At 38.9% G+C, this 1153433-nt stretch overlaps 3 protein-coding genes, 6 long non-coding RNA genes, 1 other non-coding gene and 3 pseudogenes across 41 annotated transcripts in view, besides 22 other annotated features; 5 read left to right on the forward strand and 8 right to left on the reverse strand.

Annotated features, from left to right (window-relative positions):
* Window positions 37226-37275: an enhancer, noted in NCBI's record as "active region_26684". NCBI's record gives its function as "activates an Ori minimal core promoter by ATAC-STARR-seq in GM12878 lymphoblastoid cells {active_cell/tissue: GM12878}" and the evidence as "EXISTENCE:reporter gene assay evidence [ECO:0000049][PMID:35858748]".
* Window positions 37459-885332, forward strand: EXOC4 (exocyst complex component 4). 12 transcript variants are annotated; one of them, XR_007060126.1, is made up of 28 exons: window positions 37459-37568; window positions 59363-59552; window positions 73303-73497; window positions 90258-90442; window positions 101665-101771; window positions 140711-140954; window positions 159209-159383; window positions 259709-259854; window positions 264431-264519; window positions 414426-414522; window positions 601706-601925; window positions 679980-680116; window positions 701964-702119; window positions 722272-722450; window positions 781873-782014; window positions 789293-789471; window positions 792057-792216; window positions 848672-848967; window positions 850178-850331; window positions 850641-850976; window positions 855578-855820; window positions 856627-856694; window positions 858739-858794; window positions 858893-859068; window positions 859693-859873; window positions 860194-860318; window positions 882533-882627; window positions 884569-885332. XR_007060126.1 is itself a non-coding variant. In NM_021807.4 (18 exons), the coding sequence occupies exons 1-18, from the start codon at window positions 37483-37485 to the stop codon at window positions 848907-848909; spliced, it is 2925 nt and encodes a 974-aa protein (NP_068579.3). In that variant the 5' UTR covers window positions 37459-37482; the 3' UTR covers window positions 848910-850142. The 12 variants fall into 12 exon arrangements, 4 of the variants coding, with proteins under 4 accessions (NP_068579.3, NP_001032203.1, XP_005250580.1 ...); XR_007060125.1 differs by lacking the exon at window positions 882533-882627 and having other exon boundaries at window positions 855765-855820; window positions 858736-858794; XR_007060123.1 differs by lacking the exons at window positions 882533-882627; window positions 884569-885332 and having other exon boundaries at window positions 858945-859068; window positions 860194-860574.
* Window positions 37486-37545: an enhancer, noted in NCBI's record as "active region_26685". NCBI's record gives its function as "activates an Ori minimal core promoter by ATAC-STARR-seq in GM12878 lymphoblastoid cells {active_cell/tissue: GM12878}" and the evidence as "EXISTENCE:reporter gene assay evidence [ECO:0000049][PMID:35858748]".
* MIR6133 (microRNA 6133) lies at window positions 75262-75369 on the forward strand. Its single transcript, NR_106749.1, has one exon. It is a non-coding gene; the product is annotated as a microRNA 6133 (primary transcript).
* RPS15AP23 (ribosomal protein S15a pseudogene 23) lies at window positions 99390-99792 on the reverse strand (annotated as a pseudogene).
* Window positions 153622-153822: a silencer, noted in NCBI's record as "peak6732 fragment used in MPRA reporter construct". NCBI's record gives its function as "represses an SCP1 promoter by STARR-seq MPRAs in K562 erythroleukemia cells {active_cell/tissue: K562}" and the evidence as "EXISTENCE:reporter gene assay evidence [ECO:0000049][PMID:32103011]".
* Window positions 170479-171017: an enhancer, noted in NCBI's record as "NANOG hESC enhancer chr7:133070852-133071390 (GRCh37/hg19 assembly coordinates)". NCBI's record gives its function as "activates a minimal SCP1, AML or CMV promoter by ChIP-STARR-seq in primed H9 embryonic stem cells {active_cell/tissue: H9 hESC(primed)}" and the evidence as "EXISTENCE:reporter gene assay evidence [ECO:0000049][PMID:30033119]".
* Window positions 226809-226993: a silencer, noted in NCBI's record as "fragment chr7:133127182-133127366 (GRCh37/hg19 assembly coordinates)". NCBI's record gives its function as "represses an EF-1alpha promoter that drives an FKBP-Casp9 reporter gene in an ReSE screen in K562 erythroleukemia cells {active_cell/tissue: K562}" and the evidence as "EXISTENCE:reporter gene assay evidence [ECO:0000049][PMID:32094911]".
* Window positions 241002-241202: a silencer, noted in NCBI's record as "peak6734 fragment used in MPRA reporter construct". NCBI's record gives its function as "represses an SCP1 promoter by STARR-seq MPRAs in K562 erythroleukemia cells {active_cell/tissue: K562}" and the evidence as "EXISTENCE:reporter gene assay evidence [ECO:0000049][PMID:32103011]".
* Window positions 241522-241722: a silencer, noted in NCBI's record as "peak6735 fragment used in MPRA reporter construct". NCBI's record gives its function as "represses an SCP1 promoter by STARR-seq MPRAs in K562 erythroleukemia cells {active_cell/tissue: K562}" and the evidence as "EXISTENCE:reporter gene assay evidence [ECO:0000049][PMID:32103011]".
* On the reverse strand, window positions 261051-268682 carry LOC124901748 (uncharacterized). Its single transcript, XR_007060530.1, has 2 exons — window positions 268189-268682; window positions 261051-264890 (listed from the first exon to the last, which is right to left on the reverse strand). It is a non-coding gene; the product is annotated as an uncharacterized LOC124901748 (long non-coding RNA).
* COX5BP3 (cytochrome c oxidase subunit 5B pseudogene 3) lies at window positions 511501-512140 on the reverse strand (annotated as a pseudogene).
* RPS3AP27 (RPS3A pseudogene 27) lies at window positions 516874-517601 on the reverse strand (annotated as a pseudogene).
* Window positions 534853-535353: an enhancer, noted in NCBI's record as "OCT4-NANOG-H3K27ac-H3K4me1 hESC enhancer chr7:133435225-133435725 (GRCh37/hg19 assembly coordinates)". NCBI's record gives its function as "activates a minimal SCP1, AML or CMV promoter by ChIP-STARR-seq in naive H9 embryonic stem cells {active_cell/tissue: H9 hESC(naive)}" and the evidence as "EXISTENCE:reporter gene assay evidence [ECO:0000049][PMID:30033119]".
* On the forward strand, window positions 539973-555869 carry LOC124901749 (uncharacterized). The gene is made up of 2 exons (XR_007060533.1): window positions 539973-548905; window positions 551615-555869. It is a non-coding gene; the product is annotated as an uncharacterized LOC124901749 (long non-coding RNA).
* Window positions 555577-555871: an enhancer, noted in NCBI's record as "tiled region #7226; K562 Activating DNase unmatched - State 9:DNaseU". NCBI's record gives its function as "activates a minimal TATA promoter and a strong SV40 promoter by Sharpr-MPRA in K562 cells {active_cell/tissue: K562}" and the evidence as "EXISTENCE:reporter gene assay evidence [ECO:0000049][PMID:27701403]".
* Window positions 584874-609269, reverse strand: LOC101928861 (uncharacterized). Its single transcript, NR_120513.1, has 4 exons — window positions 608865-609269; window positions 607839-608032; window positions 606539-606760; window positions 584874-585448 (listed from the first exon to the last, which is right to left on the reverse strand). It is a non-coding gene; the product is annotated as an uncharacterized LOC101928861 (long non-coding RNA).
* Window positions 678984-679604: an enhancer, noted in NCBI's record as "OCT4-NANOG-H3K27ac-H3K4me1 hESC enhancer chr7:133579356-133579976 (GRCh37/hg19 assembly coordinates)". NCBI's record gives its function as "activates a minimal SCP1, AML or CMV promoter by ChIP-STARR-seq in naive H9 embryonic stem cells {active_cell/tissue: H9 hESC(naive)}" and the evidence as "EXISTENCE:reporter gene assay evidence [ECO:0000049][PMID:30033119]".
* Window positions 790943-791143: a silencer, noted in NCBI's record as "peak6743 fragment used in MPRA reporter construct". NCBI's record gives its function as "represses an SCP1 promoter by STARR-seq MPRAs in K562 erythroleukemia cells {active_cell/tissue: K562}" and the evidence as "EXISTENCE:reporter gene assay evidence [ECO:0000049][PMID:32103011]".
* Window positions 818583-818783: a silencer, noted in NCBI's record as "peak6744 fragment used in MPRA reporter construct". NCBI's record gives its function as "represses an SCP1 promoter by STARR-seq MPRAs in K562 erythroleukemia cells {active_cell/tissue: K562}" and the evidence as "EXISTENCE:reporter gene assay evidence [ECO:0000049][PMID:32103011]".
* Window positions 855973-856072: an enhancer, noted in NCBI's record as "active region_26686". NCBI's record gives its function as "activates an Ori minimal core promoter by ATAC-STARR-seq in GM12878 lymphoblastoid cells {active_cell/tissue: GM12878}" and the evidence as "EXISTENCE:reporter gene assay evidence [ECO:0000049][PMID:35858748]".
* On the reverse strand, window positions 856808-882851 carry LOC105375514 (uncharacterized). 3 transcript variants are annotated; one of them, XR_001744986.2, is made up of 5 exons: window positions 882481-882570; window positions 867924-868067; window positions 861419-861511; window positions 860176-860300; window positions 856808-856893 (listed from the first exon to the last, which is right to left on the reverse strand). It is a non-coding gene; the product is annotated as an uncharacterized LOC105375514 (long non-coding RNA). The 3 variants fall into 3 exon arrangements; XR_007060532.1 differs by lacking the exon at window positions 882481-882570 and adding an exon at window positions 868187-868257; XR_007060531.1 differs by having other exon boundaries at window positions 861419-882851.
* Window positions 911574-911623: an enhancer, noted in NCBI's record as "active region_26687". NCBI's record gives its function as "activates an Ori minimal core promoter by ATAC-STARR-seq in GM12878 lymphoblastoid cells {active_cell/tissue: GM12878}" and the evidence as "EXISTENCE:reporter gene assay evidence [ECO:0000049][PMID:35858748]".
* LRGUK (leucine rich repeats and guanylate kinase domain containing) lies at window positions 911721-1061066 on the forward strand. 12 transcript variants are annotated; one of them, XM_024446659.2, is made up of 20 exons: window positions 911721-912045; window positions 921404-921511; window positions 923817-923898; window positions 927443-927543; window positions 932619-932700; window positions 942416-942540; window positions 947778-947921; window positions 958937-959017; window positions 961358-961444; window positions 962884-962990; window positions 968115-968234; window positions 976036-976132; window positions 981373-981486; window positions 983601-983802; window positions 985862-985957; window positions 1006160-1006299; window positions 1031937-1032025; window positions 1033332-1033457; window positions 1042638-1042786; window positions 1059743-1061066. In XM_024446659.2, the coding sequence occupies exons 1-20, from the start codon at window positions 911749-911751 to the stop codon at window positions 1059832-1059834; spliced, it is 2439 nt and encodes an 812-aa protein (XP_024302427.1). In that variant the 5' UTR covers window positions 911721-911748; the 3' UTR covers window positions 1059835-1061066. The 12 variants fall into 12 exon arrangements, 10 of the variants coding, with proteins under 10 accessions (XP_024302427.1, NP_653249.1, XP_024302429.1 ...); NM_144648.3 differs by lacking the exon at window positions 1059743-1061066 and adding an exon at window positions 1048226-1048976; XM_024446661.2 differs by lacking the exon at window positions 1059743-1061066 and adding an exon at window positions 1043261-1046535.
* Window positions 911734-912003: an enhancer, noted in NCBI's record as "active region_26688". NCBI's record gives its function as "activates an Ori minimal core promoter by ATAC-STARR-seq in GM12878 lymphoblastoid cells {active_cell/tissue: GM12878}" and the evidence as "EXISTENCE:reporter gene assay evidence [ECO:0000049][PMID:35858748]".
* Window positions 914299-915033: an enhancer, noted in NCBI's record as "OCT4-NANOG-H3K27ac hESC enhancer chr7:133814671-133815405 (GRCh37/hg19 assembly coordinates)". NCBI's record gives its function as "activates a minimal SCP1, AML or CMV promoter by ChIP-STARR-seq in naive H9 embryonic stem cells {active_cell/tissue: H9 hESC(naive)}" and the evidence as "EXISTENCE:reporter gene assay evidence [ECO:0000049][PMID:30033119]".
* Window positions 925725-925794: a silencer, noted in NCBI's record as "silent region_18670". NCBI's record gives its function as "represses an Ori minimal core promoter by ATAC-STARR-seq in GM12878 lymphoblastoid cells {active_cell/tissue: GM12878}" and the evidence as "EXISTENCE:reporter gene assay evidence [ECO:0000049][PMID:35858748]".
* Window positions 973736-974285: an enhancer, noted in NCBI's record as "OCT4-NANOG hESC enhancer chr7:133874107-133874656 (GRCh37/hg19 assembly coordinates)". NCBI's record gives its function as "activates a minimal SCP1, AML or CMV promoter by ChIP-STARR-seq in naive H9 embryonic stem cells {active_cell/tissue: H9 hESC(naive)}" and the evidence as "EXISTENCE:reporter gene assay evidence [ECO:0000049][PMID:30033119]".
* Window positions 1061067-1073712: 12646 nt separating the features above from the next.
* Window positions 1073713-1104719, reverse strand: SLC35B4 (solute carrier family 35 member B4). 7 transcript variants are annotated; one of them, XR_001744889.3, is made up of 12 exons: window positions 1101056-1101311; window positions 1093747-1093860; window positions 1091053-1091155; window positions 1089186-1089235; window positions 1086410-1086491; window positions 1086142-1086202; window positions 1084533-1084642; window positions 1083904-1083979; window positions 1080649-1080847; window positions 1079777-1079882; window positions 1079461-1079611; window positions 1073713-1079342 (listed from the first exon to the last, which is right to left on the reverse strand). XR_001744889.3 is itself a non-coding variant. In XM_011516645.4 (10 exons), exons 1-10 carry the CDS (start codon window positions 1104594-1104596, stop codon window positions 1079214-1079216), a joined length of 996 nt encoding a protein of 331 aa, XP_011514947.1. In that variant the 5' UTR covers window positions 1104597-1104719; the 3' UTR covers window positions 1073713-1079213. The 7 variants fall into 7 exon arrangements, 3 of the variants coding, with proteins under 3 accessions (XP_011514947.1, NP_116215.1, XP_047276952.1); XR_001744890.3 differs by lacking the exon at window positions 1079777-1079882; XR_001744888.3 differs by having other exon boundaries at window positions 1079461-1079882.
* Window positions 1077619-1077678: a silencer, noted in NCBI's record as "silent region_18671". NCBI's record gives its function as "represses an Ori minimal core promoter by ATAC-STARR-seq in GM12878 lymphoblastoid cells {active_cell/tissue: GM12878}" and the evidence as "EXISTENCE:reporter gene assay evidence [ECO:0000049][PMID:35858748]".
* Window positions 1100852-1101021: a silencer, noted in NCBI's record as "silent region_18672". NCBI's record gives its function as "represses an Ori minimal core promoter by ATAC-STARR-seq in GM12878 lymphoblastoid cells {active_cell/tissue: GM12878}" and the evidence as "EXISTENCE:reporter gene assay evidence [ECO:0000049][PMID:35858748]".
* Window positions 1101102-1101831: an enhancer, noted in NCBI's record as "active region_26689". NCBI's record gives its function as "activates an Ori minimal core promoter by ATAC-STARR-seq in GM12878 lymphoblastoid cells {active_cell/tissue: GM12878}" and the evidence as "EXISTENCE:reporter gene assay evidence [ECO:0000049][PMID:35858748]".
* Window positions 1149858-1151057: an enhancer, noted in NCBI's record as "MED14-independent group 3 enhancer chr7:134050229-134051428 (GRCh37/hg19 assembly coordinates)". NCBI's record gives its function as "activates an origin of replication core promoter dependent on BRD2, BRD4, P300/CBP and CDK7 cofactors, and independent of MED14, by STARR-seq in HCT116 cells {active_cell/tissue: HCT116}" and the evidence as "EXISTENCE:reporter gene assay evidence [ECO:0000049][PMID:35650434]".
* The window catches only part of LOC105375518 (uncharacterized), a 17562-nt gene continuing 15279 nt past the window's right edge, over window positions 1151151-1153433 (forward strand). Inside the window, exon 1 of the long non-coding RNA XR_928001.3 lies at window positions 1151151-1151263. This is a non-coding gene — a long non-coding RNA (uncharacterized LOC105375518). The remainder of the gene's footprint in view (window positions 1151264-1153433) is intronic.
* The window catches only part of LOC105375517 (uncharacterized), a 5615-nt gene continuing 5299 nt past the window's right edge, over window positions 1153118-1153433 (reverse strand). For both annotated transcript variants that reach the window (XR_928000.4, XR_927999.4), the window contains one exon: window positions 1153118-1153433. This exon is cut by the window's right edge and continues 492 nt beyond it. This is a non-coding gene — a long non-coding RNA (uncharacterized LOC105375517).

Consider the following 1153433-nt stretch of genomic DNA (forward strand, 5'->3'; position numbering starts at 1 on the left):
ATGTTTAATTTTGATATACATGAAGTACTTTTAAGGAAATCAAAATCTAAGCCAGTACTTCTTACATTTTGGTGTGCACAGAATCACATGGAGAACTTCTGAGAATTCCAGATTCCTGGATGCTGTTCCTGGAGTTTCTGCTTCAGCCTATCTGGGAATGGGGCAAGAAGCCTACACTTTTAGTAAGCACTGTATTAATCAAGTTGTCCTGGTTGCCATAACAACACTGGTCCCCCTAACCTCAGATGGTGAACACAATAAAAGGTTCATTTCTTGCTTATATCCCAATCCAAACGGATTGGCAGCCTTCCATGCAGAAGTTCAGGGACCTAGGCTTCTCACATTTTAAGGTTATGGCATTTTCTCGGGACTTGAAGTACTACATGGAAAAACTCTGTCTTCAACCAAAAAATGAAGGAAGATTGAGAATGTGATGTATATGCTATGTAAGAGGCTTGAGAGTTCTTTTGTTTTGTTTTGCTTTTTTGGTTTTGTTTTGTTTTGTTTTGTTTTTTGTTGAGACACAGTCTCACTCTGTCACCCAGGCGGCTGGAGTGCAGTGGCATGAACTCGGCTCACTGCAAACTCCGCCTCCCAGGTTCAAGCGATTCTCCTGCCTCAGTCTCCCGAGTAGCTGGGACTACAGGCACGTGCCACCATGACTGGCTAATTTTTTGTATTTTTAGTAGAGACAGGGTTTCACTGAGAGGTTTTATAGGCTATCATGGTAGTGGCCATATTATGTCCAGAGCTGAACTCCATCAGGAGATCACATCTAGGTATAAATTGAGAAGGGGAATATAATCCCATGATATGTTCAGGTAGAACAGAAAAGGCTTGGACATTGGTGAGCACTAGCATTCCATGTCTCTTGTGTCCTTTATTTCAGATGTGCTAATCCATTGTCAATAGTTGGAAAACATCCTGGTATGTGGTAAACCACAGTTCACTTCTTACAAATTCTGAACATTATCATTCATAGCTTGATATATCTTCCCAAGACGTGATTCGAAAATGTCTTTGTAATTTCTCTTTAATTCTTATTTTAAAGTCAGATAACATGTCAGATGGGCTCTGTAGTCTGCCTTAGGGTGAAAAGTTGTTTTCGTAGCTTCCATCAACTATTGGCTATTGCTTTAACTTAAAGAATCGTTTCAGTGACTCCCTTTCTTCACAGCTTCTGCTGAAGTAGTTTCTCTTAAGTTTCAGGTCTGATCATCGATTCTTCCCACACAGCAGGAAAGGAGGCGATTATGACCAGGTAAGGCATTTCAGCCCTTCAGCAGAAACCTCTTGGTAATTAATTCTATTTCTAGGTCTCTCTTCACTTGAGTGCTTTTACATCTTTGCGTTTTATTTTTCTTTTATGTTAGAGCTCACTCCAAGTTATAACCATTTGATCAATATTTTATTTTGCACATAAGTGATTTTCCTCAGTAACTTCTCAGCAACTTACAACTTTTATAAACTGCCTTCTTAAGTAAACTGCTTTCTGAGAAAGATTACATAAGAAAATAGTTTGTAAAGATTATAAGTTGTAAAAGAGTGCTAATAAAAATTATTATGAGCAAATTGTGTTTTTGCTTGCAGAATTCATATTTGGAATAGCATTTTAGCACCAAAACAAACCTGTTTAAGGGAGATTTTAAATGTTTTTCAGGATTCAATGGCTGCAGTAATTATATGAATTATTTGGATGATTGGAAGTGGGGGTGTAGGGGAGAGAAAGTGTTTCTTCAGCTTTAAACATGCAGAGTCCATCTTCACCTCCATTTTCTGCATTGGGGAAAGAGAGTTATAGGTGAAACCTAGGAGATCATTATTCTGAGATGCTGAAGAATCACTGAGGGGAAGAAGGGGAAGAAAATTTGAAAGCCTCTGGCTGAGTTTCTAATCAATTCATTATGCCATCATGAGTTTTCAAATTGCTCTTCTTACAATCTTGAATATCTTTGATTCCGTCACTCCCCTACTTCCTGCCTCAGTTTTGCCACTTTATGGGCCAAAATGTCCTGCACTAATCTACGAATTTAGAGAATCACAGATCAGAGAAATTATGCCAGATCTGAACGTCTCCTTGAATTCTGTTTTTTAAAATAGTAAAATGAAAGATTGATAAAAATATTGTTGGCGAGATGAGGCTCTGTCTCCATTTATTAAAGGCATCGTTCTCACTCCCAGACCTTTCTCAAATGGCCAGGGAGAAGGGTCGAGAAGAGACTCAGCCTCCTTCCAAATAAGTAAATGTTAGCTCTTCTAATGCAATCTAAAGTTCAAAGGATAAGCAAGGAGAACACATCTGGGACACAGTGGCAAGGGCTCTGTACACATTTCCAAGAATGAAATTCCCTTAAGCCTTGAGAGAGGCAGAGCCTGATAAGCAGTGGCCTTTCCCTCTCACTGCCCGGCTTCTCTCTCACTGCCATTCTAAACACTGGCAGATGCAAGTTTTGATAGTGTTTCAGTTTAATATTTCCCAAGCTCTGACTCTGTGGACCTCACTGGGACTGGGTGACAGGGTCTCAGTATTTTGATCCTGGCTATGTGGAGTGAATTCTGGAAGGAGCTTAGTTAGGATGGTGGAAATAGCCCTAATCTAAAAAGTTCTACATCATCCTGCATCACTGATCCTAAGGTCTAGGAGCTTAACTTCCTTCTGCCTCTACTTCCACGTTGAAAAACTTAGGGCTGGGCACGGTGGCTCACGCCTGTAATCCCAGCACTTTGGGAGGCCGAGGTGAGTGGATCACGAGGTCAAGAGATCAAAACCATCCTGGCCAACATGGTGAAATCCCATCTCTACTAAAAATACAAAAAATTAGCCAAGCGTGGTGGTGCGCGCCTGTAGTCCCAGCTACTCAGGAGGCTGAGGCAGTAGAATCGCTTGAACATGGCAGGCGAAGTTTACAGTGAGCCGAGATCGCGCCACTGCACTCCAGCCTGGTGACAGGGCGAGACTCCATCTCAAAAAACAAAAAAAAAGAAAAAAGAAAAACTTAGATGGTGCTGTCTGCACTAAGGTTGTGTCAAAAGATGACAAGAGGACAAGAAGCTTTGAATATCTTATAGGAAGAATTTACTATGGCTTATATGCCATGCCAGACATATCACTAAGTTTAGATTACTTTTTTAAAAAGATAATTTCAACTTTTATTTTAGATTTGGGGGTATATGAGCAGGTTTGTTACATGGGAATAGTGCATGATGCTGAGGTTTGAAGTACGATTCATGCCATCACCCAGGTAGTGAGCATAGTACCCAGTAGTTAGATTTTTCAACCTTTGCCCCACTTCCTCCCTCCTCCCTCTAGTAGTTCCTAGCGTCTATTGTTCCCATTTTTATGTCTCTGAGTAGCCAATGTTTAGCTCTCACTTATAAGTGAGAACATGCGGTATTTAGTTTTCTGTTCCTACATTAATTCACTTAGGATAATGGCCTCCAGCTGCATCCATGTTGCTGCAAATTACATAATTTTATTCTTTTTTATGGCTGCACTTAGATTACAGATCTAATACAGATCTGTATTAGATCAAATACAGAAAGTAGCTAATATTAATGCTATATCTCATGTAAACTTCAGGGGTTAATTAACTGTGGCAAATACTGTATCGTTCATTAGAATTAGCATAATTACAGTCCCTCTTAAAATTTGTTTAATTGAATTTTTTAAAAATACCCTTTTCAATAATTTTTCTTTTCTTTTTTTCTTTCTTTTTTTTGCCTTCAGACAATACCAATTTATTATCTTTCAGTTCTGGGGGTTGGAAGTCCAAAGTGGGTCTTACTGGGCTAAAGTCCTGCGCTCCTTCTGGAGGCTCTAGGGGAGAATCTGTTGCCTTGTCTTATCCAGCTTCTAGAGGCCACCATATTTGTTGGCTCAGGCCCCTTTCCTTCATCTCCAAAGTCAGCAATGTCAAGCCAAATCCTTCTGACACTGCCATCTCTCTTGTTCTCTCTTCTGCCTCCCTCTTCCACTTACAAAGACCTTTCAAGGTTTGAATGTTTGCCTCCTCCAAAACTCATGTTGGAACTTGATCTTCTATGTACAGTATTATAACGTGGGGCCTCTGGGAAGCAATTGGATCATGAGGGCTCTTTCTTCATGAATGGATTAGTCCATTCATGAATTAATGGATTCATTGGTTATCATAGGTGTGGATTAGTTAGTTATCATGAGAGTGAGTCTATTATGAAAAATAGCTTGGTTCTCAGTGCACACCCTCACTTTGTGATGCCTTCTGCCATGTTATGACAGAGCACAAGGCTCTTACTAAAAGGTGATGAGATTCAACTGCCCAGTCTTGGACTTTCCAGCCTCCAGAACTGTCAGACATGAACCTCTTTTCTTTATAAATTACCCAGTCTCAGGTATTCTAATGCAGCAACAGAAAATGGACTAAGGCAGGACCCTTGCAATTATATTGGGCCCACCCAGATAATCCACCTATCTTTTTTTAATTAAAAACTTAAAAAATTGTGGTAAAATACACATAACATAAAATTCAGCATCTTTCTTAAGCTAGGGGTGGTGGCATGTGCCTGCAGTCCCAGTTACTTGAGAGTCTGAGGTGGGAGGATTGCTTCAGCACAGGAATTTGAGACCAGCCTGGGCAACACAGCCAGAACCTGTCTCTAAAACAAAACAAAAATCTTAACCATGTTTAAGTGTACAGTTTAGTAGTGTTAAGTACATTGTTATGCCTTTTAGATAATTATTGCGTTAAAAAGGAAATTCAAGTCCATTTAAAATATCACTTGAATATTCAAAACACCTTTCTAATATTTCTTGGTTTAAAAAATCAATAATGAAATTACGTGTTATTGAAAAATGAAGGACCATAATAGCCCTATATATTAAAACTTGTTGGATGTGTCCAAGGAAAATTTAAAGCCTTAAATATATTTATTAGAAAATAAGAAAAATTAAAAATAAATGAACTAGTCATTCATCACATGAATCTTTGAAAAGAACAAAAAAGTACAGAGGAAGTATTGTAAAAATAAAAGCAGAAATTGATGAAACAAAAAACAAATATAGTAGACTTGATCAATATAAACATAAATGAATTATCTTAAAAGAATAGTAAGTAAATTTTTGCCAATTTTTATAAAGAGAAAAAGGAAAAATAGTAATCCTTAGAGAAAATGAAAGTGAACAAATGAAAATTATAGCAGTGCTTCTCCTTCCAAGAGAGTATGTAAGTTTTATACCATTATATTTGAAAAGGTAGATAGAATGGATGGTTTTCTAGAAAAATATAAATTTTTCATATTGACTTAGGGAGAAATAAGTAGTAGAATACTGAATAATTCAATAACCATAAAAGTAATTTAATAGGTAATCAAATAACTATCCTTTAAAAGACTCAGTCCCAGACAATTTATAGGCAAGTTCTAACAAACTTTCAAGAAACAGATAGTTCTTGTTTTATATAAATTATTCCAGTAATAGGAAAAGATGTAAAGCACTTCAACTTGTTATACAGACATAGATGGGACGAAAAATTACTTGGCAATAAATGCATATAAATATCCTAAATAATATATTAAAATAAAGATATATATATATATACCTCTCTCTCTCACATAATCACACCCTACCCAAGTGTTATTTAATCCCATGAATATAAGGATATTACAATGTCAGCAAATCTTATAATTTTCTATATTAACAAATGAGGGAGTTGACCTTGCTATATGTTTTAAAAATCTCAAATTCGTCCAGGCACGGTAGCTCACACCTGTAATCCCAGCACTTTGGGAGGCCAAGGTGGGCAGATCTCCTGAGGTCAGGAGTTTCAGACCAGTCTGACCAACATGGAGAAATTCTGTCTCTACTAATAATACAAAATTAGCCCAGCGTGGTGGCTCATGCCTGTAATCCCAGCTACTCGGGAGGCTAAGGCAGGATAATCAGCTGAACCCAGGAGGTGGAGGTTGCAGTGAGCCTAGATCGCACCATTGCACTTCAGCCTGGGCAACAAGAGCAAAACTCTATCTCAAAAAAAACAAAAAACAAAAAAAAAGCTGCTCAAATTCAACTCTATTCAATTATTTCTGATTAACATTAAAAAAATTCTCCTACTAAAATAGTAAAGGGAGAAAACCATCTTAACTTGATACAGACTGTCTGCCATAACTCCAGCATAAGAAATGAAACTTCAAAGGGAACATTAGAAACATTTTCACTGACATCAGGACAAGGGAAGGGTATCTGTATCATCTTAGCTATTCAACATTGTCCTGGATCTTCAAGCCAATACAGGTTTTATTATTTTAATTGCTGGGTCATAGGGTATGTGCATTTTTGATAGGTATTCCATTTTCTTCCCAACATAGTAATATGATAAATCTGTTTTCAGTATTATGAATATATAAATATTGTTCACTGCTGAGCCAACCAATGTGCCATAATTATATTTATTTTCTTGCACAAATTTTTGTTTTGCCTAGAGTTAAAAATATGCTTATATTTTCATTTACTTAATAGTCTTTGAACCTACAGTTAAGCTATCCCATACAATTACAGAGACGTAAAAATGCTACTGCAAAGAATTTTCTACATAGTCAAACTTGTCAGGAAATTGATTCATTCTAATATTCATTTCCTGGAAATATTCCTCTTAGAGCCTCCACCTTCCTGTTCCAATCTGGACCCTCTCTGGTTCAGTTTCTCCAGAAAATAAATCTCTCATCTCCTGCATGAATGGGTGTGAGTAACTTTTCCATCTTCACATAGTGTTGCTTGGGGTTATACACAACCAGGTAGAGTTTGTATTTTTGTTCATTTGTTGTCATTATTGTTCTGGGATGATTCTCAAGAGGAGAAAGGGGTGTATTTTTCATGGTCCCAAGAGGAAACACATGACATGCTAAATTTAGAATAATTTGAGAAACCTTCAGTTAATGGAATGTTTATAAATGTATGAGCTGGATACAGGGGAACTACAGGGATACTGTAGTGCCAGGGCCTGTAGCAGAACTCTTACCTCTAGCCCAACAGGGAGAAAAGGGATAAGTGGGACCCAGAAGAGAGAATTAATCAGAGGAAGCCATTTTGAAAGAGTCGAGTAACCTTTGACTCCAAAGGGAGGAAGACCTCGTCATGCTTCCTCCATTTCATCTCCTGTGAGTGAAGTGGGGGGGCAGGGGTAGGATGGTGCCCAGACTGCAACTCAATCTGGAGCCAGAGGGCAAAGGGGCCCATTGACAGCTCTGCACATACACATCAATCTCCTTGAAGAAGAAAACAGAGTAGAAGGAGGAAGAAAATAGGTCTGGAGGGTTACACAGAAGATATCTGGCACAGGGGTAGAAATCTCTTCGCAACTATTTTAAAACTGGAAGTCTGATATCCTGGCTTAAATGTTATCTCTTATTTGACACCTAAATTGATGTTATTAAGGTCTCAATTTACATCTCAAACCAGACTTCTCTTTTAAAATCTAGATTTATAGCTCCAGCTGCCTCTTGAATGTATAACTGACATCTTGAACAGAACATGTTCAAAACAGAATTCTTGATTTTTACCCCCAGATCTGTGCCTCCCCAGCCTTTCCAGAATTAGCAATAGCACTGCCACTTTTCCAATTGTTCCAGTCAAAAACCTAAGAATCACCATTGATTTTTCACTGATTCTACCCTCAAAATACATCTTGAATCATGCCACTTCTTTCAATCTGTGCAGCCACGACCCAGTCCTGATCTCCCCTCATCTCTTGCCCCAATTAGGAAATTAAATATCTTCTAATTAGTTTCTCTGTTTGATGGCCAAATTCTAAAAGCTACAGCTATGATTCACAGTTTCTTTAAGCCCACCTAATTTTTTGATTCAAGAACTGATTGGTCTTTGTTACTGGACCAGTTGCATTCAGTTGGTTCCCAAATTCTGCAACTAAATTGATCAACCCATTTGTATAGTCCATTTTCATACTGCTATGAAGAAATACCCGAGACTAGGTAATTTATAAAGAAAAAGAGCTTTAATGGACTCAAAGTTCCACATGACTAAGGAGGCCTCACAATCATGACAGAAGGCGAAGTAGGAGCAAAGGCACCTCTTACATGGTGGCAGGCAAGAAAGCATATGCAGGGGAACTGCCCTTTGTAAAACCATCAGATCTCATGAGACTTATTCACTATCACGAGAACAGCACTGGAAAAACCTGTCCCCATGATTCAATTACCTCCCACCAGGTCCCACATGGGGATTATGGGAGCTACAGTTCAAGATGAGATTTGGGTGGGGACACAGCCAAACCATATCATCATTCTTTCACTGATCTTTACATTTTCAGTTTTATCAGCAGTTGTACCATGTAGGTCAAAGCCTTGTTTCTATTTGAGTTTAAAATATTTTAATCCATCTTGGACTCACTAACACTAGTTAATGGTTTGATGACTTCATATTTAATGCCTAATGTCCTGGCTCTGAAGGAATTAACAAATAGAAAAAGAAAGCAATCCAAAATATGAAGTTTCAACATCTCTTCAGCAGGAGGTATTACTTAATGGGTGCAGAGGTTCTGTTTGGGATGAGAAAAAGTTCTGAAAATGGATAGTGGTGATGGTTATACAACATTGTGAATATCTTAATGCCACTGAATTGTACACTTAAAAATGGTGGAGATGGTAAGTTTTATGTTATATATAGTTTATCACAATAAAAAAATGTTAAGTTTCAACATCTTTGTTATCAGAAAAAAAAACTAGGAAGTTTCCTAAAATGTTGTAAACTAGGCCTGAAAGTCTGTAATATCATCTAGAGTAGAGACTGTTTAATATAGCTCTCTTACCCTACACCCCACCCCTACTCCAGCCTGCATTCCCAGGAGCCCAGCCCAGTTTGTGGAAGATGGTGGGCCCTGAATAAGCACTTATTAATTGAATTTTGAGTGTCATATTGATGATTGAACAAGTCTACATTCATCAGTTAGTACTAAAAACAGATTGAAATGGATATTACCTCATAAAAGGATCCCAATTCTTATCTTTACAGTCACTATCCTGCTTACTTTTCTGTGCATGAGCCTTTTGTTACCTAGAAATCCATTTCTATCACCTCTTATTCCTCTACAATACTTATCTTCTTGTTTCTTTAACCATTGCTTCAAAGTTTTGTTTTCCCAATCTTTTTTGTTTGTTTGTTTGTTTGAGACAGAGTCTTGCTCTGTCGCCCAGGCTGGAGTGCAGTGGCGCGACCTTGGCTCACTGCAACTTTCGCCTCCCGGGTTCAAGTGATTCTCCTGCCTCAGCCTCCCAAGTAACTGGGACTATGGCCAAGCCACCACACCCAGCTAATTTTTGTATTTTTAGTAGACATGGGGTTTCACCATATTGGCCAGGCTGGTCTTGAACTCCTGACCTTGTGATCTGCCCCCCTCGGCCTCCCAAAGTGTTGGGATTACAGGCATGAGCCACCGTGCCCGGCCACTTTCCCAATCTTAAATCACTCCTGTCAGTCTCAGATTAGTGCACTAGTATGAGCTCAAGGTCAAAATTCAGATACAATTTGTTAGCTCCCTATAGGGTGGGTGCACACCATGTCCTACGTGGTTAAGTGTCTGTCCAGTCTGGCCTCATCCTAGACTTTCATGATGAGCATGGGGCAATCTGCAGTCTTCCCTGCCCTCTTTCAGAAGCACTGGGGAACCAGTCCCACACTTAATCACACCCTTACCACCTCAATTTTGGTTTGCTGCTTCTGTGTTGGACCTTTAACTCCCCCATCCAAACTAACTCTCAGCTCATTCTGTCTACCACACAGTCACCTATGGGTATCCCCATCCCTCACCTTACCAAATGCAGCATGGTGGTGCACTCTAATCAGTGAGGTGCTGCTAAGTGTTTCAAAAGCAGCTCCCCAGGCAAAAAACAAGCACATGAATAATGCACAAAGAAACGACAAAAACCACTTGATTTGTAGCATTTTCTGATTTTTGTGGTGTAAATACTTGTACCATGGCCAAGTTCAGGCAATCAATGTGATGTCACTGAATATGGAGTTGGAAAGATACATATAGTAGCACATCATTTTATTGTATGTTTCCCTATGTTAGTTAACCTCTAAGATGTGAGCCCTGGTATTCAGTATTTATTTCCCTCTCATGTTGTTCCAGGGTTGTTTCGTATAACCAGTAGGAAATAGTGGAAGTGGTTGTATGTTACTTCCGAGGTTAGGCTATAAAAGGCACTGCAGCTTCTATCTTGGTCTCTCTCTCTCAGATCACTCACTTTGAGGGAGGTTAGCTGCCATGCTCTGAGAAACCTGATGGAGAAGCTCATGTAGTAAGGAACTGTGGCCTCCAGCCACAGTCATATGAGTTAATATTCGTGGAAGTCATATCTTTAGCTCCAGTCAAGCCTTGAGATGGCTGCATCCCCCACTGACAACTTGACTGTAGTTTCATGAGAAATCCTGAGCTAAAACCACTTAGTGAAGCTACTCTCAGATTCCTGACTTAGAAACTGTGTAAGTTAATTAATGTTTGCGATTTTGAACTGCTAAGTTTTGGGATGATTTGTTATACAGCAATAGATAACTAATACACCATCATAAAGATAAGATAGATATAAATACCCTAAAGAGCATAGAATTAGTAAAATAAGAAGAGTAATTAGGAAATGCCAAGTTTTGAATATTTACTGCCTTTGTTTTTGTTTTGTTTTGTTTTTTTCTTGAGATGGAGTCTTGCTCTGTCACCCAGGCTGGAGTGCAGTGGCGTGATCTATGCTCACTGCAAGCTCCGCTTCCCGGGTTCACGCCATTCTCCTGCCTCAGCCTCCCAAGTAGCTGGGACTACCGGCGCCCGCCACTACGCCTGGCTATTTTTTTTTTTTTTTTGTATTTTTAGTAGAGACGGGGTTTCCCCATGTTGGCCAGGCTGGTCTCGATCTCCTGACCTCGTGATCCACCCGCCTCAGCCTCCCAAAGTGCTGGGATTACAGGCATGAGCCACCACGCCCTGCCCTGCCTTTGTTTTTTTAACATAATATATGTAATTATAAGTTTATGTAATTAAAAATTTAATAATAGTTGTTGTATTAGCCTGTTCTCATGCTGGTAATAAAGTCATACCTTAGACTGGGTAATTTATAAAGGAAAAGAAGTTTAATGGACTCACAGTTCCACGTGGCTGGGGAGGCCTCACAATCATGCTGGAGGGTGAAGGAGGAGCAAAGTCAAGTCTTACATGGAGGCAGGCAAGGGATGTGTACAGGGGAACTGCCCTTTATAAAACTATCAGATCTTGTGAGACTTATTCTCTATCACAAGATCATCACAGGAAAGACCCGCCCCCATGATTCAATTACCTCCCACTGGGTCCCTTCCACCACACGTGGGAATTATGGGAGCTACAATTCAAGATGAGATTTGAGTGGGGACACAGCCAAACCATATCAGTTGTGTTTAATAGGTAGATTTTAAAAATTCCTGAAAATTTAATAGTCAGTGCTCATAAGCCTGTAGGGGCACGTTCTAGCACAGCACTGACTCTCATCTAGTAGTTGTCTAATTTTTTATTTGCATACACCTATCAGTAACAATTGCTTGAGCATATAATTGCAAAAGATTTGTAGTTAGCTTTATATTATATACACACACTACTCTAGTAATATGGTTATAATATTTTTGAGGGGAAAATAAACATATATATATATATATATATATATATATATATATATTTTTTTTTTTTTATAGATGGAGTCTCGCTCTGTCGCCCAGGCTGGAGTGCAGCAGTGTGATCTTGGCTCACTGCAAGCTCCGCCTCCCAGGTTCACATCATTCTCCTGCCTCAGCCTCCCGAGTAGCTGGGACTACAGGAGCCTGCCACCACGCCCAGCTAATTTTTGTATTTTTAGTAGAGACAGGGTTTCATCATGTTAGCCAGGATGGTCTCGATCTCCTGACGTCGTGATCCACCCGCCTCGGCCTGCCAAAGTGCTGGAATTACTGGTGTCAGCCACTGCACCTGGCACAATAAACAATATTTTAAAATACATTTTATTTCATTTATTTGTGATATGAACCTTTTTATTTTTAATGGGAACAAACTTTTCATAAGCAAGAGAAATGTGTCAGCTCTATTACTTCACCACTGTTTTAACCTGTAATGTGCCTGAATGAGAGCTCATGCCAGAAAGAGAAAAAGTTATCAGCTCTGCCAATTTCTTGTTGTTTCCTTTTGCTTGTGTTATTAAAACTCAATTCAATTCATGCTCTCTCTGCAGGAATATTTTAAAACTAAATAACCTAATCTGTAAAACCATGTAACTTTTTACATGCAAATAGCAATATTTCACAATTCTAGGAAATAGAATGAATGAGAATGGGGGAGTCTGTGTTGCCACAAAGGAGTATCTGAGGCTGGCTAATTTATAAAGAAAAGAGGTTTGCTTGGCTCACAGTTCTGCAGGCTGTACGAGAAACACGGCCCCAGCATCTGCTTGGCTTCTGGTGAGGTCCTCATGCTGCTTCCACAAACAGGGAAAGTCAAGGGGAACCCGTGTGTGCAGAGATCAGATGGTGAGAGCAAATCAAGAGAGCCAGATGGGGGAGGTACCAGGCTCTTTTTAATAACCAGTTCTCGGCTGGGCGTGGTGGCTCACACCTGTAATCCCAGCACTTTGGGAGGCCGAGGTGGGCGAATCATGAGGTCAAGAGATTGAGACCACCCTAGCCAACATGGTGAAACCCCATCTCTACTAAAAATGCAAAAATTAGCTGGGTGTGGTGATGCATGCCTGTAGTCCCAGCTACTCAGGAGGCTGAGGTGGGAGAATAGCTTGAACCCGGGAGGCGGAGGTTGCCATGAGCCGAGATTGTGCCACTGCACTCCAGCCTGGAGACAGAGCAAAACTCCATCTGAAAAAATAAAAATAAAATAAAAAATAAAATAACTAGTTCTCCTGGGAATGAAAAGTGAGAATTCACTTACTGCACCCACTCACCCTACAGGGAGGGCATTAATCTTTTCATGAGGGATCCACTCCCATGACCCAAACACTTCCCATTAAGCCCCAACTCCAACATTAGGATCAAATCACAACATGAGATTTGGAGGAGTCAAACATCCAAATTATAGCAGGGGTCATTGTCAATCCGAACTCACTATGGAATTCTCACTCTTCCTAGGACACTTGGCATGCCAGTGAGATTGTCTTTGTGTATCCATACAGTAAATATTAAAGTTGAACTCCTTTCACTTTTAAGAGAAAGAGATAACTGTTTTATTATTTTTTCCTCATACACCAGTAGATCATTTTACCCAAACCCTGGAACATCACATTCAGGAATGAGGAGGAATATCTCACCCTCACCTCCCCCTTTAGAGACCTGTGGTCTAATCCTTTGCTGGAAACTAATGCTGACAAATGGTGTTAAATGGCCACATAGGACCTCCCATAAGGGCTCCTGAAAGGTACATCCCCTTCGGTAAGTGGTAGGGAATCACTGTACCTTGGGTTTACAAAACTGGATTGAATGCAGGGGATATAAGTACACAAGGGAGATAAGTTTGGAAATGCTTAGCTATCTCTGGAGTTGGAAAGACGAGAACACAAGAAGAATGCGTAAAAAACAAAGAAACAAAAAATAGCAGCAGACACCTAACATGGGTGATGAATATAACAGTCAGAGCTACGGTGCTTCGTTGAAAGCAAAAGTCTAGAAAAGCAAGTAAGATAAACTCATCACAAGCATCTTTTGAGTCCCTAAAGTCTCCTTTCCTGGGAAGATTTAATAGAAGAATATGGCAGTCACCCATCCTCTGGCATAACATCTATAAATGTGTTATTCCTCCATCCCCTACCCAAAACTCTTTCAAGGTGATCATTCAAATGCATACTTTTCTGCATATTATAAAGTAATTTTTCGCTTCTTTTGTGTTTTGATAGATGTTTCCTGGTATTTAGCTTCAGAATGTTTCCTTTTATGCATCTGAAACATTGTCATTTCTTGGAGACTCTAATGTGGCTTTAAAAAAAGAGGATCACTCTGTCCCCAACTGTTACCTGCTCTCCAAGGGAGAGCTCAACCCCAGGAAATTGGAAGGTACTGATTATTTAGCCTACCTTAGTTCAGCTTCGTTATCACTGTTATAACACCTTTGACTAGTTGCTGGGGTTGGAGTGATGGCGAAGAATATATATTGACAATATTTCTTTTTAAGAGATCAAAGCCTGTATTAGTTATAGTATTCCAAAAGGAAAAAACACATAATAAATTAATTGTTATAACCATAGCCTTTAACATCTTACAAAGTACTTGTACATCCTTTTCTCATTGAAGCCTACCTGCAGTTCTAGGTTGAGATTATTTTTATTTACCATTGAAAAAAACTGTGGTCATGTGGCTTACACAATTTACACAAACCTTGTTTCTAAGGTAAATATCACAGACATAGCAGGTCTCCTGTTCTGTGACATATGACAAAAAGAGACAAATAAAACATGTTTTTCCTTCCTTTTACTTCATGTTTTCACTACCTCCCTAACTCCATCTGGTCCAGGTTGAAGTAAGCTGACAGTCTTCATTTACCTTCTGTTTGTTTTGAGAAGACTCTTGAACAAAATTAAACCTCAGGGGCAGGATAAGAAAATTGGGAGAAGGAGACAGGTTCATTGGAAGACATAAACCATGAAGATGATTGCCAATATGGGGACAGACAAGGTTAACTAGAAATCTGTTTGGCTATAAAGCAGGAAAGATAGAGCCAGTATAGGAAGATCAGAAAAAAGACAGGAATCAGGAAAACTCCCTAATTTTCAGACCACGATTTCACCTTTTCATAGCATATTAGGATGAAATGAACAGAAATCCTGTTTCAATATGTTAGACTGTGTAAACTAGATGAGCCACATGTATTCTCTGGGCCTGTTTCTCTCTCTCCTAAACACACACACAATTTAGGATGGCCAAATAAAATACCAGATACCCAGTTAAATATGGATATCATACTAAAAGATAAATGCTTTTTTAACCTAAGTATGCCTCAGTTTCATATGAAATATATGAAATCTACTAAAAAATTGGTTTCTTTATCTGAAATTCAAATTAATTTGATGCCCTGTATTTTTATTTACTAGATCTGGCAACCGAAACCTAATGAAACTTGAGATCAACTTGCTGCCACTGAATATAACCCTATGGAGCTGAGGAAATCACTACTGCCCCCTGTTGGACTCGGTTGGAACAGTCATTTTCTTGTTTTGAGATGTGCATATTAGTTGCAAATAATTCTTAGTTTCTGTCTGTAGTTACACAAAGTTTGTGCTTTAAGTACAGTTTCCACTCTGTTGATGCTGAAACAAGTTTTTCAAGTAGATCTGGTTTGGAATTTGTTCTCTCCTTCCCCAAGTTCCAGAGATGCTCAACCCCTTCCACTATCACCAAGATAACTTCCTTTGCCAAACTAGCAAACATGTCCAGTTAAATCATAAATTGAACTTAACGTCAACCTCCCATGGACGCATTACACATTACACATTACAGATGCCATTAATGTGCACATATTACACATTACTTCCTTTGCCAAACTAGCAAACACGTCCAGTTAATGATAAATTGAACTTAATGTTGACCTCCCACGGACACATTACAAAGACGTAATAATCAATGTCACAATTTTCCCTACAAATCCTACTCATTGGGTGTGAGATCTATCACAAAAAGTTTGTAGAACCTCCCTTCCTGGGAGTTGGTTAATTTGAGAGAGGTCATCTCAAATGGATCAAATTCAGGTGTATCAAATGGCAGGGAGGAAGAAATAGACGACTCCTCAGACTCCATCAATTACATTTTTATTTGTTATATCTCATTCTCTACTTTGCCAGGGAGAACATATGAAATTGGACTTGCAAAGATGGCGAACCATCTCTTCCAAAGAGTGTAGAGCGATACTCCCATCCCTGCATCTGACCATGAACCTGACCCTTTTTATAGCCCCCACAGTAAAAGCCAAAATAAAGTAAGATTGCTTTGTGTGCCCTTGAGGTGGTTTTGGTGCACAGAAAAAAACCATTCAGCAGTCTAAATATTCCTATTGAATGTATTAAATGTTAACTATGAAAATATAAATCTCATCTTAAGTCTTTTCTTGAAGTGAAATTCACTTAAGATTAGGCATTTTAAAGTGGACAATGTAGTGGCATTTAGTCCCAAACATTTCCATTGCTCCAAAGTAAAACTCCCTTCCCGTTAAGCAGTCATTCCTCATTCCCACCTTCCCCCTCACCTTGGCAATCACTAATCTGCTTGCTATCTCTATAAATTTGCCTATTCAGATATTTCACATAAATTGAATCATATACTATGTGGCCTCTTGTGGCCGGCTTCTTTCATGTAGCATAATATTTTGGAGGTTCATCCACGTTGTAGCATGTATCAGTACTTCATTTCTTTTATGGCTGAATGACATTTTCCTTAAGTTTTTTAGTTCAGCTTATAAAACTTATTATTCTATTTCATGGAATTAGCAAATTTTGAATGATAGCTTTTAAACTGACTGATTAATATGTAGTCCATTGACATAGTTAATTAAAACCCTTTAAAATTTCAAATAGTATATATACATTTAACATGTTCAATTTTCTTTAATAGACTTTTTAATTGAAGTATAACAGACACATAGAAAAGTACACAATTCCTCAGTGTGCAGTTGCATGCATTTTCACAAAGTGAACATGCCTGTGTAGCTGCCAACCAGACTAAGCGGAAGAACATGACCAGCATTGCAGAGAGTCCCCCTGCCCCTTTGCCTTTTCCTGTGAAAGAACCATCTTTAAGTCCTGAATCTGTATGCTTTTCTGTGGAAGAAATACTTAACAAATTATTTGCTAGCCGCTTGTCTACCTTAACAGAAATGGCTGCAGGCTGCCAAAGACACGATTCAGAAAGAAGCTCCCTGTTGGTCTTGTGGCTTTTGGCATCCCCTAACACCCCCTCAGAACCCTCTGCCTGCAGATCCGTCCCTTTGTGCTGAGTAGGTGGCACACATTGCCCTTTAGTGTGAAGGAATTGGAAATAGAAGAGAATGACACTATCTCAATTATAACTGGGTTTATGCTGAAGATCCACTGCTAGCTGCTGTATATACATTTCCTACAGTTATGGGCAATTATTCCTGTTTTTTTTTTTTTTTTTTTTGAGACGGAGTTTCACTCTTGTTGCCCAAGCTTGAGTGCAATGGCGCGATCTCAGCTCACCGCAACCTCCACCACCCCAGGTTCAAGCGATTCTCCTGCCTCAGCCTCCCAAGTAGCTGGGATTACAGGGATGTGCCACCACACCTTGCTAATTTGTATTTTTAGTAGAGGCAGGGTTTCTCCATGTTGATCAGGCTGGTCTCAAACTCCCAACCTCAGGTGATACACCTGCCTTGGCTTCTCAGAGAATCCTTTTTTATTTTTATTTAAAAAAAATTTTTTTTTGAGACGGAGTTTTGCCCTTGTTGCCCAGGCTGGAGTGCAATGGTGCGATCTTGGCTCACTGCAGCCTCCGCCTCCCAGGTTCAAGTGATCCTCCTGCCTCAGCTGCCCGAGTAGCTGGAATTACAGGCGCCTGCCACCAGACCCGGCTAATTTTTTGTATTTTTAGTAGAGATGGGTTTTTGCCATGTTGGCCAGCCTGTTCTTGAACTCCTGGCCTCAGGTGATCCGCCCTCCTTGATCTCCCAAAGTGCTGGGGTTACAGCCGTGAGCCACCTCGCTCCGCCTAATTAATCCTTTTGTTATGAAAACCCTTTAGGTATTTCCAGATGTAGACAGGGAAACTCAATGGACTTTAATGGCACATGCTCTCAAGGGTTCCCGTGGCCAGACCAGGTAAATAGCCCGCTCTTAGAAAAGATGCCTTGAGAAGAATTATTTCTAGCCAGAACAGACTTTAATAGCATCAGCTAGATGAACAGAAAGCCCAGAGCTAAGGTAAATGCAGAAAGTAGTTAAGAGTTCTGGTGAGGAAAATAGTATGGGGCCATACAGTACAGAGCTTCAAAAGCTAGGGCAGGAATGTGTTGTGAGGCAATCAGGAATCACTGGAGGTTTGTGAAGGGAAACCCATCAGGGTCGAATCACCCTCCTCTCCTATATCATTTTTATGTTCAGAGGGGCCTTCTGACATAAAGAGTAGGACTGATGAGTGAGTTTTCACACCTGTGACTTCTTGGGAGCGATCAATCTGTTCACAGAGACCTTTTATCCGCCTTTGTCCTCACCATGGAGTTGACCACCTACCTGGCCTTGTACTTCTTGAGTGATGATGAGCATGTTATCCATAGCAACCATAATAATAGGTAACAGTATTTATAATGTGTCTGTCACTGTTCTAAGTAGTTTTTAATCTTTTTTATCTTCACAGCAACCCTCAAAGTCAGTATTATCATTATCCCGATTTTACAAATGAAGAAACTGAAGCACAGAGAGGTCAAGTAGTTCACCCAACGTCACCACTAGCCAGTAAGTGGCAGAAAAAGGATTCACAGCTAAGTGGCCTGACTCTAGAGCCTATATTCTTACCTTAATCTACTCTAGACTATTCTCAACCTTAAGATATTTTATCTACATCAAAGCTGCATTTAATGCTCAATTGTTTTTACACATCTGTAGGCTGCTGTTGCAAATGTGGGATGAGGTTTTATTTTTTTTCTGTCCCTTCTCATCTGGGCCCTGGGCAATTGCTTAGAGGTAGAGCTGGTAGCGTTGTCTTCTGCTGCTCCTCACCTGTGCTCCAGAGGACAAAAATAGGGCAGCCTGCATCATTTCTTGCCCAGTTATTCAACACTTATTGATTGCCCGTCTCAGGCAAAGCACTGAAAGGATTGAAGCTACACATGACATAACCCTTGGCCTGGAGGCTCTTACACCTCATCTGGATCCAGGGGCATTTACAGGAGAAGAAGATGGACAGGCCAGGAGACCATTAAAAACAGGAATACTCGACCAGGCATGGTGGCTCACGTCTGTAATCTCAGCACTTTGGGAAGCCAAGGTGAGTGGATCACCTGAGGTCAGGATTTAGAGACCAGTCTGACCAACATGAAGAAACCCCATCTCTACTAAAAATACAAAAAATTAGCCAGGCGTGGTGGCACATGCCTGTAATCCCAGCTACTCTGGAAGCTGAGGCAGGAGTATCGCTTGAACCCGGGAGGCGGAGGTTGCGGTGAGCTGAGATCGCACCGTTGCACTCCAGCCTGAGCAACAAGAGCGAAACTCCATCTCAAAAACAAAACAACAACAACAAAAAAAAACAAAAACAAAAACAGGAATACTCACCTCCAGCCCTGTTTGGCTACATGCTTCATTTCTCTTACTCTATCCCTGAATCACTGGAGTGCTAGGAAAAGTGACCACCTTCGTGCATCTCCTTTTCTACCTAAAAAATGTAGCTTCCTTGATTTTTTTTTGGGTCGGGGGATTGTTTGTTAGCGTGAAAGTGGTTTAAGATCTAAGGCAAAATAACAAAGTGTTATTATCTGAGTACACAGCACACACTGCCCTTTCAAAACTGTTGCCTGTAGACTTACTGCACAGAGCAAAGCCCTCTGGGAACAAGCACTTACAATGAAAAATGGCTTATTATCATAATGGAGTATTCAATTACTTCCTCTGATGAGAGGTGGAGGGGTTTCTAAATTCATTGTATTAATTTAGAGTTTAGGGGAGGGAAATAATTAAAAATGTAGGCCACCTATGGGTGCTACATAATGTGGATGATATAGTGTTGTTATAATGGGAATATGATACATTTTATTTATACAGTCTCTAGCTACAAAGAGTGTATTAGGTATTTTGCAGTGGGGCTTGGAAGCCTAAAACAAACAAGATTAAAATCAGCAATAAAGCAGATCGGGAGAAGCCAGTGAAATTCAGCAATAAATTTGATGCAAAGCCAATGTGATATGCCAAAGGCCTTTTAGAATTTGCTGTGGGCTGATGATTATGTTTTCTTAGTTTAGTGATATGGGAGGATATAGAAGGTAGGGTTGATGACTGTGAAGGAGAGGTCAGCCAGGGAGCACTTCCTATTGCAGGAAGAACAATTCCAACTTTGTGGAGGAGAATAGAATATTCATGGCCTAAAGGTTTTTGTGAAAATGTGTGTGTGTGTGTGTGTGTGTGTGTGTAACTCTCCACAGTCACTCATTCCTGTGTGATTCATAAGTCTTATAGTCAGGAAATCCTTTCTCCATAACCCCATATCATTTTGTGGGGTTTCCCACTCATGTTTTCTTTTATTTCTTCCAGTCCCATGCTCAGCCTTCAATCTTTTAAAACCTCCAGACTCCTGTAACAATTACTCCTGGTATTCCTCATGTTAATATAGCAGAGCATACTAGACAGAAATAAGGCCCAGGAGAGGAGAATGCATACTTAATAGTCATATGGGGTTCACTGGGTCCAATCTCAGTGTAATAACACTTAGCAAAATTTCTCGGAATTCTATGAAAATGGCAGCAAAGATTTGCTGAGAAAGGCTGCATGTACTGTCTATTTTTCTCCATGCACTTACATTAAACATACCCTAAAGCATATCTTCTAAGGCCCTGGCAAAAACCCTTAACCCATGTGTTGACGAGAATGGTTCTGGTCTAGCTTGTGCCCTACTTTATGTGTCCCATGTTGTTCTTGCTGCAAATGTAGATGCATTTGTCTGTCAAAGCATCAGTTCAAAGGACTGAATATTATGTATTTTCTTTTTCTTTCCTTTTCTTTTTTTTTTTTAGAGGCAGAGTCTTGCTCTGTTGCCCAGGCTGGAGTGCAGTGGCACCATCTCAGCTCCTTGCAGCTTCCACCTCCCAGGTTCATGCAGTGAACCTCAGACTCCCGAGTAGCTGGGACTACAGGCACATGCTACCATGCCCAGCTAACTTTTGTACTTTTAGTAGAGATGGAGTTTCACCACGTTGGCCAGGCTGGCCTCGGACTCCTGACCTCAAGTGATCTGTCCGCCTTGGCTTCCCAAAGTGCTGGGATTATAGGCGTGAGACACCACGCCCAGCCATATTATGTATTTTCTGTGGGAGATTTGCGTATGTGCTATGGATTCTAAGAATTAGTTGCTAGTTGCCTGCTCTACTTGTTAACATGAATGGGTACATTGTGAGAAAGAAAGCTCCCCTCTCAGGGTCCTCAGAGCACACTGCATCCTTGGTCTCTTTAGCCTCTGTTCTTGCTCTGGCACAATTTGTGTTCTCTGTGTAGTGCAATCCCAGGGCTGGTTAATCCTCTTTAGTGGGAAGTATTGCTCCCTGCCTGGCAGCTACACTAAAAGGTTGTACGTTGAGCTACACCATTGCAATTTCTGGGTAATAGCATTAAGTATTCTCTTCCCCTCTATGCCAGTGACTCTAGGTGTTATTGTTTAAACGCTTCATTTCTAAAACTGCATAGTAACATCAGATTATAATCATGTACAATGCAGTTATTTGTTCCCATCTTGCTGGTGTGTTTCTACAGGGTGGACACTACTTTCACATTTTCTTAATTTTTCTCCATGTCTCCATATATATATATATGGCAATGAACCACATATATATTGTCATATATATGTATATGTGTGTATATATATACACATATATATATAGAGAGAGAGAGGGAGGGAGAGAGAGAGCAATGAGCCAGACATGGAGAAAAAAGTATATTTCTTGAATAGCTTATATAAATAACATATATATAAAAAGAATATTTATTGGGCATTTTCTATATATATATATATATATATATATATACACCATTTATATTTTTTCATTTTCTCATGTTTTCAGAAAGTTTTGAGACATAATTGTACATCTTTATGGGGTTACAGAGTGTTACTTCGCTACATGTATACAATGTGTAATGTTATTTCGATATATGTATACAGAGTGTTATTTTGATACATGTATACAATGATGTAATGATCAGATTAGGGTAACTAGCATATCTACCACATCGAGCAGTGATCATTTCTTTGTGTTTGGAACATTCAAAATTCCCTCCTTTAGCTATTTGAAAATATGCAATAGGCCAGGTTCAGTGGCTAACACTTGAAATCCCAGAACTTTGGGAGGTCGAGGTGGGAGGATCACTTGAAGCTGGAATTCAAGACCAACCTGGGCAACATAGCAAGACCCCATCTCTACAAAAATTAGAAAACATTAGCCAGGTGTGGTGGCATGTGGCTGTAGACCCAACTACTCAGGAGGCTGAGGTGGGAGGATTGCTTGAACCGTGGAGGTTAAGGCTGCAGTGAGCCATGATTGTGCCACTGTACTCCAGCCTGGGTGACAGCTGGGTGACAGAGCAAGACCCTGTCTCAAAAAAAAAAAAAAAAATTAGCCAGGCATGGTGGCACATGCCTGTAGTCCCAGCTACTCAGGAGGCTGAGGTGGAAGGATTGCTTGAGCCCAGGAGTTCCAAGCTTCAGAGAACTATGATCATATCACTGCACTCCAGCCTGTACAACAGAGTGAGACTCTATGTCTCTTAAAAAAATTAACAAAAACTAAACAATAAATTAATAACTATAATCACTCTGCAGTGCTATAGAACACTGTAAGTCATTCGTCCTATCTAGCTTTAATTATGTATCTGTTAACCAACCTTTCCCTATCCACCTCTCCCCACTCCCCTTCCCAGACTGTAGTAACCACAGTTCTACTCTCTACTTCTATGAGCTCAACTTTCTTAGCTTCCACATACGAGCGAGAACATGGGGTATTTATCTTTCTGTGCCTGACTTATTTCATTCACTTAACATAATGTCCTGCAGGTTAATCCATCAACATCTTATTATGAAAATGCTCAAAGCTACTTACAGAAAAGTTGGAAGAGTAGAACAGAGAAAAGTGGTATATGTTTACCTAGACGTAGCAGTTGTTAATATTTGGCCACATTTGCTTTGTCTGTTCATATATACCTTAGTTTTTTTCTAAAATATTTGAAAATAAGCTGCAGAAAACATGACATTTCATTTGTAAATATTTCAACACACATTTCCTAAAGATAAAACAAAAAATATATATAACCACAATATTGTAATGACACCTAAGAAAAAAATACAGTTCATATTTTAAATTCCATAATAACTAAGGAGGCTGGTAAGAGGATTGCTTCAGGGCTGGGCACGGTGGCTCACGCCTGTAATCCCAGCACTTTGGGAGGTCGAGGTGGGGGATCATGAGGTCAGGAGATTGAGACCATCCTGGCTAACACAGTGAAACCCCATCTCCACTAAAAATACAAAAAATTAGCCGGGCAAGGTTGTGAGCGCCTGTAGTCCCAGCTACTTGGGAGGCTGAGGCAGGAGAATGGCATGAACCCAGGAGGCACAGCTTGCAGTGAGCTGAGGTCACGCCACTGCACTCCAGCCTGGACGACAGAGCAAGACTCCGTTCCCCCCACCCCCCCCCAAAAAAAGAGGATTGCTTCAGGCAAGGAGTTTCAGACTAGCCTGGACAACGTAGTGAGACCTTGTCTCAAAATAAATAAATAAATAAATAAAAATTCCATAGTCATCTCAAACATTTTAAAGAAATAGTTGTTATTATCGCTTTTATAAAAATACAGGACTTTATAAATATTCATGAATTGCATGCTGGCAATTATTATTTCTAAATTCAGACAATTGTTTTCATCCAGGAATGTGTGCTATCTTGTAAGATCTTCTAATATTTCAGGATAAGCTAGAAGTGCAGTTTTTCATGTTAAGTAACTTTGAACAAATGTGGAAGAGTCATTCATTTACTGTTTCTGTCCCATAGTTCTTCTTGGTAGAATCTGTGATGATTATTGCTACCTACAAAGATGAGAGAGGGACTAGAGGTAACAAGAATAGAACATATAGAACAGGATGTAGTCAACATATCAGACACTTGTTACTGGGAATAGCTAGGATTAGAACAAGGCTGACATTCTGGTGATATGCACTCATATAATTGCATGATTGTTAATATCAAAATCCTATTTACTCTTGGCACACTATGGCATCAAAGCCTTAATTCCTGGCACCCCAGATGACCTCCAGGACCACGACTGAGATGTCTGTTCTAATTGGTCAGTATCTGTGTCATATTCTTAATTTTTTAATTTTAAAAATATCCCTCCTGGATGAAAAAAAATGAAAACCTTGAATAGACACATTCAAGAGTACTCTGCCTGTTTCAGTTCTCCTGTCTATTAACAGGGATTATGGTTTTTAAAAATGGTTTTAGAATTTATATTTTACCAAGTCACTCATAGATTTAGGATTAAACAGTTTTTATTATTTAAGGTGTTAGGTCTTTCTGCTACTCACAATTTTCTGCATTTTCCGCATTTTCCTTTTCATTATACTCACAAGAATCTATCATATATAAAAATTTCAGACATAGCTATGTATAAATATCACATTTCCCCAAGGTAGAGCACATTTTCTACACGTTTACTCCAGCCAAAGAACCCAGCATTCGGTGTTCAAATAAAAACCATATTTATTATTTTATAAATGTTGGCACTGAACAGATAACAGGTGGTAGTGACTGTTTCTTAAGAATTGTGTGCATATCTGAGCATTTATTTACTTAATATTTTTGAAATTAAGCATAAAAATTTCATAAACCTGTAAAGCTAAACAAATGTCATCTATTTTGCATTTACTGAGTACATACAAGTGTTTACAGAAGCAATGTTTCTGAACAGTTATTTACATAATCAAAGAATTTGATGAGATTTGGAGCAATAATTTCATTAAAGTTTAAAAAGTTTTAGAATGTGTAAAAGTGACTGAATGGTTAGGTATGAATTCTGGGAACCTGCATCAGAAATGCCAATGAAACATTGGAAGAGTTTTTTCTTTTTGTTTTTTTGAAACTGACATGGGACATAGAATGCTGAAGAAAGAGAATGACTGGAAACGAAAAGAGAGGTTAACAAGCTGTCATCACCTTAGAACACAAATGTGAGCCCTGTGCAATTCAGGATATTAAGTGCCAAAAGGAAAACACCTTCAGTAAAGCAAGAATATCGAAACTATTAGGTTCTGTCAGAACAATGCACGTTATACTACATAAATCTTGCTGTAATAATTTATTTATTATTTTTTGAGCAAATGCTAATTTATATGTTTCAAAATGTAAGAAAATGCACCCCTGGCCAGGCGGGGTGGCTCATGCCTGTAATCCCAGCACTTTGGGAGGCCAAGGCTGGAGGATCACCTGAGGTCGGGAGGTCGAGACCAGCCTGACCAACAGGGAGAAACCCCGTCTCTACTAAAAATGCAGAATTTTAGGGTGTGGTGGCACATGCCTGTAGTCCCAGCTACTTGGGAGGCTGAGGCAAGAGAATCCCTTGAACCCTGGAGGCGGAGGTTGCAGTGAGCCGAGATTGCGCCATTGCACTCAAGCCTGGGCAAGAAGAGTGAAACTCCATCTCAAAAAAAAAAAGAAAAGAAAATGCACCCCTATCCCTCAGCCATGTGTTTTTTCCCAAGAGGCGAAAAAGATTATCATCTTATCTATTTCTTGTATTCTTACAAGAATATATAATTCATATAATGTATATAACTGTAATACATCTAATACACAATACATTTGGTGTATATATTCACATTCAGAAAAGTGAACAATATATTTGGCAATATATTGTTGTCAACTACAGAAAAGTTAGCAAAATAAAATATGACCCCCACAAAGCACAAAATGTAAAACACAAAAATAAATAAAGGAAAGTTAATATCTATGTAACCAGCACCTAATCAAGAAAGAGAACATTACCAGCTCTCCCCAGTTTTTACCCTGTCTCTCCTACCTGGAAGGTAACCATTATGTTGATACATAACAATATATTTTGCCTGTTTTTTTAATTTTATATAGATGAAATTATACAGTACACATTCTTTTGTGTATTTGTTCATTCCATTTTATTTTATTTTGTTTTGTTTATTTTATTTTTGAGACACTGACTTGCTGTGTCACCCAGGCTGGAGTGCTATAGTGTGAACACATCTCACTGCAGCCTCAACCTTCTAGGATCAAGCTATCCTCCCTCCTCACCCTCCCAAGTAGCTGGGACCACAGGCATATGCCACCACACCTGGCTAATTTTTTAAAAAATGTTTTTGTAGAGACAAGGTCTTGCCATGTTGCCCAGGCTGGTCTCAAACTCCTGGGCTCAAGCAATCCTTGCACCTCAACCTCCCTAAGTGTTGGGATTATAGGTGTGAGCCACCATGCCCGACCTCATTTTATATTTTTGAGATTCATTCATGTTGTTTTCTGTAACAAAAGTTGGTTTCTTGTTCATTGCTCTAGTATTTTCTATTGTATGACTGTGGTACTGTTTATACATTCTACTGTTTTGGGGCATTTCTCTTGCAATACCCAGCAATACTGCAAATATCTTTTTTTTTTTTTTTTTGAGATGGAATCTCACTCTGTTGCCCAGGCTGGTGTGCAGTGGCACTGTCTCAGCTCACTGCAGCCTCCACCTCCTGGGTTCAAGTGATTCTTGTGCCTCAGCCTCCCAAGTAGCTGGGATTACAGTGATGGGTCACCATGCCTGGCTAAGGTTTGTATTTTTAGTAGAGACGGGTTTTTGCCATGTTACCCAGGCTGATCTCGAACTCCTGCCCTTAAGTGATCTGCCTACCTCAGCCTCCCAAAGTCCTGGGATTACAGGTGTGCACCATGATGCCCTACCACAAATGTCTTCTTTATGTTCCTTTGTGTATATGTACCCATATATCTGGAGAAGAAGCATGCACACACACACACATACATATGTGTGTAAAATGTAAACAAGTTTTAATGTGTTATCACTCCCTCCACACACAATGGCTTTTCTTCACAAGGGCTTTTATTTTGTGAAGGACTAATAGAGGCAAATTGGTTTTGGGGAGCTCATTAAATTTTGGGGTAGCTGTTTTTCAACTATATGGATAGCTGTTTTTCAACTATAAGCTAAACCAACTCACCTTCATAATCTCTGTTCAATGGATGTTCATTTTAGTACTCTTCACACGATTTTTAAAAAGCACAAAATACTAAAATGTCCAAAAGTAGGAGGCTGGTAAAATAATGACATACCTGTTCAAAGCTATATTATTCAGCTATTTAAAAAAACACAATTAGTAGTAGATTATGTAATGATACAGAAAGCTGTTTATTGCTTAAAATAAAGCAAGTAACAAGATAATATGTATTGGCATATACAGAAATGAAATCTTAGAATACAAAAAAATGTTAATAGTGGTTATGTCTGAGTAACAGGTAGAATTATATGAGGTTATTTCATTCATTTTGTGCTCCATGTTATATTTTTTCTATAATAAGCATTACTTTCATATTATTTTAAAGTTACTCAGAAAAATGGAGGCAGAGGCTCAATGATTTGTTGACTTGGACAGTGATGAATATCTGGGGAATTCGTGGTACTATACCTCTTGCTGCCATGAGTATTTTTAATTTTCCCTCTCTGTATGACTCTCTAATGACTTTCTGGAATCTCACTTGATTTTTCTTTAATATCCTCCCATGTTTTCTCTCTCTCTCTCTCTCTCTCTCTCTCTCTCTCTCTCTCTCTCTCTCTCTCTCTCTCCCCTTCGTTCCTTGTCTGCCCTGGGTACTAAGGGAGCTAGGTGACTTTGCTGAGCAGCCACTGCTACAGGAGATATCCTGCATATCACGAGTCCACCAATTGATCCACCAATCCATGCAGAGCAGTTGAAATCATCTGCTAACTGGATTTCCCCTGTGACACCTCCCTAACCTCTGGATATCTATGGGACATTTGTTATAATAAATAAACTGATCTCTGTGGATGGCTGAAAATCCTCTCAGAGGAGTTAAATAGAAATGGTGGTCATCCTGTTGAAGCTAGTACCCGTTGCAATGTGAACTGTGATTTTAGCATAACTGAACTTCTTGATGTCTGGTACAACCTTGTTGGGTTTTTTGTTTTGTTTCGTTTTGGTATCACTGATGAGTCAATTAAGGACGAAAATAGGCATCAAATAAGTATTAAGAGGCAGGCAGATCATGAGGTCAGGAGTTTGAGACCAGCTTGGCCAACATGGTGAAACCCCTGTCTCTACTAAAAATATAAAAATTAACCAGGCATGGTGGCATGTGCCTATAATCCCAGTTACTCAGGAGGCTGAAGCAGGAAAATTGCTTGAATCTGGGAAGCAGAGGTTGCAGTGAGCCTAAATCACGCCACTGCCCTCTAGCCTGGGTAGCAGAGCAAGACTCCGTCTCCAAAAATAAAAATAAATAAACAAAAATAAATAAATTTCAAAAGCTTTTGTATTTTGGATAGTGTTTCATTCCACACTAAGTGTCTATAAGTATTTTTACAGAATAAGTATATGGATTTTTGTATCATCTACAGTTTTATTCATATATGGGAAAAACGTAAACATAACAGATGATTTTACTCCAGAGAGTATGAGAAATTTTGGATATGAAATTATGTTGCTGATTCTGTTTTAATATTCCTCCCAGTTTTATGTATTAAAATAAGTTATGATCTATAAATCAGTCAAAAATGATTTCTATTTTTGTTATTGTTCCCAAAAGACAACTTAAGTTTGCATTCATTCATCTAAACAGTGAAGTTTTTTAAAAATGTATAAAGGAAATAGTGTGTTTAAGTCACTTACCATTAGTTTGACAACTGTGGTGACTTTTACCAGCCTCTGCGGTGTAATTTTCCTTAAAATGAAATGTTCCTTTTTTGTTTTTTGTTTTTTTTGAGACTGTCTCGCTCTGTCACCCAGGCTAGAGTGCAGTGGCGCAGAGTCAGCTCACTGCAACATCCATCTCCCGGGTTCAAGTGATTCTCCTGCCTCAGCCTCCTGAGTGGCTGGGACCATAGGCACCCACCACCACCCCTGGCTAATTTTTGTATTTTTAGTAGAAATGGGGTTTCACCCTATTGGCCAGTCTGGTCTTAAACTCCTAACCTTGTAATCTGCCCGCCTTGGCCTCCCAAGTGCTGGGATTACAGGCATGAGCCACCGCGCCTGCCTAAAAGGAAGTATTTTTGAAAGGTTCAGTCTTGGCCCCATTAGATATTAAAGTAGGATAGAGGATGTTACAATTCGACAAACACTGAGGGCCCTGCTCCATTGAAAGTATTGAGAGTATGAAAATGAATACAACAATGATTTTGTGTTCAAGTTTACAAATGAACTCGACTAAAGGGAACAAACACATCCTCTATAACAGTCATACTATCTTTTTTTTTTTTTTTTTTTTTTTTTTTTTAGTAGACTGAGTGTCTCTCTGTTGCACAAGCTGGAGTGCAGTGGCATGATCTTGGCTCACTGCAACCTCCACCTCCCGGGTTCAAGTGATTCTCATGCCTCAGGCACTCCATTAGCTGGGATTACAGGTGTGTGCCACCACCCCTGGCTAATTTTTGTATTTTTAGTAGCGCCTGAGTTTTGCTATGTTGACCAGGCTGGTCTCGAACTGGTGATCTCAGATGATCCACTTGCCCTGGCCTCCCAAAGTGCTGGGATTGCAGGCGTGAGCCACCGCATCAAGCCAACAGTCATATTATGTTGTCATACCAGTACTAATCAAGAATTAAAAGAGTTGTGGTGTGTAAATGTGTGTGACTGCTTAGGTGAGCTACTGAAATTTGGCCTTGAAGAATAAACAAAATTTTAACTGGATGAATTGAAAGAAACTTTTCTTAAAAATGAACCCAATGCTGAGTGTCCTATGTACATATCTTATTTTCTCCAAGTCTCTCAACAACGCTGAAGACAGGTAGCCACATTTTAACAGATGCATAATCAGGGGCTCAGAGACATTTTAGGTTGAGCAAAAGTATGTAGGAAGAAGGGAAATATAAGAATCCTGGCCCACTGGGCACATGTTTAGAGACTGGGGTATAATGGCAGAGTAATCAATAAAGAAGCTGAAAAGGTAGTTTGGAGCTGGTTCTCTAGTGAACAGTTTGTGAAACAATTATACGGGAAGTGGAGTCCTTGGAATTTTTTAAAGCTGGGCTAGAAGGATCAGATTCATGCTTCACTATATTCAGGAAGAAGTGTGGTGGGTAGATTGGAATGAGAACCAATCTCTTTTTTATATAAGAAAAAGGGGTAACAACTGAGAAACCATTGCAACAGTTGATGGTAGAGAAGATGAGGCCTAGTCAAGGCAATAGGAGTGGGAATGTGGAGAAGAAGATGAATTTAAGAACCACTGGCTAGGTGCGGTGGCTTATGCTTATAATCCCAGCACTTTGGGAGGCCGAGGCGGGTAGATCACCTGATGTCAGGAGTTCGAGACCAGCCTGGCCAACATGGTGAAACCCCATCTCTACTAAAAATACAAAATTAGTTGGGTGTGATGGTCAGCACCTGTAATCCCAGCTACTCAGGAGGCTGGGGCAGGAGAATTGCTTGAACCCAGGAGGCGGAGGTTGCAGTGAGCCGAGATCACACCACTGTACTCCAGCCTGGGCAACAAAAGCAAAACTCCGTCTCAAAAAAAAAAACACCACTGTGCAAGTCAAACTGATGGAACTTGGTGACCAATTGAAAGATGACTTAATGGCCAGGCACGGTGGCTCACGCCTGTAATCCCAGCACTTTGGGAGGCTGAGGCGGGCAGATCATGAGGTCAGAAGATTGAGACCATCCTGGCTAACATGGTGAAACCCCATCTCTACTAAAAATACAAAAAATTAGCCAGGCGTGGTGGCGGGCTCCTGTAGTCCCAGCTACTCAGGAGGCTGAGGCAGGAGAATGGCGTGAACCCGGGAGGTGGAGCTTGCAGTGAGCCGAGATCGCGCCACTGCACTCCAGCCTGGGCGACAGAGCGAGACTCCATCTCAAAAAAAAAAAAAAAAAAAAAGAAAGATGACTTAATGGATCCTATCTTGGGGACTCAAAAGATTTTTCTTTTTAGGCAGAGTTTATAACATGAAAGAAACCATTTGAAAATATACAATTTGGTGACATTTAATACATTCACAATGGTATGCAACCATCAACTCTATTTAGTTCCAGAACATTTTCATCTTGTGCACTCTATGCATTCAGTGTTTACTGAATGACGGAATTTGGGAGAGAAACTGGGGGGCCGTTGCAGCCTGAGCTCAACAGCAATCAGGCTTGCATCCCACAGAAATAAAAAACATTCCTCTTTCAATGAAGCTATCCTTTATTATGGAAAATAATATCCTTGACCAATTTCCTAAAACACTCAGAAACTCAAATGCAACATGAAAATTAAATCACAATTCCCCCATTAGACAACATAGGCTGAACCAGGTATTGGGAATATGGACAAGAAAATTAACAGCCTATTGTAATCTACTTATAACATTTTCCTCCAAATAGAATATACTATGGGTATATGTTTAACTAAGCTTATATTTATTTAATTCAATGTAATTGAAAAAGCTAACATAAAATTTAATTCCTGAATAAAATAAAACAGTTGCTTTTTCTATGATGACAGAGTCATTGACTTTTCCCTTCAGTTTATAATCTGTATCCTATACCTTGATTTACTCAGCCTTGGCTAAAGCACATTTTTAATATCTTAGCTGAGCTGACTTGTAAGCAGGCAATATTGATGGGGTCAGGGAAATAGTCCCTTTCCAGGGTTCTGGCCACATGGCTGATATTATGAGACACTTCATATTTTTTGTTTGTTTGTTTTCAAATCTCCTATGTCTGTGTTGGGTGTTCTATAGACACCCAAACCTGGGCAGTTTTTATGAATCTCAGGGAGCCACTCTGCTGCTGAGCTAGCCTCATTCACACATTTCATTTATCCACAATAATAAGAATATCAATACCTTGGATTTATATAGAGCCATTCATCCAAAGAGGTCAAAGCATTTTAATTTAATTGGATGTTCCCATGGCTTTAAGAGCCCCTAGGTATATTTACAAATGTAATATTAGGAAACGGTCTGCCCTGGTTTAGAAAACATAAAACAAGACCTGCATATATACTGGTTTTAGCCAGGCATGGTGGCATGTGCCTGTAATCGCAGCTACTCAGGAGGCTGAGGCAGGAGAATCACTTGAACTTGGGAGGTGAAGGTTGCAGTGAGTCGAGATCGCGTCACTCCAGCCTGGGCAACAAGAGCAGAACTCCGTCTGAAAAAAATAAAATAAAATAAATTAATTAATTTGGGTGTGCTAATTTATTTATCACTTAATTGTATTTCCATTTTGTGATGAAAGTAGGCCATTGTTTCTGACACTTATCCAATTCTCCTTTAAAGGAAGTACTTTTGTGTATTTCTGCTTATAAAAAGCAACACCTGGAAATTTTTTTTTTTTTTTTTTTTTTTTTTAGATGGAGTCTCCTTCTGTCACCCAGGCTGGAGTGCAGTGGCACAATCTTGGCTGACTGCAACATCCGCCTCCCTGGTTCAAGCAATTCTCCTGCCTCAGCCCCCAGAGCAGCTGGGATTACAGGAGCTTGCCAACACGCCCCACTAGTTTTTATGTTTTTAGTAGAGACGGGGTTTTGCCATGTTGGCCAGGCTGGTCTCGAACTCCTAACCTCAGGTGATCCACCTGCCTCGGCCTCCCAAAGTGCTGGGATTACAGGCATGAGCCACTGTGCCCATCCCGGAAACTTTGTAAAACACAGAAAAGTGTAAAAAAAAAAAAAAAAATTACCCATGTTATTGACGCTCAAAACAACTTTGCAATAACCCCAGAGATGTATTTTCAACAAAATTAGTACCATACTTTAGTAATAATAGCTGATATTTACCAAGTGCTGATAATGTATATCTCACATATTCTTACAATAACTCTCTATGTGAAGTACAATGACCACCTGCTTTACAGATAAAGAAACTGAGGCAGAGTAAAGTTAAGTAACTTGTCCTAGGTAATCTAGCCAGGAAGTGGAAAGCTGGGATTGAATCTAGGCCATCCTGCTACACAAACTGCATTTTTTTTTAAGGTGTGGTGAAAAACACATAACATAAAATTTATGACTTTTGACTACTTTAAAGTTTATAATTTACTGACCTTTAATACATTCACAAGCTATGCAACCATTGACTGTAGTTCCAGAACATTTCATCACTCCAAAATGAAACTCTGTATCCATTGAGCAGTCATTCCTCATTTCTTCCTGCCCTGCAGCCCTTGGCAACCACTGATCTGCTTTCTGTCTCTATGAATTTGTCTGTTCTGGATATTTCAGATAAATGGGGTTATACACAATATGGCCTTTTGTGTCTGGCTTTTTTCTGTTAGCATGATTTCAAGATTTATCAATATTGTAGCATATATCAGTACTTTTTTCATTTTTATGTGTGAATAATATTACATTGTATGGATATAGCACATTTTGTTTATACCACACTGATACAGTCATATTGTTGCAGTTCATTCATTGTTAAACATTTGGACTGCTTCCACCTTTAGGCTATTTTGAATGGTGCTTTTATGAATGTTTGTATACAAGTTATTTTCCGAACACTTGTTTTCAATTCTCTTGTGCATATACCTATGAGCGGAATTGCTGGGTCATATGGTAACTTTATGTTTAGTTTTTTAAGGAACCACCAAATTGTTTTCTGCAATGGCTGAACCATTTCACATTCCCAAAATAAATGTACAAGGGTTCCAGTTTCTCCACATACTTGCCAACATTTATTTTCCATTAAAAAAATTGTAACCAACCTAGTGGGTGTGAAGTGGTATCTCATTATGGTTTTGCATTTTCCTATAATGATTAATGATGTCGAGCATCTTTTTATGTGCTTTTTGGCCATTTGTGTATCTTCTTTGGAGAAATGTCTATTCACATCCATTGCCTAGGTTTTAATTTTTATTTCCTTTTGTGTTGAGTTGTAAGAGTTCTTCACATAGTCTAGATACAGAACTCTTACCAGATACTGTATGTGATTTGCTTTTATTCTCTCCCATCCTGTGCCTGTCTTTTCACTTTCTTGAAAAGTGTACTTTGATGTATGAGGGTTTTTAATTTTAATAAAGCCCAATATACCTATTTTTTCTTTTGTTGCTTATGCTTTTGATGTCATAGCTAAGAATCATGAAAATTTACCCTTGTATTTTGTTCTAAGAGTTTTATCTCATATTTAGGTCTTTGATCCACTTTTAGTTAATTTTTGCATATTGTATGAGGTAGGGTCCATCTTCACTTTTTTGCTTATGCTTATCCAGTTTTCAACACCATCTATTGAGGAGACTATTCTTTCCTTATTGAATGGTACTGTCAGCTTTGTTGAAAATCAATTGACTGTTTGGGTGCGGTGGGTCATGCCTGTAATCCCAGCACTTTGGGAGGCTGAGGTGGGCAGATCACCTGAGGTCAGGAGTTCAAGAACAGCCTGGCCAACATGGCAAAACCCCGTGTCTACTACTTGGAAGGCTGAGGCACAAGAATTGCTTGAACCTGGGAGTCAGAGGTTACAGTGAGCTGAGATTGAGCCACTGCACTCCAGCCTGGGTGACAGAAAGAGACTTCGTCTAAAAAAAAAAAAAAAGAAAATCAATTGATCATAGATGAATAGGCTTATTTCTGTATGGCTTATTCTACTATATTTATCTATGTGTTTATTTTTATGCAAGTACCATGCTATTTTGATTACTGCGGATTTTTAGTAAGTTTTGAAATCAGGAAGTGTGAGACCTCCACATTGATTTTTTTTTTTTTCCAAGATTGCTTTGGCTATTTGGGGCTCTTTTAATTTCCGTATGAATTTCAGGATCAGTTTTTCTGTTTCTGCACAAAAAGCCTAGTGAATTTTTATCGGAATTACATTGAATTTGTAGATAGCTTTGGGAGTTTGGCCATCTTAACAATATTGAGTTTTCCAACCCATGAACATGGATGTCTTTCCATTTATTTGAGTCTTCTTGTATTTCTTGCAGCAATGTTTTGTAGCTTTCAGTGTAGCAGTCTTTCACTTTCATGGCTAAGTTTATTCGTAGGCATTTTATTCTTTTTGCTGCTATTGGAAATGGAATTGTTGTGTAAATTTCCTTTTTGGATAGTTTATTGCCAGTTTACAGAAATACCACTGATTTTCTGTTGCTATTGATTTTGTATTCTGCAACTTTGCTGAATATTTTATTAGCTCTAATAGTTTTTTGTGTGTATTCTCTAGGATATTCTATATATAAGATCATATCATCCAAAAATAGATATTGTTTTATTTCTTCCTTTCCAATCTGGATGACTTATTCATGTTCTTGCCTCATTGCTCTGGCTATAACTTGCAGTACTTTGTTGAATAGAAGTGGCAAAAAAATGGTTATCCTTTTTTTGTGTCTAATATTAGTGGGAAGGCTTTCAGTTTTTCATCGACTATGATGATTGCTGTGGGTTGTTCATAAGTACCCTTTATAGCCTATAAGAAGTTCCCTTTTATCCCTAGTTTTCTGAGTGTTTTTATTGTAAGAGTGTTTTGGATTTTGACAAAGCTTTTTTCTGCAACAGTTGAGATGATCACACACTTTTTATCCTATGTCCTACATTCTTTTTTTTTTTTTTTTTTTTTTTTGAGACAGAGTCTTGCTCTGTCGCCCAGGCTGGAGTGCAGTGGCGCGATCTCGACTCACTGCAAGCTCCACCTCCCGGGTTCACGCCATTCTCCTGACTCAGGCTCCCGAGTAGCTGGGACTACAGGCGCCCGCCAACACGCCCGGCTAATTTTTTGTATTTTTTTTTAGTAGATACAGGGTTTCACCGTGTTAGCCAGGATGGTCTTGATCTCCTGACCTCGTGATCCGCCCGCCTCGGCCTCCCAAAGTGCTGGGATTACAGGCATGAGCCACCCGGCGCCCGGCCTGTCCTGCATTCTTAACCACTAGGCCCAACTGCCTCTCCCTTTCTCTATGAATTATTTAATTTTATAGCCCAGTTTTTGTACTTATACCATAAAAATCTTTTTTTTTTTTTTTTTTTTGAGACAGAGTTTCCCTCTGTTGCCCAGGCTGGCGTGCAGTGTGCAGTGGAACGATCTTGGCTCACTGCAGCCTCCGCCTTCTAGGTTCAAGCAATTCTCATGCCTCAGCCTCCCAAGCAGCTGGGATTACAGGCACACACCACCACGGTCCGGCTAACTTTTGCATTTTTAGTAGAGACGGAGTTTCACCATGTTGGCCAGGCTTGTCTTAAACTCCTGGCCTCAAGTGGTCTGCTCGGCTCTGCCTCTCAAAAAGTGTTGGGATTACAGGTGTGAGCCATCACACTTGGCCCAAAAATCTTATTTTCTTTAAAAGCCATTAAAATTATGATTTCCAGAAGCTATATGTTATTTCCTCATTTGAATGTTACATAATTTATTTAATTCTTCTGTGTTATTTAAAAAATGTCAATACTCTATATTTCTTTAGGAACAAAGTCCCTAGAACTGGAATTATTGGGCCAAAGGTTATGAATACTTTTAAGTTATCGTGTGTGTGTGTGTGTGTGTGTTATCTTCAACTAATTTTTAAAAATGTGAACTTCTACCAGCTCGATGTCTATTTAATAAAAGTAATTGATGTGTTCTGAGCTTGCTGCTCACAACTCCATGACCTCTGAGTTAGTTTGCTTTCTATTCCTTTAAGTTCTTCAATCTTTATTGCTACTGAGCAGGCCACCTCCTTCCTTACTTTTAAATTATTATTATTCTTGTTCCTCAGTCTAACCACTTTCCACGCACATTCTGGTCTTTTTTGTTTTGTTTTGTTCATTTGGTCTTATGAATTAATGACTAAGCCAACGGAACCAAATGCAGGAAATACTAAAAACTTACCGGTAAAAGTATTAACACAAATGTGCATTACTACTAAGTATTTCATTTAGCTTGAAAAAAAAAAAAAAGGAATCTGCAGTGTGGTCTGTTTGTTTTTAGCTTATACTGTCTTTTCTTCATCAATATTCATTTATTCCTGTACGTGTGGTTTTAGAACTATCTGGAAATATAGGAACATTGGGAAAAATTGAACTCCACATAAACCTAATGTAGAAACATTAGTTTTACAGAATACTAAAGAAAAGCATTTCTGCTTATATTCATTTTCGTATTTTATTGGATTTTTTAAAAAATCACTTGCACTTAAGGCAAAAACTTCGCACATAGACATCCGGCAGAGAACCCCTCTTTCATTTAAATACAAACCCTAACACATTTTGGCATCATCAGATAAATTTGATTTAAAGCCTGACAAAATTCTAAAAGCAAGGAAACTGAAAAAAGCTGGAAGTCAGAATAAAGATAAATGAAGACACTCATTACAAGACTTAGGAAGTTGCAGCTGGTTTAGCTTTCCTGCGCGCCCAGGAGACGGAGAAGGAAAACTACGACTCCCAGAGTGCTTAGAGAGAACACGCGCGTCGTGGCCTCAAAACTTGCTCCCTTAGTCCCGCCTCCTCACTTCAGTGATTGGATTTTCCACTTCCGCGCCTCTGGAATTCTCTTCACCCATTGGTGGAGACTCCTGCGGGGTCAAATACAGAATTTACGCACCCTTGGCTTCCTTGGAGCCTAGCGGCTCTCCCCGCGTCCAAGATGGCGGCAGAAGCAGCTGGTGGGAAATACAGAAGCACAGTCAGCAAAAGCAAAGACCCCTCGGGGCTGCTCATCTCTGTGATCAGGTGAGGGAGGCAGGAGGCAGGGTCTGGGGACTGGGGGCAGCGGCTCGACCTCCGCTTTGGAAGGGAGAAGGGTTAGCTGGGTCCCACCCTGCTCTCCCCTTTCCTCCTTGCCTCCCGCAGCCCCTCCCCAGGGCTCTAACCCCTCCCCAGGGCCCCAGCAATTCCCCCTCCACCTTTTTTTTCTGGGGTTAGCTATAGAGAGAGGAGCCCCGCCTCAGTCTTTTCTTTAGGGGCAGCACCTTCTATTACAGTCTCGGGACCCCAAAGCACGCTATTTGGGTTTGGTAGAGAAAACCAGGTGTAAAGGTGTGTTTATTGATTCCTAAAATGCTTGTTTATTGTTTGCCTGTAGCAGCACTCACTGAGAAAGGCGTCTTGTTTCCTGGACTTTGGGGTGTAAGGCCTTGGAGTCCGGAGATTCCTGTCACGAGTTGCAGATTTGTGTTTTCACACTCTGGATACTTTCAACCACCTGTGCGTGGCCACAGCCACAAATACAAGAATCTGCAGTGAGCTGGTAGGAGGACTGGGTTTGAAGGCACACATCGGTTTTCAATTTTTTGCCCTGCCTCCGCATTCTGGTCCATTCCTTAAAAAACAGAACCAAACCAATTTCAAATTATCCTCCATGCACTGCCCCTCTGCACCTCCCAGAAGATTAGGGTGGGGGTGGAGTGGGAGCGGTGGATCTTTTAGGAGCTTTTTTTTAAAAAAGCGAAATATATTGAGGATGGGGGAACCCTTTCAAGAATCTTGGATATGATGCAGGTACTGACTAAAACCAATCTAAATAAAATTTATTATGGCACGTTTTTTACGTTGTTGGCATTTGAATTTCAACTCGTTTATTTTTCATAAACAAACACTCTATTTTTCCCCACCTATACTAAACTTTTGTTTGAGTTCTTGCAAGTTTTCTGGAATGTATTGATCATCTTTTCAAAACCCAGGGCCCAACATTATCTGGTAGGTACTAAGCACTTCAATGAATGCATGTATCAAACCATTAGAACAGCTTACCACTCACTGACAAAGACACATCTTATGGGTCTTATTTAGGAGGCTTTAAGATTATGGCCTATTAAATCATTACTTTAATTTTCTTTTGGGCTTAAGAGAAAAACATCTCTGTGTGGAAATGCTTAATATACTTGGTAGGCCATACAGAGGAAGTGCTGTTGTATTGTGAATCTATAGGCCCACATTCTCGCTGTGACAATACGCAGGTAGTGTAGATGTATCTCATGATACTAAAATTCCAATAAGAATGTTTGTTGTTTCCCATCTGAATTTCCTGTGGAATTAGAATACCAGGACATTATTTGGATCCTTTTTTGAACTTGTTTGTTTTTTCTACCTTATAGTCAACATTTATTTAAACAATAGGTATTTAGTGCCAGTTGACAGTATGGCGTCTGGCACGTATTACATATTGAATAATATTTGTTGACTTAATGAGTAAATGCCCTGAGTTTTGCAAAGATGAAGCAGGCACAGTGTTACCCTTGAGGAGAGTATAGTTTACCTGGGGGATAAAACATGTCAGTAAAAATGATGACATAAGACTACGAGAGAGACATGAAATGTTATGGAAATCCAGGAGGAGTGGCTGTTTCTAATGAAAGTGAAATGTGTCATCTCATCTGTGTACTTTTGATTCTCCAGGCTGTTCCCATTTCTTTTATGCTATTTGTATTTTCCTCAGGGCCAGTTGAATTTACTCTAAATGTCATATTTTTGAAAACAGCATGAAAGCCAACCTAAAGCTTTTTTTACTAATGCTAATTCAGAACATACATTGCCTTTGCTTGACCATTCCTTAATATTCTCCAGGAGGAACCCCCTACTGCTTGATGGCTAAGATTTTGTGGTTATCCATCCATCTCTTATGCCAGTTTATTAATATATGACCTTCATTTTATCACTGTGATTTAGGCCTAGGTATTTTTTACTTTGATCTCTGTTGTGCATTATATTGCTTTTCTTTTCTTTTCTTTTCTTTTTTTTTGAGACAGAGTCTTGCTCTGTCCCCAGGCTGGAGTGCAGTGGCGCGATCTCGGCTCACTGCAACCTCCGCCTCCCAGGTTCAAGTGATTCTTCTGCTTCAGCTTCCCGCATAGCTGGGATTATAGGCGTGCGCCACCACACCCACCTAATTTTTGTATTTTTGGTAGATACAGGGTTTCACCATATTGGCCAGGATGGTCTCGATCGCTTGACCTTGTTGTCTGCCTGCCTTGGCCTCCCAAAATGCTGGGATTACAGGCATGAACCACCGTGCCCAGCCCTCATTTTTCTACTTTATCCTTGACCACCTCAGATCACTGCATAACACTTTTGTGATATAGTTTTTACAAGCATGGTGTAAGGGAATGTCTAGACCTAGTATCCTGGGCAAGTTTATTAAGGCTTGGGATGCATTGTTATATATGACCTTAAGACCGAATGGTGTTGGTGTTTGTATTTCAACATTTCTTTGAGTCACAGGGAGATTTTGGTGTTGGAGTGAGGATGTTGGTAGCTATAACTTCCTGTTATTTCCTTCCTAATATGCTTTTGAACATACCCAGTGGTTTAAATTTTATAAACAGTGGTAGTGAATGAGAGGACAATGGAAGTATTACTTTGGTGTTTGGGATGGGGAATGGGGGGAGAGTCCTGCGGGTAAGAGAACCAGGAATGTATGTTTCTTGTTAGTAAATTGTGCTGTCACTTGGAAGTTGCTTCTTGTATTTCTGTTCAATTTATGTCCTTTGTGTTTCCCTTCTTGCAACATTGTATTCATTATTCCTTTTTTTTTTTTTGAGACGTAGTCCTGGAGTCTCTCTCTGTCGCCCAGGCTGGAGTGCAGTGGCGCAATCTTGGCTCACTGCAAGCTCCGCCTTCCGGGTTCACACCATTCTCCTGCCTCAACCTCCCGAGTAGCTGGGACTACAGGCATGCGCCACCATACCCGACTAATGTTTTGTATTTTTAGTAGAGGCAGGGTTTCACCATGTTAGCCAGGATGGTTTTGATCTCCTGACCTTGTGATCCACCCGCCTTGGCCTCCCAAAGTGCTGGGATTACAGGCGTGAGCCACCGCGCCTGGTCTGCATTCATTTTTTCTTAATTCCTCATATAAAACTTTGATTATCTCCTCCTATCTTTAACGTTGTTTTCAAATTCTCTCCCAAAGGCTATAGTTTTCCTGGTTGCTTTGGCAACAAGCCACAAAAAGGAAAACCCATGTTAGGCTCGTGTTTATAAGGTCTGAGCATTCCTAACATGTACCGGGTACCTGCTAGCTCCTTTCATGTTTCCATGGACTTATTTTGTCACAAAATAAATTACCGACAGTTAGAGAGTCTACTGTCTTTTGAAAAGTTTGATCAGTTTAGCTTTTTAAAAAATATCTTTTTGTATCACTGAGTAGTAGTTTTTCTTTTTTGAATAGTGAGTATTAAAAATGCTCCTTTAATTCTCTTGCTCAGATGTGTAAAAATGTAATTTCTGTACTACATTATGTATCATAAAATTTTGTATTTTTTCAATGCTTTTCCTAACAGTTGGGGTAGCATTTATTGTTAGTCATTTTTAATATTGTATTCAAAAAACTACAGGTGGATAAGGGTTTGACTTAAGGACAGAGTATGTGTAGGCATGGGGAATATCCGAATCTCATCGCTATTTCCAGCCCTTGTACTAAATAGTTAAATAACGACTCTATTTTGCTAGTATAAAGTATTTAAACTTTAAAGCATTTAAAAGCCAAAAATAAAGATGAAGTATAGTGTAATTGTAATGCAAGTATTATATGATTTTTTAAGTGCTTTGAGACTCAAATAAAAATGCTTAATTATTTAAAAATTATCGAATAAAAATATTTCAGGGCAGTCAGATGTTTCAAAGGGTGGACTTCCAGGGCTTTACAGAAGAGGCCCTTAGGCCTGTGAGGTGGGGCTTAGGTGAGGGGACAGATAGTGGTTGGGATTCAGTTTGTCGGAGGCTACTGCCAACTGCAGCTTTTGGTTTTAAGTCTTGCCACTGGCCCTTTAAAATGGAACTAACCGGGGGGGACAGAATCCTGATTACGTGCTGATGTGTGATGTATGATTTGGACAGTTTTACACACACACAGACACACACCTACTTTTCTGTTGACCTGCTGATGTACAATTTGGATGGTTTACACACACGCACACACACACACACACACGTGCACACACACAATTTTTCTACTTTTCTGTTGATTTCCTTTGCCAACCTTTTGTTTGGTGGGAAGTCAGAGGAGGCAGCCTCTCTAGATGGGAAATAAGAAAGATGGCATTTTGGAGATATTTTATTTCTGTGAGTTCTTGCCAGATTTTTAATTGGGAAATGTGTCTGCCACTTACTGTTAGGTGATTTGCTTTCCAATTAAATGTTGTGTCACTTTATAACTTGGCCTGTAATAACCAGTTTAATTGGGAAGACAAACTTTGGTTGTGACTTCAGGAGACCTTATTGAAACCTTGGAGCAGAGCTTTTGAAGACACACTCTGGTTACAGATGTCAAGGAGGTTTGAAGGCAGTGGAAGGCTCACATTTTCATCAACTTTTATGTCTTCACAGAAGTTGAAATTTCAAAAACTTAGAAAATCCTTTACTGTAGACACCTGTTAAATTCCCTTCCTCCTTGGAGAGTATTTTGGTCAGCCCTGTGTTTAATTCAAAGTAAACTTTGTTGAAGGGGTCCAGGCTTTGACCAGGGCTTTGAACGAACAGCTTTGAGGTTCGTGACACAGTTTGTGGCAGGAAAGGAAAGTAGTCACTCTGTTCTGAGCCGAGTCTTGGAAGTTGGGTGAGGTGTTAATGTTCTTTCCATCACCATCTCTTCTTTTCATTTGAGCCCATCACATAATGGTGTTTGGTTTCTAGCTCTCTTTGTACCCTGGGACATCTTGGCCCTACTGATGCTGTGTTGTTTGAAAATTACTACTAGAATACCCAGAAACAGTGCTTTCAGGAAGTCCTGGGATGTCTGGCAGCATATGTGAACGTAAGGGGCAACACAATTACCGTACTCTGGCTCAGAATTAGTGTCGTGGACCCATGTCTTAGTGTACCTCGTGTAACTGTTAACACTGGGATTTCCTGAAGGCTTTGAGGCCTGTAGTATTGATGGTGGTGGTATGGTCAGGTTTTTTCAAGCCATTATTTGTACATAGATGTGGTCACAGCCTGTGGTGTGAATTGCTGTGGTTGTGTGTTGTAGTTGAAACTTGCTGTATTACCTGTGTAACCTTGGAACAGTTACTTAAAACCACCGCGTCTTAGTTTCCTCATTTGGAAAGTGGGCTAATACAATCTGTGTTTTTTTGGAACATCACATGAGATGAGGGTATATAAAAGTGCCTAGCACAGTTTGGCACACGGTAGGCACTCATATGTTCATTTCCTCCTTTCTAGGATCTGTAGCCTCTTCTGTTAAGAAGATTCTTTTGATATTAATAAATTTGCCGGATAGCAACCAGGCTATAATGTTAATTTTCCACCAGAAATAACCTTGACGCGTTGACTGGAGTGATTCCATTTGTCAGGATGTTGTCTTTGTAACCAGGAAATCTTGTACAGCTGAATTAAGATAGTAATTATTTGGTAATTTGAGAGTCAGCTGAAGAAGCTAGATTTAAATGCATGTATGGTTATGTGTGTATGTAAAACATGTAAAATATAAACACACATAAAATATAAAACATTTATTAGATTAAAAGACTGAAAAGACTATAAACAAGCAAATCAAGGGCCCAATACTCTGTTGAGATAATCCTTGTTGTCCTTTATAAAAAGGACAACAATATTGTGTATTGTACAAATTTGTAAAGACGAGTCATAGGAACATTGTCCAGCAATCTCATTTCCCAAAATATTACCTGTTTTTCAGGTTTTCGTATGGATCTTGTCCATGTATATACATTTTTTAAAATATTGCTATACAGTGTTCATAGTTATATATGTTTTTTAAGTGGAGGAATTAAACATACAGAACAGTAGGGAAGAAAAAATCACCCATAGTTTAATTTCTTTTTTTTTTTTTTTTTTGAGGCAGAGTCTTGCTTTGTCACCTAGGCTGGAGTGCAGTGGCGCCATCTCAGCTCTCTGCAGCCTCCGCCTCCTGGGTTCAAGCGATTCTCCTGCCTCAGCCTCCTGAGTAGCTGGGATTACAGGCACCATGCCCAGCTAATTGAATGTATTTTTAGTAGAGACAGGGTTTCACCATGTTGGCCAGGCTGGTCTCAAACTCCTGACCTTAGGTGATTGGCCTGCCTCGGCCTCCCAAAGTGTTGGGATTACAGACGTGAGCCACCGTCCCCGGCCCACTTGTATTTTCTTCACCAGCATTATCCACTATTAATACTTTTGCTTCCAGTTTAAGAAAAAAAAAATCACTCTATTGTTTTAAAAATAGTACTCTCATGATAAATAATTCAAACAGTGAAAATGCAGAAAACCGTGAAGATGAAAGTAAGAAAAATTATTTCAGATTTTATCCTCCTAAAGTTATTATCATTGATATTAGATGAACCTAATCCCAGACCCCTCCCTTTTCTATGTGAATGTATGTGTGTATATGAAATGTTGATGGCCAGAAATAATTTTTTATTAAATATGGGATCTTACTCTATATACTAATTTTATTTGTCCTCCTTTTTGAGGTATACATGTATATGCTAGAGTGCACAAATCTTAAGTATATGGCTTGATGAATTTTTACCTGTGTAACCACTGTCCAGCTGGAAATACAGAACACTTCCAGCATCCCAGCTGGAGATACAGAACACTTCCAGCATCCTAGAATGATCCTTCTCTACCAGTTTTTTCCAGTACTTTTTTTTTTGTGTGTGTAAGGATATCCATTTCCAACACCACTTGTTAAAAAGACTATCCTTTCTGTATTTGCTTTCTTTTGCAACTTTGTCAAAAACCAATTTACTTTATATGTGTGGGTTTATTTCTTGACTTTCTAGTCTGTTCCATTCATGTTTATATTGATAACAATACTGCACTGTCTTGATTACTGCTTTTTAAAGTTATGAAGACATAGTGTAAGCCCTTTAACTGTTTTTTTTTTTTTGTTTTTTTGAGACAGAGTCTTGCTCTGTCGCCCATGCTGGAGTGCAATGGCACCATCTTGGCTCACTGCAACCTCTGACTCCCGGGTTCAAACAATTCTCCTGCTTCAGCCTCCTGAGTAGCTGGGATTATAGGCGTGCGCCACCACACCCGGCTAATTTTTGTATTTTTGGTAGAGACAGGATTTCACCATGTTGGTCAGGCTGGTCTTGAACTCCTGACCTCAAGTGACCCACTTGCCTCGGCCTCCCAAAGTGCAGGGATTACAGGTGTGAGGCACCGCGCCTGGCCCCTTTAACTTTATTCTACTTTTTCAAAGTAGTTTTGGGTCTTCTAGGTTGTTTGCATTTTCTTACAAATTTTAGAATAAGCTAGTCAGTTTCTGCAATAAAACCTGCTGGGATTTTGATTGGGATTAATATATGGAATTGACATCTTAATATTGAGTCTTCTGATCCATGGATGGATGGTATATGTCTCCATTTAATTCTTCAATTGATCTCAGCAATTGTGTGTGTGTGTGTGTATAGATTTTAGTGTCTAGGTTTATATGTCTTTGGTCAGATTTCTATTTTAGGCCACTTCAAGTTGTGCTACAGTTCATGGAATGTTGATGTTCATTAAAAAATGCATTCTTTTTCTCTTGGTGTTTTGTTTTATATAGTTTGTGTTGCTATGCTGGTTCACTAGTCTTTTCTGCTATTCCTAATCTCTTGCTAATCCTATCTAATATTATTTTTATCTTAGATTATACTTTTCAATCTAAGATACAGAAGCTTATCTTCTTTATCTGGAAGTTTGCTTTGGGTCTTTTTCATGTCTCTGCTTACATGTTTTAACTTTTCCTGTAGCTTTGTGAACAAATGGAATATAGGTATTATAACAGTTTTAATGTCCTTGTGTACTAATTTTATCATCTGTGTCATTTCTGGGTTTCCATTGATTAATTTTTTTTTCCCTCTTCCTTTACATGCCTTGTAGTTTTTTTTTTTTTTTCTTTTTGAGACAGAGTCTAGCTCTCTTGCCCAGGCTGGAGCGCAGTAGTGTGATCTCTGCTCACTGCAACCTCTGCCTCCCAGGCTCAGGTGATCCTCCCCACTTAGCCTCCCAAGTTGCTGAGACTATAGTTGTGTGCCACTGCGCCCGGCTAATTTTCATATATATTTTTAGGTTTTGCTATGTTGCTCAGGCTGGTCTTGAATTCCTGGCCTCAAGCAATCCGCAGGCCTCAGCCTGTGAGCCACCACACCCGGGCACCTTGTAGTTTTTGAGTTGATGCTAGACATTGTCAGTTTTATCTTGATGGTGGTTGGTTTTGGATATTTTTGTATTCCACTATTCTTGAGCTTTGTTCTGAGATGTGGTTAAGTTACTTGGAAGCAATTTGGTCTTCTCAGGCCTTGTTTTATGTTTTGCTAGTTAGGAGCAGAGCAACATTTAGTCTAGGGCTAAGTTTGTCTCACTACTGTGACAAAATTCTTTTGAGTATTCCACTCAGTACCCTAAGAATTATGAAATTTTTTCACTCTGGCCTGGGGGATAGGCACTATTTCCAGCCCTGTGTGAGTTCAGATCATTATTTCCTCTAATCCTTTCAGGTTGTTATTTTCCTGGCCTTGGGTAGTTACCTGTCACACGTGTGCTGATCAATACCCAGCTGATGACCCTCTACAGATCTGCAGACTTCCGTGTGCTGCAGCTCTTTCCCATCTCCATTACTGCCCTGCAGATTCTAACCACCTTAATATGCAGTGTTTTGAAACGGGTTTTGTTTATTTGTTTGTTCGTTACTTTGTTAGTCCCTGTTGTTTCTTCTGGGCCTAAAGTAGAAGTCCATCAGTACTTCTTATTTTAAAAAAAATCTCTAAAAGTACTATTTTGGATTGCATCTTCTCAGAGAGGAAGAATAAGATATTCAGATGTGCTGTTTAAAGCGATGGCAGCTGGGTGCAGTGATATGTGCCTGTAGTCCCAACTACAGGCTGAGGTGGGAGGATTGCTTGAGCTCAGGAGTTCAAGTCCCATTGGGGCAGCATAGTAAGCCATGAAATAAATTATGACCTTGGTCCTTATAGTGGCCAGTTTTTTTTTTTTTATGTGCTAGGGGTTTAGCTTTGAAAAACATAGGTGTGTACAGTTTAACAGGAAGTAATAAGGGAAAATTCTTGTATTATATTTGACACTCTTGGTAAGAAAATAAAATATTTCAAGATTCTTAGGAGACCCTTTTCTGACTTTTATTTATTCTTTTAAAAGTACAGAGTCTTTGTCAAAATAAAATAGAATATAATTAAAGTGTTTTTCCATTTAAAACCTATTCATTGTGCTGAATATTATGGGAGAATTATACTAAAAATATCACTTGAGAGCTTGTTAGAAATGCAGAATCTCAGGTCCTACCTGACCTACCTGAGCTGAATCTGCATTTAAACAAGATTCCCAGGTGATTTGAAAGCACAATAAAGTTTAGGTAGCCTTAGAACAAGAAACCCCAGGCTTGAAATGTTCTCAACATATAGAAATGATAAATGTTAGTGACGATGAATATCCTGAATACCCTGATGGTTTGGCTGTGTCCTCACCCAAATCTCATCTTGAATTGTAGCTCCCATAATTTCCATGTGTCATGGGAGGGACCTGGTAGGAGGTAATTTAATCATGGGGGCAGGTCTTTCCTGTGCTGTTCTCATGATAGTGAATAAGTCTCATGAGATCTGATGGTTTTATAAATGAGAGTTCCCCTGCACAAGCTCTCTCTTGCCTGCTGCCATGTAAATGTGACTTTGCTCCTCATTCGCCTTCTGCCATGATTGTGAGGCCTCCTCAGCCATGCTGAACTGTAAGTCAGTTAAACCTCTTCCCTTTATAAATTACCTAGTCTCAGGTATGTCTTTATTGGCATCTTGAGAACAGACTAATACACCTGACTTGATCATTACACAGTCTGTGAATATTACAAAATCACATGTGTGCCATAAATATGTACAAATATTTTGCATTAATTAAAAGAGATACAAGAAGCCAATTGTAATTGTTAAAATTTTTTTTTCTGAGATAAACATTATATAGATATGTTTTTTAAAAAAGCATTCTTTTTTTTTTTTTTTTTTTTTTTTTGAGACAGGGTCTCACTCTGTCACCCAAGCTGGAGTGCAGTGGTGTGATCTCAGCTCACTTCATCCTCTGCCTCCCAAGCTCAAGCAATTCTTGTGCCTCAGCCTCCGGAGTAGCGAGGACTACAGGTGTGTGCCACCATGCCCAGCTAGTTTTTGTATTTTTTGTAGACAGGGAGTTTCACCATGTTGGCCAGGCTGGTCTCAAACTCCTGGCCTCAAGCAATCTGCCTGCCTTGGCCTCCCAAAGTGCTGGGATTACATGAGCCACCGTGCCTGGCCTATTTGACAGATCTTTTAATTTTTGTACATGGTTGAAAATTCCATAAAAATTTATATGTGTGTGTGTGTTTACATATGTATATGTTGGGGGGAGGGAAGATGGTGGGAAACAGGTTGATTGATTGATGTTTTAATAGATTAGTATATTACAGAAGTGCTATATATTCTTTATGTCCTCTTCCCTCTCCCCTAGACACTTTAACAATAACATATTAAAGTGTCCCTGATTTCTGCCTTTAAGAAATCTGCTTCAATTTGTATAACCCAGAATTTCCAAAATTTGACCACATAACACCTCTTAATTTTTTGTAAAACATTGTTTCTGAGGAACTCACCAGAAAAGAAGATCACTGTGGACAATGCTTGGAGAAGGATGTGGGGCTGCAAAAGAAGTAGAAAAAGAGGTAGAGTTGGGTGAAGTAAGAGTAGGGGGTAGATTTTAAGTTGACTTTGTCAACCTTGGGCTCAGTTTTATGCCTTAGTGGGGTGATTTTACTTAATATTAGATAATGACCTTTGTTGCCTAAGAGATTTATAGCTTTTGGTCCCCAGAAGTGTTCTATAACTGAGTTAATTGAACTCTTGAAAAACTGTATGTGTTGGGTGTAGTAATTGGCCCTAAGTGCTGTCTGAAGCAAGACACCAATGAATTTTCAATTGACTTTAAAGCAAAAATTGTTTACTGTCACTTGATACTAAATACATCTCTTTGTATTGTTAGGGGATGTTGTTTTTATGCATCAGAAAACTTTTTCAGAGGGACTTGTCATTGTGAATTGCTATCAATTGGGATGGGATTATCTTGTAGTTTGTGTGCTCTAATAAGACATAATTAAGAAATAAGCAATCACAATGTATAATTGAATATAATAAAATGCGATTTAAAAGTGTAATGTAGATTTGGTTATGCTTTGAGGGAAGCCGTATCTTATGTGATTATATAGTGATACACATCTTGGACATTTCTTTAATGTGTAATTTTTTACACATTAAACTCATAATTCTGAGTAACTCAGAATTATGATGAGGGTCTCTTCTTTTCATAATTCACTGGAAGCATTTATAGACTATTTGTCATATACAAAATGTTCTGCTTAGAATAATAGGCTTGGAAAACTTATTTCTTAACTTGTTTCTTTAGTGCTTATATTCTTAACTATCTCTTTTCCTCTTCAGTTTGTACTTTCACTCTATTCATACTTAGGACAGGCTTTTGTTTCCCTGATGACATAATAGGTATATGGTACTGTCAGCCATTTCTCAGATTGGCCCTTTAGTATTTTAAAGGCAAAGAGAAACTGACTGTCATACTGTGAAATTAGGGCTGAATAGATATAATAACTTAATCTAATGTCTTCTGGTTAAAAGCAGTTTGGGAAAGAAAACAGGATTTATGTTGTAAAGAATCACATCAGCTCTAGACTCTTTTTTTCTTGCATCGGGATGAGTAGCAACAGGAATATTATGTTCTGGAAAGATCAGTAAGCTAATAATTACCTTTTTTTCCATCTCGGAGTGAGGTTCTGAAACTAGTGAACTCTTCAGCATTTGTTGAGAGTTTATGCTTAGTTTTTGCCTTATGATAATGTGTTTGAATATTTTGTAACTAAATCAGGATAACCCCTTCTCTATCTAGTACTCTTTCCATTATGTAGTTTAAGAAATTTCACTGGGGCCAAGATCGCGCCACTGCACTCCAGCCTGAGTGACAGAGCTAGACTCTGTCTAAAAAAAAAAAAAAATTCACTGGAATTGTCCCAACAAGAGAGAAGGTAGCACGGATTGGGTGGTTCAGGTGCTTGATGAGTAGAAAAGGCAGGGATTCGGTGACATAGTTTATCCACTTAGGGGCCCATTTTGAGTACTTTTAAGAGGGGTCACTGAGATTTGATTCTTATTGTAGATTGTGCTCTGTAGAGCTGTTGCTTCCTGATAAGTGATTTTTGGATATGTGAAGCTCTACTTGTAATTAGTTTTTCTGAGTTGCTTGAAGGGATTTCCATTCATTGTTTTGTTCATCTTTATTATTCCTGGAGGAGAAGTCACTGGATGCCAACAAGGAATGTCTTTAGTAGACAATTAAGCCGATTAACTGTTTTCAGAAAGCATGACTTAATGCTAACTATTCTGCAGGTGTCGCCAAAATTCAGGTGTATTACATTAAATATTTCTTATAGCCAGTTAATTAGTTTAGTTATCTGGGGCTGTATTAGGCAGCTAATTCTTGTGGATTTGCCAAGAATCTGTGTTGCTTCTGACTAAGGAGAGTGACTGATAACATTTATCTTGAAAAATTAACCAACCAAAATGACACTGCCTGTGTTTTAAAGTTTGGTATATTAGTCTGCTTGGGCTGCCATAACAAAACACCAAATACTAGGTGACTAAAGCAATAGAAATGTATTTTCTCACAGTTCTGGAGGCTACAAGTTCAAGATCAACCTACCAGGGCTGGTTTCTAGAGAAGCCTCTCACTCTGCTTGTAAATGGCTCCCTTGCTCTGCTGTCACATGGCCTTTGCTGTGTAAATGTGTGGAGAGGGCTTCTCCTTCCTTTTCCTTTCTTCTAAGCACATCAGTCCTTTTGGATTAAGGCCCACCCTTATAACCTCACTTAACCTTTATTACCTTCTTTGTAGGCTGTGTATCCAAATACAGTAACAGTGAGAGTCAGAGATTCAACATTTGAATTTGGGAGGGACACAGTTCAATTTGTAACAGGTGGTACCCTGGGCACTCTTATTATTTTGATAAAATATCCTAAACTGCTTCTAGAGTGAGAATCTCTCATCACCTACAGATAGTCTTGAGGCTCGGGCAAGAGCCCTGGTCAAGCTGTTAATTTTTCACAATTGTTTGTCAATCTTACTGCATGCTTTTCTGGCTTATATTAAAATTAATAAAACATAATTTGATCTATTTAGTCCTGTAAGTTCCTGAAATTCTAGACTTAAATTAAAATGAATTGTTGGAAAACTTTGTACCTGGGCTGTATTCAGATCTTTCAAAATCTCTAGGCCTGAATTGAGTTTTAATGTTATGTTCTTGAAGGAACTTACAAGAAATGGCCATGTAAGATTTGTGACTTTGTCTGTTTTCAGAAGATTGTTAAGGACATCTTTTACTATATTAGGTCTTCCATGTTTTTTAAGTGAAAGATTTCTTTTAGAATTTAGGACTAGTTCAAAATTTGCTTCCTTAAAGGAACTGGAGTCCATATTTTTTGAGAATGAGAATTATATCATGTGATGTGTCTCCTTTTGCCTGGGCTGCTAGGAAGCTCAGATTTAGTTTGGGGGCTCACTTCATATTAACTTTGCTTGCCCATATGATCTGCATAGTTGTCTTTTACATTTATTTGGTGGTGTTTAGCCCTGCATCTCTTTAGTCCCACTTTCTCATTTGTATTTTACTTTTTATTGTTTATATTCTTGCACAAGCCATCTCACATCTTTTTTGGGAAGAGGTGGGATATAATTAAAATGAAACTTGAATGTAGATATTGTTACTCAGTTTCACAATTAAATACTGGTTGAAAGGTTATCAGGCTTTGGCTGGGTGCTCTTCCCCGAGTAGTTTCATAGAACACTCAGAGTAAAAGCTCACAAAGTTGGGCCTGGTCTGGCTCCCAGTTTTCTCCTTGATTCATTTCCTGTCACTGTCACTCTTTCTCAAGTCTCTAAAGCCACATTGACCTCCTTGCCATTCCATGTTCCTTGAGCAGGCTAAACACACCCTGTTTCAGGGTCTGTTCTCTCTGGAATCAGCTTCCCAGATAGTGCCCTTTCTCTCTCACTTTCTAGTAAGCTGTATTCAAATGCCATCTTTATCCGAGAGGCCCTCCCTGGCCTCCTTATGTGAAGTAGCCTCCTTCCTCCTTGCCTGTCTTGGCTTTTGCGTAGCTGTTACCTCCCAGCTCCCCTCACTAGAACATAAGCTTCATGAGGGAGGGATTGGTTTTGTTCATTGCTGTTATGTATCTCTAGGCCCTTAGAACTGTGCCTGGTAAGTAATAGATACTTAGTGAATATTTGTTGAATGAATAAGTGAATTAAATAGGGTCACGAGCAACTATTTGTTCTTTTCTACAGATTTTTGAGCATGCATTTCATGTGAGACAATTTAGTTGCAATTGTTTCTTAAGGCTGGGAACTGTCCTCCATGACCTCTCTAGATCCTGCATCGCACTGCTGCTCATTACTTAGCTTTTACTAAGCACTTAATGTACCAGGCACTGTAAGAATATAGAGAAAAGGTCTGATCTCAGTTCAGAAATAAATATCCTCAGGAACTTTAGAAAGGGATAGGCTTTAGGGGATTTGGGCTAACAATGTTGTGATTCATAGATTATTTATTTTGTTCCCAATAATATATCAGACAACACTTCCGTCACACTTTATATTTTCAAAGCACATTCACACATTTCTCCAGTCCTAACAATATCCTGGCAAGGCGGGTATTCTTATTGTCTTACCTGTTTTACAAAGAAAAAAACAGACCCAGAAAAGTTAAGTCACTTACCAAAGGTCAAGCAACTTGAAAGTTGCAGAGCTCCGTTTGAATCTGGGTGTTTTAAAATTCCAGAGCCTGTGTTCCTTTAATGTGTATGTGGATGGCTCTTGTTTGATATAGTTGATGAGGTAGTAAGAGACTTTCTTGGTGTATTCCTAATGGTAGTATTCTAGATTTGGGTTTTTCTTTTTGCATCCTTTTATTCCACTTGAGTGATGAATCACTTTTGGTGACTGACCTTATTTTCACAGGTGTGCTTTTTCCTTTATTTGATCTTTCTTTTGTCTTTAAGAACAATACTGACTTTTATGTATTTTCTCCTGTCCGGACTCCATTACTCTATTAAGACCAAAGTGAAAGCAAAATTGCTCCACAGAAGGAACCAGTGATGGTGACTGATTATTTTCCTTTCAAAACATTTGATCGTCTACACTGAAATACAGAGGCTAGTATGAAAATGGGAAACAGACAAATTCAGTTTTAGATCTCCAGTTATTTACCCTGGGTTTTAATGCTTGTTTATGGGACTCACTTGGAGCTCATGGTTGTGAATCCACTAGAACTTAATAACATATTTGTTCCTACTAGATGTTGTTAACAGTAGCTTTACATGTGTACCGTGGTCCTTTTAGCCCTTTAGGTAAATAAATTCCTTCCTGGGAATTAATTAGTCATGGTTAAGATGTAATTCATCATGCAAAATATCAGAGCTGTCTTAATGAAAAATTCTTAATGATCCAGAAATGTCTTTGTGACCAGCTTAACTGGAATCTAGTTTATTCTTTTATGTTCCTCCATGAACTTGACAATAATTTATAAGTCATAATCATTTTGAGAATAGGAATGGAAAAAAAAATCTAGAGTGATTCAATAACTTGAATACATCTTGGGTTGGCAACTTTATGCCATTTGTCCTTTGATCATGTCTTTTATTTAGCTCATGCTTTTAAATCTTGCCCAGATTCAAGACTGTTATTACTAAAAAAGCTGCTTGGTGCTCTCTTTCCATCCCTAACTGTCTGCTGTTCTCTTTACATATGAACTGTGGCTTGATGAGAGTATGTGTCCTGCAGCTCAGGAGTTGAAGGCAGGAAAGATAGGATTTTGTAACATGTATAGTAGAAAGAGCATGGATTTTGGAGTCAAATATACTTAGCTTTAATTTCAACTCTGATATTAACTATGTGCATGTGTATATTTTACTTTACCTCTGTGAGCCTCTGATTCCTTATCTGTAAAAAGGCTGGTGATAATATTTTATTATACTAGACTGCTTTGAGGATTGTCTTAGATTAGGTATGCAAAATAACCACTGTATTGCCTGGTGTATTATAGATGCTCAGTAGTTTTTATCCTGTGTCTCACTTTCACCTTCCTTTCCAAACATGTAGAACACAGGGATGCATGTAAATTTCTGCATTTAGTTTTAAAATTTCACAAGTGGAGGATGAGTGAGAGTTGACTTGTCAGCACTTACTGTCAAAGGGATCTTGGATAATTTTTGGACTATATTTTTAAAAATGGAATGTAGTTTTAGGCTATATTATTAGAAAGATAGTGTTCATGTTGTGGGATATAAAACCTCTTTCTGTTTGGAAGTATGTTGTATTCACTTCTCAGCACATCTGAGAGGCAGGTTAGTGAAGCCATTAAGAGCCATATGGCCCAGGTTTGAGGTCAGACTCTGCTCCTTAAAGACTGTGCCTTGAATAAAAAACTCCATCTCTTTATCTCTACAAAGAGGGATAAGTATGGTACTGATATGGTTTGGCTGTGTCCCCATCCACATCTCATCTTGAATTTTAACTCCCACAATTCCCGCGTGTCGTGGGAGCAACTCAGTAGGAGGTGATTGAATTATGGGGGTGGGTCTCTCCTGCGCTGCACTGTTCTCGTGATAGTGAATGAGTTTCACCAGATCTGATGGTTTTAGACAGGGTAGTCCCTGCACAAGCTCTATTCTCTTGTCTGCTGCCACGTGAGATGTGCCTTTCACCTTCTGCCATGATTATGAGGCCTCCCCAGCCATGTGGAATTGTAAGTCCAGTAAACCTCTTTCTTTTGTAAATTGCCCAGTCTTGGGTATGTTTTTATCGGCAGCATGAAAATGGATTAATACAGGTACCTACCTCATAAGGATGTTTTTGCAATAAATTAATTATTATGTGTAAGCCACTTAGATTAATGCCTGGCACATAGTAAGTTCTATGTGAGTGTTACCTGTTTTTGAGGGGACTTCAGATGAAAGCAAAAAAGATGGTGGGCTGCTGGAAGTCATGGTGTGGAAGAAACAGTTGAAGAAACTGGAGGTGTTTAACCCAAGAAAGAACTATTGAAAGTCCTTTACCATTTAAAGGGAAATTTTATGGAAGAAGGAATAGACATTTTTTTGTGTTACAGAAAAAGATGAGACTAGGATCAATGGGTAGAAATTAGAAAGAGGCTGATTTTATTTTATTTTAATGGAAGGCTTTATAATAAGTAAAGCTGTTCAAAATTGCAGTGAATTGCTTTGTCAGCTGGTAGAGCTCTGCATTACACAGAGGCTTAGAAGGCTGAAGAGAGGTTCATGACCTGGCTGGTGGGGTGAGCTCAATGACAAGTGTTGTCTTCTGCACTGCTATCTGTTCAGGTTAAGGGACTAGTGATAATCCCACACTGAAATTTGCTGGGATTTGCTAGCATGTGTGAGAACTTTCTCCCTGGAATTAGTCAGCTCTTTCATGCTTTGCTTTTTTTTTTTTTTTTGAGATGGAGTCTCTCTCTGTTGCCCAGGCTGAAGTGCAGTGGCACGATCTCGGCTCACTGCAACCTCCGCCTCCTGGGTTCAAGTGATTCTCTTGCCTCAGCCTCCCGAATAACTGGGACAACAGGCACGGGCCATTGCGCCTGGCTAATTTTTTATATTTTTAGTAGAGACAGGGTTTCACCATATTGGCCAGGCTGGTCTCGAACTCCTGACCTTGTGATCTGCCCGCCCCGGCCTCCCAAAATGCTGGGATTACAGGTATGAACCACTGCGCCTGGCCTCTTTCATGCTTTTATGGTCTATCATTTATTAATTTTTATTGAATATTTATCTCAGACAAACATTTATTGTCTGAGACATTGTATTTCTGGTCTCATATTGCAGAAAAGAAAACAGAACTTGGAAATAAATGTTCACCGCCTACCATTGCTTGGCATCATGCATTCAATCCTTGAAGGAACCCAATGACTTAGATTTTATTATTGTTGGGAGACCATTCTCCTCAGGGCTCTTGTGTTTCTGAAGTTCTTGTGAGCCAAGCACTGATTGCCCTAAGTTTTAGGTTATTTTGCCAAGGATGTTTGTTTAGCAAACAGCGTTGGAAGATAGAGATGGTCTCTCACTCCAGAGCAAGGGGCAGATGTGTTTCCAGTCCAGTCTCTGAGCTTAGATTCGGTTTTCGGAGCTCGGAGTTCTTCTCCAGGAGCTGCCTATGTGGGCAGGCTTCTCTTTGGGCCCATCTGCCTAACCCTTGTGGGACTTGGGGGCAAGGGGAACTGATGTGAACATGCTGCGCTTACGCCGCTTGCTGTGCTGTGAGTGTGATCAAGTCTTTTGGACTTGAGGAGCTCTAGGAGTTTTGTGTCTTCTGCCAGCACCTGTGAAACTGTGGCTAACCTCTTAGCTTTCGAGTAGAATAAAATCTCAGCCTTCACCATTCTTGACATTAAGGAGGAATAAGGTGACAATCAGAGAGTTTAAACCTAATGCCCAGAGTTAAGTGATCTAGTATTTGGGGGCGGTGGGATTTTAACTTTTGTCTTCAGAGGGTGTACTTTTTATTATGTTATGGAAAAACGCTACTGTCTTTGCTGCTGCCATTACTACTGTTATTACTGGAACAATAATAGCTAACGACAACAACCAACATTTGTTGAGTGCTAGTGACATACCAGGCCTTGTTTGATCTCATTTAATTCTCACTAACAACCCTATGTGGAAGGTATCTTAGTATTTTCACTTTATAGATGAGCAAAATGAGATGCCATTACTAAGGTCATGAGTAGTCAGTAGGGTGGAGCCACAATTCTAACCCAGGCAGCTTTACTCTGCCTGAAGAGACCCCACTCTGTAGCTGTTAGGAGTGCAATCTGAAAGCAGACCAACCTGAGTTTTAAATCCCCGTACTATTCCTAACCTTCATTGTGTGAGGTGGTGTAAATTAATTCAACGTCTTTAAATCTCAGCTGTTTCATCTGTAAAAAGAGGGGAGGGAATAATAATAGGACCTACTCCAAAGGCCTGTTATGAGGATTAAACATACATTCTATAAAATGTGCAACACAGCTGGCTCCTGGCAGCTAGTAAGCCTCTCTAAATATTAGGGGCTATTATTATTTTTATTATCCTTGCTGCCTTCCTTTTCTCTAATTAAAAAAAAAAAGCTTTAATGGTTTTGCACTCTGAGTTCTATAATGTAAATATTTTTCACTAAAGACAAAATATTCATCCTAGTTTACATCAAGAGGATACATTTTAAATATGGGGCAAAGCTGGCACAGGGTATTTCTTACATAAATATTTTCTTGAAAAAGGAAAATAGGAGGCAGAACCCCCAGTAGGCCCAATTTCCTCTCTAATCTTCATTTTAGTAACCCTTTCTATTCCCTAAATAACTCCTAATGATCCAGTAATGTGTTAACAGTGACAGCTGATGCCAGAAAAGGTGTTCTCTCTGGGCCTGACATTTTCCTTAATGGTAATTCTAACTAGTTAAGGTAAACAATGTGAAATGTTTGGCATATTTTTTCCACAAATGGTAGTGGAGCGGAAATCATGAAAAGCCTTGTAAAGATGGCAAACCGATCTAGTGTAGCTTTGACAATTCTGTGACTGCTGTTACAAGGGGAAATAATAGAGTTAAACATCTAGGAACCCTTACCTTTGGGACAGTTGATAAATTGAAGGCATTTTCTGATTGTGCTTTACTTTAGATTAACAGTCTGGAAGTTTTCAGATTTAAAGAGCAAAGTTGTGTATCATTAAAACAACAAGAAGACATGATACATGCTAAGCTGCTCTGTACCCAAATATTGCAAGTAATCTTGGTAGCTCTATCTTTGAAGCCCAGTTTCGTTTACATTCTCCACTCTGATTTACTTTAATAGTCAAACACTTGGGTGGTATTCTCTACCTGCAAGAAACCTTGGAAGTAGTCTGGTTTAGGGTCACCAGTTTACAGATGAGGAAACAGGATCTCTCATGTAAAGGCTTTAAATCAAGTCTTGTGGTTCCCAGTAGTGTTCCTTTCCTGAGCATCCCACGCTGTCCTGAGTGGCTTTTGCCCTTCCCTTCATTGCCTTTGTTCCTGCCATCCCCCTACCCGTATTCATGATATAGCTGATCTTTTGGCATTCCTAACACCTAACAAAAAGAATTGTAAAATTCTTTTTGGAGGTTAGATTGAAGTCAAAGACTGGCCTGAATTTCCCTATAAATTGGAAAAGAAGTTTTATATACTGTGTGGCTCATGAATTAAGATCCTTTGCTCTAAATGACAGTTCAGAGCAGACTATTGTACAGTATTTTGCTTGCAAATATCTAGAAGTGGATATGTGATTAATTTGCTGACAGACCATCTCTGAAAGCAGTTCTAATGATGGACTTATAATTGATGGCATCCATCATTGAGAACCTAAAATATCCCCCTCCCTAAATTAAAAAAGATAAATGAAATAAACTAGGCTGAATGTATAAGCTGACAAATCTGAGGGAATTTAATGAAACTCTAAATTACCACAGCCAACAGATAAGAGGAAAAGGTTCCTTTGTTACTGATTATAATACTAAATTAAAAAAAAATTATCCAAGAAAGATAGTGGGGGAAACAAAGATCTGTGGTCCATGTATCAAACGAAGTTATTGAAATATTTTTAATAAGTATATCTATCTCATTCCCTGGTTATTGTTGATTCATATCAATCTTGTTAGTGCTGTTCGAAGACTAGTAAATGCGGGAACCGTCCTGTAGGATAGCTTAGATGACTGCTGTTGTAAGAGATTTTAGAATTAATATGACCTTATTTCCAGACTGCTGGGGGCTCCATACCAAATTCAGGTCATTCAAATGAGCTTTTCGGAAGGTGGTTCCTCAGTGTATAAGTAATTGTATCAGTTACTGTGCTTTCAGCTATGTATGAAAAAGACCAACTGAAAGTGACTTAAACAATGGATATTTATTATCTCCCCTAACAAGAAGTCCTGAAGTAAGGCAGCTGCAGGGCTGGCTGCTTTGGTGGCCAAGGACATAGTGGTAGCTTGGCATTCCTCCTTGTTTTTCCTTCCATGGTTGTAACATGGCTGAAGTGTCTTAAGTATCTTATCTTTGTACAGTGATACCTAGGGTTGGGAAAGGCACCTTTTCTTGTTACTATTCTTGCAGAAAATTGTTCCTAGTACTTCCTTAGTTTTGTCTCATTGATCAGACTTGTCACTGATAAGGAGAATGGAACAGTTCACTCAAATCAAGAGTTACCCAGTCTCTTGAACAGTTCATGCCTGCCTGCTGTCTGATTAAAATCAGTTCTAATGCCAATGACAGAAGAGAAGGGCCCCTTGGATAGGCAACTACAAATCCACTTAGATGGGCTATTGAAATTTACTGTGAAGGAAGTTTTGTGTTTTCTGTTTGTAACTTATTTCATTTCCTAGTTAATAAGATGAATGTGCTTCACCTTCCTTTTGCATTTTACTTTCTGCTTCACCTTTCTTTTGCATTTTACTTTCAAGTTTTACTTAGCTTGATATACTCTCTGCCTTCACCAGGACTCTGTCTACTAGTGACGATGTCGAAGACAGGGAAAATGAAAAGGGTCGCCTTGAAGAAGCCTACGAGAAATGTGACCGTGACCTGGATGAATTGATTGTACAGCACTACACAGAATTGACGACAGCCATTCGCACATACCAGAGCATCACAGAGCGCATCACTAACTCCCGAAATAAAATAAAGCAGGTATTCCTCCTTTCTGGTCTGATGGTGGCAGCACTTCCCATCACTATAGGTGTTGCAGCTTGGAGAGGAGCCATGGTAGTGGCTAATGGTCCTTAACAAAGTGATTCAAAATGCCACTTTTCAGGAGTTCTGCAGGTGTCTGGAAAGGCTGGTTGGGAAAGATCACAGAAGGCATCCTCGGCTGATTTCTCCCCTCCCCTGTGTCTTATCCTTGGTTCTGCCATTATTTCTCACTGCAGTGTGGAATGAGACAAGCAAGATGGCCTCCATTTGCTTGTGTCTTACGATCCATCCCTAACAAACCAGAAGGCATACTGGCCCTTGTATTCTCCATTCTCATTCTAGCAGTTATTCTTGTATTTCACACATCTAAACAATAAAGCATAATATTCTGACTGTTGATTCAATGCCTATTCTGAATCTTAGTGGCTGACCTATTGACACTCACATGAATTGGAGGGCAGCCAGTCGAATACCCTTTTATCTGAATCCAAACCACAGAAGCGAGAATGTCTCCTACATTGAAGTTGGTTGTGACTTGCCTGCATTTATTGTGCATTCTTGGTATTTTTTGTGAAGTGAAGAAAATTTAACCTACAAATTATTTAAACATAAAATGAAATGTTTATGAGAACAATTTTTTTCTTTTTTTTTTTTTTAGAGTTGGAGCCTTGCTCTGTTGCCTAGGCTGGAATGCAGTGGTGCATCACTGAAGCCTTGAATTCCTGGGCTCAAGCAATCCTCCTGCCTGAGTCTCCCAAAGTGCTGGGATTATAGGTGTGACCCACCATGCCTGGCAAAAAACCAAAATTCTTGAATATCATGCTTTAATTGTGACTAATGTGTATTAAGTTTTATTTTGTAGTTTTCATGTTTTGGAACAGTTTTTCTTTTATTTGTTATTTTTCTCTCTTTTTCTCTTCCTTCCTTTCTTCCTTCCCCCACGTTCTTTCTCCCTGTCTCTCTCTTCTCCTACCCCTCCTTTCTCCCCTACTTTCTTCCTTTTGCTGTAGGTCCTTGAGAAAACTCTTGGTTCTTGGGTCTATGCCTTTAGTACCTAAAGGATAAAATGGGTTTGTAAGGAGTATTTTCATAATTGGCCAAAGGATGAACTGATCAAATAAGGGTTATGTAGTATAACATTATAGTTATGTGGTTTTTAGCTGTATTTTTGAGATCACTCCTTTAATACCATTTAGTACTACTCTGTGATAAATAACAATAATTGCCACCACTTATTGAACACTGATTCTTTGCAAGGGATGATTATGTCCAATCATCTCAATGAATTTAGAATTTAAACTCTAATCTCCCAGATTCTAAAGCCGTTGTTGCTGATTTTCAGGCATTTTTAAAGCAGCAGAAACTTTTTTTTTTAATGTGATATTTTGCAGAATACCAGCATGTCAGTCATTAAGAGAGGCAGTGCTCTCCTCTTCTTTGGTTTTGGGGTGAGAGGTCCAAAGCATCATACTTGGTTCCCCCCACCACTGTGGGACTGAGTGATGCATAGACTATGGTTTAAAATTCACTGCCCTGTGCTATGAGATTGGTTAGGGGACTGGCTGGCCTGTATCTGCCCAGTAACAGCTGTGCATATGGCATCTTCATGTTTTGTTTTCTGTCCATTAGACTTATATTATGATTTTGTAAGCAGATACATAAATTATGCTTCTACAAATACTGATGATATATGACTTTCAGCTTCTAAGAGTTTAGTTCCAGAATCAGTATGCTCTTAACCTTTTTGGAAGCCATGTGTTGACCTCTTTATATTTTAAAATTAACTGGGCATTTTTTTTTTTTTGAGACGGAGTTTAATTCTTGTTGCCCAGGCTGGAGTGCAATGGCGCGATCTAAGCTCACTGCAGCCTCCGCCTCCCGGGTTCAAGCGATTCTCCTGCCTCAGCCTCCCGAGTAGCTGGGATTACAGGCATGCGCCACCACGCCTGGCTATAACTGGGCATTTTTGAAAGGAATACTATAATTCTTTGCCTTTACAAGTGCTGAGTTCATCCTATGGATTTATCTGTGAAACTAGTTAAAGTTATAGATCACTTGCTCTAGATTTAAAGTAAACTGTAGTCCATTTTGACCCAATATACTAAGCTCAAGAGGGGTCAATGAATGTATAGAGCTGCTGACCTTCTGGCTTTGCCTCAGGTAATAACAGCAAAGGTGAAGGACCTCATGGTATTTGTATTTTCTGATTAGTCTGGTTGACTGAAAAGACTTTGTCCTAATCTCATGGGCATGGGAAGCACCAGCAGTGATTTCTGCTTTGCTTCCCATCATTCTGAGTCGATAACATCTTAGCCGCTAACAAAGAATGTTCGCCTGATATTGAAAAAGAGCCTTGTCTTGATCATTTCACATTTGTTTTAGTAGCCACGTTTCTTACCATCCTCATTTTCAGTATGCCAGAGTTTTGAGCAAAAGAAAATAACAATGAAAACTTTATTATATCTGATAATTGTCACGAAAGTAAATGTCATATTATTCTGGGTTATGAATTAGCTTCAATATTGGGTAGAGAAATAAAGGGTCAGAGCTCTTTTCAAAAGAGCCTTTAATAATTGATTAATGGGAAAATAAAAGGGGGGAGAATGAAAATGAATTTGTTTTTGACAATTTTGTACCATGACAGTCCATTTCTTGTCACCAAGGAAACACTGATGTTTTCTCACTAATCTTTTCCTGTCATTTTTGGCTTTTAATTACACTTTGGATTATATATGAAATATAGGTGTGTATTTTTTTTAAAGTGAAAACATGGATGATTCAGTAACGATTGGGCTACGTTATCTCAGAGCCAAGCAAAATGTTGAGAATGTGTAGATCTGAGTTGAAATTTTCTTTCTATTTTCTGCCAAAAGAATAAGGATTCATGCAGCAAATATCTGTTGAGTGCCCGCTATGTTGCTGATTGTGTTTTAGGTGCTAGGGCTGCACAAATGGGAAACACCAGTTCCTGTCCTCAGGGAGCTTATGTGCAAATGAGAGGATAGAAAACGAACAAATAGATAACGTTGAACAACATTTATGTAGTCTCTATGTATCGAGTGTCTGCTTTGTGCTGAGGATTGTTCTAGATTTTCAGGTGTAGAAGTGAAGAAAACATAAACATTTCTGTCCTTGTGGAGTTAAATTCTAATCAGGGGAGACAGACTACAGACTATAAGTGAATATATAAGTAAAGTGTGGTATAGCAGATGGTAAGAAGTGCTACACACACCCCCACCCACTCACCAGGGAGGGGAGACTAGGGACTTGCTGTTTTAGCTGGGTTGGCCAGAAAGGGCTTCACTGAGGGCCCATATGAGCCAACACCTGAAGGAGGTTAGGAAGAGTGTCAGGAAGAGCATTCCAGGAAGAAAGGAAGCAGGTGCCCAGATCCCAAGTCAGGGGCATGATTGGAGGTTTGGAGCAGCAGCAAGGTGGTTGATGAGGCTGAAGCAAAATGAGGCATGGGGAGAGTGGCAGGAGAGAGATGAGAGAGCTAGGGCATGTGGTGTGGTGGGTGGGTGTAGGGAAGTCACGTAGGGTCTTGTAGGTCACTGGAAAGACATTGATTTTAACTATCGGTATAATGGGAGAAATGATTGTAATGCTTTGAGCACAGGAATAACATGATGTGGCTAACATCTTTTTTTTACTATTATTATACTTTAAGTTTTAGGGTACATGTGCACAACGTGCAGGTTTGTTACATATGTATACATGTGCCATGTTGGTGTGCTGCACCCATTAACTCGTCATTTAGCATTAGGTATATATCCTAATGCTATCCCTCCCCACTCCCCCCACCCCACAACAGTCCCCAGTGTGTGATGTTCCCCTTCCTGTGTCCATGTGTTCTCATTGTTCAATTCCCACCTATGAGTGAGAACATGTGGTGTTTGGTTTTTTGTCCTTGCGATAGTTTGCTGAGAATGATGGTTTCCAGCTTCATCCATGTCCCTACAAAGGACATGAACTCATCATTTTTTATGGCTGCATAGTATTCCCTGGTATAGATGTGCCACATTTTCTTAATCCAGACTATCATTGTTGGGCATTTGGGTTGGTTCCAAGTCTTTGCTATTGTGAATAGTGCCGCAATAAACATACGTGTGCATGTGTCTTTATAGCAGCATGATTTATAATCCTTTGGGTAGATACCCAGTAATGGGATGGCTGGTCAAATGGTATTTCTAGTTCTAGATCCCTGAGGAATCATGATGTGGCTAACATCTTAAAAGGCCCACTCTAGCTGCTGTGCTGGGAATAGATTTCATTGGAGACCAAGGCAGATGAAGATGTTCATATTTGTGCATTGTCACCTTTTAAAGCTTGAGACCACAGAACTGTTTATGCTTGCCATTTGAGAGAGGGTCTCTCTCCATCACCCGGGCTGGAGTGCAGTAGCACTATCATGAATCGCCATAGCCTCGACCTCCCACACTCAGGTGATCCTCTTGCCTTAGCCTCCTGAGTAGTTGGGACCATAGGTACATTCCACCATGCCTGGCTAATATTTGATTTTTTTGCAGAGACTGGGTCTCCCTATGTTACCCAGGATGGTCTCAAACTCCTGGCCTCAAGTGATCCTCCTGCCTTGGTCTCCTAAAGTGCTGGGATTATAGGCGTGAGCCGCTGTGCCTGGCCTACATGTCTCATTTTTTGACATTACTTTCATATATTGATTTACATTATATTGGTAGATTCTATGTTTTTGAGGATAAAAGTGAGCTGACAGATGGATTTAACTTTCTTCCCTGATGGTCCAAGCTTTTTTAAAAAAATTAATTATTGATTTATTTTAGAGATAGGGTTTCACTCTGTTGTCCAGGTTGGAGTGCAGTGGTGCCATCATAGCTCACTGCAGCCTCAAACTCCTGGGCTCAAGGGATCCTCCTGCCTCAGCCTCTTGAGTAGGTGGTATTACAGGCACTCACAACCATGCCTAGCTAATTTAAAAAAATTTTTTATAGAGACGAGGTCTCAACAGAAGGCTCATAGGCTCAGCCTTGATACCATGTACAATTGATCAGGTCAAGTAATGTGGACAATAAGCAAAATAACTGGGCAGTTCTATTACTTTTGAATGCATTGTACAATTGCTCAAAATGAGATGTTATTGCATTGGTAAACCTCCAGTTCCATAGGTTCTGCCAGTGTCTCTCATAATAACAACTGATGGGCTTATTGTAGCAGCAGCACCAAAAGAAATGGATACGAGTTGATACAAATTGGGGAGTTGGGCCAAATGAATTGGTATGTTTCTCTGTGGTGTACTAGGTGAATGAGATGACCTCAGATTTCTTTAAAGTTACAAAGTAGTCTAATGCTTATCACTGGAACAGGGTAGGTTGAAGGGAGATACTTGGCTTTGTTGAGATGTGCACACAAACACTTAACATTTCATCCCAATTTTGACCACCCTATTGGTGCTAGATCAAGCTCTGAATCTCATTTTTTTTGCCTATAATGAGAAATAAGGGTACACGATTATTCAAGTGAAGTTGTTAGGGCTTAATCATTGAGTAATGAAACATTCATTATTTGGTAGATACCTAAAATAATTCTGGCTTTTAAATGCGATTATACCTTGAAAGGTAGAATTAGAACGAGGAATAACCTTAATATAAAAAAATGTCCTAGTAGAACAACATGGTTTGCTAGGAAGTTATTTACAGCCCAAATATAAGATGCTGCTTGTATGAGAAAGGGAAGAAGGCCTTTGGTTTCTAGAAATGGACATGCTAAACAGTGGGTAATAATGAGATATAATTTTAAATGCGTGCAGCACTCTAGAGCACATTAATGCAGTTGCTGGAACCATGAGGTGATCTTTCCATTAAGTTCAGGTGTGTGTGTATTTGTGTAAAGGAAGGTATTGGAAAGTGTTGAGGGGAGCCTCTCAGAATTTCAGAACTTAGAGTGGCAGCTGAAAAAACCCGGGGAAAGAAAGCACAGACAGTACAAGTTTGAAGGTAATTTAAAGATGATTTGTAGTTCTAAAAGGCTTTTAAACAGAACAATGAGTGGTATTTCCAAGGTTCGTTCTTTCCAGGTGCTTTCTAACTAACCTGCACAATGTGCACATGTACCCTAAAACTTAAAGTGTAATAATAAAAAATAAATAAATAAATAAATAAAAAGAAAATTCAATAAAATACATAATAAAAATGTATCATTAAAAGTCCAGAAAAAAAAAAAAGACTCCATGGAAAAAATTGGGTTGGTCTCTTACGGCAGGAGAAAACCTATGATAGTACTTATATGTAGATTTACTTTCGCCAACAAAATTCAACAAAAACAAAGAAGACATCTCAGTATTTTATACTTTTAAAATTAAGAATGATGTCGACACATTAATTTTCATTTACTATCCTTGACTCATAGATAACTTTTTAGGATATTTCTAGTCTGTAGTTTCAATGAGTTGTTTGCACATTGTTGTATTCTATTACAGATAATATGCATGCTCAGAGGCATTTCCTCCCTTCTTTATCTTTTCCTTGATCCAAATTCAGTACTTTTCTTTTCTATTTTTTTTTTTTTTTTGGAAAGAGTCTCGCTCTGTTGCCCAAGCTGGAGGGCAATGATATGATCTCGGCTTACTGCAACCTTCGCCTCCCGGGTTCAAGTGATTCTCCTGCCTCACCCTCCCAAGTAGCTAGGATTATAGGTACCCACCACCACACCTGGCTAATATTTCTATTTTTTAGTAGAGATGGGGTTTCACCATGTTGGCCAGGCTAGTCTTGAACTCCTGACTTCAGGTAATCTGCCCAACTTGGCCTCCCAAAGTTCTGGGATTACAGGCGAGAGCGATCACGCCCAGACAAATTCAGTACTTTTCTGATTTTATGACTTAAAAGTTATGGTCTTCCCCAGGCCTGTGTCCATAAGCCCCTCTCACTATATAGATCTCTGGTCTTCCTCTCACAAATGCTAAGGCAGTTTTATTCAAAGCCCCACTTAGCTTTTCTCACCCCTTTATCTTTTCCAAAAGAGGGCTGCAAAAATTTCAACTTCTCTGCCGTCTGTATCATCTCACATTTCTATTCACAGTAGCCTCTTGGGCCCTGTTTTCTTTCTTTTCTCTTTTTCTAATAGCCTCTAGTTAGGGTGACTTGCAGATTTTGTGAAATTGTAGCTATTGCTGAATAGGTGATTATGAGCAACTGTGAAGTTACTAAAACTCTGAGAAAGCAAAGGAAATTTGTCTCTGACTTGATATCATGGTTTGAACAACCTTTTCACCCATTTGTTTTAGGAAGAAACAGAGTAACATAATTTTTCAATCTTAATTATACTTATAAATTAAATAGAATGAAATGAAAATACTGTCATCACATTTATAAAAGTAGAACAGAGTTTTGAGAAATAAATGTTTCAGTGTAATTTGATACTTTTCTAACATTTGAATGTTATTCATTGATGGGTATAGCCCTGTTCCTATTAAAAAAACCTTTTTTTTTAATTTTTAAAAATTGACAAATAAAAATTACATATGTTTGTAGTAGAGAGCATGATGTTTTGAAATATGTATACACTGTGGAATGGCTAAACCAAGCTAATTAACATATACTTCACCTCACATGCTTATCAGTTATTTGTGGTGAGAATACTTAGAATCTACCTTTTCATCAATTTTCAGGCATACAATACATTGTTATTAACTGTAGTCACCATGTTGTGCAATGGGTTTCTTGAACTTACTTCTCTTGTCTAACTGAAGTATTGTATCCTTTGACCAACATCTTCTCAACCCGTCCTCTCACCCTGAGCCCCTGGTAACTACTGCTCTACTTTATGCTTCTATGAGTTTGACTTTCTTAGATTCTACATGTAAGGGAGATAATGCCAATATTCATCTTTCTGTGTCTGGCTGATTTCACTTAACATAATGTCCTCCAGGTTCATATGTGTTGTTGCAAATGACAAGAGTTCCTTTTATTTTTGAGACAGGGTCGCACTCTGTTGTCCAGGCTGGAGTAAATGGTGCAGTCGGCTCACTGTAGCCTCGACTTACTGAGCTCAGGCGATCCTCCCACCTCAGTCTCTCTGCTATCTGGGACCACAGATACTTTTTTGTGGAGATGGGTTTTCACCAGGTTGCCCAGGCTGGTTTCAAACCCCTGGGCTCAAGTGATCTACCCACCTCAGGCTCCCAAAGTGGTGGGATTACAGGTGTGAGCCACCATGCCCAAACAGATTTCCTTCTTTTTAAATGCTGAATGGTATTCCATTGTGCTTATACCACATTTTCTTTATCCATTCGTCTGTTGATGGACACTTACGCTGCAGTGATCATGGGAGTGCAGATATCTTTTTGACATATTGACTTCAATTCCTTTTGATATAGACCCTGTAGTGAGATTGTTGGATCATATGGTAGTTCTATTTTTTAATTTTTTGAGGAAACTCCATACTATTTTCCACAGTGGCTGTATTTTCCATCTTTATTGAGGTATAGTTTACGTACAGTAAAATGCCATATTTTCAGAGTGCAGTGCAATGAGTTTTGGCAAAGGTATATATCACTGAATGTGTTACCATCACCCCAGAGCTCTCTCCTGCCTTTTTGCGGTCAGTTCTCTCTCACATCCTGCTCCAAGCAACTGCTGATTTGAATTCTGGCACTACTGATTAGTTTTCCCTATTCCGGAACTTCGTACATTATTCCCTCTTTTGTGTCTAGTTTTTTTTGCTTGCCATAATGTTTTTGAGATTCTTCATTGTTTCTTCCTTTTTGTGGCTGACTGACCCTATCCCCCAAGTTCTAAAATAACATTTTTCATGACTGTGACTTTCTAATCATAAAGCAGAAGGCTCAGGGCAATTTAGTATTAAAAGTTCCTGTAGTTTCTTTGGTCTGTAGCTTTGTTACCTCGGTTTAGAGAATTTTGGTGTGGTCATTTTCTACACAGCCTGATGCTAATTTTTTATCCCCCACAAATTCTATTTCGCTTTTCCTTCCATGTAGTAAGCAAAAGTGAGAAGTGAGCTGATTACATTGCACATATCCTAGTGTGAAGTGACACAATTGTCTTTTTCCAATCAGATAGGAGTTTGCCAAGCTTTACTGACACCCTGTAAGTTTGTCCCTGACTCTTGATCAGGAGCCTAGTTGGGTGTTGTATAACATAAGATTTATTTTTAACTGTTTCCATAGTAACCGTTACACATAGAGGAAAAAGCTGAGAACTATAGTAGCAAGGTGATATAAGTAGGATATCAGAAATCAGATTCTAACAGATTTGAACTAAGATTTAAAATGGAATGATTTAATAGCTGGAGTCCTTAACTCAGAGACTAAGAACTCCAGTGGAATTTAGGAATGGCTTTGAGAGATATGTTTTATTTTATTTTATTTTATTTTTTTGTGAGACGGAGTGTCGCTCTGTCGCCCAGGCTGGAGTGCAGTGGCCCGATCTCGGCTCACTGCAAGCTCCGCCTCCTGGATTCATGCAATTCTCCTGCCTTAGCCTCCCGAGTAGCTGGGACTACAGGTGCCCGCCACCATGCCTGGCTAATTTTATTTTTGTATTTTTAGTAGAGATGGGGTTTCACTGTGTTAGCCAGGATAGTCTTGATCTCCTGACCTCGTGATCTGCTTGCCTCGGCCTCCCGAGGTGCTGGGATTACAGGCGTGAGCCACCGTGCCCGGCCTGAGAGATATGTTTAAAAGTCAAATAAAGCCACAAATGATGATAAAAGACTGGACTCTCCTACCTCATCCTACCCCGGTCCCAGTTCCAACATCTCAGAGATGCTGACTTTTACTCTTTTAGTTTTTCTTTTTTAGGTATTTCTATTTCTAATAGTATGCTTGTGCTGTGTTTTTTATTTTGAATGTTATATATTAACTTCCAACTATGGAAGATGAGGACTTAGCCCCCTTCCCAATCTCTCCCCATCCCACTACATCCTCTTCCTTCATCCTCTCTATATAGTTGTATTCTAGTTTTGGTTAAATAGATGATCAGTGCTTACCTTTTTATAACTACACTAATATGTACATCTAAGCCATACAGCATACTGTGATTATGTTTTGTGCCATTGCGTTGTTGTTTTCCTGGAGTTACTGATTGGATAGTCCTGTTGCCTTTCTTCTGTATTGTATTTCCTGGATCCCTTGTTTCTTCTCTTCTGTTTTCTCTTGTAGTGGTGGAACACATTCTTCAGTAGTTTGCTGAGATATGGTGCATATAAAATTGAGTTTTTGAGAGCTTGCAAACCTGAAAATATCTTTATTCTTTCCTCATACTTGATTGATAGTTCTTCTGGGAAATACTTATCTCTTAAAATTTTGAAGGTATATCATTCCTTTGTCTTCTAGCTTTTAATGTTGCTGCTGAGAGAAATCCGATGTCATTCTGATTCACAAGGCTTTGTATAGGTCCTGTTTTTTCCTTTTTTTCTTTGACAGCTTTTATGATTGTCTCTTTATCCCTTGTGTTCTTACATGTCAGAATAGTGTGTCTTGGCTTGGGTCTTTTTGACTTCCATTTTCTTGAGCACTTGGTGTGCCTTTTCAATCTGAAAACTCATGTTTTGGCATGTTCTGGCCTTTTTTTTCTTTCTTCTTCTTTTTTGTTTTTTTTTTTCAAAAGAGCTGGAGTCTTGCTTTTGTTGTCCAGGCTGGATGCAGTGGCACTATCATGCCTCTCTGCAGTCTCAACCTCCTGGGCTCCAGTAATCCTACTGACTCAGCCTCTTGAATAGTTGGGACTACAGGCATGTGCCACTATACCCGGCTGATTTTTTAATTTATGGTGGAGACAGTGTCTCCCTGTGTTGCCAAGGTTGGTCTTGAACTCCTGAGCTCCAGCAGCCCTCCACCTTGGCCTCCCAAAGTACTAGGATTATAGTAAGACACTGCACTGAGCAGGCAGTTTTTTAAAAAAATTATTTAATTATTTTTTAACTATTTTTCTCTACTCCATTTGTTTCGCTTTTCCTTCCTTGGAACTCCTATCTGGTAAGTGTTGGACCTTTTGGATCAATCCTCTTGCTTTGTTTTACCTCCTATCTCATTTTTTGGTGTTTTCCTGTTTGGAGATTTCCTCAAGGATACCTTCTAACCTTTCTATTGGAGTTTTAAAATTTCTATTTTAATTTCTAATAGTTGTTTTTCATTTCTTGAAAATGTTTATATCGTCCTGTCCTTGGTTAATTGATGTAATAGCTTCTGTTATTTTTCCTAAGGATGTTAATTATAGTTTAACAAAATTCTGTTTCCTGCATAGTTTCTGTTCCCCCGTGTCCTGCTTCAGTAATTTTCTCTGTTTTGATGCCTGCCATTCCATTCTGCAGGCTTTCTGTGCATGTCTGATGATCCTTGGCTAACCATTTGTGTGTAAGAGGCAGGCACTACAAACCTGATTGGAAGCTCAGAACATGTTATGGAGCTTGTCCATAATGATTGGGTAGGGACTCAGCAGTTTCTTCAGTGAAACCTCAAATGTCACTATCTGTATAGGTCTTCACTTGGACCAGTTCACTTTCCCAAGGGAGAAGCCATATGTCTCTTGTGTTGGGGTGAAAAGTCAAGCTGTCAGTGTTTTGGAGCCTAACTATTGACGGAGACCGAGGGTCCATGGGGGCTTTGGATCGTACTGTTTAATATGTCCCACTTTGACTTCATCCTCCTGTTTTCTGTGCAGTGTCTCATGCCTCCCTCTCAACCATGCCTGGCATTTCCTTGTCTAGATCCTGTCCAATTCAGTTGCTCCCAATTTGGCCAATGCTGTGGGGGAGGAAATTACCCATGTGTGTGGCTTGATGGGGATTTGGGGCTCAGAATACTCCTATAGAAACTTTTAACTCAGTACCCCTGCCATTAGTATACTTGGTGCCTCCTTTTTGGTGTTAGTAAATCCTACTCCAGGCTAAGGTTTTCAGATTTCTCTGGCCTGCTAATTTAGTTGCCTACTGTCCATCTTCTTGCTAGCTTCCACAGTTTTGTTACCATCCCTTATTTGCTGTTCTTCCTCTCTGTTCTCTCTTTATGCTTCAAAAAATTTCTTTGGTATTACCTTGGTGGGATTGCAGGAAGGAGTAGAAATAATTGGAATCATCTTCATCAGATTTACAAAGAGGTCTATGACCCCCCAAATTAATAATCAGTCTATTATATATATATATATGTATATTTTTTTTTGAGACGGAGTCTTGCTCTGTCGCCCAGGCTGGAGTGCAGTGGCACGATCTCGGCTCACTGCAAGCTCTGCCTCCCAGGTTCATGCCATTCTTCTGCTTCAGCCTCCCAAGTAGCTGGGACTATAGGCACCCGCCACCATGCCCAGCTAATTTTCTGTGTTTTGTTTAGTAGAGAGAGGGTTTCACCGTGTTAGCCAGGATGGTCTCGATCTCCTGACCTCGTGATCCACCCGCCTCGGCCTCCCAAAGTGCTGGGATTACAGGCATGAGCCACTGCGCCTGGCCTACTATACTTATTAAGAGAGGTTACAAGGTCTTCTTATTAAAGACTTTTTTTTAACATGGGAGACTTTCATAGAAGCATGATTTAGGTGTTGTCATGAAGTCGTAGGAAGGGATTAGATGCTTTCTCAAGAAATCTTTTAATCTTAGCATTTTGTCCTCATATTTTCCGTACTTGTTGGATGAATGTTGAAATTTAGTTTTGTAATCACCGGAGGCATAGTGTCAGTGAATATTTTCATCACCACACCAAGTCTTGTAGAAGAACAATACAGATTTTCAGTTACCAAAAATACGGTAGACTCTTTGCACTGATGGACATGTCCCATGTATTGATGAAGGTTTGGATTATACAGGTGGGCGCATTTGCCAAAACTTACCACGTGGTACACTTGAGATGCATTCATGGGTAAATTTTACCTCAAACAGAAGCCAGAAACAAAACTGTAAAGAAATATTAAACTCAAATTTAAATAAAAATACATGTGAGGACTATCAAAAATATATGAAAGTAGTTCTGTGAATTTTGAAAGATCATGGTTTTTAAAATTTTTCCATGTTGAAAAAATGGAAAATTTTCAATTAGGGGAGCAAATAAAAACTTATTCCTATCACATGCATCACAGCTACCTCCTCCATTCTTCTCCTCTCCCTTTTATTTTGTCATGTTTTGCCTATGCTAGTCACTATACTATGCAGATCTACAGGTGGTGGAGATTGTCTTATTTAATATCTAATATTCAGAATGCAAGGCAAAAAAGCCTTGGTATGTCCTTTTATTTTCAGATTATCTCTGGATGTGCCTACTTTCTTTTGGAAGCTGGGGTTACTTTTATTTTAGTTAGGTTGAGCACTCTGTTTCTTGGTTTTAAACTTTAGCTGGAGTTCTAGAGCTAGAAGCTTGGACCAAGTGACCTATCAGCTGGATAGGAAATTTGCAAGCATTGGGGAAGGTATAATAGCATGGACTCTCACATTGATCATTCTCCTTTTAGATATATTAATATTTATGAGGTACTTCATATTTTCAGAGTGCTTTCTCTTTAGTAATGTTTTCTAGATTCACTCAAAGGTAGGTTGGGAGTAGTTTTCTCATTTCATGGGAGTGAAATTAGAGAGAGGTGGAGATGTGCCCAAGTGAGTCTATGTCAGAACCAGGATTAGAATTTTGGAGGCAGACCAAGGAGAATAAGTGGCAGTGGGAATTAGGAACTGCTGCATACAGTAGTACCAGTGAAGACTACTAACCAGATTATAGGTTTAGACTGGCAAGACTTTGGACTGACCCAAGACCGAATCTGTTTTATTGTAGGTAAAAGAGAACCTGCTTTCATGCAAGATGCTGCTGCACTGCAAACGGGATGAGCTTCGGAAACTGTGGATTGAAGGAATTGAGCATAAGCATGTCCTGAACTTGTTGGATGAAATTGAGAATATCAAGCAAGTGCCTCAAAAGCTGGAACAGTGCATGGCCAGCAAGCACTATCTCAGTGCCACTGACATGTTGGTAAGAGAACAGCCTGTGCTAAGGGTCATTTTTGTTAAGATGTAAAAGCACTCTCTTTTATTCTCTCTGAATCCTGTAATGCATGTAGCACATTACAAACTGCCCTCTTGGGATTCATGAGCCCTTGAAGGTGAAGCCTGGGTATTTCTCTAATTCCAGTGTTTGAAATGGTAGGTAATTATTATTTATGTATTATCTGTCTTTGTAACAATGGCAAGAAATATAATAGTAAGAAACCAGTACTTAAATCAGGTTAGAATGGTAATGAGAGGTGTTTTTTAGCTTCAGAGGAAGATAGTTAATGAATCCCATTTTAAACAATGAAATCTACATGAGACAGAACTTCTGAAGATTTATAGACTAGTGTTCCACACATTTTTTGAAGGAATTTTTACATTAGGGCTTTGTTCTTTTCCTTGAAATTGATAAGAAATAAAATTTTGGGAGACTAATACTGGAAGCAACTTTATTGACCAAGAGTACTCCACAATCTAGCCTTTAGCCTCCATCTTAGTCCATTGTGTGTGCTCCTTTTTGAATTGCTGAAAGTTCCCAGAAGGATGCAATTGGTGGTTCATGTGGCTGAGCGTCAAGAAGATGAATAAAAAGTAGAAATACAGAGTTTGCTCCCTAATAATCCTCTTTCCCAAGGCCTGTGGCTCTTAGAGAGGGCTGCTCTTTCTCCCTTCCCTTTTACCCACCCAGTCCCACTTCCATCTCATTCAGAGTTGGTTAAGGAAGCTCTCTATAGGAGCTCTGAGCAGCAGATGGGCTGTATTTGAATTGTTGTTTTTTCCTTCCCCACAGTAGGTGAAAGTCCTTTACCTTTGTTTCACCAAATTAGATTGGCTTTAACACTGGAAAAAACACTGAGGGGAATTGGTAGGGACACAGATTAAATGCTCTAAGTGGTTCTAATTCATTCAGACTTCCAAGAAGAATTTTGCTAAAAGTCCTTCATAAGAAGCTTTTTAAAGGAAATTTGGTAACCAAGGAGTGAGAAGTGCCATGATATTCTATCAGATATTAAAACCTGGTTATGTGATAAGACTGAATGGTCAATTTCCACAGTGGAAGGAGATTAATAATGGTTGGCCCTTGGCTGGGAGTTTAAGGCTGCAGTGAGTCATGATCAGGTCACTGTACTCCAGCCTGGGCGATAGAGCAAGACTCTGTCTCAAAAAGAACCCCAATAAACAACAAAAAAAGATTGACTCTTGGGAATGACAAAAGAATTGGTTATTTTCAGCATCTTATTCAAAGTGGCAGCTTCTTTAATAATAATGACTATAGGGTGTCTGATAGAAAAAAATTACTTTTCACCTTTAGTGTTGATTTATGCATTATGAATGCATACTTGTCCTATATTCTCAAGATTCAGCAATCAGAATAGATAAGCAAGTATACATTTGTGTAGCAAATATACATCTATTTGAATCATGATTTTTTGGAGTGGGCTTGCTTTTAAGTAAGTGCCACAGATTAAAATAGGTTGTTAGAATTTATTTCTGTGTTAATTATGTTCATATTAGGATTTCAGATTTTTGTGTTACGGTCTTTGTTCTTAAGGGCTAATTTATTTACTTAAGGGCTAATCAATAATGAATACTGTCCCTTTTTTTCTGACATATTTTCCTCAAGACTCATTAAATAACTTCTTTAAATTCTTGGTTGTAAGTTACAGAAATTCAACTCTAGCTAGCTTAAGTAAAAATAATTGTTTGACTCATGTAACCAGTCTGCCAAAGGAATAGGCATGTATGTGGAATGTCACCTGTGTGTTTTCTCTGCATGCCCTCTTCATTGTTCTGCTGAAGACTGGTCTCTTCATGTGTGAGGGAGGAGGTTGGGTATTGAGGGAAAACAGGGGGCATAGGCTATGTCTACATCTTTCCACCTTTACAGAAGAAAATAATCTTTTTTTTTTTCATAATTCAGAAATCTAGGGTTAGGAGCTAGATTGAGCCAGGTTGGGTATGATAATCATCAATAAAACTATCTGGTTGGGGCAGGGGGCGTGGTATAGGGAGGAAGAACAGTCATGTCCAGAAAAGAGTGAGTTTGTAAGACACATTTTCCGGAGGTTTTGTTTCGTTTTCTGTTTGGTTGTTTATATATTCTAGATATTAATTCTTCTTGTCTGTTAGATATCTTCTCCCAATTGGGGATTTGTCTTTTTCCTTTGTTTATAGTGTCTTTGTTATAAAGAAATTAAAAATCGTAATGCAAAACAATTTCTCAATTTCTCAGTATTTTTTGTTATGTGATTTTTTTTTTTTTTTTTTGAGACAGGCTCACTCTGTTTTCCAGGCTGGAGTGCAGTGGTGTGATCTCAGCTCACCACAACCTTTGCCTCCTAGGTTCAAGTGAGTCTCCTGCCTCAGCCTCCCAAGTACCTGGGATTACAGGTGTGTGCCACCACACCTGGCTAATTTTTGCATTTTTAGTAGAGATGGGTTTTCACCATGTTGGGTCAGGCTGGTCTGGAATTCCTGACCTCAAGTGATCTGCCTGCCTTGGCCTCCCAAAGTGCTGGGATTACAGCCGTGAGCTACTCTGCCCGGCCTGTTATGTGATTTTTGATGCAAGAAAATTTTTTTTCCATCCCAGTGTTCTAAGAGAATCTCCTATGTTTTCTTCTTTAACCCGTCGAAAGTCCATTTTTATATATGGTATTAACTGAGGATCTAATTTTATCTTTCTTCTATATAGTCTGTTGGCTCAGGCTGTTTATTGAATCCTTTTTCTACTGATTCATGATGCTATTTTGGTCACACAGCAACTTATCACATATGCATGGATCTGTTTCTGAGCTCTTTATTTTGTTTTAATGGTGTTATTTGTACCTGCACCCAAACCATGCTGTTTTAACTCCTGTAACTTTATAATACATCTTGATAGGAGGTGAAGAGATTCTCTCATCTTGCTATTCAAAATTGTCTTTGTGGCCAGGCATGGTGGCCCACGCCTGTAATCCCAGCACTTTGGGAGGCTGAGGTGGGCAGATCACGTGAGGTCAGGAGATTGACACCATCCTGGCCAACATGGTGAAACTCCATCTCTACTAAAAATACAAAATTAGATGGGTGTGGTGGTGCATGCCTGTAATCCCAGCTAGCTCAGAGGCTGAGGCTGGAGAATCACTTGAACCTTCAATAGCTAATTGATTGAATTTAAGAGAATTATCTTTGCAATGTTGTGTTCTTATCTGTGAACCTAATATTCCTTTCATTTATTAAAATCTTCATTTGTGTCCTTTGATAATGCTTAGCAATATATATAGTCCTTAGAGGTATCATATGTATTTTGTTAGATTTATTTCTGGGTATTTCATTTTTTTGTTGTTGTCTTTTAAAACAGTAGCTATTTATTTATTAAGGTTTCTAGTTACTGGTTGCTGGTGCATAAGGATGTGATGTATTTTTCTTTTTTAATTGACCTTGTATTTCCCTGAACTGATTCCCAATACTGTCTGCCTGGAAAGTGATGACTTCTTTTTTAAGACCTGGCTCAAATTTCATCAACTCTCTGAATGTCCCAGATATTCAGATAGCTAGGTGCTTTTCTTTATGTTTCCATAAGCTCATATGTTTCATTTTAATATAATTCCTTTTGTTTGTGTGGTAGGTCATTGAGGATAGTGGTTGTGTCTTACCTATTTTTGTCTGCCCTGTTCCCAGCATAGTGTAGCTCATACAGTCAGAGTTCACAAATCATTAGCTAAATGGGTGACTATGTGGAAGACTGTAATACCACTACAGAGAGAAAAAGGTATTTCTTTTGTGGGAGCTTTGTTCTGTTTTTTCTTCTCTGGTTATTTATTTGTTTATTTATTTCTTAATGGCAAGGTTCTCTAGTGTCTAACCTTCCCTTTTCGTAGTAATTAAATGAATGACAATGATAACAATAGCTAATATGTATTGAGCACTTACTATGTCCTGGTACTATTTGAAATATGTTACATTTGTTAGCTTATTTCTTTCAACAACTCCACTTCTGATATTACCATTTTATAACTTTGCATGTTCTGAGGAGTTGGCATATCCCAATAAACAATGATTTGTATATCCCAATATGCAAAAATTTCGTGGAGGTAGGATTTAAAGTGCACTTAAAAGGTTGGAGATATCTTCAACTTGGTCTTTTGTATATAAGATTGAGTAGTAAGCTCTATAATTGCTCTTTCATTGGACTTCACATGAAAAACAATCACATTTTCTTTCTCCATGGTTATGTACTGTTAGAAGTAAAATCTAAGGCATCTCAAGGGTCCAAATCGAAATCTTTGCTAAAAGACATCAGAGGAAAGTGAAGACAAAACAATCTAGTCCTTCAAAACCCCCTGATTTCCTTGGATTTGTTTGTCAGAAGATTTTGCATTTCTATTTTAAGGCAGATGCAGATGCTTAGTAATTTAATCCCTACTCAGAATAGATTAATAAATCCAGAGTAAATAACTCCATGGTGACCCATTGCTCTTGGCAGCTCCTGCTATTCCTACTGCACCATCAGACTGGTCTGGTAGCTATAGGCTTGGCTTTTAGGTGAGATATTTGTTTCTTCTTTTGATATGATAACCGAGTATTGCATAAAATAATTAAATTGTCATGACAGGGAATGTCTGCAAATAGGTCTGGCCTTTTGTTTCTTTCTTCAAGGTAAACAGCTGCTGTTGGCTTATGAAAAGCTAAAAATGATCCAACAAGAAGCCTGTATCCGTCACATTGAAATCAGAGACTTGATTAATATTGTAGCCTGTAGCTTTGTGATATGTACGGTTTAAATTAGACCTTTGCAGTCATTGTGCTGGGTTGATGCAAGCACATTAATGACATAATTTCTGGTTGCAGCATCACATTTCTGCAGTCTGTCCTTTGTATTCCACTCACATTAATTGAAGTAATTTTGCCAGTGAAGCGTGTTTCAAACCTCTGCATTTAAATTGAAATTTTAATTCCCTTATTGTCTTGAAAAGACGGCTGAAGATGCCTTGTTACAGGTTTCATTATCACTCAAAACACTCCAGCTGCTGGTTCTAATGTACAAAGAGTGATTAATTCTGGGAAGAATTATTAATATAAGAATAGCAGCTTCTTCCCAGTGGCATGAGCCAACCAGGAAGGTATTTCATGATAGTTAATATTTTCATAAACTTTTTTTAAGGGAAAATGTGTGTAGAAGTCTGCATCAAACTAAAATTGCACAGATGAGCTTTGAAAACCACTTACACAAGTTCTGATTTATCATCCCATAGAAGTCAATTCATAATTGCATTCAATCAGTGGAAACCAAGCCAGTGCAAATAGTTTTGAAGCACTTTAGCTGACAGTCACAAGGCTTGTGACTAAAATAATTTCATTTCTAAGCCTTCCTGAGATTGTAGAGATTTTGAATGTCTCTTAATCATTTTGTCTGTCTTTATTTATATGCCTTTTAAAAAGAATCCATAGCTGTATAGTCAGATAAGGGTTATTATGATAATTATAATAACAACTTATATTTATATATCTGCCTTCTTCCCAGAGGATCCCAGAGTGCTTTGCTGAGAGAATGGTGTAATGAAATTATTTCACTTACACTGTGTAAATGTGGCCATATCTGGGATAAAGAAATTAGGGCAGCTATTTAATTGAATAGTTTTCTAAGATCTTATGTAATAAAATAAATATATTTGTAGTATTTTTAGTTAACAAGATCCTTTGGAATTGGATAACATGGTGGGTTGTGAATGTCAGCATGGGTCTTAATTTGGGTTAGGTCGTCTGATGCTTGAATCCCAGCTTTGACTCTTAGTAGCTGGATGACTTATGGTTAGTAAATTATCTTTGCTGAAAGCTGGAGTTAAGAATAATATGTATCTCCAAGGGTTGTCGAATGGATTAAGTGAGATATTAAACTGTGTACATAAAGTATATGCAGTATAAAGTTTTTGAAATGTTATTTATAATCGATAAATTTTACTGATATTGTAGGAAATGATATGATGATTGCTTCCATGTTATAATCTCAAAAACTGCCTTTGAGGTGGACTTCTTTTGAGCTAGTAAAAGTTGAAGTAGGGTTGGATTAAGCAGTTTTGATTCCTTTTCTTCTTGGCCTAACATGGATGTACCTAAATGAAAAACCAGCCCACCTTTTTTAAAGGTAAAGGAACTCTTGTGGGTGGATAGGGTTTTTCTCAGAAAGCAATTCTAGTCTTCTCTAACAATTCTGTGTTACATTTCTAGGATTTGGCATGGACAAATTTCAGATTATGTGTTATCAATTACTTACTCGGCTTACATTAAAAATATGTTCATAGGGTACCCATTGATTGTATAATTCTGAGCAATGTAATTTGTTGGTAAAGTATCCAAGATGAGCTTGTAAAATCTACTTTTAGGTAAGTAAATATGTTAATCCACTGGGTATCATCACTAGATAAAAGCCAGATCAGTACTGGAAGATGTTTGTCGTCAGAACATTTTAGTGTTAGAAGAGTTGGTGTTAAGCTGTTGTTTCTGTGAGTGCTTAGATAGCAGGACCAGTGGACCAGTGAGGTTGCTTCTATTTGTGTCAGTAAAGCTGTGTCATTAGCAAATAGACTGATCTTATTTTCTCTTCTTTATGCGCAAGGAATGGGTGATCATGCATCCACTGAGAAATGATTAATGTGCAAGCAAGAAAAAAGGGAGCCAAAACATACATACATCCCTTTTATCTGGCTTGAAAGTTTCTGAGATCTCACAGAACTGTTTTTTCTTATTACTCTGGGAAAAGTATCGATGTGAAAGCTCTGTAGATAACAGGAGCTGGAATATTCTAGTGAGCTTATTGGACTAAACCTGAAAGTGGTTCAGTGACTGTAAAACAATGTTCCAGTATTCCGTATGGATTTTCCACAACATGATAAAAATATATCAGTGATCAATAATGAAATAGCCATTACTAAAACCCATCTGTTCCTAGTGTAGAAGAGCAGCTTGAAAGACTGAGGCCAATATTCTAAGCTAATAATTTATCAGGAAAGAATCTGGCACATATTTTGATAAAGAGACAAATGATTGGGTCTTTAACATGTGATAATGCCATTGTTGATAACTTCTGTTGTTTGTATGTGTATGTGTGAAGGTGGCCTTAACCTTGGAGGATATTACTTGCTAGTGGGAAGAGACAGATGGTGAACAAATAGTGTCTCTCATATTATGTTAAGTACTATGGAGAAAGCTACAATAAGACAGGGAGACTGGGAGTATTGGGATTTGGGGTAGGGATAGTGTGGTTTGCTATTTAAATAGGGGTGGTCAGCTGTAGCTGCTTTTAGCCGCATTTGAGACCCCCCTTCATTCTTCTCTTGCCTTCAAAAAGATTTAGGAAAAGCTGAAAACAAAATGAGTAATTTTGTTTTTTTATATCTACAATTAAGTGAGTAGGTTTGTGACAGTTTTATTTTTCTCTTATAGAGTAGAAGTGCAGGGGTTTGTGGTAGCTGTTTTTCATGCTGCTCAAGGCCCTTTTTATTTATATTTGTTTTTGAAGGCTGGGGTTTTTAGAAACTAGATTGTTTGATAGGCACCTGGTTATTGTATTAGTTTTCCTTTTTTTTTAAATTTTGCTTTTTTATCTGCTATTCATTTGCCTCTTTTAAAGCCAATGGAAATTCTGTTTTATTGCACTAAAGCCTACGAGGTTCAGCAATTTCCATTTGGCTTGCTTGGCTATGGGGCAGTGATTCCCACACTGCACATTAGGGGATCTTGCAAGAATTCTAAATTCAGGTCACATCCCAGACCGGTTAAATAAAAGTCTCTAGGGGTGGGCCACTGACTTCAGTTATTGACATTCTCCAGGTAATGCCAATATGCAGGCAACATTGGAACTATTGGTGTAGGGTATAGCTTGTTCTGTGGAATTCAGCAAAACTTATTGTCCTTGTCTTCATTTAGCAACAGTGGTAAGTAGTTGGAAACCAAGTATTTATGTAAGACACACATCACATGGTGATACTCACATTTATGTAGAAGTTTATTGTTTGAAGTTGCTTTGTGGCCATACTTTATTGTAGTTTTGGGATACAGCTAATGAGTATTTGGCTTTTATTCTGATTTTATAGTCTGATTATTTGGTCAAATCGGTTTAGTAGTTAAATGAGATGATTTAGTAGTTAACTCACTTAGTTTTTAAATGAGATGATTCTCCATGTTTGGACTGACTTGCACTCTTTAGAACTGTCATTTTGTTGCTCTGATTTGTGCATCTTTGCTGTGGGTCCTGATATGACCTACTGCAGGGATTTAATGGATTGAAATTAGAGAATATGTTTATTAATTTACAAGTGGTGACTATGTATAGTGTGTCATAGTGGAAACAAAGTGGATTTAAAAGCAAGAAGTTCTTAATTCTAGTCCTGATTCAACAACTTACCAGTTCCTTGAGCTTAGATAAATAAATTACATTATCTCTCTGTTTTAGTATCCTTATCTGTAGAACAGATAAACAGATACTTACCTGTCTACTTTATAGAATGGTTATGAGAATAAAAGTGAAATATAGTACAGGAAAAGTGCTTTGTAGGATATAAAGCAGTATAAAAATTTAAAATGGTGTAGGTATCATCGTCGTCATTTCCCCATGCCAGGTAAAAAGAAAATGCAGGAGTCTGGGCTTGTTTACACTGAGCAGCATTTCTATTCTGGTGCTACCATCATTAATGCATACCGGTTTTAATCAGATAAACCAAGTGTGACTGTGTTTGCACACTTGAGTGTACAGGAAGAATGCTCTAAGTCGAGAATAATACCTAAGTCGTTTGCTGCCATCCTCCATCATATTTCTGGTTTCAACCTCACATACGACCTTTCTTGAACAGATTTTTGATTGGTCAGTCTGTGGCCAGATGGGAACTAGATGTTTGTGTAAATTGCAGCTGATGACAACCCATGTTGTTGATAGGGGACTTCAGTCTGAACTTGATGATGGTCTGAGAATGCTAATGAGTAGCTTTTGCTTGGCTTGACAAGATAGGAGGAGCTTGTTAAAGAAGTCTATTTTCTCTGAGATTCATCCCAATACTAATTACTTGTGGTTGCCTAGCTCTTGAAATGAAAAACGCCATATTCCTCTATCATTCCTTTGTGGGATTTTAATAGTTCACGTTAGTAAAGAGCTGTGTAAGTGCTGAGCATTTCTAATGGATTTGGGGCTCTTGCAGAGTGTGGGCGAAATTGTCTTGATTGAAGTGCGAGCCTGAAGTGATTCTGAGACCTCCTTTGCCAACTCTTAAAAAGAGAGTTGTTCTGTAACTTTTTCTTGTCCCAGAGTAACAAATAACATGACATGGTGAGTGACTTTAGGACGCTTGTTAAAAGAGAATGGCTTTTCTAGTGGTCTCTTCTATTGGATTTTGTAGTAGAAACCTAGGTTTTAATGCTCTCTTACAGAGCACTGATGGGAACTGGGAATTGAAGGGACCATGAGGTTAGGAACAAAAGAGGTTTTTTTTCTAAGCTTTCCTATGAGCAGTTTACAATTATCTTTCTCTTACCGTGTTACGTATAGTTTAATTTCTTCAGGAAGGTAATTGTGAACAGATCTGTTACAAGGCCTTTTAGAAGAAATAAGGCTCTCAATGTGGAATTATGCATCAGAACCCCTAGAACTATGCATAGCTTAGGACTTGAGATCTACTTCTAGAATTTTATTTTAAAGAAAGAATTAAGAATTATAACTGTTTTGTGTTACAAATATGTATACAAGGATACTTATCACAGTAAGATCTATGAAAGTAAAAAGATTAGCAATGACTTAAATATGGGGAATTGGTTTAAGTCATTGTATAGTCATACTCATGGACTAGTATGAAAATACTAAATATAATGTTTAGGGATAGGCACATGCTCCCAGTGTATTGCCAAATGGAAAAAACATGTTTAAAAACAAGTATTTTTGCAAACACTTTGCATGGAAAAATGATTGGAAAGAACTAGGTTAAAATATTATATATTATTGCATCAGATGAGTGACAATATGATGATATTTTTCTTTTGTAATTTTCTATGTTTTTCAAGTTTTCTTGGTTGAGTAGGTATTATTTTTGTAATTTGGGAGAAATGCCAAGCTTAAGAAAAAAATACCATTCTAGGCCTGACTTTTTTTTAATCTGTGAAATTAGGGTGGGACCCCAGTCTTGAAAACCTTTAAAGGTCTCTTTCAATAGAAAGTTCTTAGTTTTCATCTCTCAGATACTGCCGTTCTGTGAGGCTCAGGCTGATAGGGTATGTTAGAAGACTTGGCTGTTGCTACTTTAGGAGGGGAAAAAAAAGATTACTTTCGCTTTAATAAAATATGGGAATTATTTGTGGCAGAATGCACTGATGTTTAAGGGGGAAAAACAAAAAACTAACAACAAAAGAGGGAACCCTGAAGAATGCTTAAGAATAGCTTAATAAAATGGTATGCTTTTAGAACAAGTCCGCATTTCATGGTAGTAATAGGGTGAAATCTTTCATGAAGGAAGAAGTCACATTTGATCCTGTTTTCGAGTTTTATTTTCCGAGATAGATCTGAAGATACTTTAAAGAATAAATTCACAAGTAAAGGGCCTTTTCTTTGACAGCACTTTATCTTGCAGGCCCCCCTCCCTTCATTCACTTATCAATAACTTCATCTAATTTGCCTTATCCTGTAAATTCCATTATCTCCCTGGCAGTCTATTGCATTAAGCCCTTAGTACCTAATATCGCCTCATTTACATTGACATATGCTTGACCTCAGTCCTTCTCCTCTCTTTGTTAATGCACCAACAAGCACTGATATCTCTCTGGAGCATTATCATTTGCTGTTAGCTCAACTAATAACAACCCCTCATTTGAGCTGATGAAGGTTTATTAAATAAAAACATGCAGTAACCCTGGCAGTAATGAAGGGAGAAGGGAGGTAGACAACATCCTTTTTTTAATGGTGAGAGTACACCAAGTCTGCTTTATAGGTATTGGGTTTCCTAAGGGAGATAGGGCACCTGAATGGGTCTGATCAATATTATTTTATCAGGGTGATTTAAGAATGGGCATTTTTGATTGTCTTACTTGATCACTGTTGATTAGCATATAGGCTGAGGAGTTAGGAGAAAAAAGTATTCTTGCTCCAGGCACTTGGCCTTGCTCCTGATGCAGCTGTCTTTGGAACTCTGTCTTCAGTACCAGACTGTCAATAACCCTGCAGCTTTCAGGCAGTGGCAAAGCTTGGCCATAGGGAGCCAGACACATCATCTTAGTCTTCTCCAGTGAAACTGAAATCAGAGGTTGTTTTTCCCATAGATCCCGCAAGAGTCCCTGAAATCTTCACAATAGCCCTGACCCTTGAATGAATCCCCTTTATTTTCCCTTTCACGTCCCATACTCTTATTCCCCCGACCACCATTTGTACATGAAGTCCGGTCTACTGGTGTCATGCTGTAAACAAAAGTTACGTGGATGCTGTTATTAGGTTTGTATTAACAGTTGGGAATTTTGGGTTCACTTGCTTGCACATTTATGTCACATACATATATATTGTGGTATATTCTACTAGTAAAATTGTTCCTAGTTTATCTGATGCAGTTAAATACATAGAGTTCTATAAAGGCTACAATGTACTGCAAAGAGTGCTGTGATGTCCCAGATCTATCAAAGCTTTCAGACTTGCTGCTACAGCTGTTAGGTTGGACCATAGGAAATAACCAATATTTGATCATTTTTAACTTGTAAAAACAGTATTTTCTTATGGTTCAAGTTAATAATATGATAGATACCATTTTTTTTTTCTAAGCTTCATTGTTTGTTTTACTAGTTTCTGTCTGATAAAGATAAAAATTTCCGACTTGGGAAAAATAAGATGTAGCAATGTAGAAATAGTTGGTGAATGAATGATCTGGGATTCTTGGCTCCTGTGTGATAAATATCTTCGCTGCTTGCTTAGACGTGAGTCGGAATCATTCCACATTCACTGGGAGACCTGGAGGCTTCTTGTGCCCACCCAGGACTCCCTGATCCTGAAGGTGGACACTTGAGGGTGGAGGGCCCTCTAGGGGAGCAGGCCCTAAAACCGCTGGAGGTTGCCTTCCAGCAGTGCAGGGGCAGGCAGCGGCAGGTAGGTGACCTGGGCACTAAGTAAATCTAGGCTTCAGGGCATGTTTCTTTTGTTCATACAGAGATTTTGTGATGTTCTTATTTATTGAATAGTTGAGACTGCTCAAAAAGTTTGTTTAACTGTGTCTTATGTATATGTAGGAAGGGGGAAGGTATCAATTCTCTGGAGTAGCCTAATTTTATATCTTTTTACTGCAACTCCAAGGTAGACCATGGCAACATTTTCAGAATGGTTATGTTGTCTTGCTAGAAAAATGCTTCCTTAAGGGAGATTTACTGACCTAGTGAAAAGTGATAAAACATTTTAGAACCATATAATTTTCAGAGTCCTCAAAGAAATATTTGTTTTGGATTCAACAATGGCAATACATTTGCTTTCCTTAGGGAACAGTGTTGCCAAAATAAGCATTTTCGTTAGCTACCAGATGGTTTAGTTATCAGTTTTGTTTTTTGTTTATACAGCAGTTTTTCTTCTTTTTTTGGCTTGAACCTTATTTCTATTCACAAACAGTTACTGATGTCGTTTATCTTTGTGTGTCTTACTCACCTCAACTAGAAAAATAAAAAGATCAATAGTTTCTTTTACAACATTTCTTCAACAAAGCAGCTGCTGAGAATGGCCAAGTTTAGTGTTCCTCCAAAATATTTACAGTGGTTCATGTCAGAACACAAAACTAGATCTTTTTACATGATAAGCGTGATTAAGATTGGCTAAAGACAAGCATTAACTAGGAAATAATTATTTCCTGTATTTTACACTAAAATGAAGTTGAGAAATAGACATTGGGAAAGAAAATTTAAGGGTATGGTGGTTCCTAATTGCAAAGATTTTCCTTTGTTGTAGACTTATATCTCAACTCAGGCAAATTTTTTTGAATTCTTGATTATATACATTTTAACTGTGTGTTCAAGCTATTCTTTTAGTTATAGAAACATTTTTTAGAATTTTTGTTTTCATACATGGATAGGTTTCTAATAGCAAAACATGCTTTCCTGTTCAATATCATGTGATAAAACATTTGGAAAAGGTTTGCTTATCTTCATAATCCTAAAGGAAATATTTATTTTCAATTCTAAAACAGATTTCTATTGTCTATCTGAGCAGTTTCCAACTGTGTTGACTAGAACATTAATATTCTGTTAGATGGTAATAGGTGTTCGGTGAAAAAATTCACTGGTAGTCATATCTGTTTTCCTCCAAAATGCATTTAAAAATACTTATATCTGTCTATATATATGAAGAATTCTAAATACATTTAGGTGACTCATTATTATATAGTAATCTAACTTAAAGAAACTGTGAGATATACCTGATAATTCTAGGAGGTCATATTAGAGATCATTTGGCACATGAATGCGTGGTGTTTGATTTGTGAATAGGGGAATAGACAGCATTTACCAATTCACTGTACTGTGGATGTTGTCTGTTTAGTCTTTCATCTGCTATGTTTTATCCTGTAATTTTAATATATATTTGTGACATTATTCAGTGTTGCGTGTCACACTTATGAACCTGTTTTTTTTTATAATTTCTTATAGCAGCTACCTACCCTGTGAGACTGTCTTGTTGCTGTCTGCATTAATCCAACTGTGTCTCTTTAATTTCTGTTAATCTTTCATCAGTGTGTTATTTAAAATGTACTCTGTAGTCATTACATTTGGAAAAGTGCAGTAATTTATACAATGACCACTTCCCATACATTAAAACAATCTTTTTATCATTAATTATGCACATTCCTAAATACAGACGATTATTTTATTATTTCTAGTAAATCTCAAATCTTAGTAAATACCTGGAAACCGTACCTCCCCAGTACAACAGAATTGACTGTCAGCGGTAGTCTGTTGGGTTGACTGCTGCCTCACTAACTTTTCCTTTGTGTGTAAAATTTATGTTTCAAACTCCTTAAAACCAGATAAGATTAATGTTAGGGCTGGGCGCAGTGGCTCATGCCTGTAATCCCAGCACTTTGAGAGGCCAAGGTGGGTGGATCACAAGGTCAGGAGTTTGAGACCAGCCTGGCCAACATGGTGAAACTCTGTCTTTACTAAAGATACAAAAAATTAGCTGGGCATGGGGGCAGGCATCTGTAATCCCAGCTCCTCGGGAGGCTGAGGCAGGAGAATCGCTTGAACTTAGGAGGTGGAGGTTGCAGTGAGCCATGATTGTGCCATTGCACTCTAGCCTGGGCAACACGGCAAGACTCCATCTCAAAAAAACAAAAAAAAGATAAATGTTAGGTTTCTAAACATATATTCTAGAGAGCAAATGTTGCATTGACAACTATTTTCTTTAAATTGGTTTGAGTACCACTTAGTATGGTTAGAGTAAGGGAAGACAGTGGCCTTGTCCAGCTTCCATAATTATAGCTTTATAAATAGACTATGAATAAGTGAAGGCCAGAAAATAAAACACAGTGTTTTCTTATAGAAATAAGAGACTATTCTCTTTCCTCTTTTGTGGTAAGGTTTTCAAATTTTTGAAGTTCTGAGACTACCTTTGATAATATATGTTATTATGTTATCTTGTATTTTGGGTCAAGGAAATATATTCAAAGTTTGTCATTTAAACAGTTACAATGGCTCAAAGAAGGAAGGAACACTTACTGAAATTGCTTCACTAAAACATGTTGGGAATACTCTCTGAGGTTTCTTTACTCATGGAATAAATAGGTACTGTTAAAAATAATTTCAGTGAGCACTCAGGAGCTGCCAGGCACTGCGCTAAGTGTTTTACCTGAATTTTTACTTTTAATTTAATTAGGTGACTTTGAAAGTTGACACTTGTCATAAAATTCTGTATTTGGAACATGTACTGTTTGGGTTAAAAATCTTCATGTACATTCCTACAAACAAATCAAGTGTGGATGTGCAGTGGGTGGTTTTTAAGCTTAAATATCTCAGCTGGATTTAATTACCTTAAGGGATAAGGCTACGTGATGGGCCAGTGGTTTACCAAATTATTTTTCATTTTCTGGATCTCAGTGTCACTGAAAGTTAATGCATCCTCTTTCTCTGCTAGAGACCTGAGTTAAAATCCATTTTAGGGCATAAGTATAAATGAATTTGTTGTTGTTTTTTCCTCCTTGGGGACACTGTGGTCATTTTGTGAGGCTGCCTTTCCATTTGGAATTGCTGGCAGCTTGCTCTGGGCCCAGGGGCTCTCATAGCAGGGGCAGTTGCAAGTCAGCGTGAAAATGAACTGGTAGGCTTCAGAGGGCAGAGCTGGCCCAGGGCTTGTCACTCTCCCATTCCTTGATTCTTTCTTGGTTAACTTAAGGAAACTTATTTGCTACTGACATTTGATTATAGCACATCACAAAACAAGTGATGTGGTTGTGGATAAGCCATCACATTTTCTTTACCATTTCAGGCTGGTTTATATTTGGCAGCTACAAAGGTTTCTCTGTTCACTGTCCACAGACTCCTAGATGACTCCTTAGACTGCTGTAGTTGTGTGATCAACATTTTTGATCACCAATGTGTTTCATGGCTTTAATTACCTATTGTTTTAGTGTAAATGGTTCATTCTTTAGGAGCGTGTTTGTATCCATAATTACATTTAAGGGTTTTACCCTGAAGTATTATTAGTTATTTCCTTTATCTGTACCTATTAGGAATATTTAGTATAACCAAAGCAGGGAATAATACGCATAGCATTTCATCCCTGAGGGAGCTCACTTGTGTTCTTTCCCTCTAAGCTCATCCTGTCATTTCTATTTTCTCTCAAAGAATAGCACCTAGAGTATGCTCTTTAAGTTTTCTTTGAAAAGATACAAGATCTTTACACATAAAAACAAACATAATTTTGTGTACATGAATAAATGGGATCATATCATGCATGCTGTCTTTTTTTTTTTTTTCCTTTGCAGATGTCACTTTGAGTTTCAAAGTGAGTTGGTTGCTCCAGGTTCCCTGAATCCTTCATGTTCTCCATTTATTGTAGGCATTCCTATACCAGTTTGATTTATCCAGTCCTTTTGTCTTGAAAATCTCCCAAACCACTTTGCACCGGGAGTATCTTCCTCTTCATGTTTTGTCTTCCAGTCACCATTCATATCCCGTTTCTTCTATCAAACTGAATCAGGACAAGGAGAGGTGATGACTACTATTGTCCATTTGTAGCATTCATGTAAAAAAATGTATTTACCTCTGTGTGATGTGTATTTGAAAAAGAGTGAGAGAGAGCCCGACTCTTGGTAAGCACAAAGAGTCATGATTGCTGTGAGAACAAGTTCTTTTTAAAACATTTATATAGTGTGCTTTTTTTTAAAGCCTTAGTTTAAAAAAGCTAACTTTGAGTAAAAGTTGATTAAACCATTAGTACATGGGATTCTTGTGAGAATGTGAATGATAGTATCATTTAAATAGGGAGGTCTTTTTACACGTGTCCATTGACAGATGTGTGTGGGCATAAATAGTTTGCTATGGTGGTGTGTATGCTTTCATGTTTATCTTTGTCTAGATTGTTTTATCATTACCTAAGGTGAGAAAAACTCTCCCCTAGCCACATTATACTCTACGAAGTCTTTTATATGCTGATAAAGTTCTCGTAAGCTCCCTTTGTTAGTATCTTTTTAAGACGTCTTTCTTATTTATAATATTGCCAGGTTATTAAGTTGTACTTAATTGTCTTTCATTTTTTTCTCTTTTCAGGTGTCAGCAGTTGAGTCTTTGGAGGGCCCCCTGCTCCAGGTGGAAGGACTGAGTGACCTTCGACTAGAGCTTCACAGCAAGAAGATGAACCTTCACTTGGTTCTCATAGATGAACTACACCGGCACCTGTACATCAAATCGACTAGCCGAGTTGTGCAGCGTAACAAGGAAAAAGGGAAAATCAGGTTAAAGAGGCTCTTTGCTATAAGTGTCTTGTGGCAGTGTAGGATTGGAAGGAATATTTTTTGTTTCCCAGAATGTTGTTGTAATTTATTTTACTTTTCCTTTAATGGACTGTCTCTGAAACTTGAAGATGGTTTTATAATAGCAAATACTCCATGTTCTGAGAGGCTGACATTTGAAGTTTGTTCATTCATTCATTCTACATTTATTATGGTCCTTTTCTGTAAGGATATATAAGAAGCATTTACTGTGGGTCTCATATTCTGAATCAGAGACATTGGTACATCTCAGAAGGAAGTAGAAAAATTCTTAAATTGGACTGTGAAGTCAGCCTAATTAAGAAATGTAGATATATTGGCTGGGTGCAGTGGCTTATGCTTGTAATCCCAGCACTATGAGAGGCTGAGGTGGAAGGATTGCATGAGCCCAAGAGTTCAAGACCAGCATGGACAACAGAGCAAGACTCTGTCTCTACAAAAAAAGGGCCAAAATTAGCTGGGTATAGTGGTGTGCACCTGTAATCTCAACTACTCCAGAGGCTGAGATGACAGGATGGCTTGAGCCCAGGAGTTTGAGCTTCAGTGAGCTATGATTTCTCCACTGTACTCTAGCCTGAGCAACAGCGAGGAGACCTGGTCTCTTAAAAAAAAAAAAGACAAAAAGAAATATAGATGTATTGACTGAATGATAAGATTCTTTATTACTTAGGGTTATGTTCAGCTTTAGGTTGTCCTTTTTCTGGAATAGTTTAGGAAAGGTTCAGAGAGAACACTTTTATTCCTTGGTTGGTTGTAGCATAGCCCTATATTTAATGGCCTGGGTAGTCTCAAGAAATTCATTAGGTTAGTAGAGGCCTGGTAGGGAATAAGACTAGATCTTAAGATGGTAGAATATTGGAATTTTTAACATATGTTAGATAGCTGTGCATAGTACATGTCCTTCCAATATTCCTTTAGAATAGACAGATCTTTTCAGAGGGCATTTCAGCACTATCTACTGAAATATACATGTTCATGCTTCTTCATTCAGATATAGACAAGAAGAGCACTGGAAGCAGTGCACGCTGGGAATGAAGTCTTTCAAGTCTTATCCTGTTTGAACAAAAAACGCCAAATTTGCTTGTGATGCTTCAGTTTAATCAGAGATCCTGACAGAGAAAGAGAGGTTTCTACCTCTTTTCAGCAGATAGGCACTAGAAAAACTTCTGCCAGGCACACAGATTTGATATGTACCTGAGACATAACTTCAAGACTAGCTCTGAATAGGGTATCTGTCAGTACCTCAGCAGAGAGTGAAGTGGTGAATAGGGGAAGTGCTAAGGCATTCTTTCGACAATGCCTGCTGATAAATAGCAGATCTGAAGAGATTTCTTCCCATACAAGGTTAAGTAATAAAATCACTATGGTCCTGTGAAAATATTCTGTATTATAAGGGAAAATGAGCATTATTTGAGGTCTCAGAGGAAGAACATTTATTTTAAAAAAATTTCTGTAAAGCAAGCAAGAAACATTTAAGAGACTTAAGCTCAAGGTTTCTCAAAAAATACAAGAAACACGATGTAGTAGATTATTCAGAATAATCACTCATTTCCCTTCTACTTTTGTGGGAGAGGAGTATTTCCTACGCTTTTTGTTGGGGCCTTGGCTTTTGCCATCATTAGGGTACATGACACAAGCAGGGGCTTCAAACGTGCTTATGCTGTTGAGTGTGGCCTTTCGTGCCACTGCCATTGCCTTGCTGGCGGTCCCAGGAGAAGGGTAAGAGACACATGGAACTGACTGAAGATCAGCAGACCTGCCTAGCCTGCATCAACCAACCACCAAAATGTATGCTTATTGTTGAACATTATTGAGATTTTGTGGTTGTATACAGTAAGCGCATAGCTTCCATGAAAACAGTAACCGGGAGCTACAAGAACAGAGTGAGGAGAGATGCTAACAGAGCTAACTAAAACATGAATAAAATGTAAGGAAACCAAAATGAAGTAGAGAAATTTAAGTCTTTAAAGCTTCAGAGAGAAGATCTGAATCACTGATGTGGAGGGAAAAACTTTTCTTGATGAAGAGGAAAAAGACAAGATGCCAAAAGGAAGAGGATAAATATGAAAGATGAACAGTGGTCAATCCAGTGATTTTAGGGGTTCCAGAGAATCACACTAAAATGATAGTGTTTGGGGCTGAATTATGTTCCCCCTAAAATTCATATATTGAAACCCTAATCCCTGGTACCTCAGATTATGACTGTATTTGGAAATAGGGTCTTTTAGAAAGTGACTAAGTTGAAATGAGGTCATTTGTGTGGGCTCTAATCCAGTAGGACTGATGTCCTTATAAAAAGGAAATTTGACACACTTGGAGGGAAGACCATGTGAAGACACAGGGAGAAGATGGTCACCTACAAGCGAAGGAGAGAGGTCTCAGAAGAAACCAACTACGCCCACACCTTGATCACAGACTTCCAGCCTGCAGAACTGTGAGAAAGTAAATTTCTGTTGTCTAAGCTATCCAGTCTGTGTTACTTTATTATGGCAGTGGGAGGGAACTCAGACAGAGGGGATCAGAAGCAATAATTAGAGTATAAATAAAAAAACCTACTTAAACAGGAAAACAAGACCTTGGTCTGCAAGTTGAAAGAATTTAAGGTAAAATGAATAAAAAAAAGTTACTCTTAGATATAATCTGGAAATTTTTATGATTTTCAAAAACAAATTTTATAAATACCAGGAAGAAATATTATGTGATCTGAAGTGATAGAGATAATTATTTGCCCACCCAATGTCCATTCTTCCCTTCATTTTTAATGACAATCTTTATTTCGTTCCTGGTGGCTATAGGCCCAGCTAAAAGGCTGCATTTTCCATCTTCCCATATAGCTAGAGGGTGTTTAGTGGGACTTCATTTTGCAAGCTGTTGAATGGGGAGGTCATTAATTTTTTAAAGATACCAATTAAACTGGTATGCTCACTCTTTTACCCTTCATTTGCCTTTCTTTACTTTCTATCTGGGACATAGATTGGTGCCATCGAGCCGTCCTAGACACAAGGTGACCTTGAGGATAGAAGCCACATCTGAAACTCCATGATCACCTTGAACTTCTTTTCTAGCCCTGGGTGGGGTGCCTCTTTAATGTGAGAGGAAGTCTTTGTTTTACTCAGACCACTATTATTTGGTCTTCTTTTTATACACTTAAAACCAGGTCAGTTACACAGAAAGGAGCAAAAATCAGGCTCACCAGGATTTGCTGAATACTAAATGCCAGAAGACAATAGAACAAAATCTATAAAGTTGAATGGAGAAGAGTTGGGACCAAAGACTTTTCTAGCCAGCCAAGGGGACATTGATATGCATAGGTGGCCAAGAGATATTCTCAGATATGAATTTATAATAAAAAAAATTAGTATTCTTTTTCCGAGCAAAATTCTCAGAGATAAACTGTGAGACGTACAACCAGAGAACAATAAAGTTGTAGGTAGTTTGAAACAACTTTGAGGACCACATACCATTAAATAGGTACATGTATATATATATGTAAGTAACTGACAAATATGTTTTTACAAGATTGAGAATATCAGCTAAAAACCATTGTGGAAAAAAAGGTCAGCCGGGCGTGGAGGCTCACGCCTGTAATCCCAGCACTTTGGGAAGCCGAGGTGGGAGGATCATTTGAGGTCAGGAGTTTGAGACCAGCCTGGTCAACGTGGTAAAACCCCATCTCTACTGAAAGTGTAAAAGTTAGCCAGGCATGGTGGTACGTGCCTGTAGTCCCAGCTACTCAGGAGGCTGTGGCAGGAGACTCACTTGAACCCAGGAAGTGAAAGTTGCAGTGAGCCGAGATCACACCACTGCATTCCAGCCTGGGTGACAGAACAAGACTCCATCTCAAAAAACAAACAAACAAAAAAGGCTATGTAGTCAAGGAGTACTCTCTAACAGTAAACAGAATTTATATCCCTTTTTACTCAGTTAATAGTGACTAGGAAATTTGGATAGGTAGGAGAAAGGAATGCTGAATTCTTGCTTAAGATGAGTGTGAAGTTTTGTTTTCGACTTTAATAATTAGAGAAAATGTTTAATTTTGTTTTTACTAATCTAGATATGTATATTTAAAAATCAATAGAGAAGACAAAAATATTCTCTATTACAAAGGATATTGTACTGCAGCCCTCCTTTGTCAGCAGGGGATATGTTCCAAGACCCACAGTAGGTACCTGAAACTGCAGATAGTGCTGAACCCTGAATCTACCTGCACAGTAAATCCTCACTTAATGCCCTCAATAGGCACTTGGAAACTGTGACTTTAAGTGAAATGAAGCTGTAACTTCAAGTGAAATGACATACAGAAGGTCCTAGAATAACATTGTGTCCTTCAAGGTCCTCTGCTGATGAGAGAAAAAAAATTCGTTTCATTATATGCCAAGATTCTTGATTGCAAATAGAGGAAATCAGTCTGGGTAACTAAAACAGGAAAAGAATTTATTGGAAAGTTATCAGGTTGTTCACAGAATCTATGGGAAGTCTGTATAATCAGGCTCTAAAGCCCAGTAGGAACCAACGGAGATTAAGCAGCTGAGCACACACAGTCTTAGACAAGCCACAGGAAGGGTCTGTTTGGGTTGCTATTTTTGCTGGCACCATGCCCACAATAGCTGGATTTTAAACTCCTCTGTAAATGATCTCTAAATGTCCCTGCATCTTTCCTTTATCTCGTCAAGATTCAAACTTCTGGACTCAGGCATCCAGTTTGCTGAGCCTGGGTAATGCCTGGACTCCTTCAGCTTCCATAGTAGGAAGTGGGGCCTTCTTTTTGCTTTGATGCAGTCAGTGGGGATGGACTGTTCAGATGTTTGGTACCCAAGACAAACACCCAACAAATTTCTACTGCAAGAGAAAACAAAGGAAATCACATGAAGGCACTTACGTATAAAGAAGACCAGATGTTTTTGAAGTAGAAGATAGGCAGTAGAATTGACAAATGAAAGAAAGGTACATGCTCACATACAAAAAATAATAAAAATTTTACTTGGAGGAAATGAAACAAATAAATGGTGAGACTGTCCTTGTTCTTAGCTCATGAAGATGTCAGTTCCAGTTGAAAATTTTGAAACTGTCAAATGAAATCTAAAGTTCACATGGATGAATACATGCGTAAGAATTGTTTAAAAGAATTGTGAAGGGAGGTTATGAGGGGGGCATTTCTTATGTGATATCAAAGCATATTGTAAAGCTGTTTTAGTCAAAACAGTACAGACATGCAAAAATAAATTTTTTTAAAGAAAACAGTGCAGACATGAAGTAGAAAATCAGATGGGTGAGACAAAATAGAGTTGAGAAATAGACCCCAGGATCTATAGACTTTAGTATTTTGAACAATAGTTCAGCTGGGGGGTAATGAAGGCTATTTAATATATAGTGTTCAGACAATTGACTGTTGATTTGAAGAAAATAAATTTAGGTGTCTACCTCTTATGTACAAATGATTCAGCCAGATTTAAAAATCACATAGCACTGTATTAGCATTAGGAAAACGTGTAGGAGGATATGTGTGGAGGAGCCTTTTTCAAGCATATCAGAAGACATAAAGAAATATATTAAATGGTTTAACCATTAAAAAACCCAAAACTTATCTTCAGGAAAACAGAGTCAAAGGATAAACTATACTCTGAGGAAATATATGTATGTCATATAACGCTTTAATATCTAAAGCATGCAGATATTTGTAAGCTCAGTAAAGCGGGATATAGACTGTTCATAGATTAAAAATACAAATGGCTAATAAATATAAGATTGTTCAATATCATGAGTAGTCAGAGAAATACACATTTGAAAAATTAAATGCAGTTTTTTGTTCATAAGATGATCAAAATCAAAGACATTGATAGCATGTTATGATAGCAAAGATGGCGGAAATGCGTAGCTTTCTCTTGATGGTGGAATAACCAATATGCCTTTTTGGAAAATAAATTTGCATATTCTTTGTCCAGAGAATTTTGTTTCTAGGTCTACATCCTACAAAAACAGTACCAGTTCATAAAAATATATGTAACAAGATATTCATTGTGACATTGTTGGTAAGAAGAACAAAAATATTCAGCTTAAATGTTCATCAAGAGGAGTATGGTATATTGGTACCATGTAATTACAGAATTTCAGTGATAATGATCTCTATGTGCTGATATAGAAAGGTTTCTAAGGTGCATTTTTGGGTCCCAAAAGCAAGTTGAAAAATAGCATAGATAGTATGAACCTATTTGTGAAAGATTGAAAGGATAGAAACTTAAATATGTATACTTTATATATTGGTATAAATATTTGTATGTGTATAGAAAATGTCAGACAGATAATGTCAAAACACTGATAAAAGGAATTACTTGTGAGAAATGGAAATGTGAGGTGGGGAATAGGGAGGTAGAAATTCTTTTATTTCCTGTGTACATCATGAGCATGTTTTTTAAAAATAATAATACAATTACTGATGATCCTTTTGAAGATTTTTAAAAATGAAATGGGAAAATGTTTAGATTATACCCTTGAAGGGAAAAACTAGAATTCAGATCTATGCAGGATGATCAAAGAATGTTGAAAAAGGAGCATGCGTGCCATTTTTGTGTTGTGTGACGTGGGGGGTGGATGGACAGACACTCATTTTTAAATTTTTTTTCAAGCAGTCCTTGTACCTCAGCCTCCTAAGTAACTGGCATACCACTGTGCTTGGCCTTGATGCTCCTTTCTGTAAGATGTTTTGGAAGGCAGTATACCAAAATGATGTGAATGGATTATTTTTTTTTTAAGTATTTTCAAGAAAGAATTTACACCTTTATAATCGGATAAAATTAGTAAAAAGTTGTTTAAAAATAATTCTTTTATTTATTGCATGATCCTGGATAATACTCGGTTTAACCTTGCTTCCTCAGCCATCCTGGGACATCGTCTAGCTCATGGAAGAGAAAATTTGGTGTCCATATTTGTCTCTGGGCATGTAAAGAATGTTCTTCACTGCATTGTATTCATTCCCTAACTATTTTGTCTTTTAAAGATTTTTTTTCTGTTTACATATGTTGGTTTTCTTTTTATCTTTCAGTTCTTGTTTTTTTTTTTTTTCCCTCTTGGCTTAGATTTTAAATTTTTAGCCTCACTTTATTTTCTGTTACCATGTCTTCACCCTTGGTCTGTCATTTGAAACGATGGCTCTTTTTTACTTTTATACCCTTTAAATCATTCTTATTCTTTCTGAGTGTTCCAACAGATCTTAGAACTATTGAGAATTATTATGCCAGCCATTCCTGTTTCATTATTTGGTGAAGTCTTACTAAGGGCACGTTATCTTTGACAGATATTTCTTAGCTCAGTTTGATTTAACAAAATTTTATGAGCACTTGCTCTTTGACAAGTACTGTGCCAGCTGTTCTGGCTATATAAGTGAATATATCAGTTATTCGATTTACAACTTAAAGTTCAACTCACCTCTGTCAGTTTTTAGTTTCACAAAATTAGCCAAATGAGTTGCAGTTGTAAATTTTGGACATAGTTGAACCCATTTATTGTGAAGTGAAGGAACAGAAATATGTTATAATTAAAAAGTAGATGTTTAATAAGCTGTCAGCACTTCTAACCCCTCTTAAAAAACTGTTTTCGTATCATGAAATCTTGAAATCTAACATTTAGAAGCAGAGCTTTACTAGTTGGATGTTGGTTAATGGCCAGGAAGTCCTTGAGGTTACAGTGGCAGTGGTTGTTGCTTGTTTTGGGTTTAATTTGTTGTATACTTTTCCTGTCCTCTACCATGTTGCTATTGGCAAAATGCATTCAGTCACAATATATAATTGGTAATTTTGGGGGGACCATTTTATACTAGCAGGGATTACTGTACATCAGCTGTCTTTTGATCTCAGCTATGAATGATTCTGAATGGATTTAAAATAAAAATTTGTAATCATGTATTTAAAATGAAAAATAACTGTCAGTATTTCCAAAATAACGTTATAATTTTTATTTTATTTTTTGTTTTCAAAAAATGCTTTCTCTGAGGGATTAAAAACCCGTTGAAGGTATTAATTAATCAATCCCTTCTCAGCTTTATCTCTGATATGTGGTGAGAAGAGGTCTTTTTTTCTGTTGTGAAATGGAAACTGAGGTCCATATTACTTAATGCAATATTCTACAATAGCACCTACCTTATGCTGAGCTTCATTCATGTCTGTAGTCACAAAGTGAGTGGGTGTGCCCCCTTTCTCTGGAACTTTTGAGACTAAGTCCTTTCATAAAACAGCAGGAGAAAAACTAAAGTCATTTCCAGAGTTACTTGCCTTTGGGTTAGTGCTCACCAAGGAGAAAATTGAAGCTTAAGGGAAAATTTTAGAGAGAGAGATGAGTGTATGAAAATAGTTTTGCAGTAAATTGACTTTCTAAAAGTTTATTGATGGAGTTTGAGGGCCCTTCTGGCTCTGATAATAAAATCAGCAGGTTATATTTTTCAGAGTTGAAATGGCAAGCTGTTTATCACCCTAAATTTAACTGAAATATGTTTTTAGGTTAAAACTGAGAAAATAATTGTAGGATTTAATCTAGAGTGATGTGCATGTACATCTGTGTTCATAGAAGTGTGTACTATGATAAATACACATATAAAAATATCAGTGTGCACACACATAGTAACAACTGTTTCATCATTAGGTGTGGCAGGCAGTATTCCAGCTATATAATTGAATTTTCCTGCTGATTGATACCTTAATTTATCTGTACTTTAAAAGTAATTCCTCCACTTTGTTCTAGAAATATTTAAATATTTAGACAATGTATTATATTTTTCCTGTCATTTAAAGTTGAAGTTTTTTTTACTCTGTAGCAGTACCATAAACCTGTGTCTTTTTTTACAATTAAAACATTTTTATTTTACTTTATTCATTTGTCCATTGAAGCATTTTATTTGTAAATATGTATTACATCCATAGATGAAGAACCCCAGGATTTTCTCTCCTGTGTGTTTTTGTGTTGCTTCTTCATGGTCCATGATGTGAGCTGAGTCAGTACAATGAAACCAAACTGGTGGGATGGGAGCAGATTAGTCTGTGATTTTTCTAGATTTTTCTAGATCTTTGAGTTGGACATCAAATCTGGGGCTGATCACACTTGCTCACAACAACTTGTTCACACTGTGAGGTTCCCAATAATTTTCCCAGCTCTGTGATCATCAGTGATTTCAAATTCGCTCATGTGCCCATGCTTTGTCATCACAGTTGATGAAGACACTAGACAGTGACTTTGGAGCAAGGTCTAATAAGAACCAGGTGTTTGCCTCTCTTTTCGGTATTGTCGATGCTCTGGAAAGCAGCAAACAGGACATTTATGCACACCATTAGGGTGGCACGGAAAGATGGTGGAAAGAGCTCTTTGTGTCTTTGGGCATCTGTATCCAGGGCCTAGGGGGACCTGTGAAGTGTTTTGTAATTGTGAGTAAAATGCAGGTGAAAGAGGATGACGTCATTGAGAGGAAAAAAATGAGAAGACAAAAGAAGTCATAAAACATGAAAGAATGGACAAATCTATTATCTAATTTATTTTATAAATAGATAAACCATTATGAAAAGTTATTGGATTTGAGGACTGTTGGATTTTCTTAAGATAGTTTAGGCTAGGAACTTACAGGTTTACATTGGTAGAAAAGAGTTGTTGGGAGGATGCCAGTTCAATTCCTGGTAAATGCTTTCTGTTACTTTAATATCTTATACTCCACTTTTCACATTAGCCTGTGAGTGATTTTAACAATTGGAAATATGCTGTTTGGTTTAGTTCATATCTTAGTCATACTCACATTCTTAGCACTGAGCACAGTGCCAAGCACATAATGGATGCTGAAGAATTGTTCGAGTAATGATTCCCTGTTTCCCTGTAACAAGTCAAAAGGGAGACGTTAATGACTGTCATAGTGATCCTCAAGGCCTAGGACAGTGGCTCCTACATTATTTGTACTCAGTGAAAAGAATAAAACCTTATGTGATAATTTCACTCTTTAACACAGTGTGAAATTATCACTTGAACCCGAATTATCACTTAACAAACTTTATTTTTCAAAGATCTCTGAAAAAACATGTTTGTTTTTTATTGGATTATAAATACACACATACCTAGCACATTTGTTCCAAAAGGAGTGTGTGAAGGAGATGGGGATATATTGCTGTGGTGGGGGCAGATGTTGTTCCCAATTGCACACATCCTTCCTTCCTTCCTTCCATTTGAAGAAATCTTTCCTATAGGCGTGGTCTCTTCTCTGCTTCCCCTTTGCCTGCTCTAGCCACTGCTACTGATGATGTATTTCAGTACTAAAAAGTGAGAATTATGGCTTCCACTTCCCTACCCTTGGATTTGGCTTCGAGGGGCTCTTCTGTTGTAGATAGTGTGCGAGATGATTCCATTTCTTGAGAGCAGGGCATAGGGTTTAGTTGGCTTGGCATAGCCTGCATTCTTTCACTTAACAGGTATTTTGAGATGGGAATTAATTGGAAATTTTGTTTTTTATAGTTTTCATGATTTAAAATTAATGTGTTTATTTTGAAGGAAGTTGATTTATGCGTTTATTTAAAGTTTATTAGTTTATTTAAAGTTAATCATTAAGATGAGGGGCTTGGCCTTCTTAGGAAAGGTGAAATGGGTAAATACTGAATTAACCTGTTTGAGATCCTTAAATCATTTTAATTGTTGTGATTGTCCACGTCATGAAATTTATGAGTCTCTTTTAAAGAAAACTGAATGTAGTAAACTTCCGGCATATGTCAAAAACTATAGCCTGAAAAACACAAGTAAACACTAGTTAAACCTTTATTCAGTATCATGGCATGTTGTCATTTGATCTTTCTTTGTTGATAAATTAATATTTAATACAGATACAAAGGAGGACAGTGAAATTGCCTGGCATAGTGTTATTACAAGGTGGTTATCCAGTTGATCCAGAATACACTACACTAATTTTTTAAACAGCATTGAATGAAATGACAAAATAAAAATTTAAGTACTTGGAACCCTTACAATACATTTTTATACCCCTGTCTGTGACAGTCACCTCTTTATTGGAAATATACTGGGGAGATCCAGTATAGTATATACTGGGGAGATCCAGTTCCAGTGTAAAGAGGGCTCATGACAAAAACAAAAGTGGTAAGGGTGGGGCTGTAGTGGGAGGACTTTAGTTGGTTTTGAAGAAAGTGGTAACTAGTGCTTCTTTTCCCGTTCAGCTCCCTCGTGAAAGATGCTTCTGTTCCTCTGATTGATGTTACAAACCTCCCTACTCCTCGAAAATTCCTTGATACCTCTCACTATTCTACTGCTGGAAGCTCAAGTGGTAAGTATTTAATTCTTCAGCCACTAAGCTTTTTAGTATGTCTTAGTTCCTAGGTAGATATCTGGAGGAGCTTTTTGGGGGCTGAGCTAGGTTGGGCTGGGCTAGGTGGGCCTGAGCTAGGTGTGTTGGAACCTGTGATGAGCCCTTTGCAACCTTCAGAGCAAATAAGATGTACAGTGATTTATTGGGCTGTTGCATTATCAGGGTTGAAAAGTGGCAGCTGAACCTGGCCTGCCTGCTGAATCCAGCTGCATCTGTGTTTTGTTTGACCAGCACTGTTTTTCTTTCTTTCTTTCTTTCTTTTTTTTTGAGACGGAGTCTCGCTCTGTTGCCCAGGCTGGAGTGTAGTGGCACGATTTTGGCTCTCTGCAACCTCTGCCTCCTGGGTTCAAGGGATTCTCCTGCCTTGGCCTCAAGAGAAGCTGGGATTACAGGTGCCTGCCACCATGCCCAGCTAATTTTTGTATTTTTAGTAGAGACAGGGTTTCACCATGTTGGCCAGGCTGGTCTCAAACTCCTGACCTCCCAAAGTGTTGGCATTACAGGCGTGAGCCACCACACCCGGGCGACCAGCACTGTTTTTCTAAAGTTGAGTTTGGATGCTTTTTGATAGAGCATATGCTTTCCATTGTGCTATAATCTTTACTACTCCTAGTAGCTTTTACTTATTTATCTCATGTATTGCATTCAGTGTCTGGTCCTGGGAGCTTCTGAGTGTGTGACCTCTGTCCTATGCCCTCTCCACTTCTAAATGTGCATGCATCCACGTGTGCACTCATAGTCGTACCTGTAACACACTTTGAGGAAATATCTACAAACTTATCTTTTCTTCTTTGGAGATATCCAATATCCTATTGAATAAGACAAAGCCATTTTGGGGTTATGTTTAAGGTTGAGGGCAGGAGGGTATACTTTGGATGCAAAGATTTAGGGGAATCTTGTGGATTGCCTTAGGCTTGCCTTTGCAGAGGGTTCAGCTCAACTGGGCTTGGAGAGCTTCTGGGCCTCTGCAGAGAGTTTCTCTGCTTTTGTAACTGGGTTGGGGAAGAAGACTCGATGTCTTTTGTGGGATGCCTCGCAGGTGCCTTCTTGTGGCAGCCAAAATCTTCATTGCCTTTTAACGAAATTGTAATGTTTATTATCATTGTCTTTTCAGATAAAAATTAGTTCTTATAGTTCTTATTAGTGCTGTAGAGCTTGAAATAATGAAAAGGTAGAAAAAAATAGAAAAACAATTTGGATTCAATCAGTACATTTTGTGTAACTAATTGGAAATGTTTCTGTTGAGAGCTTAATATATTGTTGGGGCATATTTTGTTACCTTAAAATGCCACTTAAAATTGTTTTAGGATTATTTAGGCTTGGAATCTTCAAGTTTATTACTTTAACTACAGGAAAGTATAGAATTTGATAATAGATTTTCCTTTGTTTAATTAGTAGCCAAGTTTTAAAAAATTGCAGTCATTTATTTTTATTATGATACTTTACAATAGTTTGTACTCCAGCCTCTTCTTGGAGCTAGAAAGGTTTTGTTTTCTCCCTCTTTCTGATGTAATGTTGCTTTTGAGTTTTAACACTGCTCTGAGGGGTTGTAGACTGTGGAATTATGAAACAAAATATATTTGTACCTTTGATATGTATTTTATCTCTGCCTTTTATGGAAATTACCAGTTGTTACATCTTTGCTTTTTTGTAATGTGAATCATTACTGCTTAGCCTGGTTATATTAATTTATGTAAATGTTGCCAAGTCAGTGGCCAAGTGAAATAAAAAATTTAATTATTTATGAAGAAATGACAGGGCAGGCTTTGCAAATGAGTGTTGTATAAATATAAAATAAGCTGAAATATGCCAGTTACGGCAAATTTCAGTGGAAGCTAATTTTGCTACATCTATTATTCTTACTATGATAGGCCTTACTTTTTGATAGGCACTTTATCTGTCAGCTTCTGGAGTTTGCATTCATTACTTAGTGGAGTTCATGGTGACACTCTGATTTTGGTATTATTAGGAATTACTGTTGAAGAACTGCTTGGTAGTTGACTGGGGCTAGGAGCATTATGGAGACTGCTTGTAGAGATATGTATAAACCTTTTATTTATTTATTTATTTATTTGAGACGGTGTTTCACTCTTGTGGCCCGAGCTGGAGTGCAGTGGTGCGATCTCGGCCCACTGCAACCTCCTCCTTCTGGGCTCATGCGATTCTCCTGCCTCAGCCTCCCAAGTAGCTGGGATTACAGGCGTGCACCACCACACCCAGCTAATTTTTGTAGAAACAGGGTTTCACTATGTCAGCTGGGCTGGTCTCAAACTCCTGACCTCAGGTAATTGTCCGCCTTGGCCTCCCAAAGTGTTTGGATTACAGTCATGAGCTACCATGCCTGGCCAGACGTTTCTTTTTAGATGGGTTCATTTCCTTGACTATTTTGAAGACTTGATCGTGTGCTTTTTTTTTTTTTTTTTTTTTGTGCGTGACCAAAAAAGAAGGTAAAAATATTATTGATTAAAGTCAATAATAGCAGAGGTTAATATGTGTTTAGTGCCTACCATATGGTAAAGCAATGTCTTAAGTGCTTTACATGAATTAACTCATTTAGTCCCTCAACAATTTTATAACAATTTATTATCAGTCCCATTTTACAGATGAGAAAACTGAGGCACAGGGAGGTTAATAATTGATAAAAGTTTACACAGTTGACAAGTGGTTGTGATTTCAGCTTAGAGCCAGGTTCGACTATGCTCTTCTAACCAGTTTGTTTTGCTGAAAACAAGCTAGGTGTCCTCTTTGTATTAATTTTCTACTCACACAAACTTAGTGGCTTAAACAACATAAATTTATTATCTTACAGTTTTGTAGGTGAGAAGTCTAACACAAATCTGATAGCAGTAAAATCAAGGTGTTGGCAGGGCTGTGTTCCTTTTTGGAGGCTCTAGGGGAAAATCTGTTTTCTTGCCTTTCTGGCTCCTGGAGGCCACCATATTCCTTGGTTCATTCATGGTTTCCTTCCTCCATCTTCAAAACCAGCAATGGTGGGTCACATTCTTCTCATGTTGCCTCTCTCTGACCCACTCTTCTGTGCCTCTTTCCTCTTTTTAAGGACTCGTGATTAGATTGATTCCACCTGGATAATTCTGGCTAATCTTCCCATCTCAAGGTCCTTAACTTTAATTACATCTGCAGTCTCCTTTGCCATGTGACTAATCACAGGTTCTAGGGATTAGGACATGAATATCTTTGGGCAACCATAATTCTGCTTACCACACTCTACGCTGCCCATTTTGTGACTTAAGTTATCTTTAGGAGCAAGTGTAAAAAATTTGACTTTCTTCAAATTATGTAGCGAAATCTTTTTAAGTCATTGCAGTGTAGTCTTTAGGACTCTATTAATCTGGATCACATTATTAAAGGGAATTGTATAAATGAGGAAGATGTAAATTATGTAGAGAACTGCACAAAATGTTACTAAGTACATATAAAAGTATGGGGCTGATGAAATATACTATAATAAAAAGCAGGAATTTTGTCTTATTCTTAATAATAAACTGGAAGTCCTAAGAGTCTATTTGTGAAGTGCTCTGCAAGTCAGCCTAGAAAGTAATAGCCGTTTTCAGCTGGGAATTTAACATAGGCTCTTAAAGCTCCTCTCTCATTTTGTGAAACAGTAAGATTGAGGGTGTAATCCATTAGAATTGACACTTTTATAGAGGAAGTTCCATTAGGGAATCCCTGGGGAGTATGGCTCTCCCATTGGGATACCATAAATTAAGATTGGAGGTGATTCCTGAGAACTTTCAGGTTATTTTAATTAAATAAGAATTTTGATTGCTTTTAAACAAGTTGTTTTTCACGTGTCCTATTTTGAGGTAGAGTTGTGGGTGACTTTTTTTTTTTAAATTATACTTTAAGTTCTGTGGTACATGTGCAGAATGTATAGTTTTGTTACATAGGTATACACGTGCCATGGTTTGCTGCACCCATAAACACATCATCTATATTAGGTATTTCTCCTAATGCTATCCCTCCCCTAGCCCCGCCCTGACCGAAAGGCCCAGGTGTGTGATGTTCCTCTCCTGTGTCCATATGTTCTCATTGTTCAACTCCCACTTATGAGTGAGAACATGAGGTGTTTGGTTTTCTGTTCTTGTGTTAGAGGACATGAACTCATCCTTTTTTATGGCTGCATAGTATTCCATGGTGTATATGTGCCACATTTTCTTTATCCAGTCTATCATTGATGGACATTTGGGTTGGTTCCAAGTCTTTGCTATTGTGTATAGTGCCATAATAAACATACATGTGCATGTGCTTTATAGTAAAACGATTTATAATCTTTGGGTATATACCCAGTAATGGGATTGCAGGGTCAAACGGTATTTTTGGTTCCAGATCCTTGAGGAATTGCCACACTGTCTTCCACAATGGTTTAACTAATTTACACTCCCACCAACAGTGTAAAAGTGTTCCTATTTCTCCACACCCTCTCCAGCATCTGTCGTTTCCTGACTTTTTAATGATCACCATTCTAACTGGTGTGAGATGGTATCTCATTGTGGTTTTGATTTGCATTTCTCTGATGACCAGTGATGATGAGCATTTTCATTATGTTGGCTGCATAAATGTCTTCTTTTGAGAAGTGTCTGTTCATATCCTTCACCCACTTTTTGATGGGGTTGTTTGTTTTTTTCTTGTACATTTGTTTAAGTTCTTTGTAGATTCTGGATATTAGCCCTTTGTCAGATGGATAGATTGCAAAAATTGTCTCCCATTCTGTAGGTTGCGTGTTCACTCTGATGATAGTTTCTTTTGCTGTGCAGAAGCTCTTTAGTTTAATTAGATCCCATTTGTCAATTTTGGCTTTTGTTGCCATTGCTTTTGGTGTTTTAGACAAAGTCTTTGCCCATTCCTATGTCCTGAATGGTATTGCCCAGGTTTTCTTCTAGGGTTTTTATGGTTTTAGGTCTTACGTTTAAGTCTTTAATACACCTTGAGTTAATTTTTATATAAGGTGTAAGGAAAGGGTCCAGTTTCAGTTTTCTGCATATGGCTAGTGAGTTTTCCCAACACCATTTATTACATAGGGAATCCTTTCCCCATTGCTTGTTTTTGTCAGATTTGTGAAAGGTCAGATGGTTGTAGATGTGTGGTGTTATTTCTGAGGCTTCTGTTCTGTTCCATTCTTCTGTATATCTGTTTTGTTACCAATACCATGCTGTTTTGGTTACTGTCGCCTTCTAGTATAGTTTGAAGTCAGGTAGTGTGATGCCTCCAGCTTTGTTCTGTTTGCTTAGGATTATCTTGGCTATGCAGGCTCTTTTTTGGTTCCATATGAAATTTAAAGTAGTTTTTTTCCAATTCTGTGAAGAAAGTCAATGGTAGCTTGATGGGGATAGTATCGAATCTGTAAATTACTTTGGGCAGTATGGCCATTTTCACGACATTGATTCTTCCTATCCATGAGCATGGAATGTTTTTCCGTTTGTGTCCTCTCTTATTTCCTTGAGCAGTGGTTTGTAGTTCTCCTTGAAGAGGTCCTTCACATCCTTTGTAAGTTGTATCCCTAAGTATTTTATTCTCTTTGTAGCAATTGTGAATGGGAGTTCACTCATGATTTGGCTCTCTGTCTGTTATTGGTGTATAGGAATGCTTGTGATTTTTGCACATTGATTTTGTATCCTGAGACTTTGCTGAAGTTGCTTATCAGCTTAAGGAGATCTTGGGCTGAGACAGTGGGGTTTTCTAAATATACAATCATGTCATCTGCAAACAGAGACAATTGGACTTCCTCTTTTCCTAATTGAATACCCTTTATTTCCTTCTCTTGCCTGATTGCCCTGGCCAGAACTTCCAATAGTATGTTGAATAGGAGTGGTGAGAGAGGGCATCGTTTTCTTGTGCTGGTTTTCAAAGGGAATGCTTCCAGTTTTTGCCCATTCAGTATGATATTGGCTGTGGGTTTGTCATAAATAGCTCTTACTATTTTGAGATATGTTCCATCAATACCTAGTTTATCGAGAGTTTTTAGCGTAAAGGGGTGTTGAATTTTGTCAAAGGCCTTTCTGGATCTATTGAGATACTCATGTGGTTTTTGTCTTTGGTTCTGTTTATATGCTGGATTATGTTTATTGATTTGTGTATGTTGAACCAGCCTTGCATCCCAGGGATGAAGCCCACTTGATCATGGTGGATAAGCTTTTTGATGTGCTGCTGGATTCGGTTTGCCAATATTTTATTGAGGATTTTTGCATCAAGTTCATCAGGGATATTGGTCTAAAATTCTCTTTTTTTGTTGCGCCTCTGTCAGGCTTTGGTATCAGGATGATGCTGGCCTCATAAAATGAGTTAGGGAGGATTCCCTCTTTTTCTGTTGATTGGAATAGTTTCAGAAGGAATGGTACCAGCTCCTCCTTGTACCTCTGGTAGAATTTGGCTGTGAATCCATCTGATCCTGGACTTTTTTTTCGTTGGTAAGCTATTAATTATTGCCTCAATTTCAGAGCCTGTTATTGGTCTATTCAGAGATTCAACTTCTTCCTGGTTTAGTCTTGGGAGGGTGTATGTGTCAAGGAATTTATCCATTTCTTCTAGATTTTCTAGTTTATTTGCATAGAGGTGTTTATAGTATTCTCTGATGGTAGTTTGTATTTCTGTGGGATCAGTGGTGATATCCCCTTTGTCATTTTTTATTGCGTCTGTTTGATTCTTCTCTCTTTTTTTCTTTATTAGTCTTGCTAGTGGTCTATCAATTTTGTTGGTCTTTTCAAAAAATCAGCTCCTGGATTCATTGATTTTTGAAGGGTTTTTTTGGTCTCTCTTTTCTTCAGTTCTGCTCTGATCTTAGTTATTTCTTGCCTTCTGCTAGCTTTTGAATGTGTTTGTTCTTGCTTCTCTAGTTCTTTTAATTGTGTTGTTAGGGTGTCAATTTTAGATCTTTCCTGCTTTCTCTTGTGGGCATTTAGTGCTATACATTTCCCTCTACACACTGCTTTAAATGTGTCCCAGATATTCTGGTATGTTGTGTCTTTGTTCTCATTGGTTTCGAAGAACATCTTTATTTCTGCCTTCATTTTGTTATGTACCCAGTAGTATTCAGGAGCAGGTTGTTCAGTTTCCATGTAGTTGTGTGATTTTGAGTGAGTTTCTTAATCCTGAGTTCTAATTCGATTGCACTGTTGTCTGAGAGACAGTTTGTTGTGATTTCTGTTCTTTTACAATTGCTGAGGAGTGCTTTACTTCCTACTATGGGGTCAATTTTGGAATAAGTGTGATGTGGTGCTGAGAAGAATGCATATTCTGTTGATTTGTGGTGGAGAGTTCTGTAGAGGTCTATTAGGTCTGCTTGGTGCAGAGCTGAGTTCAATTCCTGTATATCCTTGTTAACTTTCTGTCTTGTTGATCTGTCTAATGTTGACAGTGGGGTGTTAAAGTCTCCCATTATTATTGTGTGGGAGTCTAAGCCTCTTTGTAGGTCTCTAAGGACTTGCTTTATGAATCTGGGTGCTCCTGTATTGGGTGGATATATGTTTAGGATAGTTAGCTCTTCTTGTTGAATTGATCCCTTTACCATTATGTAATGGCCTTCTTTGTCTCTTTTGATCTTTGTTGGTTTAAAGTCTGTTTTATCAGAGACTAGGATTGCAACCCCTGCCTTTTTTTGTTTTCCATTTGCTTGGTAGATTTTCCTCCATCCCTCTATTTTGAGCCTATGTGTGTCTCTGCACGTGAGATGGGTCTCCTGAATACAGCACACTGATGGGTCTTGACTCTTCATCCAATTTGTCAGTCTGTTTCTTTTCATTGGAGCATTTAGCCCATTTACATTCAAGGGTGATATTGTTATGTGTGAATTTGGTCCTGTCATTATGATGTTAGCTGGTTATTTTGCTTGTTAGTTGATGCAGTTGCTTCCTAGCATTGATGGTCTTTACAGTTTGGCATGTTTTTGCAGCAGCTGGTACTGGTTGTTCCTTTCCATGTTTAGTGCTTCCTTCAGGAGCTCTTGTAAGGCAGGCCTGGTGGTGACAGAATCTCTCAGCATTTGCTTGTCTGTAAAGGATTTTATTTCTCCTTCACTTTTGAAGCTTAGTTTGGCTGGATATGAAATTCTGGGCTGAAAATTCTTTTCTTTAAGAATGTTGTATATTGGCCCCCACTCTCTTCTGGCTTGTAGAGTTTCTGCCGAGAGATCCGCTGTTAGTCTGATGGGCTTCCCTTTGTGGGTAACCCGACCTTTCTCTCTGGCTGCCCTTAATATTTTTTCCCTTCATTCCAACTTTGGTGAATCTGACAATTATTTGCCTTGGAGTTGCTCTTCTTGAGGATTATCTTTGTGGCATTCTCTGTATTTCCTGAATTTGAATGTGGGCCTGCCTTGCTAGGTTGGGGAAGTTCTCCTGTATAATTTCCTGCAGAGTGTTTTCCAACTTGGTTCCATTCTCCCTGTCGCTTTCAGGTACACCAATCAGACATAGATTTGGTCTTTTCACATAGTCCCATATTTCTTGGAGGCTTTGTTCGTTTCTTTTTACTCTTTTTTCTCTAAACTTCTCTTCTTGCTTCATTTCATTCATTTGATCTTCATTCACTGATACCTCTTCTTCCAGTTGATCAAATCGGCTACTGAAGCTTGTGCATTCGTCACGTAGTTCTCACGCCATGTTTTTCAGCTCCATCAGGTCATTTAAGGACTTCTCTACATTGGTTATTCTAGTTAGCCATTCGTCTAATCTTTTTTTAAGGTTTTTAACTTCTTTGCAATGGGTTCGAACTTCCTCCTTTAGCTCAGAGAAGTTTGATCGTCTGAAGCCTTCTCTAAACTCGTCAAAGTCATTCTCCATCCAGCTTTGTTCCGTTGCTGGCGAGGAGCTGCGTTCCTTTGGAGGGGGAGAGGCGCTCTGATTTTTAGAATTTTCAGCTTTCTGCTCTGTTTTTTCCCCATCTTTGTGGTTTTATCTGCCTTTGGTCTTTGATGATGGTGACGTACAGATGGGGTTTTGGTGTGGATGTCCTTTCTGTTTGTTAGTTTTCCTTCTAAGAGTCAGGACCCTGAGCTGCAGGTCTATTGGAGTTTGCCGGAGGTCTACTCCAGACCCTGTTTGCCTGGGTATCAGCAGCAGAGGCTGCAGAACAGTGAATATTGCTGAACAGCAAATGTTGCTGACTGATCGTTCCTCTGGAAGCTTCGTCTCAGAGGGGCAGCCGGCTGTGTGAGGTGTCATTCTGCCCCTACTGGATGGTGCCTCCCAGTTAGGCTACTCGGGGGTCAGGGACCCACTTGAGGGGGCAGTCTGTCCGTTCTCAGATCTCAAATTCCGTGCTGGGAGAACCACTACAAACTTCAAAGCTGTCAGACAGGGACATTTAAGTCTGCAGAGGTTTCTGCTGCCTTTCGTTCGGCTATGCCCTGCCCCCAGAGGTGCAGTCTACAAAGGTAGGCAGGCCTCCTTGAGCTGTGGTGGGCTCCACCCAGTTCGAGCTTCCTGGCCCCTTTGTTTACCTACTCAAGGCTCAGCAATGGCAGGCGCCCCTTCCCCAGCCTTGCTGCTGCCTTGCAGGTCAATCTCAGACTGCTGTGCTAGCAATGAGTGAGGCTCCATGGGCGTGGGACTCTCCAAGCCAGGCGTGGGATATAATCTCCCGGTGTGCCATTTGCTAAGACTGTTGGAAAAGCGCAGTATTAGGGTGGGAGTGTCCTGATTTTCCAGGTGCCATCCATCACTGCTTCCTTTGGCTAGGAAAGGGAATTCTCTGACCCCTTGTGCTTCCCGAGTGAGGCGATGCTTCGCCCTGCTTCAGCTCACGCTTGGTGGGCTGCGCACCCACTGTCCTGCCCCCACTGTCCGACAAGCCCCAGTGAGATGAACCCAGTACCTCAGTTGGAAATGCAGAAATCACCCGTCTTCTGCGTCACTCATGCTGTGGGCTGTAGACTGGAGCTGTTCTTGTTCGGCTATCTTGGAACCACCCCTATTTTGTTAAACTTTTCCAAAAACCAGCTCCTGGATTCATTGATTTTTTTTGAAGGGTTTTTTTGTGCCTGTATCTCCTTCATTTCTGCTCTGATCTTAGTTATTTCTTGTCTTCTGCTAGCTTTTGAATTTGTTTGCTCTTGCTTCTCTTGTTCTTTCAATTGTGATGTTAGAGTGTCAGTTTTAGATCTTTCCTGCTTTCTCTTGTGGGCATTTAGTGCTATAAATTTCCCTCCAAACACTGCTTTAAATGTGTCCCAGAGATTTTGTTGCATTGTGTCTTTGTTCTCATTGGTTTCAAGGAATATCTTTATTTCTGCCTTCATTTTGTTATTTACCCAGTAGTTATTCAGGAGCAGGTTGTTCAGTTTCCATGTAGTTGTGTGATTTTGAGTGAGTTTCTTAATCCTGAGTTCTAATTTGATTGCACTGTGGTCTGAGATACTGTTTGTTATGATTTCCGTTCTTTTGCATTTGCTGAGGAGTGTTTACTTCCAATTGTGTGGTCACTTTTAGAATAAGTGCTATGAGGTGCTGAGAAGAATGTATATTCTGTTGATTTGTGGTGGAGAGTTCTGTAGAGGTCTATTAGGTCTGCTTGTTCCAGAGCTGAGTTCAAGTCCTGAATATCCTTGTTAATTTTCTGTCTCGTTGATCTGTCTAATATTTACAGTGGGGTGTTAAAAAGTCTCCAACTATTATTGTGTGGGAGTCTAAGTCTCTTCCTAAGAACTTGCTTTATGAATCTGAGTGCTTCTGTATTGGGTCTGTATATATTTAGGATAGTTAGCTCTTCTTGTTGAATTGATCCCTTTACCAATATGTACTGGCCTTGTCTCTTTTGATCTTTGTTGGTTTAAAGTCTGTTTTATCTGAGACTAGGATTGCAACCCCTGTTTTTTTTTTGCTTTCCATTTGCTTGGTAAATATTCCTGCATCCTTTTATTTGAGCCTATGTGTGTCTTTGCACGTGAGATGGGTTTCCTGAATACAGCACACTGCTGGGTCTTGACTTTTTATCCAATTTGCCAGTTTGTGCCTTTTAATTGGGGCATTTAGCCTGTTTAAATTTAAGGTTAATATTGTTATGTGTGAATTTGATCCTGTCATTAGTATGCTAGTTGGTTATTTTGCCTGTTGATGCAGTTTTTTCATAGTGTCAATGGTCTTTACAGTTTGGTATGTTTTTGCAGTGGTTGGTACTGGTTATTCCTTTCCATTTTAGTGCTTCCTCTGGACTTTTGTAAGGCAGGCCTGGTGGTGACAGAATCTCTCAGCATTTGCTTGTGTGTAAAGGATTTTATTTCTCCTTCGTTTATGAAACTTAGTTTGGCTGGATATGAAATCCTAGGTTGAAAATTCTTTTCTTTAAGAATGTTGAATATTGGCCCTCACTGTCTTCTTGCTTATAGGGTTTTGCAGAGATCTGCTGTTAGTTTGATGGGCTTCCCATTGTGGGTAACCCAGCCTTTCTCTCGGGCTGCCCATAACATTTTTTCTTTAATTTCAGCCTTGGTGAATCTGATGGTTATATGTCTTGGGGTTGCTCTTCTTGAGGAGTATTTTTGTGGTGTTCTCTGTATTTCCTGAATTTGAATGTTGGCCTGTCTTGCTAGGTTGGGGAAGTTCTCCTGGATAATATCCTGAAGAATGTTTTCTAACTTGGTTCCATTCTCCCTGTCACTTTCAGGTACACCAATCAAATGTAGATTTGGTCTTTTCACATGGTTCCATATTTCTTGGAGGCTTTGTTCATTTCTTTTCACTCTTTTCCCTCCAATCTTGTCTTCTTGCTTTATTTCATTAATTTGATCTTCAATCACTGATATCATTTCTTCCACTTGATCAAATCAGCTATTGAAGCTTGTGTATGCTTCACAAAGTTCTTGTACTGTGGTTTTCAGCTCCATCAGGTCATTTAAGCTCTTCTCTATACTGGTTCTTCTAGTTAGCCATTTGTCTAACCCTTTTTCAAGGCTTTTAGCTTCCTTGTGATGGGTTAGAACATGTTCCTTTAACTTGGAGAAGTTTGTTATTACCGACCTTCTGAAGCCTACTTTTGTCAACTCATTCATCAAACTCATTCTCCATCCAGTTTTGTTCCCTTGCTGCTGAGGAGTTGTGATCCTTAGGAGAAGAGGCATTCTAGTTTTTGGAATTTTCAGCCATTTTGCATTGGTTTCACCCCATCTTCGTGGATTTATCTACCTTTGGTCTTTGAAGTCGGTGACCTTCAGATGGGGTCTCTGAGTGGCCATCCTTTTTGTTGATGTTGATACTATTTCTTTCTATGTGTTAGTTTTCCTTCTAACAGTCAGGACCCTCTGCTGTAGGTCTGCTGGAGTTTGCTGGAGGTACACTCCAGATTTTGTTTGCCTGGGTATCACCAGCAGAGGCTACAGAACAGCAAAGATTGCTGCCTGTTCCTTCCTCTGGAAGCTTCATCTCAGAGGGGCACCAGCCAGATGCCAGCCAGAGCTCTCCTTTATGAGGTGTCTGTCGGCCCCTACTGGGAGGTGTCTCCTAGTCAGGAGGCATGGGGGTCAGGGACCCACTTGAGGCAATCTGACCCTTAGCAGAGCTCAAATGCTGTGCTGGGAGATCTGTTGCTCTCTTCAGAGCCGTCAGGCAGGGACGTTTAAGTCTGCTGAAGCTGTGCCCACAGCTGCCCCTTCCCCTAGGTGCTCTGTTACAGGGAGGTGGGGGTTTCATCTGTAAGCCCCTGACTGGGGCTGCTGCCTTTTTTCAGAGATGCCCTGCCCAGAGAGGAGGAATCTAGAGAGGCAATCTGGCCACAGCGGCCTTGCTGAGCTGTGGTGCACTCTGCCCAGTTGGAACTTTGCAGTGGCATTGTTTACTCTGTGAGGGTAAAACCTCCTATTCAAGCCTCAGCAATGGCAGACGCCCCTCCCCCCACCAAGCTCAAGTGTCCCAGGTCAATCTCAGACTGCTGCTATGCTGGCACCGAGAATTTCAAACCACTAGATCTTAAGTTACCTATGCTCCGTGGGGGTGGGACCCACTGAGCCAGAACTTCGCTCCCTGGCTTCAGCACCCCTTTCCAGGGGAGTGAACGGTTCTGTCTTGCTGGTGTTCCAAGCATCCCTGGGGTTTGGAAATAAAAACTGCAGCTAGCTCAGTGTCTGCCCAAATGGTTGCCCAGTTTTGTGCTTGAAATCCAGGGCCCTGGTGGTGTAGGCACTGGAGGGAATCTCCTGGTCTGTGGGTTGCAAAGACTGTGAGAAAAGTTCAGTATCTAGTCCGGAGTGCACTGTTCCTCACGGCACGGCACAGTCCCTCACAGTCCCTCACAGTCCCTCACAGTCCCTCACAGCTTCTGTTGGGTAGGGGGAGAGAATTCCTTGTGCTTCCTGGGTGAGGCAACATCCCATCTTGCTTTGGCTCGCCCTTGGTGGGCTGCACCCACTGTCCAACCAGTCCCAGTGAGATGAACCGGGTACCTCAGTTGGAAATGCAGAAATCCCCCTTCTTCTGCGTCGATCTCACTGGGAGCTGCAAACCGGAGCTGTTCCTATTCGGCCATCTTGCCAGCAATCTGTGGGTGACTTTTCTGTGAGAGGTTTTTTTTTTTTTAAATAATAGTTTATAAGTTATAGTTTGCAAAATATATCATTTAAATGATGCAACAGGCCTATGACGTAGTTAGGGCAGGTACTATGTGATTACTGTTACAATTATTATATTTAGATCATTAAATTTAAGTGCGATCAGATATAAAACATTTACTTATAAAATGCAAAGTCAAGGCACAGGTTGGCAAAAGCAAGAATCCATTAAAAGAAAAATGATTAGCATCCGCTTAGCTTTCCTACATATTAATGAAGAAAAGAAATGACATAATAAAGAACTGAGCAAATAATTTGCAATTCACAGACAAGTCCCTGTCCGTGGAAAAATTGGCATTTATCTGATGGAGATTAAGTATCTAGAATATGTAAAGAATCTCTATAAATCAATAAAACAAGCTAATAGAGTAATAGGCAAAATTATGAACAGTTTGCATAAGGGGAATCCAATGCTAAGAAATATATGAAAAACTACTTATATTCTGGTTAATCAGGTATTATCTTCTTTCTTTTTTCTTTTTTTTTTTTTTTTTTTTTTTGAGATGGAGTCTCGCTGTCGCCCAGGCTGGAGTGCAGTGGCGCAATCTCGGCTCACTGCAGGCTCCGCCCCCTGGGGTTCATGCCATTCTCCTGCCTCAGCCTCCCCAGTAGCTGGGACTACAGGCGCCCGCCACCTCGCCCGGCTAATTTTTTGTATTTTTAGTAGAGACGGGGTTTCACCGTGTTAGCCAGGATGGTCTCTATCTCCTGACCTTGTGATCCGCCCGCCTCGGCCTCCCAAAGTGAGGTATTATCTTTACAATCACTTTACAGATACGGAAGCTGAATGCAGGAAGGTTGAGTGGTTGGTCCAGGTTCAACCAAGATGATAATTGTTGGAGCCTGGCCTCATGCTGTTCCCAGTCTAAATATGTAGGGCATGTATTTTGCAAGCCTTTCTCTTATTCTCCTCAGTCACAGTATTTTGTAATGCACAGAGAAACTAATGTCTAATTTAGATGTAGTAGTTCAACTATAACTTAGGTAGAAGGATGGGAGAAGTGTGGAGAAAAGCCAATAATTGTAGTAAAATGTTGGTTTAAGCTTTTGGACTCCCAGTATGTCTTTTCATTTGGCAAACTGCCTTTGGAACATTTTGACTGAGTAGTTACTCCCAGGGAACACAGGCATTTCATTTGTGGCCTCTTTATTCATTTTATTCATGCTTCTGCTGGGATTTCGTGAATATGACTATAATGAAACTGGACTTCTTAGTTCTTTTCTTTTGGGTACAAGCATAGGTTAAGCAGTAAAAACCTAAAGAGAACACAAATTAAATGATTTTTATGCTGCTATTTTCTTGATGTGCATTTTATTCCATAAAGTGTTGCTCTGAGACTTTATATATATCTTAAGAATTTGGAGGCCGGGCACAGTGGCTCATGCCTGTAATCCCAGCACTTTGAGAGGCCAAGGTGGGCAGATCACGAGGTCAGGAGATCGAGACCATCCTGGCCAACATGGTGACCAAAATACAAAAATTAGCTGGGCATGGTGGTGCGTGCCTGTAATTCCAGCTACTCAGGAGGCTGAGGCAGGAGAATCTCTTGAACTTGGGAGGCAGAGGTTGCAGTGAGGTGAGATCTTGTATCTACCAATTTTGTTGCATTATTTTCAAAATTCTAATAGAATATTTGAAAAAATATATTTGTATATTTTCCTGGATTTTGTATGTAAACAGTCAGTGTCTGCAGTTAAGGCAGTGTTGTCTCCTTTTTGTAAAGATTCAACAGTTATTTGCCCTCTTTTTGTTTATTTGTTTTTAATTTTTGCATAGCTGGGAACCTATCATATAACTTGAATGGTAGAGGCAATAGTGTGAGTCTTGCCCTTAATGGAAATGGTTCTAAAATGTCATCAAGTATGATATTTCCTTTTCATTTTTGACTGGTTATTTACCCTTCTGGGTGGGAAGTTATAGATTATATTTTTGTTCTTTTAGATTTTAACCTTAATTTTTAGCACCTACTTTGCTACAGAGCTATTTTAAAGTTATCAAATGTCTATTTTTCTTTAATATTTCAAGTGCAGTACACATTCCAAGGTATGATTATTATTCTTGCCTATAGCAATTATCAGGCGTTGGCCAAATCATGATTTTCTTTTTCTGTCATTCTTTTTTCATTTACTAATAGAATTCTACTGTGATGAAGAGCTGTGTCTTCTTCATGTATTTCTATATTCATTAATTGTTTAAATCAGTAAAAATTTATGGATATTTACTTTGTTCTATGACTTGTAATCAGGTACTGTCATTATTTATCTTATTGCTCAAATTGTCCCAAATTTGGCCACTGGTAGCTCCTTCAGGTTGGTTCCTAGGTTGTTTTAACATGTCCCCATCCATTGTTGAAAACTTCCTTACATTCTGGTACCACAAGACATTTCAGACTCATCTTGTACTTCCCCTCCCTTTGCCTTGGAATTAACCATTTCTCTAAGGAGATCTGGTTTTTTTTTTATTGGAGAGTGATATTTTGAAACCTAGATTTGTATTCTAGTTGAACACATTGCTGCTGGTGTAATGTTGCTGTAGTCCCTCTTAGCTGACAGAGCTAGGAGATATGTATGTGCATGCTTATGTATATTACATGTGTATATGTGTGTACACCATACACATGTATAGACAGAAACATATACATCTATATGTATCTATTTCTGTATGTATTTCTACATAGATCTGTATCTATTTATTTCTGTATCTGTTTATTTCTAACCATGTGTATATATGAGTAAAACATGAGTTCAACTCCAAATCCATGTCAACCACTGCAGTTCAGCTGAGCCTTCTTTCCTTATTTCTAGCTCTTTTCAATAGTGAGAAACCTGGTTCTTGTAACAAGCAACTCATTTTTGTAATCCCAGTATATACATGAAATCATTTTACAATTGCTAACCAATGAAAAACAATTCACGGCAGTGAAAAACAAATCTATAAACTTGAGTACAATGTTTGTGTGCAGTTCAATTTGCATATTAGAAGGCTTATAATATTTAGTCAAAATAGTCAAAATCCAGTTACTTAGGTTAGTTCTTTTCGACCCCAACCCACTCACTTATGGTTATGTTATTTATTTGCAATACTTTTAGGTTCATTTGTTACTGTTTTTATTTCATTTGAGTTCTCCTAGATCTCAGTTGATTTTAATTATTTATTGTGGGGGTACATCGGAAGCATTATCATGTTGTAAGCATCTGAACTATAACACAAAGCACTCAGGCAATGTCACTTTTCCATCTCTATCTTTTATCCCATTCCCAGTTTCCTTCCTATTTTTTCCGTCTATCCCTATAGGTCATCAGTCACATTCATTTCTGCTTTATCCTTCCTGTAATTCTTTTTGCAAAAGCAAGGAGTTAAATATATCTTTTCTTAAATCCTTTCTCTCTTCCATGAAGGGTAAGGATACTATAGATACTCCTTTATACTTTGCTGTTTCACTCTACAATATATCCTGGAAATCATTCTGTATTAGTTCATGGAGATTCTGCTTATTCTTCAATGTTCTTTTTATATCTGCATAGTACTCTGTTGGGTTGATTTATCATAGGTCAACCACTCTCTGTTGTTGCTCTTTTTTATACTCTAAGTTCAGGGGTACATGTGCAGGTTTGTTACATAGGTAAATGTGTGTCATGGGGGTTTGTTGTATAGATTATTTCATCACTCAGGTATTGAGCCTAGTACCCACTAGTTATTTTTTCTGATTCTCTCCCTCCTCCCACCCTCCACCCTCCACTCTCCACCCTCCAATGGGCCCCAGTGTGCATTGTTCCCCTCTATATGTCCATGTGTTCTCATCATTTAGTTCCTACTCATTAGTTGAGAACATGTGTTGTTTGATTTTCTGTTCCTGCGTTAGTTTGCTATGGATAATGGCCTCCAGCTCCATCCATGTCCCTGCAAAAGGACATGATCTCGTTCTTTTTCGGTGATGTAGTATTCATGTTGTATATGTACTACATTTTCTTTATCTGGTCTGTCATCGTTGGGAATTTAGGTTGATTTCATGTCTTTGCTATTGTAACCACTCTCTTTTGTGTGAGTATTTAGATTGTTTTCAGTATTTTGCCATCAGGCAATGGTGGAATAAATAACATGCACGTGCATTTTCATGTTGTTGGAGGTGTATCGTTAAATTTCTAGAAGAGGGATAGCTCAATCAAAAGGTAAGCCCATATGTATGGGATCTTTTTGTTTATAGCTTAAAAATTTTTTTTAATGTTTTAAAAAACTCATAAAATTTACTGTGTCAACCATTTCTAAGTAGACAGTTCAGTGGTGTTAAGTATATTCACACTGTTGTGCAGCCAATCTCCAGAAATATCTCATCTTGCAAAGCTGGAACTGTGTGCCCATTAAACAACTCCTCTTTGTCCACCTCCACCAACCCCTGGCGGCCCCCATTCTACTTTCTGTTTCTATTAATTTGACTACTGTGGATACCTCATATAAGTGGAATCATATAGTATTTGTCTTTTGTGACTAGTTATTTCACTTAGCATAATATTTTCAGCATTTGTCCATGTTGTACCCTATACCAGAATTTCCTTCCTTTTCAAGGCTGAATAATACTCCATTGTATATATACTATATTTTGTTTATCCATTCATGTGTCAATGGACATTTGGCTATTGTGATAGTGGTGCTGTGAACATGAGTGTGCCGATATTTCCTTGAGATCCTGCTTTCAATTCTTCTTAATATATACCTAGAATTGAAATTGCCAGATCATATGGTAATTCTATATTTAATTTTCTGGGGATCTGCCATGCTGTTTTCACAGCAGGTATACCATTTTATATTCTCACCAACAGTGTGTAAGGGTTCTACTTCTCTCTATCCTCATCAACACTTGCCATTTTCTGTATTTTTTTTCTTTTGATAGTAGCTATCCTAATGGGTATGAGGATATATCTGATTATTGTTTTGATTTGCATTTCTGTAATGATTAGTGATGCTGGACATCTTTTCATGTGCTTGTTGCTCATTTTTAGGTCATCTTTGGAGAAATACCTACTCAAGTCCTTTGCCCATTTCAAAATTGGATTATTTGTTTTTGTTTCCGTTGAGTGGCAGAGGCTCTTTATATATTCTGTATATTAACACATTTTCAGATGTGTGATTTTCAAATATTTTCTTCCATTTCATAGGTTGCCTTTTAGCTCTGTTGACTATGTCCATTGATGCACAGAAGTTTTGAATTTTCGTGTAGTCTAGTTTTACTTTTGTTGTCTGTGCTTTTTCTGTCATATCCTGGAAATCCTTGCCAAATCCAATGTTGTGAGGCCTACCCCCCTGTGTTTTCTTCTGAGAGTTTTATAGTTTTAGGCCTTATGTTTAGGTCTTGATCCATTTTGGGTTACTTTTTGTGTATGGTATAAGGTCAGGGTCTATGCTCATATATAGTTTTATTACATCTTGCCAAATTCTCCCCCCAAAGAGAAAGTAGTACCAGTCTGCATTCCCACCACCAGTACATCACAGTGCCTGTTTCCCCACAGCCTTCCCAACAGAATGTGTTTTCATTTTACAATTCTTGCCAATCTGAGAAGTAAAAAATGTTATCAGTGTTGTTTAATTTTCATTTCTATAATTATGTATAAAATTTGAACAATTTCTGGTATGTTTAAGGTTTATTTTTAGTTATTTTGGTGAATTATGTATTTTTTTCAATTTTTCTGTTTTGTTTCATTTTTATTTTATTTATTTTATTTTATTTTATTTTATTTTATTTTATTTATTTTATTTTATTTTATTTTACTTAGAGATGGAGTCTTGCTCTGTCGCCAGGCTGGAGTGCAGTGGCACCATCTTGGCTCACTGCAACCTCCGCCTCCCGGGTTCAAGCAATTCTCCAGCCTCAGCCTCCAGAGTAGCTGGGACTACAGGCACACGCCACCATGCCTAGCTAATTTTTGTGTTTTTTAGTAGAGACGGGGTTTCACTATGTTGGGCAGGATTGTCTTGATCTCCTGACCTCGTGATCCACCCTCCTCAGCCTCCCAAAGTGTTGGGATTACAGGTGTGAGCCACCACTCCTGGCCATGTTTTATTTTTAAATGTATCAATATGCTATATTAATAGATTTCTTAGTATTTAGACAATTTTTCACTCTTGAAATAAATCTCTCTTGACTGTGGTGTATTGTTTTGTCAATGTTGTGTTGAATTCTATTTGTTAATATTTTATTTAGTATTTTTGCATTGATGTTTACAAGTGATATTATATGAATGATATTGTGTAGTCTAAACCTTACCACATTTTGGTTTCAGTGTAATAATTTGCTTTATAAAAGCAAGTAGAAAGTTTCCTTCATTTTCAAGACTTGGAACAATTTATGGAGCATTGGGACTATTTGGAGTCTGGGAATTTTTCTGTGAAACCATTTGTGTTTGGTACTGTTCAACATTTTCACTTTTTTTCTTATAATTTTTTCTGTGTTTTTTCCTATACAAAATTGGTCTTTTTAAGCATTTTTGTCTCTAGTGAGATGTAATTAACATCTGTATTTCCTTAGGAAATTACTCATTTCATCTAATTTTTCAATTTTATTTATATAGAGATCTACAAAGCATTTTCTTATGGCTTTAAAATTTTTCTTGTATTTCCTTTTTGTCATTTCTTATTTTATTTTCCTTCCTTCCTTCCCTTTTTTTTTTTTTTTTTTTGGAGTCTTGCTCTGTCGCCCAGGCTGGAGTACAGTGGCGCGATCTTGGCTTACTGCAGTCTCAACCTTCCAGGCTTAGTTGATCCTCCCACCTCAGCCTCCCAAGTAGCTGGGACTAGGTGTGTGCCATCATGCTTGGCTAATTTTTGCATTTTTTATAGAAACAGGGTCTCCTTATATTTCCTAGGCTGGTCTCAAACTCCTGGATTCAAGTAATCCACCTGCCTTGGCTTCCCAAAGTGCTGGGTTTACAGCATTGAGCCACCATGCTGAGCCCATTTCTTATTTTCTATGTTTGTATTATCTCTCTTTGTGAAAGTAGCTAGCAGTTTGTCTATTTTGTTAGGTTTTCTTTCTTTTTTTTTTTTTTAAGGAAATAACTAGGATTTTGATTTATTGATCAGTTCTACTAGTTTTCTGTTCTCTGTCTCATTACTTTCTGCTTTTATCATTATTTCTGTCTTTATGCTTTCTTTTGGTTTGTTACTCTTAAAAAATTTCGAGCTAGATATTTAAATCATGTATTTAATTCTTTCATTTTACTGGTAAAAATGTTTAGTGATACAAAGTTTTCATTCATCACTGCTTTGAATATACCTCATATACACTAATATGTAGTTTTCATTATCATTTTATTTTTAAAAATTTTTTATTTCAGCCGGGCGCGGTGGCTCACGCCTGTAATCCCAGCACTTTGGGAGGCCGAGGCGGGTGGATCATGAGGTCAGGAGATCGAGACCATCCTGGCTAACAAGGTGAAACCCCGTCTCTACTAAAAATACAAAAAATTAGCCGGGCGCGGTGGCGGGCGCCTGTAGTCCCAGCTACTCGGGAGGCTGAGGCAGGAGAATGGCGTGAACCCGGGAAGCGGAGCTTGCAGTGAGCCGAGATTGCGCCACTGCAGTCCGCAGTCCGACCTGGGCGCCAGAGCGAGACTCCGTCTCAAAAAAAAAAAAAAAAAAAAAAAATTTTTATTTCATTAGTTTTTGGGGAACAGGTGGTATTTGATTACATGTATAAATTTTTTAGTGGTGATTTCTGAGATTTTGGTGCACCCACAGGAGCAGTGTACACGGTACCCAATGGTGTAGTCTTTTTTTTTTTTTTTTTTTTTTCAGACAGAGTTTTGCTCTCGTTGCCCAGGCTGGAGTGCAATGGGGCGATCTCAGCTCACTGCAACCTCTGCTTCCCGGTTCAAGTGATTCTCCTGCCTCAGCCTCCTGAGTATCTGGGATCACAGGCATGCACCACCATGCCTGGCTAATTTTGTATTTTTATTAGGGACTGGGTTTCTCCATGTTGGTCAGGCTGGTCTCGAACTCCAGACCTCAGGTCATCCGCCCTCCTTGCCCTCCCAAAGTGCTGGGATTACAGGCGTGAGCCACTGTGCCCAGCCCATTATATCATTCTTATGCTTTTACATCTTTATAGCTTAGCTCCCACTTATAAGTGAGAACATATGATGTTTGGTTTTCCATTCTTGTGTTACTTCACTTAGAATAATGGATCCCAACTCCATCCAGGTTGCTGTGAATGCCATTATTTTGTTCCTTTTTATGGCTGATTAGTATTCCATGGTTTTGTGTGTGTGTGTGTTGTTGAATAGGGTGTCCTTTCTCTGCTTTATGTTTTTGTTTGCTTTGTCAAAGATCAGTTGGTTGTAAGTATTTGGGTTTATTTCTGGGTTCTCTAGTCTGTTCCATTGGTCAATGTGCCTGTTTTTATATCAGTACCATGCTGTTTTGGTGACTATGGCTTTACAGTATAGTTTGAAATCAGGTAATGTAATGCCTCCAGATTTGTTCTTTTTGTATAGTATTGCTTTGGCTACGTGGGTTCCATTTTTGGTGCCACGTGAATTTTAAGATTGTTTTTTCTAGTTCTGTGAAGAATGATGGTGGTATTTTGATGGGAATTGCATTGAATTTGTAGATCACTTTTGCCATATGGTCATTTTCACAATATTGATTCTGCTTATCCATGAGCGTGGGATGTGTTTCCATTTGTTTGTGTTGCCTATGACTTCTTTCAGCAGTGTTTTGTAGTTTTCCTTGTAGAGGTCTTTCACCTCCTTGGTTAGGTATATTTCTAAGCATTTTATTTTATTTTTGCAGTTATTGTAAAACAGGTTGAGTTCTTGATTTGATTGTCAGCTTGGTCACAGTTGGCATATAGCAGTGCTACTGATTTGTGTACATTGATTTTGTACTCTGAAACTTCACTGAATTTATCAGATATAGGAGCTTTTTGGATGAATCTTTGGGGTTTTCTAGGTATGTGATCATCATATCATTGGTGAACACGGACAGTTTCACTTCCTCTTTACTAATTTGGATGCCCTTTATTTCTTTTTCTTGTCTAATTGCTCTGGCTAGGACTTCCAGGAGTATGTTGAACAGAAGACGTGAAACTGGATATCCTTGTCTTGTTCCAGTTCTCAGGGGGAGTGCTTTCAACTTTTTCCCATTCAGAATTATGTTGGCTGTGGGTTTGTCATAGATGGCTTTTATTACATTAAGGCATTTCCTTTGTATGCTGATTTTGCAGAGAGTTTTAATCATAAAGTGATGCTGGATTTCGTCCAATGTTTTTTCTGCATCTATTGAAATGATCCTGTGATTTTTGTTTTTAATTCTGTTCATGTGGTGTATCACATTTATTGTCTTTTGGATGTTAAACTATCCAAGCATCCCTTCTGTGAAGCCCACTTGATCACGCTGGATTATCTTTTTGATATGCTGTTGGAATTCAGTTAGCTAGTATTTTTCTTTTTTTTTTTTTTTTGAGGATTTTTGTATCTGTGTTCATTGGGGATATTGGTATGTACTTTTCTTTTTCTGTTAGGCCCTTTCCTGGTTTTGGTAATAGGGTGATACTGGCTTCATAGAATGATTTAGGGAGGATTCTCTCTTTTTCTATCTTGTGGATTAGTGTCAATAGGATTGGTACCAATTCTTCTTTGAATGTCTGATAGAATTCAGCTGTGAATCTGTCTAGTCCTGGACTTTTTTTTGTTGGCAATTTTTTAATTACCATTTCAGTCTCACTGCTTGTTATTGGTTTGTTGTGAGTTTTCATTTCTTTCTGGTTTAATCTAGGAGGGTTGTATATTTCCAGGAACTTATCCATCTCCTGTAGGTTTTCTAGTTAATGCTCATAAAGGTGTTCATAGCCTTGAATGATCTTTTGTATTTCTTTGGTATTGGTTGTAATATCTCCCATTTCGTGTCTAATTCAGTTTATTTGGATCTCCTTCTTTTCTTGATTAATCTTGCTAATGGTCTATAAATTTTTTCTATCTTTTCAAAGAACCAGCTTTTTGTTTTATTAATTTTTTTGTATTTTATTTATTTTTGTTGTTGTTTGTTTCAATTTTATTTAGTTCTGCACTGATCTTGGTTGTTTTCTGCAGCTGGGTTTGGGTTTGGTTTGTTCTTGATTCACTGCTTCCTTAAGGTGTGACCTTAGATTGTCTATTTGTGCTCTTTCAGACTTTTTGATGTAGGTGTTCAACGCTATGAAATTTGCTCTTAGCACCACTTTTGCTATATTGCAGAAGTTTTGATAGGTTGTATCACTGTCACTGTTCAGTTCAAAGAATTTTCAGATTTCCATCTTGATTTCCTTGTTGATGCAAAGACCATTCAGGAGCAGGTTATTTAATTTCCATGTATTTGTAGTGTTTTGAGGGTTCCTTTTGGAGTTGATTTCCAGTTTTATTCCACTGTGGTCTGAGAGAGTACTTGATATAATTTCGATTTTCTTAAACTTGTTGAGACTGGTTTTGTGGCCTATCATAAGGTCTGTCTTGGAGAATTTTCCACGTACCAGTGAATAGAATGTATATTCTGCAGTTGTTGGATAGAATGAGAACATAAATATCTGTTATGTCCATTTGTTCTATGGTATGGTTAAGTCCATTGTTTCTTTGTTGAGTTTCTGTCTTGATGACCTGTCTAGTGCTGTCAGTGGAGTATTGAAGTCCACCACTCTTATCGTGTTGCTGTCTATCTCATTTCTTAAGTCTAGAAGTAAATATTTTATAAATTTGGGAGCTCCAGGGTTAGGTATATATAATTTAGGATTGTGGTATTTTCCTGTTGGATTAGTCCTTTTATCATTATCTAATGTCCCTCTTTGTCTGTTTTAGCTGCTGTTGCTTTAAAGTTTGTTTTGTCTGATATAGAAATAGCTATTCTTGCTCACATTTCCTGTCCACATGCATGGAATATTTTTTTCTACCCCTTTACCTTAGATTTATGTGAGTTCTTATGTGTCAGGTGAGTCTCTTGAAGACAGCAGATACTTGGTTGATGAGTTCTTACCCATTCTGCCATTCTGTATCTTTTACGTGGAGCGTTTAGGCCATTTACATTCAACATTAATATTGAGATGTGAGGTACTGTTCTATTCATCATGCTATTTGTTGCCTGAATACCTTGGTTTTTTTTTTTCATTGTGTTATTGTTTTATAGGCCCTGTGAAATTTATGATTTAAGGAGGTTCTGTTTTGTTGTATTTTCAGTATTTGTTCCAAGATTTAGAGCTCCTGTTAGCAGTTCTTGTGGTGGCTTAGTAGTGGCGAATTCTCTTAGCATTTGTTTGTCTGGAAAAGACTGTATCTTTCCTTCATTTATGAAGCTTAGTTTTGCTGGATACGAAATTGTTGGCTGATAATTGTTTTGTTTAAGGAGGCTAAATATAGTACCTCAATCCCTTCCAGCTTGTAGGTTTCTGTTTAGAAATCTCCTGTTAATCTGATAGGTTACCTGATGCTTTTGCCTCACAGCTGTTAAGATTCTTTCCTTTGTCTTGACTTTAGATAACCTAATGACTATATGCCCAAGCGGTGATCTCTTTGCTATGAATTTACTGTGTGTTCTTTGAGCTTCTTTTATTTGGATGTCTAGATCTCTAGCAAGGCCAGGGAAATTTTCCTTGATTATTCCCTCAAGTAAGTTTTCCAAACTTTTAGATTTTTCTTCTTCCTCAGGAACACCAATTAATTTTAGGTTTGGTTGTTTAACGTAATTCCAAATCTCTTGGAAGCTTTGTTCATTTTTTTTTTTGATTCTTTGTCTTTGTCAGATTGGGTTAATTTGAAAGCCTTGTCTTTGAGCTCTGAAGTTCTTTCTTCTACTTGTTTATTTCTATTGTTGAAACTTTCCAGTGTATTTTGCATATCTCTGAGTGTGTCTTTTATTTCCAGAGGTTGTGATTGATTGTTTTTTATTTGTGGTATCTATTTCTCTCAAGATTTTTCCATCCATAGCTTGTATTAATTTTTAAATTTAAGTTGTTTGTCACCTTTTGCTGGTGCCTCCTTGAGTAGCTTAATAATTGACCTTCTGAATTCTTTTTCTGTCAATTCAGTGATTTCTGCTTGGTTTGGATCCATTGCTAGTGAGCTACTGTGATCTTTTGGGGTGTTACAGAACCTTGTTTTGTCATATTACCAGAATTGTTTTTCTGGTTTCTTCTCATTTGGATAGACTATGTCAGAGAAAGGATCTGGGACTCAAGGGCTGCTGTTTAAATTTTTTTTGGCCCCCAGCATGATCCCTTGATGTGGTGCTCTCCCCATTCCCCTATGGTTGGGGCTTCCTGAGAGCTGGACTGCTGTGATTGTTATTGCTCTTCTGGGTCTGGCCACCCAGCAGAGCTACTAGGCTATGGGCTGGTACTTGGGGGTTTCTGCAAAGAGTCTTGGGATGTGATCTGTCTTCAGGTCTCTCAGCTGGTCTCTCAGCCAGCACTTGCTCCAGTTACCACCACCACACCTGGCTAATTTTTGTATTTTTTGTAGAAATGGGGTCTCCCTATGTTGCCTAAGCTGAATTTGACCTCCTGGGCTCAAGCGATCATCCCACCTCAGCCTCCCAATGTGACAGGATTACAGACATGAGCCACGCACTCGACTTAATCTTGTCTTTTAGTTCCGTTTTTTTTTTTTCTGAGTTTCATCACTTTCTTCTCACTCGTTCATGTTTTTTGTCCGTGTCTTTTCTTAGTTTTGGAATTTCTGGCTCAAGGTGGCTTTTCGCATCCCTCATCCTGCCTATTTCTTTATCTGTATTTTATTCTCTATTTTGGTGTCTTGTATTTCCTCAGTGCTTCCTATGAATTATTCATTTGAGCCCCTCTCTTGGGCATTTAATAATTTATTATTTATCTTTGAGATTTTTTTTTTTTTGGTTATCCAGGCTGGAGAGCAGTGGTGCAATCATACCTCTCTGCAGCCTTGAACCCTAGGCTCAAAGGGATCCTGCTGCCTCAGCCTCCCAGATAGCACTACAGACGTGAGCAACCACATTTGGCCAACTTTTTTATTTTTGTTTTTTTGTAGAGATGGGGTCTCACTATGTTGCCCAGAATGGTCTCAAACTCCTGGCTTCAAGAAGTTCTCCTATTTTGGCCTCCCAATATACTGGGATTACAGGCATGAGCCAGAGCACCTGGCCTAATTTTGTCATTTTCTTCCATTTCTTTTCTGAGGGTCATCATTTTCTCTTCACACTTTCCTGTTTTTTGTCCATATCTTTTCTTAGTTTTTGAATTTCTGGCTCAAGGTAGCTTTTCCTATCCCAAATTCTTGTTTGAGTATATTGGTTCCATCTGGAATGTTGCCTTCTAGTTTTCTTGTGCTTCATGGTTGTTTTGTTGAAGGGAATTTACCTCTGTTGCTGTGTGTTGGATATTCTGTCTTTTTAAAATAATACTTCAGTATGAGTCTGTTCATCATTTTTTTGTTTGTTTTTATGATATTGGGGTGTTTTATAGGATTTTTAGCTCATTGGCTCCCTCTTCTGTCACTATAGCAAAGTCCAGATCTTTGTTTTGGTAGCATCGGAAGGTTTGTGGTCTCTGAATTTTAGCTGTCTTGTCATCGGGTAGGATTCCAAATTTTCCCTTTTTTCCTGTTTCTCTTTTAGCCATCCAATAGCCAAAGGGCATTTCTCTCTACTTTTTGTTTCCTTTTTTATTTCCCAGAAGCTACGTGTTTCAAAAACTGGTCAAGATTGTGTCTGCTTTTACATCCCATCCCTATAGTCAGCTCTGTGATCTGTCTAGATACCTTTTTAGTATTTTGAAACTTAGGGTTGACTTTGTCTTTCCTCTGATGGTTTTAGATCAACCTTAAGTTCATCACTAATTCCCTTCTCTCTTTGTTATAGTTTTTCACATTCTACCTTTGTTTGCAATAAGGCCTTCTGGCAGATCAGGGACAGAGGAGGAGCATGAGATATCACTTGCTGGGATTAGGTGTCTTTTTCTTATTTTTATTTACAGTTGTTTTGGATTTTGGTCAGTTCAGTTTTCAAGTGATCCCGAGGACATGGTTTTTGTGTAGTTTTGCTGCTTATTTTTCTTGTCCTCTATTGCTTCTGGAGGAAATATTGAAAGATGGAGACATAAGCAACCACCTTTGTCAGCCTGAGAGTTTCCAAAGCTGAATGTTTTAAAAGTGCATTTTTAACTATTTTTCTTCATTTTGAGTTTTGATGTTACATTTTGTCACATTATCTCATTAAATTTGCACATCTCTGAGCTACACATACTATCTCCATTTCATGAATGAAGAAATCAAGGTCCAGCAAGATTAAATGACTCAAGGGAGATCACACAACCAGAAACTGATAGAGATTCTAATCAACTCTAAAATTGTATGATGCCAAGCTCTTGTTCTTTCCACTACATCTTGCCATCTCCCTGAGTAACTGAACTTAGAAAGCCCATGCATTAATTAAATACTGCAACCTAAAACATTTTAGTGATTATAAATGTAAACTGTCAGTTTATTCATCTGTTCCTTGTCCCTCCTGTTATCTTGCAGTCCTGTTATATTTTTAGTAGCCTCTTCTCCACTGGCTTCTACTCCTTGACCTTCTAAGGTACATTTTCTTTCCTGTAAACGAGATCATGTACATTAAGTGCTATCTCTTGAAAAAAATGATTCAACAGATGTCAATTTTGTTTATTTATTTATTTTCCTAATAGAGGTTTTTACTCTATCTCCCCTTATAGCAGACCTACCATCATTTCCCTCTTGGCCCACTTTCACGTACGGGAGGACCCGTGCACACTCACCTTGCTTTCAAAACTCACTGCCCTCCCTGCGCAAACTCCTCACTTCATGGAAATGATAGCCCCAAGTAGCAGTTGGCAACAACTTTTGGCTCCTCCTTTCTGGAGTGGGTGTTGTATTGTCTGTAGTTTTCTTTAAAGTAATTTAATCTGCACCTTAGGGGTGCTTAGTTAACATTTTTGAAGTACCTTAATCATGAATCTACACTCCAGGGGTAGTTAGTTAACATTTGAAAGACCCTAATCAAAATTCTATACTCCAGAGGCAACCAGTGCCTCAGATATTGCTCTCAACCTGTACCAGTGGGTGCATTAATTAGAATAAAAGATGTAAGAAGTAATTTTTCACGGTGAAGGAAATGCTATTTAAGATATGTAGTTGGCCAGTTTCCTACACAGAGATAAGACATGAGTGGAGGCTGAGGATACAGATTTGGCAAGGGCAACAGTCTTCCAACCTAGGTAGGCCCTTGATTTGGTCCTGTGCTTGCTGCTTTTAGTGGAGGATTTGGTTTGGTTGGCTCACCTGGCCTGTGGAGCGCATTAAGTCTTTATTACCCTGCATGGGCCAAATCCAGCCTGCTTCTGTCTGCTTCTCCATCCAGCGCTCATTGGAACTGTACTCCGGCTCCTCTCCATGTTTGCATTTCTTGTCCACAGAGATGTTATTCTCAATCTTGAGTCAGATGATTTCTTTTTAATTTCTTAATTTACATTTTTAAATTTAATTATATTTTGAGCATATTGGATATGTTAAGAGTGTGAATTTATAGTGCCATTTTGATCAGAAGCACTCACATTATTTTTAAATGGTAACTTTCTTACTATTTTCTACTTGAGAATATTGTCAGTATTCTCAGGCCAGGTTCTCATCTGTGGGGCTTCTAGATAAGTAACTTGTTTGATATTCTAGTGGTCTAATTAGGCTGGGTGATGTTTTTGAACATTCCTTTTTATATTTAATTCTATTCAATAGTGACAGTTCTCATGTGATAGAGGGATAATATTCTTGAATACATGTGATTTAAGTTACGTAGATTGAAATCATATACGTGATTTTTGTGTAATTTGTGTATCATGCGTAGTATAAGGAATGACATCTACCAAGAGTTTCTATAGTAAACATTACTATTGTCCTATATCTTAGTTAACATGTACAAATATAAATGAAATAATGCAGTTTATGAAGTAAAATACTGAAGTATATCACCAGGGCCCTTATTTTCTGGGGTTTGGTGACGTGTATGTGTGGTATGGCATATATTACTGATCTTGTCCCATCAAATATACTGAGCAAAGGAAGCAGTCATGATGAACTGGTGGTCTAGATTGCTTTCTGTACTCACTAGGACACGAAGTAATTTTTTAAATAAAATATTTAACTGTATAAATAGTCTATTTAGCTTTTTTATATGTTATTTTTTAAGTGAGCCATCTATAATATAGGTATACATGTAAGTAGCTGTAGGCTGTGTAATCAAGGATATATAGACGTAAACTATACTTTTTTTTTTTTTTTGTGAGGCAGAGTTTTGCTCTCTTGCCCAGGCTAGAGTGCAGTGGTGCGATCTTGGCTCACTGCAACCTCCGCCTCCTGGGTTCAAGCAATTCTCCTGCCTCAACCTCCCGAGTAGCTGGGACTACAGGCGTGTGCCACCACACCCAGCTAATTTTTGTATTTTTAGTAGAGATGGGGTTTCACCATGTTGGCCAGGATGGTCTCGATCTCTTGACCTCTTGATCCGCCTGCCTCAGCCTCCCAAAGTGCTGGGATTACAGGCGTGAGCCACCACACCCAGCCTGTAAACTATACTTAGTGGAATCATGGAATTGTAGCGAATGAAAGGACCATAGATATTATCTAGTCAATCTTTTCATGAGTCCCAGAGAGTTTTAGCTAAGCCCTCCTTTCATGATTCCATTCTTAGCTTCAATCACAGAGATGATTTATAGCCATTTAGACATACATACCAATATATCCATATCTATACATACAATGTGTGTGTGTGTGTAGGGGGCTGTGATCACAAGCACTTGGGGCCAATAGAATTTTAGTAGAAATAATTGGTTAAAGGGCATTAAAATCTTTTAATATTTAGCATTATCAGTCTGTGAAAGTCTTCGAAACTAGGTTTGAGAAATCTTTACTCATTAAGACCCTCAGAGCAGAAAAATCAAGGGTAAGAGAACTGGGAAAGGAAGTTAAGTATTTCTAATTTTAAAGTGTTCTAAAACCTACACGTTGAGTACATATTGTAGCAATATAGATACTAGGGAATGATTTGGAGTTCAGTAGTTTGGAAATACGTATATTTTGTTATAATTCTGATGTGAGACTTTACTGAATTCCTGTTAAATTATTTTTGTGCAGGGCTTTTTTCATAAAGCACCAATAATTCTACCTGACCTCACAGGGTTTTGTGATATTAGACTAGTCATGGTTGATTATATTATCCTTTTAAATTGCCTTTTAATTTTCAGCTGATGTAAGTGAAATAGATAATATAAATTAATTAATATTGGATCTGTTCAGTGTTTATGCTCTAGGAGATTTCAGGAGACAAACAGAAAGAGAAGGTTCTAAACAAGTGCCGTTTGGGGCTGTGTCATTTTATTATTCATACCTGGCTTATTTGTTGTTCTTTAATGGGCTATCTATCATATTAGTGTGTATGTAAGTGGCTACATGTGACATAATCTCAAGTCTTATTGATTTAAACTGCATTTACCTCATCACTAATCACTCTTGTGGCAGGTAGCTGCAGTGTTCAGGGGGCACTTTGTATGTGTCACGTTTGTGACTCATACGTGCTTTTTTGTGAAGAGCATTTTGTCTCACCTAAATTCCTATTACTTTTTGGTCCTACCTGAAGCTCTGCTTACAATTTTGCGTATTTCTACCCGCAGTCCCCAAACATGCTGAATTTAGTTGGCTTGTTGGCCGCTAAATACTTTTCTCTCCTTGCTGTGGGGTTGGTTTTGCTGGATGGAGTACTTCTCTTTCCTGAAGTATCTAGCTTCTTCATGTGTAAAACAAAACCAGTAACTGAAATGTCAAATTTGGAAATATAAATGACTTTTTTTGATCTGCCTTCAGAGTTGCGTTGTCATCTTTATAAGCTTAAGACTTCCTGGTTTTATTCCAAGTTTTACTAATATTCAAAAAGTTTATTTGTTAAATCCCATATCATCAAATGCACTCCACATTGCAAGTAAAACCAAATGAATCTGGTCATTATACCTCTTTCTACTCATGGATTTCAGGGATCTAATGAGCTTAGTAAGATTTGCATCATGGATAAATAGAGGACTTATTCTTATAAGAATAAAAATTGTGTAAGTGATTATATCATGTATGTAATTAAAATGGTTTTGATTCAGATTTAAATGTTTTTTTTTTTTATTGTGGTAACGTCACATACCATAAAGCCTACCATTTTAACCATTTTGGAATGTACAGTCCTGCAGTGTTAAATACATTGATAGTGTTGTGCAACCATCACCACCATCTATTTCCATTACTCTTTTCATTCTTGTAAAACTGAAACTCTGTACTCATTAAAGACCAATTCCCCATACCCCTCTTCTCCCAGCTCTTGGCAACCACCATTCTACTTTCTGTTTCTATAAATTTGACTAAGTACGGCATATAAGTAGAAACATACAGTATTTGTCTTTCTTTTGACTGAGTTATTTCATTTAGCATAATGTACTCAAGGTTCATCCATGTTGTAGCATGTGTCAGAATTTCCTTCCTTTTTAAAGCTGAATAATATTCCATTGTATGTATATATCACATTTTGCTTATCCATTCGTGTGTTGATGGACTCTTGAGTTGCTTCCACATTTTAGTGATTGTGAATAATGCTGCTATGAAAATGAGTGTACTCTTCAAGACCCTGATATCTCTTCAAGACCCTGCCTGCAATTCTTTAAGTGTATACTCAATTAGAATTGCTGGATATATAGTAATTTCATTTTTAATTTTTTGAGGAACCGCAATATGGGTTTTCATAGTGGCTGTACCATTTTACATTCCCAACAGCAGTGCACAAGCGTTCCAATTTCTCCACATCCTTGCCAACTCTTGCTATTTCCTGTTTTTTTTTGGGGGGGGTGATATTAATAGTAGCCATCCCAATGAGTGTAGGGTGGCATCTCATTTTAGCTTTGATTTGCATTTTCCTAATGATTAGTGATGTTAGGCATCATTTCAAGTGCATATTGGCCATTTGTATATCTTCTTTGAAAAAATGTCTATTCAAGTCCCTTGCACATATTCAAGTTGACTTTTTTGTTGAATTTAGGAGTGCTCTATATATTTTGTATATTAATACCTTATCCGATATGTGATTTTGAATTTTTTGTCCTATTCTGTTGGTTGCCTTTTTACTTTGTTCTTAGTGTCTTTTGGTGCACAAAAATTTTAAAATTTTCATGCAGTCCAATTTGATTTTTTCTTTTATTGCTTGTGTTTTTGGTATCATATCCAAAAAAATCATTACCAAATCCAATGTCATAAAGCTTTTGCCCTGTGTTTTCTTCTGAGAGTTTTATTGTTTTAGGTCTTACATTTAGGACTGTGATCTATTTTGAGTTAATTTTTGTATATGGTGTTAGATAAGGATCCAACTTCATTTTTTGTATGTAGATATTGTTTCCCTGTACAGCATTTGTTGAAAGGCCGTCCTTTCCCCATTGAATGGTCTTGGTATTCTCGCCAAAAATCATTTGACTGTGTATGTGAGGTTTTTTCCCCTAGGGTCTCTTTTCTGTTCCATTGGTCTATATATTTGTCTTTGTGCCAGCACCACAGTGTTTTGATTACTGTAACTTCTAAGTAAGTTTGAAATTAGGAAGTAAGTTTTGAAATGAAGTATGAGTCTTCTAGATTTGTTCTTCTTTTTCAAGATGGTATTGGCTATTCTGGATCCCTTGAGATTCTGTATGAATTTCAGGATGGTCTCTCTCTGCAAAAAATGTCATTGGGATTTTGATGGGGCAGTTGCATTGACTTTGTAAACTGCTTTAGGTATAATAGTATTGGCATCTTAACAGTAGTAAGTCTTCCAGTCCGTGCACATGGGATGCGTTTCCATTCATTTATTTGTTTCCATTAATTATAATTTTTTAATTTAGCAACAATTTCATAGCTTTCATTATATAGCTTATATATATTATAGCTTTCATTATATAAAGCTTTCATTACATAAGTTTTTCATCTTTTTCGTTAATTCCTGATTATTCTTTTTAATGTAAACTGAATTATTTTTATAATTTCCTTTTGAGATTGTTCACTGTTAGTGTATAGAAATGCAATGGACTTGATCATAGTGTATAGTCCTATAAGTATGCTGCTGAATTCAGTTTGTTAGTGTTTTGTTGAGGATTTTTACATCTGTGTTCATAAGTGATATTGGTTTGTAGTTTTATTATACTGCTTTTATCTGGCTTTGGTATCAGGGCAATGCTGGCCTCATAGAATAACTTAGGAAGTTTTATTCCTTTTTCTAGAATTTTTTGGAAAAGTTTGGTTTTCTTTAAATGTTTGGTAGAATTGACCAGTGAAGCCATCAGGTCTAGTGCTTTTCTTTGTTGGAAGATTTTAGACTACTTATTTAATCTCCTTACTAGTTATAGATCTATTTGGATTTTCTATTTCTTTGTGATTTAGTGTTGATAGGTTTTATGTTTCCAGGAAATTGTACATTTCATCTATGTTATATAACTTGGTGTTGTACGATTATTCACAGTACTCTGTTTAATTTATTTCTCTAGAATCAATGGTAATGTAACTTCCATTTATGAATTTAGTCATTTGAGTCGTCTCTATTTTTTTCTTAGTTCACCTGGCTAAAGATTTGTTATTTTTGATGATGTTTTCAAAGAACCAACTTTGATTTAATCAGTTTTTGGTATTGTTTTTCTATTCTCTATTTTATCTCTGCTCTAATCTTTATATTTACTTTTTTCTGCTAGCTTTGGTTAGTTTGTTCTGTTTTCAGATTCCTTAAGCTGTAAAATTAAGCTGTTGTTTTGAGATCTTTTTTGTTTTTTACCGTAAGCATTTATAACTATAAATTTCTCCTTTTTTGCTGTTTTTCCTGCATCCTGTAAATTGTATTTCATATGTTGTGTTTTCATTTTCATTAATCTCTAAGTAATTTTCTAATTTCCTTTGAGGTTTCTTCTTTGATACATTGGTTTTTAAAGAGTGTGTTAATTGACATAAGTTTGTGTATTTTCCCTTTTTAACTTTGTTATTGATTTCTAACTTTATCCCTATTTAGTTAGAGAAGATACTTTGTGTGATACTTTCTACTTAAATCTATTGAGACTTAATTGGCAGCCTAATATATGGTTTGTCCTGGAAAATGTCCCATGTGTACTTGAGAAGAGTGTGTGTGTTGCTGTTTTGGGGTAGAGTGTTCTGTATGTGTCTGTTAGATCTAGTTGGTTGATTGTGTTAAGTCTTCTGTTTCCTTATTTCTGTCTGGTTGTTCTATCAATTATCGAGAGTAGGGTATTGAAGTCTTCAACTGTTGTAGAACTGCGTATTTCTGCCTTCAATTCTGTCAGTTTTTGCTTCATATATTTTGATAGTCATTAGGTGTATAAATGTTTATAATGGTTATATCTTCTTACTGTGTTGAGCCTTTATTAATATATAATGTCCTTCTTTGTCTCTTGTAATCTTTTTTTGATTTAAAGTCTATTTTTTCTGCTCTTGTTTTGCTGCTGTTTTCATGGAATATCTTTTTCCAGCCTTTTACTTTCAGCCTATTTGTGCCTTTGAATCGATTTGTGCCTTTGTAGACAGCATATAATTGGATCATGAATTTTTATTCATTCTACCAGTCTCTGTCTTTTGGTTGGACAGTTTAACCCATTTACATTTAAAATAATTACTGATAAGGAATGACTTATTTCAGACATTTTGCTATTTTTTTCTATATGCATTATTTTTTTTACCCCTCATGTTCTACATTACTGTATTATTTTGTGTTTAGTTGACTTTTTATAGTGAAATGTTTAAATTCCTTTCTCATTTCCCGATGGTATGCATTCTGTAGCATTTTTCTTTGTGCTTACCATAGGAATTACATTTAACATTCTAAAGTTATAACTCTCTAACTTGAATTTATACCAGTTTAACTTCAATAAAATACAAAACCTCCACTCCTTTAATGGCTCTGTCCCTACCACTTTTGGTTGTTGATGTCACAGAATTATATCTTTATACATTGTGTGCTCAAAAACATAAACTAGTAATTCTTTTAAATGCATTAGCCTCTTAAATGATGTAAAAAACAAAATGTGGATTTATAAACCAAAGTTAACAGTAATACTAGCTTTTAGACTAATAATTGTGTTTTAAAAATCTTTTAATATTTTAAATTATGTAGAAAACAATAGTTAGAAATAATTGTCTTGTTGTAACACTACTAATTTTTATAATTGCCTAGACGTTTATCTTTATTGAGATATTTATTTCTTCATATGCCTTCTAGTTACTGTCTAATGTCCTTTCATTTTAACGTGCAGGACTTTATAAAGCATTTCTTGCATGGCAGTCCTGATGGTACTGAAATCCTGTAGCTTTTGTTTACTTGGCAATGTCTTAATTTTTCCCAATCACTTTTGAAGGACAGTTTTGTGTGATACAGAATTCTTGGTTGACAGTTTTTTTATTTGTTTGTTTGTTTGTTTTGGCACTTTGAATTAATCCACTGCCTTCTGGCCTCGGAAATTTCTGATGAGAAATCTGTGGATAATCTTATTGGGGATCCTGTATATGATGAGTAACTTCGCTCACTACTTTCAAGATTCTCTCTTTGTATTTTGAAAATTTGATTTTAATGTGTCATGGTGTAGGTCTCTTTGAGTTCCTCTCACTTGGAGTTTTTTGAGCTTCTTGGATGTTTATATTCATGTATTTCATCAAATTTGAGACACTTTCTTCTATTATTTCTTTAAATATTCTCTGCTCTTTTCTCTCTTTCTTCTCCTTTCAGAGCTCCCACAATGTCTAAATTGTATCCTGTGGGCTGTCTTCACTTCTCTTCAATCTTTTTTCATTCTGTTCTTAGATGATAATTTCCATTGTCCTATCTTGACGTTTGCTGATTTTTTTTCTTCTCCCTGCTCACATCTGCCTTTGAATCCCTCTAGTGCATTTTTCATTCCAAGTATACTTTTCAGCTCAAGAATTTCTTATTCTTTTTATTTTTTTAGTTCTTATATCTCTTTATTGATATTGCCAGTTTGTTTATACATTATTTTCTTGACTTTCTCTTTATTTTTTGTTATTTGAGCATCTTTAAAACAGTTAAAACTTTAAAAAAAACTTTTTAAAAGTTTTTTTTCTTAATATATCTACCATTAAGTCTTTTTCAGGGACAGTTTCTGTTGATTTATTTTTTTTCCTTTGAATGGGCCATATTTGCCTCTCTATTTCTATGCTTTGTGATTTTTTGTTGTTGTTGAAAACTGGGCATTTGAGTTTAATGATGTGGTGACTCCAGAAATCACATTCTCCCTCTTTTCCCGGGTTCTCTGGGTTTTGATGTTGTTATTGTTTTGTTTTATAAATTATTGTAGTCAGTGTCTATCCTAAGGATCAGCCTGGGTGTTAATTTAAGATCTCCTCAAATAAAGCTTTTCTAAGCCTGCACCTTTACATGGGCATGCACAGTCACCTTATAATTTTTTCAATACATGCATTTGTTTTTGAATGTCCTAGTCCTAATGTTTGGCTTTAAAACGGGGAGCAAGAGAAAAATAAAGGCAGTAGGGGAAGGCTACTGGCTGTTTAACTTCCCTGGAATTTACTTCAGCAAGAGTAGGAGGGGCTTGAAAAATTGGAGGAGGTGCAACAACAATTGTCACGTGCCTCTTTGTACCTCTGTGATTAGAGGAAGCAATCAGCGATCAGAGCATAGATTCTTGATACTTGGCAGGCAGGGTTCTTTTTGCCCACCCTGTCTTCCCACCAGGTGTGTGCAAGGTACTCCAGGAACAGGTACAGGGATGTCTGCCACAGTGCTAGGTAGCTACTTTGGTAAGAGCTGTAATTGAAATCGACCACAATTTACCATCCAAGTGTTCCCTTGGAAGTTGCAAGCCTTCCATAGACTCCAGAGTTACAAAATAGTTACATCAGACAGATTCTGCCAGTACAATCGTGTAGGTGGGGAGATTCCTGGTGCCTCCTACTCTGCAGTCTTCCCAGAATCCTCCTTAAGAGCGTTTTATAAGCTGGGAACCCCCAAAATAGGGACTGAGGAGAATGCCCTACAGTGGATTTCACATCATCTGAAGTAGAGGTTTTATGGACTTTGTGTAGCAGTTACAAGAACTCATTCCATATACTGGGATGTTTTCTTTCTTCCCTAGTAGATTTCAGTACCATTCTAGTAGTGCTGAATAACTTAGAATGGCTTGTAGTCTGAGTTTAAATCTACTAAGGAAGAATGTATTCATTCTTTCAGGATATTGCAGATTTTTAAAATCTTGCATTTGTTTTGAGAGATGGAGGACAGAGGTGGATGGGGAAAACTTTTGACTATTAGGCTCCATCTTCAGCTCTGTACTCACTTTTGCTTTTGTATATCTTAATCCAGCCATTTGTAAAATGAGGCAGTTACTTTTAAGTCAGAGATTTGTAACGTCCTGTTTTTTTTGGCAGTTGCGAAACCCGGAATTCCTATGTGAAGTTTTGCATATGTATATTCATACTTTGGAGAGCAAGGCCTGTGGCTTTCAGTAGATAACAGAGATCTCCTATCAGCAGTTCTCCCCTCTCTCCAACTTGCCACAGGGGTTAAAAACTAAAGTTTTGGTTATTTCTTCCATTTCAGTGCCAAATTGTTTGAAAGAATGCTGTATTCTAAAGATCTACAGAGGCTTTTGACATATAACATTACTTCTCAGAAGCCTTTCATGGATTATTAGCAAGATCTGTCTCCTATAGATAATTATGTTGTAGCAGACATATGTTTAAAGAAAAATAGGTTGTTCTTTTGTATTTATGAAATACCTCTTCGTTACCCTATTTCCTCAAAGTCTTGTCTCACTTGTATGTATTGTTTTCCCTTAATCTTTTTAAAAAATTTATTATAATTTTAATTTATTTATCACTCTTCCCCCTGTGTGTATTCATGATGTCTTTTTCTCCAGCGACTTACCACTTTTAACTAACAAATACAAACCTGAGGCTAGGATCCAGCTCTTCAGAATTCTCTTGCAGCGCCACATATGGCATTTTATAAACAGCGAGTGCCTAATAAATGTCATGAGCCAGTGGACTCATGGCAGAAGTAGTAGTCTGTGGAAAACTTCCCATGGTGATTTGTTTACTAATTTTTATTGCATCTGCCTCTTATTACTAACTGATGGGTATGATTTGAGGAATATAAATGTTATTTTGTGACTTTTGGATGGTTACTGTGCAAATATAATTTAATTGAAAAATCCTCTTTAATTCTTTAAGAGAGTAATCAAGGCAGTGATTTCGTTTATTAGACTGCTCTGTTTTGGGGTTTTTGAGTGGAGTCTGTATCTATTATTGTTATTATTTAATTTTTCAGTGAGGGAGATAAATCTGCAGGACATCAAGGAAGATTTAGAATTGGATCCAGAGGAAAACAGCACCCTGTTTATGGGTATCCTCATTAAGGGCTTGGCGAAACTGAAGAAGATCCCAGAAACAGTTAAGGCAATCATAGAGCGCTTGGAGCAGGAGTTGAAGCAAATTGTGAAGAGGTCTACAACCCAGGTGGCAGACAGTGGCTATCAGCGGGGGGAGAACGTTACTGTGGAGAACCAACCAAGGTAGGTGGGAGTGTATTTTGTATTTTTGACAACTCTATTTATTGCACATTTTCTAGGGTGGGGCGTAAGTAACTTACCTTCTGTTGATGTTGTTTTCTTGAACTTAGGATACTATAGCCCATACAGGCCAGGCGCAGTGGCTCACGCCTGTTATCCCAGCACTTTGGGAGGCTGAGGCAGGCAGATCACTTGAGGTCAGAAGTTTGAGACCAGCCTGTACTAGTAGTGAAACCCTGTCTCTACTAAAAATACAGAAATTAGCTGGGCATGGTAGTGCATGCCTGTAATCCCAGCTGTTCTGGAGGCTGAGGCAGGAGAACTGCTTGAACGCAGGAGGCGGAGGTTGCAGTGAGCCGAGATTGCACCATTGCTCTCCGGCCTAGGTGACAGAGCGAGACTCCGTCTTAAAAAATAAAAAGGATACTATAGCCCATACAAACTTTGATTGGTAAAACAGCTTGACTAGGCATAATTCAGCTGTCTGTTTTTTAATGTTGTTGAAAAATTCAAAGCATATTGTCACTCAATGAAAAATATGGACATATTTATAGTAGAGATTGTCGATATTTAAACATTTAAAGAATAAATTGAATCAAATAATGTAGCAGCTATTGTACACATACTAAGTACTCAGCAATGTTCAAGGCAATTTATGTATATTATCTCACTTAATTATCACTACAACTGTATGACCTAGTTATTAGTATCCACATATTGCAGTTAGGAGAACTGGAGCTCAGAGATTGAATAATTAGCAAGCTCTTAGAAAAAGTCTTGGTGTTGAATACTAGTCCATTTGATTCTAAAATCCATGGTCTTTCCTGTGTCTCATGCTTTCTTCTTTAATGTGTAATGATATTTCCAATAGACAAATCAGTCTCAGGAATTTTTAAAACAATAAGATTTGAATTTCATAATTCTTATTTCATATGGAGAGTACGGAAATTGAATTCAGATTCTAACTTTGTGACTATCATATACTAACAGATCATGTGTGACAAACAAGAAGAAATCATAATCTTGTAGATACGTTGTTAAGGAAATATCTACTGTTTATACCTAGGGCTCAAAGTTTTTTTAAAAGAAGATAAAATTAAGGAGAAATAATAACTCATTTAGTATAGAGTTCTCTATAGACTTATTTAAATTTTTTGGAAAAATTAATACTGTATTTCTGTGTTCTTTTGCATATGTAAATAACATTGATTTCAATTATACTTTAACATTTCAAAAATTAATTTCCTTGTAAACTTGATTCAAAAGTACTATGTTTGGTGAATGGAACTACCCTTTATCCTTCTCCTGCCACAGAATGTTTCAAAGTAAATATTTGGCCAGGCACAGTGGCTCATGCCTATAATCCCAGCACTTTGGGAGGCTGAGGTGGGCAGATTGCTTGAGGTCAGGAGTTCGAGAGCAGCCTGGCCAACATAGTGAAACGCCAACTCTACTAAAAATACAAAAATTAGCTGGGCATGGTGGTGCATGCCTGTAGTCCCAGCTACTTGGGAGTCTGAGGCACAAGAATTGCTTGAACCGGGGAGGCGAAGGTTGCAGTGAGCCGAGCACACTACTGCACTCCAGCCTGGTTGACAGAGTGAAACTTCATCTCAAACAAACAAACAAACAAACACCCCAAAAAACCAAAACCAAACAAACAAAAACACCAAAAGTAAATATTTGATGGGTTTTGGAGAACAGACCTGACTTTGTATCCCCACTTTGTGATTTGCAAAAATTAACCTGTCTTACAGTGTTGCTTGCTTTAGATGAGGTTATATGGTTGTGGTGCTTAGTGGAATAGCACCAGTAAGTACTATAACATGCATGCCTGCTTGTATAAAATGCGTGTGTATATGAATATATGTTTATTATCGGTGCCTTCCCCAAATTCCATGTTCTATGATCACTTACATCATGATCCAGAGAAGCTGGAGAATGGTTCTTTGAACTTTTGCCTTTCTTCTTTCTTTGCCTGGCACCTGGATTTTCGTGAAGACCTTTTGACTCCTTACTGATGAATACTCTAAAATTCTGGTTTGCTCTTTGCCTGTTGCTGCAAGTTCCTAGATGAATACAGTGAACTTTCCTAGGGAAATAACATTGCTGTAGTATATATTGGAAATAAAAGGGCATGGATTAATAACTTTTCTGCAGATCTCATTATAGTACCTTTAAAAGCACTGTGTCTTTCATAGGAGTTTCATCTTTTTTTTTTTCCCCTTGCCTAAACCCCTTCCAGAATTCACGAGTGGAAATTATAGCACTAGAAGTATAATAGAAATTCAGCACACTGCCCTGGGAAATACTAAATGTTTCTCTATGAGGAATGAGTCAGCAGCAGGATTTTTTTCCCTGTTAAGTGTCTTTCGTTTGTCCGTATTTTAGAAAGCTTTTGTAGGCAGGATATATTGGACACTAACAAGTGAATGAGCTGTTTGCCTTGGCTGTATGTATAAACATAATCCCATTTTATAAAACATACAAATTCAAGATTTGGGACCCAAACTGTTTATTATGAGACAAAATAGTACAGAGAAAGCAAGTATTTAGAGTAAACCACTTTGTTAGAAGATCAAAGATTAAATTTTGGGGCTGGGATTCCAAAGGACTGATAATTTTGAGCTAGTCTCTAGTGGTTATGTGCTGTCAAATGCTTTAAAACTTTCAAGGAATTAATTCTCTTGAATTAAGCAGAGTCATTCAAAAATGATCAGCATTGTTGCTTCTAGAGGATTGGAATTTTAGAAGCAATATTGTCAAATTATCATTTGAAGCTTGTGGTGCTTTTGTGCATTGACTCTTACTTAGGAAGGTATTAGTGGCATTTATTTCAGAGAGAAGTAAAATCACAATACTTGGCATTATTTATTATTGTTTACCATTCAAGGAATTTTATGGCTAAAGATATATGAATTTATTTTTTTAAAGAAAGTTGGAACAGAGACCAAAAAATCCATGAATCCTGTTTCCCAACATGAAAATTTTCTCCCCCACCCTCCAGTGAAATATCCTGTTCCAAAACATTAGTTATTCTGAGACAAGATACCCATACTGTAATTTTCCCTAAAAGTTTCATCATCTTATTAAATATATTCTGGTTGTGATGCATTGCAGGCTTGTTTTCATTTGTCTTTATATAAAGAGAATTAATGTTGTGTGCTATTTTGCTAGAAATGTAGAAGGAAACAAACTAGTGAATTCTTTCTTGCTTTTAATTCCTACAGAGCCAGGATACTTTCCCAGCCAGTTTTTTAAAAAATCACTTTGGTGACCTACTTATTATTTTATTTTATTTTGTTTTTGATCTCCCAAACTATCTGTTGTCTATTTATAGGAGAAATATTTTGTCTTTTCTGTTCATTCATAATCTATCAGTGTCTTTAAGCCTCCACTTACTATTAAATGAAAATATTCAACCACAATTATTGCCAACTTGATAAACATTAGGGTAACATGTGCCTTGCTAATTTACCAGAACCACCTGCTACCCATTATTTCTCTAGAAAGACAGGCAGCGTCTTCAACTTCAGATGGTGACTGTGGCCTGAAGCCTCTGCATTTCAGAATCAATTTCTTCAACTCCTGCTGCCTAATTGTTGATTCTTTCCCAAAATCTGATTCATGAGTATTTTTATATTATTTTTATTTGAAAGAAGCTGGAAGGAGTTCTGTACTTAACAAATAAGAAAAGCATAAGGAAGAGATGGAAGAAAAACTTCTCAAAGATGTGGTATCTTGTCAAGAATATGGAAGAAAAGAATGTGGGAAAAGAGAATGGTTGGTATGTGTGAGGGAAATGGACCTGTTTAAATGCAAAGGCAAAAATTCATTGCAGGAAGGGATGGTGGAGGTCAGCTTCACTTAGGTAGAGCTGTAGGTCCTAGAGAGTGCAGAAGGCGTTGAGTGAGTTGGAGCCGTTGCTTCCAGGGAGACCTTTCTCTCTTTTGGAAGGAAACCATTTTAAAAGGTTCATTGACTTCTGTTATGAAGAAAAAGATTAAATGTCAGATGTGAAAAGCAGAGAACTTTGTGGGTTTTGGGCTTGTTGTAATATTGAAGAAAGCTTCATGGAAAACATGGGAAAGAAATATACTTTAATGCTAAAAGTAGTTGTGTTTGGTTAGTAGGGTTGTAGTCTTTGCTTTTTCATCTCTGTTTTGCACCTCAAGTTATAGTGAAAATAATTCATTGTCAAAAAATTAAATTATTACTCAGGTTATTTTAATCACAAGAAATTATTAGAAATAAAAATGCCTGTGGGGGTATGAATGTTCATAAAACTAAATTTTAATATTGAAAAATATAATACCTGTTTTTAAACCAACTTGACATCATTCATTAATTTTATTATATATGTGTATCTTTATATATATTTGGTTATTTATTGGCTGCCTCTAGAATGGAAGAGAAGAGAGCACTAGTTTGTCTTGTTCAGTACTGGTGTATCTCCAGAATCTAGCACAGTGCCCACCTGACCCATAATAAATATTTGTTGATTGCAAGAATAAATTCCACATTTATGAAATATCTGCCATGGACCAGACATTGGGTAAAATGCCCAACAAATTATATGTGGTCCCTGTCCTCATGGAGTTTAAAGCAGGAAGGAAGGCGTTACTCAAAGAACGCTAAGATGTGAGAATGAAAGCAGCCAGATTCTTGATATGCCATTTTCACTGTTTTTGCTTACCTCTGTATTGATTAAATTTTTTCTTTTTTTTGGAGACGGAGTCTTGCTCTGTTGCCCAGGCTGAAGTGCAGTGGTGTGATCTTGGCTCACTGCAAGCTCCGCCTCCTGGGTTCACACCATTCTCCTGCCTCAGCCTCCCAAGTAACTGGGACTACAGGTGCCTGCCACCACGCCCGGCTAATTTTTTGTATTTTTTGTAGAGACGGGGTTTCACCGTGTTAGCCAGGATGGTCTCCATCTCCTGACCTTGTGATCTGCCTGCCTCGGCCTCCCGAGTGTTGATTAAATTTTAACTGTTGCCAACTGTGCTTTGCTTAGAGATGATACCAATTTTTCATGTAATGGATAATGTTTGAGAGTTCCTATATCCCCTTGCCAACAGATTGTATTATCAAATACTTTTATCCTTGCCAATCTGAGAGGTAAAAAATGGTATTTTTGGATTTGCATTTTTATTGTAAGGTTACACTTCTTTTCGTTTGTATAAAAGTAACTTGTCATGATATCTGGGTTATATATGGATGTATTACTTCAAAATAAAATGAGTTGCAAATGAGTGAAGATATAGATACAATAAGCCATGAAATGATACTGAAGCAGGGTGATAGGTACAAGGTGGTTCATTATCCTATTATCTTCACTTTTTTAATGTTTGAAATTTTCAACAGTACAATGTTTAAAGTGTTTATTTCCTTTTCAATGAATTATTTTTCTAACATGTTTGTCTCATTGATTTGTAGGAACTCTTTACATATATAGGAAATTTGTTCTTTGGGATTTATTTTGTAATTTTCTGCCAGTTTCTTTCTCTTTTGACTTCATGATGTTTCTGGGCATGTAGACATTTGTTTTAATTTTTTATGAGGGTATATTTATCAGGTTTTATAGCTTCTGGGTTTTGTGTCATACTTAGAGCTTCCCTACTCTTAGATTATAATAAAATTTTCAACACTTTTCTAGTACTTATATAGTCTCATTCTTAATATTTATATCTTTGATACATCTGGGATCTGAAGGAGTGACCAAACGACTTTTGAGCACACCTGACACATACTATACTGTATTGTAAGGGGTTGTACACCCTTTTCTTTTCTGTCATCCATGTGTCTGTCATGTAATTGTCCATGTTAGCTGCATAATTGCTGAATAATTCTAACGCTGAGTCGTTTATCATATGGTGATGGTTCTTCTCAAGGTTGGTATTTGCCACATTTTCTAAAACTCTTTTTTTCCTCCTGGTTTCTCAGTCTGTGAAGACTATAGATTTTCAGAAATACGTTGAATTATTGCTCTAAAATTGGAAAAATATACTTTTGAAATATTTTTTATAATTTGGAGGCCAGAATTCAGAATGAGGGCATACTGCTGTAATAGAACTTTCTTATAAAATGGTTTTATCTGTGAGGAAGACTAAAGGCTCAGGCCTCAAGGATAGTTTTATAGTATGAATACAATGTTTATGGAAGGAGAAATAAATGAAATATTGCTCATGATTTTTTTTAGACCTGTGGCTAGATTCAGGCATGAGTTTCTATTTCACATAAATAGCATTTCGTTTTATCTCTTCTTTCTATATTAGTTACCCTTCTTCTAAGTATCCGAAATGCAGGACATGGTGGAATTGGTCATTTTATTTTACAGAAAAGTCATTCAAGAGCAGCTTTGAAGCAAGGTCAGGCATTTTCCTTGTGGCTTCTTATAGCCATTCCCAGGCACCGCATGTAGCACCTGGACATGCTTGGAATCAGGAAGGGCCTCCGTGTAATTTAGATGAGTAGTTAATTCGAATCAAAGCAAGCGGGAAGCAAGTAAATTTAACTTCAGTGATTATGATTCCATTTGATTAAATCTCTACTTTTGATTACACATATCATGAGAACATGCTTTAAATATACCCAACTATTTAATATTGAAGGGGATGAATAGGATGAACCAGGGACATATAGAAGAAATTCCACTATTCTTCAACTAGGATATGTCCCCTGCAGCTTAACTGAAATATTTTTAGAACAAATGAAAGGATAATTTTTTTTACATATGGGACTTGTTACTCCAATTGTTAACTAAAATATATAACTCATTACCATGAAAGGTCCCAAGTCTATATACTTTCTAGTAAGACTTAAATAAATTAATGGATAATAGCTCCATCACATATACAGTGTCTGAGAAATGTCAATAATGTTCATAGTTCTTTTGTAAACATGAGTTTGGACAGCTATCATTCTGGTTGTGTATTGTCCTTTGGTTATAGTCATTAGAGAAAGGCTTCTTGGCTGAATAGGCCAGAGATGTTACTCAATATTACATTTCTTAAACCTTTGTGTTTTATGTGGCAAAGTTAAAAAAAAAAAAAAAAAAAACCTACTCTCGATTTCTCTTGTTTTACATATTATAGTAGGTTCAAATTAAAGATCTGACCAGTCAAAGAAATAGAGACAATCTGTTTCATGGACTGTAATAACTTTATTTAGATGGCAGCCATCATGCTGTATCAAGGCCACTTCTCTGTTTGCTAGAGTGGGAGCTGCCTTAGGTTTTGTCATTTTTGTGCACTTGCTATTGTTATAATAGGAAAGGCACTCCAAGTTCAAAATAATACTGGATCTTTTCATTGCAAAAATGAACTAACAAACCTATGTCAAAAGAAATTCTTACGTTGATGATGTGTAGGGGTGGTGTCATATATGATTAAAGCACCTTCATGTGTCTCTCAGGCTGTATTTCAAATTGTCTGGGTCTTCTAGCTCCTGCCCCATCCTCTTGCTATAGTCTCTAATCAGATTGGACTGTGAGTTTATAAGGGGAGGTAACTTTGTGTTTGCAGCCTGATTTAGGGCTGGGCACATACGAAATGCCTACAAGTTTATTTTTATGGAGATGTGGTCTCACTCTGTCGCTGAGGCTGGAATGTAGAGGCCCAATCATCATGGCTCACTGTAGCCTTGACCCCCCCTGGGCTCAAGAGATCCTCCTGCTTTAGCCTCCTGAGTAGTTGGGACTACAGTTATATGACACGATGCCTAGCTATTTAAAGTATTTTTTTTTTTTTTTTAAGAGATAGTGTCTCACAGTGATTGCCCAGGCTGGCCTTGAACTCCCGGTCTCAAGAGTCTTTCCACTTTAGCCTCCCAAAATACTGGGATTACAGGTGTGAGCCACCATGCCTGGCCAGTTTTAATGAATGAATGAATAAGAAAAAGATGCAAATAAGGTCATTTAGTGGAAGTTATTATTATTATTTTCAGCACTACTCACAGTGGGTCTATGGACCCACATCACCAGTGTCACTAGAGAGTTGGAAATGCAAATTTCCCCAAGAAGCAGTGGTTATTAAATTGGAATGTTTGGATGCAGGGCCCACAGGACTCTATGCCTTAGTTGATTCTTATGCACACTGAAGTTTGAGAACACTCTTTAGATAACATCACAAACATCATAGAATTTTGCAGTTTTGTAGTATTCACGCTTTGCAAAGCCATCTGCCATCTGGTATCTCACCTGAGTGAGCCTCACCACTTGCCTCCTCACAGGCAGGGGCATTATTATTAATCCCAGATTTACCCAGAGAAATGTGAAAGCTGAAATAATTTGACAGTTCACAAAGCTTGTTCGTGGTGCAATTAAGATTAGAAGTAGTCTTTTTCCACCATGTAAGTTTGCTTTCTGGCTTATATAAACATGATGTTTCCAACCCATGTCATGGGCCTGATTTTGTTTGTCCTCAGAAGGACGATATCTGTACTAAATATCCATTTTCCTGCCCATACCTCACACTGTGGTCAGTGGCAGGCCTCAGAGATAGCTGGACATGTTGAGAAGCGTGAAAAGCAGCCACAGAGTGCCTGGATTTTAATTAGGTCACTTGAGAATCAAATTTTATTATCTAAACAATTCCTCTAGGGGCATTCTTGTACTAGGAACAATATAGTACTAAGAACAACAAAGCACTTGTACTAAGAACAACAAAGCACTAAGAATATGCACCTAAAATCTTAACTTTTGTTATCCCTGGGAAGTGGATTTATGGATCATTTTTCTAATATTCCACTATGATGAAATGTTATTTTTGGAATGGGGGAAAGGATTTCAAAAGAATGATACTGATACTTTAATTCAAAGAAATAGGGCCTGGGTTTATTTTCTAATTTTAGCCACAAATTTGGCATACATCAGGATTAGACGTTTGAGGTCATCTCTCCAGAACTCAGAAACCTGACTTGACAAGGAGGGAGTAACACAGGAAGGAAGTGACTAGCACCAGGCCCCACTTCAGTATTCTTGTTATTTTTACTGTGTTTCATTCTATATTACTACTAATTTTTTCTTGCTCTTTTCATAGAGCAGATGGAGAATTAGTCAGCACTCTTTAAATAGTAACCCCTTTTTACATGAAGACTTATTAATAAGTGGTAAAACGTATTTCTATCCCTTAGAAGTAGGTATTAGATAACCTTGAAGATTAAATGGGCTCCATGTCCTATTTGAAATGAAAAATAGTAGCTCAGCCAGGCTTATTAAGGAAATGTGTATGAGAGATATGGGCAGGTAAAACAAAGACCATTTTTATCTAATTATACGTTTCTTTTTATAAAATTATAAAGTTTTTATATAAAGTCTACGCTCTGAGTTCACTACTTTCTTACCTTTTAGAGCATAATCGTAGGGAAATAAACATTCTATGGTTATTGCTTTTGTCAGTGGGGAAAAGCATAACCCTGATATTAAAGTCTCAGCAGACAAGTAATAGAACAGAACTAATTCTTCTATCTTGTGTGTGTCTTTGCTTCGTGACCAAGTAAGGCAGCTTCTTGGCTGCAAACGTGGGTTTTCCAGCCAAATGACTAATTCAAGGTTCCCTGGATGTTAAATTTAGATTCAGATAGTCTTATCTCACCTTAAATATTGAGCATTTTTCACAGCTTGATGATGTAGCTTTACACTGTTGATGCTTCTTGCCTTCTGCAACTGTGACTGTTCCTTAATATGTGCCTCTTCTTAGCCTTCTGCCTTTTTTCATGGTAGCACTTGAAGATGAGATACCTAGGGATCACTTGGGGCTGGAAGTTAATAGATGATCTGGGAGAATAAGTAACATTTTACTTCTCTAGGAAGTCTGGTTTTAAAACCTGCTGGGTAATTAGAAGTGTGTTTAAAGAATAAACACTTTCTTCATCCTGTTACTTTTCTGTTTTTTAAATATAAAATAGATTTTATTGCCATATTATTAAAGTTGGCTCTTAAAGTTTGTATCTTTCAGTTCGTAACTGTACTTCATGTTCTCATGTTTAGCTTGGTAAGGTTACCTTTTTGAGAGCATGGTTTTGTGTGAAATATTTTTTATTGTGGGCTTCTAAAATCAGGAGGTTATAATCTATAACACTTACTTTCTTACCACCTCTTATCTGTAATCAGGCCTCTCTCCCATTTTGCTGGAGCCCACTTTTTCATTCCTTTATCAACAAATATTTATTGCCTATCATATGCTATTTTGCCAATCAGTGTCATGCCAAATATTGGAATACAGTAATAAATCAGAAACTCATACCCACAGTGAGCTTACAGTAGAGGGGAAGAGGAAAGGACTGGAGGGAAGGAGAGACTAGTTTGAAGACAGTTTTAATAATCCTGGCAAAAGGCAACATGGCCGGCATGAGCAAGGTAACCGTGGCAATGGAGTGAAGGAGGCCTATTTGAGAGAGAGTAAAGAGGTAGCAGTAAAGAGACTTGGTGATGGCTTGGGTATGAGGGAGGAGGGGAGGTAAGGATTTTTTGCTGGGGCAAGCATTACCATTTACTGATGTAGAGAACATGAAGAAGTAGATTTGGGGAAGAATATGATGAGTTCCATTTAAGTCATATTAAGTTAGCGGTCTACAGCTCAGGGGAGTAATCTGGCTAAGGGATATGTGTGTGAGTTGATAGCAGGTAGATAATTGAAGATTAGGGGCAAATGAGCTCAGCTAGAGAGAGTATGAGGGGGTTGAGAAGAGTTTACCGCATTTAAGGAACAGGCTGAGGATGAGGTTCCTGAGAAGGAATAACTGGAGAGGTGGCAGGAAAGCAGAAGAGTGGAGGGTTGTGGAGCCAGTGGAAGACAGTGTTTCAAGGAGGCACAAGTGGGCAGTAGAAACAAGTGCCGCGGCTATTTGATTAGAGGCCAAAGTGGGTTTCTTGGATGGAGCAAAATAATTATTTGGGACTTTTAGCAACAGCTGTTTTAGTAGGGTCCCAGGGGTGAAAACCTGTTTGCAGTGAGAAGGAAGAGGCAGTACAGACAGTTCTGTTGGCTCTCTTTCTAGCCTTGGCTTCCCTAGCATTATAGAGTACTAATATCACTTTGGCCTCTCTTCTAAAATACTTTCCCTGTTTTCTAACGCCCCTAAAAAGGGACAGTCTCCAGAACTGTGTCCTTTGTTCTCTTATCTTTGAACTTCAGTTTCCTTGTCTATAAAATGGCGATAAAGTAGTACCTTCCTTATAGGGCTGCCCTAAGGATGAAATGAGATAATCCAAGTAAAGTACTTAACACAGTGCTCGGCATGTTGTGAGTAATTAGGAAAGAGTGGCTGTTATGACCATAGTTCTCCTTTTTGTTGCTGTCATGATTTCATTGTCATTGTCACTGATACTTCATTTCAGTCTTACTTTCTTAGGGATCTCCTCCATTATGACAGGTAGCTAACTACCTGCCCCTTGTAGAAGAAGGACCCCAGATCATCATCTTTCATCCCAGACTTCTGCTTATATTGCCATCCTGCATTGCTCATTCTTTTACTCATGAACTCGTTTGCCCTCAAAATTTGACTGTTTTCTCCATTCTGGACATTGGTCCATGTGTTGTAGGAGAGATGTGTTTACAAAGAACCATAAAATAGGGATTCTGCCTACACTTTCTGGCCCAGGAGGCCATGCATACCTGTTTTGTCACTTCTCTCAGTTCATTGTAATAGTTTGTTTGGAGGGACTGTAGAATCACAGAGGAAAGAGAGAATTGGTTCTTACTCTGTGGATTAGGCCTCTTTTGGTTATAAGTGCCAGGAATTGAAATCACCTAACTTAATCAAAGAGGGGCTTTTTATTAGAATGATACAGAATTATTATTATGGAATATAAGCAGGACTTTACTAATCAAGCTGTAAGAAGGAGAGAGATGCAGCTGGGCCTTAGGAACATCCAGAGTATCTATTATCTCCTTTCCTTCCCTCTAGATGGTAAATGTTAAAGATACAGGAATTAATTCATTGTTACTTTTAATTTGCTTTTTTTTAAGTGTTACATTCATATATATTTTTGTATGTAGCTCTCACAGTCAATTTCTGAGGAACGTGAAATTTGGAGAAGTCTATGATGTCTTGAAAGTCCCATGTCTATTTAATAGAGAGCTGGTATTCAAGTCCAGGTTTCTAACTGGTATTTATACCACATTGCCATCTAGGATTAATATTTTCTTTCACTAACTGTGATGCTGCATTGAGTATTACTACATACTGTTTTGTGGCTTTAGAAATAACTTGTGAGAGAGGGGTATGTGTGTTATTTTTTTCTGAAGGGTAGAAATTGCAATTAATTGAAATTAAAATCTCTAAAGTTCTTGGGCCTTTACTAATTCAATTCAGCTTAAGGAATCCTGAGGTAATTTAATGATCTTGCCTGCTCTTTTGTCTTTTTTAGATCAGTGGTGAAAACCTTTATCCTAGCAGTATGTAAGCAACTGAGCTAGCTGCAACATAATGTTTTATTTCTTTTATTTAATATTTTCTGTTGGGAGTTGGGCAGGGAATGATTTCACTGGGGCATTGTGTTTTCATCCTTAGTGTGTCTGCAGCTAAAGGCAAACAACTCTTTCTCAATCTTGTGTTGTGGGCAGTCAGAGAGTGTATATAAATATTAACAACATATTTCAGTTTATTTCTGGTAGCTTTAAATTGGGACAAGCTAGTGCAGATTTACATCCTGTTTATGTGAATGATTCCTAATCTCTTATTCTTTGCTGCATCAGAGGAGCGTCGTCTTCCTTTCTCCTTTTCTTTTTAAAGGAGTGTACGTGCTGGTGAGGGACAACATATGATTGACTTTGGTTTCTTTTTCCTTATTAGTCATTCACTGCTTATCCCACTACTGAGTTCCACTCAATGATCCACTGAAACCCTTCTTGTCAAGGTCACTGGGGACCTTAAGTTGTAAATTTCTCTCTCTTAGCCTTACCATAGCCTTTGACTCTGCTGGTATTCTCTTCTCTTTGGTCCTCTGCAATGTTCCCTGGCTTCCTTCTTCCTCTCTAGTTACTTTCTAACCATCTTTTTAATGATACTCTTTCCTGGAGTGTTGGTCCTGGACCTCACTTGCTTTTCTTATTCTGCATATTATCCCCGAGTGATCTCATCTCCTCAAATATTTATCACTTTTAAAATTTCCAGTATCATTCTCTCTGCTGAGCTCCAGACTTGCATATCTGACTCCCTAAGGATATAACACCTTAAACTTAACATATCCAGATAAAAACCCAGCATCTCTCCTTCTACTAGATTTCCTTTTTTTTTTTTTTTTTTTTTTTGAGACGGAGTTTCGCTCTTATTGCCCAGGCTGGAGTGCAATGGCGCAATTTGGCTCACCCAACCTTTGCCTGCCGGGTTCAAGCGATTCTTCTGCCTCAGCCTCCCGAGTAGCTGGGATTACAGGCATGCACCATGACGCCCAGCTAATTTTGTACTTTTAGTAGAGATGGGGTTTCTCCATGTTGGTCAGGCTCCCGACCTCAGGTGATCCGCCACCTCGGCCTCCCGAAGTGCTGGGATTACAGGCGTGAGCCACTGTGCCTGGCCTCCTTCCAGATTTCTAATTTCACTTTAATTCTCTCTCCCCCCCGCCCACCCTCCCCCCCAAAAGCATAAACCAAAGAGTATCTGAGACAGGTCTCAATCAGTTTAGGAAGTTTATTTTGCCAAGGTTAAGGACGCAGCCATGACATAGCCTCAGGTCCTTACGAAATGTGCCCAAGGTGGTCAGGGCACAGCTAGTTTTTTAATTTTAATTTTAATTTTTATATTTTTATTTTATACATTTTAGGGAGGCATGAGACATCAACCAGTATGTGTAAAATATACATTGGTTTCGTCCGGAAAGGTGGGGCAAGTCAAGCGAGGAGGGGCTTCTGGGTCATAGATAGATAGAGACAAACAGTTGCATTCTTTTGAGTTTCTGATTAGCCTTTCCAAAGGAAGCAATCAGATACAAATTAATCTCAGTGACCAGAGGGATGACGTTGAGTTCTGTCTGTTCTTTGTCCATGAGGAATTTCCGTGTGGACAAAATGTGAGGGAGGTATGTAGCTTTTTAAAAAAATCTTGGTAGCTACTTTTTTAAGGACTAGAATGGGAGGCAGGTTTGCACTAAGCAGTTCCCAGCTTGACTTTTCCCTTTGGCTTAGTGATTTTGGGGTCGCAAGATTTATTTTCCTTTCACACAGGAAAGGTAACCATTCTCCTCAGTGTTGCTCAAGCCAGAAATTTAGACGAAGGAAACTTGAACCTTTCCCTGTCTTTAGAATTGTACCATTACCTCAGCTAGTTCTGTGCATTTCCTAATTCGATTTTTCCAGCAGTGTTGTGAGTCTCTTAGAACAGTTATTAATTAATACTTTCACTTTGCAGACGGGGACACTTGGAGAAGTTGGGAGAATTTTTTTCATAACGAAAGATGTAGGCAGTGTCAGTGCTGGGAAAGAATGGAAATCTATTGTTTCTTACATGTTACTTAAGAAAGAGAAAGAAAAAACCAAGTGAACTAAAAGAGAAAAGTTGATGTCCTCCTGGTAGTAAGAATGTAAAGGAATCAGCTTTCACAACACCTCGCTTTTTGAGATGCCAGGTTTCATTTTTCACTGTTTCATGTATTTCCTCTTCAGTGCTAGAGAGGTGTTGGATCTTCACTCTCCCCACTCAGAGCCATAGCTGCTGTTCTTTTAACAGCTAATTGAGGTATAATTCACTGCTGCACGATTCACCTATTGAAAGTATACAATTCATTGGTTTTTAGTACATTCATAGAGTTTTGCACCCGTCACCACTACCTGGTTCCAGCACGTTTATGTCCTCCCTAAAACAAATCCCGTATACTTATCAGTCAGTTCCCACCCACCCCCAGCCTAAGTAACCACTAATATATTTTGTGTCTCTATAAATTTGCCTATCCTGAATATTTTATATAACTATAATCATATAGTATATGGTCTTCTGTGACCTTTTTTCACTTACCATAGTAATTTCAAGGTTAATTCCAGTTGTACCATGTATCAGTACTTCATTCCTTTTTGTGGCCAAATAATATTCTATTGTATGAATATACCGCATTTTATCCATTTATCAGTTGATGGATATTTGGATTGTTTCCACCTTTGGGTTGTTGCGCATAACACTGCTAAGGACATTTGTGTACAAGTTTTTGTGTGCACGTATGTTTTCATTTCTCTTGGGCATATAGCTAGGAATGGAATCACTGGCTCCATATGGTAACTATGTTTAATGTCTTGAGGAACTGCCAAACTGTTTTCCAAAGCGGCTGCACCATTTTACATTCCCACTGGCACTGTTTGAGAGTTCCAATTTCTCTGCATCCTTACTGATACTTTTTATTGCTTTTGTTTTTGATTGTAACCATCCTAGTGGACCGAAATTCTAGCTCATTGTGATTTTGATTTGCATATCTCTGATGGCTAAAGATGTTAAGCATCTTTTTGTTTGCTTATTGGCCATTCATATATTTTCTTTGGAGCAATGGATATTTAAATCCTTTGTCCATTTTTAAGTTCAGTTGTCTTTTTATTATGAGTGTAAGATTTTAGATTTGTCTTTTATCAGATTAATGATTTACAAATATTTTCTCTCATTTTATGTATTGCCTTTTTACTTTCTTGATGATATCATTTGAAGCACAAACATTTTAAATTTTGGTGTCAGAGCTGTGGGTTTTATTAAATAATATGACACCGTTGTGCTTCGGTAAGGCGGAAGAGAGCTTTCCTCTCGTTAAAATGGCTGGAGGTCTCAAAAAAGGTAGAGCTGCAAGTTCCTAGCTACTATTACACCTCCTTTCCTTCCTCCCTGTGTAGCCTGTCCTGTGGCTATGATGGCCACACTATAGGAACAGGCCTGTTTTGGCTTTGAGCCTCCAGGAGTGGCAGAAACTGGAACTGTGTCAGCATTTTATTAAGAGATTGCTATTTCCAAGATGTTAATAGATACTGTGAATCTCATCTTACACCTCTATTCTCTACTGGTTTTTTTTTTCTCTAAATGTAGCGCTGTTCCTGGCTGCTGAGCAGCTCTTGTCCTTGACTGACAGGCAAGGTATGCAGTTGTGGCACTCATTGGCCCTGGAGATAACCAGATAACAGCACCCCTAACAAGAGGAGCCACTTTTCTGTTAAAACTTTGCTGCTGGTTCACAATCCTGTATCTAGAACTTCATGCCATTGGGACATTAGACACCAGTGTGCCTCAGGCATCTGAATGTCATGGATCAATATGGTTTCAAACCATATTTTGAATACCCCAATATTTACCTTAACATACATTAAGTTTTAATTTTCTCCGGTAAGGACATTTGGCAACATAACTGCCATTCATGGCAGAAAATAACTAAGATTTTCCTATCAAGAGAGTACAAAAGATATAATGTTAAATAAATTTACCTTTGTGAAGAGTCAATATATTATTCATACTTTGCTATCTACCACTCAAAAACATATTACAGTCTGTAGATTCATATTTGAGAACTACAGTCTTACATACCTAGGATAAATCTTTGTTGGAAAAGGAGAACCTTCACTTAATCAGGTATTTACTGATTAAGTTACTGATCTGTATGATGCCAGATACCAGTTTTATACCGATTATTTCCCTGCACCACATTAAGTGTTTCAGTTGGTATGTTTAGACACATGTTTCTGTATTTTGTATGTATCTTTGCTAATATTTGAGTAGTTCTTCAGTAACACAGATGAGAAAGAAGAATTATTTTAGATATATGTGAGTATAAATATGAATTTGACCTTTAAGGATTAAAAAGAATCATCAATCAAAAGGTAGAATGGCTTCTATTTATAAATACAATGTGTAACTTCTGGATTATATATGTATAGTCTAGGCTGGGAGTACTACATAAATTCTATTGATTTTGTCTCATCTGAATTACAATGTCAAATAGATACTAGGGTTTTACCATAAGATAGTTATGGGCTGTCTCATTGTCACATTAATTACAATAATTAGGCAGTAAAGAAGCCATAGGAATAGATAATATGTTGTATGTTTGGATGAGATTGTAGTTATAACCCCTTATTTATGGTAATAAAACCTTGTTAATTGACACTGCTGACAAGCTCTTTTGCTTTCCTTTTCAACTTTCCAAGTTGGTTTATCAGTCTATTTAGGAATTACAAGCTGAGAGCCACAAAATATACAATAAAGCTCACATTGCAAGATTTTCTGTACTTGTTCATGCTATACACATTAAATTCATTCAGCAGTATTTGCTAATTATTGTTCTAAGTGCTCTTAAGTATTCAGAGATGTATAAAGCAGTGCCTACTCTGAAAGATTAATAATGGAGAAGTGAGGTAAAGTATCTATATATAAAGAAATATGACTGACATTTATTGAGCAGCATATGTGAGGCTCATGTGATAAGTTCCTTAAAAGCAGACAAAAGAGTATACAAGTTCAGAGGAAGAAAAGATGATTCCAGGCCTGTGTGATCATTGAAACTATAAGTCTCAGTGGTAGAGGAATTATTTTGCATCTATGCCATAAATCTTTGAGCTATCTATTCTAGAGCTGTAGTGAAAGGTAGGTGGCTAAATGTACTGACATGGAAATCAACTTTTGTTCTAGGCTTAGCTGCACTGCAACCTTATTTTGTGTCCTTGAGTATATAAAATTGATGTAATAATATGTGTCCAGCATATCTCACTGTGATGAATGAGATAATGTGGATGCCTGAGCTTCTCCCTGTGGTGAAAGTCAGATTGCTTGGCAGGTGTATGTTTTTTTTTTCAGGCAACTCAGGCTGTACATTTGGATGGTAGTAAGCATAGCTTTCCATGACTAAATGGATTAATATCCTTATCAAAGTGCCTAATTTATTGCTAGGGAATAGCATATTCTGTGTAACATCTGAGCTGTTGTCTGAAAAAATTACATGAATTCCTTGGAGAAGCTGCCTGTATGAATACATAGTAGTAGTATTGTAATCCGTGAACTATGTTAAAACGGCAACATATGTTTATTGAGATGCTATTGCTGGTTTAGGGGCTTTACAATTGCTTTTAAAATTCTTACATCATTTACATGTTATAGCAGAGGAAACTGAGGCTTAGATAAGTTTTTAAAAGTTGCTTAGATAATACAGTTGTTTGAATTCACATCTGCTGAAATCTAACGTTAATGCTGTTTACATTGTAGAATGCTACTTTAGTTTGATGTTTTTCTTGCAGGTCACTGTAAGCCATTTATCTGCGTGTACGTATGTGTAAATGTTATTTATTTGTTTATGCCACTAGGTTGCTTCTAGAACTGCTGGAGTTACTGTTTGACAAGTTTAATGCTGTAGCCGCTGCACACTCTGTGGTCCTGGGATACCTGCAGGACACTGTAGTGACTCCACTGACTCAGCAGGAAGATATCAAACTGTATGATATGGCAGATGTATGGGTGAAGATCCAAGATGTTCTACAGGTAAGAGCCTTTTACAAAGGGTGTCATCTTGATTCAGAGTAACAGTTTAGAATAACAACAACAACAGCAACAACAAGCCACCTAAAACACTATCTTAAGAGTCATAAACAGGGTGAGAAAGTAATGCTTGCATTTGAATGTGATGTTGCTGATGGCATTAACTTCTACTATCTTCAAAAAACTTTTTAACAGGCTGTGTGCAGTGGCTCATTCCTGTAATCCCAGTACTTTGGGAGGCCAAGGCGGGTGGATCACCTGAGGTCAGGAGTCTGAGACCAGTCTGGCCAACATGGTGAAACCTTGTCTCTACTAAAAATACAAAAATTAGCTGGGCGTGGTGGCGGGCGCCTGTAATCTCAGTTACCTGGGAGGCTGAGGCAGGAGAGTTGCTTGAACTCGGGAGGCAGAGTTTGCAGTGAGCCATTGTACCACTGCACTCCAGCCTGGGTAACAGAGTGAGACTCCGTCTAAACAAAAAAAACCTTTTAACAGACTTCTTTTTTTTTTGGCAGACTTTAAAAATAGAAGCATATTCTCAATATGTATAGTGTCTGGCTTTCTGTCGTAGTATACTTTACTTGACTGGAATTAGTCATATATTAAGGTAAAAAACATTAAAATATTCTTAAGCATTATTTTATAAACATGTACATAGCTTAATTTTGTTGACTATTTCCTTACAGTCAACTTTTGCATATATTGGGTTATATGACAGAACAAGAGCTTATTTTGAGAGATGAGAATAGATCTGTGAGGTATAAATGTATCACTTTGCTTGATTTGTTGAAGATTAGAGGAATAATATTATTCTTTGGTATGATGCTGCTGAAATGATATTTAGAAATTGTATTATACTTTTTCTCCATATGTGAGCAAAATATATTTGATTTAGCCAGATGGAAATTAGAAATATAATTAAGAGTTAGCTGAAGCAAGCTTTGACATAACTAAATAGAAGTAACTTAGTTAGATAGTTTCTGCTAATATGAAAAAAATTAAGTATATGTGGGGAATTGGAAAATGGAACTGTGTAGGAATGAAATTACTTGCATGGCAAATAAGAGTCTTTGCAGAAAAAAGTAAATCATGAATGTAAATTATAGTCATTTTTTAGAATGTAGACATGCTCTTGGTGGATTGAATGGATTGATTCCTGGTTTTTCATTCATTAGACAACTTTTGGTACAGTGTATATGCTTTACTGGTGGTTCAGTAGAAATAATATTGGTTGAAACTTTTTACTGCTTTGTCAATTGCCATGCCTGTAGTACATGCTTGGTGAATATTTTTGTATTGAATAAAATATCTTTATGGGTTGGAGGCTGGTTATTTAACATTTTGCATGTTGATATGTTTATCCGTCTTATGTAAATAATGTGTGCCTTTCGTATCCATGTTTAAGTATGAAATAATAGATTCTAAAGCTAGATAAAAAATAATTAGAAATAGGGACTTCTGTTTCTCATCTTGATGAAGTTACCCTTTGCTGTAAGCAACTTAGGTAGTCAGCACAGTCAGCTGAGAAAAAAGAACACACTAGGTGAGCTTTACCTTCATCCCTGCATCTTCCTCGTGAATACTTTCCAAACTATTAGCCCTTTGGTCAGATATGAAGCTGTGTACACCACAAGGCTTGGCAGGAAACAACTACTGTGGGACTGTGAGCTGAATGAAGATTTCAGAAGTTGGAAACTTCTCAGCAGTGTTGGAGCTCAGACCAGCCAGTGTGGGGAAAGCTTGCTGAACATACTGTGCTTTCAGCTGTGACCTCAGAAAGGTCACACCTTATGAGTAGGGCTATTCTAGGAGTAGAAGACAGGCTACTATAGATCTCATACAGCAAAGCCCCAAACCAAGCCTCTATTTTATCATCTTGATCCACCTGTAAATTTATTGTCTGATAGAACAAAACTCTCTCTAAAGTAAGACAACATAATTCAGTTTCTCAATAACAAAGCACCTGCAATGTCTAGCATAGAATTATTATGCTTGTTAAAAAGCAGGAAAATGTGACTCTTAACCAGAATGAAAAAGTTGATAGAAATAAATATCTAAAATGAAAAATCCACCAGGGAGTGGTGGCTCACGCCTGTAATCTCAGCACTTTGGGAGGCTGAGGTAGGTGGATCATTTGAGGGCAGGAGTTCAAGACCAGCCTGACCAAAATGGTGAAACCCTGTCTCTACTAAAAATACAAAAAAATTAGCTGGGCGTGGTGGCAGGCACCTGTAATCCCAGCTACTCAGGAAGCTGAGGCAGCAGAATTGCTTGAACCTAGGAGGTGGAGGTTGCAGTGAGCCAAGATTGTGCCTCTGCACTGCAGCCTGGGTGACAGTGTGAGACTCAATCTCAAATAAATAAATAAATAAATAAATAAAATGAAAAATTCACCAGATGGATTTAGCTGCAGATAACATACTGTGGAAGAAAGGATCAGTGAATTTGAGGATAGATCAATGTAAACCATCCAAATCAAAGCACAGAGAAAAAATAGACAAAAGGAAAATGAACAAAGCTATAATATCTTCAAGGATATTATGCAGCTTAACAATTATGTGGTTTACAGGTACAGAAGGAGAGAGGACAGAGAGATTGGGGTAGAAAAATATCAGGAGAAATGGTGACCAAAAAGTTTTGAAATTTGTTGAGAAACATAAACCCACAGATGCAAGAAACGTAACAAATCCCAAGCAAGATAAACACAAAGAAAATCAACACATACGCACATTATGAAAACCAAAGAAAAAATTCTTAAAAATAGCCAGAGGAAGAAAGACACATTGCCTACAAGCAAACAGTGATAAAAATTATCAGTGACATCTCATCAGAAACAATGCAAGCCAGAAATCAATGTATGTCAATCTAAGAATGCTGAAAAGAAACAAAAATTGTCAATCTAGAATTTTGTGTTACCGAAAATATTCTTTAAAATGAAGCTGAAATAGAGACATTTTCAAATGAACTAAAACTTAAAGAATTTGTCACCACTAGACTTTCACTTAAAGAAATGTTATAGAAAGTTTTTCAGCCATGCGCGATGGCTCATGCCTGTAATGCCAGCACTTTGGGAACCCGAGGCGGGTGGATCACGAGGTCAGGAGTTCAAGACCAGCCTGGCCAAGATGGTGAAACCCTGTCTCTATGAAAAATACAAAAGAATTAACTGGGTGTGGTGTCTGGCGCCTGTAATCCCAGCTACTCCGGAAGCTGAGGCAGAGAATTGCTTGAACTGGGGAGGTGGAGGTTGTAGTGAGCTGCGATCGCGCCACTGCACTCCAGCCTGGGCGGCAGAGTGAGACTCCATCTCAAAAAAAAAAAAAAAAGAGTTTTTCAGGCTGAAGGAAAATAATACCAGATGGTAACTTAGATCTACAGAAAAAAGTAAATAGGGCCAGAAATGGTGAATATGTGGACAAAAAAAAAAAATGCTTTTCCCCCCCACATTTCTTGATTTATTTTTATTAAAAGAATTTTTAAAATTTCTAAGTCAAAAACAATCATAGTGTATGTGGGTTTTATAATATATTTTGGAAGGCAATATATGACAATAATTAGACAAAAGATGGGAGTAGGGTAAATGATACTATGCTGTTGTGAATTTCTTATATAATTCATGAAGAGGTATAATGTTTAGGGTAGCCTATGATAAGTTAAGGATGCATATTTCAATCCCTAGAGCAAACATTAAAATTCTAAGATAGATACGTAGCTGAGAAGCCAGTTGAGGGGATAAAATTGAACAGTGAATAAATATTTGATTAATCCAGAAGAAAGGAAAGGAGGAAAAAGAACAAGGAAGAAAGAAACAATAAAAAACAAAGATAGGATGAATAGAACCCAAAAGCAAGATGATAGACTTAGCACCAACCATATCAATAATTACATTAGACATAAATCGACCAGATACTCCAGTTGAAAGACAGAGATCATACTGGATTTAAAAAAAACCAAGACCCAACCATGCTGTTTCAAGAGATGCATTTTATGATATTTTATTACTTTAAAAATTTTTAAATAATTTTAAAATTGTAGAAAAGTTGTGAGAATAAGAATAGTACAAAGAGCCATATACCTCTTTATTTGGATTCAGCTGTTCTTAACGTTTTACCACTTTTTTCCTGTTTTCTCTCTGTATATATGGACACACACATGCATTTTTCTTTGAAAAATGGGCAGCAAGTTATCTACTCTGCTGTCTATATTCTTGTTTTGTTAACTGACCCAGTAATGTTCTATATAGCAGTATTTTTGCCCCTCCAGTAGAGAAACCAGTTTAGAATCAGGTGTTTCATTTAGTTGTCTTTAAACTTGAACATTTATAGTCTTTTTTTTCTCTTTTCTGATAGTGGCACTTTTGAAAAATATGTATCTCTCCCCTTTTAATACAAGTTTGTCATTTTGGGTTTAAAAGATACACTTTAAACATAAAATTAAATGTATGAGAATGGAAAGAGATAACCATGAAATACTAATAAAAATAGCTAGTATTACACAAATACATCAGACATTTTTAGAATATATAAATGTAATTATTTGTATTATACTACTATGACATTTAGAACTTGAATACATCAAGGCCTAGATAGTATGTTATGGACTATGTAATTTTACTTATGGCAAGGTCATAAAATACTTTGTGAATAAGTTTTTATGACCCCCCCCCATCTTTGGCTTTTACTTATGTTCTGAACTGAAAACAATTATTAAATCTGTTAGGATCCTATTTAGAATACTACCATGAGGAATTAGTTATGATAATAAACAAAGTAAGATATCATGTCTTCCCTAACTCTGCTTACTTTGTAATTGTCAGATGTATATAATTCCTGTACGGCTGAAAACGAAACCCATTATTTCATAATAAAGATGATTGTAATGAACTAAGCAACTTTAAATTCCATCAGTTATTAACAGGTGAAATTTACAGATTAAAAATAGGTTTTTCTGGCATATTAAATGAGTTATACGTTTCATACATGTAGTTTCAAATGAGTGATTTGGCCACATGTTCTCACTCATAGGTGGGAATTGAACAATGAGAACACTTGTTCACAGGAAGGGGAACATCACACACCAGAGCCTGTTGTGGGGTGGGGGGATGGGGGAGGGATAGCATTAGGAGATATACCTAATGTAAATGACGAGTTAATGGGTGCAGCACACCAACATGTCACATGTATACATATGTAACAAACCTGCACGTTGTGCACATGTACCCTAGAACTTAAAGTATAATAAAAATAAAATAAAATAAAATAAAATAAAATAAAATAAAATAAAATAAAATAAAATGAGTGATTTGGGGATTCTGTCTTTAAGTTACGGAATGAGTTGTTTAAACAGCTTTATTGAAATATAATTTACATGCTATAAAGTTTACCTATTTAAAGTATAGATTTCAGTGGTTTTTTAATTATATTTATGGAGTTGTACAACCATCACAATCATATCATTTTAGAACATTTTCATCTATGCCAAAAGAAACCTTGTATCTATTAGCAGTCACTCCTCATATCCCACTCCCTTTACCTCTAGGCCTAGCCTGTTAGGTACTGATCTACTTTTTGGAAATGACTTATTTTTATCATAGATCTATGATCTTTATTTTTTTATTTTTCTAAAATATGGGTCCTTGGAAATTTTATAGTTTAAGAGAAAGTAGACAAGATGAATTTAAGACACTAAAAGAGGTATCAATTATGTGTTATATCTCTCAGAAACTTGTAGTCTCCACATTAATTATACACTTGGCAGTGCTGTTGCTGTTCCACGTTAATGCATACATGTACCAATGGCATAAGCTATTTGACAGAGAAAGAACATAGAACTGAAACCGTTCTAATGAAAGGTGAGAGGTCTGACATAGAAATAACATTTTATTTCATGTATTTTGTTTAATTGCTCTGAGGCCAAGATATGGCAGTGTTCTTTGCATTTTTGCTTGCTTTCTCTTTCCGCACTTTTCTTCGCCTCTTAACTATCTACCTTTCTGCCCTTATCTTTTTTCTTAAGCATGTTGTGGAAGAATGGCCTTAGTCATGAGTTGAGTTAATCTGTTGATTGTTTCTTAACTATGTATTCTACTCATCTTTATTATTGCCCTATAAATTTGAGCATAGAGCATTTTTGAATAAGAGGTTCATATAAATATTTTAATTTGTAATTGCTATGCAATAAAAATTGTTATATAACTTTTAAATTATTTTTAGATTTCCATGTTTTCTAGTTCTCTCAGAATTCTTTCAGGTTATACAGTACTGAGTATTAAGCTATATACCCATCAATAACCTAGATGGCTAATGGCACAGACACACAGACAGACTAATGTTGCTGAATGTAAGAAGAGTAGTAGATGTAATATGTAATGTTATTATTCTGAGACATGTTGAATGGCCCAAGAAAGGTTTTGGAGATTGATGATGAGTTGATCCTTGGAGGATTTGTAGAGGTAGAGGAGATGGGAAATGGCACTCCAGGCAGATGGAAAGGCTCATGAGATAGTATTTGCAAGTGGCAAAAAAGGAATGAATAGACAAGGATATTCAGGGATAGGTAAGAAGAAGAGTTTAGCATAAATGAAGGTTTATTTTGTGGATCTGATGAAAAGCTTGGATAGGTAGATTTGGGTGCAGGTTGTGAAAACCTGTTAGGGTTATCTAAGTGGTTTGTGATTTATCTTTACAGTAATAGTTTCTGAACCTGGTTACACATTTGACTTATCTAGGGATTGATTCTTAGCTCCATCTTACACCTTATGACAGTCACTGTGGATAAGGACTACATTCTGTTTTTCAGCTCCTAAGGTGATTCTGATATATTTGTTTAGGATCTTGTATTTGGAAGTCTTTGTGTTGGGTAAGTGGTTCTCAATGTATACCTCTTGGACCATCATCAGCATTATGTGGGAACATATTAAAAAATGCAGATTTGTATCCCCACCTTTGATTGACTGAAACAAGAACTCTGGGGGCGGGACCTTCAGGTGATTCTTATGCACACTGAAGTTTGAGGACCTTTGCTGTAGGTAATATGGGAACTTTGGAGATTTATATTGGAGTGTGATGAGATGAAGGAAGATTAATGTGGTAGCAATGAAAAGGACTGAGTAGAGAGGGTAGAGACTAAGACAGGCAAACTATTTTGTAGGCTAGTGGAGAGTCTATGCATATATTACTTGAGGTATTGTTTAGTAGAGAAGTAAACAAGACAGGCTTTGGTGTATGCTAAAGGAATACAAAGAAGGGAGAAGAAGATTTCTAAACCTTTTCAGAGTCTTTTAGAAAATCTGTAAGATGATATGGTCCATCTGCCAGCCTAGTTTCCAGTATGACAGATATTTTAATGATGGTTTAGTGTTAAATTATTGGGACCAACTATGTACTGAGTACTGGGGAATAGAAAAAAATACATGAACACCAGAGACCCCTGGCTGGGAAATATTTAATGTTCATTTATATGGAGGGTTTAGGATGAAGATTTTTGGTTAAGTTTCTATGTACAGTTTTACACATGGGGCTGATTTAGTTTTCATGTACTTGTTGGAGGAGTGTTCTTTAGGTTAGAAATCATTCCTGGAGAACAAAATAATTCAACAGAATACTAGAAGCCTTTAGTTAAATATGTAACAGCATGAATGAAGATGATGGGATATTATGATGAATAGAGTTATAAGTGTTTAGAGTTCAAATTTCTGTATTTCTTTGAATGGAAAACATTTCCTGCTGAAAAGTTGAAATGTTCCTTGTATATTAAATTCTTTGTATAGTAAATTAATTCTTGGAAGAGAGAATACTTTTTGATCTTTTAATGACTTCAGCAGTTTTTTTCCACTGCAACTTGGGCTTTCCCTGGCAGCCAGAACCCATCCTTTAGTTGGAAGGCTCATTTGTCTCAGCGTGTTTTTGTCTGGAGACAGACAGTGAGGAGACAAGGCTATAGCTATCATAGTAACGGGGTGTTATAGTTTTTCCCTGGTGTCAGCCCTGTGACCACACACCATTGCACTCCTTTTTCAGTTTTCACTCTTTTTGAAACTGTGATAATAGAAATACATGTTTTTGCCCTTTTGAGCAGCGGCAGTACCTTCCAAAATGACACCTACTTGGTGACAAGTGTGTCATATTGTTGGCTGTGTGTTTTCAAGTGTATAAAAGACTGAGGTACACTAGAAATACAAAATATTCAATCTTGTTGAATTCTGCATAGCAAAGGAAGAGGATCACTTTGAACAAACCCATCCTCCAGACGTTATGATTCTGTAAAAAATCTAAATTTTTTTCACATCTCATTTCAAAACACAACTGTCGATTTAGCCATTGTTGACTTAAATGTGTAACTCCTTGGCATGCTAAGCAGTGTCTACAGATGGGGACAGTGGGTTCTGATTATACTGTTTACCACTAGCAGTGACACCTAGAACAAGTCACTTTACTTTTTTTAGTGCCTTGATTTCTTTTTTCTGGAGATTAATGGAGACAGAATGTAAAATCGTTTTACTTTTGTTAACTGCCATATAAATGTTTAGTGATAAAATTAACCTCTTGCAGAGAGAGCTTGAAGTTTGCTGTCAGGTAAGAGAATCCACAAAATTATTAGTACTGATCCTTGACCTGGAGGGGATTTTCAAGGAGACAGATGTAATTTCTATTTTGAATTCAGGTCTGAAACTAGGTTATTCTTAGGTTCTGTCGACTTTGATATTTTGGTTACCTGAGGATTCTATACCTTAAAGTAAAACAAACCTATTTTAGTATTTCAGGCCAGAAAACGTATGAGAGTATTCTCGCAGAAATAGTTTTTCGTCATTTCTCAGCCTATAAAACTTTTTGATAACCTCTATTTTGCGTGGCATCGTGAAGTCATGTTGTTGGCCAGGCCATTGAATCTCCACAAAAGTGCTTGCTCCTAGAATGTTTCTTCTGTCTCGTCAGTGGATAATATGCTGCCAAATGAACAGAATATAATTAACATTTACAAGTTAAATTAAAAATCTTCTAAATTCGAGTTTGTTTCTGTAGCACCAGGACTCTCCCTGTGTTGTTTTATGTTCACTACTAATTCTTCAAGCAGGAACTGATGAGCAGCCAGGGAGATTCCTCTGGCTTCTAGTACAGACGTAGCAAATGCCCAAATCAGAGTGCTAGGGTGTCTAATGCATAGTGAAGTGTGATGTCAATGTCATGGACATCTGAATACATTGCGGCAAACTTTAGAAAATAGTAGCTTGGCAGGGGATACCCCAGAATAGGTTGATCTGGTAGGAAGGCTGTTCTCCTTAAATTTTCACATACCTAGGATGGGCCTGCTCGGGCCTCATTACGTCTTGGCCTAGAGAACACAGGTGTAGAAATGGCAGGTCTTCCTTCTCCCTCACTGCCTCCAAAGCTTATCTCTGTCTGGTTTTGTCTGATATTTTAGAGGGTGAACTGTTAAAAGCCAAGTGTCCGTCAGACTCATGCTGCTACCGCTCCTTTAAGTGTGCTCATCAAGATTTGGTGCACCTGGGCCAAGGCAAGAATGTTGCTAGGATCCAAGAGGCCATAATAAGTTGTGGTGATTAATAGCATGAAGTGAAATAGTGTGATGTAGAAAGTGTCATTCTGTGATTTGAGTGAAATTAAAGCTACTGGCATGACCTTCACTGACATATTGCTCTTGCCTACTTGAGAAGGTTTTAGAGCAAAGGTAATTACATTTTCCTGAATTGGTCTTTTTTTTTTTTTTAAGCGTATTTAAAAAAAAAAAACGTTTTCTGATTGTGGAAGCAATGAGTATGTCTGAATCCTTGAGTATAGCGATAGTTCTTCTGATTTTTTTTTTTTTCTGTATGCCAAATTCTTCAGAAACTTGGTGGCTTAAGACATCAACCATTTTATTTCTCATAGTTTTGTGAGTCAGGAATTCATGAAGGCTCCAATGCACAGTGCTTCTACTTGACATGGCATTGGCTGAGAACATTCACTTGGCCACGCATCTGCAGCATGGACTGGTTAGAAGGTCCAAGAAGACTTTATTATGTATCTGGCACCATCACGCTTCTCCACGTGGCTTCTGTTTCACCATATGACCTTGCAGCAGCGTTGTCTCAGGGTAGTTGGACTTCATACATGATTGCTAGCTTTAACTAGAGAGCATTCTAAAGGGTGAAGGCTGCAGGTCTTTTAAGGCCTGGCCTTGGGGCATTACTTGGTATCACGTCTACTGTGTTCTTTTGGTCAATTGGGTAGCTCAGATTTAAATGGAGGGAAAATAGAATTTATTTAGTGTGAAGAGTGGCAAGGAATTTCCAGCTATTTTTTTCTGCCACTTCGTTGTGGACTTTGTAAGTTTGCCTTTATAGACCCACCAGTCAGACACTGGCATGAAGTCATTGTCTTTGGGTTTGTGTCACAAGATAGAGGCCGGTATTTCATTGTCTACTGCTCTTAATTTGTTAGAGAATATTTACGTGATTACCGGATTCAGCAACATTTCACCAGTTTGATCACATTAAAGACCATTCAAGATACATTTAGGAAAATACAAGTCTTTCACAGAACTCCTTTGTTCAAGTGAGTTAATTCTTGGAGTAGTTACACTTTGTCACTTTACACTCAAGTACTGAAATGATTTTTTATATGTTATTAATCCCTTTGATCTTTCTGTTGTTACAGTTTGTCGTATTGCTCCCCATTTTAGAGATGGAGAAACTGTGATGGGTTTTAAATCATGTTTTTTAGCACCAAAGAGTCAAATATGGAAGTCGGCTTGCCCTAGCTTTCTTTTGCAATTTTTAAGTCATTGATTTAAAAGCCTACTTTGGCTTATACTTTGGCATCTTGACATTTTACTTGAGAATCCGTGATAACTTTCAACTGATTCATTTAATTGAAATTATTTCAGTTCACATATTTTTAAAATCAAGGCTTTGTGTTGAGGAATATGGCCAACCAGGGATTTGTTTGTATATATAGAAGTGTGTTTACCACTATACATGTGTTTATGTATTCATGTATGATTGTTTTCTAATTGTGAATATTCAGGATTTCAAGTTTTTTTTTTTTACATTGACAGATATAATTATACATATTTACTGTGTGGATTTCAAGTTTAAAAGAATAGCCATCTCTGCATAGAGATTTGTCTTTTCCTCTTTTAAAATACCAAATATTTTGATAAAGGCACTGAGATTGGTCTAAGCCTTTGCATTACCCTATACAGTCAAGAAAGGTGAGGCTATGTCTTTTTTGTTTTTGGTAGTGGCTTCAGATTAGATCAACTGAATGTTCTGAATATTTTGCTAATTACGGCTATTCCAGTGGTCACTGGGCCTCCCACCATTCCTCTCCAGAGCTGATGGTAATTGCAATAGCTGTGACTTCCTCTCTCCCTGTTTTTAGAAGGTGTTGCTTTCTCTTGTATATCTTGCTTTTATGAAGTGGCTGTCAGCAGGGAGCACAAAGAGCTCTCTGGCAGTTGCTGTTCCTTCGAGAGCATGCTTCTTTTGCCTGTTTGTCACTCCACTGAGTACTGCATTCTGGTAGTGAAGGGAGCAATCCTTCACCACTTTAGTTTGTGCTGCTTATACTCTTGTTCAGGGTTGAAGGCTGGAATATAGAATGGAGGGATATTACTGATACGTGTACCATAACGTGTATGCAAAGCTTAATTTAAAAACTGAGTGGAAGTGAAATTGTAGGATATTAATATTTTATGCCCTTGACTTTAAACCTTCTGTGGTAAAAGGTGATGTAGAAACTGTTATTGCACCATTTCTTCTAATCTTGGCTTGTAAGATCTCCATTAGTTGGAATTCTGCAAATGAAAGACGTAATGAAAGGAGAGTTTTTTTTTTTGTGAATCTTTGCTGTCCTGGGCAAGACTCAGTTGTTCTGGTAAAGAGGTGGCAATAAACACCAATGCAGAAGTCAGACAGTGCACTATAATGTATTGAACCCCATTATTTGGTCTATTTTAAATGTATGTATAATCTGGTTGATGAAGTCTTCTGGATTCTGTTATCCTATTCATGGTCAGTCTTAGTTTTGTTATCTTTACTATCTTAAAGCAGCAAATCTCTTTTGGGATGCACAATTAGAATGGCCTGTGGACCCCACATCTCTAGAGCATGCTTCAGTAGGATTCTAACTGATTCTAATGCACACTCCTGGTTAAGAGGCAGGATTAGTAAGTGATACAGGATTGGTCATACTAAAATCAAATCCATTAAAGTCTTAAGGGGTTGAAGAGGTTTACAGAAGGCAAATTTTGATTCATTTTGAAAGATATGTCATGTTTAGGAGAGTGTTTGTGTTCTGCAACATATAGTAAATGAAGATAGAATTATGAAACTTCATAAATATGGGAAGGTGCTTTAATGTACATTACTATAAAGGGAAAAGAAAAACTAGACATCGGTGCTCTAACTGATCTCCATTTACAGATTTTGGTCAGTTTTATTTAGAGTAGCAGCCCAAAGTTGGCAAACATAGATAATTCCTATTTCTGACTTGAACAGTTGAGAATGTTGACAAATGCATTATTTCATCCAATAATTTCTTGGACTGGAAACAATTATATCATCATGTTAATTGTCTGTTATTAAGAAGGGGGTTTTCTAGGTTGCTTCCCGCCCCCATTTGTTACTTGTATGAATTTTTAAGGCTTATATTGATGAGATTTTCATGTAATGGAGGGGAGAAATTTTTTCCTTTTTAACATGTTCATGTAAAAGGAATTTAGGAAATTATTTTAATCTTGCTGGGAGCTAAGACAAAACACAAAACAAAAACACTGCAGAACAGTTTATGGTCCCATGGACAAATGTTCAGTCTGAACACAAGTACTAGAGAAGACCTTGGAAGGCTGAGGTCAGAATGGGTTAAAGTAGTTGAGTTCATGGGCAAAGGGGGACTTGGCATGTTTTCACACAGTTAAGTATAAATGTATAATATGAACAGCACTATAAAGACCTGGGGGAGATGGGCTTTGGGGGGTTTGTTTGTTTTCTTAGAACATGTTACCAAAAACAAAAAAAAAAGATTGAATACTTTTGGATGATAGGGAGACCTTTGAAGAAGAGATTGGGTGGCTTGGACTTTGCCTTTTAAGCCACGGGCTGCGATTATATTTTTGTTTTGTTTTTACTATGGAAAATTTCAAACATGTTCAGAAATTGAACCAGTAGAATGGTTCCCCATGTATTCATTATCCAGTTTGATCAGTTTCAGCATTATCAATTTATGACTGATACTGTTTTCTATCCCTCCGTATTTCCCTCTCCTTTATTATTTTGAAACAATCCTAGAAATCATACTGTTTTATCTATATTTTAATATGTATCTCTAAAAAATAAGAACTCTCTTTTTAAAATTATACCTAAAAATTGGCCGGGTATGGTGGCTCGCGTCTGTAATCCCAGCACTTTGGGAGGCCGGGGTGGGCAGATCACTTGAGGTCAGGAGTTCGAGACCATCCTGGCCAATGTGGTGAAACCCTGTTTCTACTAAAAGTACAAAAATTAGCCAGGAATGGTGGCCTGTGTCTGTAGTCTCAGCTACTTGGGAGGCTGAGGCAGGAGAATCGCTTGAACCGGGGAGGTGGAGGCTGCAGTGAGCCGAGATTGTGCCACTGCACTCTAGCATGGGTGACAGAGTGAGACTCTGTCTCAAAAATAAAATAATACCTAAAAACTTAATTTCTTTATCATCAAATATCCAGTCAGTGTTCACATTTCCAGTTGTCTCAAATATTATAATTATTTTTTACATTTTGTTTGAATCAGGATCCAAATAAGGTTTAAATATTGCAATTTGATTAATACATTAAGATTCTTTTAATCTATAAGTTCCTGCTCCATCTGTCATTTTATTTTTATCCCTTGAAATTTATTTATTGAAGAAACTATATCCTTTGCTTTGTAAAATTTTCCACAGTGTGGCTGGCTTTGGCTGATTGCTAGCGTCATTTGCTATTTATTTTTGTCCTGTATCTTGGATCTGGCGCCTTGATCAGATTTAAGTTGATTTTTGGGGACGTAATTACTTCATAGGTATTATGCATTTTTGGATAGAGGAGTAAAGTAGTGAAAGTAATGTTTTTAGGATGGTTTGTCTGGCAGCAGTGTGCAAAATGAATTGGTAGAGGAGAAATGGAGAGCTGCGAATTAGAAGGCAGGTTCAATCAGTGCAGGAAGGAAAGGCTACAGTAAGGCAGAGGCAGGGAAAAGAAAGGCAATAGAGATGAGAGAGATTTTGAAAGAAGGAATTTTCAATACCTTTTAGGCTTAACTATAAGAAATGGAGAGTCGGCTGGGCATGGTGGCTCATGCCTGTAATCCCAGCACTTTGGAAGGCCAAGGCCAGTGGATCACCTGAGGTCAGGAGTTCAAGACCAACCTGGCCAACATGGTGAAACCCTGTCTCTACTAAAAATACAAAAAAACTAGCCGGGTGTGGTGGTGGGTGCCTGTAATCCCAGCTACTTGGGAGGCTGAGGCAGGAGAATCGCTTGAACCCAGGAGGCGGAGCTTGCAGTGAGCTGACATTGCACCATTGCACTCCAGTCTGGGCAACAAGAGTGAAACTCCTCAAAAAAAAAAAAAAAAAAAAAAAAAGAGAGTCTTAAGTCAGGTTGAAGTTGTGAACCTGAGTGATTGGGAGTTGGGGTCAGGAAGATGGTGCTTTGTGCATGTTGAATTGAAGGTCTGTGTATTGGTAGACTATCCTTGCAGAATTGTGTTATAGGAAGTGTATTAGTCTGTTTTCACACTGCTGATAAAGACATACTCCAAACTGGGCAATTTACAAAGAAAGAGGTTTAATTGGAATCACAGTTCCATGTGGCTGGGCAGCCTCACAATCATGGCGGAACGCAAGGAGGAGTAAGTCACATCTTACATGGATGGCAGCAGGCCAAAAAAAAAAAAAAAATGCATGTGCAGGGAAATTCCCATTTTTAAAACCATCAGGTCTCATGAGACTTATCACTATCATGAGAACAGCACAGGAAAGACCTGCTCCTATGATTCAGTCACCTCCCACTGGGTCCTTCCCACAACACGTGGGAATTCAAGATGAGATCTGGGTGGGGACACAGCGAAGCCATATCAGGCAGCTAGATTGATCATGGGGGACCAGGGGAGAGGTAAGGGCAGGAAATAGAAATTTAGGGATTCTCTGTCTGCCTGGGAATAGCTGAAGCCATACAAATGGACCAGCTCAGAAACTCGTGAGTGAACTGAGGAGCACTTTCCTTAAGTAGTTCGTCAGCTTAATCGGCTTTCTATAGTTGTCACAGCAAAATATTACACTGTCTTTAGAGACTGGAGTTTCTCATGATGATGCCACATTTTGCCTTTCTTTGCTTCTGCGGTTTTTCGTCATTTATAGGTGATATGGCAGCAGATTTTTGAGCAGAATCCAGCTGCTTTCCGAAGCTGGAGATTCCACTGGGGATGTAGACAGCTTGGGAGGAAATAAAAGCCGAGTCCATAAGTGAGCCTGGGAGGAGTGAAGAAGCAGAGCAAGCAGGACAGAAAGTGGGCGGGGCCAGCTATAGGGAAAGACCTTGGGGTTGAAGGGATTTGATAGACTTGCCTTAGTGTCTTTTAGTTCCTTCAGAAGCCCAGCCTGACCTCCATCATGAGAGAACTAGTTAGTGAGGGTGGGGCACCAACAGTTCCCTTGTGTCCTCTCCTGCTGTTTCTCTCTTATATCCAGAGACTACAGAGAATGTGGTTAATGGGAAACTACAAAACTTATATGTAATCATTTCAAAAGTCCTCCCTAGCTGAAAGGATTTTAAGAAAATGTGCTATTCAGAAATATCCCTTAACCTGTTTAACAGCATCTTATTTACTCATCTGTGTTTTATGAATACTTTTCCCTAGTTGCAGAAGGATGGCAAAATAAATGTTTGCTATCAAATCTATACCTGTAATTCAGTGAAGCATTGAACACAGGTGATGTACCCTTCTTCACAGGGGAATTGTGTTCAAAATCATTTTAATTTTTTATCCTCAGTAAGATTATATAGAAAATCTTATAGCTCTCAAAGGTGCAGATTATATTTTTCTGTAATAGTTCTGGGCTTCCCAAAAATTTTTGTTGGTGTTGCCAAAGAGTTGTGTCACATAAGTGAGTGGCACAAACATTTTTTGACTAGCCACCTGAAAGTTGTGAAGGGTTTTGAAAATATAAAGTAAAATATAAAGTGAACACCACCACTGTCAACAAAATCCACTGCTTTGGATATGATTTCACAGGAAGATGACGGCTGTCACCAATTGAACTACAGCAAATGACGAAAGCTCAGCACGAATTAGCCAGTCTCATTGGGGTGATAAACGACAGCACATTAAATATGTGTTAGCAACGTGATATGGCAGTGAAAAAAGCCAACGCTATTTTTGGCTGTGCTGCACAAAACAGCATCTCGTCACCGAGCTGGGCTGATCATTACTTTCTACCCAGTACTTGTGAGGCAGCATCTGGGATGCTGTCTTGAGTGTAGGACACGTGCGTACTGGAAGGATAGACAAACGGGTAGGAGTCCCAAGCAGAGCATCTGCTGTGACTAAGGACTTTAGATGAGACAAGTTTTAGAAGTGGCATGTTTAGGAATGAGCATGGAAGTAAAGAGATGTTAACCTTTTCAGAGATAGGATGATGTTGAGGAAATACATCATAGACTCCTCATTAGTTGGCATTAGTTTAGTACAGTGCACTTTAGAGGAATTACCCAAATACTTTCACAGACAGCATATCAGCAAAAAGGGGCTCTAAAGCAAAATTAAGCAAGGACTTATTTATGGTCAACTATGTTTTAATCAAGAGATTAACATTGGCAGTGCTTGCTATAATGTGAGAAGGAATAGAAAGTAATAGATTACATAAGTCAGGTGCTTTTGATTGGAAATTCAAATGCAAATATTAAACCTGGGAACAATGGGGGTGAGACTTTATAGTTATCTTTAGAAATTCAAGTAACAAATAAAGGAATTACTTACTTTCCGCAGTAGTATAGGCAAGCACAACAGAAAGAAATAATTTAAGAAATACATAGTATAAACTGAATGTCAGGGAACATTTCTGCAGTGAGAACTATCGGACCATAGGATATTCCCCTAGGAAAATTGGGTTGAATTTCATTGGACATTTGATCCTGACAGAATTGAATGTGTATCAGTAGGGAAATAGACTGAATATCCCTGTAGGCATTTTTCATTTCTCTCTTCTCTGATTCTGGGCCCTGTTGATGATCTGTTCACCTGCTGTGATTAGGAAGAAATTTTATCTCTTGTTTTTCTACACCCAGGCACATTTTAGATGCTTTCCTGATTGACATAGGCTAAAAATGGAGCTTCATTGCCCTGAGGTTGACCTGGTACCATCCCTCCTGGTGTTGTAGAAATTTCTCCTTTCTGTTTGGGAGGCAGTGTTAGGGTCCTTTACCTAAGGTGAATACATGTAATATAAAATGGGCCCATGTGTATAGGGTCAGTGTCTTCTTCAGATATATCTAGTAACCTAACAGGGCTGCAAGCTGGCCTCTTTGGGAGTGAATGATGGTTTTATTTTCCCCTCTTCCCCCAGGACTTGACTTTGAAGAAAAAGGATATTTAGCAGACTAGGAGACCACAGACTTTTACTGTGTCCTGTAGAAATGTGAAAAATTTCAGGTTCCTGGATGGGAAAGGGCTACTGGAGAAGAGCTTGACTCCTTATGCTGTGACAGTGGTGTGTATGCCAGTCTTTCCCTGTAGTAGTATCATTGTATAATCAAAGAAGTAAACTAAAAATGCAAATTTAATTTCAGGTTCATTACAAATGGTCTGTATTTCCTTGTTATAAACTAGTCTATTGGATAAGATTGTTAGATAGATTGTTATCCAATCTTAGTCTATTGGATAAGATTGTTTTCTTAGCTTGGCATTCAAATACCTGTACAATTCGGACAAAGTCTCTGCTTTTCCAGGCTTAGTTTACCCTTTTCTATAGTAATGCTGTATTCCAGTTAAATCAGCCTTTCTTTCTGTCCTCTAAATATGACTCTGTCCTTTCCTACAGTAGTAGTTTTGTTTATTCCATACATCTTTCCTACTGTCCTTGCCCTCATCTCTGAATACCTTCTCTGATATGCTCCAGTCCTCTGTCTTACCTATGAAGCATCCATTGATCATTTCCCTTCAAGAACTCATTGCATTTCTTGTTTTTACCACTCATTTGACATATCTAATAGTTATATTTTTCTTCCTCTACTGAATCCACATCTTTCCTTTTTAATCAGATTAAAAAGGCTCTCTTGAGGACCATTTCTTACATGTCTTTAAATTTCTCACAACTAGTCTTTAAGCCTTTGGAGAGAAGGAACTATGGCTTATTTATGGTGCCTGTCTCTTCCCCTAAACTCACAGAGTTTGGCAGTATGCACTTAATAAATATGTTTTGAACAAATGAGTAGTAGATACTCTATACATATCTATTGATTGATTTAAGATTTGCTATAGACTGAATGTTTATGTCCCCCCTACCCCATATTCATATGTTGAAAGCCAGTCCCCAATGTGATGGTATTTGGAGATGGAGGCTTTGGGAAGTAATTAAGTCATGATAGCAGAGCCCTCATGAATGGAATTAGTGCCCTTGTAAAAGAGGCCCCAGAGAGCTCCCTCGACAGTTCTGCCACGTGGGGTTACAGCAAGAATATGGCCATCTATGAAACAGGACAGGGGTCCTCACCAGACATTAAATTTGCTGATGCCTTTATCTTGGACTTCCCAGCCTCTGGAAATGTGAGGAATACATTTCTCTTGTTTATAAGCTACTCAATCTGTGGCATTTTGTTGTAGTGGTTTGAACTAAGACAAGGTTGAATTTTAAATGCTTTGTAAATGTGTTGAACTTTGTAGATTTAAAAATCATGTAGCAGAAGACTCATAAAGCTACGAAGGTTTGCTATATTCCCAGGAGACCAGTTCCTCCTGCTTTCTCCTAGACCAGCCTGCACTTAAATCATCCCTATATGAAGAGTTTCTGTTGGCCAGGCAGATTGTTAGCTCAGGTTTCCAGATATGAAATGATGTCATGAAATAATGGGCATGAAATAATGTTGGCAAGAGAAACCATTAATAATTGGGACTGTCATAGTATTACTATTATATAGCCAATGCTCGTGCATAGATAATATCATTTCTATCATGGGTGTGACAATAATAGATTTGGAAGAATGGTGAAAAATTTGATAATAGGTTAAGTGAAATTAAACTATACAAACTTGTCCTTTATTCTTTGAAAACGATTTAAATTTTTGATTTTTCATTTTAATTTTCTTACTCGTATTTAAAAATTTTTCCTTCATGTCTTGCTAGTGAAATGTACTTGCTGCAAATTAAATCCATTTCTTTCAGTGATAGCTTTGGTTTGTAATTACCTTCTTTAAGTGTTAAGTCTGTCCTTAGAATCATCAGAGCTTCTATTATGTAATTCTTTGGAGTAAACCCTAGTTAATCAGAGCATGCATTTCACTGGAGGGGCAGCTCAGTGAGTGATGTGAAGGTGTTTCCTCTGAGAAACGGAAACAGTTATGAAGTGTTTTGTGGTCCTTTGGGAGTTGAGGTGCTATAGAAATGTAAGGCTTTTATTACAACTCCTGACCTACTATACAGAACCATGCTAACATCATTGATGATTCTTTTGCATAATCAAAGAATTAAACATAAAAGTCATATTAATTTTCAGCTTCATTAGAGATGCAAGAATCAAAAGAGATGTTTGCCAAATGGGAAGGCACTAAATTGGTAGGAGAAAGAATTTTAATTTCAAGCTTCAAGTGAATGTTATAAATAACCTAGCATAAAAAAGACACTACCAAAAGCGCCTGACAATGTCCTTTTTAAAGATCAGCAACATTAAAAAGGGGAAAATGTAAAAAAGAAAAAAAAAGGGAAAAAAGAAACTATAAAAATATGAAATTAAAATTGCTGTATTTGAGTCAGTTTATGGTAGTAAATTACTTCTGAGAGCCTCAATTTGAAGATCACCAGGTAGTCTATGGTAATTAGTATAATTTTGCTGTGGTCACCAAATCTTTATATTATTTTTGCTGGTCAAACAGCAATACTTTTGCCTTTTTTTTTTTTTTTTTAACTTGGTCGCAGTTGAAGATGATGAAAAATCCATTTACTCGTGAAAGGGTAAATGCAACTTCCTGATGTGAAATAGGGGCATTTAAAGCACTCACATTAAGGAAAGTTTGCATTTTAAATATAAAGTAGTCTTAAAATTTTTCTCTACCCACATATAAACACCATTCCAATATGTGTGAAGAGCTGTTGTTCATCTTGTAGGATCACTAATCACAGGATTAAAGCGATGAGGAAGTATATACAGTGAAGAATGATGCCCTTTTCTTTAAAACAAAAATCTGGAGGCAGCCAGAAGAGCTTGGGAAAATTCTTGTATTTTATATCTATTATGCTCTTGATTTTATATCTACTGTATCTCCCTGATCTGTGGCCAGCTGGGATGCAAATACGGCACAAGAAGTTCACAGTATCAAAGGAGCAAGTGAATAGGACCCCAGAATGTGATTGTTATGAAAGTACTGAGATTATTACATTTAGGCCCTATGTGATTCTGGAGGAAGTGAGTTTTACTGCTCAGTAGAAAATTATATATATATACACTGTATATATAAAACACACACACACACTGTATTTAGAAAGAAAAAGACCATCTGTTCATTCTGTCTGTATTTCTGTGGGGATTTAATCTGACAGTGAATCACTTGGGATTTGTACAGAATAAACTTGTGCTAACATTTTTATGAAAAAGGGTAGGGAAGACAACCAAAATTTTCTCTTTAGGGATTGTTTAGCTCTGCTTTTTTTGTTTTTTTTCTTTACAGCATACGAACATGGCAATATGATGATTGATTTTTTTTTTAATTTGTTTTATGTTAGCCTTTTCTGATTCTACAGGAGAGGTTCATTCCTTTGTCTTAGCATGAAAATTTCTCAGGATAGACAGTAGCATCAGGAATGATCTTTAATAGAGTAGTGGTTTTCAAAGAGTGGTTCCCAGACCAGCAGCATCAGCATCACTTAGGAACTAGTTAGAAATGCAGATTCTAGTGCTGTATCCCAGATCTCCTGATTGAGAAACTTGGAGGATGGAGCTCTGCAGTCTGTGTTTAGTAAGCCCTCCTGGTTTTTCTGATATGCAGGAGAACCATGGAATTAGACACAGACTGTAATAATGAAACGCTAGTGTTATTTCAAGAAACTTCAACACTCAGACTCACTTATGCTGATGAATATGACCTGGGCCAAACCTTAAATATCTTATTTCCTTCCACCCTCATAACACTTCGGAGAGCCTGCCATCATTATTCTTCCGTTCAGATGATGACACTGTTCATGCTCATTTGATTGGTAAGCAGTGAACCAGGCTTTGAATCTTGGTCTGGTTTCAAAATTTATTTTCTTAACTGCTGTAGAATAGGAAGATTTAAAAAGGAATGATTTTCAAGTGGCTATTCTTGTGACTTTTTACAACTAAGTATGTCATCAATTAGGAAAGTACCTGAGGGGTTGAGTGGCAAGTTGGGTGCCAAGAGCAAACCAGATTATAATCTAGAACTCAGTTCTAGTCCTGACTCTGCCTTTACTCTCTCTCATTCATTTAGTTGGCCTAATGTCCTCTGAACAGGCTTCCTCCTGGGACACTTGATTCGTTAGATGACTATACTTTTCCTGTGAAGTGTGCCTATTTTACAGAGAAGCTTCCCACTTCGAACTGGAAAAAATAAGCATAGTGGAGTGACTTTTTCAAGGTCATTATCCCCTTTCAATGGGAGAGCTATAGTTTGCTTCTATTCAGTACCATCCTGTTGTAATGGAAAAAGAAATACAAACCAACCAAGATGCTGAAGTTTGCTTTTACCTGCATTATATTTAGGGGTTCATTTGCAAACCTGAAGTATTTCATTGACTTGTACCTTTGCTGTTTGTCACAACAATAATCATGATTCTTTCATCTCAAGCCTTGATTTGAAACAGCCTGGAGCTGGTCCAGACAAAGCCCATCTAGTCATTGTATCTAGGCCTGTCGATATCCTCTTGTTTGTTTTTGTTTCATTTGGTTTTCTTTTCTTTTTTTTTTTGAGACGGAATTTCGCTCTTGTTGCCCAGGCTGGAGTGCAATGGCGTGATCTTCGGCTCACCGCAACTTCCACCTTCTGGGTTCAAGCGATTCTCCTGCTTCAGCCTCCTGAAGCAGCTGGATTACAGGCCACCACACCCAGCCAAATTTTTTTTTTTTTTGTATTTTTAGTAGAGAAGGGGTTTCTCCATGTTGGTCAGGGTGGTCTCGAAATCCCAACCTCAGGTGGTCTGCCTGCGTCGGCCTCCCAAAGTGCTGGGATTACAGGTGTGAGCCACTGCGCCCGGCTCATTTGGTTTTCTTACCTGTCACCTAAAGTTGCAGTCTCCTTAACTGAATTATTAGTTCTTAGGCATTAAGGACAGCTTCTTTGCTTTTTGTCTGTAAACTATTGCTGTGTCATTTTCACAGTACATGCTCAATAATGTCATAAAGAATTAATATTTTGCCTCTTCCTTATTTTATTGTCCTTTCCCATAATTTTCCAGCCTATCTTCTGTATATTATTCCATTTAACTTTTCTGTTTGTGATTTTTTTCCTCTGTTCCCTCTGAGCATTTGTACTTGCCATTCCTGTACTGCAGATACACCTTTGTTTTCTTCTCTCTCCATTTATTCTCTCCATTAATAACAAAATTAAAAAATTACAGCTAACATTTGATAAGCATTTACCACATACCACTGTGCTTAGTACTTTATATGTATTATCTAATTTAACCCCCACATTTATAATGCCATTATTATTCTTAGTTTGTAGGTGACAAAAATGAAATTTGGAGAGGTTAAGTGCCTTGCCTCGGCTATTAAGTGGTGAGACTGAGATTCAAATTCAGCTGTATCTTAATTCCAGTTAAACTTTTAATTATAGTATTTTGCCTCCATTGTTTTCAAAAGACATAAAAAAACCTTTATGGCTTTGTCTGCTTTGCTTTGGTATGACGTCTTATTCATGTATTAGGCTTAACCTGCTTATTGTAATCTGGAAAAAAAATATGCAGAGACCTCTAGGCTGACAGGCACCTATACCTAGAATAAGGATTTTCTGCTAGAGGGAACTGAATGTCATATGGGGCTGTGATGGGCTACAGCCTCCCAGGTTAAGACTTATTTCACATGGATCAAGCTATCTCCTCACTCCAGCAATGACACAGTTAGTATATATGTTCATAACTAAGCTTAAATGCCATTTTTAATAAATATTAATACCAGTATAAGGTAAGGACAAGGATGCACATACAGTCCTATTATGAAATAGGGCTGTAGCAGCATTTTTCTAGTTTAGTTACTTCCTTCCAGTATTTCAATTCCTTTCAATCCAGGATCTTAGTGATTTTGCATGTAAACCTTTTTCCTATTTCATGCTCTCTCTTTGCATTTGCTTTATTCAGTTGTATTGAATTTCTAATGTGGATTAGAGCACACAGTAGGGCTGGTTCTTCATTTTAATAACTTTCCTTTCCAGGCACTTCTCAGTAATCCTTTCTTTTTTTAAGCCAGGTTTAGAGAGGGAGCTAAAAGCAGAACAAGACATTTGAGTTTGTATTGTTCTGCTTTATTTTCATAAGTTCCACATTCTCAACTGAATTTCTAGGGACGAAAGAGAACTCGATTACTTTTAGTTCCTTTCAGTGCCACTCTAACTTAGTGACTTGACTTCCATTTCTCTAAGTGGAAATATTTACATGTATTTCAAAGGATGCTCTCTGGCTTAGTTAGTATCTCTACACTGATTAGAGAATGTAAAGCGATGTTTAAGTGCTTATTATTTTTTAATTACATTTATAAAGGTTAAAATATAGATAACTCAACCATTATTATTATCCTCATTTAGAATTTGTATACCATTTACATTTCCAAAGTGCTTTGTTCATGTAAATTAGTTGGTCCTCCTGCCATTCCTATAAATTATGTCAGTACTATCCTCTGAAATGTTGCCATTTTCAGTTTATAGTTATTATTTTTATTTCAGACAACTACACCTTGTTCAAAGGGTGAAAGTGATTAATAGCTTTAAAACCACTAAAGGTAAACATTCTTAAATACCCTTGAAGTTAAGTAGATGCCGGAATTGCTGAGATGGCTGCCAAGCCAATGTTGGAGAATTTATTTTTTTGTACAGATTATATATATATCTTTGATTTTCTTCTTCTCCTCTCTGTTTATTTTGTATTTTTTATTCATATAGGAATGTGCACACATTGTATATTTTTCACAAAATTTCATGAACTAAACCTACCCACTAAACACTTGTGTCAGGGAACAACACAGTACCAGCATCACTCGTTCATTGAATCTCGATTTGAGTGCGCGATTCTGTCTTACAGACTGAATCTGTCTAAACATCAGCATAGCTGGAATTATGGACACAATGAGTATTCATGCTCAGATGTTGCTTCCATTATAAAACTAATTTCTGTATGTTCCAAAAGTGTTATCTTACTGGGTTAAAATAACACTGAGTAGTCACAGTAAGAGATGCACACAAGATGTGCCTCATGAGTGGTGTAGACAAGATATACTGTTGGACATCACAGGAGCAAAGTTGTACCTTTTCAGAAATGCTTCACATGGAGGTGAAATTAGAGCTGGACTGCCCACTAGGGATAGAGGGCTTAGACATAAGTGTAGGCTTTGGTAAGAGAAACAAAGAAGAGGGAGTAGTGGTGGCATGTGTCCCAAGCAGGGAAGATAGCTATGTCTTGCATATGACATGTTTTGATGCAGGGAGAGTTCCAGTTTGTTTGGAGTAAGGGTTCATGTATGTGTTTAGTCACCATTCAAATTTGAGAGTTAAGTAGAGGTCAGATATCTAAGGACTTTGAATGCTAGCTAAGGACTCATAGTGAACTAAACACTTACTGAATACCATCTATGTGTTAGGCACAATGCTCAGCACTTTTATATGCATTTTGAATTTATGCTCAAGACACTTGGATCTGCGGGGGCAGGAGTTAGTGGCACTGAGATATATGAGCAGCCTGGGTAGAAATGGAGAGACCAGAGATAGAAATCGCAGAAGACTATTAGGGTTGATGACACCTTGGATTACGGTTGGTCCTAAAATTTATAATTTCAGCTACTAAAGACCTGGTTCTAGAGGACTGAAACTTCATCTTTTCTTGGTTATTCTACATATAATCTAATGCAATAAGAACCTGAATGATGAGTACTTAGTTGGCAGATATTTATCAGTTGCCTACTCTATATACATCTCTTTGTTAGATTTGATGGGCTGCTCACTCTGTCCCTCTGCCCACCTGATGTTAGTTAATCTGGGGGACAACCATGTAATAAGTTACTTCCTAGTATCTATAGTGACCAGTTATTTGGGAGTCACCTGATTGACCAAAGACTGTGTTTTTACAGTGTTGTCTCCTTTATTTTTTTCTTAGGATTCTTTTTGCTTTTCTTTTTTACAACAGCCTACTGTGTCGCATCACTGAATCTAGTTTATAGTTTTTCGTTTCTCTACATTCCATCATTTTAGAAACAAAAGCCACATCTCTTTGAAGAAGTACTTTTGACTTTTTCTCCCAATTTTAGCACTTGTCCGTAACAACTATGTAAGGTTTGTTTTGGGCCCTCCTTTCCTTCTATCACCCCTTTGAGGGGCTCTTGTGCCCTGTTTTGTGTTACGTGGTAGGTTAATAAACGAGGTAATGAGGGGATGAATGTAGAGATAGGTGGAACATATAGATTGGTAGATTAGTGGATATTTTGGAAAATGAATTGTGTAAGAGAAGACAGAATTTGAAAACAGAAGGACAGAGAAAATGAAAAGGTATGAGACCTCAGAGTGGGGGCACGAGGAGCTGTTTGTAGCCAGAGGTTTCTGGTTGAACTCAGGTTCCTAAACTCTGAGTTGTACAGGAAGTAGTAAAAGTTTTTTAAATGTCCTTCTAGTTCTCTTTTAACCAACTAGAAGAGTTGCCAGGATTTTTAATTTCCACTCTGGGGTGTGCCTAAGAATCTTAGTTACCATTACCATTTGTATACAGTATTATTCCTTGAGAATAATTCCAGAGCCCACTTTTTTTTTTTTTTTAAACTTGGCAGTCTGAAGAGATTTGGCCTCTTTGTAGTGGTTTTTGTGCTAATATTGATCCAAATTTAGTTTCAGTGCCTGTTTTCTTCTCTTTCCTATTCAGTCAACTATTTAACCTCTCAGTGATTTTAGTTGTCCTGAAATTTGGTCTTTCTTAGCAAGGACAGTTTGTTTTATGTTCTTTAATAGTTAGAGGATGACTGGGTTCATTCCCGTAATACCAGAACTTTGGGAGGCTTGAGATAGGAGGATCATGAGCTCAGGAATTCAAGACCAGCCTGTGCAATATACTGAGACCCCCTTCTCTACAAAAAATAAAAACATTAGCTGGGTGTGGTTGCATGGGCCTGTAGTCCCAGCTACTTGGGAGTATAAAGTGGAAGGATTGCTTGAACACAGGAGGTTAAGGCTGCAGTGAGCTATGTTGCTGCCACTGCACTCCAGCCTGGGTGACCCTGTCTTAAAAAAAAAAAAAGAAAAAAAAGATAAATCATCACTCTGAATCTTTTCATTGAGAATTTTTTTTAATAGCCTAAGATGCTAAGTAGTCTATACAGTGATTTCTGCATGATTTTCCTTTTTTTTTGTCTAAATCTTGACATAAGTTTACCTTCTTCAACCTTTTAATCTATTCCTGAATGCATTATTTTAATAGATGTGCTATTTATTAATATTTTGGAACTAGAATATTAATTACCCCTTTTAAGGCAAATCACTACCCAAAACACATTAACTGTGCCTTCACTAAGAACCTTGGTAACACATTTGCACCTGACAAAAGGGAGTGGGCAGAAAATTAGCTAATGAAATAGTTGTTCTGGAGTACTATGTAATTAAGGGCTTTGCAGAGAGCCCTTGGGGAAGCTGGAAGACTGGGAATGAGTTAAATGTATATGAGTTTTCTAGTGCTGTAGTAAATAAATGTGTGGTAGAAATGAAAATTTTCTTGCGGAAAGTATTTAAAACAAGGACAAACTGTAGTTATATTAGTTTGCCTAAGTATTCAGGTGTATAGGAAATTCTGAAGATACTTTTTGTTGGCTAATTGCCATTAAGTACCCACGTGTACTGCTTTGTAAGTGGTAAAATTTGAAGGCTGCTGTTGAGTAACTGTTTCAAACAGGTATGAAGTCAGCAGTGCTTATGTTTTCATTTTATCTATCGGGAATAAGTTGTGGACAAGTCTCCTAATTCGGTGCTTCTCAAGCTTTAACAAGCATATGAATCACAATCACTGGGGGATCTTCTTAAAATGTAGACTTTAATTCAGGATTTCTTGGGTGGGACTAGAGAATTTGCGTTTCATTCATTCATTTATTTATTTTTTGAGACGGAGTCTTGCTCTGTTGCCCAGGCTGGAGTGCAGTGGCACCATCTTGGCTCACTGCAACCTCCGCCTTCCAGGTTCAAGCAGTTCTCCTGCCTTAGCCTCCCAAATAGCTGGGATTATAGGCATGCGCTACCACACCCAGCTAATTTTGTTTTTGTATTTTTAGCAGAGATGGGGTTTCACCTTGTTGGCCAGGCTGTTCTTGAACTCGTGACCTCAAGCGATCCACCTGCCTTGGTCTCCCAAAGTGCTGGGATTGCAGGCATGAGCCACCATGCCCGGTGGAGAATTTGGATTTCTAAAAAGCTATCAGATGATACCAGTGGTGCATAGACCACACTTTGAGTAGCAAGAGCCTAATATTTTTTTTTTTTTTTTTTTTTTGAGACGGAGTCTCACTCTGTCGCCAGGCTAGAGAGCAGTGGAACGATCTTGGCTCACTGCAACCTCTGACTCCCTGGTTCAAGCGATTATCCTGCCTCAGCCTCCCGAGTAGCTGGGATTACAGGCACGCACCACCATGCCCAGCTAATTTTTTTATTTGTACTAGAGACGGGGTTTCACCATATTGGCTAGGATGGTCTTGATCTCCTGACCTCGTGATCCACCCGCCTCGGCCTCCCAAAGTGCTGGGATTGCAGGCGTGAGCCATCGTGCCCGGCTGCAAGATCCTAATATTTCTTAGAAGGAGAGAAATCCTTTACTCACAGGAACTGTACACACATGTTCACACATATGCACAAGCATGCCTGCTATCCATAAGCATTTGTCATCTTTCAGATGATGGAAGCTGTTTGAGACCCTTAAGGGACTGTAGTCATGACTCCTGTCTTTTCAGTATCCCTTTCCCCTTATCACTGTGATCCTACTGCATTTATGGAAAAACTGCTGGCGGGCCATCATGTTTGACCCAGAGCTGAAGTTCAGAACTTCCTTGTTGATTGTCAGTGTTAGTAGGAATGAATTTAGCCCATTATAGTGATTGGCAATTAGAATGGTACCAACATTATCAGTTAAATCCTGTCTGTTTGCTTAACTCAGTTTTGGGTGCTAAGGCAGCTGTATTCTCCATTTCAGTAACTTCTGAATATTACCATTCAGGTGCTCTGCATCAAAAAGCCCCACATTGGCTGGGTTTTGTGGCTCATACCTGTAATCCCAGCACTTTGGGAGGCCAAGGCAGGAGGATTGCTTGAGCCTAGGAGTTCAAGACCTACCTGGGCAATATAGCAAGATCCCATCTCTAAAAAATTTTTTTAAAATTAGCCAGGTATGATGGTGCACACCTGTAGTCCTTGCTGCTTGGGAGGCTGAGGTAGGAAGGTAGCTTGAGCCCAGGAGTTTGCCGTCAGAAAAGTCCCACATCAGTTACTAAAGTCTAACAGTTCTACCTCTCTCTGTCTCTAAAATCCTCTTAAGTCTCTCTGTCTCTCTCTAAGACCACAGCTTTAGTTCAGGGCACTGGTCTCTCTCCCTGGCTCACCATACCATCCTATTAACTGATCTTCTGGCCCTATTCTGATATATTCTCCATAGTGCAGCTGGGATCAGCTTTCTAAATGACAAATCCCTCCTTAACTTTTTTTTGTTTGTTTGTTTGATACAGAGTCTTCTCTGTTGCTCAGGCTGGAGTGCAGAGGCACAATCTTGGCTCACTGCAAGCTCCGCTTCCCGGTTTCACGCCATTCTTCTGCCTCAGCCTCCCGAGTAGCTGGGACTACAGGCGCCCGCCACTACGCCCGGCTAATTTTTTTTTTGTATTTTTAGTAGAGACGGGGTTTCACTGTGTTAGCTAGGATGGTCTCGATCTCCTGACCTCGTGATCCACCCGCCTCAGCCTCCCAAAGTGCTGGGATTACAGGCGTGAGCCACCGCGCCCAGCCCCTTAACATTTAAACTCTGAAAGTTAAGTCCAAATTCCTTGACATGGCACACAAGGCCTTCCTTGAGTCTGGCCTTGGAAGCTGTGCATCTCACATTAGTTTCTTGGTGGGGTCCTTTCTTTCTTGCCTCCAATCTTTTGCACATATTGTACCCTTTGTTGTAGAATTCCCTAAAGTGCTGTGCACATTTCTTTCTTGCAGTTTTCATCTTATGTTGTCATTGCCTTTTCTTGGCTCAACTGGGAACTTTCTTGGGGCCATGACTCTGACCTGTGCACAGCTGTCTTACTGCCTGGCACATTAGAAATATTTATTGAATAAGAGGTGAAATGAAAAGAAAAGGCTGCGTGCAGTGGCTCATGCCTGTAATCCCAGCACTTTGGGAGGCTGGGGTGGGAGGATTGCTTGAAGGCCAGGAATTCAAGACCAGCCTGGGCAACATAGTGAGACTGCGCCTCCACCCCCTGCGCCCCCCCCCCCAATACACACACACACACACACGCACACACACACACACACACATTAGTTGGGTGTGATAACCTACACCTGTAGTCCTAGCTGCTTGGGTTGCTGAAGAGGGAGGATCCCTTGAGCTCATGAGTTCAAGGCTGCAATGAGTTATGATCATGCTACTCTACTCCAGCTTGAGTGATAGGGCAAGACCCTGTCTCTAAAAAACATTTTTAAAAAGAGAAAATTAAAACTTAGGTAAGTACTGTTTCTTTATTTTGTCTGAGGTAGAATTTAAAATGTTGAGGTTATGGAAAGTTTATATTAAAATCATACAACATTGATTTAGTAATAAAGCTTTAATGATGTATGTAGAGCAAATATCAATAAAACAAAATTTGTAATTTTATATTAGTATGTAGGCAATGATTCATATTAAATATGGAAGAGGAGGGAAAAGATCTGGAATAATAATCATAAAACCAATAATAAATATTTGAGTAAAGATAGAGATGTTGTAGAAATTGTAAAACGTTAAATTTTTCCCTTTTTGTGGTTTCTCTATTTAGATCATGGTAAATGGATATAAGTATTATCAAAAAATATTGATATAATTTTTTATTTTCTGAATATGATTTTTATTTGTCTTTGGTAGCAAATGTACCACATTAAGGTGGTATTTGGATTATAATTTAGGGCTAGTAAACAGGAAGGAATTGCCTTAATCCAAATATACAGTAGTCTTCCCTTATTTGTGGGGATAATTTCCAGGCTCCTCAGTGGATGCCAGAAACTGCAGATTGTACCAAACCTTATATACACCATATTTTTTCCTATACATAACTATGATAAACTTTAACTTATAAATTAGGCACAGTAAGAGATTAATAACAATGATAGTAGTATGCTATAATAAAAGTTATGTGAATATGCGCTTGGGAACTCTTTCATGCACACACTGTCTTGCTCTCTCTCAAAATATTGTACTATATTGAAGGTATGTACTGTACTGTGGGTAACTGAAAACATGGAAATTGAAACTGTGGATAAGGGGGGACTATCCATTTACCTCACTTAGTAAATATTTGAGTGCCTACTGTGAGCCAGACACTGTGTTAGGTGCTGGGATTATAAGCAAGATATACATGATCTGAAAGATAAACTATGTCCATTATTTGCAAAAACAAGTTACATGTGAGTGTTCTTTGCTGTCTGTAGATAACAAATATGTGTATAGTGATTTACTGCTCATAGAGCTCTTTTGTGCGTCTTATTGCCTTTAATTCCACGTAACAAGCTGAGGGAAACAGAGACTGAGAGTAATTTGTAGAAAGTGACATTGCTGTGTGATAGAGAAAGTAAACTTGAACCCAGGATAGGCTCCAATTCCAAATCCCATGCCATTTTCTTACACCATACTGCACTACATCCATGGGCGATTGTGGAATACCTTACAGAATCATATCAAGTTTTTAAGAACATGGTTTGAAAATCACTTTTTTTTTGTATTTATAACACAAATGCTTAATAATTTTTGAGCGTTGGGGATGAGCACAACCTAACTTATATCCATTATATTACTATTGCGCCTCTGACACTTTAAAACATTAAAAACCTGGTTTTACCCTTAATGTTTTCTGGAATTGTATTTTTTTAAATTAGCAGTAAAGGGAAGGTATGTATTTTTTGAAATTTCTTCGGATTCTTTCTGCCTTTTGCAATTTCCTTGCTATCTTGATGAAATACAAAGGGTGAAATTCTTATAGCTAGAAGGAACTTTAGAGAAAGAAATATATTATTGGAATTACAGCACATAAATAAAATACAGTTCTCATAATTCACCTCGGTTTAAATTATTCTTTGTATCTGCTTCTGCAGAAAGTTTTCATTTAGGCAACAGTCATTGATATTGACAGTGTCAGTTGATAAAAATGAATGTAACTGTGGTTTATTAAATGCAATGTGATGTATGAATGTAAGGTGGTATTACTATAGTCCTCCACTTGGACAGAGAGTGAGAGGGGACAGTCCATTGCCACTGGTATTGATGTCCTAAAGTGTGTGCCATGAACCTTATGCTCTTTATTAGGAAGGCTACTCTGGCTTGTTTACTCTTGGATTTGACAAAGACTGTTTCCTTGACAGAACTTCAGTTAGGTTCCTCTGAGCCCTCTTCTCAACGTGGGGTCAACCTTGAGTTTCTGTGTTTGTCCTTGCTAAGTCCAGCTTTAGCAAGAATCCTGCTGTGTCGGTTTAATCAGAATCCACCCTCCCCTTTATACCTGATCACCCTGATCAGATGTGGATCTGATCAAGTTCCACATCCCCCACCTTTGATCTGTAAGTCCTTGACCTGCCTTTAGAAACAATCCTGTTAGGTTAGTTTAATAAGAATCCCCCTACTCTTAATGTGTTTCCTCTTAGTACTTTTCCATCCACCATCCTCTTACTTTGCTTCTTGGCTATAAATCCCACATGTCTTAGCTTAATATGAAGTTGAGCCCAGCTTCTCTCCCCTATTGGAATATCTCCATTGTTGTGGTCTCGAATAAAATCTTCCTTACCATTTTTAACATGTTTTGAGAATGACTTTTTTTCTTTAACAGATTCTCAGCAGCAAAAGCAATTCAAGTAATCAAGTCTACGATTGGGTATAGAGGTTAAGGTCTCTATGGCCTAAAGGTAAAAGAAGGGGATATCAGCCATATTCAAATATGTAATGTTTAAATAAGCTATGAAGGATAGCAACCTTGGGTAAGATAAGATGTGTGTAAGATGTAGTCCACAGCAAACTGAAAAGCGTGGCCATAAATTCTAGGAGTGAGATTAATTTAAATAAAATGCTGATAATAAATACCAATATTACCAACCTATGGACCATTTCTCCTTGAAGGAGGATGCAAAAACATTTAAAATCAAGCTGGAATAAGCAAAATAAGAATTTAGGTAAGAATGGAGTTCTTGTTGAGCTCCTAGATTTCTAGATGCACACCTGGTGACACTTTTTTTTTGTCCTCTCAATAATTATGGAAAGCCAGGACCATTAATTATTTTTCACTTTTAGATGATAAACCTGTGGTTAAAAATGGTCAAATAATTTATTTGAAGTCAACTAGAACTTAAACCTGACTCCAAAACTTGTAAAATAATGGTGGTGGTAATGATGAAGGAGAAGGGGAACTGGGGAGAAGTTAGTGGTGATGTTGGAGGTGTTGATGGTGTAATAGATGATGATGGTGGTGGCGACGGTAGCCATGGTAGAGATGTTGGTGGTGATAATGGAGGTGGTGGTGCTGGTAGTGGAGGAGGTGGTAGTGATGATGGAGGTCATGTTAGGGTGATGGTGATGATGGAGGTATTGGTGGTGATGATGGGTGGGGAGGGAATGATGTTGGTGGGGTGGGACTGGTGATCGTGGGGGTCATGGTAGGGTGGTAGTGATGATGGAGGTATTGGTGGGGATGATAGAGCTGGGGATGGGGTGGTGATGGTGGGGTGGATTGGTGATGGTGGAGGTGATGGTGGTGATGATGGAGAGATTGGTAGTGATGATGGAGGTGGAGAGAGGTTGGTGATGGTGGAGTGGGATTGGTGATGGTAGAGATGATGGTGATGATGATGATGGAGGTCACAGTAGGGTGGTAAGGATGATGGAGGGATTGGTAGTGATGATGGAGTTGAGGAGGGGGCGGTGATGGTGAAGATGCTGATGGTAATGATGGAGGTGATGGTGTTATGGTGGTGGCAGCTGCCACTTACTTAGGATTTCTTTTGTCCTAACCTCTGGGATGATCTAATTTCACCTACACCTCTGCATCCATAATTTACTACATGCCTATTAAGTGGCAGAGCTTGGATTTGAACCTAAGTTTGTCTGACACCAAAGTCCACATACTTCACAGGAATGTTGCGTTGCTTCTCACGTTATTTCCAGTCCACCATATGTGAATTCTGTGTATTTTCACAGAATAATGACACCTGTATTCTGGTACTGTGGGACTAGTATAAGATGGTCAAACTGCTATCAATGATTCTATTCTCTTTGCATATTTCAGTATCCAACAATTTATTTATAAGACCAAAAGACCTTTCTGAACTATCATAGGTAGCCTGTGTTAGGACCATCTTATATAAACAATTTTCTCTTGCTGGAACTATCTGGAGTGACTGCATAAAAAAAGAAGTATAATCAAAATCGGATAAACCTCCCAGTAGGTTAGTCAATAGATAAATCACCATTGTTCTTACTTATAGGCTGTACCTCTGTGTTGTTCATAAGGGATTGTACAGTAACCAGCAAATTTGTAAATGTTTAGCTAAAATTCAATAACAGAATGATCAAGTTTTATTGCCACTTTATTGAGGCTTTGTTTTCCGTTAGAAAGCTACCATTTGATAGTCTACTAAAAATGCCAGAATTTAGCTGTATTAGGTTTATTCTTAATTCATTGCCATTATGGAATGTTCCTATAGCACAAGTGACAGGAGAAATCCATGTATAAATGTCTGTGCTACATGCTATAAGCACAGTGATTCCCACCTCCACCCTCCATCTTCTCAAAGCAATCATGTGAAGTATCACCAGCTATGAGAGACAGAATATGCTGGAGGCTAAATTTCTTTATCTTTAAAATGTTTCCAAAAATGGCCAGAGGAGTTGATTTGCTTTTGTTTCCATGAGTATTTTCGCTATTACCTTTAGAGATCACTAACTCAGAGCAGTTCATATGACTTTCTGCTGTCATCATCCTGACCCCTGCCTAAACTTTTCTTACTGTGGAAAATATTAACAATTGACCTTATTCAGACATTTGGCAGGCTGTGGTCATTATTAATTCCTTCTTGCTTTTCTACATATTTTAATTGCCCTCGGGATCTGGTATTCTGAAGAATGCTACTATTGGCCAGCTTGATAAGTTTGGGAAATACTCTCCTCTTCATAGCTCTGAGTTAGTTAGCCTTATAGGACTAGTAATGAGAGTTGAATGAAAGAACTAGAAATTACTAGATCTTTCTTATAAGGGAAAGCTCTTCTTAGCTAACATTTTAAAATAATTTTGCATTTTTTTGTTTTTCAATAGTTAGGCTATCTGTATGATGTTCTTAAGAGAATATTCAGAATTATTAGCTTGATTTTACCAATAAAGATTAGAGACTGAGTATACAGATTTGCTGGGAGTCTCTTTTTCATGCTAAGAAATGAAGTTATATTTTACCCAGGCCTCCCTGCTTATCATCTTTTCATTTTTTCCCTTCCTCCAGACAGCCCATCCTGCTGAGCCAATACACAGTTTTGAAATGGTTTTATGTCTATGAGCACCACATGGTTAGTCTGCAGGAATCATAATAATGTCTTGGACATGTGTTTCAAGATAGCTCAGCCTTCTTATCAAGACTTATATCTCACAGGATATCAGAGGAGGGAGGGAATAAAGCATTATATTAGGGAAAAAAGCATTACATTAGGGAAATTAAGAGTTTTGTGCAGGGTTATCAAATGAACGTTAATATTGAGGAATGTATATCTGTGTGTGTGATTTTTTTTCTCCACCTGTGGCTCTGCTGCGTGCATTCACATTGTGCATGCGTGGGCATCTCTCTGCTGCCTTATTTTATCTGATTTATTTTTTACAACACAATCATTTAATTTGACTCACCTGAGGGGTTATTTCATTATCAGCATGTTGTCCACTTCTATGTTAGGTCTATTTTGATTGAAACCTTGGATTTTTCCCTTCAGGATTGTGTGTTGGGGTGGGGGCATACTGGGGATGACAGAGGGAGAAAGAAAGATTTTTATTTTTCCTTCTAATAAATGTTCATTGAGAAAGTTATAGAATATGGAGAAAATGAAATTTATAACTCTCCTGCGCAGAAATACTGTTAGCTGTGAGTTTCTTTTCTATATATGCTTATATAGTTGAGATTATGCATGTATACAGTTCTGCATCTTAGCTTTAAAAATAATGTCACATCTTGATAATTTCCCAGTCATTAAAATTATTTGAAGATATCATTGATGTATCACCTTATTTTATATTCTATTTGAATAATACATCCAAGGTCACCAAAAGATGACAGTGAAATGTATTGTTTGTAATCTACATTAGCATCAGTAAATATGGACCATTTAAATTGTGTTAAGTCAACCTCTCTGATCTTATTTTATTAAAGTTTAGGATAGGCACTACATTGGATGGGACTGTGATCTTAAGAGTCTCTTAAGAGGCTATAGTTACAGAGGCTAACTATCTTTGGTTTACTTAACTTTGGCCGCTTTTTTAATCCATATACTATACCCCAAATTATGGTCAGCCATCTTAAAAGTATCCATCTTTTGTATCAAAAGGAATTTAGCAAATAGATGTATGTAGATTAGTGCAAACTCATTCTCACTTTTGTAAAAAATAGTTAAACTTGATGTCTTACATCTGTAGACTCATTTTTGGATACAAAGTCTTAAATAGTTTGTGTTAGTCAAATATAAAGAAGTTGAAGCATCTTTGTATATTCTGTAGATCATAGATCCTCATTGAATCATTTTACTATAGTGTAGTCTTTAATAGTTTGTAATGTCATTAGAAGTAAACTCAATAATTCTTATTACTATAGAATAAACATGCTATTAATAAGAATAGAAATATTGTTAGTCATTTATGCGTTGAAAAGACATTTCCATTTCCTGTGCTTTTCCTGACCTCAGCCAGTACATTAGCACATTCGTACACTGGCAGAATGCTAACTAGATGTTATCACAGATTATGTATCTGTAGATTTAATCTTTTCAGGACTTAGCATCAGCAAAAGTAGGACAGTTTTTTTTTAGTCTTTGTATTCCATCTAAACATGTATTGACATTCTCAAGAAAGTCATTTGAACAAAAATCCCAACATCAAATACTCCAGAGAAGGCATCTCCAGGTGCAAATTATGATCAGATTATGGGAGATTTATCTTCAAGGTCACAAAAGTATGCTAGCTTTGGGGGAAGCTGTGTCATAGTGTCAAGTGGAACATGCTTGTTTATTTGGTACTCACGCAGTGTTGTTTATACTGAAATACTTGAATGTATGTGCTCACCTGCTGTTTTTCTTCTGCCTTTTAAAAGTCTTGGAGTACATCATTATAACAAAGCAATTTTTTTTTGATTTTGCATTGCAAGTTTTTGTTTCTCTCTAATAATGCAGTTTACTTCTAAGTGTGGCTTTGATAGGAAGATGTCAGACCTTCGAGTGGATCACTAAATAATAATCACTTGTCTATCAGTGAGCTTGTTATAAGGTGTGTTGCTTTTGATGGGCTATTACCTGACTGCTGGGTCAAAGTTAGTCTTGCTCTGTATTGGGCAATCTAAATTTAAGCCTTGAAGAGTGTCCAGATTGTACAGAATTTCTGATTTGTATCTGGTCAATACTGTCAGAATTCAGTTTTTTTTTTTTTTTTTTTTTTTGCCAGTATTTGGTTGATGGGCATTAGTTAGCTGATAAAAGTGGTATGTTGTGGTGGGGCATTGTGGGAGATTAGACATACTTTTATTGGAATATATTTGGGTATTTTAATATTCCCATCTTTATTTGGGATAATGTCCAATTATTTTTTTCACTTTCAGGTATAAAGTGTTGTGTTTTTCTTCAGCATTTGTCTAATGGTAGCCCAGCTCTGCAACCACACAATTAATCCCAAACCGCCATGAAAAATCAAATATTCTTTTTAGCTGTGGTCCCAATTATGCTGGAGACTGAGGCAGGAGAATTGCTTGAGTCTAGTTGAGTCCAGCCTGGGCAACATAGTGAGACTCTATCTCTAAAAAAATCAGAACAAAACAAAAGAACAGGACCGGGTCATAAGCCTAATTCATGTGACACCATCAAGCATCAGAAAAAAGTAGTAATCATAGAGAAGTTTTTCATAAATAAATTCTGAATCATATTAAAATTTAATGGGAGAAATGAAGTTTGAGGTTTTCTTTTTTTCCCATGAAAATAAAATTCAGAAGATGTTTACAATTACTCTGCTATCTTTCTCAAAATAGTGGTTTAATGGCAAACCTCTCGGAAGGACTCTGTATCTTTCTTAGAGGTGCTGAAGGCATTGCTGGTGCTCAGTTCATGTTTAATAATAATGTTATTCTGGATTGAAGTGTGGCTAGTATACCAGGGTTAATGCTGGTGCTTTAAGGAGAAGGGTGATTGGCATTTTAATCAGTGGAAATGTTCAGAACCTTTGTCTGAACGACTGTATTTCCAGCTGTTCAGATTTCTCAGTTCTGGTTCAGTACCAATTCAAAGCGGAGAGCTCCATCTACTGAAGACCTATTTCGGAATGATTTCTTCTGTTGAGTTCAGTGATTTTCTGTTTGCACAGGTCATTGAATTTTTTTCTGATTTATGAGCTCCAATGAAGGTTATGATGAAACTGGCAATTTGGTCATTTCAAAACCAAATTCCTTGTCATTTTGCTTAGTGCCTAAATCCAAAGGACTTACCAGGGGGCATTCTTAATTAACTGTATTTAATAGTCAGGTTTTCTTGGGACCAATGTAGATAGTAAGACTGCTCTTAAGAAACTGTTGCTATAGATGGTCTTTCTTTAGTCTTCCGTAGCTGAATCCCCTTTCATAGACTCACATTGGGATTTTATTGACGATGTCATAGAACTGCAGTGACTTTGGTGTCAAATTTAGGCTTGACTTTCAGTCTTGCTACTTTGGATGGCTCAAGTGATGGAAGTGCAAGTGACTCAATTTTTATAAACCTCAGATTCCTTTTGGGGACTTATAGCCATGTTTAATCAGTCTGGACTTTGCTGGAAGCGCAGAAGAATCTTCGAAGGGTTTTAAATAGGAGATCATTCATATTTGCACTATAGGTCAAACCAGAGATTTTGGTACCCAGAACTTTAGCTGTCACTTCATTTAGAGATTACCAAAGCTGCTGAGAGCTATGTTGTCCAAGATCATATACTTTCCTGGTTTGGCCCATAGTGACTGATCAGTGAAGGGGGTATAAAGTCCAGGCCATCTCAGACAGACTCTGAATAACTTTAAAGGGACATACTTTCATGACAGTGTAACAGAGAAGACACTTGAAGCAGATATAAAAATCACAAGCCCTAAAAGACTGACTTAAAAAAATACATTAACTTAAAAATCTTAAATATAACAAAAGACATTAAAACAAAACAAAATGATAGACCACAGACTGGTTGTATGTATTTGTAACTCTTCTAAGTGGTCAAAGAGAAGTATCCAGGATTTGAAAGAAGTCATACAATTCAATAAGAAAAAGATAAACAACTCAATGGAAAATGGATAAAGAATATGACTAGGCAATTCACATAGGTGAATGCTTGAATGACCAATTATAAAAGATGCTTAACTTTGCTAATAGGGAAATGAAAAGTAAAACCCTGGTGAGATTCCATTTTACACCTATTGATTGACAATACCTAATAAGCTTGATAACACCAAGTGTTGGCAAGGATGAGAAGAAACAGGAACTCTTGTATATTACTGATGAGAATAAATTACTACAATCTTTTAAGCAAGCAATCTAGAAATATCTGGTAAAGTTGAAGATGTCCATATTCTGCAACTCAGCCATTCTGCCTTTATGTGTTAGCCTAGGAAATTGTCACACATAGAAATAAAAGAGACATGTACAAGGGTGTTCATTGTAGCACTGTCTACTTCAAATAGAAAGAAAGCAGAGGAATGCATAAATGTAGGGTGATGTTTCCTCCATACAGTAGAGCAGTTAAAATAAACTAGTTGCACATGTATCCACATGGATACATCTCAGAAACATACTAAGGGTAATGTAAACTGTAAAAGAGTATATAATATATGTAATGTAACTATTATATATGTGATATAGTGATTGTCTATATTCTGTATTATAGATAAACCTTTTTTGAGATATAAGTTTGATACCATACAGTTTACCAATTCAAAGTATACAATTCAATGGCTTTAAACATGTTCACAGAGTTGTGTATCTGTCACTGCAGTCAATTTTAGAAAATTATCATTACTCCACAAAGAAAGTCCGTTCTCTTAGCCATCAGCCCCCTACCCCCAACCGCTGCCAGCCTGTCATATTCTCCAGCCCTAGGCAACCACAAATCTACTCTCTGTCTCTATGTATTTGCCTACTGACATTTCATATAAATGAAATCATATAATATGTGGTCTTTAATGACAGGCTTCTTTCAGTTAGATAATGTTTTTGAGGTTCATCAGTGTTGTAGCATGTATCAGTACTTCTTTTTTTATTGCTGGATAATATTTCATTGTATAGATATACCACATTCTGTGTATCCATTCATTAGTTGAACATTTGGGTTGTTTTCACTTTGTAGCTATTATGAATAATGTTGCTATGAGCATTTATGTTTAAGTTTTTGTGTAGACATGTGTTTTCATTTCTCTTGGGTATATACCTAGGAGTGGAATTACTGGATTCCTGGTAACCCTATGTTGGAATAGCCAAATTGTTTTCTAAAGTGGCTGCATGCTTTTACATTCCCACCAGCAGCATCAGAGGGCTCCAGTTTCTCCATATCCTTGTTGATACTTGTTACTGTTCATCTTTGATTATAAACATTTTAGTGGGTGTGAGGTAGTATCTCATTGTAGTTTTGATTTGCATTTCTCTGGTGGCTAATGATGTTGATCATCTTTTTCATGTGCACATTGACTGTATATAGATTTGTAAAGCATGTAAAACATTGGCATATATTGTTTCTCGATACACACATGTATGATCAAAGTATAAAAAAATGGGAAGAGATGGTGAGTGGAGCTTTAGCTATATTTGTGTCATTTTATTTCTTAAATAACAAAGGGCATTAAGCAAATAAGGCAAAATATTAGCATTTGTTAAAATTGTGGTGCTATATACATAGCTGTTATATTATTTTCTAAAATATAGATATGTATAGTTGTAGTCAACAACCTCAAAATAATAGTTGTTGTAATGAGAGTAGAAAATTTTGCCAAGGAACAATTAAAACATAATACAAGTTGCAGAAATGCTTTGGTGCATGCTTACATTTTGTTGAGATCTGACAAACGGGAAGTAAAATTTGGTCATAAAAGTCTAAGTTGGAGAATCATTTATTAGTACAGATACTAAGGAAAGGTTGTCAACCATGTCAGATCACACAGAGAGGGAGCAAATGTAGTTAAATAAAAAACAACAAAACTTTATATTTGGCAATTCTTATTAATATCCTCCTAGGATGCAGTTTTCATTTTAGGAGCAAGGTTCAAAATCAAATTGTAGGGAGTATACAATATATGCTCTATGAGAAAAAAAGACTGTGGTGTAAAACACATTAAAAAGGTTGTCAGTGAATTGAAGGAGAGAAATAGGGCTTGAAAGGAAAGATGGAGCTAAGAAGTTTGCCTTGTGCATCAAATTTGGTGTAGTACTTGACCATCACCCATGTGAACAGTTTGAAATTTCAAAGTGGTACCACAGCAACATAGTTCTGATTTAGATACCTAGAGTGACAAGTTTTTTATTCATACTTTCTCTCTTTCCTCTCTTTTAAAAAGATGTAATTTGCATATAGGGTTGTTTCTCTTTCTAGCACTCAAAGATCCTTTGAGTAAGGAATAATGGTTTCTATAATAGCACTGCCAACCACAGAATATAGTCAGATGCATAAGTAAATATATCTTGAAAAAGAACTTTATCCAGCATGGAGAGACTTTGTATGTGGGAAAGCTGTGAAAAACATGGGAAGATGAGACAATGTGTACAAAGTGCCATCAACACTACCTCACTCATGATCGGTCAATCTTAGTATTCCCTCATGTCTCCTCCACTATCAGATATTTGAGAAGAAATAATTGAGGAAAACGTTTCAGAACACTCTGAAAGGAATGGAGAGAAAGGGCAACAGTACATTTTTTAAAGAAGGATGGATGAATGACTCTCTGCTTGCAGGGAGGGAAGCTAAGCCGATGTTGGAGTAGAGGAGGAGCTGAAGGAATGCACGGTGAGTGCCCTCCTGTTGGTAGGAAGAGGGCCTGGTGGTGATGAAGGTAGCAATGTGGGATATTACAGGGAAGGAACAACATTTGGAGCATCTTTGGATGAGTGAAGAAATGAAAGACAGATGTCTAAATGCATTGTCTAACAACATTGAGGATTCACATGGATTTAGATAGTATGAATGATGAGGTCTATATGATTATGTGATTTTTATACCTTGGAAGCTGGGAATGAAGAATAGCATACAGGGTGTGTAATAGAAGGGATTTGCAGGGCTGCAAGGAAAGATTTGGTGGCGACATGGCAATTTCCTTAATTGTTTGAACAGTTCTTTTATGGTTAAGTAATTCTTTTAATTCTGTTTTATCATAGGACAGAACTTAGGCACTAAAGAGTCTAAGAAAGGCAGGTTCCTGCCCAGTCAAAAGAAATCACCAGTAATTAGAGCTATCTAATCATAGAATACACTGTCTTTAGAGATAGGGAGTTTCCTAACAAGGGAAGGATTCAGAGAGAGGCTAGGATGTGAAGATGGAAGGTCTGACTGCGTGTCAACTGAAACCTTTTTTACACTTAAGGTGTTAAATGGTTTTGTACTCAGAACATTGATGGGGTAAAAAAATCTCATTTATAATTAAGAGCAGAATAAATGTAGTGACTATAAGAAACCAGGCGAGGTTAGAATACATGTAGTGACTATAAGAATCAAGGTTAGGTTCTACTTGTACACAGAATGGAGCCAAGGATCTAAGACAATTGGGGAACATCTATGCCATAGTTTACGTCCTTTTTTCTGCCTCTGTACTAGTGACATCAAGGACAGATCATATGAGTAATATCCCCTCTTGCTTGCTGTGATCCTTGACCAGTCTACCTCATCAGTACCTTTAGTCACCATGGTTTTTTTACCCTCATTTAAAATTTCATTTGAAACAAGTCATTATAATTGGCTTCTTTAAAATAAAAAACCAAGGAGTGTTAAATTTATTTGTAGACTGTGCATGTGAAACATTAGAATTCTTTATAGATTTCTAGTTTTTGCATGATTTTTAACCCTTGGCATCAATCAGTAGATGGATTTTTTATTTTAAGTGAAAGCCATAGTATTAATAACTAAATGTCTCTTCCATGTTTTACTAAAAAAGTAATTCCTTTCTACCCTTTCTTCCCACTTTCATCTCCACTTGGTAATAGAAAGAACATAGCAGATTTATTAGTTTCACTCATCTCATAAAGATAATGTCATCAAACATGTTATGAACATAGTTCAGGACAAGAGACAACTATATGTATTGATTCCTTTCTTTGTTCCGTGCTTTACATATTTAGACTATAGGCTACAATCTTGGAGAATCCCAGACTCGACACTTTTTTTGTTGCTGTGGCACATTAGTGCCCAGAAATTTAGTATTGATTACTGTAGTTTCTCTTGCCTCATCTGAATGTGAAAGGAATGGCAAAGTGGCTTCATTCATAATGTTGGCCAGTTAGCTCTTTTTGCTTACTGAGGTTGTACATTGGTTTTGGAGAATACGGAATAATCAGGCTCAGAGTTACTTTCACATTGTACTGCTAAGATACTGTTGAATTAAAGTCACAGTGTTCATGGAAAATAATGTGTCAGAAATTACTAAGAAGAATGTCTGAAATGTGCACAGGTTGTGAAGTGCTGGAGAGAAAAAAATGGGTCAGTGCATTGATTCTCTTGGGGTAAGGGTGAGGACCACATTCTTTAAGGGGTGATAACAGGAGCTCTAGTTAAAACGTTTCTAAATATACACGACCCACCTCCTGAGGTTCTGCTGTAGCTGTCACCCCTAGGGTTTGTTGTTTTCCTTTATTCTGCATGCATCACTCTGTGTACTCACTACTAGTAGTTACTTTTAGGGTTATTGTGAATATTGTTAGATATAAGATGAATTGGTGCATATCCTCTGACGCTGGGAGACCATTGTAATTGATTGGTCAGGTATTTTATAGCGAACTTCTATGTAGAATATAGGATTAGATAAAGCCTTTGTATACGGTAAGCTTTCAGAATTTAAATTAAAAATGAAAAAGTCAATGGAGATTTATGGGAATATATTGTAAGGATGACAGATAATTTCAGTGGTGAGAAAAAGGTCATCTTTGACTATGTTTCAAAGTCATAAAGTGGTTCAATATGATATTCCTGGTGTAAGTGAATTCAAGGAGTGTTGTACAGCAGAGGAAATAGGGGAGACATCCTCTGAATAACTGTTATTTCAAGAGGCTGGGTGTGTAGGCAGAATTAAAGAAGGTAGAAGTGGAGAGATGGTTTCAAGAAAATAACAAGGTGGTTTCAATTTGAGAGACATTAGATGAATCATGTAATGAGGATTTTGGGTGGTTATGGACTTGTAGCACCACCAGCAGCATATGAGCTGATGTATGGTTAGTAGGACTGAAAAAATGTCAAGGAAGAGGAGGAAAGGAGACTCATGGTATGGAACAGATTAAGGACTTATTTACAGATGCAGTGAAGGAAGACGTTTGAAATGCTCCAATTCTTCAAGTTGGTATTCATGATTAAAATAATTAAGAAGTCAGTTTTGAGAACTAACAGTAAAGGAATTGACCACCTGACTGGTGTTTTGATGTGAAGCAGATTTAAAGGGATAAAATCTGTATGATGGGAGATCAGGAAGGCAGCAGTGGTGCATTCATACACAGCCAACACTCAAGTATTTATTTGAGTATTGTTCTGGGGAGCCATGGAGGATATGGTTTTTGTGTTTTAAGGGGATCATAGTCTGATTGGCACAGGGATAACATCAAAGGCCAACCCAAATAGAAGACAGCAAATGTTGGTGTGTCAAATGAATGTTAGTGCTGTTTGAAGTGTGAATCCCAGATCCCAGGCCCCAATCCAAACCGACTCTTATTATTTTCCTATGGCTGCCTACAAATTACCACAAACGTAATGATTTAAAATAGCACACACTTATTATCTCACAGTCTCTGTGGGACAGGAGTCTGGGACGCTGAGATGGTTCCTCTGCTTCAGGGTCTCTCACCATGCTGCAGTCAAGGTGTTAGCCAGCTCTGGGTTCACCTGAGAGGCTCAACTGAGGAAGAGTCTGCTTCTTCTTTTTTTTTTTTTTTTTTATTATACTTTAAGTTTTAGGGTACATGTGCACATTGTGCAGGTTAGTTACATATGTATACATGTGCCATGCTGGTGCGCTGCACCCACTAACTCGTCATCTAGCATTAGGTATATCTCCTAATGCTATCCCTCCCCCCTCCCCCCACCCCACCACAGTCCCCAGAGTGTGATATTCCCCTTCCTGTGTCCATGTGATCTCATTGTTCAATTCCCACCTATGAGTGAGAATATGTGGTGTTTGGTTTTTTGTTCTTGCGATAGTTTACTGAGAATGATGATTTCCAATTTCATCCATGTCCCTACAAAGGACATGAACTCATCATTTTTTATGGCTGCATAGTATTCCATGGTATATATGTGCCACATTTTCTTAATCCAGTCTATCATTGTTGGACAGAGTCTGCTTCTAAGCTCCAGTTGTTGGCCAAGTTCTTTTTCTTGCTGCTCCAGGATTCATGACAACTTGCTTCTTCAAAGCCAGCAGTGGGGTTGGTGGGAGGGGTTCTGCTAGCTTCAGAGTCTTGTATAGTGTCATGTGACAGCCTATCATCTTTTTCATATTCTGTTGGTTAAAAGCAAGTCACAGTTCCCTCCCACGCCGAAGGGGAGGGAAACACACAAAAGCGTGGACAGTAGGAGGTGAGGATCATGGGGCCAATGTAAAGTCTTGTCTGTGACACCTGCTGGATCAGAATCTACATTTCAGTGACATTCCTTAGACGATTACATTTTAAGAAACTGTTACAGATGGTAGGTGCCAAAGAAGGTTGATTTAGAGGGAGAAGAAAGTTCTTTGGGCTTGACCTGGCCAGGTGAATTGTTTTATGGTCAGCAAAATAATTTGTTGTGTAAAAGCTTATTCACATCAGGGAATTTTTGGTATTCTTTCTCCCTGCCACTTCTGCTTGAGTATAGTGTTTTTCACTTTTGTAGTGCTGTTGTACTCTCTGAGAGAGTTTGTAATTTCCTAACTTGGGCTTAAGAAAAAAAAAATTGTTCCTTTCCCTTTTACTATTCCATTTTGATGATAGGGGTTGGTGTAAACTAATGGACATGCTCTGCCCTAATAGCAGAACAATCTTGGGAAAGACATTGAACTATCCTTTGCATCAATTCTTTTATATGTTAAGTTCTGTCATTCTTCTCTTACAGGGCTGTTGTGTGTGAATTGAATGAGTTGAAGTAAAAGTTCTTGGTAAAGTGTAAAGCATTATATAATGTTGTGGTGGACTTGTTTTGTTGTAATGCCTTATTCACAGAGCTGCCCCCTTCCTACCAATAGTAGTGTGTATCCAGAAGTCATGATTGTTCCTTGATTGTGTCTAACCACAGTCCTTCAGAGAAGGCATGGATGGCTGATCCAAACTGGGTCACACAGATTCTCCATCTTGGGAATTTGGATTTGGGACCAAATGATGACAGTTTAGTCCTTGCTGACCTAACGTAAAGAGATTAGAATCCAAGGAAATTGTGGTACAGCTGACTTCTACTGTACGAGTAGCAGAGAATGTTCCTTGCAGAGGACAGAGGGAACTCAGATCTGAAGAGAGAAGGAAAGTTATGGAGAAAGAGGGCCCACTGCTGGGGGCCTGTCTGCTTTTGATTTCCTGCTTGCTTTTCTGGGTCCTTGCAGCATTTTTGCCTTTAAGTTGTATAACACATAATTCTAAATCTGTATATTAGTAATAATTTTCCCTCTTTTGTTCAAGCTATTTTGAGTTGTTTTCTGTTACTTTCAACTAGAGAGCTGAAATGGGAGCCAATAAGTGTGTACTTAAAAATTTTTAAAAATCTCCTAACTACTCATTCATTTTTCCCCCAATGCCTACATAATTTGTTTTTAAAGGCCAATTATATTGCTTCATTCATTGAATAGTCATTGAGCATTTTTTCAGGATACTTTAGAAATACCAAAATGAAGAATATGATCCTTGCCCTGAAGCAATTTTTTAATTTACTAAGAGAAATGGACATTTAAATGACTACCTATAATACTAGGCAGAAGAAAGAAATAAGAACTATGTGCAATTCATTTGAGGTAATTTTTATGTTATGCCCAGTAACCTGATTGAAGGTGATTAAAAATTTCATTTTTTTGCAAAGAACTGAGCCCTTTTGTCCCTGATTGATGATAAGGTCCTGACATGCTTTTGGGCCCATCATTTTTGCTTACGCCTCTGAACATTGCAAGTAGGCTGGGCAGTCTGGCCATATATACCTTTCTTCATTAAGTAGGCAGAGGACAATACAATGAGATAGGCAAAACTGAAAACAAAACAGAAGTTTAAATCGGAGATTTTTAAAAAACTCGCTTAGTGAAGTTATTTGATTTCTTGATTAGGTCATCCTTTAGCTCTGGGTGATTTCCATGTTTAAGCTTGGTTTTAGAGGTTTTGTCTTCCTTATAGCTTGTATCATGTATAAAAAGGGTACTTATATACCTTATATTATACAATAAAGAGGGTATTGATATTGCTTGCATTGCATAATAAAAAGGGTGCCTAACATAAGAGTTCTGTGTTTCCTATAGTTTGCATTACATAATAAAATCAGTGCTTAAATTAGATGGGAGCCAGTGAAATTATAGTCAAACTGCATGAAGCTGATTTTAGAACCACATTTTCTTAAAATGGAGGTTATGTAGGTTACATGTTTTACTGGCTCATGGAGCTCTTCAAAATGACCCAGTTCAGAATGACATTCAACTTAGAGCTGATTGAAATGGGCATTGGTGGAAAATCCCTTGGGGATTTGTGGAGCAATTAAAAATAACCTAGGAATCTAATTCTTTTTAATAATAGAAAAAAAATCTGTAGTTAGAATTTTAGAGAAGTATGTGAAAGTTTTATCTTACTACAGAAATTATGGGAAATGCTTACTTTTTAAAAGGAGAAAGGGAAAGAATCTCATGTTGAAAATTGTCATTAGGTAAAGTAATAGAATTAATGGAGCAGGCCGGGCGCGGTGGCTCACGCCTGTAATCCCAGCACTTTGGGAGGCCGAGGCGGGTGGATCATGAGGTCAGGAGATCGAGACCATCCTGGCTAACAAGGTGAAACCCCGTCTCTACTAAAAATACAAAAAATTAGCCGGGCGCGGTGGCGGGCGCCTGTAGTCCCAGCTACTGGGGAGGCTGAGGCAGGAGAATGGCGTTGAACCCGGGAAGCGGAGCTTGCAGTGAGCCGAGATTGCGCCACTGCAGTCCGCAGTCCAGCCTGGGCGACAGAGCGAGACTCCGTCTCCAAAAAAAAAAAAAAAAAAAAAAAAAATAGAATTAATGGAGCAATCCAAAATGAGCTAAATAAGTTTCTTTGTGAGAATTCTTCTAGAGATTAATTCTAGAATTCTTCTAGAGACTTCATAATATATGGTAAAACTAATATTGCTGCTTAGATATTCTGTGTCGTCTTTTGTCCTCACTTTAGGTAAGCAATATGTACGCCATAGCACTCTCTATCTTACTTTACATCACTTTGCTCATTTGGTGATTGTGTAGGTGTGAGTATGTGCATGTGTGTAGACTTTTGTCAGTTTCCTTCCTGCTAAATTTTAAGCTCATTGAAAGTAAGAACCATGTGATTAGCTTATTATTATTATGTACCCTGTACCTAGTGCTGTTCTTGGACATAATAGTGAGAGGTGACAACGTGCTAGCAGCCCTCGGTCGCTCTCTGTGCCTCCTCAGCCTTGGCATCCGCTCTGGGCCCTCTTTGGGGCTGGCAGAGGCTGAAGCCGGCTTCCTCTGCTCGTGGGGAGGTGTGGAGGGAGAGGCGCGGGTAGGGGCCAGCGCTGCGCGCAGGCCTTGTGGCCGGCACGGGATCTGGGTGGGCACGAGCTCGGAGGGCCCGCACTTGGCACAGCCAGCTGGCGCCTGCTGGACTTGATAGGGGGACGAGCTCCCTCTGGGCTGCGGAGTGCCTGGGCTAGGTGCCGCAAAGTCCTGTGGCGAGTGCTAGCGAGAGGTGAAGCCGGCTGGGCTTCTGGGACAGGTGGGGACTTGGAGAACTTTTCTGTCTAGCTACAGGATTGTAAATGCACCAATCAGCACTCTGTCAAAATGGACCAGTCAGCTCTCTGTAAAATGGACCAATCAGCTCTCTGTAAAATGGACCAATCAGTAGGATGTGGGTGGGGCCAGATTAGGGAATAAAAGCAGGCCACCCGAGCCAACAGCAACCTGGTGGGGTCACCTTCCACGCTCTGGTAGCTTTCTCTTTGTAATAAATTTTGCTGCTGCTCACTCTTTGGGTGCCTGCCGCCTTTATGAGCTGTAACACTCTTATGAGCTGTAACACTCACTGTGAAGTTGTGCACCTTCACTCCTGAGGCCAGCGAGACCACGAACCCACCAGAAGGAATGAACAACTCCAGACGCGCCGCCTTTAAGAGCTGTAACACTCACCGCGAAGGTCTGCAGCCTCACTCTGAAGTCAGCGAGACCACGAACCCACCAAGAAACTCCGGACACATCTGAACATCTGAAGCAACAAACTCCGGACACACCATCTTTAAGAACTGTAACACTCACCGTGAGGGTCCGTGGCTTCATTCTTGAAGTCAGCAAGACCAAGAACCCACCAATTCCAACACAATAGGTGTTTAGTAACTACTCAATGAATAAATGAATATTTCTCATAACCTTGTACCCTACAAGCGTTACTCATAAAAAGATATGCCGGGAATATTTAGAGGTAACATTATTTTTATTGTCAGAATATTGTATATTCGATGTGAGGTTTAGCACTATGAATAGAGTCAGTAAATAATCCATAAAAATGTGATCAGCTTGACTCTTGTTTCTTATATTCTCTCAGAGAGAAGCTAAACTTAAGAGAGAGGGAGATCAATAGATGAGACATTTAAAATGTTTAGCCTGTGACTTGGTAAATGACTACCAAAATTCTCTGGAGGCAAAGCCTGTATAAACTAGGTTGGCTAGCACACAGAAAATGTTAGGGGAGTTCCCAAAGCTTCAGACTAAGTTAGTGATGGCAACCAGTTCAGTGAGGAAACAACAGTATTTTCCTAGGGCCAGAGCTCAGGATGGGGAGACACTGCCATGGTACCCTATGAGGGAAGGCATGGACTCCATGAACTGCAGTTACGGTGGGCAGGGACAGGAACTTCAAAGACAGTGAGCTGAGCAGCCATGGAAGCTTCAGGGGATAGGGAGATGTTGGTAGGGAGTTGCTTTTTCAAGGGAGGACAGAATTTAGAAGTCGGTAGTCTGGGGAATGTAAACCAAAAATAAAATTCTAAGGCCCCCAAGTCATTTGAATGGACTTCCTCCTCAGCCAAGACACTTTTTTTGTTCGTTTGTTTGAGATGGAGTCTCGCTCTGTCACCTAGGCTGGAGTGCAATGGCGCAATCTTGGCTCACTGCAACCTCTGCCTACCGGTTCAAGCGATTCTGCTGTCTCAGTCTCCTGAGTAGCTGGGATTACAAGTGCACACTGCCACGTCTGGCTAATTTTTTGTGTTTTAGTAGAGACGGGGTATCACCATGTTGCCCAGGCTGGTCTCGAACTCCTAAGCTCAGGCAATCCACCCGCCTCAGCCTCCCAAAGTGCTGGGATTACAGGCGTGAGCCACCACGTCTGGCTCAAGACACTCTTATCATTTAATCTGAAAGACTGGCTCAGGTCATGACGGGAACATGGGGAGTTGGACATGCCCCATTATACCTCTCCAGCATTAACATCAACACAGACTTTAAGTCTGAGGAGAAACATTTTACACCTTATTCTCTCTCAGGCCTACAACCTGAAGGCTTCCTCTGCAAATAGGAACTTTGATCTCCACAGTTCTTTCTCCTAACCCCGCCATTCATTTCTATTGATCCCAGGTCTTTAGATAAACTCAACCAATTGTCAACCAGAAAAAATTTAAATCTACCTATAATCTGGAAGACCCTGCTTTGAGGTGTCCCACCTTTCTGGACCAAACCGTTATATTTCCTAAATGTATTTGATTGACGTCTGATGCCTCCCTGAAATGTGTAAAACCAAACTGCACCTCGACCACCTTGGGCACGTGTTCTCAGGATCTCATGAGGGTTGTGCCATTGGCCATGGTCACTAATATTTGGCTCAGAATATATCTCTTCAACTGTTTTACAGAGTTTGACTCTTTTTGTCTACAGGAAGGAGATGATCAGCACCCACTTCCCGTAGATGTTTTCTGTTTCTGGTAATGATGTTTTTGGTGTTAGGGAATTCAGCCTTGGCTATTCTATGTTCATTTTAAGGTTGGTAACATCATGCCCCAGTTAGGGGTTATGTGTCTGTAATTGCCACAGGAGCAGCCCTGTGTGTTATGCCTGCAGCTGGCTCTGAATCTGTTAAGGAAAGAGCAAGTAAATATTTTCTTACAAATATAAAAGGAAGAGTTAAACACTTATTGTTTGGAAACCAAGCTGATGAGCATATTATATTGTCTGAGGCCCCAGAAATAAGCAAATTAATTACATGCAAATAACTTGCTCATGAAGTGTGGGATAATAATAGTATCTGTTTGGATGTTTATGGCAAATTTATTTACATGGCTCAATTTTCTGCTAATTTTCCTGTGGAAAATAATAAATATTGGTTCCTTTTGCCTTTCTTTTAGAAATACATCATTGAAATTATGAAAACTGTTACCATGTCTTGCTATCTTTGCTTTGCCAAGGGCAATTTTAAAGACAGTATTTGTAAATACATGGTGAAGAAAGAACTATTAATGTATGTAGGTTCTTTCTGCTGTAAACAGATGGTTGTCATCACCAACATCATTAAATAATACAGAGGTTATTATTGAATATTAACATTCAGTAGTTCAGTTGACTTCCTGTTGATCTTTTTCATGAACATCTTTTGATGTCAGCTTCTTGCTGAGCTTCAGACATTTCCTCTCTTAAGGTATAACAGGGAATTGAGCAGTTTATATTGACAGTGTGATCCATGGTCTCTGTCTTTTTCATTAATGAGTAATTGGATTCACATTGAAAAGATGGCTCTAAGCTCTGCCTAGTGCTCCATACACTCTAAAGGAACCTTAGCATCCAATGTGACTCTCCTGATGCTCCCATATGTGTGGTTTTTTTTTGTTTTTGAGGTATATCAAAGGTGATTCGATGAGTTGTTTTATTTTTTTCAAGATAATCATTTTTTTGCAGTTCATTAACTTGGATTGTATGTCAGGCGCCTCATAAGCTAGGGGATGAGTGTGGGATTGAGTCTTTAGTTGGGATGAGGAGTATTTGTTTTTGTATCCAACTTTATAGGCTGTGCTGCTCGACTCCCAGCCTTTCTCAGTAGGGTGATCCACAGCTCTACTAGGTTACTATTTTATTTGTTTGCTGTCTGTATGCTAAGGCTCAGGCATTGACATCACCTCTATACGTTTTCATCAACAACTCTGACATTTTGACATGACAACCTTGAAACTATTATCTTATGGAATGCCAGACACATGATCTGTTGTTCATAAAGCAGTAAGTAGAATGGAAATGGATTTTTCTTTTAATTTTTGGTAGAGCAGGAATTTTAACCTCCAGTCAGAAAGGAAAACAGAGCAGTTTGTATCTTGGATTAGCTTTTATCAGCTACTCTGCACCCTCATTTTTGCCATCTACAAGTGCGTTGGGGTGCAGGGAGATGTGGGGTTGGCACAGGAAGGTTGAGCCACCCAACTCTGTACTCTGTAAATTAATATCTTGCTTTTGCATGAACTCTCTTTGCCGGTTTTCTCCATCAATTGCCGTGGTAGAGATGAGGCTGGTGGCCAAATATTTTCTTCTTGTATTTCCAGTGGGTAAGGGGGTGGTACCACACACACTTTGGGTATTCCATTGTTCTTCCTTTCAGTTTGAGGTTCCCATGTAGAAAAATTACACTGTGTTTTGATAATCTGATTAACAGAAGGGAAAAAATCAATTGGTAGATTTTGAAGAGAGAATCAATTTCCTTATTACAGAAAAAGATGAGAGACATAACTACCTTGTGTTTGCAAATTATTTGCTTCAGTCTGTGATGCTTTCAAGAGTTTGAGAAATAGGGTATTTAACTTCTCAACTTATGCCTGATAGGATCACGGTAAAAGTGCTCCAGCCTAATGGAAGCTTAAAAATGCAGCTCTTAGAATTGCTGGATCACACTTGACAGTGATTTGTATGTCTACGGCTTATTAAACCTCAGCATAGAGAATGTCCTGATTTAAAATTTTTCAATTTTATTCACTTGGTCTGATGTGAGGAGCAGCCATCCTTCCTGTTGTCTTGTGTAGTCGAATGTAAATTTCTCAGCCACAGTTAAATTTCTGGTCAAGGCCAACCACACTGAGCGTTAAGGAGTTCTTTCTCCCTTGGACTTCTCAATCAGAGAATTGCTAACATTTCACCTTTGACTTTGTTCTCTATTGACATCTAAATGCCATTTGTTATTCCAGTAGCCATAAGCATTTGCCATCAAGCAGAGCACATGCCTTAGAGTGATCAGGAAGAAGCAATGTCAGAACAAATGGTAATCACTCTGTGCTAATATTCTATTCTGTTCTATTCTGTTCTGTTCTGCTCTATTCTATTCTTATTTTATTATAATCCTTGGAGCATATCCAGCTTTGGCTAGTTATGCACAGACTCAATGCTTAGAAATTTGCTGTTGTAGAATTTGTAAATCAGGAAACGGATTCAATAATTGTGGCTTGAAGACTTGTTTAGTATAATATTCGGGTTCCTTCAGTTATATTCTACATCAGTGTGTTTTCTGGTATGCCACTTGCTTTCTTTTATGCCACAAACATCTGTTGCTGCTTATTGTAGATGTTAGATTTTGAGCCAGGGTATACCAGGACTTACTAAAGTTAATTTTGGTAAAATTGCCTGCAGTAAGTATCATCATTTTTCTTAAATTTTTTTCTTTTGTGTTTTGTTTTTCCCTTTTTCTCTGATCAGAAGTTACCTTATGAATGTTATACATATGTGTAGATTAGAAAATTCTTATAATGAGTCAGAAGTTGACTATAGGAGGATTGTGGAAATATTGATGCCTTGGAAAGGCTGAAGTTGCAGGGAAAGTATTAAGCAAGAGAGGCGTGGTTTGAGAATAGGGATTGAGGTGATTGACAGCACGGGTTGGAAGAACAATGATGAAGGAGAAGTAGTGAGGATATTGATTTAGTAAGTGAAAGGGCACTGAAAGAACGAAGTCTTAGAATATTAGAGAAAGAATTGATGGAAACATGACTTTTAATTTTTTTTTGAATCAATCTTGATGTTTATTTTGGATCTAAAATAAGGAACCAAGTATAAGACTGCTTTGAAATCATAATCTGAACATTATTTTAAACATTTCACTAGCAAATCATCTGCTTTCTGTTTCACTATGCCGTTTTCTAACTTTGCTAAGAAATTGATTCTGTTACGTATTAGGACCTAAATTTTTTCCATAATTTTTAATTTTTTAAAATTAAAAGCATTGCGATATAATTCACATATAAGTCACCATTTTAAAGAATATAACTCAATAGGTTTTAGTATATTCACAGGGTTTTGCAACTATCACCACTGTCTAATTCCAGAACATGTTCGTCACTCCAGGAAGAAAACTGGCCTTTAGCAATCACTCACCATTAGCAGTCACTCCCATTCCTGCTTCTCTTCAGCCTTTGGCAGTCACCAGTCTACTTTCTGTCTCTGTAGATTTGTCTATTCTGGACATTTCATGTAAATAGAATCATACAGTATGTGGCCTTTCTGACTAGCTTCTTTCATTTAGCATAATGTTTTCAAGGTTCATCCATGTTATAGCATGGCAGTACCTAATTTCTTTTTATTGCTTAATCATGAGACAGGAGAATTCCCTTGACCCCCTCATGGGACTTGTGATGGGGGTGTGGCCCACTTACTGGGCTGCTGCTGAGCTCACACCTCTTGTGGAATGGGGAACACACAGGCAAACGGGTGCCAGGGCTGGGACAAACGCTTTTGGGCTCCAGCCCCATGGCAGTGTCTAGGGGTGTGTTAAAATTAATGCTCTTTTAGCAGTTGCCATCTCTGGACAGCCTCTTACACCCTGCCCTCTTGGTACCTGAGTTTTTGTCTAGCATCCAGGAAGAATCAGGTCACATGGACTTGAAGGATGTGGAGATTTTATTGAGTGATGGAAGTGGCTGTCAGCGGGATGGGGAGCTGGAAAGGAGATGGAGTGGAAAGAGGATCTTCCCTCATCTCCAACCGTCCCCAGCTGAACTCCTTTCGACATTCAGTTGCTTCTTCTCTTTTCTCCTTCTCTGCTGCAATGCTCTGTTCCTCTGCCAATGGAGTTTGGGGTTTTTGTGGGTACAAGATGTGGGGCATGGCGGGCCAGGGTGGTTTTGGAAAAAGCAACATTTGAGCGGGAAAACGGGATAACTCTTCTCATTTAGGGCTGTGGTTTCCAGGCTTGCGGGTGGGGCCTTTGCTGGGGAACTGCCCTCTTCTATCTAATATTTCCCTGCTTCTGGTCCATATCAATAATATTCCATTATATGGACATTTTGTTTATCCATTCATCAGTTGGTGGACATCTGGGTTGATTCCATATTTTGGTTCTTATTAATAATGCTGCTATAAAAATTTGTATGCAAGTCTTTCTGTGAATATTTGTTTACAATTTTACTATACCTAGGAATGGAATTGTTGGATCATATAGTAACTTTGTGTTTAACTTTTTGAGGAACTGCCAAACTGTTTTCCAAATTAGCTGTACCATTTTATATTCCACCACGCATATTGGGCATATTATTTGAAATGTAACTGATTTACTAAGAAAAAATAGTTTTACCCTTTCTATCTTGCCTTTTGGACATCATCTATACTGGAATGAGTTACTGTCTGATACTTTGAAAGGCCATAAAATTGTAGAGCTTGAGAGGTTCTAATGAATCCATCTTTCTACTGGAATGGAAAATCCCTGAAGTTTAGGCACCTTGTCCATTTTGTTCACTTCTGTATCCACTCCACCTGTGTCAGCACTGTAAATACTAGGTGCTTAGCAAATTTTACTGAATAATGAATCTAATCCAACCCGTTTGTTTCGTAATGAGAAAAGTGATGCCCAGAGATGTCAGGTAACTTTCTAAAGGTCACTAAGGGATTTAATGGTAGAACAAGGACTAGAATTCTGGTCCTGATTTCCTTGCCAAATTCTTGCCTTCAAAGTCATCTTGAATTCACTGTTCTTCCTGAACTTCATGGTCCATTGCTGACCTGATACAGAATTTTCTGACAGTTTTATAGCTGTGCTTTGGGGGTTTATTGACATTTAATGAGTGTTTTTGTTCTTGTGAAGTCATTTACATGTTTACTGCTGAGGCTAGCATTCATAACAAGAAAAAAACATTTAAATAACTGCATTTTACCCAGGGAAGATAAATTACAGTTGCCTATCAATAAGTAGATAACTTTCATTGCTGCCAAGATTATTAGATTGTGGAAGGCAATAAATTTGTACCCTCCCTTGTGAGTCACTTGCCTTAAAAAATTCACAACTAATTATCTGAAAGTGAGACAGGTTAGTACAGGTTTGCTATCTACTAGTATTCCTTTCTTTCCTAATCACTCTTGCAGATGGAGGAATCCATTTTATCAGCCTTTCCTCCTTATTCTGCTCTTCCAGAGTAATATATGTGTAAATTAAATGTAGCATAGCTTAAGTAAGCATAGATTACCCTGTATCTGAGGCGTTGTTTTTAGAGCCACATTTGCATGTTAAGTGGAGTTGTGTGCCATGAGGGATAGGTTTATAGACCGGACCCGTAATGAAGTTGAGAATCATTGTGCAAAAGCTGCAGACTACAGGTAGACATTGAGAGCCTTTGAATGTGGAGAGCGTATATTTCACTTCCTTTTGACAAAGACTTTATTTTATAAGGCTTTATGGGAAACAGTGTGTTCAATTACCTCAGTTAAAACTCATTCCAGGGAGCAGACTATTAAAATACTACTTGAAAGTACTGAGATTTCCCCCTTTTTGTAACTTTTGATCAACTGATTGATACCTGGTATTTAAAATAACATGTTTAAAAAAGATTCCTGAATTTTGTTGTATCTGTGAGAGATACCCTAGGGAGGATCATAAGTCTACTATGATCATAATTGTGTTCCTGGTCTAGTCTATCCCTTTAATGTTGGGAGTTGAGAATGGGAGAATATAAAAGAATTCTTTTGGTTCAGGTAAAAAAGACATTTTTAGAAAGTTAGCATGGGATAGTGAGGAAAAAAAAACAAAACAGGCTTTTATTTAGAAGATTTGTGTTCAAATTCTGGCTCTACATCTAATTAGTTATATAACTTTATTAACTTTACCAAGGCTCACTTTACTCATTTGTAAAATGTGGATGATAATAATAAATTCCTACCTTACAACACAGCTTTGTATTTGGTGAGCTAATGTATGGGACATATAGTAGGCATTTAATAGCTGATAGTGAAATCTGAACCTGGGGTTCATTGGACCTTCTTAAGAAAATTTTGGTAGATAGATATATAAATATAAGTATCATGTTTATGTAATATATGTATTCCTCTCCCCCCTTTATATCTGCATCCCATGTCTTGTTTCCAGTAGGATTTAACTGGTATGTGGTTGATAAGTTAACTTTTAAATGTATGTAATAGCCAGAGCCTTTTAAAGTTATCTTAAAATGTTCACTGTAAAGCTTCGTTAATAGCTGCTGTAAATCTGTTTGTCAAGTGCTTTCCACTCTCTTCCAGTTTCTGCTAATGCTACTACTATTGCTTACTACATTATCCAAGTTGGAAACCTTGGTATGATCTTTCCTGCTTTCTCTTTTCTTTGTAATTCTGCTGTCTAGCAGGCTATTTCTATGCAAAACTAATACTGCATAAAATATTGTCAATGCCAATGTAAGGTAGACAGCTTAGCAAGTACATGGACTTGAAACACCAGAGTATGCTAAGCAGCACTCTATAGCTGTAATGTATTACCCTTTGTCAACAGATTTCTGAGACATCAATGAAACTCCTAATCATGTCCGTTTATACGATATAATACCAATTTTACAGTTTTTTTCTGCTTAATTCTCATTCTTATTTTCGAATGGTAGTAGTATCAATGGCAGACTTCTGTAAAACTAGGACTGACATACTTAGATGATGAGATCTTGTTATTCCATAAGCGGTAGGATACCAGATGTGGTAAACAAATAACCTCTAGCAGCCTGAATGGAAGGATGTGGTAGGTTGGATTATTGTTCAGCAAATATTCATTCCCTAACCTACCCCACTCCCAATAGCCCCCCACCCAACCTATGAGAGCAGTCTGTTTCGTCATCCAATTGCTATTGGACTTGGTCGTGTGACTTGATATAACCAATGGAATGTTAGCAAATATGCCACTAGCAAAGGCTTGAAATATGCTTGTGCAGTTGGACTTGGTCTTTGCACTTCTATTGTTTGCCGTGAGAAGAACATGCTTCTAGTAGCTGCTAATTCAAGAAGGATGAAAAGCACTGGCTCTGGACCTGATCTGCAGCTTGGTACCAAGCCCAGTGTAGTCCAGCCTACAGCCAAGTCCCAGATAATGAGCATATATGTGAGCAAGGAAGATATACTTGTTGTATGCTGCTGAATTTTGAGGTGGTTTGTTACTCAGTATTGTGGCGGTAGCTGACAAATACAGAAGGATACTCATTTCTTTTAAAGACCTTCTTTAGGCACTGTTTTGGAAGCTGCAGCTTTCCATGTAGCATCAAGAACTTTATTGTTCAATGGCACCTATTTTAATGCCAGTTTTGTCTCTGGTTACTGGCAAAACTGTTCAGGATTGAAAGCTCACTTTAAAGAAATGCTTACAATTCAGATGGGAAGAAGAGTGCTGGTTGACCCTGGCTATCTCCACAAACCTGTCTGTACTTGGAAGTTGTTTCTAGGAAAATATAATGGCCAGTGGCTCCTTTTTTTGTTGTTGGATCAGCTAGTTGTATGTCCTTAGTGGTACAAAGGGCAGTGAATACACAAAGATAGTATCTTTAATTATGGAAGGAGCCTATTAAAATTCCATTTTATCTTAAGAAATAAACATGTAAAGGAATCTGGAGGAGGCCAAACACCTCTTTAAAATAATGATTGTCTTGGGCTAATTCCTTTACTGTGCCTTCAGCATCATTAGATGCCAATCCTACTGTGTAGGTTCATTTGCAAACAAAACTGATTAGAGACTGGAGGCTGTGTGCATGAGACCTCCCTAAAGCAGAGGTTTCAGAAACCTGCACATTGTTTAAACTGGTTACCCTCAGCACTACTTTTATTTATTTTCTCTCTACATGGGGGGGAAAAAGAAGGTTGTTTATTTCAAAGGGTATTAGAACCCATTCTTCAAAAGAGAATACCGAAAAAGAGAAAAAAAGATATTGTGTAAAAGCTCAGAAGGTTTTCAGAATTTCCCTTTTTTGCCCATTGTAAACATGATCTTTCCCTTTGCTCTGAGCTCCCCCCTCTGGCATTAATGGTATATTTCTCTTTCTGTTACTACAAACTTCAAAGCTCCCCTCCAAGTCATTTTGCAAACTGTAAAGTAATGGTGGGGGCTGCTTTTATTTCCCAGAGTTTGTGGTGGGGGTGGACTGAGAAATGTAGAGGAACTGTTGGCAACATTTATTAACTTTTAATTTGGTGCAGAAAAAATCGGAAACCAAGTACCATACACCATTGATGTTGCTTCAAAGATACTTTGAGCTTGTTTAACCAATTTTTTAAAGCTTGTGTGCCGGACTGAAATGAGGTGCCTTTTATACAGACCTCAGGATTGTGCTGTCATAATAGATAAATCCATATGTCTCTTTGTTTTTGTAATTAAAGCTTTATCCTTCCTCTTTTTTGTCTTCAATGGCTATCTTTGTTCTGATAGAGACCGATTGCTTTATTGTAAGTAAACTCCTAACTATTGTGTGATATTCTCTTTAAAAAGAAGACTGGTGATGCCTAATTTATTTAGCACCATCTAGGAATCTGATTTTCAGTGTGGCTTAATTTTCCAGAAAATAGTCTCTCCCCTTTTAGCATTAAAGATTGTATTTTAACATCTTTAATGGAAATTTTATAAAATACATTTCTCAGATTTGGTCCTTTTGTCACAATATACTGAGCACATTCAGACTTTTTCTGGTGACTGAAGGACTGTCATTTTGAACCTGGTTAATCGATGCTTTGGTTGCACTTTTGCACACTACCCTTTATTGAATGTATTGTGATACGTCAGAGGTCATCTTGTCACATGTGAAGGCACGGACAACGTTCCATCGTGCTGAACCAGTCCCAGACTTCCATTAAAAAAAAAATCATACTTGTTCACTCTTCATACCCTCTGTCTTTTTTTTCCTTGCTTTTTGGGGGTAGGTTATCATGTCTAGCTATTGATCGTGTCTGTTTCAGACAAGCTCCTCTTGCTAAGTTGCTCAACTATTGTGGTATAAGCTGCAAAGGCAGAGAACCAAGGTGGTTAGAATTGTGTGTAGAATAAGCGACCAGAAAGCACTCTGTGGCATCATGCACATGAATTCTCAGCTATGGATTGTATAACATAAGGACATTTTGCCCCTGGAAATGTCCCTTTTTTCTTAATTCTCTCTTCCTTAGTTTCTGCTATTCTTAGTGGTCCAGGCTGCCAGGTAAATTAGGTATTCTTCTGTTAACAATGGCAGTCAAATGATACCTAAAACACCTTTATTGTAGAATTCTCTATCCTAGTCCCATCCATCTGTATTTGTGTTACTTAAGTTTTAGCTATTCCATGAAGATCCATTTCTGGGAAAAATGCTCCGTTATCTAGTGATCTGTTAATTTCTAGAAGTATCTAGGTTGAGGGTAAAGTTTTTGCCGTTTATTTTGCCACCTAGATTGTGCTGAATGGATAAGTGAATGAATATGTTTCTTTTGATACTGAAGCAAGTGGGTTTTTTCTTTTATTTTTTGTGATTAAATATTTGGTTAGTTTCTTTTTTCCTCTTAATTTGTTCTTACTTGTCCTTTATTCCTTAGAGCCACATAAGGAAGGGCAGGGGGAAAGAATTTGAATTATCTCAGTGTTTTTTTTTTTTTGTTTTTTTAAAGGAGATAGAATTTGCTCTTGCTATTCATTTCAAGAAATTGGTGATCTTGCATCAGCCGGCTTGTTTTTGAAAGATGTTTTTCTTGGCATCCATGCAAACTAACGATATGAACTGTATCAAACCCAGAGTGGCGTGGGCCTTCCTTGTACTGCCTTCTGACTTCTTCAGCTGCTATGTCTGTACTTGCCCTCCTATGTGCCCTGAGCTCTGCCCTCTGACTGAGAAGATCTAGAATTTGACTGTCCTCTTTAGGCCAGAGCTATCATTACTCATATAAATGATATTCTTTTTGAGATAGCTTTCTCCTTTCCTCTTCATTTGGCATCAAAACTAATAAATGATGAAACTAACTTCCTTTCCAGTAATTAGAACCTTTCTCTTTTTCTCTTTTTTGTCTCTCTTTTCCTGAGTGAAGGCAGTGTGGTGTTAAAAAAAAAAAAAACCCTAATATTATCCATATCTTATGGGATACTCTACTGGCATAATACTTCTTTACTAAAGCCTAGAACCATAGACTTCAGTTTTGGGGACCTGATCAAAGAAATAAGACAGACCTATGAAATAATCAGCCTCTTTAAGTATCATCACATACCCTTCGTGTGTACGAGCCAGTGGCTTTCAATTTGATTTAATCAGTGTATGGTTATTAATGTGCACTATATGGAATGCACTGTGTTCTATGCAAAAAAACTCCAAAAATGAAATCTTCATACCCTCCCCCTTTATTTTAGCTTGTAGGAAATGCATTTCTTCTGTTTTGCTTGTGTGGATAATTACTTTAGAGTAACTTATGATCTTTTCCCATGAGCTTAGTGTCAATTTCCTGGAGGCATATAATTTTATATAAATTTACCTGTTTGCCCTGTCTATAAATTGAGGATGAACTGATAAAAAAAAAATACATCTGAGTGACTATGGATGGGTTTGTGTGGGAGTGTGTGAGGATGGGAGAAACTTCCATGATTCATTAAGATATATTATGGTCATAGTAAAGGCTCATTTTAAAATTTTTTGATTTCTTTTTAAATTTTGCGTGTTATCCAAACATGTTAGAGGATTTCATTTTAAAGAAAGTACTGAAAATATTTGCCCAAATTAATATTTGTGTTCTACTTTTTTTCTCTTATAGTTTCTCAAATTTACTATATTTGTGTTACTAGAGTTTTTAGATTTTTATTCTGATTATGGCTTATGATTATCCACCAGATGTTTAAGTATTTTACCTTTTGCTATTATTTATGAGAGAAAAAAATGGACTGTAAGCTCCCTGTGGTACAATTTTCTGTTCAGAAGAAATGGAAAAGTTTGGTGGCATTCATTTTCTAGCTCATGGTCTTTTCCCATTTTCGATTATCTGGTGATCACTTACTATTTGCTCTAAACTTCAGACTAATGCTGGACAATGAAGAAGAATGCCTGTGACCTCATGGAGCTCACATCTGGATGGGAAAACAGTGCTATTGGTTTCACCACTAAAATTTTCCGTAATATTTCTTTGTTACCATTTTAAGATCGATAGGATATTTTATTATCTAATCTTTTTTCCACTTCACATCTTTTATTTCCCCGTTTTTCTGTGATGTTTCCATACTGATTGTAAATGACTCCACAAGTGTGTGCATGAATTCCCTTAAGCTCCTCTGCTTCCCATCATCCAGGCCTGCTGATTGGTATGAGTTCAGTATTGTCAAGTGTTCCCCATCTGCTTTTTGTCAGTCGCTATTTTTGCAAAGTCTTCCTTCTCTCTAATTATACAAATATGTCTTTTTCATTTTTCTTGTCAAAGACAAATTAAAAAGAATTAGTTCAGTTTCTTAGCTAGTTTAGTCTTCATTAATTCCAAACCCCACTCCATTTTTAGCACCATTTTTCTTTTCCTAGTCTTTGTCCCGCTTTTTGGTAATTTTAAAAGCTCCTCTTCTCTTGTCTGACTTATTTAAGTAGCATGAATTAATTTGCTACCTCTGACTCTTTTCTATAAGTTTTAGCTAACTCTAACAAGATACTTTTTCACTCTTCTCCATATTTAGTTCAGATCTGTCTTTGTCTGTAGATCTTTGAAGAGTCATTTGTGAAACTACATTAGGTGTTTCTTGTTCATTATCATTTTCCCCAAGAGGAATTTTAATCCTATGTGTGTTAATTATTTAATTATCCTAATGATGTCTCATATGGTACCCCTGGCCTCTTGCACACTGATGGAATTAATCCCTTATCCCAGGGCTCCTCAGAGTTCCTGATTCTTTAATGTTTGTACATTTATATTTAAATAGTTCTTATATTAGTTTTTAAGTAACTTTCCCCTGGTTTTTCCTTGCCATCTTGATTTTGTCTCTTATTTCTCTAATGCCCTATGTTCTTTCGATTTAAATATTATGACATTAGTTTCTTCCTTTCTGTTGCCTCCAATGGGGGTTGTTATTATCTAATATACTCTGGTTTCAAGCTTTAATAGCCATGAGAATCGTCTGGAATGCTTGTTAAAAGTCCAGATTTCTGAGTCTTAGCCCAGAAATTCTAATTCATTTGGTTTGTGAAGAGCCTAGATATGAAGAGCCAAACATCCCAAGTTTTAATGAGGTGGTCTACTGAGGCAGTCCACTATGACTACCACCTGCTAACTGCCATCCTTTATCTTAAACGCAGCAGCCAGATTTTTCATCTCAGAACATTTATAAAATGCCTGCTCTCTGTAAGGCACTGTGTTGGGCACTCAGAATATCACAGTGAGCAAACTGGACATTGTTCCTGATCTTGCAGTGCTTATAGTATGTTGAATTGTTTTCCTTATCTCAAAAACTTGATTACCTGTTGCTTACAGATGACAGTAGGTCAGTTCATTAGTATATTTTGCTGAGGTGCTGATAGAACATAAGAACAATGACTGGGAATCAGGAAATTTGACTTACAGGTTTGGTTTTACTTCTGCCTCTGTACACGTGTGTGTTTGCCTATGTATGTATATGTATGTGTGTGTTTCACTTGTAAAATGAAGGAGATTGGGTTGGATTACCACTGTTCCTTTCAGTCAGTATTTGAACCTCGGTTTTGGTTTCCATCTTCAAGATGTTATAGTTGTTTAAAGGAAATATACCATATTTCATCAGTTCTTTTTTTTTTTTTTTTTTTTTGAGATGGAGTCTCGCTGTCTCGCCAGGCTGGAGTGCAGTGGGGCGATCTCGGCTTACTGCAACCTCCGCCTCCTGGGTTCAAGTAATTCTCCTGCCTCAGCCTCCCAAGTAGCTGGGATTACAGGCCCCCGCCACCACGCCCAGCTAATTTTTGTATTTTTAGTAGAGACGGGGTTTCATCATGTTGGCCAGGATGGTCTGGATCTCTTGACTTCATGATCTGCCTGTCTCAGCCTCCCAAAGTGCTGGGGCTACAGGTGTGAGCCACCGCACCCAGCCCATATTTCATCAGTTCTAATGTATCATCACTTATCAGACCCCTCCCAACTTCAGAGATGTTAAAATGTGAAATAATATGTATCATATATCCATGAAGTATAGTGTACGTATTTATGTGTGAGTGTGTTTGTATTTGTGAGGATAATGATACCACACAAAGCTACCTTCTGACTACTGACACATGGTTACTTGGGACCAAAAAAGCTGTATCACTGGTCTGACACTCCTGAAAGACTCAGGATTTATTAAGAAACATAAAGCCTGTAACACAAAAGAAGCAAAGATGTAGGAGGAGATTATCAGTCTCTCAGCCCAGATGACCCTTCCCATGTTTTCCCTGGACCTGCCTCACTGTTGAATTGTGTAATGTGTAGAGATTCCTAACAATGAAGCCATCAGGGAGACTATAACTCATTGGGTAACTCTTCCATCTATCACTCAGCTCTGACATCTCCAAGAAACCAAACTCAGATGAGCACATTGCTTATTGTGAGTTATAGCTTCTTTATTTTTTACTTTTTAATTCAATATATTCATTTAAAGGCATTAAAAAAATAAATTTAGTGATTACATTGAATAATCACTTACTGGCAACCCTCTCCCACCCCCACAGGGACACACAGTTTAACCATTTCTGAGTCAAGGCCTTGCATAGGTAACATTAACTACTGTTTACACTCTTCAGGAAGTTGTCATAGTTCTTGAACACTACAATGGCTTTCTTATTTCTCTTCATGTTTTCACTGGATCTGAGTCTTCCTGGGAGGGACAGTGACTTATTCAGGGATTCAGAGGAAAGTAAGGTACTGGAATCAATTCTGCATTTTTGTAAAAGCTCTCATTCTGTTATTTTTCCCACCTTTATCTCCACCCCCACCCCCCCATTACCTATTCAATTCTGTCTTCCTTCCAAGTACTTTTAGCCTTAGAATTAACTTCTCATGCTACAGTTGGTCATCAGTGTTCATGATGTGACTGGAAATGTCAGAGACATTTGAACCAGAGCAACTCCATCTTGGGTAAGGGCTGGGTAAAATAAGGCTCAGACTTACTGGGCTGCATTTCCAGGTGGTTTTAAGTCACAGGATGTGATCAGAGGTCAGCACAAGATACAGGTCATAAAGACCTTGTTGATAAAATAGGTTGCAGTAAAGAAGCTGGGCAAACCCACTAAAACCAAGATGGCAATGGGAGTGACCTCTGGTGGTCCTCACTGCTACACTCCCACCAGCAATGTGACAGTTTACAAATGCCATGGCAATGCATTCTAACTTCCATAGAGGAAGTTACCCTATGTGGAAGTTACCCTAAAAAGGGGAGAGATGAATAATCTACCCCTTGTTTAGCATATAATCAAGAAATAACCATGGAAGTGGGTAGCTATCAGCCCTTGGGGCAGCTCTGTGGAGTAGCCATTCTTTTTATTCCTTTACTTTCTTAATAAAACTTGCTTTCACTTTACTCTGTGGACTCACCCTGAATTATTTCTTGTGTGAGATCCAAGAACCCTCTCTTGGATGTGGATCAGGACCCCTTTCTGGTAACAGAAATATTTTAGTACTATTGGGAGATTTTGGCTGAGGTCTTCTATTTCAGAAGTTTTAACATCAATAGCCAGTGGCAAATGCTAAATAAATGATACAGACTGTAAGTACCAGGGGAGTTACAGGAAAGTAGAGATCACTGAGTTGTTGGAAAATGCTTCAAGACGGGAGAGATATTTACAGCAAGTAAGATTTGGAGAAGTAGTACCAGAAAGAGAGTTAGGAAGGTACACGGAATATGTGGAAGGAAGGAATGTAATGAAGGGACTAGCAGAAGGTAGGTTGGGACTGGCTCATAGAGGGCCTAGAAATTCCATCTGAAGATTTTCAGTTGCATATTTTATGGAGCAAGGGTTTCTAATTGTCTTTTTGCCTTGTTTTTGAGACATAGTCTCACTCTGTCACCCAGTCTGGAGAGCAGTGGTGCAGTCTCGGCTTACTGCAGTCTCTGTCTCCCAGGTTCAAGTGATTCTCATGCCTCAGCCTCCCGAGTACCTGGGATTACAGATGTGTGCCACCATGCCTGGCTAATTTTTGTATTTTTTTCTGTAGAGATGTGGTTTCACCATGTGGCCAGGCTGGTCTTGAGCTCCTGGCATCAAGCAATTCACCCACCTCGGCCTCCCAAAGTGCTGGGATTACAGGCATGAGCCAATGTGTGCCACCGTGCTCCGCCTCTAGTTATCTTGAAGAGGCATTTATCACTTCCTCTAAGGTTCCAGTCATCTTCTAAGATATATGGCTTGCAAATGATACAGTGGGGCTAATTTTGACTCACACTGTTAAGCCTGTGTGTTTGTGTGTGGGGGGTGTGTGTGTGTATGTGTGCATGCACATACACGCACACATACCTATGTAAATACAACATCCCTGCTGGTGCTTATTCCTGAGATGGGATTCCTTGAGCAGAGTTGGGGACAGTGCATTGCTGCTGGCTGGGTTCTCCTCCAGTGAACAATCCTGGAAGACTGTGAAATGAAATTCTGACCACTTGGTCATTCAGATCTACCAGTAACTAATGATTGACCCACTTACAAGGCTTGCCATAAACAATGGCAAACCATTAGAGGTTTTTTGGTTAGCTTATTTTTTTGTGTATTATGTTTGTTTTCATGTATGTTTTTTAATACCTGCCATTGATGGTTTGAAATTATTGTTTTAGAAAGGATATACTGGGCATAGCTGGTGAATTGGAGGTGATAAAAACTTAAGTCAAATTAAAAAGACCCTTTTGAAAGCCTAGCGTGAAGTGAGGGGAACAGAATAAGGACAATGAGAATAGAAAGAGGTGGTTATTAGACAGTAGAAAGGATGAATTACAGAATGATTGGTGGGATAATTTATTCATTTATTAAACATTTATTGAAATTTATTACACTGTGGAGATTTAAAGCTGAAAAAGTTGGACTCCACTTCAGAGAGCCCCCAAGAGCGGGCAGTCTGACAAGTTAAGTAGTGATGGTATGCTGTGCTTAAGGATGAAGCAGGCTGAAACACCCTCGAGGCATGAAGTGATGCCTCAGGCTAGTGGGGATGGGGAATGGACAAGAGAAGAGCTTGTGGGGTGGTATTTGAGCCTATTTATAAGCAAAAAGAAAGAACCTAGTAGAGAAAAAGAGATTTACATATGATCTGGGAGAGAGAAGGGATGATTAATAAAGTGAGTTATGGAGGAGGTGGGAGTAGATGGATTTTGACCACAAGGAGAAGGGATTTGAAGGAATCGAAGATTTGCTGGATACTGAAGAAAGGAATGAATCAAAGATGACCAAGGAATCAGTTTTGTGTGTTTTGTGTGACTGAAAGAATGGTGGTCCCATTTGTAATAAAGAGAAGATGAATCTGTTTTTAAATACATTTGAGTTTGAGATAATGGGAGTCCAATAGGAGGCTTGTACTGAAGGTTGATAAGGTTGACCTGTGAAAGATGAGGGTGAACACCATTGATTACAGAGGAGTGTAATGACAATGTAATCTACAATACAAAGTGCCTCTCTGCAGGACTTGGGTGTTTGTGAAGTAGTGGAGTGAGAAGCCCCAGTTGCTGTGACGGGAGCCAGGGAGTGAGATTTACAACAGTTTATTTCCCTGTAGGGGTGGTGTTATAGCTGCTTTTTCTTCACATCTTCTTCCGTAGTCGCATTTGTCCAGGATCTCAGGCACAGGCATGGTTGTGGAGGCTAGACCTCACATGGGTAATAGAAGCACTATCAGACACAGAAATGTCCTTTTCAAGGCTGGGGTTGGGTTCCGAGGAGACCCTAGCAGGAGAGGCCCAGGGCAAGGGGAAAGATGAACAGTTGACACACCTGCCTCTTGGTAAAGTCTCTTGCGCAGTACAGAATGTGGGCCCATCTCTGCTTTCTCCACCAGAGAGCAACTGGATAGCCTTGGATGGAGTCAGAAATCAGCCTGTAGATCTGTGAAATGCCTAATAGTTGTCCCTGAGTCTATTGTCACTTCAGTCTGGTGGTAGAAACTCAAATACCAAAAACTCCTCAGTGACCTTCCCCATGGTCAAGCACCAGGGTGTAGAATCCAGCAGATGCTTTGGGTGAGTGTTTGTCTCTGCAGCTCTACAGATTCACTTCCATGCAGGTTGTCTTGACCTCCTGGGGGCATCAGTGGGTGGTGTGAGTGGCCTTTATCAAAGGTTCTCCCATTTTCCTGGCTGTGATGAGGAGTCAGAATTAGTTACAGTATCTAAGGACCCCAGAGCTCCATCTTTCTCTCTCAAAGTTATATTCCCAGAAAGGTCATTTGGGAAACACCCCCTCTCAAAGGGGCATGTAGTGCTTAAGTGTTGGCTTCTATACACAAAAAGCTCAAACTGTATAAGAAGCACCTGTGTTGGAAGATGATGCCCAGATGAGGAAAGCTTGGAGTGTGGCCTTTATTTTGGCCATTATGCCAGGCAGGACCAGGGACAACTGACAGACCGCAGGAACTATGTAGTTCAGGGAATTAGGAGCATTTCCTATTCTCTTGGGTCAGGAGACCTGTGTGTACTGATATCCTGGCCCAAAAGGTATGCTGAAAACCAGGTCCTCATAAGAGTGGAGTGTAGCTCACTTTCTGATTGTGCATAGCCATGGGTTCAGTCTGAGTGTTTCTTCAGGAGAAGCCAAATTATAAAGTCAGCCTAGCTGACCAGAGGAATTTCAGTCCAAAGGGGCAAGAGAGATTCTGAATGAGAGCCAGCAGAATGGACCAAGGAGACCAGCAAATGAAGAATCAGAGCACAGGGTAGCAAGTGGGGCTTGGCGTTTTCTCCAGGCTCTTTATTCTTCCTGAATCTCCCTCCTTCCATATGCATCAATTTGGACATATACTTAGCTAGGTGGAGACTAACATTTATTGAGGATTGACTTTGTAACAGGTAACGTTTTATGTGTTGGGGCCACAGCAGTGAACAAGATAGAACAAGATAGACAGTCTTACAACCCCCTGCTTCCTGCCCCACGGAGCTTATGTCTTAGTGGGCATGTGGAGACGGTAAACTACACACATAGGGTAATTCCTTACTGATGACTTCCTATGAAAAAGATACAATTAGAGAAACAGCACTGTAGGGTGTGATTTGTTCTGGAGGTGTTAAAGCTAGGGTGGTCAGCAAGCCTTCTTTGAAGAGATGGCATTTGGGTTGAGTCCTGAGTGAGGAGAAGAAGAGTGCCACATTAAGATTGAGGGAACGGAGAAGAAAATTGGGTCTTGTATTTTGGCTATGTTAAATGTGGGATGCCTGTGGGACATGAGATCATGAGCAGGTTGGTCGGTGGTGTCAGCTTGTCGGTGTTCAGGTCAGAGGTCTGGGATGACAGATTGCAGGGCCTTACCAGATAGATTGTATTTTAAAGTCACAGGACTGGATGAGATGGCGTTTTCACACTTTTTTGGAGCTCTTTTTAATCATGTATATTTGCCTAGAGATTAACAACACGTAAGATTCTTATTTTAAATAGAACAGATTTTTTGTTGAATGAGGCAGAACTTTGGGGGCATGAATATGATTTTGTGTGTGTATGTTTTTTTCATGTTTCTGGACCGTATGTGTACTGATTGACAAGTTCCTCCTGTCATGTACTTGATGGCTAAAAGACAGCAATTCTCAAAGTTTTCAGCTTCTATCCTGACAAATTGAAAATTTTCTGAACTCATTATAGAATCTACTCAAGTGTACATATGCAGTCATAGGTTTCTGATCTTCAGATTTATTAAGAGTCCCTGAAATCTTTCTTAGTAAATATTGTATTTGAAAGAGATGGCTGGAACGTGTGTCAAGTGCTTTATAGTTAACACACATCTGAGGTTCCAAAACCTGTGTGAGGTAGGAAGATGTTGTACTCTTTCCTTTGCAGTTGTGTAGGGTAGGACTTTGGAATATAAAATGACTCTGACGGGAAAACACAACTCAAAATTGTTAGGACCAATCTTAGAATCCAAGGCTTTGATTCATATGCCAGCGTCTTTCCACTACTTCAGTGGTTCTCAGCCTTGGCCCCATGTTAGATTCATCTTGGGAAGTTACAAAATAAAATAAAACAAAAAGCCCAGCAATTGTGCTTCCACCTCAGAGGCCTGGACAGTTACTACAAACAAACAAACAAACAAACAAACAAATAAATCAACCTCTCCTGGTAATTCTAATGTGCAGCAGTAGCTGTGAGTCTCTGCCCTATTCCACATTGCCTTACCAGGAGCTGCGTTATCTGGTGTGTTGTTACCCTGTAATCCCAGCAGTTTGGAAGGCGGAGGTGGGAGGATTGCTTGAGCCCAGGAGTTTAAGAACAGCCTGGGCAACATAGCAAGACCCCATCTCTACAAAAAATACACAGAAAAATTAGCCAGGCATGGTGGCGCATGCCTGCAGTCCCAGCTACTCAAAAGTCTGAGGTGGGAGACTCAACTGAGCCCAGAAGGTCGAGATTGTAGTGAGCCGAGATTATAATACTGCACTTCAGCCTGGGTGACAGAACGGAACCCTGTCTTAAAAAAAAAAAAAAAAGATGACTGAGCCAACCAGGATACTTCTAATGACCTTGTTAAGGAAGATCTCTTTTCTTTCTTTAAGTCTCAAGCAGAGTCCTTCCTCTTTCTTGTGACTGTTTCTCTTTCTGGTTGTGAGTTTGCAGGTATCCCACATTCTTTCTCTGGTATCAGTATTCTCTGTGCTTGTACATGAGACCAGTGAAGCTGGACTAACCCCTTTATTTCCACAGCCTAATTTAATTACAACCAAAACCTCTCAATAAAACTGTTTTCTTATTTACGAGGGAGACTTTATTCCATTTTTTGGATTGAGAGAGATGCTTTTTATTTTTCGCCCTACTCTGTGCTGTAAAATTATCTCTGGAGATTTAATTGTGTTTTTGAATGGTTATTCCTAGTTTTTAACGCAGGGCTGTCTGTAAAATGAAGATAGCTTCTTCTCTAGTTTGCTCACTGTTAGCTAGTGAAAACATGCCAGCTTATAACTTGGCAAGATTACTCTGAGCTACTCAGGGCACGGTCCTCAGTCCAGCGACCTGTCTGCTCACTATTACCCGTCCTTGATGAAATAAGTACAGAAATCGAGATGAAGCCATTAGAAACTCCTAGTGATTTGGAAAACGTAACTTTAGATTTTGTTCATCTTTGTCTTTTTAAAAAATATACTTTTAATGTTTTATAAAGTATCAAAAACTGATAATCCTCATAGGTAATTTCAGAAGCCATGGACTGGATCTCTGAATCCAGTAGTCACTGAGAGGACTAATAACTACCGCTGCTTTTTTCACGAGTAGAAATAATATTCTTGATTTGCAACTATTTTGAGGATGTAGGGTAACACAGTGTAAGTGGTAAATTTCAAGTTCTGGCACTGGGCATTAGCCTAGAGCTTAGCTTTAATCTACAATATGCATTTCTCAACCTGCTTCTGATACTTTGCCACCTGTCCTCTCTAGGCTGCAGTTTACATTTACAGATGTTTCTATAAACCTTTGAAGACTCAGGAACATTTTGGTTGGTTTTTAACCATAAGTGAAATAATAAAGGGGATAGATTTCAGTTTGCTTTGGCAGCTTTAGTTTTCAGTTTTGAGTGATTCTGACCAAGTCAACTCCACAGTTCATCATTTTATAGTCACTTGTATTTTGGCTGTACACCAGTATGTTCTATAAAATACATCATTTTCTAAAGTACATTGAGGCATGAAAACATCAGTGTTAATCCTTTTCTGTTACACATTGTTTTAGGCAATCAAAGACTTCTGCTTGCTTTTTCCTAACTAGGATATATAGATCTTCTTACATATGAGAAATGAACATTGCTTCACTCTCTTGTCTTCTGTAGAGTCTACCAGGCAAGTGCTCCACTCTGTTTTTGTATATTATTATTCTTACTGTAAGAATAATGCATGCTTATTATAGAAAATTTGGAAAATACAGAAAAATGAAAGAGGAGATTTAACTTTTTTATATTCCTAGTACTTAGAGAGTTCACATTTTTATGTATTTCCTTCTTCAAATTTTGCTTCATTAAAAATTATAAAATTTTCAACATATTGGGAGTACAAAATTCTATGTGCTTATTTAAATAAGCTTTTTTCTGTTTATCAATAAATGTAGATATGTATATTATAAAAATATTAAGAAAATAGAGAAAACTTATAAAGAAGATTTAAAAATCACCCAGAATCCTTTATCCCAGGGATAATTTTTAACCTTCATTTATATTTACTTACTTTTTTTATTGGATTCATATCATAATTATTTTTAAGTGTACCTAATACAGGCATTGTCACAGGTTATGGATGAGAGAAGAGTTAATAAAAAAACTAATGACTCAAGTCATTCAGTTTGAGTTTCAAAGATGTGAAAAATTATTTCTGAAGTTCCTAAGCAAAAAATGTCTATTATGTTGTGATATGTAATTCTTCCCTTTAGAGAGAAAGATGTACTTTTTATTTAGTAGTTGTCATGGAATATTGTCCCAAATGTGTTTAAAATAGTTGAGCCACTATTAGTAAAGAAAGAACAACACTGCTGTTGTCTTGGGTGTTCAACTAAAATATTGTGACTGTGGGTTAAAAAGTGGCTCTAGGTGAGGGACAGAGCAGGAAAAAGCACAGTGTAGTGAAGCATTTCTGGGTCTCCTTTTGCCCTTGGGCTGTGGAGTGTGCCCCACTGCACTCAGTCTAGTTAGATAACTAATACTGGAGCTGGGAAACCCCACCAGTCCTATATATTGTGACTTCCTTATGCTTTGAATTCTAATTTTTACTCATTCTTCATATGTCTTTTTTTTTTGAGACATGGTCTTGCTCTGTCACCCAGACTGGAATACAGTGGTGCGATCATGGCTTACTGCAGCCTTGACCTCCTGGGCTTAAGCAATCCTCTCACCTCAGCTACCTTAGCAGCTAGGACCACAGACACACACCACCATGCCTGTCTAATTTTTAATTAATTTATTTATTTTTGTAGAGACAGGGTCTCACTATGTTGCCCAGGCTGGTCTCAAACTCCTGGCCTCAAGTGATCTTGCCACTTCACCCATCCCCAAGTGCTGTGGTTATAGGCATGAGGCACCATGCCCAACCTAGAGCAGGTCTTAAGCCTCTTTCCTCCGCTTATGGTGGATAGAGTTGTATCACCCCAAAAGTTATGTTCAAATCCTGGCGTCTGGTATATGTGAATGTGACCTCATTTAGAGATAGGGTCTTTGCAGATGCAGTCAAATTAAGGTGAGGTCATACTGAATTAAATTGGGTCCCAATCTAATGATTAGTGACCTTATAGGAAGATGGAAATTTAGGCCAGGCGTGGTGGCTCACACCTGTAATCCCAGCTCTTTGGGAGGCCGAGGTGGGTGGATCACTTGAGGTCAAGAGTTCGAGACCAGCCTGGCCAACATGGTGAAACCCCATCTCTACTAAAAATACAAAAATTATCTGGGTGTGGTGGCACATGCCTGTAATCCCAGCTATTCAGTAGGAGGCTGAGGCATTAGAATCGCTTGAATCTGGGAGGTGGAGTTTGCAGTGAGCTGAGATCACACCAGTGCACTCCAGCCTGGGTGACAGTGAGACTCTGTCTCAAAAATAAATAAATAAATAAAAAGAATATGGGAATTTGGTTACAGAGAAGACACACAAGGAATGCCATGTAATGATGGAGGCAGAGATTAGAGTAAAACTTGTACATGCCGTAGAACGCCAAGGATTGCTGGCTACCACCAGAAGCTAGGAAAAGGCAAGGAAGACTCCTCCCCTAGAGACCCCAGAGGGAGGGTGACTCTGCCAACACCTTGATTTAAGATCTGCAGCTTCTAGAACTGCAAGAGAATACATTTCTATTGTTTTAAGCCACCCAGTATGTGGTCATTTGTTACTGTAGCCCTGGGAAACTAACACACCTCTCAAGAACACCTATGTTCTGAACTGTCTCAAGTTTTTTTCTGAGCTTTCTTAAATGCAAGGATAATTTCTTTTAATACACTGTTTTTTCTTTAAAAATCTATCAACATTGCTCCTTAGTCTTCTCACATTTAGTGTTACAGGAAGTATATAGCTATCGTGATTTTTGTTCTTTTTGTAAGTTCCTTATTCTATCTGTATCTAGATAAGTGTTATTTCATTGTTTTCCCTGGAAAATGCGGTAAACTCTTTTGTCTTACTCATGGTGTTTTTTTCTGTAAAGCAAGAAAATACATTTGTGTGTGTGTGTGTGTGTGTGTGTGTACATCTCTTTTTACAAACATTATTTCTGTAATACTTGGATTGAATCCCTGTTCTGAAATTTTTATGTCTATCATCTCTCCTCCAGCTTTTCAATCTTTATTATTGCTGTTTTTCCCATCTATATTTGGGAGTATTTCTCAATTTGTTTTTTGCATCTCTGATTTTATTTTATGGAATATCAATTGTTAGTATCCTAGTTCCTTTATTATGGCTTTCTCTTCTGAAGTTGCAGCATTTTAACCTTCCTTACAATTCTTCTCTTTCCCTTGTCCCCTCTTTAAAAAAAATCTTATCCTGGTATCTTTTCCTTCCAGCCTGTTTTCTCTTTAAAGATTTCTTTTACTGTTGCAAGAAGCTATGTGTTCTTGTGTGCTACTGAGGATGCCAGGATTTACTGAAAATTTTTTGTTTCTAGTTTTTGGGTTATTATTATTTTTTTTTTGAGACAGAGTCTTGCCCTGTTGCCCAGGCTGGAGCACAGTGCAGCTCACTGCAGTCTCAAACTCTTCGGCTCAAGCAATCCTCCTGCCTCAGGCTCCTTGAGTAGTTGGGACTACAGGGGTGTGTCACCACACCCATTTAATTTTTATTTTTTGTAGAGATGGGGTTTTGCTTTCTTGCCCAGTCTGATCTTGAACTCCTGTCCTCAAGTGATCCTCCTGTTTTGGCCTCCCAAAGTACTGGGATTACAGGCATGAGCCACCGTGCCAGGCCTCTAATTTCTTGAAATGTATCTTTTCCTCACTTTTTCTTTTCCCTGTTTACTCATTCTCAAATGAGAGGAAATCTACCTAGACCTTGTGTCTGCTGACTGTTGGAATATGAAGACTGCCTTTTAGCCTATTATTTAAACATATGTGCTAATGAAATCATTTTCTGAGTTTTACTGCTAGTAATCAATTTCATGTACACATATGCCAGCTCAACTCCTTGTTACCATATAATGCAAATCTGTTTTTCTGAGATGGAACTTCAACCTGTATCACTATCTGGCTTCCTGAAACACATAAAATAATAAATGAATTACTAAGGTAAACATAAATCGTTTTCCATGATTATTTTTGTATTTACAGTATTTTACAAAAGATGATTCTCTTTGTCAGAATTCCATTGTTAGTCCTCTCCACTTCTTAGTAGATTGTGTAATTTTAAGTACTATTTCTAATGGATGCAGGACAAGAAGTGTTCAGGTGGGATGGTGAGTTCGGGAGGGCCAGCTGCCTCTCAGGCCAGCAACTATGTGGTCGTGAACGGTTGCTCACTTTGGTTTGGAGAATACAGACAGTGCAAGAGTGGGAAAGGCTTTTTGTACCTACTTCCAAGTAAGCAGATTACTTTCCTTCCACTGATGCAACACAAACCATTCAGTATACGTGTTAACTCTCTTCCGTTGACCTTGTATTTAGTGGAGATTGTTTAAAGATTCTGGCTGTATTGTGTGTGGGTCCAGATTTTTTTTTGGCATTGTGAAGCTTTTTTTTTTTTAAATCTTTTGCATTCATAGATATTTGAGTGGGTACGTGGGAGAGATCGTGTTGGGTATTACCAGACAAATATCATTTTAATTTGGAAGTCTGACATTTGTTCCTCATTTCTACTTGTAGGTTTCCTGTTGACTTGTAATTTAGGGCAGTATCCTCTTTTGATCTTATTTTCTTTAGCTCTAAATGGGATTTCAAATTTAAATGTGCTTTGGTTAGCAGATTAACATAAACGTTTATTAATTCAGATAATTTACTAATATTTTATTTGTTAATATGAGAAAATTATTTCTCTTGTATTCCTGAATGAATTTTTTTCTTTCATTTGTTTGATGGACTCAGTACTTAAAATTTTTTACTTTCTCTTCTATTTGTATATTTTCCTCTCTCATCCCCAGGCATATTTTATTTAAAAACCTTGAGTCAGAGAAAGAGTTACACGGACTTATTTGGGGATTTGAGCTGATAGCCACCCATAGTTCACCCAGCTGAACTGCCTTCCTAGGAACACGATGAAATGGATTCTCAATTCTGATGTTTCTTCACTAAGGTCTCCAGCATGATACTAGTTTCCAGTGTGTTGGTAGGGTAGACCTGCTCAGCCCATAGCTAATTGATATGATGGAAAGAGGTCAATGATTTTGAGTTGGAAACACAGCTGTATGTCAGGATAATTACAGAGAAACCTGTTGCCTTGCTATTACCTTTTTAAAAAAAATATTTTAATTGTAGTAAAAAACATAAAATTTACCATCTTAACCATTTTTAATTGTACGGTTCAGTAGTGTTAACTATATTCACATTAGTGTTACCTTTTATTGCCTTTACCTTTGAAAGCTTTTTGTCCTACTCAGAAGAGCTGAGGCTTTGATAATTAGCCTGATGCACTGTGAATTGCTAAGAGTCCAACTTTTTTCATGGAAGGAACCGAAGACAAAATGAGAGAATAAAAGCAGAGAGGAGGGAAGAGGAATACAGCTTAGATTAGAAATGGTCCCTACAGCAGCATTATTAGTAAATATCTCATTTTCTGGATTCCAAGACCCTAAGAAGTATAAGATTAGGAAAAAAAAGTAAAACTACCTTAAATGTACACATCTATCATAAGATAACTGTTGATTTTTGGATATGTGAAAAAATGTGAGCAAATGTGTACCTTAGAATCTGAGAAATACCAGGAAGTCTCCCACATGGTGATGAGAAGCAGCAAATGTTGTGTCTGAGGAGGAAGTTGGTGACCAGAGTAGAACAGTGCCACAGCACAGGCATCAAGAAGGGTCACAAGCCATCTACCCCCAATAGCCTCTGCCATCCTCATGCTCCAGTCAACCTTTAGCTCTCTGTGCATCTCGTATGTCCAGAATAGCTAATGCTCATCCATTCTAGATAGCAGTTTTATTTTTTCTATAAATGTTATTTTTAACTAAGTTGTTTGATTCTCTACTATTATGGATTGTTGAGAGCCCCTGACAGCCTGACAAATGTACCCTGTGGAACATGTGCTTAGCAGTGATGACAGAATAGCCAACAGAATGTTACATATGTAAACTACTCAGCTTTGTGTTCACTCTGGGCAAATGAACAACATATGGACATTTGAAATATATGTGTGTTCAAAATTCTGTCATGTGAGGTTAGTTGTGGAATTCGATAGTCCATTTTGTATTTGTTCCATGTGAAAAGGGCCTTATAATGGCATCACCAGTTGTTCATTAATCTCCTTTCCCTTATGTAAAGTCTCCTTTTGTCCTCCCTCTGCCAGTCTGTAAGTTTTATCATGACATTTATACATGGAATGGATTGTTACCTTTTCTGGGAGGAGAATAAACCATAAATATGAACGAGGCATTAAAAGAGCTTAACATAAATCACTAAGAAAAATCTGTAGACTGTGAGAATATAAAAATCGCTGTGAATTATAAATAATACAGCAAGGTTATATAAATCATTTTATGTAAAGGCAGACATATATTTCTACTTCTCACAGTAAGGCCCAGTGATTTTAATATCATTGGTTGGCCAGCGTCTATAGTAGGAATATAGGCATGGAATATAGTAGAAAGTTCCATAGTGAAAATTCTGGGAGATCATTGGTAGCATGGAACAGTGATACTTACTTTCTGTTGGAGATTGCATTTGCTTTATATTGTTATCAAAGTATCAAAAGAAATCTTACATTTTCTCTCTATATTTGCTCTTGGATAATAGCACGCAGATCTGTAATCATTTAAAGAATGAAAATGTGTATTGAAAAATTTAAACATTTTGTTTTAACTTAATTAAACTGTCATTTCTCTTTAATTAGTAATTAACTTTCAGACTACTTTTCTAGAAAGTATCCAGAGAATCTCCTTAATTGTTTTTTTTCCTATTGTATCTACTTTAACAATATTTTCTAGAGAAAATTAATCATAAACATATAACTTTATGTAAGTTTGCATAAGCTTATGCATACCTTTTAAGCATGTATTAAAGAGAGTATTCTTTTTACTAAAGTTATCGTCTCTTGGTTAATTACTTCTGTTTTAATAAACAGATTATTCTTTGCTGAAGAAAGTTTTCCTTATAATATGTAACTCTTACACAGTTCAGAATTATATGTTATATGTTAAGTGCATAACTTTATTGTGACAGCTAGATGATTTTCTTTGTATATAAAAAATGCTTCATTCATGTCACTGGAATTAAGTCACCTCTATACATAATACAAGAGATAAAGAAGAAGTGTAAGACACAATATTGTTCTTAGATTGCTTCCTAGTTGAGATCAAACTAATATAATTTTAACAGCACTGGCATTTCAAGACAATTTATGATTAAGTTTTAAATTCTGTGATTCAGATTGCTTTTAATTGTCAATCTTAAAGAAAATTAAAGACATGCTACTATTACAGTTTCACCCCTACTCACACATAACTAGACTGAAAACGTTATAAATATTCAGTTTCCAGTAGATAAGGAAATCTTTTCCTTAATTCATTTCTGAAAGGACATCTTTTTCATACTAAAAGAACCTTTTGTTTAGTATTATATTTTAAATAATTTCTCCAACACTGCTTTCATTTATTTTATTTATTTTATTTTATTGAGACAAAGTCTTACTGTGTTGCCCAGGTTGGGGTGCAATGGTGTGATCTTGGCTCACTGCAGCCATTGCCTCCTGGCGAAGCGATTCTTGTGCCTCAGCCTCCCAAGTAGCTGGGATTACAGTTGTGCGCCACCATGCCTGGCTGGTTTTTGTATTTTTAATAGAGATGGGGTTTCGCCATGTTGTCCATGCAGGTCTCATACTCCTGGCCTCAAGTGATCTGCCCTCCTTGGCTTCCCAAAGTGCTGGGATTATAGGCGTGAGCCACCACGCCTGACCACTGCCTTCATTTCTTCTGAGGAGTAGCTTTGTTTCTTGTTAGGCCAAAGTTTATGAAACAAAATTTCTTCCTTGCTAATAATAGAACTTATTTCTAAGATGGCAATATGTGATTACAGTAGTCCTCCCTTATCCGTGTGGGATATGTGCCAGGACCCCCAGTGGAGGCCTGAAACTAAAGATAGTACAGAACCACTCTATATACTATGATTAAGTTATAGGCCAGACACAGTGGCACCTGTCTGTAATCCCAGCACTTTGGGATGCCGAGGCAGGTGGATCACTTGAGCTCTGGAGTTCAAGACAAGCCTGAGCAACGTGGTGAAAACCTATCTCTACAAAAAATATAAAAATTAGCCATGTATCGTGGTCACAGCTACTTGGGAGGCTGAGGCGGGAGGATTGCTTGAGCTGGGGAGGTTGAGGCTGCAGTGAGTCAAGATTTTGCCATTGCACTCCAGCTGGGCAACAGAGTGAGACCCTGTCTCCAAAAAATATATATAAAATAAATAAAAAGTTTAAGTTATAAATTAGAGTGAGAAATTAACAACAATAACTAATAATAGAACAATGATAGCAATATACTGTAGTGAAAGTTATGTGAGTTATACTCTTTCTTAAGATATTTGAGGAAGGGGTGAAGTGGGCCAGTACAAGATTTCATCACATTACTCAGAGCAGCATGCAATTAAAAACTTATTAATTATTTCTGTAATTTTTCATTTAATTTTTTTGAACTGTGGTTGACTATGGGTGACTAAAACCGTGGAAAGCAAAACCATGGGCCCAGGGGTTAGGGGAGGTGGGGATGGGACTGCTGTATTATTTAGTAGTATTATTTTCTTATCAAATTTTATCTGACAAAGTTTAGGAATACCACCATCTAGATTTTAATCGTAGATTTTCAGTTAAAATGTCATGGTTGATATATGAGACAAAATAAGTTTATTTTCTAGATTTGTTACTTGTAGAACCTGTTTATTATAGAGAGTTCTAGGCTTCTTTGAAAGCTGTTCTAGAGTTGATAAATCTGAAAATTCAAGTGGTAGGATGAACCAATATCATGGATAAAGCTGAGCTAATGGTTGTCCAATGAATAAGTGCTGACTAGAGCTTTAAAACTGCATATATAATATGCATAATTGGCAGTCCATAGATTTATGGGTTTTAAGTTACTGCTATTTTGACTTAAAGATTGAACGATCTATCTGTAGTGCTAGTGATGTTTCAAACATCAAAAGTAACAGAACTTCTTGCAACATAAGCAGTGCAACTCTTGCCATGTCTATTGTATCCCAAATCATACACCTTTATTATTTATTAACTGAGAATTATTGCAATAGGTTTACCCTCTGAGAAAATAAATTATAAGGAATAAATTATGTGAGCTGTTTGTCTCCTTCCACCTTGGAATAAGCCAGAATGTCTTTGGTTGATATGCTTCATTCTGTAATCAATATACGTGTATTCTGCTTTTATTCATGGAGGCTATTTTGTAAAGATAAGTACATTTTTATCAGTTGAAGGTAAATGCAAAGGAGGTGAAAGCACCTCTATTCCAGCCATTATCATTATCCATTATCATTAATGATCCTAATTTCTTCTTGCAAGTTACTGTGACTGAATCCTAGAATCACTGTATTTATAGGGATCACCAGATTCTAGAGAGGTCACCATGTGGCTGGAAAATATTTGGGTTTTAGTTTTATGTGCCCAGAAGAAAGAATGGCTGCACCAAGGTCAACAAAATGGGCAATAATTATATCTCCACTGTGTGAAAGTGCCACAGTATCAGGAATCGTAAACTTTGTTGCCTTTATGGAGCACACTACCATAATTCACATTCATGCGATCATATCATTGAATTGGCTTAGGAGGGAGAAAACTTGAGATGGAACTCCCCTGGTATTTTGGTAAATAACAGTAAGCCACATTCTGTACTATCTAATCAATGTCTGATATGAGAAAACTTAGGAAACATCATGAATTGAACTCTGCAAACTCCCCTGAATGGTGTGGATAATCATCTTGAACTTGAAGGCAGGTGTACCTTCCCAAGTTCTCTGAGCTCATTTTTGGGCTGCAGCTCCTGCCAGTATGGAATCAGGTATCACAGAGCCCAGGATGAAGGACATGATAGGTGGTTTGGAGAATTGAGTCACTCCACAGATCACCTAGGTGACGAAGATACTTGTGGTGTGTAGCACACAGAAAGCACTCATAAATGCTGTTTAAGCTAATAAAGGAAATTACAGGAATAGGCCATAGAATTTGAAGAACACAGATAACACTTCAGGATAATTTTATTTGCAGGATTATTTGTATAAGCCAGCAGAGAAACTAAATGTAGTTCAATGGAATGGAAGACCACTGAAGAACACTGAGAGCTCCTTCAGAGCATAAACTATCTTAATCATCTTTTCGTGGGCAATACCTAACATAGTGCCCTGCATTCAATAAATGCTCGTCGAATGAACAGAAACTTTAGTGAAACGTTAATATTTGTGTTGGGCCTTGAAAGGTGGTTGAATTTGATTTAGTGAAGGGAAATGACATGGCTTTTCAGAATAGTAGGACTCAATGAATAAAGGCACAGATGTTGGAATGAGCTTACTTAATTTTGTGAGACACAGGAGAGGTCAGTCTGATGAGAGGCCCGTGGTGTATGTTGTGGTGGTAATGGTTGATAAGAGGTTGTTATTGATTGAACACACACAAAAAGACTCAGTGCAAGCTTCTTTGGGGAAATACAAAGGGATGAGACATTTTTGTACTGAGAAATTCTGTCTCACAGACTAGTCTCATAACTCCTGATCAATAGCCTTACTATAGGCTGTTGATCTTGAAAGGGCACCAGCAAGAAGCAAGTGCAGTATATAGCTCAGCACACCCATCTTCCTTAGGTAGCTCGCCATATTGAGTGGGATCATTTTCTCAATTAGGTTGCGTATCAAAATTTAATACTTGTTGGATTGAATCAGATTTAAAACTCTGAAATGCTATTCTTAGGAAGAGGGAACCTTTCTCCTTAGAGTTGGTGTATCCCATTATCCTTGAGAGGCAACCAGGGACTCTGCCGGAAGGACTTCACAATCTGGCAGAGACATTTTCTGAAAATAATGATTTAAAAATTCTTCCCTTCTCTGCTTCCTCTTCTTTTTTCACCTTTAATTGAATAACCATTATATTGTATTACTTTTTCACTTATGGATTTCTTTAAACCTTAGGTATTTTGGTTAGTTCTGTGGCCAAATTTAATCATCATAGTACAGTAGTAGGTATAGCTTCAGTAATAATGCTAACAATGTATGCTTTTCTTCTAAAGTGTGCTGTTGGTACTTGAATTTAGCAGACACCGAATTTTTCTCAGACTTTTAGAAGAAATAAAAGAAGGAAGAATTAGAAGTATAATCAGAGACCAATAGTGGGGTTGACAGAAGGGGTGTTTTTCTTAATAAATGTATACCTAAAGAAAAGTTATTTTTACTGGCTAGATATCACACTACAAATATTTTCTGACTTTGAGTTCTGTAGTTATTTTGTCTAGACCACTACGCAGCTATTCATCTCATTCATTATTGCACTTATTGGTTGTTTTACCTAGCTCCTCTGAAGCTGGAGAATCTGAGATTAAGTATTAGAGCTGGAATAAGGACCTGACTCTGGGGGTTGGGATTGTCATTTATCCTATTGCAGGATGCAAGCCCTCGCAAATTTTGTGAAGTGCACTCCAAAGACATGGTTTTGCTTTCAACTGTGATGACACTATAATTGATCAAGTATATTCTTTCAAAGAATCATAAATTCTTATTGGAGTTTGAGGAGATGTCATATTCATTTGTCAACATGTCACTCCAGGGACACAGGTGCAGCAAATTTATGGAGGAAGCACCTTGTGTTTCTCCTGAGTCACATAAATATGAAGCAGAATTGATTGAAAACGTGTGGTTTTAGATTACTCCTCAGGTGGAGAGCAATTAAGATCTCTCTGTAAAGGCATTTCACTCTGCTTCTCAGGTTTTCTTGTAGCATAGGCAGAGATCAGGTCTGAGGGGACACCAGAGAAATTTTTGAAGACCTGATGGTGTCTTCTCAGAAAAGAATACTAAGACATTTCTCTGGCAGAGAGAATATTGCACATTTTTAGTCAAGTGCATGATTAACTTTGACATTTGGAAATGGAACTTCACGTAAAAATAAGCATGGTACTTCTGCATGTTTAATTAAGATGTTTAGTTCTTGTCAAGGCTGATAGCCCTCCCTCCCACCCCCACACCCCCGCCCTGTGAAGGGCAATATATTCTCAACTTCTGAAATTTCAGAAACCTGTACTTAACCTTTAATTGTCACTCCATTTACATGGAAATCTGATTAACAACTTTTAAAGTTCATGAGCTCCTGGTAAATGCAATTAAGACCTTTTTGGAGTTTGTTATTAAGAGCTGGCATTTAAAGAAGACTAGGCCCTGGCTACTGTTGCTGTCTTCTCTGTAGCAGGATGTCTTAAGCAATTAGCAGAGAACATGAGGTACATGAATTGTATGGTATTGCTTCTGCGTTAACATGGTTGGTATTTAAATAGCATGCTGTCTTTTTTCTTTTCTGTGGCTTGCTTTATGGTGTGAGCTTGTTACTGAATGGTAGGGTAGAGCTGAGAATAATTAGGTAGAGCTGTGGTGGTTTTCATAAGTACCGAGTTAGGCACAGTTCCTCATCCCATTGGATGTTCTCTAGTTATGTTTACAAATGCTCACTCTCATGTCATATGGAGTCAAGGCTAATCCTACTGTGATGAATTTATTGTATCCATCTCCTGGCTGTGGTTGTCTTTTTGAGAGTTAAAATTAAAAGATGTAGTTATTGGAGAGAAATGATCCAGGTATACAATTAATTTCTGATATCAGGCATGTGAGCTGTTCAGCCATTGCCCTTGCCTCATGGGGGCAGAAGTGGGGGTGAAGTTTGTTGGGGCAGACATGCGTAGTATAATTTACAAACTGAGATGTGCTGTGATAAATGGAAAATGGGGAGTAAATAGTTGAAAGACAGGATCTTATCGGATCATATGCTGCCAATCATACAGTGTGATTTTCATTTACTGATAGAATTGGGCTGTTTGATGGATGTATATAATGCATTTCTTCGGTACTTTATGTATGCAGGACACTGTGCTTATTAGAAATTGAGGAATGATGAGAAAAATAATGAAATGATAAATCAACAGACATATCATTTAAATACATTGCATATGATTGTGCTATTAAAGTATACTTGAATCTACATATTTCTGTCCTCTTTGAAATTTTTATGAGTATATATTGCTTTTAAATAAAAGATCAAAATAAAGAATTATTTGGGAAAAAAGAAATAGGAAAGCCAATGCAAAAGAATTAAATTGGATGCCAGAAATACCAGTGAAATAGTTCTCCATTTTTGTACACTAGAGCAGTGGTCCCCAACCTTTTTTGGCATCAGGGACCAGTTTCATGGAAGAGAGTTTTTCCATGTATGGAGGGTGGCTGGTGATGGTTTTGGAATGAAACTGTTCCACCTCACATCATCAGATATTAGTTAGATTCTCGTAAGGAGCACACGACCTAGATCCCTCGCATGTGCAGTTCACAGTAGGGTTCACACTCCTGTGAAAATCTAATGCTGCTGACGGGAGGTGGAGCTCAGGTGATAATGCTTGCTCCCCTGCCGCTCACCTGCTGTGTGGCCTGGTTCCTAACAGGCCATGGGCTGGTGCTGGTAACAGGCCACAGACCAGTAACTCTAGTGCACAGGAACCCTTGCGCTAGAATTTTCATATTTACTGTAAACTTACTTAAACCAGCAGTGCAGTTCATTTGATTAACCTTTTAAATTTTAGGCTATCCTCAAGTGTAGTGCGTAAATAAAATAGTTTAATTCCATGTTTTGAATTAACACATAACATTCAGTATAAGTAATGTATAATAATCAAATACCTATTGTAGATGTGGAAATTTTTTTTTGGCAACAAAACTGATAAAATAGTATTACTTTTTGTTTAACCAAGCTGTCGACAGGTATTTTTCATTAGTTTAGTAGCTTGCTCAAGGGACACACACACCCACCCACACACACACCATCACCTTCAGACAGAAGAATTTTCCTTATTTCATAGACAGAATCTTGTAGATGCAAGAGTTGGCGAAGTCAAGAAATTGGTGATATTAAGTTGTTCTTTCAGTCATAAAGCATTTTAATAAGATACTTCAGTGGAAATATCATTAGACATGAATTTTGTCTAATACATGCTGGTATTAGATAAAATGCCTTCTGCTCAAGTCGTGTTGGGAGGTGAAGAGAGAAATACAGGAAAAGTTAAATATCCAGCAGTGTATGATTAATTGCCAAGTCCAAATAATCATCTGTGGGTCCTCTAGGAATTTAAAAGATAACTTTAGATAGATTGGTCAGAGAAGGTTTTGCGCATGGGTTAGAGGCTGAACTGGTCCTTGAAAGAAGGCTAGAATTTAGGTATTTTGGAAAGATCATTTTAGATAGGGATAATATGCATATATTCAGAACAGTGAGCACCTTACTGAATTTAACCACATTCTGAGGAGGCTGCGATGAATTCGGTTGAGATGTTCTTTGTGGACTCCTTAAAGAACAGAACCACTGTATTTGTCTCTGCATTCTGGTGCCTTGTACTCTCAGTGCTTCCAAACCCCCTTATCTCCTGGTCTTTACAATGTTCCCCTTAAATTCCAATGAGAAGGTATGTAACACAGTTCCTGGCACTTAGTAATTACAAAGTAAATGCTGGTTGAATCTGAATTTGCAATTGTTATCTCTAAAAATTCTATTTTGAATGAACTATAGGCAAATATTTTTTTATAAGTGTGACAATATTTACATATTACAGATAAACAATATAAAATCATCTTTAGTAACTGAACTGCTAATTGAAAATGCTGGGTCTTAGCCACTTAATTGAGTAAACTGTCTCCAGAGAGTAATTTGGGTCTTTTCCAAGATGCATTAACTCTTTCAGGTCGTTAGGGTGGCACTTATCTCATTGGAGCAGAAATGTAATAAATGGTATTCCTATAATGTAAGTAAATTAATGTACCTCAAAAAGCCTGAAGTTTCACCATGGGTGTTGTAGTTGTACTCCAAGGAGCTCATCTGTGAATGTGAAACAGCAATAAGTAGCTGCTGTTTGGAGCATCTTACTTTCAATTTAGGTAACTTAAGACATTGTGCCTAGATGTTGACAGAGATACAAAGAAAAGACCTGGCTGACAGGCGGCAGAGAAGGCAAATAACTGCTAAATGAAATCCTTGAGAGATACAAACTGCTGTATGGGTTTTAATTAGAGTGAGATATCATAGTTGACAGTCGAGATAGATGGTAATCTCCCAGAAGACAGGCATCATGGCTTTTTTACACAATATGCTTATTCATGTTTATTCTCAGTATATAGACATGTATAAGTATAAATATTAATATGAACAAATATATTTGTAAATATGAGTTGAATAAATTGTAAACATATTTTACAATTTTCATATGTGTGCTTTTTTTCCTTGTGAGAATATGAAATATTAATGTCTGGCATTGATCTAAAGTGACTATAGTAAGTAGGTGGAAACCAGAAAAAACACACGGCATCTTTTAGAGATATATGCTACTCACAGGTTCCCTGTAACCTCAACTTGAGTGTCAGCCTACTGGTGGGGGATATTGACCTTTAGCTAGAAAAGAATATAAGAATGATTTATTCTACCCACCAGCATGTTACAGATTTACATCTGATGGGAAGATAGAGGCACATAGTTGTCATCGTAAGACCAAGGGGAAGTGACATAAAAAGACCAATGCAAAAAGAACTTTCAAAAGAAGAAGGTAGAGATAACAGCTCCATGAGAAGATAAAACTTCAAAGCTATAAGCCCCTCCCTCTGTTTCCTCATGCATGGGGTTGGCTTCATCTCCATGCATGTAACTCTGATTAGTAACATCTGAATGGAGGAAAAGTAGTTTGCTAAGATCCATTAAAGTCTACTTAGATTCACTTTCTTGATCTCATACCCCAAGCTTTAAAAAAATTTTTTATATTTTTCCCTGGTACCTGATGTACAGCTAACATTCCCCATACTTGATAAATGGAAGAGTAGTTAATGGCAGGAAAAAAAATTAGATAAATTTAGACATGATGGAAAGCCTTTGGGAGTTATTTAAGAAACAGGAAATAAAACTTTAGTTTAATCAACTGGTAATGATATAAAAAGAACCAATAGGAACTCATCCTATAGAGGTTGATTGGGGCTGTGTTGTGAGAGGCGCTGAATAATAATAAGATAGAGGTTTATTTATTTTGAAGGCATGGAGGAAGCCATTGAAGGACTTGTCAGAGGAATGAAAACATTGGGTTTAATCTGGTAGCAGGTTGTGGGATAGACTGTCATGAGATGCATGTGGCAGGATATGGCCGGTGGGAGACTGTTTTAATAACCTGCATGAAAGATAATGAGGACCTGATTTAGAAAGATGAGTATGGGAATGAAAATATTTAGAAGAGGGACTGGACATGAAGTGTGTAGTATTAAATCTATAGGATTTGGCAGGTGATTTGGAGAACAAGACTGAGAAGAGCCACAACTAACTACACATTTTGATCCCAGGTGATCAGAAGAATGATGACATTAAGGAGCTCCCCCGCTTTGGTGCCCTTCCTCCCTTTGAGGAGAGGTGGTAATAGAGAGTTTACCTGGTCAGTCTGAGTTTGTTGGACCCATGTTTTAGCATTTCCTAAACATCTGCTGCATTGTTTTGACCTGCTTACTGTGATATGGATGTGAGAACCCAGACATTCTTACAAGCAATGGCAGTGTATCTTTGGAGCTTGAGAGAAAGTATGATGTAAGAGGGATAATTGGGAATCATTCAAAATGTAGAAATAATAAAAATGGAAGAGAGCAGGAGCAAGGGTTAGGATATTTTACTTCCTAATTGCATTTTACAGCCTAACTACTAATACTTAAGTAATAGTCTTAAGTATTAGTGTTAGTTCTTACAGCCTAACTACTAATACTCAAGTAGTTAGGTTGTAAAATACAGTAATCAAACTCATTGAAGTGAAAGAAAACATTCCAAAAGTTTAGAGAATGAGTATTAGCAGAAGCCTGGATTTAGTAATTGAGATCTTTATTGTAGCGCAAAGGGGAAGAAGGAAGAAGGAGAAGAATGATAACTTTGAGGAGATGATGAAGATATACAGATAATTTCATTTACCCATTCATTCACTCACTTACACTTATAAAGTGATTGCTGTGCTTCAGGCAGTGTTCTAAGTGGAATACTCATTTGACCCTGATGATAGTACTAGCAAATAGATAATATTATTTCTGTTTTACAGATGAAGGAACTGAGGTTCTGAGGCACAGAGAGGTAATATCATAGATATATACTTACTGGAATATATTAGAAAAGAAACAGATTTCTGAGCCTTATCCTGATAGATAATAATAGTCTGTTATGTACTAAGCATTTTGTATGCGTTATTAAAAAAATTCTCATTTAATTCTATGAAGTAGTTCTTTTTCTGTTTCCAACTTTTAAGTTCAAGGGTACATTTGCAGGATGTGCAGGTTTGTTACATAGGTAAACGTGTGCTTCTATGAAGTAGTTCTATTATTATCTTTTATTATTATTTTTGTTTCACAGATGAGGGAAGTGAGGCTTAGAAAGATTAAGTAACTTGACCAAGGTCACATAACTAGTAAGTAGTAGAGTTGATTTCAAGCACAGACTTTCTGCGTTTTTATATGACTCTCTCATTTTGTAGTTCTAAGGCAGGCACATGAATTTCTATTTTAAAGGAGTTCTCCAAGTGATTCCTATGTGCAGACCAGTCTTCCCAGAATCTTAGCACAAACTGAGAAGGAAGAGGTCTGTATTTTTTTGGAGGAGATAAAACATTGTGGACAGAGAGAACTCAGAGTTGGTGACCTTATAGATGGAGTATTTCCTAAGGACACAGAATCCTAAAGAATAGTAGAGTGGAGGTTATCGGAATCAAGGAGACTGAGAAAGACTCTGTGATGATAGAAGGAGTCAGTATATTATGATGAAACATACTAGTCTTAAAACAGAGTAAAATTGTGTTAGTTAATTAGTTAATTACAGAATTAATTAACACAACCAGTAGCTGAAGTTTTTTTTTTTTGTTGGTTGGGTTGGTTTTTTTTTTTTTTTTTTTTTTTTTGGAGTTAGGGTCTCACTCTGTCACCCAGACTGGAGTGCAGTAGTGCAGTCATAGCTCACTGTAGTCTCGAACTCCTGGGCTCAAGGGATCTTCCTAGGTCAGCCTCCCAAGAGGCTGGGACTACAGGCACATGCATGCCTGGCTAATTTTTAATTTTTTTTTGGTAGAGACACGGCCTCACTGCTGTTACCCAGGCTGGTCTTGAATTCCTGGCCTCAAGCAATCCTCCCACCTTGGCCTCACAAAGTGTTAGGATTATAGGCATGTGCCACTGCACCCAGCCTGAAGTTTTTGTAATGGTGTAAGATAATTCTAGAGTTTGGTAGTCAAAGTTGAAAAGAAAAGGGGAGAAAGCAATGTAAATAGGTAGAATGAACTTTAAAATATGTTTAAATGAAATGGACAGAGAATATATTGAAGCTATAGTTAGGAATATACTTTTGGATGTTGAGACCATTTTTGTGCCATCCCCTAGCATTGTCTCTTTTATTTGTCTTTGTTTTTTAAGAGTGAAAGTAGAAATAACAAACTATCAGAATACCATGAGATCCAAAATACATGGAGGAAAAATTGACTGAAAGGAGTAGTGGAAAATTCAGTGATTATGGTTGGTGATTTTTTAAATAATGAATACCCTTTTTTGATAATTAATAGAACAACTAGAAGAAAATACAGAGAAGACTTGAGCAACACTATTAACCACCCTGATTTAAACTGACATGTATGGTACACTCAACACCATCAGAATTCAGATGATCTCAAGGTCATATAGAATATTCTCCATGTGAGTCTATATGCTAGATCATCAAGTAAGTCTCAATACATTTAAAAGAATTGAAATCACATAAAGTATATCCTCTGACCGCAACAGAATTAAACAAAAAAAGGGAAGAAATTTGGAGGTCCCCAAATATTTGGAAATAAGACAACAAACTTCTGAATATACCATGGGTAACAGAAGAAAGACCTAAATAATCATATGTTTTCATCCCAAGAGCTAGAAAAAGGAGAAAACTCGGCCGGGGGCAGTGGCTCACACCTGTAATCCCAGCACTTTGGGAGGCTGAGGTGGGTGGATCACCAGAGGTCAGGAGTTGAAGATCAGCCTGGCCACCATGGTGAAACCCTGTCCCTACTAAAAATACAAAAAATTAGCTGGGCTTGGTGGTGGGCGTCTGTAATCCCAACTACTCAGGAGGTTGAGGCAGGAGAATCACTTGAACCCAGGAAGTGGAGGTTGCAGTGAGCTGAGATCATGCCATTGTACTCCAGCCTGGGCAACAAGAGTGAAATTCTGTCTAAAAAAAAAAAATGGAGAAAACTCAAAGCCAAAGCAAGCAGAGGTTAGGAAATAATAAAGGTAAAGTGATAATCAATGAAATAAAAATCAGGATAACTGTAGGAAAAAAAAGTGGAACCAAATAGAGGTCTTTTGAAAAGATCAAAAATTGATATATCTTTAAGTAGACCAACCAATTAAAAAAGAGAAGTCTAAAGAATACCAAAAGAGAGAAGTCTAAAGAATACCAAAATCAGGAAATGAAAGAGGAGATATAACTACAGGCTCTACAGAAATTAAAAGGATTCTGAGACTACTATGATATGCCAATCAGACGATGTAGATGAAACAGACCAATTTCTACAAAGACACAAAGTACCAAAACTGACTCAAGAAGAAACAGAAAATCTGAATTGTCCTATAACAAATAAATTAGTAATTAAAAATTTTCCTGCACATACATAATTCACACAAATATTCTGTCAAACATTTAAAGATGAAATAATACCAGTCCTTTGCAAACTCTTTCAGAAAATAGAGAAACAGTTTCCAATGCATCCTACTAGGCCAGTATTACCCTGATAACAAAGCCAAAGTATTATAGAAAACTGTAGAGCAGCCTTACAAACATAAGTGTAATAATGTTGAACAAAATATTAGCAAATTGAATGTATCGACATATAAACTGTATTATACCATGATTCATTGGGATTTATTTTAAAAGTCAATGTATTACCATAAAATAAAGAACCAAAGTCACATAATCATCTCAATAGATATAGAAAAGCACTTGACCTCCATTGATTATTTATCAAAAAAGGAAACATACTCAACCTAATAAAAGGCACTTGTGAGAAACCCGCAACTAGCATCATCAAGGAACTTTTTGACCTAATGCAAATTTATTAATTTATAGATCATGGAAATACCATCAATCTTAACCTATTCACATTATGTATTTCAAGTTCACGGGCGTATATTCCAAACAAAATTTATTGTCGCCATGTGCTATGAAACCCATTTTTCATGCATTCTTAATTATTGTTTATAGAACCATAATTTTTAAAATCCCTCAAATGAGCAATCTTTTAGCCATTGCTTTTATTTCTCCTTTTTTTTTTTTTGCAGAATGACTGATTAAATTTTGTTCATTTTATCTTCTCTGCATTGACTCTTAAATTTGTCCTAATTGTATAATCTTATTGCCACTGCTTTAGTTTAAAACCTTTTAATTTTTTAAATTGAGCTGTCTTGGTCGGTTGTCTCTTCTTGCTCTCCTTCCTTTATAGGATTTTCCTGATCATTCATTTTTGCCCCTAATCCCATTTCCTTCCAGTCAATAATTTTGTATACTGTCAGATCAATTTACATACAGCATATTTATCACCATTTCATTTGCCTGTTTAAAACTCTTTTTCATTGCCTCATTTTGTATTTGGCTTCAGTTCGTAATTTGTCATTACAGATTCTTTTTTTTTTTTTTTTTTAAGATTCTTGGAAGTTTGTCAGTGTACTCCCTTTCCAGGCTTACCTCTTGTTGGTCATTTTAATGTCGCCTGAAATATTCGTTATTTACTGAAGATGCCCTAAATTTTCCCATCACTATGTATTTGCTTGTTCTGTTCTGTGCCTTCATTTTTTTTTGTTTGTTTGTTTGTTTTCACACATTCTAAGATTCAATTTATGTCCTTCTATAGTTCCATGATCTTGAAGGCTTTTTTTGTTGCCCTAGTTAGGAGCCATCTTGTCCTCCTATAAATGCTCTTAGCCATATTTTTGTCCTGATGTTTTACCACTTTCTCCTTTGTATTGTACTCATTCATGTGTGTCTCAATTAATAGATAAATACACTGAGGGAAGGACTTATTTTTGAGTCCTGGTTTTATATCTAGCACAATACTTTGCATATTTTCTGTGTTAAATAAATATATAATTTAAAATGAATGAAAACATTTGGAAGCTATTAAACTGGGCTTTCTTTGCTAAGAGCTATTCTCTTGAGAAAAAGAAAAAAAATCATGAGTAGTTTGATCAGATGTTCGATACAGGACCAAAAATACATGTGTACTCTTGGAAGTTTTTGATTTGTTTTATTCTGAACAATAATGAACCATTCACAAGACCATAGCGTTAGTGGTTTTAATTGTGCAACTGCCATTGACAATGAGTATAATTGAGCAGGCATCTGCTTTATTTTCAAAATGAAGAATTTTTCCTTTCCTTTCCTTACTGCAGAATATTTTAGGTTATACAACGGGGAAATTAGACTGCTCTATTGAAAAAAATAACTTTTTCTGTTATTTTTTCTGTTATTAACATTCTATTCATAGTAGCTCTATGAGGAAAACTCGATAAGTTTTTGTAATTTAAAATGGACATTCTAATTTAAAAATATCATTATATTATTTCAGTCTCTTGGCTGTAATGTTTTCAGGAATCAAGGTTATAATTTGGTGGGTATATTACCCTGATTTTGTCTCCTGCGCTTTTCAAATTCCTTTGAGACATCCTCCATTGGGTAAGACTATACTTTCTGCTTGGGCTCTTCCCTTGCTCCATGAAAACCGGGAGGCGCCTTCTGGGAGAAAGCCAGAGGAATTCGCCTACTGTGCTCCGTTGTTTCTTCCAGGGATCATAGCTGTCAGTTTCTGCTGAATTTGATTCCCCTCTAGGGTCTTCAAATTCTTATTTTTTAGTATTTTTTTTGGCTTTTACAGTTATCAGCATAAGGACCAGTTAAATGAGAACTGATTTGCTGTACCCAGAATACAAACTCTTGGGCACTTGCATTTTAAAAGAGCAAGTTATTGAAAATTCCATTATTTAATATAGGCACATTTAAAATATTGCCCAAGAGAAGTTGAGTCTTAGTTCATGTTGAGAGCTTGAGACAATTTTTTCATGTTACTATTTCTCATGTCATGAGAAGCAGTCTATTATCAGACTCATCAAAGAGGACCAATATACTATGGCTTAATGTAAATCACTGAATACGTGAAGTTAGTAGTCAAGAAAATTGGGGCAGGACGCAGTGGCTCACGCCTGTAATCCCAGCACTTTGGGAGGCTGAGGCAGGTGGATCACGAGGTCAGGAGATCGAGACCATCCTGGCTAACACGGTGAAACCCCATCTCTACTAAAAATACAAAAATTAGCCTGGTGTGGTGGCATGCACCTGTAATCCCTGCCACTCGGGAGAGTGAGGCAGGAGAATCGCTTGAACCTGGGAGGTGGCGGATGCAGTGAGCCGAGATCGTGCCACTGCACTCCAGCCTGGATGACAGAGTGAGACTCCATCTTAAAAATAAATAAATAAATGAAAGAAAGAAAAAAACAAAAAGGAAAATTGGGTTCATAGTTGTACAGAATGAAATTTGTGCAAACCACTACTCCTGTTTTTATGAGATGCCAGTATTTTGCAAAGACAGTAATTTTGGTATAAATGTCAATAGATTCATATTAGTATATACTCATCAATCCATAGGTATCTTAGTGAAGGAACAAATACTCATTTAAGCTATTATAAGGAAGATATATTAGATACTATAAAGACATACTGCAAACTCATAGGGTAGAAAATCTTTGACCCTATCAGCAACTGGATGTGAGACCTATAACACTATGGAAAACATTTAAAGTTTGCAGTGTTCAAGTCTGTCTCCTCTGGGTTTCCTATTTCTCTCTCTGGCCAGCTAGTTCATTCTTTATTCTCCCTCTGCGGATTGACTTCTTTGATTTTTCTATCTGTAAAAGGTGGTTGCCCCAAAGAATTTACATCTCCTCCTTTACATGGCCAGTAGAGAATGTATTCCCCAACACATTCCTGAGAAAGATAATTAACTGGCTAATTAGGGGTTGGTTGTCTCCCTGGTGAACATTTTGGCTGTGGCTGAGAGGGTGGAATCACAGGTTATAAGCATGGCTACCAGAGTCCACTATGTGGTTGGGGAATAGTTCTTAGATGAGGAGAGGGTTTTGTAAGCTGAAAAGTTGCCTGAAAGGGATCTACCACATCAAATACCTCAGAGATCTGAGTGTTTAATTGAGTAGCTGGGATAAATGGAGAAGCTAAAGACAGAAGATGTGTTAATTCTAAGCCTATGACTCTCATATTTATTTAAAAAAAACCTCTGCATGTATAACCACAAACAGTTATAGGCAAAAGGTTAAAGGAGATTAAATGGTAAATGAGGAATTAATTCAGAATGATGTTACCAATGTTAGCAAGTTATAAATCTCAAAATTTTTGTCCTGCTTTAATACCGTGAGATTGCTAAGTAACATCTTAGGAACTACTAATCAAATATAGCAGAAGAGATGCCTAACCAACCTAGTTTATATGTTCTTTAAAACACTCTGTATCTTTATTTTGACCACAGAGCCATTCAACGTAATAGGTCCTCAGAAAAAAACAGTGAATGATGATATCACTGGAATATGTAGACTTCCAAGTGCTTTCCAACTGTTTTGTTGTTGTTGTTGTTTCTTGCCTTTAGTTTTTACAGATTATACCTTTTAAGTTGACACACCCATCAATTTTGACTATTATTTTTGGGGCTCTTGATGAACAACAAATAGAAATTCATGGTACTTAAAAATAGTAAAGAGATTAGTATCTAAGATATGAAGGAATTGAGAGCCAACAAGAATGTGGGATCCTGCACATTTTCTGTAGACAGAATGTATTTGATATTGTAAGTAATGCTCTTTGTTCCAGAATTTCAATCTTGGGTGATTTTCTTCACGCAAATGTTAATCAGAATAGCTTGTTTACTTTTATGAAAATTAAAATTTGAACCCATAGGTGTGTGCTTAGAATATATACAATTTGGAAGGTGCAGTACATTATCCACCATGATGTGGAATCATCAATAAATTATATAGTTATATTTTAATACTAGGCATCTGATGTTTGTGTCAAGACTGTGTAGTAGAAGATTTAGCCCAATTCAAATAAATTTCAGGTATCCTAGAAATAAAGGCTTTTTTGTTCTTTGAGATACTAAAAAATTCTGGCCGGGTGTGCTGGCTCACACCTGTAATTCTAGCACATTGGGAGGCTGAGGCAGGCAGATAACCTGAGATCAGGAGTTCAAGACCAGCCTGGCCAACATGGTGAAACCCAGTCTCTACTACAAATACAAAAATTAGCTGGGCGTGGTGGCAGGTGCCTGTAATCCCTGCTACTCGGGAGGCTGAGGCAGGAGAATCGCTTGAACCTGGGAGGTGGAGGTTGCAGTGAGCCAAGATCGTGCCATTGCACTCCAGCCTGGGTTACAAGAGCAAGACTTCATCTCAAAAAAAAAAAAAAAATCCCTTTACTAATTTGAATATCAAAATAAAACTTTACCTAAATTTAAAATAGTATTTTCCAGCTGGTGATGAATGGTATTAGACAAGAGAGGCAAACAATGAAGCAAACAAACACAAATTGCAAACATTTAGCCTGTGGTTAAAAATTACACCCATCCTTTTTCTTTTAAATTTTATTTGTATTGTAGATTTTTGTACTGAGGATTAATTTACAGAGTTCATTCTACTTTGAAGACTTTTTAATTTGCATATAACAACATATTCATTAAAGCTTCTTTATGCTTTTTTTAAAAAGTTCAGCAATTTGTTGTATTTTTTTGATTTGCTGGTCTGTTGCATGGCCCTATGGTGGAAGTAAAGAAATGTAATGCTTTAAGGAACATATAAATTGGGGGTAGTAAGATGTCTTTATTATTAAATAAGGACTAATAATATCAGGCAGTTTTTGATGAATACTTATTGAATGATGTAGAAAATGGGTGTTTTAGGAGTTCAGGAAAGGGTATAGCCAACTAGAGTGGCCTGGCAAGGGCTCCTTGAAGAAAAAACACTGGAATTATTCTTGGAAGTATTTGTTGGTATTTATTTAGGAGAGAAGGTAATCCAGATTAGGCCTTCTAGAAATGAGAATGCCCACATATATTCAGGGAAGAGTTAAGTAATTTTGATTGCAGTGTTGGGTTTACGTTTGAGAGAATAAGATACGCTTGGAAATATGTACTAAAGTCAGAATGTTGTAGATGATGAAAGGAGTAGCCTTCTGATGATAGCAGCAGTGTTTTAGGACTGTCAGTCTGTTGATATTACGTGAGAAGGACTGGAAGGGAAAGAGATGAGAGGCAGAAAATTAAATGAAAACTACATGAATTGAACTAAGTTGGTGGCTGTCAAAATGGACAGGAGTGGGCAAACTAATAGGGAGTTGAGGAACAGTCATTAATGATCTTGAGGACTAATTCCCTTATGGACACAAAGGATGTGGAAATGTATCAAAAGATGGTTCTGAAGTTTTAAACCTGGAAAGTAGTGAAAATAAGAAACTACCAACAAACAAAAAGGAGACAGAAGGAATTAATGTTTTTATGGGAAGATGATTTAGGTTTCAGAGGAGTTGGTTTTCTTAGTGAAATATGTGAATATATATCAAGCATGCAGTCACAGATGTGGGACTGGAGCTCAGGAGAGAAATGAGGAATAAATCACATTGTGATAAAGGGAACAGTAGATGTAAAGGCTACTTTTTAAAGTTTGGGACTCAAAGACAGAAGGAAAATAAGATTACAGATAAAGCATAAGGACCAATGCAAGATTTTTGTTGAGAAAGTAGGAAAAGTGTGTGTTTGCAGATTGAAAGGAGAAGTGGGTGGATAGGAATAGACTAACAATGCTGAGAGGTAACAATTAAGGGGACTTTACTGATGATAAGGGGACTTTACTGATGATGAGAAAAAGAAAAATGATCTTAAAATACCTGTGTTTTGAGGTCAGTATTTTATTATACAAGGCCCCAGTCATTGGATTCTAGAACAGCAAGTGCCTCAAAAGAGTTACTTGGATTAGTGTATTTTCATGCTTTGGTAGAAACATCACTCTGTCATGTTGATGTTAACCATCTGAAATATGAGTGAAACAATGCATTTATATACATCTTTCTGTGTTATATTAATTTGAAATTCTTTTCTGGTTTACCAGTCTTTTTTTGATCACAAATTGCTGAAAATCTTATTAGCAGCAGTGCCAAATATACAGTATAATTTAGTCCCTGAGTTGAGTTGTTACTAGAGACCCAACTCAATATTCTCCCTGATCATTGGGTAGTTTGGGTGATGTATTAACAGAGCTAGTACTTATCATTATATTATTTCATCCACATACCGAATAATACTCTAGTGGCTTCATAAATAAATAAAAAATATTTACCAGTCTGTTGACATGTTTTGTATTTTCCAAGTGCAATCCTTATTGGACAGAAAATTAAATAAAGTACATTTACTGCCACCTATAGACCTGTGCTTATTTGGGTGCTCTGGTGTCAGGTGCATATATATTTACTATTGTTGTATTCTCTTGCAGTATTGACCCCTTTATTAATGACCTTTTTTGTCTTTTTGTACAGTTTTTGACTTAAAGTCTATTTTGTCTGGTATTGGTATAGCAAATCCTACTCTGTTGTGTTTTCCATTTGTATGGAATATCTTTTTCCATATCTTTACTTTTAGTCAGTGTGTCTTTATAGGCGAAGTGAGTTTCTTGAATGCACCAATATTACTGGGTCTTGTTTTTTTTTTTTAAAACGGAGCCTCACTCTGTCGCCCAGGCTGGAGTGCAGAGGCGCGATCTCTGCTCACTGCAAGCTCCGCCTCCTGGGTTCACACCATCCTCCTGCCTCAGCCTCCTGAGTAGCTGGGACTACAGGCACCAACCACCATGCCCGGCTAATTTTTTGTATTTTTAGTAGAGACAGGGTTTCACTGTGTTAGCCAGGATGCTCTCGATCTCCTGACCTCGTGATCTGCCTGCCTCGGCCTCCTAAAGTCCCAAAGTGCTGGGATTACAGGTGTGAGCCACTGCGCCTGGCCTGGGTCTTGTTTTTTAATTCATTCAGCTACTGTGTGTGTTTAATCAGGGAATTTAGTTCACTTACATTGTGTTATTATTGATAGGTAAGGACTTACTGCTGGCATTTTGTTACTTGTTTTCTAGTTGTTTTATAACTCTTCCTTCTTATTATCTTTCTTTGTGGTTACATGATCTCTCTGGTAGCATGTTTTAATTTGCTGCCTTTTGTTTTTAGTGTATCTATTATGGGTTTTTGCCTTGTGATAATTCTTAGATTTTAAATTGGATTGATTTTATAAGTAGAACCTATTGGCAGTAGTAGATTTTTTAACTTTTTAATTTTTTTGAGACGGAGTCTCACCCTGTTGCCCAGGCTGGAGTGCAGTGGCATGATCTCGGCTCACTGCAACCTCTGGTTCAAGTGATTCTTGTGCCTCAGCCTCTCAAGTAGCTGGGACTACAGGTGTGCACCATCATGCCCAGCCAATTTTTTTTTTTTTTTTAAAGTAGAGATGAGCTTTCACTATGTTGGTCAGGCTGGTCTTGAACTTCTGGCCTCAAGTGATCCTCCTACCTCAGCCTCCCAAAGTGCTGGGATTACAGGCATGAGCCACTGTGCCTAGCTAGTAGTTGATTTTTTAAAAAGCAGCTGCTTTTCTTGTGTTGAAGCTCTCAATATGAGTAGTGGCTATGGAAATTCTTTGTAGGTCAGGACTTCGTAGCTTCCTGTGGCCTTTCTATATCTCTTTTTGCAGGTTTGTTTTAGTATTTATCCACTATGTGTAATAGTGAGTGGTAACAGCATGCACTCCCTAGTACACTAGGGATCACTTTACAGGTCTTGAACCTCTGTAAGCCCCATTTCTTTATCTATAATCTGTGAATTTATCTGATAAAATTTTGTGCTTTAAAAGAGATAATACATTTTACATGGATTAGCATGTTGCCTGCATCATAGTAAGCCCTCAGTAAATGTTATGGCATTGCTGCTAATGCTGCTGTAGTTTGGAATATGAGGATTAAATTGTGATTAAAGAGGAATGTTGATTAACTCACTCAGCACAATATCTAGCACATAGTAGATACCCAATAAAAACGTTCCTTTTACTCCCATGTTCAAATGCCCACCCCGCCTCTTCCCCATGAATAGGAACAAGTAGATGACTTACTAGCTATAATGAATCTTTTCTTAGATCCCCAACTTGGAAAATGAATGACCAGGTTAATATACTCCTGAATGTTGGTTTTAGAATTAGATTTGCATGGTTTTAAAATAGTTTTTCTTAATTGCACATTAAAAATGTGTATATTAACATTAACTGATTTATCTGGTTGTACAGATGCTATTAACTGAGTACTTGGATATGAAAAATACTCGTACGGCCTCTGAACCATCAGCTCAACTAAGCTATGCCAGCACTGGACGAGAGTTTGCAGCCTTTTTTGCCAAGAAGAAACCTCAAAGGCCAAAAAATTCTCTTTTCAAGTAAGTATTATTCTGCTGTTAATAGGTTTTAAGAATTGTTAGACTGAAGTAAGATGACTTCCTACTTTATTAATAGCCATAACTTTGTCTAGCTTAAGTTGATTGAAGTAATTTAGAGGAAGTGAATATATGTTGAGTTTTATTTATTTTTGTTTTCTGTCAGGTGAAGTGGTTGTTTTGGGTACAGTTACTGGACTACCTGGAACTCCTAATAAAAATTTCTTGAACTTGTTTCAGGGGAGTTTTATTTAAAATTAAGAGAAATGAAACTCCCCAATTGTTTCTGGGGAATTTTATATGAAATGAAAGGAAATGAAATATATTAGCCTTGAAAAGGCCCCAAGAGCCAAGAAACAACCTTTGTTAATAAAGTTATGCAAATGTTTCTAGCTAAGCAGTATTGGGCCTTATGTGGTTACTTGTTTAATAAAAGAACAATCTGGGTTTTTTTTTATCTAATTATAACCTTAGTTAACTCCATGAACCCATGTGCCCAAAGTGTATATCTCTTGGCAACAGCTAATAGTTAATAATATTGATAATAACTTCAATAGTAACAACAGGTACCACTGATTAAGTGTTTCCTAGGTATCAGGCACTGTACTGGGTGAGTTTCCCAAAATAATCTCAGTTAAACATACTTTAAATTTGAGTATACTAAATTTTAGCAGCAGCAGTAGTAGCTAACGTTTATTGAGTTCTTACTAAGTGCTAATCAAGGCATTAAATTATTCTCATAGCTTATTTTATTTACTAATTACAACAACCTTATAGGCAAGGGTTGTATTTTTAATACTTTTGTACATATAAAAAAATAGAGACATGAAAGGTTAAGTAATTTACAGAAGGTCTCATAGCTAGCATGTGGTAGAAGGAGGATTTAAATCCTGGCAGTCTTACTTTAGATCTGTTTTCTTTTGAGGATTTAGTAGATATTTAAGAAGTTGTGTCTGTAAATATAAGCATGTAAAGTGACCACCACTGAAGTATCCCAGTATATTGAATTTATTCTTTTTCAGCAGTTGGAGATCTAATATCTTCTGTTGATTCACATTTGAGGCTTGTTTTTATCTTAGATTTTTAGTGTTTTTAATAATTAAAGCTTCAACAGTTTATTTATTTTGTGATCTAGCAGAGAGGAGATTTATTTAGTATATCCCTGCCAGAAATGAAATCTATTCTGTTTATTGAATGCATTCCTTTTTAAACAGTTTTATTCAGAGAGTGGATGCAATATCAGTTACAATGCTTTAGGCTGCAAGTAACATAAAACTTTAAATACAATAGATTGAACTATAGGAAAGTTACTATCTCACGTAACAAGGATGAATGTGGAGGTTTCCTTAATTCAACTGTACAATATCATAAAGGACTCAGCCCTTTCCATCTCTCTGCATTGCCATCCTCAACACATTAGTAATGTTTTCTATTGCGATCACGAGGTGTATCCATCAGTTCCAGTCCAGTAAAGACAGTGTGGGCAAGAAAATTGCATGTGATTCTCCCTGTGAATCTCTCTCTTTAAAAAACATATAGACTTTATTTTTTAGAACAGTTTTAGGTTTATAGAAAAGTAGAGCAGGAAGTACAGAGAGTTCCTTTATATTCCCCGCTTCTCTGCATTTTACCCTATTTAACATCTTGTATTAGCGTCTGTTTGTTAGAATTGATGAACCAGTATTGAGATGTCATTATTAACTAAATTCCATAGTTTACATTAGAGTTCACTCTTTGTGTTGTACAGTTCTAATGGGTTTTGACAAGGCATAAGTTCCCACCATTACAGTGTCATACAGAACAGTTTCACTGCTCTAAACATCTTCCATTCACCACATATTCATCCCTCCACCCTCCCTAACCCCTGGCAACCTCTGATCTTTTGACTATCTCCATAAGTTTTGCTTTTTCCAGAATGTTGTATAGTCAGAATCAGTGTGTAGCCTTTTCAGAATGGCTTCTTTCACTTAGCAATATGCATTTATCTTTCTTCCACATCTTTTTGTGGCTTGATAGGTGTCTCTTTGTATTGCTGAGTAACATTCCTTTGTGTGGATATGCCATAGCTTGCTTATTTACCTATTGAAGGACATCTTGCTTGCTTCCAGCTTCTGGCAATCACGAATAAAGCTGCTTTAAACACTCATATGCAGGTTTTGGTGTGGACATAAATTTTCAACTCATTTTTGTAAATACCTGGGAGCAACATTACTGGATCATTCAGTGATACTATGTTTAGCTTCATAAGACACTGTCAAACTGTCTTCTAAAGTGGCTGCACCATTTTAAATCTTTTTAAATTAGTACTTACGAATTATCAGTTTATTAATCATTTCTGCTAATGACAAAACTCTTCAGCAAGTTCCTATTAAGCTCTAGGATTGGGTCGTAAGCCCATTCCTAAACTAGTCACTGGCAAGGGGAAGCAGATCTCAGTGGTTGTCTTAAACTAGGCAGGTTTCTCTCTGGTGCTAGGTTTCCAGCTGGAGAGGAAGCCACTTTTTCTGAGCACATGGCTGAGTAAAGAGCAAGGAAGCAGAATGCCCAGATGGAATCAGGGCTATGCCAGCAAGCACAAAGATAGTAGAAGGAAAAGGTAGTTGGTAGAGGCAACTGACACTGTCTCAGATGCGCCTAAGCAGGCCCTTTTCTTTTCTTTTTTTTTTTTTCTTTTCTCTATTTCTAGCTCAATTTAACCTTCTAAATATGGAATCATTGCAGAAAACAGGCTTTAGGGTTTAAAGTTCATGCTCTCAACCATCACCGCTGACTTTCAACCTCAGTCAGACCACATACACATTTTCAAACATTTAGCCAGTGCTTCTGAAGTTGTGGTATTGGGAAAAAAAAAAAAAGAAATTGTTGGAAATGAACAAATTGGCTTAAATAATTATTACACATTTTTTATTATTGGGCAGTAATGAAACTTATCACAGACACAGAATTAGGCCGTTATTACAGATTTGTCTGTTTCCAGTCTTGGTGCTATCATTGAGCCCATGTGTGTCTGAGCAGGTCTCAGTATCTCTGGATATAAACTAAGGAGGTGAGACTCAATCTCTAGTGCCTCTTTTACTGCAAAATTATATCAGTCTGTGACTTGTTGCAGACATAAAAAGAATTCCTGAGTACCAAAAATACATCAAGTCATAAAGGATTAAGATTTTGACTGTTTTTATCACATCTGTGGAGGACTTTATTACCCTCTTTAATTACCCTTAGCTAAGGTTAATTAAGTCTGTTTAAGTCCTGCCTTATTGTGCTATGTGTGCCTCTCTATTCTTTGCTTAAGAGTTTATTTATTTTTTTTCTTTGCCGTATCTGATCAATAGCTGTCAGCATGCTTTTTGGAGGTCAGTGGCTTCTTTTCTGCACTTGACTGGCAGGTGGCATGTTTGAAGTACTGCACACTTTGCCTTCTTTCTGGCTGTTAGTACCCTCTTAGTTCTTGGCAGGGTGCAGAGAGGGGATCACGTAACCCAAGTGTTTCCCTCACAGACTGACATTCATCTCAGTATTCATGTTCCTTGTCAAGGAAAGGATAAAGAAGGCATAATTAAGAAAATGATGGTGTGCCTGCCTTGTTGCCAGAAACCTATCCCATTAGCACTGTTGCTCGTACTATGTTGCTGCTTTTACCCCTTAGTGGCAGTCATTCTTAGAAGGATTCCTCCATCTGGCAGGTTGTTATCCTGCCTTTGAAATCTCAGTTTGAAATGGGATCTCTTATCACATCAAAGGATTTACTGTTTGATATGTCATAATTTTATCTGTTTTTTTTCTTACTTGCACGTTTATCTTAAGACTGATTTGTTTTTGTTATTTCTTTTTGTAGTTATTATTTTAGGTTTTAGAAACCTGTTCTTTATCATGAGTCTCTCCCTCCTTCTCCCTCCTTCACCAGTGTTTCTAACCTCTGAAATAGTTCCTGGGTAGGTGTGAACAAATATTGCGTAGCTTGGTATTTTTGAGAGTATTTTATATTGTAGGCAGCACGTCAAAAAACTAGCAGCCATTTAGAAAAGAAACTGTTTTTTAGGCCATTTAGGGAGAGATTATAGCTGCCTTGCTTTTCTGGTGCTGTTATTCAGCCACATTTCTAGTATGTCCTTTGTCTAGTCCTCTACCTGTGGAAGTTAGGCATGAGTTCTGCTCTGAGGAGCCAGTGTGTCTGTGTTGGTAGCTGGCAGTCACTGGTGACTTCTGAGCTGGATGGTAACGTAATTAGAATGACTTCATAGGATGCTTTCGTTGCTGCATGTATAAGGATCCTGGCTAAAGGCTGATGGGGGTCTGAAAGCAAAAGGAAGTTGGGACAGATCACAGTTGTACCAGTTGAAATGCAGAATAAGCAAAAGATCCAAATACGGTTGTAAAGGAGCCTTAGCCAGGAATATCGCTCATAAATCAAGGTCTGCGGCAGCTGGCCCTGGCCCTGTCATGGTATAGCCAAAGTGTCTTCATCACGGAACATCGGGGAGCACCACACAGACCAGAGTAGAATAATGTGGAATACAGAGCTGGTCAGCACTTAATTGGTTTACACCTGCTTGTCTGTTTCCCCTGTGTTTCTCTGCAGGTTCGAATCGTCCTCCCATGCCATCAGTATGAGCGCCTATCTGCGAGAACAGAGAAGGGAGCTCTATAGTCGGAGTGGAGAACTGCAAGGTGAGTGATTGAGCTTCTCTGGAAAAATTAATTTTCTGGAGGAGTATTTCCTTTATTACACATGAGTTTGTGTCCTGCATTCACACGATCCTTTCAAGGTAACAAACACTTAGTGACTTAATAATTTGTTTCTTCTGTAATTTCCCAGCATCTGCTGCCAAGCAGGTAAAACTATTACTGTGGCCATAGGACTTGTAGACCTGCTACTGTTCAAGTGGGAATTCAAAGCAAAAAGAGATGAGGCCAGGCTCGTCTTGCTTAAACAGAAGACCTGAGTCCAGTCACAATCTAGGAGAATGTTGGTCTTCTGCGACTGCCACTGTTACTTCTAATTGTTGTTTTTGACACCTTCTAGAATATGACAGGAGTACCTGAGATTTGGGAAAGGGAAAATGCAACCACTGTCATTATTTAAAGGGAAAAAGATGCCTCTAAATAGTATGTTATAATCAATATAACTGTGATGAACAGGCTATTTGATACCCATGTATAGTTACCAAAGAGTTGTAAGCTGAAGAAGAAAATATTTAGAAAATAAATTAAATATAAATAAATATATTAGACTGATAACATTTCCTTCTGTGACAAAAAGATGCTGATCATGTAAATGTAATGAGTTAAGAAAGGTTTGGAGGTCAGGTGTGGTGACTAACACCTGTAATCTCAGCACTTTGGGAGACTGAGGCAGGCAGATCACTTGAGTCCAGGAGTTCAAGACCAGCCTGGGCGACATGGCGAAGCCCTGTCTCTATAAAAAAATACAAAAATTAGTTGGACATGGTGGCACGTGCGTATTCCCAGCTACTCAGGAGGCTGAGGTGAGATTGCTTGAGCCTGAGAGGCAGAGGTTGCAGTGAGCTGAGATCATGCCACTGCACTTCAGCCTGTGTGACAAAGTGAGACCATGTCTCAAAAAAAGAAAAAAAAAAAAACAACAAAACCACATTGGTGAGGGCCTGCTAAGTGTAAGACATCTTAGGTGTTGGAAGTAGTGGAAGTTGGGTACAAAGAAATATAAAGCTTAAAGATCTAGTTATGAAAGTAAAGTATACATATGTGTGTGTGCATATATACATACACACACAGAGATACACACACACACACACGTCAATAACAATATCAGGAAGTAAATACTAACAACTGAGTGGGTGGTATGGATAAATTGCTAGAGAAATTACAAGAAAGGAGTGATTACATAAATTGTTTTAGAACTCTGGGCTTTTCTCCATGAGGGATGGGAACGAATACTTTTACTGTCTTGATGCGTTGGGCTCACGTAGCATTTTGCAGTGACTGGCCTGTGTAATTAAATATTTAGTCTTTAAGACTCATAATTCTGTACCAAAACACTATGAAGTAACCACTCAACCTTTCTTGATTTAAAGACTATTGCCTTGTCATTCCTAACTTCACCTTTGTTATTAATAGAATAACCTGTAAGTTTTTCCAAAGATGCTGCTGTACTCTCTCATATTTATATCACAGTAATAGTTCTACAGCCCATAAATGTGGTCACCAGAAGTAAAAGCCTAGAAGTATGTTTAGGGTATTAGGAAGAGGAGATTAGCCTACCAACATTTTATTTAATATGAAAGGGTTGTCATGCATTCTGGAAGACATGCAATGTGCATGTCGAGAGTCTTGATGTAGAGGAGTACAGACTGTCATTAGACCTGGAACAAGTGAAAGGACAGAAAGGAGTGAAGGAGGAGGGTGACTCATGCTCTAGCAGGCTTTCTCTGCCTCCCAGGAGAAGAGGCTAGGCTGCCAAGAGTGAAAGGAAATGATGATAACAGAACATACATTATTGCAGGAGGTAGGATTGTGCTCGAACTGCCCTTAGCAGGCTATCTAAGGCTAGTGTATCTTCCACACTCACGGTATCCTAATTTTAATTTCTCTTCAGATTTGCCTTAAGGAATAGTTTAAATTTGCCTCCATATTTTCTCTACACCTGTCTTCTAATACACATAAATTTATTTGATGGTGACAAAGCATCTCCTTTCTTCTTTTTAGGTTGAGTCCTAATTATTTTCTTTCTTAAAAATTAATAAACACTATCTGTTAGAGCAGTTATAAGGTCCCAGCTAAATTGAGTGGAAAGAACAGAGTTCCTGTGTGCCCTTGTCCCCACACATGCCCACCTTCCTCCAGTGTCGACATCCGTCAGCACAGTGCAGCCTTCCATTTGACCCTTCTAGTGAACAGGCAGAGCATGTCCCTATGGTTACATAGGGACCGAGGACCTCTCATCGCTCACTCACACTCAAGCATAAATAGTCAACAAGGGCACAGGACTAGTGGCAGATTCTTTATGCTTGTATGAGTGAGAATGGAGAGCACTCTGCAGCAGCCGTGGGAAGGCTTTTCAGTCCTGCCCCAGTGGTCCACGCTCTCTTGAGAGACAGTATAGGGTGGCAGTGCAGAGTAGGTGGCTCTGGGCCCAAGTCACCTCCATTTAGATACCTAGCTCCCCAGCACTTGCTTTGTAACCTCCAGCAAGTTCCATGGTCTCTGTGCCTCTTTTTCCTTTTCTCTAAATGGGAATAAAAGTAACACTCCCTACTCCATGAGGTGGTTATGAAAATTAGGTGAGTTAAGCTAGGAAGTGTTTCAAAAAGTGTCTGACATATAGTGAATGCTATGCCTTTCTTCTTCTCCTCTATTTCTAGTACTGTGGTGTGACTTCAGAGTATTCACACACATTCTGTTTGTCCTTTCTGTCATCTTTATATGGCTAAGCCCTCCTGAGCTTTCCAAGTTAAATTTAGGTATCGCTCATTTGGATGGGCTTCCCTGTTGGTCCCTCCTCTCTCAGCCTGTCACAAATACACACACATTCTGGGGTTGTGGCCCCTGCTGTGTGTTACTGCCACATCTTTAATGATGTTCTTCTGAGTACTTTCCATACTGCATTGTGGAACAATGCTCTCTTGTTTGAGTTTGCCACGAAACTATAAGCTGCAAGAGCAAAATACTATTTTATTTCCTGTGCTTCTCACAGCACCTGGTACAATAAATGTTTGATAAATACTGGTTGACTTAGTGACAGAATGAATGAGGACAGTTAGGATCTAAAATAGGATAGAGAGCACCATGGAGAGGCAGGAAGGGCCTGAAAGGAACCACTTTCAGCTTTATAGTTTTCCATTAGTCTTTAAGTTGAAGGCAAAGTAGAGGGTATACATATATGGTTTTGTCCTCTGCAGTTATAAGCTTTATTAAATAGAAATATTGCCCTTGAGCTCTCTGGCCCAGGACAAAACTACTGTATGTAATTGAAAAACATTTTAAAATCTAAGTGACAGAGGAATTTTACTCTGTGAGGATGGTTAATGGAGAAATCACTACAATCTAACTAGGAATTTTCCCATCCTTCAAAAAGTTAATTGAAATATGGGCTTTCAAGCACAAGTCGATTGAACTTACCAGTTTTCAGCAAGGAATATTTCTGGTTACAACAGAAGAAAAGTAATAGTTAGCAACCACATTATGTTCCTAATAATCATTAAAAATACTTTAGGTGAGCTGACATATTACACACTTGGTGAGAGAATAAATCAGTGGACCAGTTTTTGTAAAAGTCTGATGGTGTTTCATTCAGGAGGAAAAGTTTCTCTGATGAATGCTTTTAACATTTCAACAGGAAAAAAGAGAAGAAAATCATACCTGTCTTCCATTAAAAACGGCTGTCCTTTTTCAGTTATTCCATTAATGACTGGTCCAAGGACCACAATGAGATCTGCATTTCAGCTTGTCCCTGAAAAGGCATAATTGAATAGTTCAGTCAAACCGTAAGAGACTAAGGGAAGATTTTTGTTTCTTCTGTTAACACCATATAGCGGCAGGCTTTGCTTCCCAGTAATTTCGGTTCATACGTCAACTTTTCCTTCCGTTGCAGGGTAGCGGCGAAGAAATCCACCAGAAAGACAATCAAAGTAACATTAAAAAGCTCAAATTTTACAAAAGTTAAGTTCCTGCCAACATTTTCAATTTATCATACAATTAGAAATGTGACTCAGTCTAACAACACCCAAGAGGATAAAAGGATTAAAAAAATGAGATTTCTTTGGTGTTATCAATGCATCTCAATAGGCTCTAACTGTTATGGTACAGATGGTTCATTATATAGTCTGCTGTTGGCAGTTGGGCTGCGGAGATGTGGGTGCTGCTTCAAAATGTGTGAGATACCAGGTGGAGATCTAACTTGTGGGTGTGTCAGTGTTAATCATAGGCTTCCTGTGGTTTTAGTCTCTGCCGCTTCATTGTACTTAGCAGTGCTGGGAGTGAAGAAAGATACAAGTTTTAATGAACATTTTATTTGAATATAGCTTCTCAGGTTTAATGTATAATTCTTCAGGGGAATAGATAATTGATGAACACATTATCTGGTGAGGGTTAAAAAAAAACAAAAACAAAAAACAATCTAAAGACTACCACTCATGACCAAAATAAGCTCACAGGTTTATCAATGACATTCTGCCTCAGATTTCTCATAGGAAAAAATTAGAACTGTTTTCAGTCCTGACTACTTTAGGGGAATGTTGTGACTATTAACTTAAATATTAAATTATTAGTATTAGAAATTTCTAAATTAGAAACATTAGATTAGCAATGTTGATTTAAATGATAAAGTGATGTTTTAAAAAATCATTTTGGGCCAGACACAGTGGCTTATGCCTGTAATCCCAGCACTTTGGGAGGCCTGAGGTGCACAGATCACTTGAGGTCAGGAGTTTGAGACCAGCCTGGCCAATATGGTGAAACCCCCTCTCTACTAAAAATACAAAAATTAGCCTGGCGTGGTGGCGGACACCTGTAATCCCAGCTACTTGGGAGGCTGAGGCAGGAGAATCGCTTGAACCTGGAAGGTGGAGGTTGCAGTGAGCCGAGATCGCGCCACTGTACTCCAACCTGGGAGACACAGCGAGACTCCGTCTCAAAAAATAAATAAATAAATAAATAAATAAATAAATAAATAATTAAATAAATGAGTCAGTAATAAATAAATAAAAATTTAAAAAGTATCATCATGGAGTTAAGGGTGCTGCATCTACTTCGTTACTTCCCATTTTCTCTTCAACTCCAGTCCACTGAGTTAGCTCTCCTCCAAGTCACCAGTGACCTCTGCTTGGTAGACTTAATATTAGCTTTTTCTGACATTCATTTCACTTGATCTTTCCGCTGTTTTTCTTTTCTTATCCTCATGTTCTTTCTGAGTCTTGTCAAAAGCCTGTTGGAGTATCTCATGATTTGGTCCTGGGATTTCTTCTGTGCTGACTTTGTAGACTCTCCCCAGATGATCTCAGCCAAGACCAAGCTTCACTCAGTGCCCGAGCACAGCTGACCTCCATGTCTGTGTCTCCTGCCCTTTTCTCATTGTTGTCTAACCTTTTCTAGCATCCCGTCTCCCTACAATATAATTCTTTATCACAATATTTAAAAAAATTTTCTCATTGTACTTTTCTTAATATGTACATGTCTTTTTTAACTTTGTTAACTTCCTTCACTTCCCTTGACCCAGAGTGCAAGCCTTATTCACGGGTACATTTCAGTACCTAGGATAATGCTTGGCTTGAATTAGGCGCTTTAAGACATATATGATGAACACATATGATTCTATCTTTAATATCTCCTTATTTGTAGGTACAAGCCTACTTATTTGAGAAACCCTAGTGGTTGTTTAAATAAACAGACTGGGAGTCCTGTGATTTGTCTTTTCTCATTTTTAAGGATAATAAAACTCATGAATGAGTAAGAGTATATTAATTGCCATTGATTCAAATAGAAATGTATACTCAATTTCCATTATGTTTTCTTTTCTATCTCGGGGCTACTTAATACTTTTGTTTTTATTCAATGATATTACCTTTAGAGTGCCATTTTTATTTCCATTAGTTTAATGAGTGGCCTTTCTATAGCCCTGACATTAAAATGTTCTGTAAATCTCCAACCACTTGAGACCTCACTTCTTTAAGATGATTTGCATTACATAGTAAATATGGACATACTGGCATAGGTAAAAAAGCTCTTATACTGGCCTAACCTGAATTTTCTGAGTTTTTCTCTCTAATGGGTTGTCGGTGACTGGGATTGTGAATACTTGTATGTAATTAATCTCTTCGGGGGTGTCTTGCCTTAAGAAAAGACAGTATTTGAGATAGATTCACTCTGAGTTGATTATCCATTTCTACTAAAAGGATTTATAATAGGAGTCTCTTATATAGCAAGCTGTTCTATAATGGAGCATTTAAGGCAATATTTCACTTTTGCACACATTTTCAGGGTCACTTTGATTGAAGTGAGGTGCATTATTTTGTATAGCAATATTATGCTTATGACATATATTTGTTCTGCAGCCTTAAATATAAGAAGCACTTTCAAAACTTTATACCCTGAAGTTTGATTAGAAAATTCTTTGTTGCCTTCTAGAATTTGCTTAATGACTTCATTAATAACTATGCAACAATATGCAGGGAACATGAAAAAAAGTACATTTTTCTTCTGAAAATTGCATATAATTATTACAAAATAACTTTTAATCTTTCATAGTCATCTTTTCTGTTTTAGCCTCTAAAATAGTGTTTAAAAATTGATTCCCCTTTTCTTCATGGATTTATATTCTTGCTTTTTTTTAAAAGAATGACCTTAACTTACTTATATGTAAGATTTGTCTTATAATAAAGTTATAATAGAATTTTTACAAATGCTCATTTCTTTGTCTATCCCTAAGACATTGTAACTAATAAATATACTTTCCTCAAGTCATGAACAGATTGCATTATTTCAAATCATTTAGGAAATAAAAATATTCTTATGCCAAGATTGTTATCAAGTGTACTACTTTTTAGCCTTAATTGATGTAGACATTTATTTAAAAATATTCTTTAGTTATGGATTTACTTTATATAAGTTGGATTTGTTTTCTGAATAAATCTGATCCATGCAGTATTTTGTCTAGCCAGTAGACAAACCATGCATAGCTGAACCATATGGAAGAGCCTGGAATTTATGGTAAAATGGATCTTGAGAATACAAAATAACCATCACAAAGCCGATTACTCAGTGAAGCCTAAGAACCTCGCTCTTGAGATATGATACTTGGTCATCACACAGAACCAGTTGATGACATCTAACCTTATTTCTAAAAATATTCTATTCATTCATACAGATGTGAGAAAAGAAGGAATGCTGGTAAATGAAACGTAATGTATTTGAGTTTTAAAAGTTGAACAAATGCATTTCTCTACATTTATATTATATGGTTTTTTAAAAAAGCCAAATTTATGGCTGCGCATGGTGGCTCACTCCTGTAATCCCCTCTCTTTGGGAGGCCAAGGTGGGTGGATCACCTGAGGTCAGTAGTTCGTGACCAGCCTGACCAATATGGTGAAACTCTGTCTCTACTAAAAATACAAAAATCAGCTGGGTGTGGTGGTATGTACCTGTAGTCCTAGCTAGTCAGGAGGCTGAGACAGGAGAATTGCTTGAACCTAGGAGGTGGAGGTTGCAGTGAGTCAAGATCGTACCACTGTGCTCCAGCCTGGGCGACAGAGTGAGACTCCATCTCAAAAAACAAACAAACAAACAAAAAAAACGAAATTTGTGTAAAAAGTTTTTGTTTTCAGAACAAAAACTTCTGAAATGATGCAACAGGGAAATTTAAAAGTTAACTTATATCTCATATTTTCAATTATTTGGTTCACATTGGTTTTTTAATAAGGTAAAAATAACAGCTTTGCTCATCTTATTAGACATTTTTTAGGCCCACAAGAAAGTATATTTTTGGCTATTCTAATAGTTTATATAATACCACTCATTATGAGTTAAGCCTTGTTAAAATATGGAGAAGACCACAAACATTTATGGCATATGGTAAAGAAAGTAATTATTAGAAACAGATGAAAATACTAAATAATGAATTTATTATTGTCCCAATAAACACAATTCATAAGATAATTTTATATTTGAAAATGAAGTTTGGATCCTTTTAGGAATACTAATAGTATCAATAGAAATTTTCCTTTATGAAGGGAGCTATTAATTAACAAAATTCAGAAGAAATTTATGTAAACATGCAGGTAATGTGATATCTGGAAAATAAAACAGTAGATTTTAGTGCTAGAAAGTGCTTTAGAACTCATAGTCTAGTGCTTTTTAAATTCATTTTTAGTTATAGAACTCTTCTTCTATTTAATCTTATTTCACAGTTCAAGGTAGACAACAGGTAAAAGTGGAGATAGTTTAACAAAGTGGGGGTGAGGATTCAACCTCACTTCATCTTTTTCTTTTTCCTTCCTCTGTGTGGGCACCCAGGGTACTATTTAAAACACTAAAGACTCAGAGGCAGACATATGGAAATATTATATGAGGGAGAAATGACTTTACAAAGTTTAGGAAGAGGACAGACCAGTCAATAAAGAATGGTGAGACAATTGATCATGCATATAGGAAAAAAACAAAGAAATTGGATTTGTACCTCATATCATTTAGGGAAATAAATTTCCAATAGGTTGATAACTCAAATGTGAAAGGCAAACCTATTCAGAATGTTCATAGCAACATTGTTTTAGTAGCAAAAACCGAGAAACAGCTCAAATGCCCATAGAAAGAAGGATGGATATGTAAGTTGTTGTAGAGTCACAAAGTAGAATACTATGTAGCAATGAAAATGAATGAACTATGCTATACATTGAGTTGGTTGAATCTCAAAGGTAGTCATATAAGAAAATATTAGATAATATATTAGAAATTAGATTATATATAGAAATGTAAACATTTATAATGTAATATATATAAAATCTCTATATAAAGTCTAATATAAATCTAATATCTTACACATGTAAACTTAATATGTAATATATATGAATCTAATATATAATATCTAATATATTTAATATATATAAAATCTAATGTCATTTGTATGAAGGTCAGAAGCAGGCAGAACTGAATAGCCTATTTCATAGGAATATATCCTGTGTGATAAAAAAATGAAGAAGGTAAGGGCATAAATATAAAAGTCAAGGAAAACATCACCTCTGGAGAGGATGGAGGAGGGTTGTAACCAAAGAGAGGATCTCGTGGGGATTCAAAGATCCTAGTAATGTTCTCTTTCTTAAGCTGTTACAGAAATACTGTTGTTTTATTCTTTTAAAAACTGTACAAATGTCATATGCACTCATACATTTCATAAAATGTACAGATATAAACAATTTTTTAAGAAGCCTCTTAAAGCTTTAGAGACAAAACCATGTATGTAGTTTAATGTTCCTGTTTAGAAATCGAGAACAAATGTGGAGTTTTCTGGACAGCAGCACTTTTGTTGCAACTCCTGGTATGTGCCAAAGCTGTGAACTACCCCTGAACGAGTACTGTACCTTAAGTCGTCCATGAGAAGGCATCTTTGTGGTTAGAAGAGTTTCCTCCCAACTTACCTGCTCCCTCCATCATCCTCCATCTGGGATGTCAGACACCTAACATTAATTGGAGTCAGCAGCGATTATACTTTTGTTTCCTGTGTTAAGGGACTTTCTGTTTATTTGTTAATCCTGTATAGGTTTATTGTATGTTTACTTGTGCTGGATACTTCACTAGGCCCTCAGGATAAAATAATGAACAGGACTGCCTTTGAAGGCCAAAAGAAAAGAAAGGGACCATAAATGTGTCACTTATATGGTCACCTGCCTCCCAGCATTTGTTCTCCCTTTCCTCCAAATTCATAGAGTCCCTGATATTTCGCTAGTCACAGGGCCACCCAAAATAGGAACATTTCTAACTTGCCTTGCAGCCAACATGGACGTGTAATTTAATTCTGGCTAATAGGATGTGATTGAAAGTAATGTGTGTAACTTTGGGTCATTCTCTTATTGGGAAGAAAGAGGCTGTCTTTCTCTCCCAGCCCAGCCTGTGTGTGAAGGTGTGGATATGAATGGAATGTGGTAAGTCCTCCTAGACCATGCAGGTGAGGCAGCACTGAAGGAAAGCTACAACAACAAGACAGAGGGGGCCTGGGTTTCTGATACTGTGTAGTGCCATACCTCAGTAACTTCCTGGACCAGAGTCACCGCATCATCCCGGACTTCTGCATGAGAGATGAGTAAACTCTGACTTGTTAATTCACTAGTGTTTTGATTCATGTTACATGCAGCCCTACTTATATCCCAGTTAATTCAGCAGGAACACAAGTGATCACAGCTCTGTGATACACACTATCACGGAGTTGTGTGTATGTATATAGACAACTGGGATGCATATACAAGTTCTGGGAAAGGCAGGGAGGCATCTATAAGTATTTAAAGCTTAAACTCGGTTATAACAGATGAAGAGAAGTTTTCCAGGTAAAGAAATTGAGGCAAGCATTTCAGGCATCAGGCACAGTATGGGTAAATGTATGAAAGTATGAGAGTATAGGCTCTTCTCTCATCAGAGTTTCACAACATGAATCGGATATTTTTCTACTAATTAAGGAACTCAGTTTATATATACAGATTTTTACTGATTATAATTTGTTACTTTCAGGAGTCAGATGAAAGTACATCAAAGCTATTATGAATGGCTTTGGCCATTGTTCATCCTAGTAAGAGATTAAGAATTGATAAGAACCAATGGTGTACTGGTGATATGGGAAAATAAAGGTCATTATTATACCTGAGCAAAGAATAAATGTAATCACATACAGGATTTTCCGAGTATTGTTCAAGTGTTGTAGCTATGCAGCTTTATTATTAAAAATTCTATAGGAAAAAATAACTTTGTTTTAAATGCACTTATTATAGCATATTATATTAGACTCTGCATGGTAGCTGAGGCTGGAAATATTGGTAGGGCCCACGGCACAACCTATTTCTAAAGTACCTTGCGTTAAAAATAGAATGTTCAGCTTGAACTGCAAGTGATCATGATGGCAGCCTGGTTCTATATGGAGATTGCAGAGCTCTGTGTGCTCACATCTGATTTCCAGCTTGTAATTTTGGTGTGGATGAAAATATGCATTAAGTTACTTTTGGCTTCTCCACAATTTTAAACTGGAAAAGCCCATATTACAGTAATATATGATAGTATGTATGAATGCGACATGAATATTGTAATAGTCATAATATAGGATGTTCATTCCTAGAATTGTGATGACATCTACTGAATTGCAGCCAGTAATTTGCATATTCATGCCCACTTAGCTCAAATAAGTCCCTGTTTGTTTGCACATTAATGTCTGATTTCAGCACCAGCTAACTCATTTACATATCCTGTTCAGTTGGTTAGTGATGTTCATATGTGGAATATTGGTGCAGCTCTGTTTGGGCTTTGAGTAGCTTGGGGTTTAGTAGAAGGATCACCTGTTACTCATCCTAGCTTTTCTAGGCAAGGCACTTTACTTTTCTGAGCTCTAGGTTATTCATCTGTGTAATGAAGTTAATGCTGGTTAGTTCTTAGGGCTGTCATATCAGTTGACACACTGGAGGTTATGGTGTACAGTCAACATTTCTAGGCCAACTATATTCTGGGGCCTGTTCCTGGAACATTTTCTGCGTGCAGAGGGGTTCTAGATGCTGTAGAAGATAAGACATGCAAACAGTCACAGTTTCAGTGAATATTAGAAGTACTTTGGGGAGTACAGAAGAGAAAACACTTAACATTTTCAAGGGAAGTCATAGGAGGTATTACAAAGGTGGAATTCTTACGCCGAACTGGTAAGATGAGTTGACCACACTGAACAAAGGAAGGGAACTCGCGGCAAGTAGGGAGAAGATGTGGATGAACACACAGATGTTTGAGAATCTCATGGAACTGGAAATATTTTATTGTGGTTAAGCATAAAGTGTATGGGGAAGATTGAACATAGACATGGAAGACTGGTAGGCAGATCTCAAAAGACCTGGTATGCCATAGCAAGAAGGTTCGGTTTTTGTCCTGCGGGTGATAAGGAGTCCTCCAAAGGTTTAAAGTAGGAGAGTCGCATAATGAAATGTGCATTTTAGAAAATGTTTTCTGATGACTGTGTGGAGAATGAATTGAGTGGAATGAGAGTGTAGACAAAGAGGCAAGTTTTGTTATTTCAGGTGAGAGCTCATAGAAGAATTCTTAGGTGAGGTGGGAAGTGACCCAGAACCTATTTTGGAGGTACAATCAGTTGGACATGGTGACTCATTCTGTGTGGTGTTTCAGCAAGAAGAGATGTATTTTGGTGTCTTGGGTAGGTAATGATGTCATTTGTTAAGACAGGAAATATAAAAAGAGGAGTAGTTTTTATGGAGTGTTAGATAGGGGTAAAGATAGCATTTCATTATGTATGCTTTTATGGTTCTCTTTTGGTTGTGTTTAGTTCTGTCTAATCTAATCTAGCCCAATATAATTTTACTACATAGTCTAATCTTTTATCTTTCCCTCAAGTGTAAGGCTTTCAGCAGTTTGTGATTACTCATAACCATTCCTCTTCTCAAGTTCAGAGTAATGGAGTTACGGTTTTCTTCCATCCCTTTTCCTCTTTTTATTTTTTAATTGCAAATACTACTTTCTTTTTTTTCTAGGCTTTCGTTGATGTATTAGTTTTAGTGCCCACTTTAGTCTCTTAAGAATATGAATTCTTTAATTTTTATTCCTTGATGTACCCTGTATTTTTATTATTAAAATCAAACTATTAGCGATGTCTCTTGATAACTTGCTCTGACTTTGTGCAAGTCACTTAACCAGTTTTCTCAGTTGTAAAAGGAAGAAGGTAAGTGATTTTTTTTTTTGGAATCTCATTTATCTCCAAAGCTCTAGGTTCTTGGATTATCAGTCACTGGCCCACTATATGTTCCTCACAGCAGAGTCTGGGGACTAGTTAGAGGTTCGGAGTGGTGGGTCTCTGGAATTGGGCTTACTACCTAGGTGACTTTGGGCACAGTAACTCCTTCTATGTGTCACATTCATTTTCTTAAACTGTGAATATAATATACCTAACCTCATAGGGCCATAGTGATGACGAAATGAGTTAACACATGTAAAATGTTTAAAACTGTGCCTTGGGCCTGGCACGGTGACTCATGCCTGTAATCCCAGCACTTTGGGAGGCCGAGGTGGGTGGATCACCTGAGGTCAGCAGTTTGAGACCAACCTGGCCAACATGGTGAAGTCCTGTCTCTACTAAAAATACTGAACTCTACTAAAAAATTAGCTGGACATGGTGGCACACGCCTCTAGTCCCAGCTACTCAGGAGGCTGAGGCAGGAGAATTACGTGAACCCAGGAGGCAGAGGTTGCAGTGAGCCAAGATTGCACCATTGCACTCCGGCCTGGGCGACAAAGCGATACTCTGTCTCAAAGCAAAACAAAACAAAAAACTGTGCCTGGCACATATTAAGTACAGATAAATGTTAACAACTATTATTTTACCCGTAACCTGTAGCACCTGGCATCATTCGTCACACATAGGAGGCACTCAGTAAATGTTTTTTTAAATTAATGAACCAATAAGCCTGTTAGTGAACAAGTAAGTTCTAGTAGTATCTCTTAGAATGGTCCCTAGAAACTCCTCCCCCCACCCCCATTTTTCCTGTTTTCTTCTCTGACAGAAGTCTTTCTAGACTGTTGAGAAAATGTGTTTACCTCAGAGATTGTCCCAATCTTGTAATGTTAAGTGACATCCATTTTGAGAATGTAGTTGTGATTCACATATACCTCTAACTAAGAGGGCCACACTTGGTGACCTTTAGTGAATTTGTCTTTCTGGCCTATATTCACCCCAGAGATAAATATTAATGGCCATGATGAACGTGGCCATTTTTCTTCAAAACCATTTGGTCTGCAGTGGCACGAACTCTAAATTTTACTACACAAATAATTTAGGACGGTTGGAATATGGCTAGTAAAGAGGTTAAAAGGGAAAGGACAGCCCTTCTATTTATGAATTAATGGCAGCTGAAAATTTGGCATTGTTTTATGTACATTATTGTTTTGCCTTCCTCTTGCCTCCAGTTTGACATCACTTTCTTGCTGCTTGTGAAAACAAAAATAAAAATGCAGTTGTAATCCTTTAACGGATTGGGTAATACGTTGGTGAGGGAGAGCTTCTTTCTTCAAGTCTATCTACAGATTGGAAAGCTGACCTCTTCAGAAGTACCCTTATAGACACACTCAGAAATAATGCTTTACTAGCTCTGTGAGCGTCCCTAGCACAGTCAAGTTGACATATAAAGGTAACCATCACAGAAACAAAGTTTGAAAAAAAAAGGTTACAGCTGATCTGAAAGGGAAATTTTTGACTTGGCTTAGAAAGCAAGCAATAAATTGTTTATGGATATCATTCCCCACAGCATGTCTGCTGAAAGAGGACTGATAAAAGCAAGGCAATTGATGGGATGAATCATTCGCTCATTTATGATTATCTACCATTTCTAGATTATAGGAATGTTATTGAGGACCATTAACTCCATATCCACTTAAATATGTCATGAATCATTTTTTAAAATTTCTCAAGACAAGAACTTTTTCCATAAGAATTCTTTAACATGTAAATTGAGTGGTTGACTATCATTTCTAAATTATGGTATTCACCCTAACACAATAGATGTAGTTGCCCTAAAATAGATACAGAATTTGGTCTAACTTATTCTAACCAATTGAAATCCTTTGTCATCCCCAAATTATAATCAGTATGATCTTCTTTTTACTGTCACTTCCAGGACATTTTTTAGGCAAGTATAATGCCCAAGAGGAATAATTAGCTCTTTTTAAGTAACGTCTACTTTTCTATCTGTTTTAGATGGTTTCTGTTTAGTTATTAGCCATATTTGTTGCATTTTACACTTTGAAATTTGTAGTTCCTATAATACTTTTAGAAGTAATAATAATATACATTATATTAAAAAAATTGGGCGTGGCATGGTGGCTCACGCCTGTAATCCCAGCACAGTGGGAGGCCGAGCTGGGCAGATCACGTGAGATCAGGAGTTCGAGACCAACCTGGCCAACATGGTGAATATAAAATTAGTTGAGTATAGTGGCACATATCTGTAATCCCAGCTACTAGGGAGGCTGAGGCAGGAGAATCGCTTGAGGCTGGGAAACGGAGATTGCAGTGAGCTGAGATCACGCCATTGCACTCCAGCCTGGGTGACAAGAGCGAAACTGTCTCCAATAAAAAAAAAAAAATTGTGCGTAACACTGGAGTTTTAGATGCCTGTACACTGAATCTTTTCTGTTCTTTCTCCCCTTTTTTAACCTTAGTTTATTTATTAATATTATTATTACACTTTAATTAGATTTCACTTATTATTGAGGTGAATGTACCTGCAGTGAAGTGTGTAATGTGCACTCATCTTAAATGTACAGCTAAATTCTTGCACATATGTATTCCCATATAACTACCACCCAGAAGATTTCCTATGCTTCTTAACACTCCCTGAGGGTCAACACTATTCTGATTTCTAACTCTATCTCTTAGTTTTACCTATTCTTTAAATAAATAGAATCATACTCTGTTTTGTGTTTCTGGCTTCTGTAACTCAACAAAATGTCTGGCACATTCATTCTTGTGGATTTGCATATCAGTTTTTATTATTGCATAGTATTTTATTCTATGACTATAGGACAATTCATTCATTCACCTTTTAATGGACTTTCATCGTTTCCACTTTGGGGCTACTATAGATAATTCTCCTATGAACAGTTGTATTACAAATGCACTAATTTCTCGTGGGAATATACCTAGGAATGGAATTGTTGGTTCATAACATAGGCATGTGTTTGGCTTTAGGAGATACAAGGATTTTACCATTATAGAAATTGATAAGAAATTGTATGACAATATCAGTTGCTTTACATTCTCACTAATGTATTTTTATGGGCTCAAATTTTTACCATTCTCTTGAGTGTGTAGTATACCTTCTTTTTTTTTAAAGAAAAAGAGTCTAAGCTTTCCTTACTTCTGCTACTCTTCCCCTGCCCCCATACTGGCAGGAATTTCTGGATATGATTATTTGCTATACAGACTATCTGCCAATTTACTGATTTACAGTACAGCATTTTTTGTTGTTGTTGTTGGTTTTTTTTGAGATGCGGTCTTGCTCTGTCCCCCAGGCTGGAGTGCAGTGCACCGGTGTGATCATAACTCACTGCAGCCTTGATCTCCTGGACATCAGGTGATCTTCCTGCCTTAGCCTCCCAAGTAGCTAGGAACACAGGTGTGCACCACCGCATGCACCATCACACCTGGCCAATTTTAGCTTTTTTATTGAGACAAGGTCTCACTTTTTTGCTGAGGCTGGTCTCAAGCTCCTGGCCTCAAACAGTCCTCCTGCCTCAGCTTCCCAAAGCACTGGGGTTATAGGCTTGAGCCACTGCACCCAGCCAATATAGTTTTTCATAGTTCAGTGATCTTGTATTCCTTCTAGAAGAAGTCCTGATCATGTTCATACAGTTTCTACCCAGAATTCTTTAGCGGCTTTTCTTACTAGAAATCACCTACCATATTTCTTCGCACCTTCGAGGTGGAAGATAAAGGTATCTCCTCTCTTTCAACTTTTTGTAATTTTTTGGCCAGTGGTTTTCTATTTTGAATGATCTTTTTATTGCATGTTTCTTACTGATATTCCCACTGGTAGTAGGCAGAATTCTAGAATGACCCCAATGACCAGACCCATGCCCATGTATTTATAATTTTTCCCCTTTGGGTGGTATCCATGATTCTGACAGACTGTCACTCTCGGGGTTAGTTTTTTATATGGCAACACTGAATGGATTTTGCAAGTGTGATTAAAATCCCTAATAATTTAAATTTGAGTCAATCAAAAGGGAGATTACCCTGGTTGGGCCTCACATGACATTTGAACCCTTAAAAGAGACAAAAAGCAGCAGAAGGTGCTCTTCTGTTAGCCTCAAAGTAGTAATTCTTGTGAATAGATTAGGCCATGTTGTAAGGACCTGGGGTCATCTCTGTCTAACAGCCAACAGAAAAATAGGACCTCCATCCTACAACCAAAAGGAACAGAATTCTCCCAACAATCAGAATGAGCTAGGAGCAGGTCCCTATGCCTTAGATAAGATTGTGACCTTGCCTGACACCTTGATTTCAGCATAGTAAAACCCTAAACATAGGACTCAGCTAATCCATGTCTGGACTTCTGACCCACAGAAATTGTGAGATCATCAATTTTTGTTTTTCTGAGCTGTTAAATTTGTGAAATTGTCCCTTTGAGACTCCCATGTAGTTCCTAAGACTGATGGATGGAAGTTGCTAGGCTAGCTCTCTTGTTGTAAGAAAGGCAAACAACTCTTTTCCCTACCTTAAATTTATTCCAACTCTCTGTCAGTGTTTTTTTTTTTTTTTTGAGACGGAGTCTTGCTGTGTTGCCCAGGCTGGAGTGCGGTGGCATGATTGCGGCTCACTCACTACAACCTCCACCTCCTGGGTTCAAGCGATTCTTCTGCCTCAGCCTCCTGAGTAGCTGGGACTGCAGGTGCCTGCCAACAAGCCCAGCTAACTTTTGTATTTTTAGTAGAGATGGTGTTTCACCATGCTGGCCAGGCTGGTCTCAAACCCCTGACCTCGTGTTCCGCCCACCTCAGCCTCCCAAAGTGTTGGGATTACAGGGGTGAGCCACCACGCCCTGGCCAAAGTAACACTTTGCCTCCTTGTCTGGGAATCGAACCCTGGTCTCCCGCGTGACAGGCAGGGATATCACTATACTAATGAGGAAGACATGTCTATCAGTCTTAAAATATCTCCTTGCCCCTCCAGTTCTCTATGGCTTTTATTTAATTTGGAAGCTGAAAGGGGCTTTGGGAAAGAATGGAGGTCTAATAGGTTTTCTGTGTTACTGTGGGCTTTATAGTATGAGATACCCATTTTGAAAACGTTTGTAGTTATAGGTATAGTAAAGACATCGTTGTGATGATAGCCCCCTGAGGAAAGCAGCACAGATTATCATGTTACCTTTCTGGGCTGTCTCATGAGAACCAGGCACTGAACATGCCCAAATCAGACTCATGATTCCTCCTCCCTACCACTCCCAAGCCCGCTTTTCTTTCGGTGCACCTGATTTTGTTAAATGGCACTATTGATAAACCTGAAAGGCATCCTTGACTCCTCCTTCTTTGCCATAGACAATCTGTCACCAGATCCTACTGATGCTGCCTCCTAAGTGCCTTACAAACCCATTTACTGTTTCTTTTTAAAATGTCCCTTGCGGCTGGGCACGGTGGCTCACGCCTGTAATCCCAGCACTTTGGGAGGCTGAGATGGGTGGATCACGAGGTGAGGAGATTGAGACCATCCTGGCTAACACGGTGAAACCCCGTCTCTACTAAAAATACAAAAAGTTAGCTGGGTGTGGTGGCAGGCACCTGTAGTCCCAGCTACTCGGGAGGCTGAGGCAGGAGAGTGGTGTGAATCTGGGAGGTGGAGCTTGCAGTGAGCCGAGATCATGCTACTGCACTCCAGCCTAGGCGACAGAGCGAGACTCCGTCTCAAAAACAAACAAACAAACAAACAAAAATAAAATGTCCCTTGCTTCTACCCAGGTTCTAACTGCCATCATCTCTTGGTTGTTCCTGCTTCTATCTCTAATCCCTCCAAACCATTCTTTATACCAGAACTAGAGTGAGTTAAAGGTATTTAATAATTTCGTATGTACTAGTACTAAACCCCATGTCCTCAATATGCCTAATAAAGTTCTGCATGATTTAGCCACCACTACGTGCAGCAGCTTCTTGGCCTCTTTTGAAAATCATAACCTTGTGGGCTTCTCAGAACATGCTGTGCTTGTTCAGGCCTTGGAGGCTCCTTGCATGCTGCTGTCTATACATGGAATTGGCTTCCTTTCATATTCTTGATAATTAATGCCATCTTTAAGATAACGTTCTCTGTATAATAAGAATTTTATATCGTGCTTATTAAGTACTTACCATGTGTCAATCAGTATTCTAAAACATTTTACCGGTAGTATGTCTTCTTCTTTTATTCTCTTAACCATTATTTTCTTGGGGGAGCTTTTTGAAAAAAAAAAAAAAAATTACCCCAGACCAGGTCAACTTCCTTCTTTGTAGCACATGGCATACTTACAATTATTCAGTTGGCATACTTAGTAATTTAATTATTTGCTGTTGTTTAAAATGTGTGTTTATCATTCATTTTAAGTTCCTTGCAGTCAGGGACCAAGTCAGTATATACCAATCACTGGTATAGTAAGCACCTAATAAATAATCATGCTTATTAAAAGTAAAAGAAGTTCAATATTATTAAACAAATGCCTGATTTAGACAGTAGCTTAGGTATTTTCCCTTCAAGTTTAGAGCTTTTTTCCATAAGCGGATAATATTTGGGGATATTTAGGAATGTATCATAGATTAAATTATATTAAGAAGGAAGCTAAGAGAAACTAATGTTACTTGAGAGAAGAGGATGCAGTGACTGAGATGGAATTATTTAGGGTATGTATATAATTATTTTGTTTTCATAATCATTTTGTCAAGTAGGCCTTATGATATGGTTTAGATATGTGTCCCTGCCCAAATCTCATGTCAAATTGTCATCTCCAGTGTGGGAGGTGGGGCCTGATGGGGGTGGTTGGATCACGGGGCGGAGTTCTCGTGTAAGCTTTAGCACCATCCCCTCTGTGCTGCTCTTGTGATAGGGTTCTCCTGAGATTTTTCTCTTGCTCATGCCATGTAAGAAGCGCCTGCCTCCTCTTTACCCTCTGCCATAATTATACATTTCCTGGGGCCTTCCCAGAAGCAGAAGCCGCTATGCTTCCTGCACAGCCTCCAGAACTGTGAGCCAGTTAAACCTCTTTTCTTTGTAAATTACCCAGTCTCGGGTATTTCTTGATAGCGGTGTGAGAACAGACTAATATGCCTTATTATTTCATTTCTATTATAGCTAAGGAAAAAAAAAACATGGCTCATGGAGGTTAAGTTACTTGATTATAGTCACAAAACCAATAAAGGACAAAGATGTTACATAATAGTTTTATTATATAGGGTTTGCAAAATAACTTGCATTTGAAATGGCTTGTGTATTTTCCACTTTATTGAGATAATTTCTATATAATCCACATTTATTTAAAATGAACAGTTTGATGAGTTTTGGAGGATATATACACCTGTGAAAATAATGTCACTATTAAGATACAGAACATTTTCATTACCTAGAAGTTTCTTTGTATCCTTTTCAGTCTGTTTCTCCCTCAATTTCAAGCCCTTGGTCACTGGTAAAATGCTTTATGTCATAATAGATGAGCTTACAACTTCTATAATTTGATATAACTGGAATCATACAATAGACAATTTTGTGATCAGCTTCTTTCACTCCACATAATGATGTTGACATTCATCCGCAGTGTTGCATTCTTCAGTAGTTGTTCCTTTCACTGCTGAGTAGGACTCTGTTGTATGGAGATACTGCTTATTGCTTATCCCTGCAGTTGTTGATATACATTTGGGTTGTTTCCAGTTTTTACTTATTGTGAATAATGCTGCCCTGAACATTTGTGTGCAGGTCTCTGTGTGGGACAGTATTCCCTGAGGAACACATACGAGTGGGATTCTTAGGTTATATGGTTAGTGTATGTTTAACTTTTAAAGAAATTCCCAGTTTTGTAAAATAAATGTATTATTTTATATTCCCAGCAACAATGTGTGTCAGCACTTGGTATTGTCAGTTCTTTTAATTTTAGACATTACTCTGGGTGTGTAGTGGTATCTCATTATGGTGGTTTATATTTAATATAACATCTTATTGATGTAGGAGGCCACACAAATGTGGATTCAGGCCTTGGAAGTTAGAATCAACCTCAAATCCTTTTTCTCTTGTGAGAATTCATCTAGACCTCTTATTATATGTCATGTCTTTTAGAATAACTTGTGTCTACCTCCATGAAGTTTTTAAATACAGAGAAAATACATGTAACTATTTTACAAGTCAACTGGAAAGCCATACATGTATGTATATGTTCGTGTGTGTATGGCATATATGTATATATAATTATTCATTAAAAATAATGCTTACTAAAACTACTCATACTCATTATTGTATATATCTATATTTCCAGCATCTTCTGAAAGTTTGTAAGTTCTGAATAAATCCTGCTTTGAAGCTAAAAATTCTAAATTGTTGCTTTATTAGTAATCACAGGGCTAATGCAAAGCTCTGATAATTAAGACTTTATGTTTTTCTTTGAGTGCCACCATGGCAGCAAATGGTATCTGAAACTGACAGACTGTAGATTAAAACTTTCAGAATGTAAGGCCTAGTCTAGGGAAAATGAAGTTATGTATAGGTGACTTGTTCCATTTGAATTAATCAAAGGGCTGCTGGTGTAGACCAGCTGTGTTCTCTGATGACAAAAACGAATCTTGACATTTTAGATAATGAAATTCAGTTCAGCACCTCTTAGAGATATGTGTGATAATATATGTCAGTCAGAAACAGAGAGAAGGGGAGAAGCTCAAACCTTGTCTTATTAAAATAGACATTGTGACAAGTGGACATTGCTGAATCTCTGGTTTCTAGGGGAAAAAATGTCAAGGGAAACCTCTTTAAAAAAATGATGGGAATGGCTGTTTTATGGAAGCTGGGTGAAAAGATTTGACTTCTGATGCATGACCTCTTTGACAGTTGCCTTTGTTCATGATTCCTAGTTTCCTGGTTTATTTTATTGGGGTACAGGGTGAGGTCTGGAAGACCTGGAAAGGAAACTCACTTTTTTGGTTTGACAGTATTAATGCAATCATCTAGTTCATACCTTGTAAGCCCACTTATTATTTCCTCTGCGTGTGTTTTTTCTGGTTTAGCGGATTAGCTGCACTGTCTCTTCAAAGGCTATCCAATCAAGGAGGGGTTATTAAAACCAGGGCGATTTATGACTGAGAATTAATTAGAGAAGCATTTTCATGCACAACATCCAATTTTTTGATTAGCAATGGAGCAGGGCCGCAATTAACACTCGAGGAAGCTTAAATTTCCAGCTTTTTGATTCTCAGGAAATGAGATTATCAAACCAGGGTCAGACACTTGACAGCAAAGTGGGAGTGGGGGAGTGTGAAATTATATGTAAAAAAAAAGAAAAAAGAGTCGTTTGATTTTGATTCTGAGATTGCTATTAAGACAATGGGAAATTCAGAGGAGGGAAAGAACAAAAAATCTGAAATGGAAGAACCTGAAAGGACTGATTCTTTGGTGGCCTATTTGCTATGCACAATATCTGTTGTAAATGTTTGCTGGAAGTATGTTTTAGAAGCACAGCAATATTGTTGTGTTCCTTCATTGTTACTTATTATTCAGTTTTTCTCTCATAAATTTTTCTTGGATATTCAGTGGCTGAACAAATATTTAAAATGTTTATATATGTTGGAGAGAGGCCAAAATTTTTCTTGTTAGAAAAGAGAGCTTCTTTTCTAAATGCTAATTTGCTTTTTTGTGTGTGGGGGGAGTCTGCTTCTTTTCATTGGTGTTTTTAATTTTTTCAAGTCACTCAAGACACAGTTTAGGTAGTGAGTTATGTCAAGCCATAGATGACCACTTATTGCTAAGTGGCCTTGTCAAGCTTAGGTGCCTGAGATAAGAAGTAAGGCAACCGCAGGTTTGCTGTAAAACAAAGTGTATTCTGTCATCAGTGTAATTGGTGCTCCCCAAGGAATGCAACATAATGAAAATTCATTTGTTCTGGAAAATATTTTTCATCTTGTCTCCTCTTAATTTGGACATCTAATTTTCATGGAGAAATAGCAGAGCAGCAAATCTTTTAATTCATTCTGCCAAGTTAAAACTCATATGCATCTCTTCTTTATTCAGTAGATTCTAAGATTTTTAAGAGACCTTGTCAGTATTTTTGAATCATCCAACCCTCTCTTCATTGCCCTGTTTTCATATTTGCATGTATGATGAATTGCCTATCTATAAATAGTGTAAGACTAGTACAATCTAAATATTAAAATAGTAATATGTACTATTTATAGATTGCTTGCCTATTGGTCTTAGGGAAATTGTTGGCATCCAGTTCTAAGAGGAAACACAAGTGATCAATGTGTCTTTGGCCCAGGGTGGGAGAGGGACTGAGAATTGGTTGATAGTCTTGTGTGACTCTGGTTTCTCTCATATTCTCCTAGCATTGGTTTCTCTATTTAAATAAGGGTGGGGCTTTTTGTTACAATCTGGGGAGTTATTTTAAAAAACATCTTCATAAGCAGATTCCAGAATACACCAAAAATGAATGGAAGAGACCATACGTCATTTATATAATCAGAGATTGTTGCTATGGCATTTTTCTCTCTAAAGCCCCTCTGGTTTAGGAACATGATCCATTGATCTAGCCTATCATTCTTGCAATCCTACTATGGATTCTCAGCTTTATTTGTCAGTCTTGCTTAATCCTCCTTCCTTTGTTGATGAAGAGTATCTATCACTGGCTGGATGAAAATTGGCTGCAGTTTAATCTTGGGGAAAAAGGAAGAAAACTGCCAGTCAGAGGCTGAAGAGTTGATCTTGTCAGATTTATAGTCATCAGTTATCAGTGCTGATCTTCATGTTCTTAGATGTTGATGATTACATGCTTTTCGGCATCCAATAAACATTTGCGGAAATAATTTATAGTTATATTTATGGATATTTCCTTTGTTGGGAAATGTTCCTGCATTTCCAGGTCCATAGCAAAGGGAGCCTAAGCGTATGAATTAGGGATTCTTAACCTATGTGTGTTATGTGTTGGGTGGTTTGGGGGAGGGTACGTGGGTAGCCTTCAGGGAATCTGTGACACCCAGCAGTGTCTTCAGATTAGAGGGGTGGGGAGCAGGAAGAAGTTACCAAGTTTTCATTAGGTTTACAAAATGCTATTGTTACATGTGTGTGTGTATACATAGACACACGTATGTATATGTGTGTATATATATATATGTATACATACACACACGTATACACACACACACACTCACAAATACGTGTACAAATACAGTTCCCGACTTGGAGAGCCTTATTATCAACAGAGGAAAACAATGTAACAACTTTAGTAAAAGCATATGAAATGATATCCTTTTGTAATAAATGTGAATGAAATACATCTAACCTATATTTAAATGCTTAGTAACATTTAATATTAATTATATTAACATCACAGGTAGGCAGAAAAGTTGAATTTATAAAAATTGAGAAAATTAATCAAGAGAGGCATAGTAATTAAGTGTGAATCATTTTAAAGAAAGCAAGGATTATTTAGTGGAGTAGAAAAACAGAAAAGCAAAGCTATTCTAGGTTGGTTTGTTTGTTTTTTCTCCTTTAATGTGAAGATTTTTAAAAGTACAGTTTGATATAGCTCAATTGATCGTTTAATTAAGGAACTTGATTTGCTTTAAGAGGCTCGCAATTGATAATAATCATATTATCATGTTGAATTCCCAGTGGTGAGGTGAGGGTGTCAGCTGTTCTACTGGCGCATTTTTGCTTTGCTTGATTTGCTGTATGCTCAGTTTATATCGTGGTAGATGACAGATGTGCAAGAAGGCTATTTAAAAATCATTGCTGGTGATGGGTGGAAAAGAATGCCTTTAGTTTTTAGTATGATATAATTAATCTTTAATAGTGATCGACTAATGTATGTTTATATGATTATATCTGAATAGATATTTATTAAATATATATTATTGATATTTCTGCCGGGGTAACTGTGTTATTATTGAGTCTCTGGGACTCTTTTCCACTTCCCATCTGAATACTTGCTTTAATAAGAATATCCTACTCTAGCAGAAGTAGTGTAGGTACAAAGAACCCCGTTTTCTTAGGTTAGTGGTCAATCTATGAAATTAGATTTTTGTGAGCATGAAAGTAGAGTGTAGCCCAGTGAAATGAAATATGGAAACCTCAGGGTTCAAAGCAATGGGTTGGCAGAGTCAGGTCGGAGATTGAAATGTTGTGAGTCATCTATGAGATAGATGGAAACACTGGAGTTGTTGAGCTTTTAAAACAGTAATAGATGGAAAGAAAAACTCTAGACTCTGCATAAGGAAAAGGCTACTAGTTTGTTGAAGAAGAGTAGCTTGTGAGACTCGAGGAGTGTCTTGAATAAGTTAGGGGAAGGGCAGGCAAATGGACACTTAAGGTTTATAGTGTGAATATCTTCTATCTGCTTTTTGAAAAACACATTTAAATGAGTTCTTAATGATTCCCAGGAACCACAGTCCGATTTTGGCTTTTGTTTCCTGTGCCCTCCTGTCAGTTTTGATAACTGTACCTTTGTCTCTGAGCCCATTTTTTTCAAAATTATGGTTTCATTTTAATTGTTTAATAGTCTGCTCTTGTCTGTAATTTCCAGAGTTTGAATTGTATGATTTTTGCAGCCTCTATGAAAATGGTCAGTGAAAAAGAATTTTTGGTTAACTATGACATCCTGTATTTAATGGAAATATTTTGTTTTAATGACATGAAACCATAGCCATGAAAATTTTTCTAATGTAACATCAAGAACTTCTCTTTGTATATTATATGAACCTTCTGTGAGGTCCAGCTAATTGCAAGACGTCCTAAGTTAGATATCTCGTGCCCATTCTGATTCTTCTAAGAATTTACTACTATTTTAGATCACATTAAGGTTTTCAGATTTTTCTCTAATTGCTTGATAATGTAACACAAGCTTAATAGTGTAATAACAAAAGCTTGATGTTCTGTAGTTAGATTCTTTTAAATAATGTAAAAAAAAGTTATAAATGATTTGTAGCTTGGATGACTTTTTACATTTCTCTCTGGGAGTTTCAGTTGCTATGATTTTGTTGTTGTGTTCAGCTTAATTGCCATTAGCTACTGCTGAAGTCTCCTCCTTACTCACCGTGCAGGCAGTGTCCATCAGCAGCATTTAGTACAGGATGAATGAACGATTCCTTTTTGTTATGTTCAATGGAATATGTAAATACTTTCAAATGGCCTTCTTCAACTAGAGTTTTTTAAAAATGAGAGATACGCTGGAAAAATACTTTGAAAAATATTCATATTCTATAGTGGTTAGCTTATTTGTTAGTTGTATTATATTTGGCAGTTGGATGACAGGATATGTTTTAGAATACCTGAATAAATTAGGGAGGATATATTTCTTTAATATGATTGTTTTAAGTTGTAGATGGCACTCATGGTAATGTTTTAGTAATCTAAATGTACTCGTGTATGTAATTAAAGTTTGGATAATCATTAGTGATATTAAACCCCTCAAAAAATTACATTCTTCCCTGGGTCTAGGAAGCATCTTCTGAGTTAATCTACACTAGCAGTTTTAAAACTGTGTATGTTCCCTAGAACAGTTAGAGGTCTGGAAAGGTATAAGAAATTGGGTGATCAGAATTCTCAGTTCCCTCTTGAAAGCTTCATCCAGGGATGCTTAATTTTTTTGGTTTTGTATGTTGGGATTTCACACAGACATATTTTCTAATTTTGCTATTTCAAAAAATGTTGCAGTACAGACTTTTATGAACATCTGTGATACTCCTTTAATATAGAAGATGAATCATTGGGTAAAAAGATAGTCTTATCTAAAATTTGATAGACTACCAAATTACTTCCCGAACAGTGTTTCCTAGTTTATACTTCTTTCAAAATCTATGGAAACATCATTTCTTTTCATCCTTGACATCATTTAATATTACCATTTTTTTAATTTAAATTTTAGATCTTAAAAATTTGAAAATTTACCAACTTGATTAGAGTGTGTACCTGATTACTAGCCAGGTTTAGCATATTTTTTGCATTTATTTGACATTTGTAGTTTTTCACTGAATTATTATCGAGTCTAAAAATAATCCCTAACACCTCTTTCCTATTTTTATTGGACTTTTTTTTATTACTGATTTTTAGATACTCTATATATTCTAGATACAAATGTGTTCTAAATACTTTTCCTCCTAGTCAGACATTTAGATAAGATTTAATTTGGGGACAAAGATGATTTTTCTAAAAATAATTTCAAAGCTATTAGAGTAGTATTTTTTGATACTATGATTTCTTTTAGATGGATGTTTTTAAAAGACCATAAAGTAAGTAGATATTACAGTTTTCCTTGGGTAATCTGTTCTAGTGTCTCACAGTCCTTATTAACTTTCTCAACTTAAAAAAAATAAATGTGTTAATTAACATCCTACATTAGTCGATATACCTATCTTGCTTATTTGGTACTCTAAAAAAATTTCCTATTAACATGAAGTTACAAGATTTCATTAAGTTTTTAAATTAAATCTCAAATCTTTTGTTACTAAGTAGCAACATGACTGCTTTTCTTCTTAAAATTCATCTGTTTTATAAACTGTCAGCATCATAGTATCCTTCTGGATAATTTGTGAGTGGGCAGCATCTGTACTTTTCAGAAGGGAAGAATAGATATTTAATAATTTACTCAAGGTTGTACCGTTGCAGAATCAGAAATTAGAATCTCAGTCTGTTGAGATGTGCTCTCAAGATAAAATACATGTGCCATGCAAATAGGGCATAGCTTTCTTGTCTAGCAATGGTTGGCCCAGTATGTGGCCCAACATATATTTCCTGTAGAAGGAATGAGAATCACTCCTATGTTGATGACCATAGCTGAACATGACTGGAAGAATTTTAGCATGACCAGTTGACTTTTTTTCCTATCACCACTGGCTAGTTCTGAAGTATAAAGTGTTAAGTTATAAACTGCAGCGTTATAATTCCTCTTCTGGTAAAATGAAAAATCAGTACTGTAATCCCAGCACTTTGGGAGGCCGAGGCAGGTGGACCACCTAAGGTCAGGAGTTCAAAACCAGCTGTGCCAGCATGGTGAAACCTTGTGTCTACTAAAAATACAAAATTAACTGGGCATGGTAGTGCATGCCTGTAATCCAGCTACTCAGGAGGCCAAGGCAGGAGAATCACTTGAACCTGGAAGGCAGAGGTTGCAGTGAACCAAGATCGCGCCATTGCACTCTCAGCCTGGGCAACAAGAGCAAAACTCCGTCTCAAAAAAAAGAAAAGAAAAGAAAAGAAAAATCAGTAACAAATACACAGATTTTTTTTTTATCCATGACTACAAAGGTACCTAACTGAATAATACATCATGATATTTCTTATATCATTGTCCTTGAGAACTTAAGTCTTTTCAATGAAAGAAATGAAATATGAAGTATTTCCCGAGACAGTGTTCTCTAACTTTGGGGTGCATCAAATGCCTGGAGGTCTTGTGAACACAGCTTGCAGGACCCCATTACTTGAATTTCTGACTCAGTAGGTCTGAGATGGGGTCTGAAAATTTGCATTTCTAACAAGTCCTTTTATGATGCTGATGGAGGGACCACACTTTGAGAACCACTACTCTAAACCTTGTGATAAAAATGATGAAAGGTGATGCTAATCAGGATAGCCTTGTTGCCTGTGACCAACTACTTCTGTTTCCTCTTTAACACTGTAGCACTTAGGAATTATCTTATTTCCCCTGGAGAAGATCAAACCTAATAGAATTATGCATGCGCTGTAAGAGATCATCAACCTTACACCTTTTCCCTTGGACCTAGAGCAATTTGAAAAGAGACATTTCCATCAAAGGACATAAAACCTGTAGCTACAGTCACAAGTTAACAATTATCAGGGTGTTTGTACCTGTCTCCTCCATTTGGGTTTTATGCATGAATTATAAAACTAGAGATGGGAAAGTAGGAAGAGGATGAAGGAGTAGCTTCCAAACTGTTACTCCAATAGAGATTTCATACTAATTTTGAATTGAAAATGATTAGTCAGTTTAGATTCTTATAAGGCATACCACACTATTGAAAAATAATAAAATGCTATAGAGAGATATTATCATTGTGCTACATGTTTTGTTGTACGTTACTGTTGAGTTTTTATTCCAGACTTTCTTTTGATTATTTTTGGTCCTGAGCAATTTTAAAAGGCACATAGTAGAAACTGCTGGTTGCTTAGTATCCAATTACCCACCTTTTCTCCTCCTTTTTTACCCCTTCTTATTGTATTTAAGGTGGCAGTGTTTCCAGTGATACATTTCTCAGTGTTTTCTGCAGTTGGGTGCAACCATTGAAATATAAGCAGAGGGGCCGGGCACTGTGGCTCACGCCTGTAATCCCAGCACTTTGGGAGGCCGAGGTGGGAGGATCATGAGGTCAGGAGATCGAGACCATCCTGGCTAACGTGGTGAAACCCCATTTCTACTAAAAATACAAAAAATTAGCCGGGCGTGGTGGCGGGTGCCTGTAGTCCCAGCTACTCAGGAGGCTGAGGCAGGAGAATGGCTTGAACCCATGAGGTGGAGCTTGCAGTGAGCCGAGATCACACCACTGCACTCCAGCCTGGGCAACAGAGCAAGACTCCGTCTAAAAAAAAAAAAAGAAATATAAGCAGAGGTAGTTGGGTAGGGCTTCTGATAAAATTCCTTAAAGAAGGCTCAGCTGGAAGGTTCTCTTTTATAACCCTTCCTCTTCCTCTCTCCCTGGCATTTGGATGTCTTAGTGGGCCATCCCGGACTCTAAGGCCACTTTGAAATTGGAAGCCAAGCACTAGTAGAGCAGGAAGGAGCCTTGATGCCAAATGACCACAGACGAACATTTCCAGCCCTGGACTATGTACTGTCAAATTGGAGAGAGAAATAAATGTCTCTCTTGTTTAACCAGTTTATTTGGATTTTCTGTTATTTGTAAGCAAACCTTGCCATTTATGTTGAAGATGGCATTGTCTGTCTTTGTTAATGAGGGGTGTCTCTTTAAAACCTACGAGGTGTTTTCACAGGTGACTTTGTAAGTTCATTGTAAATTATTCCACATGTATCACTGGATCCCCGTCATCTTACATCTTTTCTTTCTTCTTCTTTTCACCTAGTGAAATAGTGTGTCTTTTGGAGTCAGGTACACCTGTTTTATTTTTAACAAGTTTATTGAGGCGTAATTACAGAACATAAAATTCACTGCTTTTAAATTTACAATTCAGCAGTTTTTAGTGAATTTACTGGTTTACAAACATTACCGTGATTCAGTTTTAGAACATGTCAACCCATTTACGTTATCCCTTGTGCCTGTTTGCAGTAAATCCCCACCTCAGCCTCAGAAGACCACCAATCTAATTTCCTTCTCTATATATTTAACTTTTGGGACATTTCTTATAAATAGAATCGTGATGTGGTCTTTTGTATTACCTTGTTTTAGTGAGCATAATGTTTTGAGGTTTATTTATAATTTAGCACACATCCATAGTTCATTCCTTTTTATTATTGAACAGTATTTTATTGAATGAGTATACTGTATTTTGTTTATCCATTCATCAGTTAATGGACATTGGGTTGCATCCACTTTTCAGCTATTGTGAATATGCTGCTGTGAACATTGCTCTTCAAGTCCTTAACACACCTGGCTTTGAATCTTAGCTCTGCTCAATAGGCTGGTGACCTTTGGCAAATTGCCTAACTACTGGTCTCTAAAACCTGTGATTTTCTTATCTCTAAAAGGTGATCATACAGACTTCCTCATGGAGTTGCTGTGAGGATTAAATGAAATACCTTACGAGATCCTTTGTTTAGCAATCTAAACACTGGAAACATACGAGCAATAGAATTGTCTCAAAAGCATGTATTAAAACAACCCTCACTGTTATAGTGATTTTCAGTAATGCACTGTGGGTGGTGATAGTGGGACCCACAGGGCCTCAAATAACTACTTAGTATTGTCTTGATAGTTTATTCATTCACTAAGGACAGAGTGGTACATATCACACCAGAAGCTGTAGTGACTGTATTGTGATAGTCCTGGTATTGCACAAGTTGTGACTTTTTCATTGCTCATATGGTTTGGCAAGTAAGAACCATCTTAAAGTTCAGAATTGTAGTGTGCCGGTACATAATATGCTCTTATAACTTATTTATAAAAGAAGGAAAAGCCGAAAGAGTATATCCACAAGATCTGCATCATTTTTTTTTTCTCTTTTCTTTACTGGTAGGTAAAATACCTAAAGTTTGGACATATTATTAATCCAGAACATTTAGGCTCCAGGCGTCCTGGCTACATAATTTTCTATTATACCCTCTTAGGTGTGTGCCTGAGGTCTGTGAATTAAACAATAAAAAAGACAAATTCACAAGATTAAAAAAGAAGAAGCACACCAGTTTTATTTTAAATTTTACATGTGTGGAATCAGAAAGGAAGTGAAATCTCAAGTAGTTAGATTGGGGGGCTTATATACAATTTTAACAAAGGGTACTAAATTGTTGAGAATTGACTAGACAAAGAGGGTTTGGGTTTCTAGGGGCAAAAAAAATATTGTGGGAAGATGAGATATATGGGGGAAACTAATGACAGGTAAGGGTTATTTCGTAAGGGTTGATTATGCAAACTCATTTCAGTGTTCTCTCTGTCTCTGGTGATAAGGATTGTTCTTCATTTGCTGGCACGGGAGTAGGAGCGGGCCTTCACAAGAGAGAATTAATGCCCACTTTTAGGCAGATGGGGGAGGGCAGAGAGCTATTCCTGTTTCTGTTTTTTCTCAGTTGCCTTCAGCTCAAAATCATCCTTATTCCAATGTGGCATATTTTGGGGTGACATATTCTGGTTCCCTTAAGTATAATCATTGTAGAGCAAATGCAGACACAGTACCTGTGATGTAAATATTTAGTGAATGAATTTAGTCCTGTGTGAAATCCTCCCTCCCCTCCCTTCCCATTCCTTCCCACCACTTCACGCTTAACCACAGTGCAGCATTCTTACTTTTTGGGGTGACATATTCTGGTTCCCTTAAGTATAATCATTGTAGAGCAAATGCAGGCACAGTACCTGTGATGTAAATATTTAGTGAATGTTAGTCCTGTGTGAAATGCTCCTCTCCCCGCCCTTCTCATTCCTTCCCACCACTTCACGCTTAGCCACAGCGCAGCATTCTTACTTTTCTCCTCCTGCTCAGCTTGGAGAATTCAGATGTCGATGAGACAAAATGGATCCTACTCTCCTGGAGATTACAGTCTAGCAGGGGAAATGTATATTAAGCAAATATCACACAAATAGTTGTTAAGTTGTGATAACTGCTGTGAAAGGAACGTATAGAGTGCTTTGAAAATGCCCTGGCATGGTGGCTCACGCCTGTAATCCCAGCACTTTGGGAGGCTGTGGCAGGTGGATCACCTGAGGGCAGGAGTTCAAGACCAGCCTGGCCAACATGGGGAAACCCCGTCTCTACAAAGAATACAAAAATTAGCCAGGCGTGGTGGCTCGTGCCTATAATCCCAGCTGCTCGGGAACTAAGGCAGTAGAATCACTAGAACCCAGGAGGCAGAGGTTGCAGTGAGCCGAGATTGCGCCACTGCACTCCAGCCTGGGCGATAGAGTGAGACTCCATCTTAAAAAAAAAAAAGAAAATACATAGTACAGGATCTAGCCTAGTCTACAGAGTCAGAAATCTTCTCTGGGGAGGATCTCTGAAGGATCCTAGCATCAGGGAGATGGAGCAGAGGCAAGAAAGGGCATGCCAAACATAGGGAAGATAGTTGTGAAGGCTCCCAGTGAAGAAGAAGATCAATGCGCACAAGAAATTGAAAGAAGGTAGCGTAGTGAGGGAGAGCTTAGCTCAAAACCAAACCAAACCAAACAAAAACAAACTGGAGAGTTAACTGAGCTTAGGTCATTCTGCGCTGTGGTTAAGCGTGGTATTAGTCATCTGATTTTTGGCAAGTTACTCCTTCTACGCCTCAGTCTGTTACATTAAGGTTGATCATTCTCATCTTCAGGGAGGCAGTTAAAATGGAAAATAAATCATATGAAACTGGCCAGGTGCGGTGGCTCACGCCTGCGGGCGGATCAGTTGAGGCCAGAAATTCGAGACCAGTCTGGCCAGTGTGGCAGAACCCCGTCTCTACTAAAATACAAAAACTAGCCGGGCCTGGTGGCACACACCTGTAGTTTCAGCTACTTGGGAGACTGAGGCAGGAGAATCACTTGAACCTGGGAAATGGAGGCTGCAGTGAGCCGAGATCGCGCCACTGCACTCCATCTTGGGTGACAGAGCAAGACTTCATCTCAAAAAAATATATAAATAAATAAAGTATGTGAAACTTTTAACTGTATGTCTGGTATTTTTAAAAATTTTTATTTTTAAATTTTTATATATTTACTTATTTTTGAGACTTAACTGGGTTATGAGACTGGCTAATTTTTGTATTTTTGGTAGAAACAGGGTTTCACCATGTTGTCCAGGCTGGTCTCAAACTCCTGAGCTCAAGCGATCCATCGCCTTGGCCTCCCAAAGTGCTGGGATTACAGGCACAAGCCACCACACCCGGCTTGATATTATTTTTATCATTAAAAGTTTTACCTGTTTTCTAGGAAAAGCATTCTAAGATATTTTACACATTTTTCTGTCTTTTTGAACATAATATTTTAAACATGATACACCTTTTATTGATAACTTCAGGTTGTCATTATCAGCTTCAAACAGCATACTATACTAAAGTTTAGGTCTGATTGTCCTTGATTTAAATGATCCAGTATCCTGTCTTTTTGTGTTCTTGGGTCTGATTTGTATTTAATTTGTTATTTGTTTCCTTATTGTCAGGCATTTTCTTCCTGCTCATAGCTTACTGTCTTCTAGTAGTCTTTGTTTCCTTCTTTCTTTTGGAGTTAGAAATTGGATATAAGAATGTGTTGCTCTTTGTAAAGTTAAAGTAAATAGACCTGAGGTGAGTAATAAGGCTTGTGAAATTTTAACATCTGTCTTGTCCCTTGAGAGGCCATTTTTGTTTACTTTCAATTCTTGGTTATTATGAAGATTCATGAAATTGCTGGATATGTGAGCTGTATCTGCTCTCCAATTTGCCGGACAGTAATTGGACAGAGGAGAAAATTGGCTGTTCCATTGGGTAGTGTTTTCCTAGCACATTGTGGCTGGCTGGCTCAGGGCGCTATATCATGCTTATTAATTTATGTATGTAATGTGATACTTAGCATTTATTGTTTGTTATACTCAGACATTGTTCTAGGTGCTTTACATGTATTAATGGTATTGATAATATTTTATTTCTATTGTGTAATCAATTTGATTAATTTAGTTCTAATATCCATCTTATTGGAACATCGTTTTTTGTTTTTTTTTTTCTTTTGAGACAGGAGTCTCGCTCTGTCGCCCAGGCTGGAGTGCATTGGCGCGATCTCAGCTCACTGCAGCCTCCACCTCCCCGGTTTAAGCGATTCTCTTCCCTCAGCCTCCTGAGTAGCTGGGACTACAGGCGCATGCCACCGCGCCCAGCTAATTTTATATTTTTAGTAGAGACGGAGTTTCACTGTGTTAGCCAGCATTGTCTCAATCTGCTGACCTCATGATCCGCCTTTCTCAGCCTTCCAAAGTGCTGGGATTACAGGCGTGAGCCACTGTGCACGGCCTGGAACATCTTTATACTTAAAACAAGTAACTTTCTTTTTCTCCATGTAATTTCTGATAAATCCACTCCTGGAATGAATGTTTTAGAAAATTTGACCAAGAGGTGCTTTTGAGCAGCATTAGATAACCCCTTCAGTATCTAAATGATTGATGAGAGGAGAGACTCCTTAATCTAGATTTAGAGACTTTCCATACTGGCAGCAAGATGTACCAGAGTTCTTAAGAGGAGACTAATGAAAATATAAACATTTGTACAGAAGAATAGGTTAACATTTTTTGAGTTGATTACATAGCAAGGAAAACTTGAGGTTTTATACTTAGGAGTGCTAGGAACTAGGCATTGTAATGAGAAAAATCTGGGCCCTGCAGGAGAATGTGAATTATTTTTGATCCAGTACTTTATGCTCATTGTACTATGATAAATGATATCATTTCATATAAGGGCATTTTAATCTGATGCATTAGACTAAGGATAGTCTGAACTTTTTTGTTGCTACCACCACTTCAGTCTTTATCATTAATGAGAAGCTCAGATTGATAAAGTAATATTAAACTATTATTCTTAATATATTAATGTCAAAATAACAATTTTTTAGAGCACTTTTTTGTATACATCTCTACAAGATAGTTTATTTTGCTTACTAGCTGCTCAGCTTTTTTATATGTGGAATATGGATTTACTTGATTGTTTTAGATTATTATACTGAGAGGAGGATAAAGAACTGGACCAATATTGTTTGTGCAATTAGTTAATGCTGATGCACAGTGCAGTATATTGCAAGAACTTCAGGACATACTTTTTTAGGTGGGTTTGTAAAACCTGTATATCTTCCAACCATGGAGATTACTCCAATCAGTAGCCCAAGTGTGCATACACACACACACACACACACACGTATACATATATGTGTAATTATGTATAAATATATGCACATATATACATATATATACACGTGTATATATGTACACACATTTATACGTGTGTATTTTACATATACATATACATATAGTGAGAGAGAAAGAGAGAGAGAGACTGTTTCATTCTGTTACCTTGGCTGGATTACAGTGACAAGGTCATAGATTACTGCAGGGTAGAACTCCTGGGCTCAAGTGATCCTCCCACCTCAGCCTCCCCATTAGCTGGGTCTGTAGGCAAGAGCCAACATGTCTGGCTAATTTTCAAATTTTTTGTAGTGACAAGGTCTTGCTACATTGCCCAGGCTGGTCTCAAACTCCTGGCCTCAAGCGATTCTCCTGCCTTGGCCTCCCAAAGTGCTGGGATTCCAGGGGTGAGCCAGAGTTCCTGACCGGCACTGATTTTTTTAATCAAATCAAGTTTTTACAGAAGTAAAAACAGATGCTTCACTATAGCCAGTTTCTAAAGAATTCACCAACAACATCTCTTCTTATATAGTCATTCTTTATAGTCATTATCAAAATTGTGTACAAATGTATTGAAGAGCTTTATTGTAATTGTGGTTTCATCAATCTGAATAGAAAATTTGTCACCTAGTTGCTCTTCAGTGTTAATTGACTTATTATCTGTGTATCTGCGAATTGAACCATTGCTCAATGGCAGTGCTTTAAAATACTGGAAGACTATCGATGCATCACTATTGAAATTACAGTCTCTAAGGTGGATAATATGACAGTCTTAGCAACTGTGTCACCACTACAAGGTTTTGGGGACTTTTTTGTTTTGTTATTTTGTTTTCACGTTTTAAAAAGCAGCTGTATGGAAATACAATTCACATACCATACTGTTCACCCATTTCATATGTATAATTTAGTGGTTTTTAGGGTGTTCACAAAGTATATAACCACACCACAGTCAATTTAAGGACATTTTCGTCATCCTCAAGAGAATTTCTGTACCTGTCAACAGTCACTCCCTCTTCTTTCTTTTCTCCTCTAGTCTTAGGCAGACAAAATTATTCTGTCTCTAAAAAATTGTCTTTTCTGGACATTTCATGTAATGGAATCTTATAAGATGTGGTCTTTCGTGACTGGCTTTTTTCACTTAGGTCTTCAAGTTCATGCATGTTGTAGCATTGGTCTCTATTTCATTGCTGAATAATATTCTGTTGTATGGACATTTTATATATCTCTTCATGAACTGTTGATGGGCATTTGTGTTTTTTCCAATTTTTGGGTACTATGAATAACATTCATGTGCAGGTGCAGGATTTTATATGCACATGTTTTCATTCTGCTTGGGTAAACACCTAGAAGTGGAAAGTCTGGATCATATGGTCATTCGGGGTTTATTCTTTTGGGAAACTGCCAAACTAGCTGCTCATTTTTTTTTTTTTTACAGAATTTATACCACTTATTTACAGTCGAAAACATTTAGTTAAGATATTTTTACTTTAGGCCATTGTCTTCAAGGTGAGTTGTTTATTCTTCCCTCTTTGATGTGTGAACTTGTCCATTTGTGATGTAGATTAGTCATCACATCACAAATAGTAAATGTAAATATACCATTTATACACATCCACCTAAATCTATTCTTTCTAAAATGCATATATCTATTTATCTTTCTGATGAACCAAGGGACATAAGTATGCCATAACCATAATGAGATTGATACTAATTTGGACAATGAGAGTAAATGAGTCCTTCACAGAGCAAAAGGAATTCTATACATTTATTTAAAAGACAAATATTTGATTTGTAAAAATAATATTAAGACAGTTGGAAGACATGTTTGAAACTGCATGGGAGGGAGTGTGATTAATAGAAAGTGTAGGGTTGGGAAGGAGGATTAGTTATGGCAGTTCCACAATGAGTCTGGAAGTTTAATAAAGGAAGTGTGCAGGGAATAACAGAAAAATCAAGGAAAAGGTAGTACCTGCTACTATCAATTGTCTGTTGAGATGGGAAAATGAAGCCTACAAATCTATTAATCATTTGAAGATATTAACAAAGATAATATATAATTTTTGTTCTCTGAGTTCCTTCCCCCGCTCCATGTGTATTAGCTCATTTTCATGCCGCTGATAAAGGCATACCTGTGACTGGGCAATTTACAAAACAAAGAGGTTTAATGGAGTCATAGTTCCACATGGCTGGGGAGGCCTCACAATCATGGCTGAAGGTGAAAGGCACATCTCACATGGCCACAGATGAGAGAAGAGAGCTTGTGCAGGGAAACTACCCTTTATAAAACCATCAGATCTTGCGAGACTTATTCACTATCATAAGAATAGCATGGGGAAGACCCGCCTCCATGATTCAATTACCCCCCACTGGATTCCTCCCACAATACGTGGTAATTAAGGGAGCTACAAGTCAAGGTGAGATTTGGATGGTGACACAGCCAAACCATATCACCATGTAAGAGTTTTGAATCTTGTCTCTAACTTATTTTGGACTCAAATTAGAAATTAGTCTTTCACTGGGCATATGCATATATCAGTTAGCTTTTACTACGTGATGAATCACCCCATACTTAGTGGATTAAAACATCAAACATTTTTATTGTTCATTGGTCTGGGACTCGACTATGTAGTTCTTATGATTTGGACTGGCTCGATTAGGGTTGGATGATCTAGGATGGTGCCAGATGGGATGCTTAGGGGCTGAGGTCTTCTTCTCTGCATTGGTTTTCATCCTTGAAGAGGTCAGCTGGGGCTTATTCACATGGGAGCAAGCCTGCTGTGCTCAAGCAGTCTTCACGTTTGGGCTTGCATCATATTTGCTAGTATCCTGTAGTTTAACCCAGATTTGATGGGTGGAGAAATCGGCCGTATTTTTTGATGGGAGGTCCTGCAAAGTCAAAGTCCAAAAGCGGTGTGCACGCAGAGATGGTAAGAAATTTTGCCCCCCACCCCCTTTTTTTTTTCGTTACAGTCTTCTATACTGTCTAAAGAATTAAGATTATTCATTCATGCCCTCTCCTATTTTTTTTTTTCATTCTCCTAAGGTAGTTTTATGTTGAGATTATTCATTCATGGCCTCTCCTATTTTTTTTTTCTTTCTCCTAAGGTAGCTTTAGGTTTCTTTCCTGAGGAAATTGTGTGAGATATAGAAGAAATAACTTAAAAGAATTGAAAACAGGGACTCAAACAGATATTTTATACCCATGTTCATAGCAGCATCATTCACATTAGTTAAAAGACAGAAGCAACCCAAATATCCATCAGTGGATAAATGGAAAAATAAAATGTAGTGTATACATAGCATAGAATGTTACTCAGCCTTTAAAAGGGTGGACATTCTAACACATGCTACAACATGGATGAACCTTGGGGACATTATAATAATACAGTCGCGAAAGGACAAATATTGTATGACTCCACTTATAGATGGTATCTAAAGTAGTCACATTCATAGAAACAGAAAGAATGATGGCTGTAAGGGGTGGGATGGAGGGGAATAAGGGAATGGAGAGTTATTTAATGGGTAGTTTCAGCTTGGGAAGATGAAAAAAGTTCTGGAAATGGATGATGGTGATGATTGCACAACACCATGAATGTACTTAATACTACTGAACTGTATACTTAAAAATAGTAAAAATGGTAATTTTTATGTTATGTATATTTTTCCTCAATTAAAAAAGTATATTCACTGCAACAGTGAAAAATTGGCAACTTCTAAATATCTAACAAGAGAGAAAAGGTAGCTAAGTAAATATTTCATTTAAGTTTTAGTAAATATTGGTTATTAATTTAGGTTGGGTGTGATGGCTCATGCTTGTAATCCCAGCAATTTGGGAGGCTGAGGTGGGTCAATTGCTTGATTCCAGGAGTTTGAGACCAGCCTAGGCAACATAGCAAACCCTTGTCTCTATAAAAAATACAAAAATTAGCTTGGCGTGGTGGCATACACCTGAAGTTCCTACTCAGGAGCTACTCAGGTGGCTGAGGTGGGATAATCGCTTGAGCCCAGGAGGTCGAGGCTGCAGTAAGCTGAGATTATGCCAGTGCGCTCCAGCCCGGGCAACAGAGTGAGACCCTATCTTAAAAAAAAGGAAGTATTAGTTACTCATTTAAATGTTTGTGAAGACTATTTAATAAGAGAAAATACATCATAAATAAAATCAAGGCATAAATTTAAACACTACAGCCTCAAACATGTAAATAAAATGCATAAAAACAGGTATGTACTGCCTTTCAAACCATGAGATACAGTTATTTAAAAATAGGAGAAAAAAAGCCAAAGAGGAATCAATCCATAGCCTTTTTAATAGAAAAGAAAAATATGATAGAAGTTGAGTACAACCTAATTAGCCTCCAAATGAGAATTCAAAATAGTTTAGAGAAGTTGAGCATTTGTCGGAAGTCAAGTTGTCCAGCCAGTACCGTTAGGAAGTTTTCAGATGAACTTCCCAGTGTAAAGCAGACCATCAGATCAATGGAAATGAATACACATCTCAGTTTCTATAAGAACAGTAGGTTCTTACTGGAAAGGATGTAGTCAGTAAATGGTACTACAGAAATTTGGAAAAATCTCACAGATAATGTGTGGTTTAATTCACCTCACATTAGCTGATAAAATTAATTACAGATAGCTAAGTAGTAAAATATAACAAATGAAACAAAAAAATTAGAAGGTAAAAGTAAATATTTATTAAATGCTTGGATATACAAATACTTCTTGCGTAATGAAAGAACTCTAAGAGGAAATGATAGCTTAATATTACCACAAAAATGTAAAACTTTTAATAATCCAAACATATAAAATTAAAAGCCAAAAAATTTAATTGAATAATGTTGCCACAAATATGACAGAAAGGCTAAAGTTCTTACCAGATAAAATCCTCTTTTGGGTGAAAACCTGAGCATGTATCTTATTCCTGTTCTTGCCACAATATTTTATAGTTACTGTTTTTGTATCAGTCTCACTTGGGGTGGGGTGTGTGTGTGTGTACCTTTTAGATCTTGGTATTTTCAGGGACAAACACAAAGTCTAGTCCAGAAGGCATTTTGTAAATGTCTGAGTATGAACAAATTGGATTCTGGGGCTATTATTTTACTGAGGTCTGAAATGCTGACAAATGCATTTGTTAATCGATGAAGCAGATTTGAGAAGGGGATAGAAAAATGTTCAGTTAAGTTACTGTGCAAATGCAGCATACATTAACTTTCTTGGTGGAAAATATTTTAAAAGATGAAATATATATTCCAATAAAATATTTGGTGGCTATTGAAGTCACATTACAAAATGCAGCTACCACACATTGTTAGTTTATATGAATCAATTACAGGGGAGATCTTTCTGGTGCCATTTTTAATTTTTCCTCCTTCCAGTTGCTGAAGCCCTACCTTCATTCCTCTTGTCTTAATTTTCCCGCTCCCTTCTCTTTACCTCCTTTTTTCTCTATTCTCCCTTCCTTTCTTTTCCTTTCTCTATCGCCTTCTCCACAACAGCTCAGTAAAAGAGTGAAGTTTTTGAGTTTCATTTATGCCTTTCCCTGTTTTGCTATAAAAATCAACCAAGGATGCTTTTAGATAGCACCAGTATGATGAGGGAAATAAGCTTTCATTGCAGGATGATTACTGTTGGTGATGATGTATAAAATAAAGGGAGGGATGTTATGTGGAATGTTGACCCTTCAGGGCTTGTAAATGCACATTACGTGGTCTGGATGGTAAACTAAGTGAATTTAATATTAGCTACTGGAAATGACAGTGTTTATAAATTTTCAAAATGACGTTTGTATCTGTCAGGCTTTAGCTTTTATTGTATCGAATACACTTACTTTATTTTAATATTTTTCTAGAGCTGCTTTATGCTATGGGAAACACTAGTTGGAAATTGAAAACCCTAGACATTAGATGATTTTTATTTAACATTATCTTTTGTATTAGTTGTAATTATAATTTTCTGTTTGTAAGTCACTCTCCCAAAGCACAGGAGAAAAAAACAAATTTTTCTTCCATGATTTTCTCACTGAGAATAATTCGTCTTATCTACTTAAAAATACGTTCTTTTAAACAATAAAAGTGGCTCTATCTAAGGCTGTTACTTTATAAAATTGGAAAGTATTTATTTGTTAACACTTATTTATTTCTGTAGTCTTTGAAATTTGTATTCTCCCCCAATGTATTTTAGCAAAATGGGAGAAATGAAGGATAACCTAGAATTACATTCCCAGAGCAAAATATACTGTATTTATTATTTGTGATTCATTTCAGTTCCGTGTTTTTTTTTTGTTCGTTTGTTTGCTTGTTTTTTGAGACGGGGTCTCACTCTGTCAGCAGGCTGGAGTGCAGTGGTGCAGTCTTGGCTCACTGCAACCTCTGCCTCCTGGGCTCAAGCAATTCTCCTGCCTCAGCCTCCCGAGTAGCTGGGACTACAGGCACGTGCCACCACGCCCGGCTAATTTTTTGTATTTTTAGTAGAGACGTGATTTCACCATGTTAGCCAGGATGGTCTCGATCTGCTGACCTCGTGATCCGCCTGCCTCGGTCTCCCAAAGTGCTGGGATTACAGGTGTGAGCCACCATGCCCGGCCCCATTTCAGTTCTGTTTTATGTATGTGTTTGTAACTTTAACAATATAATAATAATGGTGTGGATTCAGTTTTTTTTTTTAAACTGGATTTGAGTAGTTTATGACTCCTGTTTATTAAATCAAAATCAGCAAAAGTATTTCATCAATATTTGTCCTCTTCAAACATTTTAGTAAATTTTAGAAAGTTAAAGTGGAGTTGAATACCAGTCGTAAAGCTAGTAATACCTCTTCCAAAACAAACATACAAACAAACCCCTGAACTACAGTTGTGGACCTTCATTATCTTTCTGAGTGTTGTGCCTTAATGTGTTTGAGTCTCTCTGAGATGCATAATACGTGTTATTTGTTTGAGTTTCAGCCATAACTTAGTAGTGATTTTTCTCCATTATAGACTTTGCACATAATGAATTTCAGGAAATACACAACAACAGCTTCTTCCGCTTGTAGATAAAGACAGTAATATGATGGAGTGATCAAATACAAATGCTCCTTTAATTTATTTTACCAAGACATTTATCCATGTTTTATTTATAAGGCAATTGAAGTCATTCATTTTGTATGGAACTCTTCCTCTTCTGAATAACAAATAATATATTATCATATATAGCGCATTGGGGGAGGGAGTGATGAAAGCCAAACTTGAAAATAAAAGTTTAATATTTTGGGCTCATTGGGCACAATTATAGTGTTACTATCTTTGTTTTCAACTGAATCATAATTGTGTGTGCAGATTTTGAAAAAACCAGGATGGCATACGGCACAGAGTAGTATGGAAAAGAGAAAATTCTTTGTTGGAAGAGAGGGTTTTTTTTCCCTCCAGTTGAAGAGCATTTTAAATGCACAAAATCTGTCTCAGAAATATCCCTTTGAAAGATCTTTGCATACACAAGATTTAAAATGCTTTCATTCTGTGGGTGACTAGAATGAAATGGGAGCCTACATTCCCAAGAATCTCTGATATGACCATATAAAAACCATGACCAACTGGTTTGTTTTTAACTCTTACCATGTACGAGCCCATTTGAAGGGCATGGGCAATACTTCGTTTCTGAACCAAGTCAAGTTGACTGCTGGCATTTAACTCACCACCTTGTGTTTGCTGTTGCCTGATGCCAGTAAGAAATACATCGAAAGCTGTAATATAATGATAACCATTATTTGCCCTCAGTTAAAAATCTAGCTAATGGGTCTGATGTGCCCACAGCTTCATATTGCTTGAGACTGCCCCCTTCTAGGATATTTTAGAATAAAAGATCAGACCAGAAAGAAAAGTTTAAAGCTCAGGATATCATAGAATAAATGGAAGATAACCAGCTAGTTCTGTTAAAGCAGACTCTATATTTTAAATTCAGTAAGGATTTAAGTATATTAATGGTTACTAGTTTCCTATAAATTAGTTTGGGGAGGTCCATGTAACATTGAAGTCATAGTTCACTGCCATGTTTTTCCAAAGTATGTTCACAGGTGTTTGGAATACGTATGATCTAATCTGAAAATTAAGAGTATATATACCTTTCAGTTCTTTTTTTTTTTTTTAATTATACTTTAAGTTTTAGGGTACATGTGCACATTGTGCAGGTTAGTTACATACGTATACATGTGCCATGCTGGTGCGCTGCACCCACTAACTCGTCATCTAGCATTAGGTATATCTCCCAATGCTATCCCTCCCCCCTTCCCCCACCCCACAACAGTCCCCAGAGTGTGATGTTCCCCTTCCTGTGTACGTGTGATCTCATTGTTCAGTTCCCACCTATGAGTGAGAATATGTGGTATTTGGTTTTTTGTTCTTGCGATAGTTTACTGAGAATGATGATTTCCAATTTCATCCATGTCCCTACAAAGGACATGAACTCATCATTTTTTTATGGCTGCATAGTATTCCATGGTGTATATGTGACACATTTTCTTAATCCAGTCTATCACTGTTGGACATTTGGGTTGGTTCCAAGTCTTTGCTATTGTGAATAGTGCCGCAATAAACATACGTGTGCATGTGTCTTTATAGCAGCATGATTTATAGTCATTTGGGTATATACCCAGTAATGGGATGGCTGGGTCAAATGGTATTTCTAGTTCTAGATCCCTGAGGAATCGCCACACCGACTTCCACAATGGTTGAACTAGTTTACAGTCCCACCAACAGTGTAAAAGTGTTCCTATTTCTCCACATCCTCTCCAGCACCTGTTGTTTCCTGACTTTTTAATGATTGCCATTCTAACTGGTATGAGATGGTATCTCATTGTGGTTTTGATTTGCATTTCTCTGATGGCCAGTGATGATGAGCATTTTTTCATGTGTTTTTTGGCTGCATAAATGTCTTCTTTTGAGAAGTGTCTGTTCATATCCTTTGCCCACTTTTTGATGGGGTTGTTTTTTTCTTGTAAATTTGTTTGAGTTCATTGTAGATTCTGGATATTAGCCCTTTGTCAGATGAGTAGGTGGTGAAAATTTTCTCCCATGTTGTAGGTTGCCTGTTCACTCTGATGGTAGTTTCTTTTGCTGTGCAGAAGCTCTTTAGTTTAATTAGATCCCATTTGTCAATTTTGGCTTTTGTTGCCATTGCTTTTGGTGTTTTAGACATGAAGTCCTTGCCCATGCCTATGTCCTGAATGGTAATGCCTAGGTTTTCTTCTAGGGTTTTTATGGTTTTAGGTCTAACATTTAAGTCTTTAATCCATCTTGAATTGATTTTTGTATAAGGTGTAAGGAAGGGATCCAGTTTCAGCTTTCTACATATGGCTAGCCATTTTCCCAGCACCATTTATTAAATAGGGAATCCTTTCCTCATTGCTTGTTTTTCTCAGGTTTGTCAAAGATCAGATAGTTGTAGATATGTGGTGTTATTTCTGAGGGCTCTGTTCTGTTCCATTGATCTATATCTCTGTTTTGGTACCAGCACCATACCTTTCAGTTCTTACTATATCTTTCAACAGTGAGCTCTTCCTTAGTACTTTGAGTGTATCTGGCTTATAAACTACTATTTCAAGAATATCTCTTATATAGAGATCCAAGCATACCTGATTATTATAAAGACTCTAGGTTGTGATTGTTTTAATATCCAGTTTGTCTTTCACAAAGTTACTCTATTGTCAGTGCATTTGAAATCCTTTCTTTACGAAGAGTCTGTGACATCTTGTAAGTGTAACATATAGCTTTCTTGAATTGTCTACCATACTGTAAGAGCTATGGTTCTTGGAGTGCTTCATAGTGTCCCTTCTGGGGTACGTTAGGATGGAGGACGCAGGATTTTGGATGGAGGAAAATGTGACTCCTGATATTGTGTTTGCTGAATTATTAATATCACTGAGCTGCCTTTTTCTTAGAATAGCCACTGCTGGTAGGCTAATATTTCTAAGGTCAAACTGATTGCTAGAAATTATTCCTGTTGAGATCAGCTAGGCCATTTCAACCTTTACTTAGGTTTTATTGTAATTTTCAAGTGAGAATAATAAGCTAGTGTTGCTTCCTAACTTTTCTGTGTGTGTATTTCAGAACAGAACAATTGCATATGTTTCTTGGCAGATTCTTTTTCATGATGTGGTTTATGCTGGAGTTGGTGAGACTGCTTCAGAGCATTTCCTCTTCCCCATCTTATGCCTTTCTGAAATAGAGTTTTTAATACTTTTTAAGTCATGGACCCCTTTTGACCTGTCAGGATAATGCTGTTTACTGTGTTAATGAATGCAAAGAGTACAAAAGGAAACCCACTATATTGAAATACAGGTACAATAAATAAGAAGATCTAGTGTCAAGTCTAATAATACTATAATTTCAAAGTAGTTATGAGTATAGGTGTAATTTTGAGATACCTGCAACACCTGTAATATAGTATGAAAGTATTTGTTATTTCTGTTGGTGACAGAATTGCAGGTATGTTAATACTGTTGTAGTTGTCTGTAATCATAGTTGAAGGAAATGCTAAATTTCAGTAGAGGTTAGTGAAATAAAAGATACGTGTTTTCCCCCTCTAAGGTCATGCCCTTTTTGAATTCTTTCCATGGATTCCAGATTAAGAAGTATTTTTCTAATGGGATTCCTGGTTTTCTGATTACTATTTCTCCTGAGCCAATATTCCAGAGAGAGAGACTGCGATTTGCCTTTCTTTCCTAAAGGGCTGAGTTCCCCAAACATTAGTGACAAGGCCTATAGTGCTGCTGAGGCTCCAGTATCTTTCACTTATTCTGCCAGAAGAGACACTTGGTTGGTACATTATTTTCTTTTTCCCAGATAATTGGCTCTTTCTGTTTTGAGAGACCAATACAATATTGTTACCAGGCTGTTGAGAAATTCTTATTTCTTTGGAATGGTATAAACCAAAGGATAAATCAGTTTTTCAGAAATCCCTAGTCTTTTTCTTTCTAATATGCTCAAATGTTAATCTTATTTATAAATCTTGATGACTCTTTCTTTATTCAAGTTGATATCAGGTTAGGAATTTGCGATATGGGATTGCTAATTTAAAATACACCAGTTATTCACTGGACTAAGAAGAAAGATCAAATTGGCTTGCAGAGAATTCTTTAAAAACAATGAAAACAAGAACAAACAAAGATTTTATAAAATTTTATCCATTGATCCTACATTCTGTTGCTCAAGAGAGAAGCTTACCAGGATGTGACTTTCTGAAGCCAGTGAATTTATCATGACTACCTGGTTTAGCACATAGATTCGCAAAGGCATTTCATGTCCCTGGGCCCAGTAGAGAGAATCAGCAGTAAGAATACAATTACTTTAATTTTACTGTAGAAACGTAATCAAAAGTAGATATAGCCGGGCGTAGTGGCTTTCGCCTATAGTCCCAGCACTTTGGGAGGCTGAGATGGGCAGATCACGAGGTCAAGAGATCGAGACCATCCTGGCCAACATGGTGAAACCTCGCCTCCACTAAAAATACAAAAAAATTAGCTGGGCATGGTGGCATGTGTCTGTAGTCCCAGCTACTCGGGAGGCTGAGGCAGGAGAATCACTTGAACCCAGGAGGTGGAGGTTGCAGTGAGCCGAGATTGCGCTACTGCACTCCAGCCTGGCAACAGAGCGAGACTCCGTCTCAAAAACAAAAACAAAAACAAAAACAAGAAGTAGATATAGATGATAATGGAAAAGGGGGCAAAGTTACAAAGGGACAATAACCATAATACCACCCCTGTTAACTGGATTTTTCTTACATCAAACTGTAGTTGTTTTAAAATAATATGTATTTAGCTGGGCCCAGTGGTTCACGCCTGTAATCCCAGCATTTTGGGAGGCTGAGGTGGGTGGATCACCTGAGGTCAGGAGTTCGAGTCCAGCCTGGCCAACATGGTGAAACCCTGTCTCTACTAAAAATACAAAAATTAGCCGAGCATGGTGATGGGTGCCTGTAATCCCAGCTACTTGGGAGGCTGAGGCAGGAGAATCGCATGAACCTGGGACGTGGAGGTTGCAGTGAGCTGAGATTGCGCCCCTGCACTCTAGCCTGGGCTACAGGAATGAAATTCCATCTCCAAAAAAAATAAAATAAAATAAATAAAAATATGTATTTCAGTCATCCAGTTGATGGGCCCTCTATGTTGGTTAACTAAAGACTAGAGCATACAGTTAGAAACTTTTATCTGATTTATCCAAACATGGGATCTTCCTATGGTAAGTCTGCTGTTACTACACTCTGAGCAATAGGTAAAGGAATAATAATTTAAAAATTTTGGTTAAAAACTAGTTAGAATAAATTTCAAGTTGTGTAGAAGAGAAAAATTGTGTTTAATTATAACAGTAGGTTTCGGTTCATTTTGTGATGCATAGAAAATGTGAATTACATTAAAAAAATGGCTGTAGTTGAAAGAGTTGTGTTCAGTAGGCCACTTTATGAAGCCCTACAAAACAGTCATCAGTATTCCCAAATAAAATACAACACTGATAATCAAGAATCATTCTTGTTTTTAGCCAAAACAGTTTGTGTGTGAGAGTGTGATATAGTGGGGAGATATTTACTGTTCATGCTTACTTCCTTTTTGTACTTGATCAGACATCTTTGAATGTATCAGTCATTCTCGAACTTTATTTGCATCAGAATCACCTGTAAGGCTTGTTAAAACACAGACTGTTGGGTACCATCCTCAGATTTCTGATTCATTAGGTCAAGAGTTGGACCCAATAATTTGCATTTCTAATTGCCACACTTTGATAACCACTATATTGTCCATTTAATTTTTCCTAGCAGTAGTGAAGACTCACCTGATAATCTTTGGCTTAATGACAGGTGGTATCTATGTGACATGATAGAACACCTCATTGTATTAAAAACAAGAGGAAGCAGTTTCACAGTTGAAAGAAGCTGTATAATAAACCTAAATGGAACTCTGAGCCTTGATCTCAGGAACATTCAAAGTCCTCTAGATTCGAGAGAAATTTCCTTATAGTCTTAGGAAATATGGGGGTCAATGAGATGTTAATATTTTTAATTGTGAAAGTTCTGATTTTACAAATAAACTTAAGTGCGACATCAGTGATTGTGATTTTTGAATTTGGAATTAGTGATTCCTTGATAGGAGCTATAGAGATCTACAGCTATATATATTTTTTCTGGTGGCTGATCATTGTATTCTCTTCAGATTGTTGTCACTGTCAGTTGGTTTTCGGGAAGAGGCTTTCAAATTATCTCCTATGGCCTTTTATATGTTGATTCATTCAAATACTGAGTGACCATATAATATTTTAAGTCAACCAGGACATGTGAAAGTGCTCAGAGTGAGAGAATATATGAGTACTCCGTGTATCACCAGCTTAATTTTCTATAAACCTAAAACTGCTCTAAAATTTTAAGTCAATTAAAAAAAAAGTACTCAGAGCCAACACATTTGTCTGAACAAAAGGAGAAGAGGTGAGAAAATGTACGTAAGTTTGGAGAAGAAAGATCCTGAATGTGCAAGGGTTTTTTTCTTCTTCTTAAATCTCTGTTCATTTATACATCCCAACATCAACAGATGTATGATTTAGCATTTGCCCTGCACCTCTGGCTCTAGGGACCCTGGAGTTTTGTATATGGATACCCTGCTGCAGTGAACTCTGTCATTGTTCTCAACAGCTGGGAATGGAATATAGCTCATTAAGACAGGAGATGTTATCCAAGCCTCCCCTGGCATCCTGAAGAGTAGTGAATATGTTTTGCTTCCTGAGATCTAAAGTATCCCTTTCGTTACCACCTAGTGTTCTCTTCCTTTTATTGAAAAACTCTATTGGCCCCATTGCCACTTTGAATGATGTGTACAGTTTATGCCAGCTGTTCCTTTTCTTAATCCTTTCTCCTTCTTCTTTGCCTTTTTATTATGTTTATGGTGTGTGCTGTGCCTTGTATTTAAAAAATAAAACCCTAGTGTAATTAGTACATATCACTTGGTTATGTAATTAAAAGAATATTAAGGACAGATTTTCACAATAAACCCCTATCATTCAGACATCCCTGCTCCCTTTTGTATAAAAAGCAACTTTGCTGGAGAGAGGGTTGCAAGTTTAAGTTTCTCATACTTATCAGGCGAGGGAACTTATATTTGAGTTTTTATTTTATATCAGATGCTTAGTCCTATTACTCCATTTGATTGTAGCAATAAATCTGTGAGACATAAAGATATAAGAATTATTATCTCATTTTGTAGATGGGGCCCTAAGCATCAGAAAGATCTAAAACCCAATTAGTAAATTGTGAAGCAGGTATTCATATCTTTGTCTTTCTGGCTCCGTCATCTCTCTGTACTATTTATGCAACCTGTTGCTGAGTTATGTATAAATTTAGATGTCTGTATTCATTTTTTATGTGGCATCGTTGTCTGCTTATGTGGCATGATTATTTAGGGCAAAAAGAAAGATAAGAGGAACCATGTTAAAAATATCACTTTTATCTGGAGATTCAGATTTATATCTAGGTCATCATTTTTCTATTCGGAGAGTTATTCAGGCTTTACAAATGAAATAGGCAGGGATGTTCAGGAATAGCAACCAGGTGCTTTCTTTGCAACTGGAGAGAAGAAAATACCAACCTCTCCACTAATGTATATTGGGAGTTTACTATGTGCCAGCCACATACATGCGTTATTTTATTTAATCCTGTAGGTGGTGTGAGAGTAGATGTGGAAAATGAGGTCCAATGCATTTAAATAATATGCCCAAGGTCACATAGCCTGCAAGTGTACAGCTGGGGCTAGAGCTGCCATCTGATTCCAGAGCTCAGGCTCTCAATCACTACGCTACACTGCCGAGGAATGGCAGTTTAAGAGGTGGAAGTCGTGTGACATAGTAACCTAGAAAAAGAGAGGTAAGTTATTTGAACACCTGGACATTTTGTTTTTCCATCAACCAGGAAGAAATATTGAGATAATGGATATACAATCATGCATCACTTAATGATGGAGACACACTCCCAGAAGTGTGTTGCTAGTTGATTTCATAGTTGTGCAAACATCATAGAGTGCACTTACACAAACCCAGATGGCATAGCCTACTACACACCTAGGCTACATGGTTTGGCCTTTTGCTCCTAGAGCACACACCTGTACAGCATGTTATTGTACTGAATAGGGTATTTGTAACATAGTGATATTTGTGTATATAAACATAGAAAAGGCATAGTAAAAATACCATAGTATAATCCCATGGAACCATCACTGTATGTACAGTGTGATGTTGATGGAAATGTTGTTATGCCGCACACAACTATACATTTATCCATCCTCAAACGCTAATCTCCTAAAGAGAAATGAAAGCACATGTAGAGTTACTTGGTAACTTTTTATTAATCCAAGAAAGTTAGTTACATGATTTCTAAATCACTCCTGTTCGGTATAAGTGGAACCTAGGGGTTTTGAGAGTAAAAAAAGGAAAGTTAAAGCAGTGGCAGAGAAAGGCTAAATGGGTTTGGCACGTATTCAACTTTGTCAAAGGGAATGTGAAGGATTGCAGTTCACTTTTCATGCCAAGGCATCTGTGATGATGGAGAGAGTGATGTCATATGGTTTGGCAAATTAACTGCATAACCTTGAATGTAGTCAAGGGGCTTATCCTACTCTTTTTTTTCTAGTTAAAGTGTCTCTAAGGTTGGCCTTTCTGACATCGTGGCCAGACTCATACAGGCAGGACTTAACGGAGGCTAAAATCATTAGTATACATATACATACAAATACTTCTTCAGATATGTATTTTCTGTAAGGAATCCAAACTGTAGGAAAAGGATAAAATAAAGTTTTTAGTAAGGAATATATTTTAATGGAAATAATAATATAGTACCCATTAGTATTCATTTCCTTTAAAATATAGATGATATTATCTTTATAAGACATGGTATCTTTATTTTATTGACTATAAATGTACTAGTGAAATGTTTCCTAAGTTAACTCTTGAAACACAGATTCTAACACTGGTATTGTACAGAACCCAACCATCCATGTTGGAGAGTGTCTGTGCTGCTTTAATTAGTTCTGATGTAATAAACCGTTTCATGTTTAGCATTTTAGATTTATAATATGGTCTAGTTGGCTTCTGACTACAGATCATTGAGTGAATTTATATCCAATTTTAAAATTTTGACAAGTAGGTGAAAACTGGAGGAACGACAAAGGAACATTTTAGTAAAACCAAGAAAGACTTGTCTTTAGTCATGGACTGTGGCACTACCACTTATTTGAGACCCAGGCGAGACTTGCAAGCAGATTTACCACAGTCAGGGTCCAAAGTTAGGAAGAAAAAAAGACATGAGAAAAGTTCTTCTTATGTGAAAAGTATAGTAGTCCTTAGGTACATAAATCCTCCTTGGATTTGTGATTGAGAATTCAGTTGTACTGCTTCTTTGCAGTAAACCTTACTTTTAATAATGTGATAGCTTTTTTATTTTCAAAAAATCTTCCTTTTGAATTGTTTTTAGAAATTAGTTTTGGGGACTAGAGGCCTGGTAGACCTACAAGCACAGATTGAATATCCCGTATCCAAAATGCTTTGGACCAGAAGCGTTTGGGATTTTGGACTTTTTCAAGTTCTGGAATATTTGCACATACATATTGAGGTATCTTGGGAGTGGAACCCAAGTCTAAACACGAAATTCATTTGTTTTTTATATACATAGCCTGAAGAAATTTTATACAATATTTTAAATAATTTTATACATGAAACGGGTTTATGTTAAGTACTTGTGTAGAATTCTCTACTTGTAGTGTCGTAACGATGCTCAAAAAGTTTTGGATTTTGGAGCACTTTAGATTTTGAATTTTTAGATAAGGAATGCTCAGTCTGTACCCAATACTTACTATTTCTAATGTTGGGGAAGCCAGTAATTCCAAAAATATTCTAAACTTTTTCTTTCTTCATTACCTTGAACTTAACTCTTATATTGTCATTCATCAATATATGACCCATCATTTAGTAATATTTTAGAAACGTAAAAGGAGGGATGGGCTCAAAAAGACAAGATTTATGATAAATTTCTTCAGTGAAACTCCTCTTAGGAAATGAGTATTAGTTCCACTCTCCCACTGTAAACAGGAGCAGAGTAACCACACTGATCAAGAGTTGGTGCTTCGTTTTGTAGGTAATTTATTTTCCTGGGTGCCAAGTGGTTTTTATATATGGAGCTATGGTCATAACTTAATGGCAAAAAATGAAGCATAATGCTAAAAGAAAACATAGTTCTAGGAGAAAGCTTGCTTTTAATACCTGTTTCTTCTAGAAGTGAATAGGACTTTGGTGTGGGCAGTTTAAAAGTTGGCCACATCAGGTTTTAAGCTTGGAAGCCATGTTTGATTTTGAATCTTAGCCCAAGAAAAATAAATAAATTATTTATTCCAATATAAAGATGTTTGGAGGTGTCAGTAATTGACTTATTTAGCAGCAATAAAGCAATTCAGATAATTTTAGAAAATTTACTTTTGAGGAGGAATTCTAATAAAGGATAATTTAAACAATTACGTGTGAGAAATAACTATTTACTGAACAGGAAATAGGGTTGCTATAGGTGGTTTGAGTTTAAAACTAGAGATTTGCTTTGAATGTAGTTTTTTCTTTGAGATTTCAGGGTGAAAATTGCATGGCTGGAGCATGACCCAGAAACAGCCCTGCCATTGATTGCCACTGGGAATACAGTAATTGAAGATTTGCCTGTGTTGATTGACTTTCAGTATCTGATTACAGAAGCTCTGAGCAATGTATCTTGGTCTTTTATCTCCTTTGTTGCCTCCTTTCAGAAATGCTTCTAAAATGTGTCTGGTTTATCTATAGATTTTTGGATTCTTAGAAGGCCACTTAACCATTTCTGTTTAGTATTTACCAGTTCAATCAATATGAATAGTAACAAAGAAAACCTGAATTAAAATGTACTAGGATTCTGAGACTGTTATGTCTGGTATATAATATACTTCTCTAATTTATTCTTTGTAGAACCTCATCTCTATAAACGCTTGTGTTGAAATGCTTTTTGGTCTTAAGTGATGGAATGACAGCCTGTGCCAGGACATTGTAGCTTGTGGATGCCTACTCTTTTCAAGTGACTCATCGGTACAGGTTAATATTTTGAGTAAATCTTTCGGAATTAAATTCAGTACTGTCAACAATGAGAATCTGGCTAGTTTATGTAGAGCTTAACAGAGGCAGAATATATTAATGGACTTTAGTGTTTTTAAAAAAGGGACATTGGTATTGTACGCTATTCTATACCTAGCTCTAGGGGTAGCATGTGCAGTATGGATTATTTATGGTCCACTCCTTGCCACAGGTCTTCTGTGTTACCTTTAAAAAGCTAGGGTAGTGCTCGGCTGACTGTGCCATCTCTGTATGGATTTTCTGTTTATTTGTTTTATAATTTTGTTTTATAGAAACTATAGTATGATGTCAGAAACATTGGTGGCTGGATTAGGTACAGTATGTTGGAAAAGAGAAATGTGTTACCTGCTTAACAGGAGTACAGTTTGACTCTTCTGTTTCCCCGATGTGTTAATCTAATGATTTGTCCTTGATGGTATGGGAGTAGCTGGTGAGAAAAAGGAAGGGAAGGAAGATGAGGTAATTGTCCTGAATTGTCCTTGGATAAAGGATCTAACTTCAAGTCTTTGCAAATGACAAAATGAGAAAAGTCCACAAGGCATTTGAGAATACCTCTTCTGAATAACTCAGTTTAGGTCAGAGAATTTTATTTCAGCTCACGTAAGAACTTCGTTTGTTTCCAGTGTTCCCTGTATTTTCATAATCAAACCGTAGCCTCTGCCTTTTGATGTTTTGTTTTGGTCAGCACTTTGGTTCTATGTATTCATGTTTTTGTTGCCATTTTTGATTTAGTGTAGGATTTGATTAATGACTGCATACATTTTAAATGATGTCACATTGAAATGTACATTTGCACAAATTTATGTATAATCAGTAAACATATGTTTTTGTTCTGTTTCCAAGATGCCTGTTTGGTTGTAGTTGTTTCCATTTTGTCCTAGGTTAAAGAACCTTAGCTAATTTCAATCAGCCCTGAGTTGTCATTCCTGTTCATCACTGTCACATTAACATCATTCCTCTTCATCAATGTCACATTAGCAGCAAATCTGAACTTGCTGATTAGTAAAGAGGATGGAAATCACAGCTCTGTGTGTGTCCAAATAGCTACTCATCAGCAAAGCTTGTGATGGGGCCTGATGGTTTAATGCAGGCCTTAATCAAGGGCTAGGAAATGTTTTCTCTGCAGTTTAACCTAGTAGTATTGAATTACATTAACATGTATATACACTCGCATACACATACATAGTAGTGTTACATCAATGTTCAAAGTCAATCAGGCCAAATCAAACAAAAGAAGGAAATAAATCTTGAAGATGACTTTTTTTGTGATTTTAGTCAGCAAACATAAACAGCATATTTTCCTTTGGTCTCATTGATATCCTCATATCCAGCTGAAGAACTGCTTGATTAAAAGTATGCTGTCTTTGGTGACGTGGACTGAAAAAGTATGGGGTAAGCGGGGTGAATTTTATGCTTGGAGCTGTTATTATCCCATGTGGTATCTGTTGCTTACTTCTCAGTGATACTTGTATAGATGTGTCAACAGATTTGATGTTTTGTGCCTATGAGGCAGAATACTTAAAAGGGCATGAGAGTCATTACTTGGAGACGAGATGGGCCCTCATTTGTGCTCACAATATCTGTGTGAGCACGTGGAAGAACCGTATTTTATTTTTTGAAAACAATCTTTTTGAGTGTCAAATGCTTATCTGTTGAGAGCCCACTGTAAAACTGAATGTCTTTGTGGTAGTTGACATTTGAGATGATGTTTTTTAATGCCTCATTGTGGGAGGTTAAGTGTCATTATCCCGATTTTACTCATGAAGTTCTGAGCAGGTAAGTGACTTGTCCAAAGTTACCCTCCCGGTAAGTAAAAGCCAGACCTTGAATGCAGGCCTTCTGACTTCAGCTACAGTAATTTTGTCTTTCAGCCGTGTAACAGCTGCCTTGTTTATGTGGCTAACATGATGCTAGATAATTATGAGAAGAATTTCATTTAAAAGAATTCCTCATACCTGGAAGTTTACAATCCTATCTGAATGACCACAGCTGTGTGAATCCTAACTTCAGTCAAGATAAGCAGTAATACTGGAAACACTGTAGAAAGCAAGGATGGCATCACAGTGTCTACCAGCATTCTGTGGGAGGATTAGAGGATTTGCATGCAGACCAAGAGCAGCCTGAGTAATCAGGACTCTGGTACTGTTTTATGGAAAGCAATTTAATGCATATTTTTAAAGCAATATCAACTCTTTTATATGATTAAAAATGATTTCTACCTTATACGTTTTAATTTTCTTTTATAGATTTCAGCCCTGGAATCATACATATCTATCCTCCACACATGTCATTTTCTTCCTCTCAAGGCTAGTGGTACACGTTTAAATATTTCCAGCATACATTTTGTTGCTGTTAGAAACTATGAATAAGCATCATCATTTTCTTCCAAGATTTCTGTCACTGTCAACATCATCTCTTTCTTTTCTGATGGCTCACATTAATGCAGGCAGTGCTAACACATTTGTTTCTTTTGTCTTTTATGACAGTCTGAGTTTTAAAACTTTGCTTCTATTCTGAGTTTAGTAGTTTTTGTTCAGAAATGAAACTTTGAGGCAGCAGCATCAGGTAATGGGAAGAGTGTAGGCTTTTGAGACAAAGACCTGAATTTGGATTCTTGCTGCTCCACTTACTAGCTTTATTGAGTTACTCAAATACTCCTAGTCACACTGTCCTGTTCATAAAATAGGGGTTGGTTGTGCTATTGTGAGGATTTGATAGGGCAACCTAAGAGAAATGCCTGCCATGGTCCCTTACTCAGAATAAATGTTCAACAAATTACAATTCTCCTTTATTTGCAGTACTGTTTCTCATGCTTTTTAATTAGATATTTTACTCCCTCTGTTTGCCCCTCCCTCCTCCTCTTTTTCTTCTTCTCTCTCTGTTTACAGCCCCGAAGTCCTAGTAATTCTTGAGATCACGTACATCCACTTTGAAGTTTACTTTGACCATGCTCTGATCATACAAATAGTATGTTTCCAGCCAGCCTTCTTCAAAATGTTGCTGGTAGCAATTTTTATCACACTACTTTTTCCAGTCATACCCATTGTCTACCCCGTTACCTATTTTATCTGTTCTTGTTTCTTTCTTTCTTGTCAGTCCATTTTAAAGGCCTCCTTATCTAGTTGACAGGCTTCCTTTATCCTGGCTATGGGAGTAGGTTTGGCTGTGAATAACAGAGACTCAGCATAATAGTGATGTAACAAGACAGAATTTTATTTCTCACATAGAAGTGTGGGAGTCAAGTGCTGGTGTGGGGACTTTGATCTGTCTTAATGCTTCGTCACATGTGTGCTCCATTCCTAAGGTCCCCTCCTGGTCCAAGGTGGGTACTTGAACTCTTACTATTGTATCTACATATTAGGCAGCAGGAAGTAGATGGGGCAGGCAGCAGGAAGTAGACGGGGCAAAAGTAAGACATATGCTTCTCTTTGGAAGTTGCCCACACTGACTAACTCTTAGATTTGATTCGCCAGAACTGTATTACATGACTATGTCTAGATACAGTGAAGACTCAGAAATGTATCCTGTTTCAATTATCTACATGCCTAAAAGGAGAGAATGGCTATTTGAGGACAACTGGCATTGTCTGCCTTGTTGGTAATATGTGAGATGTGCTATATCCTTAGCCAAGGTTTCAGGAAACCAAATCCTTTAAATTCACACTGTTTATATATCTTGATTTTTTTTTTTCTTTGAGATGGAGTCTCACTCTGTCGCCCAAGCTGGAGTTCAGTGGCGTGATCTCGACTCACTGCAGCCTCCGCCTCCCAGGTTCAAGTGATTCTTGTGCCTCAGCCTCCTGGGTAGTTGGGATTACAGGCACCCCCCCCCCCACCACACCTGACTAATTTTTTTGTATTTTTAGTAGACATGGGGTTTCCCCATATTGGGCCAACCTGGTCTTGAACTCCTGACCTCAAGTCATCTGCCTGCCTCGGCCTCCCAAATTGCTGGGATTACAGGCACGAGCCACCACGCCCGGCCTAATTTCATACTATATAGTTATCTATTGTTGTCCCATACTTTATCTTTCTAAGTCCACACTATCTATGGACATAGAATACCACCTGTACTCTATTTTGTTCATTTTCTTGCCGAGAGAAAAGTGTTTCTTCTAGTCAGATTCTTTGTTTTCTCCTGAACTACCCACCATGGTCAGTGACTGTAGTCTTAAGACTCAGACAAATCTAGCAGAATGCCATATTGGATTTTTTTCCCCCACATTCCTCTGAAAGTAGTCCAACATGGATTTTACTGTTGTTTTAAACCAAAATAATGGTAGTATAACACTCTTTCATTTATTTTTATCAAAGCATCTGTGGAAATATATTCCATTTTTCAAATATATCAGTGCTCAAGTGTCATCGTGAAAGAACAACTAACCAAACTGTATTGAAGATGGGGTTGTAAAGAGTTTTACATGTTGATCACAATAATACATATTTTTGGTTCATTTTGTTTTCTTTTATAAATAAATGTTTCCTTTCTTTAGTAGGAACAACTACAAGAGCTTTCCCTGTTTTTTTTGGTATACTTTCTTGTGACTGACAGGTATCTGAGGCCATAAGAGTATTTTTATTTTAAAGATGAGGCAATTGAGTTCAGAGGTTGGATAACTTGCCCAAGACCCTATAACAGGCAAGCAGCAGATCCCAGAATCAAACCCAGGCCGTTTGAATTCAAATTCACTTCCTTTTTCACTATGGTACAAGAATTGGAAAATAAGAGCATTCTTTTGCATATTAGAGACTGAATTATCAAAATTCTTTATTGCTGTTCTTTCATTATCGGTCATCCTTCATGGGAGAGCCCTCATCTCTATACAGTATGATTCAGCTGGGATAGAATTGTTTCCCTTTATTTGCTGTTAAATGGTTTCCTTTCCATCCGTAGCTTGACAAACATCTCCTTTCTGGTTCTTAAAATATTTTACTCTTAGACCTTTTCCCCTTTCTTCTCTGATTGAATGCATAATATTCTTTAACAGTTGTATATATGCTCTCAAGGAATTTTAAATCTCTTCAGGGACACATAATACATGTATGAAAAAGGATTTGTAGGAAAGGAGTGGCAGCTCATGCCTGTAATCTCAGTACTATGGGAGGCTGAGGCTGGAGCATCACTTGAGGCTGGGAATTTGAGACCAGCCTGGGCAACAAAGTAAGACCTTTGTTTCTACAAAAAATAAAAATAAAAAAATAAAAAACTCAATCAGGTGAGGTAGCATGTGTCTGTACCCCTAGATAGCCGGGAGGCTGAGGGAGGAGAATTATTTGACCCCAGGAGTTAGAGGCTGCAGTGAGCTGTGATCCTGCCACTGCACTGCAGCTTGGGCTACAGAGCAAGACCCTGTGTCTTGAAAGAAAAAGAAAGAAAGAAAGAAAGAGAGAGAGAGAGAGAGAGAGAGAGGGAGGGAGGGAGGGAGGGAAGGAAGGAAGGAGGGAAGGAAGGAAGGATTACACTTAGCTCTGTGAAATAGCTTGGGTTTTTTTTTTCTTAGTCTTCTTTATTGGTACATTTTTAATATAAACTGCTGCTGATCTGTCATTCTCTATTCTGGAAATGTTTACTTCATTGTCTGTCTTTATCTTTTACCCAGGTGTCTTGTACCTGTGGTATGCTTAAGCCTCTGCTCTACCTCATTACTTCTAGAAAGAACAATTTTATACCTAGACACACACATACATGTCTTATATTACAGAGAGTGAGACAGAGGGCAGTGACAGAGTGTCCTGCCCTCCCTGGGAATGGACAGAGCAGCATTCTTTCTGTCCTACTTAAGCAATGTGATGCTTCGATTTGGTATGAGACTTTTTTTTTTCTTGTATTGTCTTCTTTTTATTGTTTTATTATTTTATTGTCTGACAAAAATGGCCGTCTCTCCTGTATCTCTTTTTACCCTTAACCTTTTCTGCTGGGTTGTATTTTTTTCCTATTGCATAACTGCAATGTCTGAACCTTAAATTCAACTCAAATTATTAACTCTGAAATGAACTTCCTTTGGCAAGACTGATTGTTAACAGAGTTCTAGATCTCAGTTGCATTCTCTTCCATGTTGATTTAAGTAAAGACAGGCTGTCTTAGTACCTGTTAATCAAGAATAGGAAAGTCTGTGGGGTGGGGGGGTATATATATTCTCTCTAAAAGCTAACTATAAAATCAATGTAGTAGCTTGCATGATTTAATAACTTGGAGGTTTTTTTTCCTTTTTTTGTGTGACTTAGCAGTTTTTAAGTATAGGAAAGGAAATTATAATATGGTTTTATAAAAATGAAACCTGTTTGAAGATCCCATCATTGATGGGGCCTGAATTTTTTAGTTGGTCTTTGCGAAGGAGATCATTGCTCTGTGAAGTTTATGAATCCCTAGACCTGAGAATTTCTACCATTATCTTACTAAGGAAATGTCTATATGCTCTCCCAGAAGATTCTAAGGAGGCATGCCCTAGGGGCACATGTGCTGTAGAGGTAATGAGTTCACTGGAGGAAATCTCACAATCCCTTCTTGCTTGATGATTTTTTGATAATTCTGTAATTCAGGTGTGAAAAAAAAATCACCACCAGCAACCTCTAAAACCTGGGAGGAGCAGTTCGCTATTTGCTGGTAGTAGTTTTGAGGACTTTAGAAGGAAGGCACTAGATAAACATAAGGCATTTTTTGTTATTACTATTGCCATTACTTGTTATCATTTATGTAGCACCTGCTTCACTAATGCAATTGCTTATAGGAGCTGCAATTTTACTCCTGATGGCTACTTTCTGTCATTATGTAATCTGTGGTAAACCACATACCATCTAAATGTTGCCACTGGATTTCTTTTTTCTTCAAACTCCAGCCCTGGAATACTGTTGCTGTCCTATTTGTCAACGAACCACTAATAGAAATTTCTTAGGAACATACTGTACTAGATGCCTAGGAAAAGAAAATATATTAAAAACCAGTGTAACTCCAACTGATTACCCCATCATAGTTCTTATTACTTCAGAAAACTATTAAAAGAACACTAATAAGTTTTCCATGCATGGGTTCATTTTTATAACCAATTGCTAAATTGCTAAGTTGCCTTTTTATTCACTTTCAAATTTACAAACAATTTCCAAGTCTGTGCTTTCATTTACTAATGCAAAGCTCTTTGCATATATATATGTATGTGTGTGTGTCCTGGTAAATTGTTATGCCTTCCTTATTCAATAGCTTTGGGTCTCTTATTCTGAAAAATTCCTGCCAGCAGTTATCAATTTGCATGTTATGGAACAATGTATTGACCTGATAGACTTTGCCAGTTTTACTTGCAAAGCTAATAGCTTCCCATTATATAGTAGAGAAAGGCTTTGTTACATAGACACAGTTATTAATTCTCTATTTACTGCTCATCAGAAAACTAAAAAAAATTTTGTTTTGAAATTTGGAATCTTGATGTTTGGAATATTTTTACACAATGAATCGAAGCACTTCTTGCTATTTCCCCTTTTTTGACGTTATTAACAATTTTGTTTTTTTTAATTCTAGGAAAAGGAAAGGTTTTACATTAAGATATGCAATAATAAGGAAAACCGTGGCACATCTGAATATTTATGTCTACATGAAATAATCTTTGAGAAAATACATTTTTGAGTTATTTGTAATATAGTGTCCTTAGGTTTAATTAAGCTAATTATAGTCATTATTTACCTTTTTCATATTGAAAATGGTTCTCCATATTTTTTCAAACAATTTGAGAAATTGTGCACTATGCAGGAAGTATCAGCTAGAAGTATAGTTAGGAAGTATCAGTTGCCGTTTCTGAGAACCTATGCCCAAATGGCCTTCAGCTTAATTTTTCACGTTTGAATATTGGTCACTGTTACCTCTCCATTCTGGGGCACTGTGGTTAGAATCTCCCTGATAGCTATAGAAACTGTTGGCTGTAAACACTTGGGAATAACGATGCATGATTTCTCCTTAAATAGTTGCCTCATAAATAACTACTTTCAGGCATGAATCATCCACCAAGGTATATTTGTTTTTATGTTATGTTACGTTACATTACGTTATTTATTTTTTGAGAGAGCATCTCACTTTGTTGCCCAGGCTGGAGTACACTGGTGTGATCATGGCTCACTGCAGCCTCAACCTCCTGGGCACAAATGATCCTCCCATCTCAGCCTCACAAGTAGCTGAGACTACAGGCAGGCACCACCATGCGTGGCTAATTTTTTGTATTTTTTTTTTGTAGACATGGGGGTCTTACTATGTTGCCTAGACTGGTCTTCAACTCCTGGGCTCAAGTATATTTGCATATTAAAGGAAAATTCTTAGTGGATGTTGGCCTCTATTTGGTGAATGAATAAGCAGAATGATAGATTTAAAAATTCGGGGTAATATTGGGACTAATTTTTTGGGAAAGAAGTTTTCCCCAGGCACTGTACCCTGTGTCATGAGTGAGGGGTGGGTGTCCAGTGAGGAATTCCAGCAGAGGCTGAAGTCCCATTTGTGGTGGTCATACACTTTTGCTTTCCGGTAGATTCAAGGTTCCAGGGCTCTTGTTAGGAATCTTTTTTTAGGACACAGTGTAAGTGCATTTTAAGAACTTATTTTAAAAATTATTTTGAAGCAATGTGTGTACAGGCCAAGACCCTTGGCCTTCTGAAGATTCACTGAAAATTCAACTGGCAAAAGGCAGATTAATTGGAGAAAAGGCAGACAAATTTTATCTTGTGTGTGTGTGTGTGTGTGTGTGTGTGTGCCTTCAGAATGAAGACCCAAAGAAATGGAGGAAATTGTCCATTTTTATGTTTAGGTTCAACAAAGTATAGACAATCATGTATAATTATGATTGGACAAAAGAGTATGATCCTAATTCTCATAGAAGGAGTGGGGAAATCCAGCAAGGCCTGTGTGTCTCTAGATTCTTCCTATCCTCTCTGAGCATGCATGCCTTCCTTCTGGGTGTAGGGCAGGACCCTTTCTGGAATTGGGCAGGGGAAGGTTTTATGACCTATAGTGAAACAAGATTGGTCAGATAAGTTACTTTTGGCCAGTTTTTACACAGAAATGTGGAGAGAAAGTTAGGGTAATATTTTTAGGTTTTATGACTGGCCTTGGGGTAAAGGTTCTGGCTTCTGTGACCAGCCTTGGGCAAGAGGGATTCTAGTTTCTGTGGGTAGCCTTGGGGGAGAATAGGACTGAGGAGGGGAGAAGATCAGAGAAAAAGCAGCTTCTGAGGCCACTTCTGAACCCTTCATTTTGGGGGTATTGTCTTCTGAGCCCTAATACATGTCACTTGGAGAGGGCCCACTTAAAGGTGTTCAGAAAATGATTTGAAATGGTTTGAAACTGATCTAATGAATGGCATTTAATTCTATGTTTGATTGTCAGTACCATTTTAGTTTTTCTTCTATGTATTCAGAAAAATTTTATTTTTTTTTTGAATTGTTGGATGCAGAATAAAAACTTACAGGTTATAAATGTTAATAATATTAAGTGTGTTTAGACTAGAAATATGCTAATTGACTGCCTGAAGACGACCATAGCTATCAAAAGAATGTTTTGCTTATTTTCAGTTATCCCACAAACATAACAGCTTGAATATATTGAGAAACTTGAGCTTTTTAGATTTGTCCTTGAACTCTTGATTGGCTTTGCAAGTTGTTTTCTGGATGGTGTGGTAAAGGATTTAATACCCTTTGGTATTGATTTTAAAAGGTAATGAGAATTTTTTTTTTGATATAATCCTCACAAAATATACTTTGTGTATAAGTTGAGTGTCCTGACATAATCTCAATAGCCTAAGGTTTTCCCCTAAGGCAAATTTTTAGGTTTCTGTTCAATATTTATTTAAGCTAATTCAAGCATCGATGATATAATTTAATTAATTCTGTTTATTCCACCCAAGCTCTTATCAGTTGATATTCCCTAGTGTTGAGTCTCAGAGGAGTATTTTTATATTTTCATCTCTATATTTTATATTTATACTGTGGGCATTTTTTCCCCTCATTTTACCTGGTCTCTTAATTCCATTTCTCCTGAGTTGCTGCCCCCTTGAACAGCCTCATCCATCCTTCATACAACAAGCTTTCATATATTTAATAACTATTATTAGGTTATCCTTATGCTGTCATTTCTTCAGCCACAATAATCCCAGTTCCTTTAAGCTTTATTTTTATCCTGCTTTTATCTAGCCTTTAATATTTTAGTGGCTTCTTCTAGATCTTCTTTAGAAAAGAGTGGTGTGAGATTATAAAACGAACCTGCTGCTAGAAGTGTGCTTGTCACTTCTCCTCTATAGCCGTCAAATTCTTTGAGATCCTCAAACTGAAGCATCCATGGGAACATTTATTATTTGTTCAAATATGGCCATAAAAATCGACTTTGCAATCATATTGAGTCATCTTGACAGTGCTGTGAGTGACAGAAACTAATCTTATCTGCTGGCTAGCATTTTAAAAATGATAAATGGACCCTCAGTCTTTAGTTTGCCTGTAAATGAAATTAGGTTTATCTTATTTCTCCCAGAAATAGCATTACTTAGAAAATTTTGAATTATTTCTTTCTGAACAAAGTTAAATGGCCAAGGCTAGGGGCTAAATTTTGATTATTATTACATACATATATTTTTTGCCTTTTATCAGCAAATAATGGTGCATTGGGAAAATTCAAGTATTAAGAAATCAGCATATATTTTCTAAACAGAACAAAGATTCCTCACCATCTATACTTGCAGCCTGAGAAATATATGTTCAAAGTAAATTTTACTGAATATTTGTTCTTTGAATTTTTTTTTCAGATCTAAAATAAAGTTCCAAATCTTGATAATCACAGCACGTTTAGGACTAATGTCTTCATTGTTTTATCTGTCTTCCTTTTAGTTGCCTAATCATTTAAAGATCAAATTAAATTGAAATCTAATATAATTCCTGCTGGTAAAGTGACTTTTATAGTAACTTCCACCATTTATTTGTTTTCTTAGTAGGAAACTGATTTACCTTACTTCTACATGTGTTTTTGGTATCTTTATTCTGAAATTGTCTTTTCTTTGTCAATCAGGATCTAGGACTTCAGAACCCATTTGTATCAACTCCTATAAGAAACTAAATTAGGTCACCTAACAGTGTCAAATGCCTTTTTCTTCTGCGTTTTCACTGACATTTTAGAACTCCAATACTGTCATACTGTCATTTTTTTCTTTCCTCTATTCTTAATCTCTAGGACCATGTTAGTAAGTTTGTTAGATATTTTGTCAAATGTGATTTTTAACCAAATCGAGGGAATTAAAGCAATAACCTTTTTATGTTCTGTTTCTAAAGCAAGAGGACATTGCTGTGCAGGGTTGATTTTTTGAAAAACCTTGTTGTCTTCCACTTGTAGGTTTCCTTCCCTTTTTTTTTTTTTTTCCCCTGGTCACTGTTTTTCAGGGCTCTTTGTATCTTGTACATGAAATAATATGAAAAGAAGATTTGAATGAATGGGAGGATAACTCTTCACTTTTTGTCTCGATTATTATGTTTTTAAATTTCATTTCACTTTGGGCCTTTAAAAGCATATGTGTGTGTACGTATGTATGTGTGTATGTATTTATGTGTTTAGTATTTGGAAATTTGTGAGGGATGAAAAGGTTACTTCAACAATTCCCTTGTCTATGTGGTCGCTATTTCTCTGCCAAATACTCATAAATGAGTTATTCTTTTCCTCCCCCACTCTTGCATTATAGAAGAAAAAAGTAATGCCTCATTTGTTAGTATCATTAAGAAATGAAATGTCTCTCAAAAGTTAATTTTCCAGATAACTAAATCCTACCTCTGGGAATCATACTAGCTCCTCCATTTTTAGATGTTGAACAAGTTATAAATTTCACTGACCCTCCATTTCTTCTTTTCTAAAGATGTGCATGTAATACCTATTTTAATGATTTGTTCAGGGGATTAAATAAGTGTAAAATGCCTAGAACCGCAGAAAACTTAGTATTTTTGAGATATCAAGAAAACTGGATACCTTATAGCTGATCAATAAATACTAGGTTCTTTCCCTTTTCCCATTAAATGCCATATCTTGATTTAAATTATCTTTTTCTTATTTCTTCCTACACTCATAGTCATAAAATCAGTTAGATTTTACATTCAAATTTTAAAAAATTTTCCTTTCTGTATTTATTACAGATTCTCCAGTTCACATTCTCTTTATCATTCACTTGAACCATTTTCAATATTAAAGAGTCTTAGAAGCAATCTAGTTTGACTACTGTCCCAATAGTTGAATTCTGTCTGCATCCTTTCTTCAAGTTACTTTGCAGTCTATATCTATTGCTTAAATGTGCTGGTGCTAGTTTGACCCTATATAACCACAAAGAATGTCAGATCTCAGTTTCATGTGGCACCCTTCCAATACATGAGGATGGTTGGCATGTTCTCACTGAGCCTCCCTTTTTCCAAATGAAAATCCCTGATTACCAATTTATATTTTGGGGTTTCCAGTGCCTTGACATTCGGGTTACTATTTCCTGCTGCTTCAGTTGGTTTAACTTGCTCTTGGATTGGAATGGATTCTAGTCTAGATATGATTTAACCAATCCAGAGGAGAGTGAGATGATTACTTCTCTTCTAGATACTTCTGTTAATGTAGCCTGATATCACTCTAGATAATGTTTTATAGCCAGTCACTCTGTTGATTCATAGTAACTTTTAAGAATTCTTTCTTATGGGTACTGTTTTTAAACTATATCTATTTTATTTTTTAAGATCAGATTTATTGATATATAGTTTACATACAGCAAAATTTCACCCTTTTTATAATAGCTGGAAAACTTTTTTTTTTTTTTTTTTTCCGAGATGGAGTCTTGCTCTGTCACCCAGGCTGGAGTGCAGTGGCACGATCTTGGTCACTGCAGCCTCTGCCTCCTGGGTTCAAGTGATTCTCCTGCCTCAGCCCCCCGAGTAGCTGGGATTACAGGCATGTGCCACCATACCCAGCTAATTTTTGTATTTTTTGTTTGAGATGAGGTTTACCATGTTGGCCAGGCTGGTCTCAAACTTCTCACCTCAAGCGATCTGCCTGCCTCAGCCTCCCAGTGTGCTGGGATTGCAGGAGTGAGCCACTTTACCCGGCCTTAGCTGGAAAACTTGAAGAGTTTTGACAAATGTATACAGTCATATAACTATCACCACAATTGAGATATAAATTGTTTCCTTCCTTTTCAAAAGTTCCCTAGTATCCCTTTGCAGCCGGTCCATTTCCCCACCCCCAGCCTCTGGCAACCTGATTCCTGTCCATATAATTTTGTATTTTGTAGATACCATTCTATTCTTATATGGTTGGCTTCTCTGCTCTGGTATAAAACTTTATTTATTTAAAATTTCTACATCTTAGTTTGGATACATAGCTCTAGACTGTCATGATATTTTTAATCCCAATTCTGTTTTTATTTTCTTCCCTATCTCATAACATGCATAAATTTGATATGCATTTTAGCTGATCCTCCATGTTATTGGGGATAAAAGGCCAAAGATAAGAGCCAACGAGGAAAAACCCACAAAAATTCCTTATTTGACACTAGACAACATTATCGAAGGTGACATTTATTCATTAATCATTCTCTTTTGATATTGTGCTTTAATCCACTAAACTTTATTATTGTTCAGTTCATACTTATATAGGCATATGTTGGAGGTATTCCAGGTTCAGTTCCAGACCACCAGAATAAAGTGAAAATCACTATATAGCAAGCCACATGAATTTTTTAGTTTCTCAGTGCATATAAAAGTTATGTTTACACTATAGTGTAGTTTGTAAAGTGTGTGATAGCATTACGTCTGAAAAACAAAATATATATCTTAATTTATTGATCAGCTTTATTGATAAAAAATACTGATGATCATCTGAGCCTTCAGCAAATTGTCATCTTTTTGCTGGTGGCGGGTCTTGCCTTGATGTTTGTGGCTGCTAACTGATCGGGATGGTGGTTGTTGAATGTTGGGGTAACTGTGCCAATTTCTGGAAATAAGGTAACAATGAAGCTTGCCCTATGGATTGACTCTTCCTCTTATGAAAAATTTCTCTGTAGCATGCCATGCTGTTTGATAGCATTTTACTCCCGGTAGAACGTCTTTCAACATTGGAGTCAATCCCCTCAAACGCTGTCACTGCTTTATCAATTAAGTTTATATAATTCTAAATCCTTTGTTGTCATTTCAACAGTGTCCACAGCATCTTCAAGAGTAGATTACATCTCAAGAAATCACTTTCTTTGCTTGACTATAAAAACTCCTTGTTTGTTCAAGTTTTATCATGAGATTGTAGCAATTTCATCTTTAGGCTCCACTTCTAATTCGCTTGCTGTTTCTACCATATTTGCAATTACTTCCTCCACTGGAGTCTTGAACCCCTCTGAATCATCGATGAGGTTTGGAACCAACTTCCAAACTCCTGTTAATGTTGATATTTTGACCTCTTTCCATAAACCAGAAATGTTTGTAATGGCATCTAGCATGGTGAATCCTTTCCAAAAGGTTTTCAATTTACTTTGCCCGGATCCATCAGAAGAATCACTATTTATAGCAGCTATAGTCTTATGAAATGTGTTTTTTAAAATAATAGGACTTAAGAATCCAAATGACTCCTTGATGCACGGGCTGTAGAACAGATGCTGTATTAGCAGACATGAAAACAATCTCGTTTTTATGTCAACAGTGTTGACATTTCACTAGTGTTTACAGCATCTTCACCAGAGTAGATTCCATCTCAAGAAACCACTTTCTTTGCTTGACTATAAGGACTCTTTGTCCGTTCAAATTTTGTCATGAGATTGCAGCAATTTAGTCCATCTTTCGGCTCCACTTCTATTTATAGAGAACAAGCAGAGTAGATTTAGCATAATTCTTGGGGGCCCTAGGATTTTTAGAATGGTAAATGAGCATTAGCTTCAACTTTAAGTCACCAGCTGCATTAGCCTCTAACAAGAGAATCAGCCTGTCCTTTGAAGCTTTGAAGCCAGCCATTGACTTCTCTCTAGCTCTGAAAAGTTCTAGATGGCATCTTCTTCCAATAGAAGGCTGTTTCATCTACACTGAAAATCTGTTATGTAGTGTAGCCACCATCAATGATCTTGGCTAGATCTTCTGAATAACTTGCTGTAGCTTCTACATTAGCACTTGCTGCTTCACCTTGCCCTTTTATGTTATATAGATGGCTTCTTTCCTTAAACCTAATGAACCAGCCTCTGTTAGCTTCAAGCTTTTCTTCTGCAGCTTTCTCACCTCTCTCAGCCTTCAAAGAACTGAAGAGAGTAGAGCCTTGTTCTGGATTAGGCGTTTGCTTAAGAGAATGTTTTGGTTGGTTTGATCTTCTATCCAGACCACTAAAACTTTCGCCATGTAAGAAATGAGGCTGTTTTACTTTCTTATCCTTTTTTCTTGGTTCACTAGAGTAGCACTTGTAATTTCCTTCAAGAACTTTTCTTTGCATTCGCAACGTGGCTGTTTGGTGCAAGAGGCCTGTCTTGGCTTTCTACGTGCCTTCCTCACTAAGCTTAATTATTTCTAGCTTTTCATTAGTTAATTAGTTAATATGTTTTCTTGAGACAGAGTCTTGCTTTGTCACCCAGGCCAGAGTGCAGTGGCACGATCTTGGCTCACCGTAACCTCCACCTCCCAGGTTCAATTGATTCTCATGCGTCAGCCTCCTGAGTAGCTGAGATTACAGGCATGCATCACCAGTTTGGTTTTTTTTAGTAGAGACGGGTTTCACTGTGTTGTTAGGCTGGTCTTGAACCCCTGCCCTCAAGTGATCTGCCCGCCTTGGCCTCCCAAAGTGCTGGGATTACAGGCATGAGCAACCACGCCCGTCCTCTAGCTTTTACAGTGAGAGACGTGTGACTTTTCCTTTCACTTGAACACTTAGAGGCCATTGTAGGGTTATTAATTGGTATATTTTCAAAATTGTTATGTCTCTGTGAATTGGGAAGCCGGAGGAGAGAGAGAGAGATGAGGGAATGATGGCCAGTGAGTGGGGCAGTCAGAAGGCACACATGCATTGATTAAGTTTGCAGTCTTGTATGAGTGTGGTTCGTGGTGCCCCAAACCATTACAATAGTAACATCAAAGATCACCAGGATAGATATAATAATAATGAAAAAGTTTGAAATGTTGCAAGAATTATCAAAATGTGATACAGAGACATAAAGTGAACACAGGCTGTTGGAAAAATGGCACCTATAAACGTTCTGGGTACAGGGTTGCCACAAACCTTCAATTTGTAAAAAATGCAATAAAGCAAAGCATACTTCAAAAAACATGTGCTGGTACATGTATTTTAACCAAGGACAGCACAAGAAATCTTGGCAGATGTCATGTTGAAATCTGGAACATGACTTTAAGCCTAGATTTCCATTACATAAAAGTCTAGTAACCTTTTCTGCCTACTAATGTGACTTTGAAAGTATCATCTGGCACACTGTTTATTGAAATTCACATTTTTCTTTGTCATTTTTGTTCTTTCACATTTTTAAGTTTGAAATTTATGTGCCTGATACTTTCCATAGCCATAAGTTGTACAAAACCAGTGGATTTTGTTTCTCAGTTGGCTATTTCTTATGAATGAAATCTTCTCTAAAGTATATTTTTGTATTTGAATTGAAGCCATGCTTTTTGTTACAAAGCCCTTGTTGCCTTCATTAGGTATTAAACAGCCCTACACTGGCAGGGAGAGGTGTTACGTAGGAAATCATTTATATTAATCATTTATATTTACTAAATGAGCCCTCTGAGAGCAGGCACCGTGTCTCCTTTGTGTACTAATGTGACCCCAGAATCAAGCACAATGCCAAGTACATAGTAGGTACCTTCAAATCAGAATCTCTGACTCTAGCCTAAACCTCTTTCATACCCGAATGTACTGTATTCTGTTGTATTAAATATCAGGCCCTGTTTAGACTTGTTTTATTATACATTTGTGGCTATTACTCACAATAGCAGAGTTATTCTTCCTGCAGGAATTTAAATAATAAAGATTTTCTTGAAAAATGTAACTCTAAGTTTGAGACTATAAAATCTATATCTCAGAGCAAATCTAGCATTTAATGACATCTAGCTTTTGCTCAAAAGTAATGGCCTTACTGTGTTTTATTACCACCAACAGTATTATAAGTATAAGGCTTTTTATACTTTCCTTTATCACTCATTTTTATTAATATCAGAAAATAAGAGATAAGCGTAAGCACCAACCTTAACTGAGATGCAGTTGCAAGAATACTGTCCAGAGTTCCCTAACTTCACAAATGAGGGCATGTTCCTAGCTTCCACATTAGAACCTGTAATAGCCTTTTTGATTTAACATTGCTGGACTACCACCCCCATTTATTCAGCAAAACACTAATTTAAGTGCTGCTGCAAAGGTATTTTATAGATATGATTAAAATCCATAATCAGTTGACTTCATGTATGGGAGATTATACTAGATACTCTAGGTGGGCCCAATTCAGTCAGCAAAAAGTTCTTACACGAAGAGTTGTGGCTTTCCCTGAAAAAGAAATTTCATTTGTGGACAGCATCTTCAGCTGATTTCCGAGACTTAGGCCCCACCTTCCTGACAGCCTGTCCTAATGATTTCGTACTTGCCTACATAGCTCCCACACTATTCTAAGCCAGTACCCTGCCGTGTATTTCTTAATCTGGATCTCCATTGGTTCTCCTCCTCTAGTTGAACCCTGACTGATATATTACCCAATCAGAATGATGGCTCCTGATAATTTTATAAGAAATAGTGTGATGCTAAGCATGATTCCTAGTTAATCATTCTATTCCTATGCAACATATCAAAAAAGACCCTTGTTGCATGCTGAATTCTTGGACTAAACGTACTTTTTAGTTGCACAGCTGCCACAAACCTTACTATTGTATACTTGCTGATTTTGTCATTTGATTTTTTTTTTAATTTCTAGGTTTTTCTAAGGATAGATTCATCATGTTATTTTTCTTGTCTAGAGTACAGAGAAATAATATTTTGATTATTTTAGTTGTTTCAAAATTGCTCTCTTTTTTGGAAGGAGAAACGTAACTGCCGTGCATTTTACTGTAGTCAGTAGTTAAATGTATAACATGTTAGCTCAAAGATTAAAATGTGAATATTCTAGAGCACGAGTACAGAGAGTTGATACAAAGGGGGATGTCAGTTGCTCTGAAGTTAAATTCCAGGATTCTGTCACATGCTGATATAGTGCCAAAGCATATGGATCTCCATATGGTGCTGCTTTTGGGGTTTATACCACCTGTAATCTAGCTGATTTTCATTCACTTAAATTTGTCCAAGAGGTAAGCAAACTAAATAAGGAAATGAAAATAATATGCCTGTGTTAAAATGCCGAAGTTTGGGATGAGTTACTGTTATTACAGTGATTACCAAGAAAAAAAAAGATTGATTAGAGGAGTGCATTAGTAATATAGCAGTAGTGTTTCTATCACCTCATTAACAGCAGGGAACAGTGTATCCATTTCTGACTCGTGGAGAGGGAAATTAATTTTTTTATTTTATTGAGTCTTCGTGAGAAGATGGAGTTAGATCATTTTGGACATTTTTAAAAGTAATAGTAATGAATATAAATATGTTTTCATGGTTCAGGAATAATGATATTGTGAATGGCACTTGGCATTTTGATTGAATATAAAAAGTAATAAAACTGGTTGCATTCTGACTACATGATATTGCAGTTGTTTTATATCATTAAGAACCTTTGATTTCAGAAACAGAGAAAGAAAAACATGGCTCAATTGAACCATGGTATTCAGACCTCATAAAAATGCTTCTCTAAGCTTGAGGCAGAGTTATTGGTTTATGTGTCAGCTAGCATTGTTTTACATTGCATCTTAAATATTTTAGGCTCTCTTCAAAGCAGCTGTTTTAATAGACAGGGCAGAAATCATTGAAGATGTCTTTGTGTTACTGCTGTCACGCAAAAACAAAAAGGTGCTACTTGTCTACAGTCTAGCAGACATTTGACATTTTTAACTGCAGGTGTTTTATTAATATCCAACATGTGAGAGAAATTGAGCCATAATTATTGATATTTGAAATTACTTCAAAAGCCATCTATATTAGGCATTACCTCCTTTCAACCACAGCCACCTCTAGGGAGAGATGGCAGATTGGACTGTTTCTGCAGACTCTGTTTGCTGAAACTCAGTAGTGACTTAGAATGGGAGTAATGAGGAGGGATAGTTTCCTTAACTAGTGATAGAAATGATCATACATGTATGATCAGCACAGTCCAGCTACATGGAAGTATCTGCCACTGTATTCATAGCATCTGGCACAGTATCTGGTGCAAAGTACAAAACACTGTATTTTCCTGATAATAACAAATCATATTTTTTCACACTTAAATGTTTGCCATTAAGGTGTATTTTACCCATTAATGTGTATTTTTACTGTTGTTTTTGGCCTCCTCTTAAATTTTTATTAAATATTTGAATAAAATGAGTTTGGTGCATTAATAAAGGAAGGAGGAGGACTTACCTTTGTAAGGTCTGATCCATTTGCTTTTGGTATAATTGAAGGATCATTGACTGGGTTAACATGCACTGAGCTCCAGTACTATCCTTGCCATTTACTAGTGGGTATGTGACACTGGGCAACTTACAATATCTCAGGCACTGATTGATTCTTTATTGATAAGGTAGGGGTAGTATTATATATCCCAGTTTATAGGATGATTATGAGAATCAAATAAGATAATGGATATGAAGTGTTTTATAAAGTGTGATATACATATAAAGGGTATTACTAATCACAGTGTGTCTGTAATTTACGTCTTATTTTATTCTGACTGCCCCAACTAATTCAGGCCTTTTGCCATCTCACACTTGGATTGTTCCTATCTTCTGCTAAATCAATTCCGTCTCTTGCTTTTATAGGATGTGTTGAGTAGCCCTGAAATAATGTTCTAAATATGTTACTTTCCTTTTCAAGGCTTTTTGCTGTACCACCTGTCTACTCTTGTAGCCATTATCTTCTCTTTATACTCCTTCCTCCGATTTCATTCCCTGAACTCCTTGCTATTCCTGAGCTCTTTATGCTTGCCACCTACGTGCCTGTGCATGTGCTGTTATTTCTACCTAAAATCCTTTCTCCCTTCTAACCTCATAATGTTTCTACTCAACAAAATCTGATTTGTCTCTCAAGACTCATCTCAGATATGACTTTGTCCCTTAATTTTTTTTCCTCTTTTGCCAGGCCTGATGTTTCTTTTATGGAAATGGAATAGATAATGGTAGGAATGGGGATGGCAGCCGGGGAGAGAAAGTATTACCGAATTTGATTTTCTGTTGTTCCCAACAAAGTGAGAGGTGATCCTAGGTTTTATTTTGCTGTTGGAGAATTTAAAATTGTGGTAAGTTTTTATCGCTCACGTAACATGTCACCAGTTTCTCCCGCCTCCACCCATGTCTATTCTTTGGTGCTTACATTTGTACTTTACCGATCAGGGGATTTTATGTAGATCTATTCTTATTTTATGTAATATAGATAATAAATTTTTAATACATCATATAATATAAATTCCATAGGAAATAGCTGTTTAGGGGAATGAAGAGGTGAGCTATCTAGAAAGCAAAGAACCAGTTTTTACATTGAAAAACCTCACAGTTTATCTGTTATGTAGACTCCTTTATATTAGCTTTTCTTAAGTCGTGCTTTATCTCAGGTGGATCTTTAGGAAAATAGTAACTTTACAGCCCAGGCCTATTCCTGAGACTATTAAAATCTTTGTAGACTGTACTACTATAGATTGATGAAATGTTTTATTTTATTTCTCAGTAATTTAATACTATTCCCTAGAAATCATTCTTAATATTATTTGAGTATCAAAAATAATGTAAATGTCAACAGAACAGCCATCTATGTTTAAATTCTAAGTTCCTAAGCTCTTTACACTAAAAATAGAATTGTTGTTATACATTTTCTCAATTTAAAAATAAATTGAGGTCTGAAAGAGTTGTTTATTGCTCTGCTCGCCAACCTTAATCTAGTGCTGGGGCAGTATCTGTACCTATCTGCCTGATCTGTGTTTCAAAATGCTACTAAATTGATGCCTTTTCTTTGACAAAATCACCATGAATCAGAATGGCAATCACAGGGCCCCCTTGAGTTTTAGGTTTTGTGGCCATTGTCATTTCCTCCTCATTATTTGAAACCTGTCCTTTCCTAGGCCTGCTGCTTCAGGCATCTTGTAGCCTCCTGCACGTCACTTTTCATCCATGGAGCCCCACCTGACCTTTCCTATCCCAGTAGCTCCTTAGATGTAACAATTGGCACATTGTATTATAATTTCGCATTTATACATTTATGTCTCCAACTAGACTGTGAGATCCTTATGGGTAAGGGATTATGATTTATTAATTTTCTTTAATCCTATGCCTTGCACATTACATGTAGTAAATGTTTGTGGAATTAAAAGATGGATTAACGATTGTAAGATACCTCATCTTGTTGTTTCCCTTAGGTATAGCAGCATGTCATGATTTCTATGGATAGAAAATATTGGGGAAAGCAGTGAATTAGAAATGATTGGAAAAATTGAATCTAGCCTGTGGGGTGTGGATTAATTCCTGTGACAGAGAATGGCCTGGGCAAGTTATTTATCTAAATAATAGTGAACAAATATTGAGTCCCCCTCAGCCTAAGGGACTGTGCTGCACTTGACTATTCTTTGTATAGACCAAGACATCTAAATAGATGGAAAAACTAGTAATATTAAAATACCTTTTTTTCTTGGTCACTGAGCATGTAATGGTTAAGAAGATGGTAATATGTTAGCGATGTGTTAACTATTTTCACAGGTAAGACATTTTATGTTTCAACTTCAAAGATTACCTATAACTTTATTCTTGTTAGCTATATTTTTCTTTATAGTAGTTTTTGAGTAATATGTATATGTTCCTGTTTTTATTTCTTTAATAAAATTGAAAGTCATTTAAGTTATTCCTCTAAGAACCTAGGTTTATATTCAGAAGCCCTAGGGACTATTTGAAAGACACACAGACAGAAAGAGCACAGACTTGATAATCAAATTGCATGGGTTTAAATTTTGGCTTTGCTACTCCAGCTATATGATTTTAGAAATACTTACTTTAGCATCTTTTTGCTATTTTGGCATCTACAAAATAATGGCAGTAGTGGTACTCACCTCATTCTGGGGTAATTCTGAGGGTTAAATGAGATAATGCCCATAAGATTGTTAGCTATTATAACATATGCTCGATAGACAAGTATTTTTAAAATAAAAATTCCAGTTTGGCATACTGCTACATAGCATGCCAAATGCAATTTTGAATTTTCAAAATTTTGAATTTTTGTACCTTGTATATGTAAGGTAGTTCTGCTTTTGTGAGAAGATTGGCCAGATACATTAGGTTGTTTCTGATAGAAATAGGATGTGTGCATCACTTAGAAAATTATAACCACTTGACGTGATTTTTCATAAACTTCATTTTACCTGTTAGTTGTTGCCTTTAGTTAAGTTGTTGCAGTGCAGCTTGGTACCTACACCCTTTAACTTGTCACCAGCTATGTTCTTCGTGGATTGTTTGTTGTAACTTTAATGAAATCTAGTCTTGCTGAATCACTAAACCTGTTCTCTCCTAGAAGGCTCTTTATTGGGACCTGACAGATCACCTCTCCAGAGCCTTCAGACGTCCTAGCTCTCTAATTCTTCTCCATAATGAGTTTTGTGCTGCATGATAAAATATTCATGTTCAAATAGGTTCTAAACTAATTATCTGTGGCCAGCAGTCGCCACTGCAGTCATTTGCTGTTAGCTTGGCTCAAGTTAATGGCTTGTATTTCAGTACAAATAGTCCCTTCTGGCTGTTTCCTGTCCTGATTCTTATCCTAAATGGAATTTCCATACATATCTAGAGTTAAGTCTTCTTCTTTTGAAAGGAGATTTTTTGCCCTACCTTTTTTCATCTCATTTTATTAAGATTAGCTTATTTTAGTGTTCAGTTCCTTATTGTTTCTTATCCATCTTCAAATCCTACATCCCTGCCAAATTCATGACTCCCACACTGTCCAAAAAGAAATAGTAAAGCACCAACTTTAATCAAATATACCATGTCAGATTTTGGAAGAAACCAAAATGGGGTACCGCGGTAAGGATGGGATCTAGTTTCAGTGTGTATGATAAACATTTCTGCTTAGTTGCTAGAGACCTACACAGGGAATGTTACGATAGGAATTAACCACTTTGGGAAGAATTATGGGGCTGGACATGAGGGAGATAAGGCACTAATGGAATATTTTTCTGTGGGTGTTGTTGAAAATGATGGATGACTTGCTGAAGGAGTGGGAGAGTTCAATATCAGAGGACTAAGGGCTTGATCTTCGGGGAATCTGTACTTAGATGTAGGTATGAAAAGAGCTGGAGCCCAGCTAGCAAGGAGACCTTCCTGATACCCTGGGACAGGTCCGTGCCTGGGGCCTTCTTGAATCCTTTCTGCGTCCCTCTGTTTCAGTGAGTGAGTGAGTGACTGGATATGAAAGGATAAGTCAGAGAAAGAAGATGTTATTAGGCAGATAGAGGGTGGACCACCTTTAGAAATTCTAAGTGCCTCTCACCTCAGCATCATTGTGGTCACTGAGCTCTTCAGAAAACAGCAGCTAACCTAAAGTGCTTAACTGGAATGTTGGACCAAGGAGACAGGTACCCTTTTCTTTAACTAGCTATTAGAGCTTTTGTTCCACCTGACTTTTTCAGAATGTTGTAGTCATTAAACTCTCAAATACCACCCTGGTTTCTCCTCCCTCCCCCACAACCCCTCCCTTCCTACCTTCCCCTTCAAATAAACCAAACACAAAAGTCTTAGGTTGCATTTTTTTTCATTCACTATACTCTATATTTCAGTTTTATTTTGTTTTTAATTGACATATAATTGACACATAATAATTGTTAAGTTGTGTATTGATTCTCTGCCAGTTAAATGGTATATGCCATATGCATTCTGTTAATGGCCTAGGGATTTCATGGGCCCAAGGTTAGTGCTTTGATTTTGAAATCAAAACGTTCAATTTCTCATGAACTTCAAATTATTTTATTTTGAATAAATAGAGTCAATAGATTCATAGTGTTAGGGCTTGTCAGCATGCTGGAATCACAGATGTGTGGTGAATAAAACATAAATGATTTTTATGGCATTCTGAATAGTAAAAGTCTTTCTGATCCTAAATGCACAAATCCAACATTTTATTCTCTATTGTACTTAAAACAGCACAAATGGCCGGGCGCGGTGGCTCACACCTGTAATCCCAGCACTTTGGGAGGCCTAGACAGACAGATCACTTGAGGTCAGGAGTTCAAGACCAGCCTAACCAACATGGCGAAATCCCATCTCTACTTAAAATACAAAAATTGGCCAGGCATGATGGCAGGTGCCTGTAATCGCAGCTACTCAAGAGGCTGAGGCAGGAGAATCATTTGAACCCGGGAGGCGGAGGTTGCAGTGAGCCAAGATCAGCACTGCACTCCAGCCTGGGTAACAGAGCAAGACTTCTTCTCAAAAACAAAAACAAAAAACCCCAGCAAATATGGGAAATTAGTATGATAAGTGTTTTCCCCTCATGCATTGTTTCTGACCTGTGTCATATGTGTCTTAATTTATCTGCTTTTTTATTCCTTGATCAAAGAAACATGCCTATTAAAACACCCACGGTGAAATACTTCCTGAAAGGAAATGCTAGCTGGTATTTTGGTTCCTTCTCTTTTCTTTTCTTTTCTTTTCTTTTCTTTTCTTTTCTTTTCTTTTCTTTTCTTTTCTTTTCTTTTCAAATAAAAGCACTTTTTGCCCTGTAATCTGTTATAAATGTAAATCCTGTGAAATATGTAAGAGGGAAATCTAATAAAGTATCAGAATTATGGCTTCTTTGAATTCAGCTATAACTTGGAATTTAAAGAGTTACATATGTTGCTTTATATTCATTCTGTATGTATAACACCACAATAATCTATTTCTTTAATTAAATGCACAAATAATAGTTTAAGTTGATGAAGTACCTGAGGCACCGGGGAGAGGGGTGTGTTAAACATTGACTAATTTAATGAGAAACGTGTTTAATCTACTCCCTCCTTTAATGTAGAGCGATAATTTTGGAAATTACAAACAAATGTACGTATTCTTCAAATGTCTTTTTATTTTTTTTAATTTTAAACATATAGATTTTATTTTTCTTTTGTTAGTTTTTTTCCGTAGGCTGTGACTATGCTTACTGAAAGGATATGACATAGATATAAACTGTTTTCCATGGAGTCCCGATCATCTTAAGATATCAGAGTTAACACTTCAAATCATTTAATACACTTTCATTTGCTCAGAAGAGAAATGCTACTGATGACTGCTTCCAAGAGAAGCCTAAGGGGCAGAAGGAGGAAACCCTGTGCCCACCTATCCTCCAGGGTAATCATATGACCAACCATATTAGCCTTCCTTACTTTTAAGACATAGGAGGAGAAATTTCCTGCCTTTTAAGGCATAGGAGGAGAAATTCTTGATAATATATGGGGGCTATGTAAAATGCTTCTCAGGTTTATGATTTTAAGCCGTTAAACCAAATACTCCAAACTTTGAACTTCCACTTTGGTGTGCATTTGGTGTTTGTTTTTATCTTTCCAAATTACCTGTTCTTATCCCTTTACCATATTTCCATACTTCTTATTGATTTGTGTATATTTGTATATATTATGGGTATCCTTTCCAAGTGTGACAAATCATTTTCTCCCAGTTTGTTGCTTATATTTTAAACTTTTATGTTATCTGTTACTATGCAAATGTATAATGTTTGTGTCGTGAATTCTTTTTTCTTTATAGCTTCTTGGTTTTTAAATTTTCTTTGGTTAAGCTTTCTCTACACTAATACTGAAAACACACATTTTTCTAGACTTCATTGTTTAATTTTTCTGTATTACATCTAGGCCTTTAATCTATATAGAATTTATTTCTTTGTAAGATATTGATTTAATTTTTCCTGATGTAAAAAAGGGTCTCAGTATCTTTTGTTGGTCAGTTCTGTCCATTCCCAGTGATTTGAAATGCACTGTGTTTCCCAATTCCAAATGCGTAATTAGAATTTCTTGATTTCAGTTGTAAAGGACTCAGCTTAATGAGCATAAACAAAGTTGGGTAATTTTTAAGGAGAGTAGGCTTTTCCTCAGGACCACAGAGCAGGTGGCTGTGCCTTGGGAACAACTATTTACAGGAACTCAAATACCATCAGGTTTCATTCTCTTTCTTTTTTCCTTTGTCTTCATTTCTCATTTCTTTTTCATATATCGGCTTCATTGTTCTTTCTCACTGTACACTTTTTCTGAGTGGTTCCTGAGTGTTTCATCTACTCAGAAATCACTTTTTTGGTTACCAGTTGAAAAATCTCAGATTTGTGTCAGTTGACCTTCACTGTGTTCTGGAAATGAAGTCATTAAAAACATAGCCAGCCCTGACCATAACCATGTGGATGAAAGGCTAATTCTTCTTTAGAAAAATTAGATAGCTTAGGTACATATATCTCATTCTGGACTCTCTAGAAGTTATATCTGTTTATCCATGCCTATTTCAGTTCAGTGCTGTGTCAATTACGTCAATTACTGTAGTTTTATGTTTGGCTTAGAAAACTGTAGGACAAGTACTTTCTCATTTTTTTTAACTTTCAAAATATTACTGGCTGGTATTTATTCTTCACAATGAAATGTAGAATCAGCATGTCACGTTCCAGTATACATCCCATGTTTTTTGATGGGAATATATTGAATTTATAGCTTTCTAAGTGGAAATTTGCCTTCTTATTTTGAGATTTTATTTTATTTTATTTATTTATTTTTTTAGACAGAGTCTCCGTCTGTGGCCCAGGCTAGAGTGCAGTGGCGCAACCTTGGCTCACTGCAACCTCCACCTCCTGGATTCAATTGATTCTCATGCTTCAGCCACTTGAGTAGCTGGGATTACAGGTGTGTGCCACCATGCCCAGCTAATTTTTATATTTTTAGTAGAGATGGGGTTTCATCATGTTGGCTAGGCTGGTTGGAATTCCTGGCCTCAAGAGATTCTCCCGCCTTGGCCTCCCAAAGTGATGGGATTATAGGCGTGAGCCACTGTGCTGGGCCAAGATTTTTTTTCCGGAATCATGGTGTGCCTTTCCATTTAAAAAAATCTTTCTTTTATGGTAAAGTGGGCTGGTGTGGCTGTATTTCTGTCAAATGAATTCCCATTACTAATCTCTGCTTAATTAAATAAAACTTCATTGAATAATAATAATTTAGAAAGCAAAGATGAGTAAAAGAAGAAAAAGTTTTCTTATAATCTTGTCATTTAAGGATAACTGTATATACATTTAGGCATATCATGGTGCTATATCTTCCACAGAGATTAAATGTTTAGGATACAATGAATTGGCATTTGTATCAGGAATGCATTCCCATTTAAGTGAAAAGAAACCTGCTAAGAGTATGATTTTATTATTCATAATCAAAGAGGTTTAAAGATACTAGATCAGTGACTCAGTAAAGTCAAAGATGATTCTGTACAGTTCTTTTGGCCTTGCTCTGGTAGTCACAAGATGACTGCTACTAGGACAGTCATTATGTACCTGGTTGAGGCAAGAGGGTGACAGATGTTTGACGTCAGTTTGTTCCCTTGTTGTCAGTAAAACGAAAGCTGTTTTAGGGTACCTCTGTTTCTGCCTGGTCACATGAACTCTTCTCCATGCAGGTAAGGTTGACAAGCAAGCACATGGCTTTTTAATCTCTGTTGTGGGAAGTGGGATTGGATTGGCCTTTAGGTAGCCAGTCAACACCATCTGCCTTTGCAAATAAGGCCAGAATTACTCTTGATCTTAAATTTTACAAGCCAAGTTTTTAGACAGTGGATAAGTTCTTCCACGTCTTCTCAAACCAGTGTTTTTCTAAGCCCCTTAATTTATTCATTTCTTTCCCTCAGTGATTTCCAGGAAGCCATTACCCCTATTTGCCTGGCACTTATACAGTGCGGAAAAGGTCCTGAAAACCCGAAAAATCATTTATAGTGTGTTTTCCTTCATTTTTAAATGCTATTTCTTGATTGCCTAAGACTGAATTGCCTTGGGCATTCCTCACTGAGCTGGAATGCTGACTCTACAGCAGGTTCTTGAATAACATTGCTTTGCTATAACGTTGATGAGAAAAAGAAATTGATTCCTGGAGGGCCCCACTGTCTGTGTGAAGTTAACACATTCTCCCCATGTCTATGAATTTTCTCCAGATACTCCAGTTTCCTCCCACATCCCAAAGCTGTGCATGTTCTTTGAATTGTCATGTCTAAATTATCCCAGTCTGAGTGAGTGTGGGTGCGTGCGCGTGCCCCAAGATGGAATGGTGTCCTGTTCAGGGCTAGTGCCCGCTTTGCGCCCTGAACTGCCGAAATAGGCTCCTGCCACCCGCCACCCAGAGCTGGATTAAGCAGGTAAATATCTTACTTGGTGTCATTTATCTCAAATGTATGCATAGCTCACATTTATTTCAGTATTTAATATTAGTGTTTTTGTCTTCATTTAGAGGTTTGGTGATGTTTTTGCAACCAGAAATATGCCATAACAACTCAGCTCTTGTTTATGTCAGTTAGCCAGTGGGGAAATTGGTTTTGTGGTACATCATTTTGCTTAAAGTTGAAGTTTCTAAGAACCTATAGAGGACATTAAGTGAAGAACTTGTTGCATTTCTGCTTATTTATTTGCTTTTACTGTGAAGAAATAGCTGAACTTCTGTGAAGGGTGCAGTTGCTTTTAGTCCACTGTGTGCTGCTCTAGGCTATCCAAGCCCAGGGGTTGGTTTCTGCTCCTATGATATGAAGGCAGTATGAGAATTCTCACAGGGCCCTAGCCTGACCTCTGGATTAGGGTTCTCATGGTGTTGCTCTGGTTCCTGGTTTCTGCAATGCTAGGTTCCCCGGCTTGCCTGACCTTGCCGCCTTTTGCTTCCGGTTAGTGTGGTTCTCTCAATCCCATTCATCTGATACTTCCAGACTTGTCATTTTTATTAGGTCTCATTGCTTCAGCAGTTATGCCATTCTCCTGACAAATAGAGTTCTTTCTTACCTAGGAAAAATATTAGCTTTACTTTAACTAGAGCTGTTTTCACAAGTGTGTGAAGACCTGGAAATTTGCAATTAGTTTCAGATAAGCACAGCTGAAATATTCTTGTTTTGTACTAAGGCAACAAATTGAAAGAAAGATTGAGGGCACTGAGTCATTGTAGTTTCTAACGATACAACGAATACATTATTGGGTTCGTGTATCATACTGGGACCTTGTTACTTACAAAATATAAAATAAAAGGATCTTAATGTGTCTTTAGTAATCCTCATGCCTCTTAATAAGAGCTTTTAATTTTTAGTCCCTGAGTCATCACATTTTGGTATTGCTAGCCCTGCTGTGGCCAAACTGAATACTATCCTAATTAATTTTAATAATAGAAAGACTCATTAGGAATGCACTGGTCTGCTGGGATGACTGTGGTGATGCATGAAGTCACGAAAGGAGGATGAAATCATTTTGGGCATTTCAGTGACATTTTTTATTTAAAATGTATATTTCAGGCCAAGGAGCACTATTGTGGTCAGCATTTGGGAGGCTGAGTGTTATATTTTAAACTGTTAGATTTCATTTGTTTTATTTGTACTAGTGGGTTGTCACACTCTGGCATTAGTGGTCATTTTTTAATGGCCATTTCTAATGGCATATGAAATTGAAAGAGACTGAAGTGTTGGAAAGAAGGAAAGTTAGGTTTTTTTTTAATTATTAAAGTATCCCAAATAAAAATGGAATTTTAAAGAATGTCTCAAGAAATGTATGCGTTAAAGAAGTCAATCAAAATTGGGCAAATGAGCTTCTGCTCATGAACATCTGTAAAGCATTGACTTTAATTGCCCTGCAGCTGCTGTTGGCTGTGCGGTTTCTAGTTTTACTCGTTTCTCCTCCATCTTACATGTCACTTTATTTCCTCTTTCCAATGTTGCCTGGGTCACATGCATTTGCTTGTGTCGAAAAAGTAAGATGATTTAGTTATTTTTAAGATCCCAAAGACAAGGATGCTTATCTGTTAAAGCCTTTTCCTCCAAGCACCTGTTAAGAGTTGAATTTAATCTACACCAGCTGTAGCCTAGTTATGTGTAGCTCGAGTAGGAGGTGTCTGATACATTGTCTTCTCTTTTCATTGAAATGGATTGGTAAAACTAGGCGGCATAAGTTAGTGGGGAAAATTTAGATACATCTTAGATTAGATGAAGACCTTTCAAAATAGGGCTTTAAAACATACAATTCAAATATACGTGCTTATACTTTTACGTGAATTACAAATTGGGTAAAGATAGAAATTTGTTTCTACAGAACTGCCAGGAATTATATTACACATTGAGACCACTGATTTTTGACACTGGCCACTTTGTCCATTTGAATTTTGCTGCTGAGTTACTCTTTTGGGCATAATTCTGCAGAGTGGAAGTCTTTAAAGATAAAGGAAGGGCTGAGAATGTTTTATTCTTGTTGACATATGAGTATGATTCAAATTGAGTTTTATGGAAAGATCACTCACTTCATAGAAATTTTTTTATTTTACCTACTCAGTAGCAGGTTGTATTAGTCCGTTCTCACATTGTTGTAAAGTAATACATGAGACTGTGTGATTTATAAAGAAAAAGAGATTTAATTGGCTCACGGTTCTGCAGGCTGTATGGGAAGCATAGCAGCTTCTGCTTCTGGGAAGGCCTCAGGAAACCTTCAATCATGGCAGAAGGCGAAAGGAAAGCAGGCCTATCTTACATGGCCGGGGTAGAAGCAAGAGAGAGAAGGGGAAGGTGCCACACACTTTCAAACAACCAAATCTCATGAGAACTCACTCACTATCATGAGAACAGCACCACAGGAGAAATCCACCCCTACGATCCAGTCACCTCCTACCAGGCTCTACCTCCAGTACTGGGGAGTAAAATTTTTCTACATGAGAGCTGGACGGGAACACAGATCCAAACCATATCACAGGTCAAATTCAAGCTCCTATTTTTTTTGTTCTCCTTCTCCACTTATTTTAAATTGGAAATGAAAAGATGGAATATAAGTTGTTTTAGTCATTATGAAATACGTTTACCAAACCAACTACACCATACCTTAAACCTAAGTAAACCTCTTTTAGTGATCAATTTTGAAGGTAAGGCCCAGTCAAATGCTGAATTTTGATGACCAGTAGGAGGCAGACTAAGATTTTTCACTGTTCCCTTAATATTTTTTAAGATTTGTAATGTATGAAGCTTTTGATATGTAATATGAGAGACAAAAAGGAGACATCTTAATTCTACTCTTAATGAGTGGAAATATTTTCTAACCTGGGAGTTACTGCAAATTGTCGTGGAACTGAACCTTGAGGCCTGTGAGCAAAGGTTGCTAAGGTCAAGGTCAGTAGTCTGAATCACAGTGTTCCAGGGGTTCCAGGAACTCAAACCTAACCCAGCCAAGTACAGACAACCTCGGGGTCTAACATGTGAGAGTGGAATTGCGATAGAAATCGAATTTGGTGAATAGTGGTGTTGGGATGTCGAGTTTTAGTTAGAGTTAGAATTAGAATCCCAATTAGTGACCTTGGTAAATACTTCTCCCATTTTCAGAACCATGGCAAAATGGATTGAGGTTCAGGGGAACTGTAACCTAATTAGGAGCCAAGGGAGGAGCTAATTCCCAAGGATTGGACATGTGTGGTGGGCTCGATAGGGAAGACCATAGGCTTAGTTTGCTCTCCGAAGCATGCTGAATCCTGAGCTTAACCGCCTCCACTCTTAGTTTTCTCATCTGTGAAATGACAGTAGTCAATAATTATAGTCTCCTCATGGGGTTATGATCATTAAAAAGAAAATCCATAAGTAACACGTAAAATACTGCCTTGACATATTGAGTGTTCAGTAAATATGTTGGCAATTACAGATGCTACCTACTCAAAGGTATGGGTTTTTACCTGAGGCCCCAGAGTTGTTTAGAGATCACCTTGAGGACTCGTTAAAACACAGATTGCTGGAACTGACCTTCAGAGTTTTCGTGATTCAGTAGCCCTAGGGTAGAGTTGCCAGATAAAATACAGATGCCCAATTAAGTTTGAATTTCAGATATACAGTAACCAATCTTTTAAATATGTCCCATGCAATATTTGGAACATACTTATACTAAAATAATTCACTGTTTATCTGAAATTTTAATTTAACTGTGGTAAATTCATTGTTTATCTGAAGTTTGAATCTTCTGGGTTTTTGTTTTTGTTTGACTAAATCTGGAAAACTGAGTCTAGGGTGGGGCAGTTTGAATTGGCATGTCAGATGTGTTCCTTCCCAGGTGATCCTACTGGTGGTTCAGAACAACACTTTGAGAACCTCTGGATACCTGCAGCTGGATGGATCTGAGGAGTATGTTGACAATCATTTACAAATAACTGTAGCAGAAGGTGTCACATTCCCTGGGAGTTCAAAGTATACCCAAGATACAAGGCAACAATGTTAGTGTCTAAATAGTTGCACTTTATTGGGGGTTATTATATATTTGTGGTTAAGTCTTTAAAATAAGGAACATGAGTTTGAGATCATTTATAAAGGTATGTAACTAAGTGTATTGGCCTATATGAAAATATAGATTCTGTCTTTTTGTCATGATTTTAATTGAGCTACACCTTCATGAATTTCAAATTTATAGCTTTTTAATGCCAGGAATTATTTTTGGGGTTAGGAATGAGAGAGCCCAGGGTGAAACCTTAAACTCATCTGTGCTTTATCTATAATCCCTATAAGTCAGAAGCCAGTAATTAGAGTCATACAGGAGGCAGTGTAGAGAGTGATTATTTCATGGGCTTTAGAGTTATTTCTCATTTGTGTAGTGAAAATAATAATGGTACCTATCTCATAGGATTGTTGTGAGCATGATGTGCAAGAGTACACATAAAACATGGTTTAGCATACAGTGAGCACTTAAGTGCAGACTAAAATAGGATTAGGATTAATAAAACTCAAATCCTCAATTTAGTGGGTAAATTGTTAAGACATTGTTAACAAATCCTCTGAGCCAAGTTTGTGTTTGTTTGTTTTGTTTTGTTTTTGTGACTAAGAAACATCACTGATTCATGGTAGACCGGAAGGTACATATTAGAACTTGGTTACTTGGTCTACTATACACTGCAGTATTAGCTCCACAATAGCAGAGACTATTCTTGCTTTGTTGTTTGTTTTATCCTTAATGTCTAAAACAGTACCTTTCATAGAATAGATACTCAATAAATATTTGTGGAAAAAACAAAAAGTGACTACCACTGGTAAATGCTTTCAATAAACTGTTTTTAGATGATTTTATGGTTATGTGTAGACAAAGTTGTTGTATCAGAAGATTATGTTCCCATGGATATAACAATAGACTAAAGGTTCAGAATATCTCAAACAATGAACCTGGACACATAAACAGAATCATACAGAATGTCAAGAAAAATGGAAATGTTTTAGATGTCTGATGTAAGAACAGTCACTTGGTTTTTCTTCTCCTTTTTTAACCTTTTGATATACTATGCTGGCTTAAGAAAACCAGCTTTATTATTCTTAAAAGTAAATTTAAATAGGCAATACATTCCCATGCTTCAGAATTTAAAAGTATAAAAGTATACATGTTAAACATCTCCTTAAAACTCCTCTCCAATAGATACCCTGTTACCTTTCCCACAGGTTAATTTATATCATTAGTTTCTTATATATCATTCTAGAAATTTTTTGGCATATATAAGCAAATATATATATATATTCTTTTTTTTCCTGTTTTACACAGATGGTAACATTATGAACACTGTTCTGAACATCATTTTTTTTTCATTTTGTATATCATGGAGTTTTATTTCTTCTTTCTTTGTTATGGCAAGAGTATTACGTTGTATTGTTACACCATAATTTATATAACCAGTCCTGTGTTGATATGCATTCATGTTGTTTCTAGTCCTTTGTTATCACAAGCAATGCCACAGTATAACCATCCTTGCATGCATGTGCTAATATGTCTGTAAGATAAATTTCTGGCAGTGGCGTTTGCAGGCCAAACCGTTATATTCCAGGGTTTGTGCATTTGTAGTTTTGATGGATACTGCCTTAGTTCATTTTTTGCTGCTATAACAGAATATCATAGACTGGATAATTTATAAAGAACAAAAGCATATTTGGCTCATGCTTCTAGAGACTGGAAAGTCCCAGAGCATGGCACTGGCATCTGGTGAGGGTCATTCCGTAGCAGAAAGGCAAAAGGCAGAAATGAACACAGGAGACAGAAATATGGGCCTGAATTTATTCTTTTATTCTGAGCTCACTCCTGTGATAACTAATTCATTCCCGTGATAGGAATACTAGTTCATGCATGAGGACTCTGCCTCTTGAAGGTTCTACCTGTCAACCCTCTTACAATGGCAATTAAATTTCAACATGAGTTATGGTGCAGATGTTCAAGCCATAGCATTGCCATACTGCCCACCATAGTGTACCATTTTACACTTTTACCAAGTAATGTTCTTCATTCTTTACATTCTTATCAATACATTGTGTTAACAAATTCTTGACTCATTCCCATTCTGATATGTAAAAATGTTTTAGTTTGAATTTATATTTCTCTTGTGAGATTGCACGTTTTCATATATTGAAGAACTTTTTATATTTCCTTTTCTGCAACCTGTCTCCTCATATTATTTTGAGTAATTTTCAGTTGCCTCTTCTTTCCCCCTTACTGATTTCTAGGATTTTTTTTTTTAATCTGGGAATACAGCAATTTGAGATATGAGCTTCCAATTTTTTTCCCATTTATACTTTGGCTTTCCTTAGCATAATTTTTGCCATGCAGAAATATTTAATCTTTATTTTATTTAGTATAACAAACTTTTCTTCGATGGATTCTACATTTGTGACACAGTTATAAAAGACTTCCACCAGCTGAGGTTATAAATGAGGAATTTTATCATAATTTTAAAATAACTTTTATAGTTTGTTTTACATTTAAATTTTCAATTTGTTTGGCAATTATCTAGGCATAGGTTATGAGGAAATCATTCGACTTCTGCCTTGCGTTTGTTTTATTTATGACTTCACTATTTCAACCAGTTTTCATTGAGTATCATTTATGTACCAGGAAATTAGGTGGGTGTCCCTCATAGAGCATATTAAAACTTAGTTGGATGACTAGGATTTCCAAAACAAATAATGAATGAAAAAGCATAAGAAGTGTTATGGTAGAGATGTTTGGGAATGCATAGACAGGAATGATTCATCCTTTCTTTGTATGGGAAAGAACAGGACTCAGAATAAGGAAATATTTATACCACACTCATTTTTGAAATCAGGAATATCTTAAAACAGTTTAGTTTTATGAAACTGAAGGATTTATTTAGAAGAACAGATACAGTCTGAATTAGAATGTTGATGTACCGTGTGAATAGATCAACTGATATGATTCACGTTTGTTAAGACTGGCAGCTTTCTACTGATATTTTTTAGCAAAGTAAAAATAAGTAAGCAAATAAATAGGGCTAAGAAAACTAATTTGAGAGAGTCAGTTTTCAAGATGTTGGAGAGGGTAGTAATATGAGAACACAAACTTCCCAACTGTGTGATTTTGGAACTCCCTTTGAGAAAAAAAAGAATAATTAATAAAGATTTTTTTTTAAAAGGCCAGATTAATAATTAAGCAAGAAAAGCCTCAGATAACTTGAAAGGTGAGAGAATAAATTGCCAGGTGATAACAATAAAGAAATTTAATCATGTCCACGAATGTATAATACTTTGTACAGCCAATAAAAGCAAGTAAGAATTTTCAGTCCTGTAGAGGACTTTAATGCAAGGGACAACAAATACGTTAGATATGCCCAAAGGACATGACTAGTAAGAGAAGCGCTTCAGTTTTGAAAGTAAGATAAAATGTGTAAGTTGACATAATCTTTAGGAAAGTGAATACAGTTCCCATGTTAGGTACAAGCAGGCAGTTATTTTCAACTAGAAAGATATGAAAGTCTTTTAAAAACCAAGTGTAGATATGTAACTTTATTATTAAACATGCATTCATTCAGTGTTACTGAGAGAGTAAAGAATTAGGAAGATAATATTGAGGAAAGATGTGTGGATTATATTTCAAATGTATATACGTAGGTATGTGTGTGTAAGACACACACACATAATGGTGGAGTGTTGGGTTTTGTTTCCAGAGAACCAAAAGAAGTATAAAATATTTAACTATCCTTCAAATTTTGACAGTCTTTTGCCTTTCATTCATGAAGATGAATATTATTCTTTTCCTTCGTAATCAAATGCCCAGGTTTCCAGGCTGCTTCCAGTGAATGTGTGGCTTCTGCTAGAGATTCTGTATTTTACAGATTCTATATTTTACATCTCTGTCACCGTTGGAATATGTTTATGAGATCTGGGCTTATCACCAGTGTACATACTTGTCTTTCTGTTCGCCACTAATTTTTATAAGATAATGGCGGAACGCAATAAAATATCACATAGTTGCCTAGCCCCTTCTGTACCAAGATGTCAGTGCTGCCGAAATTGAATTGTGAGTTGGCAGGAGAGGCTGCTGTGGATTAGCAGGAAATATTTGACAGTTCAAATTTGGTATACAGAAGTTAGCAGTGTCAATATATAATGTATAATAGTTGGCACAGTGTCAATATATAATGTATAATAGATGACCTCATGCATTTAGAGCCTCTGTACACTTTTAATATTGTCAGGAAGAGGGGCTGCCGGGGCTTTTTAGACTGAAGATTGGGACTTGGAGGTCTTACAGTCTCACCAGTTAGTGATCATCCAGTTTAGTCACATTATTTTATAGTAGGAGAGTGAAACCTAAAGAAGTAATTTTTCTGTGTGTACAAAGCAAATTTGGTGGCAGAGATTAACAGGCAGGTTTTCTGTCTTGTTTCATTGCTTTTCTTTCAGCACATGTCGTGCTCTTTCACCATCGTGGTTTTCAGCTCTCAGTGTACCATGTGTGATTCTTGGGAAAAGTGCAGATAACCTGATCTCCAACCTCAGAGATTTTGATTTAGCTGGTCTGGGATATGAGCCCAAGAATCTCAGATGCAGATGGCTCTTGTGGCAGGCACACTTTGAGAAGGCTAGACCATGTCATGCGTGAAACTGAAATACATAGAAGTTAAATATCCAAGGTCACACATGTAGGAAATGGGGAAACCAGGACTCTTATCCACTCCTCAATATTTTTTTTTGATGTATGGTTTTTCGCATTCTAGAAATTGAAGTGACTCACTCTACCTAGAGGTTTGGAACAAGATTTAAGAAGCATCTAAAATCAACATGATGCCAGTTCTTAGGCTGATGTGTGTTTATTAATAAGAAGTAAAATTGTCCAGCATGAGCCAGCTTTAATTAGGCATTTTAAAGAAGTAAGACTGTGCTACTTAATATTTGAAAATTGATTTAATTTAGAACTGATTATCAATGGTGATTTAAGTATTGGTATCCCATCTTTACTCCTGTTGAGCAACCTGGGTGGCCTTATCTTCCGTGACAGTGGAATTTACAATTATTTCAAACTCTGCCTTTAAGTAACTTAGAATCTTCTAGAAGATACAACTTATAAACAGATTTAAAGAACGATATTTTTTAAAGTGATTATTAAATGATTACTTATGTAGCTCTAGATCATGTAATGGTTTAGAGGAGGAGAGAAAAGTTTCAGAACTGTGTTGCAATAAGCCCCTTTGATGGGGCTTAACTTGAAAGGGAGCCCTTGTCTGATCAAATGACATCAGACAGAAGGGAGCCAGTGAGTGTGGAAATTACTAATAAAAATGAAGAAACGTGTCTTCACCCTTTTGTGCCAATTTCTCAAAATACCACAGATTGAGTAATTTATAAAAAAGAGAAATTTAGGCCAGGCCCAGTGGCTTATGCCTGTAATCCCAGCATTTTGAGAGTCTGAGGCAGGCGGATCACCTGAGGTCAGGAGTTTGAGACCATCCTGGCCAACATGGTGAATCTCTACTAAATATACAAAAACTTAGCCAGGCATGGTGTCATGCGCCTGTAGTCCTAGGTACTTGGGAGGCTGAGGCCAGGCATGAGAACCACTTGAACCCAGGAGTCAGCGGTTGCAGTGAGCCAAGATGGCACCACTGCATGCCAGCCTGGATGACAGAGTGAGACTTTGCCTCAAAGCAAAAAAAAAAAAAAAAAGATTAATTTTCTCACTGTTCCAGAGGCTGGAAAGTCTGAGACCAAGGTGCTGACAGGTTTGGCTGTTTGGCTGTCTGGTAAGAGCTGCATTCTCCAGTGAGGAGGACACTCAGGGGTCCTGACGTGGTGAAAGGCAGAAGAGTAAAAGAGCTGAAAGCTGCAATAATTTTGTTTTTCTAAGTAACATAATCTCATTCATAAGTGAGGACCCTCATGGCCTAATCACTTCCGAAAGGCACTAGGTCTTAATATCGTCACATTGGCAACACCGGAATTTTAAAAGGGATACTTTGAAACCATAGCAGAAGGTTAATGAAAAATTAGTATTTGCTGGGAAGGTAGGCACAGGGATTTTCTTTGTTAGTGAGTTACTGGGTGAAAATATACAGTGGTGTATACAAAATATACAATGACTGTAATGAAAGTGTGGTAGTGTTTGTGAATAAAGAATTTAAGTGTCAATAGGTATCAAAGAAAGGAGGCAATTATTTGGATGGTCATACTTGTGCTTAGAGGTTCTTTACTGCACCACCCCAGTCTGTTTACTTTTGTTTCTACATTGTTACAGCTTATTGGAATAACTCAGATTCTTGTCTGAAATGCTTTGTCAATTCCTCCAAATTTGCACCAAGGCAAACAGTAAATCTGAATCATAGTAGTGAATAATTGAACAGGCTAAAACATGAACTGGAAAAGATGACTGGAACTGAAAAATCAATAAGCTTAGGGAAAAAAACTTGTAAAAGCTTATTCAATATAAAAAAAATAAATCAAGAATAATAAATATCCAAGTTGCTTCTATAATCGTTTTACTTTGAACAATATAATTTTTTTTTAAAAAAATTGATAGTCTTCCTGTGTGTACAGGAAAGATTTCTAGCATTTGAAAGGTTACAGCAGAATAAAGGAAGTACAAGCAAAAAAATACATAAAAATAATTCCTTCCAGCATAACAAAAATCGCTTTCATGAAATGATAAACTTTAGTGTAGATACATTATTGAATTGAAGAGCCGTTGGCATTCCAGGGAAGCTTTTGGGGTCCTTAAATGTCATTCCACTGAAACAGCATGATTGTGATTGCTGATTAATAGTCCAAGAATAGTGATATCTGAATATGGTCTATAGTGATTTAAAAAGGCTTATGACCAGCTTCTCATTTGAAACTTCTAGACAGTTTTCAATTTAATAATCTTAGTTTCCCACTATGAAAATGAGGATTGCTTGGGGAAAAGAGTCTGTTATTTTTGAATTTTTGAGTTAGACGTCTTCCATTCACCAGAAAGCACTATCCAGATTCTAAGATTATGTTTCAGGATATAACCATATGGCAAAGCACTTACTATATATAGGTAATTTGAAACTATACCAGTTCTAAAACAAACAAATAAAAGGATGTGGTCATGTATAGCAGTGGTAATACATGAATAGTTAGATCTTGTGTATAGTTAATATGTTTCTGTGGAGTTGTCTGATTAATACAAACAAAAAAATACTAATCTGTGATATATAGGATACTTACCACTTTATGTATATTGTTAGAGATGGAAGCAACCGCATTTTTACAGAATGGCAAAACTTAGTTCTGGAGAGGTGAATTGACTAGCTATTGACAGAGATAAATAGGCACCAGATCTTTTGGGCACCAGTGCAGATAAACCATGATGCTACTTAGAAGAATAGAGGAAGAACCAGTTTCAGCGCCAGATAGTATGCTTAGGATAGCCCTTCACTCACCTCATTGCCTTCTCTGATAAGTCATCATCTCTGGTCCTCTACTTAGGCCCATTTAGTTGAGGTATCACCAGAGGCAGCTTCTGTAATGGGGAGTCAGGTACCTGGAAAGCTGTGGTAATACGCCCCAAAGTATACAGTCCTGTGGAACTTGGTGCATTTACAGTCACGTCTTCTTTCTTTCCTCCTTTCCTTCCTTCCCCTCTCTCCCCTCCCCTCCTCTCTTTTCTTCTTTTGAGGCAAGGTTTCTCTCTGTTGTCCAGGCTCTGTTGTGCAGTGGCATGGTCATAGCTCACTCACTACAACCTTCCACCCCCGGCCTCTAGTGATCCTCCCACCTTGGCCTCACAAAGTGCTGGGATTAGAGGCATGAGCCATTGCACCTTGCCAAGCCAGGTCTTTAACTGCCAGCCTACGGTTTGATTCATTGCTGTCAGCATTGTAGGTTCCTGTGTTAAGTACAAATTAACAATGTTGGGGACTTCATGTATTTCTACTGTGTAGAGAGATTCTTCAGCTTTGTGAAATCTTAAAATACCTTTGGTTACATGTTATTTTTTCCAGTTATTATTTAGTATATCTAAAACATTTTGTATTCTCACAGTGCTTCTTAATATCATGAGTTATTAAGTAAGACTGCTAATAAGTTGCTGTGCTTATTAATAGTTTGTAATTATTAATTATTTATGACTGATATCTGATGTAAGTAGAAAGTGTGTAATATATATAAGAAGTAGCTCTGGCTCTTGAAAAGAGAGTGTGTGTGTATGTTTGTGCACACGTATGTGTGTACATGCATGTATATGTATACATGCATAATCATATACTCATGTATAATTATATATGATTTATATAAATATGAACTCTATATACATACATGTTTACACATACACCAAAATGCACACACTTACTTGCTTTCTTAGATATTTAGGGAATGAATTAGATTGAATCTAGATTATAAGCTTCTTCACTAAGGGGTTTGCTTCTTGAGGGTAGACATTTTCTCTTGTTCTTTTTACTTAATAGACACTGAATAAAACATTTGTTACTTGCCCTGATTTTGGGACTGGGTAAATTGTTATATTTCTCTAAAGGATAATTCAGGTCAGCGTACTTTGTGTGTGTATAAGCCAGTCACTTTGTCTAGAGGATTGCTGAGCTGCAACCACTGATAGCTGCCTTGACCCTGAAGTATCTGTTCTTTACACGAATGAAGAATGAAGCTCGTGGTCAGCATGACCATTGCTTCTCAGAAATGTAAATTTTCTCACTCTTGTGAATATCATACTTACACCTCATGCTGGCTACTCTCCTCTTCTTCTCTTCATGATCTTTCTCATTATAACTTTGTCCGTTGCACCCAGATACATCCGAAAAGTTGTCACCTGCAGAGATGCTATTTGGTGAAGATTTGAAACCTCTTAACGGTTAAGAGTGTCCTTTATCTTCAGCGTTGATGACAAACCTGTTACAAACAAATTTTTGGATGGGATATTGTAATACAAATGAAACTGTTTGTGAAACAGATGACCTGATTGTTTCATATGCGTTTATATTATCTGTATTGGTGATGTGCTCCACAGGATCAGATAATTATGATAATACACACGTGTTGAAAAGAGATGCATTCAATTCACAGCTATGGAAGTTTTAAATTGATTTTTTTTTCCCCAAAAGAAGTCAGAATGTATTCATTTTTTCTCGTCATTTCCTTCTTAGCTTAGAGTTACCCCTTGTGGCTTCCTAATTTCATTGCTACCACATTGTCCGAGTCTTCATCACCTGAAACCTGAGTTACTGTACACTTAATGCTTGTCTCTCCTGTTTCTGGTTCATTCTATATACTGTATACTTCAGCACACATTTATTTACCATGGTGGTGATAGTGGTGATAAGATTTTAGTTCTAGACTAGAAGGCATAATCCATCAAAAAGTGCACAAGAGAGGTATTGGTTTGTAATTTTTAGAACACTAACTTTAAAATAGTCCCCCACCCAGTTAAAAAATAATTGTGGACCTATAACGTATACAATACTGCTTTAGATGGTGAAAACATTTAATATATTTATTGAATTGAAATAGTTTGTTGATTTAAAAATTCTGCTATGATGGTAGGATAGGGTAATGGGACAATTCTAGAGAGGAGCACATCTGGTATGTGGCATGTTCATTGTCCGAAGAGAACCAGTTCTGGTAATGAGTAGAGCATTTCTTGAAATTAACATTGTAATAAGCACAGCAAAGCAAAGAGGGTTTAAATCATAGTGGTGCCTCTCTCCTCCCTGGCTTCCCTGATGCCCAGTGGTATACAATTCAGAAATATCTGATGAGTGGTTATAACATTTCTCTGATTTTCCCCTTTCTTTTCTTCATCTCCAGGTTCATCTTAAATGAACCTCTCCTTGGTCCCATAAGGCCAGTCTGTTTTTGCATTCCTCAGTTCTGATTTCTTTTGGCAGGAGGACTACATGTGGTTGACAGATTATATCTGAAAAGGGCTTTGGTAATTGCTCGTTCTCTTCAGTGACTGTGTTGCTGACAGATGGGCACAGTGAATATTGAAAGTGTTCTGGACCTCCGCTTACTCCTTCAGCTCATGAGTGCTGAGCACTGCCAGCACTTTTCTTATTATCTATTAGCAAATTTAAAAAGAATTGCTTGGATCTTTACATCTTTTTGGACCTATAACTAAATCACATGTATGGCTAGGTTCTTTCCCACCTCTTCTACCCCCAACCCCCGTTATGTATTTTTTGGAATAGAGAAAATTCTCAAGATGTTAATGCAGGCTGGCATGAATGGGTGCCAATAGTTCTTACAGACTTGTTAAAAGATTTATTTTTTGCCTGAGAATTACACATATGGCCTAGAATGATAATATTAGGATCTGTGTTGGTTGAGATAATTGGCAGATCACACCTTAAGAAAAGTGATTGGTTGGCTTGTTTCTTTCATTTTAATCTGTTGTCTCCGTCACAGTCAAATTAGCATTATGTAGTATATTACTACACTTAAAAAATTATTTAACCCATTTATAGAGGGCATCTGTCGGTTGCATTTGATTTATTTAAAACGTTTTCTTACATGGCCAATTTAGTAACAGCAAGCAAAACCAAAATGAGCAAAGGAGAGGATCCCAATAATCCCAGATCTATAAAGCGGATTTCTCAAGGGGGTAGAGATAACCACCTAGCTATTGCTAAATGTGATCTCACTCAGTTGAAAAAGAAACAATCAGAAGTGAGCAATGGGAGCCGTGAAACCATCTCAATGAAGACTTGTTGCCAACATGGAGATAGAGGATATTGGTCTACAGGGTACTATTGGAGAGGTAACTGTGAGGCTTTTACACCCAGACAGCCCTTCTGTGCATGGCAAGTTTTACTGAACTCCTCGAGATTTAGGGCCAATTAATTCATCTGTTTTAAGATGAATTCATCGGGTAATGTGTTTTAAGATTAAATTAACTTGTTTGTTCTTGCTTTCCAGATCTCTTATTCACTGCATGTGTGTATGTGGGTAGGTGAGTGAGAGTGAGAAAGATAATATGCCCGGGGTTGGATGTCTGTTTTCATTTATTATTAAGTAGAAGAAGATGCTCACATACTTGTAGGTACAGAAGCTTCAACATAGCAGTCTTTCACAGTGTGAGTTATGATAGACGCAATCTAAGAGTGAATTATAAAAGTGATAGGGCCGGAACAGACTTTTATTAAATTTTGGGTAATATTGTAGATTAGAAAAGTAAAATGTGTTACCTCTACTTATCTTTAAACATTCACTCTATTTAATGTATTCATCAGACCTCAGGAAGCTTGCAAGTATATTCTGAAGTTACAAATTTGTATTTTCTTTGTAAGTAATATTTAGTAATATTTTCCTTTATAAAAAACTTTTAAAGTCTAAAAATGCCACTGTGTGTCAATGTCCTGTATCACCTCTCTCTCAATTTTCGTTCTCTTTCTTCTAATAACTATTTCTAAGGAAACTATTTTTACAAATTATTCCAATGATTACTATCAAATTAGAAGATCTCTTAAATAGCATCTAATGTGATTTATAGCAGAGATAACTAAGGTCCCCAAAAGTTAAGTTACATGTTTAAGATTACACAACAAGTTAAGTCAGAGTATGGAGAGGAACCTAGATCCTCTCATCCTTGTTCAGTCCTTTTGGCTCTAATGTTGCCTCCTATCACATTCTCAGTCTGGATGAGTTGGCTGTAAAATATCAAGGGTATGCTCTTTGCAGTCTAATTTAGCAATTATGATCAATGTTGTCATCCATGTTTTAATAATAGAATTGTAGAGATAAAATTTGTTTTCCGTAGGTCATATATGTAAAAAATGCTCAATACATATTTATTAACTGAGTGAATGAAGCTGGTAGTTTTGTTTGACATATGCACTTTTTCTGACTTTCAAAAAAAAAGTTAAAATCAGAAAAGAAACCAAAATGGATCCATCTGGCTTATTTGGAAGGACATTATTGTGTAATGAAATACCAACGCAGTCACATTATATAAGTCAGTGTTCATTATCACAGACAAATCAGCATGGTAAAGATGATAGATTTTCAGAATAGCATAGGGATTCTTTTAATAACCCCCTAATAAATAGATGCAAATAGTTTTCCAATTGAACATACCTTTGAATTATTACCCATATTATTGTCTTAATTTGTTGAAATTGTTGTATTTTTGTAATGTGATTGCAACATTGCTTTTCAGGAAGAGGAGATTATGATTCTGTATCCCCTTTTGGTCCTATTTATCCCTTTTAAATCAGTTTCACCTCTCATCTTAGACTTATCGGGATTTTTATGAATGTACCTGACTATCCTTGGTACATAAAAAGAAGACTCTTTTCACTTTACTTAATGCTACAAAATTTTGAGTGTAGTTCCCAGATGGCTAATTATTTATTTGGTGACTAAAAATATAGCTTCTTGTTCTCCAGTCACATATGTGATTTTGGGATCTTAAGATAAATTTTTATATCTCATATGAGTGATCGTAGAATTTCCAGCCATTATATTTCTTATCACTATGGCTAGCTTGAATATAATAACATGATTTTAAAATATATATAACCCTGACATGGTGATGTACTTTTGAAAGCTCCTTGTATTAGCAGGTTATTTGTACAGCTGTATCAAAAAGACTTGCCTCACTTCAGAGGATTATCGATTAATTTGCATAAATGTATTTATGCTTGAGAGTTAAAGTAATGCACTATTAGTTTTATAAAACAGTTGGCATAGCTGTCAAAGTTCTTAATGTTCTTTGCAGTGTTACAGCTAGAATTTCCCAGGGCATTGAAAGAAAAAGCAAAGAAACAAATCTTTAATAGTGTTACATTCTGCTTGTTCTCCTGGGCTTGTATTGAAGCACAGGTGTTAAGGTGGTGTTGAAATTAGTCTGGAATCATGAAAAAATAAAATACAACTCTTTGAGGTAGCTAGGGCAAAATGACTTTGCAGTGCCACGACTGCTCTGCCCCTATCTGAGAAAATGCTTCTTGTGCTCGGTAGCTCTTGTTAACTTGAAAAACTCTAGAATTACATAAATAATGAATGGATGCAAAAATTCATTGGTTTTTGTAATGTAGATGAAGGTAAGATGTCCTGTCAGAACTGAAATTTGCATAGTAGAAAAATTTAGTTATCCTATCTTGTTCTTTAAAGCAATAAATGACTATGAATATTCATGGTCAATTAAAATATTAATGGTATACTGATACTTTAGTTTTAGGTCTCTAGCCATCCATAAAGAGTTTCATTTAAACTTGACTAACAGTGAAGGGATACTTTAGCATAGTGTATAATATATTGGCATTTTGTCTCTGAAATGAAAATGTAGTACCTGACATGAGTAAATAATTTGCTTACTCTTATAATTCATCATTTCTTTTGATAAGAAAATATTCTCTTCTTGTATAGACTAAAACAGGGACACAGTATGTATATCTTTTGGTGTTGAAATACTCTAATGTTTTTAAGCACTAGTATTTATCTTTATCATGTAGTTAGAGTTTCATTTAGTTGCTTCAATTGACTTTTAGACTTAAAAAAATTTTTAAGTGTAAAGTGTACAGTACAGTGTTACTAACTCCATCCATATTGTAGTTCAACCATCACCACCATCTGTCTCCAGAACTCTTTTTCATCTTACAAAACTGAAGCCATATCCATTAAACAATAATTCCCCATTCTCCCCTTCCTCAAGTCCCTAATACCCTAATAATCACAACTTTACTTTTTTTTTTTTTTTTCTTGAGATGGAGTCTCACTCTGTCGCCAGGCTGGAGTACAGTGGCATGATCTCAGCTCTCTGCAACCTCCGCCTCCCGGGTTCAAGTGATCCTCCTGCTTCAGCCTCCTGAGTAGCTGGGACTACAGGCACGCGCCACCACGCCCAGCTAATTTTTTGTATTTTTAGTTGAGATGGGGTTTCACCATGTTGGCCAGGATGGCCAGGATGGTCTTGATCTCTTGACCTTGTGATCTGCCCGCCTTGGCCTCCCAAAGTGCTGAGATTACAGGTGTGAGCCACTGCGCCCGGCCCACAATATTACTTTCTATGAACTGGACTCCATTGATTCATATAAGTGAAATAATACAGTGTTTGCCTTTTCGTGACTGGCTTATTTCACTTAGCGTAATGTTCTCAAAGTTTATCCATGTGACACTATGTGTCAGAATTCCCTTACTTTTTAAGGCTGCATAATATTCCAAAGTATGTATACATCGCATTTTGTTTATTCATTCTTCTATTGATGGACATATACCTTAAATGTGTGACTTACATGGCGTGTACATTATTTGGGTTGCTTTCAGCTTTTGGCTTTTGTGAATAATGCTGCTCCACGAACATGGGTATACAAATATTTTTTTGAGACCCTGCTTTTAATTCTTTTGGATATCTACTCAGAAGTGGAATTGTTGGATCATATGGTAATTTTTATTTTTATTTTTTTGAGGGATCTCCCTACTGTTTTCCATACGACTACAGCATTTGACTTTTTCACAGTAGTGCCCATAGGTTCCAATTTCTCTACAACCTCGCCAACGCTCCTACATTTCTGTTTAATATATTGATTTTTAAGTTACAAAAGTTGCGTATTGTAGAGATTCAAACGATTCAGAGAGGTGTAAAGTAAACTTGAAAATCCTTCTTTATTTTCCCTTTGACTCTTAAAACATTGATTAACACTGATTGAATCAGATCCAAGATGAGGTTTCAAATTCCTCTAAAAATCTTCCTAAGAAAGCTTTTTAATACCTCCCGCACATATGTGTAGATAACTGTCCTTTCTTTTGAGCTTCTCTTTTAAGGTACTGCATCTTAGTGTAGTGACTTCCATTTAGTGAATGCTACTGAATGTGGATTCGTGTCAGACACTGTACTATCCATATGTTTTTCAACCTTATAGCACCAGCAGTGCCTAAGTCATTGTGCCTGGCAAGTCATAGGTGTTCAATATAGGTATGATACATGAATACACATGTCCAGTCTGGGAGGAACTTTTCAGGAAGTAACTAACATAGGCCTCTTTCCTTCCGAGTGCTGTATAAGCAGTCTCATGCTGGTGTTGCTTTGAGCATGCATTTTCCGTGTTGTATAATATATTGCTTTAGGGTACACACTGGGCCTGTGAAGACTGGGCCTATGTTTCCTGCTGCTTTTGATACAGGATCAGAAAATGTTTGGACCCCCCAACTGTTCTCTGATTTATTAACACTGGCTCAGAATTATGGAAGTTTGAAGTTGGCTGGAAGCTATGAGATGATTCACTGAGAACCTTATTTGACAGCTGAAGAGACTGACATAGTCAAAGACTTCTACTGTTGTTAGGAACAGCACTTGTTTTAAACCTTTATTTTAGGTCGCGGGTACATGTACAGGTTTGCTAGATAGGTAAATTGCTTGCCACGGGTGTACAGATAATTTCATCATTCAGATGATAAGCATAGTACCCACAGGTACTTTTTCATCCTCACCCTCTGTATTAGTTTGTTTTCACAGTGCTATAAAGAATGACCTGAGGCCGGGCGCGGTGGCTCACGCCTGTAATCCCAGCACTTTGGGAGGCCGAGGCGGGCGGATCACGAGGTCAGGAGATCGAGACCATCCTGGCTAACACGGTGAAACCCCGTCTCTACTAAAAATACAAAAAATTAGCCGGGCGTGGTGGTGGGCGCCTGTAATCCCAGCTACTCGGGAGGCTGAGGCAGGAGAATGGCATGAACCCAAGAGGCAGAGCTTGCAGTGAGCCGGGATAGCGCCACTGCAGTCCAGCTTGGGCGAAAGAGTGAGACTCCGTCTCAAAAAAAAAAAAAAAAAAAAAAGAATGACCTGAGACTGGGTAATTTATAAAGGAAAAAGGTTTAATTGACTCACAGTTCTGCATGGCTGGAGAGGCCTCAGGAAACTGAGGCCTCATGGCAGAAGGCAAAGGGCGAAGAAGGCACGTCTTTTCATGGCAGCAGGAGAGAAGGAGAGCAGGGGAAACTGCCACTTTTAAACAAACCATCAGGTCTCGTGAGAACTCCGTCACTATCATGAGAACAGCATGGAGAAATCTGCCCCCATGATTTAATCACCCCCTACCAGGCCCCTCCCCTGACATGTGGGGATTGCAGTTTGAGATGAGATATGTGTGGGGACACAGAGTCAAACCATAGTACCTTCCTCCCTCCCTCTACCCTCAAGTAGGCCCCAGTGTCTCTTGGGCCCTTCTTTTTGTCCACATGTACTCAGTGTTTAGCTCCCACTGATAAGCAAGAACATAATGTGGTATTTGGTTTTCTGTTCCTGTGTTAGTTCCACCTAGGGTAATGGCCTCCAGTTCTATCCATGTTGCTGCAGAGGACATGATCTTGTTCTTTCTTATGGCTGTGTAGTATTCAAAGGTGGATATGACCACATTTTCTTTATCCAGTCTACTGAAGAACAGCACTTTTAAACAATGCTCTTTATTTTTCAAAGCCTAATTGTTAAAGTGTCCTTATAGATGTTACTGAAACCTCCATATCCAAGATAAAAGAGACTGCTTTGCGGGGTTGTTAAAATCAGTTTTTCAAACATAATTAATCAAATAAAATTTACCTAATGACATTTCAGTAGTCCTTATGGGGTCACAATTGCTCTATTTTTTTTTTTATTTTAAATAAGGTGAAGTGTAAATGAAAGTTTTTCGTAATGTTGTTTACATGTGCAAAATGATTAGATACCTTGCCATTTTAGTATAAATATGAATAATGATCATGGGGCTAATGATTAAAAATAAAAAAATTAAGAAAAAGACATTTTAAATGGCAACCGAAACAAATCACAAGGACCAGAATTTCCCTGTTTCTCAAGCAATCAGAAATTTTCCAAACAATAATTAACATGTTAACAGAAAAAAGAAATGGAGTCTAAAGAAATACAAAAGAGTTCATGGGGGTTTTGAAAAGTTGCATTCTTTGCAGATGAATTGCATCCTTTGGGAAATAACAGTATATGTAGAAGTTAAGAAACATCAGTATTACGTATTCTTTAGTGTTGTTTAACAGCTTTTTGAGAAATAATTCACATGCCATGCATGCTTCACATTTAAAGTATACTATTTAGTGGTTTTAGTATATTCACTGAGTTGTACAGCCACTGCTCCGTTCTAATTTTACAATATTTTTCTTTTAGAGTGTGTTTTTTTTCTTTGTTTCTTCATATTCTCACCAACAGCCTCTCTTCTTCTTTATTTACATTTTATTTCTTTGAGATCTTGCCTACTTTTTTTGGCTGTTTCAACTGTTAACTTGGATTTTAAACACTAGTCCTACACTCTAGCTTGTTCTTCTCACTTCCTTAATATTACTCCGATAATCTCTTATGTGGCCTACTATTTTATGCATTCATTCAGCATTTACTGAGAGCCTGTTGTGTGCTGGGCACTGAAGAATGTTGGTCTAGCTGGAGGACAGTTACGTAAAGAAGTAATGGTGGCACCCCAGGGACTGAAATGCTGTTCAGGATGCTCTGGGAACATAGAAGGGCACTTGAGAGGTGCAGGCAAGATTTTGCAGGAGAAAGAACTCTTGAGCTGAATCTCAGAGTACTGGGTAAGAGTTAGCCAGATGTACTAGATAGAGAATGCCAAGCAAATGGATTATCATATATGAAGCTTCTAAAATTTGAAAGAACCAGTTGTATTTAGAGGAAAGCAACCAGTTCATTCAGTGGCATGTCTAGGAGAAAAAAAAGTGAGAGGTGCAGCTGAAGGGAGAGATGGGGAAAGGCCTGATTTTTGAAAGGCCTTGAATGCCATACTAAGGAATATCACCATTATCCTGAAGGCAGAGATAGACTGAAAGATTTTAAGTGGAGGAAGAAATGATAAAGCTGATGATGGATTTTAAGCAGAGGATTGGTATGATGAGATGTTAGGAGGTCTGAAGGTAAATTTGGTAAGCCAAGGCAAGGAGACAGGGTGTCTATGAGGTGATTGTGGTTGCTTTAGTTAGAGATAACGAACTGTGGCTGTGTCTGGAGGATAGTGACTGTGTGGGTCGGGGAAGAAGAAGGGTTATAAAGGACAAGGAGGAGTGCGAGATGACTATGGCTCAGAAAATTGCATGCTGGAGGTTTAACTTTGGTGGAAGAAGGGCAGGATGTAGGGAACAAGAGCTCAGATTTGGATTTGAACTTGTTGAATTTGGGATATATGGGCTGTTTAGGTGAAATCTGGAGTTTGGGAGAGAGGTCTGGGCCACACATGGCTTTGAGTATCATTAGCATTCAGGTTTTAATTGAGTTGACATCATGATTGTGTATTTGATCAGAGATACAGTAAGAATAGCAAAGACTTGAGAACAGAATCTTGGGGACCCCTGCAGGTGAGGGATTTTGAAGGTGGAGGAGATAGTCATCATTATCTGCCCAAAACCCTTTTCTTACTAAATTGTCTTATTCACTCAAGATTGCATCATTCTCAATGTAGTTGGAAGCCAGAGTTGGGAGTCTTCTCTGACAATTAACTTTGCGTCATCTCTCATCAAATTATTTTGCTTTTTTCCTGTGCAGTACCTTTTAGATCTGCCCTTTCTTATTTTTTCCCACTTGTGTCACTATTTTTCAGGCCTTTGTTTTTTACGTATTTCAGTTTTTTTTTTGTTTTTTTTTTTGAGACAGAGTCTCGCTCTGTTGCCCAGGCTGGAGTGCAGTGGTGTGATCTTAGCTTACCGAAGCCTCTGCCTCCCGGGTTCAAGTGACTCTCCTGCCTCAGCCTCCAGAGTGGCTGGGATTACAGATACGCTCTATCACACCCAGCTAATTTTTGTATTTCTAGTAGAGATGGGGTTTTGCCATGTTGGCCAGGCTGGTCTCGAACTCCTGACCTCAGGCGATCTGCCCGTCTTGGCCTCCCGTGCTGGGATTACAGGCGTGAGCCACCGTGCCTGGTCCAGACTTTTATCTCTGTAATATATCAGAGTTCCATATAAGATTTCCACTGACAAGAGTTCTGTGAAAAAAAAGTTTGAAAGTATTCGTTTATAAAAATACAGATCCTGGCATTCAAGGCTCTTTGGAGTCTCTCCCTATCTAATTTATTTTTTTGAATGTAAATCTCAGCATAAATCTTAGGCTTCTGTCATTCTGTGATATTCAATTTTCCTGAATTTTTATGTCTGCCTTTTAAAATGCTGTTTCCATTACTTTCTTTACTCCTCACACATGCAAAGGTCAAATGCAATAATTCAAGTCTCATTTCCTCTTCGAAGAGGAAGCAGTGTGGTATTTTATAAAGCTTTCTGCAAATCCTTGTGTTATCTGTGTAACTTCAAGTGACGGACTTTCCTAAACTTTAGGTTTCTTATGTGTAAACTAGACCATGTGTAGGTTAAATTAATAAAATGAAGTGTATAGCACATGGTTACTTTTTCTGATCTCGGTCCCTTTTGTGCACTCTCATTCATGTATTTATTCATTTAAGAAGTATTTACTTTGGCATTACTCTGGGCAGTGGTGATACAGCAGTGAACAAAATGAACAAGAATCACTGTCATTGGCCAGGGGTGGTGGCGCACACCTGTGGTCCCAGTTACTCGGAAGGCTGGGTGGAAGGATCACTTGAGCCTGGAAGATTGACACTGCAGTGAGCTGTGACCACACCACTGTACACCAGCCTAGGTGACAGAGTGAGACCCTGTCTTAGAAAAAAAAAAAAGTAGCTGTCAGTATGGAGCTTATGTTCTAGAAGAGGAGATAAATGATAAGAAATACATACTTTTCTTTTTCTGAGACAGATTTTTGTTCTGTCACCCAGGCTGGAGTGCAGTGGTGCGATCTCAGCTCACTGTAACCTCTGCCTCCCAGGTTCAAGTGATTCTTCTGCCTCTGCCTCCCTTTTAGCTGGGACTACAGGCATGCACCACCACACCCAGCTAATTTTTTGTATTTTTATTAGAGACAGTGTTTCACCATGTTGGCCAGGCTGGTCTCGAACTCCTGACCTCAAGTGATCTGCCTGCCTCGGCCTCCCAGAGTGCTGGGATTACACGTGTGAACCACCACAGCTGGTCTAGAAATATATACAGTTTTAATAATGGTAAGTGCTAAGGAGAAAAAGGAGGAAAGGCAGGCATGAAGTATCAAGAGGGATGGCTGAAATTTTATTTTTTTAAATTTTAGATTCAGGGGTACATATACAGGTTTGTTAGATAGGTAAATTGTGTGTCATGGGTGTTTCATGTGCAGATTATTTCTCCACCTAGGTAATAAATATAGTACCTGATAGGTGGTTTGATGATCTTCACCTTCCTCCTTTCCTCCACCCTCAAGCAGGCCCTGGTGTCTGTTGTTCCCTTCCTTGTCTCCATGTGTGCTTAGTGTTTAGCTCCCATTTACAAGTGAGGTCATGCAGTATTCGGTTTTCTGTTCCTGTGTTAGTTTACTTAGGATAATGTCCTCCATTACTAGGATAATGACCTCCAGCTCCATCCATGTTGCTACAAAGGATGTGATCTTACTTTTTTTATTTTTAATGGCTGCATAGTATTCCATGGTCGTGTATATGTACCACATCTTCTTTATCCAGTCTACCATTGATGGACATTTAGGTTGATTCCAGGAATGTCTTTGCTTTTGTGAATAGTGCTGTGATGACCATACATGTGCATGTATCTTTATGGTGGAATGATTTATATTCTTTCGGGTATATACCCAATAATGGGATTGCTGGGTTGAATAGACAGATTGAATGGGAAAGGCCTCTCAGAAGTTTTCTCTTCAGAAATTGGGAAACACATGACATACTCATAGTACACAGTCTTTGACATGCTGTTGTTTATCTAGATATACTCATTCTGTCAGCTGTGCCCTCACCTCTGTTATGGGCTCTTTGTATTCCTTATCCCATTTTTTTTGTTTGTTTTTTGAGGCAGAGTCTCACTCCGTCACCCAGGCTGGAGTGTAATGGTGCGATCTCGGCTCACTGCAACCTCTGCCTCCCGGGTTCAAGTGATTCTCCTGCCTCAGCCTCCTGAATAGCTGGGATTACAAGTGCACGCCACCATGCCTGGCTAATTTTTTTTGTATTTTTAGTAGAGACAGGATTTCATCATATTGGCCAGGCTGGTCTCAAACTCCTGACCTCGAGTGGTCCACCTGCCTCGGCCTCCAGAAGTGCTGGGATTACAGCAGTGAGCCACCATGCCTGGCCCTGATCCCATTTTTATTGCAGTAGAAGTGTAGTGACAAGGAATTGGTAAGGTATCAAAATAGAACAGGAAATAATGGAAGAGGCAAGACCTTCACATCTAGGAAGAGACTGGTGGAATTCTATGAAAGTTAAATATTTAATACTTGTTTTGTCCAGTTTTTATTAGTCCAGACACTTGCAAAATGAAAACGAGAAGAATAAAGACTACCTGCCTCTACCAGGCATTATTAATTGCCCTTTGGAGATTTTGAATGAGGATGTTAGTGTCTTTGAGTTTCATAATGAAAACTGGAACTATGGGGAGAAATTGCTTGATCTCAGAACTAACTGAAGCTCCAGTGCTCAGAGTCAAACTAAACTAGACGGGCCTTGGACAGGTGGGGAGTTAGCAGCCAATTTTATTCACATCATTTGTCTTTTATAAAAGGTGTTTGCATGTCAGATTGAGCAAAAATCATGGAAAATGCCCAAGTTTTAACATCATTGTTTGAACCTATCAGCAAAATCAGATGGCTTGAATATGTAATTAACAGTTAAATTTGTCCTCCAGATTTGTTTTAGCTTCTAGCATACCAGGCAGGAAATTGGAATTAGAAAGAAGAACTCAGGATGTGAAACTCTCATTTCTGGTTCAGTTTTTTTCCAAAGAAGTTATCCAGAGAAGAGTTAAATTTCCTGCCAATGATGACATGAAAGCTATGTTGTTGCTATTGCTTTTGTTTTGAACTTTGCAAAAAGAAAAAAAATTCACCAAACACTACACTTTGATTAGTTCTAGCAGGTTTTTTTTTCCCCTTAGGGGAGACTATAGACTGTAATTTCATCACAAAAAACATGGTGCCTGAGCTCTAAGCAAAGTTTGAGTTTGTTTTTCCCTTGAGGATTTGACATTTTCTGTTTCCTGACATTTTTACTATTGTTAGACATACTTCTTTGTATTCTTGCCCTATATTCATTCCCTAAGGGAAATTGTGTATTTTATCTACTGGAAGGCAGGAATGCCTTCTGTTTTGGACAAGCCATTTAATTGTTCAAATAAATTCAACTATAGTGTAATAGACCAATCATTAGGAACTGGGCCATGTGGCAGCATTTAGATTCATGAGACCCAGATTCTCAGTTCATTCCAAAAAAGGAATTAAATACCATGGACACAAAATGAATGATTTTCTTTCCTCCCTTCTTTCTCCCCAGGGTTTCCCATTTCACCCTTTAAAAATATTAAATGATATCCTAAATACAAACCAAATGCTTTTTGTTTCAGTATTTATGGTTTGCTTATTTGTGGTTTTCTGTTTAGTGGTTAATAATTTGCTTACCATTAAGAAAAATACTAGCAGATTTTTTTTGCCACTATTCTCTATTTGCTCTATAAAAATGTGATGTCCAAATAAAAGGGAAATGAAGACTTACCACTTTTTGGCCTTCTTTTCAGCTTTTTGGGTGTAATTCTGTTTTAACTAATAATTAAATATATGGCCGGGTGTGGTGGCTCATGCCTGTAATCGCAGCACTTTGGGAGGTGGTGGCGGGCAGATTACCTGAGGTCAGGAGTTCAAGACCAGCCTGGCCAACATGGTAAAACCCTGTCTCTACTAAAAATACAAAAATTAGCTGGGCATGGTGACTCCTACTCAGGAGGCTGAAGCACGAGAATCGCTTGAACCCAGGAGCTGGAGGTTGTAGTGAGCCAAGATCCCACCATTGCATGCCAGACTGGGCGACAAGAGTGAAACTCAGTCTCAAAAAAGTGTGTGTGTGTGTATATATGTATGTGTATATATATGTGTGTATATGTGTGTGTGTATGTATATGTGTGTGTGCACATATGTGTGTGTGTGTGTATGTGTATACACACACAAAGGGGACTTCAAAAGGTCATGGATAAAAGGAATTAAAAGATACAAAATAAAAATATAAACTTTATTTCTCAACATAAGCTCCATCAAGGTCAGGACACTTTTATAAGTGATGGTATCAGCCATTTAGTCCTTCCCTAAAGAACTGAGGGTACTGGGAACCTAACCGTGTCAGTGCCATCTTTTTTACATTACTAACTGAAGAAAAATGGGTGGCCTTTAAAGATTTTTCAAGATTACCTGGACATTTTTCTGCTAAAAGTTTGGCTAACTTTCTCAAAACTCTGTCATAATAAGCAGATGGTATCGTTCTTTGGCCCTCTAGAAAGCTGATGAGGAGAATGCCCTGAGCATCTCAAAAAACTGTTGCTATGACCTGTGCTCTTCACCTGTCCATTTTTGCTTTTACTGAACCCCTTCCACCTCTTGGGAGGCATTGCTTTGTGCTTTGTCTTCAGGATCACACTGGTAAAGCCATGTCCTGTCTCCTGCTACAGTTCTTCAGAGAAGTGCTTCAGGATCTTGATTATTCTTGTTTAAAATTTCCATTGAAAGCTCTGCTCTTGTCTGCAGCAGATCGGAGCACAACAGTTTTGCCATGCAGAGTAGAAAGTTTGCTCAACTTTAATTTTCCAGTCAGGAGTGTAGGTAAGCTGAACCAGATGGGATGTCTACGATGTTGGCTATTGTGTGTGCTGTTCATTGTCGGCCCTCTTTAATTAGGGCATGAACAAGATTGAGTTTTTCCTCACAAATGGATGGGGATGGTCTGCTGCCGTAGGCATCATCCTCAAGATTGTCTTTTCCCTTCTGAAAACAAGTCATCTATTTATAAACTGCTGATTTCTTTGGGACATTATCTCCATCATCTTTACATAAAGAATCAATAATTTTGATGCAGGATTTTTTATTCCTTAGTTCAGCTAAAATCCAAGTTATTGTCTCACGACCAGAAAAAATTAGGCATGCGAACACATTTAAAGGTGAGGAGAGCGGAATTTATTAAAAGCAATCTGTCAGCAGAAAAGAGGGGGTTCCTGCTAATAGGCTCCCACCTCACAGATTGAATACCAGGCCACCACACACAAGCTGAAGACCCCTGGCTCCTCTCCTTGTCTAAGTCTCGAATTTCCGATGTCTCCACTCCATTTTCCCAGTGCACATGCAGGCCCCTGGTCCGTTGTGGGCATGCTCAGGCAAGACCTTGTGCAGGTTCCTTTCTCTGCCTCCTGTGTCTATCAATTTCACCACTCTTCCACCCAAGCTTCACTATATTTTTTTTCTATTTTTTAAATTAATTAGTATTTTTATTTTAGAGGTAGGGTCTCACCTTGACACCTAGGATGGAGTGCAGTGTAACAATCATAGCTCCTTTTGATATGGACAGGAGGCAGGGAAATACTGGGTAGAAAACGGCAGGGTCCCTGGCAAAGGCTCCACCCTCAAGCCTGAACCTGCAGCCCAAAGTCCTGTTTTCTCATCCAAATGCTGCCCTTTCTAAAATTACCCTAGCCTGCTCTGCCCCATCCTGTACCCATAAAAACCCCAGGCTCCACTGGCAGAGGAGCAGGGCAGAGTGGCAGAGAAGGAGAGAAGAGAAGAAGCAACCATATGTCGGGGAGAAGCAGCTTGACTTCAGAGGGACGGCTTGATGGCGGGACTTCGGGGAAGAGTTTGGCTGGGGATGGCCGAACCTCTGGGGAAGACCACCTTTCCACTGCATCCTCTTTCCAGCTCTCCATCCCTCTGAGAGCCACTTTCGTCAGTAATAAAATCCCTTGCATCTACCATCTTCAATTCATTCCTGTGACTTGATTCTTCCTGGATGCCAAACGAGACCTTGGGATACAGAGGGCTGTCACACTGAGCTGTTAAACACTTAGCCATCGATGGACAGCAAAGCTAAGAGGGCACAGTATAACATTCCCTCTGGGGCATCACAGATCATGGGCAGGGACCTCCCTAGACACTGCTACATGGCTGATACAGGGCTCAGCCCTGCTGGTGCCCAAAGGCACTTGCCCCAGCCCCTGCACCTGCTGACCTGTGTGCTCCCCTTCCTGTGAGGGGTTGAGGGCTGTGGGCTGAGTAAAGAAGCCACCCTCTTCCGGAGTCCCACAAAAGGGCCAAGGGAACTATCCTATTTCAATTGCAGCATCTCCCGAGTTGCTGAGAGTATAGGCATGTACCACCACACCTGGCTAATTTTTAAAATTTTTTTTGGAGATGGAATCTCACTATTTTCCCCATGCTGGCCTCAAACTCCTGGACTCAAACTGTCTTCCCACTTCAGCCTCCCAAAGTGCTGCTGATTACAGGGTGAGCCTTGGCACCCCAGCCTTCACCATAATTTTGATGTTCGTTCTTGCCTCAATTTTAACAGAATTCATGTTGCCCTGTTAGAGGCTCTTTTCAAACTGATGTTTTATCCTTTTTAGTGCCTCAAACTAGATCCTGTTCAGGCATGCTATAGCAAGCTTATTTTGATACAAAAATGTTTGAAACCCATGCATAGTTTTTTCATATGCATTTTCTGTGAACTTTTTAAAGATCTGGTGTGTGTGTGTGTGTGTGTGCGTGTGTGTGTGTGTGTGTGTGTGTGTATTTTCTAGCAACACTGTCTCTTTTCTTTCATTTTGCACTCTGTATATTTTTTGTAAAGAATACATCTTTGGATCTAAGTGGCCGATATGAATTTGTTGAGACTAACAGTTTTTCTGCAGAAGTGAGTTTCTTCAGGTCTGTGCACTGCTGGTCAGAAGGGACCGCTCTGTAAAAGGTGACACTTGGGTTTGTGGAACGAATGCATGTAGGTTGGGGAATCAATTAAAAACACTTTCATTTTCTCTGTGCTGTGGCAACAAGGTGGATACAGGTAGATACACATGGAGCAGTGATGTGTGCTGTGATCCTGAGAGTGCCCTTTGAATCTGCTGAGCTAAACAGTTTTTGAATTTTTTTCCACTCAGTACTCTAAAATTCACCTCCTGGGATTATTCTTTGGCTAAAGAAAAGTATGCCAACATGTGACAAAATCTGCACTTGAGTTCTTTGCAGGCATTTCTTTTCTTTTTTCTTGTTTTTTTGAGACAGAGTCTTTGCTCTCTTGCCCAGACTGGAGTGCAGTGACATGATCAGAGCTTACTGTAGCTTCAAACTCCTGTGCTCAAGTGATCTTCCTGGTTCGGCCCCATGGGAAGTTGGGACTACAGGTGTGTGCCGCCACATCCAGTGAATTTTTTAAAAAAATTTCTGTATAGATGGGGTCTTGCCATGTTGCCTAGGCTGGTCTTGAATTCCTGGGCTCAAGCAATCCTCCTGCCTTGGCCTCCCACAATATGGAAAACATTTCCATTTGGCTACTTTAGTGCATAGAGAAATGTTTATACCTGGGAATATCTGGAGAGTCCTAGAAAGATCTACCCAGCAACTAAATTGGTAGTTATTAATTTTTTTAAATTTTATTTTTGAGACAAATTTCACTCTGTTACCCAGGCTGGACTGCAGTGGTGCAATCTCGGCTCACTGCCACCTCTGCCTCCTGGGTTCAAGTGATTCAAGTGCCTCAGCCTCTTGAGTAGCAGGAATTACAGGCGTGTGCCACCATACCCGGCTATTTTTTTGTTTTTGACGTGGAGTCTCACTCTGTCGCTAGGCTGGAGTGTAGTGGCATGATCTCAGCTCACTGCAACCTCCGACTCCTGGGTTCAAGCGATTCTCCTGCCTTACCCTCCCGAGTAGCTGGGATTACAGCCACGCACCACCATGCCCAGCTAATTTTTGTATTTTTATTAGAGACGGGGTTTCACCATGTTAGCCAGGATGGTCTCGATCTCCTGACCTCATGATCCACCCGCTTTGGCCTCCCAAAGTGCTGGGATTACAGGCATGAGCCACTGCGCTTGGCCCATGCCCAGCTACTTTTTGTATTTTTAGTAGAAACTGGGTTTCACCATGTTGGCCAGGCTGATCTCAAACTCCTGACCTCAAGTTATCTGCCCACCTTGGCCTCCCAACATCCTGGGATTACAGGCATGAGCCACCGTGCCTGGCCTAAATTGGTAGATATTAAAGCTTATACTTTCAAAATTAGGCAAGTCTTTTGTTTTGGTGTCAGTATTTCTTGTCATTCTTGATTTTTTTGTGAAAGATTGGAGAGCAAAAGTGGTATGAACAGTTGTCAATTCTGTACCATAGTAAGCACTGTGATGCTATTTCATTTTGTTTTTACAAGTGAAACAGGAGAATGAATCACATATCAGCAAGAAGAGGTTTGTTAAGGCAAGATTGGAGATGCTGCTTCCTTGTTTTGGTTGTGGAGTCTGACGTTTCTTCATTAGTTCTTGGTATCTCTTGTTCACTATCTGAAATTAACTCCAGTAATCCTTACCCAGCAGGCATAACCTTCAGAGTCTAGCAGAATCCAGCTAGAAATCTTTAAGCCACAGGCCATCTTGCTCCCTGAATCACTAATGTGTAATTATAACGTGTGCGATTATAAAATGGGAATCAATGTGTTTTGGGGAGTCTGGATTGACAAGAATAACTGATGAAGTTCAGTTGTCAGATCTATATGGTGAATTATCATAGGGGATGTTTATGGATGAAAGCTCTTGAATTATAGAACTCTCTCCTGATTCTAGATTCCTTTTCAGTTCCATTTCCCACACATCAAAAGGCTTTCAAAGATAATCCTTTCCTCCACTTGTCACAACTCCTGCACCTTGCTTTTCTACATTTTTGGAAGAGTGTTTCTATAATAGATGAGCAAGCATATTTTGAGCAAATATAGTAAAATAGATAACATTCTTAAGAATAATATGCAAAATTATTAAGCAAACAGAAGTAGACCAGTTTTGTGTTTTATTCTGATTAAATATTAAAACAAGAGTTTTGTATTGGAACACACATTTTATGTAGTTATGTGACAATGTGGAAAGTTTAATTATTTTTAAAGAATGAATTTATCAAAAAAATGCCTGTGCCTAGCTGTAGATTAAAGTAATGTTCTTCTAACAAGTAAAATTGAAGCAATTAAAGAGACTATCCTCAAACTGAGATAGTCATATTGACCATTCTGAGTGTTATTGAGGCAAAACTGTGTTAAGATGAACTGAGACAGTAATCTTAGAATCTAAGAATTGTCAGAACCCTTAAATGTGAACCACTTTGATGCAAAGTATCTGTTGCTTCCCATTAACCAAAAAGAGAGTTGATGTGTGAGTCTTTGTATATTAGAGAGACAGTGGCTAAAAAGTAACTGGAAGAAAATAAAATCAGATAATGAGAGATAGAGTAAAAAAAGAATGAATAATATTTTCATTTGAAGACCTTTCTCTCTTCTTTTCCTTTGGCAAATATTATTGAGATCCTACCATGTGCTAAACAGTGCTTTGGGCAAGGGGTATAGGCCCTGAATAAAACACACAAGGTCTCTGCTTTCATGGAGGTTACATTTGTTATGGAGAGTTGATGAGACAAGAAATACATAAGCTTGAGTCTTTTTTTTTTTTTTTTTTTTGAGACGGAGTCTCGCTCTTTCACCAGGCTGGAGTGCGATGGCGTGATCTTGGCTCACTGCAATCTCCGCCTCCTGGTTCAAGCGATTCTCCTGCCTCAGCCTCCCAAGTAGCTGGGACTACAGGTGCATGCCACCACGCCCAGCTAATTTTTGTATTTTTAGTAGAGATGGGGTTTCACCATGTTGGCAAGGATGGTCTCAATCTCTTGACCTCGTGATCCACCTGCCTCGGCCTCCCAGAGTGCTGGGATTACAGGCATGTACCAGTGCTCCCGGCCAAGTTTGAGTCTTTTTAAGCCTACTCTGGCTCAAGAGCCTGCCGGAATAAAAAAGTAAAAAATAAATTAATAAGCAGATCTGATTATGGGAAGTATAATGATAAAAATGAAGCAGTTGAGGGGACAGAGTAATGATGGTAGTAGGTGTCAGTTGCTATTTCAGATCCAATGGTCAGGGAATGCTTCCCTGATAAGGTGAGGTTTGAGCAGGAACTGAAGGAAGTCAAAGAACCATGCAAATATAGAGGCAGGGGTGGAGGAAGTTGTTGAGGACTAGCAAGGAAACCAGTGTGGATGGAGGAGTGTAGGTAATGGGGAGAGTAGGTGGATGAAATCAGAGAGAACTTTTTTCCCCATCGAGGAAAGGAAGAGAAGGAGGATGGAACCCAGAAGACTGTGCAGGAACATGCAGGAGAATCAGAGCAAGTGGTATCCTGGAGGCCAAGAGAAGAAGGGAGGTGATCAATAGTATGTGTCAAATGCTGATGATACTCCCAGAAGTAGTGAACAAAGTTCTTGGTCCTACAACCTAGAAAGTCTGTCTCTACCTTTCCCCTGTCTTTTGTCCCTTGCTATGAGATCTTTAGTTTCTATAAATAATTTGCTTTTATTGCATATGCTATTCTTAAGACTTTTCCCACAAATGTCTATTTTGCATACTTCATTAGATTAGCATCTGCTTTTATGGGATGAATTATTTCTGATGTGCTTATTTTGTTTTGTGTGTTTGTATGTCAGAAAAACATTTTTTAGTTCTTTCTATGTGTCAGGCATTGTGCTGAGCACTTTATGTGCATGATCTCATTTAATCCTTGTTATAGCCTTATGAGCTATAACTCCCCTTATCCCCATTTTACTGATATGGAAAATAGTGATCAGAGAGGTTTAGAAATCAGTGCAAGGTCACATAATTAGTCAGTGGCAGAATTATTTTTTTAAACTTCAGTCTTTCTCATTCTAAAATTTTCACTCCTAGCAACAAGAAGTTCCTTCCTATACCTCGCACTGTCTTCTCACCAAATATCTCTACTCTTAGAGGTTTTCTAAGAAGCTGATGGAAAGGCTCAGATTCTAGTATCTCCGCCTGTATCTACCCACCTTGCCTCTGTCTTCTCTGGATTCTCCTACAGAGCCAAATACCAGATTCTGGCACCCCTGTCTGCCTGTCTTTGTCCTGGCTAAGTGTAGCTCCCAACCAGCCCCACCTTTTCCCCACACTCCCATTTGCTTTGCTCCAACATGCTATCTTTGTATGATGCTATTCACATGTTTTCCGCTTCCGCCCTTGTCTTCATATGCATTTCATCTGTGTAATTTCTTTCTCTCATTTCACAGCCTAAATGGTGCATTTCTTTGGTGTCTCAATCCTTGACCTAATCTAGATTTCTTTGTTGCTATTTAGTGAAAACTCTATTTGGTTATTTTATTTCACATTGGAAAAAGAAAATGTTCCATGGATTTTTGAGAATTTGTGTGATTTCTGGCTGTTTCTTTATGTTTCATAATGTGCTGCCTCATTTTGGAGAAAAGACAAAAATAGGCTAACTTTGTTTTACAACTAGGGAAAATGTGCATAGAATTGTTCATATTTGCAAAATGAATTAATAGAACTACTTAAAATTAGATTTTCCTGCTTTAAACTCCCGTTCTTTATCCTCTGTTTCCATAACTCAGCTATGTATTTTTGTTTGTTTATAATCGTTTGTTTGTTGTGTTTGGAGCTTGGTAAAAGAATGAAATGTTTTTGTAGAGAAATTCACTCTTCCCCCCAATAATGTGGCTCCCCCATAAGTGCAACAAGATGTCTCTCAAATAGGGTGAGCTTTAGTTACATCATAGGTGGTGGGTTCCAGCTTCATTTCCCTGCCAATATCATGGTTTTTCCCTTTTCCAAGTACAAACTTCATCTTCAGCTTGGTTCCAGGATGGGCACTAGTGTGCCCAGCATCATAGCTCTCATAGCTATAAAATCCACTCAAGACGTTCAGAGCCAGCAAAGGCTCATCTCTTTCTCACTCTCCTTTATAAAGCAAGTGAGCCTTTACGGGAAGACCCTACGTCTCATTAGCCTGAATTGTAGACCTTGCTTGTATCTATTTATGGCCAAGGACTTCGGGTCGGCCTCCCATGAAGCATCCAGCTATCCAGAAGAATACAATCAGGGTTCTTTTTAGAGGAAGCAATCAGGGAGGATATGAATCTAGGTTGACAGCCAAATTTTTAGTTTGTCGTCTTCAGTATATGTGGAATATCCCCTCAGCCAGCCAGATTGTCCAGATCAAGTTTGGTGAATAGTGCAGAGATAATTCATGTCACTGGAGCAGCCCCCCTCCTCACCTTTATTGGTGTGGATTAGATTCTGCTGCAAGTAGCAAAGACCTAAACAACGGCCTCTACAAGATGGACCTTTCCCTTTCTTACTTACAAGTCAGGTGTAGTTCAGGGCTGATATGACAGCCTTCTTGCATAGAATCCTTGGAGGCTGGGCGTGGTGTCTCACGCCTGTAATCCCAGCACTTTGGGAGGCCGAGGCGGGTGGATCACCTAAGATTAGGAGATCCAGACCAGCCTGAACCAACATGGAGAAACCCCGTCTCTACTAAAAATACAAAATAAGCCAGGCATGGTGGCACATGCCTTTAATCCCAGCTGCTCGGCAGGCTGAGGCAGGAGAATCGCTTGAACCCAGGAGGCGGAGATTGCGGTGAGCTGAGATCGCACCATTGCACTCCAGCCTGGGCAAGAAGAGCGAAACTCTGTTTCAAAAAAAAAAAAAAAAAAAAACCCAAAAAAAAAACCCCGAATCCTTGGAAAGTTAGGCTTCTTCTAGATCATTCTTCGGCTATACAGTGGTCCAAAATGGTGGCCGTTGCAGCTACTGAATGGAGAAAGGAACACAGTATTTAGGTTAGTGCAAAACTAATTGCGGTTCTTGCCATTAAAAGTGATGTCATCACACCTGTAATCCCAGCACTTTGGGAGGCTGAGGTGGGCAGATCATCTGAGGCCAGGAGTTCGAGATCAGTCTGGCCAACATGATGAAACCCCATCTCTACTAAAAATACAAAAAATTAGCCAGGCATGTTGGCGGCGGGCACCTGTAATCAATCCCAGCTACTCTGGAGGCTGAGGCAGGAGAATTGCTTGAACCTGGGAGGCTTCCGCCTCCCAGGATCCGAGATGGCGCCATTACTCCAGCCTGGGCAATAAGAGCAACACTCTGTCTCAAATAAAGAAAAAAAAAAGTGATGACAAAAACCTCAATTACTTTTTGCACCACCCTAATGGAGACAAAAGGCTTATACCAGCTATCATGTCAGGAATATTCTAAGAAGCTACCACGTAACACTTCTGCTTATGTCTCACAGGACAAAAGCCTTACCTAACTACAAGGGAGGGCCAGAAGTGTAGTCTTAATTCTGAGAAAAAATCAGGGGAGAATAATTATTGGCCACAGCTAACAGTTTCTGCTGCACCCTCATCTAATCACCTGAGTTAATTATGTTAGTGAACAGATGATCAATTACTTAGTATTTGGACTTTGTTTATCTCCCTTTGTCCTTTTGAAAGCTGTGCCAATATCAGCAGAATGATGTCTGATGTTCTAGAGACTGCAGAACTTATTGTATGTGGCTGTCCTGTCTGGCATAGCAGCCACAAGTCACCTGAAGGTATTGAGTTCTTAAAATGTGGCTAATGCAACTGAGGAACCAAATTTTAAATGTAATTTAAATTAAAAACTGACACTTGATTCAGTTTTTGGAAACTTTTAATTGTGTCTAGAACAACTAGGGTATGTGAGTCTACTTTTGCAACTGTACATTTTATAAAATCTAAATACAGATCAGGTATTTCCGATGAACATTTAACATCTGAATTGGGTTGTACTCTAAGTATAAAATGCAAACTGGGCCGGGTGTGGTGGGTCATACCTGTAATCCCAGCACTGGGAGGCTGAAGCGGGTGGATTACCTGGGGTCAGGAGTTTGTGACCAGCCTGGCCAACATGGTGAAACCTTGTCTCTACTAAAAAATACAAAAAATTAGCTGGGCGTGGTGGCAGGCACCTGTAGTCCCAGCTACTCTGGAGGCTGAGGCAGGATAATTGCTTGAACCCACTAGGCACAGGTTGCAGTGAGCCAAGATCGCGCCACTGCATTCCAGCCTGGGCGACAGAGTGAGACTCCATCTCCAATAACTAAATTAATTAATTAATTAATTAAAATAAAATAAAATGCAAACTGGATTTCAAAGACTTTAGTATGAATAAAATATCTCAGTTTTAAAATGTGACTACCTGTTTGCATGATATTTTGGCTATATTAGGTTAAATGAAAATATTAATGCAACTAATTTCACTTGTTTCATTTTACCTTTTTAATGTGGCTACTGGAAAATAAAGAATTACATATGTGACCCACGTTATAGTTCCATTGGTTGGCACTGTTATAAAGCCTCATCTCTTAATAGAGGACATGACTCTGTGTACAAATGAAAAGGCTTCTTAGTATCTCCTGATTTCAGAAGAAACAAATTTCCAAGATGAATACAGCTGGGCATTATCTTTTTGTCATAATGTCCTTGCTGAATGCTACTGTCTTCTTCTTTCTTTATATTCCTGTATTTCTCTACTTCTTTCACTTTATCATCCTTTTCTCAGCCTTCCCCTTAACCCTGCCTCTGCCAGAAATAGGACTTCTCTAATGGCTGTTTAACAGAAGATGACCATACTGTGTAATCTTCATGTGATATACTTTGCTGAATATGATGTATCATTGCCTCTTTGATGACAGTTACCAAATTAGCCTTTCAGACAATAATTTCCATAGCTAGATGGACCTTTTCTGGACATTCGTCATTTCTGAGATGATAAATGAGCAGAGACCAAACCTTTTATTTTTTGAAATTGTGTGGAGTATATTGTGTCCAGAGCATACCTTTTATTTACTATTTCATTTCTTTTGGTATCTCTGGTGGGTAAAGTGGTGTGATTCTTATTCTATAAAGTACAAACTCATGTCCACCTTGACATTATTACTCCAAAATATCACACTACATGTTAACTATGGAGCAAGTATTAGAAATTGAACAGATCTCTGATTTTTTTTTTTTTTTTTTTTTTTTGGGAGACAGGGTCTCACTCCTGTCTCCCAGGCTGGAGTACAGTGGTACAGTCATGGCTCACTGCATCCTAAACCTCCTTGGCTCAGGTAATCCTCCCACCTCAGCCTCCCAGGTAGCTGGGACTACAGGTGGGTGCTACTGTGCCTGTGTAATTTTTTGTATTTTTAGTAGAGACAGGGTTTCACCATGTTGCCCAGGAGATTCTTGAACTCCTGGCCTCAAGAAATCTGTTGGCCTTGGCCTCCCGAAGTGCTGAGATAAGTCAGGCATAAGCCACTCTCCCGTGACTTTTGAGGTCTTTGAATGTTGCTTGCATTGCCTAGCACTTTTATTTATTTTCAACCACCAACCATCTGTGAGGATCTTGGGCAAGATGCTTCACCTTTTGGTATCTTGGTTTTCTCACTGGTTGCTTCAGTAATATTTGCTTTACCTCATAATACTTTGAGGCTCAGAGGAGAATATAATTGCAAAGGCAATTTGGACACTTAGTAGCTACGTTATTATAAGCTATTATTTACATAGACCTATTTTCTTCTTCAGTGAAATAAGAGTGGTGTAGTTTTCTACTTTCCCAATCACCTAGGTGCAGTGTACCCTCTATTACTTGCACTAATGGAGAGAATCGATGTTGCAAATTTTCCAGAACGCCAAATAATTAGAAAATCATTCAGAAAATAATTCAGCATTTACATTTACATATGGGTCTCTCTTGTGTTCCAAGAATTCATAATTCAGAAAAGAAAAGCAAAATAAATAAATAAATAAATAAAGTCTGACTCAGAAGAAAATAAGCTTTACAACTTGCCATCTTTGCCCTTTATTCCCAGCGGCCTTTTGTGGGACAGATATGTATCTATGTCTCTAACCGGTGCAGAGTTCTAGCTTACAGCATTGTTGGCTTATTTTTATTTTTATTTTTTAACATTTCAAACCTTTAGTCAGACAGGAACTGACTTGTGTGAAGTGTCTATCTTGTTTTCTCAGCTTCTATAGCAGTATCAACTATGTATAGATTATGCTAAGAAAGTATGTAATTAAATACTGTCAATGTACATTTGAAAGCAAGTTTGCAGTGAATCACCTATCCAGGGAATAATCCTGGGTTGTCCTGTAAGAGTACTTAGAAATGCAACAGATGTACACTGCGTTGCCCAGCTTCCCCTTTGTTTATATGCTGCTTTTTAAAAAATTGAGGAATAAGTTGTTTGGCATATTCTTTTCGTAGACCTCTTTGTGATCGGGTTTTTTTCAAGGGTAAAAATCTGATTGCTTTTTTAATTCATTGAAATGCTGGATTTTGTTGTTTTATTGGTGTCCTTTGGCTTGGCATACTTACTGATAGTCCTGTTATTTTTATTTGGAGACATAGCTTTCTGTTTATTAGTGGAAATATATAGTGAAAATCTTTGGAGGCCTGTATGTATGTATGTATGTGTGTGTACATGTATGTGTATATATTTATATATATATTTTTGGAGGAAGATACATATTTTTCAAAAATTAAGGATTAGTTCATTCCCTTCAATTCTAATAGGCCATAAATCACTCTGAATTGTTATGCATCTGTCCCACCATTATATTCACATTTCCTGGTGGACATGATCTTTATAAATAAATAAAACATTTCAATCCAGCCTCTCCCTCCCCATCTTCATGTTCCTTTCCCACTGCTACTTTCCCTACTTCTTTCATAGTTGGAAAAAGAGAAATCCCCTAGAAGTGGGAGTGGAGCAGACAGGATGGGCTAGCAGTTTCTGCCTTCCTTCTCTTTCCTCCATCATGACAGAGAACAGCTCCCCTGTGCTCTCACCAGCCACAGTAGCAGTGGTTGCACCTGCTGTATCTTAAGGTGTGAATTGTGGCCTTTGCCATTTCACCAGGATGTTGCCCAAAAATAGAGCTACTGGTGGAGTTAAGTCAAGCCACATGGCTTCCTGAACATCGGGGCTGTGTGTGTGTTGCCAGCTTGGCACTGAAAATGCTCTATCCCAAATTTCTGTTTTGAAGAAGGCCTCCAGAACATCTCTGGGGCATGGAGGCAATCCAATCCAGATCCTGCACCTGCCCACCCAGCTGGTCACCAATTTTACAGGTTCGTATTTTTCAGTACTTTTGTTAACTATATAACCTCAGTTGGGTGACTGCATGCCTAAATGGCAGTGTATGTGTGTGTATGTTTGTAAAAATATACAACTCCAAATAGAGAGGTTGTATGTGATATCATAAACAAATTTGTATCTATAGAAGGTGCATATATGTAAAAGGGTTTTGGAATTTTGCTAAATTGAGTCCAGCATGATACTGACACACTGGCTTTTATGAAATTGGTTTTTATTAAAATCTGCAGGTAGTTCTTGTACTGGCAATGGCTTTGATTAAGCAGTGTAGTAGGGTCATATCCTAGAATAACAGCATTTCCAAATCCCTGACTGTTTTTGAAAGAATTGTGATTAAAGTTCTGGCTCTTTTCCCATGATTACTAATGTCTGCTGAGGGTTGAGTTTCCCAGGTTGTTATTGGCGATTGAGTTGTGTGGCAGCCCGTTGTGCTTTCTTGTCAGTATCAGTGGCATTCTCTAGGGGGAAGTGATTTCACATTGAAATGCGAGAACTAAAAGCTGTAACAAAATTAACACGGGGTCTAGGGTTTCTGATGTGACTACAAAACTAGAATGGGAATGTTTCCTAAAGCCTAATTCATCTGTGATTGAATTTCAGACTAAACAAAGCTGCCATGATGAGAAGGTAGAGAAACCCTTCTAAAAGAGATTATGGATGAACAGATTGAGGAACATGATATGGCAGGGCAAAGTCTAGACAATCATATATTTCAGCTTCAGCTGGGCCTTTCTTCTTGACAGGTGTGTTCTGTGCCTTGGCATGAGCAGCTCACTTGGGAAAGCCCGTGCTGTTAGGAATGATCTCTTTGCATGCCAATGGGAAATGGAAAATGAACTCCATTCTTATATAATATGTAGGAAAAAATAAGTGTTGTGTGTGTTGGGTGGCAGGCATGGCTCCCTAGGTTTTAAGATGTATTGTGGAATTATGTTTGTCTGAAAACAATTATTTAATGTCTACTACTACCCCAGTTAATGATATGCTCTTTTCCACATTGAAAAAATATGCAGGATTTTAGAAATCAAGAATATATTAGGTGTTTTTTTGTTTTTTAGTTGCTACCAAATTTAAATTTTACATAATTTTACTCTTTCATCTGCTGGTCTTTTACCTTGGAAATTCTAGAACTTAGGTGTTGATTCTCTACCTCTGTAGGTTATGAAGTGCTTGAGGTAGAGCACTGTATTTTAGACTCTTTGTTTTCTCTCTAGGTGCCATACTCAAAATAGTTTTGTAATGCCTGTCTGGATTGATTTAGAGCTGCTTCTTTGTGCTCTACAAAAAATAATTTTTAAACTCAAATGCATCTTCATGCAGATACCTAAATACAATCATTTCTCACTCAAAGATGGGGGTATCTTTTGAGAAATGCATCATTAGGTGATTTCATCATTTTATGCACATCATAGAGTGTACTTCCACAAACATGGATGGTATAGCCTACCATACACCTAGGTTATATGGTATAGCCTGTCGCTCCTGATATAGTTTATGATATGCCTGCTGCTTTACAAACCTGTACAACATGTTACTGTACTACATGCACAACGTGTAGGCAATTGTAACAAAACGGGTATTTGTCTATCTAAACATATGTAAACATAGAAAAGCTACAGTAAAAATACAGTTTAAAGGTGAAAATGGTCCATCTGTATGGGGCCTTTACCCTTTGAATAGAGCTGGCAAGACTGGAAGTTCTCGAGTGAGTGATGAGTGAATGTGAAGGCCTAGGGCATTACTATATTCTACTGTAGATGTTATGAATATCGTGCACTTAGGCTACACTTAATTTATAGAAAATAATTTATTAATAAACAGCTTACTGTAACTTTTTTCCTTTATAAATTTTTATTTTTCAACTTTTTTACTCTTGTAATAACACAGCTTAAAACACAAACACAGTGTACAGCTGTACAAAAATATTTTCATTATATCCTTATTCTGTAAGCTTTTTTCTAATTTCAGAATTTTTTTTTTTTTCTTTTTAAACTTTTTTGTTAAAAACTAGGATATAAACACACACATGAGCCCAGGCCTACACAGGGTCAGGATCATCAGTATCACTGTCTTCTACCCCCACATCTTGTCCCACTGGAAGATCTTCAGGGACAATATCATGCATGGAGCTGTCAGCTCTTATGATAACAGTGCCTTCTTCTGGAATACCTCCTGAAGGACCTGCCTGAGGCTGCATTACAGTTATCTTTTTTTATAAGTGAAAGGAGTACAACCAAAATAATGATAAAAGTGTAGTATAGTAAATACATAAACCATATCATAGTCATTTATTATCATTAGTAAGTAATGTATAATGTTTGTAATTGTATGTGCTATACTTTTATATGACTGGTGGTTCAGTAGGTTTGTTTTTACCAGCCTCACTACAATATGTAAGTATTGCATTGCATTGTGAGATGTTAGAACAGCTATGCCATCACTAGGTGACAGGAATTTTTCTGCTCCATTAGAATGTTACAGGACCATCATGGTATATGCTGTCCATCATTGTCTGAAACATCACTGTATGTATGGAACATGACTGTAATTAAAATGATCTTTTCTTTGAGTTCTGAACTTGACACACTTGGTACTGCTCCTTCAGCTCTGGTTTCATCTTTGCTTTAACTTATAGCACTGATTTCTTTTTCTTTCCTTCCTTCCTTCCTTCTTTCTTTTTTTTTTTTTTTTTTTTTTTTTTTTTTTGAGGCAGAGTCTCTCTCTGTTGCCCAGGCTGGAGTGCAGTGGTGCAATCTTGGCTCACTGCAACCCCCACCTCCCGGATTTAAGTGTTTCTCCTGCCTCAGCCTCCTGAGTAGCTGGGATTGCAAGCATGTGCCACCACACCCAGCTAATATTTTTTATTTTTCGTGGAGATGAGATTTCACCATGCTGTCCAGGCTGGTCAAGAACTCCTGACCTCAGGTGATCCACCCACCTCGGCCTCCCAAAGTGCTGGGATTACAGGCATGAGCCACCACACCCAGCCTCTAGCTCTGATTTCAAGATGAAACAATGGACTTCTGGCCTAACCTCTTCTTGTCTTTCATAGGTTGTTAGGTATTCATGTAGGAATGAAAGAGAGCAGCGAAATAGTAGGTGTGTCTGTGTATGAACATTAGAGACTAATTCATCAATTCTTCAACAAATGTTTTCTTAGTACACACTATTGTCAGACTCTGCTTTAGGTGCTTGAGATACAAGAGCAAACAAAACAAAGTTCCTGCAATCTTTTAATTTTTTTGAATATTTCATTGAGATAAAATTTATAATATAATATTTTATAGAATTGTACAATTATCACTACTATCTATTTCTATCATTTTTATCACCCCTATAGGAAACCGCTATTCATTAATAGTCACTCTGCATCCCTTTTTCCCACAGCCGCTGGCAACCACTAATCTATTTTCTGTCTCTATGGATTTGCCTGTTTTGGACACTAAGTATAATGGAACCATGAAATGTGTGGCCTTTATTCTGGTTTCCGCCACTTAGCATAATGTTTTTAAGGCTTATCCATGGTATAGCATGAGTCAGTACTTTGTTTTTCCTGAAGTAAGGATGACCATTGAAGGAGCAAGCTGGGGATTGCAGGTGGGTCAGAGTTTGTTTTTGGACATACTAAGTTAGAGTCATGCTTAATGGAATTCTAGTGAAGATGTTGAGAAGCTAGTTGAAAACCGAAGTCTGGAGTTCAGGAGAGAGGTCTGGGCTGGAGATATGAGTTGAGGAGTCATTAGCATATAGATGGTACTTAAAGCCACCAGGTTAAATGAAATCTGCTAGGGAGTATAGGTAGAGCAGAGGGAGGTTCGGGAGTTGAGCCTGGGGGCACTCAAATGCTAAAAGGTCAGAAAAATGAGGTGGAATTAGCCAGGAGACCCCAGAAGGACTAGCTAGTGTGTCAGGAGGAGAATCAAGACAGTATAAGGTCCTGGAAGCTAAGTGAGAAGGTGTTTCTAGAAAGGAATGGTTAATTGTGTGAAGTGATGCTGCTAGATCCAATAAGAAAATAAGAAAGATAAGGACAGGGAATTGTTCATTGACTAAGACCATTTTAAGAAGGTAGTTTCCACACTAGCATTGGCAAGAGTGAAAGCGAGGGCCTGAGAGCTGTGCATATTCCTGACCATTCCCATGCTCCTAATCCCCTACAAGTCTTCTGGCCTCACCTTTACAGTCTGTTCCATCTCATCATGCCCTTTACCTCATTCCTGTAAGCTACCACAGAGAGTCCAGGGTTCACTAGTTATCTGCCATTTTCTGGCCCCTTATCCCCAATATTGCTCTGTACATCTCTGTTTCCTTCCAGTGTGCATTACTTGAACTTCCCTGTTTCATCATTGCAAATCCCTTATATCCTGAATATCTTCACTGAATACTCCTTTAACCTACTTCCTAGAGCAGTTAGAATTAAACACAATCTCCCTCTTGAGAAACTGCTTCCTTTGCTGCTGTTTATTATTATTATTATTATTATTTTTTTTTTTTTTTGAGGTGGAGTCTCACTCTCTTGCCCAGGCCGGAGTGCAGTGGTGCATTCTCGGCTCACTGAAATCTCTGCCTCCCAGGTTCAAGCAATTCTCCTTCCTCAGCCTCCTGAGTAGCTAGGATTATAGGTGTGCACCATCACACCTGGCTAATTTTTTGTATTTTTAGTAGGGGCTGGGTTTTACCATGTTGGCCAGGCTAGTCTCGAACTCCCGACCTCAGGTGATCTGCCCACCTTAGCCTCCCAAAGTGCTAGGATTATAGGTGTGAGCCACTGTGCCTGGCCCTTTGCTACTGTTTTAAATGGTGGCTCGTCTCCAGCACATTGGTGTGATAGGTGTCTTCCTTGTCTCTTACAAATCGCTTTCTTTCTCTTCTCCCTAAAAATTCCCATACTTTCGGATTATTCCATCTGTTATTATTTCTTGTACTCATTTATAGACCCTAGGATTGTCCCTAGCTGTAGATCCTTTTTCTAGCTGTAGATCCTACAATGCGTATTTGCTAATAGTAATTTATTTTCCGAGTTTTGGCAAGCATCATTGTCACAGCCTGGCTTCTATGTGGTTTACAATAGTGAGGATATGTTTCTAGAGCAGTTTTTCTGAGACACTAGTAAATATGGAAGATGACAAATGCATTAATCAGGCTCCTGCCATACGGCCCTGATTTTTAAAAAATGCATGAATTTTAAATGGTTTGTATAGTTGAAAGGAGAACTTAACACATGTGTCTGACAAGCTGATCAAATGATAAAGTGAAGGAAAATTGAGCCTCAACCTTTTGGGCAGCCAGTGAAAGTAAAGGCACATTGCAGTTTTCCGAGGCAGATGGAATGTGAACAACTAATAAATCAGGTTTTGAAACATTGAAGAACAACTTATTTCAATGCATATGGTGTTGGATCTCAGACAAGATAGTATTGGAAATAAAAATAGATTCGGCAGCATCAAAAGGACATTGTACCTAAGCATTATCTGCATAACAATATTTAAATGCATTTCCCAGCATCAAGCTCCAATATGTAGTAAATAAATAATTATAGGGCAACAAAAAGAGCCTTCAAGATCTCTACAGAGTTGTACATAAAAGAGATCAGAGTGAATTGGCACTATCACAAGCATTCTGTGATCATTCTAATTTCTCCATCTCTCTCGTGCTTTAAGAAGATCAGAAGACTGTAAATCGATTTATAGACTTCTCATAAGAAATACTAAAAGTAGAAGTGCGGGTTATTATAATGGAGAAATTTGCATTAGTGCCTGCTATATGCTATGTGATATAAAATGGACCATTGCATAAAACTACATACCCCTTAAGTATAAAAACAGATTTCAGAAAAGCAAAGAAGCACGGCTCTGAAATTTGAATTTCATCTTCACCAAGTGAAGGGGTAGTGGGGGGAGCAAGCCAAAATTGCTATCAGTAAGTCATTTTTAAGTCATCCTTTATTGACTTTTTCAGTTGTAAATAGAGTTAGAAAATTTTCTTTTGAAATTTTGTTTTGAAATCCGGCATTTGTTAGTAGAATATACTTCAACTCAAAGTTGTTCAGAATTTCATAATAGAATTTTCCTGGGGGTTTATTGTTAAGCTAGATTCTGGGATATTGGTTTAATATAGAACAATTTAATCTGAGTTTGGGACTTATTTTTTGTTAGGTAAATCGAAAACAGCAATGGAAATACATTTTCCCTTGAAAAAACAGGATGAGGAGTAAAGTGAATATTTTCTCTTATATTCCTTTAAGATATTTAGGTTAACAGTTTGTTTGATTACCCCATTTGAGTTTGTGGTAATTTCTTTCTGCCTTCTCAGAATAGATCTATATTTGTTATGATCATCAACTACTGAACACTATTAGAGATTTAGGCGTTATACTGAAATAGGATTAAAAAAAGAATGTGGTATTCAAACTTGCTGCAACAGTGTTTAGGAGTGCATTGTACTAAAGACCCTAGTGGATGTGGGGAAAATTAATAAATGGTTGTTATCTGAAGTAAATATGCTGTATTTCTTTTTTTTTTTTTTTTTTTTTTTGGAGATGGAATCTTGCTCTGTTGCCAGGCAAGAGTGCAGTGGCAATCTTGGCTTACTGCAGCCTCTTACTCCCTGGTTCAAGCGATTCTCCTGCCCCAGCTCCTGAGTAGCTGGGATTACAGGCACGTGCCACCACGCCCAGCTAATTTTTCTATTTTTAGTAGAGACAGGGTTTTACCATGTTGGCCAGGATGGTCTCGATCTCCTGACCTCATGATCTGCCTGCCTCGGCCTCTCAAACTGCTGGGATTACAGGCATGAGCCATCACCCCCAACCTTAACCGGTGTATTTCTGGTAGTTTTATTTACTTATTTTGGAAGAATTTCAAATAAACACAAAATTTGGGAAAATAGTATAAATATAACTTATATGTTCATTTCTCACATTTAAGTGTCATATTGTTATCAAGATTTTACCATATTGGGTTCATCTATTTTATTTTATTTCTTTTCTTTTTGGAGGTATTTTAAAGCAACTTCCAGTCATTTTGTCATTTTACCCCTGCTTGCCTGAATTCACATCTTTAAAACCTAAGAGCACCTTCTTAGATAGCCACAAATCCATCAATTGGGATATCTGAGTGTGGGGAACTGTAATTATACATTTTGCCTCCATTTAGGGTTTACTGATTTAAAGGAGGTAATAAAAAAGGAATAATTTTTGTTGTGTGGAATCCAGTATGACAGTACAGAACTTCTTCCTATTATTTTATGTGTGGACTGTTTCCATACTTAAATTGAACTTGTAGCTGTTCCAGGTCTTGATTCAGATGTTTATGCCAAATGAGTTTTTGGCTATTGTGAATATAGCATATTCCAATTACATGTATATTGTGACTGCAGTGAGTTGGAAAATAATTTTCTGATATTACTAATTCATAATAGCTATGTGGCAATTGCCCTCTTCTCTCGATTGTGTGATAAGCACAGGGAATACGTAGAAGTCAGCTGAGAAGAAACATTAAAGGAGGAATATTTTCCATCAACTGCAACTCTCATATTGACACATAAGTAAACATTTATATGTGTAAAGCATAGTTATAACTAAACTGGGAAAAATCTGTATTTAAACATCATTGCCTTACATGTGATTTTATCCTGGGGATGGGGGAGTGATAAAATTATAAGAATCATGAGAATAGTGATAGACACGGTGGGCCAGGTGGGGTCGAGCTGACTCGCTGGAGCCAATGGTGCACATCTCTTCCCACTGAACATTCTGCTTTCAGTGACATCATGTTGGTAGCTTAGAATTGGCCACGATGGGTGTAGTTACACAACAGAAATCAGCAAATGCTACAACAGGACTCTAGCCTCTCTCACAGAGCTGGTTATTAAACATTGACCAAGACATCAGTAGTTATAGTCCATGAACAACTTTTTACCCATAGGATGAGAGGCTCAAATGCTGCTTTATTGTTCTGTAATCTTAGTCTTCTAAAACACTATTCTTATTGTTTCATAATCACCTGTTCCTTAATGTGTGCAATATTCCTTTTTGTTCTTGATAGACATAACTAGATGTAATTAAACTTGTTATAAATTTAATTTCCTTTCCATGATCCTCCATGACTGGGACAGAGAATTCTTTAGGGAAGTTGACACCTGCTGCAGAAGCCTTGGTAATGGTTCCTGACTTAATATTTATGGATGTAATCCCAGGGTATTTTGATGAATTCCCAGAATCTCACTGTTGGAATTGATTCTTAACATTCTAATCAATGCTTTAAATCTCCTTTATGAGACCACAACAAGTGGACTTTCAGCTTTTCTTAGGAAAAACAAACAAAAGACTGAAGTTTCAGGGAAGAAACTGTCTCATAAGAAAGTCATTACTTTTTCATGCCCTTCTTAGTAAGTTTTTGCTTTTATAAAGTCAGATCTGCCTTCTTGAAAGTTCCAACCTGTTTATTTTAATACTGTCTTCTAGGACCACAGAATATAATTTTAACTCCTTTTTCATCATGTAGCTTTTCACATGTCACAAGATACTAATCATATTCCTCCCCACACCTCCATTTCTCTCACCTAAACATTCCCCATTTCTTCCACTTTTTTTTATATTCTTGAATAGAGCTCTAAATCTTAAACCTGCTTTCCTCTGAGGATTCAACTCTTGTGATTGCCTCACAGCAGGGATTAGCAAAACACACAAGTGTTTCCATGTTACAGTAACTAGCATTTATAATGTCCTTTATAAAAATTTTACTAAGAACTTAACACCAATATATTTGTTCTTTTTTACTTTTTTTTTTTTTTTAAGACAGGATCTCACTCTGTCACCCAGGTTGCCGTGCAGTGACGTGATTAGGGCTCACTGCAGCTGTGATCTCCTGGGCTCAAGTAGTCCTCCCACCTCAGCCTCCCAAGGAGCTGGGATCACAGGCATGCACCACGATTCCTGGCTGTTTTCTCTATTTTTTTTTTTTTTTTTGTAGAGATGGAGTTTCACCTGAACTCCCGGGCTCAAATGATCTGCCTGCCTCAGCCTCCCAAAGGCTGGGATTACAGGCATGAGCCCTCATGCCTGGCCTTTATTTGTTCATTTAATGAGAGAATTGTGAGAGAGATTATAGACTGGTAATTGTTAGATTGTTACTCCCCAAGAAAATAAGCCAGTGAAATAGGAATGAGAAGTGTGATGGGCTTTGGTGTAGTGGCAGAGGTTTTGTCACTTTAGCGTGGTTGATGATGGTCTCAGAAGGTATAGACCTTGTGTGCTGCTTGGCAGGGAGAATAGGAGACATTTCAGATAACTTTGCTTTGGAGCAGATAGGAAAAGCATTTTGAAGCTAGACTTTATATCAGGGTAAAAATTAAGGAAAAGATTGTGTCAGAGGTTACTCTGAGTTTTTAAAGACATGATCTTCTGACATTTTCATTGTGTCACTCGCCTGCTCTAAATCTTTAATAGCTTTTCATTGTACTTCGGATAAAAAATGTCTTTTCCTTCATAGGACCTACCACACCCTGTTGATCTGGTCTGCCTACCTCCCTTCTTCATTTATTCTCCTTCATCCCTAGTCTTCTACACTCAACTTTTTTCACTGCCTTGAATGTGTCACTGCCTTCACACATGCTCTTCCTCTGCCCAGAACACACCTTCCTCTATTCTTTACAGACTAACTCCTACCCATTCTTCAGGTCTCTGTGTGTCATTTCCATGAAATGAAGCCTGAAAGGGGTTTCCCTGGCCTTGATGTAAATTAGCCCCTAATAGATATTTTAGAGATTATTGTTAAATACTACAGAGATATTAGGGTCTCTCCTGCCATTCTCTTCTAATCTTTCATAACACAGAAGACAATTTGTAATTACATATTTATTTGCACTATTGCTGAATATCATTTACTACATGAAAATAATCTCATTTACAATATGGTCAACTCCATGAGGGCAGGGACCATGTCACACCTACCATAGTGCCTGGTATGCAGCAAGCTGTTTAATAACAACTATTGAAGGGTGAATGTTTGGTGCTTCCCTACAGTGTTTGTAATCTTTAGTATTCATGTTCTTAAGAATATTTAATGACATGGGAAAACACTTAGGATATATTATTAGGAGGAAAAAGCTGACTCAGACATTTATATATATATGGTTTCAATTTTTATGTGAGTTGTGAGCTTGTGCAAATGTTTCCTTTTAGTGGGCATTTAGTGAGCATTCCCTGGTAATCTCTCTCACAATCATATCTTCATGGGCAGATTTCTGGAACTTACTCTTACTTGCTGGTATATAGAAGTATACATTTTCTGCTGACTAGATTTAATATTTAAATGATCTTATTTATATTGGATTTTACTCTCTTTATATGCCAAGGAAGGGCTTACTCAGAAGGAGGTAGTTGCGTAAAGACCTGAGAAGGTAGGGAAGTGAGGTCTGCAGTTCTGGGGAAAGAGTGTTGACAGCAGAGGGAACAAGATGAACACAGGTCTTACAGGTCATTTTAAGGAGTTTGGCTTTTACTTCAAATGAGATGTGAAGCCTTTGGAGCATTCTGGAGAGAAGAGTAACTGGATTAGGCATGTATTTTAACAGTATCACTCTGGCATGTATGACAGTCCACCTACAGGGGACAAGGATGGCTGAAGAGAGACCAATTAGGAGGCCAGTAATGCAGGAGGCAGATGGTGGTGGCTTGGAAGGTAGTAGCAGTGAGGGTGGTGAGAGGTACTGGGATTCTTTATGTTTTGATGACAAAATGGAAAGGATTTACTGAGGGATTGGATGAGAGGTAGACAAAATACAAGAGTGAAGATGACTCCAAAGTTTTAGACATGAACAACTAAAGGTGGTTGTTCTTACCATTACCAGGACCTTGTACTGTACCTGTACATGGTTGGTACTTCATAAATACTTTTTGGATGTGTAGTTGGCCCAGAACAACATGGGTTTGAACTGTGTAGGTCCATTTATGTGTGGATTTTAAAAAATAAATATATTGAACAAATGTTTGGAGATTACCTGTAGTTTGAAAAAACTCAAGAGACAAAGTGTGTAGTCTAGAAATATCAGAAAAATTAAAAAAAGATATGTCATGAATGCACAAACTATATATTGATATTAGTCTATTTTTATCATTTATTAGAAAATATATGACTCTATTATAAAATTTAAAATATATCAGAACTTTTACACAAATGCAGACCATATATGGTGCCATTCACAGTAGAAAGAAATGTAAAGAAACATGAAGATGCAGTGTTAAATCATAACTGCATAAAATTAACTACAGTGCATACTGTACTATTGCAGCAATTTCGTAGTCACCTCCTGTTGCTGATACCGTGAGCTCAAGCGTTGCGAGTGTTTGCTTAAACTGCTGTGTGATACTAATCATCTCCCTGTGAGCAGTCCATCTCTCCAGTAAATTTCATACGGCAGTGAGAAGTGATCTTTGGCAGTTCTCATGTATTTTCCATCGTGTTTAGTGCAATACTGTAAGCTTTGAATAACTCCATGGAACCCATACAAAGCACCGTTAGTCACAGTGGAAGTGCTCCCAAGAAGCAGGGGAAAGTCATGACATTACAAAAAAAAAAAAGATGCTGAATTGCTTGATAGGTACTATACATTGAGGTCTGCAGCTGTGGTTTCTTGCCATATCAAGATAAATGAATTCAGTGTAAGGGCCATTGTAAAAGAAAAGGAAATTTGTGGAGCTGTCACTGAAGCTGCATCAGTAGGCATGAAAACCTTGTTCTTTTCACGAAATACCTTTTTATCTGGTATTGAAAAGGCAGCTTTTATGTGGGTGTAGGACTACTATAAGAAAGGCATACCTATAGACTCTAATATGATTCCAGATATAGGGAAGTCATTATATGGTAACTTAAGGCAAAAGGAAGGTGAAGGATGTAAAGCTGGAGAATTTAATGCAAATTAAAAGGATGCAAAGGGTGGTTTGATAATTTTAGAAAGAAGTTTGGCCTAAAAAATGTCAAGTTAATAGGAGAAGCAGCTTCTGCCAACCAAGAGACAGCAGATGAGTTCCCAAACATCATTAAGAAACCCATTGAGGAAAAAGGATGTCGGCCTGAACAGGTTTTTAATGCAGATGAAAGTGCCCTACACTGGGGGAAAAAATGCCACAAAGGATGTTTATTAGGAGGAGAAGCAAACACCAGGATTTAAGGCAGGAAGAGATAGGCTAACTCTACTCTTTTGTGCAAATGCAGTGAGATTTATGATTGGGACTGCCCTTATCTGTAAGTCTGGAAGGGAAAAGATGAACAGCAGTTGCCAGTCTTTTGTTTGTACAGTAAGAAGTCTTGAATAACAAGAACCTTTTTCTGGGGTGGTTCCATTGATGCTTTGTCCCTGAAGTCAGGAATCAGTAAGGGACTGCCTTTTAATTGTGCAATACTCCTGGCCACTCAGAACTCCGTAAGTTCAACACTGAAGGAGAAATATTCTACTTGCCCCCAAACAGAATGTCTCTAATCAGGGAATCATAAAGACCTTTAAGGCTCATTGCACATGGTACTCTATGAAAAGGATCGTCAGCATTATGTAAGAGAATCCTGACAGGGAGAACATCATGAAAGTCTGAAAGGATTACACCATTGAAGATGCATTGTTATAGAAAATGCCATGAAAACCACCAAACCCAAAGTGAATTCTTGTTGGAGAAAACTGTGTTCAGATATTGTGCATGGCTTTTGAGGATTTACAAGAGAGCCGATCAAACGAGTCATGAAAGAATTGTACATATGGCAAAAAAAAAAAAAAAAAAAAAAAAAAAGATGGTGGTTGTGAAGGGTTTCAAGATAGAGATCTTGGAGAAATTCAAGGGCTAGCAGACAACATACCAGAGGAATTAACAAAAGACAACTTGATGGTGTTGAGTCCTTTCAAAACAGTGCCAGATGATGAGGAAGAAGATCTAGAAGAAGCACTGCCAGAAAACAAATTGACATTAGATAATCTGGCAGAAGGGTTCAGATTATCCAAGACTGCATTTGACTTCTTTTATGACATGGACCCTTCTATGATATCGTCACTGAAACTAAAGCAAACAGTTGTAAAAGGATTGGTACCATGTAGAAACATTGTTAGAGAAATGAAAAAGCATCTGTAAAGTTGCACTGAGTATGCCTGACTCTCCGGCCTCCCCTTCTACTTTCCCCACCTCCTCCACTTCTTCTGTCTCTTCCACTCCTGAGACAGCAAGACCAACCCCTCCTCTTCTCCCTCCTCCTCCTCCCCCCTCATCTACTCAAAATGAAGAAAACGAGGGTGATTTATTTTTATAACGATTGACTTTTAGTGAATAGTAAAATTGTCTCTTCCTTATGATTTCCTTATCTGTAGCTTTATTATAACAATACAGTATAACACACATACAAAATATGTGTTTATTTTTCTGTTTATGTTATCAGTAAGGCTGCTGGTCAACAGTAGGCTATTAACAGTTAAGTTTTTAGGAAGTGAAAAGTTACATAAAGATTTTTGACTGGAATGGGAGAAGCAACCCTATCCTGCTTTGTTCAAGGATTAGCTATATTTGAATTTAATCTGTCTGCAGTCTTTTTGTTTTAATTTCTGCGTTCTCTATTGGTGGAGTGGTGCTTGGCGATTGAGATAAAAAGTGTTTATGCTGAAGTTGTGCTCCATGGACCATTAGTTTTTAGGCTTAAGTTGCTTTGTCTAGTATTATCAGAGCCTTTTCGTTGGTAACCTCTACCTGTCTCTGTTCTCTCCTCAGCTAAATCGACAAGTACATTTTAATAAAAGCTTTATCTGTATTTCAGACTTTTGAAAAACAACATTTAAAAAGCAGAATCACCAATCTTTAAAGAAATACAAAGAAAAAGTGTTTTTCCAGGAAGAGATTGTAGCAGTAATTTTATGTGATGTGTTTAGAAACTGTTGATAAGTAGCTTCTTTGTTCTGTGATTGAGTCACTGTTTTTGATCAGTCAAACGTAGTATGTATTGAATACCAATATTAGGAGTTCTGTATTATGTGTTACCATTGCCAGTCTGTTTACCTATCTTATTAATATTGGCCTATTTTGTAGAGGAACAGTGTCCTGTTTTCTCTACCAAACAATGGTAACTTATGTTTGTCCCTGGATTTTATTATGCATATATAAGTTGGTTTCCAAACTCAAGAACAATCATTTTGTCTTGTTGGAAGGCTTTTTTATTCCTTTGGTTTATCTTGTAATAGCTTTGCTTGTAATTTTGTGTGTGCTCTTTTTTATACCCTTTTTATACATCATAATGTGAACTTCATGAGGTCATGGATTATGGCTGTTGCTTATGTTTATTTCACCATGAACCCACTGCTAGTCACAAAGATGCTGATTATAGATTACTAAGTATGGGTTATTGAATGAAATGAAATAATTGTGTTTCCCTATTAAAGCAATTCTGAAGGAAATATATTTTTGAAAACCATTGATTATAGTGATTTGCTTAAAGTTCAGATACTTGTTTTGAGGTAAATAATTGAGAAAATTTTTAGACTAAAATTGCACAGACCTGTCATGAATTTTGCCCATTTTTTTCCTTTGCATTGGGTAATTTTTGTGACAATGATGGCAGGATCTAAGATGCTTCTTAGAAAACAAAGAGAGTATCAAATAATCATAACTAGATCATGTAAAACTGTCAGCTGCAAATGATACCAGCTATTTATTCCTAAAGCTTTACTAATATAGCAAAGCAAAACATACAGTTCATTCTCATTTAGAATCTGCTAGAATTATCATCGATATCAACGATTATAATTGGACTATCTACTTGAAAAAGGTGCTACTATGCCATTTTATGCAGTATCAGAAAAATGTAAATAAAACCATTGGACAGAATATATTGTAAAGGAAATTTTATAATCTAAGAAATCAAAATTCATAGATTGGAGGCTTCTCATGAGCACATCTGGTTGCCTTATTTTATTGACAAGAAATAGAAGTCCCAGATAGGTTGATAGCTTACTTAACACCGTATACTTTATGTCAAAGTTAGACAGAGAACTTTGTTTTCCTAATATCTGATTTTGTTATTTATAAATTGCATTGTATTATATATCATTATATTTCACTATATCAAGTTAACCGATAACATTTAAGGCAAAAGCTGTATTCTGCTCTATATTAATTATTTTTGGATTATTTATAGTGATTGCCTTAGTTAGGATTACAAGAAAATGGACTAAAACCATAAAAACAGTAATAGTATATCTGAGTAGAATCCAAAGACACTTGCACTGGAAAAACTGAGTGGTGAGGTGAAGTTATTTGTAGACTGTTCCATAAAGAGAGGGTTGCGTGAAGACTTCTCTGTCCAGCATAACTAGTATTTTCATTGATCATTTCATGAAAAAACTAAAAATGCCAGATAAAACATTAAAAAATGTGTTAAATTGCTTTTATGAAAGATAGGATTCACATAAGCAAAATAACACAAACGAACTGCAGAGAGATATTAGACAAAGTACTGCTAAAGCCAGTTTTCACCCTAAGGGTATTTACCAAACCCAAGTGAACTAGCATGGCACAGGAGAACAGGAACAAAGCCCAGGACCTGTGCAACCTGGGGAGTCTGACAGAAGCATCCCCATCATCTACATAAAGCATATGGATCATCTAAAAATATCATCTCTTTCCCATAATACCCCACCTCCTATAAGAGACTAAAAGGAAGTTGGTCACCTTGACACAGGCTGAGGGGAGAAAAAAATCCCTAAAGAATTCTTAACTAGATATCTTGTCAAAATATACATCCTCTGGGTAGTGTGAGGAAAGTTTAAAGTGAGAATTGAGTTCAAAATGAGTTCCAGGTTGGTAGTGCCCTTAAGTGGACTAGCAGAACTGTTGCTAATGTTTGGGATAGGACCTACTTTCAAACCGGGCCTTAAAGAATTGCTGTAGATAAAGATCTAAGGAATATGAGAGTATAAAACATGCAAACATACACACACATGATACACAGGATAAAGTTAATCAGGATTCAGTAGAGGTGAAAGGAGAAGAACCAGATCAGCAAAGACTTCCAATAATGTAATTATCAGACACATGATACAGGCTTATTTTTTAATATGATTTTAATTAATAAACTTTCACCTTAATGACTCCTGCCTTTTATACCTTTTTCTTGCTTTATTGCAGTGTTTATTTTTAATGGCTGCATAATATTCTAGTTATATATATATATTTATGTGTGTGTACATCTGTATTTATGTTTATTTAATCTAGTTTCTGTTTTGCATTTTGAGAGCTTTTTTTTTTAAAGTTCAATATACCATTCTGTGAGGAACATCTTTGTTGCCAAATCTTAATCTCACCCATGCTATTATTTTTTAATGAGGTTGGGAGTAAATTCCTAGAACTGAAATTTTGAGATCAAATAGTATTCAAAATGTTAATTAACACTTTGTGCATGTGCTTTATAACAATCAAGACTGAGCAAATGGAAAATGAAAATTTTGGGTTTACATGTAAGTGTGCTAGACAAATGTGGAGCAAATAAGATTGGAAAAATTCACTACTTTTTGCTTTGGTGGGTGGTCGACATTGAATTTACTGAATTCAGTGAAGGACGGAGGTCAGTACTTCAAACATAGAACACTTAACCTTTTTTCTATTGGTTGGTGTCATTATTTTGATTGTAGATATGTAGGAGTGCTGTATGTCCTTTTGTTATCAATATAGTACTCCATCAGAGCAAAAATTTAAAGTGTATTCTACCTTGGAGATCTGGGAAATAGTCTGAGTCTGGATAGACTATAAAATGATGATTATTTTTGTCAATTATTTATTGAACATAGTAAATGTACAACAAGTAATATTATATATCATAATATGTAACATTCTCTGTGAAAACAGGAAAAATGCCTCTAGCAATTGTAATTTTGAGTATTGATCTCGTCATGGCTCATATTTTGCTGGCTTGGAAGACTGATTTTGATTTTGTTAGAATATTACAAAAATTGCTTCCTAGAGTGTTTGGAAAGTTGACTGTTGCCAGTTAAGCCTAAACAGCAACTATAGGTTTGCTGGTAAAGTTATTTAAAGCCACCTGTGCCTCAGTAATCCAGATGCTTCTAATGAGTCATGAAATAATGCTGTTTCTGTTTAGATGCCAGCTCTGATTATCTTTATCAGTAAGCTAAATGGCACCATGTTTTGCAACCTGTATTTTGACTCTGATTTTGTATTTACAGAGCACTCGATCTCTCCGGCTTCTCTTAGTCATTTTGAGTTATGCTTGTTATGCCAATCCGTTCAAAATAATTTCTTTCCAAATTTGGGAGTACTTAGATTTAAGCACACCTCTGTGCGTGAAGACAATGACAGCATTTAAACAACACTATTTCTTCTATATGAACTAGTACTAATCATTTCCAGTGGCCTAAGCTCTTTTGTGGACCCTTTCACAGACAAAACAAGATTGATAGGCTCAACATGTTTTCAGTTTGAGGTTTATTCACATCAGAAATCTACTGCCCAACTGGCAAGCCGTCATCAGAGGATTCTCAGCTAGCCAACCATACGCTTTAGGTCAGCAATGAGATGGGCTCACCTGATTAGAGAACTTCATGGCATTCTGTTGTCCTTCATATCACTCTTGCTGTTACAGGAATTACAGAGCAAACAGTAAAGTCTTCTGCAATCTGAAACTTGAGTGAGAAGAGAAACCATATTGTCTGTTTTAATTGTGAGGGATAAAACAGAATAGACACTTAGTACAAAGAATGCAGATAGCACAGATACTTTCCTAGTTGGCCCAGTTCCCCAGTGCTTCTGCTGTAGCCATCATCTGTTATGTCTGGTAATGCCTTCTCAATGATTCTTTGACATACACAAGACCACCCCTACAAGAGCCAGGTGAGAGAGCCTAGAGAAGAAAATATTAATACTTTCTTTCTCTGCGTGCTGCCTACCTTCTCTGTCTCCCTGTTTTCTGTGTGTGTGTGTGTGTGTGTGTGTTTGTTTTTTTTTGTTGTTGTTAGTTTGTTTTGAGACAGAGTCTCCCTCTGTTACCCAGGCTGGAGTGCAGCGGCCTAATCTTGGTTTACTGCAACTTCCACTTCCCAAGTTCAAGCAATTCTCGTGCCTCAGCCTCCCATGTAGCTGGGACCACAAGCGTGCATCACCACACCTGGCTAGTTTTTTTTTGTATTTTTAATAGAGACCAGGTTTCACCATCTTGGCCAGGCTGGTTTCGAACTCCTGACCTTAAGTGATCCACCCGCCTCAGCCTCCCAAAGTGCTGGAATTACAGGTGTGAGCCACCGGGCCCAGCCATTTTCTGTTAACCAACTAGTTACTTAAAAACAAAAAACCTAGCATTAGGGTCCAGCCTCTTTGAAAAGCAATCTGGCAGTTTCTGAAGATGTTTAACACAGAGTTACCATATGACTTAGCAATTTCAGTTCTAGATATACTGAGGAGAATTGAAACATACATCCACACAAAACTTGTACCTGGATGTTTCTAGCAGCATTATTTAATCCAAACAGTAGAGATGCCCAAATGTTCATCTGCTGATAAATGGATAAATTAAATGTGGTGTATACATCCATTGGAATATTATTCTTCCATAAAAGGAAATGAAGTACTGATTCCTGCTACACCACTGATGAACCTTGAAAACATTATGCTTAGTGAAAAAAGAATGAAATGTAATTAGAAGTAGGGTTCCCCAGCTCACACACATGAGAATCTCTGAGCTAGATATACTCAAATAGCCACTAAAACATATTTAATAGATTCAAGATAATTAAATCTGGAGAATCAGTTAAAGAGTGGAAAGAGAAGAATTACTGCAGTCTTCCAAAGTAACCTTAAAATAAAGTGAGTTGTAGGATAATGTCACAAAGGTAGGAATGCTCCTCAGTGGTTGTCAATTAAAACTCCCTTGTGCCTTGTTGATCAACCATTTAAAAATATGCGTGGAGTCACTGTGTATCCTTTGGTAATTGGCTCATATCTTACATTTTGCTCTTCCTAGAACATGCCATTTTCAGACTCCATTATAGAAACATTGGGCACTGCTGCTAATGGATCCTCCTTTGACTTATGCTCATGGAAGAGCTCCAGGTGAACACATTTTACTGATGGCTCAGGATGAGCTATTATTAACCTTCAAATTTGTTGCTTCATTTTTGTTTCTTCCCTTGTTATCTTGTCCTTCCACTCCTCTTTTAATTTATTGTAAGGAGATAATTGAGAAAGGTACTTTTTTTCTCTTGTTTTGTTTTCTAAACCAAGAGACTACCTCAAAATAAATAGTAGATTATTGTAGAATTCATTGTTATTTAGGAGCTAGAATGTACTCAGTTGTTGAACTACAAAAAAAAATATGATTTTTATTTGTTTATGAGAATTATTTTATGGTCATTAGCCAAAAATCTAGGAGAGAGTCTTACTTGAAGCAAAACTCCGATTAGTTATTTCCATTCTAGCAGTCTACTGACATGGACGTTTCCAACACACGTAAGATACTGCACATACACGTGACATGCTGTTCTTTTTACTTCAAAACATATGAGAGATGTCCTTCTCACAATAATCCATCATTAGGTACTCCTAAATTTAGATTCTCTGTCTTGACATTTTGCCTATACCTGTGAGTGACTCTAGGGAGGACCAAAAGGATCTTTCCTTTCTCCTCTGGGTTGAGATCCTTGGAATTTCCCTTATTTCCTTCATTTCTCTGGAGCCTTATGGCCACCTTTTTAAGGCCCTACCTCTTAATACTGTTGCATGGCAATCAATGTGAGTTTTGAAGGGGACATTCAAACCATAGCTTTTTTCTGTGTTGTGAGGAAACTGCAAGACGTTGTTTGGGTCTTGGATGATTAGAAATGTGGAAATGATCTGTGGTAACAGTAACAGAAGCAAGAAAGGTCTGTTGACTATTTTCTTTTGTCTGTCTGTCTGTCTGTCTGTCTGTCCATCCATCCAATAAAGATAGGGTCTCACTCTGTTGCCCAGGCTGGGGAGCAGTGGTGCACTCATGGTTCACTGCAACCTTGCACTCCTGGACTCAAGCTATCTTCCTGCCTCAGCCTCCCAAGTACCTGGAACTACAGTTGCACCTCACCATGCTGGGCTAATTTTTTAATTTTGTGTAGAGATAGGGTCTTGTTACATTGCCCAGGCTGGTCTGTAACTCCTGGCCTCAAGTGATCCTCCCATCTCGGCCTCCCATAGCGCTGGAATTAAGGGCATGAGCCGTCACACCTGGCCGATTTTTTTTCTTCTTTTGTAGGAGAAACAGAATAGGTGGATTTCTGTCAGTGTTTCTGGGATGACAGGCAAACTCTTCACAGTTCTTTTCTTGAAGGTTGCAAACCTTTGTTTTTTGTTCCTCCCTTCATGTTTTTGACATCCAGGGAGCTCTCACCAGCAATTTGAAGGTGAGGATGGGATAAGTATCATCATAGCCGCTACTAGTCAGGAGAGACAGGAAAACGTAGAGTTCTAGTTCTTGCTGCTGGAACTGTATTAGAGAGGAGAGTATTTCTAGCTTCAGTTGGACCACTAAATGTGTTTTCCCCCCAAACGTTGCATACATGATCATTATATTTATATATATAGGACATAACCTATATATTGTTTCTCTTAAGCTTCACCTACATTTATAGTGAGGCTTTTTGTGTTTTGTCTTGAATAACCAGCTGCTTTATTTAGAGTTGATTCCATGGAAAATATTTTGTGTGTCAAACTCCATCACAATATCAGGGTTCAGTACTCCGTTTTAGACTTTTCCTGCACTACTGTGATCTGGATCCTTTTATTCAACCTGCGAATTCCTTGGAAACATAAAATGATACTAAGCACATTGTAGGATATATAGTTGAAAAAACTGTTCTTGGAGAAACAGACTGAAGTTTGAATAATGAACCTACTCTATGTGTGACCTTGAGCAAGACACTTCATGCCCCTTAATCCCCTGCCATGAGCCTCCATTTTTTCATCTCTATGGTAGATAATAATATTATAGGAATATTATTAGGATGAAGTGAGTATTTTTATGTAAAGGATTCAGCAAAGTGCCAGTTTCTTAGTAGATGTTTGGTAAATCAGAATCAGCCCCTTTCCCTTCTTTTCCTTTTTTTCTACATATCCAGGATAATAACTTGGCACCTGTCTTAACCTAAAGTATAACGCGAGAGCTACACAAGAATAAAATATAATTGAGCACAATATTGACAAGACGTTTACTTGTCTTATGATGAGAATAATGAATTTATTTCTATTTGGGAGATTATCTTTTATAAATAATACTGTAATCAATATACTTTTTCAGCCCTTTCTTGAAACATGGATTTCTCACTGAGCAAACTTTATGTAAAAACATAATTACTATTTGCTCCTAGTTGGTTTGTAGGTAGAATTCACTTGGTCTAAAAAGACATTCTTTCTCGTTTTTTGTTTGTGCATATGTTCATTCAACAAATATGTACTGTGTGCTTATTCCCCGGGAGAAACTATCTTAGGCACAAAGAATACAATTATGAACAAAATAGTATTGTTGTTATTAATAATAATGACACACTACCTAAGAGTTGAGTGCAATAGGTAATTCTTTCCTTGAAGGGGCTTGTTGCCTGGATTTTCTTCCTGTGTCCAGCAGCAGCTCACCCTTGGGTAATACAGTACCATCACTAATTCTGATTTACTTGACTTTGCTGTCATAGTAAATCATTTGAGGGCAAGGATAAGTATTTTACCTTTGTTTTCTTCTTGATATAGCAACAAACCCAAGGTCACATACTTGTAACAAGGTTACCTTTGTGACAAGTTTAGTGGTGGTGGTAGGAGCAGCAACAGCATTAAGCCATAATGATCGCATGTGCTTTAAGAATAAGCACTTACTAAGGAATGTAATCTAAAAGAACCCCTCTGGCAGGGTGACAGCTGTGAATTCAGGGAACTCTTGAACCATTCAGCTGGCTCTTAGAGCCAATTAAAGACCCCATTTATTGATGCAGTCAGGAGTTCCATATTTATTATACTGTATACTATTTCATAATCCTTAGAAAGTAGTTATGAAGCAAAATATTTGCTATAAAAGAATTCACCTTCACTGTGGTTCTTTTCTACGTGGAAAGGCCAATTTAAAAATCAGGACACATTAAAAATGTCAGATGGGGCATGCCACTTCCTATGGCTCAAAAAGTCATGATCATTTTATGCTATTTTCATTGGAGCACTTAGTACAAGATGGTTATAATTTCAACATCTATACATTTAATATTGATTATTTTTAATTGAAAAATAAAGAGTAGGGCTGGGTACTCCCTACTACTTTGGGAGGCCAAGGTGGGAGGATTGCTTGATTTAGGAGTTCAAGACCATCCTGGGCAACATATTGAGACCCTGTTTCTACAAAAAATAAAAGATGAACCAGGTATGGTGGTGTGCACCTCTAGTCTTAGCTGCTCAGGAGCTTGAGGTGGGAGGATCCCTTGAGCCTGGAAGGTTGAGGCTGCAGTGAGCTGTGATCACACCACTGCACTCCAGCCTAGGCAACAGAGCAAGACTGCATCTCTCTCTCTCTTTTTTTTTCTTTTCTTTTTGAGGCAGAGTCTCGCTCTGTCGGCCAGGTTGGAATGCAGTGGCATGATCTCGGCTCACTGCAACCTCTGCCTCCCGGGCTCAAGCAATTCTCCTGCCTCAGCCTCCCGAGTAGCTGGGATTACAGGCATGTACCAACAAGCCTGGCTAATTTTTGTATTTTTAGTACAGACAGGGTTTCACCATGTTGTTCAGGCTGGTCTTGAACTCCTGACCTCAGGTAATCTGCCCACCTCAGCCTCCCAAAGTGCTGGGATTACAGGTGTGAGCCACCGCGCCCAGCCTGACCTCATCTCTTATAAAAAAAAAAAGAGTAGGGGGAATGATGGCTAACACTATCTAATGTTTTTATAAATTAAAAAAAAGTAAAAATTAAGACTAGAGAAAGTTCTTTCTGTCCTGCTAAGTGTTCCCAGCAAATTTCTAAATCTTTCACTTACAGTAATATTTCCACAAAAATAAGGCAAGCATGTTTTACACATTTGTTGTAAAGTTGGTCTCATTAATGATATTGACTAGTATTGTGTTGCCTAAAGTAACAAGAACAACATTTTTTGAATTTGGACTTTCTTTCTCCCTAGTTTGTGAAATCAGTTAGATCGTTCTGTGTTTGGCAATTCTAATGGAAAAGGAGAAGAGCATACTAGGCACAGAACACTGTACTGAATGCCCTTATCTACGTTACTTCCCTTAAACATCACCACAAGTCTTTGAAAAAGTTTATTGCAATCCTTATTTTATAAATGGGAATGCTGACGCTCAGAGAATTTAAATAATTTTATCACACTTATGCTAATAATGAATAGTGGTCTGATGTTTGACACAAGATCATTTTGATTCTTCCCTCTGTTCCATAGTCATTTCAGTGAGAATCCTGTTTCTATTTCTTTCTGAGGCTTTGGTTTCTGTTTGTGTTTTATTAATATGACAATATTTATTACAAACCACATTAAACTCTAGTTGGGTAGAATCAAGGAATAAATAAATGTGGAATCTTATTACTTAAAAGTAAATGAATTCTAAAAGAAGGGACCAGCCTATGAACACTAAGATGTTGTCATTCCAGCAGTTATCAGGTGGCCTTGGTGCCTGTTGCCAGCTGCCTGGGACAGCGTGTCAAATCATCGTCCTTGTAATACTATTGTCAGTTTCCCTTGCATTCCAGCCATCCATCATCATTCGACATTTTCTCTGGTGCCTATCACCTGGCCTCTCACAGCTGCAATTAGACTATAAATATAATGAAGGGAAGGAGTGCTCTGACCTGTCCAGTGCTCTAACCAGGATTGAACAACATGTTCCTTAAGAAGGCTCCTGGCCAGCGACGGTGGCTCACAGCTGTAATCCCAGCACTTTGTGGGGCTGAGGCAGGTGGATCACTTGAGGTCAGGAGTTTGAGACTAGCCTGGCCAACGTGGTGAAACCCTGTCTCTACTAAAAATACAAAAATTAGCTAAGCATGTTGGTGCGTGCCTGTAATCCCAGCTACTCAGGAGGCTGAGACAGGAGAATCGCTTGAACCTGGGAGGCGGAGGTTGCAGTGAACTGAGATCTCACCAGTGTACACCAGCCTAGGGAACAGAGCAAGACTCCATCTCCAAAAAAAAAAGGTTCCTGACAGTAGGTCCCAGGTTATTTGATCATGAGAAGGCTCATGAGGAAAAGTGAGTTTTGTTTCTCACCCAGAATACTGAAATGCTGAAGTAGATTTCCGGGGGTCAGGACTCAGACCTTATGATTTTTGGCCGTGACCTTTACTTTTGTTTCTGACAGCTTGATTTTCAAGAATATTTTCATTGGGTTGGCTCTATTTATTGGTAATGTAGTAAGAAACATTTGACTTCTCATCTTCAAGAGGAAATCGTGACAAATGCAGTATAGATGGCACTTGGTAATGAAACTGGAAGAGTATATGAGGTTCCTGTAGGTGGAATTCTGTTTAGGTGTTGGGGTAGGGAGGAGAGTCTCTTTTTTCATATTTCTGCCCGAACTTTACTTTTTATTTAGCTTAACTGCACTATGTGAATCAGTAGTCATCCTTCTGTAGCTAGCAGGGGTTTAGAACTAATGAAAGTATTATTTAGTATCTAATCTCATACCCTGTCAATGTGCATATATTTTCACAGCCAAATCTTCCTCTCACTGACATTTCTAGTGACTCTGACGTTTTATTTTTGGTATTGTAGCTTATCTTTTGTTGTTTTTGTTCTCTGTAATATGGTCATCAACAAACGTTTATTAAGCACACCTACTCCCTATACAGCTTTGAGGATACAGGGAGATTTGCTTACCTGTATTAGTTTTTGACAGTTGCTTACATTGATTCGGGTTTTGACAGTTTACATTTATTAGGCTTTCACACATACTGTCTCATCTAATTGCTATAACATTTTAGCAAGTTAGGTCTTTTTTCCTTTCATTCAGCAAATGTATTCTTGTATAATCACTTTCCAGGAAGTTACATTCCTGGTGGGAAAAAGTGACATAAGGAAGAAAACACATAGTAACAGAAGTGACTTGTGTTAAGGTTCATAATGGGTTATTTTATACATAGTCACTGTTAATGAAATTGTGGACTTTGAGACAGGGGCATTTGACAGTTTGGGGATAGATGTGGGACCTAAAGAAATGGTACGAGGGGAGAGGGACCTCCAGATGGTAGCGCAGTGTGGCTGAGGCATAGAGGTGCGCATGCATAGAGCGCAACTATACATGAAGGTTTTCATTTGACTGGAGCCAGGTTAGTCAGGTCTGAATTTAATTAATGAGTACCTAATATCGTAGCACTTAAGAATATTTAGAAACCATTGGAAATCATCTAGTCTATCTCGTAAAGGTTATCAAAAGACATGTTCATATTGAGTCGATTATTACATTATTTTTATGTAGACTTATTTATCTGTTCCTGAAGTGTGGAATATATCCTAGTTTCTTCTATACACATCTCTTTCATGAATCAATTCTGACTAGATTTTATAATCTTAAAAGGAAATATGTTGTTAAAGAAGTTATATTTATTTATCATTTTTGTAACCGTACCATATGACCTTTCAAGGAGGATTTTATTAAAAGTGTAGTGTTTGTGTCAGTCTTCATGCTTTCCTTAACTCAGCAAAACTTAGCAGCACCTTCATATCTCTGATGCAAATATTGTACAAGATGGATTTTTTTTAAATGAGAAAAAACAGTCCATGATTTTTAATTAAGGGTTGAGTATGCCATTGTATTTTTTGTTATTCTTAAGAAAACGTATGCTCTGATTAGTTGGTAGAAACAACTGATCCAAATGTCTAGACTCTGATGCCTCTGGGAAGTCCTGATGATCCAGGGTATGGATTTCTGAAGCTTCACATGTTTTTATCAGTCGATTTCCAAGATGCCCAGAGACCATTAAGATAGATAATAAATCAAGGGAGATTTAGCTGTGTTTGGTAACATACAAAGAACTATACTCAGAAAGAAAATGTTTAATTTAGAAGAAGGAAACCAAATGTTGCGAGTGTAGATTGCTAGGGTTTTGAGGAAGCCCACTAAATAGTAGCCATCTTTCCTGCTGGGGTTTTGAAACTATTGAGAAATAATTAAGGTAGATAGTTAGTGAAATGTCACTTTTATATTGATTTATGCTAGATTGAAGGATATAACCCAGTTTGAGAATCAAACAAAGCTTGCTAACTGAACATCACAATTAAACAGATTTACTCACCCATTTAGAAAAGATGTTGGCCCACTTCAAGCCTTCTCTGACAAAGCGGGGCCTTTATAGCTAAACTTACACCAGACACCACTGAACTATCTTCAGGCATTCTAGTTTCTAAAGTGGAATATGGGAGTTGCTAAGCCATGCATGCCCAGCCTTTTCTTTTCAATTTTTATCAGTCAGGCGTTATATCACTTCCCCTGGAGTGGGTAAAAGGTGGAGAGAGGTCAGAGATTACATTAGTTGAACTTCATTATAGTGGCAAGAAACATAAGTGGGGGTAGAGTGTTTTTCCCAACATCCAAAGTGATACATCTTTTCACATTCTAAACTCTCTGAAATTAGGATGTATCTGAAATCAGTGGCTGCCTACTGGAAACCAGTCATGGTGAATTGTCACCCACACAGTGTGTGTGAGCTTGGGTTACTCCTTGCACCATGACCCTTCATTGTTTCCGTTAATGAAGCAATTAAGGACCATTTGAGGAAAGAGTATGAGTCCTGGTCGGAATAGGAAAGCCTTCTGTTTAAACCTTCTGATAGCATCAAGAAAGCATCAACTTTAAACTTTGCAGGATGGATATCAGCAGCGTGGAATAAAATATAGGATGCAGCATGGAGCACTGCTTTATGAAACACACGCTGTTGGTGACACTGGATGACAATGTTTAGAAAACAAGGACATTGAAAACTCTTTAGTCAGAGTGATTCGGAAGAGCTAGACTTCAAATATTATTTAGTGTTAAGAATACCTTAACAAACTTATTTTTCTTATATTTCCTTATTGAATGTGCCTGAGAGGTTTATGGTAACCATTTGTTTATGTAAAAAGCCAAAGGAGCTATTCAATAAGGAAAAGGAAACATTCCAAGAAAGCATTATATAGTTTAAATAGCAGGACTTTTTTTTTTCTTAGTGATACATAAAATAATAGTGTGTCTTATAATCATTGGGGTCTTAGATATGATAAAGTGTGATCAGTTAGGCTTATATGAATCTCTGCTCCAATCTTTACACATGCAGCAACTTTGAATGGCAGGCACTTCATCCTTTCTCTGAAAGCTTTATGTGCCATACTATCCAAGATGGACACTGGTCATTAGAGACCAAAATTTTCACCTTAACTGAATTGTAGCCTTGCACTGTTCCTTTAAATGTCGCATTTATTCTTACTGTGAGTCCATGTTCTTACTCAGAGTAAAAGTGCTGTTTTTTGTTTTGTTTTGTTTGTTTGTTTGTTTGTTTGTTTTGAGACGGAGTCTCGCTCTGTCACCCAGGCTTTAGTGCAGTGGCGCAATCTTGGTTCACTGCAGCCTGCACCTCCCAGGTTCAAGCAATTCTCCTGCCTCAACCTCCCAAGTAGCTGGGACTACAGGCACATGCGACCATGCCTGGCTAATTTTTTTTTTTTTTTAATAGAGATGGGGTTTCACCATATTGACCAGGCTGGTCTCGAACTGCTGGCCTCAAGTGATCCACCCTCCTCAGCCTCCCAAAGTGGTGGGACCACAGCTGTGAGCCACCGTGCCCGGCTAGAGTGAAAATTCTAATCTGTTGTTTATTCAAGTGAGGAAGACCAGATGAAGTCATTCAAAATAATTTCGTACATACCGAAGGTTACTGTTTGCAAAGATGGTCCTAATTATGACAGTATAGGACTCATCTAGATATGCTTGGTTTGTTTATTTATAAAAGTTTCAATGAGCTAAGTCTGTTTTTTTTCTTTCTTCTGAAAGGGGGTCCTGATGACAACTTAATTGAAGGTGGAGGAACAAAATTTGTCTGCAAACCTGGAGCCAGAAACATTACCGTCATATTCCACCCATTACTAAGGTAAGTCAAGTGCTATGATATACTTACTGAAGATCAATATTTTCATTATTTATGCTGGTCTACTGAATGCCAGTTGTTGAGTCAGCACTGAAACAAGTCATAAAAGAAATTTATTCCATTTTTAGGGCCTCACTATTAAAGTTAGTCAGTTTAGCAGATAATCTCAATCCCACTGAGTAGCTACTTATTTTCAGGAGTAAATACTTTTATTTGATTTTCTTTTTTTCACACTCGCTACCTCTGTCCCTCTCCTGCCCTCTTCCCTTCCCTCCCTCCCTCTCTCTGTTTTATCTATCTCAGGAGTTGGAAACTGCTTACTGGAGAAATCTACTCTGCACACGTATTTTTAAATACATTTTTATTGACACACAGACATGCTTATTTGTTTATGTATTGCCCATAGCTGCTTTTGTGCTACAAGTGCAGACTTTTAATTGCAACAGGACTCATATGGCCCACAAAGCCTGAAATACTTATTTTCTGGCCCTTTACAGGAAAAAATTGCAAACCCATAATCTGTCCCTCTCATTTACACCAATGTCTGAGATATCCTTTGAGAATTGGCAGGTCTCTGAAATATGATTTATAAAAAATGAAAGACATATACATCAAACATATGTTTTTATATATTGAATGATAACATGATATGACTAGAGTGAAATCTATTCTAATGCTCAGTTCATTGTGATAACATGATTATAGGAAAGTAAGAATCCATGGTGCCTCCATTAAAGAAAAAATATAAATCCTAAATACTTTTAAAAAGGTACTTTATGAGAGTGGAAAAAAGGGGCAATTGTTGAGTAGATAAAACGTTTCAGTTTATGATAAAAAAGTTCTAGAGATCTGTTACATAACCATGTGCGCATAGTTAACACTACTGTATGGTACATTTAAAAAAGGTTGATGGTAAATGTAATGTTATGTATTTTTTTACCACAATTTTTAAAATGCACCTTTTGGGATCCAGATATCTAATATATCAATTGTGTGTTTTCTCTGTAAAGAACCAGAGTATATATTTGTGGCATTTTCGCATAATAGAGCAGAAACTCCTGGATTTACTAAATGTTAGGTACTTCAGAATATCACCTTACCTTTCTCACATCACTTCTATAATATTTGAGGCATTTAGAATAACAGTTAAACAAATGCTGTTGAATTGACCAGATATAATATTATGTATATTTTCTCCAAGCATAAACAGTTTATTACTACAATTATCCTACCTTCTCATTAACCGAGACTTACTAAATTGATACCATTAGAACTAATTACATTCTAATCTCTTATATAGCTAACCAGTGTTCTAAATCGTAGTGGATTAGTTTCCTCAATTGATTTTAAATACAAAAACATAAATATGTAAATTAAATAACAAAAACTTGACTTTCACACAATAAAAAGTTTTTAAAGAAATTTTATTGCCTTTAAGAAGTCTGTTGTAGCAGAGATTTGTAGCAGGTAAATTCATTTAGGAACCATGGGATTAAGAAAATTAAGACTATTAAGAGGTTAAGAGAATTAAAACTATTTCTCTGTAGGTTTAGTTGATAAGTACTATATGTATATAATAAGTAAATTATAACATACAGAATTATAGATTAAATAACATTGATTATTTTTATTTGACTTTGGTAATTAGTTTAGTTTTCACTGTCTTCTTCAATTACAATTGATTTCTACTTAGGTAATGTTGCTAATTGTTAGAAATTGGAAAATACCTTAATCATGATAGGCATCTTCTAACCTAGATTTAATGCCATAATTTGCTGCTAAGTTGGAACTCTTGTGCTTACATTTATTCCCAAGTAGAAAAGAAACCCTTTAGAAACTATTAACCGTGTTGTCAGTAACCACTTTTCAAGAGATTTTTCCTCTAAGTTTTTTCTTTTTAAATGTGAAGTTAGAATGAAATATATATACACACACATATATGTAAATATATATGTTAGTACTTATTTTACACTTAATAAAATGCATTTTTTTGTAGAAGACTCTGGTGGAACTTAATGTATTACAGTTCTTGACAGCTACTTGTTAAGTCTTTATAAATGCTGCTTTGCTAGATAGTTGTTTCAAGGCTTGGTAATACTCCCAGTGGTTTTACTCACTTACTTGGTTTCTACCTTCATTCAGAATTTTAACTTACTAGTGATTAAAACCGGAAAAAGTTTGTTCCCTGATGTAGTTTATCATTCATTCTTTCTCTGTGTATCTCTTAATGGAAATCCCCAAAATATTATGTGGTCTGAAAGGTAAGTTCATTCTTTGATAAACGGATGACTATGATGGAGTTTAAATTAGCCCTTGGCCCAAATTGCAACCTTGTCAAAAACTCCTGATTGGCTTGTGGAACTTGAAATGACTAAGATCTTTTAGTGGATTTTTACTTTTTTTATTTGAGTTTTCACACTTCAGCATTTCCTGAGTGTTGGATTTATTATTTCTTCTAAAGTTCAGAAGTTTAGTTTTTGTAATGAAACGAACCAGTGTTCATTATCACGCTTGTGTATTTTATTAGTACTATTATAATTCAAAATTTTTCTTTTATATTCAACAAATATTTATTGAATACTTATGATGCATATTTTCCTATCTCCAAGTTAGATGTGGTCTCTTGTTCAGATGTAGTTACTCTTATTTTTATGAGACTATGTAAATAAAATTGTGTAGATATGTTTTCTATTCTTTAGAATGGTCATTGCTTTTATTCTATGCTAGTTTAAGTGAGTATGAGTTAGCATTCTGTTATTTGAAAGATAGTGTAGCCTAATGGGAGAGGCAGTGCAGAAGAATGAAAGCTGGAAAAATGTACAGGATTGCAAATTTCAAATGAAAAACATGACAAATAATCTTGGTTCAGGACTAGGCTCCTTCACTTTAGTTTTACTCAATGCTTGTTACTAGACTCTGATTATGCCATGTCCTGGGGAAAGAAAAAAATAAGACCATATCCTTACCTGCAAGCTCCTCTCTTGGTAGCTGCATGGGTTGCAAAAATGAAGAAGCCTGAAAACACCACATATTGGCGAGGACATGGATCAGTGGGATGTCCTATACCTTGTGGGAGGATATAAATTGGTTCAGCCTCTCTCAAAACTGGTTTGACATGATTGAGAAATCACATTTCCTGTTACTCAGCAGTTCCCTCTCCTAATGCTCTTGAATGTGTTTCTACTTGTTATCAACTGACTCATATTATTTTTCTGTCCCAATTTGCCAAACTCTTTTTCTAATTGATTACAATAATTATTCTATATTTATAACTTAGCTCATATTAAAAAATAAGTTTGGCTGGGCACGGTGGCTCACATCTGTAATCCCAACACCTTGGGAAGCCGAGGTGGGTGGATCACCTGAGGTCAGGAGTTTGAGACCAGCCTGGCCGACATGGTGAAACCCTGTCTCTACTAAAAATACAAAAATTAACCAGGCATGGTGGCATGTGCCTGTAATCCCAGCTATTTGGGAGGCTGAGGCAGGAGAATCACTTGAACCCGGAGGCGGAGGTTGCAGTGAGCTGAGATCGCGCCACTGCACTCAAGCCTGGGCAACAAGAGCGAAACTCCATCTCAAAAATAAAATAAGTTCTAGAGGAACTTATCACAAGTTGACTTTTATCAAAAGTCAGGACCTATTTAAACATTGTATCATTTTTTTTTCTTACGTGGTCTCTTGGCAAACTCAGATTTGTTTTCAGTGGAGGGAGAATCCCTTTCAAGTGCGTAGGTCCTTCACTTTCCTTTGCTACTTTTTCCCTATGTCTGGTGTCACTGGTACTCTGTCTTCCTGAAACTTTGCATGACTGTTCTATGCACTTCATTTATTAAAATCATTCAGTTCATAATTTTCATTCAGCTAGCAGTGCGTTCTTTGCAGCCTAGCGGGTTTCTATATTGACAATTCCAACCACCCTTCTAAGAATACCACAGAGCAGTTTCCCGTTATGCTGGTTTATATATTCTCAGCAGTCGTTTTTACTCTCCTTTCATAAAATTATTATACCGGGTCCTCAATTCTGGTAATCTTGCTAACTTATTTTTATACTGTTCTCATAGCTACTGCAGTTCCATCACTAGGAAATCTCACAGGATGTTAGCGTCAAATATACTGACTTCTAATTTGTTCATTCCCCATTAACTCCGCTTATCCCTTTACTTGTTTATTTAATGCTTTCCTTATTGTTTTTTCTTTACAGTCAGGCATGTCTCTTAGAGAGTAAATTTCTGGAAAGAAATGGGCTTTAGTATTATCTTCCTTGCTTTACTCTTAGCCTACCAAGACATTGTCTGTAATTAAACCTTTAATGAATGTTTTTAATGATAGTTTTTTTTTTGTTTGTTTTTGTTTTTTGTTTTTTAAATAGACGGAGTCTCACTCTGTCGCCCAGGCTGGAGTGCAATGGTGCAATCTCGGCTCACTGCAAACTCTGCCTCCTGGGTTTAAGCAATTCTCGTGCCTCAGCCTCCCAGATAGCTGGGGTTACAGGCATGCGCCACCATGCCCGGCTAATATGTTTTAGTAGAGACAGGGATTCGCCATGTTGGCCAGGCTGGTCTAGAACTCCTAACAGGTGATCCGCCCGCCTCGGCCTCCCAAAATGCTGAGATTACAGGTGTGAGCCACTATGCTCAGCCAATAATGGGTCATCTAATCAGTGTTTCTGCCTGTGGGTCTAAATGAACAAAACCGTATTAAAACAAAGGTTTCTAGCCATGCCCGGATAGATTCTGAAATACTTTCCCTAAAATACAGACTCTGAAAATGATATAACTGATGCCTTTTTTTCTTCCATTGACATGTTTCCTGTCTTTCAGCTCTCTCTAGAAGACTTTTAAGACGAATGAATTCATTCTTATAAATGGAATTTATGTTATGGGCCTTGATTTTGGGGAACAGAAGGAAGATATGTTAATGTTGGAATTTGAGTGACATTATTTCTCTTCTTTTGTGTAGTTCTGACATGGATTTAGGTTTCTTTCCAAAAATAATTATTTTTGAATAATTACATCATGGTAGTTATTAACCATGATCTGCATATAAAGGAACCTTTGGCAATGAAGTACATTTTATTGCAGTATCAACCACAATTTAAATCAGAGTGACACTTTTTGTTACAATTAATATATAATGTAGTCTTTTCAGGAAATTTGAAAGTACTTTGTAGCTGTTATTTGTGGGATTTGTGGGGAGAAGGAGTGAGAATTTATTTTTCTCTTTGTGTTTTCATTCATTTCTTATTCTTTATTCTCTCCAAGTCTAAAAACAGATAATTTATTGTGCCTTAGATTTGTTAGTACAGTTCTTTCATGTAGCAAACACAGGTGAGAACACAAGTTATTTCTTAGAAAATCTAAATGCTTGCACCTAACCAGAAGTATCATTCAGAAAATACTCTAATGCCTTTTTTTCTTCCTGGACCAATAAGGTATATTGGTAGGAGCATTGCTAAATTGAAACAAAGTCATGCCTTTGACAGGTGCACTTAGCACCTCATAACCACAGAGTCCCAGTTAAACAGGTGGAATTGTCAAAGAAGGATGGCAGCACTTAATGCAGCCCATCACTGCTTTAGAAACAGGGTTTAGCTAGGACATGACTCAGGAACAAGTACACCCTGGCCCAAGGAAACCTTCCGAGTCCTCACATGGCCTCTTCCCTGTGCACTGGGACAGAGCTCCCTGGAGTCCCTTCCTCTTACAAGAATATCAGCTCTATGGGATCAGGGCCCTGCCATTGTGACCTCATTTGACCTTAATTACCTCCTTTAGAGAATATATATTAAAATTCACTGTCAGAACAGACTATTAATTAAAGTGGTATTTAATCGTCCTTTTAGCATTGGAGCCCTATTTCAACTGGAAAGGAGTTTTGTGCATTGTATGAGAGAGAGAGAAACTAGACCACTAAAAGTGAAGTGTTGGGGCTGGGTAGAAATGAACACATTCTAAGTTTTGATGTCTGCCAAATCACTGTGAGCCTTTGTTTCCCTTATCTGTAAAGGAAGGAAAAACATTCATTAAGTGTTTGATGACAGTGTCTTGGTAGGTAAAGAGTAAAGCAAGCAAGATAATACTATACCTCATTTCTTTCAGAAATTTACTCTTTAAGAGACAACGCTTAACCAGAAAGAGAAAACAGCAAGGAAAAGCATTAAATAAATGAGTTGGTTGGTTTGGATGTTGCTTTCTACCTGTTAAGTTTTGTGATTCTGTGACTGGGCAGTGCTTTTATAATATTTAGGGAATCTGAAGGCCTGGCATTTTGAAATTTAAAAGTTTATGCAAAAAGTGAGTTTTATAGTATGTTGGAGAATTGCTGCTTATTTGCTTCAACTGGCTTTTAAAAGGCATTTGGCTCTTTAGGGTAATGAACACTTGGCATGCATGAAGTAATATGTTTCTTACAGGAGAACCAAAGAACAGTTGTTTGCAGTCTTGTAGTGACATGGCAGAGGCAGGAGGCTGGGGACATGGGGATGATGATGCCATTCAAATTGCAAAGTGTTACTGATGCTGGTTCTGTTGAACACTGCTGGAATATTGAATATCTGGGCTATGAGCATTTTTCACTAGTAATTATTCACACCTCATTAAGATCAGACATCAGTTAATGTCTTTCTAGGTAGAGCAAAAAGTGAAATATTTATTGGTCAGTGAGTAAAGTCCTGGCATCTAGGTCAGTTAAGAAGATGAACCTCTCTTGGCAACTTGGGCTTTTGGTGATAGACAGTATGGTTGGCTGTGTAACATTCTTAAGACTAGTAACAGTCAGAACAAGTAGTTGTAGTCATATCATCTAATGTATAGAGAATAATTTCTAAAAATTACTCTTAGATGTATATGTTACATGTAGAAATCGCCATATTGCAGCAGTACAGGGTACTGTTTCATGGCCTGTTTGTGAAATAGCTTTGAAATGCCTATGATTAAGAGATGCTTAAAGTTAGGAGGACAGGAAGTAACTAAATCCAAACCTGGAGGAGTGAAAGGCTCCAAAGGTGATTATGCTATTAACTAGTAATTTCTGTTTCCAAAAGTGACATTTCAAAGTAAAAGACAATTGTGATTAACATTTTTATTTTATACTTTTTGTTTTAATAATTATAGTACTTATAATATCACATATTGCCAATATTTCCAGATCAAAGGCATATATAATTTGCTGTTATAATTAAGCACATTTTCCCTAATATTTTTATCTTTGAAAAATGCAGTGACATTGTTCTACCCATGTCAGTTTGATGTGTACATTGATACTTATTTAGCAGAATATTATTCTCAGTGTTCACAGGTATGTGATATTTTTATACAGATGCATGTTTGTTCTTAATGAGCTAAAGCCTATGTAGACATTTTGAAAGATGTTAGTGATTAGACAGCCTAGCAAATAATGTTGTAGATCACATATTATTCATGCATGGGAGGAAATATAGACACCTTGTTGCATTTTTATGAAACACAGCCATTTTTCCCCCTATGCTCAGAATTATGAAAAAATATTGCTAGTTTTCAGTCTGCCTGACCTGTAAGGTCTGTGAAGTGCTGAGTGGTTGGTATACATAGATTTCAAACCCTGTATTTGAGTAACTTCTTTTGAATTAATATTATAAATGTTAAATGCTATAAACCTTCAAACCACCTAACTTTTGGAGATTAAAAAATTTCATTCTAAACTTTTTTTACTTTTATATTTTCAAAATGTATGACATATGGCTAAACACCGATTGCAACTAACTGGGCGGTTTTATACTACTGAATAAAATGGAGAGCCAGTCAAGATATCAACCCATGTATCTATGCACATTTCAGCAGTTTCTAAAGAGGTGAGGCATCCCAATCTAGTTAGCACAAAAGAATAGGCGGTTTCTCATGAGAAACAGTAGGGAAAACGGGAAATGTTAGTGAAAAACAGAGGAGAAACAGAAGATTTTTTATCTATTTACATATATAAAGAGATCACTTTATATAGAAATCACTTAAAGAGATAGTTATTTTGTTATTTGTTGCTTCATAAGTATGGATTATAACTAGTTGGTTGTATGTTTAGAGAGATTCTACTCTACACAATGAGAATTTTCAAATGAATAAGGCAGCAGAAATAGGAAAGCTTTTCTTGGGAGATAATATTTTTCATGGAAATGCTTAACCAGAAGTTGAAGTTATGATGCAGTTAACTGGTTGTTGAATTTCCAGGTCTACATTCTTTAAATCTCTGATTGTAAGCCTTCCTAATATACTGTGCAGCTTCAGAGCTCGGGGTAGATATGTTTCTTCCAATCTTGCTCATTTGAGTTACTTTTTTATACTTCAGCTTAATGCTGATGATTATCATTGGCAGAGTCAAGGAGTATAGTTGACTTCTGTGTCGCTTCAGCATTGACTTTCTTCTTTGGAACACAAAGAGACTCATGGAGGGGTTGTTAGACGAATGCCACCCCTCCCTACCATATAGTTGCTTCTGTCCTCTTTCTTTTTTTCTTCTCTGCTTTTGTTTTTGTATTTTTCTTTTTCCTTTTCATGTCCAGTAACTGGTACGTACGAGTATAACTTAACTCTTCCAGTGACTGTTAAAGGAAAAAGAAAACTAGCTTTCTTCTGTTGTAAAAGCTAATGTGGGACCAACGCTGTATTTCCAAATAAACCTAAAATCAGCATGACTTTGCTGCTGTGATTTTGACCTAGATTTAAGCTGATATTTTAGATGCAGGTTTTCGTCTCTTTATCAATTATTTTTTTTTATTATCGATTAACCTTATTAGCAGCTTATATATAAAAGACAGTAGAAAAGACTATTCAGAACAAAATGCTTGCATAATTTGTATGCTGCTTTTTATGTATTCTGAACATGTGTTCGTCTTTTGGACTGCAGTACCCAAAATGTGCTTATTCAGCATTTGACGAAATATGTTTATGTCCAGCCACAGGGCCATTTACATCTGATTTTGAAATCTGAATTGATAATGTAATTTGGTGTTAAAAATAACATAGGCATACCTAGGGGGAAAATACAGTCTCTCCCTTTAATAACGTATATTCCTTTGAGTGTTGGCTATGCATTGTTTCCTTGTATGATTTGGAAAATTATTTTATCATTCCCCTTGCTCCTCAGAAAACAGAAAGACACACACACCCCCTCTTTCCGATTTGTTCTGTTTCTGTTTTGCATTCTTTGTTACTGGGTCTGCTATATAATACCAAAGACTCTTCTTTGGTCATAAGTGTCATTTGAACATTTGATCATTAATATTGCCTACTGTGTTTTTAAAAAATGTGTCATACTGCCTGTGAAGTATTTTTCATTTCATGGTCATGAAATCTTTTTTATTTTCCTTTTGTAGTTAAACAAAAATAGGCCCCAAAATAAGCAATGCTATTTTCTCAGGACTTTATTATTTATTAACCGAGAAAGGAAACTTCTTTGATTCAGCAAGATAAGTGAGAAGAGCCAGCTAGAAAGGAGAAGAAGGTGGAAGCATCATAAAGGAAGTTTTAGTTTTTAATTACCTTAATTTCATTTTTTGGTAAGAGTAGTGGTTATGAACCTGGGAAGTGCTGGGTCTGACTTTCTTGTTGCACTTGAAATAATTGCTGGAATGTTTGATGTTTTTATGTTGTTTTTATTAGTTGTGAAAGAATAGTAATTTTGACAATTGCTATTTTTAAACTCGATGAGCATTCTTCAAAGTCCATTTCTGTAAAATACCACATTGTAAATACATGAGAAAGTATTCAATAATGTCAAGAAGAAAAAAAAACTAACACTAACAAGTTTCTAGGGTATCACTCTTTAGTGAAGGAATATGGAAGTATGTTACTTAATTGGACTCTGTAAATTCAGAATCTCTAAATTTTAAAAATCTTTTAAAATTTTTATTGAGCTATACATACATACATTCAAATGTATAAATCTGTACACATATTTTTAAATATTTGTATATTTATATGAATTTTTACATGTGTATACATAAGTGTAACCATGACCCAAATCAAGATATTAGACATCGACATAGATCATTTTCAGTACCCTAGAAGACTTGCTTATATTGACAGTCAATCCCTTTCCCTGAGAGATAACCATTATTGTGAATTCTATCCCTACAGATAGATTGGTTTTGCCTATGGTTTAACTTCATATAAATGGAATCATATAGTATGTCCTCTTTGGTGCCTGACATTTGTGTGACATGATGTCTATGTTGGTCATCCATAGACTAACAATGATTTCTTTATGTTAGTCATTGTGTCAGTATACTACTGAAATGAGCAATTATAAAATATAATATTTAATCATTAATTTGGAATAAAAGAACTTTCAGAATCCTGTGATCCTAAAAACTGTTCACAATTTAAACTTCTTCTAAACAGCTTTCCAAGAAATCTTTTGATTTCTTATCTTGTGGGGCCAAGGAGGTTCTCAGGGCAGTAAGAGATCTTGCGGTGGAGCAGTGTCCAGCAGAGCAGTGAGCCAGCATAGCTGGAAGCCACATTCTCTTCATGATGAATGTAGACTGTTTCCTACAGCTTTGGTAGTAAAAGCTAGCGGAGCAAAAATTAGTTGACATGTTTCCTAGACTTTGGGTTTTCTGATCAGTCAGTGAAAAGATAATTGGCAATTAACATGAGTTGCTACTTTTATTAAAGAAAAGGGATTTTTCTTAGAATTAAGATCCATCCTTTTTAAGGAAAGATAATTGGCAACTTAAAATCGACATTCTCTCTCTCTCTCTTTTTTTTTTTAAGAGAGAGGATCTTGCTGTGTTGCCCAGGCTGGAGTGCAGTGGCTGTTCAGAGGTGCAGTAATAGCACACTGCAGAATGCCTGGGCTCAAGCGATCCTCCCACCTTAGCCTCCATACCTGGCGTAAGTCAATGTTCTTAAGCCAACATTAATATGTAGGCTAGTTTTTGGAGACAGTAAATTCAGTCAAGGAGGGAGGAGAGAAGCTTGACATGAGGGATTAGCCAAGAACCAGATGCAGAATTATCACAGGAAGCCATGAGCAGGTATGGACCCAATTGAGAGACCCTAACATAGTTGTAGTGAGTTGGGAATTTACTTTTATTGATTGTAAATCACATCCTTCTGGTCCCTAACAGGCAGTCACTAAAAATGTTTTGAGTAAATGAGCAAATGAATTGAAGGTAAAAGTGATGGGGGCAGTTTTAAATGTATAAGGCAAATTGGATGGATATTGAATATTCTTTCAGTATGTCTACAGTACCTTTCATTGTAATTCTTGAATATTAAAAGATACTTTTTAAATCTCTACACTGTCCTGAGCACACATATATATATAGATACACACACATACATATACGTACATACAAACACACACACTCATTGCCTTCACTTTAGCTAGTTGATTATTAGAATATATTCTGTACAGTCACATTTGTTCCAGCCACTTTGTTTTTGAAGTTTTAGTACATCTGCAGCCTCTCCTGGTGGCTGCCAGTATCGCTGTCACCTGCAATGCTTTGCCAACCACCTGAAGCTCTCTTACTCTGTCCAGTGTGCTGAAGGTGCTGGCATCCATCAATATCTTTTTTGCATATTCTATTTAGTTTTGCTTTTTGCATCTGTGAAAAATAGTAGAACATCTTCTCAATGTAAGAGTGGAAATAAGAATAGTAAAGAAAATTGTACAAAAATAGGCCACTAAATTCATTCTTTAGCATGAAATTAGAAATGCTGAACAGGTTCGATAGAGGTGCATCAATGCTCAGAAATGCATCTAAGTGAATCTACAGCTCTTTCTTACTTTGAAGCTTTTAAGAAAATTGATACGAGGATTTCACTGAAGATTAAAAAGAAACCAACATCCTTCTCTGAACGTTGGAGGTCTGTCTGCTTTATAAGCCTCAACTCATTATATTTTCTTTTTTACATGTTTTTGATTGACATGTTGATTTTAAAAATGCAACTTCAACATTCAGTGGGAGTTGACAGTATTTAAACTGAATTTTGGGGCAAAATTCTTCAATATAGTCATATTTTTCTGTTATTTTTAATTCATTCTTTTTTTTCCAGCAAATACTCGCTGAGTGCTTACTATATACCAGACACTGTCCTTGGCTTTGTGGAAGCTGTGTTCCTAATGAGGGTATTGTGGTAATTTGAGAATAAGAGAAAATCTATGATAAAGGAGTCCCTCATTCCACTAATGCTAAATTTCTTCCAGTTTCCTTTTTTACACGTAGAAGATTATCTGTTGTAGAGGCACAGCTCTTTTCATGCCATTTCTTTTTCAGAGGCAGTTTCACCTCTGATCTTCATCCTATTTCCCTCCATCCCCTTTGGGATCCAGATCAAAAAATCTTGAAGTTCTACTTAGAAGATCCTTGTCCCTCTTACCCCACACGTCTAGTGTTGCTAGTTTCTACCAGTCCTGCTTTATAAATATGTCTCAAATTTATCCATTCCCTGCTTTTGATACTTGTTGCCATTGCTTTAGTCGCTCAGTTTCCTAACTGGTTTCTGCTACTCCAAACCTAAACTTCTTTAATCCATCTTCTACACTACTTCCGGAGTGATCATGTCACTCCCCTCCTTCTTTGTGATTTCTTATCCTCAGCCCTTGAAGTGGAATTCCTTGTTGTAGAATAGAAGGCCTGACTTTCTGACTTTATGCACACTGATCTCAGGCCCCCTTGTACACTTCAAAGCCACGAATCCTTCCTTTTTCCAGGTCTGTCATGCTATTTTCAAAATTTTTTTCTTTCTACCAAAAATGCATCTACCAACACTGACCTTTGACCTCCTTCATTATCTGAAAGACATTTTATCCTTCAAGAATCAGCGCATGTATCCCCTTTTCTTCCAACTTTTTCCTGTGCCTGCTCTTACTCACCCTTACATAATGTAAGTGGATTGCTGTCTGCTTTTAAAAAATTATTGTGATTTTGCCATATTTTTATTATAGCACCTGGCACATTGTCTGGAGATGACTCAAAAGAGAACACAGGTGTTATTTGATGTATTAGTCAGGGTTCTCTAGAACCTCACACAATCACAAGGTCCCACAATAGGCTGAGGGACCCACAATAGCCTGCAGGCTGGGGAGCAAGAAGAGCCAGTCCAAGTTCCAAAACTGAAGAGCTTAGAGTCCAACGTTTGAGGGCAGGAAGTATCTAGCATGGGAGAAGATGTAGGCTGGAAGGCTAGGTCAGTCTCTCTTTTCACATTTTTCTGCCTGCTTTATTCTAGCCGCACTAGCAGCTGATTAGAATGTGCCCACCCAAATTAAGGGTGGGTCTGCCTTTCCCAGCCCACTGACTCAAATGTTAATCTTTGGTAACACCCTCACAGACACACGCACAATCCGTACTTTGTATCTTTCAATCCAGTCAAGTTGACACTCAGTATTAACCATCCCAAGTCCACCCCTTGTCAACTTGAACCCATACACATCTCCTGAGATCATACATAATCTTAAAATAAAGACAATAATAAGGTCAAAATTACGCCTAACATAATACAACTATCCTTTGTACAACCAGAAACACACCAATCCTCAGCCCAAATGCTGCTACATAAAGTTAACAATACTTAAATGCTGATATGAAGTCAATAAATCTTATGTCACATGATGAAGGAAAAAGGAAATAAAATGAAGAAACTTTCTTAATGCAAGTGTATACATACACAAACATGTTTTTAACAAAAGAAGGAGGAAATACTCATGATAATTACAGTCCTCATTTCTGTAACTGGTCACGTGGTCATGGCTGGTATTGATGACTACTTCCTCTACTGATCATTTTCCTTTCCCCAATGTACAGTTACCGTGGTAAAAGGCCAGAGGTCTCCTTGGGGAAGGATGGGAGAAAGATTCACTGCATAAATTGTCAGTAATGCGGTAGGCTTCTTCCTCAAGGGGACCCGGCCTCCCGTTCATTCAAGGAGTTCTGGGTCTGTAAACTGGCTCAAGTCTGAAAATTGATTGAGGGGCTTTGATTCTCTGTTTTTATAATTCAAATTAGTCTTTTGTCCATTTGACCTAGAAGTTTTCTGCTTATATAAATTAAGTAGGTATGCAGTAGGCTTCCTATCAATTTCACTTTTAGGAATGCTGTGATTAATTAGCCAATGCCAGAGCTCTACAGAAGTCAGACTATTCTGATTGCTGCTCTGCCCTTGCTGTCCATTACGGTAGCTATGCCTACTTTGCGTTTGATGGTTGAGTGCCATCACTTGACCCCTGCCATCTTGGGATGCAGTTATTCCCATTGTATTTAAATTTTGTAGTTGAATGACTGTGGTTCCCATGGTTAGATCTGTTATAACTTTATTACTATGATTATGATGTTTACTTGAATATGTAAAGTATATAATAGCATTAATAGCTAACATTTAAGTACAGTTTGCAAAATATGTGAAAATACATTGTCTTTTTTGGTCCTCATACCAACCCTAAGAAATAGTTTGAAGGAGTCATATTATTTCTGTTTTATAGTTGAGGCTTGGACAGTTTCTTGTTTAAAGTGACATGGTATTAGAGACAAAACTTAAAACCCGTGAATCTGATTCTAAATCTTGTGTTTTCTGCACTTTGTTGGATCTGGTGCCTGGGCATGAAGAGAGCCATTCCCAGGTACTCCATGGGATGTACCACAAGGTGATTCAGGGATTCAGGCCACCTCCATTTGGTGGCCCCCCTCACGCCTAGGCCCTCAGAATCTTTTCATTTAGTAAGTGCATGAGAAAGATGGGATTGTAGAACTCTCTTTTAAGCATCATTTCCTTCATTTTTCTGTATTCTTCCTGTGGTGCAAACTATTTAAAGTTTTGTGAGCCACAGTGCTCAGCCATAGCTGTATCCCCTTTGCATCTTTGTATGTGTTTTCTTTCTCTCTACTCGATGCCCTTTTCCTCCTCCTTCACCTGGTGAATTTCTGCTCATCCCTCAGCAACATCTTTTCTGGGGAGCCTTCTGCCACCTTTTTTTTTTTTTTTTTTTCTTTGAGATGGAATCTTGCTCTGTTGCCCAGGCTGGAGTGCAGTGGCATGATCTCGGCTCACTGCAACCTCCGCCTCCCGGGTTCAAGTGATTCTCCTGCCTCAGCCTCCCAAGTAGCTGGGACTACAGGCGTGTGCCACCATGCCTGGCTAATTTTTTGTATTTTTAGTAGAGTTGGGGTTTTCACTGTGTTAGCCAGGATGGTCTCTATCTCCTGACCTCGTGATCAACCTGCCTCGACCTCCCAGAGTGCTAGGATTACAGGCATGAGCCACCACACCTGGCCCTCTATCACCTCTCTTATTCCTCCTCTTCTCTCAGTGGTCCCTTTCCTTTTCCTCTGTGCCCTTGTGGGACCTAGCAGGTTATTTCCTGAGTATTTGTTCTCCCTCATAAAGAAGATGCTAGGGACCATTTTTTGATTGGCTTTGCATAACTAGAACTTGAATGATTTTTAGCACACACTAGATTCTCAGTAAATATTTGGTGATTTTTATTTGGTAATGTGATTTTTTTATGGAAATTAAGGTCATATAGTTCTCTGTCAGAACCAGGATATCAAGAACAGGGTTGTTAGGAATTCACACAGTTCATCGTTCAGGTTTTGTGCTCCTGTGTACCTTTGGACCATTGCCCCCTAAAATAGATTTTCATCCAATGTTTCTTCTTGGAGTTGCTTTTGATATCCAAATAGACAAATTACAAATATGCACTTCCAAATGTATTTTGTGGTAAAGTTATGTAAAGAGGACTAGTTTTTATTTAGGTAATTGTAAAGATGAGGCTGAAGCAGATAAAGAAGGTCTTTTGTTTTGCAATCTTTATTGCTTTATGTTAGCTGGCAGGCTGCCTGTGTTTGATTAAAAATGATAGTCTGTAAACTCCTTAAGTTAGACCATTAATTTCCCATGACAGCACACGAAGCTTCTCCTCTCCTCCTCTCCCCAAACAGCATACATATCAGAGGAGCCTCCTATGTGAGACATTTGTTTAACGTTGCCTGTCAGAAAAGGTGCTACAACAAGTCAGTCAGGTTTGGAGTTTGCAAACATACTTCCACCTTACTGAACATCACAAAGGCTGTCAAAAATTTCATGTCCTTATATTTTTTCTTCTTTCCAGAAGAAAAACCATTACAGATGTAAATGTTAGAGAAATTTTGTCATACACTTTGGAGCTTCTCCAAGAAGTATTTTTCATAGCTTGGAAAAGAGGAAGGAGGCCTCTGCTGACACATTTGCAATCTTTCCAGTAGTTTGTGTGAACTTTATAGTTTACTACCCTACAAGAGGCTAGATATTTTTTCTTCTAAATACTACTTATATCTCATTTTCTTTTTTTTTCTTGCTTTCTCTGAAAATGAAAGTGTAAGCTTTTTCAAATGGCCTTGATATTTCTAAAATTTCTGTTTATTTTTCCTTTTACTTTCTTCTCAGTCTTCTAGATGCTTTCCACCAAACCCACTTCTGGGAATTATCCACATGTGTACTTACTTGGGAGTTTGATGAAATATATGTATGTGTGGTATGCATATTTCTGATATTATTTTATTTGATGGATGTTGAATAACTACTAAGAGAGAAACCAGTTGCTCTTCAAAATATAATTAGCAACACCAGGCCTGGAGAAGTTTACATTTGGTTGTGACAAAGTTAGTAGTATGCCCTCTGCAAAGAAGAGAAGGGGAAGATGGATGCATTTCTAATGCAATCAGGAAACCCCTCTATAATTTAAATATATTAGCATATCCTAAGAAACCCAGGTATTTGAATGTTCCTAAGACAGCTCGAAGCCTTTCCTAAACAAGCATGATTAAATTACTTGGAGCACATTGAAACAGCACACATGGCCCTTAATGGATCAGCATTATCAATATGCATTTTCACGGCCAACTCCAGGAAAGCCATCACTAAAGCCATAAGGAGTCAAATTACCGATGCAGTCCTAATGATTTTGCTTGCATTGCTCACATCCAGTTTGCCACTAAATGTTTGACGGCACGCAAACACTGAATTTCGCAAACATTAGTGTCATTTCCTACTTGTCCCTAGAAATAGTAATGAGCATACATCTTGAATCCTCTTATTTTGGATCATATACAAGAAAGTAAAAGTTTTCAAATATTCTGAAGTCTGGGCATGTTAGGATAATATGACATGGAACTAATTATGTAAGGGTACATTCTGGGTCATTTGAAATTTGCGTATGTATTGCAAAGGTCACAATCAACTCAAATAAATAATAATAAGAGCTAAAATGATTGAGCCCTAGTGATGAGCTCAGCTATGTTATCAACACTTTGCATGTAGTATCTAATTTAGTATTCCTAGCAACTCTGTGTGGTAGGAAATAGTATCACCCCCGTTTTATAGCTAAGGAACCTGAGGCATGGAGAGATGAAGTAGCTTGACAAAGACCAGGCTATTGTAAATGGGTGGCTAGGATCAAACCTAGACAGAAGGACCCTAGAGCCCCAACTCTTACCTCCAACTCTATGCCTCAGGTGTGTGCCTCCATTTAAAACCCTTACCAGAGGAGGCTCAAAGGCTCGAGGACTCTTCCATAGTGGCTCTCATTAGGCTGTTTGACTCTGATAATCCAGTCAAACAGTTTATCTACAGTCAAACAGAGAGTAGATAATCCACTCTGATAATCCACAGTCAAACAGATAATCCAGTTTGACTCTGGATTATCAAACAGCCTAATTAGAGCCATCATGGAAGATTTCTGGTTCATAAACAGTTCTCCTGTTAGGTTAAAATACGTGATTTTTCTGTTAAAAAAATCAGCCCTGCATTCCAGATAGTTCCCAGGCCAGGTCAAGATGAGCTCCTCAGAACACTTTGTTATGTTGGTCCAGCCCAGTCACTATGCCCTTCTATTAGTTTTGCTTCTAAAAGATAAGAATCTAGAAATAGTTGGGCCAATTTAGAAGAAAACATTATGTATTTAATGGGCTAATATAGGTCTAATTACTCGCATAACTTAAGGACTTTTATTAAATACATTTACCCAAGGTAAATTTTCAAGCCCATTTAAAATATAATTTAATTTATTTAAAAGAAAATTGATCTGCACAGATTAGGGTTGCCTCTATTGCCAAAGAGGAGCACTTAAATATTTTTAGAAGTGAACATTGTGATTCCCCTGTTAGCATAGGTCTTGGTCTGAAGTGAAAAGAAAACTTTTAGCAACCTCACATGCTGCCTACAGGACTGTCTCCTTTATAAACATTCTCTGTTGGCACTGTCTTCTGGAGAGCATACACTTCCCTACATTTCGTGGCATTACATTATTTCTCAAATGACTTCTGCCTTTGTAGAATCATCATCTTTTTTCCATGAGATATGTGCAATATAATATTGTTCTCAAATATTTTAGTCTTCATGACACTATTGTGAATTGGCTTTAAACACATATATCCCCCAATGTACGATATATTCCTTAGTCCTTATTTTATAGTAGGATGATATAGTGCGTGCCATAAAAGGGGAGGAAGACAATTCTGACTTAAAAGACTGTTTGTTAGTGCCGCCTTTGAACCTTAGTCTTACATGAGGAGGAGTAGATACATTTATATATTTATTTGGAAAAGGTCGAATAAAGGATTTGCAATTTGATTCAGAAACGTCATTAATTTTTAAAATTTATTTACTTGCTTATCCTTTTCTGAAAAGACTGTGAAACAGTTGCCTGAATATTTCGTTTGAGGGGCAGTTAAAAACAGAAGTTGTGGAAAAACAATGTCGGCAACAATTTATGAAAGGAAAGCATTGGACATATTTAATTTTTCTTACCCATTTCTCTTGAAATACCTGTGCTTTCCCATTTAGTGCCTTTAATATCACAAAGAGAGATGAAAGGGATTAATTTTGTCGATGGTGGATTGCACTGAAGCTTGAGTAGACTTTTTTGGTAGTTTTACAAGCCTCAGTATACCACTCATACAGGGAAAAGTCACCTTGGCTTTTAAATTTAGTTGAGCATTTTCTTGAGCTATTATTTTAAAATAATAGTGCCCCCTCCTCTTTTAAAAATTACTGGCATTGCAAACCCTTTTTTATAATTTCTTCCCAATGTTTGCAAAATCCCCCTTAGGATACTTATGGTTCTATGGAATTCCTCTTCTCCAGATATTGACAGAATCATTAAACATGCCTGAAGCTTCATTATTACTTTTCCAGCACCACTTTCTTTGCTCTTTATCATTGCATTTAGTTATGTTTCATCTAGTTTTCAATACACATGATAGGGTTCATAGCCCAGCCAAATGGAATGAATTTGATAGCTAAGCATTTCACAGGCTGGCTCTGTAACATATTCTGCCAGACCCTACTGTGTGTGAAGCATTACTACTTTTTCTTTTTTTTTTTTTTTTTTAACCAGTAAAGATTATTTATAACTTTGATTTCTTTCATGCTCATTTGTGTTCCTGAAGAAGGGATGGAATGGTGTACCCCATCAGAGTGTTTCTCTTGGCTTTCCTGTATGTAAACCTCACTAATACTTTCAGTCACCACCTTCTGTGTCATTCCTTTTAAGCAAAAGGAGAAGAAGTGGAATTGGGTTCAAGGCCATGCTTTGCTTTTCACAAGAGAGTGCTCTCAGAAGCGCTGGTGTAGTTCCAACACCTTATTTCTACTGCTGCCTGATAGTGGCTTGAAGTGGTTATTTAGAGGGAGAGGGTGGCTTGGTAGGAATGTACTTCATTCAGTATTTTTGTTGATGCTGTCATTGGAATGAACCTCAGTGAATGATTTTAAGAGCATAGTTCTTAGAAGTTATGATGATAAATGACTGAATGAGAACCTATTTAATATTATGTCACTACTTTGGGGAAAAATAATTTTAGCTGAGTATTTCAGGAGTAAGAGAAAGTTTATATTCCTAAGATTTAGTTATTTTCTAGGTTTTTATCCTTTTATAAATATACAAAACTACTCAAAACAGACTTGGTTAATACTCTGAACCAGCTTGGAATACATTCTTTTGTTTGATCATTTTTCCTCTATTTTTCAGTTTGGTAATTTAATTTTACGGTCATATGTATGTACCCTGGTCTGGAGAGTTCTCTCACATGGCATGATTAGCAATTGTGTGTGAAATGATTATGTGGCAACATTACTAGTGAATTACAGCTAGTCTAAATACTTTGTGTTTTCACTTGAGAACATTGGCTCTGGAATGTATATCTGGCACCGAGAAGGAAAAAGGAAAAAAGGCTTGACGATAAAATGCAGCCAGAGTGTAAATTGTGAAATGGAGCTCTAGGCTCAATTGATCCTCCACTGCTAGCAACTTGAGATTGTGCATTTCCTTTCTAGAATGAAAATTATGCCCTTTTAAGAATACTTAGTCAATTTTTAATCTTCAAATTGGTGGGTTTTTTTAAATAAAAAAAGCCAGAAGTTTACATGGTGTGTGTTTATGTCTGTATATTATTATACAAAGGATCTAAATTATAAGCCCTAATTCATGCCACTTCAAACTAATGGAGTAGCTGTTTCAAGGTCCCTAACTATAGTAGTTACTCCTTGGAATGAGGAAGTGAATCTTATATTAAGACTTTACACTAATAATCCTGGCCGACTTCGTATTGAAGCCCAAATCTGGAGGAGTGGTCTCATCATAAGATGTAATCAGCAACCTACCCTGCTGGATATTCACTGTTTGGATACTAACTGTACAATAACTGCAATGGAAGAAATACAAAGCAGAAGTAAAGCCAGGAGACATATTCCTATTTTCTAGGTTATTTATCCCATAATAGAGAGAAGCTGTTCATTTAGGATTATAAATAAAGCTTTCTTAGTACATACTGAGATTGGTCAGTTTTTTTTTTTTTTTTTTTTTTTTTGGAATGGGCATTTATTGTGTGTCCTCAAAGAAAGAAAGCAGGAGGGAGTTTCCTTGGTGATTTAATTATTATGATTGTGCAAGTTTCTTTGAATATGTTCAAAGTACTCCCCATATGAGAAGGAAGAAAAGTCATACACCACATATCCCCCAGTTTCTGTCGAAATAAGACCTCAGTGTTCTGTAATAAAACGTCCCTTTCTACTCACTCCCAGCATTTGATGTAAATGATTGACAGCATGTGTAGCGCCTTCTGTTCTTTAGGGTCTAGGTCAAGGAAGACATCATAGCTAAGAAAATAAAAACTCAGAACTGAAGCAGGAACTTTTCATTCAAACTTGAATAAATCTAAAGGAAAAGGATGTTATATCTTCAAAAAATTAAAAACCAAAACAAAATAAGAAAAAAAACACAACACCTATAGTATCCTTAGCACTACAGATTCTGTATTTGTTTTGAATTGAACATTTTCTGAAAAACATCATGATTCATTAGTATGAAAAATTATCACATTATCATAAGAAAAGGATTGTTGACTATAATGGAAATAGGCTTTGGATCACTTATGATACGGATAAGTGCTTAGCCTCATAGCATTAAACCAGGATTCCAAGATACAGATTGCTTGTTTATTGCATAGGAAGATTTAAAAAATTACTTTGAGGACTTTTATCTGATATTAGAGTTGCCCAGAAGGACCACACCTTGTAACTCAAACTGTATTTTTTAAATATATTTTTTGAGATGGAGTCTTGCTCTGTCGCCCAAGCTAGAGTGCAGTGGCATGATCTCGACTCACTGCAACCTCTGCCTCCCAGGTTCAAGGGATTCTCACGCCTCAGCCTCCCAAATAACTGGGATTACAGGCATGCACGACCACACCTGGCTAATTTTTGTATTTTTAGTAGAGATGGGGTTTTACCATGTTGGCCAGGCTGGTCTTGCTGACCTCAGGTGATCTGCCTGCCTCAGCCTCCCAAAGTGCTGGGATTACAGGTGTGAGCCACCACGCCCTGCCGTAACTCAAACTCTAGAAGGCAGGTGCGACTTGATAGATTGATTTTCATTATTGGCTTAGAAATAAACGGGAAACCTGGTTGATTTTCTTTTCCAAGTAATTCGGCTGTGATGTCGATGGTTTATAACTGCCTTTCTCCCCGTGACACTGACAGTAAATATTTTCCATGTAGATGAAAACCTACCAGTGTAAGTATTAATACTTATAATAGAAGAATGCACATTTAAAAAGATTTACATGTGAAAAAATATGAATTGTTATTACTTTCACATGCAGCCTAGACATATAGTATCTTTGAATGAATGTAAGTGGGAGTTGGAGGAGAGATTTTAATTTGAAAGTGAAATACTGGTAAAATACAGTTTGTTGTTGTTATTGTTCTTAAAGAAATATAAGCTATTTAATTGTCTTTAGCATAATGTAGAGATTATAGTGCTTTATTTACTAAACACAGCAATATTTTTTTTTTTAAAAAAAACAACCAAACCTCAGTTCCATAAAAGCCACTTAGCAGAGGGAAGGAGTAAAGAGTGGAGTTTCCCCCTTGCCCAGTGGCAAAGGGAAGCCATATAAAGAAGAAAGACAAAGACAGACCAGGGTACAAAGAGGAGTAGTGGGGAAGGGGCAAGAGGGAGTCCTGGTTCAAGAAGGAGACTTAGAGAAAAATGGAGATTGCAGGGTGGCTGGGAAGAGAGAAGCAGCCACAGGTCAAAGGCCTTAGGTGGCCCCCTTGGCCTTTCCGCCTCCGAGCAAGCAGCTGTTTTTGCTGTTTTAATGAATTTCAACTGTTTCTACATTCCAAACTCTCATCATCATCATCAGTTTTACTTACAAATAGAGAAATGAAAATAGCTTTAATGCTTTTGTGGCAATATCCTAAAAGTTTACAGACCACGTGCTATATTAAAGTAGACCCCTTTTGGACTTAAAATATCAGCCTGCTTTTTCTTGTTTGAAAGAGTAAAAATCTTTAGGACATAGGAATTGTAGGAATTTAAAACTATCAGTGACCTATTTTGGCAATGCTTACAATTTTTTAAATTAGGTTAACTCCTAGGCAGAGAACAACATTGGTAAATAGTAACTGAGATTGGGGCCTTGAAGAATTTTGAAACCTGAGGTTATATGTTTGCATCTGTAATAGAACAGTTGTATGTAATGTTTTTCTACATATTACATGGTGGGCCTGGGGGTGTCTTCAGAGAGGAAGAAGATCATTATTAATATTAATATGTTATATTAGTAAGTAGATGCTATATTTTCAGATTCTCTATTACTTTGAATTGGTTTGTAATCCAAAACCATAACTTAGCTTTCACTGGCTTTTTCGCCCTAAAGACCAATTGCCATGATAAAATGCTCTCAACATATCTACCTATAACAGTTGAGAATACTCACTGTACTAAGATGCCCCTTTACTTGTAAAACTGTGTATCAAGAGTAATTTGTTAAAGTGTACAGGACCTCTCTTTACTATTTTTGCACTATTTTGTGTTTGCACACAAATGCAGCAGTACATTTATCTCTCAGAAATTTCAATTCTCTCTGGCAGGTTGATAGGGTAAATACCCTCTCTAATCTTTTTTTCTCTGGGTCTTCAGCTCTGCAAATATCCCCTCATTCCTTGTAAACTGTCCAAAGCTCAGCAAATACCTTTCCCTATATAGCTGAGTATTCTTTCCCATGTTGCTCCATTTTCCTCCCTTTTGACAGATAAGAAAAGGTAAGCCTGACTTTATGAACCTTTTTCTGAGTTGTCACTCTCTAAACAACTTTCCTATTTCTGAACTGCCCAGCAGAATTTGGAGTGAGCAAATTAGAGATATTGAGAATGGTGTACTCTCTGTCCACAGCTACCTTTTATGAGTACGAGAACAGGAAAAGGGCAAGAGAGTGCCCAGGGCAGCAGAGAATTCAGGGCTAGAGAAATTCTGTTTCTGTTGGCCAAGGTGAATAGGACACAAGAAAGTCTAACTACAATTAAGAAACCTAGTCGGGAAAGGTAGGGATAGTCATGGAAGAAGTGAGTTTCCTCTAGAAATTTTTCCCCCTTTGGGACTCATAAAATAGGGTTTCTAATAGATGGAGTTTTGCCTGAATAAGAAATCGAGCAGTGCACTGGGTGGTCTCTGTCATTACAGCACCGGTTCTATGCATGTGTGAATAAGGGCTTATCCAAATCAATCCTGCATGAAAGAATATACCTTAGTAGGAATTTAAAGGAGGACCTTAAATTCATTAGTATTCCGAGAACTGTGAGTGAAACTGTTTAGCCCTGAAAGCAGCAATACAGCTGAGGTTCAGGTTTTAGAGTCAAACTAATCTAAGTTCCATTCTTGTTTTAGTCACTGAACTTCCCTAAGCCTCAGTTCCTTCATCTGTAAAATGGGAATGATATTATTAAGTTTTATGGGATTATTAGGAGAAGATGAGCCGTTATACCTAAATTAATTAGAATTGTACTTGAAACACAAGTGTTGTTAAATGATATTGGTACAGGTGGTGGTTGTAGAAACCGAAAAATGGATGGTTAAATGGATTAACACTTTTAGAGGATCTGAGGGGCCTTAGCATTTGGGAGTGTTGGTTATGGATAGAGCAAACTGAAGGGTATGGTTGTATTATCTGCTCCTTCCCTCTTATCTCAGTACTGGGCGCAGCAGTTCTCTTTCTTTCTTTTCCCTATTGCTCAGGCGTCATTCATAATAAAATATAGTCACACATCACTTAACCATGGGGATGTGTTCTGAGAAATGCGCCATTAGGTGATTTCATCATTATGCAAACACTAGATGTTATAACCTACTACACGCCTAGGCTGTATGGTATAGCCCATTGCTCCTAGGCTACAAACCTCAACAGCAGGTTACTGTTCTGAACATTATAGGCAGTTGCAACACAATGGTAAGTACTTGTGTGTTTAAACATCTAAATATAGAAAAGGCAGAGCAAAAATACCATACAAAATGTAAAAAATAATGCAGCTGTATAGGTCCTTTACCCTATGAATGTTGCTTGCAGGACTAAAGTTGCTCTGGGTGAGTCAGTGAGTGGTACGTGAATGTGAAGGTCTAGGATATTACTGAACAGTATTGTAACTTTGTAAACACTGTACACTTGAGTTACACTAAATTTATTTAAAAATATTTTTCTTTCTTCAATAATACATTAACCTTAGCTTACTGTAATTTTTTCAACTTTATTTAAAATAAACTTTATTTTAAAAATTTTGTTTATAGTTGACATATTGTACACATTGGGGTACAGTGTGATGTTTCAATACATGTATATATTTTATAATGATTAAATTAGGGTAGTTAGCATATCTATCACCCCAAACCTTTGTCATTTCTATGTGGTGGTTACTGTTGTCTTTTCTAAGCTATATTGAAATATACCATACACTGTTATTAGCTATAGTTGCCCTGCTGTATAATAGAACACCTGAACATATTCCTCTTAACTTTCTGATTCTTTCATAATGACATTTAGCTTAAAACACAAACACATTGTACGGTGGTACAAAAATATTTTCTTTTTTATATCCTTATAGATGTTTTTCTGTTTTGGAAATTTTTTATTTTTTTACTTTTTAAAATTTTTGTTAAAAACTAAGATACAAACCCACACATTAGCGTAGGCTTACACAGGGTCAGTGTCATCAATATCACTATCTTCCACCTCCACATCTTGTCCCACCAGAAGGTCTTCAGGGGCAGTAACACACATGGAGCTGCCATCTCCTAGGATAACAATACTTTCTTCTGGAATACCTGTTGAAGGACCTGCCTGAGGCAGCTTTACTGTTAACTTTTTTGTTTATTTTAATAAGGAGGAATACACTCTCAAATAATGATAAAAGCCGAGTATGGTAAATACGTAAACCAGTGACATTGTTGTTTGTTATTCGTATCTGGTATTATCAACTTTACATAATTGTATATACTGTACTTCTGTAAGACTGGCAGTACAGTAGGTTTGTTGACAGCAGCATCAGCACAATACATGAGTAATGCATTGTGCTGTGACCTTAGCATGGCTATGATATCACTAGGAGATAGGAGTTTCTCAGTTCCATTGGAATCGTATTGGACCACCATGGTATATATAAGCAATCCATCCTTGACCGAAACGTCATCCTGTGGTGCGTGACTGTAATAGGATATATTGCCTCACCACAGTATTTGTAGTATAGAAGGACTTGGAGAAAGATCACTTACACTTAAATTATTAAGGTTTAAATTTGAAGCTTTAGTGGCAAAGATATCAGTTGGCAAGGGGGAATTCATAAAACACATAGAATATACTGCTTTCTTTTCAGCCTGTGAAAATAAATTAATGAGTTTGAATATTGGAAGAAATAGAAAATGAATTTGATCTTATAAAGCATCCACAGTATGTATGTATGTATGTATATCTGTGTGTGTGTGTATATATATAACTGGAACAGTGAGAATCACTATTTTTGAATTCTGAAAATATTAAGAAGGTAATAACCCCCTCAAATACAGAAAAAGCGCTAGTAAAATGGTGAGTGATCCTATTAAGGTAATAATGCAAATGAGACAACAGCCAACTACTAATGAAATGACCCATCACAGACACATATGTGTTAAATTAATTGTGAAGACTTCAGTGAATCCTTACAGAACAAAAACACAAGTGCCTACCTATTTTAAATTGTTTCCATCTTAAGCAGAAAATATTTCCAGAAATAGTAGAATTGCAGTTATTTGTACTAAATGAATCAGGTCTGACTTACTACGTATGATTTGTGCCAGTACACTAACATAAATTTGAATGTTGTGAAATGATATAGTATAGCTTTGTAGTGATTTGTGTGAAGTTGTATATACTTGTCTGAACTTTACTTTTGATGGTTTAGGAATTAAGTTATGATTTTGGGACTTGAAATGAGAGTAATTCAGAAGAGCATTTCAAATAACAAATGGCACTTAGGGGAACAAAAGCTCATTTATCTAATTTAACATATGCTGTGAAGATGTGGAGACAGCCAAGGAGAATATCAGAAGTGGCACATATTATCTCTTGTCTTTTTGTTCTTAGTCTGGAAAGGTAAAATGGCATTTCCTCTAGGAATTGAGGCATGACTAAGAAAAACAAGTTTTGCTAAATGCATGGTGACAGTTGCTGGTCCCTTCGGGTTTCATATTAAATTAATGATGTGAATGAAGTTCAGCAAATGAGAAGCATGGACATCAGTTTCTTTCCATTCCTAGTTAATATTCAACCCAGGAAGGGATGGTCATTCACAGCTACTATTAAGAAAGCTTTAGAGTTTTGTTACTGAGCATAGAGAAATAAAATTTTAAATATCAAAATTTTACTTCCGAGCATTTTTTTTAGCATGGATGTTAAACACCATCAACAGTTCTGTATTAGTTCTATCCCAACTCCCTTGATAGATACAATTAAATTTTACTGATGTTGGTATTTTACTAAAGAGGGTCATTATACTTTTAGTATAAACTGTAATTCTAAGCAGAAATGATCTTCAGTTTCCCAAGGACAGCATTTTGTAAGTGGTGTGCGTGCTTTTTGAGTTTCTTCTCATCTAACCAGAGTTGTACTGTTATGTTAGAAATCAGTGTGGATCCTACCTTGGTTGAGTTTGGGCTCAGCATTGGGAGATAATTGAGTTGGTTACGAAGGCTGTGTGGAGAAACTTGGAACTGGGAGATACAGGTTCTCTGTGCATCTTGTAATGGTATGCATGGTTTTTGCTCTTTGACACTTTATACTCAACGCTTGAAATAAATCTTATAGAATTGGCTCTGCCATGAACCTACTGTGGGTCCTTGGACTTTGTCAAGGCTTAGTTTGCTTGCTTATTTGTTCATTGGTTTATTCATTGATTCATTCAGCAATCAATTACTGAACACCCATTGTGTGGTTGGCTCTGTACTAGCCAATAGGAATAAAATAGACATGAGTCATTCCAACCCTCATGGTGCTCACAGGTTAGTGCGGGATATAGGCAATCTTACAGAAAGCAGTTAGGTACCAAAAGGATGGGAGAGTATAGTAGAGTAATCTAACTCTACCTTTAGGGCAGGGAAATCCTCCTAAAATAGGAGATGTCTAAACTGAGACCCTAGAGGATGACTAATATTCAGTTAGGGATATGGAGAAGACCTTTTCTGTCAGAAAGTACAGCATGTGCCAAGGCGGTAAGAAAAGAGAGAGAGCGAGAGAGATCCCAATACATCCGTGAGGACTGTTTGAGTCTAAGATCTACCAGATTATGCCAGTATGAACTTGTTTCTCCATTAGCTCTTGCACTTTCTCACCTATGGTTTGAAAATGCAACCAGGTGATTATAGGCCACACGACCCTTCTGCCAGTATGTTTTAGGGCCTTTAAGGATCCCAGCAGGTTAAAATCTACTTATCTACTTACATCTGCCCTGTGCCCAAATAAGGAGGTCCACATCTGTTACTGTGTCTGTCCCTGCCGAATATCCTCTGTATGGCCAGGCTGCTATGGGGCTCATGTTGCCCATGCCCCAAAAGTACATGATTGCACCTAGCCTGTGGGCTGCTGTCTCTTCACAGCCTGTGCTAACTGAAATCATGAGATTGGCTATGTCTTTGGGGTAACGCTGCAGTTTACAGTCACCTCTTCTACAGATTTATTATGATAGTGAAGTAAGTTGTAAGCACAACGGAAAATTCCGACAGGAAAGGATGTGTGGGGTGGATGTGTGATCAACTGAAGAGGTTTCCTAGGAAGGTAGAAATCAAATGAGATCTTGAGTAAAGGTAACAGAAAGGAATACTGTTGCAATAAGGAGTAAAGATGTGGTGTTTAATAATCCTGTTTAATCTCAATGCATAGTTTATGGAGAGACTAGTGTACCTGGAACAGTGGCTGCATGTTGATATTGTTGCAAATGATATTGCATAGGAAAGAAATGATCTTTTGGTTTAGTTTCAGGTAAAACAAAAACAAAAGAAGTAACCTTAGCCAATCATTGATTTGGTGAAGACTTCAGAGAAGCTTTTTTTTTTTTTTTTTTTTTTTTTTTTTGTGGTTCATATAAATGGGAAAAGGGGCTGGTTTCTCCAAGACAGAAGTAGCTGTGGTATCTCCTCTCAGGTAAAATGCCCTCAAAGCATTAGTCATTGACCATCCATAGGTAATAGAGACATAGACTGTGATGTGAGGGCAGTTTAGTTCCATGATTTCTTGGCTGTATGATATAGGGTTGGTTGTTTAATCTATCTTCATCTTTCTAATGTGGATAGTAGTAGTGGCAGCACCACCAGCAGCTATTTCATAGAGTTGCTGAAGATTATTTAAGTATCCGATAAGTGGTAACTATGGTGACAGTTGTCTGCCTGTGTTTGCTAATGATGAACGTATTCATTCCCTCACTCATTGATTCACTGAGCAAATATATACTAAGGATGCTCTAAGGGCCTTGTCCCATGCCTGCGTTCTGGGGAAAAATTACTGGTTTTATATTGTTATTTGCATTTCTTCCCTTTTTTTGGCAAAAGCAAATGTTTTCTTATTTTGGTTTCATTTATACTTTTGCAGTGTTTGTCAAAGTGTGTTCTAAAAACTGCCTGCATCAAAATCAGCAGGGGTTCTTATTGTAAGTGTGGATTCCTGGTCCTTACGTTGGACCTACTGAATCAGAACCTCTGGGAAGGGCATGGAGAATCAGCATTTTGAGCAGGCTCTTAGGTGATTTCTATACATATTGAAGTTTACAACCTGTTAGGGTCACATTGTCTCCCCGATTTCCCATTTGGTGCTACACTAAGGAAAGGCTAACAGTCACTTTCCTCTTCTTTCCATTACATACACAGATTTTCTACAACTGTGAATCCTGACAAACCCTCTTTGCTTTACTTTGGGTGGAGAAACTGAGCAATTTGCTTCTTAAGCAGGCTTCATTTACGTGGATAATTCCCAGAGATCAGTAAGATATGACTGAACTCACTTCCTTTCTAGTTAAGTCTTCTCTTACTAGCATCCATTTCTCTGAAACCAGAAGCAGAGGCTGACACCATCAGCCACCAACCTGCAGTGTCATGGAGTTACCAATACCCTTTCCCTTTCCCCATCCTGGGGTTTGTTATTGCCCTGGAGCAGTACATTTAGAATTCACAACCTGAATATTAATAACAAGCTAAAAACGGACTAGAACTTCTATGTGTTTTCATTAATTTTTTTTTTTTTGCAGCCTTGAATTGATTGCTTCCCTTTCCCCAAGCATACCTTCTGAGACTGATTTAGTGTGGCTTGATCAATAGACTGCAGAATGATTAATTTGTTTCCACTCATTTCTTTACTGAGTATTTTCCAAGCAAAGGTGAGTTAGGAAACCGTGAACTAGAGTAAGGGGAATTGTTGAGGCATAAATAGCTGTCTGCTTGTGTTTGCTGCAGGAGTTTTAAAACAGAATAAGCAGGAGAAAAGAATGGTGGCGAAGGTGCCTACCCCTCTAAGGTATTACTTCGGCCACATTGTGTGGAAGACTTCTTGATAACAGGAGTATAGCACAACGTGTCTTGTTTTTGTTTTGGGCTGATCTCTATAAGCCATGGAAAAGAATTTATTCCATACTGAATTGTCTTAGTGGAACTCTGCAAAGTTTAAAAGCATCCAGTCAGAAGAATATTAAACCTTTGAGTGAAATTTACAGCTTTCCTTATCTTTTTAAAAAAATTATTCTTCACTTTTTTGCCTCCTATTACTTGTTAGGGAGACCCAATGGTAGTTTTATTCCTTGGGGATACATAGTAAATACTTCATTAAAGTTGAGTACAGAATTTGATGAAAAGTGTGGATGTGTGGGATGTACTGCCGCCTTCAGAAGTCCACACACTGCCTGGAGGGAGAGAACTGCTGTTTATTCACTGATTAAGCACTTGCTGTGTACCAACTACTTTTCATGTCTTATCTTAATTCTCATAACAGTCATTTGATATTTTAAAAAACCCCAGAAATCTGAGAAAGAGATAAAGTGGTTTGCTCAAGGTTATAGAACAGACTACCATGTGTTGTATTTCAGATTTTAATTCATGTTTGTCTGATTTTAAGTTTTGTTCGCTTGCCAGGGTACCCCACAAAAATGCCAGGCAGGGCATTTTCATGATGCACTTGAGATACCTGAAATGACAGGGTAGCATCACACCTGAGAGGGGTAAAGGATGGGAACCTACCTTCCATGGCCGCTGCTTGGCAGTCTCTTGCTGCATGCTAGCAGAGCCACTGTATATGTGCCGAGGCTCTGAGAATTAACTGCTTAAAGAACTGCCTTCTGGAGGGAGAAGAGCACAAGATCACAATTAACCATATACACATCTTACTGTGCGAGGTCATTGAGCAATACAGGAGGGATTTTATACATTTTAGCAACTATCTTCAAAACCTGAGCTATAGTTGTATTCTGCCCCCTTCCTCTGGGCAAAAGTGTAAAAGTTTGCTGCTACAAAGAATACAGAAAACTCAGAAAGAAATGCTAACATACACATTTAGCTGGCCCTATGGATATATCATATTAACTGCTTATCGTTAGGGGCTGTATATTTGTAAAATAAAAGAATTTTGGGAGTTCCATCTCTCGGCTTTGGAGCCCCCCTCCTTTTGTCTCTGTATGGAGGAGCTTCGTCCTTCTGCCTTTTTCTTTACCTGTTAAATTCTCCACTCCTTAAAACTAAAAAAAAAAAAAAAACAAAAAAAAAAAAAACAAGAATTTTGATCACAGTCAGACTCTGTATTTTAAAATACATTGTAACTAGTGAGCTGGGTGTCCAGCAGGAGTTTGATATGGCACCATGCTTTATAGGACTATATTGGTAGTCCTGTAAAGCATATATAGTCCTATAAAGTATGGTATCACATCAAACTCCTTAGTACTTAGAGAGTAGTAAGAAATTAAACGTGAAATTAAGAAAGGCTGGAGCTAGGAATTTGTATTTGGGAGCCATAATAATAGCCAGCATTTTTAATATGCTTAATATGTGCCAATCTCTGTGTTGAGCCTTTTATGTGGATGAGCTCATTAAATCTTCACAAAAACTCCACGAAGGTAGTATTAAAACCCACATTTTACAGATGAGGAGGCTGGCGCAGAAAAGGTTTTTGTAATTTTTCTCGGTTCACACAACTGCAATTGTTAGGGCGAGATTCAAAGGCAAACATTTGTGATGTTTAAATCTGAACTTTTCATTCCTGTGGTAGTCTGCATAGAGGTGATTTTGGAACCTTAAATATAGTTGAAAACAGGGCTCCATTTAATCTTAGAACATACCCGTATTAAGGGTGAGAGAAGTGTTGAGGTAGCACATGATGAGATAGCAAAGGACACAGAAAGAAAGCCAGTTTCGGGAAACCATGCAAGGGTATTATTTAGAGAAGAAGAGAGTTATTAAAAACTACAAAGAACTCAAGGAGAATGGGAGGGAAATTATCAGATATAGAGATTATGTGTCTTTAGGGACTTTGACAAGAACAGTTTTGAGTAGAGCATTTAGTCATATCTCAATATGCCATTCATTTTGAAGCTTTGGATTAGTTTATTCCATGATTATCCTCACCTATCACGTATGGCTAGTTTAAGAGCGTTATTTAATCTAGAGTAACAGTTCTGAATGTTTTTTAACAACAACAACAACAACAAAATAGCGCATGTGACACTTCCTTTACTTCTTTGTCCCATTCCTCCTCTTTTCTAAAATAAACAAATATGTGTATAAAACAAGAAAAAAAAAGTGTGGGATAGTATCTGCTTTACTGAGAACAGCAGAAGTAGCTATTTTTCTCTATTTTGCCTAGGAAGTATTTTGCTAAGAAGCAGTAGATAGAAGATGGCAGTAGGTAACGGTAAATGTGTTAGTGGACTCTCTTGAAAGTGGAATTTCCTATACTTTTTACTAAGGTACTCAAAACATCTCACAGACCTGCTTCGTTTTTATAAGTATGTATTGTGCAAGTGATATGGCTGTTAATTTTCTTTGTTTTCCCTTTTGCAGTGGAGAAAGTGAAACAGAAAGGAGTGGTGTGGGACAAATGCAACCCCCAGTTTTCCTTTTCTGTGCAGTGTCTCCTAGTCTGCATTTTTCCTGCTGATCAGAACAAAGTGTCACCACCATTGTGACCAGCTATTCTGACTTGTTGCTAAATCCATCTATAGTATTTGATGTGGCTCACTGGTATATCCTCTTTGAAAGACTCCCTTCACTTAGCTGCCAGGATACGCGCTCTTCTAATTTTTCTCCTGCCTCATTGTCTCCTCCCAACTCTGTCCCCTCCATCTCCCTGACCTCTTACTAGCCTGTAGTACCCAGGGGTTAGTCATTGGCCACCTTTTCTTCTTTCATGTACACTCACTTCCCTGGTAATCTGATCCATTCCTAAGGCTTTTAATACCGTCTCAAGCTGATCACTTCCAAATTTATATCTCCAGCCTGGACCACTTCACTGAACCCCAGCCTTAAATGCCTTTTGCTTAACATGTCCACTTCCTTGTTATATTGGAACCTCAAATTTAAAATATCCAAAACTGAGATACCAATATTCCACACTCTATGTTCAACACCTTCTTTCCCTTAGTCTTTGCATTTCAATTTGTGGGATGCCATCCTTCCAGTTGCCCAGACCAGAATCCCAGGAGTATCCCTTTTCTCACACACCTTAGAAGCAACCCATCAGCATGTCCTGTTGGCTTTTCAGAAAATATCCAGAATCTAACCATTGCTCACCACCTTCATAACTACTGCCCTGGTCTAAGCTGTCAACATCTCTTGCCTGGATTAGGCTTCCTAATGGTCTTATACTTTATCTCTTGCTCCTCTCCCTTTTAACCATAATGATGCTTTTAAAATGTAAGTCACATTACAAGAACATTTTGGCACAGAACTTTTTAACAGCAATTCATGCAGAGTAAAAGCCAGAATTATTTTCAGTGTTTTACAGGGCCCTAAATAATCTGCCCCTACTGGTTGATGCTGAATGCATTTTCTACAATCTTCTCTGTGGATCACACCCCTCCAGCCACACTGGCCTCTCAGCTATTCCTTGAACCTTAAACATTTGCACTACTTTTCTTCCACCAAACGTCCAAGAAACTTGCTCCCTTAATACCTTTACGGCTTTTCTCAAACGTTACCTTCCTAGTGAAGCCTACCTAGGCCATCCTGTTGAAAACTGTGATATCTTCTTCCAGCATGCCCTACTTTTTAATTTTTTTCTGTTGCCCTTATTACCATGCACATATTTTATCTGTTATCTGGAAATAGAATATAAGTTCCAAATGGGCAGGGATTTTTGTCTGTTTTGTTCACTGTAGTTTTCGTACCACTTAGAATGGTTCCTGACATACAGTAGGCCCTCAATTAATGTTTGTTGAATGAATGAATGAAGTTTCAGAGCCTAAAATAGAGTGGTTGAGTCAGGGTATGTCAGTGTATGTTGGTCTGCGAGTACGATTTTTCTACTGATCTCCAAACTACAGTCTCAAGACAACAGTTTTCCACCTCTGAACAGAGGTGCCTCTGAATACCCAGATCTTTATGTCTGTGAACAAGCACTGCCTATTAGAGCCAAACAAGAGAAACACATATTACCATCTCCAATTCTTTAGAATCCTTTTGGCCCAGAATGACTTCAAAATGCTAACCCATAAAGGCAAACAAATCCAGAGACCTTTGTAGTTTCCCTTAGCCTCTGCTGCATTAGCTGAAGATAAATCTATGCAGAATTCACTTAAGGGAACAGACAACTACATTAAGCTGTGTAATGATGAACATTAATGGCCTGTGACAAAATGGGTCTCTGTAGGCTGAGCAACCATGCAAGGTGGGGATTTTTCCCTGTTTTTGGTAAGGTAATGAAGAAGGAAAAAAAAAGTCTCATCCAAAGATGCAAAGAAACAATCTGCTGGCCCAGGTCATTTTCATGGTATCTTTTTGTTTCTCCTTTCTTTGTTTTGTAAGTACATGCATTTTGGCTGAAAAAGATACAGGCACCATTTTACAGTGGTGGGGGAATCTCTACTTTGTTAAAGAAAAATGCAATGCTCTTTATTTCCAACCTGGTATAGTTCATTCATTCCTTTTCCTGTGGTATTCACATGTCTTGCAAATTGTTATGTTGAATTTTTTAGTTCCTTGTTATTTTTACTTGTAGACACTTACACCATGGTCACAGGAATCTATACTGATTTCTTCCACTTTCCATGCATTTGTTTCCATTATTAATTTAAGTGAGAAGCATGTGTGTCATTCCCCTTCCCATTTGACTTTTACATGGTTAACTGGTGATCTCAAGTTGATCAGTTAACTTTTCCTATTGTGCATGATTGTTGTGGGGATCAAATGTGTACAAATACGCTTCATAAATTGCTGTAAACATTTAAGTTAATGGTGCTTATGTGGATATTAGACCAGTTGATTTGTAGACTTGAATCATTCTAAGACTTCTGAAAGTAATCCTTCTGGCAAATTCTATAAATTAAGGTAATTGGGATATATATACATATATACATAAAATTTGGGGTTTCTACAAGTTGACCATGAACTATTGAATGATCTGAAGTGGCCTAGGATTTTTTTATAATCTATTCAGAATGTCACTGTGACACACATACTATATTTTCAGTATTTGCTTCTCAGATATTCAGAACACTTTTTACCCTACAGCAGAATTATTTGACAACACATTTCCTTCCTGCCCTCTGAATCTCCCTGGATGATCTACAAAAATATAGCATCTCCATTTGTGACAATATAAAACCCTGGTATGACTCTTTTCTATAAATTCAGTTTTATTGCCTTCTTCCAAAGTAATTTCTGTTAATCCAGCCAGAACCTTCATTTTTGTTTTGTCATTTTCAAGCTAGATTCTGAAGTAACAGAACTGACTACAATTTTAGCCTAAGAACAAAAGAGTTTCAAGGCCTATTTCAAGACCCTGGTTTTGCTACCTCATCTACTAAATTTATACATTCTAGGAATCCATTTACTTTTTAAAACATTTCTTTTCTTATTTTCAGTACCAATTTGTTTCCTTCAGCTTTCCCACATGCATGACTTTTATAGCATGGCATAAAGTAGAGTGCTCTGCCATATTGATTTAATGGTATGTTTCAATAAATTTCCCCTGTTACAGTTCTTGCTCCATACCAGGCATCCAAGAGGGAAATAGACGGATGTGCTGGTTAACTAATTTTAAAAGCGAAAAAATTCCATTTTCTCCATCCTTTAATGTCATAGCTGTCCTGCCAATGACCTGATACTGAGATATATTAGGTTCCTCTGACATATGTTACAGGAAGTAGTGACCTGACCTTTTAAAAATTTTATTAACATTTATAAATTTGTTTTAGTGTATTATGTTGGAAGCAGTGATTTTTCTCCAGAATGGATTGGGGTGACTGGTGTACAGATTGATAGCCATGTCATATATTAAGGTGGTGGACATTTTGTAGAGTCCACCATCTCTATACTCACAATATATTGTAGAGTATAGAGATGCTGTCTTTTTTTCCCCTCCCTCTTCTCTCCTGCCTTTAAGGGTTATGCTAATGGGGATGGAAACATTCAAAATCTTACTTTAATGCAGTTTATAAGCAACTAGAACCATTACTGTCAGCTTTTTGGTAGCTGGTTGGCTTTGACTATTGCTTGATAAAACATTGAGACATGGACATTCATCCATTTATTCACTCAACCTTTGCTCAGTGCTTAATGTATTCCAGACACTATGCCAGTCACTAGGCATGTAAGAGTGATTGCCACAATACCTGCTTCCAAGTAATTTATAGACTGATGGATTAGGACCCAGTAGTATACAATCAAGATCCTAATCAAAGATTTTTTCCTTCTTCAACTCTGTTCAAAGCCCAGATAAGTATCATCTCTCTGTCTCTTTTTTTAAATTTTTGTTTATTTAGAGGGTGCAAGTACAGATTCTTACATGCATATATTGCATAGTGGTGAAGTCTGGACTTTTCCAGATGGGTGTCTTCTTTTTCCCTCCTTTCCCTGTTTCTCTTTCCTTTTCTTCCATTCTCTCTTAGCACTTCCTAGGAAATAATTTATATATATATTTTGTAGGCACAAATACTTGTCATACATTAAGGGAAATCTTTATTGATGTAAAGCATTGGAACTTAGCTATATCCAGTTTTATTGCCTTAGCAATTCTCTTCTTTCCTCCATACCCTAAGTAATCGAGGAGAGTGTGGCTTTAGACAAAGGACACCTCTCCTGTGACAGAAAACACAGGAGCCAGGAGAGTTGGCATGCTGGCTTTCTAACCTGCTTGCTGCAAGAGCAGTTGTGAGCAATGATGATGACTGACACTCACATCCATCATTTGCCTTCTTCCAAATGCTTCTGAAACTGAAATGAAGCTTCCCAACACCTCAGTGAGTATAGATGGCTGTTTTATTTTATAGTAAGTATTTGTTTATTTTCTAGACAGGGAAATTGAGGGACTGAGAATGTAAGTGGATAGATAAATAAGTTATGGACACTGCTGGGAAGCATTAGCTAATGTTTATTGAGCCCGTGTGGAGTGTAATACTTTCCTAAGCCCTGTGCAGTGTATTTTGTTTCTAGTTTTCCACTTTGTACTTGAGGGAAGTATTCCATGGATCTTCTTGTTTTGAATTTACTCTTTTGTCTTCATAGAAGGTTATTGTTTTGTTGTTGCACATTTCACAATTACATTTGCATTTTCTTCAAACATTTTGTTTTTTATCTTTGCTATGCAAGACTTAATAACAGGAATTTTCGCTGTATTTCCAGGCTCACTCACTCAGTTTTGGAACTTTAAATTGTTCCAACAGTCACTCAGTTGTTGGAACTCCAACAACTAGTGCATTTGGTAAGAACTCTTACATAAATAGCCTTTACAATCAAATAGACAAAAAATAGACTGTGCAACCAAAAACTTTTTGCTGTTTTCCCACAAAATTATCTGAATTTGTTTGACTTGAGATTTTTCTTTGTAATTTTCTCATCTGCTGCCTATCCTAAGATTTAGGATGTTTTTACCTTAATAGCCATATCATGTTTTAGGCCTTAGTGGGCCTCTCTCCTTCATGCTCTACAGACAAATATAAAGTGACTCAGTGTTAAAATCTGATACACTACAGAAGCACTGTATGGTTTATATTCGGAATGGTTTTTTATGTCAAAGGAAGTGCAATGAATATAGGCAAGGAATTAAAGCCATTAAATGTATGAATGGAAAATAATTTTATAGAAGGTCTTATTTTTCTCATAAATGTGTTCCAGAAATGTAAGTCCAATAAAAATGTATACATACAGAATATTCAGTGGTCATCTTTCGGTCGTGTTCACAGTCATTTGCCTAATCGCCTGTTTTCTGAAGCTTTTCTATAAGCAGGGCACCCCATTATAATGGTAACAATATAGTTTTTTTCTTGTAAATAGATTATAGTTCATACATCTGATTCACTTGTTAGTCAATTGTTTGGAATTCAGAATGCATTTTCTCATAGACATCATCTTATATTATCTTGATTGGTGCAACCCTTTGCAACACAGGTTTATCCATAATGTATTTCTAGTATCATACTGTGGCTTTCTGAAATTTAACTGAAGTGTTAAGCATGTGTCCTGGGAATGGATTTAGAGTTTGACTTGAGATTCTAGGAGCACATTTCTTCCTACTGAATGCTGTTTGTGGGATCAGAAGCTCATGTGATGTTAGGACATGGTCAACAGAGGGGATGTTAAAGCTTATTTAGTCCACCTTCCTTTGTTTTGAGAATGAGAACATCACCTCCAACATTCCCGAGTTATGGTTCCAAGGACCTGGGCCAGAGGTGCCTTTCTGGAGAGAGCCAGGTGGTGAGGGGCAGCCTCCAGGGGTCACTGGTATAAGAGGCAGGATGTGGCCTGGGTCAGATGACAGCTTTGGGGTGAGGCATGGGAAGGGGAGGAGGTGATGGGGGTCTGAGGATAGGAGTGAATATGTGGGTCCCTTTTGTTATGCACAATAGAATTGTTCTCCCAATTTTTTTTTTTTTTTTTTGCCTGTCACTTCATACTCTATTCTATTTACTTCCCTTTCTAGTTAGTAAGGCATGTTGGGTGAACTCCCCTTTTTTGGCAAAAAGGCATTTACCTTTCTCTTCCCCATTACCACTACCAGCACACCAATACAGATTTTCCCCCTCGCTCAGGGAGGCCATGACTGGAGGGAGGGGTAAGGAGCCAAATCGAGCTGTCTCTGGTGGATGCAGCCTTTACAGTGGTGAGAGGAGGAGCCGCGGGATGTAAGGAAAAGGAGCTCCTATGGCCTGGCTGGAGTGTGCAGTGGATGAGGCTGCCTCAATGCAGGGCGAGATCCACACATCACATGGTGGGGGAAGCCATTGCTGAGGTGGGGAGGGTAAACAATGCTAGCTTTTTGGCCAGGCCAGGGCACCTGTGTGGGTGTGGGGAGGACGGTTGAAGAGTGCTCAGTGCTTTTCTTTGGAATCAGAATTTCTGATTTAGTGACAAATCATGGAAAGTTTAGAATGGAAACTTTTTAATTTTAGAAACCAATTAAATAATATTCAAACACAGCAGTGAATAAAGAACTATGTTCGCTAAATGCCTGTGTTTAACATGTGAGAAGATATGTCCCTTGACCCTGAATCTTCTAAATATGTACAGTTTTAAAAGATAGAAATTTATAGTGAAATGCATTTGCGTATATTTGGGGTAAGAGATGGTGTTCAGAAAGAGAGGGAAGCTAGATGGGCTGAAACATGAAATAAATTCCTTCAGAGTCCCTTCCACTCATGTAAAGCTCCTTGAAGGGCGTCAGGAGACAACATTCCTGTTTCTGAGGAACACTTACAAGGACTCTAAGGAATGTTGTTTCCCTTATTATATTTTTATATCAAAACATTTTATTTCCACAGTTATTTTCTTTACCTAATCTGGCATTGTAGCTGTGATTTGGCGGGGGATGGGGTGTTAGGAAGTTCATTTTCTTTTCAAAATTGAAGTTTTTAATGAACTTGGTAGATTTCCTGAAGGTTAGTTCCTTCAACTTTTGGTATTACAAAGTCATGATTAGTTTTAATGGTGAACATTAAGATTGCAAATAACTGCTGTGGCGAGGGTGTTTCTTTGTGAATTTGAAGTGTCTCGTTTAAAGATTGGTGCCTACATTGCTAAGGTGCATACCACCCTCAGTAGCTATATTAACTTATCTCAGGTTGCAGAGTCTTTGGGGTTGTGCTTGGGTTAAAATTCTAGCCATGCAGCTTTGTGACAGGGAAAGTTCTTTAATCATTTGAACTTGTTTCCTCACTTGTACGATGGAGCAAATACCTAGCTCACCGTGTTGTTCAAGTGTCAACTCAAATGATATTATGTGAAAGATTCTGGCATTTCCTAGCTGCCTAGCCAGTGTATGGTTTGTTTCAATTTGATTCCATGTGTGACTGCATGCTCTTGGCCTATTGCTAACGAGCAGGCAGAGAAACAGCAGCAGTACAGTCTGGCTAGAGGGCGTCTGTTGAGCCTCCAAACATTGAAGGCTACTTTGCCTCTTTGTCAGGGGCATGAGCCTCCAGAAACTCTTTCCTAGATGCGCTAATTGTGTTTCTTCTTCCTCACTGTGTAACATGTTATACTGGGAATCTCTCCTGAATGTTTGTTTGTGTCTCTATCTCTATATTTTCTATGACAGTATTTGCCTGACTGAGGTAATCCCAACTGGAGGGCTGAGGTGACAGATTTGGAGAACATTCTTACAACATGCTGTTCAAGCATTTACCACCATGATGTAATAAGTGTTTGTATTTAACAGTATTTATTTAGTTCCTGTTATGTATCAAGTAATGAAAAAAACCTGCTTTCATGGAGTGGACATTCTAATGGGAGGGGCAGACAATAAGCAAATGTCAAATGCCTCAGGTGTGTTAAGTACTGTGAAGAAAAATAAAGCGGGCTAAGGAGGAGTCAGATAGGATGCTGCTTGCCATAGGGTGCTCAGGGTGCGTGGTCAAGCAAAGACTTGAATGAATTCAGGGAACAAACCATGAGATACCTGGGAGAGACGCATTCCTGGTAGAGGACAACAGCCCTGAGACCCGTATACCTGAAGACAAGTGAGCAAGGAAGGGAGTGTGTCGAAGATGACATCAGAGAGATGCCAGGGCAAGATTATGAAAGGTCATGTAGATGGTAATAAGGACTTTGAATTTTATCCACAGTGAGATGGGGAGCTATTGGAGAGTTTTGACTAGAGGGCTGTCATAATCTGCTTTCACCTTTTTAAAGGACAGATTTGGGCCAGGCACGGTGGCTCATGTCTGTAATCACAGCACTTTGAGAGGCCGAGGCAGGTGGATCACTTGAGGTCAGGAGTTCAAGACCAGCCTGGCCAACATGGCGAAACCCCATCTCTACTAAAAAATACAAAAATTAGCTGGGCGTGTGTTGGTGGGTGCCTGTAATCCCAGTTACTCAGGAGACTGAGGCAGGAGAATCACTTGAACGGGGGAGTCAGAGGTTGCAGTGAGCCAAGTTCACGCCACTGCACTCCAGCCTGGGCGATAGAGCAAGACTCCATCTTAAATAAATAAATAAGTAAATAAATAGGATGGATTTGGCTGCCGTATGAAGAATGTGCTGTAGGGGAGTAATAGTAGTGGCAGAGAGCAGAAAGCCATTGTAATAATTAATGGTAAGAGATGGTAACAGTGGAGGGGAGAAGTGGTCACATTCTGGATGAAGTGTGAAGATTTGCCAGTGGGTTTAATGTGCAGGTAAGAAAAAGAGGAGTCAAGCATATCGCAAAGGTTTTTCACTTAAGTAACAGCACAATGGAAATGTAATTTCAGAAGACCATAGGAAGACTACAGGAAGAAGCTAGCTGGAGAGTAAGATCGTGAGTTTGGTTTGGGACATGCTAAATTTGACATCTCTATTAGATAGTCAAGTGTATGTGTTGAGCAGCTAGTTGAAGTACATGACACTAAAATTCGTAAATGGGAATTAGACTAGCACTGTCCAAAAGAACTTTCTACCATGATGGAAATGTTTTATATCTTCACTGTTCAATATAATAGCCACTAGTCATGTGTGGATATTGAGCACTTAAAATGTACCTAGTACAGGCCAGGCGTGGTGGCTCACGCCTGTAATCCCAGCACTTTGGGAGGCCAAGACAGGCGGATCATGAGGTCAGGAGATTGAGACCATCCTGGCTAACATGGTGAAACCCCGTCTCTACTAAAAATACAAAAAATTAGCCGGGCGTGGTGGCGGGCACCTGTAGTCCCAGCTACTCGGGAGGCTGAGGCAGGAGAATGGCGTGAACCCGGGAGGTGAAGCTTGCAGTGAGCCGAGATCGCACCACTGCACTCCAGCCTGGGCGACAGAGTGAGACTCCGTTTAAAAAAAAAAAAAAAAAAAGTACCTAGAACAACTGAGATATGGATTGTTTATCTTATTTAATCTTAATTAACGTTTAAATAGTCATATGTGTGTAGTGGTTACTTATTGCTTGGCATGGAAGACTATGGATATAAACTTGAAAGCCATCAACATTCCAGTGTTTTGTAAGGTTGTGAGACTGGATAAGTCCACCTGGGGGAAGCACAGGTAATGAAGAAAAGACATCTGAGGACTGAGACCTCCAGTGTAGAGGTTAGGAAAATGGAAAGCTACCAGCAAAGGGTATTCCAAAAGCAACAGATGGTGAGGAAGGGGAAGACCAAAAGAAATCAGTTTCCAGGACACCAAGTGAAGAAAGTGTTTTAATGAGAATGATGAAATGTATAAATGCTGTTGATCTGTTCATCACCTTCATTATAGAGCAAGTCACGTAAGGATTTATCTCTTTGAAACCCAGTCTTATCCCAGGCCCTAGCAAATAGTTATTGCTTTATAATCACTTTTAAAATGAACAATGCTGAACAAATTAATGGGTTACTCGATTAGCCTTTAAAATTTTTTTTCAGGAAATATGCTCTCTTCTTTGAGGTCCAAGCACTGCCATCTTATAGCTGCTACCTGTTGGAAATCCCAGATTCTGTTAATGACTGACCTCTTACTCATCAGCCACCCACCATCACCCCTCCCCAGTTCTTCCAGGGCTTATTTTAGAGGAGCTGGATTGGAGATAGCCTCAGTATTTCTTATTTCAGCAGTTGAGGTTAAAGAGCCAAACATCTGCTTAGCTCTGGACTTTCTCTTTCTCCCTTACTTTGCTCTTCTTTGGTTCCTTAAAGGAGTACTTAAAGGGAGTTAGTTTCTAGATGGGGAAGCTAGCATCTGTATGTATACTTGGACTGTGGTAACTGGTAGGAAGTTATTGTGTATGGTTAAAAAGTAGATTTTACCCCAAATCTCTGGTAGCTAGATCTGATTATTTTTCCATTATTTTTCTCATCTTTTAATTCTTCTGGACTTCAAGTGTTGAGAGTTAACCTTGCATCTCCTGTCTTTCTCTTTTCCCCTTGAATGAAGTTCCATTCATTGTTCCGGTGTATGCCCTGATTCAGAGTCTTTCTTGGTCTCACCACACACACCCTTGCTTTGTCTTGAAGTACTCTAACATGTCTGCATTTGGAATTTCTCCTGCATGTCCCAACCTCTGGTTGTATTCTTTGCACCTGGCTCTGCCTTACCTTCCATTCTGTATTTGATATACTGTTTCCTGTGCTCTCTGAGCTATTACGTTAGCATAGAGGTAAATCTGAAAAACAAGAAGACAACACACATGCTTCTTTTCCTTGCCATTTTTAAGATGTTGATTATAGGTCTTGTGGGAATTCTGTTAAGTATGTTTTTCAATAATTACTATGGCATTCTGTTACTACTCATTTTTCTTGTTCCTTATATCTGTGTTGTACCAGCTCATAATACTAAACAAATATTGTAATTGACAAAGAACATGCATCCTCATTCCTATTGTTAAAGCCACTCACAGTCCTGTAGGAAGTGTTGGTACAGCACTGTATGAGGAAGAGCAGATGCTAGGGTTGTATGGTGCCCTATTCTTAAGACCTACTGTGACTTTCTATAGTGGAGTTCAAGGAAGGCAAGGAATTTGTGTCACTCTCAAACTCTCCAGATTTTAAACCTGCCAAGGAAAAAATGCAGAGCTGGAGCTTGCCTTGAATGATTAAAAGTCACATGAGGAATGGGGAAAGAAAATCCCAAAGGATTGATGGCTAGAAAGTAGTTTATAGTCAAAAGCTATACCAAAAGCAATTGCTCGAAACCCTAGAAACCACAAATGGAAATGAGAGTGGATTATATATAGTACAAAAGACAAATACACACACATTCCCCACCCAGTGGGCTTTACTATAAAACAAGCCAATTAAGACAAAATGCACAGTAATTAGGAACATCTTAGGTGGGGTCAGGGTTGCTGGATTTTTTTATACATTCATACACTTAATTTATTTTAAATTTTATCACGATAATTACATTGTTTTAAGGTTTGAATTTTTGCAATTCAGGTATATAAAAATGATAGATTACCAAATGAGTTTGGTGTGTTTAACCTCATGATTCACTTATATGCCAATAATGTGCCTTGCCTAGAATGTTTGCTTTCTAATGTTTCTGTGTTACTCCAGCTGCCTCCCTTTATTGCTGTCATATTACAATGAATGTTTTCTGCATATTTATGAAGAGCCTATTAGCAGCATAGACTTGATTTAAAGAACTTCTCCAGTTTATGAATACAGTTCATCTCTTGTGAATGAATTTAGCACTTTAATGCTATTTATTTACTCCACACCATAAAATGTACTATAATAAATAATAGGTCCCTTGGGCCTATGGTAAAACTCACTGATCATCCTCTCAGCAGGAAGATGAACACAACTTGAGTGGAGAAGTAACCATCAAAGTTCACCATGCTCACTGGGATGTCATTTATATACCTGAATCTAATAAAGACAGAATTACAGTGCTTAACATTGTGCTCACTACTAGCATCTGAATTCAGTGAGACTCAGGGAGGGAAAAGACTCAGTCACATTAGCAACATCTTAGAAGGTGATACAAAGTCTAAATTGGCAATTCAAATAAGAAAGTGTTCTTTAAAAGCATATAATGCTTAATTTCTTATGCTAAATACACAGTAAGTTAGTGTTTTCCATTTTCTTCACCCATGGAAAACCCTTAGTTTTGGAGGGTTGTGTTTTTGGTGGGGGATGGTAGGGGGCAGGGGATTGCTTCAAAATCTCTTCTCTGTCAATTCCATTTGGAGTTTTCAAGGCGACCCCAGCTGTCAGCTATCCATAAATGCAATATCTACAAGCCAGGACGTCTGTGTGGCATTTGGTCAGTAGGGCCATTCTGTTTTATGGTTGAAGTCCAGAAAGAGTCAATATATGAGTGTTCAAAACTCTTTCTAGATGAATGTATGCCTGATTATATTCTAAGATTATTTGGGTTATTTTTGTGTTATCTTTGTTTTTATTTGATATGATTTGCTTTTGTAGATATTTGTTCCTTTAAATAAATGGTCACAAATTTGAATGCTTAAAATTTGAAACCAGGCAGTGTATTATAGAAACAGTATAGGCCATAGTTCTGTATCAGGGAAGAGTTGACTTTATTCTGGAAGATTTTTAGGTCTGATTTACTAGTTGTCTACTTCTATGTGGACAAATCATTCTGCTTTGTAGATTATTTGATTTAGAGCAGACTACATATCTGATGGCTCTGCCAAGATGAATTAGCCCCTCACTACATCTCCAGATAACGGCGTAGGAGTGAGGAACTGTATACCGTATCCCTCTAAAGAGAGGCTTCAAAAAGCACAATCTTGATTTGGGTGGTTGGGAATTGTTCCTTTGTTGGACAGCTTTAATTATTAAATTGAGATGAAATATGCCAGCTTATGATTTTTAATACTAATTTATTCAACCTCAAAATTCCCAGTGCACCATTTGGTTCTCTTCTCAGGCAAATTGTTAGTTTCTGCCTTGTGTATTATTTATGCTTGTACTATGAATAAAGGATGTCTCATCTCTATGTGGCAATGTCGTCTGCTTCATGAGCTGACAGTTTTGAAGAGGAACATGAGACAGTCAGATCTGTTAGTGCAACTCAGTCAAGCAGGTGGTCGCAAAATTCGTGGCGTGAGAATTGCAGTCATTCATTCATTCATTCAAAAAATATTTATTGAGTGCCCGTTATGTACCAGGCACTGTTCTAGATACTAGATGGTACTCATCCTCTATATCTTCCTTGTACTCTATGAGAATAAGGTTGTTGTCTGATCGCCTTTTATCTTCTACTTCACCCGACAAAGTACATTACATTTAGAATGGGCGCAAAATTTTATTTTAAACAAGTAGCATACCAAGTATGCCTCTTTTGTTTTAGCTGCAACTGCTGGAATGGGACCGAGTATGCCTATTTTGAAGAGCAACATAGAGTAGTTCTAATCACTTTATGACACCCGTTAAATATTTCAATCACATTAGCCTCAAGTCTAGACTGAATAGCACCAGTTCTTCTTCTAAATAGTTTGGCTGCCCTTCTGTGAGTCTTTTCTAGTTGACTCTTGTCTCTTTTCATGTGTAGGAACCAGGACTGAAGACAGTAATTGTGAGAGGATCTAGCATGTACAAAGTGGAAGGGAGGGTGTTATGTTTCTGTGATTTATTACTTTCCCAAAAGATGTTTTATCAGCTACCACCCTATCCTTTTTTCCCCAAGGCATTCTTTTCTCTCTCTAATTAAGTAAATAAATTAATTAATAGGATATCTATGTGGTATCTAACTGTGTATACCCTTGAGCTATTTATTTTCCTATTTTTCTGGTCATTTTCATTAGTTAAAAGTCTGTTCTTAAGATCTCTTATTTACAGTAGGAGTTTCTTATGTATATTATAGAAAGCTATTCAAAAAGTTATATTCATTTAATCAAAAAATAAATTATTGGGGGGTATGTAGTAAACTCTGTGTGTGTGTGTGTGTGTGTGTGTGTGTATGTGTGTGTGTGTGTGTGTGTTGAGAACAAAGTGATGAATCACCAAGGCTTCAGAGTTCTTGCCTCCTTTATTCTGACAGTCATTCTTATTTATGCTGATAACATCTGTCTTATCCTTACAAGGTATTATTCTGTTTTATTAGAGCTCCCTGTTTCATATACATGAGAAAAAACTTAGTGGTTTAGTAATTCTTAGTGTCTCCCTTGTCTCTAATGTTTTGAGTTTTAGGAAAAAAGAACAGAAGATTCTTGTTAACATCTTTGTTACCGTTAAGATGTATTGTTGTTTCTAGGAACAAATGACAAATCCCATGTCTTTGTCATTCCATAAGCCTTCTACCAAATCCATGGGTCAAAGTGCCGTATGCAGGTGATTTACTGTGCTTGATTTGTTCCATGATTTCATCTTTAGACACTTCCATCTTTGTCAAGGCCATGCTAATCTCACCACAGAGAATGTATACTAGAATTTCTCAAATGTCAAATATATTGTGTACACTTAAAAAAAAGATTGTCATCTAAGTTTATCAATCATAAAAATAAAATTCCATAGTTTCAGTTTGCAATTACAAGCTTGTGTCTTAAAGTTTGTTTTGCTCCGATTTTTAATTTGGCTTTTTCTTTCTTTATACATTTCAGCTTCCTTCTTTCTCTAGGTTAATTTCGCAAATATTTCTTAAATGTTGGCTATGTGCAAAGAATTGTTTTAAGCACCTTAATAGCTACAAAGATAAGTAAGAGCTTATCTCTACTTTCTCCTACCCCAAGGCCACCCAAACCTGCTAATCAATCTTAAATCCTTCTCTTTCTGCTAAATATCATTAGAAGGCATCACTTTGAGGGCTTTTTTTGTATTAGTTGTAACTGAGGGATTTTTAAAATATTTTAATTGGTTATTATTGGTAGATATATTTGAGAGACCTTACATCACATAGTGAATTAGGATGTTTATTGAATGTCCTATAATGTGTTCAACAGTGTACTGTTGTTAAAAAGCATCATTATAATTGTACTCTAAAACTTGCAATTTTTAATGTCTTCATTGCCTCCTGCATTTGTTGAAATCAATAATAACCTTTTAAAAAGTATGAACTTTATGATATGTAAATTATATCGCAGTAAAGCTGCTATATAAAAAAGAATAACCTAAAGTATCTAAATTATATTATTGGGTGTTAAAACACAAATAGCCTTCTCTTGTTAGATTTAATCCCACATGTAACAAATTTGCTGGGCCATTTTGCAGCACCATAGATTGACTGCTTTATTCCACATACTACAGTTCTAAAACATGAGGAAATCTTAGTTAACTAATTGAAACACTCATTTGGATAAGAACTTGAGCATGGTTCAATAATTCTCAATTTCCCACTTTGCTTGTAAAACACAATGTAAGTATGGAATTACCCTCTTCACAGCTTATTGCACTATGTGTTCAGTCACAGAGAAATAATTTAAAGCAGTTCACTTCCAACTGTTTCCCTCATGCTGACCCCTTTCTTAAAGTAACGAATTTCTCAAGGTTATGTTTATTTTGAAATTATAAATTTAGTCACATACCTGGTTGGTTTCATTCTCCTTTTGTTGTTTTCCCCTTTGGAATTTCCACACTGTGTCACCAAGCAAGCTCTTGATTGCTCCCACCCTCTTTTTTTTTTTTTCTTCTTTGTTGAGACAGGTTCTTGCTGTGTTGCCCAGGCTGGAGTACAGTGGTATGAACACAACTCCCTGTATCCTCAACCTCCTGGGCTCAAGTGATCCTCCTGCCTCAGGCTCCCAGGTGGCTGGGACCACAGGCGCATGCCTCCACACCTGGGTAGTGTTTTTTGTTTTGTTTCTTTTTGTAGAGCTGGGGTCTTGCCATGTTGCCTAGGCTGGTCTCAAACTCCTGGGCTCAAGCATTCTCCCCGCCTTGACCTCCCAAAGTGCTGGAATTACAGGCATGAGCCACCACACCTGGCCAGCTTCCACTGTCTTTATGGCTCCTCGTCCTGCCTGGTTAATCTCATACTTCTTTCAATTAAATACTTTATTTTATTTTTTATTTTTGTGTTTATTCTTTATGCATTGAAACCGATGTCATAACTTCTGTTTTGTTAAAATCTTTAAGGCCCATCACATATTTATAATTTAGGTCCTTGCCTTGGTGTGTTTTCCTCAGTGCTCCCAACCATAGAAAAGCAGGACAAGTTTACAGTTGCTATTCATCTAAGTCTGATGCTTCTTTCCCATAAGTTGTTTTGGGAATTAAGCATCTTGCTGAAAGTGAATGTGCCATTTTGAAAATCTTAGCAAATTACATTTTCAGAATTTTATAGGGCCTTTTTTTCCCTTTCGCTACCTTTGTTCCAAATCATGCTTTTGAAACAATCTTTCTCCCAAAGCATTTCTATTAATAATACTTTTCAGTTCTCCCTCTTATAACTCATTGTGATAAATTACCTCCTCCCTCCATGATGTTAATGTTCTGGAGGCCTCTGAGAGTTCTCCTCATGGTGGAAGTCCACTACAGAGCTGCTGAGAGCAGAGCCTTTAGCCTGATGTTCCAGGAGCTCTTGCTACTGCCCCATCCATCCGTCCGTCCGTCCATCCATCCATCCATCCATCCATCCATCCATCCATCCATGAATGATTGCTGCTCTATCATGCCTCATAGCTGGCCCTGGGGAGTGGTTTTAGCTACACTTGAATTCCACCTTTTCCTCATAAAGTGGTATGGACATCATATTAACTATAACACTATTATAATCAGTTGACATTGCCAGTCATTATTTGAGACAGGTGTTTGTTCTTCTAGAATTTGCATTTTCTCACTGCAGAACACTGTAGAATGTTAAAGCTAAAAGATTGCTCATAAATGGCCATATGTGAGAACATGCAGTACATTAACTTGCTCATTTGTTTATGATTTAATTATGAGAGTAAGTGGAAAAGAAGGTTTAGAGTGGCTAACAAATGATACTGTCTCAATATTAAATAGTGGGGGCTTTGTTGTTGTTTTTATAAATTGGGTGAAAGTCCTTCATGCTTTTAATTTTTTTTATTTAAGTAATTTATATGTTTTCTCCCTTCCAAGGAATGAATTTTATTCTTCATCATAATCCCTGCAAATTAGAGGCTAAAAATCTTTGTTTTACATCTGGAGAACAAATGGATGTTCCTGCTTCATTCTCAGACAAGCAAGTGATTGATAGCTTTGATATCAGATTCTGAAATGAAATAAATTTTGTCTCAATTTGAGAGAAAATAGTGATAATACAGGTCCTTTCTGCCAACCAACTCAGGCATATGGGCCTTTTATTTTTTTGATCTTTTTTCATTCACTACAATTCTAAATTGAAAAATCTCACATTTTCTTCTAAAGTTGATTTAACAATATAGTTAACACTTAAAAATATCTAAAATAAAGAATATAACACATTCTACTGAAATAGGCAGCCAGCAGTTTATACATATTTGGTCTAATACATTCCTCACCTTACATAAATCTCCAGAAAAGCTATAGGAAGGAAACACATTCCCCTGACACGACAGGACGTAAAATGGATATAAACCAATTACTTTTTGCAGTTCCCAGAGTCTCAGGAATACTGACCCTTCTGACTTCATTTTCAAGCAAGAACTCTCCACCCCCATCTTGTAAGGAAAAATAATTGAGCTGAATTTCTAGCAAGAAGCGAATCAAGATTTTCAAAGAATAATTTCGCTAGGACCTATGGAGCAAATCACCTTTCAAACATGCCAAAGGTAGTTATTTGAATACATTTAAGCCCCTAATCACAGAAGTCTTTTGATGAACTTTTCCCACTTTAAATACATCAAACGAAGCAAAGAGAGTAGAGAAAGCCATTAGAAAATCATTATAATAAATACCAACATTGATCTACTTCTTCCCTCTCCTTTGGAACCTCCCCTTTCCTTGTTTTTAAACCTTTTAGTTGAGCTTTATATAGCAAAGTAATCAAACTCTCACAGGCCATTATAAAAGAAATTTAAATGATTTTTACGAAAACCATTTTCCTTGTTTAAGATTTCAGGGAACCTGGTCAGTACTGTGAGGGCTCAGTTTTTGGTTGTGACTTTCAAGTTGAACCTTTTTGATGGTAAATAGCCTCCTGCTTATGCCTGTGTGTTTTGACTTAAAAAAATCAATCTCTGAGAAAATGGGCTTCCATCTTCCTTTCAGCCCCGTCTCCTTTGATGATTGATGTTAATTCAGTAAGCTGCTGACCCAAGAAAAAAAGAATTGTTTGTGCTGTTGTTTTGAATAAATAAACTTACAAAGAATCAATGGCTGTAACTTAGAGAAATTAGGTAGTAGAGAGCATAAAGTCTCTGTCGTGTTTCTCATGTAAATAAAGCAAAGTAAAGGGCATTTCAGCACCAGATATCTTTTTGAATGATGAAAACTTGCTTCAAGGGCAATTTTTTTTTTAAATAAATGTTCTCTCTGTATCTATAGTGAGAAAGGTCTGTAGTTGTGACAAAAATAGGACACCTTCTACTTATTCACATAATAATTCGAATAAGTAGCGAAGCAAAGCAAATTCCTTAGTCACTGGGCCCAGCTTACATTCAATGTTGTTAGTATGTGGACTTCAGTCTTCCTACCATAGTTTAGAGAAAACTTTTTGAAGGACTTTGTAACACCATGATTCAATTACCTCCTCCTGGGTCCCCCCTACAACATGTGGGAATTCTGGGAGATACAATTCAAGTTCAGATTTGGGTGGGCACACAGCCAAACCATATCATGGAGCAAAATGATTAGCTTGCATATTGTATGAATTTGGCCTTTACTTCTCGGTGTTTCAGTTATCTCACTATGAGATAAGGAAGTGCCTCCTTCATCGGTTGTACGTTTTAGTTGTAAGGATTAAATAAATTAATACATATGAAATGCTTAAAACAGCACTAGATTTATAATATTCCATAATTGGTAGCCATTATTATTATTATTATTAGAGACAGTATCACACTCTGTAGCCCAGGATGGAGTGCAGTGGCATGATCATAGTTCACTGCAGCCTCAAACTCCCAGGGTCCATCAATCCTCCGGCCTTAGCCTCCCAAGCTGGGACCACAGGCACGTATAACCATGCCCAGCTATTTTTTCTTTTTTAAGAGATGGGATCTTGCCCTGTTGCCCAGGCTTGTCTCAAACTCTTGGACTCAACTGATCCAGGCACCTTGTCCTCCCAAAGTGCTGCGATTACAGGAGTAATCCACCATGCCCAGGCAGCTATTATCTTTATTACCTAAATAGATTTACTTGATTTTATGACTTTTATATTATCATTTACCAAAGTTGTAAATTTTTGTATTTTTAAAAAGTTTCCATTCTCAACCATTTTGGTATGAAATTCTTCACCCATAGTAATTTGAAAAGTATATGTTATGTGCTATTCTCGTGATAGTGAATAAGTCTCACGAGATCTGATGGGTTTATCAGGGGTTTCTGCTTTTGCTTCTTTCTCCCTTTTATCTTGCTGCCGCCATTATCACCTCCCACCATGATTCTGAGGCCTCCCCAGCCATGTGGAACTGCAAATCCAATTAAACCTCTTTTTGTTCCCAGTTTTGGGTATATCTTTATCAGCAGCATCAAAACAAACTAATACACCCCATGTCTGGAATTCTCATACCAGGTTTATACCATTAAGTTTGTTGGAGTAACACTCAGATAAGCGTGGATGGCATTGTGGAGGAAGGGCAAACCCTGAGCACTTTCTTAAGCCACCTTTCTCATGCACACATTATTATTCCCCTGCCTGCTAGTCATCTACCACATGTAAAGTAGTGGCAAACATCAGACGCTTTTACCACCACATAGAGTTTGAGGCTCTCAGTCAAAATGACTCAAATGCCGCACCTGCTCGGTCCCAGAGCACATTGTTATTTTCTCAAGTACCGATACGTGCTTTTGAAGGAAAGGAGGTAGTGCAGACATGGCAAAGGGATGTATGGATTTACCCTCTTGTGCTGAACACCATGAAATGCTTTTCTTTAAACAAGTTGGTTTTCTGATCTTACAGAGATGTTGTCATTCTGTGAAAGGGGGAAAACTGTGAAGGCTCATTTAAAAGTCCTCCCTTCTCACCTTGATTTTCTGAGCACTATGACTCTTTTGAATGTCATCTCTCCTCCTGGTCTTTTACCCCTCTCTTTCTTTGTGGGACCTGACTTCTCCTTCCCCTTGTGTTTATATTGCATAGCTCATTCTAGCTGACACATTTTGTTAGTGTTATCAGAGAGATTAGAAGGAGTAAAGTCACTGAGAGTGTTGTTTCTCCTTCTTCCAGGTCAACAGGCTTACTTTCAAAGATAGCACTCCTTGTTTGCTCTGCTTGGGCCATAATTGAGCAGTATCAAGTTTGCAGTTTATTCTACGTCTGACTTGTTAATTTAACTCACAGTGTACTGATTTTATATGCAGCGTTGGTTCATATCTTGGGGCTCAGAATCTAACATATATATTAAACTGTCAAGACACTGGCAGTAGGAGAATGAATGCTTCATAATTTGATCATCTGAGCCATTTTAACTAATATCTGTATCTTTTGAATCAAATGAAAATATACTGTGATAATTATTCTTTCACTGAATGTTAATTAAGTGTTGTTTTAAGGTTAGAATTATGAAAATAATTTCTAGTAAAGCCCCCGTTTAAAAGCTCTACCCCTAAAAATAAAACAAGAAAAGCAAGGAAAAAGAAAAAATTCCTACCCCACATAGCACATTGTCTCTTTTTTCCAATTTCGGGGCACTCATGTGAGATTGTAGGCATTCTTCAACCACGAAGCAACTTTACCAACTCTGTTAAAATTGCCACTTTTAACATGGGGAAAAACAAGATAATATTTATTAACATCAAAATATAACAAGCTGGTAAATATCTTTACTATAGATCTAAATGCACAAAATATAGGGCTGCAAAATAAAAGACCTAGAAAATATAATTTTTTCTTTTTTCAAAATTAAGCATAGCATATTGAGCAAATGATCACAAAGTACATCCAAGTTAGTTTATACATGTTTAGCAATCTGTCCTATATGATTTAGAAAGCTACGGGATCACATTTGCTGTTTTAAATATTTATTGTTCTGCCATAGCATACACTGCTTATCCAAATTATTTAGACACCTCTACTTTAACGAACTATAACTCGTAGATCCTACTTAGCATAGATATAAGGAACTTGAGTGAGAACTGGTCATATTGCTCAGAAAAGATGTCTCAGGATGTAGTATCATTCTTGCTTTACAAATCAAAGTGTTCATCCTTCATGATAAAAAGGTTATTTAAAATATCAGAATACTTTATTCTTTGAGTTGTGCAATGCGCTCATAACTTTGTAAAAGATTCAAAATTGATGGTTTAAATATTATGTGTAAACTTGATATGCTTCTAAAGACAATTATAGTACAAATTACCATATTTTGGATTGGTAATTTGAAAAATACTAAATTACTTTGACTTTTTAATAATTTGGTTTGATAAGGTAGAAGGCTTTTCCATGATATCTGATAGATTTGTGGGTTCTATGTCTAAGAAAATGCAAGAAAGAAAAAATGGTGAAGAAAATATGTTAGAAAGGACCCCATAAAAAGAAAATGAAAGGACTTTGATTCCTGGCAAGGTTGAGTGCTAAAATATGTGGTAAATTTCCAGTACAAAGGAGTTAGAAATGTTGGGTAAAATGCAATAAACTTCTTTTTAAAAAAGTATTGTTGACCTTCTTTAGAGAGTAAGCGGTCTCCTGGGCATGCAAATAAAGAGGAAACTAAAAACCAGAACAGTAAATGGACACTGATATTGCAGCTGCCTTGGGGCATTTGTCAGCCTCAGGAACCTAGAGGTCCAAGTTTTAACAGCTGGATCACTACTGAAGACAGGGCCTTGGGCCTGTACAAGAGGGGATGGAGAATTGAAACCTCCTTTTTATAAAGCATGTAATTTTTGAAGGGTTACCTCGTCAATTAAAGGGTAGAATAGAAAAAAATCCAATCAGCAAAGGGAGATGGCAAGGAAATTTGTCTTGGCAAAAGCAAGCAGTTCTTCTCTTGAGGAATTTGCCTTCAATTTAGGCCTTTGTTCTTCCCATGGATAAAGTCTTCTAAAACATGAGTTCACAACCCCCAATCATAGAAATATACAGGGAATATGTAACCATAAGCTGGAGTCAGCAGAAACAATAAGCAGTTGGTATGGTCAGGCTTTGCGTCCCCACCCAAATCTCATTTTGAATTGTAATCTCCATAATCCCCACGTGTTAAGGGAGAGACCAGGTGGAGGTCATTTAATCATGGAGTGGTTTCCCCCACTCTGTTCTTGTGATAGTGAGTTCTCATGAGATCTGATGGTTTTCTAAAGGGCTCTTCCCCCTTTGCTCGGCACTTATCCTTCCTGATGCCTTGTGAAGAAGGTGCCTTGCTTCCCCGTCACCTTCTGCCATGATTGTAAGTTTCCTGAGACCTCCCCAGCCATGTTGAACTGTGAATCAATTAAACCTCTTTCCTTTATAAATTACCCAATCTTGGGCAGTTTTTTATAGTAGTATGAAAATGGACTAATACAGCAGTTCAGTTAGTTCCCAATAACTTTAGAAATGAGATTTCTGATTACAGAATATCAAATGTCTATGTTTTAAACATTTAAGAAATAGAAATTGAATAAAAACATAGTAAAAGTAGTAAAAGATTAAGATGCTGCCAGAGAAGACTAGGCCGACTTGAGAAAGAACAAGTATACCTCTAAAAATGAAAATGTTAAATATTTAAAAATTTCTATAAATTTAAGGTGTACAAGTGCATTTTTGTTGCATAGACATATTGCGTAGTGGTGCAGTCTGGTCTTTTAGTATAGTGATCACCCAAATAATGTACATCATACCTATTAATTTCTCATCCCTCACCTGCCTCTCACCTTTCCAAGTCTCCAGTTTCTATTATTGCTCACTCCATGTCCATGCGTACACACTATTTAGCTTCCACTTGTAAGTGAAAACATGAGTATTTGGCTTTCTTGTTTCATTTAAGATAACCGCCTCTAATTCTATCTATGTTGCTGCAATAGACATGATTTTATTCTTTTTCGTGGATTAATGGGTTATCATGAGATTGGGACTGGTGGCTGTGTAACCAGAGGAAGAGAGACCTGAGCTAGTACAGTCAGCCCCCTGCCCATGTGATGCTCAGCACCACCTCATGACTCTGCAGAAAGTCCTCACCAGATGTAGCCCCTTGACCTTGGACTTTCCAGCCTTCATAACTGTAAGAATAAATTTATTTTCTTTGTAAATTACCCAGTTTTAGGTATTATAAGCAACAGAAAATGGATCGAAACATATTTTGAGTTCAGAATTTCTGTATTGGCATTTCCTTCCTCTCATTGCCTCTTAGCATTTTTTTCCCACACCATAGGACTCTACTGTTAATGAAAACCCGATAGTCCTATAGACAGTTGTTTTTGGATAAACACAGCAATTGATGCTTCTGGCCCTAAAGTTTGAAACTTAACATTTGTTTTGTCTGACGTCCTTCCTCAGGAATGGACTTTCAGGCCTCCCAAAAAAGTATCTAAGAATCAAAAAGTAGGCTAAGGACATGGACAGTTCTCAAAAGAACATATACAAATTGCCAATAAACATATGAAAAAATGCTCAACATCACTAATGATCAGGGAAATGCAAATCAAAACCACAATGCGATACCACCTTACATCTGCAAGAATGGCCATAATAGAAAAATAATAGATGTGGGTGTGGATGTGGTGAAAAGGGAACTTTTACACTGCTGGTGGGAATGTAAACTAGTACAACCACCATGGAAAACAGTGTAGAGATTCCTTAAAGAACTAAAAGTAGAAGTACCTTTTGATCCAGCAATCCCACTACTGGGTATCTGCCCAGAGGAAAAAAAGTCATTATACGAAAAAGATACTTGCACATGCATGTTTGTAGCAGCACAATTCGCAATTGCAAAAATACAGAAACCAGCCCAAATGCCTATCAATCAATGAGGGGATAAAGAATTTTGTGTGTGTGTGTGTGTGTGTGTGTGTGTGTGTGTGTGTGTGTGTCTGTGTGTGTGTGTGATGGAATACTACTCAGCCATAAAAAGGAACGAATTAATGGCATTTGCAGCAACCTTCATGAAACTTGAGACTATTATTGTAAGTGAAGTAACTCAGGAATGGAAAACCAAACATTGTGTGAAGTTCTTACTCAAAAATGGGAGCTAAGCTATGAGGATGCAGAGGCATAAGAATGATACAGTGGACTTTAGGCACTCGGGAAAGGGTGGGAGGGGAGTGAGGGTTAAAAGACTACAAATTGGGTTTAGTGTATACTACTCAGGTGATGGGTGCACCAAAATCTCCCAAATCACCATCAGAGAACTTACTCATGTAACCAAATACCACCTGTTCCCTAAAAACCTATGGAAATAACAAATTAAAATATTATATTTAAAATTAAAGAAAAAAAAACTGAAACTCACCAGATCACTAAATCCAGACAATAAGATGCTGGACCCCTCATTCACCATAATTGCTTCCTTGCCCATCCCTAGTTCCCGTTTTCTTTACAGATTCTTTCATTTCTTCGCTGCTATATAAACCCTTAGTTTTGGTCAGTCAGGGAGATTGATTTGAGACTGAGTTCCTGCCTCTTTGGCTGTAGCACCTGACTGAAGCCTTCTTCCTTTGCAGTAATCACCATCTCAGTGACTGGCTTTCTGCACAGTGAGCAGCAGGACCTAGACTGAACTTCTGGTGTTTCTGTAACATTAATACAAGTGCTAATTTTTCTCCTAACTAGTTATATTCTTCAATCTGTCCTTAAAAAATAATTCAAACAATTGGTCATTATTTTAGCTTAACTAGCTTTTAAATCAGTTACCATGAAATGTGACTTGGAAAAAAAAACCCGTTAGATAAAGATATTTATTTAACATAAATATTTTCATTGCATCTTAAAATACTAGTGTATAACTCTAACAAACTGTGTGTATACAGGCATGTGTGAAATTTACTTTTTTTAGGATTAGAGAACATCTATATTTGCCTTCAAGCTCCCTTAAAATAGTTTAGGGAACCATTTAGCATCACTTTCCATGCCATTGAACTCAGAGTTAAAATCGTGATTGAGATACTTATAATGCAAATAGAAATGTCCCGAGGTCATTGTGTAATTTTATAGGGGTCTTCACCAAAGCAAGGAAGAAGGCAGTAAGTTTTATAGCGTGATAGGTGGCCTTTATGTGAAGTGGGTTGAAATGTTGCTCTCTGTGTAGGCACACAGTGCATGGAATAGGCATTTCATTATGTTCATATCTACCTGTATTTTTCCTTTGATCAATGCATATGTTTGATTAAACAGAATGAAAATCTACAAAAGTGAAAATACGTATTGAAAAAAGTAATAGCGGTAAAGCAGTATCTTGCAGCTTTTTACTTTGAGTCCCAGTGGATTAGCGATTTTACTTTACTCTAGAAATGACAGTATAGTGATGATTATTTTTCTTTTGGGACTGATAAGAAAAGAAATGGTGCCCAATTATATTAGTCATTAGTATTCTTTGTTATAAGTATTATGGGAAGCTTGTGGAGCTAGAAGAACGTGGCCTGAATATATTTTTAAACAAGTAAATTATCTTTCAGTATTGGCAAAAAATGTAGTTTGTCTGCCTTAGAAAAATAAAACGTTCATACATAATTTAGCTTGTCTGTCATTTTAAACAATTCAGAAGGCATAGCCCTGTCGTCTAGGCCTATTTTTTTTTTGTCAAGAGATGCTTCATTGGTTCCTGTGTGAAAGTGTTGACATTTATATTACACTCTGAATACTTAAGAAACCAGAGGATTCCAGTTCTTTTGGAATTAACCAATGGTATCTCATCTACTAGTCAGGCATTCACAACATTGTGTGCACATGCTGAATTTGTGCTAATGGCTTCTTGCCATAGGTACATTTTGTGAATGTGACTATTTATATAGCTTCTTTCATATATGGCCCAGTCCTCATTCCCTTGTAGCCACCCTCCTTCCCCAAATGTGTTGCTTTATGTTGAATAGTTTGGAAAAGAAACACAATCTGGAAACTATGCTGTGGTCTCTTAGGTAGAATAACCAACACACCCAGCAATTTCTCAGTGAATGGCTGTCATAGTAGAGGTGATTATTCATGATCATGATGAAATACTTTCCCTGACCAATTTAAGCTTCCTCCTTTAGTGTTTTCATAGTTCCTCTTACATCTGTTTACTCTAACACATATAAAATACAGAAAGCTGAGCAGTCTCATGGCCTAATTGAACAAACCAGCCCAACAGTGAGGGCTATGAAGGAATTGTTAAAGAAAAAAAAATCAGTTAATTCATGATACCTGTTAAAGATAGAATTTATTCAAGGGGGGCTACTACAATGGGGTTTTGTAGTGGGGTAGAAAGATCAGTTTCAACTGCGAATATGTCAAGGAGAAGTAGAGATTTATAGCCAAGGATATGGATGTGGCTCACCGTATGGAAAATTACTAAGAAGAAACATCAAGGGTAACAGTGTTCTGGCTAAACCAACTTGATAGGATTATTGCTGAAGGCAGGCCAAGGTGGTAAAACACGGAAGGCAGGGATTAAAGAATTTGACTAGATATCAAAGGTAGTCAGATATCAAGGGTGGGGAGGAGGAATTTGATCAGATATTCAGGGTGAGGGACTTTTCCTCAACTAACCCAGTAGGATTGTTGCTAAAACTGGACTGAAGGAGCCAAGGACAGAACCCAAGGTCAGGGACCTTCTCAGAAAGAGGGCTCAGAGGAGCCAGACTCAGGTTTGGTCAGGGGAAAGAATTGTCAGAAGACAAAATTACAACAAATTTAGCTTAAAGATCTTAATTGACCTTTATTTGCAATTTTAGAATCAAGCAATGCCTCATTCCATAAAGTAGAATGAGTGTTTTGATGAGCTGAGCAGATGAGGTTGGCTTTACAGACTAAAAATGGCTGTGGAAAACAAAAACAGACTGCAAAAATTGGATTGGTCATTTCAAAGCTCTTTTTTTAATGAAAGTTAAAGCACAGGGAACTTCTTTATCATGCCAGCTAAAACTGGCCTGTTTGGAGATTTGGCTATCATCTCTCTCCTGGTTCCCCAGAAGGTCAGATAAATAACTTGCTTTCAGCTTGGTGGCTTGGTACTTCAGCATGAGTTATTCCATTTTGGTTTGGTCTCTTGGGTGTAGTGCGGGAGCTCAGTCCAAACCAATAGCCTCCTGTAAATTTTATTTAACAGTCTTTGTCAGAATAAAGATATTTACTTTTAATTTTCTTGAAGAGGAGAAAGTCACTTTTTAAGATTCACTTCACAGCAAAACTTTGTAAAAGCCCTCGTGAGATACCTCCTCCTCAGCGCAAAGTTTGCAGTCATGGCAGCAGCTAAAAATGTGCCTACAGGCCGCATGCCACCATGCCATCTCCCTGTTACCATTACCTTCTTCTTTCTCTCCTTCCTGCTGATGCAGCAGTGCCTCCTTGGATACAGGATCATTCCTGCTCTAGGCTTTTTCCTGAGAGGGGCAGCTCTCCTGGGATTCTGGCGAATCAAATGCTTCATCTCAACAGATTTGTTTATATTCGCCCCTTTTCCATGTGGTGGGAGGAAAAACTTTTTCACTACTTTCTTTAATTCAATGCTTGGGGACTGCTGAATTAGAATAACAGAAGACAGATTAACAGGATAAAAGTTACACAGTTTTTATTAATATTTACATACATGGGAGTTCACAGAAGAGAAAATCAAAAAAGTAGTCTCAGGGTCTTGTATCATTCAAACATAGGACAGGGCGGATTGGGCTTCAAGGGGTCATAAATTGTGGGGAAGTGACTAGGAATATGGGGGAAACTAATGGAAGATAGGATTATTTTAGTAAGGGTTGCTAATTCAGTCTCATCCAGGTGCCGACTCCTCATCTTGTGATAACTTGTGATAAGAGTTGCTCTCCTTTCTGTGGTCCGGAAGTACGGAGCACCCTCACAAGGGAAATTTCTGCCCTGCTTTTAAGCAGATAAGGGAGGGCAGAGAACTCTTCTGCATCTGTTCATTCTCACTTGCCTTCAGCTCAAAATAATCCTTGTGTTTGAGCAGCATATTTTAGGGTAGTATATCCTCATCTCCTTCATCCACAAAAGATTTAAGGTGGTTTTTACAGATGCAATTAAGTAAGCTAAACTTAATGATATATGAGAAATATGAAACTAATGAAATGATGGCTCAAAAAGTCAGAAGCAGCCATTGATGTTAGTGGTTGGAGATGGACTGTGAATATGTCTTGAGCTTTCCAGCAGTCAGCACAGAGATGCACATAGATATACCTCATTTGATTCCTTGGGTCTATCATATAAAATAAACCATTTGCTCAGAAGAATTATCTGTTCCTGGGAATGGGATAGCTTCTAGAGATTCTCTTGAAGATAATACTTTGTAATGTAATGCGTATATTTTTAACAATGAAGTAAATGCAGTACAACAGAGTAAATAAAATATTAATAATACATATTTACTGAGTATATTCTGTATGCCAGAAACACATTAGGTATGCTGGATATGTAATAGTGAACCAGACAGACATGACCTGTGTCTTCAAGGAGCTTATAAATATAATGGGGAGAGACAGATAATAAACAAGAAGTAAGCGAGCAAAAATATCAGATACTTATGAAATCCAGTAAGTGGCAGGTAGGAAATCACCAGGGAGTAATACAATAAAGAATAAAATTAGGTGGCCACTTTGAGAAGGTTCAGCCAAAGTTGCTTCCTGGGGAGATGTATTCAAGTTGAGAATGAAAGGTTCTGAGGTGAGGAAGAGCTTAGCACATTTCAGAAATTGAAAAGCAGCCAGTGTGCTTAAAATAAGGCTATGCTTAAAATCACAGGAAGCCTTCACATGGAAAAGTTGCTACCCTTTGACCATCTCCACTGTGTACGTCATAATCTCATGGCTGATGTTTCAGTCTGCTGTTGGAGAGACCATCTCATCTCTGATGGGAGGAAAAATAATATAGAGGGAATAATGATAAGGCTGGGTCAAGAGTGTCTTTGGAAGACGTTCACTTCTCACCTATGCATAAATAGTGAGGCTATGGAGTATGTCTGTGGTAGTTTTAACCTGAAAAATTTATGAAGCAGTAGTAACAAAAAAACTACCTTAGCGCCAATAAACCTAAGTAGAAAAGACAATCAAGCCAAAAGTAATCCTCAAGAGAGTATTTCTAGAGTCCAGCTATGAGCAGTAGAATTTCCTGGCATACTCTCCAAATGTGATTGCAAAATATACACATTATTAGTTGTAAAAAAAAATAGTTTTTACTAAAGTCTTTTCTCTACCAATCTAGGAATTACTCATTGTGTGCTTTTCTTTTTACAGCATCGCAGGCTTTATTATTTGTGTCTCCCCTAACTGAGCTCAGATCAATGGTGTACAACTCTTTAACACCACCTCCTGCCCTGGGACACTCACAGGGTCTTTGGACCTTTTATGGGAAATCTCAGGAAATTATTGTTGTGTGAATGGGAAGATGGAACAAATCCCAGATACTTGTTAAACACTTCCATCTTATCCATATTTGAGTGATTCCACTTCCATAATCTCCCCTTCCAATGAATCAGAATCCCTCTGGATTGCCAGTTGTGAGAAAAGAAAATATTTTAAAAGTCAATAGAGTTCTTAGTCCTTTTCAAACTTAGTACTCAGTCTGTGTCCAGTAGCAATACGTATCAGTCTCTGTGTAAAAATCAGTGTATGTTCATGTACGTTTTTATTCGAGAGTTTTCCAACAGCACCTTAACCTTTCTCCTCCTCCTTAGAATTAGTATTTCTCAATAATATTGTCAATGAAGTAGAAATTAATTATTTGCCACATGTTCGGTACTGTGCTAAGCGCTTCACATGTTATTTTATTCCATTTGTACCTTGGTCCTATGAAGTATGTCCTGTTGTATCCTCCTCCTTGTTTTGGATAGGGAAACTGAGGTCCAGAGAATTTAAGTACCATGCCCCTTGTATTAGGGTTCTCTAGAGGGACAGAACTGATAGGATAGATGTATATATGAAGGGGAATTTAGTAAGAAGTACTGAGTCACACGATCATAAAGTGAAGTTCCACAATAAGCTGTCTGCAAGCTGAGGAGCAAGGAAGCCAGTCCGACTCCCAAAACCTCAAAAGTAGGGAAGCCAACAGTGCACCCTTCAGTCTGTGGCCAAAGGTCCGATAGCCCCTGGCAAACCACTGGTGTGAGTCCAAGAGTCCAAAAGCTGAAGAACTTGGAATCTGATGTTAGAGGGCAGGAAGCATCCAGCATGGGAGAGGGATGTAGGCCGGAAGACTCAGCAAGTCAAAATTCTTCCACCTTCCTCTGCCTGCTTTATTCTAGCCCTGCTGGCAGCTGATTAGATGGTGCCCACCCTGCTTGAGGGTGGGTCTGCCTCTCCCAGTTCACTGACTCAAATGTTAATCTCCTTTGGCGACACCTTCACAGACACACCCAGGAACAATACTTTGCATCCTTCAATCCAATCCGGTTGACACCCAATATTAACCCATCACACTCCTAATTACACAGTTAGAAAGTCGTGTAGCCACGATTCAAACAAACCCAGGCAATCTGATTCCAGGGCCCACTCTCTTGATAATCACATGGATTTAAATCAATAAAAAAAATATAAAATGCTGTCTATATTCTCGGCATGGGTGATAGAAAAATAGCCGTGTAGATAAACCTAGCCTCCGTAGTCCCTGGCAGAGAAAGGCTGTAAGGAAAGTGTCTTTTCTGTAAGAGGAAGGGGAAGCAGGATAGGAAGACACAACTAAGGTCTCAGATGAGGCTTCAGAAAAGAGATTATTTATGACATAAGCTTCAGTGGGTATGGCCAGGTTGTGTAGGGGTGTTCAAGGCTGAAGAGATAATGCTTACCAGGGAGTCTCACAGAGTAACCCCTGGATGAACATCTCTTAAGATTGTTAGAAATGCTGGCTGGGTGTGGTGGCTCATGCCTGTAATCCCAGCACTTTGGGAGGCCAAGGTGGGCGGATCATGAGGTCAAGAGATTGAGACCATCCTGGCCAACATGGTGAAACCCTGTCTCTACTACAAATACAAAAATTAGCTGGGCGTTGTGTGTGCCCGTAGTCCCAGCTACTTGGGAGGCTGAGGCAGGAGAATTGCTTGAACCCGGGAGGCAGAGATTACAGTGAGCCGAGATCACGCTGATGTACTCCAGCCTGGCAACAGAGTGAGATTCCTTCTCAAAAAAAAAAAAAAAAAAAAATTGTTATAAATGCTAAGTCTCAGACCTATGGAAGCAGAAACACTGAATGTTGGGCCCTGAAATCTGCATTTTTAAAGCCTTTACAGGTCATCCTTAGGTATGCTCAAACTTGAGAACCGCTATAAATGCTCAGAAGATGAGAGAATGTGACTTATTTCAAGAATTACAATATTATTTCCATTCCTCTCCCTTGCAACCTAAAAGAAACAGAGTTGTTTATCATACTGAAATTGTCTACCTTTGGTCTAACAGTATGTGTAAAGAAAAGCAATTGAAGATATATTCTCATTTCATTTATTTTTATTTTTTAAATTGTTACATAATGTGCATATTTTGGGCGTTCTTCTGAAATTTTGATACGTGCTTACAATGTGTAATGATCAAGTCAAGGTAATTGGGATATCTGTCACTGTAAACATTTTTCTTTATGTTGGGAACATTCAGATTCTTCTAGCTATTTTGAAATATGCAGTAAATTACTAACTGTAGTCACCCTATTGCACCATCATACTCTAGATCTTATTCCTTTTAACTGCATTTTTGTACCTATTAATCAACCTTTCATCATCTTCCCTTCCCACTACCTTTTCTTTGTGCAATGGCGCAATCTCAGCTCACCGCAACCTCTGCCTCCTGGGTTCAAGCGATTCTCCTGCCTCAGCCTCCCGAGTAGCTGGGATTACAGGCATGCACCACCATGCCCGGCTAATTTTGTATTTTTAGTAGAGATGGAGTTTCTCTATGTTGGTCAGGCTGGTCTGGAACTCCTGACCTCAGGTAATCGGCCCACCTCGGCCTCCCAAAGTGCTGGAGTTACAGGTGTGAGCCACTGCGCCCGGCCCCCACTACCCTTTCTAACTATGGTAATCAACAATCTACTCCCTATCTCCATGAGATTCATTTTTTTTTTTTTACCTTACCACATATGTGTGAGAACACACAACATGTCTTTCTGTGCCTGGGTTTTTTTATTTAACATAACGACTTGCAGTTCTATCTATGTTGTTGCAAATGACAGCTTCCCATTCTTTTTAATGGCTGAGTGATATTTCAATGTGTGCATGTATTGTAGTTTCTTTATCCATTTATCTGTTGACAGACTCTTAGGTTGATTCCATATCGTGGTTATTACGAATAGTGTTGCGATAAATATGAACATATAGGTATCTTTGATATATTGATTTTTTTTATTATATGTCTAGCATTTTTTTTAATAAGAAAGTAGACTTTGTGGATAGCAGGTTTCCACATTTCACTTTCACTTTTCACCTCTTTCTCAATAGTTGAATCCCTTCCCAACTAGCCTCTTACTCTTAAGAGACTTCATATTATTTAATAATGTTATAATTAACTAATGACATATTATTTAAGTATTGGGGTAAAACCAAACCATCATCACCTTAAATAAGTCTGTATTGATAATTGTTGCAGTGATATAGAGATAGCACCTTTTCTAGTCCATTATCATTGATGTTCATTGAGTTGTCTCAGCAATTTACAAATTTGAAATGGAATTCCAGAGGCATCTGAATTATGCTTATCCTAACAATTATGTTGTATGAATCAAATGCTATTACAGTAAAAGCCAAGGGGACCATCCAAATTCATTTGTTATACTGAAACACAACTGTATGTGGGGATTGCTTGAAATAATGTTTTATTATATGAAGATTAACATATAAATATGGTTCAAATGTTTTTCATGTTTTAGAGGTTATTTGTACTGCTTCTTAGGTCATTAAAAAATAAAACATTTTACTGATCAAGGGGCATTTAAAGCATGACAGTGTTAAAGTATGCCCCGGCTGGCAAAGCGGACTTCCTGTGGCTAACTGAGGTGCTCATTAAACAGATCAGGTGGCCGTGGCTGGGTGAGGGAGCAGTCATGTACTCTGTGTTTTGCAGAGATGCTGTTAAAGTGTCACAGGACCTCCCTTTCTACGATCATGCCAAACCAGTTTCTGTTGTCAATGCAGAGATAGGCTGTAGCTGGAAGTCCCCCAGCTGACCACCAACAGACCACCTGACACCAACCAACTGACCACTGAACCAGCCAATTAAGAAAGACTGGTGATTTAGGGCTTAAAGGTCATCCAGTCAATACTATTCCTCACTCCCCTGACTCTCCTCCTCTGTCCTACAGTTTTTGCCTTCATAATCTCTGACTCTTCAACCCATCCTCAGAGCCAGCACATTTTCAGTTTGCACTGTAGGTTTCTGGTCCCCAATCTGCATATTGCTTATAGAAAATATAGCTCCTCTTTTTTTTCCCCATGTACCTTATGGTCTTATATTAACAGTATTTTAAATGCAAAACAAACGTATGTTTCCACTCAAATTCTGGTCTCTTTTTCTGTATAATCTTTGTTGTTGTTGTTGTTGATATTGACAAGAGAATAACATAATTATTGATTTCTTATAGCTGCTTTAGAGCAGTGCATTAATCCCACTTTCCTCTTTACTATGTTTCTGTTGTTGCATTTACCACAATTTTATTTAATTTCTTTGTTTACACATCAGCCTCTCCCTTACTATGTCATGAGGGCAAAATGTCTTATTTGTCACTATATCTCTTGTCCCTGGAACATTATTAGTGTAGTTTTTCTTTCTGATGATTTTACAAATGGCTCAATTAGTCAATCATGTGCAATAATTCATTTAATAAACATTTTTTGAGCACAGACTTTGTGTTAGTACTGTTACCTGTTGTAGGAAATTTGTTCTAAGTCCTGGCTGCATCATGTTACTTAGGGAACTTTGAAAGAGGCTCTTTACTCCTACACTCCATCCCTGGTGATTCTCATACTATAGGGTAAGGCTTGGGACCTGGGAAGTGTTTGTTTGTTTGTTTGTTTTAAAAAAGCTCTCATAGTAATACTAGTGTTCTGTCATGCTTCAAGATAAAGAGATTGTCCTTTCACTAGACTGGATATATCATATTCTTCCTTTTCTTTGATTAATATCTTTGTCTCTGTTTTTTTAAATTTTTTGTTTCTATTCACAAGAAAAAAATAGAAATTGGGAGACTTGAGTAGCTTATTTTCAAGTTTAAGGAATGGGAAGGCACTTCAATATAGATTATCTTATTTCACTTAATAATTTTGTAAAGTAAATGTTATTATTTCCCTTTTTTCCATTGAGCATTGAAGGTTTTTAAAACTTACAGAAAGCCACAAAACGAGTTAATGTTAGAATATGGCTTGGAATCCAGAGGTGTGTAACTCCAGAGCTCATATTCTTTTCCCTTAATTAAAAGCAATGTTAAAGAAAAAAATTATTCTTGGCACTTGTTAAAGATGGTGAGGGAGGCTTTATTCAAGGGGCCTTGGCCATAGGTATGGGGACCACTGCGATGGGGCCTCGCAGTGTGGGAGAGAGATTGGGCTCTACCCTGATTCCAACAAGGACAAGTGGGGATTTATAACCAAAGAGCATGTGGTGCAGGATTGGGTGGAAAGTCCCTAAGTGGAAGCATCACCTGCAGGGGGTTTCTGGCTAACCCGACTTGATAGGACCACTGTTGAAGGCATGCCAGATGATAAGTTATCCACGGTGGTCAGATACCAAAGGTGGGTGATTTTCCCTAAACTGACTTAGGATTCTTGCTCTAATTGGATTCTACAAAAGCAGAGAGGGAAACCCAATGTCTGCTTACTCAGAAAGGACTCAGAGGAGGCTGGCTCAAGTTTAGGTCAATGAAGAGAGTCTATCACCAGCTCTGCTGTAAAACCAAAGTTAGCTGTTTTATAAATGTGTTGTACTGACTGCATATGTGTTCTGTTTTAAAAACAGAAGAAAATGAATGAGTTATTTCATTAAAAAATGTAAATAATTTATGAAAAAAAATTATGTTGATTTATGTGTGTGACCTTGGTTGTGTTGTGTTTTGTTTACCCCTGCTCTCTGTATCAGTGCCTTTCCGCGGCGGGGGTGGTGGTGGGGGAATCCTGGTCTATTGTTTTTTTAAAAAACATTGTGTATAGTTTAAGTAGTGCCTTCACTTCTGTGTTGAGACTGTTATTCTTAAAGAACATGCAGGCCAGTTGTGGTGACTCATGCCTATAATCCCAGCACTTTGGGAGGCTGAGGCAGGATGATCGCTTGAGCCCAGGAGTTGAAGACCAGCCTGTGTCTCTACAAAAGACACAAAAATTAGCTGGGTGTAGTGGCGCCCGCCTTTAGTCCCAGCTACTTGGGAGGCTGAGGTGGGAGATGCACCTGTGTGTATGAGGTTGAGGTTGCAGTGAGCCAAAATCACGCCACGGCACTCCAGCACAGACACCAGAGTGGTGTCAAAAAAAAAAAAAATATAGAAGATGCGATGCATATAGATATACAACTATTTTTTCACACTACAGACTAGACTATATAACTATTTCTTAAACTTACAAAAACAGCAACCTATATTCAGTGTGCACATTAACACACTCTGTGCCTTGTTTTTTTCTTATGGCAAGTATGTTGGCTATTGTTTTTCTGTCTTGGTGGCTTTGAGGCCATGTACTGTGATTTTGCATAGCATGTTAAGGTTTAGCAGTTGATGGTTAATTTATTTGTGTATGATGTGTGTCTGCAATATGGAAATTAAAAGCTGACTGTAACAATAAATTATGAAAATGAAAAAGTAGGCAATAAAATAGGCATGTGCTTTGCAAGTTCTATAGCATTATATTGTATTTCTTGTAAAACTGCACTACCTTGAGGTTGCTTTCTAGAAGTAATGTTATTGTTTAGTATCAGCATTCACTTTTTTTAGAATCACATTGATAGATATGATGTAAATATTTGCACAGGTGAAATTAAAATACACAGTAAAGAGGATAGTTCGAAATCTTAAGAGAGGGATATATTTAATTTAGAGTGTTTAAAATGCATGTTCTTACACTCTTCTCTCTGTTTGGAATTCTCTTTCCCTTTTTTGCTCCTGGAGCAAATTGGTTTGCAGCCCCTCAGGTCCATTCCTCAAAAGAGCCTTCTCCGCCTGACACTTTCCTAGACTGAGTCAGTGTTTTTTCCCCCAGTCTGTACCTGCAATGGTTTTTTTAAGTGTATGTCTTATCAACCTAAAATAAGCAACAGAAAGACCAACTCGCCAAAGAGTTTATTCAGGAATAGCAGGGGAGCAATCCAGAATATGCCTGCTATGATGGATCATAGGCGCTTCCAGAGAGGCAAGGGAAGGTAAGAGTCTGTAAAGGCAAAATGAGGGAGGTTACAGTAGTTGTTTAGCATCAGTTCGTTAGTGGAACAGGCAGTTGCTGGGCTGGTCTCCTTGTAGAACTAATCTGTATGTAGGGTTGCGGTGGCCTTTATGTAATGTTGTGGTTTTGGCAGTCTCTTATGATAATTCCTGTTGTCAAGCAAACATGCATGAGGGCCTGTCTTTCATCGCATCCTGGCTCCATTTTGTTGGGGTTTGAATAAGTGACTCTCTTTTGACATGGACAACTTTCACAGTCTTCTCAAGTACATGTGAGCTCCTTCATGTAAGGACCATCTGTGGGAGGTCCCATAGAGTCTGAAACATTGAACATTCACTAAATGTTTGATTTTGATTTAATGAATAAAATTTATTGTTTGCAATAGAAAATGTAACAGAACAACTAATTTCACATTATATAATTGTGACATATGTTATGATTCTTATTTTCAGAAAAACCGAGGTCTGAGGTAGCTAAATAGCTTTCTGAAGTCATACAGATTGTCCCTTAGATTTAGTCTGACATTATGTTCATGTGTTATTCAATCCTATATGCTTTTCAAAAAAACCTGCATTTGCCCAGCTACAATCCACATGACACTATTGCTTCCAAGAAATGTAACTGGAATCATGGCCAGTGGAGGGGAAATGGATTTTGGAAAAAACTATTAAGTAAAAGTTAATAGTATTTTTTACTTTTGACTCCAGGACTTTTCTCAACTATAATGTGCTAAAGTGCATAGTACCAAAGAGATTGATTTAACACGCAATATTTTACAGTTATATGTTAACAGAAGCCCTCTTCAAAATTACTTATTTTCTCTTGAGGGACTATTTTTTTTTAAGGATGTAATTTGGAGGAGCTACACTAATCTATTCTGTAAGATGTTGATTCAAGTTCTTTATATCAAAGTCATCTCAACTTTGTATGTTAACAAAAGAAATTGAAAATATATTGGTTGTGGGCTCTTTTCCTATATTCGACTCTGATATGCTCTATAAGTTTTGACAAATTCCAAAATTGCAGGAAATTGTTTCCATTTATTCATTAGCAAGGGGGCTATCTGAGGAGACACATGGTCAAATACTCAGCTTTTGGATTTGTGAATTTCAGCTTGTAGTCATTGTTTTGCTAAGAGGTCTTAGTTAAGATGTATATGTCAGATCATACTATAATAAATAATAGACAATCCAAATTCATTTACTTTACTGGATTTATGTTTTTATTAGCTGAAGGAGGTTGGCTTGGTAATTGTTTTTTATATGGAGACTTAAGTATCAAATATAGTCTAAGGAACATTACAGGGACCCCTCTCTGTGGCCATTATTTTTAGTTAGTAAAGGGGAAAAAGAGGCCTTCTCTGATAGTCAGTATTAACTTAGTTTAGTAGTGTCTGTTGTAAGATAATTTAACTTGATCAAATTCAAATATTAGGCTTAGAATGAGCTCAGGAGTTCAAGGTCAGCCAGAGTAACATAGCAAGACCCTGTCTGTATCAAGAAAAAAAAAATATAATGTATTCTTACCTGGTGTAATAAATAGAAAAGACCAGGTAAGCAGTATGAGAATAAAAATATAGATACGTATGTTAATGAAAATAAACATTACTTTGAACTTGCAAGTGGTATTCCACCAAAGTTAAAAACATCTATGAAGTCTTACTTTTCCAACTTGAATTTATCCATAGATAATTAAAAGTAAAATGTCCTAGACTTGAGAAATTTTTTATTATCCAAATAGCTCTTACATGCCCCCAAAAGATCTCCACAGAGTGCAAGAGACTTCATAATTCAGCATTAATCTGAATTGGAACTGAGTTGAAGCATAATATTGCCTTAAATATTTTAATGAAGGAGAATATTAACCTGATTAAACAAGATCAACAGGCTCAAAATGGAAACATTTGCCTGTTTAATCAACAGTGTTTTAGACACTGTTAAGGATTTTGCATACAGTGGGGCCTTGTTATGCTGGTTGTTGGTTAGAGTGATTCCCCCATTATCCATGGGAAAGACATTCCAGGGCCTCCAATGGATACCTGAATCCATAGATAGTGCCAAGCCCTATATACACTGTGTTTTTTCCTATATGTACATACCTATGATAAGATTTAATTTATAAATTAGGCACAGTCAGAGATTAACAACAATAACTAATAATAAAATGCAGGTTGAATATCCCTTATCTGAAATGCTTGGGACCAGAAATGTTTTGCATTTCTGATTTTTTTCAGATTTTGGAATATTTGCATGTATATAAAATGAGATATCTTAAGGTTGGACCCCAGTCTAAATACAAAATTCATTTATTTTCATATACACCATATACACATACCCTGAAGGTAACTTTGTATAATATTTGTGATAATTTTGCGCATATAACAAAGTTTGTGTGCATTAAAGCATCAGAAAACAAAGGTGTCACTATCTCAGCCACCCATGGGGACAATCTGTGGTTGTTTGGAATCACTGTCATTTTTCTTTTTCTTTTTCTTTTTCCTTTTCTTTCTTTCTTTCTTTTTTTTTTTTTTTTTTTTTGAGACAGTATCTCCCTCTGTCACCCAGGCTGGAGTACAGTGTGGTGATCTTGGCTCACTGCAGCCTCGACCTCCCACACTCAAGTGATCATCATTTCTGACTCTGAATGTATAAGCTACTGATTAGCAATCATTTTCTTACGCTTATTCACACATAAATACTTAATAGCAAAATATATAACATACCATTAAAATAGTGAAAAAATAATGTGTTCGGGGTATCTAAGCAGCACAGCAGCATCACCAGAACACCCGCATCAGCTGCTGAACCACAGCCAGCTTTGTCGCCACCAACGATGCTGGTTTGTTCATTCTCTTCTCTTCTCTTCCCTTCCCATCTTGACAAGGTCTCACGCTGTTGCCCAAGCTGCAGTGCAGTGATGTGATCACATTTCACTACAACCTTGAAATCATGGGCTCAAGCAATTCTCTCACCTCAGCCTCTTGAGAAGCCTGGATTGCAAGTGGGGCATCATGACTTCCAGCCAATTTTTTTTTTTGAATTGCTATGTTGCCGAGGCCAGTCTAAAACTCCTGGGTTCAGATGATCCTCCTGCCTTGGCCTCCCACCTCACTGGGATTACAGATGTGAGCCACTGCACCCAGCCTGTATTTTATTTATTTAGGTGAGAAGAAACATCAGAAGCAGTTGAGGGACCAAGAAGTGGATCACCTAGGGATGAGGAAGCATTGTGCTAGGTGGCTTTTAAAAATGCTTCCAGCAGAGTCATCCGTGGCTCCATAACAATTTTTGTCTTAGAAGTCTTTCTTTAATTTTATAAACTGCCATGTTCTGTTATGAATGTGCACTGCTCTAGTCCTTCAGTAAGCTCATCACATATTTGCACCATGTTGTCTGTAGATAGTAATTTTGCAGTGTTAACAATGCCATCTTTATCGTCACTATTATCACAATCACCTTGATTCAGAACCATTTTGGTTATTTTGCCATCAGTCAATGAATGAAATAACTGAAGCCTCATTATCAATGTTAAATTTCTTTAACATCCACTTCTTCCAGCATACTGATGAATTCTGAAGATACATCTTTTGCATATGTAAGGAGATCAGACTTTTTTTTCTCACTTGACATGTGAAATCCTTCAAAGTCAGCATTTTGTTCATCATTATCACTGAACATAGTCACAGGTTAGAAGCTGTGCCAGGCACGCACCACTGTGTCTTTAGTCACAGTGTTCTAGGTGTTGGCAACAGCATATGTAGCATTATTTATGCTAAACTCCTTTTGAATATCTTCCACAACCACACCAATGTTCATTGCTACGTTGCTGCTAGCATGTTGTTCAAGAATACATTTTTATATTCACTCTACATTGATGTAAGGATACCTTCGTCACATGGATGAATTAATAAATTCACATTTAGGGGGAGTATATGTGGCATGAACATGATTTTTGATGAGAATTTCTGCTGGAGGATGAGCAGAACAGTGGTCAAGGAATAATAAAGTTGTGCATTTGTCATCCCGGCCAGCTTCCTTTCAGTGAGCACAAGTCACTGGTACAAAATGTTTGTGAAACCGATCAGAAGAGATATCCCTGGTGATAAATGCCTTTTTGTTCATATAATAATAGACTAGTAAGAAAATCACTCCTTGAAAACTGTGAGATCATAGCCTTTTCCTATCATAACAAATTACGCTTATGCATGCCTACTGCATTAGAACATCCCAACACAGCTGTTCTGTCTTTGGCATCCTTAATTCCTGTAGGAGCTGTCTCATCAGCTGTGGCCAGTGTCGTTCTGGGACCATACACCAAAACAGTGATGTTTTAACAGCATTATAGACTTGTTCTGGCATCAGATTTCCATCAGCGATGACCTTGGCAAATTCATCAGTGAATTGCTCTGCTCCTTCATGGTCAGCAGATGCTTTCTCACTGTATAAATCTTTAAAACAAATTGAATTCCATGTTTAAGTTTCTATAAGTAGCCTGTTGAATATTTACAGTTCCCTTCAATTTTCAGTTCATCTTGATAGAGCTTTGCTTGTTTCATCATCAGCAATACCATTAAGAGGCATGTGTTCACTGTGACACTGATCAATCCACTCTTTCAACACCTAAGATTTTAAAAGGAATAAATTAATTTTTAAATAGTGACGAGAACTTGCCATGTTGCCCAGGCTGGTCTTGACCTCCTGCAATTAGGTGATCCTCCCGTCTTCTCCCAAAGTGCTGGAATTACAGGTGTGAGCCACCATGGCCATCCCTAAGATCTTTATTTTTAGCTTTATGCAGTGTTTTTGTATTTTTCGTTAACTTTGTTTATCACTTTCAGCATGGAACTTCAACAGTTTATCCTTGTTCTTCAGGTCATATATGGTGGTCATTGTAACACCGTAGTCTTCTGTGACATGTTCCATACTTACACTGCTATTCAGTTTCTCCAACAGCCTGACTTTCAGTGCTATAGAGAAACATAAATGCTTTCCCTTTTTCCTATCACTGTTATTCATAGCCTTCTTGACATTTTCAACAATATCTTTCACCACAGAGCAGAGAATAAGCACAAAAATACAGTGAGTAATGCACGTAGGTCTTAGCCCCATCCTGGGGAACCTGTCCTTGCTGCATCTGGCCTGTACATGTGGCATTGTATTACACTTTGTGAGTGTGCTTTTATGGGAGGGATCCGGGTGTGTGTGGAAAAGATACATTGCAGCTGAAGGGAAGAAAAAAATCTGTCCTGGGAGGGTAATTTGTTCCTTGGGAGTGCTGAATAAACTGTGTTGTACACCTGAAGTTGAACTGTGACTTGTCATGTGAGGTCATGTGTGGAATTTTCCACTTGTGGCATCAGGTGATGCTCAGAATGTTTCAGATTTTGGAGCATTTCAGATTTCAGACTTTTGGATTAGGGTTGCTCAACATGTTGAACAATTATAACAATATGCTGTTAATAATTTCACAGATTTGTTCTTACCTTAGATCTTAGTAACCTCAGCATATGATTTTATTTTCTTTCCGTAAGTTAAGAACTTTTACCTTTTCACTTAGCAGAAAAGCCGGGTAGATACTATACTTTTTAAAAATTAAGAGAGAGGCAGGCACGGTGGCTCATGCCTGTAGTCCAAGCACTTTGGGAGGCTGAGGCCAGTGGATCACTTGAGGTCAGGAGTTCTCAAGACCAGCCTGGCCAACATGGTGAAACTCCATCTCTTACTAAAAATACAAAAATTAGCCAGGTGTGGTGGTGTGTGCCTGTAATCCCAGCAATTCAGGAGTCTAAGGCAGGAGAATCACTTGAACCTGGGAGACAGAGGTTGCAGCGAGCTGAGATCATGCTGCTGCACTCCAGCCTCAGTGTCAGAGGAAGACTCCATCTCAAAAAATAAGAAGAAGAATAATTAAGAGAGATTATTTCTAAAATTATAAATGTACTGGAACTGCTAGTTAAATTCTGTCTGCTTCTAGTAGAAACTATAGTTACTAAACAAATAAAAATATAGTAGTTCCTCCTTATCCACAATTTTGCTATCTGTGACTTCAGTTACCCATAGTCAATTGTGGTCCAAAAATATTAAATATTAAGAAAGCATTTTATGGCTTATTTTTGGTATATCCAAATTGCCAGCATCACTACTTTTGGACTCTGGGGCCATTATTAAGTAAAATAAGGGTTACTTGAACAGAAGCACTGCAATACCCGTCTGAGAGTTGACTTCATAATCGAGATGGCTACGAAGTGACTAATGGACAGGTAGCGTAAAACGCACGGATACACTAGACAAAGGAATGATTCATATCCTGGATGAGACAGAGTGGGACAGCATGAGATGTCATCACACTACTCAGAATGGTGTGCAATTTAAAATGCATGAGTTGTTTATTTCTGAAATTTTTCGTTTTATATTTTTGGAACACAATTGACTGCAGATAACTGAAGCCACAGAAAGCAAAACTGTAGATAAGGAGGAATTACTGTATTTTAATTTGTTTATTAAACTTCGTTTCTACTAGAAGCAGACAGCATTTAACTAGCAGTTCCAGTGCAGTTATAACTTTAGAAATAATCTCTCTTAATTTTTAAAAAAAGTATAGTATCCACCTGCCTTTTCTGTCAGGTTGTGTATAAACTTCCCTCCCAGCGAGTTTGAATTAATGTCATTTTGATGACCACCATGTGTATGTGTAAGTGCAATTCTGTATCTGTGTGTGTGAAAAATTGTGTATGAATCCTTTTATTAGTTCCATTAGCCTCAATATAATTAAATTATTGTACTAAAAATATCCAGATAAGTAATTTCCAGCATACTACTATGATTTTACTTTATAAGAATTTACAAAATAGGCTTATCAATTACAAAAGGATACAGCAAAGGAGATGTGCACAAACATATTAGTATTTGTACTTATATTTACATTTATACACACATACATGGAAACTCACAAGTCATCATTAGACATGGCTTTTGGTTGACTAAGAGCCCTCTCTGATAGGAGAAATATAGTGCAAGCCACAAATGTAATTTTATTTCCAACAGAAATAATATGAGCCACATTTAAAAAGTGTAAAGAAATAGATGAAATACATTTTAATAATACATTTTATTGCACCCAGTACATCCAAAATACTATCTCTTCAATCTGTAATCAATATAAACATTTTTAACGAGATATTTTACATTCTTTTTTTCATATCAGGTCTTAGAAACCCAGTGTGTGTTTTATACTTAGAGCACACCTCCATTTGGACTAGCCACATTTGAAGTGCTTAATATCCCTGCATGGCTTATGAGTGGAGCAAGGGGAAAAGGTGGAGAGGGAAGAGTACCTGTCTCTCTTCTTCTTTGCTTAAGGGCACTAATCCCATCATGAGATCCCACCCTTATGACCCCATCTGAATCTAAGCACCTCCCAAAGGCCCCACATCCTAATACTGTCACACTGGGGATTAGGGCTTCAGCCTGTGAATTTGGGGAAACACAGACATTCAGACCATAGCATTTATAACCTCAAGCTTTCACTGTCTCTATCCCAGTAAACCAGAGCTCTTGTAAGACATGTGTGTGTACACATTAAGTGGCCTTTTTTTTTTTTGCCTGTTCTTCTTTAAGAAAACCAATATAAAATTGAAGCTAAGACACTAATTTAGGACATAATTAATTGTTGAGGTGCTTTGAAGGATCTGTATTGAAGCATTTACTGGTAAAAGTATAGAATTTAACATAGATCCATGATTAGCCAAGAAAATGACAGAAAATGTGGTGGTGCATGTCTATAATCCCAGCTACTCTGGAGGCTGAGGCACAAGATCACTGGAACCCAGGAGGTGGAGGTTGCAGTGAGCCGAGATCATGCCACTGCACTCCAGCCTGGGTGACAGAGTGAGGCTTTTTATTGACATATCAAAAGAAAATAAAAGATGATAGAAAAGCCATTGTTGGTTTTTTTTTTTCCCTCCACAAGAGTCTACTCAAAAAAGTCATTGTTAAAGAGAAACAAAGAAAAAGTTAAAAATGAAATACCAATTAATTAAGTTTTCTATTTTAGTGTAGATTTTAGGAATCTGCCCAATTTTTGCTCACCTCCCAGGTGCTTATTTCTGAACAATATTTGCCCTTTATTTTTTATTTATTTATTTATTTTTTTTGAGATGGAGCCTCACTCCATCGCCCAGGTTGGAGTGCAGTGATACAATCTCAGCTCACTGCAACTTCCACCTCCTGGGTTCAAGCAATTCTCTTGCCTCAGCCTCCTGAGTAGCTGGGACTACAGGCGCACGCCACCACGCCTGGCTAATTTTTGTATTTTTAGTAGAGACGGAGTTTTGCCATGTTGGGCAGGCTGGTCTTGAACTCCTGACCTCCCAAAATGCTGGGATTATGGGCATGAGTCACTGTGCCTGGCCTCATTTTTGTTTTTGATGGAATGGAATTCCTGGATTTTGAAATTCTGAAACTCTGGTTATCATGAGTGACAGTGAACAATTACTTAGATAATGGAATGATAAAAATACCAGAAATTTTTAAGGTGCTCTGTGGTTCATATTATTTATAATGTGCTTTTTTGAAATCTTCAAGATAGAATCTAATAAAAACTTTCAGACTCAGAAGTTGGAAGTAGGAGTACTGACTTCTTAGTATAAGGTGAAGCAGAAGTATATGACTCCTTGTTACAAGGAGAAAAAGACACAAAAAGGAAGAATATGTGGTCAATACAGAAAAATAGGAATTCTTCATACGTGACTTGATAAACTAAAATAAATGAAGAATTTGAGGCATTTATTATCATAATCTCTTGTTGAGTTTGTGATGCTGAGTTTGGGAAAGAACAAACATTTTAGTTGGCTAGATGGGGAACATTGATATGAAACAATTCAGTGGGTTACCTAGTCCTAATAAAAGAATTCCATTCCACAGCATGGAGAAAGAGAGATCAACATTAATTGACATTGAATGGATTGGAAGAAGACAATCAACACATTTATTCATTTATTTATTCAATAAATATTTATTGGACATTTATTATTTGCTGCAGAACAGACAAGATTCCCTGCCGTTGTAGAGGTTAAATTCTGATGAGAGAGAAGTGTCCATTTTGTTGTGAGCACTGTGATGGGTTCTTCCCGTTCATTCTCTCATTTAAGTCCTGCAGCAACTTATGGCATTATCATTATTTCCCATTTAAAGATGACCAAACTGAGTCTCAGTAAGTTGCTGAAGATTACACAGCTTGTAAGTAACTGGAAAGGTAATTGATGTATACTTATTAACAGATTCATCAAGTTACATGCATTAAATATGTACAGCATCTTGTTTGTCTGTCAGTCATATCCTAATAAAGTGGTTTCAAAAAACAAAAATCTCAGTTGGTCTGACCCCATGGATCCATAGCTCCACTACTGTACTGTCTCCTTCCATGGTCACACTTTTTATAGGAATCCCTTACCAAATGTCCACATTTAATAATTTTAGAACATGTGAGTTTGCTCATCATTCAGTTGCATTTTTTCAGAGCAGTTATTTTGGAGTATTAGGCTTGGTTATGTCTTCAAAGAAATGACATCTGATGTGGCTGTTCTGATCTGGTTGCACAAATGGCTACTTCTCGTCAGTAACAGCAGGAAGATTTGTAATGGGCACTGTGTTCAGAAAGGTTCTGATCAGCAGCTTCCTCTTTACTAGTGTAGTCTGTGTAATTGCAAAGGACAACAAGTTATCACTAGGCTGTGTCTGCCAAGGTGGACATTGATGGAGGTGCTGTAGAAACATATAGATTTTGTGGAGGAATAGGACGTAGGAGATGACATCAAGGAGGAAGAAAAGATAAAAAGGAAGCAAGACAGTTCCATGCACAGACCAGTCAGCTACAGTGAAGCATCCTGCAAACTGGCAAACTGATTATCAGCAGTGGCTGTCACCAGGCTCTGCCCCAGCAGGTGAGAGTTGCTACCTGCCAATTTGTTTAGACACCTTGTTTGTTATTAGATTAAGGTTTTGAATACATCTGATCCAAGAGAATGGGGCATAATCATATTTAATGTGGATTTGGCCAGACCTCAGACTACATAGCTGGAAGATTATGTCTATTCATTGCCTAAGTGAGTTTAGCATTGTTTTAAAACATTCTCTGATGGACTCATCACTATCATAATCTGTTTTCTTTTTTTTTTTTTTTTTTTTTCAAAGTGGTATGTGGTTTCAGTGTCGTCGTGAAGACTCTGTGGCTTTTTAGCCAAATCATCTTAATGCCAATCTCTTACTACTTGTGAAACCTTGGATAAATGACTTAATCTCTTGTCTCAGTTTCCTCCTCTATAAAATGGGGATAGCAATAGAACCTACTTGATAGCATTTTTGTGAGTAAAGCACTTTGAAGAGTGCTTGGCACATGGTAAATGCTGTAGGCATTAGCTAGACTGCTATTACTGTGATTATTGTTATTGCTGTAGTTATTATTACACATATGTTATTACACCAAACTTAAATTGGTCACCATTATCCTCTTAGCATCAAATGACAGATGAACAAGAGCATTTACTTTTAGATTCCTGGCACTTTGCCTATGAGTGTTGTCATTTTTATCAGCCATAAAATAACTTATGAGTTTAATAAAATATCGTATGCCATAGTAGCCAGGCATTTAGAGAATACTTGGGAGGAAGTGCAGCAGAAGCAGCAATGGTGATAGTCTGGGCTTCTATCACAGGGTGGGACAGACCTTGGAGATATGCTGTCTCCTCTGTACTTGATCTTTCATGTGCCATCCGGAGTCTTCCCTCTTGCTCAAAGGCCTGGGTCAGTGCATCCTTAGTGGCTCAGTTTGAATGGGGATTTCACTCAGTGATGAGATGATGTGGACACAGAAACTAGTTGTGATAAAAGTTGGTAGTTGCGGCCGGGCGCGGTGGCTCACGCCTGTAATCCCAACACTTTGGGAGGCCGAGGCGGGCGGATCACGAGGTCAGGAGATCGAGACCATCCTGGCTAAAACAGTGAAACCCCGTCTCTACTAAAAATACAAAAAATTAGCCGGGCGTAGTGGCGGGCGCCTGTAGTCCCAGCTACTTGGGAGGCTGAGGCAGGAGAATGGCGTGAACCCGGGAGGCGGAGCTTGCAGTGAGCCGAGATCCCGCCACTGCACTCCAGCCTGGGCGACAGAGTGAGACTCTGTCTCAGAAAAAAAAAAAAAAAAAGTTGGTAGTTGCAGATACAAAATGCTACTGCATGAGATCTGTCCAGTAGCCTCAACTATTTTTAATATGCAGTCAGAGAGACAGAAATGTATTTCAGGGCAGCTGCTACCAATTTCTTTTTTTTTGTTTTGTTTTGTTTTGACATGATACTTTTTGCCAGATACTGTTCTTTTCTATAGAGTAATCCTAAATCAGAAAACCATGTCATGATATCAGGCTTAATTTTAACAGCCAGAAAAAAAAAATCGCCACCAAGATATAAAACATTTTACAAAATGAATGAGGGAAGAGATTTTGAGCACAGTATTGGTAAAGTAGAGTTCAAGGGGTGAGAGATGTGATACACCACACCGTCCCCACGGAAAAACAGCAATACAAAATGAACTGTATCATTTTTTACTGACTTGTTCTGTTGGTGATTGAGGCATTTCAGTGCACAACCAGGAAAATAATAGGTTACTTTCACAATGGTAGAAGTTTAACAAATGCTCAATTATTCACCCTACATCATCGCTGTCATTGGTGAGAGTTTTACTGTATGATATTGATGCCTGGCTTCTTTCTTATTGCTGTATTCTTTTCAGATTCAATCTGTCTGCAATGGGCCACTAAACATTTCAATTTGCTACCTGTGGAGCTGGATTGCAATGCTCAGACTGAAATGAGAAAAATGGATTTAGTGAAACTCAAAATAGAGAGAGTTTCATGGATTTTTGTGGAAGGATGCACAAACTGAAACCCACTGATAAAAATACACACGATCACTTTTGAGTGTCTCATAAAAGTACATGGTATTAAGCAATTCATGGATGTTTTTAGGGAAAATAGACTCAGTGAGATGGAGACTGACAAGACTCCCAACACTTAGGGGAACTCAGACTCTGTCAATCTGGGGTGTAGTTGTGTATACTCAGTGCCATTATCATAGTCCTTGAATACAGTATTTGTAAAGCCGTACTTGTTTAGGTGCACTTAAGAGAGCTGAGCTAGCAAAGAACAGGATAAAGTCCAAATTATTTTCTGGCCAACCCTAGCATTTAGTTTTTTCCTAGCAGGAATCATTTAGGAGATTTCCTGGTTGGGAGAGAGGGTTCATTTCATATGGGTGCCTCTTATTATTGTCATTTCCTGACTGTTGCCCATAGTTCTTGACTGACTGTAGTACTCACTGTCTTACCATGCCTTCCTGTTTATTTATTTATTTATGCCCATTTTGGATTTATTTTTCTCTTTGACTATCAAGATGCTCTAAAAGTTTCCCCACATTGCCTAAATTTGAGCTCCATGAAATAAAGTGGATTTGACAAACATCAAGAACATTCAGAAGTACTTGATAGAAAATGCAAGTATTAAGAATTAGAGGCTTAAAAAAGACTGAAGTACCACAGTAAGGTGTTACTTCAAGCCCACTAGGATGGCTGTAACATAAGAATGCAAAATAACAAGTCTTGCCAGGACATTAAAAAATTGGAGCCCTCTGGCCGGACGCAGTGGCTCACGCCTGTAATCCCAGCACTCTGGGAGGCCGAGGTGGGCAAATCACCTGATGTTGGGAGTTCAAGAGTAGCCTGACCAACATGGAGAAACTCCATCTCTACTAAAAATACGAAATTAGCTGGGCATGGTGGTACATGCCTGTAATCCCAGCTACTCAGGAGGCTGAGGCAGGAGAATCACTTGAACCCAGGAGGCAGAGGTTGCGGTGAGCTGAGATTGCACCATTGCACTCCAGCCTGGGCAACAAGAATGAAACTCTGTCTCAAAAAAAAAAAAAAAAAAAAAAAAAAAAAAAAAATGGAGCGCTCCTACACTGCTGGTAGGAATACAAAAGGGTTCCACCATGATGCATGATGGCAGGTTTGGCCGTGCCTCAAAAAATTAAACATAGAATTAGCATATAATTTCACTATTCACTCCTAGATATATATACCAAAAATAAAAATTTAAAAAGGGACTCAAACAAGTACATATACACACACATTAATAAAGCTCTATTCACAATAGCTGAAAGATAGAAATAGCCCAAATAGCCGTCAGCAAATATATGGATAAACAAATTAATGGTATATCCATATAGTGGAGTATTATTCAGTGATAAAAAGGAATGAACTACCAATACATGCTACAACACGGATACACCTCCAAACCATTATACTAAGTGAAAAAGGCCAGGCCCCAAAGGCCATATATTATATGGTTCAATCTATATGAATATCCAGAATGGATAATTTTATAGAAACAGAATGCAGATTGATGGTTGCCAGGGGCTAGGGAAAGGGGACAATTGGGAGGAAGTGCTTACTGGATAAGGGCTCTTACTTTGGAGTGACGGAAATGTTTTGGAAATAGAGAGAGGTGGTGATAGCAAAATATTTATTGTACTAGGTGCCCCTGAACTGTTCATTTTAATATGGCTAATTTTGTATTATATGAAATTCACCTTAATAAGTTATTCCTGAGGAAAAAAAATAGCTAAGAATTCTTATCTGGGAAGACAAAGTAAAGGGTTAATAAAGACAAGTCCTCATATGCAGTAGGTTTTATAAGAATAACCAACTCATCTCCTCTTCTACAGAGTTGCCTAAGTAAGAAAAGATAATTTATAGTGGAAGGAATATGGACCATGTTCATTCCTACCAACTAGATTGTGACCTCCCTCAGAATGGGGATTATTCTTTGACTTACCAATTATTTTTTTTTCACAAAGTTACATAACAGTCATTAATTTCATCATTCTGAAATATTCATAAGAGCTTGCTGTGCTATAGGCATTATGTTAGTCTTGGGGATATAAATGTGAGTAAGATAGATATCATCTAGAATTAAGGTTCTGTTTGAATAGAAAGACCAAAAAATAAGTAAACAAACACAAGAAAGGTATTTGATATGGTTAGGCTTTGTGTCCCTACCCACATCTCCTCTTGGATTGTAATCCTCATAATCACCATGTGTCAAGGGAGAGACCAGGTGGAGGTAATTGAATCATGGGGGGTGGTTTCCCCTATGCTGTTCTCGTGATAGTGAATGAGTTCTCATGAGATCTGATGGTTTTATAAGGGGCTCTTTCCCCATCGCTTGGCACTTCTCCTTCTTGCCTCCTTGTGAAGAAGGTGCCTTGCTTCCCCTTCACCTTCTGCCGTGACTGTAAGTTTTCTGAGCCTCCCCCGCCCCAAACATGCTGAACTGTGAGCCAATTAAACCTCTTTCCTTTATAAATTACCCAATTTCAGGCAGTTCTTTATAGCAGTATGAAAATAGACTAGTACAGTATCATAGAACATAAGAGCTATAATGGAAACCAATAGGAAGCTGAGACATAGAAATATGGCGGGGAATTTGGTCTATACTGCTTGATAGGATACACAGAGCCTTGGATGTGGGCACAACCACTGTCAGGCCCACCCTCACACCAGCATCAGTACTAGGTAGAAGCTTTCTAGAGTTGGGAGAGAGTTTTTTCTGCAAAAAACTCTTTTGCAGTTTAAAGGGAAGATAACCTGAGGACAGGCTGACCATGGACTAGGCAAGAGCCAAGGGAGTGACAGACAGCTGGAGCCACAGTTCACCGTCCTGGAACCCTCCCCACCTTCTGACTAACTGTTGCATCCTCTTGCTGCTGAAAGCCTACTGACGGAGAGGTCACCTTGGATGTTTCTTCCATAGTCTGTATTGTATGTTCAGGAATTTTAGGAATCAATTGTGTTAGCAAGTCATCCCCATTTTACCAGAGTGAGAACAAAGCCTCTAGTGGTGTAGTGACTTGCCTAAGACTCAGCCAGGATTCAATTCCTGATCTTTAGAACTCAAATCTAGCTGTCTTTTCCATTCATATTATAATGATTGTCATAATATAATAAAAGTAACAATTGGCCCCCCATATTCCTGGGTTTTGCATCCAGTTCAACTGAGTATAAATCAAAACATCATTGCATCTGTATTGAGCATGTACAGACTTTTTTTGCACAACTGTTTACATAGTGTTTACATTGTATTAGGTATTGTAAGTAACCTAGCGATGATTTAAAGTATGTGGGAGGATGTGCGTAGGTTACATGCCAATACTACATCATTTTATATCAGGTACTTGAGCATCCATGGGCAGTGGGCTGGGTTGGTCCTGGAACCAGTCCCCATACAGATACCAGGAATGACTGCACTAGACTACAAAAGAGCAAACAGATTTGGACTTTAGCCTCTACTCTGCTACTGTGTGACCTTGAGAAAGACATCACATCTCTGGGCTTCGTTTTTCTCTGTGGTATGATGGGGTAGGTTATATCTGTTGATCTCCAGCTCTTCTTATGGTTCTAATACCTGATTCCATTAATATTTCTTCTTCTGTTTTTTCTTTACTCCTCAAAATCATCATGATCATCACAAAAGAGCAGCAGTTTTTTCCTGGGTTGTATAAATAAAGGAGGCTAGACAGCAGAGAATGGAAACTGTGGGCAGCCTTGTACTGGGTATTCCAGTATCTCTAATTCCAAACTAGTATATGTTTTTAAATAATTTCTTTTAGAGACAGGGTCTTGCTATGTTGCCCAGGCTGGCCTCAAACTCCTGGGCTAAAGTAGTTCCCCTGCTTTAGCCTCCTGAGTAGCTGGGACTACAGTTGTGCCCAAATCAGTTATTTTCCAGACTTCAGTGTTCTCATTATCCTTTCATTTCTTGTGGCTACCACTGAACACTTTAGCTAGAAAAGGTGAAACCTGACTGCAGACCACAAAAACGGATCCGGTCTCTTAGCTCCTTTCTCTGCCACCCTCAAAGTAGCCATTAAATCTTTCACATTTTCTAATGACTTTTTTTTTTTTTGGAAGGGGGAGAAATTGGGAATGCAAGCAATGGGAGAGATACAAGTTATAGTAATATAAAAAGTTATAGTAATTCAGTCATACAGTATAAAAACCCTTATATTTTGTGTGAATATAGGAAATTTTCTTTTCTTTTTTCTTTGAGGGCCTTATCTCTGCTCTTGTCTGCTGAATTCAAAGCTGACCACTTTCTACCTCTTCTGCATTTTGTGTGTTGTTTCAGCAGACATTGTTCGTTGTTTTCTTTTCACTGTTAGAGGCTTTCAGAGAGAGAAAGGAAGGGAAGAGAAGGGAGGATGCTAGGGTACCAGTGCCCTTTCACTCCTAAATTCTCATGAGTCTGTACTATAGACCCATGAGGCTGAGCAGTTTACTTCCCATGTTAACTCTAATTCTTAGTCTAGAAAGCATATTTTTTTCATTGGAATGTTACTGTCAAATTGCTATATTATTCCTGTTCAAATGGGGAGAACCATTTATAGGTGATGCAGAATCATTAAAGCAGTTAACTCTGCTGGAGAAGGTGGAAGGCACATGGTATCTCAATTGAGAAATTCTTTTCCTGCTTCTTTAAATTATTAAAGTCAAATACTTAAAGAGTACATGCTACAACACTACATTCAAAAAGGTTTATTCTAGCATGATACTTAAGTATTCTTTTTCTAGATGCATTTCATTCATTTAGGCATCCATTCATCAAATGTTTATTGAATACTTACAATGTGCAGGGCACTACAGAGTGCTGGGCATGTAGCAATGAAAAGTTGACATGGGACTCTGTCTTTAAGTGGCTTTCACTGTGTTGGAGAAAACAAATTGAAAAATGTAAGGGCTTGTTATAGAGCTGAAATACTTGTATATGGGAGCGAGTCTTGGGTGAATGCAACCTATGTATACAGATAAGGATTTAGAAAAATGTAAGAGCAAAAATACTGCTTTAGAAGGATCTGTAAGAGACATTCTGCCTATTCACAGAATAGTGTATACTTATTACATCTAATCTTGCCTGATAGACTTGAAAACATAAAATGGTTTTTAATATAGATTATGATATGGTCTCCTGTCATGACATATAGAAATGGAAATGCCCCCAAAAAAGAGCTTACTTCTAGAATATGTTTGTAATTATAGGATTTATTTGTTTTACACTACTTAGAAAATATTCTTTGGCCGGGCACTGTGGCTCATGCCTGTAATCCCAGCACTTTGGGAGGACAAGGCAGGCAGATCAAAAGGTCAGGAGATTGAGACCATCCTGGCCAATATGGTGAAACCTCGTCTTTACTAAAATACAAAAATTAGCAAGGTGTGGTGGTGCGCACCTGTATTCCAAGCTACTCGGGAGTCTGAGGCAGGGAAATCACTAGAACCTGGGAGGCAGAGATTGTGGTGAGCCCAGATCACACCCCTGCACTCCAGCCTGGCTACAGAGCAAGACTCCATCTTAACAAAAAGAAAAAAAATAAAATATTCTTTAAAAGTACATTTCTTCAATTGGCCATAATTCATACCAGTCCTGTGTTCTTTGAGCTCAACTATAAATTAAGAAGCAAGAAATTTAGTTTTTCTTTCATAGTTACATTTTTTAAAAAAATTGGTATCCCGAATAGATTCCAATAAAAAAAATTCCAAAGATGAACTGTAAAAACTTCTGAAAGGTTCACTATTTTTCTTATCCTTTAAGGTGGCTACTGCCAAAGAATAAAATCAGTGAAATTGCCTTTTGTGTGTAATTCAAGGTTAATAACTTGTGGGAGAACTTTCGATCATAAAGTGAGCTTTATAATTTTATCAATGATAGGAACAATCTTCTATTAGGTTAGTATTATTCATTTAATAGCTAAAGAGTTGGTGTATTTCTCATTCAGTTGTAAGTGTTTTCTCCCTTTTAATCTGATCCATTAGAGCACTACTAGAATGTAGCTGTTTTGGCTGTGCACATGCTTGCCGCCCCCCAACCCGTGAGGTCCTCCATGATGTGCTCTCCACACTACCCCATGGTTCTGCATAAATTTTTTGAATATATTGTTTATATATTCATCTTACTGCTAGATTGGGAGCTTCTTGTGCCAAGACAGTATCTTTGTGAATCCAGTGCCCAGCACGGTACTTGGTGTATTAGATGTGCATATGTAAATAATGAGTAGATGAAGTGTGGTCATGTGAAGGATAGAATATACTTACACACATACACACACAACAAGCAAATATACATTAAATGCCTATTTTTTACATGTTTATATCTGGGCCTGTTGAAGTTACTAAATATAAGGCTCTTGTCTTATCCTTGGGGAGCTTACAGTTTCATTGGAACCAAAATTAACATTTGTGAAAAAGTTGCCTTAACTAAAGATGGTGTATATCTCAAAGCCTTGCTTTATTCACAGGCTAAAGGATCACCTCTCTTATAAACAGAGGCTAAAGAACTCCTTTTAATAAGGAGAATCAGGGACTTCTTCACAGAGGGAATGGGACTTTAGCTCAGCCTTAAAAAAGTGAGTGAGACACATGACAAAAGGCACTGTCATATAGGTGGTGATGGTGGTTTCATTCACTAGATTCCATCTAAGTCTCCATTCATCATGCACCAGAGTTCAACACTGATTGCCCGCCTCACCCAGCGTGGGTTAAGGAATAGGTTTTACTGGTGAAAGGGAAAACTTACAAGGCTAAGTCAGCAAGAGAAAAGAGGGAGTACTAGGTATACTAGGTTTGGATTCTGCTGAACCTACTCTGTGGGTTTGAGTTTCCCTGGTATTCCGCCTTACCACAGGGCAAGAATGAGGAAGCATTCTTATTGGTGGGGAATACAGAGGCTACTTAGGACCAAGCAGTTCAATTTAGGGCCCCAGCTGCCTAGAGAAGTTGTCTGAGAATGTCAGCTGCTTTCCTAGTACTTAGATGCCTTTAGACTGATGTGAATTGGCAGTTTTCTCTTTTTAGAGAAGCCACCAGTGCTGAGGAGAACTGATTTGGGAGGAAAGTGTTCACCTACCCAAGCCAGCCCATTGTCCAGGCAACACTGGGTCAGCTCTGGGGTCACTATCAGATAATCCTGCTTCTTGCACTACCGAGGTTAAGAATTTGCACCCTAGAAGACTTCAATTCAAATCCCTGCTTCCCCACTCACTGGCTATGTAACCTGAGGCCCTTAATGTCTCTAGGCCTTAGTATTGTAAAATATGAAGTTGGGATAGTAATAGTTCATTTTTCCTGGGATTGTAGTGAGGATTAAATAAAATAGCCATGTAACACATGGTGAATGTTTAGTAAACATTAGCTGAAAAGGAAGGATCCTCTGAGAAAGCGAGTGGTGAGAACATTTTTATGGGCATAGCCATGCTCAGGGATAGTGGGTGGACCCACTTTCCCAGTCTTGTTAGGGAAAGGGCTCATTCTAGGGAGAATAGACTGGATTTGTGGAGGGCCCTTAATGTAAGACCAAAGAGTCCTCTTCCAGTCCATTTGGAGCCATTCGTGATTTTCACGTCGAACCATGTGAGATGGTTTGGCTGTGTCCCCACCCAAATCTCATCTTGAATTGTAACTCCCACAATTCCTATGTTTTGTGGGAGGGACCTAGTAGGAGGTAATTGAATCATGGGGGCAGGTCTTTCTCATGCTGTTCTCTCAGTAGTGAATAAGTGTCACAAGATCCAATGGTTTTAAAAAGAGCAGTTTCCCTGCACAAACTTTCTCTCTTTGCCTTCTGCCATCCACGTAAGATGTGACTTGCTCCTCCTTGCCTTCCACCATGGTTGTGAGACCTCCCCAGCCATGAGAAACTGTAAGTCCATTAAGCCTCTTTTGTAAATTGCCCAGTCTTGGTTATGTCTTTATTAGCAGCATGAAAACGAACTAATACACTATGACACATAGAAGAATTTTTAGGAAAAATAGTGTGGTGGTAGGCATTCCACATAGATTGGAAAGTAAACAAATTAAAAGCAGGAAGACCTTTTAGGCTAGAAGTAATTTATTTTCCAGGAAGCCATGGATTTGAGTTTTTTGAACTTCGACTTCCATCTAGTCTGCCATCAGCCTTCATTCCTTTCATTAAGCCCTTAGTTGCAGTGTGCCTCAGACCTTTGTCTGTCTGCTGCTCTTCATCATTGTGTGCATGGTTTGAGGCTTAGCATTGCAAAAAAGAGTTAAGAAGTAATCAAGATTATTTTAATAAGGCATAGTGACAAAAACAACATAAATGGCATTTCTCTGAAGTGAGTTTTGGTGATTTCTCATTAAATTGAATTGGCAGAAACTCAGAAACAATACTTTCTCATTTCAAGAAATAGTAATTGTTTTTAATGTAGCGAGCCAGAGTTCTATAAAAGATTGCAGTGTCTTGTTCAACATTCTGTTTTCTAACCCCGTCTAGCATAATGCTTGTAAGAAACTAACTTCTCAGGAAAGGATGGATGGATGGATGGATGGATGGATGAATTGAAGGTATGCAAAGGAGTTCAGATTCATTGGACCTTATCCCACTGATTGTGATTGATTATATATGATTGTCTAATATGTTCTCACCATCGCCACGTTTGGCTGTGGACCTCTTGGGGCAAGGTCTGTGTCTGTTTTTCTCACTGTATTACCAGTTCCTATCTCGTTAACTAGAATAGTCTTTCATTAAGTGGGTAAGTGAATCTACCCCTGAAATAATGCTAAGCGTGGGGTTCTGGGAGAGTATATCACCAATAAAGGATTATGTTCTGGCCTTGGGCCTTAAGCCACTCACTTAAGATCTCTGAGCCTTGATTTCCTTATCTGAAAAAATGTGTATAGTACCTATTTTGCCAATACATAATAGGTTAAAATATAATAATACCTTAGAGTAATACTAATTAAATCTGCTATATGTGCAAATAATCAAGAGACTTATTTAATGAATGTTGCGTATAAACCTTCATAATTATGAGATTGCAAGGCATAACCACCGGTAAGGAAATAACCTCTTTACCCAAGGAAACCATAATGCACAAAACAGTCGACCATAGGATCTTATTTTGGGGGTATTTTATTTTCTATTCATGTTAAAGCAAATAAAATAGTCCCTTTTGGAATATATCAAGTTATACAACTAGAAATTTCTGATAGTTTGGTGGATTTTGCATGCCTGCCTCAGTTGTTTTCTGTTAAAATACCAAAGAAAAATAAATTTCAAGAGAGTCAGGACAATATCTTGCTTAACTTGTTGATGATGCTTAACGGCAACCTGCTATTGTATTTAGCAAACAATAATATTTCCATGGTAGATAAAGAGAAGATAGACTATTTGGAGATGTAGAAAATGAATATTCCAGCAAGAGGATAGATAACTTCAAACTGACCTGACTGCTGTCCTAAGCATGCCACCACAAAAACAGCTAATAGTTATTTAGGACTTAAATTTATCTGATAATTTTGAGAACAAAATCTTTTGAGCTAGGTTATAATATAGGAGCCTTCGATTTTCCTACATTAAATGTGTAGCTTAGTGGTATTTGATGTTGAAATGGTAATTTTGCTCTATTCCTTTTGCTTCTGGTAGACTTGCTCTTGAATTTACTACCTGTATCCAATTAACGGAAAATAGAGAACTTGAAATTCAGAGAACTCATTCTTCCCATCAAAATATGTACTATACACTGGCCTTGGTTTTGGGTGAAGATGAGAAAATATGGAGCTTAATTTTCATTTTTTTCATTAAGATTATGAAAAAATCTGTGTTTTGCACATTTATCAGCAATGGCATTACCTTGCAATTTACTATTTCCCATACTCATAGGAACTTATTATAAAGAAAAATACCTCAAAACATTATCAGACATACCTTTTGAGTGTTACCTGTTTGAGATTCTTATAGTATCCTTAGGGAAAGAGCTACGAATCAAAACTGGTAATTGGAACCATTAATAAGATAGAGATTCTCATAATTTGAAACCAGGGTGGTGTGTCAGAAAAACGATACGTTTGGAAGTCAAGGAGTCTCATTCCTGTTCCTAATGTTGTCAGAGGCCAGATTTTATCACATTAGACATAGGCCAGTTTAAGATTTAGAAAAAGAAAAATCCAGATAAAATATGATGCTTGGTGTATGACACAGTAAGTTTTTGAATCTTTGTGGTCAACCAGAAGCACCAGTTCTTTTTCATGACTTCCTAATAAATCAGGCGTCTCTTTTCATGTAGTCATGGGTTAGGTTTACATGGTAAGAAGGAATTTGTTGGGAGACAATGCTCCATGGATCGCTTGTGTCCATGTGTCATGAACAGAGGCACAGTGACACCCTTTTGGTTGTGACCTGAAGGATGGTTGGTTAGTGAACAGCCTTGGAAGAAAGAGATAATGCCTCCCACTAAATGATGATATTCTGGCTACTATTTTTGTGGGGAGTAATAAAATATCCTTGTCCCTGACCCAGGAGTTTTTGTTTGTTTGTTTGTTTTTAATTTCTACCAGCATCTGTGAAATGATGGCAGGCTAACTTGTTAGCTTGCAAGTAGGGTAAAACCTGAGATTCTTCACAGTTTCTGGCAGAATTGAGTTTGAACATACTGAATTTAAAGTAAGGGACAGAGATGAAGTTATATACCTGATGCAATTTGCAGCTGCATATAAATTCTGGCACGCAAACAGGAGGTCAGAACTAAAGACATAAAAATGTGGCTTTATGATTTCTTGCTAAATAGGCTTTGCCCTGTATCCCATTTGGGACTTGGACGCCTGAAAACTGTTCTTTCATTGCAATGAAATGTTGGAAATCTATTGATAATGCACTTTGATTTTGAGAGTGTTAAGACATAAAACCAGAGAAAACTGGTATCTCTGGCCACACATACTCAGCTACTTTACCTGAGTTCATTACATTCTTGTTACCTTTGCATTTATCTAGAGTACAGTCTCTTTAAATGGAGAAAATAGTTAATGTCTTTCTCCTTTAGAAATCAAGATTCTACAGAATGAGAAATGCTAAGGAAGCAATATTTTTTTTTCCACAGGGAAAGGGAAACTGGCTATTGTTAAACCCTGCCTTTGGCAATTGCATGTCTCTATCAGTAGCCAATTTGGAAATATTGAAACCCTGTCTTTGGTGTAATACAACTGGTGTAGTAAGCAGAGGTGATAACTGTTACGTACTTCACCTTGAATTTTAGGCATTTTAAAGGTCATTGGGGAAGGGAAAATAATCCATTAATTTTTACTAGAGTGTTCATGTAAGTGTCTTCTGCTGTGAAAATCAATGTAAAATTTCACTGCCATTCAAAATGCAAAGTGGTGTATAATATCACTACTCCAAACTGCCCTAAATTGTTGCATTTTTAAACAAGCAGGTTTTGAGTTATGCCCTTACCTCGTAAATTCAGCTTCACAGATTGGATTATTGCCATGTGGATGTAGTAGCAGGAAAAATAAATTTGTGTCAGTCTGAATTCTACTTGTGCATTTATTAAACTACTCTTAACCTTTTCTTAGGTCAGTGATCATCATACAGATTTGCTTTTATATGCCTTAGAGAAAAATTCCTCTATGAGTATTATTTATGAGTTAAGTGTTACTTATCCATTTACATTAGTAATCTTAAATTATTTACCTGCTTTGGAATTCATATGTTACAAATTTGCCAGATGAAAGCTGCCAGATGAGTGAATATATTTGTGCTACATGTCTGTTGCTCATTAAAGTAGCTGGTTTGGGATTCACAGCAAAAATAAAAAGTGTTACAAGGGGTAGAAAAGAGGGGAGAAGAGGTCAGGCAGTTTATAGCAAAGTCTGCTGTGCTGCAGCTGGCACTAGCTGGCGCCTTTGGGCAGTTTCTGCTAAACCTTGAGCAATTGCTTTCACTCTTCCACCTCCCATGTTGTTTCATTCATTCAATCTTAGATGGAATTGGTTAGAGAGGAGAAATAGAACACTATTTAAAACAAGAGAAATGGTATATCCCCCTCTGGCAGAGAACACAGGTAAGACATTACCTCTTGTACTTGATGGGAGAACATCTTTTTTTTTCTTTCTTTCTTTTTTGTTTGTTTGTTTGGGACAAAGTCTCACTCTGTTGCCCAGGCTGGAGTGCAATGGCGTGATCTTGGCTCACTGCAACCTCTGCCTTCTGGGTTCAGCGATTCTTGTGCCTCAGCCTCCCAAGTAGCTGGGATTACAGGCATATGTCATCATGCTCAGCTAATTTTTTGTATTTTTAGTAGAAACGGGGTTTCACTATGTTGGTTGGGCTGTACTTAGACTCCTGGCCTCGGGTAAGGTACATGCCTCGGCCTCCCAAAGTGCTGGGACTACAGGCGTGAGTCACCATGCCCAACTTATTTATTTTTTTCTTTTTAATGAGACAGGGCCTCACTATGTTGCCTAGTCTGGTCTTGAACTCCTGGGCTCCAACAGTCCTCCCACCTGCCTCCTGAGTAGTTGAGATTATAGATGTGCCACCATGCCCAACTGAGAATATTATCTTGATCTACTAAATAAATAGATTTTATTTCCATAATGACTTATTTAGAATTAAAAGCGAAGCCCTGAGTTATATATATATTAAAAAAACTTACATGCATTTGCTAGTCAGGCCAGTTTAACTTATGTGAGAGCCAAAAATCTTACATAATTATTAACAGTTTAATGATGATAGATTATTGATTATAATTAAACCTAGGCTGTCAGACTAATCAATGGTAAGTTTAGTCTTAGGCCTTGAGTTGCTAGGTCAGATCTGGTTTTCCCAGGCTGATATTTCAAAAGTCTTACAGTCTTCTTTTGTTGAGAATCCTTCACTTTTCCAGTTACTCCAAAGGAGACCTCAGTCAGACCAAAGTTTGATGGAGGTCAAGTTAAAATTTAAACCATATCTGGAAGCAAGGTCAGTGCAGCAAAGGCACATTCTAAAGCATTACTTCATATACCTTAATTCTTCCGGAAACTCGTTTGCTGGGTGTTTTCATTCATAAGTTCATTTACTCAGCACTCATTCAACAAATATTTTTTATTTTTTTCAACAGATATTTATTGAGCATCTACTGTGTACATTATATTGTTCTAGGCTCTGGAGTTATATTAGTGACAAAACAGAAAAAAATTTTGTTCTTTTGGAACTTGCAGGGAAATACAGATATTAATAATATCATATCTATTATTTTATTAATGAATCATAAGATACAGATAATAGATCATTTGGTGACAAGCACCATGAAGGTAAAGTGGACTGAAGGGCTCATTAAGAAAGGGATCTCTGAAGGTGATATTTGAGCAGAGGCCAAAAGAAATATGGGAACGGTTCATGCAGTTATTTGGAGACAGATGTTCTAGCAAGAGGGAACAGCAAGTACAAAGTACCTGAAAGAAGCATGTGCTTGGCATTTGGAGGAACTGTGAGGGGACTGGTAGGATTAGAACACAATGAGTGAGAAGTGAAGGGAGATGAGGTCAGAGAAGTGGTGTGGAATTGGGGATGAAGGGTGATCACATCATAAGCCATAGCAAAGATGTTTACATTGAATTAAAAAGCTATTGGAAGGTTTAGCGAAGTACAGGAAAATGATGTGACTTTGGTTTTAAAGCGGTCCTGAACAATAGCACTTTCTGTGATGATGGAAGTAGTCTAAAATCTGCAGTGCCCTCTAACCCTTTGTGGTTATTGAACACTTGAAATGTTGCCAATGCACCTGAGGAACTGAATTTTTAAATTTAATAGAATTTTAATTTAAGCAGTAACATATGGCTAGCGTATTGGTCAGAAAAATTTTATACATTTTCACAGGTTGCTTTATGGAGAATAGTATGTGGAAGCAAAGAGGCAAAAGCAGGGAGAAGCCTTAGGAATGCAGATCAAGGCTTAGCAAAAATTTTTTTTCTTATAAAGGGCTAGCTAGTAACTATATTAGGGTTTACATTTCCTTTTTCTTGTTTGTTTGTTTTGAGATCGAGTTTCACTCTTATCACCCAGGCTGGAGTACAATGGCGCGATCTCAGCTCACTGAAACCTCCGCCTCCTGGGTTCAAGTGATTCTCCTGCCTCAGCCTCCCGAGTAGCTGGGACTACAAGCCCCCACCACCACATCCAGCTAATTTTTGTATTTTTAGTAGAGACAGAGTTTCATCATGTTGGCCAGACTGGTATCAAACTGCAGACCTCAGGTTATCCAGCCACCTCAGCCGTCCAAAGTGCTGGGATTACAGGCGTGAACCACTGTGTCTGGCCAGGGTTGACATTTCATAGGGACTCTATGACAACTACTGAAGTATACTATTGACAGTATGTAAATGAACTAGCATGGTTGTGTTTCAATGAAAGTTTATTCATTCATTGGTCAGATTTGGCCCATAGGTTGTTGTTTACCAACTCCTGGTGTGAATGAGAGGTGCGATGACCAGGCTTATTTCAAAGGTAGACTTGACAGGATTTATTGGTGGATTGCATGTGTGGTGTAAAAGACAGAGGAAATTCAAACAAATAACTTAAAGGTGTTTGGACTCCACATTTGACAAAAAGGAGTTGCTATTCACTGTGATGGGAAAGACTTGGATAGAAGCAGATTTGGGAGAAACTGTTAAATTTGGCTTGAAGTTTAAGATGTCTGTCAGTTATCCAAGGGAAGTTTGGAGGTGAGGACTGAGATCTGGACTGCAGCTATATACACTTGATAGTTATAAAAAATGGTATTAAAACCATGGGTAGGAATAAGATCTCCTAGAGAGAGAATTTGACAAAGAAGAGAAAAAGGTCTGAGGACTAATCCTTGGCATACTTCAGTATGTGGTAAAACACATACGGAAAACTGAGAAAAGAAGACTGCAGAAGGGTGAAAGAAACCAGAAAGTGATGTTTTAGCAGCCAAGTACAAGTGTGTCAAGTAAGACTTCATCAGTACTTATCAAATGCTGCCTGGTACGTAATAGGCACACGTATGTGTGCTGAGTCAATGAATAACTGGGTACGTGCTATTCTATACTGACTTCTGTTGAGTTCTAATGTACAACACCCCCTTACCCCATTCAGAGGCCTTTAATGGCTCCCCATTGCCAACTCCTTGACCAGGAATTTGTATTTTAATATATGACTGAGTTGAACTGCAACACCTCTTCATAGGCCTCCAATAGGCTCTGCAATTTTGCATTTCTTTATTTACTCATTCTATGCAAATTCCTTCATGTGTGAAATGCCATTCTGTCCTTCTTTGCCTCTTGAAATCTTATCCCTCTACTAGGAGCCCTTTCAAATGCCCTCTCCTAAATGAGTACTTCCCCTTCCCTCCACTTCTCTTCTAACCTGTCCTTAAACCCTTGTCATGGCTCTACTGACATGCATCCCACTTTCCATTTGGTTCCAGTTGTTCATTTTGTTTTGCACATGATATTCTAGGATCCCTGTGAGCAGGTGCATGACACCATAGTGGAATGATTGTGAACATGGAGAATGGTATAAACAGACCTGTTTTCAAATACTAGTTTTTTATTTACGAACCTGTGACTTTCCTAAGTAACCTAAACTCCTGAAGGCTCCATTTCTTCACTTGTAAATGAAGACAAATAAGGCGTCATGGAATTAGTTGAGATAGTTCCATTAAATTTATTCAAATATTGCACTTATTGCCTGTCAGATTCAAGCTAAATTTTTTCAATTTAAATAATTTATTTTTAATAGATTGTCAATCTGTTTTTGTTATTGATCTAAGCACTATACAGTGATTATATACTTTAAGTAAGTGAATGTCAAGCTAGTGTTAACAGATAGCTATTGCCAGCATAAGAATATTCCCTGCCTACCCAAAAATATCGGAAAGAAATAAGACCAGCCACTTATAAGAGAAGGTGCCAATGCAATGGCTAATCTTTATGAGAAAGAAGAAACTTTACAGCACATTTTGAGTAACTTAGTGCATGGGCTCAGTGGGCCACCTGCTGGGACACCACCTTCTAATGGATTCCACAATTAAGGCATTGCTGGGTCTTGCCTTTGCACAGCCAAAACCAGATGATGACGCTGTTGTCCTCTTCACAGACACAGCCCCCTATTTGCTTGTTGGTGATGGATAGGACCAAATTAGGCTCCTTCTTGGTTCCTGAGGCTGCCTTTGGGGTTAGTATGTTGTAGGGTCCAGTCCCTTCAGTGCAGCCATCATAACCTCCCTCTCCAACCCAGTCACCTGCTCACTATCACTAGGAGCACAACCTCCAGATGCCGTGGAGCGCACTGCGGTCGCCCACTGGGACTGCGGGCCTGCGTAGTCAATGCTGCAGCTCCGGAAAGTAACCTCGAAGTCGTCACACCCACAACAAGCAGCAGTACCTCCGGGTAAATAATTTAATAAACAAGTGTGTGCAAGGAAAAGTTATAACAAGATTACTCCCATTTTTATTCGTTTTTATATTTTTATAGTGTTTACCACTTTCCCTTGTGAACACATGCTTATTCTTAAATTATTTACATTGAAAGGATTAAGCATTAACTTTTATGTTTTAAGTTAATTACAGTTGAATTTCTTTCTTTTTTATTTTTCATTTTACACTCCTTGTTAAAATTCTTTTAAATCATTGCCGACTTGGCAGTTTATTGCCTTGATAACAGCAAATGAGTATCTGATTCTTCCTTTACCCCAAATTGCCACTTTTCTTGTTGATCAGCAGCATCACTGAGTGAAAACCAGCAACAGCCGAAGTCAATATTTATAACTTTATCATTAGACCTTAAAATCTTATGTTAGAAATTTATGGTAGTGCATCAGGTGGAGAGAGAAAGTTCCATGGGAAGCTAAACCTCTGCTTAAAGGCTTTGTGAAACTTGACTAGTAAGAAGCATAGTTGCTGTTTCATGAAAGTAACTATTTGCTAGGGAGCCATCTTGAAAGGATTATTTCTGTGACACTATGTACTGGGGAAATTTTTATTGAGACTTTGTATTGATGTTGTCACATAATGTTTACTGTAGACAGTTTTTTATTTCAGAACTGTAGATAACATTGAGAGTTATAGACTGTCTCAAGCTTTTCTGACCATATCGAATGAATCAAAGAGTGTCTTTCCTTGTTAGATTTAAGTTGGATTTTCTGTCCTTCCCTTGGAAAATGGTTGTATTTGCTGGTAATTTGTCTTCATATTTAGTGTAAACTTCCCTTACTTCATTGCCATCTAGCTATTTGTAATTTACAGTATGTGCCACTATAACATGATGTAAAATTCATCTATTCTGTAAACTTCTTTTGGGCTCTTACCCCATTTCATTATTAGTTGGCCAATAGCATTAACAAGAAGGACTTCTATGTACAAGTCATTATACTGAGACCTTGAAGGTTTTCTAGCCCAGACACTCCAACACATGATCTTTTCTCTAGCATCCCTTCATCTTGAATTTTGTCCACCCTAACATACTGTTAGTAATACAGAACTCTCCACCTTTTGAGGAAACCCATTCCATCTCTCAATGAAATTAGCTATTAGAAAGCCTTCCTTTAATGCAAAACGCAGTCTCCTCCCAGGAGGATTATTTCTGTGACAGTATATACTGGGGGAAATTTCCATTGCACTTCTAGCCTTTGGGTTTCTATGGAAATAGTCTAATCTCTCTTCCACAAAACAGTTCTTCAAATATTTGAATGACAGATCCATAGTTCTATTCTGTAGACTCTGTTGGTTCTCAGATAATGTTGGTTATTGATGAATTTTCTTCCATTATATTTCCTTAGAATTAGTTTCAAGAAGACCTAAAAAGAACAAATACAAAAATTTAGTTGCGAACTAAAAACTTGAGGCAAGTTGTGAGAAGAAATGTGGGAATGATTGACAGCTGGCTTGGTTACCTTCTATTGAGTAAATATATAATTATGCCATTTTTTAAAAATGTTATTTTTTTGAGAAGACAGTAATTGCACTAGTCTATTGTATAATTGTTAAAGCAATGCTATTTGCTTATTTGTCTTTAATCAATGGGTTTGGACTCACATTGACCTAATATACAAATCTTGCAAACTGCTTTTTGAGGGCACTGGGGAAGGGAGAAACACATAAAAGATACTGCCAGGTAAATATATATTTAACCAGAAAGAGTCAGCACTGTCAGCTCAGTTCACTGCATATTAGGGAGCAATGAAAAGGCCTCATTGTGCCTCCTGTGATTGAAATGATATTATCTGGCATGACTGGAAGGGAGTGCTTACTTACAGAATAACTTCTTTGGTCTTTTCAAAGATGGTAAGACTTCTCAAGCTTTCTTGTTATTTTATTTTTAGTTAGTTATAGATTTTTCTTTTAGAGTATTTTTCAAACTTCCTTATTTTGATGGTAACTTTTTAAAAAGTATTGAAATAGTCATAATCAGCTTTTATATTTCTCCTTTTCTAAATGCTTCCATGTATTCAAAAGATAGATTCTCTCCTCACTACAGAAGGCTAAGAAAACTTCCTTTTCTAGGTCTACAGTAGTCCAGTCTCTTGGTCAAAGGTATACGATACATTAAATCTTTATCTGGAAACCTCTCAGAGGAAGATAAAGTAATCGACCTTTAGAAATTAAATGTTATAGCATTCGGATAAATAATCATTGGCTATTGTTATTACTTTTCTTGGATTTAGGTGAAGGAAATAAAAGATGCAGGCTTTTGACCAAATTAGAGCATGGCTTTAATTTCCTGTTATTCCAGCATTGCTACTCTTTCTAATAACCACAAATCAAGGATGACAAACAAACAAAACCGCACACTAGATCCCAAAGGCAGCTAAAACAGCTTCTTAGTGACCTTCTTTCTGACCTACATTGTACAAATGAGATGATTGGAAACAGGATAATAATTGATTGCAACAATATGACAATCTTGTTAAATGGGCTTAAAATTACATTCTCTACCTGGACAGGGACCTTATAGGGGAGATCTTAGAGGTAACAGGATCCTCATGTATGGAGCGTTAGGATTAATTGTTTATGATGGCACTTTACTGAAATGTTCTAAATTTTCATTATTTCTTTCTAACAGATTAGTAAGATGGTATTAATGGTCCTGCCCTATCTGCTGAGCACAGTTCTTAAAAAAACAGCTTTCTGATATAACGAAAGTCAACTTGGTGAGCTACCAGCTGTTTTAGATTTGGCAGATTTCACATTCGCTTTGGGATGCCTGTTTGGATATGTTTATAAAGTCATTAATCTTCTGTCTCTCCTCTCTTCCTGCCTTCCTTCCTCTATTACTTGCTGAATTCTGGACATACAGCAAAGTGTAAGATGAATCTCTGTCCTCATGGAGCTTACAATCCAAAGCATATTGAAAGAAGAGTTCAAAAATACCAACATTGAATATCAAACTATTTGAAATTATGTGCTATATTGGTTTTATTTTTCAATTTTGTATGGATTAACTTGCAATAACAGATAAACACAAGTATGGTGCACTTTGGTAATTTTTTGGTGAATGCTGTGGAAGACAGGCCTTTAGTAAGGTTAAATATTCTACTTTCCTCTATTAGATCTCATTTGACTTCACAAGATTCACTTGATAATAGTTACAAAGTAAATCCAGTTCTTCAAATGGAAGATAGGATTTAGGTATTTTTTACTTTAGATTTTACTTAAAACTATAGATTACATTTAAATAAGCAGCATATTTCACAGAGATTTTCAAAAATATTAGATTTCACCCTAATTTATGTTTTGCACAATATTTCAATGAAAATTTGATGTGGTTGTTAATGTTTTATTCCTTTTGATCATTGCAATAAAATAATAAAATGTAACATCAGATTTACTGTTTTAACCATTTAAGTGTATGATTCAGTGACATTAAATACATTCACATTGTTAAACAACCATGAACACCATCTATCTCTAGGATCTCTTCATCTCCCCAAACTGAAATGCTACCCGTTAACCAATAACTTCTTATTTCCCTTTTATTGCTTGCTTTCTTTTATGTGAGACATGCATAAATGAATATCCCATATCTTTGGCTTTTTTTTAAGTAATAGGTACTAACTGAAGACTCTCCATTTGTTACTGGGATATGAAAAAAAAATAGTAACTTGTAGAACTACTAGACTTCTAGAACTACTACTGTGATCTTGCAAAACAGCAGAGAAAAAAATAAAGAGATAAATAAAATAGTAACATGTCTAGCCAAATAAAATACTCACTAATACAGTGGAGTAGCATGGAATTTGGCATGAGACCTCAGTTTGAATCCTGACTCTACCATTTAGCTTAAATGGTTGCTTCTAGGCAAGTTGCTAACCTCTCTTAGTTGCCTCAGCTATAGAATGGGTATAATAAAAGCTTGTTTTTTCAGCCTCATGTTCATGTTGTGAGGACCAGAAATTTAATTATATCAAAGTATTCTGAAAATTAGAACTCACATTTCAAAAAAAAATTTAAACAAATCAGACTATGGGAATATAAATTAGTTCAACCATTATGGAAGACAGTGTGACGACTCCTCAAAGACCTAGAACAAGAAATACCATTTGACCCAGCAATTCCATTATGAGTTATATACCCAAAGGAACGTAAATCATTCTGTTATAAAGATGCATGCATACGTATGTTCACTGAAGCACTATTCACAATAGCAAAGACATGGAATCAACCCTAATGCCCATCAGTGATAGACTGGACAAAGACAATGTGGTACATATACACCATGGAATACTGTGCAGTCATAAAAAGGAACAAGATCCTGTCCTTTGCAGGGACATGGATAGAGCTGGAAGCCATTATCCTCAGCAAACTAACACAGGAACAGAAAACCAAACACCACATTTTCACTTACAAGTGGGAGTTAATGAGAACACATGAACCCAGAGAAAGGAACAACACACACTGGGGCCTGTCAGGGGTATGGAGGGAGGGAGAGCATCAGGATAAATAGCTAAGCATGCGGGGCTTAATACCTAGGTGATGGGTTATAGGTGCAGCAAACTGATGGGTTGATAGGTGCAGCAAACCACCATGGCACACATTTACCTATGTAACCAACCTGCACATTCTCCACATGAATCCCAGAACTTAAAATTAAACAGCAACAGAAAAAAGGCTGAATTTTAAACAGATTCCTGAACTAGTGGTTCACACCCATCAGCTCATTCAACTTCAGCACCTGTCTTGTCTCTAGTAGCTTTTCCAGAACCACTACCTTCACCATGAAGCCCCATGCCCTTTCCCAATTCAAACTTGGGCTTAGCATTTTTACTTTTCTAACCAAGACATCATGGAAAGGATAAATAGATTAGCAAGCTGTTTTAATATATTTTGCAATGCTGTCCGAAGTCAATTTACTGGCCACTTCTTTCAAGTCATCTGTCTTGCAGTTTTTGGGTCATGGTTTTTATCATTATCTCCTGGATTTGGCAGACCTGTTGGTGCTGAGCATAAGAAGTCTTTTGTATCTGATTGTTGTACTTTTTAGTAAAACCAACACAGAACAGATGAAGCAAATAACCATCAGTAGTCTTGACATCAACATGAACTTCAGTAATGGTCTGCCATTTTTTTGACCATGGAACATATTTTGTCACTGGTAGGATCCATGCCATGAAAGTTAGGCAGTTTTTACCTTGTTCGTCTTCAGTAATCAGCCTGAATTTTCTAAATGCAACTTGACTGCAGATCAGCAAGGCTCACTTCAAACACGCAAACCCTTGAGGCCATCTGATGCAATTTTGGTTCCTTGAGTCCTGGTGACTAGTGTCTTTCCAATACTTCTTATATTGAATGTAGCTGCTTTCACATCACACTAGTCGGTCTTAGAAAATGTATCTACCGGCTGGGCATGGTGGCTTTTGTCTGTAATCCCAACACTTCGGGAAGCCGAGGCAGGCAGATCACAAGGTCAGGAGATCAAGACCATCCTGGCCAACATGGTGAAACCCCGTCTCTACTAAAAATACAAAATTAACTGGGCATGGTGGTGCATGCCTGTAATCCCAGCTACTCAGGAGGCTGAGGCAGGAGAATCGCTTGAACCCAGGAGGCAGAGGCTGCAGTGAGCCAGGATCACGCTGCTGTACTCCAGCCTGGGCGACAGAGAGAGACTCTGTCTCAAAGAAAGAAAAAAATAAAGATAAAAAAAGGAAAATGGATCAACAACTTTCTTGGCTTCCTTTTTGCCACTTTTTGTAAGGCACTTGTTCTTGGCAACTGCCGTGCTGCTACTGAAAGAGCCAAAAGGAAAGAAAGTGCCTCAAATGTTAATGTATATGGCATTTGGCATATACAGATATATGGCATAAATGTTTTCCTCTTATTGCCTTTCCTTGCCAATTCTTAACTACTAGTTTTGTCATTACACTTGACACGTCTAGGTGTCACTCTTTAATTTTCATTCTCCCTGAACTTTAATTTTTACAAGTCTATGGTAACTTTCTCTTCAGTGTTTGTAACTACCACATTTCTATAGAAATCTTAGGGTGATCTATTGAGATTCTTCACCCTTCATTTCTAATTCCTCATGATACTATGCAAGTGACAAAAAGGTGGCTTGTGACAGAGAAATATGATATTTAAATAAAATCCTTAGAATCAAAAAAGTGCCTAAGTTAACAACTTTTTAAAAGGGCTATTTTACCAACTCCATAATTGACATTCTGTCACTGCTCAGACTTTATTTCATTCCTGCTCAACTCAATATATGGATTTTTATACAAACCATTTACCAACCACTAGACAATAGCGCCTCTGGCAGATCAAATTTGTACAGGTAAGTTGTTTGTTATCCACAGGAGAGCTTCATTGTATCCTTGGGACAGCTTCCGTTAGCAGCCCAGAGTGAGAGTTGGTGACACTCAAAAACTCAAATTATTGATGAGAACATCCCAAGTACTAGGAAGAATTTAAAATTAAACCTTTTAAGCCTGTGCAGTCATTATCACATTAAGCAGGGAGATGGTGATGGGTCATAAATTGGTTTTCCATTTTACTTAAACAGGACCTGGCAGAATGTAAATGGAACCTTTGAAGTTCACTTATCTCATGATAATTCTTCACTTTTTTTTTTTTTCGAGATGGTTATGAGGTTGAAACTTTAGATCTCTAATTGTTTCTGTTAGATTCCATTTATTGGAAAAATTATATTTCGAGGATTTTTCCCCCGGTTTCTGTATGCCTTCCAGAAACCCAGGGACTTCTTGAAATTCTAGTTTTCCTGTACAGGTTGAATCTCCCTGATTTTGAATTAGAAAATTCAAAATCTGAAATGCTCCAAGTTTGACACTTTTTGAGCACTGACATGACATTCAAAGGAAATGCTCATTTGGAGTATTTTGGATCTTGGATTTCTGGATTAGATATGCTGAACTGGTAAGAATATGTGATACAAATATTTTAAAACCTGAAAAAAATCCAAAATCCAAAACACTTCTGATCCCAAGCGTTTTGGATAAGAGATACTCAACCTGTATCGGTTTCATGCAACTTTTTGAAATATTAGAGATTTAACAAGTCATGACTCACTTCATTGTCTGTATATCGTAAATGTTAAAGGCCAGGCACGGTGGCTCACGCCTGTAATCCCAGCACTTTGGGAGGCTGAGGCGGGTGGATCATAGGGTCAGGAGTTTGAGACAAGCCTGTCCAACATGGTGAAACCCCGTCTCTGCTAAAAAAAAAAAAAAAAAAAAAATACAAAAATTAGCCGGGCATGATGGTGTGTGCCTGTAATCCCAGCTACTCGGGAGGCTGAGGCAGGAGAATTGCTTGAACCTTGGAGGTGGAGGTTGCAGTGAGCCAAGCCACTGCACACCAGCCTGGGTGACAGAGGAAGACTCTGTCTCAAAAAAAAAAAAAAAAAAAAAAAAAAAAAAAAAGTTAAAGTACGGTTTGGTGTTTGTCTTTCTTTAGACTTAATGTACATGTTGAAACATCAGTTTAAGCAGTGCTTTTTCTTTTTTATAAAGCAGCTGGGATCTGACTTTTAATCTTAGCATATTGTTTATAAACCTCTACTAGATGACTTACAAGTTTATCTGAGTCATCTCCATGCACACCACTCATCTTCCTGATCTTTTCTTATAAGGAAATCTGATTAGTTGCATTAGAAGATTATGTACCTGCCTCAGTTAAATGGGATCTTAGATTCTCTATTTTTGGAGATATGATAGTCCTCCACTTTTTGCCATTTGAGACCCTCTGAAGAGTCTTCTTCTAGCATGACTCTATTCTACTCAAAAATCTCTTTTTATCTTTCTCTTCTCTTCTTTTTTCACTTTTTCTGAGGAACGAGTTGTCTTCTGCTATATCAAGCGAAGCTCCCCATTTGTGTTTTTGATTATAAATTCTCCAAATTTTCTAGAATCTTGCTCCATGATCCCCCACCTAACCCAATCCAGCCCTCTATTACCATAAGATACTTATTTACTTCCCCGGCATGGTGGATTATCCCTGTAATCTCAGCACCTTGGGAGGCCGAGGCAGGCAGATCACTTGAGGTTAGTTCGAAACCAGCCTGGGCAACAGGGCGAAATTCCATCTCTACAAATAATAATAATATAAAAATTAGCCTGGTGTGGTGGTGCATGCCTATAGTCTCAGCTACTTGAGAGGCTGAGGTGGAGGATTGCTGGAGCCAGGGTGGCGGAGATTGCAGTGAGCCTGCATCGCACGACTACACTCCAGCCTGGGTGACAGAGGGAGACCCTGTCTCAAAAAAAAAAAGATATTTATTTTCTCTATGTCCACTGATTTCTTTCTTTCTACTTACAAGCATGCTCATTCTCTCCTTATCCTAAAGAAACCTTCCCCTTACCTGAGATCCTCTCAAGATACTCTTCTACCCCAAGTTTATCCAAACAGTAGGCTGTGTTCCTTTTCTCTACTTTAACCACCCACTGACTCTACTCTTTCTCTTTTGAATATTTTTTGCCTCATCATTCTGTGTAGAACAGTGTTTTCAGCCCTGGTTGGAATATAATCATCTGGGTTGCTTTTAGAAACTTCTAATCCTTTGTTTCCATCCTGAAAAATTCTGATTTAATTGGTCAGTGATAAGTCTTCCCACTGATAACTTAAAAAATTACCCCAGAAGACTCTAATATGCTTTGGGTTGAGGACCATTGCTCTAACTCATCAGTATAATACCTCCTAAAGGTTACATCAACAGATTTCCTTCCCAATATTTACCCTTCTAGGTTTATTCTTTCAAAGTAGGAGAAAACATTCCCTATGCCCATAAATATTCACGGTTGAAATAGTGCACCATATTTATCCTCCCACCTTTCTGACTGCTCATTGTCTTTGTCCTCTTTTGACTGGTCTTCCCCTTTCCTGTTCCAAAAATACTACTTCTGCCCCAATTATTAACCTGGGTAGTTGTTCTAATCTATGTAGTCTAGAGTAATGATCTTATTTCCTTGCTTTTCCATTATGTTTGTGTAATATCACCCTACTCTTTCCCCAAACCCAGAATCCTCAAAACAAACTGCCTTCTGGACACCTTTTTACATATATCATTGGCATTCTTGTCCAAAGAAGAACCTATTGTCTTGCTGAAATTGTTTTTGTTTTTTCTTTCTAGCTCCTGTTTCTTCAGCCACCTATGCCATAAACATCATATTTAAATTTTATCTTTCTTTTTGTCACTAACAGTTATTATCTAAAACCTATAGATTCCGTCCTATACACTGCTTCTTAATTTGCTATTCTTTTAGTATTCCTCTAGTCATTAATCATATTCTGGCTGCACATGTACAATTATAATAACCTAGTAGCTGGTCTTTACTATGTACCACACACTGCTGTCATATTTTCAGGCACAGCCCCAATCTTTTCACTGTCTTTTAATGTGTTCTATGGCTCCTTATTGACTGTAATTGAATCCAAACAATTAGGATGAAATTCTAGGCACTTGGTAATAGTTCTCTGCCAGCATTTTCAATCCATCTCCATCACTCTTCTGCAGAGACTCTATGCTGCAGCTAAACTGGGCTGCTTGCTGTTCCCTAGCCTTTAAACTTTTTTTTTTTTGGACATTTCTTTTCTAGTATAAATGTTCTTTTTTCTTATGAAGCTTATTAATTTTTTTTCTGACCCCCTTAGGCAGGAAAATTTTTGCCTTGTTCTAGGCTATATAGATCTACCTCATGTTATTAGACTTCCAAATTCAGTATAGAACTGGTAGCTTACCGTTTCTAGTTGTTTGTATCTCATTTAACCAGGATGTGTTTGTACATTAGAAGATGGCTTGTGGCTGATTGTGATGTATGTGACATCCTGCGACCTTTGTGTAGCAGATTGTTTTTTCCTTCAAACTATACATGACACAGAAGAGGTTTTTCAGGTTTGTTTTGTTTTTTAATTACCATGTTTTTGTAGGCCAGAGGCTATCTTCACAGCCTCCATGATTTATGGAATATGCCATTCAGACTTTCAGTTAAATGACAAAATAAATTCCCTAGAAAGTTGGACCCATATACTTTTAGATTCTTTTAACTTTGCCCACTTTTTTGTGCCTCTTGATTTTTCTTTCTTTTTTTTTTTTTTTTTTTTGAGACGGGGTCTTGCTCTGTTGCTTAGGTTGGAGTGCAGTGGTGCAATCTCATTTCACTGCAGCCTCTGCCTCCTGGGTTCAAGCAATTCTGCTGCCTCAGCCTCCCGAGTAGCTGGGATTGTAGGTGCACCCCATCATGCCAGGCTAGTTTTTGTGTTTTTAGTAGAGACAGGATTTCACCACGTGGGTCAGACTGGTCTCGGACCCCTGACCTCAAGTGATCCTCCTGCTTCGGCCTCCCAAAGTGCTGGGATTACAGGCGTGAGCCACCAGTGCCGAGCCCTGCTTGATTATTAAATCCAAATTGTCCTCCTGCTATCTTAAAAGAAATGAAATTTCTCAGTAGTAGCAAACAATGTCAATCTATTTGAGACCATTAATGACTCATTTATAATGTCAACAGTCACATGAAGGCTAGAAAAATTAAATGTGTAGCCTCATTACCTTTGTGGTTAGCATTTCTTGGAAATAGCATGGTGCTTACTTAGTGCAACATTGTAAAAGACAAGAAGAATTCCTTTGGAGAAGAGCTTTATAGTTGAGAATGTGGATAATGGAATAACAAAATGATAACTTCTTACTCTTTGAGCTGCATTCTACGAGACATTCTTTGTGATTAGCTATCAGACTCTGCATGTATGAAGAAGCTCAGTTGTTCCAGTCATTGTGACCTGTTTTTCATAGATAATTTTGACATGTATTTTTGGAGTTTTGAAAACATCATTTTTAGGGAATATGATTTAAAATATTTTTAAAGTAGTAATTATTAGAAATTATCTAAACTATTAGCTTCTTCTAATTTGAAGATAATGTTACATCTCCAAGGATACTGCAGAAAGGAGCTTGGGTACCATGTGAACCAGCATGCCTGTAAGTTTCCTATCAACTCCAAGTTGTGTTGGTACTTCCGTTCTGTTCAAATGGTTATCAGCACCTGAAATGAATATGCTCTAGATTAGTCTTCCTTTTTATATATAGAATACACTTATAAAATAGATGGATTACTTTAACAGTTTGTAGCTGTGAAGAGAGCGAAACCAACCTGCACAATGGAGACTGAAACATAACTTGAGACCCAAAGTGTACTCTTAGCTATAAAATGTAATATAAATGTAAATTATTTGTTGTGGTTCAAGACCTTATACTCTTACTTCTGGTGCCTTTTATGAATTCCCACCATGGTATAGGACTATACTTTTTCTAATAGAACAACAAAAGACATTTTATGAAAGGATGGCATTGAAGTTTATCGTGACATCTACCTACCTTACAGAAGCACATGTAGAGGGGTTTGTGTGTGTGTGTGTGTGTGTGTGTGTGTGTGTGTGTGTGTATAAAAAGAGATTTGTTTCAGGAACTTGACCTCGTTTAATTGTGGGATCTGGCTAAACAGTCTCTGTAAGATTTTTGTCTTCTCAACTCATGCTGGAGCTTGAAGTTCACAAGGCAGGCCATCAGAAGACAGAGGGATCATAAAGTCAGGGAGAGCAGTGACAAGCTGGAACTGCTAGAATGGGCTGGAATTCATGTCAGTTCTCCCTGTCTCCAGTCCTAATGATGTGGATGTCCTGTAGGAGAAGCATCATGGAGCTAGAGAAACACTTGGCTTACACATCAGTGAAGCAGAAGGGGGATCCAGGAAAGTTGGAGCAGCTGCCTCATGAAAAGTTGCTAAGCAGCAACATTAAGGCTGCAGCTGCTGAGTGTCTAAAACAGACTGGCTACTGCTTTACTTCCACCCTTCACTGCTCTAGCAAAAATGTCTCTTTTAGCCCACCCTAGCCCTAAACACACAGGGAAGAGAATTCTGGGAAATGCAGTTCAGCCTGGCCAAGTTGCACATTAGAAAGCCACCAAAGCAAATAAGCCTTCTGCATAACTTCTCTAATATTTCAAAAGGGTAGTATTCTGCAACCAGGGCTTTTTCCAACCTTCTCATAATACCTGGATGATGAAATTTGAGGCATAACCAGTGTATTTCCTTGCATCATTATTGTTACTGTGGGGCTGAGAGTCCTATAGCATGGCTCATTGTTTTTAAGGGTAAAGGATTCTAATGTAGCAAAATTAAGAGTAAAGAAATGAAGATATTAGAGGAAATTTCTTTGAAAATTTCATCATCAATTTATGGCATCCAGTTTTGTAATATTTCATATTATAATGTAGTTTGATTCGATGAGTTAACTTTAGCAAGCAGAAAGATACTACAAGCATGATAATAGTAATACTTGCTACCCTCATAGAACTATATGAAATAAAATTCTACTGAGTGTAAAAAAATAATGTTAGAACTTGACAGGAAGACTTGATATGCATTAGCTTGTGCACTGGAAGCAACAAGTAAGCATATGACCCTTTGAAAACTGTAGGACCATAAAATTCCCAATTTTTCACACATTTTATATATGAGTCTGCATGAATGTTAGCATGTACATTAATACTAAGACCTGTCCCTTAAACTTCAGGTTCTTGATCTTTTATTACCTGCTGGGATGGCAGAATTGCTTCATAAATGTAGTCCATCTTCATTTACATAGTGACACTGCTCAGGAGAGTCTCTGTTAAAAAAATTATCTGGAAACACTCCAACACTGTTGGGCAGTTTCATAGTTTGCTGGTTGTCTTTCATTAGATGTAATCTAACCTTCTTTCCCACGATGACAATATAAAATGCTTCAGAAACACACATCTCAGCAAATTGCTTTTCCTCATGACAATTATTTGTCCTTCTAATTAACACTATTCAGAATGAGATATTTTCTGAGAAACAAAGTCCCCTTTCTCACTCCCCCTTATAATAATAATTGCATCTACTTGTATACAGAGAGTTTACATATGTCATTTAATGTGATCCTCTAGGAATGATGGCCCCATTAGATAGTAGGCATAGGTTCTCATGGGAATGATGACCCTGTTCGATGAGTAGGCAGATATTAACATCCTCACATTAGAATTCAGGAAAGGAAGACACTGAGATTTGGAGGTATAATAGCTAGAGTGGTTTCTGTCTGTTACAGTGAGACCCTATTTGCCACTTTTAGTCAGTTTCCTGTTACTTGCAGCTCAATTAACACTGGTGGAAACAGTCACATACAGGGTAAATACTGGAGCTAGAACTTAAATCCAGCCCATCTAACAATAAATTCAAAGCTCTTTCAATTATCGCATGTGTAGAAAGTTGGTAAGAACTAGAGTTCAGTTTCTGGAAGATGACTGTCTACTTTTTTATTTCATCTTTCTTTACTCTTCACTTTGTCTCCTAAAGTAGCTCCCCAGCAGGTATCTTCATCTCTCTTCCCGTTCTTGCCTCTAAACACAGGTCTGTTCTTATTCATACCAGCTTGTCTCTCCCCACCAGGCCTGAGCTGACCTGAGCATGCCAGGGCCTCTTTCTACCCACTGTTCCAGCCCTGCTGCTCTCCTGCTGATTATTTGAATTATGTTTCAAGATATAGCTTAAATGTAACCTAAAAAATATGAAACCTCCCATTTTCTTTCTTTAGTTAACATAACACCTCGCTCCTGTCATAATTATTGTTCCTATCACATGGTATCATAATTATTAGAGTGTTTCTCTCCACTAGGCAAAGACCTTTCTAGAGAGAAAGCCTAGGTCGTATCTGGCCCTGTATTCTACCATCTGGGACATAGTTGGCACTCAGAAAATGTTTCCTGAACTTCTGAAACATTGAGTGCTCTAATTGAACTATGTGCACAGTACGGTATTACTTTTCAGAATTAGGTCATTCAAAATCCTAAAGATATTTTTCAGCTTTCATTTCTGAGCCTTAAATTTAAGGTACCTGAACTAACATTTCACTAAGGCATGTTTGAAACCCATATTATGGATGAGTATCTATGACTTTATCTGATGCTTTTTATACTGTTGTATAGATTGTAGTATGACTTTGTTTCTCAGTACCTTCCAGTGATTTGTTTGCCATTTGCTGATCTGGATTGGTGATGTAGTTATTCCAGAGACTAGCTGATTACAGTGCCCTCAGGGACTGATAAAGTTATTTTAATAGAAATCCATTTGCCCTTTTATGAAATGAATGCCCCCAAAGTCTATAGAATTGTCACGTTGTAGTGAATGTGCTGTTGTTGTTATTATAATACACTTTGTAGGTACTAAACTACTTCTGCGGCTGCTTCTACTGCTCATCGCACCATCTGTGTTGAATACCAGTCATTAGCCCTCTTTTTCAGTCTGATGATTTTTTAAATTCATTTTTCCTTTGAATCCATTGGATTCCTTCTCCTGTCACTTTCCCCATGCTTCTTGGATTAGACAACACTAACACCATTTTTAGGGCTGTTGCTAGCTAGCCCTTGAGAAAGTCCCGTTTTTAGAGATTTCTGGTTACCTTTAGCATTGAGAACTGCTCCTGCTTCATTTATTTCTTCTTAGAGTTTTGCTTTAAAAGATACAGTAAAACAATGCAACATGATACCCTGGTTTACCAAGGTCTTCTTGGCTCCTAGAGAAAGGATTTGCGACAACTTTACTGAATTATGTTTGCTTAAAGTGAACTACACCTTGATAGCAATTTAAGATTCTCAACATGTAAGATGTTATTAGTATTCCATAAAACTTGGATTTATGAGAAACCAAAAAGTTTAAAGTATTTTAGAAGTATTTTTAAAGCTAGTTTCATATCCTGCAGCAAGAAAACCATAAATTTCTCTCTGACAAAGGAATCAGAATCTGTTAAAAGCATTTGTCAGTGATACATTAATATTCACGATAGCTCATGCAATATTGCTTAGTTTTTGGTTTGTTTTTCCCCCCAAGTTGAGACTTTGAATACAGCAGCATTTAAAAGGGAACACATGTAGCTCGAAAGGATGTCACCTTCATTCCTGGGTTGTGCATCCCCCTGGAGTTGTTGACCTGGAAGTTCTAATAGAATATGTGTTAAAAATACGGGAAACATATTATTTTAACATCAAAAGAGGAACAAAGAAAAAGATTGTTTTTGCTTTTCCCAACTGCCCTCTGGTGGCAAAGGCACAACAGACAGCAAAGACGTTTAACAAAGATTCTTGCTGTGTAGGTGCTGCTGGTGGTTCTTAAGAGGCTCTTAAACCAAAGTCTGTACTGTACATGTGTGCTTCTGAAAAAGAAGAACAGAATATTGGGTCTCATAATTATATTTTACTTCCCAGCGGCATCTGTTCTTATCATAGTAGCACCAGGCTCTACTAGCTCAGTCAATACTTGTATATTAACAAGAGACAATCGATAGAAAAATTAAAAGGAAAAGTCAAGGTAATTAGGCTAAAGCTGCTGCTTATGGGTTTTCAATAATTACTTTAGCTTCCTCTTGTTTTCCCATCTCCAGAAAAATAGGGCCTGATTGAAGGCCCTGATTGAAGGGCCTGGGTCGTGTTTGACTGAGGACATGTCAAAATTATACAAAGCCAAGCAGGAAATAAAATTAAGCTGTATTTGTTTTAGAGCAGTAAAAGGGGCTTTGCATGATGGCATGGGAAGAATAGATGTTGATTTAAATGTACCCCTTAGCAGCTGTGCCATTGTTGGTACCTGTTTCATGTCATCAGTTTCTGTACTACTGGCAGTAGCCCACTCAAAAGCACTATGACATGTCATGTATTAAATTAAAGCTCCAGAGGAAGATAGCGAATGGATTTCTCCCCAAAACATCAGGATATGTTTGGAAACTAGATGCCATCCTTTATGAAACCATGAAATTAGTCAAAACCCCCCCATGGTTGCCATTGTGGGCCATACTTGGGCCATTGTTCTTTATGGACATAATTGCTAGAGATCACTGTCCATTTAGTGAGGCTTAATCAACAAGCCACACACATTGTGTGAAGGAGTCTAATCTTTGGTTTTGAGCTACTTGGGTGTTTTCGTGCCCTGATGCTGTGAAATCTTCTAAATACATCAGAGCCACCCTGCTTCTCACTGCTGCTTAGTAGGTTGGTGTGTCTGCCTCCTAGGGGAAGGAGAAAACCAGAGGATTTCCTAGTTTTGGAGAGAGAACTCTGAGGAGGAAGGATAGGCTACTGAGAGAGAGATTTCATTTTTTATGTTCATTTACAGTCTTCATTTGCACTATTTCTGTCAGCTCAAAGTACTTTATAAACTTTACAACCAAATTATGTACCAACATCATTTCATTCATTGCTGATATATAGCTGTTAAACATCTGCCAGGTACACATTTCCTGGAGGCAAAAAAAAAAAATGTGGAAGAGAATTAGATCTTGTTAAATGTTCAGAGAAAATGTAGATATGGGGCATATTATATGAAGATATTTATTGAGCACCTATGTACAAGGCATTATAGAAGACATCTTAGGTACAGGAAATATAGCAAACTCTTAACTCTGCCCCTCATCACCGCTGCCCCCTTGAACCTCCCCTCCTTCCCTCCTAAGTTTGTTAATCAAAAGTGAGTAATAGAGCCAGGATTTGAATCCAGGAGAGTCTGATTTAAAAGCACAAACCTTTCATTACGATTTTTACTTGATGTTTAAAAGAAAGCCTCTCTAGGGGAAGAAGAAATGTACGAAGCTGGTATTAACTCAGTGAACCCAAAATCTAACTGATGATAGAGTTGTTGGTTTGGGAGAGTGAGATAGAAGAGTATTGAATTAAATGTACATGCCCAAAGGCATTGAAAAGTTAAGATGAGGAAGCACAGATAGTACTAGAGCTTTGATGAGAACTGTTGTTAATTATTTTTAATGCCACAAATGGCTTTATATTATTCCACCACTGGTTAAGCTTGCATGTGTGAATCCCTGCTGTCTGTAAAACCTCCAGCAAGTAAAACCTTTGCTGATTGGTGACTTGGCTCTGTCATTTTTATAAGACTGTACCGAGGCTCGCAGAAAATGCTTGATTCTATACACCCTTTAGCTAAGGCCAATGAATTGCACATGCAGCCAAACCTGGACAAAGCTGATCGCTACATTTTTGCTGCTTTTTGCTCATGATCCCAAGCGTATAGAAGGTTCTAGCTGATGATTTCATGGTGAAACTAGTACATAATAAGCATTTGTGTTTTTTACTTAAAAAAAAGTTATTCCAAATGCATAATCACTTCTGGATCAGCAATGTCTAGAAATTTGCCAAGGAGATAATTTTTGAAAGTTCACTTTTTCTCCCCTTTCTTGATCCTTTTTATTTAATCATTCCCAGGAAAGGTTCTTTCTACTGCTCTGCCTTTTTTCTTTTATTTTTGTTGCTTCCATTGTCACTCCATATTTTTTGTCTTTACCGTTTTGATTTTCACCCTATAGAAAGTTTGTGTGCCAAATACCAAATAAGAATGATGGGATATTATGCAAGCACTAAGGCAGTAGAGTGTAGTTATGTAATAAGAGCTTACACTCGAGTACAGCTGCCTGGTTTGAATCTCAACTGTTCTTTTAATTAATTATATAATCTTTAGTAAGTTCTTTAAACTTACTGTCTAATTTTATCTATAAAATGAGAATTATAGAAGTATCTATCTTCTAGCATTGTTATCAATATTAAATGACTAACATATAGGAAGTATTTTGTACACAGTGTTCTATAAATAAATGTTAACCTATTTAATAACAAAAACTTATTAAATTATGTCTGTAAGGTATGTGTAATGATACAGAAAATGTTCATGAGAGAACTTTAAGAAACAGGATATAAAGTGACGTGATCACAGCTATTAAAACAAGCATTTAAACATTTTTGAAAAGACTGGAATAAAATAGGACAAAATATTAATTATGGTTTATTTTAGAACTATTGCCTCCTGTTACTCTTTTTTTTTTTTTTTTTTTCCTGTTTGGGTTACTTATCACAATCCACAGTTATAGTATTGGTCTATTTAGTTGGTTTTGATGGTCTCTCCTTCTAGCATGTATGTTTTAAATGAGAAAGGACTCAAGTCAATCTTTTTCTACCATTATATATTGTGTCTAATGCCAAGTGTCTGGCACAAGACTTCTCTTCAATAAGTACGTGTTAAGTGAATATGTTTACCTCTTACTTTTCTGTGTTTTTCAGTCATATTAACAGAAAATCCCTGTTACAACATTTTTTAAAAAGGCTATTTTTAAAACATTAGCTCAGCTTTGTTAAAGGCTTAAAATAGGTAACCTTAAAAGTATTACCCTATAGTTCATGGTAAAGTATCAAAGAAGAAGAAAAAATTTCTCATATTACATGTTCACTTGTTTTGTTTTGTTTTTAGAAGTGGCCATTCCAACTCACAGCCTTTATTTATTTTAACTTTTTGATGTTTTTCTTGTTAGCTTTTAATCAGTCTGAGAAAATCCTAGGTATATTTAATTTTCCCCTATTCTGTTTTACACAAACTAAAGCTCTTCCTTTTTGATTAGGATAGTTAGTTTCAAGTGACATAAAGAACTTTCGTTACTTTGCTAGTTAAATGTTACCTTAAAGCCTTATTGTAGGTGAGGAAATATCCCTTTTTTTAATTCCAAAAATTGTAGCATGATTAATGAACTCACAGATTCCTTTAGTGGTTTACTCTGTGTTAATTATCCCAGTGCCAGAGTTTCTACCTAGTATGCTTTGACTCACTGGGCCACAGTGCATTTCTGCCTAAGGCTGGGTTACATGTAACTTACCTGCAGATATGCCAGTGAGAGGAATACGTGTTTCTTTGCCAGAGACTTTGCTTTCCAGTAAAACTTGGCCTTGGCATTCGTTGTTGAGGTTCATAAGGTTTTCTGTTAGCTCTGTAATTCAGTGCTCATTTTTAAAGATGAAACTTCAGTGAAATAGGATTGTAACGATACACACAGGTTCATACAGAGAAAATTCAAACAGAATGCAGAAACCTTCTCATCTGTTACTAAAAAATTTCAAAGCCAGAGATGCAGCCCATCTTTCTCGTGATTCCTCATTCAACTGCCAGACTGACAGCAGGAAATTCTACCATGATCCTTATGAGTCAGGGCAGCGTTTTCTCTTTTCTAAAGAGGGTCTCACTGAAGGACTTTAGAGAAAGCAAAAACAGGAGATGAGAGAAAGAGAGAAGGAAATAACTTGAGGAAAGTCAGAGGTTCAGACTGGTGTTTATTGACTGGGTAATACTAGTAGTACAACTACACCTGGGGAATGTTAGGAATTAGGTCCAGACAAAAGGTATGTTGTTTGAAGCAGCACTTAGAAAAACATCCACTTCTCTGAATCTTTGGTTGAAGTGACGTAATTAGATGTGCATAATGAATCTTCCAGTAGCATTTTGTTACTCTGAAGGTCTGAGACTTTTCTGAGCCCTTAACTCCAAGTTGGTAGTATCTTCAGTTTTCTGAAATACCATGCTATTATTGCTCTATATTAAGATCTGTTGTTTAATATAATATTGGAAAGTATTGCAGCGAACACACCTAAAAGTAATTACTATTGAAAGTAATGTAGTCCAGAATAAAGACAACTGTACGCTGAGTAGAAGGAATAAATGGTACAGGTTGAATTTTTCTTATGGCAGTGGTAGTACTGTTGGGGATGGTGGTCACTATCACTGTTATTTTATTTTTCTTACAGGGAATAAACTTGGCATGTTTAACTTGTGGTTAGAACGCCAAGAAGACTAATATTATAGTATATAGTAACATTTATTTAAAATCACACTAGAAATAGTCATAGAAATTGATATGCTGTATCAAATGAAATAATTTGTGAATTGATTTTGAAATGCGTGTACATTGAAGTGTATGTTGGTAAAATGATGATGGTGATGTACCTTTCTGACCTTGGTGTATTCATTTACCCTTGTCAAAAAATAAAGGTGATTTGAGCTGTTTTGCTCCTCAGAGGATCCAACTGACCATATAACCTGACTTCCTAGCCACTCTGTTGCTCCCCGCTCCTTCATCCCCACGCCAACATAACTGCTCCTATTCTGAGACAGTGTTTTAAATCTGTATTATTCAGCAAGAAAAACACAACAGTCAGGGAGAATATCAATTATTTTCTTGCCTATCCGTACCATCACATAATTGCAACATCTACATCCTGATCGAAGATTTGGTCTTTCAGATTCAGAATGTCTCATTAGCTTTTTGCTCCCTGTCTCATACTGAAAAAGGAGAATCTAAACAGTCACAAAGACTAGCAGACCAGTAGATTTTCTCTTCCCGGGGGCATATACCTAAATCTTTGTGCTAGACCAGCCCTATTTGCAGATCTAAGAGCTGCTGGTGTATTATGACCAGAGACACTGCAAAGCCTGTATTGCCCCCAGATTTTTGTTTTCACTGATCAATTATTGACCTGTCATCTTTCTACCTGGCCTAAGATTTCTACCATGATAGTTAATACTTTGGCTTAGACAATGAACCTGAGGATTTTTTTTCAAGAATGATACAGTTTTGAAGAAAGACCTTAGATCTTAGAACTCTACAGTGACCCTTCTTCACTAACACACTGTATCAGTAATCTAGGAGAGTATGAGCTAGGCAGGTTTCAACATGGGGAAAGTGAAGCCTATCAATCAATGAGCCCCAGGGATGAGAGGAACCACATGAAGGCCCAGATTGCCTAGGCATTGCAGAGTTGCACTGGGGTCCCCAAAATTACTCCCAGGTTTGGAGATTCACTAGAAGGACTTATGGAACCTTAGCATGTAATTTTATTTATGGCTATGATTTATTACAGTGAGGTAGTAAGGTTACTCAACTGGATAACAAGGGGAAAAAGCACAGGTGTTGAGGTCTAGAGAAATCCATGTACAGGCTTCCTGTGCTCTCTCCCTTCCCTGAGAGGGTCATATAGAGCACAGTCTTCCCCAACAGACAAAAATGCAGCATTTGCGAGAGATTCAGTGCCTAAGATAAGGGACTTGTCACCTGGTCACGTCAGCAACTCTCTCACTAGCATAAACCAAAATTTCAGACTTCCAGAAGGAAATCAGGTATTTGGCATAAACCATGTTATTTGCACAGTCTAGCATAGGAAACTACCCTTATCAGTCAGGGAAAGGTAAGCTCACTTCCAAAACCCTAGTTCCCAAATGCTACTCCAAGGCCAACCTTGCAGACAGGCCCTTCTTAAGATAGCAGCCTCAGACTGCACAAAGATAAGTACTTGGCTTCAAGGATTTCAGTGGATAGGCAACATGTAAAAATAGGCTCAGGAGCCTGGACAGTTGCTGCCTGTTTTCATACATGAGAGATAAATACTTTTGTGCTTGCATTCGTACATATAACTCACTATTAGTAATCTAAGGGAACTTCATTACTTGGAAATTAAATTCAGGAGATTTAGGTGCCCTGCTCTTTTGTTTGAGAATCACTGCCCTCTGTGATAGGCTTTTCACTGGAGCCTGAAGGGATGATGGAAAGGAGAGATATTCCCCCAGATGGCCTACTTTACAATTTTATCCATATCTCTGGGTCCTGATGGATGGTGGCCCATATTTAAAAGCTTTCCGCATAATCAGAATGAAGAACTCTAAAAATGTGACTTAATTGTTTTGAGTCTTTTTTTTTGAGCCAGAGTCTCACTCTGTCTCTCATTGTGGAGTGCAGCAGCATGATCTCGGCTCATTGCAACCTCTACCTCCCAGGTTCAAGTGATTCTCATATCTCAGCCTCCGGAGTAGCTGAGACTACAGGGGCGCACCACCACACTCAGATAATTTTTTGTATTTTTAATAGAGATGGGGTTTCGCCATGTTGGCCAGGCTGGTCTTCAACTCCTGACCTCAGGTGATCCACCCACTTTGGCCTCCTAAAGTGCTGGGATTACAGGCATGAGCCACCAGGCCTGGCCTGTTTTGAGCTTGTTCAATCTATGTCATAAGTAAACCTAATCTTGTTAAACTTCAAAGGAATAATATTGTGTCTAAAATTTCAATTCAAGCACTGAGCATGATATGAACTAGTATCTTAACATCAAACCAATGGTCAATTATTTTTCTAAGCTAAATTGCTTCTCCTTTTACAGTACCTTGAGGTTCAGTAGAAGACGAACCCTAACACTTGTTTAAGATATTCTGCTCTCCCTTATTGGGCTTCCTAAAGGTGGTTGGCAGTTTTTTTTTTTTTTTTTTTTTTTTTTTTTTAACCAGTGGATTTTGGTGCCATGAACTCTAAGCAGATAAGCCACTGAGACCAAAATGGGATTGCTTTAAATTTAGCAGAAGTGAAGGAATGGTACAAGGCCTAATGTGTTTTTCTTGGGTCATAAGCAGAGAAGGGAGGTTGTATATTAGAATTATCTGAGGACTCAGATTACATGGGCTTCTGTTTCTCCACTACATCCACTTCCCATTGTCTCCTTTCCCTGAAGACTCTGGATTCTGTGTGTCCTTAACAGTGAGCCATTGTCATGATCATGGATGGAAATGTGCTTGATATTTCAAGCATATTTAGATCTCGATGTGTTTAAGGATCATTGACCTGAAACACTTTTCAGGGTATCCATTGAACTCCATTTCCTTAATAGGTCTTACACTCTTTTGGTTTTATATGGTGTTCCCTAATCGGAGATTCAGAGCACCATTGGTAGCTCACTTTCTTCTGTAATGAATATATATGTAAAGCAGAATGCCTGTGGTGCTTCATGCTGTGAGGAATCCAGCTTTAAAACTATGGTGTAGGTAGTGTGCTGCTAGAGAACGTGAGTAACTGTTGTGTGAGGGGATTATGGACTTGTTTTTAACCTTTTTTTTTTTTGAAATAGGGCCTCATTCTGTCTCCCAGGCTGGAGCACAGTGGCACAGTCATGGCTCACTGCAACCCAAATCTCCTGGTTCAAGTGACCCTCCCACCTCAGCCTCCCAAGTAGCTGGGACCATAGGCTCACACCACCATGCCCAAATAATACAGTTTATTTTCTGTAGATAGGGGATCTCCCTATGTTGCCCAAGCTGGTCTCAAACTCTTGGGCTCAAGCTGTCTTCTTACCTTGTCCTCCCAAAGTGTTGGGGCTTACAGGTATGAGCCACTGTGCCCAGCCTTGAACTTTTTTGATGGGAAAACTTACAAAGACCCATTTTTGGAGAAGATAAAGTTTCCTGAAATACAAGAATCACACCACTTGGACAGACGTTGTTTGTATTTCACGCCCACACAAGTGTGTTAGTGTGGAGAAGGACCATTTTGGAAGAAAGTACTTTTTCCTCTGAACTGGTTTCCTGAATCCTTTTGAGTTTCATGTTTTATGGAAGACCATCAAAATATTTGGAAGGCCAGCTTATTTCATGGTCACAAAGGCAGCTTTAATTGCTTGCATAAAGTTGGAGCTTGTCTTTCTCCTTTTCCAACAAAGTGACATTTATTAGCAATTCTCTGGTAGTTATTTGTAATTGCACTAGTATTCACCATTCCCAAATGTTACAATTAAATCATTTGAGAGTCTAGTCACATTTCTAAGCAGATGTACCAAATTACAGCTCAAGACTTCTGCTTGAAATCTACAAATCCAATTAGTAAAATTTTGGGGCTGGGAAGGGTTAGCCAGGGAAAGACCTGAGAAAACACATAGCCCAAAATAGTTTGAAATTTCCTTGCTGCTTTGCCTCCACCCAAAGTTGATTTGTCAGCATGTAAGGGGGTGTTACATCTTTTCAGAAACTGCTTGGTTTTCTTTTCATTCAAGTTTAATTGGTTTTCATGGACTGAATTGAAGCAGGAAGGCATAAGTTAGGTAGATGATGTAAGTGAGCAAATCTCCATGTATAGCAGCATCTTGATTTGGGTGTTTGTTCTTTGTTGTTCTTTTATTTCTGTCAAAACCACAGCTTCATATATAGCTCTTTTTGTCACATGAGTTTTTACGTTGTCTTAAAACTGTGAAACAGTTACATCTAGTTTTCCTTTTTATCTTGATTCAAGAGCCCTTGAAACTATCCTTTTACATACTATTTTTTTTCACTTGGAACGGCTACTCTATTATATTCTCTGAATTTTCTAATTTATTTTCTTCAAGACCAGCATTAGCCAGGTGTTGTGACCCATACTTATAATTTCAGAACTTTGGGAGGCCAAGGTGGGAGAATCGCTAGAGGCCAGGAGTTTGAGACCAGCCTGCACAACATAGTGAGACTATCTCTCTACCAAATAAATAAATAAATAAATAAATAAATAAATTATCTGGGCACTGTGGTATGCCTATAGTCCTAGCTACTTGGGAGAAAAAGGCAGGAGGATCTCAGGAGCCCAGGAGTTTGCAGGTACAGTGAGCTATGATCGTGCCACTGCACTCCAGCCTGGACAACAGAGTGAGACCCTTTCTCTTAAACAAACAAACAAAAAGACCATTATCTAAAATTTCTTCCTCTAGTAAGTATTCCTTTTCTGGAGGACTCATTTATGTTTCTCAGCACTTAAGAATTTAATTTTACTTGTTTTAAAAGGCGGACTCTGTGATGAAGAGGAAAAAGCGAAAAAAGCATGGGTGCAGAGTCCTAAGTTTTTGGACTTGCAACTGCCTTTGCTGCTTTCTGTCTCTGTGAATTTGGTCAGATCAGTTAATTTCCCAGTCCACAATATTCTCATCATAAAATGGGACTAATGGTACCCACCTTTCTGGGATGATGTTTTCTCGTTTGCTTATTTGTTCTTTCATTGATTCAGGATATGCATTGAGCATTTACCCTGTGTGAAGCCCTGTGCCAACACCAGAATGTCAGGAAGGACATAGTCTATGCTCTCATAAAACCCACCATCTATTAGGGAAAATGAACATTAAAAAAGTGGTTATAAGTGTGATCACTGTTTAAAAACAAAAAACAAAAAAGAGTGAGTACAGGATGCCATGGGAGCATTAAACAGAAGCAGCAAGTAGAAACCATCAGTCTTTCTTTTTTGATGGGGTATGGAGAGAAGGCACAAGTAACTTGACTCAACGTGTAAATGTTAACTTAATGAATGTCTTCACGAAGGATGAGGAAAAATAGGCCTTGTTTTGCTGCCCTTAGCAAAGCTTGCAGGTGTTTCACCAGTCTCAGTTTCCCAGTTCTTCTCAACCTTTGACCGCTCCACTGGCTCTGTCAGACATCATCCCACACAGATGCCCACCTCTGATGCCATGTTTTGCTAATGCCATCCTGCTTAGGCAAAGCTGGTTCATTTGTCTTCCTTTCTCTGTTATTTGATCACTTCCACTTCTGCAACACCATTCTTTTTATCCTTATCCTGAGGAATATTCTTGATATTTTTCTTCGTCATATTGACCAACTCTTTTAAAGATCAAAGAACTCAATCTTTTAAAAATGTGCTTTATGTGTAAATTATGTTCTGTGCCTTTTCAGCTTAAATGTATAAATATAGAAAACTTGATCCATTAGGAATAGGAATGGGAAGAAGCTGAGGTAACTGTTCTTTCCAAAGACCAACTTTGTAGTCCTCATTGTAACTGTTTATTTTCTGAATCTGCTACCTTACTGTGGTCTCAGTGAGGCAGGATGAGAATTTATTCACCTTTGTGTTACTAGCATTGACATCCAAGGATGACAGACACTTGATAAAATGTTGTCTAAGTAAGGGACTATATTAACAAACATTTAGGGCTGAGCTTAGATGATATCTAAACAACAACCCAAAACTCTAGAAATCAGCTATGTAAATATCTAATAGGCACTGCAAGATATAATTACTACTACAGAGATATACTGAAGACATTAAATCGCCCTACCAGGGGAGGTGCAGAAGAGCTCGATGAATGTTATACTATTTATGTTAAAGGCTGACAAGAATTTCTCCAGGTGAACAAGGAAGGAAGCACATTCCTGCCTGAGGAGTCAACCTGCAGAAAGCATAGAATTGGAAAGAATCTCACATTTTTGCACAGCTACAAGTTTCTCACTGTACCTAGCATGCTGAGTGTATTTAGTGGCGTGAACTTGAGGCTGGAAGGGTGGGGCGAGGCTGGAGCCTAACGGCCTGTTTTACAGAGGACTCAGAACTTTAGACTTTATGGGTTGTGGAATGTTGAAGGAGTGTAAGTCAAAATGATTTGATCAGATTTGAACTTTTAGCAGGTGGAAAAAAGGGAAGAGAAGGTGATTATAATTCTTCTAATGTGCCAAAAATTCACATTCTTTATATATACTAACTCATTTAATCTTCACATCTTTGATGCCCACAATAATGTGTCAGTCACGTAGAGGATGTTTTGAATGGGGGCAAAACCAAAGGCAACGAAAGTAGTTTATTATAATACCCTGGTTGAGAAATGATGGGTCCTTGAAATCAGATTGTTTCAGTAAGGCTGAGATGAGGGGTTTTGTCACAAGAATTGACAGGTCTTAGCCTGTTGGAGGTAAAGGGGAGGGAGAAGGCCACGGTGATCCCCCAATTCTGCCCTGGGCAGCTGGCGATGGCAGTGCCTTTCTCTGAGCTAGAGACTGAGAGCAGAAGCAGCTTTCTGGAGAAAGATGTTAAGTTTAGGTTCGAATTTGTGGCATTTGAGGTCCCAAACAAAAACTGAGAAGGAATACGCTTGTTAGTTAGGAATGCCTCTCAAGAGCTCAAAGGGCTATCAGTAAAAGGTTTATGGAAGGGAGTTGTTGGTACTTGGGTGCTAGCTGGAACCATGTCAGTAGTGGAACTATGGAGGTTGTTAAATAAGAAGAGAACTGGGTGACACTTTAGGGAACATAACCATTTAAGGAATGGTCAGAGGATGGGGACTAAAGGGAAGATTCTACTACTATATACTGTTAACATTTTTACTGTGATAAAATCATTAGCCATCATAAATGTACAGTATTGATTGATTATATGAGATGCTCTGATGTACTATGAGCTATGCATATGTACTGTTTTAAAGTCCAACTTGATTTTACTTTAATGCTAACAAATAAGACAAACATCACATATTTAGTTAATAATAATTTTCTTTCTGTCTTAGAATTTAGAAGGGCTAAGAAGTATTACTTCTAAGATGTGGTCTAAAGCTCTTCAAAGGGACTAAATTGATGCTTTCTTTTTCTCTACATATTTGCCCTTGCTCTTTATGAGGAGGGATTGTTTGCATTTTCCCACAGATCTGTAAACATAGTTTTATAGTTGCTGGTCAGTGAATGCGTATTGATGATGTTCTTTTCCCTACTTAAAACAAAAATCTTGCCAGAAATGTTGACCCTACATTTTTTCCAACATACCTTTCTCTATCAACTTAGTCTATTTAAAATATAATGAAAAGCTGAGAAACAGGCTAAAGACCAACAGAAAATAAGTGCTAACAAATCCTTCATTTACCAGTTTTATTTCTGCAAGACTTACTTGAAGTTATATAAATTCTTCACACTATGAAACAGTTAGTAAACCATTTGTTTATATATGTGTGTGTGTGTATATATATATAATATATATAATATATATATTATATATATATTATATATATTATATATATTATATACATATTATATATATTATATATATATTATATATATATAATATATATATACACATCTCTTTTTTTTTTTTGGCGGGGGGACAGAGTCTCACCCTGTCACCAGGCTGGAGTGCAGTGGCGCCATCTCAGCCCACTGCAACCTCCGCCTCCTGGGTTCAAGCGATTCTCCTGCCTCAGCCTCCCAAGTAGTTGGGACTACAGGTGCACGCCAGCACGCTCAGTTAATTTTTGTATTTTTAGTACAGATGGGGTTTCACCATGTTGGCCAGGATGTTCTCGATATCCTGACCTCGTGATCCACCCGCCTCAGCATCCCAAAGTGCTGGGATTACAGGCATGAGCCACTTCGCCTGGCATCGTTTATAATTTTTAAAAGGTCTGTAGAATAATAACAGTAACACCTAATTCCATCTGCTGAATGCCTAGCACACTAGGTTCTGTGCGCATAGGTATAGTACATGTCTCCTCTCATCCACAGAACTATGTGCTCAACCACCCTGAGCCTCTTAAACCATTTCCAAGATATTCCTGTTTTTAATTTCTTCGTGTCTAGTGTCAAGGTGTAATCTTTGATCTAAATAGCTTGCTTTTCCTTCTCTCTGTTAACCTCTTCATCCTCCATGACTTAGCTTATATTACCAGAGTCTGCATGGTGGCTGTATTCTCAGTAAGATCATTGGGAAAATAGTCTGATACTAATGAAATATTTGAATGAAGAAAAAACATCATGTTCTATCCCAACATAACTTCTTTTAGTTCCATACCCTCCAGCTCTTTTCCTCATGCATGTGTATTCTTATAAAACCACTTGTACTATTTTGTATTCTGCTTTTCTCTTACACAGCATATTTTTTCATATTTCCATATAATTTTCATAATTATCATTTTCATCATAAAAGCAATGTTAACCCATTACAGAAAATAAATCAACCATAATTACTATCTTGATGACACTTAACTGCTTTTTTTCCCCTAAGTACTCATGTTACAATTTAAGGTAAAGGGTGGGGGTATTTAGCTGAGGAAGCCTAGACTGTCACTTTTAATTTTGATAATGTTACTTTTTCACAAGAGTTCCTTCAGATTCACTTACCCTCTCTGATCTTTCATTATCTCACCTGTAGAAAAGTGTTGAGCTTGATCATCTGTAAGATTATCTCAAAAGTCCTGTTAAGCTGTAACTAGTCTGTGACTCTATGATACTCTGAATGTTATAATCCTCTCTAATGTTGGTAATTCTTCACCTTTTTGTGTCATATACCCCACTGAGAATGCGGTGAAAGTTTTGAATCCTCCTCCATTTAAAATTGCCACTCTGCACAAACACATATAATGTTTCATGCAATACCATCTGGGGATCAAGAATCTTTTGCCCTAAGCACAGGAAAGAAAAATTTATGGAAATGACATAGAATTCAGAAAGTATTCCCCACCTAACAGGTGGGAGACTTTATGTGGCTTATTTTACTCTAATATTATGCAACCAAGAAAGTAGAAAATTGGAAGATATTCTGAAAAGCATGTATAAAACACATTGCAAGGTTACATAAAATAGTGACAAAAATGAGTTCAATATATCTGGATCTGATCTGATTATTTAGTTTAGGAGAATCGCTGTTGTCAAAGATGGTGACTCTGGAAATGCTAAACTCAGGCTTCTAGAATGAGAAGGGGAAAATGGGCAAGGTCACGATGGTCTAGCTGCTTTTTAAAAATATGTATTAAGGGATTGAATATGTTTCCTAGCTTCACTGTATATTATTAGAAAATCTATCTGTGAAATTGGTTGTTCGAGATTTCGTTTTCTGTGCGTAAGTGGCTGTTCAGATGCTTACATGCTGTCTTAATACCGAAGATGCCATCCTTTTTTCCAGGGCCCTCTTCTTACATGGGAAGATAGTGGATCCTACTTTAAAATGCGATTATAGTGGGGAAATAATATAATGTTGAATGTGAGCCATTGAACACAAATTGCATTTTATGGCTATAGTTAAATGGCTCAGGATTGTTCTGCTGAGTTAAGGGAGGTGGGAGGAAGTAGTTTTAGGAAAAAAATATGAAGCATCTTACTTTTAAAAAAATGCAGATTGTGTTTGCTTTGTGATTTTGATGTTTAAAGGAGTGTCATGAGTATGCTTCAGCTTTGGAAGTGTCCAGGTTGAGATGAGAGAGAGGAATGTTAGACAGCCCTTTTCCTGAGGGATTCTGAAGTCAAAACTACTTGGTGGATTCTTCTGAGAGAGGCCTATGCCGTGGAATCCCAAGTTGGATTAAATTATGGTGAAAAAAGGACAATAATCCCACAGTGGGATATCTTCCATTGTCCGTGCAAAACCCTTCTATATTAACATTCTTGCAATACTGCAGGACTGGATAAAGACAAGGTATTCGTATATCTGGATTCACCTAAATATGTGTTTGTTCAGTGACCCCATTGGCTCCTCGTCAGCCCTGAGTGCTATTCATATGACAAATACTGTGTGGGTGCTTCTGTGTTTATAAACTCATTTAATCCCCTTAACACGCCTATGAGATAGTTACCTTACTATTATTATCCCTCATTTTTAAACAGATAAGGAGACTATCTTAAAATTTTTAACACAATTTGCTTAAGTTGACACAAGTAAATGGGAAAACAGAGCTTTGAACTCAGGATGTCGAGCTGCAGAACCTGCTTTCTTATCCAGAGGGGTTGAAGAAGGATCACATTAATGGTTGCTTTTATTTTTTGTTCAGTTGGGGGAATTTTGAATTGCTAGACTATTTAGGAAAACATCTTTATTGGGATTATTAGTAAGTGTGATCCAGGCAGAAAGTCATGAAGCTAATATGAAATAATGAAATCAGTGCATAGTTTATTTATTTTATTTTTGTTTTTGAGATGGAGTCTCGCTCTGTTGCCCAGGCTGGAGTGCAGTGGCGTGTCTCGGCTCACTGCAACATCTGCCTCCCGAGTTCAAGCGATTCTCCTGCCTCAGCTTCCTGAGTAGTTAGAGGCACGTGCCACCATGCCCGGCTAATTTTTGTATTTTTAATAGAGATGGGGTTTCACCATGTTGGCCAGAGTGGTGTCGAATTCCAGACCGCAAGTGATTCTCCCACCTCTGCTTCCCAAAGTGCTGGGATTACAGGCATGAGCCACCGTGCCCGGCCCATAGTTTATTCCTTGAATTGAATGGTTACTTATTGAATGCTTATGATATCCCAGGCCCTAGGGACAGAAAGATGATTAAAGGCTAGGTCTCAATCCCTGAGGAGCTCTCTGTCTGGGAGAAGCAGATATACAAATCAACAGGTACACAGAGTCACATATACAGATGCCATGAGGGCACTGGGGATGAACACGTGTTCTTTGTTTCACTTATATTTCGAGAATGCATATATATTTTTGATAAGTAAAATAGACACATGCTATATAGTTATACACTGAAAGTGTGTATGTGTACATCATAGTTTCATTAATTTTTCTTGCCAGACAACCAGATGATTCTTTATTAATCTTTGAAGTTTAATAACCTTACTAAGATATAGCTCTTCCCCCTGCCCCCCAGAGATACAGCATGCCTTTTTAGTCTGTAGACTACAGAGGACAAAGATCATGTTATTCATAAGGGGAAATCAAGAATTCAAGTGCTTTGGCAGTTTCAAGTGCTTAAGGAAAAAAATGCTGAAATTTTGAGGTGTCTCTAGAGGGTAAAGAGGAATAAGGAGAGGGACCACTATCATGTGGACAGAGTAGACAGTTTTAAATGTGATGAATTTTTTTGGATTTAGGGATTGCTCCCCATGCCAAAAAACCCCTACGGGCACACCTCCTAGCCCAGCTAATTTAAAACAAACAAACAAACCAACAAAAGAATTTTTTTTTTTTTTTTTTGTTAGAGATGGTATCTCACTTTGTTGCCCAGACTGGTCTTGAACTACTGGCTTCAAGCAGTCCTCCTGCTTTTATCTCCCGAAGTTTTGGGATTACAAGGATGAGCCACTGCACCTGTCCAGAATCCTTTTTCTCATGGAATATTAAACTAAGATATTATTTCTCTGAGCAGTCATCTTTTAAAACTCAAGTGGATCTGGGAGAGGCTACTAAATGATGATGAGATGATGATGGTAACATTATGATGTTTTAAAATAGTACATAGCTGCACTGTGTCTCAGGCACAGATCTACAGTGGCTTTCCAAGTACAAGTATTATCTCACTTAAAAACAGCTGTCCTATGAGTGTCCTCATTTTGCAGATGAAGAGATTTTGGCTTAATAGATTTACATAACTTTTTCATGGTTACATGACTAGTAAATGGCAGAGCCAGGATTCAAACCCTGATAGTATGACTCTTACCCCCACTGCATATAAAGTTGTCATTAGATACTTGCCACCTGGAATCATGAATTGACTCCTTTCCTGTATCCTCTATGACAGCAAACTGAGAGAAGGTCCCTGCTTAGTTGGAATTCTGATGGAGGTTGAGGGAAAAGAAGAAGGAGAAAGGTTATCAGTCCTTGGATGTTGGGGGCGTGGGGGTGGTCAGAGTTTAGGAAGGAGTACAGTAGAAGAAAAGTAAGATGGGAAGGCATTGGCCTACTCACCTGCTTTCCAGTTTGGGCTAGAAGCAGTCTCAGGTATGAGAAAAGAACATGAAAGGGCTACAGAAAAGAACTGAGAAGGAACAGTGTGCAGGTGAGAATTCAGTTTTGACTCTCCACGTCAGCACGAGTTTGGCCAATGATGAAATGGCGTAATGAGTGAAAATCCCTTACTGGCAAAATCACCAGAAAGTAAATTCTGTTTTTAGGGGTGCTGTTGTGCTGCTTAGTTCCGTGTAATCAGGCTACTCTCTTGGGACAGCCATTGTAAACACTGCCTTCCTGATAAGGATATAGCAAGTTGTATAGAGTCAAAGCCAATTTGTTTAACAGAGCCATTCAGAAGACCCTGTCCATTTTTTGTTCTTTTAATGAAGAAAGTAACGTTTTGAATGTAGTGTTTATGTATAGTGACTATATTGGAATATAATGTGTAATGCTTTCAATAAACCCAGAAACTTTTCCAAAATATTGTCTTGGTTCATAGGATGTGATATGGAAGGATAGACACCGTCTTAATATTTTCCCCCAACAGAATGTCAATTCTTAGAGTAGGGGTGGGGCAGGAAAGTGGGCTATAAAATCACTGGCTATAAAATCAACTTTTCCCCTTTGAATCTCAGAATTCAGTGTCTTCTAGGGCAGATCTCTACTCATCATCTCTACCTGATATGACCGCACACGTGAGTGCCTGGCACCTGCTCTTTCTCTTGCTCTGATGACCACTTCCTTTCTGCCCATCTGTTTTGACCTCGCACCATTCTGGAGCTTTTAGGAAAGGCATTTGTAACAAAGGCAGGACCCAGGTCTCCTGGTTTTCATCTCCGTATTGTTTTCACTATATTATAAAACCTTCTTTACTTAAAAAAAAAAAAAAGTTTAAATGTAGCCTAGCATGCTTAATGTCCTATCAGGTTGATTTAAAAGGGGCCTTTTATCTGGACAACAGAAAGTTCTGTGTAACAAAAGTATTTCCAAGGCTTAGGAAATGCTCTTATTTCAAGCAATATTTGATACAACAACATTCTAAGCAAATAAACAGATACATATCACCTTTTGTATTTCTGTTTATCATTATTTGACCCATAACACCCAGTTTTACAGCTTGATGGCAAAAAAACAAGATGGCAAATTCACAACCCTGCAGCAAAATTATCATGTGTTCAGCCTATTGATGATAAGTGAGAGGGCAAACAAACCGATAAATTAAGAATTTAGTATTAACAATAAATCTACTGGGGCTTCAGCCTTCCCTAATTAAGAAGTCTTAGAGGGAGATTAGCATTCTCTGTTGATGTTTACCTTTGAAATTTTGAACAAAGCATTGTAAGCAGAAGATGCCCTAAGGAGCATTTTTGGAAAAATCCCAACAAGTGCATAGAGCGACACAGATGAGATGATTCAATTAGCTTGGATAACACTATTTCTTCTAAAGTATCTGAAACAGACTCATGAAACTCATAAAAAGCCTTGTATTTTCTACCATATGTGAGAGTTTAAGGGTGCTTAAGAGCCTGCTTTGAAAGGTTTGCTGAATCTCTCGGTAAAAATTATTGCCGGATTATATGGAAAAGAGTCAATCTATAGTATTCTCCAATTGTCAGTGTCATCATGGAATTTAGAACTGGAAAGAGACTTTAGAACTCTTCATATCTGACTCTTTACAAAACAGTGAACTGATGCGTTGGCTGTTGACTCAGTGAAGTTCCCACGGCTGGCTTTGGCAACAGACCTAGGGCTAGACTATGTTGCCTGGAAGATAAAGAAGCATTCACTGCTCTTCCCATCCCACTGTATTGCCTGGCTAGTGTTTGATCAGCTTTTCAATGTGCGGTCAAGTTGTTGATTGAGCTAGTAACTTATAAGTGAATTATCTTTATGATTGTGTTCATTTCTAACCATGTCCCTGTGCAGTTTACGAACAATACTAATCATAAGCAAATACTTTCACCTGGGCCCAATGATTTTTACCTGTACTGACCAAGTGAACAACTTAGGCTGGCTTATGCCAGTGAAGTGGTGCTTCTCCCTCCTGACATGAGACTTCACTGAAGTGACTTGCCAAGAAGAAATGAGAAGATGGCACGTGGAGAGTCATGTGGATGCTCTTCTCTGCCTCAAGCTCAGCTCTCACGTGCTTGATCTGTTCTGTCTGTGTCCTTTAATATAAATGTTTAAATGTTTAAATGTCATTGGGTACTTGGTTATAGGAGGAGGCAGAGCTCTGAGTGGAATCCATGATGGTCCTGAGACCAGAGATATGTATTTTTTTCTTTTCATGTATGTATGTCTTATATCCCCAATTGAGAATTCTATCACTGTGAGTGATACAGCTTCAGAATCCTGAAGGCTAAGCTATTAGGTTTGAACAATATGAAATTGCTGGTTTGCAACTATATTATATCTACAAAAGGGCAAGTTCATATAGCTTAACCTAAAAAGTAAAAATCAAATGACATCAGGTATGTGCAAAAATGTCATAAATGGCTGGTGAATATATAAGAAGTTCAACATTACTAAGAGCCAAAAATTGAAAATTAAAATAAGAAACCTTTTTTTTACTTCATCAAATAGTAAACCAACAATTAGTCCTATACTTTCCTGGTTTGAGCATTGATTAATACAACCAGTAAGTATGCAAATATTTAAACTCAGTGTTTTTCACTGATAGATATTTATATCAAGGTGCTAGATTGATATGCATATAAATATTTTTGCACAAATATGTTCACAATTTGTTTATAACAGCAGAAAATGGAAAACAAACTAAATAGCAATAGGGAACGTAAGTTAATCATGCTGTATCCATATTACGTAGTGTTATATAATTAAAATTACATAATTTATTAAAATGATATTTACCAAGTGTTTTTAATGACACTGGAAAACATGTAGAATATAAGAAGTGAATAATTTCCGAATAGTATGTACAATATGATAATTGTGTAAAAAGCTGTAAACATAGAAAAGAACAAGAAAATACACCAAGACATTGATAATGTTTTGACTTTTAAGAAATATTTTTTCTTTGCTGTTTTAATTTTGTTATGCAATTAACATCTATTTTTATATCATGTATATATTAATAATTACATATTTACAAGTGTTGTATACCGATTTATAAAGTCAATATGCTCCCTGGCCAAAAGGTTAGCATGTTCACATGAAAACATGCACATAATGCGTTTCTAACAAGTTCCCAAATAGTGTTGATGCTATAAGTCTGGGGACCACACTTTGAGAATTACTAATGTAGAGAATCACCATATGGGGATATATATCCCAGTGAGTAAAACAAGTTCCTGGTGTCAACATGTATCCATTGCTACTCCCCCCTGCCACAGCCTCTGCTTCCAGGGTCAGAAACTCTTACCAATGGTCGTTGGATTTCTTTAAAACAGGGCTGAGTACCAAGTATAAATGCTGTCTCGAAGTCACCAGGCTGTAACAAATTAAAATTCCTGTCTGTATCCCTTTCACCTAGCACAGTCCATGACTTAGGAAAAAAATGTTCAGTTGTGTTGGTTGGTTTATGGAATGGATTAAGTGGTAAAGAGTACAGTTTTGAAATCATAAAAAATGAATTGGAATCTTGGCTCCATAAACTTACCCTGATGTGATGTTGGCCAGATTATGTAACCTCTTGCTCCCCGAGTTTGCTCATCTGTAAAATAACTTCATGAGGTTGTTGGAAGAAGTAAATGAGTTAATACACAAGTTTTTGAATAGCACTTAGTAAATGTTAGCAGCTGTTGTTACTGTCATATAGGATTGCTTGCATTTTTAATCTTTTTCAAAAAAGAAGAGTTATTTGAACACCTAGCCAAAAAGGAAAAAAAAAAAAGATTGCAACAGCAAACACTTTCAAGAGGGGGAAATTATAGTTTTTGTTTTGTTTTGTTTTTGTTTTTTTAATTTACTAGGGAAACTTGCGGAAAGGACTACAAAGAAAATAGAATTCTCTGAAAGTAATATGGCAGGTTTTACTGGACATTTCTGCTTTTAGTGGCTCTAACAGTCCCAGGATTTACCAACTAGGAGACCTCTCAAAAGCATATGAAAGTGTCTTAGTCTTGTTTTGATTTTTGTAGCCATAAAAAATAAACCACAAAGAAGCATGAAAGTTTTCTCTTTGGCCTCAGTAGAATTCTTTAACCTTGTGACTTTGTCCTTGTCTCTTTGTGAATGGTGACAATACTCACTCCCTTATAGGTTAGTTGTGAAGATGAGGTGAGGAATTAGCAAGGTGCCAGGCACACAGCTGATTCAGTTTCAATGTTAATTCATTTTATTTTTCCTCCCCACTTTGCCTTCTGCTCATCCTGCAGCCCACATTCCCGTCATTTTCAAACGTACAGAAGTGAAAACTGTGTTGTCACTAGGATTGGCAAACTTTTTCAAGAAGTGCTGTAAAAGTTCACAGTCTAATAATTTTTCTGATACTCCCACCATTAAAAAAACCTATGCTCTAAGAGTTAATCCAAATCGTCAAAATATGAAGTCCTCCTTTCTCTTCCAGGACGAGAAGGCTTCATGAATATTTTATGATGGCGTCTCTGTTGAGGGATGAATCCATTCCCCTCCTAGGAGAGTTCCAGCATGCTGTGGGCTGCCAGGACTTAGCCCAGGAGTGTGGTGTTTTACTGAGGCAAAGGTGACACTGGAAATTGTTTGGTTTGAGGCGTTCAGTTCAAAAACTTTCTAATCCCAGAAGAGTGAATTAATTTCCTGTGAGGATTAGGAAACAAACTTTATATCTCATATATGCACAGTTGCCATTTAATTTTCTTTTTAGGTAATATTTGAAATACTGAGAAAGTTTGTAGTTTTAAGTATATTGGGTAACATTTCTAGATAAGTTGTTTTGCCATCAGCTAACCCAGCTGGGAGGTGCTTAAGATTGATCAAGCTTTTGCTCATCTGGAGAATGATGATGTCTGTTATACATATGTACAGATCTTTGTTCTCTTTGACATCTGGAAGGTGGTGGGAAGGAGCAAATTCAAAATACAAAGACTGGTTTTAAGCCCCAGTTGTGCCACTTATTAGTTAGGTGATCCCAAACAAGTTACTTAACCTCTGCAATCTCAATTACCACATCATTAAATACAGATATGAATCGCTAGGTAACTACAGTTGTGACCATCAGCTAAGTTAAAATGTGAGAAAATTTCTACAACCAATGAAGTCCTACATAGAGGTAGATAGGACCTCTAGTCCTCTATAGAGGTAGGCTGTTGCTGCTATCTTTATGTTATACTGTTTATGAAAATAAGTTTTCTTTTCTGTAAAGTAAGCATACCTTTATTCCTTAGGGAGGGTTTACACTTTCATTGAACTGGATATTGCATCTAATGAGGATTGCTGTTTTTTTCTCCTTGATTTCAGGATTTAACATTTAAATGAAAGTGATCCCTGCCTGCCTTTGGATTGAATTTATCACTGGTTTAGAATAACATGTATGACACAAAATTTAAAAAGCTGAATAGCTGATTCTTTTTGAATGCAGAGTAGATCATATTTTCAAATGGCTTGTTCTCATTTAAAAAACCCAAGGCGAATAGAATACCTATAAGGATGGTAGGCTTGGGAATTGAAAGCTCTATGTGTGTCTCCAGATGTGCCCTGTTAACATGGACAAATCGTTTATTTCTTGATCACTAAAACCATCATAGTTTTTGTATGTTTAGGATAAAAATAAAAAGGGAGTGTGGTATTTTAAGATCTTTGTGTAGCATAGCATTGTGATGTTAAAGTTTATACTTGGGCTCATTTTAGAAATGACCTAATTAAGTCTTCCTTTTTTCTGCATTAATCGCCTTCCTTTGTATTATGATCTTTCCTATAAGGAAGCTAGCAGACTGACCCATCATTTTTCTTTCCTCAGTGTTAAATAAGAATACATATTTTAAACTTTACCTGTGAATCATATTCCTGTCTCTTTGGTAATTTATTTCCCTACTCTCTCTTTTTGTACTCAAAGTAGTATATGACTTCTAGATGACTTGCTTTCCTTTCGAAGGACAGATTACTTACTACTAGGAGCTCATGTAAAATCAGTCTTTTAAAAATATGACTTTGTCCCTCCTAGCTTAGAGATAGAGCTCCATAAAACGAAAGTGAGGATGATATCTGGTAAAGTTCAGATGGAGCTAAAGAATCAAAATCAACTGAACTTTTACCAGGAGTCCTTAGTGAAGTAATTGATTGCATTCTCCAACGCCCCTCCTTCAATAAGATTTCTGTTATTTGTTTTCTTTTACTTGAATATGGCTTTTAGGAGGCTTGTATTTAGAGTTTCTGTGCTTATGAAAAAAGAGATAGCTTTATAATTACTATGTAAGAACTATGAAGTGGGAAAGAATACATTGGCAAGACATATTACAATTACTTTGTCATGCATCTGGTTATGTTGGCATATTTGTTTAATTAAATTCCCTGCTAATTATAACTGTATGTGCTTGTGTTAATTATTATTTACCTAACACTGGTAACAGTGTAATTCTTTAAAGGAAAGCAACTCGCTTTCTATTTAAATTAAACTTCAATTTAATATGCTTCCTAAAATAATAATAGTGACATTTCATTAGAATGGTAGTTGAAAAATCTTTATCTACCTCAGTGGAATTTGGACTGGCTAAAATTTAACAGAGTTGTTTTAATATCAGATTGTAATTAGGGATCTTAAAGTTAGAGTAAAATGGTTAACATGGCCAAACCACCAGCTGATGCTGCACATGGTTCATCTGCTGAAGGAAACATTTTCATCCTTTAAGGAAAACCTTGCCTGCCCTTCCAAACTTCCTGATCACCTACTATAGAAGAGAGAGGGAGGAAATTATACTTGACAATGATTCTCAAAGACCTAATTAGAAGTGGGTCTAATATATTCTCTGAAGCATTTGTTTAAAAGTCAAATTGCCCAGGTCACTTGGTTATGATCACTCACCCAGATACTTAGTATATGTGTAAGCTTTTTCAGGGTTGCAAACCTATTCGAGTTAAAATTGAACTCCCAGTGGAGTTGAGTCTTTCCCATTTCATTCACTTCATCCTCTCTGTTTCAAAATTCTTCTACCTCTACAGATATCTTCTTCCTCTCACCCTTTGTCAGACGCTAGATATTTTTAAATTTCCCTTACTTATCCTAGTGATAAGCGGGGAACTCTGATTTCCATAGCTGCTCCTTCTTTTTGCATGCATACTTGCATCTTTTCAGAGAGTTTGACTCTTACCTGGTTTTTTTTTCCTTCAATTTAAAACTACTTCCTCTCTCTGAAATGCCAATCTAAGAAAATTTGCAATTTCTTCTACCTAGTCACTCTCCCTAATTTACATCAAAAACTTTCTTTTCTATCACAAGAGCTGGATCTTTGGCTCCAGACAGAAACGAGTTTAAAACATGCCTCTTCAGGTAAGTTGCTAATTTTCTGAGCCTCAGAGTCCTTATTTATAAAATGGGGTGCTCAATGATGACAGCCATCTAGGGCTAGACAGAAGGTGAAATGACGTAACATATGTAAAGCATCTAATTCATAGTAGGCTCCAATTAAACAGTGGCCTTTTATATACACACACACACATACACACACACCCCTTATATATGTGATGTTTTATATGTACCATGTACACACCACTGAGTTCCTTTTGTCATATTCTCACACTCTTATTTCAAGAGACAAAATATACCAACAAATGAGACAGAAGCTACTAAAAGTGCTTTTCAAGCTTTCTTAGCAGTGAAAAGTCTTTTCAACTGCAATCTTACATGAAAACATATGAAACTTATGTGAAACAGAGAAAGGGGTAACTGCTGTCCATGAAATACAAGGTCCTTTTGTGTTCTAAGTCAGACCCTGCAAAATCAGATAGTTCTGAGGTATATAATTTAAAAGCTACTGAACCATTATTTTGAATTCACTCACATTAATGAGTGCCCACTACATGGTAGGAACTGTGCTAGGACTAGACACAAAGACAAGGCATAGTCCTTCCCGTGAAGGAGTTCATAGTCTGGTAGACAACCTCTTTGAACTCTTAGATTCAGCAATTCTAGATTCGGTTAAAGTAGTTTTAGGGCAATATGCATGGCATAAATGGAATGTGTAAGTACCTAGGGGATAGAAAGTTGTGCTTATCCATGAACTCATCTGAGAAGGCTTTCTTTGGTGATGATTTGAACAGTTTGAGCCTTGATTGTCAGGAGCGGAAATGAATCCTCGTGTAAACAAAAACCTCTGCAAGACTATCAAGGACTAAGACAGAAGACTAAGAAACCCTGGTAGGAAACAACAAACATATTGCTTATCACATTTATCCTCTTAAATGGGAAAGACGGAACTAGGAAGCTGGAAATGAGGTAGAAGGAAAGAGAAAGGACCAGTTGTTTGATGATTTGAAATAAACATTTTTTATTATGAGGAATATAGATTTTTTTAATTAAGAAAAAGTGCAATTCAGAAAGAATGCTATTGTCCATCTTGAAGTCTTTATTGTCTCCCCCACAACTCTTCCCCAGTGTCAACTGCGAATGGGCAATCAGGCTGCTGTCCAGGAGAGAGAGGCCCTAGGGTATGTAAAATACTGCAGAGAAATCTACTGTGTCTACAACAGCAACTGGTTCTCTAGGAACCTAAAAATAGTCAAAACTTCTTTTCAAGTTCAAACTGTCACCAAGATTAGTTAATGAACCTTAATTGGCAAAATGAAAATGCTGCGTTATTTTTTGAGAAGGATTCTTAGTTATCATATGAAATTTGTATCTGGTTCATAGTAAAGTGTTATTTATTAGCCACACTTTAATGAATTCCCTAAAATTTGTTGCTGAATTTAGGAGAGATGTTCAGTTCAATTCAACACTCTTTGAGATTGACTATCATGTATCAGGCACTGTATTAAGTGCAAGAGTAAAAAGGCATGGCCCTTCTTCTCAGAGAGCCCATGGTCTAGTGAAGGAGTCAGATGAGTAAGTAGATAATTATGAAATATTGTGGTAAGTGCTATGGAAGAAATCTAAAGAACAGGTTATAGAAAAGAGGATGTCACATCAGAGGCCACGACACTTAAACTGAGTCTTTCAGAATGAATGAGAAATTAGGCAGATGAAGACAGAGGGAAGGATGTCCTATGTGCCGTTAACGTGCAAATCACATACGCTTGGATGTCTGATACTTGGGCCGGTTAACTTCTCTGAACATGACTTTCCATATCTTCATTGAGTGTTTATCACAAAACATTGTGAGAATTGCACGTGCAAATGCAGGTAAAGAGGCTACTCAATCCTGGTGCATAGTCATTTACAAATAAGTTGGTTTCCACCATGGCACACGTATGCCTGTGTAACAAACCCACACATTCTGTACTTGTATCCGGAACTTAAAGTAAAATAAAAAATAAAAATACATAGATTGTTTTTTTTTTAAGTGTTGAAAGCTGGGCTTTCATTGCCAAAGAAGGCAAATGTTGGTGTTTCATAGCAGCTGAATTTGCCAACCACCTACCCAGTGGTTAGGCTACTAAAGTGGAAAGTTTCATTCCCAATTAATGCACCATTTTTCTCAGAGACTTTGAACAGACATGTTTTTGATCCATCAAATCTTTCTGTCCTGGGGTTGTGTTTGGTTTTTATTCCAATTCTAAGGTCTGTCTGAACACGCTGTGCCTTGAGCCATGTAGCACACAGAAGGACAAATGATTTCTTCTTATTATTCTTTTTATTAACAATTGAAGGGAATAGTTAACATTTAAGAAAAAAAAAGACTGACTTGAGAGAAACTTTTGGTTATTTTCTAGTGAGGGAAAAAAAGCTCTAAATGCAGTATGTCAATCTTGTTTCCTAGATAACAAAGCAAATCTAAAACAGTTTTGAACTTTTTTCCTTATTCCCTTTATCATGAATGTTTAATATCCAAAGGAGCCAATTTTTGTTGAGAATTAGCTTCCAGGTTTGGAGGCTATTAGCAATCACCACAGGGAGCCTCACACTCCAGTTCTATTTCCCATCCTTTTTCCTGAATCAGAATCATTTTCTGTGTAGTTATAGCAAGTGCCTCGGTTTTGCTAGCCTCATCTGCTGTTTTTAAATGTCAGCCTCTGCCAAGCTGAAACATCATGAAAGTAATCAAATTATGTATTAGGAAAGAGTAGATCATTGCTTCAATAAACTTGCCAAAATCAACATGTGTAGCCATCTATACATGTGGAATGTCACTTTGATCCCCCATAGCTATTTCAGTAATGTCATAAATGTTCTCATAATCATTTTATAATCATAATATTAGTTAACTATTACATTTTATCACTTAACTCGTGCTAAGCATTTAGCTTGTATTACCCACTTTACCTGTACAATAGTTCTCTCAGGTAGATGCTAGAGTGTTATCCAGGTTATTGTGAGGAAGCTAAGGCACAAGAAATTAAGCAACTTGCCCATTAGCCTACAGCTAACAGTCCTGGATTCATACCCAGGCCTGTGTGATTCCAGAGCCCATGCTCTTAAATGCTAGGCTACACCTCCTTCTTTTTATCCTTCTGTGATCGTTAAAAAAGACATGACAGTTGTTGCTGTAAACCATAATTTGATGTCTTATGATAACACTTAACTAGCTTATTGGTGGTTTTGTTTGTAAACATTGAAAGTAAGCTTTAGCCAATGCACACTTAATCAGATTTGTATTCAGCAAGTGTGCTTTTGCTAATAGTAAGCCAGACATTGTATCAGGCATCAGGGTAAACATACATATACATATGTATATGTCCCGACCTTGAGGAGGTCATATCTAGCTGGGGAAACTTACAAATTGTACATAATCCATTATCCACAATTCCAAATTCCAAAATGCTCTGAGAAATGAAATTTTTAAAATATGTAGACTCATTTAGCCTAATTCCTGAATTCATATGAGGCCACATTATATATAGCCTTTGTTTGTACCTCTTAATATAATTTTTCATACATGTGTTTGATTATGAGGTGCTACCCTAAGCTCTCCTGGCATTGTTGCATAATACATAGTAAATGCCCTGAAAACCTTTCTAAAATCTGAACTTTTTGAATTCTGAAATATATCTGGTCCTAAGAGTTTAGCAGAAGGGATTGTGGCCATACATGAATGGACATGTTGTAGCCCAGCAAAAGGAATGATTTACTTCCCATGATTGAGTTAAAGATTCACAGAAGAGGCTGCAGGCAGTGAAACTGGAATTTACCAAAGTTGTTTTGGCAGCCTAGGCAGAACTGAAGTTACAGCCAAAGATATAGACTTATAGAGAATCTGGGGAGGGTATACATGGAAGACAGGACTGGAAAGGCAAGTTGGCACCAGATTATGGAAGGCCTCCCATGTCACAGGAGAATGCATTCTTTTTCTATCAACTGACAGGCTCTTTTCTGATTTCCTTCAGCCTCATTTGCTGTTGTACCTTGCTTTGTTGCAGTGTGTCATGGATCCATTTGGAGAAGCTGATGAGTCATCTTGTGAAAGAAAAAATGAATTGAAGGACATTGCTTACTTTCTGTGTTGATTCAGGCCTCATTTCATCTTAACCCCCTAGTTAGAGGACATCAGTAATGATTCAGTCTCTGCAACTCATTCCTAAATAAAATTAATTGGAAAGTAGATAGCTCTCTAATAACCATGCTTGTTTTTGCATAATAGAAGGAGAAAAGGATTAAATTCTTTGTTCTAATTAATAGGAATGAAAATAGAATTGCAATCCGTGGTATGGCAAAATGAGAGAAAATAAGGCTTGTAAGTAATTTTCATGGTTGTTTAGGAATAATTGTTTCATTATTGAGTTAATAGTTTTTACAAACAGCTTCCATTTCCATATCATATTGCTACAGTCGCTCTTTATTGAGATTGCCTCGGCAGAAGATGACAAGAAGTTGTTTTAAATCCATCACTTGTCTAAAATATGAGTTCCAAAGTAGTTAGGGGAGGGTATGCAGCAGGAAAGAATGAGGTATGGGAGGGAAACAGGGGGTCAGATTGAAATCAGTTGATTAATAAGACAACAAAATTCATTCACCAGCTTGTTTCAAAGGAGACTCTTATTATTCTGGAAAGAAATTAGACATCAGATCCCTCATAGGCCCCAGGCTCTGACATGTGTTTTATAATGACAGTTAATTAGATACTGTCTGCAGCAATCATAGGCTGTCATTTCTAATACATTTCTGGGAAGTTGAAGGACAGGAGAAGTCACCCCCTCCTCATATTCCCCCTTCCCGTAACTGAAATCGGTTGCCAAAATTAACTGTGAATATATGAGGCACGAGTTCAACAATTATACAGCCGTTCTGCACATTTATGTTTCCTACTTAGTATGTACTCTGCATTCCAGGCTGGTCTGGGCATGCATTTTGCAGACAGAGATGTTACTGCAGCCCTGGTAATATTTAGGAACATCTCACACAGCAGTCTAACACCTGGTCTTAAGTGGAAGATGCCACTTGTCATTGCAACTTATGCATTAGAACACAAAGAATCTTTCACACCATTAAATTCAAACTAGCAGGCTTCCCTCTTTTCTAAAATAGAACTTGCAATGCATTAACTAAAGTCATCTATTCTCACATGTGCACCAGCACGGCACATGTATACATATGTAACTAACCTGCACAATGTGCACATGTACCCTAAAACTTAAAGTATAAAAAAAAAAAAAACCTTAAATTTGAATAATTCCTGCAGTAGTACTTAACCTAAATTTTTCATGCTTCCTTTTATCAAACATCATTATAACATGACCATAAAGTATAATATTTCTTAAAAACTAAGCCATGAGGTAGAAACCATGTTGAAATCATAGATGTTAACATTTTAAGCATTCTCAGAAATTCTCTAGTCCAATCATTTTGGTCTGCAAACAAGGACATTTGAGTCTCAGAATGCTAAAGTAATTTGCCAAGATTGTGCAGTTTCTGGGCAAGCCTGACTTGCAATTCCATTCTCCTGAGTTCTACGCTGTTACTCTTTCCCCTTAAGAGCACTACCTAGTGACATTACCTGAGTAACTTTGGGCTAAGCCCTGGATGTTTCTGAGCTTGAGAGTCCTAGTCTGTAAAATGGACATAGGAATAATATGTACCTCATAGAATTACAGTGAGCGTCAGTGGGGAAGCCACTCCAAAGCCTTCAGTAAGACTCCAAGCAACCTTACGTTGCCTTCTGATTGCTTTTATCCTTAGGTGTCCCTAGGTCATTGCTTTCATCCCAGAGCATGCCTGGAGCTTGTAAGTGCCTCCTAAGGGACATAAGAAGGCTCTCAGTGCCTTTGTGATTGAAAACCATACTATTTTATGGGCCACCCAGTACATTTGTTTCTTATTTTAGAGACATGCCCACTCAAGCCATGTGCTGAAATTCAAGCTTTTTCAACCCAAGTTATCATAACTGGTGTCTCTAGGACAGTGCTTCCCAAACATGCTTCCCAAACATGCCAGAGGAAGAATTACCTGGAGAATGTTTTAAAAGTACAGATTCTCGCTCCCTGACCCACTTAATGCCCTTCTGTCAATTCCCCTTGAAAGAAAACCTTTAGTACAAGAAGTGTGGAGAAGAGTCTGTTAATCTGTGTATTTACTAGGTTTTTATTATTATTATTATTATTATTATTATTTTTCTTTTTGAGCTCCCTGGACAATTGTGAAAAACAGCCAGGTTTTAGAGTGCCTGGCTCTATCAGAGCAGATCATACCATACCCAAAATATGCTAGCTTTAACAGCTGCTAAAATATCTGGGTACTTTTTGTGGGTTCTAATTAACTTTCACATGTTGGGGGTTGAAATATCATCAGTGAACTGATAATATAAATTTTTGGATGCACTGGCACTTCTTTCCTTGCACTTATGTACTCATTCATGCACAAAGCTATCCAGCACCCACTGTCACCACCCGGGCTACAACCCTTCTAATCTAAATGGATTATATAGTAGATAGCTGCTATTGTCTGTGAAGATAAGCCTGCTGTCTGCTACCAGTAGAAGACATGTTTGAGATTTGTTTCGTTTTATTTTATGGTGGTAGTGGTTTTAATCCCCTCATACCCACCATCCAAATAATATGGCTGGTTTTGTATTAGGCCGTTCTTTCTTACATCTGGTTTCCTCATAATCAAAGATACAGATTTTCAAAACACGTAGCTGGGATTAAGGATATGGTGTGTGGTACTGGTTATTCTCTGTGCAAAATAAACTGGGATCAGAAAGCATATTAAGCCATAAAACAAGGCCTGACCTTGTATGATTCTCTACCCAATGAGCTAACCAGCCAGGGCAGAGTTGGGAAGGCTACAGGATTGTAGGCCATTAACATCCCCGAAGAGCCAGGCTGATCTCTTGTATTATTCTCAGGCATGAGCAGAGAGTGTATGCAATAGCCAGTTCCATATGTTACTATAATGGTTCACTTGCTTTCTAAATGAATGCAGCCTCCTTACCAGCTGTGGACTCTTAGTGTTTGTAAAGGTTTAAAGATGCCCCAGTAGGAAGTAGAATGACATTGAATAAAGATGTTGAAAAAAAGAATGCAACCAAAGATGACGAGATAGTATATATTAAAGTTAGTTTAGCCAGAGCCCAGCACATAATAAGCTTTCAATAAATGTTAACTCCAGTTGAGGTTATTACTATTATTCTTGTGCCATCGTCGTTTAACTCAAATTATTACTGATCATCAGTGGCATATTGACTATGGATGTGAAGCATAGAAAGTTCAAGACATTTAACTTGATTTTCTAGAAAACAGCAGTTTAAACAATCTACTTTTTTCAAGCCTAACTTCTTACCCTATTTGTGCATATTATAGTATATGGTCCTTAACTTATGGACATTAGTTCTGAATTCATATTTCCATTGGGTTTAGTGCATTGGATGTTTTAGGTGAACTAAATGGGCTGTATGAAGCTCATCTCTGGAGTAATTTCAAGAATCACTGAGGCTTATGGATAATTCACATTGTCAATTCAAAGTTTATGATTATTTTTCCCTAAAGACTCTTAATCCTCCACCCAGCTTGCTCCCCCGCCCCTCCCCCACCACTTTATTAGTTGAATAAATAAGGATGAAAACATGGCTAACCTGACGAAAGTCTATTCTCTCTAGCAGTGGCCCAGATGTAGGGCAGTGGAATAGAGCACTGTCTTTACCCCTGGGACTCCAGGTCTGCAGATTTTAAAAAGAGTTAACTCTATGGAGCTATAATTATGGCAGTTTTTCAAAAAGGTAGACAGCATTTTACATGATTTTTTTGTTCTTAGTTTGTCTTGTCAGAAGTGAGGAATTGCATTTCCCTCCTAAACTCTTTACTAGGTTGTGCCATGTGCCAGGATTTCTTAATGTCTTTAATCTGTAATGTGCCTAATCTTTGGGGGAAAAGGAGTAGAAATCAACATGCATGAAATGCACAGCCTTCATGTGTTAGGCTTTGTCTCAGTTAGACGAGTGTACATGGATCATTTGTAGCTTGTAGCATGGAGAAATGACGTCAAGCCACCTGTGAAGCCATTCATTTAAGCAGTCAGTTTGACAATCTCACAGGGTGATCTGCGAACACGTGACCTTCTTAATCTGGGTACACAATGTAGCTCTGTTTATATATTCTTGTCTTTTAGTTTATTGTCTTTAATAAAGTTAGCAAGAGGATAAATTAGTTTTATCTGCCAAATATATAACAGGTGCATCAGCAGGCATGTCTATAACTATACTAAGGCTATCTGGGATGTATTCTCCCTATAGTTTTTCTTTGTATTAAGTACAGAGGGAGAACTGTTGCACAGTTAAAGCATCAAAATGTCTAAGAAAATGTACAGGATTTTTTCCCTATCCATGTCTCCTGTGGGGCATCCGTAAGCCTTTCATTCACTTTTCTATTGCACATCCTAAGAGACAGTTGGACTGATTTCGCACTTTCAGTGAAGAAAGTCATGGCTTATAGACCATGTGGGATGTTCTTCTGTCTACATTAGAAGAATTGAACTTTGATGTTCTCTACTTTTCTTCACTTCAGGAAAGGATTTCTAGGAGATATAAGATTAGGCTCGATGCTAGAAGGAAACCACATCATCAGTTATCTAGAAGGAATTGCATCTATCTTCTTTTTACTTATAGTCTTAATAGACTTAAGATTTATTGGGCATTATTGGGCATTCTGTAGATAAAAAGCACTCTTAAAGAAATAAAGCAAAATAAGTTGGATATCTATTTCTAGCTGGGCTAGAAAGCTAAAGCAAGTAGGGACTTCAAGTTGCAAGCATGATTTTAAAGAATAGGTTAGCAACTTAAAGATACTGAGTTTTTCAGTTTCTTTTTCCACCATCTCTTTATTGTCACGAGTCTATTTTCTAATTCCACCCGTCGGTTCTATGAATACAAATGGTGTTGTCTTTATGTTGTTGCAAAATAAAGCAACAATGCAGCATCCTCCTTAAAGTCTACTCTCTCTCCTTTTCTGATCCTGCCAACTGAGATGACATGGTTTGTATGTTAGTTTCGGTTCCATATTAATTTATTCAGTCATTTTTCAGGAGTTAATTGAACATCTTGTCTCTTGTTCCAGACATTTGGCACGTGTTGCCCCAAGCCCAATTCCTTTATGTGGAAAAAGGGTCTGCCAAAGAAGGCTAATTTACCTTCTTGTGAATGAAGGACTCCAGAATGTGAATGATGGGTTGGGATCCATTGTCAGTGTGGACACGAGTCATTTACTCTTCTGTCTAATTTTTTAGATCATGGGTAATTTATGAAAAATTCAATTCATGTTTGATTTGTACCCTCTTAAATCATCAACATATTATTTTTTAAGAGTTATCAAGTGTTCAAGAGCTAACATTTGGCTTAGAGTAAGCCTATTCATATGCCAAATAATTTGGAAGAAGTACAGAAACCTATTGCTTTGGGTCTTCAAATGGATGATCTTAACAAAGTATGATTCTCTGTGTTTCTTTATTGCATGTTATGGGCCATGAATTTGTTCCCTGCTTTACTGATGTCCTCCTAATTGCTTGATATCTAAGAATACTTATCTGTAATTCACTGCCATATTAAAAATACGAAACAAAGCTGTCCTGTAACAAGAAGGTCCATTTAGCCTTCTGAAAAGTAACAAAAATGAAAACAAAAAGGAGCAGGAGCTTTAAATTTGTTCTAAATACAGGACCATTTGAGAGCCAAGAGAATTAATTTATATTTTTAAACATTATTTTATAAATATATTTTGTTGTTGATTTTTTATATTTAGTCTGCTAAGATTATAGATTTAAAATGGTGAGTTTTACCAGGATCTTTAATGATTCTTGTTGCCTATCAAGCAGAATTCTTTGAGCACAGTATTTATCAGAACTTCTCCTGAGATTGAAGATCATGTATACTTTCTTCTAGGCCTGTGCTTAGTCTAAGAGAGAGAGAAAGAGAGAGAGAGAGAGAGAGAGAGAGAGAGAGAGAGAGAGAGAATATATATATATATCAATTAAATGTGATTGTACTAGACATTTTCAGAAGAAATTATCAGGAAACGTTGTTACTGAATTCTATATCCAGGTCTGATTCAGACAATCTGAGGATCACCTTTTGGACCACAATGTATAGAAAAATACTTCCTGCAGAGGGTTATGTGAGAAGTTGCTACTCTAGAGCTGAAAAGGGCTTTCACATTCTTAGGGCATTTATTCTAAGAAACAGGACAGTGTTATGATTATTGGTGGAATGAGGATGCACTGATTTGGAATTGTAGTAGAAAGTGGATGAGTAACATAGATGCGAGATGGCAGCACATAGTTGGGAATGCAGACTATCTGGGTTCAAATTCTGACCCAGTCACTAATTAGCTTTGTGACCTTGAGCAAGTCGCTAAACCTCTCTGTACTTTGGTTTCCTCATGTGATATATGGGGATGATAATGATCAGTACCACCTTTTATAAGGTTGTTGTAAGGATTAAGCTTGTTAATACATGTAAAGTTATTAGAAAATCCTCTGGCGTATAGCTAGTATATATGAATGACTATTATCATGAGTCGTTATGAAGTTTGTCTTGGTGCATACTTTACCCAGGTAATAGTCTGTGCTTTCTGGAATTACATCATCTCTGCATCTCTGTGCTAATTAAAGCCTACATGTCTAGTAACATTCATTCTCCGTCTTCCATTTTTTAAAAAAATGTCTCTGAAAGGTTTATAAAAATATACTTGATTGAGAATTACAGGCATTCTCCCAAGAATATTTACATTTTAACCAGGACTGTGCCATGATTAAGACAAAGGAAAGGTCCAAAGTATTACGAGTTTTGACCCAAGTTGCCATCCATCCTACTCCATCTCTTGATGCTTATCTTAGGGGGGGTAATTAGTGAGAAAAGAAAAATGTAAAGCAAGTTCCTCATGAATCCCTTATTAACTTTGAACAGGACTCAGTCTGAGATATTATCTCATTTAAGACTTCTCGGGTCAGGCATGGTGGGTCACACCTATAATCGAAGACCAGAAGAGAGACAGGAGGATCACTTGAGCCCAGGAGTTCGAGACCAGCCTAGGCAACATACGGAGACTCTCTCTACAGATAATAAAAAATTAGCTGGGCTTGGCGTGTGCCTGCAGTCTCAGCTACTGGGAAGGTTGAGGCGGGAGGATGGCTTGGGCCCAGGAGGTGGAGGTTGCAGTGAGCCGTGATCACACCACTGCACTCCAGCCTGGGCAAGAGAGTGAGACTCTGTCTCAAAAAACAAAGACTTCTCTACTATTCTAAGATGCAGATAGGTCAGAAGGTTGTGACCACTGACTGTATCCCACGATTACTCATTCAGAAAGTTAGCATCGTCTAACCAAAGTTTCAGAGGTGCATCCTCTTCATTCTATCATACAGAAGAAACAATGCTCAAGCAATAATTGCTTTATCGAATCCCTTATTAGTCTATAATGTGGTCTCTGTTATGTCATTTTTTTTCTTTTAATTTAGTTCTACTAAAATGCTAACATTGTTTTCCTTCTGATTTAGCCTCACATGGGCTGCATCAGAGATTTTTAAATAAATTGTTACAGTGTTAATTAGGATTTCATGGTCAGGCTCCATTCCTTTAATAGATACGATATGATTTGGCCTTCTCTGTATCTTCAAATAAGCAGTCCTCAAACATCCTTATGATCTCTCCTGCTGCCTTAGAAGATTTGAGATAATGGAGGGATGATGAAGCAATCATACAAAATCTATTGATTCACCTTGGTGAGTATCATTTATACATCAGTGAGTACCTTGGTTGCAAAATTACCTTTGGAGTTTAAATGTCATTGCAAAGTTGTATTGGAAAGGTAATTTTGTTTTGGTAGGCCACAGGGTTTTGCTTTCTGATACTGTAAAATTTATATCTACTTGCCATTTTCATCATATAAGTGAGAGGTTTAAATGCTATGTATTTAATGCCCCTGTCTATAAAAATGAGGATTTTTTTTTAATGGCTTTCTCAATACTACTAACTCTTATTTTTGCCGCAGTGTTGAGAAGTACGGATTTATGATACTATAAAATGCAAAGAATAGGGTGGAAAGAAGGAACACTTCAAATATCACAGAAGCTCTGTTCCTTGAAACTTTTCTTACTTCAAGTAGGCCTTTGGATCATTTTGGACATTTCAATTATTGAGTTCTTGATATTTAGGTCAGAGGACTTATCCTTGAGAGGTGGGACTTGCTGGGTCAGTGAGGACTTGGAGAAATTTTCTGTAGCTAGCTAGAGGTTTGTAAAATGCACCAATCAGTGCTCTGTAAAAATGCTCCAATCGGTGCTCTGTGGCTATCTAGGGGTTTGTAAAATGCACCAATCAGTGCTCTGTAAAAACGCACCAATCAGCGCTCTGTAGCTAGCTAGAGATTTGTAAAATAGACCAATCAGCAGCCTGTAAAATGGACCAATCAGCACACTGTAAAATGGACCAATCAGCTCTCTGTAAAATGGACCAATCAGCAGGACATGGGCGGGGACAAATAAGGGAATAAACCTGGCCACCCCAGCCAGCAGCAGCAACATTTATTGTGAAGAGGGAATGCTGCTTCTCACTCTTTGGGTCCCTGCTGTCTTTAAGAGCTGTAACACTCACCACGAAGGTTGGCAGCTCCATTCTTTAAGTCAGCGAGACTGTGTACCCACCGGAAGGAACAAACTCGGGACACACCCTGATGGTGTGCTGGCGATAAAAGCAGTGTGTTCTGGGGAGTTGGAAGAGCAGGGGTTAGATGCTGGAGGGATTTTGCTTGACAAGTCATATTATCAAAAAACTAGTGGTCACTAATAGTTTTTTACAACTAGCTATGTTTTTATTTCTAGTCATGAAGCAGTGCCCTAAATGCTTTAGTAAGCATAGTTAATATGCTTCCCAAAAAAAAAACCTTCCTTTTCTTTGTATTTGAAATAATTTTCTTCCTGTAATTGCTTTTGAAGAATCTAAAAAAAAAAAAAGCCATACTTTTAGCGTTTTTTGAAAGTATTACCAAGTTAATATGAGGCTTTTTGTTTTGTTTTTGTAAATCCAGAAAATTAATGATATTAGCAGCTTCAGAGATGTGTTAGATTTGGGAGCTCAAAAACTGTGTTAAGAGCTTGTCATTAAACAGCCTGATTCTTGCACTATTTTTTTTAACTGCCTTTTTATATTGATAGAGACGGGATCTTGTTTGGACTTAATAACTTTCCCAAATTCACTAGGAGTCTACAGGAATTATTGTTTGTACAAATGATTCCTGGGAGAGATGTGTTTTTTTCATTCTAGAGCATTACAGTGTCATAAAGAATCCCACATTGGGCAGGAGTGGGCCAGTTCAGGTTGGCCTGTCATGCTTAATCACTGGCTAGGAGCAACCTGGGGGAAGGGCAGGAACTCCATGAGAATCCAAACAGGTGGCGCCTGTAGACCAACCAACAGCTGTGCTCCCCAAAGCGGATTCTCTTGAAGGGAGATCTAAAGGGGGCACTTCCATGGCTGCCACACCCCTGTTAGCATGTTGGTATTTTTCAAATGAAGAACTGTGAATTTTTATCTCCTGAAATGCTAAGTGAGTATTTGACCATCTAAGGATCCCTTTTGTGATATGTTGCGCTTCATGGTGACTCCACTATGACATCACAAAACTGGGTAGATAACCTTTTATTAGCCTTTGGAAGCAAGAGGCACTGGCCACTGAGTCAGCAACCCCAACAGGAGTAGAATATGCTGTCTGTGTTCCTGCCAACACTTTGGTTCTGAAAGAAAATGCTGACTCTTGGATATTATGTCTTTCTATATAATGGAGATAAAAAGTATCAAGAAGCAAAATTCCCTTCTAAGTGTTGAATTCAAAACCATTTGTGAAGAAGGCTTTTGGAAGCAGAAAACTTTTGAAGGCCATTCTGGGTTTTCTCGTCCATTTCTTCACACCCTAGGGTGGCCATGAAACTCAAGATCAGACCAGATCTCTTGGGGTTCCTGGAGTCACCATAAAAAATAAATTGGCTTTCTGTAGGCTATAAAATCTAAAGCTGGTTTGTCCACACTGAGGTGCCATTAAAAGAACAGTGGGCCTGGATTTTGTAGACCTGAGTTTGGAATCTGGCTCCGCCACTTACTAGTTGTGTTTCCTTGAAGATATCAGTTAGTCTCTGGGTTTGTTTCTTTGTTTGCAGAGTGCAAGAATTGGAATGGCAGTGAATGCACAGACCCTGTACAATCCTAAAACTTAGTAATTCTGTCAGTGTCAGGGCTAAGTAATTCTAGATGATTGCAGTCCTCGAAGCCCAGCTGCCCACGTACTTAAAGCTCGTGGGAGAGATTGATATGTCCCCAGAGAGTCTGCCTTGCACTGGGCCTTCTTCACCTCTTCGAGTCTCCCATGCGAGGCTCAGCAGTGACTCATCATGATCACTGGAGTGGTAGGGGGCTCAGACCCTCAACTCCCAATTGTGTTCTGGACTTACAACTCTTAATGCCTTTGGCCAAGTTGTCTAACTTATCTTTAGTTTCACCAGCTGTGAAACACAAATAATGTGTACTTCCAGACCTGCCGCATAATCAGTGATAACACAAAAAAGTTTTTATTGTGTCAGAACCAATCTCTTCTAATTTTAATTATTACTTTGTGGCTTCTAATTTTAATAATCATTTCTTTGTAATCCTAGCCTATGTGAATCGTTTTGTGAGATGAATACAACCAAGTGGGGTCAGTGTCAAAAGGCTGCCAAGTGTCACTGCTGCTTGGGTTGCAGTATTGTCTGCAACTAGTATCTTTGAAGCTTTTGTTAAGACCATATTGGCTTCCTTAGCTCAGAGGAAGTAAAAAATCCAGACATTGGTAGTTATTTATCAAAGTGCTACATTAGGAAATGTTGTATTTATCCATATCCATAGGTTTACTAAAATAAATGTAACCTCTGAGGGCATGCAGTCATTCAGGGATCCAAAGTAGCTAGATACTTGGGTCTCTAGGCTTACAAATAAGCAAGTATCCCTCCTTGGTTTTATAAAGTTCTTGGATTATTTCACATCACACAAATGTACCCATCCTTGGGGACTTGAGGGCATTAACATTAATCAAAGTGAGGCAAAATTCAATTAGAAATTATCGATGCTCCCTGCATGTTGATTTTACTAGGCAAGGAGTCTCTTTTGCAATAATCTGCTTGAACAGATGAAACTCAGATCAGGCAGGCTGAAAGCTGTCAAAGGATAAGTTTCAAATAAGGGCAGAAAAATGAACCCGACATGGGAGCCTTCTTCACATTCATTCATAGTAGGAGTGGAGCCTGGAGCAAATCACACTCTTAACAGGTCCCCTGAAACACATCCTTTTGTAGATAAAATCTGGTTAAATGAATGCCAGGAATGACTGTCACCTTAGATTAAATGTTCCTCGGACCCGGGTACTTAACTACAATTATGCTGTGCACGTGGAGAGAGGGGCACAATAGCAAAGGCGAATGGTATTGTGAGGCATGTATGGAAAGACAAAATTAGTCTCCATAGACCTTCCCTCTGGCTTCAACACCACCCACTGGTGGATTCTGTATGGTCACTCGCCCAGGCCATTGGAAAGCAGGGTGTCAGAGTGGGAAGACCCAAATGTCAAGACAGACTAGGGTCTGAATCTCAGCTATGCCATATATTTGCGTAGTGATTTTGGACAAGTTACTTAACATCGCCGTGCCTCATCTTTAAAATGGGGAAAATGGGAGTATTTTGAAGATTGGTAATATAATGTATATAGCAATTCATATAATGCCTGATATATGGTAGCATTAATACGTTATTTTTTAAGGAACCATTTACAACTTATATCTGCTACTGTGAATATAAGCCTTTGCATCCCTTGAAAACTTTACTTTTTTAGTCCCTTCCCTGTCACAGGAGACCTAAGTATATGAAGATGTCTTCATAGCATCCTTAAGTTTCATTGTTGCCCGTGTTGCCAAGGCCAGCTGTAGTTGGACATGTCCTGGGATCAGGGGTTGGTTGTTGAAAGAGTAGATCATCATCTCATAACCCATATGGACTTTGATGCTTACATATGAAGCACTGCTATGTGTGACATCATGATATCAAGTCATGGCCCAGCCATCATCCTATTTGTGGTTCCCTTAGGACATAACTGCTTTTATGGACAATGAATTTAATATGATTCCTAGTGGCAGAGGGCCAGAATGTTCATATCCCTTGCCATGCAGAATTACTCATCCATCTATATTTTCTTGAACTCTGTTACATTTAGGTAGTGTAAGAAAGTGTGTATTCGGTGAACTGTGTGGAGAGTTAGTGTATGGGATCATTGCTTGTTGGTAGTTTTAAAAACTGTAGATGATTTGGAAAGGAAGAAGGTTTAGACTTTGACAGACTCACAAAGATAGATCAGTTCTTTCTTACTTTATGTACAATATTCCAGAGATACATGTTCTCAGTAACAGGAGGTAGTACAGATTTGGGGCTGTGATGCTTTCAAACTTTGCCAGACTCTTTCATACAATTTAATTGCACAGGCCCTTAGTTGATGGCATGAAGAAAAAGTTTTATACAGTAGATGAAATGCATGTTTATTTTTGATGTGGTTTGGTTTCCTTTCTTGGGACAACTTATGCATGTAATATATTATATTCCTCATACCCCCATCCTTCTGCTCTTAAAGAATAGGAATCATTAGTTTAAAAACGTCTGTTTTAACTATCTTTCCATTTTCAATGATAATATTACTAATTATGTTAATAATTCTAATCAATTAAAAATGCCGCTTAATTTTTTAAAAGAGCTTTATCATTTGATTAACATATAGGCTTCTCTTTGCTCATATTTTTTTTTCTTTATCATCATCTCTTACTAGGCAATGGCGAAGTAGAAATGCTTGTAATAGTGCATAACAGTTATTGAACTCTTGTGATTAAGACTTCAAGAGTTCATTAAGAGGACAGAAAAATGCACCTTTGATATCTTAATCTGATCACTCTAATTGAGAAAATACACCTTAATAATTATTCAGTAGGTATATTGACCTGATCATTCATTTGCCTTCTAATTTGGACCCTTGGTCTTGGCCCTTCTATCTCCATTTAGCTAGGTGATATATGGAGCACCCTGGACATCAGTATTCAGGGGATAGAGCACAGGCCTTTCTTCCTCTCTGGGGTCCGTTCTTCTTGTGTGTGGCGTTGCTGGTGAGCTCCATCAGGGAGCTGACAGTCCAGGCTAGTCATAATGATGCTTTCAGATTTCTAAAGAGTCTGTAATTAAATGACATCACTGAGTCTTAAATGCATCTGCTGTGAAAGTCAGAAGGCTAAATTATCCCATTAAAGAGAGAAAAGTGTTACTTGGTATTACAGAATCCCAAGTTTATTATGCTGAGGAGTTGCTTCGGGAAGGCTATTGAAAGCCAGTTGAGCATGGAACATAGTGGGAAGATTGGGAGGCTGGAAGGCCATGTGGTTCAGAACAGGCTGTTCAAGAATCACAGCTGCACTCAGGCTAAAGTTTAAAAAAAGAAGCCATTAAAAAATTTCTTTTGCTTTCCCAAATGCAATTAACTGCTTGGCTGCTGGTTTTTATTCCTAACAGCTGTGCTGTTTCGGGCCCTCCAGAAGATATCTGCAGCTACATGACCACAGAATAGTGTATTGTAGTTAATTAGAGCATGGTTTGCATGAGACCAAGGCCATGAGTTTAGTTTCCATAGGGCTAACTTCTCTAAGTTAAATCACCAGTTAATATATCCCCAGCCTTACTTACCCGTCTTCCAGATTACTGCCTCATAGCAAAAGGCGTCTGGAGAAAGGAACTTCTATTTATCAGCCCAAGTGCCCCTGCCATTGGAATAATACCTGACAATTATGTTCTTCGGGTCTGTTTGCCTACATGGGTAATTTCTAGAATTAAAGCACTATTAATTTTTCAGTTGCCAGTTGTGATGCCCCCTTTTAAATATTAAAAAAAAAATCGGTATTTGATCAAATCTGAGTATTTTCAATACTCATTTTCTTTGACACTTCCATAGAATTCAGAAATGTTTTTAATTGATTTTTTCTTCCCATGTGTGTCTCATTTACTGTACTGTATCATAACTTAGGAGTTTTATCTTTTGATGACTTTGTAATATAGGGATAGAGTGAAAAGACAAGGAGGAAGTGAGGTGACTTGGACAAAAACTACCACATATTCCCTCCTTTTTCACTAAGCACATACTTACTTTCTCTAAATTGCCTGGCTTCTTTCATCATCAGCCCCCAAGAATGCCATTATTTCCAGTCACCAAACTGAGGCCAGAGGAAGAGATGGAAGACAGAAATGGGCACATGTTTTGTTTTTGTTTTTGTTTTTTTTGAGACGGAGTCTCGTTCTTTTGCCCAGGCTGGAGTGCAGTGGTGCTATCTCAGCTCACTGCAAGCTCTGTCTCCCGGGTTCATGCCATTCTCCTGCCTCAGCCTCCCAAGTAGCTGGGACTACAGGTGCCCGCCACCATGCCCGGCTAATTTTTTGTATTTTTAATAGAGATGGGGTTTCACCATAACCAGGATGGTCTTGATCTCCTGACCTCATGATCCACCTGCCTTGGCCTCCCAAAGTGCTGGGATCACAGGCGTGAGCCACTGTGTCTGGCCAGAAATGGACACATGTTTTATTTCCTTGGTTTCACTTTAGAAACTTTGAAAAATATTCTTACTTCATACTTCAACTTCTTTCCAGTATACCAACTATATCAATAAAGGGTTCTATTTGGTAAATAAAATAAACCAATACAAAAAAGCAGAACTTTTAAGCAAAAGAGGTACATTTTTGGAGGACACTAGAATGTCTCGTAGAATCTAACCCTTTGGAAGGACAAAAACCAGGGCAGCACTGGGGGCCTCAGCAGGAGTCGTCTGCAAATCTTCTCTCTGGGTCATTACGGAGACCCAGTCATTACAAGACCCAGTTATCGCTAACTCCCAAGCCCCAGGTCTCTCACTTTGGCCAGGGGTCTGCTGATACTGTGCACATCACCTAGAGCAAAGGCAAGGCCATGAGACAGAAAACATGGTTTCAGAGTCCACCCTGCTGGATGCTGTGGATCCTTCTCTGAGAAAGGAGACTGGATATGCCACCCAAAAACTATCCATGTTGGTGGATCCAGGGTTAAAGCACGGCCCAGAACGTAACTTAGAATATTACGAAACAGGTGTCAAAGAGTTTTCCAGACCAGCATCTGTTCCAGAAATGTGAGGAAAGCTCTCAAAGCATGTTCAGTACCTGAGAAGTTTGGAACTCCAGATCAAGAGAAGCATTTTTCCTCAGGCTTAAGGCCACATAGAAGGTCTGCACTTTGTGTCACTTTACATTTTACTGACCTTTATTCAACTGTTTGCCTCTTCTCCTCCATCTAACTGAAGGCCATGTAAGATCCAACAGTGATGATTTCACCATCCTGGCTATTAGAAGACTTATGGTTTAAGTATCTCATATTAAATGTTTCCTCCTAATCATCCAGGCAAACAAAGTCAGAATGTATTAGTCCACTAATGTATGTTCAGCATCTGCTATGCTCAGAGTATTGTGCTAGAATTGTAGAAAACATAAGGAAGTTGAACCAGTTTCTGAATTCAAATCACTTATACTTCAGTTATCAATATAAGATATAAACAGAGAAGTAGTTGCAACTATTCTTAAAGGTTTTAAGTAAATTCCACATGATCAGTCTGTAGATGCAAAGTGCTTTAGGCGTAAAAGATTCATGAATAACAACAATAATGATAAGCAATATTTATTGAGCATTTTCTGTAAGGTACTTTTTTTTTCTTGTTTTTTCTTTTCTTTTTTTTTTCTTTTCTTTTTTTTTTTGAGTCAGTGTCTTGCCCTGTTGCCAAGGATGGAGTGCAGTGGCAGGATCATAGCTCACTGCAGCCTCTAACTCCTGGGCTGAAGTGATCCTCCCACCTCAGCCTCCCAAGTAGCTGGCACCACAAGCGTGCACCACCACAATAGGCTAATTTGTGTGTGTGTGTGTGTGTGTGTGTGTGTGTGTGTGTGTGTGTGTGTGTGTGTGAGATGAGGTCTCCCTATATTGCCCAGGCTGTGTCAAGTGTCAAAGCACTTTTTATGGGTTAAATCATTTAATCCCTCAACATATAGGTGGTAGTGCTTTATAGTTAAAGAGACAGGCTTACTGTCTTAGTCACTTTGACCTTCTATAATAAAATACTGTAGATTGGGTGGCTTAAACAACAGACAGTTCTGGAGGCTGGACATTCAAGATCAGGATGTCAGTGTGGTCAAGTTCTGGCAGAGGCTCTTGGTGGCTTACAGACGGCCTCCTCCTTGCTGTGTCTTCACATAGGGTGCAGGGAGAGAGCAAGAGCAAGTTCCCTGCTGTTTGTTCTCATAAGGGCACTCATCCTGTTATGAGGGCTCCATCCTCATAATCTTATATAAACCTAATTAACTCCCAGATACCCCACCTCCGTATACTCTCACACTGGGGGTTTGAGTTTCAACATACGAATTTGTGAGGATGGGGAGACCCAGTTCAATCCATAGCACTTGTAAAGGTTAAATAACTTATTCAAGGTCACACAGGTAGCAACCTAGATACTTCTTCCCTGTGCATATATTTATATATTTATATATATATATATATATATATATATATATATATATATATATATATATGGAATTTTCTAGAGGAAAGGGAGCTTGAATAAGGTTCATATAGCTTCTAAACACTGCACTTGCTGGGTTCTTGGTTGGTTCTTCTGCTTTACATGCTGTTGCTTTTCCTTTGCTGGCCCCTACTCATCTTCTCTACCTCTTAATTGGAGTATCTCAGGGCTCAGTTTTAGACCTCTCCTTTCCTCTATTCCATCAGATCCACTCCCTAGTCTTACAGCTTTAAATAACAGCTGTACAAGAATAGCATCTAAACTTTTATTGCAGTGCCAATCTCTCCTCTCAACTCTCAGTTCATATATCTACTGCCCATTTCATGTCTCCACTTAGATGTCTAATCAGTATCTTAAACTCCACTTTCCAAAACAAAACTCATGAATTTTTTTTTTCCCAAAACTACTCCTCCTATTGTCTTGGTCATCTCAGTAAATGCTTCACCCTCCTGTTTGCTCTGACAAAAGCTCTTTATGTCATGCTCAAAACTTCTCTCTTTTTTTTTGAGACAGAGTATTGGTCTGTCACCCAGGCTGGAGAGTACAGTGGTGTGATCTTGGCTCATTGCAACCTCCACCTCCCGGGTTCAAGCAATTCTCCTGCCTCAGCCTCCCTAGTAGCTGGGATTACAGGTGCCCGCCACCACGCCTGGCTAATTTTTATGTTTTTAGTAGAAACGGGTTTTCACCAAGTTGGCCAGGCTGGTCTCGAACTCCTGACCTCAGGTGATCCACCTGCCTCGGCCTCCCAAAGTGCTGGGATTATGGGCGTGAGCCACCACACCCAGAAACACTTCTCTTTCTTTTATACCCTACATGCAATAGGCCCTCAACAAACCTTGTGTGCTCTACCTTCAGGCTGTATGGAGAATCTGACTTTTTCTAGATGGCAAGATCTTCAGCTCGTTCACCATATAATACATGAAATACATGTATTCTCATAAAACAAGCTTGATACCCTACACTGTCTCTACTGCTGCCCCTCTGAATCAGGCCACCATAATGTCTCATCTCCATTATTTTGCAATGTCTCCTATCGGACACTTTTTACTAATTTTCTTGCCATATAGTCTGGTTTTCACATGGCAGCCAGAGTGATCCTGTTAAAACACAGGGTAGATTATGGCACTTCGTCAGGGTAAAGTTCCAATTCTTCACCATGCCCTATAAAGCAAGAAAGGAAGGAGGAAAGGAAAACTAGGGGCCAGAGCATTTTCTGGACCAGCATCTATTCCGGAAATGTGATGAAAGCCTTAGTTTATTCTTTATCTAAAAAGTTCTCTCCAGAAAATACTTGAGGAAAAGATTACAGCCACACAGAAGCTCTCCATTTAGTGCGACTTTGCATTTTGCTGATGTTTCTTGAGTTCTATGCCACTACTCTCTCTCCTCCCCCAGGACCAAAGGGCATATATTTTGCTTTCGATGACTTGTGCAGTTGTTGATTTCCAGCAAGCTTCTGACTGTAGTTTCACACTGATGATATAGGATTACCATTTGATGGTAGAATAAAAGCAGTATGATGTATTGGAAAGAAGACTGGGTGAGGATTTGAAAGCTGTGGATTCTAGGCCCGTTGCTGATCCTAGGTATATTTTTGGTCTACTTCGATGACTGTATGTCTACCTCAGTGACTGTATTTGGTTATAAGGTTGTGTTACTGTTATAATAATTGCAGGTTTACTAATCAACCTGTCTATCCATTTCAAAGGGAAATTGTTATTTTGGTGTCAATTGCAGGGTATGATGGGGAAAGACTTTCTCTGTTCAATTTCAGTTTCTAAGAATACACTGTTGCTAAAAGTAGTGATAAACTTTATATACAAGGTGTGCATTTTAACCATCACAGCCATATTATACTGACTTACTTTCTAACTCTCCATCTTAGATGTAGTCAACATATTGATCATAGGTTTTAAAGTATCCAAGGACTTGCCCCTCTTTCTGGATAGGGAGATCTTCAACCTGTTGACCACATAATTAGATGAAATATATATTCTCATGTAACAAACCTGACGCCAGTAGTGTTAGGCAGCTCCTAAGGGAGTCAGAAGCTGCTTCCAGCCTCGTAAATAATGAGCACATAACTAACAGAACCTGATCTTCCCAGCAGAAATAAGTCAGCCTCCTTCACAGTATGCAATATGGTCAATGAATCAGTGGTTGCTGAGTGAACTGCACTTCCCCCAGCTGGAGGAGAAACAAGCTTTTTTAGGAGCGATAGAGCATGCAATAGGATGTAGATGGGAAAGGAATCTGATGAATTGATTTTCACTGGAAAAGTCTCAGAGATTCTTCACCTGAGATTGCTTAATAGTCCTAAAGCTTTAAGCTGCTAATGAGTCTCTGTCCAACCCACTGGGGGCACTTACATGTTGCTAAGCACTGAGTAGGCTGAAACAAATCATGGAAAATCATGCTTCCATTTCCTGGAGCTGTGGGGGTGATGACCATAACACCTCAAGTTGCATCAAAGTGATAGAACTTAGACAACTGGCTGGAAATATGTGGAAGTAATTTGCTGCTATCACAAGTTCACATGTTAACATTATTTCACCCAATTTGTATTTTGTGGGTGACCACATGCATTTCATTTGAAATAATTAGGCAAATTCGTCATATAATTCATTTCCTGTTACTAGAGCTAGGTTGTCCTTCTATTTAAGATTTACAACTAGCCAGTACCTGAAGGCAACATGTGACTGAAATATTCTTAAGTTCCATGAAACAAACCTTTCCAGATTGAGATTTGCAGGTAGAGTTTCATGCTGCACGCAGCTGGGGGCTCTCTGGAACCTGCTTGTCAAATAAACAGAGAACATTCATTCTCAGGCATGTGGTCCCAATAGCTTTCACAAGCATTAAACTCACTTAGAAAATAACTAGTAATCAAAAAAAGGCATTTAAACTCAACTCTCTGAAGCATGGAAGGAGATGTACATTACATCGATTGAATTGTCATTACAAATATCTACTTTAGTTGTAGACGTAATTAGGTTTTAGTGAAAGAAGACATTTATGTAGATTGGGGGGATGTGGAAGGTTTTAATCACTGGAATACCATTTTTATTACAGCTGGATATTAGGGACTGATATTGAACAATGGATCCACTCTTTTCCACTGAGAATGGTGGAATCTTCACATTTTAGAACTAACAGGAAGCGGGCAACTGATCTCATTCAGCAGCTGCCTGTTTAGGCTACCCAACCCCTAGAAGTCTGAGAAATTGGTGATAGGGTTTACGAGTTATTTTTAGTGTATTTATGAATATGAATGCATGCATGATATGGCCACAAAACTATGAATCAATTTATTTATACTTAGGTTGGAGTTATATCAACTCAAAGTGTAGCATGTATTGTATGCTCCATAGAAATAGGGGCTGGATCTGCCTAATTTAGTTCTGTGTCCATAGCGCTCATGAATAGGACTTCACACATGATAGGAACTTTAATATTTGTTGGTTGGATGGTTGAACAAATGAGTGGAAGAAGAACTATTCAGAAGTTCTTTTGGCAGTTATAGAAACTTGGATTAATTTTCTTAAAGAAGAAATCCATTACTGTTTAATAAGCATAGTTTGGTTAGTAAAAATATTTCAAAACAAAATGTCCATGAGAGCAAATTAGTAATATAAGTTCTTGGTGTGAAAACGACTTTGCACACTTGTAAACTAGGTTCCCGAAAACTTAAGTGTCTTGCTCCAAGTTGAGCAGGGGGCGGTGATGGCAAAACCAGGATTAGAATCCAGAGCTATTGGCCCATGGTCTTCCCACCACAAACTATGTTATTGAAAATAGATCAGGTTCCTTTAGATGTTTAATAACCTTTATGAGTGAAAATGCTGCCTAATATTTGGAAATCAAACATTTATAGCTCTAAATAAAACTTACCTCTACAGTTACTTCTCACTTTTATTCTTACGTCTAAAGGGTGTGGAAACATCATTGAACATTGTTTTTCACACGCAGATGAGACTCTGTTGAAGGGAGTTTTGTGGTTTAGGGGTTTAGGGGGTTACAGGTACCTTTGAGAATCTGATGACAGCTGTGGACCATGGACAAACACGTGTATGCCCAGACCCAGCAGTTTTACTCGTGGCATCGGGCAGTTCACAGACCCCATCATGAGGATCCTGATTTGGAGGCTCTGCCACCATTCTGTTTGGCCCTCTTTTGGTTTGGATGTTCCTTTCAGAATTGATGAGCTTTCACATTTGCTTCTACTCCGATTAAACAGCTCATATTGTTTCATCATTTAAAAATGCCTTAAAATGAGATGGCTCACACCTGTAATCTCAGCACTTCGGGAGGCCAAGGTGAGAGGATCACTTGAGTCCAGGAGTTCGAGATCAGCCTGAGCAATGTAGTGAGACCTCGTCTCTACCAAAAATTGAAAAATTAGTCGAGTGGTGTGGCACGCACCTGTAGACCCAGCTACTCAGAAAGCTGAAGTGGGAGGATTGCTTGAGCCCGGAAGGTTGAGGCTGCAGTGAGCTGAGATCACACCACTGCACTCCAGCCTGGGTAACAGAGTGAGACCCTGTCTCCAAAAAAAAAAAAAAAAAAAACCTAAAAGGTACTTTTTACATTGTCCGTAGAAGGTGACTACAACTAAGGCATTTTCATTTTTGAAAAATATGGAATAAAAAACCTGTTGTAGAAGAAAATTGTTCACAATGAACAAAAATCTAAATCACTATGCTATGTTGAAGCCTTAAGTGGAGCTATTGTAAAATATGCATTTTTATCCCAAAATGGAAATGGCACTGTAAAAATGGAGACAATTTTAATGTTCTGAAAAAGTGTATAAAAATAGCATGCATTTATCGTTCTTCAAGAAAAGGTACCAAATAATAGAATAGTCAATGGCAGGTTGTCTATTCTAGGTGGATTTGGAGGCTCATTAGTATAGAGAGAACCAAATGGTGAGTCATCCTCCCAGGCTGCTCTCCTTACCTTCAGAACATCAGCAAGACCCTAGTGAGGAAAGGAAGATGCACGTGGACAATCACCTTGGCTTTTTTTTGCCATTCTCCTGGTAACCCCGCCCATTTTCGTTACCTGTGAAAATAAGCCAATTACTAGAAAAGCAAGCTCAATGTATCCAATTAGCAAATTAAGACATTTAGTAAAAATGAAGCCTCAGAATCTTGAAAGGGCAGAGTGAACAGGGAGCACTTTCAACTCCTTTTATCTTCATCAATACTTTTAATTCTGGTGATTTGAAGAGATATTAATAGAGGCAATAGTACTCTGTTAATCTTGACTATATTAATACGAGATTAGGGAAGTTTGGGGGGCTACAGCTACATTTGAGAATCTGATGACAGCTGTGGACTGTGGACTAACACTTGTGTGCCCAGACCCAGGCAGTTTACTCATGGCGTCGGGCAGTTCACAGACCCCACGGTGAGGATCTTGATTTGGGGGATCTGCCACCATTCTGTTTGGCTCTTTTGGTTTGTATGTTCCTTTCAGACTTGATGAGCTTTCACATTTGTTTCAACTCAGATTAAACAGCTCACACTGTTTCATCATTTTAAATGCTGTAAAACAAGGCCAGGTGCGGTGGCTCACACCTGTAACCCTAACACTTTGGGAGGCCAAGGTGGACGGATCACCTGAGGTCAGGAATTCTAGACCAGCCTGGCCAACATGGTGAAACCCCATCTCTACTAAAAATACAAAAATTAGTGGGGTGTGGTGGCACACGCCTGTAATCCCAGCTACCCAGGAGGCTGAGGCAGGAGAGTCTCTGGTACCAGGAAGCAGAGGCTGCAGTGAGCCAAAATCGCGCCTCTGCACTACAACCTGGGGACAGAGGGAGACTCTGTCACACACACAAAAAATAAATAAAAATAAATAAAATGCCCTAAAACAGCTGGATAAAGTTTATCTTGACTGTATTTATCAGGTACCTCACATAACTTTTGAACTGTGGGTCTCAAATATACAACTCCAAGAGGACTTTCAGCCTTACATTACCCTTCTAAGAACAATAAAAATGTCCCCCTTACATTTGCTAGGTCTTTCCCTCCATATGCAGTCCTGATACAGTGAGAACTGATTGAAGAGGTAGGTTCAAGGACCTTGAGCTTCTCCTCATATGTCTAGTTCATTTTTTTGCTACTAAGTGGTTTGGGCTTTTTTGGTACCCTTTCCAGTTACTATAATCAGCTTTGAATCCTCTGTGATGCTTCTCGTGTTCTTTATCCCTAGTTGGAGAAATAACTCTTTGAAGATACTTTTTCATGTACATTCGGGAGACATCAGTAATTTAGGTGATATTTTCATCTTTACGGTCTAGATGAGTCATAGAGTAAGTGTCTCTCTCCTGGTTTAAGTGGTGAATTCCTTCAGAAAGCCACTGGCCGACTAGCCCCTTGGTGACTGTCCCAGTAACATGGAGGCTACCTGGCCTCCTTAGTGAGCCCAGGAGAAGAACCTTATTCTTCTATTTGGAGTTCTTACTTTATTTTCAGCATTTGCGAAATCTCAAAATTAAGTTACCTGTTTTCCTGATTTTGAACTTTAGTTACTAGGCTATTCCATCTTTTCTCTTAGCACCTAAGAGGCACTACCCTCAGTTCAATTTATTCAGGTTTCAATTTCTTCAGCCCAGATGTTCCTTCTGTCATTACGTTAGTTCCCTTGGAAGCTATCCAGGCTGCTGAAAATAGCTTGAGTGTGTCACAACCCACTGGCACTTACCACTTTCTCTTCAGTAGCAGAACTCTTGCCCTATTGAGTGAGCATCTCCCAATCAAATCACAATGGATAGTTGTCTTTTTTTTTTTTAATTATACTTTAAGTTTTAGGGTACATGTGCACAAAGTGCAGGTTTGTTACATATGTATGCATGTGCCATATTGGTGTGCTGCACCCATTAACTCTTCATTAAACATTAGGTATATCTCCTAATGCTATCCCTCCCCCTTCCCCCCACCCCACAACAGGCCCCGGTGTGTGATGTTCCCCTTCCTGTGTCCACACAATGGATAGTTTTCAAAGCAACTACCCATTATGCATGTGTTCTTAAATGGTACGTTGAAGAGACTATACAAAGAACTTTTTTTAAAAAATCAAGTATTACGCAGCCAGCTCATATATAACCATTGTTGAATAGAACTATTACCCTCAATAAATAAGAAATGATGACACTTGGAAAAGAGAGAACAATAGTTAATGGGTCTGCTTTTCCCTCTAACCACAACCATGAAAATATAATCCTCATTAAAGGGCTATAAAGTTGTCTGCTTTCAAGGTTCAGCACACTAATGTCTCCTTGCTTTTAGTGCTGTTTTAGTATGTTGACCCTCTGTTCCCTGCAGCTGGGAGTTTATTAGTCTTTGTGGCCTTTGGGAATGAATATTCATAATGAGATAGCAGTGATGTTTCAGATCCTTTTTAAGGCCCCAAGAGTATTACTCTGAGCAACTAGGAAAACTGAGAAAAAGGCAAATCATGCCAGCATCCCATACTGAATCATGGAACACGGGGCTGTATGCAAAGGACCTGGTGAGGAAACTGAAGCCTAGGGCTACCCAGTTATGAATAGCACAGCCAGGCCAGAATCCAGGTCTTTCAATTCACAGTCCAGATTCTTTCTGTGACATCATATTATCTCTATATGAATTTGCCTTTTCCATTCCTGAGGTTCTAACCCATGAAAAAGATAAAACACCAAGTATCTAAAATTAGAATTTGACCATGATGGTGGAACTTATGTGACAAAGTTATTCAGGGAGGGCAGAGGAGTAGAAAAGCATCTCTATCAACCGTGTAGTTTCTTAGAAGTAAACTCTAGTTATATTTGGGGGTATTAATTTCACCAACTATATCACATTTTTCTTTTTAAAAATTACCATTATTATTCACGTTTTAAAAACATCCTTAAGCTTATTCAGAGAGTCTATGAAACACCTGCTAAATCATATTTACTCTTCTTAGAACAATAAAAATTGATCACTATGGTAGATACAGTTGAGAATAAGGAAGATGTATGATGATGCTTCCTTTTATTTCTTTTTTCCTAATTGTATTATAAACATCTTATGAAATCAAGGTAATTTCATTAAAATTCTTATGATTGGGTCTTAATTTCCTATAGACATTCAAGCCTTAAAAGTTTTCAGTTAAATTCTACATAACTTTCTCCATAGGCAACTTCTTTTAGTCAGTGTGGTACTTCTTTAAATTCTTAATAAGCTCAGATCAGATGAAAGAACTGTTTTTCTATCCCAAGGTGACATCATTTGGATCCCAGACTGAGGTTGCCTTTTTCCTTGAGTGAATACCAATCTGATATACAGGTTGTGGGGGAAAGGCTCTGGTGGAAATAGGGCCAGAGAACCACTCCTCCTGATCAAGGCTGCCCAGAAAGATTCCTCAGTTCAGAAGGATGAACTGGATAGCTTTGCCTATTACAGGCATGGCATTGATGTAATATTGAGTTAACAATATTATTTTGGCCGGGCGCGGTGGTGGCTCACCCCTGTAATCCCAGCACTTTGGGAGGCCGAGGTGGGCGGATCACAAGGTCAAGAGATCGAGACCATCCTGGCCAACATGGTGAAACCCCATCTCTACAAAAAATATAAAAATTAGCTGGGCGTGGTGGCATGCACCTGTAGTCCCAGATACTCTGGAGGCTGAGGCAGGAGAATCGCTTGAACCTGAGAGGCGGAGGTTGCAGTGAGCCGAGATCGCGCCACTGCATTCCAGCCTAGTGACAGAGCAAGACTCCATTTCAAAATAAAAAAGATTATTCATAGTAATCTATGTCTTTGGGTTTATTTAGAAGACACCTGACTTCATCGAAGGCTCCTTCCCCAGTTACGTGCCTGGGAAGCTAATTATTCAGTCGGAGGGTAATGAAAGACGCTGCCATCTGTCTGCCGACTTAATGGAGTGTCAGCATATCCCAAATAGGAAGTAATTGGATTGACAGACACAAAGCCAGTTATTAGACTGTTATTATCTGATTGGAAAAAAGCAGCCAGAGAAGCATACAGCTATAGCAAAAACTAATCTGATGATGTCTGTTGTTCTGGGAATGCAGAAACCACCACACAGAATGCATGGGCTTTGAAATCCCTGACCGGCTTAGGAACGTTTGGAGTTCCTTCTCAGAATTCATCTCTGTATTCTTATTACAAATCATTATAATGCAATAGAATAAAACACAGTTTGCATAAAGATGGGGCCCATTTATAAAACTGTCACCACAGCCACTCTATTAATAGAGCCATTTTAAAGATTTATTGTGAGCATATGTTACTTTTTACAGGGGGCCAGATTGAGAGCTGCAGGATTTGAACGTGGAAGAGTGTGCTACTGATGATAATTCAAAAAAAAATTAAAGCGATTCTGCCCAAGTAGTATCATTAGACTGGTACTCTTCCCTTTTCAGGTGTGATTATCAAAGATCAATCTTAATGAGGCATTAAGGACAGGTGACAAGGTCTAGAGCAGTGCTACATAACTACTTTTTTAAATTCACAGATTCTAGTTTTATTTCCTGGGACCGCTAGAGGTCAGGGAACACAATGCATGGGCTAAATATAAGGGTTTGGAAGCAGAACTGGGTTATGAGCTTTATTGTCCTTTGGAAAACGGTGGCTGCATGTGTCTGGTGGGGAAGAAGTAGTAAAGACATCATCTCTATTCATTCACTGTTGATTCAGTGAGAGTCACAGCCCTCCTCCATAGGATTCCTGAAGTCTCTAGTCCCTGGAGTTTATGCAAAGAGCTAGACAGTTCCACAAGCTTACATTTATTCAGCAAGTTCCTAAATAGCACTTGCAATGTGCTAGGCACTTTCCTAGGTTCTAGGTATACAGCTATGAAGCCGTCTAAGACCCTGCCCTCGTGGGGCCTGCTTTCCAGTAAGGCAAATGAAAAGTAAACAAAGTCAATGCTTGTGGTATCAGATTATAAGTGCTGTAAAGAAAAAAAGAGGCAGTGAAGGGAGATGGAGAATGATCTTAAGAAGGTGATGTATGTGCTGGCACCCTACTGAAGTCAGCAAGTGAGTTGTGTAACTGTCTGGAGGAAGAGCAGCCCAGGCAGAGGGACCAGGACTTTCAGAGGCCCAAGCAAATTATGAGTATTTTTGCCAGTCCTACCACCAAGAAACCAGCTGCTTTCAGATTCCTTTGCCTGATAATATTAGAGTTAGTCCTCAACATTTCTTATTTGTAAGTTAGGGAATACTGAAAATATGCATGCAAAGGTACTGTAATCTATAAAGAATACATAAACATAGGATATTGTGAGTAAGCTCCAAATAAGCTTTAGAGATCTCCATCATTATAATCTGAGTCATTTAAAAGCTTTGAGGGAATTCCCACTTAAAGAGACCAAGTCTGTGGTGATATCACTTTTATCACACAAACCTTTATCAGTAATTTTCTTGGCATATTTACAAAGAAATAAACAAAGGAATTACTTGTTAGTAATATTACCTGCCACATAATGAGTGCTACCATATTTCAGACACTGTTTATAGACACGAGGTGAATTTAAGATACTACTGCAATACATACATCACTGCCAACCTTATAATAACCCTGCAAGGCAGATATTATTTCCTCATTTTACAGATTAGGAGCCTGAGTGGTCAGAAAAGTGCCACAGTTAAATATCTGGGAAAGCTGAAATTCCAACCCAGGCCTGTCTGACCTCAGACCCTGTGGCCTCTCCTGTATATTATGTTGCTCAAAAGATCATACCATTGAGTTCTTAATATGAGTGGCACACTGTGTTAGGAACCATGAGAAAGACAAAAAAAAATAAAATAAAATAAAAGCACAATCCCTCTACTCAGAGACATGAAAATATAGTTGGGGAGAGATAATTTTATGAGAAATAACAGAGGACAGTAAAAGATGAGGTATAAACACATCATTGTGTTCCTTGGACTATGAAAGCTAAGGAACAGAGAGAGATTAATGTAGACTACAGACAATAAGGCTGAAGCTGCGATTTTGAGAGACAGGTAAAATTCAGGTGATCTCTGTCATAGAGTTCCAGTCATATATTGATGTTAGAATCTACTCCTGTACCTAGGGTGAAAATCAGATATCATCATGATTACCTATGAAAATTGCTTAGCAAGTTAGAGATGAACTACTGTCTCTCAACATGGTAAATATAACCCAGCTACATTTTCCTCCAATTTTATACCCCTTTGGTTAAACTCCAAAAGAGGTATCCCCCCTGTGAATAATTATGTCACATAAAAAGTACACATTTTAAGTACTAGATCACACAGTCACACTCAGAATGACTAGAGTCTGATACCATGAAAGACATCCAGGAGCTGAGTCTGACTGAGGGGCCTGGATTGGTGCCTCCCTGTCCTGCATACTGTGGGACACATTCTCATCGAGTGGAATGGCAGGCCAAATACCTTGATGTGTTTGCATTGCCCCTGTCCCTCTCAGCCCATACACCGCTGATTTCATGTATATTAAATATGGGTATTCTAAAACCTCACTGAAGTGGAGTATGTTCTAAATAAGCAGAAAAACATAAGCAAAAGGACAAGGACAGAAATAATTTTGGATTCTCATGAAATCATCAAATGGCCATTATGCAGAGATATGGGAATGTAACGCAGCCTGATCCTAAGAGGACCATGCAAACCAGAGGGAAAATTAAAGATTCATGAGATGGAAGTAAAAGCCATTGAAAGTTTTTGAGAAATGAAATATACTGTGAAAGTTTGATGCAGATTAGTCTAGTGGTGAAATATAGGGTGGGTAGTGAAGTAGGAATGGAAAAGACCAGACCAGAGACAGTTATAATCCAGAAGAAGGTATGGACTAGAGTTAGATCATTTCTAGAGATGGGACTTGTTTGGAGATTACTTTTCACCTTACTTAATCTCATTAATGTGATTTAAAGGAAATAATGCACACTCAAAGGAGCAGGTTAAATACCAAGAACTTAGTGAGTCAGGTAGCTGTAGCTTTATAGAAGGCACTTTTTCATCCATCCTTTCATCCATCCATCCATCCATCCATCCATCCACCCACCCACCCACCCATCATATTTTCTTTCCTCCCTCTCTACATTTATACTTACAGTCAAACATATCACTTCCCCAGATGAGAGTCTCAGCTTAGCACTCTAAAATGCTGGTGGCATTAAGTTAGGTAATGAATGTGAAAGTGACTAAAAAATTCTGAAAACAAATTTGAAATGTTATTATCCAGTTGTCATTCCTTTGGATTCTCTTAAAGTCACATTTAAAGTAGGTAGATTTATATATTACTTGTACTTTTGAAAATAAATATATCCTTCAATCATTCTAATAGTTTTTAACTATTCTGATTCCTTCTGTGTTTTTATGATATCGTCTTCTTCTAGAGAATTAGTTGACCAAAAATAAAGGGAGTCGTTCTATTTCTTAAGACCTAAAATAATCATTTTGGTTCATTTATGATGCTCTGAATGAAAAATTCACAACTTTAGGAATAAAAGTTTTCCAGTTTTGTTTTAATAACATTCCTTTTTTTGTCCTCATAAAGTAGTATTAAGTAATATCACATTATTAAGTAATATTTCTGCACTGAATTTTCAGTCCTCTGATGATAGGATTTTCTTTCTTTTGTTTCAAAAGTTGAAGCAATCTTAGGAACAATAGTCAAAAAGAATTCATTTAGGGAAACATTTCACAAAGATCCCCTGGTCATTGCTTTCAAAGTTTAGATGACCCAAGTAACAGACAGTGTTGACGTCTAGTCATAACTTCAGTGTGGGTAGGCAGGCATCTTCTGTTCTCCAATAACGATACTATAAAGTGTCAAGCATACATAAATTCTCAAATCTGAGCATGAGATACAAAATTTTTAAGATAATCTCATGCTTTTGTTCCATTCCAATGTTTTAACTTACATAAATTATCTTAGGGAATACAGTGGCTCAAGCTTGTGGTTGAAGTTGATCAAGCCCTTCTTTTGATGAGTAAATGAATAAAGGGATACCCATGTCTGCTCAGAACCATCTTTGGTCCGACCTTATGAATAGCACAGATACGTCCTCTATAATCGTGGCCTAAAGAAATAAGAAAAAAATTGTTAGTATCTCATTCTGTCACCTCCACTGAGGTGCCTATTACAGGATAATGAATTATATATTATCGGGAAACGAGCCATGTAGTCTAAGGGTAGGCAAAACATCTACAACCCTCAACTTTTAATTCATTTTCTCTCACTAATGGTCTCTTTTTATTCAGCATGCTATTGAGGATTTTCCTGATACCATGACAGAAGGAATGAAATCTACCTTCAATTATTTATGGTTTAAATGAATGCAAATAAGACTTTCTGGCTTGCTGTGCTGATACTCATTAATAAATATTTCACTGGGTATTAGGAAGATTCAGATTGACTAAATGAGGCTCTTCTTCAATATAAACGAAAGCCCTTGTGTTTTTCGCTACTGTGCAGGCCTAATTCTCGTGTCTGGCCTTCATTAAGGCAAATGAATGTTAGATGGGTGCATCAACACAGGGATGGATCCTGTGGGAACCTGAGTTGGCGGGGGGCTCTGCAGTGAAATAATCCTCTAGTTAAACCAAATTTAATCTCATTAGCAGGGTAATTGTGCTGTTAGGGGAAATGGCCAACCAGGTTACAGAGAAACCCACATAGTCTAATTATTCTTCGACTTCTGTCACTGAAGAACTCAGAGGCAAAAGATGCTCAGCCTACTATCGTGGTTAAGTCTTAGAAAAATCTCAGACCTTTCACAGTTGCCAGAACCTGTGTATGGCATTGATCATGTCCTACCCATTCTGGGATCCTTTCCTGTATAAATTAACACACCAATAATACAAGCTCCTGTCATGTTGCTCCTTTTTATATGTGCATTTTGCCCACCCACTTTTCCAACAAGGTTGGACTTTGCTAGTGTTTTAAAACTGTTCAGGATATAGTATTGCATCAGAAAGTTCTAAAACTACCAAAATATATAAAACTTAGTTATAAAAAATAAGCCTTTCCATATTTCTGCTCCTTGGGAAATTTTCTAGAATCTTTGAACCTGTGGACCATGTATTTTACATTCCTCTGGATTTACAGGCATTGTGGGCTTTGCCATTTTTAGGATGTGGTATAGAAGAAAGCATGGTGGACTAATTAGGAACCAGATCTGGCTTCAAGATACAGTCTGAAAGCTTGAGAATAGTGTGACCTTCAGCAAATTACTTACCTTTTCTGAACTGTAATTTCCTCACATGTAAAATGGAAATAATTATCACTGTCAAAACAGCCCCCAAAGCAGAATGAGGTTCAAGTATGTGAAAGTCTTTTGTAAGTGCTAACATGCACTATAGATATGAACAATAATCATGCATCCACTTGACTTATAAGACTTGGCATTCCTAGCTTCTAGGGCACAGCTTACATATGGTCAGTAAATGTTAATTGAATTAATTGCTTAGATATTTGGTAGGCTTACTGTCATGTTTCAGGTTGTTGCTGGAATCTTACATGAATAACTATTGCTGAGAATTTGTCAAAACCAAACAGTGAAATGGATGCTGCTCCATATTTTTTAATAGGCCGGGCGCAGTGGCTCACACCTGTAATTTCAGCACTTTGGGAGGCTGAGGCAGGCGGATCACCCAAGTTCAGGAGTTCAAGAGCAGCCTGCCCAACATGGCTACTAAAAATACAAAAAATTAGCCAGATGTGGTGGTGGAAGCCTGTAATCCCAGCTACTTGGGAGGCTGAGGCAGGAGTATTGCTTGGACCCGGGAGGCGGAGAGTTGCAGTGAGCCAAGATCATGCCACTGCACTCCAGCCTGGGCGACGAGCGAAACTCTGTCTCCACAAAAAAAAAAAAAAAAAAAGGAGAGAGAGAGAAAATACAGTGAATACCTCCTGTCCAAGAAGAACTTATTATATTGCTTCCAAAACAAGATATGCATGTGGGAAATGACAGAAAAAAAAACACTTCTAAAGACATTAATAAGTGTGAATGCATTGAAGTAATGAACTGAATACATAAATGGTAAATGCAAAACTAACTTTTGTGCTTGTGGTTATCATGCCTGTTGCCATAATTTTTTATTGTCAGCCTTATGACAATGAGCAATTTTATGAATACTATCATATTTAAAATAAACTGTGTTAGAACTGGCTGCCAACATGATGGCTGGAAATTTTTTCGCAAGTTTTATCTGAGCCAGAGTAGTTTTCTGAAATAATTTTTTCCATTAAGATGTATTTTGTATTTGTGTTATGATAAAGCATGTATTTCTTGAATTTTTCCATTACTTTGAAAACAGGAAACATTTCTCAGATGAAACCAGGGCTTATACTGGAGTTTTGTTGTTTTATTTTTTTAAATGTACAAACCATTTCTACAGGCTTTTTCTGTCTCTTGCTTGCATATTCAGCTGAGTATAACATACTGGGCAGAGTCACCTGATTGCAGACATTGACTCTTGCTTGGACAGCTGTTTTATCTTCTGTGAGTTTTAGGAATTTGTCATCAACATAATCCAAAAGAATATCAGTTCTGCAGGAACTGATAATATTGTAATCGAAATTCTTCTACAGAGTCTAGTTTTTCTTAGAAAATGATGCATATTGTATCATTTTAATGTCTATACAACTGATAGATATTCACTTGCAAGTAATCAGTTAGACAGGAAGACACCTTTTCTTTATTATCCTGTGTACAAATGTAATAATCTATACTTTTCTATATCTCAGATTTGTGAGCAGAATTTTTAACTCTGATTTAGCCTTACAGGGGATATGAAAACATAAATAAAATAGAAAGGTGGAAATACTAAAAGTCTTTAATTCCTATGTAATAAGTGGACCTATTTATGAAATTAACTATAAAGAATTTAACACAGATGCCTCTTGAAGGAACAAAGAACTGTAGGAATGGAATGGTAGCTCAGATGGCTTAAAATATTTAGTTTGGTTTACTGTTAGTTCACTTTTGATGTGAATTTGATGTTACTCCAACCCATTTTGTTATGTCGAAATCCTGATAATGTGATATATCAATAGATGACCCAAAGTGAGACTCTAAAAGGCAATACTGTCTTCCAAGTAGGAAAGGGCTCCAGAGGAGGTAACTTTGAGAACTTTGAACCACTGTAGAAAAATAACTTTGTGAATACCGTTGCAAGATAATTGTAGATACTGTTCAGGCAAAGTGTAGATGTGTGAACAGAGAAAGATACCAACAGTGATATGAGATTATCCTGGCTTACCTGAATTAATGATCAAGTGTGTGAATACAGGAAAACAAAAATAGAAAAGTTTAAGGGACAAGACTAATATCATAACTGTCTTTGCCTGTCTGTGACTCATATCATTAGTGGCTACTTTTTTCTTAGGGCACTGTGCATTCAGAACACTTTGCCAGTTAATCAAGTGATAGTAAACTTAAGAGTGTGATAAGAAATAATCATAAACTAAGTTCAGCAATAAGGGTGGTTGCCAGATAGGCCCATTAGAGATCATTCAAACTGAGTTTTCCAAAGTATTCATATATTAAATGTAATGAAATCCATCCTGTTGAAAAAGAGTGGAATAACCATGGAGCCAGTTTGTTTCTTCCAGACAATATATACTATAATTTTATTTCAGCAGGTACATAAGCCAGTCACATTTTTGACATATGAAATACTTCCAGTCTTTGACTTCTGTTATTCATACCTGAGTAATGTTCAGCTTAGGCCAGCTTCACTAAATTTCACGTTTGAGAAAAGGACTAGGTTTTGATTTGCTGATAGTTTGCCTTAAAAATTCCTCATTGATATGTTTAACATAGTACATGCATCCTTAACTTCACAACTTTCTTTTTTTCCTTTCACCATCTTTCTTCCTTATCTTGCTTAGCCAGCCGTATTTCTTTCCTAAAACATAGCCTTAAAATAATCTGTATATTGTATCCGCTTTAAGAAGGACTAGCCTTTAAAGACCAGCCTAAACAAGCTGTAAAAATAACTTAATATTATTTATTAAAACATTTATTAACTGTGTCCACTGTACTTGATGTAGTGTTAGGTGTTTCAGGTATAAATCAAAGATGTACAAAACGCAGTTGCTGCTCAGAAGGAACTTAATTCTAAAAGAGAAAAACAGGTAGAAAAAAAGACTAATGCTATGAAGTTAAATAGTTCAAATACATAAAGCGGTTTTAAAGGCATCTGGGAAAACTTTGTGAGTGACTTAGTTTTGAAGTGGTCCTTGAAGAAAGGCTATTGTGAAAATGATAAATTTTCAAAACTCCTCTTTAGCTGATTTGCCACAATTTAGAAAATGCAAGGGAACAGTAGAAATAGACCACATGATCATTATAAGAAAAGGCATGAACTTAAAAAAATACAGAGAGTACATGGAACTCAAAGTTTGCTAATGAGTAGAAGTAGAAATAATGTTAGACTTATTTCTTGAGTTTCTTACCTACTGGATACCAAACAATGTCTACATGAAAAAGACATGTTCCCTCTTTTCAAGATATTTTAAAACTAGTAGGGAAGACAGATACCTCCATAGCAGAATTCTGTGGACTCAGGGTGGTGTGGTGACATAGTAAAAGGGCATTCACCATACACGTAAGGGAGAAGGGCCTCTGGAGGAAGTGACATCTAAGCTAGTGGCCACAGGACAAGTGACAGTCAGGAAGGAGATAGGGGGACAGTGTTCTAAATAAACGAACCAGCTTGTACAGAGACTATGCTGGAGGCAAGAGAGAGCAAGGCATGTTTTATGAAACTGCAAGGAGTTCTAGATTCTTTGCTTTAATGAGATTAACCAAATAGTCATATATTTTATAAGTTGAAGGAAGAAGGGATGGAAGAAGGAAAAATCAGTTAGGAGATTATTTTAGGGAGGCCTGGGAAAAAGTTTTGCCCTATTTTAATTCTGTCTATTCACCTGCGTCATCTCATTTTGTAAGAACCTGAATTAGTATGTGAGTGTTACAAATGGAGGCACAGGAATGTCTGTCTGAGTTCAAGCATTAAACTACTTGAACACTATTCATAGCATGTGCTAAGTGGGTGATAGCTCCTGGGGCATAATTCTTTCACTGGGGGTGCCTTAGACCTGGAACACTAACATAGTGCCTACCTTTCAGCATAAGGAGTAATAAATAGTGAAGGGGTAAACAAGTAGATAAATGTATGAACTTAAGATTTAATATAAAGAGAATGTCTATACATCTAGAAGCTTCTTGCATGAGTAGCAAGGCTGAAGAAAAAGTGAAAGATGATTTTTAAGCTTGAGCTTAGGTAACTGGAATGATGATGACACAAAAATAGAGAACACAGGAGGAGAGAATTGAAATGATAATGGGAGTGCAGCAGCGAAGAGCTCCATGTTGGACATAGTTTGAGTTATCAGGAGGACATCATTTGAAAGTATCTATCAAGTGATTGGAAATGCAGGTCAGGAGCAAGAAGTCAGGGCTGGAGATAATATTTGTTGTATTTTTAGAGAAATAATTCAGTCTTTGATATATTCAAATGCTTATATTTAGTAATATTATGGTCCTCTCCATCCACACAATGTCCCAGTACCTCAGCACACACTTTAGGGTTTTCAGCATGGACTTAAGTCTATTGATTGTCATCCCCTTGCCTGCCCACCTCTGGAGTTCTAACCTTACGGGTGAACCTTTGAGAGGCTTTGATATTAAAGTATGTTGGATAGCGTGATGAAGTCTGGCATGGTCTCTGGAGACAAACTGTCCAAGGTCAAATTTTGGCCCCATCCCTTGCTAGCTGTATGACCTTGGGAAAGTAACTTTGCCTTTCTGTGCCTTCGTGTCTGCTTCCAAATGGCAATTATAAAAGTACCTAACTTCATAGTGTTATAAGGAATATGTGAAGCAAAGCATGGTGATTACTTAAAACAATGCTGGCCTATACAGTTGGCCCTCAGAAAACACTGGTTTGAACTGTGCAGGTCCACTTCTATGCTGATTTTCTTAAATAAATACGGTCGGCCCTCATATCGCAGGGCTCTGCATCCACAACCAAATGCAGATCGAAAATACAGCATTCACAGCATGTGAAATCGGAAGATATGGTGGGCCGACTTTTCATATACGCAGGTTCTGCAGGGCTGACTGCCGGACTGGAGTGTGCACAGACCCAGATGGTCTTGGAACCAGTCCCCCAGGGATACTGAAAGATGACTACAATAAGAACAATAAGAACTGTCAGCTGTTAATGTTACTGCCATTTTTTCAGCTGCCCAGTTTTATCACATGTAAAATGGAGATAGTAAAAGCACAGTCCTCATAGAGTGTCTGTGAAAGTCACATAAAAAAGAATCCATATAAAGCTCTTTGATCAGGACGTGGTAAGCGCTCCATGGGTTTAAGCAATTATTAATACAGCTCCTACTGGAATAGCAACAGGTAGAAAATTTGCCAGATTCTCCTGTGTCTTGCATTAGAGTCTCTGAAGGTCAAACTGATATGGGGCACCTAAAACAGAGTATATTTAATACGTGACACATAAGTTTCCAGGTGTATGATGGATATTTTGAATAAATTGCAGTTTTTCTTGGAAATTTTTCTGACAGCTTTATCTTCTGAAAAAAAAATAAAGAAAGAAAGAAGAGGGTATTTACCGTAAGATAAATTGAAAGGATAAAACCAGAATTCCAGACCTCTTGGAAAAGCAGGATTATTATTTTGTTCTCTGAGTTTTATGTCAGCATCCCTTATTTATTTATGCAATCTTTGGTTTAAAAAGATTGTTTGATATGAAGGGTTAGAGTTTAAGTCACTTCAATTTCCAAATTATATGCTTAAAAAATTTAACAGCTGTCGTTTTTAGAGAGGCTTACTTCATTTTACCTAAAGTGCTTTTCAGTCTAGAGGGAACACTTAACTGTAGTCACAAATCACTTGCAATATACTCATGGTAAGATTTTTTTAAGTTAAATTTGTTTATAAGCCTGCAGCGTCCAAATTTTGTAGATAATATTCTTTCTCCCTTTATTTAATGATTTTTACCTCTTTTCTCCTCTACTTCCAGACATGAATTGCACACATTACAAATAAGAGCACCCAAATCCCTTTTTATTTGATTAGTTCAGCAAATTGTCTCCTACGGGTATGGGCTGAGGACATGATTGGGCTCTGCAGTGATGAGCTTATTTTGTACTTTTACACAGAAAATCTTTATATACAAAAGGCACAGATAGTAGTTACACTCAGCATGAACAATTACAGCTTGTTGGGAGAGAACCTCTTCCTGATGTGCCAATGGCTTACTCCCATGAATTAAGAGGCAAACGTGCTCCAAAGTGCATTAACCTTTATGGATTTTTTTTCGGTTTTCATGTTCCACTGATTTATGGTCTTAAATATGCCTGTTGCTGCTGTTTCTGAATGAGTCCCTTGTAAATCATTTCTAAATGATCTTTTTCGACTCAGATAATACTAGTGAGTTGAATATATCTCAAATCAATTCCTCTGAGGCTTCTTTCCTTCTTTGCCTAAGTTGTTTTCCAGTTTGCTCTGTGTCTTAAAAGTCATACCTGAGAGCAGTTGAGAAAGTAAGAAATATATCTTAAAGGAGCCCTGTTTGCTGGGGGCGCCTTCTTTCTGCAGACTGAGTTGTTTCCAGCCTTTTGCATGGCCTCACTTGGGTTTGATTCCCAAAGCCCAATTGTCATCTGAGTATAGCTAACGGGTCATAGTTCTTTGTACAAGGATGGGCCCATGTCTGGGGGTGGATTTTATTATGAGTTGTAGGTTGATTTTTTTTTTTACATATAAATCTACCATGGTAGGGATTTTGAATATACTGTGTTCTCATAAATAGTCCATGATTTCCCTTAGAGTGGTGTGCAGAAAGTGTCATCAGAATGCAGGACTCTGTTATTAGTGCTGTTTGCCATCTTTGTACATGGGCCCATATCTCTCCTGAAAAGTTCTGCATTTGACAGTTAGTGTTTCATTCTCATTCTGGGTCCAAAGATTATTTCAGTTTGCTGGATTTAGGGTGTTTCATTCTCATTCTGGGTCCAAAGATTATTTCAGTTTGCTGGATTTAGGGGGAATGTGCATTTTATTTTCTCTTTGTAACTCATGTATCATTCATGCTACAGGCTTGTTTTTACTGTTGTTTGCATTCTTTACATAAAACCAAAACTCAAAATCAAAGGTACAGAATTCTGATGCAGATCTGTGGCTTTTGTAGCACACGTAATTCATTCATGATGGTGTCACAAACAGTATGTCACCGTTTATTGCCAATTAAAATTTTAATGCATGCTTTTATACACAATCTGTGTCATATAACAATATTAAATGTGACAGTAGAGGATTGGCACAATGAGGATGGGACCGTGTGGACTTACTTTTGATCATGCAAAGCTTCCGCAGACCTGTAAATGTCATGCAACTTTTCACATAGAAATCTTGGACTAAAATGGAGATGAAAGAGTTCAGATTCATTTTTTTAGTCTTTATTAATAGGAGAGATTCAGAGCTTCTCAGTAAGGATGGTACATCTCTGCAGAGTCAAGACTAGATTAGAAAACATGTAAGAGGAAATGATATGTTGAGAGATCCTGCAAAATGCAGAAGTCATAAAGGATAAATCACGCGTTTCTATTGGTTGTGATACATGGAATCAGCAGGAAAATTCCAAGACCTCCCAAATATCTATATTAATGTGTACGTTATTCATCCTAAACTACCAAATTATATGTAATGATATACAGCAAAGTCAGGAGATAGCAAAGTGAAAAGTTTATGTTGTATGATACAGAGCATATATAAATGTACACATTAAAAGACATAATTAGCAATAAACAGTGATTCACTGTTTGTGAAAGAGTCATGCATGAATTACTTGTGCTCTAAAACCAGAATCCTGAATTTGAATATTCTGAAATTTGTACCTTTGATTTTGTATTTTGGTTTCATGAAAAATGAATGATGTGCTCTCATGATTAGACTCAAGTTGCGCATTTTTAGCAAGAGTAACAGAAAACAATACTGTGTTCTTCTTTATATCATATCAGAAGGCACATGATGTCCATTTTGTCCCATTATTAGTGATGCTGGCCGTCGAATTTTAAAAGCTTTTTAGGATATGAATGTAAGGAATACTTATTTAATAAGCAATTATTTTTATTCAAATAAATAAAACATCACTGCTGTCATTGCAGCTTCTACAATACGATATAGGACCTCTCTGTTAAAGGATATTTCCAGCTGGTAGCAGCCACAATTCTTGGCTGAGATGAAATGGAAGAAATGGAGCTGTACAGTGAAACAGAATTTGTGATAAGGCTGGGCTAAGTGAGGGATGCTTGAGTGAAATTTTAATTAGTTTATAATTTCCCTTGATAGCAATCAAATCAAGATTAAAATTTTGAAAATATTGGGTGAAATGTTCATAGTGTGTCCTCATGTGTGCATTCCAAAGGACACATAACTTGCTGCAAGAAAGTAAATTCAACAACACAGGTATTGCATATGTACATACATTTAGAGGGCCTTTAGTTGAGAATCTGAAAAGGAAAGCTTCAATTAAATATTTATAAATGTTAGAATTTAGACGATAAGATCCATGCTTTGCTTTATTTTATTTTATTTTATTTTATTTTATTTTATTTTATTTTATTTTATTTTTTAGATGGAGTCTTGCTGTGTTGCCCAGGCTGGAGTGCAGTGGCACAATCTTGGCTCACTGCAACCTCCGCCTCCCAGGTTCAAGCAATTCTCCTGCTTGTTTCCCGAGTAGCTGGGTCTACAGGCACCCGCCACCATGCCCTGGGGCTAATTTTTTGTGTTTTTAGTGGAGACAGGGTTTTACCATGTTAGCCAGGATGGTCTCGATCTCCTGACCTCGTGATCTGCCTGCCTTGGCCTCTCAAAGTGCTGGGATTACAGGTATGAGCTACCGCGCCCGGCCAGATCCATGCTTTAAACATTTGAAAGCAATGAGAGTCAGTTGCGTACTCGCATTTTTTGTTTTTTTGTTTCTCCTACTTTACAACCTTAAGTTTAGGAGGCTGATCTGAATAAGGGTCCTCAAAATCCTGTGATGAGACGCTCCCCATACAGCATTATGTATACCCTTTTCTTTACTCTCATAGTCTCTTTTTCCATATACACAGATATACCTGTATGTTGTGTTTCCCTGCTCATCATTTACAGGGGATAGGAAACCCCTGGTATAAAAGTACTTCACGAGATTAAATAATACTCTTTTGACAGGGCTCCATCTGTGTTCTAACTTAACTTTGAAGTGAAGTATTTTCTTTTCTAATGAGATTCTTTTCACTGTTAAAAATTCAATGTTTTCATACTTCCATAGAGCTAATGAGGAGCATTGTTGGGAAAATTGGGCTTTTTGATTATTCTCTTCTATACCCTTGACTCTCACTCCTGTCTCCCATTCAACAGATCATTTTTAAATGCTTACTAGGTGAAAGGATCCATCCAGTACACTGTGGTAAATTGGGGAAAATAAAATAAAGACTCACCAAAAATGTTGAAGAGCTGCTTGCAATATTTTAATTTGTGGAAATAATTCAACAGAAGCAAAATGAAGATGTTCCCTAGTAGCTGTTTGGTTAATAAAACTGTTCATTAGCTTGGTAGAATGAATCTGTAATATTCTGTCAAAGAACAGAATACAAAGTAGTGTGAACAGCCATATTGCACAAAATATAAAACAGTGTGGGATGTGGATAAGAATGAGAGGATCCTCTGTCAATAAGAATTACTGGTTTACATTCGAATGGTGGAGATATGGGATGATTTTTTAAAAATTTTGTATTGAAATCTGTAGTCCAAACTCTTAGGAGAAGGGCATTACATGCCAGATAGATTATGTCCTAGTTTCAGGAACTATGGATTATGATCAAAGGACCTTTTAATTATTTTATCCAATATTTTATTCAATAAATATTTCCTACAAGTCTACTGTGTGCCAGTCATAGAGTAGCACTACTAGGCATGAAGGATTCAGCAGTTAGCAATTTACACTTTGCGCCTGGCCACGTGGGGTTTTTTGCTCATTCCTACATCCATTTATTAGTGAAATATTCCAAGTATTAACCTAATGTTCAGAATTGTCAACTAGGGATGATTAGATATGAAAATAAGGGAGCAAAGTGAAAAGTGAAAAAAAAAATCATACAATATTTCACACTTTCCTCTAATCTCCAGCCTCATCAGAGTTTATGTAAGATAGTAATTCTAAAAACCGCAGCAGCACCATTTACTAAGCAGTTACTGTGTGCCGGTCTCTGTTTTGAGTGCTTAATTTTCATTTCCTCATTAAACCATCAAAACAATCTTGTGAGGTAGGTAGTGTTATTGTAGCCATTTTACAGAAGACACAAGTAAAGCCAAGAGAGGCTAAGTAACCTGCTCGAGACTGTGCATTCCAGGTCCAAACTCTGGAAGCCCTACTGTAAGTGTTCCTCTCTTGACCACTCTCCTTCTCTAAGTCCCTCCCCTCTGCAGAGTGACACTGAGTGAGGTTCATCTCCTGGATGGCTAGGAAGGCTCATTTTCTGTGTCCTTCCTGCCCATGAAGGGTAGGTTGCCCATTTAATGTAACTACTTTTTTTCATTTTTCATTTTTATTTATTTTTAATTGAAAAATAGAAATTATATTCATTTATGATATACATGTTTTGAAATACATATACGTTGTGGGATGGCTACATTGAGCTAAGTAACATGTATTACTTCACATATTTATTTTTTGTGATGAGAACACATAAACTCTGCTCTCTTAGTGATTTCTAGTATCCACACATTGTTACTAACTATAGTCACCATGCCGTGTATTAGATCTCTTGATCTCTTGAATTTACCCCTCCCGGAAATTTTGTAACCTTTGACCAACATCTCCTCCCCTCCCCCATCCCTTAGCCCCCGTTCTATCCATTTTTCACTGAGGTAAAGAAACACTAAGGGACTGGCGAAACAGCCTTAATATTTCTCTTTCATTCTCACCCACATGTTTTGTGCTTCTGTACAGGGAGGTCCCTTGCCGCTCTGAAAGCAGATTTGGAAACATGTTGAATGAGTCCCCTCCAGTTAGGGCTGACAACGTCAACCTGTATGTGTCATGTGAGATGGATGTGTATGCTTTAAGGAAAAAATGATTTGAATTTGAAAGAAATCACTCAGCCAAAAGCGATGGGGGCCCCTTTGTCTGTGCTGCTCAGCACAGTTCATATTTTAGGTACACGAAAGGCAAATATGGGACTAGAAAGAAAGAAAATGAGGCTAATTTAGAGTCTTCTGCCCATCTGTTTATGAGCAGATTGACTAGTAAAAGTTTTGTTCTGATAAATGTTAAATATTTTGAAAATGTCAGAAGTATACTCAGAAAACTCTTTTCCAAAGTCCCTTTGAAGAAAATAGAGATTCTGATGATTAATTCTCATAATATTAAAAAATAATAAAAAGAGTTTCGGTGTATTTACTCATTAGCAAATTAATAACAGTGGTTTTCTTTTGGAAGGCAACCAAGTAGACTAGGATGCACCTGGGTAGAGTATCTTTTTGGGAGTTAGATGAGAACAGAAGGGGTCATCGCAGCAGGATGTGGTATTTGGAGATCTTCAAATTGTGGCCATGCTTAACCATCTACTTTTATTTCATTTTTCCCTGCCTTCTTTCACTCACCCTCTCTTTAAAGATCCATTATATTTTGGTTTTGGTCCTATTTTATTTTTCTTTCACATTGATAACATCAGTTAAGAAGCCTCAATGCTCTTTCTTGTGCCTTCTCAATTTCATCTTTCTTTGAAGGAAAGCTACTTTTTTCATTGTGATAATCCTATATATACACCATCTTCATCCCCCCACCACACATACACCCCAGGGGTTAATAGAGCGTTTAACTGGTAATATGTAAGGTTAACTGCAATGTATTGGTTTAGTAAGTAAAGAAAACTCTTTACTAGGTTAAACAGCTAAACTTAAGGAACTATTATACAGCAATTTATTAAATATAGTCTTTGATATGTGTAGGCAATTTTAAAATTTTCTAATTTAATGTTATTTGAGTAGCTAATACATTAACAGTTTTTAACAATCAAATGATTATTAAAAGTTATAATTCAAAAGTCTAATTTCTACTCCTCTCCCAGACCTGACCCCCACCCCTGCCTCCTATGGGTACTTAGTCGTTTTTTTGAGACTTCCCAGGATGTCTTTATGCTAAAATAAACAAATGGGTATATAATTGTTATATAGAGGTTAGTGTAGTAAATACTGCTAACCGTAGATTGATCTGAGCTTGCTTTTTTTCCTTGTAACAATATATCCTGGAGGTCTTTTCACATTAGTACATCAAAAGTTTCCACATTTGGGGGTAGAGGGAGCTGTACAGTATTCCAAAATGTAAATATCCCACAGTTTATTTATTCCCTAATTGATGAACTTTTAGGTTATTCCCAGTCTTTTGCCTAAAAACAATGCTGTAATGATCTATATACTCTGTATGTAGATGATCACATCCATATTTAGATATAGCTCTCAGAAGAATTTCCCAGGAGTGAGATTTCTGGGCGATAAAGAAATTCATCTGGCTTTTTGAATAATAGTGCCAACCTGCCTTCCATAAGGGTTGTACTATTTTTCACTCATGTCAGTAATATATGAGAATGCCTCTTTCTTCACACTTATAGCAACAGAGTGTGTTTTCAAACTTTTGGAACTTGGCCAATTGCATTGTTGTAAAAATTGGTATCTTAGTATAGTTTACTTTGCATTTTTCTTATGAATGAAAAATTTCTTCTAATGTTTAATGGTCATTGTATTGACTACAAATAGTCTTTTCATGTGTTTTGATAAATTTTTTTACTAAGTCATTTGGTTTTTTTTCTTGTTGAGTTCTAGCCATCATCTGTGATATAAATTGTAAATATATCTTCCCAGTTGGTTATTCATTTTATGTTTTCATTGATATTCTTCTCCTCTTTTTTGAGAAGAAATTGAAGTACAATACAGCTCTTCCTTTCCATAGCATTGTGGAACTGTAAAAATGACCATGCAAGCTGAAACCATGCAAAGCAATCTTAATCAATGAGGATAGTCACAATTATTTCATGACTTTAAAATTTTTTATCAAAACGTTAAAAACTTTTGGGAGGCCGAAGCGGGCAGATCACATGAGGCCAGCAGTTCAAGACCAGCCTGGCCAACATGGCAAAACTCCATCCCTACTAAAAATAGAAAAAAATTAGCTGGGCGTGGTGGTGCACACCTGTAATCCCAGATACTAGGGAGGCTGAGGCAGGAGAATCACTTGAACCCAGGAGGTGGAGGTGAGCCGAGATCGTACCACTGTACTCCATCCTGGGTGACGGAGTAAGACTGCTTCAAAAAAAAAAAAAAAAAGACAAAAACAAAAAACTCTATTCCTGGCATTTATAAATATATACAGAAATGAAAAATAAGAAAACTGATATGTATTTAGTACACTGTAACATTAGAAACATTGACAAAGTGTTTTATTTTTTGTTAAAATCTTATCAAGAGTAGTATAGCAGTGCTTGCCGCTGTCTTATATGCTTTGCAATATACAGCAAGCATCTTTTCTGGGTGAACTATCATACTTCTGAGTTTGGCTCGGTTGCCAGCATTTTATCCTTTATTTTTTCTGTGTTGTGAAATATCTCCAAGAGTTTTTTTAAGTGTGAAATTTGTTGCCAACATCACTTCCTCTGGCTTCTCATCTCTCTTCATCCTCTGCATCCCTTTGGTCACAACCACCTTCCTCATTTGTGCTGGCCTTCAGTCTGGCTATGCCTCTCCAATGGCAGCAGTGTCAACATTCCCAGGGTCAGCTCTTTCTCCTGTAACTCCGTTTACATTCAGTTCAAATTTCACTTCCAGTGTTATCACTTTGCGGTACTTTTATCTTTGTTGGCCAATTCCCTCTTTCATTGATCCATTTTTATAAAATGCCACATGGATTTATCAGTGGGGGACAGGGAGGCACCACAGCTGCTTGCTTTGCTCCCTGTCCATGAAGTGAATAACAAATGCACAGTGACCAGTTGCTAATAGACATTGGAAGAAGGGATGTGATTGGTCACTAATCATGATGAACACACATCAGTTATTTACACAGGGATTTCAGAGGAGCTACCAACAAAGTTTATACTTTAGTTACTTAAGTTTAATGTACTGTGGTGACTACACTGTGGTATTGAGGTATTTAAACTATGTAATTGATGGACTGATGTTATTTAACTAAAAAACAGTAGTAACTTCAATTTGTTCATATTAAACCACACAAATCAGGGCTGCCTGTATAGAAAATTAAAAAGAATTTAATAATAAATTTATTTTGTTATTAAAATAAGAATTTTAATAAATCTATACTCATCTCTGAGACTTGACAATCATTAACATTCTGTTATGTATTCTTTAAGGGTTTTTAATAGAGGAAGTAGATCATTGCAAGTAAGGTTGAAGTTCTCCTTTGTCCTCCAACTCCCATCCCATTCCCTTTCTTAACCTCTGAACTCACATATCATCATGAATTTTAGAGTATCCTTCATTCTCTCTCTGTTTCTCTCTTTTTGACATTTATATATATACATGTAAAGCAGCAATCCCCAACCTTTTTTGGCACAAGCACTGGCTTCATGGAAGACAATGTTTCCACGGACAAGGGTTGGGGGAAAGATGGTTTCGGAATGAAATTTCCACCACAGGTCAGATATTAGACTCTCATAAGGAACATGCAACCTAGATCCCTCACATGCACAGCTCACGGTAGGGTTCATGCTTCTATGACAATCTAATGTGATTGCTGATCTGACAGGAGGCGGAGCTCAGGTGGTAATGCTCGCCCAGCTGGCTGCTCACCACCTGCTGTGCGGTCTGGTTCCTAACAGGCCACAGACCCGTACTGGTTCATCGCCCGGTGTGGGGGTAGGGGGACCCCTGATGTAAAGGTTTCGGTGGGAAATATGTACTCTTCGGGGATGTGCTTTTTAATTTCACAATAATTTGTGTTTTTTGTTTTTCACATTTTCCCATTGTTTCTTGTAGTCTTATCTCCTTCTGGAATTAAAAATAATTTTTGTCTTCTCCTTTTCCCCCCATTTTTAGAAGTCATGTTTTCTGTTTCATCCTATTTCTATTCAATTAGTGGAGTAATTTAGATTTTTACAAGATTAAAAATTATATAGAGATGAGTATTATTGATGACCTGCCCTCTTCACAGAAATAGCCAACACTAGATATACTCATGTCCTCATGTCGTATTTATATAACATTTTCCTCATAAATTTAATAACCTTCTTACTGTTTGTCCTCCAGATTTATTCAGGAGATTGAGCATGCTCTGGGTCTTGGCCCAGCCAAACAGTGTCCTCTTCGAGAGTTTCTCACCGTGTACATCAAAAACATCTTTCTCAATCAAGTCTTGGCTGAGATCAACAAGGAGATTGAAGGAGTCACTAAAACATCTGACCCTTTGAAGATTCTGGCCAACGCAGACACCATGAAGGTGCTGGGAGTGCAGCGGCCTCTCCTACAGGTAATAATACACTTTGAACTTACTATTTTTATCAGCAATTTTCATTGACTTGGCAAGTGTCATAAATTTAAAAAAGAAGAATTACCATCTGTTTCCATATTCATCAGGGACAAAACAAAAGAAAATAAATAGGCACTAGGGAAATTTAGATTTAATGTAGTTGGATAATGGAAGTTCCTTAAGATCTTTAAGGAAAATTAAAAAAAAAAACGGTTAGCTTTGGATATGAGAGATGGTGAATCTCATTAACATGCAGGCAGTTCCTCATTATTATGCCTGGAATTGGTCCTTGAAAGGAACTATTTTTCCATTGGTGAATGCATCCCTGAGTATGAAGGATTAACAGGAAGGAAGCTATGATGCCCAACTTCAATTACCAGCAGGAAACCCTCTATACCTTTTAGGGGCAGACTTACCTTTCAATGACTTGGCTACCTCACAGGGAATTTGAACCAGTAAACTGACCTTTAAAAGTCAAATCACTGAATTCACATGATGATCTTGTTAGTACTGAAAATTTTACTTTATATAAAAAAATGGTTTCTTAGCATCAGAAAAAATAAAATAATCTGTCAGTAGATTTTTTGATTAATAGGCTTGAGGCATATATTTTATATACATTTTAGCTGGTGACTTGGAGGTATATATAAAACTAAAACAAAATTAGTAGGAGTTTAAATTATAGGTATACATTAACTATTATTACGTTGGAATTGAATCCTTATTGTGTTTCTTCATTTAAGAGTAGGATGGGCACAGTCTCACACTTTTACCTAAATTGTACAATATGAGACTATTCAACATGTGGAAGGCTTGAGCTTTTCAAAGAGAAGTTGTATATATGGAAGGGAGTTTTACTTGTTCCAGTTGCCTGCCCTTACCTGCCTTTACATATGTTTCCCTTGATTTTTCTTTGTATGTTAGAATTTACAGAAGTGCTGGACCTTTCTTAGAGAAGCGTCCTAGTTATGAGCATTCTTTTTTATGAGCAAGCTCTTTTATGATATTGATAAAATAGAATAGGAAGATGTTCATTTGGATGGTCTGGGTCTCTGTTAGCCATGTGCCTGGTGAGGGATCTGTACTGAGTGTTGGGTGCAGAGAAGGGGGAATGCCAAAGGAACGTGCTTGCTCTTCCTTCTGCTGGATATCTCTTCCGGCTCTTTGCATGGCTGGGGTCTTCTCCTCTCTGGGTGTCACTTAAAATGTCATGTCCACTGGAAGGCTTTTCCTGACTGTCCTACCTAATTAGGTCCCCTTTCCTGGTTATTCTCCATTCTCCCATTTTTCCTTACCACCAGCCCCATCCATTGTCAATACTGAGGCCAAACCCTATGGACTGTGTCTGTGGACTGTGTCATGGAGGCCCCCTTGCCAGGTAGCTTCTGATCAGGTTCTGCCGATAGGCAGCACAAGTAGAAGATTGGAAAGTGGGAGGAGAAAGAGGGTGGGTGATTTCTTCTCCCCTTCCTCTTCACTTTGGATCATGGCCCTGGCTGTGAGTGCCTCCCTCCATAACAGGAGATCCTGCCAGGTGACACATCCTCCATAGCTCCAGCTCTCACTGGACTCTGGCAATGTCATTTCTTCTCCTTGCCTCTTGATTTCAGCTTTCTGCTGTTACAACCTCTGGATGCCTCAGTATCCCTTGTTCCTGCTTTCAACCCTGCCCATACCTCTGTAAGTTATTTCTTCATTCATATTTCTTTATTTGAATTATCTAAATGGAATACTTTTTTTTTTTTTGTCAAGATCCCAGATAGATCTCCCCAGTTAATCAGGATTTTAACACTTTGGTTTTTTCTTCCTAACACTTATCACAACCCTAATTATTAATTAATTTTGCTAACTTGTATATTTTCTATCCTTTCCCACTAGAAGGTAAGTTCCAAACACATATTATAATGTCAGGCAGCAGGAAGGTGCTCAATGAATAACTTACTGGATGAATGCATGTTGCATGGATGGATGGATGGATGGATGGATGGATACAGTGAATAAGTTTCGAGAGTCATAAGTACCCACAGAGTCAGAATAAGGAGATGAGAAATAGAGAGTAACAAAAATATGTTTACTTTTATGTGTTGTCTGACCATATCATTAGCCTCATTTCCATCAGAAAGCCTTTCAGTATTTATTTCTCTGAAGTGTCACGCTATATGCCATACAGAGCAACTTGAACATGTTTAGTGCACTGAATTTAAAAGGAAAAAAAAGGCATCAGTACATTACAGAGTGAGTCTGTGAACCAATAATACTGGCTTATTAAATGTGATAATTTGCAGCTTCAGTAGCAAAGATGCATTAAAATCATAACTCATTGATCTGGGCCATGTCAAGGCCATATGCTACCAACAAAATGACATATCTGGGCAGTCTGTCCATGTGCCTGTCAGATCACTCCCAACCTCATCACCGCCATTTTGTACATGTTACTGTGCCTCTTGTCCTTTAAGTCACCGTGAGGCTAGGTAAGAACTCCAGCTTTACCTGTTCTCTCTTTGACCTTGTCAACATATAATTATATATAAGTGAATAAGTCTTGAGGCTAAGACCATTCAAGCTATTAACCTGCAAATTTTTTTTTCTAGAGTTAACACACCTGCTTCATTTTTTTTTTTTTTTTTTTTTTTGGTGATTATGTTGCTCTCCTTTTTTTCATTAAAAAAATTTATTTTATGAAAATGCAAATTATTTAAACCATATCACTAAGTTTGTTTAATATTCTCAGAGAGAGTTATGCAGTTTAAAAAGCAAACAAGGAGATGGTTATTTTTTTTTCCTATCTTTGGTATTTTCCTGCATTATAGTGATTGTAAATTGTTTTCTAATAATTCCCCATACTCAAGCTTCATTCTTTTTTTGTCTTCCTCTACAAGCACAGGGTGAATTTTATTCTTGAATTTTTTCTATGTTTCCTTAATATTTTATTCCCAGCTAATTGTAGGTGGCTAATCTGAAAAAAGAATAAGAAATAATTCTCAAAAATTTTAGCTGAGAATCCAAAACAAATGTTAAGAAGGAGCTTGGAGAAATATGTGTGTGCGTGAAAGATGCATGTGGGTTAAATATTCAATTACAGGAAGTATAAAAATGTCCTTTAAAATTCTTCCCTTTGCTAAACTGTTGTTTGGTCACAGAGTAGAAGAGAGGACATGCCTTTCCCTGTGGCAACACCCAGTGTCACACAGCATCAGCCCAGCCGGATTCTCCAGGGAGGGTGGGAGGACAGCTGTCTCAGTGATGCTTCCAGTTGTTTGATAACGGACAGACACGGTGCCTAGGAGCCCTGTGAAGAGAACCCCAGGACACTTTGTCCTTGTCCCTCTGAAGTGGCATCTGGGCAGTACAGACACTTGGATTATTAGAGGCATTTCCATGGGTGCCAACATGTGTTCTCAGTGATTTCACTTTCTAGGCACAGGTTCCATAGGAGGGAAGGAAGGAAGTCAGTAGGAAGGAAGAGATGACAATCAGCATTTTATACCTAAAACACTGTGCAAGTGTTAGCCCAAGCTGATACAGCAGAGTAACACTAGTGGTAATAATAGAAGAAGTAAAAACAGTAATGATAGCAGTTATAATAGTAGATAGTAGTAATGATAGCAGCTAACACTTTAGTAGCATTTACTGTGAGTCAGACACTATTCTGGGTGCTTTGTCTGTATTGATTGCAAGTGTTTAAAATGTATGGCAACTCTGAGTGGTATTCTTTTTATGAGGAAGAAACTGAGAAACAATGAAATTAAATAACTTGCCCACAGTCACATAGCTGCCAAGTAGTAGAACTGTAATGCAAACCCAGGCGATGCAACCCTGGAGTCAGTGCTCCCAGCCAGTTCTACCCAAAGTGGATTCTGAGGATTATGCTTGTCTGCAAGCTGTTTGTCACCAGTCTGCTATGAGACGTAGAGAATTTAGGAGTGAGCATTTAGACAATTTTTTTTAGCATTTTGACATTGTCTGTTGAATCCAGTAATAAAAAATTGGGCCTCATGTTTTGTATATCTTTGTGGGTTTTAACATTTCTTTTTTCTAGCAATTCATTTTTATGTTTTATAAAAGTATCAATGTGCAACTGATTGGGGATAAAAACTGGGCTCTCCATAGTTAGAGAAGAACTGTCTAAATCCCTTACTTTTCGGTACTGCCTCACAGAGAGGTAAAGCACAGAACCATCACTTTTACCCCAGTGCCTAAAGCATTTTTCAATAGATAGATAGAAAAGTGCAGATATGTGTTACAGTTGGGTCTCTCCTAAATCCCCAGCTCCTAGAATAGTGTCTGCCATAGAGGAAACACTCAATATTTAATAAATGGATGAATGAATGAGTGAATGAAAATGAATGAATGAATGATGACTTCCTTAGTACCAGGACATGGCTGTGTTTTCTGCGCATGGTATAAAACTCATGGTCTTGGGTTTAAGATAGTTAATGGTGCTAAAATTAAAATGTCACAGTTCTTATGCCTCTAATGCTCCCAGGATGACAGCAGGATTGGATACATCTCATGGTCTTACCATTTGAGATCCCTCTGTTGCCATCACTTTTTCTGCAGAATGGCCTCCACCTGTTGCAAGGAAAGCATGTTGATTCAAACTAAGGAAATACCTGAAGAGAAATTATTCATTTCTCCTGAGTCAGATTCTGAACACGGAGTTCTGGAAACAGTCCATTGAAGTGGATACCATCTCATGCTTTATATATCTCCCAGAGTACAAATTATTCATTCCTTAAACATGAGGAGACAGACGGAACTGATTCAGTTCATTTCCCTGGTTTACCATTGATTTGGAGATGCCATTTAATTTATTTCTTCTTTGGTGTCTCCATCTGAAAAAAAGAGCGAGGGGACTAATGCTTAAGGTTTTTGACCCCTTACCCATCAAATTGCTGAATAGGCAACTATCTATGTGAACAAATGGTACAAGCAAACTTTCTTCCTCTATCACCAATGGAATATGCCATACCCTTGCTACTTAGAGAGTGTTCTGTGGCCAAGAGCATCAACCTCTGATGAGTCTGCATTTGTATAGAATCTCCAGATGATTTGTATATACATTAGAGTTTGAGCAGCATTGCCTTATACCAGTGCAAAAGCAAGTGTGGCCCATGGACCGGGAGCATCAGTGTGGCCTGGGAGCTTATGAGAAATGCAGATTCCTGAACCTCACTCCACTCTGGAAATCTCTGTTCACACCAGCCCTCTAAGTGATTTTGGTACTCGCTAAAGTTTAAGAAGCATACTCTTAACATAACGTCGTCATGATACCCAGCGTGAAGTTAGGAAACGGGATCTAATGTTGTGGGGTTTTAGCTTTGTGGTGAACAACAGTAGTCATTTTTTAAAAAGTATTCAGCTTTGTTTCATGCAGGCCCAGGAATTGTAAAAACAATATTTGCTGCAGCAGCAGAAGCTGCTTCCTAGTCTAGCACATTGATTTTGCAAAGTTGTTTCCAAGTACAGGATGAGCCTACATTTTCTGGCTCATGCAGGGCAATGTGAGACAGAGGCAGCTTTTCTAATGCTCAGGCTTAAACTCCCACATCACTGGAGGAACAAACATAAGCTGTGCAAGTACAAATTCTGGGCAATCTTGAAATGTTTAGAGCATATTTTCATTTTCCTCTCTGCCCCAGTATTTGTCAGAGTAACTTTTGAGAAGTGAAATGGCTAGAATCCGCCTGCAAACACCACACTGTCATCTCTTCCTCTGCCAGCTGCACTTTCCACTTATATCTGCAGACTTAGAGCAGTGATTCTCACCAACGCTACCCATTAGAATCACCCAGGAACTTCCTAAAAATACCACTTCCCAGGTCCCATTGGTTGCTCAGGGGTGGGGCGTGCTTGGGCATCAGTGTTTGGTATGATGCCCAGATGATCCCAACATGCAGCCAGAATTTGTACCTCTGTCCTTGATCTTTCTACTCCATCGTATCAGTTATTGCTGGCAGAGAGAGTACATCAAAAATTATTGTTGAAGGCTGGGCATGGTGGCTCACACCTGTAATCCCATCACTTTGGGAGGCCGAGGCGGATGGATCACTTGAGGTCAGCAGTTCAAGAGCAGCCTGGCCAACATGGTGAAACCCTGTCTATAACTAAAAATACAAAAATTAGCCAGGTGTGGTGGTAAGTACCTGTAGTCTCAGCTACTTGAGAGACTGAGGCAGGAGAATGGCTTGAACCCGGGAGCTGGAGGTTGTAGTGAGCCAAGATAGCGCCACTGCACTCTAGCCTGGGCAGTAAAGCAAGACTGTCTCAAAAATACATACATATATATATATATATATTATATATATATATATATATATATATATATTATATATATATATATATATATTTTATATATATATATATAAATATATATATAAATTATATATATATTATATATATAGTTGAGGCTTTATTTAATGCAGCCAGGTTTGTAAAAGACTGCTGTGTTGGATACTTTGAACCAAGCCTTGTACATAAGCCTTGGAATCAGACACAAATGGATTTAAATCTCAGCCATTTCATTTGATAGCTTTGTGGCTGTCACCAAATTGCTTAACTTCTCTGTACCTATTTCTTCCCCTATAAAATGGGAATCATAGAATCTGTGTCACAGCAACACTCCAGTGATTAAATGGAGTAATGGGTGTAAAACATGCCCTCTCCTTCCTACCCCGGGTCACCTGTGAGCAGGTCTCTGCGTTGACTGCTTTGATGTGTTACCTGCCTGGCCCTTAACGCCTGCCTTCCTTCCTGAACTCTACTGACTGCGCCCCAACCCCTGCCCTCTCTGCCCACATTTTCAACCTGCGTCTTCTTCTCATCACCAGCTTGCTGTTTACGCACCTTCTGTTCTTTCTACTCTAGCACCCAGCTGGTAACTTCCCTTTCCTGCCTTCTACTACCCTGGTGTGACAGCAAGAGATGATATTGTTTCACCTGCTTTCTCCTTTTCCTGGAGTTTGTCAGCTGGCCATTTATTAGCAGCAGAAGCAGCGTGCAGTATTTTTGTCCATTAAAGCTAGGGGATTAGTTTCCTAGGGCTGCCATGATAAATTACCGTAAACTTAGTGCCTTAAAACAACACAAATGTACTCTTGCATAGTTTTGGAGGCCAGGAGCCACATTCCCTCCAAAGCTCTGGAGGACGATCCTTCCTTGACTCTTTCAGCTTCTGGTGGCTCCCGTGGATTTTTGGCTCTGGCAGCGTAACTGCAATCTCTGTCTCTATCGTAACGTGGCGTTCTCCCGTGTGTCTCCTATGTTTTCTTTTCTGGCTCTTGTAAGGATACTTTCATTGGATTTAGGGTTTGTCTTAATCCAGGACGATCTCATCTCAATCCTTACCTTAATTACATCTAAAAAGATTTCCAAGTTAAGTCACATTCTGAAGTTCCGTGTAGAATTTTGGAGGGAGACACTATTCAGTCCACTACAACTCATAACTAGAATGCAATCGATTCAGTTTGCTATGTTTTCCTTGACGACTCTCTGGCAGGAAGCAGTGTGGAAGTATTGCCATTGGCTAGTCTGGGTGGTACACACCTGTAATCTCAATACTTTGGGAGGCCAAGGTGGGGGTATTGCTTGAGGCCAGGAATTCGAGACCAGCCTAGGCAACATAGCAAGCAACTGTCTCTAAAAAAAAAAAAAGAAAGAAAGAAAAAAAGCCAGGTTTCATGATGTATGCCTGTAGTCCCAGCTACTCGGGAGGCTGAGGCAGGAGGGTTGGATCACTTAAGCTCAGGAGTTTCAGGTTGCAGTGAGCAATGATCATGCCACTGCACTGCAGCCTGAATGATAGAGTGAGACTCTGTCTCTAAAAATAAATAAATAAATAAATAGGTATTCTGTTAAGGCAGTAGGCCCAGGATGGTCTAAATTCTAGATGTCAACAAGGTTCAAAGTGAAAGTTTTTGGTAGGCTGAGTGATTGCTGGAGCTCTTACTGAAAGTTGGTGGACACAGCTACTTACAGTATAATAATTTGCTAGAGATAATTATACTGCTGCCCAAACCTATTATCTCCCCAGCCAAGCTAAGGCACTGCCAGTAACTTCTTCTGGTTTCCCGAGGAAGTGTGGCCAGCAGCAGTAGCGTATTGTTTTCATCATATCACATTATGTTCATATGAAGAATGTTGCATTTGAGTGGCATTTGCATCACAGCCAGTTGTTGCCCTTCCACTCTGGTAGAGAATAGATTCAGCTTTTATTAGTGTAAATAGATTAGTCCCATTTAAGGTCTGCTGGAAGTCATTATGAAAATCATTAGGTTGAAAAGAGAACTGATCAATTGATTTTTTTTCCCCCTGTAAGCTCTGAGAGATGGTGCTAATGGTCTCACTGTGCTAAAATAAGTCTTAGAACCAAGATGCCTTGGGGTCTAATCTGATTCTTCAGTATTTATCGATACCTAAAGAAACATTAACTTATCACTCATAGTTTTGATTTTCTTTGCATTTTACTCTTGTTATTTTATTTATTCACTAACAGTATTATTTTGCCTCTTCATGTCAAGAATAATGACTTGTGGCTACCTAAGACTTTATTGAGGAAGATGGAGTGGAAGATGCCTGTGTTCTTGTCTTTGTTTAGATTGTCCAGCACTCACCTGTTCACTTCCAAGATACCAGAGCAAATTAAATTTTTTATTGCTAATAGAGACTTTTGGGATCTGATAACATTCGTCCATGTTTTCAGATCATTTTTATCAAGTTGTGTTACTTATGTATTGTTAATTCTATTACTTATTTAGTACATTTTAATTTTGTAGTTTTGTTGTGATTCTTCATAGCCATCTTTGAAAGTGCTTACTGCTACATTTCATCATGGTGAGGTGGGAAATGCATATAAAACATAGATTTGGTCTCCATAATCATCAGCTCAGTGACCTTAGACAAGTCCAAGCTACTTGTCTTGTCTGAGCTTCCCCTCTCTCATGTATAAAATGAGAATGACACTTGCCCAGACTTCCTCCAAAGACTAGGATGAGAAGTACTATGGTATCATGGATTCAGTAGGGCTTTATGAAGTCTTCTACATATTGATCTGTTTCATAATTATTATTAGTGGTCCACATACCCACATGATTGCTCCATTCAGAAAAAAAATCCAACAGTGTTAACAGGAGTGGTGCTAAGAAAACACCTACATGAATAAAAATATTTTCTACCAAGTAGAAAGCCTCACTGATATTTACTGGTTTGTTTCATATATGATTAGACAACCAGTATAAGAACCTGGCAATATTTTTTCCCCAGTTTATCACAAAGATGTTTTAAATATACAAAAAATCAAGAAAAAAATGTCCAGTGAACACCCACATACTCACCACCCGGATTCTAACATTAACATTCTTCTATATTTGTTTTATAGCATAACCAAACCTGGTCATTTTGATTCCTCTTCAGCCTTCACAGAAATGAATTCTGCGTCATTCCCTGAGTACCTTACCATGGTGCTGTTCCCAGTATTTTAATCTTAGAAAATCTGAACATACAAAGAGATACATTAGGTAAGAAAGTAGTTGCTTCAAAAGAGTATTTATTTTCTAAAAGTACTCATCCACACATTTCCTTCACATAGTGTCATGGAATAGGAAATTGACCAGCTCATTCTTATGATTAATCTATAAGTAGTGCCTTTATTGATATAATATTACAAAGGAACTTGTCCTCGTAACTGTTGATGAAGAAGGCTGTGAGTTGAGCCACTGAGAGATGATTTTTTAATATACCGGCAGAACAGGCCCATTATATGATCAAATTGAATTTCCATAAATATCATTAACTTATTGTCTTACCTTTGAATGAAAAAGAAACAGGATCTCATCTGACTAGCTGGTTTTCTTAGAGAAGTTCCTAGTTAACTAGACTTCTGTAAGTAACTTTCTGCAAAGCAATGACAGAAAAAAATTATTTAACTATATTTAAACTAGCTTCTATATAATATAGCCAGCTAGGGTTTTGGAATAATAACAGAGGGACTAGAGATAAACATTATTTTCATTTGTCTTCAGAAAATCATCTGCCACCAACCTTACACATTTTATAAGGATCCTTAATGATCTCAGCATTTTTTATTTTTGAGGTCAACCATTATTCTGAATGTTTTCTTCAACAATCTATCATCTCTCATAATGTATTTGGAACAGATTTTAGTTTAGATGCAACTTTTAAAGAATTCATCTACTACATCTGGGTTACGAGGTCAGTTTAAAAAGAATGAACTGGAGGACTTTATCTCCTTGGGTAGAGGAGTCATGAGGGACTACTGAATGAGAAAGTAATTATAGTCAGTGACACTTGTTTACCAGTTTTGCTTGGTGCCAAGAAACTTGTCTGAGCACGAGGCTGTTTCAGAATGACATCAATATAGGGATAACCCCTGGGTTTTAAAGGAAGTCTCTGAGATTACTTTCTATCATGAGTAAAGGAGCCCCACTGATGGTCGTCTTAGTTGTCACCTAGACTGTTCTATGAAACAGGGCTTATTTGGGGTAAGCATTTTGAGGTTTTGATTGGCTACTGTCCATTTTGATCTTGTCTCAGCCCACTCCTTGGTGGATAAGCAGGAGAGAAGGTAATGCCTTATGACAGATCTGCTGACAGGAACTGAAATACATTAACACTCTGTCACTCAGATCTTTAGAGGGCTGCCTTTGCCTGAAATATATTTGACTTTACTTGCTAACAAAGGCATCTTCAGATTTATTTCTTTTCCTTAAATGTTAGAGAAGAGGAAGAGCGTCCCATTGAAAGATACTGGGAAGAGAAAAGCCTGGCTCGACAGCCCAAGCAAATGATAGTTAGCATTCTTGGGAGCAGCAGAATTGCTGATCGTGCGAGATTACTAGTAGGAGCCAGATGAGTGTAGACAGAGAACTGCTGTACTTAGGAAATTTTTGAGGTTCTTATCCTAAGCAGTTTTTGCCCTATGTGGATGTTGCAGCTCTGGCTTAGGATGCTCCAGTGAGAAAATGAAGAGAGAGAAACAAGACTATCTCAGCTTCAAAGTTTAATGGCCATTTAAGATTAACATTTCAAGTAAAGCAGCTGCTTTTCTTCATGCTTTTCAAGGATCCTGCCCTACTCAAAAACTTGTGTGTACTTAATCTTAGCATAGACAATCTCAGATGGGCTGGTGAAACCTGATACATCTCTTATAACAAGAGTGACATGACACAGTGAAAGAATTTCCACCATTGAAATTTTAATAAAATGAAATGATTAATATTTATTCGACACCTGCTTTGTGCTATTGCTAGACAAGGTGATGTGGGGATACAGAATAAACTTAAAGCAAGACTTCTTCTTCTCAGGAATTTAGTAGGGATCAATTAATTAGGAAACCGGAATTCCTCACACCTACAAATCCAAGAACAGTAAAGGACACTTTATAATTGAGTACTGAATGTGATGGTTTAGAAGATTTTCACTATAAGAGCTGAGGAGAGAGACACAGAAGGCTGGAGGATTCAAGAGAGACCTTAGGCAAGAAGTGGGCCCTGAGTCACTGTAGGATGTGTAGAAACGAAGAAGGCAGAGGAGAAAAGTGACCTGAACAACAGTCACAATGTAAGCAAAGACACAAAAGGTAAAACTGACCATCGCGTGTTCTTGAGACAGTGAGAGTCTAAATGAGTGAAGGAATGAAAGGAGAATGAGAAATAAGGTTAACGGGGGCACAAAACTCTACCAGGGAGGTCTCAAACTGAACACACCAGTTTACTTTTGAAGTGAAAATGATACAGAATGGTGAAAGTTTTTAGAGAAGGTGCATGTTCAAATGGATGCACTTTTAAGGAGCACTGGGCCTTGGCAGTTCAGACAGGATTAGGAGGCAGAGAGCCTGGGGTCCCAGAGGCAGCTAAGGCAGGGATCCACTAGTTCCGCTCTGAAGGGGAGACAGAAAGTTTTATGTGTTTCTCTCCAGACCAAAGTTTTGGGTGATGACATCATGGCTGCCTGAGATTCAGTGAGCCACAACGGTGTGCTGAGCTTAGCATTTGTCATCAGTCTTTTGAATTATTGTCCTAGTTGACCACACTACCCCAACAGTCTGACTTTCTCGGATAAATATTGCACTTCTGAATCTCTGTGAGGGTGTTCCCTGCTGAGCCCTCAAAGGCATGACCAAATGGGGTTCATCCTCACCTCTGTGTCCACAGGAGCAGCCATCTTGGCTTTAGCACACTCACGTTTGTTTAAAGATGAAGCTGTACATTTCTCATTCATTGCTTTTTTAGACACACAGGAGCTCTGTCAGTTAAAGTCCTGCTTTGGGGAAAAGGCAGCATGCAGCCAGTTCATTAACAGGTTATCTATGTCATTATGTCCTTTTTGGATTGTGCATATTGGAAATACAGTCTTTTGAGGAGGAAAAAAAAAGCCATCTAGGCTTCTAGTTTCCCTTTCTTTTTCTTCTTCATTTTTATCTCCTTTTTTCCCCTTTATAGTTACAGCTATTCCCCTGATGGATGGTCATATCTGTAGAGTCCAGAATACCCTGAGTATTCACTTGCAAATAGCTACAAAGTCAAATACAGATAACTACACTTAAATGAGAGCTATTCTCTACCTCTCCTCACTGCACACACACTACTTCTCTTTGCCCCATTTCAACCACAGGAGCTTAATTGCTTCTTCCTTTTTTTTCCACAAACATTTCGGAATTTGTTGTCCCCTTGGTCATTTCAAGGTCAAGGCTGCCTATCAGGCACTCGCAGAAGTGCTCCGGTGACCTTGCTTGCTGTGTTTGCCCATGGCTTCTGACGCTTTACCAGAGTGAGCAGCCTGCCCGAGCAGAGAGTAGGCTGGCCTGCCAGTTAATTTCTTGCCTCGTGAAGAGGAGGAGTACACTTTTCTTCCAGCCTTTCAAAATGTTGCTTTAGAGCCAAAAGAAATCTTCAACACATAGTAGGCACTTACTTGCTAAATGAATAAAATGAAAATTGCCAACAGCTATGTTAAAGTGTGGCCTCTAGCTTACGTGTTTAGGGGTAGGGTACGTAAAAGCAAACCTCTGTTGTTTGCCAAGGAAAGGAGTATCAAATATTTGTGTTTGTAAAAAATAAACTGTTTATTTCAGAGAAGTTATAGATTTATCAAAATTGCAAAGACAGTACAAAGAGTTCCCATATACCCCCACTTTCCCTATTATATTAATATCTTACACCTATATTACTGTGGTGCATTTGTTACAATTAATGAGCCAATATTGACACATTATTATTAACTAAAACCTATACCTTATTCATACTGCCTTATTTTGCGTATATGTGTGTGTGTATTTTTTAAACTTAATGCCCTCTTGCTGTTCGGGATACCACAATACATTTTGTTGTTATGGCTTCTTAGGCTCTCTTAAATGTGATAGTTTTCTCACTTTCCTTTCTTCTGATGACCTTGACAGTTTTTTTGTTTGTTTGTTTGTTTTGAGACAGAGTCTCGCTCTATCGCCCAGGCTGGAGTGTGGTGGCGCGATCTCGGCTCACTGCAACCTCCGCCTCCCGGGTTCAAGCAATTCTCCTGCCTCAGCCTCCTGAGTAGCTGGGATTACAGGCACCCGCCACCACGCCTAGCTAATTTTTGTATTTTTAGTAGAGACGGGGTTTCACCATGTTGGTCAGGCTGGTCTCGAACCCCTGACTTCGTGATCCACCTGCCTTGGCCTCCCAAAGTGCTGGGATTACAGGTGTGAGCCACCACACCTGGCCGACCTTGACAGTTTTGAGGAGTGCTGGTTAGGTATGTAGTAGAATGTAGTTATGCTCTACTTCCTTAACGATGGAGTATCAGTATAAATGATTTAGAATGCTTCTACATGAGAGAGCTGGCTGTTCTCCTTCATTTTTGTAATTATTTGGTTATTTATTTGTCAGTATAGACTTATAGATTTGTATTTTATACTTGGAGTTATAATCCACTTTATTTTGCTGCTGAAATCGTTCTAGCTTTGGACATCAGTAACTTCTTTGACTGGCTTCTGTTATTTCCTAAGTCTCCATCTTTGTGATTTTTTTTTTTTTAAGCATCTCCTTACTTTCTGGCACTACAAGGTGCTCCTGGCTCATCTTGTATATTGCCTGCCCCAGCCCTAGAATCAGCCATTTTTCTAGGAATCCTAGTTCCTTTTATTAGAGACTAGCATTGGAAAACAAGATCTGGAGTTTTAGAATGTTTCTTGTAACTTGAGTATCATTATTTCTAGGCCCACTCAGTTGACACTGAAAGGAAACATATATGTGTATATACTAACCCTTGAATATATTCATATCCGTATATATTTCTATATGTAACCATTTACGTCTGTATTAAGCTAAAAACGAGTTCATACTGATGTCTCCAACACTAATCTATAACTACATGGAGCATTCTAGCCTCCTCTCGGTTAGGTGTGACCTACCTTTCCCTCAGTGAGAAACCTGGCTCCCACCATCTCCCATTAATTTACTTAACTGTATACATGGAGTCTAGTATACATGTGTAGCAATAACACAGTCATTCAATTACAGTATATACGTATAGCAGTGTCAGAATAGTTAACCCATACCCTTGTGGGAAACAACTTTATCAGCTAGTATACAGTGCTTTTATAGTTTATTTTGCCTTTAGTCTTATGGACTATACTCATTTCTAGTGTTACTTAGGTCAGTACCTTTTCTCCCTACACCCTTCAAAGACATTGTTTTACACATTTGTAATAGTTAGACGGTTTTGTCACATTCTGCACTAAATCCTAGGATTCCATGATATCCCAAATGATGTTTTTAATTTGCATACATTAATGTTCATTCTTTGTGCTTTAAAGTTCTGTGAGTTTTGACAATGCAAAATGTTGTGTGTCTACCATGATGATATCACACAGAATGGTTTTTACTACCCTAAAAAATTCCCATGCTTCACCTATTCAACATTTCTCTCTTTTTAAGACTCTGGCTGTCACTGATTTTTTAACTGTCTCTATAGTTTTACCTTTTCCAGAATTTGTATCATTGGAATCATACAAGAAGTAGCTTTTTCAGACTGGCTTCTTACACTCAGCAATATGCTTAAGATTCATTCATGGCTTTTCACGACTTGATAACTCATTTCTTCTTATCATTGAATAATATTCCATTGTATTGATAAACCACTGTTTCTAAAATACATTCACATATTGAAGGACATCTTGGTTGCTTCCATTTAGAGTTATTATGAATAAAGCTGTTATAAACACTTATGTTTAGTTTTGTGAGGATATAAGCTTTCAAATCAGTTGGTTTTTTTATGTATTGAAATTGTAGGGGTCAGTGGGCTTGTGGTGGTGGTAGGGGCAGATTTACAAGTAAACAAGTATATCACAATGGTAAGTGCTTTCATAAAACTATAAATATAACATGTAAACTGTTGAATCTACATAAGAAAAAGGCAAAAGTAAAAATACTTAAATCATTCTTAGGCTCTCCTATAGAAAATATAATATTTAGCAGTTCTTTCCAGGAAAAACACTCCCTTAACACACACATATGCACACACATGCACACACACATACACACCCCAAACCAACCTAACTTGCTGTAGACACACTGTTAAAGCTCTAGCAAAGACCACAAGGCAGGTGGTAGACTCTGCAAAACTTAACACAATGATTTTTCTTCTTCCAACTCAAATAATAGGAGAGAAATTTCACGTAAAGGTGAATAATCAGTCCCTGAGAAGGAAAAAAAAAAAAGGCCTAGGGATGTTTAGGTATCTGGAAACCTGGAATTGATTAATAAGACAAAAGAACAAATATAGTTATTTTACCAAGTCATTTAGAGATAGCAACAAGTCATTTTTTTCTGGGATTTGGGGTTCCTCCCAGATATTTCTTATAGAGGGAGCTAAACCCGAAGGAGTGTACCAAATAGTAAATGAAATCTTCCTTTGTCAAGAGCTAACTAGGAGTTGTTTTTGTTAAGCTTCTGGGAAGAGATGGCTTTGACCAGGTGGCCTTTTAGAGGCCTCTTGCTTCCAGCTTGCACACTTTTGTTTGGTTGGTTGGTTGGTTTTTGAAACAGGGTCTCACTCTGTCACCCAGGCTGGAGAGCAGTAGTACAGTCATGGCTCACTGCAGCCTTGATCTTCTGGACTCAGATGATCCTCCCAACTCAGCCTCCCAGGTAGCTGGGACCACAGGCATGTGCTACCACACCCACCTAATTTTTTTGTATTTTTTGTAGAGACAGGGTTTTGCCATGTTGGCCATGCTGGTCTCAAACTCCTGGGCTCAAGCGATCAGCTTGCCTCGGCCTCCCAACATGTTGGATTTATAGATGCAAGTCACCGTACCTGGCCCTTGCACAACTTTCAATATTAGGTGGCTGATTCAGCTGGGCCAGTTAGAACCTCACTTATATACCAGTTATTGGTGAAGAAGGTAGAATAGAGAAAGAGAAGTATGTTTACCGCCTAGCAGATGGAACACACAGGAAGGGGTACCAAGCACACCCCCCTTGAATGCACAGTGACCCCTGCATATTAGTAAGATATAATATAATCTCAGAGGCTTGACTAGATTAAAAAGCTGTCCTTATTTGAAGCAGAATTGTGGGATATGATGAGGTTTCTCTTCAAATAATCTGATCAATCTTTTATTCTTTAATTCATAATACTCTCCACCCCTTTTCCCTTTTTCTCCTTTTTTTCCTTTTTGCCTTTGTTAGATACCCAGGCATGCCACAGTACCAGACATTATCAGTACTGGCTCACATTCCTTACCTTATTTGGAAAGAGGACTAATTTTCTAGCTCATTACAGACACCCCTTCCCCTTCCTCTCCACTTCCTTTTAAGTGCCCACCTTATCTTAAAAAAATCAAATGTTTAGCCAACCGGGATTAGTTTAGATTGTACAACCTTACCCTGGCCAATGAGGAAAGGGTATGGGGCAGGACTTGCATCAGGAATAAAGACTCTCGTACCCCTTTGTTCAGGTGTGCTCTCATGGCAACTGGCCAAGGAGGCACCCCTCTGCGCAGAAGTAAAATTGTTTTTCTAAGAATCCTTTGTTCCAGTGTTCAATTTCGTTAGGATTTTGAGCGTTATTCCTAACAAGAATTAATAGGGTGGAAGGAGTATGAGCAGAGGCGCCAAAGTATAAGTGCAGAAAGAACTTTCTCCAACAGCCAGCATGACAAGAAATTTGTAAACAGCAAGTGATAGAAGTGTTTTGATACATAGAACATAAATAATAGGAAATTTAAGATTTCTCTTTAAGTGAATGATATAGTTTGGCCGTGTCCCCACCCAAATCTCATCTTGAATTGTAACTCCCACAATTCCCACCTGTTGTGGAAGGAAACCAGTGGGAGGTGATTGAATTATGGGTTGGGGGGGTCTTTCCTGCACTGTACTCATGATAGTGAATGAGTCTCACGAGATCTGATGGTTTTAGAAATGGGAATCTCCCTGCACAAGCTCTCTTTTTTTGCCTGCTGCCATCCATGTAAGATGTGACTTGCACCTCCTTGCCTTCTGCCATGATTGTGAGGCCTCCCCAGCCATGTGGAACTGTAAATCCATTAAACCTCTTTCCTGTATGAATTTCCCAGTCTTGGGTATGCCTTTATCAGCAGTGTGAAAATGAACTAATACAGCGAAAAATAAAAAAGTCAGAGATAAGTTATAATTTATGTTATAGTCATGAAGCCCAAATATCTGAGACAGGTCTCAGTAAATCTAGGAAGTTTATTTTGCCAAATTTAAGAATGTGTGCCCATGACGCAGCCTCAGGAGATTCTGACAACATGTGCCCAAGGTGGTCGGGGTGCAGCCTTGTTTTATACATTAAGGACACATGCAACGTCAATACATGTAAGATGTACATTGGTTTGGTCCAGAAAGGTGGGACAGTTCGAAGTGGGACGGGGCTTTGTGTTCATAGGTAGATAAGAGACAAAGGGTTGCATTCTTTTGAGTTTCTGATTAGCCTTTCCAAAGGAGGCAGTCAGATATGCATCTATCTCAGTGAGCAGAGGGATGACTTTGAATAGAATGGGAGGCAGGTTTGCCCTGAGCAGTTTCCAGCTTCGCTTTCTCCCTTTAGATTAGTGAATTGGGGGTCCCAAGATTTATTTTCCTTTCACATAGTTTAGTTGGTGAATGTTTTTAATTAGTCCCTGGGTAAGTATATTTTTAAAAATCATGCTATAGTTCATATATTTGTCTAAAGTGCATTAGTTAAATATTTATGTGATTATATATTTATATTGTCGGCTTTTTATGGAGTCATTTTATAGAAATCATCATAAATGAATGGAATGGAAGCTATCTTTACTCTTTCTCAACCAGCTTTATCTAGGGAAAACCAAGCTAACTGGCTCATGAAACTATTGACCAGATTAACTTCATGATTACTAACCCAATTATAGACCTTGTGCCTGGGTAGAAATAATTAATTGCCTTAGTGCTAGCTTAGCAAATGCAAATACCTCAATTAGTAGCAAAAATTCTATGCTTATTTCAATTCTGTTTCCTTATTTCTTTCAGGTTCTGGACATGTAGGCACAGGCTAGTTTACTTACATGATGGAAATATAATATAGCAGACAGGCAATGTTTTAACCAAACTCATACACATGGGATAATTATTCTAAGTCATAAATCTTTTTAATAAAAGCCTGATTGTGTATAGTTAGCCTACATTATTAATTTTCCCCAGCTAGCATTGGTATTCTCTATCATATAAAGGCTAGACTTCAATAGAATGTTAAGGCTGGAAGGTATACCTTGGAAATTAATTTCTTCGCTGGAGTCAAGTTCAACACATTAAGTGCTTTGTCTAAGATGACATATCTGGTAAATAGCAGATCCAATAGTAGAATCTAGGCCCTTCTCCTTCTGGCCAATTCTATTTTTGTTCTACCTGTTAACCTTTCATGTGCTGGATGGTTTATTTATATTGGATTTTAACAGCACCGACACTTGTACTGTAAAATAAATATTTTGTTCTGCTGAAGTTCCCGAAAAGTAACATCTTAAACCACCTCCTACTTAGGGTGACTTTGCCTTTCCTTTTGCTCCTCTCTCTAAAGGCAGAACACGTTTCACTCCAAAACCAAATAACGCACATTTCTCTCCTAATTTATGGTTTTCAAAATTTCAGAGTGTTTTTTTTTCCCCTTGCTGTCCAGAATGCTGTCTGAAAAGTCACAATGATTTAAATAATTGATGGCTACTTTATGAAATCGTCAGCCTGGATCCATCCTCCTGCCTCCCTCAACCGCAAGTCCTTGAGCAGCTAATCCTTTTATGTTGGATGCTTTATTTTTCCCTTCCTGGTTTCATTTAGATAATTATATTATTCACCCTGGAATATAATTGCCGTTATACTGTGGGGGATGTGGGAGTGAAGTAGGGTGGGAGCTGCCTGCTGCTGGCATCTGCAGGTTGTAAAATGTCTGTTACACTCTAGCCTCTAATTTTTTTGCCATCCCACCTTTTAAAGATTTAATTATACCTGTGTAAAAGCATAATTTGAAATCTGACTTATTATTCTTTTGGAAGATAAAAAAGATTAATCCATTGTTAAACATGAATAAGCATGGTACAATGGAAAAAACTTTGGCCTGGAATTCAATTGAACTAACAATTTTTGAATGCCTACTATGTGCCAGGGACAGTACTAAAAATTAGGAAGTGCGAAAATTTAAAGAAAAGGACTGTCCTCTAGGAGGGTTCATCCTGGTGATCTCCTACTAACTTGTGACATGTCTTTGCACAGTACACTTAATCTGTCTGGGCCTCAATTTTCTCATCTCTAAGCAGAGGGTATTGGACCTCTTCTGCATTTTCTCCTAGCTCTAACATTTGGCAGTGCTCCAAAAAAGACCATAAAATAGCAGCCACATTGCTTCTTTGTCAGATTTAATTGGAAGAATAGGGAGTGGTAAAAGGTTTAAATTTTCTGTGGCAGAAGTCATTTTGTCATCTGTGATTTCAGCTCTTTGACAAATGATTCCTTTATCTTGAATGCATTTTCTTCCTGCTAAGTCCTCCATGCCCAAAACAGGGTGTCTTTGGAGGCAGAAGGTAACAATCTCTGAGTAACTGAAAGTTATCAAAGCAACAAAACTTTCTCTTTCAGATTATTGCCTGACATCTTCTTAGCTCGTGAAGCTGTTTTTCCAGTGAGGATTCTAATTCTAACGTGGTTTTCACAAGCCTAAGTTTCACTGTTTATTGGTTAGAAGAGAGAGTCACAAAAATGGGTTTTGTTCTTCTTTGTATGTTATGGTTTTCTCTTTGGAGGTGTCTAAGTTGGATAAGGTAAAACTTCCTAACTCAAAAACTTAGAAAACTTAAGGATATTGAATGTAAATACAGTAGAGCAGGCTTTGCAACTTTAAGAGGAAATGCTGTTCATCTCTGTCAGACCCTTACAGCGCTGGATAAAGTAAACCCCAAATGACAGCATATAGCCTGTTACAAATGGAACACAAATAACACATGATAAAATAGAGATTTAGAGTGGATTTTATAACATGTTTATTTTCAGGGAGCAAATCATAACCCATTTGCCTTATTGGAAAAACAATTTTCCTGTTACACAGGGAGAATGGAGTATTTAAAAAGGAAATGAATATGACAACCAAATGGACTTGATTGAAATCAGCAAATTTGTTTCTTATTTACTCGTTGTTTTTGTACTAGAGAGAATGATATGGGGCCCAGACCATCTCTCAGCGGTAATGGTTCTTTTATGAAAGAAAGAAAACAAAATACCTAGCCATCTGAGTTAAAGTAGTTTTCACATGTCCTGTAGTCTCTAGGGGTATAAATTGATGCTGTTTAATAGAAATCTCTCCCCTTCATCTGCAATATTAATGTGTTCCCTAATTTGTAATCCACTTCCTTTTCTCTCATCTTTATAAAAATCTTTGCAAGCAGCCCTCTTCTCTGCTGCCTAATAATAAAATATTGTGAGTCTAGTAATAATCTCACCCCCTTTTTGGTGAGTTTATTTCTCTTTATACCAGTGCTTCTAAAGTTTTAATATTCACTTTCATCACCAGGCACATCTTAAAATGCACATTCTGATCCAGTCAGTCTGGTTGCAGCCTCATGTTTTGCATTTTGAACAAGCACTCAGGTAATAGCTATGCTGCAAGTCCATGGTACTACTTTACAGTAGCAAGGCTGTAGACCAGGAGTCAGCAAAGTTTTTCTGAATAGAGCCAGAAAGTTAATATTTTCAGCCTTGTGGTTTATATCGTCTCTGTTTGATTGTGCCATCGTAGTATAAGAGCAATCATAGATAATATGTAAATGAATGAGCATGGCTGCATTTCAGTACAATTTTATTTACAAAACAATGTGGCAGCTGGATTTGGCTTGCAGGCTGTAGTTTGCCAACCCCTGCTTAGGCAATGTATTTGAAGTGATTTGTTGTTATTTTTAATGTAAAGGTTGTCATCCATATGTCTACATGGGATTGTTTTATAATGGTGTTAGGCATACATACAATGAGTAGAGTTTCATTCATGGTATACCTAGGTATTATGCAAGAAAAATTTTAAGTCAATTAACAAGATACCTTTTTTCCTCTAGAGAACTTAGAATAAGGTGAGAGGCATAATGGCTTAGCTCTATTGTGGCATAATAGTGCCAGCGTTTTGAAAAATCACTTCTTTGGCAAACAGTCGTTTATACTTGTATATTGCTGTGTGCCTGCCTTTCCCCGAACTCTGACTTTTTCCTGCATATGTGCATTTCTTTTATCCCATCCCTTGCCATATCATTTGGCTCTGATCCTATTTGGATAATGAGATAGTTTGTTGTGCCTGCAATGAAGAAAATGATTTTAAATGTTTTTTAATAAGTTAACAGGAGCAAGTCTTGAAATTACTGTAATGAGATAATGACAGTGTAGCATATTGCTTTGAAGATTGTGCTCTGGTGAAAAATGTATGCTCTTAATAAATTCATTTTCACTGTATTTTCCTCAACAAAGTTGTTTAGCATTTGCCTATTTGCCTACCAGTAATAGGGAAATGGTCATAGGAGTTGGTAGTCAATAAAGAATGAAGACCAAAGTTGATACTCAAGTAAGAATTCTTTTGAGCTTTAAGGTATCAGCCATGGAGGACTTGTACCAAGACCGGAATCCTGTAGTGACAGGTGCTTTATAGGAATATTAAAATCCAGAACCTCAGACCACTATGTTAGTTTCATCTTTTTAATTTGTTCATTACTGCAGATCACATGTATTTCCTTTCTTTGAAGTTCTAAGTATTACACTTGAAAGTTTCTAACAGTTCATGCACTTATTTAGCCAACATGTATCATGTGTATATATTCAATCCATAGCACAGTCTCAGACACTGGGGCAACAGAGGTGAAGGAGACCTGAGTCCTGCCCTCAAGTTTATTAGAGAAGGGCAGATATACTAATAAATCAATGTTATATCTGCCATGATCTACACATGTATATGACACATTGGGAGTTCAGGAGACAGTGGTCAGTTCTACCTTGAAGGTCATTTTAAAAAGATTCCATAAAGAAGATGATGCTTAAGCTGAATCTAGAAAGGTAGATAGATTCCAAATAAAGGAAAAAGTATTAACAAAGATATAGTGGCATACCTTATTGAGGGGAATAGATACATTTTCATATATACCTATAATCGAATCTGATACAGCAGTGAGAGTGAATGGATGTACTGCATGTTATACATAGCTTGCATGAATCTAACAGTGTTGAAAGAAGCAAGACACAAAAGAATATGTAAAATTTGATTCTATTCGTAACAGGCAAAATTAAGCTATATAGTATAGGGATGCATATCTAAGTGGTAAAATCATAAAGGATAGCAACAACAACAAAAATCTATTACAAAGGTTACCTCAGATAGGAAGGGAGAAGATTTTGATTGGGCAGGAGAGCACTTGGGATAATGGAAAGTTTTATTTATTATTTTTTATTGTATTTTATTTATTTATTTATTTATTTATTTTGAGATGGAGTCTCGCTCTGTCCCCCAGGCTGGAGTGCAGTGGCGCAATCTCAGCTCACTGCACGATTCTCCTGCCTCAGCCTCTTGAGTAGCTGGGACTACAGGCACGCTCCACCACACCTGGCTATTTTTTGTATTTTTAGTAGAGACGGAGTTTCACCATGTTGGACAGGATGGTCTCCATCTCCTGGCCTCGCGATCCACCTGCCTCAGCCTCCCAAAGTGCTGGGATTACAGGCGTGAGCCACTACGCCTGGCTGGAAACTTTCATTTCCTTACCAAGTTTGTGGTTCCATTGGGTGTTACCTTTATGATTATTAAGATGTGCATTATTACTATAAACTTTGTCTTAAATGTGTTATGTTGTATTTCACAATAAAAGAGATTTTTTAAAAGACAGTGAGGGCCTGAATAAGGCAGTAGGAAATGGAAGAATGGGTATTGTCATAGGCCATTCGGGCTGCCGTAACAAAATACCACAAAATGGGTAGCTCATAAACAACAGAAACTTAATTCTCACTGTTCTGGAGGTGGGGAAGTCCAAGATCAAAGTGCTGGCAGATTTGGTGTCTGATGAGGGCCTATATTCTCATTCATAGTTGGCTGCCTTTTCTCTGGAACCTCACAGGGCGGAAGGGGTGAGGGATCTCTCTGAGGGCACTAATCCCATTTCATGAGGGCACTAATCCCATTCACAAGGGCTCTGCTTTTATAACCTAATCACCTCCCAAAGTCCCCACCTCCTCATACTGTCACCTTGGGGGTTAGGATTTCAACATATGAATTTGGGAAGTGGTTCATAAACATTCAGTACACTGAAGATGTGAAGGGTGGTAAGCATTAGAATCACCTGGCCACTGATAGGAGCTGGGAAGCCAGAGTCTACCATGGTTCCCAGGTTTTTTAATTTGTTGACTAGGAAGATGGCATGTGCTGAGATGGAGAATATAGTATCCACAATGGGCAAGGCTTTTTCTGCTGCAGCTTTTTTTTCCTTTTAGGTCCATTCTTATTCTACAAAGAGGTTATTTTTCCTGCCTCCTTCCTCAGATAGGTACAAATCAGTACCATTTCCACCACAGTCCTGCCAAGAAAACTACTCAGTTCCCCATCTTTATGTATTTATTTCCAGAAAGTTCTTTTTAAACTGTTATTTTAGGTTCAGGGGTACATGTGCAGGTTTGTTATATAGGTAAATTGCATGTTGCAGGGGTTTGATATACAGATTATTTCATCACCCACATAATAAGCATAGTACCCAATAGGTAGTTTCTCAGTCCTCACCCTCTTCCCACCCACCACCCTCAAGTAGGTCCCGGTGTCTGTTTTTCCCTTCTTTGTGTTCATATGTGCTCCATGTTTAGCTCTCACTTATAAGTGAGAACATGCAGTTTTGATTTTCTGTTTCTGAATGAGGTTGCTTAGGATGATGGCCTCTGGCTCCATCCATGTTGCTGCAAAGAACGTGAGTTCATTCTTTTTTAGTATTCCACGGTGTATATGTACCACATTTTCTTTATCCAGTTTACCATTGATGGACATTTAGGTTGATTCCATGTCTTTGCTATTGTGAACAGTGCTGCAATGCACATATGTTTGCATGTGTCTTTATGTTAGAATGATTTATATTCCTTTGGGTATATACTCAGTAACGGGACTGCTGGGTCAAATGGTAATTCTGTTTTAAGTTCTTTGAGAAATCCTCAAACTGTTTTCCATAATGGAAGAACTATTTTACATTTTCATCAGCAGTGTGTAAGTTTTCCCTTTTCTCCACAACCTCACCAGCATCTGTTATTGACTTTTTAGTAGTAGCCATTCTGACTGATGTGAAATAGTATCTCACTGTGATTTTGATTTGCTTTTCTTTAATGATCAGTTGTGCTTAGCATTTTTTCATATGCTTCTTGGCCACATGTATGTGTACTTTCAAAAAGTATCTGTTCATGTCCTTTGCCCACTTCTTAATGGGGTTGATTATTGCTTGTAAATTTGTTTCAGTTCCTAATAGATGCTAGATATTAGACCTTTGTTGAATGCATAGTTTGAAAATATTTTTCCCATAATGTAGGTTGTCTGTTTACTCTGTTGATAGTTTCTTTTGCTATGCAGAAGCTCTTTAGTTTAATTAGGTTCCATTTATTGATTTTTGTTTTCATTGCAATTGCTTCGTTATGAAATCTTTTCCAGGTCCTATGTCCAGAATGGTATTTCCTAGGTTATTTTCCAGGGTTTTTATAGTTTTAGGTTTTATATTTAAGTCTTTAATCCATCTTGAGTTGATTTTTGTGTATGGTATAAATAACGAAGGGGTCCAGTTTCAATCTAATGCACATGGCTAGCCAGTTATCCCAGCACCATTTATCGAATAGGGAGTCCATTCAATAAATGAACAAATTTCTTCATTGCTCATTTTTGTGGATTTTGTCAGTCAGATGGTTGTAGATGTGCAGCATTATTTCTGCTCTCTAATAGGGCTCTCTATTCTGTTCCATTGATCTGTGTGTCTGTTTTGGTACCAGTACCATGCTGTTTTGGTTACCATAGTCTTGTAGTATAGTTTGAAGTTGGGTATTGTGATGCCTCCAGCTTCGTTCTTTTTGCTTAGGATTGCCTTGACTATTTGGGCTCTTTTTTGGTTTCATATGAATTTTTAAATAGTTTTTTTTTCTAATTCTGTGGAAAACGTCATTGGTAGTTTGATAGGAATAGCACTGAATCTGTAAATTGCTTTGGGCAGTATGGCCCTTTCAACAATATTGTTTTTTCCTATCCATGAGCATGGAATGTTTTTCTATTTGTTATGTCATCTCTGATTTCTTTGTGCAGTGTTTTGTGACTTTCATCGTAGAGATCCTTTACCTCCCTGGTTAGCTGTATTCCTAGTATTGTATTCTTTTTGTGGCTATTGTGAATGGAATTGCATTCTTGATTTGGCTGTCACCTTGGATGTTGTTGGTGTATAGGAATACTACTGATTTTTGTACATTGATTTTGTATCCTGAAACTTTGCCAAAGTTGCTTATCAGATCAAGGAGCTTTTGGGCAGAGACTGGAATTTTCTAGGAATAGAATCATAACATCTGAAAACAGGAATAGTTTGACTTCCTCTCTTCCTATTTGGATGCCTTTTCTTTTTTTTTGTCTGATTGCTGTGTCCAGGACTTCCAGTAATATGTTGAATTGGAGTGGTGAGAGAAGGCGTTCTTTTCTTGCTCCAGTTTTCAAGGGGAAGGCTTCCAGCTTTGCTCATTCAGTATGATGTTGGCTGTGGGTTTGTCATAGATGGTTCATATTATTTTGAGTTATGTTCCTTCAGTGCCTACTTTCTTGAGGGTTTTTAACCTGAAGAGATGTTGAATTTTATGGACAGCCTTTTCTGCATCCATTGAGCTAATCATGTGGTTTTTGTTTTTAGTTCTGTTTATGTGATGAACTCACATTTATTTATTTGTGTATGTTGAACCAATCTTGCATCCCAGGGATAAAGCCTGCTTGATCATGGTGGAGTAGCTTTTTGATGTGCTGCTGGATTCAGTTTGCTAGTATTTTGTTGAGGACCTTGGCATCTATATTTTATTAAGGATATTGGCCTTAAGTTTTTTTGTTGTTGTGTCTCTGCCAGGTTTTGGTATCAGAATGATTCTGGCCTCACAGAATGAGTTAGGGAGGAGTCCCTCCTTCTCAATTTTTTGGAATAGAGTGGTACCGGCTCTTCTTTATACATCTGGTAGAATTCAGCTCTGTCAATTTCTGTCAATTGCCTGTGTTGAAATCCAATGACTACCTCAAACTATTTCTAATCTCTTTTACATTTTTACCCAACCAATTTAATTTCTTGGATTCCCACATATTCCTTTTTTTTTTTTTTTTTTTTTTTTTTTTTTGAGATGGAGTCTTGCTCTGTCGCCAGACTGGAGTACAGTGGCGCGATCTTGGCTCACAGAAACCTCTGCTTCCCAGGTTCAAGGGATTCTCCTGCCTCAGCCTCCCAAGTAGCTGGGACTACAGGCATGCACCACCACACCCAGCTAATTTTTGTATGTTTAGTAGAGACGTGGTTTCACCGTGTTGGCCAGGATGGTCTCGATCTCTTGATCTTGTGATCTGCCTGCCTCGGCCTCACAAAGCTCTGGGATTACAAGCCACACATTCTATTCTTACCAGCTTGACAAATGGAGTACCTACTGCTCATTGTTCTTCTCATTGGCCATACCTCCCTACCATGCTTCTATAGGTAGAACAACATCAAAGTATCATATGCCTCAAACTCAACTCAGGTGTTTGTAACCAAGCTTAGAATCCCCTTCACTGGCCCATTTCTGACTAAAAAGGAGGTCATTTCAGGCACTCTCTGAAACATGACCTAAAAAAACCCATGTCCACATTAAAACCACACTAGATTTTCTACTTTATAGCAAATTTCATTGTATCAAATATGAATTTTATTTGAAAGGGCCTTTGATTAACTCGAGCCTGAAAATCCAAAGTTGTATCTTAACATTGAAATTTGTATGTATAAGTAGACTCTACATCCTGGGAACTTTGGGTTGTATTGCTTATGTGTTTTCTCTTTGTATGAAATAGAGTGAATAAACTATTGCCTATTTAGAAAGATGATATGGAGGCCTACTCTGACTAGGTAGACATGTGCTTTATGTTGCTTTTCTAGTGCAAGAGCTGCAGTTTCATGATGCATGCACATCCTGTTGCCTGTTTTGTTTTACTACAAATGGCCCACTGGGAATATTCCCTTCAGTTAAGATGTACTGAGCACCCAGCATGGGCCAACTAGCATGATAGGCAGGTTAGTAGTGTGTGTGTGTGTGTGTGTGTGTGTGTGTGTGTAAAATACAATATTATATATAATATACATATTATACTATATTTTATATATATCTTATATATACTAGATATATAAGATATATATAAAAGAAATACAACGTTTGCCCATTATACTAACTGAAGATACTTGTGAGTTAGGCTCATCCCAAACTGTCCAGTATTTGCTTCTCTTAGAAAGTCCAAAAGCTTTTCATGTAACTTGGTGGGCTTTCTCCCTGACAGAAGCATTTCACATATGCCTACTCTCTAGCATGTCATTCCTGCCACATATCTCAGCCATGGGCATCTCACTCTCAGCTAGTGCAGCCTATCTTGATACCTGCTCAGAACTTGGTATAAACAAAACTCTATATACTTCATGTTGCATGCAGTGAGCTAAAGGAAGCTTTGCTTACTTTCACAGATTACAGGTTTATTTTATAATCATGCCATGAACACAAGTCAGAGTAATCTGATTCTTTGCTGCAGTGGCATTAGAGCACTGATAGCACACTCTCCTTTTTCAGGGAGAATGTTGTGTGTCTGGTTGACTGGATAAACTCTTCAGTCTTATAGGATTTGAAAGAACATAAAAGGCAGGCATTTATTTACTATAATAAAACAATAGACTTTGCAATGAATTCTGTAATAACTGCCTTTTAATCCTCACAGTCCCCCACACACACACACGAGAACTTTATACCCCCCAAAAAAAAGTTAAACGTCACACTTACTTTATTTTATATCTCTGAAGTTGGTCTTCAATCAAGCAAAAAAATAAGGGATAAAGTGAAAGGAAATTTGAGAAAAGATCCTGCAAGAAGCAAGCTGAGACTAGAATTTCATAAAATCCATTTCTAGCCCTGTCAGCTGCCTGCCTCATTACCTTAGACTTTCATATAATCTTTTAAGTCTTTAGTTCAATCTTTCTACTCAGTTATTTTTCTTCAGTTTCTTGTAACCTTCAAAAATGCTAACAATAGAAATCACAGGCCAACCTGAAGTTAATCCAGTACCTTGTAACCACAGCCTTTTACCACCCTTAACTGAGCTGTGTGTGGGTGGCTTGCATCCCACGGTTGGTACTCTGGGCTTAGAGAGTCCTTGCATGCTATGTGGGTGGCGTTCATCCTGTAGTGTTCCTACGGGTTTAGGGAGTCCCTTTCCAGTACCCAATCAGATATACATTGTTCTTTATATGCTGGGCTGAAAGATTCCATACTTTTGTTTCTAGGAATTCAGGACCATTCAACTAAGATAATACGGTATAATGCAGGGACCAACAATCTTTTTCTTTTTGGGCTATGCTGTCTGTGTTGCAGCTATGCGGCTCTGCCTTTGTGGTGGGGAAGTAGCCATAGACAACATATATATAAGTGAATGCATGTGGCTGTGTTCCAGTAAACTGTATTTACAAAAGTGGGTGGCAGGCCACATTTGGCCCTCAGGCCGTACTTTGCTGACTCCTGGTATCTGGACAAGATTGCTGGGTTTCGAGCTGAGGTTTCACATGGGGCTTGAGACCCATATAATCACAGAGTGGTCTCAAATGGGTCTCATACTTTTGTATGTATTTGTAAAGTTCACGGTAATAGCACTTGCCATGCCTTCCTTAGAAAGTTACATGGGATAATTTAATTTTTAATTTTTGTTAACATTCTATAGACTTAAAAAAATTTTTATTTAACACATTATACATATTGATGGAGTGCAATTTGATACTTAGGTACATGTGTTTGCTACATAATGATTAAGGTAGTTAGCATACCCATCACCTCACATATTTATCACTTCTCTGTGGTGAGAATATTCAAAAGCTTCTCTTCTGGCTATTTTGCCATATATAATACCTTACTGTTAACCATAGTCACCCTACTGTGCAATAGAATAAAGAGCATAATTTAGATAAATAAGATGTGTTCACTATGATATACTATGTAAACATAGCCTTTTTCCCTAATAAGTATTATTAGCAGCAGCAAGGGCAATTTTTCTAGAGGGGGAGAGGATTAGGATTCACTTCTTTTATTTTTTTAATTTTTTTTTTTTTTGGAGACTGAGTCTCGCTCTGCCCCCAAACTGGAGTGCAGTGGCGCGGTCTCTGCTGACTGCAACTTCCACCTCCTGGGTTCAAGCGATTGTCCTGCCTCTCAAGTAGCTGAGATTACAGGCCTGTGCCACTACACCAGCTATTTTTTTTTTTTTTTTTTTGTATTTTTAGTAAAGATGGAGTTTCACCATGTTAGCCAGGCTGGTCTCAAACTCCTGACCTCAGGTTATCAGCCCACCTCGGGCTCCCAAAGTGTTGGGATTACAGGTGTGAGTCACTGTGCCCGGCCCGGTTAGGATTCTTTCTTTATTTGTGGTGGGGAGAGGGTGGGGGACGGAGTCTCGCTCTTGTCGCCCAGGTTGAAGTGCAATGGCATGATCTCGGCTCACTGCAACCTTCTCCTCCCAGGTTCAAGCAATTCTCCTGCCTCAGCCTCCTGAGTAGCTGGGATTACAGGCACCTGCCACCATGCCCAGCTAATTTTTTTTTTTTTTTTTTTTTTTTTTGTATTTTTAGTAGAGACACAGTTTCACCATGTTGGCCAGGCTGGTCTCAAACTCCTGACCTCAGGTGATCTACCCGCCTCGGCCTCTCAAAGTGCTGGGATTACAGGCATGAGCCACCGCGCCTGGCCCAGGAGTCACTTCTAATTCCTCACAGCTATCCCAGAATGTCTTTGAACACAGGATTTAGTGACAGAACCACAACAAGCCATATGAGAGCCCCACACTGGGCGGTACACTGCACCTGGAAATGTGCGTGTGAATGTGATTCTAATCTGAAACCCCAGCAACAGATCACCTAGCAAAGGGAACAAATGTGAAAGGAGCCTTTTTGCCTGCGTGTACAGCTTCAGGAAGAATGCAGAGGAGAAGAGGAGGATGCCCCCAGGGTCTGTGATATTTTTATATCAACTCCGGCAGTCAATGAGGTGATGGGTATTATAGGTATTATAGCTGGTTTCCCTCCCATCTAAGTGTTCCCATGTGAAAATGTTCAACTTGCCAAGATTTGATACACTCAAGGGACATCATATTATGACTTTCCCAGCCTCTGAATCTTTAACACTAATGAAGCTAGCAGGCAAACATGTCTAAAAGGACAACTGTGGAAGGTAATTGTATCTTAGATAGAATGGTATATTCTGTATAACACAGACCTTCTCATTGGTCTAGTTATTGTCCCTGAATGCACACATGGCATTTTCTTGACCCCTTATTATTCCACGACTTTCCCCCTCTACCTGAAATATCTTTCATACTTTCCTTCAGCTGTCAGATCTTATCCATAAATACACCTCATCCCTTCTCTGGGATCTAAAATGTTCTCATTTTCTAAATTTTAATATCAGTTTGTCTGGACCATCATTTAAAAGTTACAGTTTACTCATTTTATTATTGTCTTTTCACATCTTCTCAATGAGATTCGAAATTTGGGAGCATCAGGACATTTCTAGTTCAGTTCTGCAGCTCTCTCAGAACCTCGCATGTGGTAGGTCGTTCAGTACATATTTATTGAGTAAAAATATGTTTAAGTAAAAGTAAATACAGTTTTGTTATAGGAGAGCCCTTCTTAATCAAAAATACCGGAATACAAAAATCTTGTTTGATAGCTTTTACATGTTAATGGAGGCCTCATCTGTTTTAACCTGAAGCCTTGAGACTCTGGAAGAAATGTACAGTAGCACACCATTATACAGAATTTTCATCATACGGATATAACAGATGCAAATAACCCCAAGAGCATAGAGACCAGGTGCAGTGAGTCACCTCTGTAATCCCAGTGCAATGGGAGGTGGTAGGATTGCTTGAGGGCAGGAGTTTGAGACCAGCCTGGGCAGCATAGCAAGACCTCCATTTCTACAAAGAAATTCAATTAGCTGGGCATGGTGGCACATGCCTATAGTCTGAGCTACTTGGGAGGTTGAGGTGGGAGGATTGTTTGAGCCCAGGAGTTTGAGATTACAGTGAGCTGTGATTGTGCCATTGTGCTCCAGCCTGGTGATAGATCAAGATCCTGTCTCTTAAATTAAAAAATAAAAAAAGAGCTTAAGGAGTAGTAAAATATATAATAAGATAACTGGGAAGTGAAACATTTTGAGTATTACCATTGTTTTTAATAAATTTTATTTAATTGTACGTTTACATAGGTTTTAATGATGGCTGTGTTTAATAACTGACTCGTGAAAGTCCTAAAAATTTAAGTCCACGCTTATGAGCCAAAAGAGCCAGCTCCAGCACATCACTATTCTTATCACAATTTATTATAGTGGCTGATTTCATTTTCTCTCTCTTTCCCTAAATAATGAACTTCCTGAAAGAAGCGATAACGTCTGTTTGCTCACCATTGTATCTCTAATGCCTAACACGTAGTAGGTACTCAAGTATTAGATGACTGAATGAATCAATCCAATCTTCTGCATTCTTACCAAATTAATACAACTTAAAACAAAGGAAAAAGGTCTCTTGTCTAAAAGTCACATTTCATTTTCTTTCTTTTGGTCAGCTTTAACAATATGCTATAAACATTCATCACTAAGCACTTCAGCATATGAAATATTACTGTTTTCAATATCATCCAAGTAAGTGTATCTGAGTTATTCATGGCCATAATGTTCACAGAAACAACTCTCAATGTAAATATGTTCAGGAACTATTTTTCAGTAGAATGTCAATTTCTTTGAGCTGCGTGTGTTCTTCTAAACCAACAAAACACTGCCAATTCCTGTGATATGTAGATTATTTGTCTTTATAAAATTGCAGAAAATTGAAAATTTTTCTCTGGGTACTGTATCTTTTCCACATTTTTAGCCTAGAGCTTTGGCACTGACCAGAATGTAGAATTAGGAATTCTAGTATTTTTGCATTTTAGGGCATTCTAAGGAGAAAAGAATTCTCTCCCTCTAGTATAGGCTACCATTTCCCAAAATATATTCCTTGGGATCCAGCTCTGTGGGATGTTAATAGGTGCTGTATGAAAACTGATTCATTTCCAAGTAGGTTTGGAAAAAATTGGTTCAGTATTAAATAAGTTTGTTTTTTGTTTTTTCTTTTTTTTTAGTGGTAGCACATCACCAAACAGGATATAGTATATAGTATTTCCCAAATGATTTTTTTTCCACGAGAATGTCACAGGGACCTAATATTCCATTTCTCTTTGGGAAATGCCGTATTTATGTATGAACAGTCTTATAGAATCATACGTTCAGACATGAGAGGGCTTAAAGGTTATCTAGGTTACCCCCCCACACACACACACACCCATGTCAAAATCCATTTTATATCACTCCAACAGATGGTCATCCGGCCTCTGCTGAATACAGACCTTAGCAGGAAACTTCCCATTCCAAAAGTCATTCCACTCCATGACTGGCCTCCTTTCCTTTTTTAACAAAGATTTTCCTTATAATTGAACCAAAAATCTGTTTCCCTGTAATTTACTCATTCCTTCTAGTTTTGCCATCTGGAATATTGGCAAAACAAGTTTGCTTTCTTTTCTGCAAGATGACTATCATGTTTCCTGTTCACCTTCTCTTCTTTAGATTGACTCTTCCTAGCTTATTCAATTCTTCCTCATATGAGGAAGTTTCTAGAATTCTCAACATCCTGGTTACTTTCCCCTGGAAAATGTCCAGTGTCCCTCTCAAAATAAGATAACTAGAATTAAACACAGTCAGCTGTGATCTGTCAAGCACACATGTTTAACTTTTTATTCAACAAATACTTCTGGAGCCACTGTTCTCCTTTGGGCACTATTCTGGAGGCTGGGGATACAGCAGACAAGAAGGCAGGCAAAGTCGGATATTTCATGGAGCTTCTAGTCTTGTAGTGGAAAAATCAAGTAAACCAGGAAACACATAAATAAGCAAGATGGTCTCTAGTAGTCAAAAATGTTACAAAGAAAATAAGATCAGATAATATGATAGAAAATATTTGCAGAGAGGTGGTATGTTTTTTATTTTGTTTATAAATAGAGACAGGGCCTTGCTATGTTACCCCAGCTGGTCTCGAACTCCTGAGCTCAACCCGTCTTCCTGTCTTGGCCTCCCAAAGTGCTGGGACTACAGGTGTGAGCCACTGGCCCTGCCAGGGTGGCATGTTTTGATCAGTGATGGGGAAAGCATCTCAGAAGGTGCCATTTGAGCTGTTCCTGAATAATACAGAGGAGCCAGGGAGTGAATGAAGATCTGTGGGCAGCACATTACAGCCAGAGGGAGTGGTGCATGGCAGGCTCTATGGTGAACATGAGTCTTGTCAAAAGAAAGAGAGGTCATGTGGAAAGTAGAGCAAGAGAAGAGGAGAGTCACTTCAGCAATATCAGAGAGGAAGGCAGCAGCCAGCGTATTTAAGGCATCATAGCTGTGTTACCATGGCTCAGGTAAGTATAGTTTGTAAGCATAGTAGGTGGCCATTGGAAGATTTTAAGCAGGAGAGTGTCACAAACTTCAACAGTTCATTCCAGTTGATTTGATCTTCCCACGAGTCATCATACTACATTATACTGCTGTTAGTCCAGCCCAGGATTTTTGGTTGTCGCCATTGTTTTTCTAAGAACCTAGTCAAACTTCTCATACAAACTTATTTTTGGCAAATTAAAATACCCAGATCTTTTAAAATTTTCTTATAATCTTGACAAAACCAGTAATTTGGAATCTCAGTGAAAAACATTTGTTGCTCTTAAATTTTATAATTTTGTTCTCAAGCCTTATTAGAATAATGTTGAATCCTGACTTTGTCGTTAGTAATACTAAAGCAGTCTCAGCTTTTGGGTTTTAAGTTTAATAAATAAATTTTTTATTCAAAGTTGGCAATAAAGTCATTGTATAGAGCATTTTTTTTTTTTTTTGAGACGGAGTCTTGCTCTGTCACCCAGGCTGGAATGCAGTGGTGCAATCTCTGCTCACCTCAACCTCTGCCTCCCGGGTTCAAGCCATTCTCCTGCCTCAGCCTCCCGAGTAGCTGGGATTACATATATAGGTCATTTCTAAGGACTATAGTCTGTTACAAGTATCCCTTTAGTTGAAAGAATCCATTAAGCGACCTTTTCTCAGGATAGCTTTTCAACCACCTGCTAATATTTGACTACATGAATTTTCATTTCCTCATATTTTTACTGCAAGGATAGCCCATGAGATAATTCAACACATATAGGTCTCTTAGTCTGCTAATCCTGTAGGAAAAGAAAAGAAAATTAGCATAATATCTAGGTGAATGTATAATGGCTCTTAGTTAACATTTCTTTGTCTAAATATTCATAACCCAAGGGATGATTGAAGTTTAATCAATAGTTTCTAAAATCCTTTCCCCCGCTTTTAAAAAAATAAGCATAGCATTTTCCTGACTCCTGTCCTTGGGGTGGAGATTGGGGAACAAGTAAAAGCTTATAGAGTCTTGTTTGATAAAAAACATTTTTTTCTAAGGGAAAGGAATAGCAACATTTGCTGCCACTTAAAATCCATCCTTAAAATTCACACAAAGCACATTTATTGCTTACTTTCACAATGATCTAGGGACCAAAGAGTAACAAAAAACAAAACAATAAATAAATGCACAATCGGGCATCTCTGCTGTCAAGTATTCCTTGAAGGCCTGGCAGAATCTGACATGGAGTAAGTTACTGGAAGCCGGATTTAGTCAATTACCTGTCTTTTTGCTCCTAATGTTCAGAATCCAGTAAATGGCTGTAGCCTAAGGTAGAGAAGTACCAGTTAAGTGCATTTTGACTGTGGTTTAAGCAATCGAGGTCGTCTCCAGCTTCTTTGGAACAATGCCATTCTTTAGCATGACATGGAGGGTAACTATGTGCTTATTCACTAGATGGAATACCTGCTTCATGTAGTTGGCTGGGCTCTGTTACCATCTGTTTCTTTCTTTGTTTCTTTCTGTTTGTCTGTCCCTCGCCCTCTCTTTCTCTCTCCCTCTCTTTCTGTCTCTCTCTCTCTCTCTCTTTAACACACACACACACACACACACACACACACACACACACACACACACACACACAACTTTTTAGAGTCATGGAGAGAGGGTCTCATTATGTTGCCCAGGCTGGTCTTGAACTTGTAGGCTCAAGCAATCCTCCCACCTCAACTTCTTGAGTAGCTGAGACTACAGGCATGCACCACTGCACCTGGTTTCAATATTCGTATTGTCAGTATCTCATCAGTTTTTGACTATCGCCACCTCTATCTATTTTATAGGGAAAGAAAATCTTTCTTTGCCCTAATATCTAAGTAGCTTAGGCACACCTGAGAACTGGGAAACCATTCCCAACCATTGCCAGTGGGGAGACGTCCTGCTTCAGTGTGATACAGTTAGCCAGTGTTTATTGAGCCCTTCCCCATGCTCATGTTTGTATTCATCTCTGAGGAATGTCTCTATAGTGATCCTATTCTAGAGACATTTCCCCCCTCTTCTGGACAGATTAAACCCGAGAAGAACTTGCTGGTTCCTGTAAGCCGAGCAGCCTGTTTGTGCTGTGCCCTCATTCTAGGTGCATTCTTTGGCTGGCATATTTGTGGGCACAGAGTATTCACGAACAAGGTTTCAGCAGTTTATAGTCCCTAGGGGGCGGGGTGAGTCAAAAACATTGACTGTTTCCATTTGCCCTCTGGAGGCAGTGTTTAACCTCCAAGTGGATGTGGTGCCCAGAGGAAACAACCTCAACCAGGAACTGGCAGGCACCTGCCTCATCAGGGCATCAGTGTGCACAGGGAGAGAGGGAGTGTGTCAAAAGGTCCAGCCCATTTGGCTGTGGGGAGAGGCCTTATAATAACACATCAGTAGCATCACTTTACACATGCCTCTGCAGACACGAGCTGTCCAGCTCCCTGTTCCTCAGGGTGAGGCTGGGGTAGAGCTGGGAATGACGGACTCTGGGGACTGATGGAGGGCCATACCTTCGAGACCAAGGATGGTGTTCTCTTGCACATGCTTGCCACCTCTTATTGGTCCTCCGATTCCTAGGGAATTTTCTTTAGCATTCTTCTCAACTGGGCTCAGTTGTTGAAAGAGCACACACACACACACACACACACACACACACACACACACACATACATTTTAATCCTGTGCTTCACATGCTGTGAAGCTAAAGAAGAGTGCAAGAGGAAGGCAGCTTACATCAGATCTGACAGTCTTACTGATCGTTGCTGATAAAAACTGGCAAAGGGAAAAGTAATCGGAGCCTCGGGAATTCAATTCACTCCTTTAATCCACTCAGCAGATATTTTATTTTTAAAACACAAGCACAGCCATCAGCAAAATTGAGAGGCTGTGTGGGACCCCAAGGCACTTTAAACTTTTGAGCCCTCCTAACTCCCACTCCAGCCCTACCTTCAAATAGTCCCTCTTAGCCATTTCATCTGCTTGGGTGTATCCTCCTCACCATCCCTTTTCCTTATTCCCTAGAAGCCAATAAAAAAAAAAACTTGCCTGTTGGCATTAATTAAAAAAAGGAAGACACTTTATGATCTAGATCATCAGCTAGAGACTTGTGCAGTATATCATCCCTACTTTTTATGATTCTCATATTGTCTTCATGTCTTTCTCATTTGCAGCAAGTAGATGACACAGTGCTGCCCTCTAGCTGATTATTGGATTATAATGGCTTCTCTATTCCTAAGGCTATATATATATCTAAATATATATATATCTAAATATATCTAAATATATCTAAATATATCTAAATATATATAAATATATATATAAATATATATAAATATATATATATAAATATATATATATATAAATATATATATAAATATATATATTTTTTTTATCAGCAAAGAGAAGTGGACAGTTGTTTTTCATGTACGGCTTACCCCAGACAATCAGTAGAGCACCTCTGCTGCTTTATACTCTCTCAGTCCTCCTGAACCAACCTTCCTGGAATAATCTACTAATCTAAACCAGAAAACGAACTTAGTTCCACAGCAGATTTCAACTGTACCTCTATATTACAGCAGGTACCCTGTCAGATTTCTTCTATCGAGAAATGAAAAGATGTACACACGCCCATGTCTGTATGTCTTCCATTTATCAGGCAGGGAGAATTGATTATCTCAATTCTAAAGATATCAGCACATTTGGAGATATGTGGCTTTTATTCTAGGACCCTGGGATTCACATTTTAGCCTATAACCTTCAAATCTCCACATTCATTTTTCTCCACCCTAAGTGCCTGTGTAGTGATGTAATAGCACTGTTAACCATAATAGAATGATCAATGATTTTGAAAAACATAGTGTGTACCTTTCTCTTTGGGAGGAGGGTAAAAGCAACTACTGATAAGAAAGTAAGCCTTAGCCAGCTCCCCACGATCCATCTGCCAGTCAAAGCAGTTAATCTTATATACCCCTTCCCACTCAAGAAAGTTAGTGAACAGTTATTACATGGCTGCAATAATTATCTGTAAGCGTTATATCTACAGATGTAGACTGCATCTGTCTACAGAGAAGGCGCTGATTTTAAGCCTGCTTTGGCACCTAGTTTTAAGCCTTTGGCTTTATCAACCATGTACGTAGGTTGTCACCCATATAAATAGGTCCTATCCCTCACCATCCTGAGCCTTGATTTTCTTACCTGTCATTTGAGATAGTTACCTCACAGAATTGCCAGGAAGGTTAAAAGATCTGGAACACGTAAAAGTACTTTATCAAACCCTACATGCTTATTAATTGTAAGAAACTGCCCTGTGTCATTAAAAGAGCATGGGCTTTGGAATGAGACACAGGAACAGATTCCAGACCTGCTTCTCACTAGCTATGTGGCCTTTCACAGGAAGCCTAACTTCCTCGAGCCTTAGCTATAAAACGGAAGTAATACCAATCTACAGCACCTATATGGGAATTCAATCAGTAATGTGTTTAAAAGAAGGTCAGTGCTACATAGATTTAGGTTATTGGTGCCATTGTAAGTGGGAAAATAATATGTGTGATGCTTTAGTGAGTTGTGAGAGAGCATCCAAATGCCTAAGCACCTGGAGCACACTGCCTGGGCCTGATCCCTGACACTGCCATTTACTAACATTGTGGTGTCACATTTTTTGTAATTGCCTGTTTACTTCTCTCACTCACAAGTCTGAATTCCTTGAGTATGGAGAGATTGTCTTCTCACTGTGTGTGCAGCTCCTAGTGGAGTATCCAACATGTAGTAGAGAGAGAAAATGTGTTGAATGAATAAATGTGTGATTTTTATCATCTTCCATACATTTTATACTATGGTACCTCTTAGATATCATTTACATTTATAATAATAACTATGAATTGGAATGGGTAGGGCAGTGGCCAATTAATGTAGCTCATAGGAGATCCAGATGCTTCATTCTGCATCTCTAGGCTTCTTGATGCCTCTTGGGCCCTACTTGATAGGTTCTTATCTAAAGCCATAAATGCAATAGAGAAACAGAACACTTTAAAAAATATTACCTCCACTAAAGGCCGGGTGTGTTAGCTCAGCACTTTGGGAGGCCAAGGCAGGCGGATCACGAGGTCAGGAGATCGAGACCATCCTGGCTAACACGGTGAAACCCCGTCTCTACTAAAAATACAAAAAAATTAGGCCTGGTGGCACATGCCTGTAGTCCCAGCTACTTGGGAGTCTGAGGCAGGAGAATCGCTCGAACCCGGGAGGCAGAGGTTGCAGTGAGCCGAGATCACGCCACTGCACTCCAGCCTGGGCAACAGAGAGAGACTCCGTCTTTATATATATATATATGTGTATATATATATGTATATATATATACACATACACGTATATATATATATATATATATATATATATATATATATATATATATATATATATTTTACCTCTACTTAACCTCCCTGGATGATTGTCTTAGTGTCACATATATATATATATATATATATATATATACACGTATATATATATATATATATACACGTATATATATATATATATATACACGTATATATATATATATATATATATATATATATATATATATATTTTACCTCTACTTAACCTCCCTGGATGATTGTCTTAGTGTCACAGGATCCTTCGGGTGTCACTTCACCAGCCAGAACCCTCTGTGGCTGGCGGCGCCTCTGCTTGAGTTTCACTCATGCCCGTTGGGCTTGTTCTGTCCCCTGGGCTGCCAGGCTGTGCTGCTCGGCTCATGCTACAGACCCAGACCCATGCCCACTGAGGGCAAGCCAGGCATGGAGCAGCGAGGGGTGTGTGCGCCACTAAGCATGGGGTCCAGCCAGTGCACACAGCCAGACACCCCAGCTGCTGCGGCAGGGCAGGCAGCTCCAGGCTCCGTGCAAGCCTACAGCTGGACTAGGCATACCACAAGCAGCTTCTCTTGTGGGTGCCAGCATCTGGATGAGGGGAATGTGGTGACATCTGAAAACTCGGAGATGCCAGCAACCACAGAGCCCCAAGGGGTGGGTGTGGAGGCGCTCTGCAGCTCTCTCATTTCCACCACCCACAGCTCGGCGGATCGGGCGTGGGGGGAGGCATGTCTTTGCCTCATTCAGTCCCACCGCCTCACTCTGGCGTACAGCTCCCAGGCTGCCCTGGCCCCATTGCTGCTTCCCGTCACATGGGGTAGCCGCCCAACACCAGCGGAGGGCAGGAGGGCTATAGTGCTACAGCTCTGGCTTGGGGAATCCTGAGGTCTGGGCCCACAGAAGCGTCACCAGTGTTCACTGCCACAGTCTGATGAACAGGAGCATGTCATCGTCCGCAGCTCAAGGAGCTGGCCAGGAAAGTGTTACAGCCCTTTTCGCACCCACCATTCGGTGTGTTCTGAATTCTTGTCCAGCATCCAGGAAGAATGAGTTTCCACAAACAACTGGAGGGTAAGCAAGGCAGGGAAGAGTTTTATTGAGCCACAGAACAGCTCTCAGCAGAGAGGAGACCCAAAGTGGGTAGCTACTACCTGCAGACGGGCAGTCGTACCATGTGGTTGAGTCTGGGGGTTTTTATGGACTCAAAAATGGAGGAAGTGTGTGCTGATTGGTTCATGGTTGGGAGGAAGTGTGTGCTGATTGGTCCATGGGTGGACCTGGAAAAAGCACCACTTGACTGACCCAAAGGCATTAAGGAAGTTCTCACTGTGGGTAGTGGATTCTCCCGGAGACTGACAGCCTGGTTTTCAGGCTTCCTGCTGTATTTGGCTTGAAGGTCAGGTATCACCAGGGACCTGCCTCTTCTTGCCTAGGAATTTGCCTCCTGCTGCTATCATTAATAACCTACGACTAAACAGACATAATTTTATTGGAAACTTCTTGAGGATGGAGACCTGGTATGCGCAGGTGCTCATCAAATGTTGATTCGGAAATGGGATGGTGTTCTGTTCAGTTCACAAACATCAGAGTCTTCCTGTACTTTTACCCCATGGCGGTTAATCCAAAACCTATAGAATTAAATTATTTTCAAATTAGTCAAATCAATGTTACAGTCTTAGGTACCTCTATGCTTCATCTGTTCTGAACAGCAAGTGGCATCTTGTTGCAGCTTGCTATCCAGTCCCAAGATGCATTTCAAATTCCAGGCGCCTGTTCTGTGACAGCCTTCCACCCTGGCAGGTCTCTTTGTTGCCATCTTTTGTAGCATCCTCTGGGTATTTGACTCTTCTCCCCTGCCTCAAAACTTTGCAGAACCCCACCCAGTGGCACCAATTTGTTCTTCAAAAACCTTATTCTACTTGTCTCGTTGTTTCTCTTTTCGGTTGAGTTAAATCTACAACCACTGCTTGTGCATCTTCATTTTTCCAAGCAGCCATTAGAGGCAAATGGCACCACAGCTCCTGCTACATTTCAAGCTTATGTCCCAGAGGTGGCAAGACAGAACATCAATCTTCAGTGCCACCTGGCTCTCTGATAAGCTTTTGTTTCATGTGTGGCTATGTTGTCAGGAGCTTCACGCCCTCTCTTCCCACTACCTCACCCAGAGAGCTTTTCTGAATATGACAACCATCTAAAGACGAATTATCTCCTTGCAAAGTTAATTTCTGTTTCTCAGCAGGGAGCCACTGGTTCCCGCTGGGCTTGAAAGTACTGCTGTTTGTTAATGGATGAGTGTCTCTTGGATCCTGGTACCCACACTGGAACTGCTGCAGCGCCTGGCTTTCCATTTGCTTTAATTTCCTACTTGCAGCTGGTGTTAGGAGACCTAAATGGGTTTATTCACGGAATAGTGGTTTACAGTCATTAGCACTGGGAGGAAATCATATTGAAGACAAGGACTAGAGAGCTGCTTTCATGCCATCCTTGAACACTTAGGACAGTTTGGTTGGTTGGTTGATTGGTTTTGGCTTTTTTAGAGAGCAAATTCACAAAATCCTTCTAGAGATAGAACAAAAGGCCTAACATAAAAGGTTTATTTCTGACTTTTAAGAGTTAGAAAAAAACAGTATTTTTTTAATGTCTTCAATGTACAGAATGGTGAAGATAAAATAAGATGCTGGTTGAAAATTGCTCTGAGCACTTTTAAGTGTAATAGTCGATGTTGCTATTGTTTGGTATGCCCAAGCTCTTTAAAGTGCAGGAAATTTCGTTACAAAGATTTGTGCTGTCTTCTATAAAGCAGAGCCAGCTGTAGACTAGAAAACTCCAACCCGTAGAACATCTGGAATGTTTGTTTCTATTCATTATGAAATTGCCACTTTTGTAGGTCAAACAAGGTCAAATGTTGGCAATTTCCTACTATTCAACCTATGCAGTTTTGTTTTTAGATAGAATTCTGAAGGCCAAGAGAGCACCATAGGTATGTTTCCTGCCTCTGAAAAAAATCCAAAGCCTGTAGGCCAATGCCTGTTTGTCCTTGAGAGGAGCCCAATTCTAAGCTGTTAACTGTGTGAATCTGAAATGTGCCTCAGAATTGCTATGCTAGGAGAACATCTGGTCACACAGACTGGCTAATGTCGGACAGCTCGCTCTCCCTTTCTCCGCCTCGTTTTCCACAGCATTTCTACATATTACACTGTCAAGCTAACAGAGCATGAGAGAACATCAAACTAAAAGTTCTGAGCAAGAAAGTACAAGTGCAAGCAATTCCTCATGCCTAAAAAGTGCCACTGACAATGAAAAACTTTACTACTGGTGACTCCAGAGATGGCAGTGTGTGAAAGTGAAGAAAGGACTATGGAAAAGAAAAAGAAATCTTTCCCCCCTTACAGCTGCTTTGTGACTTTGGGCAAATATTTTCATATCTACTAGTTTTTATTTATTTTAGAGAAATGTTGTTGAATTGAAGAGAATCAAATAGCTAAATATCCCGTATAGAGCCAACACACACAAAACTGCTTAATAGATGTTACTTCTTTTTCCTCTTTACTTTGTTTTCAAACATGGGATTTAAATGCTTTAATTTAAACCTATGAACTAATAATAATATTACCCTTTGCAAAGCCCTCTAAAACTTTAAAAGCAATTCCACATACATGCATGATGTCATGATCTACCTAAATCCATTAATATGTATGATCTCAACATGTATGTGTTTATTTCTCTATGTATGACTAGAAATAATCCAAGCACTTAAGCCAAACACAGCTGCTTCCTTTCCCCTCACATTCTGAGAGAATTCTTGCTTTTACTTTGTTACCCTTCACTTTTCTTTATTAAGAATGCCCTTGGACCCATCCAAAGATATCCAAATACTACTGACTCAGCTGCCACCTCCTTAACAAAACAACCTCATCAGCTGAAAGTAACTAAGCAGTCCTCAAGTCAAAAAGGGAAGAGAGGCATGTGAAGAGAAGATTCCTTCAATGCTGACCTGTGCTTTCACAGTCAGCACTAAGTCATAGAAGAGAACCCCAAAGGGTTTTCAGGAAATGAGAAGCTACAATAGGCCCAGAAACAATGGTTCTTAAATTTGGGTGCATGAGAATTGCCTGTGGACCTTGTTTAAAAATGGAAAAACTACCTATTAGGTACTATGCTAGTTACCTGGGTGGCAAAATAATCTGTACACCAAACCCCTGTGACATGCAATTTATCTACATGACAAACCTGCACATGTGCCCCTGAACCTAGAATAAACGTTTAAGAAATAAATACAATTTAAAAACAGAAACAAAAACGGAAACTCCTGGGCACCACCCCACAGATTCTGATTCTCTGCATCTGGAGAGGGGATCAGGAATCCACTGTTTTTTTGTTTTGTTTTGTTTTGTTTTTTTGTGACAGAGTCTCCCTCTTTCATCCAGGCTGGAGTGCAGTGGCGTGATCTCGGCTCACTGCAACCTCTGCCTTCTGGGTTAAGTGATTCTCCTGCCTCAGCCTCCCAAGTAGCTGGGGTTACAGGAGCCCGCCACCATGCCTGGCTAATTTTTGTATTTTTAGTAGAGATGGGGTTTCACCATGCTGGCCAGGCTGGTCTCGAACTCCTGAACTCAAGTGATTCACCTGTCTGGGCCTCCCAGAATGCTGGGATTATAGGCGTGAGCCACCTCGTCTGGCAAGGAATCCCCAATTTTAACAAGCACCCAGGGTGATTCTGTTGAAGGTGTTTCCTGGACCTGCTTTGAGAAACACTGGTTTAGAGGACAGGTACCTTTCATATCAAGGTAAGGCATGATACAGAAGGTAAAGTTGGGAATGTCAAAGGGATGCTTTCAGTTTCATGTGAGATCAAGCTGATTTTTCTCTGATGATTACACATAAAAGTCATGAGACAACCTACTTGGTCAGCAGTTGCTGTGTACCTAGCTTTGGGAGCATTCCCATAAAGCCGTAAGATTTATATCAGCACTGGCTCATATGGTTCATGTCTTTAGTTTTCTTTCTTTTTTTTTTTTTTTAATTTTATGTGCTTCATTAAAAAGAGCTTTATTCTAGGTCGGGCGTGGTGGTTCACGCCTGTAATTCTAGCACTTTGGGAGGCTGAGGCAGGTGGATCACACCAGGAGTTCAAGACTAGCCTGGCCAACATGGTGAAATCCCATCTCTACTAAAAATACAAAAAAATTAGCCAAGGTGGTGGCGCATGCCTCCCAGCTACTCAGAAGGCTGAGGCAGGAGAATCGCTTGAACCCAGGAGGCAGAGGTTGCAGTGAGCTGAGATCACACCGTTGCACTCCAGCCTCAGCTACAGAGCAAGACTTCGTCTCAGGGGGCGGGGAAAAAAAAAGAGCCTCATTCCCAGAGGCTTCATTAATTAAGGCATTTATTTTGGGGTTTGATTGATTGATTGACTGACTAAAGTACTAGTTACAACAGAAAGGATGGCCTTTAGTTAAACAAAATCATTGCTTTCCTGCTATGAAACTGATGGCTGTTGCTAAGGTTTTTAGGATGTCTACAAGAAGTCAAATTTGCTCTTTAAGCTATAGATACATATATACTATATACATATACATGCATACATACATATTTCTTTTTAAAAACTGAGGTAGTTATTATGTAGGGAAAGCATTTTTCTAAAATTTTTTTGTTATGTTTACATTTGGCAATGTGACAGATTTATGTCAACAGTGAGAAATTATACCAGAGCAAATATATGTGAGTAAAACTATTTGAAAATTAACATCTAAAGTATAGTTATCAGTGTGAGAATCTCTGAGTTGTCACACAGATCCATTAATCAGAATTATTAGGGTTCATATGTAAGTGTACTATTTGTTTTCATGGGTAAAAGCTATAATGATAACTATAAAATAATAATAAACATTGCTGAAGTTATAATATCTTTGGGTAATTAAATATATTCTTTATCAATGAATATTGAACATACAGGTGCCATCATGGGGAGATCTGCACAATTTTTTTCTTTAAAAAGAAATCAGTGGAGCATAATAGAAAATCAAAACCAGACCAACCTCTGGCTATCAACACTGCCATTGCAGGGCTATGGGGGAAGGGTAGTCCTTCCATACTGGTGCTGGATCACCTAGATATCCAAATGAATTTTAAAAATTTGGAAAGATAAAATAGGAGAATATCTTTATGACTTGCAATTAGGCAAAGATACAATGGAATATTATAACAATGAAAAATAATACACTCTGACTAAATGCCACAATGTGGAAAAATCTCCTAGATGTAATAATAAACCAAAAAACATCGAGACACAGTAACCATATACTGTGGTATTTCATTATATAAAGTTCAAAAACAGGTCAAAGGAATCACAGGGATAGAAGTCAGAGCAGGGATTACCTTTGGACAGGGATAGTGACTGGCAGAGTCCAGCAAGAGAGGCTTCTGGAGTGCTGGCAGTGTTCTCTATCTTGATTTAGGTGGTGGTTATATGGGTGATTTCACTTTGTAAAAGTTTATTGTGCTCTGTACTTACAATTTATGCACTTTGCACTTTTCTGTTTATATATTTTCTTTCACTTAAACATATTGCCAAGAAAATCAAGGCTGTATTAGAGGATGCTATCTAGTTTGGAATGGCTTTCTTGCTTAGAAAAACTTCCTGCTTTGCAGCTCTGCACTGGTGACTGACAGTTGTGACATTCAGCAGTTCTATTACAATCTACTGACCAAATAGAGCTTTGAGCAAACAGATTTCACAAAAGGCAGTGGGTGGCCATTGAGTTGTTTGTTTTCTGCTTGTATCTGCTTAGGGTGGTATTAGCAGCAGTAATAGGTATATCTTCTGATGTTGATTCTGGAATTTGTTATTTGTTGACTTATTCTCATCATCATCATCAGTTCTTCTTTTGTTGATTGCTGACCATGTCTCTGCTGTAATCTCTGATGGCTAATTTGCATAAATAACCGTGCTAAAATAAAATAGTACAGAGCTTTGTGTGTCCACTGTAGTTTTTGTCTACAGGTTCTGAAACTTGATTTGACTAGGCCCACTTGTTTGTATGTGGAAATTGATGTTAATGAATGTCTGGATAGCATTTTACTTAATGCCTTTGTGTGTATCATGTGTACAACAACTCTGTGAGATAGGTTATTTCTTCTATTTGGTAGAGAGGAAAATTATATGACTTAGTTAATATAGCACAGCTAGCAAGTGGTAGCCCAGGATCTAATATCCAGATCTTGACTAACTCTGATTTTGTGTTCTTCTCACTCTACTACACCTCCTCTTTTGGATCAGGAAGGCTTTCAGGGAGTCTCATTAATTTACAAAAAGCTGGTAGAAATTATTAGATGTTTTCACTAGCCCTCAAACTTTTCCTATATCTGTTAGTATTTAATAACTTACAAATTATCATTCCATGGCATATTGGTAAGCAGTAAATTGCCAAATCCTTTCCTTCTGACTTTTACGACATTTACATTCAAATTAGGGAAAGCAGGGAGATTTGGTGACTATAGATAATTATGGAACAAGAGTTAGATCTTCTGTCACTAAAACTTTGGATTTTGTGAGTATATGTGCCAGAAAGGGAAACAAGCATTGTCATGTGCGGTTCATCTGGATTTAGCAGTCTTTAATGGTAAGAAGTGAAAAAATGCAGTAGTGAGGCCAGATATCAGATTCCTCAGAGCAGGAGTCTGAGGGCTGAAACTCCAGGCATGGACACCTTTGTCCCCATGAGCCCTGATAACACTTGATAAATTTCATGGGATAGGGATGTTATCTTAACTAATTTTATTTGCCCAATCAGATTTAAGGTGGTTTCTAAGATTTTTAGTTTTACTGATTTTCTTACTTACTAAACTACCTGTTAGGAATTGGGATTTTATTTAGGAAATCCTTGTCTGAAAAATGAAAAGTGAAGGATTATTATACATGTAATTTAAAAGATATTTACTGTTTTATATTACTTTTTTCTTTTTCTTATATAAATTTCATGGGACAGGGATGTTATCTTTCTCTAATTTTATCAGATTTAAGGTGGATTCTAAGATTTTTATTTTACTGATTTTCATTTCCTTAAAAAAAACCACTGTGTATCAGTAGAAATGAAGAATAAGAAATTCATTGGCAGTGCATTGAAACAAACAGATGAATACATAAATATAGTTTGTTTATAATGAAAACCTCCAGGGTCCTCTCAAGTATTTTACCTAGAAATGACATATAAATTCAGCGTATGCCAACAGTTCTTTTAAATCATGGTAATATTCTGAACATACAATTATACTACATTATTTTCCCATCTCTAGAATTTTTGTGGTTATTTTTATTTATTCCTCCGTAGAAACACTTGTATCTTAGTTGCTCTTTTAAGATATCTCTACTAATGATCAGTTGTGTTAGTCTGTTCTCACACTGCTATAAAGGACTACCTAAGTCTAGATAATTTGTGAAGAAATGAGGTTTAATTGACTCACAGTTCCATAGGCTGTACAGGAAGCATGTCTGGGAGGCCTCAGGAAACTTACAACCATGACAGAAGGCGAAGGGGAAGCAGGCACATCTTACCATTGCAGAGCAGGAGAGAGAGAGCAAAGAGGGAAGTGCTACCACTTTTAAACAACCAGATCTTGTGAGAACTCACTAACTATCACGAGAACATCAAGGGGGAAATCCACCTGCATGATCCAATCACCTCTCACCAAGCCCCTCTTCCAACACTGAAGATCGTAATTCAATATGAAATTTGAGTAGGGACACAGAGCCAAATCATATCATCAATCATTGTGAACTTGGAGACATCTGTTTTGCTATGCATATTTTCTTAATAAAGATTATAGTCATTTATCAATATTTTCTCAGAGAAATTACCTTCTTTCAACTAATATTTATGAAGGGGGACATATAATAACTCTGGGACTGACAGCTAACATTTATGATGGGAAACTATTAATAACTAACAATTACTAATAGTAGGCACATTACTATTGAGTAACATGCTTTTCATATATATATAATCTCATTTAATCTTTGCAACAATACTATACTACAAATACTTTAAATATGAGATTAAGGGAAATCGAGCGACTTCTCAAGTCACAGAATGAGTCACTGACAGGTGGAGGTGCATCCCAGCTCTTCTGTCCCTACTACACACTGCATGGCTCAGCTACTTGGCTTACTCGGTACCAGACATTGACTAGATGCTCAGGATGCCCTGGGCCTTGTGTGTCTCAAGGCCTAGTTGGTATGAGATGTTTGGGGGCAGGGAACTAAGGAATAGGGGCACAGGTGTGCTCTTCACTACAGCTGTGGAATATGGGGGAGGTAGCAAGAGATAATGTAGCTAGAGAGGCTCTACTGGTGAGGCTGCTGTCCTGTTTTGGATAAGGGGTAGCTAGTCATTGTAGGCTGGGCAATGGGATTGGTTAATTTGAGGCATTGCCACTTTCTTCTTCCACTAAATCTCAGCTCTAACAAGTACCTTTTAATTTATTTATCTACTTTCCTTCTTCCAAAGTAAACTCATTTTGATTCATCGCTGGATCCAAGAGCCTATGTGCTCTAAAGCTTTGAGTTTTGAAAAAAAGTGCCAGCTTTACTGAGATAATAAAAATAAAAATTACTTATATATAAGGTGTACAATGTGCCAACTTGATCTATGCATCCATTGTGAAGTGATGCTGACAATCAAGCTAACTAACACATCCCATTTAAAACCTTATTTGGAGAGCTTTATAAGAGTTGTGCAGCTTTCTCTCCTGAAGAGAGAAATGCGCATGCCCTCTCTCCTGAAATGGATTCTGTCCATCGTCGTCTTTGCTGAGAGGATCACTTGCAAGTCCCTTCAGGAGATTTGAAAACTTTTGGCTCTGCTGTGCCCTGTGATCTCTCCACTCATGCCAGTCAAACTCAACCACTGGAGCCTGTATGGAAACTAGTGCTCCTCAGTCCAGGCATTCCCAGGCCAAGGATCTACTATGAGTAAATGAGCCAGTGGGCTCTGCAGCCAGATTGTCAGGGTTCAAGCCCTGGCCCTCCCATTCACTAGCTGTATGGCATTAGGCACATTATTTATCTTCCCTGTGCCTCAGTTTTCTCTTTTGCAAAATGGCAGTAATAGTACCTTCTTCACAGGATTGTTGCAAGGATTAAATAAATTAGTATGTAAATTTGTAACTTGCATATTACTATGAACACTTTTAAACACAGTAGTCAGTACTCAGTAAATGTTCAAGTTTGTTCTCATTACCATTATGGCATCAATCCTTACGAAGTGTATAAAACCTCTTACCCCTTCCCATTGAGGGCAGTCTCAGCTTCCTCTCTCAAACACCTGGCTGGTGGATTTTTAGGGGGGCATTTCTTGGAGCAAAGGAAGCTGTTAATCCTTTCCTGGGGAACCATTCTTTTCAAGTGAGGGCAGAGAAGGAGAAAAATACCTTTGGGGTGTTTCTCTCCCCACCCCCAACCCCGTCCAGTTTCCTGCAGCAGTTAGAACAGAAATTAGTCTCTCAGAAGATTATCCTGCCACATTGACTTAAATGTGATGCATAGTATGACCTGTAGGATAACAGTGGAAAACCCTAATCAGTTACTTAAACCTGCCACAGACTAATTTTTAGAAGTCTCAGAGGTGGGTGTGCATATTAAAAGAGACCAGGTCCTTTCTGTAGAACCCTGAGCAAATGTGTATTGATTAACTTAATTAAAGGAAGATTATGACTTGTGCACTGCACTGTGTGTTATCTTACTGTATGGTTTAAGGGATCTTTAAAGCATATGTGCTAATGGCCTTCTCTTTTAAACCAGCGTGAATCTGAGGTTATTTCATTAATGTGGTAAGCAAATGATTGCCAAGAACACAGAAGGTAAAAAGCATTTTCTTCTGTAAATAAATTATAATACTTTAAGCTGTTTTTTAGTAATAGTTTTATATGGAGTTTGGTTCAAAGAGATCCTTTTTATTTTTCAAATATTAACGAAAGGAGTTCTTTACCTTTTATTTATTCTTCTCATCTTACCTCTTGGCTTGAGCTAGGGTCATAGAACCATGAAGATTTGGCTGGGCCATTTATTTGCAAAACCTCCAATGTCAGTATGTTTAGGTCTTTTGTCTTAGACCAGACTCCACAGAGAATGATTCTCTAATCTGCCTTCTGGAGATTGAAGGTCTGGCTGTCAATATGCAGGAAACCAAATGAGAAGAGGGTAGAAGAGAGGTGGGAATTTTTGGCATCCAGTATATGTGAATTCACTTAATATTTCTGTTTTCTTCCACCCTTGATCGTTCATGCAATCTGCCAGTCCAGAGACCCTCTATTTTATTCCTTCCAGAAAATAAGCCTTCAGGTTTTTGCTAGGGTGAAGAGACAGTTGTCCAGTGAGGGCCTGAGGGATCTAGAGATCTGACTACTTCTTAAATAGACTTTCAAGTAATTCTTTTATGAACCACTCCCTCCCTTTTGCCCCCACGTCCAGATGTACCTGGGGCTGTCGGGAATTCAAAATAGAGATTAGGTTGTTTCTCAGCCTTCCCTCCTATTCACACAGGATTCCATTTTCTTGAGTCTATTAGAGGAACTGACCTCTCTAATCTGACTTCCAGCTTCCAAAATTACATTGCTTTTGTTTTCTCCCTTCTGTTCTCCTTACCCTTGTAGGTTGATGTCTTGGGAAAAAATAATCTCTTTATCATCATTTCAATGGGGTTTCAAGAGGGAGGGAGAATAAATGTGTATTTTGTATCTGCTTTCTTTACCTAGAAGTAAATTCTCCCCTCGATAACATCTCTCCTTCCTGCTCCCTGTGCCCTGACTTAAAAGACCCTGCCCTGCCTCTCCCAGCAGGCACCTGGAGGAATATGGAACACCCGCCCCCGCCCTTCTTTTCTTCATATGCATGCACTGCACGTCCAGCCTTTCTAGTTACCCTCCCTGAAGGCCCAACTGAGAGTGTAACTTGTCTAGAAAGCCATTCTAGAGCACTCAGGGTCATGATGAACGGCACTCATATATACCTCCTGTGGGCAGCTGAATTCCTGTGTATGCATCTTTTCTGTCCTCTTCAAGAAGACTCAAACTAGATCAACCAGATTGCATTTGCTCTCATGCCAATGCCTTGCCTGATAATTCTTGAAATACATTGCAACGTGGTATAATAGAAAGAGCAGGCCTTGGGGTAGGACCAGCCTGGGGGCAGCTCTGGGCTCCTCCACTTACTAGTTGTGTTCTCTTGGGCAAAGAACTTAGCCTTTCTGTAGCTCCCTGTCTTCATCTGTAAAATGAGGCATGTGAGGACTAAATGAGATGAAGTCTTGTCCCTGCTTAGCATAATCCCTGGCATGGAGGAGGTATTTAATAAAAATTAGTCTCCTGCCCTTTCTATCCACACATCTCCATAGCATAGTGCATTCCTTGTAGTAGGTGCTCAAGAAATATTCACTAAATGATTGTTCTGGAAAAAGAATTTGGTAGAAGTTCTTCATTAGACTTACTCTATTTGTATCCAGCTGTACCACATCAACTATGGCAGGAAAGTAGAATCCCTTCTCTAAACTGGAATCATGTGGCAGGAAGTTCTTATCACTTAAGGGGCACGAGGGAACAGAAACACAGTGTTCAATAAAACTGAAAGGGCCTCAGTCTCAGTGTTGGCTTCACCAAAGCCAACCTGAGGCTTTCAGCTGTGCCTTCTCTTTCCAATTATAAGTGAGTACTGTGTTAGCTAACTCCCAGTTCAATCCACAGCTTGCCACTTGGGATCTGGAAGCTAGCTGATTTTTTGATCCAAGGTGCTCTGCTAGGTAGGGTTGCCAGTTGTAATTATATGTTCAAATGTCAATTAGCAGAACATCCTATTATTTGGCAGTTTGGAGTAATGAGATGGATCTTGCGCTAATCTTTCAATTCAGCAAGTGTTTGATAAGTACTTTATAAGTAAAATTCTATACTGTGCTATATCTAGTGAAGGTTGCAGGAAGAGCTGGAGGTAAAAGATTGTTAAGTGTGCATCCCTTTATGAGCTCATGAATTTTCAAATATCTTAAGCAATAAAGAAAAAGGCAGCAGGTTTTCCATTAAAAACATTTTTTTCTCACACACATCTCCCTACCTCCATTTGTACTCAAGTGACAAAAATTTTTAAAATAGTTACCTCATGGAACAGATATCATGGAAATCCATTTAGTGGAAAATTCTTCCTGAGTATGATTTTACTAGACTCCGTGCTTGATTCTGGGGAAAACTTGAGTGAGACAGATGGTTGCCCTCCAAAGATTTCTAGTTGCCTTTGATATTTGACTTTTTCTTCTCTACCAGAGCTGTCTGTGCAAATTTTTCTCAGTGCTACATCCAGCTTTTTGCATAATTGGTTTTCATTAAACTCTTGAGTTGTATTTTCTTTTTACACAGTTGATTATTGTGGCTCATCTAAAGAGGGTCATTTTATGAAATGTCTGTACTCCTTCTTGACCTCTGTTTCCTGTGAGTACAAATCTCAGTAGAACAGAGAAAGAAGACACAAGACCTCGCTTAGAGAGTTGAGGGTAGGTGGCAAGGTTGTTTTGTTTACCACTCATGGCCTATAGCCTGGTAGAGAACACAGACTCAGCCCTTCTCTAGACTTGCCTTCTCAAACTCTTTCACACTTGACCTCTTTCGCCATTCTTCAAGTTAGAGTGGGTATTCGGTTTTTCATAAGCTCTGTCATTTTTGTTTTCCCTCTTTCTGCATTTATTTCCTAGCCATGGTAAATTTGGGATGTTGTGAAGATCAAGTCTCAGTTCACTCTCCATCCACTTACTTGAGAATAGAGGTACTCGGTAGTCGTACTCACATTCGCTGTGCTCCAGGGAGCTAGTTGTCAAATTTTCTGAAATTTTGTGAGCTGGTTGTTAAATACAGCCATTATTAAAAAGCAAATTCTGTAATATGACAAAGGTAATAAATACCAAGACTCATCACTTCTTAATTATTTTTTAACATTTCAGGATTATCTATGTTCTTCAGGGTATCTGCATGCATCTATTGTTGCTGATAGCAGAGTTATTATACCTTATTACTGTTTGTGTTGCTTTTCATCTCTTCCCAACTCTGAGTTCAGCAACATTTTTAAGTTCAGTGACATCTCGGTGGTAGCTTGAAACCAGCCACACAACCAAAAAAATCACCACAAAAACCACCAAACACCACAAACCAGGACCCCTCCATTTCCCTGGAGAGCTGCTTGTCAAAACATTTACCAGCACACCGCTAGTCATGCTCTTCTTCTGTTCCTGCCAGTCATGAGTGATTGTGAGCCACACCAATTACCATTCATCTTAAAGATGGCAAAAGTCTTCCTCCAAGGTGGTTACACCAACCTTACACGTTTTCCCCCCACAGCCTTATGAACACCCAGCCCAGATTTTTACTCTGGATCCATGGTTACTCCTAGGCTGCCTCTCCCTCCATCTTTCTCATCCCCAATGATTCAGTCATTAATTTCTCTCTTTCTCCCTCTGTTTCCACTTCCCATCCTCTTCTCCTTCCTCCTGCTTCACATTCTTCCTCTACCAGTGGTTAAGAGCAAGGGCTCTGGAGACAGACTGACTGGCTTTGAATCTGGGCTTCATGATCTACTGGTTATGTTACCTTGGGGTTGTTACTGAACTTTTTGTGCCTCAGTTTTATTATCTGTAAAGTGGAGATAATAACAGTATCCACCTAGCATAGTTATGAGGACCAAATGAGTTAATAATTTTAAAAGCACCTACAATAATGGGTGGCTTATAGTAAGCAATATGTACATATTTACTTAATAAAATAAACACTTATATTTGTCATCCAGCCCTTCCTTATGTGCTAATGTTCAAGGCCAGAAGGAGAACAGCAACAGAACACATGAGAATAAAAGAAGAGGCAAAATGGCCTGGGGTTGTATCACAGCAATGGTGTGACAGTTCTCGGGAACTAGGAAAAGAGTCAATGAAAGGAACTGGAGGAAAGGTGGGGATCAGGAAGGGAGACAAATAAGAAGAAAATTACATTTCAAAATAATCTGCAAAGATTAAAATATATATAATATTAGCTTTTAGTATTTTATTTCAAATATAAACCCCAGGAAAATAAAGGGATATTTTTTATAAATGCATAGAAAGTTCCCATTTTGATGTTAGCAGTTAATTCAATTTTGGTCTTCATCCAAGGCAGAAATGTGGTAGCCACATATTTAAGGTACTTAGGCTAAATCAACTGTGTATTGAACAAGAGCCATGGGGACAGAGTGAGAGATGTGTGTCCATATCTATCAAAAACGCAAGCCGGGAGCTGAAGTACTCATTTGTCTGACCATCTGGAAATCTCTAGTGGTCTAGGCACTTAATTTTACCCTCATTGCTAGAACAAAAGGGAAACAATAAAAGAAGAAAATGGGCAGCAGGGACATTTTACTTTTCATTTAAAAAAAATCTTAGTGATAAAAGGAGCAGAGAGTTTAAAAGAAAAAAATGAGAAACCATTAAAATGATTTGAATGCTCTGTCTATATTTTGCGGTGAGCTCTATTGTTTTCAGTTACATGGGAACTGTGGTAATTTTATGAATCATTAGAATGTGTTTCCAAATTATAACTGCATGTTCTTAAAATCCCTCCTAAGTAACCCACAGTAAGAGGCTGTTGAACAATTTCATTTAACACTTTTGGATCTCATATTAATTTTATATTTTAAGAAATGCATACTTAATAGCCTAAAGATAAAATCATGATAACCGAGTCTTTGTATGTTTTCTTTCCTCTGCTTTTTAAAACATATGACCCTATCTCTGTTCTCCTCCGCAGTCTAGTGACAGACTTGAGAAAATAGAAAGCCTGGTTTGGTAGAATGACTTTTCAGTTAAAAGCAAAAGCTCAGTTGGGCACAGTGGCTCACGCCTATGATCCCAGCATTTTGGAGGGCCCAGGTATGAGGATTATTTGAGGCAGGAGTTTGAGATCAGCCTGGGCAACATAGTGAGACCCCATCTCTACAAAAAAATTTAGCCAGTTGTGGTGGTGTGCACCTGATTGTACTACTGCACTCTGGCCTAGGTGGCAGAGTCAGACCCTGTCTCTAAAAGTAAATAAATACAAATAAAAGCAAAAGTTCCTCTGCCTCACCCCAAGTTGAAAACAATCACAACGGTCAAACGTTGTTTTTCGGCATATGTCTCATCAGGCATAGTCATCTGTGAAATGTGTACTCTGTTAATGATACCTCACACCTCCCTCCTAGAGGATGGTTCACAAAAGCCTGTTCACTTACCTGGGGCAGCCAGTCCAGCATGTGATCCTCAGAAAATGGGGAAAGTGACGTCAAAGTAGTGGGTAGTGTGGATGTGTGTGAGGCAGGGTAAGTGTGAAGATGTTAAGTTTATTTTCTTAGAAGAGGCTGTCCTTTTTGCTGATGTTATTTTCCTCCTGTTTTTGGTGTTAAAACGTCGCCATTATTTTATGAAAACAGTGGTAATATAGATAATCTCCCTTTGCTTTGTTTTGTTTTAAACATTCTAACTTGATAAAATGAAAAATTGGAGCTATATTCGTCCATATTTTTTTCCTGGTTGGTGAAATCTGAAAGTTTGAAAACTATCGTACATTCTAAGTGTTGGTTGTCTCCTTCCCAGGGTGTAGGTGTTTCCTGTGTGAAGAGATTGTCTCAAAGGGAAACTTAGCAAAGCTTTGATATTCTGATTTTTAACCACTAACTGTTCTTGGACTTGGGAGAAAAGCTGCTTCCCTGGGCAGTACATGGGTGGTACTGTTACTGTTCCTTTCATATAAACTTGGGCAGGATGCCACTGAGTTTAGTTAATCAGAATGCATTCTAGTGATTTCCAGTATCATATTGGCCTATCTCTTGACAAATTATGTGCTTTGATAACTAAAATCTAGGAAATATGACTCATCTCCTAAACTCAGGGAGACAGTTATGTTAAAGCCTAAGGTTACTTTATGGTGGGAAGGCTGGAGATATCACCATGGTTCATAAAGAATATCATAACCCTTGCAAATGAAGAAAAGGAGAGCAACTTGTTCAATATCTCAAAGTCAATGTTAAAATTATGTTTGGAGCCCAGGTCTCCTGTTGGCTAGCTATTTGATTTTTGCCCAGTGGTGCATTTTGTTTTGCTCTGCATGGAAAAGTCATATAAAGCAGTTAAATTTATTTTTGGAATGAGCTAGAATGCTGGGTTCGCAACAACCAGTTTTGTTAAAAACAAGAACTGCTTTGAAAGTTCATTAGTTCTTCTCAAGTGTTATTGTCCCTCCCAGTAGGAGGCATATCCAAGTTGAATCTCCACTCCTGAACAAATTTTCCCTTGTGTGTGTACACTGGCACACTTGCTTGCACACTCTCTCCCTCAAACAGTTCCATATGTTCTATTTTACTGGAAGCCAAGCTCCCTGCCATTCTCCCCCTTAGAGGGCTCCAGATCTCACCTCTGAGGTGCACGCGTAACTGAGGCTGAAACAATTTGTAGGGAAACTTGTCAGCAAAATTGATTATTATGTGGTGTGAACCACCAAAGACAGGTGAGCCTGCACATAGCGGAACAAATGTATATGTAGTATGCATCTCCCACTGCATCTAACCAGACTTCCTCCTCTGACATGTTGATTGATACATTTGTATCTCTTTCCTAATGAATCATGCCCCATTGTGGGTTATTGGAGCCTCCTGCTGAATAGACCTCACCTTTGCTAGCAAAAGGAATAGTAAAGGTTCTCCTCTGTGAATTTTGGGGGCTGTTTATTGGCTCTAAAGGAGTGGCTGAGGACATGTAATCTTTAAAAGGACAAAATAATCACATAAAATGTCTAAATAACATTGCTACATCAAGAGGAGCTTCTGTAACTACAGATGCTTTGCGACATGACAAACTAGTTGGTGTGGAATGCGAATCTGAGATACATGAAGAAATGAAAGCATTTCAGACCACCTCTGGTGGCAGCTTGATATTCTGGAGTTCTTTGAAAACTTTTTTCTAGTGTTATACTTGTTCCTTGAAATGGCTTTAAGTGTGAGACTTGTGATAAAATAGGGATGATAATGACTGCTCTAGTTTCTCACAGTCTGTTTGGGTATTGATTGAGATATTTGCAAGTACTCTGAGTTCTGAGGAAGAAGGGTGTTAGGAAATGCTATGGTGTTGTTTTTAGCAGGCGTGGAAACCTATGCTAAAATAATTTCAGAAAGATAAGTTTGAAGACAGGTTGGATTATTGGCCTGTACCTGTATGACAATCGTATGTCCTTCTGGTCTATCCTTTTGTCTTAGGTATCAGTTCTGAGTGAATTTAGAGGGCAGGGTTTGAGGAATGTTGAAAGAGAGAAGAGATCTCGCTGGCCTAAAACTGCCCACGAACTGTCTCTTGGCTGCTGGCATTGGAGTGGCCTGTGCTTCCCGAGGCTGGTCACATAGAATGGTCTACTGATGATCAGGAGGGTCCAGTCTTCACTTCCTGTCCTGACACCATCCTATCCACTTGCTGAGTTACTTCACACCTTTTTTTCACTGAAGAATGTCTCCAATGACAGTCTTTCTTCCTGTACCACACACTACCTTCACAGCTTCCTGTAAACCTAGCTTTGGCCTCACTAGTCCCACCATTGAAACTGTCATCTGAGGAAGGTCACAATAACCTTCTTCCACAAGCAGTCTTCATTCATGTCTACCATGATACACCTGGCATCATGGACTACCTGAAAAGATTGAAGTTACTGCTTTTTGTTTTTACTGGAAACAACAAAAAATAGTGGTTAAGATACGGGCTCTGGATTCAGTCTGCCTGAGTTTCAGTCATAACAGTATAAACTGTTTTGCTGTTGTATTCGAGAGCATAGCATAGTAGCAGTGCCTGGCACATAGTAGGTGATCAATAAATATTGGATGGATTCACAGATAGGTAGGTAGGCATATCTGTTTGCTATAAGCTCATCTATATTTGTGGCTTTTCATGTCTTTTAACTTTTATATGGCTTCTTGCTATTAATATTTTTCCTTTAGTAAGTTACATTTAAAAAATTAACTCATATTGCTTAGGCTAAGGAAAAGAATGAAGAGGTGTGTGTGTGTGTGTGTGTGTGTGTGTGTGTGTGTAGACTGTAGAGCAGGGAATCATATTGGGCCCTTTGAGCAGGAAAATAATATTTGGAAATATACAACTGGGAAATAAAATTTCAGGGGACATCATTACCTCGAGTGAGTCTTCCCAGGTTGTTCTTTCTTCATTGGAGGATGTGAGTAGGTGGTTTCTTTCTTAAAGGCCAAATGTCCATACATGATCCAAGGAACTCTTATGTTTCTTAGCTTAGCTTTTATCACGCTTACTCATCGTCTTCTTCTTCTTCCTTCATTTTTCTTCTTCTTTCTTTTTTTGATCTATGTTCTACTTCTTTTTTTCTCTGTTGGATCTTCTTTTTTCTCATGGTACCACAGTGCAAGCCACCCTAGACTACTGCCAGGGCTTTAGTCAGATGCCTTACTGTGAACTCTTACTTCTCCAGGCCACCCCAGTGTGTCTGCCAAGTCTTCATCGAGTACCATTTTCCCAGGGAGGGGGCACAGTATAGGGTGGTAAAGAGAAAATCAAATTGGGACTCAAAAGGCCTAGATTCTTCTTTTTCCTTTCAAATCTCATTTCTTTCTTTCTTTTTTGTTTTGTTTTGTTTTGTTTTTCTGGCTGTTTTTAAGATTTTTCTACTTATCGATGATTTTCAGCAATTCGATTATTTGTGACTTTCTATAGTTTTTGTTATCTTCCATTTGAGATTTATTGAGCTGCTTGAATCTGTGGGCTTATACTTCAAATCAAATTTGGAAAATTTCCAGCCACTATATCTTTTTATATTTTCTCTGCACCCCCCACCCCCAGTTGTGTGTATATTAAGCTGCCTGATATTGTTTCGCAGTTCGCTGACTCTCCTATTTTTTTTTTAATCATTTTTTCTGTCTGTGTTTTATTTGGAATAGTTTCTATTGCTGTGTCTTCCATTCCTGTTTCTGCCGTGTTTATATTTTCCATTCTGTTTTTAGACATAGGACCCTATTCCTAATAGCTGTTTTAACCTCCTTGTCTATTATCTGTGTCATCCCTGGGTCTGTTTCTCTTAACTGATTTTACTTCTCCTCATATATTTTCCAACTTATTTCCATATGCCTGGTAATGTTTTTATTGGATGCTAGACATGCGAGGTTTTTTTTACATTGTTAAGTGCTGGATGTTGTTATAGTTCTTTAAATATTGTTGAACTTTGGGAACACATTTAAGCTATTTAGAATTATTTTCATCATGTCAACCTTGCTTCTAGGCTTTATCAGACAGGTCCAGAGTAGCTTTTACTCTAAGGCTAATTTGGCCCCGCTACTGAGACAATATTGTTTTGAACACTACCTGACACCCTATCTATTAGGAGGTTCTTCCACTGTAGCTAGTGGGAACATGGACCATTCATTGCCCTGTGTGAACTCTGGGATTATTCTGCCTGCTCCATTGAGGTAGTCCTCTCTGGCCTCAGTAGTGTCCTTCACACAGAACAGTACTTGGCCGAAGGTTCTACACGGAAGATCTACACAGATCTTGTGCTCACACATGCTCCCGTTTGCACACATGTGCTCTCTTTCTCTCCCCACCCTCCTCTCTCTTTGCGAAGCTCCCCACTCTTCAGTATTTTGCCACAGTAGACTGTAGCTGCCTTGGTCTTCCAAAACTCCAAATTCTGTCTCCTCAACCTAAGAAGACTGCCAGGCTCTGTCCAGGTCCCTTCTTCCTGCATCATGGCCCAGAAACTCTTCAGCTGGGGCACTCAGAGGGCTCACGTCATTTGTTTTTCATCTCTGGTGTCTGAAACTACTGTTTCCTATATTTTGTCTGGTTTTCTAATTGCTTAAGGCACGATTTCAAGCTATTTTATACTGAAATACTTTAATTTTACTTCCCTGCAGAGCAAGAGCATTTTCTTCATTATCATTAATGCATTATCAAGATAGCATTATCACTATCACAATTAGAAAAAGTTTCTAATATCTCCATATTTCTAATATGTAGTCAATTTTGCATTTTCCCAGATGCATTGTCCCAGAAATGTCCTTTTCAGCTGGTTTGTTCAAACTAGGATTCCATCTAGGACCATAATTGTTATGTGGCTTAAGTCTCTTTAATCCCTAACAGTCACATTTTTCATGACAGTGATACAGTGAACGGAACCAGCCAGCCATGCTGTGGCATGTTCCATCTTCTGTATTTGTCTGATTGCTTCCTCTATTTCCTGTTACTAGAAGTTAGGTCTGAAAGCTTGATTAGATTGAAGTTAAATGTTTTTAGTGAGAATATATCATAGATGGTGTTATATTCATATTCTATCTCATCCATAGACCTGTAAGAGCTGGCTTCCTTACATTAATTAGGCCAAGCTCGACCCCTGGATGAGGCTTGTGACCTTCTAATCCCTCCATTGTGTAGTTTGATTTTTGTTGTGGGGAAGTAATTGATGTTCTATAACATTGACCCTATGTGGATGTTCATTTCTGCAATTTCCTGGTCAACTTTCATTTTGTTTTTTTTATGTTTGTTTGTTTGTTTTTGAGACGAAGTCTTGCTGTGTTGCCCAATCTGGAGTGCAGTGGCGCGATCTTGGCTCACTGCAGCCTCCACCTCCCAGGTTCAAGTGATTCTCCTGCGTCAGTCTCCTGAGTAGCTGGGGACTACAGGTGTGCTCCACCATGCCTGGCTAATTTTTGTATTTTTAGTAGAGATGGGGTTTCATCATGTTGGCCAGGCTGGTCTCAAACTCCTGACCTCAGGTCATCCACCTGCCTTGGCCTCCCAAAGTGCTCGGATTACAGGGGTGAGCCACTGCGCCTGGCCTCAATTTTCATTTTGTCTTAGTACCAATGGATAACCTTTACTTGAATCAGTTGTTTTATTAGGGGCCACAAAATGGTTATTTTTTATTTATTTTTTTGAGACAGAGTGTCGCTCTGTCGCCAGGCTTGAGTATTGGTGCAATCATAGCTTACCTGGGACACCTGGACTCAAGCGATTCTCCCACATCAGCCTCCAGAGTAGCAGGGGTTACAGGTACACACAACCACATCCAGCTAATTTTTCTGTTTTTTGTAGAGACAGGGTCTTGCCATGTTGCCTAGGCTGGTCTCAAACTCCTGGGCTCAAGCAACTCTCCGTGTCGGCCTCCCTAAGTGCTGGGATTATGGGTATGAGCCACCACATCCTGCCTTATTTTGTAATTATGTTATTTTTTCTACATTTATTAGCTGGTATTCTTCCTTAAAATAGGACTTTTTGAATTTGGTAATGCTGAAATATAATTCCTACTTGAAAGATAGCACAAATGCATAATTTTTTATTTACCAAATTTCAAAGACAATTTTGTTTTAATAGCCACCTTAAATGGTGACAAATGAGTTTTGTCTGACTTTCTCTCTTCATTGATTTTTCATATTTTTCATTACGTGTAATTACCTGTAATAATTTATTCTTTCTGATGTGCTAATCATCAGCTTTGGCCAGAGGGACTCACAGAGCTGGATTCTAGATTTTGAAGTATCATAGACTATCTATATATTTAATATCTTTGACACGCCCTTTAATATTTGTTATGGTTCTTTTTTAAGCCAGAGAATTAGACTAGATAATAAGGTTTGTTTTCAGCTCTAGAATTAGGATCCTGAGCTCTGCTACCAAATACACTGCCCTGCTTCTGTCCAGCTGCAGAAAACCCTCAGCCTGTCTGTCTTTCAGGCCTTCCACAAGCTGGCACCCCCATCCATTCAACCCTTTCTCGATTCCTTGACAGAAATTCCCTTCTCCAGCCACACTTGTCTCCTAACTGCTACACATGACCAGCTCATCCTTCATCCCCAGCCTTCACTTACACCTTTTCCCTTGCCTGAATACCTTGCCTCTGCCTCTCTAAGTATCCAAACCTCCCCGTCCTCCAGATCCCAGTTCAGGCTCCCCCACCTTTTTATTCCTGTTCCCTTACCTTGTCTTTTATACTCACTTCCCTCTTCTCTTGGACTATCACTGTTTCCTGTTCTAATTGATGTTTTCCCAAGTAGATTACCATCACCCCTGAAAAGAAAAGCCCATGCTTTTTACCAAGAACATTGCTAGGCCAGTATCTGCTAATGTCATTGTTATATTTCTATATCTTCTCTAACATGTAGCATCTTCTATTTAGCTGAATAACAGCCTTAAGGTGCTTTTGAAGTGTGCATGGGTATGTGTTGGGAAAGGAGGGTGTTGGGGATATTTCTTATAAATGCTAATGCTTTCCTATTCATTGATCTATTTCTACCCATATGTAATGAGTTCCATTACATATCAAGAGGTATTGACAACTTAGCCGTAGAGTTGCATTGATTCAAAATACGTAAGTCAACAATTACTACCTTATTATGTAATATTAGCTAGGGAAAGAAAGATGGCCCCTGGGATCATATGGTCTAATTAAGCACAACTGTTGTAGACTTTTTCTCCCTTTCCTGCTGTTATGTTTTGTTTTGTTTTGTTTTGTTGTGGATATGAAATCACAAACCCCCAAATAAGCCTCATAAAGAGACAGCTGTGCTTATAAGATTATGTTCGTCACAGATTTTATTCAACGATAATTTATTTCTACCCAAAATGTTAAAAATATATATTATTGATAATTTACATCATATACATTTTCCATGTTTTTATTGGCAAATAAGTTTAACAGTAGCTTATGTGAATTCTAAAGGCATATAGTTTTTTTGATTGTCTAAAATTTGACCTCATATTTTTTCTTTAAGCCTGTTTGTAAATTCTGCCTAACTCTTTAGCCTGACAAACAGAGCTTCAGAGTTTGTTTGTTATATAAGTATATTCATCTTTTCTGAACAGTGAAACTTTTTGAAATTATCTTCTGTACTTGAAGTGGATCATCTAGTGATTAGTGACATCAGGTTGAATTAATTATTTATATTTTCTTGCTGGAAATGAGTGATATTCCAAATGTTCAAGTACTCTGTGTGTGTATGTATGTATGTCATAAAAGGACATTCATGACTTGGCTTCTGACTGCCTCACTGAGCCCTCCCACCTGATCACGCATACATACCCCCCCAACCCCACTCCCCCACATACCCCCTTCACCCCAGCCATGAACAACCACTCTCAGTTCCCTGAATCCCATGCTGTTTCATGTTCATAATGCTGCATCTACTTGAAGTGCTCTTTTTCCATCTTTGTTCTTTCTACAAATTGCAATTATTTATCTTGCAGGACTCAATTCAGTTATACATTCTTCCTTCTCACCTCTGTCTCTCTGCCTTTCACCCCAGTCCAATTAACTCTTTCTTCTTCTGTGCCTCTACTGTACAATATGCAGATGCCCATCATAGCACCTAGGACATTTTATTGTCCTTATTCGTGAACTTATTTTCTTATCTTGCTAGTATCTAAGATTGTTGGAGGGCAAGAATCTTATCTGGCTTTGTATCTCCTGAAGTTAGTCTAGTGTTTGGTATAGAGAAGGTACTTACTTATTTATATATTTAATCAATTAGCTGAGTTCCCTGCTGTTTCCCCAAACAACTTCCTATCCTCTCCAGAACAGTTTTCATCTGGTAGTCAGTAGTAGTATTGCCAACAATACTGCTATGTCTTCACATTTTAAAAATATATCACAAGTAAAAACCATTGTATTAGAATAGCAATACATCTAAGGATTGTATTCTTAAAGGTTTTCAAAGAGGTGCCTATTTGTAACAATGGTTGGAAATAAATTGTTTAAAATTGAGGCTTAACCTGCATTCATGTAACCACCAACCAGATGCCTTTCCCAGTCAATATCCTCCCCACACTGCTCTAAAAAAAAAATAACCACTATTCTGATTTGTCTCACCGTGTATTAGCTGTGCCTGATCTTGACCTTCACATAAGTGAGACCAAACAGTATATATCTTTCTGTGACTGGCTACTTTCATTCGGCATTATGTCTGTGATATTTTTCCATGTGAATTCTTGTGTTAACTGCTAGTTTGCTCTTTTTCATTGCTCTGTAGTATCTCATTGTATGAATATGTCACAGTTTTATTTATCTGCTCTACTGTTGATGGACATTTGGGTTATTTCTAGACTTGGCCTTGAACATAAAGTTTTGTTTGAGAACCAAACTACAGAGCATAGCATTAGACCTGCTTTTTGTCCTTTCTCTGCCTTCTGATAGGTGATGAATTGATCTTAATATAGGATGTACTTAACTTTACTCACTCAGTTAAGAAATATTTATTGAGTACCTGTTATGTTCCAGGTCCTGAGTAATTGTCCCTCCCTTCTGGAATCTCACAGACCACTGGGGAAGGCAGACCCTAAACAAGCAATTATAAGTATGCTAAATGTTGTAACAAAGAAATAGAAGATGTTCTAGGTGTTTATAACAGGAAGACCTAATCTGGTACGAGGGTTAGGGAGAATCTTCCCACAGAAAGGATATGCTAGCTAAGACCCGAAAGAGAAACAAAAGTACTGTTGGGAAGGAAGACAAGGAACACCATTGCAGGAAGGTACAAGGTCCTGAAATGGTAATGAAGATTGAAAGAAGCCCCAGGTAGCTGAATCATAGAGAGGGAAGTAGAAAATGGTAGGAGATGGGGCTGGAAGGGTAGACAGAAGCCATGTCATTAAGGGCCTTATGAGTTATCTGAGCAATGTGAGTCCTCATCCATTAAAGAGTTCTAATCCCACGAACGGACATAACTTTAAATTTTTTTCTTTTGATGTTAACCTTACAAATTCTGAAGTGCGTAAATCTTAAGCACAAAGAATTTTTCCATACATTTTTACTAACACAACAGCTATTCCATCAGTAAAATTCCAGCACCTAGAATGTCCTCTCCTTCCCAGTCAATACCCTCTCTAAGGGTAGCCACTATTCTGACTTCTATCACCAGAGGTTACTTTTCCCTGATTTTGAACTACAATAATAACAAAATTATCCAGTTGTGCACCTTTGGGTCAGACTACTTTGACTCAGCCTAAGAGCTGCACAGTTCATCCACGTGTTGCATGTAGCAGTAGCTTGTCTTTTTTATTATTCTGCAGTCTTCCATTGTATGAGTATACCACAATTTCTTTGCCCACTTTGCCCACTTTATTGATTGACATGAGAATTGCTTTTTTTTTTTTTTTTGGCTCTTGTAAATAAAATGATTAGGCCAGGCACAGTGGCTCATGTCTGTAATACCAGCATTTTGGGAGGCTGGGGTGGGAGGATCATTTGAGGCCAGGAGTTTTAAGCAGGCTGGGCAACATAGCAAGACTCCATCTCTACCAAAAAAAAAAAAAAAATAGCCTGGTATGGTGGCCTCTGCCTGTAGTCTCAGCTACTGGAGAGTCTGAGGTGGGAGGATTGCCTGAGCCCAGGAGTTTGAGATTGCAATGAGCTATGATCACACTACTGCACTCCAGTCTGACCCCATCTCAGGGGGAAAAAAAAAATTAAGCTAGAGCTGCAATAAATAAATAAAACTGTTGTGAAGATTTGTGTTCATGTCTTTTGATTGACATGAACACTCATTTCTGTGGGAGGTAGAATTTTCAAAAAGATTACTCTGCGTTCAGGGTGGAGGCTGATTTGGAAGAGAGCAGAGGTGGCAGTTCCTCAGGCACCAGCTCTTGGATGTATAGCCTTTTGCAAGTCATCTTAGTAAAAACAGGACACATTCATAACAGTTTAAACATCACACAAATCAAAGCGTAGATTAAAAAATGGAAAGCATATTTCCTTTTGGCTTCTATCATTACTGTCGTTTTCATAGTTATTATCATTGTTTACAGCCAGCTACAGCTTAGAGCTGATAGTAACTGGAGAGACAATATGATATGACAAGTTTTACTGACTTGTCATTGAATATGCCCCAATAAACAAAACCATTATTGTCATGAAACATTTGTGAAGCCCCGTTTTCACGATTGCTTCTTGTTGTGCCAAACCCTTGTTAACCTCAATAGGAAAGGCACCAGGTTCAAGAGGTCAAAGAAGAGACCCAGAGCCAGCAGATAAGACATGACGTTTTATTATGGGCTTACATACAGGGGAGAGAGTCCAGTGGGGGCGGGCTGGGCAGGAAAACCGCAACCACCTACAAACATCATGCAGTTTATAGAGCATTTCCACTTACCACCCTCGCACCAACGACCTCCACCTGGCAACCTTAATGTAACCCAAAACTCGGGGCCTCAATCCCCCATATGGCTGGTGTTCCATGAAATCGGCCAAGGGCCTCAGATGTTTATCCTAGATAAGGAAGGAATCTCCAGGTTAGCCACTCCCAAATTACCTAGCTCAGAACACACATTCAGGTGCATCAGCCACACAGGATCATTCTAAGGAGATGCTTAAATTATTGCTCTCAGGTGTGCTTGCCCTATGCTCTGTGTGTGTGTGTGTGTGTGTGTGTGTGTGTGTGTGTGTGCGCGCGTGTGTGATGGTGCTGGAGATGTGTGTCTGAAGTCATAGACATATTTCTCTGACCATATAGAACCTTAGATTCTTAGCAGCATCTCTGAACTGTCCTCTCAGGAGCTAAAACAGTACAGATACAGAGCATTCGGCAAACTAAAGTTGTTTTGCTTTTGGTTTTGTTTCTGAATTGTGAATTTATTTATGTCTTAAAACTTTAAAATCAGCACATTTTGAATTGAGAATTTATGTCTTAAAACGTTAAAATGAGCATATTCAGTTATATATACATATATAATGAATTGCCATTATAGAAAATAATACAATCAGGTGAAGTTAAGAGTACTATTGTAGAAATACCCAAGACTTTCAGCCACAATAAATGTTCAGTCCTTAGAACCATGGGAATTAAGATACAGCATAGTGGCCAGGCGCAGTGGCTCACGCCTATAATCCCAGCACTTTGGGAGGCCGAGACAGGCGGATCATGAGGTCAGGAGATCGAGACCAGCCTGACTAACATGGTGAAACCCCGTCTCTACTAAAAATACAAAAATTAGCCAGGTGTGGTGGCACGCGCCTGTAGTCCCAGCTACTCGGGAGGCTGAGGCAGGAGAATCACTTGAACCCGGGAGACGGAGGTTGCAGTGAGCCAAGATCGCGCTGCTGCACTCCAGCCTGGTGACAGAGTGAGACCCCGTCTCAAAAAAAAAAAAAAAAGATACAGTGTAGTAATAAGGAGTTAGTGGTCTGATTTCACCTTACCAGATCAGGCTCTTATCCACTACTCCAATTATACTCTCCCTCTTTTCACCCTATTCTGAATGTGCTGTGCATGTGCATTAAATTAACAAATATTTATTGAGCACCTGCAATATGCCAGATACCTTGCAAGGTGTTAGAGATAGGAAGGCACAGTCACTGATCAACAGGAATTAGCAGCCTAGTGGAAGAGATAGCCAATTGAACCAGTGATTACCACACTCCAGTGAGAGTGTGGGCCAAAATGCCAGGGTCCTCTGGTGGCACAGAAGGGACATTTAAATCAGAGCAGGTAACCCTTGAGCTGATTCTTCAAAGATGAGAGTCATGAGCTAGGAATAGTATTCCAGACACTAAGATGAGGAGGCACAAAGGCACAGAGGCAGAAATTAGCCTGGTGCAGGCAAGGAGTCACTCGTAATTTAGTGTGGTTGGAGCAAGAGATGGGCATGTTCAGAGGAACTGGAGAGAAGCATAGAGGAAAATAACAATAATAATAATTTTAATAGAGAAAAAAACTTTTAAAAAGAGAGAGAGAAGCCTAGAGAGGGGTAGGCAGGAGGCAGAACTGAAGAGGCTTGGTGCTCAGGAAGGGGCTAAGTAGGAAGGATCGAGAAGTAAGAGGCCTGTTCAAGCTCACCCTGTTCACAGTGGTACTCCTCATGTGTCCTTAAGCATGTCATTGGGCCTCGTTAGTATAACCAGAGAACTAGGGAAAGTTCCCAAACCATGAAACACTGTCCAGTAGATGTGAAAAGATGGGCTATGAACAATGGTTTCATTACTTTGATAGTTAAGGGAAGACTGAATACTGCATTGGCCTCTTTAAGACTCATCAAGACTCCAGCATATTAAAGGTTTCTGAAGTCCTCCAGTAAAAACACCACTTCGGTTTTCTTTGATTCAGTATTTTCCAAATTATGTGGACCGGGAGCCAATTTTCTGTAACAGAATATTAGTATCATGAGGCAGAGCCCCATTCTGGCAAACAGTGGACTAGTTCTCAAAGGTACAATCATCCTTATTCATTCACTGATTAAATTTTTTTAAGTGCAGAACCAAACAACTGGTTCACTTTATACTTTAGATTAACAGCGTATCCCTGTAATAAACTTTAGGTATTTATTTTCCACAGCAATGTTTTTTTTTATTACATCAACTGTCCTGGGATTTATTTTTTCTTTTCTCATTTTTCATGTCATGCACAGACTTTATTACCTGGTAATAAGTTGCAAGAAATGTGAATTGAGTTGTTTCTAAGCAAATATCAATCATTTATGATTTGTTTAATAGAAATTATAATGAAGAAAATCAGGGTTTTGCTTATTATAAAGTCATTATAGTCAACATTAGCAAATCTCAAAATTAATAATGTGTCAGTAAATTATTTGCATTGCTAAAGAGATCAAATAAATAAAAACAGGATTGACCTTGTTAGAAATTTGATATTTTCAACATTTATCTGTCAGAGCCACTGATTTGGAAATTGTTATAAATTCTTGAAAAATGGAAACTTTTTTCCCTGTAAAAATACCCATCATTTGGCAAACTACAGTGTCATTTTTCTTGAAGAGAATGTAGTGATTGATTATCCAGAGTGCTACCATGACAAGGTAAACCAACTGAATAGCTGGAAAATTGTGTGTAATCATATAGCATCACAGAGGCTCTGCACTGAGCACAACCATTAGAATTAAACCATGGCATTCTAATCATTCCCTGCTGGTACTTCCTGTTCATCCCCAAAACCTTGACCTCCAGTGGGTATGCAGAGGTGTTCGCAGTCATCCCTTCCCCTCCAAATGCTATCAGCACAATTCTCGTCAGCTGAAAGCTCTGCAATAAATACAAACCAAACCCAAACCACCCAAGGAGATTTCAAAATGCAAGGTGTCTGTGTCTAAAATCCCTCATATATATGACATTCTGAGATTTATTCTGTGTATTAACATTAATCTAGTTTCTTTTATTAATCGTATTGTCCTGAGAATCCTGAGAGATTATAAACAACTGAGGGAAGGGAAGGATGGGAGATGGACAAAAAGAAAAGAGGAATGCTGATCCCTCTTGAGAGGCTGATAATCTATTCAGAAAGACGAAATACACCTGAGATGACTTGAGAGCAGTTACACAGTATTCGCCCAGTGTGAAAGTACCAGTACACAAATTTAATGCATGAGTCATGGGGGCCAACAGAGTAAAGGAGCAATCCAATTATCCTTGTTTATTAGAGAACTAAATTGAGTCATAAGAAAGGAAGGGGCTACCCAAACCTACCCCAGAGATAGTTATCAATAGCATACTTGGGACCAGAACAAGGCCCTTTCTCCCAATAATCAGAGGCATCTCCTCATGCTCATCTTCCCTGCAATGTTTTAGATTTTAAACAGGCTTTGTTAGGATGGCTGAACTCCAGTCTCCTTTATTAATTGCTGCCCACATGTTGTAGGATATCCTGTGTTCTGAATCAGGATGAGGATTTTAAATTCTTCTTAGCGTAGGGACGTGTAGCCAGGCAGAATCAATTCCTGTCACTCACACACAAATACAGAGGAATGGGATTATGGATCAGGGTGAAGCTGCAGTGCTTTAATCTCAAAATCAATACAGAAAAGGAAGTTGAACTTCTGGGGATTCTATAGAGACTGTAATTTGGCTTCCTATGAGGTTTGCCTTATAGAATATAGCTGCTCCTTCCTTTTCACCTTCTGATTATTTTACTGGGGTGGGAAAAATGAGGGGAAGGGGAAAGATGACAAGAAACTTCTACCACCAAATCTTCTTGAATAAGCATGCAAGTGTAACTCGTAATTCAAGCTAATCCATTGTGTTGAGAAGAGCTATACACCTTTGTTTATTCTTTTAGAAAATAATTAGCCAAAACCCTGTACCCCATAATCTGTATTTAAGCATAATAAAAATGCCTTTGATTTATTCATAGTTCACTGTCAAGACTGGAAAAGTATTTTTTAAGCATACTTTTATGGCTAAGCTTACCATAGCCTATGTAATTTTATATAAATACAAAATCAACAAACCAGTTATTGACCGAAGGATTCCAAGCTGCTCAGCCTGTGATTAATATTTACCCCAGTGTATTTCTGCTTCTTTTGAAAGAGGCATGAACTAATGGTTTAAACAACTCAGTCTTTTCTTAATAAAAAATTTAGAATTTGTTGACTATGCGTCTTTTTCAGATATAACACTGATTTGCTGCACAGTGCTGTCGGCATCTAGCTTTAAGATGGGCTTATTTTTCCTTTCAGATAGTTTTTTTAATTCAGTTTTAAAATATGTCTGAGTGTGTTTGGACCCTGCGCCTACAGTGGTGACAGCAATATGAAACACTGTAATCTCGTGAGAAAATGCACTGTGGGCAGCAGAACTCCGGTCTGGCTCTGAGGCAGAATGGTATACTTAGAGGAGCAAAGCCTGGAGCTCCTTCTTTATTTATTTCATCTTTCTAAGCTTGTTTCCTCATCTTTAAACTGGGGATGATTATAGGATACACCTGATAGGGGTGTTGAGAGGATTAAACAAAATAAAATATCCAAAGTGCTTATCATTGTACTTTGCACTTGTAAGAACCCTTTAAATGTTCATGATTATCATGATTATTATGTGAGTCTCAAGTGAGATAACATATGCTGTGTATGTGAAAACATTCTACAAGCTGTAAAACACAATACAAATGTTAGTTGTTATTCTGAATAGATTGATGGTTTTGAAACTTTTAAAATAAATCATGGAAGGTTTTTTCTTTGTGCTGCCTGTCATAGGTCCCTAATCTCAAAAAGCCTTGGAGTGATAAATCAGGCTCCAACTGAATATGCATTTTCTGTCTTAAAAGCCAGAGTTATCTTGTGAGTGTCAAGAATTCCATGATAGCGACTTGAAAATCCCTATTCTGTGTCCTTCCAGAGAAAAAACTTGCTCAGGTCTTGGGAAGACCAGCGCTGTGTAAGATACTTATTTGGTTGTTGTTTTGAGTTCATATTTCTTTTTTTTTTTTCAGAGTCCACAGAGCTATTTTATTATTATTACTATTATTATTATTTTTTTTAATTATACTTTAAGTTTTAGGGTACATGTGCACATTGTGCAGGTTAGTTACATATGTATACATGTGCCATGCTGGTGCGCTGCACCCACTAACTCGTCATCTAGCATTAGGTATATCTCCGAATGCTATCCCTCCCCCCTCCCCCCTCCCCACCACAGTCCCCAGAGTGTGATATTCCCCTTCCTGTGTCCATGTGATCTCATTGTTCAGTTCCCACCTATGAGTGAGAATATGCGGTGTTTGGTTTTTTGTTCTTGCGATAGTTTACTGAGAATGATGGTTTCCAATTTCATCCATGTCCCTACAAAGGACATGAACTCATCATTTTTTATGGCTGCATAGTATTCCATGGTGTATATGTGCCACATTTTCTTAATCCAGTCTATCATTGTTGGACATTTGGGTTGGTTCCAAGTCTTTGCTATTGTGAATAATGCCGCAATAAACATACGTGTGCATGTGTCTTTATAGCAGCATGATTTATAGTCATTTGGGTATATACCCAGTAATGGGATGGCTGGGTCAAATGGTATTTCTAGTTCTAGATCCCTGAGGAATCGCCACACTGACTTCCACAATGGTTGAACTAGTTTACAGTCCCACCAACAGTGTAAAAGTGTTCCTATTTCTCCACATCCTCTCCAGCACGTGTTGTTTCCTGACTTTTTAATGATTGCCATTCTAACTGGTGTGAGATGATATCTCATAGTGGTTTTGATTTGCATTTCTCTGATGGCCAGTGATGATGAGCATTTTTTCATGTGTTTTTTGGCTGCATAAATGTCTTCTTTTGAGAAGTGTCTGTTCATGTCCCTCGCCCACTTTTTGATAGGGTTGTTTGTTTTTTTCTTGTAAATTTGTTTGAGTTCATTGTAGATTCTGGATATTAGCCCTTTGTCAGATGAGTAGGTTGCGAAAATTTTCTCCCATGTTGTAGGTTGCCTGTTCACTCTGATGGTAGTTTCTTTTGCTGTGCAGAAGCTCTTGAGTTTAATTAGATCCCATTTGTCAATTTTGGCTTTGGTTGCCATTGCTTTTGGTGTTTTGGACATGAAGTCCTTGCCCACGCCTATGTCCTGAATGGTAATTTCTAGGTTTTCTTCTAGGGTTTTTATGGTTTTAGGTCTAACGTTTAAATCTTTAATCCATCTTGAATTGATTTTTGTATAAGGTGTAAGGAAGGGATCCAGTTTCAGCTTTCTACATATGGCTAGCCAGTTTTCCCAGCACCATTTATTAAATAGGGAATCCTTTCCCCATTGCTTGTTTTTCTCAGGTTTGTCAAAGATCAGATAGTTGTAGGTATGCGGCGTTATTTCTGAGGGCTCTGTTCTGTTCCATTGATCTATATCTCTGTTTTGGTACCAGTACCATGCTGTTTTGGTTACTGTAGCCTTGTAGTATAGTTTGAAGTCAGGTAGTGTGATGCCTCCAGCTTTGTTCTTTTGGCTTAGGATTGACTTGGTGATGCGGGCTCTTTTTTGGTTCCATATGAACTTTAAAGTAGTTTTTTCCAATTCTGTGAAGAAAGTCATTGGTAGCTTGATGGGGATGGCATTGAATCTGTAAATTGCCTTGGGCAGTATGGCCATTTTCACGATATTGATTCTTCCTACCCATGAGCATGGAATGTTCTTCCATTTGTTTGTATCCTCTTTTATTTCCTTGAGCAGTGGTTTGTAGTTCTCCTTGAAGAGGTCCTTCACATCCCTTGTAAGTTGGATTCCTAGGTATTTTATTCTCTTTGAAGCAATAGTGAATGGGAGTTCACTCATGATTTGGCTCTCTGTTTGTCTGTTGTTGGTGTATAGGAATGCTTGTGATTTTTGTACATTGATTTTGTATCCTGAGACTTTGCTGAAGTTGCTTATCAGCTTAAGGAGATTTTGGGCTGAGACGATGGGGTTTTCTAGATAAACAATCATGTCGTCTGCAAACAGGGACAATTTGACTTCCTCTTTTCCTAATTGAATACCCTTTATTTCCTTCTCCTGCCTGATTGCCCTGGCCAGAACTTCCAACACTATGTTGAATAGGAGCGGTGAGAGAGGGCATCCCTGTCTTGTGCCAGTTTTCAAAGGGAATGCTTCCAGTTTTTGCCCATTCAGTATGATATTGGCTGTGGGTTTGTCATAAATAGCTCTTATTATTTTGAAATACGTCCCATCAATACCTAATTTATTGAGAGTTTTTAGCATGAAGGGTTGTTGAATTTTGTCAAAGGCTTTTTCTGCATGTATTGAGATAATCATGTGGTTTTTGTCTTTGGCTCTGTTTATATGCTGGATTACATTTATTGATTTGCGTATATTGAACCAGCCTTGCATCCCAGGGATGAAGCCCACTTGATCATGGTGGATAAGCTTTTTGATGTGCTACTGGATTCGTTTTGCCAGTATTTTATTGAGGATTTTTGCATCAATGTTCATCAAGGATATTGGTCTAAAATTCTCTTTTTTGGTTGTGTCTCTGCCCGGCTTTGGTATCAGAATGATGCTGGCCTCATAAAATGAGTTAGGGAGGATTACCTCTTTTTCTATTGATTGGAATAGTTTCAGAAGGAATGGTACCAGTTCCTCCTTGTACCTCTGGTAGAATTCGGCTGTGAATCCATCTGGTCCTGGACTCTTTTTGGTTGGTAAACTATTGATTATTGCCACAATTTCAGCTCCTGTTATTGGTCTATTCAGAGATTCAACTTCTTCCTGGTTTAGTCTTGGGAGAGTGTATGTGTCAAGGAATGTATCCATTTCTTCTAGATTTTCTAGTTTATTTGCGTAGAGGTGTTTGTAGTATTCTCTGATGGTAGTTTGTATTTCTGTGGGATCGGTGGTGATATCCCCTTTATCATTTTTTATTGTGTCTATTTGATTCTTCTCTCTTTTTTTCTTTATTAGTCTTGCTAGCGGTCTATCAATTTTGTTGATCCTTTCAAAAAACCAGCTCCTGGATTCATTGATTTTTTGAAGGGTTTTTTGTGTCTCTGTTTCCTTCAGTTCTGCTCTGATTTTAGTTATTTCTTGCCTTCTGCTAGCTTTTGAATGTGTTTGCTCTTGCTTTTCTAGTTCTTTTAATTGTGATGTTAGGGTGTCAATTTTGGATCTTTCCTGCTTTCTCTTGTGGGCATTTAGTGCTATAAATTTCCCTCTACACACTGCTTTGAATGCATCCCAGAGATTCTGGTATGTTGTGTCTTTGTTCTCGTTGGTTTCAAAGAACATCTTTATTTCTGCCTTCATTTCGTTATGTACCCAGTAGTCATTCAGGAGCAGGTTGTTCAGTTTCCATGTAGTTGAGCGGCTTTGAGTGAGAGTCTTAATCCTGAGTTCTAGTTTGATTGCACTGTGGTCTGAGAGATAGTTTGTTATAATTTGTGTTCTTTTACATTTGCTGAGGAGAGCTTTACTTCCAACTATGTGGTCAATTTTGGAATAGGTGTGGTGTGGTAATGAAAAAAATGTATATTCTGTTGATTTGGGGTGGAGAGTTCTGTAGATGTCTATTAGGTCTGCTTGGTGCAGAGCTGAGTTCAATTCCTGGGTATCCTTGTTGACTTTCTGTCTCATTGATCTGTCTAATGTTGACAGTGGGGTGTTAAAGTCTCCCATTATTAATGTGTGGGAGTCTAAGTCTCTTTGTAGGTCACTCAGGACTTGCTTTATGAATCTGGGTGCTCCTGTATTGGGTGCATGTATATTTAGGATAGTTAGCTCCTCTTGTTGAATTGATCCCTTTACCATTATGTAATGGCCTTCTTTGTCTCTTTTGATCTTTGTTGGTTTAAAGTCTGCTTTATCAGAGACTAGGATTGCAACCCCTGCCTTTTTTTGTTTTCCATTTGCTTGGTAGATCTTCCTCCATCCTTTTATTTTGAGCCTATGTGTGTCTCTGCACGTAAGATGGGTTTCCTGAATATAGCACACTGATGGGTCTTGACTCTTTATCGAACTTGCCAGTCTGTGTCTTTTAATTGGAGAATTTAGTCCATTTACATTTAAAGTTAATATTGTTATGTGTGAATTTGATCCTGTCATTATGATGTTAGCTGGTGATTTTGCTCGTTAGTTGATGCAGTTTCTTCCTAGTCTCGATGGTCTTTACATTTTGGCATGATTTTGCAGCGGCTGGTACCGGTTGTTCCTTTCCATGTTTAGTGCTTCCTTCAGGAGCTCTTTTAGGGCAGGCCTGGTAGTGACAAAATCTCTCAGCATTTGCTTGTCTGTAAAGTATTTTATTTCTCCTTCACTTATGAAGCTTAGTTTGGCTGGATATGAAATTCTGGGTTGAAAATTCTTTTCTTTAAGAATGTTGAATATTGGCCCCCACTCTCTTCTGGCTTGTAGGGTTTCTGCCGAGAGATCCACTGTTAGTCTGATGGGCTTCCCTTTGAGGGTAACCCGACCTTTCTCTCTGGCTGCCCTTAACATTTTTTCCTTCATTTCAACTTTGGTGAATCTGATAATTATGTGTCTTGGAGTTGCTCTTCTCGAGGAGTATCTTTGTGGCGTTCTCTGTATTTCCTGAATCTGAACGTTGGCCTGCCTTGCTAGATTGGGGAAGTTCTCCTGGATAATATATCCTGCAGAGTGTTTTCCAACTTGGTTCCATTCTCCGCATCACTTTCAGGTACACCAATCAGACGTAGATTTGGTCTTTTCACATAGTCCCATATTTCTTGGAGGCTTTGCTCATTTCTTTTTATTCTTTTTTCTCTAACCTTCCCTTCTCGCTTCATTTCATTCATTTCATCTTCCATTGCTGATACCCTTTCTTCCAGTTGATCGCATTGGCTCCTGAGGCTTCTGCATTCTTCACGTAGTTCTCGAGCCTTGGTTTTCAGCTCCATCAGCTCCTTTAAGCACTTCTCTGTATTGGTTATTCTAGTTATACATTCTTCTAAATTTTTTTCAAAGTTTTCAACTTCTTTGCCTTTGGTTTGAATGTCCTCCCGTAGCTCAGAGTAATTTGATGGTCTGAAGCCTTCCTCTCTCAGCTCGTCAAAATCATTCTCCATCCAGCTTTGTTCCGTTGCTGGTGAGGAACTGCGTTCCTTTGGAGGAGGAGAGGCGCTCTGCGTTTTAGAGTTTCCAGTTTTTCTGTTCTGTTTTTTCCCCATCTTTGTGGTTTTATCTACTTTTGGTCTTTCATGATGGTGATGTACAGATGGGTTTTTGGTGTGGATGTCCTTTCTGTTTGTTAGTTTTCCTTCTAACAGACAGGACCCTCAGCTGCAGGTCTGTTGGAATACCCTGCCGTGTGAGGTGTCAGTGTGCCCCTGCTGGGGGGTGACTCCCAGTTAGGCTGCTCGGGGGTCAGGGGTCAGGGACCCACTTGAGGAGGCAGTCTGCCCGTTCTCAGATCTCCAGCTGCGTGCTGGGAGAACCACTGCTCTCTTCAAAGCTGTCAGACAGGGACATTTAAGTCTGCAGAGTTTACTGCTGTCTTTTTGTTTGTCTGTGCCCTGCCCCCAGAGGTGGAGCCTACAGAGGCAGGTAGGCCTCCTTGAGCTGTGGTGGGCTCCACCCAGTTTGAGCTTCCCGGCTGCTTTGTTTACCTAAGCAAGCCTGGGCAATGGCGGGCGCCCCTCCCCCAGCCTCGCTGCCGCCTTGCAGTTTGATCTCAGACTGCTGTGCTAGCAATCAGCGAGATTCCGTGGGTGTAGGACCCTCCGAGCCAGGTGTGGGATATAGTCTCGTGGTGCGCCGTTTTTTAAGCCGGTCTGAAAAGCGCAATATTCGGGTGGGAGTGACCCGATTTTCCAGGTGCGTCCGTCACCCCTTTCTTTGACTCGGAGAGGGAACTCCCTGACCCCTTGAGCTTCCCAGGTGAGGCAATGCCTCGCCCTGCTTCGGCTCGCGCACGGTGCGCGCACCCACTGGCCTGCGCCCACTGTCTGGCACTCCCTAGTGAGATGAACCCAGTACCTCAGATGGAAATGCAGAAATCACCCGTCTTCTGCGTCGCTCACGCTGGGAGCTGTAGACCAGAGCTGTTCCTATTCGGCCATCTTGGCTCCTCCCCCTGTTTTGAGTTCATATTTCAAAATGTCACATTCTTGCAGGAGAGCTCAGGTACCTTAAATTATGACATACTTGGAGTTGTCCTTCCTTGTCCAACACATTGACTACAGAAATCTCATATCCTCTCTTTGTTGTTCATTTCCAGAGCACAATCATTGTGGAGAAGACAGTTCAAGACCTCCTGAACCTGATGCATGACTTGAGTGCATATTCAGATCAATTCCTCAACATGGTGTGCGTGAAGCTCCAGGAGTACAAGGACACCTGCACTGCAGCTTACAGGTAGAGCTTCTGTTAGGGGCTAAGCAAAGTAACGTTTGAGCCTGATGGTGGTTCCAATTGGTGAAATTGCTTCAATAGCCTAATTTCCAAAAGGATCATCTCTGAGTTTGTCAAGAGATGAGAACATGCATCATGGAAATAGCCTCCTAGACCTTTGTGTAGTCAGACCAACAGAGAGAATGAAAGTGATGAAGGGACGCAGCCACTAGGACTACCAATGCATGGCTCAGATTATGTGTCAGCCTTGATGTTCATGAAAACCTAGAATGATAAGATCATGTTCCTCAAGGAAATTCCAGATCTTGGTTAGTCTATCTTGTGGTTAAAAAGATCCTTAAAGTAGAGCAATTTGAAACTCTTAATAATCTTTAATAGTGTTTCCTTTTAATTAAAAATATATTCTTCCTGATATTTAATTTGTAGCATTCCTACTGTCACAAAAGAACAGTTACCCCTGTTTTCAGCATCAGTAGCAATGAAAAACCATTGTTATGAACTTGAAAACCATTAGTTATCCCTCTGATTTCCTTCCTTAGGTTCAAAAAAATCTCTCTGGGCTTGTGGAAAAGATCATAGCAATTCTCTAAGAAAGCTAATAATGGGAACAAATTATAATCTGGTTCACAAGACATGAAACAATTAGGGAAGAAAAGAATGTATAATAAAATACTAAATTATATGTGATATATAATGAAGGATAGATAGGTAAAGTGCAGTACATAATCAGGTGCTACTTGTACAGTATAGACTGTGAGGGCAGAAGGAACAAAAAACAAGAAAGAGAAAGGGGTTGTAGTCGGGAATGGTTTTGCAGGTGAGGTATGTGCTGGACTCATGAAATTTACGGAGGTGGAGAGAAACATAAAGGCAGGGGTGGAGGAAGCAATAAGACAGTTGCCCCCTATTTTATTTTATTTATTTTATTTATTTATTTATTCATTTATTTTTTGAGAAGGAGTCTCGCTCTGTTGCCAGGCTGGAGTGCAATGGCACAATCTTGGCTCACTGCAACCTCCGCCTCCCAGGTTCAAGCGATTCTCCTGCCTCATCCCCCTGAGTAGCTGGGACTACAGGTGCGCGCCACCATGTCTGGCTATTTTTGTATTTTTAGTAGAGATGGGGTTTCACCATGTTGGCCAGGCTGGTCGCGAATTCCTAACCTCATGATCCGCCCACCTCGGTCTCCCAAAGTGCTGGGATTACAGGCATGAGCCACCACACCCGGCCCAGTTGCCCACTATTTAAAGGGGACAATGAGGAGATAGTTTGACTGGAACAGAGTTCCTATTAGAATCTAGTAGGAGATAATGTTGAATAGGAAGATTAAGACCAACTAAAAAGGGGTCATAAAAAAATAACATTCTGAAAATGTAGATGTTGGATAGCAGATATGGAATCATTATAAGTGAGCAAGGAAGCAGTGTTTACGGAAGATGAATTTGGCAGAGGAATACAACATAGATTAATGCTTATCCTTCCTCATTCCAGCAAGAAGAATGATCCACAGTTACATGGACAAATTAAACAACAACCATCTCATTGAGATGCAGTCCCAATAACCTTTTATGTTCAATAATTATTTATCAAAACTTATATTTAGGTTAAAATCATACATATACTTAACAATTATGTCAATTGGTTGTGTACTAAATAATAATTATAATGGCAATTCAAACAAAAGAAAGTTAAAATTTAGCCTTGTGGTAACAGAAAATTTAAAGTTTTTGGATTTTAATTTATACAGATAGTCTTTTGTAAAAAGCTACAATGGAATAATAAAATAATTTCAAGCATAAAAATATATTTCATTAGGATAAATTCCAGTGAGGAAATGAAATAGAAATAATAATTCAAAGAGAAAAAGGAAAAGCAAAACATATCCAGCTGTTAAAGAAGAGCTTGTTCATATGTATTTTAAATGTATAATGGAGGGTATCAAATCCCTATGGCATTGAGATTCTATTGGATGCTTTTTTAAAATTTTTAATTGACAAATAATAATTATATAATGAGCTACAATTGGATGTTCTGATATATGAATACATTATGAAATGATTACATTCAATCTGATTCACATATCCATTACCTCTCATACTTCTCTTTGTGTGTCTTTGTGCTGCAGACATTTAAAATCTACTCTCAGCATTTTGAAATATATATTACATTATTGTTAATTATAGTGACCATGATGTTCAATCAGTCTCAAAATGGCATTCCTTCTAACTGAAACTTTGTATGGTTTGAGCAACATCTCCCCACCTCACCCCACACCCACCCCAATCCCCCAGCCCCCAGCCTCCAGCAACCGCTGTTCTACCCTCTACTTCTATAAGTTCAACTCTTTTAGAGTCCCCATATAAGTGAAATCATGCAATATTTGTCTTTCTGTGCCTGGCCATTGGATACATTTAAAATAGTGATTTTTAACAGTGTCAGTCTTTAGGGTATGCCAAAATTTATATCTGTTGCATCTATTTAAATGCAGGCTAAAAAAATTAAATGTCAACTTAAAAAGGGAAGGAGAATATAGTTTTTCAAAATTATTTTAAAGGATACACCAATAACAATTGTAAAAGCCACTATTCTAGGTTAATTGCCTGAGATTGGAATTTCTGGGCCATTAGAGTCTTGGATTTTCAGTTTTACAAAACCAGATTCCAAAGTGGTAGTACCAACGTCTCATCTACCAAAAGAGAATGGAATAAAATATTTTAACTATTAAAACTTAGGCCCGATGCAGTGGCTCACGCCTGTAATCTCAGCACTTTGAGAGGCCGAGGCAGGCGGATCACGAGGTCAGGAGATCGAGACCATCCTGGTTAACACGGTGAAACCCCGTCTCTACTAAAAATACAAAAAAAATTAGCCGGGCGTGGTGGCAGCGCCTGTAGTCCCAGCTACTCGGGAGGCTGAGGCAGGAGAATGGCATGAACCCGGGAGGCGGAGCTTGCAGTGAGCAGAGATCGCGCCACTGCACTCCAGCCTGGGCGACAGAGCAAGACTCTGTCTCAAAAAAAAAAAAAAAAAAAAAAAAGAGTTCGAGACCAGCCTGGCCAACATGGTGAAAGCCCATCTCTACCAAAAGTACAAAAATTAGCCAGGTGTGGTGGTGTATGCCTATAATCCCAGCTACTCGGGAGGCTGAGGCAGGAGAATCGCTTGAACCTGGGAGGTGGAGGTTGCAGTGAGTTGAGATTGCACCCCTGCACTCCAGACTGGATGACAGAGTGAGACTCCATCTCAAAAAATAAAAAATAAAAATAAAACTTAAATATTAAAAAGTTTAAAATTTTTAAAATAATTGCATTTTAATAATATTATATTTTAAATTTATGTTGAACCTCCATTAAATATAAAGCTTTTTTTTTTTAAGTAGGGCATGCCCTCTTTTTCTAGTAAGTTGTCTGATTATGGGCACCCAATAACTTTCTTACAAATAATAATGTTGATAAATAGTAATTATAGTGGAGATGTTGCGTAACCTGACCATGATAAGGTCAAGTTGTCTCTAGAATGTAAATCCCACTGATAGCCGTTTATATTGTATTATTGATGTTGTTGTCTTGAAAGACATGTTTTAAGTTCTTGCAGCTTGGCACCATATTCATCATGGGTGATTTTTTTTCCAATCATTTATGTTCCTGCCTCTCAAGATGTCAAGTGGCTGGAAGCCACTGCATCTGCAAAGCAGACTGATCATTGTTGAATAGTTTTCATCTGGAAGTTTTCTCTTTGTTTGAAGTGATACTCTCCTGTCCATTGGACATAGTTCTTTTCTCTGAATGATAACAAATCAGTTTAATCCTTTTATGAATGCCCTTGAAATATATGAAGATAGCTATCATAGTCCATTTAGTCTTGCTTTCCCTCCTTAAACTGAACATTCCCAGTTTCTGGTATGCCCTGGTCTATGAACTATCTCAGTCATCTTTCTCCATTACCCATTAGCTTGGCAGTGTCCATCTTAAAAAGGAGTGCCCCAGAGTATACCCAGTGTTCCAGATGTACTCTTTTTTTTTTTTTTTTTTTTTTTTGAGACAGAGTCTTTTGCCAGAGCTGGAGTGCAGTGGCGCAATCTTGGCTCACTGCAGCCTCTGCCTCCCGGGTTCAAGTGATTCTCTTGCCTCAGCCTCCTGAGTAGCTGGGACTACAGGCACAAGCCACCATGCCCAACTGTCTATTTATTTATTTAGTAGAGATGGAGTTTCACCATGTTGGCCAGGCTGGTCTCGATCGAATTCCTGGCCTCAAGCGATTCTCCCACCGCCTCGGCCTCACCAAGTGCCCAGATGCACTCTGGGTGTTGAGCAGCACCATCACTTTCCTTGTTCAGGACCCAGTGCTGGACACAATGCTTCTTAGTGTGTCCTATCATTGCATTTGTCAGGTATTTACTGAGCATTTACCAAGATGCTGTGAGGGTGTGTGGGGATAAAGAAATTAATCAGTCAAGATTCTACCTTTCATGTGCTCATATTCTTGGTGAAGAATAGAAAGGGAAATATGGGACAAAGAAATAGAAAGCATGTATCCACAGCATTAATTCATGACAGAAAATATGGCAAGATAGGTAAAAATGCCTTGCTGTGGGAGGAAGAAATTACGAAGGAGGACAGGGAAGGCTTAGTGAAGTATATGAACTAGGCTTTGTGAAGAGTGAAGAGGAATTAGACATAGGTTTGAAGAAGAGCACGAACAAGTGATAAATGTCTAGGATGTGGAAAGGAAAGCTTGGGTCAGACTGGAGGATCGCGAATGTCAGACTCAAGGAACTTTGCCTTTTTAAATTAGGTAGCGAGGAGCCACTGAGTGGGTGTTAAGCATGGAGTGCCACGTGCACACCTGTGCTTTAGGGAAATTTTTCTGAGTTTTGTGTAAGATGGATTTGAAAAGCAAGAGTATAGAGATAGAGGGGAGAGAGACATTAAGTGCCTGAATCAGGGGACAGGGAAGGAAAATGGAGAGGAAGGAACAGATTAAGAGATAGTAAAGAGGTAAACTTGATAAGACTTTGGCCACTGATTGGCTATAGAAGAAGAAATACAGATTGAAATTAGTATTATCTTTTCTATGCTGTATTTATGGTGATTTTTGTAAAACACAAATTCAGGATCTCACATTTATCCATTAAATTTAATGTTATTTATTTATTTAGAGAGATTCTCACTCTGTTGCCCAGGCTGGAGTGCGGTGGCACGATCTCAGCTCACTGCAGCCTCCGCCTCCCAGATTCACATGATTCTCCTGCCTCAGCCTCCCAAATGGCTGGGATTACAGGTGCCCACCAACACACCTGGCTAATTTTTGTAGTTTTAGTAGAGATGGGGTTTCACCATGTTGGCCAGGCTGGTCTCAAACTCCTGACCTCAGGTGATCCACCCACCTCGGCCTCCCAAAGTCCTGGGATTACAGGCATGAGCCACCATGCCTGGCCAAATTTAATGTTATTTTTAAGTCACCATTTCAGCCTATTGAGATATTTTTGAATCTTCATTCTGTCGTCAAAAAATCTTAGCTATTCCTGTAAGTTCCTTGTCTTCCTTGATTACATAAGCAATCTTTTTTTTATGCATGTCATTGAAAAAATGTCCAACAGCATAAGACTAAGTTGAGAATTGGGGAGCTATACCTCCTGACACTTCCTTGTATGTTGACATCTGTATATTACTTAGTGCCTCAGGAGTTCATATGTTTTTCTAACTAGGAACCTGGGCTTTAGCTCAAGAGCAGGCCCTACAGCTTAAGTTTAAATGCCAGCTTTTCTACCTACTATTTATATGACACTGAAAAGCTCCTCAGCCTCTCTGCCTTGATTTCCTCATCTGCAAAAAGGTAATAATAGTCCTTTCCTCAAAGCGTTATTTCAAAAATTGTCAATCTTTTATAACTGGTTTTAGCGAAGTGATATGCTCCCCCAAAAATGATTTGCTGCTATTTTGATAATGATAATAATGGTAATGACAGTGATTGCCTTTACCAGTTCCCATGACACTATTCCACATATTTCATAATCTGCCCTATAAAAGATTGATCAGGTTTCTTGCTGGTGTCTTCCCAGCCTGATTCTTTTAATGCAGCCAACCCTTCCTCATGTTGGCATGCAGGCCTGTTATGGACAATACTAGATATTTGTTCAAGAATCCTCCCATCCCTTTACTGTTAGGACCCACTTCTCCCAACTGAAGCATTCCTTAAGAACTCTCTTCTTGGGCAGCTTTCAAATTACCTTTGGAAACAAGATCAAGATAACCAAGAGCCAAATTTACCACCGCCCCAGTCAGTTAGGAAAGGATCATGTGACCTATTCTTCGTGAGATCCTCCTAGCTTCTAGTGAGTACCACTTTCTAATTATTCATGAACTATGTTTTAATTATCTGTTCAGAATTTTGCCTACAATTCCAAATTCACCTCATTTCTGTAATTTACGTTGCTTTTCTTTTATGAACATCAGGGATTTGCTCCCAGGCATTTTCTCCTGTGTGTCAGGATACCTTCAAAAATGATCAGCAGTGGTTCTGTGATTCCATGCTTTGAATTATTTCGGCATCACAAGATCCTTCCCTAAATTTGTTAAACCTTTCAGGAATTTTTTTGATCTCAATAACCATTAACAAACACAGTGGATCACTGCATCTTTAAAACAATTTATTCACTTGGTTTCTAGAATTCCATTTATTCAACAAATATTTATTGAGTGCTAGTACAAGAGTTTGTAGATATAACAGTGAACTAAGCAGATTAAATATCTGCTTTCATGGGGTTTATGTTCTGTTGTGAATGGGAGAGGGGAGATAGACAATAAATGAATGTAATACATAAACATAAAGAATTTTAGGGCCGGGCGCAGTGGCTCACACCTGTAGTTCCAGCACTTTGGGAGGCCGAGGGCAGGCAGATCACCAGGTCAACAGATTGAGACCATCATGGCCAACATGGTGAAACCCCGTCTCTACTAAAAACGCCAAAAAATTAGCCAGGTGTGTTGGCAGGTGCCCGTAGTCCCAACTACTCAGGAGGCTGAGGCAGGAGAATCGCTTGAACCCGGGAGGCAGAGGTTGCAGTGAGCCGAGATTGCGCCACTGCACTCCAGCCTGGCGACAGAATGAGACTCTGTCTCAAAAAAACAAAACAAAAAAAAAAAGAATTTTCGAAGATAGTAAGTACTGTGGAGAAAAGAAATGGAGTAAAGTAGATAGACTCAGGAGTGTGAGAGGAGCAGGTTGTAGTTTTAAATAGGATGCCCCAGGGAGGCTCTGTTGAGTTGAGCTTAGAGGAAAGGCTCCAAGGAGTTGAAAGAGTTTGACCAGCCATCTGGGTAGAGTGCACTGGCACAGGGCAAAGGCCAGGAGGCAGGACGCTCCGGGACACTTTTAAGGAACAGCAAGGAGGCCAGCATGGTTGGAGTAAAGTGAGCGAGAGGAGGAAGGGTATTGAAGGATCACCAAGAGGGAATGGAGGTCTTGGTAAGCCACTCTAGGGATGCTGAGTACTACTCTGAGTGAAATGAGAAGCCATTACAAGGATTGTGCGTAGGAGCAGCATGATCTTACATATATTTTAAATTTTAAGTATTGAAAATAGGCTTTAGGTAGTCAAGGATGGAAGCAGTGAGACCACCTAAAGGCCACAGTGGTAACCCAGGTGAGAAATGAAGACTCTTTGCACTGTTGGTAGCAGCAGAGATGGAGGGAACTGGGTGAACTCTGAATGTATTTGAAGGACCAGCCAGCTGAATTCCCTGCCAGATTGAAGATAGGGTGTGAGAGAAAGAAAGGTGTCAAAAATAACTCTCAGGATTTTATATTTGAGCAGTGAAAAGATGGATGGAGTTGCCAGCTATTGTGACGGAGGATGCTGCAGGTCTAGGCAAGCAGATCAGTGCTTAAATTTAGAGTGTCTCTTAGCCATGTGGGGGAGGGAGTTGGACATATGCATCAAAACAAGAGAGGTCTGGCCTGGAGATAGATATTTGGCAGCCATCAACATATAAATAGTATAGCTAAATGGAATTTAAAACTATGGGACTAGATGAAATCTTCACAGGAGGGAGTATACTCATGGCAAAGAAGAGGACCATGGACTTTTATGAAGTTTGCAAGATGACGAGAAACCATCAAAGGACATTGACAAGCAGCAGCCAGTGAAGGAGGAGGAAAATCTAGAAAATACAGTGTTGTAGTGTTGCCAGCATTAGAACTCAGCACGGACTGAGTGATAAATGTAGCACGGACTGAGTGATAAATGTAAATGTTTTTGTGGAGTAGTAGGGATGAAAACTGGATGGGTGTGGCCTTAAAAAAGAGACTGGGAGTAGAGGAAGGGTAAATAGAGGCAAAACTTTTGCACTGAGTTTTGCAGCAAAGGCGAACAGAGAAATGGCATAGTGGCTGGAGAAATGAGGTCACAGGAAGGTTTTTTTGTTTTATGTGTTTTTTAAGTCGAAGAAATAAGTACATATTTGTATTTGAAGAAAAGGACTTGGGAAGAATGAAAATTTGGTGATGTAAGAAAGAAAGGGGAAAATCCCTGAAATTATGTTTTTGGCCAGGGAAGTAGCGGTGGAGGAGGGGTGTGCAACTGGAGTGATTGGTTTAGGCGGGAACATGGATAGTTTTGCCTGCGCTGTCTGTCCGTTCTATAGGAATTGTGTTATTTCTCTGTCATTCATATTTTACCGCTTTGTCCAAACAGCAAACTCTATCTCTCTTGGACTACTACTCTGGAACATGGCCATTGCTTTGGTTTTTGACATATTCTGGTCATCAGGAGCATTTTGATTCCTTCCCGTAAGAAACTCTACTGCTGTGGCATCTCTGCTAGCCACAGTCTCTGAAATGGTGTCCACCTGTTGGTGCCCACTGTCACATCTCAGGGGATTATCTGGGAGGGATCTACCATAGTTGCTGAATGATGGACCTGGGTTAAATTTTTCTCAGGATTGGGAAAAGTATTCTTTGAGGCTTTGAAAGGGAATAAATAGAAAATCATCTTTCTGGTTGTTATACAACAATGCACACTCAAAGGCACAACACATGCCCCCACGGTGCTGTTGCTGCTGGTTAATCAGCGTATTCAGGTTTCTGGAGAAAGTGTTTTCTTATTGTATGACTCTGAAGATGCAAAGTGTCCTTACTTCCTCTCTTCCCATTTATTGCCCTCCCCCAGATTGGCACCTGCTGAGGACTAATTAGGGCAGTCCTAATTTGGACGGCCAAATCCTGATTACAGTGAGGGGAAAAACAGGAAATGTTCTAGTTTTGCTGCCAGCAAATGACTGACTTAAATAGAAAGCCATATACAATTCAAATGATCCAAAATGGTATAACACTGGGGAAGGAGGAAGGGAGCAGGAAGACGTTGCACTCTGATTTTCTCCCATGTGATCCTCAGCAGATATCCTTCAGAGAAATCATCAAATCTAGAAACTCACAATGCCCTCTGCTGAGGGTTGGCTTGTTTTCCAAGCTTCCCATGAAAACCTGGGCAGCTCCTGGGAGCTTAGAGATCTGAGGAAAGGTGAAAAACATATCACCTTTCTATGAGTACCTCACTCTAGAGACAGACTGTGCCTCAGGTAATGTCAGGTTACATGCTTTGGATAAAGAGGGGTTTCCTAAACAGGGAAATGAGGGCTAGAAGTCTTTTCCCTAATTATCCACACCCCTTGGGGCTTAAAGGGAAACTCAGCTGTGAATTCTGTACTGCTCCTCATTAGGAATCAGGCACTTGGCCCATGAGTTGCCTACTTCCAAGCAGAGTGCTTCCCTCCCCTTGCCTGTCCTCTGTCCTGAGATCCATCCAGCAGCTCATGTGTCCCAAAATAATAATTTAAAGATTGGAAATCGCAGTTTTCGGAAGTTTCTCTCTGTTCCAATTTACTATCAGTTCATTAATCAATTTTTTTTTCTTGGAGGTGGGGGATAAGGAGGCTCTCTGCCTTGTGTTGGGCCTGGCAGAGAATACAAATAAAACCTCTTCCCTAGTGTTAGAGGCTCAGTTGGTTTGAGTTGATTTAAGACATAAGCATGTTACCTTTAGCACACCCCTTTCACAACTTCAGAGAGGAGCTAGAACTCATGCTGGACATGAAGAAAGAGTGAGAGGAGGAGAAGCCTGCACTCGCTGATGGCAGACATCAGAGCTGGCACGGGGCTAGGCAGCTTGTTGACCCTCGGTATGCTCATTGAGGAAATTTCTACCAGACTGAACAGGACGAGCAAGCAGTGGAGCAGCATGGACGACCATGGTGCGTGGGAGAAAGGTTGAGAAATCACAGTGACTAGAGTGGACAGTGTGGTTGGGTAGAAATGGGCAGGAAAGGAGAAATTTCTTGTATTAGGTAAAAGAGTGCTTTCATAGGTCTTGGTAAGAAGGAGTACATGATCGAAGTGGTGTTTTATGATCTCACTGGCCCCACTGTGCTAAATAGCACAGACTAGACACTAGGGACTCTGGTGGCTTCTGAAGCCCTTCAGGTTTCCTGTGTAGCCAGAGGCCAGGGTCCTATAGGAATGAGACTCTCCTTGAGCTGGCCTTGGAGCTTTTGCCAACCTAACTTAACTTTGAACCTCAGAGTGAGAGGCAGGACTAGCTGGATTTCTTGGCCAACTAAGAATCCCTAAGCCTTGCTGGGAAGGTGACTGCATCCACCTTTAAACACGGGGGCTTGCAACTTAGCTCACACCCGACCAATCAGGTAGTAAAGAGAGCTCACTAAAATGCTAATTAGGCAAAAACAGGAGGTAAAGAAATAGCCAATCATCTATTGCCTGAGAGCACAGCAGGAGGGACAATGATCAGGATATAAACCCAGGCATTCGAGCCGGCAACGGCTACCCTCTTTGGGTCCCCTCCCTTTGTATGGGAGCTCTGTTTTCACTCTATTAAATCTTGCAACTGCATTCTTCTGCTCTGTGTTTACTACGGCTCGAGCTGAGCTTTCGCTCGCTGTCCACTACCGCTGTTTGCTGCCATCGCAGACCCACCGCTGACTTCCATCCCTCCAGATCCGGCAGGGTGTCCACTGTGCTCCTGATCCACCAAGGGGCCTATTGCCGCCCCCGATCGGGCTAAAGGCTTGCCATTGCTCCTGCACAGATAAGTGTCCGGGTTCGTCCTAATCAAGCTGAACACTAGTCACTGGGTTCCACGGTTCTCTTCTGTGACCCATGGCTTCTAATAGAACTGTTACACTCACCGCACAGCCCAAGATTCCATTCCTTGGAATCTGTGAGGCCAAGAACCCCAGGTCAGAGAACACGAGGCTTGCCACCATCTTGGAAGCGGCCAGCCACCATCTTGGGAGCTCTGGGAGCAAGGACCCCCTGGTAACAAGAACGGCCAAGGGTGTATACCAGGGAAACCCTCTGCAAGCTCCAGCTTGTGATCTGTCTCTTGAAGCTATGTTATCTCCTAACACTGATATATATTCATTTCTATTAAACATTAAATAAGTACCAAAAACATTATAAAATATACACAATATCTGTTTCATAGAGGGCATTCAGCAAGTGAGCTTTTATTGTGTGCTCCTATAATTTATTATGTGTAACTTTATGCTGGTATTTATTCCATTGTATTGTAATTTAGACTTTTAAAATATATTATTTCATTAGTTATTGGTTTAACTGTCTTTCTTTAAAAAAAATATTGTTTTTCAATTGTAGCTTCACATCAAGGTTATTTGGGGAAACTTCAAAACATACATCCTGGGTTTTCCATACTAGGTCCACTGAGAGTTGGGCCCGGGCAAGTTTAGTTTAAAAATATCCTCAAAGTGATTGTCATGTGTTACTGGTTAGAAATCACTGATCTGGGCCAGGCAGGCAGGGTGGCTCACACCTGTAATCTCAGCACTTTGGGTGGCCTAGGTGGGTGGATCACCTTGAGGTCAGGATTTCGAGACCAGCCTGGCCAACATGGTAAAACCCCATCTCTACTAAATATACAAATATTAGCTGGGCATGGTGGCAGGTTCCTGTAATCCCTTCTACTCAGGAGGCTGAGGCAGGAGAATCGCTTGAACCTGGGAGGCAGAGGTTGCAGTGAGGACTCGGTCTGGAAAGAAAGAGAGAGAAGAAGGAGGAGGAGGAGGAAGAGGAGGAGAAGGAGAGAGAAAGAAGGAGGGGAAGGAGGGAGGGAGGGAGAAATCACTGCTCTGAACTCTTAGCTTCCAGAAGTTATTATGTCATTTTCCACACACCTGTCTGCAGTATCTTGCATGGTGTCTCTGTATAGGCCTTGCACTCTTGTTTTTTGATCAAGTGAATCCCTTCACTCATCCTTTCCAGTACATATCAGTTGCCCTTCTGGCCAAATACAGATGCTGCCCACCTAACCAGTTGTCCTACAAATTCTGTAGCAAGCAGCCAGTCCTCATTTCTCCTACCCAACTCACTCTACCATAATCAGATAGGAGTCTGTTGCAGTGACCTTGACACAAAGTAACAAGGACCTAGACTGGAAAGAAAATACTCAGTAAAGTATTAATACATAGTCTCTGTGCAAGGGACTTTATGGTCACAGCTCATCTAGTCAGTCACAACAATTCTGTTGAATTAGATTCTCTGCCTTTCAGATGAAGAAACAGAGGTTCAGGAAAGTTAATAACGTGGCAAAGGCCACAGAGCATAAAGTGGTAGTGCACATGTGAAAAGCACTAGCTCTGTCTCAGTCTTCAGCCCAAAGAAGAGGCAATGGAATTAAAGAGGAAATAGGAAACCTGAAAAATGCTTCACATGCTTTAGAGAGACAGTGTAATGACTAGGAAAATAGACTGCAGAACAGCGGGTCTGGGTTCATTTCAGGTTCTACCTTGCTAGTTGGCTGACCACCATCCAGTTCCCAGCCTTCTGTGCCTCTGTATTTCGCCTATCAAATGGAAGTAATAATAGTACCTACCACGCAGGGTGGTTGTGAGGATTAAAAGTTTATATATGCCAAATGCTCAGAAGAATGCATAGCTCATGGAAAAGGTTAAATTGTCAGCCAATACAATTATTTATTGTTGCTGCAATTGGTGTTTTGTATTATTGACTTTTAAATTAATTCATTGATGATATTATTGATATTCAATAAGAAGACAGTACAAGAAAGTTTTTTTAATTTTTTTATTATCATACTTTAAGTGCTGGGCTACATGTGCAGAACATGCAGGTTTATTACATCAGTATACACGGGCCGTGGTGGTGTGCTGCACCCATCATCCTGTCATCTACATTAGGTATTTCTCCTAACGCTCTCCCTCCCCTAGCCCCCTAACTCCCGACAGGCCCCAGTGTGTCATGTTCCCCTCCATGTGTCCATGTGTTCTCATTGTTCAACTCCCACTTATGAGTGAGAACATGCGGTGTGTGGTCCAGAAAGATATTTTTATGTCGTTTGTTATTTTCCTGGCGTTTTGTGCTTCAGTTATGTCATTCATTCCTTCAATCTGTTACTCATTCAAAAATCATTTATTAAGCACTTCTAGGAGCCAGCGTTATTCTAGGGCTAAAGGTGAAGAAGTGAATTGACTAGGTAAGGTCCTTGCTTTCGTGGATTTTACACCTTAATGGAGGGAGCTAGATAATAATCAAGTGGAAATAAACAATAAATTTCTCATTAATAAGGATGATGTGATTAAACAAAACAACAGGTTCAAGTGAGGAGAGTAGGTTCAGGGAAGACGCCGCAGAGGACGTGGCATTTGAGCTCAGTTCTAAAGGATGAGAAGGAGCCATGTGGAAATGTGGGAAAGAGCACTCCAGGTGGAGAAAGGAGCAAGTCCGAAGATGGGAACTAGCTTGAATTCAGGTTAATGAGCAAAGAGAATGAATACTGAGTGACATTAGACAGGTAGAGGGGTCGGATCATTTGGGTCATTTCTGGCTGCACATGAGAATCACATGGGAGCTTAAAACATAGCCAGACTGAGCCCCACTTCAGACTGTGAAACTGATGTATTTTTAAAATGCTTCCCAGGTGTTTTCATGTGCAGTCAGGATTAAGAACCATTGATAAAGGATCTTGAGGCTAGAGAATTTGAATTTTATTCTCAGTTCAGTGGGAAGACATGCAAGGTTTAAATAGGGAGTCATCTGATCTGAGATCTACTTATAAAGATCTTAATGATATTCAAACACAGACTATATTTAAATTTGCTTTATTATAAGAAAAATCTGAACATTGACGGTTGAGACAGATTTTTTTTTTTTTTTTTTTTTTTTGAGGAGTTTTGCTCTTGTTGCCCAGGCTGGAATGCAATGGCGTGACCTTGGCTCTCTGCAACCTCTGCCTCCCAGGTTCAAGCAATTCTCCTGCCTCAACCTCCCAAGTAACTGGGATCACAGGCATGTGCCACCACACTCAGCTAATTTGTATTTTTAGTAGAGACAGGGTTTCGCCATGTTGGCCAGGCTGGTCTCAAACTCCTGACCTCAGGTGATCCACCCATCTCGGCCTCCCAAAGTGCTGGGATTACAGGCGTCAACCACTGCGTCCAGCTGAGACAGATTTTATATGAATTCTTGGTCCACTTCCTGTGTTACAGTATAATTTTTTTCTTCTTGATCTTTTAAGTGTCAAACAGTTATGATCCTTCATATGAGAACTTGTCTATTTAAAGGTTGTTACTAAATTATCCCCAAGAGTTACCTTCTGTAAACTGTCATTGCAAAGCCTTTTTCCCTTGGTCCTCTTGGATGGTTTCTGTTTTCCATGGGCCTTCTCCAGAGTTATCAGAAGTTGTCATTCTCAGGTAGACATATACACTATCATAAAGCTCTCTGACCAGCATTGAGTATGGTGTCAAAGATGTTCTGATGTTTCTTTCCTCTTTTCCTATGTGTGTTGCTCCATCTTAACTGACTTTTTGGTTTTGTTTTTGTGTTTGTTTTGTTTTATTTGGCAGCATAATACTATTATCTTTGCATCCCTAATTGTCATTATCACTTGTGTTGCTGGACATTTCACTGCGGTTTCGTCTGCTGCAGGTCCAGTCATTCACAGTCTAAATTGGACGACGGCACTTTACTTTGGACCAGTCTTGTCCAAGGTTCATTTGTTGAGCTTGGCTCCTAGTTTTTGAAGTATCTTGAAAGATTCAGTCTGGGAAAGTACACATCATGCCCTGGCTGTCACCAAACAATTGAATCCAATTAGCCCCACCTGCACCTGGTTGTTTACCTAATGAAAGACTCAGCACCCCAGCTGTGTCCAGGGACCATGCACACTCGCACTTCCCAACTGTTCCAGAGAGGAAGCGGTACACATCAGAGCCAGGCGACACCAGCAGATGTTTTCTGAATGAAATTCACTCAGCTGTATCTCGAGGGTGGACCTTTCTCTTGGCAGCCTCATCACCTGTACCAAAAGGTACACCTATTTTCCTCTTCCTCTTGGAAACAGATACAAATAGTTACACAGTTGGCTCTGTCTGTGGCTCATTGAGCTGTGAATTAATGAGTACATTATGGTTCTGGTAGGGATGATTAACCTTGCTTCTCCTATGGAATAATTTTTGGACATGTAGCTCTCCTTTTTTGAGGCTATTTGGATATGTCCTGGAATTCTGTAACCCACATGATCTGGTTTACCAGAAAATCAAAAACAAATAAATGCAATTAGTCAGGGTGGACTTGCCACTTGAGTAAAAAATTTTCTTTAGGGTAATTGTTTATTGCTGATCAATGCCAGTATTTCAAATTAGAATATTTGGAATTACTTTTGGGATTGGTGTTCATTCCAAATGTACTAACATATTTATTGTTGAGGGCAGTATGTTAGTAGCCTTTTCATTCATTTGGATGACTATTTTTTAATAAAATGGGATCGATGCATATTAGAGATAATGTAATCTTGAATTACTGAATTAATCCAGTCCTTTAAAAATATGTAAGTAAATAATGTGGGTACCTTTAATGTCATCCAACCTAACCTAATTTTTTTATTTCAGCTAATGCTAAAATGGAAAATTCTAGCCCTTCAAAATGTACGGTACCATCTCACACCTACAGATCCAACTATTTCCTGAACCTGAGGGCAGATATGGGCCAGCATGGATGCGCTCAAAGACGTAGATGCTGACAAAATGAGTTGGGCTTGGGCTTCTCACTCTGTGGAACAGAATTTGACCTATAGTGTGGGTCTAAGAGGAATTGAACCACACAGCCAAGATTCTTTCTAGATATGAGTGGTGAAATCTCCCACAGCCAAGATTCTTTCTAGATATGAATGGTGAAATCTCCCACAGCCAAGATTCTTTCTAGATATGAATGGTGAAATTGAAATTTTGTATAATTTCCACATGTCACAAAATATTGTTCTTTTAGTTTTTTAAAAACCATTTTAAAATGTCAACACCATTGTTAGCTTACAGGACATACAAAGACAGCTGATGGGTAGGTTTGGCCCACAGGTCATGGTTTGCCCACCCCATTGTATTAGACAGAGTGCTAATTGGGAAGTTATGGATAAGTGCAAAAGGAGGGGTTTTGTTTGTTTTGTTTCCAAAGGGAGAGATCATTGTAGGCTGACATAGTCAACAAATTCTTCACAGAGAAAGTGAGTTTTTGAGGAGACTTTCCAATAATAGGCCACCTAGGAATAAGTAGCGTAGAAGGGAAAGGCTTGTCAATAATCGCTCTTTGGTTCATTTGTTTTATGAGTCAGGACTATTTTACATTGGGGTTTTTCAAAGAGGGACACACCTGTATTCATTACCTGATTTGTATTGAATCCAGAGAGGCATGGTGAAGGGCATGGCACAGAGTGATCTTTGATTTGGTTAAATACCAAATGACTTGACAGCTCATCAAAGTTGTTTAGAGCAGAGAATAAAACGGAAACCATTAAGATGCTTTTAGTGTAATAAGTTATCTAGACTTTTGAAATTGAAGAGGGCTTCTTTTTATCTCTACTTCAGTTCTTATATGCCTTCTAAATACCAGGTATTGTGGTAGGCACTAGGGACAGAAAAACTAAGAAGAAATCGACTCTGTCCTCATAGAACTCATCATCCAATATGGGATTCCAGCTTGCAAAAAAGTGTAGTAGGACCAGTTAAAATAGACGTTGGCAAACGCAAAGGTTGTGGCCCTTGAGTGCACATTTAAATCACATGGGAAACTCCAAAAATTTCTGTTGCTTGGGTCCCGCAGCCCAGAGATTGTGATTTACTTGGTCTTGGGTATGGCTTGGGCATCTGGTTTTTAAAATAGCTTGCCCAAGTGATTCTAATCTTTAGTCAAGGTTGAAAACCTCTGGTATAGGGGTGATGAGGCACAAAAAAAGAGGACTCAGATGTACCAAGGGAGGAGCTGGGGCAATGCTTGACAAGTAGAGGCAAACAAGGAGGATGAGAAAAAGGCTTTCTAGGCTGAGATGACACACAGAAACAGGAAATAATAGATCCCATTTGGAAAACTTTGGAATACTCATCATGGGTAGTGTGTTCAACCAGCATGGGCAAGAGATTGGCTAGGAATCGTGAACAGACACAAAGGAGAAAAGGAATAGCAGGAGATAAAGCTGAAAAGATAGATGTTCATGCCTTGCTAAGTCTAGCCTTGGTCTTACCTGGAATTAGAAGTCACTGAAGACTTGTAGGAAGGGTTATAACATGATTGGATGTGTAGTTTAGAAAAATGACTCATCTGACTGATGTGGTGAGTTCAACTGATGGTCTTGTAGCTGCAGGCGAGAAGCCCAGTTACAAGGTTATTGCCAAGTCCAGGTGAAAAAAGATGAGGGTTTAAATATAGGTTAATAGCAGTGAACCTGGACAGGAAATGACAGATTTATTAAGATATTAAGGAGATAGAATTGGCAGGATGTGGTGACTGGGTAATTAGGATGACTCTGCATTCCTGAGTTGAATAACAGGATGGCTTGAATAGGGAACATTAGATGCTCAGTGGTAGAGAGAGAGAGAGAGAAGTAGTTAGTAAATTGAGTTCCTCTTGACTCATTTTAACTTGAAATGCAGATGGAACTTTCAAGTAGAGTTCTACAGTAAGCCTTTGGATATGCAGACTGGAAACTTAGAAGAGAGGGCTGCCCTAGAGATAATAATTTCAGAGTCATCAGAATATAGATGGTTCAAGCTGTGCAAGAAGATGAGACTGCCCAAGTCAGCAATGCAGAATTCTGTGGAACACAGCATTTAAAGTATGGATGGAGAAAAAGAGCCATCAGTTTGGCTAAGAAAGGTTAGGATGGTAGGTAAAGAACGTGATGCGGAAAGCAAAAGAATAGTATTTCAAGAAGAGAGTAATCAAAAGTGTTGGATGCTTTAGAATAGTCAAAGAGTGCGAAGAATAAAATAAAAAGTGCTCTTGGGTTGGTGGAGCAATTTCAGTGGAGTAATGGTTCTAGAACCCTGACTGCAGTTGATTTAAGACTGGATTTTGATTTCCTGTCAGAAGTTTGGTGCGAATAGATTTAAAAAGCCCTTTTCTTGTTTCTAACTTGTAGAAATTCTGGATAAAAAAATTATAACTTTAAAAATATTTTAAATATGTAACCAAACTCAAAAGGATGAAAGAGAATTCTCCAGATGCCATGAATGAAAGAGGAATTAAAAGCCAGAAACAGACAAATGTGGAAGTTGAGTGGGCTACAGAGGTTTCAGGACCACATATAGAGGTCAAATAGAGGCTAGCATCTTGACATCTTCCAGGCAGGGAGGGAGCTTTATCTGTGCAGAAGTTATGCAAAGAACTGTTTCATTCATATTTCTTAGTTCATTCATGAATGGAACCAAGAAAACTTGGGACTTAAGAAGGAGCTACCCAACCTGGAGTAGAAAAGTAGCCCCTAAAAGAAATCAGAATCCCACACCTCATGTGATATGTGCAAGTAAGAACTCAATTTGTACTACCTGCGTAGGGAGAAAAAGCCTTAAGCCAAAAATAAAAAATAAAAAAAAAGGAAAAAAAAATTACAAACCTATTTGGAACCAGTGTAACTCATAGGACCCAGAAGAGGCAAATGCAGACTACGTAACAGTGATATCTTGAAAATTCTGGGCAAATGCAAGATTCCTACAGAGGATAAGTTCCATTGAAGTAGAGCTTCCAGAACAAAGTAGCAGACCACATGAGGAAATACACCATCATGAGAAAAGAAGGCAAATGCAACAAACAGGACACTTGACATCTACAAGAACTACCAAAGAATATAAAGCCACTTCATAGAAGGAACTTAAAAATTGTGGATTTCTAAAACATTCAAGGAGATAAAGAAAAGAACAGATTCCATGATACAAGAGCAGGACAGTTTGGAAGGGAAAAGCCAGTAGATTTGTAAAAGAGGCAAATAGAAAATCTAGAAATGAAAAATATAATAACTGCAAATTTTTCAAAAAGCAGTAGATGGGTTAAATCGTAAAGTAGACCTTGGAGAGAGATTTCATGAATGAGAGGTGAGACAGTGAAGTCAATTAGTGCAGGCTGCTCCTTTGATGATTGCCTTTGAAGGAGAGGGAGCAGCTTTGTTAGAGAGGAATGCAGGGAAGAGATTCATTCATTCATTCATTCATTCATTCATTCATTTTTAAAATAACAGAGGATTAGGGAATATATAGTGGAAAGAGTAAAAATACAGGAAAAAGGGGAGATAGGTCGGGGAGAAAAGATCCCCAAGAGCCTAACTAGAGGAATTACTGGAAATTAATGAGGATGAAGCAGATTTGAACATATTTCTGTTGGGGGTAGGAGGTCAAATATTTGAAAGTATGTAATTAGATCCCTTCCTTCTCTGTCAGATAAGAAGGATATGGGCGGTAAGCAATGAGGAGATACAGAAAGGGCAAATGTTTTTTTAAAGAAATAGCTACTAAGATAAATGGGGAGATGAACCTGATCAGAGACAGGTATAAAGAATGTCAGAGAACATTGAGGGGTACACCTGCAACAGTCTCTTATCTGAGGTGGTACCATGCTATAAGATTGCACCTAGCAATGCAAGTATAAGATTGTAAAAGTTAGATTGTTGGATTAGTCCATAAATATTACAGAAAAGATGCAAGGAAATAACAAAAGAGGGAATAGAAAATAGTAGTAAGAAAGTAATATGAGAGATTGGAGGGAAGAAGTTTCTGTAATCCAATTTTTGTGTCTCTGACCATGGTTACTATGAGAAAACATTTGCTTATAGTGAATTAGAAGAATTCTAGAATCTGTTTTCCTCCTGCCTCACCTCATTTCCCATGCAAGTGTGCCTTGAGCTCAAAACTTTAGAAGAATAAGAGAGCAAATAAATAGCTCTCTTATTTATTCTAGTTTATTTTAAAAGAACCAGGGTAATATTGTTCCCTACAACAGTGGTCCCCAACCTTTTTGGCACCAGGGACTGGGGTGATGTTTTGGGTGAGAAAAAGGGGATGGGATGGTTTCAGGATGTAACTGTTCCACCTCAGATCATAAGACATTAGTTAGTTTCTCGTAAGGAGCATGTGATCTAGATCCCTCGCATGCGCGGTTCACAATAGAATTTGCGCTCCTGTGAGACTCTAATGCTACCGCTGATCTGGCAGGAGGTAGAGCTCAGGTAGTAACGCTCACTGGCCCGCTGCTCACCTCCTGCTGTGCCGCCCAGTTCCTAACAGGCCATGGACCAGGACCAGTCCGTGGCCCAGGGGTTGGGGACCCCTGCCCTACAACATGAAACTATGTTACCTTAAGTCAGTCTGTCATGAATCAAGGTTTGTAGGCTTCAACTTTTTGTTTTTGTTTTGTAGAGAAGGTCAATCTGTGTTGCCGAGGCCAGTCTTGAACTCCTGGCCTCAAGCAATCCTCCTGCCTCAGTCTGCCAAAGTGCTGCAGTCATAGATGTGAACCACTGCATCTGGCCTAGGCTCCATCTTCTTTTGTCTACAAACATTAATTGTCTGTTGGGTCAAGGAGGTATCATACATACATGCCATATATATTGTTTATTTGCAAGTGCATAATGCCCCCCAGAGTGACCCCTGTACTAAAAGAGATTCCTGCCTATGATGGGGCAATCTCCTGGAGTCTTGGTCAGCCCCAGAGGAGAAGCAGCTAATTGGCACTCCTTTCATAAATAAATGTCATTTCTGTCACCTAGTATTGCTGACGAGGATATTTAGATCGTTGAAATTAGTTACAGTGACACATGTTGAACCGAAAGAAAAGCTTTTTAATTAAGTTGAAATTGAACATTTAAGATGAATTTACAGGTAACATTCTGGTAAGAGCAGTGTTAATAGCTAACCCATGGGCCCTATGAAAAGACTTGAAGCCTGTCAGCTCTAGGTCACTAGTCAGAGCCCACTGGAGATGGCAGTAATCAAAGGCTTTTTCTGCCTGACAACTGGGGCTGAGGGTTTCTTAATGATGGTATATTGGCTGTGAAGAGAGGGGTGTCCATGATTCAAGCAATACCCTCAACTAGAACTAATTGATAGTTTAAACCAAGGAGTCCAGAGTACAACCTTTTGTAACACTTCCGTCACCTTTCAGGTACTAGTTATGTTGTCACTTAATAGCATTCTTTTACATGGTTATCCCACTTTTTATTCAACATTTTCTTAAAAGGTCCCCCCCAAAACATACCATATGCTTTTATTTATCCTAAGGGATCAAATATGGTAAGAGGAGCTAATTAGTTTTTTCAACTGTCACGATTACTCAACAACTAAGAAACTAAGAATGAAATCTAGAAATGTTGTTTCCCAGTAATGTGACCTATTAATGGGTATCATGGACTCCAACTTAGATAATGGATTATGTTCAAAGGAGAGATGAGTGTGATTTCTTTTTTCCTGCAGCAAAGGTAGATGAAAATGCTAACTGAATACCAGGCATCATGCTACAGTGTCTCTTTTCTATTGGCTGTGTTTAGGGGTATTGTCCAGTCAGAAGAAAAACTTGTCATCAGTGCATCCTGGGCAAAAGATGATGATATCAGCAGACTCTTGAAATCTCTACCAAACTGGATGAATATGGCTCAACCCAAACAGCTGAGGCCAAAAAGAGAGGAGGAAGAAGATTTCATAAGGTAAAAGGTCCATTTTCTAAGTTGTCCTAAACATAGGGAGGAAGCACATCTGTTTAGCTAATATTTTTTTACATGAAATTTAGGCAAATTCTAAAAATCAAGCAGCAATTACTTGAACTTAGTAAAATATGTTTTCCTCCTGTCTCACCTCATTTCCCATGCAAGTGTGCCTTGAGCTCAAAACTTTAGAAGGAAAAAAATTAATGTGAGTCAAATTTGGAACATTGCTAAATTGGATTAAAATATCTTTTTTTTTTTTTTTGAGACAGAGTCTCACTCTGTCTCCCAGGCTGGAGTACAGTGGCGCAATCTCGGCTCACTGCAAACTCCACCTCCTGGGTTCACGCCATTCTCCTGCCTCAGCCTCCCAAGTAGCTGGGACTACCGGTGCCCACCACCACGCCCGGCTAATTTTTTATTTTTAGTAGAGACGGGGTTTCACAGTGTTAGCCAGGATGGTCTCGATATCCTGACCTAATGATCCACCTGCCTCGGCCTCCCAAAGTGCTGGGATTACAGGCATGAGCCACCACACCCGGCCTAAAATATCTTTTAATTTATAGGTTCTTCTTTCCTCTTAGAGGAAAAATAGAATTCAGTGATTCATTCACTCAGCAAAGTTGTTTGTAGCCCCCATATGGGCCATACCCTTTCAAACATGAGAGTAAGATAAATTTCTGTCCATACAGAATATGTTTCTGTCCATACAGAATATGTTATGATTGTTCTTAACATGTTCTCCAGTCCATAGAACTGTCAGTTGGACTTTCTGGAAAATACAAATGTGCTTCCTGTGTGTGTGTTCACATACATTGTATTATCCGTGATTGTTTTCTATGTTTCAACAAAAGTAGAGTCTTTCTTTTAACTTTATCACTCAACATTTGCCTTTGTTCAATTTAAATTATTTACTTAGCCATGAAAGTGTGGCCTAATTTGATGAAGCTACTCATTTCCATATGGCTGGCTTGCCACAGTGAAACATTTTCACCTCTGTCACTTATAGAGCTGTGTAAAGTAGAAAAACAATGGTGGTAATACTTTGTCACATCAAAGTTGGGATTAATATTATCTTCTTTTGCCTAAGTGAATGAATAAGTGGTAAAAATAAAATAAAAGCATTTTAAAGAAACAAAGACTAGAAGAGGAATAAAAGGAATAAGGGCCCATGTTTTCATTCATCACAGAACTGTGTTCTTATCTCTCTCAAATTGTGCAACTGTAGACAAATCTTTACTGCTCACAAAGTTAACCTATAATCATACACTACAGTGCCATATTTTTATGAACTTTTTATTATGAAAATTTTCTGTAGCATCATGTTAAACTTTCTCAAAACCATGATTCTTGAAAGTGCATGTGTAATTTAACCTAAATTCTTCCTGTTTATGTTTTTCTTCCTTATTATTCACAGTATCTGAAAGAAACTTGTTAGCTAGTTAATTATATAAGAAAACTGTCTCTCTCCCCACCTTTATTTTTTGAAGGAGCAATTTTAGGTTTACAGAAAAACTTGAACAAAAAGTACAGAGTTGCCATAGATCCCCTTACACCTCCCCCAACCATTTCCTCTGTTTTTAACATCTTGCATTCATGTGGTGTATTTGTTATAATTGATGAGCTAATACTGATACAATATTAATGACTAAAGTCTGTAGTTTACATTAAGGATCACTCTTCATATTCTAAATATATCGGTTTTGACACATGTATAAGGAATACATCCACCATTATAGTATTATGCAGAATAATAATTTTGCTGCCCTAAAAACTTCCTGTGTTCCTCCTATTCATCCCTCCCTCCCTCAACAGCCTGAACCCCTGGCAACCACTGATCTTTTTATTGTCTCCATAGTTTCGTCTTTTGCAGAATGTTATATACTTGAAATCATACAGTATGTTTCCTCTTGAGAATGACTTATTTTGCTTAGCAATGTGCATTTAAGTTTCCTCCATGGTTTTTTTATTTTGTGGTATTATTGCTCATTTCTTTTTTATCTCTGAATTATGTTCCATTTCATAGGTGTACCACTCTATTCACTCATCTATTGAAGGATATCTTAGTTGCTTTCAAGTTTTGGCAGTTATGAACAAAGGTGCTGTAAATAATTTGTGTGCTGGTTTTTATGTGGATGCAGGTTTTTAACTCATTTGAGTAAATACCAAAGAATGTGATTGCTGGATCATAAGGGCAAAATATGTTTAGTTGTATAAGAAACTGCCAAAATGTATTCCAAAGTGGTTGTATCATTTCACATTCCTACCAGCAAGGAACAAGAGCTCCTGTTTCTCCACATTCTTGCCAACATTTGATGCTGTCAGTGTTTTGGATTTTAGCCATTCTTATGAATGTGTAGAGATATCTCATTGTATTAATTTGCAATTTCCTAATGACATGTGATGTTGAACATCTTTTCATATGCTATTTGCTGTCTCTATATCTTTGGTGAAGTGTTTATTCAAATCTTTTGCCTACATTTTAATTGGGTTATGGGTGTTCTTGTTCAGTTTTAAGAGTTATATGTATATTTTGGGTAGCAGTCCTTCATCTGATAAGTATTTTGCAAAGATTTTCTCCCAGCCTGTAGTTTGCCCTTTCATTCTCTTCACGATGTCTTTTGCAGAGAAGTTTTAATTAAGTCCAACATATTTTTGTGCTTTTCTGTCTTCTCTTGTTTTAATTATTTTGTATGGTTCCATTTTTTCTTGTCTTTTACCATATTAGTTATACTTCTTTTTTTTACACCTTGCATTCATCGTATACATTTATAACTAATCCAAGTCTGCTTTCAATGACACTGTACCACTACACAGGCAGTGTAAGTACCTTATAACAGAGTATTCCCAATTCTTCCTCCCTATCCTTTGTAACATTGCTGTCATTGATTTCATTTATCCATAAGCTAGAATCATTGACTACAATGTTATTGTTATTATTTTGAACAAACTGTTGGATCAAGTAAGAATTAGAAAAGGTTTATTTTTACCTTTGTTTATTCCTTCCCTAATGCTCTTCCTTTCTCAATGTAGATCCACGTTTCTGATCTGTATCATTTTTCTTCTCTCTGAAGAACTTCTTTTGACACATCTTGCAAGACAGATCTACTGGCAGCAAATTCCTTCAGTTCTTATTTGTCTGAGAAAGTGTTTATTTTTTCTTCACTTAAAGGATAATTTCACTAGGTACAGAAATCTAGACTGATGTATTAGTCAAGGTTTTGCAGAGAAACAGACCTAATAGGATGGAGGGAGGGATAGACAGATAGATTAATTGACTGATTATAGGAATTGGCTCATTAAATTATGAGGCCAAGAACATCCACCATCCACCATTTGCCAGCTGCAGAACAAGGAAAGTCAGTGGTGTAATTTATTCCAAGTCCAAAGCCCTGAGAACAGGGTTAGAGGGTGGGGCTAGTGTAAGTCATGGAGTCTGAAGGCCTGAGAACCAGGAGCTTCAGTGTCTGAGGACAAGAGAAAATGGATGTCCTGCTCTAGCATACAGAGAATGAATTCACCCATCTCCACCTTTCTGTTCTATTCAGGCCCTCAATGGATTGGATGATACCCATCCATGTTGGTGAGGGAGGATCTTCTTTACTAAGTCTACTGATTAAAATGCTAATCTCTTCTAGAAACACCCTCACAGACACACCAGAAATGTTAAACCAGTTATCTGAGCATCTCTTAGCCCAGTCAAGCTGACATATAAAATTAAACATCACAACTGAGGATTGTTTTTTTTCTCTTTTAACAACTAAATATTTTACTCCACTCTCTTCTTGTCTGCATGATTTCTGAAGAGAAGTCTGATATAATTCTTATCCTTGTTCCTCTATAGGATTTTTTTTCCTCTGGTTTCTTTAAAGATTTTTTTTGTCTTTGATTTTGTATACTTTGAATATGATATGCCTAGGTGTAGAATTTATGGTGTGTATCCTGCTTGGTGTTTTCTGAGCCTCCCAGATCTGTAGTGTAGTGAGGTATCTCTAATTGATTTGGAGTAATTTTCAGTTACTATTGCTTCAAATATTTATTCTGTTGCTTTTTCTCTTTCTTCTCCTTCTGATATTCCCATTATGCATATGTTATACCTTCTTAAACTGTCTTATAGTTCTTGGATTGTATGTTTTTTAACTATCTCAGAGTTCTTAGATATTCTGTTGTTTTATTCTTCTTTTCTCTTTCTGGTTCAGTTTTGAAAGTTTCTATTGACATTTCTTCAGTGTCTCCAGTTCTTTCCTTGGCCATATCCAGTCTATTGCTGAGCCCATCAGAGGCATTCTTCATTTTTGTTACAGTGTTTTTTATTTCTAACATTTGCTCTTGATTCTTTCTTAGAGTTTTCATCTCTTCTTACATTACCTGTAGTTTGCTTTTTATTGGATATCTATTTATTATATATACATACTTTTAATGAAGCATAATAAATATATGAGAATGTGCACATATCAAAGTCACAACTGTGCCAATTTTTACACTGTTCACTTTTGTAAACAATACTCAGATCAAGAAACAGAACTTTAGCAATAAGAACATAGCAACAAAGTGCCTTCTCGTCCTCCTTCTTTCTAGTTACTGCCTGCCTCTTCAAAAGTTACCCTTGCTGACTTGTAACTACTAGACTAGTTTAATCTATTTTTGGACCTTATATAAATGGAATCATGCAATTATATATATATATTTATTTTTATGACTGGCTTCTTATTTTCCACATTATGTGAGCAAGATTCATCCATATTGCTGTATATAGGTTCTCACTACTTCATAATCTATATTGTATTTCATTATGTCACTACAACAAGGTTTTTAAAAAATTTATACATGGCCGGGCGCGGTGGCTCATGCCTGTAATCCCAGCACTTTGGGAGAACTGAGACGGGTGGATCACGAGGTCAGGAGATCGAGACCATCTTGCCTAACACGGTGAAACCCCGTCTCTACTAAAAATACAAAAAAATTAGCCGGGTGTGGTGGCAGGTGCCTGTAGTCCCCAGCTACTCAGGAGGCTGAGGCAGGAGAATGGTGTGAACCCAAGAGGCGAGGCTTGCAGTGAGCCAAGATTGCACCACTGCACTCAAGCCTGGGCGACAGAGCGAGACTCCGTCTCAAAAAAAAAAAAAAATTTATACATGTGTGTTTCTATGTGTGTGTGTGTATGTGTGTACATGTAATTGTGTATTCATACATTCATCATTCTGCTGGGCTCTTGGAACTATTTCACATAGTGCTATTGTGAATATCCTGGGTTTTTTTTTTTGATAACCATATATGTGCATTTTGGTTGGGTATATCCTAGGAGTAGAATTTCTGGGTAATACAGTATGCATATGTTGAGTGTTAGTATACACTGCCAAATAATTTTCCAAAGTGGTGGTAAGAGTTTACACTTTTTTTTTTTTTTTTTTTGAGACAGAGTTTCGCCCTTCGCCCAGGCTGTAGCGTAGTGGTGCAATCTCAGCCCACTGCAACTGCCACCTTCTGGTTTCAAGAGATTCTCCTGCCTCAGCCTCCCAAGTAGCTGGGATTACAGGCACCCACCACAACGCCTGGCTGATTTTTGTATTTTTAGTAGAGACAGGGTTTCACCATATTGGCCAGGCTAGTCTCGAACCTTGTGATCCGCCCACCTCGGCCTCCCTTATAGTGTTGTATGAGAGTTCTAGTTGCCCCATATCTCACCAGCACTTATTTTTTTATTTTAGCCAGCCCAGTAGGTTTGTAAGGGTATCTCTTTATCATTTAATATGCATTTATCTCTTGAACAATGAACTTGAACACTTTTTTATGCACACGTATTTATTGGCCATTTGAATATCCTCTTTTGTAACATATTTGTTCAAATCTATTGCCCATTTTAATTAGCTTGTCTGTCTGTAGCGATTTTTAAGAGTTCTTTGCATATCTGGATGTAACATCTTTGAGATAGACAGATAGACCAACAGATCTTCTCCCACTGTACAGGCCACCTTTTTTACTGTCTTAATGGTGTCTTTTACTAAACAGACTTTTTAAAGTTTTAATAAATTTAATTTGTTATTATTTATGGACAAGACATTTTGAATCCTATTTAAGAAATCTATGATTTACCAAAGTCACAGAGATGTTTTCTTCTAAAACCTTTATTGTGCTGAATATATTTTCCCCCTGCATCTGATATAAATGATAAGCTTTTACATTTTTATTTCCTCTACCTGTTCTCTTCCCTTCATTTGCATCATGTTGTCATGACTATAGTGTAGAGAGTAACTTGAGGGTTTTTTTTTCTATCAAGACAGGTAAAGAATGATTGAGAGATCGATTGGTTAGAGCCCTGAGTAGAAATAATTAAACTGACCTTAGGATAAAGGTCAGGCCACAAGGCTCCACTCTTTCACAGTATTACCATAATATTTTCCCACTGCCAGATTTTGAAGATGCCTGGGTGAACATGTCCCCACTCGTTCTCCGTAAGCATACTCATCTAACTACAGCTGTCAACCTTAATAGTTGCGCTACAAGCAGTTTCTGGAAGAAAAATTATTTTTTCCCAACTTTACAGATTATTTTAAATGACTAAATATCTTTTTCTTCTTGTTCCTCAGCTTATTTTTGTGTAACTCCTTAATTGTATTTTATGCTTGACAATGGGATTTTCCATCAGTCTTATAGGTATCTTCAATAGCTTAAATTGAAGGGAATGCTTTCTAGCCTCATTCCAGAAAAGAGAATACTGATCCAAAGAAATGAATTTTTACCCTTCATGCTTCTGATTTAAAAAAGCTAGAATCAAGGTCCTGGCTTTCTTTATTCTTATTTTGCTCACTGAGTTGTATCACTTTCTATCTTAAATTTGAAGGCAAAACAAATTAAATGTATATTTCTTAATACATGAAGCAAAGTGTAATCTTAAGTGTATAACTAAATGTAATGTTATATCTCATTATATACCATCCCAGATCAAAATATACAATTTTTCTAGTATCCCAAAAAGTCCTGCTCTCAAAGTAACCACTATTCTCACTTTCATCCCATAGTTTAGATTTACTTGTCTTTGAATTTTATATAAATTTAATCATAGCATCCAATTTATTTTGTTCAACATTATGCCTAAAGGATTTATCCATGTTTTTGCATGTAGAGATGGCTTGAAAAACAAACTATATTTGCCTTAACAAAAGAAAAGTAACTTTTAGGTCTATTTGGTATATGATTGACTCTTTCCTTTTAACCTGTCACATTCTCTATCCCAATTAGAAGTCGAAAGCAAAGTTAAGTAGAAGAGGACACTCTTCATTGATATTCCAATGTGGTAGACTTGACAGAGTGCCTTGATTTAGCACTTTAGAGTACCATAGAATATGGCATGAGCCAAAAAGACTGAAAAGTCACAATCTCCCCCTATAATTAGTTTTTAAAGCTCAGAGGGCTGCTTGGCACATAGATGAATATAGAATCCATTGCCCTTTGCATTGAATAAAGGTTACGTTCCCTTCATTACTAAATGAGGCTCTTTTCTATTCTTGTTTTTTAACTAAAAAATAAAATGTATTATTTCCAGGCTTAACTTTGAATGGAGAGAGGAAAAATAGGTCACGCAAGGGCTTTCATAGAAAAAAGAAAAATAGCAAATATCCTTTTATTCCCAAAGAAGCTGAAAGCAGGCTTTCTAGCCCATTGTCTTTGCACCTGCCATATATATGTATATATTTATCCTTTTGAGATCAATGATTATCTGCTGATAAAAGGCATTCCTGCTTTCTGGAGATGTAATTAACAGAAGGGATAAGGTGTTGGGGAAGCAAAGAGGACAGGGAAGGAGCTAGGGAGGCCATGTGTATTAGAAAAACAGCCCCCACCCCAAATGGTTACCCTCATTTCATTCATACCCTGAATGAAAGAAGAAGAATCAGTTCTCTGGAGCCTGGTTTGAAAATTCTTAAGTGGATAGGTGTGATTGGTAGGACCTGGAGCAGAATTTTCAGGTGATAAAGGTCAAGCAATATATAAAACCTACAGATTAGTCTTGAAAGATGCACAATAAAGAATTAAGATTGTGCCTGTAATCCCAGCACTTTGGGAAGCCGAGGCGAGTGGATCACAAGGTCAGGAGTTCGAGACCAGCCTGACCAAAATGGTGAAACCCCGTCTCTACTAAAATAGAAAAAAAAATTAGCTGGGCATGGTTATACGTGCCTGTAATCCCAGCTACTCAGGAGGCTGAGGCAGGAGAATTGCTTGAACCCAGGAGGCGGAAGTTGCAGTGAGCCGAGATTGCGCCACTGACTGCACACCTGCCTAGGCAACAGAGCAAGACTCCGTCTCAAAAAAAAAAAAAAAAAAAGAAGAAAAGAACTAAGATCATGCAGTTTATTCCAGCAGTCACAGCAATAAGAGTGGTCAGTGCCTGGCACAGTATAGCAGCAGTACGAATTTTCAGGAATTATTATTCCTACTCAACATATGAGGAAACTGAGGTGCAGAGGAAGTAAATGACTTCCCCAAGTTCACACAGCCACTAAGTGACAGGGCTAGAATTTGACTCTAGGTAATTGACTCTGACTTCCAGAGCCACCACACTATGCTGACCAGCCTAAAAATGGATCAGGAATTTGTGGATTTTGACATTTGAATTATTCCTTTATTTTCATTGATCATCATAATCTTGACTGATATTTGAGTCATTTTATGCTAATGTCACAGACATTTATCATATAAGCATTTTGACTCTAGATTTTGTTATCATTGGTATTCATTATATTATACCTGATGTATTATATTGTTACAGGTTCTCTCCTTTCCAATAACAGGTTGTTAAACAGAATATCCAGCTATACTTGGAGGAAAAATAATCTATTGAATATAGGTGCTTTAAAACTGCTTGTCTTATTTTCCTCTGATTTATATGTTTGACTAATCAATGCAAAGAAAAAATAATAATCGTTGTTGAAGATGGGGGAATGAAACATAAAAATGATATAAAATAAATTACATAGATTTTGGGTAGAGGGTGATGCAGTCCTGAATCAGGAAGAGAGACTAAAGGACATTTTGTAGCTATTTTTACTTATTGAGTTATTTAGAAAATAACTTCTTTATTTTATCTGGAGAATCAAATGAGTGGTATGTTTACTATGACTACCTTTTGTGGTTTTATGAAATTAGGAAGTCAACATGATTAACAGCAAAATATTCATTTCCAGCAAGCAAGATGGTTGATCTTAAGTTATTATTTGGCACGAGTCATATATTAAATGTTCAGTGAAAAAGGAATAAAAGCAGAAAGCAGGTTTGCACTTTTACTTTTCTTCTGTGGAATCCTCTTAGTATGCTAAGAGGTCCTCGTACCATAGGTCCTCAGTAAACGTTGAATGAATGAGAAGGATCAGCCCCTCCTCAAATGAAAGAAATAAAATGTAAAAAAAAAAAAAAATGGGGAGGCCTCAGCCTTCAGTGAACTCTCTGAAAGTTACATGCATAGTAAGAAATTCCCTTTGGAAAGCCACTGGCCTACATTCTGGTCCTCAGCACCATCATTAACTAGTTTGTTTTGTTTTTGTCCTTAGTAGGTCTTTATACCTCTTCAATTTTTTCATCCAATTCAGATTAAACAATTCTAAGAGATGCAGAAATCTAGCAGAGCCAGGAATGTGTTTAGATGTGGAAATTAGATGAATAAAGTAGAGCATAAATGATTTTCAGAAAAGTTCCTGTTGGGAATTTGAAAGGTTCTCAACGTAATATAAGCAACAGCTGTTAAAAGTTTCCAGCTAACTATAGCTATTGAAGAATCTTCAGATAAGTTTGAAGGAGTAAATGAAAGGGGCGAAGCAGGAAAAAAAGACTTTAGCTATCTTGAACAAAGTGTTCATATTTATGTTCATAAATTGGAGACATTTATTTCATTATCTCTGGATGCTTAATATAACTTTTAAAATATAATTATAAAAGGAAAGATAAATCAGAAAACATGAATATATTAAATAAGTGCAAGAGTAAAAAATGCTTTACTAAAATATTTTCTTTGCTGCAGTTAAATGAGATGAAGGTCATAGATGGATATAGAACGCTGCCAGGCAAGTCTGGATGAGAAGCTGACTTAAATCTCAAAACTAAACAGAAAAGACAGGTCATTAACTGGAGACTCAGCTGCAAACATATCAATTAATGTTCAAGATGATTGAATTAGGCATTTTGTTATTATATGAAAATGATACCATTCTTGTTAGCATAAGAGTGGCAGTAAATGGAAGAAAACAAAATTTAAAATCTCCCCTACACATCACATTAATGCTAGTGTATTTGGACAATTATTTGAGAATTATAATTATCTGTTAGTATCATTAAAGTGTCACTAATTTGTTTTCTAAATTTCATTTTTATTTAATTTTAGATATAATTATTTAATTTTTTTCCATTAAGGTGGACATTTAATACCATTCCTCTTTCATTTGAGGCTTAATGAAAGAAAAAAATGCAATTCTTCCAAGGTAGTCCCACTTAGCCCTTGAGAAAGTCAGGCTGGCAGTGGTCACCTGTGCCATTGTGGTGGTGGGCAGGATGCCTGTGATCAAGCCTGGGTAGGTTGCAGGCAGAAGTGTTCCTGAGACAAGGGCAAGCGGTGAGACGCTCTAGTAGCACTGCCGAAAGCCCGTGCCTGCTGTAATCTTGGCCCCACTCTGTCTCTGCTGATGCCTGTTCTCTGCTGCAAGCTGAAATTCCCTGCCAGCGGGTGAAGGACCATTTGCCTCCTCACATCTGTCTTTCTCTCCCTGTTGAATTGTTTCCACTTCCTAGTCCACCATCCTCTTTCATACTCACCTTTGCCATCAAGATTCAGCTTAGGTATCAACTCCTCCAGCATCTCCTCCCAGAAACCCTCCTCCCGCTCCACGCTGCACCCTCCTCCCCTCACTCACAGTCTGTGGGTGAGTCAAACCAGTAAGCAGACCCTTAATAGTGTGGTGAGTGCTACTGCTGGAGGGAAAAATATGGATAAACCTACACAGAAGAGGCCAGAGAACTAAAAAGCATTAGAAAGAGGAAGGGGATGGAGTTGGAGCTCAGAGGAGGGGGTCCTCACCCATCCATCAAGCAAGAGGTCAGAAGACAGTGTCTAAAATTAACATCAACAAGTAGCCGTTTCAACAGATTCTTTAGAGAGATGGTGAAAAACTACTGGAAGAATTTAGAAACAGTAGTACCTTTTTTTTTTTTTTTTTTTTTTTTTTTTGAGACGGAGTCTCCATCTGTCGCCCAGGCTGGAGTGCAGTGGCACCATCTCGGCTCACTGCAACCTCCGCCTCCCGGGTTCAAGCGATTCTTCTGCCTCAGTCTCCCAAGTAGCTGGGACTACAGGCACGCACCGCCACACCCGGCTATTTTTTGTATTTTTAGTAGAGATGGGGTTTCACCGTATTGGCCAGGCTGGTCTTGAACTCCTGACTTCGTGATCTATTCGCCTTGGCCTCCCAACGTGCTGGTATTATAGGCATGAGCCACCACGCCCGGTTACAGTAGTACCTTTTTAGACAGTTATATATGGTTGTTTCTGGGGCACAAGACTGAGACTGGGGAGTGGTAGGACAGTGGGGTCACTACTGATTAGTGTAGGTTATTTAACCATGGGTAATTATTCCTTTGGTTTAGAATTGTTATTTGTTTTAAAAACAATTCTCCACACATCCTCAAACCCTGTGACTGCTCTGATAGTTACCTACTGCTCCCAAATACACTGTCATTCTAACACTTCTATCCCAGAAAAAAAAAATGGATCATCTTAAGCCATTTTCACTTTTTTGCCAATTTTACACAAAGCATTTACTCTTCTTTATAGTATCTCTGTTTTTTTACTTTCCAGCTTTTATTTTAGATTCAGGGGTGTGTATGCAGGTTTGTTACATGGGTAAATTGCATGTCATGGGGATTTAGCCTACAGAATATTTTGTCACCCAGTTAAGAAACATAGTACCCGATGGGTAGTATTTTGATTCTAACCCTCCTCCTACCCTTCACCCTCAAGTAGTCCCATGTCTACTGCTCCCTTCTTTGCGTCAATGTGTATCTCATTTTGCCCCTGCCAAGGTTCACATCTCTCTCTTCCTTCCTCCTAAAACCCCCTCCCCTGCTCATTCCTCATCCCTTCTCTTCTCTATTCCAAGAGAAGAGAAACCTTACCTGACACCTCCTTGCTTTTGCCTGAGGTCAATTGTTTAATGTCTCTGCTCTGAACAGATTTCAATTCTTCAAGAGGAAATCATATGGCAATTTGAGAAATAACCAGGATAATCAATAAGCTGGTATACTCAGGGGAAGGAGTTCAATGCTATATAAAGTATGGCTTTTAAACCTATACTCAGTAGTGGAAAAATCAGAGTATAATGTGTTCAACTTATAATAAGTGATTATTGGTTATTTTACTCCTATCACCTGGTAATCTATTTTGAAGTTCAGGAATTCTTTTTGGAAAGTTACTGTTATAATTATGCACTGTATCATGCATGTTATACAGTGACTCCTGGCAGAAAAACTGCATACCTACAGAAGTCCTAGCGCCTAAAGAAAAAACATGAACCTAATTGTTTATACCTAGTGTTGCTTGACAATATCTATGAAGCAAAGTTAGTGGCCAAGCTTATTTGAGTGTCTTAGCTAAAGAAAGATGCATTCTTTTTCCAAACTCATAGAGCATTTCCATGCAATTGTGTTCCAAGTCTACATATCATAACTCTGAGCTGGTGCTGTCAGCATCAAAGTAACATGCTGCTTTGCAGTTAGCTTTTTGCTTAGTTTCTAGTATCAGTTTTCATGGAATTTTTTCATTGTCTTTACCCACTGATACATCAGTGTACTCTTCTGCTTGGTACCAAAAACGGGGATACAAAACGTGGAGAAACCCTGGGACTGAGCCTTGGGTTCCTGCCCTCTGTGCCACTAACTCCCCGTGTATCCCCTCCTCCTCTGCACCTCCAGCTCTTCCTCTGTAAACGACAACCTGTGAGTCTCCAACTTATTGGCTATTTTTTTCTTAAGTGATGTTTGTGTGTGTGTGTATGTGTTTATGTGTATTTATTTGTTTTAACTAGCCTGTTAGGTCTTATTTAACATCCAGTAAAGCTCTGTTTTTAAGCCAGATATTTATGCTTCAGAGTAGGTTGGAACCCCTTGTGTAATCACCTAGTATATTTCTACCCATTTTGTGGAACTTTGAATATAATTGTACTATTTTTAGTTACTACTTCAGGTTCTAGTTTACATTTATGGCATTTTTTTTTTCAAGCATTCGTCATTTATTTGATGTCTCAGAAACACAACCTTCAATTGTAAAGCTGTTTTAAAAGAAAATTTGGTCAATTATTTGATAATTAACTATTTTCCAGTGAGGTTTCCAGAAAAACATTGTCATACAACCAAAAGCTGCCTGTAATTGCTTTTGAAAGGATCAAGTTCTTAGATAAACTCAGGATTCAACACTGATATCAAAGGCATAAGGTTAATGACCAGGGTGCCTAGCCGGTTTTATTGTTCTAGAATTTAAGTGTTTAATGACAGACATCATATGAGTCACCCAATAGTGGCTCAATAAATACTTGTTGAATGAATGTATGTCTGTATTCATGTGCTACTTGATATATAAGTAATGGATTCAAATAAGAGAAAGGATAGTGTAGGAGGAATCTCAGAATATGGAGTACAAAGACTTAATTGTTTGCCCAAATTCTGAGCTGCAGTTTTATATTGGCAATTGAAAATTACTCAGAAATAAAAAAGTTAACTATTTAAAATATAGAATATATTGTTAATAATATAGGCAAAAGAACAAAAGTTATGCTGCTAGGAAAGAAAAACTGTAACTTAAACTAAAAGTATAATGATAGAGAAATTTTAAAGAATTTCTTCTCATACACGTTATATAGAGCTGAGTCAAATAGGAACAGGTGTTTTCAAAACATAATAAATCTCTCATACTAATGCATTTGAACTTATCACACACCTTGACCTGTGATTAACATCTTGGCCTCTAATTGGAGAAGCTGTTCGAATCCTGGTGTTCTGCTACCAACCCAGCCTCCATAAGGGTGATGTGTTTGTGTCTTTCTTTTAGACCAGGAGCCTGCATGGTGGCAAAGCTGCCTTAGCAGAATGGTGTCTGCAATTTACTCTCTAGACCTTTGCCTCTGCCATAGCCTTGGTAACTCTAACCTTGCTTCTTCTAGAAGAGGCTAAATTATGCATAATAGTTTTTCTGTGCTCAGCCTTAAGAACACAGCACATAAACCACTCCAAAATACTTACACAAGGACAGAAAGATAGACTGACAGAAGAAACTATGCATTTATGCGTTCCTGGATTGAACATGTCAAAACGTAACTGACTGTCATTCTAAATTTTCTCTCTCCAGTTCTGAAATTAAAATGGCAGAGACAGTTTGCGGGGATTCTGATTGCTTTCGTAATATTGCTTAAGTTTGTAATTGGTGCATTAACTTCTTATCGTACATGTTATATTTTGTGTAAAACCTTCATTTCCAGAAACAGCACGCTGGGAAGAAACTTAAAGAGCACTGTCAAGGGGTCTATGTGGAAGTGATTCCCAGGAGCTCACCATCTTAGGAACTATTTTGGACAGGAGTAGGAGAGATACTGATTTTGAAAAACCCAACAAAAAATTCTTTTTCTCACTTCTTATTTGTTCCCTGAGCTTAATTAACTCTTTGTTGTTATTTTAGAAATTTGAAAAATAGTAAACCCACAGAAAAGTTAACAGTGCAGTGAATGCATATGTACCATATACTGACTGAGATTTCCTGACCACTGACATCTTGCTATACTCACTCTATACTATCTCCAAATATATACACACATTTCCTTGCCAAACCATTCAAAAGTAGGCCACAGACATAATGGCCTCTATTCTTAAACTCTTTAGCATGCATTTCCCAAGAAGAAAGACATTCTCTTATGTACCCATATCATTACCATATGTATTAGTTTTATGTTGCGGCCTTGTAACCAATTACCACTGTTGTCAATAGTCTTGGCCATTTGAGTCTGTCCTGACCTTTCCCCTGCTCTGTTCTTTATTACAGGGGAACTGACTTTGCAGGCAGCATTTCCTAGGCTCTTAGGGCAGTTATCTCAGGTCTGGGCTCAGCAATAGGAAGTGGTGATGAAAGATTTGGGGAATAGGACCAGGAGAGAGAGAGAGAGAGAGAGAGGGAGAGAAAATAAATAAAATGTGATCAGATACAGCACAGGTCTGCAGACCAATCCCTGAAACCTTTTGTAATGTTTCGTTCATAATTGCATCAGGTCTGCTGAAAGCGCAGATTTTTTTTTTTTTCTTTTTTGCTTTCCTTTCAGTAGCTAACAGAATTCTTTAAAGACTAAATGGAGACAATTTTGAGCATCTTTGGCAAAATTTCCTTAAATGAATTCTTGTCAGATAGACCTTTTTAAAGATTGTAATTGTGTGGTAAAATTAAGTTAAATAGGTTTAACACTCCTGGCAAAATTACCTTAAATGAATTCTTGTCAGATAGAGCTCTTTAAAGATTATCAATAATTATGTGGTAAAAATTAGGCTTAACAGGTTTAACATTCTTCTTTAGTTTCATAGGCTTCTATGTGAGCCTGTTGGCCAACTGATTTGGAAGGCAAGTCCTCAGATGGGATCCAGTACCCAAAACATTCATGTTTTGAGTTCTGATTTCTGCTCCTGGCTGTGTCAGATCATCTTTGAGCAATTGCTGAGTGCCTGTTACCTCTGAGTTTCTGTTACTTCACCTTCTGAAGACAATGTTAATTTGCTGCCTGTTTCACTCAAAAATACATAGTGTCTTCATTAAATAATGTGTTATCATAATAAGCAGAAGATGAAGGGTACATAAAAATTCAGGCCTAGAAAGTGGAAATAATACTGTCCAGTTGCCAGGCAGCAGCCATTCTGGCTGCGAGGTCTTCTGCAGGGGACAAGTGACTGTGTCTTCCGCAAGCCTGGAGCCACCAGTCCAGACCAGCTTCAGGCCAGTGCGCCCATTGCCTCCCACCTTGGCACAAGTAACTAATACCCAATGTCCTCCAGTTTTATGTGCTGGGATTCCTGGCGTGCCCATTTGAAAGTTCTCTCATATGTGGTGAGACGTTCCGTTTTTCTCTTCACTAAAACGTGAAGTTGTTTTTTGGAGAACATATGGACAGTATAGAAAAGCACAAAGCATGATACATTTCTGCAGTTGACATTTTGGCATATAGATATCCAACCTTTTTTCTGCTCATATATTTATTTATTTTCTTAATATCATACAGTACCTATAGTTGTATAAGTTTATTTTACACAACTGCATATCATAATGAAAAATAAGCTACACCAAACATTTTTCTGTGTTACCAAGTTTTTTATATACATAATTCCTAATGACTTCATGGTTTTCCATAGTATAGATAGATCATAATTTAATAAATCAGAGGGATTGGAAAAAAATCTGTAGTCAAACAGCTAAAGCCATCCCTTTAAAGTTATTCTAACACATAAAAACCTTCCACCAAGCTCTTTGACACACACAAATCCTCGAAGGAATGATTTTTTGTGTGAAATGGTTATAGCTGTCAATCACTTATTCTCTGTGTCATGGTTTCTGTGCTCTTTTCAGGTTGTTAGGGGGTGATTATGGATTCCTGTCAAATGAGATGTCTGCTGTGTATTCAACATGAAGCAGTTTGTATTTTTCTCAGTCTATTGCTCTCCTGTCTGAGGAGGTTAAGCAAATCCCAGTGAGCCAGAGGGAAACGGGATAGGCATCAAGCGCTGGCAGCACACGGCAGACATGCCCAGGGCCCAAGATCCCCACTCAAGCAGATTAGACTTCTTACATAAATACATTTGTCTTAATTGTCGCATTCCACCTAGGGCTACACCTAATATGCATAAAAATGGCTCCAAGCCTGGTTTTCAAAGCCATTTGCCCCCCGCTGTTGCTTTTTCACCACCCAGCTCAGAGGCATTTTTTGTGTTATATCTATCACAGATGATTAAGGGGCTCGAAGAGTTGATATATAAGGGCAGATTAAGAAAACTAAATATTTACAACCTGACTGAGTGACAGCCAAGGGAAATACTGTAAATGTCTTCTGGGCTCAAATCACGGAGGAGACATTGTTTTGCTTTTCCTAGTAAGTGGATTTTAGAGCTATCCAAATTCAGAGAAAGTTTTCTTGGGATGACATCTCGTATGCTAATTAGATAAATGAGTCAGCTAGAAATTGCATTTAGCAGCTACTAACAGAAACTTGAAATAGCAGTGGCTTAAAGAAGTAGGGTTTCATTTTTCTCTGCTATGACATGAAGCTCAAAAGCATTTTTATTGTCTGGGACTGCACTATTGCTCCATGATGGCATCAGTGCACCATTGCCCCACCATCTTTGGGCTCCATTATGCTCAGCACTGGCTTCCATACTCAAGGTCACCCGATGTTTGAGAAGAGCTACTGCAGCCCCAGTTGCCGTGGCTTCATTCCATGAAGAGAGAAGGCAAAAGAGTCTCTGCCAACTAAGATTGCTTAAGAGAGCTTCCTTGATGCCCATCTACTGATTTCAGTTTACATCTCACTGGCCACCACATCTGCAAGAAGGGCAGGAAAACTTGGTGGGGTTTTTTGTTTTGTTTCATCTTAAGTTGGGCACATTGCTGACCCCAACAACATCAGGGTACTTTTACCAAGAACGCATGGGATAATGGATACTGGGTAGGCAGCTAATGGTTTCTGTCACAATAATTAACATCTTGAAAATTCTGATGAAAGTCTGGGCTGTAAGACGCTGTGGTTGGTATTTGTAAAACTAGCCCTTGATATGTAACATACTTCCTCCTGCTCACTCTTACCTAAATTCATTCATCATCCCACTAAATAAACTAGCCATCTCAACAGACCTAAGAATAATAACAACAATAGTTTTTACCAAGTAAAAACTGTTTGCACTGTGTTATGCACTTAAAAGCATCCCCTGAATGATTTGCCTTAAAATATTCTAAAGTGGTGATGGGGAGGCATAAATAAGGATAAATGGAATAAGACTTCCATGAGTTGCTAATAGTTGAAGCTGGAAGACAGTTACATGGGGGTTTGTTATACTCTTCTTTCTACTTTCATAATTATTGAAATTTTCCCAATGAAAAGCTTTAAAAATCACACTTAATCCTTACATTACTTCATATCAGGTCAGTTCTTTTACCTCCAGATAATAATGCTTGGAGTTAAGCAGTGTCACACAACAAGCAAGTGGCAGATTCAGTATTCAAACCTGGGTTTATCTCACTTTGAAGTCTGTGTCCCACCCTTGCCACTCAAGGAAAACACTTTTCAGACAAGCAGCCTGGGCATCACCTGGAAATCAGTTAGAAATGCAGAATTCAGGGCCCCACCCCAAGACCTTTTCCAAGCCCCTCAGATCAGATTGGTGCACACCCACATTCCATGCGCTCGGTTCACTGCTCTTCATTGCCTCAACATCAACTGTGACGTTTCCTTTAAAAAAGATAACCCTCGGCTAAAATAAGGAGGCTAGTCGTGACTCATTACTTGGTAGGATAAACATTTTAGATAACGATTTGATTCACAGCAGTTGTTTCTTTCAACATTGGGCATCTGCTGTAGTGCTGGGCACTAAACACCTATGTGTCAATTAAGCATCTTTCTATGTGTCAACAATTTTTATTAATCACTGCATGCTCGAAACTTAATTTGGCTTGTTCTAGTTAAATTAAGCCCTTGCTTCTTCTCAGGTAAGGTGTGTGAGATTTTAAAAGCCTTGGGTCTTACAGAAAACTCTCCAGGTGCCTATTTCAACCTCCTCCAGCATCAGCTCTGCTTACCCACCTGTGTGTAACTTTCTTGATTTTTTTCCCCTAACATTCTCAGTCATCTTTTTTGTTTTGTTTTGTTTTTGTTTTGTTTTTTTGGAGACAGAGTCTCATGCTCTGTTGCCCAGGCTAGAGTGCAGTGGCACGATCTCGGCTCACTGCAACCTCCGCCTCCCGGGTTCAAGCGATTCTCCTGCCTCAGCCTCCCTAGTAGCTGTGGCTGTAGGTGCATGCCGGCACGCCTGGCTAATTTTTTGTATTTTAGTAGAGACGGGGTTTCACTGTTGTTGCCCAGGCTGGTCTCGAACTCCTGAGCTCAGGCAATCCACCTGCCTCAGCCTCCCAAAGTGCTAAGATTACAGGCTTGAGCCACTGCGCCCGGCCTTCAGTCATCTTTTCTAATTTTAGCCCTCTTCCTTTTTAAAAGGAAAGAGAGCTGTGGAAATTAGGAAGCCTGAGTCCTAGCTTTGCCACTCATGTGTCATGTAGGCAGAACAGTTAACTGTTGGAGCCTCCAGTTCTTCATCTCTGCAGTGGCTGAGCTATATGATCTCAGGTCCCTTCCAGCTTCATCCTTTGTAACCCCCTGTAACTTGATTTTTCAACCCCGCCCTGCCCCCTGCAAAACATTTTGAAGATATTGGGCTCTGCGTGAAACCCACTAGATTATATTTTTCCAGTCAGTAAAAGGATCCCAGCATTGATTTTTTTTAATTGGTTTCTTTTTCCAAATGCTAAATGCCTTAATACTTATACTTTATGTGTGTTGGATCCTTTTTAGAACAACTAAGTAAATGAATAAATGAAGCCTGTCATCCATCTCAGTTGTAACCTCCTCTTTTAAAGAGGCTGGATCGTCTTTGCTTTTGAACATTATTCAATATTTTCTAGGTGCCAGATTAACTTGGTTATTTTATTTTCACTACAATAAACTTTAAACCATGTACATATTTAACACCCTAAGCTGTTTATCAACTTCTATAGCATAAGAAGAGGCAAGGAAAACACCTACAGGAGAGCAGTATAGACGCCATCCCCAGGAACCGTCACTGTATAAATCAGGCCCATACTGGTCCCTGTTGAAGGCACAATCATTGGAGTCACTTATTTCTTCTTCCAAGAACTTTTTCCCTTATCAGAATCATGTTAAGCAGGCATGTGATAGTTGTCTCACAAAGTTAAACCTAGGAAAAAGAGCACGCTGTAAAATAGTGCTCATGTCAGTCCTTGTGCTAGGTGTGCCTAAAACAGTGTTGCCCGGTCCTACCTTTTCCATGCTGTATATATGAAGTGTGTTTCTGATTTGCTTTTCAGGGCAGCTTTTGGCAAGGAGTCTGAAGTTCTTATTGGGAACCTGGGTGATAAATTAATCCCTCCACAAGACATCCTTCGTGACGTCAGTGACCTCAAAGCCTTGGCCAACATGCATGAAAGCCTGGAATGGTTGGCAAGTCGAACAAAGTCAGCTTTCTCCAATCTTTCTACATCCCAGAGTAAGTATCTAGTAGGAAGCTGTTGTGGGGACAGTTGAGGAACTAGACTGAATGCATTCATTGAAAGATGAGAGTGTACACTGGTCACCGTATGGGGGCGTGTCCCAAGCTGTCAGAAGATCCTGGTTAGAATTCTGCTTGTGTTGCACCTCTTGTACTTTGTGATTCTGGGAAAGGAACTAATCTTGGTTTCCCTGTGTGGAATGTGGGAATCCAGGAAAGGCCCATGTTAATGTGGCTTGATATTAACATGGCCTTAGAAACATAAATTCATCTAGGATTGAGCCATTAAGTCTCAAGAACAGAAAGCAATACCTTTTTTCCTCCTTACAACAACTTCTCAAGGGCAGAAACTGTCTCGGAGCTCAGGGCTGTATGCACAGCTGACATTCTCATTTTACTTGACATAAAGCTAATCTTTTTATTAGTCATAGAAGTGATTAAGGTGCTAGAAAATAGAGTCAATGAAGACAACAATTATTCTGGAAAAAAGATGGCTAAGAGATAGCAATTACAGATTTCAAAGAAATTAAGGAACAGAACATGAAATTAGGGGGAACCTCTTTTTCTATGAAGGACCAGTGACTTAGAGAAAAATAATTTGAAAACTTTAGGGCACATAAACTTTAATAACTATAAAATTATATTTAAAGCATTACTTCAGGAGTATGTATAACACAGTTAAAATAGAGACAAAGAAAACATGATATGAAGAAGGCATAAAGGAAAAGGCAGATTTATTCTTTATTTGTTGAGACAGTCTCACTCTGTTGCCCAGGCTGGAGTGCAGTGGCACAATCTCAGCTCACAGCAACCTCTGCCTCCTGGGTTAAAGCGATTCTCATGCTTCAGCCTCCCGAGTAGCTGGGATTACAAGTGTGCACCACCACACCTGGTCTCAAACTCCTGGGCTCAAGCGATCCACCTGCCTCGGCCTCCCAAAGTGCTGGGATTACAGGCGTGAGCAAGCACGTCCAGACCAAAAGACAGATTTAGATGTGTGAATGGAGAGATAGAAACAGGATAGAAAAAGCAAAAGAAACAGCAGGAAGGATAAGGAAGCAAAATCACCTCTGAATTTAATATTAGGGCTATTAGACAGTTATTAGAAAGAAAACACATTATTTGGACTGTACATGTCAGAGTGAGCTTTTTTTAATCACCGTCATTTGAGAAGGTATTATTACTTGATTAACCATGTTTCCAGCCTAGAGATGGAAAGGTGTGGATTAAATTCACAGAGTAAATTATTCGCTTATCCTCTAAGAGTCTAAGGAACCCCTTGAGTGCTCACTACTTGCATGGCCTCATGCTGATTCTCTGCCTATCCCAAGGGCCAATGCAGGGTGGGAAGAAGGGACTGAAGCAGTGGGCTTCAGAGGGAGATCATAGAATCTGCACCAGAAATCTCCTTAAAATATTACTGCATATTTATACTTTTATTCTTACGTCTTTTATTGAAAATACTACTTATTTTTGAGACAGTCTTGCTGTATTACCCAGGCTAGTCTTGAACTTCTGGCTTTAGGTGGTCCTCCCATTTCAGCCTCCCAAGTAGCTGGGACTACAAGCATGCACCACCATGCCCAACTCTAAAAGACTGCTTTTTATCTGATGATGAAATTATACAAGTTTATTCTCAGAAATCTATAAGAATAGAAAATGTGTCTACCAATTAAGGATAGTTTGGGCACAGTATTACTTTTGAGCAGATTTTACATAAGGAGGTATCCGTAAAGGCCCCTTTAACTTTATAATCCCATAATATCAGGCAGTTCTATTACAAGCAGCAGTTTAAATTATCCATTTTGTCTCCCAAACCCACTCTGCTCCCTTCTCCCCTCTAGAAAAAGTCAGAAAGAACTAATTTTTTCTTTGCTAATTGCAAAATGAGCAGCTCTAAAAAAGGGGCCACTTGCCTCTTTTCCTAGTTTTCTTTGACTTGCAAATGCAGAGCTGCTTAGGTAGTTTATTTAGTAATGTTTGGAAGGGGTGCTCTCATTTAGTATGTCATTAGCATCTAATATTTAATGCTACAATCTCTTATTTCTAATGACATACCATTCTAGATTTCTATTCTGCCCATTCTAAAAGGGCTTCACAAAGCAAGATAGTACATAACCTGTGTAGCAAGCCACTGAGTGATTTACACAGGCTAACCTGGCATCAACTGTTTTCAAAAGGAGAAAGATGCATTCTGAGTTATGCTTAACTTTGTAATTGCACGATTTAGCTGTTGTGTTCATGTCACTGAAAGTACCCAGTAAAGTTGATGTCTAATTCATGCCTATAATCATCTCTGTTATTCTGACAAAGATCTCATCTACCACGCCTGTTAATCCTTTGCCTCATGTGCTCAGTTCCATTTTATAATATAAGTTGTACCCTCTCAGTTCCTTGCAGGGTGATTATTCCACCCAGTGAGTGATTTAAGTAACTGTCAGCATTTTGAGGATCAGTGCAAAACCCAAGTGAACTGTAATCACTACTTATGGTGTCTGCTAAAACAAAGCATCAAGCAAGCCTGGTTTATCCTACTAACAGCAAGCCTGGCTCACCCCCACTTATGTGCTCTTTGAATTCCCAGGAGAGATGCCCATTGATGTTTATAATTTGAACAAAGCAGGGGATTCTCTGATAATGGCTTACTTTGATTGCCCTATGTCAATGTGACTCTAGAAAGGGAACAAGGGGACAGCTTTTTATTATTTTTTTTTTTTTGAAAAGTGAACCAAATGATTACTGCAACAAAAGTGTTTCCAAGTCTGGAGACTAGAGAACATGAGGAAAATGCTCAGCAGGATGGGAAGAACTCAAGAAGATCTTCAGTTTATTTCTTGTTCCACATTCTGTTAACTATTTGGTATGGTAAAGGCCATGTTTTATTAAGCTTAAGAAGCTATTGCTGTGATAGGGTGGAAAAAGTTTGCAGAAAATTATTTTCTTTCTTTTTTTCTTTTTTTTTTTTGAGATGGATTCATGCAGTGGCGCGATCTCGGCTCACTGCAGCCTCTGCTTCCCAGGTTCAAGCGATTCTCCTGCCTCAGCCTCCCTAGTAACTAGGATTACAGGTGCCCACCACCACGCCTGGCTAATTTTTAGTATTTTTAGTAGAGGCAGGGTTTCACTACATTGCCCAGGCTGGTCTCGAACTCCTGATCTCGTGATCCGCCCGCCTCGGCCTCCCAAAGTGCTGGGATTACAGGCATGAGCCACTGCGCCTGGCCGAAAATTATTTTCATAGTAGAATATCTCTTCAGATAGGACAGTAGGAGTCTCATCCACCTGAACATTTCATGTCAGGTATTACATTTAGAAGAAAGTAGAGAAAAAAGTTCTACATTTTAGTTGCAGAGCATGGCTGGCTATACATTGTTCAGGAGGTTAAAACTAATTATTTTTTTCCTAAGGTAATTTTTTCATCTCTTTTAGTGTTTGCCTAAATGTTTCTCTATCTCCTTTACACATAAAAGGGTCTCCTGGTTGTATCTAGCTCCTGACCACACCAAAGGTACCACTCTTGCATTTCCCCTACCACACAGTACACAGTTCCCTGTTCCTTCTCCTCTGGTATTCTCCCCTCAGTCTTTCTGACACTGTTTCTGCTTAAGATTCTTTCAGTTGAAAGTCACAGACTTAATTGAAGGAAAAAGAATGCATTGACTCATACAGCAGATAAATCAAAGGACTTCAAGAGTGGCTGGATCCAGAGGTTCCCAAAATATCGTCAGGTCCCAGGCATGCTTACAGATTCTCTCTCTCTCTCTCTCTCTCTCTCTCTCGGATCTAAGTTTCTACATGTTTTCCTGCATTCATCACAATTTCAACCTTGTAATAAAGGCACAAATAATGCTGGCTCTTTGTAATGCCTGCTGTTTGTAAGATCCCTAAATAAAGACTCCAAAATTGTTATCATTAAGAAAATTCTCAGAACAATATATGACCTACATAAAAATTGTTAGACTATTTTTCAGTTTAACAGTAGTGATTTTCTTTTGCATCTTATCCTCTTGTTTTAAAGATGGATTGTTTTTAAAAATAGACTACACAGAATTTGAAGGAGGCTCAAGGGCTTATTTTGTCACCATGGCTTCCTTAGGGAGGCCCTTCTCTCTATCTTGGATTCTGTAAAAATCTCTGGGATTAGAGATTCTACAACCTCCTTGATTATATATTCTACTCCATACCATCTAGGAAGTCTTTTTTTTTTTTAAGTGAAGCCCCTGTGCTTCAGTCTAAACCTCATTCTTCTTTTGTACTCTCTTCAGAAATTAAATAATTACTATTAATGACTATTTTCTCTATAAAATATTGTAATGCATCCAAAAATATTTCTGTAGCCTCTTCTAATTTTTTGGGCAAATAAATCTCATAGTTTTGGTTGCCAGAATTGGTTTGTGAATTGCAGTATTAGTTATACAATTATTTATATACTTATTTCTTACAGGTAAATTATTGTTAGGTATCTTAGAAATCATCTGGTCTAACTCAGTCATTTTGCATATGAGGAAATTAAGGTCTCAGGGTGGTTATATCACCTGTCTGTGCCAAACTGAGATGGAGCAGGTCTTCAGAATCCCAGTTTAATTTTCTTTCTACTACGTCAGTTAGAGCCACTAATTGGACCGTTCATGCCGTATTCCTATTAAACCATTCCAGCAGGGTTGGCATATTTTGTTTTAATGGAAGCACTTTAATGCTTACAAGCAAGTTGTGGTCATTTCTGATCATTTTCTTGTGCCTAAACAGAATTTCTACACCTAAATATATGGAATTATTGTACAAACCCCTCTTGAATTTCATCTTAGTTGCAATAAAACATTTCTGTAATTTGCCACTCTCTATTTTTGTTTTGCAAGTATTTTCTAAGTTAGAAACTCCATCTGTCTTGTTATCATGCCGTGTAATATATTCTAGATATTGCATTGCCCTATATATTAGCCACTAGCCTTGTGTGGCTATTTAAATTTAAATTAATTAAAGTTAAAAATGTAGTTCCTCTGTCATACTAGCCATGTCTCAAATGCTCAGTGGCTGTTATATTGGACAGTATAGGTATAGAACACTTTCGTCATCACAGAAAGTTCTGTTGGCCAGTGCTGTAGATCATCACTGAGGTCATTGATAAAGGTTAAAAATAATGCCAGTCCATATTCTTAGCCTTTGAAAGATACTTGAAATGCCTACCTAGTTCTATCAAAACATGGTGAACTACTTTAATTGTCCAGCCTCAGATCACATGTACCCTCCTGATGAAGGTTGATGTTTTTGGCTCTGCATTATCAAAATTTCTCCTATTGATGTTAACTAATGCTAAAGGGAAAAGGTTTTGTGATCAAATAGACTTGGAAAATATTAAAGCACATTAAATATAATTCAATACCAGAAAACCTCTAAAATCTTTACTATATTAACCAGATAATTACAGCAGTGGAATGTTTCTTAAACTTACTTTTCAGTGAAATTCTGTTGTCCCAGCGTATCTCACGGGGCTTTTTATCCATGAAACAACTTCTGGGTGACACTGCCCAATGCTATATTTATGTAATTTGTTTAGAATATTTTATTTCTCCCGGCACCATCAGGCTCAGGGCAGATGTTCCACTATTGCGGGAACTTAATTTCATATTATTGGCAAATTTGCATACCATCAGATGACTTATTTTGCAATTTGGTTATTTGATTATTTGATTCATTTAGTGATTTTTAGAAATGTTCAAGTCAGCCAATATAAAATAACCATGGTTTCCCTTTCCGCCTGTTTCAGGCTTGGCTACTGCTATAGTGACCCTTTTCCAGTCATTGTGCTTTTCTCACAATTCTCAAAGATTCTAGCTGCAATTTTATAACACACCCCAATTCATGCAATAATGTCAATGTATCCATGGTGGGGGTCCTGGGATTGATTTATGATAAAAATTTTGTTGTATAATATTTTTAGATTTAGTGTAAAGTTGCAAAGATATTACAGATAATCTCCTTATCTCTCTCATCCAGTTCCCCTATTGTTAATATATTAGTATGATACATATGTTACAAGTAATGAATCAATATTGATACATTATTATTAATGAAAGTCTATACTTAGTTCAGATTTTCTTAGTTTTTCCCTGATCTTCTTTTTCTGTTCTAGGATCTCATCCAGGATATATCACATTTATACCACAGTTTTCCCATATCACAGTTATCACATATATCACATAGTGATGTCTCCTTAGGCTCATTTAGACTGTGACAGTTTCCTAGACTTTCCTTGTTTTTTGTGACCTTGAGAGTTATAGGAATTCTGGTTGGGTATTTGTAGAATCTTCTTCAATCTGGGTTTATCTGGTGTCTTTTCCTGATTAGACTGGGCTTGTGGGTTTTCAAAAGGAAAACTACAGAGGGGAGGTACCATTCTCATGAAATCACATCAAGGGTACATATCATCAGTGTAACTGATTACTGATGATGTCTGGGATTGACTTTGTGCCTCCAATTTGTGTAGTCCTCTCTAGGCAGTTCCTTCCAAATTTTGGATTGACTCTCCACTTTCTGACTACAAATTGCTTATCTTTCTAGTGGCTATTTTTTTAACATGATAGAAGCATCTTATTATAAGCCCAATGTTTGGATGAGTTGAATACTTGCTAAGAAAAATGGTTGTCTACCTTAAACAATTATGCAGTTGATAATGGATTATAATCTTGTGGGTCTGAAAGACTCTGTGGGAGGAGCTGTTTTTTAATACCTTGAGCCACTTGACTAAGGCCTGTAGCTACTTTTGGGTTGCTACATGTGCTAAACATCCCTTAATAAATGTATACAACCATATTAATTTCAAACAAAACCATGCTGACATTAAAAGAGTTTAACTAAATTTCTTCACTAAAAATAAAGTCTTATTTTAACCCATTTTAATTAAACTGTAATGTGCATTGTTGACTCAAAACCCATTCACAAGTGGAACTCGCTTCCTGAGATAAGTCCTTTTAGAGTAGAATACCTCATAATACCGAGCTGCACATCAGTTATAATCAGTTAGAGAGCTGTAAAAATACTGATGTAGAGATTTTGATGTAATTGTTCCTAGGTATGACATGGGCAACAGGCTACACCCCAGACCAATCAAATCAGAGGCAGAGAAACCTATGTTGTAAAGGAGTGGTTTTCAGCCTCATCGCATTAGAAATGCCTGTGCTTTTTAACATATCCCCAGGCAATTTTAACAAACAACCAAGGTTGAGAACCACTGATTTAGAGCCCCTAAAAATTTCTTCTTTAATTTCTGTCACTCTCTATATTTGGGAAATGCTTTGTAATTATTTTGCCAGTTCTTCTATCCTCTGGAGCTTGAGATTAACGTGATTTCCCATTTTACAGAGAAGAACTGTAGGCATGGAGATACGGTACTTCGTGTCCATGCCAGAGTCGGGACCACAGCCTTGCTTAGCAGTTGTTAGCTAAACTGTCACCCAAATCTGATTAACAACAAAAATGTTCCTCTTACACTTTTCAAGCCAGCTAAATGAGAAGGGCACAAGGAATCTGTGTCTCTCAACACAAAAGGCTGCAATTGCCAAACCAATGGAATGAATGTAGATATGTCATTGAAAATAAATGGAAAAGGCCGAGGTGTCGGTCCACCCCCATCCCCCAACCGCACAGTTGCGCAATATTCCAGCATGTTTTTTATGCATTCCCGATGGTGACTTAATATTTTCTATGAGATGGAATGTGAATATTCTCATGCTAGAGCTCACTATCATGGACTCTTTGTGCCTTAATAGTAAATGAAAAATAAAATGCAAATCCTCCAGCTGTTTGTTTTTCTGCCTTGGCACAAATGAAAATAAAAATTTCCCTACCCAAGATCTCTTGGGAATCTGTCGTGTTTCAGGTTTGCTTTTGTCAGACCATTAAGCCGGAGTTTTCCTTGTCATAATTTCATCTGATTCTTTTTAATTAGAACTCTATGCGTGGTAATTCCTCTCTCGCTTCAGTATTTACAAGTTTCAAATATTTGTTGACTGTTATCAGACAGTTCCTCCTCAGCCTACCTTACATGTTTAGTTTCTCTAATCACCTTTCTATGGTTAGACTTTCCGTGCCCTTCATCGTTTTTCATTCTTAGTAGTTGTCATTTTCCTAAGCTGACTTTCATATTGTGGCTTCATTTCTGTCATTCTTCTTTTATTGACGATACCTTCCAAACTCATTGCCATTGGTTGATTTCATGATCATGCTGTTGACTAAGAAAATTAATTTACCATTGGTATTGTATTTTGTTCATGAGCTTCCCACCCCCTGCCTGACTCTAAATATATTTTGGCCTTATCTCATTAACATTACTTGTACTTCTGTTGAGCCTTTCTCTCTTTTAAAAATAATGTCCAAATATATTTCCATGTTGTGCTCAATGTCTCAACTAATGTTTTGTAGGAACAAAAGCACCAACTGATAATTGTATGATGATCCAGTTTTGTTCATTTTCAGTCTTAAATGTACTCTGCTTATATTTACAAACTCGTTGAAACTTATCATAATGAAGAAAGAATTGTGTGGAAAGCCGCTGTGCTTAGCGTGTTCACCTGATTATTCTTAGCTGTCTTCTGAAATCTACGTTATTACTAGGAATGGAGATGCTGCTTGTTCTTTTATTTTCTAAGGAATACCATCTAGACCTCTCTGTCTCCTTCTGTTTATCGTGCAAGCTTCAGACTGACCCCAGTGGGGTTCCCCGTGTTCCTTGGTTTTGAGCATATTTGAAATTGCTGATAACACAAGAGTTACCCCTTTTTTAAAACACATCTACTCTGGTTTTCCCTTTCCTGTCATTGAGTGTCCTCCCTTGGCTCCCCAATCATGGTTACTTTTGACTCTCCTCACATAGCCTTGTCTTCCTATTAATTCATAGAGTCTTTGTCATTCTTATTCCTTAGTCTAGGAGACATATAGCACATATTTGACTTTGAAGTCTGACGAACTTAAGGACAAATCAGGCAAGTTAGGGTATAACCAGGGGGAAACTATTTGGCCTGTCCGAGCTAAATAGGTCTTCTCACCTGTTAAATACAAATAATGATGCATACTCATTGGGTTGCTCTAACTATTAAATGATCTGATGAACTTGAAGTTCTTAGCAGTGTGTGATACACAGTGGGGCTCACTATGGGGTTTCTGGGCTTCCTACCATGAATCTTATCCCTGGAGCTCTCATTCATTGTACTGGGTCTTCCCCTTCCTCCTGCCCCTTCAGGCTTCTCTTTTATCTCAAGTTGTGTGGTTGCTTTCAAAACTGTTAATATGTGTGTTCCTAAATCATTTCCAGTAAATCATGGCTCTCACTCACCAGAGCTCCCAAAATGTTTCTGAGGTCATGGAAGTGTGTCTGAGAATGGGCCTGCACTGGAGGGCCTACAGGTGCTCATCTGAGAAGCCAGGGTTGAATTTGAAAAAGGCACCTTTTGTTCTTCAAAACTACAAAAACAAGGCTCAGCTATTGTTGAAAAACATGCCAAACCCAACCACAATTCCCTCTGTCAATCAGCTGGTCGTTAGTAGAGTTCATTGTCCTGTGCTGATTAGAAAGCAGTACCCCACCCCCCTCCGTAAGGAGGTGATTATCAACTGTGGAGCTACAGAAGGCTAGTGCTGTGGGCATTTCAATGTAATTATGGAGTTCTAAGTACTTGCCCATAAAAAATTATGTGGCTGTTTCTTTGGAAATGCCAACATTTGTACCCATAAGGGAAATATTTTATTAAAATATGATAATATCATGGATGCTTAAGTGTGGTGGCTGGAAGCTGCCAGCTGAATGATTTTATCTTCAAGCAAAACTATAAAATGGAAACAACAAGATATGAAAGAATCTCTGGGAAAGAGGAGAGACAGAAGGAGTTAGAAAGCAAGAGAAGGCTCTAAAATGGCATGCTGAAATTGCAAAGCCAGACAGAGAAGATGGTGGAAATGCAGAATCACCAGAGCCTGAGCCGACACCCAGCACAGCAGAGAGGAGGAGCGGCTGCTGCAGCAGAGTGACTTGAACAAGACATCTGAGTGGATTGATTTGGTTGCCACACAGAACCACGAGTTCCAATGAGGAGCAGTGGAAGATTGTACCTGAAGGCGCTGATTGTGCTATTCAATCTGGCCTCTTATCTAGAAAAACCCTTAGACACTTGGGTGCTTTAAAACCTGGGATAAGCCCAGGAACCAGTGTGAAATCATGACTTAATGAACTCCTCACCAGAGAAAGAGTGTGTCTTTCCATTCTTCACCCTTGAAACTAAGTTTAGATCTACAAAATGCAGTGGGTGAGGGAGACAGATCCTGACAGGGAAATCCAAAAGAAGATGGAGGGCTGGCTGAAGTGACATGGAAGGACTCTCCATTACTTGGTGGGATTGATTTTAGAAAAATGTTCTAAATATAAACTGGATGTGCTTTTTTTCAAACAGCTTCCTTATTAATCAATAGTGCATAAAGACTTTTTCCAGACAGCCCAGGAAAATGTAGCAAAGGGGCGAGATGTGCGAATTGTATGTGTGTAACAGCCCCAAAGGATACTACGGTAATGATAATAGACTCAACATTCAGATTACATTTCAGACTTTCAAGAACCTTTGTAACCACTCATTCTTAATCTCTTATCCCTGCCTCAAGCCGTAGTTGACAGACCAGCCTTTATATTCTCAGTTTTACAAGGCATGAGCATGAAATGCAAAAGTTTGGCAGTTTCCCAAGGTCAAAATCAGTCAATGACAAAAATCCAGACCACATCTGTCTGTTCTCAGAGTGCAGACCAGAGTGTCTGGAAAAACAACATAATCACCTATTACGAGTTACGAGTGACAGAGTTACAAGCACACCAAACCAGCGTGCCTTTGTTTCCCCACGGAGGCAATGCTGTTGTTCAGCTATCTCCCAAAGCTACAGCAGCAAGGCGAATGCAATGCTGTGTGCCTAATATAAATGGTATTTAATAATACACTTTAAAAGGAGGAGTGGAGAAAAGTGAGCTTAACATTATTTGACTCTCTTTCAGAAGCTGAGATGTAAAAGCTGCACCTCTTACCCCCAAAGGACCTATTTTGGACCCAAATTTGGTAGTCATGCATTCAGGGAGAGGTTCTCTTATTATCTTAAATTCAATACTGTGATTTATATTAAATATTGTAAATTATACAATAAAAGATTTCCTTCATATGGGTACAGAGATAGATCAGGTATAGGTCTCTAAGGCACAGTGTTCCTTATTAATAGCAGTTAATTCTGTGTACTAACATCTTTGAGCTCTGGTCGTTGAATCCTAGGTGGATTTGACTAGAGTTCTTAACCAACATTTTAATCCAATTTTTATGAAAGGAAGAGTAATGAGGACTTTTCTCTAAGACTGATGAAAAACCTAAGTGTCTTTATAGAAGCCAAGAATATCTGATCAGATTCTTCAAGGAAGCAAAAATCCTGTAAATGTCAGAAAGATGATGCTGGAAAACCCCTTTGGTCAAATTCATCTAAAGAAGGTACTATTTGTAGGTGACTTTTCAGCAAGTCTGTCAAAAGCTTCTTGCTACAGATAAAAATTCAATAACCTTTCACTGTGGATGTGCCACAATTATCACTAATTTAAAAACAGTCCCTCTAATAGAGTATTTTATCATGCCGGACAGTCTCTGCATTGTTCATTATTTAGTGTTTGCTAAGCTGATGGCACTTCCACCAACTTTTCTTATCTCTACTTCTTCAGAATTGGATTTTATATTTCCAAACCAGCCAGATATGACAAGTCATTTTCTTCTCTCTTGTCTTTTAAGAAACGCAAACTTGATTTTTTTTTAACAATCACCACTTAAAAGATTAAAGTTATTGGCAATGTCTGTATTAACTAGCATTGGGATGTGCAGTAAGGCCTATTGCATTTTAATTGCAACTGGGGTCTTCCCTTCTTCTTTTTTATTCTTTCTCTTTTCCAATACATGTGTATGTATTCTCTATCTCTTTGGAACTCCCCATTCTGCTAAAACACACAGTGTATGGCAAAGATGAGGTATTATGAAGCCTGATGTAGTTAGAAGACAAGGCAAGGAGAGTATTATCAGAACTATTATATTATAGAACCTCCAAAAGGTGGTGATAAATGGTATAAGTAGATCTTTCAGTAAATATAGACTGTCTTTATATGAGAAACTTCCTGAAAGGAAAATGATAAAGTCATTATCCTGACACCCGAGGGATACATGCCACTTCAAACAACATCTCTTTCTATCCATAGCTCATTATTGAAATTTTTAACTATTTTAAGCCTGAAAAAATTCTACTAGCTGTGATTCTGAAAGATTTTAAAAGATCTGTATACTTTACCCAAGCTTTGGACCACGATAAGACAGCCACACATCTTCTGTCATTGGGAACTCTCTCCTTAGGCCTCAGGGCATCTTCTGTCATTGGGAACTCTCTCCTTAGGCCTCAGGGTCTGCTCCTCTGTCCAAGAGAGTCTCTCCCAATTTTCAGGGAAGTATAGAACTTCGTTCAAGAAGTTTGATGATAAGATTTTGACCTTTTAGGGGTACAGTCTTTCAATAGTGATATCAGAATGCTGAAAAAGATTGTGTTAGAAAATCTCACCAAAATATTCATTTTAAGATTTGTGGATTATTGTTGTAAGCATCAAACAGAAATAGCATTGTAGTCAGTCTTCATACATTAATAATAAGGGCTGCCCTTTAGGATTGGCTTTACAAAGAAAAATATTTGCTCAAACTTTACCCAGAGACAGGAGATGCCTGTCACGTCTGCTTCTAAAAGAGGGAGTGTGACTAAAAATCCACCATCTTATTACTTGTTTAATGGTACCACAAGTCCAATTAACGCATTTGTTCAAGCCAACAGCCTTTTAGCTTTTCACAGAAATCTTGGAAGTGTGCTAGAGAAACACCCCCACAAAAAGGTTTTGCATATGCTGCTGTATCTGCCTCTCTCCAGGAAGCGGAGCATGGGTCACTGACAGACAGATGGCTGCCACAAGCGCCACCAGCGGCCAGAAACTCCTCCCACCAGCTCCCATTCCTGCAAAACAAATGAGGAGGGGTGCTTTTCTTGAATGCTGTGCCTGGACTTTCTCTCCCTTGACCCAGCCCTACCCATGGAATACCAAGGCAACCTCAACATCTGTTACACTCCTGCCTTAATTCTATTCCTCAGCACCAGCATAACTCAATAGAGGAGTATGGGCTTGTCCTTGGACAAGGTACTTGACATTGCTGATGATGTCGTCTGTATTATAAATCCCTCATAGGTTATTTGGAGGCTAAGGTCAACTAACGTATACACAACACCTGGTACAATGCCTGCAAACAGTGATCACGTGATAAATAGTAGTTTCTTCTGCTCCTTCTTTTTTAAGCTCTTTTCCTCATTCTTAGTCTTCCTGAGACTATTTTATTTCTTGCTTTCTCATTTAGCTACCAATATTTGCCCATAGTGGTACTCAACATGAAATGCCCAAATCTGCCCTCTGTTTATTTCCCCCTACTCCTGTCCTTCCTGTTGATAGCTGGGTCATTCTGCCCATTCTGCCTGATACTTTAACTTCATCTCAAAAGATCTTTGCTGTATTGCATTTGAAATTAGATTTTGAGCTCTTAAATTTAACAGCCTTCCAAAATCCACATGGCTTGGGAACACAGGCATAGGGTAAGGTCGTATTTATTCAGGGCCACAATGAGTGAAACTTAAGGTTAACCTCCAGATCTCATTAAATGACTTCCTCTGTGAACTTGTATGTCAGCATATCGAGAAATATGGCAATGAAGAAGCTGCTGAATTGGCCAGGTGCAGTGGCTCACGCCTGAATCCTACCACTCTGGGGGGCCAAGGCAGGTGGATCACCTGATGTCAGGAGTTACTAGCCTGGCCAACATGGTGAAACCCCATCTCTACTAAAAATACAAAAATTAGCCAAGCGTGGTGGCAGGCACCTGTAATCTCAACTACTCAGGAGGCTGAGGCAGGAGAATTGCTGGAACCCAGGAGGTGGAGGTTGCAGTGAGCCAAGATTGTGCCATTGCACTCCAGCCCGAGCTGACAACAGTGAGACTGTGTCTCAGAAAAAAAAAAAGAAAAAAAAAGAAGCTGTTGAATTGTGGCTTCAGTAAAAACTATAACAAAAATGGCAGACCAGCTAATTTCAGAGCCCACAGTAGCTCTGGGACTCAGACCTTTTAACATCAAGGGAATGATTCTGTCTGTATTGAAGTGGGCTTTGGAATAGCTGTAGTTAAGATCTACCCAAGCTTCAGCTGGGCATCCTCCACAGGGGTGACAATGATCTGGTTAGCTGCTTACCCCTTCTCTGCTGCCTAATAACACACTTACAGGAATTCTGGGAGTCTCAGTTCTGCTAGGATCTTAGGAGTGTTAGCTAGGAATGGAAATTTGTGTTCTTTTTTGTTATCATTTCAGCCATTTTTAAATGTCCAGTTTGGTGGCATTCAGTACATTCACATTATTGAGTAGCCATCACCATCATCCATCTGCAGAACTTTTTTCATCTTCTCAAACTAAAACTCCATATTCCTTAAACAATAATCCCTCATTTCTCCTTCCCTCCAGCCCTTGGCAACCTCCATTCTACTTCCTATCTCTATGAATTTGACTACTCTAGGTGGCCCATATAAGTGGAATCATGTAGTATTTGTTGTTTTGTGACTGACTTGTTTTGTTTAGCATGATGTCTTCAAGGTCCATCCGTGTTGAAGCATGTGTTAGCACTCCCTTCTTTTTTGAAAGCTGCATGATATTCTATTGAATGGCTGTACCACACTTTATTTCTCCATTCATCCATCAGTGGATGCTTAGGGTGCTTCCATCTTTTGCCTATTGTGAGTAATGCTGCTGTAACATGGGTGGACAAATATCTGTTCAAGTCCTGGTTTTCAGATCATTTGGGTATATACCCAGAAGTGAAATTGTGGAAATTAGTCATTTGAGATTAGATGTACTGCACGTCTTTCTACTTCTTCTCAACTCTCTGATTGCTTATATAAGTGACGTCTTCTGAAGGAAAGTTCAGCATTTTTTCTCAGATATGATAATAATATATGCTAAGATCTTGGCCAGGCACGGTGGCTCACACCTGTAATCCCAGCACTTTGGGAAGCCAAGGTGGGCGGATCACTTGAGGTCAAGAGTTTGCTGCCTTCAAATCAATCATTACTTCTTAGCACCTCTTGAAATAGAAAATAAAAAATTTGGCCAGGCGGTGGCCAGGCGCAGTGGCTCATGCCTGTAATCTCAGCACTTTGGGAGGCTGAGGTGGGAAGATCTCTTGAGCCCAGGAGTTTGAGACCAGACTGGGCAACACAGGGAGACCTCATCTCTACAAAAAAGAAAAAAAAAATTAATTAGCCAGGTGTGGCCCCATTTGTACAAAAAAAAATTTTTTTTTAATTAGCTGGGCATGGTCATGTACACATGTGGTCCCAGCTACTAGGGAGGCTAAGGTGGGAGGAACGCTTGAGCCTGGGATGTCAAGGCTGCGGTGAGGTGTGATTGCACCACTGCACTCCAGCCCAGCAACAGAGAAAGACCCTGTCTCAAAAAGGAAAAGAAAAGAAAAAAATGTAAAAGCCCTAGATAGTACCCTCCTTTCACTCCTAGAGAATTCAAAATTTACAATGGAAATTTAAGCTTACTGTCTTGTTCTCTAGATCAGCTGTTTACAATGTTGGCTATATGCCCCCCAATAATTGTGTAAAACAATACATTGAAGCATGGGAAGGAAACATGAGACCATTTATGTATGCTTTTTAAAAGTAAAACAATCAGAAACATTGCAAGTTTTACTAATATTTAACATAAGAGATGACATGATAGCCCTCATTTGAGCCATATGTGAAGTACTATATGGGAGGAATCCTGCAGGAACCCCAAGGATTCCTCAGCAGAGAGAGGCTCAATCTTCTGCCATTTTTAAAAATTTTCAACATTTTGTAATATGTTCCAGGTGAAGTAGATTTATGGATTACATTTTCTAGTTTTTACTAAACTTACCTTCCCCAAATGGATAAGTGACTTAAAAGGGAAACTGTGGATTGACACTATAAGCAAAAATGAACATGAGAAAATGGCAGAACTGGCATTGTCACTGTTCCTGGTGGGGATCTTCATCAGTCACATTATAATTATCTAAGCAGTAATAATCTATCAGATGACTGGAAACTGGCAAAAGAACTTGTCAAGGATATTATTTGGAATACGGATTTACATCTACAATTATTAACATGAACCTTGCTCTAAGTGTATGTGTGCCTTGAAATATTAGCTAATACATGTTGAAGCTGTAATCATTAGGAAGACATTTAAGAATATCACTTGTTTCATCTTTAGCTTACTTTTTATTGATTTCTTTTCTGGTTATATTTTTAAACTTATATAATGTATTAGTACCAGTATATATAAATAACTAAATGTACATTTACTATTAATCTGGACACAAATATTTTTCGCTGTTGGAATATATAATCAAAGAGGTTTGGAAATTGTTGTGTTACTGGATCCTTGGGGTGTCCCTTCACCAGCAGGAAGCCTCTGTGGCCACTGGTGCCTTTGCCCGAGTTTTGCTCAGGACCACTGGGCTCACTTGACCTGGCAGGCTGTGCTTGGCTTGGCTTGGCTTGTGCTACCGGCCTGGATCCCATGCCTGTCAAGGGCAAGTGGAGCAGCAAGAGGGGTGTGAGCAAGTGAGCATGGGCTCCAGCCACTGCTCACAGCCAGATACACTGGCTGCAGTGGGATGGACAACTCCAGGGACCAGCATAGGCACCAGCTGTCTGTGAGGCTGCAGCTAAACCAGGCATACCACAAGCAGCTTCCACACCTGGCACCAGGGAACACGGTGGTACACGGAAGTTTGGAGACACCAGGAACTGCGGAGCCCCAAAGGGGATGTCACAGCCCTGGCTCGGGGAGCTCCTACATCTGGGCTTCCCAAGGGGCCGCAGCTCTTCTCTCCTCTCTTCTGTCCTTGTTGCTTGCAACTTGGTGAGCAAGGGGAGTGTCTCAGCCCTGTTTATGTTATACCTCTTTTAGCCCTGCCATTCGGCAGGTCCTGATTTCTTGTCCTGCATCCAGGAAGAATGAGTTACATGTTCAAGTGTTGTGTGAGCAGAGTGAAGAGGAGCTTTATTGAGCAACAAAACAGCTCAGTGGAGACCTGCAGTGGGTAACTCCTTTCTGTAGCAAAGGCATCCCAATGAGTATTCAGCTCTCAGCATAGAGGAGACCCTGTGGTGGGTAGCTCCTCTCTGCAGCTGGTTGTCCCGTCAAGTGTTCAGCTCTCAGCAGAGAGGAGACCCTGGAGTGGGTAGCTCCTCTCTGCAGGCAGGTCATCCTGTCGAGTGCTTAAGTCTGGCTGAGTCTGGGGCTTTTCTGGGCTTCAGAGGGGAGGAAGTGTGTGTTGATTGGTCCATGGGTGAGCCTGGAAAAAGTAACATAAGTTCCCACTCTGGTCCATGGGACTGGCAGCCTGGCCCCCAGGCTTCAGACCTTTCTTTACTTAAAGGTGGGGCTTCACCGGGGACCTGGCCCTGTCTGCCCTGGAGCTTGTCTGCCTCCTGCTGCTGTTCATGGTGCCCAGGCTGTTTGTGCCAAGGGGCACCTACAGGCCTGCACCATGCTGCCCTCAGCACCCCATCTGCCTCCCTCCTGACAAGCCAGCACCCAAAGGCCAGAAGGGGCTGGCGTGTCAGCACTTCCCTGAGTGCGTGCATACGTGACCAGGTTGCAACAGTGCCCAGGCTTAGCCTCAACTTTGCTCTGAGATCAGAGTGGGCACTGGGAGCAGGGAGAAGCCAGGCAGTGAGAGTAGGCACTTCTGAGCCTTCAGGGGCAGTTGGGGGGCTTCCCAGGCCCCTGAGAGTCCAGAGATGCCCAGGTCCACAGCTCCAGTTTGGGTGGCAGCAGCTGCACCTGGGAGGGCAGGGCTCCTGCCTGCTCCTGGCCCCCAAGAGCACAGGGAGGCCTGGGTCCGCAGCTGCAACTGGGGGCCATCAATTGCTTTAGACACTATTGTCTCCAAATGAAGTTGTAATGGGACCACAGGGACAGTAGTACCATTGCTTTTTATGTTCTTTTTTTTTTCTTTGTTTTGTTTTTAGATGAACACTGTGAATTGTAGCTGATAATATGACATAATTAGGAGTTTAGCAGTCTCCAGATTCTTTCCATAAAACTTAAAGTAAGTGTTAAAAGATAGAGGCGGCTCAAATAGGATGGGATTTTCTGACAGACAAGCAGACTAACAACAGTTCTTCCTCCCTGGAAGCTCTTTTGTCTGTTTTAATCATTGCAAAGTGAAGCATATAATGGCCAATGCTGGAGTGTACAGAAACTTGGCCTTTCAGTTATCTGTACCTAGTATTAGAACAAACCAGCCCAGATACTTCTCGCAATTCAGTGAGTTGACTGAGCAGCTTTTCTAGCCAGAGCTCCTCAAGTAGCTGTGCTCAGCTGGCAGCTCAGTGGGGGCTGCATCATGTGGGGGAACTGGGGGCCTCTCTCCATGTGGTCCTTTCATCTGGGCTGCTTCAGTGCACACAGGTCTCAGGGCAGCTCCAAGAAGGCAAAGACTGAAGCTAGAATAGCTAAGGCCCAGATTCTGAAACTCACATAACAGAACTTCAGCCATATCCTATCAGTCAGTGTAAGCTATAAAGCCAATCAAGATTTAAGAGGTGAGGAAAAGACTCTATTTCTTAATGGGGAAAAGCTGCAAAGAATTGTGATCATACTTATTCCACCACACTGGTAAATTAGGAAGAAACAATACCAAAAAAGATATTTATAATTAATCACTTTGGCCTGTACAGAGAGCATGTTTTCTATGCATTTCCTTATAAAAAGTGTATTTTCCACGTGATAATACCATTGATTTTTTTTTTTGTCAATGTGAGAACTATATAGAGAGGCTAAAATGTGCAACTGAAATGATGCATCTTTTCAGTGTTCCTCAGTGGCATTCTCAAAATGATCGTTATATTCATGGCTTAAAATTAACTAAATTAAGTTTTCAATGCAAGTGTTCCCTAAAGTCAAAGCTTTTCTTCATTTCTTCATTAGAGATTAATTTGTAGCATGTCTCATTGAATGGATTGTTCACAGTGATTGTTTTTCAGTTAGACCTCTTAGAAATAGTTTTATTTTAGAAAGGCAGAATAATTATAGACTGTTAAATGTCTAAGTGACCCTGAATAGTTCTAGGAAGGTGTACAGAATACTGATACTTCCTTAATGCCATATATGCTGGAAATTTTAGAGTAAATATACATTAATTAAAATATCTACCATAACTTTCAAGCACTTACTTTTGAATAACTGTAGTCTTTAGTCTTCAGTAAAATCCTGATGCAAAGTACAACTTAGTCTAAATTAGGATTTTCCTGATAGAGTCTAAGGAGTACAAGCCACTCTGGTCTTTGGAAAGTCAAGATTCTTAAATGTTAATGTGGCATTTCCTGTGTTGACCATTTGGATAATGGATTACTCCATCATTTCTTTTGTATACCCACCCTTTATAAGGATTATTTCTTAATCCTTATATGTTTCACATACATCATGAAACAACAAAAGGCTTCATTATCAGGAGCTTCTATTCGCTTCAGCAGAACCATTTGAAACATCTAAACAGTTGAGAAATGCATCCCAGTAATATACTCAGAAGGCCTAGGAAACAAGAATAGTGAAAATAGCTATTAACTCAAATTCATTAGGGGTTAATTAGCCATGTTGCAATCTCCTTAATTTTCTACTTTCCACACTGAATTAGTCATGTGTATTACTTAACCCAGCCACTATTGCCAGATCAGTTAGCACTACGATTCCTTTTCCTCAGCAATGCTTCATATTATGACTTAGATCATAAACCAGAGCACCAGGTAGAAATCACAGCCAATCTGAGTGTGCTGCATGGGGCCTCGTGATACTTCCTGTTAATTTAGATGTTGACAGGGCCAGTATCAGTAATGAAATTAGTTCAGGGCATAACTCCTTGAACATAGCAGGCACTTAGTAAATGTTTTATCAAATTGAATTAAATTAACAAAATGCTTCCAGTGAGGGCCTGAAATCTTCTACCTTGCTTTTATTTGCCAAATTGGCTACTTAATCAAATGAATCAACCATTTTTCTTATTTTTGCAAGTACTATCATTTCTTTTCCTTTTTTTTTCTCCCTCACATTTCAAAAACTGATAGTAACAATTACTAATGTCTTATAGTACTGGGACGTTCCTCTCTAGTCATCCATTTATCTCTGCTAAGAATTTCTCTTAGGATTAAATAGTATGATTACTATTTCCACATATTTCCACAGTATTTTGGTCATTAACATACATATTTAAAGCAATATATTTAATTATATGCCTATTTTATCCCTTGCTAAATGTGGATTTTATTTACTGAAACTGTTCTCTCTGACTTTCTACTTTGACTTCTCTTTCTTTTTCTTAAACAATCTTTCCTATAGTACCTACTCTGGCACAAAAAACACTGTTATATTCCAGAAGTTCTTTTTTAACCCAAAAGTTAGAGAATTGGCATAGCTACTGACATTGAAAGAGGAAATGAAGATAAGGCTAAAAACAGGAGGACTTGTTAAAAGTCTGTTTAGGATATATTTACCCTCAGATTTTTCTCTCTTACTTCATATACCTGTGCCACTGCTTCTATCAGAATTGCAGCTGAGCACTGGAGTTTTAGTTTCTGAAAATGGTAAAATAGAGATTCCTTGGACTGAGGGACATAAGTCATAGCTGAGTGTGAGGGCTGTTATTCTGAAATCAGGCAAAGTTTACATTAATGACTGCTGACACTTCTGTTCTTTTTCCTATTGGCTGGCATCCAGGAATATAACTTCAGACAAAAGACTAGAAAGTCTTTTCTGAAAAATCTGATAAGCACCAGGATGGTGCAGGTGTAGGCGGGAGATAGACACTAACATCAGTGGTTCTCCAATAAAAGAGACCAGCCAGATCACCTACAAAGACAACTACAATGCATCAGCCTTACCTCCAGACACAAAACTCCAGTCAGCCCCACTTAAATATGAGCAGACAGCCAAGAAGAGTAATGTTTGAGGAAACCTTATAATAGGAAACAGAGACCAAAACAAACAGGAAAAGCAACTTAGAGGAAACAGGGATTATCCAGAAATTAAGAAAAACTTAAAAAATGAAAATTAATATCCCTAGAAGAAATAAGAGAAGATATTGTATTCATGAAACAAGAGTAGTATAGTATATGAAAGGAACTTTCAGAAAACAAGAACTCTTAGAAATAAAAAATAAAGTGAAATAAAAATCTCAGAAGATAGAACTGAAGAAATATCCATGAAGGTGGAAAAAAAAGACAAAAAAGAAAAAGGACCCTAGGAAGCAGCAGGATATTCCATAACTGAATTTTAGGTCTACAGAGAAAAAAAGGAGAGAAAATAGAGAGGGCCATAAAAAAAATTAAGAAAAATTCCCAAAATGGAAAACAGGAATTCTCAAAATGAAAGGACCCAGTGGATGAAAACAGACCTACATCCTCACCAAGGCAGTCATCTCAAAATTGCAGAACCCTCAAGTTAGAAAGAAAACCCTACAACTGTCAGAAGAAAAAAAAAATAAAAGTTTTTCTAGAAAGTACATCTAGAAAAGAAGCAGAAAAGCAATGATTTGTCAAAAGTGGCAGAGGAAGTTAGGTGACAAAAAGAAAAAAAACTATCAGATTCTAAGAAAATTGATTTTCAACCTAGAATTGTTTATCTAACCACACTACCAGTTCCATGTAAGGGAAGAATACGGACGTTTTCAGACATACAAGTTCTCAGAAAACTTATCTTCCATGCAGTCTTCCATAGAATCTACCAAACCGAAGGAGTTTACATAAAAATAGGAAAACATGGGCTACAAGAAATGGGGATTCTAGAGTAGTTACGGAAAGAGAAAGATCTCCAGAGTGATCATGACAGGATATGCCAAGATAACAGCTCTGCCACAGGCCTAGGAAGCAGCTAGCCCAGAGAGGAATAGCTGATCTCTCAGGAGAGCTTTGTGGAGGAGCAGGATGTTGATTAGAATACCTAATGTGTTAGGATTTATTGAAAAAAAAAATTGTCCATCATAAGAGAGTTTGGAGTTGAGTACTTTAAACAACGAATAAAACTGTTATAAGGAATTTAGCATCTATGTTCATCAAGGATATTGGTCTGTAGTTTTCTTTTTTGGTTATGTCCTTTCCTGGTTTTGGTATTAGGGTGATAGATACTGGCTTCATAGAATGATTTAGGGAGGGTTCCCTCTTTCTCTATCTTGTGGAATAGTGTCAATAGGATTAGTACCAATTCTTTGAATGTCTGGCAGAATTCTGTGAATCCATCTGGTCTTGGACTTTTTTTTGTTGGTAATTTTTAAATTACCATTTCAATCTCACTGCTTGTTATTTAACATACACAAGTCAATAAATGTGATACACCACATAAACAGAATTAAAAACCAAAATCACATGATCGTCTCAATAAATGCAGAAAAAGCATTTGACAAAATCCAGCATCCCTTTATGCATCCCTGGTGTGAAACCCACTTGATCATGGCGGGTTATCTTTCTGATATGTTATTGGATTCGGTTAGCTAGTATTTTGTTAAGTATTTTAGCATCTATGTTCATCAGGGATATTGCTGTACGATTGATTATAAGATCACAGAACTTGCAAGTTTGACAGAACCTCAGCCAGTAGTCAGCTGCAATGACAAGCACTGCCATTTATTGAGAATTTATGATACACAAGATGCTATACTGCAGATTTTAGGATATCGTCTCTAATCTTCACAATCCTGTGTAAGTTTGGTAGGCAGAACAAATGGCTCCCCAACGATGTCCACGTCCTAATCCCCAGAACCTACAAAAATGTGAGGCAAATGACAATTAAGGTTCTCGGCTCACCTGAGAATAGGGAGGTTATCTTGGGTTATGCAGGTGAGCCCAGTGTAATTTAAGGGCTCTTAAAAGTGGAATAGGGAGACAGAAAAGTAGATTAGAGTAATGCAATGTGAGAAAGACTCAACCCTCATTGCTGGCTTTGAAGATGAGGAAGGAGCCAGGCAGCCTCCCAAAGCTGGAAAAGGCAAGTAAATGGATTCACCCCTAGAGCCTCTGACACTTATTTAAACCAATGAGACTCATGTCAAACTTTTTTTTTTTTTTTTTTTTTTTTGAGATGGAGTGTTGCTCTGTTGCCCAGGCTGGAGCGCAGTGGCATGATTTCGGCTCACTGCAACCTCTGCCTCCCAGGTTCAAGCAATTCTCATGCCTCAGCCTCCCGAGAAGCTGGGACTACAGGCGCACGCCACTGCACCTGGCTAATTTTTTTTATTTTTAGTAAAGACGCGGTTTTGCCATGTTGGCCAGGCTGGTCTTGAACTCCTGACCTCAGGTGATCCACCGCCTGCCTTGGTCTCCCAAAGTGCTGGGATAACAGGCATGAGCCCCCGTGCCCAGCCTCATATCCAACTTCTAATCTCCAGAATTGTAAGATAATAAATGGATGTTGTTTTAAGCCATAAGGTACATGGTAATGTCACAGCAGCACTGGGAAGCTAACACAGTAAGTATTAATGCCTCCATTTTTCTGATGACAAAACTAAGTTTCAAAGATTGAGTAACTTTACAAAAACCATGACTAAGTAACTGGCACAGGCAGGACTGGAACCTAGGCCAGTGTAACTCTTAGACCAGACTCTTTCAACAGCAGTAATAGTTGGCATTTGTAGAACACCAACCAGGTAGGAAGCAGGCTGTGGTCTATGCACTCTAATGTGGTACCTCATCTAGTCCTTACAGCAGCCTATGGGGGAAGGTGGTGGCCGCCCTCATTTCTCAGAGGAGGAAATTGAGGCCAAGCTTGGTGGAAACAGGATTTAAAGCTGTACAGTCAAACTCCAGTGCCCACGCACTTAATCTCAACACCTCTTTGCTATCTCCTAGCAGTTTATGAATGAGAAAACCGAGCCAGGATGTCTGACTCTCTCCTGAGGTCACACATCAAGGTGCTGCCACAGCCAGATCTAGAACCCAGGTTAACTCTTGTCTCATCTAGGGCCTTGTCTTCTTGAAGAACATACTTACTGTGGAAATACAGGTGAAAATTCCGCATCAAACAGAGATACCAAATAACAGCTCTAAATAGACAGTGATGCATTTGCTCTCTCCTTCTTGTTAGTGTAGTTTAATTTCCTGAGAAGCTTTACACATACCCCTGAGCTTTTCTGTCACAGCTAATTGTGCAACTTCCAAGTAGTTGTCCTGCCTATGTTTGTTACTTGGGCTCATTAACATACCCTTTACCGTAGATGACACTCTCATTAGGTTAAATTAATTAAAAGATGATCATTGGGGCTACATAGCTTCAGCCCGGGCAGAGATGTGCCACCTTCGACCCTCTGGTTCCCTTCGACAGCCTCTGTGGAGATGTACCCCCAAGACATTTAAAAGGCTGTGCTCTTATTTTCTGTCACTCTTTATATACTATCTAAATCTTACCACACAAACAACATTTAGCATGCAAGTTAAACAGATTTAAATTTAAGCAAAATTGAGTGTCACCACATGTGCTTATGCCAGATCTGTATAATTCTTTTGAGGTTTTTGGAAACGTGAACCAAGCCATTTACGCTTCATAGGAACAGATTATATCATTTGAAATCCTCAATAAAAATGCAGTCTCATATTCTACAGATGGGTGTCATTTAATTAAAATATGTATTTAAAATGCAAAGGGCTACGTTAATTCCACACTGTGGCTGAGATTTTAATTGCACTCAAGTTAGGAAATTCGGAGTTAATGTTCCCCTGGCATCTCTCATTCAGCCTCTTAGAACAGATGTATTGTGATCCAAAGAGGATTTCAATATGTTTTCACATGCTGCACATGTAGGAAGGGCTTTGAGATACAGGGTGGCAGCATGATAAAAACAGGAGTTGATCCCGAGCAAAGGAAGGGAGTACCGCAGCCTGTGGCTGCCTTCCCTGTCCCCGCACTTCACCAGGTAGCCCTTGCTAATCACTCACGGCAGTTGTGCCTCGTCCCACTTCCCTAGATCAGGTATCACAGAAAGGTTGTTGGGGTGCTCCCATTTTTGTTTTGGTGGGGCAGAGGGGAGGCATCTGTAGTACTCAGAACTGTAAAAATGCTCATAAATTAAAAACTCAGTGAATGCTTTTTAGTTGTAGAGTACATTTTAGGGTATACATTAAGGGTTTAGGGTACACATCAGCCTCGCATAAGTACTGTTGTAATACACTAGAAAATCTATTCCACAGTGCAACACACACATTTTGAACCCTCAGGAATTTCTCTTTAGACCAAAGGCAGCCCGGAGGCAAAAGAAACGCCAACACCTGAGGGTGTTTCTGACAAGGCAAGGAGTGAAAGGAAAGTGACAAATAGATGTTGTGGGCCTCAGAACCCCATGAAATAACTGCAGTGTGAAGGATTTGGGGGAAACACTGGTTTTACGCTTAAATTATTAGAGAGTTATCCATGATATTAAAGTGTCAAAAAGGAAAGAATTGAGAATTCCCATGAAAGCAGAGAAGAACGTGAAATTGGCACTGAGTAAGAAAGTATATTGTCTTTTCATTCATTCTGTTACTTCAATCCTTTAAGCCTGCTCTGTGCCCAGGACTGTGTTAGGCATGGGGCATTCATCACTGACCATTAGATATGGTGTCACTTTGGGGATTACAACCTAATGGGGCCATTATCTACATAAGACATGAGTTAAATTAATGCAGAGGCTTCTGTTTTATTTTTAACGTGGTTACCTAGGAAATACAGACAATTATGGAGAAAAGAAGAAAGGAGTAGTTCATCTTGAAAGGATGACTGTTAAGAATGTTAAGTACAGAAATAGGGACTTGTCTTATATATTTTATGAGAATGTTTTTATTATGTATGTATGCCCCTGTGAAATCTTTTTAATTAAAATCTGCAAAGCTAGTATGAGGTAATATATGAGAAAGAACTTTAAGTTCTTAGAAAAATAGGCAGTGTGTAAGTCTTTGGGGAAGAAAGTAAACCCCAAACCTCCTTAGAAAAATCAGCAAAAGAACCAGTCATAGAATTCAGACCTCCTGGCTCCTTGTCCAGTTCGTTATGTCAGAGTCACAATTTTTTATATTGCAAAACAAAGCCAGCTAAGTTGAAGAACCAACCATATTTTTCTCTTGAGTTTTTTTTTTCTTCTTCTTTCTATATACTTTAAGTTCTGGGATACATGTGCAGAATGTGCAGGTTTGTTACCTAGGTATACACGGGCCATGGTGGTTTGCTGCACCCATCAACCGGTCATCTACATTAGGTATTTCTCCTAATGCTCTCCCTCCCCTAGCCCCCGACCTCCCGACAGGCCCCAGTGTGTGATGATCCCCTCCCTGTGTCCATGTGTTCTCATTGTTCAACTCCCGCTTATGAGTGAGAACATGCGGTGTTTGGTTTTCTGTTCCTGTGTTAGTTTGCTGAGAGTGATGGTTTCCAGCTTCATCCATGTCCCTGCAAAGGACATGAACTCATCCTTTTTTATGTCTGTGTAGTATTCCATGGTGTATATGTGCCACGTTTTTCTTTATCTAGTCTATCATTGATGGGCATTTGGGTTGGTTCCAAGCCTTTGCTATTGTGAACAGTGCTGTCATAAACATACATGTGCATGTATCTTTATAGTAGAATGAGTTATAATCCTTTGGATATCTACCCAGTAATGGAATTGCTGGGTCAAATGGTATTTCTGGTTCTAGATCTGTGAGGAATCGCCACACTGTCTTCCACAATGGTTGAACTAATTTACACTCCCACCAACAGTGTAAAAGCATTCCTATTTCTCCACATCCCCTCCAGCATCTGTTGTTTCCTGACTTTTTAATGATTGCCATTGTAACTGGCGTGAGATGGTATCTCATTGTGATTTTGATTTGCTTTTCTCTAATGACCAGTGATGATGAGCTTTTTTTCATCTGTTTGTTGGCTGCATGAATGTCTTCTTTTGAGAAGTGTCTATTCATATCCTTCACCCACATTTTGTTGGGATTGTTTGTTTTTTCTTGTAAATTTGTTTAAGTTCTTTGTAGATTCTGGATATTAACCCATTGTCAGATGGATAGATTGCAAAAATTGTCTCCCATTCTGTAGGTTGCCTGTTCACTCTGATGATAGTTTCTTTAGCTGTGCAGAAGCTCTTTAGTTTAATTAGATCCCATTTGTCAATTTGGCTGTTGTTGCCATTGCTTTTGGTGTTTTAGTCATGAAGTCTTTGCCAATGCCTATGTCCTGAATGGTATTGCCTAGGTTTTCTTCTAGGGTTTTTATGCTTTTAGGGCTTACATTTAAGTCTTTAATCCATCTTGACTTAATTTTTGTATAAGGTGTAAGGAAGAGGTCCAGTTTCAGTTTTCTGCATATGGCTGCCAGTTTTCCCAACATTTATTAAATAGGGAATCCTTTCCCCATTGCTTGTTTTTGTCAGGTTGGTCAAAGATCAGATGGTTGTAGATGTGTGGTGTTATTTCTGAGTCCTCTGTTCTGTTCCATTGGTCTATATCTCTGTTTTGGTATCGGTACCATGCTGTTTTGGTTACTGTAGCCTTGTAGTATAGTTTGAAGTCAGGTAGCATGATGCCTCCAGCTTTGTTCTTTTTGCTTAGGATTGTCTTGGCTATACGGGCTCTTTTTTGGTTGCATATGAAATTTAAAGTAGTTTTTTCTAATTCCATGAAGAAAGCCAATGGTATTTTGATGAGGATAGCATTGAATCTATGAATTACTTTGGGCAGTATGGCCATTTTCACAGTACTGATTCTTCCTATCCATAAGCACGGAATGTTTTTCCATTTGTTTGTGTCCTCTCTTATTTCCTTGAGCAGTGGTTTGTAGTTCTCTTTGAAGAGTTCCTTCACATCCCTTGTAAGTTTGATTCCTAGGTATTTTATTCTCTTTGCAGCAATTGTGAATGGAAGTTGACTCATGATTTGGCTCTCTGTTTGTCATTAATGGTGTATAGGAATGCTTGTGATTTTTGCACATTGATTTTTGTATCCTGAGACTTTGCTGAAGTTGCTTATCAGCTTAAGGAAATTCTGGGCTTGAGATGATGGGGTTTTCTAAATATACAATCATGTCATCTGCAGACAGAGATAATTTAACTTCCTCTCTTCCTATTTGAATATGCTTTATTTCTTTCTTTTGCCTGATTGCCCTGGCCAGAACTTCCAATACTATGTTGAATAGGAGTGGTGAGAGAGGGCATCCTTGTCTTGTGCCATTTTCAGAGGGAATGCTTCCAGCTTTTGCCTATTCAATATGATACTGGCTGTGAGTTTATCATAAATAGCTCTTACTATTTTGAGGTACGTTCCATCAGTACCTAGTTTATTGAGAGTTTTTAGCATGAAGAGGTGTTGAATTTTATCGAAGGCTTTCCTGCATCTATTGAGATAATCATGTGGTTTTGGTCATTGGTTCTGTTTATGTGATGGATTATGTTTATTGATTTGCGTATGTTGAACCAGCCTTGCATCCCAGGGATGAAGCCAACTCGATCATGGTGGATAAGCCTTTTGATGTGCTGCTGGATTCAGTTTGCCAGTATTTTATTGAGGATTTTCACATCAGTGTTCATCAGGGATATTGCCCTGAAATTTTGTTGTTGTTGTTATGTTTCTGTCAGGTTTGTGTATCAGGATGATGCTGGCCTCATAAAATGGGTTAGGGAGGAGTCCCTCTTTTTCTATTGTTTGGAATAGTTTCATAAGGAATGGCACCAGCTCCTTTTTGTACCTCTGGTGGAATTCAGCTGTGAATTCGTCTGGTCCTTGCTTTTTTTTGGTGGTAGGCTATTAATTACTGCCTCAATTTCAGAACTTGTTATAGGTCTATTCAGGGCTTTGACTTCTTCCTGGTTTAGTCTTGGGAGGGTGTATGTGTCCAGGAATTTATTCATTTCTTCTGGATTTTCTAGTTTATTCACATAGAGGTGTTTATAGTATTCTTTGATGGTAATTTGTATTTCTGTGGGATCAGTGGTAATCTCCCCTTTATAATTTTTTATTGCATCTATTTGATTCTTCTCTTCTTCATTAGTCTGGCTAGCGGTCTATCTATTTTGTTAATCTTCTTAAAAAACCAGCTCCTGGATTCACTGATTTTTTTTTTGAAGTGTTTTTCGTCTCTCTGTCTCTTTCAATTCTGCTCTACTCTGATCTGAGTTATTTATTCTCTTCTGCTAGCTTTTGAATTTGCTTACTCTTGCTTCTCTAGTTCTTTTAATTGTGATGTTAGGGTCTCAATTTTAGATCTTTCCCGCTTTCTCCTGTGGACATGTAGTGCTACAAATTTCCCTCTAAACACTGCTTTAGCTGTGTCTGAGAGATTCTGGTATGTTGTGTCTTTGTTCTCATTGGTTTCAAAGAACGTATTTATTTCTGCCTTCATTTTGTTATTTACCCAGTTGTCATTCAGGAGCAGGTTGTTTAGTTTCCATGAAGTTGTGTGGTTTTGAGTGTGTTTCTTAATCCTGAGTTCTAATTTGATTGCACTGTGGTCCCAGAGACGGTTTGTTATGATTTCCGTTCTTTTGCATTTGCTGAGGCATGTTTTACTTCCAATTATGTGGTCAGTTTTTAGAATAAGTGCAGTGTGGTACTGAGAATAATGTATATTCTGTTGACTTGGGATGGAGAGTTCTGTAGATGTCTATTAGGTCCACTTGGTCCAGAGCTGAGTTCAAGTCCTGGATATCCTTGTTAATATTCTGTCTCGTTGATCTGTCTGATACTGATAGTGGGGTGTTAAAGTCTCCCACTATTATTGTGTGGGAGTCTAAGTCCCTTTGTAGGTCTCTAAGAACTTGCTTTATGAAATCTGGGTGCTCCTGTATTGGGTGCATATATATTTAGGATAGTTAGCTCTTCTTGTTGCATTAATCCCTTTAACCATTATGTAATGTCCTTCTTTGTCTTTCTTGAATTTTGTTGGTTTAAAGTCTGTTTTATCTGAGACTATGATTGCAACCACTGCTTTTTTTTCTCTTTTTTTGCTTTCCATTTGCTTGGTAAATATTCCTCCATCCCTCTATTTTGAGCCTATGTGTGTCTTTGCATGTGAGATGGGTCTCCTGAATACAGCACACCAATGGGTCTTGACTCTATCCAATTTGCCAGTCTGTGTCTTTTAAATGGGGCATTTAGCCCAGTTACATTTAAAGTTAACATTGTTATGTGTGAATTTGATCCTGTCATTATGATGCTAGCTGGTTATTTTGCCCATTAGTTGATGCAGTTTCTTCATAGTGTCAATGGTCTTTACAATTTGGTATGTTTTTGCAGTGGCTGGTACCAGCTTTTCTTTTCCATATTTAGTACTTCCTTCAGGAACTCTTGTAAGGCAGGCCTGGTGGTGACAAAATCTCTCAACATTTGCTTGTCTGTAAAGGATTTTATTTCTCCTTCACTTATGAAGCTTAGTTTGGCTGGATATGAAATTCTGGGTTGAATTTTTTTTTTCTTTAAGAATGTTGAATATTGGCCCCCACTCTCTTCTGGCTTGTTGGGTTGCTGCGGAGAGATCCACTGTTAATCTGATGGGCTTCCCTTTGTGGGTAACCCGACCTTTCTTTCTGGCTACCCTTAACATTTTTCCTTCATTTCAACCTTGGTGAATCTAACAATTATGTGTCTTGGGGTTGCTCTTCTCGAGGAGTATCTTTGTGGTGTTCTCTGTATTTCCTGAATTTGAATGTTGGCCTCTCTTGCTAGGCTGGGGAAGTTCTCCTGAATAATATCCTGAAGAGTGTTTTCCAACTTGGTTCCATTCTCCTTGTCACTTTCAGGTACACCAGTCAAACTTAGGTTAGGAGTTTTCACGTAGTGCCATATTTCTTAGAGGCTTTGATCGTTCCTTTTCATTTTTTTTCTCTAATCTTGGCTTCACGCTTTATTTCATTAAGTTGATCTTCAGTCTCTGATATCCTTTCTTCCACTTGATTGATTTGGCTATTGCTACTTGTGTATTATTCACGAAGCTGTCATGCTGTGTTTTTCAGCTCCATCAGGTCGTTTCTGTTCTTCTCTAAACTGGTTATTCTAGTTAGCAATTCCTCTAACCTTTTTCAAGGTTCTTAGCTTCCTTGCATTGGGTTAGAACATGCTACTTTACCTTGGAGGAGTTTGTTATTACACACCTTCTGAAGCCTACTTCTGTCAATTCGCCAAACTCATTCTCCATCCAGTTTTGTTCCCTTGCTGATGATGAGTTGTGATCCTTTGGAAGAGAAGAGGCATTCTTATTTTTGGAATTTTTAGCCTTTGTGTGCTGGTTTTTCCTCATCTTCGTGGATTTATCTACCTTGTTCTTGGATATTGGTGACCTTCTGGTGGGGTTTCTGTGTGGACGTCCTTTTTATTGATGTTGATGCTATTCTTTTCTGTTTGTTAGTTTCCCTTCTAACAGGCCGCTCTGCTGTAGGTCTGCTGGAGTTTGCTGGAAGTCCACTCCAGACCCTGTTTGCCTGGGTATCACCAGCGGAGGCTGCAGAACAGCAAAGATTGCTGCCTGTTCCTTCCTCTGGAAGTTTTGTCCCAGAGGGGCACCTGCCAGATGCCAGCTGGAGCTCTCCTGTATGAGGTGTCTGTCGACCCCTGCTGGGAGGTATCTCCCAGTCAGGAGACACGGGGGTCAGGGACTCACTTGAGGAGGTAGTCTGACCCTTAGCAGAGCTTGAGTGCTGTGCTGGGAGATCTGCTGCTCTCTTCAGAGCTGGCAGGCAGGAACATTTAAGTCTGCTGAACTTACAATTTTCCCACAGCTGCCCCTTCCCCCAGGTGCCCTGTCCCAGGGAGATGGGAGTTTTATCCATAAGCCCCTGACTGGGGCTGCTGCCTTTCTTTCAGAGATGCCCTGCCCAGGGAGGAGGAATCTAGAGAGGCAGTCTAGCTATAGAGGCTTTGGGGCACTGTGGTGGTCTCCGTCCAGTTCAAACTTCCCAGTGGCTTTGTTTACACTGTGAGGGGAAAACTGCCTACTCAAGCCTCAGAAATGGCAGACACCCCTCCCCCCACCAAGCTCAAGTGTCCCAGGTCGACTTCAGACTGCTATGCTGGCAGCGAGAATTTCAAGCTAGTGGATCTTAGCTTGCTGGGCTCCGTGGGGGTGGGATCCGCTGAGCTAGACCACTTGGCTCCCTGGCTTCAGCCCCCTTTCCAGGGGGGTGAATGGTTCTGTCTCGCTGGCATTCCAGGCACCACTGTGGTATGAAAAAAAAAATCCTGTAGCTAGCTCAGTGTCTGCCCAAATGGCTGCCCAGTTTTGTGCTTGAAACCCAGGGCCTGGTGGTGTAGGCACCAGAGGGAATCTCCTGGTCTGCAGGTTGCAAAGACTGTGGAAAAAGCATAGTATCTGGGCCGGAATTCACTATACCTCACAGCACAGTCCCTCACGGCTTCCCTTGGCTAGGGGAGGGAGTTCCCCGACTCCTTGCGCTTCCTGGTTGAGATGATGTCCCACCCTGCTTCTGCTCACCCTCCGTGGGCTGCATCCAGTGTCTAACCGGTCCCAATGAGATGAGCTGGTTACCTCAGTTGGAAATGCAGAAATCACCCACCTTCTGCGTTGATCTCGCTGGGAGCTACCAACCCGAGCTGTTCCTATTCAGCCATCTTGCCAGCCACCCTTCTCTTGGGTTTTTAAACTTCACTGCTTCAAGATGGTGAGCTATAGAGTCACCAGGAAACTGCAGGTTCCAAATGGTTTCCCCTGACCTGCCTTCCTTTTCTTCATCTACTGACTTCTCAGCCCTGAAAAATGATTCCCAAATTGCTTCTAAGTCTTTGAGAAATGTCTTCTCAGTTAAAAACCCCCAGAGAAGCTGGTTAAAGACTGAAGAGAGAACCTCAGCCCTAACTGTAGTGCCTTCATGAGATATAGAGGTTATAAACTCCAGAGAAATGAAATACCATTATGTGCATCAGAGGCCCGGGCTTGACTTTCTGATTCTGCAAGGGTACAGAAGGTTTAGAGAACCTTGGCAAATGGAGGAAAACCTAATCATCAGGGTTAATGTGCAGGACTTGACGAGTAAGAGATTGATTTCTCTTTGTTACGAAGACCAGTAGGGCTTCAGAGTTGTTGGTTTTTTAAAAAAAATATTCCCAGCTCCTTGAACCTTGGCTCTTATAAGAAATGTGGGGAAAATGTGTATATATATATATATATATATATATATAGAGAGAGAGAGAGAGAGAGAGAGAGAGAGAGAGAGAGAGAAAGAGAGAGAGAATATGTATTCTATGTAAGAATATGTATTGTGTATTCTTATGAGAATATGTGAATATATATACACATATATACATAAATATATTTTTTCTTATAGAAGATTGTCTTACCTCTTATTTTTTATTAAATAGATTTTTCTATCAAGAGGTGAATTTTCTTAAGGCAGGATGTTTGCAGAAACTAATGGAAAACAAACCTTTTTTAAAGGAGTAATTGCCTCCTTAAAAGTGCTGATTTCCATGTGAAATTTATGCCTTCTTCCAGAGGCAGTGAGGAGTACCCCAGGCAGTTCGAAGGAGACAATTCATTACTGGTTAGTGTACACACACCAAGAAGGACATTAATTCACAAAATGAAAAACTAATAGAGTGTTTAGCTGACTCTTTATCACCAGTGGCAGTCTGCACTGTCTCTCCATCATTAGTGTTTACTGAGCTGATGGAGACCGCAGTCAGGCCTGCTTATCACAGCTCATCTTAGATGACTTTACATCACTTTCAGAGCTACATGGGGCATCCCTCCTCACTTCTTTGAAATGAGGAATCCAGGGGTCTCAAGGAAGCTATGAAGTTATTGTGTCCATTTTTAAATTTTCTTCCCATTCTCTTGACTTTCTGATACATCCCAAGCAAAAACTCTAGCCCTGTACATGGTACCTTACGCTGTAGTCATCCCACAGCCACTTTCTGAGCTAATTAGAAAACTACCATCTTTACTCCTGTTTTACAGATGTAAAAACTGAAGTATAAAAGGTATGAACCATCTTTAACCAATGAGAGAGCTGGGATATTAACCTGAGAGCTACATTACTTTTTATTAAACTAACAAGAAATTTTACCCTGCTTCTTTTTCTCCTTCTTACATTCATTATTTTCCATTTTTTCAATACCCCTCATGTAAATGATTAGTCTGTCCACTATATTTATGATTTCTACTTTCTCATGTGACAGAAAAATTTTTACCAATCCGTCATCTGAAGTACAAAGCAAAGGTGTCTTTTCTTCTGAAAATGTGTTTCAGTGATTCTTGGACATACTTTAACTTTCTGGATTAGGGAGTTCGTTACTTATCTTCCTTATCTTTTAAGTTGTTTTCTTAACTAATACAAATAGGTATAATGACATTATAACAAACTTAAAATATCAGAATTGCTTTATTAAGTTCAAAGTAAATTTGAAAATATAGTGTGGTAGGAATATGCAAAGAGAGGATCATTTACATATCTTTATATTGAAATAAAGCAATGCTTAGATAAATATTGCAAATACAAAACCCCAGAAATTTTCACTGTCTACATTAGAGAATTTTTTGGTAATTTTGTGTGTTGTGGGTTTTTTGAGTTATAGAGCATGAGGAAGTGCTGAAAGTGGTCTCACTTGGAAAAGGAAATTTGGCTTCCCTGTTTTTGCCTTTGATCTCTGACTTCCATATTATATTCCCTGGGTCTGTCCCCTGTGTCACTCTCCATCTTCTCCAGTAGGCATCCCCTGCTGAGGGAACAGACAGATACATAGTCAATCAGCTGGGTAGCCACAACTGTTACACACATAGACAGGGATTCATACATCATGTGTTCTGGGGAATTTTTCCAACAGAAATTAAATCAGTGGTGCACTATCTTATGAGGACATTAGAGAAGATATTCATTTATTCAGGAAGTATTTGTGGATAGTTCAGTTTAACAAATAACACAGTACCAGCTCTGTCCCTAGGCTACAGGGACATGGATAAACAAGACCCAGCCTCTGCCTACAGGGAGTTTAAAAGTCGTGGAAAATACAGGCATGAAAGTAATCACCCCATAATATGATTCGGCGACCATGGAAAAAGCACAACATATAATTGGAATATATGATGTATACATCTTAAGGGGAATGTAAGTATCAAGGAAGGCATTCTGGAGAAGATGGCACCTGATCTGTGTCTTGAAGGGTAAATAGTAATAAGCCAGACAAAGAGGGGTTATTTATTATGTTAAATTGTTATTACATTATAGAAGTCACATTATGGAGGGTAAACTAAGTGAAAGGAAAGAAAAGGCTATGAAGTGGAAGAAAATATGGTGAGTTCAGAGTAATTCACATATTCAGTAGGGCTACATTGCAGGGCTTACTATAGGGGAGCAGCAAGAAGTAACGAAGCTAGAGAGGTAGGCAAGGTCAGTTGAGATTTTATGTGGAGGACAATGTCAAGCTATTGAAAGATTTTAGACTAAAAGAGACATGATCAGATGGTGTTTTGGAATTATTTCTCCAGTAAGAATACAGGGTAATGAATTGGAAAAGAATAATTCTTAAGGTAAGAGATTATTTAGAAACCTGATGCATTAACATGGATGATAGATGGCAAAAGATTTGTCTTAGTCTGTTTTGTGCTGCTATAACACAATACCTGAGGCTGGCTAGTTTATAAAGAACAGAGATTTATTTCTTATAGTTCTGGAGGATGGGAAGTCCCAAATTGAGGGGCCTGCATCTGGCAAGTGCATTCCTATTGCATCACCCCCTGGTGGAAGGGGGAAGGCAGAAGATGAAAAGGCAAGAGAAAAAGGGACGGGGCCGCAAACTCAGCCTTTTCATAACTAACCCACTCCTGCTATGATGGCCTTAATCCATTCATGAGGGTAGAACCCTCAGGCCTAGTCACCTCTTTAAGGTCCCACCTCTTAACATTGTTGCATTGGGGATTAAGTTTTCAGCCCATGCTTTTTGAGGGACACGTTTAAACCATAGCAGACTATACCAAGGCAGAGATAGTGGGGTTGGATTCAAGAGATATTAAGAAAGAATGATATAGGGAGTACAGGAAACGGGCATCAAAAGTGTTTCCAAGTTCTTTGTCTGTACTAGTCACACTGTGGCTATATTAAGCACTGTGCTAGGATGCAGAATCATCTATGCCAAATAGAACCATATGTTAAAATGACATTTATTAAAATGAAACTTGACCTGCACATCACACATGTGTATTACAGCTTAATTCTAAATACAAACAACTAAAGAAAACTATCCAAATTATTTAGTTGAACTAGAACTTTATACAGTTTTCCTTAGGATATACTGTTGATTCATAGAAATCTCTTCCAGTATAAAGATATTTGTAGTAATATTATTTGATCGGTAGTACACAAATCTAATCTTAGATATTATTCTCCAGACATACCTACTAGAAGCAGCAACATGGACTCACTTGAATGGCATTTTGTTCGTGCCCTGTATTTGTCCCATTCGGGAGATAGAGTGAAACAAGAGTTCTGTTTTGGGGTTAACAGGCAGAATTATAAGCAGCTAAGCAACCTAAAATAGTTCAAAACACAAAGGCAAGGAAGGTGATTCTCACCCTAAGCAATAAGCTTTTGAATGTCCCTAAAGTAACTCAGCTTGTTAGTAGTCATTGTGAATGGTTTAATGAAAGTAAAAGTTGATGGTACTAACTGAAATAAAATTATGGAATTCTTGTGTAAGTTTCACTGAGAATTGAATCTATTGATTTTGCAAGTAGTAATCAACATCTTTGCTCTGTGTATAATGCTTTCACCCCAAATTATGGCAAAGTACCAGATGGACCATTTGCAGCAACTAAGTAAATTCAAGCGCTGTATAAATTCCTATACCTTTTTTTTTTGAGTTCTGTATCGCATATGGAGGAAAGCACAAATATTTATTCACCATCCTTGTTTATAAGTACAGTGTGGGAAATATTTTGTGGAAATTCACCTCTCTGAGAAGTTAGAAAAAATATTCAAATGAAGATTAAAATAAGTGAAGAAGGAAGAAGCAAGTGATATTTTCATAAAAGTATACTATTCACTCAGATAGAGGGTCTGGATCATGCTTTCTTGACATAAATGATGACACTGATATGGGGATAGTAGGGATGGTTTCAATTAGCTTGACATTTCCAGAAGTCAAATTCAGCCAAACTAGAATACTAGATAAGTTCTTAACTCATCTTTTGGGTGATTTTTCTTCTCCAGAGAGAAACACTTGGAGACTCAACATTTTGTGCATAATTCTGACCAAAAGGAAGAATTCATGGGAAAGTAAAAATTTATAATCTTTAAAGAATGTTATCATATCATATTGGAATTTACACAGCAAAGAAAGTAAACACTAGGCATAGCTAGATGTTTAGTTTTAAGAAAGTTAAATTTTTAGACATTTGGAGAAAATGTAGGTATGATCTCGTGAATAGAAACCTATCAAAGGGAGTGTAATTTATGATGAGGGGTGGGAGATTATACAATATAACATTTGAACTATAAAATGCTAAGTAATTTTAACAAAAAATAATAGCAAACATTCAATGACAAGGTATATTCTAAAATGCGTGTGCACACACACACACACACACACACACGCTATTCACTTTCACCATAACCCAAGAAGTAGATATCATAATCTTCATTTTTACAAATTGGGAAACTGAGTCACAGGTAGAGTAAAATAACTCAAACAAGGACACACAGCTATTAAATGGTGAAGCCAAAATTTGAACCTATTTAGTATGCCTTCACAGCCTGTGCTTTTAACCACCACACTATTGTGTAGCATTCAGAGAACTCTCTGATGAGGTCACGTAGAAGAAGATGTATTTTAAAAATGAAAGAAAAGCCCTGCAGTCAATCACAGATGAGTGCATATAGCAAGCACACAAAATGTCCGGGGGGCCTGCAGGTACAGTGTTGGAGACACTAAAGCCTAGAATGACTTAATGGTCATCAGAGATGTTAAGGACCACAAAATGCAGTGTGTGGCTATGTTTAGGCACAAAGAGAACATCAAACAGATAGGTCCACAGATTGGTGAAGTAGTGAATATAATGTTAAGAAAAAGCAGAACCACTCTAACCTCTCTTTTGTTTCTGTCTTATTTAGAAAGGGGCCTGCTCTTCAAATGTAAGGATAAGACAAGTTGTGATAAGAAACAGCTGTGAGGAAAGCGTCAGATGGCATCTGGCTTCTTTAGAGTAGAACTTAAACAGATCAAATCCAAGGGTGTTAAGGAAATTTGCTGAATTTGAGAAATTGTGGAGCATGTAAAAGGTGACAGAATACCCAGATTACAGCAGATATTCCTATTCTCAAAACAGAGTGAAGAAGAAATTCTAGAAACTACAGATTAATGTTAGATAGTGAACCAATATGATAGTTAGCACATGGAAAAGAATATGATGAGTGCCAGGAGCCAACATGGTTCACAAGAGGGAGAAAAACTATCATAGGTGCCCAAGGACTACTGAAAGAAAATGAACAGGCCTTACCATGGAAGAAACACGGGCACTATGCATATGTCCTTGTAGTTACCAGTCAGAGACCAAGTCTTGCCACAGTCTCAAATACCTTTGTTTGGTTTACAAATTGGTATGAATATGTATTTTTTTAACTTAGCTCTTATGTCCTAACAAATCAAGGTTTACCAGTATCAGCCCACTGTTTCTCTGAAAATCAAATTTGACTTAATCCAGCAAGGGAACATGCAAAACTTTAAGTTTCACTTTTTAAAAGTGAATGTTCTGATGAATGAGCCTTAGAACAAAGAGAGCTAAGCTTTTCTGCCTTGATAGGTGGTTCCTTCTCAATTTCATACCTTTAACCTAATTGCCAAAGGCTTGCTTGAGGCTTGGTGGTCTAACCTGTGGAGCCCAGAAATTGTAACACACTGAGTGTGCTCATGGGCATGGACTTTGTTTGGAAGATACATTCAGTCTTAAGCTGAAGCTTTTACAGAATAATTGAAAGCAGCTCCAAATTGAGTGACCTTGCTAAGAAGTCTGTTTTGGTGGGGTCTACATCTTTAACCTGGGATTCTAGAAAATAGTAGAGAAACCCATGGCATACTTTTCTAAAAAGTTAAAAAGTAAAATAGTCCTGTGAAACATTTTCTGAAAGGAATGTTGAATCTTCTTTGCAAGGGCATCTTGTGTGTGTTATTGAGAATAAGAGCAATTCATAATGTGTTCAGTATTCACTAAATCCAAAAAAAAAGATACTAGAGTTTATGTAGCAAAAATAATGAAGAGAAAGGAGAAAGCAAATCACTTGCTTCCAAATAAATATTATTTATATAGATTGTCCTCCCACTCGTCCTCAGCCTATAGGAACGGTGCCATAATTTGAATGTTTGACTTCTATCCCTGCCTTGGCTCACAGCTAGAGAGTGGAGTGCAGTAGGAACTTGTTTGCTGTGACCAAATCTTTCCTTTTCAAAGATAGTGGTTTGCGAGCAGCTGGTTTTTTCTTTGCTTTGGGTTGGTTTGTTTTGTTGTTGTGGTTTATTTGTTTGTTTTTGTGTGTGTGGTTTTTTGTTTGAGTTGGTTTTGTTGTTTTGTGTGTGTGTGTGTGTGTGTGTGTGTGTTTGTTTGTTTTAGCAGCAGAACCCTTTCTTCTAGCAGAATTTTACTGTAAAGTCTGAATTGGGTAACAAATCAAAGTGGAGCCTCTCTGACTAAGGAAGCAGGGAAGGCAAGATGGAGAGAATGGAGACTGAAAAATGTTAAATTGAATTAAGTTTGGCCCAAAGCTGCCTCTGTACATGTTTTAAGTTTGACCAAAAGGTTTCTTTGTACATAGTGAACTGTAACCTAACTTGATGTGCAAACAGACTAGAACTTACTCTTGTAACAGGTAGCTGAGTCTCAGCCAGTCACAGCAGCCAAGCTTCAGTCAGTGATAGGCAGCCAACTCTTCAACCCAGGTTCAAATGAGGCAAACACTGAGCTTTAACCAAGTATGCATCCTTTGTACATCCCTCCCGTTACATGTCACTTCCTTTTCTCTGGCTATAAATATAATCTACACATGTGGTAGAGCAGAGCATTCTGAACCATTTTTGGTCTGGGCTGCTGCACTATTCTAGAATCACAAATAAAAGCCAGTTGAGATCTACGTTTGTTGTAATTTGGTCTTTTAACAGAGATTAGGAACTCTGCAGGGCACTTTCCAAAAATCCTTGCCTTAGAGGTTGCAGCATTGCATTAAAGGTAGCCCAGAGATCCTTGGTGACCCTTCATCTCACTACTTCCTGGTCCAGTCTTCTCTGAGATTTAAAGTGCCATAGTTCAAAAATGTCTCAGGAGTAGAAGGTTACATTCATTCATCAAGGCTCAGTTGGGAGAACAGAAACCATTTTAGGTATTTCAAGCAAGAAGGAATTTAATGTAGGGAATACGATGTTTTAGAAATTGCTGAAAGGGCTTAGACAGCCGTTGGAAGGATACAAAAAGCAAGGAATCTAGCTGCTGCCTTTCAGGATAATCAGGAAATGCAGCCGGGGATTTCACCTTCCTGCTGCGAGGAAGCAGCTGTCTGCAGGAGCTCTTCTGGAAGCTGCTGCAAGCTTCTGATTTGCCAGCTGCCTGAGCATCTTTCTGCCACTGTAAGAAGAGAATCCTGCCTTCCCTTTCTTTTTGCCTTACACAGCTTTTGGGAGTACATCTCAATGGCAGAATCCAAACCCAAAACCCCTACTGGCAAGAAGTTGTAGATGTTCCTATGCTTCCAGGAAAGTGGCTAGAGGTGACACTGAGTTGACAACAGACAAAGCACAAGGGTATGTTCCCATTTCACTCTGTACAGTAAATTTAGTCTAGAGTAATAGGAAGGTGAACGTATTTCCAAGAAAGCAGATAAAATAACAAGTCTCCTGTGGTAGTAAATATAAAAAGCATCTTTCCAAAATAATCCTGATTCAGCTGTTTTAAGCCTTAGTGGAAAACCTGATTTGTCAGTGTTTTTATGTATATATTAAAATAATTTATAATCCAATTTCTGTCTCTTCAGGTGAATATAACACAATTTCTATCATTTGAGGTCAAAACTTCATAGGTATCATAATGGCTGTTTAGATTCAGAATCATTACTGTCTTACCTTTACCACCAGGTAAAGGTAATCACACTTGAGTGTGATTACACTCAAGTAATCTTCTTCCCTTCTCATAGTGCCTCTTTGGTAGAAAGGAAATAAACGGCGGTCAGGAAATAAATGCTGACTCCAGGCCCTGTTTGAGTAAGGCAGACATGATCTCTCAATCACATGAACAATTTACAGGCTTTGGTGAATATTCTTTGAATTCCTAAAATAACCCCTAAGTTGCGGCTGGGTGCGGTGGCTCACGCCTGTAATCCCAGCACTTTGGGAGGCCCAGGCAGGTGGATCACAAGGTCAAGAGATCGAGATCATCCTGGCTAACATGGCAAAACCCTGTCTCTACCAAAAATACAAAAAAATTAGCCGGGCATGGTGGCGGGCGCCTGTAGTCCCAGCTACTCGGGAGGCTGAGGCAGGAGAATGGCGTGAACCTGGGAGGCGGAGCTTGCAGTGAGCCGAGATCGCACCACTGCACTCCAGCCTGGGCGACAGAGCGAGACTCCATCTCAAAAAAAAAGAAAAAAAAACCCTAAATTGCCTTCGTTAAAGAACCTAGCTTGGCAGACATCCTTTCCTTGGAAAGGGAGATGCCTGTCATTCTTCAAAATAATGTTAAAAACACTGATTTATCTCCTCCCACGCTGCTCCTCAACATCATTCCTGGCTTTCCTACCAATCTACCACCTACCTCATGCCTGAAGGCCATCTCTACCACTGAACTGGCGACTGGAGAAAGGCATTCTCCCCTTTTTATGTATGAAAAGATAAAATTTGAACCTGCCCTCTGCCTTAATCCCTTTTCTCTCCTGCGTATTTTCACTAATTTAAACATTGCCAGAATCCTGTGCTGTTCTCATACTTCTATGATGCCTTATTTTAAGTTCAAAATGTCATGATCTTACCCAGTGTGTATGTTTAATGGATTAATGTATCATTTTCTTTCTGGCCATTAGCCACATGAACAACTAGGCCCACAGCTGTCAGATTTCTTGCAAGGTTTTTCGAGGAGTGAGAGGATGAGTCTAGGAATCTCACTCTTCCAGGATCCTCACCAGGGGGTTCAATAAAGATCACTTCAATGTGCTGAGCACTTACTGTGTGCCGAAGGTTGTTCTAAATGCTTCATGTGTTTTATATCATTGAATCCTTACAATGACCCTTTGAGGCTGAAAATGTAGTCACTTCAATAAACAGGTTTAACGATTTCCCCAAGGTTATCCAGTTAGTAAGTGGTTGAATCATAATGTAACTACTACTTTCTGGGCCAATCAAAAAGAAATGGTTGTCAATCCAAAAGAAGTGTTGTATGTAAGAATTTGGTTCTTAGTTAATAGGAGAATACTCATATCCTTTTACTTAGCGAAAAATATTTAGATTTTGAAGTAATATCCTGAAATTGTGTAGTCAACTGATAGAGATGATTGCTTCTCCATGTAGCTTACTCTCAACTGGCATAAACACAGATTGATTATTAATCTTTTACTTTTTAAAAATTGATTCTGGAAGCATCTATATGAACTGTTAATTATTCTAGGGATTATGTGGCAAAACTGGAATGGATGTGTGAATAGTATTCATGTGTTACTAACGTATAAAGACAGAAATATAGTCATATATTATTAACCTTCACAAAGCATTAGTCAATATGTGTATCACACCACCTCATCAATCAGCCTGCACAGGGACTGTCTGACACCAGACAGATTAAAGGGGAGGTACTTAACTATTATCTTCACCCCATGCTGAGAGGTGGCCACACTTGTCCTCACTGAGTAGAAATTGTCTTAGCAAGATTTACACCTGCAAAGTCTGTACCATGTGTCAACTAGTTAATTCTCTGTTTTTTACTTCTAACATGCTTCAGAGGAGCCCCCACCAATTACACAGCTACTCATGGTGATGATCTATGTACTTGGTGGCAGGGTCAGCTTCTTCTTCCAGATAAATCAGTTGTCCAGATGTTATCCACATGGCAGTCAGAGTGGCCATGGCTTCTAAGATTCTGCCTATTTTCCTCTGCAGTCTCGATGGCTCTCAGATTTTGCGATCAAATGTATAAAGCTAGTGTCATTGTTTCAGTGCCCACATAAAACTGTAGATGGAGTGAAAAATACTGGGTTTTTAATTTACAAGAAAATACAACCCCATAAAAAAGTGGGCAAAGGACATGAACAGATATTTTTTTAAAGAAGACATACATGCAGGCAACAAGAAAAAAAAGCTAAAAGTCAGTGATCTTTAGAGCAATGCAAATGAAAACCACAATGAGATACCATCTCACACCAGTCAGAATAGCTATTATTAAAAAGTCAGAAAAATAACAAATGCTGGTAAGGTTGTGGAAAAAAGGGAACATTTATACCCTCTTGGTGGGAGTGTAAATTAGTTCAACCATTGTGAAAAACAGGTGGCGATTCCTCAAAGGGCTAAAAACAGAACTACCGTTCTACCCAGCAATCCCATTACTGGGTATATGCCCAAAGGAATATAAATAGTTCTACTATAAAGACATATATATGTATGCAAATGTTGACTGCAGCACTGTTCACAATAGCAAAGACATGGAATCAACCTAAATGCCCATCAATGGCAGATTGGATAAAGAAAATGTGGTCCATATATACCATGGTAGACCATGCAGCCATAAAGAAGAACAAGATCATGTCTTTTGATGGAACATGGATGGATCTGCAGGCCATTATCTTTAGCAAAGTAATGCAGGAACAGAAAACCAAATACCACACGTTCTTACTTATGAGTGGGAGCTAAATGATGAGACCTCATGGACACAGAAGGGAACAACAGACTCTGGGCCCTACTTGACGGTGAGAGGAGGGAGAGGATCAGAAAAAATAACTACTGGGTATTAGGCCTATGCCTGGGTGACAAGATAATCTGTACAACAAACCCCCATGACGCAAATTTACCTATATAACAAACTTACACAGGTACCCCTCAGCCTAAAATAAAGGTTTAAATTAAAAAGATACGGGCCGGGTGTGGTGGCTCACGCCTGTAATCCCAGCACTTTGGGAGGCCGAGGCGGGCAGATCACGAGGTCAGGAGATCGAGACCATCCTGGCTAACACAGTGAAACCACGTCTCTACTAAAAATACAAAAAATTAGCCAGGCGTGGTGGCGGGTGCTTGTAGTCCCAGCTACTCGGGAGGCTGAGGCAGGAGAACGGCATGAACCCGGGAGGTGGAGCTTGCAGTGAGCCGAGATCATGCCACTGCACTCCAGCTTGGGTGACAGAGTGAGACTCTGTCTCCAAAACAAAACAAAACAAAAAAAGATACTGGGTTTTTGTTACTTATTCAACACCTTTATTGAGGAGGAGGAGGAATTGCCATGTATTAGCAATTGTGTGTCAAACGCTGTTCTAAGCCTTTATATAGTTTCTCATTTAATCATCAGAATCCTATGGGTCAGATAGGATGATCCTCCTTTCACAAGTGGCAAATCTGTTACAGAGAACTTCTTCCAAATAGTATAATATATGAGAAAGTCGGAAATATGAACTCAGGTCAGTCCGCCTCCAAAGGACCACCTTCCTGTTCACTATACTTGGTACTTACCTGCTGGTTTCAGAAAACACATTATGTGTTAGGGATACAAAGATAAAAGTGAGGTTGTACCTGCTATTGCTTAAGAGGTATGATAGTCTGTTCTTGCACTACTATAAAGAAATACCTGAGACTGAGTAATTTGTAAGAAAACAGATTTAATTGGCTCATGTTTCTGCAGGCTATACAGAAAGGACAGTGCTAGCATCTGCTTCTGGGGAGGCCTCAGGAAGCTTCCAGTCATAGCAGAAGGAAAAGGGGAGCAGGCATCTCACATGGCAGGAGCAAGAGGCTGGATATTCACACGCTTTAAACAACCAGATCTTGCAAGAACTCACTCACTATTGTGAGGATGGCACCAAGCCCTAAGGGATCCTCCCCCATGACCCAAACACCTCCCACTAGGCCCCACCTCCAACATTGGGAATTACATTTCAACATGAGGTTTAGAGAGGACACCTTTCCAAACTATATCAAGAAGGTAATGAGTATTTCAACTTAGATCCAAATTTATGAGTGATGCAGCTGCCTCAGAAAGAAACCCATGAAATAAAGCAACTGGAAAAAGTTAAGTTGAAGAGGAACTCCATATGGGACTTCCAATTCAACTGCTTTAGTTCTATTTCCGCTTACTTGCTGTGTCATATTGGGAAGTATGCTTTATTTCTGTTTGGTTCAGTTTCACCAATTTTAAATTGTCCTAATGTTTCCAATTTACCCAGTGAATAAGCCGTTCCCTAAGGCTCTTTGGAAGATTTACATATACTTAAGCTAGAAGGATCCTGTTTGAACACATAGACAAATGTTACCTCTCTGCCATGTAATATTTTTGCCTCTAAAATTCTGCTAAGCTTAAATCTGTGTCCCTTATTCATCCAAAAATACCTTGTTAAGTATTGGTTAACACTTTTAGATGCTCTTTGATGCAGGGTTTTACAGAAATACAAAAGGCTTACAAAAGTCCATGGAAATCTAATACAGCACCACAATACTGCTTTTCAACAGAAGAACAGGAGCTGTTCATTAGCCCCCACTCCCCTACCCACCCTGTTTCTCTTTCATATCCGGCAGGAGCTGAATTGGCCACACCATATGCTTTTTTAGCAAATGATGAGTTTTTTTACCAAGCCTTAGGGAGGATTATTTGGAATAAAGGAAAAATCAATCGTAATGTTTCTCCCCAGGACTGAAAGACACTGAAGTCTGTACTATCAATCACAAGGTATAAAAAACATGTGTCTAGGCTGGTTTGCACTGTATGCAGATAGGACCCCAAAGCTAAACGTCCTTGGGGACCTAGGGCTTGCTCAGACTTGTTACCATCAAGCACTGTTTCCTGAGTAACCAGATGCAATTTTCTCTCTGCAGAGCTGTGCAGTGTGTAGTGTGTACTCTTGGCTCACGACTGGCCTCTTATCCTGTGGTAGCCTAAGGGAACGACTATCCATTTCTACTTTGGCTGTTATTTTTGTTTTGCTCATCAGAATGAGCCTTCCATGAATCTCCTTTGTTCTTTCTATATAGTTTGATATTTGGAACAATTCTTCCATTTCAGACGCTCATATCCTTCCTGGAGCTTTAGTTTCTTACCCTGAAACAGAATAATGTTCCAGGTGAATGAACTATTTGGAAGACATTAAGTTAAAGGCATTGTGAAAATATAATGAAAAAAATGGTTATAAAACTCTTTGATTTGTCCTTAACTTGAAGATAAAATTCAACAAACATTATCAGCAGTCTACTGAGAGTAAGGAAGAGCTATACACTGAGAGATGCCAGGAAGAAGTAGTTATTGTTTTTGTTATCACAGATCTCACAATCCACTAGGAATGCTGTGGGCAAATACAGTGCAAGATGAAATGTGCTAAGTCCGTAGGAGAGAGGCAGAGTGTTACCAGGGCTCGAAGGATGGCCCTTAGCTTTGTTGCAGGCACAGTGCAAGGTGCCACATCTCCCATTTGGTCCTCACAACAACTCCCTAAGTTGTGTATTTGAGGAAAACGAGACTTAGAGTTGTTAAGAAATTTGTTCTAGAGGTAATAAAAAGTGCAAGAATAAATTATATTCCTCTGGGAAGCAGCAGGAGAAAGTATGGTTTCATAGAGATGAAAACGTCTCTTAAGCAGCAGAGTTTGGTTTTTACTCTTTTTTGGGAGGCTCATAATAGTATATTCTCAAGCGAATGTTGAGACATCTAAGACATTAAGCTGGGCAGTGAATGGAACAGGTATATCTTTTCTTCCCCCAAGAGTTAATGTTTGTAGTTAGGGTAATATAAGATATTTCGGAGGAAGCATTCTAAGAAACACTAAAAAGTTATATTGTCCATAGTCTTATGACCAGTGGTTGGGGGAAGGTGTAACACATGATCATGTAAATAACAAATGGTACCGCATAAAAGAAAGTAGGTCTCTGCCTCCTATACCCAAATATAAAACATCCCCTCTGTGAAAGTTCATTATACAAATTGGGTCATTCTTGTCATCCCCAACTGAATCAAACTCAAGAGGCCACAGGTAAAATCACTCTGTGTACATTACACCTGCTCCAAGAATTAAATGTTCCACAAGCCCAGCTGCTGAAATGGCCTGCTGTAACTCTAAGACCAGTTTTACCTAGAAGCTGCTTAAACAACCTGCTGTGACTCTAAGATTGCTTTTATCTACCACCATCACTCCCAGTCAGAGCTTGACAGCTACCAGAAGCTCCTCTAGGGCCAATGAGCTTTCTTTTAAACAATATGTAATATTTGTCTTTCTCGTAAGACTCTTAACCTTCTCTTTGTTCTTTGGACATGTCACAAACCACCCATTCTCTGTGTATGCCCCAAATTGCAATTCTTACTTTCCAAATAAAATACTTTAAATTTAGACATTCATCTCTATATTTTGTCTGACTTCAACACCTCCATATTCAGGAAGCATTTTTTAAATATAAATATATTACCAATTATGTGACTAGACCATAGAACAGCACATATAATTAAGACACCTTCTCCCGATCCTCCAGTTCCCTCATTCTTATCCCTTTTTTCCTTCCTGATAATTTCTTCCACTTTTCTCCATCCCAGTTCTTAATAAATCCCTTTCATCTCTCTTCTTCTTCTGTAAAAGTGGGCAAAAGAGAGAGAGCAGTGAAAAGGCAGGGAATGATTGCTCCGTTATTGAGATGTAAAAGGATTCATTGGTTGGATGTTGTGCTTCAGAGCGTAGGCTTTATTTCCACATCTGGCTATACACATGTGTATGCATGCATAGGACCTAATCTGACTAATGTGCATTATGTCCCCATCCTTTGCAATCAGAATATCAATGAGCATGGTGGTTTTCAAAATTAATTGATTTTGCTATTAATAGTTCAAACCTAAAATTTCTGGGATCTGTGAAAAGAGGTAGTTATTACTTGGAGGCAGAAGAACTATTGCTTCTGAAATAGGAAGCAAAATGAAGAGAGCTTTCCAAATGTGTTTCTTAGATAAGGCCCATCCTTATGTAGAAACATAGCAAAAGAACTTAAAACTAGATTATAGATGGTTTGGAAGATGGGAAAGAACAAGTAAATACATGAATTGCTAGTAGTGGCAGAAGCCAAGTACTGTTGGGAAAAGAGTAGTAGCTTTGGAAAAAGGGACTCAGGAAAAGAGTGATCAAAAATAGTTACTATGAAATTTTAGTTTGGCGTAATGACTTAGTTCAAGAAGAAAGGACATCTCTATTCCAAGAAAGTTCAAATCAAATGTTAATAAGCTGGTATGTACTTTAGCATGTGAAGATCACCCCTCTGTTCCAAAAACCGGTAGGCTTCATAAATAAATAATTTATTTCTTAAACATGTATTTAGTGCCTACAGTGTACAAAGCACTGGGGTAAGGAAAGATTAGTTTGTACAGGTTTGCAAATAATTCAAGGCAATAAATAAAATGTAGGGACAGTAGTACAGAGAAATTATGAAGACTGGGGGTAGAATTAGCTGGCATTAAAGCTCCAGCTTGGAACTGGAGTATTATGGTGTCTGACACTCAACTGTGATCCCAGTGTTAGGCTTGATAGCAGCATATCCCTTAGGCATTTAAGGAGAGGAAAGAAGTTAGATGGAGGGGCTCCTGTCACTGTCCCCACTGACTTTGTAGGCCTCGTGAATCCTTAATATCACAGACCTAATGAGCATTCCTATTTTTATTTTTTTTTAAGTATTTAGTTTTGTCCAGGCAACAACATCAAAGGATTTCAGAGTTGTCTTAAGACCTGGTAACATATTGCTATAGAAGTTAGGAAGGTACTATTAATAGTTTTCTAAATAGGAAAACTGAAGATTAAAAATTAAATATTTTGGGGCTGGGCAAGGTTCCTCACGCCTGTAATCCCAGCACTTTGGGAAGCTGAGGTGAGAAAATCATTTGACCCCAAGAGTTTGAGACCAGCGTAGGCAACATAGCGAGACCCTTTCTGTACAAAAGAATTAAAAAATTAGCCAGGCGTGGTGGTGCTCACCTGTAATCCCAGCTACTTGGGAGATGAGGTGGGAGGATTGCTGTCTTAGAAAGAAAGAAAAAGAGAGAGAAAGAAAAGAAGGAAGGGAGGAAGGGAGAAAAGAGATGGAAGGAGGGAAGGAATGAAGGAAGGAGAGAAAGGAGGGAAGCGGGGAGGGAGAGAAGAAGGAAGAGGAAAGGAAAGAACTTATTTTATCCCAAGTTAGAGTAGAAAACTGTGTGGTGTCTTTCACCTCTGTACAAATAGGAAGAGGATTTGGAAATCATTATTATACCAAAATTTGATCTTCTAAAATGTTTTCAATGAGAAAATCTCATGGGATCATTCTTCACTGTCTTTTTCTATCTTCTAGAAAGTTTGAATTCACAGTGTTAACCTTTCCTTTCGTGCCGAGATAACCATCTTTCCCTTTTCAATTTCTCACTTGCCTGACAGCTGATACCAGTCTAAGCTAATATTGTAACAATTTTAGATAATATTGCAGATGCACAAGGACATCCTCATATGAATCAATTAAAGAAGTCACAGTGAGTTGCCATTGAAAGTGTGGCAGCTGCATCCTTGAAAGCAGATGCTCTTCTGGGTCTGAATGAGTCCAATTTTAACTAATTTTAAGACCTAAACAGATTTCAGTCTGGTTAATATTAGGATGTGGAACCACTTGAGACATCCTAATGTCCTAGTCTGATTACTTCTCCATGACAGTTTGTATGTTGACTTTCCTTGAGAGATGCTGGGTACTTAATGCCAGGCATTTTTATGTCAATCGTAAAGAGAGACCCCAAGTCATGGCTGCAGCAAAGTGCACTGACAACTCGTGAAATTGAAGTGGCTTCTAACAGCAGCATGATTTATAGGGAAAGAACTTGGGGTATAGGGATTCACCAGAATTGCTTTAAACTATATTTCTGTTAGATTCCTGAATCCCCAGAAACAGGCTATAATGAACTACTTCCCCATCCCTACTCTCTCTCTAGATTATACTCAGAAAACTAAGGAGAAAGTTAGAGTTGTAAATGGCAAGTTGCTCCTTCTTTTTTCTGATTTTTCTTTAACAATCTGTTATTATGTTCTTTGTCATATTGCATTGGTCAGTTTAATTAAAAAGGCATTGATTGAGCTTCTGTAATGCCTCTAGTTATTCTGCTGGCCTTGAATGGGGGAAAATATATATAATACATAATTCTTTCACTGAAGTAATTAATGATCTGGAAGGGAGACATAGTTAATGGAATATACCTTCTATTCTAGAATTGAGAGGGGTAGGGGAACATCCAGAAGAGCCATTGACCCTTCCTGGGGAATCAGAAAAGACTTTCTGAGCCAGAGAAGGCATGAATAGTTTTGAAAGAGGAGTAAGAGCCATCAAAGGTGTAGAATCATGAGACAGCATGATATGTTTAGGAAATTTGCTTTAGACAGGTGGTAAATCAAACGGCCCAGGGTTGGAGAGGGGATACGCTGAAGAGAAAAAAGAAAGTGGTAAGAGATGGAGAAAATCTGGAGGGTTGGACAGAAATAAAAAATCTTGGAAAGCTTTGCTAAGGAGCTTAGACTTGATCATATAAGCCTTGGGAAACACTGATGTTATTTATACAAGAAATTAACATAGTCAAATTTGTGTTTTGGGTAAATAACTTATCTGACTCATATTTAATTAGATAAAAGGGGGCCAGGTAAGAAGCAGAGACACCAGTCAGGTAACTATTGCAGTAGTCCATGGAAGAGATGGGGTCCAAACCAAGAAAGTGGCAGTAGATAACAGAAAAGAAAAAATAAATATTAAGAAAATATTTGTAAATAAAATTGGTACAAATTTTTCTTTGCTAGAGAGAGTCAAAAATTACACTCACGTTTGCAGCTGGGATTCCCAGATTGATGTATCACCTATAAAAAGAGAATTCAGGATAGAGAACAGATGCTAAAGAAAGATAATGAGTTTAGTTTTGAACACATTGCATTTGAGATGCCTATGGGATATACAGGTAGCAGTATCTTGCAAATCATTAATCAAATAAGGTTTAGGAGCCATCATTTCATGGATAATAGTGTAAACAATGAAAAGGGATGAGCTCACTCAGAACATATTGGCAAGTAAGGAATACCACTAGAGGAAAAAGTCCCCAGAAACACCGGCATTATGGATGGACTAAAGGAAGGGGATTCAGTGAAGGAAACTATGGAAGAAATGCCAGAGAGAGAAAACAACACCCAGAAGAGTATGCCATATAAGCCAAAAGAAGATGATTTCAAGAAGTAAAGGGCCAGTGAATTCAGAGATAGCAGAGAGCCTGCATGAGATGAGGACTGAAGAGCAGCCAGTAGATTTGGCAATTACAGTATCATTGATGGCTATTACCAGAAAAGTTTTGAATAAAAAGGTGAGGGCAGAGTCAGATTGTGGCACACTGAAGAGTTAATAGGAGGTGGGACTGGAGAAAGTCAGTGTTGAGATTCTTTTGAAGTGTTTGTTGAGGACTAACAGGGAGCAGGTAGGACAAAGGGCCTGAGGAGAACAGCGCGAATTTGGAAAAATTGCTGAGAAAGGGAAGGAGGTAGCCAAGCACCAGGGAAAGGATTGACAAGTGGTACCGCAAGCTTCTTTTGAAATTAAAATCCAGAACGTTTTAGTGGCAACAATCTATACATTTTTGTCTTTTTAAATTAATATATTATAGCTGTACGTATTTTGGGGGTACATGTGATATTTTGATAAATGTATACAATGTATAATGATCAAATCAGGGTAACTGGGATATCCATCACCTCAAACATTTATCTTTTCTTTATGTTGAGAACATCACAATTCTCTTCCATCTATTGTGAAGTATACAATAAATTATTGTTAAGTATAATTACCGTGTGGTACTGTCAAATACTAGAACTTATTTCTTCTAAGTGTATTTTTGTGCCCATTAACTAACTTTCCCCTCCCCCCCCCACCCCTTTTTATTTCTCAGCCTCTAGTAATCACCATTCAGCCTCCATGAAATTCCCTGTTCAGGTCCCACATTTGAGTGAGAATGTGTGATATTTGTCTTTCTGTGCTAGCTTATTTCACTTAATATGATGACCTTCAGTTCCATCCATGTTGCTCGAATGACAGGATTTTATTCTTTTTGTTTGTTTTTGAGATGCAGTCTCACTCTGTAGCCCAGGCTGGAGTGCAGTGGCGCAATCTCGGCTCACTGCAACCTCCTCCTCCTGGGTCCCGGTTCAAGCAATTCTCCTGCCTTAGCCTCCTGAGTAGCTAGGATTACAGGCACGTGCCACCATGCCCAGCTAATTTTTGTATTTTTAGTAGAGACAGGGTTTCAGCATGTTGGCCGGGCTGGTCTTGAACTCCTGACCTCGTGATCCACCCACCTCGGCCTCCTGAAGCGCTGGGATTACAGGCATGAGCCACTGTGCCCCACCAGGATTTTATTCTTTTTATGGGTGAATAATATTCCATTGTGTATATCTACCACATTTTCTTCCACCATTCATGAATTGGTGGATATTTAGGCTGGTTCCCTATTTTGGCTATGGTGAATAGTGCTGCAACAAACATGGGAGTGCAGATGTCTCTTTGATATACTGATTTCCTCTCTCTTGGATATACCCAGCAGTGAGATTGCTGGCTCATATAGTAGTACTATTTTTAGTTTTTGAGGAAACTGCATGCTGTTTTCCATAATGGTTATACTAATTTACATTCCCACCAACAATGTATGAGCATTCTTCCTTCTCCACATCCTCACCAGCATTTGTCTTTTTTATAATAGTCATTCTCACTGGTGTGAGATGATGCCCCCTTGTGGTTTTTATTTGCAGTTCCCTAATGATTAGTGATGTTAAGCATTTTTTTCATATACCTGTTGGCCATTTGTATGTCTTCTTTTGAGAAATGTCTATTCAGGTCTTTTGCCTATTTTTATAGTCAGATTATTTGTTGTTTTTTTTGTTTTCGTTTTTTGTTTTTTGTTTTTGCTATTGAGTTGTTTGAGTCCCTTACATATTCTGGTTATTCATCCCTTGCCAGGTATATACTTTGAAAATAATTTGTTTCATTATATATGTTGTCTCTTCACTTTGTTGATTGTTTCCTTTGCTTTGTAGAAGCTTTTTTGGCTTGGCGTAATCCCATTTGTTTATTTTTGCTTTTGTTGCCTGTGCTTTTGAGGTCTTACCCAAAAATCTTTGCCCATATCAATGTCCTGTAGCATTTCCCCAATGCTTTTTTCTAGTAATTTCATAGTTTTTAGGTCTTATGTTTAAATCTTTAATCCATTTTCAGTTGACTTTTTTAATAAGTTAAAAAATGAGCATCTAGTTTCATTCTTTGGCATACAGATAGCCAGTTTTTCCAGTACCATTTATTAAAGAAACTGCCCTTTCCCCAATGTGTGTTCTTGGTGCCTTTGTCAAAATGAATTGGCTGTTAAGTGTGTGAGTTTATTTCTGGGTTCTCTATTCTGTTCCATTGGTCTATGTGTCTGTTTTTTATGCCAATACCATGCTGTTTGGGTTACCATAGCTTTGTAGTACAATTTGAAATCAAAGTAGTGTGATGCCTTCAGCTTTCTTGTTTTTGCTCAGGATTGCTTTAACTATTCTGGGTCGTTTGTGATTCCATTTGAATTTTAGGATTCTTTTTTCTATTTCTGTGAAGAATGTCATTGGTATTTTGATAGGGATTGCATTGAATCTGTAGGTTGCTTTTGGTACTATAGACATTTCAATAATATTAATTATTATTTCAATCCAGGAGTGTGCATATCTTTCCATTTTGTGTGTGTGTCTTCAATTTCTTTCATCAGTGTTTTATAATTTTCCTTGTAGATGTCTTTTACTTTGATTAAATTTATTCGTAGGTTTTTCTTATTGTAAATTGGATTTTTTTTCTTGATTTCTTTGGTGGATTGATTGCTGTTCGCATCTAGAAATGCTACTGGATTTTTGTTTTGTTTGTTTGTTTTTTTGATACAGGGTCTGACGCTGTTGCCTAGGCTGGAATGCAGTGATGCAATCTCAGCTCACTGCAACTTCTGCCTCCCAGGCTCAAGTGATCCTCCCGCCTCAGCCTCCTGAGTAGCTGAGATTATAGGCACCCGCCACCAAGCCCGGATAATTTTTGTACTTTTATTAAAGACAGGGTTTCACTATGTTGGCCAGGTTGGTCTCTAACGCCTGGTCTCAAGTGATTTGCCCGCCTCAGGCTCCCAAAGTGCTGGGATTACAGGCATGGGCCACCGCACCTGGCCTGATTTTTGTATGTGGATTTTGTATCCTGCAACTGTACTAAATTCATTTACCAGTCCTAAGAGTTTTGGGGTGGAGTCTTTAGGATTTTCTAAATATAAGATCATGTCATCTGCAAACAAGGATAATTTGATTTCTTCCTTTCTATCTTGGATGCCGTTTCTTTCTTTATCTTACCTAATTGCTCTGGCTAGGATTCCAGTACTATGTTGAATAAAAGTGGTGAAAGTGGGCATCCTTATCTTATTCCAGAACTTAGTGTAAGGCTTTCAATTTTTCCCCATTCAGTATATTAGCTGTGGGCCTGTCATAGATGGCCTTTATCATGATGAGTTATGTTCCTTCTATACCCAGTTTCTTGAGAGTTTTGATCATGAAGGGATATTGAATTTTATCAAGAACTTTTTCTGGCATCTGTTGAAATGATCATATGATTTTTGTCCTTTATTCTGTTGATGTGATGTATCGCATTTATTGATTTGCATATGTTGAACCATCTTTTCATCCCTGGGATGAATCCCACTTGATCACAGTGAATGATATTTTTAATGTGTTGTCAAATTCTATTTGCTAGCACTTTGTCAAGGATTTTTGCATTTATATTCATCAGGGATATTGGCCTGTAGTTTTCTTTTTTATTGTTTCACTTTGTCTAGTTTTGGTATCAGCGAACAATATGTTCTTTTGTTTTCCTGTCAAATGATGAGTTGTAGAATTGACTCAATGTTACATGAGTTTTAGGACAATTATAGTGAAAGAAAAGTATTCAAGGGAGTTGAGGTTTATGGTCAAAGAGTAGCTCAGGGAATCAACCATGCAATCCATGCTGAGGATCCTAAGAGGGACTTTTTCTACCAGGAGAAAATGAAGGGATTACAGCATTAAAGTTATAATGGAAATGAGGGTGGGAGAGAGTTGAAAGAAGAAAAGTTTTTGATCTGAGAATATGATACTAGAATTTAAAATTTCAGAGGTTGAAAACAGGATTTAACTTGGCAGCAAGTTATTAATATATATTTTTAATTTGCAGTGATTTAAAGAGGTGTTTGTTTTTCTAATATAGCAAAAAGTCTGAAGTCAAGCAGTTGCTTCTTTTGGCCAATGGTCCAACAATACTTAGTCCAGCACCTCTCTGATTCTTGGTCTTTTCCTCTTAATAGGAAGATGATGCAACTTCAGATACCTCAATCAAATCAGAAAAGCAGGGAAAGTGGGAGCAAGTGGTGGCCACAGCCTCAATTCTCCTTTTATCAGGAAAAACAAAAGACTTCCCAAAAGCCACAAAAGACTCTACTTAGGGGGTCAGTGGACAGACTATGACACACGACCACCTCTAGCAACAAATAGGGCTGAGAATACAAATATTTAGCCTTCCAGAATCTGTAATGGAGTGAGCAAGGGAGAGAATGGAACTGGAAGTAACTGTTGGTTCGCCAAAAAGGCAGTGTCTGCTCCAAAGACCAATGTTCAGCTTCCTTTCGTGGAACAATGTTTATGTAGTACAGAAAGCCACAATCATCCTGCCACAAACAGCTAACTAGGTGACTTAAAGATGCATGCTTTATGATGTTCCCCTCCCTGTGCCCATGTGTTCTCACTGTTCAACTCCCACTTATGAGTGAGAACATGCAGTGTTTGGTTTTATGTTGCTGTGTTAGTTTGCTGAGGATGATGGTTTCCAGCTTCATCGATGTCCCTGCAAAGGACATGAACTCATTCTTTTTTATGGCTGCATAGTATTCCGTGGCATATATGCACCATGCCTATCGGGGGGAGGAGGGCAAGGGGAGGGAGAGCATTAAGACAAGTACCTAATGCGTGCGAGGCTTAAAATCTAGATGATGGGCTGATAGGTGCAGCAAACCACAATGGCGCCTGAATAACTGTGAAACAAACCTGCACGTTCAGCACATGTATCCCAGAACTTAAAGTAAGCTAAAATAAAAATAAAAGATGGCATGCTTTATGCAGTGGTCACAGGAGGAACAGACATACTAGGAATGATCTGATGTCATCCATCCCTAGTATTAGGAAAACAGCTCAAAGTGCATGTCTTCATAAAGCGATCAAGCACTTACATATTTAAAGCCCAATACGCGTGGGCTCTTCTGATATGAAGGGTAATACTATAGATAAATATACAACAATGTAGCCTTTAAAGGGTATGTACAAGGTTTTGTGTGTGTGTGTGTGTGTGTGTGTGTGTGTTTCTAGTAATCTCATACCTTAACTGTAACCTCCCAAGCAGATTGTGTTAGCATTGCTTTTTTATAGATTTTCATTTGACATTGAAGAGCTAGTTAATTGCTTTTGTGGTGTCTTAGATTGCCATGCTTAGTATTTCTTTGCTCAGTATATTCTTTCTTGTTAAGAAAACTTTGTAAGTTTCAGTAAGCCCTGAGGAGTTCACAAGCCAACTTTCTAGTAGAGCTCTGGGCATAATTTTTCATGTTGCTTTAATAAAATGTTATCTTTTTGCCATAGATTATGGTCAAGTGAAATGTACAGTGTGCTGTTACCTGAAACTACTTTTTACCTCACTCATTCTAAGTTTTACCTCAGCAGCTAATCTTGCCATAGACTTACTCAACTTAGATATTTTTTTAATTTGTAATTTGACAGTGGTCAATTGCCACATGATAAAATAATGTATTTACAAAATAAGAAATGCAAATTTTTTAAGTTTCTTGGCGGGATTTGTCCAGAATGCCTTTGATGGAATTTGGTCTATTAGTATAGCTTTGGACCTCAGATTAGGAGTGAGACTTCAAAGTCCAATTTCTGCCTCTTCTCATTGATACGTAGATAACTCTCCATGCTACAGTCACTATCACCCAATAGAGGAACTGAAGGGCTGAAAAGCCCTAAAATGTTTTGAAATATCATAGTTGTATAGTTGCTTTCCCTCTAGCCTGTTCCATGAAAATATTGCAAAAGCAGTGATCTTGTCTTGGCGATCAAACAACATGATTAATGCTAACGTTAGAGAGGAGATGCAATGTCATGCATCTAGGCTCCAGCAGATCAAGTTAGTAAACATCTAGGATGATACCAAGGCTGGCAATAATTTAAAATCTACATTGCTACATTCCCTTCCTCCTCACCCATCAGTTCCCTTGAACTACATTCTTTTTTTTTATGTTTGCCATGTTATTTTAATTTATTAGAGTCTGGTTCCACAGAGGAGAACTTAGCCTTACATGTTAGAAGCCTGGATTGTCTATCCAGGCCCTTTTCTGGACTTAGCAAAGTTTAAGAATGGATATAGTGCTGAAAGGTCATAAGTGTAGACACTACACACTACAGCAAGATGTTGGCTCTCTACCCTATAAGGTGAATGACCTTCTGAGTTAGTGATGCCTCACCAATTCCCATGTTCCCTAAGTCCAGAGAGCCTCTTTCTTCCAAAGGACTCTTTGAAAAAGAGAAGGATGTTCATACAGAAAAGCAAAACATATCAGAAATTGAATAAAGATTGATGGAATTATTTTGTAAGTATATGGTTGCTACAGCAACCATTAAGCTTAAGACCTAACCTGGACAAATCACTTGCTAAAGAATAATAATAATTGCTTATGTTTCTTGCTTATATTAAGTTTTATATGTTGTTATTCTAAGTGTTTTGCCTACATTAATTCATTTAACCCCATGATATAGATACTATTACCCTCACTTTACAAAATAAAATAATAAGGCAGAGAAAATTTAAATAATTAGCTCTTGGTCACATAAAGTAAATGTTGGAGCCAGGACTTAAAGCCAAACTTTGAGGCTCTAGAGAGCTAAGAAAACTTTTGAATGAGATCACCAAATTATTGTTGGTTGGGAATCTTTGAGAAATTGTGAGGACATGGGGATACAATAGAAGTTTAGAGATAAACAGATGTAGTTTTTTGTTTTTGTTCAGCTTTTTTTTGAAGAAAATGTCTAAGTGGTGCTAAATATTTTAATAAATCGTTTTGGAAATATATAGAAGGTAGCTTTATCAAATTTTCCAAAAAGACCTTCTTAGGGCTTTTAGTTGGCCATAAGCTATATATGAGTTGAAGTGGAATACAGCACACTACCACTTCCACCTCCCAGAATTTAGGGAGGTGTAAAGCGTCATGGCATCTAGAAAAAGGGAATTGATCATTCTCTCTAGACTGGTCAGCCCCTTCTGTAGTATTTATTCTGTTTTGTCCTGAGTTCTACATTTCAAGGGAAATAGAGAAAAATTGGAATGTTTTGGTAGGTAAATTTTGAGAATTATAATTTAATTCAATCATTAGAAGAATGGGTGAAGAACTGTGGACATTCCGCATAGAAAAGGGAAGACTTCAAGGAAGCCAAAATAGGTATCTTCAATACTTGTAGTACTGACTCATGTGTGAAGGATTACAAAGTTAGGTAAAATTAGAGCCAATGATTAGAAGTTAATGAAGGCAGATGTTGGCTTGATGTAAGATGGTCAAATCTTTCGGAGATGGAACAGGCTGCCTTGAAAGGTATTGAGTTTCCTTTCGCCAGCATTTGTGTAAGTGTGCAGCCAGAATGTGGACAGCCACTTGAAGGTGCACAGAAGATGGAGGCACAGACCAGATGGTTGGGCCACATGACAGTGAAGGCCTCTTCCAACTCTGAGGTTCTGTTTCTGTAGGTTGGTGCAAAAGTAATTATGGTTTTTGACATTGAAAGTAATACTTTTGCACCAACCTAAATATTATTATATGAATTGATTCAAGATAAGCCACTGCACTTCTATGTGTAATCAAATATAGAAATTGTCTATCATGTCTTGGACTTCTAATGCTGCCAACACTAGTGTTAACCAAGCTAGTAAAAACAAGATGAACAGCAAAATAATATGTCATTTCAGAAAAATCTGTAGGCATCTAATGAAATGATTGGTGTTTTATCCTTACCTTTCAGTGCTTTCTCCTGCTCAAGACAGCCACACGAACACGGATCTCCCCCCAGTGTCAGAGCAGATCATGCAGACTCTCAGTGAACTTGCCAAATCGTTCCAGGATATGGCTGACCGCTGCTTGCTTGTCTTACATCTGGAAGTGAGGTATGATACAGCCAAGCCCAGGACCTTGCAATTTGAATGCACTGCGGTTCATAAATCACTTGCTTATTTCCAGGCAGTATCACCATAATTTCTGGCTCATATTATTGATGTTATCCCTTTTTACACTGAAAGTGATTTTTAGCTGTATTCAGTGATTATTTGAGCGCACAGTGTATTGTGAGTGTGGTGATTCAGAGCTGGCATGATCTATGAAATCAGGTCACCTAGATTGGAATGTCACTATCAACTGGCTAGGTGATCTTAGGTCAGTTAATTAACTTTACAAACCACAGTTTCCTTATTTTAAAAATGGAAATGATAGTTTCTAACTTATAGAGATTTTATAAATGAAATAATAATTAGCACAATGTCAGCCACAAAGTAAGTGCTCAAAATATGGTAGCTTTGCTATTGTGGTGACTTTATTGTGATTGATATTTTTACTAAAGTGCTCTGCTAGTCAAGAAGGGAGTCACATTTGAAAAAGTAGAGGGAAACAGGTAAAAGAATTATACTAATATATTTTAGTTAACCCAGTATATCCAAAACAGCATTTCAATAGGCAATCAATGGAAGTGATTGAGGTATTCAGCATTTTCTTTTGCACTAAGCTTTTGAAATCTGCACATTTTGTACTTACAGCACATCACAATTTGGACTGGCCACATTTTAAGTGCTTGGTAGCTACATGTGCCCAGTACTAGCATAGTGGGCAGTTGCCAAGAGTGGCTGGGGCTGACTAGGAATGGGATTCTTTTCTTTAAGATAAAATGGTCAGAAGAAATGTGACAAAGTAACAAGAATGATCAGTCTGTACAAAGACCTAGAGGAAGAGAGTTTCAGACAGAAGGAGGCACACTCACAAAGGTCCTGAGACAAAATCAAGCTTGGCGGTTTTAAGAGCAGAGAGGAGGCTGATATGCTTGTAGGCTGATGAACAAGCTGGGTGGGGAGGACTGAAAGAATAAGGCACAGGAGACAGGCTGGAGCCCAATCCTGTGGAGTCATGAAGCCTGACACATTACAGGGTCTTACAGACCAAGTGAATCATTCAGATGTCATAGAAGCCATGGAAGAGTTTTAAGAAAGGGAGAGATATCAATTAATTAACATTTTTTAAAGGTCACTCTGGCTGTTGTATGGAAAAGGGATTGCAGGGAAAAATACAAATGGAAGCAGGGTGACCAGTTGAAAACAACTCTGAGCATCAAGGTGATAGAGGTAGAGATATGAGAAGCATAGGATTTGGGACATATGCTGAAGGTAGAGCTAATGAAGTTTGTTGACAGATTGTATTGGACACAGGGGCTGGTGCAATAAGAGGAAAGACTCAAGGAAAACCACTAGTTTGGGGCCAGAGCAACTGTGTGCCATTAACTGAGGGGAGAAACACTGAGGGAGGAGAAGGGTGGAAATCAAGTATGCCATTGAGAGATGTTCAGTTTGGGATGCTTATTAAACAACTAGGTAGCAATGTCAAAACATCAGGATCAGAAAGTGCATGGTGTGGTAATACATTCTATTCTGTATTGCTTTGGAACATGATTAACATTGATAGAATATTTTTCTTTTCATTTGAAGTCTTTACTAGATTTAGATTTTAAAAATGTAAATAGGACTTTGTTTGATAGGTGACCCTTGGGAATATGTTTGGACTCCAGTTAGAACTTGGATTTCTTTCCAGGGTGACTCCTTGTGTGTGCTACTTGCTTTTTATCCTTCATTACCATTGCCCAGTGAGTTACTTCCTTATTGCTTGTGAGAGCCTTGTGAGTGGAACAAGAGAAGTAACATTGCAGATTTAGAATCTGTGTTACGTGGCATTATTCCTGATGTTATTTCTCACATTAAGCTGTCCAGAAATAAAGCTCTTTCTGTATATTTTCTGATTTGTTTTACAATAATTTTCATATTTGGTATCTCTTTATTTACAAGCGGACAGAGAAATCAGGTGTTTTCTATGAACAAATATTTGCAATAGATGGAAGGAAATGAAAAATACCAAGTAATATTCTAATGCCGCTGTTACCTGAGTTACAAAGGAAAACAAGGGAATACCAAATTAGTTACTATCACAATTCCTGGAATTTATACTATTGATCGTGTGCTTATACATATTCTACATTCAGAATTGTTTACTTATGTGTAGTTAATTCCAAGTGGGATATTTGCAACACATTTGAATAAGATCTTTTAAATCCTTAACCCCTATTCTGCCCTTTTGATACATCTTGGCAATACTCTTCTTAATACTGAACATGCTTTAGTCATTAATTTACAAGAAACTATACAGTGCTATAGCACTGGTTGCCATATCTTCTTCAACATTAGTCTAAAAACAGAAAAATGTCATTTTTAAGAATGAATATCAAAAAAGACTGAATTTTAGAGCCCTGGATGTAGAATTATCTTTCCTTGAATTTAACTCAGAACACGAAGCATGGGATTTTTTTAAATTAAATTTCCTCACTTCCTCATGTAACATGGTTCCAACACTCAGGTTGCTTTCTAATGAGTATGCTCCATTTTGTCTTTGTTCCTTTTAAAGTAAGGTAGATACAACTAGCAGAATACACCACATAAGGCTCGGATAGTGAATGTAGATGCACTTACTCTATCCTGGTCACGTTAACAATTTTTTTTCAGTTTGCACAGTGATGATACAAAATGAAAAAGACAGATTTCATGCCACTCTAGTATAATAACGCTAGAATAGAGGTGTCTGCTAAGTGCTCTGGGGGCGTGACTGTGGTAGAGACCATCGAGCAGCTCTTCCAGGTGTGGCTTGTTCATTGTGATGGCTGGCCCTGAAACCTAATATCCTGCTGTATATAAGGTGCTCAGTAAAAATGTGATTAAGAATTAGTTGGTTTGAAACCAAACCCAGATAAAGTAAGGGCTACTTTACAAAACAAAACCTGTTGTCTTTAAAGAAAATGAATTGGTTTGCAGTTTCTGTTTTTACATAGCAGTCCACTTGTAAGTCCACTGCATTATCTTAAGAGGTACAGAGGCTGTGTGGCCAATATCATTCTCATCAACTAATGTTTGTTTTGTTCCCATCCTGCTGTAAAAAAAGAATTAGAACGTAGGCCCGGTTGTCCAGGAGCTGGTGTGGTGAAAAAGTGGCTGGTTAGCTCCTGTCTCTGGCACTTTTAGCCAAGAAACCACTGTAATAGTACAGATAGAAGAAAACAATTCATGGAAAAAAGTAATGGGATATGCTAGCAAAAAGTCCAGAACAACTTCAGATGCCAAAAATTGGTCTTGTTCCCCCAAATATCTTTATATCCATAGCCCATATTTTTCTTTGACATTGTTAAAATTCAAACCAAAAACTGTTTTCCAATCCAGCGCAGTCTGTGTTGAAGGATCCATCTAAGGAGTGTTTGACATTTTACCTGTGTCATTGTAGGTCACATTTTAACCACCAAGCAGCCCCTTTCCACAGTTTGAAGCATAAAGCAAATGATACCCCCAAGAGATGAAAGACATGGTGAGCCCATTAAAAACTATTGAGGTTTGTTTTTTCTATTTGAACTTTAGAAGAAGAAAATTAAGTTGCCATTTGAGTCCAAGATGCCAAGAATGTCACCTTTATCAGCTGATTTTTCTCACCATCAGGAGGGCTCTAAGTAGGTTCAACAGCAACTGCCTATCACTGTTGGGATCCTAAGTGTGCACTCTCTGAAAATCATCCACCCCACTGTGTAATCAGCAGTGTTTGCAGAATACGTTAATGTCAAAGTCATAGTAAGGTCAGCAACAACAGGCCAGAATTTAAATTTAAAAAAATACTTTATTTGAATTTGGCATTCGCTGATGACTATTTTAATTTCTTTTTTTTTTTTAATCTCTAATCACTTGGGAAGAAGATAATACCTTAAAGAAAGGTTATATGTCTTCTCCCCCAGTAGCTTGAAGGTCTCATAAGCTCTCACCTCCAGTTCATAAGAATTTCCTAACTAGTCACTCTACTTCCAGTTGCTTCCATTCTCTGCTATTAATCCACTTGTATACTGTGCCAGAGTGATCTTGCCAAAGCTCAGGTCTGATTATATTATTCACTTAAAATCCCCCTAAGGATCCCTATGGCTTCTAGGATAAAGGCTTGATTCCCTACATGGCCTTCAGAGCCTGTGCTGACCTGGCCTGTGCCCATCTCCCCAAGCTCGTGGAGTGCCTGTAATGTGGGATCTGTGTGCAGCAGAAAAGAACTGCTCACCAGTCCTCAGAACATCCTGCATTTATAGTCTCATGCTATTTTACATGGTCTTCTCATTGCCTGGAGTCATAATGTCTGTCATTTACTTTAAAAATACTTTAGCATAGATGCTTTAATTTTATTTTCAACAAAGTGCTACTTCATTTAAATTTCAACCACAGTAGCAATCAGTGTGCTAGTCATGAATCCCATTCCAGAGTTGGTCAACTTTCATTCTGTCAGAAAGCTCACATTCCAGAGGAGGCTACAACCAGTGCCATTACTGGTATTCTTATCAAAATTATACATTTGTGCCAATTAGTACTTGAATATCAGAATGAGTTTTTATTGGTGAAATTAGTCATTAGTTAATTAGCAACTGTTAAGATGAGCATCTATCAGTAAAAATGAGCAGTAGTCAAGATACTTGGATTCTCTTGGATGAACTGCTTATAAGAATATGACACATCCCATATAAAACTTAGCTTAAAATGGATCATTCAACTAAATGTAAAATCTAAAACTCTAAAACTTCTAGAAGAAAACATAGGAAAAAATTTTTATGATCTTTTTTAGGCAAAGACTTCTGAAATGTGACACTAAAAATACCATCCAAAAATAAAAAAGTTATAAATTGAACTTCATCAAAATTAAAACCATTTTTGATAGACATTGTCAAGGTTAAAATACAAGCCAAAGACCAGGAGAAAATATCTGCAAAGTCCATATCTGATAAAGGACTTGTATCCAGAATATATAATGAACTCTCAAAACTTAATAATAAGAAAACAAAAAACCCAATTTTTAAAACTGGGCAAATGATTTGAACAGATATTTCATCAAAGATATACACGCAGAAAATAAGCACATGAGAATATGCTCAACATCATTAGTCATTAGGAAAATGCAAATTAAAACCACAGTGAGATACTGCTCTACATCTATTAGGATGACCAAAAATTTTTATTTAAAACTGACAACACCAAGTACTGATGAGGATGTGGAACAACTGGAACTTTTGTATACTGCCAGTAAGTAAGCAAAATGGTACAGCTCCTTTGGAAAGCAATTGGTAATTTCTTACAAAAGTAAACATACACTTACCATAAGTGAGATCTAGCAATCTCACTTCCAGGTATTTATCCAAGAGAAATAAATGCAAAGTTATATGCACACAAAAATGTGTACATGAAGTAGCTTTATCCACAACCACCTAAACCTGGAAAGAATCTAAATATCAATGGGCGAATAGATAATCTGTGGGACATCCAATTCAGTGGAAGGCTACCCAGCAATAAAAAGTAATGAACAACATGGGTGAATATCAAATGCTTTGTGCTAAGTGAAAAAGCCAAACTCAAAAGGCTACATACTGTATGATTCCATTTATATGGCATCCTGGAAAAGACAACTGTAGGGGCAGAAAAATAGATGAGTGGTTGCCAAAGGTTTGGGAGTTGAGTAGGGATTGACTGCAGAGGGACACAGGGAATTTTGGAGGAGATGTTTGTGTTCTGTAATTTGGTTCTGGTGGTGGTTATATGATTGTACATGTTTGTTAAAACTAATAGAACTGTACACTAAAAGGGGGGAGTTATACTGTTTGTAAATTATTTCTCAATAAACCTGACTAAAGAAAGATGACAGGCAAAGCGTGGTCGCATCATTAGAGATAATAATGCCCAAGGCTTTTGCAGCCATTCATTTGGGAATATTTCTTATTACTTGATGCCAACTGTAAAGGTAACAGAACATAGACCCTGGATTATGTCATCATTTCTTACCTCCGGTGAACCTTCCATGCAAGGTCAGACAGAGCACCTAAAACAACAGAGTTAGGACTAGACTGGGCTTATGGAACAGCCTGTTTGAACTCTGCCTGCCAAGGGATACTATTGGTTTGGGATTTTTTTTTTTTTCTGCTACGGTGGGGGATTCAAAACAAATACCTGCATGTAGGGCAGAATTTGGACTGAAACACTTTGATTACAACTTTAAAAGGCTGTGGCAGTGCAGCCAATCCATACCCACCTCAGACTTCCTCAGCAGCTACTAATATCTGCCAAAAAGCACCTGAGAATTGTGTGTGACCAGACTGACACAGGCCATTTTCACACAGAAATGCCCTCCTTCCTCAAGCTGTCAGATATGTTCTGTGAGACTCAAGCATCACCTTCTGTCAGGACCCTTTCCTGATACCCCGTGGCACATTTCCATGGCACGTGGATGGATGTGCTTAGAGTGAGATGCTGTTCTCTTTTAGTCATTTTTTTCTTAATCTACCCCACTAGGTTATGGGTCTTTAGGGATACAAACTGTCTTATATTTCCAGGGCCTAGCACAATTTCTTACAAATTCATAGAGGTTCCATACATGATTTAGTTAACTAATAAATTATTGTTAATAAATATAAGACTAGTGATGACAGCCAGTACTTACTATGCACGCCATTTGTGCCAGACACTGCTATACTTAACACTTTACATGTAGTAGTTACTCACAGCACCTTATGAGACAGGTGTTGTTTTCACCCATATTTCGTGGATAAGGAACTGAGGGATAGAGAGATAAAGTAACTTGCCTAAAGTCATACAGCTGGTGATTGAAGCCAAAGTAGTCTCCTTACACTTTTAAGATCTATAAACTCGGCCTCTCATCTTCATTGCAACAATATCTGTTGAAAATTACAATGCTTTTCACAGTATGCCTACAACCCTGGCATTGAAGAGAATTTTAGAACTCCTTCCCAACACTGTATAGATTAAACAAGCAATGATCATAGCAGCCAGCTTGCCCCAGATCACTCAGTTGTTCTATAGAATAACTAAGATGGCTTTCTGGTTAAAAGAGGGGAGGGTGTTTACATTAAAATGTACAAGGCCACAGCTGCTTCATATTAAGTGTAGAGCATAGTGTCTGGCACAAATAGGGTACACAGTAAGTGTTGGCTATCATGGCTAGTCTTACATTTATTAATGATAATTTATTAGTTATTTTGGTGCTCTGTCCCAAGATCATTGCCCTCCCTGGAAGGATTTATTATTAACTGCTCTCCCTATCTCTCTCTTTTTCAGGGTTCACTGTTTCCACTATCTTATCCCTCTTGCAAAGGAGGGGAACTATGCCATTGTGGCTAATGTGGAAAGTATGGATTATGACCCCCTGGTGGTCAAGCTCAACAAAGATATCAGCGCCATTGAAGAGGCCATGAGCGCCAGCCTTCAGCAGCACAAGTTCCAGTATATCTTCGAAGGTCAGACCCTGCTTCTGTCTCTGGGAGTTTGGGAGGAAGAAAGGATGAAAGTTTTCCTGATTTTCTGTATTACTGAAGTTCAAGACTTGTAGAAAAGAGTTGTTTGCTTGCTTGCTTGTTTGAACTAAATCTGCAATACCTAGCCTCTTTGTGTATGACTAGGTAGACAACAATATGGCCGCCATCTGCTCCGGGTTGATAAGGAGATTTAATCCAAGATAAGGCAGATGGCTGCCTCCCTGACATGCCATTCATGAGATTTGAGAGAATGTGCAGACTGGGCCACAAATTAACTCAAGAGGAGCTTATAAAAGAAAAAGAAAACACACATACACAATGAGGAGAGAATCCTGAAAGATCACTCATTGGCTAAAATTATCACTGGAACGGGAAGTTTTCTCACAGAATGTTATAATCATCTGGAAAGAACAGAAGCCTCTGATTAGAGGCAATTTTTAGGAAGGACGTGTCCATAAATGCCTCCAAGGGGCAGGCAAGGAAGGGTGTGAGAGACAGGAAGTGCCATCTAAAGACATTACCCTTCACAATTTGGAAAAAATGTGATGGCACCCAAATAATTTTTCATGGTGAATTTCACCCAGAGGATCCCTGTTAGGACTCCACATTATGTTCCCTTTGTCCATGTTTTGGTTTGTTTGTATGAAAACTTGTATCTGTGTTCTCTCACAGAATTAAACTAGTATTATTTAAAACAACTAAGAAGGTACATTGTCCAAAGGATTGTGGCAAACTGACAATACATGGCCAATGTTTGCTTTATGAAAGTTATATTCCAGCAAATTTGGGCCCCCCAAAATCCAATCCTTAAATGTATATGGAGTTATAAAGAGATGTGTTCTGTTGGGGTATATCTCTCAAAGACTTTAGCCAAAAAGTGTAAGTGATTGAAGGGTTAGCTGGCAGTTAACCCCATGGCACTATGAGTTTGGTGGCATCTGTAATATTCTGCAGCTTTCAGCTGCAGTGCCTACCTGAGAATTCACTTTTCTGTTATTACACCGAGTTTCCTCTGTGCTCTTGACTGTGGCTCTTCCCAGCCCCTGCATATCAACATTTGTTTTATTCCTATTACAAAATGCATTTAATATATTTATTATAATATATTATTATTTCTTATTCTCTACAAACAGCATACCCCTTCATTGCCCAGTCTTGCAGACCACGTTATATTGTGGCAGCAAAAACAAACAAACAAACAAACAAACAAAAACTGTACCTAAAGTTACAGACTTGAGAGAATGACACCAAAACTTGGCCTACAGAGATTTTTCATATAAATAAGTTGTCTAGTTTTAAATGTAGAATCTGCAGTTGTGTTTTTCTTTGAATAAAAACTTTTCTTCATATTCAAATAGTAACACATACAAGTTTGTGGTCTTGAAGCAATGTTGTTTGAGTGTAGCTGAAGCAAGACCTGAATGCATCTCCTCCCTCATTTCTACTTTCACCTTAATCAAGGGAAAACTCATTTTGAAGACATGGGGAGCCATGGACCTAAAGATAAGCCCCGCACTCTGATCTAAACCTCAGAGTCTCGGGGAAGGGACTAGACTTCAGAACAGGAAAACAACCAATAGCAAATGGCTTGCAACTAGTCAGACCAGTTTACAGTTCCAAGGAAAATGTCCTGCTAGCATCCAAGAATAAGAAAGAAGGAAGAAACGTTTACTGAATTCCATTTAGAATTAAAATCCAGCTTTTAAAAATAGTAACCCATATGTGCCTCACGTTGTTCTGAACCAGTGTCTCTCAACTTAATTACATGGGATATCCTGAGGAGGACTTATTAGTTTGCTGATGTCCTGAGCTGCCCTTTGCTAAATTTTGCAGACCATAAGACAACCCTCCAGACCTAAGAGCAAACTACTTGTGGGGGGGCCCCAAAATGTCCACAGGTGTCTCACGGGAAGTCAACAGTTAATGTATGATCTGCTTTTCCTTCACCCTTTTTTCTAATTGTGTCTTATACACCCATTGCCATTGTTAAGGTATATTAGCATTATTGCCAATAACCCAATTTCTTATTGATTTATTTTTTACTTGGCAATGTTGAAATATATTAACATTATTGCCAATGCCCAGTGTCATATTGATTTTATTTATGTAGCTTCCCAATCAACTTTTGAGCCCAAAGTGTCCTTCTCTACTTTGTAGGAGGAAGGAGAGGCAAAAGGGTCATTGTATATGCCTGTGGTCTTCTCTGCTTCCCAATTGTGTATAAAGAAAAGCGGGATTTCCTGTGTACTTCAACAGTTTATAATAACCTGGCCTCTTCTCTAAGGCCTTGGCATGGTGGCAGTAGGTGTACATGGCAATGCTGGAGATGTGGCTATTACCAGGCTTTGCCACCAACATGAAGTCCACTCATTTGTAACTACTAGGACAATGTAGAAATACCCTAAAATTATTGTCAGATCAGCAGATGCAACCATCAGAGGTAGATTTTCTTTGGTCGTTTAAATGTATAGAGGATTAGAAGACAGCAATTCTGTGTGCAAGTTTCTGCAGGAATGCCTCTAATCTGTCATCCGTTTTCTTTGCCCCGCACTGTGCTGACCCCTCAGGCCTGGGCCACCTGATCTCCTGCATCCTCATTAATGGTGCCCAGTACTTCAGGCGCATCAGTGAGTCTGGCATCAAGAAAATGTGTAGGAACATTTTTGTTCTTCAGCAGAATTTGACCAACATCACCATGTCGCGGGAGGCAGACCTGGACTTTGCAAGGTAGGAGGGAAAACTGGGTTTAGTTTCTTATGCCAAAGCTAAGACCTCGTTGCCTGTGAAGTCATTTTTAAAAATAGACTCTTGGTGCAGAAAAAGCTTAGTTTAAAAAAAGAAAGAAGCACAGATAGATGTTTTTAGGTCCTATAGAGAAAATAATTCCACAGAATTCTATTGAATTTTGTTACTTTGGCAGATAGTTTTTCCTGATGTCTAACCCAAGTTCTTCTTAACTACAATACTTGAATAACTCTTTTTTTCTGCATGTAAAAGTATACATGCTCATTGCATAAAATATATAAGATAAGATACAAAGAAGAATATAAACCTTTGATCTAGAGGCTAAGATATTTGGTATATTTTCTCCTGGCTTTTTTGCATGTGCTGTGTTGTTTATGTGACTTTTCACACATATTCAAGCATGTGATTGCCCTTTTTCCAAAACTGGAACTGTGTTAATGCAATTTTATATTAATTTAATTTTGTTTTCCCCTATCAATAACGTTGTTTGAAAACATAATTTTTCCACGTTCGTTAATACTCCTTGAAAACGTTACTTTTAATGATGCCTGAATAAATATTTCATGGTATAAATGAGCCATATTTATTTTTTCATCACTTGCAAATTTTTGAACATTTGAATTTTTCCCTTTTTTTCTCTCATTGTGAATAACATGTATCTACTGTATTTTTACAGGAACCTACTTCTCATTTCTTCCATCTTGTTCCAATTGAAACCCATCTCTTCTTGTTCTCACTGGGAGGAAAGTGAGAACTCATCACTATCCTTTCTCTTCTCTAAGTTTTCTGATCTTAATTTTTTTTTAAGTGACAGGGTATTGCTCTGTTACCTAGGCTGGAGTGCAGTGGTGTGAACATGGCTCACTATAGCCTTGAATTCCTAGGCTCAAGGGATCCTCCGAGGAGCTGGGACTAAAGGCGAACACCACCATGCCTGGCTAATTTTTATATTTTTTTTATAGAGACAGGGTCTCACTATGTTGCCTAGGCTGGTCTTGAACTCCTGGCCTCACGCAATCCTCCTTCCTCAGCCTCCAAAAGCACTGGAATTATAGGCATAAGTCACTGCACCTGGCCTTGATCTCAATTTTTAATGTTTTTGTACAATACAGTTTTTCAAGATTTGAGAGTTAATTTTTTTCTCTCTTCATTTGTCTTAACCCCATCTAAACCTTAATTAGAATATCAAACCTTTGGTGCTTTAATAAAAGCTTAAGCAATTTGAAGATGATAGATGATAAATATGTTATCTTCATGCTCTATTGCCGTTTATACCTGAGTGGATTATTCCGTAAACTCCCTTATTTTCCAAAGCCTTTATGGCTAGGAAGTCCTTTGTTTTTAATAATGCCCAATGTTTCTGCCTGAGATTTAGTATTTCTGTGGTCTTTTCACTTGATTTTTTTGATTCTTTGAGAAGTGCAGGAAAATTTGAAACAATTTATGGAGATGATGAAATATTATATTACTTCAACAATTGTAAAGACAATATGCTGTGATCTTTGTTTTGGGTATGAACCATATATGTTCATTTTTAACCTTTCTTCCTCAATCTGTTACTCCATTTGTTCCATTGCTACCCTGTTCCTCTGCTTTTCTGTCCTTCTCCTTCCCTGTCTCTTTCTTTCTATTTGTGGGAAAGTGAGAGAGAGAGAGAAAGTGAATGAGTGAGTGTGTGTGTTTTCATTAAATTCCCTGTTTTAGGCTAAATTTGATGGAAAGCCTTCCTTGCTCAGATTAGGGAAACCAGGTGTGACTGAATGCTGCATTTATTTGGTCGCTCTTATGGGGAATGATCTCATTATTGAATTAGTCTAGTCATAATAACATTGACAAGGAGAAGTTAAGAACATAGAAGCCTGAGGGATACAAAAACCCATTACTAATGCTCTAAGGAATATAATTCCTAAATTCAATCATCCTATTTTAAATGATTTTTTTTATTTAGCTGAAATAAGTAAATTAACACAGTTTTTGGCAGACAGTCTGGGGCCTGAAAAACCTGGCATCTGAATAATGCAATGCTGACTGGGCAGGATTGAAGTTGGCATCAGCAGGTCATGTGCCGATGAAGCATTTCTTCAGGAACTGAGTCCCAACCACGCCTTGCCTTTCACAGTCGGATTGGTGAATTGTGTCCCAGGAAGTAGGTACAAGTGGCATGTGACCACTTGGGACATGTATTGCTACTATTATTCTTTATTCTGACATGGATTTTTGACAGGAAATAGGCTAGCATAAAGATACAGCACTGGATGAATCTGTTCTTCTGATTCTGCTTTAGAAGACATCTCCTTACTAAGACTAAGCTCCAAGAGGCCGAGACTCTTTTCTCAGTGCCTCTACCAAAGTAAGTGTTAATTGTATGTACTGAATGAATGAAAAGATATCAAATCAAGGCTAATTTTGGTGTGGATGAAGACCTTGGATATTGACAGGTCAGTTTATGTTTAATTGCCTGAAAGTTTAAAGTAGCCGGCATGGGTCAGTTTTCTTATAAGCTTGTAAGAAAAAGCGTATCTTCCTTGCAGTTCGTTCTTTGTAAAACAGAAACCATATTGTAGCCCTACTACTCATAGTCTCTTTCCCTCTCATTTTTTCTTGTTTTCATACAGACACACTTTATAGCCTTATTTTTCCCCCGCTTCTTGTTTTTGGTAGGGACAGGTTTTGTGAAAGGGGCTCCATCAATTCTACCATATTTGAAGCTATGTAAAATACATAAAACAGCAATACCAAAATAGCCAGAAATAATAGACTGCAGCAGTGTACCTCAGCATTCCTTAAGCAATGTTTAATCAAGCATGGACAGCATCTGTATTTCCAGCAAATCTCTATAGGAATGTTATCTTCTAACACAGTAATTAATCACTAGTTGCCGTGTGTCAGAAAACTTATTTAACAAGAAGTTGCAAAGTGCTTGTAGTTTTCTTACCTTCTCAGCCTTCCTGGCCAGTGGAAAATATAACACCTTTCTGTAATAAAGAAATGAAGGATCTGGAGGGATTCCATTGATGTTGATTCTTCTACTCATAGTATTGTTATCTTGTCTCTCTCTTTTCATGCACACCTTCCCTCTAACTAATCTCTAAATGAGGGTAGATCTTGGGTGAGCAAAGGAACCAGACAACTTGTAACATTACCAGAAGTACAGAGAGCCTCTGTCCTCTATGGTAATGATCATTTAAGCTCTCTTACGGTTTTAACCCCCCTGTTAATTTTCAGAGTCAAAAAGATACTTTATCCAGGAAAATCAGTGTAGATGAGTTAGAAGGTGGAAGGGCTTTATGAGTGTGCTTTTTTAGTTCCTTTCATCACAGATCATCTTAACTTGAGCTGTCATGCACCTTTCCACATGTGAGTCACAGAAGCCACCTAGGAGTCCAGATGGTGGCAGCATAACAAGAGAGGTCTGAACGAACGATGATTGGAGTCCCCAAGATATATCTGACAACCTTTCTAGCTTGAGTGACGCCATTGTTCAAAAAGAATATCCCAGAGTTTTCTTCCCAGTTCTCCCCTCTTTACCCCATTTTGTTTCTTTCTCTGCCTCTTCAGCTGTCTCTTTTTTCTCCTTTATTTCTCCAATAGCTCTACTTCCTGCTCTCCTCCTTCAAGGTTTCATTGCTCCTCAGTTTTTCCCCTGATTTTGGTTTTTTTTGGACTGGTATCTTTCATTCTTAAACCTGCACAAGGTAAGGAAACAAAAGCTACGATTCGGGAAGCGGTAGGGCGAAAAATTGTAACACCCAAGACAGATTCCTCGCCCGGTTATTCCTTCATTTCTTCATTCCTTCATCAAATATTTATTCAGCGTATGTTCTCTGTAGGTCCTGGCCTCATGAAACTTGCATTACTGTGGGGCAAGATGCAAAGTAATAAATAAGTAAAATATATATAAAGTATTTCAGATGATAATATATGCTGTAGTTAAAAAAAAAAAAAAAGAGTAGGCATGGGGAGGGGACCAGAGGGTGCCAGAGTCTAATGGAGGTAATCCGAAATTTTAGAGTGTTAATGGAAGTCCTTAATGAGATGGTAACATTTGAGGAAAAACCTAAAGGAAGAGTAGGAGCAAGCCATGCAGCTATCTAGGGAAAGAGCGTACCAGGAAAGAACGTCTAAGGGTGAAGAGCCAGAGGGAGGCATACACTTAACATCTGAAGAACAGAGCAGAAAGGCCAGCATGGATGAAGTGAGTGAGCAGGGGAAGAGTAAGAGATGAAGTCTGAGGTTTGATCTAAGGAGCTGAGATCTGGAAAGTCATTGTAATGACACTGAGTTTTACTTTGCATGAGGTAGGAAGCTATTAGAAGGTTTGGAGCAGAAGAGTGCTACATAATGTGAATCAGTCTGGCCGCGATGTTGAAACTAACATCACAGTTGTTAGTTGGGGAGGGGAGGTTGTAGGCAAAGGCAGAAGCAGGAAGCTCTGTTAGAAAACTGTGGCAATAATCTTCTAGGTAAAAGGTAGTGGTGATTCAAAGCAAGATGGTAGCATTGGAGAGGATGAGATATGGTCAGATGAGGATATATTTTAAAAGTTGAGCTAACAGGATTTGCTGAGGAATCAGAAGTGAACCAAAGACTACAAAGTTTTTGATCTGAACAATTCAAAGCATGAAGTTTTTATTTACTGTAATGAAAGTGAACCAGACCATAGGAGAGGCTATTGAAGTGTGTGGAGGGCGGAGAGGGGGTTCAGATAGAGAGGGGATAACAAGAAATGTTTGAGATGCCTGTTAGGCACCAGAATAGACATAAAAAGGGAGCCGGCAATACAACCTGGAGTTGAGATGAGAGTTTTGGAGTCATCAGCATATAGGTGGGATTTAAAGTCATGAGAAAGGCTGAGAGGTGAGATCTCAATAGGAGCACAAGTAGATGAAAAAGAGAAGCTGTCCAAGAATTGGACCTTGGGTACCCCACTGTTGAGACGCTGGAGTGCTAGCGAAGAACCAGCAGAGGAAGTTGAGGAGGCAGCCAACAGAATAGGAAGGTAGCTAAGAAAGGGTGTTGTCCCAGAAGTCAAGGGAAGTGTTTTAAGAGAAGTGTGTCTTCATCTGTGTCAAATGCTGTTGATAGGTTAAATTAGCTCAAGACAGAGAACTGGCTACTGGTGGGCTTGACAAGAGGCCTGAAATGCTTTGGTTTGCATTCCTTTATCTTTCATACACAACTTACCTAAAGTAGGAATACGCTTCAAATGTATATATTTGGGAATAAGTTCCTCACTCCTCAAGTCTACGGTAGGGTTTGATGTCATCAGGGCAAAACAAAAATGCAATTAGAGTATTTTTAGTGTGCTATATGAAAGGCCAAATTGGCAGCCTCTCTTTTCTCAAGGTCAGTATCAACATGCATAAATCATGTTGACAGTATGTCTATGTGCCCTTGACATGATGTGATGAAAATGGCACGTTACCAAAACCTATTACCTCAATCTAATCATGAGAAAGACATCAGAAAGATTCCAATAGAGATACATTCTGTGAAATACCTGATCAGTACTCATCCAAACTGTCAAAGCCATCAAAAACAAGGAAAGTCTGAAAAACTATCACAGCCAACAGGAGCCTAGGAGACATGATGACTAAAATGTACTTTGACCTCCTGGATGGGGTCCTGGAACAAAAATAACATTAGGTAAAAACCAAGAGGCCCTGAATGAACTATAGATTTTAGTTAAAATAATGTGTTAATATTGGTTCATTCATTGTAACAAATGTATCATACTAATGTAAGATGTTAATAATAGGGAAACTGGGTACAAATTATATGTGAACTCTGTACTATCTTCTCAATTTTTCTGTGAATCCAAAACTATTCTAAAAATAAAGTCTATTAATAAAAGTATTAGGCAAAGTATTTCAGAGAACATTTATCCAATGAAAATATACAGGTGGCTAATTCATATTAAGCATGAAAAATGCTCAAATTCATTTGTTATTAGGGAAATGCAAATTAAAACCACAATGAGACATCAGTCTGTGCCCAGCAGGATTGCTGTAACAATAAAAAAAAAGAAAAGACAATGAAAATGTTGGCAAGGTTATGGAGAAACTAGAACCCTCATTTGCCGCTGGTAGAAATGTAAAATGGTGCAGCTGCATCATTTCCTCAAAAAGTTAAACATAGAGTTATGGTATGACCTAGGAATTTCACTCCTAGGTATATACACAGATAAATGAAAACATACATGCGTACAAAAATACGCACACAAATGTTCATAGCAAGCATTATGTATAATAGCCAAAAAGTATAAACAGGTTGGGCGCGGTGGCTCACGCCTGTAATCCCAGTACTTTGGGAGGCCAAGGCAGGCAGATCACGAGGTCAGGAGATCGAGACCATCCTGGCTAACACGATAAAACCCTGTCTCTACTAAAAATACAAAAAAATTAGCCGGGCATGGTGGCAGATGCCTGTAGTCCCAACTACTCGGGAGGGTGAGGCAGGAGAATGCTTGAACCTGGGAGGCAGAGCTTGCAGTCAGCCGAGATCGTGCCACTGCACTCCAGCCTGGGCGACAGAGCGAGACTCCGTCTCAAAAAAAAAGTACAAACAACCAGATATCCATCAACGTATGGATGAATAGAACGTGGTACATTCATACAATGGAGTTTATTTGGCCACAGAAAGACATGATGTGCTGAATCTTGAAACATTATGTTAAATTTAAGAAGCTAGTAACAAAAAGCTATTTTGTATGACACTATTCATATGAAATGTCCAAAATAGTCAAATTTATAGAGATAGATTAGTAGGGGTCGAAAGGAAATGGGGAAATAGATAGAGGAGTCTTTGGGGGGTGATGAAAATGCACTAAACTAGATTGTGCTGATGGTTGTACAGCCCTGTGACTATTCTAAAAGTCCTTGAGTTGTACCCTCTAAGTCTGAAAATTATATGGTATATGAATTATATCTCGATGAAGGAGTTTAAAAAAAAAAGAGGTTGAGTTTTAAGACTTGAAAAATTAAATCATTCATCATAGGAAATGAGGAGCCAAAGTTTTATCCTCCCATTAGTGGGGAAACTTTTAAAAGGAAATATTTGGCTCATTTTTTAGTTTCCCTAATCCATCCTGAGAGGTAGAAGATAAAGGAAGAATTTTTGGAGAAGGAGGTGATACTTCATATTAGTCTTCATAGGAATTATCCAGAATAGGGAGAAAGTCATTTGGAAGAGAAAGGGTAGTTCCGGGGACTGGAGAAGATGTTCAAGGAAGGAGGTGGTGAAAGAAGAGACCTGAGTCATCATCAGGCCTGAAGTCAGGGCTGGCTTTGGGTAAGCCACAAATGCCACCTTATTAAGGCCTTCTCTCCTGCACTTTCAAAACATGCCTTCCTCCCCCACCAGCACTCCCTATTGTCCTTACCATGATTTTAAAAAGCGTATATCTGACATATTTCGTATTTACTTATTTGTTCCTCACCTGTCTACACTGAATAGAATGTAAGCTCCATAAGCAGGGACTCTTTTTTGTTCACTGCTGTAGCCCCAGGACCTAAACCAGTACCTGGTATGTAGTAGACATTCAGTAAATACTTGTGGGGTGTTAAAGTTATTTGGACTTTGTCCTGTACGTAACTGAAGGATTTTAAGCAGAGGAGTGAGATGGTCAGATTTATATTCTAAGTACATCATTTCAGCAGCAGTATAGGACTTGGATTTGAGGAAGATAAAACTGGAGGCCTTGCCAATCAACTGGAAGGTGATTGCTAAGAAAGTGGTAGGGGGCTAGGCACGGTGGCTCACACCTGTAATCCCAGCACTTTGGGAGGCCGAGGCAGGTGGATCACGAGGTCAGGAGATCGAGACCATCTTGGCCAACATGGTGAAATCCCGTCTCTACTAAAATACAAAAAATTAGCCAGGTGTGGTGGCACGTGCCTGTAATCCCAGCTACTTGGGAGGCTGAGGCAGGGGAATCACTTGAACCTGGGAAGCGGAGGTTGGAGTGAGCTGAGATCACGCCACTGCACTCCAGCCTAGAGACAGAGCAAGACTCCGTCTCAAAAAAAAAAAAAAAAAAGTGATGTGTAGGGCTTCAACAATGTATCAGTGCTTGGTGGTGGGGGGAGTGGGGATGGAGGAGACATATTTGAGAAGTGTGAAGGAGCTAAAATTGGCAGGTCTTGGAGAGTGATTGAATAGTGAGGGTAAAGTGAAGGAGTCAAGGATGACTCTCCAATTTCTAACATGAGTGTCTAGCCAGATCACACTACAGTCAAGTAAGATAAGGATACAGGAGGAGAGAGGAGTAGGTCTGATGGAGGGAAGATCATCAGTGGTTGTGGTGAGTATAAGATGGATGTGGGACTTCCAAGTGGAGACATCTAACATGCAACTGGATATGTAAACTGGAAGCTTGAGGGAAAGGCCGGGAGTGAACAAACAGATATGGGGAATCATCAGCATGGAGCTATTTAAAACCATTAACGGAGATCAAGGCTGTAGGTAGATGGAGAGTAATCCCCTGGGGAAGACCCAAAAGGGCATGAGAAGGAAGAGGAGCCCCTGAAGAAGATAGGGAAGGAATGGTCTCATAGCACAAGGACAGAACACAGCTCATGAAGACCAAAGAGAGTGCATGATCACATAGCTGCCTGCACAGAAATGCTACTTTCACCATAAATTGATAGAGCATCCTTCTTCCCAATAAATGGAAGCATTTTCTCACGTTAACTTCTCCAACTCTTTTAATTAAACTGTCCAGATACTTTCCTCAAGTGACAGAGTGATAAAGCCAGCCTAGCAACTAAACATACAGATTCAGACCCCTGCTTTATCCTTGACCTTGTACCTTCACTAAGGCCAGGAATGATCTCTGGCATAGCTGAGAATGTTGAATTCCTCCCAGGGGAGCTGTTTACATAAATTTATTTCCTACAAACCTGTTGCACCGGGAACATTACTTTTGTTTTCTGCAGGAAAGGTTGTGAGTTTTCCTATTTGGAATGACCAAAGTGTAGTTTGATAGAAGGGGATTAGCAATGACATGCTGCCACCTACTGGAACTGCCCACAGACAGCCAGACTGAGAATGTCTGTGGTCTCCTAAATCTCCCCTCACTCTTCTGAATCAAGAGTGGGTATTGCCCCTGAAGCGGACTTCAAAGGTGACTTGGCTTGAAAATGTGAAATGCCCCACCTATCAAATAAAAATTTATCTGACTGCTTTGCTAGAAGAACAATTTTGTTTCTGAGAAAGAAGCACAATATTTGTCACATCCTTTTCTCTGTTTGCGTTTCCCAGCTTTATTCTGCCATTGGTCTTGTTTGCCTTCCCAATTCTAGGGGCACCTATCCTTTTCCCAAGATTTGCCTTTAATACCCCAGATTTTTGACTCAAGATTATTAGCCGTGTAGATTTGGGATTAATTTTGTAGAAGAGACTAGTCTGCTGCCAAAAAAATTCTTTTTTTAATGATGATGCCCCTTAAAATGCTGTTAAATCTCTTAAATTTAATAGTGATAAAAAGCTAACCCTGATTTTCCTAGGGGCCAGAGTAAATTGGGAAATGCGATGGTTTACATGGCTTCCACTGCCAGATAGAAAGAAATATACCAGTTGATAAAATTCAGTAATAAAACCAAATCTTGTACGGCCTGATCTGATGGACTTTTTAAAGATCTTTATATAAATAGATTTAAATAATATTACATCTCTCCAATTAAACCTTCATTTGACCTTGCTGTCCCGTTTCTGACCATGCCGCTTTTTTCTGATCTCCCTTTTTTTACATTTACATTAGGTCCCGTGCATTGTAACAATTAATTGATCTCTAATTAATCATTTAATTAGGACTCCTTGAATGCGGGTGAGCATGCCTTACTGGTCTGCATATCCTTCACAGAGCACTTCAGAGCAATAAATACTTCTAAGCCTCTCAAAAAAATCTCTCAGTAACTGACGTTTGATTCCCCATAAACATATCTCATGTGTGAGGCTTTGATTAAGTAAGATTTCTTTTGATTATGCTCAATTAGTGTCACCATATTTTGTATATATATATTGTCAATGTATAATTTAGGGTTCCTCGAGATTACTGGCAGACAGTGACACTCTTCCCTTTGTAGCACATGTGCTGGAATTGGAATGATTCAGAGATTAGCATAGATAGCGAGTATTATTATTATCCAGTAAAGATCCCAAGGAACAGAAATAAGAAGTGACTTGTCCAGAATCTGTCATCGAATCCTGCTGTTTATATATTCTGCAGTACCTTTGTATTCATCATAGTTAGTTAATTAACCCACCCAGGGAGGCTATTTTTCTGCCAGGGAAGGGTTGCATTGTACTGAAAAGATATTAAGCTTGTTCTGTGACTGAAGCCCAAGAATGATCATTTACCGACTCTATTAGAATTCTCACTGAAAAATTTGAGGCTGGAAGCTGACCTTTCTTGTTTTCTAAATAAAGATGTAGTGTTTAAATTTTGATGCTTGAAAGTAGGAAACTGGCACAATCGCTGTCGTAAAAGCAGAGCTACAGCCCCTGTAAACCACATCATGCCAGACTTCCCATCCTGCCCCTCCCTTTACCTGCTTTATCATATACAGGAAGAAAGCCCTTCTCTTCATTCCCACCTCCTGCTTTACTGAACACCCTTTGCTGATCCAAACAGAAAAAGATCAGAGTACTGAAGGAAGGTCACATGGCCACAGTGAATTCTGTGGCCAGCACTCCGCTCAAGGACCTTTTGTTCTCTGAAACCTTCTCCAATGTGCCTGGCCCATATCACTTGCTCTTTTTATAATCCTTTTTTTTTAATTTTCTGTACTCTAAAATTAATACCTCATTATGTGCTATATTGTTCTTCATTTGTTCCCATCTTTTAATATTTTATTCATCTAATTTTTATTAACATGTTCTCTCTCTACTGAATTATAAAGTTCTTGTGACTAGTTACCATGATTGTATTTTGTTTATTTGGTTTCTGGGTGGTTTTCCCCCTTTTACTTCTCTGTAATAGACTACCTGTCAGCAATCTGAAGTATTTATGAAAATAATATGGGTTTTAAAATATGTTTGATATGTATTACTTTCGATGTATGTTTGTTTTTGTTTTTTGTTTGTTTGTTTTTTTGAGACTGACTCTTGCTCTGTCACCCAGGCTGAAGTGCAGTGGCCTGATCTTGCCTCATGCAACCTCCGCCTCCCAGGTTCAAGCGATTCTCCTGCCTCAGCCTCCTGAGTAGCTGGGATTAAAGGCACGCGCCACTACACCCGGCTAATTTTTGTATTTTTAGTAGAGATGGGGTTTCACCATGTTAGCCAGGATGGTCTCGATCTCCTGACCTCAAGTGATCTGCCTGCCTCAGCCTCCCAAAGTGCTGGGATTACAGGCATGAGGCACAGCGCCCAGCCACGATGTATGTTTTAGAGAGCATCTGTAGCTAAATACAAATAGGTTACCAAGAAATAGTTTTTGTACCTAGCTTTACAGACCTTTAACTTTAAACTACTTTCTCTAAAACAAGGAAAGCTCCTGCAAGACATGTGATTTTTTTTTACAAACCATCCTAGAGGCCTATATTGGTGACTTTCTCTCAGTGATGATGATGATGATGATGATGATGATGATGACATATTCCAAGTATAATATGAGTAATTATAATTACTGTTATATAATGATCTCAGCACATGACATGAACGTTAGTAAATGCTTTACCTACATTGGTTCACTGAATGTCCCTGAAACTCTATATTTAGCTATTGCTGCAAAAAGATGAGAAAACTAAAGCTTAACGAAGTTAAGTAAATTCCTAGTTTACATAAGAAGAGAGGCCAGATTCAAACTTAGGTCAATCCAACCCCAAAGTCTATGTATGCTCTTAACTACGTGAAGTAAGGCTACCATTTTGGTCAATGTTGGGTCTCTCTTTTGCTTATATTAAAATATGATTTTATTTTTCAGTTATTCTCTTAGCTATCAAACATTTCTTTTTTCCTTTATTTTCTCTGGTTGGGTGTCTTTCCCCCTTGATTTCCACTGAGCTCTGATTGCTAACTGTTTTAATCAGCTTTAATGGGCAGTTTGACGGCAGAGGGGTCTGCAGACTCTTCCTACCTTGGTGGTGTTATGGGGTTGGTTTTGCTCAGCTGTCAGGTGTTCATGCTGCTTGTGGGTCTTCTGCTGGCCTTCCAAACAACTGTCCTTGGGGAGCAACACTTAGACCCGAGACCACTCTCTCAGAATCTCACCACAAATTAGCACGTCATCAACAGCACTGAGCAGCACCATCATTAATCCAAATGCATACACCTGTGCTTTTAAGACAATAAGCAGCTAAACCAAGTGCTTCCCAAAGACTAGAAGGTATAAGAATTTCCCTATCAGCTACAGGGTCTCTTGCAGGGAAATTGTTTTAAGTGGAAACTCTTTGACTCCATCCCTAAAAGTTCTGATTTAGAAGGCTGAGGGTAGGGCTTGGGCATCTGCGGCTTAACAAGTGCTCAGGAGATTATCATGCAGAAATACCGGCCCTGACCTCGTTTTCTTTGAGATTCATGCAATATCCAGGCCATCGTCTTTCAACCTCATGTTTCTCCTTTAGTCCCCTTTACTCTTATCTCCTACTGCAGGCAGCAAAAGTAAAAATAACTTGAAAGCACTTTTCTAGATTATTTTAAATTATTAAAATGACACACAAGGTGGTCACCATTATTACTCTCAGTTAACATGTGTAGACATTGAGGCAGAGTCGGGTTGTATTCTTGGAAATTTGGGAGTAAACTAAATAGCATTTCATTCACCTAGTAGTTGGCTAATAAATCAACCTTTAATTGTTGCATGAATTTGAGTAAGTCACTTCAGCTCTCTTGGCTGAAGTTTCCTCATCTATAAAATGAAGGGTTTGTGCCTGAAATGGCAGCACTTTGGGAGGCTGAGGCAGGTGGATCACTTGAGGTCAGGAGTCTGAGACCAGCCTGGCCAACATGGTAAAACCCCGTCTCTTCTAAAACTACAAAAATTAGCCAGGCACGGTGGCAGGTGCCTGTAGTCCCAGCTACTTGGGAGGCTGAAGCAGGAGAATGGCGTGAACCCAGGAGGCAGAGCTTGCAGTGAGCCGAGATTGCACCACTGCACTCCAGCCTGGGCGACAGAGCAAGACTGTCTCAAAAAAAAAAAAAATATGAAGGGTTTGATTAGAGGATCAACTATAGGGTCTCTTGCAGATTGGACTTGCCTAGAGTTCCATGACATAAAGCCAGAGAGCGGTTTGAGAGATCTAGAGCCCTGCCTCAACTCCTAGCTCTCAAAAGAGACTATCACAGGAAAGCTATCTAAGAGGAAACAAATTAGCTCCCATCCAATTCCATAAAGATACTGTAAACATGTCTGAGATATGCAGTATATAACAGGCATTTTAATATTTGTTGATTGGACAAACTAATGCCTGTGTGTATGGATGAATTAATGAGGAAGGAAGTACTGTAGGCCTGTTTCTTTTCATAGTCAAGATCGTGCTTAAAGCATTTGCTCACCACACGTACAGGAGAGTAAAACAGATCTAGACGCTGGCTACTGCTTTTGCATGACCTATAAAGGTCTTATAAGGCTCTGAACAGTAATTCAAAATGTAAACGTGTAGGTACTCAAAAACATAAATGTCACATCTGCTTTAGCTCTTCATCTCCATTGCTGTGCTGTAGTTTTCCAATTGATGGAAAGGTTTTATTCAGATCAGCCATTTCTCTTTTTCCTGGAGGCATTCTTAATCTCCGTGTTCTAACCTTTAACAATATAGGCTTCAGTTGCCGTGTGATGATTTCCATTGCCTGGAATCTACATGTTTAAATTCTTCCAAAGAATTGTGCACCTTCTGTTTTTCTCAGTTGCAGATGGAGTCAAACCAGAAAAAAAAAAAAAAAAAAAAAAAAGTGGAGTAGGAGAGGCCAGCTCTTGATTGACTTCTTTCTCTTGACACACACGGTCAGGGGAAGGAATGGATCAATTGCCTCAACTTTTCAGCAGGCATTAACACTGCATCTCATTCTCCTTCAGGCAGTCTGTTTCGCAGAGACACTGATTAAACATTTGGGGTATTGGGGACAGAGGGAGGGAGGGAGAGGTTGGGGATTTTTAGTGGCTAGAGCCTTTTATTGACAACATTAAAGGCTTCATGATATATTTGACCAGAAATTAATTACAGCCCAGTTCCCCATTTCTCCCTTAGGTGACAGTCTTCTGTTGATGTGTGCTGCTGTGAAAGTAATAATAGGTTTCAAATGTTTGTGAAAAACATAAAGTAATTACTTGCTGTGGTAAATCAGTCATTTGAAGCTTCAGCTTTTCTCTGTTCTATGTGTGTGGCAGTCTGTTTCTTTTGTTAACTTTAATTATACAACATATGAGAATTTGTATTTTTCAGTTTTCAGAAGTTTTGCTTTTTTCATTTCTTGGTGCATAGTTCTCCAGGGATATAGGTATTGAAATGATAATGACACATAACCAGCATTTGAACAAGGGAAGCACATGTGTGTGAGGAAGCTGATTGCTTTAGTTAAGTTTCGTAGCTATTGGCTATCAGCTATTTGCCAGTTTTCTAATGGGTCTTAAATATTTACTGTCTGTTGTACAGAGGGGAAGAATTGGCTTTCAGGCATTTTAAGGCTCCTTCCACCAATAGCACTTGTTTACATTATGGGCCCTCAAGCCAAAGAGTCTGTAATAGCTCTTTCCCCTTTTTCAAATTAAAAAAAAAAATCTGTTTTTTTCTATTAAAAGCTGCAGCTCCTTGCCTGGGGTTCTTGCCTTCCAGTAAGATCTGTAAAGATCTGCCTGGATAATACCAACCTCTATGTTGACTCACCTGGACAAAGAGAGAGAAATTTCCTTTTGGCAGCTGTTTTAACAGGGAGCCTTGCCCAGACAGAATAGTGAGGCCTGTATACTGGCCAGCATGGCATATTATCACACATCAATTTCCTTCTGTCTGCACTAAGGCTAGCTCACTCCTCAAAATAGGAATTGTTCACATGTATTTTCAACTCAAATAATTCATGTTAATCTTGTTTCTCTATTTTGTCTAATCTCTCTTGTTCATTCCTGATCAGTGAAGTATCCTTAGTCTGCATTTCAAAGGTTTGCTTAATTTCCCATACCAAGCTGCCCCTCTTAAAACAATGTTTTCCCCATTCGATGTTAACCTCTTTCTTTGAACTATTATTTATATTTAGAACCAAATATAAGAACAGTAAGAACTGGTTATCAGTAATTCCTCTGTATGGAAAATTGTGCTAAACTAGGACTCTGTGCTTTTACATTGCAGTGATAATTGGGATTCATGATGTTTGCCCGAGTCTAGAATATCCCATCCATTACCAAAGAAGAATACTACTACAATTAGTATAGTTAGCATTATATATATTTTGCTGTATTCTGTCTTTGAAAAATCAGTAACTCAATATGATATATCTGAGAATAAGCAAGAATATCTGATTAAAAATACCCCTCATGTTCTTTTCATACTGCATCGTAGAGTATTTATAGCTCTATAATTGTCATAGCATTTCATTTCTTCCATAAGACTAGGTAGTAATGACAAACTGCTTAAAATAATTTTATATTACTTTATTATTTTTAATATTAATAACTACTATGAATTGAGTATTTATTTTGTATAACTTATGTGATTTACACACATTGTCTTATTTAATCCTTATACTAACCTAGTATGTTTACGAATTAACTTTTTCATTTTGCAAATGGGAAAACTCAAACTCTGAAGGATTAAGTAACCCGGGTTCTACACTGTGGTAAATGACAAGACCATGATTCAAAGTCAGGTCTATCTGCAGTTTAGCCATTGCGCTATACAGCTTATGACAATGTAATACATTAGTATTTCAAGAAAATGTACCACAGCCTCAATGTTCTTATTGACTGTATTGCACAGTATTCCTAGTCAAAAGAACTTAAAGGAGGGATGGCAGTGTTTTATCTTCCCAGAGAGGAACTGAAAGGAGATGTTGTATAGTCGACCTGCAGGGTAAAACAAAAGAAGACCCAAGAAGATGATGAAGGAGGATTTTAGCACAGTCCCTAAGGCCTGTCTAGGAATGACCACAGTCATTGATGGGCCCAACACAGGCATGAAGTGGTGTAAGACCTCAGAGAGACCTGGCATGGCAGCAGTGTTAGGGGTGCCCAAATCCAGGAGGAAGGCTGGACCACACCTTACAGGGAGAATGAGTCCACCAAGTACAAACCTCAATTCCCACAGTATCAGTAGAGCTCCTACCTAGGGTGGTACCACAGTGACTGATGAAAGTGTCTTAAAATAGCTCTTAAAAAGTTAGTGGCCAGATACGGTGGCTCTTGCCTGTAATCCCAGCACTTTGGGAGGCCGAGGCAGGCGGATCACGAAGTCAGGAGATCGAGACCATCCTGGCTAACGCGGTGAAACCCCGTCTCTACTAAAAAATACAAAAAATTAGCTGGGTGTGGTGGCAGGCGCCTGTAGTCTCAGCTACTCAGGAGGCTGAGGCAGGAGAATGGTGTGAACCCGGGAGGTGGAGCTTCCAGTGAGCCGAGATCGCGCCACTGCACTCTAGCCTGGGTTACAGAGTGAGACTCCATCTCAAAAAAAAAAAAGAAGCTAGTATGTTTTTAATTAATTTAAAATATTCACAAAGGAGGAGAAATCAAGAAGCTCTGTCTTTTGTTATTTCAATAGAAAATCCAGTCATTTTAAAAGAAAAAGTAGTGATATATTATTGACACTTGTCCATTTTTGGCTACCCCTCCTCTAAAATCTATGTTTAAGGAATTCCCCACAACCTGGTCTTGGAGTGAAACAAAGTGCATCTTCCATCATAAACACACAAAAGCCCAAGCTTGCTTACTGTGTGGGGGACAACCTCAGCTTCGCCCATCAGATGCATGCACTCTGAACTCTGATCGGGGAGCTAAGGACTCCAAGCACAAGGGTGACAGAGCACCACAGAAGGCTCCCTCAGCAGCAGTGGTAACTTCTGGTTACCTAAGGTGGCGGCAGTAGTAGTGGCAGTGGTATGGCCAACATCCACTTCTGCTGGCAGCAGAGCAAGACCTGGTGTTCTGTGTTTAGCAGCAGCTGTGGTGGTATCTTCACAAAACTATCTTTGAAGAGTGATTCTGGAGAGATTTTGGCCACAATCCCAGCTGCTGTCTAGCTTTGTTTATTTCTGCTCCCTTTCCAAGTCTCATTCTCCAGCCTTCCTGGCTCATCTTGGAGTTGCCCAGTACCCTTTCAATAATTCCTTCTCTGCAACTTTGAACCCTGATTGTTACATACATATATTTATGTAAAATCTAGTAATAATTGTTAATCTTAGCTTTTAATTCTGGCAGTCCACAGTGAAGTTTGGAGTCTTACATTATTATTATTACTATTGAAGTTTCAACCCACATTGTATCACTTATCTTGGTCAATTATATAACAAACTTAACTGTCTATCAAGAGTTTTTATTTTTTAAAGAAAAAGCAAAATTGACTGGATTGCATGCCCTGAAGCAAGGCTACCCAGATCTGGGAAAAGTTAGTTATTGGATCTACACATTTGTTTCCCATAAATCATCCCAAAGCGCAGTACCTAAAACAACAACCATTATATGAGTTCTCTTAGTTGAGCAGATTGACTGGGGCCCAGCTGTAAGGTTCTTCTCTGGACTGCCTTGGGTTCTCTCCTGTGGCTGCAGTGGGATGGCAGCTAGGGCTGGAGCATCCGGAATGGCTTGCCTCATCTGTCTGGTGATTTGGTGGGGACAACTGGAAGCCTGGACTCAGCTGGGAGATGGGCATGGCTCAGTTCCTCTCTCTGTTTCTGTGTAGTCTCAGAGATTCCCCCTCTCCATGTAGATTTTCCATGTGATTTCTTCATCAGGGTAGGCATACCTCTTACATGGTTACTTGGGGCTCCCAAAAGCATGAAAGTAGAAGCTATCAAGCCTTTTTAAGGCCTAGACCCAGGACGAGCATAGTATCACTTCTGTCACTTTCTTAAAGCAAGTCACAGGGCTAGCCCAGATTTAATGTAGGAGAGGACTAAATAGAGGCATGAATGACGGGAGGCATGTTTCATTAGGAGTTATCTTTGGAATTTAGTCACCACTATACTTAAACTTCAGCCTCCAGTTATGTGCACCCAACGCAGTGCCTCATACAGTAGACATTCCATCTATTTGTCAGAATGCTTTCAGTGCAAGGAGCAGAAACTTAATTCAAATGATTTAAGCCAATAAAGGAAATTTCTTGAATCATGAAGCTAAGACTTTCAAGGGCTGGTTGGCTTTAGGCTTGCTTTAACCAAGGATTCAGACCGTATCAGCAAGATCGCTTCTTTTCTTCCTCCAACTCCTGCTTCTATTTGCATCTGCTTGTCTTTATAACTACATAGCCTGTCTCCCCACGATGGCAAAGTAGTAGCCCAGACTTATACTCATAGCTGGAAATCTTAGGGAAAGGGAAATCTCTCTTCCAGAATCCACGGAAGGACTCTTGATGGGCTCTGTCTATTTCTGAGCCAATTCCTGTGGCCCAGAGGAATGCAGCATTCTGATTTGACAATTTCAAATCACCCACCTGCACCTGTGGTGAAAAGTTGCTCAGTGTAATCTGGATCTAGAAGAACATTTTCTAGAGAAAAGGAAGGTTTGGTTACCAAAGAAGAGGGATAGATACTAGATAAACAAAAACGAGATAATCCCTAAGCCCAATAGCAGTTTGCTGAATGAATAAAATGTAGCTTATAAATGAGTGGTGCAGACACTACCATACTGAGTTTATTAGGTGTCAAAGAAGATAGACATTTAAAAACAATGCTGTTATGGAAAGATATTTTTATGGAAAGAGGTAGAAGTGCTGCTGGAACATTATTCAAAGTGGGTTGAAATCGTTAGAGAAAATGTTGTAGAAGCAGTTTTTGAACTGTACTTTGAAAAAGGTAAGATTTAGAAGGAAGGAGGATTTTATAGGCAGAGCAACGTTGCTTTCTTAAAAAACAAATGGTGTTAATAAAAGAGAAGGTTACAGAGTATAATTTTAGGATGTTTCTGATCCTCTGAAACTATACATGTAAGAAAATCAAGAGTTTGGTTGTTACAGTATGTTGAACTATATAGTTACAGATTTAGTTGGTTCCAAAAAGATTTTTTTTAACCTGTATATGACAAATGGGTGTTTTAGTGATTAAGGGGGGGGATTCACACAAAAATAAAACTATCAAGGTGATTGCTATCAAGGAAAAGAAAACTCCTTTAAAAATATATAGTATATTCATTTTTGTTGTCCTTTGTCACTTTAACAGTAGATGCTGAAATTACCAGAAATAACAGTAATCTGTATTTATAGTCCTCCTGTGAATCTGAAGGTTTCCATAAATGTAAATTAATTTGGTTCTACTCTCATGAACTGTGGAGGAAACAGAAGCGAAATATTCCCAACTACCCCATCCGCACTTCTGTCTGAGAAAGACAGTGAAAGAAGGACTGAGAATATGAGGAAAAAAGCAGCAAAAACTGAATTGGCTGGCTGGGCACCGTGGCTCATGCCTGTAACCCCAGCACTTTGGGAGGCCGAGGCGGGCAGATCGCAAGGTCAGGAGATCAAGACCATCCTGGCCAACATGGTGGAACCCTGTCTCTACTGAAAATACAAAAATTAGCTAGGTGTGGTGGTGCATGCCTGGAATCCCAGCTACTCAGGAGGCTGAGGCACGAGAATCGCTTGAACCCAGGAGGTGGAGGTCGCAGTGAGCCGAGATCACGCCACTGCACTCCAGCCTGGCGACAGAGAGAGACTCCATCTCAAAAAAAAAAAAAAAAGGAATTGGCTGAGCTGACTTTGTAGTTCTCATGGGGTTAGTGAAGGAGAAAGAAGCAGAGCTCAGAGACGGGATTTGAATTTGGTAAGAATAGAGTCCTGGTTGGCTCAGATCACTAGATCGTACTGTCAGAAGCTCAGAAAGTCTTAATTGAGTAGGACCTTAGAGATGGTATCTTCTAGCCCCTTCGTTTATCAGGCTGGAGACTTGCTCTGAGAGATGGAGTAACTGGCCACAAATGATCCAGATAGGGCTAGAACCCAGATTTCTGAACTCGTTTTTCTGGGCTCCCTCCTGGAGCTCTCAACACCCCTTACAGACTCATGTCAGGAGCTCTCAGCCTTATTCACATTCTCCCTGGGAAGAGTGATGCCCTAGGGCAACGATAGGCAACCCAGGAAGATGATTACTAGAATCCTCTGGAGGAGGAGGGTCATTTTGTGGTGTGTTTCTGATACAATCCTAAGAGTATCATGTTAACCCCATTAACCATAATATCCACCTTCTCTAATACTAGAGTAACATTGCTGTGGACACATCTTTACAAACAAAAATTACTATGTGATGATAATTATGACTTCTGTTCACATACTCAAGTCCTTGTTGCTAAGTAAATGCAGAAAGATTATTAGTTTTATTAGCCTTTGATATTGAAATTGTCATGTTCTCTCTTAGCTATGAAGACCTGCTCTGCCCACATCAACTTGGTTATTTTTTCGTAAGGAAATTAAAGTAGAAATTATAACACAATTACTATCAAAATTCTACTAAACTATAAGTCGAAACAAAATATAAGAACCGCAATTATGTGAGAATAACATGTGGGAAACTGTTCCTGCTGCTGAGATGCGTAAAGTGAAGTCTTTGGAAGAAGGCATGGAGTTACTAGGTAGCCGCAGTGTGGAGGGTGGCTGGACTTCTCTGTCGCTAGCAATGGGCATGGTGCCATTGCCAATGCTTGGAAGATGAGTGTCTTCACCTAACTTGTTAAGTGCCAACTAGTCTTCTGCCTCCAATGAAGATTTCTCCTTTGTGTGCACAGGTTCTTCTACTGAGCCCCAGGAGTTTAGGGTCATCATGTGCCCTTAAAGTGTGGAGTGATAAGAGAGAATCTCTATACCTCTGACCAATTTGGAGGAAAGCAGAGATTTAGTGTTGGGGCCACTTACACGTAATCTTCTTTTTCTCACTTTTTCGCTGAGAGGAATGTGGTCTAATCTAGACACCTACTGGCTGCCTTGAAAGAGCATTCTCAGCTATACTGGCAGATCTAGCAAAGAGATGTGAAAGGATCCTCAGGTGGCCCCTTCAGGGGTCTTTCTGAGGAGTCAGGAGGAACCAGCCATTGTGATGATAAGACACCCACCCAGGTGGTTTTCTCTTAGTGTGATAAAGGAAGCTGACCCTGTCGAGGCCAAGATGTTCACCCAGTGGGTTATCCTTCTTATGCAGAGGGATGACGTACCCTCAGTATCCAAAACATTCTAATGTCTTCATTGTCTGTTTACATTATGCCTCCTCCTCACTGTGGGAGTTCCAAGAAGTTTTGCGTCTTTCCCTATAACTTTTATAACTTTTGCCACCACCCTGACTGATCTCCTACAACATACAACATGGGTAAACCTCAAAAACATTGTGCTAAATGAAAGAAGCCAGTCAAAAGAAACCACGCACTTTATAATTTCATTCATATGAAGGTCCAGAATAGGGAAATCTATAGAAACAGAAGTAGATTAGTGTTCACTTTAGGGCTGGATGGAGAATAGCGGGGAAGGGGATGAGCACTAAAGGATATAGGGTTTCTTTTTGGTGGTCTATTGATTGATTGATTGATTGATTGCTTTTATTTTATTTATTGCTTCATGAATGACAAGGTTTTACTCTGTCACCCAGGCTGGAGTGCAGTGGTGTGATCACGGCTCACTGCAGCCTCCACCTCCTGGGCTCAAGTGATCCTCCCACTTCAGCCTCCTGAGTACCTGGGACCACAGGCAGACACAATCACTCTCAGCTAATTTTTTAAAATTTTTGAAGAGACAGGGTCTCACCATGTTGCCTAGGCTGGTCTTAAACTCCTATTCTCAAGCAGTCCTCCAGTGTCAGCCTCCCAAAGGGTTGGGATTACAGGCATGAGCCACCATGCCTGGCTGGTGGCCCTTTTAAAGTAGCCTTTTCTTAGGCTCTTACATATCTTTGGAACCATCCACTATTGGGAGCTTCTCTCCACTGCTTTCTAAAATGAGAATAGCCATGTACAAGCATATGATTTAAACTGTTTCAATATCTGGAACGTTTCCTAAAGAAGTCACTTGCTTGAGGTTATAACAGATTGGCAAGGGGTCAGTCATTCCATTCATACATCAAATATTTATTGAATAAATGTGAGAGCTAGTCATTCCTGGAGCTACAAAGATAAAAATATGATTCCTATTTTTACACAGTATAGCACAGTAGACCTCAGTAATGGGAGCAGAACTTTGTGATAAGAATTAAGAGAGGGAAAGCATTAAGGTAAGAAAGGAGGTTAAAACCTCGTAAGATGCCCTCCTAGGTATATACCCAAGAGAAATGAAAAGCATGTGTCCACACAGAGACTTACATACAAATGTTTATAGCAGTAGGTAGTATTCATAATAGCCAAAAGGTAGAAACAACTCATATGTCCATCAATGATGAGTGGATAAACAAAATGTGGTATATCCATGCAGCAGAATATTATGTGGCCATAGTGGACTTGAAGTACTGATACGTGCTACATGCTGCCAAGTCTGTCCTGCAGACTCTGGCCAAGCGACAGATGGAAGAAGTTCACTGGCACAGGTATTTTGCCTAACAATGCGGCTAGAGGACCCCACAGCTTAGCACCGCTGATGAGAGTGCAGTGCAGCCACAGCAGCCCCCATAAGGTGGAGACACTTGCATTTATTTCGTACAGATTTAATGACAAAGGCTTGGAGCAAATACACTTTGTGGGTAATAAACCTTGTTGACCCGCACCCCCCCTCTGCCCCCCCAGCTCACCCCCCCGCCCCGAGTAGAGAGCAGTCCTGCACACGACTGATCAAAGGTTGGTTTCTGGAGAGAGTAAACAAATTTATCTAGATAAGTCTCTTTACAGTCCTTTGTTATCGACCCTTTGCTGTCAGGCTCCCAATAAGAGAATTTGGCTGCCTTCAGCCAAATTTTCTTTTGAAGCTTTTGCAAAACCTCCTGGCCTTCCAAGAAGTTTTGCATCTTTCCCTATAACTTTTATAACTTTTGCCACCACCCTGACTGATCTCCTACAACATACAACACGGGTAAACCTCAAAAACATTGTGCTAAATGAGAGAAGCCAGTCAAAAGAAACCACACACTTTACAATTTCATTCATATGAAGGACCAGAATAGGGCAATCTATAGAGACAGAAGTAGATTAGTGTTCACTTTAGGGCTTGATGGAGAATAGCGGGGAAGGGGATAACAGCTAAAGGATACAGGGTTTCTTTTTGAGGTGAAGAAATGTTCTGAAATTCATTATGGTCCTGGTTGTATATATCTGTAAATAGATTAAAAGCCATTGAATTTTACACTTTAAATTGGTGATTTGTATGGTATGTGAATTATATCTCAATAAAGCTGTTTTTTGAAGAAGAAAATAAGAGCAAAAACTGAGAGCAGTGGTAGGGAATAGCAGAGAGTTTTTGGTTTTGTTTTGTTTTTGTTCTCTCTGTTTCTCTAAAAGGGGAAACATTTTTATGGGTTATGGAAAGACAGACGCAAGGTTTATAACCCTGCCTGGAAGTAAGGAAATGGTTTTGGTAGTCTTGGTGATTTTAGTGTCATTACTATCATCACTGTTGTTATTAAGAGTTGATTGTGGAGCTAACTAGGACTAAGGAGCTTCCAGGTAGAGGAGGAGTAGATTACACTTGGGAGGGTAGAGACAAGTATTACTAGTTCAGAATCTGACACCTCCATCCAGCTGGAAGAAGACTTGCTTATGCTAGAAAAGGAACTATGCTGCCATAAGCTACTGAAGAAATAGCAATTCCAAAGTTAGAATGGATGCATCCAAAGAAGAGAAGGAAACTTCTATGCAAGTGAATCTAAGACTCCATTATAAACCCATGAAGTTAAGAAGAGCTAAAGAAGCATACAGAATTATTTTGTTTGCAACAAAGTTTTTTTTGTAAGTTTTCATTTGTTGCTGAATCTCTCTCAGTTGTGGTTATTTTAATAAGCAGTGAGTTTGTAAAGTCCTGGTTTAAAATACTAAATGTCTGATCTCCCTATTAACCCCAAGCATCTGAGATTGTAAATCATGACTCTTTGTTGCCACCTGATGACAACAAAGAGTACAGCCCTTCTGGAAATACTAGCCTTTCTAGAAACAAATTAATTTCTTGAAAGCTGAAATTAGCAATCAGTGATTCAGAGATGTTGACAAAGGCTTTTTATAAGTTCCTTGACCTTGATATGAGAAAGAGGCCTCTTGTCATAGGCATCTTAACGCATACTGAAGTTTTTTCTTATAACTACATTACCTAGAAAGCAACATCCTCCATATTGAAAGTGATTTTCAATATATTACACTAAAGCATTCAGTGTGTATTGCCCTAAGTCTGTCAACAGTTTCTCCTGCAGTTGTCGCTGATGTCACTGTCCAGTGGCTGCTTCTCTCATGTCTGAACAGCTGCAAGCCTGTTCTTACTGTTGCTGCTGTCATCACCATCACACACAAACTGTTGCCCCTGCCACCATCTTCCTGCTGCTAATGGGACTGATTGGCACCTCTCCACACCACATCAAGGTGCAGGAGCTATTTCCCCTGCCAGGCTCAGAGCCATCTGACACCTCTTACTGCCACCATTCATTATCACCCTCACAGCAGTGAAGCCAACAGGAACTAGCTCAGTCCTGAGCTGGGGGGCCTCACTGGTGAAGGGAGTGCGGTGGCCACCTTTCTGCCTGCAGAAGCAGCTGGGCCTCTCAGACTGGACCTGGGGACTCAAAAAATTCTGTACTTTTAGGGGTCAGCACATTAGAGCCCCAGCATGTCTCTTCTGTACTGGTTACTGGAGATGAAAGCAATTAGAAAATTATTCTGTTTAGGAGAGTGGACAGCACCAACAGCTTCCTCCTCACCATGTGCCTGCATAGGTAACAAATAAGCAATATTCTGCCCCTTCCTGACCACTGGGCAAAGATTAATGCCATGCATTGAAAGTTATTTTTAAATGTCCTCAATTAGCTATAATATTTTTAACAAAGCTTGTAAGGTTTAGGTAATGTGTAGGGTATAAGATGGCAGACTCATTACTGTACTTTCACAGAGAAACAAAAAGGAATAAATCCACAACTGAGAAAGAATAGGAGGATTTACCAATAAATAAATGACAGCAACTTTCTGGATGATAGGAAGAAGATGGAACATTGTTAATGGATAAAGTAGTTGGGGAAAAGGAAACCCTCAGTCTGGAATGTGCAACGAGGACCTTGGAGAAGTTCCATGTTCATAATCAGCAGTTCAAAAAAAAAATGTCAGAGTGCCAAGAGAAACCGAAAATAGAGACTAATGAAAATTTTCTAGACATAAAAATATATATCCTACAGGACTATTTTCTTCACCCCTCCAAAATGTTGGTATCCAGAAGTTGTTCTTGAAAGAGCCATCCTAGGAAATATTTAGGGAAAGTCAAGACTTCTGGTGTGGATGTCAGAGGACCAGAATAAAACATTCATTTTAGCACTGGAGGGAGAGGTCCCAGCCTGACAGTTGGCATCCCACCTGCTCATCCTAAAGAGAAACCCACCTGTTAGCACCTTCTGCACCACCCCACATAACACTCCCAGGAACTCCCTCCCTCTAAGAACCTTTTTAGAAACATGATCTTGCCTATACTTAGAGGCCCAAGATCCAATTGGAGTCCGAGGAAAAGAGAACAGAGAATGAAGGGGAGGGGAAATTACTGAAGAACTAGTAAAAATGCTTTTCTAGAACTCAGGAAGGGCCCAAGTCTTCATATTAAGAGCCTGTTGGGTGCCCAGTTCAGTGAATGAAGAAATAGCCTCACCTAAAACACAGCCTCATGAATTTTCAGAATGCCAAAAGTAAACTTATAAAAGCTCCAGAGAGAGGGGCATAAAAAAAAGTCAGCTGGTATCAGACTTATGATCAATAGCACTAAGTGCTAAGAAATAATGAAGCATTCTTTCTCAGCTCCAAGGTAGAATGATTTCAACCTAGAATTAGACATCCAAACAGTGTATCGGCCAATTTTGAGGGTGCAATAAGGGCATCTTCAGATTTATAAAGACTTGGAAAGTTGACTTTTCATGCTCTTCTTTCTAGGGAACTTTTTGAGAATGCATTTAAGCAAAGCGAGTAAATAAACCACAAAAATCAGAAAACGTCGTGTCTAAAAGAGACTTGATCCAGCTCAGAACAGTGAAAAGGTAACCATGAAGCAGGCTTAGAGAGGAACCAGTCCAAATTGGGATAATGAGATACAGCTGTTCTGGAGAAAGTTCTCTGGGTGGGAAAAGACTCAAGAAAATAGGTAGTATGATGGAGAGGTTGAAAAAGAACCTAAGATGTGAAAAACTCAAGTAGTACAAGAGAAAGGAAAGGCAATTGGAAATTTTTAGGAAAAAAAGCAACTATACAGGAAATGTGTGGCCTGCATGCAAAGTGAACTTCTAGAAGCACCCTCTTTGAGAGGCCTCAAGGCTGTGATATAGTTAGGCTTTGTGTCCCCACCCAAATCTCATCTTGAATTGTAATCCCCATAATCTGTACATGTCAAGGGAGAGACCAGGTGGAGGTAATTGAATCACGGGGGCAGTTTCCCCCATGTTTTTCTCGTGATAGTGAGTTCTCATGAAATCTGATGGTTTTATAAGGAGCTCTTCCCCCTTCGATCAGCACTTCTCCTTCCTGCAGCTTTGTGAACAGGGTGCCTTGCTTACCCTTCACTTTCTGCCATGATTGTAAGTTTCCTGAGGCCTCCCCAGACATGTTGAACTGTGAGTCAGTGAAACCTGTTTCCTTTATAAATTATTCAGCCTTGGACAGTTCCTTATAGCAGTATGAAAACGGACTAATACAGGTTGTAAGTGACTGATAGAGAAGGAAATATAATCCTTAGCATCACTGGCCAAGCACTATTTGTGTATATGTGATGGCGTAAATGCTTTTTATTGTTTTTCGTGAATCATCATGCAAACAAAGCATGAAAGACTCCATTGTGTTTGCAGGATAGTATGTAAATGTTTATCTTCACCCAGCAAAAGTAAGAATGTAGCTGAGAGAAAATAGAAGGTGAGAGACAGAAATATGGTTTGGGGTAAAGAAGGAGATAAAAAGGTTTTTTTTCTTTTTTCTTTTCTTTACTTTTTTTTTTTTTTTTTGAGACAGAGTCTCACTCTGTTGGCCAGGCTGGAGTGCAGTGGCATGATCTGGGCTCACTGCAGCCTCCACCTCCTGGGTTCAAGCCATTCTCCTGCCTCAGCCTCTGGAGTAGCTGGGATTACAGGCATGCGCCACCATGCCTGGCTAATTTTGTATTTTTAGTAGAGACAGGGTTTCTGTCTGTTGGTCAGGCTGGTCTTGAACTCCTGACCTCAGGTGATCCACCTGTCTCAGCCTCCCAAAGTGCTGGGATTACAGGCGTGAGCCACTGCGCCTGGCCAAAAAGTTTTCTTAAAAGGGTCATTAATAGTGTCATCGTAAAAGTGGGAGTAGGCAGGAGATTTGTTGAAGTAAAAATAGTGGTTTAGGTAGTTAATTTAAATTACAAAGAACAGCATTTTCACACAAAAATGCTAAAATATAACCATAAAATACTAGAAGAAGGAGAGCAGTATTACAGATGAGCCATATCTTTGTCTTCCACATCAGGAGATTTATCTTTTAGGATACTTTTAACTGCGTGTAACAGAAAACACTGACTTAAGTGACTTTAAACTTTTTTTTTCAAGTTTTCTCTCATCTAATATGAAGTCCCAAGGTAGGGTGGCTTGTGGGTGGGCTAATTCAGTAGCCCATTGATGTCATGAAGAACCCACGTTCTTGCCATCTCTCTGCTCTTCCTTCCTTAAGGTGTGTTGGCTTCATCCTCTGAAGCTACTCCTGTGGTACAGGGTTGCCTGCTGAGTTTCCAGGCATCACAGAGACACATTGGAAGAAGAGTGTTTCCTTCTGGGCTTTATCTTCATCAGCAGGGAAACATTTCCTAGCAGTTCCTCAGCTGACTTCCTCCCATGTCCTGTTGGCCAGAACTTGATCACACATTCCCCCTAAACTAGTAACTGGCAACGGAAATGGAGAGCTGCTTTCTTACGGCCACTCTTCAGCAGATTTGATTTGGTGGAAGTCCCTGGAAATAGCAATTTGTATCTCAGCATGAACCTAAGACTTAAACGTGACAACTGTTAATCTCACCTTTCCCTTAATTGATAAGTGTTCATACCAGTAGACCTATTACAGACAAGTTGTCTGTGCTGCCCCTGTATGAGTTTAATGACAAACGTAATTCAGAAAAAAAGGCCACGGTGACTTTCTAGTTTCCTTGATCAGTAATTTTCCCTTGAGATATAGAAAGAGAGCATCCTTCTCTCCAGCTTATGTATCATACCAAAATCCTCAGAGCTGCCCGGGTGCAATGGCTCAAGCCTGTAATCCCAGCACTTTGGGAGGCCAAGATGGATGGATCATTTGAGCTCAGGAGTTCAAGACCAGCCCAGCAAATATGAGGAAACCCCATCTCTATCAAAAATACAAAAATTATCTGGGTGTGGTGGTGCATGCCTGTTGTCCCAGCTACTCAGGAGGCTGAGGTGGGAGGATCCCTTGAGCCTGGGAGGTTGAGGCTGCAGTGAGCCATGTTCATGCCACTGAACTCTAGCCTGGGAGAGATAGCAGGACCCTGTCTCAAAAGAAAAAAAAGAGAGAGAATTCTCAGAACTGCTGAATGAATTTTTTCTTGGATTAAACAGCTTTATATAATTCATAGATTCTAGAAGTTTCTTCATCTCTGCAAATCTATAGATTTTACATTTACATATGTAGATATTCTGTAGAGACAGAAGGTTTCTGTGTCACTTCTCAAAGTTTCCTTGTTTTGCTTGGTGAGGTGGAAACAGAATGCAAACTAGAGCTTGAATCCCACATTTTACTAGTAGCTGCTTAGCCCCCAGTAGTTTTTAACCTTTTAATACTTCGGTTACCTTACCTATAAAATAGAGATGATTTCTTTACACTTTAGGGTGGTTGTAGATAAAATGAAACTGCAAGTAAAATGCCCAGTACAAATAGAAGGGGGAGATTAGTGATTATTTATTCATTCTTATTCTTCCTATTGTAATGTGTAAGAGGATTCTAGCACTTAGTTTCCCAGTTTTTATATTTTTGATAGTAGCTTCATGTTATTGAAAAGTGAGTCAAATTAGGGGGCAAGGCAGAGGAATTTAATTCTCATTTTAAACAGCAATATAGTAACAAGAGGAGAGATGAAAGGCAGCAAGGATAAAGACCGAAGGTACAAGATATCAGTGGTTTTGACGAAGTTTTCTCAATCAAAGACTGCAAGCTGCTCCCACGTTGCCCAGATCCGGATCCTACAGAGCTCCATTGAAGGGGATTTCAGTGGAATGGTTTCCTCACAGAAGGAGACCAGGGTGACTTTATTTCTTCACTGAAACACTTTGATTATAAAAAGAAATCAGATGATCAAAAAGCATGAGATGATGGGTGAAATATGTTATATGATTATAATTCAATAATAATTGAATTTCTCTAGCATTTTTCCCTTGTGGGAGGCTCAGAGAAGTTCAGATGTATTATCTGAATTCGTTTCGGCATACATTGGTGGAGAGGGGCCCTGTGTTAGGCTTTCCATTCTTCACACCCTACCCAGGCCATGAGACCGGAGCAATGTTCCTGTAGCTTTGGTACCCGTGGCTTTATAAACATGAACGTGAACATTTTAGGCACAATTTAGAAGGGGATTATCCGCATCCCTCCTCAGGGAGAGTCCTTGAGTAGAAGTGTCATCTTTCCAGTTCCTTCTGAATCCCCTTCGAGCAATTGCTCTAGGTTCAAACAGTTCATGAAACAGAATGCCACAATGAAACTGAAGACTTCCTATGAGTTTTTACAAGTTCTTATTTCCCAGTGATGTCCCAGGAGTTCTTGATAAAAAGGACCTTTTTTCTTTCTAGTATTCCAATTATAAGATAGCGATCCTCAGCATCTTGCTACTCACCAACTCAGGTGTTCTCTGATTCTGATCCCGGGGAGTTTTTTCAAAATGCCTAGAACTGTGAATAACAAGGTGCAAACATAGATAACTTATCTTCCACTGTTTACCTTTAAAAGGTCAAGACCCAGTGCAATCTAGGCCCCCTATACCTACTATGGACCACTCAGTAGAACAGACATCACATTTCCTGAGGCTAGTCTGAGAAGCATGGGCTAAGGAGTCGCAGTATCGATTGTATAAGGATTAGCATATCTGGCAGATGGGAACTGTCTGAACTCATTCAACTGAGAGGCATCTGCATCAGGCGGATTGGCATTGCTGAACTTTCACACGGCAAATTGAGGATTTTAACATGCAGCCCAACTTCTCCTGTGGAGATCCAGTGAACACATAAAAAGGTTTCAGTCTTTATGAATTCCTGGATATATTAGGCATTACAGAATAAAAATATTTTCCCAAGTGCTGTATTGATACTCTAGGCACCTATACTTAACATTTATGTTCTTCGGGAACCACTCCATGTAGTCAGATATTCAGGGATTGTTGGACTCTCGTTTCTTTTATATATCCTTTAATTGCCTTAGACTGCTGAGCTTCATTATGTGGGTCAATTAGTCTTTTTTGAGAAATCACTTCTAACACACTAATTTTATTCTCTATTGCTTCCTTCTGATTCCTCATCTCTTTCCCAGTCTCCACCCTCTAACTCATTCTCATTTTTATTTTACTTCTCCTGTTTATTTACCTTATGTTCCTTCGCTATCCTCCACGGCCCCATGCCCTCATCTTCCCAGAGAGTGCTTGAGGCCTAGACCAAGCAGAGCAGCCACACCACAGGCTGCTCCCAGTCTGTGTCACTTACCATTGGCAGTAACTAGGGGCTCTTGGAGCATCCCTGAGCTATCAGTTGGAAACAAGCTCTTCCTAGGTCTTGACTAGGTCTAGGTCAGGATGCTGAGAATCAAGATGAATGGAAGTTTGCTTACCTAGCAGTCTCAAAGCACTCCAAATGCACATGTAAAGAGATACCCATGTGTGTCTACATGGTAAATCCCATAACCTGTGTTCCCACTTCTGGAGATCCTGAGGTTTCTGCCTTCATTTTCCTTGGGGGAACATGGAAAGGTCCACTCACCTTTACTTTGTTCCCCTCTCCTGCTTCTGTGTATGGTCTGAGTTGACATCTTGCTTAATCAGAAATAGAAATGGGTGAAAGATTGCTATATGAGGCCATAATGATCAATAGATATAGATAATAGATAAATGTATATGTACTCACGTAGGTATGGTATACACCTACGTAAGGAGTATAGGAGTATAAACCATGTACTCCTAACTTGGAGTGCATGATAAAGCTTCAGGGAGTGCATAATAAACCTTGGAGTGCATGATAAAGCTTCAGGGAGTCCATAAACCCCCAAAATTATATGCAAAATCTGTGTTTATATAGATGTGAATTTTTTCTGGCAAGATAGTCCATGATTTTACCAAATTTTGAAAAGGTGCTGTGAGATTCTAAATCCATTCTCTTTGGCTGGCTGTATTTACTTTCTTGTTCTTAGAATTCTGAACAAAACATTAGGGATCAGAACAGGCAATCACACATACTAATGCTGAAATAAAATCATATTTCCAGGTCTGCTAGTGTTGTCTCCTTCACCACTGCCCTCCATCATAGTCCTCCATTCAGAGCTGACCTCTACCCCCAGCTGGTCATATTGCTTTTCCTTGCTGCCCCAGTACAATGAGCAACCATGGGAATACAGTCTCAGGATACCCAGGTTTTCACTATACTGAAGAGTTTACATGCAAAGCTCATCATCTTCTCTCATACAGCAGGTCCCCATTTCTAACTTTGATAGCATTCTCATTCAGGAGGGAAGTCTTGGATGGTTGTTCACTCCTGATTCTTTTTCCTCATCTGTATCTGGTCCTAGCAACTCTACTTCCAAGTTTTCAGATATTAGTAACAGACTAACAGCTTCATTAACTTGGATTTTGGTTCTCTGTGAAAGTAGCCTCAAGATCTGCCAAATCTGAATCTTAGTTCCATATTCCATCCCTTAACCTTAGATTTCACATTACACAAATTGCCAACACCTCTCTATGGCTCACCCATCTGTCCTGTCAGCCCTTCATATCCTGTTAAACACATAGACTTGTTGACTCTTTCTTCCTCCAAATCTGGAATAAAGCGACAGTCCCACAGCTGATGTTCATGTCTCTTGGTCTCTTCCCTTCAGCCATCCTTTGTGATGTAGATAGACTAATCATCCCAAGATACTGCTTCTCTGAATTTTTTGCCCAATCCTTAGAGTGACTTTTTTATAAATACACTATTTGGCCCAAATTTGTCAGAGTTAAAGAAAAACTTGCCTGATAACTGTTCTTTCTTAATTGGCCAGCATCTTCTCTCATTATTTAAACTTATGTTCCCACTGATTTGACAGTCTTCTTTACATGTGACTCACGGTGCAACCTCCATGCCTTTATTCTGGCTGTTCTGATTCATTCTTCAACTCCCAGCCTTCAAAACACATCGCACTCCCACCCCTCCTCTGGAATAATTGACTGCTCCAGTTGACCCTCATTTTTCAGTCTTCCGAAGTCATTGCCATGTTACTTGAAACCTCCATAATGAAGCACATGGCGTAAAACAGATATTTAATAAATATTTGATCATTTCAAAGATAGTTTTCCAACCAATGGAATTGAAGAGCAATAAAGGCATGTCTTGGGGAAAGCAGGTAGTGATAATGGCAAAGTAATCAGTGCACAAATTTTTAGCAATATGTAGCTAATTCTGAGGTAACTAAAGCTCAATTAACAATATTTGTAATATTGCATGTCAGCAAAGAAAAATATGTAAGCAAAGCATGTTTCAGGATGATCCTTCTAAAGGATAGTCAATCACCTGTGGTACTATCATCAATGGTACTAGTATTGGTCAACATATGTGGTATAGGTGGTCGGGCCTTCTCTTTAACTAATCAGATGAATATTTAATATAGCTTCCCAAGCCTAATCCTTGGCTGAACTGTGACACATGATCAGCTGGTGTGTACCTCTACCCTCTAATAAAGCCGAACCATGCATTTTCCTTCCCCTCCCCAAACTGATGGTAAAACCCACCAAATTTGCATATAGCCTCCTCTCCCCATGATTATGGCATCAGATGTTTATAGATGGTTCTGTTTGAGTTGATCCTAAATAAGGGAGACTTTTACCATTGTAACTGCTGTTCCCAAAGCGTAACATAAACTGCTTTAGTCAGCAAAATATATATATCATCTTTGCCTTGGTAGATATTGAATTGCTGACTCTCTCTTCTTTAGACCCAGTAGTCATTTCTTTACCTCCTTAATTTATGCATGAAGCCAAAAGAAAAATTACTTCATATTCTTAATAAAAATGGCATAAGGTTTAGATAATTTTTTACTATATGCAGTAAAAATGCAAATGTGTGTGGCTTATTTGCAAATGTAGACATTAATAACTGATATTTAAACAGTCCAGATTAGCAATTTTACTGATATATTTAAGAGATTTTTCCAATAATTTGCACACTCAAAATCAATTTGAATACAACATGTAAATTGAATTTAATTTTTTATATAAAATTGTGGTTATCAGCTTGAACCATTAAATTTACTATTTAATATATGCTTTCCAGATCACTTGGTTAGAATTTCATTGCACCTTATCTATATAAATTTAATTAGGCTTGATATCATCAGTATATTATAGAACTAATTAAAGATTTAGATAAGTGCTGAGGGGGCTTATTGAAAACTCCATAAAGTTCCATTTGGAAAATGAGATATTCTTCCTTCAGTTCATTGTGAGAGAAGGAAACAGCAAGAATGCTTCTTGCAGTGTTTCTGAAAAATTATTTAACTGGATTTAAAGGGCTTATTCCATTCTTTGAAGAGCTTTTTAATTACTCTCTATCTTTGTGCAGTCCAACAACAGTTACAATCTTTATTTAAAGGCTTTAAAAATCCTCATTTCCATCTTCTCCCACTGAGCCAGCTGTGTTACATTCTGCTGGGCATATGTGCAGGTAGGTAGTACAGGGTTTGTGTACCCTGATTGCGATCATATAATATGTAGCAGCATTTGTGGGGAAGTCTATCTAGTCCTCCCAAGCAGAATAAACATTGAGAAAGCTCAGCGAGCGCCTGCCACAAATGTCTTAGGAAAAGGGAAAAGAAAGAAACCCTAGCCCAGGAGGATACCTGGGAAAAACTGAGGCTTCCACTCAAAAGATACAGCGACTTTAAGTAATCATTTTGCAGAAATCACTTTTGGATTCCCTTGTATCTGCATCTCTGCTATAGAGTATAAAGCATATTAGTTTAAAAGACTATTATTTCAACTAAGTGCTTTGTGTCTTCATTACAAAGCACAATAAAGCTTTTTAATACAATAAAGCCTTTATTACTTTCAATTGAATATGCCTGGAAATAAAGCTTTATCAACCACATTTGCCAGTGTGCTCAATGCTCTTGTCAAAAGCACTTTTTCTTCATTGCAGATTGAGTGACACAGAGCATGCTAGGAAAAAAAAAAAAAGGAAAGTGAAAGGACACATGACAAATATGGGCCATCTACGACTGGGCACACTGTCGATTACGACAGAGGCCTGAGGAAGCCAGGGAACCGGATAAATTGTCAAGAGCCTGTGTGGTGTAATAGAAAGGTTACAGGCTTTGGGCTCAGGAGATGCAGATTTAAGTCAGAGCCCTGCTGCTGATTAGCTGTGTGACCTGGACCTCATCTTTTCCACACCTAAATCTTGTTTCCTGGAAAATGGAAATAATATCAGTAATGCTGCCCTGGCCAGGCACGGTGGCTCATGCCTATAATCCCAGCACTTTGGGAGACTGAGGTGGTGGATCACCTGAGGTCAGGAGTTCGAGACCAGCCTGGCCAACATGGCAAAACCCCGTGTGTAGTAAACATGCAAAAATTAGCTGGCCGTGGTGGCGCATGCCTGTAATCTCAGCTACTGGTGCCGGGGGCTGAGGCAGGAGAATTGCTTGAGCCCGGGAGGTGGAGGTTGCAGTTAGCCGAGATTGTGCCACTACACTCCAGCCTGGGTGACAGATTAAGACTCCGTCTCAATCAGTCAATCAATCAATATAATGCTGCCCCTTCCCCCACTGCAGTCTCCCTCATGGGTTCGGATGGTTTTTAAATGTCATATATTCTAGTCTACTCCATTTTTTTTTCCAGATATGGAAACTGAGGTACAGTGGGATTGTGTGGCATGATCGTAATCACTAGTTAGCTAGTGCTGGGGCAAGGACTGGAATAGATGCCTCAGAGATGTCATGTTATGTCTGTGCTGTCACACAGCACATAAAGGAGCAGATAATTATTTTCTTAATGACACCCTGGCTGCATTTGGTAGGGGTGGGATTTTTTCCCCCAAGCAACTATTACTGAAACACATCACTGCTGTTTTCCTGCTCAAATGGTTTGTAAACATTTACACCCCCCAGCCTGAGAAAACATTTGCAGAAACATTTGGGTCACAAACCAATGTTTGCTTCACCACCACATTTGAAATATTTCTCTTTGAAAACATTAGAAATGTTTGTCAGTAAAACAGATTCTCAACAGAAGTATAAATCTGGAAAGGGAGGGACACCCACAGCCACCTGGTTTGGTGCATTCAGGGTCCTCCAGGGATAGCAGTTTCTTCCTGGTCCCTAGGAATGTGTGACACCTCCCAGCATCACCGTAGACTCTGACATTTCTTGGGTGTAAACTATTAGGGGCACATTGAGGAGTGCAATGGTTTCGGGGGAGGTTTGGAGGTGGCAAGTTTGTTCTCTCATGCAGCTGTGAATGTAGGGTAGTTGTTGAGAAGGAAGTGTAAAGAGAGGAGGCAGGAGATTGGCCAGGGCAGTCTCTGTGTAGAGAAGGACAGGCTGAGGCTTACTTGATTCTTCCTCATCTTTTCCCTCATTCCCCAACACAGCCTCTACAGCTCCAACACAGTTGTGCTAATTGGAAGTGGGGCCTTTAAAATAACCTTGGTTTGTAGCCCTGGCCTGATCGGTGATGGAGCATGGTCTAGGAACTGGATCAGCAGTTTGGAGTCCAGGCAGAGTGGGTTGAACCCTAACTCTATTTCTGACTCATGGATAATCTCAACTAATCCACCTTGCCACTGGGTGAAGCCTAGTGGAGAAGAGCTCAAAGGAGCCTGTGTAGAGTTTGCTCAAAAGAGTCCTTGTCACCACCTTCCTCCCATTTTGTTTTCTCCACCAATATCCAGGTCATGAGAGCAGCCCTTCCTCTGAGCCACAGGGAAGTAATCAATAAGGCCACATCCCGCTCACTGACATCCCCACTGAAACAGGTGAAGCACATGTGGAAGGTCATGAGATTTTTGAAAGCACTAGAAATTAGGAGACTAATTCTGAAGGTAGCAAGTGTGAGGGAAATGGAACCTCTGCTGCGTCCTGCCTACCACCGTCTTCTGCAGGATTTGTAAAAAACTAGGTTCAGGTTTCCAGGCTATTTTTGCTGCTGTTTGAACAGTGTCTACTTTTTCTACTAGGAATCAGCATGTATTTTCTTTGACATCTGTATCTGCTGAGATCACAGGCCATCCTGGTCACCACCTTGCTGTCTAGAACAGCGTCAACTCAACTGAGCAGTCATCCATTACCACGCATAAAGATCTGAAGGTCCACTCTGTGAAAGAGCAGACAATGCAAGGCATCTCCTCCTTCGCTTTAATGTAGCACACGTTAGCACAATGTGCACACTTGGAGCAGTCATCTGCACCTCAGTTTCCAGCTCCCCCGATCCAATGCTGTTAATATGTTCTTGCCAGACACTTATATTCACATAGCACTTTACAATCGACATAGGGCTTTCACAAATATGATTTCAGTGAGTCTCTTGATGAGTCAACATTTTTGTCTCCCCAAGCATTTTCTGATTTGAACTATTTTCTCACAGCCTAACTCAGCAGTTTTCCTGGAATGATGTGTGGGAGGTAGGGTATGATAGTGTATTGCTATGTAGTCAAACTTTAACCCTGAAAGTATAAAAGAATTCAATACTGGTGTTATTGTTAACTAGCCAGGTGACCTTAGGCAGGTGTTTTGCCTTTGGAGCCTCAGGTTGTGAGGACTAAATCAGGTGTATGTGAAAGGACCTGGTATATAGTAAGTGTTAAATGCTAATTGTTCCATATAATTATGGTCCTCCTTAATAATAAACATTAATAGAATCATTAGTGAATCTTTGGCTGAATTATATTTCTATCATACGTAGAGTTGTTCCCAATTCTAACCTATATTTCTCGTAAGGGTTACTCATTACTAGTTGTTATCAATGTTTCTTGAGAACAGTATGTAGGGATGGAGAAAGTTCAAAGGCATTTAGTACAAAGATGCTGGGGGTCAGTTAACTTACAAAAGCGTAGAGCCCTGAGACATGACTTTAATACATTTCTGGGGCACTTAGTGAAAATGTGAGCTGGTGAAGATGTTGCCATATCTGTCAGCTTACAGAATCTTCTGTGCACTTATCACAGGAGAACATGGAACTGCAGCAAACATCTCAATTAATGGATCAATCCTCACAACAGTATTGGCTGCGGACAGATGTCTTCTGTATAGTTAAGAAGTCAGGGTTCCAGTTTATAGGATTTGCATTTTTATAACAGCTTTATCAAGATATAATTTACATACCATAAACATTAACCCTTTTAACGTATGCAATTCATTGGTTCTTAGTATAGTCACAGCGTTGTACAGCCATCATCACCAGCTAGTTTTGGAACATTTTCATCACCCCGAAAGGAAACCCCATATCCATTAGCAGTCACTCCTCATTTCCCCCAAACGCTACCCCTGGCAACCATACATCTACTTTCTGTCTCTGTGGGTTTGCCTCTTCTGGATAGATCATAGAAGTGAAATTACACAATATTTAGTCTTTTGCGGCTAGCTTGTTTCAATTAGCATAATATTTTCAAGATTTATAAAATTAGCACTTGTCTTAATAACAGGGTATGAGACAGTTAAAAATATACTCAGGTACACATCCCAACACCTGGCCTACAGCCTGCTCTCTTTTTCATTTCCTTTTTCTGTAGGGGTGGGGAGAAGGAAGCTAAAGTGTTTATATCGAAGTATGGCATACACACAGTAAACTGCACAGATCTTAAGTACACAGCTTGATTCCTCTTGACAAAGAGAATACACCCTTATAACCATCACTCCTATAAAAATACAGAATGTTAAAACCACCTCAGGGCCGGGCACAATGGCTCATGCCTATAATCCCACCACGTTGGGAGGCTGAGACAGGCGGATCGCTTGAGGCCAGGAGTTCGAGACCAGCCTGGCCAACATGGTGAAACCCCGTCTCTAATAAAAATACAAAAATTAGTCAGGCGTGGGTAGTCCCAGCTACCTGGGAGGCTGAGGCAGGAGAATCGCTTGAACCTGGGAGGCAGAGGTTGCAGTGAGCCAAGATCGTACCACTGCATTCTAGCCAGGACGACAGAGTAAGACTATGTCTTAAAAAAAAAAACAAAAAAAGACGGCTCAGATGGTCCCCTCCTAAGTCATGGCCCTCACCACAGGCATTTCCTAATTTTATTTGATTTTTTTTTTTTTCTGAGTTTGTTTCCTTGTGTTATCTATTAATACAGGTAGTAAGTACGTGGTCCCCTGAGCCCGGGAGACCTTTCCCCAGTACTCCAGGCCTCAGTTACCTGCGTTCGTTAATGTTGGTTCCCAGGGAAAACAAAGCAGCACCAAGCACTCAGGACCCATGGCCTCTTCTTCTGAACCCAGGGACTCCCATGCCTTTGCATTTTCTCCTCGCTTTTGTCCCCAGCTGTCCTTCTAAACACCAGCAAGCTCTCAGCACAGGTCATTACAAAAAACAGTTCAGGGGAGTGGGGCGGGCTGTAGGGGGAGCATTAACCCCCGTCAGGGACAACTGGGGGCAAATGTTGCGCTCCAAAGGCAGATGTTTTGAGGAGGACTCCTAATTGTGACAAAGGCAGCCCCTGCACACTGGATGCTGGCCAGCCTCTGCCATTAACACGCCTACCTCCTCACTGGTGTGATCAAATTGGTACTGCTCTTATGAAATTATGTGTGTTAGCTGGCTCTTCAGAAATAAAATATCTTTTCTTAAAGAAATTAAGGTTTCATTTTAAATTGACTTTATGGCCTTTGAAAAACTTTAGTTTTTGTGTGGTCCAAAGCTATAGGTTAGCATTAGCATTTAAATAGAGGCATTAAACTTGCCTGAAGACCTTCCTCTCATAATGTAGCCCTTTCTGAGAGGTTTTTTCAAATCAGATACTTTTTCGTCCTAAAAAATGAATGCAAATGCTCTCTATATTTTTCCCCTCAAAGGCCTTTTTTCTTTATATGTAGACTTAGGAGAGCCACATTGTGGAGCAGCCTCAGTATTAGTCTTTTTGTATGGAAAGGGCCACGTAAAAAAAAAATTGCTATTCTCTCCTACAATGCCTGATTTTCTCTGCTGACTCTCAGGATGTATTTGCCTATGGTTAATTTTATCCTATTGTATGTCATTCCACTCCAGACACCCCCCAAAGGCACAAATCCCCATTCTACAACTAAGAATCTAATGTAAACTCCTGCTATGTAACAGTGACTCTAGGAGTTCCCAGTGTCCCCAGCAAATCCCCATCACTTTAGTAGAATCAGAGCTTGAGCTTTTGAACTGGATGAACTAGAGTTTGAGTCGTGTCCATCACAAGGAGGTTTTGTGACCTTCTCTGACCCTTTATTTATCTGCCAAATTAAGGTTATCAAGCCTTTCTTGTATGTTTGTCAAGAGTTTAAATGAGATCATATTTGTACTCCTGATTTATACTCTGTGCTCTTAGGTCCTGTAACCTAACCGGACAGGTTCTTCCTGCCTGCTGCACAAATAAAGACCATGGCCTTGCGGTAAAGAAAGAGTTTAATTGATGCGAGGCTGGCCATGCCACACAGTAGATGGAGTTGTTACTCAAATCAATCTCCCCAGAAATTCAGGGATCAGGGTTTTTAAAGATAATTTGGTGGGCAAGGGATCAGAAAGTAGGGAGTGCTGATTGGTTGAGTCACAGATGAAATCATAGGGAATTGAAGCTGTTCTCTTGCACTGAGACATTTCCCAAGTGGGGGCCACAAGACCAGATGAGCCAGTTTATTAATTTGGGTGGTGCCAGCAGATCCACTGAGTGCAGGGTCTGCAAAGTATCTTAAGCACTGATCTTAGGTTTAACAATAGTGATGTTATCCCCGGGAGCAATTTGGGGAGGTTCAGAATTTTACAGCCTCCAGCTGCATGACTCCTAAGCCATAATTTTGAATCTTGTAGGTAATTTTTTAGTCCTGCAAAGACAGTCTAGTCCCCAGGTAGGAAGGGGTTTGTTTTGAGAAAGTGCTGTTGTCATCAAAGTTTAACTATAAGCTAAGTTTCTCTCAAAGTTAGTTCAGCATATGCCCAGGAATGAGCAAGGACACCTTGGAGGTTAGAGGCAAGATGGAGTCTGTTAGGTCAGGTTCTCTTTCACTGTAATAACTTTCTCAGTTACAATTTTTGCAAAGGCAGTTTCAGTCCCCCTCCCTCACATTTCAACCAGACCAGTTGAGGAGTAGGTTAGGAGGAACCTTTGAGTAAAGGGTGTCCTCTTATTTCTTATGTTCTCACTGCTAGCCTTCTCTTTCCTTTCAGCCACCGGCCTCATCTCAGTAAAGTTGTGTGTATTTTAATGGCCCCAGGTCACATTTGACCTGAAGGAGACATACTAGAGGTGAGAGCCTGATGTGTTGTTCTTTACTGAGGTGCTGCCATCCTTCTCTCTTTGAGGTTGATTTTGTTTAGCTACAAGCTTGGGGATGTGGAGTTGTGAGGAAACCTTCTAGAAGATTGGCGTGGTCTGGTACTAGAAAAAAAAAATAGCCAAGTTGCCCAACAGTCTGAAGGCTTTCTTACCCTCAGGTCCATCCTCCATGCTGCAGCTGGAAAGGTCTTTCTAAAACAGTTGTCATCATGTGTGACTTCTTTCTAAAATCGTCTGTTTCCAGATTCCTCCCTGTCATTGGTTCCAGATTCCAGGGTGTATGTAAACTGAAACTGATTGTCCTCATCTATACGAAAATTAGAAAAATAATGACTGTACTTTGTGAGTTTCTCATAAATAATGACTAAAAGTTTCTGAGTTTCCCACACAATAAAACATGTAACCTTTTTGTTCTGAGATTATTTTCTTTCCACTTAAGGAGTGTTAAAATACCTTCTTTTATCAAATCTTGGTAATAATAAATGGTAATTGTTTTGTTTGAATAATCTAGGCAAAATAAAGCTTAATTCACCTTCATCCTTCCACTCACCCATGAAAGTCCAAAATCTTAGCATGGCCCACAGGTCTGTTAGGCTCTAGGCCCAGCTTGCCTTGCCCACCTTTCCCCTTCCTTGCTCTTCCCCACACCCCATGCACTCCAGTGAGGAATAAACCACTTGTCGTTTTCCCCAAATACCGTATTCTTCCTACTGTCCCACCCAGTTCACACATTCTGTTTCCTTTGCTCGTGGAGGACTTTATTTCCTTCATATTTGCCTCATTGTTGACAACTTCTCCTTCTCTATTAAGCCTTCCCTGGCTGCTCTCAGAAACCTACAGCCCTTCCTGCCTGTGATCTTAGAGAATCTCCTCCAGACCTTTATTATGGCCACTGTCACATTGCTATAAGTACATACAGTGCCTGGCTACTTTCACACCAGACTCTGCATCGCCAGAGAACAAGGACTATGTTTTACTTACCTCTGCATCCACAGTATCTACTGTATACTACCTGGTTTGTCATTGATGCTGAAATATTTGTTGAGCAAGTAAACAAATTTAAAAAGGACTTCGAAAGGGACTATATAAGCAGTGAGGATGATACAAAGAGTCATAAGACACAGTCTTTGACATCAAGGAGCCTACAGTCTAGGTGAGGTTAATAAATACTAATAATGGTACATCCACACAATTGAGTACTCTGCCACCATTAAGAAGAATGAGGCAGGTTGATATGAACTGAAATGGAACCTTCTCCAGGCTCTATTGTTAAGTAGAAAAAGTAAGGTGCAGAACAGTATGTAAACACCATTTATCCTTAGATATATTTGTGTGTTTATATACACACACACATTCAAGAAAGACTGCTTCTATATGTATAAAATATATTTGGAAGGATACCCTGGAAACTAGTAATAGTAATTGTCTCTAGGAAAGGAAATGGTGGGAGAGAGGCTTTACGCTATATGCTTATTTTGTACCATTATCTTTTTACGTAACAAAAAATATTATGTGCCAGGCGCTGTTCTAAGCACTTTATAAATATTAACTTGCTTAGTCTTCTTAACAATTCTATGAGCTAGGTGCTATCAATATCCTCATTTTACAGATGAGGAAACTGAAGGCTTACAGGTTAAATAACTTTCCCAAGTTCACAAAACTAGTAAGTAAATACCCTAGTAACCTTTTTTATTGTATCATCAGCTCAAAAAGAATATTAAGAGTTTTTTTTTAAAAAAGATATGATTCTACAGGATAAATGTTAAGTGGGTTACCCATGCAGTAAGTGACAGAGAAGAAATAAATTGCTCAGGATAGCTTCATAGAGGGTAGAGGATTTAGCGATTTTGAACATGAAGTAGGCTCTAGATACTTAGAGCCAAAAAGTACTAAGTATTATTCAGGGGACAGTGAGTAGCTCAATTTGGTTTGAATGGCAGGTTGAAGCAGGGAAGAACTGGGAGAAAATGTGGAATACAGGTCAAGTCTTTAAAAGGCCTTGGATGTCAATGTTGAAAGTTTGGACTTGATTCTGTTAGCACTAGTGAACACACAAGGTTTTTTTTTTATTATTATTAAATACAGAATAGTGATATGATCCAACTAAGAACTGGGGGTTAGTCTAGGAGGAGTGAGTGAGTGAGGTGGCCAGTTAAGAGGCAACTGTAACAATCCAATGAGAAGAGTGTAGGATCTGTGATAGTGAGATTGGAAAGAAGAAATGAATATGAAAGATGTTGCATTGATAGACCTGGTGACAACTGGACCAAAAAAATGAAGGAGAGTGAAGATTCCAGGTGACACTGAGATTTTGAGGTTTTGCAAGCTAGTTCCGTTAAGCAAAATTCAGTGGCTAGGGAGGCCACCTGACAAGGGCAGCTGATAGAAATGTCTGCAGACAAGTGAAAATGACGTTTTGATCTACTGAGAAACCAGATCTTGAGAAAGACATCTGAGCATTATATATATGCACAGATAAGACTTTCAGAAGCAGAGAGAGAAGAATGGAGGGCCCCCACCTGACTGGCAGGAACACCTGCAGCAGGCAGACACAGAGCCAATAGCAGAATCAGAGAAGAAACTCAGAGGGAGCTGGGAGAAGTGCCTTAAAAATGTGGCTTCATGGGGCCAGGCACTGTGGCTCATGCCTGTAATCCTAGCACTTCGGGAGGCCGAGGCAGGTGGATCATGAGGTCAGGAGTTCAAGACCAGCCTGGCCAAGATGGTGAAACCCTGTCTCTACTAAAAATACAAAAAATTAGCTGGGTGTGGTGGCACATGCCTGTAATCCCAGCTACTCCGGAGGCTGAGGCAGAGAATTGCTTAAACCTGGAGGGGCAGAGGTTGCAGTGAGCCGAGATCGCGCCGCTGCACTCCAGCCTGGGAGACAGAGCGAGACTCCGTCTCAAAAAAAAAAAAAAAAAAAAACTTGGCTACCTGGGCCGATGCAGAGGCTCACGCCTGTAATCCCAGCACTTTGGAAGGCCAAGGCGGGTGGATCACGAGGTCAGGAGATCGAGACCATCCTGGCTAACACAGTGAAACCCTGTGTCTACTAAAAATACAAAAAAATTAGCTGGGCATGGTGGTGGGCACCTGTAGTCCCAGCTACTCAGGAGGCTCAGGCAGGAGAATGGCATGAACCCGGGAGGTAGAGCTTGCAGTGAGCCGAGATCACGCCACTGCACTCCAGCCTGGGCAATAGAGCACGACTCCATCTCAATAAAAAAGAAAGAAAAAAAAATGTGGCTCCATGACAGTTGGGTTGAGGATGGAAAACTGTCAAGGAAAAGAGGACTTAGGAAAAGCTGCTGTGCGTGTCCATGAAGACGTCATTGACGACCCTTTTCATAGACACATTGGAGGCTTAGAAAGGACAGGCAGTGAATACAAATGATTTGTTCAAGAAATTCAACAATGAAAAGGAGAAAAGACACGAGGGGAGAGATGGAGTGGACATGGGATCACATAAAGGGTTTGGGGTTTGTTTCTTGATTTGTTTTTCCAAAATGGGAGAAGGAGGATGTTTGAAGCAGACATGAAAGAACCAGTGAAAAGGGAAGATACTGGATACAAGAGTTAAAAATAAAACAAAAACCCAGCAGAGTCTTGAAAGCATTGGGAGGGGTGAGGATCAAAGGCATAGGGTTAATCTTACAAAAAGAAAAAAAGAAAAGAAACCCCTCTTCTTCTGAGTCAAGAGGGAAGGACTGATTTTTTTTTTTTAATGTATGTCAGCATGGAGGATGTGATACCTCATACAATTGTGAGACCCATAGAGATAATATATACATGAACAATGGCCAATACAGACTACAGAGGAGGATGCAAACAAAGTTAGCAGTTAGTTTTATCATTTGTATTATATCACATAGCAGGTGTTCTATCATATCATTTGATTAATCTTCAAACCTAATGTGATGTAATATTATTTATCCCATGCTTAAATGAAAAAACTGAAGTTGAGACAGGTTCAGAAATTTCCAGTCATGCATCTTAGGTAAAAGATGTGGGATTCATGCCTAAATCTGCCAGAGAATGAAAAGCTGAGAAGGATTACAGATCACTAGTGAAAACACGGATCTCTGTTGTCTCCCCCTTTTCCATTAGCGACCATTATCCTGACCATCTCCCCCCGGAGTTACATCAGAATAACCCTTTGTGTTTTATACAGATCAATTATTTCATTCATAGTTCCTCTTTTCCCAGTGTCAGAGAATCATAGACTGCTTTTTAGATTGTATGCCATACTTAATGACATGTATAGACTATCAGCTGTCTCATTCATTCATTCTTTTTCATTTACTCAGCATTCACTAGTTACCGTCTTCTTAGGCCAAGGGGTAGGAGCAAGTTGAATATAGAATTCAGCCCTGCTCTAGAGAATGGCGTGAACCCGGGAGGCGGAGCTTGCAGTGAGCAGAGATTGCACCACTGCACTCCAGCCTGGACGACAGAGCGAAACTCCATCTCAAAAAAAAAAAAAAAGAAGAAGAATTCAGCCCTGCTCCAGTAGAACCTGCATTGGAGGAGGGGGAAGCAGATACTTGTTTATGTACTAAATGCTTCTACATTCTTACTCTGTCTAGCCACTGCTCTTAATCATTTAAGCCTTGGAACAACCCTATGTTACTATTTCCTTTTCTCAGATGAAGAGAATAAGGCACAGAGAGATTAATAACTTGACCAAAGTTGTACAAATAGGAAGAGGCAGAATTGGGTTTAAATCCCAGGCAACTGGCTCCCGAGTCCATGATCTTAACCATTGTATATGCTGATGAAAGTATATCTGATTTTATATATATATATTTAAATATATAATTTTAAATATATTTTGGAAATATATTTTTTAGTTGGAGATGAATGCTAAAAAGAAAATTAAAGCTCATTTAAAGGACAAAGCTTGATGAGGATGGAGCAAGTAACATTTAAAATAAGGTGGTCAGGGAAAACCTCACTTACTGATAAGCAGACATTTGAGCAAAAATTGACCAGAATCTCCTTTAATCTTCTATTTTCCTCCAACCTCCTGTCCCTTTAATCCCATCTGATCCTCTTTTCTGATTTTCTTTCAGTTGGCTTACAGTATAAAGCAAAAGAAGAACTATGAAGTACAACAAAGACAAATTAATGTCACTTCCTTGCTCTATAGCTGGTACTTTTTATTTTAATTTATTTTATTTTTTAATTATTTTTTCTAAGATGGAGTCTTGGTCTGTTACCCAGGCTGGAGTGCAATGCCATGATCTTGGCTCACTGCAACCTCCACCTCCCAGGTTCAAGCAATTCTCCTGCCTCTGCCTCCCAAGTAGCTGAGACTACAGGTGCGCACTACCACGCCCAGCCAATTTTTTATATTTTTGGTAAAGACGGAGTTTTGCCATGTTGGCCAGGCTGGCCTTGAACTCCTGACCTCAGGTGATCCACCTGTCTTGGCCTCCCAAAGTGCTGGGATTACAGAACTTGTACTTTTAAAATAGGAAATAAGAAATGCTCTGGTTCCATGGCCCTTAACACCCACCCCAACACACCCACCTCCTCCTCGCCACCCAGTGACCATTCACCCACCTGTTCTAAGGTTTCTCCCAACTATTGAATGAATATAGGAGGTTAGAATTTCTCCTAGACAAATTCACTTGGGTTTTTCTAAGATGACTCCCCTTTCATTACTTGCTTCCCATAATTCCAGATTTCCTGGAGTCCTTGATGTGATTTTTCCTTTCTTGTTGCCATTCACAGCCCCTCCCCGTTCACTAACATTGGCCCCTTTCACCACTCTGTATCTTCCTGTGCATTAATGAAGGTATTAAGTGAGATCAGTTCTAAAGCCAGCATCCTTAGAATTCACTAGATGCTTCTTTTCTGCATTTGTTGACTTGCCGTTCTCATTACCCTCTGTTTGTTTTTCAGCCTGTGTCCTATCGAGGGTAGCCATTCAGAATAAATTCATTTTGCTAGTTATATTTTTCTAGAGGCACTGCATCAAACGGTTCACTGACATTCAAATACGTATCAGCCACAGTAGTCTTTTCATCCACCAAATTCACATTGTTATCCAAAGCTATCCATCACGTTTGTCAGAGTATTTGGGTCTTTAATTAAACCTGCTGGATATTGTTCATATTTCCATTAGCTCCTTTCTAGTTAGTCTATTATTTTTCTAATTGACATCTGTTCTGAGTCACATGTCCTTGAATTTCAGGTGGCCCATTTTGTAGCTTTGGTTTATTTAGGTTTTCTCTCTTTCATAAATTACCTAAGGATTTAGTTAATACACCCTCAAGTGTTTGCCACTGGGACCTGCTGATTTACATATGTTTACGCTTCTCAAATAATCCAGAGTTTTTTGGTTCTTCTACGAAATCATTTTCCTTTGAGGCCCTTCAGTCCTGTAAGAAGTAGTCTTGTGTCTCAGCAAGGCAGAGAGATCTCCTACAATTTCAAGAACTGTACTAGAGTCACTAACCAGGACCAGAAGGTCAGGAATCAGGGTTTGAGTGACTCAACCAAGTGATGGCTGAATAGCAGTCCTTGCGTCTTAAGACTCCCAGAGGCTGTAGTGGGTTGCAGTGAACTCTCCATTCAGCCTCCCCCAGCCCTGTCTTAACATCATTGTGAGGTAGCTGGCTAGGGGCAGAGTCAACGGCCAAAAAATAGAACGAATTGGCACCTGCCAGAATCAACCATTACCTTGGCCTCACTGGCATCATGCTCATCACGCTTTCGTTGATGGGAGCATATGTTCCCATCAAAGCCATGAAGTCCATTCCTGTTCCCACTGACTGTTCTCCTCACACACCCACAGGTAGGGCAAGATCCATTATTATAAATACAGAAAGCCCATTACCCATTCACTTCACCATCTCATTTCCAACCCTGGTCGTCATTTGGAGCAGAAGCATTGTTTTTATCCCTTGTCCAGGGCACTCCAACTCTTTGTGCCTTTCTTATGTACCAGGAGACAAGGGCAGGCAGGGAGACTGCCAAGCCCTAGTTTTGCTTTACTTTAAATTAAAACATTTGCTTCATGCCTTGGGTATTTTTGGTCTGAGCCTGGATTAGATTTTAAAAATAAATAAATAAATAAAGCTTCTTGAAGCCAAGGACTATACCTTTCTATATCATATTAACATTTAAAATGTTATTAGAGTTTCCTAAGCATTAGTAATAACATTAGGTTTTGCTTTGAAGAAATCCTTTGCATTATTTATTGAAAAATTAATAATGTGATTTTATTACTAAAAATTGAAAAAGCCGTAGGGCCTCTCAGCAGTTGTTTCCCAGATTGCTAATCTGAAAAATATAGATAATATACACTACAAGAGTCTTGTGCTAATTGGGTTAAATGATATGTAGCTTTGTGGTCACTAAAGTATATAATACAATGTCCTTTTTATCACCCTATGATATTAGATAAATTGTCTTTAAAAATCAGAAAGACTCTCTAAAGTGATATTTGATGAACTATTTTCTTAAATTGAAAAGACTCTAAAGTGATATTCAGCTCAGAATAGCACTCCTTAACCTGGACTCACCTTTTGATAATCAAAAGAACATTTACAGAAGTATGAGACAAACACAATTATGAAAGTAAAATGAAGGCCCTAAATAAAAAAATCACAGAACAAGAGGGTAATTCTATTCACTCTTTCATATTTCATTATTTGATAACATCAGAAGATGAATCCATCAGAATTGCCTTGGCAAGTGCAAACAGAAATGTGCCTGATCAATATTTATAAAAACCTTCAAAATGGGAGAAGGAGTTGAGCAGACTTCTTAATGGACTGAATAATTATTCATACAAATGGGGTTTGACCAAAGGCAGTGCCAGACCAAAGAGACACAGTTTTAATTGTACTGAATTTAAAATGCAGATCTTCCTCCAGCCCTTTTGTAGAAAACTTAATTTAAAAAATTATCTGATGTAGCAGAGAGTGACATATGAATCCTTAAGTTGTTGAAGAGGACATGTCAACCATAGATATTTATAAATTTAGAACGTGTTCCAAAGGTGGGGAGCAAAGTTGCTAGCTAAGGGAACAAAAAGAAATTTTCTCCCCATTTCAATGACTGTAACTGAGCCAAGGAGTGTGTCATCATCTCAACGGTGATGGGAATGTCCTGGAGGAGTTTCTTTGTTTCAAGTGGTTTTATTATCTGAAGAGAAATAAAGCAAGTCTCTGGCTGCTGCTGTCTATCAAAAATGTCAGGATACGTTCCTGAGAGGAGTGAAACAGCTGATTTTAACTTTCAGCGTCTCCCCAGGAGAACCCCCACCCCCGCAGTACTGCTGAGGCGTGATGGTTATCAGGACAAGGCCAAGAGGTAACTGGTAACTGCCATTTAAGGATAGTGCCATTGACAAAGGGTAGGTGCGTGCATGTGTCACTATATATAAAAAACAGGTAGGTAGATGACCGATCAAAGAAGACCGAGCAAGCCTTAAAGAACAGACTCCCAGGCTATCTTTACCTCTTGAATGATTTTCTTCTGCCACCAGCTGAGGGAATATAAGCAATATGTTTTCTAAAGACCATTATTCACTTCTAGCGTGTCCTGATCAGAACAAAAACCTATACAATCCGTTGTGAGAAGTGTAAAAAAAAAACAAAAAACTGTCCTGATACAGAATATATACCTAATTGTGCCACTAACTGTCTGAAAATTATTTAGCTTTTCTCCACCTTAGTTTTCTCATTCCTAAAATGGAAATAACTTCAGCTCATTTTAAATTAGAATTTTCAATCATGTTTGTAATAAACTTTAAGCTCTTCGAAGGGGAATACAAATAAGAGCAATTAGATTATACTTTTTAATAAACTAATTTATTCTTCTGACACACAGGATTACCATCCATTTTATTATTGGTCGGAAAGTCCATTTGAGCTGAGATTACACTTGTTCAGAGTGTTTTCAAGTCAATTGCTACTGCGTCTTGTCTACCATTGCTTGAAGAAAAACAACATCAGCTAATTCTGATGGGAGCCCCATGATTTTGAAGGACCAAGCAGGGGACGCTGTAAAGGTTTAAAATCCAAAAATGCCAGTGCTTTTATATAGCATCTACTGTAACCTTTCTGTTTTGGACATGAGAAATAGATCCAGATAGCTGGTGGTATTTGCCCAAGGTCACATGGCTAGTTAGTAGCGAAGAATGAAAGACTTAACCAGAATCTGAGTTTAGTTGATCTCTTAAATATTTACCTCACTAAGTTGTTCTGCTATAACCACAATCTCTCAATTATTTATGGGATGATTATCTGGTTTATGGGTTATTCTTTTTTCTCTTGTCATTTCCCTGTTATTATCATAGATACCATTGAGTGGCTGGAGAAAACAGGAGTTCACTGCTTCACTTGACAACTTAGTGACCCATCTACCATTGGGTTTTTATTAAAGTGCTCAAAATGCTGTAGATATTGGCTAAAAATAATGTTGGGAGCTACAGTCAATACTAACTTTTATTCAGCTCAATTTTTCTCCCTCTCAAATTTGTATTTCAGAAGTCAGATTCAGCACAGAATTCACTTGTTGACATTAATACTAGAGCTTTATCTTGGGAAGGACTACAAGAGAAAGTCTTTACAATGAAAATAATTATCTCCCTTCCCCAAAAAAGTACTGAATCAGAGGGACAGTCAACTTTTGGAAAGAAAGGTTACTTCATCCATTACCAACTTGAAGGGGCAAAAAGGGAAGAAATAAAAAGAGGTGACAAAATGAAAAAGCCAAAAACTCTTGCTTGTAAACTCCCAAATTAAGTGTTAAATTTACAACATGACTGCATTACTTGGTTTAGAGCACTGAATTCCCAGATCAAATCCAGTGTTGTTCAGATATAACTGCAAAGTTTGTACAAACGAATTTGAATCACCACAATACTGGCTCATTGCATTACAAAGAAAGAGCTGAGTATGGGAATTTTATTTAATTCATATTTGTGTACTCAAGACTCAAATGAGTCAGCGATAAAAATATTCTTTTCAGTTAGTTCTTTTGCTTTTTATAGTTTCAAATATTTTTGTATTAAGGTGGTTTTAGAGTAAATACAGGGCTCAAAAGTCTTTCATTTTGAGGCCTTAGACAAATCACTAATACTCTGTAGATCTCAATTTTCTCATATGTATAACGTAGATAATTGTAGTTCCTATTTAAAAGGATTGAAATGCACCTAAAAGCTAGACATTATTATTAATATTCTACAATCAAGACAGATTTCAAAACCCAGCATGAGACGTAGCTGTATATTTTAAAACACAGTTTCCATTCCGGGATCTAGGACTCTGAATTCTACCAAGTAAAGGAAGGCAAAAGGCAAAGCTTTCCTCAGAGACCTTGGACAGTTCCCCAGTCAGGGCCTTGCTGTCACCCCTACAGGCAAAGTTTATGGAACGCCTACAAGTACAGGAACAAGAGTTGCCATGGGCGGGAATAGTTTATGTTAGTGAGTATTTCTTCCCTCAATTTGCAAAGAAGGGAACTGAAACTGTTTCTAATCACTTTCAGAGATGCAGTACTAATTTTTGCACTGAGTATGCCAACTTGGGAGGTAGAACCAGGGATGAGAAAACTCCCTGGCCTCTTGTCTATGAAAATTTATGAAAAGCTCTTAAAGAGAAGTCAGAAAAGCACTAATACTCAAAGATAAAAAGATATCAACAATTCATTTATACATACACGCATACCTACATACATTAAAAACAAATAAGTAGATGAAAAATTGTTCCACCTCATGCAAATCAAAAGAATGTGAGTTAGATGCTGCCCATATGTTGTTGATAGGAGGATAAATTGATAGAGCTTTTTTAGAAAGCAACTTGGCAGCATTGTCAAGTGTCCTAAATAATATACTTATCTTTTAACTAATTCTGTTTTTAGAAATCTATCCATGAGAAAGTAAGTCTTTATAATTGGAAACAATTGAAGTATCCAATTGTGTTTCAACCTAAATATTTCAACTATAAGAAAGAAATTGGCTAGAACACTACATGTGGTGGGGGCGAACTACAAGAAAATATGCCAAACTGTGGTTTATCTTTATGATGAAATTATGAGAAATCTTTCTGTATGGCCCATATATTCTATATGGCATATGTATTAACTTTCCAATCAGAGGAAGATAAAATTTTGTTTTAAAACTTTAAAAAGATCTGCCCACCTTTCCAAAATACCCTGTATTTCCTTCCTGGTAGAAATGTTTTCAGACAGAATGTATGGGGGAGAAAGAGTCGCAGTGCAATACCATTAAAATAAAGCACAAAAGAAAAAGCCACAGAGAACAGTCTGTTGATAAAGCAAACATGAGGAAGATAAGAGAAAATGATCTGTTTGCACCAGAACAAAGCATAAACATTGTTATGTTCTAGACTCTGCACATGAGACCAGTCTGTGAAGTCACACCTCCTCTTCTCTGTCACTCTACTCCCTCACCTATCTGCTTATAATACTTTGGGAACTGCTGCAAAAAGGCACACAGCAAAGGGTAGGAGAAGCCACAGCAAGGTGCACATCTCCTTCCAGAATGTTCCATCCAGCAGGGTGACTTGAAACTCTTTGGTCTCCAGAATAAGATATTTGGTGTACATCTAGCAATTGACTGCTGAATATTGTAGGCTATGAAGAGTCTGTGAAGGGCTACAAACCATGAGCCAGAAAATGTCTCAATCAAATGTGCATTCACTGATCCCATCCAGGCAGCCCCAGCAAAGTGTCATCAAATGGAAAATGTGTTGCCCTGGAAGCCACGGCTGCTATTTTAATGCTCGATGATGAAGACCAAGCTTTCAATTTCCTGGGGCCTCAATAAGTGCTGATAAATTATTTATCCCTATTGGGTGACATGATTTCATTTCAGTCTGACAGTGTTTATCATGGAAGCTCATTCTAATGGTATAGTTTGGGGCATTTTTCTATTTTCTCTTTAGGACACCTGGTAGCACCCTTTCCCCACCTCCAGGTGAAACTGTTGCTGTGTCAGTTTAGTCATCTTTGCTCCTGGGTACCATTCTGAAAGATAAATGAATTTCCTTCTGTCTTTAAATATTTATGATTCTTTATGATCTAATATATCAGCATGGTTATGGAGGAATTTTTTCTCTCTAACTATAGAAAATACACCATCAATTACCTGTCAATTTTGTTGAATAACTCAGCTTTGCAATTCAGGGGCACTGTTCATACGAAGCTCTTGAGGACTCTTTTAGTCTCTCAGTCCACTTCAGACTGTCATTCCGGGATTTATAAAGGTCTTCATTGCACAGAGGATATTGAAACATTAAGGACTTAAGTGGCATGCCCTTTATCACTCATCACACTGTGGAAGATCCAAGAGTAGAAATGCAGGCATCTTTGTTTTGTTGTTTGCTCCCAGCGTGGAACAATGGCCTCTGTAGAAAACCAGCCAGTATCCCTGGAAACAATTCATCAGATTTTTCAAAAGAAATCCAATTTCATCTGGCATGATGGGCTCAGTGTTGCTTCTTAAGATAAATGATAAAAATATCAACATCCTAATACAAAGAAATCCAGTTCTTTTGGTTTAATCTCAGTGAAAAGCATCACAAACCTTTTATTGCTTCTGTAGCCTTCTCTGATGCGTTTAGGTCCTTGGTTGAAGGAGACAGTGGTTCTGTAACTGTTGGTCTACCAAACAGACTCTGACTGAGTCGTGGCTGGTTCAGAACCTTTAAGAAGCACATATCTGGGGATGGGGCCTCAGGAATCTGCACTTTTCATAGGCGCCCCAAGGTAATTCTTAGGTACCCTAAAGTTCAAGAACTGCGAGTCTAGAAATCGCAGCTTTCAAGTTCCTTCTAGCTTTGAAAGAATCGTGAGCCCCAGATTCACTCTCATTTCATTTGGTAAATCTCGATGCACGCATGAGCTCTTCTTGGGCAATTTTAAAAATGTATATTCTTAGGAAGTTCCATTAATAGACAACTCCCTCCATCACCTGTGCATCTACAGGAAACAGAATTAGATGACATAGGGCATCATTTCCCAAAATAGGGGCCAATATCAGTGAGAGCCAGGGGACATGCAGAGCTGTAGGATAAATATTAATATGATGCTTCTTCCTGCAGCATCAAGTTTTTCTTAGAAACAGTGTGTTTAAATTACAGCAGATACATTAAGGAGTAGAATGCAAAGTTCACGTGAGTTTTATGCTAAACATGAAACTTCAAAAGATTTACTGATCTGGCACTGGGGTCTCACACCCCTGGAAGTGGAGTTTTATCTCCCCTTCTACCAAGTATTTCTGTCTATATTCAGGGTCACCCTGGACCAGTGATTGCTATGTGTCTGGTTCTGTGATGCCAAAATGAACACTCGTTTAAAACCACTATAGAAAATTAGCCCCCTGTACACAAGGATGCTGACTGATTTGCTTGCAGGAGAGCTTCATTAACTTACCAATCTACAAAGAGCACTTTCCATTTCTGCCACTATTTAGAGTATATTCACAAAAGATTATTCTCTCCCCTATTTTTAAAAGAGTGTGTTAGTTAGAAAAGGAGGCTTAGCAGGAGGAAAAGAAGCTAACCGTGTGAAAAGACACCACAACTCTTCCTGACCACATTCCCCTTGTACCAGCAATTCAATAAAACAGGCCTGAAATTATGGAGCTCCTAGAATGTATTTCTTACCACAAAGATAGCTTCATTTCCCCATAGGAGGTTCTTTTTTTCAAAATGTTCCTGATGAGAAAGAAACAAATTCACGGCCCTGAGTCTAATAATACAGGATTTCTGAGCCACTCATCCTGCTAGGTCTGGAAGATTGCTTCGTCTCCAAGAGTTGCCTTGAGTGCACTGCCTGGTTCTGTCCCCTCGATCTTGGCAAAGTTACCTTTCACGTCAGAGAGAAGTGAGTAACACTCTTCATTTTGCTGACAAGCTGTGATAAGCCTTCCTGGCTCAGAGTCTGTGTTGAACTTGACCTCCTGGGTAATTTGGAGTGGCCATGGAAGTCACAGCTTCAGAGTCCAGTAGACTGAGAGATAGCAGTGGCATAGTATTGGTTTAAAGAATGGTGAGTGGTCATCTTCTCCCCTTCCTGACTCCCACCTTCATCTTCCTGCTGCATTGAAGAATCCCTATAATGCATATTTCTATTACAGGCACAAGTCTTCCTCCACCAAAGGACAGAGCCAGGCCAATGGCCTTGCCGTTAAGTGGCTCTCAAGTCTCCTCTTTCTGCTAGAATTGTAACCAATGCCCTGCCAGACCATTCTGCGTTTGATTGTCACAGTAATCTTCCAGAAGCACAATTTTGAATGGCACCTCTGCTCTCTGGAAGAAGGAAGTCCTTTATTGGCTTAACTAGGTCTAAAATCATAGCCTGATGTTCAGAGGCTCTACCCTGTGGCTTCAAATGCCTCATCCCAGGACTCTCTGCTATTGCTCTGCACTCCCCAGTCTAACCAGATTATTCTTCCATGCCTTTGCTCATGCTCTTCCCTCCAACTAGAATTTCTTTCCTGGAAGCCCTGCCTGACAGAATCTTACCCCACAGGAAGTCTTCCTCAGTCCCACACCATCCCCTCAGCATGGTGCGATTTCTCCTCCTCTGCTATTAACGCACGGTACTAGGACCTCACTTATGGCACACAGAATATTCTTGTGAGTTGTCAAGTGTCCGTGAAAAAACAGTCTTGAACTTAGAGTCAGAAACCTGGGGTCAGATCCTGGCATGGTCAGTCCCTGTCTTTGTGATGTGGGCAAGCCCTCTAACTTCTCTGTGCTTTCGTCTTTGTATCTGGGAAAAGGGAGGTGTAGCCCCTGGGTGGAGTGAGGGGTAAGTGGCACAGTGCTCGGGAATGAACTTGGTCAACAGCACTGGAATCCTTATGTCTCTGCTTTTCAGGACCTTTCCTCCTTGTCTCCGAGCTACTTGAGGAAAGGGGCTGTGTCTTGCCCATCCTTATATACTACTATTAATTTTATTACATTACTGTCACACATTAGCATCATTATAGTTCTAATAATAATAATCTTTATGAAGCACCACCATTCTGAGTGCTTTATACGTATTAATTAATTCAACTATTTCAATAACCCCAAGAGGTAGGTACTATTATTAACCCACTTTATGGAGCAGAAAACCATGTACAGTATTTTACAAAACCTCCAATGAATAATGAATGAATGAGGGATTGAATGAGACAAAACCTGTTAACAATGCCTTCTCTCCTTCTTCAGGCTATACCCCTACTTTTCTTTCCTTTCTCCCAAGGTAAATGCAAAATTAGCAAAAAAATGTAGAATGAGCTGAGCCACAGAAAGGTATGCGGCCTCCCTGGGTCCTCACTTAGACTTCTCCTGAAGAGAGCTCCCATGAGCTCCAAAGGACAGAGCTTATGGTTGTCCTGTTCTTTATTCTGTTGGTGGGGCCTAGAACACTGCCTGCTGATCAATCGTTATGAAGTAAGTAGAGGAATCAATGTATAGACAGCGTATTTGTCCCCTCGAGACGACGTTACCAGTGGGGAGCCAGTGAGCAGTGTTCTCTCTTGCTTTCTCAGGCAGTACTACGAGATGCTTTACAACACAGCTGACGAGCTCCTGAACCTGGTGGTGGACCAGGGTGTGAAGTACACGGAGCTGGAGTACATCCACGCTCTGACCCTGCTGCACCGCAGCCAGACTGGGGTGGGGGAACTGACCACCCAGAACACGAGGCTGCAGAGGCTCAAAGAGATCATCTGCGAGCAGGCTGCCATCAAGCAAGCCACCAAGGACAAGAAGATAACTACCGTTTAGCAGGGCGTACTGCGGTTGGTGACGGGGGTCCCCTCAGTCACACTCACTTTTTTCCTTGGTATGTTATTGAGTATATTCTGAGCTTAGTTTTCTCTACAGTGATACTTTAGTGGAGAGGAGGTGTAAGGATTCTTTCTCTCTGGTTTTGGCTTTTCATATAAATGCTAAAGGAAGGCGACAGTACAGAGTGTTTTGGTTGAACAACTACTTTAATGCAGTCAAATCTAACGGGACTAGGGTGGGATAGGGAGGAAGGTGGTATCAAATTGTTGGACTCTGAAAAACAAGTGGATGGATTACTAATATTTGATTTATTACTCAATATATATATAATTCCAGCCTTGGAAAGTAGGAAAGTAGGCTGCTACCTAACTTTTAGTCCCTTCCAAAACCATTTAGTAGGGTTCTATTACATAAACAGTAGGGTTTTTCCTCTCCTGACCTTATCCGTTTACAGTTCAATGAAATAAGTGTATGTGCATTGCTGTCTGTCTCTATTGCCAAAATCAAATAAATGGCTTCTCAGCTGCTGTTTACAACAAACTTCCCTAACCAAAACAGAACCTCTAATTTAGGGCTAGGAATAGAAGTCTTTTGATCCCAGTCCCTGGGACAGTTTTGTATGCTGTATCTTGTACACAGGTTGTAGGTTGGTTTATTGCCATTTTGTTTTATTTCTGCTGTATAAAAACCAAGAGCCAGACAATTAGACAACTATGGAGGAATGAAAGGCAATTCAAACATCTGCTTGATTCCCGCCCCGCCACCCCTAATTTCTGAGAGAATAATGGTTAGAGAACATTGCATCTCACTTGAAACATCCTTTGGGGGTAAATGATTCTTAGGTGCTCACTTGGTCTGAGCTCAGCTGAATGCAGGGAAGATGGGACAGAGTGACATTTCTCCTCTGTGCGGCCTCCAGCTGAGCCTGTCTCTGAATTGTTCCCTCCCCCGCAATGTGGGCACTTACCATGTTCCTGGCACACTGGACCTCACCATGTCCCCCGGTCACCAGTCCTCTTGCTGCCCATGGTTCATAGGTCATAGAAGGCAGCAATGCACTGACTGGGCCACATCTTGAAAACTCGTGGAAAGGGAAAGGGGAGGAGATGGGACTTTGACCACACACAGTGATGCCTCACACCCTGAAGGTGGGGGATTTTGTACCTGTTTGTACAACTTTGGTCTTGATGGGAAAAATGGAGAATTAAAAAGTGTTTTGAGAAGCTTAAATGTTTCATGTTATTTTTCTTGTGTTCTTTATTCAGCAAATATTCCCCAGAAGCCTAATATGTGCTCCATGCTACCACACACAAGGGCAAATGGATAGATGAAGAGGACACCCTTATTATCTAAGAGTGTGGGAACTGGACTGGAGCCAAAAATCCCAACAGCTCAAACTCAGGGCTGGGTCAGAATCAGGTCAGGCAGTGGGGCTGCCGGGAAGGGGATTCAGTGGGCAGCTGGAGGTTCCAGGGGATTCTGGTGGGAAAGAATGTAGTCAATCTGTCTGGCTCCAAGGGCCTGACTGGGAAGAAGTTGAATCTCTGTAGGAGACAACTGTGGAAAAACATACTGCCCTAAACGATATCATGAGAAATAGTCTACCCTAGAAGCAGGAGTGGAAGAAGGGGGGATGAGAGGAGATTAGGGTTGCCTAAGCTGCTGCTTCATGGCCGTGACCCCCAGCATTGATTCTGTACCTTTCCTTTTTCTTCCTGTCCACTCCAGGCGGAGAACCCGGAGTGGTGACAGTGATGGCAGCAGAGCCAGGGTGAGACTGAGAGTGCTCAGACTAATTTTCTTGGAAGTAGTGGAAAGCTCCGCTAAAAAAGAAACATGGGTTTGGATTGAGCAGAATGTCAAGAGCCCTGAGAACCAACCAAAAAATGGCAGATGAGCTGTTTCAGGGGCAACATTTAGGAAAGTGAAATCTCTGCTTTGCTTACAATGACGGGACTGAAAATGGCAATTCTGCACAGGAAAGGGACTGTGGGACTCTTCCAAGACATTTAGGACATCCAAGTTTCTTTGAAGGTTGGCACATCAGTCTTTATTCTTCCACAGGTAAAGAACAGCCAGTGACACACTCAGTGGGTGGTCAATGGCTACCTCACAACCTATATGCATTTGGGACACAGTGAAGATTTCCACATTTTGGTCCTACTTAGGAGTATTTTGTGAGGCTGTTGTGCTGTTTACAGCCTTGACCAACCAGAAAGTGCTAGAGAGAGCCAGGGTCTGCCAAGGACAGGGCCCACGAAACACATACACAGTTACGTAATGTTCTTGTGTGAAGACCTCTCCCTAAGTGTGCTATTGCAGATAAGAAGGCCAACAAAGGTCAGGCATGGTGGCTCACACCTGTAATCCCAGCACTTTGGGAGGCTGAGGCAGGCAGATCAGGAGGTCAGGAGTTCGAGACCAGCCTGGCCAACATAGTGAAACCCCATCTCTACTAAAAATACAAAAATTAGCTGGTGTGGTGGTGCACACCTGTAATCCCAGCTACTCAGGAGGCTGAGGCAGGAGAATCGCTTGAACCTGGGAGGTGGAAGTTGCAGTGAGCCCAGATCACACCATTGCACTCCAGCCTAGGCGACAGAGCGACACTCTGTCTCAAAAAAAAAAAAAAAAAAAAAAAAAGGCCAACGAAATACGCCTTACCAGAAGGGGTGCTGGAAACAAAGCAAACCGTTTTCTCATTCTTATACAGAGGTACAAATGGGAGGGATGTGTGGACTGCTGCCTGCATCACTAGTCACTGTGCCATGGAGTAGGCCCACGGGAGTAGGAGGGGTCCTGAGATGGGAAATCAACATGACCATGAAGAAGGAAGGCTTTGGAGTGATGTCATCCAACTTGGTTCTCAGAACAGCAGCTCCCAGAGAGCACTTCCTTCTAACACTGTTATCTACTCTCTGGTACTTAGCATGTGTTCCCATTTAGTCCTCACAGCAACCCTTATCATAAATATTACTTTCCTCTCTTCCATACCCAAGGGCCCAGAAACTACTGAAAGAATCTCTTTCAAGTTAGCCTTCGTTGGAATAAATTCCTTGAAAAAGAGGTAGTTCATCAGCTAGGACCCAACTCTTATATATATATATACACACACACACACACACACACACACACACACACACAGGCAATTGTGTTCTTGGAAGTGCTGGTGGTGGTTTCTTCTATATTTTTGGTTACTTTTAGCTATATATTATTGCCTGTCAGTATACCTTCCAATTTATAAATGAAACTACTCTTTGGGTGATATTGTGCCCCTTACCCCACAAGCACTTCTTTCTACCTGCTCTATTAATACAGGTTCTTTCAGGGTCTCTCATCCTAGGCGGTGTTTTTATTCCTACCTCACAGTAGGGCTTTGAAATCTTACTGCCCAACTAGAACATTTTCCCCCTCCACACTGATTTCATCCCAATAATTAGACAAGGATTGGTTCCTCAGGTTGCTCTTGCTGGTTAAGGACAAGTCCTGCTTCCAGGCTCTGAAAGACAAGTTTATTTTTTAGTATGTCCAGATCAGCTCAAGTTTAGTGGTAAGACCAGGCCTGAGCTGCTACAGCCCATACTCTTGAAACCCATCCTCTTGAAACTCTTGACACCACACTGGAAACCTTGTGAAAAGCCTCTGCTTTTCATGACCTTTCCTCCTTGTTTCTGACCTACTTGAGGAAAGGAGCTGATACAGTTTGGCTGTGTCCCCACCCAAATATCATCTTGAATTGCAGCTCCCATAATCCCACGTGTCAGGGGAGGGACCTGGTAGGAGGTTAATGAATCATGGGGGTGAGTTTTTCCAGTGCTGTTCACATGATAGTGAATTAGTGTCACAGCATCCAATGGTTTTATAAAGGGCAGTTCTCCCACACATTTCTCCTTGCCTACTGCCATGTAAGACGTGACTTTGCTCCTCCTTCACCTTTCGCCATGATTGTGAGGCCTCCCCAGCCATGTGGAACTGTGAGTCCATTAAACCTCTTTTTCATTATAAATTACCCAGTGTCAGGTATTTCTTCATAGCAGTATGAAAATGGACTAATATAGGGGCTGTATCTTGCCCATCCTTAGGTACTATTACTTCTATTACATTACTACTAATCTGGTGGGATCCTCTTCCAGCAGTTACTGCCCTCTGCAGAGTAACCCCATTCCAAGAAGCCCCACCCTCTCTCCAAGACTTTATTCTTGTCTGAATGTTTTCTGAGCCCGACGGTCCTTATTTATGTTTCAAATAGCTTGGGAGGAAAAACTCCAATACAGACAACTTGAATTGGCAACCAAACCCTAATGCTACTTACTGTCAAGTCATATCCGTGAATTTCGTAGCACTAATGCATTCATTCAGTCAGTCAAATAGAATTGCCTGTTACAGCTCAGGTTGATATGGGAGTCGGGCAATGACAGGCAAAAGAAACAGCCCCTTGTGACACAAAGCTTATACTTCCACTGGCTTCTTACAACTCCTCTCTGATCTACCCTTCCCAGAGTCCATATTTCCCCTCTCGATTCTCTGTGACCACCCTTTCATTTAGGAAGACAGCTCAAATTTCAGCCTGACTCTGTGCACTCTCTTCTGAGCTTTGCTTCTCTGGAAGCTTAGGACTCTCACGATCCACTGTGCCCCACTAGCTAGCACACCTAGCAGTTCACCCTTTACCAGTTCTTCTTCTTCTTCTCCTTCTTCTTCTCCTTATTCTCCTTATTCTCCTACTTCCTCCCTCCTCTTCTCCTCCTCCTTCTCCCCCTCATTCTCCTCCTCCTCCTTTCTTCCTTCTCCCCCTCCTTCTCCTCCTTCTCCTCCTCCTTCTCCTTCTTCCTCCTCCCTCTTCTCCTCCTTCTCCGCCTCTTCTCCCCCTACTTCTCCTTCCTCCTTCCTCCTCTTCTCCTCCTCCTTCTCCTGCTCCTCCTCCTTCTCCTTCCTCCTCCATCCTCTTCTCCTCCTTCTTCTCCTTTCTTCTTTCTTCTTCTTTGAGACAAGGTCTCACTCTGTTGCCCCGGCTGGAGTGCATTGGCACCATTTCAGCTCACTGCAACCTCTGCCTCCTGGGTTCAAGCGATTCTCACACCTCTGCCTCTCAAGTAGCTGGAACTACAGACCATGCCCAGATAATTTTTGTATTTTTAGTACAGATGGGATTTCACCATGTTGGCCAGGCTGGTCTCAAACCCCTGGGGCTCAGCCTCCCAAAGCGCTGGGACTACAGGCATGAGCCACCACACCTGGCCCCTTTACCATTTCTTGATGGAACTAATGGATTCCCACCCCACAGCCTTTATGAATGGACTGAGGCCATTGAATTCAGGATTCTTACTTTGGTGTGTAGCTGTGGCTGCCTCCCTAGGACCAGGGCACAGAAATTTCACAGTAACCAATGAGAGAGACCAGGGGCCAGCTCCAAGCCAGAGTCATTTCATTCAGGGCAGATGTGATCAGAAGACCAGCCAAGGGGCTGTCCCTCTAGCAGGATGTGAAAACAAGGAGAGTCCTGGTCAACACAATTTTGCTTGGAAAGCAAAGTGGGTGCTGAAATACCTACACCTGAGAGCGATTGTCTTAATGTGGCAGGAATGTAAAACAAATTGGACATAATTTGGAGGGAGGGTAATGAGGTACCACGAACAAGAAAACATAAAGAATCACTAGGCTCGGCAAGGTGTCAACCCTGTCCTAATTAGGCACAGTTGTTATAAGAAGTACATAATTAATAAGCGTGTGACCAGATGTGAAATACAGCAGAGGTTTTTCCTGAAATGGAGGGTGTAATGAACTGCGCAGCTGGAAGTAGTTGTCCTAATTTGGCGCAGGCGGAAGGCCTGCCTGGAATTTTGAAGAGGTGTAGTAAGATGCACACCACAGGTTTACACCTGAAAACAACTAATCCTATTCCAACTGGACTGGGGTGTAATGAGATAGAGCTACTTATCAAGAGTGTAATGAGATGCAAAAGCCATTGGAACTGAGCTGGAAATTTCTTTAAAAGTGAACTAAGACGCAAACACCAGGAAAGAATTTCTGCTAATGGAGGTAGGTGTGAGTGTGATGAAACGTACACCATGTGAGGAGAGGCTGCTTTAACATGTCTGGGCCAAAGACGCGTCTGTAATTAAAAATATTGCCAGGACATTTACACACCTGGAGCAAGAGTCCCTGGGAACCTAAGAACGCAATGACTTGTAAAAGCCACATGCATACTATTAAGATGTATGTGACCACTTATGTGTGTACAAATAACTGGAAAAAAAATAAAAGGAACTTAGGTGTTTTCGGGTGAGTGCAGTTCCCATTTTCCTTGATCTCATTTAGAAAGGTGACCTCAGATTCCTGCTGACTTTGCAATAGATACTCTAGCAGGAACCTGATTCCAAACAGAAAACCCAGCAATCTTCTCATCCCAAACTGATTTAATTATCACCAGCTCAAGTTTTCTTTCACACAAGGATTTATTTACTGTGTGAGAGAGATCAGGAAACCATTAGTAGCTGGTTTTTGTGGTTGTTTTTATTTTATGATTGCTACTACGTTATTCTAGACACCATTTATGGAACACTTCATGTGTATCAGGTGCTGTGCTAAATGCTTTACCACATTATTTCATTTAATCCTCACAATAATCCTACAAGATGTATATTATTATCATCCCTACTTTACAGAGGAAACTAAGGCTCGGATTAAGGGCTTTGCACCAGATCTGGTAAGTGAGCCAGCTCTGCCCAACACCAGAGTTCATTCTGGAACCGTAGCCAAATCCAAAGCTCATACCACTCGTCTCACAACAGCCAATAAGACAAGACATACTCAACTATTCTTTCCAAATAAAGGAAAGTGACTTTATTTCAGGAAGCCAGCAAACTGAGAAGATGGCAGACTGGTGTCCTAAAGGACCATCTTCAAAGGTATGAATCTCAAGCTTCTTTTTATATTGGGTAAAGGGAACAAGGAGGGGGTTAAGGTCAGGAGGTGACAGGTGACCACAGACATCTGGGTGTCAGCAAGAGTCTGAGGGAGTTTCATAACTTCTTTTTCTTTGTTCAGGTCACAGCACTCCTACAAGTCTTTAGCATAACATTGTTCTTGGGTGTATGCCCTTCTTATCTCCTCAGGGGTTAGTTTGGGGAAGGCCCTATTATCATCCTTGCTTTAAAGTTAAGCTATACACTAAATTCCTCCCATAGTTAGCTGGGCCTACATGCAGGAATGAGCAAAGGCAGTTTGCTTGGGGGTTAGAAGCAAGATGGAGTCAACTATGCTAGATTTCTCTCACTGCTACAGAACCCCCCTCTGTGCTATTTTGAGCCAAACCCCCTTGTCTAGTGTGGCAAAGGCAGGGACTCTCACATGCTATATTTGAGCCCCAAGTGATACTGGTAGTCTGACTCATCCATTCACCCTGTCCTCTCCTGTAACCTCCAGCAGGAACCATTTCTGGACCACATTTGGGGCCACCATTGCCCACTCTCCTCTCTGCTTCTCCTCCACCCACAGCTGCCTGAGCCCATCCCTGTGACCAGTACATTGACAGAAATCTTGGAAACACAAACCTTTGGTTCAGGGGCTGACCCCCCACCAGTTGGAGGCTGGAGATAACCCCAAGAGGTTGAAGCTAAATGCTCAGGTTCTAGAATCTGGTGTATCTTGGCTCAACATGTTGCCTTAGCCTTCATAGGGGAGGCAACTTATCTTTTCCTTCTATCTATCTTAGGTTCATTGTCTGGAACCCCTGTAACAAAAGACAGATTAAGAAGAAGAAAGCATACTAATTTATTTAATGTAAGTTATACATGAAAAAAAATGAAGACCTGAAGAAGTAATTAAACCTGGGTGGGGTTTTGCTGCTGTTTGTGGTGGTGGTGGTGATGGTGTTTTCGAGGCAGGGTCTCGCTGTATCGCCCAGCCTGGTCTCTCACAGGAGGGTCTTAGGCCTGCTTCAGGGGAAGGTCAGAAAAGTCTTCCTAGGTTTTAGGACCTGCTGCAGAGGGGAAAGAAGAGGAATGGCCAGGGGAGGTCAGAGAAACCTTCCTGAACATGCTGTTTCTCAAATTCCTTCTGCTTAAACTGTTCGCTATGCTAAGGTGCCAGATTTGGGAGTAGCGTGTCCTGAAGACCATCAACTTTGCAGGTGGTTTGATGTGGTTACAAGTGCTTAAAAATGCCCTCTGTTGCCTCATCTTTGAAATGGGATAACAGTGATACTAATAGCTCCTGTCCAACAGAGGCATTCAGTGCCTGGCATGTCATTAGTATTATATATACATAACAAATAATATCCTGTCTGTTTCTTTGAGGAGTTTCAGACACACTATCAAGAAAGCCTGCTGTGTTGAAGTGTAAGAGTGCAGCCCCGCTTACAGCGCTTCTTGGTTAGAAAGGCCCAGGCTAGGCTGGGCATGGTAGCTCATGCCTGTAATCCTGGCACTTTGGGAGGCCGAGGCAGGTGGATCACTTGAGGTCAGGAGTTTGAGACCAGCCTGGCCAACATGGTGAAACCCCATGTCTACTAAAAATACAAAAAGTTAGCCGGGCATAGTGGCGGGTGCTTATAATCCCAGCTACTCAGGAGGCTGAGACAGGAGAATCGCTTGAACCTGGGAGATGGAGGTTGCAGTGAGCCAAGACCATGCCATTGCACTCCAGCCTGGGCAACAGAGAGAGACTTCCTCTCAAAAAAAAAAAAAAAAAAAAAAAAAAACAACAAAGAAAGGCCCCAGGCTATGGCAGGGTGGACCCAAGACTGTTACTTGCTGTATGTGGACACCTAAAGGCCCCCAGAACCATCCATCCTCATCATAGAAACTGGACGTTCTGATCTTACACGATTGTTTCAGCCCCCTCCCCACACATGCCGACTGCCCTCAGTGTCTGCTTCCTTAAGCCTGCTTCCATTTTAGCTATTAGCGAGGGTTTTGCATCTCGTTGCCTGCCAGCATATTATGTGCATCTCATTAACTCTGAAGGCTCCACTACCCTTTAGGGACCAGACCTTCACAGACGTAATGGCCTTCTGCCTGAGGTTTGAGTTTGCTGTTACTCTTTCTACCTTGGCTGAGGAATGTCAGCCCATGGATTTCTAATAAGTTCACAAATTGCTCTATGAAATTGAGGTGAGAAAAATGTCACATTCTTTTTTTTTTTAATTTTTAAAAATCAAATCTGGCTTGGAGCCCCCACTTAACCATTCTCAGCAGAAGTCCGACTCCAGTCATTGTGATTTACTCACAGGCAGGGGATGGGGGTTTTGGTGAGAGGCTTCCCCTCCTTCAGGTTGCACCAACACCCTGCTGCTGAAGCAGGTCAGGAGAGCGGGGTGAGCACTACGTCATCAGGGCATCCTGATCACTCTTTCCCCGGGCTCCTTCTGCGACACAGTGAAGACTCTAAACACTGTCTGGTGCTGTCGTCAGGCCCTGCCCTCCACAGGCAGAGTCTTTTCTAGTGTGCCCAGGCTTTGTTCCGGGGACCTCCAGGCCTCAGTGTCCATCCACCACAGGCATCCCTCACAGTTGCCTGACACGAGGTCCTGCCCTCTGTGGGCACTGTGAGCTGGATGTCGTGGAGCTACCGTGCATGCTACAGCCCTTGTCTCTTCTCAGCTTTGGGGGACCCAACACTCCAGGTTGGGCAGTTCTCTCCTCTTTCCTCCTGACCCCAGAGTCTCTTTCCTTTCTGCCACTGGGAGAGCAAACCCTCCTTCCCTGGGCCTAGACCTTTCAAAACAATAGGCTGCTGGAGGGATTATCTGAGTGAAGATAAGTTTTCTCTCTCTCCTCCCCTCCCTTCTTCTCCCCTTTCTTTTCTTTTGCCCTGAAACAAGAAGCTTGTTAACCAGACTTCTGAGGATAAAGAGAGCCTGGACTCAAGAGCAATCCCCAGGTAACCCTATAGGGTGGCAGTGGGAATCTTTTATCCTAATTTTGGGTGGGGGGTTGGCATCAATTACTTTCTCAATAACACCTGTTGTGGATTCATAGAAATGGATAGAACCTGAGAGAGCTTCCGTCCCAACCATCTCATTTTTCAAAGGAGCCAGAGGAGCAAAGGGAGGAGGCCCAAGAGGAGAGTGGGGATGCCTAGTTCATGTCTGAGCCAGGACCAGCATCCAGGTCTCGACTGCCACTCCCAGGATCCTGCATTTGGGAGCCCCCAGGTGAATCATGCTGTTAGACTGCCAAGTGGAGGGATAGAGGCAAGGTCCTGCCTTCAAAGACATGAATGTCGCATGGAAAGAACAGGGCAACACACACGAATCCACTATGGAGTATCGTAAGCCAGTGTACCACTGAAGGCTCACGGAGCATTTCTGAGGAACTCAGTAAAACGAATAATGATTGTAGACTATCGTTAGTCAAATACAACTTAACTGGGAAAATGGAACTGGACCATGGTCTTGAAAAACAAGTGGAGCTAGAGAATCAATGTGAGGGCTGAGATGAAGGTATGCAGTTTGTCAACCTCCACAGTATAAAAAAAAAGTAAGCAAAGAAAGTGAAGCAAAAGAAAACTCAGGAGTATGAGGAGGATCAGCACAGTGCAGTCATGAAAACTAGCCAAGGCAAACCTGCCTAGCAGGAGGCCTGGCACATTTTGGATGTTCTTGACTTCTTTTTTCTTACCTTGCTGGCAGTCAGCAGATACATGGGATCTTTGAACCCTCTAGAATTACATGCATACAGCATGGGTGATTTGGGGTGATGGTGTATAAGTGCATTATATGAAATCAGGTCTGAGGTTTTCATTAGGTTCTCAATATATCTTGCTCTCCCTCTTCCAGGAATATAGTAGGATTGCATTTCTGAGCCTGTATTAGTCCGTTTTTACACAGCTGATAAAGACATACCCAAGACTGAGTAGTTTATAAGGAAAAAGGGGTTTAATGGACTCACAGTTCCGCATGGCTTGGGAGACCTCACAATCATGGTGGAAGGCAAAAGGCTTGTCTTAGATGGCAGCAGGTAAGACAGAATGAGAGCCAAGTGAAAGGGGAAACCCCTTATAAAACCATCAGATCTCATGAGACTTATTCACTACCGCAGAACATTGTGGGGGAAACTGCCCCCATGATTCAGTCATCTCCTACTGGGTCCCTCCCACCACACGTGGGGATTATGGGGGCTACAACTCAAGATGAGATTTGGGTGGGGACACAGCCAAACCATATCAGGGCTCTTCTGTGTTTGGGTGGTACCATGGGATTAGGTGGCCAATAAGTTATGAGTAGAAGGGTGTCACTTCCCAACCAAAGCCATTTAATTACCTGTGTGAAACCCTCCAGAGCTCAGTGCCCCCTCTGTCACAATGGCCAGCAATGTTCCAGATAGTGACCACTCACTCAGCTAGGGTTCCAGAGGGAGGAAGATGCAGAGCAGAGCCCCAGCTGACCTGCAGTGGACATATGAGGTAAGTAAGAAATACATCTTTGTTGTTTAAAGCCATTGACATTTTGAGATTGTTTGTTACTGCAGCCTAACCCTCCCTATCCTGACTGATACACACAACGAAGAGGCTGATCACAGTGAGGAGAGCAGAAAGAGCAAGGGAATTTCAATGAGGGATGAAATTTTGACTTTAAAGAGAACTAGTTGAGTGGAGGATTGAGAATAAGAGCCAAATTTAGAGGCTGAAGGATGAGAAAAGATAGTGATTTCCCAACAAGTCCTCAGTCAGTACATGTCTGTCCTAAAGACAGAAGCAACAAGGCTGGGCGCAGTGGCTCACACCTGTAATCCCAGCACTTTGGGAGGCCGAGGCAGGTGGATGACGAGGTCAGGAGATCAAGACCATCCTGGCTAACACGGTGAAACCCCGTCTCTACTAAAAATACAGAAAAATTAGCTGGGCGTGGTGGCAGGCACCTGTAGTCCCAGCTACTCGGGACGCTGAGGCAGGAGAATGGTGTGAACCTAGGAGGCGGAGCTTGCAGTGAGCCGAGATCACGCCACTTCACTCCAGCCTGGGGAACAGAGCGAGACTCTGTCTCAAAAAAAAAGACAGAAGCAACAAGTATGTGTTGTTCACTCAAGGAGTGTATTAGCCAGGGTTTTCCAGAGAAATAGAACCAATAGCATATATATATATCTCTCTTTAACATATATGTACATATCCAACATATAAACAAAAAATATATAAATATATATCTAACATAGAAAAAACTATCATCTATAATTGTATATATATATATATATGTATATCTCAATAAATGAACAACAAATATTCTTCACTTTTTTGTGCTAACCTTGTTAGAACTCAGCAGATACATGGAATCTTTGCACCCCTAGAATTACATATACAGATGATCAATGACTTACAATGGTTGGACGTAAAATTTTTTGGCTTTACAATGGTTCAAAAGCAATATTCATTCAGTAACACTCCATAACTTACATCCTGATAAACCCATCATAAGTTGAGGATCTGCATATGTGTGTGTGTGTGTATAATAGAGAGAACAGAGCAAGAGAGAGAGAGATGAGGAGACAGAATTATGGGAGTTGGCTCACATGATTATGGAGACTGAGAAGTTCCCTAATCTGCCATCTGCAAGCTGAAGAATCAGGAAAGCTGGTGATGTAATTCAGCCCAGGTCTGGAGGCCTGAAAACGAGTAGAGCCAGTGGTGTAACTTTCAGTGGGGGAGTTGAAGGTGGGGGACTGGTCTAAGTCTCAGAGTACAAAGGCTCAAGAACCAAGAGCTCCAATGTTTACAGACAGAACAATATGGATGTCCCAACTCAAAGAAAGAAGGAAAGACTTGTCCTTCCTCCACCTTTTTATTCTATCAGGGCCTTCAACAAATTGGATGATGCTTACCCACATTGGTGAGGACAGATCTTTACACAGCCTACTGCTTCAAATGCTAAGCCCTTCCAGAAACACCCTCACAGACAAACCCAGAAATAATGTCTTACCAGCTATCTGGGCATCCCTTAGCTCAGTCAAGTTGACATATAAAACTAACCACTGTTGCGGGATTCAGGAGGACGAGAGAGACCTCAGGTTGAAACAGGAGAATCTTTATTGAGTGCGCTCAGGCCCAGCTGACTCACCTCCAAAAAATTGGGCCCAGAACAAAGACCGCACCTGAATTTTATACACACTTCACAAAAGGGGGTGGGCTAGCTTAAAGCAAGCTTACAGGGGCATGAAAGCAGGGATACAGAGGGAGGACAAAGACAGGATTGCACATGACTGTTGCCAAGCAACCCAGATGTCTGTTATCTAGGTTTGTCTGAGCACAGGCTTATCCTGTAACCTTCACTATGGTGCCCAGGCAGCTGTAGTTCAGGCCTACTCAGGCTCCTCATGACCTTCATTGTACTTCTTAGATAAAACAGAATACTTGAAGTCACTAGTTACAGAGAATAGGAATCTATAAACTCATTCCATAAAACAAAGGAAAATTTGTTTTTCTTCTCCTTATGTTGAGGGAGTGCTGGGAGAGTCTCCAGAGCACATTAGATAATATTATCAAGACTTTTCCTGGATCTGGCTGTGCCTGTTGCTGCCTCTGGGACAAGTCAGCCTAATACAGGAAAACTTATTTTGCTTTCTTTTTAATTTGATTTTTCTTTAATTTCCTGCATCAACCATCACAGTGAGCAATCCTGGATCCCCCCAGTTTATTTATGTCTTTTGCTTTACCCCCCTTTTTCATTTATTTGAACTCCTGTAGTATTAGTGAGCTCAGATACATAGGTCTTAATTCAGTGTCTCTGAGTACTCACAGGAAAGCTTCTATGTAAATCCAACACATAAACAGAAAAAAAACTATAATAGTTAACTATATATAATATTATATCTATAATATTATAGAGATTATAAATCTGCTGTCTATAATAATTAACTGTTATTAAAGCTTAAAACCCCCTACAAGTTGCCACACATCCCTGCTCCAAAATCCTGATGTCTAATTATCTCACTGGACCAGCCCCTTTTTCCTTAGGAACTTTCTATTTCAGTACCATTTATTACCCATCCTCAGCAGTAAGTGTTTACCCTCTAACAACGTAGGCCCAATCACCAAAACATGAAAAAGATTGGGGAAAAGAATATATTTTTCTACCCTCCTCCCCAACAGCTTAGAGTTCCTTGTATTTCTCTGATGTCCCAGTGGATGTAAATGTTAATGGTTTTGAATGAGATTTGAAGTTGCAATCTTAAAATGAGGAAACATAACACTTAAATGCTGTTAATTCAGCTAGCTTTAAGAGACTAATAAAGCACAAGGTACTAGGCCTCTTGGCAGTTAAAGAGCAATTCACTCATCTATGATAACAGCAAACATTAAATTATTTTCATAGGGGATATAGAACTTCTTGCATCTTGCAGTTGTATTAACTGTCATCATTTTCTTAGATTTTCATTTCCATGTTTTCTGGATGCCCCTGAGATGCTTACACACTGTTCCAGACCTACAGAGTTCAGAAGGGAAGTAAGAGTAGCTACATCATTCGCCCCACATCCCACCCTCCATCGAGGACTGATCTAGGGCAATTTGACATTCCTGCTGTCCAAATTCCTTTAGTAAACATCAGTAGCCTTCTGCCATAAGCAGAGATGGAAGCAATGTGACTCCTCCCCTCAACTTTGCTAGCAGGAAGTGTGCTACAAAGTAAGCAGTCCACAGACAACATTCATTAGCAAGAGAACGTAAACATCCTCTTCCAACCTGCTCAGGAAGCACTCTCTGTCCCTTTTCTCTGTCCAGCACCTTATTGGAAAGTTTCCTCTGAGGCAAGCACAACTATGTTCTGTCAGCAGGATCAGACCCACCTTCTAGTTTGATCTAGAGACAGAGTTCTGCATGCATTCTGGGTGCTTGAGGACCCAGAGTGCTGTTTCATAGCTGTCAAATACTAGGTTTACTTATTTTTTTTTAAGTCATTTGCAAAAAGTTGCTAAAGCCCATAAAGTCTTACCAGCCCACCACATGTCTTGAACAATTTCAGCATTCATTTCTTACCCCTTTTATGCTGATTAACCATCCCTCCAGTACTATTCCTGTTTAGATGGCAGCCCTTGAAAGGTTTGCCACAGCCACCTCTGGAGAGTGTGTTCTGGAAGGAGGTGCCTGAGTCTGGTCTTTAAGGATGTCATTTCTCAGGGAGCTGCCCGGTTGGGCTATCCTGTCCCTCATTAATAAATGCCCTGCCCTTCAGATGCAGTGTCAGTTCCTCTGGTCCTCCACAATAGGACATCTACTAACCATCACTTTCCTAGTTGTGGGCATGAGTTTGCACTGAGCCATCCACATGTACTTGGAAACTTCAATGCAAATTTGCAAGGCAGGACCCAGGTGCAGTCCCAGCCTGCCTCAGAGCACAAGGATGCTAAGCACATTCACCAGAAACACCCTCTTGCCCGCAAAACCTAACCCCGGATGCTAGTCCAAACAGGCTCCCTCTCCAAGGATACAGAGCCTTGGACTCTGATCACGCCAAGATCTAGAGTCCATCCAGCTTATGCTATTAATAGCTGGGGCCATGCTACCAGCCCATAGCTTATTAATAATGTATAGCTGCAGCCCCTGACTTAGTTCAGCTATAAACATTCCTCATCTGCATGATTAGCTCTTAACTTACTGATTAGAAAGTTTCATCCTGCCACAAAACCTACCCTTTCTGAATGAATGGCTCTTTTAAAGGCAGCCAAGTTCTCTAAAATGTATCTCAAACCCAAATAAAAAATAGTCTACAACAAAAACAAAATTCTACTATTTTCTTGATGGAATGAGAAAAAAAGGAGCTTAAGAAGGTTTTTAAAAGTTCAGCTCCATGCTTACTGAAGGGACTAAAAGTAGTTGTGAGTACAACTGGGGACTTGGGGAGATAAGGTTGGAGAATAATTCAGTGGCGAGTAGGAGATATTAATAAGTTTGTTGTTGTTGTTGTTGTTGTTTTTACCTTGAGGGATCTGGTGTAACCACTAAGGAGTTTTAAGCAAGTAAGTAGTATTGGGTTTTGACTTTACAAATATCACCCTGGAAGATGGATAATGGATTGGAAGGCAGATGGCAGGAAGACTAGTCAGTGATCAAGGAGAATGACGGTAGTGGCTTCAACTAGGGTGGTAGTAATACGGATGGAGGGAGGTGGACAGATTCAGGAAATACTTAAAAGAACAATGGCCAGGTGCAGTGTCTCATGCCCATAATCCCATTCTTTTGGGAGGCCGAGACAGGGTTGCTTGAGCCCAGGAGTTCAAGACCAGCCCAGGCAACATAGCAAGACCCTATCTTAAAAATATATATATATATAAAAATTAGCCAGGCATGGTAGTACCCACCTGTAGTCTCAGCTACTTGGGAAGCTGAGGCAGAAGGACTGCTTGAGCCCAGAAGTTCGGGGTTGAATTGAGCTATGATCGTGCTACTGCAGAGGGCAACAGAAATGAGACCCTGTCTCTAAAAAAATTGTAAACACATAAATAAAAGCATGATTGCTCCCTCACCTCCTTTAGGTCTCTGCTTTAATTTTTCCTTCTAAATGATTCCTTTCTTGACCACCTATTTAAAACAGCAACCCTGGCCAGGCATGGTGGCTCATGCCTGTAATCCTAGCACTTTGGGAGGCTGAGGCAGGTGAATCACCTGAGCTCAGGGGTTTGAGAGCAGCCTGGCCAACGTGGCACAACCCCATCTCTACTAAAAATACAAAAATTAGCTGGGTTTATTGGCACATGCCTGTAATCCCAGCTACTCAGGAGGCTGAGGCGGGAGAATCACTTGAGCCCAGGGGGTGGAAGTTGCCGTGAGCTGAGATTGCGCCACTGCACTCCAGCCTGGGTGACAGGTGACAGAGCAAGACTCCGCCTCAAAAAATTAAATAAATAAATAAATAAAACAGCAGCCCCTTCCCCACAGCCTATACTTTCTCTGCTTAATTTTTCTCCATAGTTTTTATTGCCATTTGACATTCTGTATAACTCAATCATTAATTTGATTATTGTTTGTCTTCCCCAACTAAAGTATACACTCTTTGAGGGCAGAGGTTTTTATATCTTTTGTTCTCTGTAGCCCCGATACTTAGAACAATCCCTGGCACATAATAGATGGTCAATAAATATTTTTAGAATGAATGAATAGGTGAAAGATGACAGAATTGACAGGACGTGATCATTGGTTGAATGGGAGGGCGTAAGAGGAAGTGGTAAAGCAGCAAAGGTAGGTTCCCAGGTTTCTAGCTAGGTTAACTGAGGGGATGACCTGCTATTCAGTGAGATAAGGAACACAAGGCAGGATGGGGAGAAGCAGGTTTGGAGGTGAAGGGTTGGAGGTGAAGGAGGTGATGATAAACTTGAGGCACTTGTGGGCTGTGTACAGAAAAATGTAGAGGCGACAGGACTTTGAGCTGAAAGAATAGATTGTGCAACCTTTAGAGTCCTTATACATTCAAAAAATATTTGTTGTGAACCCTCTTTGTTCCAGACCCTACACCAAGCATGTTCAATACACAGATGAGTAAACTGAGGTTGTTACCAGAAAGTGGTCCTGATCCAGACCCCAAGAGAGGGTTCTTGGATCTCACACAAGAAAGAATTCAGGGGAGTCCATAAAGTAAAGTGAAAGCAAGTTTATTAGGAAAGTAAAGGAATAAAATAATGGCTACTCCATAGGCAGAGCAGCCCTGAGGGCTGCTGGTTGCCCATTTTTTTTTTGGTTATTTCTTGATTATATGCTAAACAACGGGTAGATTATTCATGAGTTTTCTTGGAAAGGATGGGCAATTCTGAGAACTGAGGGTTACTCCCCTTTTTATATAGGGTAACTTCCTGGTGTTGGCATGGCATTTGTAAACTGTCATGGCACTGATAGGAGTGTAGCAGTGAGGATGACCTGAGGTCACTCACATGGCCATCTTGGTTTTCGTTGGTTTTAGCCAGCTTCTTTACTGCAACCTAGTTTTTATAGTTGTTGTTGTTGTTGGATACTGAGTCTTGCTCTGTCGCCAGGCTGGAGTGCAGTGGCATGATCTCTGCTCACTGCAACCTCCACCTCCCAGGTTCAAGCAATTCTCCTGCCTCAGCCTCCAGAGTAGCTGGGACTACAGGCACATGCCACCACACCCACCTAATTTTTGTATTTTTAGTAGAGACGGGGTTTCACCATGTTGGCCAGGATGGTCTCAATATTCTGACCTCATGATCCACCTGCCTTGGCCTCCCAAAATGCTGGGATTACAGGCATGACCCACCGTACCCGGCCTACTACAACCTGTTTTATCAGCAAGCTCTTTATGACTTGTATCTTGTGCTGACCTCCTGTCTCATCCTGTGACTTAGAATGCCTTAACCATCTGGGAATGCAGCCCAGTAGGTCTCAGCCTCATTTTATCCAGCTCCTATTCAAGATGGAGTTGCTCTGGTAAAGGCCTCTGACAAGGTCATGCAAATGGATGACATTACATATAAAATCACAGTTGCCACACAGTTGATAACAGCCAGTGTTACTGAGGGGACAGGGAGTAAGCACTCTCATAGACTTTGGAAGGAACTGGAAAAGGGTGGAATCTTTCTGGAATACAATTTGACAGTATGTATCAAAAAGTTTAGAAATTTACATATCCGTGACTCAGTAATTTCCCTTCTAGATACATATTTGCTGGTCATAAGCACAAGATTTGCTATTCACCAAGAGGACAAGGGAGGTTCCTACCTGGGTATGATCAGCTTGTGTACTAAGCAGGCACCTAGGAGCCCCATCAAGTGATGCACCAGCAGGACACCCTAAGAGGGGTTATATGGGCCCCATCTAGATGCAGCTGCAGAAAAGTCAGGGTCTACCTCTAGTCCCTTGCTCATGTCTAAGGCAGACTCTCACAGAAGGGCAACTGGCTCCCTGTTCTGGTTATTTGTCTCTGCATAACAAACTAATCCAAGACTTAGTAGCTTAAAACAGTTATTCTATCTCATGATACCATGGGTCAGGAATTTGAGGGGCGATCAGCTGGGTGATTCTTCTGTTCCATATGGCACCAACTAGAGTCACCTGATGGTACTAAGCTGCTACCTGGGCCAGTCTGGAACATCCAAGATGGCTTCAGTCACAAGCCTGACACCTTGGTGGGAACAGCTCTCAGGCTGTAGTCTCAGAGCCCCTCCATGTGATCTCTTCAGCAGGGTAGTCGGACTTCTTAAATGGTGACTCAGGGCTCTAAAAAAAACCAAAGCAGATGTGACCAGTCCTTTTAAATTGTAGTCCTAAAACTAGCATAGCATCACTTTGACCATGCTCTAAAGGTCAAAATGTAATAGGCCAGTCATAGATCCTACCTCTCAACAGGAGGAATATCAATGAATTTGCAGTCATCTGTAATCTGCCACACTCTCTGGTTCAGGATTTTCAAGGGGGCAAGGTCTGATGCATACATCCAAGTTGTTCTCCTTCTGCTCCTCTACTGTGTGGGCCAATTTTTCTCTAGAAGTGTCTTGCAAAGTCAAAATCTCTCCACTTCTTTCTTTATAGGAAGTGAGGCTTATTATAGCAAACAGAAAGGATCCCTTATGCTATCACTCTAATACCAAGGCTGTCTGGCTCCAGTGAGATGCTAAGCTGGCTCTCCTGAGAAGGCCGTTTGCTGTGAAAGAGATGTAATCAGCCTGGAAACATGACTCATCCAAGGGTGTGGAGTTTCTACTGATCAGTTATCACACTGGTCACCAGCAATAACTGGCCATTCTGAAGGCAGTTGCTTCTAAGCCAGACTTGCAGACCTTAGTTATAATTCCTGAATATTCTCGTGAAAGTCATTGAGACTTCCTTATTTTTCAATAGTGAAGAGATATAGCTCTTGCCAGTGTTACAGACAGTTTAAAATCTCTTAGGGCATCATGAACTACACAAAAAGTGCCTGAGGAGTGGCCAAAAGTGAGAAGATAGCTACCAATTGGTGGGGCACCATCAAGGCAAGGAGAAGAGTGACTAGTGGCACTGAGAAACCTCGCTGAGAAAGCTGATCAGAGAGAAGGTCCCAAGAGGCTGGAAGATCCTCTCATCTCAGGCTGACATTGGGACTCCCCTTGGATTATCTTTGTATCAGGAGGGCCTCAGAAGGTTTCTCTGAATGTAGATGCCTTTCTACCTTGCAAGGCCTGGCAGGTGGTTACAAAGGGCACAGGCTTTCCAAGTGCTCAAAGAGAGGACAAAAACTTCTGGAAAAGCATTTGGTGCAGCCGTAAAAAAAAAAAAAAAAAAAAATTCACCAAAAGGACAGCCTCCCCACCCCCTTAATTCCATTGCTAAGCCTCTGTTAAAAGAAAAACTTCAGCCAAATTAAATTTAAAGGGTTTAATTGAGCAATGAATGATTCACAAGCTGGGCAGCCTTCAGAATCACAGCAGATTCAGAGAGACTACAGTGATGCCTAGTGGTCAGAACAAATTTATAGACAAAAAAGGGAAGTGACATACAGAAATCGGAAGTAAGGCATAAAAACAGCTGGGTTGGTTACAGCTGGGCGTTTGCCTTTTTTGAACACAGTTTGAACACTCAGCTGTATATGAGTGGTTGAAGTATGACTGCTGGGATTGGCCAAGACTCAGCTATTGTTACAGGTGCATACTCCTAAATTAGGTTTTTAATCTTGTCCACCTATCAAGTTAGGTTGCAGTTCATCCACAAGGACTCAAATATTGAAGTACAGACTCCTTCTCAGGCCATGTTTAGTTCACTTTAATACATCATAACTGGTAATTGCAGCTCTAGGTCAGGTTGAGAGGTTGGAGACTTCCAGAATGGTGAAGTAATAACCTTCCAAAAATCCACTCTTAAGAATACGTGGCCAAAAAAACAAAAACAACAAAAAAAAAAAAACCAACTTTTTTTAAACTCTGGAAATTAACCAAAGGCTTGCAAAAAATCCAAGGAGGATTTATGCAAGAAAAACTGCTGAATCTTGGTAAGAATAGCAAAATGTTGTAACATTTTAACTTGCACTATTCCTGTACTCCTCACTCCCACTCTGCAGAAATCTTGAAAACAGCAGCTCTGCAATTATGGAAGCTGTGCAAATGAGCAGCCTTACAGCCACTGGAGGTATAACCTGGATTTAGAGCTCCCCCAAAAGCACATCTCCTTAGAATTGTCACATTTTACCTGTCTTTCAGCTCCCTGGGAAAGCTCCATTCACAGGATGTTGTTGTCATTATTTGATCTGATTCACAGCTCATTGCTTGGGATCTGGGGTGTAAAACTTATCCCTAGGGTGTTTGTCAAAAACAACCAATAGCAATGATTTAACATGTGGCTGCCTGAGGCTGCAATACCAGTTGGGGCAAATGGGAGCCTGGCAAAATATTTAAAAGGAAGATCTTGGGAATGGGTTATTCACAGGGGGCTTTGAAAAAGCTCCAACATATCACAAGGGATCTGGAAGGCCATACACATGGCAGAGCTGTGTGTGCTCAGGAAAGACCTAAGTGGAACCTAACTTCTCACCTCTGGCTGACCTTGCAACCAGGAAGTCGTACTGGAGCATTGAAAGTGTGCCCCAACACACAGCTAACAGTACCCCTTGGCTAAGGCTAGAGACTTATTAGTTCCAAGAACTTAAGAAAATCTCTGTTCAGTCATTAGCTGACCACTAAGTTAACTGAGTAGGACTTCAGTCATAAAAGGAAATACTTATTTACAGAATTTGTCGAGGAAAGTTACTAAACAAACAGTAAAAACAACAAAACAGCAATAACAAACCCTGGATACACAGGGAACAGGTTGAGCATCCATAATATAAAAATCTAAACTTGAAATGTTCCAAAATTTGAAAGTTGAGCACTGACATGATGCCATGAGTGGAAAATTCCACAGTTGACCTCATGTGACAGGTCTCAATCAGAACTTTGTTTCATGCACAAAATTATTCGAAGTATTGTAAACAATTCCTTTCAGGCTCTGTGCATAAAGTATGTAGGGGAGCAAACATAATTTCTTTTCCTTTCTTTTTTAAGTTCTTAATTGAGACACCCTCCTGAAAACAAAAGTAAGATTAACAGAAGAAAAACAAGTAGAAGTTTAGTAATGCATGCTGTACCCATCACAGGGAAAGGCCTCAGTTCAAAAATATTTCCCTCTCAAGGCAGTGGTTCTGGGGCCTTGCTTAAATAGTATTGTTACAGGAGAAGGGTCCTGATCCAGACCCCAAGAGAGGGTTCTTGGGTCTTGGGCAAGAAAAAATTCAGGGTGAGTCCACAGTACAAAGCAAAAGCAAGTTTATTAAGAAAGTAGAGGAATAAAAGAATGGCTACTCCATAGACAGAGCAGCCACAGGGGCTGCTGGTTACCCATTTTTATGGTTATTTCTTGATGATATGCTAAACAAGGAGTAGATTATTCATGCCTCGCCTTTTTAGACCATATAGGGGAACTTCCTGTCATTGCCATGGCATTTGTAAACTGTCATGGTACTGGTGGGAGTGTAGCAGTGAGGACGACCAGAAGTCACTCTTCATGGCCATCTTGGTTTTGGTGGATTTTAGCCAGCTTCTTTACTGCAAACTGTTTTATCAGCAAGGACTTTATGACCTGTATCTTGTGCTGACCTCCTGTTTCATCCTGTGACTTAGAATGCCTTAACCATCTGGAAATGCAGCCCAGTAGGTCTCAGCCTCATTTTACTCCACCCTTATTCAAGATGGATTTGCTCTGGTTCAAATGCCTCTGACATTTCCCCCCTCCCTTTTAAAAGACAACCCTAACTTCAAGGTTTGCAGAGGGATGAAGATCTATCTTCTGTAACTACTTCAGGCAGAATAGGGGTGATGATGTTCCTGCCTAACTATTAGAGTCTCTTGTATTTGGGGTATAAAACAGCTCAGTCAGAAAGCATTGGTACGGTGAGGGACATTCATAACTTTTGAGTTCCAACAAAAGATGGTATCTGGAAGATTAATAAGTGTTCAATTTAAGAAAACATTGAGTAACCTCATCCTCTTTCCTACACAAAGAGTACAACAGCAATATATTACACAATAGTAAGGCAAAATACGTAAAATTATCCCAAGTAAGCTAAATTAGAAGGCTTTCCATGAACTGGGCAGCTGTTGGAAACAAGCTGATATGGGGTTGCTAGATGATTTCAATATGTGCCCAGAATATTGATCCAGATTTTTACATTACCCATGCCTCTTGTTTCTTCTGAGCAGCAGTCAGAGATCACTAGTTGGTTCACAGGGATAAGCAGGATTAGTCTTAATTACAGGAAATAAACTCATAAACAACTGATGAGACTAGAATTTAATAACAAGTGTACCATAGTTCTTGAAACATAATTTTTCTCTCTCCAGTTTCCCATTTTTATTAAGACAAATCATGGTAAGACTGATTTGTTTCATTTTACTTGGCCTGATTATTTGTATAAAGTGCAGCAAGAATAATTATTTTTCACATAAGCTCTCTTTAAATTGGCATTGATGTAACTCTGTTCCATAGAAGGAATCTTAGACAAGACTTTTTTAGAGCTGAGCCCTGCCATGGGTTTGTACCCTCAAATACCTATAAGTTGAATAAATTCCTCTCCTCTTGAGGTTCCAAGATAACTTAGCTCTCCTAGGCCTGATAGAAAGTGACATTCTTTACTTATGACATGTCAGGAACCCTTTGCAGGGACTGTGTAGACAAGGTACAAGGCCAGTTTTCCCAAGGGGCTTTTATTGGCTCTATAAGTCAAGTTTAATTCCTTAAAGGAAAACACACCATTCCACTCAAAGCCTTGGTAAAATAACCAGTTTTTCCAATTATGTCCTGTTACAAAAGAAAACAGATTCTTATTGCACTTATGCAAATAACTATATTGCCATAAATTAAGAATACTCACAAGTAGTTTCCAAATTCTGGAGAAACTAGGTAAACAAATATGCTCCAAATTGTGTTCATAGGAGTATACTTTACCTAATTGTTAAAAGCTGTAAATAGCTTAAAAGAATTGTTTTCTTGTCTTTGAAAAACAAAACAAAGAATCAGCAACATTTTAACCTAAAAGTTAAAAAGATCACTTTAGACTTCTACTAGTTTACTCCATGCAGTTAACTTCTCTCCTGTTTGATATTCATGAACATTTCAGTTCTCCATGAGAGTTCTGAAAGTTGTTTCGTCTATTCTAATGTCACAATTTCCAAAGTTATCAGAAAACTGCATTTAAGAACACCTGTTGGAGTTCTACAGCTGACTATAAACCACCTTTTGAAGAGGATTGAAACAAGAAAACAATTGTTTTTGCATGACAAAAGGTTTTAGGACAGCCACAGCCAAAAACATGATTGACAAATTTGGTTACCTCTGTGGCATACAGTGATTTTATGTAACAATTATAATTATTAATAACCTACAATAAGTTTTATTATATTTGTCAGTGCTTCTTGTATGACTTTACTATACCAAATAAGGCAAATTTTACCTTTGTGTTAGTGTACTATTACCATTAAACCCAATTCTTAATAAAACCTTATAAATAAATCTATCCAATCTTAAACCATTTGACCATAAGATAAGATTTTCATAAATCTTGTATAACCCTTTACAATTTTTTATTAAAGAGCAGATTATAAGCAGGTTTTTGCTTTAAGAAAAACCTGTTGTCCTTTTATTCCAATGTTCAATTTACAGAAAAACTGAGTAATACCCCTTTAACTTCAGCCAATATGTTCACACACAGAATCTCTTTCACAATTAATTTTTCACAAACCTTCCACAACTTGCTGAAATCTTCAGCTTTACCTTATCTAACTTAAAACAATCCTTTAACACTTTAGGCATAAAAAAATCCACATTCCTATGACTTCTTATAATCTTTTACCAAAAACACATTTCACTTTCTTTACACACCTTGCATGTAAAACTGTTTTTTAATAGTCTCAAATACATGTTACACTATTAACTCTTAGCAACTCTTACTTCTGGTGAAAAGCCTTGTTAGTAAGCCATTTTAATTATGTACTAGTGTGGAGCCTAGGACCCACAGAAGTGCAGATAAGTCCTGACTCTTTCCAACATCTAACTTCACGTGTCCCAAGCCTTACCTAGCTGTAAAGCAGGCAAGTTGTACGGTTAAGCATCATAGTGGTATTCTATGAAGCATTTAGGAGGCCTAATCACCTTTAAATTATACATTTCTTGCATAAATTCCCTGCTATGGGAATTGCGTGACCTACACAGACTATCTACGACATACTTTGACTTTGTGACTAGTCCTAAACATCCCTTTTTTTAAACAACCAATTATTTTACTTTAGGACAAGAATTTACCATATAAGATCCTTTCTTACATAAAGTCTCTTTTCTTTATAAACTTCTTTGCATAGCTATGGGGTATGGCTAATTCCACATGTCCCCAGGCCTTATCTAGAATCTAATGCTTCAAAGTAGGTAAACTGAACAATTTTTAAAAGTCAAAGAAGCAGTTTATGACCTTAAAGCATTTAGTAAACTTAATATCTGACCTGCATAATTTAGAAGAAATGTTTACATTTTGGAAGATATTTTGATTTTACCGATAATTTTAAAAACTGTCTCTATTTCCCAAAGATTACTAAAGTCACATAATGTAAAAGGCATTACACTTTCTACTTTTCTGACAACGTATTTGATTTAAGCACTTATTTTTAAGCCAATTAATCAAAGCTCTTTCATATATAACCACACACACAACACACATAAATACACTGACAGACAGAAGATAAAGGACTCATTCTCTAAGCCAGGAATTGGACCCTGAACCCAGGCCACCATTGTGAAAAGAGAAAGCACAGCCACATAGTTACAAGGTCAAGCTCCCAAGGACATACTTGGAAACCTCATCCAGTTTTTTTCAGGGACCTGCAGCAAAGTTTGTAACTGACCAGTTTGTTGGGCCATCTTGAAAAGCCCATGCTGTATCCTAAGGTACCCCTCTTTATGACAGAACAATACAGAAAAATGCACAAAGCACACCAGATTTGCTACAGCTTAACACTAGCCTCTCAAATCCTTTTTCCATTAATCAGAACTTTACAGAGGAGATAAAAAGTTATTTTTACCATTAATTCAACTGGTTAGCATAGAGAGAGACAGAGAGAAAGCATTTCCTGAGGCAGGGTGGGGAAGGCGAAGAGCTCAGCGAGACCAGAGAAAGATCCCCCTGTTGCTCTAACATTCAGGCAGCCACTTGTTGGTCATGAAGGGATCTTTTCCAGCAGTTTCATCAGCTCTTAGGTTTTCCCTTTTAGGGAAGAAGACACTCCCCATGTCCCATGATCCCGTACATGCCTGATCCTGTCACCCACAGCCGTCAGCAAAGAGTACAAGACAGATTAATCCAAAGAGAATAGCAGTTAGCATCCCATAGTGCCAAACCCATCCTTAGCCAGAAGGGACTTTACCGAGAGGGGCCTCTAACCCACTCTGTCTTAGGAGAGACTCTAACTCCTGTAAGTTGAGCCTCTAACCCAATCCCATTCTTTACCCAGGTATATGCACCCCACTTACCCAAAGTCAGCCAAAATTGGTGCAAGCAGATGATTTTCAGTTGAGATTAGGGGGTCTCTTCAGTATCATCCCTTTGTGGTTGCCAGAAAGATGTTACAGGAAAGCGGTCCTGATCCAGACCCCAAGAGAAGGTTCTTGGATCTTGGGCAAGAAAAAATTCAGGGAGAGTCCACAGTGCAAAGCAAAAGCAAGTTTGTTAAGAAAGTAGAGGAATAAAAGAATGGCTACTCCATAGACAGAGCAGCCACAAGGGCTGCTGGTTACCCATTTTTATGGTTATTTCTTGATGATATGCTAAACAAGGAGTGGATTATTCATGCCTCCCCTTTTTAGACCATATAGGGGAACTTCCTGTCATTGCCATGGCATTTGTAAACTGTCTTGGCACTGGTGAGAGTGTAGCAGTGAGAATGACCAAAGGTCACTCTTCATGGCCATCTTGGTTTTGGTAGGTTTTAGTCGGCTTCTTTACTGCAACCTGTTTTATCAACAAGGTCTTTATGACCTGTATCTTGTGCAGATCTCATATTTCATCTTGTGATTTAGAATGCCTTAATCGTCTGGGAATGCAGCCCAGTAGGTCTCAGCCTCATTTTACGCAGCCCTTATTCAAGATGGAGTTGCTCTGGTTCAATGCCTCTGGCAGTATTTTCACAAAGACCCATAAATCTTATATACTGACAAGACAAAGAAGGCTTCCAAAAGGCAGGAAAATGTGGAAAGTAAATTTATAAGCAGAGTAAAGTCTGCTCCAGATCTTCTAGTAGCACTGTTTCTGAGCTCTGTTTCTCAGTTGATAAGCAAGCATTATACAGGGGCCTATCTTTAGGTGGGAAAGGCAGAGAGCAGGGGCAGAGTGTACCCCTGTGTTTAAACCTTTTAAAAGACTTTAACTAAAATCCCCAGTACTTTATAGAGGAATATTTTTGTTTCCTTCAGCTGTATATGAAACATAAATGAATTTCATATTTAGACTTGGGTCCCATCCCCAATATATCTCTTTATATATATGCAAATATTCCAAAATCCAAAACAAATCCAAAATCTGAAACACCTTTGTTCTTAAGCATTTTGGATAAGGGATATGTGACTTTGTCTGATTTCCAGAGTTAACTACATTACATTATTTTAAATGTCCAGTTTTGAATTACTAGGTGTGGGGTTTCTTTTTGGGTTGATGAAAGTGTTCTGGAATTAGTGGTGATGCCTCCAGAACCTTCTGAATATACTAAAATCCATTGAATTATATGTACACTTTAAAAGGGTAAATATTATGTATGAGACATATTTCAATTAAAAAAATTTAAAGAAAAAAAGTCCAATTTTTAACAAAAAAACTTATGAGATGCACACAGAAACCAGAAAGTATGGGCCATCCACAGGAAAAGACAAGTCAATAGAAATTGAGGAAGTCCAGATACTGGACTTATTATACAGATAGTTTTAATCAGCCAATATGAATATTTTCAAAGAAAGGAACTCATGTCTAAAGAGTTAAAGGACAGCATAAGAATAATATCTACTCAGCAGAAACCTTATAAGCCAGAGGAGACTTGGGGCCTATTTTCAGCATTCTCAAAGAAAAGAAATTCCAACCAAGAATTTCATATCCCACCAAAGTAAGCTTCATGAGCAAAGGAGAAATAAAATCTTTTCCAGACAAGAAAGTGCTAAGGGAATTCGTTACCACTATACTAGCCTTACAAGAGATCGTGAAGGGAGTTATATACGTTGAAACCACCTGGCCAACATGGTGAAACCCCATCTCTACTAAAAATACAAAAATTAGCCAGGTGTGGTGGTACAAGCCTGTAATCCCAGCTACTTGAGAGGCTGAGGCAGGAGAATTGCTCGAACCCAGGAGGCAGACATTGCAGTGAGCCAAGATCACGCCATTTTACTCCAGCCTGGGCGACAGAGTGAGACTCCATCTCAAAAAAAAAAAAAAAAGGAAACCAAAGAATGATACCTACTGCCAGAAATACATACTTAAGTACATAGCCTACAGACCCTATGACTGTATGGAGCAAAAACACAATAGAAATTACAAAGCAAAAAGCTAACAACTTCACCATTGAATCAAAACCTCGCACGTAAATATTAACCTTGAATGTAAATGGTCTAAATGCCATTTACATTGGATTAAAAAAACAAGACCCTTCCTTCCATGTGCTGTGTTTAAGAGACCCATCTCACACATAATGGTGCCCAAAGGCTCAAAGTAAAGGGTTGGGGAAAGATCTGCCATGCAAAACAAAACAAAACAAAAAGCAGGGGTCACTCTTCTTATATCAGATAAAACAGAGTTAAAACCAACAACAGGAATAAAGGACAAAGAAGGGCATTACATAATGATAAATAATCCAATTCAACAAGAAGACTTAATTATTCTAAATATATATGCACCCAACATTGAAGCACCCAGATTATTAAAACAAGTACTTATAGATCTACAAAAAGATTTTAGACTGCCACACAATAACAGAGCGGGGCTTCAACAACCCACTAACAGCATTACACAGGTCATCGAGGAAGAAAACTAACAAAGAAATCCTGGACTTAAACTCAACACTTCACCAATTGGACCTATTAGATATATGCAGAATACTCCACTCATTAACCACAGAATATACATTTTTCTCATCTGTATATGGAACATCCTCCAAGATTGATCACATGCTCATTCATAAACCAAGTATCAATAAATTTTTAAAACTCGAAATTATACCAACCATACTCTCAGACTACAGTGGAATAAAAATAGAAATCAATACCAAGAAGATTCTTCAAAACCACATAATTACATGGAAATTAAACAACTTGCTCCTGAATGACTTTTGGGTAAACAACAAAATCAAGACAGAAATAAAATTATTTGAAATAACTGAAAACAGAGATGTGACATATCAAAATCTCTGGCATGCAGCAAAAGCAGTGTTAAGAGGAAAGTTTATAACACTAAATGTCTACCTCAAAAAGTTATAAAGATCTCAAATTAGCAATCTAACATCACACCCAGAGGAACTAGAAAAACAAGAGCAAATGAACCCCAGAGCTAGCAGAAGAAAATAAATAACTAAAATCAGAGCATAACTGAAAAATATTGAGTCCCAAAAATCCATACAAAGAATCAACAAAACCAAAAGTTGGTTATGTGAAAGGATGAACAAGATTAATAATCTGCTAGCTAGGTTAACGAAGAAAAGATCCAAATAAGCACAATCAGAAATGACAAAGATGACATTATAACTGATCCCCCAGAAATACAAAAGATCCTAAGAGACTATTATGAACACCTCTACATACACAGACTAGAAAATCTGAAGGAAATGCATAAATTCCTGGAAACACACAATCTCCTAAAACTGAATCAGGAAGAAATTGAAACACTGAACAGACCAATATCGAGTTCTGAAATTGAATCAGTAATTTAAAAACCTACAAACCAAAAAATATCCCAGACCGGGTGGATTCATAGGTGAATTCTACCAGACATACAAACAAGAGCTGGTACCAATTCTGCTGACACTATTTTAAAAAATCGAAGAGGAGAGACTCCTCCCTAACTCATTCTGTGAATCCAGCATCAGTATTGATAACAAAACCTGGCAAAGACACAACGAAAAAAGGAAAACTACAGGCCAAGATCCTTGATGAATATAGATGCAAAAATCCTCAAACGCCAATCATTAAATGCAAATCAACAAATGTGATTCACCACATAAGCAGAATTGAAAACAAAAACCATATGATCATCTCAATAAATACAGAAAAATATTTCAATAAAATCCAACATCGATTCATAATAAAAACCCCAACAAACTAGGCATCAAAGGAACATATCTATGACAAACTCGCAGCAAACATCATACTGAATGGGCAAAAGCTAAAACCATTTCTCTTGAGAAGTGGAACAAGGATGCCTACTCTCACTACTCCTATTCAACATAGTACTAGAAGTCCAAGCCACAGCAATCAAGCAAAAGAAAGAAATAAAAGGCATCCCAATAGGAAAAGTCAAACTATCTCTCTTTGTGGATGATAGGATTCTATACCTTGAAAACCCTAAAAACTCCACCGAAAGGCTCCTGGAACTAATACATGACTTCAGCAAAGTTTCAGGCTACAAAATCAATGTACAAAAATCAATTACATAATTTCTACACACCAACAATATTCAAGCTGAGAGCCAAATCAGAACACAATCCCATTTATAATAGCCACACCAAAAACAAAACACCAACATAAAAAATCCTAGGAATACGTATAACCAAGAAGATGAAAGATCTCTACAAGGAGAACTACAAAACACTGCAAAAAAGAAATCATAGATGGCACAAACAAATGGGAAAATATTCCATGCTCATGGATTAGAAGAATCAATGTTATTAAAATGGCCATACTTTCCAGAGCAATCTACAGATTCAATGTTATTCCTATCGAACTGCCAACTTCATTTTTCACAGAATTAGAAAAAACTATTCTAAAATTCATATGGAACCATAAAAGAGCCCAAGTAGCCAAAACAATCCTAAGCAAAAAGAACAAAGCCAGAAACATTACATTACCCAACTTCAAATTATACTATAAGGCTGCGGTCACAAAAACTACATAATACTGGCTCAAAAACAAACACATACACCAATGAAACAGAATAGAGAACCCAAAAATAAAGCTGCACACCTATGGCCGTCTAATCTTCTACAAAGTTGACAAAAATAAGCAATGGGGAAAAGACTTCCTATTCAATAAATCTTGCTGGGATAACTGGATAGCCATACGTAGAAAAATGAAATTGGACCCCTACATTTCACCTTATAAAAAATTAACTCAAGATGCATTAAAGTAAATGTAAGACCCCAAACTTTAAGAATCCTAGAAGAAAACCTAGGAAACACCATTTTGGACATGGGCTCTGGGAAATAATTTATGACTAAGTCTTCAAAAGCAATTCCAATAAAAAAAGTGACAAGTGTGACCTAATTAAAGAGTTTCTTCATAGCAAAAGAAACTATCAACAGAGTGAACAGACAACCCACAGAATGGGAGAAAATATTTGCAAACTATGCATCCAACAAAGGTCTAATTTTCAGAATCTATAAGGAACTTAATTGAACAAACAAAACACATTAGAAAGTGGGCAAAAGAACAGACACTTCCCAAAAGGAGGCATACAACAAATATATGAAAAAATGTTCAACATCACTAATCATCAGAGAGGTGCAAATCAAAAGCACAATGAGTTTTAATAAAAGGAAGAACTTTACATAGGAAGAGTAGCCCACAATGGAATAAGTCACATTTTAAAGTGGTGTGCTGCTTTTCACTTAAAGACTTCAGTCAAAGATAGAGGGCCATTTATCACAATGTTGAATGTGATTTTCTTCTCTACTGGGTAGAGGATTTTTTAGAAGACCTTTTGTATTAGTCAGCGTTCTTTAAAGGGACAGAACTAATGGGATATAGGTGTATATATGAAGGGGAGTTTATTAAGGAGTATTGACTCATATGATCACAAGGTGTAAGTCCCACAATAGGCCATCTGCAAGCTGAGGAGCAGGGAAGCCAGTCCATTCCAAAACCTCAGAAGTCAGGAAGCTGACAGTGCAGCCTTCAGTCTGTGGCCAAAGGCCCAAGAGCCCCTGACAAACCACTGGTTAAGTCCAAGAGTCCAAAAGCTGAAGAATTTAGAGTCTGATGTTCAAGGGCAGGAAGCATTCAGCAGGGGAGAAAGATGTAGGCTGGAAGACTCAGCAAATCAAGTGCTCCCACGTTCTTCTGCCTGCTTTATTCTAGCCTCGCTGGCAGCTGATCAGATGGTGCCCACCCAGATTGAGGGTGGGTCTGCCTCTCCCATTCACTGACTCAAATGTTAATCTCCTTTTGTAACACCCTCACAGACACAACCAGGAACAATACTTTGCATTCTTCAATCAAGTTGACACTCAATATTAACCATCACAACTCTGTTTTCAAGTTGACTTATAACTTGACATCTGCCACCACCACCATTTTTTTACAGAAAAAAATATGAAGTAGTATGGAATTATGATATATACACATTAAAAAGATACAAATTTTAAAAAATAGAGATCAGAAACCACATGGAAGACTTAGGAGAGTAGCAACAATTAAAATTAAAAATTTGAGCTCATGGAAGTTCAAAGAAGAAAATCCAACTCCCAATGATTGGAGATGTTGATTTAGTACATCTGGAGTGGAACCGGGTAATATATTCTTTTTTTAAGCCTCTTATCTAATTCTGGTTAGAGATCAACTGTCTCAGACTGTCTCTCCCAGCTCTTGGTCATCTCCTCCATGATTTTGTCAGGGGCTAAACATTACCCAATTTAAGGTAAGCTAAAGAGTATTCCTGTTACAGATAGAAAAAAAAAAAAGTTCATGGGTAGCAGTTCCCAGAAGGTGGGTATGAAAAGCCTAGCTCTCTCCCTAATGGAGAAAAGCAAATCTCACCATCCATTATTCACAGAGACTTTTTGTAGTTCCCTGAAGCAAGGCTGTTTTACCCTGCCCAACTTGGGAAGCATTCTCCTTGGTTCACGCTAATGGAAAATGGAGGAGAAAATGGTTTATAGACTATTCTTGCTGAGACAACCGTCTGGGTGACCCAAAACAAAAATCAACTAATCAATCCCAAGGCTTCCTACACATTGACTGGAAATCTACCCCCACAACTTGATGTGGGAGGGAAACACCCAAGTTCCCAGAAAATCCCATTTATCCATAAGACCCTTCTCCTCATTATTTCAGCCTCCCTAGGGATAGACACTAAGGTGTTACAGCTCTGGTCCATTGCATGAAGAGTTATCCAGGGCCTGGAAGATGTTCATGGTGGCATCAACTGACCACCTCAGTCATAAATGGTCCTGGAAATCCGACTTGGATCAGTACTGCCTTCTGATCAAAACTTAGATGATCAGTGATATCCAAGGTCCCTAATAACTACTGGATTCTCAGATTCCAGTGTGTGAGCATGAGACAATGAAGGCAAATGGGTAGGACCTGGCACACACACATCCCAAGCACTGTCACGAAAGGAGGATTCACACATATCAACATAAAGTCTGAGACCAAAGCAAAGAAATAGCACCTGATGTTCTTTTCAACCAAGATCCCTGCTTAATTCCAAACATATTCTTCAGGCTGGATGTCGGGCAGCTGAAGGGTGATCAGTCTTCTGCTGGAATTAAAGCCTGCTGTGATGTTAATGAAGAACCGCCAGTGGGTTTGCTGGAAGGTAATTTAGATCTACATAATTATGACTTAATCCCTCACCCGGTGACATCAGAAAGGTCCTTACCCAAGTGCAAGCTGCGTGATATCATGCCACAGAGAGTACAGCTGTGTTTCTCCTGTTCCTTTTTGTGAGTAGTGCTCACATCAGTCATGATAGCTTTATTAAATGGTGTAACCCAACCCAATTCTTGCACACACAGTGCTATTTCCTAATCAAAACTGCAAAATGTGGCTGAGCAGGCTGTGAAAAGAAAGCTAGGTCTGCATCTTAAATAGCAGATTAACTGCTCTGCATGGGAAAGTTGCTGGGGTGGAGGGGTGGGGACAGCTGAGAACATCAGTACTTCAGGGGTAGCAGTTGGAGGTACTGCCTCTCTAGCAGTTGGAAGTGAAGAAATCCTCACAGCTATCTTCAGAACTCTACCTCTGGTTCTGGGGACAACTGTCATGGCAGGGACACATCACATTCAGCCAGTTCCCAGGGCCAACAAGAGCTCTCACTGAAGTATTTATGCTTCTTGTCCTCCATCTTCCAAGAGAGATGAGACATGGGTGTGAGAAAGAGAAAACCTTTAGAAAATAGCTTGGAGCCACGTCCAACACAGTGCCTGACTCAGATGCAAAGCCAGTGTTTTGTGCCATCAAGTATGGTAAAGATGTAAGAGTTTCTTAGGCCAGAGGCATTCAAGGAGGGATAGAGTTTATGTCAAGCTTGGGGTAGGGAGGTGGGGAAAGGGTCAAGGGTGTTTCCAGAAGGAGATGGCATTTGGGCTTGGCCTAAAGGATGGTGTTATGAGTTGAACTGTGTCCTCCGCCAAAATGCATATTTTAAGTCTTAACCCCCCAGTACCTCAGAATGTGACCTTATTTGGAATTAGGGTTATTGTAGATGTAATTAGTTAAGATGAGGTCATACTGGAGTAAGGTGAGCCTCTAATCCCATAAATGGTGTCCTTGTAAAAAGGGTGATGGGACTCAGGACATGCTACCAACATTGTGGCACTTTGGCATTTGAGAAAACAGCAGAAGCAGGAAGGTCATTTTCACCATCCGCCTCATGCTTTGTCCCTGAAGCAGGCCATAAAACCTAGAAAGGCCACTCTCTGACCTCCCTCTCTTCTCTCCTGAAGACCGTCATGTGACAGCTGTCCTGTCTTATACCTAGAGGGAAGGAAAGTCACACAGGGACACCAAGAAGGAGCTGAACAAACAGGCCTTCTAGTTCCCCCCAGTGTATTACCATTAGATGGTTGCCTTTGCTCCTCCCATCACACTTCTTTTTTTTTTTTTTTTTTTTTTTTTTTTTGAGACAGTCTCGCTGTCACCCAGGCTGGAGTGCAGTGGCACGATCTTGGCTCACTGCAGGCTCCGCCCCCCGGGGTTCATGCCATTCTCCTGCCTCAGCCTCCCATGTAGCTGGGACTACAGGCACCCGCCACCTCGCCAGGCTAATTTTTTGTATTTTTAGTAGAGACGGGGTTTCACCGTTTTGCTCTTGTCACCCAGTCTGGAGTGCGATGGCGAAATCTCAGTTCACTGCAACCTCCACCTCCTGGGTTCAAGTGCTTCTCCTGCCTCAGTCTCCCAAGTAGCTGGGATTACAGGTGCCCACCACAACACCCAGCTAATTTTTGTATTTTTAGTAGATACAAGGTTTCGCCATGTTGGCCAGGCTGGTCTCGAACTGCTGACCGTAGGTGACCCACCCGCCTCAGCCTCCCAAAGTGCTGGGATTACAGGCATGAGCCACTGCACCTGGCCCTCCCATCACACTTCTGCACAGGTTTCCCTGGTTCTTTGGGTCTTCATTTCTAAAGGCTACCATGTCACATAAAACTTAAAAAAAATATGCATTTTTCTTGCTGATATGTCTTTTTGTTATAGTGGTCTCAGCCATGAACCTTGTTAATGGGTGAGGAAAATACCTTTTTCTCTCCTACAGGGGGAAATTTGGAGACAGACACATACACAGGGAGATGCCGTGTGAAGACTTGAGTTCTGCTGCCACAAGCCTAGGAACCATTAGAAGCCAGGGAAGAGGCCTGGAACAGCTCCTTCCCCAGCACCTTCAGAGGGAGCAAGCCTCTACCAACAACCTGATTTTGAACTCCTCGCCTCCAGAACTGTGAGACAATATATTTCTGTTGTTTTAAGCCACCCAGCATGTGGTACTTGGTTACAGCAGCCCTGGCAAACAAATACAGGTTTGTAGGACTGTATCTTTAGAGATGAAAAGGAGAACCTCAAGCGGAAGGAAGAGCATGAGCTTACTGGGGTAAGAATATGTATTTATATATTGAGTGCATTCAGCAGTTCGGTTCTACTGGAACCACGGTCTGTAAAGGAGCCATGTATGGGAAGGTTATTGTGGCCAAGTAACAGAGGCTTTGAATGCTGGAAAAGACATCTAAATTTTGGAGCCAGGCACGGTGGCTCACGCATGTAATCCCAGCACTTTGAGAGACCGAAGCAGGTAGATCACGAGGTCAAGAGATAGAGAGTATCCTGGCCAACATGGTGAAACCCCTTCTCTACTAAGAATACAAAAACTAGCTGGGCGTGGTGGCATGCACCTGTAGTCCCAGCTACTTGGGAGGCTGAGGCAGGAGAATCGCTTGAGCCTGGGAGGTGGAGGTTGCAGTGAGCCGAGATTGCAGCACTGCACTCCAGCCTGGTGACAGAGCAAGACTCCATCTAAAAAAAAAAAAAGACATCTACATTTTTATCTGGCAGAGTTTGCTTCTTTTGTGTTAATATTTACTTCTATCTATCTTGGCCTAAAATGATTTGAGGTGGCTGACCTTAGCATGTAGATCATGGGGAACCAGGTTGTGTGCCAGGAAGTGACTTGATCGGCACCTGCACAGGAAGATGATCTCGGATGCAACTCCTTGGAGAAACAGAGTCAAGCAGCAGCCCAGGTGAGAAGCTTGGCCATCATCTGAAAACTATGCAAAGCAGGTCTGAACTAGGAAAAGGGCAGAAGGTCAGAGAAGAGGGGATAAAGACAAGAGGTGAAATGATAGGTTGACCTGGCAAATGCTTGCATGACACAGGAAGAGAGAGAAAGGAATTGAATGGAACGTGGTCAACATTTGAGCCTGGTGACTGTGAGGACAGTGGTGCCATTTGCAGATTTAGGAGGAAGCATCACGTTGGGGAGGTGGAGGAGTTGGTTTTGTGCACATTGACTCTGAGGTGGTGGAGGGGTCCAGCAGGCAGTTGGACTTATGAGAAAATGCACCATTATTCATCCAAACAAGATAATTGAATTTTTGAAGGCAGCTAAAAAATAATGGTTCTACGCTACAAGAAATGAAGTGAAATGGTAAAACAACAACAACGACAAAAAAACATACACACACACACACAAAAAGCAAAAAACAAAATAACCCACCCAATTAATCCATTTGGAGGTTGTTCTCATCTAGTGAAATGTGTGTGTGTGTGTGTGGGTGTGTGTGCACTTCAGTACTGTTAACAAAGAAAAGGTCTGGTCAGTGGCAAAAACTACTTGAATGCTGCTTTCAGCAAAGTCATCCCTCTCTTCAGAAGGATGAAGTACTCTTGTTTGTCAAGGAAGGTCCCTCTCAACTAGAAAAACAGCTGCAGGAACTCCAACCCAAGGTCCCCACAGCCCACAGGGGTGATCTCTTGCTTTGCTCTCCTGGCTGTCTCAGGAAGCAGAAGTGGAAACATTTGAGATGACAGCAGCTCTGCTTTCTTTGTAGAGTTAATTAGCTGGTGAATACTGAGCTCTCCGACAGAGAGGAAGCTCGGGTTATCAAAGTATTATTAATTGATGCATCTGGAGAAAGAGAGAAGCAGCCCCATCTGGACAGAGCTTGGATTCTTTTAGCGCCAGAATGGAAGAAAGCCCTTTTTAAAGTACAGTAAGAAAAGCCTGGTTCAGCTAAACAGTGAGGGGTAGTAGAATCTAACTCGCACTCAACCCTACTTAACACCTTCCATTCTTAAGTATTTATTAAGCCCGGTACAAGTGACAAATACCACATGTGATCTGTTGTCACCAAAACTCATTAAGACAAATAATATTGAATAAGATCACACAGGATGGCTTGCCATCAGAACTACTTACTACTTCAGGCCGGGTGCCATGGCTCATGCCTGTAATCCCAGCACTTTTGGTAGCTGAGGCAGGTGGGTCACCTGAGGCAAGGAGTTCGAGACCAGCCTGGCCAACATGGCGAAACCCCGTCTCTACTAAAAATACAAAAATTAGCCAGGCGTGGTGGTGGGTGCCTGTAATCCCAGCTACTCAGGAAGCTGAGCCAGGAGAATCACTTCAACCCAGGAGGCGGAGGTTGCAGCGAGCCAAGATTGCACCACTGCACTTCAACCTGGGCGAAAGAGCAAGGCTGCATCTAAAACAAACAAACAAATAAACAAACAAGCAAACAAACTACTTACTACTTCCAATAGAAATAGAATACAAGCCACATGTAATTTTAAACTTTCTTTTTTTTTCTTTTAGGGACAGTTTCGCTCTTGTCGCCCAGGCTGGAGTGCAGTGGCATGATCTCAGCTCACTGCAACCTCCACCTCCCAGTTGGTTTCAAGCAATTCTCCTGCCTCAGCCTCCCAAGTAGCTGGGATTACAGGAGACCACCACCACACCCGGCTAATTTTTTATATTTTTAGTAGGGACAGTGTTTCATCATGTTGTCCAGGCTGGTCTCAAACTCCTGACCTCAGGTGATCCGCCCACCTCTGCCTCCTAAAGTGCTGGGATTACAGGCATGGGCCACCAGGCCCAGCCAATAATTTTAAACTTTCTAGTAGCCACACTTAAAAAAGTAAAAAGAAACAAGCAAAGTTAATTTTAATAATATATATACTACATAATATATATTAAATAATATATTATATAAATACAATATTAATATAATATATTATATAAATACAATATTAACATAATATATTATATAAATACTATATTAATATAATATATAAATACTATATTAATATATTATATAAATACTATATTAATATATTATATAAATACTATATTAATATAACATATAAATACTATATTAATATAACATATAAATACTATATTAATATAATATATAAATACTATATTAATATAATATATTATATAAATACTATATCAATATAATATATTATATAAGTACTATATTAATATAGTATATAAATACTATATTAATATAATATAGTATATAAATACTATATTAATATATTATATAAATACTATATTAATATAATATATAAATACTATAATAATATATAAATAATATATTAATATTATATATAATTATATATTAAATTACATATAATATATAAATATATATTATATAATATATAAATATATATTAAATTATATAAAATATATATTAAATTATATATATAAAATATATATTAAATAATATATAAAATATATATTAAATAATATATAAAATATATATTATGTAAAATATATATTAAATAATATATAAAATATATATTATATAATATATAAAACATAAATAATATATAAAACATATATTAAATAATATATAAAATATAAAACATATATTATATAATATATAAAATTTATATATTATATATTATATAAATATATTTATTATATATATTATATAAATATATATTTATATATAATATAAATATATATTATATATTATATAATATATTAAAATATATATAATTAATATAATATATATTAATAATATGTATTATTTAACCCAGTGTGTCCAAAATATTACCATTTCAACATGCAATCCATATTTTAAAATTATTGAAGTATTTTACTTTTTTTTGGTATGAAGTCTTCAAAATCCAGCATATACTTTACACTTAAAGTGTATCTCAGTTTTAAGTGTTTGAGGGTCCCATGTGGCTGGTGGCCCACTTATTGGGAAGCACAGCACCATCTCTTCTGAACAGAAGACTTCAATCCTTGCTATTTATACAAACCCATTCTCTAGTTATGGCCTCACACCTCATTTTCACAATGGATGATCTTTCTTCTGATTAAAAAAAAAATTTAGACAAGATACACTTAACAGAATTGATTTGAGCAAGGAACAATTCATGAATTGGGCAACAGTCCAATTCAGCAGGAGAGGTTCAGAGAGCTCTGTAGCTGTAGCAGCATGGGCAGTGAGCTTATATAGGCTGGCATGGAAGTAACACAAAGAAAATCTATTTCATTGCTTAGAGTAGAAAGATCTTAGTTGCAGGTTTATTGGCAGTTTCTGGTTGGTGAAGTTTTCAGTTTCGTTTTATCGTTTACATCAGGCGTTGGTCTGCTTACGTAGAAACTTAAAATATTGGAGTCACCCCAGTCTAATGATTCCCCATCCCCAGATTTTTTTAACACTTCAAAATGTGTGACCAATTAATTTGCTAGAGATTTCTTCAAAATTATAAGGTATTTCCTCCTGTTTAAAAGCTAGAGGACTCAGGGCCGTACGTGGTGGCTCATGCCTATAATCCCAGCACTTTGGGAGGCCAAGGCCAGCGGATCACTTTAGTTCAGGAGTTTGAGACCAGCCTGACCAACATGGCAAAACCCAGTCTCTACTAAAAATACAAAAATTAGCCAGGCATGGTGGCATGCACCTGTAGTCCTAGCTACTAGGGAGGCTGAAGTATGAGAATGGCTTGAACCAGGGAGGTGGAGATTGCAGTAAGCTGAATTGTGCCACTGCACTCCAGCCTGGGCAATAGAGTGAGACTCCATCTAAAAATAAAAATAAAAAATAAAAGCTACAGGACTCAGTTTACAGATATTATTTTGTGCTGATGGGGTTCAGGATATGCTACTCCAAAATATGGTACCTTGACATATCGAATATCATAGGCTGAAAGAATTTGAGAAAACCAAAGAAGCAGGAGGGTCACTTTCTGACTTTCTTTCACACTTCTCTTCTGAAGCAGGTCATAAAACCTAGGAAGGATTTTCTGACCTTCCCCTGAAGCAGGTTCTAAGACTCTTATTCAAGAGGTGCCCTCTCTACACCTGCAGGAAAGGAAAGTTCTTATCTTTGAGGATACAAAGACACAGAGAAGAATCTGAACAAATAGACCTTGCTAAGATCTCCCTAGTTTATTACCATCAAATCATCCCCCCTTTATGCAGTCATATCTCTCCATGACTGTCCATTCTTCACTAAACTTAGCATAAAAATATACTTAAAGTGCTTCTTTGGGTTATTTCTTTATAAAGCCTCCATGTATGTAAAACTTATTCAATAAATTCGTATGCTTTTTCTCTTGTTAATCTATCTTTTGTTTCTGGATTTAGCCATGAAGCTAGCAATGGATGAGGAAAAGATGTTTTTGTTCCCCTACAGTGCAAAAGCAAGCTTGAATCTCAAATTTTAATGGAAAGGAATTGGGGAGAAAGAGAGCATTTACCCAGTGGTTTTTTCTATGTGCCACATACCATGCTAGGCACTGCATTTACACTATTTCATGTAATTCTTACATTCAACTGAGCAACACATGTATTACCACCATTTTTCCATTGGGAAAACTGCGGATATAAGAGGATAAATGCCTTGCCCGAGTACATATTACCAGTAACAGCTGGTGTTACCAGTAAAGGCCCTAATTTTCAGTATTACTGGTCCTTTTTACTGTAAGCATCATAGGGACAGAGGCCAACTCTACTGGCAGTACTTGGTAGATTTCCGTATCTCTGTCATTGAACAAGTCACATGGCGTGTGTTACAGTGTGCTCTTTTAGTTTTGCCATCTGTAGGTGGCTTGTGTTAATCAGCTCAATTAGACCCTGTGCCTTATCACAAAGACAGAGGGCTTTCTGTATTCGGGGGTTCTTGCCTTAGTGTACTGGAAAAATTGGATCACACATGGGCTTGGAGAATGAGGGCAAGGTTTTATTGAGTGGTCAAAGTAACTCTCAGCAGATGGATAGGAGCCAGAAGCGGGGTGGTCTTTCCCTGGAGTTGGGCCCCTCAGCAGCCGGGTTCTCTTCCAACCACCCTTGGCTGAACTCCACGTTGTCCTGTTGTAGATGGCCTGCCAGTGTCTCTGGTGTCTGCCGGTGTGCTTTTCTGCCAGTATGTTCCTCTTGACATCCAGCCACTTGTGTCTGTGCCCACTAGGGTTTTGGGGGTTTTACAGGCACAGGATAGGGGCGTGGCAGGCCAGGGTGGTCTTGGAAAATGCAGTATTTGGGTATGAAAACAGAAATGCCTGTCCTCACCTAGGTCCTTGGGCACAGGCCTGAGGGTGGAGCCCTAGCCAGGGACCATGCCCTTTTCTACCCAGCACTTCCCTGCCCTCCTCCTGTATCAAATGCAGGCCATGTGGTATCCAAGACTGTCTCACATTCTCATCAAGGTATGTGGCTCATTGGATGCAGCCCATCCCACTGCCCCCATCCCACCCCACAGCAGTACCATGAAGACCTCACTCAGCACAACACTGAAGCCACGTACACCTACTGATAGGGTAGGGCAGACAGGAAACCTTATCCACAGACAGAAGCTAAGGCAGCTGCCCACTCTCTACCCTGGGAAGCCCCAGCCCCTCTCCTGTTAAACTCTTGTTCCCTCAGGTGAGGCTGAGGGATGAGACTTTACTCAACATCCTGGAGCTGGCTCTTCCTCATGCACAGCCTTTGAAGATCCCATGGAAAAGGGGTGGCAGCTAGCAGCAATAAAATATGTTACTGGTGGAGGATGTCCAGGTTCTTGGCATTTTTTTTTTTTTTTGAGACTGTCACTCTGTTGCCCAGGCTATAGTGTAGTGGTGCAATCTCGGCTCACTGCAACCTCCACCTCCCAGGTTCAAGTAATTCTCCTGCCTCAGCCTCCCAAGTAGCTGGGATTACAGGTGTGTGCCACCATGCCTGGCTAATTTTTGTATTTTTCATAGAGACAGGGTTTCACCATGTTAGTCAGGCTGGTCTCGAACTCCTGACCTCATGATCCGCCCACCTCGGCCTCCCAAAGTGCTGGGATTACAGGTGTGAACCACTGTGGCCAGCCGGTTCTTGGCATCTTGAACAAAGAATTGGACAAGACGCACAGACAAAGCAAGGAAAGAATGAAGCAACAAAAGCGGAGATTTTTTGAAAATGAAAGTATACTCCACAGAGTGGGAGCGGGCCAAGCACAGGGGCTCAAGAGCCGGTTAAAGAATTTTCTGCCATTTAAATACCCTCTAGAGGTTTCCATTGGTTACTTGGTGTATGCCTTATGTAAATGAGGAAGATGAAGTAAAGTTGCAAACTCATTTACTTGGTGTATGCACTGTGTAAATGGAAAGGATATTTCCTGTCATAGCTGAAGTGTTTCCATTTGATTTAGTTCTAGGAAGTCAGCGTGAATTGGCCTTATGTTCCCTGCCTCCAGATCTTGTTCTCCTGCCTCAATAATACTACATTTTAAAAAGTGGTTGAAGAGAGCTCCTCATTGCAGAGGGAAGGCAGCAGTGCACAACAAGGGGAAATGGGCTAGTTAAGAGGAGAGGTCAAGAAAAGGGTGAGGTGGAAAAAATAGTGGGGGGCCTGCAACCTGCAGAGTCCTGCAGTTGATCTGCAAAGTGAAAGAAGCAGGGGCTGACTCCCCTCTTCTGCCCCGCTCCTCCCGTCTCACTTCCAAGGCTCACCTGCCCTTTCTTCCTCAGCTGGTAAAAAATGGGACCCTGATTTGTACTCTCTGCTTACTTTACCCTGATTTATTTCCCTTTCAAGAGTATAAGCTGAGGGCAGAGACTTGACTTTACTTGAGTTTATATCTTGCACCACACTTATCACAGTGCTTTGCACAAGTAGGCAATCCACACCATTTGGTGAATTTAATGATGAAGATCTGGGGTGCCCTGTGAATTTAAGATTGTAAAGGGGTTAAGAGTAAAAAGACACAGAGAATATTGAGACATTCATTTGCATTTGAGAGAGAGGAGTGGGAGGAGGATACAGAGAGGGACCGAATTGGGACAAGAGGTACAAGTGGGGTACAGTCTGCAGACCCTTGAAAAGCCCCGGATAAATCACATTAAAGAGCTCGAGCCTGAATGACTGCTTTTGGTGGACAGATACCTGTTTGATCTTAAAAAAGAACATGGGAGAGAAGTTTCCTCTGGCTCCCTGTGTAATTGCTCTGCATTTCAGAAAGAAAGCTCTCTAAATTACAAGGAAAGAAATGAATGTGTAGTAATTAATTGCCCCAGCTTCTCCCAAAAAAAAAAAAGAAAGAAAAAGGTGACATAGCTTAAGTAACCATTTCACCACTGGAAACATCCAAAGGCAGTTACCATCATCAAGGGAAATAATAAAAGACCCAAGCTGGTTTTCTGTGGGATGCACAGAATGTGGTAGAAAGAGCATGGGTTTAGGGATCGGAAGACCTAGGTTGACATTTTTTGCGGCACCACTGAGTAGCTTATGTGCTCTCAGTCTTAGGCAAGTCACCTAAACTCCTAAACTATGTTTGTCCCTCTGCAAAATGGGGATAATAATTCCCACCATTATAACTATTAAGAAACAGAAAGTGTGTAAAGAACTCAGTATAATGCCTGGATTATTGAAGGTGCCCTTACTGTGAAATCCCTTTATTCTATACGTGTCCAAAATGGTGGCAGTACCTGGTGGGCCAGCTGCTTATTAATTTGCTAGCAGGTTGACATCCTAGATTTGTTTTCAGAAGAAATGCATTAAATAATTTACAGTTCCACAACATCCACAGAGAAAACTGGTAGGATTGGGTATCTTCATAAAATATTGAGGAAGGGAGGCACCTAGAGGCAGTCAAGCAAATTAGGAGGCTCAAACTGAAAAGGAAAACATTGGCATGCTTTCTCTCCTCACTAGGACTTGGTACTCCACTTGTTCACTAGTCTATGATAGTGAGAACTGTTGGGTACAAAAAGAGCTCCACTGGCCCCCATTTCTGCTGCTTTCTGTTAGCCCCTGGTCCATAGCTCCATTAGTACATAATCGCATTGTATTACAACACCCATCCATCTTTATGAGTCGTTTGGACTTAGTTCACTTTCTCCTGCTAGACCACGGGTTAGCCTAGGCACCTTTTTAAAAACTTTTCTTGTCTTCCTAAGGGAAATTCCAGGAATCTAGAAGCTTCTGTGTAGTATGTAAATTATAGAGAAAGACTGCCGTTTTCCAACTGAAATATGACCCCTTTTAGTGCTGAGATGAGGTCACGGGATGTTCATTTCCTCGTATCTTTAAGGGATAGCTGCAAAGTTAACAGAGCTACTTTCAGAGGAGCCATTAGGAAGGCAAGGGAGGGCTGAGGCTCTGACCCACGTTTCATTTTTGTAAGGGTCGGCCATCTTCCTGCTGAGTTATTCCTTTTTTTTTTTTTTTTTTTTTTTTTTTTTGAGACACAGTCTCGCTCCATTGCCCAGGCTGGAGTGCCGTGGCACGATCTCAGCTCACTGCAACCTCTGCCTCCCGGGTTCAAGTGATTCTCCTGATTCAGCCTCCTGAGTAGCTGGGATCACAGGCACCCTTCTCCACTCCCAGCAAATTTTTGTATTTTTAGTAGAGATGGGGTTTCACCATATTGGCCAGGCTGGTCTCGAACTCCTGACCTCAGGCGATCTGCCTGCCTCAGCCTCCCAAAGTGCTGAAAGTGCTGGGATTACAAGCATGAGCCACTGCCTGGCCTTATTCCCTTCTTTTTCTTTTTTCTTTTCTTTTTTTTTTAATCTCAGCCTCTCGTGGCAGCTCTCTAACTGTTGTTCTTTGAGAGGGAGTTCTTGTTCCTCTATTCTAGTAGAGCGGCTCCAAGTTTATGGAATCAGCTTTCTTTGATTTGCTGTTGTTCCTCCAGAAGTTGTGTGCTTACCAGAGTTGCTTTAAGAAGAATGTTTGATTTTCTAGTAATAGTCTTGAGTTGAGCAGTGGTGGCTTCATCCTTGTTTTGCATTTCTACATATTCCTCATGTGGTGATACTTCTTCACCTTAGACACTTTGGTCTTTGAGTGGTTGAGCTCAGAATTGTAGCTTTGACAGTCTACAGCCTAAATTCTACAGTTTGTCACATAATTAAAATGCCTGTGCTCTTTTGCCCTCAATTAATACATCAATGGGCCTGCTTAACAATGAAATGTATCTAGTTTCTGTGTTTATTATCTGAAATCATGAACAAGGTAGGTGAGTAGCCCTGGTGATCCTAATAGTAGACCAGCATTTGTTTTGGGAAGGGAAGGCAGGCTAGGGTGGGAAGGGATAATCAGGCTGCAAACCCAAGTCCTATGCCCTATAGGAGAGGAAATTGTCTCCTTCTATCCATCTTAGGTGCATCTCAGGGGCCCCAAAAGACAGACAAACTTATTTAATGTAAGTTTTATGTGATACAGGAGCCTTCATAAGGAAGACCTGAAGAAGTGGTTAAACCTGAGTATTTTCTTTTTTTTTTTTTTTTTTTTGGAGATGGAGTCTCGCTCTGTCACCCAGGCTGGAGTGCAGTGGCGCAGCCTCAGCTCACAGCAACCTCCGCCTCCTGGGTTCAAGCAATTCTCCTGCCTCAGCCTCCTGAGTAGCTGGGACTACAGACGCATGCCACCACACCCGGCTAATTTTTTTTTTTTTTTTTTGGATTTTAGTAGAGACAAGGTTTCACTGTGTTGCCCAGGCTGGTTTCAAACTCCCGAGCTTAGGCAATTCACCCGCCTTGGCCTCCCAAACTGTTGAGAATACAGGCGTGAGCCACCGCACCTGGCCCTGAGTATTTTTTAATAGTAGGTTTGATGAAGAGCAGAAAATTGTGGAGAAATATGATAGGGCAAAAAGGGAATGATCTAATGGTAATAAACTGAGGGAAACTTAGCAAGGCCTGTTCAGATTCTTCTTGCCATCTCTGTGTCTTCAAAGATAAGAATGTTATTTCTTCCACATGCAGGTGGGCACCTCCCACATTAGAGTCTTTTGACCTGCTTCAGGGGAGGGTCAGCAAATCCTTTTTAGGTTTTATGACCTGCTACAGGAGGTTGGGGAGGGTGGGTGGCAGTCAGATTGACCTTTCTGCTTCTGTAGTTTTCTCATATTCTTTCAGTATAAAATATTCAGTACACCAAGGTGATATTTTTGGGGTAACATTTCTCACACTCCATCATCCCCAGGTAAGTTCTGGGCACCAACTAATATCTCAACGATGGAAGTTTGCTAAAGGCTTAAAGCCAATAGCCACACTGTTACTTGAAGGTAAGTGGACTTGTCTTTGATCCTGAATGACATGACCTTCCCTGTTAAAGCACCTGATCCTTTTCTGGACAATGTCTGGCCGGTGCGTACGTTGGTGTCCAGTGCTCTCTTCCCCTGGGTTGAGGTGCTTGCCTCTGCTCTTTCTTCTTGCCCTCCCTCATTTGTTTCCTTACCCCTGGAAACAGTATTGCTGCTTCCCATCTGAGTCTGCTTATGCAATCAAGACTCGGCATAGACCATGGTGTATTCTTTTCTCTCCCTATCTTTCCCTTCTGTTCATCTATTTCTTTCTAAGCAATTCAAATGACAACCTCTTCCTACAATGGCAGCCTGTCTGGTAGATACTGTTGTAAAACAATACAGATCTTTTTCTTCTTTACTCAGAAAAACTAATGTCTTTTGTGGTCAAAAGAAAATGAGTAGCAGCTAAAAGTAGAATTTTAATGACAAAACAACCTAATTGTTATTCAGCTTTAACTTTCAATCCTACCTCCTGTTCCACAAATTCGTATTAATTCATCAGCTAAATAATGTGGCTTCTACTAAAGATTCTGACATCTAATTCTCTGCCTGTGCAGGTTTATTGCCAGGGTGAAAAATACTTTGTCTTTATATTTTCATTTTTAAAAACAAGCATAATGAAAATATAAAATATCATTTAGGATTTATCTAAGAAGATTTGGCAGCTTCTTTGAGAAATGGTTAGATAAAGAAATATGGATCAAATTTAGAAGTCGTCTCTCCTAGCCTTAAGTCATTATTTCAATACGTATGAACTGATTAGATGGGGAGAAGATCTCTCTATCTATAGTTTTAACTATGATCCATGTCCACTTATTTATTTTAAAAAGTTTAACATAAAGAGTAATTTTTGAGACAACAAAGGATTAGGAAGTAGCCATGTAACTGTAAATTGTGATGGTTATTATCCTTGAAATAGGTTGGGTTTACAACTCTCATGCCTGGCTGTCTACCTACTGTAACAAGAGGATACAATCCCTTTGAAAGAGGACTAAAAGAGCAAGAGCAAGAGAAATAGAACACTTGGGTAGTCCCAGTGTCATAGCTCTCATTCACTTCTGATATGATAAATTTTGCTTAATGTAATCCAGTCCTGCGTTCACTTGTTATGTCCAAATTATAAATATATTTCTGTGGCTGAGTGATACATAAACAATGCTTAACATCTTGTCTGGGTTTAGGGAGACTGGAGAAACCCTCCTGGATCCTTTAAGCTGCTGGTAGTGTAAAATCCTATTACTTGTCTGCATATAATAATTATATTAATCACTGCTCAGTAAGAGATGTTGGTCTTTTACATCAAGTTTTCCCTTTGGAATCTTAGCCTTTAAAACACACACACACACACACCCCTCAGAATTTTCCTTCCCTTTCTTTCCCCCACAGTTCCCCTCCCCATACCAAAAAAAAAAAAAAAAAAAAAAAGAAGAAAGAAAGAAAAGAAAAAAGAAAAAAAAGCACAGGAGACATGACTCCTGGGTCTCTCTCACTTAACCATCAACTTCCAAACAGGATGTAAGTACCATGGTGAATATCTCTCTAGACTAATTAGTTTTGTTGGCTCCTTTCAAATGGTTGTCTTTATGTTCATGTATCATTCTTATTGGGCAGGAGCCCAGCAGGAAATATTTGGCCCACTCAAAATTCTGAAGAGAATTTAATAAAGGGTCTATTTACAGAGGTATGGGCAAGGTTAAGGAAACCAACAAAGGATGCTGAGGTCCCCGGGGCCTAGCCACAGCAGGAAGCTGAAGGATCAAGAGAAGCAAACGATATTTTTTTAAAAAGCAGTAGGGTCTTTTCAACAGATGATGTTGGGACTACTGGATATCCACATGCAGAAGAATGAAATTGCACCCTTATCTCACACCATATATAAAAATCAACTCAAAATGGATTAAAACTTGGCCAGGCATGGTGGCTCATGCCTGTAATCCCAGCACTTTGCAGGGCCAGGGCAGCTGGATCACCTGAGGTCAGGCGTTCGGGCCCAGCCTGGCCAACATGGTGAAACCCCATCTCTACTAAAAATACAAAAATTATCTGGGTGCAGTGGCACATGCCCATAGTCCCAGCTACTCAGGAGGCTGAGGCAGGAGAATCGCTTGAACCTGGGAGGTGGAGGTTGCAGTGAACCCAGATCACACCACTGCACTCCAGCCCGGGTGACAGAGCAAGACTCCATCTCAAAGAAAAAAAGCGATTAAAAACTTAAACATAAGACTTCAAACTGTAAAACTACCAGAAGAAAGCATAGGAAAAAAATGATTCTTAATGTTGGTCTTGATGTAAGCCAAAAATAAAACTCTAAGCTTTCCCCCTGACCCCCAACTGACTGAATGGACTACTCTCTCAGCCAAGGACATTCCAAAGTAAACCTGAAAAACTAGTTCAGGCCATGATGGGAAGAGGGGGTCAGACATTATACCCTCCTCCCTTTGGAATACAAACACAACTGACCAGCATTAACATTAAAACAGTGATCTTAAGACTGACAAAACAGACTCTTGTCAGTAGCAATAAGATACTGAATTCCAACCTGACTCTAGTATAGCATCACATGACAGATAGCAGGCCCTGAAAGAAATCAAAGTGTTTTACCCCCAAATATATTTCTTTGACATATTTTGAAATGGCGCTGCAAACTGTTTCTTGCAGGGAAAATTTACATTCTGTAGAGAATCCCCTTCCATTTCCAGGTCATTTCCTGATCCAGGAGAGAACTAACTAAGAGTTTGGCACCATTTTAGGTCTGATAAGAGACATTTACCATCTATTCTCTCTGAAGCCTGCTACCTGGAGGCTTCATCTACATAATAAAAACTATGGTCCCCACAACCCCTTATCTTAACCCAGACACTCCTTTCTATTTATTGATTCTAGGTCTTTAGATAATTACTTAACTCTTTCAACCAATTGCCAATCAGAAAATCTCTGAATCCACTTATGACCTTGAAGCCTGCACTTTGAGTTGTTCCAACTCTTCAGACCGAAGCAATGCGCATCTTACATGTATTGATTGATGTCTGATTGAAGCTTCTGTCCCCCTAAAATGTATAAAATCAAGCTGTAACCAACCACCTTGGGTACGTGTTCTCAGACCCTCCTGGGGAATGTGTCTTGGGCCTTGGTCACTTATATTTGGCTCAGAATAAACCTTTTTAAATATTTTACAGTTTGACTTTTTGTTGATGTCAGTCTTGGCAACAATTTTTTGGATATGACAAAAAGCATAGGCAACAAAAGCAAGGATAAACAAGTGGCATTGCATCAAAATGAGAAGCTTCTGCACAACAAAGGAAACAATCAACAGAGTGAATGAGAGAAAATGTTTGCAAACCACATATCTAATAAGGTGATAACATCCAAAATATATAAGGAACTCATATAACTCAATAGCAAAGAACACAAATAACCTACTTAAAAAATAAGCAAAGGACCTGGGTAGATATTTTTTTCAAAGAGGACATACAAATGGCCATAGGTATATGAAAAGATGCTCAACATCACTAATTATCAAGGGAAACAGGTGTTGGTGAGTGATAAGGTTCGGCTCCGTTTCCCCACCAAAATCTCATGTTGAATTGTGATCCACAGTGTTGAAGGTGGAGCCTAGTGAGAAGTGATTTGATCATGGGGGTGGTTTCTAATGATTTGGCACCATCTCCCTAGTGCTGCCTCATGATAGAGTTCTTGTGAGATCTGGTTGTTTACAAGTGTGTAGTACCTCCCCCTTTGCTCTCTCTCCTGCCAGCCACGTGCTTGCTTCCCCTTCACCCTCCACCATGATTGTAAGTTTCCTGAGGCCTCCCCAGAAGCAGAAGCCTGTACAACCCACAGAACCGGGAGCCAATTAAGCCTCTTTTCTTTATAAGTTACCCAGTCTCAGTATGTCTTTATAGCATTGTGAGAATGGATTAATACAGTGAGGATGTGGAGAAAATTGAACCCTTGTACACTGTTGGTAGGAATGTAAATTGATACAGCCATTATGAAAAACAGTATAGGATTTTCTTAAATTAAAAATAGAGCTCTCCTGTGATCTGGCAACTCCACTTGTGGGCATATAGCTAAAGGAAATGAAATCAGGATTTTGAAGGGATAGCTACATTCCTATGTTCATTGTAACATTATTCACAATAACCAAGATATGAAAACAACTTAAATGCCCATTGGCAGTTGAATGTGTAAAGAAAATGTCAGATACATATATATATATATGTATATATATGTGTATATATATATGTATATATATGTGTATATATATGTATATATATATGTATGTGTGTGTGTGTATATATATGTGTATGTATATAACATTGTGTGTGTGTGTGTGTGTGCGTGTGCGTGTGTGTGTTTTGAGATGGAGTCTTGCTCTGTCACCCAGGCTGGAGTGCAGTGACATGATCTTGGCTCACTGCAACCTCCACCTTCTGGGTTCAAGCAATTCTCCTGCCTCAGCCTCCTGAGTAGCTGGGACTACAGGTGTGCACCATCACGCCCGGCTAATTGTTGTATTTTTTTTTTTTTTTTTTTTGAGATGGAGTCTCACTCTGTTGCCCAGGCTGGAGTGCGTGGTGCTATCTCGGCTCACTGCAAGCTGCGCCTCCTGGGTTCATGCCATTCTCCTGCCTCAGCCTCCTAAGTAGCTGGGACTATAGGCGCCCATCACCACACCCAGCTAATTTTTCTGTATTTTTTAGTAGAGACGGGGTTTCACCGTGTTAGCCAGGATGGTCTCGATCTCCTGACCTCGTGATCCGCCCGCCTCGGCCTCCCAAAGTGCTGGGATTACAGACATGATAATTGTGTATTTTATGTACAGATGGGATTATGCCATGTTGGCCAGGCTGGCCTCAAACTCCTGACATCAGGTGATCTGCCTGCCTTGGCCTCCCGAAGTGCTGGGATTACAGGAATGAGCCACCATGCCTAACGAGTATAAAATATTGTTGATTGTGATGTTTCATGCACGTAAGTTTTCAATTTTGATGTAATCTTGCTACTTGTCATCTTTGCTTTTGTTTCCTGTACTTTTGTGTCATATCCAATCATGTGTATTATATATATATATATGCACATACACACACATATATATATATACAACAGATATATATAAAATGAAATATTATTCAGTCTTAAAAGGGAAAGAAATCCTGTCATTTGCAACAACATGGATGAACCTGGAAGACATTATGCTAAGTGAAATAAGCCAAACACTGAAAGGCAAATAGTGCATGATCTCATTTATATGTAGAATCTTAAAAAAGTGAAACTCATAGCAGCAGAGAGTAGATTGGTGGTTCCCAGGGGCCCGAGAGAGGAGGTAATAAGGAGATTTTGGTAAAGGGTACAAACTTTCAGTTATGCAAAATGACTAAGTTCTGGAGATCTAGTGTAGAGCATAGTGACTATAATGAACAATACAGTATTGTATACTAAAATTTGCTAATAGAGTAGATCTTAAATGTTCACACACACACACTCACACATGAAAGAAAATGATAACTGTATGAAGCAATGATATGTTAATCAGCTTGATTGTAGTGATCATTTTACAATGTGTACTTATATCAAAACATCAGGTTGTATACCTTAAATATATATGATTTTTATTTGTCAATTGTACCTCAGTGAAGCTGAAGAAAAAGAGGGGAAAGACTTAATGATATTGGATTTGGCAATGACTTTTTGGACATGACAGTAAAAGCATAGGCAACAAAAGTAAAAATAGATAAATTGGACTACATCAAAATTAAAAACTTCTTTGCATCAGAAGTCACAATCAACAAAGTGAAAACACAAGCCATAGAATGGGAGAAAAAACTACTTGCCAACCATAGATCTGATAAGAGGTTAATATCCAAAATATATAAAGAACTCCTGACCAGGTGCGGTGGCTCATGCCTGTAATCCCAGCACTTTGGGAGGCTGAGGTGGGTAGATCACAAGGTCAGGAGTTCAAGACCAGCCTGACCAACATGGTGAAACCCCATCTCTACTAAAAATACAAAAATTAGCTGGGCATGGTGGCGCATGCCTGTAATCCCAGCTACTCAGGAGGCTGAGGCAGGAGAATTGCTTGAACCCAGGAGGCAGAGGTTGCAGTGAGCCGAGATCTTGCCATTGTACTCCAGCCTGGGTGACAGAGCAAGACTCTGTCTCAAAAAAAAAAAAAAAAAAAAAAAAAACTCCTACAACTCAATAACAACAAAACAAATAACCCAATTTAAAAATGGGCAAAGGACTTGAATAGACATTACACCAAAGAAGATATACAAATAAGCACATGAAAGATGAAAAGATGCTCAACATCATTAATAATTGGGAAATGTAAATGGAAACCACAATGGGAAATAATCTTGCACCCATTAGGATGGCTGCTATAAAAAACAGAAAATAAGTGTTGATGAGAATGTAGCAAAATGGAAACCCTTGTGCAGTGTTGGTAAGAATGTAAAATGGTGCAACCAGTGTGAAAAGCTATATGGCATTTTCTAAAGCTAGAGTATTGCCATATGGTCTAGCAGCTCGACTTATGGGTATATACCTCAAATAATTGAAAGAAGGATCTTGAAGGGATATTTGGACACCCATGTTTATAGCAATATTATTCATAATAGCCAAAAGGAGGAAGTAACCTAAGTGTCCATTGACAGAAGAGTGGACAAGCAAAATGTGGTCTATCCATACAATGAAATACTATTCAGCCTTAAAAAGGAAGGAAATTCAGACAGAGGCTACAACATAGATGAACCTTAATGGCGTTACGCAAAGTGAAATAAGCCATTAACAAAAAGGCACATACCGTGTGATTCCACTTATATGAGATATTTAGACTAGTCAAATTCATAAAGGCAGAAAGTAGAATGGTGTTTGCCAGGGAACAGGGGAGAAAGGAATAGGGAATTATCGTTTAGTAGTAATGGACTTTCAATTTTGGAAGATGAAAAGAGATCTGGAGACAGGTGGATTGCACTGCAATGTGAATGTATTTAATGCCAGTGGACTATATACTTAGACATAGTTAAAAGGTAAATTTTATGTTGTGTGTATTTTACCACAATGTTTTTAAAGGCTGTAGTATTAAGAGCAACTCAATACCTAAAGAGTTAAAATCAAATTTCTCTAAAATGGTTTTTCTTCAAAAGAATTTTGTAAAAGCCCATAAATCACTTTCTGAATGAGTTTCCAGTCAAGATGGACTCTTTAGTAGCTTGATTTGCTCAGGAATGAAAATCACAACGTGACAAAGTGAGAACTTCTTGAGGACGCCTCAATAATGAATGACTTTGAAAAATGCCCTACGTCTCAATTTATTTATAATGGAAATACCAAGCCTTCTCAAAGCTGTTTGTGTCTGCAAGACTGTATATGTACCAGTAAATAATTCAAACACAAAATCCCTCACTTTGATATCTAAAGGCAATGAGGGGCACAGGTCAGGCTTCTGTCTTATTCTTCACATGGCAATGGATTTTTGTCCTCCAGAAATGTTGCTGATGTCCTGTGTCTCACCAGAAGGCCCTGTGTGAAATGACTCAGGGTGTGATTCTCTCTTTATCATACTCTTTCCATTTTAAACATTTAATGTTTGATTTGAAGGGGAAAGAATTTCAAAGCCACTCCTTGTCTACTTGTACTTTTTCATGATTATCATATTATTTCTATGTACACCCTAGACTTTGTAGTATTCTTAATGGTTTGCATCATCACAAACCTTAAGGAAGGCTGGAACACTTTCCAGACAGTGGTGCATGAAATGGCGGAGGATGTTGAAGCAGAGCATCCATGAGGCCTGCTTGGCTGGATGGGAAGGCTGGTACAGCAACACTCAGAGATGTAAGGTTTGTTCTTTCTCTTTAAGAGATTCCAAAGGACTTTCTGTTTGCTGTGGTTTAAACATCTCCTCCAAAACACATGTTGAAACTCAGTTGCCATTGTGGGGTGTCAAGAGGTGGGGGCCTTTGGGAGGTGGTTGGGCCATAAGGACTCTGTCCTCATGAATGGATGATGTTTTTATCATGGGAGTGGGTTAGTTATTTTGGGATTTTGGCCCCCTTTTCATGTCTTGTCTTGTGCCCTCTGACTCTCTCTTGCCCTTCTGCCTTCTGCCCTTTTACTGTGAGATTACCCTTGCCAGATGTGGCACCATGCTCTTGAACTTCCCAGCCTCCAGCACGGTAAGAAATAAAATTATTTTCCTTATAAATTACTGTCTTTGGTATTCTGTTATAGCAACAGAAAAAAGACTAAGACACTGTTCTTTACTTAGAAACTTCCCTAAGTGTTACACGCTGTGATAATTTTGTCAATTTGAGTGAGACATGGGGTGCCTAGATATTAGGTCAAGTTTTATTCTGGGTGTGTCTGTGAGGGTGTTTCTAGATGAGATTAACATACAAGTGGGTAGACTGAGGAAAGCAGATTGCCCTTCCTAATGTGGTGTGTTTCATGCAATTAATTAAAGACCTGAATAGAACAAAAAAGCTGAGTAAGAGGAAACTTTGCCTGGCTTCTTGAGCTAAGACTTTGGTCTTCCCCTGCCTTCAGACTGGCACTTACACCACCAGCTCTCCTGCTTCTCAGGCACTTGGACTTGTACTGGAATTGTACCACCTGCTCTCCTGAGTCTTCAGCTTGCCGACTGAAGATCATGGAATTCTTAATCTTCATAATTGCATGAGCCAATTCCTTGTAATATGTATGTATGGATCTATAGCCTATTGTATTCATTCTGTTTCTCTGAAGAAACATCTTCCATCCTATTAGTTCTGTTTCTCTGGAGAACCCTGACTACAAATACACTTGCATTGTGGGAAAGATTTGCAGCTTCTTTTTTGGCCTTATAGCAGCAAAGATTTGTTTATTATGGAAGATAGTACTTACAGTAGCAAAGACTAATATGAAACTAATCACTTCAGTGAGAGTCAGAAAATAAAGTCTTTTACTAACCATTGAGTGAGACTGTAGGCATCTCACATCCTATAGACATCCAGATACCATATGTATAAGTTAATTTTTACTGCCTTTCAAACTATCCCAAACATTAGTGGCTTAAAATAGCCATTGATTTGGCTTATGATTCGTGGGGTTGCCTGAGCAGTTCTTCTGGCCTGAGTCATCTCAACTGATTTTTACTGTGCTCCCTCATAAATCATTTGGCAAGGCAGCTGGTACCAAATAATCCGGGCTGGCTTCATTCTCATGTCTGGCAATGGGATGTGGTTAGCCAGGCCCATAAGGGAAGCTGGTCCCAGCATCTCTTGTTATCCCGCAGGCTAGCCTAAGCTTCTTCACAGGGTGGTCCCAGCATTCCCAAGAGCAACAAGAACGAGCAGCCAATGGCCAAGCATTTGTACCACATTCGCTACTGTTCTTTTGGCCAAAGCAAGTTTCACGGTCAAGCCCAGATTCAAGGGGTAGAGAAATAGACTCCACCTCTTAACTTGGAGGAGCTACAAAAGTCACTTTGCAAGGGTTGTGCATGCAGGGATGGGAAGAATTGGTAGCTGTGTTTGCAATCTAGCACACTGAATCAGCCAACTTTACACTCATCTCCTTTAACTTTTCCTGTAACCTTGGAAGGTAGGCATTCGGGCTGGTTTGGATTAGATCTCAGGTCTGACTCTAAATGAGTCCTGTTAGCCCCTCTGAATGCTAGTTTGTGTCTTTTTAATTCTTTGGAGGCTTCAGAGTCTCAGCACTCCTCTCTGAGACAAGCATCCTGATCATTTCATTCCAAGCACTTATCTGCACAGATGTCATTTCACTTAGGAGGAACCAAGTAGCAGATGCATTTGGCATAATCACCATAAAGATAACTTTGTGAGCAGTCATCCATGTTTATAAAGCACACCACTATGTGCAGGAGATTTTTGGCAAGAAAGAGGGATATCCTTGTGGGAGAAAAGTAACTGAGGAAGTTTGGATACAAGGTATAAATAAAAGTTCTGTAAGGTGCCTAAAAGGTACAGTAGATCACAGAAAACAGAACCTCCTATTAACCTCATGGGAGAGCATCATCTGTGTGTAATAGATGTCACGTAAGACCAGGAGTTATAAGGCTCCTGCCTTCCGCTCACTGTTGTCAGGACCTCTACCTGTGCCCATCTTTTCTTCCTTTGTTTTAACTCTCATCTCTAGATTCTGCTTAGACATTTGACACAATTTCCTCCTTTTCCTCACTCATGTCCCTTTTCTTACAGGAAGGCAATACCCTCCTCCTTCTTCCGACTTGCTGTGAGCAGAGTTTATTTCTATATTATTAATACAGAAATACCAAGGCTACTCAAAGCTGTTTGTGTTTGCAAACTAGGACAGACTTCCCAGAGACTTCCTACAGCACAGCACAGCCAGCCTCCTCCCCTTTATCTCTACCACTTCCCCTTCCCAGAGTGCCCACTTCCTTCTCCTCTTTCAGGGTCTCACTCAAGTCTTACCTCTTCCCTAAAGCTCTTTAGCAACTCTCTCTTGGGACAGATTTGACCCCAACTGAGATTTTTCTCTTAACTCCCCTGGACTGGCTCGAGCATTGCATTATCTGAGTCCAGGATTGAGCCCCGTCTGCCAACAGTGGTAAGGGGAAAGTGATGCCACTGCTGCCTCCAATTCAGTTCCTCCCTGAAGACCTGTAACACAACTCCAGACCAATCAGGCAGAACCTATCTCCTCTTGTATACTTTTAACTTAATATGTTTGATGTAGGTGTCCTGCTGCTCCAACAATAATGCAAATCCCTTGAATAAAGAGACTACAACTTTAACTTTTTCTGTATCCCCAGTGCCTGAAACAGCCCTCTCTGTGTAGTAGGGCCTTATAGGTTGTATAACCAGTTGCTGATAATGATGACTTGGGTGTTACCTGTGCTTTATATCAGAGCCTGCATGACTTGCTTTTCCATAAAGCAGCACTGTTCCACACTTGTTCTTAACTAGATTGTGTTGCTATTTTTGAAGTGTATGCACTGTGGCAGGATTTCTTGAACCTTTCATGTAACTGTCTTCTATTTGCTCTTCTTCCTGTTTTTATTATTCAGTGCCACTGGGACCCTTTAGTTATTAAAACTTGTGTCTCTCAAGCACTTGTACCTTTTACCACCTCCTGTGATTATTTCTTCCTGAATTTCTCCTCGTCTTCTTTGATCTCCTGACTGTCCTAGGGTAACATTCTCAAGTCCTCATATCTTCATCCCCAAAAGATTTCACACAGTCCCTTCTGGTCATCATTTTAATCATTTTGATCTTAAGTCTTTGTGACTTCCCTGATGATATCCAGTTTTCTGTCTGCTAAGATAATCTGAGCTAGAAATTCTCAGTAATCCTTATCTAGTCCTGTGTTCAGATTTTATTCACAACGTGATGCTTGCAATTCCTTTGCAACAATTCTTCATTGGCTTAACTTTTTTTGCCTTAGTCTCTGAGCTTTTAAGATTATCTTTTCCTGGACTGCAATTTTTATCTTTGATCTCAACACCAGTATCTGATCTGGGTTATCTATTAGTGGGGCAACCTACAAAGCACCTTTGATATCTGCTAGGATGGATATTATTTGGCTCAGTCAACTTCTGCCTAGACTTTATCGGATCTTATTAGCCCAATTACTTATGACAATTATAATCTGAATGTAGCTGATTCCTGCAAAGGTAACACATGCATTCCTCATCTGTTGTTGGCTTTTCCCAACTTTATAATCATGAGGCTCAAAGTGTTTGTCTAACATTTTAAAGGGCCCCTCTCCATGGTACTGGGTCAGGGCTACAGGTGAAATTCTCATGGCTCCTAGGTTTTCCCTCCTTAGCCCATATGACAAATAAAACGACATGATTATTAGTGTAATTGTTTGCTTAATGTCTATATACCCATTAGGCTTTTATGAGATAATAAGCTTTCTTTTCTTCTTCCTAGAAAGGGATAAGAAACCATCAAAGGATAATGTTAATTCATCAAATTATCTCAAATTTAAGGTTCTCCTCCATAAAGTTTTACTGAAGCAGTTGAGTAGAAGCACAGTGTTTTGATTAAGGATGTAGGCTGGGAAACCAGACTTTGTATCTGAGTCCTAGCTTTGTCACTGTTTGACACAGTGGATTGAAGGGTTACATGACCTCTCTATGCCTATCCTTCCTCATCTATAATATGGGAATAATAATATTAATCTGTAACTTGTAGGGTACCTATAGGGATTGAGTTTATATATGTAAAGCACTTAGTTGTCTGGCACTTAGCAATTACTCATAAATATTAATATGGTTGTGTTTTAATTGTTATTATTATGTTAATACTAATGGTGCCTTCTATTGTCTATCTTCTCTCTTCATTTCAAGGTGTTCTGTAAAAATTACAGTGTTCCATAAAAAATCACGGTGAGTTTGAAGTGCTGCCATCTCAACTTGTCTGAGAAGCACTGTTTGTCCTTGCACAAAAGGGGTGTAAGTATGTACAGGGGAAGGGGACACACATTCTTTGCCTTGCCCAAGGTCCACACTCCTGGAAAGGCATTCTTTCCAAATATAGGCAACAGAAGGTGCACCTGGCCTCTTCTTTCCATTCTGAATGAGGTTAGGTGCTGGCTCCAGACTGGGAGAACAACTCAGTTGCACACAGAAGAGTTTGAGGTAAGTAAGAGTTAATAATAACACCAACACAAAGATACCATGAAGCTGAAGCTGGAGTCAGCACCCTCTTTCTGACTTAAGCTCTTTACCCCTTTGGTTCTCCCTCCAGGACAGCCTATCCTGGATGCCCTCTCAAAAAAGGCACTCTGAGAGTATCATCATGTCACTCCTCTACTTTCTCCTTCCTCTCACCCAAGGTGGCAAGGATCCAGGGCTATCACAAAAAGACCCTGCTCTCCGGAATGATCATATCCCACTGTCTTTGCCCACCTCACTTCATTCCCTGGTCCCAGAAACCTGAGATCTTCCTGCCTGCTCCAACACATACACACACACGCACATGCACACACACCCCATTCTCACTCACTCACTCTCTCCCATTTTTAGTATCTCACCAGGGTCAGGTTCTCTATGCCTTGTGATAAGTTCCTGAGAAACTAATTCATACTTTTGGAGAAAGAAGACTATTAATGGTTAATTTCAGGGGCTTTGGAGCCAGGAAGACCTGAGTTGTAATGCCACTTTAGATACAAATTTTGTAACTGGGCAATTGCTTACCATCTTTGGGCCTCTTTCTTCTCCTTTGAAAATAGGGATGTCAATCCTCTTTCAGAGGGCCGTTGGAATAATTAAACGAGATATGTGTATAGCCCTTAGAACAGGCCTGGTTTACAGTAAGCAATGAATAAATGGAAGTGATTATTGATGTTTTTGTACTAATGAGAAGAGTTTAGAATAAATATTTCCTCCCCTCACCTTCTCTCCCTCTGTCTAATTCTGTCTTCTCTGCCTGATAAAATAACTTGTTTTATGGATACAACGCCTTGTACTTTGATGCCCAGAATCCCAAAGTAGGGATTCTGTTAGTAAAAGTCCAGCCTAGTGAGCAGTTTGGTGAACTAGCAAGAGTAAAAATTGAGCAACAAGAGGTCTAGACACTAATTCCTGCTCTGCTGCTAACAAGCCAGGCAATTTGGGGCAAGTCATTAGCCCCTGAAGGCTATAATTTCTTCTATAAAAAGAATTGGGATAAGATGGACTTGTAGGTTCCTTCTGTTTTTTATATTTTATGGTTCTATATGAAAAGGTTTTTCTCTGAATGAATTCTTTTATTGATACTTAAAAAACCTTGGCTGATGTATTTTTTCTTCTGAGACCTCTTATTGCGTAGCTTTATCTTGCCTCATTTTTTTTCACACGCAAAAGGGGTAGTTGAAGGTGAACTGTGGAGTTGATCATTCTAGGTTTGGATTTCAGTACCACCACTTGGCTTTTGGCCAGTTATTTAACCTCTCTGAGGCTCAGTGTTCTCATCTGTCTAATGAGGATGGACAGAGGGTAGATGTGAAGATGAAAGGAGGCAGAATTCTTAGACTAACCTCAAAGGCTATAGTTTGATTGTCCTGTAGGACATTAACCAGTTTTGTCTATAACTTGGCAAACTTATTTCAGAATGTCTTTTCTCATGGACTCTGAATGCCTGATTACTATCTTCCTGATTTCTTCATTAATTAGTGAGTCTAATAGAATCTTTCACATGTGCTTCATTCTATTTTTTATATAAGAATCCTGTTTTTAACTTTTTGAAAATTATTCTTTGACTGCCTTCAGACACTCTCCTCGATAGACTGACATAGGCGAAACTCACTAGAAATGCTGATTAAGTTACTGAAAAAAAGAAAAACCACTTTGGGAGGCCGGGGCGGGCGGATCACGAGGTCAGGAGAGCGAGACCATCCTGGCTAACACGGTGAAACCCCGTCTCTACTAAAAATACAAAAAATTAGCCGGGCGTGGTAGCGGGCGCCTGTAGTCCCAGCTACTCGGGAGGCTGAGGCAGGAGAATGGCGTGAACCCGGGAGGCGGAGCTTGCAGTGAGCCGAGATCGCGCCACTGCACTCCAGCCTGGGCGACAGAGCGAGACTCCGTCTCAAAAAAAAAAAAAAAAAAAAGAAAAACGATCGAGATTTGCATTTTTACACTTTCTGCCTGATTCTTCCCTATGTCACTTAGCCGAAGCCAGGCCCTACGAGGGTAAGGGTGGGGAAAATTCCCTTGGAGGAATCTCTACTTATTGGAAAAAGAAATAAGCAAAAAGCAAGATGAGCCTGGCAGAAAGAGATATTTTGCTTGTGGCCTTTACATTTATGACTAGCAAGATAATGAAGGAAGGTAATTCTGAAAGCTTTATGTCAGTTTTAACGGTCCCTCAAGCACTGAGAAAGATAATCGTCAATGGATGGTGTCCATAAGGATTTTTTCTCCTTCTCCCCTGACAGCCATTGACAGGATCATTTTGTATTTGCAACTGCTGTCATTGAAGCGTGCAGAAAAGGCCCTGTAAGGCCAGAAGGATGAGGGCTACTTCCCTGCAAGGATCTCTATTGTCATCACTATGGCAATAATAGTTACTATAATTTTCATTCTGCTTTTCTATAGAGTGTCGACGTTGTGGAGCTTAAGGCTATGGGATTTGGGTCACATAAAATCACACTAGCATAAAATCGTGCTTTGTTATCTTGAAAGAGTATTTTTTTTAACTGCAAAGAGAGCCTGTGCAACAAGATTAAAATAATTGCCAATGCAGGTCACTTGACTAATATAATTATTTATGGGATGCTAATAGCTTTTCAGACGCTTTCAGATACAGTGTCAATTTGACAGCAGTTTTTTCTCTCTCTGTTTGGATTGTAAGACCACTGCCAGTTTTTCTCCCCAAGGACAAGGCTTATCATTGGGGGGTGGGGGTGGGGAATGTAAATTAATTGGAAATCAGCTCTCAGGCGTCGTCTGGTAGTTTCTCTTTATTATCTGCAATTAAATCATAAGGACAGGAACCATGCCTTCTATTTCACTTATATGCACCCTCATCTCCTAGCGTCGCGCTTTGCATAAATTTCAGTGGTACTAGCTTTCCTACAGACTGCTTTAGAGACATTAGACACTTCTAAAGTACGACTCTGCGGAAAGAGCCCTTTGGGAATGAAGCGGCAACGGTGGCGCACCTGCGATCCTATCGTGGGATGACAAAGCTCTAAGAGGGGTCTCAGGGTAGGGAGGAAACAGCTGGAGACAAAGAAAGGGGGTGTAGCGAAAAGAGGTGAAAACAGGAAAGATAAGCGAACAGAACAGACCAAAGAGAGAAAAATAACAGAAGAGACTGAGAAAAAGAAAAGTCAAGTGGAGCGCCCACTGCCCCGCCTGCAGAAGGCGAGTACGCGCGGAGGAGACTACAGGCCCCAGAATCCTCCGCGGTTCCCCTTGCCTGGGGTCAGTCTCCTAGGCAACCCCGCTAAACAAGATGGCGACCTCCGAGAGGGCTCTCCTGAGGACCAGAGCTGCCTCTCTCCTGAGAGGCTTGGGCAGATCCCGAACTGGAGCCCGATCGTTACAGTTTCGCGCAGAAAAAGAGCGTCAGCCTTGCTGGTCTTTTCCCATGGGGCAGAAGACGAAAGGCAGCTCTAACATAGCCTCCTCCTACCTGCTCCAGCAGCTCATGCACCGCTATCAGGAGCTGGACTCGGACGGAGATGAGGACCAGGGCGAGGGCGAGGCGGGATCCGAGGAGTCCTCAGAGTCCGAAATGCTGAATTTGGAGGTGTGTCTTCCCCCCCACCCCGTACTCCCTGGCTCCCTCGTCCAGCCCTGTTACTTCAGCGGCAGCTCCCCGATGCACCCCCACCAGCCCGAAGCTTCCCACACCTTCTCAGGCTCTCTCGCCTCCAGGAACGCCTCTTCCCCCTCTTTTCTTCCCCTGTCTTTTACCCCGTTTTCTCACCCCCTGCCTGAAATAGCTCTAAATAGTTCCTTTCTTTTTTCATTAACACATTTGATTTCTTATGAGTCGAGTTAACACAGCGTCACTTTGTAAGAGTGTCTAGATAATTGTCTGGGAATTATGGCTTTAGCTTTTTCAAAATTATACTTTGACAGTATTGTGAATAGGCAGAGTTCATCTCTGACATTGCCAGCACCTGTTGCCCATGGCTATGACATACTTCCACACTCTTCCTCAGTTCTAGTCCCGTCAGCCTCCCTCCAGGAAAAAAAAAAAAAAAAAAATCCGCTTTTGAAAGTGCTTCTTCAAAGACTAAGTGACTTAAAAGTTGAATACATTACTTCTGTCGGGGGCATATGCCTTATACAAGCAACATGCACACACACCAGAAAAGAGCCTTATAATGTTCGAACAGCCAGCTCATTGTGGGAATATTTTAGGATGTGGGGAATGTTCCCATCATCCCACCCATATTGACTGGGATGGCGGCTTCGCGTTTCACATGACTGCCATTCCCTCCTTTCTACAATATCTCTTCTGACCACCACACAATTCCTCTTCTTTCTTATGCTTATTATGGTCCTTTTCCTTTCTTAGTCCATTGTTGTCTTCTTGTCCTTTTCCACTTCTCATCACATCACTTCTTTTCTCTTGGCTTCTAATAAATTGCTTTCTTTCAAAAGCGTAATTTAATTTGCTTCCTTTCTATTTTGTTTATGTTTTTGAGATGGAGTCTGGCTTTGTCACCAGGCGGGAGTGCAGTGGTGCGGTCTCCGCTCATTGCAAGCTCCACCTCCTGGGTTCAAGCGATTGTCCTGCATCAGCCTCCCGAGTAGCTGGGACTACAGGTGTGTGCCACCATGCCCAGCTAATTTTTTATATTTTTAGTAGAGACGAGGTTTCACCGTGTTAGTCAGGATGGTCTTCGATCTCCTGACCTCGCCATCCGCCCACCTCTGCCTCCCAGAGTGCTGGGATTACAGGCGTGAGCCACCGCACCCGGCCTAATTTGCTTCCTTTCTTTCAATACACTGTTAGGTTCTTCTCTTTGTCTTGGCTGCCAGGAAACTTAGATTCAATAGTTTTTCTTAATTTCAAAGTTTTCTTTAGGTTTTTTCTCCCCTTTCCTTTTCCTTGGCAGTATAAATTGCGTGAAATTCTTTTCAGAAGTAAATATAATATAGAGAAGTAGAATATTTTCTTTTCTTTTTTCTTTCTTTCTCTTTCTTTCTTTCTCCTTCCTTCCTTCCTCCCTTCCTTCCTGCCTTCCCCTCCCTCCCTCTTTCCCTCCCTCCCTCCCTTCCTTCCTCTTTCTTTCTTTCTTTCGTTTTTTCTTCCTTCCTTCCTTCCTCCCTCCCTTCCTTCCTGCCTCCCCCTCTCTCCCTTCCTTCCTTTCCCTCCCTCCCTCTCTCTCTCCCTCCCTCCCTTCCTCCCTCCCTCCACTCTGTCTCTCTTTCTTTCTTTCCTTCTTTCTTTCTTCCCTCCCTCCCTTCCTCCCTCCCCTCTACTCTCTCCTTCCTGCCTTCCTTCCCCCCTTTCCTCCCCTCCCCTCCCCTTCCCTCCCTCCCCTCCCCACCCCTCCCTCCCCTCCCCTCCCTTCCGTCCCTCCCCTCCCCTCCTCTCCTCTTCTCTCCTCTTCTCTTTCTTTCACAGGGTCTTACTCTGTCACCCAGACTGGAATACAGTGGTACAGTCATGACTCACTGCAGTCTCGACCTCCTAGTCTCAAGTAATCCTCCTGCCTCAGCCTCCTGAGTAGCAGGGACTACAGGTGTACACCAAAGCACCTGGCTAGTTCTTGTAATTTTTGTAAGAGACGGGGGCCTTGCCATATTGCCTAGGCTGGTCTTGATCTCCTGGGCTCAAGAAATCAGGCCACCTCAACCTCCCTAAGTGCTGGTGTTACAGGCATGAGCCACTGTGCCCAGCCTAGGATATTTTCAGTGCTCTCATTCTGTGATATTCTTCTGGTTTCCCCTCTTTACATCTTTGCATCTATTCACAGTCACCTTTTCTCTTTGAGGCCAAACATATTTCTGTGTTATGCCTGTTCCCTTTCACCAACTCCTTTCCTCATTTGTCTTATTTCTTCTTATTCTCCCTTCTCTAACCTGCGGTGTCTTCTGTTACTCTGATTCTTCTATTAACCACTTGGGTTCCCCTTCCTTTGTAATGTCCTTCTGTTCACTTTCAACATTTGGCCTGTTTCTTTTTTCCCTTCCTCATACCCCATTTTGTCTTTCCTCTTTTTTTACTTCCTTCTACATGAGCTAGTTCCCATTAGTTTTGCTTAAAGTTGACCATAGAAAGCTATTAATTATTCTATTCGTTATTACTTCTTTTGTCTTTTGTTGGTTTACTTTGCTATCTTTAACAGTGACTGTTGCAAAACTATAGCAGTGTTTTTGCAACTTTGAGATGTTTGTATGGTTTCCACCAGCTTCCCCCCCCCCCCAGAGGAATTCACAAATGAACCACCAGTGTACTTTGTTATTCTAATTAACACATAGCTCTTTGGCTATGGGGTTCATTAGCACCATTGTTAATCTGTCTTCAGTATGCCATTAACAAACCATAGAAGGGGTTGTCAAGAACTAGCTATTCCTTTTTGGCTTGTAAGACACATGTGGAACAGGTTCATTATTTCTTCCATTTACATTCTAAATATTAATTTTGTGTTTTTATTCTATTTTGGCTTTTTAGTATTGCACACATATTAATATGCTAAATAAACTGAAACAAAGTTTTAAAAAGAAACATTTGGAAATTCATGTTCAGTGATTTATTATTCCCATCTTAGCCTGTTATTCTCAGTTTATTATTCCCAGTTTAGCACCTTTGCAATGCTATCATGGTCACAATGATTACTGAGTGCCTTTAATGCAATTTGCCTTAAACCTCGGAAGCCCTTATGAAGTGAGGGAGGCAGTATGGACCACCTGTTCAAAACACTGCTGTTGGAATCAAAGATTTGTGTTTGAGGCTTGATTTAGCCTTTTGTCAGTTGTGAGATGTTGAGCAAATTACTTAACCTCTCTCATTCTTCATGTGGGAATTATAATAATACTTAAAGAATTGTGAGAATTAAATGAGATCCTATATGTTAAATGCTTATCATATATTTTGATACAGTTAATAATACAAATAGTAACTTACATGTTTTCGTCTGCTAACTACAGCCCATTAAGTGATTTGATTAATTTAGCCTTCATTGAACAAGCATTTACTGAATGATTGCTATGCAGAAAGCACTCGTTGACTGTACAGAGCAGAAGTTTCTGGGCCCAAAAATTGATGCATGAAAAACACTTCTTTTCAGTCCCTTTATATGGGTAATAATACCTACTCCTGTGATAGTTATGAACATGAAATTTAATAAGAAACTCTATATTTAAAGTTCTTACTATAGTGTCTGATACAGAATAGACTTTCAAAAAATTATAGCTGCAATAAATAATAACAGTAATGGTAGAAAAAGATGAGAACATGATTGAAGACATACATGGTCCCTGCTCTCAAAGTGAGATAAGAATGCGAGTAAATCATAGCAATTCAGCATACCTGTAGTATGTCTTACAGAGATGAGTACAGCTGACAGCTGGATTGCAGGGACATGGAAGACTTCAGGGGAAGGAGACTCTTGCCTGGGTGGAGAGGTGGTGTGTGGGCAGGCAGGTGGCAGCTTTTCCTACCGATGAGTTACAGGTGAGAACAGAAGAAGCCTCCTAGGTAGGGATGAGATTGTAGAGGGCACTGTGATGTTGTAGGAATATGGACTTTGTTCTCTACACAGTGGGGAACTGCTCTGTTGGCCAGGTGGTATTAGATTGGAGGATTGTAATACTGGAGGCAAGGAGATCAGTGAGAAGATTCTAGCAAAATCCAGGGGGAGTGAGAAGAGCTGTTATCTATCATAGGAATCAGGGACAGATGGAGCTATGCGTTAAGGAGTTGGATATATGAACAATATGACTGGAAATCAGGGGAGAGATCTCAGAGTAGGAGACATGGGAATCATCACCACTAGATTCTGGGAAATCATCCAGGAAGGGATGGGAGGGAAAAGGCCACGAATAGACCCATAAAGGTACAGATACCAAGGGTATTTAAGTGGTAGGCAGATGAAGAAGCAGGGAAGAAAACTGGGAAGGACTGGTAAGAGAAGTATAAGGAGAAAGAAGACCTATATGATAGGGAAGCCAAGAGTCTCAAGAACGTGATGACAGGGTGCAGTGGCTCACGCCTGAAATCCTGACACTTTGGGAGCCAGAGACAGGAAGATGGCTTGAGGCCAGAGTTTGAGACCAGTCTAGGTAACATAATAAGACCCTGTCTCTATAAAAGAATTTTTAAAAAATTAGCCGACCAGCCATAGTGGTATGCACCTGTAGTCCCAGCTACTTGTGAGGCTGAGGCAAAAGGATCACTCGAGTCCAGGAGTTCAAGGCTGCAGTGAGCTATGATCATGCCACTGCATTCCAGCCTGAGTGACAGAGAAAGACCTTGTCTCAAAAAAATAAAAAAAAAAGAAGATGGGAATGGGTTACGCTACAAATAGGTTAAGTGGGAAGAGGCCTAAAAAGTGCTCATTCATTTTGCCTGTTTGAGAGTCATTGGAGACATTGGCCCACGTGGTTTTTATGAGGTGGTGAAGTCAGGAGGCTAAGTGAAGTTGAAGAGTAGTTGGGAGGCGAGGAAAGGAGAACTAAGGCATAAAAAGCAAACAACTCTAGAGTAGATTGGTTATTAAAGGAAACTCTAGTTTATAGCTAAAGGAACCTGCAGGACTGAAGAAAGCCTCTGTAGGACAGAAGAGTCTAACACACTTGTATAGCTGGAGTGGGAACCACAGAGAATGGTGGGTTCAAAACACAGACAAAAGGGGGCAAAAATGGTCCCTGAGGAAAGAGAAGGGTGTGGGACCCTGAGTAGAGAGAAGGCACAGTCTTCCTCTAAGACCTGAGTGAGAAACATTAGGACAGGTGCTCCTAGGAAGCTGAGAGGGTTAACATCTGAGAGCTTCCGTTTTGCCTCAGAAGTAGAAGAGAAGGGCATTAGTGGAGAAGACGGCAAAGGAGTTGAGGCACTGCACAGCTTGAGAGTTATGGAGAGATGGGCTAGTCAAGAAGGGGAGTTGAAAAGGGGCTGATGAAGAACGGGAGACCGTTCATAGCAAAGAGGCCCAGCTGAAAGTCAGCTTTACAGGGACTCCAGGATGCAGAGTTGTGGGGTCTTCTCTAGCCCACTCAGCAGCTAGGGGGCAGATGAGGTGCATTCATTCATTCAACCCATGTTTGAGCACTCACCACATGCGAGGCACTGTTTGCCTCCTTCACACTTAGGCTTCAGCCATCCTGAACCTTCATCGTTCTCTCAATGGGCCATGCTTGCTTTTGCTTTTGGGATTTTGTACATGCTGCCCCTTTTGCCTGTAATACTATTTCTTGGCTTGCTTTTCAGCCTTATCTTCCCTTTTGCCAGAGTAACTCACAATTTGGGTCTCAATTGAATTGCTGTCTCTCCTAGGAAGATTTTGCTAACTTCTTACTCCACCCTGGTACTGACATACAATGGGGGCCCTGCTCATAGTCAGCAGACACTGCCTATCTCTATTATAATCTTTATCAAATCCAAAATTTGCTTGCGTACTTGTCTGTCTCCCAGACTGAACTGTAAATCCCTTATGGACAGGCACCATATCTGTTCACTGATTCACCATGTCTTATCCATTGAGCCAAGCACAGTGGCTGGCATGTGCTAGGTATTCTATAGAGATTTTTTTCCCCCTGATGAATGAGGAACATGACACAGTCCTGCCTCAATGCAGCAGTTGATTATGAACTTGATTCTGATTTGTATATGGATGGGGTAGTTGCAACCAGGGAACAAGGATCAGAGACTTGAAGATAGAGAGAAATTGAAATTGCGTATGGGTCCAGGTGCGGTGGCTCATGCCTGTAGTCCCAGCACTTTGGGAGGCGGAAGTGGGCGGATCACTTGAGCCCAGGAGTTTGAGATCAGCCTGGGCAACATGGTGAAACCCTGCCTCTATAAAAAAATTATAAAAATTAGCCAGGCATGGTGGCACATGCCTGTAGACCCAGCTATTTTGGAGGCTGAGGTGGGAGGATGACTTGAGCCCGGGAGGTTGAGGCTTCAGTGAACTGAGATCACAACACTACATTTCAGCCCAGGTGACAGAGCGAGACCATGCCTAAAAAAAAAAGAAAAAGAAAAAAAGAAATTGCCCATAGGCTACCCAGTAGGGAAGGGAGTATAGTCAGAAGGGAACAGATAGACTCTGAGAAAGGTGTCTATCTGTGAACAGACTGGAGATTTGTTGTGGTCAGTGAACAAGTTCAACAGGTGCTAGGTAGGTTGAAGGATAAGCAATTGTGGGATTAGAGAGAAACACTGGGGTCTGAGGTTTCCAGGGTGGAGCAGTTTAGCATGATGACTAGGTCCAGGGCATGGCCGTGAAAGTAAGCTGTCTGGAGCTGCGGCAGTAAAGAATTGTGCATGTGTGCATGTGCTGGCAATAGGGTGTTGGATGGCCACCCATAGGGATTCTGAGGCCACTCAGGATAACAACAGGAGCTTGAAAATGACCAAAGATCGGAAGGAGAGACATGATACTGCCAAATGTCAGGAACATCAGGAGGTGTGAGGAGGTTATTGTGCAGAGTGCTGCCTTCCCCAAGGAAAAATGGGGACAGCGTGGCTCATCTCCATGTCAATGGCTAAGTTGAAAAATAAGCATCCACCTGCTCTAAGTGAGTAAGTGAGGATGCAGTGTCTTCATAGTTCCAGGAAATGGAGGGGGCCAGATGAACTTTAAAGGGCTAGGTGGAAAGTTTGGAGGGAAGGTAACATTCCTTCCCAGGCCTTGTATAATAAATTAGAACTTTATTTAGAAAAGTAAATGTGTTTTGCCTATTTTGTGAACAGCCTGATTGGCATAGGTGAGTGAAACATTACGATGTGGAATTTCTGACTTCATCAATTAGTAGTAACAGAAATCGTCATCTATTGGGAACACTACGTTGCACATACTGTGCTGTGAGTTTTATGTCCATTTTTTTTTCTTTCTCCAAAATATTAAAAGAAGGTGTTGGGAAGGAATGACTTTCCCTCTACTCTCCTAGCTTTTATAGCTGGGTCTATAAAATAAACAGACAACAGGTGGATTAACAGGAGAAAAGGTATTATACATGTATTAATTTTGAATAAATTTGTAATATTTGTGGGGGACATTGCAGGAAAAAACAGAAGTGAATAATCAAAAAAGCAGTGAGATTTGAGATGTTATGTACCATCTCAATAGAGGAAGGGGAGGAGGGATGCAGGCCACTTAGGGGAAAGTAAATGCTTTTTAGGGAATGAATAGTCCCTTAGAAAAACAGATGCGGGGTATGAGAGTTTGTGACAAAGTCTGTCTTAGTGTGACATTGACTTCTGGTCTCCTCCCCTGGGTGGGTAAAAGTCATTCTTCCTTGTTTGATGAAACCACCGGAGGGGGGCAAATTTAGGACAACTGAGTTTCTTTTGGAGGATCTGCCTTGAGGCAGATAAAGGGAGTTCAGAAAGAGCCTTTCCCTGTGTTTGCTGTTTTTCAAGTGCCTTCAGCTCAAAATAATCAATATACCAACATGGCATATTTTACAGCGACATGTCCTGAACTTCTTCAAAGGTGATAACATTTCCTATTTATAGCTGAAAACTACCAGGCTCAGTGAAAACTTTACCTCCCCAAAGTCACACATCCAAAATGGCAGGGCTGGGGTTCAAGCCATGCCTGCCCAATTCTGAAGCCATGTGCTGCCTCCATGCAGGTGGTATTTACTTCCCTGAACCAGGCTGGAGTGTGGTGGCACAATCTTGGCTCACTGCAAGCTCTGCCTCCTGGGTTCACGCCATTCTCCTGCCTCAGCCTCCTGAGTAGCTGGGACTCCAGGCGCCCGCCACCACATCCGGCTAATTTTTTTGTATTTTTAGTAGAGACGGGGTTTCACCGTGTTAGCCAGGATGGTCTCGATCTCCTGACCTTGCGAACCGCCCACCTTGGCCTCCCAAAGTGCTGGGATTACAGGCGTGAGCCACCGCGCCCGGCAAGAAGCTCTTTATCATAGCACAAGCCTACATGCGTATGTCATCAGTACCTACAGCCAGAGCTGCATTGTTGGTTCCTGAATTCATATAGAGGACTTAGAAAAAGGGTATTTTGCCATGGTTATCTATATGCTAGTCATGGCTAGTTATGTCGGTGTGACTGATGTGATCACTTATGTTTTGTGTTCTCATGTTGATGTCAGTGTTAATGTGCTGGTCATTATGGAGTTGAAGGCAGCACAAACATAATACTGACCCACCTGTTATCTCTTTTGTCTGTCATTGTTGGAGGAAGGGCTTGTCAGGGTGCCCTTGGTTCTTGTGATGTCTATAGACCAAGGGCCAACCTCCTTATGGAAATGATCATCACCTTTTTAAAAATCTTATACATTTTATAAATCTAGCAACATTGACTAATAGGAAGTGAACTGAAGGACCTGTTTTCTCTACCAATCTGGCAAGAATACCAGATTTAGAGAGATAATTGCCTTAATTTGATGTAACCATCCTTTGGGGTGTGGGCAAGCAGTCAAATGCAGTGGTTAGGGCAGTTTGGGAGAATTGCCCTGGGACTGGACAGATTGGGATTTTCATTCCAGCTCTGTCACATACTATCTGTTTGGTTTCAGGCAAGTTAACCTCCAAACGTTAATTCTTTTGCCTGTAAAGTGGAGATAAGAGTAACTATCTCCATGTTGTCCAAAGGATTCAATGAGTTCATTCATTGAGAGCTGTTAGTACAGTGTCTGGAATAGAGAACCCCTCAATCAATACCACCACTGATACTGCTGCTTCTACTGCTACAATGTTCACTCAACTTTGAATGCCTAATGCAAGTGACCACCTGAAAAAAACAGTGGCAATGAAAACATTGATTTGGCAGATAGTTATTTAATTATATGTAATATGTATATGTTATCAACACAGAATTTTTTTGGGGGTTGGTAAATTTTGGAGAGCTCAGCTCCTGGGTATAAAATATACTAAATAAGTGCTGGATATGACAAGATAGATTGTTTCTTTTCTAATGAGAATCTTTTCTTTGTCTACCTTTCTGGGTTTTTTACAGGAGGAATTTGATGGGGTCCTGAGAGAGGAGGCTGTGGCCAAAGCACTCCATCACTTGGGGCGCTCAGGCTCTGGGACTGAGCAAGTCTACCTCAATCTAACTTTATCAGTGAGTATGACAAAATCTCCATTGGCTGGCTACAGCTTGACACTGGCTAGACCATATTCATTTTCTTCAGTACTCTTAGCTTTTGTGGTGACAGCAAATCTTGGAGCCTCGCATTTGATGGAGACTGGTGACAAGAGATATTTCTGTAAATATTAGACTTCAAAGAGCCCTGACCAATTCAGTAATCAGCCCCCCAAATTTCTTAGTTTTCATTCTCTTCACACTCTATTTCTTTCATCTTAAGTAGTCTATATTATAGTAATCAATGCTTTCTTTCCAGGAGGTTGAATTTGATTCTGTAAAACCAATCAAAGACTCTTTAAGAATTTTCTCTCTGATCAGTGGAAGAAACACTAAACTTTATATCTGAATCCAAGGGAACAAAGTATTTTGATATTGACTTTCCCCACTAAGTATGTCAAGAAATAAGAGGCTTTGAGCTATACCTTACTTTCCAAAAGATACCTATCATTAAAGAAAAAAAAAATCTATTATTATTCATCAGTTTTTAAGATTTCAGTACTCATCATAGAGTAGCACAAAACCTTGGCTTCAATTTTATCAAAAGAGAGGCTGTAAGAGCAAACTACTGGGAATACTTGCTTCTTTCCTCATTTTGTCTCTCTGTAGTCCTAGAAAAACAATTTAAGTCGTTGTGCCTCCTTATATTGTAAAGCATTAAATATTCATTGGAGATCCACAGAGTAAATTTAGGTACATATGAGAAAAAAAAAACGCACATTGAAATTTTACCATGGCACCATGATTTGGCGAAAGGGTATGTAATTCACTATAAGCCTGTTCTATCTTGGATTTGAATGAGTAAGCTAAGCAAGAAATGTTAAACTTTTTTCACCTTTGCTAGTTCCATGGGCATGTCCTTCAAGGTCAGCATATTAAAACAGTAATCTTTTTCTATTTTCACTTTGTAACATTTTATGGATGACTCAGCCAGTCAGGCAATAACATACAGGGAGCACCCTGTATGCATTGCACTGTGTTTGACGCTGGAATATGGTATATAATTCCAGCAGCCAGTGCATCCCCACACAAGCCCCTTTCAATCAATATTCTACTTCTGTAGGTAGTGCTATGCCTTAAATTGATCTACCCCAAAAAGCAATCCTTTAAATCTTATTTCAGCTGGATGGACTGAAGCTTAATTTATTTTGCCACTGACCTCCTTACATTTGAGATATTACACGTTGAATTACTTTGACTTAATAACCTGTCTTACTGAATACACTTTCTTAGAGTTGCCTAGTTTGGTGATTTTTTTTTCCTTTATGTCTTACTTATGTTACATGTTATTTTTTTTACTTTCTCTTATTATTTGTGTACATATCTTCTCTCCTACCAAAGTCATAAGTTTCTTAAGGGCACAATATAGCTCTCTTCCATCATTGCATTTCTCATCATGCCAAGCACAATGCCTTGTAAATAGTAAATATTCAGTAAGTGTTTATTTATTATTACTGTTCTAGCGGCCTTCATTAAACAATCACCATTATTCTATATGAGAACGTGCTTATAATGACTCTTCATTGGTTTGCTTGTTTTCTGACTCCGCCATCACGACATAAAACAATCATAGAAGTCTTTGTTCCACTCAACCAAATTCCCCTCAACCTCATCTGAAGTTGACTAGAATCAAGATATCCTGGAAAGAATTTTGGACAAGGATTCAAGAGACTTAGATACTGCTTCTCTATAACTAACTTGCTGTGTGATTTCAGGCTGTTAACCTACCTCTCTGTACCTCACATCCCTCATCTCTAAATTGGGAATAAGCTGCCCTACAGATTTCACAGGTGTGTTTGATCAGATGAGATTATTGTGAAAGAGCTTTGAAAATGAAAAGGTGAAAGTGTAGGTAGTATTGTTATTAATGATTTCCTGATGAGGTGTGAATTCTCTTTAAAACTTCATTTAAATTCTAGACATTTTTTTCTTCTACTAGGTAAAGGCCTTGTCTTTATTGCTATTGTGTGATTTATTAAAAGAAAAAAAAGACTCTGTTCTAACGGTCTCCATGAACACTGCTTTAAATTGGCCTTTCATGTTGTATTTGTTTTTGCTAACAACACTAACGTTATTAAGCTATTATTTTCTTCAAAGGAAGGGCTTTTTTTTTATGGCATCTGTTTTGAGATCCTATTAGTAGCAGGCTTCAGATTTTGTTCTCTCTCTTCTTCTATACTTGTGAAAGAAATTCTGGATTTCTTTCCATCAAGAGTTATTGCAAGAAGGCTGAGTAGTAACCTGATAAAGCAACATTAAAGTCTTTTACCTTTTGTTTTCTCAGGGTTGTAATTTAATTGATGTTAGCATTCTCTGTGGATATGTTCATCTACAGAAGTTGGATCTTTCAGCGAATAAAATTGAAGGTATGTAATTGTCATTCTAGATTGATCACTGAATTATCTGAAAACTTAAACGTTGCAGTATGTAATATGGTTTAATAATGCCAGACTTGATATCACTAATTTGTGTATCAATTTACATATTGATCCTTTGCTTTCCATGTAAAAAAGGCACCGATAACTGCTGAGAGAGAAAAAGGCACAGATCTGCAATATGATGATGTGGCTGAGATGCAGTCAATGATATTTAAGACTAGGAGATGGAATGTTGGCTTTATTTTTTCCTTTTAAGAGATCGATCATTACTTCTTCAATACTCCCTGAATATTTAATGATTTCTTTTCTTTTCCTCTGTTACTCAGTGCAGATGAATTAGTCTTTTTTTTCTTTAACAGATTCTTTTCTTTATTTTGCTTTTGCATTTATATTTTATTACACTCTTTATTCTGCATTTTGAAAATCTTATTTTTAAAATTAAAAAAACATTTTTTTTGAGATGGAGTCTCACTCTGTTGCCCAGGCTGGAGTGCAGTGGCATGATCACAACTCACTGCAACCTCCGCCTCCTGGGTTCAAGTGATTATCCTGCCTCAGCCTCTGGAGTAGCTGGGACTACAGGCACGCACCACCACGACTGGCTAATTTTTTGTATTTCTAGTAGAGATAGGGTTTCGTCATGTTGGCCAGGATGGTCTGGAACTCCTGACTTCAAGTGATCTGCCCGCATCAGCCTCCCAAAGTGCTGGGATTACAGGTGTGAGCCACTGTGCCCGGGCCTACATTTTGCATTTTAAATCTGTTAGCTCTTTTACCCTTATTATTGAGCACCAGGGATTCACAAATACATATTTTTCATTCTTTTTTGCTGTCTTTATTTAGTTGATTCTTTCAACTCTAACTCCACAATTTGTAGTTTTATATAAGGTATTTGTTATGACACCTTGTTCACATTTAATGAAATTAGTCCTACCATTGTCAAATTTTCTTCAAAGCTTGATCCTTGTTTATAATTTTCTGATCTTATTTGAAGTTGACAGTGTATAATGTTTTTCTTTAGATTTCTAGGGAAGTGAGCAAATCATTACTTCTGACCTGCTTTCTTCACTGATAATCTTTCTGCTTGCTTCTTTTGCCTGCCTTTTTTATGACAAATAAATGTTGCTGATATGTCTTCTCTGTTTGATTCTGGGGTTTTTTTCCCCTTCTAGGACCCTAATAAAGTCCACTTTTTAACGATTAAGAAATATTCTAGCCCATTTTCATTCTTAAAATACTACTGTTTTTGAAAGACTTTCAATTAACTTTTTTCTAGTTTTCTAAAGCTTTATTATGGAAAATTACAAAGCACAAATAGAATATTGGAATGAATATTTGGGTTCAACAGTGATCAGCCCATCTATATACCTCCCTGCCCAGCTTCCCCAGGGTTATTTTAAAGCAAATCTTAGATGGTCATCTCATCAGAAGGCCTTTTCTAGTGTCTCTGGCAGGAGCACTTGGCCTACTCCATACCTCCGCGGTTGTTTCCATTTGCTGGGTAGGAAATCGCGGAGTGGTGGGGGCCTTGCCAATGCTCACTGCTGACAACAGGAGCAGGGAGCCCACAGTTACGCTCCAAGCCTTTCTCTTCAGCCCGATCAGTCCTCACTAACCTTGGATGGCACATTTCATTAGTTCGTCAACTGTTTGAAAGCCTCCTGTGTGTAAAGTACCGCATATGTTTCTTTTTGTGATGACAGTCTCACTGGTCTCCTGGTGCAGGCCAAACTTCAGACTGCATCCGAATCACCTGGAAGCCCTGATAACACAGATTTCTGGGCCCCACTCTCAGGGTTTCTGATTCGGTAGGTTTGGGGCGGGGCCTGGAAATTTGCATTTCGAATAAGCTCCTGGATGAGGCTGATGCTGCTGGTCCGGGACCACATGCCGAAAACCAGTGATGGAGACACGAGGAGCTCCTGCCCTCTGGTGGGCAAGGAGGTCACTGCACTGATAGGGACCACAGGCCAGCTCAAGTTCAATGTCCAGCAACCCAGACCAAGGACTTTTTTCTGTCTTGATATGAAAACACTGGCTATCTACAGTGTGTGAAATGCACTCACCATCTCTTTGTCTCTAGCTAAGTACTAGCTGCTGCTTCTGCTTCAAGAAGGATCTCCATTTACCTGCCCACAGAAAGATCATCTTTCAGGAGAGTCTGGTGGTCCCGTGAAGTTAGTAGAGTTGAGACCACTGCTGACAGACATGTAGCTGAGCTCAGCATGGACAAATCGATACCACTTGGAAAGCAATTACAGTTTCTCCTTAGGTTTCCTCGAAGAGTTCTTCCTTGATTTGCTGATTCATTTCCAACAAAGTGTTAATGTCTCAAAGTACTGTCTCTCCTGGAACTATTTACATTTAGTAAGGAAGGGCATGGTTTCGTCCAGAAAAATAACATAGAAATTGGGGGGAATTTTCTGGCTTCAGTGACTATTGAGAAGGGAAGATACCAGGAGGCCCCTTACATAGCATGTCCTACCCACCTCAGGGCAGGGCCCCAACTACTCCAGGCTGGCTTCCTTCCCCAGGTCTGCATGTGTCTGTGCCACTTGGAGAAAGGTAGAAGCACTTCGCTTGGCTTCGGGTGAGGAGGCTCCATTCTCCCACTAGAGGCCATCCCCAGGAGGTTGTAATAGCGCATACTATGATCTAGAATCTAGAACGAGGAGAGAGAGGGAAATGCTAGCATTGTTGCCATTTTTAGGCAGAGAAAGGACTTACTAGTAGAGACAGGGCCATAACCCTTACTGTGTGACCCTTCCTGATTCCTTCCCTAATTCATTCCCCTACCTCTGTGTCTGCTGTAAAGTCATAGAGAAAGGTAAAACAATAGTTCATATCTTTTATCTTTTATATGTAATTTCATTAGCACTATCCTTTATTAGCACAGTAGTTCTTTACTTAGTGTTCAAGATTCAAAGTGTGTGCTTGGGATAAAATGCAAAACTCGGATGTACGTTTGATCCAATCTGGAGTCAAAAATCAAATAACAGCAATGAGTTAAATCACTTCAAATAGTTAATGCGATCTAGTGGTAAGTCCAACTGAAACAAAATTTAATTTACAACAAAGAGAGTTTCCTAATTGTGGCATTTCCACTCTTTATGAAAAGATCTAATTTAGTTATTTAGGGGCTAATTATCAAGAGGATTATCTAAGGCTTTTGCTTTTCATCCTTTTCTCAAATGCTGGCAAGTTTTGTAGCATTTCATTGTTAGTGGCAGAGTGAGCGGGCATGCGGAAGAGGCCGCAGGGATTGGTTACTTGGCTGCCCCCAAAATAGGGCATACAAGGATTGGCCACCCCTGGGGAAGAGGATTAAATTATTGACTCCGAGAGTTTTCTACCTTTTTTTTGTATATTTCACATACTCCTGATTTTATTCCTTTCACTCATATGGAATAATTAAGATGTCTTTGCAACTGTTATAATTTTAAAATATTCTGATGTCATGTACACTGTTTTTAATGCCTTTGTCTTGTTATTTTATTGGCTTACCTTATTCTGTATCTGTTTCCCTCCGTAGATTTATCTTGTGTGAGTTGTATGCCTTATCTCCTAGAACTTAATGCTTCTCAAAATAATTTGACTACGTTCTTCAATTTCAAGCCACCCAAAAACCTCAAGGTAGACTTTATGAATACCTTAATTACACATTAAGGGGTTTGCAAAAGTGCATTAAATAAGCAAAATAGCACTCAAATAGAGAATTCAGAGAGAATAAGATACAGAGGTAAGCAATGTAAGTGTCTGAAATGAAATAAAAAAGAAGGCTTTGTGTATACTTTATTTTGGAAAAGGGAGCTGGTCTGTCAGTGGATAGGCTTTCTGGAAGCTTTGTTCAAACCTAGTGTTCAAACCAACGAACTTTCCTCTGGTCTCCTCTTTCCCTCATTTGAATAGTAGTTATTATTGCCCTTTTTTTGTTGTTATAGTGGAACAATTTTTTAAAAATATTACTTGGTACATTTTATTTATTTAAAGAAATGCATTTTATTGTGTATATTTCAGATGTACAGCATGATGTTATGGGACATATAGCGGAATAACTTATCTGAAAAATTTTATATCTGAATAATCTGTAAAAATGTCCTAGGCTCAAACTTTGCCCTTTTATTTATCTAACTTTACTTTTTAAGAAAATAATGCTTTCAGATCTCCATTCTTGCTTCTCCGCACTTGCTTTTGCATTTCTGAAGCAGAAATAAACTACCTGTGGACAGTGGTGGATGGAATAGTTTGCTATGCCCTAGAGCAGTGAGTCTGTTGCTTAAATGCATGCCCAAATCACCTGTGGTTCTTGTGAAAAGGGAATTCTGACCCATTAGGTCTGGGGTGGGGCCTGAGCCTGTGATTGCTAAAAACCTTCCTGATGATGTCATGCCACTGGTCCATCGGTCATACTTAAGTAGCAAGGTCAGAGAGAAGTGGTTCCCACACTCTTCTGCACATTGGAATCACCTGAGGGAGTTTTCAGACCTACTGATACCCAAATCCCACTGCAAGAGATTCTGATTTAAGTGGTCCAAGGTAAGGTGTGGGCTTTGGGCTTCTTATTTTCAGAGACAAGTTGGAGTGCAGTTGCGCATTCTTGTCTCACCACAACTTCAGCCTCCTGGGCTCAAGTGATCCTGTCGCCCAGGCTGGAGTGCAGTGGCGCAATCTTGTCTCACTCTCACCGCAACCTCCGACTCCTGGGCTCAAGTGGTCCTCTCACCTCAGCCTGAGTAGCTGGGACTACAGGCACGTGCCAAAACACCTGGCTAACTTTTTTGGTATTTTTTGTAGAGGCGGGGTTTCACCATGTAGCCCAGGCTGGTCTTGAACTCCTGGACTCAAATGATCCACCTGCCTCAGCCTCCCAAAGTGCTAGGATTACAGGTGTAAGCCACCACGCCTGGCCTGGACTTTTAAAGAGACCATCAGGTGGCTCTAATGTGCTGACAAATCTGGAAACGATCACCCTGGGTTTTGTGATTAGTGTTGTTGTATTGGACTCAAATATTTAATTAAAAAGTCATTTTAAGGAATGGACATCAACTATTGCCTTTTATTATCTATTAGTTTTATTTTATTTACAAACCAAATTAACTTAAATCCAAAATATTCTATGGAGAGTTGCACAAATATGAAAATCTGTTTGAAATCAAGAAACAGACATTCCCTTATACTGATGAGAGACCTTAATTTTCAATTTTTCTTCAGTTTTATATCATTCCCTTATCAATAGTGCATTTTTTCCCTTTGAAATTATAGTTTTTGCCAGGATGACATTCCTTTGTGCAAATAAGCCGCACTAGGTGCCTATCTGTACTCAGTGTGGGGCCGCATCGTCTTGAGGTTATCAGGAATTGAATTTGCAAAGCTGTTTTGATTCACCTTTTGCTGTTCCATTCGCCTTGTCTGAAGCCACAGGGCAGTCATTCATGGTAACAGCATGACCCCTACCCCAGGAAAAACTTTGGAGTTTCTCCCTTTCACACCCCTTCCTTGCACTCTCCCAGAAAGACCCTACAAATGAACAAAAACAGATCATGGACCCCATCTTTAAGGTTCTGAGCTCCTGGAGAATTACAAGCAAATATATTGGTCATTTTAGAGAAGTGTGTACCAAGTGCCAAGCTGTACCCTGAGGTGCTGCAAGCCACTGTGAGCTCTGTGTAGACCTGGGAAGGAATGATGGTGGCCTCCTGGTGTATGTTTTCTTTTCTTTTCTTTTCTTTTTTTTTAAGATGGAGTCTCATGCTTGTTGCCCAGGCTGGAGTGCAATAGCAAGATCTCGGCTCACCGCAACCTCTGCCTCCCAGGTTCAAGCAATTCTCCTGCCTCAGCCTCCCGAGTAGCTGGGATTATAGGCATAAGCCACTACACCTGGCTAATTTTGTACTTTTAGTAGAGACGGGGTTTCACCATGTTGACCAGGCTGGTCTGAAACTCCTGATCTCAGCTGATCTGCCCGCCTTGGCCTCCCAAAGTGCTGGGATTACAGGTGTGAGCTGCTGCGCCTGGCCTCAGGTGTTTTCAATGTATTATTTAATCCTCCCAGTAAAGCTGTGGGGCTGTCCTGATATTGTCCTGATACTGAAGCATGAAAGGTTAGGTAACTAACTTCACCTTTGCTGGGAGGCAGCGGAACTGGGATTGAACCCACTGTCTGAGACCCCATGGCCCACATCTTTCCAGTAAGTCAGGCTCATGTACTATGCTCCGCCATCTTGAGAAGCTCCACTTCCTTTTCATTTAATATCTATGAGCCTTGTACCACCAACCAGAGAGAACATGCATTTCCTAGAGCGGGGACTTGTATGTGCACTCTTTTTGTATTTATTAGAATGCTTTTGCTCTTACTAGGTGAAAAATGTTAATTTGACTTGATGGCTACTTTTTCCAAGCTCTAGGTTCCAATGGGAGTCCAAACAGTGGCACAAACCCCTTTAAGGTCTTTCAAGAAACCTGGCTGGGCACAGTGGCTGAGGCCTGTAATCCCAGCACTTTGGGAGGCTGACACGGGTGGATCACTTGAGGTCAGGGGTTCAAGACCAGCCATGGTCAACATGGTGAAACCCTGCCTCAACTAGAAATACAAAATTTAGCCTGGCATGATGGTGGGAGCCTATAGTCCCAGCTACTTGGGAGGCTGAGGCAGGAGAATCGCTTGAACTGGGAGGCAGAGGTTGCAGTGGGCCAAGACTGAGCCACTGCACTCCAGCCTGGGCGACAGAGTGAGACTCCATCTAAAAAAAAAAAAGAAACCTAATACCATAGCTACATAGAGAGCATAGTATTAGCGTTTGCCCTGACTGAGGTGTAGTTATACAGATGTCATACTATGGCACCAGAATGAAAGATGTTGATGAAAAAGTGTCAATAATAAGTAAGCCCTATCATGATAAGCTTATTCCTAGTTTATTATTATTCTATAGAAGAAAAAAGTGAATGTTAAACTCCATTTACATCATGCCAAACTGACTTATTTCATAGTATGCATTTTCCATAGCTCCCATTTGTATATGCATACATTTGGTGTTCTGATTTTTTTAATAACACTTTTATTTGTACATTTCTATTTCTTCATATAGTTTGCTAACTTGTATTTTACTAAGTAGTCCTGTTGCTTGCTGTATTGCAATTGACTTCATCAGTTTTCTACTCTTGCCATTGGAGTTGTTTCTAAATTAGTTTTTAGTATTTACTGTATAAAGTTTTTAGTACTTAAAGGGTTTAGTATTTAATGTGTTGCTAAAATAATCTCCATAAATTTGGGGGGTGAAATCACTATTTTAAAGGGCATGGAAAAATTAGAATAGTGCTTATTATGTAATTGCTTGATGGTTTTCCAGAAAATGATTATAATGTACCCAGCAAATTATGAATGCAGTGGTTCCAAAACTTGAGTTTTTCTTTCCTTAAAAAAACTTTTTTTGTTTATCTTTTGTCAGCAGGTGAATAATTAAAGTTATTTAATATTGTTTTTTAGTCTTACATGTTTGACTAGGAACAACAGAAGTTGCTGAAAAAGCTTTCCTACAGTAGTCAATTTTGAGAAAGAATGTAAAGTTGAAGAGGCATTGCCTGGAAATAAATAAGTAAGACTAGGCCGGGCGCAGTGGCTCACACCTATAATCCCAACACTTTGGGAGGCCGAGACGGGTGGATCAGGAGGTTGGTCAGGAGATCGAGACCATCCTGGCTAACACAGTGAAACCCTGTCTCTACTAAAAATACAAACAACAACAACAACAACAACAAAAAACCCGGGTGTGGTGGCACACGTCTATAGTCCCAGCTGCTCAGAAGGCTGAGGCAGGAGAATTGCTTGAACCTGTGAGGCAGAGGTTGCAGTGAGCTGAGATCATGCCACAGCACTTCAGCCTGAGCGACAGAGCGAGACTCCACCTCAAAAAAAAAAAAAAAAATTCTGGCATTTAGAGAGTAGCATGGGACAATATATGGAAATAGGAATAGAAAGGTAAAGGAACAGGAAACAAGATATGCACAGAAATGAAGTGAATACAGGTTACTGGGCAGTAGAGAAAATGAAATGGTTGTGGGTAAGGATGAAATTGAGGTAAATCCTGAAGGAAGACCAAGGAAATTTAAAATAAATGCTAAAAGTGGAGAGCGTGGCTGCAGGAATTGAAAGCATTTAGGTTATTGGGAGGTTCCTGTGCACCATGGGGAAGAGGCCTTCTTACTATCCCTCAAAGTGGACAGAAAAGGATCCCAGTTAGAAAATGATTAAATGATCGGGTGTGGTGGCTCATGCCTGTAATCCCAGCACTTTGGGAGGCTGAGGCGGGTGGATCATGAGGTCAGGAGATCGAGACCATCCTGGCTAACACAGTGGAACCCCATCTCTACTAAAAATACAAAAAAATTAGCCAGTTGCGGTGGTGGGCACCTATAATCCCAGCTACTGGGGAGGCTGAGGCAGGAGAATCATTTGAATCCGGGAGGTGGAGGTTGCAGTGAGCTGAGATCACACCACTGCACTCCAGCCTGGACGACAGAGCAAGACTCCTTTTCAAAAAAAAAAAAAAAAAAAGATTAAAGACAGATGATTCTTTTAGCCTTAGTGTGTACTTTCAGTAATGAATTCTAACTCTACATTCAAAAATACCTTCTTCTTGCACAGTTAATTATTGTGGCAAACATGAAAAATGAAATATTAATATAACATCTTGTTCTCTTTCTCTTGCCAGAAGGCGGATTTTTCCCACAACCAAATTTCTGAAATTTGTGATTTGTCAGCGTATCATGCTCTCACTAAACTAATTTTGGATGGTATCCTTTGAATAAGTAAAGGGGAAAATTTTAAAAACAATATAAAAATTAAAGACTACATATTCAAGAATTGTATTAGATTACATGGACTAGTACCAGATAAGCAATTTAATAGAGACGTGACTTATTTAAAGGACTAGGAATTGGTATTCACAAAATGAGGATAAATATTTTATTTACCAAGAAATGAAACTGTGAGTCAAAGCTTGTCAAGAGTATCTTACCCTTGAAAAGCCAAGTAAGATAGTCATTTTTCCGATAAATGTAGGCTTATTCTTATTCTAGAACCAGAGAAGAAGTTCTGTTGTAATTAACTCCTTTCTCAGTCGGGTGCGTTGGCTCACACCTGTAATCCTAGCACTTTGGGAGGCCAAGGCAGGTGGATCACCTGAGGTCGGAGTTCAAGACCAGCCTGGCCAACATGGCGGAAACCCTGCCTCTACTAAAAATACAAAAATTAGCCAGATGTGATGGGATGTGCCTGTAATCCCAGACTGAGGCACGAGAATTGCTTGAACCAGGGAAGTGGAGGTTGTAGTGAGCCAAGATTGTGCCACTGCACTCCAGCCTGGGTAACAGAGTGAGACTCTGTCTCAAAAAAAAAAAAAATTAACTCCTTTCTTCAAATTTGCTGAAACTTGTGTCCTATTTTATATAAATTCAGTATTTGAAAATCTAGATATGGTCATAAGGAAAATTAGTGATTCTTTATTTTGCAAAAGAGTTCATGATAAGTTCTTTTTAAATAGTAAGCTTTTCTAGTGTATTTTAAATATGCTTTCTTTTTTTAAAAAAAAAAAAAAACAACTTTTGATTTGATTTGCAACATAGCTATTTCATGAGCCAGGCTCCCATGCAAGCAGAGCACCTCCTTTAAAGACAGCGAGCTCCAACTTCTAGAGCCTAAGGGGCTAATTGGAGATCTGTGAGTTTAATGAGCTTGAGTCTCTTCTTCACACCAGAGACTGATGTTTTCTGGGTAGCAGGGGAGCCAGTACCTTCTTTTTCTCAGTAAGTATCTTTCTAGTCACCTGAGGATTTTGGGAGACAGAATGGAGAATGAATTGATTGCCTTGGGTGCCTCATTCAGGGATGTGACAGCAGCTAGTACACACTGCATTTGTGATAAGGCTGATACGAGGGACAACAGAGGGTACGTTTTCTTGAAGATGTATCTTGTAAAAGAAAAAAATCCTTTATTTATATATGATGGAAAGCTTGGAACATAGCACCACTCCCTTTAGAACTTGTGTGTGAAAATGAGCAATTAGTGGACATTTAGATGGTGCTTAAATGAGCAAGTTTTCCTGATTATAGCCTAACAGAGAAATCAGAAAGTGACCAATATAACATGTTTTGTTGACAAACTAAAAGCATACACATTAGCAGCATATCTCTGTAGAACCTTCACTTCATGCTTGACTATCATGTATTTTGAGTTTGCAAAGAAATAGCTGGACAGTCCAGAAGCTATCTGGCTCAGACATCCATTTATCTCAGGCTGTGTAGAGTGCTACACAGGAAGACCACAGCAGCAGCATCACCTGGAACTTCATAGAAATGCAGATTCTTGGGCTCCATTGCAGACCTAAGAAATCAGAATCTGCATTTTAATAAGACCCCCCCAAAGCAATTTGAGTGCACATTAAAGCTTAAGAAACACTGGTTGGTCTAGGCCGGGCGTGGTGGCTTATGCCTGTGATCCCAGCACTTTGGGAGGCCAAGGCGGGCAGATCACGAGGTCAAGAGATTGAGAACATCCTGGCTAACATGGTGAAACCCCGTCTCTACTAAAAATACAAAAAATTAGCCAGGCGTGGTGGCGGGCACCTGTAGTCCCAGCTACTTGGGAGGCTGAGGCAGCAGAATGGCATGAACCCGGGAGGCAGAGCTTTCAGTGAGCCCAGATGGCGCCACTGCACTCCAGCCTGGGCTACAGAGCCCGAGACTCTGTCTCAAAAAACAAAAAAAACAAAAAAAAACAAAAAAAAAATTAGCTGGGCCTGATGGCACGTGCCTGTAGTCCCAGCTACTCAGGAGGCTGAGGCAAGAGAATTGCTTGAACCTGGGAGGTGGAGGTTGCAGTGAGCCGAGATTGCACCACTGCATTCTAGCCTGGCGACAGAGCGAGACTTCGTCTCAAAACAAAAACAAGCAAACAAAAAAAAAAAAAAAAGAAAAAGAAACAACACTGGTTTGTCTAGAAGTCAGCAGCCCCTAAACTCTTGCTAGCCAGAAAGAATTCAGCAATTAGGGTTCCCTGAATGCTGATGATGCCATGGCAGTCTGGAGTTTGTTATGGAGATCTCTTGTCCCCCAGAAAAACATTCTATGTTTTGGCATGAAATTGCCAAGGAAAACAACTCCACAGTATTTTGGACTCAAAACACAGTTGAAAACATTTCTATCAAGAGAGTCTTAATTTCTATATACATTTAGCTTTCCATGTAAAAACTAAAGTATCATGACTTTGTAAATGTCAGATATAATGAAAAAAGGAATTAGGGTTTTTTTTTTCTTGACATTAGATGTAGCAATTGAGTCATCACTAAAGTATAAAAAGCTGTAATTATTACATCAAAACCAATAGAAGTTTGGAACATGGGTATATAATTAGAGTGTAACATGGCACCATTTCTCACCTGTGTTTTAAAAAATTCAAAAACAATCATTCATCAACTATTAATGAAATAAACTTCTTAGATCTCTTGCAGTTTTGAAAAGATAGTAGGCTAGTTTTGAAACAGCATGAAATATACTTCTTTCTCTCCTGTTCTGTTTAAGCATATCATATTGTGCATGATACAGGTGGTGAAGTTTTACAAGCTTTTCTGGACAACAGAAAGCAAAAATATATCTAGATTATAAATTAATCTCTTGAGGAGAAGAAAAGCCACAAGGTTAGAGTGTTTTTGAAAATATTAAAACAGTTTGATTAAAAAGAGAATTTTAAAACAACTTTTATGCCAGTACAGTTGAAAACTTGGATGAAATACAAAAATTCCTAGAAAAATATTACACATCAGTTTGGAAATAGAAACCCTGAGTAGTCCTATAACTATAAAATTAATTTACTATAAATTAAAATAAGCTAAATTAAAAAATTAAAAATCTTTCTACCAAAAAAGCCTAGACCCCAAATTTTCAAAACAGACCTTCCAATAGTGAACAAATTCTTTCAAACACTCAAAACAGAAGGCATATTCACAATTCATTTTAATTAGGTTACTTTGATATCTAAGCCAGCCAAGGAGCACTAAGATAAAGGAAAACAACAGGCTTGTCTCACTCATGATGTAGCTGTAAAAGTCCTAAACAAAATATTAGCAACAGAATCTGACAGTGTATTAAAAAGACCATGTATTACCACCAAATTGGGTTTTTCTCAGGAATGTATGGAGAGTTTAATATTAGAAAATCTATAAACATAATTAACTACATTAATAGATTAAAGGGAGTAAACCTTGTGATCCAGAGATATAGAAACTCAACAGATATAGACAATTTAATAAAATCCAGCTCTCATTCACAATGAAAACTCTCAGTAAACTAGTAATAGGGAATTTCCACAAATTCATAGAGGATGTCTACAAAAATATTTGAAACACACTTTATCCTAATTGGGTACATGTTCTAAGCTTTCTCCTTTAAAATTGGGAATAAGTTAGGATGTCTGCCATTGCCACTTCAACCCATCATTATTTTGGAGGTCTTAGCCAACACCATAAAACAAGAGAAAGAAATTAAAGGTGTAAAGGTTAGTAAGGAGAACATAAAAGTCATTCTTTGCAAATGACATGTTTATCTATAGAGAATATTAAAAATTTGCTATAAAGTACTATAAATAATAGTTTTGAGAGTTCAACATGACCAGATACGACTTCAATAAATGGAAATCTGTTGCATTTCTGTATGCCAGAAACAAGCAATTAGAAAACAACTTTAAAAAGAAACACCATTTATAAAAACAGCAAAAACAAATTTTATTAAAGATGAATAAGACTTGTGGGGATAGGGGGACTAACAAAACTCTATTTAAGGGTGTTGAAGACCTAACTAAAGAGAAATATATCCCATGTCCCTGGATAAGAAGATGGGCAAAATAAAAGATGAGAAAAAGAATTTTATGGAAAATAAATCAGAGAAGGCAAATAAACATACGAAGAGATACCAGCCTCATTTGTATTCCAAGAAATGCAACTTAAGACCACATGAGATATTGTATTACATCCATTCAATTGACAAAATTTAAGAAATCTAAACATACCAAGTGTTGGAGAACTTGTAGATCCAGAAGATCTTTTTACCTTGTTTGTGGGTATGAAATTGGTTCAACCACCGTGGAAAACAATTTTATATTGTCATATAAAGTTGAGCATCCAAGTTCACCATGACCTAGTACTTTTATTCCTATATGTGGAAAGTTTAGTATATGTGTACCTGGAGCCTTGTATAAGAATGTTCATAGCAGTATTGCTTGTACTAGTAAAAAATTGAAACAGCCCAAACACACATTCATAAGAGAAAGCATAAGTTATGGTATAGTCACACAATAGCATATCATACAGTAGAGAAAATGAATGGAATATATCTACATGCATGTAAATATAATTTAGGCATAAAACTAAGGGAGGAAGGGAAGAAGAAAGAGACAACTGAGCATAGTTACTGTCTCTGGGAAGGAGACACAGGGTAGATTTAAGTTGTTAATTTTCTGCTGATTGGGCTGTGGGGGCACTAGTTTCAAGCATGCTCATTATATTTTTAAAAATAAATAAAATCAGTCAAGCATAGGTCAATGGTGAATCAAGTATTAAACTTAACCCAGCTCTATGTAAAAATTTAAAAACCTGAAAATTATAAATTAATTTCTTTGAAAATAATTATTTAAAATTAAAAAAATCAGTTGAGCTAGTAATACTGACAGTGTAATTGTAGTAGATTATATCTAATATCTCAGAATGAATTGTTAACTATAAGATACCAATTTTTTTATTTTGTTATGCTATTTTGTCTTTCCATATGTGGATAATTGATGATTAATTGATAATTATCCTAAATTGCAATACAATAAGCTTTGCCAAGTTTATGTAAATATACTTATTCTTAAGAAAGAGTACAGTTTATTCTTTACCTGTAAACATTGACTAGTTGTTTTTTAGAATTTATTTTATGATGATAGAATAATGGAATTGAAAAATTCATAGAAATTTAATTCCAGACAGAATTTTAGAGACCATCTAGTGCTAATCACTATTTTATTTTGTGGAAGAGGAACCTGAGACTCCAGAAGGGTCAACAACTTGCCCCAGATTATTTGGTAAATGGTTAAACTGAGACTTCTGAATTCCACTGTTTTTCCCATGTTGCAATTCATTGAGTAATTACAACTTTTGTCACAGAGGCATTTAAACTATGCGTGTTTCTTTTCTTGGAGAGATTTTCTCCTATAGTGAAGAGCATTTTTCACTGGTAAGGTGATACAGATCTTTCAGGATTGGTTTTGATTAAAGCCATCATTGCAGCTCTCTCCACTAAGAGAACTGTGGTGGATTTCCTACTATTTCTCAGTAACTGTTTGCTATACACTTGAACCATATTTTATGATTGTAGACAAACGAATAAGAGCAAATACTGAACTAGTGAATAATTCATGTCAAGCATTGTGAACTACTGTCAGCATCGTCAAAATGTAAAAATATGTTGTTGGGCTTTACCCCAGTTGTAAAGTTATGCTTAAGTGCCACAGGGTTCCTTCATTCAGTTTCCCCAAGGATCTACAATTTCACTTTAAAAGATTTATTCACAGAATCATAAAAGTTTAGAGCTGGAATGCGGTATGATGATTTTGAGTTCTTTTGAGTTTCTTTCTCCTGATACTGGTCTTTTAAAATTAAAATATACGTAAGAGGATTAACCCAGTAAGCTAATTCATTGTAATGTGTAGTGATTTATCAGATTATGTTTCTTCTTATCAGGAAGTCCCGAGACCTGTGAAAGAACACGAATAATGTTAGGAGGAAGGGCAAGTAACATTTTGTGAAGGTCCTTAAGAGAATGAGAGATTGGGGAGATAAAGATATTGAAGACCATCTATGAACTCAAAGCTCTCTATGGCCCAGGCCTGCATATTGACTGTTGGCAGTGCCACCAGGCCCACATGAGGTGACTGTGGGAGCAAGTAGAGGAAAAAGCTGTTGTATCACTGTAGAAAGTTCTCTTTACTCAGGAGCCTGATTAATTTAGAGTGTCTGAAATTCCTTGATATTTGAAGGAGAGTGAAAAGCTGAGAAACAGGAGGAAATAATTTTTCTGGAATGAGCATATTTCTCAACAGAGATGTTCAGGCAACTCCTGCTCCTTTGCCCTAGTGGTGTTAGTAACCGCAATGGTACCTGCAGAAACCATAGGTATGATTGCAGTGAGCATCTGAATTCCTCCTCCTTTCTGTCCTTGCAGTGCTGATTTCAGAACACGTGACTAGCTGTGGGATTCCAAGCTAGAGAGTAAGATGGATGTGCCAAGGGAACTGTGGTTAGCCTCTAATGTCTTAGAAAATTACTGTAGACACAATAAACAAGCTTTCCTTTTTGATTCCTGATATCTCTTGATAATTTCAGGATTCCTGTTTTCTAGTTTTCTGATCCTTGCCTGCTTCCCATGAGAATACTTCCTGAGGCAGATACCCACAAGCAGTGGTTTTATTCTGCCATGATTCAGAGTATCTTCATCTTGGTTGGGGTAGAGCTACCAGGACACTTTAGTACTCCTAAAATAGGACTTAAACATGATTTCTGTCTCTGCTAAACTGAGACAGATGGCCATTCGAAGTTTTCCTTGCATAGTTTTTGTTGCCAAAGATTGCCTGCTCCAAGGGTATTTTATTTCATCCATACCTGAGTGAGATAGTTTAATCTCCTATTTCTTATGTTTCATATTCATATTTTGTTACAATCCGTATCTACAAAGATCTGGTCTTTGTTCTAGTTCCAGAACAATTATTTAAGCAGCCCAAAGAAAGTAGAACCAGAAAGGATAGTATTAGTGAGCATAAACATCTGTTTGTAGGGCTATTCTGGCAGGAAGCTTTATGAAAACAGATTTGAAAATGCATATTGACCACAAACAGAGCTATACTTCAGTCTAAGGATTGAAACTGAAACCATTGAGGAAAACCCAAGAATTTCTGGTACATTTTACATTTTTGTCTAGTTTCCTTATTTACCTCTTTCTCTGGCGTAGGTATTTTCAGGCTTAATCCCAGCCTTGAATTTTCCATTTCTGTGCTATTGACCAAGAGGTAGAGGACGTGCTTCCTTGGCCTCATGTAATATAATTTGGTAATGGTATCAATGCTTTATAATTGTGAGGTGATTTATGGTTTGTTGCTCATTCATACCCATTTTCTAATTTTTTTCCCATGACCTAACTTTTGGCCTTAATGGCCACCTGATATTATCCCCACTTTAAATGAAAAATCTACTAAGTAGTAAAGTTGGGATAATTACAAATAATTATGGAGGCAAAATGTTTTTGTGATATTTATGACTTCTTCCTTCTTGCTTAAAAAAATTGTTTGTTTCTCTGATTAACGGAAGGAGATAGCTGGAGATTAGAAGATGACCAGGAGAGGCTTTGAGGAAGAAATGGTTTGTCTAGAATACATACTAAGAAATGGAATGGCTGTGACATATTTACAGTTATGATAGACATTGCAAAATTGCCTCTAAAGTGGCTATATCATAATGAACTCTCTCAGTAGTATAAAAGTATCTGTTATTCAAAACCTTTTACTTTAAAGTGTTTGCCAAGCTGATGGGTAAAGAATGGCAGTTTATCTTAATTTGCATTCTCCTGACTACAGGTGAGACAGAACGTCTTTTCATGTGTTTATTAGCCACTTAGATTCACTCTTTCGGAAATTGCCTGGGCATATTCGTTGTCCGTTTTTTATTAGGTTGTTTTTTTTTCTATTGATTTATTGTCATTTTTAATGTATTCTAGGTAGAATCTTTTGTCTGCTAGTATATATTGTGAATATGGTCTCCTAGCCTATCATTTTCACTTATTTGTGTATTTAAAAAGTAATAGTAAGAAAATAAGTGTTATATGTCAAAAAGAAATACTTAAGATATTGATTTAATGTGAGTGTTAAAAAAATAAGAAAAAAGTGGGATTTGGAGTTATCTTGAAGAATGGGTATGGTTTAGAAAGGAGCAAGAAAAAGAAAGTTCTTGGTACATTCCAGAACTATTGTGAAATTGACCTGGCAGAAATAGGGAATTCTCATTGGATGATGATGTGGATGAAACTGGATAAATAAGTTTTGTTTATAGTGAAGGGCCTTAGATGGCAGAGTGAGGAATCTGGAATTCTATGAGAATTTTTTAATTGAAACATGATATTCAATCAATATTTAAAAAAAATTAATCTGCCTACAGTGTGTAGAGTGACTTTAGGGCAGAAAGTAATGGATATTTGTGTAACTATTGATGTTAAAGGTGAGTTAAGTTGGCAGAGGAATGAATAAAAAGGAAAGAAATCATTAAAGAGATATTTTAAGGCAAAAAAATGGCAGGTCTTGGTGATTGGATGCCTCACAGATTATGAGTGGCTGAGAAATGGAGATGTCATGGGTTACTTGAGAGGAAAAACTGAGCTTTGATGGGGAAATGACATTAAATCCTGGAAATTGGTCAAAGAGATTGAGAACAGAGAGAGCTGAACAGAATTATGACTTTGAAATTGTAGTGTTAGGTGACTACAAGATGGAACACAGAAGGTAAGCTAAAATTTTCACAATAAATGGAATTTAACGGATGAAGAAAGTAAGGCAGAGTTTAAGCCTCATTGATTTTATGATTGAATGATTTTATGACCTCATTGATTGAATGGAGGTCAATGTAGACGGAAAGAAAGGGCTGTTCCTTTCTCTAACAGGGTATTGGTCTTTGGACCACCCATTTGCTGCAGATGACATCTCCCAGGCTCTTAGCCCAGTTATGAGGATGATAATGCATGGTGCATGTTGCCCCTGCAGGGTGATCTGGTAGTCAGAAGTTCTGCCTGTGGGAACACACATGAGTTTCTCATGGAGACTTAACTGATCGAGGGAAAACACACTGCCAATGAGGCAGCTATGAGCCACGGTGATTTTTCTTTCCGTACTGATTAAATGAGTCAGATACAATCCAGCACACTCAAAAGCTATGCGTTTTTTTGAGACGGAGTCTTGCTCTGTCGCCCAGGCTGGAGTGCAGTGGCGCGATCTCTGCTCATTGCAAGCTCCGCCTCCCGGGTTCACGCCGTTATCCTGCCTCAGCCTCCCGAGTAGCTGGGACTACAGGCACCCACCACCACGCCCGGCTAATTTTTTTGTATTTTTAGTAGAGACGGGGTTTCACCGTGTTAGCCAGGATGGTCTCGATCTCCTGACCTCATGATGTGCCCACCTCGGCCTCCCAAAGTGCTGAGATTACAGGCGTGAGCCACCGCACCCAGCCACTATGCCTTTTTAAAATAAAAATTGTATAAAATATGACATGTTCTGTATGAAAAAATATATTTCAGGATTAATACTCATCCTATATTGGGCATATAATCGTTCTTTATTTAAGCTGTGGTCTGCTTTGTCTAGTGATGATTTAACACTGATTCTTTTTTTCTTCCAAATGCTTTTAATAACATTTTCCTTAAACGTAGTCATGGTGTATAGGCAATGAGATAGAAGAAATCAGTGGACTAGAGATGTGCAACAACCTAATTCACCTTAGTTTGGCCAACAATAAGATCACGACAATTAATGGCTTAAACAAGTTACCAATCAAAATACTTTGTCTGGTGAGTCTAACAAAATGCTGTTCTTTATAGAAGTAGTAGTTAATGCTTTTAGTAACTACATGAATTATGACTACTTAGGATTCAAATATATAAAGAGAAAATTCCTTCATGAAATGTTATTGTCTTCAGTTTTGTTTGCTCCTTTCTTTACCATTTGTGTGTGTGTGTGGTTGTGAGAGAGAGAGAGAAAGAAAGCAATATTTCATGCTAAAGTAAAATGATTTGCTAATTTGTTATCCAAATTCAGTATTTTAAATGATCAGCTTTTTTATACTGGGAAAGAAAGGTATACTTTTAGTATGTATTTAAAAATATTTTTTATAGTATCTTATTGGTGAAAATAACATTTAAGGATACTTAAGCATAATATTTATTGCTGTTAACACTTTAACTGCTTTCAAATGAACCACAAGATGTTTTCTGGGCACTGAATTTTGACAGTCCTTTTATTTTAACATGTGTTAGTCAGTCTTCCACTATAGAAAATCAAAAATAGTGCTAAGAATAAATGAACAATTCCAATCAGAAAGTTTAAATTTGATTATTTTTCCCACAGAGAGCACTCTTTCGAAGCTGTGTGACCTGCTGTGTGACTATGACTCAATTTACAGAAATTCAGCAGGATTCTAATAGTCCCAAAGATATACACAGTATTTTTGAAATAACAGGATAGCTCCCTAACTTGGGGGTCTACAGTATTGACTGTGAAATATCCAGGATTCTTTCTTCTCCTTTCTCCTACTTCTTACCCTCTTGGATGGTTTTGCTGTTCTTCATTACATCTATCATGGGGTCAGCAGGCGGGATTTCAAGCCATGAGGCTTGTAGCTTGTAAATTTCTTACAAGAACTATCCCACAGGGGGTTGTTGAAACTGTTGCTTGAAATGACATCTTGGGCCATGCACTGCAACTCATGCCTGTAATCGCAGCACTTTGGGAGGCTGAGGTGGGAGGATCACTTGAGTCCAGGAGTTCGAGACCAGCCTGGGCAAATAGCCAGACACTGTCTCTACAAAAAATAAAAAATTTGCTGGGCATGGTGGCACAAGCCTGTAGTCCCAGCTACTTAGGAGGGCTGAAGTGGGAGAATCACTTGAGCCCAGGAGGTCAAGGCTGCAGTGAGTCACGATCATGTCACTGCACTGCAGCCTGGGCAACAGAGTAAGACCCTGCCTCAAAAAAAAAAAAAAAAAAGGAAAGAAATGACATCTTGGATTATCTGCTGATTTTTGACATATACAATATACTATTTCTGTCTTATTTAACCATAGATCACTGAAGATTGGCTATGTGTTAGTTTTTCTTTCCCTTAGCTTAGAGCTCGAAGTGCTTTCTTAAAACTCTTCCAGGCTGGGCGTGGTGGCTTGCGCCTGTAATCCCAGCACTTTGGGAGGCTAAGGCGGGTGGATCATGAGGTCAGGAGTTCAAGACCAGCCTGGCCAAGATGGTGAAACTCCGTCTCTACTAAAAATACAAAAATTAGCTAGGCGCGGTGGTGGTCCCCTGTCATCCCAGCTACTCGGGAGGCTGAGGCAGGAGAATTGCTTAAACTCAGGAGGCGGAGGTTGCAGTGAGCCGAGATCGTGCCACTGAACTCCAGTCTGGGTGACAGAGCAAGACTCCGTCTCAAAAAAACAAAACAAACAAAAAAACATCAACCAAACCTCTTCCATTCCTGCAGTGAGTTAGGTCAGGATAAAGTATTGGCATCCCAGTACTGAGGATGAACCTGAGGGTTTGATAATTTTCCTGATCTTTCATGTTTTCCGCCCATGAAGGCATGTGAGCAAAACATAAATGAAAATGCATTCAATAAATTAGATTGAAAATGTTTAAGTTAGAAAAGAAAGTCAACTTTTAAAATTTACGACAATCTGAAGGATTTTTAGCAGCATGTGTGCTTCATTTTGTGGTCTGTTAGAATCTTGTTCTTTTCTTTACATGTCTTCTCTGTATTGATGTTCCCATTCATTTAAAGTGGAGCATGGTAAACAGACAAAGATATAGGGGTGTGCTTAAGGGAATGAGAATGAACTCATTATTAAGAATTATAATACGTAGCATTTTCATCCTAAGAGTGTGTTTCAATTACAAAATAAATAATCCATGTTGATAGTTCTGTCTCAAGTAGCTTTTAGAAAAAGGATAGAATACTTCTATTTTCTTAGATTTGGTGGATTGTTCCCAATCTCTGCCCTCATCACCCAAGATCAACTAGAATACACAGAATATACTGTCATTCATTTTTCTTAATTTTTTGATAATAGAAAGGTTTTCTTTTCCAAAGTTTAATAAAATCTATAAAATTTGTTTCAATAGTTTTTAATGCTTTTATTTTTAATTCATGGAATCAAGAAACCAGTAGCTTTAGTTACTATTGAAAATAATTTACATTACAATTTAGAGAAAGAAGAACAATTCACCATATGAACCAACTGTTAATTCTCGAATGTCAACTTTTATGATAAATATAAGGGGAAAATGTGGTTCACTAATGGGCTGTTCTGTCATCCAGCTTCTTAGCAAGTAATGACAATGCATTCCAAACTTTAAAATTCATTTCGTCACAGTAAATGCTGCTTGTTTTTTTCTTCCAAAATTGGTTGGTTGAGAATGTTTCTAATTTCATTTATTCAAGAAAGTGGCTTTATTCTAAAAGTCTTTTCCCAACTAATCATTATGAAACAAGCAGGAAGAAGCTTGTTTGTTTCAGAAGCTGGATGTCCACTTTTAGGAGAGATACATTGGTTTTTCAGCATTGGATGAAGAGTTTAACTAGATAGCTTTCAATTCAGAAATTCTGTGATTCTAAATTTTTTTTCAGTTGTGGTTTCTTTTATGACATGACAGTAGGCTATCTAATTAAACTTGTCTATGCCTCACTATTCTCATGTCATCTACCACTTTGAAAGCCATTAGAGATACTGTCGGAAGCATTACAGTCTATCTACCACACCTAAGGGACTTCAAAATTCTGTGGGAAGAAGTGTATTAAGAAGAATTACAGTCTATCTACCACATCTAAAGCATTTCAGAGTTCTTTAGAAAGAAATATATTGTATATAAATTTGATATGTGGGGATATTTTGAATAGGCTATTGGGGTCTTATTGCAGTATGTTAAATTAATATGGATATGACATTAAGTTTGGTGTAGTTTTTTTTCTTTCCCTTTTCTATTATGCTTTATATAACTTTTTTGAACTCTGGACAGAAGGAAATTTGACTTTACTTTGGCAAATGGATTATGGGTATTTTTTTCTATTTATTATGATATTTTTCAAACATATATAAAAATAAGAAGAATACTATGATAAACCCTTGTGTGCTATCACTTAGCTTTGTAGATTATCGGCATTCTATTAACATGTTTTTAAAAGCCATATAATTATATTAATGAACACAAATCTTGCTCATTATTGAAATGAAATTTTATTTTAAAAATAGGAAGAAAATGAGCTCTTGCTATGAAATGTACCAGAAAACGTGTACCAGGGAAAATATAGAGGGAAGAAAATTATTGTTATTCTTTTTTTTTTTTTTTTTTTTGAGACGGAGTCTCGCTCTGTTGCCCAGGCTGGAGTGCAGTGGCACGATCTGGGCTCACTACAAGCTCCGCCTCCCGGATTCACGCCATTCTCCTGCCTCAGCATCCCAAGTAGCTGGGACTACAGGCACCCGCCACCACGCCTGGCTAATTTTTTGTATTTTTTTAGTAGAGACGGAGTTTCACCATGTTAGCCAGGATGGTCTCGATCTCCTGACCTCGTGATCCGCCTGCCGCAGCCTCCCAAAGTGCTGGGATTACAGGCCCGGCCAAGAATAATTGTTATTCTTATTTGTTGTTATGGGTATATGGAGATTGAGGAAGAAGACAACATTTCAGTCTTAAATCTTCGTTTTATTCTGATTATTGAGGAAGATGCTTTTGTGTGAATTATTGAAAAACTTGGTTTGGTTATCTACTGTTGCATAACAAGCCACCCCAGTTGTAGTGACTTGGAGAAATAACCATCCTATTAACTAACAATTCTGCAATCTGAGCCAGGCTCAGCTGGGAGGTTCTTCCACTGGGCTTGCTGCATTTAGCCGGCATCTTAGTTGGGGGCTTGGCTCAGTTGAGAGGCTGGGATGGCAAGGTTTTTCTCTCTATTTAGTGTCAGGGTGTCTCCCCATGTGACATTTCCTTTTCCATATAACCTCTCCACAAGTTCTCTCCAACACAGTAGCTGCAGTTCTTATGTGGTAGCTCAGTACTTCTGAGACACAAAAGCAGAAGCTGTCAGGCCTTCTTAAGTCTTAGGCTGGGAACTGGCACACTTCTACCATATTCTTTGGTGAAGCTAATTCATAGGTCCAGCCTAGGTTTAAGAGGAGGGGACCACGGCCAGGTGCAGTGGCTCACGCCAGTGATCCCAGCACTTTGGGAGGCCGAGGTGGGTTGATCACTTGAGGTTAGGAGTTTAAGACCAGCCTGGCCAACATGATGAAACCCCATCTCTACTAAAAATACAAAAATTAGCCAGGCATGGTGGTGCGTGCCTGTAGTCCCAGGTACTTGGGAGGCTGAGGCAGGAGAATCACTTGAACCCCAGAGGTGGAGGTTGCAGTGAGCCGAGGTCGTGCCACTGCACTCCAGCCTGGGCTACAAAGCCAGACTCCTTCTCAAAAAAAAAAAAAAAAAAAAAAAAAGAGTGGACAGAACTGCCCAAGGGCAGGAATAACTGGGGGCATGGCTCATTGGAGAATGCTAATATAACAGACTACTAGCACCCTCACCACATGAGTGATTACATTTAGGGTGTTTCTGAAAACAAAATGTATGTGGGGATTATAATAGTCAAGTGGCTTCTTGTGATGATGATGAAAGAGTTACATTAAATTTATGTTTCTAGTGATATATCTGGAGTTATGCTGTCATTACACTTCAGGTGTGCAATGTTAAAACCTTATATTACCTGCCTTTTTCTTTCTTACTGATTTGAATACTCATCTTGCTTTAACTTTAATGAAAATATTATATTCTGAATTTTCCACCTGGAAAACTGGAACTTCTTTCTGGGGTATGTGTAGGTGTTTAGAGAGGTGAATGATGGAAATGGGATGGAGGGAAGGACAAGAATGCCTTCTTGATTTTTTTTAGAGAGATTTGGGTCAGTATCCCAAATGAAAACTTGCCATTACAACTTTTCCTTGAGAGGTCTTTGAGACATTAAATATATTTTTTTCTGTTTTAGAGCAATAACCAGATTGAGATGATCACAGGTTTGGAGGATCTGAAAGCCCTGCAGAACCTGGATCTGTCCCACAATCAGATAAGCAGCCTCCAAGGCTTAGAGAATCATGACCTCCTGGAAGTGATCAACCTGGAGGATAATAAGGTAGTGTTGCACTTCACATGTCTTGGTTTCAGTGTTGACATAAGAGGACATATTAGAGACTTAGCACACACCCTTCATTTTTGGTTTCTTAAGGGCGGACACATTAAATGTCAGCTTAGAAATATTGTTCTAGCAAAATTCCTGGAGTAGTTGCAGAAGGGTTGTTTTTAAAAATACTTACAATCTTAATTATTGAAAATGTGATGATTCCTAATTACATTGTTTTTAAGGTTTAAACTGCAACCACGTGTGGATGATTTTCTAAAGTATACATGTTCATTCAAAATTTTGTGTAGAAAGATGGCAGTAGGAATGTCTGAAATATCAGAGTAAGGAGGTTGGAGATATAAGAATAGCCATTGGCTGGTGTTGCTCCATATCTGCCATTTAAAGAAAAGTCTAGGGCCATGATGGGGGGAGTGTTGGGAAGATGTTGGTCAAAGGATACAACATTTTGGTTACATAAGGAGTTTGTTTCAGAGATAGATTGTATAACATGGCGATTATCGTTAATAAAAATATATTGTGTTTTTCCATGCTGAGAGAGTAGATTTTAAACATTTTTACCGCAAAAATGATTACTTTGTGATGTAACACATTTCTTAAATAGCTAGATTTAGCCATCCTACAATGTAACATGATGATTTGATGAATTTCAAGTCATGATGTTGTACACAGTAAGTACATATAATTTTATCTGTCAGTTTAAAAATATTAAAAAGTTTTAAAAATGCAAATACCCTAGGAAAGGCTTAAACCCTCAAAAATAAAATAAAGAGAAGAGGCACAGGAAGGGAGTTCTTATATACCAATCTGCATGGTGGCTTGGGGACTGGGTTTACTCAAATTTTCAGGTCTGGCTTAATAACGCACACTTTACTTCAAAAACCACAGAAACTGGCTTTCACTCTTAATTACATTTTATTTTTAATAAAGCATTTGTGTTCCTAATCATGGCATATTAAGTTGGTAACTTTAGCAAACTTCTTATGCTGTAAGGTCTACAACGTTATTTTATTTATATCGAATACTTTATCACATTTTTGGGAGAATGCTTTCATAAGGAAGTTCAATGTTTATTTCTTCTTGAAAATGAAAAATTGGGCTGAGCCTGAAAGGGACAGTTGGTGCCAGCTCAAGTGAGCTGGGGTGTTGTGGGGATCTTGCTGTGTTCTGCTGTGGTGGTGCTTGTCGGTTTTGTGTGATGAGCCTTTTTTCCAACAGACTTCCCTCATCTGTTAGGTTGCTAAGAATCAAGAAAAGTCAGTTATTAGTCCTGGGAACAGAGGAGTTTTCAATCACAGACAAAGCTGTTCATCTTCATTCTCCTTGACTTGTATATTAAGTTGTTTTGGCAACTTCTCCAGTTAATTCTGGTGGACAACCTTTGTTCACTGTACCACGTGTCTTAGGAAGTCCACACAATCTCCATCTCATGTGGTTTTAGTGTCCTGTTCATGCATTTGCCATTGAAGACTGATTTTCAGAAAATTTCTTACTTAAAATGATTCTCACATATATACAGAGGCTGGTGAAAGGGTGGAAAGCTCTCATTAAATCTCAACTCAATGCATCTCAGGATTTAGGAAAAGGAGTAACAATAATGATAATAATAACAATTCAGGTCATAAAATAATCTAGAGATATTTGTTGAGTACTTATGTACCAGGCACTTTCCTAAGTACTTTATCTCATGTAATCCTTATTATAACCCTATTATTATTGTCATTTTACAGATGAAGAAACAGGGGCAGAAAGAGGTTAAGTAACTTGCCCAAAGTCATATATCCAGCAAATAGCAGAGCCAGCCTGCACATAGAGAATGGTTTGCCTCCGGTTTCAATGTTCTTAACCTCTGCAGGGTGATATAGTGCATAAAATGCTAATGGGCCTCCCTTCTGAAAGGGCCTGTTGTAATGCCCCAATACAGTGCTTTCTCAGCGAAACATCACGTGAGCCACAGATGTCATGTAAAATTCTCCAGTAGCCACAGTAAAAAGATGCAAAGAAACAGGTGACATTAATTTTAATAATGCATTTTACTTAACCCAGTAGATCCAAAATGTTGTCATTTCAACATGTAATCTACATACAAACTTATTGATGAGATATTTAACCTTCTGTTGTTTCATACTAAGTTTCTGACATCCAGTGTGTATTTTACACTTAAAGTATGTCTCAATTCATCCTGGCCATATTTTAAGGTCTGGGCAGCTGCATGTGGCTAGTAATTACCATATGGGACAGCACAGATCTAGAAATACCTCATAAATAGTATGTTGTTCTCTTCCATTTCAAGAGGCTTTTCAAATTGTATTTGACAAACTTTAAAGAAAAAAGAGGAGTATCATCACGTGAAGAAAGGAGTTTATAATTTTCAAATGTTAAAGAGGCTCCATGAAAAAAAAGTGGCCACGTGTCCCAAAGGGGGATCCTTTGGCACCCATGAGCTCTGTAACAATCACCTAATTCCCCGACTCCCCCTGGGCAGGTTGAGGAGCAACCCGCAGGCTCCCCAAATATTCTTTGAGCCTTCAGGAAAGTTCCTCAGAGAACTCTACAGGACTACCGAGAATACTGTGTATCTCGGTGGAAAATTTATCATTTAGCAGAAACATAACCTAGCTTCTGCTTCTCATATGATTAATCTGATGTTAAGAATATTGTTTTATTGGTAGCACTTCATCAGTATTATGTACTTGGTTTTAGCAATTGAAACATTGTAGCACCCACATGTGATCATTTGAACATCTTCTTAAGGCCACTTGAGAATGTTTACCATCAGCTGGGAATTTGGGGACCTTAGTTACCCTCTACTCTGTAGTCTTGTTAGATTTTATATCATTTCCAGCATTTAAAACATATCCCAAGCTGTTAGCTCTATTATAACCTCAGTCCTTTCTTCTAGAAGCAAGATATCAGTCTGGGAGTGACTTCGAAAAACGCTGTCTTACTTCTCTAAGTCTCAGTGTCGTTATGTCACACTGTTGGTTCCCAATTACTTTTCTGAATTTTTGTGAGGATTCACAAGGTAATACTCATAAAGCAATGGCAGCATGGAGAGAACTTGAATCCTGAGTAATAACAGTGCTCCTCCCAGAGCTCCCCATCTCTCCATTCTTTGCAGTGCTCTGGCTTTCCTTCTAAATCATTCTCTTGAATGCTGACGGAGACAATGGCAGCTGAAGACCATTATTCCACTCAATTTTTGTGCTGCTTTGTATAGAAGGAACATTCTTTGCCGAAGACTCCTTGCTTCTTGTTGTTCAAAGACAGATGCCATTTAATGTCCCCGGCAAGCAATGTGCATTACCCCCCTCTTCACTGAACCCTGGCTCACACTTCTCTTCACATACGTGAGCAAAAGGAACTTTGGGGGCATTAAACCCAATCAGGCTTCTAAGTGAATTTAATTTCTCTCTGGATTTAAGTTTGTTAGATTAGGCCTGTAATGAGAAGGGTTGGACTGGGTGAGTCCTTGGGGCCTCCAGGGGCTGACAACATTGATGCAGAGGCATGCCATTGATGCTCGCGTGATCAGATCTCCTGCTAAAGTCAATCTCCATTCCACCTGGCCAACATACTCCTGCCCTGGGATGCAAACAGGAGGGAGGACCCCTTGGAGGTCTTTGGCCTCCTTACACCCAAAGGTGATGCCCAAGGCAGGATACCCTGATCTGCTCAGCAACTGCTCTCTGGATAGTCTTGGCTCTCTGCAGAGAGTGCTGATGGGTGCACACTTTAAGTCCAGGTTTTGATGCTGCTTCATCACTTTTACAAACAATTTTTGAACTCTCAGACCAAGGTGAATGTGACTTTCCCCTTTGCCCCTGACCCCTTTCTTAATGCCTGTATCACAGTGATGGACTTGGCCTGCTTCCTGGTGCCCTGGCTCCATGGTGATGGGGTCAGCAGGGATAGTTACCCTTTGCCTGCTTTAGCACTGGCTCACTGAGTAGAGTGCCGGCCGTTGAACAGGAGACCGCAGGTTCCACACCGTCTGACTTGGTTAGGCCAGCTACGCAGGACTGGCTGTCAGTGGCCAGTTTATGTGACTGAGGATAGAGACCAGCACTCTTAGGGGCAGCTGGTGGGGTGCAGTGCTCCCTTGCAGAAGGGGCGGGAATGTGAAGTCAGCCATTTTCTTCTGATCCTCATGCAGATCCAGCGTATTTCCACCTCTGGAGCTTCATGACAGCTGGTGTCTCTGCTGGAAGCTTTTCCCCACATCTTCAAATAAATTCACTTCATTTCATTTAAGCCTCTGGCAAACTCTCATGAAAAAAGGCCTCTGACCCCGTCTGGCCTCTCCAGCACCCCCTCCCTGTTTTCTTTATCCCTTTACACTGTTTAATTTATCATTAGTACTTACTGTTACCTGGGGTTATGTCATATTGCATATTCTAGTTTCACATCTGTTACAGTTCACTGGCTTTCCAACTAGAATGTTAACTTCATGAGCTCTGGGACTTTATCTTGTTCACTTTTGAGCAATGCCTGGCTCAGAGGTGTCATTGAAGAATATTTGTTTTCTTGGCCAGGCATGGTGACTCACATCTGTAATCCTGGAGCTTTGGGAGGCCAAGGTAGGCTGATCACTTGAGGCCAGGAGTTTGAGACCAGCCTGGGCAACATAGCAAGACTCCCATCTCTTCCAAAAATAATAATAATAAAAAAAACTGGGCATGGTGACGTGTGCCTGTAGTCCCAGCTACTTGGGAGGTTGAGGCAGGAGGATGGCCTGAGTCTAGGAGTTTGAGGCTGCAGTAAGCTATTATCACACCACTGCACTATAGCCTGGGCAACATCACGACACCCCCATCTCTTATAAAAAAACAAAGAATATTTGTTGACTGAATGCAGGACCCTCAGGAGCTCTCAGGAATACCCAGATTTGCCTCCCTTCTATCAAATGCTTGGTTGATGTTTGAGCTGCATGGGATGAGATTCTGGAATGACTGTGTATAAGAAGTGAGGCTTGAGTGTCTTCCTACAGGGCAGAGAAGGGAGATGGTGAATGGAGATCACAGGAATGGCTTGAGCTGAGAGGACAAGGGCCTTCAATCAGGTAGCAGTAGTAAGGAAGGGAAGGAAGGCTGGGGTCTAGAGTTATTTCTGAGGAAGAATTACTAGGGCAGATTGGAGGTGGTGGATGAGGAAGAAGATGTGGCTGAGGATGACTCCCGGGTTTGCAGCTCAGGTGACTCAGGTAACTGGGTGACAGTGCTGCCATCCAGCCTCCTTACTGTCATCGAGAACCCCTGGTTCATGGTTCTTTATCTTGTCCTAAACCTTAGAGGCAGAGTGTCCCATTCCAACAGCAGGGTGGGGACATGCTGTGCCAGCTCTCTGTGACAGAAGGCAAGCCCTGGCCATGGAGCCACTTCTCTTGGAAGCTAATCCTTACTAAGTATAGTGGGTGGAATTGTGTGCCCCTCCCCTCCAAAAAGCCTACCCTCAGGAAACTGAATGTCCCCTCATGTGGAAAGGGGTGTTTGCAGATGTAATCAAGTTCAGGATCTAAAGAGAAGAACATCTTGGATGTAAGGTGGCCCTAAACCCAATGTCCTGATAAGAGGCTGAAGGGAAGAAGACACACACACACACACACACACACACACACACACACACACACACACACACACACACACACACTGAAGGCCATGAGAAGACCCAGGTGAAGATGGGGCAGAGATTAGAGTTATGTTGCTGCAAGCCAAGCAAGGTCTGGAGTTACTGGAAGCTGGAGAAGGTAGGGAAGGGTTCTCCTCCAGAACCTTCTGAGAGAGCACAGGACTGCTGACACCTTGATTTCAGACTGCTGGTCTCCAGAACTGTGGAAGGAAGAAATTTCTGTTGTTTTAGACCTCCAGGTTTGTGGTAGTTTGTTATGGAAACCCTAGAAAACTTATATATCAAGTGAAACTGTATGTCTGGGGAATAGAGGATGAGGTCTGAAAGTTATTCTTCACTATGATCTTTTGTAATTTCTGCTTTTTATGTTTTATTGAAGAAATTTCTCTATACCCTAAGGTTTTAAATATTCTTATATATTTTCTTATAATTTCAAGTTTTGTTTTTCCATATTTAGTCTTTAATCCAATTGGGATTTACTTTTGTGGGTACTGTGAAGTGGGCATCTAGTTCCCAGGTAGGAAACAAATTGTCCCAACATTTCAGAATTCTGATTAATACTTGTAAAATATTCTATTGAATGGATAAGTCAGGATTTATTGAGACATTTACTTATTGAAATTTATGTTTAAAATTTGTTGTAGTATATATTCTTATTTATAAATCTTTAAGTGTATTTTAAATTATTTACTTAGGATAGATTCTTGGAAATACCATTACTGGATATAGGCATTTTTAAGACTCTTACTATATTTCATAAAGATTCATACTAATTAGTGTCCTACCAGCAGTATATGAAGTTAGAATACTATATTATAAGCACATCTTACTACACCTTTGTGAGCAAATATCTTTTAAAAATTATGTCACTCTGGTAGAGAAAAACAGTATTTTGCATTATTTTATATAAAAATTTTTGATTACCCATGAGGTTAAACATTTTTTTGACCTGTTTGTTAGACACTTAGTTTTCTTTTTAGAAATTGTCTATTCATGCCCTTAACTATCATTTATTTTATTATCGTTCTTCTGCTTTTCGTTGTACTCATTGTACTTTTGAAACACATTTGAAAGTAATTTATGAAGTCTATCAATATTTTTCTTTGTGTCTCCCTTTATTATTTTTAAAATTTTTATGAAGTCTTTCTCTGTTCTGAAATCTGTTAGGTGTTCACCTAAACTTTTTTCCCCTGGTTTCTTTCATTACCTTTCAACTCTTAATCCATAATTTATTTTATGGTACAATTGAAACAAAAATTTTAATTTATAGAAGGAATAAGATCTAGTGTTCAATAGCACAATGAGGTGACTATAGTTAATAATATTTTACTGTATATTTCAGAATAACTAAAAGAGTAGAATTGTCACATTTCTAACACAAAGAAATAATAAATGCTTGAGGTGATGGATACCCCAGTTACCCTGATTTGATCATTACACATTGTATGCTTGTATCAAAATATCACATTTACCCCATAAATATGTACAACTCTTCTGTATCCACAATAACTAAAAATGTAAAAACTTAATTTACTTTTTCCAATATCTAATAGTAATATAATGATAACAGCTATCATTTATTGAGAACTCATTATATCCTCAGCCTTGTGCTAACCAATTCCCATTCATTAACTCATTTAAAAAATAGTTTCATTGAATAATACTAATTTTCTCACTGATACAGAAATACTTTCTGAAGTATGCATTCGGTTCCATTGATCTGTCTGTTGATTCTTATTCCAGTAATGCACTCACCATCATCATCAACTAGTTGATAGATCCTCACAGTTTGAAAAATATTTGTGGTTCATCTTTTAAGTATACACCATTCTTATTTCTCTTAAGATTCTACTAAGATACAGAAAACGTAAATAAAACTATTTGTCTTTAGTTTAGTGGAGAATTCAGGCCTGCGGCAACCCAAGTTCTAACCCTGGCCAAATATAGGAAGTCAAGCAATCTTTTTTTTTTTTTCTTTTTCCCCCTTCTTAAAATTGTAAAACAAAACCAATACTGAGAAGATCTGTTTCTGAAGTATTTATTCTGTTCCATTGATCTGTCTGTTGATTCTTATTCCAGTATACACTTACCATCATCATCAACTAGTTGATGGGTTCCCCGCAGTTTGAAAAATATTTTTCTGCACAGATTTATGTTTAAATGTGGCAGCGAAAAAAATTTTAATGGTTGTACCCAATTGTTTTCTAAGACGACAAATATATATATGTGTGTATATATAACATATATTTATATGTACTTATATATTTTTATATATTCACATATAGAAATGTATATTCACATATATAAGTTTTTTTTTAAAGAAAAGACTTTAGTAGTTCCCTTTAGATCTGGATGGTGATGCTTAGAGACTATGGCCTTGAGGGAAATGGTAAAAGAAGAAAAGAAGAGGAAGTCAACGTGCTTTGGGGATGGGGGTGTGGACTATCGTCAATAGGGGCAAAGGAGGTGAGAGAATGCGCTGGACTGGAGTCTGGGGATCAACTGTGCTGAGATGACATTCTTGGCAGCAGATGGCTGAACTTCCCATAGGAATATAACCTTTCTGGTGGTATTTCACTGCAAGCTATTTGGGGTGCTGTTGTCTCTACTCCTGCTGTAAAAGTCTGTTATGCACACAGCCCTGGGTTTGTGGCCTTTGCAGAGAAAAGATGTGAGGGTGGAGTCCTCGGGGTAGGTTGTGCAGGAGAGGGAGGGCGCATGCAGGGCAAGCAGTATCTGTGGCACTTTGCTAATTCAGTAGATGTGGGGAGGTGAAGCCAGGCCACCCCATACCTTCTCCCATCTTACCTCATCCTACCCATGGAAGGCCAGGAAGGGAAGATGGGTCCCTTTCATTTAATTCTCAAAAAACCAACTGATCCCAGCTGACATCTTGTGGTAATATAATTTTGTATGTTCCATGATCACTCAGTTCATGGTGTTTGTAACATATTAAGGAAATCTTTCCATGTCAATCATTGTAAATATCACTATCTTCTAAAATGAGCATGTAGTGTTCCTACTATAGGACTGTACTGTTACCCATTTAATTACAGGATCATGGTGTTCTTAGGAATTCATACTTGTTTTACTTTTACTGATAATGTTAGACTGAATATTCTTGTATCTAATTTTTTTACAAAAAATTAGAATATAGAATATTTCACATATAGAAATTACATATTCTATATAAATTTTTTTAAAGAAAAGACTTTAGTAGTTCCCTTTAGATCCAGATGGTGATGCTTAGAGACTATGGCCTTGAGGGAAATCTAATTCTTTACAAAAAAATTAGATACAAGACGATCTCTTTAGTATAAACCCCTTGAAGTGGGAGAACTGGTTCACAGCTTATGAAACAAGTGAAATACATCAGATTGCCCTATAGAAAGAATGCACCAGTTTCCACTCTGACCAGCAATGTGTGCAAGTGCACATGGCCACAACTTGTTGGTGAGACGTGATAAATGAAGGAACACATCTCCTCTTAACATTAGTGTTAGGTCCAAAAAACAAGAGCAGGCCAGTGTGGTGGCTCACGGCTGTAATCCTAGCACTTGGGAATGGGAAGTCGAGGTGGGTGGATTGCTTGAGCCCAGGAGTTCAAGAACAGCCTGAGCAACATGGCAAAACCCTGTCTCCAAAAAAATACAAAAATTAGCTAGGCTTGGCAGTGCACACTTGTAGTCCCAGCTACTCGGGGGTCGGGGGCTGAGGTAGGAAGGTTCCTTGAGCTAGGGAGGTTGAGGCTGCAGTGAGCCATGATCATACTACTGCACCCCAGCATGGGTGACAGAGCAAGAACCCATCTCAAAAATAAATAAATAAATAAATAAAAAAGAATAAGAGCAGATGGAATGCTAGAAGGAAATTAATCCGTTGTTCACAAGTTTACTTTTCCACTTTCCTGAATAATACAATAGAAAACAATTGATCCCTTTTAAAAAAAGATAATCCAAATGGCAGACTGATGGACAGTTTAGTCATCTTACGGAAAAAGATGTGTATAATAGTATAACGTTGCTCTAACAAGATTAATGTGTTCAGGTTGTAGATTGCAACTCTGGTGTTCACCTTTCATATTGTATCTTTGAAAATGGCATCCTTTGAACATGGTGCATATGTTTGTCCTCTGACTTGGCTTTGGGTCTAGTTTGCATTTTAGCTGTGTATTGTGGTTGGATAACTCAGGAGTTTTTGGTGACCCTTCTGTAGGAGTGCTTTCCAATGCATGCAGAAATGATTGGAGAAAAATAGAAATGAAAAAGTGATGATTAACTTTTTGCAAAAGTGTAATATCTACACTTGAGATAAAATTGTAATTATGCTAATTACAGAATATTTAAGTAAACCTATTTGCCTTTAATTTAGTAGAGAATTCAGGCCTGCCGCAATCCAAGTTCTATTTCTGGTCAAATTAAGGAACTGTCAAGCAATCTTTTTTTTTTCTTTCTGTTCTCCTACTTTTTAAAATGGTGAAACACAACCTATACAGAAAAGTATATAAAACATAAGTGTACAAGTTAGCTAAAGAGTTCAAGGTGAACAGTACACACCCATCAAGAAATATGTCATACAATTTTTAGTTTTTTACCTTGAAATAATTCTCTGTTGGAAAAAGTGATAAAGCCATATATGTACATGCAGTAAGAAGGCTTTGGCCGGGTGGCTCATGCCTGTAATCCCAGAACTTTGGGAGGCTGTGGCAGGCGGATCACAAGGTCAGGAGATCAAGACCATCCTGGCCAGCATGGTGAAACCCCGTTTCTACTAAAAATGCAAAAATTATTTAGGCATGGTGGTGTGTGCCTGTAATCTCAGCTACTCAGGAGGCTGAGGCAGGAGAATCACTTGAACCAGGGAGTCGGAGGTTGCAGTGAGCCGAGATCACAGCACTGCACTCCAGCCTGGTGACAGAGCGAGACTCCATCGCAAAAAAAAAAAAAAAGGCTTTAACCAGTCATAAATGACCAGGGTAACAGAAGCAGGATTGGGGAAGGAAGTTGGGGGGCTGGAAGGCTAGGAATGGCGGTGGGGTGGGTAACCAGGTCATCCTTGGGTGCATTTTTGTACTGTTTTTCTGACTTTGAATGCTATTTTATTTCTGCCTTAAAGTGAACATGGATAAGAGGAGGAAACTTACTGTTCCCTAGCTAGAGAAGAAGAAAGAAAACGTGGTTGTGTGCATGCACAGTTATAGAAGGGGTATGCAATAATTCCCTTGTTCTGTGAAGTTCTGTGGAATTCTCATTAAAAAGCTAGACAGAGCAATTTTTAAAATAAGTTGAATTTAAAGGACCCAAACTGGCTTCTATTGTATTATGTTTTCTATTGTCTTTGTGCATTTAGTCTGTTGATAATTTTTTTCTTTGATTGAACAGATTGCTGAGCTGAGAGAAATAGAATACATTAAAAATTTACCCATCCTTCGAGTTCTCAATCTTCTAGAAAATCCAATTCAGGTGAGACATTATTTATATCAGGGAGGGAGACAGAGAAGAAAGTGGGATGGTGGAGGGAAACTATCTAGGAATTCTTCAAGAAGTACTTTTGATAAAAGAATATCAGGAATGTGAATAGAGTTTGTCTATCTTCCTTCTTTCTAAGGAAGGGTTTAGTAGTACCTAAAGTGACAATTTTTTTTTTAAGACATAAGATCTTCTCTCATGACTAACAAGCTGTCACATGACTGTCAGCGAAGGAAAGCCTGAAACTGAATATCATTTAGTTGCTCTGCTGGTCATTTGTGACTCATCCCCTGTGGTAAAGGTTACAGGAAGGAGGTAATAAGATTGCAGAACAATGTTCTCTGACATTAGACAATGCAAGACACCAGAGGTGGAGACAGAATGTGGTTCCTATTCTATAACAGGGGAAAGAAAATCTAAGATTAGCTACCTAATTTACCTGGATATAGCCATGAAATTGATGTATATGTGAAATAATTATAGAACAGAATAATACATTTCCCAGGAGTTCTTCACACCTCTGGGACTGAAGGATCAGGGAGTGTTTCAAGTCCTTCTCTTTCTCTCCATTGACAGATGCTTTCTCCCGGTCTCCTCCCCTCTCTCCTTGTCTGTTTGTCCTTCATTCCATTCTTCTACCTGTATCCTTCACTTAGTTTCCACAGGCTCTTGACTTTGCATGTAGCTCTTAGTAACTTTCTTTTTGTTTGTATCTTGATGAACATGTCTAGATAGGTGAAAAACAGAAAATACAAGAAAGATTTATAAATTAAAAGCTGCCCTTGGGACAGGAACAGTGGGAGGCAATTTAAAAGCATTTCTGGAAAAGTAAGAGGCAGGGCTTAAAGTGGCCAGCACACCTCAGTTTCAAATCCCTGAAGGGTGTTTGTGCATATGCATGAATAAGCATCACAAGCCGTTTGACACATTAACTGATTTATATACAAAACCTCTCCCCAACATTTACACCTAAGCTTTGTACATTCACCTCATATACGGTCTCATCTATTGGACTGGCGCAAAAGTAATTGTGGTTTTTTTCATTCTTTTAATGACAAAGACCACAATTACTTTTGCACCAACCTAATATATAACAGATCATCCGCTAATATCTAATGTCTTTCCCCTCAAAGAGGCATGGCTTCTTACTACAAAAACTCTAATTATAATTTCCAAAAGGCAGATAATCCTGATGGTAGGGAGTAATAAGGAGTTTGTTTTATAAATGAATATCATTTTATTATTACAAACAAATTCATAATAATACAAATTAATACGAAATATTGCATATAAATAATAACAAAATAATATAAAATATTAAAGTTTCATTATTTGCAGAATTGAGACTTGTTGGAGTTACAAGACAGGGTTTGAGTCACTGGCCACGGGATCTTAGATGAGACGCTTCACTTTTCTGAGGCTTGGTAGCCTTTAGAAATGAGGATAATCTGGAAGCCATTATCCTCAGCAACCTACCACAGGAACAGGAAACCAAACACCACATGTCCTCACTTAAAACTGGGAGCTGAACAATGAGAACACATGGACACAGGGAGGAGAACAACATACCCTGGGGCCTGTCAGGGGCGGGAGGAGGGAGAGTATCAGGATAAATAGCTAATGCATGCGGGGCTTAATACCTAGGTGATGGGTTGATGGGTGCAGCAAACCATCGTGGCACACCCTTACCTATGTAAGAAACCTGCACGTCCTGCACATGTATCCCAGAACTTAAAATTAAATTAAATTTTTTTTTCGACAGAGTCTCCCTCTGTCAACCAGGCTGGAGTGCAGTGGCGCGATCTCGGCTCACTGCAAGCTCCGCCTCCTGGGTTCATGCCATTCTGCTGCCTCAGCCTCCTGAGTAGCTGGGACTACGGGCACCTGCCACCATGCCTGGCTAATTTTTTTGTATTTTTAGTAGAGACAAGGTTTCACCATGTTAGCCAGGATGTTCTCGATCTCCTGATCTCGTGATCTGCCTGCCTTGGCCTCGCAAAGTGCTGGGATTACAGGTGTGAGCCACTTTGCCCGGCCAATTAAATTAAATTTTAAAAAAAGAAATGAAGATAATCCACCTGTCCTGTTAATCTCAAATCTCACAGGGAGATTAACAAGAGTGTACACTTGAAGACCTTTATAAGTTACAAGGCACAGTCTGCATTGAGTTAATGTAAGGGGACTGGGAAGCGTGAAATGCATAGTCCTGTGAGGGTGTGTGTGGGAATGATGAGGTAGTAGGTGAAAGGCCCAAGCTCATGAAAACCCAATGCTGGTGCTTGTTGATTTGGGAAAAGGAAGGCAACTGAACAGTCCTCTTGATATTTTAAATAGGAAAAGTCTGAATATTGGTTCTTCGTAATTTTTATGCTTCTGCGATTAACAGAATTAGATCAGAAGAAGATTAAAGTGGAAGAAAAGGTATGTAATCATGTCATAACATTACCATTGTGTTATTGGGTTAATATGCTCAAAAGCTCGTGTTGCCTGCTGTGGAAGCAATATAATCAATAAATAAGACACATAACAATATGTACATTAATTCATTTAGGGAATGTTTCCTTGCCTTAGGATCTGTTCATTTAACCCTCTGCAAAGGTGAGTATCAACACAAATGCAGTGAAAGGCCTGATGTCTTGCTGTTAGTACAGTGAAGAGGTTGGCTGTGGGGAACAGAAGCAGCACTCCACTTATATAGGTCGCAGCTTTATGGCAGACTATCAGTTTGAAAAACTTTCCTGTTTGGAAGGTGTATGATTCTATCTGTGTTACCTGAAAAATTCATTTAACAATAAAATGCATTATAATGTCACTCTACCATATAATCAAAAGGTACTCAAATAAATCACTACTCTGATATTTTAAATCCTTAATTCTGCTCTTTAAAAAAATGATTCATCTAGTCACAAAATTCCAGAATAACCAGAACTTGAATGCTAGCACCTGCCTCCCTGCTTTTCATACTCATGGTCACTGCTTTGTCTTGCTTTAGTAGCTGGTGACAGCCAAAATCTCTACTAATGAGGGATTTCTTACACTGGATGCAAATTTGAGACAGGAATGAAAACAGGTATAAATATGTAGAGAGGCACGTATTCCATCTCATAAATGCCTTTCTGAAATCTTGGTTAAAAGCAGTTACAGATGCCAGTCTGTCATTATTCTCACACTCAAAGGTACTTATTAGATTCCTCTTTTCCTTTAACATTTTGCAAAAGGAATACAATTTAAAACCATGTATTAAGTAAAGATATGGCATATGATAGATGAGGATAATGTATTTAGAAGAATGGGAAAGACAAGGGGATGAAGAACTGTACATTATGAAGAAAAGGCCCATATCCTTGAATGAACAAAGTTATGCTAAATGAGGAGGAAGTTTTGGTAGAATTTGAGATTGTGGGAATCATTCTTGGTGAAATGGTATGAGGAAAACATTCCGCATGCATCAAAACCTGGAATCTACAGCTATAAGTTTTATTCCTTTTTCACATATTAAAAGTTGGAATGTTTACTATATTCAAAGTAATCATGGGCTTTAGAGGGGCTGTGGGTTTTTGTTTGGTGGTTTTTTTGTGTGTGTTTTTGTTTTTTGCCATTTTCCCTCCCAAACCAGGCAGAATAAAGAAGTAGGAGATCAAAAGACTCCACTCAATATTTTTAAATAATTATCATTTCTTAAATTTTAGGAAAATTAGAGTAGACATGAAGACTGAATACTAATGTTAATGGGTGTGTGTTAAATTATTTTGTGTACCTGGCTGCACGTGAACAACATTTCATTAAGGAAAAATCCAAGCTTTGTCTTCTTTTTAGAAACAAAACTTTTTTTCCCTTTTACATCTCTAATTCTGGAAAAGGTTTCAGCAGTGAATAAATATGATCCTCCCCCTGAAGTGGTTGCAGCTCAAGACCACCTGACCCATGTTGTCAACAGCGTGATGCAGCCGCAGAGGATCTTTGACAGGTACTTATTAGAAATCCAAAGGCCGGAATTCAGGGTGAGCAAGCAAAAGACAGCCTCATCACTTCCCCTAACCCCTATTTTGTGACCCCTTTATTTCCTATAAAGGCTGCTTTTTCCCTTTCTCTGAGGGAAGGGGCCAAGTCTTTATTTGATAGACAATATTGTCTCCATTATGGTATATTATTAATATCATGTACTTGAGTGTGTTGCTTTCTTGCTGGTATTTTCCCAAGCATGGTGATGAGTTGATTCACCTTCACTAGTTTTTCTGGCCACTTGTATGGTGGCCAGCGTGTGCCACACAACAGTGAAATCTCAAAAAAAAAAAAAAAAAAAAAACCAGGACCAATTTTTCTGCCTTAGGAGAGAAACACAGACCTTAACCTTAACAGAAAATTGTGGTAATTTATATCCATTGTAAATTTTCCCTCAGCTGTGAGTGGAAGCTAAATACCCTTGCCAAAGACTGTTCCATGAATTCACATTATTAGGGAGTCCCTTAGAAGGAAGCCCAGCTAGCCTAAGGAAAACCTGAAACAGTCTTTGCACTAAGCTGCGATAAACTCAGCAGGGAGGAGTCGCCCAGCTCGGTGGAACACATGAACAGAGTCTCTCACCTCTGAATTCGAAGACAGATTTACCATGCTTTCTTCATTTCTTTTTAAAACAATCTGTTGGAGCAGATGGCCATTTATGCTCTAAGTATAATGCAGAAATTCTATCAATACCCAAAGGCATTTTAAAAATACTTGTAAAATCTCTTGGATATAAATGGCTTCTCTTCTTCATGTGGTATTTGCTCCTGTACTTCACATGGCTGGTTTCCCACAGAGAGCAAAATGTTTTATTTTGCAACCCAGGACATGATTTTTACATATAATTTAATAATGTAGACGTTGACAGTTTCACATGTTTATGGTGGCCCTCTAGGTGAAATGAATTATCATTTATTACATACATCTGGAAAAGCACATTTGATTCAAAAGAGGGGCATTTATCTCCTCATTGTATTTCTATTCTAGTTTATGGTATTGCTAGTTGTTTCATGCTTTAGGGTACGTTTAAATAAAAACATATATCAAGGAAATTTGCAGCAGTGTTTGATAAACACATATGTCTTGATCATTTCTGGCTGTCAGGAAAACAAGAATAAAGGCCAAGTAGGCCCAGATGTTCCAGGGTGGAGTGGCATTCATTGTGGAAACTCATGGACAAAGGACCAGTAGCTAGTGTGCAGGCCTGCAATGCCCTTCCTACTCTGTCTAGGCCAGTACACAACTCTCTGTCAGCACCAGAAGTCAGGATCCAGGAGAGGAACCCCAACCCTTGGCTTTGGGACTTGTATGCTGCCATTACTGGGGAATCACTGTCCCCTCTCCTGGTATAATTGGGGTGAGGATACAGTATTAAAATGACATGGCCAAACCTTGACTCTGGTCTGGTAGTCATTGATAGCTTCTTACCTTCTGATATGACAAAGTTCTCCAGACTCATCTGGTACATGTCCTGTCCCAAATCTGGAATCAGCCTTTTCTGCAAGAAGCCCCAGTTTTAGTGAAAAATAGTATTTCCCAATTCCAGTCTGGGGGTTAAGATACTCATTGCTACCAGGTTGGTCATTTATTTAGAGGCCTTTTAGTGGAAAGAGCTAAGAATGTAACTCTTTTCATCAATTCCTCTGTCCATCCATCCATCCATCCATCCATCCATCCATCCATCCATCCATCCAATCTATTTGTACCTACCTGTATCTGTTCTATCTATATCTATCTGTCTGTTTGGGTAGACCTATCTGTGTCTATCTATAGATAGATGGATTAAATACCTCCTGAATTCTTGATATTTACAATTTTGATTCCAAAACTACAGTTAAGCTTTTACTCAACCTCCTCGCTATTGTATGGGTATTTCCTTTTTTCCCACACCAAGAAATCTGGTTCTAAGGGACACAGAGGAAGATGAAATTACCAAATCCCATAATTACTCATTTGAAAAAATCCTAGATTGTACCACAGTGGTATTAGAATACCAGTACTAATACTACCACCAAAATGATTCCTGAAAACATTAAAAATATTTTTTGCCTACAATTTACCCATTTCCTCCCATGTTTTTTATTGTGGTAAAATATATGTAACAAAATTTGCCACTTTAACAATTTTAAAGTGGACAGTTGAGTGGCATCAAGTACATTCATAATGTTATGTAACCATCACCACCATCTATTTCCAAAACATTTTCATTACCCCAAACAGAAACTCTGTACCCATTAAGCAATAACTCCTGGTTCTTCTCTGCTCCCAGCCTCTGGTAAGCTCTAATGTACTTTTGTCTCTATGAATTTGCCTATTCTATATATTTCATATAAGTGTCAACCACCCCTTTTAGAAAATAGTGTTGTACTATATTTATATTGTCAAAACATACAGCCATCACATACCGTGCTTTCTCCTTCTTTGCTGTTATTTAGTCTCAATTCTCTGGCTAACTACATAGTTGTTGCTCACTACCAGTAGTTATATTGATGTCCCTTGAGTCACTTTGGTTGTTTGAAGCTTGTTTTCTAGTATTTTCCTTAGGAAGGGATATGGCATCAGTATCCTCTGAATTCTTGCATGTTATAACAATGTATGCCCTTTATACTTGAAAGTCATTTTTGCTAAATATAAAATTCATGATCCACACCTTTTTCCTTGAATATATTAAAAATGTTACTCCATTGTCTTTTGGCATAAAACAAAATCTGATGATAATTTAATTTTCTTTCCCTTATATGTAATGTGCTTTTTTTTTTTCTAATTGGAAGTTTTTTTCTTTTTCTTTAAAGCCAAGTAATTTTACTAGACTATGTCCTGGTTTAGTTCTGAGCTGATATTTCAGGTATAATGTGTGCCCTTTCAATGCGTAGTGTTTTTTGTTTGTTTGTTTGTTTGTTTTAATTTCAGGGAAGGTTTTTTTGAAGTATAGCCTCTGTTTTCTGTTCCTTTGGTTTTCATCTTCAGGAAGAAGCTCTCTTTTGCTTATTTTCAATATTTGTCACTTTCTTTTTCTTAGTTATTTTTTTGAAAAAATATATTTTGAGGTAATTGTAGATTCACATGAAGTTGTAAGAAATAATACAGAGAAATTCCATATACCAGTCATCCAGTTTTCCTCAATGTTGATATCTTGCATAGCTATAGCAGAACATTAAAACAAGGAAATTGACCAGGAAATCCACCAACCTTATCGGATTTCACCAGTTTTGCATGTGCTCTTTTGTCTTTAGTTCTATTTACCTCTGTGCAATTTTATCACATGTAGATTCATCTTAGCACCACTACAGTCAAGATATAGAGCAGTTTTATCACAAGGATCCCTTGTAATACTCTATAATAGCCATAGCACCTCCCTCCCTCTCATCTTCCCTAACCCCTGGAAACCACTAATCTGTCCCTGTCTCTATCTATAATGCTGTTATTTCAAACATGTAATATAAATAGAATCATACAGTATATAGCCTCTTGGGATTGGCTTTTTTTCACTCAGACTAATTCCCTGGAAATGCATTCGAGTTGTTGCATGAATCAGTAGTTCATTCTTTCTTATTGCCACGTAGCATTCCATGGCGTGAAAGTATCACAGTTACTTGAACTGCTTACCTGTTGAAAGACATCTGGACTGATTCCAGTTTTGGGTGATTGCAAATAGAGCTGTCATGAACATTCATGTCCAGGCTTTTGCACATGTACAGCTTCAGGCTGCCTGCTCTTGGCAGGTACCCAGTGGCTGTTTTGGGGTTCACTTGCTCTCAGATCTGTCAGATGCTGCCCATTGCTTCCCTCTTCTTCCTCCTGCATTGACTGTAGTACCACACAGGTTTTGTGGGTCCATGGCTCTTGGCGATACTGTTTCATGTACTTATATGTGTTTCCCATAGGCTTTTGCTCTCAAGTTTTTCTGTGGGAATTCGGAGAGATTGAAAAACTATGCTGTTTCATTGTTTCCACAGACTCTTCTCAGAATCTACACCTTCATCTTCATAGAATCCACACCTCAGCCATGTGGTTTTTTAAAATTTTATATTTTATTCTAGATTGCTACAATTTGTGTCATGAGTAGAGTTTAAACACATTGTTCAGTGTGTTGCAGGAGATTTTATTATTATGATGATGATGATGATGATTTTTTTGAGACAGTTTCACTCTTGTTGCCCAGACTGGAGTACAATGGCGCCATCTCGGCTCACTGTAACCTCCATCTCCTGGGTTCAAGAGATTCTCCTGCCTCTGCCTCCCGAGTAACTGGGATTACGGGTGTGCACCACCATGCCCGCTAATTCTGTATTTTCAGTAGAGACAGAGTTTCTTCATGTTGTTCAGGCTGGTTTCGAACTCCTCACCTCAGGTGATCTGCCTCAGCCTCCCAAAGTGCTGGGATTACAGGCTTGAGCCATCGCGCCCGGCTGCGGGAGATTTTATTAATCAATTCATTCTTTAGTCCAGTCTTCAGGCTTGGCAGCCAAACCTACATTTGTATATCAGCTCTCCCTTATTAACTATCACTTTGAGCAAGTTAATTAACCTCATTGTACTTCAGTTTCTTCATACGTTAAAAGGGGATAATGACAGAAACATCTTCATTAGCTTCTTGTGATAATTAAATGAGGTAATGGATGTATGACTCTTAGAATGCTTCCTGGCACATAGTAATTGCTCAGGTAAATTTTAGCTATTACTGTTAAGTTGGCTTTGCATACCTGCATTCTAATTCAGTAGTTATAAATATTTATCTTAACTTTACAGTCTTATTTAACTTTAACAGTCTTATTTCTTTCATTGATCAGTTTTGGGGAGGAATATTTCACTCTAGCCATCAAGAACCAATAAATGTTATATTTTTCCTTTAAAAGTCATGTTAAAGTAAATTTACGTAAGTTCATATTTTACCTTATTTGTTATCTATGCTTTGAATATTATTTTTGACATATAATCAATCTGTTTCTGGAAAGGACAACTATTCTTCTACGCAGGGTCTTATATAGCAAGTGCTCATTTAGCCAGGTTAATGGTGGCCTAATGGATGTAGTTAATGTGCTGTCTCCCTGACTGCAATAGGAGAACTGACTCTGGTCCTGTGTTGTAGCACTCTTCCCAGCCTGGATGCCCCTTATCCCATGCTGATACTAGCTGGTCCTGAAGCTTGTGGGAAACGAGAGCTTGCCCATCGCCTCTGCAGACAGTTTAGCACTTACTTCAGATATGGGTAAGTTTGTTTATTGGCTTGTTAAGACTTGGAAATTCATCCGAATTATTGGAGGTATCAATAGTTGTAGTAAAATCTCCGATATTGCTAATGTTGGCTATTAATTTTAAGCAATTTCAGAAATGTACAAAACAACTTAATATTTAAGTTACACTTTATAGCAAAGCCAAAAGTGGTAAGTAAATTGAATGTTCAATAGATATTAACTCTTGGTAAGGACAGAGCACCATGTGAGTGTTAATCCTTGATGGTAAATTATTGATAAAATTGGATCAATGTGATTACCTGGTTCTGGAACGATAGAATCTTGATTCTTGTGCCATTCTAATCGATATGGTAAAGATGATTGCTAAAGTGTACTCCTGGCAATAGAAGAACTTGCCATATAGCAGGAAGAAACAAAATAATTTTTCTTTTTTTTCTTTTTTTTTTTTGATACGGAATCTGGCTCTGTCACCCAGACTGGAGTGCAGTGGTGCGATCTCGGCTCACTGCAAGCTCCACCTCTCGGGTTCATACCATTCTCCTGCCTCAGCCTCCCAAGTAGCTGGGACTACAGGCGGCTGCCACCATGCCTGGCTAATTTTTTGTATTACTAGTAGAGAAGGGGTTTCACCATGTTAGTCAGGATAGTCTCGATCTCCTGACCTCATGATCCTCCCACCTTGGCCTCCCAAAGTGCTGGGATTACAGGTGTGAGCCACCGCGCCTGACCGAAACAAAATAATTTTTCTTTTGTCAAGCAGACAGTAAACATACAGCAATGACTCCCCTGCTCCCTGCTTCCCCCACCCACCACAAAATAAGCAAGCAAACCAGCATGGCTCATTCATGCTGTTCCCCACCTTTTCCATAAAAGGCTTATTGGCTTCTTTGCCACTTATTATACTGTGATATACACTGTATTTTTTTTAACTTTAATTTTCCAAATGCTTAACTTAATTCAGTCTCAGCCCAAATCACCCTCCAGGGTTTGAAAATCAACATCTTTTTCATTAAGCATAAATGGCATGTGAAGGCAGGCTTCTCCTGTTGCCTTGCAGTATGATAGCATGAATCACCGTGTTGTGATGTGTGGTGGGCATATCTGTGCTCAGGGACAGCCTCTCCTGTCTGAGCCTGGAACATGTGCCAACGGCACTGGAGCGTCTTTGTCTCTGACAGGTCTTCCTCTTTTGGTATTTCAGGAGGAAGGAAGGAGAAGGGGCAGCAAGTTTTTCTTTTTCTTTCCTTCAGGTTAGCATTCAATACACTTCAAGTTTTCTGGAGCAAATATTTTGCTTAGTGATGTCTTAATGACCCAGTTAAAATAGAGGAACATATCCGAAAAACTAGAACCATCCAAAAAAACAAAAAACCAAAAACAAACAAACAAAAAAACCACACACACACAAAACTCCAACTGAGTTTAAAGAGTTTTTTAGAGGCTGAGACTAGTGGCTCACGCTTCTAATCCCAGCACTTTGGGAGGCTGAGGTGGGCGGATCACTTGAAGCCAGGAGTTCGAGACCAGCCCAGTCAACATGGCAAAATCTCTTCTCTACTAAAAGTATAAAAATTAGCTGGGTGTGTTGGCGCACACCTGTAATCCCAGCTGCTCGGGAGGCTGAGACATGAGAATCCAAGATTGTGCCATTGCATTCCAGCCTGGGCAACAGAGCGAGACTCTGTCTCAAAAAAAAAAAAAAGATTTTTTTTTAGAGGTTTTGGTGAATCAAATTTAGAATTGTCTGTCATCTCTTAAACTGGTTTCCTCTTGTACTTTTTGTGTATGGCAAAGAAATTACTTTTAGATTAGTGGTGCCTGTCAGTGAGCTGAGGATGTGGCTACAAAGATATATAGGACAGCCAGAAAAATAAGTGCAAATTATTTCCTAATGCTATTACAAAAAAACTTCCTTCCCTGAAGCTACACATGTTCAAACAATGTAAACACTATTTCAAACAGGTCCATTTATTTAGATATTTAAAATTACATCCTTTATTTGAACAACTCTAGGCCACAAACACTATGGAAAAATTTATTAATACATTTTAGACACCCGAAGTAACAAAAATAAATTAAAAGTTAATGTTAGAATAAAAATATAGAGTACATTATGTTTCTGTGGATGTACTGAACCTGTTTTAAAAGATAAGCTGAACGCAATGAATGGAAGGACAAACTAGGGCAAAAGGGTATATGCTGTTTTGCTAATGCGTAAATTTGGAACTTTTTAGCAAACCAAAGTGACCTATGAGGAACCAAGTTTCTCCAGTTCCTTTCACATCTCTGATACCAGTTATGTTGCAAATGGTTGGTAGCCCAGTCCTGTTTATTTCTCTGTGATATGCTACTGCTAAGACATACTTTGTTGGATATGTTTTTAGAGATGTTTATTGACTCATCGTCAAGATTTGGAGCCAATCTGCCCTTACATTCTTATCTGGTGAGGCCTCCCAGTTACTCATTTTCATTGAATCTTTTATTTCCCTAATTAGAATGCTTATCCATCATGCTTGTGATTAGTTGATTTAATGTCTGCTTTCCCTGCTTGTCTGTAGCCCATTGAGGGCAGGGCGCATGTCAGCCTTGTTCACCATTGAGTTCTCAATATCCAGTATATGTCCAGACACTTAATATGTGTGTGATAAATATTTGTTAAATAACTGACTGACTGATTGAGTGAATGGTTGGCTGAATTAATGGCATGGTGTGCAACAGATCATATAAATGACTGTAATAAGAAGCATGGGTGATCTTCCCCAACCTCCACTGATGGAGCTATGCAGAGATGAATGGATTCATCCACTTGTTCATTCTTTCAATACATATTTATTGAATTCCTCTCTTGTGCTAGTCCCTGAGGGTAGAGCAGGAACAAGACTGGTGAGGTCCTTGCCTTAATGAAATTTGTAATCTAATGGGAGACTCAGACCTTAGATAATCAGTGCTATGTGAAATTTAGGTGGAGGCACAAGATGGCAAAACAGAATCCTAAAATTAGCTTCATGCTCCTGTACTGTTACCTCTGCCACTGCTATTTTTCTCTTCTGGCTGGAATTAGTGGTGAGTAGAAAGACACTCCTAACTGCCCCCCTCCCAACTACAAACTCATTCATCCACCTCCCTCAGAGTTTCAGAAGCACCATCCAACTGTTCACTGTCATTCTCATGAAGGCAGAGGTCAAGGTTTGTTCAGTGGCAAATTATTCTAAGAATTTCATCAAGGCACGGATAAAAGACTATGCATCGGATGGAAAAGGATATTAGATAGCTAGTTACTTTATCCATTGAGAAAGTAAGCTACTGCTACCATTATATGCAGCAACTTTCTAGTTAAAATTAAAAAAAAAAAACCAAAGCACATTCGCACATTCTCAAGGACAAGTCATTGCTCTTGTTTAGATTTTCTTTTCTATTATTCTTTATCCAACATAAGTTTTATTGATTTTTAATTATGTGAAAAGAAAAAAGGCGTGCATAGAGAGTCTCATGGTGAAACATAAAAGCATTTACAAAGGCACTTGCTCCACCATTTGCTTGAATCATTTCTTTCCTTCCTTCTCATTTAATTTTTTCCTGGCATTTTACTTCCTTTCTAAATTGCATTGACCCAAGATCAAGACATTCAATGAAATTTTCACATGCTAAGTTGCATATCCAGATATATAAATATTGAAAACATAACTCAGTCACATAACAAATATTGGTGCGGCTGAGAGATTTTGCTGTAGTTAGGTTTTGATTTTACTATTTGTTCTTGGTTTTAGAAATATGTTGAATGTTCTTTCTTTACCAGTATTAGTTATGGGTGACCTGGAGATATACATTTACTTTCTTCAAAGTCTCTCTATTGATTTCCAGCTGAGCACCCCACAAATCAGTGACTTCCTGGAAAAGTGCCAGATAATGAGGGCAACCCAAAACAATATCAGCATGCCTGTTTATCTTCTAGATTTAAGGCCATGAAAGTGATCTGAATGGCCCTGAAAGAAAAACTTTATTCTTTCTTAGATCTCTATTTTATAGCCATCTCTATTTTCATAAGCTTCTCATGATGTTGACTACTAAACATATTTCATTTTTAGCATTATAATAGAGTAAAATAAAAGACCACAGCTATTTAGTTACATGAGATGATATGAGCTGTAGCAACCTAAATGCAGTCTCAGCTAAGGTGTCTGTTTATACACATGTGACAAATTTGTAGAATGGTTCATTTATTCATTCAATATTTATCGAGCACTGTGCAAATGCTATATGCTGGTGATGAAACTGTGAAATGAACAGGCATGGTTCTTCTCCTCCTGGCAGCTTACAAAGTAGTATGAGATTTAAACAGGTAAATACTAACAAGATAGTTTGATGGGTGCTATGATGAGGGAGGTAAAGAGCCTCTGAGATAGAAATAAAAGAGAAGTAGGAAGTGGGGCTTGAGTTGAGGGTGTATTCTAGGCAGAGAGGACAGCATATGGCTCAGCTTGAACTATCAAGGGAGATGGCAGAAGATAAGACTGGAAGGACAGACAGGGGTCCGGTCATAAAGGATTTCTAAACAGGGAGGGGAATGGCGTGATCACATTTGCATTTTAGAAAGCGTATCCTGTTGGCAATTTGGGAAAGGGCTTAGGGAAGGAAGTCTGGAGACAAGCAGACCAGGTAGAATGTAGTGACGGGTGATGATAGCATGAGTCAGAAAATGGTGTGTAGTTACTGAAAAGTGGGCAGAGTAGTGGCTTCATGGAGTTTGATACTTAGATACAGTATGTGCTGGAATCTTTTGTGTGGAGGATCACTTAAATTGTGTCCAGCAAGCTATTGACATATATTTGCATTGGGTATTCAGACCAATTTCATTTACCTCCCAGATTCCTCTAGGAATACCTGGGCTTTTGTGGCTACCCATTGATAGAGCTCACTTACTAACAATGTGATGTGCTGTAATGTGCTTGAATTCAGATGTGCTCAGAGCCAAGCCTCTGCCTAAATATTTGCAATAACAAGTTCATTATTTCCTGAGGCAATCTGGTTCAGAATTAAGCTTCTAAATCTGCATGCGTCTGAATGACACAGAAAAAAAAATACTACTTCCTCATCCACCTGCTAGCTCTTCTTAGATATCTTTTCTTCCTGTTACATTTCCCTGGATATTTTGGGATTCCATTATTTAGCCTGGCTTTCCAATTCCTTTTCCTCTTGATCATCTCCTTTCTGTGAACTTGGTTTGGTAGTAGCTTCAGTGACACCTGGCCATGAATTGGCACCCTTAGACTTTTAGGACCAGAGTTGGAGTCTGGGGTTCATCTCTAACTTAGTCCTTTTCTGTGTTAAGTGAAATCACAGGGATTGTGGTTCCCATTACAAACCATAATTTAACTAGCAAATTAATTAGTAAATAATGAATATGTGGAAAGATTTAGACAAGGGAAAAGAAGAATTTTGAAAGTCCTGGCTCGAGCAAATTTCTTTGTCTAGAATTTGGTATCATTTTTCTTATGTAAGTTTAGTGAAATGTTGCCTTCACTATGAAGCATTTTCTTTTTGAGATGTTCATATTTGGGCAGCATATAACACGGTGAACATTTCTATATGTGAAAATTGGATGATGAATTAAAAAAACACAGATCATCTTAGGTTCTTCTTAATAGGAAGTCTGCAGTGGCTGCAGGTTCTGTCATCAGCATTCTGCACATCAGTGGAGCCATGTCTTTATTTACCTGCCTAGAAGCTTCAAATTGCTCCTTTGTTTTGTCTTTCTTTGAGGTATTCAGAAGAAATTCTTGCCACTCAATTCCTTTGTTGAGAAATGTAAGTTCAGCATAATGTGTAAAGGCTATGCTAAGGGTTTGCTGCAAGGGTGCCAAGCTATTGATTTATCTTCCCTGACTGTCAAGGACACCAATAGACAGAGGGTGTCAGGTCTCTGCTAAGGCATGTGAAGAAATGCCAATGTATTCAAACAACAAAACAAATGCCACAGTGTTTTGACAGCCTTCTCTTAGAATGTACTCTCTTTCCTGAGTATATAATTTAAATATGATGTTAAGACCTTAAAATGTATTAGTACAGTTAATTCTTAAGTATAATGGAAAGGGAGCAGTGGTATGAATTATAAACATTTATTTGTCTTTGACTTTGCAACGAAGAGCCTTTCGAGGTTGGAACTTTACTCTCTGAATTAGTATGATATTAACAAGAATTGACTTTTGAGTCATCCTGGCGTTGCTACTTAGTAACATTACTTAATCGCTGTGCCTCCAGTTTCATTATTTGTAAAATAAAAATAAGAAATAATACCTAGCTTATGGTTTTTGTAAGAAATAAATGAAATAACATGTCAAGTGTCTAGCTAGTCTCATCTCTTATTTTATTTTATTATTTATTTATTGAAACAGGGTGTTGCTCTGTTGCCTCGGCTGGAATGCAATGGGGCAATTATGGCTTGCTGCAGCCTCAAACTCCTGGGCTCAAGTGAGCCTCACACCTCAACCTCCTGAGCAGCTGAGACCACAGGCACATGCCACCACACCTGGCTAATTTTTAAATTTTTTTGTAGAGACAGAATCTCACTATGTTGCCCAGGCTGGTCCTGAACTCCTGGGCTCAAGCAATCCTCCTGCCTTGGCCTCCCAAAGTACAGGGATTGCAGGAATAAGCTACTGTGCCTGGCTCTCATCTCCTATTTTAAAACTACAGTAAAATCTAAAAATCAGTTTGCATTTCTGCACTTAACAGTGGAAGGCAGAATTATATGAACTCAAGAGTCCTGGTGGTTGGGACCACCATATTCTTGTAGGACCAACACTGGCCTGCTGTGTGACCTTAGAGGAGTTATTTTTGTAGTCATCTATAAAATGGAGTTCTTAGCAGCTGTTATCCACTTCTCCTGTTTCATTTTTCATTCATTTTACAAAAATTTATCAAATGCCTACTATGTGCCAAGCATTGGGAATGCAGTGGCGAATAAGACATGGTCCTCCCCTTTAGGATTCATATGTTCTGCTGGGAAAGATAGGAAAAAAACAGATAAATATATAAAAGAAAGCAGTTCTGGGGATAGACAGTAGTTGAGCGGTAAGCAGTTCTGGGGATAGACAGTAGTTGAGCGGTGTGGTGGGATGGGGAGGCTATTTCAGACAGTGGAGAGAAAAGGCCTCTTTGGCTGAGCTGAGACTTCCATTCAGCATTGGCACCATGGATTGCCACAGGAGGTTTATACACAGTGTTGATATGGACCAAGCACAGGGCACATGAGATAGATTTGCCCTCAGGTGGTGGAGGGGATGGGCCCTGAACATACAATTGGAATGCAATTGGCAAAGACACTAAGGCTGTGGAAATATAAAGAGATGAATAATCCAGCCATAGAGGTCAGGGAAGGATTTTTGGAGGGGTGACATTTAAACTGAGTTCTGAGAAACAAGTAGGCCAGCCAGGTGGAAGGAGAGAAGGACAGCCTGTGGAAAAGGCTCATAGATTAAACACGAAAGCAGGTGGGTGGAAAATAGTTGAGTGATAAGTATTGATTTACTTCTTAAAGTATTATTACATGATGGCAGAGGAAGTGGTTCAGAAGGTGATAAGTAATAATGAGTAAAAATTTGGTATGGATAATCCAAATTTTGTATAATCTTTATAGATGATAGCAACTGAATATAATTTAGCACTTCGAAACCAACATATTCTTACAACTGTATTACTTTATGATTTATGATTTGTGGATTAACTTCATTTTTTAAAACATAATTTATATTGAAACCTTTTCCATTTTGAATTTCAAGTTAGAAATGGACTAGGTGATCTGTTTTATGATTTCAGGGCCTGTCATACCACAAGACCACCTTACTTTGGAGAAGGGGATCGAGTTGATTATCATTTTATCTCTCAAGACGTTTTTGATGAAATGGTGAACATGGTAAGAATGTTTGCCTTTGTTTTTATTGCACAAGAAATACACGTTCTCTGGCAAAAATGTTAGGAAATAGTTATAAATAAAAAAAGGAAGAATTAAATTTTGTGCTTGTTATGAGAGGTGAGTTTTTATGGGGTTTTTTTTTTTTCTTAAAGTGCTTAATACGTCATTCTTCACATGCTTTTTTATTTTATGGTCTTGGAGAAAATATTGTAAATTTCCAATAAAAATGAATGAGTAGGCATTTTAAGGAAATAGAACTAAAGCAGTATGAAAAATTCTTGTGATCTGTGCTTATCAGTTGCTGCTACTGTTATTAGTCAGATTTACTCAAGAAAAACAGTTCTTACATAACCGATGGCACAGAAATCTTGTAAATTAAGTATGTCTGGGGATTTGGGTATTCTGTCCAGAAAGTAGTCTTTCTGTGTATTATCTGTGGTGCTTTCTAATTGTTACAACCCTAAGCACCATTTCAGTATGGCGTGTCCCATTTACTTGGCTTGTTCTGGACATGTTACCATGGTCATGTTCCTGTTTGAGAAGTTCTCAGTCCTGGAGGCCAAGCAGTTCACTAATGCAGATGGCAGCCCTTGCTAGAAGATGGGAGATGATCCCTAACTTCTTTGAGGACTATGTTTTTACAAGGTCAAGGTAATTACCATGCATTAGTCTATTTCACAGGCACTCAGAACAATCTTGTTTAAGTTTTGGGTTTTTGCATTTGTTTGTTTTTTACTGAAACCCTGACAATCTGGTTATTGATAGTAACTCAAAACACTCTTGTCTTTGAATTCATTTTCTTCAAAACAACTTATATGTTCCTTCTTGGCCTTCACATACAAAGGGAACCCTCATAATCCTCGCATGTTTTATCTGTTGAAAGTGTATGCTAATGTAAATATGTATCTGCCCATGACTTCAGTTAAACTGAAGGAGTAGCTCATATTTTCATCACGACCAATGAATCTGTAAACCTTTTGTTTTTACTTCTCCATGGCCCTTATTTTTGTTTATATCTTCATTGTTTCTATCACCAAGTAAATCCTACACCACTTTCTTTTCTTTTCTGAAGTCCACTGAACTATCAGATGAGGGACTCATCTGTGTTTCTGCTTTTGAAAGATTACCATCCAACTGGTGATTCCCTTATAGCTACATATCCTCTTTCCTCTTTCCCCTTCTTTTTCCTTCTTCCTTCCTCTGTTCCCACCCCCCAAATAATGGACCTGGCTTATTCTTCATTGTACAAAATCATGGAACATTTCAGCATAGGCTTTGCAGTTTCTATGAGTTTAATTTTGAATGGCCAACTCTATACATGGTGCCTGTTTTCTGGACTTCTCTTGTGTTTGTGGAGATATACAAGTGAGAAAATCCTATGATCCCTAGGCAATTTTTCCTCTAACTTTGTCAAAAGAACATCTTGGAAATTCTTTATAATTTTCTCTCCTAGGGCTATATTTTGGCAGTTCAGTTTAATTGATTAAGAGTACTCTGGGACTTTATGTTTCTAAAAGCCTCAATAGAGATTTGAGAAGTTATCTTGATATTAGTAAGAAGCATTCTCTTAGGACTTTTTAAGTTGAAAGACAACTAATTCCCAAAATTAATGTTAATTTATCTTGTTAGAGTATGAGGCAATTTTTTTCTCACGTCAGTTCATCTGTTCTCAGTACCCCATCTGCTCTCTGGTGTTTCATACCTTATCAGATCTGTAATCTAGTCTGGTTCAATTCCTAGTCTAAAAAGTCACTACACTTCTATACTATATTTAGTCTTAGAATTTTACTACCTCTACAGAAATCCTCCTGTGTTTGAGAAGTACTTATTTTTACTGCTTCTGATAACATATATATACATTTCAGGATAATGTAATTTTCTTGAACTTGAATTGTGCCTCTGATCTCTTTTCCTTTAATGTAAGCTTGAGACTGTTTGATGAAGAGAGACAAACTTAGAGATGACAAACTTATGACACATTGTCAGCTTTGCCAATCACCCACAGACACTCAGCCTTCTGTTCACAGAACCCCCCTCTACACAGCAGCCACCCAGACAGCCTGCCCGCCATCCTCCATTACAGCAGGCCCACTGACGGACAGCCTTGGCACACCCTTACTGTGGACAGTCACACCTTTCTGCTCTGACACGTACAACACATAGACCTGTACACCTTCCCCCACACAGGGGCCTCCTCTATCCCATCAGACACTTCCCCCACAACACACAATCATCCCCCTAACATGCCCACAGATATGAGAACCCTTTTAATGGACACATACACAGTCCCCACAGAAACTCTCCCTCTCCTGTAGAAATAAAACCACAGACCCTGAGGTTTCTGGAGTATGACTATTGCTATTTATTAGGAAATCCATATGCAGCAAGAAACCAAAGTAGCATCACCAGCCAGAATGGGGTGGAGGGAAACCACTTAATCCCAATTCTTAACAAACTTGTAATGGGGTCTCTTTTATACCTATGTACTATGCAAGATTCCTCCCAACTCTACATCTCTACATCTTTCTAGAAAATGTTTTTTTTAATTATCCACAGTAGAAGGTCCTTGTACATAAACAATAAAAAAAACTTACAGTATATATCTGAAAAGGAATTCAAGTATACATTTTGAAAACAGCGAGTCACAGAGTGTTAGTCAGGGTTCTCCAGAGAAACAGAATCAATAGGATGTGTATATGTATAGCAAGAGATTTAGGGTTGGGCTCACACCTGTAATCCCAGCACTTTGGGAGGCTGAGGTGGGAGGATTGCTTGAACCTAGGAGTTTGAGACCAGCCTGGGCAACAAAATGAGACCCTATCTCTTCAAAAAATAAAGAATTAGCCTGGTGTAGGGGTTCATGCCTGTAGTCCCAGCAACTCAGGAGGCTGAGGCAGAAGGATTGCTTGAGCCCAGGAGGTCAAGGCTGCAGTGAGTTATGATTGCCCCACTGCACTCCAGCCTGTGTAACACAGCAAGACTCCATCTCTTAAAAGAAAGAGATTTAGTGTAAGAAATTGGCACACATGGGTTATAGGGACTGGCAAATCCAAATCTGCAGTGTGAGCCGGGCAGCCAGGAAATCCTAATGGGTTCACCTTGCCCGCTGCCTAGACAGAGCCGATTTTTCAAGATGAGAATTGCAATAGAGAAAGAATAATTCACACAGGGCCAGCTGTGCAGGAGACCACATTTTATCATTACTCAAATCAATCACCCTGAGCATTTGGGGATCACAGTTTTTAAGGACAACTTAGTGGGTGGGGGGAAGCCAGTGAGCCGGGAGTGCTGATTGGTCAGAGATGAAATCACAGAGAGTCAAGCTGTCTTCCTGTACTGAATCAGTTCCTGGGTAGGGGCCACAAGATCAGATGAGCCAGTTTATCGATCTGGGTGGTGCCAGCTGATCCATCAAGTGCAGGGTCTACAAAATATCTCAAGCACTGATCTTAGGAGCAGTTTAGGGAGGGTCAGAATCTTGTAGCCTCCAGCTGCATGACTCCTAAACCATAATTTCTAATCTTGTGGCTAATTTTTTAGTCCTACAAAGGCAGTCTAGTCCCCATGCAAGAAGGGAGTTTGTTTTGGGAAAGGGCTGTTATCATCTTTGTTTTAAAGTGTAAACTAAGTTCCTCCCAAAGTTAGTTCAGCCTGTGCCCAAGAATGAACAAGAACAGTTTGGAGGTTAGAAGCAAGATGGAGTCAGTTAGGTTAGATCTCTTTCATTGTCTCAGTCATAATTTTGCAATGGAGGTTTCAGTGGTGCAGATGAAATCCAAAGGCTGATCTTTTTGTTCTATTGAGGCCTTCAACTGATTGGATAAAGTCCACCTATATTATGGGTGGCAGTCTGCTTCCTTGAAGTTCACCAGTTTAAATGTTCATCTCACCCCAAACATCTTCCAAGTTGACACATAATACTAACCAGCAGATGCAATAAACAAGATAAAGTGTCTATCTGAAAGGAGAGCCAGACATATATATATATATAGAAAAGGAGTCACAGTATTTGTTCCAAATAACAAAGAAAGTATGACATTGAAGGAGTAAAATAGTAAGGATATTTATTGTTGAGTTTTTAACTTTTGGAATATATAACATAAACTTCTTTTGATTATGGGGGATGTGGATCTTCCTCATCACCTGCAGCAGACACATTGCCCAGAGACCCATCCCCCAACCTCAAAAGACACCCTACGCCTTCTGGTCTCTGACCTGTCTTCCCTGACAGACAGCCCATCCCCGTACCCTCACATCTCCAGAACATCTGGGGCCAAGACACAGGGTAGCAATAGACCCAACTGCTGCTGTTCTTAATGCTGCCACCGCCATTTGATGGGATTCAATGCAGCCCTGGAAGTTTTCACTTCATTGTTTATTTCAAAATCACATATATGAGAAGTCACTCTTGCCAAGATCATCCACGTTTTTATTCCTTCTGTTGTCATCAGTTACCCAGTTTAGATTTGACCTAGTGGTTTAATGAATATAGTATTGCCAAAGAAAAAATCACAGACAATTTTAAGAGACATCTTTTTACTTGCCCCACCCCTCCTTTTTTTTTTCCCAAGGGAATACCGTTTTTGGAAGAACTGAGCTTCCAGAATACAGACAGAGGCATCATTTATAGTTCAAATGGCTATAGGGCAGACACCAATTCTGTTGGATGACATTTGGGGCAGTTTCAGTAGAAAGCTATCTTTATGAGGAAAAACAGGATGGGTCTGCTTTTTCAAAGCTTTTAGGATGTCCCTGTAATTCATGGCCTCCCAGAATTATCTGTAATTCATGGCTTATCTTGGTAATGCAAGGCTTTTGGAAATGGAAGGCTTTTCTGGGTTGCCTGGTGTGCTGGCACAGCTGAAATGGCGGCAGTAAAGGGCAGGCCATTAGTTTTGTTCTCTCAGTAATGAAGGTTTTGGTGCGGGTTTGGCAGGAAGTGGGTAAGTAAACAAAATAGTCTATTTTACCATATGCTGCAGTGCCTTAACACTCCTCAACATTTTGTCAGCAAATTATTTCTAAAAACCTATTTTTTTTTTGTCAGCTGAGAATTCTGAATAAATTTCTCTGTCACAGTTTGAAATTAAGTTTCATTTACCCCATTGTCATCCTTATATAGTTGCTAAAATTTGTAAGGTTTTTGAAATTATTTAGAATAAGACATCAAATGATTTGAGTTATGTAAATTCCATGATGGCTGCTGTTATATGAAAATCTTTGTTCTTCTCGAATTCCAGGGGAAATTCATTCTAACATTTAGTTATGGTAATCACAAGTATGGATTAAATAGGGACACCGTAGAAGGTATCGCAAGAGATGGTTTGGCAAGCTGTATTCATATGGAAATAGAAGTAAGTGTTTTCATTCAACCAATTAATGTGTGTGTAGTTTGTGTGAGTGTGGTGTGTGTGTATGTGTGTGTGTGTGTGTATATATGTATAAACTTTTTACTGATACATAATTGAGGTACATATATGGGGTACATGCGTTAATGTATATACATATTTGAGGTTGGGGAGGGGTATACAATGCACAGGCAACACATTGCCAGGCACAAGATAAGATATTCCGTTTATAATTACTATGGGGGGCAAGACACATGAAACATTAAGTGACAGGAGTTCGGTTACAATACAAGAAATTGCACAGATATTGTGAGTGAAACTGCCACTCGAGCTTTATTTTCTGTTATTTCCTCACTAAATGCTCCTTTTTCTTTTTAGAGCATGGCCTCTGTTTACATAAAAGGTTGTAGATAAAGCCTGATTCTTAGAGTGTGGAACTGGTTCCCCATCCCCTCAGGACAATGGCAGCCCCATGTGGTCAACTTTGTTCCTTCCTTCTGCATGAGATGTGTGGGCTGTGCTGCCATTTAACTGCAGTTGCTCACTGGGTGTAATATTTTCATACTTCTGGCAATTTAGACCTGTAGATGTCAGGAGATTTTTCTCTCTACCCTGATACCCTGTCTTCCCCCAACAATGATCTATAATTAGAGTATATAGAAGCTTCTCCAAAATTAAGATCCAGAGTAAAACTATGAATTTCCCACTCATTTATTTTTTAAAAATATAGCTTTATTACATACTTGGAACCTTCAAAAATAGTTGATTGTTTTTTCAAGATCCTTTAACTGAGCAGTATGACACTTTTGGAATTAAAAAAAAAGCAATTATAAAACTAATTCAATTAGATCAAATATACAGAAAACAAAACCTAGGCAAATCAGGTACATAATCCTTCGATGTCAACTCTGAATCTTTCTTTTTTCCTTTGTGACTTCACACAGTAGGAGACTGCAATTCCCTTTTGGCTCTTTGTGTTGGTATAAGTGTTTCTTAGCTTACACATTTCTTCCAGCTCTTTAACTTTCCTGACGTAGAATATTTCCAATCTTACTTCTCAGTGATTAATTGGTTTTGTATCTTTAAGGAATGTTTTCTTTGTTTCTATAATAACTAGCAAAAATAAAAGGTCTTTTCTAAAAAATTTCTTCATTTGACAAGGCAGAAACAAAAATTAATGCATTTTTGAGTCCAGAAACTCTCCATCTTTTGTGTCTATCTTTCACTGTTTTTCTCCCTGGGAGTTCACTCTTCCTCATTTCCAGGAGGTTGAGTCTATAATCCATGCTTGATTCCCCTGATTCTCCCCAGCTGAAGTATTTTTCCAGACTGCCCTGGTCATTGACTGTTTCAGAAATTGTTTTGGAAATAGCCTGTATTTCTTCCAACTGAATTTTTAAAACAAAGACTTTGAACATTGAGTGAAACTGATTGAGATGGACGGGACTTTAGAGTCCATTTGGAATGGCTCTTTCATTTCACCCGTGAGGAAACTGATAGCCAGAGAACTTGAAGGATTTGTGCGGCGTCTACAGGAGCCAGAGAGCTGCAGTTGTGACCAAGCCCTCCAGACTCACAGACCAGTCAGTTCCTTACACAGTTCCATGCTGTGATCTCCTGGTCTGCAGGTGACGAGGAGCTTGGCCTTCCCAACCAGGGTGCTGATTTAGGTGCAGAAAGGGTCCCAAGATGATGACAAAGGGGTCACAGAAGAGCCTTTTCTCCCTGGTAAGATCTCTATCTCCTGGTGCTCCACAGAACCCTTTTGAAATATAGAATTGAAATTACCTTTCTGTAATAAAGTTGCAATATTGCTATGAATGTACCTATTTTATATCCAGCAATTTTCTAACAGTCATATTCATTAGAATGATTAATTAAAGGAAAGCCAGGTGGAGTGAATTGTAATATTTCCAATGACAATTTAAAACTTGATGAAGAGAGAAATGTAATCCAATCTTGAGATATTTATAGAAAAATAGTAGCTAACTATACAGATGAAATAAATTCTTCAATATATTAATAATACTACTTCTTATACCCATGTTGTCAGATGGCTCCAAAATGATTTCTAAATCATGTATCTGTTTCCAATTTATTATCTTCCTTTTAATGCACAGGGTGTAAGAAGTTTGAAATATTCCTATTTTGAGCCTCGTTATATCCTGGTGGTGCCCATGAACAAGGAAAAATATGAGGGATATTTGCGGAGAAAAGGATTATTCAGTCGTGCAGAAATTGAATTTGCTGTCTCCAGAGTGGACCTTTATATTAAAATTAATCAGAATTTTCCGGGATATTTTGATGAGGTAATCAATGCAGGTTGGTAATTTTCAGCAAAGTTTTGTTTTTGAAATGTAAGATTACTGAATTAAAAGTTTGTTTCATGGGGATAAAATTCTTGGGTAAAAGCTATTTTTCTTGTAACGGTGAATCACAAAGAGCTGCGAAAAGGGGTAAGAATCCAAGAGGTCTAATCTTCCACTGTTTTAATGAGAGCATTGTCTCAATTATTTCTTAAGATTGTAGCTAATAAGATTTGGTGTAAAATGAGCCTGAACTAAGTTCATTTTTTAGGGGACATTGTGAGAACAAAGTTAAATTATATATAATTTGAAATACACATTTAAATTTCTAGAAAGGCATATGAAACTCAGGTAATTTGATTATAATCTACACGTAGGTTAAAAACCCAACTACTCAAAATATTATAACTTAAAAATGTATGTGTAAAATAAACATTTTCAGAAACTAGCTTAGAAATGACCATTTAATTTAAAGCAATAGTTCATGGGAGAATTTATCAAAATATGAAAATTTCTATATATATATGTACATATTTTTACACATATAAAATTTCTATAGATATATTCTAGAAACTTTTATATATATATATATATATATATATATATATATATATATATATATATGTATAATTTTTTTTTTTGAGATAGAGAGTCTCGCTCTGTCACCCAGGCTGGAGTGCAGTGGCGTGATCTTGGTTCACTACAACCTCTTCCTCCGCCTCCCAGGTTCAAGCAATAGATCTGCCTCAACTTCCTGTATAGCTGGGATTACAGGTGCCCGCCACCACGCCCAGCTAATTTTTGCATTTTTAGTAGAGACAGGGTTTAACCATGTTGTCCAGGCTGGTCTCAAACTCTTGACCTCAAGCAATCCACCCTCCTCAGCCTCCCAAAGTGCTGGGATTACAGGCGTGAGCCACCGCACCTGGCAAATTTCTATATATTTTTAAAGTGCACTATGTTACACAGTCATAAAAAGGAATGAGAAAATTCTCTGTGTCTAGATAGGGAAATATCTTCAAGACATACAGTTACTGAAAAAGACAGGTTTACAATATAGTATGCCATAATTTATGTAAAAAAATTGTGCAATTGTATTTTCTTGTGCTACATAAAAAAGTTCTCTGGCAGAATCCTCAAAAAAACTAATAACACTGATTACCTCTTAGGGGGAAGGGAAACTAGATGAACTAGATGGACAGGGGACATTAGTTGAACCATATGAAATTGTTGATATTCAACTATTTTGACCTATGAAAACAGCAATGTCATATGGTTCAAATTATTAATAATAGTTTTTGGTCTCTGAAACATGTTAAAGTATTACACAGTTGAATTTGTTTTCTATTCCTGCATAGAAATTATCACACTTAGTGTCTTAAAGCAACACCCATTTATTAATTCACAGTTTCGTAGATTAGAAGTCTGGTACAGCATAGGTGGATTTTCTGCTCAGGGTATCAGGAAGCTGAGGGCTCATCTGAAGGCTCTGGGGATAAGTCCCCAAAGCTCATTCTTGTTGGCAGGATGGAGTTTCTTTTGGTTGTAGAACTGAGGTCCCAGTTTCCCTGTGGGCTGTCTGCCAAGAATTATCCTCAGTTTCTGGAGGTTGCTCTCAGGTGTCATCCACGTGGCCCCACCATCTTCAAGCCAGCACCAGCACATCGAATCCTCCTTGTGATCTGAGTCTCTGACTTCTTTTTCTGCCAACAGCTGGAGAAAACTCTCCTTTTATGTGGCTCATGTGATTAGGGTGGGCCTGCCTGGATAATCTCCCTTTTGATTAACCCAAAGTCAACCCGTTAATAACCTTAACCACATCCGCAAAAATCCCTTTTGCTGAATGTCACACAATCGTGGAGGTGGTATCTCATTGCCTTCACAGGTTCTGCCCACACTTAAGGGGAGGAGATTGATTATACAAAGGTGATGTGTCCTTAGGGTCATCTTAGAATTCTGCCTACCATAATATATATAAAATTAAATGCAGTAAACAAATCATTACCACCGATAGTTGAACATCAACTGTATTGGATGTGATCCTGTTGCTTTAAAATGTACTCTCTTTGCTGCAGATGATCTGGATGTTGCCTACCAAAAACTGAGTCAGCTCATTAGAGAATACCTTGGATTGACTGAGGAACCTGCCAAGAGTTTGGCTACAACTGCAGGTACTATTCTATCATTTTTGTGCCAGGATTTTTTTTTTTTTCATGGAAAGGAAAACAAATCTGAGTTGCTATTTGGGTACTCATCACTTGGGCTAAAGCTGGTTCTCTTTTATTCCTGTACTTCTTCTGGGGCAATTGTCCCCAAAACAAGCAGCATGAGTCAGCTTTCTGGACCTGTAACTCTGCTTATCTCCATGGTCATGATGGACCTCCAGGTACTGCCCTTCAGGAACAGGCTAGGCAGTGCCTTGGCGGAGGTAATAGATAAGGGTTAACCTCATGGTTCAGAACTCAGCCTTCCAGAGGTTTCATTCCTTAGAGAGCTGAGATGTTGTTCTACTTGTCGAGTTTGTATTTAGTCTGAGAGTTTTCTTTCCCCTTTTCTTTGCGTTACCCGAGTCCTCAAAATACTGTGCTGCGGAATACAGTGGCAAGAGCCCTAGTCATAGGATCAATGTTCCTGATCCTAGCCCTGTGCTCTCTTGGGTGAGCTCCTTCGCTGTTCGGAGCTTCAGTTTACTGTTCTGCTACATGGACCTAATGCTCCTTATCTAATGCTCCTCATCACCACATGGATGGTGAGCAGCACATGATGTAGTATATGTAAGAGTGCATTCCCTTGGAATCCAGGAACTCTAAAGCCCTAAGTTAGAATTTTGGTACATGAATTTTGAGATGTATTTAAAAGTCTCCCTTTAATCCACCTCACAACTATTAGGATGGCTACTATAAAAACAAAATTAAAAAAAAAAACAGAAATTAACAGGTGTTGGCAAGGATGTGGAGAAATTGGAACCCTTGTGTGCTATTGGCAGGAGTGTAAAATGGTATTGCTCCTGTGGGAAACAGTATGGAGGTTCCTCAAAAAATTAGCAATAGAACTGTCCTATCATCCAGCAATCCCACTTCTGATCTACCTCCAAAAGAATTGAAGGCAGGATCTCAAAAAGAGAGCTGCACACCCATGTTTTTAGCAGCACTATTCACAATAGCCAAAAGGTGGAAGGAACCCATAAAATAGAATTTTATTTGACCTTAAAAAAGGAAGGAAATTCTGGCACATGCTACACATAGATGAACCTTGAAGACATTGTGCCAAATGAAATGAGCCAGTCACAAAAGGACAGCTATTGTATGATTCCACTACATGAGGTATCTAGAGTAGTCAATTCATAGAGCCAGAAAGTAGAACGGTAGTTGCCAGAGGCTAGGGAATGGGAGTGGTTTAATGGGTACAGTGTCAGTTTGAGAAGATGAAAAGAGTTCTGAGGATAGATGATAGTGACGGTGGCACAGTGTGAATATACTTCATGCCACTGAACTGTGTACTTAAAAATGGTTAAGATGGCCGGGCGTGGTGGCTCATGCCTCTAATCCCAGCACTTTGGGAGGCCGAGGTGGGCAGATCACGAGGTCAGGAGATAGAGATCATCCTGGCCAACATGGTGAAACCCTGTCTCTACTAAAAATACAAAAATTAGCCAGGCGTGGTGGCATGTGCCTGTAATCCCAACTACTCAGGAGGCTGAGGCAGGAGAATTGCTTGAATCAGAGAGTAGGAGGTTGCAGCAAGCCAAGATTGCACCACTGCACTCTAGCCTAGTGTCAGAGCAAAACTCCATCTCAAAAAAAAAAATGGTTAAGATAGTCAATGTTGTGTTATGTGTATTTTGCCACCATAGTAAGTTTTAAAACTTTCCCTTGATGGACTGAACCCCATTCACACACTGCATATTGTGAAATGTTAACCTGAGACCCTGGCTGCTTTGCAAGTATGTTCAGCTTTGTGTTTTAGCGGTTGTGACTTTTTGCCCAAATAGGATTTTGTTTACCAGGTTGCATCCTGGCAGACTGAGGCAGGGCAGGTCATGATTTTGCCAGACTTCAAACCAATGCTGTTTTGTAATTTTGCACACTTTTCCCAGGTTGAGGGCCCCTGGTATTTTGGAATGAGGTCAACGTGAAACTGGTAAAAATCAACAGATAATGGCTGAGAATTTCCTTCTCCATATGTCTTATAGGAGATGAAGTGACCAGGGTATGACCTGCTGACTGGAATGTTCCTGGAGAAAGTTTGACCTGTCTTAAAATAGGAATGGAGGACTGGAGGACTGTGCTCAGTCTACAAAGTGGGGATTGGGGAACATTAGATTGGGAGCATGTCAGTGTATGTATCCAGCCCTGCTCAGAATCTCTGCACTGGGCGTCGGTTCTTTAGAAAGCCATCTCTATGGAGAAGGGCTGTGAGTGTATCTAATGAGGCTTCTGTAGCTCAGTAGAAGTTTCTCTTGAGAAAATCTGGCTCCCCTTGCCTTAATTCTTTGCTACCCAAGCAACCTTCTGATCTTTAATTTGGTCCCATCGGGTGGACCTGCTCCTGTCGGGGCTGTACCCTACGTTACCCACCCTGCCCTGATCCCTGAGCCAGGCTTGTCTCCATTGTAAATTAATTAATTGGTGTACTGGCTTTTAAATCAGCCTCTTGTGGGTTTGGATAAACATGAATCAGTCCCCTGAGCCTGACCAGCTCTGAGTAACTGAGAACAGTGTGTTTCTCAATCTGAGGTTGCCACTGACTGGGGGGGCTTGAACAAGACTTTGCCTCAACAGCCAGTGAGAGTCCGTCTCTGTATCTTTTCTTATTCTACAACTATCAAGAACACTGGCTATTGGGTGCAGTTGCCATTTGGTAAATTAATAGACCAGATAATGTGTGCATAGAAAAATAGACTTTGATTCTAACGGGTATAATAAAATTTTATTTATTTGGACTAATGAGGTTAGGCTTGGCTGATTTAATGAAAAGCATGAATTACTGAATTTGTAAAAATGTTTTAGCTTTCAGTTACATTTTATAACTGAAACTGAGCCATCTAGTTACTGACTAATAGAATTCCAACTGTAAAAGGTAGGTAGGCAGATTTGTAATTAATGGATCAAATCACTAGCCTCAAGGCCCCTTTGTTTTTTTGGCATGTTTAGTATTTTGAAAAACAATGTGTTTTCTGAAGCCAACCACTTTATCTTATCTAGACAATTAATTTGCTGAGGAAGTTACTTTTTCTACTTGTGGGTTTAAGAATAAACTTGCACATTGTAGAGGCCAGACATTATTCAAGTGAGTATCTAAAAAGTTCTAAGGAACATGGTCCTTATTAACACACATTTAATGGTGTCTCTAGTGGGACAAGAAGTAGAGCCAGTGTTCTTCCTGAGTCTCAGGGCTGTGAAGAAGGTGCCAAGGAATGGGGACCAGATGTTTACAGGTTCAGTGCACAAGAGTGGAGCCAACCATAGTTACCTTAAAACAAGTGTCAGTGTGTCCAGAGTTGGTTCCTGCCAGTGGGTTCGTGGTCTTGCTGACTTCAAGAATGGAGCCGTGGACCTTCGTGGTGAGTGTTACAGCCCTTAAAGATGGCAAGGACCCAAAGAGTAAGTGGTAGCAAGGTTTAGTGTTAACAGCGAAAGGACAAAGTGTCCACAGCATGGAAGGGGACCTGAGTGGGTTGCCGCTGCTGGCGGGGGTGGCCAGCGTTTATTCCCTTATTTGTCCAGGGAATGGACATGTTCCATTTGTGTCCTATCAGAGTGCCCTTTTTTCAATCCTCCCTGAGATTGGCTACTTTTAGAATCCTGCTGATTGGTGCGTTTTACAGAGCGCTGATTGGTGCATTTTACAAACCTCTTGTAAGACAGGAAAGTTCCTGATTGGTGCGTTTTACAATCCTCTTGTAAGACAGGAAAGTTCCCCAAGTCCCCACTCGACCCAGGAAGTCCAGCTGGCCTCACCTCTCATCAGCACTCCCCAGGAAGGGACCCAGAGTCCCAGCAGAGTCACCATCATGTGCCCAGCTGGTGCTTCACCTCATTGCTCCTGCTCTGAGCTGGGTCACTCTGATTTTAAGTTCTATAATTTAGATATATGTGTATAAACACATTACTCACATAAATGGGACCTCTAGAAATAAAAAACAATAGTTTTAGTATAATGAATTTTTTAAAAAATAATTGAGCTGTCAAAAGGAAGAAATTGAAATAAAAAATATTTATGATTCTGTGAAAGACAGCTTTGTCTGCGCAATTAGGAAACTGGACTGGAAATATGAAGCCTTGGTTTTCTATTCTAAATCTAACCAATAACCATTAACTTGATTCGAGAAGTAATTTTGAGCTCCCATTTCTTAAAATAAAAACCTATACATAATGTCATGGTGCACTATTAGAATCCGGCTGTCTAGAGCTGAGGTTTTTCCCAATTGGATTAGGCATCAGTACAAACAGAAATCTTATGACCAACAGCATTGTTTTTCTTAAAGTGGTAATCCTGTATCAATGCAAACAGAAAAGTATTCCCAGATATCTGAAGTAGTAATACATAACTTGATCTTTTGTAATTTTATGTTGCTAATTTATAACTAAGAGTACAAGCTGAATTTCTACTCTTAACAATGAGAGTGGAACAGAGTGATAAAAGGAAGCGCAAGGTTTATCAGTTCTGAGTACAGCATCTTTCAGCCTGGACCCAGAAATATAAACTTTCACTAATGGGTGGATTAATTGAATTTTCACTTAATGCATGTATAAAATACTAACTTTAGGTACACAGTGATTATAAACCCTGAAATCTTCAGATATCCCCTTAATTTAAAATACATATCAGCCAGGTGCGGTGGCTTACGCCTGTAATCCCAGCACTTTGGAAGCCCGAGGAGGGCAGATCACGAGGTCAGGAGGTCGAGACCATCCTGGCCAACATGGAGAAATCCCGTCTCTACTAAAAATACAAAAATTAGCTGGGCGTGGTGGTGCGTGCCTGTAATCCCGGCTACTCGGGAGGCTGAGGCAGGAGAATCGCTTGAACCAGGGAGTCAGAAGTTGCAATGAGCTAATATTGTAGCACTGCACTCCAGCCTGGTGACAGAGTGAGACTCCATCTCAAAATAAATAAATAAATACATATATATATATAATATATGTATGTGTATATATATATGTGTGTATGTGTGTGTGTGTATATATATATAGAATTGTCTTATTTTCCCTATTGTAATGTGGATAACATTTATTTCTAATACCCGAAGGCTTAAAAAGCACAAGTAAACAAAATAGTTTCTACAAAATAAGGTAAAAACTATATTCACAACTCAGTATTAAGGGATGTCTTTCCTTCCATTTGTCTCTAAACAACCTACTTCTGGGATAGTCAATGCTTCCAGCAAAGCTTTTAGAAAGCTGTACCAACTATCACCCTGAGTTCTTGCTATATAGATCATAAAATAAAATTGTATTTGCAAATCATTAATCTGACTAATGGTAGAAAGAAATGATGATGGTTATGATAAGTCAGACAGAGGAGAACTGAGCAGTTGACTAGTCCGTAAAGTTTTCCTTTATCTTTAATAAAAGGCCTGGTATGATTTGCCAAGTTATGTCAATTGTTAAATTGTAAAAGTGGGGAACACATCCTTATATATCTGATTACAGAAAACCAAGAGAGATTAAGGAGCAAAAGAAGCTTTAGCACAGGATTTCATTGTTCTTATATTTTTCCATCTTTTAAAATTAATTTTATATTTTGGTTAAAAAGCATACCTTAACATAAAATTTGCCGTTTTAACCATTGTAAGTATACAATTCAATGGTACTAATTACATTTACAATGTTGTATAACCATCATCACTACCTATTTCCAAAATTTGTCATTACCCCAAACAGAAACTCTATACCCATTAATCTATTACTCCCCTCAACTCCTGGTAACCTCGAATCTACTTTCTTTTCTCTATGAGTTTGCCTACTCTCGATATTTTCACAGTTTTATTTTTCAATTTAACCTTGTTTCTTGTCTAAGCTAGTATTTCAGTTTATAACAGTTATAAACTAGGGAGTTCCAAATGATGAACAGGACACCCCCTCAGAAACTGCACCAAGAGGGAAGCCTTTCTTTGTTCCCACCTGTCCCGCCCTCTCCCTAGAGAACACCGGTTTGATGGGATGCAAAGGGTGCGTGTCCAGACCAGGGGCTCAGTGAGAACCCAGCAGTGCAAGCTCATCCTGCGTCAGTGGAGGGGATCGGGGGCTGGGAGCCTGGTTTGCCTCTGGGGAATGGATCACTCCAAGGTCACCTCAGAGGTCTGATTTGGGTTGGAGTCGCTGAGTATCAGATCTCCCCCAAAGTGAGCTGAGACTAGCTTCTTCAAGGCTGTTCCAGTCTGGTGTGCCACCTCTGACTGCTCCACATTTCAGAGCTATGCCCTTAGGACTGGGGTAAGATGGTATTTGGGCCCCCAGAATCCGTCTAGTGAACAAGCGCTCACTGAACAAGTGCCTGCTGGATGATGGCGTCTGTGAGACTGTCCCAGAGATCAGTCACTCTGAGAACTTGCCATCAACACCAAGTTGACACCTCTGTGTAACACCAGCATTGCTAGTGGCCTCTGAGAGCCATTTTTGAAGGCAAGGTAGATGTGGAAGCCCAAGAGGAGGCCTGGGGATGTGAGTGCGGGAATAGCAGCCTGGATGGGGGTCCTCAGGAGCAGCTGTTCTGAGCCATGGTGCCTTGTGATTCTGTCCGGCCGATTCTTTCCTTCCTTCTTACATTCATCACCCATTTCCTCAGTTCCTGCCCCTTTGCCAGGTATTGGTGAACAGACATAACTCTTCACAGAGCTCACGGCTTATATAAGAGGGCTGCCGTTAAATAAGGAAACAAACAAATGGGATTTCATCTGGCTTGGATGTCCATCCTCTAGTTTCTACCATCAAAAACAGCATTGATCTCTAAGTTGGTAAAAATTTAAAGTCTCATTCACTTGGAAAATGTCTCACCACCCACAAATCTGGATGTAAATTTTGGTTCTATGAATAAGAACCAGACATAAACCTCTTATGTTTATTCATTGAAGTTTATGTTTTCAGTTGACTAAAATTGTTCTAAGTTCCACTAAATGAGAGAATTATAGACACTTAGTATCTCCAAGGAGAAGGGAAGGTTAAGTTCTCCTATATGTGTAATTTTATTCCTTTCAAGGGCCTATGTGCATCTAACAGGGGAAAGATGTTTTTCTTATTAATTTCTAAGCAGTTAGTTAACTTCTGTTTATAGTTAATTTCTTTTTATATTAAAGCAGGAGCTCCCGCTAGCAAGAAGACTGTCTCTGGGGTGCCAGCACACCTGGTTCCATCTCCCAGGTGCTTGGCGAAACTGCAAGCAGATGGCCAGATGACAGAGCATCTCTCTGGAATGCAAATTCATGCCAAGGACCTAGAAAATCAGAGCGTAACTCCTGCCCAGAACCAAGAGCTGGCTCAGGATGGAGAAACCCATCAAAAAGAGCTTTCTCCTGACAGCCATCTCAATCCTGAGCTCCCTCAACACCTCAGTTCATCAGCACTGGGTCTTCCTCAGCAGGCCCAGGACCTATCCCTAAACCCAACGGAAGAGGATGTCCAACAATCAGATCTTCCCCTAAAACAAATAGCCACTGAGACAGATGTCCCTGAGGTGGAAGCCAGTGAGGTTGGGCAGTCTCCCATCACCCCGACCCTGGTGCCTCCTGTGCACCCTTCCCCTCCCTCGTCCCGCAGCCCTCAGCCAGGCCAGGACAAGGAGTCAGGGGAGGCCCAGGTAACCCCTACTGGCCCTCCTCTGTCTGAACCTCTACAGGGACCTGGCCCCACTCCCCTCAGCCCTCAGAGAATTCAGGATGAGGAAATTGAGTCAGACAAACTTCCACCCAGCAGTTCCCACCATGATCCTCCAAAAGATTCTTCCCACACTGACTTGGTGCAGAAACTTGCTGGCGATTCTCAGCAAGCTCTGAAGGAGGAAACCTCCAAACCGGAAGCCATCCGAGTCAGTATCCCTCACCCAGAACTGCCACATCCCCAAGACTTAGCAACAGATACCAAGCAGCCCCAGGCCAGGGGAGCCCCGGGGACCTTGCTTCCTAGAAGCCGGCTGGCTCCCACTCGGCTGCCCCAGCCTCAGGTGCTGGCTCCCCTCCAGAGCAGGAGGCCCACACCCAAACTCCTATCGCCCAGCAGGGAAGAGGCTTTAGGAACAACCTCCCATCAAACCATGACGGTCTCTCCCAGGCTTCCACCAACCCGGGAAGCAGACACCAGTAAACTTCCTCCCATCAGCCCTCCGCACTCAAAACCACCACCAAATCTGAGCCCCCAGGCAGCCCACAGTCTTCAGCAAGTCCAGGAAGAGAAGGTCAGTGAGGTGAAACTCCCTCTTATCAGTCCCCCCAGCCAGGAGCAAGCAGAACCTCGCATCCTCAGTCCCGCCCAGGAGGAGGCGGCTCAGAAAGTGAGGCTCCCTCGCATTCCTGCTCCTCTTCCGGAGCCAGGGCTGCCCCAGAACTCGGGGACTCAGCCTGATCCAAGGCCTGCAAAGGAAAGGAAAGCTCCCCAAGCAGGCAGCTCCTCCAGGAGGAAGATTCCAGACATGCGGGCCTCACCCCACAACCAGGGGCCACTTCAGCAGACAGGGGCTAGGGAAAAAAAGCTCCCCAACCAGAAAGGGACGGCTAGAGGACTGGCACCTCTGGAAGAGGCACCACCTGGGAACCACCAGCCAGCCTTGCAGCTAGAACCCCACGATCAGCCAGCTCCCACCATGGTGCCCGACGATCCCAACCCCAGCCCTCCTCTTGTTTCTTGTCTAAGCTAGTATTTCAGTGTGTAACTGTTACAAATTAGGCCATCTGAGCAACCAGAGAAGCAAAGTCCATACACCAGAAATTCCTGAGCCGCCCCACGCCGAGCCATCACCTAAGACCCCCAATTACAAGAAGATTAAAAAAAACATAATTCCAGGAAAAGGACCCATACCAACCTCCCCACAAATGACCTGGCTTGGAATGTAGATGTGTCCAAACAAGGGCCATCTTGTAAGAGAGAGATTTTTGGAGGGTTATCTCAAGAAAATAAAACTCCCGTCAATGGTGATCAGCCAGCTCAGGAGGGCCAGCCCTCACCCGGGAGACCTCTCCAGAGGGAAAAGGCCCCTGCGGAGTCGCTACAGGATAGCTCGGCTCCTGTGGAGCATCCAGGGAGAAAGGGACAGGTTCATCGAAAGGGCAGGTCTCAGAGGAGAGAGATTGCTTCGCAATCCCCAGAGCAGGACAGTGAGCCCCCAACCCAGCAGCCTGTCAAAGACACACCAGCCCATCAGGGGAGAGGTCAGGCCAGAGAGAGCTCTGTCCAAAGGCACAATGCACTTGCTTCCAAGCAGCAAACCAAAGAGAAGCGAACCTGAAAACATGGGGCAGTGCCACAGGACAAAAGCCCCGCCACTCCCCAGAACCAGGTGTCTACTGTGGAGCAGGGCAGCTGGAAGGGAAGACTGCGCCCCAGGAGCAGTCAGAGCACCAAGGTTTAAGCCATCCCTGGAGCCACCAGCTCATTAAGGTCTGGGAACCCCGAGGCAGCACTGTCACAGAACGACCAGCTATGGCTGGGTCCTGTGAGTCTCCACACTGGCTTCCTCCTGAACCCATGGTCAGCGTAGGTGGAGGGGCTGTTCAGCACTGTCCAAACCTTGGATTCCTAGAAGGCAGCCAATCTGCACTCCTGTGCCTCTTCTGCTGTTGCCGTCACAGCCTGGAAGAGCAGTTGTTGCAGAGGGATGCAGCTCTATCAGCTGCTGCCACCAAATTGAGCCATTCTGGAAGGCTGGTGTCAGCAAGTAGCCTTTGTGTCCAGACACGAATCCAACCTGAGTTCCAACTCTGGCTGAAGCAGGGCCATATTGCCATTAAGTTTTCTTCTCTTCATAAGGAAAATTCGCTTCTAGACTTCTAGAAAATTCTCTCACCCCTCTTGCATTATCGAGGAGTTCCAAAGCAAAAAGAACTTTTGAGACAGGAAGACTTTGCTGTTCCTGGAGGTTCCAAACCTACAGTTAACTTGTGGGAATCTTCTGTAGGGAAGAAGACATATTTTGCATGCATGACTCTGTGATCAAATGCTTCAGATTTGTCTTGGCAATATGTTGCCTGAAACTTACTTTTGCTTGAAATGTATTTCAAAATGAATACCTTCCTTCTTTCTCTGAATAGAAATCTCATGTAAATTAGCTCATGCCTTTATTATGCCAAACCATCTGGTTGAATCAATTAAAAGAATTAATGGGGAGAACATTTAAGTGAATCAGTTGTTCGTTTATCTATTCATACCATCAGGATTCTTTCGCTGGCAAATGATAGGAGTCCACTCTAAGCCAGCTTCTGTGACTCTATTAGAAGGGAGTAGAAGATTTCATATGAACAAACTATGGGAAGGGCAGGGCTACAGCAAGTCTCAGAGAGACTGGGGGCCAGTTGTGGAACATAACCAGGACTCTAGTCATCTCCTGGACTCTGGTCTAGGACTCTCACCACTTCTCTTCTCTGTTTCTTTCTCCATGTTGGCTTCATTCTTTGGACTACAGATGACTCTATCAGTTTCTGCACATGGTGGGAAACATGGTTACCAGCAGCTCTCAAGCCCATATCTGATTTTACCTCTGGAAGCTCCCACTACTGTAAAGGGATTAATTTGAATGAATGTTCATTAATCCTAATCCAAAGAAAGTCTTGTTGGCCTAGCTTGGTTTAGGCACTTGTTCTTAAACCAATCTACTCTGGCAAGGACCAGGGTTACCTTCAGACATACCTATTGAACCTACTCCTATGTATGGACACTATACTCCACCCAAAAAGAGGATAATTGTGACTGAAACGGACAACTCAAGATGTGACTCTTAAAAAGCTGCAAGATATCTATTGAGCACTTACTGTGTACACAGCAGCATGCTAAACTGTATTTGGTATCTCATATTTAAAAATGTAACTGATGACTAAATGCCTGTGTAAATGTCTCTTACACAAAAGAGAGGTGTCTATGAAACTATGAATTTCAAATGTTATTTCAAGGGCAGTAGAGGAAACTGATATTTTAGAAATCCAGGATATAGAAATCCTCTTGCAAAATGAAGAGCTTATATAATGCCAGTAATTGCCCTCTGATTTATCTGATTTGTCCATGATGAAAATAATACAGTAATTGTAGAAAATATATCATTTGTTTATTTTTACTAAAAGTGTATTTATTTTTACTAAAAGTTCATTCATCCAACAAGCATTTATTGAGCACACGCTATGTGCCAGACAGTGATGGTTGCTAGATAAGGGGAAGTGATGAGGATACTTCAAGAAGCTTTGTCTTTTATCAAGGAAGACAGAGAGTTCATTATATTAATAACACCATGTGATTAGGGCAGCTGAAGGCCCCACAGCGTGTTAGGCTACATTTTACATCCTACAGACAGGAAAATCCATTTGTTAACTTTTCCAGATGTCATAAGAATACCAAGGAAGGACACTGAATTCGGCCTGGGATACAAACATTGGATCAGGAAACACTCCTAAGAGAAGGTCAGCCTTCAGCTTAGTCATCGCGGTTGCAGAATAGTCAGCAGACTGATGGAGAGGGGAAGTTTTCTTAGAAGAAGGAACCACGTACGCCTAAGCAGAGGCACGCGCAGGCATAGCATCTTCTAAGGACCCGAATGCCAGGAGAGATGCAGGTCTATATAGATCCAAAGTGCTTTTTGTGCTACACCGAAGAGCTTGGAAACTTGATCTTTAACAATGGGGAGCTGCTGAATTTGTATCTAAGAGGCATCTGTCTGGAGGGGATATAGAGGATGAATTTGAGGAGAGCAATACAGGAAGCAGGAGGAGTGGCAGGGAAGTTATTGCTGTAGTCCAGGAAAGAAGGTTAGGCCTGAAATAAGGCTGTGGGGGCAGGAATTGTCAAATTAGGTAAATATTTAGATTGCATGTGGGAGAGGGTAGATTGTGCAAGACAGGAAGAAAATTAAGATCATTACCCATTTTCTGTGAGGTGGGTGTGGGGCACTTTAGAGTTGTCCGTGTCTCATTTAGGTGAAGAATTTTCGAAATTTAAAATTGCTTTTAGAAATGTATAATTTTCCTCTTCGGGCGCCTGTTTCTGAGGCTCCTGAAGGCATTTGGGGTTGCATTTCCATTAGGGTACAAAAGGGAAGCGATAAGCCAAATTTTTTTTATCACTTGTTTGTGTTTCTGTTATTGCTTTGGTAGTATATGTTCCTAATGTCTCAGATTCAGTGGAACTGGACAATATTTTGTTTGTGGTCAGAGGAAAGGAGTGGAAAAGAGTATCAACAGGAGATTTTTAGTGCTATTATTGATTCTCTTGGTATAAGGGAAACCTCTGATTTTTACACATAGAATAACAATGTTTAAAAATTGCCATTTTCCATCTATATTTACAAGGTTCCTATCATTCCCATTTGATATGTTGCTCAGCAAGGTGATCTTTATAGGAACAAAAAAACATTGTGGCTTATAGTGACTACATTAGTAATACCATCTTTAGCTCCTTTAAAGAAAAGTGGCACCTAATATTCAAATCAATGGAGATAATATTGCCACTTGGCATGAAAGCCTTCCTCAAATATTTAAAGAGCTAAATCAGTTATTTCCAAAACTTCAAAAGATAATTGAACAAAGGGCATGATTGGGAAATTCACAGAAGAGGAAATAAAAATGGCCAATAGATATGTCAAAAAGTATTTAACCTCATTATAAGTTGAAACAGGATAGACTTTTTTTTTTTGTACTGAATTGGCAGATGAAAAACAACTTAATGCCTATTGTTGGCGAGGCTGTGGGTAAATGCACTTTCTATGTCTCAGGAGAGAAAGTAAATCGGCACAATTTTTCTGGGGCACAGTTTTACAATTTTCTGTCAAAGCCTTAACATTTTGTATATCTTCAGTCTAGTAATTCGAATCTGAGGATTATCATAAGGAACTCACTTATGGGCAAGGATGTTCATATCAGTGTTTTTTATGATAAAATCTAGAAATAATCTAGCTATCTAATGGGATTTTAGAAATAAGTTATGGTATAGCTATATGCTGGAATATTATGTTGTCATTATAATCATGTCATAGAAGAATATTTAATTAGAGGAAACTATTTATTGCGTAGTAAGTAGAAAGCAGGTTAAGGAGGTAGAGCCAGTATGGCTCTAGTTATTAGCTCTGGATTATGGATTATGCATAATTTTTATTTTCCCATCTATGCTTTTTAGTATTTTTTAAATTTTCTACAATGACCTATGTTTATTCAGAAAAAGTTATATAGAATTAAATTTAAACACACACACACACACACACACACACACACACACACACACTTTGAAGAGCTGTCATGAGAAAGCAACAGCCTTACATTCTATTTTGATTTGACATCATGAACTTTCTAAGAGTTAGAGGTGATTTGCAGAGGAACAGACTGGCTTGCTCCAGAAGTTAGATGCTGTGTTATGGGAATCTTATAGAAGGTCTTCATATGTTGGGTGATTTAGTTGGACTGGCTAAAATGTAAGGTTCATTTTATGATCTAAGATCCACTTACTGCAGCTGACTCCATTTGCTTGTTATGAGGAATCCTGTTTTATTAAATGTAGTGCTTAGAAAATTATATGTACTTAGTACTCCTTAGATATGTGGCTTTCAAAGTTTTATTGACCAAGATCCATAATTAGAAGTATACATGTTACAATATCATGACCCAGTAAACACATAAAACACCTGGCAAAAAAAAAAAAGTGTCATAAAACACCTTTACTATGGTGATAGACAACTCTGATATTTTCTATGGCGCTGAATTTCAATTTTTAAAATTCTGGTTGTGGCCTCCTAAATTGATTTCACAATTTTGTTTGCAACCTGCAGTTTGGAAAACCCTGCACTGAGTGCCCTAGAGGTTTGCTTTGATGCTGTCCTTACTTGGAGGCCTGTTACCAGACTTCCCCCCAGCTCTGGTTGCCTTCAAGTGAGGTTGGATGGGTTGACATCATTTATGCTGAATTCTTCTCTGGGACAAGGATCTGGTGTATTGGCAGTTATGTTCTTTGTCAATGTGGGGGCTCAGGATAAGATACATCCAAAATCTATATGTATACGTTTTATATAAAGCTTTTAAAAAAAAAAGGCACTTGAGAACAATCTTGATCAGCTTACTTCCTTGCCTTTTGCTCCATGACAAGCCCGAAAATCATCTTATTACCATAAAAAGATCCACCAAGTTCCACTTCAGATAATTGCACTATTTATATACTATGTAGCACAGTACGTCTGTAAATGAATTTAATTGCGTAGTCCAATTTGAAAGACATAATTCTAGAAATCACTTTTCTGTATTGACCAGGCATTCAGAGAAGAGGATAAGAAGGGCCTAACCATTTCTTTGTGTTGATGACAGATAAATGGTGTTAGAAGATCAAACCTCTAATCTTAAAACTGATTATGAGAGTGCAGTCATGATTTGCAAAAGCTGAAGACTTTTTATTACAGATTGTAACCTTAGAAATTCATTATTGCAAACAACACTAAAATTCAAAATAATTCTTGAAAATTCCATTTGCATTACAATCTAGCCATGTGACCTTGGGCAAGTTACAGAGTTCTAATGTATAAAATGGAGGTAATAATAGTACCTACCTCAGTATTTTTATGGGGATTAAATGAGTTAATATACTGAAAACCACCCAGAACAATATCTAGCACACAGTAAATGCTTCTATGAGTAGTGTTTGTTCGTATTAACATGAAAGCAGCAAAAAAATGTTTGCATTTTCCTGTTCATTGAAAGAGGATGATACTGTTCAAACTGGGTGGAAATATTTGGTAAATGAGATGGTCTTTGTGAAAATCCTTTTTTAAAAATTTGATAACCTTGATTTAATTAGGTAACTTAAAATTAGAATAATATTGGAAAGAAATTGCAGTTGAGCAAAATATTACAAAAATCAAGAGGTTCTTCTATGGGCATTCATAGGAGGCATTGCAGTTTGGAGAAGTGAGTAGGGAAACATCAATTCTGAGATTATTATGAATTTCCATGTGATACACACATAAAAGACCTGTAGTAACATCTGGCACATAGTACATGCTCAATAAATGCTATCTGTTATTTTTACTATGATTTCATTATTGATAAAATCAAGATCATTTATATTCTGGGTTTCAGATTGGTTAGATAGGAAATGCTGTCAAGTCACTTGTCCAGATAGTAGATATTTTCTTTTCTTTTTGTGGCTCAATTGAGACAAAGACCAGCTTCTACAATTACCAGATCTATATACCCTCAGTGTCCTAGGATAAAAATAGAAAAGCAAAGTGAAGAAAGACAGAGAATGTTTTTGCTGGAGAAAGTGACCAATGAAGTAACATCTTTGAAAAGGTTATTCTTGAAGGATAAGCCCTTAGCAAGCAAAGATCATGCTTAGGGTGTGGGATTGGGTGGCAATCCCATCAGAAATACAGTTATTTGAACATGTTAGTTGAAGGAAAGGAAATCTTTAGCGTATATTGAAGCTTCCTGCCAATCATTGCTACCTCTTTTCTTTCCCAAAATCTGCTATATTAATACAGATCATATATAGCAAGTTTCCACTCTTGAAATTTACCTGTTCTATGTGTTTTATCTTCTTTAAAGTGTCAAGTAACTACTTCATTAAATACTCATCCTTTTTTTTTTTTTTTTCGGAATTCTGGGCCTTATTGCTCTATGTTTTAATTGGAACATTCTTGATGCAAGGCCCAAATATTGACCCATTAGTTCACCTCCACTGAAGACATTACAATGTATGAAGTTTACTGGAAAAGAACGTTTTTGTACTTTATTTGCTCTTATGAATGTAAATGTGTATGTTTTCCTTTTTCTTGATATAGAAATTGTTTTTGTTTAAATAACTAATTATTCCTTTGATTAGACACTCAAGAATATAGCACTTCACTGTTAGTATAGTTTAATAAATGTATTCACTTTCCCATATATAACATGACTATTTACAACATTATTACTGTATTTCCTTGGACTTATGTGATAACTTTCTACTCTAAAAGTTTATTTTGCTATGGAAATTATCATGGATACTATGCAAAATTATTATTTTTCTAGTTGATATTATTCTTTTCTTAGAAGCACAGATAGACAAGACTTTTAAGATGTAATTCTGTCCTAGAAAAATAGCTTATTTTGCCACCTTTAGTTTTGAGATAGCACTTCTTAATGAACTAAACTTTTGTCTTAATTTTCCACTACAAATTATCTATCATATTAAAAGTATTTAAAATTCAATAGCAGATTATTCTGTTTTCTTTTAAGCTCTTTTTTATGACTACATATTTCAGTATCAAGACTTACAGAGATTTTAATTTTACAGGTATTTACATCATATGTATATATGCATTTAATCATTGTAGGTATGAATTATTCTTGTTATTTTTTCCTTTGTTTAAAAAAAAACCCTCACTATATGGTTTTGTTGTTGCTGTTGTTGTTTTTAGATGGAGTCTTACTCTGTCTCCCAGGCTGGAATCTAGAGTGCGGTGGCACAATCTCAGCTCACTGCAGCCTCCGCCTCCCAGGTTCAAGTGATTCTCCTGCCTCAGCCTCCCGAGTAGCTGGGATTACAGGTGCATGCTACCATGCTCAGCTAATTTTTATATTTTTAGTAGAGATGGGGTTTTGCCAATGTTGGCCAGGCTGGTCTCGAACTCCTGACCTCAAGTGAACGCCTGCCTCGGCCTCCCAAAGTGCTGGGATTACAAAGCCCCATTTGAGTGGGGAAAAAATAAGTGATTCTGAAGTTGTCTGTGCATCTCAGGACTTTTATTTAAAAATTAAAGTCTGTTTCTAAGTCATCCATTTCTAAGTGCTTTCAAAGAGAGATCAACTCTAGTGTTGATACATTTTTTTTGCAAGGTTTTATTTAAATGTCAAAAGCTCATTTTGAAAAGTAATCAGTCATATTTTTGGACAGGAGAATGACTAAATTGCCTTGCTGTATAAGAAATCTTATTAATGTAGAAACACTTGTCATTAAAATAGAGATTTTTGTTTTTCAAAATATTTATAACTTGACCCCCAAATGGTAAGTTCATCACTAATTATTGACCTGGCTACATGCCTGTGATACCAGATCATCAACATCTTCTATTTTTAACTTTCCTTTTTGCAGTAAATGGCCCTATTTAGTCTGTTTGATGATACAATGTGAAATATACATACAAATCTTTTATTCTTAGGTACATGGCCTCTACTGCTTTTGTTGTTTAGGTTGGATTTTATGCTTATTGTTTTAAAATGTTTTATACAAATATTGTTTTAATTTGTTTGATTTCAAATGAGTATGTCTAACATAAAAGATCTAAGCCATTTAGAAGTAATTTGAAACATGGTTCCAGTTGTTCCAGATACTTCATTTATATTTTCCTGCATTTGTAATGATACTAATCCATAAAATAACTTTAAAAATCTGCCTGGGATCATTAAATTCATTTATGCTTCATTGCAGGTATTTAAATAAATTTAACTAGCCTATATACTGAAGAACTTGGTTCTTTTTGTGGACTGTAAAGTAGTTTATACATATTAAAATGTTGCCTCAAGGTTGACTTTAATTTAGATAGCTTGAATAAAATCACATTAAGAAAATTTGTCACATGGTATTATAACATTGGTAATTATGGTTTTTTCCTTAAATTGGGAAGTAAGCTGTTTTGTCCATTGATGTACTAAGACATTAGACAATATATTAAGAACTCTATGAAAGTCTTTATTGTAGGAGTTCAAGTCGTTAAAGCGGCAGTATTACAATGTAGTTTAATAGTAATCTAAACACATTATCTTCACCCAAAACGTTTTGTTCCCAAGAAATCATTAAGACACTATTTTGGAATTACAGCTGCATTGTGTCATCAGATGGAACTTGACTTATTTACACCACAGTACAGGCAACTTATGTCTTAGAAAACTGGAAAAAGGAACCCGGACACAAAAACTATATTTTGAATAAAGTTTTATGTATTATGTAGGATCTATTCTATGGAAATTATTTCAGTGAATATAGCTTTTGTTTCTTTAAATTTTATCTTATTTATATGGTTCCAGTTCATCTAGTCTTTTTCCTAATGCGCTGTACTTAGAGTGACATCAACAGGACAAGGGATTTTTCCAAAAGATAAATTAGCACAGGATGCACCTCCTTTGTCTCTCTCTCTCTGTCTCTCTCTCTCTCTGTCTCTCTCTCTCTGTTTCTGCCTCAGCCACACTGAATTCTTTACTGTGATGAAGTTATATTAAGGATACATCTATGTTCTTATACCAGCCACTTTTCCTGTCTGATCTAGTTTCCCCCAGATGCTTGAATGCTGTTCTTCTTTATGCCTTTTAATATTTGTTCAAGATGTCACCACCTTAGGTGGACTTCCTCTGACCACCATGCCATCTCTCATGCTGTCCCCTCATCCAGCTTCCTGTTTCTTCATCACACTTGTCGTTACTTGATATTATTTAACGTGTTATTTGTCCGACTCCAATATTAGAATGTAATCCCCACAGGTCAAGAACTTTTTATTTACTGCTGTATCCCCAGCATCTAGAGCACCAGTCGGCACGTAGCAGGTGCTCAATAAATATGGGTCAAGTGGCTTTTATCACAGAGATTCAACAGAGAATGTTTCTGCATACAGTTGTCTCATTTTGTCACTTTGTGATTAAACACAGTTTCTTTAATATTCCTTTCTATATTGTTCTATTACCTGAAATTCTTTTGATATAGTCCTCGCCCATTTGTTGCATCTGTTCAAGCTCCCTTTCTCAAGACAGGGGCTAGGTGGAACTTTAGACTTCCTTACCATGATTAAATAGTTTTACTTGTCTGCAACAACTTTTACCTTGTGTTATTGGTTTGGGATTGCCACACAGTTTGGGAGGAGTTCAAGTTCAGATTCCAAACCAAAGTAGAGTCTGATTTCCTACAGGTGTTTCTATCGTCTGGTTAGGTAAGAATCTGTCCCCAGGCAAAGTCCCTACATCTGTGGACTGACATTTCCAGATACCCCTTTTCCAACTTGTCAACTTATCAAACAGTCCAGGTCTTCTTCTTCTTTTTTTTTTTTTCTTTTGTCGTTGTTGTTTTGAGGCAGGTCTCACTCTGTCACCCAGGCTGGAGTGCAGCCTCTACCTCCTGATCTCAAGTGATCCTCCCACCTTAGCCTGCCAATTAGTTAGGATTACAGGCACACACCACCACATCAGGCTAATTTTTGTATTTTTTTGTAGAGATGAGGTTTCACCATGTTGGCCAGGCTGGTCTCAAACTCCTGGGCTCAAGTGTTCTGCCAACCTCAGCCTCCCAAAGTGCTGAGATTACAGATGTGAGCCATTGCACCTGGCCAAGTCGGGTCTTGTGTGCCAAGCATGCAGGGGCTGTGGCTTCCCCCTCTCATACCATGTATTCAAACCTCAGCCCCTGATGCCCTGTGACCTCTTAGCATCAATTCCCACTCCTCTGACTTCGAGTCTTCACTACACTTGTAGTGCCTAGAAAATTTTCTTTCTTAGTTTCCGCCTTACTATCTATTAAAAACAAAACAAATTTATGTTATATATTAGTATTTTTTTCATCTTTGGGTGGGGGTAGCTTTCCACTTCTGCTCAGTCCATCATATTGACTGAAGGTACATGTGGATATCATTTATTTTAGCATTTTAAAAGCAATACTCCTGAAATTGTTGATGCTCCCATATAGCCAAAGCTATTTACTCCTAGCCCTCTGTGAATGAGCAGTAATAAAAATTTATACAGTATTCTTATATTCTAGGTCTCTGAACATTCTAACATCTTAAAGGAAATATTAGATATTATTTATGAATAAATTCTGTGAAACAGTGGGCTCATCATTCCATTCTATTTCAAAGCCTCTTAGCATTGCATAGTTTATTTTCCTTTTAGCCTTTTGGACTTTCATCAAATGAAAAGTCATTATAAGGGTAATTTTTCAATTAAATATCTAGAAGCCACTGTTTTTGACATGTCTTACTTCTTTTGATTTTATTTATAAGCCTGAATTGATTAAGTATTGGGTATATTCGGAGGATATATCTATTAGGTATTATAGGCTGATTTTATTATTATGAGTTATTTTATTCTAAGATATATTTTTATTTTATTTTAAAGTTGAAATGCGCACATTTTAAGTATCCAGCTTGTTATGTTTGGGCAAATAAAAATATAAAACATTTCTATCACTTCAGAAATTTCCTTTATGACTTTTATTTTAAACTTTATTTTTTTTTCCTACCAGATGTTAAGACATCCCACCTGAAACCTGAAGCGCATCCTACAAAGTATATTTCTTCGAATATGGGTGATTTCCTGCATTCTACAGACAGAAACTACCTCATTAAATTTTGGGCCAAACTTTCAGCCAAAAAAACACCAGCGGTAAGAGAGGAATAGAAGGGGTGAAGCCACAACTGAGCTCTATACAATGTCAGACAAAGAGGGGATTTAATATTTTGAGACTAATAAGTTTCCCCAAAATTATTCTCTCACTAGTGTCAGCTGAAGACAGGATTTTGACTCTTTGTACATCCCTGAGAATAGACACTGGTTCTAAAAGTAGAATATTCAATATCAGATTCTGTGAGTACCTTTCTCCTGGGCTCCCAGTGAAAATTCTGACATTCAAATCTTCTATTTTGTAAGAACAGAAAAGCACTACAAGAAAATTAATGCAGTGAAAGATGTATTTCAAGGGAAAACTTGCTTTGTTGCTAGGGTATAAATTTGAGTATTCTTGGGCTGAGCCTGAAAAGTGAGTCCACTCAAAGAGTCCGTGTTTTATAACTTAGCACTTCTTAAACCAGTCGCATCACTTAGTCCCAACTTATTTCTCTGAAAGTTTTGAGAAAGCAGCATGCACAGGAGTGTGGAATGCAAAATTGGCACTGCATTCAGATTAGGTTGTACTTGTTTTCCATCTGTAATCATTTTTATGTGATGATCTGGGAATACAAAGAGACTTAATTGCAATTGCAATTTGCTGCAGAAGCAACAGAACTTTTTGTTTTGGTTGTCAATTCCTTGTGATTCCTTAAGGCTAGCCTGTTTTTGTTTGTTTTGTTTTGTTTTTGTTTTGTTTTTTTTTTTGAGACGGAGTTTTGCTCTTGTTGCCAGGCTGGAGTGCAATGGTGTGATATCCGCTCATCGCAACCTCCGCCTCCCAGGTTCAAGCGATTCTCCTGCCTCAGCCTCCCGAGTAGCTGGGATTACAGGCATGCGCCACCATGCCTAGCTAATTTTGTATTTTCAGTAGAGATGGGGTTTTTCTTGTTGGTGAGGCTCTCCCAACCTCAGGTGATCTGCTTGCCTCGGCCTCCCAAAGTGCTGGGATTACAGGTGTGAGCCACCATGCCCCGCCAAGGATAGCCTGTTCTAAACAAATAGGTGCATCAAGTCAGAACCATTGGCAGTGTTCAGTGGTCAAAAGAATCAGACTGATTACTGATTACTTCAGGCAAAAAGTCTTAGGCTGGGGCATATACAGATATAGTATGCTATATACATTTTACTCTTACTGAGTCACAATAGTTGTTGGGTGTTCTAGGTGCAAGAAACAGTATCTCCCTGCTTCTATTTCCTGCATGTGGTAGCCCTCCCTCTCCTGGCTGGCCTCTTCCATTCACCCACAGGCTTTGCTCCCACTAGCTTGAGCACTACTCTCATGCGCCATCCAGCCCTGACTGTCCTAGGCCTCTTGGCTCTGTGCTCATTCTTCCCGGCAACTTCCTTCCATCTCTTTAATTCAAGTCGCTGAAGGCAGGAGAATCTACCCAGCCCAGCTTGACTTTTCAAGCCATGCTGTGGTGGTCATATTAGCCTGCCTGTGTGGTCACCTGTGGCAGGGCAGAAGGCACGACCTGTGGCTCAGGCTGCGGCTTCTCAGAGGCAGCAGGGGGTAGGTGGGTGCCCACTAAACATCTATAAATAAGATGAATTTGTTCCATGATACTGAGTGTAGGAAAGTCATATTTATCCAAAATCAATGAAATCTGGAATTGTTCCCATCTCACCAGGATTTCTGGGAAATCAAATGTCGTTAGAAATGGGGATCACTTCCCATATTTGGATTAAGTTCAAGAATCCCGAGAGTTACACAATCCTGGGAAATTGCAGAAGGGCCTCTAGCCTCATAACCACCATGGTTGACATGGAGATGCTTTTCATCTAAGGCACTGAATCCCATTCTGAGCCAGTGGCCCTGGTATTCTCCATATCCTACTTTTTCCTACTATTAGTAGCTTTTTTCTTTTACTTTTTTCTTTTGTAGAGACAGGGTCTTGACATGTTGCATAGGCTGGCCTTGAACGCCTGGCCCCAAGTGATCCTCTCACCTCAGCCTCCCAAAGTGCTGGAATTACAGGCATGAGTCAATGAGCCCAGCTAACTAGTAGGTTTTTTTCTTATACCTACCCCTGAGATCTTGCTATACCTGGGGTAATGGGTAGAAGTCAACAGGTAAGGCTCCCTCTGCATGAGGAACCTATCACTCTTTGTCCTTCCAGTCCTGGGAAATCCAGCTCTTTCCAGATCAGCCCACAGCTTTCTCTCCTGCCCTTGGTATTCCAGCCTTCTTGGATGGTGTGGCTTGATGCTTCTTGGACTTTCAAATACAGCATCAGTTCTTTAATGTCCCCTTGGGACATGGAAATCCAGAGTGCAAACCTTCAGACCACTAAATCCTGTCCATCTTTAATCCTTGGTGATAAGACTGCACCCTGACAATCAGAGGCAGCCCATTTCCCAGGTGGGCTGTCCTGATGCACAGCTGGATTCACACTGATAGGCAGAAGCACATGCCATTGACTTGCACCCCTCTTCCACTTAATGGGTATTCATGGTTTATTTAAACGTGTTTAGGGATCATGTCCTTTGCAGGAACGTGGAGGCCATTATCCTTAGTAAACCGATGCAGGATCAGAAAACCAAGTACCACATGTTCTTACTTATAAATGATGAGGACACATGGACACATAGAAGGGAACAACACACACTGGGGTCTATCAGAGGGTGAAGGGTGGGAGGAGGGAGAGGATCAGGAAAAATAACTAATGGGTACTAGGCTTAATAACTGGATGATGAAATAGTCTGTACAACAAACCCCCATGACACAAGTTCACCTAACAAACCTGCACATATACCCCTGAACTTAAAATAAAAGCTAAAAAAAAAATGTCCAATCTAAATATCACCTGTTAGAAAATGTTGGGGCCTAATTAAAGAGAGTGCTGGTTGGCTGGGCGTGGTGGCTCATGCCTGTAATCCCAGCACTTTGGGAGGCTGAGGTGGGCAGATCTTGAGGTCAAGAGATTGAGACCATCCTGGCCAACATGGTGAAACCCCGTCTCTACTGAAAATACAAAACATTAGTCGGGTGTAGTGGCTCGCGCTTGTGGTCCCAGCTACTCAGGAAGCTGAAGCAGGAGAATCGCTTGAACCAGGGAGGCAGAGGTTGCAGTGAGCGGAGATCTCGCCACTGCACTCCAGCCAAGGCAACAAGAGTGAAACTCCATCTCAAAAAGAAAAAAAAAAAAGTGTTGGTCAAGGGCAATAAGGTACTAAGGGCTGGGGACAGGGGAACAGAACTGGAAAAAAAAAAAAAAAAAAAAAAAACCCACTCTGTGCTCCTAACTGTGATTCAGCCGTAACATTTTAATATAAAATGAAGACAGTATGGGGAAACTGGAGAGAGGAGAGGATAAAAAGGCAGTGTGAGAGTGGAAGGGGCCACCCTGGTGATGATTGGTGGGGGAAAGGACCCAATATCCCAGGCCACCTGTTACTGGAAACAGTTTCATGAACTTTTACACCAGATTGCTCCTTGCCTGCAGTGCCCCTCCCTGAGAAACTGAGCAGCCCCCATAATCCACAGCATCTAGAACCCAGTGTGGAGCATGTGTTGTGTCCAGTGTCAGCACTGTGGCATTTACTGATCCCTGATGGTAGTAATTTGCAGAGCCCTGAGGTTCTGGTGCCTTTGCCTCTCAGTGCTAGTAGTTTAGGTGGAAATACAAATGTAACAAGGTAGTTTCATAGAAAAGCAAATCAAACTCCCTCAGAACTAACAGATTCACTCTTAAGAAATTAGGGCAAATATAATACTGAATTGCTCTTGTCATATATGTGGGTGAATTCACCTAAGATTATGTTTGGTGCCTCATTTTTCTTTTAAAGATTATGAATTCAGTGCTCTTGGAATTTGCAAGTATTTATCACATTTTAGGAGATCTCATAGGTTGTTAACCTTTTGCACAGCTGGTATAATGCTGCAAAACAAGCAACATACCTTTCTGAGACCATCACAACAGAAGATTCCGTGAGACATTATGATGTGTGTTAGAGAACACACACTGCCTTTATGCAGCATTTATAATTTAGAAAGAGCTTTTGTGTAGGTTATTTCACATACCCCTCACTGCAACCCTAAGAAGAAGTTGTTGTTTTTTCTCATCTTACCTTCCCAAGGTAAATTTCCATGTCTTTTTGGAACTTTTTAGTGGATGGAAGAAAGTAATTGCAGCTGTCTCTGTCAAAAACATTTATCTTAAATTATCCAAAAGAAAAAAGGCATTTTTGTGCTTTTTGGTGTCTTAAGTGTACATTGAATGTGTTTATATTTTCTTTTGCAAACTATTATGAGGGCTTTGACAGTGATGGACAAGGTAGAAATTCCCATCTCCAATGTGTGTGTGTGTGTGTGTGTGTGTGTGTGTGTGTGTGTGTGTTTCTGGTTCTGTTTCTGTTTCTCTGAAGCACCATTCCCACTTATGTTAAAGATTGCATTCTTTCTCTCCCGCTCAAATCCACCTCAAAACTCACTGTGTACATGAGGCCTTCTCTATACCGCCTCTGTAATCTAATATTCTCTTCCCTTGGCCATCGCATGCAATGACATGTGTGTAAGTTGTGATTACAAAATAACGAGGCTGGTTTTGTGTGTGTCTTAAGGAAACCAGTCTTATTTCTTGGTAGTCACATATGGCACATGTCATAACTAGCTGGGTAAGTACATGTTTATGTGTGTATTTCATCTATGTTCATTTCTATTTCCATTTAACTATTGGCTTCTTGACCCAAGAGAAAAATGCGCTAACTTTTGAATAATGTGACAGCCTTGCCATCTACTGGGTAACCTTACAAAAGCCACTTACCTGCTATGAGATGCCATTTCCTCTTCTGTAAAGTACATACAGAGAAATAATAATACCTATCTTACAATGTCATTGTGTCAGATGCACATGAAACTTCTTTGTAAATGATTGACTACAGAACAAATGTTGTCGCTATGTCAGTGATGGTAGGCAGGGAGTGAGGAAGGACTCAGGCCCTCAGCTGTACTTCTTTATATTCAAGAACAGCAGCTCTCCTTTGGGCGATCATCAGCATCCCTGTATCACCAAGAACCTTCAGATACCTGAAAAGTGGTTAATTGGACTTCTGCTTCCACTAAAGGCAGACCTGGTAATTCAGAGTAACCTTCCTGCTGAGAACAACTAGAAAATCTGGATTAAAAAAATATCTACTTGAAGGGATCAGAGAATAAACAGAAGAGTGAAAGTTTATCTGGCCAGGCATTAGGGGAGGATGATCCTGAGAGGTGAACCTGGTACCAGAGGCCACTTATTCCTATGGACTTTTGCTAATTGAGGTAGACATGGTTGAGGGCTGAATTGACACTTTGAGAGTCTTGTGGAACTAGGACAATAACATCGAAGTATGAGGTCCATCAGGGAAGTAAACTTAGCGAACGATGCTTTCTTTAGGTTGGTAACTGAAAGCCTGCAACCTTGGAGTAAAGGTGAACAAAAAGAAGTCAGGACTTCATAGGAGCCACAGTTAAAGTACTCTTATTTCTGAAATTATATTCAAAAGATCCCAGATGTCCCTAGGTCCATGGCAGAAAAAATATATATAAATAATGTTGTAAATACACTGTCTAATGCATAATGAAAAATAACCAGGCACATAAGGACATGGGAAAACATGAACTAAAAATAACAGAATCCCCAGATGATAGGAAACAGGCCTACAAGAGCCTTCAGATTTTGGCAGCATTAAATACATATTTTGAAGCCTCCAAGCATTGATGTTATCAAAGCAAGACTTTAATGTGACTGCATTTATAATGGCCAAGATATAAGACAAAAATGTAAATTTCAGCAAAAGTGGAGACAATAAAAAATAACTAAATTGAAATTATAAAACCTGGGGGGAAACAGTAACTGAAATTGATACCCAATTAGACACAGCTAAAGAGAGAATTAATAGACTGAAAAGTTGATAAGAAAAATAAATCTTAGAAACATAACAAGATGGGAAATATAGTGGAAGAGTGAATAAGAGACATAAAGCAAACATGAGAAGTTCTAACATATGTTATTGAATCCTAAAAGGAGAGAAGAAGTGGAAGAGAAACAAGATTTGAAGAAATAATGGTTGAAACTTTATGGTCCTGATAAAAGTCATCAAGCCATAGATTAAATAAATCTTGAAAACCCAACTTAGACACATATTTGTTTTGAAATCATATTGTACTAAAATTAAAAACAAAGGAAAATACCTAAAGAGCAGTCATAGGGGATAAAATTACTTTCAAAAAAAGTAATAACAATTAGGTTGACAGCGACTTTCCAAAAGAACTCATGAAAGCCAGAAGACAAAGAATATCTTTAAGGTGATAACTTATTGCCAACCTAGAATTTTGGACCCAGTGAAGATATCATCCAAAAATGAAGGTGAATTAAAGGTATTTCTAGACAAAGAAACAGAATTTGTCACAGGAAGCCTACATGAAAGGGAACAGTAGAGAATTTTCTTTTGGCAGAATGAAAATGATTTCAGATAGAGAGTGTCATAGATAGAGAAAAAAATGAAGAACAAGACAAAGGGTAATACATGAGTAAATCTGAATACATGAGTAAATCTAAAGAGTTGCTGACTATATAAAACAGCAATGGCTTTAACAATACATGGAATTAAAATGTATAAAATTAAAATATGGGGAATGAAGGGAAAAAATATAAATGTATTTAACACCATTAACTGTACATCTATAAATGGTAAAGATGGTAAATTATATGTGTATATTTTACCTCAATAAAAAATGTTTAATTAAAATATAGAAATTAAAAATGAAACTAAATTTATGACAACAATTATAATAAGTCAAGAAGGGTATAAATGGAGATGAAATGTTCTAGAATCCTTGCATTTGAAGTCTAGGAAGAGGGTAAATGTAATAATATCAGATTATCAAATTTTGATGAGTCAAGAAAACATATTTTAATCTCTAGGATGATACTAAAAGAAGATTAGGAAATGTATTACTTTTAATCTAATTGGGGGAAGGAGTAGAATAATAAATAAGTAATTCAACATGGTGTCAGAGGTCATAGCCAGTGCAATAAAGCATAAACAAGAAATAAATAGTGTAAAGCTTGAAAATAGTTAATAAATGCATTTGACAAGATTATTAGAAACATAAAACATATAAAAATAAATTTCTATGTAATAGCAACAATTTTAAATATATTTAGTTTTTTAAAAATATATTTTCAGGCCAAGTGTGGTGGCCTACATCTGTAATCCCAGTACTTTGGGAGGCTGAGATGAGAGGATCACTTGATGTCAGGAGTTTGAAACCAGCCTGGCTAACATATCTACTAAAAATACAAAAATTAGCCAGGCATAGTGGCACACGTCTGCAGTCCCAGCTACATGGGAGGCTGAGGCATGAGAATCGCTTGAACCTGGGAGACTGGAGTTGCAGTGAGCTGAGATCGCGCCACTGCGCTCCAGCCTGGGTGACAGAGGGAGACTCCATCTCAAAAAAAAAAAAAATCTATCTATCTATCTATCTATCTATCTATCTATCTATCTATGTTCAGTAACATCCAAAGTGTCAAATATTTAAAAACAAATTAATAAAAGGTGTATAATGCCTCTATTCAGAAAAATGTAAAACATATTTTCTAGAAAAATTAAAGACCTAAAAAGTGGAGAGATAGACCATGTTTATGGATTGATGGCTCCATATTCCATATTATACAAATGTCTGTTTTCTTCAAATAGGTCTATACGCTCAAAGCAATCCAGTCAAAAACATTCTCACATTTTTGTGGAAATTAATAATCTGATTTTAATATGTATCTGAAAATGCTGGTATCACCACTAAAATAGACAAGTAAAATAAATAACAGCCCAGAAATAGATCCATGCACACATGGAAAGTTGATTTATGAAAAAAGTGACACTGCTGAGCAGCAGGAAAGTGATGCCTTTTGTATAGCATTAATTAGATATAAATAGGAACAAAATTAGATTTAACCCTGATCTCACACCATATATAAAAATTAAGGTAGATTATCTATAAAATGTGAAAAGCAAAATAATAATAGTTCAAAAAATAATGTAAGATAATATTTTTATGATCATGGGGTCAAGATTTCTTAAATGTAACACAAAAAGCATTCATTATGAAGGAAAAATCTGGAATATTACAGTACATTAAAACTAAGATCTCCTGTTAACTGAAAACACAGCATGAGGAAAAAAAAGACAGACTACAGAGAGTGGGGAGATATTTGCCGTAACTATAACCAACAAAGTGTATCCGAAATATATAAAGAACTCCTACAAATTATTAAGAAAAAAATAGGTAACCCATAGGAAAATCCCTTCACAAAATAATATCCAGATAGCCCATATTCTTATGAAGAGATACCCAGCCTTATTATTAATCAGGGAAATGCAAAATATAATCGCAATGAGATACTACTATGCATAAACTAAAAGTACTAAAATTATAAAGACTATCAATATGTGGGGCAATGGAAACTCTTATAAGAGAACTGATGGGAAATGAAATTGGTATACCTTGGAAAATAGTTGAGCATTATTTACTAAAGTTGAACATGCAGATACCCTACACCTCAACCGTGGTATTCTTGTGTATATACCCAATAGAAATGACTGGTTATGTGTACCAAAAGATATGTGCAAAAATGTTTATAGTAGCATTGTTCATAATAGTCCTAAACTAGAAATTCACATGTCCATCAGCAGTAGAACAGCTATGTAAATTTTTGAATAGTCATATAATAAAATACGTACAGTAATGTAAACCAACAAACTTAACTTCTTGGTTGTATTTCACAAACATACAGTTGAACTAAAGAATTCTAACTAAAAAGAATACGCGCTATACATGCAATCTGATTCCATTAATATACAATTTAAAACAGGCAATATTAAACCACAGTATTTAGGGAAGCACATTTAGGTGATAAAACTATAAAGAAGAAGTGGTTACTGTAAAAGTCAGGAGAGTGCTTATCTCCAGAGGGGGAAAATGGTGGTAATAGTTGAAAAGGGTCTTGAGGGACCTGGAGATGCTGGCAATTGTTTGTGAGGTTTACGAGGCCACCTGGTGAACTGGAATGCTATTTGTTCTGTTCATTAGCTGGACAAGCTGCAGTGAGTTAGCAAAACCCACTCTGGGATTGGGTAGGATTTTCTGAGGGCTGTAGTTTGAAAAATTAAGAGCAATCTGTAAGGTGAGGATCCAAGGGTGATGCTGAAGCCCAAATCACCCAGAGTCCAACTTGATGATCCATCTGAAGGATTTGAAGAGAGTGAGGATCATGGCAGTAGCCCACATTAGGGGGAGACCCAGCTTACTACCCCACTGAACATAAATCTGAGAAAAGTGAAATAATGAGTCAAAGGAGGTGTGGCCATGTAAGAAAGTAGTGTCTGTGGTCTGTGATAGTTTATTGGCAGATGAGTTCCTTCTGTCATTGCTATTGATCAAGCTTAGAAAGAGCCTTTGCTCTCATAGCCATCATCTCCATTCCCATATTCAAAAGGACCTTCCTTTTTTTCCTTCCTCCCTTCCTTTCTTCTTTCCTTTCTCCCTTCCTTTCTTCCTTCCTTCTTTGTTTCCTCCCTCCATTCCTTCCTTCCTTCGTTCCTTCCTTCCTCCCTTCCTTCCTTCCTCCCTTCCTCCCTCCGTCCCTCCCTTCCTCCCTTCCTTCCTCCCGTTCTCCCTCCCTTCCTCCCTTCCTTCCTCCCTCCGTCCCTCTCTTCCTCCCTCCGTCCCTCCCTTCCTCCCTTCCTTCCTCCCTCCGTCCCTCTCTTCCTCCCTCCGTCCCTCCCTTCCTCCCTTCCTTCCTCCCGTTCTCCCTCTCTTCCTCCCTTCCTTCCTCCCGTTCTCCCTCTCTTCCTCCCTTCCTTCCTCCGTCCGTCCCTCCCTTCCTCCCTTCTTTACTTCTTATCTTCCTTTTCCCTGCCTTCTTTACTTTCTCTCTCCCTTCCTTCCTTTCTTTCATTTTTCTCTTCCTTCCTTCCTCTCTTCCTCCCTGCTTCCTTCCCTTCCTCCCTTCCCATCCCTTCTTCCCTTCTTTTGCCTTCTTCCCATTTCCTCACTTATTTATTTATCTACCCATCCTATATTTGTTGAATTCTTATCATGTATGTAGGATATTGATTTGATTTTTCAATATCAGCAGACATTTCCTGATCAGACCCTGCTGCAGACACTAGAACAATATGGGCCTGGTCCCTGTCCTTATAGAATTAATATTCTAGTAGTGAGATCTTCTGGTCTACTTGTACTGATGGGATAAGGTCAGTGTATCCCTAGCCCTCTTACTACTACCTTCTTTCTTTGAGTAGAAAATGGGCTAATGGAATGTGGAAATCCCCAGTATTACTGACTTCCAATATACTGACAGTTGTTTTTAATTTATTTTTTTTTTTTGAGACAGGGTCTCACCCTGTCATCCAGGCTGGAGTGCAATGGCACGATCTCGGCTCACTGCAACCTCTGCCTCCTGGGTTCAAGTGATTCTCCGGCCTCAGCCTCCTGAGTAGCTGGGATTACAGGCACGTGCCACCACACTTGGCTAATTTTTTGTATCTTTAGTAAAGATGGGGTTTCACCATGTTGGCCAGGCTGGCCTCGAACTCCTGACCTCGTGATCTGCCCACCTTGGCCTCCCAAAGTGCTGGGATTACAAGCATAAGCCACCGCACCAGGCCCTTTATTTCCTATTCCTAAGGTCACTGGAGGTTTCCTCTAGAACCTAAATAATTTGTCTTTGTTAGGAAGAAATGCCCAAGAATATTATTTTTTACTCTTCAATCTGAACAAAATCTGCTAACATCACATTTCTTGATTGCTACTCCAATCATTTATAAATATACAATTCTTTCTATAAATGTGATCATAATTTAATATGAATTTAGATAATTTAATAAAATATCCAATTTACTCATTTTCTCATTCCTTGCTTATACAATTCTTTGTTGCTTTATTTCTTCTCTCTTCCTATCTTAAATGGTACTTTTCTGAATGACTCCCAAAGCACATTAATTTGAACATCTCTAAGAGAATCTTAGAGAACTGTAAATGTAATTTTAATCAGCCTTACTTCATAAACACTTAAACATTTTTCTTTGCAGGTTTGAGTAAAAAAAAAGTGCACAGCTCTTTTCTTACTGTTGCAAAAAATATATAACCAACCCTATCAGTGAGAGGTTTTTATTTTTGCAACACTCATGTATAGGTTACAGATGTCTAAGTGTCTAAGTTCTTTTGCGTTACTTGCCAGATATTGTTATACTTCAGTCTCCCTCCCTGATAGTAACCCAATGCTCTTTGCATGGTTGGCTCCCTGGAAAGCATACATGAAGGCTATGCTGACTTAGTTAAGGCTTCTTGCTCTGGATTTGCTATTGTGACTAGGTTTTTCCTTCTAGAAGAAGCTTGACTTCCTTTACCTCCATCATATCTGTTTCTGCAACCAGCTCCTCCAACACCTTTACCCCTGAAGCAAGCCAAGTCACTGAGAGCCAATTCTCCAGAAAGAAAAATTGCTGAATGACCAATTCATTGAGAGACAATTTAGCAAATATGTGTGTACAGCAGACAAGGCCAGTACAATCCTGTAAGTACTAACTGTATGAAGGGGAAATGAGAAAGTGGACCTGTGGTGACAAAGTATTAGGCACTTGCATCCACCAAGCACCATTTCCTTTCAATACTCTTAGGACCCAGGTCAGCTCAGGGAAGAGGCTGCTTGTCCAAGTATCACACAGCTTAGGAATGTCTATTTTGATTTCAGAAGAAAAATGCCTTCTTTTACTCAGGTGCATTTTTCAGTATTAACACATCAATGTGAATCTTTTTTATTTTATTTTATTTTGAGCCAGAGTCTTGCTCTGTCACCCAGGGATCAACGTGAATCTCGAGAGAAGACATTTGATTTCCAGTATCTTTGCCCTCTGCTCTTCGTGTCTAATTTGAACTCAGGATCCTCACGGCTCTAAACAAAGCTTGTCCAACCCACAGCCTGCCGGCCACATGTGGTTGAGGACAGCTTTGAATGCAGCACAACACAAATTCATAAACTTTCTTAAAACATGAGATTTTTTTTGCAATGTATTTTTTTAGCTCATCAGCTATTGTTAATGTTCGTGTATTTTATGTGTGGCCCAAGACAATTATTCTTCTTCCAGTGTGGCCCAGGAAAGCCAAAATATTGGACACCCCTGCTCTAAACTGTTTCATTTTCAATATGTCTTTTGTCATAAAAAAGCTTCAGTTAGGTTCATAGGGGCACAGATCAGCATCTCAAAGCTGTTCTTCTGCTCTTCATGAGGCCAATTCCCAATATCCCTTTTTCTAAGCATTATATGACCCTCAGATACCACAGTCTGCTGCAGTTTCCCAGTCTCTTGGTGATGTCACACACTGGTCTTCCTGAGATGAGATACTCCGCTTTGTTCATAGATGGTTTCCCAACATCTAGTGTGGTTGTCTGACCGCCTGCATGGCTTCAATAAATTTTGCTGAACCTACGAATGAGTAAAAGTGAATGGACAAAGGAATGATTTGTGATGTACTAGAACCCTTCCTCCAAAGTCGTCCTTTGATTCCTTTCTTCATTGTTGTTTCCAACTGGTAGGTGGGCAGGGAATAGATTATATAATGACTATCTTACTGTATCTCTAGTCCTCCTAAAATTAGCATCATATTCCTTCTTGTGATAAATTTGTTCTTCTAAGAATAGATTTATTGTCTGAGCCATTTAATTAAATCTTTGTTTTCCCCCTGCTTCTCTTGTTCCTTTTCAGTCTCCTTTCTCTTTTTCTTTCCAATTTCTTGATATTGGAGGATCTGAGGGCTCAGTTCTTTGTCCTTCCCTTTCTTTCTTTTCCCTTCCCTTCTCTCCTTTTTCCTTTTCTTCCTTTCCCTTCCATTATTTCCCTATCTACACTCACTTCTTCCAAAACTGAAATACTGATTGTTGCCCTAAATCTTACTCTTATTTGATGCCAACTCTGTATCTGCAGTTATCAGGCCAAAAACTTTGTACTCTTTTCTCTCCCAACCCAATATCCAATCTGTCAAAAACTTCTACTGGCCCTACCTTCAAATTATTCTGGAATCCAGAATCTGCCCACTATCCTGGTCTACTCTTCCATTATTTGTCACCTAGATCACGGCAGCCACCTCTTAAGTGGTCTCTTTGGTTCTACCCCTGCCCCTATAGGCTATTTGCAAACACAGAAGACAGAATGATCAATTGCAAACCTAGGTCAGATCATGAGCCCCCTCTGCTCAAATACCTGCAATTGCTTCCATGTTGCTCAGTGTCTTTCAGTTTCCTGCAAAGTCCTCCATGATCTTGTTCCTTTGGTGTCTCTGATCTCATTCCTACTACTCCTCTTCCTACCTCAGCTCCACTGACACTGGCAAGTGATTGTACCTCTAACCCACCAGCACTCCTGCCTTAGAGCCATTGCACTAACTGTTTCTTCTTTCTGGAACACTCTTTCCCCAGATAGCCACATGGCTGACTCCCTTTCCTCCTTCAACTATTAACTCACATTTTACCACCTCTATGCTGTCTGCCCTGAAACCCTAATTTATACTGCAACCTGTATCTCCTACTCTGTGTCCTTCCTTGGCCCTCCCTAGCCCCTTTTCCCTGCTCTGCTTTTTCTTTTTTGAAAAATTCGTATCACCCTCTAATGCATTAGGCTATTTGCTTATCTATTATGCTTGTTGTTGGTCTTCCCCTGTTAGACTATAAATCCTCCAAAGGCAGAAATCATTGTTACTCCCTGATGTATTCATTATTTTATACGATGCTAGGCACATAGTAGTGCTCAGTTAATACTTGTTGAATGAATGAAGGAACAGGGGGAAGTATAGTTTAGAGCACTGTCATGTGGGCAAGTCACATGTCTTCTCTGAGTCATTTTCTTATCTGTAGAGATAATAGTAATCAAGTCCTAGGTTATTGAAAAGATTAAAGGGGTTAGTTGACATCAATTTCCTGGAATATATTAAGTGCTCAGTAAGTGTCAATATTATATTTTTATTTGCTAAATCAAGACAATGCTAGAACAAATGTTATCCGCATAAGATATCACATTTTTAGTAAGATATTAATAGGTAAGAAGCACAGTGACATTTTAATTTTTCCTCAAGTCCCAATCTTCTACCTCATATTTAAGTTCTATGTTATCAAAATACAATATATTTTCTTACCCTTTCTTAAATTATTAAATTAAAAAACAAGGAAAATAAATGTATAGATTATTATAAGGCAAACCTCCTTGTCACCACTCCCCAAGTTGGGACATGGAACTTTTCCAGTCACTCCAGAAGCCCTTCCATGAGCCCCATCCTACTCTCCCTCCCTCCAAAGGTAACCATCATTCTGACTCTGTAGTAACCAATTCCTTATATTCCTTTTTGGTTTTATTGCACAAGTGTGCATCCTTAGATTCTAGTTTAGTCTTATCTATTTTAAAATAAATAATATATATTTACAGTATCTTTTAATCTACAGGTTCTCCACCCAGCCTTTTCTTTTCTTTACAAGTTCCTGTTAAAGGACTCTGTTTAGACTGTAGCATCTCCCACAATTTGGGTTTTGCCAGTTGCATGCTTATGGTGCCATTCATCATGTTCTTCTGTCCCTGAATTTCCTGCAATTGGCAGTTGGATCCAGAAGTTTGTTCAGATTCAGGGTCTGTTCCTTTAGCAAGGCAGTAAGTAGTGGTATTTATTTTTCATTAAAAGGTAGATAACATCTGTTTTTCTCTTTTTGTGATGTTCTTCTAGCAGAAGTTTCCTACACCCATAGGCGCCTATAGGGCCATACAGATATCCAGCTCTGAAAAGTAAAAACAAGCTTATTTTCTGAACAGTTTATCAGGTACTGTGTCCTTTCAGTGGCTGGAAGATTTTAACACTAAGAGGATTTGTAGCCAGAAATTTAAAAGAAGCTAGCAGAAGAAATTTCTTACACCTACTGTTATTATATTAGCTGTTGTTCAATACCTAGTTCAATTAATATGCTGGGGATTGAAAACTGATGATTTTGTAATTCTATCATTTCATTTTCTTTTATTAGCTGGAATAATACTATAAAGAGATGCTTCTTTCATCTCTCATCAGTTCTTACAGGATCAGCAGGCTAAATGCTTTTCTCTTTCTTTTTTTTTTTTTTTTTTTTTTGAGACTGTCTCTTACTCTGTCACCCAGGCTGGAGTGCAGTGGCACGATCTTGGCTCACTGCAACCTCCACCTCCCGGGTTCAAGTGATTTTCCTCCCTCAGCTTCCTGAGTAGCTGGGACTACAGGTGCCTGCCACCATGCCCAGCTAATTTTTGTATTTTTAGTAAAGGCAGGGTTTCACCATATTGGCCAAGCTGGTCTCAAACTCTTGACCTTGCGACGCGCCTGCCTGGGCCTCCCAAAGTGCTGGGATTACAGGGGTGAGCCACCACACCCAGCTAATTCTTTTTTCAAGATAATGAATTGGCTCCCTTTTATTCTCTGAAGGTGACCAGTTAATATTAAATTATCATTTATGGTCATTATGATCTTCATTTAAGCATATTTGAAGGATACCACCCACCGCATTTTTTATCCTTATTGAAATTCATATTATCTTACCTTTGGCTAATGGAAGCCTTTTCAAGTTGGCATCTGTGTCCTTTAACATGACCTGTGGAGTCTTTCATAGCTGTCTTTCTGTCTGTTATGACAAGATAATCCATGATTTCTTGTGCTTTCCCTGTCCCAGACCTGGAATCAGTCTTTTCTTCAAGAAATCTGGGTTTCTTTAAGTGAGAAATGGTAGTGCAAGAACACATTGTTGTTACCAGGGATGTTCATTACTATTGGGGTGGTTGTCATTTCTAGGTCTTTTATGTGGATAGATAAAATAGTTCATAAATTCAGTTAGTATTTCCAATTCAAATTCAGGACTTTCAAGATTTTTACTTAAGTTTTTTTCTATTATGTATTTCTCTTTCTTCCACACTGAGAACCCTAATTCTGAAAGACACAGGAGATGATACAATCTCCCATTAAATTACTCCGTTGATTTATCCCATCTTACACACAGAACAGTCTCAGAATAACAGTACTAATACCACCAGCACCCATAATGAAAACCAAAAAATAGTTAAAAACATTTTTTACAAATGTTCTCCCCCCCATTATTTATGGATTCATAGCTACACTATCAAAGCATAGTCATTGAATACTCTCCTTTTGTCTTAGTTCTCAAGTATGTACATACTTAATACTCATCATTAGACCATAGGTCAACACTGCTCTAGTTTTTTGTTGTCTAAGCTTATTCTTTACTAGATACAAGAGGGATTATGGGAACAATATTTCCTGAGTTCTTGTATGTGGATAACAGTGTGTGATACACTTGTACTTTATACTGGAATTGTAGTTTTTATCATTACCCTGTTTCCTTGTTTTGTTTATTTTGTCAAGGATGCCTGTTGTCTGTATGTTGAGTCTTCTTTATCTTAAATATTCATCATTTTCTCTTGAGTCCTTTTTTACCTGTATTCATTTCTTTTTTATTTAAAATTTTTTAGCCTGCTCACATTCTATTTTTCTTAAACCATTGTTTGTTATGTTTATTCACTCTTGTATTTCTTCTAGTTTAGTTTTCGTTTCTGAGGTGGGTTTTTTTGTTTATTTCTAATTCTTTCCTGAGTTCTGCCACCTAGTTCATGAGTTTTTAAAATTGTAATTTATCTGTTCCTTGATGTTTTGTGTCATTTTCTTAATGTCTTTCGTTTATTCTGAATTAGTAGATTGCAGATTTTTTTTCTGGTTTTATATGAAAGCTTTCATTGTCTGTTAGAATGTTACTCTCCTCCTTTTTCTCTCACAATAACTTTGGGATTCCACTAGATACTTTCTGTTGCTCATTTTTATGTGAAATTAGTTTTCTCAGACTTTTAGAAGGGAGCACAATCCCTTCAAATAGTATCAAAATACATGACAGCTTTCTTCCTGGGATTTCCTGGCTCTGTTCTTCTCTGACCCCACCCCTTTGGTCTAGGCCTTCTCTTTCTTTTGTTTCTGTTTGATCCATTCTAATACATTTTTATTCCACTCCCATCACCTTCTCTGAGTGCGGAGCCTGTCTTAGCAAGGGGCCCCAGGGGGTCAGTTTCAAGAATTCACGGTTGACCCAGCTCCTTTAGAAGTTCCTATGACTTCTGGAGGTTCCAAGATGGCTGAATAGGAACAGCTCCAGTCTGCAGCTCCCAGCATGAGCGACACAGAAGATGGGTGATTTCTGCATTTCCAACTGAGGTACCAGGTTCATCTTGCTGGGGCTTGTCAGACAGTGGGTGCAGCCCACAGAGCAGAGTGGGGCATCGCCTCACCCGGGAAGCGCAAGGAGTCGGGGAATTCCCTTTCCTAGCAAAGGGAAGCCATGACAGATGGTACCTGGAAAATTGGGACACTCCCACACTAATACTGCACTTTTCCAACGGCCTTAGCAAATGGCACACCAGGAGATTATATCCTGTGCCTGGCTCGGAGGGTCCCACACCCATGCAGCCTCGCTGACTGCTAGCACAGCAGTCTGAGATCGACCTGCAAGGTGGCAGCGAGGCTGGGGGAGGGGCATCCGCCATTGCTGAGGCTTGAGTAGGTAAACAAAGAGGCTGGGAAGCTCGAACTGGGTGGAGCCCACCACAGCTCAAGGAGGCCTGCCTGCCTCTGTAGACTCCACCTCTGGGAGCAGGACATAGCTGAATAAAAGGCAGAAGAAACTTCTGCAGACTTAAACGTCCCTGTCTGACAGCTTTGAAGAGAGTAGTGGTTTTCCCAGCACAGAGTTTGAGATCTGAGAACAGACAGACTGCCTCCTCAAGTGGGTCCCTGACCCCCGAGTAGCCTAACTGGGAGGCACCTCCCAGTAGGGGCCAACTGACACCTCATACAGCCGGATGCCCCTCTGAGACGAAGCTTCCAGAGGAAGGATTAGGCAGCAACATCTGCTGTTCTGCAATAGTTGCTGTTCTGCAGCCTCCACTGGTGATACCCAGGCAAACACGGTCTGGAGTGGACCTCCAGCAAACTCTGACAGACCTGCAGCTGAGGGTTCTGACTGTTAGAAGGAAAACTAACAAACAGAAAGGACATCCACACCAAAACCCCATCTGTATGTCACCATCATCAAAGACCAAAGGTCGATAAAACCACAAAGATGGGGAGAAACCAGAGCAGAAAAGCTGAAAATTCTAAAAATCAGAGCACCTTTTCTCCTCCAAAGGAACGCAGCTCCTTGCCAGCAATGGAACAAAGCTGGACGGAGAATGACTTTGACGAGAGAAGAAGGCTTCAGATGATCGGTAATAACAAACTTCTCCAAGCTAAAGGAGGATGCTGGAACCCATTGCAAAGAAGCTAAAAACCTTGATGAAAGATTAGACGAATGGCTAACTAGAATAAACAGTGTAGAGAAGTTCTTAAATGACCTGATGGAGCTGAAAACCATGGCACAAGAACTACATTATGCATGCACAAGCTTCAGTAGCCAATTTGATCAACTGGAAGAAAGGGTATCAGTGATTGAAAATCAAATGAGTGAAATGAAGCGAGAAGAGAAGTTTAGAGAAAAAAGAGTAAAAAGAAATGAACAAAGCCTCCAAAAAATATGGGACTATGTGAAAAGACCAAATCTACGTCTGACTGGTGTACCTGAAAGTGACTGGGAGAATGGAACCAAGTTGGAAAACAGTCTGCAGGATATTATCCAGGAGAACTTCCCCAACCTAGCGAGGCAGGCCAACATTCATATTCAGGAAATACAGAGAATGCCACAAAGATACTCCTCTAGAAGAGCAACTCCAAGACACTTAATTGTCAGATTCACCAAATTTGAAATGACGGAAAAAATGGTAAGGGCAGCCAGAGAGAAAGGTCAGGTTACCCACAAAGGGAAGCCCATCAGAATAACAGCGGATATCTCAGCAGAAACTCTACAAGCCAGAAGAGAGTGGGGGCCAATATTCAACATTCTTAAAGAAAAGAATTTTCAACCCAGAATTTCATATCCAGCCAAACTAAGCTTCATAAGTGAAGGAGAAATAAAATCCTTTACAGACAAACAAATGCTAAGAGATTTTGTCACCACCAGGCCTACCTTACAAGAGCTCCTGAAGGAAGCACTAAAATGGAAAGGAACAACCAGTACCAGCCACTGCAAAAACATGCCAAATTGTAAAGACCATCGATGCTAGGAAGAAACTGCATCAACTAATGAGCAAAATAACCAGTTAACATCATAATTACAGGATCAAATTCACACGTAACAATATTAACCTTAAATGTAAATGGGCTAAATGCTCCAATTAAAAGACACAGACTGGCAAATTGGATAAAGAGTCAAGACCCATCCGTGTGCTGTATTCAGGAGACCCATCTCACGTGCAGAGACACACATAGGCTCAAAATAAAGGGATGGAGGAAGATCTACCAAGCAAATGGAAAACAGAAAAAAAAGCAGGGGTTGCAATCCTAGTCTCTGATAAAACAGACTTTAAACCAACAAAGATCAAAAGAGACAAAGAAAGCCATTACATAATGGTAAAAGGATCAATTCAACAAGAAGAGCTAACTGTCCTAAATATATATGCAGCCAATACAGGAGCACCCAGATTCATAAAGCAAGTCCTTAGAGACCTATATAGAGACTTAGACTCCCACAAAATAATAATGGGAGACTTTAACACCCTACTGTCAACATTAGACAGATCAATGAGACAGAAAGTTAACAGGGATATCCAGGAATTGAACTCAGCTCTGCACCAAGCAGACCTAAGAGACATCTACAGAACTCTCCACCCCAAATCAACAGAATATACATTCTTCTCAGCACCACATCACACTTATTCCAAAATTGAACACATAGTTGGAAGTAAAGCACTCCTCAGAAAATGTAAAAGAACAGAAATTATAACAAACTGTCTCTCAGACAACAGTGCAATCAAACTAGAGCTCAGGATTAAGAAACTCACTCAAAACTGCTCAACTACATGGAAACTGAACAACCTGCTCCTGAATGACTACTGGGTACATAATAAAATGAAGGCAGAAATAAAGATGTTCTTTGAAACCAATGAGAACAAAGACACAACATACCAGAATCTGGGACACATTCAAAGCAGTGTGTAGAGGGAAATTTATAGCACTAAATGCCCACAAGAGAAAGCAGGAAAGATCTAAAATTGACACCCTAACATCACAATTAAAAGAACTAGAGAAGCAAGAGCAAACACATTCAAAAGCTAGCAGAAGGCAAGAAGTAACTAAGATCAGAGCAGAACTGAAGGAGATAGAGACACAAAAAACCCTTCAAAAATCAATGAATCCAGGAGCTGGTTTTTTGAAAGGATCAACAAAATTGATAGACCGCTAGCAAGACTAATAAAGAAGAAAAGAGAGAAGAATCAAATAGATGCAATAAAAAATGATAAAGGGGATATCACCATGGATCCCACAGAAATACAAACTACCATCAGAGAATACTATAAACACTTCTATGCAAATAAACTAGAAAATCTAGAAGAAATGGATAAATTCCTGGACACATACACCCTCCCAAGACTAAACCAGGAAGAAGCTGAATCCCTGAATAGACCAATAACAGATTCTGAAATTGCGGCAATAATTAATAGCCTACCAACCAAAAAAAGTCCAGGACCAGATGGATTCACACCTAAATTCTACCAGAGGTATAAAGAGGAGCTGGTACCATTCCTTCTGAAATTATTCCAATCAATAACAAAAGAGGGAATCCTCCCTAATTCATTTTATGAAGCCAACATCATCCTGATACTAAAGCCTGGCAGAGACACAACAAAAAAAAGAGAATTTAGACCAATATCCATGATGATCATCGATGCAAAAATCCTCAGTAAAATACTGGCAAACCAAATTCAGCAGCACCTCATAAAGCTTATCCACCACGATCAAGTTGGCTTCATCCCTGGGATGAAAGGCTGGTTCAACATACGCAAATCAATAAAGGTAATCCATCATATAAACAGAACCAAAGACAAAAACCACATGATTATCTCAATACATGCAGAAAAGGCCTTTGACAAAATTCAACAGCCCTTCATGCTAAAAACTGTCAATAAACTAGTTATTGATGGGACATATCTCAAAATAATAAGAGCTATTTATGACAAACCCACAGCCAATATCATACTGAATGGGCAAAAACTGGAAGCATTCCCTTTGAGAACTGGAATAAGACAGGGATGCCCTCTCTCACCACTCCTATTCAACATAGTGTTGGAAGTTCTGGCCAGGGCAATCAGGCAGGAGAAAGAAATAAAAGGTATTCAATTAGGAAAAGAGAAAGTCAAACTGTCCCTGTTTGCAGATGACATGATTTTATATTTAGAAAACCCCATCGTCTCAGCCCAAAATCTCCTTAAGCTGATGAGCAGCTTCAGCAAGGTCTCAGGATACAAAATCAATGTGCAAAAATCACAAGCATTCCTATACACCAATAACAGACAAACAGAGAGTCAAATGAGTGAACTCCCATTCGCAATTGCTTCAAAGAGAATAAAATACCTAGGAATCCAACTTACAAGGGATGTGAAGGACCTCTTCAAGGAGAACTACAAACCACTGCTCAACAAAATAAAAGAGGACACAAACAAATGGAAGAACATTCCATGCTCATGGATAGGAAGAATCAATATTGTGAAAATGGCCATAATGCCCAAGGTAATTTATAGATTCAATGCCATCCCCATCAAGCTACCAATGACTTTCTTCACAGAATTGGAAAAAACTACTTTAAAGTTCATATGGAACCAAAAAAGAGCCCGCATTGCCAAGACAATCCTAAGCCAAAAGAACAAAGCTGGAGGCATCACACTACCTGACTTCAAACTATACTACAAGGCTACAGTAACCAAAACAGCATGGTACTGGTACCAAAACAGAGATATAGACCAATGGAACAGGATAGAGCCCTTGGAATTAATACCACACATCTACAACCATCTGATCTTTGACAAACCTGACAAAAACAAGCTATGGGGAAAGGATTCCCTATTTAATAAATGGTGCTGGGAAAACTGGCTAGCCATATGTAGAAAGCTGAAACTGAATCTCTTCCTTACACCTTATACAAAAATTAATTCAAGATGGATTAAAGACTTAAATGTTAGACCGAAAACCATAAAAATCCTAGAAAAAAACCTAGGCAATACCATTCAAGACATAGGCGTGGGCAAGGACTTCATGACTAAAACACCAAAAGCAATGGCAACAAAAGCCAAAATTGACAAATGGGATATAATTAAACTAAAGAGCTTCTGCACAGCAAAAGAAACTACCATCATAGTGAACAGGCAACCTACAGAATGGGAGAAAATTTTTAAAATCTACCCATCTGACAAAGGACTAATATCCAGAATCTACAAAGAACTTAAACAAATTTACAAGAAAAAAATCAAACAACCCCATCAAAAATTGGGCAAAGGATATGAACAGACACTTCTCAAAAGAAGACATTTATGCAGTCAACAGACACATGAAAACATGCTCATCATTACTGGCCATCAGAGAAATGCAAATCAAAACCACAATGAGATACCATCTCACACCAGTTAGAATGGTGATCATTAAAAAGTCAGGAAACAACAGGTGCTGGAGAGGATGTGGAGAAATAGGAATGCTTTTACACTGTTGGTGGGACTGTAAACTAGTTCAACCATTGTGGAAGACAGTGTGGTGATTCCTCAAGCATCTAGAACTAGAAATACCATTTGACCCAGCCATCCCATTACTGGGCATATACCCAAAAGATTTAAATGATGCTGCTATAAAGACACATGCACACATATGTTTATTGCGGCACTATTCACAATAGCAAAGACTTGGAACCAACCCAAATGTCCATCAGTGATAGACTGGATTAAGAAAATGTGGCACACATACACCACGAATACTACGCAGCCATAAAAAATGATGAGTTCATGTCCTTTGTAGGGACATGGATGAAGCTAGAAACCATCATTCTGAGCAAACTATCGCAAGGACAGGAAATCAAACACCACATGTTCTCACTCATAGGTGGGAATTGAACAATGAGAACACTTGGACACAGGGTGGGGAACATCACAGGGGTGGGGGGCAGGGGGAGGGATAGCATTAGGAGATATACCTAATGTAAATGACGAGTTAATGGGTGCAGCACACCAACATGGCACATGTATACATATGTAACAAACCTGCACGTTGTGCACATGTACCCTAGAACTTAAAGTATAATAATAAAAACAAACAAAAAACAAAACAAAAATAAATAAATAAAAAGTTCCTATGACTTCTTATACTCAAACACTACTGGAATGGGAACAACCCCTCTTCTATTTCAGCTGTGGTTCCCAGATTGCCCTGCTTTGCTTTTCAGTGAATATTTTTCAGCTGTCTTGGCATTCCCCTGTTTCCAGGTCTTTCAGTCACCATGCTGCTTCCTTCAGCTTCCTTCTGCATAAACACTCACATCATGCAGGTGTTGTGGCTATCATCTGACTTCCTCCTGCATAGATACTGATACCATGCAGGTGTTGTGGTTATGAAAGCCCCACCTGTATTTTGGGGTTTGAGGAGATACCCTGTCACCTGGTTTCGTTGTAAGTTTTTTGACATGTTTTTGATTTCGCTATTTAGTTGCTATGTTTATTTTTATGTGGAATTCTAGAAGATCCAAAAAGTATGCTGCCACTACCACTGTCATCTTCTCAGTTATAATAAAATATAAATTAAGCATAAATAAGGGAAAAAGTAAGGGCGGTATACAATGAAATCACAGTAGTAAATGGTGTACTACTATAAAGTGATTCCCAGCAAATAATAAATTCACGGGAGAGTGAATAACAACAAACACAAAAAATAAAGTAAATTCACAGCAGACTTGGTTAATATATAGTTATTTTATAGTAAAGTCAAGCTATTTAGATATATTCATGGAATTATTTAAACCTGTAGTTTTTAAATGGTGAAATGTAAATAGGGCTTGTTCCTTTCTTCTCTCATTACATCCTCCCCTGACTTTCCCAATACAATTTTCTCCTCATCTTGTTTACATAGAAACACAGAGCTCAGGGAAAAAGTAAAATGATTTTGGTAATCAAGTATCCACCAGAGAGTGTGTTCAGTGAGCCCACGTTAGCGCTCATGTGTCATGGTCTCTAAGGAACAATTTCAAAAGCTTGACCTAGACTTTTTCAAGCTAGGAACAGTTGACAGCAAATTCTAATCCAGGTTATAAAAAATGGTAAACATTATTCACTCTTTATATTATCCCCCCCAAATTTATACTGTTGTACATTAAAGTGGTTTGTTGAGGTCCTGCTTTGTGCTAAAGTCTGTGTGCTGTGTGCAGGGGATACAGCAGTGACAAAAGGGATTCTGATCTCTCTGGGATATGACTTATTTCCAGAGATGTTAGGTGTGTCAGTCTTGGCATCGCTACAGATCAGTTATTGTGATGCAAAAATGTTTTTACAATCACATCAACTTAATTCTTAAAACTTGATTTTTAAAAACTTCCCCTAAAGACACGCAAGCAAACACTTGAAACTATGCTAGCCCCCAAGGCTAAGACAGGTGATTAATCTGGAGTTGTGGTTTCACCACCTTTCACTATCGTCTGTCCTTTCCCTTGCATGCTTGTTTGTTATTTCTTGTGAAATTTTAAGTGAATGCCAATTTATAGTGGAGCCTGGTAATGACATAAAAATCAAAACAGCAAGGCTTATTTCAGATTAAGTTACTGGAAGCAAAATACATACAATGCAAAGATTAATGTATTTTAAGTGTACTTGCTGTTTAAATAAATACCATTATAAATCCTCTTGTCAGTAAGTCTTTTATGTAAAACAAAGAATCACTTGTTAATTTATCTTTTCTGTAAATTAAGAACTTTATGTATTAGGTTTGCTTTAAGGGAGGAAATCCAGTACCTGGACAGTTGCTAAATAGGTCATACTCCATCAGGTGATCTGTGTATCAATGCATCCTCTGTTATTTATAAAACAACATGTGCCATCTGGGTTTTATTTCCTCCTTGTTTGTTGCCTTTTGCCACCAGACCATAAACCTTTTGAATGCAGAGACTATCTTGTATGTATCTGTATCCCCATTAAATGCTTACTAAAGAATGATAGTGATATTTGTGAAATAATGAGAGAAAGACCGCCCCCATAAATTTTTCCTATTTCCGGATCATAATTAAATTTTGGTGGCTGTGTTAATTCAATCAGTTAGCTACTATATGTGCTGAGATCTGGGAAGACTAAAAAGACCATAATAGTCTGTACCTTTGAGAAGTTTATAATCTCATTAGAAAGATAAAAATGCACACATAAAATGTAAATAAAAATTGCCATATTATTATTTAGATGTCAAATAGAGTTTATATATTATATTACAGTCTTTATAAATATACTTTGGCTTTATTTATAAAGTTGGTTCTTTTCTTTTTCCTGAGTGAATATCAATTGTTTTTTATGCCTTTTCCCCCTTTTTCTTCCCACATATTTGTCAATCTCTAGTACCAAAGAGAATTATTATAGATGTTTTAATCATCTGACATTTTTAACATCAATGCAATTTTCTAATGACATTTCTTACCTAGGAAAGAGATTCTATACACAGACAGCACGAGGCAGCCCGGCAAGCTCTAATGGGAAGGATACGCCCTGATCACACACTCCTATTTCAAAGGTAGCAATTTATCACATGAGCAACTTTAGATTGATTTCCTAGTGTTCAAATAGATCAAATGAATCCTAAATCGTGAACATAAACAGAGACCTCTGTCCTAAAATGGACCCAGTGTTTCAGCAGTAAAAGCAGTTCTAGAAGTTGTATTTCCTTTTCATTTGTATACATTTTTAAAAGGCACAATATGCTCATAGCTACTAGAAACTGATGATTTTTTGAAGATTGCAAAGAATATTTCTTTGCAAGAAGAAGACGGGTGATTAATCTGGAGTTGTGGCTTCACCACCTTTAACTATCGTCTATCCTTTCCCTTGCATGATTGTTTCGGTTCTTTTTATTGTTTGTAATTTTAAGTTATCTATTGAGAATCTTTAATCAATATAAATAAAATTACATTTTTGTTCACTTGTTTGCTGCCATGTCAAAACAGAGTGATTAATTTTCTTCATGTTGGTAGGCTATCTTTGGATAGTCAGATTCAAAAGACAGGCTGTGTGATATATGCAAATTTGTATGGGAGGTTGGGAGGATGGTGGCCAGGAGTGAGACACTGTCCCCCAGAGCAGCTGAAGCTGGGCCTAGGTGACCACTGCCCAGCAGAATGCCAGGCCTGTTCGAACACTCTGGACAGAGAAACTATGCAGTTTTAAATATGAGTTCCAAATGGGTCATCACAAAGGCAGATAGATGCTTTGAATTTGCCTGCATTTATATGCAACTGGGCTGCCTTGCACATAGCAACTCTAGCAAGTCTGAAGAACAGCAGGGTTTATTCACGAAAAATGGCTAATGATTCTTTTTCTTTCAAGTCAGTCTGAGGGAACAGACTTGCATACAGCACATATGAATAGATGAAAAAGGATATTTTATGCTAGAGTTTAGTTGAACGTATAATGGTAGAATTTTTAGAAATATTTTACTTGGATACCATTTCAAAGCATTAGATTATAAATAAAGTTGGAAAACACCTATTTTTAACTTTTATAGCAGTTGATATATTGCTAGCCCTTGCATAACAAATGGACTAGGGAATCTCCAGGAAGATAATTTGCCTATATTAGTACTTTAATGGCTATGGAATATTCACAGCAATGAATATTTACTTAACCTTCAAATTAGAATGTAATGATGCCAATGACTTAGACAAGCTCTGATGTGCATGTTTCTGAGTGGATATATTACATTATTTCACATAGATCTCATTGGCATTTGCGTTTATCTGGGATATTTAGGTATACATGTGTGTACACTTGGTATCTTTACAAAATCCTTTGGTTTTTTTTTTTTTTTAAATTTCCCATTCCAGGGGTCCAGTACCAGCACCTCTCACCAGTGGTCTACACTATTATACAACTTTAGAAGAACTCTGGAAAAGTTTTGATCTTTGTGAAGACTATTTTAAACCTCCATTTGGACCATATCCTGAAAAGAGGTGAGTTGAGGTGTTTTGTTGGATGGAATTGGCTATTTTCTGCTGGTTAGTTAAAATTATGGTACTCATCTCTAAGCTTCAGAGAAATCCTAAAACTGGGAAGCAGGGCCCTAACTCCCGCTGTAGAATTTGAAGGGAGTAGACCCTGCCCCTCTATGGAGGGCCCAGGCATATAACCTAGGTTCACCATTGGAAGCTTTTATCTGGGACCTTGAATCTTGAGGGAGTGATAGAAAGACACAGGGGCAGTTAGAGGCTATTCAAGTCACCAGCAGCAGAAGAACCGAGATTTCAGAGGAAGAGCACAGACATCCATTGTGGTAAGGCAGGCAATGATGTTCTGCTAATCTCTTCCTGTACTGTGATTCGGCTGTGTTCTTGGTTCCTAGCTTACCTTTGTTCCCGCCTCATTTTAAGGCCAGGTTCTCTAGTTTCCATTAATTTCATAAAGTACCCCATAGCCTTCCACTAATTCCCTTTTTAATATTCACCTTGGCCAAAGAGTGTCTGTATTTGCAACCAACCATTCTGATTAGTATGACGCTGTATTTCAAAATGTTTACCAATGGAAGTGCAATACATAAAAGGCCATTTCAGGGTCTCAGTGTTTAATATGTCATAGTGTGGCTCAAAAGCTGAAAATGTTTACGCTGAGGGTCCCATATAGACCACAACAGAGCCTCCATTGCTGATTGTAGCACTGTGCTTTTGAGAACATTCTACTACATTTTGTTTCTCCTTCAGTTGCTCCTGTCACTGCAGCTGACCATCTCGCTGTAGGTCTTGAAAACAAATTTACACAAAGATCTGGCTGGTTGGGTCAATTGCCATCTACTACGGGGTGCCTCTCTTGGGTAGAGATCTCTAACCAGGGCCCTCATAGGTTGCTGGCTGGTCTATAGATTGGCTGTCCCTATGTCAGGCACCTATCCTTTAGCCAGTATTCTGTGGTCAGACCAGTGACAGCGAACCAAGTGGAAAACTCTTCAGAAGGGGGCTGTGGGTATGGCAGTCTCTGTGGAGCATCCAAACGCATGGCAATGTAATGGACATACAAAGTGACCGGAAGAAAGCTCACCAAAATGTGAACAGTGGCTATTTCTCTAGAATTACCAGTTATTTTATTTTTCTTCTTTATCCTTTTTTCCTGTAACACCTAAATTATTTGCACAGGGATATATATTTTATTTCTGTATCCTAAAAAACTATTAAAAATCCCTAAGAATTTAATGAAATATTCAATAAATGAGAAAGTAAAAGGATTTACACCAAAATATTATGTTATTATCTTCTAGTGATAAGATTATGGCCAGTTTTTGTTTTTTTGTTCACCCCCCGTATTTTCAACAATGAGCATTTTTATAATTTTTGAAGCATTAGCATAACTTTACAAAGTTATTTTAGAAGTCTGTCACAGCAAAGGGATATTTTATGATGGTGATATATCATAATGAGAATGAAAACTTTTAAAATGAGCAATGCTTTCCTTTATTTCTGAGTTTTATTGTTCTGACACTTGGGATTTCCTTCCATAATTTTGATGATGAAAAATAGCTGTCCCCTCTAAATGGTCCCCTCTCAGTCTGCATGTTTCACTAGAGATTAGAGACCCTAGCATTATAATTAGTTAATTAGCTTTCTGTAACCGTGTTGAAACTGTGATCTCTGAGGATTTGTTTGAGCTCTGAATTGTTAGTACAGTGAGGTAGGCAGATGGGAATACAGCAAAAAAGAGAAAACAAAATGGCCTAATGGGCTGCAGTAGGTTTACACGTCATCTCTTCCCATGGTAAAAGGGGTCAGGCCTGTGGCTCAAGTCTCACACTTCACCCGTGGTCATGCATATGTCTTTTAACTCCACCACATTCTTTCTTCAGACTTTCAATGAGTATTCATTTAATACTTTGACACAAAGGAAAAATAATTGTTGAAAGACAGAACTTGCTCTGTGATGCCTTTTTTGATGTGTGTCTTATATGCAGACATATTATTTCCCAAAACATATGTGTTATGGTTTGAGCTGTCCCCCATTCCCCCAATTTCATATGTTGGAGTCCTGACCCCCAGGATCTCAGAATGTGACCTTATTTGGAAATAGGGTCACTGCAGATGTAATTTGTTAAGATGAGGTCATATTGGAGTAGGGTGGGCTCCTAAGCCAATAAGGCTGTCCTTGTAAAAAGGAGAAATTTGGACACAGGCACACACATAGGGAGAATACCTTGTGATGAAGACTCAGATTGGGGTGATGGGGCAGAAGACAAGGAGCACCAAAGCTTGCCAGCAAACCACCGGAAGTGATGAGAGAGGCCCGGAACAATTCTCCCTCACAGACCCTGGAAGGAATCAGCCCTGCTGACACCTTGATTTTGGACTTTAGGCCTCCATAACTGTGAGACAATCAATTTCCATTGTTTAAGCCACTCAGTTCATGGTATCTTGTTATGGCAGCCGGAGCAAACTAATACGACCTGTATAAAAATCCAGTGAAATTTTTCTTTTCACATTCTTTCTGTGTTCCCTTTAACATGCTACATAGTTATATGCTATGTATGTATTTAATTTATATGTTATACATATAAGCTACTATCGTATGCACTATATCTTTATCACTTTGGGTTATTGCATTTTTCGCTAAAAGATGGAAGAACATCTTTATGCATCTATCATTTGATAAAAAGCTCTATCCCATAAAACATAAATGCATCTACTGCTATATTTAGGGCAAAAGACTCAGTCTAGGTATAAATCTAAAGAGAAGATCCCATGCATAGGTTAATAATGACACTTTCCCAATGCAGGAAGTAGAGGAGAGATTTGTCTGGTGACTGGAAGAGCCAGATGTTGGCAATATTGGTCTCAGTTTACTCTTCTCTAGCAAGTGCTTCTTGGGCAAGCTCAGTAAACCTAGGTGGGAGCAAGAGATTGGGAAACAAGGTCTCCTAGGAGACTTTGCTCTGTATAAAGGGAGCCTAGGCCTGGTGCAGTGGCTCACACCTCTAATTCCAGTACTTTGGGAAGGCAAGGTAGAAGGATTGGATCATTTGAGCCCAGGAGTTCAAGACCAGCCTCGGCAACATAGTGAGACTCTGTTTATACCAAAAAAAAAAAAGTAGCTGGGAATGGTGGTGTGTGCCTGTCGTCTCAGCTACTCAGGAGGCTGAGGTGGGAGGATGGCTTGAACACAAGAGGTTAAAGCTGCAGTGAGCCATGATTGCACCATTGCATTCCAGCCTGAGTGACAGACCCTGTCTCAAATAGATAATTAAATTAAATTAAATTAAATTAAATTAAATTAAATTAAAGGGACCTAACATTCTGGCATAGAATTCCAAAAGCTGTCGTCCAACAAAAAGAAGACAGTCCCAAGAACTCAGCCCAAGATGGTAAGATGGACCTCCTCCTTGGAGCAAGCAATTAGACTTCTCTGCCACTTGATAACAAGTAACTGACACTTCTAAGCAGAATCCTTAGGGTGCAGAGAGAGTGCCCCATCCCAGAATACCTCTATCTGGGAATGTTGGTGCCATGTAGCCCTAGCTGTAGTTGACAGACATCTGAGGTCCAAGTAGTAGGCAGGTGCCTATGCCCAGCAGCACATGGGCTTTCCAGGAGAGCTGGGTTTGGATTCCCAAGTGCACCAGTGCTGTGGCCTCTGCTTGCCATTCAAACATAATACAGACAATGTGAGTGCTGCACATTAGCTGTGTCACCCTCAGTATGCCTATATCACCCCATTCCCTTACCTCCTGGGTCAAGGACAGGCCCAGATGATAGCTAATTGCACTATGTTTTTCAATACTAGAGCCCTGAACTCCTGGGGATATCTCATTAAGACTGGCTCCTACCCTTTTAATCTCTGCCACAGTCAATATCATCCTAGTAAACATAGATGCCTTCATTTAAATGGCAGGCTTTACCTTGTATAGACCCAATTGCATCAGCCTTTCCTATTGCCAGGTACGAATCTAAGTTAAATGTGGAGTGTGAACAAGTGGAGTTCAACTTGAACTTGATCCTAGAAATGTACTTCTTTGCTGGGATAGGGATCATAACATTGGAACTACAGAAAAGAAAGTATCATCACAGCCACCTACTAGGTTCTGCAGCGGAAAATTACCTATGAATTTTTGACGTTTTAATCAACCTTTGGCCAAATCATGAAAAGACAGAACTATGAATACAAAGCTTAATATAATCAACTTTGACAGTGAAAAGCAGACCCGTAATGACAAAGTTGAGGAGGTAGAGGTGGAGGGTCAATTTTATTAGCTGTTGTTAATGAAAGAAGAAATGTAGTTTTAAAATATGATATATGAAGATGCAGATCTGACAGATGGAAGAACTGAGAATAGTGATAGAACTATGTAGGGGGAGTGTTATAAAGTGAGTTAAGTTCTTCCGTATCATAGCAGAAATCCTATCTATTAAAAGATATGTTTAAAATTGATGTCAGGCCTGGGCGGCGTGGCTCATGCCTATAATCCCAGCACTTTGGGAGGCCCAGGAGGGTAGATCACTTGAGGTCAGGAGTTCAAGACCAGCCTGGCCAACATGGCAAAAACCCATCTCTACTAAAAATACAAAAATTAGCCAGATGTGGTGGTGCACACCTGTAGTCCCAGTTACTGAGGAGGCTGAGGCAGGAGAATCAGTGAAACCCGGGAGGCAGAGGTTGCAGTGAGCCAGGATGGTGCCACTACACTCCAGTCTGGGTGACAGACAAAGCCTCTCTGTATAATTTGACTTAATTTTAACTATATAGAGACAGCACGTTGATTAAAATGTTAATGATAAATTTTTGGAGAGTTGAGAAAAAGTTTGTCTAGGTCCAAATCAAATTTAAAAGAAAAACAGCAAGCTTTACACAATACAACAAAAGGGTTAATATTCAATACGTGAAGAGTTCAGACAAATTGGTAAGAAAAACGGTATGGTCCTCAACAGATAAATGAGCAAAAGACATACACAATTCACAAAAGGAGTGTGGGGAGGAGCTAATGAATAAATATAAAAAATAATGTTTAATCTTGCTTGTGATTAGACAGCAATTTTAAATAATATGCCACTTTTTGCTTGTTGAATTAGCAAAACTGATTTTTTAAAATTATTTTTTAAATGGTGCAAACAGAAAGATACTGCTGGAGAGCCCAGATTTTGTTGGAAGATAAAATTTCACAATCTTTTGGGGAGCAATTAGGAAGTTTATAGCAAAATCCTAAATAATATATTTACTATTGACCTAGTTATCCTGCTTCTGGGAATTGATACTGTCTTAGACCATTCAGGCTGCTATAATAAAATACCATAGACTGCGTAGCTGATAGACAACACACATTTATTTCTCCCAGTTCCGGAGGCTGGGAGTTTAAGATCAAGTGCCTGGTCAGGGCCCACTTCCTGGTTTCCAGATGCCATCTTGTGGCATTGTGTAGATGTGTCCTCTACACAATGGAAGGGGTGAGGGAGCTCTCTGGAGTCTTAAATAAGGGCACTAATCCCACCATGAGGGCCTCACCCTCATAACCTAAGCACCTCCTGAAGACCCCGCCTCCTAATGTCATTACCTTGGGGATGAGAATTTCAACATAGGAATTTGTGGGGATGCAAACATTCAGACCCTAGCAGATACTAATAAATTAACATGTGGAAAATCATCATATGCAAAGATATTCATTATGACAGAAAAACTTGGAAATAACCTGAATGTCAAAAAATAACAGAATGGTCAAATAAAGCATGAAGCATATACTTGATGGACTATTATGCAGCAATTAAAGATCAGGGTTCAGAAAACTGTTGATAACTTAAAATTGTTCACTGAAAATGTGCACAATTACACAAAACAAAAAGAGCCAAACTGTAAGAGTGGCTTTCTATGTGTGATTTTCCTTTTTCCTTCTAGTTTTCTGTATTTTCTAAATTGTCTATAATGCGTATGATTTACTTTTATAATGAGAAGCAATTAGTGAACTTTATTTTTAGGAAATTAATTCAGTGGATAAAGATAAGTCAATCCAAAACAATTGAACTGAAGTATGAATGTGTATGGGATATGAGAAGCAGAGTTACAAAGCTAGTGGATCTTGTGTAACACTCAACCACATGCCAGTTTCCGTTCTGGGAATGTGACATATGTTATCTCAACACACACACACACACACACACACACACACACACACACACACAAATTTATAACTACTACCCGGCGAGAAAAAAATGCTGTCATTTTCCTCATTTTAAAAATGTGACAACTGAGGCAAGTTAATTAGTCGGTAAAAGGACTTGAAGCTATCAAGTCTCAGAGCTGAGGTCTGAACCAAAGCCAAAAGGCTCGAATCTTTGTGCTAAGCCACTTGGCTACAGTCTACAAGACTTAGAATTTAACTGAAGGAAGAAGACATGTATAGAGAAACACCAATGACACAGGCACGTCTGTGATGAATGAAAGACAATTAGTTCAGACATATTTTTTGTCTGACTTTCATTATTTTCTACCAGAGGTTTCTTTTTTCTTCCCAAACTACCTCTTATTTGCTAAAGCTCCCCAAGATATGCCAGCATCTCCGACATAATTCACATTCTCTGTGGCTTTCTAAAGAAAAATTATTAAACTTTTAAAAATGGGAAGGTCCTATATTTGCATTTCAACTCTATGTCTGAGGGGTTCGCCTACATTTATACCTGTTTTATTTTCTTTTTTGACACTTGCTGTTAACTAGAAATCTTTCCGTGTGTGCATGGGGGATGAGGGGATCTTTTTGCTTGGTCTCAGCATGATTCCTTGCCGAGGTCCTACCAATATCTGAGGGCATCCAGTGATGAGACAGCTGGGGAGGTCAAGAGCACGGTCTATAAATACTTCAATCAGCCACCATCTGGTCCTGGAGTCATTGGCTGGTGAGATCCAGAAACATGGGCCAAAACAAGCCCCCTGTCGCCTGTGTCAAAAGAGACACACATCACTTGGGTTATGGCGCCCTCTTCCCAAGCCATAGTGGTATAAAACTCCAGGCCTCATGCTTCCCTGCTCCTGCCTTTTCAGTAGTTGAATTATCCTATTCCCACCCCCGAACCTTCCCTTAAAAAGTCTACTCCTGGCCAGGTGTGGTGGCACATGCCTGTAATCCCAGCACTTTGGGAGGCCCAGGTGGGCGAATCACCTGAGGTCAGGAGTTCGAGACCAGCCCGGCCAACATGGAGAAACCCCGTCTCTACTAAAAATACAAAAAATTAGCTGGGCATGGTGGTGGGTGCCTGTAATCCCAGCTACTCGGGAGGCTGAGGCAGGAGAATGACTTGAACCGGGCAGGCGGAGGTTGCAGTGAGCTGAGATGGCGCCATTGCACTCCATCCTGGGCAACAAGAGCGAAACTCTGTCTCAAAAAAAAAAAAAAAAAAAAAGTCCACTCCTTGTCTTTTTCCGGTTAGTTTTCCAAGCCAGCATCTTTCTATCATTCCTGAAGTTTACTTTGACTGAGAAGCATTCCAGAACCATTAAGTTGGAGAAGAGAAGCCTGTCTCCCAGTGAGGCCCTTCAGATGTCACAACGGTCCCTCTGCTGAGAGCATTCTCCTTCCTCCCCTCCAGTTTCAACCTCCACCCCACCTTCCCCCTTTTCTAGCTAATTCATCCCTCATGTCTTAACTAAAATGGCACTTCCTCAAGGAGAGCTGTCCTGGTATGCCTAATATATCATCTTATAGCATTTGTGTTTTCCTTCATATCTCAGTTTTTGTAAAGCACGTGTGTGATTAGATACACCTCCCAGTCTGTAAGCCGAACAGGGCAGGTCCAGATCTTGTGTTCACTGCTATATCTCCTGAACCTCCTCAGTGTTAGAATTGAGAATGACTTGATAAATGAGTGACAGAAAAGGGTTAAGAGTGTAAACAATCTTTGGGGTCCCAAGGTGGGAGATGGGGACTGCACTGGTCAGGGAGAGGGGAGAGGATCGTGTCCACCTTTCTGTCAGGTGGAATCAAAGCTGTCCCCCTTGCTGAGTCAGGGACTACTCATGGCATGACTTCCATGTTTAGTGAGGAAATTTCACTCAGTAAATTTCTCCTGCCTTCTTGCTTAGGCCTGAAATCTGCCATGAGAGCTGCATTCTTTTAAGACGTTGGCCCTCATTAAAAGGCAAGATTTATCCAAAACGTAATGGCTTAAATATCAGCCATTTTCGTGTGATCAATTTCAGATTCTCCAATGACAGCAAATATGGTGGGGATGAGGCACAGTGGTAGAAGTGCCTGTAAACAAGGTTCAGCTGCTTGCCAGGGCTTTGCAGGATGAGCTCCCCTGGTAGAGCTGCCTCCCTGGAAGGCAGTGAAGAAACAGGTGAATCCCAAAGGAGAGGAACCTGGCGGTAGGAAGTGTTTGGGCTCAGAGGCAGGGATTTCAGATGCCCAATCATACCTGAACATTATCCTAAAAATGGAAATGAGTGTGGGGCATGGTGGCTTACACTTGTAATCCCAGTACTTTCGGAGGCCGAGGCCGGCTGATCACCTGAGGTCAGGAGTTCGAGACCAGCCTGGCCAACATGGCATAACCCCATCTCTACTAAAAATACAAAAATTAGCCAGGCAATGGTGCATGCCTGTGGTCCCAGCTACTAGGGAGGCTGAAGCGGGGGAATCACTTGAACCCAGGAGGTGGAGGTTGCAGTGAGCCCAGATCGTGTCACTGCCCTCCAGTCTGGGTGACAGAATAAGACTCTGTCTCCAAAAACAAAAAAAAAAAGGAAGCAAAATCACAGTCCCCAAAACCTATGCCCAGTGTGAGGTCCAGATCAGGCCACCTACCATGGTTTTGTTTCTCTATCCTTGAAATAGCACTGATTCTAAAATCCTGGAGATTAGGATCTGCGCCTTATCTTGTTTTATACTCCAACACTTATCATGATGTCTTGCTCTTAGTAAATACTCAGCCATGTCTTGTATAATGGATGAGACATTTATGCTAATGTGTACAGTACCTATTATACTTTAAGAGATGTCAGCTTCTATATAGCACCTTCTATAGACACTGTTGAACACTAGCTCAACACAAGACATGTCCACTAACTACTGTGAACTTGATAAAGGTAACCCAGTGAAGTCATAGGCATAGATCGTGTGGCCATTAGTAGCGAATAGTTTGGATCTCAAAAAGATCTTTGGTTTTTCATTTTTTCAGTGGGAAGGATTCCTTGGTTTCCATGAAATGTTCATTGTTTCGGTTCTGTCCGTGGTCAAAAGAATTGCCTTTCCAGCCTCCGGAGGGGAGCATTTCTTCACACCTAGGATCAGGAGCCAGTGACAGTGAGACCGAAGAGACCCGGAAAGGTATGAGTTAGGCCAAGCGCGGTGGCTCATGCCTGTAATCCCAGCACTTTGGGAGGCCGAGGCGAATGGATCTCCTGACGTCAGGAGTTCGAGACCAGCCTGGCCAAAATTGTGAAACCCCATCTCTACTAAAAATACAAAAAATTGGCCAGGTGTGGTGGTGGGCACCTGTAGTCCCAGCTACTCGGGAGGCTGAGGCAAGAGAATTGCTTGAACCCAGGAGGCGGAGGTTGCAGGGAGCCGAGATCACACTACTGCACTCCTGGGTAACAAGAGCAAAACTCCGTCTCAAAAAAAAAAAGGTATGCGTTGTTTTACATATGGTACTATAAATATAAGTTATATATATTTATATTTGTTTATATATGTTTCCTACTGTCTTTTTATTGATCCTGATTTTTGAAAATTAAATGAGAGTATTGAGTCAGAATCTCCCTCTAAGGTAGCGTGTTATTTTGTTGCCCATTGTTATAGGTGAAAAACAAAGTTGAGAAAGGTGGGGAATCCACCCACGGTCACTTAGCTACTTTGAGTAGAAGCTGCTGCACTGTCCACCCGGCCACATTATCTGCAGCGGTCTGGGACAACGACCACATGCTCTTTGGAAGAGGCTTTGGTGAGGTAGACTCCATTCAATGAAGGTGAAGGAAAGCATGGAGGCTTTGAGTTGCAGTCCAGTCTTCACTGTGGCGGTTCGGCAGAATTCTGATGGCTTTAGGCTTGAAGGATCTGGCCCAGCCCCGCTTCACCTCCTTTTTGCCCCTAGATCCCAAACACACATGTGAACATGCATGTCCAGAAAGAGGCAGAATGGCCATTGCACTTTTCTCTCTGGGCTCCGCGGCAGTGTTCACAAATAACACTGAGTAAAGACCTTGAACAGGGTGGGGAAAACAAAGGACTGGAGGTGAAAATGGGAATGGGAGAGAATAATCTGGGTGTCAATAGGAAAGGTGGGGCGCTGTGAGTAGCTGATAGAGGAATGAAGTGAATGGGGAGAACTCTCTAATGCATGGAGGCTAGGACAGAGCCACCATTTGTAGTCTTGAGGGGATGTTTTGCCTGAACCCTGCTTGCTCAGGTGACCGGAGGAACTAGCAAGATAATACAGACCTCTTAATTTGCCTGGCATGAGAAGACACAATAGATACTGTCTCCAAAAGGAAGGGATTACTGAAGCAGGCATCTTCTAAGCAATGTGAGGGTGGACTCCCCTTCACTGCAGTGGTATTCAGGATAGCTGGCTGGAATAAGAGATTTTCAAGGATTTGACTCATGCAGGACACAAGCAATAAGGATGAGAGTTCTAACACCAAAGCTCCAGGAAGTAATTCCAAATTCTCTTGGCCTTCATGTCAGCTCGCAGGAAGTGGGAAATGTTCTAGGAATTCTGTAAAGGCTGGGACCTGCCACTCCAGGGCCCGAGGGAACCGGGAGTTCTAGACCAAACATAGCACCAAGGCTCATCATAGTTCTAGCTTCTCATAGGACAGTGTTCATGGACCGTCCCCATCTCATTTCCTCCCCCTGCCTGTATCCTTCCTTAAATGGGATGCTTAGGGTCAAATACCTTATTCTAACCCATCTGGCCAGAGCAAAGTGGGGCTGTTATCAGTGGTGTGGTACAGTAGAAAGACATTAGATTAGGAATCAGAAGACCTGTGTTCTAATTCCATTTCTCTACTGGCTGGCTGCACAATATTGGGCAAATCAGTTAACATTTGAGCCTTGGGAATAATAACATAATATCTGTCGTATAATAATATGGTATTATCACATATAACTATATATGATTGTAACATATATATGCATATTATAATATAATATATAATATTGAGCCAGATAAGATGAGTTTATGGTACAAGTAAGAAGTAAATTGCTAGATACCTGCTAGATATTGTGCTTGTAAATTTGTATACACATAGCAGAAGATTGTGTTGGTGTATTTTATGGATGCTTTCTGTAGATTCATTTTGTTCCTTTGAATGGGCCACACTTTTCTGTTTGTTTGTATGCCTTTGCTCTTTTGTTGAAAATTGGGCATTTGAAAAAACAGCTACCTCTCCAAAGCTGCAGACTAGCTCAGCGCTGCAGAGGACTAATTAGTGGCGTGTGTTCTAAGCCTAGGATCAGGCTTGCATGCAGGCTTCACATCTTTTCAGGCCTTTCCTGGGTATGCATTTTCCCTGGGCTTGTGTGTGTGCTTTTTTCCCAGTTCCCCAGTAGACACAGTTGCTTTTAAATGTTTTAATTTTCCTAGGAGTCTCACCCCTGCTGCTTGTTGGGGCTTTAGCTGTTCTATCGTATCCCTCAATTAGTAGCCCCTGTGTGGTTTTCATGAGCCATGCCCACTGCTCCTGTGGCTTCTCCTCGTTTGAGATCCCAGCTATGCCTGTTTGGGCCATTTGAACTCTGAGTTAGATGACACAGAGACCAATCAGGCAGCTGCCAAATGGGTTAGAACATTGCAAATTAGATCTGCCCTACTCTCTCTGGTTTATAGAAGGGGACTGGGGACCTGACTGCACTTGCCCCAAATCACTGCAACGTGCTGGGGTGAGGCGGGGCAAGGGCAGGTGAAAGCACCATGAGATTTCCCACCATTTGAGTGTGGCTTTTCCTGGACTGGGCATTTGTTTGGTTGCAGTAGATATTTGACTGGTTCCAGAGTTCCTATAAAGTTATTTCAGCCAGTCTGTAGTTGTTTATTTAATGTTTCCACGGGACAATAAGGGTCTGGAAGTTCTGAGTCTGCCATTTTGCTGATATACTGTAGTGGTTTTCTTAGCAACTATATCATACTGCTGGCTCTGGGTCAAACTCTCATGTCTTTTTTTACATGAACTGTCAAACTAGGTCTCCATCATCCCATATATGTGAAGTTGATTTTTTTTTTTACATAAATGTAACTTTTGTTTTCATCTTTTTATCATTTTGGTTTGGCCCTACATTCCAGCTCAATTTGTATCAAATTAGATCATTTCGTATCTGATTAATCTCCCATATTCTCTATTCTCCCATATTCCCTATTAATCTCCCATATTCTCTATAGATTTTTGAAATCTATAAAACCAACAAGCATGTGACCTCTGCCTATGTCATAGTCACTGTCAACAACAGGACTCAGGACTCAGCCAAGTGCAGTGTCACATGGCAAGTCTCAAGTCTCTGCAGACTTAATTTCAGGGAAAGTCCACTACTATGTGATTACTAGTCAAATCTCTGTAGTGGAACCCCATGAGAAACTTTGATAAGTGCCCTGTAGAAATCAAGATACATTGTATCAGTGGTATTTTCTAACTTACAGGTCAGCAACCTTTCTCTAAAGGACCATATAGTAAATGCTTTTGGCTTTGTGGGCCATGTGGGCTCTTGTGCAACTTCTCAACCCTACCATTGTAGCGTGAGAACAGCTATAAACAATGTGCAAATGAATGGGTACAGGATGGGTTCCAATAAAATTTTATTTACAAATTAAATAAAATTTATAAATCTGGCTGCAGGCCCGATTTGGCCTATGTGCCATAGTTTACTTGACCCCTGCCTAAATAAAAGGGAAATTAAGTTACTTTCAAGTAAATTTTATTTGCAAACCCCTTCAACACTCATCATTCACTATAGTATTTTATAAATACACAACCATTTCTTTAATAAACTGAAATTTGCTAAGATTTAAAGTCAAATGTGGTTGGGTGCATTGGCTCATGTCTGTAATCCCAGCACTTTGGGAGGCTGAGGTGGGCAGATCACTTGAGGTCAGGCATTCGAGACCAGTCTGGCCAACATGGCGAAACCCTGTCTCTACTAAAAATCCAAAAAGTAGCTGAGTGTGTTGGTGTGCGCCTGTAATCCCAGCTACTCAGGAGGCTGAGGCAGGAGAATCACTTGAACCCGGTAGGCGGTGGTTGCAGTGAGCCAAGATTGTGCCACTGCACTCCAGGCTGGGTGCCAAAGCGAGACTCTGTCTCAAAAATAAATAAAAATAAAGTCAAATATACTGGTTTGTAAACCTTTATTCCTATTTTTTTAAATGGCAATATTATTTGTCTCCAATGCTGTTCTCACTGTGGATGAATTATCTAAGGGTGGATACTCCAAAACTGCTTCCATAAGCAATTCCGGCACCCTGAGATGTAATTTAGCTGGTTGTGGGACTTGAACGGATTGAAAAAGGAGGCCTACTCCTCTACCGTCTGCTTTCTTTTCAACATGTTTGCTTTGCTCTTTCCTGTTTAAAAGATATCCCCATGGAGAAAAACAAAAACCAGCAAACAAGGAAGGGCCAGACTCAGTGGCTCATGCCTGTAATCCCAGCACTTTGGGAGGCCAAGGCGGGAGGATCATCTGAGGTCAGGAATTCAACGTTAGCCTGGCCAACATGGTGAAACCCCACCTCTACCAAAAATACAAAAATTACGCAGATGTGGTGGTGGCATATGCCTGTAATCCCAGCTACTTGGGAGGCTGAGGCATGAGAATCATTTGAACCCGGGAGGTGGAGGTTGCAGTGAGCTGAGATCACACCACTGCACTCCAGCCTAGGTGACAGAGCGAGACCTGGTCTCAAAAAAAAAAAAAAAAAAAAAAAGGAGGAGTTTTTTTTCTTTTCTTTTGCTGATAACAATATCCTCTCAAACAATGTCTTATTTTTTTCTTTGAATATGTCCTAAAACGGTCAATGTTCCCTTTGACTTTTCATTGGTTTGATTTGGCCAATAGATCCAGTCTTCATAATCTTATCCATCATTTCTGTTTCTCTCACTCTCTATAGAATCCTCTGCTTTACTTTCTCAATCCCTGCTACTCTGCTTTCTTACCAGTGAGAATTCTGCTTCTGCTATGGCCACCATGCCTCTACCTTTCCTCTCTATCTTCTAAACTCCTCCTGCTTCCCAAAGTCCCTGGAGAAACTGACATCCAGATGTCTTCCTGCTTGGTGAGCAGACCAATCTTTAGAGGGCATTAAATGAAGCTTCTATAGGAAGAACTTCACTTCACTGTGTGTGTGTGTGTCTGTGTGCATGTGTATGATTGTGAAAGAGTACTGTGTGGAGCATTGTTACAGAAGGCATGACAGGTGGAAGAATCGCTAGTGAGTGCTTGCTGTAGCATCCTCTGGTCATTGGGCAACTCTATACAACCTAAGGCTTGTTCAACCATGTACATGCTATATTCTGACCTCATCCACTATTATTCTTCCTTGAATGTCATTTCTTTCTTTTTTTTTTTTTTTTTTTTGGCCTCAAGTGATCCACTCACTTGGCCTCCCAAAGTACTGCAATTATAGGTGTAAGCCACTGCACCTGGCCTCATTTATTTCTTATAGTTTGTCATGAACGAATTCTAGAAATTGTTCTGGTGCTTATATCATGCAACACTTATTCTCTTTGTACCAAGAAACCAAGGGATTAACTATCTTTTTTTCTGAATGTTTTACAGCACTACCTATACAATCATTTTCACATGAAAAAGAGTCTCACCAACACAGACAACACTCGGTCCCAGTCATCAGTCGCCCAGGTTCCAACGTCAAACCCACCCTCCCTCCAATCCCTCAGGGCCGCAGGTAGACTAGCACTTGATGTCTGATCCTAACATGGAAAACCTGCTCTGCTGATGTCGAATTCCTTGCCTTACCTGGCCATGGGTCCAGCTGTTTCTCACTCAACCCATTACCCACGGAAGAATGTTCTACCTGCCTTAATTCTATCAGCCAGTTTCTCTTGTGATTCTTTGGCTGGTGTCTTTTAGTTTTTTAATTAAAAAATTGTTTCTTAAATGATTTTTAAAGATGTGAGTTTTTTTAATGTGAGTTATTCTTAGCTTTTAAAAATGTCATTTCATTTTTTTTTCTATAGCTATAAATAATTTTTTCCACCTGCTCCCTGCTCGGAAATATCAGATGGAAAAATCTCCCAAGATCTCTGCACCGTGATATGCAGAGTGGCTTTCTGATATATCCAACTGGGATTGTGCTCTTAAAATTTCAATATGTCCATTTACAACATTCCTGTATGCTCTAGAGGATTGATTTATTTTGCTCTGATTATGAAAGGATTGCAGAGTTCCATTTAACTTGTCGCCAACATGATATCGACTGCATCTCTCAAAAGGAATTAATGTAATTTTGGGGGGTTCTTGACTTACTTTAGCAACACGAAAGAATAAAGAGCAACAGTTGATTCTTTTATTTCACCCTTCTTTGACTCTGATTAGGGACTGCTTGTGATTAGATATACTTTTAGACAACTTTCATCATCTTTGTAGTTTCACTCCTTGTCTTAAAAAGAAAAACCTCCATTGAGCAGTTATAGACAAGGCTGGTATTCCGCTAGTATGTCCCAGTAGGCTATCCTGATTGTTAAAACTTTGAGATACATTCCTTTGTACTGGAAAATGGTCTTTTCTCTGAGTACTCTGTGCATGATGACTAGTGAAAAGAGAAGCCTCCACATAGTACTATACTCATTGTTAAATATTTTGAATATCAGAATCCTCTAATGACTTTCCTTTTTAAAATATCAAAACCCCTTTTAATAATCCTCTTCCCTGTGACAAATTTGGTTGTAACACAATTTGCTGTTGGCTCTTGTCCTCCCCCAGTCCTGCTCTCAAACAGGAGCTGATTAAAGTTCCTTTCTTGGGGTTGGTGAGGGTGGAGCGGGGGGACCATGAAGGAGATGACCACGTTGGGCAAGGAAATCAGAGGAGTCTTTTCTGGAGAAGTGGGGAGGAAGAGGATATGTCTCTGTATTCCAAGAATCTTCAAGAATAGTTTAACTTTCACAAGTATCGTCTAATCTTTAAAAAAAATTATGAAATATTTTAGGGACAATAGAAAATATAAAAATAATACTTCTGATTTAAGACAGCATGGAGGAGCTGCACATTTCCTGGTTTTTCTCACCGAATACAGCTAAAACCCTGAACATTATAGCTCAACCTCTGAGAGGTGAAAAGAAGGCAGATGGGCTATGGATCTCAGAGCCTGAGTAACAACATGGTGGTGAATCCTCTGAGTTTGGTTTTCCTCATATATCCTAAACTGGGTGCTAGAGAAACTAAAATTCAAAGTTATTAATGGATACATCAACAAAAGCCCCAGCGAAAGCCCACTCTCTCCAGCCAAAGGACTAGGAAAGGGACAGTCTCAAAAGATAGAAAACTTTTAGACAATAGCTGCACCATTCCAGCCAAACACCATGGATTAAACTATGCTCCCTACCCTGTCAGCAAAGGCTCTCAACCTCTTCTGGCTGTAACAAGGTTCTCCTCCTTCTCTCTGCTGGGACAGTATCAGAGAAGGTGTTGTGGACAGCCAGGACTTTAACCACTGCCCAATATTAATGAGAATGCCCTCCCACAATGTCATTGAAAGCCACTTGGGGGCCCTGGACCTATTCCTCACCTGGTAATAATGAGGAACCTCTTCTCCTTCCCACTGGAGAGTATTAGAAAAGGTCTCATGAAGAGCCAGGACTTTCACCATCAACCCACATCCCTGCAGTGTCAGTGGAGGCCATGTGAAGAGCTGTGACAAGGTGCCTCTCCCCCTCCCAGTGAGGGTGGTTCAGTTGAGGCCTAGTGGGGACCCTAAACTTCTACCCCAAAGCGTTAATGAGGCATCACTGCCCTCTTTCCCACCCTGGGTGTCAACAGAGGCCAAGTGGAGAACTTGGGCTTCTCTCTCTATCTGCCGGTCATGAGTCAGTGCCTTTCTGCCCCACTGGTATGGTGTCAGAAACGTCCTACTGAGACAACAGATTGAAATAAGATCTGAAGTCTCATTAACACACTATCCAAACTGTCTAAGATATAATTAAACCACTCACCATATCAAGAATTAGGAAAATGTCAACTTGGATAAGAAAAGACCATCAATATATGCCCACACCAAAATGACACAGATGTTGGAATTATTGGGTAAGGATTTTAAAGTAGCAATCATAAAAATGCTTCAACAAGCAATTAGGAACATGACTGAAACAAATGAAGAGATAGATAATTTCAGCAAAGAAAGAGAAAGCCATAGCAAAGAACAGAAGACATAAAGAAGAACCAAAAGGAAATGTTATGACTAAACAGTACAATCACTGAAATTTTAAAACTCATTGGATGGGCACAAGAGTGAAATAGAGAGGACAGAGGAAAAAAACTTAATGAACCTTAAGACAGAAGAATTGAAATTACCCAATCTGACCAACAGAGAGAAAATAGACTGAAAAACAATATGAGTCCCAGGGATGTGTAGGACTATGTGAAAAGATCTAATGTTTGTGTCATTGGAGTCTAGAGGAGTACAAAAAGAGTGTGAGACTGAAAAATATTTTTTTTAAAAATGACCCGAAATCTCTAAATTTGGCAAAAGCCAAAAACCTACAAATCCAAGAAGCTGAGTGAATCCTAAACAGGTTAAAGCCAAAGAAATTCACAAGACACATAATAATCACACTACTGAAAACCAAAAACAACACAAAATCTTAAAGCAATGAGAGGGAAATTATATCTTAATTATAGAGGAAAAAACAAATGCTAGTGGACTTCTCATCAACAACCATGGAAGTGGTATATTTTGAAGTACTCAAAGGAAAGAACTGTCAACTTACAATTCTATCTATATTCAGTGGAAATGTCCTTCAGGTATGAAGGAGAAATCAAGACATTCTCAGATGAAAGAAAACAAAAATAATTTGTTGCCAACAAACCTATCCTAAAAGAAGAGTTGAAGGAAATTATTGAAACAGAATGGAAATGATAAAAGAAGGAAACCTGAAAGATCATGAAGGAAGAAAGAAAAATGGAAAGAGTAAAAATATGGACTACTACGCAGCCATAAAAAGAATGAAAACCTGTCCTTTGTAACTACATGGATGTAGCTGGAGGCCATTATCCTAAGTGAAATAACTCAGAAACAAAATCAAATATCACATCTTCTCACTTATAAGTGGGAGCTAAACAATGGGTACACATGGACATAAAGATGGCAACAATAGACACTGGGACTGCAAAAGGGTGAGGGGTGATATGGTTTGGCTGTGTCCCCACTATAATCTCATCTTGAATTGTAGCTCCCATAATTCCCACGTGTTGTGGGAGGGACCTGGTGGGAGATAATTGAATCATGGGGCACTTTCCCCCATACTGTTCCCATGGGTAGTGAATAAGTCTCACAAGAACTGATGGTTTTATAAGGAGTTTCACCTTTTGCTTGGCTCTCATTCTGTCTTGCCTGCTGCCATGTAAGACGTGCCTTTAGCCTTCTGCCATGATTGTGAGGCCTCCCCAGCCATGTGGAGTTGTGAGTCCATTAAACCTCTTTTTCTTTGTAGATTACCCAGTCTACGGTATGTCTTTATCAGCAGCGTGAAAACGGACTAATACAGGGGGCAAGGTTTGAAAAACTTCTTATTGGGTACCATGTTCACTATTTGGGTGACGGGTTCACTAGAAGCCCAAACCTCAGCATCATGCAATATGCCAGTGTAACGAACCTGCACAAGTACCCCCAGAATCTAAAATTAAAAAAAAATATGTTGAACTGAATAAAAATGAAAATATACCCTATCAAAATTTGTAGTATGCATCTAAAACAGTGCCGAAAGGGAAATTTATACCACTAAATGCCTACATTAGGCAAGAAAAGTCTTAAATCAGTAAGCTCCTACCTGACGAACCAGAACAAAAGCATAATAAACACAGATCGAGCAGAAGAAAAGAATAAAGAGCAGACATTAATGAAAGTGGAAAAACAGTAGAGGAAAATCAATAAAACAAAAAGCTGATTCCTTGAAAACATAATAAAATGGACTATCTATTTAGTAAAAACAGATGAAGATGATATATTTTAATACAAATTACCAATAGTATAAATGAAATAGGGGATGAAACTACAGACTCCATAAATATCAAAAAGATAATAAGGAAATACTACAAACAACTCTACATATGTAATTTGGCAATTTAGATAAAACAAACTCTTTTCTTAAAAAACACAAACTCCCATAACTCATGCTGCATGGCATAGATAATTTGAATAAGCCTATAAATATGTTAAGGAAATAGAAGAATTAGGTTGAATTAAAGAATTTATAATTGAATTTGAAAAAGAATCTCCAAGCCCAAATGCTTTCACTGAAGAACCAATTGCTAACAGAAGTATTCACACCAATTCTATACAATCTCTTCCAGAAAACAGAAGAGGAAGGAAAACTTCACAACTCATTTTATGAGGCCAATATTACCCTGATATCAAAATCAGACAATATAAAAAAATAAAACTACAAACCAATATCACTTATATATGCAAAAAATCTTTTTTTTTTTTTTTTTTTTTTTTTTTTTTGAGACAGAGTCTCGCTCTGTTGCCCAGGCTGGAGTGCAGTAGTGCCATCTCCAATCACTGCAAGCTCTGCCTCCTGGGTCCACGCCATTCTCCTGCCTCAGCCTCCTGAGTAGCTGGGACTACAGGCGCCTGCCACTGCACCCGGCTAATTTTTTTTGTATTTTTAGTAGAGACAGGGTTTCACCGTGTTAGCCAGGATAGTCTCCATCTCTTGACTTTGTGATCCTCCCGTCTCAGCCTCCCAAAGTACTGGGATTACAGGCATGAGCCACCACACCCGGCTGCAAAAATTCTTAACAAAATATTAACCAAAAAAGCCCAGGACTAGACAGATTCACAGCCAAATTCTACCAGTTGTACAAAGAGCTACTACCAATCTTACTGAAACTATTCCAAACAATCAGGAGGAGGGATTCCTTTCTTACTCAGTTCAATGAATTTTTAATTCCCTTAAGACCTCCTTGTAGATCCACGGATTATTTAGAAGTGTGTTGTTTCATTTCCAGATACTTACAGATTTTCCTGTTAACCTTTCTGTTGTTAATTTCTAGTTTGATTTCATTGTGGTCAGATCAGAGAACATACTCTATATGATTTCAATTCTTTTTTTTTTTTTTTTTTGAGACAGGGTCTCTCTCTCTGTTGCCCAGGCTAGTGTGCAGTGGTGCCACCATAGCTTGCTACAGCCTTGACCTCCTAAGCTCAAGCAACCCTCCTGCCTCAGCCTCCCAACTAGCTGGGAATACAGATGTGTGCCAGTACACCTGGCTAATTTTCTTTTTTGTAGAGATGAGGTCTCACCATGTTGTCCAGGTTGGTCTTAAACTCCTGGCCTCAAGTGATCTTCCTGCCTCAGCCTCCCAAAATGCTAGGATTACAGGTGTAAGCCACTGTGCCTAGCCTCAATTCTTTTAAATTTATTGAAATTCTTCTGTGGCTCTGGATATATTCCATCTTGGTAAATATTTCTTGAGCAAATAAAATTCAGCAATACATAAAAGATGTGTGCGCTGTGACCAAGTGGGATTTAATCCAGAGATGCAAGGCTGGTGCGACAGTTGAAACCAACCAATGAAATCTATCATAATAATAGGATAAAGAGGAAAAATCAGAATATATAAATTGATGCAGAAAAAGCACTTGACAGAGTCCAATATCCATTCATAATAAAAGTCTAGGAATACAGGGGACCTTCCTCAATTTGCTGAAGAACAGCTACAAAATACCTACAGTTAAAATCATACTTAGTGGTTACAGGCTAAATGGTTTCTCTCTGAGAATAACAAGGCAAAGATGACTACTCTCATCACTCATTTAACATAGGACTAGAAGTTCAAGCCAGTGCAATAAAGCAGGAAAATGTAATAAAAAGAATACACATTACAAAGAAAGAAATCCTTATCTGCAGATAATATTATGATCTACATAGAAAATTCCAAGAAATCTAGAAAACTCTTAGAATGACTAAATATGTTCATTAAGTTCTCAGGTATCAAGATTGATACAAAAAATCAATTGTATTTCTGCATACTAGCAATGAGCCTTTGGAAACAAATTAAACTACACTCACTCAACAAAATGAAGTTTTTAGATGCAGATCTTTTAAAAAGGCACAAGACTTATATCTTACAAGTGAAAAAGAATAATATAATAAAACTCTAAGCCCATAATATATCCACTTTAAGAAACAAAACATTACTAATATATTTAAAGCCCATTTTGTATCCTTTCTAATTATATTTTCCTGATTTCCCACCCTGATGTAACCATTATTCTCAGTTTAGTTTTTTATCCTTCCCATGAATTTTTTACACTTTTGGTATATATGTGTCTATTCCTAACAATATATACTGTTGTTCTCCATGAGTCAAAACTTCGTGTTATATTACATGTATTCAGCAATTAACTTTTTTCTCAACATTATGTTTGTAAGATTAATCCACATAGTTTTTATTATTGCAGTTTTGTAATTTTTATTGCTATATAATATCACACTGTAAGAATATATGGTAATTTATTCACTTTTCTGTTGGTGAATGCTAAATTTGTTTCTACATGTTTGTTATTACAAAGGATGCAGCTAAAAACATTCTTGTGTAGGGGTGGAATTGCTGTGTTATAGGTATACAAATATTTAACTATCAGATATTACTATAGTGGTTGCTGTAATATGCTCTCACCAACACGTAAGAGGGTGCTCATTTTTTCACATTTTCAGCAAGTGGCATTAATAGTCTTTTTATTGCTAATCCAATAAATGTTAATGTAATCTCATTGTGGTGTTAAGTGTTTAGTTTGAATTTCTCCAATTGTCAAGTAAAGTTGAACCTTTTAAATAAGCTTATTGGCCACCTACAGTTCTCTTCTGTGAATTGCCTGTTTATATGTTTTGCCCAATTTTAAATTGAGTTATTATCTTTTTCTTATTGGTTTGATGTATTTATATATTCTGGTTAATAATTTTTTGTTAATTAAGCATATTACAAAGATCTTTTTCCAGGTTGTGACTTATTTTTTCACCTTTTAAAATGTTATATTTTAATGAATACAAGTTTTTTATATGGCCAACTTTGTCAATCTTTTTCTTTTTGATTTGTACTTTTTAGATCTTATGAGTTTCTTTTTTATCCTATTGTAATAAACATAATCTCAGATATTTTTCTAAATTTTTGTTAAGTTTCACTCTTCCAATTTAGGCCTATATTTTACTTGGAATGAACTTCTGTGTATGATGTGAGATAGGATTGAATTTTTTTTTATTCCAGTTGTCCCATTACTCTCCCCTCCTAGTTTGTAATACCCTCTCTCTCATAGATTGTTTCCATAAATGCTTGGATTTATGTATCAAATTCTACAAATGCCTCACTTGGAGTTGGTTAGAATTACATTTAATTCAAAAATTTGAGGAGGTTTCTCTTTTTTTATGATACTTGCTCTCCCTATCTGTAAACATTCTCTATTTATGTAGGTTTTCATTAATTTCTTCAATACAATTGTATAATTTTCTCCATAAAGGACAAATGTATCTTTAGTGAGATTTATTCCTAGATGCATTTTATCTTGGTTGTTGTAAATTGGATGTTTTTAAAGGTTATATTTTCTCCGTCTGGTGTATAAAATGCAATTCATTTCTACAAATAACCCTGTGTATTAATTCTGACAATGTATTATAGATAATTTCAGGATTTCTATGCAGATAGTATAATAAAAAATAACAATATTCCTTTTCTTTCCATCCGTTATTATTTTCTTTTTCCCTTTCCTTTCTTCTTTTCTAAGCTGCACTGGAGACAATCTTCAATACAATGTTGAATAGAAACAATGATAACGAGCATCCTTGTCTCACATCTGAATCTGTCTAATGCTTCACTATTCAGTGTGAAATTTGCTATAGATTTTAGGTAGATAAACTTCTTTGGAAAAAGAAGTTTCATTTTCTTCCTAGTTTAATAGGAGTTTTACCATGAATAAGTATTGATAAGAGGGTGTTTTCTTTGTAGGGTACAAACACTTGCAGTATGTATTAATTCAATCATATTCATTGTATTATTCAAACCATTTATTTCCTTTTTCATTTTTTCCTACTTATTCATATGGATAGGTCAAAAAATTTCTCACTGTGATAGGGTTTCTGTTCCCTTCTCTTCTTTCCTTTCCCTCCTTACCTCCCTCCCTTCCTTCCTGTATTGCTGGATGGTTGTAGAAAAGTCAGTGGTACGTAAGAAATGCTTACAAAGGCATCAGAAGTAAATACCACACAAATAAAAAGCAAGGAGGGGTAGGAATATTATAATCAGACAAAGTAGAAGTCAAGACAAAAATCATTAAATGATACATAAAATACCTTTTACATTAAGTCAGGTACATCCCATTATTAAGATATAATAACAGTTATAAGCCCTTATGAGTTGAATAACATGACATCAAAGTATATAAGGCAAAAAGTATAAGAAATGAAAATTACTTTGTCTGAATGACAGTACTATCATTTATAAAACTAACAGAATTTCTTATTAAGAGTCTTGTGATGATTAAGCTAGGTAATGCATCTGTGGTGAGTATGAATACTTCAGGCCACAAACTTTTAATTTTAAGTGCAATCCAAAGTGAAAGAATTAATCTTATTCTCAGTCAATTCAGGACAATCTCATTTAATTCACAGTTTCTCCTCTCTTGCATTTTACTTCGGATTTTATCCAACTTCAGGGGGTTGTGGGGTTTCAAGGCATCAGGGGAGACATTAGGTTCCTCCCTGCATTCATAAGAAAGTCTTGAGTATTGTCTATTTGCCAGAATGCATGCCTGGCTGTGGCTGCATCCCCATCATTCTGACCTCTCCAGGTGTGTGAACAATCTTCTTCATGGAACTTTGGTTCCCTTCATGAAAGCACATAATAAGCCAACTGCTCCCTGTGCCAAGAGTCAGGCTCAGCCCTTCTCTGCCTTGACACACACCTGGTCTTCCCCTGACTAGGGGAAGACATATTGGGATGTAGACATATTGAGAACTTGGCGAACCTGATGCCTGGTAGAGCTCTCTATGGTAGAGCCAGGCAGTGGGCATGAATGCCCTTCCTCTCAGAGTCCCACATTCAAATGAGATTTCTATGGTAAACTGGTCCCTGAGGTTATGCCTCTGAAGTAATTGTTCTCAACCTTGTGTGCATAACAGACTCTTTATAAGCTCCCAAAATACCAAAGCCCACTATCCATCCCAAGCCAATTAAATAAGAATCTATGAGCAGGGAAGCTCAGGCATTGCACTTTTTTTTTTTTAAGTCCCCAGAGTGAGTCCAGTGTGCAAATAGGTTTGAGAACCGCTGCTCCACAAGGTTGAATGGGGGCTTTCTAGAATGATTTTGGCAAATTTTTTAATTTTTGGCCTTCAGCAGTTTATGAGTGATCATATTAACATACCCTCATTAGCATAAAGTGTATTATACTTTTTTAGAATTACTAATTTGTTTGTTGAAAAATATGTTATTTTACTGATTAGGTTTACTATTGTTCATATGCTTATTTTTTATTAGTATTTCCTTCTGAACCACAAATTGTTGGCTCATGTCTTTGTTACATTTTTATTCTGGGATGTTGGTGTTTTCTCTTATATTTTTGTGAAAGTGATTTAATATTAATAATAGTCTATTCAATATTAACTATGTGGTTCCCATTTGTTATAAATATTCATCTTAATTTGTTATTGGTCTGCATTTATTTTAAATAGAGAAGTTTTTAACTCTATATTTTCCTATGTAGTGTTTGGTTGTGTATACACATCCTGTCTTCCACAAGCAGCACTGTCCAATAGAGCTTTCTGTGATGATGGAAATATGTAGAAATATCTACTTCGTCCACTATGGTGGCCACCAGCTCCGTGTAGTTGTTGAGCACTTGAAATGTGGCTGGTGTGACTGAGGAAATGAACTTTTCATTTTAATTAATTGAAAGGTAGATAATCACATGTGACTAGTGACTACCATATTGGACAGTGAAATTATAAAGGGTTTATCATTATGGTTTTGTGCTTTTTGACCCAACAGTGATTTTGAGAGTTTTCTTCCTTATAAGTTCTAGTTTTGGTGAATTACAATAAAGAAATAAAAGTATGGCTTATATAGTTTATATTTCTAAATTTTATTGATGTTCTTTTTGCCTTAAGATAATGTGGTCAATTTTAGAAAATCAGTGGAATTGAAAAGAAAATCTGTGATATAAAATGTTGCTATATCTACTAATTCAATTTTACTGATTATGTTATTTAAATTACCTAGATACATCCTCTTATTTTTATCAACTTGTTCTGTAATAGATGGTGTGGGATTTTAGTACCTAATTATAATTGTGTTTTAGTCTCTTTCTTATATATCAAATAGTTTTTTGCTATATAAATTTTGATGTTATGTTAATCAGCTCATAAATGCACAGGACTATTATATTGCAATTACAGATTTCATCTTGTTTCAATGGAAAAGAGTCCTTTTTGTTTCATTGTTGTATTGAATTGTTTTTGCTTTGAACTTTCCTTTGAAAATATCAGTGCCACCTGTGCTTATTTTTATTTGCCTTCTATACCTATCATTTCAATCTTATCTTTTTAATGTAATTTAAGTTTGGTCTCACTCTTGATCTTCTTTAACTCAATTCAAATCTGTCTTTCATTTCAGTTGTAGAGCAAAACTATTTTTATTTATTTTTCATACTAAGTTCAGTCCTATTTCTACCATTTTGTTTTATATTTTTTATTGAGTTTGACACTGATGTTTTGCTGTTTCACTTATTGGTTTATGCTTTTTGCTATACTTTTTTTGCTCTTTTCATTTATAGTAATTTGGAAGGTATATTTTTCTCTACTCTGATGTATATCATGGTATTTAATTTTTTTCATTTCTCCCTGTCTTTCCCATTCCCACAATTATAAGTTTAATTAGAAATTACAGACTCAGTTTATAGAATCTCATCTCCATTTTTTTCAAATACATCTTTAAGAGCTATTTTGGCTTTATATTCAATATTTATGTTACTGCAATTCTCTCTGAACTTTTTAGTAATTTAAATGTTTACTACCAATTGTTTTATATGGTAACTGTCTCATGGTCAAATTCTTGATCTAAAAGCCAGAAGAGAAAGTGAGGGGAAGGGAGCATTTTGGAATATATACAGTAATAGAAGAGTCTGCTTGATTTCTGTATTCCAGCAGGAGAGATGAGAGGTGAGAAATGACTGAATTTTTTTCTTTGCATTTATTTTGCTATTCCCAAGATATATATGCTTTTTCTGTTATGCTCAGGATACTTTGCTTAGTGGAAATACCAAGACTTTGGCATATGGACTCAACTTTAGATGTTATTTCTAGTGCCAGTTACCCTTGTTAATGTTGAAGTTTTTTCCTGGATTTTATCAAGCTGTTGTCTTTCACCCCCTTGATAAATTCATTGAATGAGAAGTTTAGGAGAGGTAGCTGCCAATATGCTACCACATTAACCAGGTTTATCTGCACTCCAATTTCTAGAGAGCACTAAGTTTTCAAAAGTTCATAAAAATGTGTGTATTTATGTATTTTTATATCATCTCATTCCAAAAATATTTGAGAATATTTAGTAGTAAATTCAATTCAATTAGATAAGGCACAAAAAGGACAAGGATATTGGGGCAAAAAGAAAGAAAAATGTTTAATATATCAAATGCAAGCTCTAATTGTTAGAATCACAAAATGAAGCTTCCTGGTAGCCAAAGCAAAGAAAGAAGCAAGCTCCATTCCACAGTATCAAGACTCATGGTGACCCTAAGACCTTAAGTCAAACAATTGCTCAGAAGCAGCACAGCTTTTCTTGATAATGACTTCAGAGACTTACTTTCCCAGTTCTCCCAAAGAGGGCACTGTATGAAGGTATGGACCACACTCTCAGTAGCTTACGGGCATTAAATACAGTCTTGAGTTTGACAAAGCCATTTCTATTTCTTGTAATGACATATAATGTCGACTATAGAATACGAAATCACAATTCTCCCCATCCCCACCAAAGGCGTGATTTGACAGGCATGTCTAACTATGTAGGAAGGCACTATTATAGAATGATTCACTGTGGGAGACTGCTGTCAGAATTCCTGAGTTCAAATCCTGGTTCAGCCCTTTGCTAGGAGTCTGACTTTAGGCAATTTACTCCGCTCTGTTTCTTCATCTGTTAGGCTCGGTCACGGAAGGACCGATGGTGGTGTCATTCACAGAAAGGTGGGGGACAGGGTGGGGGAGATGGATGGGGACATATCATGAATCAGGTTGAACAATATCAGGCAGGCCTCTAGCCTCAAGTCCTCAATTCTCTGGGGCTGCATCTTGGAAGAGAATTAATAATCAAGTGGTGGAAAATAGAAAGGAAAAAAAAAGAATTCCATTGATTCTAAGAGGATATTTTTCACATTTTAATATCTCTAAACTCAGGGCACATTTAAAAATTGATGGCATGCCATGGCTGAACTGGCAGCATTGTTTCTCTTCTTGGTGGAATAGAAAATGATGGTGTATATGACAATGCACCACATCCTAGATTCAATAAATTATGGTAGCAATAATTATTGTAAGAGGCCGGCCGCTCCTCAGGGGCAGCCAAGGTCTGTCTGGGGAGGTGACATGGATCCGGCTAAAGTTCTGGCAATCCAAGAGGACCATGTCTGTCCAGTTAGGGTGCTGTCAGGTGAGAAGGTGTTCAGCAGAAGCACAGTTCTCTTATTTTAAGAGGAATCCTTCCTAAGGCTAATCCTTGCTGCCGTTCCCAGCATCCTCATAAGGATGAAAAGGAACCAAGGAGCTGCTGCATATAGCAGGAAACTCCTTTTGTTTGCCAGGGAGAAGAGTCAGCCACAAATACACATGAGCATATGCAGGTCAGAGGGAGGCAGGGAGCAAGTTGACAGCCTGCCAGGGGCCTCTCCAGTACCACTTCCCTATGGTTATATGTTTTTTTTTCACCAGTCAGCCAGGACTGCGGAGAGATCATCGCCAGTGGATGCTTTCTCTGACCTTTCCTTCCTGCATGCTGTTGGGAAGACTGGCCCCAAATCCAACGGGAAGGATATCAGAGACCACCGAGTTTGGGGCACAGAGAAACTCACAAAAATGTGGGAGAAGCAGAAATAGCTACACCATACCCGTTTTGGAAGAGGCTACATCTACATTCAAGGGAAGTTTATGCCCCATTCCCCTTGAACTGTCCATGTAAAGCGCTTGTCAAATGATCGATGCTCCATATAAACATGAGCTATTTTCCTTTTATAAGTTTGTTTGCCCAGACAGGTTTGGAAGGTATGGAAGATCTATTAGGAAATCCCAGAAATGCAGCTCTGCATTTCATGGTGTGTGGGAATGCTGGGGGAGGGGAAGACCTAGAAGTGTCCCTGTAGGTTGAGAGTTCCATGCACCTTGGTCTGCCCTTGGCTGTCCCAGTTTATGTCTATTGTCTCAGCAAAATTATTAACAGAGGTCCCTGTCACCCTCAAAAGTATTCTCATGCAGACAATAATTTCATGATCACTCTACAGGTGGCTCATGTGAGTCCAACTTTCTGTTTCCTTTCATACACGTGAGAAATAATTTAAATATAGAGAGATTAAAAATGGAATCAGTAAGATATTCAAATGCTTGAGAACAAGAATTTCAAACCCAAGAAATCAGGAATAAATAAAAACACACATAAAAAATAAATACCATAGTATAGGATATTTCTATATTAGACTTGTTAAATGTAGACACTTGAGAAGTTAAAAGATCTATCCTAAACCAACAGTTCAAACTAAGTATTTTTAAGGTATAACATTAAAACATGTAATAATAAATCTTAAAGGACAAAATAGAGAGCCTAAATATTTAAATAGATAAATTGCACAATAGGATGAATATGAATAGAAAACAAAAGAATAAAAATAGAGTGAGAAAATCTCATTAAAGCAATGCACAGCTGTAGGTAATACACACATATATATGTTTACATTTGTAATATATGTATAGATACATAATATTTATCTCCTTAGCAAAACAAATAAACCAAAATCTAAAAGAGAAATGGGAAAAAATGAAAATTAGGCCTTAGCTAGAAGTCTATGAATAGCAACAACTCTTAAATTCTGTGGTCAAATGGTCTTCTCACAGCGCGGTGCCCACGCAATGTCTGTGGCAGGGGGAGAAGAGGTGTGAGGGCACCTGGAAAATGTACCTTTCCTTCCTCTCCCAAATCACATCAAATCCCCTAAAACAAACACTTCTCATAGCAATATTGGTGAGACATTGCACGCATATTCGTACATGTGCCATTTAGATTTCCAAGTGCATAAGCATTCTATGTTATCATTTTTTACGTTTCTGAAAAAAACCTTCCTTAAAGAAGTTGATTAATGAAACTATCCCAATCCCAAACACTATTAATAGCACAGGGTGTTGTTTAGAAAGATGATGAAATTAACACACAAAGAACAGCTACTCAGTACAAAAATCAGCCTAGCACCAGACAGGATCTATGGTATTACTCTTTTTAAAAATCATATGCAGGAAGTTTCGTCAAACAAGAACTGTAAAAAATGAGAGCAATTTGATTAACTAATTACAATGCTTCCATCAATCAAAGTGGCTCCACTAAGGTCATATACAACTTGGTTGCATTTAAGGAGAAAGGTCTGCAGTTACACATTTTCTCTTGTTTACTAACGTAAAAGACTTCAGGTTTTTTATTAACCCAGGCAGTCGTTGGCATGAGAGATTAGTTTTGCAATTTGATGAGGTACATTCCACAGCACGTTAAATTAGAATCCCAGATACTAAAGCCCCAAATCTAATTTTCACCCTGGTTTATAAGGTTCTCTTGAAAATTCTATTATCCTAATGCATGCCTCTTATTCTCTAACTCCTATAAAAGACCATGCCAATTATAAAGTCAAAAATATTCTGAATTGCCACTGTGGAATATTTAAATTTTTATATTTACTGGATCATTGAGCTTAGGTACAAAGCTCCAATCTATTTACCTAAAATTGCAGTTCTTATAAATTGTAGCAAAATTCTGGATCTAACTATGAATTCTGTCAAATAAGGATTTGATTGAGCCACTCAATTTGCCTAAATAATAACTACACTTGCTTGTTCTTGGGCAGGTCCTTAAAAAACTAATCAGTATATGGTTCAGAAAGCCAGAGGATGGAGGGAAATGGAGAAACAGGGAAGGCAAGATAACAGAAGGTGAAGGATGCTGCTTGATTTCATTGCACCAGTGTTGACAACATGACTTTCACTTATGAAACTGAGCTACGTACGGATGAGAGTGTGAGCATTTCCTGTAACTTTCCCCAGGACACTCTTTGCCCAGATCACCAAAGTGCTTGCTCCCTCATCTTCTAAGATATTTGCTCACGCATCAATGTCTCAGGTCTTCCCTGATCATCCTATTTAAACATCTGTCTGTCTAGAGCCCCCACCTACACCCCACATCTTTCTTTCCCTGCTTCATTTGTCTCCAGAGCACTTTTCAACATCTAACATTTATTTTAATTATGTATCTTGTTTACCATGTATTTCCTCTTATTAAAATGGAAGCCCAGAAAAGCAGAGATAACCTCGATTCTAAATTTCTAGATTGTGATTACCTTGTTTGGTTAATAGGACATGTTGCTTGATGTTGCTAATTATTGAGCTTTATGAAAATGCTATCATTCTGTTTGTTGTCTTGTGAGCCTGGCTTTTTATGCTCAACATTATGCTTTTGAGATTCAGCTTTGTTGATGGCTGAAGCTATAGTACATTCATTACTTTTCTACTTTTCCATTCTCTTGTCAACAGCAATTTTGGTCTTTCCAGTTTTTTGCAAAGCAAGCAGTTCTATAATGAAAAATCTTACATATGTCTGCTGGTACACATGTGAAAGAGTTTTTCTATGGGTATATCCAGGAGTGGAATTTCTGGTTGCAGGGTAGACAGGTCTTCTTATTTCCCAAGTGGGCTCTACCAATTTGAGCTACACAGTAGTATTTAAAAAGTTTCTGTGGGTACACTGTTTGTCCAAACTTAATATTTTCCAGCTTTCCAATTTTGGTCAATCTGATGAATGTAATGTGATATGTCACTCTGGATTTAAAAAGCATTTCTCTAATTATTAATGTAATCAAGCATCCTTTCATATTTAGTGACCATTGGGTGTTTTCTGTTCTGTGAAATTCCTATTTTTGTGAAATATTGTTCATGTCTTTTTTGCCTGTTCTTCTATTTAGTTGTCTTTTCCTTACTGATTTTAGGAGTTCTTTCTAAATGCTGTCTATTAATATTTTATCTGTTGTACGTACACAAACATGTTCTCCTAGTTTGTGGCTTAATTATTATCCTTTCATCTTTTTCCCCCCTCTCTTCCTTGTCATACTTTCCCCTGGAATATCTATGGATTTGGAACAGGAGGAGAACCCATTCATGTCAACTTGATGCGTCACATTATGCAGAAATTCCCAATAGACACTTCCTTCCTCTTAAATTTTCCCATTCCTAGCATTTTTGATAGCCTTTCCTAGATAACTTTTCAAAAACAAAAAAACAAATTGCTAACCCCTCTGGTGTGCAAATTATTCTATTTCATTATTAAATTGGGGAGTAAAATAATTATTTTTATTTCTTCCTTTGAGCACCATTTGGAGTTAAACCAATTTCCAGTATTCCTCCATAACCTTAACTAACTGAACACAATACATAATTTATAGGTAATTTGACAGCTGCTATAATGCTTAGCACATTTTAATGCCATTTGTTTCTTGGAATTCTTTGCATAAATGATACTCTAAGAGTCAAAGCTTTCCTTTTGTTCTTAATTTTTCCTTCCTCTAAGCTTTTAATTTTGCATGAAATTTGACATTAAATCTATAAAGATTCTTGTTCCAAGATTAGATCTAGATTCTTGGTCAATGATAACATTTGTAAGAACAGGGACTCTGTTGATTTTGCTCAGCAATGTGCTCCTGGTACCTAGCATCTTATCTGGCACCTAATAGCTTGCCCAATATATACTTGACTAATGATGTAGGTAAAGTATACAGCACAAAATTGTCTTTAAGAATCTTAAATATTTACACTCTAGGGACTAATATGTCTGTCTCTAGAGATATATTCTAGGAATGAAATCAATCTGATCAGTGCAGACATATTTACCTACAAAGATGTTCATGTGATTGTTATTTATAATAAAGTTTGGAAACGGTGAATGTTAAATGATCAACAATAATGAATTTGTTTAAATAATTATGGAACATCTACATAATAGACTGTCATAAAGTCATTAAAACTCACATTTTCAAAGAAAATTAGAAACGTATACAAAACAGTGCTAAGTGAATAAAACAACATAGAACTGTATATTTAGTATGATACTATTTTGGCATATGGCATATAGGTGAAGGAAAAACTGGAAAGAAAAATACTAATATTTTTCAGTAGTTGTCTTTGGTTAGTGAGAACTACCACATCACACGGGTTGGAGGCATCTTGAAATCAGTACCAAGCTGTTTCAGCTACGTATTTCTACAGCTTAGCTCAGTGCTTGTGAATTGTGGTACTCAACAATTAATGAATTAGAATAGCACACTTAAAAATAATCAGAATTCTTAATCCTGCATGGGCCTTTTCAGTAACTTGTCATTGGTCATGTATTCTAAAACTTCATGTATCAGCTCAAGTTTCTGCTTGCAAAACAGGGGGTGGGCCATGCCCTCCAAGGGCACTCTGGGGACTGGAAATGGCAGAGGCACCTCAAGGAGTTTTCATTATCTCCTTCGAATGCCTGCGGACTGTGCTGACAAAGTGTGTTGTGGAATCTGTGCCTTAGCTGCTTGAATTGAACTCAATACGCAGCATCCACAGCAGAGCGTGTGTGTTTTTGTCTGATTTGAAATAGAAATATTTCCATTCACTCTTGGTGGGAGATTGTCAAACACAAGGCACTAAACATACTGAGCGCAGCAACGCTGGCTTCCATGAATTATCTATTATACCGTGGCTACATTTTGGCTACTTAAGGATGATTTGGGGATATGTTCTCACTCTAATTTTTTTTGTATTACCCATTGGCTGCCAGTATCTGATCCTGGATTGACTATGCATGACTCCAGCAGTGGTTACTGTGGGGCCTGGGCTTCCTGGGCCATTCAATTATAAGATCATGTATTAGTCTGTTTTCACTCTCCTGATAAAGACATACTTGAGACTGGGTAATTTATAAAGAAAAAGAGGTTTAATGGACTTACAGTGCCACATGGCTGGGGAGGCCTCACAATCATGGTGGAAGGTGAAAGGCACGTCTTACATTGGCGGTAGGCAAGAGACAGAATAAGGACCAAGCACAAGGGGTTTCCCCTTATTAAACCATCTGATCTCGTGAGACTTATTCACAATCACAAGAACAGTATGGGGGAAATCGCCCCCATGGTTCAATTATCTCCCACCGGTTCCCTCCCACAACATGCAAGAATTATGGGAGCTACAATTCAAGATGAGATTTGGGTGGGGACACAGCCAAACTATATCACAAGTCCTCTGGCCTGAGAGCCCTAGAGGTCCTCTGGCAGAAATGATGCAGAAGACTTTGGGAAAGTAGGGAATGTGTTCCCGGTTCCTCAGCAGAGGGCCACTCTTATCTGTAATCACTCTCAGATAAGATCTTCTAAGATTGGCTGATATTCCTGTGGCCACCCAGGAAGGAGAGATTCTCCTTCAGCATCGCAAGTCAAGGAATGGGCATGGACGCAGCAGCAGAGACAAGGCGACCCCACAGACCACAGAGGGCACAAGCCACACCATCTCCTTGAAAGAGTTGGTGGTGGTTGTGGTGAGTCCTCTTGGAATCTAGGAAAATAATAACAGGAAGACAGAAAGCTCTAAATTAAGGAGGTGCCCTAATCCTTCCTCCACCTCAAGGCTACACTTCCAGTGTTTCACTGTGATCTGCCTCTGCCATTCATTTTTCTTCATTAAAATCCCTTTGCCAAGCTTTAATTTCCCCACTCCAAGCCCTTTGTGGTCTCTTGCCTGAGGTAAGCCAGGGGTTTGGACCCAGGGAAATGCTCAGAGTTAAACGCCCAGGGGTAGCCAAGGCAATGTTTCCAGGGTCAGGCACTGGAGCTGCAGGGTCACCAGGCTTCAGGGACCACAAGAACCAATAATGGGTAGAAATACAGAAGACCCCATTCATTTTTTAAACATCACATTAGACTCCTGGGTTTTTGTTTGGCACCAGGGAAGTGAGGGTGCCTTAGCAAAGGTGGAGCTTGAGAGCCCTCCCAGTCTGGCAGAATGAGGGCTGGAAATGAGCTCTTGAAATCAAAGTCTTCATAACAATTCTATGCACCATTCCTTTCACAACCCAGTTTGTGGTGCAAAATTCATACCCATTGTACTCACGCCCTCCGGGGTTGTGAGGAGTGTACCAATAACAAACTTGGGCTTCCCAAAGACTTTAAGGACAAATTCCAAATGACATCAACAAATATGGGAGTCAAAGACTCCCATAAAGCAAGAAGTTTTTTGTCTTCCAGCAGATAACAGCAAAGTGTTAATGTTAGCATTGGCGAAATACCTTCTGTCACTGTCAGCTGCCTCGGTTTTCTGTTACCCCTAAATGCCATTCGTGGTTTTATATTCTACCAAGCGTGCCTCTGTTTACATAATTAACAACTTCTGCAGTGGTTAATGGATGAGGAGAAAACTCTCTAAGGAGGCGATCTTAATTCAACCCACGTCTCCTACAGGAAGACACACGCTTCTATGCAAAGCGTAGACATGACATGATGGGGGATTTACACACGGCCTTTATAGAGTAATTTACTAGCAAACTTGGGTGTATATTATTGTAAACTGCTGTATACCGTGTGATTACAAGATTAAGAAAGAAGGAGTGAATTGCTAATCTTGTCAGTCCAACTGTTTTCTTTCTTGATAACATTTGCGTTATTACACTTTGGGTGATGAAAGACTGTAATTGGCTGTTGACACTGATTGAAGGAAGGAGACGTGGCTTTTTCAAAAAAGAGAATTAATTAGCTTGGTGAGGGGGGTAACAATTCAATCTACAGCTCTCACAGCTGCAAAACAGAAGTGAACTGTCAAAGAGTGTTTTCATCTCTTTCTTTCCCACCTGCTTTTCTCCTTTTGATGACATCTTTTCCTAGATTTAACACATTTAAAATGGGCTCACCAAAGAAAGAGGTGTGTGGGGTGGAGGGAGCTGAGGAGCCTTCAGAGGAAAAACAGAGAATGTAGCTTTCAGGATTCACAGCAGAAATACTGTAAATGTGAGTGTGTTCCATTTGCATGTGTTTAAGCAATGTTGAAGGAAGACGTCACAGACAGATGAAGCTCAGCTAAATCTCTTTATGCCACTCAAGTTGTTTTAAACCAGTAACGAACACCTGAGACCTCGTTGCTTGTCTGGCAGTCGGACAAGGATAATCTAGGTAAGCTGACAAATCCTGGTTTACTTGGTTGAGTCTCCATGGAGGCTGATTGTATTAATGAAAACTTGCTGTCCTACAAGATATAAGGTATGCTTGAACTGCAACCGGTTCAATATGGCACCTTTTCACCCACAAGAAACCCCAGGTCCAAGAGTTAGGAGGCAGAAGTGAATGGCTTCTCATTGTTACCCATAATAACCCCTTGCAAAATTTTTATTTCTGATCCCCACAACTTCAAGTGCTGCTGGTCTGGAAGTTTTAGTTCTCAAGGGAGGAACGCTGTCACCAAGGAGTACAACAAAGGTTTAGTTGAGGAAAGAGTTGAGACTGCCACCTGGTCACATTTGCCTTTTTATGCCCCTGAAGCAGTAGACAAGAAAGACGATGACTACAGTTGCTGGGGGAATTGATCCTGGTTATCAAGGGGAAACAGAGTTCCTGCTACATCATGCAGATAAGGAATATGTGAAACTCAAGGCATTCCCTGTGTACCTTTCTTCGTACTTACATGTCCAGTGGTAAAAGTTAATGAACACCACCACCAATGTAGGCAGGAAAGGGAATCAAGGTTTTGGTCCTTCCACAAGGTGAAGACCCATGACCAGCAGTGGAGCTGGCAGAGGGCAAAGGGAATACAGACTGAGGAGTGGCGTATGGCCTCATGCACGATTGCTAACATAAGGATTACAACCCTGCATATCTTACTCTTTGCATTGTTACATACATATTAGTATATTACCATTAGTGAATTGATTTTATAGAAGATGTGTGGTTAGCTTTTGATTTTTGGCTTTAGGTTCACAGGATTATCAAAGGGGAACTGCCAACTGAACTAGAAATGGATATGGAGACTTAAGGGACTTTGAATCTCCATTTTGGGAAAGAATGATAGCATGTTCATTTGCATGAACGATAGTCACATCATATTAGGAGCATGCTGTTGTTGCTCATTATTTTTGTCTGGAAGTTAAACATTATTGTTGAATAGTCCACTACAGGGGTGGACTGTGCTGGATTGCCAGTTGCCAAGTCAGTTGTATTTCCCCATTCATTTCTCTCCTGTACCAGAGGGGCTGGGAGTCTTGGAATCTACATTTCCCATAATCTTTGCTGGCAGCTTTCTGGGATTCCTCTAATGACAGGTACTCGAGGTTTGGAAGGCAGAAGTGAAGCAGAAGGCAGAAGTGAAGCAGAAGGCATCAGATTGTTCCTCTGGCAAGTGGGCTTTTGCAGATGTGCCATTTTACAGTGGCTTCCACTTGTTTTCCTTGACAACTTCCTTGAGTGACTGACCCAGCCCCAATGTGCCTATCTCCTGTGAAAAATAAACCATCAGATTGGGACTGGTTTGAGTTTCCATTACATGCAATTAAACATAATCCTGATAAAATCTGCATAAAAGAGATGACAGCTAGTTTTCATTTTCTGAGAAAATTACGCATGCAAACACATCTGTAGAGACTAATGTTTTCTAGAACTAAAAACTGAGCCATAATATAGCATTGATCCTTTTTTGAGCGGGGGATGTTAGGCAATCCGGTGGATAATGGCTAAAGTATTAAGCTCCATTTGTGTCAAAGATACTGAATCATTGAAAATGAAAACTCATGTAATGATCCTTGTATAATGGTTGAAGGTTTATTATCAAAGGATAATTCAGGGATGGCATTTATCCAGGTAGGTGAGAAAATAGAATTTAAATGTTTTCTGGGACAGAACTTGGAGAAACTGAAAGACCAGTTAATATATAAATTAAATATTCTGCAAATTACACTTACTTAAGTAGCATTGATTGATGTTTTGATTCAATTACCTTTTTCTATTCTGTATATTTATTATTGCTGATTAACCTGAAACTCATATGCTACAGATACCAGAGAAAATGGGTACATTTTGATGTGAACATTTGAGAAGCAGAATGGCTTCAGAGTCCTGTTTTGCTGCTAACTTCCTGGGTTTTATTTTCTTCTTGCTGGTTGATATGGCTTGGCAATGTGTTCTCACCCAATCGCATGTTTAATCGTGATTCCCATATGTCAGGGGAGGGACCTGGTGGGGGGATTAGATCACGGGGGCAGATTTCCTCCTTGATGTTCTCATGATAGTGAGTTCTCGCATGATCTGATGGTTTAAAAGAGTGTGGCACTTCCCCTTCCCTCTCTTTCTCCTGCCACCATGTGAAGAAGGTGCTTGCTTCCCCTTTGCCTTCTGCCACGATTGTACGTTTCCTGAGGTCTCCCAATCCATGCTTCCCATTAGGCCTGTTAAGCCAGTGGAAGTGTGAGTCAATGAAACCTCTTTCCTTCATAAATTTACCCAGTCTCAGGTAGTTCTTTACAGCAGTGTGAATACAGACTAATACACCTGTACTACAGAACAGATCATAAGTTCTTAGGAAACAGGACATGAATTATTCAGACACATGATGACATAACAGACGCAAGACTTATTGATGATATTTAGCATATAAAAATCTACACCAAGCAGGGACACACAGGGCAAAGGGAGACTGTAGTCTCATTACTGAGATTTTTGAGGTGGCATAATGCAGGGATTTAACAGTATGCATTCTGAAATCAGATTTCATGGGCTCAAATCCCGGCTCCAAAATATAAGAGTAATTGAGGCAAGTTAGGAAGCTCATCTGAGCCTCAGATCCCTTATCTGTAAAATGAGGATGATTTTCTTGTCAACAATTTTTCATGAGGACTAAATAAATATAAGCGCCTTGCACGTAGTAAATATATGTTTACTATTATTACTATGTCACTCCATTTAATTGCTGGAATGGAACCTATTATTTTAACAATGCTGAAGATTCTGGGAAATCAATACAGATTTATGGCCTTCTTGAAAGGAGTGTTTCATGCAGTAAACTTCATTCAAAGCTATTACAGGAAATAATAAAACTCCAGTAATTATAATCATAAGCTCCCTTGGCTTAAAATGCATCTGTACATCATGGAGTCACATGTAAAAATGGAGCCATAGGCTAATTCCTTGAAGTGCTGATTAAGAAACAATCAGATACCAAAATAATTTTAATGATGAGATGATTTTAATTTGCAGATAAAGAACATTACTGAAAAGCTCTATTAACAAACACTTGCATAGCCAGATGTGCTTCGTTTTTCCTTTTAAAGAGAAATTTTGACATAAACACACATTCAACTCATTGACATGTATTCTTTTCTTATGGCTGCCTGATATGGTTCGGCTGTGTCCCCATCCAAATCTCATCTTGAATTGTAATAATCCCCACGTGTCAAGTGCGGGACCAGGTGGAAATAATTGAATCATGGTGACGGTTTCCCCCATGCTGTTCTCATGCTAGTGAGTGAGTTCTCACGAGATCTGATGGTTTTATAAGTGTCTGGTATTTCCCCTGCTTGTACTTCTCCTTCCTGCTGCCCTGTGAAAAAGGATGTGTTTGCTTCCCTTCCGCCATGATTTTAAGTTTCCTTAGGCCTCCTCAGCCATGCGGAACAGTGGGTCAGTTAAACCTCTTTCCTTTATAAATTACCCAAGATTGGGTATCTCTTTATTAGCAGCATGAGAATGAATTAATGCATTGCTCGAATGCTGAATGTAAGACGGGGACAAAGAAATTGGATCTTTGCTGACACCCACCTATGTGCTTGGAGCCTTTATTAATGAGGGACATCTCAGCCTGAGATACCACTGCATTGTCTGCAATTGTGTTTTGCTGCTAGCACCAGAATCACAGAGTTCTGTGTAGAAGTCTCCTCCAGTAACGAGATGATACAATTTGCTAGAGTTGACCTAAACCATAATTTAGTCCCCCAGAAGGTTCTTTACCTTTTTGTAGGCTTGTGGTTCGTAACATCTTAGAGTTCAACACACTCTAAGGCCCAAATGACTTGAGAGTGAAAGGGCTTCAGAAGCAGTGAGACCATTCCTGCGTGTAATGACAGGCCCAGGGCTGTTTAAGAACATCCAGCCCTGTCCTGATAAAACAGTAATGCCATTTTTAAAGAGATGAATTTTAACTATGCTATATTTAGTGCAAAATTTCTCATTTGTTTTTCTTTTTGTGTTCTGTACCTGGGGGCTACTGCATAACATGATTAAAAGTAGGCTGGGTGAGGTAAACTGCTTTGAAGAGTTACTTTCCAGCTGAGGTTTATTTAAAAGCAACATATCAAAGACAAAGAGAGCTGGTCACTGCAGCTGACAAAAGTCAGTGTATTTCTATCAAGGCAAAGAGGTTTTGAGAGATTTGCTATAGAATGTACTGCCACAAACCTCTAAAACTTCCAAAAGTAGGCTGATCCTCTGTAAACTAATTTCTGGCGCAGAAACCAGCCTGAGAAGTGGTTTATTACTGATCCAGCTGCGAGGCATTAGGAAGAGAGATTGCTGACAATCGTTTGTAGTAAAATATGCCACCACCACTATACAAGGTAAAAATTGGAGAGCTTTTGAAACTGCACACAGGCACTTCAAAGGTAATGGTGATTGGAAACACCTGCAAGAAATTTATCACTTTTATTAAGAAACAATGATGGTACAATTCAAGATAAACCCCAGATGTCTGATGAGTTGTTTCAGAAGGTAAAAAATAGCTCTCTATAAGAAATAATGGCAAAAAGACTCATTCAGTTTGGCAAAACATTTTATTCACAAAATCTCCCATTCCTCCTTAACTCTCTGCTCAAATAACTCTTAAGGCTGGAAGCCGATGTTTGATATTTACACAGCTCAAAATCTGAATACCCACTAATGTCTTGTAGCTGTTCTACGTACTCTCAGCTTTCTACTCCCTCCTCCCCCATCTTTGTTCTTAAAACCTAATGGTAATACTGTATGAAGAGCTCAGACGGGATGAATAAAATCCCCGCCGTCCCTCCCCACCACATAATTTGTTAGGAAATCCTACTTCTAAAATCATCATCTTTTTTTGGAGAATGAGGCCATTCTCTGGAATGAAAGCAACTGGCACAGAAATGACTGGCAATCGCAAGTGATACACAAAGGCATTTTTATTGCGCCGGGGAATAACCACTACTGCTCTCTTTGGTTCACAAGAGTCATCTATGCATTTCAAAAGATATCAGTAAGTCAATGTGCCAAAGAAATTATTACAACTTCTTTCTTAGAAAGTATCAGTATTTCTGCTTTTCTTTTTTCACGTATCTCTGGCTCCCTTGCAACTTGCCTCACTTGATTAAAATTGACAAATTTTGGTAGGACGGTTACCAATTTAAGTAGGTAAGGCTCAGGGGAGGTGTCTCAGTATGATACTGAGATCAGACCAACAGACAGTGATCTCCAGGCATCAGCTTCAGCTGCTACAAGCTAACTGTACCAACTATGGAGATGTAAGGGTGGGGCTGGTCACCCCAAGCAGCCTACTTCAAAAACTTTTAAGAATCTTTAATGTTCTATTAGGGATCTTCTTGCACTTTCTTCCTGAGCATCAAATATGTAAGGTGCTAACTACATAATACTCTTCCCTTCTACCACCAGGCAATCCAGAGCCAAAAGTGAGGTAGCAGGCTGCACACTGAGCAATCTCTGGTGTACCTCCTCCCAATAGTCGTTCTTCCTTCTCTTGCTTGGAATGTTAAAAATGTTTCCCCTTATTTGCTTTCTTGCCAACCCGCTGATGAGGAGTGGGAACAGGTATCACGAACCCTCAGGTTTTCCAGAAACTTGAGGGAAGAAGAGATCTTGGCAAGCATTCATTTATTCACATAACATAAGCCAGACACTATGCCAGGGGCTGGCGATACAGAAATGAGTAAGACATGATCCCTGGCCCCTCCCATCCCTGGAATGTCTACTAGGAAGAAGCTGCTAGAAAAAGACAACATGCTACTTTAAAGCCAAGAGGGGCCAGTCTCCCATTCCAGCTTGGTACACACTGAACACATTTGAGGCTTATGACTGGTTCTTTTACTTACAAATATTGTTTAGACACATTTTCAAATGTCACACCAATCAATAATAATAAGGAATGGATTTTATCTATATTGACAGTTCTTTCAACCTTAAGAGTGAACTGCTACAGGTAAGATTCAATCACATTTTTCAGGAGAAAGCTATTGAGACCAATATGCTTTGGTTATCTAATAAGGGTGGAATGACTTATAATGCTATTTACTCCAGGCAAAGAGAAAATACAACAGACATAGGATCTTGATTTCAACGTAGTTCTCCTCCATGTGCATTTCTCTGTCCGTTTAGGTCAATGCCAACTGGTCCACCAGTGAACATGTCCACCGGCCCTGAGCTAACTCATTGGTTTATTATTCCTGACCTAAGGTGTTTTACTTCCCCTCTCCATAGGTATCTGGCACTGTTGAGTGAAGCCAGTTAATGGGAAGGTAAAAATAGCAAAATAAGAGAGTATTGTTTCCCAAATAGAGAAGGGAATGGTGGTAGAGATTCTCAAATAGAGAAGGGAATGGTGGTAGAGATTCTCAGCCTCCATTTTGAGCTGTAACAGAATAAACAAACATTTCTACATTAACCCTTCACATTCATCGTCATCTACAGATATGGCATTCACACATTCTGCCAGATATTCTCACTATTATGAATGTACCCCCCAATATCAATGCTTGTAAGAATGTATAACAAAATACACGCTGTGCAGATATAAATACTCTGTAAAAATCCACAAAAACATCCAGGGGCCCCAAAGAAGAGAGGCATAAACAGATACAAGATGATAAGTCTTTCTTAGCAGAAAACGCTGCAAGTGAAGAAACTGGAGTGAAGAAAGTGGGGGAAGGAGTTCTGAAGTGAAACAGAGGAAAGCTGCTCAGGAGATGACTGCGGGATATTTATTAGAATCCTTGAAAAACATCACGCCATCTTTCCAGAAGAAGAGAAGAGGTTTACTCTGGGTGGCACAGACCAATTCAGCTTTCATGGTCTTCCTCCGTAGCACTGACCAAATCAAAATACTGCAGCGTTTCACTGTGGTTAACAGGATGGAAAGGAGGAAAAAACTAAAAACAAAGTATTTGGATTTGTCTAAATACTTTAGAACTTGATATAAATGTATCAAGTACATTACAGTTGTTTTAGTTGGACGAAAAAGAAAACAAAGAATCAAAAATAAATTACTAATAAACATGAAAAAGATAACATGTTTCTAATATGACAATAGAGTTTTGGCCAAAGATATGTAGACATTAAGCTAATACAATTCAAATATCCACCATCTTCAGTTACCTTATCTGTTACACTGTCAAGTTGTTCAGCAGGCACACAGGTGCACACACACACACTGTATTTTCTGGCTAGTGTCCTTTGCTATTTGATTTTTGCTCTAGCATAGAGTTTTGGATGTCTTAAAAACTAAACTCTTTGTAAACAAACAGTATCTTCATCTCTGAAGCATAAAATTACATGGTCTTGACCCAGAGAAAGAGGAGAGACATTTAATAGACATTTCTCTTCCAGTTAAGTAGGAGTCTGATCTTCTACAAAATAGTTTATTTGTCTTTTTAATAAAGGTTGAAAAAATGTCCACCCTGGATTAAAAAATCAGTTAACCAAGGGGAACGTATTTTTTTTTTAAAGAGTAGTTTTAAAAAGTATTAACTGGTGTCCATTAGACATATTTCCTTATATTCAGCTACTAGAGAAAAAACAGTTCCCAGGGAATTTGGGGCTTTCTGCTTCTATATGTGGTCATCTTGTGCGAGTGTTCTAATCTAATCTATTCCCTGCCCATACATAGCCTCCTATTCATAAGACTGGCTGAGGTATTCACGCTGAGATGAATACACATGCTCTAAGACCAGACGCGAAAACCTAATGGGCCCAAGTACTGTCTGTGAACATCAACACATACCCAATGAAGAAAACTTGTAATGTTTTCATCAACATAAAATGGGTGACATTATGTATGTGAGGCTGCATCCTATTAAGAGTTCAGAGACTCCAGATCCATAGCAATGAAGTCGCCTCTAGGGACAGGTTCTTCTATTAAGTGGTAAGAAAAAAGTAGCTTTTGTTGCTTTTAAAAGGTTATTTAACACTTGGATATTTCTAGCACCGTCAATTCTGAGGAACTCTACATATTTCAAAGCAAGTGGCTTTTGATCCTATGAATAGGTTCACTTCTAATTCAGCATCCTTCAGAAGAGCCCATTACTGGCTCTAGAAAGCTGTCAATGTCCAGAGCAACACATTATTACTCTGTAAACTCAGTGATTTAGGTGGAGAAATAATATCCACATTTTAAGTAACAAAAACCCGAGGCAGCTTAAATGACTTCTCCAAGCGACCTGGTGACTCTAGGACATTTATCTCCACTGCTGTTGCTCAAATCCATCAGAGAATAGCTCTGGACAGTGGAATAAACATACCACACCATGGAATGAGCCCAGGAGACCTGCAGAGCCACGTCTCAGTTTAAGAACACAATGTGTGCACCACACACACACACATACATACACACACACACACACAGTCTTTGTCTATAGGCAAACAGAGAAGTGGCCGGTGAGTTCAGCTGCTTACAGAGGAGCATGTACTGGTATGTAAGGTTCCAGCTAAGTAAAGAAAAGGGATGTGAAAGTGCAGCCACTTCCGTGCCCTTTGATCACACACAGACTACACAAGAGCACACAGAAGCTACGCATATTACAGCAACAGCGTTCCTCCTATTCAAGATTGTCCAGTGAAAGGAAAACTGGACCTCTGAAATGATTAGCAAAGAGAGGCATGTTTCCACACACAATAAAGCACATCCAACCATCCTCAATACCCATCGAGAATGCTAAGATACCTCATAGGACAATAACAACTTTCAATTGTCGTTGAGGTTTGACCTGATTTACACATCACACACTATATATCTCCATCTATGCATTCCCTTGATGGGTCGTGACTCTTAACAGAGTCATCGGGCAGAGGGGAATCTCCTGGTGGTGAAGCCTTATCCTCCCACTTGAGACCCACCCTTCTGCCCTGTGAGTGCCCGGCTGGGCCAACAGGGACAGCCATGGCTCTTGCGGTGCTGAGCAGGGCCATCCTGCCGTCACCACTGTGGCCTAGGCAATGGGCTTCAGGGGTGTCCAGTCCATAACAACCTTTCTTTTTTTTTTTTTTTTTTGAGATAGAGTCTCACTCTGTCACCCAGGCGGGAGTGCAGTAGCACGACCTCAGCTCACTGCAACCTTCATCTCCCGGGTTCAAGTGATTCTCCTGCCTCAGCCTCCCAAGTAGCTGGGATTACAGGCATGCGCCATCACACCCAGCTAATTTTCGTATTTTTAGTAGAGATGGGGTTTCACCATGTTGGCCAGATTGGTCTTGAACTCCTGACCTCAAGTGATACACCCACCTCAGCCTCCCAAAGGGCTGGGATTACAGGTGTGAGCCACCGTGCCCGGCACAACCTTTCTTTGTTATGAACACTGTGTCTGCTGTGAGATATGCTGCAGGGCCGCCCTAATCACAGAAAGCAATGGATAGAAGCATCTGACTTTTGCATAGAAAAAAAAAAAAGCAAAATGTGGGAAAGAGGAGTCCCACTAGTCTTGCTGCACTGTCACTGGGAATCAGCTCAGGGGAACATCTCTTTCCTTCCCAAAACGCTGGAGGAAGTCCAGCCCTGCTGTTACTGGTGTCTCGGTTTACTTGGCCACTCCTGGTGATAGTGGTGCCTGCAGCGTCTGACTGACTGTGAGGTGCTGCTGAAGAAGGAAAAGGTGATGGGAGACAAAAGGGATAAGGTCACAGGATGACAATGACTGCTGTAGCAGAGATGCATTACAACAGCAAGAGAAGGGACAATCTTTTCCAAGACCATGGATAGTAAGCCTTTTGTTCAGGAGACTCAGAATTCAGAAAACAAGAATAATACTGAATATGTCGGTAAACAAAACAGAAATAAATGAATGGGCTGTTCAATAGTCCAGAACTGTTCTTTTTTCTATTTTAGGGCTGAGGGGTTTCTATTTAGTCTACATGTGTCAGTCTGAGCAACGTGAGAAGTCCCCTCCTGAAGATTTCCTTTTGCACGGCTGGCTCAGCACTGCGGGTAGCTCGGCATTAACAAAAGCGAAACGGTGGTCAGACCTTCACAGGGTCCCACCCTCACGACGACACTGGTCTACGTACTCCAGACAGGCCTCAGTTCTTCTTGCTGTCCTTCTGAGGCTCACTTTTTGTGGTCCCTAGGTTGTTCCACACCTCTGTGTACATTAAGGTCCCAATGAAGACAAACAAGGTGCCCAGCCAGTGCCACAGGGTGAAGGGGTTCTGGAAGTACAAGATGGAAAAGATGAGGCTCACAAATTTGCGTAGGGTCACGACGAGCGTGACGGTGAGGGAGGCGCATTCTGTGGTGAGGATAAACACACCCCGGATGCACACGTACCTGGAGGAGTGGAGTCAAGGTAGTTTTCTGTAGACTGTACTTGGGGGATCAGTGAGAGAACCTTCTGGCATGGTCCCTGGTTTAACTTCTCATATTCTAAGAAAACATGAAGGTCCGCTACGGCAGCTCTGAGGCTCCTCCTGGGGAGAACCTGCAGAACAACTCCTGTCCTGCCATTCCATTTATGGGTACCAATTTGAAACCGCCAAAAAACCCCCAATTATTCTTATGTTGGAGTCTTCCTATGGTTACAATGACAGGCACCTCCAAGATAATGACAGAGGGTGACGCTCTCGGTAAGGGTGATCCCATTCACCTTTATTTATCTTGCCTCCAGCCCTTCTATCCCCTCCTCCAGAAAGGGACTCTGGCAAATCTAGGAGCTGACTTCAGAGGAATGAGGTCAATCTCGATTCGTTTCACTATTTCAAAGACATAATTATTTTTATAATGAAAGTAAGGTCATTCGAAATAACCATTTTAAAAAACGAAAACTTGATTACTTTGAAATTTCTTTTTTTTTTTGAGACAGGGTCTTGTTCTGTTACTCAAGCTAGAGTGCAGTGGAGTGATCAAGCTCACTGCAGCCTCGATCTCCTGGGCTTGAGCGATCCTCCCACCTCAGCCTCCTAAGTAGCTGGTAATTTGAAATTTCTTTCAGGACTTTGCAGCAGCTTGTGATCACTGGAAATATCTTAGGACACCAAAAAATCACAGGTACAAATCACAGATGATTTATGCTATACAGTAGTTCTTTGTTTGTTTTTTGAGATGGAGTCTCACTCTGTTGTCCAGGCTGGAGTGCAATGGCATGATCTCAGCTCACTGCAACCTCCACCTCTTGGGTTCAAGCGATTCTCCTGCCTCAGCCTATGGAGTAGCTGGGATTATAGGCACCCATCATCATGCCTGGCTTACTTTTGTATTTTTGTAGAGAGGGGGTTTCACCATGTTGGCCAGGCTGGTCTCAAACTCCTGACCTCAAGTGATCTGCCCGCCTCGGCCTCCTAAAGTGCTGGGATTACAGGCGTGAGCCACCACACCCGCCACTATCAATCAATGGACTCCTACACTTCCACTCAGAGCACTTCCTCCTGCTGCCCTGTGCCTTACTGACCTACTACACCACTAGCATCTCTTCTGCCCTCTACAAGGAGTTCCCTGAATTGGTCTCTGTCTCCAGCTTACCGCAGAATAAATCCAGCGAAAATCATATTCAAGTCAACACACTGTTAGAAGAAAAGAATGACCATTCCTGTGCCAAAAGAACCTGATGATGACATAAGGGTGACGGCACAGTCCAAAGGATACTGAGTGATGATGTTCATGAGGAGGTAGAACCACATGATGGGCAGGGTCACTCCGATGACGGGAATTTCATATAACTCTGTAGAGGTTACAAGAGGATATAGCCATATTGCTTTTTCACAGCTGAATTTTTCATCTTTTGAACAGGGTAATACAGACTGAACATAATAGGAACAGCAACATTGTCTTCCTTGCAAATAGAATTGGATCACGCATCACTTTACTTGCCTTGACTCCAGGCTATAGCAGCCACTAAAGTCATTAAATTGGTTTCTTAAAACAAATAATAGTTTTAATTTTTAAGGAAGTGTTTTACCATTTGCCTGAATAGTACCTCACTTTACAAAGAAAGACTGTGAAGCACAGAAAAGTTGAAAATGATAAAATGATATAGACAGCCTTAACAACTCAACACAAGAGGAAAGGCGGCTAGCAACTACTGTTTGGAAGTATGTTCAATCACACTAGTAATTACAGAATTCCAAAGTAAATAAGACTGTACCATTTTATAGCTACAAAATTAGCAATTCAAAACTTATTAATTTATTTTTGAGACAGAGTCTCACTCTGTCATCCAGGCTGGAGTGCAGTGGCATGATCTCAGCTTACTGCAACCTCTGCCTCCCAGGTTCAAGTGGTTCTTGTGCCTCAGCCTCCCAAGTAGCTGGGACTACAGGCACACACCACCACACCTGGCTCATTTTTGTATTTTTAGTAGAGACGGGGTTTCGCCATGTTGGCCAGGCTGGTCTTGAACTCCTGACTTCAAGTGATTCGCCTGCCTTGGCCTCCCAAAATGCTGGGACTACAGGCTTGAGCCACTGCGCCTAGCCAATTCAAAATGTATAAATAATATCTTAATCTGGCAAGTTGGTAATGGAACTGGCAGCCACAGGTTGGTGGCAGTATAACTTGGCGTCATTCTTTAAAAAAATCAATTTCATAATCCTTATTAAGGGTCTATAAAAGTATTCCTACCCATCCTTCAGAATTAATCCTAGTTTAATTCAAAGGAAGAAAAAGGTTCTGCACTCATTAAAGTACTATACATAATAAAGAATAACTCTGAATCAAAATCAAATGCCCAATGATGGTGCAATGGCTACATAAACAAAGGCACTTTCATTAGAGGAGGCATTGTACATTTGATAAAAACAAAAATCATAGAGATTTTATAGCCACATAAAAAAAACTCAGAAAAAAAGTAAAAAACAAATATAAAATTATATCCACACAAGGATTACAGCTATGTAAGAATCTCTGTAAACAGACATGGTCTAGAAGAAAATCAATAAAAATAAAATTGGCAGATGTCCAGGTTGATGGAACTGTGAATAACTTTAAATATATTCTTACATTAGTTTTAGGCCAGGAGTAGTGGCTCACGCCTGTAATCCTAGCACTTTGGGAGGCCAAGGCAGGAGGATCCCTTGGGCCCAGGAGCTCGAGACCAATCTACCATTCTGGGCAACAGGGAGGTCCTGTCTCTATTAAAAGACACATACACACACACACTCTCACTCTTATGTTAGCTTTATATAATGACACTTGCACAGTAAATTTGTGGGAGGAAATAAGATGAAAGAGAATACAGACATAGAAATCCTCAATGGCTCAGTTTTTTTGTATTACTAAATTTTTTTCAGGTTTTGAATTATACAGCATAATTTAAGAAATTCTGATACAATGATGCTGAGATCTGGTAAGAAATATTAATTTTCTTTCACGAATAAAATGTCTCATATATACATACACACGCATACACATAAAGACTAATTTTTGAAACTTAGTTCTGGATCAGTGGGCAATGCCAATAATCTGGTATTCTATTATCTTTGATATCCTTAGCAAGTATTGAAATGAAAAGGAAGTTAACAAACGTGATTACTTTTTAATAACTTCAGAGATACACTGAATCTCTGAAGGAAAGAGACAATGAATATCACTTAAAATATTTTGACAGATATTTAGCTCTCTTGGAAAATTCACGGATCTCAGAAACTTAATCTCAAGGAAAGCAAGAGAAGGAAAATGTATCTTTAACTTGGAAATGATTCTGGAGAAGTTGAAGGCAGATTCTGTAAAACATTTTATCATAAATACCTAGCCCTGTGATTTTTAGAAGCAGCATTCTAACAACTAAATCAATCACATGGAATTTGACAACATTTTTATTTCAATAGCCCTTTGCTACGTGGGACTTCTCAGAGATCTTAAAAACTGTTGTGTTAATATGAAGAAATGATTATTTGAGTAATTCAGAGCCTTACAAACTCTTACACACTACCTTCACATTTTTTGGGGGATGGGGCAAATGGGAGAGGCAACACTATAAATGCAGAGAATAGTCATAACTTCACAACTCATGCTCAGATAGCAAACAAATGTTTACTGAGCACCTACTGTCATTCTACAAAATGCACTTAAGCATTTGAGGTGTGTGCAACATAAAGCCTTGATTTTAAAAACGTTTATTTGTTCCTTGTGTGTTCAATGTGTCTATATTATACTCTGTTAGTAGATAATCAGATCATACAAGTGATCCCTTTCAAGTTAACTGACAATCTATAGCTAATTTATTAACTGGCCAGTTTAAAAAGTAACAGCTAACTTACACTAGACGCTTGAAACTAATTTTGCTTATTCATCTGCTGCCTGTCTCATCTGTAACTAGGAGAAAAACCTTGTCATCATTGAGCTCCCCTCTTGCTCTGCTCCATGGCAGCTTGGGCTGGATCTGTGAGCAGCTCTGCCTTTCATGGCAGAGAAGGATAAACAGCAGTTGAGAGAGCTGGACGGCTGCCCAACTTCGCAGGGCTCCAGTCTCTGCAGTGTGCTGTAAGTATTCATTTGCATTCTCAAAACATCAAACATTTCACATTCAAATGCAAACACACAAATTCCAAAGCAAAATGGAAAACTCGAAGATATTCTTTTACTTCATTTGTAAATAATTGAGAAACCCCTGTAAAAGCTTTTGCTGCTGCAATGACTGGAAAGTGGAATGGAGACATTTTCGAAAGGAACACATGATTTGAATAGGATTATGAAAAAGGCCGAGGTCAAGTCAAGAGTAAAACTGAGACTCTGCCTCAGAAACTGTCAGGTAATTCTACTGTCTAACCCCAAACTCACCAGACTTATTGAATAGAACTGCATGGTCATAAATATCAGAAGCCAAGAAGACGAAACCCGGAAGTGGAAGGGCGTGCTATGGAAAGAAACAGGTCAGATAAATGTAAGTGCAAAAACATTATAGAATAATTAGAGTAGCTTTACAATGATTAAAAGTCGTACAGGTTGTTTGACAGCAATACAAAGAAAAGCAAGTTAGACTTAAGTTAAATGTATACAGTGCTTCTTGACCACTTCACCTTGTATGGCAGGATATTAACCCCCAAATTATGGTTCTTGCCCTTATAGGGTCTGAGGGCCATCACAGACAAAGCAAACAATGGAGCCAGCATCCTTTCCTCAACAACAGGGAATGGAGAAATTTAAACATATAGTCTTTCTGCACAAAAGGATTTGCTAAATATGCAGACACAATTTAATTTGCTTTGATTGATCGTGATCATCTCATGTAGTGAACTGTGACTTGGAACCCACCAGAGCATCCCATCAAAACTGCTTCAGTCTGTGGGTCTCAAAGCCATCTACCAATAATACACCTTCAACTACATCAGAGAATATTAATAGTTCACTTGAAGTAACATTTTACAACTTAGGAATTTTCACGTTCCCAGGTTCAGGAAGTTGCTTACATTATAAAACAAAGCCTCCTTGGAGTGTTTCCCAAATCGTTTGTAGAGAGTCTCTTGGAATATCCCCATCCTTGCTGACATCAGAAGAGCAAAAGTCAATGCCCCAATACCTAAAAAACAAACATCAGGTGACAAGATGTCTGCATTTGTTCATTTCCAGATGTTTTTCTTGAAGAACATTATTGTTTAAAGTCCTGCAAATATTATGAACTAATTGTAGAACATGTACAAAACTGTAAAAAGAAATAAAAATACATTATTACCATCTAGTCCTTTACAGCTTTCTACATCTTCTTATATATTCATTTATGTAAATTTTTTTACACTAAGACAGGATCAGATTGCATATGGAATTTTATATCTTGCTTTTTTCATGAGCTTTTGCCTGGAATTTTGCTTCAAATCAGTCATTAAAATTTTTTAAATAGAATGCTTTTAATGACTATGATATGGATGTAGCACACTTAAATGTATGAGGATGGTTATTTCCAATTATTTCATTATTAAAATCAATGTACATCCTTGTATACAAATCTTTAAACAAATGTTGATATATTTTAGGATAAACCCTCATAAGTGGAATTACTGAGTCAAAGGCTGTGGACATTTAAAAAATACAATACACAATATTTTTCCATAAATGCTGTGTCCATTTATACCCAAACTATTTTTATTATATAAAAATAGTTGTTTTACTGTACCCTCAGCAGCAATGAGATAACCATTTATCATCTTGCCAGTATGATAGGCCAACATAAAAAGGTATTGCATGGGTTTCATTTGCATTTCTCTGATTACTAGACTAGTGAGGCTGAACCTAAAATTGTTGGGTGCTACTATTTCCCCCATGAACTATATGTTCATATCCTTTGCAAATTTTTCTTCTGGAGTATTTTTCTAATAGCACATAAGGATCTTTCTATGTTACAAACAGCAACAAGGGATAAAGTCTCAAAGCCAAGAAGCAAGGAGAACACAGTTCTTTCACTGCTATTTCTCTTCCAATTGGTCAGTCTCAATCCGTTATTGTTGTCATTGAAAGCCCTTGGAACGAGTCTCAGCTCCATATCAAAAAATGTGAGAACAAAGCTCTACAGGAGCTGCCTATTTAATTCCACAGAGATCCTTGTATTTTTAAAAATTCCCCAGGAGATTCTGATAATCAGTCAGGTTTGGGAACACTGCCATATGGAACAGCTAACCTCTGAAGAAAATAAGTCTTTAGAAATGAGTCCCTCGGAAATTTAAAGAGTCAATTGCTCTAACGTGCCCTCTTGCAGAAGCTTCAACTTGGCAGACAGATCGTGAAGAGACGGATGACATTCAAAGGATGTGATGTGCAAGTAGACACACACTTTTCTTTCTACACCAGTGGCAACCAAGAAAAACATGGATCCATGTTGTAGAACATACTGCCATGAATGTGGGGGCATTTTCTTTTTTTCATTTCTTGAACGCTAAGGCTCAGAGAAATATGATCCCAGGTGCCTCTCTTCCATGGCATAATTTGTTTAGCTGAAGCTTCTTGCCAAGAAACATTTCTCTTAGGAGAAAACTCAGCAAACACAACTGCAGAGGCAATTAGCTTTATTATAATTATTGTACTTGCCTAGTAACCACCACACAAATGCCTGGAATCCATCATTCTCACTCAAGCTGGACTGGGAAGTCTAGGAAATAAGAAAATAAACTAGGTACAGAGAGCAGAACTACGTGCAAGGTGCCGACATACAAGGGAAACATTTATGTTACCCATTTCCCTCCCCTCTTCTCTTTCAAAATCTTTGTATTACATAAAAATTTGAATTGTATTAATTGCCTGGTAACTGGGCCCCAATAGCAAGTAGTGAACATAAAATAATTTGTGAGCTTCTTACCACCTGCTTTGCTGACATAAAAGTGCAAATAAATATCCCCACAGACACCAGGGCAATGGAGGTATATTTGAATATACTGTATCTGCAAAAAAGAAAAAAAAGAAGAAAAACACCTTAGGAAAGCACAGATATGAATTTCCCAGTGATATTTACAGTCAGATGGTGCATGAAAGTACAAATCACTAAAGTATGACAGACAGGATTACTTTCCAGCAGAGTCCACAGAAGTATGCATATGAATGAATCAGGATACTGACTAGTTTCTAACCAACACTTTTCCTTAGTACTGTTTAGTCTGTCTCCAACAATTTGCTGACCAATCGATTATTTCATCAGGAGACAAAAACAGAAATAGACCAGATGTGATGTTGCATTCTGCTCTCAAGAGTCCAGATGAAAGGCTGACCCAGTCCTTACTAGGATCTGTTGCTTTTCCTGTCTTTAGGGGGACCAAATCTGTGTCCTAAGACACACTGTGCGAGTGGAAAAACAGGCTATCAGGTGCAAGCAGCAGGATTCAATGCTCAGAAAATAATCCAATCATCCATTCTCTGGGGGAGGCTTGTTTTTTTTAAATCTCTGAATGACTTAACATTGTTTTAAAATGTTGGCATAGTTGGATAAGGGGGAGGATATTCAGATTATAGAACTATGGGCTGTAATAACAGTAGCATTTCACATTAGCTAGTATCATTAGCACCCTCTCAGATTTTTGGTGATCAAGCAAAAGGCCTCAGGCAAGGATTAAAAGAAATTAAGAAGATGAACCATCCCAGGTTTTCTACTCAAATACATAGTATTGTCCTGGTCACAGTACCTCATAAAAGGCCAGCAGAACTAGCTAATGGGCAGAGAAAGGGACTAAAAGGGCCAAGAGGACCACGCTAGAGAGCGGTTGGGGAGGAAGCAGGTACGAGCGGAGGTACGGTAAAAAATAATGAACCTCTTCAGTCTGCAAAGATCACGCTGAAGAGGTTTACAACTGAGGCCAAAAATAATAATAAAGGCATGGGTAAGGTGAATATAAATTTGATATTCAAATCCTGGAATGAGGAGCACACTATGAACTTGAGGGGCTTCTACCCAAGATAAAAGGAGATAAGAAGTTACTAATTTACTCTGTTGGAAAGTTAACTTATGGAAATTCCTGCTCAATGGGAAAGAGATACACACAGAAAAGAGAGTCAAAAGGCTTAGATAGATGCAAGATGACACACTCAGAACAAGTTCTTAAGGGCAACAGATGCTTGAGAAAGACCCGTAACATTTTGGGGCACTATCAGGAGAATACAATTTCTCTTATAACATGTTCTTTTGTATCCTTGTCATGAGCCAGAATCAAAGGTTGGGAAAGAGCACAGGCCTGTCCCAAGGCGAATTCCACACTATAAGAAGCATGATGATCACTTCAAATGTAATAAACCTGACCATCATATGTATATATATATATATGTTTAAATGCAGAGAACCAAGAAGAAAGAAATCAACTACAGTAGTACTTTTCAGGGAATTCATAAGCCTCAGGAGATAAACGGTCCATGATATGAAGCCTAGTAGGACAGGACAATTGTTCTTTTTATGACACAGCCCTTAATACTTAAAAACTCTAGGTTCTCACATTCTGAATTTACAGCTACTTTCCAAGCATGTATAGAGAGCTTGGGGCTGGATATCAAATACATTGAAACGCTGCCATCAACTTGTATAATTTTGGTCTTAACAGTGAACTTTCCCTGATAAATTTCCCAAACTGTATGTGTTGTCTCTTGCTAACATCCTTCCTCCTTAGGAGTGAGGGGTGAACCTCAGAATGAAGGTGACAGACAAAAACTTTGAAAAAGCATCCCAGGTACTTCTGGTATTTCCTGCTCCTGTCCCCCCTGCTCCTGTCCCAAAGAGAGCCATTGGTGATGGTCACAAAGAACAGTCCTGAACCTTTCATTCCATCTTCTTGGCTATTTGGGCCTTTTTAGGAATTTCCTTTTTAATATGTACAACCATTCCTTAGTTTGCTATGCTGTACTGATAAGCATCTTCTAGGGCAGAAGTATCCCATGGAATTTCTGAGATGTTAGAAATGTTCCACATCTGGGCTCTCCAACGTGGTCACTACCAGCTCTGTGAGTCTACTGAGCACTGAAAATGTGACTAGGAGTTTGAGACCAGCGGGGACAACATGGCGAAACCCAATCTCTACCAAAAATACAAAAAAGTTAGCCGGGCATGGTGGCACATGCCTTTGGTCCCAGCTACTTGGGAGGCTGAGGTGGGAGGATCACTTGAACCTGGGAGGTGGAGGCTGCAGTGAGCCGAGATCACACCACTGTATTCCAACCAGGATGACAGAGTGAGACCTCGTCTCCAAAAAAAAGAAAAAAAAATGTACGTGACTAATGAAACTGAGACACTAAATATTTAATTTTCTTTAATTTTGAAAAATGTAAATAGTCACACGTGGCTAGTGGTGACCATACTGCACAGTGAACCTCTCTATCATCTTTGTAAGTTGGCTTCGCAGGTTAGTATGACACTAAAATTCAGTGATGCCAAGAGCTATTCAGTTCGACACAGAGACACCACAGGTGTGGCCTCTTACCTGATCAGCTGCTTCAGGACATTGCATGATTGGGCCTCACTGGTAAAGAACTAAGAAAAGAGGTAGATGGCCAGAAGCAAACTTATCACTATTTTGGGACAAGGAATCCAGGTGACTAGCTTATGGACAGGGGCTCAGGGTATCATTTCCATACACAAAATACAGAAGTGTATTGTTTACCTTTTCTTCAAAATGATAATTCCTAGAATCATGTTGGCAATTAGAGAACCCTGCAAAAGGAGACAACAGTAACAGAGAGGTTTAGTGCACTAGGAAAAAAACAACGTAATTCGAGAGAATAGGAACATGGGCAAGGGGAAAAAACATGGAATGAAGGAAGCTAGGATGAATAATTAGTAAAGATTTAGTTGTTCTTATGATGGCAAAAGTATAAACCATAAAAATCTACTATGATGGCCGGGCGCGGTGGCTCACGCCCGTAATCCCAGCACTTTGAGAAGCCGAGGTGGGCGGATCACCTGAGGTCAGGAGCTTGAGACCAGCCCGGCCAACATGGTGAAACTCTGTCTCTACTAAAAAATACGAAACTTAGCTGGGCGTGGTGGCAGTTGCCTGTAATTCCAGCTACTTGGGAGGCTGAGGCAGGAGAATCCCTTGAACCCGGGAAGTGGAGGTTGCAGTGAGCCAAGATCGCGCCATTGCACCTCCAGCCTGGGCAACAAGAGCGAAACTCCGTCTCCAAAAATATACGTATATATATATATATTTAAAAAACCTTTTAAAGATGACAATGAGAATAAAAAGGATCAATTCTCAATATAGTCATTATCAGCCCTCCTTATAGGCATGTTTTGCATCCCGTGAATACTGTATTTTCATATTTGTTTGAAAAAAATTTGCATATTTGTGGACCCACGTGGTTTAAACCCATGTTGTTCAAGGGTCAACTGTAATTGCTCAGTGCTGAAGCCAGGGCTAGCACGAATAAATGATATCACAGACTTATTTTTGTCAAAATTTCCATCACCTAATTTATAAGAGCTTTTAATAAGTTTCTCCCCATTACCTGCACCTTCTACCCCCGACCAGTTTTTTCTTCCCTCAGACGGAGTTTTGCTCTTGTTGCCCAGGCTGGAGTGCAATGTTGCGATCTTGGCTCACCACAACCTCTGCCTCCCAGGTTCAAGCGATTCTCCTGCCTCAGCCTCCCGAGTAGCTGGGATTACAGGCGTGTGCCACCACGCCCAGCTAATTTTGTATTTTTAGTAGAGATGGGGTTTCCCATGTTGATCAGGCTGGTCTCGAACTCCCAACCTCAGGTGATCCACCCACCTCAGCCTCCCAAAGTGCTGGGATTACAGGCCTGAACCACTGTGCACAGCCCCTGACCAGTTTTAATGGAAAAAGTCATGCAAGGATCTCTCTGTTCTCTAAAAAGGTGACAATCAATCAACAGGTGTTTATTGAAAGTCCACTATGTTTTCAATGCTTTGAAGGTCACCTTATTATAATTGCTTTGGAAACTCCCTTCAGGAACAGTACAATCTCACAAAAATCTCAGACCACATGGAAATGTTATCACCACAATTATCAGCCTTTTTTGCCTGGAGTGCTTTGGGAGAAACCCTACCTTCATCAAGAATTTCCCTTTATTATCTCAAGTCTCTGCTTAAAAAAAAAAAAAAAAATCAGAAAAGACAAGTATCTCTTTCATGTTCTAGAAGTAAATGTACTTTTATGAAAGAAGAAGAGATAAGAAATAAGTTAAATAACATTAATAGCATGTTTGAATATAAAATCAAAGAGATGAGGGAAAATGAAGGTAAAATCTGTTTCCTAGGGAAAATTTAATTTTCTTTTTATTAATCACTCATTAGACCTCAGAAGAATAAAAGTAAACCATCCACTTTGAGATTTCTCTTTTTGCCTTCTCAGATGAAAGCCACCCTTGCTCACGCATTCACAAACCTATTCTTCTACCCAAGACCACTTACTACAAGAACCTTCTAGTTCTGCCATATATTCAATCGATCTACTTAACTATACTTTTCAGAGGAACATATACACGTGATCCGGCAGCACTTACGGATCTAAATATCATATGCAGGGGCATGGCAATGTTGAGATTCAGGGCATAGTTGTTCACCACGCTCACGGTGAAGAACATGGTCACCATTATGGCATAGTACCTGAAATGCAGACAGAACAGCTCATCAAACAGAATCTAGGATTTCAAGAAAATCAAGTATAGGAAATATATATTTTTGGCTAAAAAGGCATTTTGCCTGTTTCCTCTGCGTTGCAAGATTGCATCACTATTATGCCATGTCAACTACTAAGTACATATCAAAACGCTTCACAAAGCCAGACTAACATGGGAAAATCTAAGTTATAAAATACATTTAAAGAAACACTATTTAAAAATTTTCAAGTATACATAGCAACTTAAAATGATTGTATTGATTCTTTGTAAATAATTTTCATATACCTCTGAAGAACTTGAAAATGGCTGATTTTCTCAAATACCTCCTCTATACACTTGTTTGTACTGTTAATTTTCGCTGTTTCTAAAGAAAGTATTTGCTAAGTTAAGGATTATTTTCAGCCTAGCAGCTGCTAAAATTCTCCCGCATTCTGAACTAGTGGCCTCCAAATTAATGAGGACATGGTTTGACTTGTACAGATTTTTATTTAAAATCAGGGTCTCTGTTTTTTGAAAGTTTATAGGTCTTAAAATAATAGAAACAAAAACTAAAAAAAAAAAAAAATCCAGTAACCCTAATAACTTAAAGGGATAAATACAAATGAATTATTATGAACAGATGGATTAAACAAATAATTTTACATTTGTATGTCATCACTGTGATTCAGAAAATACATAAGATGCCTTCTACATATATTGGGCCAAACCATATAAAATTGCCGTTTTTATAGGTCAAAAAGAGTTGAATGTCAGAAATTTCATATGACTCAACTTCCTATATTGAGTAAGAGAAAAAAACAGCATTTAAAATAAATGGCTAAAGAATGCAGGGCAAAAGCAAATAAGTGGTTCCATATTCTTCAGGAAATGTTGATCTTGGAGATTCCCAACCATTTTCCACCTTTGCACATCTGAAGGATATGACAGCACTGAGTCCTAAGTGATCTTCCCTGAAAGAACCGATTCTGCGTTGCTAGTTAGGTGTGGAGCCATACACCACAACAGGCAGTCAAGCCAAGGCTGAATTAATATAGTCTGGAAAGTCTGAGGAACTTGACAATGAACACATATGCAAAATTACCAGCAACAGCTTCTTCACAGCTTCTAAATAATATACTATCAGCGACTTTACAAAGTTTCTTGCCAAATTTTCTTAGTTCTACCTTGAAGAGGTGCCATTTACAGAGTTTGTCAAGGTCTTTTAGGGTAATTAATTTAACTATTCCACATTGCTTGCCTAGAAATTGTGGATGGGGATGAACGACATGAGCAAAATTTTGTTTATGGCTCCACCTACAGAAAATAAAATGGCCAACACACATAGGACATGCATGAGAATATGGTTATGAGGGCAAGATCACAGAGACCCTCAAAGGGCAGGATGGGGAGTCTGGACATCATTCAGAACATCGTGGTAACCACAGAGTGGGGCGACATGATAAAACGATATTAAGTGAAATTGATGGATGAAGAGGTGGGAGGCAGGGAAGTCAGCCAGCTAGGATGCTATTATAAAAGATATGGTGACAGGGTATACTTCCTGATCTATGCTAGTGGTGGAGAGAATGGGGAGAGATAGTGGGAAGAGGCAGGAAAGGGCCAGAGGAGTCAAGAAATGCTGGGGCTTTTACTGCAATATAAATGCTGGTCTTTAGGGGCAGAAAGTTTTATGCAGATACTAAAGCAAATGAAAAACTAAAAGTATCTGGAATATTTAGCATCGCACTGGGAACTTTAAAAGTATAATATTAACAAAATTCAGCCAGATTTTCTATAGCAGGCTACGTAAGAATGCTGCAAAAGAAAACCAACAAAGATGGGCCTTTGCCTTCATACTTGGATATATTCACACCAGAATGTCGCTCTAAACGGGAGTAAGTGACATCATCCTACTAAATACTCACAACTGGATGGATTACACTTTTATCTCAAGTCACTCTCAGCAAGAAGGCTGAGTTTTCAATACACTGTTTAACATAAGAACTGCCCTGTTTTCTATTTGGCCCCATGAGTACAATTATGCACATTTGGACTAATGTACTACAGGTCTGGCATCAACAAATTTTGACTTTGCTTGCCATTCATTTTCTTTTAATTGAGGTGAAATTCACATAACATAAAATTAACCATTTTAAAGTGAACAATTCCGTGGCATTTAGTACATTCACAAAGTTATGTAACTACTACCTCTATTTATTTCCAAAAGCCATTCGTTTTTAAAAAGAAACAAGGATACTCCCCTTTTAGAATGTTTGATAACTTCACCAACACAGAAGACAGCACAAAATTTGTGGTCACACTAGGCCTTCTGACTAATCCTATACTAAATAAGAACACACACACATACACACTCTTGTCTCCATCATGGTTATTTTAAATCTTGTGGCAGAAATTTTATTTTCGAAGTAGGTACCCCGGATTTTCACAACATATTAAATTCAGAAAATGACTTATTATTCTACTGGTATCTTTGAAATAAATCTTATAAAAGAATGTCTCATCCTCCTTTTATACAGGTACCACCTCTTTACTTTCTTAAAAAATCCAAAAGCTAAAAGAGACTCTAATGTACCATACCTTATTGGGATAGCTGGTGGCTTCCTTCCCAAATCAGCTTCAAAGAGGAAGCCTTCCACAGCAATAAATAAAAATTGTGCAAATGTCACAATGTTCCCACATCCTGGATGCTTCCTGTATAGTGAATAATAAAAGAGGGGGTGAAGGCACAAAAACTGAGATACAGAACACTAAAATGCATTCTAATTAGAGGGCCAGAATAACAGCGTGGATGGATTTCAATTACCCACTGTCCTTTATCTCAATGTTCATAGCCTTTGGATCACATATACTTAGCATTGATCTCACAGAGAAGAATGTCAAGCTTTCTTATTTAACTCTTCCTTGCGTGTATCAGGCCATGAGTGAGAATTACTGTGACGACACACTTGTTCCCAGAACTACGATACAGCTTTCCTAGTAAACTGCAGGAAATTGGTCATATGTTCTTATTGGGATCTTTGCTTCACCAGAAAGGTCTTTAATCAGGATCCCAGTCAGCTTAGGTAGCAAAGCCCAGGGACAGAAATATGCTCAGGTCTCCTGGAATGTTTATATATCCCTCCTGACCAGGAATCACCAAGACTGCTGTCAAACGAAAAATGGACCCAGTGTTGATGATAGGAACATTACTTTAAATGGTGCCCAGCAACGGGGCAAAATTGGTTCTTGGGATGGGGGAGATATCTTACTCTTTTTATAACAATAAAGTACAAATATACATACAGTACCTGAACCAGTACACACTATATCTATGGCAGGGGAGGGATTAAGAAAACAACGTCTAAAAAGTATTCTGGAGGAGGCATAATGAACAAAAGACTGAAAAACACTGCCGTAGTCTACTATTCTCTACAGCTCTTAACCCAGTGTTTTGAATATATTAGGCACTCAAAAAATGTTTGTGGAATTCAATAGAGTCTCTTTAGTGATCTGTGAAACAGTTGGGGAAGATTCCCCACATTCAACAGTGATTGTTAGGAACAAATTTACAAAGTTAAAAACTTCCTCCTGACATTCATCTTGAGGCACTCTGAAAACTAGTCATTTAAAATGTTCAGGTTTTCTTGAGCTTGTCTTCCATTCAGCTCTGCTCAATCGCTGGAAGAAGAACAAAGTGAGCAGTTATCTTTGCTCTCCTGAAGCTTCCAGATTTCCTATAATACCAATATTCACCTGCCTTCGTATTCTGTGTTTTCATCTTTTTTTTTTTTTTTTGAGACAGAGTCTCGCTCTGTCGCCCAGGCTGGAGTGCAGTGGTGCCATCTTGGCTCACTGCAAGCTCCGCCTCCCGGGTTCGTGCCATTCTCCTGCCTCAGCCTCCCGAGGAGCTGGGACTACAGGTGCCCGCCACCAGGCCCGGCTAATTTTTTTGTTTTTTTTCAGTAGAGACAGCGTTTCACTGTGTTAGCCAGGATGGTCTCCACCTCCTGACCTTGCGATCCACCTGCCTCGGCCTCCCAAAGTGCTGGGATTACAGGCGTGAGCCACCACACCCGGCCTCTGTATTTTCATCTTGACCAAAGGCATTTACCTGAAGCTGGTGAGAGGTATGTAATTGTATTATTACATATTAATATACTGCTACTTACCAGAAATGACTCCATTCTCCATTGGTATTAGTATTATACAGCAATGCCAAGATATACAAGTCCTTAAATATACCCATTAGGCACAAAAATAAGACAATACAGGCATGAGCCATTCTTCTACAGAACTAGGCTTACTAACTGAAACAGAAATGTTGCTACTCTTTAAGCTCTGCTGCCTATGAAGGTTTCCTTGAAAACTGCTTTCTATTCAATTCAACAAGTTCTCTTTTAGCACTTCTTATGTTCAAAGGACAAGGCTAAATGCAGGAATCCATAAATAATCATGTAAGACATTTACCTCATTCAAGGACCTAATTAAAACCATTAGCCTAAATATGAGTGACAGAAGGAACTTTAACTCTAGATGGTTCCTAGCACGGTGCTTTGGAACTCGGGCCAGCCTACTCTGCTTTTTAAAAACCTGTTTCCCAAATGGTCGGCACGGTGGCTGGCTCACACCTATAATCCCAGCACTTTGGGAGGCTAAGGCAGGTGGATCACCTGAGGTCAGGAGTTCGAGACCAGCTTGGCCAACATGGTGAAACCCATCTCTACTAAAAATACAAAAATTAGCCAGATGTGGTGGTGCATGCCTGTAATCCCAGCTACTCGGGAGGCTGAGGCAGGAGAATCACTTGAACCTGGGAGGTGGAGGTTGCAGTGAGCCGAGATCATGCCACTGCCCTCCAGCCTGGGTGACAAAGCAAGACTCTTGTCTCAAAAACAAACAACAACAACAAAAAAACCTATTTACCCAAAGAGGCTCACTCTCCCACTTCTAATTTGATTAGTCTGGGGTAGGACCCTGGAATCTGTACTTTTAAAAGCTTTCCACTTGATTGTCACATGCAGCCAGGTTGGAGAAATACCAGTCAAGGTGCAGGGAAAGGGCTGAGAGTGTATGTGAGTGCATGTGTCGCTGTATATGTGAATGCACAGGTAGTTCTCAGGTGCTGACACAAGGTTGAGAACCACTATGCTCCACTGTGCTTAAAAGTACACACCGACATGCGATATGTTGCTCTGTCACTTGCTATGTGACAGAAGTGAATTAATTTATCTAAGTCTAGTGTTTTTATCTTTAAAATGGAAACCATATGAGTGCCTATCTCTGATTTATTGTAGAGTAAATGAGCCATCCCTGAAAAGCACTTAACACAGCGCCTGCCACAGAGTGAAAAAGGCAAATATGATGACCAGTATTTAGGATCTTGCAGGCTGAAAGGTCTTCAGCCTTTAAAAGACATTCCAGTTGACTAAGTTTTCTCATCTCTAAAATGAAACTGATTTCACTGTCGTAGTGAGTATTCAATGAGAAAATACATGTAAGTGCCAAGCACAAGAGGTAATCCAAAAGAGGCTTCAAAGTTTCCTTCTATGTTCTCTTTAACAAGTTTAGGCCAAGTCAACTAAAGAACAATTATCAAGACTCAATTATGTGTAGAGTTAGGTGGCTGCTTCCAGGGAGCCCCCAACTTGAATGGGACTGGATCCCTGCCCAAGAAGATGACAATATGGGAGAGCCAGATGCGAAGGAGGACGTCAGAAGCCAGTGCCTTAGCAGGGATGGTGATGGGACAGACCATGTCCCATTTACCTTTCTGCTCTCACTTTCGGGTCAGTGACCCACCTTTACTCAAGCAAGAGAATGAATGTGAGGGTTCCAATGTGATCTAGAATCTTATAATTTCTACAAAAGATAAAAAGAGATTTAAAAAATGATTCACATGACATGTGTATTCGCTATAGGATTTTTAAAAAGGGCATCTTAATACTTTTTATTTTATGGAGGTGGGTATTGATATGCCCATTTCATTCCATTTCTAAAGACGCTGAGGGTCCCATTGCACTGCGTCAGGTAAGTCTCCCAGCGGTCAACGGCAAATAAATGGCATTTGCGGTTACCCTTAGCATTATGATTATTACAATTCAGTGGGGTTAAGTATGGGTTTTTAGTTGTGCAATAATTGCCACTATCTAATGTTAGGACACTCCCAAGAGATACTCTATTCCCATTTTGAGTCACTTTCCATTTCTTCCTTTTCCCAGTCCAGCAATAACCCTATTCTACTTTTTGTTTCTATTTCTATAGAATTTAAAAATCTCCCTAATGTACTCAAATAATTTAATTTTTGAAAGCTCAACTTATGAAGCCTTTTCGAAACACACTGTTGTATAGCTACCAATGGAATTATTTATTTTAACTTGAATAATTCATTTTAAAACTTCAGAGTAAAAACTTGGATCCCTTAATCTTGTTTTCTTGAGCTCTCTTCCTCAGGAATTGTAATCACTAACTGCAAACAGTTTCTCTTACTTTGAATTCTCTTGGCAAAAATTCCAATTTTTATTTAAAAAAGAATGCAACTTTGAAGAGAATGAATTGGGCAGATCGTTTATGCCGTTTGCATTTCTTTTGCTGAATTTAGGAAACTATTTAATTCAAGATCAGGCACTTGAATGAAAAATAAAATAGGAAAAAAAATGTTTCAGATTGTTTTTCTGGTGTAAGGCAAGCAATAATATCTTGCCTAGTTAGTTAGCTGGTGTGTGTATATCTTGTTTCCAAGGTAGAATGTAAGCTCCCTAAGGAGGAATATCAAGGCACTCGTCCATTACTACCTATCTGCTCTGTCCACTGCATTGTGTTTTATTATTGGTCCCAATCATAGGGATAAAAATCAGAAAGAAAAGCCTGAGTTTGTTTTCCAATTTGGGGAAAATGGTTAAAAATGTCCTCTTCTTCCTGCAAGTCACTTAGCATTTATATTTAGTGTTATACTTGCTACTTATTAGGGCACCTACTGGCTCCAAGCCAGCCAATATAAAAAGCACAGTTCCTAGGCTATAAAAATTTATGGGGCTTCCACTGTGATGTCCCAAGATAAAGTCACAAATTCCAAGGCCATATCTAGAAAGAACCTTAAGGCCATCTGGTTCAACTAGCTCTTATTTTATTGATCTGTAACACAAGAAGTGGAGACTTGTCTTAGGAAAAGGCTCTATTCAGTCTGGTGCACCACTGATTATTTTAATAAATGCACCTCCTCACCACTTTATGAAAACCCATTGTTTTATGCAAAAAATGCAGATTTACAAAAAAAAGATAAGTGATGATTTATTTACAAATTATTCAAAATATTTTAAATAGGAGCTCCTATAATGCATGAAAATATTTTATAAAATTAGATTTGTCCACGACTTTGTAGGACCATAAATATATAAAAAAGAAATATATCTTTCTTTTATATATTAAAGAAATATATCTGTATTGAAACCAAATTGTTGGACAGAATGGGAAGCCCTACAAGTGTGCTTTAGGCTTCACATGCGCATCTCACTTCATCCTTCAAAACTCTGTGAAGCTGGTAGAACCATCATCACCATCACCCCCTTTTACAGTTGGGTCAGACTCAGGGAGATCAAGTAATTCAGTCAAGGGCTCACAAACTAGTAAAGAGGGGATTCAGTTGCTTGCATATTCTCATGTCATACAGCCTTTGGCAAGATTTAATTTAATGGCATATTCAACACAAATATTACCATTATTCCCTGACTTTCATTTCCATGGCTGGCCCGATGGTATCACTTTTTTATATTTTCTTTTTTTATTTTTTGAGACGTAGTCTTGCACTGTTGCCCAGGCTGGAGTGCAATGGTGCTATCTCGGCTCACTGCAACCTCCACCTCCCGGGTTCTAACGATTATCCTGCCTCAGCCTCCTGAGTAGCTGGGATTACAGGTGTCCACCACCAGGCCCAGCTAATTTTTGTATCTTTAGTAGAGACGGGGTCTTACCATATTGGCCAGGCTGGTCTTGAACCCCTGACCTCGTGATCCACCCACCTCGGACTCCCAAAGTGCTGGGATTACAGGTGTGAGCCACCATGCCTGGCCAACTTTTTTATATTTTCAAATCAATTGTTGCCAAAGTGGCCTTCCTTTAAAAGTGTATCAGATTTACAGTTGGATACAATTTTTTTTTCATTTTTTATCCCTCATCACCTATTCCCAAGTCAAATAACAGATCTTTATCAACACTTTCTGTACAATAAAATGTCAAGCTCCGTAACAGCAAAACTTAACCCCACACAGAGTTTACCTTAAGTAAACTGGTTGCTTTGGGATGATTTAATCAATGATATCAAATAAAATAAACTTCTAGTAGGCACCACATGAAGAACTGGATGACCAAAATCTATGGGCTGCTCAAGTTCAAAACTGGCAGGGAGGTTGAAAAAGGTATTGGACTAGGAGCTTAGATATCTTGGGTCCCATTTCTGGCTCTGCCACTTACAAGTAGTGAAGGGTCACCTAACTTCTTTGGACCATTTCCACTTCAGTAAAACAGTTTATAATTCTTGACCAATCTTCTGCACAGGATTGTTCGGATGATCAACAGAGATACAAGTTGAGTATCTCTCATCTGAAAATCTGAACTCTGAAATGCTCTAAAAAATATGAAACTTTTTGAGCACTGATATGATGCCACAAGTGAAAATTCCACACCTGACACCTTTGCTTTCTGATAGTTCAACGTATACAAACTTTAATTCATGTACAAATTATTAAAAATATTGTATACAATTACCTTCAAGCTAAGGTTATGTGTATAAGGTGTATAAGAAACACAAATGAGTTTGTGTTTAGATTTGGGTACCATCCGTAAAATATCTCATTATGTATATGCAAATACTCCCAAATCCAAAAAAAAAACAAAAAACAAAAAACACCAAATAACACCCGTTCCCAAGCATTTCAAATGAAGGATACTCAACTTGTAATGTATAGATTCAGAAACACGAGCTAGAGAACACTATAGGTATTGTTTTACTGCCAGGAAAAGGAGCCCAAGAGAGGCTAAGTGACTTGAAGGGCTACACAGCCAGTGGACGACGGAGCCAAGAGTGAAATTCACAACCCAGCTTTTTAGTCCTGGAGGCTTTTCCACACCACCTGTTGTCTCTTCTGTTATAGCTTCTATCCACTGAACTTTGCACATTCAAAGTGACCTCAAAGAGCCCTCTCAGGTCACTTGGACCAATCTTCTACTTGCTTTTTTTTTTGTCTTTTTGCAAGCCACCTCAAAGAGCACTCTCGGGTCACGTGGACTGATCTTCTACATAAAAATCTGTTCTACCGCATCATTTATGTATGTTTGGGCAAAGTACTCATAACCATTTCCAAGGCCAATAAAGCAAATGCTTTGCAGGATGCCGTAATAAAAATAAAACTTTCTTTGCAGTATGTACAAAGTCAGACTGCTTTACAAGTCAAAAACCTTTGCTCAAGTCCAGCCTGTGCCATTTAACAGGATCGAAAAAAGAGCTAGAGTTGGATGGGAAGGAAGAGAGAGTGGTTTGGTGAAGGAACCTTGGTTCTGACACTAGCTCTCTGCCGACCTTGGACTGGTCATGTGAAAAACTCTTCAGACTTCAATACCCCCCGAGTGTGGAAAAGGGGTGACGACAGCAACACCCTGAGTCTTCCCCTCGCAGGAATGCTTTGAAACTGTTAGGCGGGACTGCCGCCGGTGCGCAGTTTTGGGAAGCAGCGGACTCAGCGGGGTCCCAGGCTGCCCAGACAGGACGGATTGCTGGGGGGCTCAGGCCGTCCTGCCCCGGGCTCCGTGGGCGGCGGGGTGGGGACAGGGCGTGGGCGCGTCCCGGGGGGACCTCTCCTCTGGCTTCCTCCGCCCCGCCCCGGGAGACCGGGTGCGGCCCGAGCGGGTCACTCACCGGGCCAGGAGCTCTAGGAAGATCACGTTACTGCAGCAGCCTGCGAACACCAGGCCCACCGCCAAGGCCGGGCGCATGGCCGGTGCAGGGTTGGGGAAGCAAGCGCACAGAGTAAGCGCCCGCCTGTACCGCTACCCCAGGAAGCCGGCCTCCTGCCTCTTCGCTGCGCAGCACATCGCACCGTCCTGGAAAGCCGCTCTCACTGGGGGCCGCCGCGGTCTCCCCTTCTCCCGCGGCCAACACCGACGCTGCCAAGAAGCTGTAGTTCGCAGTCAGCTTCGGTCCCATTCATCCGAGGGGGCGTCCGAGCCCCGGCCAGACTACATGTCCCAGGATGCCGTGCACCTTTACCTCAGGATGCGACGTTCCCGCTTCCGCCAGGCAGCTCCGCCAGAGAGGACAGGGGGACGAGGTGCCCGGCATGACTCGCGCGATAGGCGGCCGCGGGTCTTGCTGGGAAATGAAGTCCCAAAGCGTCAGTGTTTCTTGCGAGACCGCCCAGAGCGCTGAAAGTAACTCGGCCGCCAGGGTCACAACAAACTTGCTGGCAGCGGCGGCACTAGAACTACAGAGCTGTGACTGCTCGTTGGAGGTGTTCTAGCATCTGAAACAACTCTGCTTCCTGAACTGATATATATATATGTATCTTTGGTGACTCTATTATGCTGCCAGGATTAAGAACCACTGAGAATTCAAGTAAAGCAATGGCTCTCAACCACGTCTGTACATTGGAATCACTTGGAGAGCTTTAAAGATGACTGATAGCCAAGTCCCACCCCCAGCGATTCTGATTTAATTAGGCTGAGGTGCAGCCTTAAAGGTGATCTATTGATATTATCCCTAATCCTAGCTCTTTAAGGTACTCCCTTCCTTTACCTCCGTGGTTCTCAAACTTAGCTGCGCAGTCAAATCACCTGGGGGCTTTGAAAACTGCCAACGTCCAGGCTCTTCTACTGGCAAAAATGCCAATATCAGCAATCAGATCTTTAATGGTGAAAAGAAGGCATACTTCCCTCTTCTTACAGTGGAATTCTCATAGCACTTACAATCTGAGCCATTCGACTTGACTCTTACTTACTCAATGAACAAATGTTTGTTAAGCACATATTACGTACATAAGCTAGTGCGGCACTATTCTTTATTTGTAAAATAGGTATGCACACTTTATCCACCCAGCAAGACTAGTTTTTAAGGGAAACGTGTTTACACTTCCTTTCTGCTTCCCAGTGTCTACTATAAAAGGTTAGCATCACTGCTCAGTATTTTACCACATCAAATATTTCCGTTGTAATTGAATCCAACAGCAATAGCAAAGTACACGGTACAAAGCTAGGTAGGATTTTGGAATGCTATATTGTTTTTGCTATTTCCTGTGAGACACGAACATTCTGAAGTCTTTCTCGAGATCTACAAAATAGTTTGGAATGCTTTTTTCCCAGTCCGTGACTGGGAGATCACATTGGAATCATCTGAAGTACTCGTTATCGAGTGCAGATTATTGGGTCTCGCTTTAGACCTACCAAGTCAAAATCCTTGTGTATGGGTTCTAGAAACTTGTATTTTTAACAAGCACTCCACGTTCTAATTCTAATGCATTCTAGAATTTGAGAACTGCTGCCTTAAAAAGGTGAGTAGGAAGAAGAACTAACATAAATAGAAAGCCTACTACCTGTGAAATTCAGTATTTAATGAGCACCCGTCTTGAGTTTGCACAGTGCTGGCACATTAAACAATGAATTATATATACATATATACACGTATATATACCAGTTATATTCATATACACATATATACACACACACATATATATATATATATAACTGGTATATATACAGGTATATAATAGTACCAGTTCTACCTCAGACCAAGTAAAGTGGACTATCTGGGAGTGAGGCTGAAGCAATGATAATATCTCCACCTCCACTATCAATAATCCTGCCAACAGGAAGCTGGTCTGGATTTTCATCTGGATTTCATTAGAGGTGATTTCTCTTCACACAGACCTTCATTTTCCATATATGCCACTAATTTGGAAGCCCTTAAAGGATGTTCTAAACATTTCTCATTACATCTCAGATAAAAACCCAAGCATGTCTAAGTGATTGCACAAGAAAAAAATGGCCTGAGTACTGTAATATTTGCAAGAGTTCTGTATCTTTCTTCCTTCCTCCACATTTCTGTCTTCACCTACTGCAGTGAGTATTAATTTAATGTGCATGTTAATCACTTGGGGATCTTGTTAAAATGCAGATTCTGATTCACTAGGCCTGCAGCATGGCCTGAGATTCTGCATTTCTAAGTAGCTCCCAGGTGATGCTGGTGCTACTGACCTGTTGACTGCACTTGGAGAGCAGAAGCCTGTAAAATCATTAACTCTGAAGACCTCTCTATCCTCCCCTCTCATTTGCTCAGAGAACTCTTGCTAGCAAACCTGTTCTCAGACCAAAATCATGCTCAAAGAAACTAACTTATCTTTCTTCCTCCCTCATTTTACCATCAACTCTCTTTAAAGAGTAATCTACATTCGTAGTCTCTACTTGTTAAATCTCCAATCAGCTTCTTAAACTACTCTGATCAATGCCAGGGTATTAAAAGCAGTCCTGTTGAGAGCCGTGATGACTTCTTAATTGTGAAAACCATATAACACAGTCTCACCTTACTTGATCTGGCAGTGGCTTTTTACAATGAAAACCCAATATTTCTTGACATTCTCTTGTCCCTCTGTTTATAAGACATGAGTCTCCTGTTTCTCTTTTGACTTCTCTGACTTACGCTTTCCAGTTTCCTTAATGGGCTCTCCTCCTCTGACCACTGGGTTCTCCTTTCAGAGTTCCATCATTTATTCCCTCCTCTCATTGCCCTGCACATGTTCTCTTGGCGATTTCACCTCTGGAACTTCCACCACTGCCATATGGAATAGTGATCCTGCGTGTGTGTCTATGTACAGCCCCCATCTCCCTTGTGTCCTTAATCAAAATTTCCAGTGTCTTTGGAATGTTCACTAATGTTTCCCTGTAAACCCCTCACCATTAGGGCATACACATTTCATTACCTACCCTCCCTAATAGGCCTTTATTTCTATTAAGAACATTGTACTCTACTTCTTCTCTTTGGGAAAAACCTGAAAGTTTTCGGTCTTCCTCTTTTTTCCACTGCACATTTATTTGCTCTTTATATCCCATCGGTTCCACCTCACAAGTATCTCTAGATTCCAGCCTTTCTTGTCCATTCCCATTGACATCCACTTCTTCTCCCGTAAAGGCCTCCTAACATCTTGGTGCCTTCAGCCTCTGTGTTCTTTAACCCATCCTCCCTGCTGCCTCCAGGCTGATTCCAAAAACAAACCCAAAATCTTCATGTCCCATTGCTATTCTAAGATGTCTTTTCTAATTGTGTAGTACGACATAACAAACCACCCCAAACTGTAGTGATTCAAAGCAAAACAAACAAATAAAAAAACCCACACACTGTATTTCTCACTCAGGTTCTGTGTGCTGACTGTGCCCAGCACACAGCTGCTCTGTCCTCTTGGGGTTCTCATGCAGTTGCAGTCAGATGTAGGCTGGGGTTGGAGTTCCCTGAAGGCTTGAAAGGGTTGATCCCCGAGATGGCAGGAGCAAGTCTCTTGACATGGTGTCTCTTAGGCTGTGCTTGCTCACAACATGGTGGATTCAGGATAGTTGGAATTCTTAAATGGTAACTTGTTTCCCCTGGAACAAGCATTCCAAGATATTAAGTCAGAAGCCGTCGTGGCTTCTGAAGTCACACAGTGCCACTTGTACCACATTCTATTGATTCCATAGGACCAAGCCTGATTCACTGTGGGAGAAAACTAACAAAATCATCAGTTGTGTCTGTGTGGGAGGGACGTCTTTGAAGTCTAGCTATATACAATGTTCTTGATTCCTTGTGTAAAAGCCACGCTTAGTAGAAGGCATATAAACATCACAATCAAGCCTTAGTTTACCTCTTTGGTTTTACCTTGTGTCACTCTCCCTAGGGTTACCTGGGCTCCACCCACATAAACTCACTCTCTTCCCTGAGTTTACAGTAACTTTCAAAATTCTTATCTGTGCATACGCTGTTCTGTCTGCTTGGAATATCCTTTTCTCTTTAGCCAACTCCTGTTCATCTTTTTACGGTGGCCAGAGAGGACAGTAGAGTCAGTGGATACCTCTATATTGTGCAGGAGGAAGGTGCTGTGCTAAGATGTCACTTTTCTGTGTGTAGCTTTTCTTTCCTTTTTTTTTTTTTTTTTGGAGGGGGAGTTTTGCCCTTGTTGCCCAGGCTGGAGTGCAATGGCACGATCTCGGCTCACTGCAACCTCTGCCTCCCGAGTTCAAGCGATTCTCCTGCCTTGGCCTCCTGAGTAGCTGGGATTACAGGTGCTCACCACCACACCTGGCATATATATATATATATATATATATATATATATATATATATATATACAGAATATATATATATTCTGTATTTTTAGTAGATACGGGGTTTCACCATGTTGGCCAGGCTGGTTTCGAACTCCTGACCTCAGGTGATCCACCTGCCTCAGCCTCCCAAAATGCAGGGATTGCAGGGATTACAGGGATGAGCTACTGCTCCTGGCTGCTTTTCAATGAACCATTCATGGCTCCCTTCTCTATACCTCCAGCACTCCTCCATACCCCCACTAATCCATTAATCATGTTGCACTGTAGTTATCTGTTTTCATGTTGGTCTCCCCCTCTAGACTAAGCCTTTGATGAACAGAATCCACAAATAACTAATTTATCTCTAGATCCTCAGCATCTTACATGGTGACTGGTACATAATATGTGCATATACCTTCTATTCAATGACTGAATGAATCAGCTTGAAGTAGTCAAATAATTCACACCTCATGAATACATGATATTTTTCAGCTTGACTAATTTTAACAATGTAAACATCAAAAATGTACTGCTCAGTGAATTTGCATGAACAGTGGTGTATAACCAATACTCAGGTTAGGAAATAAATGAGTACCAGCATTCCAGCAGCTCCTGTGCCCCATTCCAATCACTAACCCCCTCCAAGGGCAAGCACTATTCTGACTTTCTAGCACCAAAGATAAGTTTGGTCTGCTTTTGCACTTTACATAAATGGAATCATGCAGTATATTTCTTTTGTTTCTTCTTTTTTTTTTCTCAACATTATGTTGTCAGTTCAGCTACATTTCTTTGTGTATTTGTAGCTCATTTATTCTTACTGCTGCATAACATTTCCTTGTATGAATATACGACAACTTATTTGTTCTCTGGTGATGGACAATTTGGCTATTATTAATAGTGCTACTGTGAAATATCTTGTACATATCTTTTGTACATTTCTATTGGATATCAGCGTATCAATTAAGGTCCAGTCAGGAGGCAAAAATTGTATAGTAATTTGAACAAAGAAAGCTTAATATAAAGAATTATTAACTAGTAGTATTAACTAGAAGATAAACTACTATAAAGGATTAAAAGAACTCCCCAAATTATGGGAATAGCAGATACAAGGAGTAGCCACTACATAAGACTGAGTCAGACTACCCAAGAAAAGAACATATTTGGAAAAGGGCCCTCTCCCCTCCTCCCCAAATGGAGATTCAGACCTCATTGAAGGGGGTAGTGCTGCAGTCCTCTGGCTAGCAGAGAAGTTCAGTGAGGTGCTGATGAAACTCACCTAGGGTCATCCTCTGGGGTCCAGGTAGGGCACTGGTCAGCTCATTGAGAAGCTGCTGGTGGAAGTTTTGTACTTGCTAGGAAGCTGGGTGGAGCTCTGGCAGAATTTTCTGGATACCAGCTGTGAGGATACTAGTTAGTCCACCAGGGTGAATTCCCCAGGGTATCCTACATGCTGGCTGAGCACTGCATGAGCAACATGGAAGAAAGCACACCAGAACCAGAACTCCTCCCTCAGTGTCCCTGCAGCCCCCTCTGTGACAAAGCTCCACACTGTGCTCCCCATCAGAGGAGAAACGTCCACAGGGTCAAGCTCCAGCATCCCAAACAAGGCCATGAAGGGTGGATTTGGAGTGGAGAGGCCATAAATTGACAACTAGAACATCCAAGAGTTTTTTTGGGGGTCATGCCGACTTCAACATTTTGTTTTATCATAAAACCAAAGTTATGAAGTATAGCTATGATTTCATCTCACAGATCTTTTTTTCTTCTTTTATTACCCTGAGTTCAGAATTCTAACATTTTTGAATGAATAGCAACTTCTTAGACACCAGCTGTGCTCAACATGTTTAAACCTCTTCACAGTCCTCTTACCTTATAAAGAAGGATCTATCACTTTGGGAATGTTCATTGTCTTTGACCTAGTGTTGTCAGTGGGAAAAGCTGTCAAGCTTGTTCTAAAAGCCATTTTTGTTTCTAGTTCTAGACACTCAGACACATTTTGAATCATTTGTAAAATTCACTTAAACAACTTGTTGACAAAAAATTAAATAATATACCTCTGATGGAATACTGCCTGATAAGTCTCAAATTGCCAATCCTACAGAGATCTGTCATTTGATTTTTTAAAACATCTTTTCTATATCTATCATATGATGATTATTTTCTCATCTTTGCATTATGTAAATCTTGAGATATTTAGAGCTGTGCACTATAAATATACTTCAGATATTATTCATAGAGTCAAAATATTCTTGTTGTTTGTTTCATAGGTCAGATTCAAGCAATGCCCTGGTATATTAATAGACTTATGAATGCTAATATTTTCAAGGGCATTATTTGAAGACATATTTTTTCAGATTACTATAATTTGGGAGTATGACATTTTGGCTAGGAAGAAAACCTTCTTGATCAGAATATTAGTGGCCCAAGGACAAGGGCTTTGTCTTATTAGCCACAGTATCCTCCATATCTGGATGACATCTGGCTTATAGTAGGTGCTCAGTAAGTAACAGCTGGAGGGAAGGAGTGAAGGAAGGAGAGAAAGAAAGAAATAGAAAAAGAAAGAAAGAAGGAGAGAGAGAAAGAAAGAAGAAAGAGAAAGAAAGAAAGAAAAAGCAGGGAAGGAAGGAAGAGGACCTTTCAAAAAACCAGCTACTCTTTAAGGGACTCATAAACAAAACAGGTGAGCGTTTGAAAATGGTACCTGCTATGAGAGAAAGTAAGTACGAATAATTACCTGAAGAAAATTTACAAAGAACTCAAACAACTCAACAAGAAAAAAACCATTATAAAATTGGACAAAAGACATAAACAGACATTTTTCAAAAAATGACATGCAAGCAGCCAATAACCATGTGAAAAAAAATGCTCAATATCACTAATCACATAATTACACCAGTCAGAATGACTATTAAAAAGTCAACAAACAACAGATGTTGGTGAGGATGCAGAGAAAAGGAAACACTTATACACTGTTGGTGGGAATGCAAATTAGTACAACCCCTATGAAACAATAGAGAGATTTCTTGAAGCAATTCCACTACTGGGTATCTACCCCAGAGAAAAGAAATAATTATATCAAAAAGATACCTGCGCTAGTATGCTTATTGCAGCACTATTCACAATAGTAAAGACATGGAATCAACGTAAGTATCCATCAACAGATGATTGGATAATGAAAATGTGGTATAGATACACACACAGTGGAATACTACTCAGCCATAAAAAAGAATGAAATCAAGTCTTTTGCAGTAACATGGATGGAACTGGAAGTCATTGCCTTAATGAAATGATTCAGAAACAGAAAGTCAAATACTGAATGTTCTCTCTTATAAGTGGGAACTAAATAATGTGTACACAGGGACACAGAGAGTGGAATAATAGATACTGGAGACTGGAAAGGGTGAGAGGGTAGGAGAAAGGTGAGGAATGAGAAATTACCTGATGGGTACCATGTATACTCTTTAGGTGATGGGTACAGTAAAAGCCCAGACTTCACCACTATGCAATATATCCATGTGACAAAACTGCAATTGTATCCCCTAAATCCATAAAAATAAAAAATTTAATTAAAAAAGAAAAAATAATAATTCCCCGAAGAAACAAACCTTAGTGCCCATGACTGTGGGTGAGCTCCTGAACAGCAGGTACCAGAGCTCGTTTATCTAAGTACCGTACCATTTTCCCCTTTATTGTTGCTGAAAAGATGTTTGTTAAATTATATTATTGAACTGAGGTGGCAAATCTAACTGAGGAAATGAGACTGTTTATACCACCTTTAGGCGCGGTGGCTCATGCCTGTAATCCCAGCACTGTGGGAGGCCAAGGCAGGCAGATCACCTTAGGTCAGGAGTTCAAGACCAGACTGGCCATGGTGAAACCCCGTCTCCACTAAAAATACAGAAAATTAGCCGGGCATGGTAGCCTGCCCCTGTAATCCCAGCTACTCAGGAGGCTGAGGCAGGAGAATCGCTTGAACCCGGGAGGCGGAGGTTGCAGTAGGCCTAGATGGTGCCATTGCCCTCCAGCCTGGACAACAAGAGCGAAACTCTGTCTCAAAAAAAAAAAAAGAATCATGTCGAATAATCAAGTTTTCTCAGTTCTTCACTCATGTCAAGTGTGAGAAGTCTCCAAGTTTTTTTCCACTGTGCCTCTACCCCCTTGCCTTGTATAGCTGATAATATCTTTTTTTTTTTTTTTTTTTTTTGAGACGGAGTCTTGCTCTGTTAACCAGGCTGGAGTGCAATGGCATGATCTCGGCTCACTGCAACCTCTGCCTCCCGGGTTCAAGCCATTCTCCTGCCTCAGCCTCCCAAGTAGCACCTGTAGTAGACTACAGGCGCACACCACCATGCCTGGCTAATTTTTATATCTTTAGTAGAGATGGGGTTTTACCGTGTTGGCCAGGATGGTCTTGATCTCCTGACCTCGTGATCCACCTGCCTCGGCCTCCCAAAGTGATGGGATTACAGGGTGAGCCACTGTGCCTGGCCAACTGATAATATCTTAAGGGAAAAAATACCAAACCTATGGGATCATTTAGTTTTCCTACTCTGACTGCCACCTTTCTCCTCTGATTCCGGCATTAGGTGCCTGGGAAGATGTTACTAACCCATGTACCAAGCATGTGCTTTGATCTGCTGTTCCAGGAAGTAAATGCAGCACATTTCAGTTTCTGACAGTTTCAGCTTATAAAGTGATCCCATACAGAGCTAGTCTACCTCCTACATGAATCATATGAAGCAGATAGGCATTATTAGTTCTAGGAGAAATATGATTAAATGTATTTTCCAAGGCTCACTGGTGTGAATGCATGAGGCTGGGCAGGTAAGGTAAAGTGGGTAAAACTGATTTCTAAGGTAAATGTGTGAAACTGGCCATAAATCATAGGAGTTTTGCTGGGGAATTAAAAAGTGTAAGCTCTGTCTGAATACATTTGAATTTACATTTTCAACATTATTTTTCATTGTGGTAACATACACATAACATAACCATTTTGACCATCTTAACTATTTTAGAGTGTAAGGTTCTGTGGTATTAAATACACTCACACTGTTGGGCTGCCATCCCCACCATCCAGCTCCAGAACTCTTTTCATCTTTCAAAACTGAAACTCTGCACCCATTGTACAATAATTCCCCATTCCTGCCTCCCACCAGCCCCTCGAAACCTCCATTCTACTTTCTACCTCTATGAATCTGACTCCTCTAGGTACTTCATATAAGTGAAATTATACAATATCTGTCCTTTAGTGACTTATTTAATTTAGCATAATGTCCTCAAGATTCATCCATGTGATAGCGTATGTCAGAATCTCCTTCCTTTTTAAGACTAAAATAATATTCCACTCTATGCATAGCACACATTTTGTCTAACCATTCATCATCCACAGACCCTTGGGTTGCTTCTACCTTTTAGCTATTGTGAATAATGCTGCTATGAACACGGGGATACAAATGTCTCTTTGAAACTCTTTCAGTTATTTTGGGGATATACCTAGAAGTGAAATTCCTGGATCGTATGATAGTTCCATGTTTAATTTTTTGAGGAACCTCCACACTGTTTTCCACAGTGGCTGCACCATTTTATATTTCTACCAACAGTGCACAGGGTTCCATTTTCTCCATATCCTTGCTAGTACTCGCTATGTTCTGTTTTTTGTATGGTGGCCATTCTAGTGAGTGCTTGGTGGCATCTCATTCTGGTTTTGATTTGCATTTCCCTAACGATTAGTGATGTTGAGCATCTTTCCACGTGGGTATTGGTCATTTGTATATCTTCTTTGGAGAAATGTCTATTTAAGTCCTTCAAATTCACATTGTTAAGGCATGGCATACACCAATCTTTGAGCCAGATTTCTTCTCTAGGCTGCTGGCTTATGACCCCGATAATGTCCTAAGTGACAGAGCCAGGAAAAGGATGAGCCAGCTCTTTAACACCCTCATTTGATACCAGCTCATTCACTCCACCAGCTTACCCCGACAAATTACTTTTGGGATTGGTGACACTTTTAATTTGTAATATGTACAAAGGGTACAAAATTCAAAAGGTCTAGAGGATACTAGTGTAAAATAATTTTCCTGAGCCCCAATAACCCACTGCTCCCATTTTGAAGCAACCAGTGTCACCAGTGTTTTGTACATTCTTCCATTTTCTACAAAATATGTAGTTTTTTTCACTCACATGCTGTTTTTTCCTTAAAAATAGATCTTAGAGAATATTTATATTAGTAGTGTGTTGTTCTTTTTAATGACTGTATAATATTCCATTTATTATTATACTATCTTTTATTTAACTGGTTCCCTGTTATTGAATCTTTAGGTTGGTTCCCATCTTTTGCTCTAACAGGCAGCACTGCATTGAATATCATGATACATACTTTTGAGTAAACTAAACACATGGACAACTGGCCCTTGCTTGGCTATGAAACTTAGGTTAACTGACTGACATGCCTTAGATTCATAACTGTAGCATTGATAGTACAAGCTTTCAAAGAACTCCTGCAGCCAAGGATTCTTCTTTCCAAATCTCCCTATAACCAGATAGTTTAAACAAAATCCAAACCTCAAATACAAATAACACCAAAGCAGATATTTTAATACTTAAGTACAATATAAAATGTTATTATCGTATACTTTATATATTGTCTGAAAAGTACAGCCTACAGTAATTCCCCACAGATGCAGTATCATTAGGAAATAACTCATTCCAACTAACCAAGAACTTCCAGAAAACATGTTGATTTTAGAACTGAAATTTTTTGTACTAAAGCAATTTTGAATGGAAATCTTCATGCAATCCCCTGCTTTATCAAGTATGATATATTGAATGTTGGCTATCCTCGTTTGTGTACTCAACGCCATGGTTTTGAGCATCCCCTATTGCAATGTGCTGATTCTTACCGAGCCATTGGGTGAACCATGGTCTAAGAGCCCTCATATGAAATAGCCCCCATTTCCTCCAGGAAGTCGTCTGTTACCTAAGACTGATCAATGCTCCTCCAGTGCCCCCTAGTGTCCTGTACTCCCCCTTGGCCTCTTAACACATTGTATTGAAATCATTTCTTGCTCGTCTGCCCCCACCACACCCTTGTGTATGAGCCAGCGTGCCTCTGTGAAGGCAAGGGTATGTTCTTGTCACTTCTATGTACCCAACTATTAAGGATAGTGCCTAGCCTACAATAGTCACCCATAAATACGCATTGAGTGAATGAATGATTAAAGGAACAAAGGAATAAATAGATTCCTATATTCCTTCTTTGAGTCTTTCTCTCTGCTTTTTATAGCTTTTATTTTCGTCTTCTTTCACACTGTTGCTCCTTTTAAATTCAGCATGCTGCCCTTCACCACTGTCCCGCTCTAACTCTCTGCAGCTTGAGAAACCCAACTGCGCCATTAAGATTGGGTTTAAAAATGAGTAGGGAATGGAGGCCTCTCCATGATCCAAGTTTGTAGCTTTAGCGCATAATCTTTCTGAGAGGTGTTTTGGGAATTCCAAGACATATTTTGTTTTCCTCCTGGCTCTTGTGTTCTGAATGGAGTCGTCAGTCAACTGATTGCTAGATTTAAAAGTTACTGCTGTTTTGTAAGTCTACAAAAAATTTGTGAAGGGCCTAGTTATGTGGCCAACACGACACTAGGAAGTATGGGATTATCCATCACAGTGCTTGCACATGGTAAGAGATTGCTATGTATTTATTGATAGGCAAAAGAAAAGCTCAGAGCATGTTCCCATTGCCCTCAGTAATGTCTGACGTATGGAGCAATTACACAATGCCAGGCATTTTATTCAAGTTATCTCATTTAGTCTTCATAAAAATCTAGTGAGATGGACACTATTATAATATTCATTTCATAGATAAGGAAATTGAGGCTTAGAGAGATTAAGAGCCTTTCCAAGGTGCTATTAAGTTGGGAGTTTGGCTAACACCCAGATCTGTCTGATTCTCAAAACCATAGTCTACTCTACTTCACTCATCCTAGAGGCTTTCAGTTTCATCAGAGAGACAAGATAAGCATGGATGAAACTACTAAGACTTCTCAAAATACTCCAGCTTGTGACCTGGCCCCCGGTACTTTTCTCCTACTCATCTGCCCACTCTTGCCTGTGCAACCTGCCCTCCAGCCATGCTGAGCCCCTTGCAGCATGCTGAGCTCATTCCTGCCCCAGCGTCTCTGCCCTGGCCATTCCCTCAGCCTGGAACACTCTCTCCCAAGGTGTATCCATGGCTTTCTCCTTCCTTTCATTTAGTTCTGTACTTACATGTTACTTTCTCACAGAGATCTTTTTTGACCACCTTATCTAAAATGGCATCCCCTGACACTATATTTTAACTTACTCTGCTTTATTTTCTTTATTTTACCATTACTTAACAGGATATTAATTATCTTTCTATATTTTCGTTTTTATTGCCTAACTCTTCCACTCAGTGGTAAACTCTGGGAAGCCAGAGACTTTGTGTGAACCTCCAGCACCTAGAACAGTGCCTGGTACATAGTAGCACTCAATATATACTTGTCAAATGAACAAACACCTTTACTATATATGTCAATGTTCTTTAAGATAACTGACATATATTGAACAGCAATCCCATGCCTGATATTTTGCCAGATGTTTTTCATTATAGTATCTCATATATTACTTTGCCACAGCCCTATGGGAGAGGTGTATTATTTTATTTTCATTTTACAGACACAGATAAGGAAATCGAGTTCAGAGAGGTTAAAGAACAGGCTCCAGGCAGCTGGTGGCTGAGCAGGATCTGGACCACAGAGTCTGACTTGGAGTCCATGCTCTTTTCCACTGTGAGTTTGTCCTGGGAGTTCATTCTTTCAGGCTTATTTTTCTTGCAGTGCTAAAGTCTACATCTCCAAAGCTTTTAGTGGCAAGTAGTTTCCCTTCCATTTTGCCCTCATGGTATTTCAACAAGTTCTAACAGGATAGAGAAGAAAACTGAATTACAGGCTTTTCAAGCTCCAGTCTAATGTCCACAACACAACCTCACAAAGGTCAGGACACAGGAAAGCTGCTTGTCCAGGATCAGATTTCTCCCGGGATTCTTCAGATCTCTTTACTTTTCAACCATGACAGATGGCTTATGTGAGTGGTAATGAGGAGTGGTCGGAGGAATGCCAAAGCAAAGAAGGCTTTATGTTCCTGCCCACCCCACTGACATAAGGAAAACTTGTTTCCTGGAAAGAATGTCTCCCAAAGTTTCTGATGATGTGGCAATGGGTTTTGTACACGTGCAGTTTGTTTATTTGTTTGTTTTAGACAGAGTCTCACTCTATTGCCCAGGTTGGAGTGCAATGGTACGATCTCAGCTCACTGCAACCTCTGCCTCCCGGGTTCAAGCCATTCTCCTGCCTCAGCCTCCCAAGTAGCTGGGATTACAGATGCCCACCACCATGCCTGGCTAATTTTTGTAGAGACGGGGTTTCACCATGTTGGCCAGGCTGGTCTCGAACTCCTGACCTCAAGTAATCTGCTTGTCTCAGCCTCCCAAAGTGCTGGGATTATAGGCGTGAGCCACTGTGCCTAGCCCAAGTGCAGTGTTTGCAGCCTGCTTTCCTTACACTGCTGTGATCGTTGGAAATTACATCATGTCTTCTGAAGGTGGAGAGTCAGTCCCTGATCCCCTTCGGTAGAATAATCCTACTCAGAATGTGGAACCTGGAAGGCACTTGGATAAACCCAACCCATTCACTTTTGCTTGTTCTTGGGGGCGAGGGTGAAGGAAGGTGGTTCTTTCATGTAAACTGAAAACAACTCAGGATTAATATCAACTCTGTTTCTCACGAGGCACCAAAATGGCAGTCTGGGTTTTTGTTAAAAATAAAAGTTTTGGAGTTTCTTTATTAACAAACCTTTTGTTGTTGTTGCAGGATCATGCCCTAAACACCCATAATTTCATGAAACAGCATTGGGGGTGCTACAGAGGAGAGTGGGGAGAGGAAGTTGAAAAAGACGAATTTGGAGTCATCAAGCCTATAGTGGTGACAGCTAGGAAAGGGAAGGGTTGGCATACCCGCCCCCAGGGTGCTAAGTTTTTACAAGGCAGCCAGTAGAACTCTAGGGAACTAACCTTTATCCTGCAATTACTCTGCTGCAGGCAACATACTGGCCCTTACACAGATCCCCAAAGCTGGTGTCATTATCCACAATTCGCAATTTTCAAAAAAATGAAAGAGAAGCTCAGAGAGGTTAATAGTTAACCCAAGGTCACACACGTAAGATACACTTTTCTGTTTAAAAGCCTTCATGAATCTCTTATATCTTTACAGAAAAAGAAACTCCAAACTTGTGTCCAGGGCCCTTCACACCCTAACTTTCCAGCCTCATTCCACAGCCCTCTACCTCCTGCATTGGATATCCCTGAGCATGGCCGCGTGGTCCTGCTCTGATGCTTTGCACCTGTTCTTGTCTCTATCTCCAATGCCCTCTCTGTAGGGCCACCTGACAAATGTCAGCTCATTTTTCCAAATTCTGCCCAGGTGTGTCCTCCTCCTCCAGGAAGTCTTCCAAGCTCATCCTGAGTTAGGGTTCCCTCTTATGAGCTTTGATAGCACCCTGTGCTTTGTGTATCTTCCACGATGCTGCAATTCGCTACAAACCCAAATCTGACTGTCACTTCCAGACTCACACTCTTCAGTGGCTTCCCATGGTCCAGAGAATCCAAGGCCAAATTCTGAATGGAAGCGCGGCATCCGATACTCAACCCTCTTGATGTGAAGTCTCCTCCCCAACCTTTTCTTCTCAAATTGCATCGTCCGGTTTGGTAGCCACTAGCCCCATCCGGCTATTTACATTTAAAATATTTGAAAATGAAATATTTGAAAATGAAAGAAAATGAAAGAAATTTTGACTAAAAAAATTCAATTTTTTAGTCAAATTAGCCACATTTTAAGTACTCAATAGTCACACGTGGCTAGTGGCTACCATATTAGTGCATTTTACTGTGTAGATTTAAATTATAAAACGTGATGTTACGGGGCATATTTAGATAGTTAAAAGGTTGTGATAGTGAAGCAACTTAACATACCCATCATCTCAGATAGTTACCTGTGCTTTTTTGTTTTTGTGGCAAGAGCAGCTAAAATCTACTCATTTATCACGAATCCCACATACAGTAAATTTTATTACCTATAGTCCTCATGTTGTACATTAGATATCTAGACTTGTTCATTCTACATACGTTCTCCTTTGGCAGCGCTGATTTACAGAACGTGTCCATCATTGCAGAAAGTTCTACCGGACAGTGCTGCTCTGGAGCCGTCTTCCTCCACTTCTTGCATCACTTTTGACACTGATAGATTAAAACTTGTGCCTCTGTGCCTCTGTTTGTGCTGTTTCCTCTGCCTGGACTTCTCTTTCTACTCTTGCCCTCCTGGATCAATTTTACATATCTCCCAATATAAGTTCAGGCATTGCATCCTCCAAGAACCTTTCCATGAATCCTGACTGGGCTAGGAGACCCTCTCTGTGTTCTTACAGCTCCCTTTTCCTATCTCTCTCACAGCACATATCCTCTTGGGTATTCAGCGTATCTCAATTGGAGAGGCCATAAGGGCAAACAAGGACCCTGGGCCTTATTCATCTATTTCGTGCTCTGTTGGCTCCATATAGCCAGGGTTGAGCTATTTTTTCAGCACTGGAAACCTAGTGCCTAGAATAATATTGTTTCATAATAGATGCTCAATAGAAACTTGCTAAATGAATGAATGACTCTGCATGGGTCAGCAGCAAGATATCCTTGGGAGAGCCTGGAGGTGCAAACATTGATATCCACTAGAACAACAGAGTGTGCTATTAGAACATTTGGCTCTCCCCTCCCCGCCTCTCCTCCTCCTCTCCTTCTTCTTCACATTTTTGGATGTTTTCTGCTGTTTACCATAGAATAAAAGGGAAATACATAAAAATATCCAGAAAAGACATAAAAATCATCCATCATCCCAACAGTGAGAGATGATGATTTTCCAGCATTATTTTATTAGCATTATTAACTTTTATTAGCATTTTTATTAGCATTATTATTTTATTAACATTATTATTTTAACTATTAACTCTGTCAGTATTCACTAAATCAGTATAGATTTTTTAGTTTTTACATGGTTTGACATAGCTGAAAGTTGCACTCAGCAGATGGGACAAGGGACAGTTGGGCAGCTGTGCATGAGGAATCTTTCCAACAAAGCTGGATAGGGAACTGTGAGGTTATTCTCTGAAAAGAGCTACTCTCTGAAGGGCTGCTACTAGTTTGTCCAGCAAATGGCCCTTCTCTAGTGTCTTGGCCCAAAAACGTGGTGAAAAGAAGGTTCAGAAGAACTTTGGTTGATTCATAAAAACTATTCAGCAGCTCAACAAAATAGCAATGCTTAACTTTGTCATAGAAAACTATACAGGTTATTCTCCATTGTCCCTCCAGATTCATTTTCCACCCTCTTCTGTCCTGTTTTGAGCCCTGAGTGCCCCATCTCTATGGAACATGCCACCCAGGCTCTCTTGCTCTCCGGATTCTCATTAAGTTTGGTAAATAGAAGGTACCAGCCAGGAGATCAGAGGGCAGGAAGAGAGATAACTTAGGGTCTTTCTTCCCCCTGCTACTTGTCCCCATGGGCTGTGGTTCTGGCAATGGCAGCATCTTTCTACCTAGGACTATAATTCCTGATAGAGAAATCCTCTCCCATGAATATAACTCTTGCCAGGTTCCAATAATAATGTTCCCTCTCTTTGTCCCTTCAGGCCTAGGGTTGTACTGTTGCTAGCCCCTGGAGGTTTAACTATGCTTTGTTCTTAACCCCATGCACATTTCCATAGCCAGCCCCTTCATACAACTTTGTCTAATTAATCTTTTGAATACGTCATCTGTTTCCTTTTGGGACCCTGACTGATAGAGTGGCAAATTACACACTGTCTTCTTTGGGGGTCTACCTCTCCCCCGACTTAACGTAGACATTGATATTTGTGGGCAAGATGCTACAGAGCAGGGACTGGAGAACCACGGAGGCGGACAGCACGAATCCACCCGCTGTCTGTTTTTGTAAATAAAGTTTTATCAGACCTCAGCCACACCCACTGATTTACATATTTTCTATGGCTGGCGTTCGTGCTGCAACAGCTGAGTTGAGAAGTTGTGAGAAAGCCTAAAATCTTTGCTATCCGGCCTTTTACGGAAGCAGTTTTCCAACCCCTGCTGTAAAACCACGCAAGCCTCCTCCGGACTAAATTCATCATTGTATTGCAGTCTGTGCCCACAGACTCGTGTAGAAAAGTCACACATCCTTTGCCTGTGCTGACCCCACCCTTGACGCCAGTGCTGTGAAGTCAGCGTTTTATGGTACATCAGATCATAGGTTATGGCGCCAGACAGACCTTGGTTCAAGTCTCAGTTCTAACATTTACTAGCAGACCTTGGGCAAGTTTTTAGAATTCTCTAAACCAAACTCAAGTTCTTAATCTGTAAAAAGGACATAATACCACCTCCCTCCCTCATAGACTCATAGTGAGAAATGAGTAAGATGGTGTGAAGTAAAATGCTTAACCCAGGGCCTGGCGCATAACGAATGCTTTGAAATTGCTAGCCCTCTATGCACCAAGCAAGCCCTGTGCTAAGAGGTGGAAATAGAAATGTGTAATACATAGGACATAGTCTTTTGCCTCAAGGAGCTCATAGATATAATAAAAGATAAAGATGGCTTCCCTATAGAGATTTTCTCATGTCCAGTTTGGGACTGTAATGTAGCCTGAACCCTTCCACCCACCTCCCCCTGCCCATCCCCACCCCTTTTCAAACTCCTAAGTCTGTCCTGTCTAGTCCCAGTTGGGCAAATTGCAGAACCTCACGTTTGGTGGAATGGTCTCTGATATGGTTTGGATGTTTGTCCTCTGCAAATCTCATGTCGAAATGTAACTCCCAGTGTTGGCGGTGGGGCCTGGTGGGAGCTGTTTGGGTCATGGAGTCAGATCCCTCATGAATAGCTTGGTGGTGTCCTTGTGATAATGAGCAGGTTCTCACTCTGAGTTCATGTGTGATCTTGTTGATTAAAAGAGTGTAGCACCTACCCTTCTCTTGCTGCCGCTTTCACTATATGCATGCCTGATCTGCCTTCACCTTCCACCATGAGTACAAGCTCCCTGAGGCCTCACCAGAAGCCAAGCAGATGCCAGCGCCATGCTTCTTGTACAGCCTGCAGAACTATGAGCCAATTAAACCTTTTTTTGTTTTGTTTTGTTTTGTTTTGAGACAGAGTCTCACTTTGTCACCCAGGCTAGAGTGCAGTGGCACAATCTCAGCTTACTGCAACCTCTGCCTTCTGAGTTCAAGCAATTCTCGTGCTTCAGCCTCCTCGGTAGCTGGACTTACAGGCATATGCCACCATGCCCAGCTAATGTTTTATATTTTTAGTTCAGATGAAGTTTCAATATGTTGGCCAGGCTGGTCTCTAACTCCTGACCTCAAGTGATCCACCTGCCTCAGCCTACCAAAGTGCTGGGATTATAGGCGTGAGCCACTGTGCCTGGCCAGAAACCTCTTTTCTTTATAAATTACCCAGCCTCATGTATTTCTTTATAGCAATGCAAGAATAGACTAACACAGTCTTCATTATAGCCACTGCCCCATTTTCATCCATCAGGTGGTAGTATCTCTGCTCTGTTAAAGGTGATTTGTGATCTACTTGGAGGTTATCACTTCAAGGCCACCCAATTCCATGGGTTCGGATGGAAAGATGCAGCTAGTGTGCAATGTCCTTTGCCTTTTATCTGCCTCATTGGGCTGCGATGCCATGATTCATCTGCAGTAGCGTATTCCATACTACCACATCATCAGAAAGATCTCCACTTACTTATTGGCATTCCATGGGAGCCTTAGTGACAATGCTGAGCTGATGGAAGGGTCGTATGCATCATGAATATGAATATCATTATTCAAATTACCCTGGTACATGTTGAAGATAAAAGGCAATGTTTTATTTTGTGTTCATTAAGCACTAGAGGGTATTTTCCCGTGGCTGCCGACTCATTATGCCTGTTATGGTTAATGGGAGTTAAATTCCAGCATCACGTTAAGGGGAAGAAACGATCCCTCAAGTATTTGGAAACTCTTTCCTCCAAATTGCAGATCAAAGCTAGGTTAGGAACTTGTATGCTGTCTTGCTAATGGATTAGACAAACTGCATTATTTGAATTTTTCTCTCAAAATGCTAACTTTCCCTAAGTAGAAATGATTACAGACATTTTGTAAGCATGAGTGATTGTGTGATCTACTACAGCCAGCCACTATTATGGCTTTTCCCTCCAGGGGAGAAAAATTAACATTGTCTAGGCTGGTTGCGGTGGCTCTCACACCTGTAATCTCAGCACTTTGGGAGGCCGAGGTGGGCAGATCGTGAGGTCTGGAGATCAAGACCATCCTGGCCAACGTGGTGAAACCCGTCTCTATTAAAAATACAAAAATTAGCCGGGCGTGGTGGTGCATGCCTGTAATCCCAGCTACTCAGGAGGCTGAGGCAGGAGAATTGCTTGAACGAAGGAGTTGGAGGTTACAGTGAGCCAAGATTGCACCACTGCACTCCAGCCTGGGCAACAGAGTGAGACAGCAAGACTCCGTCTCAAAAAAAAAAAAAAGAAAAAAAAAATAACATTATCTAAATGCGTGTTATGTATCAGGGGCTCTGCTTATGCCTTCTCACTCACAGTGAACAAAAACCCCAATGAGACATCATATATATGAGGAAACTGAGGCCCAGAATGGTTAAATTACCCACCCCAAATCACCCAGTCGATGGGAGCGCCAGACAACAAGCCCAGGGCTTTCTGGCTTAAAAACATGAGAATCTACTGTTTGGGGCCATCTCCCAAGTGTCTGTCAGATGCCTGCTCTAGGAGAATGTTATGTTCGAGGATGGAGTAGGCATACGAGAAGAGCAAAAACTGAGCTTATAACAAAATTGCCGGAGAGGTGTGGCTGATTCATAAGAACCCATACAAGCTATCTGCTTTTGTGGTTTTCTCCTCTTCCATAAACCTGCTGATGAGAAAATGAATTAATTCTGGGTCACTGTGGGTAAGAGCTAGGCAAGTGCCCCTTTCTGTGACTTGGGAGAGAGAAGGAGCCTGTCAGAGTGAGGGAATGTGGGCAGGAAAGAGCAAGTTGCTGGGTCGTGCCTTCAGCATCCTCCTGGAATAGGAGGTTCCACCTTGTCTGTCACCTTACTGTAGAGGAGGCTTTTTAGTGACTTCTGGAAGGAAAGAAATCCTAGAAAGCTTAGCCCCATGCAGGTTTTCATAACATTTAAGACAAAATGTCTCTGCTGCCACATAACACCTGTTCTCTTGTTGTCACTCAAGATGGAGTAAAAAATTGATCCCTGCCCTCTTCATAGCATCTCTTCCTGTGACTGCTTTTGGGCCCTAAATAGAACATGGCCTAGCTTTGTATCTTCCTCCCAGGACCCATTTTCTGGGTCTGGGTAATGTTTGTGTTGTTCTCTTTTGTGCTCTCTTCAGCTCAGCTCTGTCTAGAGTGAAATGTGGGGCCCAGGAGGAAATGGAAATGGATCTGCTAAGCAACACTTGGAGAAACAGATGACTCTGCTGAGACCCCACCTGGAAGGCTGTGCTCAGCTCTGAGTACCTAATTACCAGCCAGGTACAGACAAATGGGGTGAGCGTGAGGGGAAACTCAACAAGAATGATGGAGAAGGACAACTTGATTTATGAAGAAAGATTTAAAGAGCTGAATAGGTAGAGCTCAGTAAATGATGATCTGGAGGAACTCTGGGACCATTCACTTATAGCTGAAAGTTGTAAACAGTCAGCAAGTAAGAATTATTTCGGTTAGAGCTAAGAAATATAACAAAGAGTAATGAAGAGAAATTTATAATAATAATGGACTGTAATGTTATACCTATTTCCAACCCAAGGAACCTTAAGACATTTTATGGCTAAGTATAATATACATACTACAATGAGGCATACTCAGACTGTAAAGTGGCTTGTAATTTAGCTAAAGCCTTTTCAAAAAAAAATTTAGTGGGAGGGTAATGGGCACTTTGTGTGTAAAGCACAGGGCCTTGGCTTTGTTTTGCCTGCTGCCCACTCAAAGACAGTGTAGGTGGAGAATGGTGTTGCTTTGCATAAACAAGACCACTTTCAAAGTTTCCTGCTGCCATTTTCAGAGAGGCACAGAATCCAAACCCCACTGTATAGAAAAAAGTAGAAGGATCTTCACTGTCAGAGAATTGCAGGTCTGAAAAAACAGTGGAAGTCTGCTACAGCTTAGTTCTTAACACTAGGCGATGGCGTCAGTCCATTCAGGCAGCTGTAACAAAATACCATGGACTGGGTGGCTTATAAACAACAGAAATTTATTTCTTACGGTTCTGGAGGCTGGGAAGTCCAAGATCAAGGTGCCAGCAGATTGGGTTCATAGACGGATTCACAGATGGTGTCCTCCTGTTGTGTCCCACATGGCAGAAGAGGCATAGGAGCTCCCTGGGGCCTGATTTATAAGGGTGCTAATCTCATTCATGAGGGCCTAGCCCTTGTGACCTACTTACCTCCCAAAGGCCCCACTTCCTATTACCATCACCTTGGGAGTTAGATTTCCAACATATGAATTTTGGAGACACACCAAAATTTAGAACCAGAGCACTGATGGAGTAGGTGGGACTGTAGCCGGAACTGCAACTTTTTTTTTTTTTTTGCCTTGCTTCTGTCCAGACTGTGAAATGGTGTGGATTTGACCACGTCTCCCCTTCTCTGAACCTCAGCATCCTCAGCCTCTGTCTGAGGAAGCAAACCTTTGTCCCTTTTCTGATTGGAATATTGAGGGATGGGTGAGCCTTTGCATTTTGCTGCTCTCTCTGCTTGGATTGCTTCGTCCTCAAATATCCACATCACCCACTTCCTCACTTCATTCAGATTCTGCTCAAATGAACTCATTAGAGAGACTGTACCTGGTCATCCTGCCTAAGATAGCAGGACTTTTCCCCGTTCATCATTCTCCAGTAACTTACTCTTCTTTATTTTATTTTTATTTTTTACTTTTTGGCTTTAGCTTTCTTTCTTTTTTTTAATTGTACTTTAAGTTCTAGGGTACATGTGCACAACGTGCAGGTTTGTTACATATGTATACATGGGCCATGTTGGTGTGCTGCGCCCATTAACTCATCATTTACATTAGGTATATCTCCTAATGCTATCCCTCCCCGCTCCCCTCACCCCATGACAAGCCCCGGTGTGTGATGTTCCCCACCCTGTGTCCAAGTGTTCTCATTGTTCAATTCCCACCTATAAGTGAGAACATGCAGTGTTTGGTTTTCTGTCCTTGCAATAGTTTGCTCAGAATGATGGTTTCCAACTTCATCCATATCCCTACTCTTATTTTTTTTAAGCATACTTATATCAACCTAAATAACAGAGAAGTTTTCTAAAAGAAAAGGTATTTATTTGGAAATAGGACATTACAATGGTAAAATGTGTGCCATAGTGAACTATGTGTGTATTCAGGGAGGTAAAGGGAGACAAAAGTTTTTAAAGGAAAAATGAGGAGGATTACATAATTGTTTTGAAATAATTATCCTTGCCTACACAGATCAATAACAAGGCTGACGCCAGCCCAAGGTTACACAAGCAGGTGCCGGGCAGATGTCCTTGCAAAAGTGTTTTTTTGTGTAAGGCTTTGACGGCTTTTGGGCAAAGTTGTGGTTTTTGCAGTTTTATTAGTCTATTCTCACACTGCTAATAAAGACATACCGGAGACTGGGTAGTTTATAAAGGAAAGAGTTTTTCTTTTTCTTTTTTTTTTTTTTTTTTTGAGAAGGAGTTTCACTCTTGTTGCCCAGGCTGGAGGACAATGGGGCGGTCTCGGCTATCTGCAACCTCCGCCTCCTGGGTTCAAGCAATTCTCCTGCCTCAGCCTCCCCAGTAGCTGGGATTACAGGCACCTGCCACCATGCCCAGCTAATTTTTTTGTATTTTTAGTAGAGACAGGGTTTCTCCATGGTGGCCAGACTGGTCTCGAACTCCTGACCTCAGGTGATTTGCCTGCCTCAGCCTCCCAAAGTGCTGGGATTACAGGCGTGAGCTACCATGCCTGGCTGGAAAGAGGTTTAATGGGCTCAGAGTTCCACATGGCTGGGGAGGCCTCACAATCATGGTGAAAGGCAAAGGAGGAGAAAAGTCACATCTTACATGGCAGCAGGCAAGAGAGTTTGTGTAAGGGAACTCCCCTTTATAAAATCATCAGATCTCATGAGACTTACTCACTATCATGAGAACAACATGGGAAAGACCCACCCCCATGATTCAATTACCTCCCACCGGTCCCTGCCATAACACGTGGGAATTTTGGGAGCTACAATTCAAGATGAGAATTAGGTAGGGACACAACCAAACCATATCAGCAGTCTTTTGTGATAGTTTTTGTTTTCATGAATACAAGTGTGAGACCTCTCTTCATGGCCTTCCTCAGCTCTATTTGTCAGATTTTTCTTTCATTTTTTTTGAACTTAGTGACCTCATTTTGATTCTGACAACCTTCTTACTTATCAACACCACAAATTATTGTATTATCCATATCATATAACTATTGTTTCCCGTCTCCCCGACTTGAATGTAAGCTCCTTAAGGACAGGGACTTTGTTCTGTCCATTGCTGCAACCAGCACCTATATTACTTTCTGGCCACTTATAGCATATGCTCAGCATATATTAACAACGTGAATGGACTTGATGTACCTTGGGTTTCTCAGATAAAGAAATTGCATGTGTAGTTTATGTCTGCAGCATGTTTTTAACCTCTTAAAATTCTCATCCTTTCAGTAGTCCTGTGGTATATGGTAGTGCTCTTCTCTCCAATTTACAGAGAGAAAAACTGAGGCAGATGTTTAAAACTTGAGACAAATATACATGGCAGGAACTAGATTTAAACCCAGAGCTCCCACGTCCTCAGAGCTTTCTTTGGTTCTTAGGCATCTCCTCCCAGAGTCCAAATTTTATATCTTTATGCTCCTTGCCTCCTACATTGCACGAACTTGTAGAAAATCATAAAGGCACCAGACGTGGTGGCTCACGTCTGTAAGCCCAACACTTTGGGAAGCCAAGGTGGGTTGATCGCTTGAGCCCAGGAGTTTGAAACCAGCCTGGACAACGTGGTGAAACCCCATCTCTGAAAAAAAAATACAAAAATTAGCTGGGCATGGTGGCATGTGCCTGTAGTCCCAGCTATTCAGGAGGCTGAGGTAGGAGGATTACTGCTTGAGCCTGGGAGGTTGAGGCTGCAGTGTGCCAAGATCATGCACTCCAGCCTGGATGCCAGAGTGAGACCCTGTCTCAGAAACAAAAACAAAAACAAAAACAAAACAAACAAAAAACCCCCACATAGTTGTAAAGGGATTATAAAGAAACTCTTCATGAAGAATTGGCTAAGTGTATAAAGTAATGATCTCGTTATAGGAAAATCTATAAAGCTGGGCCAACTCCCCTTGGTTGTTAATTATAGGTACCTGAAGTCTCTGGCACAGGTTGTTTGCACAATATATACTTCAGCTGGTTGTTCTATATGTACATACACAGTGCTTTGCTGTTCCAAGTAGCTGAGAAAGTGAAAGAGGTGCTTTGCTGCTGTGCTTTTTCTGCCTTCCATCTGGCTAAGATTCTTAATGGCCATATACAGGGCTGATAATGTGTTTTCTGACCTAAGTTTCCAGTGATTGTCTTTAACTTAATACTTGCTGAGGCATCAGGAGGATTCAGAGGTTTCCCTCTCTAGTTCCTTTATTGGCTAGTATCAGCATCATTTTAATTTTTGTCATTAATACTGAGTCAACAATATGCCAGGTAGCAATATGGGGACCTGGAGGAGGTAGTCATAGTTCTTGGCTGGAGTCCTCAGGAGAGAGTTTTAGCAGGAGATTTGAGAAGCTGGATCACTCTCAACGACTATTGTTGTCCTAGGAAATGAGGTTGTGATGTGCTAGTTACTGTATGAGGAGCCTTTGAAACCAGTTTTTTTATCAGCAGGGAGATGGGGGTTGATTCTCTGGCCAAGGGGAATCCAGGATGAACCAGCCACAAGGAAAAAAACCTCCAGAGACATCGTGAGGCCAGCACGATGGAGAGAACATTTGGGGCTGACTTTTCCTCTCCCATTGTATTAGTCCATTTTCACGGTGCTCATAAAGATATACCTGAGACTGGGTAATTTATAAAGGAAAGAGGTTTAATGGACTCACAGTTCCACATGGCAGAGGAGACCTCACAATCATGGCAGAAAGCAAAGGAGAAGCAAAGTCACGTCTTACATGGAGGCAGGCAAGAGAGATTGTGCAGAGGAACTCCCATTTATAAAACCATCAGATCTCATGAGACTTATTCACTACCATGAGAACAGTATGGGGGAAACCGCACCCATGATTAGGTTATCTCCACCTGGCCCCACCCTTGATACATGGGGATTATTACAGTTCAAGTTGAGATTTGGTTGGGGACACAACCAAACCATATCACCCATAAAGAACACTGCGTTGCATATTAGAGAGTGGATGCTTTGCTTTGTTTTTGCAGGTGGCTTTACTCTGTGCAACAGCTCAGTGAGTAAGGCCAGCCTTCTTAGTCCTACTTCTATGAATTGCAGAAGAAATGATAAAAGAACAAAGATTCTGGAGGCCATTGGCTTCCCTCAATTTACAATAATTCCTTCTCTTTGAGACCAGCCCCCTTATCTCCTTATAGATCCAGATGCCATTTGAGAAGGTCAAATTAGAAATACAAGAAGAAAAAAAGGCAGGTGCCAGTTAAGAAGTCCCTTTCTTCAAAGAAAACTCACCTATGCAGACTTCCCAGTGTAAATCGGTAATGATTAAGTCTCCCTTCTTCTTTCTTCTTAATCAAAGATTTTTTTCTTTCTTTTTAGTCCTTCACCTGGCAGTGAGGAGAGTTCATTAACTTGGTGAACAAAGGGAACACATTTGAGCAACGTGCTTTAGAAGGGAGGGAGTAATGTTCATTTGCTGTGATTCTACATTTTGTGAAAACAGTTGTACAGATAGCTGTATTTTGGCTTCTGAAATGGTGAATGACAGCATTTGAATGCACCATTGTTCAGTATAATTTTAGGGCATTGTGCCTGCCTCAGTGAATGGTCTTAAACTGCTCTGAGCCTGTGCAGAAGTGAGACTGGGGCCACCATAATCTCCAAAAGAGTTTCCTCCTCCATTTGCAGCAAAATTATATTTGACATGTACACCAGATGTCACAGTCATTTGTCCATTCTGAACATGCCCAGGAAATAATGCCAGAGACTGAAAATAGCAGAGTGTGTGCAGTTTTTTGAGCAAAGGGTGGATTAATGATTTTAATTAAGTTGGGTTTGCATGATTTTTTTCTGTGAAAATGATTTTTTAAAATTTTATTATAGTTTTAATTCACAAGAAATAATGGTATATATCATGGCTACAATGTGACGTTTTGGTATATGTTTACATTGTGGAATGATTAAATCAAGCTAATTAACATATCTATCACCTCACATATATGTCAATTGAAAATGATTTGCAGGGTCTCTCTATTAAACCTTAATTTAGGAATGTGTAGAGTTTGTCTATAAGATACATGAGGTTTTAATTTTAATGTAAAACCCTGAAGATGGGAAAGATTATGTAGAATTATGGGAAAAGTAGATATTTTGGAATCAGATGGATCTTCCTTTAAATTCTGACTCTGCTTCTTCTTCTTAGCTGTTGAGATCTATGCAAGTTGTTTTTAAAAACTTCAGCTTCAGTTTCTTCATCCATAAAAAGAGAATAATAACACCTACTTAATTCAGCATTAGAGAATTCAGTAAAATGACAGATGTAAGCCTCCTGGCATTTGGAATGCACTCAACTGACTTCAGTCTCCTTCCACCCACGCTCTGTCCACTTTAAAGTGTATCCGATGAACACACAGCCAAGGTTTATGCAGGAGGCCCTGTTTGATGTACCCAAGAGCTGTTGCTGTCTGTACCTCCAGAAACCCCTTCTCACAAGGGCCAGACAAACCGATAGTCATGCGAGCCTTTTGTAGACTCCACGGGAGGTCTTGGGCAGCTGCGCATTGCATGCCAGCTTTATTTTTTATTTTTATTTAATTTTTTTATTTTTCTGAGACAGAGTCTTACTCTGTCACCCAGGCTGGAGTGCAGTGGTGCAATCTCAGCTCACTGCAATCTCTGCCTCCTGGGCTCAAGCGATTCTCCTGTCTCAGCCTCCTGAGTAGTTGGGATTACAGGCACCCGCCATCATGCCCAGCTAATTTTTGTATTTTTAGTAGAGATGGGGTTTCACCACATTGGCCAGGCTGGTCTCGAATTCCTGACCTCAGGTGATCTGCCTGCTTCGGCCTCCCAAAGTGCTGGGATTACAGGAGTGAGCCACCACACCTGGCCACCAGCTTCATTTTGAATTCCGGTCTTTTCATGCTTTGTTCCTCTTCAGAGATGTGGTGTGACTCCGGGAAAGTCAGCCTGGCCTGAGAGTGCATTTTTGCATTTTCTGCCTGGGCAGGGGATGTGTGCCTCCTTCTGTGTTTTCAGCTAGAGGAAGGTGCAGGGTGATTCACTACATTCTTGGAACTGCAGAACTACTGCAGAAAGCCCTGCTCTCACATTGATGGTGAAAAGGAACCGTAGACTTTGTAGACCACTGAAATGTGTGCAATTAGCGTCCCAGCTTTCCTTCCAGGGCCAGTATACTGAGCAGTTATGCCCTCCCTGCTTTGGAAGGACAAGCGCTTGTTATCTCTTGCAAATAAGGGGGAAACCTTCCACTTCCACGTTCTTCTGCTTCCTTCTCCATCCTTTCAGATTCTCCCATGGATTTTCCTTTTGAACTCAAGGTTTTGTTTTTATTTTTTAACACAAGTGGGAAAAATCACTTCCCTCAAGTGAATAGCCTCCACAATCCTTAGAAATACTGATAAATGCCCTGCATGGTTTTAAAACAACTCAGGACACTGCTTCTGTAGAAGGCTTCTTGGTTTCAGGAAGGTGGGATGGGTGTGCTGGAGGTGGTTTGGGAGTGAGGAGAAGAGTGGGAGAGTCAGGTGAGGAGTTGGAGGAGGACTTATGAAAAGTAGAGAGGTGGGGTCATTGCATGAGGTGTGGGATTTGCGGGAGGGAGAGGAGTAAAGAGAATGGTTGGGGAGCCCTGCTTGCTCTTAATTGTAGAATGCAATCTCTTCACCTCCTTACGGCACATTCAGACAAGACATTTGTTCCAAAGCTTTCTGTGGGAGAAACTGTTTTTTTTTTAATACAGCCATGCACTGAGACATACCTTAAATAAAATAGCCCAGCTAAATTCAGGTGCTGGGAGTAGTCATTATTCATTTAATACATTGGACACTGGTGGAACACTTCGCTTTCATTTGCTCACTTAAACTTTGCAACAGTCTTGCATTTCTCTCCATTTCAGAGAGGAAGAAAGCAAGGCTTAGCGGGGGCTTGGTAATGTGTAAAATCCCTGGCTGTGCAGTGGCGAAGCTGGTGGTGGGTAAAAGCCCGGGTCTGTCTGGCTCCAGAGTCCAGGCTGTTGCTCATCTTCCCGAAACCCTCTTCCTCCTTTGTTATGGAGCATGCTGTGTCTTTGGACAGCAGCTGTCCTTACTGCTATGCCACCAACTCTGTGCTCTGGCTTTGGGAGTCTCCCTAGCACCTCCCAAGCACCGAGCTTTCACATAGTGGGTGCTTGGTAATGTTTGTAGAGCAAGTGAGTTCCCTGAGTAGCACACATCACATGAAGCCACACGATGCACCTGTGCTAAGCACAGGCTTTTAAATTCAGGAGGCTGCATAAGAGCATGCTGCTGGGTTCACAGTTACTCTCTCAAGTGAACAATTCATGGATTAATTATTTCTCAGGAGACTTTCACTGCCTCGGAGAAGTGCCCATTCCCTCAAAACTTGGCAAGATGAGCATAAGCAAAGAAAATCAGCAAATCTGAGACATGGTCAAGTGCGGAAACAGATGCATAATTTTTATTCAGGGGCAGCAGTAAAAGGACATCAGGTTCTTAGATTTAATATATACCCCGAGGTATGCTTCAGATATCTTTCTGATGGATTTACAAGAAGTCCACCTCACCCCATCAATAAAGTCAGGACAAAGAGAACACAGAGTGGGAAGGATGGGTGCGGTCCATCACGACACAGCTTCTCTCATGCTCCTGAAATCAGAGGGCAGAGTTGGGGAGAGATGAACTGTAGAAACTCAGCACTGGAAGGAGTTTTGAAAAGTCATCTAATCTGTCCCCCTAAATCATCTGAGGCAGGTTCATTTTTATTTTGAAAGGCCCCCAGGGAAAGACACTCGGCAACCTCTTTTTTTGGTAGAGGCATTGCAGGGTTAACAACTCTCACACGTCAGAAGGTGAATCCCCCTAATTCATCACCTGCCACAGCAAACACAAGCTGATGGAGTCTATCTATTTACTGAGGATTTATGTCTTCCATCCACTTTAAAGTGTATCCAATGAGGATACACTACCTGCTTCCAAAATGGCTGTGAGGCAATCTGCTGTTGGAGTGGGCTCAGAATTTAGAGAAAAGAGAATGCAAAAAAGAAAAAAAATTAACAAAAACAAAAAACTGAGTGGTGTGAAATATGCTGCCCTAAAGAAAGATAAAGGATGGCCTCAGGTTGTGAAACTCTGGGCTGCACTGGTTATACTGGAATGAGGTAAGTAGCAGAGAGTAGAGAGACTGAGAGGTTGTGGCTGGCGCACCATAAATGAACCGCTGTGAGGTTGCTTTGCAACAGTCTAGACATAGAGAAAAAAACTGGTGATAGGTAAATTCTGACACAATAGAACATTTGAAGAAGGACTGGTAGTGCCTTATTTTGTAATCTGTGCCACAGAGAGTCATTAAGGAATATGTGAATCTATGTGGGGAAGCTCTTGTGAAATCTACCATCATTACCAAGCTCAATGAATAAATGATATAGATATGGCAGATGGTAGCAAGAGAAGGGACCTACCCAGGAAAGGAGAACTTATGGTTCTAGTGGAGGCAGAGGTTAGACAGGAAGTCAGCCATGAGCAAGGATGCTGGGTGAGCCAGGGTGAGGCGTGTGCTGCAAGAAAAAAAGTGCTCACTCTGAAGGATAGCACAACAGATTTGTCTTTTGAGAAAATAGTCTCATCAGTCTTTGTGACGGTACTACACTGACCTTTAAGGCATCACTACATAAGAGTTTTTCATGCTGACAGGCTGAAAGAAAATGCAAATGTTGAAAAGAAACTGAGTTAACTGGGGGAAAGTCGTCTTAAATGGGTTAGAGGCAATCTAGACTGAGGAAACACAGTGCAGGTAATTTGGAAGGCTAGAAATATTCCTTCTCTTCATTAAAAGGCAGATTGTTTCAATCATAGTGTTACTATTATTGCTATTATTATGAGTACTAACTCAACATAATTAAAGTGGGATGTGAGGTGCTTTACCAAGACCAAATACCAGAATGCATATTCTTATACATACGTGAAGCACATCCTGCACAATTTCTTCAGGGCCGGAAAACAAAAACCAGAAGAGAAGGGAAAGGAAAAGGAAACGTGGAAGGCAAGAAGACTGAGGGCTCCTCCTTGTGCATTCTTGTGTGTCCTGCAGCTTAGTGGGAAGTCTGGGACATGGATGGGTGGATGGATGGATGGACGGATGGATGGATGGACGGATGGATGGGAGGATGGGTGGATAGATGGATGGATACATGGATGGATGGGTGGGTGGATGGATGGATGGATGGGTGGATAGGTGGGTGAGTAGATAGGTGGATGTTTATAGTAAAATGTCTACCTGGAATAGTTATAAAACATGAAGGAGTTGGAAGGAAAATAGAAATAGTGCCATCATTAGCTATGTCTAATTGACACCTTCTGGGACAGTGACCAATGCACACCTCTACATGCAGGCCTTGGGTCAGTGTTGGTTTAAGCAGCTAAATCTCTCAGTGGCTTTGCCCAGCTGCCTACTCCATCTCTGTACTTGCTATGAGACAGCCTGCTTGCCCATTTTCCTTATTCCTCTCCAGCTAGTCTCTCTCAGAGTTCATGGTTGATTTTCCTCTACCTCAGCAATCAATGTGGGAGTCTCCAGCTCAATCCTAGTCTCTGTTCCCATTTCACTCTACACTTCTCCCATGATTTAAAAAAAAACTCTATTTATCTTGATGGCCCTCAACTTTATCATTCTCAGCTAGACCATGCTAGATTCCTTTTTTTTTTTTTTTTTTTTTTTTTTTGAGAGAGAGTCTGCCTGTATCATTCAGGCTGGAGTGCAGTGACACAATCTCGGCTCACTGTAACCTCCACCTCCCAGGTTCAAGCGATTCTCCTGCCTCAGCCTCCTGAGTAGCTGGGATTACAGGCACCTGCCACCACACTTGGCTAATTTTTGTTTTTTCAGTAGAGACGGGGTATTGGCCAGGCTGGTCTCAAACTCCTGACAACAGGTGATCCACCCACCTTGGCCTCCCAAAGTGCTGGGATTACAGACATGAGCCACCGCGCCTGGCCTGGAGTGCTAGATTCTTATATACAATTACCTGGTCTTCTATACTACTTTGATGTCTCAGAGGCAGCTGAAGCCTAATGTGTCCTGCCGCATCTGCATCCACTCCAGGGTTTCCCATCTCAGTGCTGGCACCTGCATCCACCCAGTTGCTCAGGGCCGAAACCTGGGGAACTGTGAACCTCAGATGACCATGAATTGGCCACTGCCATGACCTGTAGCCCTGGACTAAGAAGCCAGCATAGTTTCTCCTCTGTACTCCTGAAATGGGCTCAGAACTGGTCTCCCTGCCTCCATGGTTGTTTCCCAGTTATATTGGTTCACACTGTAGGCAGAATGATCCTTTAAAACAAACAAAATAATGCACCTGCTTAAAATCCTTTCATGGCTTCCCATGGCGCTTTCAACAAAATCCCAAACCCTTAACCTGGCCTACGAGACCCAACATCTCTGGCCCTGGAGAACCTCTCCAGCTCATCCCAGTTCACCTTCTGCTCCATTTACCACACTCTGGCCACATGGGCATGTAATGTTATTAAGTAAGCTCAGCTCTTCTCCACTGCAGGGCTTTGGTCCTGTGGTTCCCTGGCCCAGAATGTTATTTTTCCTTCTCATTGAATGGCTAATTCCTATTTTTTTTTTTTTACATTTGGCTTAAATGTCACGCCCTGAGGACTGCAATTCCTGGCACCCCCAATCTACATAATCACATCCCAGATGTCCGCCATCACACCATCATTCTGTGGTTCTGTCCTGTAGCCATCTGTATTTTTGCATACTACCTCCTCTTACATTGTGTTTATCTATGTATGTGCCTATTTCTGGTGGTGTGTTTTTCTCTCTACTAAATTATTCCATGAAGACAGAAGGTGTGTTGTTTTTCTTTTACACTGTTGGTGGGACTGTAAACTAGTTCAACCATTGTGGAAGTCAGTGTGGCGATTCCTCAGAGATCTAGAACTAGAAATACCATTTGACCCAGCCATCCCATTACTGGGTATATAACCAAAGGATTATAAATCATGCTGCTATAAAGACACATGCACACGTATGTTTATTGCGGCACTATTCACAATAGCAGAGACTTGGAACCAACACAAATGTCCAACAATGATAGACTGGATTAAGAAAATGTGGCACGTATACACCATGGAATACTATGCAGCCATAAAAAATATTGAGTTCATGTCCTTTTTAGGGACATGGATGAAGCTGGAAACCATCATTCTCAGCAAACTATCGCAAGGACAAAAAAACCAAACACCACATGTTCTCACTCATAGGTGGGAATTGAACAATGAGAACACATGGACACAGGAAGGGGAACATCACACACCGGGGCGTGTTGTGGGGTGGGGGGAGGGGGCAGGTATAGCATTAGGAGATATACCTAATGTTAAAAGACTAGTTGATGGGTGCAGCACACCAACATGGCACATGTATACATATGTAACAAACCTGCACATTGTGCACATGTACCCTAAAACTTAAAGTATAATAAAAAAAAATTCACACCCCCCCAAAAAAAAGGTGTGTTGTTTTTGTTTACAAGCTTCTGTCTTCTAGGAATCTGGGATTGAGAATCAGAATGAATCAGCCTCAGCCAATCACAGCGCCATGGAAGACAAGTCCACGTGGAGCTCTGGGAATGAGTTTCCTGCATGACAGGAAGACGTGGAGAAAGCAAGCTGAGAAACCCACGTGGAAAGAGACACAGATCCAGAAATGGAGAGACAGAGCGAGAGGCACACACCTAGATGGAGACTCAGAGAGAGGCAGACATTCTCCTGCCTGCCTTGGGATTTTTCCTTATGAGGTCTCAGGATGCTCACACAAATCCCCTTTTAGCCTGGGCTAGGCTGAGGGCATTTCCATTACCTGAAATGGAAATCCGTCATTGGCCTGGTTGGAGACAGAGACAGACAATGGGAAGAAAGGCACTCTAGCAATTAAGCAAAGAATATACACCTTGAATCAATGCTTGGAACTGACCCAGTGGCAAATTTCAGGAGCTGGGCCATGAATCTTCCCCATGACTTCATTTGCCTGTTACCTGTATTTGGCTTTGGAAGGCACTTCCCTGGTCTAAGGTCTCTTGAACCATCTTCATGTTGGATTGTGGCTGTGGGTCAGAGCAAGGCCAAGGCTCTGACTGGCTCAGACACCTGTCATTTAACAGCAGAGTTAAATATAAGCCCTGGAACATGCTTTCTGTCTTTGCAGCTGCAGCACATGCAGAAACTGTCCAGGGCAATGATGAATTTCAAGTTTCTTCCTTTGAAGGACAGGGCCCGGCTAATGTGACACATCCTTCCTGAAAATGATGTGTTTCTAGGTTTCTGGCTTAAGGGTATGTGATTTCTGAAGGGTAAACATGGCCTTAAAAGGGGAAAATTTGTTCTGCTTAACTATGCAGAGAATTCCCAGTAGTTTCTTTAATTTGGTTTTCTGAATAGGGCACATTTGCATTCACTGACTTGTGGCTTTTTAGACTAGCAAATGCATCTCTCTCTTCTCTGTGTTTTATTAAATGATTAGGTGGTCTCCAAGCTACACTAACATTAGCCAGTACCCTTGAGATTTGGAGGCAAGTCCATCTAGCCAGTTTGTTTCTTTTTCTTTATATTTTCCCTCCCACATCTTTTTTCATTTTAAATCCTTTCTGTCAAGTAAGGACTGGGGCTCACAAATGTGTGTGTGCACATGTGTGTGCATACAACATGCAATGCAACAGGGTGGGAATAGGAGAGGAGAAAGGAAAAGTATATTAAATCTTGCTTAGGATAAAAAGATTGCCTTGGTCTCCAGCTCAAATTAGGAAAAGGGAAGGCGGTGGATGTTTTTGTTATTTTACAACTTAATTTTTTATTCTTAGCACATCACATAATACCCGGTGTTAGTGACACATGTGACCAAATGGCTGCTCCCCCATCAATGAGGACAGGCAGTTCTGAGCAGGGAGTCTGTCATTGCCATGGTCACGTGGCCCATGGACCCCCCCGCCCCTGGATGAGTGAGGCTGAGACGGGTGCTGCTGGGGAATTCCCATTCAGACTGCTCAAGCGAGTGAACACAGGACAGGGAAATTCTCCATACTCCAGCAGCAAGCCAGGATATTTAGGTTCACCTAAAACACCCTCTGTGTTTGGACATTTTGTTTGTTTCAATAATTTCCAACTATAAATACGGCAGGCCAGGAATCGTTGGTTGGGAATGAATTGTAAGTAAAGGGTTGAAGCTGCCTCCAAAGAACTCTGAAATTTGACAGAATTTCCTAAAAATGCAATAAAGGTTACAAAATAACCCCACAATGGGCTAAAATTGTGAATGAGCAAGACAATAATTTTCAATCAAATGACATTTGCATCCACATTGTCCTTTTGATCCATTTAGGTCATTTTCTTAGAGGTAGAAATCCTGGCTTTGAGACACAATTTTCCCACCCAGCTTGGGCAAGTTGCAACATTTCTAAGCCTCCTTTTTCTGAAATATCTACTTCACCTGGTTGGTAGAAGCATTTGATGATACAATACATATGAAAGTGTTTCACAAACTGTGAACCATGAAGATATTATTATTTCTCCTCCAAGCTACTAGGAACTATTTTCAGCAATGGCTCACGCCTGTAATCCCTACAGTTTAGGAGGCTGAGGTGGGCAGATCACCTGAGGTCAGGAGTTTGAGACCAGCCTGGCCAACATGGTGAAACCCCATCTTTACTAAAAAAATACAAAATTAGCCAGGCTAATTTTCTAGTGGTGGCAGAGGTTAGGAGGAAGGCAGCCATGAGCAAGGATGCTGGGTGAGCCAGGGTGGGGTATGTGCTGCAAGAAAAAAAAGGCTCACTCAGAAGGACAGCACAACAGAGTGGTGGTGCGTGCCTGTAATCCCAGCTACTCGGGAGGCTGAGGCAGGAGAATTGCTTGAACCTGGGAGGTGGAGGTTGCAGTGAGCTGAGATCATGCCACTGCACTCCAGCCTAGATGACAGAGCGAGACTCTGTCTCAAAAAACAAAAACAAAAAACAATGAACAATAGATAATGGTCTAAATAGCAGCAATAAGGTTTGCTAAGCAAATTATGCTACATCCATAGGATAGAATTATCTGCAGGCATTAAAAAAGACAGCAACGTTTATCTATTGACATGGACAGTTCATCCAAGTACATTATAAAGTAAAAAAGTAAATTATAAATATATAATATATATTATATAAGTATAATACATTAAGTTAAAAAGTTGATCTAAATACATTAAGTAAAAAGTATATTTTTCTAAAATAAAACAATGTTAATTAACATTTGTATTGAAAGATGTCTGAAACAATTCATATAAAAATGTGCTCTTTTCTAGAATAATGTGTATCACTAATGAAATACATATTATATATATTTTACATAACATTATATGTGTGTGTATATATACGTAATGTATATATACGTAATATATATACGTAATGTATATAAATGTGGAGAGTGTGGTTTGGAATTTAGATGCACTCATTGTTTAAAAAAGAATGTAATTTTCTCTGCCTTAGAAAACTTGGTGGTCACAGAAGGATAGGAGGATACTGGCAGCTTGGAAGGCTGAAGGAAGAGGCTTCATGGGAGAAAGAGACCTAAGGAATCTCTAGTCCCTAGGTACCTGGAAATCCATACACATCCCCCTGACCAACCAAAGTCCCAGTTAGGAAAACATGGATATTGCCTACAATATGCGCCCCTAAACCCCTGCCCCCAGCGCCTTCTCCCTCTGCCCGGACCACAGACCGTTCCAGGTGTCCCAGAGCCACTTGGGACCATGTGAACTCAATGAACAAGTGAGCAGGTTCTTCTTGTGGGTTTCAAATGAATGTATGGCAGGACCATCTTCAGACCTGTTGAGACCTGTTGAAAATCTCAACATCCTGCTAAGTTATACTGCCAGGAAAGAGACTGGCCCAACTGGATGGCTGTGGCCCCTTCGGTAGAACTTTCTGTCACTCGTTTCAGGCTTGGCATGAAGCACAGCTGCAATGTTTTGCCACTTTTCCTTGAACTTTGTTACCTTTTCGTTTAATGATTGCCAACCTCATGGGCACTCCACTGTGCATGGAGTCGGGTATGGAGGAGTGAGGTGGGTGCAAAAATAAGTCAAAATATCTCTATCCTCAAGGGCTTTATGGTCTAGCAGAGGAGGTGAATATATAAGCAACAAATTATGAGTCAAGACAAGATGAAAAAAATGCTAAATGGGCTCTGAATCTGAAATGACACAGAGCAGGATCTTTGATCTCAATCTCCTGACTAAATCCAGAAATACACCAGTCCCTCCATAACGACTCAATACTTATGTCAGTAGTTTGAGAAAGGAGTTTAAAATATCAGCTGATGAAGAGACTCTTCATGTTTAACTCCCTGCAAATATTTTTCTGAACAGATATGACTATTTTCTAGTATATGTAATCAATACTGTTTTCAAATAGCTTCTGTGAAATTTGCTAGAAAGATTCACCTAGAATGGTCCTAGCCCCTTCCTATCAGAGCTTGGGGAGCTCCTCTCCCTGCCCTCCACAGGATAGCCCTGGAGGGGATCTTAGGTTGAGCTTCTTGAAAATCGGTCATTTTTATGTAAAGAATTGGTGTGAACAGAGGCTGAGGCAGAAGAATCACTTGAACCTGGGAAGCAGAGGTTGCAGTGAGCTGAGATCGTGCCACTGCACTCCAGCCTGGGCCATAGAGTGCGACTCCGTCTCAAAAAAAAAAAAAAAAAAAAAAAGAATTGGTGTGAATGGTCCCTTTCCTCTGATAGTGAGCCCCCCACTTTCCTATCTGCAATGCAGTTTCTTCTAAATGAAATAGTGTGATGATTTTAAAAATTCAGGCCTGGGAGGCCAAGGCGGATAGATCACTTAAGCCAAGGAGTTTGAGACCAGCCTGGGCAACATGGTGAAACCTTATCTCAAAAAAAAAAAAAGAAAAGAAAATTAGCCGGGCTTGATGGCACACACCTGTAGCCTGTAGCCTCACCTACTTGAGAGTCCGAGGCATAAGAATCACTTGAGCCCAGGAGGCAGAGGTTGCAGTGAGCAGAGATAGTGCCATTGCACCCAGTCTGGGTGACTGCAGTAAAACCCTGTCCCAATAATAAATAAATAATAATAAAAAAATTTTAGGTCTGTGTCTTTTTTTTTGTTTTTCACATCAGGGTCCAACCACAGAAAATTGGGGACAGTGCCAAAATGGGACTATCCAAATGCGCTTCCGTGTGCGCCTCAAGTCTGTATTCTCTTTACCTCTCAGCAGTGAAAACTTCATGCCCCCTAGAATGCTGTCAAGGGGAGGTGCTGCTGGCAGGGAGTGCAACTGCCCAGGCTGGCTTCTCTGGAAGCAGTGGCTGAGATAAGAGTCTGGGCTTCAAATGTGTATTAGGAATTAACCTCCGTAAAAAGAAGGAGGGGTACTGGGCAGAGGAAGGAGCTGAACCTAGATGATGCTGGCCTCAGAAAACCCAGGCCACTCGGGAGAGCCATGGAGCTAGGGCTGCACCATGATAGCTGGCCTTGTATCCTGGCCCTGCTCAGCCACCAGGCACAGCTGCCCTGGGAAATTGTGACCTCCAGCGAGGGAGCAGCTCTCTACAGCTGAGGCTGACCTTGAAGTTGCGGACAGCTAGAGGCTGTCTGCTGACCACACTTCCCAGGGCTGGGCTACAAGTCCTTCCTTGACCTTGTGGCACATCTTTGTGTCGATCACAGGAATGACCACGGGGGGCCTCAGAGGTCTCTGCTCCCTGAGCTGCTGCCTCTTGCAGTGTACAGGTAGATGATATTCAAGGTTTATGTGCTCGATGCTATAGCTGCTCTATGGTTTCTCTGGATGCACCCTGAAGCTACTTGTTCCAGGGTATGCTAGGACCAGGACAGCCCCACATACATGGGAATACTTTTCCGGAATTGCCATGTTAAATTCAAATGATTTCCTTTCTTTCATCAATATGAATCTCTGCTGATCACCTTCAAACTCCCTCCCGCATGCTTAAATGGAGGCTGTTCATTCAAGGACAATACATCAGTAAGATTTTGTTTATATCCAAACTCTAACATCACAAGAAACATTCTCAGGGTGCCCACCCCATGGGGGGATTGTATAATCAACTCACATTCATTAATGTAGTATGTGCTGACTTAAAACCCAACGGGAATTTAATGTAACTTATATTATGCACCTGTTGTGTATTGGGTAAGGTACAGTGTTCAGTTCCCTGGAATGTAGAATGCATGTAATTACCCTCTTCCAAGTTAACAAACAACCCCAGGTAAAGTTAAATAATCAACAGAGTGAACCAAGGATTATGCATTAAAATAATTTTGGTGTTTTGCTGATCATATGCCCAGTGGGGTTTGGAAGGTTGCACAATGGCATATTGCTAAACATTCCAATGCCACATTACCACAAAAACACAAAACACAAAAACGTCACAAGGTCCAGAAAGACTCCTCGTGTGGACTTTGCTTCTTTATTTGCCAGGAAGCAGTTTGGCCCGAGCAGTTCTTTTTTGACTGTAGGAAGTTGAGGGCAAAGTAAATCTGGCAGACAATGAGCCCTGGGCCAAGCTGCACTCTTAGGATAAGACAGGCTGTGAAGAGGGCCCTGTGGCCAACTTCCCGATGAAGCTGTTGGCACAGAAGAGAAGGGGAGCAGGAATCCTGGCTGGCAGCTTTTACGGGAGTGACTGAGCAGCTTTTTTTTTTTTTTTTTAGATGGAGTCTTACTATGTCCCCCAGGCTGGAGTGCAGTGGCACAATCTCACCTCACTGCAACCTCCGCCTCCCGGGTTCAAGTGATTCTCCTGCCTCAGCCTCCCAGGTAGCTGGTATTACAGGTGTGCACCACCACGCTGTGCTAATTTTTGTATGTTTTATAGAGATGGGGTTTCGCCATGTTGGCCAGACTGGTCTAGAGCTCCTGGCCTCAAGTGATCCACCCGCCTCAGTCTCCCAAAGTGCTGGGATTACAGGTGTGAGTCACCACGCCCAGCCCTGGGCAGCTAGCTATCTTGATAACATCTGCCATCTAAGAGGACATTCATTTTGCCAATTTTATTGTCACCAACAACGTAATATTTACCCTTGGAAGTGATAAGACTAGGTGGATCTACTCTCTTCCTACATTAAACGGGAAGTTGATATAATCACTGAAGCTGCTATAAGCTTCTTTGAATAGCAGAGCGTAGACCTGGTGAGACAGACCAATGCCTTCAGATCTGAGCTTAACAGAGCCTGCCTATGATGACTAGTGACAGGTGCTTGCACACTATTTTCCACAGGCCCATCTGGACTGCACACACTCAACGGATGCCAATTACATAACGATCATACACAGCTGGGAATAGACCCACTTGTACAAAATGGATCCAGTGGTAATGGTGTCTCCCCATTCTCACCTTCATAGCGATGCTTTCAGAAATTCATTAAAGTTTGTTGAGTTTTGATAGTTGAAACTTAAAAAACAACAATGCGTACAACATTTCATTTACAGTTTCAAGGTTTCCCAGAGTTTAAAAGAGTTCTGAATAACTTTAATTGCCAAAGTGTTACAACTCAAAAATAGACCTAGCAAATTTGCTTGGCAGTAAGAATGCTGCTAATTTGACATATGCCCATACATTTTTGAGAGACAAATGTATTTTTAATCCATTTAGGTGCCAGGGGTACTCCAAGCCTGCACATGTTTGAAGTAAGGACAATCCCTATAGGTCAGTGTCCTCATTCATCAGAGGACGGTGGTCTCACCCCAGCTGATTTGACATTTCTTTTTTCCCCGAGACGGAGTTGCGCTCTTGTTGCCCAGGCTGGAGTGCAATGGCACAACCTTGGCTCACTGCAACTTCCGCCTCCCAGGTTCAAGCGATTCTCCTACCTCCCACTTGGTTTGACTCTTCAGGCACACAGTTTGATGCTTAACCATAGCATCAAATACTTGTTCTCCAATGGTTATCAGGGTGTGTAAACTGACTCAATAGCTCTCAAAAACTTAGCTGAGAGAAAGACTATACTTATGGAAGTTTGCCCCTAGTGTATGCATCAGAGATAGCTCATTAAGTACTCTAAATTTACCCCTGGCTTGAGGCAGATCAAAACAGCCTCACATTTTGGCCCCATTATTTTGGACTATGCTCGGTGTTAGGATTTTTCTGAACTCTGAGACATTGTGGAGAACAGGAGCCCCAGGAGACTGTATTTTGCCATAGAGGTGTGTACGGTGAAGAATTAACTTTATCCCAACATAGATCCAGACTTATCCCAGCTCCTGGAAGGGAGCCTCTAAACCTTTGGAATTCCTCAAGTGATCCGAGTGTCTTAGTCATTCATGGTAGACCCCCAGGACCACATCTGATTGTTTATGCTAACCATTTGACTCTGGGAGAGTTAGCCTTGCCAGAAAGACCAACCATATGATTAGCCAGGAACAAGACAGAGTCTTGATTGGAGGGCAAACTGTGTGGCACACTCAATTAAACGAAAAGGTGGCAGATTGTAAGGGGGCTTTTCAGGAAACTCCTCCAACAGCAGAGCTCAATGGGAACAACGTGGGATTTTAAAGCCAGACCTGGGTTCACAACTCTAGTTAATGCTTCTTACGAGTGGTGTGATCTTGGGCGGGACTCTGGAGCTTCCATCTTCTCATCTGTAAAATGGGGATGGTAATATTAGGGTCACTGTGGGATCAAATGAGATCAGGTGGGGATGGCTCCCAGTGCAGCCTGACACGTGGTAGGAAGTTAGTTCTCTTGGAAACTAGAATAACATGCCACCACCACCTGGTGGCAAGATTTGGAATTGCAAACAAAAGTCTCCAGAAGAAAGCAGTTTTAAGATGGCTTGCCTTCTACATTCAACTTGATTAAATAACAGCAAGTAGGCCGGGCGCGGTGGCTCATGCCTGTAATCCCAGCACTTTGGGAGGCTGAGGCGGGCGGATCACCAGGTCAGAAGTTCGAGCCCAGCCTGGCCAATATAGTGAAACCCCGTCTCTACTAAAAATACAAAAATTAGCCGGGCGTGGTGGCGGGTGCCTGTAGTCCCAGCTACTCGGGAGGCAGAGGCAGAAGAATCGCTTGAACCCAGGAGGCGGAGGTTGCAGTGAGCCTAGATCACACCACTGCACTCCAGCCTAGGCAACAGAGCAAGACGCCATCTCAAAACAAAAAACAAAACAAAACAAAACAAAACAAAAAAACAGCAAGTATAAAGATGGATACAAACTGGGGAAATTGGATAAAGAGGCAAGGACGGGGAGGGATTCTACTCAGGGAGAGTAGCGTGATCAAAAACACAGAGATTGGAACTATTATGCTGAATTTCAGGTTGGAGGTGTACAGTAAGGAGACAAGAGGAGATTTGGCGTTTCTCACGTTCTCATAAATTCTGCACAAGTAGACAATGTACAGGGACACTGCCTGACCCAAGGGTGTGGCCTTGTACGACATGACCCCTATATCTAGGCTTTAGAAATCCTTAGCTTTTCCAGTTACACAGAAAAGTGCTTTTTTTTGTGGTTGCCCAAGGAGAATGCTATAGTCATTCTAGAAATGGTTGTCAAGGCCTCCACTAAGGGTGGGGGGTGGGCTGATGGTCTGTGGATTCTGCAGGAGCTGCACTGGGAGTATAGATATCTCCAGTCCTGATAACTGAGCAACTATATTTGTCTACTCCTGTCTTCACTGGTTGGTCAGGGACCAACCGGATGGTTCCTGATTCCCCTCAGTGGAAACCCAAAGGGGTCATTGGGAAAATCCTGGGGTATACACAGTGGATATCCCGTAACTTCAAACAGAATCATGAATTCATGCCGCTTGAGGGTTTGATTGACGGAAAGTGACTAATATCACCTACAGGGTAGTTCTGGGCTCTGCAGCATTCTCTGAGTAAAAGACAGCATGCACCATACACCATGCACTAAAGGTCCTTGTGCATTGCTCACTGCTTTGCAAAGACTTCTGCTTCCCAGAGACATTGGGCATGGCTAGGGTGGATGGTTTTCCTTTACTGTCTCCCCTGTGCCAGCAGGCTAGCTGAGGCAATGTGACCTAAACAGTTATTGCTGTGTGATGCTTGCTGTTCATAACTGGAACTAACCCCAACCTTGGACTCATCACCCTGTGTTCTAAAGACATGAGATCACTCACTTAGAGGGAAATGTTAAATAAATGCACTCATGCATGTGTGCACCCACCTGTACACATGCACACAAAGAGACCTTGGAAAGCCACAGATAAATGGACTAAGATAAGTAAAGTAGCTTTGTTTGAACTTAGCACAGCTGGCAGGTTCTAGGCATGGCGGATAAGCAGGGACAGCCAGAAGGACTTGGCAATCTTCTTATCCCTCCTCCAAGGTGCAGCCCCTTTCTCTTATCTTTTTTCCACAGAAAGCCAAGAGGGCTTCAGAGGAGGTCCCTCCTGCCCAGAACATTTCAGACTTTTAAATGATGCCTTCTTGGTGAGCTAAAGAGGTGGCCACATGTGCTGCCAGCTGTCTCTGGTCCTAGTAAATCCAGTCTGAGCCTGGGGTGATCAAGGCCACGTGCAACAAAACCTCAGCTAATATGTCGTGACCTGGCATAGTCCTGGCAAACAGACCTTTGGGCCTGTGTGGGTCACTGGCAGAGGGTCTTGGCGAGCTGGGGCCTCTGCTGACCTTGGCCGCTGTTTGGTCTAAGAGAGCTGAGAGCCCCAGGCTTGTAGGTTTTTTTCCTTTATTGTGGTAAAATATATATAACATAAAATTCACCATTTTAGCCATTTTCAGCATACAATTTAGTAGCATTAGGTACATTCACAATGCTGTGCAGTTATCATCACTATCCATTTCCAGAGCTATTTTCATCTTCTCAAACTGAAATTCTGCTCCTATTAAGCAGAAACTCCCCTCATTCCTGCTTCCCCACAACCCCGGGAAACTCCATTGTACTTTCTGTCTCTTAAGGGTTTGCCTATTCTGAGGATGCCATATGAATGGTATCATGCAATATTTGTCTGTTTGTGATTGGCTTATTTCATTTAGCATAACATCTTCAAGTTTCATCCATGTTGTAGCATGTGTCAGAATGTCATTACTTACTGAGGCTGAATCCTCTTCCATTGTTTGTATATATCACATTTTGTTTATCCATTCTTCTATTAATGGACATTTGGTTTTTTCCCACCTTTTAGCTAATGTGAATAACGCTGTACAAGTATCTATTTGATCCCCTGCTTTCAATTCTTTGGGGTCCATACAGGACTGCTTGATCATATGGTAATTTTAGGTCTCACTTTTTTGAGAAACGGATACAGTGTTTTCCATCTGCAGAGGCTGCAACATTTTACATTCTCACAAGCAATATATGAGGATTTCAATTTCTCTACATCCTTGCCAACATTTATTTTCTGTTGTTGTTTTTCTAATAACTGTCCTAAGTGTGTGAGGTTTGTGGGTTTTTATTCTTTCCCCCTTGTCTCTTTCTCAGTGTCTCAGATTTCAGGAGAACTGTGACCCATGCAGGGGGTTTGAGTCCCGGTGAAAGTGGAGACCCTGTCATCCTGAGAATCATCCCCAGGGGGAAACCATCTTTTTCTAAGGCGGAATTTCTCAACGGTGGAACTACTGACATTTTGGACCAGGTACTTCTTTCTCGTCCTGTGCACTGTAGCAGCGGTCCCCAACCTTTTTGGCACCAGGGATCAGTTTTGGGGAAGACAATTTTTCCGTGGACCAGTGGGGCGGGATGGTTTTGGGATGATTCAAGCGCACTGCATTTATTGTACACTTTCTTTGTATTGTTATTACATTGTCATGTATAATGAAATAATTATACAACTCACCACAATGTAGAATCAGTGGGAGCCCTAAGCTTGTTTTCCTGCAACTAGATGGTCCCATCCGGGGGTGATTGGGAGACGGTGATAGATCATCAGGCATTAGAGTCTCATAAGGAGCGTGCAGCCTAGATCCCTTGCATGTGCAGTTCATAACCGCGTTCATGATCCTGTGAGAATATGAGAATCTAATGCCACGGCTGATCTGATAGGAGATGGAGCTCAGGCAGTAATGCAAGTGATGGGGAGTGGCTGCAAATACAGATGAAGCTTCGCAGCCTCGCCCACTGCTCACCTCCTGCTATGTGGCCCAGTTCTGGTCCATAGCCTGTTAGGTACCATGGTACCTGAGGACCCCTGCACTGTAAGATGTTTAGCAGCATCACTGGCCTCTACACACCAGATGCACACCTGCCCAGTCATGATAATCAAACGTGTCTCCAGACATTGCCAAATGCCATACCAGCCCCCAGCTGAGGACCACTGTTCTAAGTCCTGACTAGCTAGAGTCAGCTCAGCATATCAAGAGGAAGGGGCTGTCCCAGATCCCGGGAGCTAAGCTTTATGTGCTCCAGTTCCAATTTCCTCAGCATCTCAGTTTAGTTTAGTGTCTTCCCTCCATCATCTAAAAGTTGAGTTCAAATAGAGCTAATTTGTTGCCAGGGCACAGAAGACTGGAGTAAATGTTTGTGCAGTACCAGTAGGGGGGCACTGTTGATCAAGAAAGGCTCAAGATGGAAGGGGTGTGTATGTGTACATGTATGTGTGTGTGTGTGTGTGTGTGTGTTTGCGGGCTTGAGAGGGGAAGCTTTAAATGAGCAGTTGGTGCTCAAAACACTCAGGTTCTTATACCTTAAAACTACTGATAATCCAACACCAGCCTCACCCCATCCATGCTCCCCATACTGGCATCAACCACACTCTTTTCATGGTACAGGCTGTCTTTCTGTGACATCTGCCTCCCTTCAAGGCTGATCTTGAAGCCCACAGTGAAATTTCACCAATGGAATAGAAATGCTCAATCTAAAATACCTCAGGAGCATTTTCCCTCAACCCTACCAAGTCTACAGACCTCCTAGATATACAGCCCCGACCACACTGTCTGATTTCGAAGGACGGTAGCACCAGATGTTCCACATCTGTCTGCAGCCATGTGCTTTACTGACAATCAGGATCCATTTCCACCTCCTGCTGATCTCCCCTCAACATTGCAAGAGAGGAGAAGCCCCAAACTGCCCTCCCATATTTCTTAGAGTCGGGATCCTGGTACAGTTGAGATGGTGCCATTGAGCTGAATTTGCTGGAGCAATAGAGAAGCAGGCAGAGGCCATCTGCCTACACTGTGGCTGTTGGAAGCAAGGTCAGTCAGTGACGAATGTTTGTGGTGGCTCAACTCCATGTCTAGGTGTCTGGTCCTCACTTCAGTGGTGTGAGGCAATTGCGTGGTGCCTCACACGATTGTGTGATGTAATAACAGTTCCCTGAGTTATGGATCACAGCTAGGGTAATTTGATCTAGAAACCAATCATCCAAAGGTGACCGCTTTGCTTCTGCTTGCCCAGTGATTATAGGGGTGCCTGATTCCCTATCTTCAATCACTTTCAGCTAGAGTCCTTCTATTTCTTGCATCAGCCCCTGGCTGACGCAATACTGTTTGCTCACACACACATACACACATCCTAACATGGCCCAATCTCCCTTCTCATGCTGCTTATTCAAATTTGGGAATTAGTTATTGATCTGAGGGGTAGAATAGGCTAAGTGCTGCCGGGAGTTGACATCCAAAAGACTCTGTATTGATCTTGTCTCAGGAAAATAGACTCTGACATTCAGGGACAACACCCACAGAACAATACAAAGTCAATAAGTGAATAAATAGTTGCTAAGTTGTGCTGTGTTGAATACCACCAATGGCTCTAGGCAGTCAAAAGGTATGGGATCGATGGAGTTACTTCATTCATACAGGTTTGACCTAGTCTTGAAGGACAGGTCAACCCTGGGTAGGTGAGGAGAAAGGAAGTGGTAGGCAGGTATGAGAAGGGGCAGAGGCAGAGAGTGCTGTCTGTAAGGGTCAAAATCCTGGATTGATGTCCTCACTCTGCCACCTCTTCTAGTGGGGTCAATGATTTGACCTCTGAGAACCCCATTTACTGCATTTGAAAAACATGAAAATCCTGCGGGGTCATTGTGATGATCAAATGAGATTTAAAAAAATCTATCTGAACCTATACACCTGCATCTATCTCTACCTATAGAGATAAATATCTATTCTCTGGATATCATAATATGCTGCACAGATAGAGACTAGATCTTCTCTGTTTGCCCCTGGAGACCCAGTGCCTCACTTCTGGGCCCTGCTCTGACCCTGGGAAGCTGGTGTGAGTGAACAGCCTCCAGGGGTTCTCTCATCCTCTCACTTCTGGGTGGGTTCAGCCAGTGGGAGGTTTCCACAGGAGAATGGAGGGTGAGAGGAAAGAGGTCAGGCTTATTTCCCTGGTTCATCCCTTCCTGCCATACCATGTTCCTCTACCCAAGACCACAGCTTCTGGCCAGACCTGTCTGTCCCCTGGAGCTAGAGCTAGATCTCCATCTAGGTTTTAGGAACCGCTTCAGGTCTCAGGCAATAATGGCTCCCACCGTTGCTAGTTCTGAGGTCCTGCTCCATCCCTTGCTGGCTCCCTATACTCTGCCCACACCACTGTACATAGTCCCTGTAATGAATTGTCTTTGAACATCCCTTTGGAATGTGTCTGTTTCTTGCCATGATTCTGGTTGATAGAAAATAGAAGCTGCTGTGTTCAAATTGTCCTCTCTCCTAGGAATCTGTAATGGTCCCTTGTTGTTTAATAAGGCCAAGACTAAATTCATTTTAATAGCATAAAAATACAATTAAGAAAGTAAATCCATATTATGTGATTTACAGATTATCCTATTACTGCTCCAGGCAGCCATGTGCATAATGGAGATGTTAAGCCTGAGATTGGGCATGGGGGTCAGTGGGCGTGGCACACAGACATACCTCCATTGGCTTGATTTCAGCTGTCTCCTTCTGAACCAGGTAGGCACTTCCAGAACACCTCTCCTTCCCTTTCTTTTCCTTTTATCCTTTCTTTCATTTCTGTGCTCCACTTTTTCTTTTCCCTTCTGAAATCCAAAGGTAAACACAAGAGGAGAAGGCATGATCTTATGTGAAAGGCAAACATGGTGAACCACTGGAAAATTTCTTAGCCATTAAAGCCCAATAGTTCATTGGGCAGCTAACCTTCCAGAGGATGGCAGCAGCTGGTGACTCATGTGGACAACAGGAAGCCAAGACAGGGAGAAGGGTGGGGGATGCACAAGTTCCAGGGAGACTGTAGGTCTAATTCTGACTCAGTGCCCAACTGGCTTGACTGCACTCTCTCTCTTATCCCCAAGGTGAAGGGTCAGAGATTAAGACTCCATTTTCATGAACTAATGGCAACACCTTTTGCAAATATAGGTGTGCCACACTAATGGTGACTTGAAGTGATTTTAATAAATATTATTCATAGTGACATAGCACAAAAATGCTAATAGACTTTGAATAAGGAATGACAGCCAAGTCTGGCAGTAAAAGGTAGATTGAACATCCAGTCCAGTAAGATGGGTTAGCCCAATGAGATGGGATATCCAGTCCCATTTTATTTCATGTCACAAGCTTGGCTGAGCCCTCACCCCTCTTAGGGAGCCTCTAGGACTCTGGTGGAGGTGTCAGCTTTACTACACAAAGTCTGTACTTTGGCTATGGCTTGTTGCAGGCACTATTTCTTGCCAGGGGCTTTTGCTAGATCTTTTACTTCAAAGACCAGCTGAAGTCTCAATTCTCCTGTGAAGTTTTTCCCTTATCTCTGACTGGATGGGGTAGTAACTTTTACATAGCATTTAGACATAGGAAGAAAGAGAGAGTCACTCTAGGTTGTCTTTTCTTCCCCACAAATTTGCCTTTGGACTGAAATCATGTTTTATGTTTAAAGAATTCCCAACAATGCCAAGCTTAGGATGTTGTAATTCTACATATGAGTAGAATTAGAAAAATGTGAGAGTTGGAAGGGATTTCATCAGTGGCCTGGCCCCAAACACCTCAGTTTCCGGGTGAGAATGCTGATCCAGAAAGAAATAGACACAACCAAGTTAATTATGAAAGTTGCACTAGAACCCAGGTCGTTTGATGTCCAATTTTGTATTATTCCACGGCACTATAAAGCCTTCTGATGGCTTGGAAGCTGGCTGACCCTGAGATATTTGTCCCCACACATAAACTCAAAGGGTAAGTAGAGAGATGGTTGGGTCATGGAGGGATGAGTCACCATGAGCTAGACTCCTCGGAAGACTCCAGAACGTTCTCGGATCTGATAGCTCAACCTTAGGAAAGATGACAAGGCAAGGTACAGAACTGATTCATATGTGCTAGATAAACATCTGAAGACATTTCCCTTTTGTATCTGGAAAGCAGGGATGGCAGGTCTGAGATGTCAGCTCCCTGAACTTGGTTCCTTTTGCTCCCCAGGCTATGATGGGATTCTGGTCTCTATATTGTGGCTGGGCCCTTAAAAGCAGAAAGAATTCACTTCTTCTTGCAATGCTGATCCCTGGCAATGGGAATTCCCTACCTGAAGTTAGTGTTTAGATCTACTGTTTGAACTTAACTGCTTTATGAGGGATGCATTTCCTTCCTCTCTCCATGTTTTCCTGCTGCTAACCAGAGCCTTAAGCATTTGGCTTTGGCTTTCTTGCCATTTTTGCTGAGGTCTATTGCTTTCTAATCAGGAAAATTTTTTCAAGAAAATGACAGCTCCTCAGAGACCCACAATACCTCAGCTCTTCTGTGGTTCATGCAGACCTGAGCAGCAGAAACATACTGTAAACATAGATTGTGTTCTGTTCACTCAACAGACATGCATTCCTTGTGTACCATATGCCAGACCTGCAAAAGGCATGGAGGATATAGTTAGGGTGACACAGTTCCTGCCCTCAAGGAGCTTAGTACCTGGGGGAAAGACTGCCAATTACACTACAGTGTGATGAATGTTAAGGTGGGCATTCCAGAATGCTATGGGGGCATTAGGAGGGGAAGGTGGCCCACTCTTAGGATGGGTGCAGTGCAGTGGTCATACTTGCCAAAAGAAATCAGTCCAGGCAGGGGAAACTGCATGTACAAAGTCCTGGAGACCATCCTGAATACTCATTACGCAATGCCAACAAAGTTGTGTGATGTTGCTAGGCCATGAAGTTCAAGGGCAGAATAGCAAACTATGAGGCAGAGTCAGTAAGATGAGGCAAGCTCACACATAGCCTTGCAAACCACATGAAGGAGATTTAACTTTATCTCAATGACAGTGGGGGAAATCAGTGGAGGTGTTGGCATGGGTGTGATGTGATGTCACCAAGGTCCCAGGTGAGATGTCACATGAAGGTAATAACCATAATGATGATTATGATAATTATTAGTATTGGTGGTAACTGTAATGTGTGGAAGGAAAATGTCCCTGATTGAGGAGGTGAACTGAGACAAAAAAGGCCAGCTTCTAGGTTTATAACAGTATTGGAGTCTGTGATCATTTTCACTAGTAACCATTCTGGGAATTGTCCTAAAGAGAAAAGGCAAACAGAACTTCAGGCACAAAGATATTAATGAAAACATTATTTATATAAACAAAAATGTGGGAATATTCAAAATTTGCAATAAGAAAAGGAAGAGTAAATCAATGATATTACATGCCTAAAATGAAATACTAAGTAGCCATTGACATAGAGTCATCAGACTTTTTTAAAGACAAGGCAAGATGTTTATTATATAAATGAAAAAGTCACGATCTTACCTATGGGGGAAGTGTGTGTGTGTGTGTGTATGTGTGTGTTTGAATTACATTCTAGCTTTTATTTTACATTTTAAAATATTTTGTAATTTTATACCATGAAGATAAATTTCTTTTATCATAAAAAAAACTAGATGGGTGTGATGGCACATGTCCCGGCTACTTGGGAGGCTGAGGTGGGAGTATCACTCGAGCCCAGGAGTTCAAGGCTGCAGTGAGCTATGATTGTGCCACTGTACTCCAACCTGGGTGAAAGAGCAAGACCTCATCTCTAAAATAAAATAAAAATATATATTCATTGGAGTAAAAAATATTTTGATAACAATGACCATCATGAACTTCTTTACAATCACTCAGTTCTAAATCACATTGATGGGCTGAAGAGGAGGAGCAGATAGATATTCAGTAGAAAAGGGCTGGTATAGTTGTCCATACTGTTTACTTCTGCTTCCCTTCTGATTGGTCAATACCCTGTCATACTGTGGCTAAATATTTTGAATATCACCCCTGGAGAGGAATTTGTATTACGAGAAGCTTCATTTCCAAAGCAGCATCTTCCTAAGAATGTGTATGTAGTTTCGGCAGGAAAGGCATGGGTTCTAATGCCAGTCCTGCTTCTTACCTGCTGGGTGACCTTGGGCAGATGGTTTTAATCCTTCTGAGACTTATTTATGGAACGACAATAACCCCAGAACTAGTGTAGGGTGGTTGTGAGAATAAATGCATGTAGGTAAAAGCTCTGGCCCTAATGAGCACTCGATGACCTCATCTTTCTTCACAGTGTATCAGAGGTACCACATACTTCATTGGTGGTTAGTCTTGTAGTCATGGGATCTCCAAAAAACCCTTTCCCAACACTGAATTCACCAAGTATCTGTTATGTCTGCCTAGTCTTTCAGGCTACCAAAAAGCTGTTGAGTATTTCTCTAAGAATTGCTGGTTTCATCATTGCTTTCAATGGTTCTCCTGGGCTGGGCCATTGTTGACATGGAGCATTTATTTGTTGACTCAACTCAGGTGCAGAAACTTTCCATCAATACTCACCACCAGCACACCTACTGTGTGAACTTCTCAGGTGGTTTCTGACTGGGCGTGTGAAACACGTAAATATCCATGAAAACAGAACTTTCCTGAGAGTTTTCCATCAAAGTAAAACCAAAGCTACTTCTTAGTTTTCTTTCAGCCAGAGCAAGATTTTCTGGTGGGGTTGTGATACTGCAGGAGGCGATGTGTGCATGAAGTGTTGTGATGACTGAATCCATTAAAACAGAGAATTCCAGTGCTCACTGATGATCTAGCTCAAATTCCCCAAGATCTTGTATTACCAACAAGATTGGTTGTTCAGTTAGACAGAGCTCTTTTGTGTGTGTGCAATGGGAAGTTTCCTGTATTAACCTATATAATTAATTTGCAGACAAGAAAAACACTGCAAACATTGTTAAAAATGCATTTTATGTTCATTTTTTTTTTAATTTTTTAAATCGGGATTTGATCTTCAATGCTACCAAATCACCTCTAGTAAGACACAGGTCTGCAGTTAGTTTTTGAAGTGGATCCAGGATGGTGGTCTGAGGTTGCCTGTAAAGAATGAGGTTTTTCTGGCCTTTGGCCAAAGCAAAGTTAACTAACGGAAGGGATAAAAATTGTCTTGTGTGGGCCAAGCTGATGTTGCTCAATAGGTATTTTTTTGAATTGTGAGGAAAAGAGTTGCCTTATTTTTTCCACTTCTGGAATCATGAGAACCAGGGC

Source organism: Homo sapiens, chromosome 7, assembly GCF_000001405.40.
Source record: "Homo sapiens chromosome 7, GRCh38.p14 Primary Assembly".
In the NCBI taxonomy this organism is placed as follows: domain Eukaryota; kingdom Metazoa; phylum Chordata; class Mammalia; order Primates; family Hominidae; genus Homo; species Homo sapiens.

What these genes read in the sequence shown, in the direction of transcription:
- EXOC4 (NM_021807.4), top strand. Translation starts at nt 37,483, where the DNA reads ATGGCGGCAGAAGCAGCTGGTGGGAAATACAGAAGCACAGTCAGCAAA. An exon ending in AAGGAAAAAGGGAAAATCAG is followed by an intron (nt 90,443 to 101,664) that starts GTTAAAGAGGCT and finishes TTTCCCGTTCAG; the next exon opens with CTCCCTCGTGAAAGATGCTT. An exon ending in CAATCTTTCTACATCCCAGA is followed by an intron (nt 722,451 to 781,872) that starts GTAAGTATCTAG and finishes CTTACCTTTCAG; the next exon opens with TGCTTTCTCCTGCTCAAGAC.
- LRGUK (NM_001365700.3), top strand. Translation starts at nt 911,749, where the DNA reads ATGGCGACCTCCGAGAGGGCTCTCCTGAGGACCAGAGCTGCCTCTCTC. An exon ending in TTCAGCGAATAAAATTGAAG is followed by an intron (nt 923,899 to 927,442) that starts GTATGTAATTGT and finishes TTCCCTCCGTAG; the next exon opens with ATTTATCTTGTGTGAGTTGT. An exon ending in GTATTCATATGGAAATAGAA is followed by an intron (nt 981,487 to 983,600) that starts GTAAGTGTTTTC and finishes TTTAATGCACAG; the next exon opens with GGTGTAAGAAGTTTGAAATA.
- SLC35B4 (XM_011516645.4), bottom strand. Translation starts at nt 1,104,596, where the DNA reads ATGAGAACCCCAAGAGGACAGAGCAGCTGTGTGCTGGGCACAGTCAGC. An exon ending in ATTTGTGTGGTGGTTACTAG is followed by an intron (nt 1,084,643 to 1,086,141) that starts GCAAGTACAATA and finishes TTTGTTTTTTAG; the next exon opens with GTATTGGGGCATTGACTTTT. An exon ending in CTCATGAACATCATCACTCA is followed by an intron (nt 1,079,461 to 1,080,771) that starts GTATCCTTTGGA and finishes CCACTCCTCCAG; the next exon opens with GTACGTGTGCATCCGGGGTG.